The sequence below is a fragment of the Spermophilus citellus genome (assembly GCF_964194105.1).
Source record: "Spermophilus citellus genome assembly, chromosome: 17".
NCBI classification, from domain to species: Eukaryota; Metazoa; Chordata; class Mammalia; order Rodentia; family Sciuridae; genus Spermophilus; species Spermophilus citellus.
Genome location: NC_138199.1, coordinates 11902892 through 12988354, shown reverse-complemented (window position 1 = coordinate 12988354; position 1085463 = coordinate 11902892). Strand labels below are relative to the sequence as shown.

The window sequence follows — 1085463 nt, the reverse complement described above, 5'->3', positions numbered from 1 at the left end:
GACTCCAATGAATTGAAAAAGAAGGAAGCCTCCAGAATCTTCTTAGGTTACTTAAGCTCTGGAGTTCTGAAAAAAAAAAAAAAAAAAAAAAAAAAAACAGCCTACAAGAAGAGGTTCTGGAAAATTACTAATTTAACATCTTCCGTCAACCATGTAGGATCTGGCTAAGACAGAGTTGATTAGAAGAATTGAGGTTGGTGGTGTAGTTCAATGGTAGAGTGAGTGCTTAGTATGCATGAGGACCTGAGTTCTAGCTCTAGCACCAAGACAGAAAGAAAGAAAAGGGGAGAGGAGAGAGAAAGAAAGAGAGAGAGAGAGAAAAGACGGAAGGAAGGAAGGAAGGAAGGAAGGAAGGAAGGAAGGAAGGAAGGAAGGAAGGAAGGAAGGGCCAAGTTCTATTCTCAGCACTCGGAAAGAGAAAAGAAAGATGGAAGGAAGAATGGATTAAACCTGATAATCCTTAACCCTGAGGCCTTACAGCAAGCCATACCATGACAAATACTTATCGGGTATCTTCTGTGTCCAGAGACTCTGCCAGGTGTTGAGGAAATGCCTGTAATAACATTGACATGATTCCTATCCTCACGGAGCATGCAGTCTAGTGGGAAATAAAAGGCAAATAATTCTAATAGAACAAGAGTCTTGGTCTAGAGTCCATGAAACCCCCAAAAGTTTTAGGGATTCTGAAATTATAAAATTTATTATGTGTTCTTCATTTCTGGGGAGAAGAAACATCTAGCACTTTTAGCAGGTTCCTGTAGAGGCCTCTGATTCAAAAAGTTTGCAAGAAAGCAACATAATATGCTAAATGCTGCATCATAGAAGCACAGCAAGATCCAAGGACAAGTAAGACACACCCAGAATGGAGGAGGGGAGGGTCTGGGAGGCAGCCCCAGAAAGTCTTCTTAAAGTAATGTTGAAAATAAAATCTGAAGATTAAGAAGTTAACCAAAGACAGGAGGAAAATTCTTTTTAGAGAAGGTCAAGGTATGGTGAGATCAGGAAGTGAAGAGATAGGTAGGGAGAGACCAGATCATACCTGTGCAATAGAAGTAGAATTTAGATTTTAGGCAGAGGACAATGGGGAACTGTGGGGGGATTTTAATGTGGCAAGTAATATGCTCAAAGTTGTTGTGTGTTGGAAGGATTTGTTCTGGATATAAAGTGGAGAGGGGGACTGAAGGAGGGGAGGGGGAGAGACTAGTTGACTGGATACTGCAGAAAATAATCTAGCTGAGAGGGAATGGATTTAGATAAGGGAGGCTGGAAAGACAAGGTCAGATTGCAGTGATTGCTGTTGCAAGGATTGCACGAGATATTTAAAGAGCCAAGCCAATGTGTGAAGATATTAAAATGCCTACCAGAGCGCGTGGGGATATTTATAGTGCCTAGCACAATACATGACACATTATAAATTGATTCCTTTCCTCTTTCCTCTCATGGCCTCCTAGACTAAAAACAGACCTTCCTGCACCCTGCACACACTCACGGACATTACCTATGAAAAGTCCTTATCATTTTTCTTCTCTATCTCTGTATCCTCCTTCAAGACTAGCACTGTCCAGTTGAAATAGAACATAAGCCACTAATGCAAGCCAAATATATAATATAAAATTTTCCATCCTGACATTTAAAAAGGAAAAATACATTCATATTAATCTTAGTCACATATAACCACATATAAAGAGAAGGTCACATTCTGTTTATTGTCTTTTTTCTTTTCTTGTGAATGTGTGTGTATGTATGTGGTACTAGTGAATTAACTCAGGGGTGTTCTACCACTGAGTTACATCTCCAGCCCTTTTTATTTTGAGACAGGGTGTCACTACGTTAGCAAGGTTGGTCTCGAACTTGCTATCCTCCTACCTTATCATTTTGAGTACTTGGGATTTCAGCCATGTTCCATCATGCCTGGTAGAAGATTACATTTCAATGTGTAATCAATTAAAAATCATTAATAAGATATTTCACTTGTCTTTTTTCATGCCAAATGTTCAATACTCAATGTGTATTTTAGACTTATAGTATCTATCAATTTAGACTAGTCATATTTTAAGTGCTCAGCAATTATTTGTAGCTGATGGCTATCAGATAGAACAGGCATGGTTAGGTTGTATCCCCAACCTAAGGAAGTAGCTTAATATTGATGCATAGTAGATGCTCCATAAACATTTGATGAATAGAAAAATGGCAGGGTGAATGGTAGGATGGATGGATGGACAGATGAATGATAGATGAAAGAAATAAAAGAAGGATGAATAAAATGGCAGGATGGCTGGCTAGATGGATGGATGGGAGAAATCCTTCCAGCTTTGGAGAAGGGATGTTATTTTAGCTGAACCTGAAAGGAGAGCAGGATGGTAAAATTAAGGAGGGTGTATTGCAACAGCAAGGGTGCAAGAAGCCAAAACGTGGGCAAAGGCAAGGCAAAGTGATAATACCAGAAAATGGTGGTAAGTCAGAGTTTAGCCAAAGGATGGGATATATGCCACACAAAAGATGGTGGAAAATGATACTGGAGTTTCCTAAAAGTGGCCATCAAGGAACTCCCAAGTTTCCAGTCAATATTTGAAGAACACAAAAGAGAAAAGAATAACAAAAAGAAAAGAAAAGTTAGCAAAATGGTTACAATTTATGGTTTTATTTGATTAGCAAATAACAAATGATAGATAAGTTTACTGGAGGACTCAGGTGGTGTCATCATTCTGGTAGTGGTGGCTAAGAGAAAGAGGAACAGGTTATTGGAGGTGAATGACCTGAAAAGTCTGATGTCTGGTCAATGAATCAACAGTAGAATTTAAAATAGGGTTTTTGGTGTCAGCGTTTCTGCTGTTCCCTGGTATATCAGGCCTGGGGGGAACTGAAGAGTCATATATTAATGCTGAGGGGCCATGTTTGCCATCAAGCCTGACTTATTGTCATATGATGCTGTTCTGTGGCCACCTCAACTTCAAGGAGTCAAAAGCTAATTTGTTTTTCTTTATGTCAATCCTACATACATTTGAGAAAACCTGGAACTTTCCCTAGATGTGCTGACAATAGATATGATTCTTTAGGAGGAAAAGCATGTGATAATCTCATTTGAGATGATTTTGAAAATCCCAATCCGTCATTCTTGAATGATTTTAAAAAAGTATGTATATGCAAACATTTTCTATGTATTATGTGTGTTTATAAATATGTATGTACATATACATATATAGCACTCTAGCACTGAGCTATACCCCCAATTTTAAAATACATTTTTACTTTTGATTGATACACAGTAATTATACATATTTACAGGGTATGATATGACATTTCAATGCATGTATATACAATATATAATGATCATATCAGGGTAATTAGCATATCTATCACCTCAGACATACATCTTGTTGTGTGTGTGGTGCTGGTGATGGAATCCAGGGACTTACACATGCTAAACCCACACTTTACCATTGAGGTATATCTCTAGCCTCAGACATATATATATATATATATATATATATATATATATATATATATATATATATATATCATATCTGTATGTTGTCAACATGGCCAATCCTCTCTACTAGCTATTTGGAAATATTCAATTAATGGTTGTCAACTGTAGTTATCCTGCTGTGCTATTAAACATTAGAAGTTATTTCTCCTAGCCAACTGCACCCCATGCCCATTAACCATCCTTTCTTCATCCCTCCTTCTCCCATTGACAACTGTGTGACCTTGGACAAATGATATGATCTCTTAAGGGCCTCAGTTTCCTCATCTGTAAAATGGCAATGATGACGGTGTGGACTGATTAAGATGACTTTAAGGGTTAAATAAGACAATATATACCAAAAATTGGGCTCTTAGGAAGTTTTCTCAGTAACATCTAGCTGTTCTTACTAAGTGCTCCAACTTAGATCTGATAAGGCCTCTGAATCTAATGACCAGCTTATAGAAAACACAAAGGCAGAGAATATGTTAAACCATACCAGAGGAATGCAATCTGCAAAACCTAGATGGTGAAAACATCACAGGATACATAACATACAATAAATTTCAAGGAAAGCAAGCAACAATAACAAAGAGGCAGCCTCCATGGTCCATAGAAAGAGACCTTAAAGATCAACCAATTGCAATGTATGAACTTTTTTTTTGGATCCTGACTGAACAATCAAACTGTTTATAAAAGCTATTAGAAAAAACTTATGAAAGAATTAGAAAGTTAAGTACCAGTGAGACACTGGATATTAATGCATTGTTGCCAATTTTTAAAGGTGTAATGATGATATTGTGTTATATAAAAATAAAGAATCCTTTAATCCTTTTCTTTTAGAGATGTATGTTGAAATATTCACAGATGAAAAAAACATATTGTCTAATCTCGGGGATGGTGTGGTTTAGTGGTATGGTGTGCTTAGAGTACATGATGCCCTGGGTTCATCAGAAAGAGAATATAGTGTTTGGGATTGGCTTCAAAACAATAGGGGATATAGAAAGGAGTTTGGCCATAAATGTCAAAGTTGGGTGATAGAAACACCATCTCTCTCTACTTTTAAATATATTGGAAATTCTTCATCACTGAAAATTTAAAAATAGCTTGTGTTGATGCAATTTCTACTGAAAGGATTAGGTTCAAAAGAAATGAGGTGCTGGAGTAAGTAAGAAATCATTCTATGTGACTCTCACAATTCTATATAATCTGGAGGATTGACATTTTCTGCCTTCTCAAATTCACATCTTAAGTACACATCACATGTCCTTTGGCTGTGTTGGTCTTCTCATTTCCTTTGTTTTTTTTCCTGCATCTTCTCTCCTTTGATTGTACTATTTCCTGTTGGAATATCCTTTCTCTCCACAAATTCACCTGACCAAGTTTTTTTCTACTCATCAAGACAAAATTCCAAGTTCACCTTTGAAGTTTCCCTGAATGGCCAAATTTTCTTTGAATTCCTGTCGTACTTAAAATTAGTTTGTTGCCTGCTTATTCATATTTTCTCCCTAAATTAAAATATAAGCATTTTTAGGGCATGAACCATCCTTCCCTGAAGGTAGGCACTGTATTAGTCAGCTTTTGGTTACTATAATGAAATGCCTAAGGCAATTAACGTACAAAGAGAAAAAGGTTGATGGGGCTCAGGAGTTTCGAGTTTCCAAAACAAGAATGAATGTCTCCATTGCTTTGGGCCAATGGCCAGAGTGGTACATCAGGGTAGGAGTATATGGTGAAACAAACCATGATAAAGAGCATTTCAGTAAAGTCTCTAGGATTCTAAAACAATTGTGTGTTTTGGTGGTGGAGGAGGGATGGAAAAGAACTCAAGGACATGGGCTCATGTCTAACACAAATCAAGTGTGACGAGGAGAACACAGGGTGTCATGATGATGGGAATCAGATCTATAGGCCTGGGGGGATTTAAATAGCGGTCGGCCAATCTTCCCCCAAAGTGTCTGTTTGTTTGGGGGAGGGGATATTAGGGATTGAACCTAGGGGCACCCAGCCACTGAGTGACATCCCCACCCCTTTTTAAAAAATATATTATTTTGAGACAGGGTCTCACTAAGTTGCTTAGGACCTGGATAAGTTACTGAGGCTGACTTTGAACTCATGATCCTCATGCTTCAGTCTCCCAAGCCACTGAGATTATAGTAGTACCCCACTGTACCCAGCACAAAATATCTACTTGTAAATCGCAGAGACCTCCAGTTACTTTCCTCCAAATTCCTGCCAACCTGTGAAAATACCTAAAACATTTTCCAGGTCCCAACCAGAGAGCAGAAGGCTCTTGGCTGATGCTGTAAAGTGGGTATTATCCAGAGAGTGACTAGGAACAGTGGTTAAACAAACGCTTAAAGACAGGCAACCTGAGTCACAACAGCTCATGCCCCTGAACAAGCCACTTCACTTCTTTAGGTCTCTATTTCATACATGTCAGGGTCACAGTGCAAGAGAAGAAGTCTCTGTATTCCGAGAATAGCACAGTGCCTGGCACATAGGTGACCCCTTATTCTCATTCTTTCTGTTTCCCTAGTCCAGGCTCCTGAGTCAACAGGAAGTTGGCTTCAAGACAGAGGAGCTCCCCCGGAACATACCTGGGGTCAAGATCTATTAAAAGTTTCTCTATCACTCTTCAAAGTCACATCTTTCATTTCAGGGAAAATTTCAAGGAGCTAAATTAGGAATGGAAAAGTTGCATCCGACAAAAGGTATGTGCAAACACATGTTTGCAAATGAGGTCAAGCTTTCAAAATACCCCTTCTCTGACAGATGAGTCAAGCTCCATGCAGTGGTCTTACTATTTACCATGTAGGACAGCACATTCTCTCAGTGACTGACGGGATCGTTTGCCAGGGGTTATATTGGAGGGAGTTACTCATTGGAAAATGTGGCTGCATTGCTCCACCTGAGATCTGAACTTGGACTTCCAGGGATTTCACCTCAAATAAGCTGAATTCCTCACTTATAACTGTCAAAGAATCACAGCCAAGGAAAATCCGAGTGCCAGCCCAGTACCGGCTCCTCCTAGGATCAACTGGAGGTCCAGGTAGGGAATGGTGGTGGCCCTCGGTGGAGGGCCATGGGGCATTGGGCTTGGCTTGTGTGACTCTATCGTTACTACCAAGGAATGTTGCCGTGTGTCTGCCATTCGTCTTTTGATTTAGTTATTCAACTGCTCCCCCAGCATCTATCATAGTCACAGCCAACACTTGTGTAGCACTTCTATATTCCTGGCATTGAGCAGAGGTCTCAATCCATCCACAGCAGGCTCTATTCCTCCGGGCTTGAGGTGAAGCTGAACATCATGACAGAGGGAAGCAGCTCACATGATGATTGGAAAGCAGAAAGAGACTCCACTCACCAGATACATGTATATACCCCAAAGCCATGCCCCCAATTCCTACCTCCTCCAGCCACACCCTTCCCTCCTTCAGTTACCACTCAGTTAATCCCTTTCAGGGTATGGATTCACTGATTGGGTTAAGACTCTCACAACCCAACCTTCTCCTCTGACCTTCTTGCATTGTCTCACACGTGAGCTTTGGAGGAACATCTCACATCCAAACCATCATCCTTCCAATGAGATAACAGCCTGAGTCTGCTCAGGCTGCTTCTATAGAATACCAGACTTAAATAAGAGACATTTATTTCTCTAGTCCTGAAAACTGGAAGTCCAAGATCAGGGAGAGAGCTTGGTGGGCTCCTCTTGGTGGGCTCTTCTGGTGAGGCTCCTCTTCAGCCTGCTGACTGCCAACCTCGCCTCACATCCTCAGGTGGCAGAAAGAAGGGCGAATGAGCTCTCTGAGGTTTCTTGTATAGGGGCACTAATGCCATTTGGGAGGGCTCCACCCTCATGATCTGATCATTTCCCTAATCCCCTCCTTCTAATACCATTGGGGGTTAGGATTTCAACCCCGTGAATTGGTAGGGAGTGGGACATGGACATTCTGCCCAATGCCATACAGGTTAGGTATCCCTTATAAAAATTCTTGGAGCTGGGTGCAGTGGTGCATGCCTGTAATCCCAGCAGCTTGAGAAGCTGAGGTAGGAGGATCACAAGTGCAAAGCTAGCCTCAGCAACTTGATAAGGCTCTAAATAACCGGAAGAGACCCTATCTCTAAATAACAAACAAAAATCTAGGCTGAGGTTATGGCTCAGTGGTTGAGTGCCCCTGGGTTCAATCCCCAGTAGCACCCCCCCAAACAAAAAATTATTGGAACTAGAAATGTTTTGGATTTCAGATGTTGTTTAGATCTTATAATATTTGCATATACATAATGAGTCATCCTGGGGATGGGATCTAAGTTTAAACATGAAATTCATGTATTTTTCATATATACATGGCCTGAAGGCAATTTTGGGGGGGAATTGAACTCAGGGGCACTTGACCACTGAGCCACATCCCCAGCCCTATTTTGTATTTTATTTAGAGACAGGGTCTCATGGAGTTGCTAAGCACCCCTCCATTGCTGAAGTTGGCTTTGAACTCATGATTCTTCTACCTCAACCTCCTGAGCTGCTGGGATTACAGGCGTGCCACTGCATCCGCTGAAGGCAATTTTCATACAATATTTTTAGTGTGCTTGCATTTTGACTATAACCCATCACATGAGGCCAGGTGTGGAATTTCCCACTTGTGGCATTGTGTTGGTGCTTTTTGTTTTGTTTTGCGGTACTGGGGATTCAACCCAGGACCTCTCGTATGCTAGGCAAGGGCTGTACCACTGAGCTACATCCCCAGCCCAAAAGTTCTGGATGAGGCATTTAGGATTTCAGATTTTTTGACTGGGAAATGTTTAACCTGTGCTATACTATCTAGTAGGGTCAAAAATAACTACAATCGAGATGTATGGAGAAATGTAAATATTTTATTTCTACTATAACTCATCCAGCCTTCTTTTCAGCCCTTGCTCCCTACAGCTCCATTCGCTGGTGTTCCATAAAAAAAAAAGTTAAGTGACTAAATCAATTGAAATCTTCATCTGATGTGATTATCTAAAACCCCTTTAGATAATATTTATTCTCCTCTCAAAATGCCCCCTCTCTCCCTGGGATAGGGTTAGGGGTGTATAAAGGAGGGTGTGTGGCTAACTTGTCTTGCAGCAGAGGGGAAGTTTGGGAGTCATTAGTGTAATGTCCTCTGGCCACTATCACCATGTCCCATATTCTCTCATTTGCTATCTTAGTACATTCCACCACCACCACCACCCTGCCCCCGACCTCTTATGACCCTACCCATGAAGGCCACAGTCTTGACCCAGCTTTCAAGGATCCCCACCAGAGGTGGGATTCCTACCTTGGAAGTTGGGATTCCTCCTAACTTTATCTCATATGTTTGCATTTGTTCCTCAAGATCCAATTTTGGATTCAATTCCAGTTTAAGAAAACCTTCTGGGCACTGCAGCCTGATCACTCTCTTTCTTAGAACATTTTAGGTATTATATTTGGAAATTAATTCTGTACTCTGTTGAGATCTCCCTTATCTTCTATATAAAGGTACTTTTATCTCTTATTATTTAATTTTTAAATCCCCATTGGTGGGGCATGAATAATGCCTAATATTTGCTTGAATTCCCCAAACCTCCTAATCCAGAGTCTAATACAGAGAAGGATACAGGTGTTCACAGACAAAAGGTTCATATCCCTGTATATGAGTAGCCTCCAAAAGTAAAGGAGAATAAGAAAAAGAAAAAAAAAACAGAAGTGCTACAGAAAACTGGACTAGAGATATGAACAGATAGATAATCCACAGCAAAAGAAATGCAAATGATCCTAATCACATGAAAAAAAATTTCTCAACTCTGTTCATCGTAAGAACAATAAAAAATTAAAACTACACAGATAATATTTCTAACCTATCTGATGGGCCAAACCCCAAAAGTTTTACAACATATTCTTGGCAAGGTAGTAGAGAAACAGGCACACGCTGCATTACTAGAAAACTATTTTGTTTTGCAAGAATCTGCTGCATTTGTGCTGAGAGAAGGACAGACAATGCAGTTTACTTGTTTTTGCTTTTACTTAAATATTTTCCTTGCTCAAATCCTCCCCAAGCGTCTAAGCTGGGTTCATCTCCAATGTTGGCAGCAGCACAACCCACACCAATTATGGCGTTAAATGCAGTCTGCACCATTTCAAGGCCTTAGGGCAGGAGACAAGAAGTGGTTCCCTGGGACCGGAGCAGTGTGAGTTAGGAGACAGGATGTTTCAGGCCCTAGATCTCACTGTGCCTGTGCTAAGTGCTGGTAACCCAGGGTCAAGCTGAGGCAACTGTGGGCTTTTTAATAAGTGCATTATCTGTGTTTTTGATATATGGAGTCCTCTAAAGACTGGGGTGCTGGGCAGGAACCCAGGGTAGGAATCTCTTTTGCCAAGTTCCAAGGGAAGTTCTTTTTTGGAATTGATGTTAATGAACAAAGAAGAGAAAGCATAAGTATGTGTAGTATTAAAGAAGGTGTGTGTGTGTGTGTGTGTGTGTGTGTGTGTGTGTGTGTGTGACTTTTAAATGTTATATTTAAAAAAATAAATGTTTAAATGTTATATTTAAAAAAAGGTAAGACTTTTAAATGTTATATATAGAAAAAGGGAGATACTAGGTTAGAGATATAAAGGTAAAACTCTATGAATATATCTTATTTTGTAGATATGTGTTTAGAACCATGTGAATATTTTATATAACTATAACAAAATTCAATTTTTAAAAAGGGGTTATCATTAAACATCTAAAGCGAATGAAAAAATGAACTAGGTTCTTTATGCAATTTGACACATAACCACTTGGAGAACAAGCCAGAAAAAGAACTAAGAACAGAAAGAAGAGGAAGGAGGGAAGGAAGGAAGGGTTAGAAGGAAGAAAAAGAGAAAAATAAATCATGACCTATTTTAAGTAATCATATTGGTGGCAGCAGTGTTATTTTGAGACTGTTATATGTATACAGTGAAGTAAAGAAACGAGTAAGTCCATTCCATTGCCAGGAGCCAGAATCTTCAGTGCAGGAGAGAACAAGTATATATTCGAGATAGGTTAAGTAAGAACTTTGTAGTACTGAATTGGGACTGGAAGTTTCAGTATGAATTGATAATAATATTGTGTCATTAAAACTAAGCTTCCTAAAATGGATGGAACTTGAGAACATTGTGTTAAATGAAATAACACAAGCTCAGAAAGCCAAGGGACATATGTTTTTGTCTCATATGTAGAAGCCAGAGAGGAAAAAAGGAAAAAAAAAAAAAAGGTGGTGGTGGGTGGATCTCATGAAAATCAAAGGGAGATCAGTAGAATACAGCAAAGGGACGAGGGTGTGGGAGGAGAGAAAGGTAAGGGGAAATACTGGGGAATGATATTTTCCCAATTATATCGTTATATTGTGTGCATGTGCAACTGTATAACAACAAATCCCATCATTATGTACAACTATAATGCACCAATAAAAAATATAGGAAAAATAAATCCATTTCCTACCTCTGTCCCCTAAAAAGGCTTAGAAACAATGAGCACCCTTAGTGGCTATAAATGGTGGTCTATAATTATGATTCCCCACTGATGGGGTCCAGGAGAAATGGCTAAATTCAAGTCTGAAACAGGAAATATACAAAATGAGCTTAGCATATCTTGTCCTAACAGAAAGCAAGGAAACAAAATATCAAAAAAGACTAAATTGGGACAAAAGGACTTAGTAGCTGACTTGAAGAGGCTCCCACTCGCCAAAGGTGGGAGGCACAATTTGATTATTATAACGATAATAATGGCAAGAAATTGAAACATTTTAAATGCTTAAGTACACAAGTTCATAATGATTAAAAAAGAAAACTTTGAAGAGGGCAAGGAAACAATGATTTTTTAAAAAATATATTTTTTTAGTTGTTGATGGACCTTTATTTTATTTATTGTATGTGTTGCTGAGAATCAAACCTAGTGCATCATACATGCCAGGCAAGTGCCTACCACTGAGCCCCAGCCCCAGCCCTGGAAACAGTGATTTTTAAAACAGGTAAATGAAGGGAAAACAAACAATCGAGCATTTATCTTGACTTTTCTGCATACTTGTGTGTCAGGATAGACAAATAGTTGATGAGGGAGATGTTTCTCTTTATAGAAGTGCCACAGCTGATAAATGACAAGGGAATGATAGAATTGAAACACCATCATTTTAAAACTCCTGAAAATACCGGATATAGATAGAAATCATGAATAGATACTAATATCACAAAACAAAACAAAACAAAAAACCAACCTGACTGTGACCCCTAGTGGAAATTCACGATCCACCTGAGCTATTCTTGTCAAGAAAATCACACCTAAATCTGATGGACCCTCCGACTCTCATCACCAGGAATACAGAAGTCTCTTAGTCCATTTTCTGTTGCTGTAACTGAATAGCACAGACTGAGTAATTTACAAGGAAAGGGGGTTTATTCATCTCATGGTTCTAGAGACCAGGAAGTTCAAGATTGGGTGGCCAAGTGGGGCCTGTTGGCGCACGCCTGTAATCCCAGCGACTCAGGAAGCTGAGGCAGGAGGAACTCAAGTTCAAAGCCAGCCTCAGCAAAAGTGAGGGGCTAAGCAACTCTGTGAGAACCTGTCTCTAAATAAAATACAAAATAGGTCTGGGGATGTTGCTCAGTGGTCAAGTGTCCTTGAGTTCAATCCTCAGTACCAAAAAAAAAAAAAAAAAAAAAAAAATAGTTGGGTGGCCACATCTGTTAAGGTTCTACTTAGACGCAGGGACTCTCTTTGCAGCAACATAAGGTGGAGCAGGATATAACATGGTGAGAGACACTGGACATCTTACTTCAGGTTTCTTCTATTTTATAAAGCCATGGTCCCATTGGATTAGGGCTGGACTCTTGTAGCCTCATTTGACCTTAATTATCTCCCCAAAGTTCCATGTCTAAATACTATAGTTAGGTTAATACCTCATGACAGGGATTAAATTTCAACATGAGTTTTGGTGGGTGCATTCAAACCCCAACCAGAGGACAGAGAAACATGTCAAATGTCACTACAGGAAAACAATCTGAAAAATTCAGGTTATGGGAAGTTTTATACAACAAATAATGTAATTTCTTCAATAATAATATGCAAGGAAATTAAAAGGAAGGGAGAAAGAGAGATGAACGAGAAACCTATAAATCAAGTCAAAGTACAAAATATTAACCAGCAAACATAATATATGGACCTTATTTGGAGCTTGATTCAAACATTATTCAATCCATGAATACTGAGTAGTCACACACACAGGAAAGACAAGATTATCTCCCTATCCCTGGCCAAAAAGAAAACAATTGGGTAAATTTGAATATTAGTCGGATATATAAATATTAATTATTGTTAATTTTTTATTAGTAATAATGACACAGTGGTTCATTTTTTAGAGTCTCTAGAGATACAAACTGAAAAATTGGTGGAACACTGGGCAACAGACATGTCACAGTGCTCTTCTTTTGCATCTTTGGATTTTTCCCTAAGAAATGTGGTAAAGGGGCTGGGATTGTGGCTCATCGGTAGAGTGCTCGCCTAGCACGGGCAGGACCCGGGTTCGATCCTCAACACCACAGAAAAATAAAGGCATTGTGTTGTGTCCATCTACACCTAAAAAGTAAATATTTAAAAAAAAAAGAAAAAGAAATATGGTAAAAAGAAAATTAGCTCTAAAACCTTTTTTTTTCCTTATAAAAAGTAGTAAATGATTTTTAAAAGACATTAAAATAACACAGAAATGTACTGAGTGAAAGGTAAAATCTCCTTCACCACCCTCCCACCCAACCCCGGAAGTAACTACTACAAGTGTTTCAGCAGATGGCCATGATGACTTTTTATCCTTTATTTTTGTGGTACTAGGGAATTTACCCAGAGCCTCACACATGCCAGGCAAGTACTCCACCACTGAGCTATATCTGATATTCACGCATAGTCACTTTTGGGTCCCCACAGGGTTTAGCCATGTGACTTTGCACCAATGAACTGTTAGTTGAAGTTACATTCATCACCTCTGTGTAGGCTTTTGAAGAGCCAACACATGGTTCATATTTGCTGTGTTCTCTATTCTCTCTATCATGGGATGTTCCATAAAGTTGGATCCAGAATGCAAAGAACAAGTCACAACCAGCGCATGATGGACACTAGTGTATTTGACAAGTGACCCTTTATTGTGGCATATGCTAAGATTTTTGAGGTCACTCAGTACTGGCATGTAACTTTACCTATCCTGACCGATACAGTATCCTTCCATATCTTGCAATGTGCCTGTTCTGTGTAACACAGAACACACACAATTAAACTTTCCCCCCAATGCTATATTATACATGTTGCTTTGCAACTTGCCTGTTTTTTAAGCTCAATAATGCATTGTAAGAATTTGAATTTACTTTGATGTAAGACTAATCTGAGTTCCCAAATGCTCAAAAACAGTTTCCTAAAGGCAGAAATTTGTTTCTCTTAAATGGGGGTCAATAGAGGGGTTATCAAGTTAATGCATGGGGGAATTCAGCTGAGTGTAAATTCCAACACTAGAGCCTTCCTTGTTTCTGGAGTGTTATTGACAGTGAGCTGTGGATTTGCATGATTCCACATGCTTTTCCTGCCCAAGGAAGCAGGAAATCCAGGAGGTTGTTTAAGTGCCTGTCTTTCTCTTTGTAATCTCGCAGGCCCTGTCTGTGGTTGGAAGCAAAATCCAGGATTTCCTCAATAGCTTGGAGTTGGAGAGCTGTTGAAAGGTGAGCCAATGTCCCAACCATTGAATCTGGGAGTGAAGGATTGATTACTTGAACCAATAAATATGATAGAAGTGATACCATAGCAATCTAAAGGCCCAGGTCAGGCCAGGATCTCCAGAGATCAGCAATTTCTATTTCTTGTCTCAGAAGCCCTGAATTGCTGGAGAGGCCCTGAAACTACATGGAGCAGGAAATGGGTTCATCTGAATATAGCCCCCTGCCCATCCATTTCTTCCAAGAAGCCAGGGAAGCTATCTTCTTCCAGATTATCCCACCATACCTATTGAATACCACTGAGTGATCTAGGGCATGCTCTACAGAAGAATCACCCTGTGGAGCCCTACAGAAATTCCTAATGCATGCAATTGTGAGTTGTAATAAAATTGTCGTTTCAAGCCATTAAGGTTTCTTATTTTTGTCAATTAATCCAACAAATATTTATTTTGTGGTTTGTCATGTCTATGGTGCTACATCTATTTATCTTCTAAGTGCTTACAGCCTAGTAGGTTAAAGGAGAATCACCACAGTAAGACAAAATGGAGCCTTACAACAGAAAAATAAGCAAAGAGTGAAGTAATTTTAGTGAAGTAAAATAACATATTTATCTGGAGAATATTGGGAATTCTGGAGAGGTCTCCAGTAAAGCATCTTCCATTCTTTTTTTTTTAATTTTTTTTTAGCTGTAGTTTGACACAATATCTTTATTTATTTTTATGTGTGGTGCTGAGGATTGAACCCAGTGCCGCAGGCATGTGAGGCAGGCGCTCTACCACTGAGCCCCGACCCCAGCCTGCATCCTCCATTCTTATTGAAGTTCTGGACTAATGGAGACATCAAGAGTGTTGAGCCATTAAGTTTTGGGATTATTTGTCAATAGAGCATAAAATAACCAGAATGTTGCTCTGACTCAGGACCTTATAACTTCTTGCATGAAAAACTGACCCCTCTAGGCAGTGTCCTACCTTCCCGACCACTGTCTGTACTGCTCAGGTGAGTTTTCATGATGAACCATGTAGGGCTCATGCTCACCACCCACAGACCACAGCCTTGCCTCTTTAGCAAGTTCTATTGGTCTTTGTTCTATTGGTCTTTCAAGATTGTCTTTGAACCCAATGTTCCATGTACCCCTTGTCTTTTCCTTACATGACTTATGTCCTAACCTCCATTCAGCTTTAGATGAGTCCCCTTGACCTCCCATAATTTTTTTTTCGTTCATGTTTTCTCTGGTCCTGGAATGCTCTTCCTCTCATCCATGTGTGTCCACATCCTACTTGCCTTCTGAAGATGTCTATGAATATCCATTCCCCAGGAGGAAAGGACCCTTGAATTTCACAGCATTTTATCTGGACCACTCATAAAACTTACTTTTCTTCCTTTTACATTTGGAAACATATCTTTCATATTCCTCAAAGACCAGGAAATCCTTACAGGCAGGATTTTACTTACTTATTTTAAACTCATTTTGAACTTAGCAAAACAAGAACAACAGCAACAAACTTGGTTCTGATAGATCCTTAATAAATATTTGTTGGACAAATGGGTGGATAAATGGATGAATGGGGTCCAGTCTCAGTTCTTGGTGACCATAGCTCACCAGCCGTCACACTACAGGCATGAGCCCTTATAAACCACAGGTTTAGTTTTCTCATTTGTACACTGGTGGAAACAACAATATTATAATATCAGTCTGGCATCTCTAATAAGGTTGTCGTAGAGATGTTGTTGTTGAATGGGGTGTGAAGTATAAGAAGCATTAAATGAAAGGTATCCACATGGAATTAAAGCCCATAGTTATCAAAGGTGGTTGGTGTAATTGATGTCTCAGTATAGTCATAGCAAGCCAAGAAATTTAAAGAAAGGTCCAGGGTTATTCCCAGTGCCACATCCTGGAGAGATACATGCTATACTGGGAAAGAAAAGACCAGAGCAACTCAAAGACCACCAATCTAGTCTCTGTTTTTTTCTTAACCAAACACTTGAGGGCAAGAGGAGAAAATAAAACTCTATAGCTATCTATCCCAGCTCCTAGCAGGTACCAAGCTCCAGGGTCACCTTAGCCACCTGGGTCCTTTCCAAACAAAGCCTCAAACACCTTTGAGCAGCATCCTTGTGGAATCTGGACTCTTGCTGTCGATGAAAAAAATCCTACTCATACCTGCTGAAGTGGAGAGGGAATTCCACTGGCCCATGCAGGTTCTGGAAGGTGTTTGGAAATACACTATTTCAGGCCTGGCCAGAGCATTTACTGAGCTGTGTCCCAGGCCTTCGGTTCTCTAATTTCTCAGCTCTGCTCTCTTCTGTCTAGATTTCCGTCAGAGGCAATTTCTCCCATGTGGTGGCACAGATGGTACCTAGCAGCCTCACACTTCCAGTTTAGCACCACTCCCTCCCCCCAGTGGAAAAGAGCTCTTCTTTTTCTCAATAGTTCCAGAAAAAGTCATGGGATTAGGACTCACTAGACATACAGGAGCTCTTTCCTTGAGCCAATCACAGTGGTCAAAGGGTTAAACCCTTGTGGATTGTCCAGTCCTGGGCTATCTGGAGACTTCAAGAGCTGGAGTTGAAGGTGATGATTATCCTAAAGAAAAGCCGTCACCCTGGGCTGGGGCTGGGGCTCAGTGGTAGAGTGCTTGTCTAGCATGCATGAGGCACTGGGTTTGATCCTTAGCACCACATTAAAAAAAAAAGGTATTGTGCACCACATAAAAATAAAATAAAGGTATTGTGTTCACTTACAACTAAAAAATAAATGTGTTTTAAAAAAGGAAAGAAAGAAGAGCTATCACCAAAGGAATGGGGAAGGAAAGAAGTTAAATAATTGGTTAGGGAAAACAATTGATCCTGTTCTATTGGTCCTAGCAGGAGACATCAAGTTTTACATAAAAAGAATGTTTTTCTTCAAGGCTGGTGTTGGATACCTGTTTCTTACCAAACCCTTTAAAGAGACTGTTCCCAACCAGTTAACAAGGTGTCCAGACCCCATAACAGCTCCACTCCAATGGCACCACCCTCTCCCTATCTTTGCTCTCTATCCAGACCATCTCTCATTTATTCACTAATTATCATTAACTGTGTTAATCAGTTTCATGTTACTATAACAAAATACTTGATGTAGGAAAACTTTGTTAAAGAAAAGAGGTTTATTTAGCTCACAGTTTGGGAGGATGAAAGTCCAAACAACATGGAAGTCCTAAGCCCAAAGGCAGAGCCCATGCAGAAATATGAGCCATATCTTGAAACAGGAAGCCAGAGAGACATTGGGGTCACACAGTCTCTTCCAAGAGCACCCCTTATTGACATCCCACTAAGCCCTAACTTCCCAACATTATCACACTGAAGACTAAGCTCCCAACGTATCTTTGGGGGAAACTAACAATACATAAACCATAGCACTCAACAACCAGGACTTGCTCTCCCCTTCCCTGACTCACTGTCCTTCTTGGTCCTCTATCAGCATGAAACCCAAGAGCTATTCACTGTCCCTTTCAACCCCACAGTTCCCATCATCAGATACTTGTATCTTTGGGCTTCTAGTGGCCATCCGTCAGAGAACACATCTGAACATTGAAGAGAGAGGACCCTGATGGTATTGCTTGAACCCCTGAAACCAGCTGTGCCTGAAGCTAGTTATTCCTCTATTGTGTGTTGAATTGTGTTTCCCAAAAATATCTGTTGAAGTTCTAACCCCCAATCCCTGTGAATGTGATTTTACTCGGACATAGGGTCTTCATGGATGTAATCAAGGTAAGATGGGTGTTGTTCTTAATGAGGGTGAGTCTTAGTCTTACATGACATTCACCATGTACTAATGGGGGCCGAGATTGGAACGATGTGTTGACAAGTCAAGGAATGTCCAGGATTGCTGGCAACACAGAAGCCAAGAGAAAGGCCTGGAGCAGAATCTCCCTGAGACTGACAGCCTTCAGAAGGAATCAGCCCTACTGACATCTTGACGTCATACCCTCAACCTCCAGAACTGTGAGAGAATACATTTCTGTTGTTTAGAGCCACAGAAGTTTGTGGTCATTTGTCACGGCCACTCTAGGAGGTGAACTTTTAGCCTGTTCTAATGAGTTTCCTGGTTACTCAAGCAAAATCATGTTTCTCTTCCGGATAGCTAGGGTGACATAGATATTGCAACATCTTATGTGCCCTGTGCTATGTGCTGAGGCTCCAAAGACAAAGTAGACCCTGTTTCTACCTTTGAGGCTTTTGTCCTGTGGCACTAAGCCCAGTGTCATCTACGGTTACTGGGGCCAAAACCAAGGGGAGGGACAAAGGGAAATTCAAAGTCATCCTGGGATGACAATATGTCCTAACGCTCATGACTTCCCAGCTCAAATTTCTTAGCCTGGCACTGAAGGCTTTGTTCTATATTTCTATCATGATCTCTCACTGTATTCAACCCCTCCCTTCTTTCCATCTCATTATGGTTTGAATCTGAAATGTCCTCCCCAATGTCATGTGTCGACAGCATGATGCAGCAAGTTTCAGAGGTGGGGCTGTACCTTATCAGTAGATGAATCAATTTGCTGAACTAATCCATTGATAACTGCATGGACTACTGGGTAGTAACTGTAGGCAGGTGGGGTGTGGCTGGAGGAAATAGACCATGGAGGGCATGGCCTTGGACTATATCTGTCCCTGGTCCCTTTCTGTCTTGATCTCTGCTTCCTGCTGCCATGAACTGAGCTGCTCTCCTCTGCAATGCCCTTCCAACTTGATCTGGAGCAAAGGAGTCTGCCAGCCATGGACGGAGACCTTTGAAACTATGAGTTAAAATAAACTTTTGTTCCTCTAAGTTGTTCTTGTAGGTATTGGGGTCACAGCAATTGAAAAGCTGACTAATCTAACCTATCCTTTGCTAGAGTTATGTTAAATGATTAAGTATTCCCAAAGATGCCATATGCTTGCACAGGTTGTTATATTTGTTCGTAGTGGTGGTCTACCCAGAGTCCTTTCCTCCATCTCAAAGGCTTGGCTATTTTTACTAGTTTCCTGGGGCTGCCATGACAGACAACGACAAACAGGGTGGCTTAAACCAACCGAAATGTTATTCCCTCATGGTTCTGCAGGCTAGAAGTCTGAAATCAAGGTGTTATGCTCTCTCTGAAGGCTCTAAGAGAGAACCTCCTCTTGCATTTTCCTTGCTTTTGCTGGCTGTCAGCAATCCCAGACATTCCTTGGCTTGGAGACACATCATTCCAATCTCTGCCTCTGTTGGCACATGGCATCCTCCCTGTATTTGTATCTGTGCCCAGACTTCCATGTTTTTATAAGGATACCAAGTCACCGGATTAGGGCTCACCCCCCATCCAGAATGAGCCTCCTCTTAACTTGATTAAGTCTGTAAGGAATGTGATCAAAGTCATATTCATGGGTACTTGAACAAATCTTTGAGGGGGATGCAATTCAACCCACAACATCATTCCTTCAAAGCTCAGCTGAAATGCTGCCTCCTCTAGAAACCCTCCATTATCTACCTATGGCACAAATGTCTGGCACCTCTGAGTTCTGCCTTAGGTTTGTCACCTTTGGCTCCACAAGAGAGATCTTTGTGAACCCACTTGTGTAGAGATTTGAAGGACAGGACTGGGATTCGGACTCCTTGTGTGTGGCTCAAAACCCGTGGTAAGTACCCATTTTATTAATTAGAAAATAATCTATAAACCTTTGTCATTCTGAATTGTTCTGATAAAGAATGATTTGCAAGACACTGGGTGGGGTGGGGGGGGGCAGTAAAATTAAAACTGTCATTAATACAGCTTATCTACCTCTGTTCCCACTTGAAATGGTCAGAATTTTGGTCTCTTGCATCCTCTAAATGGGAGAGCTTTGAACTGTTCTGAGGGGCTAAGAAGAGTCTGAAACTCCAAGAATGGTCCCACCCAGTGACCACTGTGGCTCAAGAATGGTAACCACCACCACCCCCACTTTGATCTAGTGACAGCTTCCTGCCCCCATACTTTGCCTAGTTGAAAACCCAAAACCAAATCCATACCTGGAAGAACTTCTGTGTCAGACCCCCTGAAAGGATGGCCTGGGTCCCCATGGAACTTCATGAAAAAGTTGTTGGCTAGACTCCGGGCCCAGATAATGCTGATCCCAATACTAAGAGAAAACAGAATGGCTGGCCCAGCGCCCGGGCTCATTCCCTCCATAGTCTAAGCATTTGACAGAAGTGGAGCTATTACCGTCTGCCTCCAGACAAGTGAGTTAAGAATAACTTTGCAGAGGCTGCGCTCTACAGGCCTAGTCATCCTGAAATAGCTGAGACATGATCGCCCAGTACCTTGATGCCTGTCTTTCAGGGACAGACTGCAGAGAACGGACCAGGAAAACATGGCACTATTTTTACCCTCTTCATGAGACTGTTTCAGTGAGACCCCAAATCAGACATTAAGGTCCAGGTTCCAACTACTTCTTAGTTAGGATTCCTCCCAGTATTTTGGAGATTCTTGCCAAATTGAATAGTTCCTGATGTCAGAACTATTTTGAACTAGGATCTCAGAGCAAATGATCTCCTTAGGAAAACTCCTAAATAAATTCCAGTGCAAAAAGACATATTAGTAAGAGCCCTTATATATATTTGCATGATCTTATCAGATGCTGTTTGGAGCACATTATGTAGGTAGGTACTGTAGTAGATGAAATTATTGTCCCAGATATTCTCTGCACCTCTTTGTGGGAAAATTTTATCTCCCCACCATGCTGATATCAAATTTAACTGTATAATTGACTTTGGCCAGGGAAATGTAAATAGCAATTACATGTGTTATTTTTGAGAAGAAGCCTTAAGAGTGTCAATGAGGCCATCAACCATGCCTTAATACCAGCAAGATTCCAAATAAGAGCTGTTTCTTCAGTGTGGTCCCAGAGGAAGGAGCCAAAGGCAGCCTGTAATGGAAAATGTGCTATAAACAAGAAATGAAACTTGGCCCCGTGTAAGCCACTGAGATTTTAGAGTTGTTTGTTTTTGCAGAACATCTTAGCCTGAGCTGACTAGTATCATCATCCCCATTTCACAAATGGGGAAAGCACAGCACACAGAGATTGTGAAACTTGCCCAACGTCATACAACCAGGCTGTAGAAGAACCAGTATTCAAATACAGTCCATGATCTTAACCACCTCAGTTTATTACCTTGGAAAGGATCTTTGTTGTTTTCCTTCAAAACTCTTTTATCTGACAATATCTCCACTTATGTTATTTTTCTTCATTTCCCATGGAGGTAATTAAGAATACTCCACAGCTCATTTGATCCTCAGAAGGTAGATTCGACTAGATATAGGCTCTGTAGAGTTAACATCCCTGGTTATGGAAGGAGTCAGACTCATTGGTATGCAAAGCAGGAAATAACTTTATTTTTTTTTTCCACACTGAAAGTCTTGCAGGAATTAACAAACTATTCATCATTAGAGATTTGAAAACCAAGATCAAATCTAACATCAAAACTCTGGTTTCTCAATCATTAGACAGATGCTTTCATACCCCACTTTTGCAAATCTGGTTGGCCTCTTCCAACTCTGTAGTACCCTTCCACACCTCCTCCACTCATCTGACTGCTTCTTGCAAAGTGAGAGTTGGGGCTAGGAGATGGGATAATCGGCAGGAAAAAAATCTTAGTTGGCTTTAATGCTCTCTGGGTGTGGCAGGCACTGGCACTTTGTGACTACAGCTTGTTAAGGATTCCCTAGAGATTCTCCAGCTGAGACATCTCCTGGCACCATTATCTGGCCCTGGCAATATACGATCTGGGCAACCACTGATAATTAGCCCTTTTTCTCTCTCCTGTTTGGACTCCATCTTTAGGAAACGCCTATCTGCTCTCTGGCACTATTGATTGGCTCCATTTTATATAATTTGCATCATGAGCTATGTATGCTTTGGGAGAGGAGGCTGGCCAGGGTTGACTTCTATTTCACTCAGCATATGTCTCTTTAGATTCATGATGGGGTCCTCTTTTAAGATCACTTTCTATGGATGGAGAAAGTCCACTCATCTCTGACTTGTCACATGCAAATGTAACCTGTTCCTATGCAGCTGCCCTGAGCTACTCTATCTTTATTTTGCAGGCATGTGGGCTCTGGGGTGAGACCATGCTAGGGCACATAGGCAGGCTCTTTAAGCACCTAAAAGTCTGCTTCACTTGGTTTGAGGACAGGCACCTCCTCCTGCCCTTTTATACCACAAAAGGTGGACTTGGTGGACTTCCCACCCTTTGCAACCTGCTAGGGAAGTAGGGAAGGCCCAGTTCCCCTTGTATATCTTGCAGTGATTGATGATCTGAGAGCCCCCAAAATGGATGGGTTTGGGTCACTTTTTTTTTGTTTCCTTTTTAATGAGTTCTGTGTAAATGGTCTGGAGCATTTCTTTGAAGTATACAATCACCTAACACCCTGTGTTCTCTGTTTGAGGGCCCCCTTTGCAACAGAGTCAATAGGAAAAACTCCAAGTGAAACCCCTGTTATGGTAATTTGGAAGCTTAAAGGGGCCCTTGATTAGAAATGTCCCTAATCCTGATGCCTCAAGTTGCACTTGTAATCTGTGTGTCCCAAACTTCTGGCTTTGGAGGCTGTACTGGCATTTAATATCCAAATCACAATCACCAGTCCCCAGCCTCCTTGGCCACATACTTTTACCAAGTTGTCTTCTACAAGTTTTTAGGACTCCTAAAGAAATCATCAAAAGAGCTAAAATCCACCTTGTCCCCCCAACCCCTTCTACTCAAGAAGCCTTGAGATTCTGTGTCATTTCCCCTTTCTCTTCTCTTGAAGGAGCCCCTCTCAATCGGGAGTCTATATCCTCAGTATTTCAGTATGCTTTCACCCTAAGCCTGGGCACAGATGTCTCCCTCAAGTGTCACCAGCAAAGCTGAGGCAGACTTGAATATTTAGGGAGACTACTGAAAACTTGGAGGTAACAGAAAAAATAATATAGAGGGTCTTCATACTGTCTTCTCCAGGGTAGCCAGATAAAATACAGGATGCCCAGTTAAATCTGAATTTCAGATAAGCAACAAATATGTCCCATGCAACATTTGGAGCCAGGCAACATTTGGGACCTACTTATTAAGTCCAGATGAGGTTGGGCGCATTCAGAGTGGTATGGCCGTAGACATGAAGTTCAAATTTAACTGGGTGTCCAGCATTTGATCAGGCTGCCTTTTATCTTCTGGGTATCTCTCTGTGCTCCCTTACATGCCCACGGTTGTAGGATCCAACTTACCTCTCCCAGTGGAAAACCTCCCTACCCTGGGTCCAGGCTTTCTACTCCTCAAAACTCTAGGAACAGAACACAGTTTTCCCCTCCTTGAGTCCAAGCCTCCTTCCAAGTCCCTATTTCTGGCCACAAACTCATAAAAAACATCATTCCTTTCAGGGGACACTCCTTCCCCCAAGAATGTGCTCTTGCCCTTAGACTACTAGTAGGATTGGAATAATGCTCTAAAATCAGGACATTTTCTAAAGTCTATCTTGCATAATTGCTCTTTATTTTATTTTATGGGAAATTGTACACAGGGATGTTTTGATTTATGACTACAACATGGATTAATTAAATGAATTGAATTAACAAATTTGTCACCTCCAATACCATTTTTTTGTGTGACAAGAATATTTGAAGTTTAAGTGACTTTGAAATGTGCATTACACGGTTATCAACTATGTTCACCATGCTGTGCAATGTATCATAAAAGAAAAACAAAAATTATTTCTCTGGCCGAACAGAGAAATTTTGTGCCCTTTGACCAATGTCTCCCTATTCCTCCCATTCCTCCCATCCTGGGGACTCTGCTCTCTGCTTCTATGAGTTTGATTGTTTTAGATTCCACATAAAAGTAGGAACATGAAGTATTTGTCTTTCTGTGCCTGGCTTATTTCACTTAGCATAAAGTTCTCTACTTCTATCCATGCTGTCACAAATGACAGAATTTCCTTCTTTTTCTTTCTTTATTTTTGCAGTGGTGGGGATTTAACCCTGGGCCTCATGCATGCTAGGCAAGTGCTCTACCATTGAGCTGTATCCCTGCCAGTGGTTTCCCTCCTTTTAAAGGCTGGTAGGTATTCCATTGTGTATAAATACCACATCTTTTTTTTTTTTTAAAGTGTTCATAGTTGATGGATACTTAGGTTGATTTCAAAATTTGGCAATATTATTTTTTAATAGAACCCAGGGGCACTTAACCACTAAGGCACATCCCCAGCCCTTTTAAAATTTTGAGACCGAGTCTTGCTAAGTTGCTCAGAGCCTCAATAAGCTGCTGAGGCTGGCTTTGAATTTGCTATCCTCCTGCCTCAGTCTCTAGAGGTGCTGGGATTATGGGTGTGCGCCACCCCGCCGTGCCAAAATTTGTAATAGTACTAGAACGAACATGTAGATATTTCTTTGACAAACTGATTTTAAAATCTTCTGGGTAAGTATCCAGACGTGGGATTGCTGGGTGTATTAGTCAGGACTCTCTAGAGGAACAGAACCAATGGGAGGTCTGATTATAAAAAGGGGATTTATTAAATTGGCTTTCTCAACCAAAAGTGGGATAGTCCAGGATGGCTGTCTACAGGCTAGAGAGCTGGAGGAATCAGTAGCTATGCAGTCCAAGATGCCAAAGCCTCGAACAAGAGGGTTCAATGATGCAACCCCAGTCCAAGACAGAGGGCTTCTGGAACCTCCCTGGAGAATCACTGGCAGAGTCTGCTTTGGAAGAGTGAAGGAGTGAGAGTGTGATATGCTCAAGCTATCCCAGAAGCAATCAAAAACTTGTTCATGAAGAAGGGAGCGTGTGTCTGCCGCTGTTTCCTTGTTCTTCCAACTTTTATTCCATCCAAGCCTCCAATCTTTTGGATTGTGCTGCCCACTTAGAAAGAAAGGATCTTCACTCCACTTTGCTATCCCACGTGCCAATTATTCCTAGACACATTCTCATGGCCACACCCAGAGACAACCTCTTCATCTTAATCCAATCAAGGTGAAAATTCAAATTGACCCTTACACTAGATCATATGGTAATTCAAACTTTAGGTTTTTATTTTTATTTATTTATTTTTTTGATGGTGCTAAAGATTGAACCCAGAGCCTGATGAATGCTAGGCAAGGACTCTGCCACTGAGCCCCAGCCCTAGCCCTATTTTTAGTTTTTTTGAGGAACTTCCATACGCTTTCCATTATGGCTGTCCTAATTACAGACCCACTAGCGCTGGGCAGAGCTCACTTTTCTCCAGATGCAGAGATGTTGAGTAACCTGGCCTGAAGGCATGTAGGAACCATCAGCCAGCCTGGCTCTGGGAAGTGCTGCCTTTAGGGGGGAATTTCGTCAGCCTTGGGTAGAGGTTCAGTTCCAGCAGTCATCCCTGGAGCTTCTGATCACAATTTTGAATCTTGGACAAGATCACATCACACATCTGCCCAGAAGAAACAATCATTTTAGAAACAGGACTGGGATGCACTCTGCCCCACAGGAAGCCACCAGCGACACCTTCATATGGAGCAGAGCAGGCCCATTCTACCACTGGACATTTAGCTTTACAGAATCAAAGTCCTTTTAAAGTTTTTCCCTTAAACCAACACTGTAAATTGACTTCAGGCTAACAATCCCAGCTTCAACTTGAACTTAAGTATGCTTGTTCATCAATTTTAGGGCCATGTGTGTAGCTCAGTGGTAGAGCACTTGTCTAGCATGCCTGAAGCCCAGGTTTTGATCTGTAGCACTCACTGAAAAAAAAAAAAAAAAAGAGAGAAAAATAAAAAAAATTAAAATGTAAGTTTTCCCTACACAGATCCATCGAACTTTCAGGCAGGTATGGTGGCACACACCTGTAATTCCAGATCCTCAGGAGACTGAGGCATGAGGATGGTAAGTTGAGGTCAGCCTGGGCAATTTAATAAGACCCTGTCTCAAAATAAAATAAAATTTTAAAAGGGGATGGGGGGTAGCTCATTGGTAGAGTGCTTGGCTAACATGTGTGAGACCCTGGGTTCAATCCCCAACATTGAAAAAAAAAATTAAACTTTCATAAAATCTTGGGTCTCAATCTTAGCCAAGACCTCACCTGATTCCCAATCCACTATGTACCACTATAAATTTATCCAATCCATTTTCTGAATGTATTCCTAGGTTTTTTTGATTCAAAACCTAGAGCAGCTTCAATAAGGCAGTTCAACTGACACGAAATTCTTCAAAAACTGGAGCTTATCACCACGAAAAACGACACTTTGTTTATTTTATCCATTTTGATTAGAATGTGTCAAAAATGTCACAGCACAGAAGGGTGGATAAAGGAAGGCTGGATTTGATCAGTACACTCTGTGCATATATTGCAATATTATACTGAACCCCACTAATATGTACAATGAATACACATTAATAAGTTGTTTTTGTTTTTGTTTTTTAAAAGAGTAAATACAATCTCAGGGTCTAAAGACTTCTTGCAAGTAAAGTTCTTGTCTTTTGTATGAAACTATGTGCAGGTTTTTCCAGGTGCCCAGAGAGTCTTATTTTACTTTGTGACTTAATTTTAGATTTTCATCATTCTGAATGATTAAGATTTCTTCCCTTTTTGATCAGTGAGATGTTGTAATAAAGGAAGCTTGCAAGTTCCTTTAGAATGCACTATGGCCAACTCTCCTAGTTAGAGCTGTTGCCATGGGAACCAGGCAAAGTTTGCTTAATGTATAAACCTGGTTATTGTATTTAAAATTCCAGGAGCAGCCCGTGATTCCTGTTGGGAGAGGGGAAACTCTGCTTTTGGAGAAAAGGAGGAAAATATTTTTGTCTTATGGGTAAAGGGTAATTCCTGAGGTTCATCCTCAGTGGCTCAGAGGCAAAAGGACAATTCCACTTGTGCCTGCTTTTTTGTGTGCTTTTACCTGGGGAAGGAAAGTGGGAGAGGGAAATAGCAGCTCTCTTCCTCTTCCACCCTGAGGCTAAGGAGCGGGAGGGCCAAAGAGCAGAGAAAGTCCGCAGCTGTGATACCAGCTCTTAAGGCTGATAGAACAAATCTGGGAGAACCAGCCAAGGAGTGTTTGGATCCTGAAGCATTAAGGTAAGGAAAGAGCTAAATACTGTTTTCCCTCATAAAAGAAAAAAAAAGTTAAGTATCTCAGTGGTGCCTAGCATGTATTAGGTCCTGGGTTTCATCCCTAAAATAAAAATATTAAGTGATTCCTTTTTGCATGCTAATATCCCCCCCCCACATCATTCTTCACCCCCTGCCCTGCTTTCCTGCTTCTGTGGGAGATGGAGTGCATTAGGCAAAGAATCTTAGGTTTCAAAAGGTCATCTATTTAATCATACTTATTTAACTGCTGTGGAAACTAAGACTCCGAGAGATTGGGGGACAAATGCACATCCTAACTCCTAACCTAGCATGTTTCCCCACTGCATCACGCAGGGCAGGAATATTCCTGGAAAATTCAGGAATTTTCTTACTTAACAGTGCTACCTCAAAACTATAAAGAAGAGTGTTTCCATAGAACACTAGCCTAAGAGATGCAGTTTCATTTCTGAATTAAAAGTGATGACTTGAACTGATATTGATACACCCCTGCACACAGTAGCACTCTTCACGTTAGCCAAAAGGTACAAACCACCCAAATGTGCATCACTGGACGAGTGGATTGGCAAAAGGTAATATCTACATAATGGCCCTAAAATTATACAGCCTTCAGAGACAGAAAATTCTGACATACGCTACAACATGGATAAACTTTGGGAACATGTTGCTAAAGGAAGCCAGTCATAGAAGGATGAATATTGTATGATTGCATATAGGAGGGAGCTAGAGTAATCAAATTCATAAAAGAAAGTAGACTAATGGTTGCCAGGATCCAGGGGAAGGGAGAATGGGAATTTGTTGCTTCCAGGGTACACAGTTTCTGTGTGGGAAGAGGAATAAATTCTGGAGATGGCTGGTGATGAGTGCACAACATATGTAATGCCACTAAATGGTAAATTTTATATGATATATATTTCACCATAATAAAAAAGGAAGAACAAAGAAAGAAAGATAATCCACTAATTAATGGTGTCACCCAACAAGTCTGGTGACCTACACAGACACACACACACACACACACACACACACACAAACCCTTGTCCTGGCAAGTCACAGTGCACATTCAATTAAAGACTCAGAGAGGCTCTAAATCAAAGACTGTTTAATTCAATTTAATCAAGCATTTCCTCAGCTGAATACAGAACTCTTTTCATTTCTATGGAATGCTATTAACAGCCCACATTCATGGTGGGCCCTGATAAAGAGCTTCACATTGCTTTCAGCATTTCTTCTAATATCTCACTGGATACTACCTGCGGGTCTAAAGGTCCTTTACAGGCCTCAAGACTCTGGATTGACTATTGGACGATCATGAGCTTATTAACTGTCTCCATTTGTTGAAAAACTGGGGCTCAGAAAAGTCAAGCCCTGGATCAAGGGTTCATAAACTCCTCTGCCAAGATAGTTATCGAGCTAAGGGGAATCCCCTTTTCCTAAACCTGTCCTGGGCTGAGTTCCCCAACCTGGTGCTGTTTCCCTGCAGCCCCCCATAGTGCCCAGATATATGAGCATATATATACAGCTCTCCAGTCGCCAACACCAAAGAGGGACAGAATTTAGGGATCACAAACCTCCCAAGGGCCAGTGCTCCTGGCCTCAGTCTTCCTTTTCTCTCCCTTTATCCCAAATAAGGACATCAGAGATGTCCCATCACTTAGCAGTAATTCTGAATTTTCCTTATGTAAGATTTATCAGGGTTGTAGATTAAAATACAGATCCTCAGACTGCTTCCCTGGAGATTCTGATTGAGTAGGTCTGGGGCAGAACTTATACATTTTTTTAAAAAATAAATACCCTACAGAATTCTAGAGGACATGTGCATATATCCTTAACCTTAATGCTAAAAGTGACCTTCACAGAATACCTTCTGGCTTAGAGATACTGCAACTGAGGCTCAACAGCAAACATAGTTGTCCAAGTTCACATAGCTTCTTTCTCTCTTTTTTTTTGGGGGGGTGGGGGAGGGGAACAAAAGCAAAATACTTATTTCTTTGAGGAAAGAGGCAGGTCTGTCTTTTTTTTTAGTTGTAGATGGACACAACACCTATATTTATTTTTATGCGGTGCTGAAGATCGAACCCAGCGCCCCATTACCACTGTGCCACAACCCCAGTCCCAGGTCTGTCGTTTTTAAAATAAAAATCGATCTCTGTGCTTCCTCTCTGTCCCAGCAAACTCTATACCATTCCATCCCTCTCTGCCCAATGGAGCCCACTCTCCTCTGGGTTCTCCTGCCCTTGACCTTGGGAAAAACTCTGAAAAACATCCCAGCCGCGATTGCCCTCGCTCCATCCCCAGCTCTGACGGCTGTGCTGACCAAGTTGCTTTCTGACTTTGATGGAGACCAAACGGTGGCTTGGCGTCCCCGCCCACCCCTTTCCCTCTGAGCACACTGCTATCTCAGCCTCCAACTATGCCGCAAGAAGAAGCTGGCAGCCTCGCGGTCTCCCTCCCCAAGCAGCTCTCCCTCCCCCTCCCTGCTGGAGAACCTGCGCCCCAGCCCTGCGCGTGAGACGGATGAGCCGAGACAAGGCTGGGCACACACACAGCATTCCGGCGTCACTTGGCAGGTCCTGGTTGAGGAGCAGATGGAAAAGTCTGAGGACACTCAATTCCCCAAATTCCTTTTCTGAGAGCTCTACCCTGTCTCAGCTCCCAACAAATTGAGTCTTTTCAGACTAGTCGAAACCCATCTCCTTCCTACCCGCATATACAACAAAATTTCTTTGCTTTCGGGTGCCAGGAAGGGCGCATCTAAGAGATCCAGAGAAGTCACTGGTTATATTGTGACCTGGAGAACTGTTTGCTGCTCCTAATCTGGAGGGCCTAGGACTGTAGCATCTCTGTTTAAAGGGGTCTTGCTGGACCCAGGCTTGCCCCAAAGGGACTTCAGAGCTTCCTGTGGCCCTGGAATCCTCTCAAACAAAGGAGCAGAACTTGGAGTCACAGACCAGGCTTCAAATCTGGCTTTCTGATTGCTTGGTAATAGCTCTGACCTCCCAGCCTGCCCGTTTCTGCATCTCTAAAATGGAAAGGATAGTATTTACTTCCTGCAGTTGTTTTGAGAATTAAAGCAGATCTTGTGTGTGAAGTGCTTGGCACACAGCTAAATAAATGCTCAGTGAATGACAGGGTTTCCTTGCACTCTCAGGACAGTATCTCACCTCTCCGTGGCACCCTGTTGCCATGAGGAAAACCACCGAGTACACTGAATGGGACCTGGACTGTGGCTATCATGGAGGCTAAATCTAGGGAATCTTAATTTGTGGGTCTTCATGTAAAATACATATGATGGAAATAAGGACACCCCAAAATGTGTAATTTAATCTTTATTGCTAAATTGCTTTTCAGAAAGTTTGCATCAATTTACATTTGCCCACACAATGTAGGAAAACACCTGCTTCCCTAACACTTACTATAGATAATACCTATAGCATTTTTAACCCCATGCTGGAGATGAAACCCAGGGCCTCCTGCACACTAGGCAAGAGCTCTGATAACTCAGCTACACCCTATCCCTGTAGCAACATTTTTAAGGACATCCTTAGTTAGAGGAATTATCTCATGGTTGATTGAATTGGTGAATTTGTGACTAAAAGTGAGGTTGAAGTTTCTTTATGCTCATTAGACATTAGCACTTCTTCTTTTGTGATTTTCTTATTCATGTTCTTTGCTTATTTTTCAAAGTTTCTCCATTTTTATCAATTAATTTTAATTAATTAGTTTACAACTGATTTATCAATTAGTAATCTTTTATATAAAAATAGAAATCCTTTAGTGGTTATACATGATCTTTATCTTTTAACAATAGTCACCTCCGTGTCTTCCAAAGTTTTACATTTTTAGATAGTCAAATCCATTTTTCTTTTATGATTTCTGTTTTTAATATTATACTAAAGATGATCTTCACCTCAAGATTTTATAAATATTTATTTATATTTCGTGACAGTAGTTTTTTCCTTCCTGCATTTAGTTCATCTAGAACCATGCTGCTTGCTATAGTTGATGTTAACCACAAATGACCATATAAATTTAAGTTTAAGTTTTGATCCACTGAAATTGAAAAAAAATTTTTTAGTGCACTAGCCCTGTTTTAAATGCTAAAATACTCAGTAACCACTTGTGGTTAGTAGCTACCATATTGGACATCACAATTATAGAATATTTCCATCATCATAGAGGGTTCCAATTTCAGTGCTGAGCTGGAATTTATTTTGTGAATAATGGGAAGGGTAGAGAATCCAATTTTTTTGTTATTATTTTTCAAATACTTTGTTATGGCCTGGATCTAGAATGTTCCCCAAAGATTCATGTGTTGAAGGCTTGGTCCCCAATGCAATAATGCTCAGAGGTGGGGCTTTGGGGAGGTGATTTGATCATGAGGGCTCTAACCTTGTAGTGGATTAACTCATTAATCAGTTCATAGTTGAATGGGCTATTAGGAGGTAATGAAAACTACTAGAAGTAAGACCTAGTTGAAAGGACTAGGTCCTTGGTGGTATGTCCTTGGGGACTATATCTTGTTCCCTGACTCCTACTCCCTGCCTCCCAGATGCCAACTCTGCTTTACCGCACCCTCTCCTCCATGATGCTTTGTCCCACCACAGGCCCACAGCAATGGAGCCACTGACCATGGACTGAAATCCCTGAAACAGTGAGCTAAAATAAATCTTTCCTCCATTAAATTGCTTTTCTTGGGTATTTTGTCATAGTGACAGAAAGATGATTAACACAAAGTTGTTCCAGTACCATCTTTGGAATAATCCATCACTTTGATACTGATTTGAGATGCCACATTTATATTAATAAGCCTAATAATAATATACTTGGGTCCACTTCTGTACTTTCCTATTCTATATCTTTGTCTAATTCTTGCTAGGATCACACAATTTCAACCACAGTAATTTTACAGTATGTTTTAATGTTTAGTAGAGCAATATCTTTCTCTTTTCTCATTATTAGTCTTTAAAAAAATCTCTGGCAATTCTTACTCTTCTATTTTTAGACAAACTTAAGAATCATTTTGCAGTTTGGAATTTAAATTGTATCCATAAAATTAGTCAACTCATGAAGGACTTTTATCTGGTATCTGTTTTTGCTCAACTTCCTGTACTTCCCATCAAACTCTACAGTCTAACTAAACTTAGCCATGTGCCCTTCCATGAATGCACACTCTGCCCTTTGTCACCGTGTACTGTGTCTTTTACCTGGAACTCGCTCCTCTGACTGATCCACTTGGGACTTTGACTCATTCTCTGAGCTCAAAACTCCCTTTCTCTGTGAAGTCCTTTTTGATGCCTCTGGACAGATGGAGGGCTGTATCTACACCTACATCTATTAATAATGATCATCTTATCATTTTACATCAGTTTACACGTCTGTCTTCTCACTATGATGAGCAATTTGAGAATGAGGACTGCATCCTTTCAATTTTGAATTCTTACTACCTACCAATAGTACTTGGGCTTAAGGTGGTCACTTAACCAAAATGAATAAAAGGGCATATAGATCCTCTGGAAAGTTGGCTGTGATGTGCCATGGAAGGCCTTGACCCCAGACATTGGTGGGTGTGGAGCTGGCTAGGGCTAGGACAAAGCTGTACTGTGTTCTTTTAATTTACCAATGATGTGCTAAGTGACAGGCGGAAGTCATGGAGAGCCAGAGAACTAGTAAAAAAAACCAAAGAAGGATTCAAGGTAAACAGTAGAGGCCTGAATAAGCGTGGTGGCCAAGGCTGGGAAAGGAGGGGACATTGTTACGGAATGACACAGGGTTAGGATTGTCAGTAGACCATAGGCAGAGTTAAAAATGTGACCAAGAACCTAACAGGATCTTTCTGCAATTTGTTCCCTAGGACCTTTCAATACCTATAGTATTTTGTGTCATTCACAAACACAAGGAGGTTTTACTATCAAATCTAAATGAGTGATTAGAATATCACCACTGATGGTTCTAGAACAAGCTGAGTTACCTTACTCAAGTTGCTTAACCTCCTTGTAACTTTTTCCTCATCTGCAAAGTTGGAAGCATAGTTGTACCTCCTTTCGAGGGCTGCGGTGGGGATTCAGTGACTTAATACTTGGGACATGCTTCGAGGAAAACCTCGTTCAATAATCCAGGCTATTTTAAAGATTATTATTCGTACATTCCCATCCAGAGAAAAATCCATTTATCTTGCCCCTAAGAAGGTAGCTCCTTACCTGTGATAAAGAAAGGTCATCCACCCACTTCAATCTAATGTATGAAGTATGATATGTCAAGAGCTTTGTAATGTTGTGAACAACCAATAAAAAATAAATAAATAAATAAATAAAATCAGAGAACCTGAAAAAAAAAAAAAAGAAAGGTCATCCATCCAGTGGCTAATGGAGCTTTATATAGGGCAACTCCTCAAAGGCTTTTTGAAGGCATGAACATATGCATGCAGTTGGGGAAAAAGACTATTTTTCCTTCACCAAGTCAGGTTCAAGAATATAGCTCATTCTGATTAGTGGTGTAACTGGTAAAAACTTAGTCTGAGAGGCAAAGTGGATGAAACTAAGGAGAGATGGAACTTTTGCTATATGTAGGGTGTGATCAGGGGGAGGATGGGCCCACATAGATGAAAGAGAAGAAAGAGGCCATTTAGGGAGGCAGGAGCAGGGCAGGATGCCATTTGCCCACAATGCTCTAGGGTGGGTAAGCTTCGTGCTTCCGTTATCCACAGGGAGGATGTGAGCTGGAGAGGGAGGAATTGGAAGTTGAGCCTCTCTTGTTTTTATTGCACCCAGAGAGTGATTTAGGAGGAACTGTGAAGTCCCTGTTAGTTAGCCAGAAACTGCTATTGCCAGCAGATTTTAACCACAAGGGTCCAGGTCAAAGGCATCTCATCCTGGCTAGACATTGCTTTGTAGAATCCTCAGAGTCTTTGGGCCCCTGTGTAGCTATTGAGTTAACTTCATCCATTCTTGTCATTTTTAATCGTTAATTTTTGTTTTTTGAGCCATGGTCTGTTTTGTTGCTCAGATTGGCCTCAAATTCCTGGTTTCAAGCAATCCTCTTGGCTCAGCCTCCCAAGTAGCTAGAGGCACGTGCCACCACATCCAGATTCTTCCCATCAAACCTGCCATCTTTCCCATAAAGAGAGTGAGATATGTTAGTTACAGCTCTGATTATCTTGTGAGAAGAAAGTAAAATATTCCAGGGTGTCTGTTATAGATTACACCACCTTCCTTCTGATGAAAGGGAGTCATTCCACAGTGTTTATTATTGAAGGCGAGAGGTGCCGCCATCCATACCAAAGCTTCTTTGGGTCCTTCTTGGGGATGGAAGTTCAAGTGGCAATGCCTAATGCCAATGTACTGAGTCTGTGGAACTATTCTGGAACTCTCCATCCATTCAACCCTTGCCTTCAGCTTGCCTTTCTCAGTCCTACAGGATAGACTCTGACTTTAAGGTCTTTGGTTAGCTCTGCCATGTTCACGAGAGGTCACACTAACAGTTAATGCCTTTGTGCTGAAACAAGGTCTCCACTGTGCCTCTCTGGGTGAAAACAAAAATCCCTAGACACAGAGTTGACTTCCAGAAAAGGCTCCCGTGCTGTCAGCCAACAGACTCCAGAGTTAATCGAATCCAGATGTGAGTTCTTTCACTCAAATATATTACAGGTCACACATTTATTTTTTGAAAGCACCTATAACAACAATTAAAGTCATAAAATGTGTTTTCCCTAGATATTTTCTAACTAGTCGACCAAGCAATCGAGTCTGATAAGTTGGGGCAAACCGATGCCAAAATCAACATATTTGCTTTGTTAGAAATCTGCAGAATGTGTCTGTCTGCTGAGGTGTGCTCCGGTCAGGCCAGGGACAGCTGCCAACATACAAACAGTTTCCTAAAATATCTTGTACATGTAGGAATGATAAGCAGACTCTATAGATTTGTGGCTGAGAGGTGGAGAGAGAAAAGCCTGGGGGAGAGAAATAGAATGAGTGGCATTAAACATAATTTGTGTAATTTGGCAGATACTTCCTGTGTTTAAAAAAAAAATGGCGTCTATGAAGAATTCAGCAACTGCCCACACTTTCTCCATACCAGTATCATTGCAGCGTTGAAATGCTAGACTGATGGCCATCTCTGGGAAGAACCACCAGCAAATTCACAGGTTGTTTTTTCCTCTAAAGGACAAAGGATCTCTGGGAGAAGTTGTCAGGACTGACTGGCCCTCTGCCCCTGAGCAGCCCTCTCATCCGGGTGCTGATTGCCTGTTCCTCCTGGTCTTGAGTTCATGGAAACTGATGCTAACCGCCAGCAAGCAGGGGCCTCCTTGTCCTCATGATCACCTTCTGGCTTTGGGGCTTGTTCCTTTACTTCCTGGCACCTAATTCCATTACAACAAATTTCCTATTTTCCAACACTAGACTCCAAATGCTCTCTGGTTATAGTCCCTTTTCTTGGTGTTTGGCTTTCACATTCACTTTGGGAACTCTTCTCAATGCTGATTGTCTTTGAGATTCAATCTCCATTCTTTCTGTCAACCATTTCCACTTGGGGAAATGTCCCTCTGCGCTCTCAGTCCTGTGTCTCACTGGGATTAACACCTGCCCCTCTCCCATACACACGCCCTACGTACCTTGGAGGGTGTGTACTTGGACCTTGCCAAAGGATAATGATGAATTCAGTGAAGGTTTTAGACTTTGGGCCTTTTCCTTTTAAAAATTAATTTAGGTCTGGCATACCTATAATCCCAGCAACTTGAGAGGCTGAGGCAGGAGGCTTGTAAATTTGAGGGTGACCTTGGCCATTTAGGGAGATCTGGTCTCAAAAAGAAAAGTAAAAAGAAAGAACTGGGGTGTAGCCCAATGGTAAAGCACCCCTGGGTTCAATCTGTAGTACCTCCCAAATTAATCTAAAGGTTAATGCAATCACATGATTCTCCCCACAATATAAGAAGTTACACAGCAATAAGAAACTATGAGTCTACACATTAAAAGGCGAATAAATTGAAAATTTAATAAAGAATAAGTCATTTACATAGTCTCAAAGTACTGCTCTACAAAGTATTTGTTGGTTACAAAGGGAAAAGGAGTAACTTTACAGTGCAGAATCCTGGCAGACACCACATTAATACAGTGATTAATGGTAATGTCATCAGTAACAGTTGCCCCCCAAATTGTGTGCTGCCTGATAGACGAAATAAGGATATCATCTATAACTTCTGTGTGATTTCCGCCAAAGATTCATATCCTGAGTCTAACCACGAGGAAAATCAGACAAACTCAAATTAAAAATCATTGGGGTTGGGGATATAGGTCAGTTGGTAGAGAATGCTTGCCTCATGACTGAAGCAGTCCAAAGACAATCTGTGATTATGAATTGGGTCCCTTTTGTTATAATAGACATTATTGGGACACTGAGTGAAACTTGAATGGTGAAAATGTATCAGTATTAATTTCCTGGTCTTGTTGATTGTATCTGGTTATGTCAGAGAATATCCTTGCAGGAAGTATACACTCAAGTATTCAGAGGTGACAGGGCCATCATATCAACATCTACTTTCAAATGATTCAGAAGAAAAAAAGATATTTGTGCCATATTTGCAGTTTTTGTAAAAATCTAAGATTGGTTCAAAATGAAAACTTTGTTTCAGGTTATCTAATCCCTGACCCCCAACTGCCTTGGCCTTCTTCTGAGAACATGTAATCAGGTAGAACAGGTAATCAGGTAGAACAGGTAATCAGGTATATTCTTTAGAGATTTTTTTTCCTTAATGTATATATACAAATGAATAAGCCAATGCATACAATTTAAGAGGTGCCCTTTAGCCAGGTGTGGCGGCACATGCCTCTAATCCCAGCAGCTTGGGAGGCTGAGGCAGGAGGATAGTGAGTTCAAAGCCAGCCTCAATAACTTAGCCAGGCCCTAAGCAACTCAGTGAAACTCTGCCTCTAAATAAAATACAAAAAGGGCTGGGGATGTGGTTCAGTGGTTAAGCACCCTGGGTTCAATCCCTAGAACCAAAAAAAAAAAAAAAAGAGGTTCCTTTTGTTTATTTATTTATTTATTTTTGCAGTGTTGGGGATGGAACACAGGGCCTCGTATGCTAGGTGAGCAGTCTACCACTGAGCTGCATTCCTATCCTAAGAGGCATTCTTTAATACAGGTGCCCCTGAATCACAATCTGCAAGAGGATCTTGAAAGCTTGTCAGGGCTCAAGGTACAAAATACAACAAACCCAGCTGTGGGTACCTTGACCCTCATCTCCATGGCTCTCAGGGATTCCTAGCCTGGCGGTGTGGAGCATCCAGCCCACAGCTGACTTTATTCAGGTCAGCAATTTATACTCTTAACTCAATTATTTTTCTCTGTTCTGTTAGTAAGCCACACGACTTTGTAGACGTAAATGGGATTCTACCATCTACCATGGTGACTCTAGTTACTAACAATGTATTATATATGGTGTACCTAAAAATTGATAAGATAGTAGATTTTATCAGGTATAGGGGTGCAGTTAGATAGGAGGAATTACTTCTAATTAGCATAGAATAATACTAGCATGTTCTATATAGCATAGTAGTGTAACTCTGGTTGACAACAATTGATTGAATGTTTCAAAATAGTTAGTAGATGGACTGGGGCTGGGGATTAGGGGCAGAGCGTTTGCCTAGAACCAGAATCCCTGGGTTTAACCCCAGCACTGCAAAACAAACAAGTAAAAAACAAAAGTCATCCAAACCTCAAAAAAAAAAAAAAAAACCCAAAAAAACAAAACAAAAAAAAAAATAGCCATTAAAGAGGGTTTTTAATGTTTCCACCAAAAAGAAATGTGCTAGAAATGTGCTAGATATGTCAAGAACCCTGATATGAGCATTACCGTTTCATATATATATATATATATATATATATATATATCTCCTACTGTACCCCCAGAAATATGTACAATTACTAAGTTTCAATTAAAAATAAAATTATATTTTCAAAAAGATAATTAAATGTTCTTACCACACCGGCACATACATTTCACAGTGTATGCATATATCCACGTATCCTGTCATACACCATAAAGGTATAGGTTTCTCTTGTCAATTATCCAACAAGAAAGCTGGAAAATATGTTTTTGGAAAAATGAATAAGTAAGAAAAGATTTCTATTCAAATAGTTCATCTTCCAAAGGTCTCCAACCCATGGGAGGAAAAAAGATCTAATCTGGTGACATGGCAATTGTTTTTTGAGAGCAACACTTCAAAATTTTCAATTTTCTTGAAACTATATTTAATGAACATCAGGTAACTTCAAACAAATACAGTCACTAATGATTTTGTTTCTGTTCTAGATTAGGATAGAGATAAGGAAGCGAATAGTGACTGTGAGAGAGAAGCAAATGGAGAGAAAATTTCATGATGGCTTGGATGCCCGTGTCCTTGTTGGGCTCCTGACTTTACTGGTCTCCAGTAAAAGTAGATAATGCTCTGACTAGGGGTGTGGAGATAGGGATGCTTCCCCTTCAGGACTCAGTTGCAGATGCCTTTCCACAGCCTCTTAAACTGTGGTAGAGCATGACTGACTGATTGATTTAATCTCACTCATTATGATTCCTCATCTGCTCTGCATTTGAGAACTAAAGTCTTCCCATGAAGAAATTCTGAGTGTACAAATTCTTTATTGTTGGAGGCCTGCTCCTAGGCTCTTGGTATGGATACTTAGTGTTTAAAATTCCTCAAAAAGATATCCTGTTATTATTATTATTATTATTTTTTCAATCCATAGTTCCTCCCTATGACTCTGACCATGTTCATGGTTCTGCCCACTGGTCAGACCTTGGATGACCCTCCCATCTGTTCACACTCTTTTGTCATCTGCTGGCTTGGAATGAACTTGGTCTTTCAAGGTCCTAACTTCTTAGGGAAGCAGGGACTCTTGTTTAACCATTCATTCAACAAATATATTCAGAAGATTTTATGCGTGCCTGGCATTGGCTAAACACTGAGGACAGGATGGAGGCAACATGAGGACACCCTTATGCTTATCATGGATCCTTTTAAAAGTCACGGAAGACAAGAATTCATATCAAACATGAAAATACAGTCACGTGCCACAGAAGGACATTTGGGTCAATAACAGACACTATAGATGGCTCTGATCCCATGAGATGATAATGGAACTGAAAAATGCCCATCACCTAGTGACACTGTAGCATTGTAATGTCACGTAGCAAGGCTTTACTCATGTGTTTATGACGATGCTGGTATAAACATACCCATTGTCCTGTAAAAGCAGAGCAAAAATGATGATGTACATAGTATTTGCTAATGATAAAATGACTTCGTTGCAAATTTATGTATTTACTATACTATACCTTTTATTTTTCTTTTAGAGTGTATTCTTTCTACTTGCAAAAAAAAAAAAAAAAAGAGTAAACAGTACGCCAGGCAATGCTTCCCCTGCTGTGTCCCTCCATCACCTAGGGAAGCCATGTGCGTGACTGACCCAGACAGTTTGGTTTTCATGAATACTTTATGATGTTCAAATAATGACAGAATCGCCCAACAGTGGATTTCTCGGGGATGTATCCGATCGTTAGTGACATGTGACTATATAATTACAATGGTCGTAAGTGCTATGAAGTAGATGTCCTGAGGGCCATGACAAAGTCTATCATTTCAGAGATTCCTGACTTAACTTGAAGAGAAAAATATGACAAGAGAGGAGGGGTGGAAGTGACACTGGAGGATGGGAGGTTTTAAGAGAGGGAGAGAAATGTATAAAGGCAGGGGAAAATTCTGGATGCTTTCCTTGAACAAAAAGCATCCAGACTGAAGTGCAAAGTGAGCAGAACAGTGGAATAGATGAGGCTGAAGGGATGAGACAGAGTCCAGATCTGTGGGCTCACGGAGCCGCATTGTGGGAGACCAACCTCTCACTTGAAGGAGTTAACTCCCCTGCTGGGCGATGTGGCCTCAGGCACCCATGCTGCTAGACTGCCCTGCTTTTCTAGGATTCTAGTGACTTGTGTCTTCCTGCCTAGGCGTGTCTTCCTACAGCCCCATGGGTGGAGCGTGCTCACCTGTTCCTTTGTAATATAACTCCTTGCCCTGTTTAGGGTAGAATCTTCCATGGAAGTGCCATGTTCTCTTACTGTGCCCTTGGGTGTGGCCTACCTAGATGTCAGTCAACCTGCTGACAGTGGACATCATGAAGATAGACTCAGCCCCCTGAAACTTGACCCCTTCTCCTCAATAAAAGGGGTCAGCGGTGTTCTCTCTCTCTCTCTCTCTTCTGCAGATCCTTAAGGTCAGAGGAGCCATCACAGCGACCCCAAAGAAAAAGGTATTTGTGTCTCTTGTGAGGTTATTTTGAGCAGCCCAGTCAGCCCAGTTCAACTGGAGTAACCCCTGAGCCTTTTAGTTGCGAACAGAAAGTCAAGGTCTTCATTCTCCAGGGGTGGGTGCCACTGAAAAACTTTCAACAGGATAAATAGCCTGATTCAATTTAGGTTTTGAACAGATCGTAAGAGACAAATAACTCAATTAACCCCAAATAACCCAGATTTGCATAGACACTTAACTAAAGTTATTTGGAAGGAAAATAACCACATGAAAAAATGTACAGGGGCTGGGATTGTGGCTTAGTGGTAGAGCGCTCGCCTAGCATGCGTGGGGCCCTGGGTTCGATCCTCAGCACCATGTAAAAATAAATGAATGGAATAAAGGTATTGTGTCCAACTACAACTAAAAAAAATAAATATTAAAAAAAGAAAAAATGTACAACATCACCAGACATTAGGAAAATACAAAAAAATTTAAAAACCACCACAACAATGAAATATTTCATTTGAGTGGCTACAATCAAGATTGACAATATTGAGTGTTGATGAGGATGCAAAGAAACAGAAACCCTCAGTCATTGCTGGCAGGAATTTAAATGATCCAGCTACTTTAGAAAATAGTTTGGCGGGGGCTAGAGTTGTGGCTCAGTGGTAGAGCGCTTGCCTAGCACATGTGAGGCACTGGGTTCGATTCTCAGCACCACATTAAAAAATAAATAAATAAAGATATCATGTCCATGTACAACTAAAAATTAAAAAAAAAAAAAGAAAATAGTTTGGCAGTTCCTTACAACCACACACTGCCTAATGACATTTCAGTCATTGACAGAAGTCCTATAAGGTCATATTGCCTAGTGACATTATATGCATCTTAGTTTAAGTACATTCTAGGTTGTTCACACAATGATAAAGTCACCTAGTGATGCATTTCTCAGTGTGTATACCTGTTATTTAGTGAAATGTGTCTATATTTTAAGAAACTTATGCAGAACCCAGCAATTCCACCTCTAGAAAAGTATTCCAAAGAAATTTAAGTATATGTCTTATATAAATATACAAGTATAAGACTTGTAGGAAATATTCGTAGCAACATTTTTCATCATATATACCCAAACTGGAAGCAACCTGACTGCCCAAATACTGATGAACAGGTTGAATGATAAGTGGTAGATCCATAAGATGGAATACTAGAGAGTAATAGTATGAATAGAACATTAGATTAGTATAAGGTACTGACACATTCCCCAACATGGGTGAACCTTAAAAATATTATGCTAAGTGAAAGCAGTCAGACACAAAAGACTACATATTGCATGATTATATTTATATGAAATTTCTAGAAAAGAAAAGCAGTTCTAAGATTGGACTCTGGTGATGGTTGCACAACTGTATAAATGTACTAAAGCTTATCTACCTATGTTCTTAAAATGGGTGAATCTTACGGTGGGTGAATGATGCCTTCGTAAAGTTGTTTAGAAAGAACAAAAGATCAGAGCTGGGGATGTGACTCAATGTGTCAAGCACTTAGTAGAACGCTTGCTGAGCATGTGCAAAGCCCTGGGTTTTGGTCCCTAGTACAGCAAACAAAAACAGAACAAAAGAACAAAAGGTCAGGTCATTCTGTGTAGAAAATAATTTAGGGGGTTGAGAGCAAGGTTAAAGATAGAAGACCATCTAGAAATCTTGGAGTGCCTCTGCTTGGTATTTTTGAATTCTAATCTCCAGAAATCAAATCCTGCTTAAAATAATAAACACAAAAACCACATCTTCCCAGTTGAAGCCAGAGGAGTGCCCATTTACACACTTTGGCTTGGCTGGCACAGACTGACTGGAGGAAACCACAACACTGACCAAATGCTTTCAGGTTGTGTGGACTTCACGGTTTCTCCAAGAACCAGGGGTGGGTATCTGCTTTATTTATATTGTTCATAGTTGAGCAGAGAAAGGGTCCATTCTGGCAAATTTTGTTTTATAACTATAAATGGAAATATCCATTTCTTGAGGCAGAAAATTGCTTCCCAATTCTTAGATGATAGTCCTCACTGCTATTACCTAAAATTTTCAAAATTTCTAAGAACCCAACCCTCCAAGGCATATCTTAAAGACCCATTGATGGAGTTTTAGGATATTTCCATTTCTTTTGGGGGGGACTGAATCCAGGGGTGCTCAACCACTGAGCCACATCCCCAGCCCTATTTTGTATTTTATTTAGAGAGGGTCTCACTGAGTTGCTTAGTGCCTTGCTGAGTTGCTGAGCCTGGCTTTGAACTTGCGGTCCTCCTGCCTCAACCTCCTGAGCTACTGGGATTACAGGTGTGCTGCCACCATGCCTAATGGATATTTCCGTTTCTATCCTCCCTCTTACTCTTTCTCTTCTTTCTCTCAATTCATCTTTCCCATGTCTTTTCTCTCTATTTTTGGTAAAATGTTTTTTCTCCTGGCTCCATTATGGCTGGTTTGTCCTTCACAATTGTGGGCCCTGGGCCAAAAGTACAAATGGAGGCTTGCACTGCTCTATTTCTAAATATTTAGAAGGTTGTTAACCATAACATCAAACTGTTAAATAAAATAAGTTTTTGTCTCCTGTTTTGACATTTAACTTCATAAACACTAGAGAAGGCCAGGTTTGAATGCAGAATTCTCATATTTCCTTGAAGATCATGCGACTCTATGGAAACACAGAGACCCAACATCAGATCAGCCTTCTTTTTGGATCCCTGGCTCCATCCTATACTCCAAGGGACCTCATGTACACAGCTCAGAACACCCCAGCCAACATGTCTCACCTCCACCCTCTTATACTCTAACCCCTACAAAGATCCTCACCTTGGCCATCCTGGGGTGTAGAGCTCTGTACTACTCTGATGCAAGATCCACCCTGGAGGGGAGGGAGCAGGCCAATGGAGGCTCTGGAAATAGGCTTGGGCCATTCAGGCAGGAAGTTTGGAGAACCAAATGTTGGAACTTGTCGTCTAAAATGAGGAACGCTGGACACACACAAGTCACCTTGGCACAGAGGAATCCTTTATCCTTTGGAAATGGCAGGAGAAGCAGGGCTGGCAGAGGGGAGGAGCTGTTGCCCAGGTCCAAGGGGGCAGTACCGGTTGTCTTGATAAATTGTATTACTAGATTTCCTGATATTCATTCACCCTTGTGATTTTGGAATAAATCCTGCTTAGTCATTTTTTTTTTATATATACCGCTGGATTCCATTTGCTAATGTTCTACATAGGAATTTTCCATCCATATTCATAAGTGAAATTGATCTCTAGTCTTTTTTATTGCAATAACATTGTGAGGTTTCAGTATCAGGGTTATGCTAGTTTTGTAAATTGAATTGGGAAGCTTTCCATCATTTTCTGTTCTGTAATAGTTATTTTGTTCCTTTTAATATGTGAGACATTTGTAAAAACATTCTCGTAAAAAATTCAAACCATACAGAAAAAGCAAACATTTCCCTTGATTTGCCCCTTCATAGTCTAATTCCCTGCCTATAAAACATCACTGTTATCCATCTGTTGTATATTCTTCCAGAACATTGCACTTCCATACATACATACATACATACATACATACATACGTACGTGTACATATGTGTAATTTGTGTTCCCTTTATTACATAGATGGGATTATGCTCTGCATACTAAATTGCAGATTTTTGTGTTTTGCATGTTTTTTAAAATTCAAATTTATGTCTTGGAGAACACACTGTGGCAGTACATGTGAAACTATCTCGTCCTTCTGAAATGTTGCATGATATTCCACAGAATGGATATTTTTATTGAAAACTATTCCCTCTTGAGGAATATTTAAGTAATTTTCAATTGTTCATCTTTATCATGCTTTATTGAATACTTTCCTACAGCAGTTATTACTGCTTGATTTTCTCCTACTTGGTCATTTCTTTATTAGATTGTTCATTTGTTTATTGCTCTGTCTCCTTCCCATGGAACTTCAACTTCTTCAAAGCAAAAAAAAATCTTTTTTATTCTGTTCCTTCTATCCATAAATTGTGTCGGGCACATAGTAGGCACTCAAATATATACTGAAGAAATGAAGGATGAAGATACCATCTTTGTTCCTGAACCAAACATGCTATCATTTCTTCAGACTACATATTAAAAATGGAAGTGCTGAGCCAAAGAATGTAGGAATTTAAATTTAAATAAATATGAATTGACCTGCAATCTGACCAATTCATATTTGCCTAAGTCGCACACAAGAGAATCAACTTCATCACTCTCTTGCTAACATATGCTATTTAAAAATTTCTGACAATTTATTTATTTTTGCATCTTATTGCTGTTTAGCCTGCACTTTAAAAAATTATTTATCTATCTAGTTATTTATTTTTGGTACCAGGGTTTAAACCAGGGGTGCTTCACCACTGAGCCATATCCCCAGTGCTTTTTTATTTTTTTATTTTATTTTTAATTTTTTTATTTTGAGGGTCTTGCTAAATTGCTGAGTCTGGCCTCAAATTTGCAATCCTTCTGCCTCAGCCTCTCAAGTTGCTGGGATTACAGGTGTGTGCCACCATGTCCAGCTAGATTGCACTTCTTTGATTATCACAGCTGTGGGTCATTGTCTTAGTGTGTTTTGTCCCCATTATAACAAAATATTTGAGACTTCGTAATTTATAAAGAACATATGTGTAGTTCTCATAGTTGTGGGGACTGGAAAGGTCAAGATCAAGGTGCTAGCAAGTTTGGCTATCTTTTGAGTTTCGAACCTCTGCTTCTTCTACATCTTCCGGAGGGGGTGGGGACCTCCATCCTCACATAGCAGGAGGGATGGAAGGGTGAAAACTGGCTAGCTCCTTCCATCAAGCCCCTTTAATAAGAACATTAATCTCATCATTAGAATGGGGTCCTAATGATCCAAATGCCTCACCTCAGACCCCACTTCCAACACTGTTGCATTGAGGATTAAGTTTCCAACACATCAGTTTTAGGGGACACATTCAGACCAATCATGTTTTGTTTTTTCATCATTTGGAAATTCTCTTCTGTTAATTACTTGTTTATATATCCTATCCCTTTTCCCCTATTCACTTGCTTTTATTTTTCTTAATTATTTGTAGAAGATATTTTTTCAATTTGAAAAAATAAAATTGTCAAATATCTGGCCAGTATTTTCTTCTAAACTGTTGCTTTTGACTTAATTTTGTCACTGGCTCTTTTTAGCCTGCATTATCTAAGTCCTATTTTAATGAATCAAATTTATTCTTTTTTTTTTCCTTTTACTTTGTTTTCCAAAATCTTTTTAGTATCTGTTGACTCACATCCGTGCATAATGAGAAATTTATCATACTCAGCCATAAAGAGTTTACTTTCAAATGGATACTAATTAAATACTTGCTAAACGTTTATTTAAAATGGAAGAAATAAGCTATTTTTAACTATAGTCGAATATGGCTTTTTAAAATATGCCACATAAGGGATTTATCCCATGTGCTGTGTGTTACAAAGCCTTTTAACTTATTCGTCATGATCTTTCATTTCTGTCTTTCTACTGTTCACAAGTAGGCTCACAAGGGACGACATTGATCTGCGGTATTAAGTGAAATCCATCTTTAAGTCTGGGAGTTCAGAACACAGAGAAACAGGGCAATCCACAGGCCCAGGAAGGGTCATATTCCACTTTGGATGTGGGTCTGATTCACACCACCTCTTCCTTACCCGCCAATTATGTTTGTTGGCAGGACTGGGGTTAAAACACTGACTGGGTCTTGGACTTGAAGACTTGTATTTATAGTCAGTGTCCTGGGTATCAATTTGTAAACCTGTACCTCAAATCTCTCTTAATAAATTTATCTCAATCTACATCATCCCAATCTAGATGAGTGTTTGGCCCTCAGTCAGAATGTCTCCCCCAAGTCTTCCTGCTCCTCCACTTTCTTTTCCTTCTCCTCCTTTATATTATTTCTGGATCATCAGTAGCCCTTTTTGAGAAAAGCCTGACAATCAAGGTCAGTAATTCTCAAGTGGGGGGTGCACATCACAATCACTTAGACAGCTTCAAAAAAAAGAAAAGTACATTCCTGGGCTCTATCCTAGATTTGAGGAATCAGAAGGCTCAGGAATTCTGAAATATCTAAAAATCTTCCCAGGTGATTTTGATGTGTGCTCAGAGTTGAGGATACCCACGTAGGTTTTTGCATTTTAACATCTGACCTTATCTCAAAGAACACTTCAATGGCCCCCTGTGGATACAGTCGTTGTGACTAATTCTATAGGACAAATGACCTAGTTTCTTCGACAAATAAATTCTGTGAGAGTGGAAACTGTTATAAATTAAGACTTGAGACCTGTCAGCCGAATACCGTGTAAGAAACCTTGTCTGGATTCCGATTTGAACAGACTGAAAATAGGCATTTCTGAGATGATTAGGGAAAAACTAAACAGAGATTATTGGATATTAAGGAATTATTTATGTTGGATGTGATATTGGCCTGATGGCTGTATTAAAAAACAAAGTCCTTATCTGCTAGAGATAAATATTGACGTATTTATGGGTGAAATAATGTAGCTGAAATTTGCTTTTAAATATTCCAGAAAAAGAAGAAAAAAAACTATGTGGGAGGAAATGACAAAGCAAGAACAACAATTCTGATAATGTTTAAACAGGGGCGCGAGGCGCGAGGGGGTTCTTTGTTCTATTTTCCTTCCTTTTGTATATGTTTGAAAATTACTACAAAAACATTTTACAAGAATGACATCATCCATAAGGACTGGAAGACTATGCTCCTCCCCAGGCTGGTTTTCCTGACCCAGCCCCACGCCCAGAGCCTTGTCAGAACTTCCCTGCCGTGGGTCCCTGTTTCCTTTGGGGTGTACCTAATGGGATCAAGAACTGTTACACAGTGTTTCCCGTGATTCCTTTATCACGTCTTTCCCCTGGAAAGGTGAGTGGAAAGTCAAGTCCACAGAGGCACTTTGTAACTTCTATTTCACATCCTCTGTAATATGTTGAAACAGGTGTATGGGTACCAAGTAGGGCCAGTCACCTACCTTCACACTGAGCCTAGATCTCTCCTCCACTGAGGGCACAGAAGGAGAACACTCAGTTGCAATGACAGTGATGTGAACTCCAAGAGCTGAGTCACAAACACCTCTTAGGGGATTAAGGAAGGGTTTTCATCCAATCCAGCAGGTGATACAGAAAGGTAAGGCTGTCTCTCAATGAAATGTTGGTGGGGAAAAGCAGGGAACATTCAAGTCTAGCCTTACTGAAAAAGGAGGCACAAGGTAGCTAGAAACTGGTTTCCCTCTATTTTGTTTATAAAGCTATTATGTTTTTCAAACAAAATTTTCTTTAAATTAAGAGTTGTATCGGGGTATGTTTAATACAGATGATAAAAGGCATAATGTAGGAAAAAATAATTTTATGATGTATAACTATAATTTTACGTTCTTAAGTTTTTTTTTGTTACACATTGTAAAATTTATTTTGCGGTTTGTATTATAGAACTGTAAGTTTATCGTTCAGCCCTGCTTCAACATTATGACAGAAGTCTCACTGATGGCTGTTTCCCTAAATTCAGGCAAAGCACCTCCTTGGAAATCAGTCCCCTCCTGAAATCCATCTTTCAAGTCCAACTTTCTAAGTGCTGTCAACAAAGAACACATAGGGATGAAGCCATTTCTCTGAGCTTTCTCACCTGGCCTTTTTCCTCTGTCTAGACTTGCCAATTCCTGTACCTACACCCCAGTTTTCTGATTCAGGCTGCTTTTAACTTTGCTCCCCTTAAGACATTAACTTATCTTCCACTCTCTCGCCTTGTCTTTGGGCCAACCACTATTTTGTGCTGTTGTTACATGATGAATCAAGCTTTGAAACCCACTCCTGAGTGACCTATAATGGAGGACAGAGGTCACACCACACCACTTTCATGAGAAAATCAAGGAGGGTACCACTGAGGGCATTTCTCCGCATAACCTGAAGTGTCCTTCCAGAGTCAGTCTTGGCCTTGATATTCCAGGAAAAGACAAACAGCATTAAGACCCTCTATAACCCACTTTTGGGTAAAACAATGGCGTTGCTTATGCATGCAATCTCTGGGACTGTGTTCTACCTTCCCCCACGAAGCAGCTGTGGGAACTTGACCAAGGATATAGCTTCTCTGAGCCTCAGTTCTCTTATAGGCAGAGGAGTAGAACTGAATAAAATCATGTATCTTCAGTGACCAGCATAGTACGGGTGTTTAACAATTGTTCTGTAACATGACTACTATGTAAATAATCTTATTCGCTCTTCATAAAACTTCCCTAACTCCCAATTTTATTGTTAAAGAAACTGTGGTTTTAAGAAATTAGGAGCATGAGTAGAGGGTCCTGTTAACTCAGGGTAGAACCAGGTGAGAGGATTCCAACGCCCAGGTCAGGACTCCTCACCAACCAGTAAGAACCCTTAGCTCCCTGGCCCATGGCTTTGCTTGAGGAAGCTGAGGCAGCCCTGGGTTGGCGAATCAGGAACTCGTGGGCTCAGGTTAGGTACCCCAGAAAGAGCCAGTCTGGTCTACAGCTATACACACACCAGAATCACCTGGGATGTTTGAGGGGACAGATATATAGTTGTCCCTTGGTATCCACAGAAGACTGATTGAAGGACTCTCATGGATACCAAAATCCACAGATGCTCATCCACAGATGTTCCTCATATAAAATGGCATAGTATCCTTTCCCACAGACTTTATTTTTAGGTTTTGTCTATCTATTCAACTTAAATTTCTTTGTTTCTCAAGATAATTTCTACTGGTGCATTATAATTGTACATAATAGTGTGCCTCGTTGTTACATATTCCTCTGTGCACCTAATATAATTGGTCAATTTCATCCCCTGGTTTCTCCCCTATGGCTCATCTCTACATTACAGATACCTAATATAATGTAAAGACTATGTAAATACTTGCTACACTCCTGTTCAAAAAATAATGACAAGAAAAATAATCCGTACGCGTTCAGTACAGATGCAACCATCGAAGGCCTCCTTCACAGTGCAGGAAGGAGACTCGAGGAGAGCACTGATCAGTTAATGAGCACTGGAGAGGTGAAGCTGGGAAGCAGCAGGTCCTCACACACCAATCCACTTCATTCAGGTGGATTTAGCATCGTGCTCTGTGTGCAGCAGATTCAATTTTTGCTTTTTAGAAATTTCTGAACTTTAAATTTTTTTTTTTTTTTTGGATTTGAGGTTGATTGAATTCATGAATGCAGAAGCCACAGATATGAAAAGGCCATCTCTGTATTATATCACATTCCTGAGACCCACCCAGACTCCAACATCAGAATCCCTTGACGGGGTTCAGATACCAGCAGTTTTTAAAAGCTCCTCATGTTGCTCTCACCCCAAGCCTAGAGGTACCAGGAAGTAAAATGCTGGAAGAACCGGAACCTATAATTTGGAGCAAATTAGAGGCAATATTTTATGTACAGTGCCCGTTGCCCGTGATATCTGAAGTTTAACTGCTCTAGTGAGCACCCCCAACCCTGCCATCATCACAAGAGTTGGTCTAAACCCTGTCCTGTCTGTCAAGCTTTAGACTTGCACCACTGCCCTGGGGAGCCAACATTGCCCCCTCTGATGTGCTAATTTGAAGATCTGGAGAAGTTATGGGCTGGTAATCCTGACTGCCTCAGGCTAGAGGTAGAAAGTCAAGGTCATTGTACTGTCATGTGTAACTAATTAAAACAAATAAAAAATTTTAAAAAAAGAAAGAAAGAAAGAAAGTGAAGTCTTCACCTGAGAGTGACAGGATGGTTTCTTGTGGGGCTTCTGGGGACAACCAATATTAATTTGGGTCTTTTAGAACCTCAGAGGTTGGCTTCCTATGCTGCCATATTTGCCATTCAGGTCTAACTGCACCCCGGGTAGGCTAGAGGCAGCATCTCCACAGGTTATGGCGGTTGGGAAGGGTAAGCCTCCAACTGTTTGGCAAGGAAAGGTTCTAGAAAATGGGGGGGGGGGCCCTGTCTACTGTGACTCCTCGTTGCTTTAAATACTGCTTAGCCTCAGAGTGAGGAGTGTGCTTCTCTAGACCTGTCACCTAGACTGGAAAGGGGCAGGGAGCCATGGGGATATTACAAGGGGAGAAAGGAGGAGAGTTAGCTGGGAATCTTTGGAAGTGTGAGGATGGGAAAGACTCCAGGGGAGCCACAGGGGAGGAAGGCTGGGGGAGGGGGAGGCTAGAGGCGAGGGAGGAGGAGGAGAGGCCAGGAGATCAAGGAAAGGGAAGGAGGGCCAGGCCAGCCTATCTCTTCCTCCCACATTCCTCCCAGCATTTTTTCGTTCCCTTGGTTATAGAAGAATAGCAATTAGCAAATTCAGTAAAAAGAGCCAGAAATGGAGATTGTTTGCGCATTTGGGGGCCAAGATGCATTAGTGCAGGAATGTGAACAGAACTATATATAACCCCCTCTCTTGGCCCACCCACCTGTCCGGGCCGGGTGAGCGATGGTCTGTTTGTTCTGGGCTGGTATGTAGCGCATTTCACTCTGGGAGCCCACCATCTGGACCAGAGCCTCGCTGCCAGTAGCCCTCAGTGACCATATATGGCAAAATGATATATGTGATAAAAAGAAGCCAAATTCTCCAGTTGCGTCAGCCCCGGGAGCACGCAGCCCGCAGGGCTCCAAACCCCTTCCAGTCCCCTCTCTCGGCCTCCAGCCGCCCCCCCAATCCTAGCTCCCGAAACCAAAAGGGCTCAGTGATTGGCTGGAAGGGGCTAGGGGTGGGGCCACCTCCCTCCCCAGGCTTCTGCTGGACCAGGCAGACTTGCACGCTGAGAGTGGGGAGGGTGAAGAGAGAGGGAGGGTCAGAGCTAAGAGTGTGTTTGATCTTGGCCTTAAATCAGAAAGATTAGAAACTGAGGGATAAGTCACTTTCTTTTTTTTTTTAATTCCAGAAAGCAGCCTGATGTGGTGCCACATATATGTGGGTTATGGGTCGGGGATGGAGTGGGCACAGTTTCACTTGGGTTCTGTCTACCCCAGTTCCAAGGATGAACTGAACTCCATAGCCCCCAGCATCCCTTCAGTTCCCTTGAACCTTAATCCATCAGGAAAAAGTTCCATGGAGATAGTTTATCTGAAGGGAAAATAAATAAATAAATAGAATATACAAATCCACACGCCTTCTCCTCTCAAATATTTTCTCCCCATTTCTTTCTTTTTCCCCTCTATCCAGCACCCAGTCAAATCCAGGGCATGTCTGCATAGGGCACCCTGTAGTGAGCTTCCACTCAGGGCTAGGCACTGTGCCCATGCTGGGGGAAGGTGACCAGTACAGACAAGATCCTGACCCTCAAACAGCTCATGCTGGAGGGGTGCATGGCTGTCCTACAGAGCATCCAGCCAGAATCAGGGCTGGAGGAAGCTTCTAGGAGGAGGCGATGCTTATGCCCTTCCATAGTTAGTCTAATGATTGATGGGGCTTAGGAATAGAACCCTGGGCTGAGGAGAGAGACGGTGAGCCAGGTAGGTTGGACCAGGTTGTGCTGAGAGGTAGGGCAGGGGCCAGAGCCTTGGAGGCTTTTGCTAGGAAGTGTCAAGCGACTGGACCTCTGCCCCTTCCTTACCTCCTCTCTCACAGCTGAGTCCACAACCCCTGGGCATACACACACACCCATAGGCTAGGTTCAGCAGGCACACACACTCACACACGCACACACTCACACACGCACACACTCAGGAATGTGCTCAGAGATGCCTGCTCAATGCCACATCACAAGAGCAAGCAATTTAGGAAAAGGGGAGAAAGAAGAACAAGAGTCAGGGAGGGAATCAGGCCTGAGTGAAGGCACTCTGCCAGGCAGAGGAGTGGGAATTGTGTGGGTGGGAGAGCCAGGAGGTGGGTGGTGAGAGATTTGGGACATGCTAACAGGCTCTGGGCTCCCACTTGGTGGAAGGCAGAGACAGGGGTGGAGTCATCTGGTCAGCAGAGGAGGAGTGGGGAGCAAACCATAGGCTCTGCAGCCAGTCCCATGCCCAGCTCAGCTCAGGATATATGTCTGAGTGTTTGCACTCAGCTCTGCTACTCTCTCTCTCTCTCTCTCTCTCTCTCTCTCTCTCTCTCTCTCTCTCTCTCTCTCTCTCTCTCTCTCTCTCTCTCTCTCTCTCTCTCTCTCTTTCTCTCCCTCACTTCTGGCTCATGGAAACTTTACACTGGCTGCAAGAGACCTGAGAAAAAAAGGCTCTGGAGGGACCCAGAAAGGAAATACAATGTGGGACCTTGTCTGACTCTCTTCAGTGGACACACACTCGCCAGTAAGTCCCTTGACATTTTGGAGGGCTTGAGAGCCTGTTTTGAAGGGATGGGTATCATTCCTGGAACATACCTTCAGACATCTGTGTCCACTGAGCATCAGAGAGGAGGATGATTGTAGGCCTCAGTCAAGATATTGCTTAAGCCAAGAAACTCCCTTGGTTCCCCAGGGCTAGGCCAGGCAACCCTCCTGTGCTCATTTGGAAGTCACAATGCAATGCAGTAGAATATGCCCAGGGCCAGTGAGGTGCAAGGGGAAAGGTCTTCTGTTTTTTTTTTTTTTAACATTTTTTTATTTTTAAAATTTTTTTCTAATTAGTTATACATGACAGCAGAATGTATTTCGTTCTGTTGTACACAAATGGAATACAACTTTTCATTTCTCTGGTTGTACACAATTCAGAGTCACACCATTTGTGCAATCTTAAATGTACCTAGGGTAATGATGTCCGTTTCATTTCACCATCTTACCTACTCCCATCCCCCTCCCCCTCCCCCCTTCCCTTTGCCCAATCCAAAGTTCTTCCATTCTTCCCATGCCCTCTCCCTCCATTATGGATCAGCCTCCACTTATCAGAGAGAACATTCATTCTGTCTTAGGTTTTTTGGGGATTGACTTACTTTGCTTAGCATGATATTCTCCAACTCCATCCATTTACCTGCAAATGCCATAATTTTATTCTCTTTTAATGCTGAGTAATATTCCATTGTGTATGTATACCACGGTTTCTTTATCCATTCATCTATTGAAGGACATCTAGGTTGCTTCCACAGTTTAGCTATTGGGAATTGAGCTGCTGTAAACATTGGTGTGGTGGTGTCACTATAGAATGCTGATTTTAAGTCCTTTGGGTATAAACCAAGAGTGGGATAGCTGGGTCAAACGGTGGTTGCATTCCAAGTTTTCCAAGGAATCTCCATACTGCTTTCCAGAGTGGGTACACCAATTTGCAGTGCCGCCAGCAATGTATGAGTTGCTTGGATTCTTGGTCATTGCCATTCTGACTGGAGTGAGATGAAATCTTAGAGTAGTTTTGATTTGCATTTCTCTAATGAGCAAGGTCTTTTATGACCCAGCCTTGGAATTCCCACATTGCCACTTGCACTAAATTCCATTCAGAGCAACACTGGTTCAATCTGGGAGGAGACACACAAGGGGGTGAATACTAGGTGGTAAGAATTTTTAAGGGTCATCTTGGAGATTGATTACCATAATTGCTAAGTTTTGAGGTAATTTGTCCCCAAGCCCTAGGGAACTTATACAGGGATAGATGTTCTTGAAGAGATGTTTGGGCCCAGGGTGGCAGGCAGGGCTAAACTCTGGGTCTCCATATTATACAGGATTCTCTCCAATATAAGAGATTTTAAAAAAATTCATTGCAAACAGAAGTATAGAAAGAAATTTATTGGCTCCTTGTATTAGCTTCCTGTCACTATAAGAAACACCTTGTGGCCTGGGGATGTGGCTCAAGCGGTAGCGCGCTCACTTGGCATGCGTGCGGCCCGGGTTTGATCCTCAGCACCACATACCAACAAAGATGTTGTGTCCACCGAGAACTAAAAAATAAATATTAAAAATTCTCTCTCTCTCTCATTCTCTCTTTTAAAAAAATTTTTTAAAAAAAGAAACACCTTGTGATAATCAACTTTCAAAAAGAAAGGGTTGATTTTTGCCTCATGGTTTTAGAAGTTTCAGCCTATGATTGGTTGGCCCCATTGCTTTGTACCAGGAGTGGCACACAGTGGTTAGGAGCACATGGTGGAGCAAAATTGTTCATCTTATGGCACCTGAAAAGCCAAAAAGAGGAAAAGAAAGGGACTGGGATCCCATTGGCCCCTCCACGGATATACCCCCAATGATCTAGAGACCTCCCAACTCTTAAAGGTGCCAGTACTTCTCAGGAATGCCTCACTGGGGACTGAGCCTTTATCGCAAGAACCATTGGGTGACAATTAATATGCAAACTGTCGCACACACATTAACAGAAAAGCCTAGAAATTGTGCTCATTTCAAGAGTGGCTAAAATTAAGTTTTCCTGGGAAAGTAAAGATTGATTGCCAAGTGGGAGTCATGGTCAAGCTGCTAGAGGTGTTTGGAGGAGGAAGCAGTAAGGGTCATGAGAACAATGGGTAATGGAGAACCATTGTTCTCTACACCTTAGCGGGTTTCCAAATTTCTGCAACAAAAACTAAAAACAAGAGCAACCACAAAGAATGAGGATGCCTCCTAGGAGAGTGGTCAACTTGTGGTTCTGTCTTTGCACACATACAGGGTCATCCCCCGCCACGTGCACATCACAGCACTCTGGAAGCATAGAGTGATCCTCTGCATCAGATTGCTCCAGAGACGTATCTGGATGCCCCCTGTCCCCAAGACCTTGCAGATGACAAGTCCTTTCTAATTACGTCTCTTATGAGAAGTCCACTTCCCTCTGTCCCCCATTTCTGATGCCTTGACTGATGTTCTTCCATAAATCAGTCCAGATGGTGGGCAGCTTTGTCAAAGGGCTTAGGCCACTCAGCTTCTCTAGATGTAGGAACAGATTCTGGGGACAGGAACTGGCATCCATCTTGTTGATTTCTTCAGCTGCAGCACTCAGAATTGGGCTGGGGGCACAATAGATGCTCCTTATTTGTTGAATGAATGAAATATCTTCAAGAAAAAAAGGGAGTTATTGTAAGAATACAATAGAGCTAGAAGTAAAAATGGAGGTCAGGATACAAGAAGCCCCAGGGACAGTGACTCTCTCAACAGTGGTAGATTTTCTCACTCCTGGTGGCTCTGCCTCGCTATGCTTTTGCTATATTCTGTCTTCTCTCCTTCCATGTTCCTCTCCGGAATCTGTGCTCTACCCATATCTCCTGAGCTTGCCATGGCCCCCCAGTGCTGCCTCGTGCCATGTGTCTTAGCTTTTTCAACACTGTAACCAAAAGACCAGACAAAAACCATTTTAGAGGAGGAAAATTTTATTGGTGGTTACAGTTTCAGAGGTCTCAATCCATATGGCCAACTCCATCAGCACTGGGCCTAAGGGGAGGCAGAACATCATGGAGGAAGTGTGGACATGATAGCGCCTCACAACATGACACAGGAAGCAGAACATTGCTCACCAGGGACAAAATATATACCCCCCAGGCATTCATATATATCCCCAGGGACTCACCTCCTCCAGCCACATCCTATCTTTCCCAGTAAATTCCTATCACTGGATTAACACACAGATGATTAGGTTAAGGCTCTCATAACCCAATTATTTCACGTCTGAATGTTCTTGTATCATCTCGCACATGAAGTTTGTGGGGACACCCCGTATCCAAACCAGAACAGCATACTTCACTGCCGACTTCACTCCTGACTTCCAGAAGCCTCTCATCATCACCGATCGATTCCTTTCTATTCCGTATTTAACGACTTCCTCCAATAATGCATTTTCCTACTAACGGGGAAACATTCTTGTCTCTCCCATTGAAATAGCAAATGCTCCAATCCTCTCTTAACCCATGTCTTCCTCCAGTTGCTGCCTTCCTTCCCTTCATGACCGTCCTCTTAAAAGTGTGGTCGGTAGTCCCTCTCTTTCCCTCCTCCCCTCACACTCAGTCCTGACTTCATTGTGACTTCTACCTCCATCATTTCGTGACAGAAGTTTTGCTCTGGTACCAGTTATATCTTAGTTGTTCCTATCCTCAACTTCCATGACCCCTCCACCACATAGACACAGTTCCTTGAATTCACCTGTTGTCCCCCAACCCCACTCCCAGGGCCCCATCTCAGACTCCTTCAACGCATAGTCCCCTCCTCTCTCACGCTGATGGTGTTTCTCAAGGCCCAGTCTCAGGGGCCCCTTGTTGTCCACTCTATAACCCCCTCAGTGAGCAGGCCATTCATGTCACCTATTTAAACTCTTTCAATTACTATATATACATTCCCCACGCCCCACCCCTGCTACCACAGGGGCTTTGCACATACTGCTGGCCCTAAATGGAATGGTCCTCTTCTACCCAACCTATTTTTTTGTCCAACTATTCTCTTTCCCTCGTTCAGTTCCATTTGTCTTTCTGATCTTAGCTCTTTATTCCTTCCCAGGGAACACTTACCCTAGTCACTGTGTCAGTTTGCATCTTCTGAGAAGTAGGCATCAAAATGGAATTAGATGTGCAAAAGATTTCTTAGGGGTTAAATGACATAAATTAAAAAGGAAGTGAGGAACCAGGAATAGGGAGGAAGAGTCTTCAAGTTAGGAAGAAGGAGGTTTGGCTAGGAAGAACTAGAGGGGCTTGGTCAAACTGACGGAGCGCCTCAGAGCAAAGACCTTCCATTGGAAGAGTGCTGTGTCAAGCAGGGATAACGCATTGGAAGAGTCCTGTGTCAAGCAGGGATAACCCACCGTAATGTCCCCACTGTTTTCAGTCATCGGCTCCAAGCTAGCTATGGAGGGAGTAGTCTTGGCGTGATATTGTGGTGGATCTAAAGATATGTCAGTCGAAAGCTGTCAATCACATCCCTGGCAAAAGGGCCTCTTGAGGAGCCATGTGACTAGTGTCCCTCCATGGCCACACAACACTTCTCTAAGCCACACGGTGCCCCTTTGGTATGTACCATCCTAGGACATGTTCCTTCTTTTCAGAGACCTCACCTGGGCTGCAATGACACCGCTCATGAACACTACTTTTGTTTAAGACCTGGCTCTTCTTGAGAACAGAGATAGTGGTGGCCTGGCTCACCATGTGTCACCCAACGCTTGCACAGTGCTCTCAATACTTGCTCGCTGGAGAAATGAAGTCAAAAGCGAGTGACTAGAATGATTCAGTCTCTGAATTTTCTGGTTCAGATTCTCAAAATAGCATCTCATGGGTCAACTCACCTTTTCCACCCAGGTCACAGGGTGCCAGCCAGTCAGCTGATTGGCCATCAGGGGACGGATACTGACTCCATCCAATCAGTTGTGGGGAGAAATGTCGTGTGGTACAAAACTGGATTTCTCTAGAATGGGTATCCCTGAATCTTCACTAAGTCTTTGTGTATTTCTTCTTGGTAAAGGGGAGGGCACTCCTTTCCTGGTCATTCTTCAGTGACCTGTTAAATTGTGAGGAATAGTATGGATACATGTAAATCCCCTTTCCAAAGGATTTGTCCCCAGTAAGCAGTGTAGATCCTTATACCTGAGGTTGTATATACCCCAAAATGCACCCCCTTACTCTCCCCACCAATTTCCCAGAAACCTGCCCTTTGTTCCATTTCCCCTGAGGTATTTCCAGGACCATGGGCTCTAGATTCAGACTAGACCTGAGTTTGAATCCCAGTCCCTTCACTTCCAAACTTCAGGACTCTGGATAAATCACTCAATTTCTGGGAACCTTAGTGTTTTCATCTATAAAATGGAAATAGCAAAAACTAGCAAAAACCAAAGAGCCTGTTAAAAGAAGCTTCCGCAGAATGTCTCTAGGAGTGGCTCTAAATCCAGGGTCTTTTTAGCCTTTTAAAGGCTCTGAGGAATCCTAGCAGTTAAGAAATCCAGCTTTCCTCGAACTCGCTTGGCAGCAGGTTTGTGAAGTGCAGTCCCACATGGCTTCCTGGTGTTCTGTGGAAAGCAATTTGGGACATGCTGCTCTAAGAATTTCACTTTCATCTTTTTGAGATCACTGGGTATCTCCAAAACTACCACAAATGGGATCCAGATGGCTTTGGCCTCCTGCAGAATTGTTCTAAGTTGAGTCTGGGGGTTAGGTTCCCAGATTTCCTTGAAGGATGATGGGACTCTGTAATGTGTTCATGGAGAGATGTATGAACAAGGTTGTGTGCTGTCTCCCTTTAATGCTGTTGGAGGATCTTTTCTTCAGTAAGGGACTGGTCATCTTAGAGGCATGGGGATATTTTAAATACACCTAAAGGTAGTGCACCTAATGGTAGATGCCACCTCATTCCACCTTTTCATTTTTAGGTGAAAAAAAAAATAGGTTCAGGTAGGAAGTCAAGTGGCTTTGCCAAAGGACATATGAAAGCAAGGGGCAGAGCCCAGAACTCAGAAGCTGCTGCTGTCCTTCAAATGGACATTCCTTGTTTAGAACTAAGCACGTGAAGGACCACGCTGGACATCCCTTGGCTCCTGGCTCCTTCTCCTGACCTGGTCATGTGGAGGGAGGTGTGGGTCAGGATTATGGCTGAAGGTCAGGGGTTAATAGGCCTGAATCCAGATGGCGAACAGCTGGGCTGAGGCACCAACGAAAACGACTTCTTCCTCCTCTTTCTGGTGATTCAAAAGATGAGAAGACAGGAAAAGAACTTGCAACAGATGGAAGGGAGACCAAAAGGAATTTGGAATGGGACCAAGGGGCCCAGCTCTTAGGAAATGCTAGGGGAATGTTTTCTGTTTGGAGAGAACATTATTTACCAGAAAAAGAACAGGGACAGGGTCCTACCAGGGTAGATGGGTGGGCTCTGGTTCACATTTCTTGGCTGTTACGGATCATACCAATCCATGTTTCTAAGACAACCAGGGAACCAAATAGGAACAACAACATTAATGGTGATAAGGGGTGGCTGTTGCAGCCTGGGCCAACCCAGACAAGTTGAGCTCAAAGATCAGAAGTTTTGAGGCCAATTCTAAATTTAGAGTCCAATTTTTGAGGAAGCCAAAATGAGCTCTCCTAGCATGAAGTGTGTCAAAAGAATAGAAGAAACAGATCCCAAAGGGCAACTGGTAGAGAGGGGGTGGGGAGCCCCTTTGCAACCAGAGAAACTAAAAATGAGATCAACCAGGCTGTCTGTCTGTCTTTCTTTCTCTCCTTTGTGTCTTTTCAAACTAAGAACCTTAAAAAAAATAGAATATCATATTTCCTTTTCTCTCTTCCCTGTTGCCTTTTAAAAAGTGTTCTTTTTTTATTTGGGGGAGGTGGGGGCTGGGGTTGTGGCTTAGTGGTAGGGCACTCACCTCGATTGCCTGAGGCTGGGTTTGATCCTCAGCATCACATAAAAATAATAATGAATAAATAGATAAAATAAAGATATTGTGTCCATCTAAACTAAAAAAAAAAGTTTAAAAATGGTCTTATTCAGAAAGACCTTCTAAGTAGCACAGGAAGAAGTAAATGAAGAAAGAGACTAAATGAAGCCCCATCTTCCCCTTTTATACCCAGCCCCAATCCAACCCCACATGGATCACTCCTGCCTTAGTCTCTCTTTCCCTTCTGAGAGAGCACATCATGGCAGGAAGAATACAGAGGTCACTTAAAGTGAAAACTTTTTGTTAGCTCAGGCCAGGTAAATTCAGTGAACAATTCATGGGTCTGACACCAAACAATGTACCCAAGAGATAAGTCACTGTAGTCCCCAAGTTTTATGGTTCTCTAACCCATTGTGCTTGAGTGATGAGGGGCCCAAAGAGGTGGATTCTAACCTAGGCCACACCTTTCATTTAACACATTGGGCTCTTACCATCTGCCTTTGCTATTGGCTCTGCTAAGAGATCTTGGAGGGTTAATCTCTTGGAATCATCACTTCCTTATCTATAAAATACCAAGTGTGTCACATGTATCCATGTGGTGTCTCCTGTATTTGTATCCCCCTCCCCAGTCCCCCTGTGTGCTATCCAGGTCATGTCTTTTGACTCCTGCAGGGTTCTCCTCATTTATTTGGCTGCCTCCACTTATCCAGAACACCCAGGGCTGGGTTGGTCTTCTTAAAGCATGGCTCTTATCAAGTCAACATACTCAAAACTTTTCATGGCCTCTCACTGCTCATGGAATCAAGCTCAAATAATTTAGCCTGCATTCAAAGTCATCTACCATCTGGCCCCAGTGTCTCTCTCTCTCTCTCTCTCTCTCTCTCTCTCTCTCTCTCTCTGCTTCACTCTTGGGTACCTACTGTTTCTAGCAACTCAACAATGCCAGTGCCATTCCAGGTCTTCGGGTCAGTGGGTCCTCCTCACTCACATGCATCATTTAATCTGAAAAGTTTACCCTCACATTTCTACATGTCTGACTTTTATCCTGTGAACCCTCAGGGCCTAATTATCAGCTGTACAATTTTGAACAAGTTGTTTACACCCCATGTCTGTGGAAGATTGTTTTCAAGGATGGCCCCAGCAATGACCTCCATCCAGCATACCCTTTGCAAGGTGACTGTGCCACTCCATGTCAGTTTCCCCTTCCATTTTGAATCTGGCTCTGTGACATTCATTGACCAATTGAATGTGGTGCTATGCCAGTTGCAGCTTCTGTTTTTGTGTTCTGGGAAGCTGGCCACCTTATAAAGTTCTGGCTATCCTGCTAAAGAGAGGTCACATGAAGGCTAAGTGCTTAGCTGGCAGTCAAGTGAGTGAGGCATCCTGATGCTCCAAGCACCCCCCTGGTCCAGATGAGCCATGCTCGCTGAGCCCGACCCACCAAATGGTGAAAACGTCAAATGATTGTTATTTTAAGCCACTCAATTTGGGGACAGGTTGTTATGCAGCAATAGATGACTGCAACAATCTCCTTACCTACAAAATGGGGACAATAATGGTTCCCTGCCCAAAAGGGCTGGGAGGATTAAACAAGCCATTCTGTGTAAAGCATTTAGAGTTTGCATGTTGTGAGCACTCAGTAAACACGAAGCATTCTCTGATTACCTTCTACCAGCTACTCCACTGCTCCCTCCCCTGATCCCCCATGACACCTTTACAACACCCTTCTCACAAAGACAGATAACTTTCAGCCTGGAGCTTTGGTTGGTATGTCTCTTTTATAGACAGTGAGCTCTTTGAAGGCAATGACCTTGCCCATAATACATGAGCAATAAATGTTGATGAATGAATGAATGAATGAATGAATGAATGAAAATGGAAGCAATACCCCTTCTACCAGCCTCGACAGGCTTGTTGTCATCCCAAAGAGGAGATGAATGAAGAGGTGCTCCAACACCTCTGTGCTTCCCCCAGACTTTGTCTAACTGTCCGTTTGTTGTTTCTGTGTCATCCTGATCTCATCTACATGAACTTTATCCTTTAGGGAAAAGAGAATCCAACACAGTGTTCCTGAAGGAAGTCTCCCTGTTTCCTGTCCTAAGAGCCGGTTGACCTCATAGGCCATGGAAGTACAGGGTGTGATGTTACAAACTTGGGAAGGAACTGATGACCCCCCCCAAATCCGTTCCCATGGCTGACAGATACCAGAAGTTGTACCACCAGGTGAAAAATAACTGATCCCTAAGCCATGATTTAATCAGATCTCATTTTAGTATCTCTAAGACCTGTGAGGTCTAAAGCAGCAGGCAGCAGGGTATGAAAGAAAGCAGAATTCCATCTGACCAAAAGATTCAGAAATGTGTCAGAAAATGACAAATCTAAAAAGTCAAGGACATGCAAAATCTTAACAATCAACTTAGAACCAGGTGTCCTTGGTTATGTGGCACCTTCTTTGAATTACAAAGTCATTGAAAGAGCTATGATAGACTGGGCAGAGCGGTTGTTCTGGAATTTCAGGAAAGTCAAGAAAGCAATCCCCCCCCCCCCAATTGGAAGTGATATTATGGTTTCCTTGGTGGGTGAGAAACTTTTAAACCAATGGAGATTTAAAATGAAGAACAGAAAGACTAAGGGAATCCAAACCATGGCTTTAATGTTCTTATGTAAAAGAATCTATGAATGTTTATGTATTTATAATGCTTACTAGGATTTAGCCTATTTTGAGCAAAAATCTTAAAACTCCAGTTGAAAACCACTATGATTGTAATCTAGACTATCTCCCAAAGGCTCATGTGTATAAAGACTCAGGCCCCAACACATCAGTGTCTGGAGGTGAGGCTTAGTATAGGAAATGATTGGAACATGAGAGTTCTAATCTCATTAGTGGATTAATTCATGTGATGGATTAATAATTTGAAGGGATGAGAACTAGTTGGAGGTAAGAACTAGTTGGAGGAAGTAGGGTACCAGGGACATGCCCTTGGGACCATATCTTATTCCTGGCTCCTTCTTCTCTCTGTCTATGATGTTCTGCCTCACTGCTGGCCCAAAACAGTACAGTCAGCCATTCATGATCTGAAACTTCTGAAACCATGAGCCAAAACAAATCATTCCTCCTCTAAGTTGTTTGTGTCAGGTATTTTGGAAACAGCCATGAAAAGCTAACCCCCAAATTATTATTTTTTTTAAAGAGAGAGTGAGAGAGAGGGGGACAGAGAGACAGAGAGAGAGAGAGAGAGAGAGAGAATTTTAATATTTATTTATTTTTTCTTAGTTCTTGGCAAACACAACATCTTTGTTTGTATGTGGTGCTGGGGATCGAACCCTGGCCGCACGCATGCCAGGCGAGCGCGCTACTGCTTGAGCCACATCCCCAGCCCCCTAACCCCCAAATTAATAAGTATATAATTAATTCAGACTTATGATTTTAAACTCAAAACTTCCTGGAAAAAATATATAATTGGAACATTAAAGAGAACAAAAAGTTCACATATTTATCAAGTTTAATTCACTGGATGAATAATTGAAATTTAAATACTTGGAAAGGTTTTGTTAAGTCAGACTATTTACATATGGAAAAGCTGAATACAATAAATATCTAAATGTAATTTAAAGTGTTTAAAGAGAGTTTAACTTTGTAATTGAGAACAGACATTTAAAAATCCTTTAAAAGCGGTAGTTAAAAATAGGCTGTATACAAACAGAATATTTGTAGGCTGAAGCTTAAGGAAAAACTAGGTTTTTTGAATTGTAATTTCAATAAATTAAATATTAATTTAAAAAGTCAGCCAAACCTCTGAATCATCTTTTGTCTATAAAATAAGATCTATGGTAACACCTGCGTTGTAGGATTGTTGAGAGGATTAAATGAGACCCTGGGTTTAAAGTGCTTGACACTTTAAACTTTTTTTTTTTAAAGGCAGTAGTTTCTAAACTTTTTTTTTTTTTTAATTCCTGTGAGTTTGCTGAAAGATCTATGGACTAACTTGCATGGCAAGCTTTGAATATAACATGCAGGCATTATTAATATTATTAACTCCTTCTTTAAGGAGTTACTTCTTTAACATTTAAGGTATCTATATTTGAGCAGGAGGAGGTACTTATATAATACAAATAACCAAGAACAGAAAATTCTCTAGAATGCTAAGCAGGTGGGAACCTAAGCAATATCAAAGCTAAAAGTTTTTAAACTGGATTCTGAAGAATCCCTGTTTCCTAGGATGTCTTTGGATCCACTTGGCAGGAGCCGGGGAAGGCTGTGGACCCTGTTATGGTTTGGATGTGAGGTGTCCCCCAAAAGCTCACATGTGAGACAATGCAAGAAGGTTCAGAAGAGAAATGATTGGGTTGTGAGAGTCTAAACCCAATCAGTGAATTGATCCCCTGATAGGGATTAACTGAGTGGTAACTGAAGTGGTAGGGTGTGGCTGGAGGAGGTGGGCTTTGGGGCATATATATATATTTGTATCTGCCAAGTGGAGACCTCTCTCTCTCTCTCTCTCTGCTTTCTGATTATCATGTGAGCTGCTTCCCTCTGCCACACTTTTCCACCAAGATGTTCTGCCTCACCTTGAGCCTTGAGGAATGGAGCCAGGTTTATATGGACTAAGACCTCTGAAACTGTGAGCCCCCAAATAAAAATTTCCTCCTCTACAGCTATTCTGATTGGGTCCTTCAGTCACAGCAGCGAAAAATCTGACTAAAATAGATGTCATCACTCCAATTTAACCACAGCCCCTCCCTTGCACACTGTTCTTGTGCATAAGTCCAAGTTGGCCTGGCCCATAGCAACAGCCTCAGGTTATCAGGAAAATTTGCTTTGAAAAAAGCCAAAATATTACTGAATTTCCTTTCACTGGTGTTCTCTCTAGAGGATGCTTCTTGAGATTATCTGATTCTAGGGAGATTTGTGTCTTTCTTCTTGCCTTTTTAAAAACACATTTGCAACTCCATAGAGGTAGACATTAACTTATGGAGATAATGCAAATAATTTCTGTTCATAGAAATTCAAATGAGTTTTGTACAGGGAAGAGGTAATTGATTTCTGCTTTGTGGAAGAGATCATTTTTGCCTCTGTTAGAAAATTAGTTTTAGCATCCCTGATGGTCCACACATGGGTCTGAACCTTACATTCTCCTTTGATCCATATTTTATGTCATATTGGTTCTCTCCATAAATGATAAAGATGTTCATTTTATGTTTACATGGCAGAAATTATTTTACTTAAAGAAAACCCTTTGGGGCTGGGGTTGTGGCTCAGCGATAGAGCTCTCGCCTTGCATGTGCAAGGCCCTGGGTTCGATCCTCAGCACCACATACAAATAAATAAAATAAATGTATTATGTCCAACTACAACTAAACAATAAATATTTTAAAAAATCCTTTAATAAGATATTCTCACAGCAGTCATTTGGCCCTCCTTCCTCTCTTGCCCTTACCCCCATTCAATCCATTAGTTTGGTGAATGTACTAAAACCCATTTTAAATGAGTGCATTATATGGAATGTAAATTATCCCTCAATAAAATTAATACTCTCTCTCTCTTTTTTTTAAAAGACAGTAGTTTCTAAAGTTCTTTTTTTTTTTTTTTTTTTTTGGTTAAAATTCCTGTGAGAGTTTGCTGAAAGATCTATGGACTAACTTTCTCCTGTTCCCACAGACAGGTATAGAAAAAAAATCCTTACATGCATGTATATAAAAGTTTCACAACAAAAGAGATTCCCAGTGAAGCTCATTCATCAATGCCCTAGAGATCTCTAGTCCCTAGAAGAACCCTGACTTTATGAGATTGTCACTAGTACATATTAGGTCAAGTGCATGTCTAAAAGTTTCTTTCCTTCCATGACTCATCTTGGCCAGTTGCCTTTTCGTAGTATCTTCTAGCCCTTCCCCCTCTACCTTCTCCAGCTGTTTCGACATCCTTTCTCCATCAGTGTGGTAGGCAGAGTTTGAGGATGACCTCTATGACCTTCATCCCCTAGTGTCACTCACTTCCAGTTATGTGGCAAAGGGGAGTTTATCTGGAAAGGTCTAATCTAATCACAGTTCTTCAAAGCAGACAGTTTCTCTGGCTGGTGTTGGAAGAGTCTGATTCAAAGCCCGACAAGGACTCCATGTGTCCTTGCTACCTTTGAAGATAGAAGGGGCCATGCAACGAGGAATTCAGTTGGCTTCTGCGAGCAGAAAGCAGCCCCTGGCTGACAGCCAGCCAGGAAGTGAGGACCTCAGACACACACAGCTGTAGGAACTGAATTATGTCAACAACCTGCATGAGTTTGAAAGTGGATGCTTCCCCTGAGCCTGCAGATGAGATCCCAGCCAGCCAAAACCTCCATTCCAGCCTTTGAGACCCTGAGCGGGAATCCGGTACAGGCACCAAGGACCTCTGACCTACTACCGTGACATAATAAGTGGTGGTTGGTTCAGGACTCCAAGTTTGTGGCGATTTGTTACTCAGACTACAAAACTCATACAATCAGTCAGTTTCACCTTGCTGTGCAGCTGGCTGCCATTCTGCTGGATGTTTCTAGATCCAGCTCTTTTCCTCATAAAATTCCTAAGATGGCTACTACCCCTCTTCCCCCCATGAGGATGATGTCACACTCTGGATGCCTGGCTCTTCTTCCTGACTCTGTGGTCTACACTGGGAGCCTGCTCCCTCAAGTTTCAAAAGTTAAAGCTGAGGGATCCCTTGGCCATCACTGCACCGAGGAAGCAGAGGGGCAGCCTGCACTTGGCTGGTGTCACATCTCTCAGTGGGCTCTTTTCTGCTAGAACTGGGAGCAGAGGAGCTCATTCAGGTGCCCAAGTGATCAACCCTGAGATGGTTTGAAATGAGAAGAGGAAAGTTCCAGAGCCCCTCCGGCTTACTAGAAGCCTGGTCCATACGGTGTAGAGTCCAGGCCTAGATCCTGGGAGAAGGGCTTTGAGAGTAGAAATCACGTGACAGGGTCTGAATCTAAGGGCTCATAGCTAGTCTCACAGAGGCAGGGGCTCTTCAGCTACTCCAGGGAGATAGGGATCTCTCTTAAAGGCTTTCAACTGCTTTAATCCTGTCCTCATTAGCAGCTGTGTGTAAGACATGTCCTGCGTGACAGACATGGGGATAACTGTCCACCTGGCTCTTTTCAGGGTTGGTTCTTCCTTCCTTTCTTCTCCTACTGTTTTCCCTCAGGAAAAGCTAACAGGTTTTGACGGGAAACAGGGTGCTCTAATACTGAGAGGGAGACCCCCCTCCCCCCCCCCAAGGCTTTCCCTCTTCCTCCTTCCATTTATCCATAAAAGACCCAGAGCCTTCCTGCTTCCTGCCTTTGCTGATGAGAACCATTCATTTCTGGAACCAATCAGTTATTTCTGCTCTAATGAGCTAATGTCTTTTCTGGTTGGGAAAAATCCAATCAGGCCCTTACCCTCATTTTCTTCTTGGAATGCAATCTCCTGTATCTGGGAGTCTGAACGTTGTTGGAGCAGGCTTGGGGCTTCTTGATGTGAGTGTAGGGCCCAGGGTAGCCATGCTGAGAGACTGAGAAGGAGCAGGGAGTGGGGAGTTGAAGAAGGAGAAGCGGCCCTGACTCTCAATGGGAAGCCCTCTCACTCAGGTCCCTGAGAATCCCTGCACATTTCTGAACGTGTTGTTTCCTTATCCATAGGCTTGGGTATGAGTTTGTGGATTTGTGGCTTTCCTGTACTTAAGAAATCTGCCTAGATCCACAGAATTTCTTCTGTCTCAGGGCTGGGCTCCTTTACAAAGAAGCAAACCTGAAAAATGCAATGATTTCATAATGAGTAAGATGCGTGTGTGTAAATGTATGTGTGTTAAGATGGACTTGTGTGTGATCACAGGAACTCCAAGCATGACCCTTCTTGAGCCCCCACTTCAGCTGACCGGGAAACACCACGCTGCGAGGTGGTGGTGGAGCTGGAGGAGGGGGCACAGAGGAAGGGAGGAGGAGGAGGGCCTCTGATTTTGGCACAGGGCCTCTGGGTGGAGCCTCAGGCCTGGCCCCTCCAGGAAGCATGTTCAGTCCTAACAGGCTGGGCTTCTCAAACACCATCTCACAGAGATTGGGAGAAGGGGGAGAAGTTGGAGGAACTGTCTGTGCTTCTGTGTCTCCCATCTCCCAGGACCCAGCCCTGGGGCCTAGCAGTCAGGGAAGTTATTATAGAGGCACATTCTTCTCCACAAGAACTTTTTGGGGAGGGCCCTGACTCCTTATTGCCCTTTGATCACCATCCTGGAACTCACCCATTCTGGGGCTGGAAGATGACCTCTGCTCTCTAACCTGTTCCAGGGAGAGTTCTGTTTGGATGGGGCTAGCTCCCCTGTGGCCTCCCAGAGTCCAGCCCCTGCTGTAAAGGAGAGCCTCCATTTCCTCCACTATAAAATGGAGATACTGGTAGTGTGGAGGCTTGTGATGTGCCTGCTCACCCAGGCTGAGTTACCCAGAATTCCTGTTCTTGGGTGTTTCCTATGAAGATGGGTCACGGAGAGCTTCCTGTGGGAGGGTCAAAGGGAAGTGGCGCCATGTTGTAGCTCACACGTCTTGTCGCTACTGTGCCAGCTTGCCTGGATGGTGTGAGTTGGTGGCCAGTCTGCCACTGCTCCATCTTCTTGATGGTTCCTCTTTCAGCCCCTTGGTCAGATATGTGTGTTTAGCTCTCTGATGAATGACCCTGGCTTCTGATGATCATCCATACCATCCAGTTCAGAAGCAACAAGAACTGACATGGGTTTCCTGACTGTCTTCAGGGATTCCGGCTTGTGTGTATGCATTCTGACTTATTCTCCATCTCCCCCCACTTTACCTCCATGTTTGTATCCCAACGACCTCCCTTGTGAACTTCAAGCACCAGTATCAGATGGGAAGATAGCAGCCCCTTATAGACACTTCTTGACCAGCGCCTGTAACTGCCCAAAGTCAAGTCCCTGTAACAATGCCCTGTTTGTGTACACCATGAGATATACCTATCCCATGCTTATATGACATCTCTAACTATATACAGGCTGAATGTCCCTAACTGAAAATGTGAAATCTAAAATGCTCCCAAATCCAACACTTAAGCTGACATAAGTGGAAAATTACACACCTGTTCTCATGTGATGGGGGTCACACAAAATTATTTAAAATATTATATCAAATTATCTTCAGCCTGTGTGTACAAAGTGCATGTAAAATATAAATGAATTTCCTGTTTAGACTTGGATCCCATGCCTAAGACATCTCATTATGTATATGACACTATTACAAAATCTGAAAAACTCTGGAATTTGAAACGCTTCTGGGCCCATGCATTTTCAACACCAATTTCTTTCTTTTATTTTTAACTTTTGAGGTGGTCGAGGAGATAAGGGTCCCCTATTCACATCCTGCTCTCTGCTACCCACCTGAACTCTTATATGTGTAAATTCCAAAGCCCAGGAGCCACCAGACCCAAGACATGGTTTCTAACTCCCCAGCAACTTAAGTGACTAGCTTGAGAGGAAGCGCTTGTGGGGTCCTCCCCTCCCTCTTTTCCTATGAACAAACTGCCAAAGAGAGAGAGAACTTCAGAACAAACTTCTAACAAGATTTAATATTTTCAGGACTTGGATAGGACTGGGGGAAAATGGCAAGGTGTTCACAAACAGAAAGTCATAAGGGTCCTCAGAAGACGATGTGGGCTGGCTGGACTGCAAGTTCAGCAGGAACTTGCTTTTTCACAATATCTGTCTCAGAACATGCTGGAACCATGCTGCCCCCTTACACCCGGATTTGCTGCTGTTCCTTCCTCTTCACCTCTGCCCAGATGTCCGACAGGTCTTGGATAAACTGTTGGATCTGACACAGTAAGGGCATCAGTGATTAACCCCACCCAACCAGAGTCCTCCCCCATCCCAAGACAGTACATATCTTCTTGAAGTACACCACTTTCCCAAGGCCATCATGATACCTCATTGGTCAGTTTTTCAAGGTGAACCTGAACATGAGGTTTAATAGATTAGAAGCCACATGTAGGAAAGGAGCTGGGACCTCCTAGGGATAGGCAATAGTGATGGCATGAAGAACGGACTGGTAGTATAACAGAAGTGGGGAGAAAGAGACAGGTTCACAAATGGGCTACAGAATAAAAACATTTAGCTGGAAAGGCCTGGTTAGTGCCAGGGCAGACGTCCTCCGCAACTTCAGAGTCTTTGAGGCCTTGGAACCCAGACCTGATGCTCATTATGATCATCTTGAGTCATCAAGAAAAGTTTAAGCTCTATTCACTAACTTCCATTTGAAAGCACTTGTAGTCACCTTGATAACAGTGCTGCTTCCAAGGTCAGAAGACCCAGCTCCTCATGCGGCAGCTCTGGGGAAATCGCTTCAACTTTCTGGAACTCAGTTTCTTTGTCTTTAAAAAGGCAAGAGGGAGCTGGGCGAGGTGGTGCATACCCTAGCAGCTTCAGGAGGCTGAGGCAGGAGTATTCAGGTTCAAGCCAGCCCCAGCAATTTAACCAGGCCCTAAGCAATTTAGCGAAACTCTGTCTCAAAAAATAAAAGGGCTGGGGATATTATTGCTCAGTGGTTAAGTGCCCTTGGGATCAATCTCTGGTGAAAGAAAGAAAGAAAGAAAGAAAGAAAGGAAGGAAGGAAGGAAGGAAGGAAGGAAGGAAGGAAGGAAGGAAGATTTGGATGGCCTCTAGGATCTCAGTTTTAAAACAATGACACTACACAGACTTTATCCAAAGCTCCAAACCCCTGATATTTCTATTATTGATGGAATTCCTATTTTCCAAATGAGGAAATAAAGAGCCAATGAATTAAAGCAATTTCCCAAAGATTAAAGACAAATGCAGCATTTGTCTTGGAACCCAGGGGCACTTTACCACTGAGCTACATTCCCAGCCCTTTTAATTTTTTTATTTTTGATAGGGTCTTGCTAAGTTGCTTAGGGCCTCACTAAGTTGTTGAGGCTGACCTTGAACTTCTGATCCTCCTACCTCAGCCTCCAGAGTCACTGGGATTAGAGGCATGTGCCACCATGCATAGCCAAATTCAGTATTTCTTAAACTATGTTCTTGTAATAAGTGGTCACATACTCCGAAAAGGGTGGCTAAGTCAATTTTAGAAACATCATTTGTTTGAGAATCTCAAAGCAAGGAACATTAGCAAAGAAATCAACTTTGTTTAAAACTTAGTGTTTTCTAGATGTATTAGTCCATGGGGCCCTTTTATTCCCTCATAGGAAACAATATCTCTAAGATTCTAGGATTTGCCAAACACAGTTTGGAAAATTGCTGCTCTGTGTAGTTCAGTCTCATTCAAGGAAAATTCTAGACCTTTCACAACACAATATATTGAATCTAGATCATCCTGGCCTTTTCCTAATTGTAATATGTACCACAATCTTAGCTCTATGAAAGCAACTGCCTTACCAAGCCTGGGCCGGAGTCTGTTATCAGAATGTTGTTGAAAACATTAGTCACTGAGTGTCTCTGAAGTTTCATGGAGAAATTTCAGTTAGAACTCTGCATGCAACCTCATGTTTTCTTCTTTTGGCACAAGAACTATGTGTTGTTTTTAATCTGGTTACTAGGAAGCTCAGAGTCAACTATTGTCCCTATTGAAGGTCCTTGAATCCAAGAATTCACTAGATTCTGTTTTTCTCTTTTTATATTTAACTTCTGATTTTAACTTATATTTTCCCGGGTGCTTTTTTTTTTCTTTTTAATTTTCCAGGCTACTAGGTCATGTGATATTTCCATCAACAGGAGTATAACCTATAGACATGGAATGAAATATTTGAAAATAACCTTTGGGCAATACTCCTCTTAAAATAAATCAAGGTTGAGATTTCCTAGATCAAAAATGAGAAAATCAAAATAGAAAATCAACAATCCAGTAAGGAGTTTTGCCAATGTCCAATAATGCCATTCTTTTCACAAAATACCTAAATTTTTTTTTAAAATAAAAAATGCTGTTTCTGTTAGCATGCCTTTTATCATTATTCTCATTATTCTTTTTTCATTATTCTCACACAAATATTTTAACATTTTTGTGTCAATTTCTAATTTGGTAAATATCGATAGATACAACCCATAGGAAGGAAAGCTATCTTGGGGGTTGGTATTTTCAGAGTGTAAACATATCCTTATACCAAAAAATCTGAATATTGCTGTTTCTAGAAAAAACTTCCTTGCAAATATACTTCTATGAACGGTAAAATAACTCTATTGTAATGTGCCTTCAAACACAGGCTGAGTATTGTCTTGGGAAAATCCTTGTTAGCTGATCAGTGGGAAAATCTTTCATATGTAGATATAGATATATATTTCATAAGTTTCACCCTTTTAAAAAAATAAAATGCCTCTCAGTCAGTTGATTTTATGGATTGTATTTCACATTCATTTACCAAGTAGGTATTGAGTGCCTACTATGTGCCAGGCATTGTTCTAGGCACTGGGGAATTCAGCAGGGATCAACCACAAATCTCAGTCCTCAAGAGCTTTGTAGTATGTCACAGCAGAGCTAAGGGCTTTTGCCAAAGGAACACACAGTGGCTTAGTCCTGGTTCTCTGCATGCCAGAAGAAGCATCACTGATACATCTGCTGGTACAGAATTTCCCCCAAAGCCGGATATGTGTAATTCTGGTTGTGATTTTAGGTGGCACAGGAACATGAATGGCATTAAAAAAATCTTTTGAGGGACTGGGGATATAGCTCAGTTGGTGGAGTACTTGCCTGGCGTGCACAAGGCCCTGAGGTTCAATCCCCCGTATGAAAAAAAAAAAAACAAAAAACCTTTTGAGTCATACAATAAAAAAATCTACCTCCTTTTCAATTTTCTTTCCATTGCTTCTAAGAACACCTCAGACAGGTAATTCTCAAAACTTGCCAGTGTCCCTTTTTAACAGAGTGGGGTTTCAAACATTGGCCTTTACCAAGCCATAGTCTCTCACTAGAATTTAATAAGGCAGTCACATGACTAATGAATCAATAGTGGATCTCTGCTCTGGCCACGTGCTTTGAGGCCAAAAAGGGTCTTAGTATGAATGTAGTGGTTCACAAAGTATGGCACCTGGAGCAGCAGCATCACTTGGGAAATTGAGTTCTTATCTCAGACCTATGGAGTCAGAGATTGTGGGGCAGGGCCCAGGGATACCCCTCTCCCTGCCCGCTCCCCACCAGGTGATTCTGATGCTGTTGACATCTGAGAGCCAAGGCTGTGCCTGGTTCATTCCTCCACTCAACCATTCACTTGAGAAGCCCCTTGGCCCACATCCAGCTGACCCCAATGCCTGCATCTTCCTCCTACCATGTCCAGCTGTTTGTGCGTGTCCTCCAGGGACACTTGGGCTGTCTCCTTTAGCTGTTTGCTCACGATCTGGAACAGGTTCAGCGTTGCCATCTTAATGGTGCCAAGCAAAAGGGTCTTCTTGGCTGCTGTATTCTGGATGTGTGCCCAGCGAGATTCCTGGGGAGGGGACCAGGAAGGGATGTGAGCACAGGACTCGCATCTGTGTGTCCTGTGTGTGTGGGTGTGTGTTGTGTGTATGGGGGGGTGCACATGCACAGGCCTCACCTATGCAAAGCCCTGGAGCCCCCTACTTTGCCCAGCACAGCTGAGGTGCCTCACCCAGATGATGACATCGCTGCGGGCACGGTCAAAGCGCATCTGCAGCCGCGCCAGCTCATTGTTGTGCTGGAGAATCTCGTCGTCCTTTTCCTCCATGTAGCGAGCCAGTCGCGCCTTGGCATGCTCTATCTGCTCCTGGCTCTCCTGCGCTGATTGCATGAGATCATGGTGCATGCTCACCAACGTCTTGTAGCGTCCGATCACCTCATGGATCTCCTCAAACTGAGGCCAGGGTTTGGGTCACTGCACTGCCCCGGGGCAGATGCAGCCACCGCAGCTCTGCCAAACCCCAACCTGAACACCTGAACACATGGACACCAGGGTAGGCTGGCCTGGCCAAGGCAGGAGATGTGCAGATGTTACTGTCCTACCTCCTGATTCTCCTGGGTTTATATGGGCCATGATCCATATATTGCCAGAAAGCACAAATGGGTTGGGGTTCTCAATCTTAGATCTATGTTAGAATCATCTAGGGAGCTTTGAAAAGGACACCTGTCAAGTTCTACTCCCAGAGATGGTCCCTATCATTTGAATGTTGCAAAAGATCTCCCAGGTGATTCTAGACACAGAGTTGAGAGTTGCGCATAGAAGACATTTTGAGATATTTCCCAAGGCAATGATTATCCTATTTAACAAGAATGTACCAAGAACCACTTATACGCCAGGAGCTGTGCTCAATGCTAGGGACATAGCAGGAGATAAGAAAGCTAGTCCCTGTTTTTTTCTGAGGCTTAAAGCTTCAGGGTTAGAGGGAGGACTGACAGTAAACAGTCAGTTACAACACAGAGTGATAAGCCCTAGCTAGGACTGGGCGTGGGGTTGTGCAGAGCCTGGGGCAATAACATCAAGCTTGGTGCTTCCTGGTATTCCTTCAACAAATTTGCTGTGCAAGAAGTAGTAGAGTGGAAGTCCAGTGGAGAAGGTGGTCTACCAAGCCCAGCTTGCTTCCTGCAGGGTGGCTATACTGCTCCAGCTCTAACCTTCAAACTTCCATCCAGTTGAACAAAAGCCATGCAAAGAACCCTTTTAGAAGTCAAAGTGAGCCCCAGTTCTGGGATGCTAATTCACCCCCCTCCCCCCAGGCTTATCAATGTGTGCCTTCCAGCTACCCAGAGGACACTCCCCAGCACTTTCTCCATATCATGACATTTCCAGTGATAGACTGGAGTCTTGGGAACTGCCCTGCTGGCCTTTTCTCAAATATGCCCCTTTCGGGAAGAATCACCCAGCGTTGGAAAGAGTGGAAACAGCCAGAAAAGGGTTCCTGGGAGAAAAAATGGCTCAAATTGAGACTGGAAGTACTAATAAAAGATAGCTAGGTAAAAGCAAGGGTTGTGGGGGCGGGGAATGAAGCATCGTTACAGACAGAGGGTAAAGACGAATGGTTTGTGTTTGGCATGTTTAGGATGCTCCACGTAGTTTAATATGAATGACCTGAGCTCCAGATGCGGGGAGAGAGAGAGATGAACCTGGAGAAGTTCCAAATAACAAAGAAGTGCCTAGTAAACCCCAGGGAAGAAATGTGAACTCTGTCATTGAAGGATCTTTAAGAAGCAAAAAGAACTTCATTTTCTGCATTTCCCAAAGTTTACTCAGCACACCATAAAACAGCTTTCAGCAGTTAAAAATGAACAGACCACACCGGAGCTCCTAGGAAGGGCTCACAAATTCTTATTCTGACGTCAAAAGGACTCGGGCGCCAACTTAAAGAGGCTCCCACAGTCCGAAGAGGGGACAATTTGAACATCAGGAAGAATAAGAGCAAAGGATTGAGACATACTCATATTTTAAAAATCGCTAAGTCCATAATGATACTAAAAACATTACAGGTTATTTTTGGAGAATGCTGGAAAACCAATTCATTATTCTAACCACTATAAAGAGTCAAGTATTTAACAAGCTTTTTTCTCTAAGATCCACATAGTAATCAAGTAGTTGACCAAGGAAAGATTTTCTTCATGAAATCCTTCCCTTTAAGGTGCTATTCCAGGTAATAAAAGAAGAAGAGATATTAAAATAATTTTGCCCCTCTTGGATAATGTCTGTATCCCACAACTAAGGAAACCAGTATTTTGATCAATTAAGACTAATTTTCCCTGTATTAAAACATATCGGTGAAAAGTAACAGAATACTCTCTTTTGTGTCTGACTTCTTCTGCTCAACACAATGTCTATAACACTTAAGAAACATACACAGTGTGAGGAAACTGGTTTGGACTGGTTTGGACAAACTACAGAAAATATTACTGCAATAAGTGGGAAATGATAACATTGGTTAGATGAATATTTGATATTAAGGAATAATTATCAAATATTTACAAGGCGTGACAACGGTATTGTTGTGCATCTTATGTTAAAAAGAGCCTTCATCTTTCAGATCCATACTGAAATACTTATGGATGAAAAAAATATCATTTGCTTCAAAATGGTGAGGTTGGGAAGGTGAGGGGGATGTGTCTATGGTAATTGCTGGAATGAGGTGATGAGTAACAGGCATTCCATCGACTGTTCTTTCTCCTTTGTATGTAATAATAAAATTGTTCTTAAAAATATAATTGATTGAAAGAATAATTTCTAATGTTCTATAGCATAGCAGACAATTATGATTGACAATAATTGTGTATTTCAAAATAGCTAGTTGAGAGGCATTGTTTTGCAGTGATGGGGATCAAATCCATGGCTTCCTGCATGGTAGGCAAGTACTCTACCAACTTTTTTCTTTTTGGCACTGGGGATTAAACCCACATTAGGCAAGCCCTCTACCCACTTAGCTACACCCTCAGACTCATTATGGAGGATTCTGAATATTTATAATACAAAGAAATGACCAATGTTTGATGTGATGAAGTATGAGTGTCATAATGATCATTATGAATGTCACACTGTACTCCGTAAATATGTACGATTATTAATTATGTGCCAATTAAAAAATAAGAAAATATTAAAACTCTGATTGAAAATAGCAACTAACAAAAGTCCCCAAGATACGCACAATATACTCCTCCAGTTTTATGGACGGGTGATATGTTACGAAATAGTAAAAACAGGCATGAAAATGAGAAATGTAAACATCAGGATACTGGTTACCCCTGAGGAGATTTGGAAGAAAACAAAAGCTGTTTTAATTATGAGAAGTGTTTTTATTTAAGGAAAAAGAATCGGGAACCAATAGAAACTATGAAGATTGGACAACACTGTGTGCTGGGGCTCTCTATACCTCCCAGAATGCTTAAAATATCCTGAACAAAACAAAGGAAGGGAGAGAGACGAGATTGGCAGTAGAATGCCGAACAGGATGGCCAGAAGTGACACAGAGGTGAACTCCAGACAGGAAGCCTGGATGAGGAAGGGGCAGGGGCTGAATTCCAGAAATGCTTAGGAGGCAGAACTGACCAGATCAGCTGATTGATGGCTGCAAAGGGGAGGAGTCAAGGGCCAGACCTGGGTCCAGCTGCGTAGGGCCTGGGGATGACAGGAAGAGTGAGTTGTGGACAGGAAGAGTGAGTTAGGTACAGGGGGCTGATCTAGCCAGTTTGCTCCGTTCTAAGACAGTCATTTTACCAGCCTGATTTGGAGAAGTAATTCACAATTTACCTGTTGTTTTAATATGGTATTCTTTTCTTACTACCCCCCTCACCCCCAGAAAACCATTTTATCTTATAGTAGGTAATAGAATAGAGGAAATAAGACAGATTTGGGACTCACATAAATAAATTAGGTTAGTGTTTCTAACCTAATTTTTTATTGCAGGAACTTTAAAAAGCTGTGTGTCTTTTTTTCTCCTAGGCCCTTTACAGAAATTCATCCACACCCCTTGAGAGGGTTCCTGGCTGTACCCTGTTGCTGGATCCATGGGGGAGGGGACTGATGAGGTGGTATTGCTGGGAAGCTACAGGGATTTCTCAAGAAGAAAAGTGAGGCCGGACATGATGATTCATGCCTATAATCCCAGTGGCTCTGGAGGCTGAGAAAGGAGGATTGCAAGTTCAAAGCCAGCCTCAGCAACCTAGTGAGGCAATAAGCAACTCAGTGAGACCCTGTCTCTAAATAAAATATATTAAAAAAAAAGGGCTAGGGATGTGGCTCAGTGGTAAAGCATCCTTGGGTTCAATCCCTGGTAACAGGAGGAGAAGGAGGGAGGGGGAGGGGGAGGGAGAGGGGGAGTGGGAGAAGAAGGAGGAGGAGAAGAGGGGCTTCTGAGATGGACACTCTGGAACATTTTTCTTCTATCTTCCTTTCTAGAAAGAGGAACTCTCAGAGGAGCCTGAGGCAAGGGGGCCAGAAGTAGAAGAAAGGGAATGTTACAGAGTCAAGGGAAAATCTGTTTCACAGAAGAGGAATAACAGTGTCAAATGCTCCAAGGGTTATAGTCTCTGACCTCTGGCCACAGGGACTGCTGGAGAGCGGTTGCTTAAGGCATTGTGGGGCCCATTTACAAGCCATGAGGCACTGAGCAGTTTACTCAACCTCTCTGAGCCTACATTTTCTCTGTGAAAGGGTGATCAGCTTGCTTTCCCCTCGGGGCAATGACTGACCCAAGGCCACGCTTGCAGAGCATCAAACCAGCAGTGTCCTACATAGGTTGGATGCTTTTCTAGTTTCTCTCCCTTCCTTTCCCCACTTTCCTCATAAGTAAACAAAAGACACTGGGGAGGAGGCGGAAGTAGGGATAGATGCTTGCCACGTGTTGACGAGGGCAAAACTTAGTGCTCCAAAAGCCTGTCCTCCCAACACAAACACACATATACACCTACTTTCAGACAGCCACAGCCGCAGCCACAGATGTAGGCATAAACATGCAACCGACCCAGAGACACTGACATGATTGTCAGGCACATGAACACACAAACCACCTGGCTCTCACCCTTTGAGAAACACATCCAGCCTCAGCAGGGGCCTTTGCCAGCTGCCCTTAAGGGTTGTTGCATCTCCTCAGACCAGGGTGACCATCCCTGCAGAGCCTCTGGGGCCCCAGAGGGTCCCTACGCCTCAGCCTGTTGCAGATGAACTCCACCCTGTAACCCAGCATCCCAGAGAAGGAGAGGGGTGCTGGGGTAGGCCTGCCCCTGTCCCTGGGACCCACCTCGGAGTTCTCCACCACCTTTTCCAGGTACTTGTTGAAGATGGAGTAGTTCTGCAGCTTGACGCTCAGCCGCTGGTGCTCCAGCCGCAAGGCCGCCATCTCCTGCTTGGCCTTAGCCAGTTCCCGTAGGCGCTGCCTTTTGAGTTCCCGCTCCTTGTTGGCTTTCTTCAGGGCTCGGATCCGTTTCTGGTCATTTTCCTGGGACAAGGGAGCCAGGGTAGGTTAGGTAGGCTTGTCCTGTCCTCCCTGGGGTCCCCCAGCCTGCCTGGGCTGCCCTCAGCCCTGCTCTGTCTGTGTCGCCATGTGGGAGAGGAGGTGCCAAGGAAAAGGATTTCTGGGGTTATCTGAAGTGAGTTTTTGGTTATTTGATGCTAAATGATTGAAGCTAAGAGATTCCTGTGGATCAAGGTAAGGCTCAGAGGACAGCAGCTTAATTCAGACTCAAGAGGTAACCTTGGGAGGAGCAGACGGGAAACTAGTCTGCTTCTGTGGGCTCTGGATTTCAAAGAGTGGATGGGAGAAACCAGGGTTGAGGAACAACCATATTACACTGGGGCTCAGTGTCTGGAGAAAACCCAACCCTGAGAGAGGCTGAGAAAATCCAGAAGTGGGAGCAGGAACCCTTCAGACAAAGCTTCTATTGTTTCTGTTTCTAATGGTGATCATTTATCCTGGGGCAGATGGCTGGGTCAGAGTTGGGAGGCCCAAATTTTCTCCTGATTTGGTGGTACTCAGTGCCTCAATTTCTCCAACTGTAGAAATGCAAAACAGTCAGCCCCCTCTTCCTCGCAAAAGCTGGGGGCCACATTGATCAAACTATATGAAGATGAGATAGGAACTGTGTGCTTAGTCCAGAGGGCCCGGTAAGATAAGGACATTCCAGAAAGTGTGTCTAGGAGCTCAGCCTGGCATTGCTTCCAGGAGATGGTACAGGAAATTCCAAGCCCAGAAAGAAAGAATGAGGCTCAGTTACATTAATCAGTCTAAACCCTGCCTTTTTCCTTCTGTAAAGCCCTCTCACAAGATTAGGGTCAAGCCCACCCTATGCACTATACTTGTGTGGCTCCTTTCTCCTCTTGGGAGCTCCTGAGATTGCACATGGATGGGCATGTGTGGTGGTGGCATTTGGAGAACATAGAAGAGGATGTGTGGAGAATTTGTGCTCTCCCCCTAGCACAGGAAGAGGCACGAGCAGCTCTAAATGAGTGGCTTTCAAATATACCTGTGCAACAGAATCACTTGGGAGCTTTTTTAAAAACTATAGATACCTGGGCCCAACCTCAGACCTGCTGCAAACAAAGAGGTCTGTGTTTGTAGCAAGCTCTATGGGATTCCCAAACTGAGGACTTTCCTAAAGTCATTTGGAGAACCCCTCACTCCCAAATCTCTTGCCACCCCCAATCACTCCATCAGCTTTTCTCTGGCAGGTAAAATGAACAAGACCCCAGGGGAATGTGCCCAGTCCACTGACTTCTTGTCCTGCATGGTTAGACATAGAGTGTGGCTTAAGAGCAGGGCTACTCTGTGGCAGATATAGCAATTGGACCCCCCTGCAGCTAGCCAAGGACCTTCAAGAATCCATAAGTGCTGGCAGATCTGGGTAAATCTGGATTTTAAGATGATTAAATTACTCCTCTAAAGACAAAGAGAGGGGGATTGTCTTGGAATGGTCTCTGTGGCATGGTCCTCCAACGGTCTCCCACCTGTACCTTTGGTATAAGGACACAGATGGAAAAGAATGGTGAATGAGGAGACTAAAACCTTTGCCCATCCATTACTGTATCCCCAAGTGCTTATCCCTGGTAGGGTCACATCCATCTACCCACCCATTCAACCGTTCATTCACTGGATAAACTATACATCCCAGGAACTGGTAAGAAAATAGGAAACAGCCATCTAAAGGGGGCAGAGACTGACAGGTAAACAGGAAATTAGAAACAACACCACAGGTGGAGACTTCAGGATGCCTGGGAAGCACCAGGCATTGTTAACAGCACTGAAGATGCTTTTAACCCTAAGTGACCCTCAAAAGCAAGAAGAAGAACAATTTTCCCCTTCATACCTGGATGAACTGCTCAAATTTCTGGATGTGGGCTTTCAGCTGTTCTTCCTTGACTCCCAGTTCCTCCCAGCGCAGGTTGAGGGTTTCCATTCTGCGCTTAAATGTCTTTGGGAGTGTAGGAGCAGAGAGGTCAGGAGGACGGCAGCTTCCCCTGCTCCAGAGTCTCTATCCCCCAGACCCAGGAGGGTTCATAGATGGCCTCCCACTTTGCACCCTGTTCCTGGCTCAAATTAGAGCATTCCAGGACACTGGTCACTCCAAGACTTAGATCTTTTCTATTCTCCCCAGAGAAAAAGACCAGAACCTCTAGCCAGGACCCTCAATTTTAGCCGCCTCCTCCCCACACTTCCAAAATGGAAGGATGTCTACCTGCTCTCCCTGAGCCCCAGATGGCTCCCTCTCCTGTCCTGTACCCCCGTCCCCATCCCCCTTACCTCCTTCTTCTGTTCCATAGCATGATGCATGATCTTGGCTTCCTTTTTCTTTTCCAATAGCTGGACGGATGGGGAATCTGACTGTTCTTGCATATTGGGGAACTTCCTACCCAAGACATGGGCAAGAGAGACAGGTGCATTCTGAGCCTGGGGCAGGCTGGGCAGGGAAGTAACCCAGGCAGCCGGATACCCATGGGAAGGAAAGGGGTATACTCTCTGACTTGAGTGGGAAGGGATGGTGTATTGAGGAGATAAGTCTATGCTGGCATTTGGGGAAAGAGCAGTGATGGGGGTCTGGTGTCCAGGTGATGGAGCAGGGTGATTGGGAGTGCTGGGTTATAAGAGAGGAGGGGATAGGTTAGATGGTGGGGCATGGTGTGGGTGTGAGTAGTCCCAGGCACAAAGGGACTGAGTAGGCCAGGCCCCCTGACACTCACTGCAGCAGTTGCAGTAGGCGCTCCCCATACTGAAGCCGGAAGTATTCAGCCAGGTCTTCCTCTTCCATGATGCCCAGACTCATGGTGGCAGTGACCTAAAGGCCCGGGCTCTGGGCACCTGACTTCACAGTGAAATAGTGGGTGGCAGAGCCACAGAGGACTCAAAGGTGCTGGGGGCTGTGCTCTTGCTTGTCCCCTCCTCCTCCTTTAGGGTGGGTGTTTGAGAGATTCAGCAAAAGCCAGCTGGAAGCCGAGGGTAGGCAGCTGAGGACGATGTGTTGGGTTGGATGATGGGAAATTGGTTACCTAGCAACAGGTTGCCTGGTTCTGTGAATCACACCTGGAACCCAGGCTTTGCCCTCTGACCTCTGGTCCCACGAACCCCACTCTTGCTGGAGTTCTTCCCGCCCTTACCCTTCAGGAACTCTGGGAAGAAGACTCAGGGAGGCAGGGTCTGGGAGCTCAAGGCTGAGAGGGAGGATCTGGCAGAGAAGTGTGGCGCAACTCCTGGGACCTCCCTCCCTGGTGTGTGATGATGAAAGAGGGGACTGGACCTTTGAAGTCAATGACCAAGAAGAAAGAAGAGGAAAGGAGGCACTTAGTTGAGGCGAGAAGGGGGTGAGGTGAACAGAGAAGATGGGAAGAAGCCTGAAATCTAAACCCCGTGGCTGGCCACAGACACCTAGGGCTGCATGTGTGAGGATGGGCAACAGCCTGGGGACCAATGAGGGGCAGCCATCGGGCACGTGGAGGACGGCCCAAGCAAGGCCCCTTGGGGTGCAAGAGTCTTGGGTGGGGCCGGTGCTATTTTTTTTTTTTTTTTTTTTGCGGGGCGTCGGGGGGGGGGGGCACGGAAGTGTCAAAACAGTGTCACGGAAATGTCCTGTTTAAACGGTTTGCTTTATGATGGCTGCCTTTCGTGATCCCATCAGGGCACGTGCATAGACTCATTTGACCTGAGGTCCCACGTGTAAATTGGAGACGGTGCGTCTGCCTTGGGGGCTCCTGCTCCGTGCTCGACCCTGACCGCGACCTCGATCCAGCTCGTCCCCCCCGCCCCTGTTCCCCTGGGTCGCTTTGCCTGGGTTCCCACACTCGTCGGGCCGCCTCGCTGCCCAGTCTGTCTGGGAACCCGAGTCCGGGTGGGATGGGATGCGGGGGTCTCTGCCGGGGCGGTGTCCCTCGCCCAGCGAGTCCGCCCCCCACCCCACATTGCCGGTGGTCTGGCGCCCCCTGCCGGCCTCCGCCACCTCGCGCTCTAAATCCTGGCCGGGAGGAGGGGGAGACGTGGTGGGAATGCCGCCCACCTCTGTCCTGCCTGTCTCCACTCTCTGACCGTCCTCATCTCCACAGCCGGCCATAACACGTGCCTTGTCCCTTCTAGCCGGCCCGGTGGGCTCAACAGAGGTAACAGGACCCAACCCACCCCACCCCACCCAGCGTGTACCCACCCATCCCCTCACTATCCCCAGCCCTTATTAAGCCCCTAAACCTGAGATGCTGTCCATCACAGGATCCCAGAAGAGACAGACCCAGCAGGATGACAGTAAGAACATTAATAATAACAATAACAATAATTATATATATATATATATATATATATATATATATATATATATATATATATATATATATTTTGTACTAGGGATTGAACCCAGGGGCACTTACCCACTGAATCATATCCCCAGCCTTTTTTTTTTTCTTTCTTTCTTTTGTATTTTATTTAGAGTCAGGGCCTTGCCAAATTGCTCGTAAGTTGCAAAGACTGGCTTTGAACTCACAATCCTCTCGCTTCAGCCTCCCGAGTCCCTGGGATTACAGGGGAGCGAGCGCCACCGCGCTCAGCCATTAATAACAATTCTAATCTAAACTCTGCAAAGGTGTGTTTCCTTGTTTATCCAGAGACAGCCCTGCACAGTCTATTCAGAGTTTCCCTCCCTTTCTCTTGAGTGAGTGGCTCAGTTTGGGTGGCTGTGTGATTCCAGCCCTTGAGGAAGAGGCCTTCTGCTTCTGAAATCACCTGTTCACCTCTGTATAAAATGTTTGATTTTGGAATCAGATGGGGCAGGGCCAGGTTGGTCCATCCAGAGCCCATCCGGGTGGCTGCTACAACATCCTCCTCTTCCGCCCATATGTCCACTTATGTACGTATGAAAGTTCTTTTTACTGTTTCATCTGCTGCCTTGCTGGAGTCATGAAAATCTTGATGTCCTCACCTGCCATCATCCATCTTTGGGCTCTCACTGTCTTCCCAGGGCCTATGAGAGCAAGCAACCAGGCTGTTGAGTTCATATAAGTCTGCACTCTTCTCAGATTCCCTCTTTTGCCACCCTCCATGAGCCTTGCTTTCTTTTAAAATCACTCCCCCGCCCTGGCCTGCCCCCTGCCCACACCCATTTCCTTTATCTATATTGATATTTGCCTCTGGTAAAATCTCCTACTGATTTAGATTAATCATCTAATGGATTTAGATTTCTGCAAACCAATAGGTATATTTTATTTTCTGTCCTGTCCCATCCTCCCTCTGAGATAGTTGTCTATTTAAAAGCAGTGGGGTGGGTTAGAATAACAGGAGAAAAAAGGCACAAATTTGTATCCTGGCATCCAGACCAGCATGTTGCTGGGTGCACAGTCCCCCAGCTCTCCTGGGAGGGTCTTTCAGGCAGTCATCAGTGTCTAAGTCCCTTCTGTCATTCAGCTTCACTGTAATCACCTGGGATCTCCAAGGGGAGAAAGAAAGAAAAAAGGGGGAAAGAGAAAATACAGAACAGGCCCGTCTGCTTAAACTCATTACCACCGCCATTCATTGACTTCTAGTGGAAATGGGTCACATGGCCACTTATATTGCAAGGGGTTAGAAATGAAGTTTCACTGTGTGTCCAGGAAGAGGAAATTATTTTGATGAGCATCAAACCAGATTGTGTTGTTATTCTTTTGAGAATTAAAAGGATCTTTGGAAGCAAGCCGAAAGCAGAGCTTAATAAAGAACTTAATTGTAGACAAAGAAAGGAAAAAAAGGGCAGGCCAGTTACAGTCTTACCTATGAAAATCTTAATGTTAACATTACTTGATTTAATTTAGTGTATATTATCTCCCATCTTCTGGAAGATTCTGTTCCACGCAGTGATCAGAGATCTAAACCCCTTCTATTTTGCAGCTCCACTATATTTGTTATGACCTCCAGGTTAAAAGAATAATTCACCAGGAATATGAATATAAAATTATTTGATATTAGGAAATCTATTCATAAAATTAATTCTATTAGTATGTCTCAATTGTAATCATTGTGATAGATGCCAATGTGGCATTGAAAAAAATTCAACATCCATCGCTTTTAGTAAAAGAAAAAAAGAAAAAAACTATTAGTATACAAAGGTATTTTATTAACATGATAAAAAATATCTTAACCCAACAAATAACATTAACATTTACATTCAAGACATTCTTATTAAAGTTAGGGACATGACAGGCTTTCTGCTGTCACTACAATTACTTAACAGGGTTTTAGATGCTCTAATTAGTGCAAAAAAGACAAGGAAATTAAGTTTTTCTTTCTTTACATGATGGCAGATGCTGTGATCATGTACTGTGAAAATCCAAGAGAATGACTGGTTAATTAAAAACGATTTGTATTATATGCGATGCTATACAATTTATAACAGGGATGAAGTTGATTTATATGCACGGACATGGAGAAGTATCAGTGATAAATTAAGTGACAAAAGCAAGATGCAGAACAGTATGTTATGTATAATGCCATTGAGTGCATGTGTGTGTGTGTGTGTGTGTGTGTGTGTGTGGTTAAGCATTCGGAAAAGCTGTAGAATCATATTGCTAGATCTTTGAGGGCAAAAATGACATGGGGTTGGGGGAGGTTGTTATGAATGGTTCTCTGACTTTTTACTCTTTATATTGTTTGATATTTTTTACAATCACTATGTTCTGTCATTTTGAAAAAATAGAAAAAATGTGTCCACTTGTATTGGTAGCAACAGAAGAAAACTCTTAGAAATAAGAAGAAATGTGTGGGGGCTGGGTTGTGGCTCAATGGTAGCGCGCTCGCCTAGCATGCATGAGGCACTGGGTTCGATTCTCAGCACCACCTAAAAGTAAAATAAAGATATTGTGTCCATCTAAAACTAAAAGAAAAATAAATATTAAAAAAAGAAATATGTGGGGCTTTAAAAGAAAACGGGCAGAGCAGTGCTTAGCATGAGCAAGACCCCAGGTTCAATCCCCAGTACCCCTTCCCCTCCAAAGAAAGAAAGAGAAGAAAAAAGAAATGTGAAAGAAGACTGGAATAGAGACATAAAATTTCTGAATGATGACTCAAAATTGTAAAGATGTAAATTTCATCCAAATGAATTAAGGAATTTAATGTGATTGCAATCAAAATCCTAGACAAAAAAAAAAATCCCCTCTCCAGCAACTGATAAAATATGTAAATGTTCATCTGGAGAAGCAGTGTATGTAAGGAAATATTTTTAAAAGGAGAGGGAATGTGTGCTGCTAGACCCTAAATGTATTCCAAATAGAAAAAAAAAATTACAATTTTAAGAAAACACCTCCGGACAAATACCAAAACAGACACATTTGGAGGCGGAATTGGGCTCATAGGACCCCAGTTTGTGATCCTTGACACAGTGAAACAGAACAGAAGGCTCAGAAAGAGACCCAAGTTTATGTAAGAATGCATTAAACGCTATGGTGGCATTCAACTTGTCAAGAAAGTGTGGGTTATTCAACATATGGTGCTGGGATAGCTAGCTAATTATTTGGGGGAAAAAAGATACATACAATTCCAGATGGATTTGAGTTAAATGTGAAAATAATTCATTCAGTGGAAATGCGACTTTTCCGTTTTCTGCCCTTGCTGAGAGAGTACCAGGATATACTATAGGCCTGAAGATTTTATATGCTATAGTATGAAGATTTTACAAATCTCATTTATGAGTTTAAACTCTGACCAAAGCCTTGCAGAGTTTTCATTTTCCTGTGTCTTTGCAGTTGGTTTCTTTTTTTTCTTTTTACTTTTTTTTTTTTTTTTTTTTTTTTTTTTTTAGTGTTTTGTGGTACTGAGGATTGAACCCAGGGATACTCTACATATTGACCTTTTTATTTATTCATTTTTTATTTTGAAGCAGGGTCTCCCTAAGTTGTTGAGGCTGGCCTTGAACCTGTGATCCTTTTGCATCAGCCTCCAGAGTTGCTGGGATTATAGGTATGTGTCACCGTACCTAGCTGTCCTCACTGTTACGGACTGAACATTTGCCTCTGAAGTTGATTTGTTGGAACCCCAATCCCCAAGGTAGACTAGAGATGAGGCTTATGAGAGGTCATTAGATCATGAGGATGGGGCCCTTGTGTTGGGGTTAGTGTCCATAAAAAAAAGAGACACAAGAGCACTTGCTTTCTCTCTCTGCTCTCTGCCATGTGAGGATTATAATGTGCTATGGTTTGGGTCTGGTTTGTCCCCCAAAATTTCCTATGTTAGAAGCTTGGCCCTCAGTCTGGTGGTGGCAGATAGTGTGGGATTGTGAACAGGAGGGATCTCATGAGAGGTCCTTGGGTTGTTTATTGGGTTGCTGCTATCAGAAAGGAAAGCTGATCATTTGCAAAGTTCTCCTGAGAGTGAGATGTTATGAAAACCTGAGTCACTGTCTTGCTTCCTGTCTGACCATATGACCACTTGCTCTCATGAGCTCCCACCATTGCTATCCTCACCATGTGATGCAGCCAAGAGGACCTGTCTCATAACTGAGCCAATACATGTGTCATGCTCTTGCATGTCCAGAACTGTGAGTTAAATAAACTTTTCTTCATAATTAGCCTGCTTCAGGTAATTCATTATAGCAATAAGAAATTGACTAATACGTAACAAGAAAATAACTATTTGTAAAGCTGGAAGCAGGTCCTCACCAGATGTTGCATCTACTAGCATCTTGGTCTTGAACTTCTTAGCCTCCAGAACTATGAGAAATGAATGTTTTCAAATATCTAGTCTGTAGTAAGTTGTTATAGTAGCCTGAATGGATTATGACACTCACTAACACTGAGATGTATGGCCAATCTCTTTTAAATTTTGCTGGTCTAATAGGAAAAATTATGCATCTATGTGTAGTAGTTTGTTCCTCTAGATGTTTCTTGATCATGTTCAGTGCACATTTAAAAAATGAGTTATTATGCATTTTATTGATTTTTAGGTCTTTTTATATTCTGGATAGTAATTCTACTTTTTTTTTTTTCCTCCAGTACTACAGATTGAACCCAGGGCCTTTAGCTTGCAAGTCCTCCACTATTTGCAAGAACTCTACACTCCCATTCCCTCAAATCTTGCATTTTTATGTTCACTTCTATTCATCTTAGTTTTTTAAATTAGTTCTGATCAGTTATACATGACCGTAGAAAGCTTGTCAATTCATTGTACACAAATGGAGCAGGATTTTCATCTTAACTTTTTTTTTTTTTTCCAGATACTGGGGATTGAACTCAGGAGGACTTTATTTTGAGACAGGATCTTGCTAAGTTGCCCTGACTGGCCTTGAACTTAACCATTCTCCTACCCCAGCCTCCTGAGTCAGTGGAATTACAGGTGTGGGCCATCATGCCTGGTTCATCCTAATATTTTTGAACAGTTTGAATCTTTGTTGGATGCAGCTAGGGACAGGGAAGGCCACTAAGGTACCAAACAAGGGCAAACTGACCACCACCTATGAACCCAAGTTGATTCATCAACTCCTAGTCAAGAGTCTCTAAAAACAGAGAAGGCAATAAATAGAAAAGTCAGGGCAATGTTTGGTCCATTTACCTTGTGACTACATCCTTGGGAGATGGATTCAGCAGGTCTCCAAAATTTTGAGCCTTCGGGCCCAGTGCCTGAGACTCTTATTCATTACCTAAGTCCATTCTTTTGAGAGTTCATTCTTTTTTTTAAAACAGTTTTTAGTTATTGATGGACCTTTATTTTATTCATTTGTTTATATGTGGTGCTGAGAATCGAACCCAGTGCCTCACACATGCTAGGCAAGTGCTCTACCTCTGAGCCACAACCCCAGCCCTGAGAGTTCATTCTTTAACACTGCACAAATACTTCCCAAATTCCTCCCAGACCCTACTTGCTTCATTTCCATGGGGTTTATGGTCCTTAAGTGGGGGCAATATGGAATGGTACCTGCACATTTCTGTTTGCTAGATTAATAATTATGTTCTTGACTCAGCCACCCATTTTGTTCCAAAAACATCCACACCCTACAGTCTTCTCCCACTTGTCTGTTTTTCCTAGTGTCTTCTCTGGGACTTCAGTCATTGGAATTCTGCTAACAAAACCCAATGTAATTCCATCTTCTCGTACTATAGTTTTCTCTTATGGTAAATACTACCCATCATATATGACAATATTTTCTCCTAGACTGCTGTTTGTCTTTTAATTTTGCTTTTGGTGTCTCAAGTCATAGAAACTTAGCTATTTATCTAGTCAAATCTGTTGATCATTCTTTCTGTCTTTCTGAATTTTATGTTTTGCTTAGAAAATTCTTTAACACTCAAAATTATATATGTTTCAAAACATTACTTTTAGAATTCTGTTATTTAAAACTTTAAATTGTAATAAAAACTTGTAAAATTAACCATCTTAACTATTTTAAGTGTACATTTCAGTATACAGTATATCTACACGGTTATGCAGTGACCAATCTCCAGAACATTTTTCACCTTGTAAAAGTGAAACTCAGTGACTATAAATAAAAAACTCCCTGTCCCTCCTTCCCAGACCCTGGCAACCACCATTGTACTGTCTCTATGATTTTGACTATCTTAGGTACCTCATATTAGTGAAGCCACCCAGTATTTGTCTTTTCTTGTGACTGGCTTATTTCACTTAGCCTGATATCATCAAAATCCATCCATGATGTAGTATGTGTCAGAATTTCCTTCCTTTTAAAGGTTTAACAATATTCCATTGCACCACATTTTGCTTATCCATCCATTGATGGACATTTGGGTTACTTCCATTTTTTTTGGCTATTGTAAATAATGCTTCTGTGAACTTAAGTGTTCAAATATCTCAATATTTGGGGCTGGGAGTATGACTCAGAGGTAGAGCACTTCATCCCCAGCACCCCACATATCCAGAAGTGGAATTACTGTATCATATGGTAATACCGCTTTTATTTATTTATTTTTTTTGAGGAACTGCCATCCTGTTTTTCATAAAGGCTATACCATTTTACATTTCCACCATTGGTACCCAAAGCTTCTAATTTCTTCACATTCTCTCCAACGCTTGTTATTTTTGTTTTGAGGGGTGTGTGTGAAGTGATGTTGTGAAAATTGTGTTATTTTTGAATTACAAGGGTAATAAATAAATACACTCTGATTACATATCATTTGAACAATATAGATACAGTTGGAGCACTGTTTGTCCACTACCCAATCCCATTACCATGTATTCAGCGAGTACTTATGTCCAGTAGCTGTGAAGTACCTGATACTCTTATAGATTGTAGCTATAGAAATGAACACCACAAGGTCCCCACTGTTATGGCAGCCAGGTGTGACCACAGATTCTGGTGACCACATGGGGGGATGTTATCTTCAGGGCACTGCTCTTGCTCCCACTACAAGTGACCATGGTGGAGAAGCAGGGGGAATCGGGTCAGAACAGCGAGTGGATGTCCTCAGACATGGCTGCCTCCCATGAACCCTTCCCACTCCTCTAAGCCCGAGGCCACAAGGTCTAGGGACTGTGGCTTTCTGGGAGCTTACATCAATTTTTGAAGCCTGAAAATAATTTTTGGCTCTAAAATACAAAAACCCTTACCACAGCCTAGAGAATAGCTGTTTAATGAAATGCACACAAAATGTAACATGGCAGCTTCATGAACTGTTAACTGGAGCATTCAGACAGCATTTCACACGTTTGAGAAATCTGTGGATTTGATTTTCTCGCTTCTCAAGAATTCCCAATTAAGAACAGATTTTTGATAAAAAAAAATAGAAAGCAAATTACGTATTCAATGAGTTACTCAGACATATAATTTCAAAAGCAAAATTATAAAAATCCTTTCACTTCTATAACCCCCCCCCAACGATTATTGTAAATGTTAATGGGAGCACATTTTAATCTGCTGAGGGCAGCATTTATGGCCTATGTTCCCTGCAGGGCTGGGTTGTCTAAAGATGGCTCAGTTGGGCTTTCACAAATAGAATTATGTAAGGCCAGTTGTCCTCCTGAACTCAGCCATCTTTTGATTACTATTTAAAATTTATTTATTTTTCCCTTTAACTCAGCAGACACCATCCTAACCAAGTGATCCAGTAATCACCAGTAATAGGACATAGGAACATCATGTCCCCAGCCATCTTTTCATGGAATGGTTCTATTGCTTCATTTTGTCCGTTTTTTGAGGCTGAGGATGACAGGCCCCACTCAGGGGCAGCTTCAAGGGCCACTTGCAAGGAAAGGACGAGGAGGAACATTGGTATCATCTCACTGGCTGGTCACTGGCTAACTCTCATCTTGGAGGCTGCCCAAACCTCAGCCTGCTCTGTTGCTTGACCCCAGAATGTTAATAGCTCCCTGTTCTGTTCTGATTTCTCAATCCTGGTGTTTCTGAGAGAACTCTCACTGGTCCAAACCCATAGCTCTGTTAGGCAGTCTCTAAAACAACTGTTTTCCTCCTAACCTCAGATGCTCCAGAAGTGTGGCTTCTCCCTGCATCAGGAATACGATGGATGTTCTGTCCATGTACAGAAGCTCTGTCAGTGACCTTGTCACCTAGAAGAGACCTGAGCAAGTAAGAGGAAGATTTTCATGCTCTGAAAATCTGTCTGTTTATTTGATTCTTCTTTCCTGGGCCCCTTCAACCAGGTCACCTTGCTTTACTTCCAGTATTTGAGTTGTCACACTTCTCAATCTTCAAACATCAAATCTGATTTTTTTAAAAGAAAGTTAGAATGGCAACCATCAAGAACACAAATAATAATGGTGCGGATGCAGGAGAAAGGAACCATTACACACTATTTGTGGGATTGTCAGTTAGTACAACCCCTATGGAAATCAGGATGGAGGTTTCTCAAAAGACTAGGCATGGAATCACCATATGACCCAGTTCTACCACTCCTTTTTTTTAAAAATATTTATTTCTTTTAGTTGTACACAATACCTTTGTTTTTATTTATTTAGTTTTATGTGGTGCTGAGGATCGAACCCAGGGCCTTGCACGTGCTAGGTGAGCGCTTTACCGCTGAGCCACCACCCCAGCCCTCTACCACTCCTTAATATTTGTTATGGTTTTGATATGAGGTGTCCCCAGAAAGCTCATGAGTGAGACAATACAGAAACAGTCAGTGGTGAAATGATCAGCTTATGAGAGCTGTAACCTCATCAGTGGGTTCATCCATTAATAATTAATAATTGAATGGATTAATGGGTGGTAACTGTAGGCAGGTGGGGTGTGGCTGAAGGAAGTAGGTCACTGGGGGCATGCACTTGGGGATTATATTATCTCTGGCTCTTTGCACTCAAGCTATCTGCTTCCCATTTAGCATGAAATGAGCAGCTTTCTTCCATCACATCCTTCCACCATGATGCTCTGCCTCACCTTGGGCCCAGAACTATAGAGTCAGCCCACCATGGACTGACCCTCTGAAATGGTGAGCCAAAATAAGCTTTTCCTCTATACATTGTTCTTGTTGAGTATATGGTCATAGCGACACAAAACTAACTAAAAACAAAGTATTCATTTACAAAAGTAAAGTCAGCATACTATAGTGATACATGCATAGCCATGTTCATAGCTGTGCAATTCACAAAAGGCAAGTTATGGAGCCAACCTAGGTGTAGATCAACATAAGAATGGATAAAGAAAATATTATATATAAAAATATGTATACACACACAATGGAGTTTTACTTAGTCATAAAGAAGAATGAAATCATGTTGTTTGTAGGAACATGGATGGAACTGGAGAACATCACGCTAAGTGAAGAAACTAGACTCAGAAAGTCAAGTTTTCTGTCATATGAGGAAGGAAGAGAGAAAAAATAGAAAATAGAGGGCGACTGGTGGAGTAGAGGACAAAGATTGGGGAAGGCAGGAGGGAATGGGGAATGAAATAGATCTAATTATGCTATGTGAATCCCACTATTTTGTATAATTGTAATGTACCAATAAAACTGTTTAAAAAGAAAGAGGAAATATTGCCCCTGAATACATACATATATAGTAGAAATGTAAACTACTGGGAATGGCAACTAATTCAGGATTGTGATTACTACCTCATGTCTGTGGTAAAAGAAGGGACAGAGGACTATGGAGGGGTGACTGTATACTGGTAATGAGTAATATTTCAGACTAGGGACACAGTGTTAATTACATTATTACGTGTGTTTTGGGGATTTCTGAAATATTTAATTAGATGTTAAAAAAATATTGCACCTGCTTCTATGGTGGTTAATCGCACGGGTCATTCTTGAGACTTGCCAACTCCCCAAACTTCCCTTCAGTCAGTGGTTTTCTTCCCCCTTCTTTGTATTCCCTGAATCTTGATTGACATCCCACCCTCGTAACTTGACAAACATTCTTGCTAATAACTCTTCCTTGTTGGGTATTTCCCCAGTATGTGTCTTTATCTCCTTGGAAACTGTGTAGTCTTAAAATATCTCAGTGTCCCCTACCTGCCACCTCTTCATTTACCAAGCAGAATCAAGGAGTTTTAGAGCTATCGACAACCTGAGATCATCTTTTCCAAACTTCTCATTATATAAAAGGAAAAACAAAACAAAACAAAACAGGGGAACTGGGAGATGAAACTTCAACATTAGCAATGGCAAAGCTGAGATTTGAAATGAGGTCAAATCCAGGTTTCCCGTAAGACTGACAACCAGGTAAAGCTCTTGGCTTCTGTCCCTGGAGCTGCTGTCAAGGTGGGAGGGTGGTTGATGGGCAAAGACAAAACTGAGAGGAAACCCTGGGAAAACAGAAGGTGGTCAGATGCCTCTGTGTTTGTGCAGACACGAGTGTTGTGGTGATCTCCAGCGGAAGAGGGACAGAGACTGAGGACTGAGACAGGTATCAGACAGGGCCATTTTTCACCTCCATATTGGCCTGGCAGGACCACTGCATAATCGTCACCACTGTGTGGCCTAAATATGAAACACCAACAACCAAACAAACTAGTATCAACCTGGTGTTAACTTGATACCAACCCAGAGTAGCAAACTGAGAAGAGAGAAGCGCTAAGAAACAGATAAGTGCAGTCAAGCAGTGTCTCATGTTCATATGCTCCGTGATAGGGACCAACCTGAGCATTCCCACTTCCATGGGTGTTAGGACAGAATTGTGTACCTCTGCGCCTAAATTCTTATGTTGAAGCCCATCCCCCTTAATGTGACTCTGTTTGGAGATAGGGTCTTTAGGAAGTAATCAAGGTTAAATGAGGTCACAAGGGTGGGGTCCTGATCCCCTAGGATTAGTGTCTGTATAAAAAGAGACACCGTAAACTTCACATGCTCCCTCTCTCTGTATGTACTCACAGAGGAAAGGCCAGATGAGTATACCTTCTCAAGGTGGCTATCTGCAACCCAAGGGGAGAGCCCTCACCAGACACCAACCCCAACGACACCTTGAACTTGGACTTCCAGCCTCCGGAATTATGGGAAAATCAATTTCTGTTGTTCAAGCCCCCCTAATCTGTGATCTTTTGTTTTAGCAGTCTGAGCAGATGAATATAATGGGATAGGTGGTTACAACAGGGAGCCAGCCCTTGGAAAAGAACAATTTGAGGGGAGAGGATTCTTTACTGAGGAAAAGAATTGCCCAGTTGGGGAAAACAAAAGGGAAGTGATTACTTTGGGATTGCAACACCAGAGGCTCTCTCGCTGGATTAGTAAGCACACGTTGGCTGCTGGGGTAGTTGAAGGTCCCAAGGATTCAAGAAACTCATAAGGACAAATAATGGGATGTCTGAGGAGGGCAACCAATTATAAAAAAAAAAGATCATAGATGGAACCACATGTATCAAAACAAACAACCAATAAATGAGGAGTATAAGTATTTACAATAAGCATAACAGATATTCTCAGAGAGATGAGGGAAGATGTTAGAAACACGGAACAGCAGCAAGCATGTGTGATGCAGAACAAATTGGAGGGACCTCTTGGATATGAAAATTGAATGAAATCAACACATTAATGGATGTGTTAGACAGCAGGACAGAAATAAAGAACAAGTAGTAAGTAGAAGACCACCTTTATGAACTCTCCCAGAAGCATCAGAAAGAAGAACAAAAGTAGGTTTTGTAATAGTTTGTTTTCTTTTAGCATAATGAAAAACCTGAGGCTGGATAACTTGTAAAGAAAAGATACTTATTTAGCTCACAGTTCTGGAGGTTCAAAAGCACAGTGATAGTATTGGCCTGACTCTGGTGAGGACCCCATGGTGGGCAGCACCAGAGTGGGAATGCATGATAAGGGGCTGTCACATGGTGAGATAAGAAGCCAGAGCCCAGGGAACAATCTCCAATTAAGCCCTGCCTCTTAAGGTCCTCTGCCTCTTAAGGGGAAAAATCTACCAATACATGAGCCCTTGGGGTACAAACTATGTCCAAACAATAAAATTGCACCAAGAGAAGAGGATTAAAATGTAAAATTGAAGAAAGAAAAAAATGAGCAGAAGGGAGCATACAAATGTTTTTATTCAAATATTTTATTTACCTCAGAAAATGGAGGTGGATAAAATATTTGAATAAAAATAATGAAGAATTTTCAAAAGAGATCTTAAGTTGACAAAAGGAAGCTTGTCTAAGAAAAACAACAAAAATAAACAAACAATCAAGACCCAAACATGTCACTCTTAGGCATATTATAGTAAAATTTAAGGATATCAAAAACAAATAGAATGTCGTGGGCCTTGGGTTTGTCATAGGTAGCCTTTATAATGTTGAGGTGTGTTCTTTCTATCCGTATTTTTTCTAGTATTTTAGATGTGAATGGAAGCTGTGTTTTGTCAAATTCTTTTTGCATCTATGGAGATAATCATGTGCTTCTTGTCTTTAAGTCTATTTATGTGATGAATTAAATTTATTGATTTCTGTATGTTGAACCAACCTTGCATCCCTGAAATGAAACCCACTTGTTTATGGTACACTGTCTTTTTAATGTGTTTTGTATATACTTTGCCAGTATTTTATTAGGAATTTTTGCAAACTATGTTCATTAAGGACATTGGTCTGAAGTTTCCTTTCTTCAATGTGTCTTTGTCTGGTTTTGGTGTCAGGGTGATGCTAACTAGATTCATAGAATGTGTTTGGAAGAATTTGAGGATGATGGTAGAACTTGGCTGAGAATCCAGCCAGTCCTGGGCTTTTCCTTGTTGGTAGACTTTTGATGGCATCTTCCATTTCATTACCTGAAGTTGATCTGTTTAAATTCTCTATAACCCCCTGGTTCAATTTGGGTAGGTCATATGTCTCTAGGAATTTGTCAATGTCTTCGAGATTTTCTAGCTCACATCATTCTAAACAGAGAAAAACTGAAAGCATTCCCTCTAAAAACAGGAGTAAGACAGGGATGTCCACTTTCATCCCTTCTATTCAACACAGTCCTTGAAGCTCTAGCCAGAGCAAGTAGGCAAAAGAAAGAAGTTAAGGGGATACAAATAGAAAAAGAAGAGCTAGGACGTCATCAGACTGCGGCGGAGGAGATAACTTCATTGAAACCTGCGGTTACAGGTGTGTAATTCCCTAGCCTTCCCTCTCCACACATCGGGGAAACCTTAAGGGCCCCTCCCAGCTCTCCCGTAAGGGCCCCTCCCAGCTCTCCCGTGAGCGCGATAGCCAGACCGAGGGAATCAGAGGTGGCGCGGGACCCGCTACGCGGAACTACCGCTCCCACCAGGGCTGACAGCTGAGGTCTCTTGCAACAGCTACCGGAGGGCAAGTAAAATTCGCTGAGGATTCTCAGCCCCAAGCTCTACAAACTTAGGGTCTGAGGGAATGGCAAACTGGAAGAGTGTGCCCAGTCGTTCATGAAAACAGGGCTCCCGGGAGCAGCAGACCTAGCATGTAGCCAGTATTGTGGTGAGCGGCACCCGTGAGAGGGGCCTGGCTAGAGGAAAAGTGGGAAGTGACTAGACACAAGAGGAGGCCCTAGGCACTCAGGATTGGAGACTCGCCCAGTCTGGGAGGAGCTGCTGCACAGTGATTGGTTCCTGCGTATTGACAGGAGAAACTTGACCTGGTGGGCACAGCGCCACCTACTGTAAGAGAAGTTAATCAAACTCTAAGACTGCATTTATTAGTTTTTTTTTTCTTTTCTCTTTTTTTTTTTTTTTGATTTGGGTTTTTCTTTCATTTTCATTTTTCTTCCTTGTTGTTTTTTTTTAATTTTTTTAACAATTTTTTTTAAAATTTTTTTCTTCTAATTTTAATTTTAATTTTTTTTAATTATTTTTTTTTAAAAATTTTTTCTTTTTTATTTCCTATTTTTTTTCTTCTTTTGTCTTTTAATTTCTTTTCAATTATCTTATCCCCTCTTCCTTGAATTCCACCTGATTACTCTCATTCTCTTTAGTGACTTCTTCCCTTCCCTTCTAATACCTTTCCTCCCAAGCATCTAATAAATTTATAGGAGTAAACAGTAACTCATCAGTCAAACAGAACAAGAAGTAACATGAGCAGCTTGAAAAAGCAAGGAAGAAAAGGAGTACAAACAATGCAGGACAGCCTAAATATTCAGGAGGACCTAGAGTCATCAGAAAAATGGTCATATAAAGAACTCAAGGAACACCTTAGACAGATGGAATGGAACCTTAAAGAGGATACAAGACAGCAAATTCAAGCAGTGAAAGAACACATTGAGAATGAATTACATAAACAGATAAAAGAAGAAGTTAAGCATCTTTATCAGGAGATAGAGATTATAAAAAATAATCAAACAATAATTCTAGAAATGAAGGAAATGATAAACCAAATTAAAAACTCAATTGAGAGTATCACTAACAGAGTGGAGCAAGTAGAAGCCAGAACGCCAGATAATGAAGACAAAATATATGATCTTGAAAAGAGTCTAGCCAACTCAGAAAGGCTGGTAAAAAATCACGAGAAAAACATCCAAGAGTTATGGGATAATATAAAAAAACCAAACTTATGAGTCATTGGGATAGAAGAAGGTACAGAGATTCAAACCAAGGGAATGAGTAACCTGCTGAATGAAATAATTACAGAAAACTTTCCAGAAATAAAAAAGGAAACAGATATACAAATTGAAGATGCATACAGGACACCGAGCACACAAAATCACAGTAGACCAACGCCAAGACACATTGTTATAAAGATATCCAATATACAGAACAAAGAGAAAATATTAAAAGCTACAAGAGAAAGGAGACAGATTACATTCAGGGGTAAACCAATAAGGTTAACAACGGATTTTTTCATCACAGACACTGAAAGGAAGAAGGTCATGGAACAATGTATTTCAAACACTGAAAGACAATGGATGCCAACCAAGAATTCTGTATCCAGCAAAATTAAGCTTCAGGTATGACAACGAAATAAAAATCTTTCATGATAAACAAAAGTTAAAAGAATTTGCAGCCAGAAAACCAGCAAGGCAAAGCATTTTGAGCAAAACACTACACAAGGAAGAAATGAAAAACAATAACCAAAACCATTAGTAGGAAGTGCCTCGGTAAAGACAGAGGGTGAGGGGAAAGATAATCATGGAGAAACAAACTAAATTTTTTAAAAAAAGGATAAATAATCAAACATGGATGGAAGTACAAACCATATATCAATAGTAACTCTGAATGTTAATGGCTTAAACTCTCCAATAAAGTGACATAGGCTGGTATCATGGATTAAAAAAACAAACCCAACAATATGCTGCCTCCAGGAGACACATCTGATTGGAAAAGACATACACAGGCTAAAGGTGAAAGGATGGGAAAAAATATACCACGCACACATCCTCGTAAGCAAGCAGGGGTGGCCATTCTCATATCGAATAAAATCGACTTCAAGACTAAGTTAATCAAAAGGGATAAAGAAGGACATTATATACTGTTAAAAGGAACCATTCACCAACAAGACATAACAATTATCAATATTTATGCACCAAATAATGGTGCTGCGACATTCATAAAACAAATTCTCCTCAAGTTCAAGAATCAAATAGACCACAACACAATAATTATGGGTGACTTCAACACACCTCTCTCACCATTGGACAGATCCTCCAAACAAAAGTTGAATAAAGAAACTATAGAACTCAATATCACAATCAATAACCTAGACTTAACTGACATATATAGAATATATCAACCATCATCAAATGGATATACTTTTTTTCTCAGCAGCACATGGATCCTTCTCAAAAATAGACCATATATTATGCCATAGGGCAACCCTCAGTAAATATAAAGGGGTGGAGATAATACCTTGCATTTTATCTGATCATAATGGAATGAAACTGGAAATCAATGATAAAAGAAGGAAGGAAAAATCCTACATCACATGGAAAATGAACAATATGTTACTGAATGATCAATGGGTTACAGAAGACATAAAGGAGGAAATCAAAAAATTCTTAGAGATAAATGAAAATACAGACACAACATATCGGAATCTATGGGACACAATGAAAGCAGTTTTAAGAGGAAAATTCATTGCCTGGTGCTCATTCCTCAAAAAAAGAAAAAACCAACAAATAAATGAGCTCACACTTCATCTCAAAGCCCTAGAAAAGGAAGAGCAAAACAACAGCAAATGTAGCAGAAGGCAAGAAATAATTAAAATCAGAGCAGAAATCAATGAAATTGAAACAAAAGAAACTATTGAAAAAATTAACAAAACTAAAAGTTGGTTCTTCGAAAAAATAAATAAGATCGACAGACCTTTAGCCATGCTAACGAAGAGAAGAAGAGAGAGAACTCAAATTACTAACATACGGGATGAAAAAGGCAATATCACAACAGATGCTACAGAAATACAGAAGACAATTAGAAATTATTTTGAAAACCTATATTCCAATAAAATAGAAGATAGTGAAGACATCGATAAATTTCTTAAGTCATATGATTTGCCCAGACTGAGTCAGGAGGATACACACAATTTGAACAGACCAATATCAATGGATGAAATTGAAGAAGCCATCAAAAGACTACCAACCAAGAAAAGCCCAGGACCGGATGGGTATACAGCGGCGTTTTACAAAACCTTTAAAGAAGAATTAATACCAATACTTTTCAAGTTATTTCAGGAAATAGAAAAAGAGGGAGCTCTTCCAAATTCATTCTATGAGGCCAACATCACCCTGATTCCGAAACCAGACAAAGACACCTCAAAGAAAGAAAACTGCAGACCAATATCTCTAATGAACCTAGATGCAAAAATCCTCAATAAAATTCTGGCGAATCGAATACAAAAACACATCAAAAAAATTGTGCACCATGATCAAGTAGGATTCATCCCTGGGATGCAAGGATGGTTCAATATACAGAAATCAATAAATGTTATTCACCACATCAATAGACTTAAAGATAAGAACCATATGATCATCTCGATAGACGCAGAGAAAGCATTCGACAAAGTACAGCATCCCTTTATGTTCAAAATATTAGAAAAACTAGGGATAAGAGGAACTTACCTTGACATTGTAAAAGCTATCTATGCTAAGCCTCAGGCTAGCATCATTCTGAATGGACAAAAGTTAAAGGCATTCCCTCTAAAATCTGGAACAAGACAGGGATGCCCTCTATCACCACTTCTATTCAATATAGTTCTCGAAACACTGGCCAGAGCAATTAGACAGACGAAAGAAATTAAAGGCATAAAAATAGGAAAAGAAGAATTTAAATTATCACTATTTGCAGATGACATGATTCTACACCTAGAAGACCCAAAAGGGTCTACAAAGAAACTACTAGAACTAATAAATGAATTCAGCAAAGTGGCAGGATATAAAATCAACACACATAAATCAAAGGCATTTCTGTATATCAGCGACAAAACTTCTGAAACGGAAATGAGGAAAAACACTCCATTCACAATATCCTCAAAAAAAATAAAATACTTGGGAATCAACCTAACAAAAGAGGTGAAAGACTTATACAATGAAAACTACAGAACCCTAAAGAGAGAAATAGAAGAAGATCTTAGAAGATGGAAAAATATACCCTGTTCATGGATAGGCAGAACTAACATCATCAAAATGGCGATATTACCAAAAGTTCTCTATAGGTTTAATGCAATGCCAATCAAAATCCCAACGGCATTTCTCGTAGAAATAGATAAAGCAATCATGAAATTCATATGCAAAAATAAAAGACCCAGAATAGCAAAAGCAATTCTAAGCAGGAAGTGTGAATCAGGCGGTATAGCGATACCAGATTTCAAACTATATTACAGAGCAATAGTGACAAAAACAGCATGGTACTGGTACCAAAACAGGCAGGTGGACCAATGGTATAGAATAGAGGACACAGAGACTAATCCACAAAGTTACAACTATCTTATATTTGATAAAGGGGCTAAAAGCATGCAATGGAGGAAGGATAGCATCTTCAACAAATGGTGTTGGGAAAACTGGAAATCCATATGCAACAAAATGAAACTGAATCCCTTTCTGTCGCCATGCACAAAAGTTAACTCAAAATGGATCAAGGAGCTTGATATCAAATCAGAGACTCTGCATCTGATAGAAGAAAAAGTTGGCTCCGATCTACATATTGTGGGGTTGGGCTCCAAATTCCTTAATAGGACACCCATAGCACAAGAGTTAATAACAAGAATCAACAAATGGGACTTACTTAAACTAAAAAGTTTTTTTCTCAGCAAGAGAAACAATAAGAGAGGTAAATAGGGAGCCTACATCCTGGGAACAAATCTTTACTCCTCACACTTCAGATAGAGCCCTAATATCCAGAGTATACAAAGAACTCAAAAAATTAGACAATAAGATAACAAATAACCCAATCAACAAATGGGCCAAGGACGTGAACAGACACTTCTCAGAGGAGGATATACAATCAATCAACAAGTACATGAAAAAATGCTCACCATCTCTAGCAGTCAGAGAAATGCAAATCAAAACCACCCTAAGATACCATCTCACTCCAGTAAGATTGGCAGCCATTATGAAGTCAAACAACAACAAGTGCTGGCGAGGATGTGGAGAAAAGGGTACTCTTGTACATTGCTGGTGGGGCTGCAAATTGGTGCAGCCAATTTGGAAAGCAGTTTGGAGATTCCTGGGAAAGCTGGGAATGGTACCACCATTTGACCCTGCTATTGCCCTTCTCAGACTATTCCCTGAAGACCTTAAAAGAGCATGCTACAGGGATACTACCACATTGATGTTCATAGCAGCACAATTCACAATAGCTAGACTGTGGAACCAACCCAGATGCCCTTCAATAGATGAATGGATAAAAAAAATGTGGCATCTATACACAATGGAGTACTATGCAGCAATAAAAAATGACAAAATCATAGAATTTGCAGGGAAATGGATGGCACTAGAGCAGATTATGCTTAGTGAAGCTAGCCAATCCCTAAAAAACAAATACCAAATGTCTTCTTTGATATAATGAGAGCAACTATGAACAGAGCAGGGAGGAAGAGCAGGAAGAAAAGAGTAACATTAAACAGAGACATGAGATGGGAGGAAAAGGGAGAGAAAAGGGAAATTGCATGGAAATGAAGGGAGACTCTCATTGCTATACAAAATTACATATAAGAGGTTGTGAGGGGAATGGGAAAATAAACAAGGAGAGAAATGAATTACAGTAGATGGGGTAGAGAGAAAAGATGGGAGGGGAGGGGTGGGGGGAGAGTAGGGGATAGGAAAGGTAGCAGAATACAACAATTACTAATAGGGCATTATGTAAAATTGTGGATGTGTAACCGACGTGATTCTGCAATCTGCATTTGGGTAAAATTGGGGGTTCATAACCCATTTCAATCTAATGTATGAAATATGATATGTCAAGAGCTTTGTAATGTTGTGAACAACCAATAAAAAATAAAATTTAAAAAAAAGAAGAGCTAAAACTATATCTGTTTACCAATGATATGATTCTATATTCAGAAGACCCACCCACAAAAAACTCCACCAGAAAATTTCTAGAATTCATAAATGAATTTATCAAAGTAGCAAGAGACAACATTAACACCCATAAGTCAATTGAATTCCTATACCTCAATGATGAATCAGCTGAAAAAGAAATTAGAAAAACCATTCCATTCACAATATCCTCAAAAAAGGAACTTAGGAATCAATCTAAAAAAAATAAGGTGAAAAATTCAAAGAAAACTACAGAACATTAAAGAAAGAAAATGGGGGATCCAACATGGCCACCGAGGAAGCAGCGATTCCAATGTCTCCACATTAACGGGATCAGAAAGACCCATTGGAACAGCGGCAGTCTACCTACTGAGGAACTTCTAGCAAAATTCCGTGAAGAGGGGACCTGCCGGGAACTGGTAGGTTTATAGAAGTGTCAGTTTGTCTCAGACAAGTGGATCTTGGCCGGTCACGCGGGCGCGGAGGTCGAGTCCCGCAGCCACCAGCCGCTTCAGAAAGCGGCCGGAGGCCCCAAGCGGCGCGGTCTGCCCGAACCCGCAGACAGCACATGCCATCTCGCTGTCCCGGAAGGCCCCGTTCTCGCTCAGCGAACGGCCACTCCACCCGCCCGGATCTTAGCCACACGGTGGCGGCCCGGCGCAGCGAGAAGTGTCCCCGCCTGGCCCAGCAGACAGCCCGTGCCCTCCGGGCTCTACTAACAGCCACGCCCACCCGGCGAACGGCTCCCCCCCGAGACAGCGTGAAGGGAATCTAACCAACCCTTTACGAAATAGCGAACTGGGAACTAAAACCAGAGATTGTGTCAGACCAGAGACAAGCCAGTTCCACCCCTCCCTTTGGACACTCCGGCAAGGAGCCAGGGGCCCACCATAACAGAGAGGGGAAGTCACCAAAGTTCGGCCAAAGAGATTCCTTCCCAGCGGAGTCTACTTTAGCAGGTGTGGGACTCCCACCCACACCAGATACAAACAACCGGGAAACTTCAAAATCTCTCCGTGGGCGTGACCATAAGCGCCAAAGGACTCTCGGCCCCCAACTCCCCCTACTGCCAGTGATGAGGGCGTGACTGTAGGGGCAGAGGGAAGCAGAGAAGACTCCCCACCCCCAAATCCCCCAACCTCGAACTGAGAGGGTGTCACGGTAGGGGCGGAGGGAAACAGAGGACACTCCAGACCCCCAACTCCTCCTACCGCCAGCAGTGTGGTTGTGACTGTAGGGGCTGAGGGAAGTAGAGGGGATCCTCGACCCCCAACTCCTATTACCACCAGCAGCGACACCAATGGTCTTAGCTGCCAGATTCCGAAGGTGTGCCCACCAAAGGGGTCCGGAAAAATTAAACAATTGACTCCCAGACCACAGCTCCACAGCACTGGGGCTTAGATGAATGACACTGAGAGTGCTCAGTAGTTAGGGAAATAGAGCACTCGTTGGGGCTGAAAGTGTAACCAAATCCTTGGGGAACTGCCTCCGGTGAGCAGGACCTGGCTGGCTGGCAGGAGGAAGGGGAGGAGGGGCCGTAGAAGTGAAACGGCTCTGGACCAACAGGATTGAGAGACTCCCAGGAACCGCCTTACAGGGATTGCTGTCGACACATTGAGGGCAAAACTCAGCCTGGAGGGCACAGCTTTGCCTACGGGAAGAGAAGAAAATGGATCTCTAAGACCTAATTTTATTTCCTATTTCATTTTAATTTTTTCTCTCCCTTTTCCCTCTCTCTCTCCCCTTCCAAGTTTTACTGCTCTTTCCATTCTCCTCTATGCTATCTATCTCCCTCTCCTTCTTTCTTTTCAGGAGCACCTACCTTCCCCTTCCCCCCCCCAACTTTCATCCCCAAGCATTACGTCCTCCATTTCACGTAACTGTCTAAATACAAATAGGTGTGCGCCCTCCCCCCACGCCTGCAAGGTAGCCGGACCTGCAACCCACCAGCAGGTCAGGCCCAGCAACCTGGGAGTGGCAGAGCCGCCCCCATGCGCCTGCAAGGTAGGCGCACCTGCTACCAACCAGCAGAACAGGCCCAGCGGCCTGCCATGTGGTAGATACAGTGCCCCAATTGGAGGAGGAGCAGAGCCCCTGCCCGCGCCTGCGCAGGAGACTTTGCAACTATACAAGAGTAATACAAATATATAGGGGGAAAATTCAACAACACAATAGTCTCAGTAAGCAGAAAGAAACGCGAACACTATGAAGAGACAAGGAAAGAAAGGACCACAAGCAATGCAGGTCAACTCAACGTTAGAAGAGGTAATATCTGCAGCAGATGGGATGTCAGATAAAGAATTCAGGAGATACATGCTTCAGATGATCTGGAGTCTCAAGGAAGACATTAGACAGCAAAATCAGACAATGAAAGATCTCTTCAACAATGAAATACATAAACAAATCCAGGAAGAAAAAGACCAACTATACAGGGAGATAGAAGCTATAAAAAACAAACAAACAGAAATCCTAGAAAGGCAGGAAGCAATAAACCAACTTAAAAACTCAATTGAGAATACTACCAGCAGAGTAGAACACTTAGAAGATAGAACGTCAGACAATGAAGACAAAGTATTTCAACTTGAAAAGAACATAGACAGCTCAGCAAGACTGTTAAGAAACCATGAGCAGAACATCCAAGAGATATGGGATAACATAAAGAGACCAAACTTAAGAGTCATTGGGATACAGGAAGGCACAGAGCTCCAAACCAAAGGAATAAACAATCTATTCAATGAAATAATACGAGAAAACTTCCCAGACTTGAAGAATGAAACAGAATCCCAAATCCTAGAAGCCTACAGGACGCCGAATGTGCAAAATCATAAGAGATCCACACCTAGACACATTATAATGAAGATGCCCAACATACAGAATAAGGAGAGAATTTTAAAAGCTACAAGAGAAAGGAAGCAGATTACATTTAGGGGTAAACCAATCAGGATAACAGCTGATCTCTCAACACAGACTCTGAAAGCTAGAAGATCCTGGAATAACATATTTCAAACACTGAAAGAAAATGGGTTCCAACCAAGAATTGTGTATCCAGCAAAATTGAGCTTCAAGATGGAAGATGAAATTAAAACCTTCCACGATAAACAAAAGTTAAAAGAATTTGCAGCTAGAAAACCATCTCTCCAAAAAATCCTCAGCAAAACATTACAGGAAGAGGAAATGGAAAATAACAATGAAAACCAACAGTGGGAGGTAGGACAGTAAAGGGGGGGAAAGTAATCAAAGAGGAAAACAAATCAGGTTTAGTAACATTAATAAACAAATATGGCTGGAAGAACAAACCATATCTCAATAATAACCCTAAATGTTAATGGCTTAAACTCACCAATTAAGAGACACAGGCTAGTAGAATGGATCACAAAACATGACCCAACAATATGCTGCCTACAGGAGACGCATTTGATAGGAAAAGACATACATAGACTGAAGGTGAAAGGTTGGGAAAAATCATATCACTCATATGGACTTTGGAAACAAGCAGGAGTGTCCATACTCATATCAAATAAAATAGATTTCAAGCCAAAGTTAATCAAAAGGGATAAAGAGGGACACTACATACTGCTCAAGGGAACCATACACCAACAAGACATAACAATCATAAATATATATGCCCCAAACAATGGTGCAGCTATGTTCATCAAACAAACTCTTCTCAAGTTCAAGAGTCTAATAGACCACCATACAATAATCATGGGAGACTTCAACACACCTCTCTCACCACTGGACAGATCTTCCAAACAAAAGTTGAATAAGGAAACTATAGAACTCAATAACACAATTAAAAACCTAGACTTAATTGACATATATAGAATATACCACCCAACATCAAGCAGTTACACTTTTTTCTCAGCAGCACATGGATCCTTCTCAAAAATAGATCACATATTATGTCACAGGGCAACTCTTAGACAACATAAAGGAGTAGAGATAATACCATGCATCTTATCTGATCATAATGGAACGAAACTGAAAATCAACGTTAAAAGAAGGAAGGAAAAATCATGCATCACTTGGAGAATGAACAACAGGTTACTGAATGATCAATGGGTTATAGAAGACATCAAGGAGGAAATTAAAAAATTCTTAGAGATAAATGAAAACACAGACACAACATATCGGAATCTATGGGACACATTGAAAGCAGTTCTAAGAGGAAAATTCATTGCATGGAGTTCATTCCTTAAAAAAAGAAAAAACCAACAAATAAATGATCTCATACTTCAGCTCAAAATCCTAGAAAAAGAAGAGCAAAATAACAGCAAAAGAAGTAGAAGGCAAGAATTAATTAAAATCAGAGCTGAAATTAATGAAATCGAAACAAAGGAAACAATTGAAAAAATTGATAAAACTAAAAGTTGGTTCTTTGAAAAAATAAATAACATCGACAGACCCTTAGCCATGCTAACAAAGAGAAGAAGAGAGAGAATTCAAATTACTAGCATACAGGATGAAAAAGGCAATATCACAACAGACACTTCAGAAATACAGAAGATAATCAGAAATTATTTTGAATCCTTATACTCCAATAAAATAGAAGATAGTGAAGGCATCGATAAATTTCTTAAGTCATATGATCTGCCCAGATTGAGACAGGAGGATATAGACAACCTAAACAGACCAATATCAATTGAGGAAATAGAAGAAACCATCAAAAGATTACCAACTAAGGAAAGCCCAGGACCAGATGGGTATACAGCAGAGTTTTACAAAACCTTTAAAGAGGAACTAATACCAATACTTTTCAAGCTATTTCAGGAAATAGAAAAAGAGGGAGAACTTCCAAATTCATTCTACGAGGCCAACATCACCCTGATTCCGAAACCAGACAAAGATACTTCAAAGAAAGAAAACTACAGACCTATATCTCTAATGAACCTAGATGCAAAAATCCTCAATAAAATTCTGGCGAATCGGATACAAAATCATATCAAAAAAATTGTACACCATGATCAAGTAGGATTCATCCCTGGGATGCAAGGCTGGTTCAATATACGGAAATCAATAAATGTTATCCACCACATCAATAGACTTAAAAATAAGAACCATATGATCATCTCGATAGATGCAGAAAAAGCATTCGACAAAGTACAGCATCCCTTTTTGTTCAAAACTCTCGAAAAAATAGGGATAACAGGAACATACCTCAACATTGTAAAAGCAATCTACGCTAAGCCCCAGGCTAGCATCATTCTGCATGGAGAAAAGTTGAAGGCATTCCCTCTAAAATCTGGAACAAGACAGGGATGCCCTCTATCACCACTTCTGTTCAACATAGTTCTCGAAACACTGGCCAGAGCAATTAGACAGACGAAAGAAATTAAAGGCATAAAAATAGGAAAAGAAGAACTTAAATTATCACTATTTGCAGATGACATGATTCTATACCTAGCAGACCCAAAAGGGTCTACAAAGAAACTATTAGAGCTAATAAATGAATTCAGCAAAGTGGCAGGATATAAAATCAACACGCACAAATCAAAGGCATTCCTGTATATCAGCGACAAACCCTCTGAAATGGAAATGAGGACAACCACTCCATTCACAATATCCTCAAAAACAATAAAATACTTGGGAATCAACCTAACAAAAGAGGTGAAAGACTTATACAATGAAAACTACAGAACCCTAAAGAGAGAAATAGAAGAAGATCTTAGAAGATGGAAAAATATACCCTGTTCATGGATAGGCAGAACTAACATCATCAAAATGGCGATATTACCAAAAGTTCTCTATAGGTTTAATGCAATGCCAATCAAAATCCCAACGGCATTTCTTGTAGAAATCGAGAAAGCAATCATGAAATTCATATGTAAAAATAAAAGACCCAGAATAGCAAAAACAATGCTAAGCAGAAAGTGTGAATCAGGTGGTATAGCGATTCCAGACTTCAAACTATACTACAGAGCAATAGTAACAAAAACAGCATGGTATTGGTACCAAAACAGGCGGGTGGACCAATGGTACAGAATAGAGGATACAGAAACCAACCCACAAAACTACAACTTTCTTATATTTGATAAAGGGGCTAAAAGCATGCAATGGAGGAAGGACAGCATCTTCAACAAATGGTGCTGGGAAAACTGGAAATCCATATGCAACAAAATGAAACTGAATCCCTTTCTCTCGCCATGCACAAAAGTTAACTCAAAATGGATCAAGGAGCTTGATATTAAATCAGAGACACGGCGTCTGATAGAAGAAAAAGTTGGCTACGACCTACACACTGTGGTGTCGGGCTCCAAATTCCTCAATAGGACACCGATAGGACAAGAATTAATATCTAGAATCAACAAATGGGACTTGCTCAAACTAAAAAGTTTTTTCTCAGCAAAAGAAACAATAAGAGAGGTAAATAGGGAGCCTACATCATGGGAACAAATCTTTACTCCTCACACTTCAGATAGAGCCCTAATATCCAGAGTATATAAAGAACTCAAAAAATTAGACAATAAGATAACAAATAACCCAATCAACAAATGGGCCAAGGACCTAAACAGACACTTCTCAGAGGAGGACATACAATCAATCAACAAGTACATGAAAAAATGCTCACCATCTCTAGCAGTCAGAGAAATGCAAATCAAAACCACCCTAAGATACCATCTCACTCCAGTAAGATTGGCAGCCACTATGAAGTCAAACAACAACAAGTGCTGGCGAGGATGTGGGGAAAAGTGTACACTTGTACATTGTTGGTGGGACTGCAAATTGGTGCAACCAATTTGGAAAGCAGTATGGAGATTTCTTGGAAAGCTGGGAATGGAACCAACATTTGATCCAGCTATTCCCCTTCTGGGTCTATTCCCTAAAGACCTAAAATCAGCATGCTACAGGGACACTGCTACATCGATGTTCATAGCAGTACAATTCACAATAGCAAGACTGTGGAAGCAACGTAGATGCCCTTCAATAGACGAATGGATAAAAAAAATGTGGCATTTATACACAATGGAGTATTACTCTGCATTAAGAAATGACAAAATTATAGAATTTGGAGGGAAATGGATGGCATTAGAGCAGATTATGCTAAGTGAAGCTAGCCAATCCCTAAAAAACAAATGCCAAATGTCTTCTTTGATATAAGGAGAGTAACTAAGAACAGAGTAGGGAAGAAGAGCATGAGAAGATGAATAACATTAAACAGGGATGAGAGGTGGGAGAGACAGGGAGAGAGAAGGGAAATTGCTTGGAAATGGAAGGAGACCCTTAGGGTTATACAAAATTACATATAAGAGGAAGTGAGGGGAAAGGGAAAAATAATACAAGGGGGAGAAATGAATTACAGTAGATGGGGTAGAGAGAGAAGAGGGGAGGGGAGGGGAGGGGAGGGGGGATAGTAGAGGATAGGAAAGGCAGCAAAATACAACAGACATGAGTATGTCAACATGTAAATCAATGTAAGTGTAACTGATGTGACTCTGCAATCTGTATACGGGGTAAAAATGGGAGTTCATAACCCACTTGAATCAAAGTGTGAAATATGATATATCAAGAACTATGTAATGTTTTGAACAACCAATAAAAAATAAATAAAAAAAATCCTTTTTGACAGTTCATGTAAATGTCCTGGAAGAGTCTGCTGCTGTGTTGTGGAGATGGCATGTATTGGGGAAAAAAAAAATAAAGAAAGAAAATGAAGAAGATAGAAAGACCTCGTATGTTCTTGGATAGCCATACTACCAAAAGTGCTATATAGATTCAATGCAATTCCATTCAAAATTCCAATGATATTTTTCATAGAAATAGAAAAACAGTCATGCAATTCATTTGGAAAAAATAAGAGGCTCAGAATACCCAAAGCAATCCTTAGCAAGAAACGTGAAGCAGGAGGCAATACAATACCAGACCTTAAATTATACTTCAGAGCTTTAGTGACAAAAACAGCAATATTGGTACAAAAATAGGAAAGAAGACCAATGGAGCAGAATAGAAGACACAGAAGCAAATCCACATAGATACAGTTATCTCATACTAGACAAAAATGCCAAAAACACACCCTGGAGAAAAGAGAGCCTCTTCAACAAATGGTGCTGGGAAAACTAGAAATCCATATGTAGTAGAATGAAATTTAACCCCTATCTTTCATGCTGCACAAAACTCAACCTGAGGTGAATCAGAGGCCTAGGAATTAGACTAGAAACTCAGTATACACTAGAACAAAATGTAGGGCCTGATACTCAAACTATTGGCTCAGGAACTGACTGACTTCAGTAGATTCCTAAAGCACTACAAGTAAGATGAAAAATCAATAAATGGGATGGTATCAAACTAAAAAGCTTCACAGCAAAGGACACAATCAGGCGGGTGAAGAGAGAGCCTAGAAAATGGGAGAAAATCTTTACCGCCTGAACTCAGATAGAGTATTAATCTCCAGAAACACGAAGAACTCAAAAAACTTAACCACCCCCCCAAACCCCCCAGACAAACTTCCAAACAAAAAACAAATAACCCAATCAATAAGAGTGCAAAGAAGCTGAACAGACATTTCTCAAAAGAAGAAATACAGATGTTCAATAAATATATGAAAAAGTGTTCAACATCTCTAGCAATTAGAGAAATGCAAATTAAAACTACACTGAGATTCATCTCACTCCAGTCAGAGTGGAGATTGTCAAGAATACAAGCAACAATAAATGTTGGTGAGGATGTGGGGAAAAAGGTACATTCATATGTTGCTGGTGGGACTGCAAATTGGTGCAACCACTCTGGAAAACAGTGTGAAGAGTCCTCAGAAAACTTGGACTGGAACCACCATTTGACCCAGCTATTCCACTCTTCAGGCTATACTGAAAGGACTTAAAGTCAGCATACTACAGCGACAGCCACATCAATGTTTATAGCAGCTCAATTCACAATAGGTAAGCTATGGAACCAACCTAGATGTGCTTCAACAGATGAATGGATAAAGAAAATGTGCTATATATACACAATGGAATTTACTCAGCCATAAAGAAAAATGAAATCATGGCATTTGCAAGTAAATGGCTGGAACTGGAGCATATCATGCTAAGTGAAATAAGCCAATCCCAAAATACCAAAGTCTGTATGTTCTCTCTGATATGCAGATACTGACTTACAATAGGTACCAGGGAGGGAGGAGTGGAGGTTTACTTCATTGGACAAGGGAAAGTGGTGGAAAGGGAGGGGGAATGGGAATAGGAAAGACAGTAGAATGAATGGAACATAACTGTCCTCTGTTCATATATGAATATACAACCAGTGTAACTCCACATCAAGTACAACCACAAGAATGGGAGGCTATACTCAGTAGTATGTATGATATGTCAAAATACATTTCGCTGTCACGTATAATTAAAAAGAGCAAATAAAAATTTTAAAAAAGAGAAATAAAGTGCTTAAATTTTGAAAGATAAACACAAGCATTTTAGTTCATTTTCTGCAAATACCCGATGCCGGATACTTATAAGAAAGGGTTTGACACGCAAAACTTGCTCAAGCTCAAACTTTGGTTGCAACAAGACAAAGAATTCTTGGCCCAAATTGACAAAGGAGAGTTGTTGTTGTTTAAATGGTTTTGTTAAGTGTTTCTTTAGTCCCCATCCAAGATAATGTTAAGCAAAATTCAGCATCGCCACACTACCTCTGGCTGTCTGTGGAAAGCAGGATTTCTTTGAGTGTCTAAACAGCATCAGCTCCCAAATTGGTCTGACTTCAAGGTCCCAGGGACAGACATGGTAGGGTTTATTTGTTGCTGACAGCTAAGCTCTGTGCAAGGTGGGACGGTTGTCTGGCAAGGGGAAAGGCATTCAGATCCCTCTTACAACTTTCCTTCAAAATGATGGGTCCCTGGGGGCATAGCCACAGAAACTTTGGCTCGTTGAAGGTGGGTCCAGGGGTGAATCCCCGCGTAGCTCTCACCCGATCACCTCTCTCAGGGCAGCAGTCTTCCTAATCTCCAAAAGAAACCTAAAAATCAAGCCAGTAAACCTCCAAGAAAAGAGGCTTTGGTCAAAAGCAAGTGTTAGCTGCTCTCCTTTCTGGGAGTACAGTCTCTTTTCCGGGTAAAGGGCACACAGATTTTGGTGTCACTTGCCAAGAACAACAGAAAGAGGCCCTGTTTGTTGATGCCATCTGCTTCTGTCATGAAAAGAAGAGATCATAACATAGTGGGAGCATTCTCTTCAAGTTCTCCGGTGACAAATCTGCTCATCTTTTCCACTGGCAGTGGGGGGGGGGGTGTCCAGGGAGTGCCTGGTGAAATCTGACTTATTGGTAAATACTTGGGAGGTCCTCTCTGTAGTCACCCACAAAACAAACAAAACACTGGTGAGACTTGGGCAGAAAGGGTTGGAAGGGATGGGGTCCTAGGAGGAGGAGGCAAGTACCTGAGTAATTGGTTTTTATTGTGACTCTGACCTCTTGTCAGCCCTCAGAGACTCAAGAGGTACATGCAGTCATGTATCCATTTGAACCCAGCGCACTAATCTACATCCCTGGTCCTTATTTATTTTAAAAATATTTTTGTAGTTGTAGATGGACACCATACCTTTATTTTATTTGTTTATTTTTTATGTGGTTCTCGGGATTGAACCCAGTGTCTCACGCATGCTAGGCAAGCGCTCTACCACTGAGCCACAACCCGGGCCCGGTCCTTTTTTTTTATTTTTATTTTGAAACAGGGTCTCACTAAGTTGCTTAGGGCCCTCGTTAAATTGCTGAGCCTGGCCTCAGACCTGGAATCCTTCTGCTTCGGCCTCCCAAGCTGCTGGGATTACAGGTCTGCACCACCGTGTCTGGTTGCTACTTGTGTTTCTTATGGGGCAATCACAGTGAAAGTCATTGTGACCGTCCCCTTTTCCCAGATACCTTCCTTGACCCACTTCTTGTGTCTCACTAGGCCGGTTCAGCACCCCACCTTGGATTTTTCTGTAGTACCCAGTAGCTACAGGACTTCAGGGAGCCAGCTTCACCCTGAACCTGGATCTTTGGGAAGGGCGTGGGACCAGGTTGCCCAAGGAAGCAGCTGCCAGTTCTCCCAGTGTGTTTAGTACTCCTGGTGGAAAGCTTCGGACTCTTGGTTAAACCTCCCCTTCCCTTCCCATTCTGACTGCTTTCAGGAGCCCTCTTCAGCTCTAGCTCAGGCCATGTGGAGGTGAAAAATGGTTTTGCAGGTCCATGATGATGCACCTGCCTTTTAGAAAGGGCAAAGGGATTGCAGGTTGTGGGAAGCAGGCTGTGCCCTCTCAGAACTACTCCATGATGTATAGAACAGCCACTCCATTTTTGAATACAAGTGCCAAAGCAGAGTGACTCACACCTCATTGGTACAAGTAAGCAATGACCATCTGCCCTGCACAACCACAAGGCACAAATTGATAAAATGAATTATACGTGCCAACTTATTTTTTTAAATATTTTTTTAGTTGTTGATGAACGTTTATTTTTTATTTATTTATAGGTGGTGCTGAGGATTGAACCCAGTGCCTCACACATGCTAGGCAAGTGCTCTGCCACTGAGCCACAACCCCAGCCCCATAAGTGCCAACTTATAATCCTGAATCAAGGAGCACTTGGACACGTGGACATTCCGAATCATATCACGTACATCAGACATGGGAGCTTATCAACCTCACCAGATGAAATCCCTTCACCTGAGACCCATAAGAGGAGGATGCTCCCCATCCCCAAGACTGGATGTAGTGGCATCCTGGCCCCGTCACCAGGTTACTTGTCATAAGCACTGCCCAGGAAAATCAGCACAGAGACGAACCTCTGGATCTCCGATCTTGGGCTTCAGCAGAGTGTACATGGCCCACTCCAAGCGGACATCTCAAACTGACACTCTAAGCTGACACTCTGAAACTGCAACTGCCATCCAGACCCTCTTCTTTGGCAACTCTGCAGAACTGGTTCATTAAAACCCTTATCTGTCTGACCACCTAAAGAGACTCTTGGACTCTGCATTCATATTTCTCTCTGCCTGTGCTCTTGGCACAGCATTCTGTAACTCTGCAGCCATCTTAAGACTTCCTCAGTCTTTCTGTGACCTATAGATATCCTTGTGTGAAGTGTGATGTGTGACTTGAGTGTTACAGATATTAGAAATTAAGACTGGAGCCCCGTGTGGTGGCGCATGACTATAATCCCAGCGACTCCAGAGGCTGAGGCAGGAGGATGGCAAATTCAAGGCCCGCTCCAGCAAATTAGTGAGGTCTTCAACAACTTAGTGAGATCCTGTCTCAAAATAAAAAATAAAAAAAGGGCTGAGGATGTGGCTCAGTGGCAAAGTACCCCTGGGTTAAATCCCCAGTACCAAAAAAATCAATCAATCAATCAGTCAATAAAAAATAAAAAGAAAGAAAGAAAAATTAAAACTGGAATAAAAGAACAGTGTTTGCCTGGCTTATGACTATCAGATGAACTGTGAGTATCTGGTAAATGAACTGCCACTACTGAAAATGCTAAAGCTTGTGGCATTGTGGAAAGACACAAATGTGTTTGGTCTACCTTAATGGCATGGTTTGCTCATGGTACAGGTGTCCAAGGCTACTCCATGATATATAGAACAGCTACTCCATTTTGAATACAAATGCCAAGGTAGAATGGGCCTGTGGTGGTTGAGGTGAACAGAGCTTAGGGGAATGTTGACAGCCACAGGCAGGTGTCCCCAAACTGATGGCACCTGTCCAGACCTCCCCTTCTACGACAGCCCCCACACCGGAGCCCCACCTACAGACACAGAGTTCCAGCCCTTATGGAGTGTCCTTCTGGCTCATCCCCACCGCCCCCTGGGACCCTGGCTTTGAGGTCACATGGTCTTCGGGCTCAAGTGGCCACTCTGCACAAGACAAGGGACTTAGTGCCAGTTTCAGGGGACAGAGATGAATGTTTATATGTAGCCCTGGTACCTACCTATCAGGTTCCAATACCATGCTACTCTGAGGGAGATGGGCGGAGGCAGAGTGATTTTGCCTCAAAGAAGTGATTGTATCAAGGCCAGGCAGTACCACATAGAAGGTCATAGAGGTCAAGACCTTCATTTTTCAGACATAAGGTGGAAGCCCAGTGGGGTAAGCAACTTGTCCAAGGGGTCATATCTTAAACTTTATTTGGGTAACAGAATACACCTCTCATCATGTTCCTATCAAAAGATCACAGGCTCCAGGGACTAGAAAAAGCTTCAATTTGTCATGTCTTGAAGCCATCTGGCAGCCAGGCTTGAAAAATGATAAAAATTTCATAAACATGTCTGGGAAAAAGCCTCTGTATACTATTAGATGTCTTGTGCTTTGTCTCTGTTCTCAATGATAATCAGAGCTTGTGGAGGGAAGTTAGCAGGAAGTTAAAAGCAACTTGCTGGATTGTCTCTTGCTCTTCTGACCTGGGTGGGTGCTGGTTTCATGTTTTGGACTGACACCTTCAGGGGGCTCGCAGGCTCTGCCAATTCTGCAGATAACCCCTCTTATCACATGCGTCCAACATTGCAAAATTGTCCATGATCCTTGACACCACCTTCTTCCTTAATCTCCTGTCCCATTATCCAATCAATAACTAAGGGCAATATTACTGAGTCCACCCCTGGAACTCTGATATACATTTTGTTGTCATTTGAACCTCACCCTGTGGGAAGCCATTCTGACATGTGATTGGGTGACTCCCGTTAAGGCCCTGAGGCGCTTTGGCTCTGTCGAAGCTTTCCCGACCCTTTCCTGATGAGAGAGCCCATCCGTGTGGGGGTGTGCCTGACCACTGACCCCGGGGACCCAATCACTGACCCTGACCTTGGAGTGCAGCCCCCCCTCAACCTTCATTGGATGGAATTCTCCCCTGAATCTCTTGTTCCCCAATAAAAGGCTACTCCCCGGCGTGTTCACTCTCTCTCTCTCCTGCTAGCCCTGAGTAATCCTTGCTGCCCTGCTGGGCGGCTAGAGGAGCGAACCAGAGAGGGGAGCCGTCTCGGACCTAGCAATAGAAATAAGGTAACTGAGTCTGTGTGTTTTATTTCAATCTCTTCTAACTAACTTTATGCCTAGAACCTCATTAATGAAACCATTGCGCAGGCCGCGTGGTAGAATTGGCGACCACGAAGGGACTCGAACTTTCAGACAGCCAGCATGTTTATCATGTGACCAACACAAAGGTAATTGGGCACTGTAGCCAGAATAATTAAATCTAGTCACATGATTGGGAGTAATATGAGTATCTGTAAATCCTCCCATCATGAATGAGTCATTAGTAAATACTGGAATAGATTCTCCAGTCCACACAGCTGGGTGTACCAGGGGTGGATCTGGGAAATATGTCCAATAAGTGTCTACTTGATTCCCTTTTACTTGACAGCCCAGTAGGGCAATTACTGTTGTTACCATCAAGATTTGGGTCCTGTTCCTTCCTAGGCGTCGAAGTATTCGGGAAGCCTGGGTTGTTGGCTTCTTCACGTCTTTCCACGAAATCAGCTTTTCGGCTGGTTCAATCTGGTCTTTCTTTATCTTTTTCTGATATCTCCTCCTTCTGGGTAGTGGCTCCTCCGGGTCGATCCTCAGTCGCTTGAATCTGGGTTCTATCTCTTTTGATAGCACGTTCAGGCACCCAAACAGGACGGAAAGCACCTTCTGGGAAGATACAAGCATGGCCTTTTTCCCACATTATTACCGGGTCCGGACCCTTCCACTGGCCAGTCTGTAAATCTTTCCACAGAACTCTGCCTAAGGGGCCTGTTACTGAGGGAGACATTTGTCTCTCAGCAGCAGTGTGACCTTCTGTGTCACAGTTTAAAAATTTTAAAACAAACAAGGCATGATTAAGGCTATTTTGGGGAGTGACAATCCTATTCCCCCCTTTTAATTTTTGTAATTGAAGCTTAATAGATAAATGAGCTCGTTCCACAATGGCTTGACCTTGGGGGTTATAAGGAATTTCTGTTTTATGATTAATTTTAAACTCTTGGCAAAATTGTTGAAAAGAAGAGCTTACGTAAGCTGGGGCATTATCTGTTTTAATCTTCATAGGACACCCTAAAACGGAAAAAGCTGCTAAGCAATGAGAAATTACATGTTGAGTATTTTCCTTAGTACGTGCTGTGGCAAAAATAAATCTAGAATAAGTGTCCACTATGACATGCACATAACATTGCTTACCAAATTGAGGAATATGAGTTACATCCATTTGCCATATTTGATTTGGTTTTAATCCATGGGGATTTACCCCTGATGGCAGAGAAGGAGTGTGAATAACACACTTAGGGAATTGGCTTACAATCTGACGTGCTTGTTCTCTGGTAATATTAAATTTTTTACGTAAGCTAGAAGCATTTTGATGATGTAAGGAATGGGAAGCTAGTGCACAGTCATACAAAGACATCTGTTGACAAAAAGCTACTAACATCAATTTTGTCATTACCTGAAACTAGAGGTCCAGGAAGATTAGTATGGGCATGTATGTGTCCTATGAAACATGGGTACTTTCGCATTAGCACTGTCTTTTGTAAATTATGAAATAATTCAAATAACTCCTGGGATGAAGTATACCCAATAACTGAGGTTTCGATATTTTTGGTAACTCTGACTGCATATAAGCTGTCAGAATAGATATTAATAGGTTCATTTGAAAAGTAATCTAAGGCACAAATCAGAGCTTGAAGCTCTGCTCTTTGGGCAGAAGTATAAGAAGTTTGTATTACCTCTGTGTGAACACAACTGAAAAAGCCTGCCTTACCTGAGTTGGAACCATCCTTGAACACCGATAAAGCTTCCTCTATTGGATAAGCTCGTACAATTTTTGGAAAAATAAGTGATGTTAATGATGCAAATTGTACAATCTTATCACGAGGATAATGGCTATCTATCTGTCCGGGAAAATCAGCAAAAGCTATCTGCCATGAGCTAGAAGTTTGAAAAAGCCAATTAGTCTGTTGAACAGAAAATGGAATAATTATGATATCAGGCTCAGATCCAATTAATTGTAAAATCCTAGTTCTACCTTTAATTACTAATTGAGCTATAGAATCATGAAAAGGAATTAATGTTTTTTGAGGGGAGTGGGATAAATAAATCCACTCAATAACTCCTAATCTTTGCCATATGGCTCCTGTTGGGGTATGCTCAGTTGGAAATATTAATAAATACACTATTTCTTTAGGATCTATTCTAGTAAGCTGTGCATTTTTAATTGCAATTTCAACTTTTCTTACGGCTGTCTTAGCTTCCAAGGTTAGCTGACGTGGAGAGGTTGGAGAAGGATTTCCTTGTAATATCTGAAATAAAGGACTTAACTCAGAAGTAGTTAGTTTTAAGGATGGCCTCAGCCAATTAATATCTCCTAATAGTTTTTGAAAATCATTAAGGTACGTAACTCCTTAACTCTTATCTGAAGATTTTGAGGACGGACTGTACGTCCTTGAATTATCTGACCTAGATATTGAAAAGGAGACACCTTTTGAATTTTTTGAGGAGCTATACATAAACCCATTGCTGTAAGTGAAGTCTCTAACTGAGTAAAAATTTCTGAAAGTACTTCTGGATTAGCATGAGCCAATAATATATCATCCATAAAATGAATAATATATGCATCAGGAAAGCTATTTCTTATGGGATCTATCGCCTGATCAACGTATTTTTGGCACAGTGTAGGACTATTACGCATTCCCTGGGGAAGTACCTTCCAGCAATATCTTTTAACAGGTTTCTTAAAATTAATTGCTGGGACAGTGAAAGCAAATCTTTCACAATCTTCAGGATGTAACCTTATAGAGAATAAACAGTCTTTTAAATCTATTACCATCAAGCTATAATCTAAAGGGATGGCTGTGGGGGAGGGAAGACCTGGCTGTAATGATCCCATAGGCTGAATTGCATGATTTATCGCCTTTAAATCCTGTAGTAATCTCCAATTTCCTGACTTTTTCTTAATAACAAAAATAGGTGTGTTCCAAGGACTAAGTGTTGGTTCAATATGACCAGCCTGAAGTTGTTCCTCAACTAATCTATGAATTATTTTAAGCTTTTCCCCAGAGATGGGCCACTGAGAAATCCATATGGGCTCCCCTGTGAGCCACGTGATTTTTTTTGCTGTCTTAGGGATCAGGGAAGTACTCAGGGCCCCTAGTAAACATTTTGGTTTAGAGCATTTACTAATCTTTGACGTGGAGACTGGCTTGTAAACAGATACTCTTCCTGAAGGGTCTCCTTATCATCTCCAGGAAAATACCTCTGATTAACTTCCTCAACTGACCTTATAGAATTTGGAGTAACTAATAACAATCCCATTTTGGCTAAAATATCTCTTCCCCATAGGTTAGCTGGTAAAGACTCTAATACATAAGGCTTAAATACTCCACTGTTCCCATCGGAATCTTCCCAACGGAGATAGTTGGCACTTTGAGCAGGCTGTGAAACCTGTCCTATTCCCTCTAGGTTAGCTGGTGCTACATGCAAAGGCCAGTTCCTAGGCCAAAACCTACTAGACAATACTGAGATATCAGCCCCTGTGTCTATTATTCCTAGGAAATTTTTATTATTAATTCTAAGTTTTAATAAAGGGCGTTCTTGCCATACTAACTGTGACCAGTATACTCTGTCCGGCGGTTTAGAAACTGAATCTACTGGCAGGTGCCTTTCTGAGACACAAGGCAATAATATTAATTGAGCAAAAGTATCCTTTGGGGTGAGCCTTAGGGCATAATTGGATTTTACAGTAACATATAACTGTCCTTTAAATTTTGAATCTATCACACCAGGTATTACCTTAATGGCTCCCTTTAAATTATTACGTCCCAAAATTAAACCTACAGTATTATCAGGAAGTGGTCCGAAAATCCCAGTAGGAATTTGTTCTGGCCCCGTTTCAGGATTTAATTCAACTGTCTTTGAAGGTCCTAAGAAAACTGTCTGCGATCTCTGTCCCGGTAAAAATAGTGGGCTGTCCTGGTCGGCGCCAGTGACGTCACACTGTGCGACCTCCCCTGGAATTCCCCGTATTGTTGCTCGGCTCCCGCTAGGAGGAAATGATGGCGGTGAGAAGGCGGGCTGATCCGCGCCATCTGAATCCTCCGCATGGGGCTGCAAGTTTAAGTTCACATTTCTAACCTTCGGCTTGGCCCTTAGTGCCTTTGTTTTTAAACGGCTTAAGGGAAAGGGAATTAACTTAGCCTCAGGCTGATTCTCCATTTGAATAGACTTAACAGCTCTTTGAATGCCTTTTAAAAGGTCTTCAGGGGGCCTCGAACTCTGGCCCATATATTCAAAAAGACAAACTTCTAGAGCCGTCCAAGTTTTCTGAATATTTTCTATGCCTCCAGGTAGTTCATTAGAAAGACAGACTCTCTGTAACTTTCTTCCTAATTTCTCCCAAGTAAGTAAATTTGGAGACTCTTGGTCGCAAAACCAAGGACAACATTCACCTACAATCTTTAAAAATTGTAATAACTGAGTTTTCTTTATCTGTTTTCCTTTCTGATTAATTATACTGTCTAAAATAGTCAGATACATTTCCTTATCTGTAGAAGTTGAATTTCCCATTTTAATTAATTTAACGTCTCTTTCCTTCAATAACTCCAGGTACTTTTGTGACCTGATTTGTCACCTCTTCCTTTATCTTTATTTTTTTCCTTATCTTTATAGCGCGCTCCCACTCAATCTAACTAATCTAGAATGCCCCCCTCGTGGGCACCAATTCTACCACGTGGCCTGCGCAATGGTTTCATTAATGAGGTTCTAGGCATAAAGTTAGTTAGAAGAGATTGAAATAAAACACACAGACTCAGTTACCTTATTTCTATTGCTAGGTCCGAGACGGCTCCCCTCTCTGGTTCGCTCCTCTAGCCGCCCAGCAGGGCAGCAAGGATTACTCAGGGCTAGCAGGAGAGAGAGAGAGTGAACACGCCGGGGAGTAGCCTTTTATTGGGGAACAAGAGATTCAGGGGAGAATTCCATCCAATGAAGGTTGAGGGGGGGCTGCACTCCAAGGTCAGAGTCAGTGATTGGGTCCCCGGGGTCAGTGGTCAGGCACACCCCCACACGGATGGACTCTCTCATCAGGAAAGGGTCGGGAAAGCTTCGACAGAGCCAAAGCGCCTCAGGCCCTTAACGGGAGTCACCCAATCACGTGTCAGAATGGCTTCCCACATCACCGTCTTTAAAAAATAATTTCAAAACTTAGTGACTATGGTAAAGTTGCCATTTATATATTTATTTATTTCAGTGGTGCTTCCAACAGAGCCCAGGGTCTCGTGCATGCTAGGAAAGTGCTCCACCACTGATCTCCACCCCCAGACTCCCTATTCTCACCCTCTTGTGGGATGCAGCCCCCTTCTTGCCTAGATAGTTGATATGGTCTATCCAAAACAGACTCCTCAGCCCCCAGAATCTCCTCCTACTCTGACTTACCATTCACAAGGCAACAGCAAGACAGCCAAACACTTTCAATGCTTCTCCATGGACTGGGAACATATTCATTTCACTAGAAGCAGCATGGTGTCCAAAAGAGCCATGAGTTTTTTTTTTGTTTGTTTGTTTTTTTTAGTGGTCAGATCTGGGTTCAAGCCATGGCTCTACCAACCATCTAATAGTCATGAAACTAGGCAACTATGTAGCTAACCTCTCTGAGGCTCTGTCTTCCACTGTGTTAGGCAGTGTTGTATGCAGGTGTCAAGCACAAAGAGGAGGCAAAGTTCAACTATGGTGAGCTCTTGGGTTGACATATAGAATGTCCAACCTTATACACATCCTATGAATGTCCAGCCAACCTTACAGACATACTATGAATGTCCAGCCTACCTCTCCAACCTTATTTGTCATGAATCCCCATGTGAAATTCACCCACGAACTTAATATCTTATCCCTACCATGCCACGACCTCTGATCATTTCTCCTCTGCTAGAAATAAGCTCCCTATTTATTTGGGAGAAAAAATTGGGGGAGGTACCAGGGATTGAACTCAGGGGCACTTGACCACTGAATCACACCCCCAGCCCTATTTTGTATTTTATTCAGAGACAGGGTCTTACTGAGTTGCTTAGCACCTCGCTATTGCCGAAGCTGGCTTTGAACTTACAATCCCCCCTGCCTCAGCCTCCTGAGCTGTTGAGATTACAGGCTTATGCCACTCACTACACCCAACCTGAATTGGTTTAGCATAGTGGTTAAGAGATGGACTCCAGGGTCAGTTAGATATGGCTTTGAACTGTCACCTTTTTGAGCCCTAGTCACTCCATCTGTAAAATGAGGCTATACTCATATCTCTCTTCATAAAACTGACCATATTAGACAAGCTCTGCTCTTAGCACAATGCCCAGGATTCTTGCCAGTCTGGGAGCCCAGATTTGTCTTTGAGCACCAACTCTGCAGAACTGAAAAGGCCACTGAGATAGCTGCTAATGTTGGCATTTCCCCAAACGTCTTCTAGGGAACACTCGTTCTGCAAGATCATGATTGGCGTTTCACAGGGAAAAGGTTTGGATATAAAATATAGGATGGGATTTACAGGTCAAACCTAGCTAAACAAGTCTGTGGACTACAGGGCCTTTGAGAGTCTTTATTTGCTAGTAGGCATTGTAAGTTTCTAAGGGGTGACAATAATTGATATCATTTTCCAAAGCTGTTTGGCCACAGAATCCTTTTCTATTGCTCTTCTCTAACCTTCCACCCCACTAGAATGAAATGTTCTACAAAACTTGGTTGGAAATTAATGGTTGAAGTAAATATGAGCAAAACAGTTAGTGGCTCATTCAATATTTACTTTCCTCTTGGCCAGAACCAAGAAATGTCAGGCTCCATATCTTTGAGACCCACAAGGCAGGGAGCTAAGATTTCATTGACTTTGATTTTGGGAAACTTTCCTGAATCATTGGCTAGAGTCGCTGGTAGGGTAGAAGTCACAACTGGAAGTTTAAGTCTCTCTGACCCCGTCTTTCCTTCCTTGAATATGCAGGCTTGTTTAACAATCTCCGAGAAGTTTTTTTCTGAATACCCCAGCATCAAGCATTATGCCTGCCCCACACTTTCTAAAATACTGTTTGAACTTTCCTCTTGACATTCACCTTGTCATGTCTCGTTCTGTTTGTTAGCTATGCCTTTCCTTCTCCCTTGTCAGCTTTATTCCAAGGCAGTCTTCATCACAGTGGCAAAATGCTGTTCAAAGTTTCACATCTGCACAAATAGAGTGGGTAGCATTGGTCCCACATTCCAAGGGCTTTTCCAATGACTGTTACTCTGATTGGACAGTTTACATCTCATGCTCGACCTCAACCGATGATGGTGGTCCTGGTGGCGTGTTCAATGGCATACTCGGACCCCTGAGTTTCTCTTGTCCTGAAAAATCTCCCCCAGAGCCTTTACTTAGAATGAATGCTCCTTCATCCCCACATCTCACCCAAGGTCATCACTGCCAGAAAAAAAAAAATCCAATGGGCTGAGCAAGGAGATGTAACAAAATGCAGAGCATCCGAGAAAGTTTGTGATAGTAAAAGTCAAGGGAAGACAAAATTAGAAAAGAAGTTTTCAAATTTGGGCCACTGGCAATATATTTGGGAAAAAAAAATCTATCTCAAACTGTTTAATTAACCTGAAGCTAGTAAAATGTTTTGTTGCTCTTGCTTTGGGAATTTTTTTTTCTAATCCATGAAATGTAGTGAGCAAGAACAATCTGATATGCACATATCAGGAGACAGCACCCATGACATTAGATTATTCAGAGGGGACTATAAGCCTCAAAATGTTGTAAACCTCATTTGGGGAACAGGGTCACAGGGTGATGGTAAACCATCTTTAGGGTACATAAAAAAAGTAGGTGGTGGTGAGGAAAGGTTTGGGATTCAGATAATGCGTTTCTGTTGGGAAGACCAGTGTTTCCACACAGCACACTGGAAATGCACACAGCCAACGGGGTGGGAGGGACAGACCTTGTTTAAACAGGGTAATTTGGACTGCAGATCGTCTTCCACAGTTTTATAAACTTCCAAAGCTGTTGGTGGTCTCAGCATTTTCCCACAGAGGCCACATCCCCACACACAGAATGGAATCCTCAGAGACCTCTAGAGCTCATCTGCTGTGATTCCATCTCTTGAGGTTTATGTGTGAGTGGAACTACCCAAGATACAAAGTTATCAAGTCTTTCTGATTGTTCATTTTTCTTTCATGTACTCCAGGCACAAAGACCACTGCTCTGAAGCATTTAACGTTCTGATAGGTGATGTGCTCACCTAGGCATCTGAAAGTGTTTTAATGGTACTCTCTTCTTTGCTGCTGGTTAATTTTCAAAAGCACATAAAAATGCAGAGGGGCTCAACACATTTGCTCTTTGGCAAGTGTGAATTAAAAATTACCATGAAATACTGCTACATGTCTGTTAAGGTGGCTAAAATAAGAAAGATCAACTATCCTGGGTCTGGGTGAGGGTGCAAAGGAGATGGAATTCCACCTGGTAGGAATGTAAATAGTGCAAACACTGCAGACAACTCTTTTTTTAAAGCAATTTCTTAACAAATTAACACATTCTGGGGAAAAAAGACAGTATTATGATGACTTGCCAATTGCTTCCAATGGACAGAATTTAGAATTAGAAAATATCCTATGCTGGTAAGCAAGGCTCAACACAGGGTAGGGGATCTGCAAAGGTTGAACCAGCTGGGAGAATTTCAACAACCAATTCTGAATGCATAAAACACAATCTTTTCTTTATAGTAGTTATAAACATAATATACAATACTGTTTCCTGTTATGTCATATACCAGTATGGTACTGTGCAATAAGCATAGTGTCATCTGATTCCTACAAAAATGAATAATTTAAGCAAGTGAGTATAATAAAGGGTAATGCTTACTTTTAAGCATTCAGATTATAAAACTGACTTGTCTTTAATAATACTTGTTTGCTTAAAATTTTTTTATTATTTATTTTTTATTATTAGTTGTTCAAAACATCACATAGCTCTTGACATATCATATTTCATACATTTGATTCAAGTGGATTATGAACTCCCATTTTTACCCCGTATACAGATTGCAGAATCACATCGGTTACACATCCACGTTTTTACATACTGGCATACTAGTGTCTGTTGTGTTCTGTTGCCTTTCCTATCCTCTACTATCCCCCTCCCCTCCCCTCCCATCTTCTCTCTCTACCCCATCTACTGTAATTCATTTCTCTCCCTTGATTTTTTTCCCTTTTCCCTCACTTCTCCTTATATGTAATTTTGTATAACAATGAGGGTCTCCTTCCATTTCCATGCAATTTCCCTTCTCTCTCCCTTTCCCTCCCACCTCTCGTCCCTGTTTAATGTTAATCTTTTTCTCATGCTCTTCCTCCCTGCTCTGTTCTTAATTGCTCTCCTTATATCAAAGAAGACATTTGGCATTTGTTTTTTAGGGATTGGCTAGCTTCACTTAGCATAATCTGCTCTAATGCCATCCATTTCCTTGCAAATGCCATGATTTTGTCATTTTTTAGTGCTGAGTAATACTCCATTGTGTATAAATGCCACATTTTTTTATCCATTCATCTATTGAAGGGCATCTAGGTTGGTTCCAAAGTCTAGCTATTGTGAATTGTGCTGCTATGAACATCGATTTAACAGTATCCTTATAGTATGCTCTTTTAAGGTCTTTAGGGAATAGTCCAAGAAGGGGAGTAGCTGGGTCAAATGGTGGTTCCATTCCCAGCTTTCCAAGGAATCTCCATACTGCTTTCCAAATTGGCCTGCACCAATTTGCAGACCCACCTTTTCCCCACATCCTCGCCAGCACTTGTTGTTGTTTGACTTCATAATGGCTGCCAATCTTACTGGAGTGAGATGGTATCTTAGGGTTGTTTTGATTTGCATTTCTCTGACTGCTAGAGATGGTGAGCATTTTTTCATGTACTTGTTGATTGATTGTATGTCCTCCTCTGAGAAGTGTCCGTTCAGATCCTTGGCCCATTTATTGATTGGGTTATTTGTTTTCTTATTGTTTAATTTTTTAAAAAAATTTCTTATTGTAAAAATTTAAAAAAAATTAGAATGTAAAAACAAATTTGTCGCAGTAGAGAAAAGCTTTAAGGGGTATGGAAATAGTGTCTTAACTTTCCATTGGTTATGGTGGAATTATTGTGTTTTTAAAATGCATATTTATCACTAATTCTAAAACAAATTTTTAAATAAGGCAGCTAATTGCTAGAAGAAGGCATTTGATCTAAAGTTATTTTAATGTGGGCTTTAAGAGTAATTTCAAATTCAAGAGTTTCTTTAACAAAATTAACAATGGAGTATGTCTTCTCTGTAGTGTCTGGAAATATAAACAATTTATTATGAATTTCTATAAGTATTTTTTACATAGAGCAAGCATGTTAAATTTAAGATATGAATAACCCAACAATTTTCATTTTGTGTTTTACTTTGGTTGAACTTGGTGTGTCAGTTATTTGTGAGGGTGTTTATTCCATATGAATAAATCCACATATGAATACCATTTCATGTTTGTATGGAAAATCATAGCATTTCATTTTACCCTCAGTCTGCAGAAGAAGCACAATTCTACTTTTTGGTCTTGCTTATAGTCATTAAATAATTATTTTTACATTTAAAAAGTTAACATATACCTACCATACAGTCTAGCTGTTCCACTCCAGAATGTTTATCCAATAAAAGAATGCATAGAAAAACTTGAACATGAATATTCACAGTAGCTTTATTTGTAATAGTCAAACTTGGAAATAATCCAATGTTCACCAGCAGGTGCCTGAATAAATAGATTTGGTATATCCAAACAAAAGAAGACTACTTAGCAATGAAAAGGATTGATACTGTTTGTTTGATACTGGGGAGTGAACCCAGGGATGCTTTACCACTAACTTTCACACCCAATCTTTTTTATTTTTTGAGACAGGGTCTCCCTAACTTGCTGATGATGTTCCTGAGGCTGGTCTCAAACTTATGAGCCTCTTGTCTCAACCTACCAGTTGCTGGGATTACAGGCTTGCATCACTAATAAACTCAACAACCCTATTTTGCATCATAATTCAAAATAGTTATCCTTATAATAATGAATTTGGCCTTTGTCCTGGGTTCCTAGAAGGTAACTGCTAAATCTTTAGAGTTTTCCAAGTTGTAAGAGTGTCTGTTATTTATGGTGGGATCCTCAGACCACATTTGAATGTATGCTAATGAGGGTGATTCATCATAGGCCTCTAGATAATTTATGCTAATGAATGACTTAGGATCCGGGCTGGTGGTGGCAGAAAGACTATGTGATTAGAAAGTTAGGACTTTGAGCCTTTTGATGTCAGCCTGACTTCTGGGGGGAGGGGAAGGACTGATTGAGTGAGTCAATGATTGGTGCCTATGTAATGAAGCTCCAGTAAAAACTGAGCACATCAACAGTTGGCCGAGTCTCCCTGGTTGGGATGCAGTGTCACAAATCCACAAGCTGGGAGAGTGATGCTTCGCAGGAGAGCACACAGGGATTCCACATTTGGGTCCCTCCCCGGTCTTGCCCTATGTTTTTTTTTTTTTTTTTGGTACCAGGGATTGAACTCAGAGACCCTCAACCACTGAGCCACATCCCCAGCCCTATTTTGTATTTTATTTACAGACAGGGTCTCACTGAGTTGCTTAGCACCTCCCCATTGCTGAGTCTGGCTTTGAACTGGCAATTCTCCTGCCTCAGCCTCCTGAGCTGCTGGGATTAGAGGTGTGTGCCACACACAGCTTCAGCTGTTTCTGATTTGTAACCTTTGGCTATTACAAAACCCAAGTCAGAAGTCATTGCAATATGCATAGCTCTTACTCAAAACTTAACAAACTGTACAATTAAATATGTGCAGCTAATTGTATGTGAATAGTACTGCAATAAAGCTATTTTTAAAAAGGATTTAGTGTAGACAATGCCTGTCATGACCCTGTCTAGAACATTCCATGGTTTCCCCAGTCTCTACAGAATCAACTGGATTCATGATCTAGTCCCAAGCTATCATTCCAGTTTTCCCTTTCAGCTCTGTCCTAAACAAAACCTTTGCTCTGGCCAAACTGTATTTTTGGCTATCCTTCAAGAATTCTCCATGCTTTTCCCTCCTCTGTAGCTTTGCTCACAGTGTTCTAGAATGTCCTTTCCTGAGTTACCTGTTAAAAGTTGATCTATCCCCAAGCCAGCTGTGGTGGTACACACTGATAATCCCAGCAACTTGGAAGGCTGAGACAGAGGATTGTAAGTTTGAGGCCAGTCTCCACAACTTAATGAGACCCTGTCTCAAAATTTAAAAAAACTTAAGAAAGAAACTTTGGGGGTATAGATCAGTGGTAGAGAACCCTCAGGTTCAATACCCAGTAACACACACACACACACACACACACACACACACACACACACACACGTTTACCTATCCATGAAGGCTTAGACTGAAATGCCATCTCCTTCTTGAACCTTCTTGGAGTTCATTCATCAGAAATGAGGTGTCCCTTTCTTAAATTCCACTAATGCTTTCTGTGTGGCATTTTTCATTCTGTCCCATGCTCCTTTATATATGTGCTCTTGTACTTAAGTAAATCTAGCTAGACTTTTTTTGAGGCCAGAACTATCATGAACTATCATTTTTATCAATCCTTGAACTCCCCAGGCAAGTAGCACAATTCTTAACACAGGGGAGTCAAAGGTTGATTAAACAGCCCAACACAGATTTACCTATGGGCAAAGAAATGACCCTTACTTTAGGTGAAATAAGCCCAACTCAGAAGGCCAAGGGTTTTGTTTTCTTTCCTATGTGGAAGCTAGAGAGGAAAAGGGAAAAGAAAGGTGGGTAGGTCATGAAAATCAAAGGAAGTAAGTGGAATAGAGGGAGGGGACAGAGGGAGAGGGAGGGAGCAGGGAAGTGAGGAGGAGTGATACTGGACAGATTATGCTGCTAGATATTGTGTTCACGGATGAATATACAACAAATCCCACCATTACGTATAACTAAACCGAACCAATTAAAAATCTAGAAAAAAAACAAGCACAATATGAAAAATTTTAAAAAAAGAAAAAGAAAAAGAATGGCAAAGAAAACTCTTTCTCTTCTTTCTCTTCCTCGGTCTAAACCACACTTATGATCTTGGCTCTTATGCCAATTCCAATTCCTGTTGGTTTGTGCCAGGAAGATAATTTTCTACATTCTGTCTACCTAGTGAATGCTGCCTTAAATCTTGTATGTGTGTGGGTGTTGCTGGGGATCTAACCCAAGGCTTCACATATGCTAAGCAAGCACTCTACCACTGAGCCACATCCCCAGCCCCCTAAAATCTCAATTTAATCCTCCCACCATAGATCACAGTGATCAAAACGTCAAATCCCTGAGCCACCAGTCTGGGTCTGAAGCCTGACTCTGCCATCTATTACCTGTGTGACCTCAAGTAAATTACTTAGCCGTTGGCTTTGTTACCTATAAATTGAAAATGGTGATAATGACTATATTTTGTGATTGTTTTGAAGATGAACTTGTACCTGGAAAGTGTTTAGAGCAGTGCTTGGTCTATAGTAGCCAATCAACAGCCCATGATTCTTTTCATTGCACAGTAGAAGTATTTGGTAAGGAAGTGGAGAGACAAAGGGTTCTGGACAGGGAAACTGTGCTTGGTTAACTAGGTCAGAATCACTTTGCATCAAAATAGCTTTCTGGGCCCCCCAGGGAGATTCTGATGGAGCCCATGAACCTGTCCTTTTGTATGTGCTCCTGGGGCTTGGGGACTATTGGAATAAAAGAAATGTCTTATATTTGGGATAAGGGGTTAAGGGCTCTGATAGTGTTTCTTCCAATGACCCACTGTGGGATTTTTCTGAGATTCCATTTCTCATGTAAAATGCAGATTAAAATTTTGATTTATTTTTTGGGTTATGGTGTTTGGGGTCAAACTGCTAAAGTCATTTCTGATGGTGAATTGGGGAGGCTGGTTTACTGGGGTGAAATGGAACATAAGCTTTAGAATGAGATGAATCTGGATGCAAATCCCCGTGAATTCCTTCCAGTTGCTGCATCTGTTCCTAGATGACAATCCTGCATCCAGCCCCTCTTCTTCCTAACACAATCCAGATTTTGCTTGGGGTATCACTGCACCCTGCCTTCCAATACTCCCTTGCGTTTGGGATGATCATGTGACACAATTCACTCAGATGTTGGCTGAGGAATTTTGGGAAGGCTTTTGTTTTTCTGAGTCCGTTTACCCCTGTGCCCTATTGTCTTTCCCTTTTCTTCCTGCTTGGACATGGGTAAGAGGTCTGGAGGTGCGGAAGCCATCTTGTTATTATGAGTACAAATATGAGAGGGAAGCCTACAAGCTGAGCCAAGATATGGAAGGATCCTAGGTCCCTAATGAGCAGCTGTTATCAGCTCTGGGCCACCTAACCCCTAGACATACTGTGTGAGTCAAATGAATCTCTGTTTAAAGCAAAGCTAATTTGCATTGGGGTTATTTGTATTGTAAGGCGTTCTAGGGAGCATTTAAAAAGAATCAAGACCCTAGAAACATGTCTAAGGCAGTGGGCATTCATGTCTCTTTTCCCATTCTCCAGCTGTAAGACATTCTGCATTTGTTATACATGAGGCTCCTTCTAAATCCAACATCCATATTTACTTCATCAGAAGGTAGAATTGGGCTCTTTGAGACTGGCCTCTGGAAGAAAGGGCCCTACCCTGGGGTTCAGGGAAGATTCTGGGGGAACCCCAGAAGTGGCTGGGCACAGGTACATAGCATTCTACTCTATGGAGACCACTGCCCCCTAATCAAAGTAAATGTTAAAATCTTCGTGTGCTCTTGAGAGATGGAGTGTGCAAAGCTGAGTCCAAAGGGCATTCAATGGCCCCTGCTGCAGTGTAAACATGGATAATGATTCTAAGGATCCTTTCCCTGGTGACATACATATTTGAGAATATGAATGAAACCTATTGACCCCCAATACACAGTACTGCCCCATCATTTTCTCCCATAGGGAACTTAAGCACTGGGGTGAGTGTGGGTGCTCTATATGGGGAGAGAGTTGGGTGTCTACTGCTACTCCTTTCTGGCCCCAGCATGGTTTTTATAGGATCAGGCCTCTATGATCCATGGGACTGCCCATGGCTCATCTAAGTCAGTCACCCTGCCTGGCCATTGTATCTGGCAGGCCTTTTTTTTGCCTTACTGGCACCTCCATTTTGAATGGATCACTTCAGCCATTGCTGGATCCAAAAGCACCAGAATCGGTGCAACTGAAGCTCCTACAAAACTTCTCCATCAAAATACATTGAAAAAGCTAGGTGCAGTGGTGCACATCTGTAATCCCAGAAATTTGGGAGGCTGAGGCAGGAGGATCACAAGTTTGAGGCCAGCTTGGGCAACTTAGCAAGGCCCTGTCTCAAAATGAAAAAATAAAAAATAAAAAGGGCTGGTGAGAGGGCTCAGTGATAGAGTGCCCCTTGGTTTAATCCCCCAGTACCAAAAAAAAAAAAAAAAAGTGAATACAAAAGAATGTTTTAAAGCAAATGTATTCTTCCTCCATTATTTTAAAGCGGCAAAAAAAAAAAAAAGAGTCAAATCTCTTTTTACTACAAAAGTAAAGAAAATCATGCAATGAGATGATCCATTTGGGCCTTTGGCATTGACGTGCCTCCTCATCCCCAAGGCTCCCGGTAGTCCAGGGCAGGATTCTGTCCTCAGCAGACAGTTTTGCCCGATCCTTAGTCCCTTCCCAGATCCGAGCACTGAGACCTCCTCTCAGCCCTTCCAGTCTGAGTGCTCCTCCCTCATGGCCTTCACAAGCCAGTCCCGTTCTGAGCCCTGCTCAGAGTCGCTGGTGTCACCTCCCTCCACAGTCAGCAGCTTTGAGTAGTTGATCTTCCGGTCTTGGGGCAGCCTCAGCTGGACGGACAGGAACAGGGCTAACCAGAGCAACAGGAGCACACAGCAAGCCTGGTAGAGCACAGCCAGGCCGAAGTGCATGGCCACGAAGCCCCCCACGAAGCTGCCCAGGCTACAGCCACCACCATAAAAGTGACTTCGGAACATGGTACTCAGAGGCCTCTCTGTGCCAGGGGAGGCCAGGTCCTCCATGGAGGCTCCCACAGCCCACCATAGAGCACCGCTGCTGACGGCACTCAGGATCTGAACAGGGAGCACAGACCACCAGTTCCAGAGGAAAGAGTAGTAGAGCAGCTGCCCGGCAAGGCAGCCCAGCCCCAGCCCTATCACACCCACCCTGGTCAGTTTCTTAAGCAATGCAGTTTTGAATGGATGGAGCAGAATTTCCCCCAGCAAGCCCAGGGCAATGGAGAAACCCATCACTAACTCTCTGCTGCCATGGTCCATCATGTGCCAGAACAGAAAGTTCTGCACGGTACTGACAACAGCTCCTATCAAAATGACAGTGAGGGCTAGGAGAACGAGGCGGGCGTCGCCCCCGGCAAGAGACAGTGCTTTGACGGTTTTGTAGCTGGGCTCCTGACGCCGGTAGATGGGGACAGGAAAGGTAATGCTCACCAGTAAGGCCAGGGTGCTGATCAGAGAATAACCATAGAAATGCACCACACCCGGAGGGCCATTGGTCACCAGGAAGCAGTCCAGCTGCTCCACCAAGACTGCAATGCCACACACACCTGCTGCCATGCCCAGTGATCTCCATATCCACAGGCTTCTGTATCGGTCAGTGGCATCCACAAAATCCAGGTATTCATAAAGGCTGTCGTCTGCCACCTGCTCCAGAGGGGCGGTCAGCAGCTCCCAGAACACCATGAACCCCAGGGAGAGGATGAAAGTCCACCGCAACCCTACCGAGGAGAAGCGAAGGGCTTGAGCTTCTCCTTGGGCAACTGAGGAGTTGGCCACCGTTCCCAGCTCCGGGGCCTCAGGGAGCAAAGTGAGGGTAGTGTTGAAAGCCTCAAAAACATCTTCCCAGGAATTAGCTTTCACCCCTGAAGTGACAGAATGGAGAATCTGGGACATGGTCCTGGCTCCTTCAGTGGAGTCCACTGAGTATCTGTACAGATCACTGAAAATTTCTTGGTCACTTTCACCAGGTCCATTTCTTAAGCCAGAGGCTTCCACCATTCGGGGATCCCTCCTGGCCAGGAGGCTGGGTGCCCCTCCTGCTGAGTGCTTTGAGGCAGACTCTTGGATGGGGATGCTGTTCACAGCTAATGTGACCCCTGTGGGTACCACTGTAGTGGTCACCCTACTGCTTCTATTACAAGAGTCGTATTCCAGATCTTTGTCCAAGGCTGGGATGAGGACCATGAAGAGGCTGGCTCCTACCGAACCAAGCAGCGACACGATCAGAAGCACTCTCCTTTTCTGGTAGCTTTTGGCCAGGAAGGCGCAGAACGGAGCCCAGAAGGCTGCGATCAGGTGCTTGGTTCCCATTAGGATGCCTACCCAGGGCGCGGCCAAGCCCAGCTGTCTCAGGTAGAGGGTCAGGAACGGGGTCACGCAGGCATCCCGGACTCCGCACACCAGGTGGAAAAGCCTGGCCACCCCCAGCGCCCTGCTGACGTCCCACTGGGGGTTCGCGCTCATGGCTGCCCAGCTCCGTCAGACCCGGACCTGCGGAGGGCAGCGCGGGGCGCAGGGCAGGTGTGTCCCCATGTCCCCAGGAGGGAGGCTCGGGGATCCCAGCGCAGCGTTAGCAGGACTGCGCCTCCGGCCTCTGGCGGCTCTGCGGTCACGCGATCAACGGCCACCCCCCACCCCACGTCCGGCCACTGACCCGGAAGTGGCCCTGCCCCCCAGGGGGCGGTGCGGCGAGGGCGGAGCCGCTGCACCTGCCAGGTCCTCCAGCCTCCCGCCCTCAGCCCGCCAACCCTGTGGTGCACAGGTGCACCTGGGGCGTGAGAAGTAGCCTGCAGAGTGCGCTCTGAGCCTGGCCACAGGCCCCACCTGGCCAGGAACTTGAGCTAAATTCCTGGATTGCTTCTAGCGAGTAAAACTTTCATGGTCAAACTGGGGGTGGGAGAGCAAAAATGGAATGAATGATATCCATGAGTCTCCTCCCTCCCTCATCTTCTTCAGGTCTTTGCTAAATGCCCCCTGATCAGTGACCACCCACAGGGATTATTCCTGCCCACCCTAAGTGAAATTGCCAAGCCCTTACCGCCATCCCCAAGACTCACACTCCTGTGCTTAATTTTTGTCTATAGCACTTCACTGTCAGATGCACTATAATTTCTATTTCTCGTGTTTAACTTGCTTATTGTGTTTGCATCACAATCCAAGTTTCAGGAAGGCAGTGTTTTTGTTCCCAGAACTACACGTGAGCTGCCTCTGGAAGAGTTGTGACTATGGGTGACACAATTTATTTCAGCCAGAACAATCCCTAATAGGACTGACAGCTGAGAGCAGTCAGATCCAGTTCTGATGGTGCATCAGAGCCCCGGAACAGTATTAGGTACTGGCTAGTTTTAAATCTATACCAAAGGTAGGCCAGTTGCTGTGTTTGTGAGTATTCACTCCACAGGTGCTTGGTTAGCATTTAATCAAAGTGCCACACTCCGGAGGCAGCTACTACAAGCACTTCAACAATCATAGATCAACAGAAGCGGCTTCATTTATTAGCCTAGTTTTTCATTGGCAAAATTAGTGGTGCCCAAGGGTGTCATGTGGACTGGGTACAATTTTTTTTTTCAGAAGCATTTCCTCTTTCACTTGAATAGGGCAGAAGAATCCAGACATTCAAGCAGTGCAAACCCTTTGGAAGAGTGCCATAGGCTTTGCTCCAAAGTGGCTCAGTGTCCAGCCAGTGATTCAGTAAACTTCTCATAGGACTTGTGCTCCAAGCACCTAATTTGGCTGTGGGTTGGGTGGGGGCTGGGGCTTCTTGCCATCATCTATGTGTAGTAGAATGTGGTCAAGACTTGCTTTCATTGTAAGTTGGTAGACAGGCTGCTGGGAAAGAGGTACAAAGCCCTCACCTAACCTTAACAACTGGTAAACTCTGCAGATGTTTACTTGAAAACCCTAGTGGTTGTGAATGCTCAAATTGATATGAATCAGTTTATATCACACCAATGCAGAAAAAATAAAATCTAGCAACTTCCAGGTAAATGCACCAAATTCAGCGATCCCTGTAGGACTGTCGCTAGTCCCTTTCCTCTCCAGGTGCCACAGAAAGCAGCTTCAGTGGAAGCCATAACCTCCATTGGTGACTCCATCTTGACCTGTCCTGGGCTGATCTGTCCTAGAAGGTATGCAACCTGCCCTACTGCTTTCCGTCTGCTACCCATATCTGGCCTTCAGGTGCCATGCTTCACTCTGCTGCCCACAGATGCACCCTTTTCTCTTTGAGATTCCTTGGCTGTGTCTGTTTCTTGCTGAGAAAGTCTTTGCCTGCTTCCCATGCCCCGAGAAGGCACAGAGACATGCTCTAAGGCTGCCCTTGGGTCCATCTATACCCAGATAGCTCTTCTTACATCCATCTCCTTGACCTTGAGAAGGTGCCGTGGATCTTGCCCCCACTCCTAGGACAACTAGACCAAAAATGAAGTGCCCACCTCTCTACTCTTGAATCACAAATTTCAGAGGGATTCTTCCACCATCTCTACCCCCATGGCCAGCATCCCTGGGAAACTCCACACAGGTGACAGGGTTGGGCTCAAGTCCAAGCTTTTGTGTTCTCTCTCTGTTATTTTCTCCTCCATCCCAAACCTAGTTCTGGGGCTGTCACTGGGCTGTGTCATCGATCTTTTATATTTTACTCCTGGATATAATTTTTTAAAATTCAAATGGCAAGAATGTTGATGTCCTTAAGTCCTGGCTCCTCTGAAACTATCCTGCTTTCCCACTTCTATTTAGGGACAATTAATTTAAGAGTCCTTAAATTAATAAGAATGAGAGGAGAAAGGGGCAGGGTGTCAGAACACATCAGTTAACACTTCACCAAACCATTATCTGGCCTAAGTGGGTCCAATTGGTTGTATTAGGTACTGCTGCCCCTCCCCACAGTTTTTTATTAAAATGCAAATATCTCCAGGTATTAGATGAAAGCAGAAACACTTTAATGTACATTTATTGACTCTGTCATTTCCTCCTCCACCTGGAGAGGCCCCTTCTGGGCATAGATGAGGTGAGTAGTGGCCCAAGAAGGAAGGGAACAGACTCAGGAGGGCACAGGTGCAGTTGTTTGTATCTACTTTTGATTTTCCCCTTGGCCACAGGGCTCCAGCCAAAACAGTAGCTCTGACCTTGGTTTTCAGAGGTGGGTGGGGAGCTCACTTGGGCAAAGACAGTGGGAGAAGTAGGAGTTGGAAATAAATGCAGGTATGGATGTTTATGTGACAAGCTAAGCTATGTATGGGTACTTTCATGACGTCACAGTCTTGCTGGGTGATCCCCTGGCCTTGGCGTGGGTCCTGCTCCGCCACATACTCCACAGCCAAGCTCTGTGCACTCTCAGTCTCTCACTGTCTCCTGGTCAAAGCCAGAGCTGCCCAGTGGAGCCAGGCCTTGTTCTGACTGTGGGTAAGTACTGGAGGGCTGGAGGGGTAGTGTTTTTCTTCTTCTTGGGCCTATCGTCCTTAGACCCAGCTCTTCTGCTGCCCCAGTGACTCACTGGACGATGCCGGAGAATGTGTTAATGGGCATCAGAAGGGATTTGGGCTTGGCTTTGGCCATTTCCATCTCCTTCTGCCCTTGTAAACTGAGCCACGACGTCTTGGACTTCTGGGCCCTGGAACGAGGCTCTGGGCAGGGACCAACCTCGAATCTGTGATGGGAAGAGACCATGTCAGGGCACCCATGTCAGGGATCAGATCTGCCCTGGATGTTTGAAAAGCAGATCTGTTAATGTAGGGTATAGAGGAGGGTAATGCAGAAGGAAGAGGAAAATTCTAGAGGAGGAGAATATGAGCCTGGGCTGCCCAGGGGATCCAGTCATCTGTGTGTCTGTCTGCCTTCCTTACCTAAACACACCTCGGTGGGAAAAACCTGGAAAGCTGGCATTAACTGGGAAACAGATGCCCCAGGAGGGTAGCATGTGTGGGAGAGGCTAGTGCCAGCAGAGGGGGTTGGATCAGTGATAGCCATTCATTTGCCTCTTCTTCCTGGGTTTAAATCACAGGGCAGTGGCGGAAGCCCATGCCCACGAGGTACACCTGCTTTATCCTAGGCTCTGCCTCTGAGGAGGTATCCGAGACTAGCAGTAGAAGATGGCATGAGCTGGCTCCTGCTTTGGTCTGTGCCATGGGGCCTGGAGCCCTAGGGGTGGGCCCAGCTCACCTGACCACATCCCTGAAGGTACGCCGACTGTCCTTGTCCAGTGACAGAGTCAGCAGCTTCTGTTCCTGGCTCTGGATCTGGATGTTGGATGTCCGGAAGGTATTTGTCACTGTCTGTAAGAGAGACAGCTCATGAGTGTCACCTTTGCTTGGTGGATGTCCCTGCCGACATCTCCTATCTTGGAATCTGGTGTGTTTCTTCGGTCCTGCCCACAGGGTAGGACCCTGGCTCTCTTTCTGCAAGTGACTCTGAGCAGTGATAATCCTACTTTAATTGCCTCTTGGTTGCCTTTGGATCGTGCATGGTTTCTGCAATTTTTTCCCCAATCTTAATTGTTTTCCTGAAACCTGAATGGAAATTGGAATGCTGTGGATGGTGTGTGCCAGATTATTGAGTGACATGAGTTAGAGGGTTGATCAATAAGCATTTTCCAGTCACCTCCTGTATGTTGCTATGTGTAGAACTGGGCAGTCATTCAGAGGGTTTATAAGTCCTGGCCCTAGTTCTCAGCATGAAATTACACACAAAATTATTTAACTGGGGCATAGAGAGAGGGTCCAGAAAGCAACTAAGTACACAAACCTCAGACCAGGCCAAAGTAAAGCAGGCCCCAGGCATCTTTCCAATCCTCCACCTGAGAGGGCTGCTCTGGAGACCGTGGCGTAGAGGACTTGGAGCATTGTGGGTACAGGTGGGACTTTCAGAGGGCTTTTCTGTGTCTCTAATCCTTTCCACACATGGGTAGCAGCTCTGGGTAATTTGCAGCCCCAGAACTCTGACGTTGCAAGAGTCAGTTCTCAATCCTTGCCGTTCATAAGAACCACACATAAGATTAGAGATCCTTGAGTTGATCGTGGATGCAGAGCCGAGAACCATGGGTCAACCCACTATTTCATTGTCAGATAGCAACAGCAACCTGAACCATGTCTGGGAATGTCATCTGAACATTTACAGTTGGGGTAGGTCAGCCAGAAGTCTGCAGGCAGAGTGTGCAAGAATCTCCCAGGAGGAGAGTCTAAGCAGTCTCTAAACCAGATTGCCTAGGTTCTAATCCTGTCTCTTCCATTTACTAGCTGTGTGATTTGGGACATGTTTCTTAATCTCTCTGTGCTATTTAGAAAAAAAATATGGCGATAATAGCAATTACTTTGTAGGACTATTCTGAACATTAACTGATATAGCATATGTAAGTTTTTGGAACAGTGCCTGATATGATAAGAACTGTAAGAATGGTGACCATTTATTATTATTATTATTATTATTAATTATAATTTCCAAGGAGCCAAGTGTAAACAGAGGTCTCAGTGATGAAGCCTCAGTTGTCATGGGTGTATGTGGGGTTCCCACTGTGGATTCTTTTTCTCTTTGGTTTGTCCCCCAGCCTAAGACCCCTTCTACCACCACCCCATTCCTAGACTTGTGAATCTGAACAGGTGACTTGTGAGTGAAGTCAGAAAGATTTACCAAAACCTTCATGGGTGGCAAGGAGGACCCCATGACAGAGGGTGAAAAAGGAGAGTGGGGACTTCTCCTGGCTTTGTAACAGAAACTGAAGCAGCTTTGGTGCCTTGGGCCTCTCAGCCACAGGGATGGGGTTGCTTGTGGACAGTGGGTGAGGGGGCATTGAAACCTAGTGGGCGCTTGGCGGACAGCTAACTGGGTTCCTGTCAGCATTGGGATATCATCAGGAATCTTCCAGAAATTTCTGGAGATATAGTAGGAGGTTGGAATTCTTATTGAACTGGGGCTGGAGGAAAGCCAGGTACATTCAGTTGGTGGCAGTTAATGGGACCATGCTTGAACTGCACCTGGTGGGAAGACTGAGGCCAGGGGGGATCAGTGTCACCTGCTCAAGGTTGCACAGTAGTGTGGGGCCCAGCTTGCCGACTCCCAGCTAAGTGCTCATTGCCCTGCATCAGGCTGCTCCAGGTGTCTAGCAGGACCTGGGTTTCCATGTCCGCATTCAGGACCTGGCCCTGTCCTCTATAACAATTGCAGTCTCAGGGCATCCTTCCACCTGCCCACAGTGTCAGCAGGTGCCTTTCCTTTCTCCTTTGTGTTTTGCAGCTTCGACACACCCTTCCTGCTGGACTTTGTCCCATGAGGACCACAAGATGGTCAGGAGTCTTGGACTGTAGTTTATAAATGTGGCAATGGTGGATGCCCGTGGAAAGGGTCAGATGCAGAACTTGCAAAGGGTGCACGTCCCCACAAGATGAGAGGGTGGGCAAAATGCTGCTAACGGCTTCCTGTTCTTTTCGATCACTTCTTGCTTTCCAAACCCCCAAGCCCCAATTCTTATGTTCTTGCCTTATTCGCCATTGCTGTCCTCTATCGAACTTGCAGTTCAGCCAATGTCACATCTTTGCTGATCCTTAAACTCACCAGGCCAGTCCCCATGCCCTTGCCCATGCTGTTCTCTGAGCTGGGAGCAGCTTTGCTACAGCTCAACCACGAACTTCCCCTGGCTGCCCAATGTTTACTTTCTGAGCCATTTGGACAGGAGATGCTTATGAACCCACCTGGCTTCCAAGAGGAAAGCACAGGTACTGGAATTCCCCCCCCCACCCGAGTCAATCAGTTCAGAGACAAAAGGGAACTTGTTGAGGTGATAAATTTAGATGTTCAGAAAGCCCCTGACCGAGGTTGTTTAAAGAGGTCACTGAAAACAGAAGTAAGGAACTGACTTTGAAAGAGGAAATACAACATAAGGGTAAAAGGGTCCACTGTGGAGCTTAAAGCTTAAACATCATGCTATCCTATGGGAAGGCAGATCTCTCGGTCAACTGGAGCTCTCCTACAGTGGGTGGGTGCTCAGAGGAAGTGAGCTTCTGGTTGTGGGATGTCACAGAGGGAGGACTGGTAAACATCTGGTGAAACTGCTGGGTGCCAGACACACTGAGTGCTAGGGGAACAGGGAGGATTAAGACCAGGGACCTGAGCCCATGGACCCCCTAAACTTTGGTGCCATTTCCAGAGTTGCAAATGGCTGTGTCCCCAGGAATATAAAGCAGATTATCGAGGTGGGGCCTCTAGCTCACCAAGGAGTGGGAAGAGAGGCCAGAATGTGGAGGGAAGAAGAGCATCCAGACAGGTCTCCCAGGGAGATGAGAGTCTCTCATCTTGCAGGATGAGGAGTTACAAAAAGAAGGTGTGAAAGAAGAAGGGAGGAAAGGGGTTTCTGGGCAGATAGCATAAGCAAGGGTTCCAGAACACTTCCAAATCCCTTGGTAGAGAAGACCTGAAAGGAGAGGCCAAAGCTGCAGATGGAGAGGAAGAGGAGCCCCATAGAGCCAGCCTGTCTTCCCTCCCTCCCTCCTTTCCCAGCCTAGGCTGCTCTACCACTGAGCTATGCCCCCAGACCTTTTTACTTTTTATTTTGACACAGGGTTGCACTGAGTTACCTTGGATTTGCAATCCTCCTGCCTCAGCCTCCTGAGTAACTGGGATGATAGACATGCACCATCACATCTGGCTCTGGAAATCTTTCTGCTCTTGGAGAATGAGAAATGATGGAAGGGTTCCAAGAATGGAATGGCATGTCAGAATTCTGTTTTAGAAAGACGACTGAGGCAGAGATGTGGAAAGTGGAGCATGGGAATGGTGTTAGGGAGACCACCTGGAAGGCTACCATATTTGTCCAGTAAAAAAGAGATGGATGAAGGTCTGGACCCTGGGTAACCAACTGGTTCTGATTTGCCTGGAACTTTCCTGGTTTTAGCACTGAAAGTCCCAGGCTCCTTCAATCCTAGACCAATTAGAATGGTCCGTCGAGAAGGAAGACAGAGAGGAAGGGAGAGATTTGAGAAGTGTTTGATGGAGAAAACCAGAAGGACATGGGGAAATTGAGGAAGGGGAGGCATCTGGGGGTGTTCCCAGGTTTCTAACACAGGTGATTGGGTACGATAGTATCACTGAACAAGAGTAGGGACACAAAATGTGGATTTTCATTCCCACTGCTAATAGCATACTTAATGCTTGCTCAACTATTACTTAATCTTACAACTTCTGGATTGAGGAGGTGATATTATTATCCTCATTTTACATAATGAGACTGAGGCATGGAGAGACTCAGTAACTTGCTGAAAGTCACATCACCAATAAATGGCAGAGCTAAGAGCTGAACCCAGGCAGGTTAGCTCTTAACTATCTGGTGTTACTGGTTTTGGTTTTACATACCCAGAGTCGGGGTGTTGTGGGACATTCAGTTCACACTAACTTATTCAGAAACTCAGGGGTGAAGGTCAAAGCAGGAGGTACAGACTTGGGATCCTTTGACAAACTGGCCTAAGTCCTTGTAAGTGGGTTTGATAATCCAGGGAACAAGAGAAAAAGTGGGACATGGAAGATTTAGAGGACAGTAATTATTTAAGGAACTGATTTAGGAAAACGAATTCAGGGAAACAGGCCAAAATATGATGGTCAGATATAAAGAAGAAAAACAAGACAATGGCATCTCAGATTTTATGTATTTAGGATCCTTAAAGACTTGGTGAACGTGATTTTTGTTCCCATGGTGGAATTCATTCAAAATCAACCAATGTAATATACAACGGGGAGAAATATCTATGACAGTGCTAGAAGCCGGCTTCACTGGAGTACTAACATTTAAGTATAATTTCTAATATATACATCTTTTTATTTAAAGGTAACCACTGATAGAAAAAGAAGTACATATCACTTCCAGATCATCTGCAGGGAAGGAGGGAAAGAGCAAGTAAAACCTGAGGAATATAACATAAAGAAACAGCAAAGGACATTCAAAAAACCAGAAAGCACAGCATAAGATGGCAGAGTAGGGGCTGGGGCTGGGGCTCAGCGGTAGAGCACTCGCCTCGCATGTGTGAGACCCTGGGTTCGATCCTCACCACCACATAAAAAATAAATAAGTGAAATAAAGGTATTGTGTCCAACTGCAACTAAAAAAATTAAATATTAAAAAAAAGATGGCAGAGTAAAGGTCAAATAGCACATAAAGTTACCCATGGATTAAACTTTCACTTGTTGAAAAAACCAAATGTTTCACAACCATGAGAATACACTTAATTCACATCCCTGAGCTACACACTTAAAAACAACCAAGGTGGTACATTTTGTGTTACATTCTTTTTTATCCTATAAAACAAAAACAAAGCAAAAAGACTTCAGACTGAGTCTGAACAAAACTCAATTGTATGCTATTTACTAGAGGCATATCTAAAATAAAAATAAAAATGTTGGGCTGGAGCTGGGGCTCAGTGGTAGAGTGTTTGCCTAGCATGTGTGAGGCACTGGGTTCGATCCTCAGCACAACATAAAAATAAATCAAATAAAGGCCTTGTGTCCATCAACAACTAAAAAAAAAATTCTAAAAATATTTTTAAAATAAAGGGATGAGGATTTCTGATTTCAAAATGGCAAAGTACATATTGTCTCACTTTCCCCCTCTTGGAATCCACCTCCAAACAAGGAGGTGCATCATTGATGAGAGCTGAAGACATCTGCAGTTCTGTACCACAACACCGTGGTAGAGAAATGGCAGTGGAAACTTACCATAGAAGAGGAAGGTCAAACACAAGGACCAAGATTCTGGACAGCAAGGGGTATGGGCTGGAGGCTCTCAGCTCTGCAGCTGGTAGGAATGAGGAGAAACTGACAAAATCCTTCAGGTTCTCATTTGCCCTGGACGGCCCAACCACAAGCCCTCTCCCTATCTGAGAGGTCAGAGAAACAGCCAGAGACTCAACTTGGGGACATCACTGATGGAGGAGGATGCAGGGAAGGGCTGTGCTCCAGCAGGTGGAGTATGTGGAAGTCTGCTCACAGCATGGTGAGATTCCTGGGGCCTTGCCCAACCCTGGTTCAGAGTGACACCCAGCAGCAGTCACCTCCCCAAGGCAGAAGCCTGATGGATTCTTCTGGAATAAACAATGCTATCCTGGGAAAGAGACTGCATATACTCATGTTTGGGTTTCCCCCATGGAATGGACCATGATCATCTGATTGCCCACCATAAGGTCTACCATTGACTCAGCTTTTTAGAGCTTCACTCTTGAATTTGAACAGATATTTGGAGACAGCCTTACAGAGGTGAGGGTGGAAAAGGGGGGAGGGAGAAAAGAGAAGAGACGAGAAACAAGAAGCCAACAAAAACAGGATTCAGAGGAAACAGACACCATTCTGGAAGCAGAAGAAAATTTCAAATAAACCATAATTATTATCTTCAGAGAGACAGGACACTGCATTTGGGCAGCAGAATTACTACTAAAATGAATAACAAAAACAAAGAAGATTTTTTTGAACTTTGAATATTCAATAAATTAATTGGAAGAAAACTCCACCAAAGTCAAAGAAATGACAAATAACAGAGAGAGAAGTTGAGAAAAATCAGAGGATCCATCTAGGAAGCCTAACATTTCCATCTTTGTAGTGCCAGAAAGAGCAAAGAAATAAAGGGAAGGGAATTTTAAAAAGTTGTATTAGAGACTATCTCAGAATGGAAATATACAAAATCTCCAGATTGGAAATGTCCATCAAAAGTCCAAAATAATGAAGGACGATAAGATGCCAGAGTCCTTTAGGAAATGAAATATCTAAAGCTTCCAGAGAGAAAAAACACAAGAACCAGTTTCATGCAGAGACTGGGCATAAGGCATCATATTTTACAACAGCAATATCAGAAAAGATTTTAAAAAATTCAAATTCAAAGGAATCAAAAATAGAATGAACAAAATCAAAACCATGGTGAGAAGGTCAACAAATCCCTCTTTGGTTTTGGACAGAGGAAGTGGAAAAATAATTTTAACTTATAGATTATGGTAATATAATGTGTTTTCTTTCACAAACACCATACTTTGTGTTCTATAGATAGACAGCACATCTATGTTTTGTTGTCAAAGGATATTTAAAGATTCATCATGTTCCAGGCAATGAAGAAAATGTCAATAAATTTCAAAGAAGTCAAAGTATGTCATTCAGATAGATGCTTTGGCTGCCCAGAGGTTTTGCTAACCTCAGGAATCAGGGACTCGGTCCTCAACAGCCATGGTGGATGGGAGACAAGGTTTTGGGCCCACATGAAGCAGGGATTTGATATAGATTCCCTTCAAGGATTCTTGAAAGCGACACTCTCACTGAAAGACTGAATTAGAAAAAGGCCCTTCAGCAGAAACAGGAGGGCTTTCCCCCATGGAAGGCTGTCATCTTTGGCTTGTGCTGTCAGTGAGGAAGAAGTTTTGTCTGAAAATTCTTAGCTCCAAGGCTGTTGATGTGGATTTGGGGTATACATTTACTCTATCTGCATGGTCTAGAAGTTTCTGAGCCAGAAAGTGTTGGAAGCCATGTATAAATTATGTGTTTGTTTGAGCCAACATAAGGCAGGAAGGCTACTTTTCTGGGAGCTGCTGGGTGGAATTCCCTGGTTTGAGAGAGCCCAGATCACATTGATGCCCTGCCTTAGCTCACAGCCCAAGGTTCAAATGCAGCCACCGGAGACGGGTGTAACCAGCCAAGCCCCAAAAACCTGTTTCCCCCACTCTTCTGTTTCCCTCAAGAAGCATGCCACACTAAAACCTTTTGATATATATTTCCCCTTAAATAAAGGATTGAGGCCTTTTTCAGCTGGTCAGTTCCAGTTCCTATCAGGGCTGGGAGACCCATCAGGTGCCCCCTCCTTTAAAATCTAAATTCTATCTTTGTCTTTTATTCCTTACTGATTATTTTCAGGCTTTTTTATTTTCCCAGCCAGTTCACACCTCCAAGCAGGAAAGAAACTCTGTGGTCTTTAGCCAATAATATCACCGGGGCACTTAGCAAGAGCAAAGACAGAATTTTTTAGGGGGACAGTTTTCCCACCCAGGTTTGCTACAGATAAATCCCCAACAAATATGACACATAACTTAGGAAACAAACAAGGGATTGAACTACCATGGGATCAGTGAACCCAGTCACCAGAAGGATTAATCTCCCAGTAATTACAGAATGTAATTGTACAACTCAGACTATAATGTTTAAAATGAGTAAAGAAATAAAGAATATTTCTTTACAAGAAAGGAACATGCATGTTGTTTTCATCAATTCTACACCCCCCCCAATATTTTAACATGTCTAAAATTAGGAAGTATTTTTGCAATCAGTGTGATAAGAAAGCCTTATTCGTAGTTCAGGAAACATTGTTTCTTTCTTAGTAGTGTACACAATTATGGTATGTCAGACATAGGTCATGGAGAATCATGTCAGAAGCAAACATGATTGAAGGAAATTGGAAAATTTTGCTACATCAAAACATAAAGCTATTTTAGGTAAAAAAGAAAAATTAAACAACAAACTTGGAAAAGCATTTCCAAAATATAGGGCAAATAAAGGGTTAACATCCTCATAAAACAGGTACACGGCAGTATTAATACAGGAAATGTGAATTATCAATAACTATAAGAGAACTTTCAATCACTAGTTGGGAAAGACATGTCAATTAAAAATAAATTGACAATCAGATTTGCAAAAATGGAACAAATCAATTTATATGTTGATTGTGCTGTGAGGTTGGCATTCACATACAACCATGAGTGGAACTTGGAGAGCAATTTGGCAAAATACATGAAAATTTCTAACATATGGATGTGTTTCAACTGGAAGATTTCACTTCTAGACATTTTTAAAAAGACATATACATGATGTTTAGCACGTATTTAACCCTAAGGAGGTTCCTCACAATATGCCCAGGACAATGAAAAATGAGCACTTCCAGGAATAGCCTATAAAAATCATTTCCATAATTATTCAGGCATATCTAACCACCATATGATAAATTTTGAATGGAATATATTGAAGGACACAAAACATATTTAATGACATAAAGAAGGTGCCATCCGGATACATACACAGGGCTTTAGTATATTTTTGAATAAAAACATCATTACAGACCATTATGTACTGCAGTTATCAAATTATGTAAAAATAGAAGAAAAGGCTAGGGGTTTACACCTGAAAATGTTAATAGTCATCCTACACCAGGTAATGGGACTACTAGTGAACTTACTTCTTTGTGTTCTTTTGTATTTCCCCTGGAGAGGTAGTGGGGTCCCAGCAGAGTTGCTTTGGGGTTTTAGGATTAAAAAAAAGGCCTGAACATCTTTACTGGATGTGAAGAAGGAGCAGGAGAGAGAGGAAGAAAGATTTCAAAACAAGAGAAAAAAGAACTGCACACTGGTAGAGGGACTTGAGAGGACAGGAAAGGGTCTGGGTGAGCTGGGAGGTCGTGAATTTGCCAGGGCTTTGCCAGGGCTTAGCCAACACGGATGCAGGATTTAGTTCTCAGCCACAGGGGCATACGGACTGCATAGGCAGCTTGATCTAAAGCTAGTGTCTGCTGGGAGCTGAGGGTGTCAACTTGACCTTGGAGCATGCTGATTACACCTGGACCTAATGAGGGGGCTCCAGGGTCAGGCTGAATAGAGAGTGAAGTTCAGGGAGGCCATCAGATAGGGAGAAAACGGATGGGGTCCCATGTCTCCATCAGTATCAATCAAGGCCAGGTAAAGGGGCAATGGGGTGGCTGTAGGGGTGACACTGTTGAAAGAGCTGGTTTGAAGTGGTCAAAGGCTGCACTGGGTTGTTGAGGAGGCTGCTGTACAGTGCCTGGGGTGACTGACTGGATGTGGGTGCACTGTGTGGCTGTCTGGGGAAGTCTTAGGGAAGGCATTGCCTTAAATTTTCAAGTGCCTTATCTGTACCAGATGGTGCTCAGTATTTCAGATCAATGGGAGAATGGATTATCTCCCGCATGAAGCTCCACTTCAGCAGCAAAGGTAACAAGCCAGTTCCCCTTTTCTGGATGTGCTCTCCTCGGGGATCCCAGCCACCTACCCCATTCCCATCTGGTTGTGTCCCTGTCCCATTCCTCCCTGTACTTACAGAGAAGGACCTTCCTGCCAGGTTGGAGGACTTGACCACCTCAGTCACACTGACGTTCAGACATGTGTGGTCCATAACTGGAGCAGCAGTGGGGGGACAGTGGGGGAACCCTGAAACTGAATGAGATGGGGATGCTATGAATGAGTGTCCAGGGAAACAGGGGAGTTGGAGATTCTGGTCCCTGAGAAGACAACCATAAGCCCACCCTCCTCCCTTCTTCCCTATTTAGCCCCCTCCCACACCCTGCTTGTCTAACACTTCCTGATTCCATCTTGGTCCTACCCAGTCTCCACGCCTTCCTTATCATCCATCTTTCTTCTCTGGAAAATCAACAAAGGTTCTGGAAGTTCAGACCCAGCAACCATATTGTGGACCCAAATCCCTACCCATCAACCTTTCTTCGTCTCTTCTTGCACCCATTTTTTTTCAAAGGAAGAAAGTTCTGTTGAACTTCTGTGCAACTATTGGGCTTGTTAAGAATTCAGAGAACACCTGGCCCAGGTGACAGGTAGGTCAAGGTGTCTAGGAGGGTCTTGGTCCAAAGAGTTGAGAGAGTTTCTTCAACTTTCTCAATAGGGTATAATATGTCAAAAATCATAATTATGTAGCTGCTGCCAGGTTTAACCGCTCCCTGCCAACTACAGAGGGTTTTTAGGTGTTTGTGCCTCCAAAGGAAGTTTTGGCATCACCACACCAGTCCTGGGAGGAGACTTGTGAAAGTATACAGTTAACCATGAGGGCTAACATTTATAGTTTGCTATATGCACACAAATTAGTGTCTATTAATTCTATTAAAATCTCTTAGAAATGAAGAGGTTGCAGGTGGCTTGACTAGGGTCACACGGATGACCTTATTGGTAATTGAATAGGAGAGAAAAGATCAAACTTAGCTTCTTCAGTAGCATTTCAGCCTGAAATATTTGTTTTCATTCTATGTTTTTTATGGAATATTCCAAATTTTTTTTTTGGTACCAGGACTCTGTCTCTAAATTTTCAATAACTTTGCTGTCATCCTATAGTGACCCTTTTCTGTCTGCTGTACATTGTGTTCTTAGAAAAGCATCACAGATTCTCAACTTTTTTGGTATCTGGTGCAAAGAAGAAACTCTAGAAATAATATCCGTTTCTGATAAAATCGCTTCTAGGCAAGTGGAATTTGCAGATGACGTGTGAAACTTTCTTACAGCATACATTCCATTCTGTATGTGTACAAAACCTGTACACAACCACTGAGCCACATCCCCTACACTTTATTATTTATTTATTTTTTTATTTTGAGACAGGGTCTTGCTAAGTTGCTTAGATCCTCACTAAGTTGCTGAAGCTGGCCTTGAACTTGCGATCCTCCTGCTTCAGCCTCCAGAGCTGCTGGGATTACAGGCGTGCACCACTGCGCCCAGCATCATTCATTCATTTTAAAACAAATGTTAGTGTGTAAAGGAGCACTTCATTTATTCAGCAAATGTTCACTGAATATCTACTATGAACCTGGACATGGGGTGGGGCACAGGGAACAGAGTGGGGAACAAAATATCTTTCTATGGGAGTGAATTTTCTTGTTTGCTCAGAAGTGATCTTCTAGAAGCATCTGTGGGTCACATCCCTGAAGTGAGTTCTGGCCACCTTAGGGGGGCAGTGTGGAGCAGTGGTGAGGAATGTAGTGTGAAGGTGCCTGACCCTTCCTCAGAGGTCACCTTGGGTAAGTTATTTTCTTTGTTTTAGTTTCCTCTCTAGTAAAAAGTTAGTAATACTAGTAATACCTATCTCATGGGGTTAACATGCTTAAAGGAGTTCATGGGTCAAACACAACACACTTCCCCACTTTTATACATGTGTAGAATGGTTGGTAAGTCATGCTTCTGTCCTTTCCATTATTCCAGGATACCAGGGATCTCACAGTGAGAGCTAATATTTATAATTTATATGCACATACATTGATATCTTTTATTATCTCCATTTTTTTTTTTTTTTTTTGCAGCAGTGTTCCAAAATTTCCACACTCCTGTAATCCCAGTGCTCGGGAGGCTGAAGCAGGACGATGACAAGTTCAAAAACCAACCTCAACAACTTAGTGAGGCCCTAAGAAGTTTAGCGAGACCCTGCTTCAAAAAAATTTAAAAAGGCTGGGGATGTGGCTCAGTGGTTAAGCACCCTTGGGTTCAATCCCTGGTCAAAAAAAAAAAAAAAAATCCCAAATGCCTAAACAACACAACCCATTCTGCAGGCAGGTCCACTTCAAAGGTGGGAGGTCACCGGCAATCCTTCCTTGAGTCCCTCCGGATGCAGAGGTGCAGCCTCCAGGTCTGTGCCGGAGACTGGGGTACTTGACAGGAAGTCACCTGAGGTCAGGGACCATGCTTCAAACAGCACAGCATGGGGCTCAGCTCACCCCAGCCTGGGTTCTGTGATGGTGGGGATGATGTGGGGTCTCCCTCCCCTGGCTCCCCCTGGCTCCTAGTGCTTGGTTCTCTCCTCTCTTCTCTCCCCACCTTTCCTCTTCTGATCCCTTTTCTTTCTTTGCTCCTCACCTTCCGTTTCACTGGCTGGAATGGCCTTCAGGACCAGCCCAGTGGCCCTCAGGTTAACGGTGACCTCTTGGGGCCGGTGGCTGAGCAGAGCCTGGGGAGAGGGGATTGAGCAACAGATGGGGGCTCTCCATGTGTGCCCGCCCCATGCATCCTCACATGCACAATCTCACCTCCCCTGGGCTTCCCACACCTGCCCTAAGCCTCTTGTCCATGTCACCGATTCCCAGAAGGGGCCAGCAGAGAGAGGCTTGGAGTGTTACTAGCCCCAGCAAGCACAGGCAGCCTCCCAGTCCCAAAGGAATAAGACCCCAGTTCCATCAGTGCAAGCATGCGGTCAACGGGGGGAGGAAGAGATTTTGAGCCAGGGGACAGCGCTCTTGTTTCTTAGATCTCATCATCTCCTGTATTATAAGGTGAACCTTGACCCACCAGGACCTGCAAAACCCTCTGAAGATGTAGAAACTGGTGGCACCTTCCAGAAAGGGGAAGAAGTCTCCTTTGGCTCCATTTGCTTCTCTGTCCCCCACCCCATGTCCCTGAGGCCAGTTCCATCAGGTGTCCCTCCGGGCCGTGTCCACACACACTGACCTTCTGGTAGCACATGGAGAGCTCTGCACCGGGGCCCTCAGCCACACCTCTCCTCCGGGGTGAAAAGCCCTCTGAGGGAAAATGAGCAGAGGCAGGAGATGTGAGATCCAGCCTCCACCCTGACTTTGCCCCTTGCTGAGGCTGTAGCTGAGCTGCTGGATTGATCAGGTGGCTCTCCCTGGACAGAAGGGCAGCACATGGCGGGTGGGTTCCATGCTGCCTTTCGGTTTGGGGGATCTTGGAGGGTGGGGAGGGCAGACCTGGCATTCAGCAGAGGTGTGGGGTACAGCAGGGGTGGATGAAGTGGTGTCACCGGCTGAGAGGTGGGAGGAAAAGTGTGTGGGAATCATTTTCCTCTGGGAAAAGGGAAGTAGATGCTCACCTCTGGGGATCTTGGAGTCTTGAATTTTCACCTTTAGCTCAGTGAGGAAAATGTCCTCTGTGGGGTCCTGGCTCAGGTCACTAAACATCTGAAGAGAGGAAGAGAAGGGAGAGGGGATAGGAGGGAGGGAAGAAAGAGAGGAGATATGGAGAAGGCTGTTTCTGACTCCACAGCCTGAGGATGCCCAGAGAAGGGGCAGGTGTCCCCCACCCAACCTGCCCAATGCTAGATTCTGAGTTGCATGAAATGACTACCTGGGTTTGAATCTATCCCTATCTACAGCAACATGACATATAGCCATGTGTCACGTAACCATATTTTGGTCATCAATAGGATACATATCAGCAGCGGTCCCACAGGATTACAATGGAGCTCAAAAATCCCCATCACCTAGAGAGGCAAGTGCATGGGACAGCATCTTATTCACATGCTGGTGGCAATGCTGGCGGAAAAAAAAACAAAAAACCCTGTGCTGCCAGTCATATAAAGGCATCACACATACAATTATGCATATAGTATTTGAAGATGATTACACATGATTATGCTACTCGGTTGTATATTACACTGTTTTTATTGCTATTTTAGAGTGTATTCCTTCTACATATAAATAAGAAACAGCTCCCTGTAAATCAGCGTGCCCTGATATGCCAGCAGACACTCTATACATCTCATATTTACAAGTTTCTTAAGTGCACATCAAGATGCCATGTAGACTGGTGTAAATTCATACATTCTAGAATGTTTTCAAAATGACAAAATCATCCAATGGCAAAGTTCTCGAATCATGTCTCTGTTGTTAAGGAGCACATGAATCTTTATAAATATTGGAAGAAACTATGGCTAAAATCCCAAACTACCTAGTAACCACTAGGGTCTAAAGGGGCAGGGAGGGTGGGAGACAAAATTCACATTGAGGACCAGGGATGGCTGGGGGAAGAGGAAGGGTGTCTGGACAACATGAAAGAGTGACCAAGGATTTTTTGAGGACAGGAATGTGGAGAGGAGAAATGAAGCCTCTTAAGGCTGGGAGGGAGGCCATGGTGTGTCCTCTTGACCATTAGCAACTTCATGGATGCTGATGTCATTAGCCAATATGCAAGCCATTGCTACATGACCATGATGGGTCAAGACAAAACCAGACCACTCCACAAACATATCCAAATACAGACACAAACAGGGACATTGTGCAGCCACCCCCCTGTCCCCCATGCCAACAATACAATTCTTTAGCTGACTTCTTAGCTTCTCTGGTAAAAATTGCTGAGAAGCCCAGTCACTCACTGACTTACTCCCATTTCTTGCCAGCATCCAATTCAAGAAAAAAGAGTCTTGCTTTCGGGAACCCTCCCCCAAATCCTGGAACAGGAACCCAAATTCAAGAGTTAGGTTCCTCCTAGCAGCCTGTTGTGATGCCCCATGGCACCCCTAGTGGGCATTCTCCCTCATTGCAACAAGTCAGCAAACAGCTACCAGTACTCTCCAGACCCAGGGCTGAAGGGCACTGAGAGATGCCAAATCTTTAGTTTTAAGGTATTTGTGTTGACAAGCTGTTTATTTCCTTTGCCATTGTGAGATAATTGTGTTTTGGTGTTTTATTTTGCTTTTTGGAATTCCAGGAAAGGACCTAAATCCTGCATTTAGGTCAAAATCAGGGAGGCAGTAAGTAAAAGATCTACTTCAGGAAGCCGACTGAAGAATAAAAATTCAGTAAGATAGGAAGCTGGAAGTGGAGATGGATGTGAGGTATCAGTTAGCAGGTGCCTGCAGAAATGTCAGGGCATGCAACCTTCTCTAGAATGTGAAATGGGGAGTTAGGCAAATATCAATTAGGTTTTCAGTAGCAGGGTGACCCCAACTGCATTCTGGGATGACATATCTATAACCAAGACTATATCACAGTGGTTTGCTGGGGGACTGTGAGTAGACTGGATCTTTGGATACAGGACACAAAAGCATGAAGGAACAAGGGACAGAAACCCTGGAGGGTTCAAGAATACCTTTCATTGGGAGACCCTTTTGTAGTGGACCCTCTGGTGGGCACTTGACACACAGGATCTCATTTAATCCTTATGGCCATCCAGGGAAGTAGGTCTTTTGCCTTATTTGAGGGGTCTGAAAACTCAGGCTCTGAGTTGTTAAACTTGCCCAGGGTCTCAAGTAGCAAAGCAGGGATCCTAATCTAAGTTCTTCACACTGTCTTGGCATCTTTTGTATGTCCACCACATTGCCCTCATCTTTGCCATCTGTTTACTATATTTTTCTACTCAGTTGAATTCTCACCGGAACATTATGATAGGTGAAGATTATATTCCCATTTTAAATATGGGGAAAATTAATTTTGGAGAGGGAGTGGTGCCCATGATCTCAAAGCCATCAAGTGGAGGAACCAGAGGGCACAGCTACGAATGTTTTACTGGCATACAGTGCCTCTAGTTGAACATTCATCCCACCAGTGGATCCCCCAGGACCGCAGCGACACATTCTCGCATTTACTTGAGTGCGCATGCGCGAATACACGCCCATCGACACATAGATGCATGCATTACCGGAGATTCAAGGATGAATGGAATACAATTACTTATTTCAAGGGATGCCTATTTTGGGTGAGGATCGACATATTCTGCAAGAATATTAGAGATCAGTAGATGATATGCTAGAGCCACACCCAGAACATTATAGTTACATGGAGAAGCAGTACCCAATCCAGTTGGGGTGAGAGTAATGTAGGTCAGAGAAGTTTTATATAGGATGGAAGAGTCATGGGGAGTGAAGGAGGGAATGTGAGGTGGGGGAGAGATGGCATTCCAGACCTAGGGAACGTGTGGATTCACTCAGAGGTAAGCCAGGTGCAGGGGCACATGCCTGTAATCCCAGCAGTTCAGGAGGATCTTGAGTTCAAATCCAGCCTCAGCAAAAAGTGAGGCGCTAGGCAACTCAGTGAGACCCTGTCTCTAAATAAAATACAAAATAGGGTTGGGGATGTGGCTCAGTGGTTGAGTGCCCCTGAGCTAACACATGTTAATTATCTCAATAGAGTTATTCTACAATGCTTACCCGTTGCAAAACAACATGTTATATGCCATAAATACATAGATATTTTGTCAACAAAAGCAAATAGTCATATTTATGCTAATTAGTTGTCCTTTACTAAAGAAAAAAATAGAATGTGAAGTATTTTATAGTCCCTGTTTCCTGTTGCTGTATAATATACACTCAAAAGCTGTTTGTTAGATAAGTACATTTTAATACTGTCTGAACAAACCCACCTCAATGACAAGTCTTACTATAACTTAAAGGGGATGGGGATGTATTCCAGTGGTAGAAGGCTTGCCTAGAATGTGAAAGACCCTGGGTAATTTAAATGTCTTTAATTCTTATGTGACTTATTAACCATCTCTTTCTCTTTCTCTCTCTTTGTTTTTTTCATGATATCTCCCGGTAAACCTGTTCAATTATGAACCAGAAACATATTTGGACATTTTGAATTAAAACAGAACCTTAAAATAATCTGCAAAACAAAGTAGGAGCAGGGAACAGAATTTTAAGTAAAGATGCTAAAAGAAGAACTTTATGGGGACAAGCAGGATGGATGGCAATGAGACTCCTTCCCTCCTGGTGAGGGATTTAGGAATCCCCATTCTATAGTGGTGCTGCCTGTTGCACCCTGGAGCTCAGACCATGTGCCTCCTGGGGCTGGAGCTTTAAAGGTTTGGGCAGAATAAAGCCAGGATGCAAGTGTATTGGCCACTTCTGTTGTCTCTGCAGGAAGAGCCACTAAGAAAACACCAATGGTCTTAGAGCAGAGGCCTTCCCCAAATAGGTCCTTTCTACCTGGATCAGCTCATAAGAACTGGGTAATCCTGGGAATTAAAGGATTTAGGTCAAATTCTTTCACCATTGAATGCCACCTAAAGTGTGGAACTTTGAGAAAGGGGAAAAAAAAGTCAGAGATAAAACAGAGACCTGAAAAAAGTCTAATACTTCCGGTTTGCTCCTACAAAGCCCTGTTGCTATGCATACCCTAAAGGGGAAAATAAGTGGGAACTTCATTTATAAATGGGTTCAAGGCCCATGCCTGTAATCCCAGCAGCTTGGGAGGCTCAGGCCAGAGGATCGCGAGTTCAAAGCCAGCCTCAGCAACAACGAGATGCTTAGCAGCTCAGTGAGACCCTGTCTCTAAATAAAATACAAAATAGGGCTGGGAGGGGGCTCAGCGGCCGAGTGCCCCTGAGCCCTATTTTGTATTTTATTTAGAGACAGGGTCTCACTGAGCTGCTAAGCATCTCGTTGTTGCTGAGGCTGGCTTTGAACTCGCGATCCTCTGGCCTGAGCCTCCCAAGCTGCTGGGATTACAGGCATGGGCCTTGAACCCATTGATAAATTCCCGGTACCACTCCCCCTCTCCAAAGTTTGTTTTGTTCCTTTTCGGTTACCCAGACCAAATGATGGTGAGGGACAGGTGAAAGCGAATGATAGAGGAGGAAGGTCCAGGAGGAAGTGAGAGCATTTGAGATGAGAGAATAGGTGAGGGATTCTGAACTGGAGGAGGAGGTCCACATCCATGCCAGGAGTCTGCAAAGATGGGAATGGGTGTAGATGCATTTCTGGGTGTGGGTAGGGAGTTTGGGGGGACCTAATAGCTTCCCTTTCTCTTTGTTCAGTGGAGTGGGTGGACAAGTCCTTTGCTGAATGAAAGGTTTTGAGGAAAGTGGTGGAAGATTGGAATAGTCATTGTCCCAGAGTAAGAGGGAGCTCACCAAAGAAGCTCTGTGGGCACTGCAGAGGGTGGACACTAGGAATGTGAGGAGACATCAAGCCAAGGGGCCTCGGAAGCCCAACTTTAGCAAAATGTAGGGCACATCGTAGCACTGATTTGGGCTTGGATTTTGGCAGGAGGGGAGAGAGGAGAGAAGGCATGGAAAAGAAAGTGAGGGACCAGAGGAGAATGGTTCAGATGACAAATTGACTAGCAGGGAAGGAAGTGGGGCAGCAGGGGAGGGTGCATGTGAGAACGGGCAGCAATCTAGAGGTCTCCTGGAGTCTGAAGCGAGGTGTCATGGGGGAGAAAAATGAGAGAGCCTTAGAGCAATGGGAATTCATGACCAGAGGCTGGAAAACAGAATTCAGAGCAGACGGTCCCTGATTCCCAGCCATCTGCTTGGATCTGAGGTCTTGGAAGTTAATAATGATCAGATTCATCCAGAGATTAAGAAGTTAAAGTTGACAATCAAAAGTATTTGGGTTCATTCATGATTTGCAGCCTGGTGACCAGTGCTCCCCTAGAGCCAGGATACTTAGGTGGTAAGGTCTTGGGCTGGCATGGTAGCCTGGGAGCCCTGTGAGAGGGGGACTTACCTTGACTGTGTATATCTGGAAATAGATGGGTTGGGTCCCCATGCGAACATAGTAGGTGATGACATCCAGGATGAACGGATCCACAGTCCGGGATGTGTCCAAGCGAGGAGGCTGTGGGGTGGCGGTGGGGATATCTTGAGCCATCTCCCTCCAGGATACTGTAGGAGGTGCCACATTCCAAAGCCCCCACATACACTCTATGATGGACAAACCCCTCTGGTCCTTCAACACACTCCAAACCTTTCTGACCACCAATCAAAATACACTTGTCCAGAGTTCCATCTCCCCAGGAAATCTGTTCCATTTCAATTCCACAGAGACATATTGCGCACCTAAGCATGTAAGGCGCCATGCTGGGTGCTGGGAAGAGGGAAGATTCTTTCACAGATAACTCAAGATGAAAGAGCCTGTTGGGATTCTAGGTTTGGATTGGTTACTCATTTTTGAGGCCTGAGTTTCCTTCAAGGGAAAACAAGAGGTTGAACCATGTGATCTTTTTGTTTTTGAGCTCTGCAGCTCTCTAAATCTATTAATTAACTAATTAATAAATGGGTAAAGTGATACATTCTATGTGACATATTTTTTATCATAATTGTAAAAAAAAAAACTAAAAAAATCTCGACACATCAATATCTTCCTTTTATACTAGAAATAGGTTCTCCCAAATGCAATGGGAGAAAGATAACTATTCCCAACAGCAAGAAACACTATCAAACATAAGGAATAAGTTTCGTGAAAAATGGGCAAAAGCTCTGTGATGAAAACTACAATTATACTGATGGACAGAAAAGAAGGTTTTTCATAAATAAAGAGTTATATCCCAGAGAGGGGAAACTTAATACATTCAAGATGCTAATTCTCCTCTAAATTGCCATCAAAATCCCAAAAGAGTTTAAGAAAATAAAACTAAAACTTGAAATGCAATTCTAAAGTTTATAAGGAAAGATAAATAAACAAGCTCAATCTGAAAAATTTTGTAAAAGAAGAGTAAGTGTAACCTTACCCTGCCAGATATTAAAATAGAAAAGTGTTAACATGTACAGAATTGCGTAGATCAACGGAAGATAATAGGTATCCAGAAATAAACTCCAGCATATGTAAGAATTTATAAATGATAAATGTGGCATATCAAATGCATGAGGCATGATGATTTATGCAATTAAGAGCTTTAGAAACAACTCTGGTTAAACCTTTGGGGGAAAAAACTCCACAAAAATTATATATTTCACACAAATCATTAAAATTAATTGCAGATGGGCAAATTAATGATATGCAAGAATAGAGGCACTAAAAGTGTTTTGGGTAAATTATCAGTGAATATTTAATCTTGGCAGAGTTTTTTCAAAGCATGGCCCCAAAGGCAGAAGCCATAAAGAATAAAAGTGAAACGTCTGTCTACACAAAAATGTTAAATTGTGCAAGGCAAATAGCTGATAGGTAAATTACAAAGAGAAAAAAAAAGTCTGCAACATCTATGACAATAAAAAGGTTATAACTCTGAATACATAAAGGCCTTCTCAGGCCAGTTCTCTCCCCGCTCCCAGACATACTTGGGCTATGGATGAATGGTCTATTCTTTTAACAGAGAATGTGCTCAGGAGTCAGCCTGCCTGTTTCTAAGTGGGACACCACTACTCATTTACATTACTTGGGTCAAGCAATCAAATCTCTTCGTGCCACAACTTCTTGATCTGTAAAATGGGGTTATAGCAACAATTTCTCCTGGAGACATGAGTACCTATTTGGGGTGGGGTATGAGAATTGGATGAGCAAGTCTCTTGGTGTAAGTGCTTAGAGCATTGTAAGTGCTCAGGAAACACTAGTTGTTACAATCACAGAAAAATGATCCTAGAAAGCTCACCAAAGAAGGGCTGTCCTTGGTCTACCCATTTGTAAAAGGATATTTTACTTTGCCTTTTCTGTAACAGTCTGGACCAAAATCAGTGTCTTTCCAGATACTGGTTGAAGGGGGCTCTTCTTGGCATTCCCTTTTACCCTCCTCAGCCCCCTGGAGACAGTCTCTTGAGGTCAAGGGTCAAGTGTAATATCTCCAAAGGACCTCCTCCCAACTCCATCCTGTCCTCCTTCCCCCACTTGGCTCCTCTGTCTCCCACTCTGCACAGACCCTGTGCCCTTCCCTCCCTCGCACCTCACTGCCCCTACCATCTGAGCCAGCTTGTGGATGGCGGGACACAGGGTGTTGACGGTGCTCTCATACCACGGGTCTGCGCGGCCCAGGAACGAAGCCAGCTCTCCCAGCTCCGGCTGCCTGGATGCTGAGGGTTCCTGGGGAAAAGGGGATGGGACAGACCTGTTAGGCCCTCCCTGGCTGGTCAGAGGGCCCCAGGCACCAGGGCCTGTGCTTTATGAATGTAGGTCAATCATTTAACCCTTTTCAGGCCTCAACGTCCACACAATGTAAAGACAAATTAATCTTCTACTTCATTAGCTCAGGCGAAGCAGGAAGAGCCTTTGCCAAGGATCACCTGCCAGGGACGTTGGCAAGTGATCTCAGGAATCCAGGTGTGTGGGTGTATGTGCACCTGTGTGTGCACACGAGAATGACAGAGAGGGACACTCACGTCTGAGGAGAAGCTTGCAACTAACTCCTTTGCAAAAACAAAATGAAACCCAGTGCAGACTGGCACTATGAGAGAATCTGTCTTTGGCCACATGCACGCCCCCCCAGGCACCCCAAAAATCGGTGACTTCTGAATCAGAAGACTCTTGAAGTCTCTGCCAGCTCTACCTTCTAAGGCTGGTGATTCTGGTTCCTGAGCCAGGAGATGCCAGGCTGCAGATGTGTATCTGCCCACCCAGCTCCCCTCGCCCCCCACCCCCCTGGGCTCCCAGCCCTCCTCCACTCCTTCTCTATGGTGCCCTCGCCCGTCCTGAGTCCAGTCACCTCAGGCGCCAGCACGGGGATGTAATAGAGTTGCAGGCTGAGTCTGGGAGTGAGGCAGAACTTCTGGGTCTCCCGTTTCCTGGCAGTAGGTAGCAAAGCAGAGACAGTAAGAGCAGGGGCAGGGGGCTGGTGTGAAACCGATATGACTCTGCCGTTTATTATTACTGGAATTTTGAAAGTTTGTACCAGCTCCCTGAGCCTCTGTTTTCTCATCTGTGGAAGGGGTACAGTCATGACTCCCAGGCAGGGTGGTGATGGGGATCAGCAGTGCTCTGTGATGGCTGCACACAGGGTGTGCTATGTTGTGTCTGTCCCCTGTCCCACCCAGACCTCTCCTTTTGACCCTCAGTTGCTCCTCTCTGATCTTTCACCTGCACACACCAGGCCCACCTGTGCCCCTGACCCACCTCAGCTCCCAGCCGTCCTCCTGGGGGCCCCTACCTGAGTCTGTGGTAAGCCTGGGCCAGGCGCCCCAGCATCCTGTCGTCCCCCAGCACCAACACCCGTGCCGTGTGCAGCCGGGAGACCCCAGGCAGCAGCTCCCCGTCCCCACTGGGCCTGCCTGTCCTCCGGTGCAGCCCCAGTGGTCCATCCCAGCTGCTAGGTATCAAGAAGTCCGGGGGCCACATGCGCTTCTTGATGCCCCCTTTACGCTGCAGGCCGGCCCGCTCCGTCTCCGGGCTGCTGGGGGCAGGGAGCTCATCAACTCCCACAGGAAGGTCTCGCTCAATGCCACTGTCAGTGGACAGCATGGACACCCGGGCCAAGTCCCGGTCTGGCCCAAGGCCCTGCAGATCCAAAGCCTCCAGGTCAGCACTGAGGCGCAGCTGGGATCGCGGGCGGAGGAAGAGAACCAGCTCCTTCCCTGGACGGGAGCACAGGGAGGAGTGTCAGAGTGGTCAGGGCATCTGGGGCTGGCAGGGCCCCTCCCCAGAAAAGCCGTGAAGGTTCCATGTTTCTCAAACCGCGTTCAGCTGAAGAAGCCCACAAGATACTCCACAAAGGAACAAAGGTTCAGAACCCTGCACACTTCTGTCCCTTTGGGTCGAATCCCATAAGTGAAGATATTAAAGGATCTGAGAAGTCCTGCACTAAAGAAATCAGCTTAACCCAGCACCTCCTGCATTAAGCTGGCACCCTCCAAACCTCCTATTCCCTGTAGCTTCCAGAGGATACCATCAGCTCCAGGGAAGATTTCTGAGCTTTTCTAATCCACCTTTGTTTTATTACATATGGGGAAACTGAGGTCCATAGCAAGAAGCACATTTGCATAACATGACCCAGCATGCAAAATCAAATGTCAGGATCTGAACCCTGTCCCCCAGCCCTGCACTTCCCACCCAAACCTGCATCCTTGACCTCCCTCTTTTACTTGAAAACAAGACAAGGCGGGGGGCGGTCACCAGAGTGAAGGGGAAGCATTGGACAAGCAGGTCATTCTGGAAGGTCCCCTCCAGCCTTGGGAATCATAATGCTTTGTGCTAGCCTCTCTCTTGGGGACATTGTCTGTTGGCATCAACATGGCCTAGTGGCATGTTCTGAGACCAGTGGCTAAAACCCTGAGCTATCCCAACATGGAGAAAATGTGTCCTTCTTCCAGGTGCATGCAACGAATGACTTGGGGAAGAACAGAGAACACTGAGCTAGGCTTACAGGCACACAGCACACGTACAGAGGAGCACACAGAAACAGAAAGACGTGTGCACAGACACTCACAGACATAAGCACACACACCCCTGTTTCCAGCCAGCTCCCAACAAGAGGGGGTCAGAGACATGGGCACGTACAGAGCTGCTCCTGGTCTGTCCACAGGTGGAAGGTGATGTAGGGGCTGGGCAGAGGGATGTTCGGTGGCCGGTCTTGGAGAGGATCACCTAAAGAAAGAAGCAGGCTGTGGGGACCACAGAGAGGAGGGTTTCTCCTCCACCCTCCCCACCTGCCCAGCTCCTGTGGAGAAGCCTAGAGGGGTGGCAGGGACCCTCTCTGGCCCATGTCTGGGCTAGAGGGGTCTGCTTTTCCATTTCTGCCATCAGCAGATCATCCAGGGCCCGATGCTGCAGTCACCTCCTCGCCTAAGAATACTCAGGGGCTCCCTGTGTCTTACAAACTGTCCAGCTCAGCTGCAGAGCCCTTCGAAAATCAGCACAGAGTCTTTTCCAGACTTTTCTATGGTTGATCCTGCCCTCGGCACCGTGTGACAGTCACGTTGGTTTTTCCCGTTGTTCTTCAAACACCCTGCCCACATCCAGTGAGGCAGGAAAGAACTCGATCTCTCAGAGCTGCTTCTGGTTGTATGCACCCCTCTGCTCCTGCCAGTCATGCCGAAGAGGCCCCATCAACTAAGGGCCAGCCCCTCCTCCTGCCCCTCCTTCCATAACCTTCTGATCACTGTGGTGGTCCACGGTGGTCATTCTCTCTGAGCAGAACTCATTGCGTACACATTGGGCACACCTAACCTGCAGCCTTAGGATTCGGCTGTTTCTGTTGAACTCCTACCCAGCTGTGGCCCCCTCCCTCATGAGGTGTGAACTTCCTCAGGGGAGGGCAACCAAGCTTCATCCAGCACCTCCTACCTGCTAGGGGCTGTTCTACTCACCTGGCAGACATTGTAATCATCTCTCTGGATCGTGCCAACGACCCTGGGGGACAGGTAACATAATCCTCAATTAACAGGGAGGAGCCAGGGCACAAAGAAGTGAAGTAACTGGCCCAAGGTCACAATAGTAAATGGCAGAGCAAAGATTTGAGCCCAAGCAGCCTGGCTCTCATCTGTGACACTGTGCTGCTTATTGTCACTGTCCCAGGCTGCCCCCTACAGCTGCAGGGTCTGGACCAGGGTGCTGGCTGATCAGTCAGATGCACAGGACAAGCCTAGGTAGGAGACAGGTGTCCCCAGATGTGGCTTGGATGGTGGGTGTGGCCCAGATGATCTCTCCTGATCAATGCAGAGTGATGCGGAGTGTTAGCAAGTGGAACCTGACGAGAGAGTCCCACAGTTGGCCACAGGATTTGCTCCAGCTGCAGGAGGAGGGAGGCTCCCTGGGCAGCCCATTTCCATGTTGTGATAAGAGGCGGTTTAGAATTTTAAAGCAAAACAAAAGATAGGAAAACCAGGAAGATGGAGTCTAGGCAGGGGCTTTCCTGCCGCCTCGCCCTGACTTTCTGCAGCCTCCATCCAACTGGGGGTTGGCCAAATTCAAGCCCCAGGGTTGGCACACTGACCTCTGGCAGTGGTTTCCAGCCTTTTATGCTGTGCCTTGTAACCAGGCATGCCCAGTGAGTGACCAAGTGTTCTGGGACATGCAGGCTGGCGCCTTCCATGTATATTTTGGGTGGCCACGCAATAACAGGACACACATCAGAATCATCCTGCAACTGCCTGAAAACACATATTCTGGGTTCTCTGGGCTATTCTGGGTTTCCCCATCGACATGGGGCTTGCCCCCATCAGCATATGCCATTGTCTTACGAGCATGCACATAGAGAGGAAGCATGCAGGTTAACAATCTATGACACGGGATCTAAATGATGCTGACTTTAGATCCTCTGCAGACTGTCTTCCCACCATTACATCTGTCTGTTACTACGATGCAGTGGTGAAGAACTGGGCTGCCTGGATTTGAATCTTGGCTCTGCCACTTACGAGCTAAGTGATTTTCTAACTCACTGTTCTCCTCTGTAAAAATGGTGAATAATAGTTTTGAAAGACCCCAGCCCCATAACCTAAGGCTTGATTATAAAAAGTAGAAAGTATGTAGTAAACAGGTGAGCTCACCACATGACCTGTTAGAAAGGGCACCCTGACCACATCACAGGACATGCTTGAGCAGACTGGGATCATAAGCGGGAATAGGGAGGAAACACAATGTAAACCTGTAAGATTGATGAGTTTTTCGGGAACCTATAGTGAAAAACAAGTTTATCATAGTGAAAAACAAGTTTACCCTTTAAGTGACGTGTATGCTGGATTCAAAAACACCTGTTACTGTGCTAGGTGGAAAACAACTCCTTTTTCCCTATAAAAGATCTGTACCCCAAAGCCCGGTGTGCCAGTTCACCAAAGCTTCGGCTGAGGTTTTGCTGTGCACCCGCAGGCGCCTGTGTATTAATAAACTTGCCTCTTGCTTTTGCAGCCAGTGTGACGCTAGTTCTTTTGGACGGGGGATTTGAGGGTCCGGGGGTCTTTCAGTTTCTAATTCATAAGTTTACTGTGATTGGTTGACTTAATATATGCAATATATTTAAATATATGTAAAATGCTTGGAACTCCTACTGGGGTGTATAGTAGTAGGTCCTCTGTAGATGCGAGTTATCCTGACCAAATGAGCCACCTTCTTAGCCCAGGTCCTGCCATGTCCCTGGGCATTCCTGTCAATCCACAAGCTACTATGAAAGGCGCTGTCTGGCTCTGCCAAATCCCGCAGACTCCAGGCGGGTACAGCGCTGCTCTCGGTCGCCCCCTGCCGTCAAGTGTCCCAGCAGGTCCCCAGCTTACCGCTGCAGCGTCCCCTTGTGGCCGCCGGCCCCAGCAGCGAGCAGTAAATCTCCTCCAGCCTCTGGAGGTGTCCCGCCCGGCTTGGGCTGGCCTCGCTCGCCATCTGCTCCACTGCGGCCACCACTGCGTGGAAATAGTGCTCCAGGACACGGCGGGAGCTGGCCTGCGTAGAGGGACGTCAGAGCTTGAGCCCCGGCCCCGCATCCACCCAGTCAGCTTTCATGCCAGCCCCACGGGGCACCTTGTTTCTGTTCCTGAGGGCTGGGTGGGAGCTGCCAGTCAAAGGCACCTGGACCTGACGTCTAGGGTCCACTCCAGCCCTGCAGCATTTTGCCCTATGCTGCCTGCAACCAAGACTCATCTCTACCCCTCACACCCTGTTATGGGGACATGGCCTGTGGCCCACAATGGTTTAAGGAGGGATACAACATTACCTAAAGGAAGGATCCGCCAAAGGATCCAAGGTATAGGGTTCAGGCTGTGGAGAATTTCATATGGCAAACAACAGTAGGAAGAGTACCCCATCAAATGCATTGGAGGGGGGTACCAGGGTTGAACCCAGGGGCACTTAACCACTGAGCCACATCCCCAGCTCTTTTTTTTTTTTTTTTTTTTGTATTTTATTTAGAGACAGGTTCTCACTAGTTGCTTAGGGCCTTGCTAATATGCTGAGGCTGGCTTTGAACTCAAGATCCACCTACCTCAGCCTCTAGAGCTGCTGGGATTACAGGCATGTGCCACTGTGCTTGGGCCATCAAATGCATTTTGATGGGCAAAACAGGGTCTCAGTCATGGAGTTGGAAAAAAATAACTGAAGGCCCCCCCCCCCCCCCGAAGCCCCACCACATGCTCACTTCCTGGGGCAGGCTGAGTAGGGGACAGCTGAAACCTTAAGGGCATCCTTCCTTTTGGGTGCCTGGCCCCTCCTGCAGCAACAGCATCACTGTCCCAAATCTTAGCATCTCCCAACCTTAGCCGTCATGGAATCCAACCTTCCCCAGTCTTCACCACCCCACAAAAGGTGACCCAAACAGGCAGCAGTCCTCCACCACCCAAGATCCAACACCTGGTGCTAACCCTTGGCCAGAAAATCTCCAACCTACTTGATCTCTTGGGCCACATATAGGGGCCAAGGTTGATGTCAGAGAAAAGCTAGGAAATAAATAAGTGTTGGGAACAGACCAAATGCGCCACAACCAGAATGGGGGGGGGGGGGTTGGTTAAATATAGCAACATAGGACAAGAGAGAATATTGTGCAACTATTAGAAGTTCATATTTTAGGAAGAAAAATATTTCTATGTGGCATATTTCCAATGGCATAGGAAAATAAATACATATATACTAAATACATATGCATTATGTAAAACTGTTACAGAGTTTAATAGCTTAATTTGTTATCAAGGAGGGGGGATGGGGGCTGGGAGGCAATTTAAATCGAAGCTTGATATAAGCCAGGTTCAAATCCTAGTTCAGTCCCTTTGTATTTGTATGACCATGAGGTTATCAACTTCTCTGTAAATGTAGATGATAATTGCATCCATTTCATAGCATTAGAAGAATTTAAAAATGTGACACACCTAAAGGGTTTAACAGAGTGCCTAGAACACCATAGACAATCAATAAACATTGGCCATAATAATTACTGATATTATTATTCAGGAAATATACTAAAATATTTAGTTCATGGCTTTTATTTCCGGGTGGAGATGTTTTTATTTTCTTCTTTAGCTTATCTGCACCTTTCAGATTGTCCTTAGTAAGCATGTATTCATTGCTGATTTACGGGAGGAAAGGTGCTATGAAACAGAAGCAGGAAGAGATCAGTGAGGGATTGGTGTGGATATGCAGGGCCCGGGCGCCAGTTACCTGCAGCTTCCTGTGCAGAGCACCAGCGTGGCAGGCCTCCCCCAGAGCCGCCTGCAGGGCGTGGGAAACCACGTGGCGCATGCAGGCCTCTGGGGTCACCTGGGCTGCCTCGATCTCCAGCAGCAGGGCACTGCACACAGAGGCGGACACCAGCTCAGGATCCACGAAGAGAAACACTCTGAGGGTGGGGTGGGGGAAGGGGCAGGACTGATGAAGAGGACAGCTGGGAGAGGGGCCACTGGGGATGGGCACCCTCAAAGCTTTGGAGCCACCTCCCCCCACACACATACAACACAAGAATTCCTCTGAAAAGAGGAGCCTCAAATTTAAAAATCTATAGTGAGATGACAATAAGGGGTAGTGGGGACTGTGGCAAATAGGAACACATACGGAACCTTCTAGGGGACCGCTCTAGTTCCCTCGGCTGCGGTCCACTGTCTTCATACAGGGAAGGAGGACTAGCACTGTGTCAAGGGAAGTTCCAAATCCTGCTCCCTCCCTCAGCATCCTGACTCAGGGACCATGTCACTCTCTTGGAGGGACCCTAAGTCCTTCCTGCTAGAACTAGATCTCTGAACAATGAACCAAACCCATCTTCTCTCATCATCCTGAACACACCAGAAAACCATTCTTGAACACCCTTCTTCTGACTCAACTGTCACCCCACCTCTCCAGCACTAATTGCTCTAGGTCTCCCTCTACCTCCCTGCACTCTTTCTAAACCTCAACTCAAGCTGCACCTTTTCAATGTCAAGTCAGTGGAGGTACCTGCAGAAGAGAGAGGCACATACCCCCAATGTCATCATCCCTCTCGCCAACACCAACAGTGGACAGTCCTATGTAAAGGGCTGGGCACACACAGATTTCCTTGCATGATTGTGGCCTCAACCCCCTGCACTATGGATATTCTGGAGCTGCCTCTGGCTGCCTGGCTGGTTTGATGCTCCATCATGGCCAAGGGCAGGATGGAGGTTCAACAGTAGAACTGCAGAGTAGCCTCAGGACCAGGGCCAGGTGCATCCTCTGCCCACAAGCAGGGTTGCTCTGAATCCAGCCAAGAACAGAGGTTTTTCCTTCCAAAGGACTCCAGAAAAAGATATGTCCTGACAACTCTTGAACTCCAAGCTCAGGCCACTGCAGGACAGAAGTCATGGCCACCAAGCTCTGCCAGGACTCTTCAATCTAGCCTCCTCTTTGGTCCTCCTGCTCATGATCAATCACACGAGCCCCAACACCTCAAAGGGGCTGCAGGCAGCAATTGTAATGGAGTCACTCACCTCTCTTGGTAGGGATACAGTTCATTCATCAAGTTCTGTTCAGCAATGACCATCCTTTGGTACAGTGTCCCTACAGACCAGACTAGGTCAGCCAATGAGGCTTTGAGTCTCTGACTCCCAACCCCCTCCCTCCCATGCAAGATGCTGAGACTCTTGAGCTCCCTGGAATCCTGGAGAAAAGGGATAGACCTTGGGTGGTGCTTGCAAAGCAGCATGGGAGATAAGGATGTCCAGGGGCTCTTACCTGGGACGGCTGTCTCCGTTTTCAGTCTTATGGCGCAGTCCAAGGCAACTGTGCAGTAGGGGGTGGGCAGGGTCAGTAACCTGGTGCAGAAGGTATAGGTTCTTTGGTAGAGTTCTTCTGTGATGCCTGTGGCCTGAATGAGAGGGAGGAGTTGGGGTGCCCCGAACTCTAGGTCATGAAGGATCCTGGGTGGGGTGGGGGGGGAAGGAGGAAGGTGCTAACCAGACTCGGCTCACAGCTCTCTCCCAAATCCATAACTTCCAGACTCTTCTCCCAGCATCTGAGACCTCCCTTGGATGCCCCACTCCAGCTAACCAAGAAAGAAATTCATCTCCTTGCACTCCATGAGCTCCCCTCCCAACCCTTCTGCTCACCCAGGCCGCACACCTCTGCAGTTCTGCAGTCTCAAAATCTTGGAGTTACTCCTTGATTCTCCTTTGTTCCTCCTTGCATGCCACAGGTGTCTCCCACAATGCCCAGAGGTTCCCCTTCCGCCCCTTCCTCCTCTTCCTCTCTGTGCACTGGGCCTGGGCCTTTGCTGGGGAACTAAGCTCCATGACCATCCCAGTTCCCCCCGGAAGCCCCAGGTTTGCTCTTCCTGCCCCTCCTCTTCTTCACCACTCCCTCCCACCTCCCAAGACTACACACAGCTCCTGGGTACTTTTCCTAAGACATTAAAAATCTGTTTCCGGTATGTCTTTCCTTCTTGTAGGGATCAGTGATGTAGTAACTATGAGCAAATCCAAGCTGCCATCAGAAGCTCTCCATGAATTCTCCACACTGCCTCGGCTTCCCCACGTAGGAGAGAAAGGGGGCTTAGAAGCCAGTGTGCAGGAAGCAGTCTGAGAGCTTGACTAGGCTTCCCCTGGCAGGGATTAGGTGAGAGGGAAGAGGACAGTGTTCAGCCCGACCACCTGTGGGGCACCACTACCGCCTGGACCCCAGCCCCCAGCTCACCTTAGTGAGCACATACATTAGAGTGTGTAGCAGGGGGATGATGATGTGCCGGAGGTCCTCGCTTTCTGCCTGGAAAACAGGAGATCCTGTGATGGGGGGGGGGGCAGGCACCTCATTTTAACAGGAGGCAGTTTGGGCAGAGGAGTGGGTGGAAGGCAGATTCCATTATGCCAACAGGGGTGAAAAGGATAGAGGAGGAGTGGGGTGGGGAGGGAGCAGAGGTATGGCAGCCCCTCTATGTGTGGGGCATGGGTACAGGGAACTCCGTGAGGGGAAGCAACATAAAGAAAATATTGCTTATGTAAAAGTCTAAGAGGGACATATGCATGGTAACACCAAGCATATGACCCACAAATGATCCAAGTTTGGGGACACAGAGCTAATGAGCCCCTCTCGATCCCATCTACCTCCCAGAAGCCCAGAACCCACCTTTTCCAGCTCTCTGAGCAGAATGCGGACCAGCACTGGGCTCTTACCAGGATCTCGCTCAACCTTCTTATGCAGGGACCACCTCCACATGCCTGGACCAGGAGACAGGGGAACCCAGCAAGACCAGGCAAGGCAGGCAGCTCTTAGAAAAGATTCCTCTGAGCAGGACCCTGAGCCTGGGGCCCAGCACTGACCCTGCAGCCAGCCTTGGGCTCCAGGTGCACATCATAGGTGGATTCCTCCATATAGGGGGACTCTGATCTGGAACCCTTAGTGGACAGCAAGTTCCCGGGGCAGAAATGAGTGGAGGAAGATAAATGTGGGAAAAGTATATGCATGTGGATCATAGAGACTGGTTTGCAGGTGTGTGCCTCAGCCACCTTCTGGAAGTTCTATTGGCCTAGAGGGAAGTTTTGTTTGGAAATAGAGCTAGGCACGGTGGCTAAGAAAGAGACGGGCAGGTCCACAATGCACTCTCCCACAGCTCGTGGGAAGGTTACACTAGGGAGCAGAGAAGCCATTTCTGGTGGACCTCCAGATTTCAGGTGTTTCCAGGGGGAAGGGGTCTAGGCTAAAAGCCCCTGCCTGCTGGCTCCAGGTCAGGATCCTTCCTGAATACATGGGCAGAGATGGAGGGGTGGGGTGGGGGAGGCAAAGCGCATGGCTGCGGCCTGCTTAGTGGCTCTTACCCTGGTTGCTCTGCAGGGCGGGGGCCTGGGCACTGAGCTCCCGGAGCACAGCTTGAACACTCCTCTGCAGGTCCAACTCTGCATCTGGAGGTAGGGGGTCTTTGAGCCAGGAACTTGGAGTTTGGCCCACCTGGCCTCACTCCTGCACCCACCTCTCTTTGCCCTGAAAATGTCTTTAGCCTTTCCATGAACCTCAAGAGGTACCCACAAGTAATCAACCAGCACATGGGTCAAGGCTGGAAGATGGCATTTCCATCCATAATTCTATGTCCTTGGTCCTCTGGAAAGCCAGCATTTCCCAGTAAAATCAGCATTTCCCAAAATGCAGTTCTACAGTTCAAGTTACTCATAATCAACAGCAGTCCCAAAATACTAAATTGGAAATTTCCAGAAATAAATAACTGATAAGTTGTAAATTGCTTGCCATTCTGAGTATCATAATGAAATTTCATATCATGCTGCTCTCCATCTCACTGTTCAGCGTATCCATGCTGTGTACACTACCCATCTGATAGTCACTGAGTAGTTGTCTTGGTTGCCAGATTGACCATCCTAGTATAGTAGTGTTTGAGCACAAATAACTTTTATTTTATTTAATAATGGTCCCAAAACACAAGAGAAGGACTCAAAGATGCACAAGGGCATAAAACATGGAAGAACAGATAAATTCTTACTGCAGGGAATATGGGGGAAAATCCAGAATTACAGCTAAGGATTTGGTAATCTCTGGGGCTTCAGGCATTCACTAAGGTTCTTAGAATGTATTTCCAGTGGATAAAGAGGGACTATTTTTTACTCCTGATGATATGCAATATGATTTTTGGTGGTGCATAACAATCTTAAAATTTGAATAACTATGCATTTATTTTAATGTATATTTGAAAAATATGTATAACTAGTCCCTCAATCTATACATGAAACTAAAATTTAAAGTCAATTTAAAGAAACATGTGAGCTAAACACCATGTAACAAGTGGTAACAAAGACTGTTCTTGATCAAACCTTCCTTAGCTCCTCTGAACTCTCTTTTCAACCAGGCCTTGACCTTCCTTATTGCCTGCTCTGTTTTGGGCCTGTCCAGCCCAGTTTTGGTAAGAATCCTGCTAAGTCAGTTTAAAGAGCTTTCCCCACCCTTGATATCTTCATTCCCCAATTTCCATGTATAAGACCTGCCTCTAGTAAGAATCCTGTCCAGTCAGTTTAGCAAGAATCCCTCCCTGTGGATGTCTCCTCTTGGGGTGTTTCTACCCATGGACCCTGCTCCCCAACTGTTTTCCTTATTCTGAGTTGAGCCTGCTCTCTCTTTCCTATTGCAATCGTTTTTCAACAAAGTCTGCCTTATTGCTTGACAAGAGTCAGAATACTTTTTTTTTTTTTAATAATGGTATGTTGATGCGGCAATAACACAAAGTTGGTACAAGAAGAAGCAATAGACATTTGCAAAGTGTGGTAGCCAGGAAAATGCACCTTGCTGATTGTCCGCTATTGGGAGTTTAATTGACCCTGGCCCTGCAGCTGCTGTGCTGTGAAATCCATTGCTCCTTGTGGAGCCACACTCCTGGACAACACAGAGGGCAACAAGGGATTCCAAAGGCATCCCCAAGAGACACCTGCTGTGACAGCTACCTTTGCCTCAAAGCTCTCCACCATCCTGCTGATCCTTTCTCAGATGAATTTATGCAAAATCCCACCCCAGCCAGTCTTAGACGTTGCTTCTCTTTCTCTTTCCTTTGGGGTCAGATTTGCATTGCTGTAGAGCAGCTCACCCTCCCAGCAACCTCCTCATCTTCTGTCTGGCAGGTGTTTCCTCGAATACATCCTTGCACATCTAAGTTTATCTTGGTGTCCGCTTCTTGGAGGATCCAGCATAGACAGGAAGTGTAGGAAACACTCCCCACACAACAAATTCCTCTTTGTAGTGAGCTCCAACCAAGAGTTTGTCCTTACAGGCAAATGTAGAGTCTGGAGGTTGCAGACAACGGAGGACCACATGCCTCAGGGCTTCCCTTTTTGACTTGGCTGCCGGGAAACTTAAAGCCGAATTAGGGTTTCGCCTCAAAGAATCAGTTCGTCTCAAGGGACAGGGACCTCTCTTTTTGGCTCCTCTTGGATGTTCCAGCTTTGAGCTCTATTTATATTTATTTATTTATTCATACTGGGAATTAGACCCAGGGTCTCTTAACCACTGAGCCACATCCCCAGCACCCCCACCCCCAACTTTTTAAAATTTTTAAAATTTTGAGACAGGGTCTGGCTAAGTCCTTAGGGCCTCATTAAGTTGCTGAGGTTCGTCTCAAACTTGCGATCCTCCTGCCTCAGCCTCCTGAGTCACTAGGATGACAGGCAAGCGGCACCATGCCCAATGTTTACGCTTTTAAATATAAACCTTAATCATGCCACGTTCCTCTGGAAGGAAGTAGGAGAGAGATTATAAATTTAATTTAGGTTGTGGCTCAAGAGTTAAACTTTGTTCAGGCCAAGGCTCCCTGTTTCCTGGTGCTCACCAAGTGGCCTCTCAATGGCTCTGGGGTGGGTCTAGGCAAAGTCCATGGGGGCCACCTAATATCTTGGAAGCCCCCATTTTCCCCTTGGCTCTTACTTGTCCCCCTGTGGGACACTTCCCCCTGTCAAAGCTCCATTCTGGTTCTCCTCCAGGGTCAGAGTGAGAGGAGTGCTGGAGCCCCATCTTCCCCCTGGACATCCTACAGATAGGGTAGCTTCCTCCCAAACAGGCAAGGAAGTCATTTGGCCTGGCATGGAGACTGGTCACAGTCTGTCCTTCCATTTTCTCACCTTGCATGAAGATTTAATGGGTTAATTTAGGGGCAGCTATTCAGACATTAATTGATGTTTTCTGCATCTCCTTTTTTCTCTTTCCCTCCCATCCTTCCTTCCCTCCCTCTCCCTCATCCCATCTCTTTCTCTTTCTACGGACAAAAAGACCTAACATCACAACCACCACGACTTCCTCCTTTCCTCCTCATTAGAAGGGAAGCCAGGCCTTTGTCCTCTGAGCCCTAAAGGTTCCTCTGCTTTGCAAGGGGAGTTATGTTTTTATGTTTCAGAGAAAAATAGAGAAGTTGCCAGTAGCCCCAGGAGACAATCTCAAATAAACTTTGTTTTCGAAAGTCTGGGTAGTTGGAACAAACTCTCAGGCTTTGGTCCACATCTGGCTTGCAGACGAGTTTTTTTGTTTGGGCTTGTGTAGTATCTTTTAAAATATGAATTAAGCACCAACCTTTTTGAATCAAGAGATTTTGTATAAAATCTTAGGTGCCTGGCGTCCTTTGAAAATCTGAAAATCGGTTGATCCTGGGCATGCATTCCTCTGACATGGGGCAATCAATCAACAGGGGCTGGGGAGCGGCTGTTCACTTGAGATGGGCACAGCTTCTCTGATTCACAGTTCCCTCTCTCCTGGTTTCACTCATTCACAAGTTCCCCAGCACGCTAATTGAGCCGATCAAGCTAGATTGTCCACAAAGGGTGAGAATGAAGGATCCCTTTAGTTAAAAGGTAGGAAGCTAGATTCCTCAAGGTCATGAGGGAACAAGGGTTATGGGGTTTCAGGTAATAGGAAAGACAAGGGCTGGCTTGTTTAACAATGGTAGCAAAGATCAGAGGAAGGCATCTAAGCATTAAGCCCAGTGCCCCCGAAAGCCACAGCAAAGGTCTCCTAATCCACATTTGCCAGATGAAAAGAATGTCCCCCAAAGGAGCCCCTTATGTCCACTGGATACTGTAAGCCTGGTTGACCAGTTCTGGAGGCTGGAGCCAAGTACAGAAGACCACAGACTCTTTCTGCCACACAGACTGTTAAGCCCTGGACTTATCACAAGCCCCAAGTGGAAGACACTAGAATTCATATTGATCTTGGTAAATGAGGGCTTGAAGGTGGATTTGATTTAAGAAAAAAAAAATTGGGGTATTTCTTGGGCTCAAGTATCTCAAGATTGTTAATATATAATATATATGTCTAACCTTATTAGTGACTCAGAACAGTCCATAAATAAATGACATTCATTATTATTATGTTCTCACCCATCCATGAATGCAGGATATTACTATTAGGTATTAATAGTAATATTTAAATAGCACTTGAAAGAATATCCTCTAAAAGTAGCAAGACAATGCTATATGTTCATCATATGGATTTCGTTTTCATGAAAGGAAGACAGGAAGACCACACTTCCCAGACTCCCCTGCAATTACAGAGGAGCCACGTGACTATTCTGACCAATGAAATGTAGAGGAAGTGATGTATGAGACTTGCAGGCCCCCCTCATAAAATTTTTTGCACTGTGCTCCCTACTGTTCCCATTCCACAGTGACTTAGGAGGGTACGTGTTGAAGATGTCACAAAAGGAAAATGCCTCAGGCCCTGAATGACTGTGTGGAGCCCAGATAGGACTGTGATGTGAGTGCAGAATGAATGTTTGTTGTGCCATTCCTCTGATATTTGGGGTCATTTGTTATAGCAGCTAGCATGCTCTGACTTGACTCATGGATATTCAATGTGTTTTCCGCGGTGTATGTCATTTGATTCTACCAAGAGCCCTGTGAGTTTGACAGGACAATTACTGTTCTCTCTGTCTTATAGGTTCCAGGTCCAGAACCCTTACCCTGGTCCCAGATTACGACTCCAATGACCAAAGTTCACACTTAGAAGGATCCTAGAGCCTCTCTTCCCACTTTACAGATGAAGAAAAAAGTTTCCGTTATTTAAGGTTACACAACTTTTGGAAGCCAAGCTTGCTTAGTCAAATGCTTTTCCTCTAAAGCTGTGGTTTTGTGTGAGATCATCTGCCTGCTTACTGGGGAAAAAAAGAGAAGAGGGCACATCCAGGTAGGACCCTGTGTATGCCTATCCATGCACACCTGGGACTTGAAATGCAACATTTGTCTGAAACAAAGGTTCCCAGTTTCCATACAGGTGTTATTGTACAGTGGTCCACTTTATGCTTTGAATATAGCCCTTGCTGCTCTGCCACTGCAACTTGTTTTTAAAATGGACATGTTTGGGCTGGGGATGTGGCTCAAGCGGTAGCGCGCTCGCCTGGCATGCGTGCGGCCCGGGTTCGATCCTCAGCACCACATACAAACAAAGATGTTGTGTCCGCCGAAAACTAAAAAATAAATATTAAAAAAAATTCTCTCTCTCTCTCTTTAAAAAATAAAATAAAATAAAATGGACATGTTTCTTTCTCTTCCTCTCTCCCTGCTCCTCCCTAATCTCTCCCCTCCCCACTCTCTATTCTCAGGGGAAATAGGATTACCTTTCTTTCCCATCCTAGGCAGAGTTATCTGTCCTTGATCACACACCCACCATAGGAAGGAAATAATCCAGACTTTGGGATGGTACCAGAAGATCTCAAAAATGACTATCTTCCAAATTAACAAGTGGATTACAACTGCAACAGAAACCATGTGGAATGTAGCCTTTGAGTCACTTCTTTGAAAGTCCCCTATTCCTGCCGATGGGCAGAATCTCAGCCTTTGGGACAGGAATACCCTGTGCTTCTTTGCTAGCAAAGCAATAAACTTTCTTTTTCTTTTTTCTCAAAACTGTGTCCTGGTTATTGGATTGGTATCAGGGACAAGGACCAAGTTTTTGGCAACATTATTACAGTTAAAGAGATAACATGGAGGGAGAGAGGAAGGGATAAAGGGAGAAGAAAGGCCACCAAGATCCCTACCATGGTAGGACCCCTGTAGTCCAGGCTTGCTCTTTAATTTCAAGTTCATCTGTCCCAGGACTTGGCAAGCCGGCCCTCCAATGCCCTGTGACCCCAGACAGAACAAATTCCTCTCCTGGAGGGCTTCACTTTTCTCTAGTTCCCAACCTCGACTGCACACTAGAACCACTCAAAAGCTCTAAAATCTACAAATGCACAACATCCTCTGCCAGATCTCTGAGGTGGGACCAAATCACTGACTTTTTTTTTTTTTTTTTTTTTTTATAACTCCCCAGGAACTTCCGATGTGCTACTAGAATCTTAGGTGATCAGCTTGGAGTTCTGGTTAATGATCAAGGAGGAATCCAGTGACCAGATGCTCCCAGCTCCTCCCCGAATTAAGGAGAAAGTTCACAGCATCAGGATAACTCTTCCCTGGTAATGCTCCTGCTGGTCCTGGTGGTGGGAGGAGATGCAAAAAATACAGTTGGAAGCCAGGCACTGTGGTACTCGCCTGTGACCCCAGTGACTCAAGAGGCTGAGGCAGGAGGATGGCAAGATCGAGGTCAGCCTGGGCAATTAAGTGAGACCCTGTCTCAAAATAAAAAATAGAAAGATGTACAGATGTAGCTCCATGGTAGAGCACCCTTGAGTTCAATCCCCAGTACTTTAAAAAAACCATGCAGTTGGAGAAAGTTGATTTTTGTTGTTTATTAGCTTGTTTTGCAATATATCGAATCTTTGTTCTGAAATATAAACCTTGGCACTGAGGAGATAGCAGTACCCTAATTCTCTTGGGGTCAAGCTCTGACATGAATAAAACCTTCTAAGAAAAAATTTCAAGTAAACTAATCTTTTTTTGTTGTTGTTTGTTTGTTTTTTAGACTAATCTTTATTTCCTTGAAGTTACCCCACACCCACATGTGATGATGGTTAATTTTATGAATCTACTCTACTGGGCCACAGGGTGCCTTGACACCTTTGGTCAAATGTCATTCTGGTGTTTCTGTGAGGGTGTGTTGAGTCGAATTTAACATTTAAATTAAGTGAGTAAATCAGATTGCCTTCCCTACTGTGGGTAGGCCTTAGCCAGTCAGTTGAAGTCCTGAATAGAGCAGAAGGCTGATCTTTCCCTGAGTAAGAGGCTCCCCGTGCCTGACTGCCTGCTAGCTGGGGTACTGGCTTCTTCTCTGCCATTGAACTTCAACTAGAACATCAGCTCTCCTGGGTCCTCAGTTTGTGAACTACGGGTCCTGGGATTTATCAGCCTCCACAATCACATAAGCCAGTATATAAATGATAACACACATACAGCTGTTTTTATATACATATGGCTATATATAAATGTATACGGGCATATATGGGTAGATGTCCCTGCTTGGGATGGGCGGAGTGGTCCCCTCCCCTTCTTCCGGAGAGAAATCTTCAAGGGCATTAGAATCTGTGCCCAGTGACCCAAGAAGTAGTCTTTGACTTGCTGAGTGATCATTTGATGATACGCATTTGGGAGAAGGGTCATCTCTCCTTGTCCCCAGAATGACGTAGAGTGAAGAATCTCACCTTTGAAATCAACTAGCCTGGGTTCCAGTCCTGGCTTTGCCATGTACTGAGCTGTGTGTCTTTGAGCAAATTATCTGACCTCTCTTAGCATCAGTTTCCCTTTCATGAAAACAAGATAACCCTAGTGATATATCCCTTCATCACAGAATCCTGTGTACGTTGGAGACATCTCATAGTGAAATCCTTAAGGATACGGATGCTGGGTTGCTAGGTTCCAATCCTGTTTTGATCATGTGACATCTGTATGGCTTTGGTGGAACCATCTGCCCTTCCCATGCCTCAGTTTTCTCTTCCATAAAATGAGAGACATAATAATGCCTATCTTAGGGGATGGTTATAAAGACAAAGTAAGTTAACATTTGTCATGGGCTTTGATCGCTCCTTGTTCACTGTTAGAGCTAGGCAGTTTTGTTCCCTATCATGGTTTGGTAATAAACCTTGGCTATTTGTCATTATTCTCACTGTCCAACTCGACAACCTGCCAGCACCTGGGACCCTCGTACAAGTGTGTACATGTCCACCTCTCAAGATGGTCTCACGCTTGGACAGCTGAATTGGGGGTCTCTCACTTAGCTGGGTGCCAGTGGCCCTGCTGGCCTCGGGGGACATCTCAGTCACAAGAGGGGCCTTCCTCACTGAGCAGCCAGGTTTGCTAGACCCTGACCCCCCACCACACTGACCTGAGCTCTCCATGGGGGCCTGTGGTGCAGGTGAGGAGGATGTGGTTGACTCTGGCAGCAAAATGGAAAGTAGAGTGGTTGTTTTTCTGCACAGAAGTGGTTCTGCAAAATAAGAGGCAGTACTGTGAGTGGTGGGAAGGAACAGAAAGGGTATCTGGGACAGAAAACCTCCTAAGGGAACCTAGGCTTCCAGGACACCGGAGGAAAGTATCTAGATTTATTGAAGCAATATTTAAACAGTACTTAAATGTTTAAATGGTGGAAAGTCTAGGTTGTTTTGCAATTGTTATAACATATATATGTATATATATTCACGACATATATATGGGACCTTCATATTAGTTGGTTTCATATCTGCAGATTCAAGCAACTACAGAGAGAAGATATTTGGGGGTTAAAAAAAAAAACCTTACATTTGTGCTGAGCACACACAGACATTTTTCTTGTCATGATTCCCTAAACAATACAGTACAACTATTTGCATAGCATTTATATTGTATTAGATATTTTAAGAAATCTAGAGATGATTTAAAATATACAGGAGTTTGTACATAGGTTTTATGAAAATATGAGCATCCCTCCCAACACTGTCTGGCATACAGTAGGTGCTCATTTAACACAGAGTATGAGAGAGGCTGGAGCTAGGGACAGGGAAAAAAAGAAGGTGCAGCTCCCAGAGACTATACCCGGTACCCACTGGAAGTGGGGGTGGTGGGTATGGAAGCAAATCCCTGAAGATATTGAGGAACAATTATGTTTAATTAATACTTAAATGGTGCTTAATATATATGCCAGGCACCCTTCTAAGCACTTAAAAAATATCAACTCTTTAATACAAATATTAAGCTTATGAGGTGGGTAGTAATTCCCCTTCCCATTCTATAGCCAGGGAAAACTGAAGCATAGAAAGGTTACATAACTATTCAAGGTCAAATAGCTAGTACATAAGGGCATGTGAACTTGATCTCAGACTATCTGGCTCTAGAGCCTGCGCCCTGGATCATGACCCCAGGCTGCCTCACTGTGACCACAGTGAGAAGTGCCCCACAGTCCGCTCCCAGTGTTCCCCTACTATTCACTGGAACAAATCCAAGACCTTGTTCCCTGGAGAGAGAACAAGGAGACATATGTGGGAAAGGTAATGGAGAGAGAGGGAAGAGACAGTATTCGTATTTTTTAGATATACACATATATGTGTATGTTTATATGTGTGTGTGTGCATGTATGTATTTCTTTCAAAAAATAAAATCTGAATCTTTAGATTATACATGGAATTTTATTTGTTTGTTTGTTTGTACCAGTTTGTTCACTCAGGGGCACTTGGACCACTGAGCCACATCCCTAGCCCTGATTAGTATTTTATGTAGAGACAGGGTCTCACTGAGTTTCTTTAGCACCTTGCTTTTTGCTGAGGCTGGCTTTGAACTCGTGATCCTCCTGCCTCAGCCTCAGAGCCGCTGGGATTACACCGTGCCCGGCTATATGTGGATTTGGGGGAATATAATAATGATGGGAAAGGCTCTGAAAGAGTCAGAAAAACTACTTACATTAGTAACCAGTAAGAACTAGCTCTAAAAAAGTGGTACTGACCTAGATGTTTCCTCTGAGAAGTTCTTTCAAACCTACAGAAAAAGAGAAAATTTCTATGTTATTTAAACTGCTTGAAAACATAAAGAAGGAAAGATTCTTTGTTGATTGGAAAAATCCAGCTTTACTTTGATTCCAATCAAATAAAGTTCATTTTAAAAAATCGATCAAACTCTTCACACACATTGAGATGGCTATTATAAAAAAAAACCAAAAATCAAACAATAAACTACAAAATTGTTTATAATGGAGACAACCCCAGAAGAAATATAAAAGCCCACTTACAGGATATCAATTAAATAAATTAATCTGTCCCATGGAACACTATGCAGTCATAAAATTGTGATGTATATCGATATTTACTGCATTAAAAAGACCTTCAAAAATATTCATTTTTAAACAGCAGATAACAAAACAGTTAACACATTTCTAACATTAATTTTAAAATTTTTTGGTCCTGGGGATTGAATCCAGGGGTGATAAACCACAGAGCCATATCCCCAGCCCTTTTTAATTTTTTTTTAAATTTTGAGATAGGTCTCGCTAAGTTGCTTAAGGCCTTACTAAGTTGCCAAGGCTGGCTTTGAACTCATGATCCTCCTGCCTCAGCCTCCAAAGCCCCTGAAATTACTGGTGTGCAACACCATGCCTGGCCTCTATCATTAATTTTTAAAAGTATCTTAAGTTTGCGTACATGCATAGAAAAAAAAATCAAGAAAACATCAAAACACGACATTTAAGTTTCTGGTTCCAGTAAAGACAGAATAAGTACATTTCACTGTAACTCCCCACTAGACACTACTAAAAAATCCAGATGTTATACATGCAGCATCTGGATGAGGATTCTGAGAAGTAATTGGTAGCAGACAGAAGGTGGAAAGAAACCAGAACTTGAAGTAAGAACAATCGGGCAATGTGTTTTCCATTCTTCACTCTCTGTTCTACACTGGCTTAGACACAAATCCAGACCAGAACCTAGAAGTACATACTGAGGATAGAAAAAAGTCAATGGAAAAGCCCTCTCTTGGCCTGGGGTATAGTTCAGCATCAGCATGTGTAAGGCCCCGTTTTTAATCCCCAGCACTGTTTAAAAACAAACAAAAAATGCCATGTTTTTCATATCTCAGGAGCAGAAAGGGGCTCTCTGAAGACTAGAGGGATGGAATAATCTCTTCCTTTTGGTTTTTCTCCTGCTACTGTGATAGTAGTAACAGCAATAGTGAGAGGCAAGGGCCCTGCAGGTGACCAAAGTTCTGAAAAAGTGAAATTCTCTTAACTAGAGAAACTATAGTCCCAAAGGCATGGGAAGACTCCTTGATGTTCTTTCCCCTCTATCAGGGGAACAAAAACAGATAGAGCAAATGAGATGCATAAGAACAGAATGGTCAACTTCCACAGTCACAATTACACTAAGTGTAAATGAGTTAAACACACCAAGTAGAGATGGTTGGAATCAATATGAACAGAAAAAGAACTAACTATATGCCTCCATAGGCTCACTCCAAATATAATGAAATGGGTAAATTGGAGGCAAAGGGAGAGGGAAAGATCTATCACGAGAGCACTGAACAAAAGCAGATTTCAGGCAAAGGAAAATTTCTAGGAACAAAGTTGGCATTACATGAAGCACCTAACAACCGGACTTCCAAATCCATGAAATAAAAATCAATAGAACTAAAGAATGAGTAGAAAACTTCACAAATATAGTTGGAGATTTTAACAGACATCTGGTAAAATGGAAAATCCACTGAATTGGCTTTTAGAGAATACTATACACAATAATAGCAGCATGTAAATTCTTTTCAATTGAACATGGAATGTTCACCATGATAGACCATAACCTGGATTATAAAACAAACTTTAACATATTTAAAATAATTAAAATCCTACTAGGCAGGTTTGCTGACCATAATGAAATGAAAATTGAAACCAATAACATAAAGCTATCTAGAAAATCTGCAAATGCTTGGAAATTAAACATCACATACCTAAATAACATTTGGGCCCAAAAAATATATGAAGAGGGAACATTATACCAAAACCAAACAAAGAAGAAAAGAAAACAGGCCAATATCTCTTATAAACACATATGAAAAAATATTCAACAAGATATTAACAACAAATCAAGTCCAGCGATATATAGAAAGAATAAAATGTACAATGACTTGATGGGTTTATCCCAGGATATAATACTGGTCTAATATTTGAAAGTCAATAAACATAATCTACATTAAAAACTAAAAAAAGAAAAAAAATCATATGATCATGTCAATTGATGCAGTAAAAGTATTTGATAATTTTAATACTCATTAATGATAAAAATTTTTAGGCCAAGTGCAATAGCACATGCCTGTAATCCCAGCAACTCCAGAGGCTGAGGCAGGAGGATCCCAAGTTTGAGGTCAGCCTTAGTAACTTAATGAGATCTTATCTCAAAATAAAAAGATAAAAGGGGCTAGGAATGTAGCTCAGCTGTAGAGCACCCCAGGTTAAATCCCCAGTAGTGAAACAGAAAGAAAAAAAATCCAAAAAATTAGGAACATGAGGGAACTTTACTAATCTGATAATGGGCATCTACCAGAAGCAAACAAAAAATAAATCTGCTAATATATTTAATGGTAGGTAAAAGAATGAGTGTTTTCCTCAAAAAACCTACACATATTGGAAAGGAAGAAATAAACCTATTTGCAGTTAAAAGGTCTACACAGAAATCCTAAAACAAGCATAATGACTAATAAATGCAAACAAATTAAATCTACAAAGTACATCTCCTAGAACTAGTGAGTGACTTTAGCAGGGTTGCAAGAAATAAGAACATACAAAACACCTGTCATATTTCTACATACTAACAATGGACACTTGGAAACCAAAATTTAAAACACAATACCATTTACAACATCTCTAAAAGGATAAAAAAGAGACACTAAGGTATCTAACAAAATGTGTGGGATCTGTATAATGAAAATTATAAAATGCTGCTGAAATAAATCAATGATCTACATAAATGGAGAGACATACCATGTTTATGGTTTGGAAAACCTAAAATAGTTAAGAGTTCCTTTCAAAATGTTTTATAGATCAACGTGATTCCAATATTAGCAGGATATTTTTATAGCTACTTATAAGTAGATTCTCAAATTTATAGGGAAAGGCAAAGAAACTGGAGTAACCAAAGGATTTTGAAAAAAGAATAATATTAGAGGAAGTACATTCTTTATTTAAAGAATTATTATAAAGTTATGAGTGGAAAGCTAAACATGTAGATCATATTAGATCAGATTTCTCCAGTTTTACTTGTGCTTATATCTGTGTGTTTGTGTTACTTTTTAATAATACGTACAAAAGTACAAAAAAGTGATATTTACTCATAAGCCAGATAATTTTTACTTTAATACATTTCTACATTTTCTGATTTTTAAATATTGTGTTTTGTTTTTTAACCATTCAGTGGATGGCATACAAGAAAGAAGAGAGCTAACATGTATAAATTGTGAGCATAATAAAACGCATGTGTATAAATCCATCACTCAATTGAAGAACATCGCCATTGCATGGCTGCATAAAATCAGAAAAGAACAATTAATCCATTAAAGTCATCACTGCTTTCTTCCTTTCTTGGCTCCAGGGACACCTGAGCTATGAGGCTGACCTCTTCATTTTGAGTTCAATTCTCCCAGTCTTGAATGGCATGGTCTGGCCTCTCTGAACCTCAGCCTCCTCCTTGGTGTACCCCAAAACACCATGTGACACATAAGACTATTAAATAACATCTGGACATTCTGATCAGGGACCCAAAACACAACCGAAGAGAGGAGTGTGTCAACCATTCATGCAGTTCTCTTTACAAACGTACACTGGGCTAGGCATGATGACCAGCACCCAAGATTTCCAGACCAGCCTGGGCAATATGGGGTGAAATCCCATCTCAAAAAAAAAAAAAAAGAAAGAAAGAAAGAAAGAAAGAAAGAAAAAAGAAAAGGAGGTCCATAGCATGTGTTTGTAAGAGTTGTAAGAGTAGGCATCTAAATCACAAGGAACTATGCAAATTCAAACATGAAAATTTGACCATGAGTGAAGGAACAATCTAAGGGAAGGAGCAGAAGATGGCCACAGAATATTAGCCACTGCATGCTATGGACAGGCAGCTGGGCACAAGGTAGATTCAGGTCCTAATCCCAAATCCAGAGGTGGGCAGGAGGCCAAGAGAGATTTTCCCAACTGGGACCCTGGAATCTGGATTTCCCAGGTCTCCTAATTTCCTGTGTAGATGAAAGGAATGAACATAACCTTATACCAACCCACTGCCCCTAGTAGGTCCACGCCACCATCATCTCTGGCTTGGATTTGTGGTAGTGCCCCCAGTGCTCCCAGCCTCCATTCTTCCCCCTGCAACCTGTTCTCTGCTTAAAGTACCCCCATGACTTCCCTTCGATCTTCTAGTAAACTCCACCCCCACCCCTCTTCTTACCTGCAAGCTTGCCTAATATGGCCCCAGGGCACCTCTCCAGCCTGGCCTCATTCTGCTCTCACTCCTTGGGTTGCACCAGTTTGCCAAGCTCAGTCCTACCTTAGGACTTTTGCATGCCTCTGCCTGGCCCTACCCCCAGCTCTCCCCCCTCCCCCAGCTGGCTTTTTCTGAAAGTTCAGGTTTCAATTTAAATGTCACCTCCTTTGAGAGATCTTTCCTGACCACCCCAGTCATGTTCTTGTAAATGCTTTAATTTTATTCACAGAATTTGTCAGTATTGGTAATTTCCCTGTGTCCTGATTAGTTTTATTAGCAACCGATTAGAATTTGAGCCCAAGCAACACTGGGTCCTGGTATATCTTCCTTGCTGGAGCATGTCTGGTACCAAGATGCCACTGGCACCTATTAGACAATGAACAATATTTTAGACGTTTGATGAATGAATGAATGTGAAGAAGAATTTGGCCAAAAGTCACATGGCCAATGAATGACGGAATCAGTGCTGGAGCTCAGATCTCAATCTGAGGTCATAGCCATCGCCTCTGCCTTCTGTATTTCTTCCTCTCTCCCCACCAAATCTCCAAGAGCCTCCTTGGCCCTAGTAAAATAAAATGAGCATGAGGACCAACTCCTGCCCAGGTGGGATCAACTAATAATGATCATGGAGCAGCTTTGAAGGAAAAGAAATCACAAAACAAACTAAAAGAGAAGTGTAAATCCAAGAAGCTTCTGTGGAAAGGTGTAGATGTACATGGGGGTGATTTTCAACTGAAGATAAAATCCTAAGACTCTTTAACAATCACTGTCCAAAAGATTCCTTATTGTTCATTCATTCACTCCATTCCTCATCCAGCGTTTGTTTATTCAGCATTTAAGGTATATTTGTGCAGGTGCTGGGAATGCTTTTGCTCTGCCCTCTGGCTCCTCCCACAGTGGACCTCTGCAATCTACTTCCTCTCCTTTGGGGTTGCTGACCACACCATTGTGGGGACAGCCCTCAGGGGACCAATTTCCTGCACTAAGGCAGGAAATGGAAACAAACAGAACCATACTCATTCTCAAAATGCATCAACATCTCATTTGTTTTTAATGGCAGGAATGAGAGAAATTGCTTAGGAAAGAAGTTTGCCCTCTCAAACCCCAAAGCATGTCTTCAAACATTTTCTCAAAGCATCTTGATGAAGCCGAATTGACACTGCACGCTATTGAATGGTGAAGACTGAAAAGTACTGTTAAGAGGTGAGGGTAGCCTCCACCCTCCACACAATGACTCCGGCTTTTTTGACTACCCCAGCGTGCATACTCCGTTCAACCCTGCTGACCCTGCCTTGAATATATGCGTGTCCTGAATATATGGCTTTGGTCCAGTCCAGTGAATGCTCCACTGGCTTTTTTGTGCACTTCTCATCAAGAAAAGGTGAGGTTTTGTAATTCATCCATCCAAGAAGCACTTACTATAATTTGCATGCTCGAGGGGTGCCTCCTTATTTGAACAAAGTGCCATCTGTAGTAGCTACAACCCTGATCAGCCATCTCTGCTCTTCCACTCAACTGTCAATTTGCCAGAGGAACCCAGGTGATCATCGTGAATGTAAAAAACAGAAACAAAGCCTGAGCGTAAAACTTCCATCCTTGGGCTTTGGTATATCTCTTCAGGTGGTTTAGAGGCCCCTCTGGCTCTTTCCTATTCCTGGTAATATTACTGGTGACTGAGGTTTTTGAATGAATCAAAAGGCATCCATGGAAAGCTATTCATGTGGCAGACATTATACCAGACCTGAGAGTTTAGAAATTAATGAATGAGACACAGTCTTTGCCCAGAGGGGCTTCTGGTCATACCATAACTTCTTCACGACCACAGTGTGATTCTACTTGCCCAATAATCTTTTTTTAGGGGTGGGGGGAGTTCCCGGGGATGGAGCTCAGAGGCACTCAACCATTGAGCCACATCCCCAGCCCAATTTTGTATTTTATTAGAGACAGGGTCTCCCAGAGTTGCTGAGTGCCTCGATAAATTGCTGAGGCTGGCTTCGAACTGGCGATCCTCCTGCCTCTGCCTCCCAAGCCGCTGGAATTACAGGCATGTGCCATTTGCTCAATAGTCTTGAATATTAATTAATATTAATTAATTAAGGCAAGGAAAATATCTCCGAGGTCTAACATACACAACATACTCGTGATGGTTAATTTTATGTGTCGAGTTTGATTTATAAAACATCATTTCTGCTTATGAATCTGAGGTTGTGGGTTAGTCAGCTTTCCATTACTATAATGAAATACGTGAGATAATTAACCTAGAAAAGGTTTATTGTATCTCCCAGTTTGGGGAGATTTCAGGTCATGGTGAATTGACCCTATTGCTTTGGGCCTGTGGTAAGTCAGCACATCATGGTAGGAACACATGGTGGCACAAACTCAATGACTTCACAATCCAGGAAGCCAAAGAGAAAGGTGATGGACCTGGGTTTCCACAATCCCCTTCATGAGCACACCCCCCCCCCCCAATGACCTAAAGACCTCCCTCTAGGCCCCACCTCTGAGAGGTTCCACCACCTCCCCATAGCACTGCTCTGGGGACCAAGTCTTTTCTACGTGGACCTTTGGGAGACACTCAAGGTCCAAACAACAGCAGAGTGTTTCGGGAAGAGATTAGCTTTTGAATCGTAAACTGAGTAAAGAAGATGTGCCCTCACTGAGTGGGTGGGCATTACCCAATTCTTTGAGAGCCCAATTAAAACAAAAAAGTAAAGTAAATTTGCTCTGTCTGCTTGAGCTGGAAATCCATCTTCACCTGCCCCTTGGATATCCGTGATCCTGCATCCCGAGCTTTCAGACTTCATTGGAAACCATCACCATTGGCTTCCCTGATTTTCAGGCCTTTGGATTTAGGTTAGAATGATACCATGAGATTTTCCTGGGCTTTCTGCTTGCTGATGGCAGACTATGGGAGTCTCAGCCTCATTAACCACATGGGTCAGTTCCTCATAATACATTCTCTGAAACATATAAACAGGTAACACTGGGCCCACGTTTCTTTATGGCAACCATCTGCTGGCACTGAAGTACGGTTGCCCCCATTGAAGGGCCATGTGCTTCCTAGGATCTCAGTCCCCTCCCCCCACCCACTGCATCCACAATACAGAGGCCTTGGGCAGTGCTAGTGCCAACCACACCAGCACTACCAGCTTGGCTGTGGCATCACTTATGCCAGCTGCTGGCTTCTCAAAAACAGACACTTTAGCAATCCACAGGTTATGTTGTGGTTCAAGTTCGAGTTCTCAAAGCAAAGAGTTAATTACTGGACATTCCGTGTGAACTGGGCATTGAGGTGAGCCACGGTGCCCATGTAAGTTATTCAGCAAACATTTCTGGTGCATCTTGCACTTCTCCAGGGCACCTGGCTCTTTATATTGTGTTAATTGTCTGGTTGCCTGTACCTGTATATAACTTCACGAGGGCAGGAATGTTGTTTTGTGTCCCCGTTACCTGATACTGTTTGTGTCACACAGAAGGCCCTCTCAAGCCCCATCTTGGACCACTCAGGGTGCAATTCAGTCTGGCTGCTGCTTTTGTGCCACAAAAAGACGTGCAAGGTGCTGAACGATCCACGGTGTGCCAGGCCTCATCTCACACTCCCCAGCCCTCTCCCAGTTTGCCCAGTGAGCGTAAGAATGCACATCACAGGAAAGCAAGACACGGGCCTCTGACAACATCCTGGAAGGTCCCCAGAGGCGTGGGATGGACCCTGACCACCTGGGTCTGTGGCACTCGTAGGTGTGTAGGGTGGGAAGAGGGACAGGAAATCAATTAAGTAATTAAATTGGATATGAGATGATGTTAAGTGCTAGAAAAATAGTTGGGAGGGGGAATGAGAGGTTTCTGAGTTGGGGAGAGATTTTGAGGGTTTATTTTATATTTAAAAAAATTTTTAGAATGGTATTGTAAGCCAGGTGTGGTGGTGCATTCCTGTAATCCCAGTGGCTAGGAGGCTGAGGCAGGAGGATTGAGGGTTCAAAGTCAGCCTCAGCAACTTAGTGAGGCCCTAGGCAGCTCAGCGAGACCCTGTCTCTAAATAAAATATAAAAAGGAGCTGGGATAGTGGACACTACTGAAATACCAGAAGATAATTAGAAACTAATTTGAAAATTTATATTTCAATAAAATAGAAAATTTTCAAGACATTGACAAATTTCTGAAGACATATGATCTACCCAAACTGAATCGGGGATACATACACAATTTAAACAAATCAATTTCAAGCAATGGAATAGAAGACACCATCAAATGCCTACCATAACCAAGAAAAGCCCAGGACCAGATGGATTCTCAGCTGAGTTCTAAAAGACCTTCAAAGAAGAATTAACACCAACACTCCTCAAGTTATTCCATGAAATAGAAAACAAAGGAATCTTCCCAAATCCATTCTATGAGGCTAATATCTCCCTGATAATAAAACCAGATAAAGACACATCAAGGAAAGAAAACTTCAGACCAGCATCTCTGATAAGCATAGATGCAAAAATTCTCAATAAAATTCTGGCAAATTGCATACAAAACATATTAAAAAGATAGTGCAGCATAATCAAGTGGGATTCATCCCAGGGATGGCAGGGTTGGTTTAACATACGGAAATCAATAAATGAAATATATCACCTAAAGCCAGCATCATTCTAAATGGAGAAAAATTGGAAGCATTCCCTCTAAAAACTGGAACAAGACAGGGATGCCCCTTTTCCCCACTTCTATGCAACATAGTCTTTGAAACTCTAGCCAGAGCAATCAGTCAGACAAAAGAAAGTAAAGGTACACGAATAGGAAAAGAAGAACTCAAACTATCACTATTTGCTGATGACATGATTCTATATTTAGAGGATCCAAAAAATTCCACCAGAAAACTTCTATGAATTCAGCAAAGTAGCAGGATATAAAATCAACATCCATAAATCAAATTCATTTCTATACATCAGTGATAAGTCTGCAAGAGAAATTAGGAAAACTACCCCATTTACAATAGTTGCAAAAAATAAAATAAAATACTTGGTTATCTATCTAACAAAAAAGGTGAAAGACCTCTATTATGAAAACTACAGAACACTAAAGAAATTGAAGAAGACTTTAGAAGATGGAAAGATCTCCCACGCTCTTGGATAGGCAGAATTAATATTGTCAAAATGGCCATACTACCAAAAGTGTTATACTGATTTAAAGCAATTCTTATTAAAATCCCAATGATGTTCTTCATAGAACTAGAAAAAGCAATCATGAAATTCATTTGAAAAAGTAAGAGACCCAGAATAGCCAAAGCAATCCTTAGCAAGAAAAGGAAAGCAGGAGGCATCACAATACCAGACCTTAAATTATACTACAGATCGACAATAACAAAACAGAATGGTATTGGCACCAAAATAGACATGTAGACAAATAGTACAAAATAGAAGACACAGAGACAAACCCACATAAATACAGTTATCTCATATTAGACAAAGGCACCAAAAACATACCTTGGAGAAAAGATAGCCTATTCAAAACATGGTGCTAGGAAAACTGGAAATCCATATATAACAAAAGGAAATTAAACCTCTATCTCTCACTCTACACAAAAATCAATACAAAGTGGATCAAAGGCTTAGGCACTAGAACAGAGACCCTGTGTCTAATAGAAGAAAAAGTAGGCCTAAACCTTCATTATGTTGGTTTAGGACCTGACTTCTTTAACAAGACTCCTAAAGCATAAGAAGTAAAATTAAGAATCAATAAATGGTGGGCTGGGGGTATAGCTCGGTTGGTAGAGTGCTTGCCTCACATGTACAAGGGCCTGGGTTCAATCCTCAGCACCACACAAAAAAAGAATCAATAAATGGGATAGATTCAAACTTAAAAGCTTTTTCTAACAAAGGAAACAGTCAATAATATGAAGAGAGAGCCTGCAGAACGTGAGAAAATCTTTACCACATGCACCTCAGATAGAGCACTCATATCCAGGATATATAAAGAACTAAAAAAACTTAACACCAAAAATAAATAAATAACCCAATCAATCAATTGGCTAAGGAATTGACAGACCCTTCACAGAAGAAGAAATACAGTCAACAAACATATGAAAAAGTGTTCATCATTTCTAGCAATTAGAGAAATGCAAATCAAACTACTTTAAGATTTCATTTCACTCCAGTCAGAATGGTAATTATCAAGAATACATGCAGGGTTGAGATTGTGGCTCAGGGGTAGAGCGCTCGCCTAGCATGGGTGGGACCCGGGTTCGATTCTCAGCACCATATAAAAAAAAAATAAAGGCATTGTGTTGTGTCCATCTACAAAAAAGATTCTCTCTCTCTCTCTCTAAAAAAAGAATACATGCAATAATAAGTGTTAGTGAGGATGTGGAAAAAGAGATTCACTCACACATTTCTGGTGGGATTGCTAATTGGTGTAACCACTCTGGAAAGCAGTATGGATATTTCTCAGAAAACTTGGAATGTAACTACCATTTGACACAGCTATCCCATTCCTCAGTTTATACTCAAAGGACTTAAAATCAGCATACTACAGTGACACAGCCACATCAATATTTATAGCAGCTCAATTCATGATAGCTAAACTATGGAACCAACTTAGAGGCCCTGCAACAGTTAGAATGGATTAAAAAAATGTAGTATATGCACACAATGGAATATTACTCAACTTTAAAGACGACTGGAATTTTGGCATTTGCAGGTAAACGGATGGAACTAGAGAATATCATGCTAAGTGAAATAAGCCAATCTCAAAAAACCAAAGGTCAGATGTTTTCTCTGATAAGCAGATGGTGATTTATAGTGGGGTGGGGGACCGTAGGGATTGTGAGAGGAGAGTGAAGGGAGGGGTGGGACGGTGGGGATAGGACAGACATTGTTACTCTATATACACGTATGATTACACAACCAGTGTGACTCAGCACCATGTACAACCAGAGGAATGAGAAGTTATGCTCCATCTGTATACCATGTGTCAAAATGCATTCTACTGACACGTATAACTAATTAGAACAAATTTTTAAAAATTAAAAAAAAGGCTGAGTGTGTGGCTTAGTAGTGAAGCCCCTGGGTTCAATCATTAGTACCAAAAAAAGAATTGTATTGTAAGTTGACAGTTTGTAATTGTACGTATTAAAGAGATACATAGTGCTGGGCGGGTGGCCCATGCCTGTAATCCCAGCAGCTTCGGAGTCTGAGACAGGAGACTTGCAAGTTCAAAGCCAGCCTTAGCAACAGCAAGGCACTGAGCAACTCAGGGAGACCCTATCTCTAAATAAAATGCAAAATAGGGCTGGGGATGTGGCTCAGTGATCGAGTGCCCCTGAGTTCAATGCCCTGTACCAAAAAAAAAAAAAAAAAAATTCAGCAGGGTACAGTGGCGCACTCCTATAATCCCAGCAACTCAGGAGACTAAAACAGGAGGATCAGGAACTTAGTGGGGCACTAAGTAACTCAGTGAGACCCTGTCTCTAAATAAAATATAAAAAAGGGCTGGGGACGTGGCTCAGTAGTTAAGTGTTCCTGAGTCCCTGAGACCCGTCCCCCAAAAAAGAATGGTTGTAATAGCTATGCTTCAGCACCATCATAAAGTTGAAAAATCATAAGTTGAACCATTGTAAGTCAAAGATCACCACATCCAACACATCATCATTATTATTATTATTATTACTATTATTACTATTACTATTATTATTTGTGGCGCTAGGTCCCAGGGCACCTTACCACTGAACTATGTCCCCAACCCTTTTTATTTTGAGACAGGGTCTTACTAAGTTTCCCAAGTTGAATTCAAATTTGCAATCCTCCTGCTTCAGCCTCCCAAGTTTTTGGGACTTCAGGTGTGTGTCACCACACCCAGGTGCAATCATTAACTACACTGTTATGACTACAGTCACCGTGCTGTGCAAAACATCTCAACTTATTCCTTATTCTAACTGAAAATTTTTACCCTTTGACCAACATCCCTTCATTTTTCCTGCCCCTCAAGTGTGTGTGTGCAGTTTTTAAAAGGGTGATTAGGTATGTCTCCCAAGGGGATGACATTTGAACAAAATCCTGAAGGAGACAAGAGCGAGCCCTGCCAGATCTGCAGAGAAATGTTCCCGTCAAAGGGAACAACAGAAGCAGAGTCCTGGGGTGGGAGGATTCTTGGTGTCTCCAAGGGACAGTGTGGCCGGGGTGCAAAAAGTAAAGGGACAATAGGTTTGTGTTTGTGCACACCCTGTGAACTTTTTAAAGACCATCTTTTCAGGAATATTTGTATAACAAACAGCCTTGGAAGCGAGAGTGCCTCTCTCCTGGCACAGGGCAGATTTACTTGCTGTCCAGAGATAATGTCTCCATTCAGGGAAAAGTTTGGGCAGATTTGCCTGCAGCCCTCTGGGGGAGCCCGAGCTTTCCTGAATTCAGGTTTCCTTGGCTACAATACACAACATCCCTTGGGATTGGCCTCCACATGCCCCCAGAGGACCTTCGCCACAAGAGACACCCATGGACATAACACTTGGGTTGCTTATTGTGCTGCGATGAAGTCCTTTGTCTCTGACCCTCGAACTGTGGCCGGCTAACCTGCTCATCATAGTAGGGCCACAGAGATCCTTCACAGTTCTTGATAGAGAGACAAGATCATTGACAAGGACTGAATGAACGAATGAACTAATAAACTAGGATTCAGAGAGCATTCTTCCTCAAGTGCAGAAGATGAGCAATGAATAGTCCTCGGGGACATTGCATACAGAATCGGTCACTACCATGGAAGTCCAATGGGCCCAAGGATGACCACAGAAGGGGTAGAAAGAAGCAACTGTAGTTAGTGTGTGAAAATATGGGGATCACACACTTCCTGGCTGAAGAACTAAAGAGACCATTTGGAGGAGGAGGATTGTGCAGAAGCCAGCACCCCAGTCCTGGCTCTCAGAGCCCGCAGCAGACTGCTCAGACAGAAGAACTTACCACCCGGGGCCAGGCCTTCAGGACCAAAAGAGAGAAAGAAAGACAGGGGGCATCCTGCGATCACCCTCTGACTCCGCAAGTCCTGTGTCACCTGCTTCTCTCACCTCCCCAGGGGGCCTCGCCTCCCACTGAGCTGCCTCACACTCCCCATCATCAGACTTGCCAGACAACAGAGCCCGGGTGTGGGTTTAGAGGTGTGATCAGTGGATTCCTTGTGAGGGGAGGAGAGTGAGCCCCAGGGGACCAGGAGGCCAAGGCCCAGTTTCCTTGGCTGTCCCCTGTGGAGGACGGCAGTCCTGTTTCCTCAAATGCATCTGTCCCTGGCTGGGAAGGAAACACCTGGGTGTGGAAGAGCCCCGTGGGGATGAGAAGCATGGTTCCCAGGGGCCAGGGGCCTTGGGTGGGACCTGAGGGGCCTGGATACTGAGGCACCAGATGGTGGGCACAGTAGCTGGGCATTCACCTCCTGCCACTCAGCCGAGGAGGTCTCTTGGAGACAGCGTGGGGACAGGCCACGGGCCTTAGCGGTGTGGCTTAGCCTCCCACACCAGAATGCCTGGGTTCCAATCTGCTCTGTCACTAGGGCCACCCGGGCTGCTGGTTGCTTCAAGCCTCTGTGTCCTCGTTTCCCTATCGGTAAAGGAGAGCGGAGAAGAGCACCTCCCGCACAGGATTGTCATGGGGACTCAACAAGGGGATGTTTGCAAACCACTTAGGGCTAAATAAACCAACACAACAGGCCCACACCTGGGAGTCCTCCGCCAGCTCCACTCCGCTGGAGCCAAATGGGGTGGCCGACTGTCTGTTCCCTGATCCCAGCCTGTGTGCCCACTTTCCTGCCGCTGTGGGTTTGTGCACTCTGTCCCCCTCATCCGGAAAGTCTCTTGCCCCATTTCTGCACCCCAGGCCTTTCCTCTCCCTGAAGGCTCAGCTCAGGTGGCCCAGAGCCCTCCTTGGTCCCACACGGGGGGGGGGCTCTCTCCCCCACTCCTACACACCAAGGACCCTGGCGCGTCTCATTTCTGTGTTGGACCCTCATGGCCGTGTCTCAACTCCCAGGCCAGGTGGTCATCTCCTCCAGGACAGAGACCAGGCCTCGATCAGGCTTTGGCACCAGCTGCACAGAGAAGATGCTTGATCCACGTGTACAGAGAAAATCAAGCCGGATCAGCCAGACTGCCACTGAATTCCCCTGGAGAGGGACACACAGGTGATATCCCAGAAGGGACACAAACAGGGACCCAGACCATTCTGCAATCTTTAGCAAGTCACCTCTCTCAGCCTCCATCTCCTGATCTAGGACCTGGGTGTTAAAACACGTATCCATCTGGCCTCCAATTGCTGCTGAGAATCAAATGGGCTGAGGGGACCCCACAGTACGGGGCATGTAGAATGAGCCCTGTCATCCCTGGAGTATACAAAAGTCAAGGTCAAGGGAGCAGAGCTGCCCTTACAGGGTCCTGTGTGTTTCTTCATTGGAAAATCAGAACCAGGCAGAGTGGTCCTAAGGACCACCGTAGCTGGGTAACTCTTTTCAGAAAGGTTGGCCTCAGCAGCCCAAGAGTTGGGCTCCTAAGAGCCGGGGACTCTCAGCCCCTCTGCGTCCCTCTTTCCCAACCCTTCCACCAGCTCTGCCCAGTTGAGTCTCTCCATACTCCCTCCCTGGAGACCCCTCCCTCCCCGGCCAGCACCTACCTTGGTTTGGCCACAACTGCTCCACTCCTCAAACCCTCCAGCTGGTTAGCTCCCCACCTCGTATCCAGCGACACTAACCACCCCAGGGACCAGGACGTCTTGGAGGATTCTCTATCTGACTTTAATCCTGACTGCTGCCTACAGATCTGCAGAGAACAGCCAGCGGCCACAGGCCTGCCCTGTCCCTCCTCTTCCTTCCCCTTCCCCAAAGCCTTCGAAGCTCCTCCCAGACACATCCTGCTAGAGGCTGTTTTCTGAAGCCGCGTCTGTGGTCACCCCCCCGCCCCCCACACTGGAGCTTCTTTATTGTGATCTGGTGCAAGGGGGCAGGACAGGCCACCTCCACAGGGATCCACTCCTCCGGTGCTGATGGGGCTGGGACGCAGGAGCCCTGACCTCTCTTCTGAGCTCCAGACTTGCCAACCTTTCTCCTCCCGGGTCATCACCGGCCACGTGTCCACCTCTGACTCGACAGATATAAACCAACTCATCTTTTTCCCTCTAAAGCTGCTTTTCGGTTTCTTCCTTCAGAACCCAAAACCTGGGGGTCATCCTAGCACCTTCCCCCCTTATCTGTTGCATCTAAGCTGCATCAAGTCCTGTCCATGTCTCATGAATCCTCCACTGAGTCCCATCCCCATGGTTGTCACTGCCTCATCAGGCCACCGTGGTCTTCTTTCTGACACACTGCAACAGCCGGAGGTCTCCTTTTAACCCTGCCCCCACACCACAACCAAGGGCCTCTTTCACATAGTAAAATGTAAATCTGATCAGGTTGCACCCCTGCTACAACCTTCAATGGCTCCCTATTACTTTCATGATTATGGCCAAACTCTCCTTAGTGTGACTTTCAAGACTCTTCTTGATGTAGTTTCTCCTTAATTTCCAATCTTGTGTTTTAGCGCCTCGCTTCAGCCCCTCCTAGAAGTACTGTAGTTTTTGACAATCCAGGCTCTGGGATTTTCTTCCCAACCCAACTCTTCTCCTGGCTCACCCTTGCCATCCTTCCCCATAGGGGAAGAGGAAAAAGAAGTCAAAGGAGAAAATGTTCAAAGGAGAGGATGGATCAAAGATGAGTGCTAGGCAAGGACAGTTGTGGGTAGCAGATCAACTCTTTAAGATGACATGTTAGTTTATCACATCGTTTCTCTGTTTTCTTTTTGTCATATTTTGAATTCAAGCATTATTTGGGGGGAGTCTCCAACACATTTATAGAACTTTGAAAAAGCTACAAACTCTATGTCCTCATCCTATTTGGCCTAATGGCTCTGGAGAGAGACAGATTGCTGGAAGCAAGATTTGAGTGCCTGGATTCAGCTATGCCTGAAACCCTGGGACTCAGTAGAGGATTCATAGTTGAACTGTTCAACTATGGACCCAATAAATTCATAATTTTTTTTTTTTATTTTGGGAGGATAACTGTAAATTGAACTGTAAGTTAAGCCCAGGGGTACTTAACCACTGAGTCACATTCCCAGCCCTTTTTATTTTAAAACAGGTTCTCACTAAGTTGCTTAGGGCCCCATTCAGTTGCTGAGACTGGCCTCTAACTCATCCTCCTGCCTCAGTCTCCCAAGCCACTGGGATTATAAGCATGTGCCACCACATCCAGCATTTTTTATTTTTCTTTTTATTGTTCCTAGTCTTTTTTTTTTTTTTTTTTTTTTTTGGATTAGGTCTCTTTGAGTGGCGTTTGTCTCTTGTAACCAGAGGTGCTCTGGGGCTATGAAATCCCTGATTTTTTTTTTCTGCAAGGTCCTTACTAGGTTCTGTTGTGACTCCTCATTTTGCAGAGGAAACGATTTGAAAAATCATTTACTCATGGCTCTGCCTCCCGCTTACAACACTGTCTTTTCTGTTCATGTGGCTGGAATCACATTCCATCTCGCATCTCTGTATTAGAGTTCTTGGGTCATATGCCTGCCTGTCCCTTGTCCCTCCCCATCCTGTCCCCTCCCCACATTAACCAGGTCTTACTCATTATTCTGTCCATCACAGGAGAAGAGAAAGAGAATTCATGGCTCATTAAATAAAGCAAACAGATGAATGAACGAATGAGTGTGGGAATGAACCAACCCAGGACGTGATCGAGGATCAAGAACTCAGCCCCTGCAGGCTGGAGACTTGGCAGTAGCCACGCGGTGTGACCGCCACGGGCAGCCCCCTGCGCTTATCAGCTTGGGCCTAACTGAATCGGAAATCACACGCTGAGGCTGGCTTCTTGTGGCTGTGCTGTGCTTCTTATCAAACGGTGGCTGACTCTGCAACTGCTTTGGGTGTGGCCACCATGGGGGTGACAGCCGGTGACTGTAGACAGTCCCAGAGTTGTCCCTTGCAAAGAGGATCTGAGGCACTTTCACGGCTGAGGTCACACACTCGTGGTGGCCGGCCAGGAACAAGAGTCAGAGTGACATGCCCACTCTTAACCAACCCCGTGACTTCTCTTCTCTCCACTCACTGTCCTTAGAGTTGGTTTATCTGGGTTTTCCAGTCTGTGCTGTTACCAGGTTCCCTGTGTTTGTGCCTGTCTCCCGACAACCTCACCCCAGGCCAACAAGGCCAAGAGCAGGACTTAGCAATGACGGTGACAATGAAGCCTCCCTGCGTTACTAGACCCCGGGTTGCCTGGTCCATTCATGGAAACGAAGACATCCTGGGGTGATCAATGCCCGAGACATGGAAGCAGGTGGGCTCATCATTATCACCACGCCTCCGCCCCCATCTGCACCCTCCTCACCAGCTAAGGGTCTCCCCCTCCCTATGGCCCCACTGCACACAGCTGCTACACTTCTCAGGGTCCCCTGTCCTATGAGAAGCAAATACTTCTGTTCCGTCCTTATTCCTCTTTCCAGGAGAACTGTTCTTTCTAGGCAAAAACCAACAACGAAACGCCCTCTAAGCCCTTTTCCTATCCATTTCAAAGCAGTCAGGAGCTTTAAACAAAAATGAAGTCCTCTTGCAATTGTGAGCCACGTCCCCGTGGAAGAACAGATACTGGCACCTGGCATTGGTGATCAGGGTGGAGTCTGGTGAGGATTATTTGCTTTGGACCAGGGAAACCCAGGATCACTGTACCCTTGCTTTCAGCTCTGCCTCCTGTGGGATGTGTCTCTGGGACCATTTAGCCTCTCACACCTGATTCTTCATCTCAGTTTTCTAAGAAATCCACTTACACGAAACACTAAGAAGCAATCTAAAATTCCCTGAGGGTTGCATCTGGAGATGCAGGGGGAGTATATTGCATAACCATCCACTCACTAGTTCCTGGTTTTTCTCTCCTAGATCCGCCTCCCCAGACATATCCAGGTCCTCTTTGAAATATACTTAGGGGCTGGGGTTGTGGCTCAGTGGTAGAGTACTTGCCTAGCATGTGTGAAGCACCAAGTTCGATCCTCAGCCCCGTATACAAAAATAAATAAATGAAATAAAGTTATTGTGTCCATCTACAACTAATTTTTTTAAAAGGCATTCAGAGCACTCCCGTTCCATTCTGTTCCCACCTTTTAGTTTTGCTACTCAAACTCATGAACCACCATTCAAAGCCCAGATGGCTCTCTGGTTGGTAGGACCCATTCTTAGAAAATGGTGAGAAGTCAATGAACCCGAAAACCATTCTAGAAACACATTTTACTTCTGTTAAACAATAGGTACAGTTATGGAGGTGGAGAAACTAGAGTTGAAAGACTCACATCCCTGGTGGAGGTGGGATTAGAACCCGGCACCATCCAGGCCACCTGCCCCCCAGCAGGCTGAGCCAGTCAGCATTCCAAATCTTTCCACCTCACTCCAGGAAGCCAAGGCAGTGGCACAGCAGAGACCCACCTGCTTCTCAGGCAATCCCCTCCAGTCCTCACACCCACCCCCGGGGGGAAGCAGGTGGAGACAGTGTCCTAATTTAAACCAGTGGTTTCCAAAGTGAGGTCCCTGGAGCCACAGAATCAGCGTCACCTGGGAATCTGTTAGTGACTAGTACTGTCTGCTGAGGCTATGGAAACGGAGAAACAGGACAGTTTGGGAATTTTCTATCCTTTACTTCTGGTAGTATAATTCTGCAGGAGGTGTGTGTGTGCAGAATTGGGACAAATTAAGGTGATAAGTTTATAGGAAGTAGGTTTATGCTTCATATCCAGCCACTCAGCTTTTCCATCATTTTTTTTTTGAGGGAGGTTTGGGGGGGAAGCTGAGAGGAGAGGCAATTTGATTTTAAGCACCATTAATGTTTTTTTTTTAAAGTTTTGATATCTAAAATAATTACTTAAGTAATTCATAAATATATGTTTATGGTAAAAATACTCAAACATTATAGGAGTATTCAGAGTGGAAAGAGAAATCCCTTTCACACACACACACACACACACACACACAGACACACACACACACACACACACACACACACACTTCTGACTAACAAATCTTAAAGGAGACGAAGGGGACCTATGTGAATGACAAGTTTGCCTTCTTTGTGCTTAGAAAGAAGGGACCGGGGCAGCTGGAGACACACTTTTTCACTGACTTGGGTATTCTCTGTGCCTCAGTTTCTCCATCATGTACACACGCATATGCCGTACCCAAAGATGGTGGTGGCACCCTCCCATTGCCCTTACTGGCTGAAGAGCAGGGGGGTCCTGTGAAATTTATTCTGGTCTCTAGGATGTATCTACAAGAATTCCAAGCCAGGTGAAAATCACCCTGCTTTCTATTATCCCTGTCTACTCACATTAGGGAAATCAATAGGTTCTAGAAATTAAACATGTCCCTTTGTAATCTAGAGCACGTTACATTTTTGGAAACTATATTTTGGTGCTTTCTCTAGTGCCTGTCCTAGGTAGGACTTCTTCCCCCAAATCTCACAGTCTCTTTCAGTAAAGAGAGGAGGACACAGTGGACCATATTCTGTCCCTGTGATCTGTCCCTGTGATATCCTCACTTCTCCACCATACAGGGGGTTCCAGGGTGCATATTTTTTTACATGGAGCAACAGAAGTATAAAATTCTTTTATGAATTACATTAAAATATTATAAAAAATAGAAAAAAAAGAGAGTCCCCCCTTTCCACCACCCCCCCCCAATTTCTTTTCTGTCCCCCTCAACACAAACTACTCTTCATAGCTCAGGGTTATTGACACCATGAGCTTGTACCATACGGATTGTTCTCTGACTGGCTTTGTTTTTCTGGGAGATCATTTTATATCAGTACATAAGGACCAAGCACATTCTTTTATTAAATTCACATGTACATATTTTTGGGGACCAGTAACCTATGCATGTGGTTCAGAATGACACAGAAAATCAGGCCACTCCCTCTTTGAAAGCAGCCCATCATATTGGTGAGGGAAACCTGTAACCCTCTCCCTACCAAGATTTTAGCAGGTACAACTGTCTCCCAGCTCTTTGGCACTCTTCTTCCCTTGGGTGCAGAGAACTTGGGGTTGCTGTGAAAGATGCCCGGTCTCCTTTTACTTCCTTGTTCTCACGACATCCTTGAGTGGTAGACCCAGTGGACCCTCCTCACCTGCCCCTCCCCCTGGCCTTCATCTTTAATCGAGTTTCCCGCCACCTCACCCTACAGGTTTCTCTGGAGATGCTGAGCTGGGAAGCAGGCCTGAGAGCTTTCCAGGATGTGGAGGAGGTGCCGGGGATTTGGATGTGTATAAAGTACATTATTCCTGTTTCCTTCTGGCAAAGGGATTCATACCAGGAAGAGAGAGGGACCAAGAAAGCTGGGGTCTGTCAGTGAGAAAACTCAGAGTTCAACCCCTTTTACCTGTGCAAATGGCCTAGTCTCTGCATATCTACTCTGTTGTGCATGCCACATGAAAACACGCACATGCACACACGCACACCCTAGAAAGACAGGTGATCTGGCTGGGTTCTCCTCCTGGCCTCTAGCTGTGTGACTCCCCCCTCCTGAATCTCAGTTTCTTCACCTGTAACCCGAGGGGTTGGAAAGCACATTTCCAAAGCTTCCTAAGCTTCTAGTCCCCAGAGGATCCTGAGTTCTGGCCTTAGAGACTCCAGGCTCCAGTTTTACCCAGAGAACGCCTCCCTGGTGATGGGAGGTCCCTTCCCTTGGAGGTGCCGGGGTGGGGTTGGGGAGGGGGCTGTTCTGCTCCTGAGGTCCTGGGGGACCACATTAGACTGGCTCTCCTGCCTTGAGCTATATTCGGGCTTCCTTCCGACAGCCCAGGCTTGCCTGGATCCTGGCCAAGCCACAGCTGCCCTCTCCTTCCTTCGCCCCCACCCTGCCCACTCCTGCTGAGGAAGTGAGGAGTGTCGCTTCCTTTATGAAATGTCAAAACTCCTTCTGAAGTCCTCTATAAGGAAGCCATCCTTCTCAGACATCGTGTGAACTTGGCTTTTCTGGACCTCAGTTTACCCACCGCTCACCACTGCTGAGAGTGGTTTGTGGGGGGGGGCATATAGCTTAGTGGTTAAGGGCAGGCGTTCTGGAATGCACTGTGTGGGCTTGAGTTCTGTCTTCTCCTTTTTACTGTCTGTGATCTTGGGTAAGTTACTCAACTTCTTTGCTGCTCAGTTTTGTGAGAAAGAGAATGTCTGGTGGTTCATCTTCAGAATATAGTACTCAGCCTTCATTGGATCAAATTGTAGCCATTTTACTTATTTTTTTTTGGGGGGGGGGATGTACTGGGAATTGAACTCAGGGGCACTCAACCACAGAGCCACATCCCCAGCCCTATTTTGTATTTTATTTAGAGTCAGGGTCTCACCGAGTTGCCTAGCGCCTCAACTTTTCTGAAGCTGGCTTTGAACTCTCGATCCTCCTGTTTTGGCCTCCCAAACTGCTGGAATTGCAGGCATGCGCTGCCGTGCCTGGCTTTCCCGCCCTAATTTTAAAATGAGCCAATCGCAAAGATTGTACCCCTGAGTTCTCCAATCAAAGCAATGGGTAGCACTACCCTTGGGATTAAAGCAGGTGGATTGCCGGGCCAGGCGCGCTGGCTAGGTTCTGTAGCATGCTCCTCTGGCAGAAGTGAAAGTTTGCCTTGACCACCTACTTTGGAGAACGAGTTTGATTTCTTGGCATCTTGATTTTTCTAACAGCTCCCCTATTTAATAGTGCTGATCTCTGTAGGAGGGAGTCTGGGAGGCACAAGCCCATTAACATAAGCATGGCGATAATAAGCCTGGGAAGCCATTGCTCCTGGCTCTGGGTGGACATTCTCTGGCAAGTCCCTGTCCAGGGTCCAGTCACGGAAAGGTTGGGACTTCCAGCTCTAAATTTCTGGAGATCCCACAGGAGGTGCACACCCGTGGCGGCTATGTCCACAGCTACTTTACACAGGACACACACTCAGAGGTGCAGAGGCTCAGAGGCACTGATCTGAGCCAAGACGCAAGTGTACCTGCACAGGGGACAGAGAGAAATAATGAACATTTGGGGACACAGTCAGCCACCTGCTTGCTTTCCCCCAGAATGAAGCAGAAGGCACCTTATTCCAGGGACAGCAGCAGCGTCCTTTACCCCAACCTTTCAGGTAGGATTGGGGGGAAAAGGGATTCAGAAAGATGGGGAAAGCGGGGGAGTCTATTCTCCCCCAGGGAAGAGACCACCTCCCAGTGCTGGAGTGGGTGGTGACTGTGATAATAGGGGAGGGGAATCTGAAGCCCCCCTCCCCAGCTGCTCCAGGCAGGCTGGGTCCAGATGCATCTCCTGTGTGTGGCTGCAGGGACTGGAACCTTCTTTCCAGCCTGACTTTAAGCAGATGGAGGGGGCTGTGGGCTTTCCTGCCCCAGGGGCTGCGGAGGGCACTTTACCTGGGAGGCAGCAAGGACCCTAACTTGGATCTCTGGGGGAGATCCGAGGATGGTGATGGACCACGCCCTTCAGGCCCCTGCAGGAAGCACCAAGCTGCCAGAGGACAAACAAGTGGAGGAGCCATTGTTTTTAGAGAAGCCGCCTTTTCAGGAAGGGCTTCAAGGTCCCTGCTCAGCCGGCCAAGGTCCTTTGACTTTCTGCTTCCAGGGATCTCCTGGGGCCAAGCCGTTTCCTGGATAACAGTCTAGAAAGCACCATCCCCATTTACATGACTTCCTCTCCTAAAACCTACCGTCCCCTAAAAATAGACACTGCATTCCCTTCGCAGGTGAGGAAATGAAGCTTGTGTGAGGTGGCCTGGGTTGCACAAAGCGATGGCAGTTTCTGCTCCTGCCAGGCCTCCCTACCATCAGAGGGCTGGTGTGAGAGAGCACCTCTACTGGCCAAAGGAGCAGAGGGAGTGGAAGGTGGCAGGGATCCCTCCAGGTGCAGTAGGGAATCACAGAGGTGGAGTGGGGGAGGGGGAGGGATAACACCCCTTTGACAGCCCCCCCCCCCAGAGACCCTCAGCGCACAGCTTGATTTCACTCCCATCACTAAGGCCCACCCAACCTTGCAGAAAGCAGAAACCTGGCAATGGGAGACTTCTCCATGTCCCAAAGTCAGAGGGTAAATGCCCCTGCTAGGGATGGCAAGGCTAGAAGGCTGTGGCCCTGGGACAGGAATAACTGCATGGAGTGGTGCGAGGTGAGAGTCTTCAAGGTCATTGCCAGTTCTCTGTAGTCCGTGGGTGAAGCAGCCATGTGGAGGAGGTCTAGCTTGGAAAACAAGGTAGGGAGGTCGGAGCACAACCCTCCTTCACCTGCCTACAGCAGGACACAACTGGGACCCTTTTCTTCAGTACTCAATGACTCAGGTTGACAAGATTCATGGACTGGATGAGACATCTGGCTCTGACTCCCTTTAATCTGTGACACTTTGGTTCGTGGATTGGTCATAGATCATGGTGACTATTCAGAGTGGGCGTCAGACCTACAGGTACCCATCTACAGGATAGCCAATGATTTATGTCAAAGTCTGGCCTAAGGAATCTGTCTTCCTAGTGGGGGTGATAATAACCAAAGTATTGCTTCTCTGCCTTCAGCATCCATCAGAATTATCTGGGGGACTTTTAAACTATATGGGCACTCAGCCTCCATATCTCAGAAATTTTGATTAATTTGGATTGGGGTGCAGACATTGGTATTTTACAAATGATTCTTTTTTTATTGATTGTTCAAAACATTACAAAGCTCTTGACATATCATATTTCATACATTTGATTCAAGTGGGTTATGAACTCCCATTTTTACCCCGTATACAGATTGCAGAATCACATCGGTTACACATCCACGTTTTTACATATTGCCATACTAGTGACTGTTGTATTCTGCTGCCTTTCCTATCCTCTACTATCCCCCCTCCCCTCCCCTCCCCTCCCATCTTCTATCTCTACCCCTTCTACTGTAATTCATTTATCTCCCTTTACAAATGATTCTTAAATAATCTTAATGTTCAGGGGCTGGGGTTGTGGCTCAGCGGTAGAACACTCACCTAGCACGTGCGAGGCCCTGGGTTCGATCCTCAGTACCACATGAAAATAAATAAATAAAATAAAGATATTGTGTCCAGTTACAACTAAATAAATATTTTAAAAAATCTTAATGTGCAGTCATGTTTGGGAGCCACTAATGAAGCCAATCATTCTATTTTTTTTTTACTTCATTATGTGTAATATAACAAAGTCTTTGATAATTCCAATATCTGTATCATTCCAATATCTTGTTTTGGGCCTTATGTTGATAATCTTTTTCTTTGAAAATATGCTACATTTCATTTGCATATTGAATAATTTTGAATTGCATTCTGGATGTTATGGTTTGGATGTGAGGTGTCCTCCAGTCCTGCTTGTGTGTGAGATAATTCAAAGTTTAGAGGAGAAATAATTGGGTTATGAGAGCCTTAACCCAATCAGTGAATTAATCTCCCAGATGGGATTAACTAAGTGGTAACTGAAGGCTAATAGGATGTGGCTGGAGGAGATGTGTCTTTGGGGTATATATTTTATATCTGGGAGTGGAGTCTATCTCTGCTCTCTGATCGTCATGTGAGCTGCTTCCCTCCACCATATCCTTCTGCCATGATATTCAGCCCCATCTCAAGCTGAACTATTCTATTTGTCTCTGTCTCATAACTTTTTTGTGTGATTCTGTTCTTCTTTTACCATCTTCTTTTTGATAATAATATTTTAGCATATTACTTTATTCCTTTATTGATTTTAACTTTTCACACACAAAATTTTGTCTTGATTTGTTTTTCAGAGAGAGAGAGAGAGAGAGTTTTTTAATATTTATTTTTAGTTTTCAGCGGACACAACATCTTTATTTGTATGTGGTGCTGAGGATCGAACCTGGGCCGCACGCATGCCATGCGAGCACGCTACCGCTTGAGCCACATCCCCAGCCCCTTGTGTTGATTTTTATAAAGAGGCTTTTTCTACATCCTCACTCCATCATACTCAAAGGATAATTAATTTTGTATTCTTAAACTATCTTTATTTACCTGGGATAAATCTTATTTGGTTTTGATATATCTATCCTGTTTATATATAGTTGCTGGATATGCCAACTTTTTTCCACATTTTTTATTGGTGTATTATAGTTGTACACAACGATGGGATTTGTTATTACATATTCATAACATGCACACAATATAACAATGTAATTTGGCCAATATCACTCTCCACTGGTATGTTAAAGATGTTGTTTGTTTTGTTTGCTTTTAGTTTTTTATTTGTTTTTTTTTTAAGTTATTAAAGACTTTTGGATCTAAGTTTATGAGGGAACTTGATTAATAACCCAGAAACAAGCTTATTGTGTTTTAATATGAAGGTTATGTTGGACTCAAAAAGAAGCTGGAAAGTACTTCACCATTTGCTATTCTCTGAAAGATGTTATATGAGATCAGAGTCATTTTTTTCTCTAAGTGTTTGAAAGAATTTACTGGAGAATCCACTTGGCCTGTGGTTATCTTTGTGAGTTTTTTTTTTTTTTAATTAATAATGGCTTGACTTCGGGTTTCCATTTCTTCTTGTGACAGGTGAATAGTCAGCCATGAGCAGGTGTGTAGGGGAGGACAAGGAAGGGCAGTAACTTGCAGGAGGACATCAGACATACATATCAAAGAGAGCCCATAAGTCACAGGACTGACTGGGGATGAAAAAAAAAATTATCAAAGCAGATCAGCATCCAGGAAATGGGAACTGGTATGTCAGACCTCCCCCAACCATAGATGCAACCACTTAAAGAAACTATCAGCACAAGATCATGTTGCAACTATCTCTTGTGACCAGGTCATCCCGACATCCCGACCCCCCCCCCCATGACCAGGTCATCACTGAAACCATGTCATAGCCATCCTTTGTGACCAGGTCATCATGACCTTTGAAAAGAAAACTTGCTGAGGGCCTATTACCAAGGGTAATAGGCCACTTAAGGGGGTATGAGAAACCAAGGCAAGAACACAGGAACTCAAAACCAGGCTTCAAAAGGGACTTAGAAACCCAGACTCTGTAAGATTGACTCCATTCTCTCCAGAGATGGTCCACTCAGTGCCTAAGCTGTATGTCCTTGTCCTCATTATTGCTAAAAAAAAAAAAAAAAAAAAAACTCCGCCTGCTGTCTTTGTAGATGGCTGGAAATCCTTCCTGCCAGATCTCAAGAACTGGTTGCTACAGACCCCTGGGGTCACTTCAGCTCAGTGGGAACAGCTTTATAGCACCCGTGAGGAGCTTGGTAGCTCTCATTTTCCTATCTTAACAAAAAAAGCTGATCAATTGAAAGTTACAACTCTTCATTTTTTTAGGGCGGAGGGCAGGGTACAGGGGATTGAACTCAGGGGCACTCAACCATCGAATCACATCCCCAGCCCTATTTTGTATTTTATTTAGAGACAGGGTCTCACTGAGTTGCTCAGCACCTCACTGTTGCTGAGGCTGGCTTTGAACTCCTGATCCTCCAGCCTCAGCCTCCTAAACCACTGGGATTACAGGCTGTCACAGGCACGATGACAACTCTTCTTAAATTCAACAAAAAAACTGAGGTCACAGGACAAACCTTTGCTTCAAAAATGAGATACAAGCTGAGCGTGGTGGTGTGTTGAGGATCCCAAACATTTGTGAGTTTTACCTCTAGGGGCCCTCCCAGGTTCTTCTAATGAAGAACAGAAAAATTCCCTTATGCTTCTAGCATAAGGAAGGGGAAGCAGCCATTTTGGAATATGCTGAGAGCACTCTCTACCTCTTCACAAAGCCTGTCCCTGTGAGAAACTTCTACCAGAGCCTAACTGACCTGGGGGAAGGGAAATAATTCATATCCACTCCACTCTAGCCTTTTTGTAGGGCAATATCAACACTACCTTCCCTAATTGTCCTGTTTGTCCTAAGGGGACAGAAGCAGCAGAGGCATGGGCCCATCAAAGATGGAAACCTAATCCCAAGACTATAAAACACTTCATCCACATTTACCACCACATGAGTGGGGCTCTTGTACAACAGGAGCCAAAAAACACAGCGTACAGAAGAAATTTTAACCCCTGACACCTATAGACACACCAAACAGTAAACACAGCTTAACCCCTAGACAGATTGACATAAAATCCGATGCTAAAGACCCATTTCCTTTTAATCAGTACATCACAGTTGGCTTTCAACAACAACAAGAAAACCCACAAGGCATACTCAAAGACAGAAAAACAAAACAAAATAAAACAAAAAAGTTTGAAGGGACAAAACCAGTATCAGAACCAGACTCAGAAATGGCAGGGTTCTTGGAATTATCTGACTGGGAACCTAAAACAATGAAATTAATTTGCGAAGCGCTTTCGTGGAAAAAGTGGGCAACATGCAAAAACCATATGCAATAATATAAGCAGAGGTGGAAACTCCAAGAAAGAATCCACAGGAAATGCTAGCAATCAAAAACGTGGTAACAGGGGGCTGGGGCTGAGGCTCAGTGGTAGAGCGCTTGCCTAGCCCGTGTAAGGCACTGGATTCGATCCTCAGCACCACATAAAAAAATAAATAAATAAATAAAATAAAGATATATGTCCATCTACAACTACAAACATATGTTTTAAGAAAAAACATGGTAACAGAAATGAAGAACACCTTTGAAGGGCTAATCGGTTTGTACAACACCATGTAAAGAATCAGTGACCTTTAAGAAATGTCAATAAAAACTTCCCAAACTGAAATGCAAAAGAATGAAGCAGAATGGAGACAGTGTGCTTCCCCCCAACCCACTCACCACCAAAAGGGCAAATGCAATCCCCAGATCTAACTCATAGCCTATCGGCCATTAAAATTATATTAGGAGATTTCCCCCCCCCCCATTTTACAACCCTTAACTGTTACCCATTAAAAAGTATGATATAGTTTCTTGACTGTGCCCTCACTCTCACCAACAATCATATCAACCTCAAAAACCCCAGGTGCAGCTCTAAAATCAGGATGCCTTTGCCTTCACATCACCACTGAGGATAAACTAGAAAAGGCGATGGAATTATCGGGAGATTACCACAAAAAGCTAAAGAAAAATTTCCCAAGCCCTAAACCTGATCCTCGCATGATTTGTGTTTTCTTCTGTTCTGCTCCTAGTATGTGATCTTCTAGCAGCTGCAGCAATTCATCCTTATCCCAGGACAAAGATGCTTACACAGATGCGGTGTCAGCAGGAGAGATGGACCGTTTGGCTCCAGACCCACTAGATGGCCCCCTCCCTCGGCGTGGAAGTGCTCACACCTCAACAAAAACCAAAAACACCTTTGAGTTGTACCTAAAATTCCTAAACCCCAGCCTACTCCTAAAAGCCTTCCACCTGAATAAAAACTAGGTCTTTTCGTTGTGCACAGAGCCAGCCTGATCTCTCTCTCTCTCACTGTTCTCTCCCCTCTCCTTGAGGTTAACTTGCCCAATTAAAACTCTGACTGTGTGTTCCTATCCCCTGACCTGGTTTTCATTCCTGTTGTCACCGGGCAGAAGTTGCCAGCTCCTGCATCAGAATGTCCAAGAAACTGTGAGATAATTACAAAAAGTATTTAAAAGAGAAGAAATATTTGAAATGATAATAACTAAGAATACCCCCCAATTATTGACGGATCCCAAACCGTTGAACCAGAAATCTTGGAGAACACCAAGTGGGATAAATAACAAAACAAAAAAGAGAAACAATAACTGGGTAATAGTGCTGTTTTCCTAGAGTCCCAAGAAGGCTGAGAGGGAGAAGGAGTCTTTGAGCCCAGGAGTTCAAAGCCTGGACAACAGTAAGAACCCATCTCATGGGAGGGGAAAAAAAATTCTATGTGGGCATATATCATATTGTCACTGTAGAAAATTAAAGACAAAGAGAAAAACCTGAAATAGAGCAAAGGGGGAAAATATCTTACTTATAGAGGAAATAGGATAAGAATTACTCAGAATTTTCACTTCTTCTGTCAGATTGGAAAAATTGTATTTTGATCCCTTTCTCCGTTTTATACAATTGTCTAATTTAATTGTGTAATTGTTAAATTCTCTCTCTCTCTCTCTCTCTCTCTCTCTCTCTCTCTCTCTGCCTCCCTCCCTCCCTCCCTCCCTTTTCTAGTTCTGGAGACTGAACCTAGGGCCTTGATCACGCTCAGCAAGTTTACTGAGCTATAGGACACTGAACCTTTTTTTCTCTTTAATATCTATAAGATTTGTAGAGATGTTGTCTTTTTTATTCATTATATTGGTAATCTTTTCTTTCTCTCTCTCTCTCATTAGTCTCTCTGGGGTTTTATCAATTAGCATGTTAATTTCCTAATTGAATTATTTCTGCTGTTATACTTCTTTTCAGTTTCTTTAACATTGATCCACTTTTTGGGTACAGTGGTGCACATCTCTAGTCCAAGTGGCTCTGGAGGCTGAGGTAGGAAGGTCACGAGTTCAAAGCCAGCCTCAGCAACAGTGAGGTGCTAAGCAACTCAGTGAGACCCTGTCTTTAAAAATAAATAAATAAATAAATAAATAAATAAATAAATATTGATTCACTGTTCTTTTCCTAACTTTCTGAGATGTAAATAATTGATTTGTAGCCTTTACTATTCAACAAAATATACTGTTATGGCAATAAATTTCCTCCTAAGCATTGCTTGAATGGTTCATTAATCTCAATATCATATCTTCATTAACAACCTGTTAAAATATTTTCTAGTTTCTCTTTTTCTTGTTTGACCCATAAATTATTTAGAAATATAGCTCTAAGGTATTTGGGATTTTTTTGTAATACTTTTATTATTGGTGGTTTAATTTCAGTGTAGTCATAATGTAATCTGTTTGATTTTAATCATTGGAAATTTGACATTCTACTTGTACTTGAAAACAATGTGACTTCTATCGTCAGGCACAGAGTTCTATCTATTTCAATGTGGTCAGATTTGTTGTGTTCTCAGATCTTCTGTATCTCTGCTAATATTTTTGTCTATTTGTTTTATCAGCTATTAAAAAGTAGGGTAAAGTTCTTCACAATGGTTGTGAAGACTTTTAATATAGTCAATTTTTGCCTTATATAGTTTAAAGTTATGTTATTGGGTGGGTGCATACAAATTTATAATTCTGAAATCTTTTTGCTAGACTGACTTCTTGATCTTTTTTCCCCCTTTTTTTTAGGTGTGTGTGGGGGGTGTATCATGGATTGAGCCACTGAACCATATCCCCAGCCCATTTTATTCATTTTTTATTTAGAGACAGGGTCTTGCTAAGTTGTTCAGGGCTTTGCTAAGTTGCTGAGACTGGCTTTGAACTTGTGATCCTCCTGCCCCAGCCTCCTGAGCTGCTTAGATTGCAGGTGTGCACCACCATGCCCAGCTGACTTCTTGATCTTTATGCAGTGCCCCTCTTTACCTTTTTTTTTTTTAATGTTTCTTGCCTTAGGTATTTGTATGATATTAGTGTAACAGTACTAGCTTTATCGGTCAGATTTTCAAGGTGTTATCCTGTCTGTTCTTTTGCTTTCAACCTTCCTGTGATTTTATATTTAAAGGCTACCTCTTGAGGGCAGTGTATAATTTTAAAAGCAACTTTAAGACACTTCTGGGTTCAGAATTCTAGGTTGTCAGTTGTTTTCAGCACTTTAGATGTTATTTCATTGTCATCTGGATTCCATTGTTTCTGTTGAGAAAGGACCCCTTAGATTAGTGGTTGATACTTTATTCCTCTCTGGAAGTTTCTAAGATTTTCTCATTATTTTTTCCTTCCCCTTAGTTCAACAATGAGGAACCTATGTGTGTCTGTGTTTCAAAAACTGAACTGTAGGCTTTCTTGGGATTTTAGGATTTTCCCATTAATATCCTTCCCGTCTCAAGATCCAATCCAGGGTTCGATACTGCATTGGTTTTAAGATTTACACAGTTTCCTTGGATTTACTATTTTCTCAGCCTTTCTTTATTTTTTATGACACTGACAGTCTAGAAAAATATTGGCCACACCATCCTGTCGAATATCCCACCATCAAGGTTTGTCTGATGTTTTTCTCGACTCAACTGAGATTATGTGGCTTGTAAAAGAATATCAGAGAAGTGCCCTTCTCATGTGATTTCATTTTGTCTTGTGTGAGATTTAATGAGCTTATCAAATCTGTGGGTTGATAAACTTCATCAACTTTGACCTCTTAAATACTGACAAAAGCGATGCGGCCCCAGACTTTGGAGCATCACATGTCTCTGCCTGCCCCTCTTGATCTGGCATGCTGATCCAAGGTGCCTGAGAGAACCAGATCTGTACCCCAACTGCAGCTTGGAACCAATTCACCCTAAACCCAATGCTCATAGTTTTAATCCACTGAATTGGAGGTGTGCTTCATTATGGTTAATAGCCAACTGATGCAGACCAGAAGCATCTCACAGATCCTTCTCTCTCCATCTCAAGTAGTTGATTTGGGAATCTGGTGCTTACCTATCTTTCCCAAGTCACAGGTGTCCTCCACTATTCCAACACCTCCTCTTCTTTCCCTCCCTGTGGTCCAAGTCTAAAAGCATACCCAGATCTGGAGGGCCACTATGAACTCTCTTGTTTCTCTCAGTTAGTTGCATGGTGAGTCCATGGTCCATCCACCAGCAAGGATCGCCTTAGGCCCAGTAAGTCACTCCCTGAGGCTTGAGAGACAGGGAGCATCTGGATAGATGGGCTTATATTTCCCAAGTAAAGTGGCATAGGAAATGTTGAGCCTTTAGATATAGCAATTTTGTTTTTTTGTGCAGGTTTTTTTTTTTGTTGTTGTTGTTGTTGTTTTGCGTGTCAAGGTGTATGATGAGGCGTAAATAGGACGGTGCCGGGGAAATTGTAACACAGATGTATTTTTTTTTTTTACACAGTGAAAAAAATTACAAAAAGATAATCAAAGCAATTCTCCAAGAATCTTACTTCTATGTATGAAATGATTTAGGTAGACTGTCTTAACTAGCAGTGAACTGTCATGTAGCAAAATAACAGTAGGTCGTTAAATATGAAACAAATTGAGTTTTATTTAACAATAATATTAAACACCATACATTAGTTCTTGACCTTGTCATTTTGCTGATTGCCTATGTATGAGTTCCAGGTCCCCCCGAGTCAGGCTGTAAGCACATGATGCCTGTCTTCCATCTTCTACCCCTCTGAGATCTTGCCCACATTTCTAGTGAACTTGTGAGGATGCCCAAAATGTGTATCAGTCCATGGAGCATGATGGAGTGGGGGGTGAGCACTGGGATTACCTGATAGAGAAGGGGGTGAAGGGTACAGCACCTGAGAAGCCCTCCTCTGAAGCTGACAAAGGCAATTCCTTCTTTGGAAGGTACAATGGCTCATTCCTTACTCCCTCTCTGGGGCAGTAAGGAGTTCTGCCTCATCACGAATGGGGATGGATTGAATAAGGAGCATCCCAGAGGCAGTGTGAGCATGCCAATGACCAAGGACAGGGGAACCATCATTGAGAGGGGAAGTCTCCAATCTTTGCTGAGCACCTACCACAGCGAGGCACTGGGCTAGGTGGTTTGTGGACAACTCTTTTTTTTTTTTTCCAAACCCTTTCCAGAAGTTTAATTTCCCCTCCCATTTAGTGCTAAGGAAATGAAACTCAAAAGAAGTTATTCACTTCCTTTGGTCCTTTAGCTAGAAGGTAACTGAACCACTACTCAATTTAAGCTTGTCTTGTCTTCCCAGGATCTCACATCCAGAAAGGGGTTCAAGAGAGCATCTGTCCTAGGTCCTGGAAGCAAACAGGTCAAATAGTAGTGCTGTTTTTCAGAGAGTCTGAGGAACTTAACTAGAGAAAGGTATGTGTGAATGTGCACATGTTTCTGGGGTGAGGGGTGAGGGGGAGACAGGCTTGAAGGTCAAGTCCAGAAAAGTCTCATCTACATTTCTCCCACCTGTGCTCCAGAGTAGAGAGGACTCCAGACACAGGACTCCCCAGGTCTCTGACAAAGCAAGAGTGGGCTCAGCCCAGGGTTAGGAGAGGAGCCCTAAATAGAGGCTCCTCTGGAGTGCTAGAGTATCAGATCATCCATTGGAGGTCCTCTCACCCATCCCTCTCCCTCTGCTGTGAAGAATCTGAGAGGCTAAGTGTCCAGGCTCCTTCCTGAGACCCCAGAGACCTTCTACCACCACACCTTAGGCCCACTGCAGGTCCCTGGCACAGGACCACTCAGTTCTCTACAGGAGTAACTTCTGGGAAGAGGAGTCCATAGGGGTTGCCTCCGCTTTCTGTTCAGCCTGGTGCCGCGGTCACACTAGGGCAGAGCTCCGCTGAAAGTCATGATGGGCAGGCAGAGGAGGGAGCAGAGGTCGGGTGTGGGCTGGGCCAGCAGGTCAGGGGATTTCTGGGGTGGTAGGCCTCTCTTCTCTGGCTTGTAGCATGGTGACACCTCACACCTGGGGGGCAGAACAGGGGTAAGTGCAGGTTGAGATCTCTCCAGGTCTTTCCAGGCCTTCTGGGTAGAAGAGAAACCAATCCCCTTTCCGGGACCCCATTTTACTACAGCTGAGCTTCTCCACCATTTCCTACCTGACCACACTCTGCAGGATCTTTCTCTCATCCTGGTCTAGACACACGGCAAAAGGGCAGCCATTGGAGCCAATGATCTGTACCTTGTCCACTTTAATCTGCGATGTGCTAATCTGGAAGGGAAGCAAGGGTCAGACCCGGGAGCCTTGGCCACACGACCTCAGTAGTTCCTTCCCCCAGAATCGCCCATCAGGCCTGGAGGAGTAACGGACAGGAGTTTGGATGGAAGTTCTCCAGAGACAACAGTCAGGTCAGAGGAGGGTCCTGAGGCCTCCATCAGCCCCTGCCTCCTCTCTGGCCTCTTTCCTGAGTCTGGAAGAAGTGCTCTGTGAGAGCCCCAGTGCCCCCGGAACAGGGTACACTCTGCCCTGGACTCAAGGACCCCCAGACCTCACAACCTTTTCATGTACACAGCCTCTCGCAGGGCACCCTTCTTTCCCTGACACCTATGATATTGCATACCTCTGCATACCCCAAGCCAAAGCTCTCACTTGCCTCTCCTTTCCCATCTACAGGCCTGGCCAAAGACACTCTTTCTTTCTCTCTCTCACTTACAGGTGTACATGTGTACACACACACACACACACACACACACACACCCCAATACGCAGGAACTCGGGCACACTGGAGGGAGAAGGAAGCTCTTACCTGGTTAAAACCCTTCTTGGATTTGGGGTTCTGCCTTTTCACTACTTCTGTTAGGGTTAGCGTCAGCGCCTCCATACTGGAGTCTGAAGGTCAAGGGTGGCTCAGGTCAGGCTCAAAATCCCTCCCTGCCACGCCACCCCACCCCACCCACCGCACTCACCTAGCTCCTCCTGCTTCTGGCAGGCCTTGTTGAGGTTGACAGAGGTGCAGACCTTCTCCAGGTTGCTCCAGCGGCTTCTTCCACTGATGGCTCCCTGGAAATGCAGCACAGCCAGACCCTCTCAGCCCACAGAACCCTGTGCCTGCTGCCTTGGGAGGCTCTAGAGGCCACAGGAGAGAGCTGTCCGCTCTCTCCTCTGGATATCTTTTCTCAGCACCCAAGGGAGCTTGCTGCAGGAGTCTGAAGGTCAAGGGTGGCTCAGGTCAGGCTCAAAATCCCTCCCTGCCATGCTACCCCACCCGACCCAGCAACCAATAAGTCCTGCTCTGGGACCAAGCTCTGGTGGAGGATCAGCAGCAGATCCCGGGAGGGCATCGGTCTTACCTTGCTGTAAACAATCTGTAGTGTTAGAGGGACGGCCTCCCGGTCGCCATCGATGCCCAGCCGCTTGCTGCCAGGACCTGTGCGGCACACAGCCTTCACTGTCTCTTCTCCCAAGGCCCCGCCCCCACAGGGCCCCGCCTCCCAGGAGGCGGCCTCATTTTAGCCCCGCCCCCAGGCCACGCCTCCCCACCTGCCTCCCCCCTGGGCTCCTGCAGTTCACACCTGAAGCCTTGATAGCTCGCGTGGCCGCAGAGTGACCAAGCTCCAGGGAGTGGATAAAGATCTCCGTCGTCTTCTCCCCAGTGTCGAAGGTCAGCTTGGAGAGGGCAGGAGCACGGGCATGAGTGTGGACCTCTGTGCGGGGAGGTCCCACCCGACTTCTCCAGTCTAGCTGATGGCAGCAGGTGGGAGTGGGTGGGGGCCCAGCACGACATAGCCTGGGACTTGGCGATGTGGACCCTGACTGCCAGGGAGTGAGGGTGAGGAGATGGAATGGGCAGGGCAGACCTTACCTCCGTCTGATAGACCTGCAGCAGTACCGGCCGGGCAGCGAAGCGGCAGTAGTAGAGCAGCATGTCAGCCAGGATGGGCAGCTGGGCAGGAGAGCCCTCCAGGGGCCGGGACTCAGCCTTCAGGGAGTGCTGTGGCCAGGGGGGGAAGCCAAGCCAGAGGCACGAAGAGATAGAGACCCAGAGAGAGAGGTAGTGGGAGGAAGAGAGGAAAAGACACACACAGGCAGAGAGAGGAGAGATTCAGAGGCGGGCGGAACCCGGGTGGGGGGTGGGGGTGGGAGAGAGAGGGTGAGAGAGAAGCTGGAGGGGCTGGTTGGGGAGCACCATGAAGCCTCACACCCTTCTCATCTGACACATAGGCCTCCAGGAGGCCCCTGACCAACCAGGAAAAGCCAGGAGTTGAGGAAGGAAGCTTCCTACTCTTTTTTAAGTAAGCCCTGGAAGCCGAAAGCAAACCCAGAGCCTTCTAAGTGAGGCTCAGTGACAATAGCCAGTAGGTTCCCACCCCAACCCCAAGGGCCACTTACCTGGCACAGGACTTCAGGTGGCAGGTGCATGAGGCCCAGCACATTGCGCTCATACCAGGGGTCAAGCATGCCAAGGTAGTGGGAGATGTCATTTGTGCTGTCCTCCCATGGGGGTGTGCCCAGCTCCTGAGGTAAGGGACAAGAGTCATTCCCAGCTACCCAGGAGGCCTGTCCATCTTTGCTGCAGGGGCCCCTGAACCACACCTGCAGCCCCCAGCTAAGATTTTCCTTGCTCTTGGAGAAGTATGACGACTTTTGGTCTTTGTCATATGGCAAAATGATGTACCCAAGTGCAGGCAGGAACCTGGGAGTGCGGGTCAGGCAGAAGGTACTGCCCTGGAAACACAACTGATGGCTTAGGCTGACTCCCAACCAGCTCCCTTTAGGTACCTAGAACCTGTTCACATCCACTTTCCCACCCTACTTGGCTGGGGACTGGGGACATACTGGTGGGTTTGGCTGCCTCGGGGAGTCTGTGGGGAGTGGAGACATCTGGCTCGGAGGGGCTGGGCAGGCACCCGAGCCAGTTGCATGGCTTCGCTTCACAGGCACATAGAAGAACTGCAGCTTGAACAGCCGTGTGAGGAGCGGGCGATTGTTCTCCAGCCTCCTGGTGAAAAGAAGATGGTGAGAAGTGAGCCCTTGGTGGCTCTTGGATACTCATCTTCTGGTTTCCACTAGAATAACACAGAGCAGAGGCATGTGCCCTGGGATGGGTCTTACCGGAGGTTACTATATGCCCGAGCCACTTTCCCTGAAACCCTGTCGGAGCCAAAGACCACAACCCGAAGTGTGGACGCCTTGGGGTCCTCATCCCCACTCAGGAAGGGGCGGCGGCGCTGGTGGCATGGGGCAGGGGCCAGGAGCCAGCTGGGCAGCTGGGTGCTGAGCTTGGGCTGGGGTAGGGATCGTGAGCGCTGTGCTCGGGAGGGGGGCAGTGTTGGGCTGTCCAGTGGGCTGCAGAGGCTCCCCGCCCTTCGTAGGGGCAGGGCTGTGTCCGAGCCACTCTCTAGGCCCCGAGAGTTCCTCCGCAGTACCAGCTGGCTGGTGCTCTTGATGATTTTATAGATTTTGTTGAACTTTTGCCCAGGTCTGCGGTGGCCCTTGCATTCCTGGCTACCAAGCCTCTTGGGCCACTCGGAGGAGCTCTCCTCACTGTCCTCCACATAGCCACTGTCCATGCCATCAGAGAGGCCTGAGACAAAGGAGGTCAGCAGATGGCGGGAGAGCTCTGGCCCTGAGGCCTGAGAGGAGGCAAGAGATAGGGTCGAGTCATGGGACACCAAAGAGTTCGTGGAGAGCAGTGAATCCCTCTCAGCACAGTGTCCATCAGTTTCCAAGTCCTCCTCCTCCTCCTCCTCCTCTTCTTCCTCTTCTTCGTCATCCCCCAGGATCCCTGGCTGCAGCAACTCCTGTTCCTTGAGTAGGATTTCCTGTAGGATATCTACAGGGAAGAAAGGGTAGTGTCTGGGTGGGTGGCTCTAGAATCACTTCTGAGGGAAAGGCTCTGGCAGGTTTGGGGAGGAGCAGGAAGCGGGGGCTGGGCCCTGTTAGGACTCAGTGCTGCCCCCTGCTCTGCTTAGGGTCTTTGAGGGTCCATGGGGAGAGGGAGAGGGCAGCAGTACAGACGCAGGACCACAAAGAGCTCACACAGGGTGGTGGGCAGGTGCCCCAGGGTCCAGCCAGATCCTTACCAAAGCTGTCCTGGTTCCAGCTGTAGGTATAGCACCTGGCGACAGGGATGGGGATGGTGTGGAGCTTCCCAGGTTTTGCGGTGTCTGTAAGAGGAGTGAGGGCAGGAGAAGAGGACTGAGAAGGGGTCTTGGAGAATATCCAGCCCAGACCCTTTGACTTAGAGAAAAGACCAGAGTTGGGGTAGGACTGGCACAGAGCCATACACCTGGACAGAGTGAGGCCGAGTTAGAGCCAGCATGCCTGGCTCCCAGCCAGAGGGCTCTTCTTTGAAGTACACTGTATAAAGCCATGCACTTTATTAGCTGGGTGGATATGGCCACCTCACAGCCCCCGAGCCTCCTTTTACCATGTCCCAATGGGAAAAGAATAGAACCATCTTCAAAGGTTTGTATGAGAAATATTGTCATGGAAACTGCTAAGTGTTCCCTCAAATCTGTGCTCCCTTATTGGAAGAATTGTAGAGAGGGCATTTCCCAGGCTCCTTGGGGGCACGTGTGGCCATGTTACACAGGTGGGTAAAGGGGTACATGTGGAAGTGATGCATGCAGCTTCTACAGTACCTTTAACAAAACAACCAAGCCCCAGGACCCCAGCAGGCATGATCTTTTCTTTTTCCTACAAGCTGCCAACATGATAGCAAGCCAACCCTGCACCTGCAGGCAGATCCATGCCCTAAGGGATGGTGGAGCAATAAAAAGCTGACGAGCCTGGGTCCCTGAATGGTTGGGTAGAGCAGAGCCATCAGCCCACTGACCTACAGCCCCTGGGAGCTAGAACAGGTGATAGGGAAAGATAACAAACCCTCCCTGAACCCAGAACCTCACCCAAGACCTCAGAGAAGCCAGCTTTCTCTCCCACCGCCTGGAGCTTCGTCCTGAGCCACTTCCGAGCCTCGGTTGCATTCCCAGCTTCAGATGCCTGCTCCTGTGCCTCAGCAACCTCTGTGAAGATGTCCTCAAGCTCTGCCAGGGTCTTGGACTGAAAAGTCCAGGAGAGATGAGGTTTGCTCCTGCCCAGTCGCTGGGATACCTGCTTTTTTTTTTTTCTCCCGTTCCTAGGGTCTTGACCAAGGCAGCCACCACCAGTCTGCACTCTGGTCTGACTTCCCACCTCTACTATGGCTGGCCAGGGAGCTGGGCCTCCCCCTGCCTCCTCTGTACTCTCAGGAAATGGTCAGGAGAGAGAGGCCCAGAGGCAGGATACTGCAGAGCAGGAAGGACTTTAGACTGTTCACTGCACCCAGAGAGGAGAAGGGGCTGTCCAGGGTGGCACAGCTGACTGATCACAGAGCCAGAACTAAAAGCCAGGTCTCAGTCAAAAGCCCATTCCCATTCCTGGTGCCTTCTTCTGAGGCACCAGGCATCAGCACCCAGCCCCATTACCTAGGGTGCCACCTAAATCTGGCCAGGATCTAGTCATTGTCTTGCCATGTTACTCAGAGTAAGGGAGGCCAGGGTATACCAGAAGTCTGCAGCTGAGATGGAACAGAGAGGGAGCTGTGCCTCTCAGGGGAAGTGCCAGAAGTCACCAGAGCCCCAGGGTCCCAGGCCCATACCTGCAGCCTGCAGTGCAGGCCAGGGAGGTCACAGTGGGCACCAAAGATGGCCTGGAAGGCATGCAGGAGCAGGGTGGTGTAGGTGCTGTGGGGTGAGTGCGCGGGTGCGCTCAACTTGTCAGCCACGGCAAGGAACTCAGCCTGCACCTCCACTGGGTTCAGCAACAGCACAGTGCTGGAGACACAGAGGACCAGCTGTGAGACCTGGGGTGTGCCACAGGCCAAGGCACAGCCACACACCTTGCCCTGCAGAGCTCAGAGCTCAGCTCTGCAGAGGTCTGGGCCTCCTCACAGCCCAGGATGGCTTGAGCAAGCAATAGCAGGAGGCCAGGAGAGAGTCCTGGAGGGCTCAAGGGTCCCATTGCCAAGAGGAAGGCTTGTGGTCTACTTTAGAGTATCTTTCAACTGGAGCTTTCAAAGACTTTCCAAACTGAACTTAATTTTTAAAAATGAATCTTATCTTTTTTATATAAACATTTTCCCCCATGGGACATATAGGTGGATGCACATTATTCAAAAGAGGATGGTAGTTTTGTCCAGGTGACTTAAAGCCCATTGACCATTTTGAGGGGGAGAGGGGAGCAGGGCAGCCACATGTTTTCTGGCTAAGGCAGGTAGGGCCTGAAATTCCTCTTGGAGTGGGGCAGCATCTGCCCATAGGAAGGGGTAACAGTGAGGGCTCCATCTGATTCCTTCCCTCATGGGGACATGTTTTCAAATTAGCCCAAAGCCATCATGCAGGCTCACATTGGGCTAAGGGGTGGGTGTTGGCTCAGCCATCTCCACCTCCCTTCCCACTGGACATCTGGGTTCCCTCTTGGTGCTAGTGTTTAAATTTCTTTATTATGGAGACTTTTAAACATACCCAAATGTTAGGGAGACTCACAGACCATCAGATACTGATGGTCAACACGTGGCCTTCTCATTTCCCCCGTGCCAAGCCCTCCATGACTGCATGATCTTAGAGCAAATTTGAACCATGGTAATAGTCATATAATATAATCATAAGCTTCTTCTTATCCTCACAATTCCAAGTTATTAAAACTCAGAGCAAATGAAAACTATGCAAGTAGGGTTCCCTGCAGGCTTTGTGAATGTCTGTCCCAGAGCTGAGCCCCAGGGTCAGGGCAGAGAGACAGAACAGAGTCCCCTTCAACTGGACAGAAAGTTTTTGATTTCCCCATTTTTCAGGAAAAGGAGGCAGGCTCTCATAAATGGCATCTTCCTTGCTGAGTGCTTGATTTTTTTCCTGTGCTCCCCCACTCCCACCACCACCCTGCCATGGGCATGTGCTAAGCCTCACTATTTGAAGGGCAAGACTGAGATCCTGCATGATTTCATAGTTCAAGAACTTTTCATCATTCTCAGTTTATAATTAATGAAGTGAGACCATCTCCCAACCCTAAGCTCTTCCCACTAACCTCTCTGTTCCTTTATCTGAAAAACACCTTTCTCACAGGATTAACATATGGATTAACACATGTGAAGGTAGAGCCCAAAGCCAAGTAAGTACCTTAAAGGTATAGGAGATTATTCACCAGCCCACCAGCCTACAGCCCACCTGCCTTGTAGTCCACCCTCCATTCCCCCCCCCACCGCCATTATCTACAGTTTTATTTACCTACAGTCAACCATGCTCTGAAAATATCAAATGAAAAATTCCAGGAGTAAGGGATTCATAAATTTTAAATTGCATACCATTCTGAGTAACATGTTCAAATCTCGGACAGTCCAGCTGCAGCCCATCTGGGACATAAATCATTCCTTTGTCCAGCACAGTATATACTACCTGCCCATTAGTCACTCAGTCGCTGTCTCAGTGATCACTTAGATTGTCATGGTATCATGTGCTTGTGCTTAAGGAACCCTTATTTTACTTAATATTGGCCCCAAAGCACAAGATTAGTGATGCTGAAAATTCAGATATGCAAAAACCACCACAAAATGTTTCCTTTAACTGAAAAGGTGAAAGTTCTCAGCACATATAGAGTTCAGTACTATCTGCAGTTTCAAGCATTCATTGCATGCCTTAGAATGTATCATTTGCAGATAAGAGGGGGCTACTATATGACATTTTTATGTCCTTTCTGTCTCAACATCTACCCTAGACTTTTTTATTTGCTTGTTTTTACCCAGAAATGTTTCAACCACCTCAAGAAGTATTTGCTCAATGTGAAGTGAACCCCTAGGTTGTGGAGTGGGAGGGATGGGGCAGCTAAAATGTCTGAGTTGGTGGAGGTCAGGGTCCCTGGGTTTGCAGCATGTCAAAGTGAGATGACGATGAGACAGAACCCACATAACTTTGAGATCTCCAGAGATCCTCAGAATAGGTACCTCCATTCTGATGCTTTTCAAGCTGCAGGCCAGAACCCAAGAGTGGGTTAATGAAATGGGTTTGGGGAATCACAACAGCACTTGTTATTTAAATCAAATCATGCCGAATAGGACAGAGCTCATCCTAGCTAATGGGGGTAAGTTTCAGTTCATGAAAAATGTTTCAGCTCTCTCTGTGTACCAGACTATCATAGAAGAATATATTTTTTAAATTGTATATCTTGGTCGAAAGAGTTTGGAAAACACTGTTTTAGTAACAGGAGAAAAACACGGTAGAAAGAGCAAAGACCTTTGAGTAAGACTGAGGCTCAAATCCTGGTCACACACTCACTAGTTATATGACCTTGGGGAAGTTGTTTGGCTTCTCTGACTTCCAGTTCCCTCTTCTGAAAAGTAGGGATGCATGAGGTAATGTGCACCCAATACCTGGCATGACGGATGCAGACCCCTTTCAAGAGTCTACGAGAAGACCTTCTTCCCAGAAAAATGAAGTTATACACAAAACATCACCAGCAATTTCAGAGGGTTCTTGGTCCCCTTGAAGCCTGTTAATTGGTGACTAGGGTGGGAAAAGGTGCAATGTTGGAGAGGATGCCAGATGCCAGGGAAGAGAGGATGGTGAAAGGGTGGGAGGTCCTCTTCTGGTTTTCCCCTGCCCCAAGAAAACTCACACAGTGGAACTTCGTTGACTCCTGATGGACAGACCCTGCTCGGACCGTACCAGTCTCTGGTAGGAGATTCCTGTGGGCCAAGAACAAAGAAAAAAGAGTTCATGGCTGATCTCTTCCTTTAGCAATCATGTCCTCATGCCTTGCAACAAGCCAGGCACTGGTCAGTCAGGTCAGAAGTTCCTGTGGATGAGGCTCAGGAGAACCCTGGTAAGAGAGCTGCTATTTGGACCTTCCATGTGCCTGGTGTTTACCTCTGTGATTTTGGTCATTCTTCACAAGTGACTCCCTTATCCCACCTTTGTGACCTCAGCCTCCACCCCTCAAATCCATCCTGAGCCTCACCCATTTTGGGGGGCTTTCCACACTGGTTGCCCCTCCATCCAAAGGGCTGCCCAGTCCCCTCTCAGCCAGTCTGCCCAGGCCCTGTCCCCAGGCAGGGGGGCAGCCTGGTAGGGAAGAAAAGGATCCAGAGCTGGAAACCTGGTCAGAAGCCTGAGTTCTATCCTGACTCTTCCACATGACGTTGCGCAGGTCACTTTACCTGGGGGTCTCAGTTCCTCACGTAAGGGGTAGCTTAGGTGTGTGGCCTCTGAGGCCCTAAACAGTCTATGCTTCCTAAGCCCCATCCAGGATCCACTAGCCTATAACATTAGAGTTTGTGAGACAGAGCATCCTGGGAGGGGGAGCCTGGGCACAGAAGGCTGTGGAATCACACACTACCCAGGTGTTCCTGGGTCCCCGGCACCAACCACCACAACCCACGGTCCTGGTGGGTATGCGTCTCAGGCATCTCTCGGTCCCCCGGCTCAGCCTCAGTTCCAGTCAGGCAGCAACCGTCCAACATCCACACCTCTGCCTGGCTTCTTATACCCCATGGGCAGCTACTGCCTTGCCTAATGCTACTTTCTCTGAAGTCTGAGCCCCGCTCTCCTCCCAGCTTACATTCCTTCCTCTCCAGCCTCTTGTACCTCTCCGTCTCCTGTGACTTCAAACCCCACTGGGAAGAAACCAACCAAACATTTTCTGGTTTTTCCTGCCACGTGACTCGGCAGTTGGACAGTATCACTTTACAGTCTGTATTCAGTTCTGTGTCACCTGTGCGGGCTTCAACAATCCACTCTCCCACAGACCAAGGGAAACAGAGGCCAGACTGGGGCTGTGGGGAGCAGGCCACCCTCTTATCAGAGGTTGGAGGTGGTCACAGGGAAGTCCCTGTGGGGAGCAGGCCACCTGGGTCTGGGGTTGAACTCTGAAGCCAGAGGGACATGTCCTCTGATACACAAGCCAAGATCAGGGGTACAGCTATAAACAGAAAGTCCATGATTTTTGTTTAGTAAATGGCAGAAAATTGCCAAATCACGTTCTTCTACCTTGGGACTGAATGGTCTTGGGTGTCAGTCATTTAGATGATGTTGAACTGATGTAACGGGCACATGAGTCTGAGTTGATGTTTTATCTGTGGTGCTAAGTCCCTGAGATCATACTCTTACTCTCAGGATTTGGGACACCATCTGGTGGCTGCTCACATACATTACAGGAAAAAGCTCCGCTTGAACCTCCCCGCGCCCGGTAGAATACAGTGGAGACAAATGGATAACACCCCACCCCAGTCTCCCTGACTGCAAAACACATGCACAAGATAAATCTCCTAACTTTATTTCTCTTTTCTTTTACCATTTCTTTTCTTTTCTCTTTCTTTCTCCCTTCCTCCCTTCCTCCCTTCCTCCCTTCCTCCCTTCCTCCCTTCCTCCCTTCCTCCCTTCCTCCCTTTCTCCCTTTCTCTCTTTCTCTCTTTCTTTCTTTCTTTCTTTCTTTCTTTCTTTCTTTCTTTCTTTCTTTCTTTCTTTCTTTCTTTCTTTCTTTTTCAGTGCTAAGGATGGAACCCAGGGCCCAGTCCATGCTAGGTAATTTCTCTGCACTGATCTCCATCCTCAGCACTTTTTATTTATTTATTTTTAACACATAGCCCACATCCCACTGACCTCTCATCTCCACCCCCAACTCTGCCTCTGTGGACCCAGGACATACAGTTGGTCACACTCTGGGGAGCGGCAGGCTGTGAAGTCACTCTCCTCCCACATCAGGTTTCCTTCAAAATGCTTCCGACCCCACTTGCCCTCCCAGAGCTTACCGGGATTACCCCTGTCCCCCAATACAACAGCTCAGTCTTAACCATCACTCTTCCTGGGATTCTGTCTATGGAGTGTCTACGGATTCTGCTCCTCTGTAGCTCCGTCATGAGAAATGTCCTTTAACCTCTTACATCCCTATCCCCACGTATCTTGGGACATCTTCCTAGCCTTATTTTAGGACGACAGTACAGTTAGAGTTGGGGTTGCTCCCTATTCCTTGCAATGGACTCCCCGTAACAGCGTATGTGGGTTTTTTGCTTCATTCTTGGGGGGCTATGTGAAAGGGCACCTGCAGCACACCCTGACCCAGAGGAAGGCGTTTTCAGAGCTGGTTGGCCCGGCGAATACCCAAGACCTCAGCCGTTGCCAAGTGGAGCATACAATCTTCAGACAAAACCCCCAACCCCACCCTGACGACCCCATCAAGTCCCCTCTCTTGGCCTCTCTTGGTAATGGCCTCAATGCTCATCATGGGGGGGGTGGAGTTTGGGGGGATGACTGGAGGAGCTGGGGTCAGAACAGGGAACAAATTAGAACATCCTGTAATGAGAAAGAAGGCTTTGATCCCATCGACCTTCTTTTTTTTTTTTTTTTTTTTTTTTTTGCAAACTGACTCTCTGAACTGGGTTTAGCAATTGTACTCCAACTCCCTATTTGTTGGGGTACATTGTGTCATTAGAAATGTCTCCCAGCATCCTGTAAGCCAGAGGGACCTTGCTTTCCATTATGTTCCCTGGTGGCACCAGAAAGATCATCACTGCTAAGGCAGGTGGCAGTACCAGTATCAAGATCACCTTTAACCCCACACCCCATTCCCTCAACAGAGAGCCTGGGTCCATGGATGCCTGTCCCTCACCTTTAACCCCATCCCCCATTCCCTCAACAGGGAGCTTGACCCATCCCTCAGGCGATCACTTGAATCATAAGAGTCCCCCAAAGCCCATTTGTTAACGCTTGCTCCAAGGTGGTGTTATTTATTGGGAGGTGATGGAAATTTTGAGAAGTAGGGCCTAGTGCACAGCAGTCCTTAGGTCATTGAGGGTGTGCCCTCCAAGGGGATTGTGAACCCAGCTCCTTCCTCTTCCCATGTGTTGTCTCCCATCAGTGAGGGGAGTGGTCCTTCTGTACCACAGGCTGCCACCATGAGGTGCCACCTGGTCACATGCCCAAAGCAATGGAGACCACTTGATCATGGGATGGCACTTTCCAGACTGTGAACCCAGATAAACCTTTTCTCTTTATAAATTAATTTTCTTGGCTACTTTGTCATAGTGATGGACATGGCCGATATCTTATTATGGTGATGGAAAACTGAAAAACACATTTGGTCTCCTTAGCAGATGGGACCAAGTTTCTGAGGTTGCTCCTTAGACCCCAACTGCAGAGGTTGAACAGCCAAAACAAAAACACGGCCTGGGTGGTGCTTAATTTCAGGTTCTTGTCAGCAGGAAGTGGAATGGAGCCAGCCCCTATGGACAGAAAATGGGTACTCACAGGGTGCCAGGTGGTCGTGCAAAGTTCCACCTCCTTGCCCAGGCATTCAGGACCCTTCACAGTTGAACCACATTTGCCCACTGAGGCTTCCGCCTCTTCTTAAGGTGGCAAATAGATGGCTCTATACACATACAGCAGATTGTGAAGACCAAGGATACAGAAAAGGCACTGCTTCTGCCCTCAAGCAAATACTAGCATAAGGTCAACCACACACCAGCGCACCTCGCCGAGGCTGCCGGGAGTACCTGGCACAGGTGAGGCAGGCAGCAACAACAGTTTGAATCAAGTCTCCTCTTACCAGGCCCAAAAGCAAGATTTCACAAAGTCCACGCACTAATGTCAAGCAGAGCCCAGCCTAACTGTGTTGCAATCCCAAAAGACTGTGTCATTGAGTCCTCCAGTTTCTGTAATTAATGTCAGCTCATGGCTGACGGCTGGAAAGCCTGATCTATAGCAGACCCAGGCACGACACTCCCAGCAATGAGGTTTCTCTTATGCTTTCTCCCAATGGGGGTCCCATGAGTAATACCTTCCTGCTCCCCCTTCTTGGGATCCTGGATTCCAGAGGGGCTAGAGAAACCTGAGACTGGTGGCCACGTAGCCTCAGCAGGCACTGGGCAGAAAGGAACAGCAGAGACTTCAAACAAAGCCAGGGGGAGGACATGGCCAGAAAGACCTGGGATTCCTGCCAGTTGGGAATCTGGGAGCAGAGAAGTGGAGGATGGGAAGAGATGCGGTTAGGAAAGGCAAGAGGAAAATACTAAGGGGAAGGAAACTGGTGTGCAGATCTCCGCACTGGCAGAGTGGGTTTCAATTCTTGGAACCAACAGGACAATGATAACAAAAGACACATGCTGGTGTGAAGCCACAGAAATGCCTGTGGGGTGAGTTTCCTCCAGCTTTGCAGAGCCTCAGGCCTGGGGGTAAGTGAGGCAAGACCTGCCATGACACCCCTCTCACCGCCCTACCAAGAGTCACACCAATGGGTCCAATTTGGGTTTTCCGTACCACTTTTTTTTTTCTTTTTTTTTTTTCCGTACCACTTTTACAAGTAAATCTTATGCAGCAGAAACTTCTAATCATCTATGAAATATCCATTTTTCTTTCTTCCTCACTAATAGGACACCAGGCTACGAAGTCACACCTTTCAACCACCCTTGCAGAAGTTGTTGGCTGGATTCATTTTGGCAACCTCTCTCCCTTCCTCCTCTCTGTGAACTGCAATGTGGATATGGTGGCCAGAGCACCAGCAGCCATCTTATACCATGAAATGTTCTTGAAGATAATGCCTCCAACTAAGGATGGTGGAACAGAAAGGTGAGAGAAGGCCCGTCCAGGGTGTTTGTAGGGTCACTTACCAATGCCGGACTACCTTCTTCCAGATTTTTTTTTTCTTTTGCAGACGGGAAAAATAAATCCTTATGAAGTTAAGCCACTGTTATTTGGGGCTTTCTGTTATATGCAGCCAGCTTAATCTTCGCTGATCACAACCTGTGATTTCTTGGGACACCTGCCCTCTGCCGTTTTCCCTAAATCTCCCCCACCCACTAGTCAATAATGTTTGACATTCATTCCTGCAAACATAGTAAACCATTTATCCCATCGTCAGAGACAAAAAGAATAAAAATCAAATGTCTCAATGAGTAATATCTTAAGAGAATCTTATTACCATGGAAGACTATCTAGAATTCACCCGCTACCATTTGTTAGGCAAAACTGAATAAGCTGAGGTTGAGGTTTCTTCTACTTTGACAGGAAGTGAAAGGGCAGGAAAGCATTGGTGGTATCCAAAAGGGGAAAAAATAAAAAAATAAAAGATATTCCCCAGAAAGGAAAGTTACACAAAAAGGCCTCTGGAACAGCCAAGGGTCTTTGGTTCACACAGTCAGTCACCTGTTCTCTGCCTGCAGGTAGAGAGCATTATGCAAACAGGAGAATAGGTTATGGTTTCTGGAACCAAAGAGTCATATAGGAGCTACATAATTGGGTACCAGCTAACGCAATGGCCCAGGCTTCTGCTTTCATCATCTGAAAAATGGGTATGATAGTCACTACCCAATAGGAGTTCTTTTTTTATAACTTTATATTTCCTTATTTATTTGCTTATTTACTTCTTAATGTGGTGCTGAGGATGGAACCCAGTGCCTCACACGTGCTAAGCAAGCACTCTACCACTGAGCCACCACCCTAGCCCCCAACAGGCCTTTTAAGATGCAACGGATGGTCGGCCGTGGTTAGCACACCATCAGCATGCAGTCAGTGAAACGATCTCATCTTTCACGTAGTCATCATCATCATTAACTTAAGTCTTGCTTTTTGACAGGGAAGCTCAGCAAGCCTATATAACCTGCCCAAGACCATCAACTAGTAAGTGACAAAGCCCAGGTCTTTGTCACACTGAGATCCATATTCCTTCTCTTGCACCGGGTTTTTACGTTTTGGACAAAGGGATGCTGAATCCTCTGAGTTTTCTTGTGTGTGAAATGGGATATTATGACTTTCTCTGTGTCTCTGACATTGCAGGGCTGTGGTCTGGGACAGCCTTCCTTGAGGTTTTGTGTGCTTCGAAGACTGCTGAGTGACTTGCACATAAGATGCCCACGGGTGCCACTCAGCGTTACAGATCAATTCTTTGCAGGAGAGTCTGTGGTCTGCGCTGCCGTGTGGGTGTCGGGTAAATATTTAACAAACATGTGGGCTGAGCTCCAGAGGGCTGTGGGGTGGCAGGACCCAGTGGCGCTGACGTGAGGTTTCCTGCCACCCCCAGCAGACAGGCTGAAGGTGACCCCATTGGGGGTGGAGTCAGGAAGAAGGGGGAGGCCCCCAGCCTTGATAACCAGCCCGCTTCCTCTGCCACCCAGCCACAATCTCCATGGCAACTGGGACACTAAGGCTCCATGGCGTGGAGGCCCCAGCTCCCCAGGCCCCTTGTCACCTTCTCCCTGCCAACCTTGCCAGGACCCATCTCTTGAACTAACACCACCACCTTCTGACCACAGCAATGTGATATCAGTGTAGGCAGGATTAATCCTCACAAATGGCTCATTTGACAGATGAGGAAACTGAGGGTTATATAAGTTAAATGTCTCTCTGAAAGCCCTACAGATTGTGAGTAGCAGACCCAGGATCTGAAACCTTGGTTGGGTACCAAGCACAGCTAACAACTAAATTATCCGGCCTTTCTCCAAAGCCTCAGATTCCCAGTCTCCATTATTGCCTTCCGCCAATTCCTTCTATTACCTCCCTCAGCTGGGATTGCTGGGGGAAGAGGGAGGACTCAGGCACGAGTATCACTAAAAATCATACTGAAGGTAGAGGAAGGTCATTTTATTTAACCTACTGTTTGCTATTGATTAGGGCTCACATTCTTTAAAACTGGAAATGAACTTGTAGAAGTGAGATCAGTTGCAAGTGATTGTTGTTGGGTAGAAAACAGAACCCAAGAAGTGCTGATTTTTGTTCCCCTTTACCATAGCAGCTAATTTTGCACCCAAAGCTCCAATCTTACTCTAGTTTATATGGGACACTTGAATCAGTTTTTCATATCTTTCTTTCTTTTTTAAAAAAATTTTAATATTTATTTTTTAGTTTTCGGTGGACACAACATATTTATTTTATTTGTATGTGGTGCTGAGGATCGAACCCAGTGTCCCACGCATGCCAGGCGAGCGCACTACCGCTTGAGCCACATCCCCAGCCCCTCATATCTTTCTTCAAACCACCTGGTTTCCTCAGCAATGAGCTGACTTCATCTCTAACACAGGCTCATAATATATTTGTATGTAGATTTTTTTTTGGCTTTAAGTATATATGTATTATTTATGGCAATGATGAAACCTGAAATGAGGGCATTTGAGTTGTGAATCTGATATTAAGTGGTGACTACTCAGCCCTTCAATGATATTTTCTATAGTTTTTTTTTTGTTATCCTTGAATAATCCATAAAAATATTTCCACACTTGTGTAGGTTTGGTTCATATTTACAAAATTCTCATGAAAAAGCCTTTTATCATGCAATGTTTCTATCAGTTTCAATGTTTTGTTGATTTGTATTATCTAGTTCATTTTATCATTTAAATTTTTTAAATTTTATTTTATCGGTTCTTTTTAGTTATACATGACAGTAGAATCCATTTTGACAAAATTATACAAGCATGGGATATATCTTATTCTAATTAGGATCCCATTTTTGTGGGTGGGCACAATGGTGGGGTTTACTTAGATAATTTCATTAGAAACATTATGTTAGATTTATTCTACTATCTTTCCTATTCCTATCCCCATTTCCTTTCATTCCCCTTTGTCTAATCTACTAAACTTCGCTTCTTCCTCTCCCCTACATATCAGTTTAGTTTCCACATATCAGTGAAAACATTCAACATTTGGATTTTTGGAATTGGCTCTTTCACTTAGCATAATATTCTCCAGATCCATCCATTTACTGGCAAATGCCATAAAGTTATTCTTCTAGGGCATCTAGGTTGCTTCCATAACTTAGCTATTGTGAACTGTGCTGCTACCAACACTGACGTGGCTGATCATTATAGTATGCTGATTTTAAACTTTTTGGATATATGCTGAGGAGCAGGATAACTGGAATAACTGGGTCAAATGGTGGTTCCGTTTGTATGTTTTGTTGTTGTTGTTTTGGTTTATTTATTTATTTATTTATTGGTACCAGGGACTGAACTCAGGGGCACTTGACCAGTGAGCCACATCCCCAGCCCTCTTTTATATTTTAGAGACAGAGTCTCACTGAGTTGCTTCGCTTTTGCTGAGGCTGGTTTTGAACTCTCAATCCTCCTGCCTCAGCCTCCTAGGCTGCTAGGATTACAGGCATGTGCCACTGCACCTGGCCATTTGTATGTGCTTTTTAACTGTTTGAAAATTATTCTCTGGTATGAAGCAGAGTAAATGGTTTCCTATTTTAGTTCTGCTTTCCCTGGATGAAGAGAAATTTCTAGTATGGGCAGCTTGACCTGAGTTTCCCTTTCTAGGCATCTGCCTTCTCCCTGGTCACCAGAATATCTGAAGCCTCATGTGGTCCCAGGGGCAATGTCCCTCAGTGCCTTGAGTGATGGTTCTCAGGGTTCTCCCTGCTCCAAGGCAAAAGACCCTCCTTCTCTTTCCATATCCATCTCCAGTGTCTGCTCTGCGTGGCTTTTGTGTCTCAGGCGTAGCATCCCCTCAGCACAGGGTCTGAGCCTTACCCCACCTGCCCCTCCTCCTCACATCTGCTTGCTGGGCTGCCCAGAACAGAGCTCCAGCCCAGCTGCCCACAAAAAATACCTCAAGGCATAGCAAACACTCCACAGAGGGGAGCCAGCTGGTATGATCTGAATTGGGAAGTGGTCTCCCCACAGGTGACACCTCTCCCCCACCCCAACATCTCTATTGCCCATTTCAAAATAAGAAAGAGTCATAGATCTTTGGTATCAATCAAAGACCCTGCCAAGGCATATACATTTTGTCCAAATTACAGAAGGGAAGAAACACTTGGCTTCCTGGTAAGAGAACTCCAGTCACCAGCAAGAGGCCCAAAGAGGTCCAGATCTGTTTGTTTTGAGGAGAAGTGGGAGGAGAAAATGAAAGAGAGAGACTTTAAAGTGGTTTGTTGATTTAGGGTATCTCAGAAAGTTATGTTGGAAGACTATTTATAATTTGCCTGAGTGCCTCTCCAGGACCAAGGCCTCCTTTGAGGCCTTCCTGATTTCTTATTACATATGCAAGTATCTACAATAAAGTGAGGCCCATCTTATGGGTAGATTTTGGGGATGGCCAACCCTAGCTGGTACCTGCTCTGCTCAAATGTTGGAGGAAGATAGACCAGTGGGGTTTTGGGGAAACAGACAGACCAGCTGATTGGTTGGGAGACAGAGATCAGCTGATTGGCTGGAAGACATATAGATCAGCTGATTGGTTGGGAGACAGATTAGCTGATTGGTTGGGAGGCAGACAGATCAGCTGATTGGTTAGGAGGCAGACAGATCAGCTGATTGGCCAGGGTAAGACAGACCAGCCGATTGGTTGGAAAAAGAAGTCATGAACCCTTCCAAAGGAATTTACAAACAAAGCTTCAGTTTTGAGCTTTTTAGGGTCCATGAGTTGGGGGATAAGATTTGATACTTCAATCCTGAGTGTGTTTAATGCCAATTAAATGCTGCCAGGGCTAAATAGGACTTGGAATGTGTGTACATTTTAATGGAAAAATAGAAATGGGATTACAGCATACATAGTATTGGGGGGTCTGCTTTTATTCTCAACAAGTTAGTCAACATCTTTTGACCTAAAGAACTGTTTCTACAGTATTGTTTTTAATAATTGAATAGCATTCCACTGAATGACTTTGCCACAGTATACTGAACTATGTTGGATATTTTAAATGTTCTGGCATTGGTTGATAATTAGGAGGAAAGAACATCCTTGTAGCTGAATCTTTGCACAGCCATAGTTACTTATCAGGATCGACTTAGAGGTGTGGAACTGCAGAACAAAAGGGTCTTCTGCTGTTTAGCCAACTCTGCCCCAATTTTCCTCAACATCCCTGATATTTTCATTCATTCTTCTTCTTTTGTTTTTGCCAATTGGGTGGCAAAAAGAAAGCATTCATTCTTTAGTTTTGCATTTGCTTTATTACTAATGAAAATGAATATTGGGGGGCATTGCTCAGTCATTCATGGTTCTTTTTGGATGTAATTGAATCATGTGCTTATTTCTATTTCCCTTGGTGTGGCTATTTTTAAATATCATGGGTTTGATATATTCATTTTGTTCACAATTGTTTTAGCTTGTTATTTATGTTTCATTATTATAGGGGTTTTAAAGCCACATAAAGGCTTTAAATTTCATGCTTTCAAAGCTTTATGATTTGAAAAATCTTTTCTTCTTTAACATTGGTGATTGATCCCAGGGCCTTATGCATGCTAGGCAAGCACCCTACCACTGAACCATACCCATAGCCCCCAAACCTTTGTAAATCTTTATCACTTTTTAAAATCATTTATTTATTTATTTATTTTTATGTGGTTCTGAGGATCGAACCCAGTGCCTCACACGTGCTAGACAAGCACTCTGCCACTAAGCCACAACCCCAGTCCTCTTTATCACTTTTGCGTTGGGGATGTGTTTGATAACTCTTCTCCAGTCCAGAGTGATGTAATTTATTTTCTTCTACTGCTTTCCTGACCTTGTTTCCCACACTTAAACCTTTCATCTATCTGCAGGTTGTTTTATTTGAGATGGGAATCCATTTGGGTATTTTTTGGTGTGTCTTTTTTTTTTTTTTGAGATGAAGTTCTAACTTTTATGAACTGTCAATTATCCTGATACCACTTATTAAATGTCTGAACTCTTTCATCACTGATTGGCAGATGCTGTTTTGTCATATAATAAATTTTTAATATTCTGTTTCTAGATATTATATTTTGTTCCATTAATCTATCTATTCTTATACCAATAGGTGCTAATTTAATTACCATAGCTCTATACTACCTTCAGAGACCTAGTAAGGGAAATATCTCATTTTTTAAAATATATATTTTTAGTTGTAGATGGATACAATACCTTTATTTTATTTGTTTATTTTATGTGCTGCTGAGGATCAAACCCAGTGCCTCACATGTGCTAGGCAAGCACACTACCACTGAGCCACATTTTTATTCTCTTTTTAAAAAAATATTTATTTTTTAGTTGTAGTTGGACACAATACCCTTATTTTATTTATTTATTTTTATGTGGTGCTGAGGATCAAACCCAGGGTCTTGCACATGCTAGGCAAGTGCTCCACCACTGAGCTACAACCCCAGCCCTCATTTTTATTCTCTTTTAAAAGAATATGTTATTTATATATATATATATATATATATATCATGGTAACTGCACAAATAAATGCTATTTCTTTTTTTTTTTTAAGAGAGAGTGAGAGAGGAGAGAGAGAGAGAGAGAGAATTTTTAATATTTATTCTTTAGTTCTCGGCGGACACAACATCTTTGTTGGTATGTGGTGCTGAGGATCGAACCCGGGCCGCACGCATGCCAGGCGAGCGCGCTACCGCTTGAGCCACTTCCCCAGCCCTGCTATTTCTTTCAAATAGACTCAATTTGTTAAATTTTAAAAAGATCTGGTTGGTATTTTGATTAGAATTGCATTTATTTTTCTAACACTTGTTATTAAAATATTGATTCAATCCAGCAATATGTCTCTTCAATTATTTATCTTCAGTATAGTTTGTTTTCTCTATGTAGCTTACTCATATTTTTATTTTTTTCATGATTTTAATTGCTGTTATGCTTTTCTCTCTATTACATATCCTTATCTGTTGATACCAATATATGGGAAAGCACTTGAGCTACTTGTTTTCTAGTTCTGACAGTATTCATTCTGGTGATTCTCTTAGACTTCTCTTGTTTGAACTCTAAATCATTAAAATGTTATCTTCTCTTGATGAGGAAATATCTTTATTTCTGTCTTTTTTTGCATATGCAAAATAACTGTAAGCAAAAAGAGAGGCAACTGAGTTTAAAGGAAGTGCCTCTGGTACTTAACCTTGGGCTGTTGCCATATTTAAAATACTTCCATGGAAATAGTTTCCATATATTGAGAGGTTTTGAATATCTGGACTGCATGTTGAATTCTACCAAATGTTTCAGAGACATCTATTGAGATGTTATGCGACTCTGTTCCTTGGAATATCACTGTGAGGAATGATAATATAGGGCTACCATATCGTATTTGATGTTTTCTCTTGCTCTATCATAGTTTTCTTAGACTTCATTTGTATGTCTATAATAGTATTTTCAATTTCTGAAGAATCCATCCTTTTCAGACTCCATATGTAAAAACCCGGACAGTACCAAGTCCTCATGCACACTTGCATAGTGACCATCAGCCTGTCCTTTCCCATTACCAACCGTTCTCCCATGTTAACTGTTAACTCACACTGTTAACCCACATATGCCAATTTGTTCCTGGGGCAAAGAGAACAAGTCAGGATCTCTAGTCAATATTCTGGGGACTTCTCTGGTTGACCTGAGCAAACCTGGAAATCCCTTTGCTACCTGGAGCAGAGGCACAGGTGAAGTGCTGGGGTCTTCTTGTCCTGAACACTTGCTCCAGCTTCCCCTAAAGATTTCTCCTCGGGTTTCCTTCCACACTTACTGCTTTAGCTTGTGCAGACTCAGGCACCTGATATTGTGTTTACCATGAAGGTTTTGACCAGGGCATGGGCAGAGGTGAACTAAAGGTTAAAAGAACATTTCAGAAGAGCTAGAAGCTTCCTGACCGCACAAGCCCTGCTCCTTGTGCTCAACACTCACCTGGGGCCTTGAGTTCAGCATCGATGAAGGTAAGCAGTTCCTGGCAGATGCTGCAGTAAGGAACAGGCCAGGTCAGGAACCGGTGATAGGTTCTGGCTGCCTTCAGAAGGAGATCTGAGTCTGGTGGGAAGTGTGGTGTCTAGGACAGACAAGGGGTAGCAAGAGAGATGCAGGTGAGAAAAAAAAAAAAACTCACTGATATTCCAGGACAGCTTCTTCTCCCTTTCTGGAATGTTCTACAAACGATGATCATTTCCAGAGAGCAGTGTGTTGCAGAACAAGATTAGGAAGAACGAGAAATGAGTTACAGGGAGTGAGTCACAGATGGGCAAGATGGCACCCAGGGCCTTGTTTTGACCAGACACAGTTTACCCAAACTTGAGAGAGCCTCTCTGCAAAGTTGTCACCTCAAGGTCATTGCACCCTGTGCATGGTTGCCACTTATTTTGGAGAAGGATCTTCCATCCTGTAGTTAAACATCCTCACTACAGGCAAGTGTTTATGCTTTGGGTAGAATGAATCCCTGTACACGGTCTTTTCGGTCACCAGTCTGGTGAATATGAGAGATGATCACACTGGGTGAAAGTGACCACTGGGGTCAAAATTGAGGTGGACACAAAAATCTCTCCATGGAATCCCTCTTGTGGTTGATGAATACACTGTCACAGCAGTTCCTCTATGGAAGCCCAGAGATGCCAGGCACAATAATAGCTACAAGGAATTACTAGAGGCCCCTCAAGATGGCAGCTCTAAAGACATCAGAAGGTCAAACTCTATCTCAAGATAAAAACCTAGAGTTTCTCTCTCTGTTGATCCTCAGAAGAGTGAGCACTGTGTCCCGGACAGAAGTTGCTCATCCTTCTCCTCCCTTCTCCTCTCCTCCCTCTCCTGCTTGGGCCCATGTGAACTTACACAGAGGACAGTGGAATAGAAGAGTAGAGCCAGTGGGGTGAGGAGGTCATAGGTACCCTGCTCTTGGACCTGTGGAGAGGATGGAGAGGTCAAATGCAGCATTCTCATGGCCCATTCTGGAACTCACAGGGGTTGGAGGCACAGTAAACTCCCCCACTCTCTCTTCTGTGCTGGATGAAATTTAGACTTTTCCTTCTCTTTACTCTGGATAGATGATGCATCTGCCACAACTCCTATTCAATCCCTTCTACCAAACTCTCCCCTGTTCCTACAGGAGTGTTGGTCCTCTTTATTTGGGTTTATAAGTCCAGCACCTCAGAGGCAATTTAGTGCTTAGGCTGGCTTGCTTGGGATCACAGTATGAAAAGCACCAGGTAATGGTAATGCCAGAATGGTAACCTTAGATGTCTTGATAAATGAAGACTTTCTTTTTTATAGAGGGAGCCAACTGAAGAAAAATCACATGTTTTCCAGACTCAATCATTCACTAAAAAAAAAAAATAAAATTTATAAAAAGAGAATTCTTTATAAAAGAGCCAGAATCCTCCTTTGGGATTCACAGATGTTCTGGAAGCCTAGTCCAGCTCAGCCCAGCATGCATTCCTTGGTCATAAAAGCCATGAACTGTCAAAGGAGGCCTCGGTTTCCCTTCCCAATTGGTCTTCTCTTTCTTCTCTTCTATGTCTTTGTTCTTATGGGTTCTTTTGAGAAAAGGGATTGGGTTAAGCTTCCTCCCTCCTTGCTAGTCTATTGCTGGACTTACAAGCAATGTCAGTCCCAAGAGGCTTCAGCTCAGGTCTCTGGATCCCCTGTTCACACTAGAGAGAACACACCCCTTTCCAGATACCCTCAATGCATCAGCATCCAGACATAAGATTTCTCAATTCTACCACGCCAAACCCAGAGGTCTGCCTTTGAGGGTGCTAGGGGACACCCTCACCTCTCGGGTTTTCTGCAGGATCTGCTCCAGGAGGATGAGGAAGTGGCCCGGGTCCCTGCTGACCAGCTCCTGTAGGCTCCAGCAATTCAGACACAGCCCCGCTAGAAAGGGAGTAAAAAGAGGCAAGTGATCAGCTCAGGTCTCTTCTGGCCACCCTCAGTCAGGAGCTATCAAGAGGGGGGATCTATACTGGGACATTCTTCTCTTGGGGATGGCACTGGAACATTCCTTTCTAAAGTGAGACAGCCTTAGCTGAACCAATGTGCTCCCCTACCCCATCGAGATATGATGACCCATTTCCTATTCCTGCACAAGAGGCTCAAGAGCGCAGATTGGAGACATGGGCTGGGATCCCCTTAGAGGCCAATGGACTTGAGGTCACTCTGCCCCTGCACCTCTGGGGAGCACTGGTACTCTCATCTCCCCTGCTTTCCTGCAATGTGTGCTGGTGCTGATGAGACCCAAGGAAGTTAGGTCAGAGCTAAGAAACTGTGGAATAGATAGAGGAGCCACAGCCAGCTCCACCCTAAGACCCAAGAAGGTATCTGTGACAATCATGGAGTTTCCCTGAACTGCCTGGTAATGGAACCCAGGAAGGGGAAGCTAAATTCACTTATAGCTCAAAAGCTATAATGAGCACTTTGTTGCTATAACTTCCTCAGACTTTCTTAGTTGGTTTGTCTCTGTTTCCCTGAAGTCAACAAGGGTAAACCCCTAAAAATTAAAAGGTGTGGTCACAGGAATTAAGGGAGGTTATATGTCAGGGGTTGGGGAAAAGGAGATTAGGAAGGGTAGATGTGTATTGACAGTACATTTCATGGAATTTTAACTCCATGTCTCCTTATGTGCATGGACTCTTTCCAAAGGCCAGGAGATCCCTAAACACAGGTTTTCATGGAACTTGCCAAAGTCAGATCTTTTCACATTCTTTGACTTAACAATGCTCCTCAACTCTGCAAACTTAGGCCCCATCAAAACTTGGGCAGTAGGCAAGAAGGGAAGTTTTTATTTTATTGACCACCTACTATGTGCCAATATGATGCTACTTTGCCTTTGCATATATTATCTCCTTTGAATGTCCCAAGCACCCTTCAGAAATGTGAGTCCTGTTATCATCATTCCCATTTTACAGACAAGATAAGTGGAGTCCTGAAAGGACAGGTAGCTTGCACAAGGATGTACAGCCAATTAAAGACAGTTTTAATGCATATCTGTCTAATTCTGAAGGCCAGGGATAGCTCCATGGAGGTGACATTTGAGTTGAGACGTGCATGAGAAGGAGCCAGCTATGCACATTCTTAGGGAAGAATTCCAGGCAGCAGGTGCCAAGGTCCTGAAATGGGAAGAAACCAGGTATGTTTAAGAACCAGCAGGGATCTGTCTCATAGAGTAGGTAGAGAGGCAAGCAGACACAGATGTGAAAAATCTTCACTAGAATAAGGAATTCTTACAACTAGGCACCAACCACAGAGATACACGTGCCCCAGCCTGCAGATTCCCCAGTTCTCAGTCCTGAGAATCAGGGAGCATAGAGGCCCCTGATCCTTGAAGCTCTGCTGAGTTTCTCCCTCGTTCTACAGGCTGGAGGAGGGTAGGGCTGTGGAAGGAACTAGAAACAAGTGACCAGGAGAATCTGGGGGAGAACTGCCTATGAATTCCTGGCTGCTCTTTTGGAATCAGTAGCTGGGGTGGTTCTAAGCGATTCCAAACCTGTGCTTCTAGCACATGCTGAGGAAATGAGATAGCATCTGAGTAGGATGAGGAAGCATCAAGGGAGAAAGGAGACAGAGCTGCATGCTGTGGCTCCTGCCCAGGTGAAGTCTAGGGATTTGCTCAAGTCACACAGGATCTGAACAGAATCCGAGGCAGCTCAGTGGGAGAGCGCTTGCCCAGCCCAGATGAGGCTCTGAGTGTGAACCAGAATCTGCCAGCTTCCATGCTTGGCCCAGGGCCCAACACCGCCTCTGAGGCCCCCTTGGGTCCTCAGAACACCTCCCCAGCTCCCTCAGCCCTACCTGACCAGGAAGTGGTGCTGCGGCCCAGGCTGAGTCCATGCAGGCAACGCTCCAGGGCATGCTGGATGCGGTCCTCTGTGCATGTCGTGGCCCCTGGCTGCATCCTGAGTCATTGCCTGTATGGGGAAACAGATGCCAGGTCAGCCTGTTGAGCCCCCCTCTCAGAGAATACGAGGCTGGTCCCTGAGTCCAGCAGGGCAGCACCCGGCCCAGGAGGGTACTCCAAGTCCAGTGCGATCAGCCCACTGTAGCTCGGGTACTGTGGGCACAGCTCTAGAGGCCTTAGTGCGGCCTCCAGGGCAGAAACAGTGCCATCAAAACTTGGGTAGTAGGCAAGAAGGGAAATTTTTATTTTATTGACCACCTACTATGTGCCAATATGATGCTACTTTGCCTTTGCATATATTTTTTCCTTTGTTCCAAGCTCCCTTCAGAAATGTGAGTCCTGTTATCATCACTCCCATTTTAACAGACAAGACAAGTGGAGTCCTGAAAGGATCGGCCACATCTGAGCAGCAGGAGCAGCCACCCTGTGACCGAAGAGCACAGAGGCATAGGAAGTGAAAGGCCAAGTACCCAGGGAATGCCCACACCATGGCCAGACCCTAGAGGTAGGGGGTGCAGACCCTAGGGCAGGAGGATCTCAACAAGAAAATCCAAATCACTTGGGGGAGATTTTCTGAATTTCCAGGCCTGAATCCCCCCAGTCCTTCAGGGATGGGCGTCATAGGATCTCCTTCCACATGTGGGGTGTCAGGGCGGGGAGTGTCCTCATACAAATCCCCATTCCCGTCCTGCCAACCTCGGCACGGGTCACGGGCACCTGGGTCCTCTCTGCTCTCACCTTGTGTTTAGACATTTTTTCTTTCCTTTCTCTGAGGCTTCGTGATGTCACCAGCTATCCAAAGTCCTTGCCTAGTCCACCTTCCTTATTCTCCTGGGAATGCTCTGGTGGAAGGCAACGGAGGAGGGGACTTCAGGGGTTTTAGTATCGTATGGGGAACGCAGGGCCTCCAGCAGGGTCAGCCCAGCCAGCGTCTTGGATTCTGGCGAGGGTTCTCCGAATCCCTCAGAGGACATGACGTGCATTTTGACGCCGTATTAATTCAGGCTCTGGTATCCTGCAGGCCTGGACTCCAATCTGGACTCTGATGTTGGCTGGTCGTGAGATTTGGGGCAAATTCGTTAACGCTTTCCAAACCTCAGTTTGCTTATCTATCAAATGGGGATGATGATGATGATGATGGTGCCAATCTCTCAGGGCTGTTGGGAAACTAAATGTCACAGTGGATGTCATGAGCTCCCACTGCATCAGGCTCTCATGCTATATATAGTTCTTTGCAGGGGTTGTCCCCGTGCCTGGGAATTTCATTGCATTCAGCTCTTTTGGGTAGATTTTCTCACTGGCCGGTCAGGCCATTTCGTGGGGAAGCAGAGGAAGTGGCAGGCCCGTTCTGTGGATCTGGGGACTGACCAGGAAACCAGAAGAGGAAGCTTAGAGCCCAGATCTGAGCCATGCAAATGACATGCAAAGAGATGCAAGCTCTTAATTCAGGTCTCGTTGCAGGACCGCAGCGTTCCGATCATGGAGTCACCTCATAGGCAAATCTTTCTACTTCTCTAGCCTGGTGGGAACCACATGCCCAGGAAACAAATATGCCCTATTGTGAGGTGTCGAGCATCACTTCCTTGATGTCCCCAGGGGGCTACGCATTATGAAATGCGGATGGTACAGTGATGGACACATAGAGCCATTCTGTCATTTATTTCTTGACCAACTACTATGTGCCAGGGATACAGCAGTGAACAGAGAGGCCTAGACATTCTGTTTTGACATAGACATTCACAGTTAAACAAAGAAAGAGGAGACCCCGTAGCACAGTGAAACAGGCTCTGAAGAAAAGATATTTCTGGAAGGAGGCCAGATGAGAAGGCCACTACTGGTTCTTGTGGGTCTTGGAAGAGGGACACGTTTGCTTCTGGGGAAAATGAGGGGAAGAGTATTCCAGAAAGAGGAGATAGCATATGTCAAGATCTGGGTGCAGGGATCAGCGTGCCAAGGACCTAGATCCAGGAGCAAAGAGGCTGGGGTGCTGGGCTGGCCTCCGACACAGGCTGAACTTCCAGGTCTCTGAAATTCCAAGTCCCTAAACTTCTAGGTCCTGTACCTCTGCTGACAGCCAGAGTGGGAAGGGGTTCCTTCAAGGCCAAGGTATCAGCTGGACTTCTGTCTTCCCAAATTGTGGCTGAGGTCCCACTCCAAGGACAAAGGTGCTATCTGCCCAACATTCCAAAGTCCTCAGAGGCATAGTGGACTGTGGGGATGGGGGATGTAATCACCCTAGTGGGCTTGAAGGGGGGTGTTAGTCCAGAATCAACAAAGAGACACCTGTATCCTGTCATTATGAGATTAGGAAGATTAAAAACAGGGTTGTCCGCCACCTTGGAAGACCCTCCTTTATCCCCCCCAGAGCCAAGAGCCAGGGAGTGGGGGCTTTAAGAGAATCCCTTACACAGACTGGGCTGCCCACCATGTGAGGGCATGGCTCTTCAGATCAATATCTACTTAGCAAATTTGCTCACCAGCTCCTATGCTACCTGGAGAATGGGCAACTTGTATATCCACTGTAGGGCAAGTCAAAGATGTGAATTCCTCATCATTGTGCAGGAGTGAGTACCAGGGGAAAAAAAAAAAAGGTGCGTTTGAACAGTCAGAGGCTGAAGCTGGATCCCCTTTGTGGGGTGCTGGTGGAGCGAAAGGATCAGGAGAGCAATTAGTAGCACAGAGAAGTTAAACAACTTGCTTGAGGTCACACAACCAGGAGGTGGATAAAGCCAAGACCCAAACCCAGGGATCTGGGTTCTTCCAGTACATGGTAACGCTGCGTTGCAACCGTCACGGTCCACTATCCCTCAGCGCAGTCAGATACAGTTATTAGAAAAACAAAAGCAATTCCCAAATTGTCCCAAGACAGCCTCAGGCCCTTTTGCACCCCAACTCAATGACTATGAGTTTGCTTTAAGAGGTTCAGAATCGCAGGATGCAGTGGAGCAACCTGTAATCCCAGCTACCCTGCAGGCTAGGGTAGGAGGATCACAAGTTCAAGGCCAGCCTCAGCCATTTTAGCAAGACCTTAAGCAATTTAGTGAGGCCCTGTCTCAAAATAAAAACTAAAAATAAAAAGGACTGGGAATAGAGCTCAGGGGTCAAGTGCCACTGGGTTCTATCACTGGTATCCTCCCTCCCACCTCAAAAAAAAAAAAAAAAGAGGTTTAGAATCTGCCAGGCATGGTGGCACAAGCCTGTAATCCCAACTATACAGGAGGCTGAAGCAGGAGGATGGCAAGTTCAAGGCCAGCCTGTGCAAGTTAGCAATACCCATCTCAAAATAGAAAGGGCTACAGAGTAGCTCAGTGGTAGGGCATTCCTGGGTTCAAGCCTCAGTAAAATAAAATAAAATAAATAAATAAATAAATAAAATGCAGACGCTCAGTTGCTGGGATCAGGAACCCCACTGTGTCTGTCTACACCAGCTGCTGAGCTCAGCTCCTGAGAGAGACCCAGAGCTCACAAGTGTGAGCCAGAGAGCAAACACCCAGCAGACCGTGGTGGCATGAAGGAAGGGCCCTGGTGTCTCTATCCTGGAGCATGGGGCTGAACTGTGTGAGCTGGGTGTCAAGTCATCCTCCACCCAACCCCTCACGTGATGGACATGCCACAAGGCAGGCAGGCATGAGTCACCTGTTGTGTCCCACATTGTCACGATGCAAATTTGAGACACAAATGACACTACTTCTGCCACACCCCGTCCTTAAGGGCACCAGAACACACTGTCCTAGAGCTGCTGCTAGCACCAGTCCTAGAGGACAACAGCTACCCGCCCCCCCCCCCAGGGCCCTCTCTGACACCTGCTGGCCCAGCCTCCCTCCTGTCCCACGTAATGGGGAAAAAAAATCAAGACCTCCTCTGTAGAAGAGCTGGATACCCTCAGGACCCTGGGCAAAAAGTTCCTGAAGTGCCAGCCTCCCTGGCATCTTGGGGCCATCAAGAGCTTGACCAAAATGCTCAGGGTCAGGACTTGCTGGTGCTCTGAGCTTGGGGAGCCCAGTTGAGGGACCTCTCGGCTGAGCTGTGGCCTGGCCCTTGGCACACTCATTTCCTCCTGGTGAGTCAGTCAGTCATCACTCATTCCTTGTGACCCGTCCCCTCTGGCTTTGGGGAGGAAGTGACAAGGGAGGATGGACATGGGATCCCCTCTCTTCAGGATGAAGCCTCTTTTCAAAAATTTTGACAAGCAAGGCCTGGCCTGGCCTTGGCATCCCACTCCCACCCCCACCCACCTCTTTGAAGAGGAGCCCCTCTCTCCCATTGTGAAATTCCAGCTGCTGCCGGGAATGGCCCCCAGCACCACCTCCAGGGGCAGTGTTGAAACATTGAACAACGGGGCCTGCCCCACATTCAAGTTCCTCTTCTGAGCCAGCACAGAGGACTCGGAGTCCTCCTTACTGGGGACCCTGAAGAGGGCAGATAGACTTGGCATTGGGGGTGGGTTGGCAGCTCTGCTTCTCCCGCCTCTTCACGTGTTGACACAACTCCACGAGGTAGGCCCAAGGCTGGTCAGAGGGGTGGGCTCTGGGTCTACTTCCTGTGGTAGCCCCCATGAGGCAAAGAGGAGGGCTTCTCTTTTTTTTTGGGGGGGGGCGTCTTCTCAAAGTGCTAAAGAGGAGAAATTGGACCGTCGACATCTCCTAGGGAAGGAGGAATTTCTGGCTAGCACCTCCCACTGCTTTCTTGGTGTTCTGGAACATTCCAGGTTCATGTTTTACAGCTCTAGTTCCCCCAGGGAGCAGGGGACCAAAATGGATCTATCTATATATATAAAAAAAATTAATGGTATTATGAATGAGGTCTGTAATCACATTGAAAGAGATAGGGAAGAAAATGACTGACCTAAGTGACCTCAGTGTGGTTAGGGTTTGGAGATGCGGTGACCCCCAAAGCGCCTGCTCACGCAGGAATAGGCAGAAGGAAAAAAATGATTAGATTCTGAGAGCTAAGACCTAACAGGTCCTGGTTTGAAAGGACGCCTACAGGAGGCAGGGGGGTCCTGGCTGGAGGAGAGGGGGGATTGCTGGGGACATGCCCTGAAGGGGTGCATCTTCCTGTGGCCCCTTTCTCTTCTCTTCCCTGTTTCTTCTCCCTTACTTCCATGACAGGAGCAGCTTCCTTCCCTCACATCCACCCCCCCCCCGCCCCCGCCGTTGTGTTCTACCTTACTCTGGGCCCAGAGCTATGGAGTCAGCCATCTGTGGACTGGACCTCTGAGCCCCATGAACCCAAATAAACCTCCTCCACCTCTAAGTTGTTCTCGTCATTATTTTGGTCCCAGCCGCATAAAAACTGAGTAGATCAGGTTGACCTATGTTGACTGAGTGAAGACAAAAAGAACTACAGACAAGTCGTATTTCCTGACAGTCAAAGCTAGACACCTGGGTATTCTCAAAGAAGCGCTACTCCTGCCTGTGTCCCCTGCTTTCCCCCACCACCTGCCTCCCATCGTTACAAAATCTCTTTAGTCTCTGCTGTGTCCTTCCTGTGTTGGAAGTGAGAATCATTTCTACTTGGGTCGCAGAGGAGACCCCACCTGAAGCAGAGAAGTCGTGTGTTAGAGAGTGATTGGAAGGGGTGCACGAGGAGTGACCCCGCACTGAAGCGGGTGGTATTGCTTGGGCTGCATGTCTTGGCGCATTTGTGTCTGTCTCCATGTTGGTGTCACTTAAAAGGGCAGGGAAGGCGAAGAGTGTACCTGAGATTTGCAAGGCAGGGAAGGCGAAGAGTGTACCTGAGATTTGCAAGAGCTCGGGGTAAAGCACAAGTTAATATATGGCAAATTGTTAGAATAATGTGTGGCACGTAGTAAGCATTCAATAAATTTGATAAATATTAACATGATCAGGGAATTTTCTTAACATACACATTTCTGCTGCCCAGCTCCAGGTGTCTTTTGGATTGCGTTAATAAATAAAATACTCCTTGGATGATTCTAGTACACAGGTTAGACCTCCAAGGTAATATTTTCTGTTTGCTATAGTTTGGATGCTCTTGTGGGTATGTACACCTGTGCATGTGTGTGGTGCTTTGCTGATCAAGTACTTTATCACTATGTTATATCCTCAGGCCCAATAGTTTGGAATCTTGACCATTCCCCAAAGGCCTATGTACCAAAGGCTTGTCCCCCCAGCTTGTGGTGCTATTGGGAGGCTGTAGAACACAGGTGTGTCTGTGTGCATGTAAAATAGTGTCAGTCAGTATGCTGTTACTGTGATAAAATACCTGAGATACACTATTTATAAAGAAGAAAGGTTTGTTTTGGCTCACAGTTCTGGAGGTTTCAATCCATGGTTGAATGGGTTATTGCTTTTGGGTCTGTGGCAAGGCAGTTTGTCATGGAGAGAATACGTGATACTTTCCACCTCATGGCAGTCAGAAAGCAGAGAGAGAGTCCCTATATCTCCTTCAAACACAGTCTCTCAATGACCTAACTTCCTCCCACTCGACTCTACTTCCAAAGGTTTCCACAAAAAATTATAAAAACTAAAGATGTGTTGGGAAAAAGGTTTCCACTTACAATAGTATCAAGAGGAATAAAATTTAAAAATAAACCTTAAAAATATGCAAGATTTTTATGAAGAAAATTTTTGAGAGACACAAAATAAAGCAAAAGCATATCCTGTCATCACATAGGAAGATGTAATATCATAGAGAATTAGTTCAAAAAGAGTAAAGATCAAAACATAAAAACCTAAAACCATAAAGCTCTTGGATATGGGAGAGAACTTCGTCACATTGGATTTGTCAATGATGTTGTGGATACGACAGCAAAAGCACACACAGAAAAGAAAAAATGAACAAATTGGACATCAGAATCTGAAACTCTGTACTTTAAAGGTTTTAATCAACAGAGTAAAAAGGCAAGCTACAGACTGGAACAAAACATTTGCAAATCATTTATCTGATAAACATCCATAATATATAAAGAACTTCTACAACTCAACAACAAAATCAAAGACAAAACAAAAAACAACAACAACAAAAAATACTTGATTCCAAAGTGGGCAAAGGACTTGGATATTTCTCCAGAGAAGATATACAAGTGGCCAATATGCCCACGAAAAGATGCTTTTCATCACTAGTCATCAAGGAAATACAAATCAAAACTATAATGAGATACTGTCTTACACCCACTAAAATGGCTATTATTAAAACACAGCAAGTAAAGTGTCAGGATGTGGAGATATTGGAACTCTTGTGCCCTGCTATTGGCACTTGAAATAGTGTATTAGGTATAGAAAACAGTAGTTCCTTAAAAAATAAAAAATAGAATCAGTATATGACCCAGCAATTCCATTTCTGGATATATACCCTCAAAGAACTGAACAGGTAGTTATACTTCTCTGTTCATAGAAACATTCTTTTGATAGTCAAAATATAAACAACCTAAGTTTCTAATGTTCATAGAAACATTCTTTTGATAGTCAAAATATAAACAACCTAAGTTTGCATCCAAGCTGAATGATCAACAAAATGTGGTATATACCTATAATGCACTATTGTTCAGCCTTTAAAAGGAAAAAGAAATTCTGACACGTGCTACCACATGGATGAACCTTAAGCAATTTATGCTAAATTAAATAAGCCAGTCAAATAGACAAATGTCAGATTCCATTTATATGAGCTCCCTAGAGTTGTCAAATTCATAGAGATAGCAAGTAGACTGGTGGATGCCAGGGGCTGAGGGGAAGAGAAAATAGGGATTTTTTTTTTTTTTTTTAGTGAGTACAGGGTTTTAATTTTGCAAGATGAAGAGTTTTGGAGAGCGGGTTGCACTACAATGTGAATGTACTTAACTCTACTTAACAGTTCATTTAAAAGTAGTTCAGGGGCTGGGGGTATAGCTCAGTTGGTAGAGTGCTTGCCTCACATGCACTAAGGCCCTGGGTTCAATCCCAAGCATCATCAAAAACAAAAACAAAAGGTGGTTCAGATAGTAAATTTTATAGTATGTTTATTATAATAAGGTTTTAAAAGAGTTAAAAAAAGTAATTAATTGGTATATTTGTGATTATTACATAAAAGTATCAATTCTCTATAGGAAGGAAAAAAGGTGGGAAGAAAAGAAGGCAGGCAGGTTGGCTATTTCTTTTTCTTCTTTTTAAATTTATTTTTTAGTTGTACACAATACCTTTATTTTTATGTGGTGCTGAGGATCGAACCCAGGGCCTCCCGCGTGCTAGGCAAGTGCTCTACCACTGAGCCACAACCCCAGCCCACAGGCTGGTTCTTTCTGAGTGGCTCTTCTATGTCAGGCACTATGCTGGGCATTTTCACTTGATTACCCAGTTTAATTATCATAATCACCCTGAGGCATGATCATAGTTGTCCCCTACTCCTGCCGCTGAGGGAAGGTACATTACTAACTTGCCCAAGTTCCTGTGGTCCTAATTCCTATGGCCTAAGCTGGAAGAGCATCTAAAGATGGTCTGACTCCCAAAGTCCATAGCCTTTCCTACACGCTATTTATAGGAAATCATTTCTGTCCTTCTCTAGACACTCAAAGGGCTGACTCTGCTGTTTCGTCTGTGTGCTACAATTTGAGGCTTTCAGGAAGATGTCTTGCACAAAAATGGCCTGAATTTCCATTGCTGGTGATTCATTCTCCATGGGTTTGCACTGCTCACTTCCGCTGTCCTGGTTTGCTTTTTTAAGATATAAGATTCTTGGAGAGACATTCAGTCACCAAATGAATCTATTACAGCAGGAACAATGGGCAATGGGTGGGCTCCAGGACCAGGAGTGGGAGGAGATGTGAACAGGTGGGTGGTGATGGTGTGGGCTCTGTGAGTTCTAGGGTTGTTCCGAATGAGTAACCTCATGTGGTTCAAGCCCTGAGCACTGTATGTGGCCCTGGGTCGGTGCTGTGTGTGATAGTGTGTTTCTTCTTTCCCTCCTGTGGCCACAGCCCATTATTCTTGGCCTTGACCACAACTTTGGTCTCCCTGGGCCTTCCTGCTATTGGCACTTTGAAATAGTGTAGCAGGTATAGAAAACAGTAGTTCCTTAAAAAAATAAAAAATTAGAATCAGTATATGACCCAGCAATTCCATTTCTGGATATATATATATATATATATATATATATATATATATACCCTCAAAGAACTGACAGGTAGTTATACTTCTCTGTTCATAGAAACATGAACCCTGGGCCCTTCCTTGGAAAAGAAGGAGAGTCGAGAAGTGGGCAAGGACTTGTCCCTGCTCCCTCGTCGGTCTCCCTTTCTGTACCCCTCCTCTTCATCCCCTCCCTCCCCACACCCCAGAGCCCTGTGACTTCCAGATACTTTACCATCAGAATAATTTGGGGTCTGATCCACTATCTCTTCCCTTAGACAGCTTTTCTCCAACCTAGAGTGACCAACCATTCCCCTCATTCATCTGACAGCAATAACTGCTCTCCAACTTTGGCAAATCCATCTTCTTTAGTCTCTATTTTTCACTCTCTTTAAACTCTTGCCCAATTATATTAGAAAAATCTCCCACCTTCTTCTCCATTCCATTCATGAATAGGGCTTATTTGTGTAAGCAAAACCACCCTAACAAGAAAAGAAACCATCCAGACTCATGAACAAAACTGAAATCAGATACTCCTCATGATACCAGGCCAGGTGTGGTTTTTACAACTTTTTAATGAAGCAGACACTGATTTCAAGAGTCCCAGTCAGCCCGGTCTAGAACTTTCCGAAACTCTTAAGGAAGTTCATTTACTATGACATTCGGGCATCAAGCACGGATGCCATCTCTCCCAGATTCTCTCTAAATATGTTCTATATGTGGGGAGAGAGGAAAAATAAACATTTGTGTTGATATGAAAAAGATACACAGGTGCACATAATCCAAATTGAAAACCAACACTGGGAGCCAAATGTGGTGGCACCTGCCTGCAATCCCAGCAACTCAGAAGGCTGAGGCAGGAGGATCGCAAGTTCCAGGCCAGCCTCAGAACCTGTCACAAATTAAATTTTAAAAAAATAAATAAATAAAGGCTGGGTATAAATAAAGCTCAGTGACCTTGGGTTCAATTCCCAGTACCCTCAAAATAATAAAATAAAGAAAAAAATAGTAATAATAAAATAAAGGAAGAAAGAAAAAGAAAACTAACATTGACAGGCCAGAATCAAAGAGCAACATTATGTCTGAATCAGGAGGAAATGGACTGAGGAAGACCCAGGCTTCCATTCAGGACAGACTCTATAGAAGTTGGGAGGAGACTGCATCCAGGCTGGCTAAAGTTTGGCCCCCAAGTGGGTGTCCACACTTATTGAATACTTGATCTGCTTTTGTTCTTCTTTAGTAAAGACTGATGGGTTCCACCTACTGAGATGAAAAACTCTGGGGACAGGACAATTTGGGAGGTGAAAACATGAGTTCTGTTTCATCTACGTTGCACCCCTCTGACCCCAGTGGGGATGTCAGGGTGACAGCTCTCCATTTGGGGGTTCCTAGGATATGGTGGTCAGTGAGATGATGAGTCAGCACCAGGGCATGCCATGTTCAGAGGTGGCCCATGGAGAATCAACAAAAGGGCACGGAGAAGATGAGGATTGTGAAACAGGAGAGTGTGAGGTCACAGAACTCAAAGCAAGAATGATTCAAGGAGGCAGTGTGGGGTGCCCATGCAAGATCTCCAACACCAGGCAGAGAAGTGGCCACTGGATCAGGTGACATGGGGACCAGAGGACCTGACGGCAGAGGCTTCCTTTGGGAGTTTTGCTTGAACAGGGGGTCGGGGGGTCGGGCTTTATGAGTTGCCCCAGTATTCTTCTGTTAAAGTCATTTTTGTTTTTCTTTACCTCGTTCAAGTTCATTTCTGGCCATCAGGACCAAAAGAACTATAAGATGTTTCCAGTTCTTTTTTACATCTTAAAAAATAAAATTAAAAAAAAAAAAAACTATCCCGTGTAGTTACATGGCAAAGTATCAGCAGCAATGATCTCCAAGAGGCAACATTTTATATAATTTTTTTCTATAAATATTTTTGCAATAATACACATTTTATAGCTTATTTTTTAATTACACACGTATGATGTTAAGAATAGAAAAATTAGAAAATGATTCTGGGATATTGGACTAGGTATACTTTTCCCTATTCTTCCTTTATAGTACAACCACAAACCCTGGACATTGTATATAAAAACAGACCCAAGAGGCTCTGAGAGGTAGAGAAAGTGGACGAGCTAGGGACCTTGGGAATAAGGAAGGTTCTCTTTTTACCTCATATATTCCAACTTGGAGGGGAAAAGCTAGCAACCTGGACAAACCAATGGATGCAGAGAGAAAAATCTGACTCCCTGTAGCTAAAGAATGAGGAAGGGGGCAGCAGAACAAGAGACAGAACTTTCAAACAATCGCTGCTGTGTTCCAGCCAAATTCCACAGAGAAGACTGTGGTGTCAGTAAAGGTCCAGAGGAAAACTAGACTTCCACTCTGCCAGCCTGTGATGAGGCTCCCCAAGTTCCCGTTGTGGGTAACTACCTAAGAGCCAAGTAGGGGTCAAGCCTTTTGTCCCCACTGGTGGTAATGTGCCCCCTCCCACCCTATGGTGTCAATAGACACCAGACCTGGACTTCCAGTGAGGAGCCTGGAATTCCACCCGCTACCCCAGACAGTAGTTGCCCTTCCCCAGTTGAGCTGATATCATCAGATGAAACCTAATGGACAGTCAGGACTTTCACTACTGCCCAGACATAATGAGATCACCCCCTCTCACCACAACCATGGTAGTATTGGAACAGTAATGGCACACTCCTAACCCTTCTAGCTGGAGAGGTATCAGTGGGGACCTAACAGGAAGTTGAAAATCCCACTCCACCCAGTCGTGATGAGGATCCCGCCCCAATGTCAGTGGAAGTTGAACATGGAACTGGAACTTGTACCCCCACCTGGCAGTAATGAGGCAATACCCTCCACTTCCCCTGTCTAAGAAGCATCAGAGGAAACCAGGTAAAGAAAGCGTAAGGTTTAAGTAAGATTCAGATCCTCATAATTCTCACAATACCCAAAATGCCCACGTTCCCATTAAAAATAACAAGTCCCATCAAGAACAAGGATGCTCTCAGTCTGAATGAAGACAGTCTATAGAGGCCAACACCCAGATGACAGATGTTAAAATTTTTAAAGCAGCTGTCCATCAGAAAAAAAAAAACTGCAAGGAGCAATTATAAAACTCTCTGAGCACAAAGGAAAAAAACAGGAAAATCTCAGTCAAGAAGGAAATTATATAACTGAGACATAAAATAGCTGAAGTGAAAATGTAATGGAGGTCAAGAGCAGAAGGTAGAGGGCAATGAACTTGAATGTTCTCTAATCTGAACAATAGAGAAAATAGACTGAAGAAAAACAGAGCTTCAGGTACCTGTAGGACTATGATAGAAAAGGTCTAATAGTCACATCATTGGAGTTCTAGAAGGAAAAGAGAAAGAGGGCAAGACTGGAAATGTACTCAAAGAAATAATTGGTGAAAACCTGGTAAATCTGGCAAAATACATACACCAACAGATGCAAGAAGCTGTGTGAACTACAAATAAAAATACAGGTGAAACACTCACCAAGACATCTTGTAGATATACTTAGGAAAGTTAAAGGCAAAGAAAAAAATTGAGAAAGCAGCAAGAGAGAGACAACACCATACCATAGAAGAGAAACCCTCTGAACACAAGTGAAGTTTGCATCAGAAATCACAAAGGCTAAAAGGAAGTAGAATAACATTATAACATTTTTCAAGTTTTGAAAGAAAAAAAAAAACTTGTCAACCCTGAAGCCCAGAACCAGCAAAAATATCCTTCAGGAATGAAAGAGAAATCAAGACATTTCCAGATAAAGGAGATCTAAGATAATGTGTTATCTGCACACCTACCCTAAAAGAACAGCTAAAGGAGATTATCTATTATCTAAACAGAATTGGGATGATCTTAGAAAAATAAATCTTGGCACATGAGGAAGAATAAAGGTAGGCCAAAAATCTAGATAAAATTTGAGTCTTCTAAATGATGTTGGATGGTTAAATAAAACAATTTGACGCTATCTGATGTGGTTCTAAATGATTGCATAGTTCAGACAATTATATTATAAATGGGGGAGAGTACAGGGAAATAGAGGAGAGTAAGGTTTTTATATTTCACTAGAACTAATGTCAATAGACTGTTTTAAGTCATGTGTGTGTGTACATGGTAATACCTAGAGGAACTGCTCCGAAACTATACAGAGAAGAAATATAGCAAAATATTATAGATAAAATCAAAATGAATTTTTAAAAAGTCCAGGTAATACATAGGCAGAAAAAGAAAACAGAAACAAACAGGGACTAAAAACCTAGAAAGCCAATAATCCAATAGCGGACTTGAGCCCCGGCCTATAGATAATGACGCCTGTCAAAGGGTTGGAGATATTAATTAAATGACAGAGATTGGTAGTGAATGATGAAACAAGAGCCAACCTTGTGCTGACAAGAAAATCACTTGAAATGTCATGATATAGGTGAGTTGGAAGCAAAAGGAAGGGAAAATGAATCCTGCAAACACTCGTCAAAATAAAGCAGGCATGTCTATGTTGCAAATGCAGTAGACTTCAGAGTAAAGAAAACTACCAGAAACAGAGACAGACACTATAGAGTAAAACAAAAGTGTCAATTCCCAAAGACAGAGTCATCTCAAATGCATTCACATCACCCACAGCAGCAAAATATGTAAAGGAAAAACTGACCATACGGCCAGCCACAGGGGTGCAGGCTTGTAACTCCAGCTACTCAGGAGGCTAAGGGAGGAGGATCAGGAGTTCAAAACAGTCTGGGAAACTTAGCAGGACCCTGTCTCAAAGAGAAATTTTTTAAAAGGAGGAAAGGGACGAGGAATGTAGCTCAGTGATAAAGTATTTGTCTAACATGTGTGAGGTCCTGGATTCCATCCCTAGTACCACAACAAAAGGAAAGGGGGGGGGGGGGAGTGGACCTGAGAGTATGAAAAGAGAAATAAACAAATCCTTGATTATACTTGGAGACGTCAACAATCCTCTGTCAACAATTGATTAGAAGAACTATAAAGAAAATGAACGTTGATGCAACTCACCACCCAACAACAGCGGAGTACACATTCTTTCCAAGTGTACCAAGATAGACCATATCCTGGGCCTTAAAATGGTAAGATAATTGAAATCACGCAGAGTGCATTCTATGACCACCATGCAATCCAATTAGAAATCAATAACAGAAAGATAGAAAAGTTTCCAAGTATTTGGAAACTAAACACGCATGTAAATAATCCATGGGTCACAGAGGAAATCTCAAGGGAAACCCAAAAATTCATTGAAGGAATGATAATACAATGTATTAAAATTTGTGGGATACAGCAGTTACACTCCTGGGAATTATCACAGAAAAATCAAAACTTATGTCCACACAAAAACCTCACAAATTGGAAACCATCCAGATGTCTTTCAATGGGTGACAGATTCAACAAACAATGACAAAATTATAGAAACGGAGAGGATATTGGTTGCCATGGATTAAGGAGATAGTAAGGGCAAAAGGGAAGTGGATGTGGCTATAAAAGGGCAATATGAGGGATCCTTAGTGTGACAGAAATTCTGTAACCGCCTATATCAAGGTCAAGGTTAATATCTTGTGATGTACTACAGCTTGTCAAGATGCTACCGTTGAAGTAAAGGGGTAGCGAGTTCATGAGACCTCTACTCTTTCTTACAGCTACATATGAATCTGTGACTCTCTCAAAATTTTTAAAATATAATTAAAAAACAAAAATTAGGACTGGGGGTGTCGCTCAGTGGTAGAGAACTTGCCTACTTGCCTGTAAATTACAGGTGCACACCTGTCATCCCAGGGGCTCAGGAGGCTGAGGCAGGAGGATCGCAAGTTCAAGGCCAAGCTCAGCAACTTAGGCATTTAGCAACTCAGGGAGACCCTGTCTCTAAGTAAAAATACTTTTTTAAAAGAGCTGGGGATATGTCTCAGTGGTTACACACCCTTGAGTTCAAACCCCAGTACCAGAAAAAAAAAATCATACAAATCACACTTAAATATATTTATCTTATTAAAAAGGCCACATTCAAGAGTCTGTCTGGAAGGAGTATTTTCCCCACTAGAGGGGAAGGAGTAATTGGCATTGGACAAGGTTTCTGTCCATAAATAACTATAAGACTAGTTAAAACTTGTGAAGCGACAGATTATGGACATCGGAAAGCAGGCAGCACCGGAATCCTACCTCTGAGGGAAGGGAAATATACAAATAGAGTGTGCCTCTTGACTTCCCTGGTTTTCTGCTTCAAGTTATTTCCCAGAGCATGGAACACAGGGACAGAACCCAAGTTCAGTGCAAAGGTCTTTCTGAGCTGAGGAGATAGAAACCAGAGCTCCAAGCTCCTGAAATGGCTAGAATCTGTGGGTCCAGGAACTAGAAAATATGAAAAAAAGAAGAGTTCCCAGAAATCTGCAGAGGGGTTCTCTGGAGACTTCAGCTGAATCCTAAACTGCATGTACAAGACAAGACCTTATGAAGACTGGGAAAACCTGCTCCTGGGAAACCTTGAGTTAAAATAGAGATTCTAGAAATTGCATGGCGTCGGGAGCCATTGGATTTCCAATCCGTCAGAGCTCAGGAACATCGCTGGATACCTCAGGCATTTAATTGAGACTCTAGAGCAACTCCAGCTCTTGAGTAAGGGCAACTCTGCACACATCCTAAGTAAGCTTTAAGAAATACTTAAAGGGATCATAGATTCCACCTATAAATTAACTACCCGCCAAGACTAAAAATTAACATTCTTTAATGGAGAACAGTAAAATCCAGACTCTCACCAACATGGCGACCATGATGCCCAGAATGTGACTTAAAAATGAATAGACAGATGAAGATGAGAAATGTAACTCATTTCTCAGAAAACAATTCAATAGAAATAAACCCAAGAATGGAAGATGTATTGGAATTAGGAGACAAAGACTTAAAACAGCTATTACAGATAAAAAGATTTCGAGGAAAATATACATAATGAGTTAATGAGAAATCTCAGAGGAGAATCAGGAAGATGAGAATCTTTTAAAAGGAAGTCTAGAATGGAGATCATATGGGAAAAGAAATTTCATTGGATGGATGGAACAAAGATTGTGTATTTCAAAAATAAGATTAGTGAACTTAATATACAGCAATAGAAACCATTCAAAGATTAAAAACTAAAAAGAGATATTAAAATATATGAATGGAGCCTAAATGACTTCTGGGCACAATCAAAAAGCCTAATGGGTATGTGATTGGTATCTCAAAGAGGGGACAAAGGGAATTCAACACCGGTTTATAAAAACTCCAGTAAGATAGAAATAGAAGAGAACTTCCTAAAAGTGCAATAAAGGTCATCTATGAAAAAATCTATAGTTAACATCATACTGAAAGGTGAAAAGTAAGTACTTTTCCTCTAGTATCGGGAACAAAATCTTCTCTCATCATTTCTATTTGACATTGTACTAGAGATCATAGCCTTTGTGATGAGGCAATGAAAAAAATAAAAACCCCACAAATTAGAAAGTTGATTCTCAGATGAAATGACTATATACACAGACTATCCTGAAAAGTCTATTAAATCTATTAAAAATGATCATAAGTAAGTTTATCAAGTTACAGGAAGCAAATTCAATATAAAAAGTTCCATTGTATTTCCAAATACTAGTGTTTACCAATTAGTAAATGAAATTTTAAAAATGTATCATTCAAATAGCATCCCCCAAATTAAATTCTTATGAATAAATTTAAGGAAAAAAACTTGTACATTTAAATCTACAAGCCAGGCTGGTGGTTCATACCTGTAATCTCAGCAACTTGGGAAGCTGAGGCAGGAGGATCACAAGTTTCAGGCCAGCCTTGGCCACTTAGCAAGACCCTCAGCAACTTAGTGAGATCCTGCCTCAAAATAAAAAACAAAAGGGGCTGGGGATATAGCTGAGTGGTAGAACACCCTCGGCTTCAATCACTAGTTCTGAAAACAAACAATAAAATCTACAAAGCATTGGAAAGATAAATCAAAGAAAAAATGGCAAGAGATACCATATTCATGGGTCAGAAGACTCAATATTATGTCTGTTTCCCCCAGCTGATCTACAGATTTAATGTGATCCCAGTCAATATCTCAAGAGATAAGGAAGGAAGGAAGGAAGGAAGGAAGGAAGGAAGGAAGGAAGGAAGGAAGGGAGGGAGGGAGGGAGGGAGGGAGGGAGGAGCTGATTCTAAAATGTACATGGAAATGCCAAATATTTATAACAGTTAACCAATTTAGAAAAGAAGGACAAAATTGGATGATTTTGTGCTACTTCACTCCAAGATTTTCTCTAAATCCACATTAATGAAGACAATATGGTATTAGCAATATAAAGACAAATAGATCCACATATCAGCCCAAAAGTTCAGAAAGGATGAAAACCAAAAACAGACCACTATTGACTTGGCTCACTGATTTTCAACAAAGACACCAAGGCAATTTAAACAGGAAAGGAAAATCTTTTATCAAATGGTATTGGAACAACTGGACATCCATCTGGAAGATATTGAACTTAACCCATGTACCACACCACACAAATTGTCAATTTGACATGGATTAGAGTTCTGGATGTTAAAAAGCTAAAACTTAGGCTGGGGATATATCTCAGTAGGTAGAGTACTTGCCTCGCAGACACAAGGCCTGGGTTCAGTCCCCTCACCACACACACACACACACACACACACACACACACACACACGATAAAACTATGAAGTTCCTAGAAGAAACACAAGAAAATATCCTCATGCTCTTGCACGAGGCAAACATTTCTTAGGACACAAAAAGGATGAAACATAAAAGGAAAAAGAACTCATAAATTGGAATTCATCAAAATTTAAACTTCTGCTCCTAAAGACACCATAAAGAAAATAAAAAAGCAAACCACAAGGTAGGATACAATGATACAATATTCACAAGGCATACATGGGACAAGTGATTTCTATCCCAGCACTAACAGATATTTCACCAAAGAGATGAAATGGCCAATTAACACATGAAAATAGGCTAATTCTCATTTGTCATTAGAAAAATGCAGATTTAAAACCAGGAGATGACCCAACACTAAAGTGTATCAAATTTAAAAGATGAACAATACCAAGTTTATAAGGATACGGAGCCACTGTATATTACTGGTGGAATCATGAAATGGGACAGCATTAAAAATTGGTTTCACAAAATTGAACAACCACCTACTGCTTCAACCCAATAATTCCACTCCCTTACCAACCAACCCCCTAAAAAGAAACCATATGCTGAGGAAATAATGTTCACAGCAGCTTCATAAAAGCCTCACACTAGAACCAACCTGATTAATGAGTAGAACAATTAAAAGTACTTGATATACTTATATAATGGATTACTACTTAAGATGAAAACCAAAAACATGGTGTATGAATAAAGAGGAATATAAAAAGATTGCTGGATGCAGTGGTGCAGGCCTGTAATCCCAGCAGTTTGGGAGGCTAAGGCAGGAGGATTGAAAGTTCAAGGCCAATCTCAGCAATTTAGTGAGGCCCCAAGCAATTTAGTGAGACCCTGTCTCAAAATAAAAAATAAAAAAGGGCTGGGGATGTGGCTCAGTGGTTAAGGCCCCTGGATTCAATCCCTGGTACAAAAACAAAAACAATAAAAAAATGTCATTCTCTGGTTCCATTTACAATAAGCTCCAGAATACGTAGCCTGCTAAACTAATCCACAGTGGAATAAACCAATGTGGTGGTCATTTCTGGACAGTAGAGAGAGAAATACCAAGAAATGGGCATGAGGGAACTAGGGATGATAGGAATATTCTGTATGTTTGTAGGAGTATTGAGTTACATAGGTGTGTGTTTTTTCATATCTCATCAAACTGTATAATAAAATTATGTACTTCATCAGATCTAAATCATTCCTCAATAAAAAAAATGTTTTCCAAAGAGTCTTTTTACAATCCTCAATAAAAAATATTTTCTAAAAAGTCTTTTTACAGTATACGTAAGTGCATAGAAAAAAAATCTTGGAAGTTTTCCTTAGCCTGCAGGGTTGGGGATCAAACCCAGAACCTCATGCATGCTAAGCAAGTGCTCTGCCACTGAGCTATATTCTCCAGCCCACTTCTGATCCTTTTTAAAGTCTGTGTATAAGCATACATACTTGTATGGGTGTTTTTTATGTCATTAGAATCACAACAAACACACTCTTCAATTGTTTCTGAAAAAGCATGTACGATTACACTCAGCCCTCTGCGGGTTCCACATCCACAGGATTCCACCAACCAGGGATCAAAACTATTCAGAAAAAAAGAAAAGAAAAGAGCCTCTGGGGGCTGGGGATGTAGCACAGTGGCAGTAGCCTTTGCTTAGTATGCTCAAGGTCCTGGGTTCAATCCTCAGCTTTGCTAAAGAAAACAGAAAACAAAAAGAAAAAAAATCGCATCTGTACTGAACACTACCGACCCCGGCACCAATCCCCGGCACCACATAAAAATAAAACAAATAAAAATAAAGGTATTGTGTCCATCTACAACTAAAGAAAAAATTTTTAAAAAATAAAGTATACAGGAGGATGTATTTTGGTTATATGCAAATATTGTGCCATTTTATATAAGGAATTTGAGCATCTGGGATTTGGGCCATAGGAGAATCCTGGAAACATCCCCCAGAGACACCCAGGGAGGACTGAAATCACTCCCCCTGGCTCCCTAAACCTTCCGGTGTTTTTCCATTGCCTTAGGACAAAGTCCAACCTCCTAACTCAGTTTGCAGGACCTGGCGAGGTCCAGGCCTTCCTCCCTGACCAACGTCACACCTTCCCTTTCCATAATGGACTTCTTCCTTTGCCAGAAACAATACCCACCACCTTCCCCTGCTTCTGATTTGGATCCCAGGATGCATTCTTCCACCTTCTGATTACAGGTTGCTTCTTCAGGGAAGGCCTCTGACCCCCCGGCTGGGCCGGGTGTCCACTCTCGCTCTCCCAGGACCCATAGCCCCTCGGCTTCCCCAGTGCCTGCACTGTGACTGCCCACTTCCTCTGCTGGGATTCCAGCTCTGGTGACAGGGGCCCACTATCATGCTTAGAATCTCACCCTGGAGCCTGGCATGGGGCATGGGCAGAGTGTCCCTGGAGAGCCTCATGAGTATGCCAACCAAAGCCCCACCCAAATATGTGCCCATGATGCTTTGGCCACATGAGCAACAGGGGGCATTCCTTGGGCCTCCAGGGGAAATCACGATCTATTGTAATGTCCCAGTGAGTCAGTCTTCAGAGGTGTTGATCAAGTCGGGTTTTGGCCACCCACAGTGTGGGCAGGTTGCCTGGGAGACCAGCTTCTTCCTGTATTTCTTCTGCCAGAGGCCAACGGAAGGGCTCAGGTCAGAACCCAGGCTTCCTGGGAGCTGTTCCTAAGACCATGGAGATGAATCCAGAACAGTTCATGGTGCTATGAATTCCTTTCTTTCTTCCATTATTCCCTTCCCATGCTAAGAAACAACCATCCTTGGGAAGGTTTATGGGGAGTAACACTGAGTTCCTAGAAGCTCCTGGCAGGATGGGGCTCAGAGATGACATAAGAAGGTGACATAAGAAGATAAATGATTATTTCTTTTTCTTTTTTATAGGTCTTAATTCTTTTTTTAAACTTTATTTCGTTATGTTTTATGTGGTACTGAGGATCGAACCCTGTGCCTCACATGTGCTAGGCAAGTGCTCTACCACCGAGCCACAACCTCAGCTTGAGGCCTTAATTCTTCAAGCAGTTTTAGTTTTACAGAAATATTGAACAGAAAGTGCACTTCTTATGGACCCATTCTGCCACAGCTGCCCACAATTTCCCCTATTATTAAGAGTTCCCATTAGTGTAGTGCATTTGTTACACTTGGTAGACGGAGGTTGATACATTTGCATTAACTCAAGTCCACAGTTTGCTGGTTTACTCTTGATGCTGTAGGAAAGCATAACGTTATGTGCCCACACAGAATATTCTCACTGTCCCAAAAGTCCTCTCAGCTGCATCTCTCTCTCTCTCTCTCCAACCTCTGACAGCCACTGTACATTTTAGTCTCCATAGTTTCATGTCTTCTAGAATGTCATACAGCTGGACTGACACGGTACAAAGTCTCTGCAGACTGGCTTCTTTCACTTCTCAATATGCATTTAAAGTTTTTCCATGTCTTTTCATGACTTCATAGTCAATATCACTGAATGAGATTCCATTGTCTAAATATATCAGTTTGTCTACACATTTGCCTATTCAAATGACATCTGGGTTGCTTCCAGTTTGGGACAATTATGAATAAAATGCTATAAATGTTTTGTGGGTAGGTTTCTGCATGGATGTAAGTTTTCAATTCATTTGGGTAAATACCTAGAAATAGGACTATTGGATTGTATGGTAAGAGGGATGTTAATTTTGTAAGAAATGGCCAAACCATCTTCCAGAGTGGTGGTGCCATTTTACATTCCCACCAGTAATGAAGGAGAGTTGCAGTTGTTCCACATCCTTGCCAACATTTGATATTGTCAGTGTTTGGGATTTGGGCCATTCTAATAGGTGCAGAGTGGTTTCTTATTGCTGTTGTAATTTGCAATTCCTGTGCTTGTTTTCTATTTTTATTTCTTCTTTGGTGAGGTGGCTCTTCAACTCTTTCACCTTTCAACTGGGTGGTTTATTTTACTATTATTAATTTTTAGAGTTCTTTGTGTATTTTGGTTGCTTGGTTACCCAGAGTCACATGACTTGGACGGTTTTTGTTGTTGTTGTTGTTGTTGTTGTTGCTGTTGTTTTGTTTTATTTTGTGGTGCTGGAAATGGAATCTAGGGCCTTATGCATGACAGGCAAGTGCTCTAACACTGAACCACACACCCAGCCCTCTCAGTGTATTTTGGACCAAGTCCTTCATCAGGTATATGGTGTGTAGATACCCAGTCTGTGACTTCACATATCAATCTCCTGTCGGTGTCTTTCCCAAGAGTAGAAGTTTTAAATTTTAATCAAGTCCAACTTACCAGGTTTTTATTTTGTGGATTATGCTTTTAATGTTGCATCTAAAAAATTCTCTTTCAAAAATCTAGATGAGCCAAGGTCATCTGGATTTTCTCCCATATTATCTTCCAGAAATTTTGTTCTGCATTCTACTACTTATAGGTCCTACAATCCATTGTGAGTGATCGTTTTTGTGAACAGTATGAAGCTTGTGTCTGGATTCACTTCTTGTCATGTGGCTGTCCACTTATTCTGGCACCATTTGTTGAAAAGGATCTCCTTTCTTCATTGAACTGTTTTTGTTCCTTTGTCAAAGACCAGGTGGTTTTATATCTTTATGAATCTATTTCAGTGCTCTCTATTCTATTCCACTGATCAATTTGTCTATTTTCACCAGTATCACGTGTCTTGATCACTGTGACTCTATAGTCATTATAGCTTTTAGTTTTAAAGTCAATAGTATCAATCCTCTGATTTTATTCTTCAATATTTTAGATCATCTTTTCCTTTCCATTTCCACTCTAGAATAAATTTGTTAATATCTACAAAGTAACTTGATGGGATTTTGGTTGGGATTACACTGAATCTGTAAATCAAGTCTGGGAAGAACTAGCATCTTACCAATAGTGAATCTCCCTACTCATGAACGGAGAATACCTCTCCATTTATTTAGATTTTCTTAGATGTTCTTCATCAATTTTGGGTTTCGCATATAAAGTCTTGAAATATTTTGTTAGATTATATCTAATGTTTTTTTTTTATTTTTAGTGGTAATGTAAATGGTATTGCATTTTTTAATTTCAAATTCCAACTGTTCATTGCCAGTACACAGGAAAGCAATTTACTTTTGTATATTAGTCTTGTATCCTGCAACCTTGCAATAATTACTTATTAGTTCCAGGAATTGTTATTTTTTTGTTGTTGTCTATTCTTTGGGATTTCATACATAGACAATCATGTCCCTTATGAACAAAAACAGCCTTATGGCTTCCTTCCTACTCTATAGATCTTGGATTTACTTTTCTTGTCTTTTTGCATTAGTAAGGACCTCCAGTATGATGGGAAAAGCATCTAGTTGCCCACCATTAAGTATGATGTTAGCTATTGGGTTTTTGTAGACATTCTTTATCAAGTTGTGGAAGGTCCTTTCTATTCCTATTTTACAAAAGAGGTAGTGTATTTTGTCAATTTTTTTTGTTTCTATTGATATGAGCACATGAGTTTTCTTCTTTAACCTGTTAATGTAGCAAACTATCTTAGTTGACTCTCAAATGTTGAACCATTCTTGAATAAATAGCATAAATCCCTCTGGTTATACTGTAGAGTTATTTTTAATGCATTGTTGGATTTAACTTGACATTATTTTGTTGAGGATTTTTACATCTATGTGTATGAGAAATATTGATTTGTACTTTTTCTTCCTTGTAATAGCTTTGTCTGGTTTTGATATCAGGGTGATGCTAGTCTATAAGATGAGTGAAGAAGCAGTTCTTTGTCTTTGACTTTCTGGAATAAATTGTAGTGAGCTAGTATCATTTCTCTGTTTGATATTCAGTAGAATTCATCAGTGAAATCATCTGTGTCTGAAGCTTTCTGCTTTAGAAGATTATTAATTACTAATTTGCTTTCTTTAACAATTATAGGCCAATTCAGATGATTTATTTCTCTTTGAATATTAGTAAAAATAAGAACTTGGTCCATTTCATCAAAATTATCAAATGTGTGGACATAGAACTCTATTCTTTTATTATCTTTTTTTTTTTTTTTTTGGTACCTGGGATTGAACTCAGGGGCACTCGACAACTGAGCCACATCCCCAACCCTATTTTGTGTTTTATTTAAAGACAGGGTCTCACTGAGTTGTTTAGTGCCTCACTTTTGCTGAGGCTGGCTTTGAACTTATGAGCCTCCCAAGCCACTGAGATTACAGGTGCGCACTACCACACCAGCTTCTTTTATTATCTTTTTAGTGTTCATAGGATGGGTATCCATTTCTGCTTTTTATTGAGATAATAACTCATTTAACATAAAATTCAACAATTTAACATATACACTTCAGTGATTTTTAGTATATTCAACATGTTGTATACCTATCAACACTTTCTAATTCCAGAACATCTCCAACACTCCAGAAAGAAACTCTGTACCTATTAGCAGTCATTCCTCACTCTCCCTATTCCCTATCGCCTGGCAACCATCAATTTACTTTCTGTCTCTAAGGAATGGCTGATTCTGGACATTCCATATAAATAGAATTATACAATATGTAGTCTTTCACATCTGGATTTTTTTCACTTGTCATAAGTTCCATGTTGTCACATGGAATGATGCTTATTCCTTTTTATAATTGAGTAGTATTCCACCCTGAGGAAATACCAAGTCTTTCCTAAATGAGTGAATTCAAGGACCAGGATTTATACAGGACACCTGGGTGAAAACTTCTTCTAACCCAGGCAAAAGAAAAAGATAGCAAGCAGGGGTGGCCATCCTCATATCGAATAAAATCGACTTCAAGACTAAGTTAATCAAAAGGGATAAAGAAGGTCATTATATACTGTTAAAAGGAACCATTCACCAACAAGACATAACAATTATCAATATTTACGCACCAAACAATGGTGCTGCGACATTCACAAAACAAATTCTCCTCAAATTCAAGAATCAAATAGACCACAACACAATAATTATGGGAGACTTCAACACACCTCTCTCACCATTGGACAGATCCTCCAAACAAAAGTTAAATAAAGAAACTATAGAACTCAATACCACAATCAATAACCTAGACTTAACTGACTTATATAGAATATATCAACCATCATCAAATGGATATACTTTCTTCTCAGCAGCACATGGATCCTTCTCAAAAATAGACCATATATTATGCCATAGGGCAAACCTCAGTAAATATAAAGGGGTGGGGATAATACCATGCATTTTATCTGATCATAATGGAATGAAACTGGAAATCAAGGATAAAAGAAGGAAGGAAAAATCCTACATCACATGGAAAATGAACAATATGTTACTGAATGATCAATGGGTTACAGAAGACATAAAGGAGGAAATCAAAAAATTCTTAGAGATAAACGAAAATACAGACACAACATATCGGAATCTATGGGACACAATGAAAGCAGTTTTAAGAGGAAAGTTCATCGCCTGGTGGTCATTCCTCAAAAAAAGAAGAAACCAACAAATAAATGAGCTCACACTCCAACTCAAAGCCCTAGAAAAGGAAGAGCAAAACAACAGCAAATGTAGCAGAAGGCAAGAAATAATTAAAATCAGAACGGAAATTAATGAAATTGAAACAAAAGAAACTATTGAAAAAATTAACAAAACTAAAAGTTGGTTCTTCGAAAAAATAAATAAGATCGACAGACCTTTAGCCATGCTAACGAAGAGAAGAAGAGAGAGAACTCAAATTACTAACATACGGGATGAAAAAGGCAATATTACAACAGATGCTACAGAAATACAGAAGACAATTAGAAATTATTTTGAAAATCTATATTCCAATAAAATAGAGGATAGTGAAGACATCGATAAATTTCTTAAGTCATATGATTTGCCCAGACTGAGTCAGGAGGATATAGACAATCTGAACAGACCAATATCAATAGATGAAATTGAAGAAGCCATCAAAAGACTACCAACCAAGAAAAGCCCAGGACCGGATGGGTATACAGCGGAGTTTTACAAAACCTTTAAAGAAGAATTAATACCAATACTTTTCAAGTTATTTCAGGAAATAGAAAAAGAGGGAGCTCTTCCAAATTCATTCTATGAGGCCAACATCACCCTGATCCGGAAACCAGACAAAGACACCTCAAAGAAAGAAAACTACAGACCAATATCTCTAATGAACCTAGATGCAAAAATCCTCAATAAAATTCTGGCGAATCGAATACAAAAACACATCAAAAAAATAGTGCACCATGATCAAGTAGGATTCATCCCTGGGATGCAAGGATGGTTCAACATACGGAAATCAATAAATGTTACTCACCACATCAATAGACTTAAAGATAAGAACCATATGATCATCTCGATAGATGCAGAGAAAGCATTCGACAAAGTACAGCATGCCTTTATGTTCAAAACATTAGAAAAACTAGGGATAACAGGAACTTACCTTGACATTGTAAAAGCTATCTATGCTAAGCCTCAGGCTAGCATCATTCTGAATGGACAAAAGTTGAAGGCATTCCCTCTAAAATCCGGAACAAGACAGGGATGCCCTCTATCTCCACTTCTATTCAATATAGTTCTCGAAACACTGGCCAGAGCAATTAGACAGACGAAAGAAATTAAAGGCATAAAAATTGGAAAAGAAGAACTTAAATTATCACTATTTGCAGATGACATGATTCTATACCTAGAGGACCCAAAAGGGTCTACAAAGAAACTACTAGAACTAATAAATGAATTCAGCAAAGTGGCAGGATATAAAATCAACACGCATAAATCAAAGGCATTTCTGTATATCAGCAACAAAACTTCTGAAATGGAAATGAGGAAAAACACTCCATTCACAATATCCTCAAAAAAAATAAGATACTTGGGAATCAACCTAACTAAAGAGGTGAAAGATTTATACAATGAAAACTACAGAACCCTAAAGAGAGAAGTAGAAGAAGATCTTAGAAGATGGAAAAATATACCCTGTTCATGGATAGGCAGAACAAACATCATCAAAATGGCGATATTACCAAAAGTTCTTTATAGATTTAATGCAATGCCAATCAAAATCCCAACGGCATTTCTTGTAGAAATAGATAAAGCAATCATGAAATTCATATGGAAAAATAAAAGACCCAGAATAGCAAAAGCAATTCTAAGCAGAAAGAGTGAATCAGGTGGTATAGCGATACCAGATTTCAAACTATATTACAGAGCAATAGTGACAAAAACAGCATGGTACTGGTACCAAAACAGGCGGGTGGACCAATGGTATAAAATAGAGGACACAGAGACTAACCCACAAAGTTACAACTATCTTATATTTGATAAAGGGGCTATAAGCATGCAATGGAGGAAGGATAGCATCTTCAACAAATGGTGTTGGGAAAACTGGAAATCCATATGCAACAAAATGAAACTGAATCCCTTTCTCTCGCCATGCACAAAAGTTAACTCAAAATGGATCAAGGAGCTTGATATCAAATCAGAAACTCTGCGTCTGATAGAAGATAAAGTTGGCTCAGATCTACAGATTGTGGGGTCGGGCTCCAAATTCCTTAATAGGACACCCATAGCACAAGAGTTAACAACTAGAATCAACAAATGGGACTTAATTAAACTTAAAAGTTTTTTTTCAGCAAAAGAAACAATAAGAGAGGTAAATAGGGAGCCTACATCCTGGGAACGAATTTTTACTCCTCACACTTCAGATAGAGCCCTAATATCCAGAGTATACAAAGAACTCAAAAAACTAGACAATAAGATAACAAATAACCCAATCAACAAATGGGCCAAGGACCTGAACAGACACTTCTCAGAGGAGGATATACAATCAATCAACAAGTACATGAAAAAATGCTCTCCATCTCTAGCAGTCAGAGAAATGCAAATCAAAACCACCCTAAGATACCATCTCACTCCAGTAAGATTGGCAGCCACTATGAATTCAAACAACAACAAGTGCTGGCGAGGATGTGGAGAAAAGGGTACACTTGTACATTGCTGGTGGGACTGCAAATTGGTGTGGCCAATTTGGAAAGCAGTTTGGAGATTCCTGGGAAAGCTGGGAATGGAACCACCATTTGACCCTGCTATTGCCCTTCTCGGACTATTCCCTGAAGACCTTAAAAGAGCATGCTACAGGGACACTGCCACATCGATGTTCATAGCAGCACAATTCACAATAGCTAGACTGTGGAACCAACCCAGATGCCCTTCAATAGACGAATGGATAAAAAAAATGTGGCATCTATACACAATGGAGTACTATGCAGCAATAAAAAATGACAAAATCATAGAATTTTCAGGGAAATGGATGGCATTAGAGCAGATTATGCTTAGTGAAGCTAGCCAAACCCTAAAAAACAGATACCAAATGTCTTCTTTGATATAATGAGAGCAAGTATGAACAGAGCAGGGAGGAAGAGTAGGAAGAAAAGAGTAACATTAAACAGAGACTTGAGATGGGAGGGAAAGGGAGAGAAAAGGGAAATTGCATGGAAATGAAGGGAGACACTCATTGCTAAACAAAATTACATATAAGAGGTTGTGAGGGGAATGGGAAAATAAACAAAGAGAGAAATGAATTACAGTAGATGGGGTAGAGAGAGAAGATGGGAGGGGAGGGGAGGGGGGATAGTAGGGGATAGGAAAGGTAGCAGAATACAACAGTCACTAATATGGCATTATGTAAAATTGTGGATGTGTAACTGACGTGATTCTGCAATCTGCATTTGGGGTAAAATTGGGAGTTCATAACCCATGTCAATTTAATGTATGAAATATAATATGTCAAGAGCTTTGTAATGTTGTGAACAACCAATAAAAAAAATGTAAAAAAAAAAAAATTTAAGGTGTTGAACATGGTAATTACCTTGATTTGATTCTTATGCAGTATATACATGAATCAAAATATCACATTGTACCTCATAAATATGTACTGTTCTTATGCACCAATAAAAATATAAATATCAAAAAAAAAAAAAAAAGAAAAAGATAGAAATCATAATGACTCAAGTGTACCCTTCTACATGAGAGACAATAAGAAATGAACCTAGCCTAGAGTTCCCTTTTTAATAGAAAAAGATCCTGCTTGAGTTTTTTTTTTAAATACTTATTTTTTAGTTGTAGTTGGACACAATACCTTTATTTTATTTATTTTTATGTGGTGCTGAGGATCGAACCCAGAGCCTCACATGTGCTAAGTGAGCGCTCTACCGCGGAGCCACAATCCCAGCCCTCCTGCTTAAATTTCTTAGGCTTAAATAGACGACAGCTACTGTCACTAGCTACATTCATGACCGGCTGCCAGGTGCTGTACAGCAGGCACCTGCACATGGGACGATCCTTCAAGGTGAACAGTCTTCATCTCCATTTTACACATCATGAAGCCATGGCTCTGAGAGATAAAGTCACTCTCTGAGGGTCTGCAGCCAGTTGGGGCAAAGATGCTAACTCAGGCCCACCTAACACCAAAGTCCTTTTCAGTGGTCAGATCACACCAAGAATTCTTAATTGCTCTAGTCGCAGGCCTTACTGAACTTTGCTGTGACATGGGCCCATTTGTAGATGCAGAAGTCTATAGATCTATCTTCCAGAATAATATTTTAAGTGCATGAAATAAAATACACAAGATTGCCAAGGAGAGGAATCACACTGAGAAACAATCATCAAACTTTTAAAATAATCAAATGTATGAAGTAGTGAGACACATGCCTCGGATGAACACATAAAATAAAGCAGAGACCACTTTGCTTCTAGTTGAACTCTGATCAAGGGGTGAGGGGTGAAGATGGGGTTGGAGGGGGGGCGGCAAGAGGGAGGTGTTGGGAAGTCGGACTCTATGGAAACATCCACCCAAGGTAATACACATCACCTTGTTTCCACGGTTCCCTGACTATGATTGGGTTGGGGGCAGCAGAAGCCAAGAGGGAGAGAATAAAAACCAGCAGTGAGCCTAATGTGTCTCATCACTCTTAAGTATTAAAAAGCACAAATGAGGGGCTAGAGTTGTGGCTCAGTGGTAGAGCACTTGCCTTGCATGTGTGAGGTACTGGGTTCAATTCTCAGCACCACCTATAAATAAATAAAATAATAATAAAGGTCCGTCAGTCAACAACTAATAAAAGTATTTTTTTTTTTTTAGAAAAAAAGCACAAATGACACTTGAGGTCCCTACAACCACTGTAAAGTGATCTGAACACATCTGGATTTCGGTTGGTGACAGAGACAACAGAGACAGAGGTGCTACAGATATGACTGTGGTTAGCTGCCTAGGTTCACCATGGAAGGAAATTCTAAACTTCAGTTAGAAGTGACAATAATGATGTCACATGTGCCCCAGCCAGGTTCATAGGCCTCTGGGTGAGAACCTCTGCTCCCCCAAAGTGGTGCAACCCAGAGGAATGGACATGAGGGCAGGAGAAGAAGGAGGCTCCTCCTCTCTCCAGCGCCTGTTGTTACCTGTAGATGCTCAGGGCACCCAGGAGTCCTGGTGTGAGAGGAGAGTCACCGTCCTGGTCCCTGTCCTTCCCTCATCCAGAGTTCCAAGCTCCTTGAATATATGTTTCCACTTTCACACTGGTCCCTCATCTCAACTTAGCCTTACACATCATTCTTGGTGTCTCTCTCTCTCTCTCTCTCTCTCTCTCTCTCTCTCTCTCTCTCTCTCTCGACAGTTTAATTCCTTTTCAAAACCATACCCCCAGAGAGATGCGGGGAGCTCCTACTCTCTCATATCAGACTTCTTGAATGACTTCAGAAGGGCATCCCCTAAGCCTGGTTCCCCTGGGAGAAGGGGCTAGTTGAAGGGGTGGAGCAAAGCCCCCAGCCATCAATGAAAACCCAGGAGTGGCACAGGGCAGGAAGCGGGAGCTTCAGGGCAAGCACTTTGGGCAGAAGGACCTGGAAACCACGACCCTTCTCACCTCCCTGGCCCCTGCTTCAGGAGCAAAGGCCGGGTTAACCTCTCTGCACCTCAGTTCTTCACCCATAAGACGGGAAGATGGGCTTCTCCACAAAGCCACGTTATGAGGTAGGGTGCTGCAGCCATCCCCAGAGCTCAGCCCTGGCCACATCACACCCAGAAAATGCCACGAGCACCTCCATGAAGCAGCAGCTCTTTCTGGAACTTTCTTAAAGATCCAGTGTAGGATGGCCTCGGGTCCTGTCTCCTGCTGGCTGCATTTTGGAGACATGGCCAGGGAGAAGGCAGAACCAGTGTTTGGACCTCCTCTGCTTTCTATTCCTCCCCTTTATTCAGGGACCCTTGGAGAGTCTTCCTCCTCTCTCAGCCTCCGTGTCCCCATGGCCAGAGGACATCCAAGGGCCCCTCCAGCTCCTGCCTACCGAGCAGGGATGAAGGACTTGCATCACCCAACTTGGGTCAGAGGCAGGATAGTGGGAGCCACTCCAGCTGTCCCATCAGGTCCCCGTGACCACTTTGCTTCTAGTCTAACTCTGATCAAGGGGGGAGGGTGAAGATGGGGCGGGGGGAGGGGCGGGAGGGAGGGGCTGGGAGTCGACTCCATGGAAACACCCACCCAAGGTAACGCACATCACCTGGTTTCCACGGCTCCCCGACTATGGTTGGGGGAGGAGGCAGCAGAAGCCAAGAGGGAGAGAAGAGAGAAGATGTACAGACAGCAGGAGGGACAGACAGCAGGAGGCTTGAAGATCAAGGTGGAGCAGAAATACCCTTCAGACATCCTGAGACCGATAGAGATGAAAGGAGCTCAAAAACAAAAACAAAAAAGCAAAAATGTACACCAGCAGCCCCAATGTTTCCTGTTTTTCTAACAAATCACCGATGATTTCCAAGAAAAGCAAGCTGTTCTGCGCTTGGCCCCGGGCATAGCCGCAGAATTTGCACATCTGGCCTGTGCTTCGAGAGCAGCCCGCACGGCACCAGGGCACAGGATGTGGCAGAGCAACCCAAGGGTCTGTAGCTCGAGGATCTCAAAAGAAGCATGGCCAGGAACTCTCCAGGGAACCAGCAGCTGTAGCCATTCTTGCTGCCTACCGCCTAGAGGCAGTAGCTTATACTATCTGCCAGCCAGTTCATCCTACAGCCTCCTTAAATCCATCCTCCTGCATTGATGCAAGTGTCAATAGGCAAGCAGTAAGACAGAGAAAACACAAAGATCCCCCTATCTTTAGAGAACCCCTTGGGAAGGTTTAGGTGCATGGGCTTCCCCCAGGCTTTTCTGAATTCTTTGAGAATTTCCAGTCAGAAGGGCACTGGCAGTAGTAGGACTCCCGGGAGATACAGTGGGACCAGGTTTCCTTGGAAACAGGGAGCTGACAGCTCAAGTGGAGGTCACCCTGCAGGCAGGCTCTCCATAAGGGACCCCTTCCCACTCTGTCTGTGGCTTCTCTCCCTATTGTGGCAGAGAGTCTCACAGAGACCTGGGCTCTTTCAAAAGCCCCTGGAGGGCTGGGCAGGGGCTGAAGATTTAGTCTAATGAGCTCAGGACCTCCAGCCTCCCCAGGAAACCTTACCCCACCTGGGCCTGCCTAACCCCATCCAGAAATAACACAGTTGACTCTTGGACAGCCCTCCCTGTCCCCATCCTGTCTTCTCTGTCTTCTGCCCACATAGAGTCTCCAGTGCCACAGATCCTAGGAAAACATGTCACCTTTCAGACCTGGGAGCTTCACTTCTTCACCTCGCAAATAGTCACGCGTTGCTTCACAACGGGACACAGTCTGGGAAAGGTGTCCTTGGGCGGTTTGGTCCTGGCACAAATACCATGGAGTGTACGTGGCTGGCACCACATGCTACTGTCTCACAGGAAACTTTCTTTCTTATAAGAAGAAGGTATACGCTCCAAAATAATGACAAAGAGTTTAGTAAATTAGTCACTTATTGTCATCATCGAGTATGATGCTATGTCACTACAATGTCACCAGACCATACGGATATTTCAGCTCTTGTATAATCTTAAGGGACCACGGTCATATTTGTGTTCTGTCACTGACTGAAGTGTTGTTACGCCATTCATGTCATTAGATTGGATCATTTTAACCACCACAAGATACTGGAGAAGTCACCTGGTTCAATAGAATACTTTATCACACATCTCTTAAATCCAAGGACATTCCCCAACCTGACCATATACAGGGTTATGACATGGAGCAAATTAATAATAACTCCACAACATTTTCTGTTATGTCCCAGAGAACACACTCCTGCTGACACTTGGTCTGTGCCTGACTACACACCAGCCCCAGTCCTCAGGGACCTCACCTGGAAAGGGGGGCACACTGGATTCATTTAGGAATAAAATTCCTTCCGACACTAACATTGCATGACTTTATTCTGGAATGATGAAGTGGCACTTTTCCTTCCCCTGGAGAATCGGGGGTAGAAGCATGGTCTCTATTTGATGTGGGAACATGAGAACACTCTTGAGCCCAACCCTACTCCCCATACCTGTCTCCAGGTGTCAAAGGCACCAGGCCAGGGCAGGAACATGGGTGATCCTAAGAGAAGTACCAGGATGGTTACTCAGTGTTATGCTTTACATATGGAGTGTCTCCCCAAAGCTCCTATGTTAATGCAGGAATTTCTAGAGGTGAAATGATTGAACTGTGAGAGCTGCAACATAATTAGTTCATCCTAGTTCAAATGGAGTAACTGGATGGTAACTGTAGGCAGGTGGGGCATGGCTGGAGGAGGTGGGTACCTGAGAACATGCTCTGGAAGGGTTCCTCTTCCCTCTGACCCCTTCCCTTTTCTCCCTCTGCTTCTTGGCCACCATGAGCTGAGTAGTTTTTCTGCACTGTGCCCTTTGGCCATGATGCTTGTGGCCCCACCGTGGGTCCCAAGCAATGGAGTCTTCCACCGTAGACTAAAACCTGTGAAACCGTGAGCCCCAAATAAACTTTTCTTCCTCTCCATTGCTTTTGTCATGTGTTTTGGTCACAGCAACAAAAAGTTGACTAACGTACTCAGGCTCCTCAAACACAACATTGGAGCATCTGATTGGACACCAGTTCCACAGGATTCTACCCCAACACACCAACACATCTCTCCCGCCCCACACTGACACCCCTCAACGAATGAGAAACTGATACTAGAGCTACACTCCCCCCACCTGACTCCTTAACTGCTGTTCCCTCATACAGGTGGCTTCATGGCTGACCTGGAAAGCCTGAGATCACCGTTGGGAACAGTGGGAAGAAGGCCAGTCATCCCCCCTGCCACCATGTCACCCTGGCAGTTTGCACTGGACAGAATGCAAATCAAACATGTGGAAATACACCAGGGCCCAGTGACAGCATGAAATGAGAATTCCTCCCCAGGAAGACAGAAGGCACATTATAAGATTGTGATTCCCAAAGATGGTCCTGCCAATACCTCCCACTCCACATCTCCTCCTATAATACAGCATTGCCACTCCTGAAGGAGTGAAATCAAATTCCTCTCCCCTTAACCCTGGGTAGGCCCAGGTCTGCTTCAACCAACAGATTACAGTGGAAGTGACACCATGTGGCTTCCAAGGATGGGTTAGGAAAGGTGACATAGTACATGACTCTCAGGGCTTTGAGTCATGGAGACTGACATGATGTGAGGAAGCCCAAACCATGGTCATGGAGGCTGCCATGATGTGAGGAAGCCCAAACCATGTGAAGAGGCCACATGTCTGGTTTACAGCTATGGTCCCCAATTGTGTGCGTCTTGTCAACAGAGGCCCCAGGCATCAATGAACACACACATGTCATCCCCATTGTGCCCAGCCCCCAAATCCCTTATTCATAGAATCCATGAGCATAATAAATGCTTCATTCCACTACATCATATGAAAGTTTGTTTCACAGTAATAGTATCTGGGTCAAATACAGCTAGGGTAGGCCCCACCCTGACAGAGACTAAACCACATGTCCAAAAGTCTTTGGACCTATGTGTTCAGAAAAATCCAGAAAGAAAAGCTAGAAAGACAGTGCCAGGCATGCACCAGGCATCTAAGATAATCACTGCAATTCAGAGGTGGAAGGCTCCCTGAGAGGCTATCCAACCTGTTTATTTACTCAAATAAAAACCTTTCTTATCGAGTGAATATGACCACAAGAAACTTTGCTGGATGCTGTGGTAGAAACACAGATGACTGTCCTTCACTGTCCTTCATTTCAAGTACTGAGCTTCCTGAGGCCGGCATGGAAATCACCACATTCTGAGGACTAGAATGAACACACGGGCCACCCTCCTCTCCCTGGACCTCTGTGCTGCTACTCCTCTGCAGGGAGAGCTCTTTTCCTAGATGTCTGCTTGGTTCACTCCCAATTCTCCTTCCAGTCTCTACATTATGTTCTTAACAAGGACTGGCAAATCCTATCTCCGACACAGTCTTCTTTTTTCTACATCTTCGTTCCCAACTGACATGCTAGACATTTCACTTTTTTACTGTATTTCCTGTCTGTCTCTCACCAGCAGCCCCATTAGAGCGTAAGCTCTATGAGGGCTTAGAAGAGTGCCTGGCATATATTTGCAGAATAAATTAAGGAATGAGTATATGCTAAGAGGCTTCAAAGGAAGCTAAAAGAAAAGAGAAGCACATGGGAACTGAGGTTTGGATGCTGCTTTTCTCACATGGGTCTTAAAGTTGACCTTGAGCCACGGTCTAGGGTAGGCAGAGGCTTTGCCTTGAGGGCAGCTGAGAGGTTCGTGAAGGTAAGCCCAGGCCCTTAGACTAATCCTTGTCCCCTAATCCTCACCTATTTCAGAGAGTCACAGAGAATTATGCAAACGACTCTTCTAACTTCTGTCTTTAATTCTGACCAATTAGAATAGAAGGTTGGTAAAACAGAATCACGGAGACAAGGACCACATTCACCTCAAAGTGTAGGCATCATGGAGGAAAGTGCTAGACGTGGTTTGACACAAGTCATCAGTTTCAAGGAAGCAGGTTTCTAAGAAGCCAGGGATCAGAGAGGTTGGCTTACCAGGAAAAGAAAACTGAAAATTAAAATCTCAAGGTACAGTCATGGAGTGTCTCAGGAAAGAAAGAGGGGAAGCTTAGAGGGGCCAGTGTGACTTCCTAGCATGTATGTAAAAATGGAAGTGAGGCCCCCAAATAAGAATGGATATTAGGGCTGGGTGGGCACATGTGTGTAATCCCAGCATTTTGGAAGGTTGATGCAGGAGGATCCCAAGTTTATAGGTAGCCACTCAGCAAGGCCCTAAGCGACTTAGTGAAACCCTGTTTCTAAAGAAAATATTTAAAAGGGCTAGGGATGTGGCTCAGTGGTTGAGCACTCCTGGGTTCAATCCCCAGGACAAAAAAAAATAGACATAAAAGCTGGATATGGTGGTGCACACCCGTAATCCCACTGTTTGGGAGATTGAGGTAGGAGGATTGTAGATTTGAGACCAGTCCCAGCAACTTAGCAAGATCTTGTCTCAAAATTTAAAAAATAAATAAATAAAGGGATGAATCTCAGTGGTAAGTGCCCCTGGGTTCAATCCCCAGTAACCAAACCAAACCAAACAATAAAAGGAAGCTAAAGAGTGAAAATGAACACATCACAAATGTCACAAAAGCAAGTCTTGAGAAACACAGGAAGACATCCACAAGGTCTTGAAGTTATTTTCAGAGCCCAAATCAGGAGTATGTATTCCCCTCATATCTATTCCTTGGCTCTAATTTGTTTCTTGTTTCATCTGAAAACTTTTCAGAGTGTTTAATGATCTTCTTCCTCCAGGTCCTTTTATTCTTCAGCCATTAAAATGAAACCCCACTTTGGGATATGATGGTCACATAAGAGAAGAGGACTTTCTTTCTTTCTACTAGTGGGTAGAGATGGTAGTTTACAAGATTTGGAGAGTGCTTTTACAATTATCTTTTATCATAAAACCCAGGTTTGATAAACCAAATGTTTTCCTTGGTGCACATTTCATCAGATAAGAGGCTTCCTTCTGTGTCTGCTGTGATGATTTCTGTTTATTCAGATCAGTAGGGAGATAGAGTATTTGCTCTGTAGAAACACGGAAGCCCACCTTAGCACGAAATTCACTCACATAGGTATGGTCATGAATCAGAGTATGTGGTTCTAGGCACCTGAGAGAAAGCAGGGCTCTCTTCCCATTGTCCTTGATCATTTTTCTCTAGAAGAATCATCTCCCCAGTGGAAAGTAGGGATCCAAGATGTCTTATTCAGTCAACAGAAAATACGTTTTGAAGATCTACAATTCTAGGGACTTTACCAGGCCATGAGATTCCTGGACCCCATTGTCAGGAGAAGATGGCACCCAGAACAGTTACCATACAATGCCTGAGTAGCAAGAGCAACTAATTTTCTTGTTTAAAGATAGACAATCCCAATAGCCAAATGGGCAAAAGATTTGAACAGATACCTTGAGAAAGAGATTTTGATAAATGGCCACTAAAAAGCTGAAGAGGAGCTCAATTTCATGAGTCATAAGGGAAATGCAAATTTAAACCACGATGTGATACCATTACACACCTACTAGAACGGCCACGGTAAAGAAGATGGAAAACACAGAGTGTTTGTGAGGATCTGAGGCAATGAGAACATTCACTCTGGCTGATGGGAGCACAAGTGGGTATGACCACTTTTGGAATGGAAAACCATTCAACAGTCCCTACTAAAGCTCACCTGTGCTAGCCCCATGATGCAGCAATTCTACGCACAGGTATATGCCCAGAAAGCTCACGTGCCAGAAGGAGCCAAGGAGCAGCATTCAAAATAACATTTGGGCCGGGCGCGGTGGTGCACGCCTGTAATCCCAGTGGCTTGGGAGGCTGAGGCAGGAGGATCGCAAGTTCAAAGCCAGCCTCAGCAATGTTGAGGCGCTTAAGCAACTCAGTGAGACTCTGACTCTAAATAAAATATAAAATAGGGGGCCGGCGTTGTGGCTCAGTGATAGAGCATTTGCCGAGTATGCGTGAGGCACTGGATTCGATCCTGGCACCACATAAAAATAAACAAAATAAAGGTATTGTGTCCATCCACAACTAAATATATATATATATATATATATATATATATATATATATATATATATATATATAAAAAATAGGGCTGAAGGTGTGGCTCAGTGGTTGAGTGTCCCTGAGTTCAGTCACTGATACCAAAAATAAACAATAAAAATAACACTTGGGCTAGAAATGACACAACTGGTGAGGTGTCCCATGGAGGTTGGTACAGGTCAGTGCAAAAGGAATGCAAAGGAGGGAGGATGTGAATTGGAAAAGATTCTTCCTCAGGATAACTCCTGAGAAAATCTTCAGGAACGAGGAGATTCCCGGGTGAGATTCAAGCATGGTGGTAGAAACTATGGAGGCAGGCAGGAGGTAGGGCAGGTCCTTTAGTGGAAGGGCCGGCAGTTCAACCCCCTGAAGCATAAAGTATGCTGTGGGGCATGCTGGGAAAGGAAGCTGCATGGCTGGGGTGGCAGACTGTGAATGGCCTTCTAGGCAAGCTAAGTGCTTGTGGGTATGCTCAAAGGCCATGTGCATTGAGCTGGTGCATGACATTGGCCTTGAGATTTAGAGAATCAGAGCAGGCATGGGGTCAGAGGTAGACTGGGAGAGAAGGGTCTGATACAACAGGATCTGAAGTCCAATAGAGCCTCGTACGTGCTAGGCAAGTGCTCTACCCTTGAGCTACATCCCCAGCCGTGGTTGCTTCATTTGAGTTTTGGATTACGGATGAGGATAAATGCATCTCAGAGTCATAAAGAAACTTGGGGTTATGAAAGGGAACTGCCACTGTTAACCTTTATAGAATTGGAGAAAACAAAATATGTGTAGCAGAAACAGACAGAGACACATGAGAAAAGGTTGTCCTCAAGGGGTGGGGGAACAGAAAAAGAGTAGAATCCTGGAAATTCTCTCACTGCGTGCACTAGTCCCCATTATGAGGACTGCATGCATCATTATGAGGCAGTCTGTGAGCACTAAGGAAGGGAGCCAGGGACTGCCAGTGGCTAGAAGGGACTATGGAGTCAAAAATCCCTTTCCCCTTTCTTCTTCTTGCTAGCTGGAAGGCAAATGTGATGGTAACTACTAGAGCAGCTCTCATGGACCATGAGATCCACTTATTGAGGAAGGCAGAGCAATATGACAGAAGGAACCTTGATTCCTAACCTGTGAGGTTAGGAAAAAGTCTAGATCACTGAGACTGTTAAAGGACAGAGAAATAAAATTCAATCTTGTTTAAGACACTAGTATTTTGAGTCGCTCCAATACAACAGACAAATCAATATGCTAATTAATATTTCAGTCAGTGCTGATTAACCAAGAAAGTGAGATTCTGCTGTTGCTGTCACTTAGATACAGCCGATGGATTTCCCCCCAAATGTGTACAGTGTGTTTTATGGGTCTGACTTTAAATAGGGACTACTGATCTACCCAAAATTCCCTCATAAAAGCTGCAGTCAACCTCCAGAGAGGCAGCATACATTTTCTACATGGTTTGTTCCTCTCTCCATATCCTATCCTAGAGGGAGCAGCAGCCGAGGTTGGGTTATTCAAAGATCAGACATTGTTTGGAGCTTGCTGGGTTAGCTTACATTGAAGCAATTCAAGGCAAGGGAGTGAGGTTCTACCTAAAGAATGAGAGATGGTCTCTTACTGGTCACGCAGAAGGTACCATGAGAATAAACGATGGGCATTGCTAAACTTTCCCACCTGAAACAAGATCCAATGGTTTTTGTGGAAATAAGGTTCCCACCTTCATCTACAGAGTAGGCCTTAGGAGTAGGACAGCCAATGAGAAGCAATGTCCCCATCTTTGAAAATGCAAGATGGGTGTGGGGAGGAGAGAAGATGGGATCCTGAGGGGACTGAGCTCTGGACTTAAAGTGGAATGGTAGCCATTATCACAGGATGCTCATGTTCCCAACCCAAGCCCTTCAACATCCCCTAGAGAGGAGCCTTGATGGGAAGCTCATAAAGCTGAGCCTTGGCCTACACAGAGTGTTCTCCACCACCCTGGCGGAAAACGCTGGACCGTGATAACATGGTGCTCTGTGCCAACAGGGAAGGATTAAGGAATGGGAAGTTCTGGGTAACTCTTTCCTTATCCAGTGTCTCGGCACATGGTCCAGTATTGAGGGCTTGCTTCCATCAGTTTCCACAAGTCTCCACAACCTCCTGCTTCTGACTCAAGTACATTCTAGAACATTCTCTAACCCAACCCCCAACCACCTCACATGCCTTGGGCCTGAGCTTAGCCTCACAAGTTCAGAAATGTGTATTCTTGACACCTACAGAAGGCGAGGCCTGGTTGAACTCCACCTCTCGTCTCCCAGAGATTTTTATTATCAATTTCTTTAAACTGCCACGTTCTTACCAGTAATTTTTTTTTTCTTTCTTGACACTTTGTGGCAAACCTCCTTACACAAACCACTATTTTCACAGAATGGCCAATGTGTCACTGTCACAGAGGCCTCTACACCGCGGCTGTGTGGCTGGGCAGCTCCCCATTCTTTCTCTAAGGGGCTTAAGAAAGACTGTACCACAGAAATCAACCTCAGAGCTTCTAAAGTTCACAGTGTGGAGTGGGCCCTATGTTTCGATTACTCATTTACTAAATAAAGAGGGAACATGGAGAATATTTCTCTCCTAAGTCCAAGAGACCCCAAGGCACCTGCCAAGAAGAACCTACCAAGACTTCTTCAGACATTTGCACCAGAGCTCTGGACACAAGATGGTGTTCTTGTGAGTGACATATGATGGTTCCAGGCTGACAGGTGGGTGCCTCAGAGCTGCCACAGCCCTTTGAGGAGGCAGAGAGGCCAGTATCCGTCTCCTCTGCCCATTTATCAGGTGTGCATGGAGAGGGGTGTCTCTCCACCTGGGGGAACTCTAAATCATCATGGAAGGTTCTCAGTTTCTAAGAGTCCTCTCCCTGCTCACTCCTGCCCCCAGAAATCCCTCTTCCCTCTCCAAAGCATAACTCCTCTTCAAATCCAGGAAAAAGAAAGAGAAAGAAAAGGAGGAAAATAAAGAATCTTCTATTGCTTGCTCTAACACATGGCCCCCGCTTGGAGTGAGAGAATTTCGTCTTTTCTTTCTTTCTTTGTTCTAAAGAGTTCCACATTAAACTGAAGGGCCACATCTGTGAAAAATGTTTCGCACTTTTTACAAGAGGTAAAGGAAAATATGCAAATTAATAATAATTATTAGTAATACTTGACCTGCTTTTAATTTAAAAATCTGTATTCTACCTCTCCCTTGTCCTCCTCTAGAGTCAGGCAGGCCAGCCACTATACCACCCCCACCCCCAAGTGATGTTCAAAAAAATCCCAAGAAATCCCCTCCTCAACTATTTCTTTGCCCCACTCCTCATGAAAACACAACTCCTGATTGCTCCACAGCCTGCCGGGTAGGCGGGACAGGAAGCCCCTTGGCCTTGTAAACACTGTGTTGCAATGACACTTCCCCAGGCTCCTGGTTAGAAGATGTCACCAGACAGGGGAGTGGCTTGTCAGGGGGAGGTTCCCTAGGGCTTCCCCTGCTCTCAGACTTAGAGAACTGCTTGTCTTAACACTGAGTAAATTGAAGAGTGGTTTAAAAAAAAAATGGGTCCCCACAGAGAGGCGGGGTCTCAACATCTAGGGTTTGGCAGGGGCTCGTGGGTTCCAAAGCAGCCAGAGGAGGCCGTCCAACGTGTTCTTACTAGAAAGCAAAGAGATAGGTGTCTGAGTTCCTTCAGATGCCCACTGAAGGCCAGCAACCTACCTGGAGGATGCACTGGACCTCACAAAGATCTCAGATGGTGGCAAAGATCTCAGATGGAGAGATCACTAATCACCCAAGGCTAAGGCTCAGGTGTCCTCCATATTGGCTGTTCCATCAAGTGGACATTCATTCAGCAAACACTGACTGCATATCTCCAGGGGGCTGTCCTTCACCAAGCACTGGGAAGTCCACTCTGAACAAAATGTTTGGGAAGGTTTCCTCAACAGAAGGCATATCTCATTGGTCTTGGGGAAACTGGGTCAGGCCGTTTGCTGGAGGAGAGGATGAAGATTCTCAGAATGGAGTGGGACTCGAACCCTGAACACAAGACCAAGGACTCTGGACTTCCCCTGTGTGCTGAAATGCGCTGGAAGTCTTCTGAACATGGTAACAAAGTTTCCTTAAAGAATCTCCTAGTGGAGCAAGGAAGAACCTCATGCCCCCAAGGCCCACCTGCAGGTGTAAAGAGAGCTGCATTGGATGGCAATGAGGAAGTGAGAGAGGCCAGAACCATGGGGCCCATAGGAAGCACCATCGCAACTGGCCAGAGAGTGGAGAACAAGGAAGATGCAGGGCACACGAGGAGATGAGGCTGAGCCTTCAGGACTGGAGCCCTAAAAACAGCAGGGACCAGAAATGGGGAAGTCTGCAGAGGAAACCCGCCTTGTAGACAGACTCAGGCCTCAGTCCTAGGCATGCACCGAAATGGGGCATCCAGGTGAAAATAACCAGCCTGTCCTGGGAGACAAGGGTCTGGGGGAAGGGGAGAAGCAAAGCCAGGGATGGTGAGGAGAGCAAGCAGCAGAGGAATGGCTGGGGGTGTGCGACAGTCAGAGGGAAAGCTCCCTCCAGGTGAGAGCGGTGGGCATCAAATGCAGGCTGGGAAGGGCCATTGGAATATGCCAGCAAAGAGCCACAGTGACTTAGGGAAGCCATCCAATAGAGGACCATGGGCTGAAGAGAGGGACTGCTGCCACTTGGGTCTGAACAGGGTCTCATAGTCATAGGGAGTCCCGTCATGGAGGAGGGGGGCACCAGGAGGGAAAGAGCAGGATCCTTCTCTGCTCAGTCATCAGAGTAGCTCCCACAAGGCTGCTTCCAGACAGCAGGCTTTGGAAACTTCCTGGAGGCCAGGATCATAGAATTTGTTTGGTCCTGGGGGTAACCGGGCTCCGAGACATGAGGAGGCAATCAGGGGCAAGGATTAGAGAGATCACATCTCCTATTCCCCTCCGGAGCCTGCACATGCCACCATGAACCTCTTTGTTCTCTCAAGCACAGTAACAGGCCAACAAGAGCTTCTGAGCTTCTAGTTTTCTCAAAATGAAACTCCCAAGATGTCAATACAGAAGTGAATGCAAAATACAAAGGCTTATGAAACATGGGCTTAAAAGCCCCGTGAACAAGAGGCCATTCATTCCCAGATCAACTTGGAGGTTGGGTAGTTTGATCCTGAGAGGTTTACCTGGGACACCTGCAAAAGAAGGAAATTCTGAAGTAGGGTTCAACTAGTTTATTTCACCAGGTTTTCAGAAAGAACCAAGAACAAGAGACCAAGAAAAGCCCAGGCTCCTAGCCTAGGAGGTGGGTGAGAATCTGGGGACCAGTGGGGGGGGGGTCTCCAGGATCCCTCACCATGTATGGTTATGATTTTTTGGTTTTTCTTTAACAGCCAAAGGGCTTCTGCTCTGGGGCAATGCATTATGAAGCAGGACTGTGGGATTTTTTGAGGGAACTCCCCAGCTTTGGGATTTCGTTGTTCAGGGCCACTGAATTTAAATTAATAATTTAAATTCTTAAATTTAAATTATGTTTTCAGAACAATCAGCTATTACACAATTGGTCAGTCTCAGAGCGATGAGCTAGAGAACTAGAGTTATTTCAGTCTCTGTTCTCACAGCTATCATTTCCACACCATCGGACATGTGCATTTTTCCTGAATATTTTCCCCCATGGGGAACTCACTACCATGATGAGATCTGCCCTGAATTGTTCTAGAATCTTCCTCCCACTGAGCCTAAGTCTATTTCCTTTCCATTTCCCTTCATGGATCTCTTTTCCATCCTGGAGAATAACCTTTATCTTTCCCAAAGAATGTTGCCCTTCAAACATTGAAGACAGATGTTACTTTTCCCCTTAGAGAAAAACAACATTTCCACTCCTTTAATTATTTCATATCATGTCATCAGCATCTTGGTTACCTTTATTTGGGGAAAAAGTGATGTGTTGATTGGCATCCCCGCTGAGGCAGCAGCTGGGACTGAGCCAGACTCCAAAGGGATCCACCCAACTCAGCATGGAGATGGGCCTTCCCATAAGCTCAATGGTATATAAAGTAAGGACTCACAGGAGTCAGTAGCTGACTGTTGAAAAGCCAAGAATCAAAGATGATTCAGGCCAAGCAAGGTGATGCACACCTGTAATCCCAGCAAGCTCTGGAGGCTGAGGCAGGAGGATTGCGAGTTCAAAGCCAGCCTCAGCAAAAGCGAGGCACTAAGCAACTCAATGAGACTCTGTCTTTAAATAAAATACAAAATAGGACTGGGGATGTGGTTCAGTGGCTGAGTGTGCCCGAGTTCAATCCCTGGTACCCCACACACAGACACACACACACACACACACACAAAGATGATTCAAATGCCAGCTTGGAAGCACTGAGAATTGAGAAAGAGAGAAGAGAAGACAGTGTTGGGGGTTTGAAGACAAGAATTTGGCAGCAGAGGACCAAAACATCAGGGCCATTCTCCTACCATCCAAGGAACAGATCATCCTCTGCTCTATTAAAGGGTACAGGTAAAGAAGAGTTGTGTTGGGCTGAGGATGTAGCTCAGTGGTAGAGCACTTGTGTAGCATGTGCAAGGCCCTGGGTTCAATCCCCAGTACCACCAAAAAAAAAAAAAAGAGTTGTGTCCAAAATCATTTTGCAAAGCTGCATGCACTGGTAATAGCAGCACAGAGAAAAGACGACAGCAACTCACTTAATAGCAACTCACTTATGAGTTGCTATAGTTTAAAAGTCCCCAAAGGCTCTTGTATTAAAGGATTAATCCCATGGAACTTGAAAAGGTGGAGTCTAAAGGGAGATTTTTAGGTCACAGGAAATATGCCCTCAAAGGGGAGAGTGGAACCCCAGATCCTTCTGTCTCTCTTTTGCTTCCCCAAACAGGTAAGCAGTTTTGTTTTGCCATGTTTCCACTGTGATGGACCAAAAGCGATGGGGGCAATCAGTCATAGATTGAAACCACCAAAACTGTGAGCCAAAATAAACCTTTTTTCTTTATAAATGGATTATTTCAGGTATTTGTTATAGGGATGGGAAGCTGACTAACACATGCGTACAGATGCAAAAATCCTAAAGAAGATCACAGCAAATCACACCTAGCACGTGTGAATAAAATGCCTGGACCAAACTGAATTCATTCTAGAAACGCAAGGAGGGTTCAGTTGATGGAGATCATGATATGATGTGTCACATGCATCTATTGTAAGGTGAAAGCATCAAAGCATTTCCTAATAGATTCTTTAAAAGTATTTCAAAAGTTTATCATCATCCATGCCTTTTTTTGGGGGGGGGGCTGGTAGAGGGTTTCAAAAACCCAGGGGCTTTTAACTGTATAGCCATATCCCCAGCCCTTTTTATTTTTTATTTGGATGCAGGGTCTCACTAAAGTGCTTAGGGCCTCACTAAATTGTTGAGGCTGTCCTTGAACTTGCGATCCTCCTGCCTCAGCCTCCTGAGCTGCTGGGATTCCAAGCATGGGTCACCATGCCCGGCCCATTCATGCTTTTCAAGTTCCTTAGAAATGAGAAATTGAAGAAAACTTCCTTCGGACATGACTTCACTTCCAACGAATTGTGACAACATCAGAGAAACAAAGCCCCAAGCTTTCAGTCTCTGGGAACATGGGAAGTTGTATAGATTTGTGGTAAAGAAAGAGCAGGGGCCACCTCACTGATCCCTAGACTGTTTCTATTCATGCAAATGCCTTTCTCAGTCTTAGCCATAAATCTAGTTCCCTAATTAGGGGATAGAACAGAGGGGTTCCTGGTTAGGACCCCACTAGCAAAAGTCGTGATCATTAATCACCTTGCAAATGGGTGAATTCAAAGTTTGATGAGAAATCCAGAAAATGCGCACGTGGTGGTAGCTGGATGTATAATCATAGAGCTCAGTCCCCTTACTACACCACCTCAAATTCTCACCAGTGAGTCACTGGGGATGTCCCCAACACAGTTTTCATTATACCCTAGCTGCCTCTCACAACAGCTTCCTCTCCTGTGAAGTGTGCTGGGGGTTATCCAAAGAAATCAGCATACAGAACATCATATTTTCTAGAACATAGCTTATTAAGCCAGGTTCCTTGGTGGTGTGCTGAGATCTGCAAGACTCTGGAATCTTATGCAAAACATTGAAAGAGAAAGGGAGAGAGAGAGAGAGAGAGAGAGAGAGAGAGAGAGAGAGAACACTCATGTACCCGTGTGCTTAGTGATATATCAATTCCATCAGTTTTTCAAAGGGGGCAACTATCTAGAGGGAGCTTGAGACTCCTCTGGAAGAGCTGTAGGTGCAAATGTGATCTAACTAATGAAAAAAAAAAACACACAAAAATAAACACCTTGGTCAGGTTGGGTGGAAGTGGTTGTATGAAGATTTGCCTGACAAGAGCTCAGACCACTGAATCACGTGAGAACAAATGCTCAGACCAAACACCTAATGATGTCTCTGCCCAGATGTCATGATTCTGGAAAGCAGGTTTGGATAAAGAAGAAGGATGTGGGAGACAAAAAGATGACTTCTCAGATGATACAAGGACTCAAGAGCTGGGGGTTTTTTGTTTGTTTATTGTGTACCAGGGATTGAACCCAGGGGCACTGAATCACTGAGCCACATCCCCAGCCCTTTTTTTGGTATTGTATTTAGAGACAGGGTCTTGCTGAGTTGCTCAGGGCCTCACTAAGTTGCTGAGGTTGGTTTTGAACTCGGGATCCTCCTGTCTCAGCCTCCCGAGGTGCTGGGATTCCAGGGGTGCACCACAGTGCCCTGCAAGAGCTGAGTTTCTGAGCCCTAAGAAACAGCAGCTCTTAAGAGGGACAGATTGGAAACATGGCCCATCCTCAGGTGGAATTTTCCGTGAATGGGGACTCCCTTAGCTGTTGATGGAGATACAAAAGCGCACAGAATCCTAAGTGGGATGGGGACATGAACACCACAAAGGAAAGAGGAGCCCCCCCATAATGGTATTTAACTTTAATGTTCATAAGCTGGACCTTGGAGTGTGCAGAGATAGCGGGGCAGGGAATGAGTCCCTGGTCCATGCTGGACAGAGACCTAGGTGATAGCCAGCACAAACATCATCTGATTCCCACAGGAGAGGAAGCCCACATAACGGGAGCTGTTGAACAAAAAACACGAGAGCATGCACCCAAAGAGCCTTAAATAAGAGTCTGCTACACAGTAATCCCAGCAGCTTTTAGGAGGCTGAGGCAGGAGGATTGCAAATTCAAGGCCAGCCTTGGGAACTTAGCAAGACCCTAAACAACTTCATGAGATCCTGTCTCAAAAATAAAATATAAAAAATAAAAATAAAAAAGGGCTGCTGATTACTGTCATTATTATTTTATTCTATACAAGACTGCCAAGCAAAGGATTTGAACCCGAGATGTTAGGCAGCGGCCGCAGAAAGCACCGAAGGCCACACTTCCATTGTATAGATGAGGAAACAGGCACCCGAAGGGGCACAGACTTCGCTGTGGTCCCCTGGCTAGGAGTGGAGGAGTCAGGCAGAAGCAGGGCCCCCTGACTTCATGTGAGGCAGAAGCCTAGAAGCCACCTTCAACCCTCACACCCAGCCCTGCCCCCTACAAGGAAACCACACAAGTTCATTTGCCTAGGTCAACAACAGCAACAAGAAGACTCTGGAGGACATGAAAATGAAAAGCACACCACTCCCTGGTGACCCCACCCCGCTGTCCCCCACACCGTTCTGCATCCAGGCATCTTCCGCTATGAGTGTGTACGGATGGAGATCCCGGGGAGACTGGCAGTGAGACCTGCTTGATGACAACGTGAGCATCAGGTGCCTCGGGTGGGCAGGCCCAACCGTGCCAAGTCACTGGTCAGTCCTTGTCGGACAGGACAATCAGTGCTACTATGTGGGGAGCCATAGAAGCTTTAGTGCCAGGAGGTGAGATGAGGAAGGGGTTGAAGGTGCAACTTGAGCTGAGCATCAGAGGAGGAAAAGTAGCAGCTCCTTGGGCAGATGGGAGAAGGGAAAAGGAAACTGGGGAGGTGGAATAGCACATGCAAAGACAGACGGGACCGGGCTGGGATTGTGGCTCAGCGGTAGAGCGCTCCCCTAGCACGGGCGGGACCCGAGTTCGATCCTCAGCACCACATACAAATAAAGGCATTGTGTTGTGTCCATCTACACCTAAAAAATAAATATTAAAAAAAAAAAGATCGAAAGACAAATAGGACCATAAAGGACCAATCTGTTCTGTGCCACCAAAGTCAACTTTTTCCTACTCCCACTCTCATTCCTTGCTATAGCTAGGCCTTGCTTATTCAAAAGTCACTTGACAGATAACCTAAGTTACCCAGAACCTAGAAGCAAAGAGACAAACAAAAACCACCTGTGGATGGCCACAGTTTGTGCCCCATGAAGTGCAAGGCGTGTACTTGATAACCACAGGCAGACACAGGGCTGCCACACTACAGCTTCCTCATCTCTGGAAAAGGGCAGATGCCAGAGACAGCCCAGCTCGGCACTTTCTGGCTGAGTGACTCGACCCTCAGTGTTCTCATCTATAAATTGGGAACTATAGCTAGAGCTATCTTCGAGTGAGACTGTGAAGATTGAAGGACATGAAATACTTAGCATGGTTCCCCACACCATAAAAATCATAGGCCCAAAGGTGGGTGGGGGGGAAGGACACAAAGAAGGATAAAAGAGAAAGGGCAGAAGATGTGTCCTCAGCAGACGGAGGGTACAAAAGAGAATGGCAGGAGAGAACCATTTGATCAAATTGTGATCAAGAAATAATGAAATCAGTCCCAATGTGATATCTTTATAAAGGCAGGTAGCACTTTTGTACAGAGATTTCCTTTCAAACTGGATACAGTGAAATTAAAAAAAAAAAATTGGGTATAATGAAAATGTGGGTGCCTAGGAGGTAGAGCTACTAGAAAAAAAATAATATGTTCAAAATATGATATTGGCATAAGTCTGCATGCATCTGTGTACATCTAAAACATACTCCTGAATCTGCAAAATGCACATTATAACTTAACAGAATCTAAGACATGATCAGTTTTAAGATGCATCATTATTTTGTGTGCCATTAAGGAAGAAATAGTGCTATTATAATTATAAAATGCCATCCCTGGTAAGATGCACCTGGATTTCAGCATGGCTAAAATGTGAAAACATGTACATCTTCAAATTCATGAAATATCCTAATATTTAGTGTGTTTCCTATGGGACTGTATCATCTTCTCCTTGGGAAGAAGCCAGATGGAATCTTTCCTTTGTCTCTCCATCTAGGCCAGAAGCTCAAAAAATCAAACTAACCACCTCTCCCTTGACCTGCTGGTGATCACTCTATTATGTCCCATTAGAAGTTTCCTCTCTTAAAAAAAAATGATTCAGGGCTGGGGTTGTGGCTCAGTGGTAGAGCACTCACCTAGCATGCACAAAGCACTAGTTTCAATCCTCAGCACCACATAAATGTAAAATAAAGATATTGTGTCCAGGGCTGGGGCTGTAGCTCAGTGGTAGAGCACTTGCCTTGCACATGCAAGGCACTGGGTTTGAACCTCAGCACCACATAAAAATAAATAAAGATTTAAAAAAAAGTGTGTCCACCTCTCTTAAACTTGTGTTTAAAAAAAAAACTGATTCATAGGACCTAGCAGGGCCCAGTGGCGCACGCCTGTAATCCCAGTGGCTCGGAAGGCTGAGGCAGGAGGATTCTGAGTTTAAAGCCAGCCTCAGCAAAAGTGAGGCACTAAGCAACTCAGTGAGACCCTGTCTCTAAATAAAATACAAAATAGGGATGGAGATGTGGCTCAGTGATCAAGTGCCCCTGAGTTCAATCCCTGGTACCAAAAACAAACGAACAAACAAAAACTGATTCATAGGGCTGTCTGGGGTTATCACTCAGTGGTAGAGCTCTTGCCTATCATGTATGAAGTCCTGGGGTAGATGCTCAGCACAAAAAAAAAATAAAGGAAGAGAGAAAATGATTTAGGCTTTCAGTCCACCAGCTGAAATCCAAAAGTTCTTCTGGATCACTGTGGTCCCATAGGTCTGACCAGCTCAGCTCCTGGCAGTGAGTGTCTCTGAACCCAGGCCAAGTCAGCACAGCTTGAGTGCTCACCTAAATCCAGGCTGGAGCTCCCAAACTCTAAGCTACACAGGTAAAAAGGCCCTTTGCCCCCCTCACTTCCCTACTTGGCCATAGCAGGCTCCCTCATCAATGACTAGCCCAGGATGCTGCAGCAGCCTCTGACAGCCAGCCTCCCCCACAGGCTCAAGCTCTACCTTCTCATCTCACACCACCATCAGCCCCCAATATGCTCAATGCCCAGTACCCCAGTTAGCATCCACCCTGTTATTCCTGATAGAAACAAAAAGCAGTGCTTTGCGGGAGGGAGGAAAGGGAAGCAGGTAGTAAAGGTGGTCTGCTTCCACGACAGCTCTGAGGGAGGAGATGACAAATCATCCCCCACTAAGCTGAACAGGATGAAGGGAAAGGGGTCTTTAAAACCCCAACAAGGACAAGCAAGTAAAGACCCAGAGCCTTCTTGCCCTGCAGTCCTGACTAGCTATGCTTCAAAACGCAGGGGGCGAAGGGGCATCCTGAAACAGAAAGAGAGCCTGAGCACCCTGTCTTCTTTGTCCTGTGGACTCCTAAGTGAAGACGCATACCAAGCGCATGCTGCCCACTTTTGTTCTATGAGCGCCCATGGAGCGTTTCCCAGGTGCATCTATTATCAACACACCTGTCTCCTTTAACTTTCCACACAGTTCTCTACATCAATAGTAGAGACTGTTTGGCAGATAAGGAGACTGAGGCCAGCAGAGGGGTAGTAGTCCCTATCCCTCTGTGGATGCTGCAGTCCACACAGATGGGCCTGGTTAGGACTCAGATCTTTTTTTCCATATCACACATGGTTCCCAAGCAGTGGGTCCAACCTCATCACCTAAGGGGCTTATTATTACAATTTTTCAGATGCTCCACCTCTGAAAAGCCCGGCTGGACCTGAAGCCTGGAGAATCTGTCTTAACAAACACTCCAGGAGGCACCTCAGCTCTGGGAACCAGGTTAGGTGGTGCAGAACACAGGAGAAAAGAAAGCCTGGATGAGATGACCCAGAAGTCCATGGAAGAGAGGAAGAGAATGGATCCAGAAAAGACCTCCGAGGCTGACTTGGCCTACTTTGGGCCATCATTTTGCCCAAACCCACCCCGCCTCTCTGCAGGAGGCTTAACTCACTCTATACCACATCCTGCTGCTTTCATCTCGCCTTCCTTTTCCCTCTGAACAATCTCTTTCCTCCTCCTCCTGTCCTGAACATCTTGCGCTTTTACCCCTGCCTGGGATGGGCCAGGGCGCATGCAGGCGCGCGCGCGCGCGCGCACACACACACACACACACACACACACACACACAGTGTGTAAACATGGACCCTCTGACAGCGCAAAGCATGCAGTTCTCTAGAACAGCAGCCGGGGAAGCCTGAGGCTCAACGCAGACGCCATAGGCAGGCACTTCCAAGACTCCTGGGTCCTGATGAAAAAGGACTTCTGATGCCCACGTTACGCAGAGAGTTCCCGGACGGAGCAGGGCAGGCTCCTTCACCCCCTGGACACAGGGATTTCTGTGACCCAGGCAGGAGCTGCGGACACACTTAGTCGCACAGAGGCGTCCAACATTAGCTACTTAGATTATGGTGAAAGGTCCCGGGATGCCACTTGTGTCTCCGGGGTTATCTGCAGCATGGGTTTGCTACCCAGTGACCCCGCCGTGCGTGGACTTATCCGCGGAAGTTCACAACAGCAATCTCTGTACAGGTTCCCCGCGACAGCACCGGCTCTCAGAGCCCACTGCTCCCTAGTGGTCCCCAATCTACTCCGGCTCTGCCTCGAGCTGCCACGGTGCCCTCGACGCCCGCCCCTGGCTGCCCAGCCACACACCTGCAGTCCCCGCCGGGCGCCGAGCCCCTCTCCAGCGGCGACTCCCTGCGATTTGGGGAACGATCCGGACCTCCACGCCGCGCGGCTGGAGCCGGGCGGCAAGTCCCAGCATCTGCCAAGTCCCTGCAACTCGGGTGGGTGGGTGGGGGCGGGGCCAGGTAGGCGGGACTTGTTCGAGGGCGGGGCCGGGACCTCACTAGCTGCCTCGCCAGCCTCTCCCGCCACCTGGTGGCGGGGCAGTGTCAGCCCATTGCGGGTTTGGCTTGGGCATCTGAGGACCAGGAGCCCGCAGAGCATCTGCAGCAACTGCGGCACCAGCCCTCCTGCTCCACCAATGGAGAACCCCCAGGAGTAAGGCGAGGTTCGGCCCGGAGGGTGGAAGCACGTTTCGTGCCTCGCAGGAGGGGTGGGCGGAGCAGGGGAAGGCTTGGGGTCGGGGCTTCGGGGAAGGAGGAGAAAGAGGAAGCTCCGACGAGCTGCTTCCTTCTCTCACGGCGCCCCACTTCCTCCTCCTACTTCTATTTTCTTTGGGCGCTCTTAACCCTTACGGTGCCTGCACCCCTGCTCTGTGGTGGGGCACTTTAATCCCCGCCCTTCCGCAGGAACCGCCCTAGAAAATGCCAACCAATCCAGACTTGAGGCCCTACTCCTTCAGCTACTAGTTTGGCTTCGCTTTCCCTCCCCAGCGTCGGGGGTCGGCTGTCACTTCAGCTGGATCCTGCTTTCCTGGGCTAGGGGTTGGGGGAGTTCCTACATGCAAGGCCAAGACCCTCTTCTTGTCTTCCTCATTCCCCGCGGGTAACACGGCAGAGTGTCGTACCAGAAGTTGGAAGGACTCACAGAGAACCCCAGAAGTCACTGCACTTCCCAGTACCTCAGTTGCCTCATGTACAAAATGGGGATAAGAAATTTGACTGCTGCAGAGCATAGTGACGCACAACCTGGAATCTCAGCTACTCTGGAGGCTGAATCTGGAGGATCTGACGTTTGAAGCCAGCCCAGGCAACTTAGCTAGACTCTGTCTCAAAATAGAAAATAAAAAGGTTTAGGGATAGAGGTTGTTGGGTTCACTCCCTAATACTGTCCAGGCAGCGCTTGCAATGGAAAACAAAACAACAACAACAACAAAACAAAACAAAAAAAAACCCAGGTGTGGAGTCTCCAACTTGTAATCCCAGTGACTCCAGAGGCTGAGGCAGGAGGATTGCAAATTCAAGGTCAGCCTCAGCAATTTAGCCAGGCCCTGTCTTAACATAAAAAATAAAAGGGCTGGGGGATGTGGCTCAGTGGTTAACCCCCCTGGGTTCAATCTCGTACCAAAAATAAAAAAGAAAAAGAAAGAAAGAAAATAACCATTTTATTTTAGTACAGAGAAAGGACCAGTCTGAAATCTCCACCTCCGCTATTGAACAGGACTCTGTGTCACAATAACTGTTAGAGGCATCCAAAAACAGCCACAAGGTCATCCGTTATTGTTGGTCAAAAGCCACAGCCCTACCTGAGGCTTTGAGAGATGTGAACACCAATAACTTTTCTTTTCCTGACTCCCCAAATACCAAGAAAAGCAACTTCCTCAAATGGGCAGAAATAGAAAGTCACCATGGGTAGTCACAGAAGACAGGTTCCAGCCTGGAGTGAGAGATGGGCAGGGGCTCAATGCCCATCAAGTGCCTCTCCCCCACGGTCCCTATCCACATCTTCTCTTACAGATACTGAACTAAGTTGGGTAGGGACTATGGGAGGGCACCCTAAGGCCACACAGCTCCATAAGGATGGGCAAGGTCTCTGATCTTCTGTCTCCTCAGTCCCTACTTTGTCCACCACAAAAAAAAAAAAAAAAATGGTATTTGGAGGAAAAAGAGAAGAAAGGTAGAAACAGCCAGGAGGTGGCTAGGGTCCGGAGAAGGGATAGAACTGCTCTGGAATAAGGAATCAAGTAGCAAGAATGACACAGTGTGTGCCAGATGGGAAAGTTGGATTAGGAGAGCACTTTTAAAGGTAAAGAAAACTGCTGGAGAATGTATGGGGCGTTGGACTTTTTCCATATGCAGAGTGTTCTTAAAACTAAAACTGGAAGAAGGCTGAAACAGAATCTCTCACCGGAGCCGGAGCCTGGGAAATTGGAGCATCCCACAAAGGCTACTTGGTCCCATCCTGCATCCCCTCAGAGATGGGCACTCTTTTCCACCAGCAGCTGTGACCCAGATGTTGACCTGGCATGCTTTCACCCCTCCAACACCGAGTTCTGCCTGTGTCCCTGTTCCCACAGAGCTGACACAGCTCTTAAGAGCATCTGGCATCTATTGGACAGAACTCAGAATGAGAGCCACCCAGAAACTTTCCCAAGTTTCTGGAAGACCCCCAAAGGGTGCCTCTTCACTCAGACAGCTCCTGATTGCATACCACTTTATACAGTTCTTCTGTGGCTTCATTTAAAAATATGTCTATTTGTAATGGCTCTCTTTCCTTTCACTGCTCAGTGTTTTCAGAGCGTAGTCTACGTGGTCTCTACTTCCTCATCTTACATTTATTCCTCAGTGCCCTCAAAGAAGGTCACCAGGAAAACCCCAAGTGCCAAATTCAATGTTCTTGTTTTCTTACCTCACTGCTGCGTTTGATGTTACCTTTCCTTGAAAATCCCCCCCTCCCCACCTCTGAGTCTCCTCCATCTCTAACCACTGTTGAGCAACTCTGAAACTCTCTCATGTGTTTACTAAGATTGGGCAAATAAATAAATACCTTGTAAATAATGAGAGCCAGGTTTCTCAGTGTTGGTGAAAGAAGTTAGAAATAAGGGAAGGTGGTTAGAATGAATCTTGTGATGTGACACTGCAAACAGAGGTATTAAGTATGTACTCCAGGCCTTTAAGAGATAAAAAGATACATAGATATTTAGATACCGAGGTATAGACACGTGTATCTCCTAGCTCTGCCTACTAAATACCACCCACAGTGAGCACCTTTAGCTCCTCAATCTTGGTTTCTAAATATCATTCTCCAGTAAAAGGAACCAGGGGTCCTTGGAGAAATGGCCAATTGAGGAGCCAGGATGAGAGAAGAACAAGATGAATCTAGAACATCTTGTAGTACTAGAAAGTAATGAAAACTCAAAACAAAACACCAAGAAAAATGACTAAGGCTTGTCAAAAGAACTCAGGAACCAAATTGAAGGGACTCCCAATGGCCAAATCCAGAACAACTTGACTAACACACTAGATAGAGATCATTATAGATTAGAGCTTGTTAAATGAAATAAATATTCGTGAGTTCACACTGACATGAAAAAATGAAAAAGTAAATTAATTAGGGAGAAGAGACAACCTTTCCATATAGTACTGTTCCACTGACTAAGTGGAGAAAAAATAATAGACGTAGAAAATTGCCATTTGGTAAAGATCTCAATAATAATGTTTGCAGGCAAGATCAGCAGTGGATACTAAGTATAGTAGGCCACAGTAGGATAAACAGTGTTATAGTTTGAATGTTTGTGTCCCCTCTCCCCAAATTAATACAGTGAAACCTAACCCCCACGGTGATGGTATTAGGAGATGAGGCCTGGGGATATGATTTGGTCATGAGTCTTCCTCCATCATGATTGAAATGAATGCCCTTATAAAAGAGGCCCAAGGGAACTCAGTCACTCTTCACCATGTGAGAACACATCTATGAGGAACATGACCTCACCAGACACCAAATTAGCCAGCACTTGTACTTTCCAGCTCTGGAACTGTGAGAAATAAATATCTGTTGTTGATAAGCCACTCTGTTTATGGTATTTTTGTTATAGCAGCCTTAATGGACTGATACAAATGGGATATTTGTTTTGTCAAGTAGCTCCCCATATGATACTTAGTAGTTTAAAAGGGAAAACAGAAATTTTATAGTGGAAAAACCAAGCAGACACACCAGTTAAGATGGTCATGAGAAGACTAAGCAACATTATTCGTGGGCACTGAGAAAGGCACTCATTTCTGTGGTATTTTTGCTGAAAATGTCTTACCGTAATCTAATCCTAAGAAAAATCAGACTAACCCAAACTGAAGGTCATTCTACAAAATCTTCAATAGTGTCAAGGTCAGATTGTCACCCGCAAAACTGAAAAATGAGAGATTCCTAGATTGGATCCTAGACCAGAAGAAGGATATTTAGTGGTATAGTTGGCAAAATTTTAATAAAGTCTATAGATTAATTAAAGGTGGTATATCCATATTAACTTCCTAATTTCAATAGTCATACTATATTATGTATGATACTAATATTTGGGGAAGCTGGGTAGCAGCTTTATGGAAGCTGTTTACATTTTTTTTTGTAAATCAAAGATAATTTCAAAATATATGTTTGATATGAATACAAGAAAAAAATAAGTGTTGGTGAGGATGTGGGGGGAAAGGTACACTCATACACTGCTGGTGGGGCTGCAAATTGGTGCAGCCAATGTGGAAAGCAGTATGGAGATTTCATGGAATTGGGAATGGAACCACCATTTGACCCGGTATCCCTCTCCTAGGTCTATACCCAAAAGTTAAAAAGTTAAAAACAGCATACTACAGGGACACAGCCACATCAATGTTTATAGCAGCACAATTCACAATAGCTAAACTGTGGATCCAACCTAGATGCACTTCAATAGATGAATGGATTTAAAAAAATGTGGCATATAACAATGGAATATTATTCAGCAATAAAAGAGAGTAAAATCATGGCATTTGCAGGTAAATGGATGCAGTTAGAGAAGATAATGCTAAGTGAAGTTGGTCAATCTCAAAAAACCAAATCCTGAATGTTTTCTCTATTTTGAGGAGGCTGATTCATAGTGGGGTAGGGAAGGGGAGTTTAGGAAGTATAGATGAACTCTAGTTAGGGCAAAGGGGTGGGATGGGAAGGGAAGGGGCACAGGGTTAGAAATGATGGTGGAAGGTGATGGGCATTATTATCCAAAGTACATGTATGAAGACACAAGTTGGGGTGAATATACTTTGTATACAACCAGTGATATGAAAAGTTGTGCTTTATATGTGTAATAAGAATTGTAATGCATTCTGCTGTCATATATATATATCACATATATATAATTAATTTAAAATTTTCAAATATATATATATAATCCCAGTGGCTTGGGAAGCTGAGGTAGAAGAATAGAGAGTTCAAAGCCAGCCTCAGCAAAAGTGAGGCACTAAGCAACTCAGTGAGACCCTGTGTCTAAATAAAATACAAAATAGGGCAGAAGATATGGCTCAGTGGTTGGGTGCCCCTGAGTTCAATCACCGATACCAAAAAAAAAAAAAAAATTACTAGGCTGGCATTGTGGATTGGTGATAGAGTGCTTGCCTAGCACTTGTGAGGCACTGGGTTCAATTCTCAGCACCACATTAAAAAAATAAATAAATAAAGACATGTCCACCAACAACTAAAAATATATTTTTTTAAAGTTTCAAATCTTACAAACTTTTGAAACTCTTCCCATTTGTTTTAACCCAATACTAAGACTTCACAAGAAAACTATGGATGAATGCTTTATGCTACAGATGTAAAATCTGAAATCGAATAAGTGCAAGTTGTCTCCACCCTTTAATTAAAATAGTAATGCGTTGTGACAAAGCAGAGGTTTGTTTAAGGAATGCTGACCTTCTGGATGGGCCTAAAGAGGTCTGGACGTGCCTGATGTCTCAACTGGACTGGTCACCCACAGGCAACTGCTGGGTGCATTTATCTGGTTAAAAGTCAGGGAGGGGCCTGTGGGAAGAGATTTATGGATGGGCCCCAGAGTGACAGATAAAGAATCATGGAAGCTTCAGAATGTAAACAGAAGATCCAACTGATATGATGCCATTTAAAAATTTTAGATTGGACATTAGCTGCTGGAGGTGGTGCCAACATGACCCCATCCCTCTCCAGCCACTCTCTTGGTGTTGCTTCCGATGAGGGTTTGACCTCGGTCTCAGGTCAGCCTCACACATTGGCATCTGAAACTTATGTGGCAAGAGCTTCAGGGAGAAGCAAAAAGACCTGTTCCCATTAGGGTTGTTGAAAGGGGGGCACAGCAGCAGAGCAGTCTCATGAGAGGGTAGGAAGGAACACACCCGGCTCTGGCCCCTAGTGAACCAGAAAATCATTGCTTTGAAAGCACAAAGCCTTGCACCCTGGGATATGCAGGGGGACAGACCCTAGCACTGACACTGCCTTGAGACTGTCCTGGGGACTCCCAGAAATAACAGAGGCAGCTTTGAAAGACCTGGCACAGACATCAGAAACTCAAACATCCCCAAATGCCAGGCAGGTCAAACACAGGCACAGAACTGATGAGGTGAAATTCCTTTACTATATGATGACATTTCATAAAAGCATTATTTATACCCTGTGCCTCCCAAAACAAACCCTGTTGAGATTTCAGTACTTTTTTTTCCTCCAGATCAAAAAGGTTTTCTTTCCCCCTTCCCCCACTCTTCCTTATTCTTCTATTTCTTTTCTGGGAGCCTCTTATGTCTGGTTCTTCCAACAGACACACTTTGTCTATCAAACCTATAGGAATATTCTTCACTTCCACCAAGAACCATGCCTGCCCCATTTCTCCTGAAATCCATAGCCCTCTTGGCCTCTTTTATTTTATTTAGTTTTTTTTTTCTACACTTTCTAGAGATTTAATTACAAGAAATATTTCACTTTCACTTAATTCTGTTATAAGAAAAGCAATTACACAAATACAAAAACTGGCAATAACCCTTAATACTGATGTCTGTCTGGGAGAAAATAGGATATGGAGACAATAAGGTATGGAGAAGATGCTAATGAGGAGATCCCTAAGGGGGCCCTGGGGCTCAGCCCCAGCCCTCCTCTGGAAATGTGGAAATGAAGGTTTGGTGTGGCTAGATCTTAGAATTTTTCTAGAGAAACTAGAAATTAGAATATGGATCCGAACTAATTTTTAAATGCTGGCAACTAATTCCAAATAGTATTTTAAAACCACTTTAGACATGATCTCTGGCTTTCATTTCGTGACATCTCTGTATTATGCAGGTGGGAGTCTGTGCCCGTGAAACCCGACTGATTTCTGTCCACGTGGGCTGATTTGTTCCCACTGGATAGGAGACAATTAGCTTATAAAAAGAGGAATCAATGTAAATGTTTATTAATGTTGTTCATCACATGAATAGGACACAGGAGGAAAATGGGACAATTATCCCCAATGAGATGTCCCCTAATGAGGACTCTTGGTGACTAGGAATACAAGGTGACTCTATCTCAATCAAATGATTTGATACCTAATGATGACCTGGAATGAAGAACAGACACAGTCTTTCATAACAAAGGCATTCCATTGAAAAAGGAAAGTAAAACACGGGTGCTTATGACTTCGAATGATTTGTACAGTATTCTGAATTCTAGGGGAAATAATAAGGAGCATAAATTTGGGAAGCAAAAGTCAAGCTCATCATTACTTGCCAATGATATATATGATTATGTTTCTGAGGAACCATAGCCAAGGGACTGAAAAATGTTTAGAATTAATAAGAGAGCTTGGTAAGTGGCTAGACACAAAATAAATATGTAGAATTCAATGAAGTTCCAAATACCACCAATGACTAGACAGAAAATATAATGGCAAATAGAGTTTATTCACCTCAGCAACAAAAGTACCTAGGAATTAAAAAAAAAAAATCAAAGGAGCCAGAATAGGAAGGACTCACATTTCTTTTTTCTTTTTTTTTAAATTTAATTTATTTTTTTATTAGCTACACATGACATTACAATGATCTTGGCAATTCATACATTTGAATCATTGGGGTATAATTTCTCATTTTTCTAATTGTACAGATTGCAGAATTACACTGGTCATATTTCTTGATTTTAATACTTACCAGAAAGCTACAGTGAATCAAGATGATGAGGTCCTGACACAGGGTGAACGTGTAGGTAAGTAGAATAAAATCGAGAATCTAATATAAATCCTCACATTTCTAATCAATTAATTTTTGACGATGGTGCCAAGACAATTCAAAGCGGGGCGGGAGGGGGGGATTCTTTTCCACAAATGGTGCTGAGACAGCTGGGAATCCAAAAGCAAAATCTTAAACTGGGTCCCTGTCACATTTCCAATGTAAAAATTAACTCAAAAGTGAGTCAGAGACCTAACTTTGAAAGCGACATTTACACAAACCATAGAAGAATACACAGCTGTAAGTCTTTGTGACCTTTTAATTAGCAATGACTTCTTAGAAATGATTGAAAGCACAAGCAACCAGAGAAAAATAGATAGCATGAAAAGCAAAACCTTTTTTATCTCAAAGATACCATCAAGAAACTGAAAAGAAAGCTAGGTGTAGTGGCACCTGCAATCCCAGTGACCCAGGAGGCTGAGGCAGGAGGATTTCGAGTTCAAGGCCAGCCTCAGCAACTTAGCAAGACCTCAGCAATTTAACAAGAATCTGTCTCAAGATAAAATATATTTTTTTAAAAAGACGGAGGAGGAAATTCAGTGGTAAAATACCCCTGGGTTCAATCCCCAGTACCCAAACAAAACAAAACAAAAACAAATAAACAGAAAAGAATCCCACAGAATAAGAGAAATTTTTTTACAAATCATACTCTAATAAAGAATTTGAATCTTGGATATATCAAGAACTATAACTGATGAATAAACAACCAATTTTAAAAATGGGCAAAGGGATAGACATTTCTCCAAAGATAATATATAAGTGGTCAACAAGCATGTGAAAAAAAGTGTTCAACATCATCAGAGAAATGCAAGTCAAAACCACAGTGAACCACGTTGGCTCACACCTGTAATCCATGGACTTGGAAGGCTGAGGCAGGTGGATCGAAAGTTCAAGACCATTTTGGGTGACTTAGTGAGATTCTATCTCAAAGTAAAAAAATAAAAATAAAAAGGGCTGGGGATGTGGCTCAGTGGTAGAGCCCTCTGGGTTCAATTTCCAGAAAAAAAAAAGAATGTAGAAACAAGCCAAAATTTATCAATAATCATAATGTATGAACGTTCAATAAGTGACCCATTAAGAACTAAAGATTGTTTGAATGATCAACACATACAAAATCCAATTAGGCTGGATGCAGTGGCACACACCTGTAATCCCAGTGGCTCAGGAGGCTGAGACAGGAGGATCGAAAGTTTAAAGCCAGCCTCAGCAAAAGCGAAGAGCTAAACAACTCAGTGAGACCCTGTCCCTAAATAAAATACAAAATAGGGCTGGGGATGTGGCTCAGTGGCCGAGTGCGCCTGAGTTCAATCTCCAGTTAAAAAAAAAAAAATTAGTTGCTGTTTATAAGAAGTATGTCTCAGACATATACTAAAGGGCTGAAAGTAAAAGAATGGCAAAAGAAATACCAAAATAAAATAAAAGTGATTAGTTGAATCAATTTTAGATTAAAATAGACAAGTATTATTAGACATAGAGATACTGACTGAGGTAGCATGTGCTTGTGGTCATAGCTACTCAAGAGGCTGAGATGGAAGATTGCTTGAACCCAGGAGTTCAAGGCCAGCCTGGCCAACAGGGAGAGATCCCAAGGACGAGGAGGAGGAGGAGGAGAAAAAGATAACAAAGTAGACATACTGTATAGCAGTACCAGCATAATTCACCAACAGGCAAAACAAATCTAAATTTGTACAAAACTAATTTCAAAAATATAAAACATTGAAAGAAATAATTGATAGTATTACAAAATTAAGAAATTAACCATCATTGTGGGAGATTTAAAAAACATATCTTGAACGATGTATACTTTAAAAAGTAAAAGATTGTCAAGTGCAGCAGAGTATGCCTGTAATCCCTAAGACTCAGGAGGCTGAGACGGGAGGATCGCAAGTTCAAGACCAGCTTCAGCTAATTAGCGAAGCCCTAAGCAACTTAGTGAGAGCCTGTCTCAAAATATAAAATAAAAAGAGCTGGGGATGTGGATCAGTGGTTAAGAGCCCCATTGTTTAATTCCCAATACCAATAAATAAAATAAACGTAGTAAAGCTATAGATTTGATCAACAACAAACCCTGCACCCAATTATAAAAAAAAGACTTTCTTACCAAGCACACATGGAACAATGACTGAAATGAATCATGTGCAAGTCCACAAAACAGGTCTTAAGTTTCAAAGAATTGATGTCACACATACAACATTTTCTGACCACAGATCCATTAAATTAGATGTCAGAAACAGAAAGTTTCAAATAATCAGAAAACTGGACACTTCTAAATAGCCCTTGGGGCAAAGAGAAAAAAATCCACAATGGGAAAAATTTTTTTTTAATACTTAGAACTGAGGGATCATGAAAATATGACATAGTCAAAACTCGTGGGCTGCAGTAAAAGTGGCCAAGTCCTCACTCCCCTACAAAGGAGATAATGGGGCTTGTGGTATAGCTCAAGGGTTAAACATGAGCTCAGCGTGTGCAAAACCCTGGTTCAATCCCCAGTAAGCCACACTAAAGAAAGGGAGGAGCAGATAATAAAAACAGGAGTCAAAATCATAGCTGATATTTAATAGAAAGAACGAAATAGTACCAAAAGGTGGCTACTTGAAAACACAACATCTGGCCAGACAGAAAAACAGAAAGCACAAGTAAATAATATGAGGGATGAAAAAGGAAACATGCTACAGATGAAGTGGATATTATAAAAATAATAATATGTAACTGTGAACAACTTTATGGTATTGGATTTTTAAGCTTCAATGAATTGAGGATTCCCTTCCCATAGGAATAAAAATAACTTAATAAAACCAGCTCAAGAAGAAATAGAATACCTACAGAAGTTATTTTTTTAATTGAAAGAATATTTTTAAATCCTTTTTACAAGCTGGGCTATAGCTGTAATCCCAGCTACTCAGGAGGCTAAAGCAGGAGGATTGCAAGTTCAAGTCCAGCCTCAATAATTTAGTTAGGCTCTGCTTCAAAATTAAAAATAAAAAGGGCCAGGTATGGTGACACTAGCTTATAATCCCAGCAACTCTGGAGGCTGAGGCAAGAAGATCTCATGTTTCGAGTCAGCCTGAGCAACTTAGTGAGACCCTGTCTCAAAATAAAAAATAAAAAGGGCTGGAGATGCAGCTCAGTGGTAAAGTGGTACCCTGGGTTCACTCCCTAGTTCCAAAAAAAAAAAAAAAAAAAAATTAACAAAGAAAATGCCAGACCTTACAGACAAATTTTACCAAATTTCCAAGAAACAGAGAGATCCTTTCAGTCATATACAAACCCTTCAAACCTTTTCAGATGATTGAAGAAGAAGGAATAGTCCCCAACTCATTTTATGAGAGAATTATACTCTTTATATGCAAACTAGGTAAAGATAATAGAAGAAAGAAAAAAATCCAGGCTGATCTTATTTGTGAACCTAATTGCAAAGATATTAGGAAACCAAAAATGACCACTCGGGTTTATCCCAGAAATGCAAGGGTAATTTGACAGTAGAAAATTCCATGATGTCATCATCATATCAACAGTGTAAAGGGGAAATACCCATGTAATTATCTGATTAGATGCTGAGAAGACATTGGATAAAATTATCTATTTGGCAGTGGGGGGAAGGACATCTTAGACAACTAAGAATAATATACACTTAACCTGAAATAGGGAATCTAAAAAATATTCATGATAAATCATTTTAACAACAAGAATATTTGAAGCATCTTCTTTAAAATCAGGCCTAAGCTACAAAATAGATGCACCTTGAAAATGTTATTCTAAGTGAAAGTGAGAAGCCACGTACAAAGGGCCACACATTGATTAATTCCATATACATTAAATTTTCAGAATATAAAAATTCATAATGACAGAAAGTCAATGGGTTGTTTAGGGGTGGGAGGGAAATGAGAAGGTATTGTTAATGGGTGTGGATTTTCTTTTGGAGATGATAAAAATGTTGATTGTAGTGATGGTTGAACAACTCTGAATATACTGAAAACTGTTGACTTGTCTGGGATGGGAATTTTATCTCAAAACTATTTTTTAAAAAACAGATAAAGAAATGTAACGTGTCACCAAAAGCAGTAAATATAGAAAATGGATTTAAAAAAAAAAAAATCAGGCACAAGACAAGAATGCACAATAGTACCACTTCTATTCACCATTTTATTGGAGATCCCAGCCAGAGCATTAAGACACCAACAATGGTATACAATCTATGGTAAAGGAAGAAAAAAATGGTCATTTTTATTATTATATGAATCTGCAGAGGAAACTAAAAGAAAAAGGCAAATAAAATATTAGAAATCAGAATAGAAGTTAATAAGATGGCTGGATTTAGGATGGATCATTATACAAGAAAGTTGCTGTGTACCAGCAACTAATAAAAGACATTTAAAAAAAAAAAAACTACAACAGGGGCTGGGGTTGTGGCTCAGTGGTAGAGCACTCGCCTACCACATGCAAGGCCCTGAGTTCGATCCTCAGGGTTGGACATAAAGATATTATGTCCAACTAAAAAATAAACACTAAGGAAAAAAAAAAAGAAAAAAAACTACAACAGCAACATAAGCTATAAGGGAAAAAATAAAAAACATATGGAAGACAAAACACAGGATATTGTAAAACTTGACATCTAAAAATGATTGGCATGATATCTAATTTTTCATGAATAAAAAGCATAAAAAGCCAACTCTTTCCAACTTATCTGTAAGATTCAATGCAATCCTCGAGAAATACTTCAAAATTGCAAAGACCTAAAAAATATTGTCCATAAAAGCAAAGAGCACATGGGGTGGGGGTCAAAATCAAGTTTTTCCTAACTCTAAAATCCAAAACCAACACTTGTAATAATCAGAGAAGCATTTATTTGTACTCTCAGGATAACAAATTTTGTGGCATTTTAAATGTCCCACGTTCCCATTTCTCCCTCCCCAAATCCATCATCAAATAGACTCAAAAAGCAGCAGCTAGTGAAAAGCATCCACCCTGCAGATACTAGAGGAGGCAGATGGATTTGGCAAACCCCAAAGCCCCATCCCTGTAGAATTGTCACTATTTGACCTATCCAGCAGCTCTCTGGAAAAGCCCCATTTATAGGTCTTGTTTTTATTTGACCTGACTCAGAGTTTGCTCTGAGGAAAGTCCTACTTTCAGGGATTTTTTTTTTGAAAGTCATCAATGGCAATTGTCTAACAGTGCAGCTGCCAGCATCAAGTAATACCAATTAGGGCAGATAAGAGGCTAGCAAAAACCTTCAAAGGAAAATCTGGGTAATGATCTATTCAGAGGGCTTTGAAAAGCTCTGACATAGTCTTAGAGACCTAGAAGGCGATGCACACGTGCAGGACTGTGTTCATGCCTAAGAAAGACTTGATGAGGTCCTAATTTTTCACCTGCTACAGACTTTAAGGTTCTATGCAAGCAGGAAACAAAAATTAATTAAAGCAGAGTTGCAAGCCACTAGAGCACTGAGAGAGTTCCTCAATAAGCATGCATAGGTTCCTGGCAGAGGCTGGGAGTCTATTAGCTTAAGGCATTTAAGAGAAGCTCTATTTAATCATTAGCTGACCACTAAGCTAACTAAGCAGACTTTCCTGGCCACCCACAACAATTAATGCAGACCTTATAAAATTAGTTCAGTCAAGTCACCAAACAAGCAACATCAATGATAAAGAGCAACCAATACTGGGAAGAGAGTGTGAGTCTAATTTCAAGATTTAAAATGTTCTGGTTTCAACTAAAAATTATGAGATGCTTAGAGAAACAGGATACATTCCATACACCGGATATAAAACCATCAGTAGAAATTGTCCTTGAGGAAGCCCAGATGTTGGACTTACTAGACAAAGACTTTAAAGCAGCTGGGGCTTTGGTTCAGTGGTAGAATACTTGCAGAGCACACAAGAGACCCTGTTTTGTTCCCCAGCAAAACAAGAACAAAAATTAAATCAGCTATTATAAATATGTTCAAAGAACTAGAGAAAAACATACTTCATAGGAAAGTATGAAAATGAGGTCTCATTTAATTTGATAAAGACTTAATGCAATCCCAAGAAAAATCCCAACACAATTATGAACGTTAAGGTGTTTCTAAATTGTATGTGAAAAGTGAGGGACTGAAAATATCCATGACTACTCCTTGGGAAGAAAAATATGTGGGTAGGTAGAGGTGGTGTAGGTTTCTTTACCAGAGATTGAAATCTATTTTAAAGCTAGGAATGTTTGATCTTGGTGCAGGTATAGACAGGTGAGAGAAAATAGAATCTACACCTACCTATGTGGAAATGTGATTTAGGACAGAGATGACTTTACAGTGTGGGAAACAGAAACTCATTCATTGAGTGGTGCTGGCCCAATTGATTACATACATAAAAATTTTTTGAAAAGAATCCTTTCCACCTAATACATACAAAAAAAAAAATAAAAATTCATTCTATAATGATTCTAGTTTATTAGATTAAGAAAAATTTTAAATTTTCTCAGAATTTTTATTCTAAGTGTTGAATTTCATCAAAACAAATTTTCTGTAGCTACTGGGATGATCATATACCTTTTAAAATCTTGTTTCCTTTGTTTTGTTAGTATGAATTACACTGATTTTTTTAAAAAAATATTAAGCCAAGTTTCATCCTGGAAAACACTTAGTCATGATACATTGTCACATTTGTATATTGCTAAGTTAAATGTGGTATTATTCTGTTTAGGACTTTTGCATCTGTATTCATGGCAGAAATTTTTCTGTAATTCTCTTTTCTTATACTGCCTTTGATAGATTTTAGTATCAGTGTACAACTGGCCTCATGAAAAGTTAGTGTTTCTTATTCCTCTATACTTAAAGGAATTCACATAAAATTAGTATGAGTTTTTCCTTAATATTTTTATGAGTGTGTGTGTGTGTGTGTGCGCACGCGCATGCACACACGCACGTGTGAGATGTGGGTTTGACCCTGGACCTCACATAGGCAAGGCAAATACTCTACCACTAAGCCTACATTTTCGGCCCTTTTAATTTTTTATTTTGAGACAAGAGTCTCACTAAGTTGTTCAGGCTAACTTCAAACTCACCATCCTCCTGCCTCAGCTTCTGGAGTGGCTGGAGTTACAGCTGTGCCCCACAACATCCAGCTTCTTCCTTAAATTTTTAAAAGAATCTATCAGTAATTTGGGGACTAGAGTTCTCAATTTTTTAATCCATTCTAATGTATGTATAGATGTATCTAATTGTGGATTCAGTTTTCTACGGTTTTATTGAGGCCTAACTTGACTTACAATAAAGGGCACATTTGTGAACAGTGCAATGTGAAAAGGTTTTCCATATGTACAGACCCATGGAAACACATTATCACAACCAGGATAATGAACATATCTATCATTCCCAGAGTTTCTTTGCGCCCCTATTCGTCCTTTCCTCCCATCCGTCCCCTGCCTGCAGGCAACCACTGATCTGTGTTCTGTCTCTATGGATTAGTTTTCATTTTCAAGAATGTCAAATAAATGGAATCATATAGTGTGTACTAATTTTTGTCTGGATTATTTCATTCCACCATGATTCCTTTGAGCCTCATCCACATATCAGGTGCATGAGTCCAAAGTCTACTGCTTTTTATTGCTAAATAATATTCTATAACATAGATTTATCATTGTCTATGCATTCATCCTTAGTGGATGCTTTTTTTTTCAAAGAGAGAGAGAGAGAATTTTTAATATTTTTTTTTTTTAGTTCTCGGCAGACACAACATCTTTGTTTGTATGTGGTGCTGAGGATCGAACCCGGGCCGCACGCATGCCAGGCGAGCGCGCTACCACTTGAGCCACATCCCCAGCCCCTTAGTGGATGTTTTGAAGGTTTTCCCACAGTGTTTGGTTATTACAAATAAATCTGCTGTGAACATTCACGTACAAGTCTTTGCCAAGACATACACCATATACTTTTCACCTCTTTGAGGACAACCTCTAGAAGTGGAATGGCTGGATCACATGGTAGATGTATGTTTAATGTCTTAAGAAACTGCCCAACTGTTTTCCAAAATGGTTGTGTTATTTTACATTCCAAATAATAGGTCTGAGTTCCAACTGCTCCACACCCTCATTAACACTTGGGATTATCTTTAAAATGCTTTTTTTTCTCTCTATCCATTCTAATGTGGGTATAGTGGTATCTAATTGTGGACTTACTTTGCATTTCCCCTCTGACTGGTATTGATTCACATACTTATTTTCCATTTGTATATCTTATTTGGTGAAAGGCCTGTTTGAGAGTGTGTGTGTGAGTGTGTGTAATCATAGTATTCAGGTGTTTAATTTTGTTTTGTTTGCAATACTGAGATGGAATCCACAGGTGTTCTACCACTGAGCTATATCCCCAGCCCTTTTATTTTTTACTTAGTGATAGGGTCTCACTAAATTGCCGAGACTGGCTTTGAACTTGCAATCTTCCTGCCTCAGCCTCCTAAATAAGTGGGATTACTGGTGTGCATTACCACACCTGGCTCATATTATTGAGTTTTGAGGGTTCTTACAGCTTGTCTAGATAAAATTCCTTTACCAACAATAGGATACATTTTCTAATTTGATACAATTTTTAGTTTCCCGTTATCAGTAATTTTTGAAATGCAGAAGTTCTTAATTTTGATAAGTCAAATTTATTTTTTATTTTATAAGATTGTACATCTGGGTCATATTTAAGAAATCTTTGCTTAAGCTAAGATCATAAGATTTTTCTCCTTTCTTTTCTTCTAGAGGTTTTATTGTTTTGATTTTAAATTTAAGCTTAGTTTACAGTTAAATTTAGTAATACGATTGATTTTTGCACATTGACCTTGTATCATGAAACATTGCTCTGCTCACTTATTAGTTCTAGTAGATTTTTGTAGATTCTTCTATGTAGACAACTGTGTTGTCTGTGACAAAAAAAAAGACCTTATTAACTTCTTTTCTCATATTTATGCCTTCTGTGTTATGGCTTATATATTTTCTGTTAATCTGTGTTTGAGTTTAGCAGTCTTGTCTTCTGCTGTGAACCCCATGAGTTCTTAACTTCAGGTATAATTTGTAGTTCTAGAACATTCCTTTGACTCTTTTTCAGATCCAGTTATCCACCGAAATTCTCCATCTTTTCATCCGCTTTGTTTCATTTAACATACTTACAATAGTTATTTTAAACTCCTTGTCTACATACTCCATATCTGAATCACCTGCAAGTCAGTCACTGTTGTCTGTTTTTTCTTCTTGATCTTGATTATTGTCTCCATATTTCTGTCTCTATGCATGTCATATTATTTTTTTCATACTGCTTTTTAGTTGTTGATGGACCTTTATTTAAGTTATGTATTTGTATGTGGTACTGAGAATCAAACCCTGTACCTCACACATGCCAGGCAAGTGTTCTACCACTGAGCCACAACCCCTGCCCATCATGTTGTTTTTTTAATGATATGCCAGATAATGTTTATGAAAGAACCATGGAGACTGAAGTCAATGCTATTTTTCCCTGGCAAGGGTCTGCCTTTCCCCTGTTACGCTTTTAGAATGAGAGGTTGATCACCTCAATCTGCTTGAGAATAAGGTAGCTCTTGGGATGGACTGAAGTTTTAGTTACACTGAGTCCATCTCTGCTTTCAAATGTGGCCATGGTGATTGGCTGAGGAGGTAGCTCAGTGGCAGAGTGCTGTTTTAGCATGTGCAAGGCCCTGAGTTAGAGTCTCACACTGCAAAAATTAATTTTAAAAAATGGTTGGGGAATTGTAGCTCAGCAGTAGAGCACTTGCCTAGCATTTGTGAAACTCTGGATTCAATCCCCAGCATCACACACACACACACACACACACACACACACACACACACAGAGTATGTATATATGTGTGTGTGTATATATATATATATATATATAATTTCTACATTATAATTTATTATACTTATATATTATAATTCATCATATAATTTATCCAGTTGTTTCTAGTTGTTGCTGCAGAAATTTGCCACTACTTTACTACAAATATAAGAGAATATCTTGGTAATCATGAGATAAGGAGGGATTTTTTTTAAACAAAACACAAAAATGTTCATCACAAAATAGGAGTCATTTATTTAATCATTTCTATCTGGGCACAGTGGTGCATGCCCATTATCTCAGTGACTAAGGCAAGAAGTTCATAAGTTCAAGGACAGCCTCAGCAACTTACTGAAACCCTGTCTCAAAACTTAAAAGTTAAAAGGGACTGGGGATGTGGCCCAGTGGTAAAGCACCGTGGGTTCAGTTCCCAGATGAATAAATACATGCATACATACACACAGGCATCTGTCTTCTTCATGTCAACTAGGGCAATGTTATGTGCCTCTTTGACTTGGAGACCACTTTCTCTCCTTGTGATCCTGTCTGGTTCTGTTTCACACGGTCCTGTCTCAATCTGTTGTCTTACCTTTTTTCTCAAAAGGCAACCTCTTTGTCAGCATGTGTTGGCACCTGGGAGAAGTCCCACTGCCACCCTTGTGCACTATCACCAGCAGAATTTGGGGATTCCAAATATTGACGTCTTCATTCAAACCCACTGTATCATGGATACATGAGTCTAAAGCAAAACATTATGCTCCTTCCCACTCTCCTTGATCCTGCCTGTCCTGAACCCACATCCACAGTTCTACCTCCTGAGCAAAAGAAGATCTGATTAAACCAGTTCTTTCTTAAGCAGGGTCCTTAACCATTTTTATGTAATGAATGCTTCAGCAGCCAAATGAAACCTATGAACCTCCTTTCATAATAATATTTTAAATGAATAAAATAAAAACCATAGGGCCAAAAGGAAATGAACTATACTGAATTGCAAAACTTTCCACCTCATAATATTATAGCTTTAGCCTAAATAAAAAACAAACTGGAAATTCAGTAACATACACATGCTTCTTTATTGATGCTTCTGATATCAGGATCTAGTGACAGATCAAATAGGCACCACGTTTTCCAAGGAGTGGTCAATGTAAATGACATTTGACATGATCTCCAACTGTCATTGGATGTAAAAATATTTGTTCATTTATTGATGGCACAGCCACAGGTACTGTTTGTTGACACTACTGTGATTTGCCACCTGCATTCATCATTCAAGGAAATGCTTAATTTCCTTTGGAGGTGAGAGAAAATTCCAGTTCAGGGACTCTAGGTGAAGAACCCCTGCAGTGTGAGTGGAGACTGACCTCCACTAGGGGGTGCTGTCATTTTAGAAAGAGGAGCTCCCTCCTCCAGCTGAGGGAGAGACTCCAGCCCTCCTCTTGGGCAGCCTTAGATCTCACAGCCCCAAAGCATCTCCTCCTCCCATCCACCCTTCTCCAAGCCATCCCAGGGATCAGCTTTGAGAGGGGCAGTCCTTCCAGGATCAAAATGTCCCCAAATGTCCCACATCCCAGAGCATGAAGAATACAGGAAATAAACCATGCCTGCTGTAACCGCAGCTACTCCACGGAGATAGCTTTCTTAACAATACCCAGAGTACCAGAGAATTGAGGCCAAAGAATTGCAAGTTCAAGGCCAGCCTCAGCAGCTTAAAAAGAGCCTGTCTCAAAAAATAAAATACAATATAACCAGAGATATGAAAAATTGTGCTCTATATGTGTAATATGAATTGTAATGCATTCTGCTATCATATATAACAAATGAGAATAAAAAATTAAAAAAAAAATACAAAAAGGACTGGGGACATAGCTCAGTGGTAGAGCACTGGCCTGGCATGACAGTGCCCTGGGTTAAAAAAAAAATGTCGGTGGGGAGGGCTACAGTCTCTTTACACATCTGACACATGCATTAACTACCATGACTGCATGACTTTTTATCTTCATGGGAGGGTCTCTAAAATCAGCGTTACAGATTCAATCTTGGAGTCAGACTACTTGGGTCCAAATATTGGCTCGGTCACTTTGTAGCTGTGGGACTTCAGGACAATTACTTAACTTCTCTGGGCCTCTGTTTCCTCATTAGGAAAATGAGGTTGATTACAGATGATTTCATAGCATAGTGGGCATTAGAAGAACTATACCTGTAAAGCTATTAGAACAGGCTGGGCACATATCATATCAAGTGATCAATAATTATCAATTGTTATTATGATTTCTTGACCAAACCACAATGCCTTCTGACTCAGGGCCTTTACCTGTGCTGTTCCTGCCATTGGGAAAGCTCTTCCTACTTCAGCATGCTAATATCTTCTCATGCCTCAGGTTTCAATTTAAATGTTACTTTCTAGCCGGGCACAGTGGTGCATTCCTATCATCCTAGCAACGTGGGAGGCTGAGGCAGGAGGATCCCGAGTTCAAAGCCAGCCTCAGAAACTTAGCAAGGCCCTAAGCAACTTAGTGAGTCCCTGTCCCGAAATAAAATTTAAAAAAGGCTTGGGGTGTGGCTCAGTGGTTCAGCTCCCCTGGGTTCCTTCCAGTACCAAAAATAAAAATAAAATTAAAAAATAAATGTCACTTTCTTAACAATGCCAGAGTCCCATCCCCCAGCCCACCCTAGCCCTAGACTCTCTCACTCTGCTTCTCTACTTCCTGGTATGACTCATCTTAGTTGCAATTACACAACAATTTGTTTATTGGACATCTTTCCCACTAGGCTGTATGCCCTCTGAACTCAGGGACTGAGCCTGCCCAGCTCCCCCTGTGCCCATCATCAAGCCTGGCATATCACAGGTGATCAATAAATGTCTGTGCACTAAATAAACCACCCAGGCTTACAGCTGCAGGTGCGAAGATGCTTGGGCCAGAAGCCATCTGGATCAATGGCTGACTGGCAGCAGTACACAGAGCCACAGGTTTCAGATCCTTTCATTTGACGATGGGCTCTGGGCCCTTGGGTGGCCCTTTTTAGATCAGAGAGTCTGAGAGAGAATTCTTGAGGCATCAAACTCTTTGCAGTGGGTGACCAGCTGACCCAGAGACATCCAGGGGCAGGCAGAAGGGATGGAGTATGTGAGAACTATGCAGCTGCCCTGCCCAGGAGGGACTCCAGTCTGGGTTTGCTAAAAAACTTAAATTCCAGGAATACCAGCAAAGGGGTCGGGTCATGTCATACCTGCCTCGCAAGGCAATCAGGCTGCAAGTTGAGAGGGGCAGAGAGGTGTCATAACTGCTGAGAGAGAGAAAGAAAGGAAGAGCCAGATGTACACCCACACCGGAAAAAGCCCCGTTGCAGGTGACGGGGACATAATTAATGGAGGCTGGTGAGCAAGCCTATACATGCCTACGGGTCCGATCTTGGTCCCGAGGAGCTGGGGACTCACTGGCCTCATCCCTGAGAAAGCAGAGCAACAATGGCTTGAGACTGACATGCCAAGAGAACATGCAACAGGAAATTCCCCTGGGCCAGGGGCTTTGGTCAGAGGCCCTGGCCCCTGTGGCTAAAATCAGGATTATGTCTTTGCTGATTTGTTTCCCCAGCTGGCCTTCAAGAAAAGCCTCCACAAGACCACCGGATTGTGCTCACGATTGGCAGGTGAGGGCAGCCTACCCTGTGTCCCCGCAAACCCTTTTCTTTTCTTTAATATTTATTTATTTATTTATTAGTCGTGGTTGGACACAATATTTATTTATTTATTTATTTTTATTTATTTATTTATTTATTTATTTATTTATTCATTTTTATGTGGTACTGAGAATCCAACCCAGGGCCCCACACTTGCTAGGCGAGCGCTCTACCCCTGAGCCACAACCCCAGCACCCCCACTACCTGCAACCCCTTTTCTAGACAAAGGGTTAACACGAAAGGAGATGCTTACAGGGAACGTTCCCCTGCTTTCTGGAACCCCCTTTGAGTTACAGCTGTCATCCCAGACAAATGTATTTGTTTGGGCTAGAAAAAAAAAAAATCCAATGCCTTTACAAGAAGAGCCTCAAACAGAGCAAATACCAGCTTTGCTAGAAATGCCCAAAGATATTTTGATCCTGGGCTGGCGGCTCTCAATGTAGATGCAATTATTCAACGGGAAATTTATGGGAAAGTGGTTTGGGCAGCCACGGTGACTGGGGGTCACCACTGCTATTTATTAGTCAGAGACTTGAAGTGCCAGGCGTCCACAGCGCCTGTCGGAACAGTCATGCACAACAAGGAGTCGTCCCTCTGCCTGGGCAGAATGTCCCACAGGATATGCATGGAGATGAAGACCCCTCACATCCAGAGCCTAGCTTTATTTTGTCTGTGGACACAAAGGTTTCATGTGGCTGTCACCATGTTAACATACAGTAACATCTCCAGGAAGGCACCTTTATCCAGAACTGTTAACCACTTTGGAAAATCACAATGCCACTCCAGGTGTAGAACTCACCAGTACAACATGCCTCTCTCAGACCTCATCTGCTGCCCCGCCTTCTTGGTAATTCCTCACATAGATGGCAAGCAACTGTCTAACTCATTATGTCACCTTAGGTTATTGTGCCCACGTCTTTACCTATCACATGTTATTTCACTGTATGTGACTTTTTCTTCTTTATATGATTAGTAAGACCTCATGTTGATACAGGGGAGGCAGCTATGGTTGTTGGAAGATCATTTCATCTATAAATTTCATTTTGGGTGTCATAAAATACCTGTTATAAAATGGAGAAAGTAGCAGGTTTGGTAGTGCTTTGCCTTGTAGTCCCAGAAGCTCAGGAGGATCACAAGTTCCAGGCCAGCCTTGGTTATTTAGCAAGAGCCTCTCTCAAAAAAACCGAAAACCAAAACCAAAACCCAAGGAAGGACTGGGGCTGTGGTTCAGTGGTAAAGCACCCCTGAGTTCAATCTCCAGGAAGAAATTTAAAAAATGAAAGAAAGAAAAAATGAAGATGGCATTGTGGAAACCCAAGGCTTCAACTGGTTAGATGAGAGTACATAAATTGGGATGGAGCTGACATTTTACCCAGACTATGCCCTTGATGTTCTCTGGATTCAATAACACTTTTTATACTGAGTGACACTGATTAGAAAAAGAAATCTGCATTATAGGTGATACTGCTTTGTGTAACTCATATGGAACCACAACCACGGAACTAGCAATCCGTGCGCATCATTTGTCAAGGTTCAGCTTTTACTGAGCAAGAGCCCCGTGGGACATTTTGGTTGTTCGAAGTGATGTGCTTGCGCCACCTAATGGACTATGGAAAAAAACAGCAAATCTGTGAGATGAGTTGATGCACCTTCTTTTGCAGAGAGTAACAATAACATGAATGATATCAGCTACCACATGCCATCAATTTACATATAGGAATTCACGAATACGAAATCCTTGTGACATAATACTGTTATTCCCATTTTGTACATGGGGAAACTGAGGCACTGAGAAGCGAAGTGGCTTGACGATGTTCAAGTAGCTAGTGAGAGGTAGGATTGGATTTAAAGTCTGGTGGTCTGGCTTCAAAATTGCTGCTCTTAGCTGGGCATGCTGGTGCATGGCCTGTAATCCCAGTGGCTCAAGAGGCTGAGGCAGGAGGATTGAAAGTTCAAAGTCAGCCTCAGCAACTTAGCAAGGCTCTAAGCAACTTAGTGAGGCCCTAAGCAACTCAGTGAAATCCTCTTTCAAAATTAAAAAAAAATTAAATAAAAAAGGGCTGGGGACGTGGCTCAGTGGTTAAGCACCCCTGGGTTCAATACCCAGTACAAAATCATCATCATCATCATCATCATCATCATCTCCCATTCTGCTATGGGTTTGCAAGCAGCTACTCTTTTGAGAGATGCTATTCTGAGATTCAAGAACTTCTGAGTTTATATATAGGGTGCATTCATCATTTATTTCAGGGCAGTAACATTGCAAAGAGAGAGAAAGAACAGAAAGTTAATATTTAGGTATTACAATATGATAAAATCCAAAAAGAGTTTTGCCAAAAAGACCATGGGAATCTTTGTGCTAAAGTATGAGGAGGCTGATTCCTTCTTTTGGCAGATCATGGGGTCCTAGCATGACACCTGCCCCCCATTATGCTGTAAGATTCATAAGGGCAAAATTCACATTCCTGTTCTTCACTTCTGTGTAGCCAGTACTTACCCCAGAACCTTATGGACTGAATAGAATAAGTCCCCCCACCCCCACCTTTAGTATTAGGGACTGAATCCAGGGGCACTTTACCACTGAGCTACACCCTCACTCCTTTTTAATTTTTATTTTGTGATGGGGTCTCGCTAAGTTGCTAAGGGTCTCACTAAGTTGATGAGATTTTCCTTGAATTTGTGATCCTCCTGCTTCAGCTTCCTGAGCTGTTGGAATTACAGGTGCATGCCATCATAGTCAGCTGGGATACATTTTTAAAACACATCTATATTGTTACATATACCATCCAACTCATCCATTTAATAAATGTAATTGATCTGGGAATGGTGGCCCATGCTTGTAATCCCAGGGGAGCCTGATGTAGGAGGATCATAAGTTCAAGTCTAGCCTCAACAACTTAATGAGACCTGTCTCAAAATTAAAAAGTGAAAAAGGGCCAGGTGCTGTGGCACATATCTATAATTCCAGCAGATCTAGAGGCTGAGACAGGAGGATCACAAGTTCAGCCTCAGTAACTTATGGAGGCACTAAGCAATTTACAACACTCTGTCTCAAAATAAAAATTTAAAAATAAAGGGCTGGGGATGTTCCTCACTGGTTAAGCACCCCTAGGTTCAATCCTTAGTATCAATAAATAAATAGAAATTTTTAAAGGGATAGAGTAGAGCAAGTCCTGGATTCAATCCTCAGCACTGCAAAAGTAAACAAAAATGCCAAAAACTAAGTATACAATTCAATGATTTTTAGTATATTCACAGAATTGTGCAACCATCAAAACAATAGGCTTTTCTCACTCCAAAACAATCACTCCCCATATCTTCCTGCCCACTCACTTTCCCAGTCCTGGGCAACAAATTAATTTACTTCTCTTTAGATTTGCCTGTTCTGGGTTGGGGTTGTGGCTCAGAGGTAGAGTGCTCACCTAGCATGTGTGAGGCAACTGGGTTTGATCCTCAGCACCATGTAAAAATAAAATAAAGGTATTGTGTCCACCTATAACTAAAAAATAAATACTTTTTAAAAAAGATTTGCCTGTTCAGGAAATTTCATTATAAATGGAACTATATAATAGATACTGCTTTATGACTGACTTTTTTCACTTAGCATAACAGGTTCAAGGTTCATTCATGTTGCAACATGCATCAATACTTTATTTTTTTAAATGACTGACCTAACATTCATTTATGTAGATTTACCACACTTGGTTTATGCAACCATTAATTGATAGATAAACATCATTTGAATTGTGTCCAATTTTTGGCTTTATGAATAAAGCTGATATAAACATCTGTGTATAAGTTTTTGTGTGGATATGTGGTTTCATTTCTCTTGGATATATACCAAAGAGTGTAATTGCTGGATCGTTTGTTAATTCTATGTTTAACATTTTGTGGAACTGTGTTCCAATGGCTGTACTAGTTTATGTTTCTAGCACCAATGTATGAAGGTTTCAGTTTTTTCACATCTTACTTTTTTGTTTTTAAATTATAGCCATTCGAATCATGGTGATTTTTTTTTATTGTGGTAGGTGATATTGTTGTTGTGTATTATAAGTGAATAGGCTCCCAGATTATTGGTACAGGATAGGACCACAGCAATCATGTGGCCTCATATGTTTATTTTATAAAGAAGTAGTGAAGGTGAAGAGAGAATAAAGGACTAGCCCAAGGTCAAAATTAGTAATGGAGGCAGAAACAGATATATTACATGTGTATATGTATATCTGAAATGTATGTGTGTGTTTAAGTATGTAAACTAGGGGGCTGCTATAGCTCAGCAGTAGAGTGCTTGCTTAGCATATTACCAGTTCTGGGTGCAATCCCCAGCACCAAAGAAAAAAGGAAAGAATAAAAAGAGAGAGAGAAAAAAAAGGCAGGGTGGAAGAATGATGATGGTGGTTGTGGTAATATAGGGCTGAATCTAAAACCTGAGAGAAAATTTCACAACTATAAAATCAACAGACAGTGAATCAGTAACTAATAACAGATAATCATAAATTGTTACATCCATGGGCCCTCTACTGTCTTAGCCACAGGGTAAAGTAAGCAGTTTACATTTGTTTTCCTGTTTAATGCTGGCAACAGTCTCTATGTTATAGAGTTCTAAGTAGAAATAAAGGGTTGTGACCCTAGATTCCTACATCAAATCAGCCTTTGTGTATTGGTTATCAGAGAGCCATTCTAACACGTGCAAATATTTTTTAAAATCCACCATCCAAACACCCTTACTTCAAGGGTTACCCAAAGTAGCATTTCAGTGGTGTGAGAAGTTCATCAAAGTAAGGAAGATATTTAGGCAAAATAAATGGCAATAAACAATGAAAACAGGAAAAAAAGCAATTAAGGATAGTTTGAAATCCCCACACCTCCCCTCCCCTCCCCTCCCTCCCTCCCTCTCTCTCTCTCTCTCTCTCTCTCTCTCTCTCTATATATATATATATATATATATATATATATATATATATATATATATATAATTTTTTAGATGTCAAAAATATTCTTGAAAGCGATGCAAAATTATTTTAATAATGTCCTGAAGCTGGAATCCTAATTTACACCTACAAGCCTGCGCTGTGCGCTGCCACAGCCTTGAGCTCTGCGGAGTGTCCCCAGGTGCCAATCTCTCGTGTGAACTGGCGCACTACCCAGAGTTCGGAGGAGGCACTCGCCTGCGAGTGGTGCGCTTCCCTGCCTAATGTGGAATTCCTCCCGCCTTCCCTGGGGTCGTCTTAAACTCCTCTGTTTCAGGGGTGTGAATAACACATTTCCCTAGTGTGAAGTGGCAACCGGTCTCTTTCTATTTTATCTCTTCAGTCATTTTAATGGTAATTGAGGGAGGCGTATCAGCTGGCCAGCTTGGCTCAAGGGTGTGGGGATCAGTTAGCCTAGACTTGAAGCTTGTCCTTGGACAAGACTTTTCAATGCTCTCCTCTCTCACCCCATCCCAAGCACCTGATCCCCCCCCCCCAAAAAAAAAATTGATTCTTTCAACACGGAGGCCAACAAAAGCTAGGGTGGATGGGATGGTGGGATGGGTGGCTTTCTCTTGGGTATCCTTGTATCCCAAACTCTATCACCCTGTTCTTCCCCTCCCTCCAACTTCACTGGAGCCGGAGCGGCAGGGCTCACGGGTGGGAGCAAAAGTCTGGGGTTCCTACAGCAGGCAGCCTGGGTGGCTGCAGAGCTGAGGATTCTCGAGGGCCAGGCATGCTTGACACCACCTGGCGGAGTCCTGGGGAAGAGTCTTAAAGGCGCGCGATCCTTTGCGCTCCGAGCACTCCAGCGAGAGGCTCCGAGAGCTCGCTTCCCTCTGCTACCTGGCTTCTCTGGGAGGTAAGTGCCATCCGCGGACCCCGAGTTGCAGCCGGTGGAGACAGCCCGCGTTTGCCTGGCGCTCGGGAAGCTCTGGCTGGAGCTGCGGTTCTAGAGCGTCGCCCAAGTTTTTGGAAGGCCTGGGGAGGGGGGACATCTGGAGCGTCTCAGAGCTTGCTCGGAGATGGCAGGGGTGGCCTCGGGCAGGGGTCGTCTGGGGGCGGCCACCCCGAGCGGTGCATCCAAGAGAGGCACCAGCGGCGCGTGGGTCGCACGCTGGAGCCTCAGCCCAGCGTCCTGCACACTTGGCGCGCTCCGGCTGGCGATCCCAGAGAGCCCCAGCCTGGTTGGGGCCGTAACCCCAGCTCCAGGCCTTCCTCCTTGAGCGGGTCCCTTGCAACCCCCTCGCCCGCCGTCGCACACGGTCGCGCCAGCAGGTCGCGCTCGGCGGCCGGCCAAACCCGCCCGGGTCCCGCCGCACCCGCGCCCCGGGCCACCCCGCCCAGCGCTCTTTTCCGCGCTGCGCCCCTCGCCTTCTCCATCTCCAGCCGCTCGCTATTTTCACACCTCCCAGTGCCCCGGCCCCGGCGCCTGATTCAGTGCTTAGTAATTAATTTGGCGTTTCAGAATGGTCAGCGGGCTGGATAATGGGCGCATTCATCCCCCGGGCTAATCTGAACAGAGGTGGGAAGAAAGGCTTTCACAGACAGAAAATGCCATTCGCGGAGCGCTCAAAGGGGCTGTCACTCCCAGAATAAATCGCCGCCGCGCCCGCCGGCTCCTCTGGCCATTTCCATACAGCCTCGGCCTGCGCCGCGGACCCGCCGGCCTCCGCCTGCGTGTCCCGGAATCACTCACTCCATTGCCTTCGACGGGAAAGTCGAGCGAGAGCGAGACCCAGGCGGGGGCCCAGGCAAATCGGGGAAACAGGAAGCTCGGGTGAAGGCCACGGGGGGGACAAAGAGATTGATTAGAAAATCAAATGCTGACCTAGAAGGAGGCTTAGCTCATTTAAGACGCCAATGTTGGAGCTGGGTTCAAGGAGCTTTCGTACAAAACTTCGCAGTTCGCTAACCAGGAGAAGCCCAAAGTCCAGATTCTTCGGTAGCATGCGGGAGATCCCACAGAGAGTTTCTGGGTCTCACCAACTGTGAATGGAACGTGGGGCACAAGTGTAGGTTGTAGAAACAGGGCCTGGCTGGTGCGATCCTAACCAGCACCAGTCTTAATTTTCTGGGTTCTTTGCTCTTGGGGCCTGGGAAGTGACATGATCCCTTTCCTGCTTTTCACCTCCCGGACCTTAGGTCCCATGGGGAGGACATCAGTTGAACAAGTGACAGCGGCTTCATCCTCTCACTTCTTCTGGATCGCCCTGAGAATTAGGCACAAATGGCCTATGGGGTCTAAATGCTGGAGCCTCCCCCCTGATGGTGCCCCCTGCCCTCTGGTGGGAGGGAGAATGCTCTCCGGCTGCAGCCCTAACCCTGTGGACCTCGGGCCTCCAAGGACAAGAGCCTCCAGGTGGGATAAGCCCAGATGGCTTGGCTCTGTTCAGAGTGAAAGTCCTGGAAATTAGAATTTCAGTGTATGTCCACTTGGCAGGGCAGATTTGACTCTGGTCCTTCCACTCCAGTGTGACCCTCCTCTCTGTGGAGGAAGAGAAAGAAGTGTGGCTCTGAGGTCAGGCCTTGGCTCCTGGAGAGGCTGGAATGGCAAGGAAAGCCACTGGGAGGAAGGAGGCATTTCTGGAAAGAACAGATGGGTGTTCCAGGGCATGTAGGGGAGATGGAATCTCATGCCACTCATCAACTTCTGAGTGGAAGTTACTCCCTTCTCAGGCTCAGGTTCTTCATTTGCAAAACAAGGATAAAATGAGATCACATTTGGACTCAAGGGCTAGAGGCCCTCAGTAGAAGGATACCACACACCTCCAACCACCAATGGTGCTGGCACACTCCCCTGGCATCTCTCCAAGTCTTCACCAACACCTCTCCTTGGAGTGCTAGTGACCCCACAGTTTTTCTCAGGATGCCTCCACCCACCCCTTGCTGAGTCTGTGTTCCTGTATCCAGCTCTTCTTGCAGATGCTTTCTAAGAGCTGGAAGCTGCCTTTCAAAGATTCTAGAGCCATTATACAGATGGTTTACTAAGATTCTAGAGTCATCATACAAGGGACAATACTGAGATTCTAGAACCAATGCACAAAATGGTGATGCTGAGATTTTAGAGCCATTGAACGGATGCTAATACTGAGACTTTAAGTGATTTTCTGGTGTCACCAACTAGTTAGATGACTTGGACTGGAGCAGATTTTATGGCTGAGTAGTGAATCTCATACTCTGAGCATCAGTTGCCCCTGACCTAGCTCCAGAGAGTACTTTCCTAGGTATGGGGATGGACCTAGAACACTTGTATTTTAAATAAAATTCTCAAAGGATGTTGATTCGAGTGATAAAGCTTTTTTCCAGTAGCCCCCTCTCTCCCATGCCCATGGGCCCTGCCTGTTCTCCATGGCTTATAATGATCTGCAAGAGTCTTTTCTGTTACCTCCAGGCTGGTGGTCATAGTGGGTGGGGGTCTACTTCTAGGAGAGACCTATTGAGTATGTATCCTCAATACCTAGGATCCCTCAGAATGTGTAGCCAATGAGGGAGAGGCAGTGGGTAAGCTGAGTGCCCAGCCAGATGAGGAATGGCCTAAGTGAACTACAGGCTGCCTGGACATTGAGCCTAGGAGCCTCCTCTTACCAATATGCTTTCACAGCTGAGCTTAACGCTGCATACCAAAGGCCTCACACACAGGACAAATATGCCCAGAGACCCCCTTGGCAAGGTGAACCTGTCCAGGGACTAAGCAGTCAGCCATGGGGGACCTGTGCCAGCTCTAACCCAAGCGTGGGCTGTGGCCCAGGATACCCCCTGCACCTGCCCCTTCACCACACTGGAGCTCAGAGGACAGAAGGTGGGAGGGCTTGGGAAAGGGCAGAAAAGGGCCTGGAAGAGTGGAAGAAAGCAGGCAGGGGAAGGAGTTACCATGGGGAACAGAGAGGGGGCAGGGGAGGGATGAGTCCCTATTTATGTAAGCCATTTGTAGCTGTGGATTGTAAAACTGGGCAGGATCCTCTGGAGTAATTCATAGTGTTTGGACAAGACAAACATTGTTCTGCTTTAAACAAACCTCCAGAAAGGTCAGCTTGGTTCGTCCTTTTGCTGCAAGTTGCTGAGACTATCCAGATGATGAGAAAATCAGATCTTAGCTGAGGGGGCCCAGGCAGGAGGCAATGGTCTCCCAGGCCTTGGGATGCTGAATGAGGTACCCAGTGCCAACAGAGTCCTTGGCTCCCATTGAAAAGGTCTGGTTCCCACTGTGGAACCAGGTTTTCACAGCACAGATTCTGAGATTTTTAATGATGCCAAGGATCATCCAAGTCCTAGGGCAAAGCCAGCGTGACCTGCAATGGGAGTCTTCTTTATGTAGGTGAAGCATTTATGAGAAGCGAAAATTCATGAAAGAAAAACCAAATTAGACCCACCAAACTCAAGCTCTACCACTGAGCTACCCGCCTAGCCCTTTTTATGTTTTGGAGACGTTCGCCATCTTGCTATGTTGCTGAGGCTGGTCTCAAACTTGTGATCTTCCTGCCTCAGCCTCCCAAGTCTCTGGGATGACAGATGTGTGCTACCACACCTGGCTCAATACATTATTGTTGCTCATTAATACCAAGACCCAGTATTTCTGTGATGCCCATTATTATTGTCCTACACAACTTATCCAGGACAGTTCATCATTCTCTCTAGAGGGTGGTGCCCTTGGTGATGGTGGTAGCAGTAGCACTGGGTGAGCTAGTTTTATTCAACATTATAAAAAATGCTTAGGGCTTTGGACACTTCAGGGTCTTTTGCATAAGATTTTTTTATTCATTACCTCTGCTATCCACAGGAGGAAGGAAGGAGGAAGACTACCATCCACATTTTTCCGAAGAGGGAGTTGAACCGGAAGTGGCGGCCTGTGCTTAGGATCTGTGAGATTTGGGAGGCTGAGGCAGGAATATCACAATTCAAGACCAGCTTCAGCAACTTAGGGAGGTCCTAAGCATCTTAGTGAGACCCTGTGGCTAAGTTGTTAAGCACCCCTGGGTTCAATCCCTGGTACAAAAAAAAAAAAAAAAAAAAAAAAGAGGGAAGTGACTTAGTGACTTCCCAACATCACAGGGACATTAATGTTGGGAACTGCTTATGACTGGTGTACAATCCAAGCAGTCTATGGGACCTGTAACATCCTGTCGATCACACAAAGAGCTCCTAGGGAAGCTTAGGAAGTGGTTCCCTGGGCAAGGTCATGTCCATCCAGTCTTATGTGTACTCTCTGACATCATTCCAGGGACTGGCATGGTGGTACTTTACCCATTTCCATGGGTGAGGGAAAGGCTCCTCCTGTCCCCCAACTCCTAGTTTCTTTTGACACCTTATTATGGTTGAATAATCCATGCACTTACCCAGTATGTTGGAAATCAATGATCCATGTCTGTTCTCATCTTGAACCACCTCTTGGAGTTAAGTCTCTACATTTTCTTCCTGTGTGACAAATTAACCAGTAATACCTCATCCTACTGACATTTGGGGAAAATAAGTTGTTCCACAAAATTGATTTTTGCAGTTAACAGAAGCTTACTCCTCTAAGCACCGAAACCTCTTATGTAGTCATTTTTCATGGAAAAATTTTTCCATCAAAATCATTTTTCTTTCCCCAACTAAGTTAGCAGAATGGAATATAGCAGGTGTTCCCTAAGTGCAGTTGCCGGGGTAACCCACAACCCATTTCCATGACTCATAGCCATCTTTGGGAGTATCAGCTTCTGGGCAATTTGCCCATCCTCCCTGGCCTCAGTTTCCTCACTTGTAATCTGGGGAGTACTAAATGAGGCACCCTCTCAGGGCTGTCTCTGTTCTCTAGCTCTGCTGGTCTCTTACACAGTAATGCCCTTGGAAATTCTTGTGATTACAAGACCTGTCCTGCATCCTTGGAATGGGTTGGGGTAGATTCAACCATTAACTGTCACCCTTCAGTGTACCACCAATTCAGCAGGTACCAGTTCCCCAAGGATCCTAATCTGGGATTCTCTGGTTCCCTGGAAGAATGGAGATGCCTAACCTCAGTTTATAAATAATTTTTTTTTTTTTAGTACCAGGGACTGAACCTGGGGATGCTCTATCCCATTGAGCTACATCTCATTCCTTTTTTAAAAAATATTTTTATTTTGAGACAGGGTCTTGCGAAGTTGCCAAGGCTGGCCTGCAACTTGTGATTCTCCTGCCTCAGCCTCCTGAGTTGCTGAGAGTACAGGTATGTGCCCTAGCAACCAGTTTAAAGACTTCTGGGTGAAGAACTCTAGTGGGGTTCCTATGGATTGGAGGACCCTGATATTGTGACTATTGTTTTCTCCCAAGCCCAAGAGAACCTTCACTTACTTCTGGACTGTGTTTTGCATCATGAAGGGTACTGTAACCTAGACTCTAGAGGAGGGGCTTGCAATTCCTTGATATATTGCCTAGACTGTATGAACTCTTTATTGTGGGGAAGTCAAGAAGTAAGATATGGTCAGTGCCTGTAAGAAGAGAAAGTAAAGGAGGACTTGAGGAATTTTTCTTTTTTTCAGTATAGGGGATAAAACTCAGGGGCACTCTACCACTGAATTATATCCCAAGCCCTTTTTATTTTTTCAGACAGGATCTTACTAAGTTGCCTAAGCTGGCCTTGAACTTTTGATCCTCCTGGCTCAGCCTCTGGAGTTGCTGGGTTAACAGGTGTACACCACCATGCCTAGCTTGAGGAATGTCTTAAGATTAGATATAGATATAGAGGTTCTTCAGATATAGAGGTTCTTCTTTTATTTCTTTCATTTACCCCAAGCTTGCCTTTCCCATGTGAAGAGAACCCTCTTAATTTTGTCATTTCTGGATTTGCTGTTATATTAGGTTCCTGTGTGCTGTGGTTTGGATTTTGAATGTCTCCCAAAGATGCACAAATTAAAGACTTGCCCCCCCCCAGGTGGCACTACTGGGAGGTGGTAGAACCTTGAAGAGGTGGGTCCCAGTGGGAGGTCTTTAGATCATTGGAGGTGTGCCCTCATGGAGACTGTGGGACCCCCAGCTCCTTTCTTTCTTTTTTGCTTCCTGATGATGGGCTGAGTGGTTTTGCTTCACCACCTGCTCGCACTATAGTGTGCTTTTACACCACAGGCCCAAATCAAAGCAATTGATCATGGACTAGAATATCCCAAATAAATCTTTCTTTTTATAAACTTTTCATCTCAGGTATTTTATTATAGCATCAGAAAGCTAACAAACACACGGTGGCTGTTGTAACAAATTCTCCCAAATGTGGTAGCTTTAAAACAACAGAAATTCATTCAGCAGTTTAAAATCAGTTTCACCAGGTTGGACATGAGCTATATATACTTCCTTCAGAGGCTGTAGGGGAGAATCTGTTCCCTGCCTCTTTCAACTTCTGGTGACTGCAGGCATTTTTTGGCTTGTGAGGACATTGCTGTAATCTCTGCCTCTCTTTTCACTTGGCCTTCTCTTCTTTTTATCAGATCTCCCTCTGCCTCCGTTTCAGGACACTTGTGATTGCATTTAGAATCTATCCTGATAAGCCAAGATGATTGCTCCATCTCAAGACCCTTAGTTTAATCTCATCAGCAAAGACTCATTTTTTTTTTTTGCCATATGAAGCAGCATTCACTGATCCCCGTGATTGCTGGAATTAAGACATGGATATCTTTTTAGGGACCATTTTTCAGCCTATCACAGATGTTCACCACCTTCAGTTGTCCTAACTCCGTGACCTTTTTTTTTTTTTTAGAATTTTTTAATATTTTTTTTTTAGTTCTCGGTGGACACAACATCTTTGTTTGTATGTGGTGCTGAGGATCGAACCCGGGCCGCACGCATGCCAGGCGAGCGCGCTACCGCTTGAGCCACATCCCCAGCCCCACTCCGTGACCTTTAATTGATTAATTTGTAATGCACTCCTGGCTTGGGCCAGGCAGTCTGTTACATACTGGGGATCCAGAGAGCACAGTTCCTTCTCAGGAAACTTTTATATTAATCAGAAACAATATCATATTAAGAGTTATAGGGAAAGCAGTCGATCAAGGCCTAAGAAGTACCCAGGCTAGATTTCCACAGCCCCTGGGAACTGGAGATTGAACCTAGAGGCACTTTACCACTGAGCTGCATCCCCAGCCCTTTTTTATTTATTTTTGAAAATCTTGAGACCAGGGTCTCACTAAGTTGCCTAGGCTAGCCCCAAACTTGCAATCCTCCTGCTTCAGCCTCCTGAGTAGCTGAGATCAGAGGTGCATGCCTCCTCACATAGCCCAGGATGGATCTTGACAAGTTCAGATTCCTTATCAAAGTCTGTGAGGGCCTGTCTGTCTTAACTCCTACCTATATTTCTGACTTAACTTGTACCATTCCCCATCTTGCTCATCAAGCTCCCACCAAGTGGTCTCCTTCCTGTCCCTTACACAAGTCACGCTCCTGCTCAGGATCTTTGCACTCTGCCTGAAGCACCTTCTGCTCAAACCACATCCCCACAGCTCCTCCTTCTGTTCATTCATTCTGCTTTACGGGGGCCCTTCTTAGAGAGCTCCTTCTGAGTACCTTGTTTAAAATTCACACCCCCTCCTGGTACTCTTTCCTCCCCTGCTTTATGTGTTCCCAGCACACCACAATGGAGTGGCTCTTGTTTGGATCATCTCCACTCCCACTAGCATTCTGAGATGTGAAGACTAGAACTTCTCAGAAGATCCTAATGCGTCCTGTTTTATTTCTAATTCTCTGTATTTCAACATATTTCTGTTCAATCCTGCTAACTGTGGGACCAATTTTAGGGACCATTTTAGGGACCATTTTTTCCCTGGCCATCCACACTATCTCTTGGGATCCTCCAATGAATCCTCTTGCTCCTGCCTTCACTCCAATGTAAACCTGGAGTCTTACCACTGAGAGGACTCTCTCCTTCAGATTCTGTCAATGTTAAATGAGCTTATAACCAACTCTGGGTTCAAGGACCCCCCCCCCACACACACGTTATTTTCTTCACCTAGAGATCATCTTTTATTTCCTTCCTTGGGGCTGGTCTTCCATTCATGACAAAGACTCCCCCCACTGTAACATAGTCTTTATTTTAATAGCATTTAGTGGGACCTTGTTGCAAACTTTCAGTAAGTGAGAATACATTACATCTGCTAGTTCCCCTTATCCACAGGCATTTTCACCCCTTCAAAGAGCCCCAGTAGATGAAAGAACTGGGCAGAGAATAGGCTTGCGTGGATTTCTATGCCTTACCTGGGGAATCCTCAGCCAGGTGCCTGCACAAGGGGAGATCTGACCTGAGATGCAGATAAATAGCACTGAAGAAAAAAAACTAAATTCCCAGGAACACTACACACTGCGTAGGCTGCTCCCCATGTTCTAAACCCCTTTTCCAGAACAGTTGCATCTCTTGTAATCCTGTCAAGGGAACTTTGAGTACCCTTCCACGTGGCCAATCAGGTGAGCTGGGCTCTAGAAGCCTTGAAATGAAAGCATGTCCCTAATTCTCCCGGTTTGAGGGATCTAGCTGGGTGCAGTGACACAGGCCTGTAATCCTAGTGGCTCTAGAGACGGAGGCAGGAGAATGGCAAGTTCAAAGCCAGCCTCAGCAACTTAGCGAGAGCCTTCTTAAAATAAAAATATAAAGGGCTGGGAATGTGGCTCAGTGGTTAATTGCCCTTGGGTTCAATCTCCGCTATCAAAGGGAAGGTGGGTGGGAAGGGATCTAGTAGACAATCTGAGGATTATAATTACCAAAAGGAAAATAACAGTGGGGTGGGAGATATAGCTCAGTGGTAGAATGTTGCCTGGCATATGGGATTCCCAGCACCACAAAAAGGAGAGGGTGAGGGAGGTGGAGAGAGAGAGAGAGAGAGAGAGAGAGAGAGAGAGAGAGAAAGCATCTACTCTGTGCCAGTTGTTTTCCTTCCATCTGCATCTTTTAAAATCTCCATAAGAAGCTTTTGAGTGGAAAGTGGTTACTCCCATTTCATAAATAAACTGATGGTTAGATGGGTAAAGCAATCAGCTCAAAATCAGGCCAGTATCAAGTGGTAAATTGGAGTCATGGCTTGTCTAAGTCAACTTCTTTCTATTTCTGAAGGGAACAAAATCCAGGCAGAGACCATCCTTCTGGAGAGGCCAGATGACTCCTGGTTATCTCTGGTTGCAATTTCCAGTCTATGCTGGGGTCCTGGAAACCAAGTCATCTAGTCCTCTTAACTGAGCCAGAGGGCAAAGTGGCCCCAGGCCACCACTTACAATTCTCACAGACCTGCTCTTCTCAGGGAGGACTGAGGCCCAGCCATGCCTATCTTGCCCTAAGGTGCTGAGAGCTTCCAACTCAGTCACCAGACCATGAGTTCAAACCCCTGCTCAGTGATGTGATCTTCAGCAAATTACCTCCATGTCTTGGTTTCCTCCTTATAACATGGAGGTAATGATATATCTACTTCATAAGGTTGTTAGGAAGATAACAAGTTAATGATTGTCAAAGTGCTTAGAAGAGGGCTTTGCATACAATAAGCATTATGTTCATTGGGTATGTGTGTGTGTGTGTGTGCGTGTGTGCGTGTGTGTGTGTGTGTGCACGTGCATGTGTAGAGGATTGACTCCAAGGCCTTTCGCATGCTAGGCAAGCCCTCTACCACTGAGCTACATCTCCAGCCTCCTATATACCTGTTTGATTTTAAAAGAAAAGTCCTTGAAGCTGGGCATGGTGGCACATGCCTGTAATCCCAGCTACTTGGGAAACTGAGGCAGGAGGATTACAAGTTCAATCTGTCTCAAAATAAAAATAAAAATGGGTGGGTATATGGTTCAACAGTAGTGTGCTCCTAGACTGCAAAAGAAAAAAATCCTCAGGACTGAAAGAAAGAGAGGTGGGTGGGAGAGAAGCTCTTGGGGCTGGGAGTATACAGCTCAGTGGTAGAATGCTTACCTAGCATGCTTGAGGTGCTGGGTTCAATCCCCAGCACCATAAAAACAAATAAACAAATATATTTGGAAAAGTAAACCTCTTGGTGATTCCCAAGATGAAGACCAGACTAGTCATCTCATTTCTCCGAAACCATTACTTTCTGACCTACTTCCTTGCAAACCATTAACCTGTACCATCCAGAATCCCCATCCCTGGGGTATCCCCTCCCTGTATCCTGTTCATTGATTGCTCTCCCCAAGGTCACACTCACCCAAAAGACTCACCCTCCCTGGGGGACCCCAGCTCACACTGCAACTGTCTTTAGTGGGGGTCTTCTTCTCCCACACCATACATACCCAATGCCCAGAAGGGGACAGCTATTGTCCTCCACCTTTCCCTAACGTTCTTTCCATTCTTATTAAAAAAGAAACAAACAAATAAACAAACAAACAACCAAACCTGTTCCTTTAAGACCAGAACCACATGGCTATGCCTCCTCTGGCATCTCATCCTGAGTTAGAATCACTGCCACATCTATTTCACTCTTCTCTTGCTTTAGAGACACCAGCCTCTGGTTCAGCCTTCATCTGTGTCTCAAGCCCTAATGCTGATCACTCAGGTGACAGTCCACCAAGCACTTTGACCTCCTGTCTCCAATCACCTTCTCTGCTCCTTTACCACGGAATCTCCTCTCTTATCCTCGGAGGCCTTATCACCCCCCAGCGCTCCCCCACCTCTGGAATCACCAACCCAGGCCTCCTGTTTTGGACCGCAGATTCCTCAGTAATCCCTTGTTCACATTTCTTCTATCTTATGAAATTTTTGAGATCAGCTCTGTCCGATAGAACTTTCTGTGATGATAGGAACGTTCTTTCCCGGGGGGTGGGGTGGGGGGGTGGCTGTCCAAATCAGGGACAACTGAGCTTTATGTGTTATTCATTTGAATTAATTCAAGCTGAAACCAAAATCACTACATGTGGCATCCAGAGACCCGATGGAACAGCATGGCTCCAGAACCCTGATTTCTCTATCTCCTCTCCTATTCTTATTTTATCTTCACTTCTTTAACTTGTGTCTCCCACCCTCTTGTCCTTCTGTCCCATCCTCAAATCTAGATTAATCCAACTTTCTCTCTCTCAAAGCCGACACAGAGACTGATGGCCTGTTGGAGGTATTTTATGTGTTTGTGTGCTGCTTTTCTTTCTCCTACATGGTCACCAGCCCCGGTAGGACCTTTGATTCTTCCTAGCAAGCATTGTCCTTAAGGATGGTATCAACCTTTTCCCCATCCCCAAATCTCCAGTGCTCCGGCCCCTCCCCATGCTCAGCAGATATATCTCTTCCTATTTCACTGAAACAAGAGAAACTTTCAGACCACCTGGCTGCCGATTTTACACGGGTAGTTTTATCTGTCTTCAACCTCTCCCCTCCTGGCTCCTTCCTATCAACATGGAAGCGTGTTCAAATAGCCTTATCTTATAAACAAGAATAAAAAAGCCCCTGCCTTCCCTCCATCCCATGTCACCTTCCTACCAGGCCCTCTCTCTTTCCTAGCTCTTGTAGTCACACTTCTTGGAAGTTGTCTACACTTGGTATCTCCTCTTTCTCACCTCCCTTTCATTCCACAACCCTAGGAGATCTGGCTTCTGTCCCCGCCACCCCCTTGGCAACTGCCAGTCAAGGTCACCCGTGACTTCCTTGTAGTTTAATCCAAAGCACTCACTGCAGATCTTATCTTGACCTTTAAGGTCTAAGTGACACTTTAAGGTAGGTGATACTGCTCACCACCCCTCCTTCCTCAAAACTCTCCGGTTCATTGGTTTCTGGAACACCTGAGATTCCATGTTCTCTTCTTCCTCTGGCTGTGCCTAAGTTTTCTGGAAATTGCCACATCCTCTCCTTTCTGGGTACTCTCTGTCAGGCTTCTCAGGTGAGGCTGTGCGCCTTAATAAATGGCGGCTCCTGCTTCTAACACATTCTTCGCAGAAGCACCTGGAAATTTGCTTTCTCATCCAAGAACCACATTGTTGTTCTGAACTCCAGTTTGTACCCTGGATCCTGCTGCTCAGAGACTGACATGCCTCCGAGGGTGTGTATTTATAACCCCCACTCTTGAGAGACTCTCGCAACACTCACACATCTGTTTTTTTCATTTGTCCCCTCAAAAGGCACCATGCTTTAGGAAGGGACACTGACAAATTGGAGGGCATTGAGGGAGGCTGCTGAATGATCTGAAATCCACGTCCTGTGAGAAATCATTAAAAGAACTGAGAACATTTTGACTAAGAGATAAAACAGGATGGATTTCTAAAGTTTGAAGAAGCAGAGGTTAGATCTGGGCTGCAAAGCAGAGTTGGAATCCGATGAACCGTGACAGAGAAGTGGGCTTTGAATGGTGGTAGAGAACATGTAATATATTCCAGGAGGTACTGAGCCTCCTGGATTGCAAACTGAGTGAGATAATCCTGCCCACCGGGAAGTACTAAAGAAGATAAAGTTAGACCTTAGTGACCACAATAAAAGGAGATAGTGTCCTCCATTCCTTCCTGTCCAAGCTCAGTTAGCAACACAGAAGAACCATACTCTATGGAGTGCAGTTTCAAACTTGCTGCCGCACAAGATCCAGCAGAAGCTCTGTGGATAGGAAACAGCACCACGGGAGGAGGTCTGGACCAACACTTGGCAATGAATTCTTGTAGATTCTCCACAATACACCCAGGTTGGGTAGGCAGCAAACTGAGCACCCTCATCCGTCTTTTTCAGAACAGTTTTTTGGTGCCAGACTATCTTTTCCTGACTTGCATGATGCCATCAGCTTATACTGAGGGCCAACCATAGAGAACACCTCATGGAGCACACTGTTGTGACTATTATGGGATGCTGCCAGGCATGTTTGCTTATTACCTCACACAGTGTTCCCTTTATGAGGCCCCCCAGGAGAAATTCCTGTCTGATTTTTAGTACCCAGAATAGTTGTAATTCTCTTGAGCAATAGGTCTGTTTTTATCTCATGGACACTGGGAATTGTGTAATAGACTTGGTCTCCTTTTCATTTTGGCTGTGGGAAAGCAAAGGGACAAATCAGTGGCCCACCCACAGGAGGTGAGTAGGCCATTTCAGGGTACATTTTGGCATTCTTCCTATTTCTACTCTGTCTTGCCTCTTGCTCTTTCTTTTCTTGGCTTTCCTTCTTATTTTACTGCACAAAATTGAGAACATGCAGTGATAAATAAAAATCACCTATGGCCTCTCTCTCCAAGATAACCACTATAAACAGTATTGTCTTGTTATGCATATGTTTTTGAAATAAAAATGACATGATATTTTGCGTGATCTTTTTTTATTTGCTTTTTTCCTTTTATATATCATGAACATCTTTCTGTGTAATTAAATGTTCTTAAAATAATTTAAAATTTCCCTATAGCTCATGTGCCTGGCTTTATGCATATTTACATAGACAGAGATGCAAAAGTATATTCGAGTGCATTACATAACTCCACTATGTATGCATACATAATATAAGCTGTAACATTCATATGTGTCAACTTGATGCTCATGACCCTAGGAGATAGATATCCTTGTCCCTCTTTATAAGGACACCAAGGTGCAAGGAGATGTGAAGACTGACCAGGATCACAGAGACGAGGCAGCATTGGAAGCCAGGCACTTTGGCTCCAAAATGTACCCTCCTAAGTGCTATGCCGCCTTTCAATATACCACTGGGATTTTGAACACTCCACAGTGTTCTTTTATTTCTTTTCACTTCACTCCTAATTTATGTTATTTGGCCATATTTTAAGTACCCCTGTAAGTCACCTGAAATCCTTTCTGCCACAAGGCAAGGCATAAATAAACAGAGCAGAGAGTGGTAAATGGCACAAAAAGGCAAAGCTAAAGTGCTTCCCCAGGGAGAGGGTGAATCCAGGCTGTCCTGCAATGAAATGGATTTATTTCCTTGGGCTGTGGTGAGCCTCCTTCGGAAGAGCTGGCTTGGGTGGCCGACTCTCAGGGAGGCTGGGGAAGGCTGGGAAAGGCCTTCTTCCAAAAGACTGAGCTGGGCCAGACAAGCCCTGAGGCTTAGATTCTCAGGGTTTATGAAAATGCCAATAAGACAAAACAAGGCACTTAATGGAGCTAATGTATGAGGGCAAGACAGCCCTTGGGCCAGAACCAGGACCTGGGATTTCCATCCTAGTCTGTTACTAGATTACACGTTTTAAGTAATAAACCAACAAAAATTTGGTTCTAAACATAGTCCAGTAGGTTCTTTACCTAAAGCTTTTTGCTGCTGCAAGATGGTCAAAGGATACTGACCCCATCCTGATCTTTTTCTTATGGTGACAAAGAATGAGGCCAGGAGAAGCTGGGTGGCCCTGTGGATGCCCCATGAAACTATAATTAGGTGGGATTATTTTTTTTTTTTTGACAAATGTGATGGATAGGAAGGAATCTAGGTTTCTTTCTTTTGAGACAAGGTCTTGCTATGTTGCCCAGGCTGGCCTTGAATTCCTGGGTTCAAGCAATCCTCAAGTCTCAGCCTCCCAAGTACCTGGGACTACAAGAGCCCACCACTGCACACAGCTAGGAGCTCAGGTTTCTATTTCTGGATTTGATGTTTCCTAGCTGGGACATCTTGGGCAAGTCACTTCAACTTCCTGAGATCTCAGTAGGCTCATCTGTAAAACGGATTCAGTACCTACTTTGCAAAGCTGTTGTGGGGATCCCATGAGATACTAGAGTGATCTATAGCACTTTTAAAGCGAGCAAGATCTTGGGAGAGCTGGGCTGGCCCTACATCTGAGGCTGCAGACCAGTCTGCAAGTGGTGAGTATTTAGGTGTTGCGGGCGAATTAGCCTTTCAGTCTCCTGCCCACCACAGCTCCCTGGCAAGAAAGGAGCCACATTCAGAACAGATAGGCCCAAAGTATGGTGACAACTCTGAGGGGTTCGGGCGAGCAACCCCTTCCGGCCAGACCCCAGGGACTTCGGCCAGGAAAACGGGGCAGGCAGAGGTCACGCTCTCTTCCCCTTTCCTAAGCCCCGGGGCTGCATGCCCACAGAGGCACGGCCCTATGCGCTGTGCCACCAGGGCCATCAGGCTGGGTTAGAAGGAAGGCCCGACCTCGGCGCAGCAAAGAAAACAAACACAGATGTGTTTGACTGGGACCTTGGGCGGGGGAGGGGGCAGGGGGGTGGAGGAACCCGTCCCCTCCCCAGTCCCGCGCGCTCCCTAGGGTGTGTGGTGCTCGCCAGCGCCCAGCCAGCGCAAGGCTGACAGTCGGCGATCAGCGCCCCCCCCCCATCCCCTGGGGTACGCGCAAGGGCCCTGCCCCCTCTCCGGGGTTTCCCCGAGCACTCCTCTTGCTTTCTCTTTGTCTCTGCTGCTCTTTCTCGGGCTCCCCGGTTCCCACCCGCTCCCGCTCGCCCTCTCTAGCGTCCGGGGCCGGCTCCCTTTAACTTTCTTCTTTCCCGGGGTTAAAACTTTGCTGGCGAGCGGGCGGCTGCTCGTCGACGTTATTGGCCGGCGCCCCGCCCGGCGGCCCCGCCCCCGCGCTCCCCTCCGCCCCCCACTCCCAGCGCGAGTGGCGGCGGCGGCGGCAGCGGCGGCGGCGGAGTCTTCGGGGGCGTGCGTGCGTGTGTGAGTGCGCGCCAGCGAGCGTGAGTGTGTGTGTGTGTGCGCCCCGGGCGCGGGCAGGGCAGCACTCCGACCGCGGCGGGAGCGGCGCGAGCCGGGCGGCCGCGTCGTCACTCCGGCAAGAGAGGCGGCGGTGGCGGCGGCGGCGGCGGCAGCCGGGGCCGGGGCTGGGGCAGCGGCGGCCGCGCCGGGCATGGAGCTGGCAAGCCCGCGCTGAGGCAGGACGCGCCTGCTAGCAGCCAGCGAGAGGCTCTCCGCCGTCCGGCGCGCGGGCTCCCCGGCCAGAGCCAGGCAAACTTTTCTTTCTCTTTAACCCTCACTAGAGGTAAAGTCCCGAACGCACACTCCCTGGCGGGACGCACTCGGGGGCAGCTGAGAGAGACCCCAGGATGCGGGAGGAATGGGCGCGGGCCGTATGGGGTTGGGGGACACCCTAGCTCTCCTGCGTCCAAGACTTGGGGTGCGATGTGGGTTGGTCGCGGACTGGCAGACGGGTGCGGGCATGCTCCTCCGGCAGCGTGGAGGCTGTAGTGGCTAGGAAACCGAGCCTTCGCCCGCTGCCCTGGCTCACCAGTCGGGAAGAAGGGTTGCGGGTGGTGCGGGCTCGGAGGTCCCCGGATCCGCCTGCCCCCGGGACTTCGTGGGGAACGAGACCGGCAATCGGACCCGGGGTTGGTGCCGGCCTTCGCCCACGCCCGTCCTGCCACCTCGCGAGGGCTGGAGGTCGCGGGGCGGGCTGGCTGAACGCAGCTCCCCTCTCTCCGCAGGCGCCTTCTGCGGCGGGCGGACTGACTCCGCAGCGGGGCCGGGGCAAGCTGGACGCAGCATGATGCGCGCAGTGTGGGAGGCGCTGGCTGCGCTGGCGGCGGTGGCGTGCCTGGTGGGCGCGGTGCGCGGCGGGCCCGGGCTCAGTATGTTCGCTGGCCAAGCGGCGCAGCCCGACCCCTGCTCGGACGAGAACGGCCACCCGCGCCGCTGCATCCCGGACTTTGTCAATGCGGCCTTCGGCAAGGATGTGCGCGTGTCCAGCACCTGCGGCCGGCCCCCGGCGCGCTACTGCGTAGTGAGCGAGCGCGGCGAGGAGCGGCTGCGCTCGTGCCACCTCTGCAACGCGTCCGACCCGAAGAAGGCACATCCTCCAGCCTTCCTCACCGACCTCAACAACCCGCACAACCTGACGTGCTGGCAGTCGGAGAACTACCTGCAGTTCCCGCACAATGTCACGCTCACTCTGTCCCTCGGCAAAAAGTTCGAGGTGACCTACGTGAGTCTGCAGTTCTGCTCGCCTCGGCCCGAGTCCATGGCCATCTACAAGTCCATGGACTACGGGCGTACGTGGGTGCCCTTCCAGTTCTACTCCACGCAGTGCCGCAAGATGTACAACCGGCCGCACCGCGCGCCCATCACCAAGCAGAATGAGCAGGAGGCTGTGTGCACCGACTCGCACACCGACATGCGCCCGCTTTCGGGCGGCCTCATCGCCTTCAGCACGCTGGACGGGCGGCCCTCTGCGCACGACTTCGACAACTCGCCGGTGTTGCAGGACTGGGTCACGGCCACCGATATCCGCGTGGCCTTCAGCCGCCTGCACACGTTTGGCGACGAGAACGAGGACGACTCGGAGCTGGCGCGCGACTCGTACTTCTATGCTGTGTCGGACCTGCAGGTGGGTGGCCGCTGCAAGTGCAACGGCCACGCGGCTCGTTGCGTGCGCGACCGCGACGACAGCCTGGTGTGCGACTGCAGGCACAACACGGCCGGCCCGGAATGCGACCGCTGCAAACCTTTCCACTATGATCGGCCCTGGCAACGCGCCACAGCCCGCGAAGCCAACGAGTGCGTGGGTGAGTGGGGCAACGCGCGGTGGATGGGGAGGCAGGCAACAGCTCCTGGCGCAAGGCGGGTGCGCGGGAACGCAGGCGCGACACCATCCCCGGAGAGCTAGCTGGTTGTGGGGATGTCTCGGGGAACCCTGAGAGGCGTGTTCAGGGATGTCCGGGGCCAGGGAGGGCTGAAAGAGGTCTACGAGCTCGCGTGGGGCTCTCTGTGGGTGCCCGATTTGCGCCCCGTGCACTCAGCTAAGCCAAGAAGCAGCTCGAGAAATGCTGCTGAGGGTCGGGTATGGGGCGGGGGGGAGTGGTTTGGAAAAAATTTGCCGACAGGTTTCCATAATCCCGGATCCAAACGGGAAACACATTCATTGCCTTCTTCTCCGTCTGGCTAGTCCCTGGGATTCACCTCCACCCCACCCCCCTTTTCTAGTGTTGCAGCTGGGCGTGCGGTTGGGAACCTGGGTCCTGTTTCCCGGAAGTTACCGCGCCACAATCACAAATCCCTTGGGAGATGGCAGTTTGAGGCGGTTTGGTACCCGATGAATATCACTCTTGCACCCTCCATTTGTCTTTTTATGGTTTGGAAAAAAAATCTTTTCTCTTTTGAACATCGTGTTTGCGTTAGCAAAGAAGAGTGATGTGATTTTAATTAATTACTATCTACAGATTACAAAGGAGGGTTCAGTAACTATTTTAAACTAATTCAACCCTGGTCTAAAAAAGAAGTATACCAGATTTTTTTTTTTTTTGTTCGCTTCAGGGTTTGGTGAAATTAAACAGTTTTGAATTAACTAAGGGCCCTGCGTCTGGATTTTTTAATAGAGTTTCAATTCCTGAAAGAGAAATCTGACAAAACTGGGCACCAGTGAATACGCCTGGGTCAGAAATGAGGCTACGCTCTACTTCTGAATTGTACAACTTTGTTGGTGTAGAAAATCTCAGGCATCAATTTCTCTCCAGAAAGAGAGAAGGTTGTAAGACAATATCTTACTTTTTTCAGGATAACGTGTACATTTCCAAATCCCGCAGTGATTGCAGTGAAAATCAGTTAGTTCATAAATGTGCCATTTGGTGTGCATCTTTTGTGAACGTAAAGATTTTTTCCTCCCCATCCCCCAACCCCAAACCAGCCAGTGTGAGTCTCTTGAATTGCTTCACCCTCTGAGGCACATTGCAAAGTTTGCTGGTCCCCAGAAACACACGTTTTGCGGTCTGGTTCTGATTAATTGTGTCATGTTGTTGTCGAATAGTTTGTGCCTCATGACTGTGGATATAGAACTTTTGAGCAAGCCAATGGAAAACATGTCTTGGAGGTTCCATTCCGCACAGAGGCCCAGGCAGGCGCCCTGGTCTGCAGACGGGGCAGTCGGGGCCTCCATTTTTTTGCACTCAATGTGTCCCGCTTCTGAGGACCTAATTGTTCATCCCCCCTCCTTCAAGGAACAGAATTGGCTTCCAGTTTGAAGAGATTTTTCAGGATTCTGCTGAGTAGTTATACCCCGATTTAGAGGTCTTGGAGAGTAAAGTTCCTTTGATCTGCTCAATTCCCTCAGAAATGTTGGTTTTTCCCATCTCTTCTCTCCCTTTCCTCTTTTCTTTTCTTCCTTTTGTGCGGAAAAGCCCTTTATTGACATTTAAAGGGTTTCCCAGGGTTTTGCTATCAGTTTTAGTTTGTATATGCATATGAAAGATGACTTTGTACGGTCACCAGCGGGGGCTAATTGGACAAATGCAAGTGAATACATTGAGACGAATAAATGGGATATTTTGGTAAAATGTTATTGGCCTGAAGATTCCTGTTATCATTGGTATTGTTCGATTTGCCACCCACCCCCATAGCTCCCTGTCACTTTGGATGTGAAGAAATAACCTGCATCTGTTATAATGATGGTCATCTTCTTGAAATACTCTCTATAGTTTAGGATTTTGTTTTTCCGACCAAAGCACAAATTGGATTGACTTTTTTTTTAAAGCTCAATTGAGCAATCAACATATTAACTAATGTAATTAGCAAGCAGGTTTTTGTTCAAAAAGTTTAATTAGGCCTAATAAGTACATAATCTACATGATAAATGATCAGCTAACAATATTTTTTCTGTTTTTTACTGAAGTTATTTTAATTCTCAGTAGTTAAAGTATCTTTAAATCTTGCCAATTATTCAGTCATTTTATAAAAGCAAAGCCAATTTAACTCTTGAAGTTATTTATAGTTTCCTTTTTGAATAGATGTTTTGATACCTTGTAGATATAACTGGGAACATCAGATTGAAGTTCTCCTAAAGTCTTAATTGAAGTCTTGGTGCTTTTTCCATCATTCTGTAAAAAAGAGAAAGCCAGCAAGGACAATTTAGAAGTGATTTACAATTAAAGGTCGGGCTTTTTATGAAAAGGCCCTGTAGTGGAGATATGTGAATGAATTAGTGTTTGACAGGTGTTCTGAGATACTTTTTCCTAGCACAGTGTTAGGAAAGGATAAATAAATCCTTCAGATACTAACTTTGTACGATCAGTGTCTCAGATTTTTTTCTCCCCAACATAATCCTGTCCTTCTAATTTCACACTGTTGACACAGAAAGTCAAGCTATCTAGACTATTTACAACGAAGACAAAAGGATAGGTATTTTAAAAAATTCCAACCATCAGTCTTGATAAATTATCACTGTGCCATTGTGTTTTGCCCTTACAAAATAATAAGACATGATTTATAATAGATGAAAATGCCATTCTTAACATCCACTCCCCACCCTGAAAAAAGTCCCTAGAAATTGATGTTGATGGTATTTGCTGGAGGTGCTTACAGATTACCAAGAAATGTACCATATATGCTTTCTTCGCTCCAGTTTTCATTTAAGTGTTGACTCAAGGTCAGTTTCTCTATAGAATAAATGTGAATGGTTGTAAAGCCCAATTTTATTTAAAATGCAATCTTGGATTTCTTCTAGGAAAAAAAAAAACCTCAAAACAATATGAAAGACAAGACTATGTATAATGTTACAGCTTCGACAGCTCTCAGTGGAATAACTAAATACTTTCTTCCGCCCATATGTATCAGAGTGTTCACTTGCTTTTATACACATGTGCATTTACGATTCACTGTGTAAAGAAGCACCCATGCATGGTGGGGGTGTGTATATTCAAGGGAAAATGCAGGAACAGTTTTAAACCACCTGGGTTGCTAGGCCCTCCCCCCATCTTCCTTTTCTCAAAAGAGCATCTGAAGACCATATTGTGTTTCATAAATTATTGACATCAGTTTTAATCAGTGTCCCCCTGACGTTGGAACTGTGTTAGTATTTAGTGCCTGATGAAGCATGCTGTTTAATCTTACTGTGGGGATGTCAGCCTGAGCCGTTGCCTGGTTTGTGACAGGTTGAGCTTATGAAAACTTGTTTTGCGACTCACTGTATGGCTTTGCATTGCCCGTCTGTAACCCAAAACCCACACACAAAAGATGCCTCTGCAAGATGAGCACCATGTTAGGCTGGCCTCCTATGGTTATGGGTGCCTGCAACATAATGCTCATAATTGTTTAAACATGGCTTTGGGACAGGGTTCTCATGCTGTAAGTGGCTCTGGTGCTTGGGCCCACCTTCATCCCTGGCAAGCCTGGGAGATCATATTAGAGGTGTTGCCCTTAGAAAACCAATGCCCCACTAAAGACCCTTGGAAAATCAGAAGGCTAAAAGTATTTGCTGCCTAGTCCAGAACCTGGTGCATAACTGTGGACAAGTACATGTTTTTAATAGTAATTGTTATAATTACTATCATTATGGTGATTAACTCTTGGGGGTTTATTCTTTGCCAAGCACTCCCATTAATTTAATCATTTAGTCATTGTAACTAGTCTAATACACTAATAAAAGCATTCCTCTGTATTTTAGAGATGAGGAAGCCATGGCTTAGAGACAGTACATGGCTTACCCAAAGCCACATAGCTAGTAGGTGGTGAGGCTGGGGCTCCAGACTGATATTTGTTCATTGTTTTATAACATCCACTGTGCTGTAGAGTAGATGGGTGGATAGATGGATGGATGATTGAGTGAATGAATGACTGAATGACTACCATTCATTCATGCACAGGAGAAAAGCGGGAACAACCTGTTACTTCTTGCTAAAACTGGAGGAGGCTCCCTAGTTGTGTTGTGTTTTATTATATCCCATGATTACATTACATTCATACACACTGAAGTCTGAAGTTGTCTATAAGTTTTTTCTCTATTTGTCTTAGCCCGTGGGCCTGGTGGGAGATGGGAGGTAGGACTGTGAGAGAAGTGGTGTAAATACTTTGCTGTGGGTTCTCGACATCTGCAGGTGTTGCTGATTTCACTTCTTGATTTCAGAATGCCTGTGATCCTTCCCAAAGGTGGTGAGACTCCAGATGTGATGGCCCATACCTGTAATGGCAACCACTCTGGAGGCTGAGACAGGAAGGGTGCCAGTGTAAGACTAGCATCAATCTTGTTGCTCAAGGCGGGGCCCTAAGCAACTTAGTGATACCCTAAAATAAGAAAAAATAAATAAACAAAAAGGACTAGGAATGTAGCTCTGTGGTTAAGCCTCCTTGGGTTAAATCCCTACTAACCCCCTTCAAAAGTGGTAAGGTAGAACTGGTCATCTGAAGATTTTTCTCTTCTCACCCTAGTGCTCACCATCCCATTGCTTCGCCAGAATATATGGAAAGAATCCAGGAAAGGGCTAAAAATGACAAGTCCTAGTCCAGCTGCTAGGTGCAACTGTAGGAATCAGCTCAGGTTGTCATTTCTCTCTGTAGGCTCATGGCAGCTGGAGTGAAGGTCTCCGCTCAGGTGCTCATTAGCACCTGGTGGGCAGGAACCTCTGTTGGGGCAAGGAGGCTGCTCCCAACTCTGTCCAGAGAAGGGAGGCAAATTTGTCAGGGCAGACCTTTTGGGGGTGGGGTGGGGGAATAGGGCAGGTCTCTGCATTTCTGGGCTCTGCCAAGTTCTCCTTTAGCTCTGCCCAGACTCCTCTCTGACCTCCTCTTCCTGTAGAAAAATGAGATCCTTGGAAAAGTATTTGAGACTTTATGTCCAGAGTAAATATTGGAAAGGCAGTGGGTTGCAATTCAGATGTTCCCTGGACGGAATCCCCTCATTTTTCTGCTCACAGCTGGTATCGATATTTCCTTCTTGAGATGAGTTGTGCTTTTCATTAAGCAAATTTTTTTGTCTTGGGATTAAACCAACATTGTATTCTTAATAGACTTTTATGTTTACACTTCAAAAGTCCACTGGGTTGTTATTCGTGTTATCTTGATGGCTTCTACAGTGTCTGCTATGCACACTGGCTTCACCAAAATAAATGGCTCTCCAGGGAACTGGATTATAAAACAGCCTTATCTGTGGATGCACAAGTATGGATATTTTGTGAGCCAGTATTTTTTTTTTTCTTGCTCTCAGAAGTGATAATCATACCTTGGGTTTCTGCAGTGCCTTTCATTATAGGGAGACGGGAGGTCTCGGAGGGCTTTTGAAATGCTCAGGACTTAAGCCTAATACTTGGAGAGTGGCATACAACATTTTGCCTGTCGTCTGGGAGCCCTTGTGGTCACTGCAGCCTCAGAAGGCGTGGTGTTGGTTTGGGTGGCCGGCTGAACTGCCAGAGTTGAGAATGTCAGTCCCAGGTGGTTGTCAGGTTGTGTCCTGAAGACAGATCACAAACCCCTACCGAGGGTCAGGCATTGTAGGAGGTACTTTCTGTGTGCTTTGTTCAATTAATCAGATTGCCACAAGGAACGGAAGCTTTTCAAAAAAACAGATGTCCCTGCCACCAAAGGGCAGTTTGTACACACACAGGACTAAGTGTGGACAAGTCTGCAGGAAGCATCGGAGAGAGCAGGGGGGTATCAGCCACGTTTGTTTCCAAGGCGGATCATATAAAAGCCGTGTCCTATTATAACCAACTCCAAGGGATGGTTGCTCTGAATAGCACTCGGAATCAAGTGAGCTGCCTGGGCCAGTCCCCTTGCTGGGGACGTTCGCCTCAAAGCTATCTGCTTCATGAGGTTTGACTGGTGTATTGTACTGAGTTCGGTATTGCATTCCTGTTTTTTTTTTTCTTTCTTTCTTTCTTTTTGCACACATACTAGGCAAGTGCTCTACCACTGAACTATACACCTAGCCTGCATTCTTGTATTCTTGCTCCAAGAGTGAATCTCTGTTGTAAACTCCGAAGCAGGTTTTAATTTAACTCTTGCAAAATTATGCACTTTATGTAAGTTTCCCTCCATGACAAAAGGCAGAGGCCAATTCTAATGGTCAGTTTTTATCTGTAGAAATATCCATCAGTAATTTTTATATGGCCTTGGCTAGGTGTGGGTTCAGCCCTGCTTATATTACTCTGTACCAGTTTTCTTCTCTGATGGAGAGAGGGACTTTTAGCCATGAAATTGATGAGATGTGAGATGTGGGATGTCTTTTTTTTTTGGGGGGGGGATACTGGGGATTGAACCCAGAGAAGTCACATCCCCAGCTTTTTTTATTTTGAGACAGGGTCTCACTAAGTTGCTTAAGGCCTCTCTAAGTTGCTGAGGCTGGCTTTGCACTCAACGATCCTCCTACCTCAGTCTCCTGGGCTGCTGGGATTACAGGTGTGTGCTACCACGCCGGGCAGGATATCTTTTGCCCAGAACCTTTTTCTACAACACTTAAGCTCCTAGCCCGTGCCTCCTTTGGGATGGGTATTTCTCCCAGAGACACCTGTTGGTGCTCAGAACACAAGAGAAGATGCTGTCCAAGGGGACAGTTGTATCGATGGTTCAGAAGTACTGTCAAGGAACAGAAAAGTGGGCTCTGGCTTTGGCCTGTATCAGGGCCATCCCTGGAGATCCCTGGGCTGTCTGCCATTGGGATTAGTGTTCTAGCTACAGTTAGACTGAATTGAATTCAGGTTGCAGTGCGCTTGTGCATGTAAAGAAGGCCCAGGAGAAAGATGGCTCTCTACATAGAGTCGACTACCAGACTATGCAAAAGGGTGGCTTTTCAGAGGTCTAAGCAGAAAATCACACCCCCAGGTCACATCCCAACACACCCAGTGCCTAAGCTGGAAGAAGGTACTAGAAATGCTTCTCCCCGGAGGACTCAGGACTAGCCGATGGGAGGTCTCAGCTCCCTGTGCATATGGTCACATTTTAGTTGGGGTCCCATCTGTTCTCCCTCCTGGTTTGTGCTGTCACTGGATTTTTTTTTTTTTTTTTGGATTTTCCCTGGGGTCCCTTCCTGCCTGCAGATAAGAGAGGTTATTTGTTGTTGTGTCCAATTTTCATACATTCCAGAGGCTCCACACTTAAGTTAGACAATCTGTAGGACCACAGGGATCTTGAAAGGGGCTGGCTTTGAATAATTGGGTCCTATAGGGAAATGAGTTCTTAGTTTCCCGAGGGCCTGTATGTTATACTACATTCCATATTTGAAGTCCCAAAGTGATGGATATTTCCTGCCTGTCCAATTACTATTTTCAGGGCTTCTGATTTCATCTGTTCCTGCTTGGTGTGGCTGTGGGGACTACAGTAGTCCCCCACCACCCTGGCCCTGCTGATGCACAGGGGATACACTCCAGAGATTCCCTATGGATGCTTGAAATCACAGAGAGTACCGAACCCTATGTTTTTTCTTAAATATGCACACCAGTGATAAAATTCACTTTGCAAATTAAGCATAATAAGAGATTAGCAACAAGAACTAAACATAAAATAGAAAAATTATACCAATGTTTTATAATAAAAGTTAGAAGGATATGCACTCTCTCAAAATATTGAATTTTGGAGCTTAGCGACCTCAGCATATGATTTGTTTCTGTCTTTATGAAGTTGAAAACTTTCACTTATTCTCATAAAAGAATCCCTTTATGGCTTCTCTTTGGCTTATTTGAATTGCCGGCATTGGTCCTCTTGAAATTTGGAGCCATTATTAAGTAAAATAAGGGTTACTTGAACATAAGCACTGTGATATTGTGACACTCAACTGGATAATGGATACGACCATTAAGTGACTAACAGGTAGCATATCCAGAATGGAACAGGACAGGTTTCAATTTCATCCTGCTGGTTGAACTGCCACCTAGTTGAAAACTAGCAATAGTTTATTTTTTTTTTGAATTTTCTATTTTATATCTTTGGACTATGGTTGACTACAGGTAAGTGACCACAGAAAGCAGTACCTTGGATGGGGGAAGAGGACGCCTGTACCTAGAGAGGTACATTGCTAATTGACTGCATCTCACTTTTCTTCTAGGTCCAGGAATGATCTTATGGTATTAGAATCTGTCTCAGTATAATTCCTTAGGCAGCCATTATTCCAGAGGCAGAATTAGCCTGTAAGATGAAAACTCTTTGCTCTTTTCAGTCCCAGAATACCTTTCCTTGGCCCTGACCTCTGTCCTGCAGACAAAGAAGCGCTTTGTAAGTAGACATTTCTGGAGCATTCACTGTTCAGGTGGCTCTCTTGGGTCTGGGGATGCAAAGAAGTATAGTTGTTTCCCTTCCTGCAGGCAAAATAGGTTTTCACTGAGGCATCTGTGTACATAGACATGAATGGGCCCTGTAGTGACACTATGTGTCCTGGGCAGGTGCTGGATGGGTCTGAAGGAGAGGTAGGTTTCCAGGTTTGGCTCTTGTTCTAGGAAAGGATTGGATTTTGGATTTTTTTTTCTTTTTTTTGTACCAGGGATTATTGAACCCAGGGGTGCTTAACCACTGAACCACATCCCCAGCCCTGTTTAAATATTTTATTTACAGATAGGGTCACGCTGTTGTTGCTTAGGGCCTTGTGAAATTGCTGAGGCTGGCTTTGAACTCATGATCCTCCTGCCTCGGCCTCCTAAACCGCTGGGATTACAGGTGCACACCATCATGCTCAGTTGGATTTTGAGTCATGTGACATTCTCCCCTGGATTTGTTCTATTGTAGTGTTTTGATTTTCTTCATAGTCCTTTTTGATATTTTCTTTTGAGACAGGGTCTTTCTAAGTTGCTAATTTATGGAGGCTGACCTTGAATTTGCAATCCTCTTGCCTCAGCCTCTCCAGTAAGTGGGATTATAAGCGTGCACCACCATGTCCAACTCTCTGCCAAGAATCTGAGAGACTGTGGTTCTCTGGAAAGAGTGGTTTTCCCAGGAACACCGCCTCGGAAGTTCTCTGGCAGCTCTTCCCAAAGTGCTCTGGAGTTTGAGACAGAAGCTTATCTCTGTTGCATCCTGGGTCAGGGCACCATGCCTGAGGCTTCCTGGGTCACCTGAAGACTGTTGTTCCCTCAATCCAAAACCGCATCCGTGTGGTATGGAGAGACATGGACTCTCAGAAGCTGCTACCCTCAGCACTCTGCTTACATTTGGGCCAGTGTAGAAAGTGCTGAACAATAACAGTTCCAATCCCAGCATGAAAAAGGAAACACATTGTGTTTACAGATACCGAATTTGGCCTCCGAAACATGAAAGTACCTTGAGGTTGGGCGGCCCTCAGCCCTGTGGCCAACTTGTTTTCCTCTCCCCAAAGCCAGATCTCAGAGGTGGGCAGGTTGGTCTCAGCCAACTCTTGATTCCCAGACCCAGCCCTGTCTCCCTTCGTGGCTCAGACCTGGAGAGAATTCACAGTGAGAAAATACTTGGCCTCTCATGCCACCGCGGGGAAGGAAATTGCCTCTTACTCCAAGCCACAGAAATCAATCCTTCTTAAACCGCATTCAGGGGCAGATTTGCCATCGTGGTACCCAGAAGTTGTAGGGAAGAACGGGGGACTCGTCTTCCTCTGTATTTCTCATCCTGGTTTGTTGTTTGAACCAGAGTCTTTGTTTTAAATCAAAGATGTCTACAGAAAAACATGATCCGTGTAGAAGTGAAAAGCAAGTTCTGTTTTTCCTGATCCTTAGAATACTTGGTTCTAAATCAAGGTCAGAGAATACAACTTTCTATTTGGTGGTATATGAAATACTAAGATATATGTGTGGTGGTTGGGATGAGAGAACCCATTTTTGGCTTCCGGTGTCAGAGTGTGAGCTTGCGTAAGTTACTTTAGTCCCTGTGCCTTGAGGCTTGGTGGCCTGGGAGCCCAGCTCAAGACCACCTTGTGTTTGCTTGGAGGGGGACTCAGAGAAAGGGTCTTAGAAGGAGCCCCAGAAGCGGATTCTGATCCTAGACTTAGGACTTTCAGCAGCACACATTGCCCTATTCCTTATGTTTGCCATGATCTGTTCTAAGCATTTTATAAATACTGTCTCATTTAACTTGGAACAGTCCTGCGAGGTGGGTTCCATTATTGCTAACTGAGTAGACCTTTTATGGCAATAGGACATAGGTACAGGAAAGCACATGACTTCGAGGCGTTCAGCTCAGTGACTGCTCACCCTGTCACATACTTGTGTATCCACCCATCTCAGGAACACCCCAGCACCCCAGAAGCTGCCCAGTGCCCTTCAGGTTCTCATGCCCCCTGACCATAGTGACTTGGTTTTTGAATAGTTTTGAACTTTGTACAAAAGGTATCATATTCTGGCTTCTTTCTTTGGATAGTCCATTTGTAGTGTTTATCCCCAAATTAGCTCTTATCTGGAATTCTGATATAAATGTATCATAGTGTATTTCTCCAATCCATGTAGGGCAGACCTTTAACTTTTTTTCCAGGTCTTGGCTATTAAAATTAGTGCAGCCCTGACCATACTTGCCCATGTCTTTTGGGGCCCATATGAGTGAGAAGTGGGATTCCTGGGCGTAGAGTATAAGTATCTGTTCAGCTTTGATAGGTAGTGGTCATTTCACTTAGTAGAAAGTAGCTGTATAAATTGGCATTTGTACACCATATCTCGGGTGAAGAAACCGAGGCACACGGTGGAGCTAGGTAACTTATCCAGGGTCACCTGCCTAGTAGGTGGCCAAGTGGAAATTAGAATCTAAGCAATGTGGCTCTCGGGTCTTGTTCTCCTCCACTGTGTCTGGTTACCTCGAATTTTTAGTCTGTACACCCTTTCAGAGAGAACTGTTCACATTGGGAAGCAAAGGGGATTTGACGCAAGTCCCTGTAGCTCTCTGGACATCAGTTTTCTCCTCTGTAAGATAAGGGCTTGGACTACAAAGCCCATCTTCAGCTTTGCTACTCTGTATTCTGTGGCATGCATGTGTGCTAACCAGTTTTCTCTCTAAATCATGTGTGTTCACCTGCATGCATTTCACAATGTAAACTCACCCAGGTATCTAGCACTGTAGCCAAGAAATTAAATATTTCCAGCTGGGTGTATTGGTGTGCACACCTGGTATTCCAGCTATCTGGGAGGCTGAGGCAGGAGGATTGCAAGTCTCAAGCCAGCTTGAGCAACTTACGGAGAGACCCTGTCTCAAGAAATAAAAAGGGTTGGGAATGTAGCTCATGGGTAGAGTGTGTGTCTAGCATGTGCAAGGTGCTGGGTTCAATTCCCAGCACTGACCCCCACCAAAAGGAAGTATTTCCAGAAGGCTTCTTTAAGCTCCTCCCAACCATCATTTCTCCAATGTAACTACCATTTGGACTTCTCACACCATAGATTTGAGTTTTGCCTATTTTTGAACTTTATAGAAGTGAAATCATACAATATCTGGCTCCTTCTGCTCCACATTATTCCTTGTCAGTGTCTTTAACATAACTTACCCCATGATCCTTATTGGTTTGATGGATGATCTCAACTTCTTGGGGGTACTGATCCTCCTGCTTGTTTGTCTGCTGACCTTTACTCATGGTGAATGATTTCCTTATGTGTTTTGTAACTTTCTGACGGTGAGCTTATCTTTATTTGGGATTTTGTGGAAATCCCACTGGTCTTAGTTATGGAAATGCCCTCATCCAGCTTTTGCATTGATTCTGCCAAATTCCTAGAGGTATTTTATTGGACTGGGACCAATTTTTGCATTAATTAATCATCTTGGAAATTCTTGTATGGAATGAGGAGCGTTCATTTCAACTTCCCAGTTCTGGGGTTTTTATTTTTTCATTTATTAAGACTTTTTTTTCCCTCTTTACTCAGAATTTTGGGTACTGATAGACTTTTGCTGCTATCTTAGGCTGATAGACAGATTTTTTTTAAAGTTCCTCTTTTACTCAGGAGAGTACATTTGAAAGGTCCAGGTTTTTGTGACCTCCATTACTGCTTGCCCCCTTACCTCCTGTTCCCAGGGTAGCGGTGAGAGGTCACTCCTGTGTATTAGCTCTTGCAATGGCTGTAAAAGCCCGCCTAGTCTGATCCCTGCTTCTCTCTGTCGTGCCTCCTAGCCCTCTCCCTCCCTCTGTTCACTGTTTCAATCTCTAGATATCCTAACTCTAACATCCCTACAGGCACACCCCTTATAGCCCTAGCCCTGGCCCTTCTGCCTGGGGATTAGATGGACTCAGATGTTAAATCTTTGGCCTAATATCACTTCACAATGAGGCTTGTACTTAATCCTGCTGATAACTTCCCAATTCTTGTCCGTCTCTCTGTGTCATTTATAATCTCTCTCTCCCCCCACCATCTCCTGAGATCATCCTTCACCTGACTTTTTACCCTTTTTCCCCATAAAACATATCACCTCCTAATAAACCATGTAATTTACTCATTAATCATATTTATCATCCATCTTCCTATTGTTTTCATTCATTCCTTTCTAACAATTGTTTGAATGTAAATTTTTCAGGAGGCCAGGGTTCCTTTTCTGTTTCATTCACCAGGAAGCTGGTTATAAGTAGATGCTCATTAAATAGTCAATAAAAGAAAGAATGCAGAGGTCTCATTTGCAAGGCCTCATCTCCTGGCTGCAGGTAGGTGATAAAACCCAAGCCTAAAGACATGAAGGGTTATTTCCAGGCTTTCTTAGCCCTCATCTCTCTCTCCTCTTCCTCTTTCCTTTTCTACTCATTCACACCTTTGGATCACTGGGATCTCAATGTTGGCTTTCAAATTCTTCTTTCCTCTAGCAACCTAGGAATTTCCTTTTATATTTCTATGAGATCTGCAATGCATTGAATTTTTTTTTTTTAATTACATTTTGTCTAGTGTTTCTAGATGTTTGCTGTGGTAGAAGTTCTTTATTACCTCAGTTCACCTTTGTTGCCAGAACTTGAAGTCATGTATTTTAATCTTTCATCCATCTGGAATTACTTATGACATATGGTGTGAGGTAAGGATATCTTTTTTTTTTTTCATGAAATAGTTAGCTAGTTATTCAGTGACATCTATTGAAAAAAATCTTTGTCACTGAGATGCTGTATTTATTAAATGCTTGAGTGTTATATCAACTAGGATCTGTTTTCTGGATTTCCCCTTTTGTTTCACAAAACTGCCTATTTTCCCTCCACTTTCCATCTGAATGGTGCATCTGGTGGGCTCAGTATTTATTCACTGGTTCTTTCTCAGATATTTTCATTGCCATTCTTGGTTGCTTATTTGTTGTTCATTTTTCCGCATTAGAGAGTTTGTCGAGTTTCACTACAAGTATCATTGGTAATTTGATGGGTTAAAGTGAATTTGGTACTGGTTGATAACTTACAATTTTTAAATTGTGACTGTATCAACTGACTGTTGTGTGTAATGATCCAATTATTTAAATAGCTCCAAAATCACACTCTGTATCTCTCTCTGAGTCTTCCAGATGAATTTTAAAAATAGATTTATTGAGAGATAATTAAACAAAGTGAACATATTTATAAAAACATAATTTGGCAAATTTAATGTAAGTATTTACCTCATCACCACAATCGGGATGAACATACCTTTCAACCCAAAATGTTTCCTAATTTTTCTTGGTAATCCCTCCTACGCTTTTCCACCATTGTGCTCTCTGTTATTATATATTAGTGTGCCTTTTCTAGAGTTGTGTATAAAAAGAATCATATATACTGTTGTATTTTTTAATCTGGTTTCTTTCACCCTGCATGATTATTTTGGTTATTCACTCATCTATAATGTACGTGCACTGATAATACGTTGCATAGATATATCACAATTTGTCCATTTACCTACTAATAGACTTTTAAGTTGTTTCCAGTTTGACTATTACAGGTAAAGCAGCCATTAATATGCCTGTATAGGTCTTTGAATGGACATATGCTTCCATTTCTCTTGGATAAATAGAATGTCTGGATGATGCAGTTGATACGTTTAAGTTTTTAAGAAATTGTCAGACTTTTCCATACCACTCTATATTTATACCAGCAGTGTATGAGGGTTCTAGTTTCTCTATATGGCCAATCACAAATATTAATCATTCCAATTTAATATTTATCATTCCAATCACTTTAATATTAATCATCCCAATTTAATATTAGTCATTCCAATCACTTTAATATTAATCATTCTATGTAATAGATTTGCAATTTGAAGTCTAGAAACCAACAAGCATAGAATGTCTCTACTTATTTGTATTTTTTCTGCCCTCAGTAGAATTTGTAAATTTCTTCTTATTGGAAACACAAAATTTTTAAAAAGTTTCCTTCTTTGTATTTATAACTTTGATTTCTATTATGAAAGAGATATTTTCCCTTCCTGTTTTACTTCTTAAGTATTGCTGATGTGTAGGAAAACTTTTTATCTTATTTTATTTTATTTTTTGCTGAACTGGGACCAAGGTCTTTTACATGCTAGGCAAGCCACTTTGTCACTGAGCTGCACACCCTCACCCCCGAGATTTTTATATATTTTGCAACCTGTAACTTCATTGAACTCTTTAAATTAGTTCTCATAGTGTCTCAGTTAATTCTGATTGTTTGGACTTCCACTGTAATCCACAGGTCATGAGTATTTTAGTTCCTCTTTTTCAGTTCTTGAATCTTTTGTTTATTTTTCTTGTCTTACTGCATTACTTCAAAGTAATGGTCTATAATAATGGTAAGTGTACCCTTTTTTTGATCCTGATTGCAGTGAGAATGTTTGTAGACTTTTGTCCTTTCATCAACAGAGTGGCTTCTACTTCCTATACACTGGGAAGTTTGCTCTTTTAAAATTCTTTTCACGGGGTTGGTGAAGTGAACTCTACTACCAGTAGTTTGGGAGGCTGAGGCAGGAGGATTGTAAGTTTGAGGCCAATTTGGGCACCTATAGTGAGACCTGATTTCAAAATAAAATATTAAAAATGGCTGATAATGTAGTTCAGTGGTAGAATGCCCCTGAGTTCAGTCCCCAGTACCACACAAAATTATCATCATCATCACCACCAGATTTTTGTCTTTCCCCAAGGGAACTCTATATCTTTTAGCAGTCACTTTCTATCTCCCACCCCAGCAATGGGCAACCAATCTACTTTCATTCTCTATAGATTTGCCTCTTCTGGGTATTCAATATGAATAGTATCATATAATGTATGGCTTTGGGGATTGATTTCTTTCAATTGGCATCATGTTTTCATGGTTCATCCATATAGTAGCATTGTTAGTGTTTCATTTCTTTTTATGGCTGAATACTATTCCAATGTATGAACATACCAAATTTATTTATATATTCATCAGCTGATGGACATTTGAGTTATTTTCACTTTGTGGTTTACTATGAATTATGCTGTTATGAACTTTGATGTACATGTTTTTGTGTGAACATATGTTTTTATTTCTCTTGGATAGATCACCTAGAAGTAGACTGGCTGGGTTATATGGTAACTCTGTGTTTAACTTTTTGAGAAACTCAAACTGGTTTCCCAAGAGCTGTACCATTTTATATTCCCACCAGCAACATACGAGAGTTCCAGTTTCCCTATATTCTCATCAACATTTAATATGTATCTTTCTGATTACAGCCATTTTGGTGGATGTGAAGTGAAGTGAAGTCTTATTGTGGTTTTGTGATTGCCTAAATTTGAATTATTTCAAAATTCTTGGAATAAAGTCCATTTGGTGATATATCATTCTTTTCTAGTGTTTTTTTGTTTTGTTTGTTTGTTTGTTTTGTTTTGTTAGCAGGGATTGAACTCAAGGTCACTCAACCACTGAGCCTCATCCGCAGCTCTGTTTTGTATTTTTTTTTTTTTTTTTAGAGACAGGGTCTCACTGAGTTGTTTAGTGCCTCTCTTTTGCTGAGGCTGGCTTTGAACTCCCAATCCTCCTGCCTGAGCCTCCCAAGCTCCTGGGATTGTAGGTATGCATCACCACACCTGTGATTTTTATATCGATGTTCAAAAATGAGATTCGCCTGAAATTTCCCTTCTTTATGTTTTCCACAACTTTTTATTGATGCATTTTAATTATATACCATGTTGGGATTCACTGTTATATATTCATATATGCACACTCTTTCCTGTCCTTATATTGTCCTTTGTATAAATTCTAACTTTGTAAAATGAAGTGGGGAGTTTCCATTCTGGCCTGTGCTCTGGAATAGTTTAAGTAGCATGAGAAATAGCTGGTCCTTGTAGGTTTGCTAGAATTAGCCCATCTGGGCCCTTCCATTTTTTGAATTAGTTATTTGATAACCATTTCAATTTATTCCATGCTTATATGTTTGTTCAGGAATTTTCAACCATTTTTTTGAGTCAAATATGGTAATTTATTATCCAAGAAAGTAATCTTTTCCCAGATTTTCATTTTTTTAAGCATAGAGCTATATATGGTAATCACTACAAATATATTAAAAATTTCCATATGTGCCTATATCATCTTTCTAATTTCTAATGGTGAACATTTATTCTCACTCTCTGATTAGGCTTAGTTGCTTTCTTGAAATTTTTGGAACCAACGGCAGTAACACTTGATTATATTTATTGAATACCCACTGTGTGCTAGACCCAGTGCTAAGAACTTTGGATATACTGTCTAATGTTAAAAAATCTTTACAACTCTGAATGAGTACTATTATTCCCATTGTACAGATGATTGAGTAGTTAAGACATTTAACTTGTCTGAAGTCACACAGCGATAAAGTCCGGAGGTGGAGATATAATTCCAACAGGATCTGACTATTCTCAGTCAGTGTTCTTATCACCTTACTATTCCAGGATGCTGCCTATTTTTGAGTAAGTTTTATTGCTTTCTTATTCTCTAATTTTTAACACTTATTAATTTCTTGGGCATTTTGGGGATCCTTCTAATTTTTTTGAGTTGAATGCTCAGTTTAGCTATTGTTATCTTTTTATTCTTATTTTACAATAAAGCCACTTGAAAGCAATGACTTTTCCTCTCTAGAGTAGCTTTGACTACTTCCCTCAAATTTTAATCATACTATCTTCATTGTCATTGATTTTATAAGTGACTGTGTCATTGTAGTTTATATATATATATATATATATATATATATATATATATATATATATATATATATATTCCTGCAAGTTATTTATGAATTGGATTTTCATTTACAGGGGGTTAGGTCCTAAACCACATATTGTTTAGGAATTAATGTATAATGTTAGTTTATCACAGCTGGTAGTACAGGTAGTACAGTTTTTTGGTTTGGTTTGTGTTTGTTTTTTAGAAAAATCTCGTGTGTGTGTGTGTGTGTGTGTGTGTGTGTGTGTATATATATATATATATATATATATATAATCACCTCCATCAGTGTTCCATGGTAACTGAAAAAGAACTATTTTTAGTGTACAAAGTTCAATATATTTATTAAATCAGTCTTATTGTGATATTTTTCTTCAGACACCCTATATTTCTGGCTTTCTTTTTGTTGGACATATTAATAGAAGACTTTAATGTATGACTGTCAGTCTTTGACAAATTAAGTGACCGAATCATTTATAACCCTTAAAACGAAGAGCTGTGCAGAGGCATATAAGGCAAATGAATGCAAAGTGGAAGCTGAGGATACAAAAATTGTGTCTGATGGGCTGGAGTTGTGGCTCAGTGGTAGAGCGCTTGCCTAGCATGCACGAGGCCCTGGGTTCAATCCCCAGCACCACATAAAAGTAAATAAAATAAAGGCATTGTGTCCAGCTACAACTAAAAAATAAATATTAAAAAAATTGTGTCTGAAAAGTGTAATTCCAAGCAGGATGCATTATTCATAAAGCTGTTTTTGTGTGTGTGTGTGTGCTGGGGATTGAACCCAGGGCCTCATGTTGGCTAAGCACGTGCTCTAGATCTCTTGTCCAAAGCTGGTTATTTTCTACTGACACCACAAAACACGTACTGTGGCATCAACTGGAATGGAGTATGTATGACCCGGGCTCCGGTCTCCTTGGTGCAGAGAAGCGGTTGGACAAATGATCTCTCTGTCCCTTCCAGCCCTCACCTTCTACGATGGTGGTAATGGAGTTCACCATTAAGTGGGTCCAGGGCTAGAATTAACTAACGGGCGATATGGATTAGAAGCAAAGAAAAGGGCAAGATGATTCCTAGCCTGAAGCTGGAGCAGTTTGGCCTGACAGCTGGGGCTGAGTTTATTGCTTTGGCTCATCCAGTCTTTATATGAGCATCTGCCTCCTTGCCTTTTGGCCTGGCAAAGGAGATTTGCTGAAATAGAATTCAGTCTGCAAGGACAAGATGGTGAGGCCACAAGGAATCACTGTCACTGGGTGCCCCCCTCCCATAATGAAATATGACCCCAAATGGCGTGGTTTGGCTTTGGAACATCCTCCCCCCCCCACTCCCACCCCCAGGGGCTCTCAGCCCTCTGGAAGTGTTTTCTTAGCCTTTTCCTACAGGAACGGGCAGGCTACCCACTCCACTGTTTCTCCTCATCCCTTTGCCAAGGGGCAATGAATTCATGGCTGAAAGACAAAGATACTAAAGAGAGGAGTGTGTTTTATAGAATACCAGAAGCATGAGAAAAGCTGAAAATTAATGAGCTAAGTATCTAATTTAAGAATTTTTTTTTATATCAACAGAATAAGCCAGAAAAAAAAGGGGGGTTGGTGGGGGAGGGAGAAGAGATAAAAATAAGAGCAGAAGTCAATGAACTAGAAAACAAATATTCAACAGGATCCACCAAAGCCAAAAGTGGGTTGTTCGGAAACACTAATAAAAACAAATATCTGGAAAGATTGGTCAGGAAATAAAAGGAGGCGGCACAAACAACATGAGGAATTAGAGATCTGGTAAAGGCTGGAAAATAAACCATTAGGGATGTAACTCAGTGGGAGAACATTTGCTTAGCACACGCAAGGCCCTGGGTTCAATCTCCAGCATCCCGCAACACACACACAAAGAAGTAATACTACTAACAACTTCATGGCAACCAATTTTAACAACATATCCTCCATGATATATTTATCAAGCCATTGGAAAAATTCTCTTGGAGTTGTTCATAGAGCATTGCTATCAAAATCCCAAGTGCAAACAAAGGGGAAAAAAAAAACTGTAAAATGTTTTATAAATGTTTATAAAAAATTTTAAACTTGTGCTCCAAAGGTCAATATCAAGAAAATGAAAAGACGACCCACAGAATGGTAGAAAATATTTGCAAATTGTATCTGGTTAAGTATGTAGAATATCTGAAGAATATATAAACAAATCTTAGAACTGAACAACAACCCAATTTAAAAACTGGCAAAAGACTTGAATAGATATTTCTCTAAGGAAGATGTACAATGGCCCATGAGCACATGAAAAGATGTTTAGCATTATTAGCAATCAGGGAAATGCAAATCAAAATCACAGTGAGGCTGGGCTATTGGTGGGTGCCTGTAATCCCCAGCAGCTCAGGAGGCAGAGGCAGGAGAAGCGTGAGTTCAAAGCCAGCCTCAGCAATTTAGTAAGGCCCTAAGCAACTCAGTGAGACTCTGTCTCAAAATAAAATATAAAAAAGGGCTGGGGATGTGGCTCAATGGTTAAGCTCCCCTGAGTTCAATCCCTGGTACCAAAACCAAAAAAACCCTACAACAAGATGACTCTTCACACCCTCTAGGATGGTTATCATTAAAAGGACAGATAAGAATGAGTATTGGTGAGGATGTGGAGAAATTGACACTCTCCTGCACTGCTGCTGGGAATATAAAACATTGCAGCCACGTTAGAAAGTAATTCCACAAAAGGTTAAACATACCTATGATATGACCCAACAATCCCAGAACTCCTAGGTGTATACCTGTCTGCAGATGTTCATAGCAACATTATTCATAAGAGCCAAAAAGCAAATACCATCCAAATGCCCATCAGCTGATGAACAAATAAATAAAATATAGTATATCCATATAATGAAATATTATCTAGCCATAGAAAAGAATGGAGTATTCACACATACTAAGACATGCATATTCCTTGCAAATATGGTGCTAAGAAGTTTGTCACAATCATAATAATCACATATAATTTAATTCCTATGAAGTGTCCAGAATAGGCACATCTATAGAGCCTGAAAGCAGTTTAATGGTAGCCAGAGATGGAGAAGCAAAGAATAAATAAATGGGGAGTGACTGCTAATGGATATGGTTCTCTTCTACGGGGTGATGAAAATGTTCTAGAATTAGATGGTGATGCACAACTTTGTGAGTTTGCTAACAGACACAGAATTGTGCAATTTAAATGGGTGAGTTGAATGGTGTGTGAATTATATCTCAATAATATTTAAAAACAAAACAAAACACGCTGGAGATGCAGCCCGCTGTAGCTCTACCACTGGGTAAAGCACTTGCCTAACAAGTGCCTAGCCCTCTCCTGAGTTAAAGAAGTCAGATCTCTGGGTGGAGGACCTAGAAATCTCTATTTGGGGGAAAACTTTAGGTGAAACAAACACACACCAGAATTTTAAGAATCACAGTTCATTGTTCCTTCCAGTAGAGTTCCAGAGAACAGATGTAGAGAGAACCATGAAAATAGAAAATATTTGTTTGTTAAAAATAACCAATGGTTGCAGACAAGACTCTCCAGATCTTCTAAAGTGAGGGATAAAACATGATGAAAAATGGGATATTTACATAGAACTAGTCAGGGCTTCTTTCTACAGGTACAAAAGGAAAAAGTAACCTCACAGTGAAGAAACCTGGCAGATGCCACATTAACCATGGAATCGGAGACAGCGTTACCCGTCACAGGATGGACAGTCTGACTTCATGGTCTGTCTGACAGGCTGCCCCAAGAAGGATTCTGTGGGATTCTTGCTAAAATGCATAACTTGAATTTAATAATGAAGAAAATCAGATGATCCCCAAAGAGAGACATTCTAGAAAACCAATGGCCAGTACTCTTGAAGAACATCAAGGTCACTGAAGTCTGAGAGGCTGAGAGACTGTCCCAGACTGAAGGAGACCAAGGAGACCTACACGCCGTGTAAGAGTCGGGACTGGATCCATTCCGACCAGCAAAGGTCTTTAGGGGAACAGTTGATGAAAGCAGAATAAGGTTTGTAGATAAGACAATAATATTCGATTTCCTGGTTTTCATCATTATGGGATGAACGTAGCAGATAATTAATGTTTGGGGAATGAGTGAAGGGCATACAACTTCTTTGCACCATCTTGTGGGATTTTGTTAAATCTAAAATTATTTCAAATTGAGAGGTTTTTTGTTTTTTTTTTTTTATCACCGTCCTCAAGTATCATGAGTCTCAGTTTGAAACTATGGGTATCGTGGAAAAAAAAGAAAAGCTCAAGTTTTAGAATTAGGTAAGCCTCACCTACACTCCCAGCTCCATTCTGGACCAGCTAGATCTGGAGCATCTCAGCCTCAGTTTCCTCATCTGTGAAGTGGGGATAATCATGTCTATGTCCTAGGGGATAACTGAAGCTATGGAAGAGAATTTTTACTAACCATAGTGCTTGTGCTACCAGGTGCTCAGGAAATAAATCCCAGGCCTCTCCAGTGGCTCACGCACTCAGAGGGGGATTTTCTGTGTGGTTTAACTCGGTCCCCCTCTGACCTTGGAGTGAGAGAATATAAATCCTCATTTCTGGGCTGTTTCAGCCTGGCATGGAGCCACCTCAGCACCCTGGCCTGGTAGCTGAGAAAAGGTGGCTCACGGGAGGGGGGGGGATTTTGACCAAGGGGGATGAGATGGGGAAATGGCCCTGGCAAGGGCAGAGAGCACTGTGGGGGCCCCGGGAAAGCAGCCTGGACTAGGAACTTTCTCACCGGCTCTGCTTGGCAGGCCGCTTCGAGTTACACCAACTTCAAACAAAAAGGGTTTTTCAGACACAAAGGAAATTCTCAACCTGGCCAGTGCCAGGCCTGGCTTGGCATTTGAGTTCAGAAATCCAGCTCCTCAGAGCTCGCAGACGGGCTAGACCGTCCCGGGAAGCTCTCCTGCCCCCACTCCAGGAATGCCAAGAGCCTTCTCTGTGACTGACCGTGGGTCCTATTCATTAGAGGTAAATCAGCCAGTGCACCCAGGGCGTGTATCTGGCGGACAGCTGAAGTATAATTGGCTAATAAAAATTATATGTATTTAAAACACACAGTATATTTTGATATACCAATGTATTGTGAAATGATTAGCACAGTTAAGCGAATTAGCATGTCCATTGCCTCACATAGCTATTTGTGCACGTGTGTGTGTGTGTGTGTGTGTGTGTGTGATGGGAACATGTAACATCTTCTCTTCATATCATTAGTTACCCTGACCGTCCTGTACAATACATCTCCATAATTTATTCATGCTATCTCAAGGACAGGTGACTTTGTACCCTTTGACCCATATCTCATTAGTCTCTGATGCTCTTAGTTGAGTAATTGTAAAGTAAATCAGAAGTGGTGGTGTCAAGTAGTGTTTCAGCCCATGTTTTTACATAGCTCCCTCCGTGTTCTTTCCCTTGGGTCGCCCATATGACCAAAGGTACGCATTTCTAAGAACGTGAACCAGATCAAAGGCACAATCATGGACTCTTAGCATGACCAAGTGTCTTTTAAATGACTGGGCAGTTCCAATCCCACCTCTCACCGCCCTCTTACAGAAACTTACATGTGCACAGAAAGGCTTCAGTCTATTGGTAATAGATACATCTGTCACTGGTAAATCTGGGTGTGTGTCTGTGGGTATGAGACTGAACAACAATGTCTATCAGTCTGGAAATGGCTCTGTGAACCAGTGTGCTCTTACCCTACAGTAAAATGCTTCAGGCAGAGACAGAGCTCTGTGTGGCTCACCGACAGGACTCCATGATATGGAGTCTGATACCCTGTATGTGTCAAGACAAAATCCTGCCTCAGCCATGACTGACACATGAGCCCTGGACAGAGGGACTGCATTCCTTATCACAGATGTGTACCCCTCGCAGCTCTGGCACAGAGAAGGCCCTCGGTGGGTACTTTTGGATGAGCATTGGTTTCAGGAAATATATGACTTAACTGAGTTTGCTATCATTACCCAGCTAAGTAGATTATCAATTTAACTCCTTAAATTAGTGAAGAACTAGAAATTGATGATTCCTCAATGCTGGACTGAGTGAGAATGAAACCATAGGCCCTGGGGCCATATTCTGTCTATTGCCCATTTTTTAAAAATAAATTTGTTCTTATTGGACCACAGCCACACCCATTTGCTGATTCTTGTCTTATGGTTGGGTTCTGGGCCAGAGCACAGTTGAGTAGTTGTAACAGAGACCGTGTGGCCTGCAGAGCCTAAAAGTACTTATTACCTGGCCTGTTACAGAAAAAGCTTGTTGACCATTATCTTAAGCTCTCCTCCCACACCAGCCCTATTTCTTCCAAAACATGGTAGATATTGGAATGAAATGGTCCTTCCTGCTGCTGCAGTGTGAGGATATTTGGGTGTGCTGTTTGTAAAAGCCTGGATTAATGGTTACTTTATTACCTATTAACTGGTTATGAAAGTCACCTCGTCTTCTTGCTTCTCCAAGACACAAGTAAGTCTAGCAGCAAAAGTCCTGTGTAACCCAGGTTCTCTGTGGGCATTAGCTGTAGAACATCTGAAAAGCTTTCTTTCCTGAGTACCTGGCCCACCCCCCAGCAAACTCGAATCCCCCCAGGAACAGAGCCTGGCTGTTGTGTTTGTGTCTTCAGGAAAGAGGAGAATATCCTGGTGCATTGCAGGTGTTTAATACACAGTGGATAAAAAATACATTACTGCAAAGTATATATATAAAAAAAAGAGAGAGACCTTCAAGGTCTTGCCCCTAGGTAGCCTATCTAGAGAGCACTCGCCAGAAATGAAAGAGATATGTTAACTCAGATGAAATGATCAGTTGTACAAAGAGCCAGCAAATGGTTCATGGCTCTGGTGGATTCATGGGTGAAAAGGGGGAGTGTCTTGTCTCTCTTAACAGAGGGCTCACAAAGGTGAGGCATCTTGCCACGAAGGCCTCACAGTCCCAGGCAGTGGGTGCTCCTCACTCAGGGGCAAGCTCTACTGGAGCTCTGAGATGGCTCTCCCAGAGTCTGGGTGGTCTCATGTTTGCTTGGCTGGATTCCCCATCGGGTGCCTGACTTTTGATCTTTCAGGCCCTAGGTGGAGAATGTGAGGCTGCCATAAAAATGGAGAATTCAGGCTAAAGAGCAGACAGTGAATATGATTCCTTCCCAGAGAAAGAAGCTAGCTAGCGTCTGGGTTGGCATTTCTAGAGTGTTTTTTGTCTGATTTGTAGTTTAATTTCAGCAGCAACGCAGTTACCTAGAATGATGAATCGATGAATCGGTCACGCAGGGTGAATCCCTGACTAACTGAAGTGTTACCTGCTGAAGGAATCACTGGGTCCTGTACCTGCTCAAAGCATGGTGACACAAGATCCCTCACTGTAGCCTTCACCTGCCCAGGTGTGTCCAACCTGCCTGGTTGGGAGAAATGGTTTTGGCTTCCTCTTTGAGGAATGGAGAGAGGGAAAGAGAGAGGGGCAGGAAGAAAGGCTTTAACCCCCATCACGGGTTTAATCTGTAATGGGGATATTCATCTTGCCTTGTTGAGGGGGGCGCCTTTCATTGGAATGAAAAAGACACCCCCCCCACACCCCGCCCCGCAATGCCGCATTTATCAGAAGGTGCCCGTGGGAGGCAGAAAGAGAAGAGAAATTTTGCAGAACAAGAGTCAGAGAAAGAGAATACACGCTAAATATCCGAAATGAGGGGCAGCTCGGGGTTTGGCGAGCGAGGAGGGAGATGATGCCAAGTGGCAGGGGCACCGAGGGGCTGCGTTTCAGCTAGTGCATCTCTGCCCGAGCCGGCCGTCCATCAGGAACACAAGCCTCCAGCCGAGCAAGCACAACAAGAGCTTTGGGATGCTAATGGCTCTTTAGGAATGCTAAATGGAGCATTTCTGTCTCAACAAAGCGGCGAAATGAGGGGAGAAAGGAATTTTAGTTTTGAAGTTTCCTTAGAGGAGGGCCAAACAATGGTGGTTTAAATGGACAGTGTAAAAGTTTTATCTGTGTTATGAAAAAGAGGAATTGAGTGCACATGCCGGCTTGGCAGCATCTTGCTTGGTTTAGTGGCTACCAGGGCGCCTCAGGAGAGGCTGGACTGGAATCTGCTGGGTCTCAGCTCCTCTGGGCCCAGGGCACCCAGTTGATCTGATGACCACTGGGTGGGACCCATCTGATCGGATTTGCTGCCTTGATTCATGCACCGATTCATTCGTTCACTCATTCATTCACCGACTCAAACGACTGTGACTGAACACCACTGTTCACAGGCAGAGTTCTCAGGGTGGCAGACACCACAATGGACAGGCGGGCTCTCCATTCTCCTGACGCTGATGATTGGCGGAGGGGACAGACATTAAAGACGTAACAATGGGCGCTAATATCAGGGAGTGAGTGGAGGGGGGCCTTAGACAAAGCACCCACCCGAGGTGGCCTTTCTGACAATAGCATTGTGGAGCTGAGAACTGAGAAAGAAAGAGCCCGTCCTGCAGAGATTTGGAGATAAGACCAGTCCAGGGCAGGAGGAAAAGTGTGGAAGTCTAAGGCAGGAAGGAGCTTGCCCTGTTTGAGGAACAAAGGCCAGTGGGGTGGGGGAGGAGGGAGAGGAGAGGAAGGCAGGAGGGCCGCCATCTTGTGGACACTGTGAGGAGTTGAGATGTGATTCTGAGACCTCTGGGAAGCCCTTGGAAGGTTCCAGGGAGGGCATCGGACTGTCTGGTTGCTGGTGGATAATGGGGCAGAGGAGCAGCAGAGAAGTGCCCTGGGCTGGATGACCTGATTTCGAGATCCCCTGCAGGTCTGCTTCCATGCAAATGGCTCTGAGCCAAACACTGGTTTTGCCAGCCTGGGGTGGAGTGTGTGGGTGCTGATGATGGCCCAGGGCATTTGGGGCTGAGGAGAGGCACTCTGGGGTGTGGGGCACTGCTCAGAATGAGTGGGCCCAGGAGCCCAGCTCATCAGGAGCATACCTGTGGTCCCGGAGCACAGTGTATGAGCACCTGACCCAGCTTGCTCTGTTCAGAGTCAAGAAATAGGGATCCACCCTGTGAGATGTGGCAAAGGCAAGAGGCCCAGAGCCTGCCTCGGAAACAACTCGTTAAGAGCAGTTATTAAGCACCCACGGAAAGAGCCCTTGCTGAAAGTGAAAGGGAGGGTCCTGAAACGTCAGAGGTCACCAGCAACTCTCTTCCTTTCCTTAGGAAATGTTCACAACCCAGCAATTGTTGGTAGCAAACATCCCTCTGGTCTGCAAAACACCTCCTACAGACTGGTAGGGAGTGGCTTAGGTGTACTTGATGGAGCCTCAGAATGTGACTTGGGTACACCATCTTCATTTGGGTTTTACTAGTTTCAGTGAAGGGACCAGGGAGAAATGAAATGATCAGGTCACTGGTATATGGGGAGACATGGAAGCCCCTGTCCTTGCTGGAGTTCAGAGGATTTGCTGTGGTTTAAATATGGTTTCAGTGTGTCCCCCCCAAAGTTCATGTATAGGGAGGTTGGTCTTCAGTGTGGCAGAGTTGGGAAGTGGGCCTTTAAGAGGCGGGGCCTAACAGGAAATCCTTAGGTCATTTTTAGGGCATGTCCTTGGAAGGAACTGTGAGACCCCAAGCTCTCTCTGGCTTCCTGTTTTGAGGTGTGATTTCTCCTGCATGTGTCCCTGCCATTTGTAATGTCATCATGCTAGGCTTTACCAGAGGCCAAAACAATGGGGCCAACTGAGTTTGGATTTTGAACTTCTATAACGGTAAGCTAAATAAATCTCTTTTCTTTATAAAGTTACTTGTTTCGGGTGTTTTACTCTAGTAAACAAAATGGACTATTATAGGGTTATTAATGGGGTGAGAGCGGAATCAGAATGCCCTGAGACTTTCTTCAAGACAGGTGTGCCCTGGGTAGGTGAGTAGTATAGAGGGTGGACAGAGGATTGACTCGCTATTGCTGGAGACCAGGAAGAGGGTTGCTTTGGTTTGGGTTGGCAGCAGAGGGAGTGAGTGGCTTTGGCAGGAGGAAAATGATAGGTTCAGGGACTGGTCTGGTACAAGGACCAAGAGACCTGGAGAGACCAGAGAGTTAAGAGCTTGCCTTCTGTGCTTGCTGGGAGCCCCATTCTCTCATCAATTAAGCAGAGACCCCTCTGTGATGTTATACTGGTTGTCATCTTGCCCCACCTGTTTTTCCGATGCTGTTCAGCCTCAGGATTCTTTCTGCCAACTCAAGTGAGGAAATCAGGTAAAAGTTGAGTGTGAACTTCTCTGGCTACAGACAGTGTTGTTGAAGGAGGACAACTGGAGTATATCATCTTTTTCCTCCTCCTCCAACTCTCTTTCCCCCTCCGGCCCTTCCTTCCCCCTATCCTCCCCCATCCCCACAACATGGCTGAAGGACCCCTAAGCCTCCCTGGGACCAAGTTATGCAACCTAATTCTTGACCTCGCTGAATTTACTGTATAAACAATAGGCGGTGGGAGTACGTTAGCTGAAATAATTTCATCACTTAGTTCTCAGTTTTCCATGTGACTGATTGCACACAGATTCTGTGACCCCTGAGTCTTATTTCCTAATGATCACTTGGGCTCTTGCTGTTCATTTACATTCTGTTCTCTCTGGGGATCTGCCTTCCTGGGGCCCTGTGTGGCCCTTGCACCTCCTTCTCTCTCTCTGGTGAATGCACCTTCAGGTCCCTGTTCTCATTGGTCTCTCGGGTATTTTCCATTCCGTAACCTGCTTTGACGGCTGTTTCTTCCTTGTTTTTATAATTCATCTGCCAGGCATTGTTTATAAAACATCTCCACTAAACTATGAGGCGGAGAGGGGGTATTGTTGACCCACAGTGAAGCCTCATTGTGATCATGATCAGTCTGAGAGGTTCCACATCAGGGCATTTTCCAGAAAAATGACACCTGGGTTCCTTGAAGTGGGATTTATTTTGTGCAGTGCTGAGGATGGAACCCGGGGCTTCACAAGCTAGGCAAGCGCTCTACCAATGAGCCACACCCCAACAGAGCAGCCCAGACATAATCCAGCTTTTTCTTAATAACTCAGGTCATCTGTATGAGCATCAATTATTGTATTATATTGCATGCAGAATACAGAAGTATGTGGGGATCTGTTAGGGCCCTAGGTGTCCCCAAATAGCCAAGTCTTTTTTTTTTTTTTGTACTGCTGATTGAACCTTGGGGTGTTTTACCACTGAGCTACACTCCCAGCTTTTTATTTATTTATTTATTTATTTATTTATTTATTTATTTATTTATTTATTTTGAGACAGGGTTTCTCCAAGTTGCCCAGACTGGCCTTGAATTTGCAATCTTCCTGAGTAGCTGGGATTGCAGATGTTGTACCACATACCCTGCTAGCCAAGTCCTAAGGGTTAACATTGTGGATTATCCATAAAATGGGACAAAAAAAAATCTATCTAACTGGATATTTCTGAGGATCAGGGCCTGCATAAAATACTTAAGCATATGGTAGACACTCAGTTCCCAAGGAAGTAGAAGAAGCTAGGTGGAAGAGGTAGAAGAGGTCTTAGTCTCAGGTACCTCTCCAAAAAAAAGGGGGGGGGGATTTGAGTGACAGTAGAAGAAAGGGGTGAGGCAGATATCTGATTCTAGGCATGTGAATGGAATGAGCCATGGTGGCCCAAAGGGGAAGGATAAAACTGGCTTTTGAAGGAGCCATCCAGTCAGAGAACTTGGGCTTATAGTGAGCCATGAAGCAGAAGTGGTGTGGGCAAGTTGGCGAGCAGGCTGGGGCATGAGGGATATGTCTGTGCAAGTGGTTTTCACATTTTGGTATGTATCAGAGAGGCACAGATTGCTGGTCCCTTCTCTGGAGATTCACAGACCCTGGTGAGGCCCCAGACTTTGCCTGTCTAACAAAGTCCCAGGTGGTGATTATGCTGCTGGGGACGACCACACTTGGAGAACCACTGATGGGCAATGGGGGTTCTACTTTTTAGTAGGGGACAAGTCTGATGTAATGGTGCCCAGGGTGGCATGGGATAGGGCTATGACCCATCAAATCTGACAGTTTTATTCTTCAATCAGTCTTGTATCTCAGTAGATTTTTATTCCCACATACTCAGACTGCTACCCTCAAATCTTGAAGGTCATTATTGTATTTCAGTGACCCCACACTTTCTTGGAATGAAGTTGTTCTGACTCCAAAGTAGAGGCCGTGGCCTAACAAAGATTTTTATGCTCTTGCTTGGGCTGGATAAGCAATGTAGAAAAAAATGTTGTTTCTGTTGCCTGAGAGTTGGGATTTCCGGGATGCTTTAATGAATTATAGGGACAGGGAACAGAAGGTCTGAACTCAGACCCTTCCCGGAAATTTCAGGCGGTTTGATTATGGAACCGAAATGTTTCTCAACCTTCTTGATGTGTTTTTTTTTTTTTTTTTTTGAGACCCCTTTCCAATATTCAGATCCAGAAATACAGCTTCTTGCAGGTGTGCTTCTTCACAGCCAGCCCTGCGAACCTTCAGCTAAGGGAAAAAGCCCTCCTACCCTGGTTTCAAAAGGTTTTGAAATGCTAATTCGCAGCCTTGAAATATTCTGACAGCCTAGAATGTTATTCAGGGCAATCAGGCACCTTGATTATTACCAAGTGTGAAAGGTAAATTGCTGCTACCCAAGAAGTCACCCGGCTTTTCAAGGGAAAGCTCAGAAAAAAATAGCACATAAAATTATGTTCAGGGATTACATTTCACATATCCTGTGATGGGGGCGATCTGACATCCAGTGTATCTGTAGGTGTGACGACGTCAGTTCATCGTAGAGATCTAACAGCATTCATCCTTACGTTAAAAAAAAAAAATGCCAGGTTATGGCAAACGTTTTTAGAATTTGTTATAGACTTATCTAAAATCTGAAAGCACATCTTGAACTATTTTTCCCATTTTCCACTGAGAAATTCTGCCTTAGAGAGGAGACTATCAATAACCTCCCCCCCTGCTTTTTTTTTTTTTTTTTTTTTTTGAGAGAAAGACTCCTTTTTCATCCATCTTTTATTGTCTCTGGTGAGTATTATCTTTATTGTATTTTCAAGCTTTGTTATATTTTTGCCACAGTAAGCACAAATGGTAGTTCTCCATGGTCTAAGTGCAGAGGCAGATTTAATCTCACGTCCAGCTAGAAAAGGTTAGTTAGTGCTGATGATGTGTCAGAAGAAAGACTCTCTTGTAGCCATGGACTGATGCACACCTCTGGGGAGGAGCCTTGGTCACAGCCAGCTGCTTATGGGAATGAAGAAAATTCATCTTGATCGCTTTCCTTGAATGGATTTTTCAGTATGATTCGAGCCCCCTCCCGCCCCCATCATTAAGAAATACAGAGCCTCCTAATTCTTTAGGTCCTTCATTTGAATCTGATTGTTAAGTTTAGTGGGCAGTTGTAGCTGATTGGAAGACTGGGCTTTCCCAGGATCGTGATGTCTTGGGGGGGCATATGGAAACTTAACAGTCAGTGGGGGCGATCGTGAGTGTGTGGAGGAAAAGTGCTGTTTCCTTTGCTGGTTATAGTGGTTGGCTAGGGCTGTTTGTATATAAGCCCTTGGGTGCATATACGTGTGCATGTGCCAATCCACCCATCCACCCACCCACCTGCGTCCTTTCCAGCCTTTTTTTCATGGATCTTCCTCATGTTGGAGCTTACCCAGGGTCTCTGGGATCTCTGGGATGTTCGTTCTATAATTCTTTCGGTAGACAGCCCTTCCACCCGTCTTGGCTCTCTATAAAGGCTTGCAGAGCCTCTCAGTTTTACCTGTCTGGTCCTGGTCTCTACGTGAACTTCAGCCCCTGCCCTTCCCCCTTTCTCTCCTCCACTTCGTTGTCCAGTGGGTACCTCTAATGGGTGCTCAGCCCAAATTCCTAGGAGAGTCATCTTGAACCTCTTCTTTTCATTCCCCTCCCCCGAGTCAGCTCATCCCTGAGTCTGATCAGTACCATCTCCTGCTCAGTCTGTTTGATGTCATCTTTCAAACTGCCACTATTGCTGTCCACTTGGTTGACTGTGGAGGCCCCCCCACCCGTCTCTTGCGTTGACTAGCACCCCAATTTGGTCCATTTCCAAATGACAGCAGTGTGGTCTTCTAAAGCAGCACCCCATCCTTTACACCCCGAGTCATTTTATCACACTGCTGATCTGACCCCAGCCTGCCTTTCTTCGTGTCCAGCCCATGCCGTGGCCACTCTGCTCTTCTGTTCTGCACCAGCTGAGCGCCAACCTGCCTTTCTTCTGTTTTCCTTTGTCTGGTTCTTCTTTGTTCCTCAGGTTTTGGCTCAAGTGCCTTACTCGGACATTTGAGCCTTCCCTGCCCCCACATACCCCTGTTGCTGTTCTCTTTTGATTTCACAACTGGAAATTACCTTGTTTACCTGATCTGTTCATTCACTCATTGTCTCAAGCTACTGGACTGTAAGCACCTCGAGGGCAGGCACCGAGGCTACTTTTGCGATTGCTGCAGCTGGGAACCTGGACCAGCTGTGGGTTCAGGGAGGGAGTGCAGTCACACTCTGCCCAGGTTGGGGGAAACGCCTGGACTGGGCTCTTTGACCTGTCGATTTGTGGATATGCTCAAGTGTAAGGGGGGAAAGGTGGAAATTTAATTCCTTTACTGTTTACTGACCAGTTCCAAGAAAAAAAAAAGCCTTATTTATACAAATTCTTATTATTTATAATTTCAATTTATGATTGTTAACCAAAATTATAAATGAACTGAGTTGACCATAAAATGCACTAGTGCCTCATTTTGCCAATCCTAGCTTTTCTGCTAGAATATCCACGGGCAGCTGAGATTATATGTACTCGTGTGTGTGGAGAAAGGTGTAAAACATATGAATAATATATTCACTGTAGGGGAATGCAGAAGAATGGGCACTCCAAAGTGGATTATTAAAAAGTGGACATTAAAACAGGTAAAATGCAATAGTATATTATTATCTAATGAGGAAAATCACGACTAGTATGAAGACCTCATAGGCTTGCATTGGTTTCTGCTTTCTTTCCTTCCTTCCTTTCTTTTTTCCTTTTAAACCCAGGGCCTCCCACAGGCCAAGCAAGTGCTCTACTGCTGAGCTACACCCTCCTTGAATGGGTTGCCTTCTTTGTGGGTCGGACAGGAATTCCAGTAGCAGATGTGCAGAACGGCAGAAGGGAACTTGTGGATCCTGTAAGCATTGCGGAAGTGGCACTGTCCGTAGGGACGTGCACGTGATAATGACTCTGAGGTTCGGTGACTTTGATTTGGTAGACTTGGAAGCTGAGTGTGAAGAAGGCAGGTGTGTTCTGGAAGATACTGAATGGTTTTGGGATTTTGCTTCTTTGGTCCTCCTCTTACCATAGCATAATAGCTTTCATGATGCTAAATACCTTTGCCAGTGAATAAGGTCCCCCGTATTTAAATATACTCTGGATGCGTTCTTTCACACACTCCTCGTGCATCTGGTATAGCTGCCTGCCTTCATTACCCCGACTCTCCATCCCTGTCTCTTACACCAGGCTCCTTATCCTGAAGTTCTAGGCCCTTGGTCTGCCCCCAACCACCCATCCTCCTATCCACGTCAGCAGCCTCCCATGTCCCTTTATGTCTGTGCTGCATAAATACCTCTGGTCTTGGATCTGGAGTTTTTCCAGGCACCTCCATCTCCCCCCACCCCCCGTTTTCTTTGGTACTAGGGATTTGAATCCAGGGGTACTTGACCACTGAGCTATATGCCCATCCCTTTTTATTTTTTTATTTTGGGACAGGACCTCACTGAGTTGCTGAGATGGACCTTGAACTTGTGGTCTTCCTGCCTCAGCCTCCTGAGTGGCTGGGGTTACAGGCAGGTGCCACAGTGCCCAGCGTACCTCTGTCTGTCTTTCCAGCCCCTCAGCAGGTGAGATGGGGTAGGGGGTCTAGGTTTGGGAATAGGTGCCACGTCATTGCATGTCGCCTGGTGTTGAGTGCATACATCTGCTCCTGCCTCCCAGAGTCGAGGTCCTGTCTCCCAGCACAGTGCCTCAGTGCCTCCCAGAATGTCTGACTCTTCAGAGACACTTCATAAATGTTTATTGACTGGATGAATGAATAAATGGCCCAGCTCCAAAGGGATTGACGAGATTGGGGCAGTAGCTCTGGGGTGTGAGTCGAGATCAGGTTATGTTCTGTGTTTATAGGCCTTGTCTCGTTTTAGACCCTGGGGAGAGAACAGCATGTCACCCTCAGATTTCCAGAGGGGCATCTAAGACATGGGAGGGGGAGTGGCTGGTTTCCAAACCACATGGCAGTGGTGTAGACTGACCCCTCGCCCTCTCCCTGGCTGTGTCTTGGACTCTGGATGTGCAACCAGGCCTCCATGGCTACAGGAATAAGCTTGCCTCTGGCTTCTCAGCCTGGTTTCTTCCAGCAAGTGTGACTGACTGCTCTGCCCTGGGAGCACTGTGTGGATGAGTTTCACAATCCCCTGGGGCCGGAGAGGGGGGTGGGGGGACTGCGAAAACATTCTTCTCAACTGTTAAATTGGAACCTCTTAGACACCAAAATCTCACTTCCCCTCCCAGGAATTTTCCTACTAAAACATTTGAAAGGTCTCTTCAACTAGTTTATAGTTATGGGAATTAAAAAAAAAAGTGAGTGGAAATTAAGTTTTTGGGATATTTCTTTTTGGTCTTCTTTAATGATCAGTTTAATTTCCACTTTATTGGCTTTTTGTTATTCCAAAGCAGAAGAACGAACACTTTTTTTTCCCCCTTTCCTATTTCATAATTAGAAAACCCTCAGTAGCCTCTGTGTATAAGCTATTTTGGTTTGACTATGGATTAATCACTTTCACTGTGTTAAAAACAAAATAATGGAGACAATGAGGTCATTTCCTTTTCAAGAGGAGTTAGAGTCTTCTGAGCAACACCCTCCCTTCAAACTTCTCATGTTCTTCACCTCTGCAACTCAGGGACCCAGCTTCTTACCCCTAACTAGGATTTGGGGTACCAAAGGGCCAAAAGGCAGGAGCAGCCTGATGTAAGAATGTGAAGAATCCAAGAAGTGTTGCAAGGGGGTTCCATTTGCTCCCCCAGAAGACTAGTGAGGTGGGTCCCACGTGAACAAAATGTTTGCAGTTGTCATCTCCTATGGGTAGCCCTGATTTGTCCCCTGATTTATCACCCCTGTGGACATAGCAAGATCCTGTGTCATGTCACAGGCCCAAACTAACCCTCTATGGATCATCCTCCTGCGAAGAACTTGGTGGTTAACTCAGATAGGGTCCGCAGCCTTTTGGGAGAAAAGGGTGAACTGGTCTAGAAACTTCCCCTGGCACATGGCCAAGGGCTTCAATGGCTGGAGCACTCTGGGTGTCCTGTGTGCCCTTCTTAGGAAGTCTACTGGGTTCAGTGATTGGCTTTGTGCCACAGTATCTGGATTCAAACCCCACACCTATCACATCTTAACCCTGTGACTCTGGGACCCGGGTCTCTGCCACTCCATGGCTCAGTTTCTCCGTCTGTCTGCGGAGGGTTATTATTATCATTATCATCATCATCCTATTGTGCCCCTTTGTAAGATGGCTGTTGAACGAGTTCAAACGCTTGGACCAGCATTTGGTTCACGGTAAATAGTAGCTATGAGCCTTCGGGATGGATTTCACTTTAGCTGCCAGTAAGGACAACTTGGAAAATCTCCTCTGTGCTTGTCCCCTCTCCAGAACAGGAATTGTTTTATCTTTTTTTTGGTCTAAACTCACTTCAGTATTTGGAGAGGTCACAGAGACACTGGGAAGTAGACACAGGGCAATCATGGCGTTTTGAATCCAGCCCCCTGAAATTTTGGAAAAGTGAAGGGTGATGGAAAGATAGAATTGGAATCCCCCATCTCCCAATTTCTAACCTGTGCTGTTATCACTGATCTGAGGTACTTGGTGCTTGTGCTTCACTGACCTTGGAAGCTTGTGGTGCTGGGGATTGAACCCAAGGCCTCCTGTCTGTCCAGCAAGCGTTTCACCACTGAGCCACATCCTCAGGCCCTGGAGCTTTACCCTTAAGAAACATCTGCTTTATGTTGTAAAGCCCTCATTCTGTGGGGGCTGGACCCCCTATTGGATCTTCCCAAGACTCCTGGGGTAGGTACTCTGCTTCAAACTGTTCCTGTCCTGGGGAACCACCCATCCCATTTGCTTCCCAATGGAACCTTCCTGGGGCCCAGGTTGTCCCCACACCCACAGACCTCACTTCCTCCAGCCTCTTGGAATTTTCCGTATTGAGAGAATAGCCACAAACCACAAAAGCCGGAGCCCTGAAGAGCCCAGTTCCCTTTTACCTCCGTCAGCTGCTATGAGGGAGCCTGTTCTCTCTGGGGACCCAGATCTATTTTCGATGTGACACGGGTGGACTGAACACTGATCCCCTGGACCAGAGTGAATTTCTTTAGTATTTCGCCAAGCATCCAGAGGCAACCTCTGGAACTGCCATATTAAGCTCCTGACACGGTCCAAGGCTTCCTCTAAGCCTGTTTTGATCACTTTTCTAATATAATGATATTTCTTCACATTCTCAGTAATTAGACTCTGTAATCCCTCCGTTCAACACTGTTTGACCTTTATCTTAAATTAAATTTTTAAATATGAAGTTTAAAGGGGGGGGGGAACACCCAGAAAAACATGTTTGCAAAGAAAAACATTATATTAAAATGAATTATAGTTTCTAAAGTCCCCGGCCATCATGCCTCATAGAGGCCAAAGGATTTGGCTCAGACCCGACCCCGGTGCACACTATACAGTCCCAGGGACCGAATGTACTTACCTGCCTGCTCAGCAGTGGGAGACCGACCCACCAGCCCTTCAGCCAGTACCCTTGGCTCAGGATGAGCGGGAAGCAATGTCATGCAGTGGCCTGTGACATTTGTATGGCTTTCTCTACACCCTAGAGAGGGACTAAGTCTGTAAACATATGATTCCAAAGTCATATCCAGGGGGTTTTCTTCCAGAATTCCTAAGATAACTCTGGAGTCTCAGCTTGAAATCGGAATGGAGCCCGGATCTGAGCTGGGGACTGGGGGTGGGGAGAGGGGTGGGATGTGGTATTATGTGGCACAGTGGCACCTAGCCTTGGTGTCACCCATCCCAGCTCAAGTTGGGCATCAGCATGTCTGAGCCGACAGGCAGGCCTAAGAGATGGGAGGGGAAGGGAGCTAGAAACAGAGCTCTGTCCTTGCCACCACTGTCCCCTGACAAGATGCTTCTGGGTTGGAGCCCCAAGGGGATCACCTTCCTGGTGCGACCCTTCATTTCCTGGGGGTCCCCACGAAGTCCCTCACTGTGGCTTTCCGGCTTCATACCAGCCCCCTCCCTGGTGGCCCTGGAGCCTGGGTTATTTGCTGTTTTTTCAATCGCACACCACACCCTTGGACTGTCTGCCAAGAAGGACCATTGTTCGTGAGAATTCCTCTCTGGCTGCAGCTAACCCTTAGATGCACTATTCTGGGTTTGTGGTCCTGAATTATTCTCTTTTCTTTCTTTCCTTTTTAAATATATTTTTTTTAGTTGTCCATGGACCTTTATTTTATTTATTGATAGGTGGTGCTGAGACTCGAACCCAGGGCCTCACCCATGCTAGGCAAGCGCTCTGCCCTGGAGCCACAACCCCAGCCCTCTTTTCTTCTTCTTCTTCTTTTTTTTTTTAAAGCACCCCCACTCCACCTTATGCCATCCACCTCTTGACTTATTCTTGCCTTTTTTCAACCTGGCCTCTACTCCCAGCCTCATTTTGTGGTCTGAAGACTTTGAGAAGTGGGCCCCGGGATGTGGAGGCAAAGCTCTTCAGGAAAATCAAAAGAGGTCACTTGACCTGGTCTTTAAAGTAGCTCTGCTTCCTTGGAGAGGAGGCAGGGAGGCCGAGGAGCTGTGGCTGAGGACAGCAGGTAGTCTCAGGTCCAGGCCGTGCCATGGGAAGTGAGTGGGAGTTGGGGGCAGGATGAGACTAGGAGAGAAGGTAGGTAAAGGATGAAAACCAATATCTCCCCCCTCCAGAACTGAGCTGATTAACCTGTAGGAACGGAGGCCCTGCCAAGCCCAACTTCCTTGTTTCCAGCAACCTTGGCACAGACGCCCAGTCTCTGGCAGAGGCCGGTCTTCATCAAGGGAACCGGCGAAGCAGCTGTTGTGATTTTCTTTTTCCTCTCTTTTCTGGCAATCCCGAATGGGACTGTTTACTTTTTCCTTCCCCTTTCCTTCCCCACCCTCCTGTAGCAGGGAGTTGGTTCTGGTTAATGTTGAAGATCATAACATGATTACCCCAAAGTCTCATGAAATTAAATCACTTTTCTTCTTCAAAGAGAAAAGGGGCTGGGGCTGTGTGTGTGTGTGTGTGTGTGTGTGTGTATGTGTATGTGTGGTGCATCTGGCTGGTCGGCCAGCCGGGGACGAGCGGATATTGAAAGCAGGCTGGCAGCTGCTCTGTACCATGGAGGATCCGCGAGGCCGAGGCAGCTAGGCATGGGGGCCGGGTTTTGCCAACAGTGGCTCTGAGGACTCTCATCTCCCACCTGGGTCCCAGACACCTGTCTCCTGAGTGCAGGGACCTGGGGGAGTGGGAGGTGGGAATCAGACAAACCTGAAAATGAATCATTGGAGAAGAAAGTCAACTCCAAGCAAGTCCCTGGAGGGGAGGAGAGAGAGTTTTCCATCGCCTCCCACCCTGAGAGTTCATGGGATCAGGGCACACGTTTGAGGGCAGCTTTCTTACCAGAATAGGCTGGCGTGGAAATCTTGGCTCTCACAAGTGAGGGACTAACTTCAGCTGTAGGTCGTGGGCGTGTGTCTTCCCTTGCATCAGATTTTCCCAGACTCATTAAATTTTAGGGGTTGAGAGGATCCTACAGATCACCCAGTGTGTGCCCTCTCCCACCCAGTGTAGGAATCCCTGCATCCTAAACCCGCTGCCAGGACGCTCAGACCTGCTTCCTTCTCTCTGGGGGTGAGCATCCCCTCTCGCAAGGCCATTTCGTGGAGAGAGGCTGAGAGTTGCACCTGTGGATCTGGGTTGTGCCTTCCGGGAACATGTCGAACCGTGGTCTAGTTTGGGCAGTACCGGGCTTGGAAAGTGTTGGCTATAAAAGTGGCTTTGTTGTTGGCATGGATGGCAGGAAGGATTCTGTTAATTCTCCTTGGGGTAGCGAATTCAGTACCCCCTGTTTGGATTCTTTCCTGGGCTGTTTCTCACCATTTTCCAATGGGTTTGAAAGGGAATCAGGACAGAGGAAAGACACTCGGAAATAGAAACTGGAAGACGCATGATTGTTTTTATTTATTTATTTGTACCTGGGATTGAACCCAGGAGCACTTTACCACTGAGCTACATCCCCACCCCTTTTTACTTTGTGCTGGGGTCTTGCAAAGTTGCTGAGGCTGGCCTCAAACTTGTGGTCCTCCTGCTTCAGACTCCCAAGTTGTTGGGATTTCAGGTGTGCACCCCCGGCCCTGCATGGAAGACATGTGATTCTTGCTACTGGTGTCCCACGCCACCTCCATGTCTTTGTAGACAATGACCAGCAGGAGGCCCAGGAATGAGTGGATCTGGGAATGAACACTTAGGGGGATTCACTTAGACAACAAAGGGGACATCCAAGAGAAGGGGCCCATTGCTTACAACATGGAAATCAAACCAGTGCAGGAAGAAACTTGACATTGATGGGGGGGCAGCTTCCGCAAGAAGTTCAGCGACTGCATTTTTCTGAAGGATTAGGGATGGGACACGGCCAACTCACTGGCTCTGGTTGGAGCTCGGTGCGGTGACTCATCCTCATCAAGGGTCACCAAGAGTCTCTCTGCACTTGGCCTTGGGCTGAACTCCTCACCTGGCCAGCCTTCTCGAAAATGTGTGTCATTCCTTACGAGGCAGAGCTGGTGGAGTGGGTGAGCGAGTGTGCAAATTAGTGGAAATTCATCTCCGCCGTTGGAAAAACAAGTCCAAGTTCATGACTCGTTGGCTTCAGAGGTGTGACTGTGAAGGATGGAGCCGACTTTTTTGTTTTTCACCAAACGGACCCAAGTGGATGGATCCAGATGAGCGTCTTGTTCGTGTTAGTAGCTACCTAGGCAGGCGGAACGCTTCTTCCACTGGCCGGGAAAGCCACTTTACCAGTCCCTGGGGGAAAACCATTCTTGTTATTTTTACAGCCCAGTTCATTTTTATCCAAAACCAACATTACCCAAGCTTGATCCCTGAGCCTCTTCATCAGATTTTGACACCCAAGGGTTGAGGCTGGATGTAAAAGACTTAGATTTAGAGGTTGAGGAGCTGCCACCATCTGGAATATTCAGAAGTCCCTGATGGCAACTCCTCAAAACAAGTCTCAGAAATGCTTTGGGTAGCGGTAGCACTGTGGGAATCCATGAGCAGGCCTCACCCTGCCTTCCCCAACACCTAAGGGGCTCACTCAAAGGAATGTGTGGATGTGGAATGTTCTGGCTCCTTAAAAACCTTGCAGCTGGACACCTGTAATCCCAGCCACTGGGGACGCTGTGAGGCAAGGGGATCTTAAGTTCAAGGTCAGGGCAACTTAGCGAGACCCTGTCTCAAAATGAAAATTTAAAGAGGGCTGGAGATGCGCTGCGGTTGTGGCTCAGTGGTAGAGCGGTCGCCTAGCACATGCAAGGTCCTGGGTTCAATCCTCAGCACCACATAAAATTAAATAAAATAAAGGTATTGGGTCCAACTACAACTAAAGAATAAATATTTAAAAAGGGGGGCTGGGGATGCAGCTTAGTAGTAGAGCACCCCTGGGTTTAGTCCCCTGTACTAGCAAAACAAAACCAGTGAACCTCACCATGCTGTGGTCAGGCCTAGTGGGTTTGTTTACCACAGGCTGTCCTTGAGGCAGTATAGCACAACGGTTAAGAACATGGGCACTGGAGCCAGAGGACCTGAGTTCAAATCCCAGTATCATCTGGGATAGTCTTGGTCAAGTTCCGTACTCCTTTTGTACTTGGGTTTCTCCATTTATTAAGTGGGGCTCCATGAATCCTGTCTGGTTGGGGTTAAGATGAGTTGCCTTTGGTAGGTACCAGTGATGAAGGAGGATGGTGGCCTGCCGAGACGTCCTCTGGTCCATTGTCGTCACCTTTCTTGTCTGTCTTGTGAATCTAGGGGACTTCTCCCTGTAGCTTCAAGCTAGGTCTGTGTGTGGCTGTGCTTTCGCCCTCAGCCACCTGAACGTGTGGCCTTGGGCTCCAGTACTGTCAGAAAGAAACAGGGCAGAAGTGAGGGGAAAACAGATTTCTCTTCGGTGGGTGGGAAAGGCTGACCTTAGAATTGACCGGTGGCTGGCAGACAAGGTCAAGCACGGAACCTAAGGGACCCCAGCAGAAGACACCAGAAGTTCGTTATTATATTGGGTTAGTTCCACTAAAACACTTTGAAAACGGCTCAGCCTCTGTGTAAGGCCCCACGGGCTGCTCCACCCGTGGACCTCAAGGTAGATTCCTGGGGCCTTTGGAGTTGTTGTTCTGCTTCCTCTTCCTCCTCCTTTCCTCTTCCTCCTTCCCCTTCTCCTTTTCTTCCTCTTCTTTTTTTAAAAACTCTGGTGAGAGAGAGAGAGAGAGAGAGAGAGAGAGAGAGAGAGAGAGAGAGAGAGAGATATGAAGCAATTCCTCGGGGTCCCTCAGCTGGCTCGCTCAAGGGAGCTGATTTGGGAGTCTGAGCCCATGGTGGAAGGCTCACGGCCCTACTGGGCTCTTTTACTCCCGTGACAGCCACCATCGTCACTGACATCCGGGAGACCCAGTATCTATCCCAGCACAGTGGAGTCAACCCAGGTGAGCGAAGGCTGCAGAATCCTCCATCCACTGCACCTTGTGCACACCCACTGGCCACAGCTGGGAATTCCTTAAACAGGGAGAGAGAGAGAGAGGAACACCCAGACAGGTCCCCTTTACATTCCCTGCTTTAGCTCAGGATCTCAGCCTTCAGCATGTTTAACAGAGCTCAAGATGAATACACAGAAACACACGTCAGGTGCGATTATTGTTGATCAAGTCATTTCTAGTCATTTTGTTCATCAGTTATCTTCACCTCCTAGGTGGCTTATCAGCCACCTGCCACTATCTGAGGTTGGGAGTCCCTAAATGAGGACTCAATTCCTCATGCCGTGAGGGTGCTGTCGTGCTGGGGGACTCCCTTGCCCTTATTCTAAGGCCACTCATTGTAGAATCATCATCATTTCCCTGAATCACAGTGACTTGGAGGGAGTGTTTTGAGATTGATTTTGGCCTCAGCGTGTGAGGCTGAGCATTTGGCTCACAGTTGCATAGCAGTCAGAGGGGTCAGAGGGGAGGGGTTTGTTTTTGGTTTTGCTTTTGTACTAGGGATTAAACCCAGGGTCACTCTACCACTGAGCTACATCCCCACCCCTTTTTATTTTTATTTTGACAGTGTCTTATTAAGTGGCCCAGGCTGGCCTTGAATTTACAATCCTCCTGCCTCAGCCTCCAAGTGGCTGGGATGACTGGTGTGTGCCACGGGCCCGGCTGGGATTGCATGTTTGGAGGCTGAAACCTTGGCCACACTGCTGCCTTTCCCTCTTTCCTGGAAACGGGTTCTGCCTTGCTCAGCCACGGGTCACGGTCAGCTCATGGGGTGAAATCCGACGGGCCACGTTTTCATGTTCTTTCCTGCTTGGGGCATCTTGGAATTAACCAAGGAAGAGTAGAGAATGGATATCAGCCAGAGATACAGTGTCTTTGCAGTGTGGACGGCCAGTTGGAACTCTGCAGCTGGAAATGGAAAGATTCGAAAGAGAAAAGGAGGAAAAATAAAAGAAGTGGAAGCAATGGTGTAGATTTTGGCCAGAAGGAGGAACAGGGTTTGGGGCTGCATGTTGTTTGAGGAGCTGACCCAGGAGAACAGGAGTGTAGATAAATGAGAGGTGAGAGGGAGGGCATCCAGAGACAACAGGATACTGGGGGTGAGGCCGTGGCTGAGAGTGGAAAGACTTGGTTTCCGATTCAGTCCATACCATCGGCCCATTTCAGCACTGGGAAGAGGTCATGTCATCTTTTCAGCCTTCATTCATTGGATACAATTCCCTGCCCCTGACCATGGTTCTGTACCACTTCTCAGGAGACCCTGTGGTCTAGGTCTGGCAATGGCTTGGAGAGGGCAATTTTTGTTTGTTTGTTTGTTTCAGGGACTGAACCCAGGGGAGCCTTAACCACTGAGCCACATCTCCAGCCCTTTTTTTTTTTTTTTTGGTGTTTTATTTAGAGACAGGGTCTTGCTGAATTGCCCAGGGCCTTGTTAAGTGGCTTCAGGCGGCTTTGAACTCACCCAGAGGGTGACTTTTTAACAAGCCAATATATCCCACATCCACAGACACATCTCCTTTGAGGGGGACTCTGAGAAGTTGGGCGAGGCAGGGTGGGGACCACCCCTGGGTTCCCACAGTGACACCACTGCCCCTGTAGGTGGACTTAGCAAGGCCCTGTCTCAAAATTAAAAAAAAATAAATAAATAAAAGAAGCTCATGATGTCCACTCAGTGGTAGAGCACCCCTGGGTTCAATCCCCAGGACCACAAAAAAGAGAAAAGAAAAATCTTCAAAGTTCAGAAAGAAGTGTTTTGGACAAGTCACCATGGGCTCACCTTTGGGCACCTGCCACCCCCAAGAATGATGGGGGGGTCCACCCGCAGGGACGTTGTCAGGAATTAACATCATTAGAGTAAAAGGTGGCCCCAGGGAGGAAACTCTGGGAAGGGAGAGCTGCCATCGTGATCTTTAGAGAGGTGCTGGTTTTGGTCACAGACAGGGAGCAGGAGCGGAGTTGGGATGCGGTTCTAGCATGGGGACCATTCTGTCACTGCTGCCATTGCCCTCGTCCCTGACACCTGGGGAATGGCTACTCTCCACTCTGCCTGGAGCCCACGCTGGAACATGCATAACAGAGCCTGAGGAGTTGGGAGGAGATCATTCCTGGTCTAGAAGGGTTCTTAGGGACCATGAGCCAGACCTTTGACAGAGGAGGAAACCGTGGCTTGGAAAATTCACAAACGTGCTGATCAACAAATACTTAGGGAGTGTCCGCTGTGTGTAGGGCCTGTTGCGGGTGTTTGGGGGACCCCAGTGCATCAGGCAGACAAGAAGCATGCCTGCAACCAGCTATCTGGAGCAGACACATGATTTGCCTAAGTGACAGGGCGAAGCCCACTTTCCAGGCTTGTCTTATTTGGCTTTTTTTTTTTTTTTTTTTTTTTTAGGGATACAAGGAAGCTGATTTAGGAGGCCTGAGGCATATTTCTTTCTAGCTGGAAAGAGATTGAACATCTAGGGATGGCTCTGACGACTTTTATAGTCCTAATAACTTCCCAGCCCTCCCCCCTTGCCACACACCCAGCTGTGGGTGCTGGGAGGGGTGTCCTGCTGGCAGAAAGCTGGGCCTGAAATGGCAACAGAACCTAAGCATGCTGGTATTCAGCTCCCAGACGCTGTGTGCAGACTGGGGCTGCAGTCACCGTGGAAGGGCATCTTCTGCAGATCCTGGTGACACCATCATTCTTGGGGGTGGCAGGTGCCCAAGGGTGAGCCCATGGTGACTTGTCCAAAACACTTCTTTCTGAACGTTGAGCGGGGATAACCGATGACTTAACAGTGGCCCTGCTGGATCTCTCTGAAGCATTTGAACACCTGGACCTCTCCTTCCCCCTCTGTCCTCTCCTGGTCTCTTTTCAGGCCTTACCTGTCCTTGACCTCTTTCTCTACCTTATGAAACTCAAATGTATTCGGTGGTGAGCTCTGCCCAGTCCTCTGCACTTCTACTCTAAGAGACTCCCTTCACCCATAGCATTAAGAAGCAAATGGTTCCAATTATCCGTGTTTTAGTCTTCCTCAAAACATCAAAGGTAGTTATCTCGAAGTTCAAGCATTAGAACCTTTGAAATCATCTCATCTTATTAACCAAAATATACTTCTTCCGTGGTTTCTCTTTGTGTGCCTGTGAGAGTCACCCAGGAACCCCAACTTGACCTTCTTCAGCTTTTCGGTCAATCATCCAGGCTTCTAGTTATCCATTTTTGATGTTCCCGTTCCTTCTCATTCAAATGGCCAACACCCAAGCTCCGTTCACACTGAGACTTATTACCCTCCTGACTAGTCTTCTCACCCATTGCCATCCACAACACAAATCCAGCTGCCCATTAGATCCACACTTACTGTCAGGAAGTATTATCTTTCACAATTACACGAAATCTTGGTTGCTATAACAAAATATCTGAGGCTGAATAATTGAGAAAGAATAGAGGTTTATTTAGCTCACAGTTCTGGAAGCTGGGAAGTCCAAGAGCTTGGTGCCTGCACCTGCTCAGCATCTGGTGGGGGCTTTCTTGCTGCATCAAAACATGGCAGGTGACATCCTAGGGCAAGACAAAGCTCAGGGCCAACTGGGATCTATCTTCCTCTTCTTCTAACTCCACTAATGCCATCACGAGGACCCCATTTTTCTTACCTCATCTCATCCTAATCCCCTCCCAGAGGCCCCAACTCCAGATAACCTAATCATGGATTTGGCGTGCAGTTTCTAACATCTGAACTTCTTGGGGGTGGGGGTGGGGGGACACCTTCCAACTAGAGCTCAGTCGGCAAGGAAGCACACCTGCTGGCAGGGGGAGAGCGCTCTGGTCTCAGGCCTGCCTTTCTCGATATTTTTACTCCTTTGAGGACATGATTGATAACAGGCCGGTGCAGTTATGAATGGCAGGAAGCTGGGGTGCGGAGTGGGGACGGGGTGGGTGGGAGCCATGGGGGAAACTCTTTAATGTCCCCTGGTTGAGGGCAGTAGTTGGCTGGGTAATCAAATAAGTCAGATAAATCTTTAAATATTTGATTTAACTTCAGACCTGGAAATGTCCACCCATTGGCCAGCCTTTTGATGCAGGGCCAAGACTTTTATATTTTTTTTAATTGGGGCTGGCCGGCCAGGTTCCATGTTCTGTGTCTTGCATAAACCTTGCCCGCAATGCATCATCTTGAGCCTCCAGGTTTTTTGTAAATTTTTAAATTTATATATATATATATTTTTTTTTTTTGAAAGTGGAGTGATTCCTCTGAGAAACTCATGAAGTTATCTGAGTTTAGAATCTGATATGTGTTTTCTTTTCTTTTTAATTTTTTTATACTTCCCCCCGCCCCCTTCTTTCCTGAATGTTTCCTCCGCACCTCATTTGACAGCATCCTTTGATGACTGTAGATTGGCTTTGGTAGCATTTTCCCCGTCGAGTTCTCTTGGCTTCAAGAGCATCTTTCACGTAGTTCTAAGTGGGCTGGGGACACACACAGCTGCCGGGAGAGAGGAGGTGTGCTGAGGCACAACTCGGAGCCCCTGGTAGCTGTGAATGGCATGGGGCTTGTGGCGGCCACTGGTCATTGGGCCTCACAGCCAGAGTGGGAAGTGTCATTCATTTGCTGAGTGTGTTGAGGACAAAGTGGTCCTAAGAGGTTCTTTGTTTTTATTTTATTTATTTTTGGTACAAGGGATTGAACCCAAGAGTGCTTTGCCACTGAGCCACGTCCCTAGAGCTCCCCACCTCCTTTATATTATTTTAGACACAGGGTCTCCCTGAGTTGCTCAGGGCCTCACTGAGTTGCTGAGGCTGGCTTTGAACTTGTGATCCTCCTGCCTCAGCCTCGGGAGCTGCTGGGATTACAGTCGTGTGCCACGGGGCCTGGCTAGGTTCTTTTGTTTGTTTTTTTTCTTTTTTTTTATTGGTTGTTCACAACATTACAAAGCTCTTGACATATCATATTTCATACATTAGATTGAAGTGGGTTATGAACCCCCAATTTTACCCCAAATGCAGATTGCAGAATCACGTCGGTTACACATCCACAATTTTACATAATGCCCTTTAGTAATTGTTGTATTCTGCTACCTTTCCTATCCCCTACTATCCCCCCTCCCCTCCCCTCCCATCTTCTCTCTCTACCCCATCTACTGTAATTCATTTCTCTCCTTGTTTATTTTCCCATTCCCCTCACAACCTCTTATATGTAATTTTGTATAGCAATGAGGGTCTCCCTTCATTTCCATGCAATTTCCCTTTTCTCTCCCTTTCCCTCCCATCTCATGTCTCTGTTTAATGTTACTCTTTTCTTCTTGCTCTTCCTCCCTGCTCTGTTCATAGTTGCTCTCATTATATCAAAGAAGACATTTGGTATTTGTTTTTTAGGGATTGGCTAGCTTCACTAAGCATAATCTGCTCTAGTGCCATCCATTTTCCTGCAAATTCTATGATTTTGTAATTTTTTATTGCTGCATAGTACTCCATTGTGTATAGATGCCACATTTTTTTTATCCATTCATCTATTGAGGGGCATCTGGGTTGGTTCCACAGTCTAGCAATTGTGAATTGTGCTGCTATGAACATCGATGTGGCAGTATCCCTGTAGCATGCTCTTTTAAGGTCTTCAGGGAATAGTCCGAGAAGGGCAATAGCAGGGTCAAATGGTGGTTCCATTCCCAGCATTCCCAGGAATCTCCAAACTGCTTTCCAAATTGGCCGCACCAATTTGCAGTCCCACCAGCAATGTACAAGAGTACCCTTTTCTCCACATCCTCGCCAGCACTTGTTGTTGTTTGACTTCATAGTGGCTGCCAATCTTACTGGAGTGAAATGGTATCTTAGGGTGGTTTTGATTTGCATTTCTCTGACTGCTAGAGATGGTGAGCATTTTTTCATGTACTTGTTGATTGATTGTATGTCCTCCTCTGAGAAGTGTCTGTTCAGGTCCTTGGCCCATTTGTTAGTTGGGTTATTTGTTATCTTATTGTCTAATTTTTTGAGTTCTTTGTATACTCTGGATATTAGGGCTCTATCTGAAGTGTGAGGAGTAAAAATTTGTTCCCAGGATGTAGGCTCCCTATTTACCTCTCTTATTGTTTCTCTTGCTGAGAAAAAACTTTTTAGTTTAAGGAAGTCCCATTTGTTGATTCTTGTTATTAACTCTTGTGCTATGGGTGTCCTATTAAGGAATTTGGAGCCCGACCCCACAATATGTAGATCGGAGCCAACTTTTTCTTCTATCAGACGCAGAGACTCTGGTTTGATATCAAGCTCCTTGATCCATTTTGAGTTAACTTTTGTGCATGGCGAGAGAAAGGGATTCAGTTTCATTTCGTTGCATATGGATTTCCAGTTTTCCCAACACCATTTGTTGAAGATGCTATCCTTCCTCCATTGCATGCTTTTAGCCCCTTTATCAAATATAAGATAGTTGTAACTTTGTGGATTAGTCTCTGTGTCCTCTAATCTAAACCATTGGTCCACCCGCCTGTTTTGGTACCAGTACCATGCTGTTTTTGTCACTATTGCTCTGTAATATAGTTTGAAATCTGGTATCGCTATACCACCTGATTCACACTTCCTGTTTAGAATTGCTTTTGCTATTCTGGATCTTTTATTTTTCCATATGAATTTCATGATTGCTTTATCAATTTCTACAAGAAATGCCGTTGGGATTTTGATTGGCATTGCATTAAACCTATAGAGAACTTTTGGTAATATCGCCATTTTGATGATGTTAGTTCTGCCTATCCATGAACAGGGTATATTTTTCCATCTTCTAAGATCTTCATCTACTTCTCTCTTTAGGGTTCTGTAGTTTTCATTGTATAAATCTTTCACCTCCTTTGTTAGGTTGATTCCCAAGTATTTTATTTTTTTTGAGGATATTGTGAATGGAGTGTTTTTCCTCATTTCCGTTTCAGAAGTTTTGTCACTGATATACAGAAATGCCTTTGATTTATGCGTGTTGATTTTATATCCTGCCACTTTGCTGAATTCATTTATTAGTTCTAGTAGTTTCTTTGTAGACCCTTTTGGGTCTTCTAGGTATAGAATCATGTCATCTGCAAATAGTGATAATTTAAGTTCTTCTTTTTCAATTTTTATGCCTTTAATTTCTTTCATCTGTCTAATTGCTCTGGCCAGTGTTTCGAGAACTATATTGAATAGAAGTGGAGATAGAGGGCATCCCTGTCTTGTTCCAGATTTTAGAGGGAGGTTCTTTTGTTTTTAAGGTTAGATGACACATCAGTTTGCAAAATGATCTTGACTGGCTCAGCCTAATTGGATTAAAAATTGAGGAGATAAATATGAAGTCCTTTCCACCGCAGGTCTGAAAAATGAAGTGTACCATGACAGTGAAATAGATACTTATATCGTCATGGAAACTTCAGGGAGAACGAATGGAGGGTTTATATGAGTCAGTCATGGGATGCGGCTGCCAAAGGAGACTAATGTAAACTCACTGTCCTCGTAGTCTAGTGTCTGGAGATGACACTGTAGGGGACACCAGTCATTTCTTCAACACTTCTTCCTCCTCTCCTCCGTGTTTTGCCATTGGCCTTAGGAGGGATTGTCCATGATTTGTGTGATTTTTTGGGGGAAGTGTCAGGGGTGGGTGATTTTGGAAGCCAGCTCTCTCTCTCTCTTACCTGGGATGCTGTGGTGTGTGGATATGAAGCCTGATATTGTTGCATCCATTTTTCCACCCTGAGGGACACCAACCCTAAGATGTTATTGATAACCACAGAGGCCTAGAGGATGTATGGAAGAAACCAAATCCTTGATGGCATTTTTGATGAGATTAGCTCTGCCTTTGGATCATCCAGTTACTCAAACTCGCACAATTCTCTTAAGCCATTTCAAGTTCAGTTTTCTGTGACTTGGCACCGAGAGTCTCAGTTATCACAGAGGTGAGGGTCCTTGCTTCCTTGGGGAGAGTCAAGATGTGCTTTGACTATTGCATTGGCTTCTGGGCCCTGGCCTTTGAGAGGCACATCAAGCAACTTCAGAGTGACTGATGAAGACTCCTGGAATTCTGGTACACTCCTGTAATTCCAGCTACTTAGGGGGCTGGAGCCGGAGGATCACAAATTCCAGGCCAGCCTCTGCAACTTTGCAAGACTGTGTCTCAAAGCAAAAAATAAAAGGGGCTGGGGATAGAGCTCAGTGGTTGGGCTCCCCCTCCCCCCAACCCTGATCAAGCCTCAGTACTGCTAAACAAAAAAAAAAAAAAAAAAAGAAAATAAATCAAACAAACAAATAAAAACGCCTATTGGACTGAGGAAAGGATCTGTAATTCAGATTTAAAAAGCTTCTACAATGGGGTTAATGCTCCACTTTAATATATAGATTCCTAATAGCCATCTTTTAAAGAGAAAGCTCACCAAATACATTTCTAAAAGGATCAGGTTTGTAGAAATGAGAAATCGTAGCCTCCACAAACACCGAGACTAGTGAGAGACTGTTTTCATAAAGACAGTATGATTTTGGGGCGGGGGTGGAGGGAGAAAAAGAAAAAGGAGGCTGTTTTGTCAAGAGTCATTTTGTGGGAGGGAAACCGAAACCCCAAACTGTCATCATTCCAGTGTAGAAACAGCCACCAGAGTGTTGTTTTCACAAGACACTGTCACAGGGTGGCCTGCGGGGGAGGGTACAGATGACATGTTGCAGGAGATTTCCCTCTGGGGAGCCATGTCCAGAGCGGCCGCTCCTTTGTCCGGCCACACTCCACGGAGACCTCTGGACATGCTGGAGCTTGATCTTCGGCCTCCCTTTGGGCCTCTCTAGCTTCAGCCTTCTCTGTACTTCCTAACCCTTCCTTCTGATCTAGCACAATAGGGACTGAAACCCACGACGTCGTCACAACCCCGTACCACAGTACTCCAGGAACAAACCCCAGAAATGGGTCGTGCCTTGGGTGCAGACTTCCTGGTTCACTACTTTGACCCAGAGACCCCAGAACACACTGTCTCAAGCAGGGGACGTGCTCATTTCTCTCACTTGATGGCCGGGAGGTTAGAGGTGAGCCGGGGCGAGGAGGCAGCTCTGGCCTATGATCCTGGTCTCCATGGTGGAGGAAGCTGGTCCTCTGGTGGCCGGCCTTCATTCCAGCCTGCCAGAAAAGAGCAAGAGAGGAAGTGGGAGGACAGCGATTTCCATTAAGGATGCAGTGTGGAAGTGGCTTGTGTCTTGGCCACTCATAGTCCATCACCTCAAACTCCATCACATGGCGACACCTAGCTGCAAGGTATCCGGGAAGCATGGTCTCTACCTGTCTGGGTGCCCCGATAACTAAAAGGAAGGGTGGGGAGGGGGTGGATAGAAATAATAAAAGCACCAGCCTCAGTGACACTCAGGAAGGAGCTTTGCACACAGAGATGGGCCCTCAAGTGGTAGCTGCCCCAGTGACTTTTTGTCATTCAGCCAATTAACAAATAGATTTTGAACAGCAAATGTGTGCCAGGCATGTCCAGGGTGCTGGGGATCCAGCAATGAGTAAACCAACAGAAGCCCCAGTTCCAGGAGCTCATGTGCTAGTGGGGAGACAGCTGGGCATACAGGGAGAACATTCTTGTTTTCTAGCCACTCTTCTTGGTTCTCGCTGCTGCCACATGTGGGATTCCAAGTCAGGTCCTTTCAGAAGTCTTTCCGATGGTCTCTGGCAGGAAGCAATGCTGTGCCTAAGTGAGAATCATTCCTGCCCTTTCTTAGTAAAACCCAAGTAGCTTACCATTTGTTACTCATTTTTAAAAATCGTGTGTGTGTGTGTGTGTGTGTGTGTGTGTGTGTGTGTGGTACTAGAGATCTAACCCCAGGGATGCTGTAGCACTGAGCTACACCCCCAGGGTCTCGCTGAGTTGCTGAGGCTGGCCTCAAAATTGCTAACCTCTTGCCTTGGCCTCCCGAGTCACTAGGATTACAGGTGTACACCACCTGGTCCAGTAAATGGCTTTATTTCTTAAGCATCTTTCTCATGGTAGTGTCCATGCTACATGATAGAAATTCAGTGGAGACCACCCTCGGGGTCCTTCCTCAAGGGACTTAGGCTCTAGAGGGGAAAGTGCACCAACTGTGACAACATAGGGGGACAGGTCCGCCACAGGGGTTAGGACAGATGCTGTAGAAACTGAGGGGAGAAGCGCCCAAGGCAGCGGTGGGGCAGGACAAGGGAAGGCTTCCTGGAGGAGGTGAGCATTGAGGACCCAAAGAGGGGGTGGGCATTGAGGACCCAAAGAGGTTCTTTGTGGCTGGAGTGAAGGGTAGGAGATGATTCTGGAGGGTGGGGCAGGGTTCAATCCTGCCAGCTCTGGTTGGCCTTGTCTAGTATTTGGGTTTGTCTCAAGAGTAACTGGAAGAAGATATGGAAGGGCTTTCAGTTGGAGAGGTCGTGACTGGTTTGCACAACAAAGGATCCCCCTTTGTTGTGGACAGTGGAGTTGAGGAGGTGGGGAGACAGCATTGGGGTGAAGCATCTACTCCAATCCCCATAAGGGATGGCAGAGAAAGGGTGCCCCTTACCCCTGCATATGGAACCATGAGTCCCTCCTAGGTGTTCATTTCCACAAACGCTGACAGGATGAAATCAGGTTGGGGCGGCAGAGTTCACACACTCGCTTTTCTCAACTGCCTCTTCCTTTGAGACTTCAGGCCTGTGCTGATTTGCCCAGTAGCTTTCTAGAATGGTGTGTTAGTCAGCTTTCCATTACTGTAACAAAATACCTGAGATAATAAACTCAAAAGGAAGAAAGGTTTATTTTGGCTCCCAGAGTTTGTCCCTGGGTGCTATGGCAGCACAGTGCCTCGTGGTGGGAGCATATGGTGGAGGAGCCCCGTTTGCCTCATGGTGGCCCAGAAGGAGAGAGGGAGACAGGAGAGTATCCTCTTTCAAGGCCCTCAGTGACCTAACTTCCTTCCTCTAGCCCTACCTCTTAAAGTTCCACCCCCTCCCGGTAGTGCCACAGGCTGAGAACCAAGCCTTCAACACACGGGCCTCTGGGGGACACTCAGGAGCCAGACTCTAGCAAATAACTTCCACATGAAGCCAGACTTGTGCTTCCTCATGAGTCGACCCTCTTTTAAGACTGTGACCTCCTAGGACACGGTTCAGAAAGGTTTGGATCTGAGACCTCCCCCAAGTACTTCTGGGCTATGGCCACTTGACCCTCAAGGCTGGGTCTAAGGGATAGTGCAGGGCATCTGAGCCACCCCCTCTAGAGCTGAGGACCTGACCCAGAGGCTCCAGGGCAGGAGGTGTCTCTCCTGGGCATCCTGCCCTGGGGAGTTTGTACCGTACTCTGCACCCCTGTAGAGTACCCTCCAGTAGGAGGCCAAATTAAGCTGGCCCCTGTTGCTGTCCCTCTTCCCCGGAGCCTGCAGCTGGACTTTCCTGGAGCATGAGGTTGCTGTGTGATTGCTGAGGGCCACACTGCTGTGCTGCCGTGAGTAATCAGAATTCCAACTCCACCAGCTGACACTGATGGTGAATAGGCCACCAGGTGGGGAAGGGAGAGAGGTAGGAGCAAAGGGGGACAGCTCCCAAAGTCTGTGCTGAGAAGGTTCTCTGGGTACTTGGATGCTCCTTCACCTGTAGGTTGGTTTCAGAGGTCTTTTGGCCACTTTTTGTATGTCTTGAAATTTCCTATTAGTTTGCTCTTGATCATTTTGAGGAATTGCTAATGAGTTGGGCTCAGGAGTTCTGGACCCTTGGCCTGATTCCATCCACCGCTCATGGGATGACATCGGGCCTGTCTCCTCCCTTCTCTGCACCTTACTCTCCTTTTTACCATTAGCCTTAGATGACCCCAGAAGTCCCTTCCAGCTGAGTTATACTGAAGTTCTCTGGAGCTTGTATGACCCTAGCAACACACACTAAATGGATGCCCCACACAGATGGGTGGATGGGCTCAGAGTCTGACCTCCGTACCACTCCTGGGTGGGTCGTACATTAGGGGACTGAGACCTCGCGGCAGACCCGGAAGCCTGGAACCCATTCAGATGTCGCAGATGGAGGATTTTTCTGCTTCAATTATCTTCTTTGCAGGTTTTGAGTTTTCAGACAGGGTTGGCAGCTTGGCTGAGACACAGTAACCATTTCCGAGCTGGCTGGAGGCATGAATGGAGGACCTCAGGGTGGAAAATCTGTTCTTCTCCCTCCAGTATCAAGAGTCTGAATGACTCCAAGTGCAGAGAGACAACCGCTCTCGGAGTCCCTTATGGCCAGCCGTCATGAAACCCTTGCACCTGTTCACCCTTCGAAGCATGATGTGTCTAAAGTATTTAAACGCTTGGGTTTACTGATTAATTTCTCCCCAGTTCCCTTCTTGGACCTTGGGTGGCTGCCATTGGAGTGGGAGCAACTGATATGGTGTCAGTCCCCCATCCCAGCAGACAGACTGTCCCTGTGATGGAGACCAAGGAGCCAGGCACAGGAGCCTGCGTTGTGTTTTACCTTCGTTATTAAATTAACTGTGTGTGTCTTTTTGGTTACTCTCCAGTTTCCGCTTTTTATACCTTGATAAATCCATTAGAACAGCGTCCCAGATGACCACGGTTTCTTGTTGATAACACCCAACAGGTTTGGTCAGATGACTTCTCTTGTTCCCGGCCCCTGGTGTGTTTCTCACGGCCAGGTGGAACATTAAATGTTAATGGCCTCTTGGGAAATCTGCTCTATGCCTCCCCTTTCTGCGGAGACCACCTTGAAGGTGGTGGACATGCTGAGTGACCTTTTTCCTCTGTTTACCCCAAACCCTAGAGCACTAGGGTTGGGGCTTTGCGTTGATTGGCAGCTGCCTCGGCTTGCCTGTGCTCACCCTTGCCCAGGTGGGCTTCCATCTCTCTTTTGCAACCTGGCTTCTGCCTCCGGCCTCCTGAAGTTTCTCAGGAGGATTTAATTGAGGCCAAGCAGACATATTTTTTTAAACACTAACAGAGCGATCTGGACAGAGCAGCGTGGTTACCAAGCAAAACAAACACCGCTCCCTTCTGTGCCCCAGAAATCCTGAAGCCCATGTGTCATCTGTCCTCTGCAGGCCAAGTGGGAGATGGACATTTGAGGACAACGGGGAGATGCCGAGGGGGTGGACGGGCCACGTGTGTGCCAGCAGAGAAGGTGTGAAGCACCTGCCTTTCCCTATCTATCATCCTTTGGTCGGAACCAGACTACCAAACTTAATTTTTCTCCCCTTGCAAAGCAGTGAAGGACTCACTCTGGGACACCGAGGGAGAGCATCATTTAATGTCTCTGATCATTTGTGAGCCGAAAAGATGGGGGCATCCGTGCGGGTTGATACCTGATATGCCGGGGCAGCTGCTCGGGAGACCTGGCTAAGGCTGGGCTTCTTGCCTTCTCTGGCCCTCTGTCTGCTTGGGTACAGAAACCAGGCCAAATGCCTGGGGGAACATTTTGCTTTTTTGTTGTGAAAAGGGGAGAATTAGAAAGTCAAATGCTGGTCTGGACTAGGAGCCAAGAGAAGGGGGCAGGGAGGCTGGGAGGCCTGGAGGAGGCTCAGCCGCACTTGGGGGGCTCAGCCACCCCAAGACTGCTATGGGTTGGAGAAGGAGGGTCAGAAGCCTGCAGCCCCACGACTCCTTCCCACTTCTCCAGGGCGACCCTTCCGCTTGGACCTTGCTGGGGGAGGTCGGGTCCCATGAAGCCAACCAGAGGGAGATGGATTGAAAAAGAGCCAGCCTGAGAAGGGCACTCTGCGTGCCAGGCGGAGGAGACGGCTGTGCCAAGTGAAAGGTCTCCAGAGTGTTGGTTATGTCTCACTTTCTATAATAACACCTCGTTTATTTGGCATTATCAGAGAATGAGCTGTTCCTGTCAAGTGACTTCCAAAGATCTGAAGCTCCTCCCCCAGGTTGGTGCAAGGCGCTATTTGTGTGTCAGACTTTTAAAATTCTTCTTCTTAATGGTGCTAAGGTGCACATCCAATTCTTATTCATTCTTAGAGGTACTGTTCAGCAGTGTTAAGGACATTCCCAGCCACTATCGGTCTCCAGATCTTTTTCTTCCTCCAAAACTGTAACTTTGTTCCCATTCAACACTTCCTACCCCACCCCACCCTCCAGTCCCTGGCCACCCACATTCTACTTTCTGCCTCTGTGAATTTGGCTACTGCAGCTACCTCATACAAGTGGAGTCCTACTCCAGGATTTGTTCTTTGGGGACTGGTGTATTTCACTCAGCAGAGGGTCTTCCAGGAACCTCCTCTTGGTAGCCTGTATCAGAATCTCCTTCCCTTTGAAGACCCGGTAATAGTCCACTACATGGATGTACCGTGTTTGACTTATCCATTTATCAGCCCATGGACATCGGCTGTTGGAAATAATGCTGCTAAGAACATAGACATCCGCAAGCTTTCTTTTACCAAGAACTCTTTAGAAATATTTCTCATGGTTCAGAAGTCTATTTATTTAAGAACATTCAGAAAATGTGGGCCAGTTGAAAGAAAATCACCCATTTCCCCATTATTTGGGGGTAACTTCTGCATTTGGATATACAGAGTGAGCATCCCTAATTAAAAAATATGAAATCTGAAATCCTCCAGAAGTGGATATTATTTGAGCGCCACTTTGATGCCACAAGTTGGAAACCCCACACCTGTCTTCATATGATAGGTTGTAGTTAAAATGCAGGTGCATGAAAGGTATTATATAAAATTACCTTCAGGGGGCTGAGGCTGTGGCTCAGTGGCAGAGCACTTGCCTAGTATGTGTGAGGCACTGGGTTCGATCTTCATTTAGCACGGCATACAAAAATAAATAAAATAAAGGCATGCTGCCCATCTACAACTACAAAAAAATAAAAAATAAAATAAAATTTAAAAAACTAGCTTCAGTGTTGGATAAGGAATATTTGAAGCATAAATCAATTTTGTGTTTAGATATGGGTCCTGTCCTTGGAGATGTCTTGATATGTGTAGGCAAATATTCCAAAATTTGAAAAAAAATGTAGAAATTCAAAATGCTTTCAGTCCCAAGCATTTCAGGTATGGGATACTTTGCCTGCATGTACTTCTGTTTTACCTTTTAATGCATATATATTGGATTTCTAAAACCAGAATTTTATTGAATTTAAACATGTGCTATTTTGTCATCTGCTCTCTTTAACTTGCTGATAACTCCCTTGGGCCAACATCATTTTCATGACTGTTTAGCACTTTAATGCATAACTGTACCCACATTCTAACAAGTTTCTCACTGTTGGGTCTGAAAGTTGATTTTGGTTTTTTTTTATCACCAAAAGCACAGGGAAGTGTGTCTCTGGTGCTAAACCTCCGTGTGCATGTGTAGTTCATTTTGGGTGGATGGATTCTTACAACCACAGTTGATGGAGCAGAGAGTAAATACATTTAAAAATCTCTTGAGTCTTTTACACAAATGGGCAAATTGCTTGTCAAAAATTTACTTTTGCATTTTGATCGGTAGTACGAGAGGGTAGCAATTTTCCTCTAACTTTATGGACTGCATATTATTTAAAATATCTTCACCAACTTGAAGGGTAAGAAATAGGGTCTTGTCTTTAGAAATGTGCATTTCTGTGAGCATTTTTTAAATGTCCATTACCTATTTGTCTTCCTTCCTTTGGGAATTGCTTTCTCATGACCTTAAAGTATTTTTTTTCCATTGAGAGATTAATATTTTGTTGTTTATGTGTGAGAATTCTTTGCCTATTGAGGATAGAAAATAATCTCTTTGTTTTGCTTTGTATGCTTGTTGATGTAAGGAAAAAATCCTGTTATTTTAATATAGAGGCATTTCTAAATGTTTCCTTTTAAATTCTACCTTTGGTGTCATTCTTCGCAATGCTTACTTCTCTAAATGTTAGCAATATGCATCTACATTTTAATTTATTCCAGCACTTCTATACTTTATTTTTTTCATACTTACACTTTGAATCCATTCCTAAGATGATCTGAAGTCTAATAGACAACCTCATTTGACCTTCACCTACTGGTCTCAAGCACTCCACTTCTGGTAGGTTAAATCTCAGATATTCTTGAGTCTGTTTCTGAAGTTCTTTCTATCCAATGATATGAATCTTTGTTCTTTTGCCCATACCACACTGTTTTAATATTTTAATTATTTCAGGGCACGAATCCCATGATTACAAAATTTCTTGGCTCTTCTCTTGCAATCCTGTTTCCAAATGAACTTTAGAATGATTTAGTCAACTTAAAAAATAATTCCTCTGTGATTCTGATTAAAACTGCATCGAGTTTATAAATCAATGTTGAAGGAATTGGAATATCTATAATTTTGAATCTTCTCATCAAGAACTTCAATATCCACATGGCTATTGTGTAGGTCTCTGTATGTTTCTTAAGCTGATTCATGGACACTTTAAATTATTTGCAGCCACAAGAAATAATTTTCCAGTATATTTTTTTGCCATTGGTCTATAGGAAAGAAATTGCTTTTTATGTTTTATTTAGTAACTGACCTGCTTGCTGAACTGAGGGACTATCTTCTTGGATTTTATAGTAGATCTTCATAGCATCTTCAGTAATGATAATTCTGTGTCTTCCTTTCTAGCATTTCTGCTGTTCATTTTCTTTTCTTGTCTTGTTGCATTGGCTACACTATCTAAAACAAGTTTAAATAGTAGGGATGTTACTAGGCATCCTTATCTTAATTTCTGACTCGAATGGTAATATCCAGTGTTTCAGACTTTCCTGTGAACAGTGTTAAATGCAATCTAATCTTATTTTGATGTTTCAGAGGCATTGATAATGTGTAATTTAATTCTGCTGTAGCATCATATGGTCAGGAACCAATGGGTTTTACAAATCTATTTAAACCTCTGTTTTTCTCTCACCCTTATTCTCTCTCTTTTGCAGTATTCATTTCCTGAAACTTCCTTGTATCTCTTTTCTTGCTTACAAGTTGTCTGTTATCAATTATTTCTGCTTCCAAAGTTGTCCTTCTCCCCCTTTTCTTTTCCTAAACTATTGTGTTAATTAAAGCCACAATTCACAGACATGAAAAACATTTCAAATACTACAAAACTTAAAATGCACAAGCCAAAAAGCAGAGTCTGCTATAAAGTATAAATCTCCATCCTTCACCAAACTTTCACTCTGGAAAATGTAGCATTTTGTAGCCTTCCAGATATAAGAGATGCATATGCCAGGACAGATACAAAATGTACCTTTGAATTTTTTTTTTTTTTCACAAATAGAATCACACTATAAGTACAGTTAAGGGCTGTTTTGTTGTTTTCGCCTTTAGTGCTTCTTATTATGACACTGAATACACATAATTTATTTAAACACTGCCCTGTGTACCTAGGTTTTTTCCCCTGGCCTTTCACTATCACAAAAACAGCGGCAAGTGGACATCTATATAAATATAAGCCTTTGTTTTCCTTTTCTGATTTTCTGCTCCTAATCTATTTGCTCTGTCCTTTCCAAAAAAGGAACATAGATGGGCTTTTAAAAACTGAATATAAACTAAGAATAAATAGGTTCTTGAGTTTGGGGATAGATGATCCTTTCCACCGCCATTCCCAGACATGAGGTTGAGGTTGATGCCTGTGTGGCCTGCATCCTCCACAGCTGCTGCTTATTTATTCTCAGTTTCATTAGCATCATGTAGAGGGTTACTGAACCTTGCCGGGCAGTGCCGAGTCCCCAGCAATGCCTGTAGCATGGTGCTCTGGGAGGTGCCTTGTGTATTTGGGAGAGTGGTCATCACAGTGAGCTGAAGGATCAGAAGGGACAGGCGAATGACTTACAAGACCCTGTGCAATGAGTCTTGCAGGATAGCCTGGGGAGTCTGTTGCAGTGTATCCGGCCTGGCACAGCAGGTAGGAATAGGCTGACAGAGCCACAGCCTTAGGCAGGAACCTTATCATCACCTTATCATTGAGGTCGAGGTGCCTGTGGTACCAGGCACAGCAGGAAGCTGTCCTCAGAGGACCTGGACTGAAGCAGGACATGGGAGAGTGCTGAACACTTCCGGCCACCCCTGCACATGCAGAAAACCAGCATCCCCAGATACTGGAATGTGGAATAGGGAGGTCAGTGAGATGCTGTTGGAATGCAAGTCATAGACAGATTGTTAGTTTTAAAGAGATGAACTGTTTTCCTCTTATTTTTTCCTCTACAGACAGCCTTTACTTTTTTAAAAAAATATATTTTAGCTGTCGATGAACACACTGTCTTTATTTTATTAATTTTTTGATGTGGTGCTGAGAATGGAACCCAGGGCCTCATGCATGCTAGGTGGGTGCTTTGCCACTGAGCCACAAGCCAGACCCCCCAGCCTTTACTTTTGATCTTCAATATTCATTTTCTTTCTGATTCCAAAAGCCATGCGTGTGTTAATTTTGGAAATTTTAAGAAAATACCAAAAATCATCAAGGAAAAAAAAATCTGAAATCTTTCCATCCAGAGAAAATATTGATAACAGTTTGGCATTCTCCCTTCTATTTTTTTCCTATTCTTTTTACGTGATTTTTTTTAAATGAAGTGGAATTATACACACTGTTTTGTGTATATCATTGCGAGCCAGGGAAATGATCCAGATTCAAAACTCAAAGTACAGTTTCGACTGACTGCATATTGCTTTCACACCATTGTAAAGTTGGAAGAGCATCATAAGCTGGGTACTGCGTGTAGTTTTACCCAGTGTGGTGTTCACCTTTTAATTTTATTTATGTGTGTGTGTGTGTGTGTGTGTGTGTTTTAAATCTAAAGTTCTTTTAAACTTTTTTTTTTTTAAAGAGAGAGAGAAAGAGAGAATTTTAATATTTATTTTTTTAGTTTTCGGCAGACACAACATCTTTGTTTTTTTTTTTTTTATGTGGTGCTGAGGATCGAACCCCGGGCCGCATGCATGCCAGGCGAGTGCGCTACCGCTTGAGCCACATCCCCAGCCCCTAAAATTCTTTTAATCCAGAAGTTAGTTATATGTTATCCGTATCTTCATGGGTTTGGCATTTGGCATTCCCCTGTCAGGCTGAAACTTCCTCCAGCCAACCCCTTTTAGTTCACGCTGCTAGAGAAAGTTCCTCACTGTTGGGATCTCCAGGTTACAATTCGGAATCTCTCTCAAACTCCTTCCTCCCCAAACCTCCTGGATTCTCTACTGTCAAACATTTTATCCCCATGAAATTCATTTTGTTTTGACTGGACTATGCTCAGACCTTACTTAGGACATATATTGTTATATTCATGGAGACTGATGGCTCTGTGAGGGCTGGGACTGTCTTTCCTGTCCTTGATCCTAACGTTCATTCAACTCAGTGCTTGGCCCATAGTGGGGCCTCCATAAATATTTGCCAGATTGACTCACATGGAATCCGGGTGGACCAAACCATCAGGTCCACTTCAGGGGGTTGGCTGGTAAGGCCCCTGTAAAGAAGACTGGACGTGGGCTACTGTTAATTTCTTAACCGATTACAGAATTCTCCATATTGTTGGTGGTGTGAGCCCCAGAGAGGAACTTGTTGTTTCAAAGAATTGCACTCTTGTGTTTATGGAATCTTTGCATCAGTCATTGCCAACTCCGTGACATCTGACACTCTTGGCAAGAGGCCTGGTCCTTGGGACACTGTTATGAGCAAACACAGTGATTGAGGAGCAGGCCAGCCGTGTCTAATCCAGCCCAGGGCCCACGAGAGCAGCCCAGTGAGGTGAGTAGAGAATGAGCCTTATCTTACTTAACACAGCACAGGCCTGCGTTTCACCATGAGCCCTGGCTAGGTGGAAAGGCTGGGGAGACCCAGCTCTACAGGGTCCTATAGGAACTTGAGGTCCTGCTTTGCATTCTTGCTGAGGTTTTGTGACCTGGGCCTAAAATATAAGAGGAAATAAACACGACCAGGTGCTCAGTTTCGTTAGTCATTGGGGAAATGCACATGAAAGCCACAAGGTACTACCAGAGTACCTGAAATGAAAAAAAAGATGGAAGATATTGAGCTTTGGTAAAATACTCTGCTGGCAGAAATAAAAGTAGTACCACTTTTTTTTTTTTTTTTTTTGAACTAAGGATTGAACCCAGGGGCACTTTACCACTGAGTTATATTCCTAGTCCTTTTCACTTTTTTAGTTTGATACAAGATCTTGCTAAATTGCTGGGGTTGGCCTTGACCTTACAATCCTCCTGCCTCAGCCTCCTGAGCTGCTGGGATTACAGGCATGTGCTACCATGCCCAGCGAGCCCAACCGTTTTGGAAAAAAAAACAATTTTTGGAAATATCTGTTAATGACGCAAGACCACTCCTAGGTGTATACTCACCAGCAATGTATGTAAGTGCTTCCCAAGAGACATGTATCTGTAATGAGCGTTCATAGCAGCACTGCTTGTAAAAGCTCCAAACTGGACACTAGCCATAAATGCCCATCAACAACAGAATAGAAAAATAAGTTGTGATATGTCATTGGGTAGAATGCCAGACAAGAGAAAGTATGAAGAATCTAAATGTATGTGTAGCCACTGGCTAAACCTCACAAACGTATTGTGCAGTAGAAGAAGCCAGGCTCATTTAACATAAATGTGCTTCCATTTATGTTAAGTGTAAAAACAGGCACAGCTCAGGTATGCTGTGTCGGGATGTTGGTTACCCTTGTTGGATGGGAGGTAGTGGTTTGGGGAGGAGTGGCATGGGGGGGCTTCTGGCACCATAAGGTTCTTGTCTTGTACATGTTAGTGAGTGCTCTACCACTGAGCTACATCCCCAACCCCCAAGGTTCTGCTTCTTGAACTGGATGTTAATTAACGGGGTTATATTCAGTGGATGAAATTCCATGAGCAGTTTTATGAGCCATTTTCTGACAAATTTTATGCTGATCAAAAATTAAAAGTACTGGATTGGATCTATACCCCAAAGAACAGAAAGCAAGGACTTGAACAGGTACTTGTACACCCATCATTCATGGCAGCCCTGATCACAGTAAGCAAGAGGTAGTAGCAACCCAGTCCATGGGGAGATGAATGGATAAACCAAGTGTGGTATAGACACACAGAGGAATATCATTCAGGCCTAAAAAAGAAGGAAATACTGACACTCACTACCATGTAGATGAAGCATGAAGCTCACTTCTGCGAAGTGAAATGAGCCAGCCAAAAGAGAACAGAACTGTGATTCCATTTATACGAACGGGCTAGAGTAGTCAAAGTTATAGGGACAGAAAGGGGTTGCCAGGGGCTGAGGAGCAGGGATTGGGAATGGGAAGTTACTGTTTAATGGAAGATACCAGGTTTCATTTTGGGAAGATGAAATGTTCTGTGGGTGGATGGTGGTGACAGTTGCACAAGAGTGTGCAATGTACTTAATGTCACTGAGCTGGATGCTTAGCAATGGTTAAGGTGGTTTTGTTGTGTATATTTTACCATCATAAAAATATAGATGAGCTGGGCCTGGTGGCCATGCCTGAAATCTCAGCTATTTGGAAGGCTGAGGCAGGAGGATTACAAGTGGGAGGCCAGCCTGAGCAACTTAAATGAGATCCAGGTTTTAAAATAAAATTTAGTTTAATTTAAAAATAGCCAGGGCCTGGTATGAGGATGGTGCATGCCTGTAATCCCAGACTCTCAGAAAGCTGAGGCAGGAGGATAGTCAGCCTGGGAAACTCAGTAAAACCCTGTTTCGAAATGAAAAAATAAAAAGGTCTGAGGGTAAAGCACCCCTGGGTTCAATCCCCAGAACTGGAGGGGAAAATAATAGAGAAAGGGTATTTGCAAATAATAACACACACACACACACACATGAGTAGAGGACAGTACAGAATTGGCTATGTCTCAAGAACAGAGAGAATCTTTGACAGAGTAGTGCCAGGGGAGCCCAGGATGGGAGCTGTGAGGGTAGAGGGGCCTGGAAAAGGTGGAGAGGACCCACCCTGACCTTGGAGGTGGCCATGGGTGAGACCTGCCAGGCCAGTGGGCAGTCATGTAGCGCCTGGCGCCTTGGAGGGTGTCCGTGCCAGTTGCAATGAGAGTTCCCTCTCTGGCTGGCACATGTGGGCCAAATGTTCAACACCATGACACCCTGCCCTGCCCGTTTTCTGAACTCACACAACAGTCCTTCTTGGCCCTGAGCAGGGAGGAGGTGATTTGGCCAGTGGAGGGGCAGGATTTCCCTCAAGGGCTTTAGACTGCACAGTGAGAAGTTGGGACCACAGTCCTGAGCTGACAGCCAGGGGCCTGCTGCTTGCAGGACATTTCAGAGTCAAATTCCTGAACACTTACAGGGGGTTCTGTGCCAGGTCAGGCCCTGGGTGACAGCCAGTGCCTCAAAGTGGGGAGGGACGGGGTGACCTGTGGCTGGGCCTCACTCTGGGAACAGAGGCCCTGCTCGCTACATGGGGTCAGTGACACACCAGTCCCCACAAGAACCAGGAGTTTGTTGGGAACCTCCCTGTTGGAATGGGAAGGCTGGGGGTCCACTGTCTTACCAGCAGGGACACTTCCAGAGGAGCTGCCCTCTGACACCTGGCCTTTAGGGAGAGCCAGGAGGAGGCCTGTGCACTGGACCTGGGCTCCCAGGGCCAGTCCCGTTGGGTTAGCTCAGGCCGCCCTGGCTGGGAGAGCTGGCCTCCCTCCCCACCACCCCTGGCCACCCCAAGCTTGTTCCTCTCGCCGCCAGTCATCTCCCCATGCCTTTTCTGAAGGCATTTGGGGCCTAGTGTGTGTGAATGGTGGCCCTGGAAGGCTTAGGAACATTTGGGGCTGAGAATAAAGTGCTTCCCAGCCGGCAGGTGGGTATCGTAGGAGGCATGAATCTAGAATAATCTTTCCTGTTGAGATGGTTTTGTTATAACTCTATGGAGGCGTGGGAGTTCTTCAGTGTTGGTGATATTATCCTTGGCTGCTGCGGGGAGAGCCAGGTGGGCGATGGCTCCACACTGAGAAATGGGATTTGCTCCTAAAAAGAGTTTGGTTCCTTGGGATCTCTCTCTTTCTCATTCTCTTTCTCCCAGCCCTCCCCCAAACTGCAGGTGGAATAGAAAAGGAGGTAACCCCACAATGGGTATCCCCCTGAGTCTCATTAGAGGGGTGGGATTGAGAGAACCAAGAGATCATCTCCACCGGACGTTCCCAGTTGGATCAGCATCACCTGGGAACTGGTTGCCCAGGTGAATTCTTGGGCCCTCTTCCCAGATTTACTGAATGAGAATCTGCATTTTTGATAAGATTCACCAGGTGACTTATGTGCATGTTGAAGTTTGAGAACTCCTGAATAGGCCCAGAGCTGGGAAGCAGTGACTTGCCTGTGGTGACCCAGGTGGCACTTCTCTTGCCCAGGTGGGAATTCTCGTTCACTACCTTACCCGTCCTGTAGGTGAGATGGTGCAGTAATACCTGACTCTTGGTACTGAGGATCTGTGCCTGGGTGAATTCATTTGCATTTTACATCTTGCAGGGCAGATTTTTAAAATTTCTCTTTCTTTCCAGTACTAGAGATTGAACCCAGGGCCTCTTGCATGCAGGTGTTTTTCCACTGAGCTCACTGAGGTACATCCCCACCCTCTTAGGGGCAGAATTTTGCATGAGCTATTATCATGGAAGGGTGGTAGAATTGTGAAGTTGCTGAGCAGCTTCACAGTTGGCACTCAGAGCTGAATACCCTGAATGCTGTGGGTTTGGTTCTGACCACGGATTTGCCATCTGGTAACTGGCATTGCAAAACATTTTCTTTTCTTTTTTCCCCCTCCTTCCTCCTCCTTCTCCTCCTCCTTCTCCTCTTCCTCCTCCTCCTCCTCCTCCTCCTCCTCCCCACCCCCCGCCCATGGGTGCTCTACCATTGAGCTACACTCCCAGCCCTTTTTATTTTCTCTTTTGAGACAGGGTCTTGCTAAGTTGCCCAGGCCAGCCTTGAACTTGCAATCCTTCTCCCAACTTCAAATACAGGAGTGCACCATCAAACCCTGCCTCAGAGAATTTTCTTGTATCATAGTTGTTACCCTCCTAGCACGGATTCTTTATGGTGTGCTTATTGGAGTTTTTGGTAAAACTCTTATACAGTTTATATTTGTGACACCCTCCAAATTCCATGATTCTGGGGCAGAAGTGATCCTTTAAGTGCCAAATTTGTTTGGCTATTATTACCATATGTTCAAGTGTTTTGAGACATTTCATAATGCAAACACTAATGTCTGAGTCGGTTTAAGTTTCCATATGCATTTTAATTGTATTTTAATTAAAGACTGAAGTGGAAATTCTGTGTGTCTCATTCACTTGAGAGAAAAGAATCTTAGACACACAGACTAAATGTGATTTATACTGTTGCAAATAAAAACAAAAAAAATGTGAAGGACATGTGTGCACACTCACTCTTCAGTTATGACTGTTTCCAGATTATACATTTTAAGAACCACAGGTTTCGACTCCCGGCTCATTCATCTGGGAACAAGGCAGGGGGCTAGCCCAAGGTGTGGCTATTCTGACTTTTTCACAGGTTGGGATCATTTTGGTGATGGGTTTGTTATGTTTTTAGCGTATGGTGGCCAGCGGCCAGCAAACTTTGGTCCACAGGCAGAATCCTGCCAGCCCACCTAATTTTGTGAATAAAGTTTTATGGGCACACAGCCACACCATTTGTTTACAGACTATCATGGCTGTTTTCACAGTGCTGTGTCAGTGTGGCATCGCTCTGATCATGGTGACAAAATCAAAACCATTGCTATCTGATCCTTTACAGCAAAAGGTTTGCCAGACCCTGACCTAATATCACCTTTTGGAAAACATTTCCTAAACTGTCTTTCTGCACTATGTCATAAGCACTTGATGTTCATCAGCTCACTGGCTCACTCATTCCAAAAAGTCTTGAAGTGAACAAAGGTGGTTTGTTCAGAGGGGAAGGAATCTTAGCTCAGGGCACAGTGGTGCACACCTGTAATCCCAGGGTTCAGGAGGCTGAAGCAGGAGGAATGCAAGTTCGAGGTCAGCCTCAGCAATTTAGTGATGCCCTCAGCAACTCAGCAAGACCGTGTCTCAAAATAAAAAAAATTAAAAGGGCTGGGGATGTGGCTCAGTGGTTAAGTGCCCGTGTGTTCAATCCCTGGTGCCAAAAAAAAAAAAAAAAAAAAAGATTGTAGGCTTGGTGCAAAGAAACATGCAGTGAACTCACACAGGTCAGGACTCTTGGCTACAAGTAACAGAATCTATTAATTCAAAGACACTGTAGAATGTAGATGATTCTCAGAATTGCTGGGAGGACTAAAGAGAAGACGCTAAGTTGAGCTTTCAGGAACAAACTTTTCCAAACCACTTGAAAACAAGTCACCAAAGATTGCCAACTGTCAGGAGGTTACAGGCAGTGGGGGCCATTGCTCTAGCTTCCACTCCATGAAAGGACATCTCACACTTGACTCTGTCCCTGCTAAGACACATCAAAGTGGCAGAGTGGCAGAGCCCAAGTCACATACAAAGCTAGCTGCAAGGGAGTCTGGGAGGGATTTTCATCTTCAATAGGTGTTAATCAGATAATCCACAGCCACTATCAAGGTCATTTTTTTCTTGGAAGATAGATATAGAATGTTTAACTCATTTACTTTTTGCATTAAAATTTGAGCACTTAAAGTATAATTCAGTAAACACAGCTCAGAGTTCCCAAGAAAGCAGTTCTGGGGGTTTGGGAGACATTCTCAGATTCATCTCCAAATCCTGCCGATTTATCCTTCAAGGCCCCAGGGCTACTCCTCCAGGAAACCTTCCCAAGGTGGGCTGGTGGTCATCTCCCTGTCCTTTGCATCCTCAGGACACTTTATTTGTGCACTGTCCAACAAGTTGGGATATTAACGGTTTAGCTGCCATGTATTTCTTTTTTGACTTTTTTTTTTTTTTTTTTTTTTTGCTTTTTAATACTAGGGATTGGACCTAGGGATGCTTAATCACCTAGCCACATCCACAGCCCTTATTATTTTTTATTTTGGCACAGGGTCTCAATAAGTTGCTTAGGGCCTCGCCAAGTTGCTGAGGCTGTCTTTGAACTTGCGATCCTCCTGCCTCCGCCTCCCGAATCACTGGGATTACAGGCATGCACCACTCTGCCTGGCTTCTTTTTGGCTTTTTTAAAAATAAAGAATATTGCTAATACATTTGAAGTATCTTTCATTCTCCTGCTTAGTTCCATTCAATTCCTTTTCTCCCAGAGACATAGTATTTTCAATTTATCTTTCATATTTTTCCATTTTTGTTACATACCCATGCACACAAAGTACTATTTTTAAAGTTAATGAGTTTATCCAAATATTGTCTCATCAGTTGTATTATTCTGCAATTAGCTATTTTTGAGATAGCTCCATGTTGCTAGATAGAGCTTTACTTCATATTAAGGTATGTGATTGTTTAAATAAGATACAGTTTATCCATTTCTTGTGGAGGACTCTTCAACCTTTCCCCCAGTTCTTCTTATTTCAGACATTGTTGCAACCATCAGCCTTCTGTGTGTCCCGGGGCCAAGTGTGTAATTTCTCTGGAATTCTAATGGTGGGTGATCTCCAGCTTTGCTAGATACTGTTATCTAATTGCTATTCAAGGTGATTGTACCATTTCCTTCCAGCTCTTCATGAAAATTTCATTTTCCCCTATTGTAGCGAACACTAGGTGTTGGTATTGTCAGACTCCTATATTTTTTGTCAGTCTGATGGGCATGTTGTTCAAATTTGCATTTGTGTTGCTGGTTTATTTGCATATGACTATTGGTGGGGTTAAGTGATCTTTTCATATGTTTATTGGCTATTTAGGTTTCCCTTTCTGTTGCATGCACAAGCAGAGCTCGCTCTGTGTGTGTGTGTGTGTGTGTGTGTGTGTGTGTGTGTGTTTGATTGTGTTGTCTTTTTCTAATTTATTTGTTGGAGTTCTTTATATATTCTTAGTTACAAATCCTTTGTTACACATCCTGCTATTCTTTCTTCCTGGTCTTTCTCTACCCCTTTCCCCTTCTGTTCTGTGTATCCTATGACCTGTTTTTGCTTCAGGTAAATGTTTGAAGGAGGTTTACCCATCAGGTGCAACCTGATCCTCAAGGCCTTTATCATTGAGAAAAAAACGTGAAATCTCTGTAGGTGTTGCTCCAGGAGGTGGGGAGAATGAATTCAATTTCTCCTTACCTCATCTTTCTTCCATCTAGGGGTTTTACTTTCCTAGGGCTGTGGTAACAAATTACCACCCATCAGGTGACTCCAAACAATAGAAACTTCTTTTCTCATAGTTCAGGAAGCCAGAGGTCCAAATCAAGGTATCAGTGGGTTGGTTTCTCCTGGAAGGCTCTGAGGGAGGATTTGTTCCATGTCTCTCTCTCCCAGCTTCTGGTGATGGCTGGGAGCCCTTGGCTTAAAGACCCATGATTACAATCTCTGCCTGTACCATATATGGCCTGTCTGTATCTCTGTCATCCATCAGCCTAAATCTAGGATGACCTTTGATCAATATCCTTAACTTGATTACATCTGTGAAGACTCTTTCTAAGTGAGGACACGTTTACAGGAACTGGGTGTTAGGTTATGGACCTATCATTTTGGGGATCACTATTCAACCTACTACAATAGTCAAGTTTTACAGATCCCAGAGAACAACTGAACAACTAGACTAAAGCTCTCTCTCTCTCTCTCTCTCTCTCTCTCTCTCTCTCTGTGTGTGTGTGTGTGTGTGTGTGTGTGTGTGTGTGTGTTGGGAGGGGAAAAAGGAGATGTCAAGGTGGAATGCTGCACTGGGAAAGGCAGTATATTCTGTGAGGTGTAGATCCCCCAGAGAGGAGAGGCCAGGCCTCTTGGGCATTATAGTTTTCCACTGTATTGTCTATTCCAAGTTCTGAGGAAAAAGGCAGCAGAGGTTAAAGGAAGATACCCCCTTAGGTGTGCAACTCAAGTCGGGCAGAATTTTGCTGTGCCACCAACCTGCCCCTTGCTGTACCAGTGACTATCCCCTGCAGAAGGGAGGCTCGATGGGCAAAGGCAGGCTGCTCTGTTAACAGGTAGTCAGAGTGGACAGATCCTGCTTTGCTGAGGATAAATAGAGGGAAACCAAACAAGCCCATAGAAAAACAGAAGAACCGGGGCTGGGATTGTGGCTCAGCGGTAGAGCACTCACCTAGCACAGGCGGAACCCAGATTCGATCCTCAGCACCACATAAAAATAAAGGCATTGTGTTGTGTCTATCTATACCTTAAAAAAATAATAAATTAATTAAAAAAAAAAAAGAAAGAAAAACAGAAGAACCAAGATTTATGGGTTCCATATTGGCAAGGTCACCTATCGTGTTAGTCCGTTTTTCATTGCTGTGATCTAAATACCCGATGAGGACAATTTAGAGGAGGAAAAGTTAATTTTGGCTCACAGTTTCAGAGGTTCAGTCCATGGTGGGCTGACTCCAATGCTCTGAGCCCAAGGTGAGGCAGATCATCATGGTGGAAGGTTGTGGCAGAGGGAAACTGCTCTGCCCGTGGTGACTGGGAAACAGAGAGAAAAAGTGGAAGGGGCTGATGATCCAGGGTTCATTGGGAAGTGTCCCATTTCTTGCAGTCATACCCCACCTGCCTACAGTCACCACTCAGTCTCTTTAAACTAGGATGGACCCATTAGATTAGAGCTCTCATAATCCAAGCATTGTATTTCTGAATATTTCTGAATTAATATTGGAGTTTTAGAGTCACACCTCATATCTAAACTAGGACACCCAATTACTAAAATTTATTGATAACTCCCAGATAAATATTCACAGCCCTTCCATAGTCATTTATAATATGTACAGAGAGGTTCAGAAATTGAGTGAACCTGTGTACACATTCCCAGCTGGGGTAGGACAGTGCGGTATTCTTGCTTCTGTGCCTGCAGTGTAAACAGGTGTCCTTTTCATGGCCTACTTGGTGCTAAGTTTTTCACAATTTTATTTCTTTATGGTTTTGCTATATCAAGTGTCCCCCCAAGCATGGTACGGATGTGCTCTCTAGTAACGATAAGTCCAAGAAGATTGTGATGGGCCCTTGGGAGGAAATACCTGTGTTAGATAAGCTTTGTTTTAGTTAGGAGCTATAGTGCTGTTGACCATGAGGTCAATGCTAATGAATTGACAACACATATTAAAGGAGGTGTCTTTTTAAAAGAAACATACATCAAACAAAGTTCTGTATTGATCTGATGGTAGGCATGTTGTGACCAGAGGCTGGCAGGAACCTAACCCTGCATTGTCCTTAGGAGCAGCGGATCAGTATTCATTGACCGAGTGTTGGGAGCAATCTTATAGAATGTATGTAACTACCACAGAGAATGAAAATCAGCTGCATCTGAAAGAGCCCACTTGTGAAATGATTATATAGCAAGATCTGGGAAAAGATGCTGGGGGATCGGCACCCTCATGTTGTAAGAAGATGCTTTCTTTGTGCAACCCAGGGACAATCATTGCTTAGCAAAGGACAGCCTGAGACGAAAGGAACAGCAGGGTGAGATGGAAATGGTGTTGGAATATAGAGAAAGAGTAGAAGAAAACTAAAATGTTAAGTGCAGAATAAAAACCCATATAGCACACAGCAAGGGGCAGATTTTGTTCAAGAATATTCAGTGAATCATTGTTACAAAAGCAAAAAAAAAAAAAAAGCATCTAACACTGGGAAATTAAACTCTATTATAACCATAAAATGAAATATTTGTGATTCAGCTGTACTAATGCTGTGGATTACTTAACTTAAAAGGAGTAAGAGGAAAAAGTGGGATTTAAAGTAGTATAACCAGTTTGGATATATTTTTTAAAAATTGTGTATATGTTTACTAGAAAAGGTCTACATGACTATATTAAGGTCTTTATGGGTGAGATAAAAGTTCCCTTATGGGGTAGAGGTGTGGCTTAGTAGTAGAGCTAGTTCTTGCCTAGCATGAGCAAGAAAGGAAGGCCCTGGGGTGGATCCTCAGAACTGGGCAGGCGGGGGGGGGGGGAACAGCTACTTTAAATATATAGTAAATGCATTTATTTTGGTAGTGTTTTAATATTTTTGCAGAATATGTATTGATTTTTTTTACTTGAGTTTAAAGAAAAGTATATATATGATAGCTAGGCACAGTGGTATACACCTGAAATATTATCTACTGGAGAGGCTGAAACAGGAGGATCACAAGTTCAAGGCCACTCTGAACAACTCAGATCTTGTTCCAAAATGAAATCTAGCTCAGGGGTGGAGCACTTGGTAAAGCATCCAGTGGTAAAGCACGCACAAGGTCCTGGATTCAGTCCCCAGTACCACAAATCAATTAATAGAAGTGGAGATAAAATATGATACCACTGTAACCCTCTGGGAAAACCTCATTCCTCTCAGTTCTCGCAGAACCGCTGGCTTCTCCTGACTGACAGCTTCTGTCAAACTGTGCTTCCCATTTGACTCTGGGTCCCTCTTTGGGCTCTGTACCACCTGAGGGCAGTCTTTGTATTTCTGGAAACTGACGCCTTGGGAGTTTCACTGGAGAGGTGTCCTGTATCCCCGCATCCTCCAGTAGATGAGTGGCTGTGGGCATGGAACTTGGAGCCAGGAACCTGGGCACCGGGTCTGGGGTGTGGTGCCGTGGGAAGCCTTGCACTCTGTAGCCTCCTATGTACGGGCCCTGCCTTGCCGGTACCCAGCAGTCCTCAGTCTGTGCTTCTGGAGGGTACGCATCCGGGTGCATGGGAGGGTACCCTGAAAGTGGGAAGAAGAAGAAATAATGAACTTGGGCTCCTTCTTTGGGTTGGGTCCAAAGAAAAAGACTTTTGAGAAAGACTTGGGTTTGAGGTGGGCGAGTTGGAAATGGAGATAGGTCTGATGTGTTCTCCAAAGACTTGTAATGCTTACACATCCCCAGGGTCCCCAGGGTGTGTAGCCGTCCCTTCATGGATCAGCAAACTGCTTTCCTTCTCAGGAAGAAAAAAAAACATGTTCCTGGCTGAAGCTGAGTCCTTGACCCCATGAGGTTTCTGGAGCTGGACAGATCCCAGCTGAGACCTGGAGAGGGTTCTGATGGATCCTCTGAGGGCTCCCACCCACGTGAGCAGGGGTTCATTTGAAAGCCAGCTTCCCAGACACACTCCAGCGGCCTCAGAAGGAAAAGCAGAGGGCAGTGAGGAGCCCAGGTCTGGGCCCTGACTCATCCTTCCACTCAGGCGTGGTGACGCGCGGCTCTGACATTGCCCGCAGCCACAGCCCCCAGAGGGAACAGGCTACGGCCAAGGTCTCTGGAGGCACGAGGCAGCCTCTCATGCAGCTGGCTGCTCTGGGCTCCGCCTTGGCGCACGCGCGGGGCATCCTGTGGGGCCATCATGGTTGAGAACTCGCCATCTCCCAAGCCTCAGGGGAAGGGACCTTGTGTCCCCCGTCTCTATGAACAGTCAGAGAATTTTTCTCTCATGAACAAAACAAACATGAGTTGAAGAGGGGAGGCTCCGGGGCAGGCTGGGTGGCCCTTTCCTTCAACCTGTCTGTGTTTGTTTCTCTAGCGGGCAGGTGATGGAGGCCTCTGGGAAGCCCAGGAAGTCGCCCGAGGGTCTCATCGTGCTTGGTTAACTGGAGCACTGCCTCTTGGTGCTGCCAGGGCTCTGCTCTCGAGGAGGCATGGAGCACGGGGCGAGGGGCTCTGCAGAACACCCGGAGGGAACCAGAAGAGCAGGTGCTCCCTGGCAGGCAGGTGGGACCGTGGGTGCCCCACTGTGGAGTTTTGACCCGCTCACCCCCCAGTGAGCTGTGCAGCCTTGGCTACATCCTTCGCATTGCTGCACTTTAGCTTCTCCATCTTTTGCTCCAGAAAGACAAACTAAGTAACTTCTAGGGGGTTCTCCTAGCTGTCCGATTCTGCGAACCATTTATAGGACAGTTGTGATGGTGGGGGGGCTTTCTCTTGAGGCCTCCTCCTCTTCCGGTCCCCCTTTCTCTCCCACATCTCTCTGATCCTCCCCCACCCTCTTATTTCACTTAGAAAGCTTAAACCCCAGGCCTTGCTGGAGATGGTAGAGCTGCCCCACGCAGTGCTTGCCTCGGCTTGAAGACGGGGCCAGAAAATGCTCCCATCCATCACATTCTTATTGTCACTTTGGAAAGCCCCAGAAGGTCAGCCTCCAGTGGCCTCTCGCAGTACAGAGTCTGGTTTGTATTGCTTGGGGACTGAGTGGCCTTTCACAGAGCTTGTGGAAAAATACCTCTTCTCCCCAGTACAGGGGATGAGAAAGGTATCAATCATTTTGAAGGTGGGCGAGAGTAGAGGGTGGGAGGGAGTGTTCAGGTACACCTGTGGGGTTTAAAAGCGTTGAGTTGAAATATGGTTCAGCGTTCTGTTTACCTTTGATTTCTGATAGCCTGTCTGCTTTCTGGAAGGATTTGTAGCTTGAGATACAAGGGGTGGCTTTTGATATGAAAATGGGCATTGTGGCTCCTTGAATGGGGGGTGGGAGAGGGGCTGGGATGGCTGGCTGGACAGAGGAGGCGCTAGGACACCCAGGGAAGTCACACTGCGTCAAAGGGTGCTTTTAGGAAAGGCTGGATCAGACGTGATGTTATACGAAAAAATGCAGCATTGGAGGAAACGAGGCATGAATGGAGAGAAGGCCGGGAGACCGGGGCAGGGAGGCCGAGAGGACTTAAAGAAGATTGTCATCGGAAGGGGGCAAAGGAGCTGCCCTGCTGCAGGGGCCGCCGGCTGGCTGGAGAGAAGATGACAGGGACATTCTGCCTCCTGAGGAAGGGTCTAGCGTTGGGGTGAAGGGTGGCGGGAATGCTGGTGACACCCAGAGTGGCACATGCATGCTTCAGAAGCATCAGGGCAGCAGATGTGCTTAGACAGAGCCACTGGCCTTTGGACTGTGCCTAGCCAAGTGAATTGTCAAGAAGCCTCAGCTGTGCAGGACTTGTGTCCCCCAACCTCCACCTGCCAAATCTTTGCCTTCCACAGTAGGGGAAAGGACGTCTTCTTGCCCAAGACCCCCATTGGAAAGGGCTCAGATCTGCCCCCACTTTTTGTGTCCTCCACAGTGGAAGCCAGGAGGGACAAGAACCCAGTGCTGGGTCTGCAAATGGTTTCCAGAGGTGCTTGAGACCCTGGACCCTGGGGCTCTGCCACCTGACCTCAAATCCTGATTCTGCACTCTCCAAGTATGTGACCTTGAGCAGGTTACTGGGTCCCGTTGTGCCTCCTATGTGCCTTATGTGTTTTCTCATATAAAAGGGAGAAACGTCCCTATGTACCTCAAAGGGACGTGAAGATTAAGTTTGTCCTTTTTTAAAAAAAGCAGCTTTATTGAGGTTTAAGTCATATACAATGCAGTTCACCCATTTAAAGGGTACCCTTCAATGGTTTTTAGTACATTCAGAGCCGTGCAACCAACACCACAATCAATTATCATCACTCCAAAACAATCCCCATACCCATTAACAGTATCTTCCATTTCCTCCCAGCCACCCCGTTTCCTAGCCCCAGGCCACCACTGACCTATTTTCTTTCTCTGTGGATTTGCCTATTCTGGACATTTCATATAAATGGAATTCTATAATGAAGTGATCTTTTGTTGCTGGCTTCTTTCCCTTAGTGTGTTTTCAAGGTTCATGCATGTTCAACATGCATCTTACTTCATCTTTATTGCTGAACAATATTCCATCGTGGGGGTTATCCCACATTTTAAAAACTCCAATCAGCAGTTAAGGGACATTGGGTTGTTTCCATTGGGGGGTCTTTATAAATCATGCTCCTGTGGACATTGGTGTCCATGGGTTTCTGTGGTGGTGTGCTTTCATTTCTCTTGCGTATGTACCAGGGGTGGAATTGCTGGGTCACATGTTCACTCTTAACTTTCTGAAAAATCACCAGACTCTTTTCCAAAGTGGCTGCGCCATTTTACATTCTCGCTGGCAACATATGGGACTTCCAATTTCTCCATATTCTCACCAGTACTTGTTTTCATTAATATTTTTAAAAATTATTGCCATTCTGTTAGGTGTGAAATGATATCTTATTGTGGTTTTAATTTGAATTTCCCTGATAGCTAATGATGCTGAGCATCTTTTCATAGGTTTAATGAACACTTGTATATCTTCTTTGGAGAAATAGCTGGAAGTTCCTTTGCTCATTTTTAGTTGGTGAATTAGCTCTTAGATGCTCTTGAAAGAAAGAAAGAAAGAAAGAAAGAAAGAAAGAAAGAAAGAAAGAAAGAAAGAGAGAGAAAGAAAGAAACCAGAAGTGATTGAAAGGAGTCCCTTGCACATGGGTAAGTTACTGTTAGGAAGATCGCCAGGAATTGGTGTGCGAGGTTTCTCTCCTTCCTGTGGGAAGGATTTGAGGGCAGAACATGGCGGCTTCATGTTTTCTTCAAATAGTTTTCTACTTGGGGAGAGGTTGGAATATTTGCCAACCTGCCAAACTCCCATCTTTTTGTTTGGGTTTTTCCCCAATCCCCCATGGTGGGGCACACCTGTTGTACACACCTGGCCACCTTTGGTGACAACTTCAGTGTTGCTCACAACAGGCAGGCGTCACTTAATGACCAGGACAAGTGCAACATTAGGCAATTCCGTCATTGTGCAAACATCAGAGAAGGTACTTACACAAATCTGGGTGGCAGAGGTCAGTCACTCAATGTGGCCTCTTGCTTCTGTCAAAAGACCTGGTCAACACAAGGTGTAGGAGGCAGCTGCTCCCTGTTTTACAGAACACTTCTTTTTTCCCCATAAATAGTAGGAGTGCATGCTAAAATAACAACAAAAGTATAGTAAATACATAAACCAGTAACTCGGTCCTTTATGATCACCATCCAGTGCCATGTGTATATATCCTTGTGTGTGCTTAAACAGGAAATGTGTTCCTCTGTGATGTTGCCTCTGTGACAGCTACAGTGTCACTGGGTTCTAGGAATTTGCAGCTCCACTGTGGTTGACTGAAACATCATTTTTGCACACATGGACTGTATTTGGAGTCTGGTCATGTGCCAACGCCCCCAAGAGGCTGCTGGGGGGATTGTTGGCTGGTGTGTGCAGTTTTGATGGGGGTCCCATCATGCCTCCCTGAGTCCTGCCCAGTGCTTCCTCTTAGCCCCCCACCCTGTAGCATCTCAGTGATGTCATTGGTGCCGTGGTTCACCGTGCTTAGCTCCATCTCATGTGGGTTTGTCACAGCCACTAGCTGCTCAGGTGGCCTCTGGGCTGGGTTGAATCTTTCCTTTTCATTTGCTTTCTGCTTAAAAATACCCTGGTTTTTTCCAAGAGGCAATTCAGTCCTAGGTGAATTGCCAAGAGGTGATTCAGTGGAACTCAGGTCTGTCTTGACCTCAGCCTTTTAAGTACATCTTTAGCTCTCTCTGGAGACCCGGGTAAAACCTCTAAAGAGGAGACCATCAGGGACCTAGGGGATTATGCCACAGGTCCCGAATGGAGCGACTGGGAGGGAGGGTGGTCCCTCTTTCAATATAGGCCCCTGGGGCTGGGGGAAAAAGAAGCAAACAAGTGGTCCAGATGGACATGTTGGGCGTGGTCCATAATTAAAATCCCTGAAAGGACCTAACTAACTGCTCATGGAGCAAACCTGCTCCCCACACCAGCTTGTCCATGAAACCCTCCCAGTGGTGACACAATTCCCATTACCTCCCAAAGGACAATTTTCTCCATATTCAAGTTCTAGTTCCCTGCGGTTTTTACTTCTTTTCCCCTGGAACAAGTGCTTTCTGGCCGCCCCCTCTCCTGGATGTGTGGGGCGGAGGTTGGGGGGGAGTTAATTTTTCCTTCCGAAGTATAATATCTGGCAATTGTACTTCCTCTCCTATTTTTTGATTTCCTCCCCATCTTCTCTGTTCATCTGTGCCTGCTCCAGGCGTGCTTCCTTTCTGATTTTCCCCCACTCAGCTCCGGTGCTCATTTTCTCTCTGGGACCTCTCTGCAGTTCCATGCATACCTAGGATGATTATTATTCTGGCCGTGTGATAATTTGTGCTCACTCACGTGCACCCTGCCGAGACCCTGTTTCTTTTCTCCACTCTTTTTTTTTTTTTTTTTTTTTTTTTTTGGTATCTGTGCATCATTCAGCCACCTCTCAGCCTACCCTTAGGAATGGGGTCTGCAGAGTGCCCACGACACACCAAGGACCCAGCCTGGGGGTAGCTGCTCTGGTCAGTAACTTCTTTTTCCTTAGCTGCACCAGCTCCCCTGGGCACTACAGAGCAGCTGTTCTTCCACTTGCATTAAACAGCTCCTGGACATCTCTTCTTTCCCAGGCAGATCTCACTCCGCCTTCCTCACATCAATCCTCCTGTGACTGTTTGCAGACCTTTCATTGTCTCAGTCACCTCTCCTGACACCCTCCAATTTGTCAGTGCCCTCTTGATATGGGAAAGCTGGAATATGATCCAGTCATGGCAAAGGGGATATTAACTTTCTCTTGGATGTGTTGGGTGCCTCATGAGGTTCAGAATTATTTGTTGTTTTGTTTCTTTTTTTTTTTTTTTTAAGCAGTGCTTCCTGCAATGTGCCCTCCGGTTCGGTTCATAACTAGCAAATGGTGATTTGGATCGAACACTTGGAGGCTGAGTAGTGACTTTTATTTCTCAGTAATACTTCTGAGCAGAGAAAAGGGGTGCTATGAAATTTGACCTGGGAGGGGGGTGCAGTTCTAAGAGAGCAATAGATACCAAGGCATGGGTGGGTCCTCAGGAATAACCCCCCACCCACCCACCCTTGTGCATTTGTTTCTGATTAAACTATGTTGATGAATTTCTCATGGTGCAAAGGCAAGGCGTGTTCATGGTAGAAAAATTAGAAGATTAAGACAAAAGAAGAAAATACAAGTAGCAGTTTATCTCACCAGCCAGATTGACTGTGTCAACACGGTAACTTACCTATGGTCTTAAAGACCTTTTTTTTTTTTTTCTGTGTGTATGTTTCTGTTCGAGGCAACCACTAATTTTTACTTAATACATTGCTGCCTGCTTTTCTCATTCTTGAATACTCTTCTACTCTGCAGTTTTGTGCTCCATACAGCAGGGCTGCATGACATTGCATTCTGTGGAAGTGCCCTGTCTCCATTAAGCAGACATTTCAATTTGGACATTTTTGGGCTGTTTTCAGATTTTTTTCCACTATGAACTTTGCTTATCCTAGAATTTATTTATGCAATTGCTCGGTCAAAGGAGAAGCATATGTGTAAGACTTTTGGTGCATGTTGTATTATTACTGCTCTCTCCGAAATCTTCACACCAATTTATGGAGTTTGGATTGTCATTTCCCTGTTTTCTCAGGTGTGGTGATTGTTAATTACTCTAAAAAATGTCGGCCCACTTGGAAGACAAAAAGTGGTATTTGATTGTTTTAGCTTGTGTGTCTTTGATAATTACCAAGAAAGTTTGGGCATTTTTCGAAGGTTTGTATTTTGTGAATTGCCTGTTGGGACAGGAATGCATTTTTCTAACAAAAGTTGATTTTTTTTTCTTAATGAACTTCTTTTTGTCTCACCGATATTTCTTTCAGGTTGTTCTATTGATTTTTTAAACTTTGTGGTGCTTTTTGACATCTTAAGTTTAAAATCATGTATCCAGGTACAGGTTGTGTATCCTTTATGTGAAATGCTTGGGGACCAGAACTGTTTTGGATTGTTTTTTTTAATTTAGGAATATATGCATAAATATCATGCAATACCTTAGAGATGGGACTTACGTATAAACATGAAATTCATTTATCTTTATATACATAGGCTGGAAATAATTTTGTACAGTATTTTTTAATAATTTTGTACATGAAACAAGGTTTCATGGTGTAATTTTCCATTTGTGGCATCATGTTGGTTTTTGAAAAGTTTTGAATTTTGGAGCATTTTGGATTTCAGAGTAGGGCGGGCTCAGCCTGTGTTTTTTTTTTTTTTTTTTTTTTTTTTTTTTTACATTGTTTGCTTTGGGTGTCATCCTTCAAAGGCCTTCTTATTTCCAAGATTGTGTAAATATCTACTTATATATTCTTCCAGTAATTTTTGCAGTTTCACTTTTTACATTTATATACATTGGTGCAAGACACAGATTAGAGTCTGATTATTATTCTCAGATGGCTGGCCATTTGCCTCAGTACCACTTTTTATCCAATCTCTCCTTTTTCTCTCCAGTTGTTTTCCCTTTTTCTGATACAAATTGGTCTTATTTTGGACTTTCTATTTGATTTAGTTTCTGCTCTACTTTTCTTTTTCTTTTCTTTCTTTCTTTTTTTTTTTTTTTTTTTTTTTTTTTTTTGGTACTGGGGATTGAACCCAGGGGCAGTCTACCACTGATTATACCTCCACTTTTTTTGGAGACAGGGTCTCTGTATTTGCTTAGGCTTGCCTCAAACTTGCTGTCCTCATGCCTCAGCCTCCTGAGTTGCTGAGATGGCAGGCATGCCCCACAGCACCTGGCTTGCTATATTCTTATTACACTGGTTTTTATTCTCATGATTTCATGATACATATGATACATTTTAAGACTTAGGGAGGCCTTATAAATGGTACAATGTAAAGGATCCTTCACATTTATCATAACAAAGCTTTGAAATACTTCCCATCACCATGCTCCCTGGTGAGAGCAAACCACCTGTACTTTTTAATATTTTTCTTCAGGATCCCGAGTTCAGCTGCTTTATCTTTTGGAACAGGGAATGCTCAGGTCTACTTAGCAACATTTGTCTTTCCCTGCACAATGTCACCCAGAAAAGGCCAGGTCTGCAGCAGCCAGGTCCTCTGTTGTAGGACCTCATCCATTTTTCTTAAAAATCAGTGCTCTGCTCTGCTGACTCATGTTTTCTGACTCCTTGGACACTTTCCTTCCACCGCCGGGTGTGCCAAGCACCGGCTTCGTTTTTTTTCCTTCCAGTGGTGGGGACTGCAGGGTGGAAATGCGTGGAGGACACAGAGCTTCTGTGACAGAGGAGGGACGCCCCTTCCTCGCTGCATCCCTGAGCTGTTGCCATGGCAGCCGGGTGGACAGACACATCTTGTGCGCCCCCCTCCCTCCAGCTCCTCCCTGGATTCCACTTCCTGCCCTCTGAGTGAGCGTGTGGGTGGGAAGCCTGCTGGGTGGTCTGCCCAGATTTCCAAAAGCTCCTCGGCCACACCTTGTGCAGGGCCTTATATGGCCTGGGCCACACTAGACCACACTCAGCTGTGCTTTCTTTTCCGACGACTGGTGACGACGATGATGGTGACATGGTGACGAGTCGGAGGAGCTCCGTTGATGGTCAGACAGCAGCCGGGTGATGAACTGGAAACCATGCACAGGCCTCCCATTCAGAAGTCAGTTTAGTTTACTGAGCACCTACCTCCTCCTTCCTGCCCCAAAGGACGGTAGATGCAGTGGAGGGTAAAAGAAACCTTTTTTTTTTTTTTTTTCCTGTGCTTGCCTCATCCTGTTGGCCACAGCAGTAAAGCCAAGTGGCTGAGCTCCCAGACTCTGGGACCTCCACCTGATTCTGCCCCAACTGGGACACTGGCACAAATCACTGAACTTTTCTGGGTCTCAGTTTCCTCACCTGTGAAATAGGGATCATGCATCATGGGGCTGATGTAAGGGTCAAATGAGTGTGTGTGTACATTTCACAGTGCCTGGCAAGTGCCACGTGTTTGCAGTTGTGTGTGTGTGTGTGTGTATCATCATACAACTTTCCACTGAAGGCATGCCTAGTACACAAGTACACACCTCCTAAGTGATATACCCAGCGAATCATTATCATCACTTATTGCCCTGAGGTCTTTACTTCATTATCAAGTTCAGTCTGCACAAAGTAAGTGTTACATCAAGTTATATCAAGCTCACCTGTATGCAGGGAAAAAGCTAAGACTTGGAGAAGCAGAGGATCTTGCTAAGGTGGTGCTACTGACAGGTGGCAGGGCTGGGAATTGACCTCAGGAAGCCTTCCTGCACAGCAGGGTGGGGTGGATGGGTGGATGGCACATAGGCTGAAACAAGAAATGCTTCTGAAAGCATTAGAGAGCCATATAGCATGGCATGGAGTGAATAGGGTCCATGGTGTGGGTGTAATGGAGCTACCTAAGGGATTGTGGTCAGGCCACTTTGTGTCCCATGTCCTTCCTGGAGAAGGTCCCAGGGGGCAGCCATGCATGGAGAGGATGGGTGGAGGGAATCCTGGCCGAGATAGATCATGGGAGGCAAGGTCGAGAGAGAGTTTGGATTTTATTCCATATGTAGAGCGGGGGTTGAGGCTGTGTGTGTTGAGCTGGGAGTGACATGGTTGTGCCTGTGTTTTAGTAAGATTTCCCTGGTTGCTCTGTAGGAGGTATGCAAGGGAACAGAGAACAGCCAGGGGGCCTTAGGAGTTTCCAAGTGAGAGATGATGGAGGTGTGGGTGAATAATGGTGAGAAATGGGCACTTAGGGACCCGGGTAGGAGGTAGTGTCACCAGGATGAGGTAGGTTGTCTGTGGGAACAAGAGGAAAGAGAACAGTGAGTGACCCTGAGTCCCTTTCAAGCATGTGTGTAAATCTGGAGCTTGATATCATTTGTTGGAGGGCCCAGGGTGAGATCCAGGGGCTACTTGGTCCCCTCTTTGTGGCATAGGGGGAGCGTGGTGCATGTGGTGGCAGATGTAGAGGAGGAGAAGGGACCAGGCTGTGCTTCTGGGGTCCCTGAATCCCTCAACTTCTGCTGGACACTCTTGGTCTTAGGAACCACTATGAGCCCTGGGGGCTGGAGGGGCCAGGGCGGGGGTACCCCAGACTCCCTGCATCTTGGCCTGGTATCTGGAAATCCATCGGAGAAAAGATGTGTCACCACCAGTGGTTTTAATTAATGACTGGACATTAGTGGCTTGGGTGGAGTTCGTTCTTGTATCCAAGAAGAGAGAGCTCCAGTTCATCCAAGGGTACCCCAGGCTAAGCTGCTTCAGCTGCTCACCTGTGAAGTGGGGAGAATGTCAAGGGGTGGGTGATGATGATGGTGCTTGGCAGTCTGCCCTGAACCCAGGGAGCCAGCCAGAGGACAGCTGCCTTTGGCTTCTTAACTTCTCCTTATTCCCAGTGCAATGCTGTGAGAACGCCCCTCATCTTCTTCCACAACTCTTGCACCCCACACTTGTCTTAGACTCTTGTTTTTGGACTAATTTTTTTCCATGTAAACCAAAAACTGCACCTGGATGTTTTCCTTGGAGGATGATGATGAATCTTCTCCCCCTCCCCCTCCCCCTCCTCCCCTACTCTCCTCCTGTCCTCCCCTCCCCCTCCTACTCCCCTCTCCCTCCTCTCCCCCCTCCCCCTCCTCTCCCCTCCTACTCTCCTTCCCCTCCCCTGCCCCCTCCCCCTCCCCCTCCCCTCCTACTCTCCCTCCCTGCCCCTCCCCCTCCCCTCCCCTCCTACTCTCCCTCCCTGCCCCCTCCCCCTCCCCTCCCCTCCTACTCTCCCTCCCTGCCCCCTCCCCATTCCCCTCCCCTCCCCTCCTCTCCCCTCCCCTCCCCCTCCCCTCTCCCTCCATGCTAGGGTTGAACCTGGGACCCTGTGCATGCCTAGGCAAGCACTCTACCACCCAACCACACCCCAAATCTTTGGATTCAAATCTCCGGAGGAAGAAACCTGGGGGATCCTTACCATGCCTGGTCCTTGTGGTGTCCCCACCCACAGAATATTCTCTCCCACTCCCTTCTTCCCGCTGCCTGGCTGGAGTTCACCTGATCCAAATGCAGAGAGTGACAATAATCAGAATCTTCTTGGGGTTTCTAGGCATCAAGGAGACAGAAGGAAGTGGCCCCTGGAGTTAAACCAAGAGCCTGTTTGCTGTGGAACAGGAAGAGAATGGCAGAATGAACCATGGGTCCTGCAGCGCTGCCCTCAACACCACCGCGTGTGACCTGCTGCTCTTACAAGGGTGGCTCTGCAGTTGCCAAGTCCCTCTCAGCAGTGACACTATCCCATGCAGCTCTGGCTTTCATCGCTTAGTCCAGCAGAAAGAGAGGGCTTAGACGAGAGCACCTCCATGACATCTTTGGAGAACTCAGACCCAGCGAGAGTGAAAGAGGTCTTAATTTTTAGGGGGCAGATTTACAGTGCGTCTGTTGAGGATGCCAGTCAGGGTGTCACTGCTCATCAGCTTCCAGAGTGGCCAGGATGTGTGGGCCTTCTGGGCCTTCCTGGGCCTCATTAAAAGACATTTTATCTAAAAGGCCCCAGAGAGCCAGGTTCATCAGGAGGGAAGGACAGTCATAGGTGAACCTCGTCATGCCTCTGTCTCAGGGTTGGCTTCTAGTCCGAGAACTGCAGCTCTCATTATTTTTATTCACTTGACAGCTTTTCCTCTCTGGGAAGAACTGTCCTTTTAAGCTCCAGGATATTCTAAGTGATGTACCAAGCAAGTTTCATCCTATCTAAGGTTCTGTTAAGACTAAGGCTTACACATGTGTCAAAAGGGAAATATAAATAAAATCAAGGGTGCTCTCAAAGTGCTCCACACTCGGTACCTGTCACCTCAGAATTGTGTGTGACTCCAAGTCATCCATGCCTGTTTCCCACACTGTCACCTCTGTGAGCTTTGGAGCACGTTGTGTCTGGACCTTCTGTCCATGTTTCCCACGCTGCAGGTGTGAGCACTCATGGTATGTCAGGATTGATGCAATGTGGAAGATTGTGATCGCACAAAAACGTTCACAAATTGTAATTCTGCAGGGCCAGATGGTATCTAGATGTCCTCTAGCAACCCAGCTGCCTAACTGTCACATCTGCAAGAAGGTGTCTTATTCACAGGCAGGCTCTTGATGTGTTGGTGCTCCGGGCCCTTGAGAAGTTATGTCTTGGTGCCTGCAAACCTTTGAGGGCTTGCTCAGACACCCAATGGCAGCCTGGTGACTCCTGGGTCAGGGTGGTCGATGGCCTCCTCCCCTGCCCTCTACCTGTTGACAGGAGTCTATCTGCAGATTTGGGTTTCTACCCCTTGGTTTATTTAGGCTCATTCTTCTCTTACTTCATCCGCTAAGAAGTTTCATACTTTCATGAACATACAATGTTCCTTCCAAATTTTGCTTCTGCTGTGCCTCTCCTTGACCTTCTGGAAAATTCCTAGGCAATCCCTTACTTGTTCTGAACTTTTCTTTCCCAGTGCACTCCCTGTATATCTGTACCCTCAAACAGGGACCTCATCCTATATCTTGCCTCCCTCTCTTTTATGACAGGATAAACTTTGCAAGCACAGCTGTTCACCTTTGTTCCTGCCCCTTGGGCCTGGCATACCACCACTTTTGGCATGAGGCTGTCCTGTGTGGTTAGTAAATCAGCAAGACAATGACAGACATATCCACACCAGTAACACAAAGCTCTGATCAACTGAGGATCTGAATGGGTGTGGCTTGGCCTGACTTCTGGAGTATTTTCAATGGTTAAGGTTCTGGCCACGTCCCTACACAGATTGTAAAACTCAGAGGTAAGATGAGCTCCTCCATCCACCATCACTGCTGACCATATCTTTGCCCATCATGAGCCTCTGAGCACCATGCTGACTTCAGCCAAACTCTGGGCAACTGTTGAGTTCACCTCCCCCTGCACCCGGGCCCCGGGGTCCTGAATCCGCACATATCCATCAGGGAGGTCGGCTGCCCTTGGGGGAGTTTAAGGGGTGCAGCTCCTGGTACTGGATGGTTAGGAATCCACTACAGGCCTCTGGGAAGGCAGGTCCAGGTGTCTGAGTCACCCTCTTGGAGTGGTGGTTTTGACTGTGGTTCTCACTTGCTGGACCTGTTGAGCTGTGTGACCTGGAGGTCAGGTGCTCATCTGAAAGCTTGTCTCAGAGGGTTCTGGGCTACTGTCGTTATTGTGTCCCACAATTTTTTTTGCGGGGGAGGTACTTGGGATCGAACTCAGGGCACTTGACCACTGAGCCACATCCCCAGCTTTATTTTGTATTTTATTTAGAGACAGGGCCTCACTGAGTTGCTTAGTGCCTTGCTTTTGCTGAGGCTGGCTTTGAATTTGCGCTCCTTCTGAGTCACCATACCCAGTATTTTTTTTTTTTAAGCAGAGTCTTGCTAAGTTGCTGAGTCTGGCCTTGAACTTGTGTTCCTTATGCCTGAGCCTCCCACTAGCTGGGATCACGGGCATGTACTACCATACCTGCCTATAAAGAAAACGTTTTTATTTTTGGCTCCAGTTTTAGAGGTTTCAGGTCTGTGATCGGTTAGCCCCGTGGCTTTGGGACTGTGGCAGCACACCATGGCAGACAACCTGTGGCAGAGCAAAACTGCTCACCTCATGGCCAGAGAGTATAAGAGAGGAAGAAGAGGAGACCAGGGTCCCAGTGTTCCCTTCAATGGACCTCTACTAAGCCCTACCTCTTCAAGTTTCCACGACCTCCCAATAGTGCCCAGCTGGAGATCACGCCTTTTAAACCAAGGCCTTTGGAGATACATAAAATCCAAACTATCGTCGTTGGCTAGACCAGGGGGCTGGGACTTTCATGTTAGAATCACCTAGAACTTTTAAAACCTAACCATGATAGGGCCTTACTCCAGACTAACCACTCAGTCTCTGAAGCTCTCCAGGGAGTGCACTGTGCAGTCGGGGTGGGAACTGTCAGAACAGATGATCAGTCTGCTCTGAAAACCACTCAATCCTTTCGAGCTGCCCTGGGTCCTGACCGAGGTGAGAGAACAGGATGTCATTGGGTGTCTGAGCAAGCCCTCAAGCAAGAGGACTTGACAGTGTAGTTTGGGAGGCTGCACCTGAGTTCCAGACCCAGGAGTCCCTGCCTTCTGACACCCCCAACCACCACACCTCCATCACTTCTAAGTCATGAACCCAACCCTCTGAGTTCTCTACCCAGGTACTGGTATCCCCATCTTCCCTGGGATTTCTATGAGACATGATGTCCCCCAATTGTGACTGTCCCTGGTCCTCTCCTTTCTAGCTTCATCCTTGCAGTTTGGCTCAAGGCCTTTGCTCCCTGTGCCAGGTTTTCCCATCTCCACCCTCATGCCTCTCCTGATCTGCTCTTGACTCACTATGGGGGAGCCACTGCTCTGTGGGAAAGGGTTTGAGAGTGGCGGCCACCTGGGTCTGCATGTCATGCCTCCCCTCCCCAGGCCCAGAACACCTTTTCATACTCCTTACCTGTGTCTCCACTAACGTTCCCATGACAGTGGCTTCTGGCCTCAGAGCCTTGGTAGGTCCTGCCCCCTATTCTTGGGAAACTTGGCCTGTCTCCTGTTTCTAGCAGGACCTTGCTAGCCACTCTGGGTGGTCAGTTACCTCGTCCTTCCCAAGCATCAGGTTTTCCCAGCCCCTGAAGCGGAGGGTCAGCTCCTTGGAGACTCTCAACTTCCTCCCCAATCCAAGGCCTGGCACCGTTGGGCTCAGTCAGGGCATGAGAAGCTGCTCTTTCTGCAGAGACAGGACTTCTTCTGGAACCATTTTCTATCTAAGGTTGAGGTCCACAGTTCCCTGCTATAGACTCAGGGTAGTTCTTCCCTAGCAGTCTCATTGGGCTCTCAAGAGTTACAGGGCATTGGCCTGGCATGTAGGGGACCAGAGGTCCAACCCTGGGCCTCCCACTAACTCCCAGAGTCCTCTTCACACCCATCGGCTGAGTCCTGAACAGCCCTGGCCCCAGCGCATGCGCATGCACACCCCCGTGCCAACACACGCGTGCGTGCCCACGGTACTCACGCTGACACCTGTCCTCCTTGCTTCCTCCTGGGAAGCTCCAAGCCACCTCCCCACATCTTGCTAGTGTTCTGCTTCACGCTGCTCCCTGAAATCTTCCCATAGTCAGTCTCCATCAAGGGGAAACTGAGTCACCATTTGTAGAAGGGACAGATTTCCCGGAGGCAAGCAGGACATTTCCCAGCAGCATCTGGGGTGGGCAGGATGAGTGCTCCTCTGCCTATTTCAGTCTACAGAACCAAACCCAGTGGATTTTTTTTTTTTTTTAGTTGTAGGTGGAGACAATTCCTTTATTTATTGATTTGTATGTGGTGCTGAGGATCGAACCCAGTGCCTCACGCGTACTAGGCCAGTGCCCTACTGCTGAGCCCCAGCTCCTGCAATGGAATCTTAACACAATTGAGAGCTCACAGTGTCACCGAGGCTGTGTACCCTTCTCCTACCCGGGCAATGCCAAGCGGTGACACTGTGATTTCCTCTTTTGCTTCGTCCTTTTTGAAACATCTTTCCTGTTCCATTTTCTCTGCCTGGAATTGCATGATTTTTCTCCCCATCTCCACTATCCACCTCCTATCTACTCTTCAGGACCACACCCCAAGGGTATGTCCTCAATGAAGATTCCTCTGAGGGTCCCTTAGAAACAATCTGCATTTTCTCCTACATTATCTGCATCTGGATTTATTTATTTATTTATTTATTTTTTGGTACGAGGGATGGAACCTAGATGTACTTGACCTCTGAGCTATATCTCCAGTCCTTTGTATTTTAAGGCAGGGTCTCACTATAAGTTGCTTAGGGCCTCACTGAATTGCCGAGGCTGGTCTCAAACTGGCAATCCTCCTGCCTCAGTCTCCTGAGTCACTGGGATTACCGGCTTGAGCCACTGGAATTCGCATTTTGTCCATGTGTTGTCCCCATCTCCCACCAGACGGAAACTCCGGGTGGCAGGGGTGGTGTCTCCAGTTCATTTTTGTAGCCCCACCCACCCCGATAGGTCAGTTACCTTAGGAAGCCAATAGGCAGTGGGTGTTTGCTGAGTGAATATTTGTTTGTGGCTGTGTCTCCAGCACCTAGAGCAGAACCATCATGTGCTGGGCTCTCAGTGAAGAGTTGTCGAGGGACTCAGCGAAGGAACAAATGATCACATAGAGTTGGTGGGCGTTTCTGGTCTTCCTGGTCGCACCTCAAGCTTTTCCCATGTGGGGCCATGACCCTGCAGTGAGTCCAGCATAGATTCTCCTGAAGTCACACTGGTCAGTTTTGGAGCACAATGTGCAACTAGACTCACCCCATGTCCCCAGCACTGCCCTCCGGCTCCACCAAGGCCTCCTGAAGCCACAGGTCCTGCTGGCTAGCATGAACCTAGTTTTACATTTTTTTTTCTCCAGCAAGTGACTTTAAATCATCTTTTAAATGATTGCTCAACTTGAAAACCCCTGCAGGCGGGTGTCTGGGGTGGTTTGGATGGCTGCTCCGCTTTTCATTCCTTTCCCCAAATTGTTATTTCATTTGCATAAATTTTAGTGGTGAGATACTGCCCCGGGCTTAGGAAGCTCAAGGAGACCTCTTAATGGGCAGCAGAGGGGGGGGGGCAGTCTCGCCCCAGAGCATGTGTCTGTGATTGTCCCCTGCTCTCTGCAAGAGCTCGGGCTAGACCAGGCTGTGACGGAGGACGGGTTCTGTGGCTGCATCCCAGACGCTGCCTCTCCCTGACCTCAGCCATTCGTACACCTCTCTCGGCATGTTGTCACCAAGGACCCCATGTGGGTAGGAGACAGAGGCCAGACAGACCCTCGCCCCCACCTGGGCTCTGGCATCTCTCTCCTGCCTGTCAGTCAATCCATCCGCACCTCCTTATTGGACAAGGGCCTGACATACGGACAGCCATGTGTGGGTGCTGTGATGAGGCAGGGGTGGAGCAGGCAGCCAGAGACCCGAGGAGACAAGACAAGGCAGCTGTGTTAGGAACCAGGCAAGGAGACTGGGCCTCAGAGGTTGGAGTCGGGGCCAAGGGACTTGGGACCTGTGAGTCGAAGAAGGGGTCTTGCAGAGGGTTTTTGGAGGCTGGCTAGGACCCCTTTAGGGCTAAGCTTCCCACAGCTATCCCCTCAGGACTACTGACCAGGGCCTGGCTGGAGAGGCCTCCACCTGTGACTGTCCAGGATGCAGGTTCCCTAGGGTGTACTTGAGTGGCTGTTCAGATAGACCCTTTTCTGCCTGGGGCCTATTGGCACAGGCCTGCAATCCCAGTGACTCAGGAAGCTGAGGCAGGGAGATCCCGAGTTCAAGATCAGCCTCAGCAATTTAGTGAGACCCTGTTTCAAAATAAAAAGGGCCAGGGATGTAGCTCCGTGGTTAAGTGCCCTCTGAGGGTTCAATCCCCAGTACAAGAAAAAACAGAGACACATATTCTCATTGCTTGGCATGGGTGTAGAGGAGGAGGTTGGGGAGGCTGTGTTGGGCATGGACACCATGGAGGGGAAGGGGTTATGCCAAAGGGGACCAAGTAGGAGAGGCTGGAGCACAGCTTTTGGTGGAGGGACTGCTGAGGGTGACAGTAGCCCAGGGGATTAGGGAGGTTGGGGGCAACTCTAAGGCCAAGCTAAGGAATCGAGTCATACTTTCTAGGCTCTGAAGTCAGAGCAGATTAATGATCAGACCAGGGACCTGATAAGTGTTGGCAGTAGGATAAGGTGTGGGAGGAAGGGGTGGGTACGGGAGCCCTGGCCTGGCTCTACAGGCAGAAAGTGGGCAGAGGGAACCCAACAGGCAGCTGGACCCCACAGACCCCTCGACCACCCCCACATTGCTCAGCCTCCTTCCCAGACTGTGCACAGAGGAACTGCCCTTCACTAAGCCCCGGCTACAGGTGAGGCTGTGGGAAGGACAGACTCTGCCTTCACCTGGCAGGGTCTGGCGGAGAGACCCTGGGGCCTGACCAGCTCTGTTGCAAGGAAAAGGGGCTTCAGTTCTTCGGTGACTCCCGCCTTGTATCCTGGAGCTCAGTCAAGCCAGTGTCTCTTGGTGTTTACCAGAACCTTTTAGGAGCCCAGCATGTTTCTGCCTCTAGTGAGAGAGTCGAGAGAGAAAGGAATCAGAGCCCTTGTCATCCACATGCAGGAGCATTCATTTTAAATTTTTATTTTTAAGAGACAGGGTCTCACTATGTTGCCCAGACTGGCTGTAAACTCCTGGGCTCAAGGGGTCCTTCTGAGCCCCCCCCCCCTCCTGAGGACCTGAGGAGCCCAGTACTGCTCCCAGCTTCCCGCAGTAGCATTTAAATTAAACATTTTTGGTTGGTGACTCATAGTACAAATATACTTCCCATTATGAATCATTACCTTCTACGACTATCCACCCACCCACAGTCATCCTTCCACACTGTCAGTCTGTCCAAATCTGTCATCCATCCATCCATCCATCCATCCATCCATCCATCCATCCATCCCAAATTACAGCTTAATGAACCCTTACTATGTGCAATTCACCCTGACACTATCTGTTGACTGCTGTTTTTGAGTATGGCCCATAGTCCACTCAAGTGATCTTGTGGCCATCAGTGGGGTTATTACTTATACTTGGTAAGGGCTGGTCCCATTAGAAAGTTGAAGCCAGTGTACACGCACCAGCTTAACAGGTGGCCCAAGAGAGCTGTGTGCTGCTGAAAGACTGTGTCCTGGCCATAGGTGCCCTGGGTCACCAGGAAAGGGCAAGGTCATTGATTGGGATGGTAATGTGCAGCGGGAGCTCTGGACCAAGAGTGACATCATCACCTTCCTCTCGATCCCTGTACTTCCTCCCACTTCTGGCTATGTAGCAGAGTGGATGTCACACCTCCAAAAACAACAGAAACAACATGCAGAATGAAATATTTTAAAAAGAAGCAAATACACAATTTTGAAATTAAAATTTCAAATTTCACCACCATTCGGGTTCCCAGAGTGGGATCCATTGTGGTCTCCAAAGTGGAAGCAAAGTTCATTTATGGAGGTAAGCAAGTACCTGAGCCAGATTTGCCTGAGATGGTGTAGGTCAAACCCTGTGACCTTAAGTCTCTTGCTTAATGGCTCTGTGGGACTTGGAGGACCAGATAAAGGCTGGACTACCCCAGGTAGGAAGTCTTAATAAAGCCAATAAAGCTCTCAAAGAGACCACACTTGCTGTGCGAGGAGAAATAAACCTGGTGCAGACTTTCACATTGCACAGGAGACAAAGGTGGTCTTCCGAGGGTTCAGAAGTCCCTTATATAAAATATTGTAGTATATTAATGTGTACCAAGTGTCCCTTTTGGAGTGATAAAAATGTTCTGGAATTAGATAATGGTGATGCTTGCACACTTTGTGAGTATACTTAAAACCACTGAATTACATATTTTAAAATAAATTTTAGCCAGGTGCGATGGCACACACCTGCCAACTTTGAGGAGGGTCAAAAGCCCAAATTTATGACCTTGTATCTGTCAAGAATGATGGTAGCCTGGATTAGTGAAAGAAATAGAGGAATTTGGAGAGATTTGGGAATTAAAAATAAATAAGACTTGGTGATGGATCTGATAATGGGTTTGGGGAGTGGGGAATGGCAAAGGGATGCTTAGATATCCAGCCCGCACATGTGGGTAGACGGAAGCATCATTTCCTGGAAGGCAACTACGTTTGGGAGGGAATAGCATGACTTTGATCTTGGACCATGTAAAGTTGAAGGGCTTTGAGCCATTGGTGATGTGGGGTAGGCAGTTGGATAAATGAGTCGGAAGCTCAAAGACAATTTCTGTACCGGAGATATAAACTCGGGAGTTATCTCTCCCCAAGAAGATAATAATTGAGTTTGGGTGAGATTACCAAGGAAGATAGTGGAATAAGAAGAGAGATGGCTTCAGTTCTCCTAGAAGTTCAGCTTTAATTATTATGGGATGAAGAAGGTCAAACCTGAAAGGGAGTCAGTACTGTAGGATAAAAGACAGGCGTGTGGGCTGTAAGAAAATCAAAGGAAGAGAGTCGAGTTGTCCCTGGGCATCCAAAGGGGATTGGTTCCAGGACACCTCATGGGATGCTGAGGACCTGAAGATGCAGAAGTCCCTTATATAAAATGCTGTAGTATATTAATGTGCACCAAGTTTCCTTTTTGGAGTGATAAAAATGTTCTGGAATTAGATAATGGTGATGCTTGCACACTTTGTGAGTATAGTTAAAACCACTGAATTACATACTTTAAAAAAAATGAATTTTAGCCAGGCACGGTGGCACACACCATAATCCCAGCGGCTCAGGAGGCTGAGACAGCAATAGCGAGGTGCTAAGCAACTCAGTGAGACTCTGTCTCTAAATAAAATACAAGATAGGTCTAGTATGTGGCTCAGTGTCCCTGAGTTCAATCTCTGGTACCAAAAAAAAAAAAGGAATGAATTTTAAATGTGAATTTATCTCAATAAATCTGATTTATTTTTTTAAAAATAAAATGGTGCACTATTTGCATATTCCCTTCATACATCCTTCCATACCATTTAAATCATCTCTAGATCACTTGTAATACCTAGTTCCATATAAATGCTATGTAACTAGTTGTCACATTATATTTTTAGGGAATAAGGACCAGAAAAATCCATCCGTGCTCAGTACAGATGCATTTTTTTCCCCAAATATTTTCAATCCAATATGGGTTGAGTCTGTTGAGTCAGTCAAGGCCTGAGCAAGTTGCAGAAGAGTGTGGAGACCACCATATAAACTGCCAAGGACCTCATAGGAGATGGCGATGGGAACTGGCGTTGTGATGTGGTGGACGCAGACGGCGGGAGTGTGGGTGTTCTGGTGGGCGGTGGGGTCAAGAGAGGCAGAGCGGAGGGGCGGAAAAGTGGGCAGGAGGAGAGGGGATGTAGGTGCCGCTGTGCCAGTGCTGAGAGGTGGTCACTGGGAGACACGAGGTGGAGGGGTGGCCCTTAGGAGGGGGGTCCTTAGGAGCATGCTGATGGGAGGAGAGTTAGGATCCGGGACACAGAAGAAAGGAGTGAGCCATGCTCCCTGAAGAGGCAAAAGAGGAGATGGGTTCAAAACACAGCTGGGGGGACTGGCCCTAAACAGGGAGAAGGAGGGTGGTGGCCTTAAGGAAGGTGGCTTTAGGGTCGGCTAGCAGCAAACAATAGGAGTGCTGGTCTAAGGTTCTCGTTTCCCTTGAGGACAGGGGGTGAGGCCAAGAGGGTGGGAAGGATTGACTCACAGGTGTGACTGTGTACCAGGCTCTGTTAAGCCCAGGGAGACATCTGGGGATAGAATAAAACAAAAATCCCGGAATTTGAGGATCTTCTATGTTAGATAGGGGAAGCTTAGCGAGTAAGTCAGTGTGTAAAGAATAGTCGGTCCCCCATATCCATGGGTTTCATGTGCATGCATTCAAACAACCTCAGGTTGAAAAACATTTTCTTAAAGAATTGTGGGCTGGGGATGCAGGTCAGTGGTAGAACAAAATGTTTGGCATGTGCAAAGCCTTGGGCTCCATCCTCAGCACAAAACAAAGCAAAATAAGACAACTCCAAAAGGAAGCTGGCCCTTGCCTGGAATCCCAGCAACTTGGGAGCCTGAAGCAAGAGAATTGCAAGTTCAAAGCCAGCCTCAGCAACTTGGTGAGGCCCTAAACAACTTAGCAAGACTCTTATCTCAAAATAAAAAAAAAAAATAAAATAAAAAGGGCTGGAAGTGTGGCTCAGTGGGTAAACATGCCTGGGTGCAATCCCTGATACAAAAAAAGAAATATGCCTGCAGCAAACAGGTACAAAGTTTTTCATTCTTGTCATTAGTTCTTGCACAATACAGTGGGACAACTATTCCCATCATATTCACATTGTATTAGGTATTATAGTAATCTAGAGGAGGTTTAAACTACATGAGAGGATGAACACAGGTGATCTGCAAATTTCACACCTTTTTACATAAGGGACTTGAGCATTCTCAGATTTTGGTATCTGCATGGGTCCTGGAACTAATCCTCCGCAGATATTAGGGGACCACTGTCTATGTGTGCCCCAAGGTAATATAACCAGCAAAGTCAGGGTGTAAAGTGTGCAGAAACTACAAGTTGATTTAATAAAAACGATACGTAAAGTACATGCCTACTGCTGGGTGACAGAATCAACATGTAAAGTGCATGTCAACTCTTAGGTGATACGGAGGAAATGTAAGCCAGGAAGGGACAATGGAGGGCCAGACTGCTAAGAAGGGACAGCTGAGCGAAGGCTTAGAAGGAGTAGCAGGGAGTATCTGGGGAGACAGGTGGTCATGGGTTTATGTCCATCTTCCCAGTGGCAGGTTGTTTTGCAGAAGAACCCAAAGTTTGCATGGGAAAAGAGAGGAGAAGGTAATAGCAATGTAGGGGCCACAAACCTGAGGCCTTGACTTGTTCAAGTTGATGCCCGTGTAACCCAGCATGATGGCAGGAGTGCAGAGAAACAGGTGTGACCCGGAGGCTGGGAGGACATGCAAAAAAAGGTGGACAGCCTGAGCCTCCCACTCAGGAAGAGATCCCCCAGGACCTCACAGGAGTGCATATTCCTCAAGCAGAACCTAAGGGGTGCATGACGTCACCTCTGAGGACTCCACCACTCTGAATACCAGTCATTCTCTTTTCCTTTGACAGGGGAATGCTGAGGTGTGCTGCCAGCCACCCCTTCTCCGGCACCTCACATCGCTATGCTTATTAGATTTCTGGTCCTTCCTGTCCTGTCTCCCTCCTAGCTGTCAAAGTTGGGCCTAGAAGGGCGTTCGAATTCCACATGAATGATTAGCAACAACCATGCAGGGAAGAGCTCTTCCTTCTTTTATTTATGTCTTTTTAAAAATTTTATGTATTTACTTATTGTTTTATTTATTTTTATTTTTTAGTTGTAGTTGGACACAATACCTTTTATTTTATTTATTTATCTTTATGTGGTGCTGAGGATCGAACCCGGGGCCTTGCACGTGTGAGGCAAGCCCTCTACGGCTGAGCCACAACCCCAGCCCCCAAGAGTCCTTCTTTTGACTGCTTGGAGAAATGGTTTCCTTTCCAGGTTTCTCTCTGTTATGTTCTAGATGGTTTTTGGATTCTGACAAGGTTGTCACGGTGAGCAGCCCAAGCCCTTCAATATACAGATATGGGCACAAATTTTGTCAGGTCATTGCAAGAAAAGTCTCATATTAAATCAGGAGACCCCTTGGAGAGGAACTAGGGACTGAGGCTGCAGAGGCCCAGGGGCTCCCATGGGTGACCACTGGTGGTGACATCCCCCTGGTGTGGTTTCCTGAGTATATTGCCATCTGCTTTTCTATCTGTCTTCTGGTGACGAGCTCATTCAGCGTGTAGGTCATTTCTGTAGGTCATTTCTGATGGGTCCTCTGCATCCAGTAGATCTGCAGGGAAACCTGGAGCTGTGTTGTCCATCTTGGTGGAGGTAACATCAGCAACACTGACAGGCAGGCACTATGGCTGTTTTCATTCCCAGATAAATAAGCTGACAGGTTAACAGACAGAGCCAAGGTCAAGTGCACGGTGCTAGCCTGTGACAGACAGGATTTGAACACACAGATCTGGCTCCAGACTCACCCTCTTCACCTTCACGTTGTAATGAGGCTGAGGCAGTCCAACCCACCTTATCTCATCTGATAATGGGGTGCTTGTAATTACTCTCTTTCACTGACCAGCAGGGAGGAGCAGGAGGAGTTAGGTGATCGGCCCCAGCAGCGCAGGTGGGAGGTTAGAACAGGCTCCCCGAGACCTTTCTTAGCACCTGCTCCCCTGCTCAGTGGCATTTGCTTGTGACAGGAATGAGCAAGGGGAGGGAAGCCATCCTGACTACAGCCTAACGAACCCCACGGTTGCATCTTGTCTGCATTTGGTAAGTTAATTCCTTTTCCAGACAACCACAGACTAACATCCCTGCCTCCTCAAGTGTGCCCCTCCCTCGGGGGTCCTGATGTCTGCCCTGTGGCCGTTTGGAGCACCAGGCCATGGCAGGGCCAGAGAAGGAGAAGGGGCTGGACTGGCTAGGACCAGAGGCCAGTCGTGAGGACAAGGCTGCCTCCCTCCCCCTCCCCCCTCCCCAGGCTGGCTGGCTCTGCGGCTGGGGCAGGCGCATGAAATCTGAACTCTGGAGGGAAATTTACTGCACAATAAAGGAAGAATGGCCCGCTTTGGGGACAATTAAAGCCACATTACTGTGGAATTACAGAGGACGCCTGGGGAATTAGCCACATTCAAAGCAGCCAGAAGCGCCAGGGCCAAGAAATGCGGGGCGTTCACACATGGCTTTCCCCTGCCCCTGACTTGTACAAGGAACCTGTCTGGTTCCCCAACCTCCCTAATTTTAGGGCCAGGAAAAACATTTCCAAAGACTACCTGAGAGGAGCTATTGTCATAAGATAACTGCACCAAGCCCAGCTTGTGCCTTAAAGAGTTCTATTCTGGTGACAAAACCAACAAGTCACGGGGCGGAGGTCTAGTGGGTAGGACTCACACCGTTGGCCCCTGGGAGTCAGCTGGTGCCGGGTGGGGTTCCAATCCCGGTTACTCCTGTGAGCTCATCCGGGGCCCTCAATGTCTTCATCTGTGAAATGGGGATAACAAAACCTTCCCCACCTGGTGTTTGTGAGCAACACTTGAGTGGATAAGTAGAATATGATATTAGGCCCCAGTGAATTCATATATTTTTTTGGCTTCCTTTAGTGGAATGAAAGTTCAGTTGGAACTTCATATCCATGGCTTTTTAAAATATATATATATTTTTTAATTTTCGGTGGACACAACATCTTTATTTTATTTGTATGTGGTGCTGAGGATCCAACCCAGCGCCCCGAGCATGCCAGGCGAGCACGCTACTGCTTGAGCCACATCCCCAGCCCCATATCCAAGGCTTTTAAGTCAAAAGATTTGACCAACATCAGGTCAAACATAGTCAGCAAAATAGTGGCATTGTACTGAACATGTACACCCTTCTTGTCATCATTACCTAGAGAATATAGTATAATAACTATTTACCCAGCTTTTACATTGTATTAGGTATTATAATTACTTATAATACCTCATATTACAATTACTTATAATACCTAATACAGTATGATACCTAATACTTTAAATCATCTCTATAACATAAAGTACATGGGAGGATTGTGTTGTTGGTTATGTGCAGATGCTATACCATCTTATATTAGGGGCTGGAGCACCCACAGACTTTGGAATCCTTGGGGGGTTTTGGAACCAATCCCTGGATACCGAGGGATGAGTACAAGGTCATAGTGTGAGGTGTTTAGAACTGCACAAGGGTTAGTACTGAGTTTCTATCCCGGCTCCCAGGGTCTAGAAGAAGATAAGATTTTGTTTCTAAATCACAAAGCGGATGGCTGGAGCCATCTCACATCTGGGAGGTCCCTCATCAGGAACTCTTTCATGCACATCCTTCATTTATCTCTTTGGCACATGTTCAGGATGTGACGTGGGTGTTTAAGGCGCAGGGTGAGGGCTAGAGAGTCCTAGCCTCACAGGGAAACAGGGAAGAGTAAAAGACCCCCGGAGCCTGGTGCACAGAGCCACTCTGGGCAAATCACCTGTTCCTGTTTTAGTGACCAAAGTGAGCGATGATGGCAGGTGTCAGTGGCTCCATCTTTGAGTACCGCCCTCCATTCCCACCTCCCACTTTCTTCCTCCCGTGGCCCACCTCATCCTTCAGGCAGCGGCCTGGTATCTGTTCTCCATCTTTTCCATCTGAGAGCTCTGAGAAGCTCCTCACTCTTTGAGGACATGCTGCCGTTCTAGCAGCTTCCTGCCCACTTTGGGGGTGAGGCCTCAACGAGGGGAAAGCCTTTCTTACCCACACCGTGGGATTCAGACCCAAAGCAACCAGCAGAAGAGAGTTTGGTTACCTCCTCCCTCTCAAACCTTCTGCTGATTGGCAGGGCTGGAGGGACTTGAGGGTCTTTAGAACATCTGGGGAGGACTCCTGGCCTCTGTACCCTCTTGTTGTTGAAACAGATCAAGGCAGCAGAATGTCTTGGGTGACCAGTGAGCCAAGCATTCAGCCATGTTGCTCACCCTCAAAACAACTGGGAAGAGGAGGGTTGGGGGCTGACTTGCCACAGGCTCCCCTTTCCCGTAAGGATCAGTCTCTTGTTGGATTCTTGCTGAGCCTCTGAGTTGACATACCATCCCTAAATCCAGGAAAGAGATGTTCCAAATACTCAACAATGAGCGTCCTGGCTGCAACCCAACTCAGAGGTACCAGCTGCAGTGAGTTGTATTGGTGCCGGTCTGCAGATCAGTTGACCTTGAAGCCTTTGAAACCCTGAAACATTTCAGGCTGATATTCTGGCTAAAATCACTGCCACCTCTCTGTCATTGCATTGCCCCAAAGGCCATTCAGAAGATGGCAGAAGCAGAGTCACTGACTGTCTCTCCAGGAGGAAGAGTTTATATTTTCTGCCATCATGGATAACTTAGAACACCATTCTAGAAAGGTTGTCTTAGTTTTATTTTTGCAGGAACGGGGATTGAACCCAAGGCCTTGTGCATATTAGGCAAGTGCTCTACCACTGAGCTACACCCCCAGATCTTTTTATTTATTTATTTATTGAGACAAGGTCTTGCTCAGTTGTTGAAGCTGGCCACAACTTGCCATCCTCCTGTCTCAGCCTCCCAAGTTGCTGGGATAAGAGGTGGGAGCCTGTAGTCACTGTGCCTGGGTCAGAAGGGCTATTTGGATTTGTTTTCTACACATCCGTCCCCCCACATTTGCCTTAGGGAAGTTCTGCCGTCTACTTTCCACATGCACAGTCCCTATCCAGAGGACCCAAGGTTATTTGCACCCCCTGACTCCCCGTCACTAACTTCTGTGTCAGAATGTTACGAGGGCCAGTCCTAACCTCAAACTTGGAGGTATCTCCCAGCCCCAGGATGGACAGGCTCTCGTTGAAAGTTCTCTGAATTGCAAGGAATTATATCAGTCTGTTTCTACCTCCTCCCCAGAGCTGGAATCTCCTTGTTCTGTTCCTTGAATGCCTTCAGGGACGGCAAGGTCCCTATCTCCCAGGGGTGGCCCTCGGTCACCAGCTCCCTCGGTCCGTTGGAATCTGCTGTCCCCTGTCATTCCGTTCGTGCTGCGAAGGGCCACTTGTGTTTTTCTGCAGTATGGTTTTTAATTAAGGTCTTTCATAGTGATCTCATAAATAGTTTACCGATCTCTAAATAAATCATACCTAATTGGTTTGATTAAAAGAACTGGATTCAGAGTTGGGGTTCAGATTTTGATCAGTTCCAACACAAAACATGCCCGGATGAAAACAGTCTTTGGGTAAAGATTTGGGGCCACTCAGATCGTACCTGCCTTCCTTCTGCGTGTACCCCTACCATGTAGAGATCTTTGCATATGAAGTCGGGGTTCCTTGCTTGGAGAATTGTGGCGTGCTCAGGAATAACAGAGCTTTTAGAAGCATGGGGACGGCAGAGAGGTGATCTGCTTCTCAGTCGTGATAATGGTGTCATACAGCAGGGGGTACATCTGGGGGGTCATTTGACGGGTGGCATCCTTTGCCTTCTCTTATAGGACCCCATGGCCTCCAGCACGGGGCTTCTGTTCTCTTCTGTAGTGGACAAACAGAAGTGAGTAGGGATGGACAGATTGACACTAACCAAACAAGAACCAAAGAATCAGACAGCCCTTTGAATTAAAAAAAAGTTTTAAAAAACTCAAACAGGACACTCCCCTCCTGGGCCTGTTGAATTAAGGAACCTTTTAACCTCTTCCGGGACCCACAGGTGCTGAGAAAATTAGAGTTGCCTTTGATAAAATCTGTCCCGTAGAAGTCACACGTCTTAGGCAGAGGGCAGGTTTGATAGGGATCTAGGTTGTGTTGGAGTTATGATTGCCGTGCAAGCCTCGGGGCATATTCTAAAAATTGTTCATTGCCATTCACATTTACACGGGAGTGCTGTATTTTCATTTGTGAAATCTGGCAACCCTAGTTGGAGAGTGAATTAGGAACATGAGAAGAAACGTGGGTGTTGACCCAGAATGGCTCTCGGGACCCCCAATTTCAGCCAGTCCCCTCTGTGAGCAGGGACCTGCGTGGATGGGGCTTGCAGGGCACGGCGTGCATTCTGGAGTCCGAGGGTGGTGTAGGCTGCTCTCTGGAGCTTCCAACTCAAGTCAAAGTTAACCAGAGAGTCAACTAAATAAGCAGTCAAACAGAAGGATGCAGGCCCCCCGGAGGGGAAGGAGTCCCCATCACAGGATCACAGGCTTCCCAGGCTGATGCGGGGAGAACAGAGTGACTGCAAGTCATTAAGGGCCTCCCCGCACTGCTGCTGGATCCCGCCTTGGATCTCCGGCCTGGCATGTGCCAGCCTTGGTGATGGGACCCATTACAGATGGGAAATGACTCCAGGGAGCCGGGAGCCAGGCTTGGCCAGCTCTGCTGGCAAGTCAGCCCTCATATGTTGGTTGCAGAAAGCTCACGGAGTGTGCGCAGCACCTCTGGGGAGAACCATTGGAAAGAAGCCCCTGGTGCTGCCAGCAGGCATCTGGCGGGGCCCACGAGTCACAAGGCAAAGAGGATTTCGTGGCAACAAAGCTGTGGGGGGAGCTCTTCCCAGACAACCCCTTCTCTGAAAAGTGCGTCTTCAGGAAGGAATTCTGGCAGCCCCAGGGGGGGTGGTGGTGGTGATGGGGATCATCAACTTCTTTCTGCCCTAGACCATCCCCCTGTCCCCTTGCTGGCCAGAAGAGCCCTGAGTTACCAGGTGAGGAGTTAATCACATTGTCACCAGGTCCTCGGGTTTCTCATGTCTTCTGTGACCGCAGGGCAAACTGGGAGACCTTAGCAGGCTACACCAGCCCCGAGCCCTTGTGTTTCTCCTTCAGGGGACAACATCCGTCCTCCCTGCTCCCTGTGGATGGGAATGGGGTAGGGTGTTTACATGGGGCCCTATGATGAGGAAGAAGCAAGACCCCTGGGCGTCTCTGCACCTCCATTTTGAAACCATTTGCACCCTTGAGGGCGAGGGAGTTTGCATCTTGAAGGAGGTGGGCAGCCACAGAAGGTTCCAGAACATGGCAGTCACAAGATGAGAGGAAGGTTTGAAGAGGGATTGGGGTGGAGGGCCACTTGGAGGTGGGGGGGGGGGGTGCTAAGGCTGACACCCTGAGGGAGGTGTCAAGCCAGGGTGAGGCCCACTCTCAGCCCACCCAGCTGTCTGGGGCCAGGGCTCTGGAGAGGGAGGATCTGAGGAACTCTGCAGACCAAGAATCGGTGACTGCTCGGTGCTTACCAAAGCCTCCTTGGCATTTCCTCCACAGAGAGGGGCCTCCCCGCGGGGCCAGGAGGAGGATGTTTGTGCGGGAAGGCCTGTGCTGTCCTCAGCGAAGGGCCTGGGAGATGTTAGTTAAGAGGGGATGGCTTGGAAGCCTTAGGGGGAGGCGTAGCAGCCAAAAAAGGGCAGGGGAAAGAAAAGGCTAAGATGTTTACAGAGGGGAAAAAAAAAAAAGTGGAAAAAATGATGATGAGGTCAAGAAGATTTGGGAGATGACCCCGCAGTCAACTAGGGGAGGGGACGGTGGCCCCACACAGGGGGAGAAAGAGCCACAGGCCTCGGCGGTGTTCTCTGGACCCTCTAACCCCGTACCTTAATCCTGTCTGTGGCCCTGTCCCACCCTGTAGCTGGGTCCCCAATGGTCAGTGGGTCTCTCTGACCAGGGGGAGCTCACTTTTGTGGTGGAAGAAGGAGCCGGGGCTTGCCAGACTTGGACTTATCTTTCCCCCACCCCAGTCCTTTCTCCAGATGCTCCGGGAGAGCCCAGCTGGGTAGGGGCCCAGGCTCCCTCCCCTCAGCCCCTTTGTCTGCCCTCTTGAGTCCGTTCCCAAGCTCCACAGGTGTGAAGAACTTGTGACTCTAGTGTTTGTTCAGCCCTATTAGTGGCCTGAAGGACTGTTGACAGAGGGCCCCTTTGTGATCAGACTTGGCTAAAGCTCTCTAAGCCCTCGACAAACACAGGCCACTTATCTCCAGGGACTTTATCAGAAACCATCTAAAGCCTGTCTTTGGCTGGCCAGCCTCGGCCTCCTCCATGGTCCGACTGGAGTTCCCAAGCCTTTCCCACATTTTTTTTTTTTACCCTACCACCTTGATCCACCCCTGGTCCATTGTGTCCCTGATAAAGAAGATAAAGTCCAGGTGGGGTTGGAAGTGGGGGGGGGGATTTTGTTTTCAAATTGGAGCTTCAGAATAAATGGCTGTGGCCAGGCAGGCCTCCGGGCTCCTCAGAGGACTGACTTAGAGAGGAAGGGGAAGCCTCTCTGTGAGAACTTGGCCTTCAGGCTGACCAGGAGGATCCCTGTTGGTCTCTGCGCTTCATGAAATCCTCCTCCAAGAACCCCCAGCCCTGTGCATGCCCCAAAGCAGGATACCCAAGAGCCTCAGGGGACACCTGAAACCTCAGATAGAACCAAGCCCTATATTTACTGTGTTTTTCCTGTACACACACACACCTATGATCAAGTTCACTTAATAAATGAGGCACAGTGAGAGATCACCAATAAAATCAATAGTGAAATAGAACAGATATTAAAATGCACTGTAATAAAAGTTAAGTGCTCTTTCTCTTTCTCAGAATATCTTACTGTGCTGCCTTCACTGTTTTGGGATGGCTTGAGGTGACTGGCTTGAGGTGACTCGGTTCCTACCTGATGAGATGAAGTGTGGGAGGTGACCTGGGCATTGTGATAGAGGGTCCCGTGACTCTTGATCTTCTGATGATACGTCAGGAGGAGGGTCATCTGCTTGGGGGATCCTGGGTCACTGAGCCATGACCCTCTTTTGTAATCCCAGTTGATCACAGATAACTGAAAGGTTGGAAACTCGAAACCTTGGATAAGGGGGGATTTACTGCGCTCTGTGCATCAAAAGGGTTTCCTCCGCCTGCTACCCTGGAAGGAATCCTTTCTCTCCCAAAGACCCAGGGATTAATTATGTCCAGTCCCCTTCCAAGTTACCAGCCTGTCCCCCTCCTGAACCTGTCATCCAGTGAAGACCTGTCACTTCTACTGTCAGCAAGATGGAAGCTCACAGGATTCCCTCTCAAGTCCCCTCTGTAATCCACCTAAGCCCGGGGGTGGTCTTACTGTCCCTTCTGTGGTCCTGTCCCCTCTGTTCAGTCCCACCCTGAGTCTCTTCACAATCTCATCATCTTCATCGCGGAAACCTTGAGCACTCCCCTCCTGCACTCCTGGATACCCTCCCCAGCACATCTGTGAATGTTCAGATCTGTTGTGAATGTTCAGATCTGTCCCCAACCCTCCCAGGAGTTTTGGTATCATGGAGACAGAGGTTTTGGGGGAGCCAGAAAGATATCTTAAAGATCATCAGATCCAAATGTCTTCATCTTTTCAGGTGTGAAGATGGAGGCTTGGAGGAGCCAGGTGGACTTTCCAAGGTCACACTCCTGGGGCTAGAGCTCAGTCCTCCCAAATCGTGCCCACCTCTCTTTCCTAGTGATGTGCTATATGGCTGTGTGTGATATGACTTTACTAAAGGTTATGTTCACCCAGGCTCTGCTTCTGTGTCACAAGCCCCTGGCTCCCAGGGCTCCAGGCATCCTCTTTGTCCCTCTGCATTCTCTAGAGTGGTGGTTCTCAAAGTGTGTCCCTCAGGCCACCTGGGACTTTGTGAGATGTGCACAGTCTCACCCCCCTATACAACCTACTGGGAAGAAGCTCTGGGTTTGGGCTGTGCACTTGGAGTCTTAGCAGACAGTTCCGGAGAACCTGTGCACCAGCTTTGAGAAGCATCCTTTGGCTGGGCCTTGGGGGGGGGGAGCTGCTTGAATTGAAAACCACATTTGGGGAGAAGGAGGAAGGGGCCATAATCTGTTTTAGCCAGAGCCAAGTACAGCCACACAACAGCTGTGCTTCTGCCTCAGAGCCTGGTGCCTCGAAAGGGCCCCATTAATATTTGTTGAATGAAGAAATGAATGAGCCGTTGTGCAGAAGTACGTTCTGCAGGGGGGTGTCCTTCCTTGGTGGCCCCTCTCTTGTCTGGAGAGACCACTACTTTCCTCCTGAGTTTGCTGGGATCCCTGAGAATCCCGTAGAACAATCTCATGTTGTCTGGATTGTCCTGCCCAGTGTGGACAGCTGATTCTTCTTTCACACAACCAAGTTGTCCCATTCGTGGGGACCTTTGCCAATGGCTTTTAAAATTGAACTTGAAACAAGGCAGCCCCACATTATTGCAGACCCTAGAGTCTTAACTGGAACCCAAAGACTCCATGCATGTCCTCCTAGTAAACAATCTCTTGGACTCACTCGTGGCTGCTCACCGCGGCTCGTATCTGGCCAACTGACATTTCTAGTGACAAGTTCTAGTCACCTTTGTGAGTGGTGGCTTTGGAGTGACAGTGGCAGCAGCATTAGCCACACCTGGGAACCTTCGAAGACTCTGTCCTGCTCCCTTTAGAGCTCCTTGTGTAGTTCCTGGAATATGGTAGGTGCTCAGTACATATGTGTTGACTACACAAATCAATCCACCTGCCATTGGATTTGCCAACCATAAAGTGAAACCTATAGTGTGGGCTTTGATTGTTTTATAAATTTATCTATGTTCACGATCACTTCTCTTAGGCCCAGCTCACCTGTAGACACAAAAGGCTGTGGTTTCCAGAAATGCCTGGGCCCATCGTGCCTCAGCCCCTCCCTCTGAGAGTCCAGTGAGGGTGATATCCGGGTGCTGCTGGGAACCAGGTGTGTGGGCTCTGTGGTGGCTCAGCCCAGCCATTTCAGGAGATGCTGAAAGCTGGCCTCAGAAGGACACTTACTGGACATGGAACACTTAAAATTTATAAACAAAAAGCAGACGATTTCTAAATAAATAGTGCACCAAATGGAGAGCAAAGTCATAAATAAAAGGAAATACAAGCGACCTCAAACTCTTAAAAATAGCTCTCAAATATTTGTATGACTCTGTACCAATTGTTTAAGGAGAAGTTTCTTATGAAACCAGACCCCTGTCCATTGTCCTCTTTGCAGACTGTCCACCATGAACTCTCTTCTCTCTCACCACACAATGGGTTCTGTTCTGTTTGGTTCCATTGGTCTATACTGGCCTGCAGGCCAGGAGCATTGATGTGGGGGGGGGGGCTTAGGAGAATGCATCTAGACAGAGCCCCAGGCGACCCCCTGCGCATGTGCCATTGGAGCAGTGCTGGCAGAATGTTTCATCTGGGCTCTGACTCTCTTCTCGGGTCCTGTCCTCGTCACCTTCTTCCAAAAGAGCCCAGCAGATGGACATCCCTGTTGGTCCTGATAGTTCTGCTCAAAGCTAGAAATCCTAGATCTTTTATGGATCCTTCTCCCCTTTGAGATGGGAACATCCCAAGGACAGGACTCTGTCTGGCTTGGTGCTGTCACACCAGCACTCCAGATGTAATTAGCAAAGGAACCAGTAGGGGAAATAGCACCACAAGTCCCTGCGTGTGCCGGGCACGCCCAGCCTGCCCTTGTGCTCTGGAGATGTTGAAATGTGCCTCTGATCATGACAGATCCAGAGGGGAGCTGACCTTCTTCCTGGCCAACGGGAAGCCCAGGGTTGGGGACTGGTCTTTGATACAAACTCCCCAGTCTGTGGATGGTGCTTTATATGGGTCAGTTATTTTGGTCAGTTCAGCTATAGACACATAAGTCCAAAATTTCCCAATATACTGCATAAACAACATGGGGCAGCTTTCCTAAAAGAATTACCCTGGGAAGGAGAGAAGACAGAGATCCTGTGTGCTAAGAGGGCAGAGCGAGGACCCTGGGGCCAAGACCAGGGACCGAACCCTGAACCACATAAATTTCGGGGAGGCAGGATCAGCATCCCTGAGAGATAGGGTCGGGAAATAGCTCAACAGTGTCTGCGGAACACTTTCTGGGCCTGGGGTGATCTTGGTGGGGCTTGGAGGTTAGTTTATCTGGGTCTTTTGGGGAGGACCAGCATCATCCAACTAGGGTTTGCAGACTCAGTGTTTGTGCAAGATCTGTTTAGAGTCCTGGGCAGGAGTCGATGGCACTTAGATGTGTGTTCTTCTCCCTAAAGCTTCTCAGACTACTTGAATGGACAGAAGTCAAACTGTGAGTTAAAACAGCAAGTTGAGTTTAAAGCAGCAATTGAAAAAAAAATGTCACTGGATACAGTGGCACATGTCTGTAATCCCAGCTGTTCTGGAAGCTGTGACAGGAGGACTGTGAGTTCAAAGCCATCCTCAGCAATGGTGAGGTGCTAAGCAACTCAGGGAGACCCTGTCTCCAAATAAAATACAAAATAGGACTGGGGATGTGGTTCAGTGGTCGAGTGTCCCTGAGTTCAATTCCCGGTACCCTAAAGCAAAAAAGTGTCACAAGTTTATGCCTTATCAGGGTCTGGTCTAGGCAGTATGTTCTCTGTCTTACCTGTCTGTCTACCTATTTACTTACCTTTCTACCTGCTAATCCATCCATCCACCAATCCATCTATCTGTTGATCCACCAATTTATTCATCTATCCATCCATGTACCAATCCATCCATCCATCCATCCATTCATCACCCAGTCTGTCCATTCACTGATCCATCACTTCACCCATCCAGCTACCAATACATCTGTCCATCTGTCCACCCCATCTACCCACCTGTCTATCTACCACCTCATCCCATTTATCTCTCCATCTTCTCTCTTGAACATTTTTTCTCTTCATTTGTACAACAAAAGTGTATCCAGGCTTGCTTTGTGTTAGTGGATGTCAGAGCAAACACTATGCCTATCCTCGGCAAACCAACACAGCTGACAAGCACATTTGTCCCACTTTATCAAAGAGTGTGCCGATAGGAGGCTTCTCTGGCCCTCCCCCTATCAGGGAGAAGCCCCAGGACAGTTGAGAGTCATCCATCTCTGTTTGCCACATAGCTCACGGCAGTGGGTGGCATGTAGTTAGAGTGCCATGAAAAATGTGTTGGATGGAACTGACCTGAGGGGTGGCGAGGAGCTGGGCAATTGTAGTTTTGTAGAAGAAGACTGAGAAAGGCTTAAGGAATCTTGGTCATAGATTTGTGTTATAGTAGGACTTAGAGGAACTTCTGCTGGGAGAGGACTATAGGACCCTATTCCTTGGTCCCTTCTCTGTGTCAGAGAGGGTTGGCACGCAGTTGGGAAGCCCCCTCGCCCACCACCCTATCCCTCCTTATGCCTTATGTCTGCAGTGTAGCCACACCTGGTACATCTTTGATGATCCTCGTGTGATAGCTGGAAGTGAGTCTCTCTGGGTAGCTGGGGGACCCCTGGGTAAGAGGCAGAGCCTCACAGGCCAGGCAGGACTCTGTCCTGGCCTGTGCTAGTCCTCAGGAGTTTCCCTGCTTCCCCTGCCCCCTTCTCTCCCAGGCTGACCTCAGTTCTTACAAATTTGCCCTTTCCTTCCCGCCTTGAAATCTGATAATGAAACTAATACCCAATATTTTTGCCTCCGAGAGAAGCAGAAGATAAACAGGAAGGCACGAAGGATTAAGGTATCTCTCCAAGGCAGGAGCTGGGACAGGCCGGGGGGCGGATTGGGTGACACCTCTGGGTAGAGCAGAGGGATCCAGATGTGAGCCGCTTTGCCTGATGCATTTTTCCATTTGTGTAGAGAAAATAAAACAAAGAGAAAAGAAAACAAGCTGTAAAATACTTTGCAGAAGTCTGAGCGTGGGCAATTGTCACTTGAAGTCCATGACAGCTCCGAGAAGCAGGAGGGAAGGAGGGGACGCCCTGCTTTTTGAAGTCGGGCCTCAGAGCTCTCTTTTGTGTGACCAGTTGTTTGGGATGAACCTTTTGTTGGTGTGAGGTGTATATAGAAGTGAGATTCCAGCTCTGGCTTCCCCTTAGAAGCTCAGGAAGGAATCAGAGTCCCCAGGAGGGGCTCAGAAGTCTATTGATCCCCTCAGTGGACAGCTGGAGCCTCCTTTATAGGGGAGCACACAGGATGGAATCAGCCTCCAAAAAGAACCAAAAGATGCCACTCCAAGGCCTTTCTCAGTATAAAAGGCCAAAGGAAGTGAGACCCGGTGATTCTTCCAGATCCCTGGCCCTGGACAGGTGTATCAGGCCCCGAGATTTCTGTGCTTTGTAGGATAGATCTAGATTCTGGGCTGTGGTCCAGGCCTGCTTGTGACCTCCAGTGATCTGACACTTTGCTCTGGGGCTGTGGGTCAGCAGCCAGAAAACTGGGGCCTAGTCCTGGGCCCTCCATTCGCTGGCTCCATGGTTGGTCACTTCATGTCCTTGAACAGCACCCTGCCCCCCTTATCTAGCTGAGTTAGACCAAAGAAATGATGAATGTACTTTAAGTGTGACCATCCCCCATGGGGAGGGCAGGGTACAAGCGTTCTTTCATTGCACCTGGTTGAACTAAGTTCTTGGGGACCCCAGCTGAGGGACACTTGGGAAAGCTCTTCGGGGTCGGAGGTGTCCTCTGATCTCATCTGGCCTCCAGCAGCTTCCACACTTCAGGGTGTAAGCTGTCTTAGCACTTCCCTCCAAAAGCCATCCTCCGTCTCCTCTTGTTAATTGAGTGACCAGTGAGGGAGGGATGGGGGGGGGGGGCTGACTCTAGGAAGAGCATTCAAAGGAATGCATTTTAACATCAGAGAAAAAGTAAAGTGGCAATTTAAAAGCAAATCAGGAATAGAAATAACATATGAATAAGAAATGGGCCAAAATATTTGTATCATAGAAATGTTTTTAAATACAATAGTGAAAGAGCTCTAGACACTTCGAAGAAAACCCCACCTTATTTGAAAACTGGGCAAATGGCATGAACAGGCAATGTGGGCGCACACTCAGGAAATATAAATAGACACTCAGAGAAATGCCCAGCCTCCCCCGTAATCAAAGACATGCAGATGAAAATCATGTGTGAGTTCCCCCCTCCCAGACAAATTGGCAAAGATTAAAGAAAAGAAGCATACTTATAACAAATGTGCATTGTCATTTTTCTCAAGGGTGTGGCAACACAAGAGCTGTCACATCCTGCTGTTGGGAGAGTGAGCCAGCACAGCCTTTCTTGACAGCAATTGGGTGATTTGGATCCAAAGTTAAAAACATGTAGAACCAAAATTTTGACTCACAGTTCTGCCTTGAGAAATGTGTTTCAAGGTGGTTCAAGGTGATTACCATTGTGTTCGAAGGTGGTTACCATGGTGCTATTTTTTTTCTTTTAAAATGTTTTTTTGCAGTACTAAGGATTAAATCCAGGGCCTTCCACATGCTAAGCAAGCGCTCTACCACTGAACTGCAACCCATGCCCTTTGTATTATATTTTTAGACAAGGCTTGCTAAGTGGCTAGGGGTAGCCTTGAATCTGCAATCCTCCTGCCTCAGCCTCCAGAGTCCCTAGGATTATAGACATGAGCCACTATGTCAGGCTCCCTGTGTTATTTATAATAGTGACAAATTGGAAACAGCTTAGTTGCCCAACCCTAGGAGACCCTGCTGTTAAATGCATCTACTTTAGATTGCAAGAAATTCACAACACAGTACCAGGTAACATTTAAAAGTTGTGAAGAATGGCCAGGCATAGTGGGTCAAAGAGGGAGCCAGAGTAGCCAGATCCAAGCTGGAGTTATCCCAGAATTTGAAGCCCAAGGAGAGCAGGTATCAGGAGATCACAGGGGTGGGGGGGGGGTGAGGAGGGCTCTATGGGAGCCATGCTGGTGCCTGGACCAGGCTGAGGAGGGGCAGTGGAGATGGGCCTGGAAATGACCTTGAAGTCATGAGACACCTGGAACATGAGAAGGATGCATTCAGACAAAGAGGGGGTGTCCAAGGAGGAAAGGAGCAGCACCTGCAGACCAGGAGGGGGCAGGTGGGGAGTCCTCGAACATGGCTCACTCTGGAAACTGACCAAAGTTGAGCCCAACTGAAGCAGGAAGAGGGAGGGGGTGGGTGAGCAGAGCTGCAGCTGGACGGGAGGCAGGACTGGCTGATTCAGAGCCCTTGAAGGCCATGATAAGTGATTTCAACTTGATCCTGATGGACATCCTCAGATCGGTGCTTAGGAATTCCTGCTCTGGTGACAGTCGTCCCTGGGTAGCCATAGAGAATCCCTGATGTGGAAACCAACATCCTCAGATGCTCAAGTGCCTTAAATGAAGTATCTACCTAGAACCTATACATATCTTCCTGTATACTTTAAATTATCATACCAAACAGCTGGCCTCGAACACATGATCCCCCTGCCTCAGCCTGCTGAGTTGCTGGGATTACAGTTTGTGCACCACCGCACGGCTAGCTGGTCCCTCCGTTGTGCACATACACCTCTCGAGTATCTTCGTGTGTAAATAGTCTCTTCTTTGTAAATAGTTGTTATGTTGTTTAGGGAATAATGAAATAATTATAAAAATAATGAAATAATAATTTCATTATAAAAATAAACATGTAAAGTCAGTACACGTTCAGTACAGATGCTGTTTCCCCCCTTAATATTTTGGATCTATAACTTGTCCTGCAGATCTGGAGGGATGATTGACTGACTGTACGGTGGTAAAAGTGGCCCAGAGCCCTCGGCTCAGACAACAGGGGGGTGGGAGGACAGTGTGGAGAGGAGTGAACGAGGGAGGCGCTATTACATCCAAGTGGAGACCCCAGGCTTCAAGCTGGGAATATCCGTTTTTAAGTCAGGAGCACAGACGTGGTTAGGGGGGCAGAAGATGGTCCTCAGAGGTCGTCAGGGCTGACGGGGGAAGGGTGCCAAGTCCTGAATCGTGTGTAAGGAGGAGGTGGAGGGAAGCAAGCCTGGCTGGGAGGAAGCCAGAGAGAACCAAGCCAAGGGTCCTCTGCAGGGGATCCCAAGCCCAGGGATGGTCAGGCCTCTACAAGATGGGAAGCCCTCTGGGTTGATGGTGGGAGGGAAGATGGGGCACTCGGCCCTGGGGTCCTCTAGGGAATGGGAGCCTGGTGGCATAGAAGCAGTGTATGAGTGTGCTCAGACTGTGGGGTTTAAACACATTTTTTCCTCCCAGTTCTGGAGGCCGGAAGTCCAAGGTCAAGGTTGGTTTCACCTAAGGCCTCTCCCCTTGGCTTGCAGGTGGCTGCCTGCTCACATGTCCTTGCCTATTCTTTAAAAAAATAAATTTTTTTTTTTCCTGGTACTGGGGCTTGAACCCAGGGACACCCTCCTACTGAATTACATCCTTAGCCTTTTTATTTTGAGACAGGGTCTTGCTAAGTTACCCAGGCTGGCCTCGAACACGTGATCCTCCTGCCTCAACCTGCTGAGTTGCTGGGATTCCAGTTTGTGCACCACCGTGCATCTCAGCTGGTCCTTCCTTTGTGCACATACACCTCTTGAGTCTCTCAAGAGAGAAATTCCCTCTTCTTATAGGAACACCTTGGAGTAGGGCCCCACCTAAGGGCCTCATTTTAATTCATTCACCTCTTTAAAGTCCCTGTCTTCAAACATAGTGAAACTCGGAGGTACTTGGGGTTAAGACTTCGACACAAGAATTTGGTGGGAGCCTCAGCCCTGGTACCCTGAGGTGTTCAATCATATGGACGGGTGCAAACAAAGAAAGCCCTAGAAGAGCTCCCGGGGCGAGACACTGCCTCCGGAGATCAGCAGTGGAGATGAAGGGGGGAGTTGGGAACAGAATCTCTCTGGGTCCCCTTGATGTCTGTCTCCGCAGCACCCTTGTTGGCTCACAGTCTCTGCCTGTCTTTCCTGCAGCCTGTAACTGCAATCTGCATGCCCGGCGCTGCCGCTTCAACATGGAGCTTTACAAGCTGTCCGGACGCAAGAGTGGGGGCGTCTGCCTGAACTGTCGTCACAACACCGCTGGCCGCCATTGCCACTACTGCAAAGAGGGCTACTACCGTGACATGGGCAAGCCCATCACCCACCGGAAGGCCTGCAAAGGTAGGCTGCGCTTGGAGGGGGTGGGTGGGACAGAACTTGACCTCTTTCCTTTCTTTCTCCTTTGTGATTTTTTTTTTTTCTAGTTTCCATACAGAGGAGTGTAGACTGAGGTCATCACACACACACACACACACACACACACACACACTCACAGAGCCTCCCTGGTATTTGAAGGTGTAAGCCAAAACAAAGGGGCGATGGAGACATGGCTCAAAGGAGAAGAAAGGAGAAGGTGTGATCCCCTAAGAGGGTGCAGGGCTGGCCCGCTGACGCCTCCCCCTCCTGAGCTTCTCCTCTGCACAGGTGTGCTGCATACCACAGGGACTCGAGTCATGTTCGCCAGGCTTACCTTCGGGACAAAGGACCCTCTTTTCCCAAACCCACGCAGATGCAGTTCTTTGGATGTGTGCGCATGGGCCCCCACCCCCTGTCACACACACACATAGACACGCACAGTTGCAGTGAGGTCGCAGTTTCAGGATCAGGGTCTCAGAAGGAACATTTAATCCATTTGCAAATAGCTTTACTTCTCAGGACAAAAGAGAGAGAGAGAGAGAGAGAGAGAGAGAGAGAGAGAGAGAGACCGAAGACTCTATTTTCGCTCACTGAAGCAAGCACTAACGTTTTAACTTTCTGCTCTTTGTTTTTCTCCCACCAACAAAAATGAGGCAATGGTCAGATGACTCAGAGAGCTGATGAAATGCCAGGGAACTGAGTGATGTTGGAGGGTGAGAAGTACCCTCCCCCCATGCTAGCTTTTGGGAATTCCAGGAACCAGGGTTCTTTTGCTCCCAAAGATGGGGCCCAGGGCCAGGCGGGAGCATGGCTTTTCAGGAAGACGTTTACCTCCGAGAGCTCCAGCCAACAGCTCAGCAAACACGGGGTCCTGACATGGGCTTGTGTAGACCCTGACAAAAGGTCCCCAAGCCATGGCAGACGTGAGTCCAGTGCAGAAACCCTTCTGGGTTTCAGCCTTTGAATGAAGTATCATCTTCGTCACAGGAAATCCACCAGATGTTGGGCACTTATGTGCAGAACTGACTGCATAATTTGCAGGGCCCAGAGCAAAGTGAAAATACGGGGCCCCTTACTCAAAAATAATTAAGGCTTTCGCAACAGTGGCAGAGAGCTTGACAAAGCATGCATCTTTCTGAGCATGAAGCCAGCGCTGTTTGTGCAGAACCCTCTTTTCAAAAACAGAAACCTCCCCAGGTTCCCAGTTTGTCTCCTCCAGGAGAGAGCCCTTTGATTCCAAATGCACATAGATGAGTAAGGGTAGCTTCCAAGATGAAGCATGCTGTCTCCAGATCTGTGGACTTATCAGCCTCTGGTGATTGCCAGAAGAAAATTGAGCAGAAAGATAGCTGGACTGTTTCCATATCAAAAAAGGCAATGATTTCAGGTAAGCATCCTCCAGGAGACTTGGAAAAGGGAAGGTGGCCCAGGCAAAGGGACCCTAGAAAGGTCTGCAGTGTCAGGAAGGTATGATCAGGGCAAGACCAGGGAGAGATGGCTGTGGGTTTTCTGAGTGCAGAGTTGGAAGGCATCCAGCTCCTTTGCCTGTGCCCAGTGTTTGTTGTCTCATTTTTACAGAAGAAATTGAGGCCAGGGGTCTTGTAAACAGCTGGCTGACACATAGATTTCTTGGAGATTCAGCCAAGAAGTTTTAACCCATAGCAGCCACTTAGGTGCGCAGCCCTGTGCCAGGGAAAGGGGGCGCTGCTCCTATCCTGGCCTGCTGTTTTCTGCTGTTAGGACAAAAATGCCTGTTCTCTGGAGATGCAGGAAGGAAAGAGGCTTGGTCATCTCCACCTTTCCCTCGGTTGCCAAGGGTAGGGACAACGGCCATGACATTTCTTATCCTCTTACTGCTCAGAGTGAGAGATGCTAGGAAGCCACAAGGTTCAGGTTCATTCTCCAGGGTCTGCCTCTCTGGTGGAAGGGCCACCAATGCTCAGCTTCCTTTGCTGGTTTCTAGGGAGGAACAGAGGCAGGCAGATGAGGGGCTGTCCCTGTTCCATGATTTAAAAAGGTAGGGCCAGCCTAGGTGGCTGTCTGCATTTTCAGTCTGGACAGCAGCTGCCCTGGTCTTGATGGGAACTCTGGGAGAAGAATTCCTGAGAGAAGACAGTTACATCCTGCTGAGAAAATGAGGCAGGGTTTCGGGACTCTCAGTGTCTTGATTGGAGAAGAAAGACAATGCTTCAAGGGGCCTGCCGTCTGATTGGTGAGGAAAGACAATGCTTCAAGGAACCTGCCACCTGATTGGTGAGGAAAGACAATGCTTCAAGGAACCTGCCGTCTGATTGGTGAAGAAAGACAATGCTTCAAGGTTCCTGCCTCTGGATTGGTGAGGAAAAGGAGAGCCCAAAGGATCCTCCTTCTTGATTGGTGAGAAAAAAAAAAAATCTGCTGTCTGATTAAGGAGCAGAAATGTGACCAGAAATTTCCAACAACCTAATGAAGAAAGACAGCTCTTGAAAGTTCCACATCTGTCCCCGATTCTCTTCCTAATGTCATCCTTTTAGGGTATTTGGGAACTTTAAATCTTCAATTCCTCCGAGGGACATCTCCCACCACAAAGAGACTCAGAGATCTTGGCAGGAACCAGCTTTAGGAGAAGTTAAGATGCTTGGGGGCCTGTGTGTACCCCCGAGATTTTCACACAGGGTCTCTGGGTCAATATCTTCCCTTCTTCCATCACCACCACCACCTCCTCCATGGGGGTCTTCTGCCTTGCTTTCTGAGGGCCACATGATTGAAGAAATGCTTCCTTTCATGGGAGGAAGCCCACTGACCTCCAGCATTTTGACAGTTTGCTGTCACAGGCATCCAAACCTTGTAGGTGTGTGTGACACTGGCCTCAGCCCCCCCGTTCTCCTGAGATTGACCTCAGGGAACCCTCAAGTGAAGGCCACACGTCTTCACTTTGATTCAAATGAATTTCACAGGGGAATTGGGACAACTGGCTCTGGACTCCCAAGTTGGCTTGGGAATGGCCTTGGGGGCCTTCTTTATCCCTGACTTCTCTGGGCCCAAGAGGGGCCCAGGCAGGGGACCGAGGCCACCCATCTACAGGGCTGGTGATTGGCTGACGCAGGACCTTGTTCACTGTAGAGCAGGGGTGGATCCCGACAAGAACAGCTTGGAGCAAGGGCATCTGATTCCACACGTTATTATGCAGTTCCCCCATTTGGGAAGTTTCATAGCAACAAATTTGTTGGGTTCTTTTCTCCCCTCCCCTCGTTGAGAAGCAGAGTGGGGCTGGCAGGGTTGGTGCGTACAAAGGGCCGTAATAAACATGCCCAGGGGACAGGCCTGTGCACTCTCCGGCTATTCAGTGCAATTTCACAGCACGGGCACGGCCTCATTATGGTGCAGGCCGTTGTCCTATACAAAGTCAGATGAGATAAATTTCTCCCCTTTTCTCCACCGAAAGGTTTGTGAATGATACTCGTCCTGGAATCTTTCAAAAGACAGGAGGTTTTGTTTACCATTTGTCTCTCTTTATGGACTTGGGAGCGCTTTCTTTTTTTTTAGAGTCCGCAAAGAAGACGTTTGCTCTTGGACCATTTCAGCAGCGCCTCCATTGATAACGATATTAATTTATCATCTTCCCGAACCCTCTGTGATGGATAAAGACATTCCGAGAGTCTCCCGTGAACGGAATCGCGATGAGCATTAAGAAATTAACCACCGCAGCCAGCGTCTCCTTACAAAGGCTCTCGTTCCATCTCACTGAGCAGCCTGTTGGGTCGCCCCTTGCCTTGCCTCCCCCTCCTCCAGTCTACAGCCAATGGGGCTGAATTGCAGGCTGCTGAGAAGGTGCCCGAGCCCAAAGAAGATGCATGCAGGGCATCATTAGGGCAAAAGCATGGGACAGTCCCCACCATCTTTGCCAGGCATGCTTGGGGTGGACACAGGGCAACCTCCTGTGTCTCCCTCATTCTGGATTCTTGACCTTCACTTCATGTGTGCCTCAGTTCTCACCCTTGGTTGTACAGGGGAATCACCTGGGAGAGACATAAAAATACTGCAGCCTGGGTTCCGCCCCAGAGATTCTGCTTTAATTACTGGATCCAGATGAGGCTTGGGCATTGGGAATTGCCTCCTCGGGTGATTCTTATGTGTAGCCAAGGCTGAGACCCACAGAGGCGGAGAAATGGAGGAGAATAAGAAATGAGGATGGTGGTTTGCTCTTGGCGGTGTGGATTCAAGGAAGGCTCACAGGTGGCTTAGACTCCCGAATTTTTTTATTTTGAGAGAATGTCAATATTTTTATGAGTCCCTTGATGAAAACTGGGTGGGGGGGGGCATTTAAATTTAAAATTAATTTTTTTTTTTTTTTTAAAGACAGGGTCTTAGTCTTATTATGTTGCCCAGACTGGCCTTAAATTCCTGGGCCTAAGAAAACCTCCTGCCTCAGCTTCTTATAGCTGGGATTGCAGGTATGCCTCACCGTACCCAGCCTTTAAGTTTTTTAAATCTTGCTTGACAAGACTGGGGAAGCCTAGCTGAGAATGGTGGCACATAGCTGTAATCCCAGTGACCCTGGAGATTGAAGCAGGAGGATCACAAGTTCAAGGCCAGCATCTGCAGCTTAGGTTCTCACTAAGTTGCTTAGGACCTCAGTATCTCAAAATAAAAAATTAGAAAGAGCTGGGAATGTCGCTTAGTGGTTCAGCCCCCCTAATATCACAATATCAAGACATGGGATCACAGGCCAAGAGCATATACATGTGTGATCATGTGTGTACACCAGCTTGCATATTTAGATCTGATCATTGGAAGGTTTAGTCTCAGCATAGCTAAGTACCTGGACCTTCCTAAAGCATTGTCCCCTTTTACAAAACCCTCAGGAGCCAGCTTTCATTTTGTGGGTCCCTTGTCACAGTTCTGTTTCCTGTTGTGTTTTTGTGGGGTGGTTTGTCATCTGAGGCAGGAAGGTAGTCGGTAGCTAGAGCAACTCCAGCTTTGAAAGCACAGAACCCAACCCAAGGAGTGGCATTCATATGACAAGGTAAGGCCAGCACCTGCCACGAGAGACAAGTGACGCCTGCCTCGGATCCTACAGTCGGGAGAGAAAAATGCCCAGTGGAAGATCTCACCCCAGCTGTGACCAGTGTTGGCACACACTTTTTCTCTGTTTCCTGCGGGACGTGAGAGTCAAAGCCCTTTTTTACAGATTTGGTTAATGTTCAAAATCTGTGGGGCATCGAGCTAGTCATGTGACCTTCTTAGACCTCAGTTGTCTTTGTGGAATCGTATTCAGGTTTCTGGTCCCCAGGTCCCTCCCAGCTTTGACTTCTCTGGTTCCATATTCTGCTCCTAAAAGATTCAAAATCATATGGGTCCTTTCTTCAACAGGGTTATCCCTTCTAGCAGTGAAACTTGTGATCTAGGGACTTGGAAGAGTGGATGGAACCAGTCAGGTGGAGATTGCTTTGTTCCAAGGTCTTTACAGATGAAGGGTGTCCCTGATTCTGTGACTCAGTGCACTTGTGCTAAAACAGGGTCCTCGGGGCCCAGCCCTGCAGTTCATTTCCTGGGCATCTCTATTGTGTTCACCTCCCTGGGTGTGAGTCCTCATCTTGTAGGCCTACTCTGAGTTTTTACGTGACATTCCTGGAGGATCCCCAGGGGTCCCCAGAGCTTGAGCAGAAAAGACCTTTGACCTTGGATCTCCCCTAGTTCCTGGATCTTCTGGGCTTGGCAGTCAAGAGTGTTGAGGACATTTTATTTGGGAAATAGTGTCTTTTGGGCTTTTGCCACCAGGAAAGCACCAGGTGGGGCCCATCAGATGGGCTCAGGGTGAAAAGCTTTTAATAGCATGGAACTTGGAATTATCCAGATCAGAGTTCAAGTTCTACCTTGGTTTATTCATCTGAAAATGGGGATAGTAACCGTCCCTTCTCCCTCCTAGTGTTATAATGCAGATTTATTGGGGTGCTATAGTCTCGCACAAATTATCTGCTCCACCCATGTTAACTGTTAGGATTCAATGTTCAAATCAAAGAAAAGGGAGATGCGAGAACCCTCCACAAAGTCAGAGTACACACCAGGTGGAGAGGATTCTTTCGGCTCTCCAACTTTCTTATTCTTTCCTTGGGCAGAGAGGGGCTTGGGAGAACAGACTCCACCTTCTGCAAGGGCTCAGTCCCTGTGCGGACTTTGTGGCCAATTCTCACAGGACTGGGCAGGGCCCCAAGGATTGGCCTAATGCTGTTGCACACTCTCTGGGAACAAAACTGATAAAGGAATCAAGGCACAGAGATGTGGCCAGCAGCTGCTTGTGGAACCAAGAGCAGAGGTGAGGACAGGCACGTCCAAATGGGGTTTTGAGAGTGCCAGTCAGAAAGACCAGACGGCATGCAAGGGGCATCGTGACCACACAGGGGCTTGCAGTTGACTCAGGGAGGGACTGTCCTACCCTGTCCTGCCACACAGATCAGATACTCTGGCTGTTTTCAGCCCCTGCCTCCTACCTCTAGCTGGCGTATGCAGTCAGTCTCTCTCTCTCTCTCTCTCTCTCTCTCTCTCTCTGGGAACCATTTGCAGGAGCTGTGCTTTTTGCCTCAGCTGTAGAACAGGTGCAGGGAGACTATGGTTAACTAGATCAGGGAGGGTCAAATAACTCAGCTTGGGATTAGGGGATTCCCCTCCCCCCTGCATTTCCTGCCTTCTGCACCTTGATCCGAAAGTGGCAGGGGAAAGGCTCCGGGCGCAACTTGAGACATTTATTCTTTTGTGCCTCGTTAGCCACTGCTGAGGGAGAGGGACTCCTCGCTGCGGAGGAGCTTGACACAGACAGCTGAAGTGAAGTTTGGGGATTATCTGTGGATTTGGGTGATCCTCGCTCCCCTCATTAGCATGGGGAATTTCAGAGTGGAGACTGGAGCCTCGTTGACCTAGGATGTGAGGGGGATTATCATTCCTCTGCCTCCTCATTCTTCCCTCCAGATGCTCAGGGTAAACCCAAGGGCCTTTCCCTGTGGAAAAGGCAGCCGCTTGGCTCTGAGTCAGATTCAGATGGTTAAGGAGACTGTTCATTGACTCCTCAAGTGTTTACTGAGTACCTACTGCGTGTCAGGCACCGAGAGTGGTGGCGGGGACCAGGACAGACTCAGTCCCTGGGAGCTCACTTTCTGGTGGGGTGGGGGTGGGGGTGGCAATCACAAAGGAGAAAAGAGAAGGTAATTTTAGAATGGGGTGAGTTATATATGGAGGAAACCGAGAGGAAAGAGAAAAGTAGTAGGGCAAAGCTGCTCTACAAGATGACCTGGCCCGGGGTCTCTGAGGACAAGGTGTTTAGGAGGAGCCCTGGCGTAGGAGGAGAACACAGTCCAAAAAAGGAAACCAAGAGAAGAGCTTCCCAGGTAGTCCCAAAGTCTTGGAGCAGAAAGAGCTTGGTGGGCTCTTGGTCAGTAGGGAGGGGAGGCCGTGCTGGGCAGGGTCCACTCATCAGAGTCTAGGGAAGAGAAGTGGGATCTCATATGAAGAGTGTTGGAAGCTATTGCGAACTGAAATCGATTTCTATGCATATATGTATGAGTTTTCGGGGATGAACCTAATTTCTGTGTATAATCATAGCTCTTAAAAAAAAAAAGAGCATTGGAAGCCACTGAACACATTGCCCCAAACTGGGATGAATAGAAAAGCAAAATGGGATGTGTCCATACCCAGGGATGCTACTTGGAAATGAAAAGGAGCTATCGACTCACAGGACACTAGGGATGAATCTCAAGTGCATTTGACATTTTAAGGGTGACTTAAGACATATATCTGGCTTTCCTTTTAAGAAGTACCTTCTGTAAGACAAGCCACAGATGGGGAGAAAAATACTTGCACATCTCATTTCTAATGAAGAATATGAATCCAGAATAGGTAAAGTACTCTAGAAACAACAGGAAAGCAAAAAAAAAAAATTAAAAATGGAAAAAATATTCGAACACACCCAGATGAATGGATGGCGGATAAATAGATGGTTTCTGAAGTCATTAAGGGAATGCAAATTAGAGCCACAATGAGAGAATATTCTGTGAAAATTAAAAGTACTAGCAACTCCAAGCGTTTGGCAAGAACAAGAAACAATTGGAACTCTAATTGCTGGTGGGAATTCAAAACGGCAGTTTTATAAAGCTGAACATTGATCTATAATCGTGCCCGCCAATCCCATTCCTAGGAATTAATTCAAGGGAAATGAAAACGTAGATTCACATAAAAACCTGTACACAGATGTTTATAACAGCATTATTCATAATGAATTGCCCCAAACTGGAAGCAACCCCAGTGCACTTTGATGGCTGAATAGAAAAGTGAAATGGGAAGTGTTCATATCCAGGGATACTACTTGGAAATGAAAATGAACTATCAATTCACATGACATTATGAATGAATCTCAAATGCATTTGACAAAGGTTGGTCTCAACATATTTCCTACACGTAGACATTGTCAATATTAAATAAATACAGAATACCCAGCCTCAGGTATTTTGTTACAGCAAGGGAAAATGGACTAATACAGATTTTCTGTTACTTTCTTTGGGCCTCTTTGTTTCCATTTCCCATTCATTGATAGCTCTGAATTCAGAGAGAGAGAGAGAGAGAGAGAGAGCAAGCAGTCCCTCCAGATCAACATCTGCTCCCCCTTCCCTGGCCCCTTTGAGCCTCCCACCCCATTGCTCTGCCTTTCCCATGTCTTCCCCATACATTACTTTAGGCCCCTCCTTTCCAGATGCCCCGACAGCCTTGGCCAGCTCTTGGTTGCCCACATTTCACACCTTCTTTGGGAGAATGGAGAAGAAATATGTGCTGGAATACCCCTTTGTGGCTGATGTCTGTCCTCTGTTCAGTGCCACCTCTGCGTGTGTGTGTGTGTGTGTGTGTGTGTGTGTGTGTGTGTGTGTCTGTGTGTGTGAGAGAGAGAGAGAGAGAGAGCGAGAGAGAGAGAGAGAGAGACAGAGACAGACAGACAGACAGACAGACACCAGACTTCCTCCAAGAGGCCCAGCTTGTGCACAAGAGGTACAAGGACAAAGGAAGCTTCCAGCTCCTGGTTTTCTCTGGTGATGCTGACCGTCTCTTCATCATTAATCCCTCTCTCTGTCCCAGCAAAAGTGACATCTTCTACACGGTACCTTCCACAGAGTAGCCCAGGCTGATGGGTCAGTGGCAGAACAAGAGTTCAAGGATTGGCCTGGGGAGTCCTAGGGAAGAAGAGGCTTGTCTGAGGCTTAGCACAGCCTTCCAGAACCAAGTGCTGAGGACCTGGTGACTTAAACAACGGAGATTGGTTCTCTCACAGTTCTGGGGTCTGGACATCCAAGGTCAAGATGCCAACTGGGCTGGTTCCCTCTGAGAGCTGTGAGGGAAGGATATCTGTTCCAGGCTTCTCTCTGTGTAGCTCGTAGATGGCCCTCTTCTTCCTTCCTCTGGACCTGTGTCCCAACATCCTCTTTTTTTGAGGACACCAGTCATGTTTGATGAGGGCCCATTCTCATGGTCTTGATTATCTTTCTAAAGACCCTGGGCTAGTCAGCTTTCCATCCCTGTGACCAAACTACACAACAAGAGCAATTTAAAGGAGGAAAGATTTATTTTGGCTCACAGTTTGAGGTTTGGTCAGCTCCACTGCTTTGGGCCAGAGGTAAGGCAGAGCGTCATGGCAGAAGTTGTGACCTGTACCGTGTTCTCAGAAGAACTAGCAATGCAGAGGACAGCTGCTCAGCTCCTGGTAACTGGGAAGCAGAGAGAGAGAGGTGTTGGGGGTGGGAGGGAGCACTGGAGAGAAGAGGTACTCTTCCAGGGCACGCCCTCCGTGGCCTGCTTCCTCCAACTGGGTCCTACCTGCTGGTGGGCCTTTCTGCTACCAATGGATTAATCCACTGAGATCAGAGCCCTCATGACCAATCTCTCCCCAACCGACACACATGATTTGTTGGGGGACATTCCCAAATCCAAACCCTAGCAGCCCTTGTGCAAGTATATCCCATTCATAGGTACGAGGGGTTAGGACTTCAGCTTCTGGGGGATGGGGTGTGGATTCAGCCTCTAACATGATGCTGGCCAGAAGCTGTCTTGCAGGACTGGCTGGAGGCCTGGAATGATGTCTGAGGAGTCAGTTTGTCTCCCCAGCTCCAGAGGGACTGGTCCTGAGCCTGCTCCTTTCTCCTCCAAAAGGATGCACTATATTGCTGCCATAGGAGGGTCCAGCCTGATTCCAAGAGCCCCTGGGGCCAGGATCCTCAGTAAAAATAGCCAGATCTACTGATGGGAGTCCACAATGGGCTCCCCCTTTGGACTGTGAGGGGATCTCTACTTGATGGAGCTTTGAGGATCTAGGAGGAGGGCATCAGAGGGAACTGGCCTGGGAAGCCAGGGATCAGAGCCATCTGACTCCCTGGGGGGCAGGACAGGGCAGGGCCATCAGGAGGTGTGCCCCCCTTCCCTGCCCCAGGCCACAAACAGCAGCCATGGGGGTGACGACCCAAGGGTGCAGGCCATTGCCCTGGGTCCTTTGGAACCAATATGGACACTAAGCCCTAAGTGACATTAGGAGTACAGACCTCTGTCCTTCCACCTGAGGTCTAGAGAGAGGGAGGCACTAACCCAGGGTAACTGTCAGGACAGGAGTAGGCCTGGGTCACCTGTTGCCCATCAGAAACCTTTTAGGTCCCCAAATTGTGTGTCCCTGTCTGATGACGCCGAGCAAGGACAGCCTGGGCTCTCAGCTTCACTGGGAGGCTCTGCAGCCGGCCGAGTTTGTGGGAAACCCAATCCCACCAAGTTCTCAGGAACCTGGGCTTCCTTCTGAGCTCACCTTTCTCATTATGGAAAAAAAAAAAGCCTCTGGTAGATCATTTCCCATGACCAGGTGCTGCCTGCCCCATGGAGACACGGCGACCTGCTATGGAAGGGATTGACTTCCTCCTGGAAAAAAGTGGCCAACTTCTAGGGAAATGAGAGTCCCCAGATGAGCTTCCTGTGGCAGGCAGTGTGGTGACCTGTGCCTTGTTCTCAGAAGAATTAGCAATGCTCTCTATTTAACCTCCTCACCAGAGCTCCCTACAGAGGAAAAGATCTCCATTTACTTCACTTCCTCTTTCCCCCCTGTTCACTCCACCCCTCTGCCCTCTGCTTTCTGCCCTCTTGAGGCTCTGTGTGAGTCTGTGTGTGTGTCTGTGGGTGAGCTTGTAGGAATCTGTGTTTGTGACTGAGGTGTGTGTGTGTGTGTGTGTGTGTGTGTGTGTTTCCATTTCTGGGAGGAGAGACCACAACAAGAATGCTACTCTCTTCCTAAGGCCAAGTCCTGGGGCTCCACCGAGCTCAGAATCTCTTCCTTTGAGATTGATGGTCAGATGTCTCTTTTCCCAGCTATAGAAGAACACACCATGGGGACATTGTCATCTGTCCACTCTCCCCATACTTTGAAAATCACCCTTCTTTGCACAGAGGGTGCAATTCGGGCCATCCCGATTCCTGGGCATTTTGGGAAAGTGTGTTTGGCTTTGGGGCGACAAATTCAACCAGAGAGCAATACAGGTCTCTATTAGGATTGCACTTGGTTGCAAGTAACAGAAAGCCCGCTCCTATTGGATGAAATAGATCAGAGCTTATCTCTCCTTGAAGAACAAGAAGTGCAGAGGGGACATCCAGAGAGGGTAAGGTGCCCAAGTGGTCCCCTCAGAGATCCAGGCCATTTCCATCTCTGCACAGCCTTGTGTCTCCTGTGACTTCCACGCGAGCCTGTGATCTCCTCTGCTGTATCGTGGCAGTTTCACAGGGCTGTTGTAGGGACCTGGGGAGACAGGGTGTGTGAGAGCATGGATGTTCAGTGGTGGGCTGCAGGAGCCCCAGTGGGGTGCTATTGTTGGAGGGAGGGACGTCTGTCATGGACAGAATGAAGCCTGGTGATAGTCATGCCAACCTGGACCCGATTTGAGTGGCCTTAGGGACCCTGATGACTCCTCCTAGAACAATGATTGATGGGTGTGGAAGTATAACCAGCCTGCTGTCTCAGACCAGACAGAGTCTTTGCAGAATCTTGGGAGGGAGAAAGATCTGGAAAGCCAGCAGCCAGCATCAGCTCGTGTTTCATCAAACAACGGGCCGTTGGGAAGTGCCGGCTGCCCAGAGCAGACACAGAGCCGCCTGCCTCTGCTGAGGATGGCCCCGGGCTGCAGCAGACCTCAGCTGGTGCCTGGGCCCTCCCAGGCAGCAGGGCAGGCCACCAGCTGTGCAAGGCCATGGATGAGAACAGGGCATGGTCCTCCACAGCCTCCATCCAGCTTCCACCAAGACAGAGATGACCCCGGCCATGGTGGTGCCCGTGTGTGACTTGGCTCTTCAGCAATAGAGCAACCTTTTGTGACCTTTCTTGGGCCAAGTTCGAGGATCCGAAATGTACTGGCACACAGCTGTATTCCATCAGCACCGAGCGGAATAGGTCTTGGCGTGAATTTGAGGATTACCAGCAGCATCATGGAGCGGACCAAGGGAGGTCAGCTGGCATGAGCCTCTGTAGTCCCCATCTGCCAGGTGCCCATGCCCACATCAGGGGCTTGAGATTAGGGGACCCTGTGCTATGGGCCCCCCAACATTCACATGGCCAACTTAGAAATGAGCCCATGCAGTCACCCCGTCCTTCATGGGGATGGACTTAAGAGGCTGTAGGGAAAGTCAAAGGTTCCCTCCTGCCAGCCCTTCCCCATCAGCATCATGGTCACCATGCCCCCATGGGCCATTAATCTGGGTCTTTTTTTTACATAACTTAATTAAAAACAAATAATAGAGTATGAATTTGAATTTAGGGTCGATGTCAGAAGACAATGTCCTGATGAGATGGGACTGGGCCCAGCACCTCCCGTGGATCCTGTGCTGTGAGGAGCCAGCAGGTCCACGGTCCTCAGGCCTTTGCCCTCCTCTGTCTTGACCGGGGCACCCTGTGAGCTCCCTCACCCCGGTGCTTCTGGAAGCTTTTCCATATCTGAACACAACTGCAGTAACCAGTGCCTTACCTTCTCCTTTCTGCTTCCTCGGCTTCCTTCTTCCCTCCCCCACTGACCACGAATTCGCCCCCAGTGACCACTCCTGGGCCGAGGCCCCTGGGAGAGGCTGCGTTTTCATCTGCAGACTCGCGCCCTCACACTGAGCTGGGATCCCTGGAGACGTCCCCTTTAGCTCTTGAAGGATCTCTGCTCTCACTTATTTTCCTGGATATATTTATTCCCTTGGGGACAGAAACACACAGCAGCTTGTGGCACCCGTTGAAGTGGCTGGAGGATGCCTTGCCATAGGCCATCCACCACCCTCTCGGGGCTTCCTCAGGGCAAGGGGACAGGCAGAATATTTGCCTCCTTCACCTTCTCTTCTCCTCCCTGTCCACCTTCAGCCCACTGCCTTGGTCAGGTAGATGTCCCCTGCCTGCTGGACAAACTGTCTTTGCCCAGAGCATCATGGCATTGGTGGAGATGTCCCCTGGAAAGTCCTCTGGCTTCTTCATTACTGAAAATGGGTCCATAGAACACAGCAAGGGATGTGGCAGGAGAGGGTACAACCCTCTACCCCTTTGAAATCAGGAGGAGGGGCGTGGGGCCTGCTCTCCCATGCCGTAACCCCTGGCCCGAAAATCAGGGGCCTTACGTCTCCTCCCAGCTTGGCTATGGCCTTCCTGTGAGGCCCCAGGAGGTTCCTGTACCTCCAGTCTTTGCACATTTAATCAGGGTTCTACATCATATTATCATTGCGACCCTTTCTAGTGCCGCAGTTTGTGAGTTTTGTGATCTAGAAGCCCAAGCTGTGAATGCCTGGCTACCAAGGAGGCAGAAGAACAACCTAGACGCTTCCTCCCTGGGCCTCCCCTCTGATCTATCGACTCTAGTGCTTTATGAGCCCCAGAACCCCACTTGTTTACCCAGAGGATCTGCAAAAAACCCTGAGAGCCAAGAGCGGTTGAGGGCAAAGAGTAAAAATGCATGAACCCACTCTGTCAAGGGAAGGTGTGCCTCGAAATTCTGACTCTCCCATCCATTCATGACTGGGGCTCCGGGGGCTCTTCCTTCCTGAAGACATATATATTATTTATTTATTTATTTTTTGGTGGGGATCGGACCAAGGGCCTTGTGCATACTAAGCATCCACTGTACTACTGAGCTAGCTACACCCCCAGCCCTTGAAAACATATTTAATATAGTCTTTTTTCCTGCAGCTTCAGAAGGACTCCCCAGCTTCCCTCTGCTATTGCCAAAACAGCCCTTTTAGGGAGGTTCACTCTGATTTTCATTCCTTATTTCCTGGTTGGCAGCCAACCAGTCCCAGAGCTTCTGGACCAGGTGTGGGCTTGGCTGGGTCCGCCTCCCACCCCCGCTGTTCCCCTGGAGTGGGATCCAGGGGGTGCTCCTGGGTAGGGAGGGACCCCTCTGACTTTCTTCTTGTGTGTCCTTCACAGCTTGTGATTGCCACCCCGTGGGTGCCGCTGGCAAGACCTGCAACCAAACCACTGGCCAGTGTCCCTGCAAGGATGGTGTGACGGGCATCACCTGCAACCGCTGTGCCAAGGGCTACCAGCAGAGCCGCTCTCCCATCGCGCCCTGCATCAGTACGTGCCAGCTCCTCTTTCTCCCATCCTTGGCTTAGGAGGGGGAGACCCTGTGGGTTTGCTGATCACTGCTCTCAGTGATGGGTATCTCTGCATTCAATGCCGGGGGCTCACTGAGACCCTGTGGGAGACCTCGAGCTTGGTTCTGCAGAGCCAGCCTGTTCACGGCCTTCTGTCCTGACACACACAAGTCTCTGGCTCCTGAGAAACAAGCCCCACTCTCCAGCACGGATCCCATTTCCACATCCCGCCTTGACCCCAGACCTGGTGGGGGGGGCTTCTGACTACAGACACCCCAATATTCCCCTGCCCCAGTGCATTCAGTCCAAAAAGGACGTATATCCCAGGGCTGTTGAGAGAGTTAGTCACGGCTTCTGGGCATGGCACCCATAGGCCTTATGAAGGATCATAGCAGGGGTCCCAGGGATCCCATCGGGCCTCAAGTTTTCAGCCTTTGAGTTGCTGGAGCATGAAGAGGGGTGTGAGCAGGATGGCAGGGGTCACTCAGAAGCCTTGGCTCAGAGGGTTTCAGTGTTTTACATCTGCTAGGGTCACGCTGGCACGACAAGCAGGGAATTAGCCCTGGTTGGAGAGCCAAGCCTAATTGGGAGCTGGCTCGACCTCAGCCTCTTCCTCAGCCTGATGATTCCCTGGGGAGGGCTGACCAAGCCAAGAAAGGAGGGCAGGAAAGGCAGCGGATCCCAGCGAACGAGGCTGAGTCCCAGGAGCAGAGTTTGGTTCTCTGGAGAGCGAGGTTGGCAAGCTCTGAGCCCGGGGAGCTGGCTGCTGCTTGCTTTTGTATGGCCTGGCTCATTGGTTTGAACCATTTTTTAATGGTCAAAGACAAATCAAAGGAAGAATAATGTTTCATGACATATATATATATATATATATATATATATATAAAAGCCATGTGAAATTCAAAGCTCGGGGTCCATAAATAAACTTTTATTGGAATAAAGCCGCACCCCTCGTTTACATGCCGACTGCGGCTGCTATTCACGGTGGAGTTGAATTGCTGTAGCAGAGACCTGCAGGCCCACGGTATTTACTACCTGGCCCATTTCAGGGGAAGACAGCCAACCTGTATTTCAGATTCCATTGTGTCTTAGCTCTGGGTGGGCTCTGGTGACGATGATGGTCAGTCATGAGGGACTTGGAACAACTTGAGAGTGGGGGTCTCACAAGCCTGGGTGCTGGGGACCCCCTGACACCAGCAGCCACCAGGGTGTCCTTCAGCATTTCCCATAGACCTCACAGATATCCCCTCCTCCAGCAGATGGGAACCTTAGACATTGTACACATCACCTGTCCCAATTAGATGGGGGCCCTTTGCTTCTGGGACAGGCCAGCTGTGTTGGTCCCATCAACAGTTCTGGCCAGTTTCTAAATCAAATAGAGTTTTTAGAAAGGCAGGAGGAAATCTGGGGTTATGAAAACGTGGAGGTGGGGAGAAGAAATGAGGCCTCCCCTTTTTTTATTTCAGTGCTGGAGATGGAACCCCCACATGTACTAGGCAAGGGTTCTGCCACTGAGCTACACCCCCAACCTTTGGACTCTCTTTTAAAGGGATTCAGGGACTCTCTGGATGTTCAGGAAGGACTGGAACCAATATTTTAGATCCCCTATTGGAAAGACCAAGCTCACAGAAGCTGGTGTTTCAGACTTGGACCAAGAAGAGCATTCCCACCTATATCCGCAGCCCCAGGGTTCCATTCTGGGATGTCCATGAGCACCTGACATGGAGGTTGGGTGGCCATTGTGGCTCTGTGGCCATCGCCCCAGCTTAATTCAGGGACTGGCGAGATTAGACTGGACTATGGAGATGGTGCCTCTGGAAGATTTCTGCTGGGACCGTCTAGCTTTATAGGGCTCAGAAATGGCCTGGTCCAAGGTCCCAAGTTCCTAATGAGCTGCTGTGGTTGTTGCTAATATGATCACAGAGAGCAAAATCTGGCTCCACACTGAGGATTGTCCTCCACCCATTTTTCAAGGAGCAAACCCTGCCTCCTCCAGGTGACTCCTGCTCCCCAAGCCTGGGTATTCCATTCCTGTTCCCGAAGTCTCAGAGCCTAGTCAATCTCGAACTGCAGTCAGAGGGAGTTCGTAAAGCCTAGAGTCGGATGGTGGCTACAGTCAGTGAGATCTGAGGTTAGTCACTCACTAGGGGAAGTGAGTCCCCTCCTCCTAGGGACCACTGATCCATGGTTTGGCCTTGTCCAGAAAGAGGAAGTAAGAACAGGCACTTAGGCTGCTGACACAACTCTGTCCCTGTGAGAACCCTCCCGACAGGAGACAGTCCCTCACATGACATCCTTGCTCCAGGTCCCTTGTCACCTGTGAGTTGCGGTCACAGGTGAGGGCCCAGGTAGCTACCATGATAAGCAAGAAGCCTGAGGAAGCTCCTCTCCACTTCCCGTGGAGCTGATGGAAGTTGATGACATACAGCAGACCTGAGGAGGACTCACAGGTCAGGCCCTGGCTGCAGGGCCAGCCCCCCATGCCACCAGTTCCCTTGTGCTTCTCCCCACTCCTGTCCCTCCTTGACAACCAGTAGCCATGACACCTGTGCCAGGTGAAGGGAACGGAGAACAGGACAATGTGCCCAGGACCCCCCGGAGTTCCCTCTGCGGGCTCGCTCCTCTTCCCTTTTCTGGAACTGTGGATTGGGCAAGGGACGAATAGTTCCAGGGAGCTTGGGAGGAGGCTGTGCTCAGCTCATTCTCTTTCCAAGCTCAAAAATAATATCTTCTTACTTTGTTTTCTCCTCCTCTCCATCCTGAACCTCAAAAAGAGATTCCTGTAGCGCCACCAACCACCGCAGCCAGCAGTGTGGAGGAGCCTGAAGGTAAGTTTCTATTGGTCACTTTTGCTCTCTAGTGGGAAAGGAAGTGGGGAGGGCATATTAGAAGGCCCAGATGCCTCTGTAACCCCCAGCAGGGTCAGAATCCTAAAAATTGAGCTGCTTCTGTTGGCCCACCGAGGTGAGGCTGGTCAACCCAACAGCATAGGAGCTACTCCTTCCAGGAGCAAGGGCTGAGGCAAGAGTCCTGGACACAGTGTCCACACACAGGATTCAGGGCACCTGTGAGCCCGGACGGGAAGAGGTTCACATCTTCACTTTCTTCCACCTCTCACTCAAGAGTTTGCCTTTCCTCCATGATGAAGGCAGGCCTCCAACCACAGCTCGTTGGCAGTGCCTGTGACGAGGCCGTGCATAGAAACCATAGCGGTGTTCACATGGCATTATTGTTGATTGCAGATATGTGGAATCTTGTCTGTGTGTGCGTGATTGCTTCCAAATTACAGAAGTGACTAGACCCACACCTAGATGTGCATAATGTACCTGTACCTTGGATTGGGGGTTTTTAAGGTATCTGGGCAGCTGTACTCAGTGATGTCAATTTCCTATGTATGGACGTTTTCCTGACGCAGGATGGGATTATGTCATGAAAACCCCATTGGAAGTTGAAAATATCGTAAGTTAAAAATGCACCGAATCCTCTTAACCTGATGAATGCGTAGCTCAGCCACAGAACCTGCTGCAGAGTGTCATCTCCCCTGGAGACGGGAGGCTGACAGGGAGCTCACTGCTGCTGCCCAGGGTCACAAGGGTCTGATGGTGTAGTCCTGGAAAAGATCCAAATTTAAAACCCAGAGTGTGGTTTCTATGAATACACATTACTTTTGCACCATCATAAAGTTGAAAATTGTTAAGCTGAACAATCACTAAGTCGCAATACTCTCTGTATTTTACTTTAGCATGGAAAAAATACTACTCTGAGATAGGATCCACAGGGTTCCATGGCACAAGAAAGGTGTTTCAGCCCTGGCTTTGGGCACACATAAGGCCCTTCAGTACGTGGGACCAGAGTCCTGGTCCTGGGTCACCACAGCTTCTCTGCACTGGTATACTTGGAGGTGGAGGGGAAGAGTCCCCAGCAAGGATACCCCTGGGAAGCTTTCATTAGATAGGACTATAGGAAGGTGTGGGGGAACTTGCATACCCATGTTGTTATCTTAAATGGATTTTTATTTATTTTTATTTTTTCGGTGCTGGGGATTGAACACTGGGTCTCACAGATGCCAGGCAAGTGCTCTACCACTGAGCCACATCTAAAGCCCCAGAATCTTGATTCTTGATACCACCATGACTTGGCAATCATTTGGCCAATCATAAGTGACAGTGATGTACCTGAGTGGGACTCACATGGACAAGCTCTTGGGCTGTGCACATCGTGGGGGCCTTGAAGGAGCTATGTCCACAGCTCATCCCAGGGCAGGACAGATCTGAATGATCTCTCTGTCTCCTCCTGTTTTCCCAGACCTTACAACTTGACTTCTTGGAATTTTTTGCAGCAATTCTTAGCTTTTTTTTTTTCCAAGTCAGAAATGGGAAAATGAGATAGGTGAGGGGAAGGAGGAAAAATACCCCCAGAGATGTCTACGCAGGTGTTAGAAATGGTGTAAAGGCTGTGTGTAGAGGTAAAGGCTAATATCCAAGATTCTCAGCTCTGCAAGATTCCTGGCGGGGTAGGGGAGGGCTGGAGATTAAACCCAGAGCCTCATGCATCAAGCACTCCACATCTGAGCCAAATCCTCAGGCCTTTTTATTTTGGGATAGAACCTCACTAAATTGCCCAGACTGGCCTCCAATTTGCAATCCTCCTGCCTCAATCTTCTGAGTCTCTGGGATTAACAGTGTGTGCCCTCATACCTGGCTGTGGCACTTCTAAACATCAGTAGAATCCTCTTGAAAATGTCTTCCATAACAGTTCTCTGTTGGTTATTCAATTTTTCTGACTTTTATTTTTAGGTGGGTGGGTTGAACCCAGGGGTGTTTTATCACTGAGCTACATCCCCAGCCCTTGTATTTTATTTTGAGGCAGGGCCTTGCTAAATTTCCCAGAGGGTGTGGAACTTGCAATCCTCCCGCCTCAGCCTCCTGAATTGATGGGATTATAGGTGTGTGCCGCCACACCCAGCTTCTGACTTCTTTTGATTTTGTGACTGTTCATTGCTTTTGTTCTTTCTGAACCTTTATCAATATGATATTAACTGAAGCAAGCAGTAAACAAACATGCTGCTCAAGTACTTTCCTCTAAAAGGAGCAGGGCAGAACAGGTTTGGAGCTTGGAGTTTTGGCTTGACCTTTGCTGACCTGCCCTGGTATCTTTGGGGGACATGAACCAACCCCAGGACCCAAATGCTGGCCTGTGGGTCCTCCTATGCAGAGAAGCTGGTCCAGCCTTGTCCCAATGGGTCCAGATACTTTGGGCTGGAGGCCAAGAAGGCCCCTGGGAAGCAGGGCCTGGGAGCTCAGTGCTTCCAAACCTGTCGGCTCTTGCTCTGTCTGAGCAGGGAAGGAAGGCCCCTGGGAGAGGCTGCCTGAGAAAGGCTTATTTACTTTTGTCCTTGTAATAGAAGAGAGAATTAATAAGCCAGGAATTTTTTCTAAAAGCTGATGGACATAACCTCACCCTGAACCTCCCTCCCCCTGCCAAAGGTCCAGCTTGCTCAGGGAATGTTCTTTACCTGCCCCCTGAGCTAGCAGGTGAGCTGCCATGGACAGGGCGGCGAGGGACATGGTGCAGTGGGAGGCCTGAGGCTGAGGATGCCAGGAAGGGAGGGATGGACCCCCACTCATAAAGGGTGTCATGTCCAAGGCTCCCCCTGGCACACACCTACTTATTGGTTGTAGAGACCCCAACACCAGGGCTCCAAGAGGGACCCATTTCCCTCCATCAACTCAAGGGAAGTTCTTGAGTTTCAAATTGTCCTTGTGGAAGACACTTGGTTCAGTGGGAGGAGCACTGGTCTAGAGCCAGCAGATCTGGGTCGATCCTCCCCTGGCTCTGAGGACTTGGACCGTCTGCCTCCCTTGAAGAATGTAGGGTGGGACCAAGGGCTCCCAGGGCCCTTGAGGCCTGGCTCTCCATGCTGGGAATGACCGTCTGTTCCTGCTGGATGTTTGCAGAACTGAGTGCTGCTTCCCCTTCCACCTCTGACAATCAACTTGGCCCACGATCCCTTGCAGTGGGCCGGGGGCCAGGTAAATGTGCCACACGTGGGCTGATTGGTAACAGGTGTGCCTTCCTCGGTAAAAACATGCTGCTGGTGGCTACTTTCGGGCTGCTCCAGGTGAAGTCATTGGAGGCCGAGCTGGGCGGAGAGGTGCAGGATGGGCACGCAGGGCCCACGTGAGCTGACGCCACCCCACCCTCGCCCGGGCTCTGGGCCTGCCCGGGAAATGCAATAAAGAAAACCGGAGGAAGGAAGGGCTGCCTTTGAGTGGGAGATAGAGCCAGGCGTGGGGAGCTAGCTGTCTAGCTCCTGCGTTCCCCCACCTCTCAATGGGGGCCTGGCCTCCTGCCCCCAGCTGACTTCTCGCTGTCCCTACCTCGTTTGGGGCTCTACTTGGGCCTTTGGCTAATTGCTTCAGTGGCCCCAAGCCTGGGCATCGGTGTGCCACTCATCAGGGGAACTTAGAGGAAGCACTCTAGAACTGAGGGCCTACAGAAGAACCTGTGGGAGAAGCTCTGCGCTCAGTGCTGGCAGGTATGTATTGGGGTGATCTCAGATGTCACATCTGGTGGCTTCTTAGCATTTCCCTTTTTACATTGAAAAAAAAAATGAGTTTATATAAAACTTTCAACCTGGGTCAGTGTGGGCTGTTCTGTTTTAGGCCTTTGTTCAGCTAGAGAATCTGGGGGGTGACTGTGGGGACATATGCATGAACCCTTGAATGAGGCTGAGGTGTTGGTGGGCAGGACAGGAGGAGGAAGAGTTACTAAGGTGGGGAGCCCGAGCGGAGTTCCCCTCTGTGAAAGGAGCAGGATGTCACTGCCTCAGGGGGTGTTGGGTGAGGTGAGATGCTGCAAATGAGCCCTTTGAATCAGTGGTGGCCTGTTGGGAGTGCTCAGAGAAGAATAAAGCCACATGAAAAGTGGCCCTATCCCAAACTAAAAAAGGCCAGACTCAAAGTTGTCAAAATGTTAGTTCTCCCAAAAAAGTGCAAACGCCAGCCAGCGTCAGGGTGGGTTGAGCCAGGCTGGTACCCTTGCTGCCGGCTCCTCCATCCAGGAAGGTGGGGTTTGGGTGGGAGTTGTTGACCTGAGGTCAGGTATGGAGAGTCGCCTGAGGCAGGTGGGAACGCAGGGAACTGCTTGGGGGCCTCTGCTTAACCCTCCAGCTGTGAGTGTCAGAACAAGTAGAGAGTTAAGGGCTAGAAATCGGGTCAGGCTTTGAACTTAGGAGATCCAAAAAGCAGAAATGGCCTGAATGTCGATCCGTGTGGGTGAATGGATAAACAAAATGTGGCAGAGCCATAAAATCAAACGTTAGCCATAAAAAGGAATTGAGTATTGATACATGCTACAACACGGGTGAACCTCAAAAACATCATGCTAAATGAAAGAAGTCAGTCACAAGGCTTCGTGTTGCTTGATTCCATTTATGTGAAATGACTGGATGAAGCAAACTCAGTGGTAGGAATGCTTAATGTTATTAATCGTTTAATCATCCACCTGTATGAGGTGGGTTCCATCATTACTCCCGTTTTATATAGGAAGAAACTGAGGCACGGGAGTCTAGTAAAGCATCTCTGAGATTCTGGCCAAGGTCACCTGGCTTTGGGATCTGAGTAGAATTGACCACCCTGGCCATCCTGATTCTCAGAAGTCATGTTGTTTGGTCAACTTAGGGTCATTTTATTATTCTTGCAAACGTGTCAGCTGGAGGTGGGAGGGACCCGAAGCTAAGGGGAGACAGGGTTGGTTAAAAGCAGCTGTTTTTGCAAGTTCCAGCCCAGGGCCTCTTATGAGCCTGAGTGATCAGTAGGTGAGGCTGCCGCGGTGGGTTCTGGGAATGGGGGAATGCTTGGCAAAGCTCTATCTCTGTGGTCACAAGGACAGGGCAGATGAATCAGTTAATACCAGAAAATGAGCGGGCATGGGAAACACAGGTGCTGGCAGAGAGTCAGCTGAAAATAGTTAGAACCAACGAGAATTCTGCGGGGAGGCCATTCCAAAGTGAATGGGCAAAGGCTGGTGACTTCTTTATATCTTAGCAATGAGAAGAGTTACGCCAAGGTGTCAATGGAGTGAAATGCACACGGGAGAGGTCTGGCCCCAAAGTGAGTACTCGGTTCCATTTTCATGATAATGGAACAATTTCATTAGAATAGCAATAAAAATAGCAAACAGAAACCAAGCAAAGAAAGCACAGGATGTATATAAACAAAGTACAAGATTTTTCCAAGGGATGCCAAAGACAGGAAAAAAGAAAAAAAAAAAAAAAAAAAAAAAAAAAAAGGATTGTCTTGCCATGTCCTGGGGAAGGCCAGACTCAAAGCTGTCAAAATGTTAGTTCTCCCAAAAATAATCCATAAATTTAGCATAATTCTGGTCAAAATCCCAGTTGGATAGGAGATGGTCCTACAGGGCTGGCTAGAAAAATAAAGGGGTAAGAATAGCCAAGAATTATTTTTTTGGAAGGTGACTAATGAAGAGTGATTTGCCTTTCCAGATATTTTAAAATATGGCCAACAGGATAGTTAAATTAGTGTGGTAGTGGTATAGGAATAGAGATCACCAACCCTGAGTCCAAAGTCTAGTAACAGACTCAAAGGTAAACAGAAGAACTTAGGATATGGTAAATCTGTGGTTGCTAATCAATGAGGGAAAGGATGAGCTAATCCATAAGTGCTTCTGGGAAACCTGGCTGTTTAAACATAACAAAATCGGATTTCTACTTCATGCTGCATACCGCCGATGGATTTAAGATTTATCGATCTTTCATGAATTCTAAAAGTTCTAGGAAAAAAAATACATGAATATCGGTGTCATCTCTGGGTGAAGAAAGCTTTCCAGGCATGATAAAGAAGCCAGAAATCCTAAAGGGAAAGAGTTTGAGTAGATTTAAATGAAAAACTTCCATACTCCAAAAATCTCTCCAAGCAGAGTAAAAGGCAAACTGAAAGTTGAGGTAAAACATTTGTGACAGTGGCATCCAAGAGTCAAGTCCTCGGGCTGGGGCTGTAGCTCAGTGGCAGAGTTCTTGACTTGCATGCGTGAGGCACTGGGTTCAATCTTCAGCACCACATAAAAATAAATAAATAAAAGCATTCAGTTCATCTACAACTACAAAAAGTATTTAAAATAAAAAAATTTAAGTCCTCAATCAATAAAAAGCTTTTACAATTCAACAAGAAATAAAGATCCTAGTAGAGAATTGGCTGAGGAAGTAAACTAGGAATTCAGAGAATTTATACAAATAGCAGTTAAGAATATGAAGTGTTATACTTACTAGTAATCATGAAAAGAGAGTCCATCCTCAAAACTTACTAGATTGACACTATTTATAAAAGAATAAAGTGTTTTCCATGTTGAAAAGGGTTGGGGGAAACACCAGAGCCTGGCAACAGGAGGGTAATTTGTATCACTTTCATGAAAGGTGGTTTGACACTGTGTATCCAAAGGTATTTGTGACCCATCCGTTTACTTCTAGAAATTTAGCCTAAGGAAATAGTGATGTATGCAAGATTTAGCTACAAAGATGATTATTACAGCATCGTTTATACTATCCAAAGAGGGAAGTGACTTCCACGTCTTTCAGTAGAGTTGGAGTTAATAAAGGCATAGTGGGTAATTATGTTGTAGGGTATTTAAATGGAAAGGTACAGTGTATTGCCAAGTGACAAAAACAGAAAGCAGAGGACACATGGAGAGTTGACTTTGATTGGTGAAAAGACTGGTTTACAGGGCACTTCAATTAAATTGTTTCATTATGTTCATAAATTTCAGTGGTTCTCAACCCAGGACTGTTCTTTCCCCCTCGGGGGACATTTGGCACTGTCTGGAGATATTTTCAGTTGTCACAACTTGCGGGGAGGGTGCCGCTGGCATCTAGTGGGTAGAGGACAGTAATGCTGCCAAATGTCCTACATTGTGCGGAATGGCCCCAACAACCAGGAGCGACCCACCCCAGTGCTAATAGTGCAACCCGTGTGTATTTATGGGATAAAATTCATGTGTTCTCTCAAAGTATTGAGAGATACTGCAGCACTTACAGATGGACTGGCTCATTTACCAATTACTTGTTACATTGACATGGATGCAGCTGAGGATTTAGAAGTTTACATATGTGTCCTTAAGCCAGCAAGTGTTCCTAGGGGGCCAGGTTTAACTTTTGGTTGGCCTGCTTCTTTTTCCATGGTAACATTTAAACCTAAAATGAAAGTTATCCCCAATTTTGAGTTTTACTAGAAATTAGTGTGTTCTGGACTCATGTGGGATTTAACTCTATGAAGCTTTTTGTCATGAAAAAAATCTCAGCAAGAGTGGGGAATGACCCCATGCTCCTCACCTTGACTTTGAGATTCACGTCTTGCCATATTTGCTACAAAGGTATTGCCTTGCTGATTTTTTTTAAATTTAACTTTGTTTTTTTTTTTTTTTTTTTTTTTGAGATGGTGATGCTAGGGATTTACCCAGAACCTCATATGTGCCAGGCATCCCCTGAGCTACATCCCCTGCCCTGCTGAAATTCTTTTGAAGAGTTCAAGCACATGCCTGTAATCCCAGCAACTCGGGAGCGACTATGGCAGGAGGATTGCAAGTTGGAGGCCAGCCTCAGCAACTTAGGGAGACCCTGTCTCAAAATTTTAAAAAAGGGCAGGGGATATACGTTGGTGGTAGAACACCCTGGGTTCAAACCCCAATACTGCAAAAGATAAATTTAAAAAAGAAGAGTTTAGATATGATGGCATTTCACCCCTAAATATATTTTTTAAATATTTTTTTTTTTTTTAGTTTTAGGTAGGCACAATATCTTTATTTAACATTTATGTGGTGCTGAGGATTGAACCCAGTGCCTCATGCATGCTAGGTGAGTGCTCTACCACTGAGCCACAACTCCAGCCCTCACCCCTAAATATTTCAGAATGCACTGAAAAGTAAGAATATCTTCTCGATACTATTATCCCACCTCACCAAATGAACAAGAAATTCTTTAATATCACCTAGTACCGATAGTCAAAAATTTCTTGATTGTTCCTCAAATGTCTTTTATAGCTGGGGTGCTCAGTGGCTTCATTATTAAAATATTCTGTAATGACGTGATATACAAAAGCATTATATTTAGAAATGCATATGGGGTCCCCATCCTGGGCTGCTTTTGCAGATACAATAAATGTGAAATAGGATATAAGAATGAAAAGAGCTGCTTACGTGGTCCCTGCTGTTATTAACCTCAGATGCCCTTAAGGAAGAGGCAGTGCCATGTCCCAACTTGTGGTTTTGTAGGGTATGAGCTCTGAGCTTTCATCAGGGCAGAATCCCTGAGGAAGAGGACCCTCCAACAAAGGACCAAGAAGTGCAGTCAGGAACCAGCTTTTTTATTTTGTGTGTTGGGGGGGGGGGTGCTGGGGATTGAACCCAGGGATGCTTTATCACTGACCTCCATCCCCAGTCCTATTTATTTATTTATTTATTTGAGATAGTCTTGCTAGTTGCCTAGGGCTTCACTTAGTTGCTGAGACTGGCCTTGAACTTGCAATCCTCCTGTCTCAGCCTCCCACGTCATTTGGATTTCAGGCATACACCATCATTCCTGGCTTCACTCAGGGATCCTTTTAAGTCTCCTTGATGGGGATGGAGGGGATGGAAGTTGGGCAATTGTTTAAGGTATTTAAACCAAGGGTTTCTTTTTTTGGGTGCTGGGGACTGAGCCCAGGACCTCACCCTGGACTTGCTACATACTGGAGGATCACCTGCAAGCCTCTACCCCAAGGTTAGACCTTGGTTTCTCGACCTTGGCTCTGTTGGTGTCAAGGCTGAAGGATCCTTTGGGGTGGGGCTGTCCTGCACACTGTTACAGCACCCTGCCCTCTGGGGAGCTCTGATAACCAAATGTCCCGTGGGGGCAGACAGCCCCTGCTTATAAAACCACTGGGTTAAGCCTAGATGTCCTGACATGAACTCGGCTGCCCAGAACCCTGTTTCAGGAAGGGAGACCAGAGATGGAACCACAGAGACACAGGGCTCTTCCAGACAGTGGGACCTGCTCACTTGAGACCAGACTGATTCGGTTGAACTGAGTGGACTCTCTGGTACATGTGACCAGTGGGAACCTAAAAAGAGCAGTCAATTTAAGGTGGTTCAGTTGCTTCTAGGCAGCCTGAATGACTCCTTTCTAGCACCTTCTTTCTTCCTATCTTTCTAGATCCTTCGTCTCTGATTCTGCTTTCTCTGCCCTGGTGGGCTCTCCCTCTGTCTCTTCTGCCACCTTTCTTTTCTCTGGCTTCCCCTGGCCTCTTCCTCCCCTCCCCCTTCCCCTCTCTCCCCTTTTTGGGGACCTGCACAAAGGGTGGGGGCAGAGGTCAAGCCCGGGGCCAGGAGAGAGCCCCACCTCCCCACCCCACTGCCAGGGGCCTGTCACCCCAGGAGCACAAAGGAAGCCCTTGCATTGTGGGTTTCAGGACGCCATTGTGCTGCTTGTCTCTGGGCCTTTGCTGGGTGGAGCAGGATAAAGGGATGAGCCGGGGGCCAGTAGGGGCGGAATATTTAGCCGTTTGGGGGGAACTCTTCCCACTGGGGACTCAACAGGGGTGGCTCATGGGATGAGTGACAGGTGTCAGGGAGAGAGATGGGAGAGCCCAGCACCCCTCCTCCGTGTCACACAGTTGTCATTCTGGCAGAGGCTGGGTGGGGGCGGAGTGTGCAGGCCACAGAGCTGGCTGAGGCAGGGGTGGATACTGAATTGTCCCCTGGGTGGTCCCTGCCCAGAACGCTGCCTCAAAACCCTAGGGTTTCTCTAGGGTCCTGGGTCTGCCCCATAGAACTTCAGCAGCCCCTGAACCAGGGTGGGCAGCACCCATCGTGGGTCCTTTGATGAAACGGCCCACCAGATCCCCAACCACCCAGACTTGATGGTAATAAAACAGCGGGGGCCATCAGTCCATTCTTAGGCCCCTGGGGTCTGGGGGCTTCACCCTTCCCAGTGTGGGTGTCCTACAAGCTGCCCACAGCGCTCAGTGAAGGGAAGGAGGTGGGCTGAATGACCCGTCCATCCCCTCCCAGCTCAAAATCCGGGGGCCTTGTTAGAGGCCGACTGTGGATCACCTGGATCCTGCTCTGTCCCCTCCCTCAATCTGTCGTCAGCAGCTGGGCCGGCCCTGGTGGGCAGAGCAAGCCTTGTGCTCTTAGGCCACTCCCTGACACTGAGCCTGTGGGCCTCTTTCAGAACTGCTTTGGGACTGTGGGACACTCGGACCAGGGAGGGTGCCCAGCTCTGGGAATGGGAAGAGAGAAGGGATCAGGGCCTGATTTGCCCAGTAGCTGGGGACCTCACCTGGGTGCACCCAGACCTTCAGAATTAGGAGGCCAGGAGGTCACTAGCGGCCTCCTCCCTGGCCGGGTGATGTTCAGACCATCCCCCCCACCCCCACTTCCTGTTGAACAAGATAGTCCTTTCTGCTGCTCTCCCCGCTTGGCTTCCAGAGCTCTGAGTGTGACCATATCAGCAAGTCCCCTGCCTCTGCCTTGAGCCTGACTCAGCTGGAACCCTGTGCTTGGCATCTCAGGAGGACACTGAGTACCACCCGCTCTGGTTCTGTCCTCTTGAGGGAAGATTGTGGCGAGTGTCATCTGTAGTGTTTTGTGATCTCTGCTGAAGAATAAATCGTACTGTGGGATCCAGGAAAGTGAAAACCTTTCGTTTGCAGAGATCAGAAATGATCAGGGGTCTAAAATGAACTTCTCTTGCCCAAGAGGTTACTGAGAATCGGGGATGTTGGGGGGCCAGTATGTGCCTGCTCACGTTGGCTCTCCAGGGCTGATGATGTACATTCCCTCCAACTCCGAGTTTGGGTGTCACACGGGTAGTTTAAACTTGGCCATGGTGGGATTATTTACACCTTGGAACTTGGCAAATAGTACAAGTCTCGGCTGATTTTCCTCCCACAGAGAGACGATTGTTAAATATTCTGAAGTGTGGTATTGTCCAAAAGGCCTCTGGGGAGTTGGAATTCTGGATCTTGATACCGGGAAGAACGTAGAGATAAGGAATCCAACCCGGACTCCACATGTAACAGATGGGGAGACTGAGGTTTAGAGGAGGTCAGTGACTTGCTCTAGGTCACATGAAGAAGTGGGGTCCCCACTTCCACATGGTGCCTCAAGCAAACCATTTTTTTTTTTTTTTAAGCAGGAAAGAAATCAGACATGGGAGTTTGAAAAGATTTGTCCCGCTGAAGGGAAATGAAAAATTTGAAGAATGTTTGAACAATGGGCTTTAGAGAAAACTGCTTCAAGATTTTCTTCAGGCCTGCTAGATTGTAATAGCACATGCCTATAAGCCCAGCAACTCGGGAGGCCAAGGCAGGAGGATCACAGGTTTGAGGCCAACCTGAGAAATTTAGTAAGATTATCTCAAAAAAAAAAAAAAAAAAAAAAAGGGCTGGGGATGGAGCTCAGAGGTAGGGGCCCTTGGTTTAATCCTCAGTAACACACACACACACACACACACACACAGATTTTTCTTAGGCCCAAGCTGAGCTAGGCTTTAACTTCCCCTGTGGGGCTCAGCCAAGCTTTCCTTCTGTCCCGGGAGACCACCTCCTTCAGCATCTGAAATCTATCTTCAGTCGTTGAGGCCTTCATAGGTCCTGCCAAGACCCTTTACTGGCCCAGCACCCCCATCCCCAGCTGCTGCAGGGCCAGGGCACATCTGCAGTCTTCTCTGACAAAGCCTCTGGGATGGCAGGATCCTTTGGGGGCCTGATAGTTCAGGATCACCCTGACCCTAGACTTCATTCCTGCCCTCCTTCCTATTTTTGGCCATTTTTTGGTGCTGTGGATGAAGAAGTGGAAGGTCAGCCATTCATGAGGGCTATCAGGGACCCTGGTGTCTTGGGTTGGATTCCCCAGAACCTCAAGGAGCCTAGGACGGGATTCCTGGGCAGGTGATTTATTGAGGAGGTGTTCTTCAGAGCAACCAGGAAGGGGGAGAAGCTGGGAAAACACAAGGACTCGGCCCCAATCCCACAGGGGCTCTGGAGAGGTAATCATGCCAAAGAAGTTGTTCTGCTTCCTAGGCGCCGTGGCACATGCCTGTAATCCCAGCAGCTTGGGAGGCTGAGGCAGGAGGATCGTGAGTTCAAAGCCAGCCTCAGCAATGGCGAGGTGCTAAGCAACTCAGTGGGACCCCCATCTCTGAATAAAATACAAAATAGGGCTGGGGATGTGGGTCAGTGGTCGAGTGCCCCTGAGTTCAATTCCTGGTACCAAAACCAAAACAAAACAAAAAAGTTGTTCTGCTTAAAGGCAAAAGAACCAGGCCATTCTACTCACCCACATCTGTTGACCATTAGCTACGGACTGCCTCCTGGGGAGGGACATTTTTAACCTCCCAGATACCTGCAAGCAAAGCAGTGTCCATCAGTCAAAGGCAAGCCTTCAGAGAAGACTGCAGATGTGCCCTGGCCCTGCAGCAGCTGGGGATGGGGGCGCTGGGCCAATAAAGGGTCTGGGCAGGACACCCAGCACATCTGCAAGACAGTTGGCTCTCTGTCCCCGTGGGTTCTGCTTGCATGGATTCAAGCAACCATAGATCAAATGTAATTTTTTTAAAAAAAAAAAGTATCTGTACTTTACGTGCACATACTTTTTGTTGTTGTTATTATTTCCCAAACAATGCAGAATAACAATTATGTGCATTCCATTTACGTTGGGTTAGATATTGTAAGTAACCTAGAGATGATTTAAAGTACTTGGAGGATGTGCCTAAGTTATATGTGAATACCGTGCTGGTTTATATAAGGGACTTGAGCATCCAAGGATTTTGACGTTTGTGGGATGTCCTGGACCAGTTCCCCTCTCATACCCAAGAACAACTTTACATGGCAGATAATTTGATGGAAAGTTTTATTGGCACCAGTGGGTTTTTTTTCCCATTCCCCTCTCCCTTTCTGCAGTTCCACACTGAAGAAAGACCTGCCGGTTACTCTTTGGGTCCCCATGTCCCCCTTCCCACATTTAGCTGGCCACTCTGTAGTGTCAGTCCTACTCATCTCTGTTTCTATTCTATCACAAAACAAAACAAAACAAAACAAAACTGCTGCTGTTCTAATTCACTTCATGTTGTGAATTTCACAACCCTGCGTGGATCAGGCAGGCTGCGTTGTAGCAAACATTCCTGGTGGTCAGTTATTTCTTGCTGATACAACAGCCATCACAGGTTTCCTCATTGGATGGCCTCCTTCCCACAGGTGGGTCGAGGGCCCCACGCTCCTTCTGTCACTTGGCTGTGCCATCTGGGGCCTTAGCGTCATTGCTGGGAGGGTTTGGGGAGATTTTTATGTGCTAGGCCTCAAAATGTGGGGTTCTCACTTATACCCACATCTCATTGGCCAGAACTCGGCCATGTGACCACACTACTCCAAGGGATGACTGGGTGATGTAGTCCATATGCTCAGGAGGAAAATGAAAGCAGTCTTCCCCATAGATGTTTTTGGATCACCCTTCCAATCTGGGGCTCATCTCTGGCCACCTGTTGCCGGGGCTACAGTAATTGACATCAGAATGTGAGGGTGAATCTTAAGGACCTTTTTTTTTTCCCCTCTGTAGGAAGCAGTGTAGCCTCATCTTGGCCCAAGAAAGTGCTTTCTACCCAATAGCAACTGCAGTTTGGGGTGTAGGCAGACTAAGCCAGGGCAGCCCCTGGGTTCCAAGCATGTCCTTTACGGGCACTGGCTTAACCAGCCGAGCTAACCAGTCAGCCAGCCAGCCGGGTGGACGCGACAGGACTGCAAGTGTCCCTCTCTTTCATGACCTTCCCAGGGAGCCCCAGCTTAGCTCATCTGAATCCCCCTTTCGTGTTGACAGCAATTGCAGTTCGTGTCCACTGCTGGCTCTCCCTGGAGGAGCCTAGAGAGAGCCAACTGGATCCCTATTGGGACAGCTTTGTTTTCCCTGCTGAACACAAAATCCCCTGTTCACTGGGAGAGCTGACAAGGAGACCCCGTGGGGTGGGCCCGGTGGGAGCTGATACCAGTGAATACGGTGCCAGAATGGCTTAGCTTATTAAAGGCGAATACACAGGATAACTCTGCCCGCCGAGGGGGAGATAGAATGGGGGGCACGGAGCTGTTACAGCGGATTAGCAGCCACAGACGGATGAAGGCAGGTGCAGTCTTTTCTGCAATTTGGAAGGGCTTAGGCAATACGGATCCTGTGCTCTCTAAATCCTTCCCTTGGCCTTATCTGGGCTACAGGCTGAAAATGGGGGATTTCTTATTCAGCCAGGCTCCGGAGTGGCTTCTCGTAACTTTGCCTGCCAACTCCCAGAATGCCTTGGGATTTCGGATCAGAAGCTTTGTGTATCTGTCAGTTTGTCGTCCTCGCGTTTGTTCCGCGATCACACATCCACGTAGTGCTGGGGCTGGGGTTCGAGGATTGAATTGGGTAGGAGGCACGAGATCGGCCTTCCTGGACTCCTAGTGCACTGTGTGAGAGGGACACATGAGTTCGGTAGATGATTCTCATTCAAGGTGTTCACTGTTAGGTCCAGCCACGTCTGTGGATGCTGGCCCGTCTTCTGTGCCTGGCCAGTGTCGGATCTGCTGGGTCATTTGTGGCCTAATGAATGAAGACCAAAGTCTAAGGTGGCTCATTGCCCCTCCACTTGGACCGGTGTTTCCTAAGGACACAGGTGGCAGATAAGAGAGGACAATACAGTGGTCCCCAAGTATCCATAAGGGATAGGTTCTAGGACCCTCTCCCCAGAATACCAAAATCTGCAGGTACTCGGGTCCCTTATATAAATGGCATAGTATCTGCATGTAACCTCCACATGTCCTATTTATTTATTTATTTATTTATTTATTTATTTATTTTTAAAGAGAGTGAGAGAGGAGAGAATTTTTAATATTTTTTAGTTCTCGGCGGACACAACATCTTTGTTGGTATGTGGTGCTGAGGATCGAACCCGGGCCGCACGCGTGCCAGGCGAGTGCGCTACCACTTGAGTCACATCCCCAGCCCCACATGTCCTTCCATATATTTTAACTCGTCTCTAGATTACTTATACCTAATATGATATAAATGCTCTGGACAGGATTTTTTTTCGCCATATTGTTTAGGGAATGGTGATTTTTAAAAGTCTGCACACGTTCGTTACACATGTGATTTTCTTCTAGAATACTTTTGATCTTGGGTTTGTCTAATGGATGCAGAACTCCTGGGTACAGAGCACTGACTGTACTTCAAGTCAGTGCCTTGGCTGGACATTTGGGGTCCTCAAGCAAAAAAAAAAATCTAGAAAGTTCATCTTATGAGGCCGGATTTGCATCTTGAAAAGGTGTTTGGAGGCTGCTGGCAGGTGTTTTCTCTCTGGTTCTGATGCAGATATATTTTTCTAGAGGGGAGTACCACCTCTCCTCATCTCCCCCAACCTAATACCCCTTGTCTAGCGGGTATCTCATCTTAGGCAGAAAGATGCCCATCTGTTCTCTCCTTGTTTTGCATAGCTCATCTCTGGGTGATGGTTTTGAACTTGTTCTGTGATTGAAGGTCTGGGTGAGCATGTCATCTCAAGGAAGGGTGTGGAGTGGGTGGTGTGGACCTCAAGGCTATCAGAAAGCCTGACTCCCATGGGAGGAGGCGTGTGAGAGCAGAGGGCTCTGTGTGAGGACAATACAGTGGTCCCTAAGTATCCACAGGGATTGGTTCCAGGACCCAATGGGGCCTGGTTTGCTATCCTTCAGTTTCCAACAGGAGCTGATGCTTGTGGGTACCAAGAATGGAGCTCAATTCTCCCCCACACAGGGCTTCCCATGAAGGTGAGAGCCGGTTAGACCTTTGTCTACCAGGAGAGTTCCAGAGGCCTTCGTGTGAGCTTTGCGGCAGGTCAGATGCAGGATGTGGGGGCCTGTGGAAGCCTTAGCAGAGCTTGGACTCCCAGGGTCCACTGACCTTTCTATTCCACGTCCCTCTGACCTTTGGGCAGCAGAGAGTCGGAGACACACTGACTCCACATTGGCCTCTAGAACCAACAAACAGGGAGCCACAGTTGGGAATTTTGTGTTCAGCAGTTCTTGGAGAAAGAAGAGATGGTCAAGCCACAGAGGACTGGCATCCTTTTAGAAATTAGGATGTCTCCAGGTGAGGAGGGCAGGGGTGAAGTCAATGGTATCCACAGGGCTCTTGGTGCACCCTCCAACTTCTAGGCTCTGCACCCCATGTGACACTAGGAGCATAGCTGTATCCCTGCCCAGTATGTGAAGAATGCTAGCATCTTCTCAGGGAGTCGCTTGGGTCTGTGGTTCCCTGGAGTACATGGAGAGTCTTTCACTTCACTAAAGCAAACACCTGAGCATCCCTACTCATGAGAATCCAAAATCTAAAAGGCTCCCAGATCCAAAACTTTTTGATGTTCCCCCGAGTGGAAAATTCCACACCTGACCTCCCTCTCATGGAAAGGGCCACGTCAAAAGGCACGTGCTAAAAATATTGATTAGATTACCTTCCGACTATGTGTGTGAGGTGTATATGAAGCATAAATGAACTTTATGTTTGCGTCTCTTCCCCAGGATATATCATTATGTATATGCAAATAGTCCAGAGTATGAAAAAAAAAATTGAAATCCAGAACACTTCTAGTCCCAGGCATTTTGGATACAGGATACTTAGATACGGGATCAGGAATATTTTACCCTTGTTCGCCATATGAGAAGGTAGCACTGTGTTTGGTCTGGCTGAGGAGGACTTCAGTTTCTGCCATGGTTGTGAGATTGTGGCATGAGTGACACTCCATACACATAGTTTCCAAATACCTGTGACATTATTCATTGAAATGCCGCAGAAGTTTTAAAAAACATTCTGTGGAATGGAAATCTTTTCCAAATGTATCACCAACTTTCTTGCCACATTAAGCATACGCACATTGATCACAAGTCACCTTTCAGGATGTTTTTATTCATCGAGAAGAGGAAGTGTGCTGTGTCTTATCCACCCATCTTAGGAATGGTTGCCATTTATTTGAAATGGCCCTTAATTATTCTCCATCTGGTTTTCTTTTTTATTTTTAATTTTAAAAATTTGTTCTGATTAGTTACACATGACAGTAGAATGCACTTTGACACATTGTACACAAATGGAGAACTACTTCTCATATCTCTGGCTGTACATGGTGCAATCATACATGTACAAAGACTATAATAATGTCTGTCTCATTCTACTGTCCTTCCCATCCCCACCACCCAACCCCTCCCTTTACTCCCCTTTGTACAATCCAAAGTTCCTTCATTCTTCCCTACACCCACCCCGCACTATGGATCAGCATACATTTCTTAGAGAAAACATTTGGCCTTTAGTTTTTTGGGATTGGCTTATTTCACTTAGAATGATAGTCTCCAATTCCATCCATTTACCTGCAAATGCCATAATTTCATTCTTCTTTAAGGCTGAGTAGTACTCCATTGTGTATATGTATCACATTCTCTTTATTCATTCAACTATCGAAGGACACCTAGGTTGGTTCCATAGTTTAGCTATTGTGAATTGAGCTGCTACCTTGATGTGGCTGCATCACTATAGTATGCTGATTTTAAGCCCTTTGTGTATATACCAAGGAGTGGGAAAGCTGAGTCAATTGGTAGTTCCATTCCAAGTTTTCTGAGGAATCTCCATACTGCTTTCCAGAGTGGTTGCACCAATTTGCAGTCCCACCAGCAATGTATGAGTGTGCCTTTCCCCCCATATCCTTGCCAACACTTATTTTTGCTTGGATTCTTGATAATTGCCATTCTGACTGGAGTTGGATGAAATCTTAAAGTAGTTTTGATTTGCATTTCTCTCATTGCTAGAGATGATGAACAATTTTTTCATATGTTGTTGATCTGTTGTATTCGTCAGTGAAGTGTCTGTTTAATTCCTTGGCCTATTTATTGATTGAATTATTTTTTTTTCTTTTTGGTGTTAAATTTTTTGAGTTCTTTACAGAGCCACCTGGTTTTCATAGTTATTTGCTTCTGTTTGCTGCTGCTGCCTGGCCCTCTGTTTTCTAGCAGTTCCTTCTTTCTCCCGGTCTCTAGATGCATAACACTGGCCTCCGTATCCACAGGATCCACCTCCATGGATTCAACCAACCTCGAATGAAAACCATTTGGGAAAAAAAAAAATTCCCTCTGTATTGTACACATGCAGACCTTTTTTCTTGTCACTATTCCCCCCCCCCCCAATGAAGTATGACAACTATTTCATTCCATTTACATTGCAAGTAATCCTGTATCTCCTTGGGGAGGTACAGAATTCAAGTGAGGCTCAGCTGATGGCAGTCCTCTCCCACCTTAGGGACCAGGTTGAGAGAGACTCAGCCTGGCAACAGGGGTCAAGTGTGGCCTGCTTTCAGTCTTAAAGAACCCTTTCAGTTCCTGAAGGGGGAGTTCTGTGGCCCATGTCCAGTCCAGCAGTCAGTGACAAGTGACAGAATGACTCATGGTGGTAGGAATGTGTCCGCTTATCCACTGGGCAACTGGGAGGGAGCCCCTTATCGATGTCTTAGGGTGCTGTGGTTGATTAGTGATGTCTGCCATGTGGGGAGCCAGGGGGGCTCGTGGGCCATGGGCTACTTCTAGCAACCCGCTTTTATCCTTTTTTGATAAGTTGCTCATCACTGAGCCTTTTGAACTAGGAATCCCACATTTCACACTTTCCTCTTTCTCTTTCTCCTCCTCCCTGCCTGGTCTCTCCTTCACCACTCAGGGCCAGAACTCATCTGCCATGTTGACGGGGAATTTCTTCCCTGGGTCCAGCAACTCCTTGAACCTGGCCTGCTTTCTCTGTGAGGCTGTGGATGTGGCTTTGCTTCCTAAAGGTCTGGCTGGTAGCAGGAGCCATTATGATCATAAGAGGCCCCGGTTGGGGAAGTGGTGGGGTGTGGGGTGGTGGGTATGAAGGTATCTGTGTGGAGGTTCTTCCTGAGGTCAAGGAAGCTGAAAGAATGGTCCCCTGAGACCCTGCAGCCCCTGCATGGGGATGGGGGTCGATTAAGGGTTGCGACTCTCTGGTCACTGGGCGCTCATGTCTTTGGGGACGGAGGTTCCTCTGGGTGGCCCTGGACCAGAGTGAGGGTGACTAGTATTAGGGAATGTGCCTCCCCCCACTGGCTGGTGGCCTTGGACACAGAGCATTCTGGTCTTGCACTTCCTCATGTGTACTGGCCATGTCATTCCTCTGCTGTGTCCTCCCGAGTTGTATAGGTCAAATGAGGAGCTGGGTGGAGAGTGTCGGTGGGGAGTGTGTCCAGGTGGAACTCATCACATTCCTATTGTTCCTACCTGTGGATTGGACACAGCTGCCCTCTGAGGCTGAGGCAGCCAGCACCTGCAGGCAGGGAACAGGGGGTGACCTCCAGGTCTGGGCTGGTGGCCAGACAGGGGCGATCTCCATGGTAATCCCTGTGGCAGAGTTGAAACTGGCTAGGGAGACCCAGGGGTGGGCAGCTGAGGGTTGAGAGCAAATCCTGGATGTCCAGGAGCTGGTTCTGCCAGCCGGGTCTCCTGCCTCTGCCCAGAGGGCTTTCTGCAGCCCCCCGAAGGCGCTGGGCAAGAGCCTTTAATCTAATTACATGCTTTATTTGAGCTAATTTGTTTTCCAATCCATCTTGTTCAGCAAGAAGAAAGAGCATGCTGGGGACTCATTTTCACCCTCTTGTTCAAAGGGGAGAAGAAGGGTTGCTCCCCTGCATCACGTGGTCTTTGGAGCCCTGGCCACCCCACCCCACCCTGGAGCCCAGCCCTGCAGAGAGGGGGTAGGGCCCCTTGGCTCTGTCATCAGCCAAGGGAAATAAAAAAGCCCAGCTCCCTCCTCACCCCTCTTGGAAGCTCAGCCCTCTCGGTCTGTCCCTTTTGGGGTCCCAACATGCAGAGCTGAAACTGATGGGTTTCTGGGCCAGACAACCCGGCCCTGCGGCCTCAGGGGCTTCCTGGGCTCTGAATCTTCCTGGCTCCACCTGTAAGAGCTGGCCTCAGATCTGGCTTAGGGTTTTCAATCTGCAAACGTATTTTCATAATAAGGCAGTGGATTTAGGATCTGTGTTATTAACGTCCAACCCAACACCAGAGCCCTTCCAGCCTCCCCGGAGAGGGAAGATTTATCAGCTCCCAGTCTGTCTCCTCCCCAGCCAAGGAGCTGTGCTCTCCAAACTTTGCTCTTTGCGTTTCCAGCATGTTCCCAAATCGCGCCTCCCTCCCCACATCCCTTCAGAATCCCGCCGCCAACCTTCCCCGTGCTGCTGTTGCCCCTAGACTGGCTCGTTCACGCGGGTTTCTTCCCAGAGTCTAGTGACTTCTGCCCTCCGATGAGGAAGGGAAGGAATCAGTTAGAGCCGAGGAGGGTCACTTTGCTGGCCACACGATGCTGGCAGCCGGGGGGCATGCTTTGATTGGACTCATTCGACAAATATTTACTGAGGGCCCCTTCTATGTCCTGGGCCCTGGGGACACAGTGGTGACTTCCTTCCCTGATTTCTGGGAGGAAGAGGGACCATAAACAAATAAATTGCAAATTATCTGCAAAGTGTGTCACGTGTGGCCCTGGAGGAACCACAGCCTCAGGACGGCCAGTCATTATTCAGTGACTCGAGGACATACTCGAGTGAGAAATATCTTGGTGTTTAAAAAAAATTTTTTTTTGATATGCTGGTAATACAGTGAAATTCGGTTTCTCTCCTGATTCCTAAATTAGAATTAAAAATGATAATAGCTGACATTTATTTTTAGTGGTTATTATATGCCAGGCTTCATCTTACAGGGATTTTAAAAGATTATAGACTCTCAGCTCTATTTGGTGAATGAGAAATTCCAGCTTCAGAGAAGTTCAGCAACAGGCCCAAGGATACACAGCTGTTGAGAATCGTAAAGCCAGCGTTTGGGGTGTCTTGAGGGTAGCCTTCCTGCTACCCGAGTCCTGCCAGATCCTTCCTTCCTTAGCATTTGAGATATATCAATTCCACTGGGATAACAGATTGCATCCTGGGGTCCAGGAAGAGGGGATCTGTCCCACTACTGCACCATGCCCCAAAGACGGCAAGCTGAGACCTGCAGAAAAGCTCAACACCGCTGATCCCAGATGTCACCCTGCATCCCAACAGAGGGCCACGGCCTCTTCCCTTCTTGGGTACCTGGTACCTCTTCCTCCCCCCTAGACGGATTCTTCGTTGTCAGAGGTTGGCCCTGACCCCCCAGGATTTCCCACACGCAGCACCAGGTTTCTCTGGGGATCGTGTATTTGTGGCAGGCTGTCTTGGTGTCTCACGGACACAGACGCACCCCACTGACTTTGCCTGGTTGGTGGCCTCTTGCAGGGGGCAGTGTCTGTGTGCCTTTGTGGTTCATTGAGTGGGCAGAGGTGACCCACCCTGCGGGAGGTACTGTGACACCAGGGTTTGCTTTGCCAGGGGAGAAGGCAGATAGAAAATTCTAGGCCATGAGATGGATACCAGGAGCTTCAAGGATGCCCACCAGAGCTTGTGGGCGGAGGATGGCCCCTCAGGAAAAGTGACCAGGAATGGGTTCCAAGAATACCCCAACGGAAACGGCATTGGAGGGCCAGGTGTGTGGCTCAGCCTGCGAGGGGCCCGTGGGGTGGTCTCTGGCCTCTCCTCCTGCCCAGGGAGTCCAGTCCTGTTCTTTCCCTGTACTCTGAAAATGGCAGGATTCAAACACAGGACGGCGCTGGAGGAGGAGATGCAGGACAGTGAATGTCCCAATGCTGTGGCCCTCAGGCAAAGACGAGGTCCTCTCCACGGGCCTGCCACAGCCTTTGTCCCCAGCCCTGCCTAACTGTGGGCCCGAAGCACCACCAGGAAAGGGGGCTTAGTCTTGTTGGGGACGTGGGGGAGCTCCAGCGTCCAGACCAATGAGGTTCTTGGTTTGTCCGTTGTCCTGGTCTGTGGAGGCCCAGTGCTGGGCCAGAACTGAGCCCTCCTCGTCTTCTGGGGTCCCTTCTGTCCCCATGTTTCTTGCTGCTCCACCGTTATTCACCCTGCCCCCCCAGGTGGTGCCTCTAAGGCCACCTCGAGCTGAAACATCCTGTCCAGAGATGACCCTGACCTCCCATGTTCTCCCAGTGCCTGTGGGGTCATTGTCCTTAAATTCTGCCAACAGGAAGCCTGGTTTTGACTGTCACCACTATTGCTGCATTTCTCAGATGGGGACACAGTGGCTCAGAATGTTTCAAGGCCCAGATCAGAGGGGAGCCTATGGGTTCCCTATTTTTACCACGTAAAATGTGGCTTTCCCTGGAGCCCCCCTCTCGGGATGTCCTCTTACATCCTCAGGCTGCAAGTGGCACCGTGGCGTGGTGACCCCAGGGAGGGCTTCGGAGAAGAATATCTTGGGTGGACCCCACTGGGCCTGGCTATTTAAGGAAAAAGGAAAATGGATCTTTCAGGTTCTGGCCTGAGTCCTGGGGCGACTTTGCAGGGAGAGGACTGAGAAAAGGGACCCGGCTCTGGTCACACCCGGGGAAGGCGCGGGAAGGGAGAGCAGGGCTTCCCTCGGGGGGCTGAGCCCCAGCTCTGCCAGCTGAGCCCCAGGCCCGAGGAGCAGAGCTGTGCTCGGGAGGAGCTTGGGTCCCACTGCTCCGCCAGATGCTCAGCTGCCGCCCTCGAGAAGGAACGAGTCTCGGTGCACATTTCTGAGAGCCTGGAAACTGGCTCTTCAGAACCTGCGGCACCGAGTGGAGATAAGGTTCAAGTTGGAGGCAGCTCTCTAGGCAGCCCAGCCCCAAGAAAGTGAGAGCCAGTCTCAACCACCAAAGACCCGGTCCCTTGCAGCCCTGAGTGACACAGGCCAGATGAGGACCCTCTGGTGGCTTTGCCTCTGTGTAAAACAGAAGCCCAGACTTTTCCAGCCGCGACCCCCCCCCCATGCCCCTGCAGGCTTTGCAAGTTGTCTGTCTTCTTATTCACTCTGTGCAGCGTGCCCCAGCCTTCATTCAGGTCCTGGACTATATCAGGAGGGGGTTCTGCCTCAGGACCTTTCCATAGGCTGCCCTCCTCGCTTGGTACCCTCTTCCCTGAGATCCCTTCCCCCCGCATCTCCTTTGCATTGTTTGGGTCTCACTTGGGTGCTACCTATGGGGAGCTTTCCCCTGCTACCCTAGCTACAGCAATGGTGTCACTTCGCTGCCGTACACATACACAGGTCCCACGGGCACAGGACATTGAAGATCTGTCACCTTTTCTTTGTCCCTTGTATCACCATTTGTGGGGCTGGGAGAGGATGTACCTGTGCGCACCTGCCATCTCTTGGTAAAGAAAAGACTCACTTTGGAATATTTTTTATTGATTTTTTTTTAATTGGTGCATATAATCATACATAACGGTGGGCTTCATTATGCCACATTCATACGAGCAGGTGACATAATGTGATCCATCTGGTCCCCCAGTACCTGATCCACTCGCTCTACGGAGTTATTCTGTTATTTAGTTACTGAGTGTGTGATGATTGTACACAGAAGCAGAATTTGTTGCGATACATTTTTACACAGATGTATGATTTGGCCGATTTCATTTTGCCTCAGAAGAGTTTTAGTACCTTTTTTCTTTTGAACATGAGAATTGTGCCGGGCACAGTGGCGCATGCCTATAAGTCGACTGGTGGTAGGGTGGAGGCCGAGACAGAGGATCACAAGTTGGCAACTTAGTGAGGCCCTGTCTCAAAATAAAATATATATATTTTAAAAAAAGGACTTGAGTGTTATCACTCCCCAGCTCCCCTCGACCCAAAAAAATCCCATGAGAATTTTATCTTTGTAAAATTTTAAATGTGGCTAAGGACAGCAAAGCAAGATATAAAAACCAGCACTTTAAAGTGCATTATATTCTTCTAAAATGAAGTTCAAATGGCTGCCAGACACACAGCCGTATGCTATTCCAGATTCCCTTTGAGTTCCTCATATCTGCCCAGCACTTTCCTACCCTGGGGCCTTTGCACCTTCCAGGTTACACCAATGCTCCTCCCTTTACTTCACGGGACTGACTGCTGGCCATCCTAAACATCAGCTCCAAAGAATGGCCTTCGTATCTTAATGGCTTTCCACTGTCCTTCTTTCTATTTGCTACCAATGGGCTCAGCTCATAGTCCTCATTTTCTGAGCATTATTCTTCTGTGGGTATGATGATACTTGTGTGACTGGCCTGTCCCCTTCTGCTCTAGTGCCACCCGACTGCCATTAGTCTCGGGGTGTGCCTAGTGCCTCCCACAGCCAGCTAGTTAAGTGAATGAGTGGATAATAAAATCATAGAAGTGGGGGTGCTTCATGGGGTGAGGGTTTTCAGGGTTATGACATTCAATACCAACTGCTCTCAGGAGAGTCCCTATTAATTTGGCCCCAACCACATTTCATGCACGTTACACGTTTGCCTTTGCCAGTTTGCCACGTACAAGTGCCCTGTTCCCCTTAGCCAGAGGTCTGTTTCGTTGATATTTAAGATGATCATGTTTCTGTTTCCCTGTCCCTTTTTAATTTCCTCTTCTGTGAATGACCTATTCATTACCTTCTAAGTTTAGATAGCTTTTTTCTTATTGACTCAGAAGAGTTCTTTGCATATTAAGGACACCAACCCTTTCTTTACTCTTGAGGTTGTAAACATTTGGAGCTTTCTTCTAATCATTTGTCCCAGAGTTTGCAAAGCCCCTCTTGCCCAACTCCTCTGCCAGTTCATTGCCTCATTTTGGAAGAACTTGCCTTTTCTGCCCCCCTGAGCCTGAAGTTAAATGGGCATCTGCCGTTGACTCACCTAGGGCTTGTGGGCTACAGATTGAGTGGGTGGGACCAGCCCAGGCTTGGAGAGAGGGGCCAGGGACTCAAGAGCTGCCTGGGCTCTGGCTCACCTAGATGCGTGGCTGTCCCCTTAGATAAAGTGTTGGTGAAAGTGATAAGACTGGGAGGCAGGGCCTTGCCTGTAGCTGCAGGAGCTGGCATCATAGGGAGTACCTTCCTGTTGTCCCATGACTCCCCCTGTAACAACTGTCGTGGATTCGGAGACATCTGCTGCAGTCTGAACTGGACACACTCAAAGCTGGACTGTCTCTTGCCTGAAGAGATGGTTCGGGGCAGCTTGGTGGCTCCAGGTTAGACAGAGATAGAGCATGCTCTAGGGGCAGACTGACGCCACCTGCCTTGTCACCTGCTGGTGGGAAGAAGGACTCTCTGAGCCCCAGCCCTTCTCCCCCTGAACTCTTACCCCCAGGCCAGTGAAAGCCAGGAGCCCGTCCCCTACCCACAGCCTCTGGGCTCCCCTGTCCCAGGGGGCCGACCACTATGGCCGGGGGTCCCTCATCACACCCCCCACCCTGCTCCCAAATCCAACAGCCCAGACGCAGAGAGGCAGAGGGCTCGGAGGAGCAGGGCCAGGGCTGGCCGAGCCAGACCTTTGCCAGTTCCCCGCCCTCCTCCAGGGGGAGGTGCCAGATGCGGTGCCCCTGGCTCTCACCACGGGCCGCCGGGCTCTGCCTGCCATATGCTCAGAGATGAGCCTTGTGCTGGCCAGCAAGCGCGCCCAGCAGGATTTTGGCACCTGAGCGCAGGAGGCAGATCAGAGGGGCCAACTCCCCAAGGTGGAGGAAGAGGTGGGAGGGGCTGGGCCACGGGGATCGGGCCGCAGGGCCACCTCTTGGCTCCCGTCTGTGGGTCGGTCAGGGGAGCAGGTGGGAAGGATGAAAGGGAGGGGGGCCGCCCCCAGGAGGAGCCCGGATGCCAGCCAGGATGGGCCTGCTGCGAGCTGGGCAGATGGCCGCCTCCAGGTCTCCGTGGCCCTCCCTGGGACAGGGCTTGTGCCAGTGAGGAGCCAGCCAGCACCTGTGTCCAGCCCTGGCGGCCCCTGTCTCTTACAGGGGAGAAGGGTGCAGAAGGTGGGTGACCCTGGTGGCGCAGGGGCCACTGCAGATCTGCCAGCGTTTACCTGGGCGCTCAACCCAGTGCCCTGGAGAGACCGGTAGGGGTGGGGGGTTGTTGCAGTCACTGAGTGGGGTCCTGGCACTGGCTGAGAGGGGAGGCTGGGAACCTGGTAGGTATAAAAGTTGGGACTCATTTAATGAGTAAATGAGGCGGATCAATCGGACTGCAGGGTCTGGTGTGTCTAGGTTATGCCGCCTTTTATATTAAGGTTGGACCACGTGGAACTGCTTTTTTAAACTTGCAAAATGGTCAGTTTGGGGCAGTTTCATGAGGTTCACCTTAGTGACCTCCCATCTTTTTCTGTGTTTCTGAACAGGTCAGGTAGCACAACGTGGATGCGTCCTTTAAACGTTCACATGGCCTCTGAAACTGGTTCAGTCCAGACATTTCCTAAGATTATGTGTTCAACTTGGTCATTTATGTTCTCCTAAAACATTGGTATTTAGGGCTGGGGATGTGGCTCAAGCGGTAGCGCACTCACCTGGCATGCACGGGGCACTAGGTTTGATCCTCAGCACCACATAAAATAAAGATGTTGTGTCCACCGAAAACTAAAAAATAAATATTAAAAAATTCTCTTTCTCTCAAAAAAAAAATTGGTATTTCATTCAGATCTCCAAGATGGTAGCCTGCCATTGCATACAATAGCCTTATAATTCATAGAATGTTTTCTAGATCGTAGTTATTCCCTTGTTATTTCCTAGTATTCTGTTTTCTTTCTTTTATTCATAGACATGACAGTGTTTTGTCTGGTCTTCTTTAAAAAGTTTGTTGGGGACTTTTCAAAGATTCAGATCTTGCATGTATTTCTAGTTTTGAGGTTTTTTTTTTTTCATGTCTAGTACATTCATTTCTATTTCTGCGATTAATAATTTCCTCCCACTTTCTTTGGGCTTTGTTTTGCTAATTCTGAAACTTCTAGAAGTGAATATGTGTTGCATATTTTCATTCTTTCTTCTTTAATAACAAATAATAATATTTATTACATGGTGGTCAGGACATGTGGCCTGTTCAATTTCAGCTTCTTGGAATTAATTTAGCATTCTTTGACTACTTGTGTGTGTCTGCTTCTTTTTGTGTGTTCCTCAGTTTTTATTTAATGTATCTCAAGGGGTGTTATTCCATACCCATAAGAGAAAATTTATTTTCTAGGTGATCTTCTTTGTCCATTTTAAAAATGTTTGCCTTGAATTCTACCTTTTCTAATATTACTTTATTTCTTTTGGTTTGTTTTTTGTTGTTATTGTTTTGCTTTGATTTTTCATATGATTTTGCCACAACATAAATTGTAGACGTTTAAAAAAAATCACTTTAGTTATATTCCTCTTAAAGAGTAATTTTGTGAGTGTGTGTGTGTGTGTGTGTGTGTGTGTGTGTGTGTGTTATGCTGGGGTTCAAACCCAAGGTCTCATGCATGCCAGGCAAGTGCTCTACCACTAAGCTACATCCCCAGCCTGTGATTTAATATTTTTAAATTAGTTTTTCAGTAGAGGAGTTGGGTCCATGATATTTTCAATGATTTGTCTTGAGATAATTATTCTGTGATCTTATCATAGTTGGTCTTTGTATTTTCCTTTTTTCTGGTTTATCTCTTGGCCTATTAACTATAATTTATTTCTTAAGTTCTCCAGTGTTTTTTTCCCCCCAAAGGCAGTATTTAATCTATGTAGTCAAGCATGGAATAGTATCTTCTACATTCTATTCAAGACACAAAATTTTATTCCTCACCTCATTCTACTTTCTAGTTTTTGTTAATATGATCTAAAGTTTCAAAGTAAATTTTTATAGTTTTATAGACAGTCTATTCTCTTTCAAACATTGAAGAATTATTTTGATATTTGGATTTGGTTTTAGAACCAAGTTTGAAATATCTGCATTTATTAGTTTTGGTGTTCATCTCCAGTATATTTATATCATGACTTTCTTCTTTTTTTAGGTCTTGTTATTTATTCATTTCATAGTTGTTTGGAAAACATCCTCAAGTACTTATTAAAAAAAAAAAAGACTCAGGATTGGAATATTTTCTGAGCCCTTGCTAACCTGAGAATGTGTTTTGTTCATTGTGGCCTGAGTACGTCTATGCTAGTGTAGCTAGGTATAAAATTTTGAGTCATAAGTTTTCCCTTTTATAGACATTGCTTTGTGATCATTGGCCCAGATCTTTGTTTTTTTCCACATCTTGGTGTTTTGTAAAAATATGTCTAGGTGTTGGACCCTATTCCTTGAGCTTTGATTCTCCCTGCCACTCACTGGGAATTAAACTCAGAGATGCTTTACTACTGAGCCACATCCCCAGCTCTTTCTATTGTTTTAAACAGGGCCTCTCTAAGTTGCTGAGGGTGGTCTAGAACTTGATGCTCCTCCTGCCTCAGCCTCCTCAGTAGCTGGGATTATCGAGGGATGCCACCAGGCCTGGCCTGCTTGAGTCCTGCTTCCATTCCATTTGGCCTCTGCTGCAGTTCCTACCTGTCACCTACCCGCTCTCTACTTTCCTACATTTTTATCCTCTTCCATGTTTCTATGTCTTTATCCTCTCCTCCTATATTTTGTAAATTTCTCCATCTTCTCAAATCCCTGAATTAGTTTGCCACAGTATCATTTCTCTCTGCTGCTTACAAAGCGGATGTTAATTGTGCCACTGGGATTTGAGATAATTTGCTCTAGTTTTTATTTTTCCAGCTCTTCTCTCTCATGCATTTTATTTATATATATATATATATATATATATATATATATGGTCTTTAACCTTATCTTTATCTTTCCTCATGTGACTTTCTCTTTCTAGAATTGTTTGGTCTGTCCTGCGTATTTGGTCACCTGTTGTTGGTGGCTGTTTTGGAGCTGTGGCCACACAATTGAATAGTTGTGACGCAGAGCATGTGGCGCTCAAAGACTCAGGTATATACTGTTTGGCCCTTTGTAGAAAAAGATTTGTTGATCCCTGTCCTAGCCTGAGGGCTGGGTTCCCATCTTGGATCCAAGGTGGATGGTAGGGGACGGTCCATGGCTCCATCTCCAATTCCCGGTTTCTACCAACCTTTTACTTGGATTTGCTTCTCCTGGGTAGACTCGGTGCCCTTCTTATTCCTCACTTTCTGATTCTCTGCCATCAGTGATTTCGATTAAAAATATAAGTTCAGGAAGCCACCGCAACTGCTAATCCTTCTGGTCCCTACCCTTCCTCAAAGTTCCTTTCCTGGTGGAGGGCTCACCCCCTGTGCCCCCGCCCTCTTCTGCCCCATCGTTTTTCTCGTCAAGTGTCCTTCTGCCTGCCATCTTCCTCCCTCGCCCCAGGATCTTTCTGTTCATCAGACAAAGAGCTGAGTCCTGAGGTAAAACCTGGATAGTTTTTGCTTCTTCCCCCACCATCTGCCTTTAATTAATAGAGATTGCTCCCAGATCCCGGCACTGGGTCATCTATCAGTTTGCATTCTTGGCGTTAGTGTGTGAATTTTCATCTTTTCATTGTCTTTATAGCTATTTTGGCACAAAAGCCAGGAGAGGCTCCGCAAGGGTGCTGCCAAGTAGATGCCATGTTGGGGAGGAAGACAGAGTTGGCTTTTAGAGCCTGTGGTTTATCCATCTCAGAGGCAATCTCTGTGGCTCTGCGTGCCTTTGATAAAGGAAGCAAATACAGGGACGTTTTGCTTATCCAGGGACCACTTGGTCCAGTGACCTCAGCTATCTGGAATACAGTCCAAAGGAAGAGTCACAAGCAGCCAAAAAGCTTCCCCCCCCTCCCCCCAGCATCTGTGTTCCGGAAGGTTCTTCATTTTCCCCAAAGGAGAAAGAACAGTTGAGCCTCTCTCTCCTTCCAAGCCTCTTTACCTGGGCTTTACACCCAGTTCTAGAAAGCTTGGTCTTTGTTTTCCTAGCTCACCATTAAATCAGTGTCAGCAACTCTGGAGGGAGTAGGGCACAGTTTGCAACAAGCATCCTGACGTCACCAGAACTGACAATTGACAGAAAGGAGGGACACCCCACCCCCCAGCCCCCAACAAAGGCCAGCATAGCTCAAATGCTCAGACTGACATCTTCTGAGTTTGAGTTCACAACCACCTCTCTGGGTCCTCTGTCGAGGAGGGTGCTGTGGGCACATCGTGGGTACAGAGACGATCCCCTTCCTGTGGTTCAGAGAGTGTTTCTAATGCTGGCTGCCCGTCACAATCACCCGAAGAGCATTGGAAATCCAGACACTCAGGCCATTCCCTGAGCCAAGGAAGTCAAAACCTCTAGGGACCAGGACCCGGGCACCAGGGTGGTTTAAAGATTCCAGGTGATTCCATGCATAGCCAGGATGGGAGACCAAAGGTTAGAATCCCAGGCTCTGGAGGCAGATGGCCTCCGGAGGCACATGACCCTGGGGGAGCAGGTCCCCAACATCTCTGGACCTGGATGCTCCTCTGTGAAATGGGACCCGCCTGGAAGGGGCCAGAAGAGCTTGTAAAAGCATCGGGAACAGCGCCAAGGCCCTGTTCCTGCCCTGTGTTGCCGCTGGGATCCAGTGCAGCCCTGGAGGTGCGTGGCGATGACTGGGATTTGGCACACAGGCTCTGGGAGCTCAAGTGAATTAGGCAGTGATGGATGTCGCACATCCTAGGACGATTTCTGTCCCAGGTGGACGCTTGGCTCTGAAGAGAAGAGCTTTCGATGGCTGTTACCAGGCTGGGGGCAGTGATGCTGAAGGTCCAGGGGGAGGCCGTCCCAGGGCCCCGTCTGCCTCCCTTCTGCCTCGTGGGGCGGGGCTCCCCTTGGGCAGGCTGCCCTGGAACCTCTCTGAGCTGGGCTTTCTCCATTTTAAGCTGAGCACTGCAACCTCCCACAAAGCCCCCGCACCCCAGACCTGGTAGAGGGGACACGCTCAGAGGTGCCCTTTCCACCCAGGCTGTCGCAGGGGTGGGTCTTACTGGGCCCAGGCCGAAGAGGCAGGATGTCAGCCTTTCTTCCCAATCGGAAATGAGTACTGACGGGGGCCAACAACTTTCCCCCAAAAAAATATAACACAAAAGGCACAGAATGGATTCGAGTCTGTCCCTGCAGTGACATTACTAGACATCACTTGCATTCCAATTGGCTTCCATAAGTGGAGGGAGCAGGGAGCGAGCCAGTTCACTGGAACCACCAGATTGTGCAAGGCCTGCCTTCAGCCACACCGTGCCTGTGCCGGGAGCATCATCTGTCCCCGAGTGGCAGAGACGCGGCCCAGCACAGCTGATTCCCACCTGGAAGTGCAGTGGACGGTGGTGGGGATGGTGCTGTTAACTTGTGTGTTGGGGCTGCCATCCTCCCCCATCCTGGGGATTGGTCACAGTTGAGTGAAGGCCACTCTCTCTGGACATCCCAGTCCCTGCATCCCAAGAGTTCTTGGAACCCACCAGCCGTCTGGTTAACAGGAAAAACTGACACAGTGGCCTCCTGTGTCCTGAGGGGGGTTCAAGGGCTCCGACTGCAGAGGAGCAGCAAGGTGGGCTGTTCTTTTTCCAGTTCCTGTGACTGGTTCCTAGTTTGGGGCCTCAAGAGATTGGCCTGGGAGGCAGAAGGGGCTGCCGGGACCCTGGTTCTCAAGGCAGTGATGTAGCTGAGCTAATTGAGGCACCAGTTACTGCATCCTGGGACCTCAGAGGAGACAACTGCCTCCTTTGGAGCCAGAGACTGACTCTAAGGAGATTTCTGAATATTCTCTGCAGATCTTAGCCACGCGCTGGGAGCAGAGGTCCTGAGGCCTGACTTCCTGCCCTGGCTTGGCTCTGTACTTCCACACAAATCATCCCTTTCTGCCACATTGACCTCAGTTTTCTTGTCTGCAGAATGGGAATAGCATCATCTCTCATGCATCAAAGAACGGTTCTAAGAATCGAGTGAGAGCCCGCACTCTTGCGTGGCAGGGGCAGACCAGGCAGGCGGGGTTTCCTGGGCCTCTGCAATGACCTGGGCCACCATGCTCAGGAGGTCACAGACCAAGTGAAAGAATTGCATCTTCTTGTCCAAAGAGCAGAAATGTCTGGCTGGGAGAGGACAAATTGGGATGGGGTCCAGCCACGGAGTCTGCATTTGGGGAGTTGAAGGTCTTCTACCAGAAGAAGCGAGTCTAATGGCTGGCAGGCCCCGGTTCTCGTTTCAGGGCCTGGAAGCCCCCGAAGTGATACCCTGCGGACGCGGGCCCGGCAACCCTGCCTCTCAGCAGTAGGGCCCATTAGAACTGAACTCTTCTTCGTGGGACATTTTATTTGTACACTCCAGTGGAGTGGACACCCAAGGGGTTTTCTAATACTTCATGGGCTGCTAATTTCCTCTGTGACCTCTTTTGTTGGGGCCTGACCCCAGCCAGAGGCTCCGCGCCATGAAAGCCAGTGGCTGACACAGACCCAGAGCGCGGGATGACAATGAGCCCTCTATCGGCTTTAATCAGGGCTCCAGTGGCATCTGAAGAACAGGGGGAATTTGTGTGGGGCTCAGAAGCCCTGGGTGGCATGATTCGGGAGCCCCCAGGGACTCTCACGGAGGCCAAGGCGGCTAAAGGATTCGTCAGGCCAGAGGAGGAGGGGGTCAGGCGGGGGCCTTTTGTCCCAAGGGCCTCTTTAGAAGGCGAGGCCTGCCCTGAATGGCCAGCCCGCTCGGCCTGGCCCATGGGTATCGCAGGCCTCTGGGTCTTTGGGGAGGTGGCCTCCCGCCCGGCCCACCAGCCTATTCATTGCCAGCCCTAATTAGTTTTTGTCTGCTCTCTGCCCCTCCTGCAGACTGCGATTCCTACTGTAAGGCCTCCAAAGGGAAGCTGAAGATTAACATGAAGAAGTACTGCAAGAAAGACTATGGTGAGTAGAGCCCCGTCCTGGGAAGTGGGGAGAGGCCGTGTGACCCGTGGAGAGCTGGGGTTGGGATGCAGGTCGGTCATGGAATCCCTGTGACCAGTGGATCTCACACTCAGGCGTTGCTCATCTCTTCCACCTTGGCCCTCAGGGACAGAGGGCATGAGGGGCCACAGGGGCCTGGCTTCTCCTCCTCTCCCTGTGGAGGGCCGTTAAGGCCAGTGGGAACCTCTGAGGCTGGGATTCCCAGGCTGGGCCCTGGCCTTTGCCCTGCCTCTGCTGGGCTGTGTGGCTGCAGACTGGGCCTTGCTGATCTTCCATGTCCTCATTCATCCTTAAGTCTGTGTGGCTCACCAGCAGGGCCCTCAAGCATCAGGAAAGTGGTAGGAGCTCCTGGTGTGTGTAGAATGTTCCTCTCAGCTGCAGGGAGCCTGGGGAGTCTGCATTGCCAAGGGTCCAGCCCTTTTCTGACCCTGAGGGGTCCTTGCTGGGCCAGTGGCAAGACTCAGACTTTTTTTATAATATTTATTTTTTAGTTGTAGTTGGACTCGGCACCTTTATTCTACTTACTTATTTTTACGTGGTGCTGAGGATCGAACCCAGGGCCTCGCATGTGCTAGGCGAGCGCTCTACTGCTGAGCTGCAACCCCAGCCCAAGACTTTTATTTTTTTTTTATTAGTGCATTATAGTTACACAGAACACTGGGTGGATTATGGACATTTTCATAGATACACGTAAACTTTGTTTCCTAACAAAGGGTCAGGACCTTATTGGCATAAAATGATGAATGATGATGAATGTTAAGAACTTCTAAAACATTCTCATTTTATTACATGCGTGTGTGTGAGACCATATGTATGTACACACGGATCAGCACACCCACGCCTGCACGCACACACCCCATGCTGACGCCAGGGCGAGACCCTAGTAATCCAGCCTGGCCTCCCTCAGGATGAAGCAAGAGCAACTGGCAGGTTTTACATGTCAATTCAGTGGTGTCCAGGTGGTGGGCATTGATATTCCAGGCCCCTCTGAGGTCCCCAGTAAATTCCCAAAAGCCCCTTTAAAATACAGCCATCGCCAGGTAGTATAGAAACGTCCAGCTCCCCCGGGGAAGTCAACCTGGATTTTGACAACACACTTGGCCGTCATTTGAAGATAAACGAAGCGTAGTGTCTCCAAGCCAGGGTGACAGCCACAAGGAGGGGCTCCAGGTGGTTTTTGGAAGAAGACCACGCAGCCCCCCAGCTGCAGGACACATGTGTCCAAGGCCCAGGCCTCCAGCCTCGGCTGGGGATTACGAGGTGGCCCCTCCCAACCCTCAAGTGAGCAGGAGACTTGGGGGACCCCTTCCAGAGCTTCTCCTAGCCAAGCAGCAGACCTGGGCAGTGTGAGTCCCAGGGAGGCCATGTCGCCTCTTCCCATGTCCCTCCTCTCCTTGGTCTGCACAGGCCCAGGGGGAACTGGGCAGGGAGGTGGGAGGGAGAGGGACCAGGTGGGCCGCTGGAGGCAAGGGTCATATTTATTTGTTTTGGGGTTTGGACTTGAAGGATCCTGTGAGCAGCTGCCGTGGGAGGAAGAGGTTAGGAGAAGGGGAAGTTGGGTTTCTGGAAGGTGCTTCTATTCTGTTCTTCAAGGGGAAAAGAAGGAAAAATTAGACTTTAACCAAAATGGGTCCCCTTTTTCCACCTGACTATTACTCAGTCTGGATTTGTTGTCCTTGAAGTTTTGTTCTGGGTTTTGCTCCAGGACTCTGCCTCCTTCGCCTCTGATATTCCAGGGGGCTCCTGGCCCCTTCAGTAAGCAGACCCTCTCTACCTTCCAAACATGACACCCTGCCTTTGTAGTCAGGAGCCCAGGGCTGTGCTGCCCCCACCCCTGGCCGGGTTCCAGGGAACGCCCTCTCCTTGCCCATATGAGACTCCCATGCTTATCAGAATGAAGCCGGTGTCGGAGATGGTGGGCTTCAGTGCCTCTGCTTACAGATGGGGACACTGGCCCTGCTGGTCAGGGGTCTTGCTCAGTCACATAGCCAAGGGGTGGCCCGGCCTCCTGCTCCCTCCACAGCAGCCTTCTCTGAGCTCTTCCCTCTCCATCAGTATTAGCCCCCAAGACCCCATTTGTCACAAGACCTAGAATGGTCAAGGACAGCCTGGTGTAGCTACCTCTCCAGATATCATGGTGGCCCCTGTTTCTGACCCATCTCTGCCACTCAGGTGTGTCATCCAGAGGTCCACATGTCTGTTGCCGTTGAAGACTTGAGGAACAGTAGGTTATAGGGAGATTCTGGGACCTGACAAGGTCTAGGCCTTTGTATCACCAACTAACCCTTATGTCCCAGCATCCCATGTAGAGGACACCTATAAAAAATTAAAATGAGAAATGAATATACCATTATTGTACCTTTGCTCATTTTAAGTTTTTATAGGTCCCATCTATTTAAGTCCTATATATGGGACACTAGTACACAATGGGTCTCCATGTCCTAACCTGCTGCCTCATACTGCCTTGTCCCATTCACCAGTGTCCCTTGTGGGGAAGGGTGGATTCTGTATTAGTCTATTTCATATAAAATACCCAAGACTGGGTAATTTATAAAGCAAAGAAGTTTATTTTGACTTAGTCCTGGAAGTCCTAGAGCATAGCGCTAGTATCTGCTCAGCTTCTGGTGAGGGCCTCCTGTTGTATCAGCTCATAGGGGACAGTGGAAGAGAAGTGGAATCCAGTGAAAGAGAGGACAGGACATAGGGGAACAGATGGTTTATAACAATGTGCTCTTGAGATAATTAACCCACTCTTTTGAGAACTACTTAAATCCTTTCTTGAAGGTGGATCTCTCATGACCCAAATGACCTCTTAAATCCCCACCACCTCTCAATGCCATTACAATGGGGACCAGGCCTCAGTATGAGTTTGGGTGGGGACAAACCACATCCAAGCCATAGTGCGTGTGAATGTGAGGGGTTCTAGTTTCACAGCTCTCTGTAAATGGGGTCATTTGAGAGTTGGGGAATCTTTCCAACCTGGCTCAATGTCTAAAGGGTCTGGAAGTGGGGGTTACACGGGTTTCTAGGGATGGTTCAGAGGAGTCCAGGAGGGAGTGTGACTCAGGAAGGAGTAAGTGGCATCCGCAGGGGGCTGGGTGGGACATAGCACACCATGCCAGCCCATGGGTGCTGCCAGCAGAGCCTAGCAGCTGTGAGGCCTTGCTCTGAGGCTGGGGATGTAGTCTCCAGCTTGGGGTCTCCTGGGCCTCATGGAGGACCCTAGACCCCTGGAAGCAGTGTGTATGGGGGCTCCCTCCCACCCAAGGGAGATGTGGGCGAGCCCAGGGAGAAAATGGGTGGGAGGCAGCCAGCTTCAGGATCAGAGGCAAAGCCAGGGGCCGAGGAAGAGGCTGCGTGGTCCCTGCTCCTCTGACTGACAGCCCTGCAGGGGGCCAATTAGGGAACACATTTCCTTTCCATCCAGGTTACTTGGATGTTCCAGAAGTGGCTAATTAGGACTTTGGGTTTGTCACCCCTGCTGAGCAAAGGCCTCAGACCCCTTCTTCCTCCAGGACAGGCTTGATAGGGTGCCACTGGAGACCACGGGTTTGGGAATCCGCTGACCCTGGGCAGTGACAAATGGTCAGAAGGCTGCAGGCCAAGGAAGCCTGTGGGAAAAACCCCCGGGTGCTGCCCCTGCCCTGTGCTTGCTCAGATGTGTCTGCTAGTGCCCTGGGCCTAGCTTGGAAGGGTTCTGGGTAGATACCAAGCAAGACAGGAAGGAGTGGAGAGGGTCTCAGTGCCATGCTGCAGAGAGGCCCCTGCCCAGAAAGACCCCACACAGGAGAGGCAGCCTGTTCCATTCCGGCTGGAGGGAAAGGAATTCTAGCCCCGGAGTCTAGAGATACAGATTCCAAATTTGCTGTGTGACTGTGGACAGGGAGCTTTACCAGTCTGGGCCCCAGTTTATTTATCTGTTCTATGAGATGCAATTAAGGGGACATGACAGCCTTCTAAATGAGACACCCTGCCCTGTCAGGCACCATTTCTAAGGGGCAGGAGCCCACAGAGACACTGTCATCTGTCTCCACCTTTGCTGGGCCACCTCAGCCCTCTGTTGCCCTCTAGGGGAATCTGGCTCACCTTGCAAATACTTGAAAAAGAGCCAAGGAGAAGGTTGACGGAAAGACGGGGTGTGTCATTTACAAGTGTTTCAACAACTCTCGGCAACTTCTCAGGAAAACCACACCTTGGAGGGGCACTTTGTGTGACTTCTCAGAGCAAGTGTGCCCGGGTGTGTAAGAGCGCGTGTGCTCACTCCCAATCCTGCATTCCACTGAACCAGCACAGACACAGACCACACCCCATTGGAGTTACCTGCCGGGAGATGCCTTCACCTGGAGGCCGGGGCTCCAGCGGCCTTGGCCATTGGAGGCCAGTATTCCTACCCAGGCCTGCAGAGAAGGGCTTCCTGGCTCTCCTCTGGCCCTTCTCCCTTCCTATACCATCTTGTCCCACTGTCCCTTGGGCAAAGCTTCCCCTGCCTGGTCCTCACTCACCACCTCCATCTCATGTGACTGCTCACAGGCACCACAACACACACACACACTCATGGCAGTGTGGGTTCCTCGCACCCATTGCACCCCCAGAATGTTCCCTCTGCACACATTCATTGAGCACCTGCTGTGTGCCCTGTCTTATCCTGGGTGCTGAGCTCTCAGACCTGCTAAACACATGGTCCTCTGGGAGTTCCCAGTCTAGGAGGCGAGACAGACACACAGATGAGAGCCACAGAAGGGTTGGACATATGGCCCGGTCACAGCCTAAATGGGCCTAAGCAAAGCACGGTGCATCCTCTGGAGGGGGTCAGGAGGAGGGAGCCCGGTGTTCACTGGGCAAAGCAGAGATCTAGGTGGAGAGAAGTTTCCAAGCCCAGAAGCTCAACCAGGCTGGTGAGATTGAAGAACCGTGCATGTGGGATGCTGGGTGCAAGGAGGGCACCCAGGGAGACTGGAGAGAGAGGCCAGCATTGGCCTCCTCAGCTACAGAATGCACCCTGACCCCATGAGGGCGATTCCTGTGCCCTTGGGCAAAGCTGGCCTCAGGTGGCCTGGGTGCTGCCCTTGCCTCTTCCTTCCCCTGGGTCTGCAAACAGAGAGGCAGGGAGCAGGCAGACAGCTCACATTCTGAAAGGTGAGATCATCTCACTTTTGCCAGTTCTTGGAAAAATGATTCGTTCCCAGAAATGTTTATTAGTCACCCCTTTTGTTGAAAGACATTCTGGCACCACCCGATGGAAAAATCAAAATGCTGTTCACAAGATGCGCTGTCTTGAGCATTCCTCCTGAGGAGGATTTCGCAGGATGCTTCTGGAGGGAGAAGTGCTGTTGGCATCTGTGGGGTGAAGCGGGGTTCGCTGGGCCCTATGTGTGCTGGTGTAGGCGGAGTTCTGATTGATAAGGGGGTCGTGCATGGGGGACCCAGGAGGCAATCCAGGTGAACGTGGGGAGGACTGTGGTGCTTATGTGGATTAAAGAGTGTGACATTGGGGGTGACGCTGTGACAGTGGAGGTGCTGGACATAGACCAGCTCTTGCCTAGTGGCTTTGACTGGCAAAGTAATGAGCAGGGGTGACAGGAGGGTCTCATAAATCAGATTCCTTCCCTCCAGCTAGCCCCAGGGAGGTGTGGTCTCGATGGATGCTGGCCTCTTCCCTTCATGAGCACCTTGTCCTGTGTTTCATGACCTTGGGGTCAGGACTCGTGCCCGACTAGGCTCTGTCCTTTCAAGTACCGAGAATTGGACAGGTTGTCAGTCCTATCAGAGATGAAGTTACCACATCTGCAGCATGGAGTGATTTTGAGGGTGTGGTCACAGTCCGGCATGGTGCCTCAAGAGGCTCACTGACCCCTCCCCAGGGTCACTGGCCCCCTGGGGATCCTCTGATTTTCCCCAGCCAGATGTGCCAGCCCCATATGGAGGCCAGATGTGGAGCTGGGTGCCTGTGAGTCAGCCTGAGGTCATGGAATGTGGGTGACCACCATGTTGGGCAGGGAGGGCCAGACAGCCCCAGTGACAACTGGACAGAAAAGTCCCTGAGCCCACAACCCCCTCCCCGGGAGCCTGGTGGGGGCTGAATGCTGGGCCTCCTCCCCGTGCCGAGGGGGAGAGGCAGCGCCCAGGTCCTAGGCCACTATGTTCCTAGAGCGTCCTCTAATCTTCATTCCTCCTCTTTTGAGTACCCTGCTTTCAGGAAGGAGGGGATGCTAAGGCTTCGAATGGGGTCTGGGTGGGGATCTGTCCAGCATGCCCAGAATGCTGGTACAGTGTTGGGTGGAGGGACACAGCCAGGCACTGCCTGTCTTCTCTCCCTGATCATAAGGTGCTGCTCCCTTCAATACTGAGCCGTGAGGTGGGCTTATCCTGGTGGGATGGACCACGTGGTCTACCCCGAGATTAGTACCTGTGGTGCAGAGGACCCCAGAGTGCAAGTTGCTATTCCTGGAGCTTCCTCCCCAAGACCATGTGGTTCCATCTACCCCTCTGCTCCAGTGCCTGTGTAGACAGACGCTAGGAGCAGGCCTTAATGCCCCCTCTCCAACAGCCTGTAGGAGCCTTGGGAGGAGCACCGGGTTAGAAGCCAGGTTGTTTCCGCATCTCCTCCCAGGGGCAAAAGAGGTGGCCTTCAGCTCCCTTCCCTACACCCAGCCCTCTCTCCTCCCAAGAAGAAAGCCCAGGGGACACTCGGGCAGCATCCGCATGGCTTTTGCTGCTGAGACCTCTTTGGTTGAGCGGGGAAGACCGTCAGCCATTCCTAAGTAGGGTGTCCCTTTCTTGTGCGAGGGCAGGAGGTGGCAGCCTGGGGTTGTGACTGGGCTCGGCTGCGGTGACCCTCTGCTTCAGTGGTGGAAACGAGGCAGGGCTGCTTTGAGACCCAGCCTCTCAGCAGGGACCTGCTGCTGCTTTGGGCAGAGAGATGGGGACTGGGAAGAGTGTGGTCAGAGCTGCATTTTAGGGAAACAGCTGCGGCTCATGACTCGCTTTCTGAGCTGAGAGATTTACAGGGCTGCACCGTTTTAATGGTTTCTGTGGGGTTTGTGTCCTCCCCCGCTCATCCTGGCCACTGTTGAGGGGTTGGCTACTACGGGGACCAGCCTGGACAGCCAATACATCTAGGAGACCTCCAAGCGGCAGGAAGCCTCCCTGCAGACGCCTTGTCAGGGCAAACTCTTCCCCGGGGTCCCTCCAGCGGTGAATAGCAGCAGCTTTCTCATATGGACAGCGTTTCCTGGGCCCAGGTCGGGTGCTTTGATCTTAGCCAGGGTTCCCCTAAACCTCAGGAGTGTGGGTCAGGTCCAGGTTTGGTAGGCCTAGAGCTGGGAAAGGAGGAAATCGGGTTCTTGAGCAAGCTAGGGCCCTGGGCAGAGGACGGGGCTGCCTTGGGCGGCGCAGCAAGACCCCTCCGACGGAGGAGTTCAAGTACAGGATGTGACCTGGAGCTCCCCGCTTGGGAAGCTGCCTTTGAGGTCCTGGAATTGCCCCAGTGCTGGGACTGCAGGGAGGTGGAGGCACCCTCTGCTCCTGTAGGACATGTCCGTGCCTCGCACTGCAGCCCGGGTAGGGCAGGCAGCAGGTTGAATTCTGCCCTCTTTGATAGAAGTGGCTCAAGGCACCTCGTCTGCCCTGGGCCTATTTCCTAGCTACCCCCTCCTCCTTGGGCCCTGGAGCCACAGCAGGGTGTCTGCTAAGGAACAAATTAAACCTCACCAGTAGCAGCTGCTAGGGCTGAGCCCTTATTTTATGTGGTGAGCCAGGACTTACTTGGAGAAGGGGAGGGTAGATCTGCAGCCCTGAGATGGGGCCAAAAGAACCAGCCAGCATCTGCCTCGGGGACTCTTCTGTCTCCACTTCAGAGAACGACAACTGCCTTATGGCTCTCCCCCCCCCCCCACTTCCTCTCAGCCAGCGGGCACTGAGGAGCGAGTCTCCCATCTTCCCGGGCTCATTGCATGGTCTGCCTTTCTGATCAGAGGGTGGGGGATCCTTGCCAGAGGTGCTAGTCTTGTTGAGGACATCAGTGAAAGGAGGGTAGGTGGCCTGGGGTGTCTTAGTCCATCCAGGCTACCGTAACAAAATTAGACTGTGTCATTATAAACCATAGAAGCTTCGTGCTCACAGTTCTGAGGCCCCAGAGCAAGGTGCCAGCAGTCTCGTTATCTGGCGAGGTTTGCTCTCTGCTTGAAAGATGTCACCTCATTGCCCTGGCCCCACGTGACAGGAGGGGCAGGGAGATCACTTGATCCTCTTTTATAAGGGTATTAATCCTGTTCAAGAGGGTGGAGCCTTAGAAGGTAGTCACTTCCCAGTGACCCCACCTTTTAATACTCTCAAGTTGGGTATTAGGTTCCAACATAGGAATTTGGGAGGGACCTGGACATGAAGACCAGAGGAGGGTGTAAGAGGCCTGTCCTTGGGGGCTATGGGCCTGGGCTGGGCAGAGCTGCCTAAAGTTTCCGTGCCCAGTCCCCTGGATGGGTGATATCATAGGCATGTCTGGGTTGGTGGGGACCCCAGGCTCATGTAGCTCAGTGACCTTGGTCATTCTTCCCTGCTCTGAGCCAGCAGCTGGCTGGAGTGGCGGCAGCCCTGGTGGTATGCTGTGTGGCTGCAGGAGCGCGCGTGGAGCAGGTCTGTTTGAGGTCACCCTTGCACTGTGTATTTTGAATATTTTCAGCTGTGGCGCACGGTGGGGACTTGGCCCGTGCACCGCGTGTGCAGCTCATACTTGGTGGGCTGTGTAATGTGCAGAGGTGTTGCCAAGGGCAGCAGAAATGTGGATTTTTTCCAGCAAAATCACATGAATCCTAACACCACCCGCCCCCGGGCTGTCTCACCCTACAGTCGGGGCAGCTCCCACCCAAGGAGTAGCAGGGATCTGCTAGGTGTAGGAGGCAGCCAGAGGCTTTGTCCCAACTGACCAGCATCCCTTGCTTTGCCTGGGTTCTTGAGGACAGTGAGGTGCCCTCAGGCTGGGGAGAGGAGAGGGCGTCAGCCCTTCTGCTATGAAGGGCCACATGCTTGCAGGTCTTCCAGGGAGTAAGAAGGCCACCCTGGGGTACCAGTCCAAGGCTAGACCTTGTCCAGGCGGCTCATCCTCAGCAAAGTTGAGAGGCCCTGGGCTGAGGCCCAAGACCCAGAGTCCTCAATTCATTGTATTGGTTTCCCAGATTGTCAGAACACGGTGTCACAACTGAGTGGCTTAAACAACAGTTACTTTCTCAAGATGCTAGAGGCCATGGATCTGAAATCAAGGCGTCGGCAGAGCTGTTTTCTCCCGAGGTCTTGCTCCTTGGTTTGTAGATGGCCGCCTTGTATCCTCATGGGGTCATCCCTGTGCCTGGGCCCTGATCCCTACAAGAATACCAGTCCTATTGGATTAGGGCCCACCCTCCTGACCTCATCTTAATTAGCTTTGTAAGGACCTTGTCTCTAAAATAAGGAGTCAGGGCTTCAATATAGGAACTGGTGGCGTCTATAATCCCTCCCCTATCACTGGTGGATGACTGGGGCCTGGGATCAGAGCTGCCTCTAGAGCATCCTGGTTGAACCGGCCCAGCCAATGCCTGGTGGGACGACACTGTGGCTGGGCCAGAGGTCTGAGGTACCACGCAGGGAAACAACCCTATCCCTAGGGAGGCTCATTCTGTATTCAGCTCAGTCCTGGAGAGAGGAAACCGAGGCTCTTAGGGACGTCGGGGGTGGCTCCCCCATTGCTTAGCTGAGGGGCACTCAGTTGCCACGGTGACCTTCGTCTGCACAGTCAAATCCACACCGCCCAGCCACTTCTCTGGGCTGGAGGGCTCCCCCCACCCCCACAGTTCACACTGAGTGTTGAGAACCTTGGTGACAAAAACATGGAAACGGTTGCCATGGCAGCTATTCTTCGGAGCCCTCAGACTGGAGTGCAAAGTTCAGGATGCCCAGGAACAACTGAAATGAAAATATGGGAAAACCCGCCACTTCCCTTCTTCCAGGAGGATCAAGCTGGACAGCAGTTGGTGCTTTCCTGCGCTCAGCCATCCTCGCCCCTCCCCATTACACCGGGCCCAGTGTGGGCACAGGAGAGGAGTTGGGAGGTCCCCTGGGGGTGACGGTGGCTGAGTGGTCTCTTGAGAGGTGTCGGGCAGACGCCCTGCTTGCAGCTGTTACATGGGAAGGCGATGACTACTGGGGGGACATGCCTTCATGGTAGCTGAAGTCAGAGGCTGCCTGGGTGTTACCTTCTTCAAATTGTTGCCCTGGCCCAGGAGACAAACTTCCCTGCTCAGTGGGATGAAGAAGAGCACAGAGTGCAGCGGGTGGGCTCAGCAAGGGAAAGCGGGGATGAGGAAGGTGGCCAAGCAAGTTGCCCCGGGAGGGAGGTGAGTACCGCTGAGAGCTGCTCCCCATACCAGGAAGCATGACCCACAGGGCTCCTCAGTCAGGGTGGTTAGGAAACCATCCCACCCATGTTTGGTAGAAAGGAAACCCAGGACTTGCTTTAACCTGGTGCTTCACAAAGCTGCTTACTCCTCCCTCCCCATTCTTTAAAAGCACTTCCTCCTATTTTTAAATTAGCCCTTACTGTCCTGCAGGAGTAACATCTGTAAGCCCACACTAGGGCACTGATCCTTCATGTCTAGGGGGATCAGTGCCCCCGGGGAATAGGTGGGAAATGGGTTTTCTGGGTCCCACCTACCTCTGATCAATCAGAATCTGGGGTGGCATTAACACTGTTTTTGGAAGCCATTGAGGAAATTCTGATGCACACCCCCACTTAACTTCTGCATCAGGTAACTGGAAGGAAGAGGAATGGCAGAACAGTACCAGGACTCAGGATTCTAGAAAAGGCATAATCCAAAACCAGGTTATCCTCTTTGATACCTAGGTATTGGTGACCCATGATGTTCTGCTTAGGCTGGATAGAAATCAAAGCTATGTGTCCCAGGGTGTCATGAGGCTTGATGTTAAGTGATTGTGGCCTTTGGAGATACAGAGCTGAGGAATGGTCTGCACTGAGGGCAGATGGACCTTGTACAGAGTGCTGGGGGCATGGTCAGTTCTTGTAGGCTTCACCTGGCCTTGATAGATATACTAGACCAAAGCAAGGGCCAAGAAGGGACCTGTCCCCATAGGCAGTTGGAGGGAACCTTCAAAATAGGAGGTAAAGCTTGGAGCAGTGGCCTTGGCCAGGATCCATTTTGCTTTTACCTGCCCATTGTCTCTTGGAGTATCCTCCACAATCACTTCCCAGCTCCGGGTCTCCCTTTCCTTTTCTCCAGGCTCTTGGAGAGGGAGGAGCAGGTAGGACGCACCTGGCCCCAGAAGCTGGGAACCCTGGCTGCACTTCCTGCTCCTAGCCCACTGGCCTGCCTATGCTTTCTTGCAGCTGTCCAGATCCACATTCTGAAGGCAGACAAGGCAGGGGACTGGTGGAAGTTCACGGTGAACATCATCTCCGTGTACAAGCAAGGCACCAGCCGCATCCGCCGTGGTGACCAGAGCCTGTGGATCCGCTCGCGTGACATCGCCTGCAAGTGCCCCAAAATCAAGCCCCTCAAGAAGTACCTACTGCTGGGCAACGCCGAGGACTCACCCGACCAGAGTGGCATCGTTGCTGACAAGAGTAGCCTGGTGATCCAGTGGCGGGACACGTGGGCGCGGCGGCTGCGCAAGTTCCAGCAGCGTGAAAAGAAGGGCAAGTGCAAGAAGGCCTAAGGCACACGCAGCAGCGCGCTGGGCTCGGGACCGCGGACCCGGCTGAGTGTGAGCTGAGCACATGCAGCTGATGGCTGCCATGGTGGACTTGGCCCATGAGGGCTTTCCTGGGAGGGGGTAGGTTGGGGGCGGGGCTACATCGGGGGCGGGGCCCTCAGTGGCCCCTCCCCCAGCCCCACTCTGTGCACCCCTAGCGGGAGCCAAGTGCATGCACACTCAGGGCAGGGTGCGCAGCAGGCCAGGCCCTGGAGAAATGAGGACCAGACGTAGCTACCTCACGGGGGCTCCTTCCAGAGCAGAAATGCGCTTCCCTAGGGCTAGGTGGGGTCACCGTGGAGGGGCTGGGAGCTAACCCTGCCGTGGGGCCTGAGGGACGGCACTGAATGGCACCGGTGGGGCCGCGGAGCTTGGCGTTGTTAGTAATGCAGAAGGGGGCATGAGGAGAACTGTGAAATTGCAGGCCAGCAGCCTGGGCAGGGGCTCTGAGGAAGCCCAACCCAACCACCAAAAGATAAAACCTCCTCCTTCCTCTCCTAGCTATGACATCCTGGGCCCCATCTGAAAGGCAGGGGTGGCAGCAGCCTGTCTAGCCAGTATTCTTCATGGGGCCTCTGGTCTGCATGGCCACCTGCTGGGTTGGTCCTGGGTGGGGTGGGGGAGAGAAGGCCCCTGTGGGTGCCTGCCTGGAGTGGCCCTGGCCCATCCTGAGGGCAGTGGGCCCAAGGACACCCTTGAGAAGCCCAAGCCGGGTGGTCACTGCCTCATGCTGGAGCTGCCTGGGGGAGGAGGCAGTACGAAGGCAAAACCTCCCAGAGAGTTTCCTTTTTGGAAACTTGGAACCAGCCCCTTTTATGACATTTTCCAGGGGAGGGGGAAGGAGCACTGGCTGAGTTTACAGCAATGACACTATTTGTGTAATGACATCAGCTCCCACAAGGCCCCTCAGCAGTGTCAACAGCTGGAGAGGGCCTGGACGGGCATGCCGGCTGCAAGGCAGTGGGGCTGGGCTTGCTCGAATCAGGACATGGTTCACTGGCTCATCCAAAGTGCCCTAGTCCTAGGCACCAGGAATGGCCATGTTCCTGGGCGCTGACCACTTCCTGCTCTGCCCTTGCTGTTGGCTCCTAAGGCAGGAGAAGTGGCTACCCCAGATGGCTCTGGGGCTGCCCTCACGGCTGTCTTCCTCTAACCCGGGCAGCACTTCACCCACTTTTTTCTAGCCGTCCTCATTTTGAAGACCCCCTGTGCCTTCCACTGGGCCCAGCCCTCCTTCCCAAAGCCTCCTAGAGACTGTCCTCAAGCAGGCAGCCCCAGACTTTTTGGTCTGGCTGCCTCGCAGGACCTGTTCCTGTGCGCTGGTGCCTCTCGGCTCCTGCCTTCCTGAGCTCTCTGCACTGCCCTGGGGCTTCTGGCCCCATCTTCACACTGGGCAGCTGACTGAGTGGCCTGGCTCCCCTCTCAGTCAGGAAACTGGTTTTTTCCCTGCCAGAGGTTGGCTGCTTACAGGGCCCTACCAAGGATGAAGCTCGCTTCCCTTTCTTTCCTCTACTTCTGCCCGCGTCACCACTGCCATTTACTGAGCACCTGCTGCGTGCCAGGCACTTTACCTTCATGTCCCCAGCCTGTCCTCATGACAACCCTTTGGAACAGGGTCTCTTGACCCCATTTTCACCAACAGGGAAACTGGCATGTGTGTGGCCAAAGTTACACAGCAAATATGTGGCAGCACTGAGACTCAGATCCCAGAACCAGGCCTTCTGACCGTGGGCTGTGCTACCCCTGGAACTTACCCAACAGTCCCCGAAGCAGGCTGTGAGGGGTGCCCAAGGCTGAGTTGCCACAGCGACCCTAGAAGCTGCCTCTTGAGGACCTTGAATCTAGCCTGCAGAGTAAGCACTGGGGGTGGGACAGGGGGTAGTACACTGACGTCTTCAGAGGAGTGGTGGGTGCAGCAGGAACCAAGGAGAGCCTACGGAAGTCTTTAGCGCTCCTGAGGTTCTAGAAAGGTGATTTTCCTGCTTCAAGTTTCCAGGAGTAACTGGCAGAGGCACCTCAAGGTCAGTGAGAAGATAGATCTGCCCTGGGAAAGGGTGTTTGGCTTCCCTGAATCTTAACTCGGCGGTTGAGGGTCAAGGACTGGATCTCACCAGCATAGCTCCACCGCATCTTGCCCTGTGTCCAGTGAGGGGCTTGCACTGGTGGTCCTAGGCCTCCTCAGCAACGGAACCAGGGGCCTACCAAGTAACACGGCAGCTTGCTGAAAATCCAACCACTGTCACCCTCCATCTCAGCCACGCAGTGGCCTAGCCCTTGGAGACAATATCAGGGTAGCCAGATCAGGACCAAGGACACTGTTGGGATTGCATCATTTTTCACAGGCTGCCCCCCGCCCCCCGCCCCATTTTCCTTATAGACTCAGCCAGAACTCAGTCCATTCCTACTCTCCTCTGACCTCCACAGAGGAGACCCAGCTTCAGGCCAGCATCCCTTTTCCACCTCTGTCCCCATCCCAGGGAAGAGAGGGAAATAGGAATCGAGGTGTTCCAGTTTGTATAGTTAGGAAGGGATGTAAAACGGACCTAGATTTGAAGAGTGTATTAACCAGAATTGTGATATGTAGGTGTTGGAAGAAAAACACCAGATTAGTCCTTATTTTGTTCTTAAAACAGCTTCCCCAGTTATCCTTTTTCTTACCAGGTGGGTGGTCTGGTACGCAAGAGCTGCCTCTTTTACTCACACTGTGGAAGGCCGAAGGCAATGGCGCTGTCCCTCCCTGTGGCCTCTATCCACAGCTTCTGTCCTTGGAAAGCAGACCAAGAGGCAACAACCTTAGGTTTCTTTGAGTAGGAGGGATAGACAGCTGGAGTGAAAGTCCAGGGCCTGTGCCTCAGTCGTAGCATGCAGGCCATGGGTACAGACTTTCTTGGAATTGCCCAGGTTCAATGAGACTGAAGTCAAGAAGAGACCCTTAGGGACTAGGAAATGGTTCTTTTAGGGTCCCAACACTTAAAGGATTCCCCCCACCCCACAAACTCCCAGAGCCAAGAGCATGGACAGACTCATGGATGGGCCACTGGATCACAGTTGGTGGACAGACACTCCCTTGGGCCATAGCCATGCCATACCCTAGGGGTATCAAAATTGACCTTGCCCCAAATAAGCCAGCCCTACTCCTTGTGTCATTGGAAATCCTTCCCTGCTCCCAAACGCACTTCCCATTCTCCCTCAACTCCCTCCTGTGTTGGAGATTTCTGATCACTCAGAATTGTAAATGTTTAGTTGTGACCATGACATATTGTTTGGGTCAGTGTTCCTTTCCAATGCATACTAATATATTATGGTTATTATATATGAATATATTTAATGACATGGAAAGAGTTGTGGATTTTTTTAAAGCTTTTTTTTTTTTTTTTTTGGTTGTTAGAGCTGTAATGGACCCAGATGGAACTTGTAACGTGGGCCCCACATGGTAGAACTAAATTCAGATATCATTAAATAAACTCTTGTATACTGTTCTGTCTCCCAGTCTTTCTTGGTGGCCTGAGTTATGGGTGGTAGGAGGGGATGGAATCTTCTGACAACTTAAGGAATATGGCCCTTTTGCCCCAGAACTCCCCAGCAAGACAGCACGGGGGCTTGCTTTTATTAAAAAAAAAGTTTGTTTAGAAAGTTCCGGGGGCTTGCTGGCTCTGAATGCAGAACTAAAAAGCCTCTCATACGCAATTGTCTGCTTATGTCCCCAAGTTACCACCCCTGGGACAGATCCTTGCTGCTTCCTGGATGGGGAGGAACCCAGGGGATGGAGGAAAGGGGGTTCCCTCTAATGTACCCATATGGCAGCAGTGGGGTGAGATGCCACCTTTGACCTTACCTGTTTGATTCAGAACCTGCAAATCTTCTGCCTTTTACGTATCCAGTTTCTTCTAATCAAAGCCAAGTAGAGACTCTAAGGGAACTAGGACAGGACTGGTGAAACTCAAGAAACCTTGCAACAGACTCCAGCCATTGCTGAAGGCTTCATGCAGAGCAGAGACTGGGAAGACGCCAGCACCATGCAGCCACCAGGAGCTGAGCTCACTGGGTTTTTGGAGAGGCTATATTTAAACTTCCACATGGTTGTGATCTCGTTATTAAATAAACAGTCCAGCCTTTAGGAGCATGTTGTGTTGCCACGCGAAGTGGAGCCGATCGGTACCAGGAAGCTGTAATTTCTGCACCCGGCTGTTTGGATGACAAGGCTCAGCCACCGACCTGATCTGGCCCCTCAGCAACAGGGATTCTAGTGGTCCCTCCTTCAAAGGCACAGGAAGCTGTCCTTTACTGTGAGGCCAGCTGGCTGGAGGTGCCATCATCCGCTGCTTCTCAAGACAGATACAGGCAGGCTCCAAGGACCCGGAGCTGTGCTCTAAGCCAGGGCCGGTAGGCACATGCACTCAAGGTATCCCACTCAATCTTAGGAGCGAGTCCCTGTTGAAGACAATCCTTGACAGTGGGGTGCGGGTAGGGGAGGACAAGAGGCAGACTTCAAGTGGCTGGACAGGTCAAGGAAAAAGTAAGATTTTTTTGTTATCTCCTATGCCTCTGTGGGCCAGCTTGACCATTTGCAAGATTTAAGACTCCCCTGAGGCTAAGAGGTCTGTGATGCCCTTGGCACTTTGAGACTCAGGTTTGGTCATTTTAGGTCAAGTGTCCAGTTCTTAAGAACTTTCATGATGTGGCTTTTTTTCTGTCCATAAAGTTGTCTGTGCCTCAGTGCGCTGTGTCTCTTTGGGGACTCCATCACAGCCAGGAGCTGGGCTGCCAGCTGCGGCCCCAGGCCCAAGCATGCAGGAAGAACACTGTTGATCAGAGACACATTTGAATGGGCACTGTGGTCAGCCCTGCTGCCTCTCAGGGCCTTCAGCCCTGGCTGGGGAGACGAGGTAACATCTGTACAACTCACCGGATACAGGAAATGTGCTGGGTTGCTGTGAAGCACTGGCCAAGACAATAGGAAAGGCCCATTTTAGAGACTGGAATGTTGAAGTAAAAGGACACTGAGAGGTCCTCACCAGGGACCAGGGCCAGGCCAAAGCCCAGAGGGCTGCCAGGAACAGATCTGCCTGGCTGCCCAAGCAGCAGTTGGGGAGGTTCACAGTTCATGAGGCCTCATTCCCCTCATCCCTGCGTCTCCCAGGGACAGTGTCTGGCATGGGGATGCCCACTCGTGGCAGACACACCTCTCAGTCTCAGATTCCGTTAACAGACATCTCTTTCCGTTCTCTTTTTAAGACTAAATAAAGACACATAAGAAATGCGCCAAGAAAAACGGGGAGTGAAAAGGGAGAAAGAGCCAGTGAGAAACACAGTATATAGACGGATTAACTTGTTGCTTTATCAAACTGGAGACTCGGTGGGACAGCGAGGCATTTCTGGAAAGAGGTCAAGGCCTTTTGTTACTGGCATGGAGCTGGGAGGAAGTCTGTGAAATCGTACAATTAGAGGAAAGAGGAGTTTGGGCTCCCTTTTAAAATAACGGGGAGAAAGCCCCTTTAACCCCAGCGGGGCTAGGTTTGAAACTCCAACTAGGTAAGAGATCTTGAGTCTGTGCCCAAAGCTGCCAGTGTAACTCTGAACCTGAAGGAGAAGGAAAGAGGCTCACCTCTCCACCAGGAGGGAGGCTGCAGCTCTGCAGCTGGCTGCTGGCAGTTCTCTATGATGGGTCAGGGGAGAGCCAGGTGGACAGTTCTGGAAGCTTAGGTACAGTCAGGAATTCTGCAGCAGCCCCCATGGAAGGAAAATTCTCAGGATCTGAGCTCAGAAGAGAGCACAGACCCAGGCAGGTTGGCTGGCTGCAGGCAGCAGAGAAAAGGAGGACAAGGGTTTTTAACATCAAGTCTCCAGAGGCTAGGTGCAGGCTGTGACTGCGACCTCGCAGAAGCATGACTCCTTGAAAGAAGCATATGGTCCTCGACTGAGGACAGCTGAGGTTTAGTGCAGTTATCAATAATCACAAAGTTTAAATGGAATGAAAGTACCAGCTGTACCCGGGGATCTGGATTTCTTTATATGGTATCTAGACTTAAAATGCTTATAATTAATAATCAGCTAAGTTAAACAATTCTTAACGCTGTTATCTTAAATAAAGTTTATTTTCACTAAAAAGTTTCCAAGGTGCTGGGTGCTGTGGCCCTGGCTAGCCAATCTTCTTTATCTCCTTTACGAGGGCTTACAGCTCGACCCATCAATCTCACAGTATTTGCTTCAGGTCACCTGGGACTGTGGTCCTGACACTTTGGCAGGAGGTGGGGGCGACTATGATTTGTGAACCACGTTGGCAAATGCTACTTTTACATGAGCCACATGTCCACATGTGGTCACCATAAGGTTGGTCTTAAGAAAACAGGTCCCCAAAAGTGTGGCATCCCAGTCACCTAGGTATTCCTTGCCACTTCTAGTCTGGAAAGGACAGGTGTCTCACTTGGGAAACTCACGCCTTGAAGAAGACTGAAGGAGCTGGTCTCCCTGTGTGGCATGCACCTAGCCTCTGTGTTCCCCAACATCTGAATGGTATGTCCTAGCTCTTTAACTTCCCAGGCATCTTTTCTTCCACTCTTCTGACTGTGGATCCAGAGAAGTGAAGTAACTATTCTAGGGTCACACAGCTAGTAACACTGGGGCTGGGCCTAGAGCCCATTCAGCCAAAAGAACAGAAGCTGCTGTGTGCAGACATCAGCTCAGTGTTTTGCTTGAAAAGGCCTTTCAGTGTGACTGAGCCAGGACTCTGTGGCTCTGGTTCAAAGTTGTCCCATGAGTTGCCGGGGCTCCGTGCTGAGCAAGTCAAGAGGAGGTGAGAAAGTCAAACAGACTGTCAATGCCTCCTCTCCTGAGCCCCAGAGTGGGGGCTGGAGGCTCTAGGAGATGTAGTTTGTACAGATTTGGGGTTTCACACAGACTAGAAGATGTGGCTCTAAGGATTCCTGGTCTTCCATTGGGTGATCCAATAGCAACCGCCCCACCCTGACAAGGAAATGCATCCTGGGGCATGTTGCCATCCACAAGCCCTTGCCCAGGGTCCAGCAGGGCCTCTCCAGGAACACACCCGTGTGAAACAAACCTGCTCCTCTCTCCTCCCCTTCAATGTCGGCGTCCCTGAAGATGGCTCATGCTCATGGAGGTCCCATTCCTCACCCTCTCAGCCCTGTGCCAGCTCCCATGTGGACACCTCCCAGCCACCCTGATAAGTCTTCTGGAAGGGCCTGGGCCTCCTCAAGAGGTCACTGGGCACCAGGGTCTAAACGGACAGGAGAGCTTGCTTTCCTGGCTGGCTCATTCTCACATCCTCATGCCTCTATCCTGCTGCACTAGGTTGAAAGAGGTGGCAGGCTCCCTGAGCTCTGGATTTGATGACCATCTGGCCCACAAGGTTCAGGTGAATTAGAGGCAGAATCCCTTCCTCAGCCGAGTCAAGTGACTTGCTCTGTGCTTCCACCTGTGACGCGGTGCTCAACCAGGTGGCAGGGGGAGCTTGTCTCCTTTTTCTAGATGAGAACACAGAGGCACAGAAAAGAACCTGTTGTGCTCACAGATCTGGTGAGGGGTGTGGTCGTCCTGGAGCTGTTCGCTGCATATTCACACTTCCTTCCCAAACCTTCCTAATCTCCAGAGGTGATGTAGGACTAAATACTAGTTCTGGCCAGTGAGTTGAGAGCAGAGGTGATGGGTTCACTTCTGAACTGAACACTTCATTGCCAGAGTCCTCTTTTCCTCTGCCGGAGGGGCCTCAGTGGCTGTCCCATTGGCCTGAGTTCTGGAGCAAGGAGAGGTGGTGAGATCTAAGCAGGTGTCTGGACCCAGATTTTCCCTGCACACCTAGAGTCTTTGGTCTCAAGAACCCAGGAAATAACATCATGCCAGGCTGTACCATGTCACTCTTCCTGGTGTCTGTCTCTGTCCAGAGGGGAATTCATGTCACATCATCTTGAGAAAGTTCAGAGGAGACCCTCCAACAGTGGTATCATGTGCTTTGGCAACTGCTGGGTCATTGACCCTAATTCTTTTTTCCTTCTACCACAGAGGCACAGTAAGGCCTGCTTCCCATCCTACTTTCCACACAGGGCGGAGAGAAGGCACGATACTTGGCCTTCTGTTCCCTTCTAACTTACCCATCCTGAGGGCCTGACATCCTTCGGGGGCTGGCCCCTTCGTCCTGTCTTTCTGAGCAATGCACACAAGTCCAGGCTCTGGGATACCCACATACACACTGCCAGAGCCAGTGTGGGAGGCAGACAGAGGCAGCGTTGTCCTTACTTCATGAGCGCTCCGTTTTTGAACCCTACACAAGACTTTACCACCTGATTGTGCCCTATTCTTACCCTTCAAGCAAGAGATTGGATTGTGGCTGCTTAGGAAGATGGTTCAACATTGAAAAGTGAGTTCATTATCCCCAAGCAAATGAAAAAGAATGTATTTTCAGGGAAGAAGGCAGTTACCAGAATCCAGAAATATCTCTAAGCAGGAGCAGCCAGTGCCAATAAGAGCATGAACCCCGAGGGGTGACCTAGGTGGGGAAGGTTGGTGGGGTGTTTGCTTGGAAACTCCTCCTGCATGACCCTAACCTCACTCCAGCCTCACTGCCCGGACACACAAAGCACACAACTGTCCACTTGTTTCCTACATGAGGATGTAACATCTCCAAGCAGACCAGGCATCAAGGTTACAAACCATCTACTAATTCGGCATCTCCCAAGAAGCCCAGCACACTGTGGGGTGGCTGGAATCCATTGGCAGCCATGGGGCAGTCAGGAAGGGACTATTTGAGGGACCCACTTGCTAGCATCAAAATGACCAAGTTTAAAATCAGAGGGCTACACTGGGCCAACATTCTAGGTAGCTCTCAAGCTGCTGAGCTATGAAGCATCACACATCAAGAGTTCGGAGCTGTGGGGGAATTTATTGAGAGCAGATTTTGCGTACCAAAAGGGTGCAGGGCATTTATTCCGTCGTTGGCTGGTGTCACAGCGGGTGGTCCCTTTATTGCCATCAGTTGGTTGGCCAGACTGCAACAACCACAATAGCCACGAGCAGCAATAAAATCACCATTATCATCCCTGAAAAACAGAAGAACATGCATCTTTTAATGATTCAGGAAAGCATTGCACATTCTATGAAGTATCTGCAAAAAGGGCAGTGGACATAGTTATGGCTTTGCAGGCTGGTGGATGCTGGCTCCTGGGGGCCTGGAAACAGCCTTTGTCACCTGGAGAGCTGTGCCAGTGCTCCCGACTACAAGACTGTGAGGCCTGGGGGCAGGGCAGGTCTCTCCATTCAGCACTCCAGCAAGGGGTAGTGCGCAAAGCCTCCAGCTCCAGCTTCTGTGCGCCCCTTGGGCCACGAGGCCAGTGGAAACAGCTGAAGGTGTTCACCCTGTTACACAATTGAAATTTTGTATTGGTGAAACACCAACAAAGCAAAGAACTCAAGAATTTTACAAAGAAATAGTCTAGAATTCATTTTTTCCACAATCCACGTAGCTTCACTTCGTCTTCTTGAGTCTGAAACACATCACTCACCTGTAAAAGAGTACCCAGCAGACTAAAATTTTCTGTGGATATTTCTTGGATTAATATTTTTTAGTTTTGTTTCCTAACGCTTTTGGCTGGAGACCATGAAGGGCCCTCCCAGTCAGTCTGCCCACCAGGGCCAGGCATCTGGGCTTACTATTGCCCATTCCTTCACTACATGTGGCTGACTTGGACCCGAGAGAAACAGCCCTTCGTTCAACAAGCTCACCAATTTTTCCGCATTCACTTGCCCAGTATTTAATTCCAAGTGCTTAGTGTGTACCACATGCCACAGGTGACCTGGTATAGCCTAAAAGAACCAGGGCACGGCCACTACAGAGTAAGCACCAAGAAAAGCCTGCTAATCCAAGACTCTGAGACTCCAAGGGGGAAGTAAGGAACAGATAAGGAAAATGTTTTTTTATACAGTAACAAGGTGGGCAAAACACAAAGTGTCACTTGGCTACCAGGATAGCTCAGGAAGACCAAGATGCTGGTTCAAAGATGGGTCAGGCTGGGTGCTGTGGCGCACACCTGTAATCCCAGCGATTCAGGAGGCTGAGGCAAGAGGATCACAAGTTTGAGGCCAGTCTCAGCCACCAAGTGAGACCCTGTCTCAAAAAGAGCTGGGATGTAGCTCAGTGGTACAGTGCCCCTGGGCTCAATTCCCAGTACCAAACAAACAAAAAAAGACATAGCTCAGTGGTTTAGCACTTGCCAAGCATGCACAAGGCCCTGGGTTCAACCCCCAGCACTGCAAAGCAAACAAACAACCCCCCCATCCCACAAACCAAAACAAACAAAACCCCAGAAAGGCCAGGATCCAAACAGTCTAATTCCTTCTCCTACAGGAGACCACAGGTTGCATGTAAGCCACCACCACATTACTGATCTTAATAGCTAGAGATATACCCCAGGTAACCAATGGCTATATCTGGCTATTTATACTGAAATTAATTAAGATTAAATAGAGTTAAAAATTCATTTTTTTTTAGTTGCTCTAACTATATTTCAAGGGCTCAGCAGTTACATGTGGCCAGTGACTGCTGTGTTGGACAGACAAGATAAAGAACATTTCCACCATTGCAGAAAGTCTTACTGGATAGCACTGACATAGAAGATGGATTTTGTTTTATTTTATTTTATATTTTTTAAAGAGAGAGAGAGAGAGGTGTTTTATTTTATCTCCTGCCGTTTCCCCAGTACCTACAACACCACCTGTACATATCCCACAATATATATTTGTTGAATGAATGAATGCATGCATGGCTACTCATTGTCATTCACTCATTATGCTGGGGATTGAACCCAGGGGCACTTGATCACAGAGCTCCATCCCCAGCCCTTTTTATTTTTCATTTTGACACAAGGTCTCACTAAGTTGCTGAGGCTGACCTTGAACCTGCTATCTTCCTGCAACAGCCTCCTCAGTTGCTGGGAGTATAGGCATGCGCCACTGTGCGCCAAGCCTTTGCAGTCTTTTAAACGTTCATTCTATATTTGGTTACTTTCTTACATGCTTTTACTTCCTCTTGGGTCAGTTTTGTTAAATTACATGTTTCTGGGAAATTGTTCATTTTTTCCCCCTGAGTTTTCAAAATTACCACCATAAAAGTATTCACTATATTCTCTTCTGAACTCAGTGCTATACCATATCTGTGTTCTTTTCCTTTCCAATATTGCTTATTTGTGAATTCTTTTTTCCTGACCACCCTTGACACAAGTGTTTCTCTTTTCATTAATCTCTTCTAAGAACAAGTTTTGACTCTGATCATCTCGTTTCCTCATCTGTTTTGTTAATTTCTGTTTTTATTTTTTAACATATATATGCACATACATACGTGTGTGTGTGATGTTGCAGTTGGACACAGTTTTATTTATTGATTTTTATGTGGTGCTGAGGATCAAACCCAGCACCTCGCACACCTCGCACATGCTAGGTGAGCACTCTACTGCTGAACCGCAACCCCAGCCCTCTGCTTTTATTTTTGCTAACAGTATCTTTGGATTTACTCTGTTAGTCTTTCTCTAAATTCTTGAATTGAAAATTAACTCATTCATTTTCCATCTTTCTTTTTTTTTTTTTAAACATTATGCCTACACTTGATACAGAATAATTTTCTAATTTCTAAATATTTTTAAATATTCAAAAGTGATTTCTTCCAATAATTACTTAGAAGCATGTCTATAATTTTTCAATTATACTGAAACAAGCTTATCAAAACATGCATGTACTATATTTTGATATAAAAACACTTGCTTTCCACTGGTCACAATGTAGTCACAAATACTATTAATACTATTACTGTGGTTTGCTGCCTGCATTTGAACTTAATGAAAATGTTAATTCCAATAAGACACTAATGAAAATAAGAATACAATTTGTGCCAGGTTTGGTGGTATATGCCTGTAATTCCAGTGACTTGCAAGGCTGAGACGGAAGGACTGTAAGTTCAAGGCCACCTGGACAACTTAGTAAGACCTTGTCTCAAAAAAAAGCAAAGGTTGAGGGTGGGGGGGGGTGGGAATGTAACCCTGTGCTTGTTTACCATGTGCAAGGCCCTGGGTTCAATCCCAAGCACTGCCCACTGCCCCCTGATTCCCAAAAGAATGCACTTTGCTTTCCATCCAAGTTCATAGACTTCCTGAATTTAATCCACAGGCCCTCAGGGTTCAATGTAGATCAGGTACTGTAAATTTTAAATCTATGATTTTGAATATTGAAAAAGGACTTAGGTGAGGTCCCTTGTCATCTCCCCGTGACAGTGAGTCTTTATTAATACAGCCTCTTTCTCTAAGGATTTCATCTTTAGAGAGTCCCCGTCTCAGGAACGTAAGGGTTTGTTCTCAGTCTTCAATCACTGGACACAAACCTGAGATGTACATCAGGGGCCTGCACACTGTAGACCACGGACCAATTCTGGTTGTGGTCTGTTTTTGTACAATCCGTGAGCTAAGAATAGTTTCTGCATTTTTAAAGGGTTGTCAAAAAAGTAAAAGAAGGAAGAGATGCGACATGCTGTCTGTGTCTGCAAAGCTTGAACCATTTATTATCTGGTTCCTTACAGAAGTGTGCCGACCCCCGCCGTGTACCGCTAAGACCCTGGGGTGTATCACTATGACTGATAACGACCCAGCTGCAGCACTGGTTCATTCCCTTAGGTTCTGTTTTTTAATCCTTCCCTCATTTCTTTCATCTAAGGATTTCCTTTTTTCCTTGTAAATCCAGCTATGCACTAACATTTCAGGGTGGGGTTATAATATTCTAGCTAGTATTTCAAGATGTCTGCAGTGAGAAGAGTCTGGGTGTGTGTGTTAACATATCTAAGTCCATCTTCTCACCAGATCCAGAACAAAACTCTCCATTCATTTCTGTCTCCAAAGACATCTGAAGGTTGACCACAAGTTCCAAGTGGGCAGGAGTTCTACGATTCTGGGGTCATTCTGCTACATGTTGTGTTCCTAACAAGGGTGTAAACTTTATGCTGTGCAGTGTGGGGAGAAGACAATGGGCAGGATGGACAGACTGAGAGACACATGGAGCCAGTGCTTGGTATTCCAGGGTTTAGGCACCCCTGGGATGAGCAGGAGGAGCTGCCTGGGGAAAAGAGGGAGACAAGCAGAATGTTTTAGGAAGAGCCACTGTCACCGTCTCAGGCAGGTTCGCAGTGGAGGGTGTGAGTGTGGGGTGGTGCAGGCACTTGAGGCTGAGAAGCTCCTTATGCAGCAAGGGTCCTCAACCCAGCCAGGGTCCTCTGCCATGGCCCAGAGTAGAGGCCCATACAAATGAGCTTGAATTTATAAACCCAGGGTGATGATGATAGGAAAACAAGTGGTGAGAACAAAGGAATCAAGAATGACAACGAATCTGATCAGGAAGACAGAAACATCCATCTGGTTTTTGTTTATATACACAAAGGCTGAAATGCAAGGGAAGAGGCCTCTGGGCCTGAGCGCCTCCCCACCTCCCCCTCCTGCCAGCTCAGGCTTGATGGCTGCAGTGCACTAACCTGTTTCCAGCTCTCCCGCCCGTTCTCCAGTCTCTCTCCAGCATCATCTGACCAGGTTACCTCTGCCCCAAGTCCCCCAGTGGCTGGGACTGAGATCCAGGCTCTGCAGGGGCCCCGAGGGCCCAGAGCTCAGGCCATCAGGCCTTCTTCACTTCTCAATATGCTGCACTCCGGCCCACCCCCAGGCTTTCACACGCACTGTCCTTCCCACCCAGAGATCTCCCCAGCTCCACCCACTTAATCCCCAAACCTCAGCATCAGTGTTGCTTCTCAAAGGTCTCTTTCTGGACCCCCAATTACAAGACTCTTTGTCTATGAACTTATCAAAATCATTGTCGCCTCTGCTGGCACTCGAGCATCTAGAGCGGAGACTGTGCTTTCTCATTTACCATCATAATCTCAGTATTTAACACAAAGCTGGCACATAAAAAGAGGCACCATGCAAATACAGTAAGCACATAGATACAGTGAATATTTGGAAGGTACAAGCAAAGACAATAAGAAAGGCCCAGAAGAAACAGTCCGCAGGGAGGGAGAAGCTGAGAAAATATCAGGAGGACAACAAGGCTGATAGCAACCAACAAACACCAAAGAGACTCTAAGACAAGGAAAAAAAGTTCCTGGATCCTGGAGACCTTGACAGGGCAGTTTCAGTCAAAGAGCAGGTGGGATTATCGGAACTATTAAGATACAGTGAGGCCTTTTAAAGTTGCCAATTTGTCTGTCACTGAAACTGTGAATTAGACAAATTATGCTACAGAAAAGGCATGATAGGGGGTACACACTACCTCAGAGGAATGAAAATGCATTTCACTCTTGACACCTTAGACGGAAAGTTGATAACGTGATAAACTGGGTGCTTGTCCAAAGATGAAAAGGGGACGTTGAGAGCAATGACAAATAAGACATTTACATTTTAAACCCTTTCAGAGCAAACATGAGTCCTTTGGGTAGAGATTTTTAACAGGCTTAAATAAATTGGTGTGCACTGAGGGTCAACAAAGGAAGTCATTTTAAGGTGGCAAGTGACAGGGGCCAGTAAAAGCCAATTGCAGCCTTTAGGATTCTTGAGGCCAAAGAGAAGATGTTTACATACCTTATCATAGTGGATCCCTCCTTACAAAGAAGCTTTCTTGGAATGTGATAATAGCACCACCTTTCTGAATGGAAGAGGATTAGGGAATAGTAACCAAGGAAGTTTTCAAAACTAAGGAAAGCTAGGGCCTGCCACACACAGAATATTCAGAGATCCAGGCTTTGTGCTCTGTGCTGCAGGAGTGTTGCCAACAACCACTCTTCTCTCTGTTTTATACACATGAGGAAGCTGAGGTTCTGGAAGGTTAACTCTCCTAACTAAGGCCCTGGAGCTAGTAAGAAGAGCTAGCACATGAATCCAGGTGGGTTTGAGTCATGGTCTTCTTCACCCCCCGGGGCCACCAGAGCATGTGTCTGTGTCGGGCAGGGTCTGACACCCACAGAGCACATGCTCTATCAGGAAGAGAGGCCCAGACTCCTTGGGCTGAAGTACTTGGATATGGTTTCTCCTGGCTTCATCCAATTATTTTCTCCTTCCTTCTACTTTTTATGGTGGAAAACCTGAAATAGTCACAGAAAGAGTCCACTAAACCATGAGGAGCCATCACCCAGCTTTCAAGGATCAATTCATGGCTGGCCTGGCTTTATCTGTGCCCTCACCTGCTCCCTGTTTTCAGTTAGTATCTGGAATCAAATCCCAGGCATATTTCATTGACAAGTATTCAGTAAGTGTCACTAAAAGATAAGGCACCCTGCTAAAGCAGCACAGCCACACAGAACCACAGAGGGTTTGACACTTCCCAAGATGGAGGCAGGGCAGAGCCTCCAGCCTTCCTGACAAAGAGGAGTGGAGCCAGCTTGGAGGATGTGGGAGACAGTGCTTCGCGTGGTCCTGGGAAGAACTCGAGCTGTACTGAGTCACGTATGAAAGACAGACCTTAGTTCTTCTGCCTCCAAATACCGTTCAAGCCTCAGGGGGTCTCGTCATCCATCCCCAGCTAAGGAAATGTTTGACATTTTGGAACGAAAAAGACAGTTGAACCTCTGGGAACCTGCCAACTCTGAAACAATGAATGCTCTCTGCCCTCGACCCTAGGACGGAACACCTGGCGAGGCTCCTGACTTCAGAATCGTTTCCTCTGCACTTCACTCAGCTCCTGCCCTGGTACTGCCGGCACCTGGCAGGGCAGATGTTCCCTCCCAGTACTCAAGAGTCCCTTTCAGGGGCAGGCATGGGGTGCCAGGGTTACAAGAGTGGAAAAAATGTCCATTTCCTCTGGTCAGTTTACCAGATGAGTATTACTCAACCACTTACAATATTTACAAGTCCAGCTCATGGCAATTAAAAAAAGATGTAAGAAAACAAACTTCTTTTCAAACTGGGAAAGGACATTAAACATAGTCTCTCAGGAACAGGAGAGTGTTTTCTGAAGATTGTTCATCTGGATTGATGGTTTACACTTTTTTCCAGTGAAACACTGGAAACCAGTAAGTGATGGGGCCTAGCCTGCCAACACCTCCACCACGGTCGGGCATAGGTAACAGCCCTTGTACTAACTGGCATGGAGAAAGAGGGGGCAGAGGCGGAGTATATGGAGTCCGGCTTTTCCTGGGATGGTGAGGAGAGATCTCCGTATTGGTGCCTTCTATCCTGCCATGGCAGGGCAGTGTGGGGGGTGAGCGTGATGGGAGGAGCGGGTGGAAGGATGCAGGGGTGGGAGGTAGGGGAAGATAAGGGGTATTCTTATCTGGACGGTCTTGTCACAAGGAAAGCCATCCTGGCAGCCCACCATTGTTGGTTGTTTTGAATCAAAATACACATTCTTGTTGGCTACCTTATATTTCTGCACTGGAAGAGGCCGGGCCAATGAGCAACCCCCACACAGCTAATGACCTCTAAAGAGCGGTGCAACCTTCTGAATGACTCCTGTGGTGGGTTGTTTTTTCTCCAGTTGTGCTGTCAATAGGTGGCATTTGCTCATGTATTAACCAGCTGGTTTTTCACTGATCAAATGAATTCTTTGCAGAAGACTGAGCTGAGGTGGAGAATGCCCAGGAAAAGAGAAAAAAAAACTGTAATATTTGTTTTCAAAAGTTCATGTAAATGTTCCCTTTAATCCCATTACTGGGCAAACAAGCTAAGAAAAGAGTAGGTCATGTGGAGAAGGTGAATGTATTTACATTCTGATGCTCCGCATTGAGCAGGGAGAACTGCAGTTGCCCTTGAATTCTCCCCCTAGACCTGCTGGCTCTGGAGCTGGGTTTGCTCTGCTTGGTGGCTGTGTGGTGTGGACCCCACAGCCAGCTGGGCCACAGAACCAGAAACTGGTGGTGGGGAGAGGGGGATCCAACCACTGATCTTGCCCCTCTTGAACCTACCCCCGTGGGTGTACATGTTAATTTCTCCTTAATAATGCTTTTGCGAAAGTACTGTGCAAAATCTTTCTTGATATTCTGCATTCGCTTTTATTCTTATCCTGCATTCCAAATAATCTCTATAAGGTTTCCTTTCTATTTCATGGACTGACCTTCCTCTGCAGCTCCAGGGGGTTACCTTCCTTTCCTCAATGGATCACAGCTGTCTTCCCCCTCTGCCTACAGGCTCGACCCGTCCTCGGCCAACCCCAGGCCCACAACCATCTACATCCTCCACGACGGCTGCTCAGGCCTACACATCCAGGAGACCCAGAGTAATTTACAGCAAGGCTGTGACTCAGGAACAACTGTCCTTCATCTTCAGATTCTTATGTAATATTTCTTTCCTTAGGACATAAGATCTCCAGACACATGGATCATGCAGTCCAACATGGTGGAGGGGTACCGGTTGTACAGTCAGGGACACTGGACTTCAATTCTGTCACTTACTAGCTATGACAAATTGGGAAAGTTTCTTAACTCTGAGTGTGGTTCCACCATCTGTAAAATGAGAGTAAAATAATACTGACCTCATAGGCTTGGTGTGAGGATTTCATAAAGCAAAGTCCATTAAACTTCTAGAACATAACTGGCTCTCGATAAACTGGATCTATGCCGTCAATAATGACTGTTCCTGTCTAGCTGCCTGAGGAAAGTACCTTGTGTATGGCAGATGCTCTGCAAATGTCCTGTGAGACAGCCAGTCTCCCAGTGTAACAACAGAAATAACATGTCATTCATTCCAAAAGACAGGGAAGAGGAGCAAAAACAGAGGAACACCTGGGTGGCATTTGGTGTAGAGACAGAGATCAATTCTAGCTGGGGCTGTCGGTGATGACGGGCGTCCAGGAAAGGTTGGAAGTTCAGAGTGGAATATCTGGCAGCATCCGTTTCGGTTATTAGCTACAGGAAGGGCAGCTGTGCTGGGCAAATTCTGGCTGAAGTCAAAAGGCAAGGGGGCCACAGCCAAGTGGACACCAGGTGAGAGGAGCTGTGAAAAACCCACACGTAAAAGCCTTTGAGGAAGCAGAGGTCAAAACAGGGGCACTCGCTGAGGACGGGGTCACAGGCACGGGGGAGAGAAGGTTAAAGCAAACCAAAAGAGGAACCCAAGGTACAATCCGTTCAGCTACATGGTAGGAGGGGCCGAGAGGAACCCAGAGGCCAGGGAGCCCAGGCAATCTGGTTATTTGGGTACAAATCACAGTGGTAACAATAAGGATACTGAGTCCAATATTAGCAGCCCAACGAGCAGAAGTCACGATAAGAGCACCGTTATGCCGTTGAATACAAGTGCTCATAAAGTTTTACTGTGCCCAAATCCCATGCTATTGTCACCATCAGGCAATGAAATGGAGCTGGCAGGGAAACAATCTCCCCCCATTTATAGATAAGAAAATGGAGACTCAGAAGCCAAGTGGGTGAAGAGGAGAGCAGAGACTCCCAGCGCCTGAACCACACTCCCTTTAAGGGAGCCCTATGAAGACAGCCAGCCCATGGCAGGCCTGGTTTTAGGCAAATGGCCACAGTCTCTGGGAGGGAACCTCAGGGAGATCAGTGGACTCAGGAGCCAGGAGGTCAGGATGGGAGGAGGCAATGGGGTGGGGGAATGAGATCCTGCAGGACGAAGGTGGCAAACCATGAACTGTGGTATGGAAGTGACAATGTGACTCCTCAAAGAAACACATTACGAGACAAAAAATCAGCTTCTGAATAGGATCTGCTTATGTTCTGGTTCTGACTGGAAAGAAAGGGGGAATTAAGCAGATCTTCACTTTATTTCCGTTTTGTGTCACGCCGACGAACAGTAATCGACAGTCTCTGCCTTTAGACGGGGTGCAGGAACCGTGTAGTGCAAAGAGGGGGGGGGGGTTTGCAGGGACCTGCCTGGCTCCTTTGCTCTCTGGGAGAGCCACCTACACCTCTGCAGGCTGCCCTCCTCAGGGGTCACGCTAGCAACATGCATGTCCCAAGCCTCAGACTGGGGGTTGGGGTGATGTTTTGCAAGGACCCAGGGCCTGGCACATGGCCAGTGCTGACTAACTGTTGGTCGTGTTCTTCTGAATATCACCAGCTTCCCAAGGGAAGGACTGTGATCGTTTTCATGGTGACTCTGGAGGGACCAGGCCAGTGCCCCCAGGTGTGGGGGGTGGATTCATGCTGAGTGACGTTGGGAAGACAGAGACCCCTCTCTAGCCCTGACACCTAGCCCCTCACCTCTGAAGGCACAGTTTGGACATGTAGAGGAGTCGCCTATCAGTCCCTGTGCCCCTCACAACGCTGAGAAGAGGAAGGGAATCTCTGTGGCAACTTGAATGAAGAGAAGGCAGTGACCCTGGGGGAGAGAGGTGTGGAGAGAGACATCTGGGGGCCAGAGGGAGCAAGAGCACTCAGCAGGAAGCAGGAATCAGGGGAGGTGACCTAAAAGGCATGGGGGTTGGGACGAAGGGGAAAAATGGGCTGGCCTAGAAACAGGAAATTAAAATGAATTAAGACTCCCAGAGATGGGGCACAGGAGCTGGACGGCGGCCTAGTAAGAGGCAGGCTCTGGAGTCTGGACTGGGGATCCAGGGCACTCGCACCTGGGCAGGCGTCAGGTAGATGTGGAGCAGCAGCTGCAGTCCCCAGGCCACAGTTAGGCTAACACTTGGTCAATGGACTCCCCATTCCTGGGCCAGGGCACATCAGGTAGCAACAAGGTGTCAGACTTGGTCAAACTGCCCTGAAGCTGAACAAGAGCAGTGCCCTGGATAGGACTTCCCCACGAGAGTCTGATGCACACACACCAGAACCTGACTCAGCACTTGTTTGTTGAGTGCCTACTGTGCGTCAGGTCCAACGGATGCAAAGATGCGTATTTGGCTCTTTATGAGCCTGTTGGTCTCAGGAGAGAGGCAGAAAATCAACTCCATTCCTAACCACCCCCAAAGCAAAAACAGAACCCTGCAGATGATAACCGTCCCTTAGAGGGAGTAGATAAAAACTCGGCCATTATTGTTGCTTCCTGAACAGAAAGTGCTGAGTAGTTTCTAGGCCCCATCTGTGTTCTTAAAGTGTTATTCATTTCCCTTCCCCAAAATAAGTTCAGCTCAGCAATCACCACAATTCAACAGCAGAATCCAATTGTAAATAGATAATCCTTCATATCAGCAATCAAAAGCAGCGTATTACGAGTTGTCAAGTCAATAATTTAATGCCGATTCTCTGGCGCATCAATATTTGCTGAGAAATATCCCCTTCCTTGTGCTGCGTGTTACCCCTGGGAATGTGAATCTGTCCAGAATCTGGCAGAAATTCAAGTGTCTTGGAGAAAACGGTCAGGAACTTTGTTATGGATATCTTGTTTTGACAATTCCCTCTCAACTGAGTGTCAAAAGATTTCTGGATGGCTCCAGTCAGGCTACAGATTGTCCACCACAAACCCCTTCATTTGTCCTGCCTGGACTGGACTATCACCTGGCACCAATTATGGACACCTGGCAAGGTGACGCCAGGGCAATTCTGCTAAAGTTCTAACCCATGTAGAGAAAGGCAGGGCACAGAGGCATAGCTTTGTCAACCCACCAAATGTTTATCCTTCTAATTAGTTAAAAGCAAATCATCCCACCAAGATGCCAATGGCTACTGGGTGGCAGATCTGATCAGTCACTGAGTTCCAAATCTCAGAACAACATATTACAGGGGTGGCCCAGTAGCCATGTCTGTTCAGCTTGACCCTACTCTCTGTACACCGCTGACGTGAGGGAGCCCAGTGGAAGCCAAACAGGCTTTCTCCAGGAATTTTGGATTTTGAACTGAGCACAATTGGGGTTCGGTCACAGTAATGGTAACACTCAAGCCACAATGGTCACAAACAGCCCAGAGTGTCCTACACCCACCTTCCTTCTGATCCCTCCTTAGATGTTATTGGTTCGATCATCACACATATTCTTACAAGTAAGCCAACACTGCTCAAATAAGGTTTATGTGGGTTTTTTTTTTTTTTAAACCTAAATGAACCAAAGTCGTCATGTCTTACTTGAGCCCAAGATCTTTCAGTAGAGAGATCATCAGCAAAAGTAACTGTCTTTGTTATTTGGAAAAGTATTTGGAGAATGATTTTACTTTAGTTTACTCTTGAAAGGATAGTTTCAAGGCACTGTTGTAGCATGTGGTCTTGAGTTGCATCTCCTCACTCTGAATGTGTCAGGGTCCCAACAGAAATAGATGTCACCATTACAACAAAGTGTTCCTAGATATCTACCAAACTCTTCTCTTTCATAGTCATAATCCTATTATTTTATAACTGTTCCTTAATTAATGTTATAGACGTTGTTCTGAAGAGTCAAGGTATAAAAAAGATGGTTCAAGTTCTGGGGCAAGAAGTACTTGGAGCCAACTGTCAGGACAGGAAAGCTTACCCTCTGTAAACAAAGCTAACAAGAACACATTGGATGGGCCAAACTCGTTGCTTAGAGCCTTCCCTGTGGGGATCCCTTCTTCCCAGGGCACCAGTGTACAAGGTTTCTGGTTCAGGCAGGTCCCAGGCAAATGCACATAGCTCTCACTACCATGGTGCTGCTAACCGTGTCCATGACCATGGTGCTAGGCACTTGATACTCATTATACACATTATACACTGAAAACTCAATAAATGTTTAAGCAACAAATAAAATAGAAGCTCCTCATTTCTGATATGGTTATAAGGGCAAAAAAACAATACGAATATCCTCTGTATTCTGTATTTCTAGGGTAGTTTTTATCAAATATTGATTGAGCACATACTAGCAATGAACAAGACAAACAAAAACCTCTCTGCTCTCATTGAAATGATGCTGGGGGTGGGTGGTAGAGGGCAAAGACAGACAAAAATAATAAGGCAATACACTAGGTAGAATATGCTAACCGTGCCATAAAGAAAAATCTGCTTATCTTTTGTTGGTGCATATCTTAGGTGGTGGCTCAAAGGTTCGAAGGGTATACTGAGGAGGGAGTGTTAGTACTTTCCAGAAACTGGCCATCCTACAGTGGGATTTGGAAATATACTGTGGGTAAGATCAGGGTGCTTCCTACACAGCATCAGGAAGCTGCCAGCCTTTAATGTTAATAATATATAAGCTTAGAAATAACACTACTTAGAAATAACATTACCAAAGTTTGCTGGAATGAAGGGTGATGTAATGACAACTGGAAACAGAAAGGGGACTTATTATGAAAAAGCAGCGCTAGAGAGGAAGAACTTATCAAGCACTTTCCAGGACAGAGGTACCCTGCCAGCAAACTGGTGTATACTTGGTCTCTGGGGGACATGGGTTCCCAAATGAAGTAAGACGCAGTGCTGCTTCTTGGATAGCAGCTATTCCTCAACTGGCCTCTTCTGCCCCTTCTAGGCCCCAGTGAAGAGTGTTCTTAAACTGATGGCTGCTGCCTTTACAAGGGGCCATTTCACTTCCCCCCAGTGTTGGCCGAGAACTGCAAAGTGCTGGCCACCAGTTGGCTGCTGAAATCCAGAAAAAGTCAAGTTGTGGTGGGAGAAGTAAGATAAAAGAGTGGACCTAAGATGTTACCCAAATTTGGAAGAATTTGGGTAAATGCGTTTCCAATAAAGCTGGGGTTGCTAGCACCACTTCCAGTGCTTCGGGTGGGTGGAGAGCCACTTTCATCCTGGAGGCCACATGTGCCCCACCTAATCCAAGCACTCCTTTGGATTACAAGGTGACACAGACCATATATTTAACTGAGGGCCACAGTTGGGAGAGCAGAAGAAAGATGGCTGTTAGGGGCTAGGGGAGAAAAGAAAAATAAGAGGGGAAAAAAGTGCTGGTAAGAGAGCAGTCAGACATGAGGCTCTCACTTTAAGAGCCAAGTCTTTCCCCAAATAACCAGAACATAAGTCATAATTATTCAGTGTGGCTGTGAAGAATGTCCCCATCACCGAGACAGAAAAAATGGCTCCACTGCATTCAAAGGGTCAAAGGTCACCTCAGCTTTCATATGGTCACTAGTAATAATCTTAAACTCTCTGGCCGCTAACTTCCAGCGCTGTGTGTGTCACTTCCCATGTGTTCCAAAAAAAAAAAAAAAAAAAAAAAAAAGAGGCTATCAATGTGTGGACATGTTGTGGACACAAGTTTTTGCTCTTTGGGAGGCTGCACAGTCTAATAAGTTGAGTTGTGGGCTCAGAAGTCAGACTGTTTGCATTCAAATCCCAGGTCTGTCATTTGGGTAAGGGACCCAATTTTCTAAGCCTAAAATTGGGAGACTAATAATCCTTAGCTCAGAGTTGTCATGGAGACAAAATGAGATGAAATGCTCAGAGCTGAGTGCATTAGCTGGCATGTAGTGTCTCTTCAATTATTCCTGCTATAGAAGTGGCTTCCATGATTACCGACCCTTGAATAGAAGACACTTTGGTCCTCCCTCAAGTCTTCAATGCTGTCCATATCCTACTCATTGCACAATACTGTGCTGCAAGGCAGGGACCTCTAAGGTGGACTCGGTCCGTTCCCTGCCCTTGGATCTGACCATTCTCAGCACAACCCAACATGGCTGCCAGGCTTTTACTGAATGATCTCTCTCTCTCTCTCTTCCAAGACTCTAGCATGAAAACAGATTCTGAAATGTATGCTCACACAAAATCCCCCAATAAGTATAATATGCATTCTCCTGTATTTAGCATATTCTCCTTTAGGTATAAAAATATCTAAATTAGGAGTATATTGATACAATGCCATTCATATTTGCTCTATTGGAAGACAGGTGTGTCTTCTGCCCAGGGTGCCCAGGATGCTCTCCTCCCTAGGCCTTGACACAACCATTTAAGGCCATCACTGCGACAAGATGGGGTGAAAACTGCACCCCCCGCCACGGGTCACCTGTTAACCACACGGGTCAACTGCTAACTTTTCATTAGTAACAGGATGAGAGCCATCAGAGTTGTGAGCCCTGTGGGCCCAACAGAATGAGAACAAAAAGAGATTTCCAAGCTGCTCCTCAGTGGATCACGAAAAAAGGACCTTTTACCCAAATCAGCATTGGTCAATTTAGAAAAGCACAGGAGCAACAGGAACAGTCAGTCTGCAGAAATTTTATGCCCAGCACATAGTATAAACACACGTCTAGTCATACTGAGGAGAGAAGGAGCCTGTCCCTTTGTCATAGGGGGTCTCCAATGATGTCACCTCCATTCACTGCTAGCCTCATATACTTAATCATTCCCAAAGACAACCTTCTACAAACAGCATATCAGCTGGGATCTGTAAAACTTAACCTTTGCATAGGGAAGCTTCTGCTTTCAGAGTCTGCTGGCAGTGTAGTAACAGGCAGTATTCCCAAGGGAAAAATCAGAGCAAGAACTGGAGCCTTCCAGCCCCTTCAGGACCCTGAGACATGCTGCAGGCATTGTGAGCAGATCAGACAATGCCACACATGTTAAGAGGAAGAGCAAGGAGAAGGACATCTACCTTATCCTCATAAGTGATTTGAAGCCAGGGACAAGATACCAGGCCCTATGTTCTAGAATATGGTTAACCTAAAAATTTGAGCAAAGATTCTATTATTAAGAAGGGTGAACAGGAATATTGAGGACTGTAGCAGAGCTAAAAGACTGAACAACAGCTTCATCCACAGGAACCAACCTGAAATGTGGTTCAAATCACTTGTTATTTATTTATTTTTTGGTACTAGGAATTGAACCCAGGGCCTAAGCTACATCTATGGTCCTTTTTATTTACTTTTTTTTTTTTTTTTAAATTTTTGGTATTGGGGATTGAACCCAGGGGCACTTAACTACTAAGTCATATCCCTAGCCTTTTTTATTGTTTATTTTGAGACAGGGCCTTGCTAAGTTAGCTAGGGCCTTACTAAATTACTGAGGCTGGCTTTGAACTTGCGATACTCCTGCCTGAGCCTCCCAAGTCACTAGGATTATAGGCATGTGCCATCATGCTTGGCTTCAAATCACTTATGAGGATAAGGTAGATGTCCTTTTCCTTTCTCTTCCTCTTAACATGTTCAATGTGTGGGCCTAGGGATGTAGCTCAGAAGTTAGAGTGAATGTTTAGGACACATAAATCCCTGAATTCAGTCACCAACACCAAAAATAAAGACGTTCAATGTGTAAAGGGCTTAAATAGACCATAAAGATAGAATCATAGCAGAAGGCATGCTCATGACCACAACGGAGTTTCAGAGGTTACATATTAGCCTATTCAAGCCAATATCAGGGATTTGCCTGTCACTCACTATGCACGGAACACAAAATATCTGCCTTTCAAATATGTGTCTTTAGTGCCAATAATAAAAGGTGTTTGGGGATAATAGTAAAAAGATGTCATCAACTCCTGCTTATGCATTCTTCTGGAAAAAAATAGAATAGATGGTCCAGAATGTCAGATTTGGCTTTGAAATATTTGCTGGCTTACATTAAACATGGTCTGTCAGATATTTCAGAAGTCATTTCAAAGCAAAACAAAAAAAAGTGAGTTATGACACATTCCCAAAGAAACGATCCAGTTTTCCCACCTTGGCCTCCCACTCTCAACATGCCATGCTCACTCGCACTGCTATGCCTTGGCAGGGATCATTCATGCTGCTTCAGAGTCTGCCAGCTTCCATGCACCCAGCATACGACACTGGCTTTAGGCCTCAGCTCAAAACACTCCCAACCAGGGAAACATCTCCCTATGCCTACAGCCTCTTAGGACTGCTTTTCCTATGCTGCTTCTGCATACAGAAAATAAACACCACAGAAATGAATGTACGGCTTGGTTAACTTAACAATTCACTAGGTTTATGAATTACCATTCTAGATATTCTATAAATTCTTTAGAGACAACTGGCCATGTCTGTGCACCTGCATAGTACTACTTGTGCCTAGCACAGAGGTCACATGGTACAGGCATGTATCACTTAATGACAAGAATACATTCTGGACAACTGCATTGTTGGGCCATTTCATTGTTGTGCAAACACTGTAGAGTATACTTATACACATTAAGATGGCCATGACATCAGTAGGTGATACGATCTTTTGCGGCCACTATTTGGGACAACTATTGTATATTGTATGTTATATATACGGGCTTTGGTTGATTGGCTAGCAGCTCATAGTTTAGATTATTAAGAGTCAGTAGCATGGAATTTCCAATGACTTTCTTACTCAGTGGTAGTTAACATGAGACTATTTTAGCAGCTAAGTTGGTATTTGGCACACAATAAGTGCTCAATAAGTACACAATGAATCAATGAATCAGTGAAGAAATAATAAAGAATATAAACTATCAATAAAACAGATAATTAAGGAGTATTGGTTTTAAAGAATTATAAAAGGGTTCAAGTAAAATAAGCACCATATTGCCAAATTCAAAATTGCTACTTTCCCATTGGTGGTGACTTGAGTGTGACTCTATAAGAGAACACACTCTGTTCTTACCATTCAAATCAATAAACACAGTTACATTATGGTGAAATGTAGGAGTTTCACCAGGTACTTACAGTTTTCTTTCTGAGATGATTTGAACCCTTTTCTCTTTTAATCATGCCTCAGTTTACATTTAATTCATTCTCTAACTTTTTAATCACCCTCTGTTTGAAGATATTCTTAAGAAGGAAGTTACTAAAAATCACCTGATGACAAAAAGGTTTATGCTGAGACTACAACCACTCATGGTGTAACAGAGAACAGGTGTGCTGGTTCACCTGAGGGTCTGTTAGAAATGCACCTCAAGGGTCCACCCCAGAATCTGTTTCAACAAGAGTCTTCTTAGCCTGAAGTTTGAGAACCACTGCTTTAGGTTAAAATAAAAAATTAACACCATAGGAAGAATGCGGCTTTCTCCAGGAACTACAAAGATAATGGGACAGGGGTCCCCAAGCAGTAGGAAGGCCATTGTCTTGGGGGTAAGACAGGTACCCAATGACTATCCTTGCTGATGACGTACAGTCTTGTGAGAAGTGGGGCAGCCTGGGACGCGCCTGACACACAAACCTGTGGCAATTCTCCCCCACCCCACACCAATAATTCCTTGGCTCATTCCCTCTGAACAAAGAAAGATAGTTCTGTGCTGAGGAGGTTTACAGGGTTTAGAGCTGCAACTGGAGGGGCCAAAGGACTGTTCCTGCTTAGAATAAAAAGCTCAAAGAAAAATCTCTGCCAGGTTGCCAGACTTCTCCACCTCACATCAGGTGGACACAGATGGCCTTGGCTGCTAGGAACTCTCACTATTCCTTCTCACAGAGCCTAAGGAAAAGCCATAAGGGAGAAACAAGAACTGGAGACAAGGAGAGTTGAGACTACAGGCAGGAAGAAGCTGGGGCAGTTGCAACCTCAAATGTGACCACTGGATGCTGATGGGCCAGTGTGCATTTATTTCTCTACATTGGGTCCTCATCTTGGATCACATTTGTATTTCTAGAGCCTCCAAAGAATAAAGATTCCAGATTCCAAAGGTGTAACCTAAGTCCCAGGAGGAGGGTCCTTCTCACTGATGGAGAGCTAGGCACAGCTGTCTGCTGCTCCAGACGGTACCCCAAAATAGTGTGCTGGAGAGCTAGTTTCAGAGTACAGGCAACTCCCTACAAACAGCTTTCCTCAAGTACTGTGGGTGAGGAAATGGGAGAGGGAATGGCTAATGATTAGTTCCTTATGGTTCCTACATTCTTGCAGTCTATTCTTTACACCCACTGGAACACTTCTGCATTCTTGATAGCAGGATTGCAATATGAGTTCTTTTCCTTCTGAGCACTGTCTTTTATTGACACACTAAAATATCCTAGGAGCAGGCTTTGCCTTCTCTCCCTCCAGACGCCCCTCCTTCTCCACTGCATACTCTCCACACCATTCCTTGTTCTCTTTCTAAGAATGCAATAAACATTTCAGCACAATCTTTTCAATCCACATTATTTATAATATTCTGAACATCCATCGAGCCTGGCTAGAATGCTAAGTAATAAATCAAACTTAACAACAACAAAAAAGGAAAGCGGGGGGGAAGTCACCCTCTGGCTAGGCTAAAGCCTGAGACGTTTCATTCCCCCAAGGGTTTGGGTATGTTAGGAAAAGTGAGATGGGGATGAGACTCATGGTTTAGAATGACATAGAATCAGGAACTCCAATCTATAGGCATAATCATAACTTTGTATAAATCTCAAACAAACTTACCTCTCAAGGGTGTCATGGGGATAAATGAGATACGTGGGAAGCACTCTGAGTGCCTCAAATAAAAGCAACTGGGTCCCAAAGGTCATCTCCTTGGAATGGAGAAGGCTAAAAGCTCCCCCCCTCCCCACTGAAGCCACAGTCTTTGCTAACTAACATCCCCTCAGCAGGTTTCAATAAGGTGGAGGGTGTGCCAGGGCATGAAGCGTGATTAGGACAGCTTGGTCCCTATGTCCCAGTTCCAGTGACTACCCTCAGTGGGGACCCTTCCCCCCATTGCTATGAGGACCACGCCAGGACACACACAGTGGGAGGTCTCTCTTCAGAGGATTCCGCTCCTGCAGGGCTGTGTGTGTGGGGGGGGTGGGATGGTGGGGGGAGTGGAACCTGTCCCACAGCCTGACTGCCTGGCGCTGCGCAGGTTTATATAGTCTGACTTTCTCCTCACAATGGAGAAAGGATCTGGCTCAAGAGCTTGCTGATGATTTCAGAAATTTATCTAAATGAGTATGGAGGCCAGCATAGGCTATTGGCTAATTGCATAATTGGCTGGAGGCCCTTCTGCTTTGGCGATTTCCCACCCAGTCCGAAGTCTCGCATTGGTAATCCAAGCTGTTCAGCCTTGCCACGAAGCGGGCGTGTGTTTATGTGGCTAGACCTCAATTCGGCGGCTCTGTTGGTGTATAGTCTAACACGTCCCGCAATCTGCTCTAAGTGGGCTCTTTTGACAGTTTCCTGGATATGAGGTGCTGCTTCTTTTCCCTTCTTGTCGAATGGTACTGAATATAAGATTAGAGTAACTGAATCGCAACCCATATTTGTATCATTTCAGTCTCATGTTGGTTCTGGGGAAATGACTATCAACCGTTCTCAATCATGAGATTTTTCTACTGCAGTCTGATAAGGTAATTTTTCTTATTCAAATTGTCAAATGTGCCAACTAATCTAGCTTTACCTAATTGGGCTTATTATAGGAAAGATAATGTCTTCATGTTCAGATCCCTCACCTGCCTGCCGATTTGGGTTGATCCTGGGCAACATTCTAGGTGACATTTGATACCAGCTTTGCTTAGGTCATAACTTCTGGCAATAAATATATAAAAAGAAATTATGAGTGATGTCTTCATTTGTTTAAACAAAGTCTCCAAGAAATATAATTTCTTTACCACATTCTGAAGTCACAGAAACTAATACAATCTTCATTAATTGACTATTAAGGTTAATGGTCTGTGTACAACTTCCACCTCTTTGCTGCCGATAACCCAACCATCCTCTTAGCTCCAGCCTATCAGGCTGGGTGATTTACCCAGATCTCTTGGATCCTTTCCTCAGTGTATCCCACTCTCACTCCAAGCATCCATGAGAACCTCTTTCCCTTAAGCCATTGCTTCTGAGGTAGAACGGGTCTGTCTTCATAGCTTCCCCACCTCCTCTGCATGGAGTGCTGGCCCAAATGATGCAAGCAGACCATCCCCTACTCTCTGATCTGCTGTCAGTGCCCACTCCCTGATCAATGGAGTTCTACTCTTAGCCATTTACATGTATTATCTTCTGTTTACTCGTAAGGAATGGGATTCAGAGCAAACTGCTTGGGTTCAAATACTGGCTATCCCACCTCCATCTGTGGGATTAAGAGCATTCTATTTAACACATCTGGACCTCACCTACACATGGGACGTACTGGGCATAGTGTCCACAACACAGTATGGGTGCTCAATGAACAATCGCTTTTCTTATTATGAAGGCTTTGCCAGTCATGCATCATGGCACGCCTACAGACCCTTCAAATGGGATCTAGCAAAACTTTGGCCAAGGGGTGAGCCAAGGCAGCTATTTTGTTGATATATACCCCATGGCCCCATCCATAGAGCCACTGGGCAAAAAAAAAACAAGGTCAGCCAACCCACAGCCCAGCACATGAGGCTTAGCTGGGTAAACATTCTTTTCTCTGGAATTTAATTAGAAAATAAGGAGCACGGCAGGTTGACAAAGTCTGCCTGGGTTCCTAAAAATGGGAACATGCATCCTTATAATAAATCTACCTTTATTTTTGCAGAAATGTGATTCTCTGCCCCCCTTCCCATGAAAAGATCTCCTAAAGAACCAATGTTTAACATATATATATCTCAGTCTACAGATAAATGTGCTTTAACCAAAGGATGGATTTTGACTAAAGAATAAATTTCAGGTTGCAAGATTCAGGGTCATCAGCAGGATGTTGCTTCTGAAATTAGACCTTTTATGCCAGTTCCAACACATAAACAAAATTAGTTTTAATTGGAGTCAACTTTTAGCTTCCATTTCTATTTCAAATCTAGGTTCCACAATGTCTGTAAGTTGAATCAGAATGAACATCCTTCAAGACTTAGGTTGAATACAGAGCACACTATTTTTGGTTAACTTCCCTATCACACTGGAGACTATCTTTACCTCATTTTCTCAGGAAGACCTGAAGCTCTATGGAGTACAGGGTGTGGGAAGAGGTAAAAGGGAAGAAATAGCTGAAATGATAGATGATGAGGATTAGAAAAAGTGGAACTTAAATGGTTCATGATGGGATTCAAGCTGTGCAGAGAGAAGACAGTCAGACTCTATCCACTGAGAACCAACTCTGAGCCAAGTACCAGGGTAGATGCTGGGAATACAACACTGTTTTGATAGACAAGATACCTGTTCCAAAGGAATTTACAGGATAATGTGGAGATAGATATTCAAATAATGACACAATGGAACAATTACAAATCATAGATAATTGCTAAGCAGGACATAAGATGTTATGATAAGAGCTACTTTAATGTGGTAGTCAGAGGTGGCCTTCTGGAGGAGGTGATCAGTTGAAATCTAAAAGTGAAGCAGAACAGAAACCATTCCAGCCCAAGGGAGCAGAAGCACTGAGCACTTCAGGATTCACAGAATGGAAAGAAACAAAGCCACTGTGGCTAGAACTGACCAGTGAGGAGGACAGAAATGAAGGTAGATTTGGTGAGTCAAAACTAAGTCCTGCAGAACCTGGAAGGCTCTGGTAAGGAACTGGATTTGAGAAACCACTGATGGGCTTAAGCAGAAAATGGCAATATCCCATTCATAGTCCCTTGTACCATTGTGTGGAGACTGGACAGGAGGGTACAGTGTCTGGGTACAAGCCAAGTCAACAAGATCTGTTGTTAAAGGGAACTACCTCAAAGAACTACTTGAGGCCAGGTGCGGTGACACACGCCTGTAATCCCAGCAGATCAGGAGGCTGAAGCAGGAAGATTGCAAGTTCAAAGCCAGCCTCAGCAAAAGCGAGGTGCTAAGCAACTCAGTGAGACCCTGTCTCTAAATAAAATACAAAATAGGGCTGGGGATGTGACTCAGAGTTCAATCCTGAGTACCCTTCCCCCAACAAAAAGAACTTGACAGAACGATCATCACAGCATTCAGGCAAGAGTGAGTGTGACATGGAATGGGGTGGTGGCAGTGGCAATTAAGAGATCTGAAATGTATTTTAGAATGTATTTATTCCTTTTGGATAAGAAAGGTGGGTCATGGTGAGAGAAGGTGACTGGACACAGAGTCTGTAGTGCTAAATTTTTTCTGTAATGCTCAAAAAGATAGTAATGCTGAACTCAAGGGTTTAGATGTAGATTCTCTGGACATTGAACATATCCATGTGAGCTGAGCACCCAAGATGTGCTGCCATGTTTTACCCATACATAACCCCCCGTCCCCGCCCCCACCACTGACATGATCCTACTAAAAAGAAAAAAGTTGTTCTAAACCAGAAGAGAAGGTTGTGCAAAAGGAAAAGAGATCCAAATGAAACTGAAGCAACAAAAACTAATGGCATCAGAATAAATTCAATATAAAACATACGCAAATAAGACAACATCAACATCAGCAAAATAATTAGGCTAATTATAATGAAAAGAATAAAAATGGCAACAGGATTTTTCAAGAGCTTGCAACTAGGGCTATACCCATTTTTCAGACAAGGAAACTAAGGTTTGAAGAGGTTGAGAAAGTAGAATATATGCTAAAGAGATTAATGTGGTGGCACAGTAAGGCACAACATGATAATAATTTCTTAGACGCTGCACACAGAGTTGTAAATGCATAGAGGAGCCCAAGATAAGGAGCAGAGCAGATCTCAGAGGGCATGAATTTGGGCAATGGAGTGTCTCTGAAAGGTTTTAGTAGGGAGAGTAATCGGCGGAGGAAAGGGGTTGACAAAAGCAAATCTGCTTTTTCCAAAGCTGAGCTTCAATGTAGACAACAATCTGGAAGGAACATCACTGGATCCACAGTGAGGAGCCAGGAAACAACAGGAGTAGTGCAGAAGATGCCAGGGAGCTGAAGGAAGGCCGAGACGGGGAGGAGGAAGCACATGGGTTCCGCAGATACCAAGAAGTGGAATCAACAAGAATCGGCATCGACTGGGATTTGGGGGCTAAGCAGGATCGGGGATGATGTCCGGGGATTTGGCTTCAGACACCGAGTGTTTGGTGGTCTTGCTCATCAAAATAGAAAATGAGAGAAAGAAAAGCAGAGCTGGAGAAGATCACAAGCCTAGTTCTAGACATCCTGGTATTATTATAAGCAAGTTATGACAGCACAACACTTGCTTTTCTTCCCCTGGGATCACAGAGAACTTGTTTGGGGGTAGGAAGCCACTTGAGAATATTTTCCTATTGCAGTGGGGAATTGAGTATAGACCAACATTGACTTTGAATATAGTAAGTGTAAAGCAGATGTAGTCCACTGGAGTGGTTACAACAGTGTTGTTAAAAGGGCTCAGGTATGAGTCTAGCACCAACAGCTGATAGAGTTCCCCCAAGAAAGGTCCTCCTTGGGGTTGTCTTCCCACTCTCCTAGTGGTGGCCAAGTCGGATTCCATTCCTCTAATTTCCTCCCTCTACCTCAAGACTCTAGCATACATATTTTGGGTTTTGTACATTTGATGTTTTTTGGTTGGTAATGATGACTATTTTTTAATATTATAATCTCTCCTCCTTTAGTATTCTAGAATTAATTCCTTCGTTCACTATTTCTTTCAATCGTACTGTTTTGAAATATGGTAAGAAAGTTTTCAACAGAAACCCATGCAGTTGGAAGTGATCCCTTTTATTAATAAAACGTTACTGTTACAGGTTGGATCTTAAGTGTTCCCCAGAGGTGTTTAAGGCTTGGTCTCCAGCAGATGGTGATGTTGGGAGCTGGTAGAATGGTTAGGAGATGAGATCAAATGGAAGAAAGTTAGGTAACGGGGGCAAGCCCTTGAAGGGGATAATGGGATTCTGGCCTCTTCTCTTCTTTGCTTGCTGGATGCCATAAGGTGATAGCTTTGCTCTACCATGTGCTTCCTGCCATGATATTCCGCCTTATCAGAGACACGGAAGCAATGGGACCAACCAACCAACCATGGACTGAAATTGTGAGTCAAATACATTCTTCCTCCTTTAAGTTGATTTTCTCAGATATTTTGTCACAGAGGCAGAAAGCTAACACAATTAGCATCTCCAAATATATGTGTTTTTCACCTATTACCATCCACATCACCTTATAATTGTGACTTAAATATCTATCATAGTATAAAGGAAAAGGTGAGCCAAAGGAAAGCTAGCCTTTTTTTCTCTATTACACACTCCTCTCACCAAGCTATATTGCCAAGGAGGTTGAAATTCCTCTCTCACCTGGTGGCAGCCTACCCAACTTAAAAATTTTGAAAAACAATCTAGGCAAGGAATAAATTCACAGACTTGAATATATGGAGACAAATCTTTTTTCCCCCTCTTACCAAATTTTAAGAATCACACATATTCCTTCCCCTAGTGAATGGATAGCTAAGGTCCCAGCATAGGTCGGGGTGAAAGTCAAGAGCAAGGGAGTTTATGTACTTGTCATAGAACGTAAGTAGGGGATGACAGAGTCTGGGAAATCTAATAGGAATCCTCAAGAGAAAAAATGGAGCACTCACAGACCCCAAGTGACCAGTGTCAAAGAGAATCTATCACATGAAGCTCACAGCTCTGCTCATGCTAACACGGGAACCTCTTACCATCAATTAGCATCTGTGGGATAACTGGCAATTACTTCTCTTGGACTGGGGTGTAGCTTAGTAGTAGAGCACTTGCCTAGCATGCACAAGGTGCTGGGTTCAATCCCCCACATTGCAATTTTAAAAAAAGAAAGAAAGAAATTATGTTTCATAAATGAAAGAGGTTTTTTTTCCCTTTTTATAAATATTTGAACTTTTTCTGTGTTTGAAATAGAATTCTCATGTCAATAGGTTAAAGTACAAACTCAAGAGAAGTACTCACTGGGAAAACTTGGAATGTAAAGTTTGTGTGATGGTTGGAGAGAGATTCTTTTTATTTCATGAGCTTCAATTGTATGCATCTTTTCAAATTAAAAACAAATTTTGGACTAAATGTTTCCAACAATTTGGGTCTCTATGGATTAAATTACAGTTCTTTTTCTATTTTTTGGAATTATTAATCAAACACAAATTTATTACAGTGTCTTTAGAAAAGTCTAATGGAAACTGTAACCTGAATAATATTTGAGGATTTTCTTTTGAAGCTGAAAGCCAGCAATTACAGTACTGGAAAAGGCTATTTTACTGTGGTGCATTTCCTCAGGAGAGGAAATGATTTTTGAGAATACTGAAGCCTTTTTTATTCTAAAGCAGGCTAGCAACACCTGTATACAATCTTTCTAGACAACAATAAGACTTTTCTGAGGTTTCATGTCATGACCATTTAATTTAATAGCTCTGAGAGTTTAAACAGGACACTAATACCTCAGTTAACTGGCACGATTGGTGAACTGGGGATTCCAGTTAACTTAATTTTTCCATCAACTAATAGTAGCCCATTTATGCAATGAAATTTCCTCAGCAGGATATAGGGGATCTGGACAGCTCTTTTCAGGTATGTACAATTGTATGGTTTGTCTCCTCCTTAAATCAGCATTTTGCCTTTCATAAATCTTCAAATTAATAAACCAATACTCAACCATTAGAAGAAGGCTCACCAAAACAAACAAAAACAAACAAACAAAAAGGTTAAGTTTAACTCTAAAAGACTTAGCAAAAGAAAACAAACCCAGAGACAAAATATTTTCCTCGAAATTCATACAGCATCCACTTAACGTGCCAGGCACTGATCTGCACCCTGGGGGTACAGAGATAAACAATACATATTTTTTTGGACTTCAGAAGCTCACAGTTTACATATTGATGAAGTAGGAAACTTCAGAAGATATGAGAAATGACAGTTGTTTAAAGATTTTTTTTTTCTTTAAAAGCATTTAAAGCTACTTTGGCTTTTGAAAAGCCCAGGCAAATGAAAAATACTTTTTGAAACAGTTGAGAAGAAAATAAATGTAAAGTTGCCTCTAGATCTTTTAATCAGCAAAACAATGGCTGATTTTATATCCAGACTTCCCCTTAACAGAAGTGGAAAGCTTCAGAAGTTCTTAGAAATATGATAGGTAAACAGGTAAAATTAACCTTAAAAAGTTTTTGATTCAACTTGGTTGGGGCCCAAAGACCCTAAATATCCTTCACAGTCTATTCCCTAGTTTTATGTTGTAATTAACAGATGCAAAGTCTTGCCAAGTCATGGTTGAGGCTGGGTTTACTTCCTTTGATGGTTTCTAGCAGGCAACCTTGGCTGTAAGATCTTTCTGGAATCCTAGGTTCCATTCTTCCCAGGCCCCTACCCTGGAGATTCTGATTCACTGGTTCTAGGATGGGCCCCAGGAATTTATATTTTTAGCAGGAACATCATATGATTCTTATCATCAAGGAAATTTAGAAAATATGGCCCTGGTTAATATGCCTACTAACCACAAGTTGGTGTGGTGCTTAGAGGGAAAAGCAGATCGTCAGGCCCCAATGTCCAGAGAATTAGGTTCAGTAAGCCTAGTCTGGGCTCACGAATCTGCATTTTAAAACACCTCGGTTAGCATCTAGTTGACAGAAAGACTGTCTTTAGTGCTGATACACCACCAACTATTCTGTGTATGATGAATACAAATCCAGAATCCATAAAAAACAATGAAATACGAAGCAGTGATTTAAAAAAGGAGGTGTATCTAGGGCATTTCCATGTACCTGGGGCCCAGGACTGCTTGCATCTTCGATGCAGCAATTTCTGATTTGAGCTGGACTAGTCCATTTCTATGAGGGCTGCCTCTAGAGTAAGGGTCAAGTCCAAAGCATTATGGCATGATGCCCATGTGTATGAATATGCGGCAAATCTAGGGTATCTATGGATGCAAAGTGGATAATCCAAAATAGTCTTCACCTTAGGTAAATACAAAGTGGCAAGATTTTTTGAGGTGGGGGGGGTACTGGAGATTGAACCCACGGGTGCTTTACCATTGGGCCATATTCCCAGCCTTTTTCGGTTTTTTTTTTTTTTTTTTTTTTCATTTTGAGACAGGGTCTCACTAAGTTGCTTACGGCCTTGCTAAATTGCTGAGGCTGGCCTCAAATTTGTGACCCTCCTGTTTCAATTTTCCTGCACTGCTGGGATTCAGGCTTGTGCCACCACACCCGGTGCAAAATGTGTTTTGGAACGGTTATGGTCTGCTTATATCATGCCTGCTAATCACAAAAGAAATTATTACATGTACCATCCATTGCCTGGTTTTAAATGAACACATTGTTTACTACAAATTCTGCTGAAATAGACCTGTCTTCACATACAGTTGCTAAGGTGCTTGTGCTTAGGAAAAGAAATATTTTCAAGACAAATGATGCCTTCACATTTTCCCTTTGAAAGTGACTAATTTAAATACTTCTGAAAAGTTGCAATAGACTTCTTCTTCTGGAACCCCTATGTTAGGGCACTTCACACATGCCAAAGACTCTATGGACCTCTTTAGAAATGCCAAAGGCCGAGAAAATAGGACAAGGTCATAATTAGAATAAAAATTGCACTTGAATGCTCCCCATGAAATCAACCTAGGTTTCACCCAAATGGTTGAACCCCAAAAGCACCTGAGCAGTTTAGCTGTTGATCTCAACCCCTGCCCACAGGGCTCAAATTTGCAACTTGCATATTCAGTAGGAAAACAAAGTTATTTAACAGCACAGGATTCTTTTCTGAAAAGAAGAAAGGCACATGTTTCGGCCCACACACATACACTGATCTTTAACTTCTAAATATCGGTGCACAACACACAATTATTTTGGCTTTGGAAGACTATACTGTCTGCTATTTCCGGGTGGGCAGTTACAAAAAAATATTGTTTCGAACATGCCAGAGCTGACGATTTTATGCATGTGTAGTACAAGCGGTTCTTTTTCATTTTGGAAAGAAAAAGCACTTAAAAAAGGTTTGGTGGGAGGCTTGGCAGCGGTATTTCACCTCAATACATCTTTCAAGTTTGATAGCTTGTAAGCTCACGGCTTTGGTTCTCGTCTTCAACCTTTAGACAACTCTAAGCTGTCCACAGCAGCTGCAGAGGGCAAGTCTTTAAATGAAATAAAGAAATAATTGCTTCAGGGAACAAAGGCAAGAAAAAAAGCCCCGTTAGCTGAACAACGTGGCCCCAAGGGATTGTGTGTGGTATGTATTCCTGATTAATAATGTTCCGTGTGGCAAGAAGGAATCTCTCTGCAATCCCAGAGAATCAGAAAAAGTGTGATGTGCTAGAAAGAGTGTGGGCTTCAGAGGCTGGCCTGGGTTCATACTGCACTCTGTCATTCCTCAGCTACATGACCCAGAGACAGGGTCTTTGCCTTTCAGGGTCTTCATTCCTCCTCTGTAATAACACTACCTGCTGCATGGGGCTGCATTGAGGACTAGAGGATGCTTTACTCCATGTGCTGACGTGGCAAACTACACACCTACAAATATCTCTGCTCCCTCCCTAAACTCTACCTAAAAGGCAGGAGGAGGATAGAATATAAATATAGATTTATATAAATCTATAGACCAAAACAATAGAAGAGAAAATAACATCCAACCAGATATAGCAATCAAATGTGGCAAGATGGAAAGTAAATGGTAAGTGTTGAGTGACTTAGAAGACAATGAGACCCGAACAAAGCAATTGAAAGTGAGGCCAGGAATCCAAAGCAGAAAGTGGTTGGTACACTAGGATCATGGAAAGACTCAGGCCTTGGAGGCATGGAGTACCTCTGAAGGTGATGCTAAAACATTGAGGGACCAGTTAAAGAATATTTGAGGACCAGAGTTCTGCCCCAAATTTCTCTGCCACCCTGCTTAACAAACTACTTCTGCCCTCTATTCTCAGCACCACAGGGGCTCAAAATGCAGGGGCGACACTCACAGAAGGAAGGATAAGACAAAAGGATAAAAGGGAGATTAAGGGGGCTGGGGTTGTGGCTCAGCCTAGCACATTCGAGGTGCCGAGTTCAATTCTCAGCATCACGTAAAAATAAATAAATAAAATAAAGGTATATATATATATATATATATATATATATATATATATATATATAGAGAGAGAGAGAGAGAGAGAGAGAGAGAGAGAGATTAAGTAATAGTTTTCATACAGAATGGTGAGCTTGCTGACCCCTCGCCTATTAGGCTTCCAGACACTAACAGTTAAGTTTTTATTCATCAGGCAAACTATAAGGCACCTCTCTAGAAATGGACTAACCCCCCCCCCCCAAAAAAAAGACACACAGATACTAATATTTGGGATCCCCAATAGAATGAATACGTCCTTCTCTGTCTGGTAATCCTTCCATGAATCCGAAACTCCACAGACCCAGTCCATGCCTCTAGAACTTTCATATGCCTTCTCAGTGATAGATTTATTTTATTTTATTTTATTTTTTTAGGTCCTGTAAATTGAACCCAGGGTACTCTACCACTGAGCTACCTGCCCCCTCCCCGACAGTACTTCAGAATTTTGAGACAGGGTCTTGTAAATGGCCCAGACTGTCCTTGAACCTGCGATCTACCTGCCTCAGTTCTTCACTCTTAGATATTAACGGGTAACCAAACATCACTAAATATTGACAAAACAGGAAAATAAAAAAACAAAGACAAAAACAAAACCAGGAAAAGGAATCCAATGGAGAGACACATTGCAAAAAAAAAAAAAAATACAAAAACATCTAAGGAACAATAATTCTCAGAGAGATAAGAAAAAATTCTGTATTTATGAAACTAGACCTGATTTAGAAAACATGGGAGTTAAAAAATAAGACAGCAGAATTTATAAAGAAATCCAATCGAGGAATTTTGAGATGTAGTTGAAAAAAATGTGCCAGAAGTGAACAAAAAGACCAAATGAAAAAGAGAAGAGAAAATAGTCAGGAAATTAGAGGATTAAATTAGAAAGCCCAATATTCAACTAATGGGTACACCAGAAGGAAAGAAATGAAAAAACAGAGAATTATCAAAACTATAATAAGAACTTTTCAGAACTAAAAGACATAAATTCCTAATGTGAAGGGTGCACAACATATGCCAATGAAGTAAGAGGAAGAAAAGGAAGGAATTACTTGAAAGCCCTCTGTGTGAAATTTTTTTAATTCTGGGGTCGAAGAGAGGATCTGGAAAGCAAAACAGAGCATATGACAAGGTTCAGGAAGCAGAATGGCACTGGAATTCTCAATATCAACACTGGCAGCTAGAAGACAATAAATAATACCCTCAGAATTCTGGACACAAATTGCTTCCCACCTAACTTTCTATAGGTAATCAATTAAGGGGATAGAATGAAGATATTTTCTGACATGCACTGCCTCAACACATTTACTTCTCAGGTACTCCTTCTCAGAAGGCTAGGGGAGGGTGTATCCCACAGTAAGGGGGTAAACCCAGAAAGAAAAAAGTGAGTGTAGGAAAGAGGGGCTCCGCTAGAAGAGAGGTACGAAAAGTCTTGGTACTGGAGCAGGTGCAATGGTGCACACCTGTAATTCCAGTGACTTGGGAGGCTGAGGCAGAAGCATTGCAAGTCAAAACCTCAGGAACTCAACAATACCTTGTCTCAAAAAATAAAAATAAAAAGGGCTGGGGATATAGCTCAGTGGTAAAGCACCCTTGGGTTCAATCCCCAGTACCAAAAAAAAAAAAAAAAAAAAGGTGATGTTCATACTGGAGAGGAGAGAAACACATCTGTTAGAGTCCCCCTGGTCTGCCCAGTAAGTGTATATGAACACAGGCACACACAAAATCTCAGTAACTAACAGCACATTTATCATAACACAGCTCTTCCAAGTGCAACCCAAACTGCATTTGCTTCCTTTCCAAAGGGAGAAAAGTCTCGAATCCTATCTTCCTACCATATACAGAAAGAAAGTCATGAGGCTGGTTACAAGAAAAATGGACCTGTTCAATTCAACAAAGTTTACTTGAGCAAGAGAAAGGTTCTAGAACTGGACAGCTCTCCAGACCAGAGATGGTTTCAAATGCCCTCCTTGCAATGTGGTGGACTACTTTTATAACCAGAAAGATAGAAAATAAGGTACAGATATGACTTGATGGGTACAGCTTGGCTGTTACCTTACATGGGTATAATCTGGGTGCCTATAACTTGGGATGGACTGAAGGGTCCATTACTATGTGCAAGAGTACAATTAGGTTAGGTTACAACCAGCTTGCATGTCAAGTTAGGCTGTAGTTCACTACACATGAAGTGTCTTTGAAGGCCAAACCCATGTTCAAATACTGGAGGTTGGTTTAGGCCAATTTTATTCTGGTTCAACAGGGCTCTGTTCTACAAGTCCCACATCTCTGGTTGATGGGCATTCTTTCCAATACATACTATGACTGAATAATTTAGTTACCTCTAATATATCTAATATACATCCATAGATGAAAACCCCGATGAAACTATCATTTGGAAAGGGGAAAATGGAAAACAGAAAACACAGCTGCCTGGTTCAGAACACACACCCTTCTTATCAGGCTGGAATAACTGTTCTCTGGAAGGTTCATTACAGTCCAATATCCTCTGCTGAGCAGGATTTCTTCATCTAACCAAGGTCAGCTTCAAAAAAAAAAAAAAAAAAAAAAGGAATGCAGCACAGCTATGTTGAACATAGAAACAAATTCTAGGAAGAAATGAGGATGTCATTAGATAAAGAGGTAGGATCAACCCAAACAAACGGAGAGAAGCCTTGTGTATTCTATTAAAGCCATTGTAAATTACATGCTTTCAATTCTGTGATAGATATTCAGCAGCAAAAAAAAAAAAAAAGCTTGCCTCTCTTGAAAAAGTGTTTCTTTTATTTTCTATTAGATATTATCACTGTGCAACACATTACATGTTCTTTTGTGTTGGTTTTCTAGGATTCTTTTCTCAGTGCTAAATTTAATGCTCAAACATGGTATGAGTTTAGGGATTTGATATGTTCTACATTTAAACATTTTGTTTCTTCTTTACCAGCTTTGAGATTATACACACACACACACACACACACACACACACACACACACACGCACACGCACGCATATATATTTATGTAAACTCCCCCATGCCCTCTTTGGATAATAGGTTACAAATTATAAAGCAAATCTGTTTGGGGATAAAAGTTGGGCTATCTTTGTTAAACTTTGTTCTACAAGACTCTTAGAGACTAAGGCGGGGGAGGAAACAAGACTTTGGCTAAGTTGCAAGCCTTGCTAGCCAGTCTTCATTGCTTGCTATTTTATCCCTTTGTCTTGGTCTGCAGCCTAAACTCCATGAACTTATCCATTTATTTATGCTTTTGTGTATATTTTGCTGTTGTTTCCAAGGAAAAGTCCTTTTTGAATTCCTCCAGCCTTGCCTTAGTTGAACTAAGGGGAAGTGAGATTGTTTTTCTCATGTGTCTATGTGTTCCAGAGTCTTGGAGGGGGTGCTGCCAGCTAACCAGACGAGAACTAGAATTCAGCAATGAGCCATTAAGAGTTGGGGGCAGAGGCAGAATGAAACCAGCAGGTACAGAACTGGCCCAGAGGTGGATGGATGCTGTTTCTGCCCACTGGGAAAATCCTTTGGGTCAGGGAAGAGCAATAGACAAATACATGGACACTAAGCATATGAATCCTATAAGGACTGGGTTTAAGGGCATCTTAGAAGTCAGTGACACAATCCCAACTGTGGTGCCAGCAGGTGGGGCTTGGGTGCTCACTTCTTGGAAGACCCGCCCTAGCAGTTTAGGTGTGTCACCACCGTGTGGGAGAAGAGGGAATAACAGGCACAACTGGGTCTTGGTTCAGAGATTTAGAATGTTTTTCTGAGCCACATCTTAGAAATAGAACCTATTAAACTTGTCTCTTTCATAATGCAAAACAGACTTCAGAGAGATGGACTTAAAGCAGTGAAAATAATAGAAAGCACCCATACATTTCTCTAGCTACTTCCTATTCCCTAGCATGCTTAACCCTTAGGTCTACAGAAAGCAGTGTTCTCTTCTCTAAAAAGAATCCCACTTAACTTGGGAATCGCCCCCTTCAGCAACACAGCTCCCAGTTCTGGGCTGCAGAATCATATCTCTGAACTACCACAAGCTTGTCTGGAAATGACAATTTCCTTTTGAGTTAACAAGCCTCACTGTTCTCGGGCTGTTTTCCAGAATTTACTCCCCACTTCCTGTGCCCCAAATGCTGAGACCGCCAGATATCCAAATGTAATGCCCTCTCCCCTCTCCCAAAACCCACAGCCTCACACCTGGACAGACAGCAGGTTCTTTGGCTGCTATCTGCAAGACAGATTCAAATAACCTAACAGAAAATGGAACACAATGTAAATGTTTATAGCTTTCATTATGGATACTGGTTGGTCAAGCAAATTTAAATTCAACTCACTAACATAAGTGAATTAGGTTAAAACACTAAATAACCCTTGGGAAATGGGAGCCACATACCTCTAGGTCTACTGTGCAGATGAAGGGAAATGGTAACAAATACCGAGTGCTTACTATGTGACAAGCATTGTTCTAAGGGCTGTATGTGTAATAAACCTTCCAATCCTCACACATCTCCTAACATTAGATAGAGCCCATCAATACACTTGGTTTTCAGGTAAAGAAACAGAAAAATGGGACACTCAAGGTCACACAGCTAGTAACCTGAAGAAGCTGGACTCCAACCCAGAATGTAGATGCCTCAGCCTAACCACTGCCTCTCTAGTTTAGGAAGGCTTCAAAGAAGGTTGGGAATTCTAGAGACTTTTTTTTTTTTTTTTTTAAATCAGAGCATAAGTTGGGCATGGTAGAAGGATGGTTTGTGTTCATGAAGCCACTATGGAGAATTCTCAGAGATCTGATAAAAGTTCTTTGGGTATGCACTATAGCAAGACAGGAAGTATGAGAAGATCTGATTATCTACTCTGAAAACACTGGTATGAAAATATTATAATTTTGAAATGAATGCTGTACTTTGTACTTAGCAAAGAACTTATATATATATATATATTATTCACATTAAGCTTTAATCACAAGGTGCTTAACTATTTTAATTGGCTACACTTTGTAGTCTTAAGTCTTATTCTCACCATCTTACAGATAAAGCAAGCAAAGAAGATTCTGTGTCCTGTCCCATAAGTGGGCTCATGTTTGGGTCTTCTGATACCTACTGCAGCGGTGTTTGTCACCACATCCTGCTAATTTGACTCAGGGGTCAGCAAAGAGCTATTATGGGGGACAGAAACTCCAGGCTGGAGGTTTGGGTAATATTAAAAGGAAAAGAAGAGCAGCTGACATTTTTAGAGCCCTCACTGTGTACAAAACCCTATGCTTCCTCCTAATTACTCAAGAGAGCTAGAAATGGAACAGAGTCACTGAAGGAGAAGATTTCTGCTTGGAAGGCAACTGCTGCTTCTTCACCGTGGTCATTTTGGATGATGGGGGAAATCTAAAGCCAGGTATTTCATAAACACGAGTATGAGTAGTCTTGGATTCTTAGACATCAAGGGCAGACCTCAAACACAGAATCTCTATTTAAAGAAATCCCAGGACAGGGAGAATGCTTGGAAAGGGTTCTTTAAAAAGCAAGAGGGAACACAGGATACCTCAGGCATCAGAAGAAACTGTGGGCCAGGGCCCCTGAGTGTTGGTGTTATAAATGTCAGTCAGGATGCAATCAGATGCACGCATTATACTCCTGCCAATGCTTGTGTTGAAGCCCTATCCTTCGATGCAACTGTTTTTGGAGACAGGACTTTTAGGAGGTAAACAAGGTTAAACGAGGACACAAAGTGGGGGCACTAATCCCACAGGACTGGTGTCCTTATAACAAGAGACAAGGGAGGCTCCTCCCCCCATACAGGCACAGAGGAAATGCCATGGCAGGACATAGCAAGAAAGCAGCCACCTGCAACCCAAGGAAAGAGCCTTACCAGAAACCAGCCCTGCTAGAACTTGATCTTGAACTTGTCAGCCTCTAGAACTAAAACTATAAATTTCTGGGGATTTTTTTTTTGGCAAGGGATTGAACCCAGGGCCCAACATATGCTAAACACAAACACATGCTGTATCACTGAGCAATACTCCTAGCCCCCAATTTTTGCTGTTTTTAAAGTCTCCCATTTGTTATTTTGTTATGGCAACTCAAGGAGACTAACACAAATGAACCTTGGCCTTGCCACCCTCTTGTCTCTCAGCTAATAATTATCTTTGAAAAATCAGAGTCACCTCTTCTATAAGGTCTTTCTCATTCAACATAGTCACTTCCTCTGTGATGTTTCCACTTTGTATATATGGAAGTCTCATCATGGAACCATAACACTTTGAGTTAGTTAAAAAAAAAAATGTCTGCCTGCCCCTCATAGACTTTGGGCCCCTTGAAAGAAGAGGTCATTGTATTCAACTTGATAGACCTAGTCCCTGGTGTGTAGCAGGCATTTAGTTATTATTTATGGACTAAGTGAAGAAATTAACAAATTTAGGGCATTGTCTTAAAATTGTGCATTATAACATGATTTGCTCATTTATTTCTTCAGCAAGCAATAAGTAAATGGCTGGAAGAAAATCAAAGAAACAGTTGAAAGAAGAGACAAAAAAATAACGATTCTAGATGTTAAAGAAATTATTAAATGAAGGATGAGCTATGCAGAAGAATATGAATGCCAGGTATTTGTATGAACTGCTGGCCATGTGGCATGATTTTAAGTTATAAACAAATGTAAAGGATGGCTGTAGAATATAGGGGCTACTTGAGCTCTAAGGTCAGACAACTGGGTGGCTGAATCCTAATTCTGCTAGTATCAGCTGGGTGATTTTGTATGAGCTACTGAGCTTCTCTGGGCTCCACTACCCTCTTCTTATATATGCAGAAAAGTACACAAGTTGCTAAGAGCAGAGCTCACTGAATTTGCTAGTTCGTAGATGAGGATGATGGTAAGTCTGTCACACTGAGTGGGTGTGAGTGTTCAATGGCACGATGCTGTGAAGCTTTTGGTATTGGTGCCTAAAGCATACTGCATAAGTTACCTCTCATTCATTCATTTACATTTACCTCATTTAATTGCAACCCTAAACCATATATCATCTTGTATATAGCCTGGTAGTATATGCCCAGACATTATGGGAAAAAGGTGAATGATGCTTCTAGTGTAGTGAAGTGAATATAGAGATTCACCTTTAGAACTGAGCATAAGAATCTCATTACTGCTACCTTTCCTACCTCTCCAGTTTAACGGAGAGTTTAAAATGCCAAGTAAACTTAGTGTTATAAGCAGGGGTAAAGGAGGCAACAGAATAAATATGGAAAAATTTTCTTGGTTGATATATAAGAAGAGGTGGGGGAAACTTTTGATTTCAGCATTTGTGACTTCTCATACAAACTGAGTGGGGGTCATAACTACAGAGCCAGGTAACAGCAGGTGCTCAATAAATGTCAGGATGCAATCAGATACACTATGAAGGGATGATTTGTGACCCCACTGTACCCCTTTGTATAAACAAAGAAATCTTCATTATCCAACAAGAGCTTATTATGGTCACCTAAGTGGGAATAATCTGATGAGTAAAAAAGAAGTCCTTTTGGCTACCAAGTGTCTTCCCAGTACAGATTCAGGGAGCCTGAAATTCCATCAGGATGATTTCTGGTTTTGTCAAGATCATTCTCTTCCTTGGTTCCCATATAAATGAATGAAATGTCACCGGCTAGGAAAACATTTTCTGTCTCTAGTATGTGAGCATGAATGGACTCAATGGAGCCCTTTGCTCCAGCAGAAGACGCTAGGAAGCTAAGGACCCCAAGGACTGAAAGAAGAGTAGATTAAGTGTAGGACAGAGTTTAAGGAAGTGGAACTTTCCAACTTCTGCACTCTTGCCCAGGGGCAGGCCCTTGCACAGGAGAGTTCCTAGCAATGGCAAAGCCAAGTCCCTTCCAGCCTCTTTCCCGCCACTGCCCACTTGTCTTGTGTTTCCCTCTCCCAAGTAACTCTTTGTAAGCAAATATATTTCTGTTGTTCCACTTTAAAAACAAAAAAACCCTGAGTGGCATCCAGCCCTGCAAACATTCCTCTGCAACTCCTCAGAACATGCAGGTTCTTCTAAGTAGCAAGGGCAGATGTGGCTTAAAAGAAAGATGCTTGAGGGGAATTTACAGTCTGTGACCGATTAGCCAGATGCGCTAATCTTACCACCTGGTTTTTCTCTCATTGGTGTTTTGAGAGCCCCCTTTCACTTTCATTCGCTCTTCATTCCATGAAGAGGGTCACTTCCCTTTGGCCTGCAGGGGTCATGGACTGAGGGCCATCTTAGGTTCACATATGCTCATGGTCTTCAGATGGCTATGGTGACCAGGACCAGCCCTCTCCAACAAGCATTTAGAACATGCACCGTGACCTTTTCTCTTAGATTCTTATCTCACCACAGTTTTCCACATATATTCCAATTTGAGCTGGTGCAAATGTGTCACGTGATTAATTCTGACCATATGCTACAGAGACTGCTGAATCTTATCATATCTGCATGTCATTTCCAACGCAAACTAAGGAACTGAATTTCAACTAGACAACTCCCATGATTTGGGAGGGTAAGGCAGGGGTGCCTGCTCCCATCTGCATTCATCTAAGGCCGATCCTGCTAGTTCTTGCCTCCAGTCCATGAAACAGAGTTACCTCCATCTCAACATCATCCCTTCGAGTTGTTATTCTGAATGTAATGTAAACTCATCTACTTTCTGTCTGGGTTTGCCTCAATCAACCAGCTTTTCTGACACTGGGAGATGAAGAGAACTTTCAATGGTTATCTAAGATCTGTGAACCTGGGCATGGCCTGAACATAAATCACACATGATAAAAAAAAAAAAAAAAATAGGTGAGATAAATGTTTAACAAATTTCTGGAGTTGAAAATTCCCCAATTATTTCAAGATCCAAAGAAATTAAACATGACACATAATCACAAAGGCATTATCATGCATTACACATTCTTCTTTTTCAGATAGGCATTTACTTTCCCAAGAAAGTGCCATTTGCAAACACAAAACAAAATCACAAATGCCAGTTCTTCTGAGCAACTTTAACCCCATGAAAACTTTTTTTTTTTTTAGTCTAATGTTTTTTCTCTCTTTATTACTCCTTTGGAGTATGTACATGCTCTTGTGAATGTACATGCTCTTGTGCTTAAGTCATCTGACATCTCTGAAAATGTACAACTTCAGGTTCTTACTACTATTCCACAGATATCCTCACATTTAAAAACCCAAGTCATCCACCACGGCCCTTGTCACCAACCCTCTGTCCTCCTCCAATTAACCTCCCCCCCTCTCAATTCTTCTATATACTTGTAACTTCAAATCAGATCTTTTGCGTGTACTTTCTGCTCTTTTCATTTTAGAAAACTTATTTCCCAAAGAATATGGAAGAATGACAAATTTATAATGTCTAATACCCATATTTGGTTGGAAAAGTCAAATATAGTAAGTAATGAGTGGGAAGGAAGTATGTCTTCTATGTCTATTGAAATCTCATACAATCTAATTATTTAGCAAGCATTCAAATAATTTGACTGATGGAAGAGTTCAGATATTAGGTGTCTGAACAACTAATTCAGGAAGTTCCTTGGGTTATATAAAAAATATTCAGAGAGAAAAGCTTTAAAAATTAGTGATTTATATTGGAGGTAACAAAGGATCCATATTTCAAACTACAATAATTGATAAAATCATACTGAGATGAAAATATATACATTTCACCAGGCAGAATTTTCTGAGCCATTCCCACTATATGTGGTTCTTCCAGATGAACTTTAGGATCATGATGTCCAGTAGTTCCCAAATTCCCTTTAGAATTCTAAATCAGATTGTGTTGAATTCATATATTAACCTGGGAAATACCCATCTCTCTCTGTTTGAGCCAATTTAACTGGGAACATGGCATATCCTTGCACTTATTCAAATCTTCTGTCTGTAGCTATCATTTCTCGTAGCAACTGTCATCCCAACCAGAAAACACACCCTTCTTTTTTGTTGTTTTTTTTTGGGGGGGGGGGTAGGGTACTAGGGATTGAACCCAGGGGTGCTTAATCACTAAGCCATATTTCCAGACCCTTTTATATTTTTTATTTTATTGCATTTCATTTTTGATACTGGGGATTGAACTCAGGGACACTTGACCACTGAGCCACCTTCCCAACCCTATTTTGTATTCTATTTAGAGACAGAGTCTCATCGAGTTGCTTAGTGCCTTACCGTTGCAGAGGCTGGTACCATTTGGTTTGTGATAAGTATTATTTAGTGTGATAATGAATACTCTTTATTTCCTAGTTTCTAAAGCATTTCTTTTAGGGGGAAAAAAGAGATGTAAGAATAGACACTGAGTTCTGTTAAATGTCTTGAGTATCTACTAAGGTGATCATAGAACTTTTCTCCATTTATTAATGAGATGAATTATGTTAATATATTTCTGAATACTAGCCTCTCTGTGCATTCTTGAGCTTAATTTGGCTTGGGCATAGTGCTTTATTCTTTCAATAGAAAATTAATTTGCTCATGTTCGATTTAAGCCTTTTTTGGGGGGATAATGATATTCATAAGTGAAACTGGACTACAGATTTATGTGTCTATGCTATCTATGGGTTTTGATATCAGTTATTCCAACTTAATAAAGTGAAATAGAAAGCTTTCTTTTTTATTTCTGTACTCTGAAACAGTTCATGTAGTATAGAAATTATGTTTCCTGGAAAGTTTGAAAAAAATGCCTATAAACTGCATTTCTGAGAGAGAATTCTTTGTATAATTCTCCCATTTCTTTCTCAGTTACTATTCCATTTAGGTTTTCTAGTTACTCTTTAAAATATTTCTGGGGAAAAAAAAGATATATTTTGGAAACAGTTTACTAAAGAAGATCTTCTAAAACACTATTAATTGTTGTCAGTCTATAAATAGGATTCTCTCTTTTTTTTTTGCAGTTCTGAGGATGGAACGTAAGAAGTCACAAATACCGGGCACATGTTCTACCCCTGAGCCATTCTCTTATTTTGAATTCAGCATTTGTTGTTTGTATCCCCTTTCTCATTTTTAATATGGTGCTTTTGTTTTTTCTTTTTTGCCATTATACCTAATTTATTTAAGCAACTATTTAAACAGACTGCTTTTATATTTATTAATAAACCCACTTTTTTAGGTTTGTGTGTTTTCAAATGCACTGATTGCTCACTCTCTTCTCCCTCTCAGTTCTGCATTCCTTAAGTTGGTTTTATCTAAATTCCTAACTGGAATCCTGAAGTTACCTACTCTCATTTTTTCCCTGTCTTATATTTTTATATTCCTTGCATGATTTGAATTCATAACTGGCTGGAGGAGCCACCCCCCCCAAAAGCTATACATTAGCCTTTTTTTGATTGCATATGATAACATCTGCATTCTCCCCGATTTAAAAACAAAAACAAAAAACAAACAAACAACAGCTTATGCACTCTAATAGCAATCCCCAAACAAAGACGTGGTGAGAACTGGATACTTTCTATCCTCAATAGACTCTGTAGCACAGTTATGCTCTCCGTTCACACCTTATATCTACTCCTCTTAATAGCAAGTAAGCTGACAAGGCTACTTTTCATGTTTTAATGACATCTCTTTACATGTGTCAATTTCTAGAAATTTACTGATAGCCATCAGACTTGCTCCTGAAAATTAGGTAGGAGATTGGTTAACACTGGTTGGGAGTGTAGTTCAGTGGTAGAGCTCTCGAACAGTGTGGCTGAGGCCCTGGGTTCCATCCCCAGCACTGCAAACAAAGCAAAAAAGCAAACAAAAACTATAACAATTATACTTAGAGATAATGCACAGATAGTAGTCTTTTTTTTTTTCAGGTAAAATTTTTGTTGTTGTCATTCTAATTAGGTACACATGACAATAGATACATTTTGACATACAATACATATATGGAGTACAACTTCTTATTCTTCTGATTGTACATAATGTAGAATCACACCAGTCGTGTAATCATGTATGTATATAAGGTAATAATATCTGATTCATAATACTATCCTTCCTCCCCTTCATTCCCCTCTACCTCTAAAGTACCTCTATTCTTCCCTAGACCACCCCCACCTTATGGTGAATTAGCATCTGAATATTAGAGAAAACATTCAGCTTTTAGTTTTTTGGGATTAACTTATTTTACTTAGCATGATATTTTCTACTTCCATCCATTGGATGAATAATTTCTTCCTTCTTTAAGGCTGAGTAATATTCCATTGTGTATGCATACCACATTTTCTTTATCCATTCATCTGTTGAAGGGTATCTAGGTTGGTTAATAAAAGATTTTATGTAATTGGTTAACTTTCAACAAGCCATCATGAGAGATGAGTGTATACAAGTATTGCAATATGGGAAGGAACAGAGAGAGTCTAGCAAATTGGGGCTTCCCAGGGTTGGGAAAATCAACTATTGCTGTGCCTCAGAGATCCCTCCTAAAGGCCTTCCTGAAGCCAGAGAAAGGTTCAGCCCCATGGTAGAGACCAAGTGTGCTGTAGTCCCTCCTAATTTCACTGTTTCAGGTAGTTCCAGTTGCTTTTAAAATGGGGGAGGCAGTATGAGTCTCGGTGGAAGTCAGAAATAAGGTCCCTCGTGTGAATTCCCAGGGACACCAAATAAAACACAGACACACCCTTTACCTTTAAACAGCTTCAGGACGGCTGCTCCATTCTCAGCCTCAGGCTCCTCAAATGGGAGAGCAAGAGAGCACATTCCGAATTGGGCTTTTATTGGGGGGACCCTTGTTCTTATAAAGTTCCATCCAAAAAAGGCCACAGTGGCAGGGTTACAAGGGACAGGTGAGAGTAATTCAACCCAAGGGGTGCCACCAACATCTGAAGACACGCCCTCAACTTCCTGACCTGGGACAACATCCCAGTTACTACAAAATGCAGTGATGGGTCAGAGCCTCTGGCTTCAGGATGAAAGGTGCGGGTCAGAGTGGCTCCCCACACAAAACCATCTACAGAATTGGAACTTGGCTTTGGCTCTTGGCACAAACAGAAGTCCTATAAATTTTTAAGGAAAACATAATTCTGGGGAGGGAATGGGAGGTGGAGATACAAATAGCTTGAGTTTTGGTTTGGAAGTCAGAGGACCACAGGGAGCCATCCTGGAATCTCTTGGAGAAGATGTTCCACCACCTGGAAATCCTGTCCTTTGAGTGGATGCAGTAACTGAATGGGGCTTGGGATTGTCTCCTTTGGGGGAAATGGCATGTTCTCTGTGTACAGGAAAGATGGCATGAATATGTGGGTGGTTAGGCTGCAGGGACACCCCCTCGGTCAGTTCATCAGGACCCCATTCCCTTTCTTCAACAGTAGTAGAGTACACTTCCCAGCCAGCAGGGCATGTAGCAAGTCTCACTAATGGACATGATGTGGCCACTTCCAGGCCTGAAGACATCAAGGATTGCAAGCTAAATGTCCTCTTCCCCTTCCTGAAGTGCAACCATGATGTATCTATGATCGAGCTTTGACCAAGAGGATGAGGATCCATAAAGCACAGTGGAGAGGCAGGATGGAAAGAAGGGGGGGGGGGGCGGCAATGACTTCAAAGAGAAGCAAGACCACAGGGCTAGAAATCAGATCAGTGGTTTTCAGAGGCAGAGAGCGAGGGATGGATTAGTGGAGGGCAAGGAGACAATGACCACAAAGAAGTATGAAGAATAACCAGGGGTGGCAGAAACCTTCAGTGTTTGGATTGTGGTGATGGCTGTACAATTACATAGGTTTGTCAGAACTCAGAGTTGGTCACCTAAAAATGATGAATTTTACTGCATGTAATTAAGCCTAATATACTTTAAAAAAAGAACAAGAAAGAAAGAAAGAAAGAAAGAAAGAAAGAAAGAAAGAAAGAAAGAAAGAAAGAAAGAAAGAAAAAGAGAATAATCTCATGAAGAAGAGACCTCTCCCAACTAACCTAGACTGATCACGTCACAGATGTTGCATGAAAATGATATACAGTTCTGTGTTCAGTAAGGCCCTGTTCTGTTGCAACATGGTTGGGTATCTTAGTTTAGGTTTTACTGGTGTGTGTGTGCACATATATACACAAAATGTTAACTTTGGTAAACGGAAGCATTAGGGTTATTTCACTTCCTAAATTCTGTTCATTTATATTTTCCTCAGGAGATCTGTATTAATTTCACCACATATGAAAAAATATTACAAAGAATATTGCAAATTTTAGATATATTTCCAGTCCAAAAATAAAAATAAATTACTAGGACCTAATCTTCAAAATTAGTATGTGATCAAGATGGCATTCAAAATCAGTAGGAATATGGATGGACTCAAGTGATGATGGAACAAATCAGTAGTCATTTGAAAAGAGTTTATCACACAGGATAAACTTCAGATGTCTCAAAGATTTAAATGCAACAACAACAACAAACCATTAAAGTGTTTGTGGGGGTGGGAGGAGCACCCATGAAAGAATTTCTTCATGTTCTTGGAAATAACCTTTCTTACCATGACTAAAAACATGGATGTCATAAAAAGGCAGATTGATAATTACAACTACACAAAATTAGAAACTTTTGGGCTGGGGTTTAGCTCTGTGGTAGAGTGCTTGCCTAGCATGCAGAAAGCCCCAGGTTCAATTCCTAGCACTGGTGGGGGTAGAGGGTGGGGGGTAGGGAGTGAGAGGGAGAGAAAGGGGGAAGAAAGTTTAATGGCAAAAAAAAAAAAAAATCATCATAAGCAAAGTCTAATGACAATGAATTGGGATAAAAGTATTTGAAACTCATTATCACGAAGCATTAGTCTAATTAAAAGGGCTCCTTACAATTGACTAAAAAAAAAAAAAAAAGACTAGCAATCTCTACAAAATCGCATCAAGAATACAACATATGATTTAGGAAAAAAATCCCACAAATGGTCTTTACAATATATTAAAAGGTATTCTATTTCACTTATAAGAAAAATGGAAAGCTATTAAATTGAACCATATGAAATTACCTAGTTTCTACCATTTCTGACTATATAAATTGAAATTTCATGTGGTTTCACCTAAAACAATGAAATAATATTTTTTATCTATCAGAGTGGAAGAATTCCAAAAGCTAAGCACCATACTCTTTTGGCAAGGCTTTGGGGAAATAGTCTCAGACAACAACGTTGGGAGTATTAGACTGTACAATCCCTTTGGAGAACAATCTGGAAAATCAAACAAAATTTTCACTTCTGGGAATGACTCCTTCAGGTACACCTACATACACACAGAATAATGTATGTGCTAGTTGCAGACGAGTGTTCACAGTATGCTATCTTCCATACAGTTATGTGCCACACAGTGACATTTTGGTGACAGACCACATATGTCAGAGGGCCTATAAGATTATATCACCTAGTGATGTAGGAAACATCTGGCTAAGTGGCTCTCCTGCCTTCCTGGTGCCTTCCTATTGGGTTCTGCCAATGGAGACACTGGCTGGTAGCCGGCAATCAGGGGAGCGAAGTTGGGGCACTTTTTCTCCAGTTCTCTTCTTGCTTCAGCAGGGTGGATTCAGTAAAGGACACATGCCCCTTCTAACCACATTTCCATTCTGCCGTCCTCATCTATGGTATGGTTCTTTCTCTCTCTCTCTCTCTCTCTCTCTCTCTCTCTCTCTCTCTCTCTCTCTCTCTCTCGGCAATGCTGGGGATCAATCCCAGAACTTTGTGCACGTTAGGCAAATCCTCTGCCACAGCCCTGGCTGGTTCTACTTCTTAATGAGCTCTGGTGACAGTTTTTTCTCTCCCAAGAACTGGGAAGGAGGGAGAGATAAGAGTTCCCCAGTATTGCTGGTCCCTAGATGTCTGTTTGGACTCAAAACATGATATTTCAAAATATGACACTTTGCTATGTTGAGTACTTTGAACTGCAAGAGCCTGGAAGGTCTCAGAAGCAAGGCCTTCTTGGCCCCCCACACTGTCTCTTGCCTTTCTTCCTCTCCTGCAGCAAGTCACAGAAGCCAAGACTACTTCTCCCCAAGTCAGGCCATAGAAACTAGAACTTCTCCCCCGCAAACCAGCCATAAACCTAGAAAGGTCACTCTCTTCCATTTCCTTGAAGATCCTCACTCCAAAGGGCTCTGTCATACCAGGGGAGGAATGCTACACAGGGACACCAAGAAGAATCCCACAGATAGGCCTAGCTGGACTCCCCTCAGTATATCACCATTGGATCCTACCTTGGTGTTCAATCTTATTTCTACACAACCATACATTCTTCATAGAACCTAAGCATAAAAACAGTTGTCCCTGGGTTTTGAGCTTTCATTTCTAAAAATTCCTGTGTCATAAAAGTTTGATTACATAAATTTGTTATGCTTGTCTTTTATGAACCTGTCTTCTGTTAGTGGAGCGTCAGCCATACTCCTATGGTGTGTGAGGAGAGGGATCAAACCTTTCTGCCCCTACATTCCCCAGTCTCTCGTTGGTTACTTTTTCCTATCTCTGTAAATATCCACTTCAGGATGCCTTCTGTTCTCTGCTAGAAACCTGGCTGATATATTCACTCATCTGTTTCTTGGGAGAAAAACCCCACAAATTTTAGTCTTTTATAATTCTTATATCCCAAGATGTATTTTCATTCACAGACAACTTCATTCACAGTCTGCTCCTGACGTTTCTTCACATTCTTCAGGATCATGATTCTTTTCTTCCTTTCTCTCCATTCCTTGTAATAAGCCTCTCACATTCTTTCCATGTAGCCATCAGTTCACCTAATAATTCACTTCAACATCCTTCGCCAGACATCTTTTTAACAATTCTACTCTTACCTATCCGTCCATTTATTTATTCAGCAAACATTTTTGAGAACCTGTCAGTTACTGGGATGGCAGTGGTGTGTCAAGGCAGACAAGGTCCTTACATACTTGGAGGCTCACTTGTGGGGAGAGACAATAATTTGATCATTAGGAATTTAAAATTACACTAGTAAAAATGCTAAGAAAGAAGGATGTCAGAGCACACTGATTCCCTAGGCTGGGACCGGAAGGCTTCCTGGAGGAAGTGATGTGTGAGCCGAGATCTGAGGCTGGGTTAACACTGGCCAAGTGGAGACACCAGGGAGCAGGGGCTTCTGGTCTTCCTTTTCCATGGCCTCTGTCCCACAGGAAATTGCTCTGCTCCCTTTGAATGTTCTCTGTTTTGTCTGGTAGTTATGGAATGTGGGACTGCACCTCACTTTTGACCCTACACTGCTTCCATAGTTGCTTTGCTCTCAATCCCATTTCTACACTTCATGTCTATTGTAAGATCATGTGCAACCCTCTCAGTCCCCTAATAACACAGTGTAGAACAGTCCAGTACCCTTCTTCCAGAGAAAACTGCATTTTTTCCCTTAAATAGAAAATCTATGGCTGGGAGTGTAGTTCATGGATAGAGAGCTAGCATGTGCAAAGCCCCAGTGTTGCAAAAGAAAAATCATTTTACTCGCTGATTGATGTGTTATTATATTAAAAACTCTGAGGATAAATGTAGAAAGAATTAAAAAAAAAATCAGAAAATTTCAGGAAGCCAAAAGCTAGGGGCAGTGGCACACACCAGTAGTCTCAGGTACTTGGGAGGCTGAGGCAGGAGGATCCCTTGAGCCCAGGAGTTGAAGGTCAGCTTGGGTAACCAGGAGCAAGAAAAAAATTACAAAAAGAAAATTTTTGTTTTTTTATTTTCCAGGAAGCTGACTTGAATTTTTCCTGGAAGTGATTTTTCTAGTTGTCTGTATGCAACAGGCAGGACATTCTTTAAATTCTGACTTAAAAAAAAAAATGGTGGGGAGAACAACAAATTAGCATGATCCATTGGAAACAAAAACCTCCCCCAAACTCTTCCAAGTAGCCAACAATCCCAGCTCTTCGCAAAACTGGGAGTCCTATCTCAAGGAGGACATTTTTCTCACCCATTTATATTGCAAGGGAAAATATCTTCCACGAAGCAAACATTTATAAGATTTCAGCTTTTCAATCACACGGCACTTGTGATAAAGGGTGTTTTCAAGCCCCCTTCTTCACTTAACCTGCCAACTCACATGGGAAACCATTAGCTCAGGCTGCTACAATTAACTCAGGGCTGCTTCTCCAAGGCTCACACAATTCCCAGCTACTTATCATGCAAACAACCTGGGAGACTCATTTTCCTTGCAATGCAGTAGGAGGGGTAAATTACTGAGATAAGTAGATTATTGGGGAAAAAGTCACACTCAGAGGCCTTATGAAATGATTAAACCCTGGGAAATTCATCCCCTTAAATCCCTGGCCCCTGATAGTATACACATTCATTACTGGATCCTGGATAATCTACAATGGAGAACCTTCTTTAGAAGCAATCAATACTCCTATTCCACTGAATTTTCATTTAACTTTTCAAACAGTGAGTTCTTTCGTTTTGATGAGGGAGAGTCATCACATGTGAGGCAGATTAAAGGAAAGGGGAGGTCAGACTTGTAAGATTTTTTTTTAAAGTTCTAAAATAGGAAAGTATGAACCTTAAAGCCAATAACTTCATAATTTACTTCATAAATTCCATATCAACAGAAAAACTTCATACTTGATTAGTACCACCTTCAAATCTACTGTGACAAAATGTATCTTCCCTGTAGAAAGTGCTTCCTTAGGGCAAATATGGGTTAATAGTCAAATTGATGTGCAGCCTGAAATGATCAAAGAAAATATCCAGGAAAAGTGACTTAAATAAAAGTTGCCAAGAGCTGGAAACAGAAAATGAGCCCTCATTTTCTGGCAAGAGAAAAACAAACAACAAACACACCAGAACTCTGATAACCAAAATCTCAACAAGAGAACCATGGTGAAGGCTGTTAGTGTTGACTGTGCACTTCCGGCTGCTGGCTATGAACAGCAGGTATTAACAAGCATGACATTGCCACTGTGAAGAGCCCAAAAGCAACCCCAGGCATTGCAAAATACAACAGTGCTTTCCTTCAGACACTCTAGACACTCAGGGAATCACCAAGTCTCTAAAGCTGAGTCTACTTAGTGAAATACTTTTGCTGCTTGGCTTATACACAGAATATTTAGTGCCTCAGGCTAGGTGTGGTAGAGCATGCCTAGCATCCCAGCAACTCTGGAGGCTGAGGCAGGAGGATCACAAGTTCAAGACCTTAGAGACCCTGCCTCCACTTTGCTTTGCTCTCAATCCCATTTCTATACTTCATGTAAGATCATGTGCAACTTAGAGACCCTGCCTCAAAATAGTAAATAAAAAGAGCTGGGGATGTAACTCAGTGGTAGAATGTCCCTGCACTCAATCCCCAGTATACCCCAAAAGAAAAGAAAACAGAACAGCTTACCCCAGCACAGACATTGTAACAGGTATCATAAGAAACAGTCCTTTAATGACTCAGGAATTTAGGTTTCCTCCCATCCATCCGACACAGTAGAGGAACTGGAGGAGTTTAGTCCGAGTCCGTGTGGCCAGGAGGGCAAGCACCACAAATTCTGAAGGCGCCTTTTGAGGCAACAGTAGGTGAAAAAGTAGTGACTCAATTTTTTCCAGGAAGATGTGCTTTGGGGTACAATGTAACCTGTTCTTCTGTCTCTACATGAAACCTTCAATAAGCGCTATAACTTACCAGAAATCTAAGCTGTTTTGTGTGTTAGCAAGGGGCATTCTGCTTTGAGAGAAGAGTGTGATAGATCTGTGTTAGATCACTTGGTGGTCATGGTGATCTGTTCATATGAAGTTGACAATGAGGCTGTCCCCATTTTGTACATGAAATACCTGAAGCTTAGAGAGGTTAAGGTTAGCCCAGGGTCTCAATCCTGGAATTCAAATCTATACCATCTGAGTTTGGAACTTAAAGTCTAAATGCCATGCTATATTTACAACAGGAAAAAACACTTGTCAATATTCCAAAATAGTAGACCATATTCATTATGAGACTATGCCTTGCTGGATGGAAGAGAATTGATATTTTGAAAGGGGAGGAATGAATGGGGTAATATAGAAAACCCATCAAACCTATTTATTACATAGCTGCCTGGAACATTCATCTGTAATAATACCTCACTGTATTTCACAATGGAATGTGGGAGGGAGAAAAAAACAAGTTTCATTAAAAAATATATTTTATGTATGTTAATAGAGTATTGCTTTAAGAAACTGCAAAATGTATTGTTAGCAGTGAGATATTAACCACATTTATAATTAAATAGGGATAATGTTATTAATAGCTATGTAATGATATACAGATATCTTGGCATTCCTGTTTGGATTTAAATAAAATGAGGGAATGCAAATAGAGTAAATTATTAAGAACACAGGCAGTTTAAATCCCAGCTCAACCACTTACAAGCTGTGTGGCTTTGAGCAAATCACTTAATCTTTCTGTGCTTTAATTTCTTCAACTTTAATGTCTCAACTGTTTGAGGATTTGATGACTTTATATTTTTTAATACTTTTTTCTTCAATTTCTTAAACACTTTATTTTATATATTTTTATGTGGTGCTGAGGATTGAACCCAGTGCCTCACACATGCGAGGCAAGCACTGTACCACTGAGCTACAACCCCAGTCCTGATGACTTAATATATTAAAGTGCTGGCAATAGTGCTTGGTACATGGCAAGTACCTTATAAGGGTTAGCTAATGTTATATTCTTATTGTTAAATATAGGAAAAGGTTACCCCAGCACAGACATTGTAACAGGTATCATAAGAAACAGTCAGTGCACAGACAAGTCAGTCTTGGGGAGGACACTGAGTGCTGGAGGGAGGAGAGTTGAAACGAACACTCACTAGGTTGGGCTTGTATGTAAGCAGCAAGCTGGACAGACATGGTAGGAGGACAGAGAAAGCTTATGAGGTGAAGGCCACTGTGAAGCTAGAGAGCAGATTTAAGTGGAGTGGCGAAGGGGGTGACTGCAGGTCAGGCCAGACAGAGGGACACTTGGAGGTGGGACAGTTCCAACACTCTAACTCCAGGCTGCGCCCATGGAGATGGAGAAATGACAACCTGCTAGAGTGTTGGAGAGGCTGAGGTGAATCTTGTGTCCCCAGCTTGGTGGCAGGGAAATAGGCAAAAGTGTCACTGTTAACTGAGTGTCAAACTCAAAGGATCATGGCTGAGTGACTAAAAAGTCAAATCCATCAGTGAGCATTTTTAGTTGAAGATGATGATATCAATTTACTCTAAATATTTTATCTAAAGAGGATTTTTAAAAAGGGTATTGGGAGCTTGTAAAATCTTTAGGACAATCAGAAATCCAGGCGTAGAAGACACACAAGAAAGAGCTCACAACAGGAGAGTTTCAATAAAAACACCATTGCTGAAGCTGCCTGCTACAGTTTACAGGGGACACTAGGAGTCATGACACTAGTCTTTGCCAAGCGCCCCAAAAGGGCAAACACTGCCAATCACCAGCCCCCTTCAAGATCTGACCCCCCTGTGCACAGCTGGCACTTCACACTGGTAACTTCTAGTTCCACGTCTTACAGGACTGAAGCCAGGTGCCTGTTTGATCCTTGTGACGTGAAGTCTAAGACACAAACCTTTCTTTTAACTTTCTGAAGTCTGTAACCCAGGAGGGAGAGCCAGGAAGGTGGAGTGAGTGGTGGGGAGCCTACAGCACCACCTGCTCAGAGGTCCAGGAGGACGGCAGTGGGCTGTCGGCATTCCATGGCTTGGACTTCCCTGAACAGGACAGCAGGCAACAAAGGGGTTCTGGGTGAGGGATGACAGAGGGGGCATTTTTCTAGTTGAGATGCTACAGTCATGGAAGAAAAAAGTGCCTCACCTGAGCATGGTGCTACCGGAGGAGGAAATGGGGGGAACCACCTGAGCACATCCCCTCTTCTGTCTCCATTTGTCCTCTTTTTCAATAGGCTATTTTTCAATGAACCTGTTTTAAATTGCCTTACTTCACACCCACTTGTAAGAAGTACTCCCTCCCTTTACTTTAGATTCCTGTAACATTTACCTACATTCCTCTTACACCACTGATGTGATTTTGCCGTGTACTTAGGAGTTACTTATGCCCATGAGTTATCTCCCCCACTTAACTCTGCTTCTTGAGGCAGGTATCTGAATGACTTATGTGTTCTTCCCAGCAGCTAGTACAGTGCTGTGCACCCTAAAACACTTTGATGAATGAGAATGAATCATTACATATTATCCATTGTATCATCTGGAGATTTCCTAGGTTTGATGGGGAGGGACTGCCAGATAGTCAGCCAATTTGTTTGTGATTTACTTAACCCAAATACTAAACCTCTAAAAATGCCCAATAATTTAAACCTTGCTTTACTTCTAGTATGGGTGCTCCATCAGATTGTGAGATCATGAATGTATCTTCTGCATCTGTATATAAACTAAAATGTCTACTGAAGGACATATTCAAAGAATGCTTGTTGCCAAAGTCCAGATGTTATTTGGGACATGAGGATGGGCCCTGAACTTTTTGACACTAAGTGTGATATTGTGATTCATAATAAATATATATTTGACCTTTCATCCAGGTTCCTAGCAGTGAATTCTAAAATCCTTGGCATCTCCACAGTGATGTCTTTCTGTATGCTTGTGAGTCATGCCTAGGTATCCTTGGAGAGCCTCAGGTTGGAGGCTGGTTGCCAGGAGCATCAACCACCTTGATTAGAATGTTAGAACTTTCAGCCCCACTTGGAGGGGAGAAGGGGTGAAGGTTGAGTTGATCATCAGTGGTCAGTGATCTAATCAACCATGCCCACATAATAATGCCTCCCCACAAACCCAAAGATTGAGTTTTAGAGGGCTTCTGGGTTGTAACTGCTGAACTCATGGAGGTGCTAGGAAGGTGGTATAGAGGGCATGATAGAGTCTCATGATACCTTGCCCTGTGTTTTCCTTCCATCTGGATGTATTATTTTATAACGATTGGGTAAATATAAGTAAAATGTTCCTCGAGTATAAACAATCAAACCTGAGTGGGGGATGATGGGAACGCCTCCCACTCAACCCAATTTATTTAAGTTCCAGAGAGCAAGACTTGTGATTAGCATCTTTATCTGTTCAGGCTGCTATAACAATATACCTTGGACTGGGTAATTTCTTATAGTTTTGGAGCTTGGGCAGTCCAAGATCATGGCACCAGCAAATATGGTATCTGGTAAGGGCTGATTTCTGGGCTTCATAAAAGGAGCCAGGAACCTTCATGACCATTATAATCACCTCCTATACCCCTTCTCTTAAAACCACCATAATGGGAATTGGGTTTCAACATGATTTCTGGAGGAACATAAACATTTAGGCCATTACAACTTCTGAAGCATAGGTGGTCTTGTGTGATTGAACCCTTATCCTGAGGGTTCTCTTAACTCCAGGTAGATAGTATCAGAATTGAATTAAATGGAGCACACCCATTAGAATCCACAAAGGAACTGATGTGTGGTCAAAAGTGAAGTACAGAGTGATGAAAATACAACAGGAGAAAACAGCTGTCATCCCCCCACCCCAATCTTAGGCACTAAGGAGGTGGACTAAGATAACTGTAGAGATATTTGAGTAGATCAATAGGAATAACAGACATTAGATCAGATTTACTGTGGAAAAGATATGATTTAAGAGCAGATAAGGAGTAAGAGGAGTGAAAGGGCTATCACTCTGTAACAATGAGAAGTACTGAGGAAGGGGCTGAGGCTCAGTGGTAGAGCACTTGCCTAGCATGTGTGAGGTGCCGAGTTTGATTCTCAGCACCATATAATCATTGACAACATATAAATATTGACAACTAAGAAAATATTAAAAGAAAGAAAGAACTGAGAGGAATCATCAGTGAAAGAGCTCCACAAATTTCTGGAAGACAGGAGGCAAATGAGTTAAGGCAGCTTCCTAAAACTGATGAGGAAGCTGTGGCTTAGAAAACACATGAGGAGGGGCCAGAACCAAAGGAGGCACCATCCTGCCAAGCACAGTTCCTAAGAGGCTCCAGATGCAAGAAGCAAGCAAGAGTGAAAAATGAGGTTAAAGCCAGAAATCACTGAAGACTGTCATACAGACCCTCCATCTTACCCAGTGATAAAACCCCTAGGCCCCAAGTATTTTCTCCCTTCACAAACAGCTGGATTGTCTTCTCCAAATTGAGCAAACTGTCACCATAGCTGAGATGGTAGGCAGGAGCTGCTGTCCTAGAGGAGAGTTCTAAGTGAGGGATTAGAGGTGAGGTGGGTTCTCCCAGCACTGCGGATGCGAGGCCCATCAGTTATCAGATCTGTCCATTTGTACACAGCTTCCTATCAGCCTTTCTACTTCCAGAGTTCTACATAGGAACTCACTCCAAGGTTCATACAGCACTTCAGCAAAGCCTTTCTAGCATGATGTTGAAAGCACAAATGCAAAAACAGACTCTAGAGGATACAGAAATAATTCTAATGACAAAGAGAAGGACTTGAGAATAAAATACAACATGACAACAATATCTAGTTAGTATCCTTGAAGAAATGTGGAAAAAATATTGCACCCATAAAAACAAGGACAGATTCAATGGAAAAGGGATAAACAAGAATAAGACTTTGGTAGCTTAGAGTATAGGTTCACGGTAGTGCCCATGCTCCTGTGTTCAATCCTCAGCACCAAAAACTAAAAAAGAAACAAAGAGGGTGCTTTTAGAAATTAAGAGAGACACTGTGTGACATTTAGAAACATCAACAATAAAACAAAGACTCTAAAAGCTTCTAGAGTGAAAAGCAAATACAAGATAAATAAAAACAAGTTATAAATCAGACTAGCATCAGACTTCTCATAAGCAACACTATGTATTATTAGACATTAAATTCTGAAGGAAAATGATTTCCAATTTAGAATTCTATACTCTATTCATAAGGCATACCATGAATTTCCCTATTTTTCAGAAAGTTGAGAATACAGTTCAAAATAAAAGGGTTAAAATAAAAATTGAGAAAAGATATGAGATCAGAGAAAGAATAAGCACACAGAACAACAATGAATAGAAATACCAGGAGGACAAACAGCTCTAAAAGCCCAGGGTACAGTAGACTTCAGATTGGAGCAGAAGGTTCTAGAAGGGAGCTCTCTAGGATATTAATAATAAAAAAGTCAATAAATCAGCATTCCAAGAATTGAACGAATGAATGAAAGAATAAACCCCTTGAGCTATTATCTGAAAAATTTAAGTACAGAAACTAAAGGTAAAAATGAAATTATCAATACTTGGAAAATAAAAATTATACAAGTTAGAAAGTGTAATAGCAGTATATCACTTGATTCAGCAGAAAAGGGTATTTAGCATCAAAATCCCATCAAGATTGGAACAATAAGCCTGAGGGCTTGCAGATTTGGTCTCCATTAAAAAAAAAAGGGGAGTTTAGTACAGAAAACTTCAAAACAAAGATAATTGGAAACTAAGAAATATAAAAGTCAGTGTGCAGATTTTTGACATAAGTAGGCATCAACACGGAATAAGCAAATTAGAATAGGAAGTCAGTCAACTTCTAGAAGAAAAGATTGGCTTTTAAGTAACAGAAGTGGAAAGATGCAAGGGGTGCAGTAAAAAATGGCCCACATTTTTTTCTACCAACAAGAAAAAAATAAAAAGAAAATTCAGAAGAATTACAAAAACAAAAATGTATCTTTAAAAGACCTTTAGCAAATAAGAATGGGGCCAATGACATAAGAAAATAAATTTATTTGCCTGTGATTAACACAGGGATTATGACTTTTGGCTTTTGAGTCCTAGAATCAACTTAAAATTTACAGTATAGAAATCTTAATTGTAGTTAAAATGGAATGCAAGCATTATTAAAAGCCAGTAGAAGAGAAGAAAGGTGAGACAAGCATGCTGTCTATGATCAATGGAACAGGAAATAAGTTTATCAGTTAAAGTTACAATGGTAATATACAGAAGAATAGGAGAAGAGGTATGCATGAAGTATGAGGGAAACCCTCTATATCATATCAGGACATTAATATATAAAGTCTAAAGTTGAGAAATCAAAAATAGCTTGCATGACAACAGTCAAACCTTCATATCCAAGGGTTCTGCATCTGCAGATTCAACTAAGAGCTGAAAGCATTGGGGTGGGGGAGGACTGCATCTGTACTCAACACAGACTTTTTTCTTATTTTTATTCCCTAAACAATACACTATAACAATGTATAACTAATTTAAATTATATTATACAAGTAACCTAGAGACAATTTAAAGTATATAGGAGGATGTACACAGGTTGTATGCAAATACTGTCATTTTATAGAAGGAAATTGAACATCTGCAGATTTTGGTATCTTCAGGGGGTGTCAATACAACTGTACATCATTTAATAATATGCAAGTTATCACCAGAAGAAAGAAAATTTAAAAATGAGCCAAAGTGATTGTGTCTGGGGACCAGAATGGGATAAGGAAGGACAGGGCAGCAGATTGGTTTTGTCTTTTTAAACTATGTACATGTGTTACTTAATTCTTTTAAAAGATCTTTAAAAAAGTAATTTCTACTTTAGAAACTGAACTTTTTGGCGTATGACCGCTAAGAAACTAACCTTTGACATGTACTATTAGACACACTTTTTTCTACTAGTGTAGTTTCTTTTGGGGGTTTCCTGACATGGGCCAGCAGTGTACACAGGTCCTAAGCAGAACAGCAACCAGATGGCATCCCACTGAGCATGATGGAAAGGACGTGTGAAGCAGAAGCTGTGGCTACTGGTCATCTCCAGGAATTTACCCCAAGTCATTACAAAGAGGAAGATCTCTCCCAGGCTTCCTGCCGGAATAACCCTGGGTCTTACCAGACTTCCATGGTCCTGCTGGACAGAATAAGTAAAATGTCTTATATTTCCCTTTTGAAAGCACTAGGAACAGCTCAAGGATTTGCACAGCAGAATGAAAGAGGAGCTGTCACTGAGTTCCTTAGGACTCACAGCTTGAAAGGAAAGAGGAGGCCCACAGGGGGCCTGAGGACCAAGCCCAGCAGGGGAGACTGAGCACTTCCACAGCCCAGGGGGTGGGACTAGAGCTCTTAAAGCCACAGATCTCCTCTGTGGGCACAGAGACCCTCACAGCGGGGATCCATTCACACCAGTCACCCTTGGAGACTGCTATTTATGCTAAAGAAATTTATCCCACTCCATTGTATGCTTCTTGTCCAGAGTTCTCTTGGATCCCTTGTTTACGGCCTTAGTCCTATATTGTGAGCAATGCAATGGACAGGCCATTTGAGAGGGCAGGGATGGCTAATGATGGGTCTGTTAGCTCTGCAGTCAGTCTTTCCTTTGTGAACCAAAACCAATTTGGGTGCATTTGCTTTAAGAAAAAAGAAAAAAGAAAAACCTCATTTGAGTTTGAAGAAATGTTAGTTCTGTTCCATTCCTTTTATAAGGGAGGGGGGGCTAGAAAAAAACAAAACCTTATAATATTTATGATTCATTCTCCCAGTGTTTGAAATATGTAGCCAATTATTACAGGTATAGGTGTAAATACTGCAGCTGTAGCTCCTAGAAGACCTTAAAACTTAGGGGCCTTTCATCACTAGAAGGATGCTAATTTTTATCTTGCAAAAAGTGAGGGGAAGGCCCTTCTGAAATGTTTTCTTTTGAAGCAGAACTTAAACATATGCCACTGCTTTCATGAATTCTGTGAGCCAAATCCTTATAAATCCTTTGAGTTGACAGATCAATTATTCCTTCTAACAGCTAATGAACTAATAACCCTTGGAAATTTCTCCTTTCCTGGATCTAAAATGGGAGGGTGGGGGGAGGACCTTAGAAGGGGAAAAAATCAATTGAAGACTACATAGCAATAAAAAACAATTAAATCCATTATAACTTTTGAAAAAGAGCTACACTTTGTTGAAAAGCTATGATTTTTAAATTAAAAACACATCAAATAACCCTGTATTTTACAAACATCACAAATGCTCTTAAAATATATCTTAAGCTCATAATGTGTCCAATCAAGGGCAGGGAGGGAAGTGAGAAAGGATGGGGGGGGGGAGGCAGAGAAAGACACTGGAGAAGGCAGTCAATAAGAATGGTGGGACTACTGAGCACCTGGGTAAAGCACTATTGTGGGCTCTTGGGGAACCTGAGAAGAAAAGGACAAGTATTAGAGCACTGGAGAAGGAGGAAGAAAGGAGGCAGGGATTGCATTCCTCTGGGATGCGCTGGACTTGGATTATGAAGGGATTCGTGGTTGCGGATAGACTGGGTGGGAGGTAGGAGTCAGGCATGGTGCTTGACATCAGGGGGACACTGAGACCAAAGCAGGTAGCAGAAAGGGAACTGGCAGAATGGGAATGCAAGTAGGCCCTAGAGGTGAGCTCTGATCCCAGGAATGAGGTGATGCCTGTGGGGGTACAGGGCACATAGAACAGAGAGGCATGGGCCCCCCATTGTGATCTTATATTGAGGTCAAAGATTTTAATCAATGAGAAAACTGAAATACTGGGCAACTGAGTCAAAACTTGCTTAAGGTCACAGAAGAGCATTACACACAGTTGTATGTAAAAGGAAATCTGTGATTTGTTTGTTTTTAATGGAAGAACTAGAATATGTCAGTGGTCCATCTACCATGTGATGACCACTGCTTGCCTTCCTTCTGACAGTACAGTTCTTACAAGTGAAAAACAGTGAGTTGAGGGAGTGGTCTACACATCACTAACAGCTCTGGAGGAGGAGACCCAGAGAACATCATGCACATTCCAGGGGACACCATCTCTCTCCATTCTGTAAGATACCAGTGTACAGTGTGATGTGTGCAAACAAAAGGGAAATTAAAGTCAAGAGAGGGGGGTTGGAATCACAGGTTGACTGTCACTTAACCTCAATTGCTCTAACTGTAGCACATGCATAACTGTAATCACACCTTAAGTCATGAATAGGGTACAAGATGAAACAACATTAACATACTAGCCCGTTTTTATGGACACTAAGAGGGATCTAAAGTTAAGGCCAGCTTCATGGGTGTTGACCTCTATCGTCACACAGGGTCCCATATTTGGTTTAATGCTTACTGTTGCTCTTGATAGTGGGTTTTTGTTTATTTGTCTGTTGTTTTTGGTACTGGGGATTGAATCCAGAGGCGCTTATCCACGGAGCGACTCCTCTAACGATTTTTTAAATATTTGATTTTGACACAGAGTCTCCCTGAGTTGCTTAGGGCCTCATTAAGTTGCAGAGGCTGCCTCCCAAGTTGCTGGGATTAAGACGTGTGCTACCATGTCCAGCTCTTGATAGTCTTACTAATTTCTGAGAAAGGGTCCCTGTATTTTCACTTTGCACTGGGCCCTTAACATTATGCAGCTGGTTTTGGGTGGTTCAGTAAAAGAATAAGATGTCCATCTTTGGAAACAACTCCCAGTGGAGATGGAAGTCTGAAGCTGATACACATTAGTTTTTCAGTTGTCCAGCATCTGAACCCATTTCTTACATTTGAGGAGTATTTTTCTATAGGAGTCTAGATAAGACACAGGCCCAAAAAGGCCAAGTGTTGGCATCTACTGCTTCCCTACAGGCAAGTGCATAGCCAGTCAGGGGCTATGATCCTGGAGCATGTGATGCTTAGAAGAGAGAACTGAATTCAATTCATTTCAGTGAACTCTGGCAGCAGAATTCATTCTCCAGGGACAACCAGCTGTGGCTCCCCACCTCTGGCCTCTCGTGTCCAGCACTAACTAGTGGTATGTGCACACCCAGCAGCTGTGACAATGAGGTCCTCCACTAGGCAGTTCTGTGGCAGGACTGCAGTTAGGGTTCCGCTCATCTTGGGTTCCTTCCCATTTTCTAGCCTGGTCATCCGCCTTCTCAGTGATTTTGTTTTTCAACTATTCAACATCCTTTCAGTAGATTTCTTTCACATTAAGTGGTCAGAGATGGTTGAGCTGCTTATAGCTCAGAGTTGTTTTTTTTTTTTTTTTTTTTTTTTTGACTTTGAGCTGAATAGCAAATGGGTCCCATGTCCTGAGACAGAGCTTATTGGGCCATGTTCCTTTGGGATGGCACAAGAATGCTGTATACTTCACCACAGACAGGTTGTCCAGTCTACGCTTCCTCTGCAAATAGGAATCTTCAAGAATCATTCACGATCTGAACAGTATTCAAATAAAGATGCTCCTAATAACCACTGGGTATGCTAAGCAGAGAGCCTTAATCATGGGTGACAAATCTTGAGGTTGGCCAGCTCCCAGTTATATTGTTCAGGGTCAGTGGTCGTCTGAGGGCTTGTAAGGATATCCCTAACTGTCATCAAATTGTCAGGGCTGGTGCTCAGGGAAATTCCACATCACTCATGGCCAGAATATGAAATGTCACTCCTCCAGGGTATGTAATTAAGATGGTGGCTCAGTTCCTAGTAGACTTCCAGAGTATGATGGGCTTACGGCACCATGGGATTCAAAACCCCTGGACCGCACAGGACAGATCCTACAGACACATGATGGCCACATGGAAACAAAAGCAAAAGCACCTAGAGGTGCTCACCACGGTGATGCTCCAGGACTTACTTTCCCTTCTTTTTACAAGGCATGTTCTAACGATGACAATGATATTCTACATTTTGCCAAGGATTGAGGGAAGACTCGAGAAGAGTTCACACAAGCTCAGTTTCCATACTTGAACTAAAAACCTGGCTGAAACAAAATCACTGGATCTTTGGCATTACATCGCTATTTTTTTTTTTTTAAAGAGAGAGTGAGAGAGAATTTTTAATATTTATTTTTTAGTTCTCGGCGGACACAACATCTTTTTATGTGGTGCTGAGGATCGAACCCGGGCTTCACGCATGCCAGGCGAGCGCACTACCGCTTGAGCCACATCCCCAGCCCTACATCGCTATTTTTACAATGCCATGTGGCTGAGGGGGTGATTTTTCCAGTCTCTGGGTGAGGGACACTTGCCATTACTCCGTAAGCACAAAAAGACCTGCCTATGAGGAGCATACCAGAAAGCCCACGATGCAGCCTACCTAACAGTATCTGAACAGCAGGCGTGTGTGAGCAGAGCAGAAAAGCCGCGGGGTGGAGGGGGGTCTCAACAGACCACTAAGGCAGGCGCAAAGTTGGGCTAACTGTGACCCACAGGGCAGGGTACTTAATGTAAAGTAAGGCACAGGGTCCCTCACAGTCAAGCAAATGGCAACAGGGCATGGCTGGCCAAGGGCCGCCAGATGTCACAGACCAGGAGAGGCAGAGATGAGACAAGGAGGCAGTTGTCATTTATTTGGGAGGGAAGAGGTTGGATCCTATAATGGCATTAAGGTGGAAGAGCGCAAGAGGGCTCAGAGAGTCCTGGCAAAAAAGAGCCAGCACTGGGGTTACCCGGAGCAACAGACCCCAAAAGGAAGGTCTGCAAGACCCTGCTTGGAGGGGTGGGGGAAGGGCAGAGGTATGGATACCCTGGGAGGTCCCAATAGCTTCAAAGGGAAAAGCAGAGATGGGCAGCCCAGAGAAACAGAAGGGAGCGCCTCACCGGATCAGCTTTCCAGAGTGAGTAAAGTACTCATACCCAGGGCTTTATTTGAATTTATCACCTCTTATTAGTGCCTTTTGAAATGCGAATTAGCTGATTAACCACTGCTCACAGCCTTCCAACTGTTCTTTATTCTCCAGCATTCAGCAACTTTGTTCTAAATAGGGTAGGCCACAGTGGCCCACCAGGGGGAAATTATTCTCAGGGTTACAAGTACAGTGACCACGGCAAAATTGCGCCCTGGGCTGGATGGGATCAAGTTGGGGGTGAGGCTGTGCTGGGAGCCAGGCTCTAGCCACCGCTGGTTTGCATACAAAGCGCTAATGTGGGATGCTGTTTACCTCCCTTAGCCCTGTGGCCCGTCATTAGGATTTAAGAACAGGACTCCCGAGAACAAGACAAACTCTCTTCTAGCCCCACCCCCTCTTTTGTTTGCTATCTTCATTTTATAAAAGGTTCATTAGTTCTAGGTCCCTCAGGAATGTCCCCACACTTGCTGCTGCGCTCTGTTTGGGACGCGGGTTCACATGTATGAACAACAAGGGCTGGCCTCTGGCAGAGCCCCGCTCGCACTTGCTCCTGCCTCCAGTTTGGCAACACGACACAAAGGCGGTCTGCCTTGTATACACTTTCCAGGCTGAGCCCCTATTCAGAGGGGGCTGCAGCTTGTGCGTAATGGGCCCCCTACAGACAAAGCCAGCAAGTTTCTTAATTAAGTCTAAGTGAAAGACAGATCCCGCTTACATCTTCAGAGAACCTTCCTTCAGAACTTCAAAAACACCCTGGACTGCCTATCAAATCCAGGCACGAATAACTAGTGAACAATTTTTCCTCTTTTTAAATATAGAAAGCCAGGCCCCCGGCGCCAACTCCTCAGCCCCCTCTCACTTTCCCTGCAATTTTAGACATGCCTCTGGTTTATAAAACAGGAAACAAAGGGACTTCTTGTGTGTCGAAGAAGCCCTCAGAGGGTCTGCATTTCATTCCGGCCTTCCCCAAAGCGCTGCGCTGTCTAAAGAGCTCTTTAACTGGTTTAGTCTCATTAACATTTCCAGGGGGTATCAAAGGACATGCTAAGAAACCAGCGCCTGTACATATATCACGTAAGGACACATCCTAAGTACGGAATGATATTAAAAATTAATTATTAGCTAATTGCCTTTTCGGAAATGTGATTTTTCACATCTCTTCCCTGCCCTCCCCCTGCAGCTGTCTTCTACCCCTAGCCCCAGAAACCCTCTCTCAGACAGGCCTTTCTGTTTTCTGGGCTTTGCTGTGATAATGTTCTTTGCAAACAGAAACCAATTATTCTGCAGCAGAAAGTCACCAGGAGTATGAATTGCTTTAATTTTTCCCCCTTTTAGCAGCTGCCCAGGGTGGGTTGCGAGATGGCTGCAATAATGAAGCTGGAATGAATACGAAAGCAGCACCGGCCGGGTGTCCTGCGGGGGAAAATGATGTTCAGAAATAAAAGTGCATTTTTGTTGCAGAGCAGCTAATCAATGAGTTAAGACATCCCCCAAAATGCGCTTTCCGCTCTGAATTTGCATCGCCAATGCTGCTGCCTTCCCCAATGAGTCCTGTGCACCTGACTAGCTTGTAAAAATGTCACCTTACTGTTAAAGTGCTAAACACGCCCTGTTTTTCCTTGCCTGTTCTCTCTCTCCCTCCCCCTTCTTTGCCTTTTTCCTTCTACAATTCTTTGCTTTCTCATTAGAAATGCCCAGCAACGTCTGGCAGACAAAGACACTGCAAACAAAGTGTATGGAAAGGAAAAAAAAATTAAAAAGGAAAAAAGTGCAGAGGAATTCTTCATTCACTGATCTCTAGAATACATTAATATCTGAAACTGTTGGCACAGCCTAAAATACTTGGGCAGCTAACAATGCGAGCAATGATTCGAAGTCTGGGATCTTCAAATAAACCCCAGCGCTGTCATGCCCACCAGGAAGGAGGATAATGGCGATATTAGCTGACCTTCATTTTCTTGTTTCTTCAGACCTGACTGCTGGACCTCTGTTTGCTTGTTACTAGGATTTCTTGGCTAAAAAATTTTAGCATTTCCCAGGCAATACAAGAGCCAGTTTATTAGGTAAATAAACCAGGCCTTAAGCAGCCTTTTTTGCTCCATAATGGGAACTGGGCAAAGTGGAATGAGGGTTGAGTTGGAGTCAGAGGGGGATGACTAAGAAGCAGAGAGCTCATCCATTTTCCCTCACCCCAAACACATGAACAATGAAGACAGAGTTTACAAATCATGAACCAATGTGCTGCCTTGGGTTAACTTAGCCAACATCACCCACCAAGTAAGGAAGACAGGGCTCACAAAAGGAAGCGGTAAAAATAGCAGCTTTCTTCTTCTAGAGATCTGGATCTTCCCTGACATTTCACTTACCCAAGGTTTCTGAGTGACTGGAGACTATTTTATAATGCATTCAAATGGAGCCAAAGGTATTGTATTTCATTCATCTGTCATAATTCCTTAATTCTCTTATGTTACCGGGATTACTCTCTAGTGGCGATCTTAATAATGTTAATAAAATCAGTAATGCAGAACTGGGTCGTTCTTTAGAGCCTTCAGATCCAGAGGGCCTTCTGGCTGTCTAGACTGTATCACAACTGGTAGGGGTTATATTTTTGGGCATCCGTTTAACATTTCTCCTCTCTCTCTCACTGCAACATAAGCTACATGATGGCAACCACCTCTGTTGTATCCTCCCTTATAAGCACAGCATCTAACACCCAAGATGTACTTGCCAAGGAAAGTGATGATATTTTTTGGCAACCTTTGGGAAAATGCATCATGCCTTTAAAATCTTTCAGCTGCCACACCCAAGGTAGAAGATAAGAATGAGATGCAGCACAGTCATCCCTTAGTATCCATGGGGGACTCATCCCAGGCAGGCACCCCTCCCCAAATCGTAAAATCCGTGGATGATCAAGTCCTTTATACAAAATGGCAGAGTATTTGCACAGACCTCTGCACATACTCCCATCTACTTTTTTTTTTGTGTGTGTGTGTGTGTGCTGAGGATCAAATCCAGGGCTTGAGTTATATCCCCAGCCTCCCATACATTTTAGAGTACTACATTTGTAGATTATTTATACCAAACATGAAGGAAATGCTATGTAAATAGTTATTATATAGTTGACAAGGGGGAAAAGTCTGTACATGTTCAGTACAGATGAAATTTGCTTTTTCAAATATTTTCAATTCATGGTTGGTTGAATTTGTGGATGTGAAAACCCAGAGGTACAGAAGGTTGTCTTCGTAAAGGGGGGTATTTCTCCACCTAAATGAACATGATCATGGAACACTGAATAGTATGATTCCCAACTTTCAAATTAAAATGTATATTGTAATAAATGCTAGAAAAGTTTACTCTTGCTTTAAGTAGGAGGTCATGTAAATGGATAAAATACAGAAACAATTTCAAGAAGTTATACACTTTGTTGGAAAATATGTAGATAGAGAAAATTTTCAGACTCCAGGAAATGAGAATGAATGTTAACACAGGATCCCCAAACGGCAAAACAGAAAAAGACAATTCATATAGTTATATGTGTGTGTGGAAAAAGACCGAAAAAAAAAAGCTAAAATATTAATATCCCTTATTTGTAGAAGGTAGATTTTTGTTCTTCTCTATTTTTTTAACCAATTTTCTGTAGTAAATAAATTGTTTTTATAATTGGAAAAAAACCCTCAATAAGCTTTCTGTAAAAACACAACACAGTAGTCAATGAGCTAGATCTCTGCCTCAATAATTTTGAAAAGTATATATTAATTACATTAATACAATAGGTGTTTGAGATGGTTAGTCTCCTACATATACACATGCACATAAAACAAACACATACAGGTGTACAGGCCTAAAGCTACAACTACAGCTATATAGGAACACTCTGGGGGCGGGTGGCTATTTATTTATTTTAGATAAAATTGCTATGGGGATCTCAAAGAAGTTTTCTTTCTTAGCTAGAAGCAACCAGGTTTCACATTTCTAGTTTTAAAAAGAGATTATATTCAAGGATGTGCAATTACTTTGAATAGGTGTGACATTCCAGGCTGATGGGTATTCATACCTGTCAACAGCTGTGAATTAGCATTTCAAACCCCTTCTACAATGACTTATGAACTTGTTCTGTTAGAGGCTTCAGCACCTTGCAGAAAAGCAAATGCTGATTGCAAACCAGGGTGAAAACCCTTTCTGCTCAAGGGAAATAGCCAAAAGGAATGTTAGAGACACAGCTGCCAAATACAGCTTCACAGGGGTAGAGATGCAAAATTGTCATGCCAGGAATTAGGAATATAAACACAACTTTAGATTTTAATTGGATACTTACAATGGTGGTAAAGATACCTGCTGGGCAGGGTAGCTTTAGGATAAAATGGGATTTTGATAGTTAACTCAAAGTTTTCCACTTCAGGGACTGGGATTGTGGCTTAGTGGTAGAGCGCCTGCCTAACATGTGTGACACACTGGAGTGAGTTTGATTCTCAGCACCGAATATAAATAAATAAAATAAAGGTCCACTGACAACTAAAAAAAATATTGAAAAAAAAAAGTTTTCCACTTCAGTATCATTTGTATTTGTTTCCACTCATTCCTACAGGGCCAGAGCTAGAAAGGAGTGGAGGTGAAAAGAATTCTAGTAGTTTTAAATAAATGCCTATTTCAACTCAAAATGTTTCCTCGAAAATGTAACTAACACAAAATGGAATTAAGTAGTCCTAACTGCTAACAATAAAAGAGAGTTGAGAATTTTACATATCAGAAAAACTCTTAGACAATGCCTGAGAGGGTTAGAAATAGATTTCTGAAACACATTATCCCTACAGACACACAGGAGAAAACAACTTGAGGATTCTATGGGAAAATACACATCTATTTAAAAAAGAAACTTTTAAGTATAAAAATTAAAGGGTAAAGGCTGTTTCACAGAACGTAAAACCCTGCTTAAGTGGTGGAAGAAAAAAGACCTCATCAGTATTTCAAGGGAAGGTGATAACTTATTCTAATTTCCCCAACCACTGGGACAGCAGATGAGGCCCAAGCAAGCTCCTCAGAATCCTGGTGACCACTCATTCTCCCATCTCAGTTCTGATTCCTTTCTATGCGACTGTCTTGATTTTCTTACTGGAAATCGTATATGATCTACAGGACTCCTCCCTCCTTTTATTATTTATTTACTGGTATGTTTTCAAGCTCCTGACTCAATTTTTCAAGCATGGTATCATGATTCAGTATGGTAACCTCTCCCTGAATATGCAGGTTAAGTTCCTAAATATCCCGACTGCTGAAGAGAATCCAATTAAATAACTTAAAATATTATGGGGTGAGGAGGTGGGTTTAAAGTAGTAAGTGATCTGAGCAAGCCCTTATAAAACGGAATGTAAAAAATAGAATTCTGCATAAGGAGAATAGCAAGGGCATCTTATATTCTGGAGACCAGTGATACCTGGCACTGTCTAGTTACTTTCCATTTCCCAGTGCTGTTCAGAGGTCCTTCAGAATTCCCCTCCCCTGAAGTTTCCATTCAATTCACTCTCCTTAGTTGAAGTTATAAAATATATAAAGAAGCATTTCCCCCTCCTGTGGCTGGCCTTTCTTCCAATGCTCAATCATCTGATTTGATAGTCTAAGGTGGGTTGGTACCTATTTCCTAGCTTCAAGCCAGATCCAGGGATGCAGGTTACCTCAAGTGTTTCAAGTGCTTTGGTGACAACTGTTTCTTCCTATTAGCTTTCTTTCCATTTTTCCTTCTTGCCTCGCCCTTCACTTTATTCAATAAACAGAGCCTACCATGCCAGGCACTGAGCTGATGGTTGTCCTTCTATTCTGAAAGTTCTGAGTCTAGTGTCCAGGTCTTGCCCATATTTTAAGCACCTTGCAAAGTGCATAGCACACAACAGATGCCTCATAAACCTTTCTTGAGTGAAAAAAAAAAAAAATGAACCAATGAGACATAGTCTCTGCTCTTGGGTGGATAAGAGTCTGGCAAGGGATATAAACAGGCATCCATAAGTCAGTGCCAGATAGGATGGATCCTGTAGGTGTCTATCATAATCTAGACGTGGGGAGTCAGGGAATAATTTCTAATGCAGTGGTTCAACTTGAATATGAGAATCCCTGGAAAACTTGAAAATTCCAATTGGCTACTCTGCAGAACAATTAAATCAGAATTTACAGGCAGGGGAAGCCCACATATTGGTATATGTTGAGCTTTCCAGGTGGTTGCGATGTGTAGCCCAACTAGGGCACTGCTGTTCTAATTCCTTTCCACTCAATGGGTCAGGCTGGAACCAGCCGCACTCCACATCTCATGAGAGCCACTTAGAAATGCAGAATCTCAGGCCCTCTCCAGACCTACCGGGGCAGAACCTGCATTTACACACAAGATCCGCAGAGGCTACGTATGAGCTCCTCTTGAGGCTGTGAATCTAAAATGAATCCTGAGGACTAAAATGTCAGCAAAGCAAAACAAAGACTAAAAAAGTGTGTGTACTCTGGGGAGAGATATGGGTATGTGCAAAGCCCCCAGGATAAAGGAAGAGGGGTGGCAACTGATTCCAGATGGCTAGATCATCGTCCCTGGGGCAAAAGAGAAGGAAAATCTGTGTGTTGGGGTCAAATGTGCAGTGTGGCCAAGGGAGTGGGAGCAGAGGGGAGGAAAGTAAAGATTTGGTCTGGGACTAGATCCTGTTTAGCTGTGGAAACTGCTAAGGAGCTTGGACTTTATCCTCAGGGCCCTGGGGGATGTAGGGGCTGTATTTCTAAGCTCAGAGTGACCTGATCCAATCCCCTGAAGACATGTTGCTTTCCCCTGCCTCAGTGCTTCTGTTTATTCCACCTCCTTAGCCTGAAATTCTTTACTATCTCAAACTACCAAACTACCAACCATTTTCTTTCCTGCACTAATTCAACTACTTTTCAGTCATGGTGGCTAGAAATGAACTCTGGACCTTGAATTCCTGAAGCACTTGGATGGATCATTCAAATGGCCCTGAGTGCAGCCACTCGATTTCTGTAGTTACATTTGTCTGCTGTCTTTTCTCTTCTTCTAGAAGAGCAAAGCTTTTCAGTTTCTAAGGACCACCTATATCAAGATCATTTGAGGGTGTTAAAATCAGACCCAAGACCCACTGAATGGATTTCTCTGCGTGTGGGACCCAGATGTCTGCATCTTAAAAGGCATTCCAGGTGAGGCTTGTGAGTACCAAAGCCAGAAAATCACAGGCAAGACTCTTGTTTCCTGAGACTGGAGCTATCTCATAAATCTCAGAAGCTGACCCTGTACTTCTGAACACAAGTCTGGCACCCATTGCACAGGTGAATAAATGAAGTGTTTTGAATTCCTCTCTTTGCACATCCATGATTAATATTAGTCAAGGTGCTTCCAAAAACAAAGCAAGAAAACTTACAGGAAGTTAATTAAACACAGTAGAAAAGGGTACCCTTGTTCCTGTTTCCTACATAGTCTAATGGCCTATGCTCAGAAAAGACTTCTCTCAGAGCTAGGAATGTGCCTGGCTTTTCTCACCACAAATAGACCAGACAAATCAAACTTTTCCACAGAGCTGATAAGGACCAAAAGAGGCATTATGGATCCTTTGCAAGCTCCGTGGAAACTGCTTACTCTTATTACTATGATTCGTGTCTTAAATTGGTCATTTAAGAACTAAGAAAAACTAATCCATTGCACATCACGGTGGTTGTGATGCTTCTTCCTCTCTGCCACTGGATTTTATGAAACTTAAAGGTGGGCCTCGCAGGTAGAAGGACCCTGGGATTCTCCCTTGTAGCGCAGCATCGCTGAAGGCATCAGTAAAAGTGTAATGAGGAGATGAAAGATGACTATGTCACAGAAGCCCAAATGGAATAATCATTCATTTGGAATCTGCACCTGTGTGGGAATTCTCTGAACACCTGCCTGGGCCAGCTACTCTTGCTTTTGCTTTTTCAGCCTATCAAAGGGGATAGCTGCTTCATTCCCTTCTGTGACCTTCGTCTCATTCACTCAACTAGGAAAGGCCTGTGATTTTTCCCCAATATATAGACTCTCTCAACATTTAATTGCCATATCAAGTAGACTTGCTCTTTAATGTCTGGTAAAATTCCATTTCAAATTTCATTCCACTGAACATTTTTGTAAAATGAAAACAAGAAGCTATTAAAGGCATCTGGCTATGGTAATTAGCAGGAATCTTAATGTTGCTCAATTCATCTGTGAAAGGAAGACAATGATAAAAACTATCATCTTTTTCTCCCATTGCCTAAATCCCAAATTCATAGGCTGAATGTTCAAGTTCTGATTTCCAAGAAATCTATTCTCACATATCCCAAACTCATCCTGAAAAGTAGAACTTTTACTCTATTTTAGACTTGTGCACTGAGTATATTATATATTACTATTTCATATCCATGTTGCACATGAAATGGCCTTGCAATTATAATTTTAAGGGAGATGTTCCTCTGGTGGTCATTGCTTTTGAAGTATATGAAGATTTAAAAATTAAGCAATTTCACATGGAACTTGAGGTTTCTGTCTTTCCTTGAAAAAAGCATAAGAGCCTGCACTATTGGACCCACACTTACACCTGGCAACAGTCCCCTGGGGCCAACCCTGGTGGGAGGGAGGCGTTCTGGTTGGAAGCTCCCACCAGTCTCACTTGCTTCTGTGTCTGCCTCAATGAATGCAGAGATAGAGACATGGCTCTTCCTCCCTCCCCACCAAAAGATTCTATATTCATGTATCTTTAACAAATTGAAGAGTAAAAACACATGATTAGCATAGGGAAAATGCAGTATTAGCTAAAGAATGCAACACTTAAATAGAGTTAAAGGAAGATGTGACATTGAACACGTCTGTAGCAGGGGAGGCCACGGGTGTGAGCAAATGTTGGAAATGGAAGTAGTCAAGCTAAGTTTGGAAGAGTGAAAGTAACTGGTTTGGGCTAAAGTGGTAGGTTCTAGAGAGGGTACAGCAACAAGGAAGCAGACAGGACAAAAGACAGAGACCACTGAGGGCCTTAGGTCTGGAGCTGAGGACTGTGGGTGCATTTGTGTTCTAGGGACAGGCTATTTTTCAAAGAGATCGCATGGATGGCTGTATCTAAGATGCATAGGGGAAAATGAGACTGGGGCCATTCAGGAAGGTATAGTCATAGCAATTCAGCCCCCGTGAGAATGATGACAGAATGTAAAGGGGAACCCAAGTGTATAAGAAATGCTATGACATGAGGAGCAGAGGGCACTGGAGGAAGAGTTCAACTGTGAAAGAAACTGAGCCGCTAGAGAATGGTGGTGCCCGGCACAAACACTAGAGCAAGACTGGCTTTTTGTTTGGGTTTCCAGCGTGTGTGGTACAGGTCTTTATGGGAGTTGGGTGAAGGGCTGAAAATAATGGATTCAATTTATACATGTTGAGTGCCAGGAAATCACATGGTGATCATGAGACAGATGTGCAAATAAAAGGTACAAATGTGGGGATGCAAGTGAGTGGCAAGGACAGCTGTTGGGCAAGGGGTGGAGTGCAGATACCTGAAGACAATGTGCACCATAAAAACAGGAACAATTCTGCTCTAGTTCAAGAGATGGTGGACAAATCAGAGACTCTGCGTCTGATAGAAGAAAAAGTTGGCTCCGATCTACAGATTGTGGGGTCGGGCTCCAAATTCCTTAATAGGACACCCATAGCACAAGAGTTAATAACAAGAATCAACAAATGGGACTTACTTAAACTAAAAAGTTTTTTCTCAGCAAGAGAAACAATAAGAGAGGTAAATAGGGAGCCTACATCCTGGGAACAAATTTTTACTCTTCACACTTCAGATAGAGCCCTAATATCCAGAGTATACAAAGAACTCAAAAAATTAGACAATAAGATAACAAATAACCCAATCAACAAATGGGCCAAGGACCTGAACAGACACTTCTCAGAGGAGGATATACAATCAATCAATAAGTACATGAAAAAATGCTCATCATCTCTAGCAGTCAGAGAAATGCAAATCAAAACCACCCTAAGATACCATCTCACTCCAGTAAGATTGGCAGCCACTATGAAGTCAAACAAGAACAAGTGCTGGCGAGGATGTGGAGAAAAGGGTACACTTGTACATTGCTGGTGGGACTGCAAATTGGTGCGGCCAATTTGGAAAGCAGATTGGAGATTCCTGGGAAAGCTGGGAATGGAACCACCATTTGACCCTGCTATTGCCCTTCTCTGACTATTCCCTGAAGACCTTAAAAGAGCATGCTACAGGGATACTGCCACATCGATGTTCATAGCAGCACAATTCACAATAGCTAGACTGTGGAACCAACCCAGATGCCCTTCAATAGATGAATGGATTAAAAAAATGTGGCATCTATACACAATGGAGTACTATGCAGCAATAAAAAATGACAAAATCATAGAATTTGCAGGGAAATGGATGGCACTAGAGCAGATTATGCTTAGTGAAGCTAGCCAATCCCTAAAAAACAAATACCAAATGTCTTCTTTGATATAATGAGAGCAACTATGAACAGAGCAGGGAGGAAGAGCAGGAAGAAAAGATTAACATTAAACAGAGACATGAGATGGGAGGAAAAGGGAGAGAAAAGGGAAATTGCATGGAAATGAAGGGAGACCCTCATTGCTATACAAAATTACATATAAGAGGTTGTGAGGGGAATGGGAAAATAAACAAGGAGAGAAATGAATTACAGTAGATGGGGTAGAGACGGAAGATGGGAGGGGAGGGGAGGGGGGATAGTAGAGGATAGGAAAGGTAGCAGAATACAACAATTACTAATAGGGCATTATGTAAAATTGTGGATGTGTAACCGACGTGATTCTGCAATCTGCATTTGGGGTAAAATTGGGGGTTCATAACCCACTTCAATCTAATGTATGAAATATGATATGTCAAGAGCTTTGTAATGTTGTGAACAACCAATAAAAAAAAAAAAAAAAAGAGATGGTGGAGGGTCTAGCCTGTGACTTAGGAGTACAGCACTTGCCTAACATGTACCAGGGCCTAGCAACCCCCCAAAGCAAAGCAAAGCAAAACAAAAAAGAAACAATGGAGATGCAATTCTTCTATGTGAGATTTCAGAAATCTGAGCACAGTGTTGCCCTGGGTTTCCCCAACAGCTCCAAATTTTACTGAGCCTTTGAAATGATGCATAAGGCTCAGTTTACCTAGTGATAGTAAAATCAGATGAAAGGAGTTAATCATAGTTATTCTTTCTACAGTGAGTTACAAAACAGCCATGATGTAGCCACGATAAAACTATGTCTATTTAAACAGCCAAATTAATCATTGTAACTGTGTTTATTTACCTTCTTAAACAATCAGCTCCCCCCAAAATAAAAAACAAAAAACAACCCCCCACTGAATCCAAACCAAAAAACCACAAACAAAAACTCCACATATTTATGCTTCTTAAAGCCTCTCATGTAAAGAGCCCAAAAGTGAAAGATGCCTTGATTTATCATTTCACAACTGGATTCCATTTCCGCCTCAACCCCCTACCATTATGTGTCCTTTCCACTTTTTCAGAACTTTGCTATAAATTCTGCCATCAGATCAGGGGAGGCAGGCATGGTGGTGACAGACGTTAGATCAGCAGTGGGGAAGGTGAAGTGCTGATCCCAACTGGGAACAGACAGGCTCAACCCTGGCAGCAGACTTCCCACAGACTGCTACTCCTGTTACAGGACAGGAACAACTCCCGATCCCAGACCCTCCCCATCTGTTGATCACCCTCCCTTCTGCTACCATGCTTCCACACCCGTAGCACCTTGGTTTGGGTTCTTTGGTAAAAATGTCAAGTTAACCTTGATATTAAAAAATTAAGCCAGGCGGGGTGGCACATGCCTGTAATCCCAGCAACTCAGGAAACTGAGGCAAAGAGGATCACAAGTTCAAAGTCAGCTTTGGCAATTTATCAAGGCTCTAAGAAACTTATTGAGACCCTGTCTAAAAAAATTTGAAAAAAGAGCTGGGGATGCAGGTCAGTATTAAAGGGCCCCTGAGTTTAATATTCAGTCCCAGGGGAAAAAATTCTTTTAAAGTCCTAGGGTGGACAGAGAAAGGGGAGATATAGGTCAATGAGTACAAAATTATAGTCACAGAAGAGGAGTAAATTCTGGTGTTTTACTGCACAGTACATTGACTATAATATGCAGTAATGTATATTTTCAAATACCTAAAAGTATTCTAAATGTTCTCACTACAAAGAAATGATAAAAGATACATTAACTCGCCTGATTTGACCATGGTGCAATGTGTACATTAAAACATCACGTGGGGGCTGGGGCTCAGTGATAGCGCACTTGCCTGACATGTGAGAGGCACAAGGTTCGATTCTTAGCACCACATATAAATAAATAAAGGTCTATCAACAACTTAAAAATATATATATTTAAAAACAAAAAAAAATCACGTGGTACCCAATAAATATGTAATTATTATTTGTCAGTTAAAAATAATGTAAACTGCTGGGCATGGTGGTATATGTCTGCCTATAATCCCAGTCGCTCAGGAGGCTGAGGCAGAAGGATTTTGAGTTCAAAGCCAGTCTCAGCAAAAACTCAGTGAGACCCTGTCTCTAATAAAAATACACAATAGGGTTAGGGATGTGGCTCAGTGGTTGAGTGCCTGAGTTCCATCCCTGGTAACTCCCCCCCCCAACCCCAAAAAAGTAAACTAGTTGGGTGTCACATGCCTGTAATACAAGTTACTGGGAAAGCTGAGGCAGGAGGATCACAAATTTGAGGCTAGCCTCAGCAACTTAGCAAGGCCTTATCTCAAAATTTTAAAAAAAAACAAACAACAACAACAACAAAAACTGGGGGGTGTACTCAGTGGTAAAGAGCCTCTGGGTTAAGGGAAAAAAAAAAAAGTACAAACAAGGAAATGGTAGCACATGCCTGTAATCCCAGCTACTCAGGCAGGACTGCTGCAAATTCAAGGCCATCCTGCTCAACTCAGTGAGACTATTTCAAAATAAAAAATGAAAAGGGCTGGTAGAGCAACTCTGAGTTCAATTTCCAGTCCTGCAAATCAATCAATCAATCAATCGCCTAATTAAATATAATTAATTTTCACCAAGGTTCACCCAATTTTCAAAATAATTTTTTTAAAGATTTAAAAATATCGCAGAAGTGATCTATATGCACCTCCTCCTGCCAAGGTTATACAATGAAGCCCAGGTATAAGAACTAATAGGTGGTAAAACAAAATAAGTCACAAAATACAGAAACAAAGCAAAATTAATCTATGCTTCCAATTTGATTCTGGGCAAGTAAGAGTCACGACTAAGGAAGGAGGCTCCAGACAAAATGCTGACGATGGGCAGTCTTCTTTCTTTAAAGACAGTTTCCCCATATTATCAGACTGGCCTCAAACTTGCAACCTCCTGCCCAGCCTCCTGAGTAGCTGGAATTACATGCATGTGTGAGATCCAGCTAGTCTGTCTTTGATAGTTAGCTTCTTTCTTTCCTTGTTCCCTTCCTCCATCTCCTTCATCTGTGTAGTGCCTGGACACTCTGAGATCTCATACACTGTCTCTGACCTATCAAGATGCACAGTGCTGCTACCTTACCTGGGTCTGCCCACTCGTCCCATCCACACTCCAACTCAGGTTACAAAATTATTTTCCTATTTTCCAAATATGAATGATTTCCTAGTGGTATTACATGTTTAAAAAATTACCTTTTAGAGAGTAACATACTTGATTAACAAATTATTTGACCTTCACCTGCTCCTCCCTCCACACCAAACCCAGCCTTTGCATCCATATTAATAATTTGCTGACTTAAATTCTAGTCATAAACTTGGCAGTCAGGGAACCAGGTCCAGTTTACAGATATGTTTTGACCAGGACAGTGTTCTAAACATCGGCAAATTTTGCAAAAATATCAGGTTTCTCAGAAGGAAGGAAGAGGAGGAAAGAAGAGAAAGAAGGAGAGAGGAGGGAAAAGGGAGGATGAAGAAGGAAGAAGGGGAACCACAGCAGCTGATCTGGTGTCCCGGCGTCCACAGTTCTGTGTGTCAGCAAACAAATGGGGATAATAAGCAAGACCTTTTCTAGGTGGCAGGGACACTTCAAGTTATAGGGGGACCTCCAGAAAAACGGTGTGTCCCAGTTTTTCTACATGCTTGGAATTGGAATTTGTGATTCCTTGCCTAAATGACTCTCCAAATGAAATCATCAATTTTTTTTAAAAAAAGAATTTTTTGAAGGACAAAAATATATGAATTTTTAGATATTTAATTTACCAATAGTTCCATATATTTGTGGAATATAATTATAATCCTTTGACACACAATTGTAAAATGATCACAGCAAGCTAATTAACATAAGCATTGCCAAATACCTACCTTTTTGTAGTGACTTAAAGTATACTGTTTCAGCAACTTTTAAATATACTTATCATTAACTATGGCACCCTATTGAAGACTAGATCTTGTCAACATTCCTCCTAAGTGAAACTTGTTTTTTGGGGGCTACACTCTGACCAACATCTCCCTATTCTTACCCACCCAGTCTCTAGCAACCACCATTCGACTCACCACTTCTGTAAGTTAAACTTTTTAAGGTTCCACATCCTAATGAGACCATGCAGTATTTGTCTTTATGCCTGACTTATTTCGCCTGTAACAACAACTTCTAGGTTCATGCCTGTTGTCATGAATAACAGTATTTCCTTCATTTTTAGTGTGGGGGAATATGAGCGATTGAACTCGGGGGCACTCGACCACTGATCCACATCCCCATGCCTATTTTGTATTTTATTCAGAGACAGGGTTTGAGTTGTTTGGTGCCTCACTTTTGCTGAGGCTGGCTTTGAACTCACGATCCTCCTGCCTTAGCCTCCTGAGACGTTAGGATCACAGGCATGTGTGCCACTGCCACAGGCTCCTTCATTTTTATGTATTTTGTTGTGTATCTATACCACATTTTCTTTATTCACTCATCCACTGATGGAAACTTAGGTTGATTTCATATCTTGGCTGTTGTGAATAATGCTGTGATGAACTCAGGAGTGCCCATGTATCTTCAACACGGTGATTTCAATTCCTTTGGATATATACAGTAGAATCGCTGGATCATGAGAATATGGTATCTCTTTCTCTTTTTATGCACACAATGCTGGGGACTGCTAGGCAAGCATTCTACCACTGAGCTACATTCTAAGTCCTTATTTTAGTTTTTTGAGGAACCTGCATAAGGTTTCCCATCTTGACTATACTAATCCACATTCCCAACAGTGTGCCAGGGATTCCTGTTCTCCATATATATCCTCACCAACACTTTAAGAGAATGATCCTGAAGTATGGATCTTTCCTTGCTTTCCATTTCGGATCTAGTCATCAGCAATGCCCAATCCAAAGACATATTTTTCATATTTAAAACTGATTCAGAAAATCTTCTAGAAATAGGCCACTGTTGGTCCCTTTAGTATTAAAACAAGCAATCACATGAAGGAAACCAGAGTCCCTCTAGGAACTGGGGGTATTCTTGGAGTATTTCATTTCTGTCCCTTTAGTATCACTCTCCTCCCCTTTCCTTCTCTTCTTTTTTTTTTTTTTTTTGCAGCATCAGGGACTGAACCCTGAGTATCATGAATGCTAGATAAATATTCTACCACTGAGCCACACCCCCAACTCCCTCTCATCTTCTGATGTCCTTTCGTCCACTTCTCCATCTACCTGGCCTTCTCTGTGTCTGTCCTTGATGTGACCATGTTTATACCACAGGAGCATACAGCTTGAAGTGGTCTGCCTGTCCACCCCACTTAACCTCAATCTTCAATACTCTGGTGTGTCATGGAAAATTAAGAACTTTTCAGAAGTACCATGGAAAGAAAAAGTTTAGCAAGCACAGGCCACAAACCACTCACTCTGGCCACATCTGGTCACTGTTTTTGACAAAACTGAAAAACTTTATTGAACCCTCCATGGGGGGCCTCTGAGATTATGAAGGTTGGAGGGTTGATTTCGCATGTATCCAAATAAAGTATTTTTTAGGAAAAACAAAACAAATTCAGAAACCAGGAGGCCAGGAAGTGAGCAGACCTCCTAGAATTTCCAACTTGCTGACTGGCTACAGTACCACCCGAGGAAGGGCCACATCAGCTCAGAGCCAATGCTTCCCACTGCCTATTTTTTAATTAGTAAATTTGGGTATGAAGGAATGAGCCCAGGGGTGCTCTGCCACTGAGCCACATCTCCAGCCATATATATATATGTGTGTGTGTGTGTGTATGTAAATTTTGAGACACAGTCTTGCTAACTTCCTGAGGCTGGCCTTGAACTTGTGATCCTCCTGCCTCAGCCTCACCTTTGAGTCATTGGGATTAAAGGTGTGCACCACAGTGCCTAGTCACCACTGCCCGATTTATGACAGTGATATGGAGGGACATACTCAAATAGAAGCAGTAGTTTCAAAAGTCAGATGTGCCCCCAACATGTCCTAACTTATTTACAACAAACAAACTTTTTTTTTTTTCCTTTGGTATTGGGAACTGAACCAAGGGCCTCATGCATGCTGAGCACATACTCTTTCTACCACTGAACTATATCCCAGCTCCCTTGGTTTTCTTTGATAACCCATTGTCATTTCATATAAAAATGTTTTGAATCTTTTATGCCAGGAACACTCAGGCTTCCAAAATTGCCTGTGCTGCTTGATATCATAGGAGCCTAGAGAAATTATACTTTACGAAAATTAGTCTTTGTTTTTAATAGAGTAGTTGTCTATAGGAGTTTTTTTTTTTAAAAAAATTGTGATTAAAATATACATAATGGAAGTTACCATTTTAACCATGTTAGAGTATAAATTTGTTGGCATTAAAACATTCATAATGTTGTGCAACTACCACTAATATTTATTCTGGAACATTTTTAACACCCTAAAAGAAAACCTCACATCCATTGAGCAGTCTTTCCCCATTCCTCCCAACTCCCCAGCCCTGGTAACCACTAATCTGCTTTCCTTCTCTAGATATTTGCCGGTTCTGGACCCATCATCTAAATGGAATCATATAATATGTTGTGGTTTCTTTCTTTCTTTCTTTTTTTTTTTTTTGGGTATGTGGTTTCTTTCACTTGGCATAATGTTCCAAATGATGTCATCTATATCATAGTGTGCATTGTTACTTCATTCCTTTTTCACAGTTGAACGATATTCCAATGTATGGTAGTCCTTGCAAAATGCACAATGGTGGAAATTCTCCTATGTGTCAACAGTATTTCTTTTAATGGTCCTACGCAGTTGGGTATCAAATAAAAGAATCAAATTCAAGTATAACCTATCCATACCATTAATAATAAGTTTTCTATCCTTATTCAAATTTATCTTTTCAGAATGACAAGTCTTTCATAAAAAGTGTGAAGACTCAGGAAATCTATTCATATTATTTCAGTTGCCTTTCACATAAATCCAAATTCACGACCAACCATTTTGGTAGTTGCTGGGAATCAGAACTACTAGATATAGTATCTGTACACGAGAAGCTTGGTCTAGTAAGAAGATAAACATCCAATTTCCTTACAATGTAACAACTTTAAGGATGGAAATCTAAGCTGTTAGGATATAATTTCACTAACAACTCCAGCTAAAGAAGCTTAGGTAAGTGAAGTTCACTCTGTGTAGGCAATGATTTGGTTTGGCATCTTGGGGGCCCAGAGAAAAATCTTATAATGAAAACAGTGTTGTTTTCCCCAGTGGGGCTGGGGCATGACAACTTTATATATGTTGACACCATATTTGGCTAATTTTTATCACACTAAAACACATTCATCTTTAAAGATCTTCTTATGGATCAAAACTAAAAATAAAGGAGATAACTTTATATTGTGCCATGAATAAGTTCCTTTTTATATTTTTTATTTTTTATGGTGCTGGGGATTGAATCCAGTAGTACTTACCACTGAGCTACATCTCCAGCCCTTTTTATTTATTTATTATTTTTATTTTTTTTGGTACTGGGGATTGAACCCAGGGGTGCTTAACTGCTGAGCCAAATCCTCAACCCTTATATTACCTGTATATGCTTGTAAGTCAGAATCCAATCAAAATCACAAACGTGTTTAGTTGTCAGGTCTTTTTACTTTTCATTCATCTACAACAGTCCTTCCCTCTCCTTCATGACACTGATGTTTTCCTTGTCTCAGAGACTCTCTCTCAATCTGAACTATACTCTTATTGTTATCTCTTGATTCAAGTTAACATTTTTGTCATAAATACTTTGGAGGTGGTACTGTGTTAATTCCCAGTGCATTGAATTTGGAGCTTCACAATGCCAGTTCTCACACTACTGGTGGTGCTAAGCTTGATTGCTTTGTTCAAGTACTTTCCTCCTTTGTACTTAATAAAAAAATCCATGGGGCAATACCTTGAGATTCTGAATATTTTGCTTCCCACAATCTTTCACCCAGAAGTGTTCTTTCTCACTGGTTTCTTTGAGCCAGGGTCTTGCTGTATCACCCAGAATAGCCTCAATCTTTTTTCTTCTTTTTTTTTTTTTTTTTAATTTGGGATTGAACTCTGGGACACTAAACTACCGAGTTACATCTCCAGCCCTCTTTTTGTATTTTATTTAGAGACAGGGTCTCACTGAGTTGCTTAGCACCTTGCTGAGTTGCTGAGGCTGACATTGAACTCATGATCCTCCTGTCTCAGCCTTCTGAGCTCCTGGGATTACAGGCATGCATCACCATGCTTGGCTAGCCTCAAATTCTTTTTTTTTTTTTTAAATAGAGAGTGAGAGAGGAGAGAGAGAGAGAGAGAGAGAGAGAGAGAGAGAGAGAGAGAGAGAGAGAGAGAGAGAGAGAATTTTTTTTTTAATATTTATTTTAGTTTTCGGCGGACACAACATCTTTGTTTGTATATGGTGCTGAGGATCGAAGCCTGGCCGCACGCATGCCAGGCGAGCGCGCTACCGCTTGAGCCACATCCCCAGCCCCTAGCCTCAAATTCTTGACTCAATTGGTCCTTCTGCCTCAGTCTCTGGAGTAGCTAGGACTACAAGCATGTGACACTATACCTGGCAAAGGGTGATTTCCTCATATCACCACTGTTCTACATTTCTTAGCTGGCAGGAAGAGTCTCTCCATATCCTCACCTCACCTTGTATTTTTTATAGTTTCATGGTGGATACTCAACTCATGCATGCATTTTTTAAGAATCGATGTTTAAGCCAGGTATGGTGGTGCACACCTGTAATACTAGTGACTTGGGAGACTAAGGGAGGTGGATTGCAAGTTTGAGGTCATGCTCAGCAACTTAGCAAGGCTGTAAGCAATTTAGTGAGACCCTGTCCCAAAATTTAAGGAAAAAAAAAAAAAAAGGCTGGGGATGTGTCCCAGTGGTTAAGTGGTCCCTAATTCCATATCTGGGACCATAATTAAAAGAAATAATAAACAAATAAATATCAGTGTTTATAATCCATTACCATTATTATTCTTTTTTATTGCTCCAATTGCCCCAAATCTGACTGGTCAAAGTCCCTTGAAGACAGCTCTCATGATCTTCAGCTCTGTATGCCCTCATCATTGCCTGCATACTTCCTTGGTTTCTAATCCAAGATGTTCTAGGGATGCCTTATATTTTCCTGTCCCAGACCAGGAATCAGCTGAATCAGCTGCTTCTATAAGGAGTCATAATTCCTTTTTGTGGTGAACAGTTATCTAGAAAAGAAGCTCTGGGCAGTAACTATGTTCACTTTGACTGTAAATCACTGCATCTAGGCTCTCTCAGTGGTTCAAGGGAGGACATTTATTTTTTCTTATCAGGAGTCCCTAATGATTCCTCCAATTCAAAGCCAACACCATGAAGACTGTTCTTACTTTTCCCCTTCACTACCTGTATTTCCCTAGTTCCCAATAATATCAATATATTTACTCTCTCCTAATAGTCAATTCAGAATTATTTCAATACCAGTGTAAAGAACAACCCTTATTAGTAGAATTTAAGATTGCTGTAGTTCATTGTCCTTAACTGTATCCAGTAAGGGTACAAAGTACTCTATTTACTTAAATTCTATAAATTCTAAGGGTGTAAAGCATTTAATTTATTTGAATTCTATAAATTCTGCTTTTATGTAATAGGTCTTTGTTTGCTATTTATGTATAGTCCCCAAGACATAACAGAATCTACAAGCCTGAAGAACTTCAAGGTTAAAGAAAATTATTTTATCGAAATGACCAATGCACAAATAAAGTCAGATAATTCCAAAAAGTTTTATAATAAAATCCAGAGATGTCTACCTCCCCCTTGTGACTCGCTCAAAGGCATTAACTTTTCACTTATTTACACGGTTTCTTCTGTTGTTTATTTACCTCTCCACTTTTAAACAATGTGCCCATACTGCCATCTCTAATCCCACCAGTTTTAGATATTACACAGCCACTTCCTCTTTCATTATAAAATAATTTGGTTCTTCAATATCCACCTCTGTACTCTCCCATCTATTTTAGAGTTAAATCTTTCATTTTAGTGAAATCAAACACCTACATTATTATGGATAAGTTTGAATTTACTCTTTTGTACTGTACTATAAACACATTTCCTTTTTTGGACTCCTTTTGTTTCCTGGAATTAATAACTGCCTCACTTTTTCAATTGCTTGTACTCCCACTAAACCTCACACCTTACAGTGGCCGCTTAGGGCAACTTTTCATGCAGGAAAATATATTCCAGTTTTCCCTTTATCTGTAGCTCTTTTCTCCTAGGGTCTGTCGCACAGTCCTCGACTGCTTGCATCTTGGAAGTTGTTTTTAATTTCTTTCCCTTGTTTCTGGCATCCCAGAGTTTTCTAGGGTTACTTTCTCATTTAGAAAGGATAAATCTGCCAGGACCTTCCTGAAATACTCTACCACCATGCACTATTTTTGTTGATACTCTGAATGTGGTTCTGAAATGAGATCCTTTGATAGGGATGTCTCCCCACAAACCCCCAAATACACCCCTGCGAAGCCTATAGGGATTCCTCTCTATCTGGGTGTTCCGAAATGTCATTAGGCTGTGCCTTGCAAAAAAAAAAAAAAAAAAAAAAATTTTTTTCTTTTTTCAAAAAAACAATTAGTTTTTTTTTGTTTTTGAGGTTTTGGGAATTGAACCCAGAGCACTTTACCACTAAGCTACATTCTCAGACCTTCTCATTTTTTTTTAAATTTTGAGGCAGGGTCTCTCTAAGTTGCCCAGACTGGCCTCGGACTTGCAATCCTTCTGCCTAGACTCCCGAGTTGCTGGGATTGCAGGCATGCATCACCACACCGTGTTTAATTTATCTCTTAAGCTGGGTATCTAGTGGATTCTTTCAACATGGTCACTCCTGTCCTTTAATTCTAGGGAAATTCTTGCATTATTTCTTCTAACAATTTATTCACTTCTGTTTTCTTACCGTGACATTCCTAGTATTTCGATCTTAGACTAATTCTGTAATTCTTATTCCCTCTCTTGTCTTCTGGTCTACTTCCTGGATCACTTCTTCATTTTAAAAAATATTTTGGTAGTGCTGGGGATTAGATCTCAAGCCCATCCATGTTCAGAAAGTTCTCTACTATTGAGCTACATTCCTGGTCTGCTGGATTATTTCTTCAGCTTTACCTTCCAATCTTTGAAACTGCAGGGGATGGGAAGTGGCCCTTTCTGTTCATTGCCCTTTTCAGTGACCGCTTCTCAAGGTTCTTCATTTCACAAAGAAAAAGATAGGAAATAACTGAGGTATGCAAATCAATCTAAGTATAAGACATTAAGTCCCAAAACACCTTTTAATGAGGCGACCAAACTCAGTTGGGAGAAAGATGCTTGGTTTTCAATTTTCCAAAATAGCAGCCATGCTTCTTTACTCAGGTGTTTATTCACTGTCTTTAATTTTTTCAAAATATGTAATGGAAAATGGCAAGAAAACAAATACAAAAGGTGTTTTTCTTTCTTTTTTTTTTTTAAAGAGAGAGAGAGAGAGAATTTTTTAATATTTATTTTTTAGTTCTCGGTGGACACAACATCCTTGTTGGTATGTGGTGCTGAGGATCGAACCCGGGCCGCACGCATGCCAGGCCAGCGCGCTACCGCTTGAGCCACATCCCCAGCCCCCAAAAGGTGTTTTTCAAAAGTAAAGTTGTGGGCTGGGGTTGTGCTCAGTGGTAGAGTGCTCATCTCAAATGTGTGAGGTTCTGGGTTTGATCCTCAGCACCACATAAAAATAAGCTATTTGGTCCATCTACAACTTAAAAAAAATTTTTTTTTAATAAAGTTGCAGAGTATAGTGCAAAGATGTTACACAATAACATTTTAAAACTGCATTTCCTGGGACTAGTCCCATGTTCTGTTATGTTCTGTAATACTTTCGATGGCTTTATGCTCTGACACATCAAGGAGAGAAAGCAGTGGCTGGGGCAGACAGAAGAAACCAGTGGAGGGAGTGCTTTACAGACACTGGCTGGGACAGTGGGATGAGTTTTCTAGGATTACTTTCTCATTTGGGGAGAATAAATCTGCCAGGAATTTTCAAAGGTATAACATCTTGACGAAGATGATAAATAGAGAAGAGCAGTGAAGAGGAAGACAGGAACTGAGGAGACAGGGGAAAAAGGAGACTAGAAAGAGAGAAGAGAGGAAGAATACAGAGAATTCAGGGAAGAAGCCCACCCCAGAGCTAGCAGTGTGATTTAAAGATGGGCGAGTATAGTTCTATTGGATTGGCTCATGTGGAACAGTCCGAGTCCACCAAACTGACCCTTGGGGGCTGCTAGTGCTACAAGGCTGCTTGCTTGGAGAGACCTGGCTGGGATTATTCCCAGCATCCTCTCACTGGAACTACGACTTCTAACTGACTTTGGATATTCACAGGTAGGAAGAGAGATATCAGTGCTTGTGGAAGTCACTACCCCCAAAATAAACACAATGGTTGAGTAAAAAGCCTCAAATCCCCAGAGAGGGGTTCTTTAAAGGGCTCCTTATTTCCGTTTGTCACCTTCAAACTGCAGTTTTCCAGGTAGTTAGCAATGCCAAAGACAATTGATTGGGCTTATTTGAAATGTGCATTGTAGATAAACACAATTTGTATGCCTTATTAGAAAAACCAGATACTCAAACTACTGGGCTCATTTCACTATACTACTGGTATAATCAGTAATTTTTATTTTCTCTTGGTTTAAAGGGCCCAAATGTGTCTTTAAATCACTAACTCTACTAACTTGCTAAAGGCAAGTGATGTTCAACTTGACAAAGGTTAGAGGAAGTAGTCACAGGAGAAAAAGAGGCACCTTCCAGTTAGCTCCCCCCCTTTAGATATTATATCATAATCATAATCCCCACTTTGCAAAGTGGCTGGAAATATATTCATTTAGTACTTATAGTCTGTAAGGTTTTTTTCCCCCCGAAAAAATTGCCCAAGGTCCTTCAATTAAATTAGTCTAATTCACATCCCTGGCATAAAGGCAGTTTCATAAGGGGAGAAAAGTCTATTTAAATTGAAGCCCATTATGACCATTAAACTTACTGAAGTCATCACATGCCACCAAAAATATTAAGGCACAACTTTAAAAAATAATTTAAGAGAAAAACCATAGGCAACAGGTCCAAATCCCTTTTTTTAAATTCAGAAAAGCAAGAAATGGAAATTAGGAAATACAAGTGGAGGAAAAGGACAATTATGTAAATCTGGATTACAAAGAAAATTGTTTTGGAAGAACTAGAAAGTTAACCTAAGAAACAAGAGAATAAAACAATAGATTCAATGTCATAGTGAGATAAACCAGTTGCCCAACTGAAATGAAAAGCACATCCCCTAACTCTTTGAGACTTAGTTATATATAAACAAGATGGAAGTCAGTCTTGAGATATATATACACACACATATATTTACACATACATATATATACACACACATATATAATATGCCAAAAGGAATTGATGTTACTTAAATTATGAAAGCATAATGTCAGAGGACTGATAATAGGAAAAGTCACTGCATACCTTCAAGTCATAAAACTTTCCTTCAAAGCTTCAAAAATAAATTGCTGATTCAAGATGGCAGATTAGAGAAAGCCTACATTTTCAGTTACACTGTGGCTGGGGATTTAAGCAGAGGGAGTACTGCTTCTCAGTGAGGTGGGTGAAAGGGGAAATTTACTGAAAATCAATATTGGACAATCAGAATCTCATGGACTCAGAAATTTAGAAACATTGAACAAAGCACATCAGAGCCAAACTGGTCATAGCACTGGTTCACTGCAGAGGGGAGGAGGGAAAATACAGAGAAACACAATAGACAAGTTTGACAAGAAAAACCTGTAGATCAGAAGAGCAGCCTGAACTTAGCTGCACAGCCCACTGGTATATGAAAACTGCCCTGTTTCTCAACTGGCAAGAGGACAGCTGAGGTGGGAGACAACTTGAGAAGGCCACACTGCAGCTTGCTGCTGTGGGAGATTGTAGCAAACACTGCCATATTGTCCTGACGAGTGCCTACTATGTGGCATAGGGTGTAGCTGACAGCACGAGTGAAAAGGGCCCCAAAAAGATCGGACACAGGGGGATTCAAGTCAGAAAAATGGAGGGAAGTGCAGCCAGCTTTCCCTTTGAGCCTAGTAGCTCACATAACCAGCTGAAGAGAGTCAGGAAAGTGAACAAGTGGGTGTAAATACACTCGGGGACTAAGCCTGGGAAGGCTGTATTTGTGGGCAGAGAAGTGTGCGAGACTTGTGGAGTTTGGCACCACTGCCTGCCCACAGGGATGTATTGCTATAATATCTCCAGAGAAGATACCACCACCAAAGTCCCTATGGCCTGATTAGAGCCAAGCCCCAGCTGCTGGAACTCCCCTCTTAGAACTCTGAAGCAGCCCCATCCTGGGAGTGCATCAGCTGGTCTGTGCAGCCCAAACTCCAATTCACGGTACTTCCTATCCCATCTTCCTTTACACTGGTGAGAAGGGCTGCTAAGAGCTATTTTAATCAGCTTCAGTTTGAGCTCACTCCAGTTGGCAGCTTTGTGTGCAACACATAAAGAGGAAGGGGTTAACAACCCCCAGCCCTTGCTTGCTCTCCTGTGCGTAAAATGCCTAAAATACAGAATAAAGATAGAATCTTAAAGGCTGCGAGAGAAAAATATCAGATTATGTATTAGGGGGAAACCAATTCCAATCTCAGCTGATTTCTCAAACCAGACCCTCAGAGGTAGGAGGTACTGGAAAAACATATGCCAACCTCTGAAAGAAAATGCATGCTAACTAAAAATCCTATATCCAACAAAATTAAGCTTCATATTTGAAGATGAAATTAAAACCTTCATGAACAAAACAAAGTTAAAAGAATTTGCAACTAAAAAGCACTACAAAATATTCTAGACAAAATATTCCATGAAGATGACAACAAAAAAAGTGAAAACCAGCAAAGGGAAGAACTACACTAAAGGAATAGTCAATCAAAGGAGAAACTAAGTCAAATAAAAAACTAGAAGTAAACCCAAATGCAAATTATATCTCAATAAAAACCTTGAAAATTAATGGTCTAAACTTATCAATAAAAAGACCCAAACTGGCATACTGAATTAAAAAAGAAGACCCAACATTATGCTGTCTCCAAGAGACTCACCTCATAGGCAAAGACATCCACAGACTGAAGGTGAAAGGATTGGGGGAAAAATATATATCACTCATATGGATCAAGTAAACAAGCAGGGGTTTCTATCCTCATATCAGATAAAGTGGACTTTAAGCCAAAGTTAATCAGAAGGGACAAAGAAGGCCACTTCATACTGTTTAAGGGAATTATACATCAACAAGACATATCATAAAAATTTATGCCCCAAACAATGGAGCCTCTGATTACATCAAACAAATCTGTCTCAATTTCAGGAATCAAATAGACCACAACACAATAATACTGGGTAACTTTAACATGCCTTTGTCACCACTGGAGACAGCCTCCAAACAAAAACTAAGTAAAGACGCTACAGAAGTAAAAAATGTAATTTAGACTTAACAGACATATATAGAATATTTCATCCATCAATGGCTGAATGCACTTTCTTCTCAGCAGCACATGGGTTCTTTTTTAATATAGACCATGTTATGTAAGCTATCACATATTTTGGCATATAATTGTAATATTACCTCAATATATTTTTAGCATCTGTAGGGTTATTTTGATAGCTCCGTTCCGTTTTCATTGACATTAATTTTTGTATTCTTGCTTTTTTATTGATTAGACTTGCTTGATTTTTTATCAAATTTTAGCTGTTTTATTTCTTTTCTATTTCATATATTTCTGCTCCTACTCTTATTTTTTCCTTCCTACTACATAATTTGAAAATAATTTCACTGTTATTCTAGCTTCTGATACAAGTATTTTAAGTTATAAATGTTCATCTGAGTACTGTTTCATCCTAGACATCCTGATATTAAGCTTTTATTATCATTTAGTTGAAAGCACTTTTTATTTACTTTTCTTTTACTTTCTTCATTGACCTCTGAGATATTTAAAAGTATGCCATTTTGAAATAGTTGACATGTGGGAGTGGGGTTCTATATATTTTAAGTGATTGATTTCTAATGTAATAAGTTATGCAAGAAACAGTCTGCACGATTTCAAATTTAAAAAGTAATGGAAATGTTTTTTATATTGATTGTATTGGTTACATACATGTCAAAACTGATCAGACTGCATACTTCAAATATGTGCGTTTTATTGTATCTCAATATGGGGGGAAAAAAGAATCCCCCCCCACTTTTTTGGGGGGTGTTATTGCTGTGCTGGTTGGTTCATGGACACACACACACATTTTCTTTTTTCTCATTTTTAGCATTTTTATGGTAATTATTTTTCTGTTTTTTGAGAATTAGAGATTTTTATTTGTTTACTTTGTTTTTGTTTGTCTTCCCCTCCTTTCTTCTCCCACTAACAATCAAATTCTCTTTGTTCTTTCTTCCATTTCTCTTTTTACTTTTCCTTACTTATGGTCAATCACTTGCTACATCTCTTCTACATTCTCAGTTCATATTTTGAACACTCTAAATGCTCTTCTACCTTCCTATCACATTTTCTTTTCTCTTACTGATCTATACTTATATAAATATATCAGATAGTTTTAAAATATGGTATAACTCCTGCCCCATCATTCATGTGTTGCAGTTGTTAGTACTGTGGACAGCATAGTTGACACATGTTGTTTACTTTAATGCCAGATCTAGCCCATGGATAGTTTTCATTTTTGCTGTTGGCATTTGATGACCCTACAATTTCTGTTTTTTTTAGTAATTAGTGTTTTAAGTGTCATAGTAGGTGCCAGGTATTTACTTTACTGCTGTATATTGTTTGTATCTGGTTTTGTTAATGTTTGTTTCCCCCTTTTCTATGAGTACTGGCAATCTACAAGAACATTACAAGTTCACAGAGTAGACACTCTTCTGCTGAACTAAACCCAGTCAAGAGAGAGCACACCTTGCTCTAAACACAAATTAACCACAAACTTCAGTGATACTTTAATACAGAGACAAAGCCCCAAACTAATGAACAGACCCAAGTAGCCCTCAGACCACTCCTACAGCAAAACAGCAAATTAACACAAAGGTTGTGGATATCACACCTATGAGTGGTCTCAATCTAGATCACTCTGACACATTTTGATAAGATGAAGCTGTGCCCTAAAAAGGCCCCTATGTAAGAGTAGAAGAGAAATCCATCCCAACAGATAGACAAAATTCATCTCAGGAACAGAAGAAATATGAGAAAACAAGGAAACATGATGCTTCTTAAAGTTCATAATTCACAAGCAGCTGACTTCAAATATATTGGAATGGATGAAATATCAGTAAAAAAATTCAAAAGAATGATTATAAAATGATCAATAAATGTTGAAAGAATACACAAAAACAACTGAATGAATTAAGGAAGTCAGTGCAGGATAAGAATGAGAAATTCAACAAGGAGATAGAGATATTGAAAAAGAACCAAATAGAAATGTTGGAAATGAAAATAAATAAACCAACTAAAATATCAGCTGAAAGTTTCTATACTAGAATAGACACTGTAGAAAATAGAATCTCATTGCTAGAAGATAAAGTGGGCAGCTCCAACATTCAGACAGTGTTAAAGAAAAGTCATGTTGACTAGAATATACAAGAACTCTGAGACATTAAAAGATGAAATTTTAGAATCACTGGAATTGAAGAAGGTTATGACATGCAGGCTAATGGCATAAAGAACTCCTTCAGGGAAATAATATCTGAAAAATAATCTTAAGAATGAGATAGACATCCAGATACAGGATGCTTTCAGAACCCCAAAGAGACAAGATCAAAAAAGAACCTCTTCATGACACATTATAATTAAAATGCCTAACATACAAAGATACAATTTTAAATGCCTCAGAAGAAAACTGTCATATCACACATAGAGGTAGTCAATTAGAATTATTTCCAATTTCTTATTACAAACCCTAAAATCCAGGAGGAATGTGGAATGATGTGGTTCCCTAAGAAAAAGTATATCCAACAAAACTATACTTCAGAACTGAAGTAGAAATAAAAACCTTCCAATATAAGCAGAAAGTAAAAGAATATCTGACAACCAAGTTAGCACTACAGAAAATACTTAAATACTTCACATGGAAGAAATAAAAAAGAAACCTCAGAGTTTGCACATGAACAAATCTCACTTCTTTGTAGCATAACAAATAAGAAACAGGACAAAATTAAACATAAGAAATAAGTCAAGATGGTAAAAATTAATAAACAACTCTATGATATCATTGGATGTAAACACTTTAACTTCTTCAATTAAAAGATATACAATGACAAATGGATTAAAAAGCAAAACCCAACTACATGTTGTTTGCAAGAGACTCACCTTGCAGGCAAAGACAGCCACAGGCTGAAAGTGAAATGATGGAAACAGATGCATCATGCTTACGGAGCACCCAAAACAAGCAGGAGTAGCTATTCTCATATCCAACAAGGCATACTTCTAGCCAAAATCAATCAGATGATACAAAGAAGGTCACTTTATACTGGTAAAGAGAACAATCCAAAAAGAAGATATGACAGTAAATGTTTATGCCCCCAAAGTTGGTGCACCTAATTACATAAAACAGACACTACTCAAATTACAGAGTCAGACCCAATACAATAATATTGGGTGATTTCGACACATCTCTCTCACCAATAAATGGGTCATCCAGACATAAACTCAGTAAAGTCTCTTAGGATCCAAACAATATTATATATCCAATGAACTGAATAGATATCTACAGAAAATTTCATCCAACAATAGCCAAATACATTTTCTTCTCAATGGCTCATGGAACCTTCAAAGCCCTAAATAGACTTTATTTTAGGCCACAATACAATTCTTAGCAAGTGCAAAAATATGTGTGCAATTCCTTGCATCTTATTCTAATGGAATAAAATTAGAAATCAACACCAAAATATCATACACAGACTACATAAACATATGGAGATTGAGTTATATACTTCTGAATGATGAATGCGTGGTAGAAGAAATCAGGGGAGAAATTTTAAAAATTCTTATAATGGTGATAAAATGTATCTGAAACTCTGGGACACTATGAAGGCAGTTAAAAAGGGGTGACTACATAAGAAATCAGAAAGATCCCAAAAAACAACTAATGATTCATCTCAAGACTCTTGAAAAAAAGAATAAACCAATTTCAAAATGAGTAGAAAGAAGGAAATACTTAAGATCTGGGCCAAAATCAATGAAATTGAGAATTACAAACAATATAAAGAGCCAATAAAATGAAGAGTTGATTCTTTGAAAAGATAAAGACTGATGAGCCCTTAGCCAAACTAACCAAAATTAAAAAAGACCCAAATTAATAATATTAGAGACAAAAAAGGAGAAATCACCACAGATATCATAGAAATTCAGAGGATCATTAGGGACTATTTTGAAAACTTACTCTGCAATAAATATTTCTGGACATATACAACCTGCCAAAGTTGAATCAAGGGGACAGAGACAACCTATAAAGGTCAATAACTAGCAATGAGATGGGAACAATAATAAAAAGCCTTCCAACAAAGAAAAACCTAGGACCAAATGGATTCTCAGCTGAATTCTACTAGAACTTTACAGAAGAACTACTGCCAATGCTCCTCAAATTTTTCCATGAAAGAAAAGGATGAAACATGTCCAAATCCATTCTGAGACACCAGTACCACCGTCATACCAAAATCAGATAAAGACATATCAGAAAACTACAGACCAATACCCTGATAAACTCAGATGCAAAACTCCTTAATATCAGCAAATAGTATTCAACAACATATTAAGAGGATTATATATCTTGACCAAGCTGGTTTTATCCCAGGAATGTAAAGATAGTTTACATACACAAATAAATAAATGTAATTCACCACTTAAATAGAATTAAGGGCAAAAATCACAATCATCTCAAGAGATACAGAGAAATTACTCAACAACATTCAGTATCCATTCATGATAAAAACCCTGAAGAAACTAGGAACAGACGGAACCTACCTCAACATCATAAAGGTTATATATGACAAACCCAAAACCAACATTATAGTGAGTGAGGAAAAATTTAGAGAATTTCCTTTAAAATCTGGAACAAGACAAGGATGTTCACTTTCACCAACCTTACTCAACATAGTACTAGAAGTTCTGGCCAGAGCAATTAGGCAAGAGAAGGAAATAAAAGTAAAGTGATAAAAACTGGAAAGAATGATAGATCTTTTAAGTATAGGATAATATTAATCTAAAAACTTCAAGCCAGGTGCAGTGGCACATACCTGTAATCCCAGTGGCTCAGGAGGCAGAGGCAGGAGGATTTCAAATTCAAACCAGCCTCAGCAATTTAACAAGGCCCTAAGCAACTTCGAAAGACCCTGTGTCTACATAAAATATAAAAAGAGATGGGGGTGGGGATGTGGCTCACTGATTGAGTGCACCTGGGTTCAATCCCCAGTACCAAAAAAAAAAAAAGAAAAAGAAAAGAAAAAAAAATTAAACTCCAGCAGAAAACTGCTGTAGCTAATAAATTCAGCAAAGTAGGAAGTTACAAAATGAATGTGAAAAAAACTCAATAGCTTTCCTATACACCTATGATGAATCTGCTGAGATAAAGAAAATCAGGAAAACAATCCAATTCACAAAAGCCTCAAACTAACTAATAAATCTAACCAAGGAAATAAAAGACCTCTAAAGTGAAAAAGTATAAAATACTGAAGAACAAAATTGAATAAGACCTCAGAGGATGGAAACACATCCCATGTTCATTGATAGGAAGAACTGATATTGTTAAAATGGCCATAATACCAAAAGCAATATACAGATTCAACACAATCCCCATTAAAGTATCAATGGCATTCTTCACAGAACTAGAAAAAATAGTCCTAAAATTCACTTGGAAAAATAAAAGACCCCAAATAGTCACAGCAATTCTAAGCCAAAAAAGCAATCTTGGAAGCATCATAATATTAACCTGACTTCAAATTATAGTAGAGATCTATAGTAATAAACACTGCATGGTACTGGCATAAAAACAAATATATAGACCAATGATACAGACCAGAAGACACAGAGACAAACTTATGCATATGCAGTCATCTGATCCTTGACAAAAACATACATTGGAAAAAAAGACAGCCTTTTAAATAAATAGTGCTAAGAAAATGTGCTATCCATATGTAGAAGAGTGAGACTAGATCCTTATCTCACCCTGCACTAAAGTCAACTCAGAATGAATCAAAGATCTAGGAATTAGGCCAGAAACTATTCAATTCCTAAAAGAAAACGTAGGATCAACACTCTAACATATAGGTGCATGTAATGACTTTCTCAGTAGAACACCTAAAATTCAAGAAGTAAGGCCAAGAGTTAACAAACAGAGCATTGGTAATGATATTGGTCAAATGATGTTATATTGTGTGCATGTAGGAATATGTAACAAGGAATCTCTCCATTATGTACAACTATAAGGCATCAGTGAAAAAAATACATGGGAAAAAGGTCAACACTAGAACCCAAACAGGCAAAAAAATAATATAAGTAAATGGCCAATATTTTGTACATATGTGTCATTGATCAGCTAGCTGTGCTTTATTAATACTAATGGAAATGGCAAGAATAAGAGGGAACAATAATGTTTAATTCACTTACATTTATTTTTGAGATATCCTATTTTTTTTTTTTAAACAGAGTGAGAGGGAGAGTGAGAGGGAGAGGGAAAGAATGAGAGAATTTTTTAATATTTATTTTTTAATTTTCAGTGGACACAACATCTTTGTTTGTATGTGGTGCTGAGGATCGAACCCGGGCAGAACGCATACCAGGCCAGCGCACTACCGCTTGAGCCACATCCCCAGCCCTCCTCTAGTTTTTGAAACCATTTGTGTTCCTATCTTTTTTGTTGCTTAGCCAAACCTCTATAAATATAATTGAGATTCTATTATATCACATAAAAAATGGTTGTATGGAGAACGATGGTACATTATTTTGAAGATGCTAGGGAATTTTAGAAATGCTGTTATTCCAAATTTGCCATAATTTCATGGAATAGGGATATACCATATTTATTCATTTCTTAAAACTGTATTGTAAAATATACATAAAATTTACCACCTCCATCATTTTCAAGTGTACACAGCTCAATGGCATTAAGTATATTCACACTGTAGTGTGACTACGCTGTTTCTAAGTGTTAACAAACAGGAGAGCATCCAATTAAAAAGTGTCCCCAAAGGTCTGGCAGAAGAATGCCCCCGAGTAGCAGCAGGAAGTGGGATTATTTGTGGACAGAACAAATGGGACCAATAGAGATGCTCCACAGAGCATGTACCTGAATATGTACCTACATATTCACTGTTATAATTTTTAAAAATACTTTTTTTTAGTTGTTGATAGACCTTCATTTTATTTATTTATATGCAGTGCCGAGAATCTAACCCAGTGCCTCACACATGCCAGGCAAGCACTCTACCACTAAGCCCCAGCCCCAGCCCTCACTGTTATAATTTGAAAATGACCATATTTAGTTTTTCTTCCAGGTAATAAGTTACACCAGAAAAAAAAAATGTCAACAAAGTGATGAAAATCTTAGATGCCATATCTGTAAGAAGTAAGACTATTATTTTATAAATATGACTTTTCATAAATCCAGAATTCATTTTGAGAGGAATTACCACTTTAAGGGCTAAAAGAAGTACATGGGATATTTAGAGCACAAATCAAAGTACTGAAGGGCATTTTGTTGTTTGGCTGTTTGGCAGGCACCTGTTCTTTCGTGGATAACTGAGCTACTGCCTAACCAAATAATGTCAGCACCCACGAGGCAGCAGTCAGCTCCAGAGCAGCTCAAAGTGCCATAAGATGAGAGGCCCAAGCAAGGTACCTGCCATGAAGGAGGCCTGCGTCACAGTCACAGCTGATACCCGAGTCTCATACAAAGATCAATTTGTTGCCAATCCAAATAAATTGACCTTAGTGTTCAGACTCAGGGGCAGAGAAAATCAATGGTGATTTTAAAATGAACTCCAAACCAGTTATTCTAAGGAATTTAACACGGTTCAGTGACTGAAAATTGTCATTATTGCCTGGCTCTGAGATAGAAATGTGAGCCAAAAAACAAATACCAAGTCATTGGTGAGGTTCTGTTGGAGCCAATTAATGGATCCCTGAAGCTGATGAAATTATTCATTAATTCACCAACATCTGCAGTCAAGTTATTTAAAAGCTCATAACCAGGCCTTATGACAACACCCCATTTCCAAGGGTTTGGGTACAGGAGCATTGTCTATTTTCTAACTAGCACAAATTCCCTACACTACTCAACCCCTAGAATTTCACTTAAATACGTACAATCCAAAGTGGGCATCTACTTCCTCATGGCCAAAAAAAAAAAAAAAAAAAAAAAATCAGTCCTAGAGTTTAGTTTCTGACTACAGGCTTCGCTTTGCAACTGAGCTGCTTCCGCACAGACCCTGCAGGAAGCATGCCCCTGCACAGCAGGGAGAGGAGGGATTTATTCACGGGCAGAACAAATGTGGCCAACAAAGATGCTCTGTAGAGAGTCACCAATTAATGGAGTCATGTATTATTATAATTCCTAAGAATTCAGGAATTGAAAAAATTTTGTTTACTTCTACTCATTCTTTAATTTCATTTGCTTCTGTTTAACTTTATTTAACAATGTTTATTGTTTCTCCTAAGCAATGGAAGAGAGTAAACCTATATCTCCTCCTCTGAGCACACACCAGTAATTGACTGGGGCTCAGAATGCCTCTTAAAAAGAGGGGATTACACTAGAAAGTCAGGTAGGAAATCTGTATTTGAATTTTCTTTTAGATAATACACCAAGAAGATAACACTTTATGAGTAACTGACTTTAACAATCCTATAAACCATCTATACCTCCATTAAACCCATTTATGATTATAATTTTTCAAGGAAGAGAGGCATGAAAATCTGTATCAAAACTTCCATTTTAGGATTTTTTTTTTTTGAAAAAACAAAACATGTATACTAGATTGCTTTTAAATATGCAAATAACAATGGCCCTAGAGCTATAATGTTAACTTGAGAGACAAAAGTAAGGAATCTCTATCAACTGCTTTTGAACACAGAAGCCATGAGTAGCCTTCTTTTATTTCCTATCCTAACACATACTAAGCCCACCAAGTTTGCTCCCTTGTCTTCCAGTAAAACATTTCCCCCATCCTTTTTTTTTTGTTCTGATAAGAAAAATTACATATGCACATACATTTTTTGACGTATACAATAATGCATAACACTGAAGGTAAAAAGTCCCTTATGATTTCATAGGGATCTAACCTGGTACCAGTCACCCTGGATTAAAAAAGATTCACAAAGGTCTTGCCTACACCCCCCAGCCCACAGCTGAGGGGGTATGTGGGTGGAGGAGTGTTTAATTCTCTTCAAAGAGGTATGAAAAGAGGATGACAAAGTTGGATGAAACTGCAAAGACCATCTAATCTCAGCCATCGATTTTACATGTGAAAAGACAGAGTGATTTCCTTCCCCAGGCTTACCTAGCTTGGGTAATTTCAGCCACAAATAGAATCCAATTCTTCATTTCATTTCAATTTACAAATATAAAAGAAAATCAATATGTGAATAAGGAGTGCTAGAGTGTAATAATGAACGCCTGATGGGTTTGGCTGTGTTAGCAAAGTACATTAAGCAGGTGTTAGGGTGCTCCTTCCCCTGTGAGTAGGGAGACAAATGGTATCAATAAGACATACTTTAAGTATGCAAAACACACTGTTCAAAGACTCTTGACAGTTCTCAACCCAGCCAGTATGTGCTGATCCTATAGTGCAGGTGAAAGCAGATGAATTAACTGAACAATCATTACCAGAAAACATGCACAAACATGAACATCAGTAACATCAATCAAGGCCCTTATGGTGTAATTAGTACTCGATAAGAACAGAACGCACTCTTAGGAATCACACCTGATTGTTTCAAACCACACCAAGCAAAAATAATCAAAAGATGATTGTACTTTGTGATCATTTCTGACCCCTTGATGATAGCAAAAATCAGTACCTCCTTGCAGATCCTAAGAAGCGTGGAGGTCTCTGAGGTGATCATGGTGACAGCTCTGAGGCTGTCAGCCTCTATCAATCACCTTCTATTAAGTAAGGGTTTTCCAATTTTGCATTCCTCTCAAAGGCTTCATTTTGCCTGGATTAAGCTGAGGCATCAACATTTGAACTTGCTGGTCCTATTCCCACTCCCCAAATAAATGCTTTTAGCAAAAAAACAGGCTTTTCCACAGTTGGAACTCAAAATCAGCGTAGACAACAGTGATGTGGTCACATATAAAAGACATTCTGACCACAAGCACTTAACACACACATTACCCAAACTTCACAAGCAACCACAGGGCACAGGATGAAGTAAATATTTAAGACGAAGGTCTGTGACCCTTTAGCACATGAAATGAATATTGAGCAATACTAATGTGCACATCAGATGTCACAGTGTTTTCTTGTTCCCTAGGTAGGTCTCCTAATTGTTTCACATTATATAGTTTCGCTACTTATTATCTATTATTGCCATGATGGAGAAAAGTCATCTTTCTAAAATACTCCAGATATGCCTGGGGAGAGAAATAGTTTTAAATCAATTGAAAACACTGTCAAAAATATTAGATCTCCTTAAGGAGAGGGACCCATTTTACTTCTTTTTGTAATTCTGATGGCTGGGTAGATATTTACTATGTTAATATGCCAAAATCCCAAGGTGGGGACCAGAGTGTATATAAATAGATTAAAGTTACAATCATACACATTTTTTCTATATCAATAGATTTCATTTTTTTCTGTCAGAATTTTACTATTTTTTATTTTTTTATTTTTGCATTACAATTCTTAATACACCATTATTATCATTGTTGTTTTTAATGGCTACATAAATGCAACAAAGAACTAGAAATAGGAGGGGGACAGGAAGTAATGAAGATGAAAGAGAAAGAGTTCAGCATTAGAACAAACAGGGCTAGGGGCTGACTAGAAAGATGTGACAAGAGACCCCTGGTAGTACATTGCAACACATTTCACTTGACCAATGTGGTGGGTTTTTAAAATTATTATTATTGGTATTATTATTTTTATTATTATTGAATTGAACCCAGGGGCTCTGAACCAATGAGCCACCTCTCCAGCCTTTTTTTTTTTAATATCTTTATTTATTTATTTTTGTATGTGGTGCTGAGGATCGAACTCAGTGCCTCATGCGTGCGAGGCAAGCACTCAATCACTGAGCTTCAACCCGAGTCCTCCCCAGCCACAGTTGCTTAGGGCCTCCCTAAATTGCTGAGGCTGGCTTTTAACTCGTGATCCTCCTGCCTCAGCCTCCCGAGCTGCTGGGATTGCAGGTGTGGCCTGGTTCCATGTGGTATTTTTTAAAATGTAAATTTACTGTCAATGTTAAAATATTGAAAGATTTGACTTGAAGATTCATATTTTAAGATCTTGTTTTTAAAAGATACACACTGGGCACAGTGACACATTTTCATCACAGCTACTTGGGAGGCTAAGGTGGAAGGACCACAAGTTTAAGGCCAGCTTGAGCAACTTAGACAAAACTCCCATTTTGTCTCAAAACAGAAAATAAAAGGGGCTGGACATGTAACACTCTGATAGAGCACTCCTGGTTTCAACCCCCCAGTGCTACTTTAAAAGAAAAAAGATCTGGCAATTCTTGGCTTGCCTTTCCCCTTGGTATAAACAAAGAACCCTGCTCTCTAGTTTGCCACTGGATATAATAATCACAGTTACCTGCTTCACTCAGGACAAGGTTTCCCGTCTGGCCTCTGAAAACAACTGCAGAGATCAAGGACTTTTTGGGGTGGGGGTGCCAAAGATTGAACACGGACACTTAAAACACTCAGCCACCTTCCCATGGGCATAAGTCAGCCACAGTCCCAGCCCTCTTGATTGTCTTTTAGACAGGGTCAGAGTCTCACAAAGTTGCTTAGAACCTCACTAAATTGATGCTGACTTTGAATGTGCAATCTTCTTGCCTCAGTTTCCCGCGTAGCCGGGATTACAGGCATGTACCACTGTGCCCGGCTACAAAAGAGGTTTTGAGCCTGAAAAAAACAGGAAGAATGGAAAGGAAGCTCATTTTTGGAGACAGATGATGAGTCCACAAGGAACATGCACAGAGTTAGAGGGTGCTGTGGGCAGTCAAGAGAAGCTGGTTGGCAGCAAATGAAGACACAGACATGGGATTCAGCTGAAGTCGGTCTGAGATGTCAAATTGCTAGCTGTCTGTGAAACCACCCAAGACAGCAGATGAAATGAAACCTAAATGAGCATTTGAGTTCTCCATGGTCTGCTCCCAGCCTGTCTAGCTGCATTTACTATGGCTCTCAGACAAATGTCCTCCATCCTAGACCATCCTATTTCTTGTTTGAGAAACCTGTATTGTTGTCCTCTTTAAGTCTGTATCTGCCACTGCCTAGAATGCTATTTCCTCCTACCTGCCTATTACATTCTAGTCACCTTTCTAAAATGAGTATAAGATATTGGCTGTGGCATGCAGCAGTATCCCATATACCTCCAGGAAACCCTTTCTCATACTGCCCCGAGTCTGCACCTTCCCATCAGATGGAGCCAGGAACCAAGAAGACTTTGTGCCTGACATACAACAGCATTCAATGAATGGTAGTGGGACAGAAGAAGGGAAGGAGAAAGCACCCTGAGCGTTTTTTGGTGGGGTTAGTCTTGGGATGATGCTGGGTCACGGAAATTAAGGAGGAAAGCTGTTTTCACTAGAGAACCATCTCAGACACCAGAATTTATCCAAGAACAATAAAGACTGAAGAGAGACACTAGATTTTTAGCAAAAATCTGTTACTAATGAGCTTAGAGCTAGAGACAGTTTCTGATACATTATGGTAAAATAATCCAGCAATATATATCAAAAGCTCACATCCTAGATCTAAATAAGTCTACTTGGAAAATCTGTTTGTAATGGATGACACGTTTTCTGTTTTGAAAGACCTCCTATCATGTGATGTCCTGCCAGGAGGTGGGGTATCACCTCCCACTTAGGATGACAAAACCACCAGTCTTCCCCTGCCTACCCTGGGCAGCCAGGCTCAGTCAGTAGGCACTCCCTTCTCTGACCAAGATAGGCAGAGATGATTAGAGGCAGGGGAGCCACTCAGCAACTCTGACCTCAGCATCCAATGATGGCTGCCCTGTCCCCTGGCCATTCAGATGTCCCTTCTCTGGGCCTCAAATGACCTTCTAACTAAGAATTCCATGATTATAAGGTAGCCAAAGCCAATCTCTGAGGCTGGCATCTGGAAATATCCTAACCAATATTGTTTTAGTCAGTTTTTTGTTGCTGTGACTAAAAGCCTGACAAGAACAACATAGAGGAAAAGTTTACTTTAGCTCATGATTTCAGAGTTCAGTCCATGGTTGGCTGACTCCATAGCTCTGGGCCAGAGGTGAGCCAGAACTTTATAAGGGAAGGACATGGCAGTATAAAGCAGCTTAGGACATGGCAAGAGGAAGCACAGAGAGCTAGCTCTGTTTGCCACAAACAAGATATAAATCCCGAAGTCACAATCCAGTGGTCCACCTCCTCCAGCCACATTCCACTTGCCTACAGTGACTAAACCAGTTAATACATATCAGTGGGTTAATTCATGGATTAGGTAAAATCTCTCATAATCTGATCATTTCACCTCTGAAAATTCTTGCATTGTCTCATGTATGAGCTTCTGGGAGACACCTCATATCAAAACTATAACATATATTTTAACTGAGAGAAAGAAAAAATTTTATAAACCCTAAATATAGGGGGGAAATCCACTATACATTTAATATAGCAGAATGTGGAACAAGGCGCCCGTAACAGGAGTACAGAGTTAAATGATGACATAGCTACTTGGTAGAGAGGTACTAATCATTAACAAAATGTTTATAACACTGAAATATAGAAGGGTTTAAAAATACAGCATTACCATAATCCTATTAAATACTACTTGCAAAGAAAAAGTATAATACCAAAATATTAATTATAGAAGCATTTTACTTAATTTTTTAAATTACAAAGGTGGCATAAGCTTACTGTAAGATACTCTAAAGTTATATAAAGAAATCCTTGGTAACCTCCATCAGTTGTCCCAGGCCTTACCCACTCTCACCACTCTGAATATTGACTACAGATCTTTCATACCTCTATACAAGCCTCAACAAACACTGCATATGCTCCTCTTTCCTTTCCTTTAATGAGATCATGGTATATACACTCTGCTTATATTAGTTTGATATTTTCACTTTAGCATACTCAGAAGTGGCATCTACTCATTCTCTAAGCCTTGGTTCTGGGGTTGTGGTCTCTTGGAAACCTTGGAGCTCCAGGCTGACTTAGGTCAGTCATGAGTGATTTACACCAGATGTCCCTTTCCTATACTCTTAAGACCTATCTTTTAGCTCCAGTTCCTAGCCCAGTACTAGAACAAGGGAGATGCTGTAATCATGTTGGCACAGAGGAAGAGAATGAATGAAGGAGAGAGCCAGAGGACAAGATGACTTTGAAGGCAGAATTCCTTGGTGGCAGACAGGGCACTTCTCCCTTGAGAATGAATAAGGATGGCATGGGGGTATGGAGACACACCCATATACACAAGTAATTCCTTGGGGCTAAGGAATTTCACTAGCTTATCTCAATGAACAATGACAAGGAAAAGAAGAAAAAGCAATAAAACAATACCTAAGAAAAAATACTCCCAACAAATAATTTTTCAAAACAATTTTTTGAAAGACAAAAGTAGCTCTAAGGTCTTTGAAATAAACTACACGACTTTGAACTACATTTTTGTCAGGTTCAAAGAACAATTATGCCAGGTGCAGTGGCACATCCTAGCAGCTCAGGAGTCAGACAGGAGACTCTCGAATTCAAAGCCAGCCTCAGCAATGGTGAAGCGCTAAGCAACTCAGTGAGACCCTATCTCTAATAAAATACAAAATAGGACTGGGATGTGGCTCAGTGGTCGCGTGCCCAGAGTTCAATCCCCGGTACCCCCCCACACCCCAAAAAAAGAGCAAATGTAAGAAAAACACACTGGCAGAGTCATACAAGGTAAGGCAACATCATCACCAGTAGCATGTGCACTAGAGGTGGCTTCTGCTAACTTCATGACTGATAATGGGCTTCAACCACAAAATTTCAAATTTCTGGTTAAAAAAAAATCAACTCCTTCTGGAATCAAATGAGGATGCTAACTTCATAGCTCCAAAATATTCCTATATGACTAGCTCAAGTAATTGCTTCTCCTTAATGCTCTATGCTGGTTTCAAATAGAAGCGGGAGTCCTCGAGTCTTACCTATGGAAGAGGCTCTCTGCAATCAACTTAAACCCATACCTTAACACAGCTGGTGATGAGTAAGGATTCCTTTGTACCAATCACTATCCTACCTATTTGTTCCCATAAGTCTACAGAATAACTACGTGTATAAGTTGGGCATCCCTTATCTGAAATGCTTGGGACCAGAAGTGTTTCAGATTTCAGATATTTTTGGATTTTGGAATATTTGCATATACCTAATAAGATATCTTAAGGAAGGGATTCAAGTCTAAACAAGATATTCACTTGTTTCATACATACCTTATATACATAACCTGAAGGTAATTTTGTACAACATTTTGAGTGCGCCTGCATTTTGACTGAGACCCATTACATGAGGTCAAGTGTAAAATCTTCCACTTGTGACATCATGACAGCACAAAAAAAAAGTGTCAGATTTTGGAGTATTTAATATTTTGAATTTTCAGAGTAGGGATGCTGAATCTGTGATTGCTATCCTCATGGTGCAGAGAAGGAAACTGAGGCTTAGCGAGCTCTCCAAGTCAGCCAGGCTGCAAGTGGCAGAGCCCAAATAGACATCCAGGTCTGCGTGATGCCTGCCCAGTAGTGCTGTACTGCACTGTTTTAAAGCCTGTCCTGCTGCATGTCCAGCAGTGCTGAAGGCAGACCCAATGGTTCTAGGTTAAGACTGTTTGTGCAAGGTCAGGGGGGGCCGATTTTTAATCACATCACCAGAACGCTGCTGCAATCACAATAGATGTGCTTAGACAACATTACGTAATAGTCACTATGCTGAGAAGCAAGACTGTCCCTCAACCCTAGTCATTCAGAATTCTTCGTCTGGGCTTTCACAATTGGCTCCCTCCCTCAGACTCAGACAAGGCTCTATTTTGAATTCTAATGAGGATCAGGCACACTGAATATTTAAACTGCAATTACAAAGATCCTACTTTTATGTAAATGTTCTAAAAACAAGAAACAGATCTGAAAATACATAAAGGTACCAGAGGGAATCTCTAAGTCTAATTTGCTTTTAGAGTCTAGGGAAAAAAAAATCCCAATGTTGTTTTCTGCTTGATGCTATCATAGGGCTGCAGTGGGAGAAGAAAAGGGAGGGGGAAAAAAAATCACACAAAAAAGATCTCAGCAAAAATTTTAAAGCCTGGCTCTGGAGTGAAAGGTTCACAAAGAGGTGCTTGAATTCTTTGTTAACAACTGAACAAACAAATTCATCATCAGGCCCTTCTCCTGTGTGGCCCCCTTGTAATTCGTTCTGTATTTATAACTAGAAATTCCCTCACTACTCAAGCGTCTATGACTGGTATGTCAGACCATCAAGGAAGATATGTGCAGGATAGGGAAACAAAAGGCCATTTCATGGCTCACAACATAGTTTTGCACTCCTTTGAGGAGAATGATGATGTGCCGGCTGCCATCCACTCAAGTCCTCTTAGTGACACAGTAAGAGAGCACCATGTGAACAGTAATCGGGTTACATTTGAATGGTTTGCTTAAATCCCACCCCTACTAGTTAAAACACACCTTGCCTGCAGTTTCATGTATGTATGAGTTTACATATAAAATGATCAATATGCAAATGATCAATGCCTTGCATTTGAGTGGAATAGGTAAGTAATATTTTTGCTGTGTCTTGAGGCTCTTGAACCAATCCCTTACCCCTCAAATGCCTTTCCTATTAAGATCATAATTTAACTTCTGTAGCATTTGGATGTCCTCTTCTAAATGCTAGCATTTATGGAAAGGGAGTGTGAATTTTTTTTTTTTTTTTTTTGGTCTTCTGGGTGATTTTCTCTATTGCTGGTAATGAAAAATATCTATTCCATTTTGTGTCAGTTATTTTTAATTTCTATAAGTTCTATTTGGTCTCTTCAAATTTTCTATGCTACTTTATTTTTTTAAGAGTTTGCTGTTCTATCAAGATGTTTTCAAGCTTAACTTTTTTTTTAAATTTAAAAAGCAGAATTAATGTTATAATTTATGTCTGATAAATTTTAAATTACAAGTCTATGCCAATTGGTTTTCATTTTCCACAGTCTATTGCTGATCCTTGCTCATGCTGTGCTATTCCATGTATGCTAGCTTATTCTCTGCTCACTTATCTTCAATTGCACGCTGGTCATTGCCTTTAGAAATATATATATATATATGTGGTTGATTCCTAGAGATGTAGGATAAATATTCTTTGCTCTAATAGGCATTTCATTTGTTTTTGACATATAACTGGAGCCTCAAACCAAATTCATGGTATGGGTTTCCCAGGCTACCTGAGTGTATTATGTCCACGGTGCAAATTCACATGAGGGCCTTTCTCACCCAGCTTATCAAAACTGTATTCCCCCACACCCACCTTTCTTTTTCCTCCCATATTCTATTCAGTGCCAATACTGCCTTCTCCACAGTCCTCAAGTGCAAGTTTAATTTACTTAAGGGTGTAAATTACTCAGAGGGTATAGCTCTTTAGAGTCCCAATGCCAAGAGTCTCCTAGTACACTTCTGAGTTGAAGTGGGCCTAAGAACTTATTTTCTATCCCACTTTTTTGCCCCTCTCAGGACTATAGAAAACCCCAATTTCTACCTGCAAATAGGCATTATCAAATTAAAAATTAAAAAAAGAGAAAATACTGGAAAGCACCTAAGAGTTTAGAGTTTGGAAGAATAGTGATTCTTCACATGTTAGCTTTATAAACTCATGCACCTTTGTGAGATGTAGCAACAAATAAGAATCGCAGTGACTGCTACCATTGTACACATTTAGTGTCACTTACCTTTAGGCAAGGCACTGTACATAGGCAATATATAATTTAAACTTTGCAAAATGCTGCATAGGGATTACTGCAGAACAACAAGCATCTGCATCAGAACTGCTAGGCATTCTTAACAAATAATGTGCACTCTTGAATTCCATCTTAGATCTACTCAATCAGAATATCTAGCCAAGTACTCCAAGTGAAATATGAATCCCCATTTTATATACAAGGCATCAAAACATAAAGTGACTTGAAAAAAACAACATCACCAAATGTAGGATCTTAACTTGGTCAGACTTCAAAACCTGAGCAACTCTTAACTGTTCTGGGGCAGGTTCAATAATAAGCTAATAGTTTTTAAAAGTCAGAAAAGCAAACAAGAGCGTCTTTAAAACCTACAAGAACTACCACTACCAACCTGCATAATGTTATACAATTTCTCAAACTATTAATCTCTGTAAACAAACAAAGGTTTCACAGATTAGATTAAAAAAAGAAAAAGATAATGAATGATAATCTGTCTGAACCCCAAATAATTCATTTCATCATAAGATAAACACATCTTTTGGCAATGTCAGTGCTTCATCAAATAAATGACACCACTTGTATCAGAGGAGCAACCAAATCCCCGCAGTAATGAGACATGGGAAACTCAAAGCAGAGTGAATCCACAAGTGATCCAAGAAGCCAGGCCGTGATGATCATCATCTCTTACCACATGAGGCTGACTTTCTGTCCACCAGGCTCACACGCCTGGTTTCAGTGCGAAGTCTCTCATCTGTGTTCTCCACAAGGCTGGCAAGGTCATCAATTATCTCTATAAAGGAAAGCAAGATGGGAGATTAATACTCCCACAATACCCCAGCTCAGACTGTGGTTCCATAGCGGTGATCATCCTTCCCAGTAATAATCTGTAAAGCACCATGAGTGAAAAGGTATATGATATTCTTTGAAAACTGCAATTCTGATTAAAATAGGCCAAAAAAAAAAAATAGTAAAGAAAGAAAACTGGTTTAATGGGATTCCAGGAAAGCAAATTTAGGGAAAAGAAAGCATGACACAATGAATTTATGCCCAAATTTTCATTCAAGTATAAAGGTGACAGGAAGGAAAACTTCAGGGATGACCTTGGCCCTTCTTCTTGAGAAAATCACTTGATGAGAAAACTAGCCAAGCAAGAGATGAATAAAAATAAAAAACTTAATGAAGAAACCAGAGACCGTGGCATAAGAGATAATGGATAGTTAGAATGAAATTCATCTCAAAACTGAACTGAGACTAAGCGAATATATGGATAACAGAAAGGTACATAAATGTTGCAAACAACATGTGACCCAGAATTCCAACTGAAAAATTAGGGAACCATTGGGAATAGGGAAGTAAAGTAAAAAGAAGTTGAAATAATTATTTTTTTTCCATTTCTCACAGCAAGTCACATCAAGCCATTAACAAGTTAAACATAGAAATATATAGCTTTTTAAAACTATTAAAACTTCAATGTGCTTTATGTCATTTTTTGGTGAATCTTTAGCAATTATCATCTTTTAGTAATTACTATCTCTTGCAAGGATCCTTTCTGTGGAGTTCATTTTTTTATGCTAATCTTTAAAAAGTAAAATTAAACACATTTAACTTCATTTTAAGTGACATTTAAAACAGCATATTATGATCTTAATTATGTGAAATTACTTATATCCATCTTCCTATATTTACATACCTATAGGGATATATGTGGAAGAGGCATTCTAATGTTAATAATGATTATTTCTATCTGGCTGTGGTGGCACATGCCTATAATCCCAGAGACTCAGGAGGCTGTGAATCTCAAATTCGAGGCCAGCCTCAGCAACATAGCAAAAGCCTGTCTCTAAATAAATAAATAAATAAAAAGGGCCAGGGATATAGCTCAGTGGTAGAGCACCCCTGGTTTCAATTCCCAGTACTACCAAACAAAAAAAAAAAAAAAAAAAGAATTTATTTCCAGGTTGTGGGATCCTCTAAAACTATGAGCCCAAATAAATCTATCTTCTTTATAACTTATATAACTCAGATATTTTGTCAAAGTGACAGAAATCTGACATACTGTTCAAAAAGGAAGAGAAAAAATGGGCAAAAAGATCTGAAAGGAAGATAAGAACTATATTTGCAGATGACATGATTGTGTACATAGAAAACTATGAAATCTATTTAAAACTATTAGAATAAGTGACCTTAAAAGATTGGTAGATACAAAGTCAACTGTGAAAGGCAATTTATTTCCAAATACTTAAACAATAGAAAGAAAAGAAAACCCATTTAAGTGTAAGAGCATAAAAAACTTTATCAGGTACTTAGAAATAAACGTAACAGATGTGTAAATCCTTCACACTTAAAACTACAAAATGCTATTCGGGAAAAAAAATTAAAGAAAACCTAAAAAAAAAAAAGCATTATAGCACATTCATAAATTAGAAGACTCGATGTTTAAAAGATACCTATTCACGTTTCTCAATTGATGTATAGAACCAATGTAATCTCAAACTCCTAGCACGCTTTTTAAATGAAACTAGCAATTCTAAAACTCACATGGAAATGTAAATAATTATAAGTAGTCTGAATAATCTTAACAAAGGAAAAAAAGTTGGAGATATTAAACTACCAATTCATTTTTTATCATAAATGCACAATAATTAAGACAGCATGTATTAGAATAAAGACAAAATAGCAATGATACAAAACAGAAAGCCTAGAGACAGACCTCTGTGAGTGCACACATGCATGTACACCCAATTTTCAATAAAGTCATCAACAAAGTCATTCAAATGGAAAAAGAATAGACTTTTCAACAAATGATGCTGGAACAACTGGATATATGTATGCAGAAACAAAATGACTTTTTTTCCCACCATGCAGACCTAACTAAGTTCCAGGACCATAAAGCTTCTAGAAGAAGAAAAAAAAAAAAAAAAAAAGGAGAAAATCTTTATGACTTTGAATGGGCAAATATTTCTTGCACAGGAAAAAAGGGAATATTCAAAAGAGAATAAATTTGGTCAGATATTATAAAAATAAAAATTTGTGCTCATCCAAAGACACCATTACGAAAACTGATAAACAAGTCTTAGTCTGGTAAAAACAGTATTTGCAGGATATGTACTTGACAAAATATTTGTATATAGACCATATAAAAAATCCCTAGAAAAGACAAACCCAGCCTTAAAAAAGATCTGAACAGATGTTTTGCAAAAGAAGATACACAAATGGCTCATAGACTCAGAAAAGGAATTCAGCATTGTTAGTTGTAGAGAAATACCAATTTAAACCATGATAAGATACAACTTCACATTCATTAGAACACTAAAATTAAAGACTGACAATGCTAATTGTTTAGAAAGATGTGTGCTCTGTAGAAGTGTACATCAGTTCTCATCAAGCCAATCATAATCTGTTCTTTCACTCAGAACTTTCACTCCTAGGTGCTTGCTAATTAAAAATAAAAATATATTTCTCAAAAAGACTTATCATAAATAAGGCTCTATACATATTTTTGTATAACCCCAAACTAGAAACAACTGAAATATCAACCATTAGGAGAATGGGTGAGCAAATCAGGTTATAGCTATAAAATAAAAAAATGAGTTACTAATGAATGCAAAAACTATATAAATAGTAAATTTTTTTGGCTAAAACAATAAAAATCGACATGTGTTTTATGTTCCATTTGTATGAAATGTAAAGATAAACATAACTCATAGGATAGAAATATCTCTAGGGTAATTCGGGGATTGACTAGAAAGGCACAAAAGAGAATTTTTCAGAATGATGGAAATATTATATATGTTATGAAATTTGTATTTATATAATTTACATATTTATAATATTATAAATACGAATGTATATAGTTATCAAAACTCAGAACTGAACACTAAAAGCCCTGTGTATTTGATTTTACATAAGTTATACAATTTAAAATGTAAACCAGAAAAAAATAATTTAAAGTTTACAATATTAGAGTACTCTTAAGCTTTTCCGGTAAATAAGAAGGAATAAAGAAGAAAGGGAGGGAGGAAGAACTGCTTTAAGACTAACAAAACTTTAGAACTGTTAAGAAGTCATTCCACCACCTTGTGGTTCCTTCATCTTTAACTGTTCCACTGCCAGGGAAAATGTAAATCTTTCACTGAATACTCCAGCAATGGTAACAAGGACACTTGTTAAAAAAAAAAAAAACAGCTCCGTGGTTGCGCTAGCCAGTGACTATAATTATTATAAAGTTCTATATAATGAACTGAAAATCTGTCTGCTTCCACTGTAACCCCAGTTACTTCCAGACAGACACAATCTCAGTGCCCTTTCTTTCATAATTTTCCTGTATCTCTTTTGTCTTAGGCTAGAGACAACTTGGAATCTTAACAAGTCCTCAAAGGAAGAGATTTCCCGATTTTGTGACATGCGATGTTTAGTCTCAGTATTCTTCCTAAAACATGGTGTGTGTGTGTGTGTGTGGCGGGGGGGGGGGGGTCAGCACAGTACACGGTTGTTTTTATATTCAGGAGCATTTAAAATTAAGGATTTTTTGGATGGAATGTTGACTATGGGGCACACAGGACAAGGACCTTCACAAATATCCTCATTCTGTGAGGCTTCCATTAGTTTTTCACTTTTCATTGTTATTCTTTACTTTTGCTGCTGAGCCTAGTTGTACAAACTTGTGCTTTGTTTGCTGATATAAATTCAGTGTTATTTTCCTACGTAAGAGACAACTAATAACTAAATATAGAAGTAGAGGAACTCGTGCTTTTTTAAAATATGGAATATTTTAAAAAGATAAATTTATACCACTATAATGTGTCTGCTTTATAGAAAGGAATAGTTAACTGTTCAATTGAATGAGAGACCATCTATTGGATGATTTCTTTTAAACTTTATGACCTCTAGCAACAGCTTTTAATTTTTTAAAACATTAATTTGGGGGTTTCCCCTATTCTCGGTTGTCCATATACACATTGGCATTATGTTCTTAAAAATCTGTTCAAAAAATTAAGTATTTTTATGATCCACGCCTCATGCCTTATCAGGATATTCCATAGTAACTGTATATGACTTGTACAGCTGAGGGGTACATTGTTGTCATGTAACTGATTATAGTCAGGCTCTCACAATATGTCTCAATACCATAATATGTAATATAAAGTTCAGGTTTAATATCCTCTGTTATTATAGGAAAGTAAGTGCAAAATACTCCTTGTCTAACAATAAATATGTCGGCTGTTCTATGCTAACTAGGTTTCTAGATATATTACAAATATTTATAAATTTAGAGAGAAATCTGACTCAGAGGTAAATCAATAAATTTGTAGATTAGTTCAGCAAAACTCAATAGTCAACAGTGAAGGGATTAATGTTTTAATCTAAACCAAATACAAAGTTTTTCATTTTGGCTGGTAACCCTCTTCTATTATTTTTAAAACAACTCTAATTTTTAAGACGTAAAAACAATTTAATTGTAGTTTATAAATACCCTCAAGTATGGAAGCACCTTTGGGTAAAGGCTAGAAGAATTTGCAGAAAGCTAGAAAAAGCCTAGACTGCTGTAAATGGAACATTAAGCGAAGGCTCAGAAAAAGCTATCGGAAGTCTGAATCTTCTTAGAGATTACTCATATGGCTGTCATCAGAGTGCTGGCAGAAATATGGACAGCACAGGTCATTTTGATGAGGTCTCAGATGAATGCCAGGAACAATGTATTGGAAAATGGAGAACAGGCCATCTTTGTTACACAGTTGCAAACAATATGGAGGCACTGTGTCCATATCCTAGGATTTTGTGGAATGGAGGATTGAAGATTGATGAACTAGGATATCTGGCAGAAGAACTATCTAAGCATGAGAGCATCCAGACTGCTGCATGGCTACTTTTAACCACACACAGTGAGATGTCATAGCAAATAGATAATTTCAGATGGAATTTACAACTAAAAGCAAAGCAGAAAGAGTCAGAAGATTTTCAGGAGAGCCATGTAAGGAATGAAAAAGAATGTTTGGGAGAAAGTACTAAAGATATGTTCAAGTGGCTATTTACTAAAGAGATTCACAGGGTTAGAGGCAGTCAGGTGCTATTCATTAAGACAGTGTCAGAAAGATGTTTCAGAGATCTTGGAGGTTGTCCTCCCATCACAGGCCCAGAGCTACTGCAGGTCTCAGCTCACCACATTCCATCATGGTGTTCCTTGACCACTCCAGCTGTGACTTTGCTGGACCCATTGGTCTAGAAGTTGTGTACAAGCAATAAGCACTGGCAGCAGCCACACGGTGGGTGTCAAGCCTACAGGACTGCAGAATGCAAGAGCTTGGAAACATGACCACCTCTGCCTAGATTTCAAAAGATGCTGCAGGCTACCTGAGGGCCCAAGCAGAAGCCTATCACATGGGCAGGGTTACTGCAGAAAGCATTTACCAGAGCAATGTCTAATGGAGCCATAGGAGCAGAATCATTCTTACAGTCCCAGAAATGTAGAGCTACCAGCATATAATGCTAGCCAGGGAAAACTGTAGGAATAAGACTCCAAACAGTAAGAGCTGTTGCCTGGACTGAGCCCAAAAAAGCATAGGGGTAAGGTCCCCAGGGCCGAAAACGCCCAGCCCCAACACAGTGTCCCCATGATATGGGGACATGGATTCAAAGGAAATTGTTCTCCATATTTAAAACTCAATATTACTTTCCCTGTTTGAAGTTACTTAAGACCAATAATCCCTCTTTCTTGCCCCCCTCTCTCTCTTTTGCAGTGGGAATATCTATCCAATGTCTATATCCCTACTGCATTTTGGGAGTAGATAACTTGTGTAATTTCATGACTTCACAGCTGGACAGAACTTGTCTCAGGATGAATCATGCCTTGAGTCTCATCCACATCTGATTCAGATGAAACCTTGGACTTTCGAGTTGGTGCTGGACCAAGACTTTGGAGCTACTGGAATAGAATGAATTTATTTTGCATGTAAGAAGCACATGAATTTGGGAGGCAGAATGCTATGGTTTGAATATGTGCATGTGGTAGAAAATTTACTTCCAAATAAATAAATTGAGGTATTTGGAGGTGAGGTCTTTGGAAGGTAATTAGGATTAGATGAGGTGATGAGACTGGGGGTCCCCATGATGGGATTAGTGACTTTATAAGAAAAGCAAGAGATCCAAGCTTGCACACTTGCTGTATCTTGCCATGTAATGTCCTTTGTCATGTTGTTACACAGTAAGAAAGTCATCAGACAGGACCCCTTGATCTCGGACAACAAGTTCAAGAAAGTTCTTTTCTTTATAAGTTATCCAGACTCTGCTATTATATTATAGCAGTAGCAAATGGATGAAGACAGTTCCTGTCTAAAAACTGAAATATATGTTTTCTCATAATTGCAATAAAAGAGCCTCCCCAACACAATAGTATTTGTATTTTTTCATGCAGCTATATAGCCTTCAGTTACAATTTCTACTGGTTACAAAATATTCATTCCATTAAATCACCATTCTATAAGTAACAGCCCATTGTCAAATACTTGGAATGCTTTCCTATTTCTAAATAATGAATCAACTAATTCGTTCTTTCATTATTATTTTCATTCTTTTGATTCACTTCCTTAAGTTAACAAAGTAAGACTGTGAATGCTTTACGGACTTTGAAACAGAATATCAAATTATTTTTTAAAAGGTTCATTCTGCCACTGTTGGTTGGTTGGTTTGGTAGAATTTACTCTACTTGTCAGTTACTCTGAGAAAGAGATTTTCTAGGCCAGGGAACCTAAGGGAATTCCTCCCTTGCAGACCACAGCAACTAAGGTGGGAATTCCCCTAACCACAGTCTATTAAGAGCAAATTAAATACAGGTTTCAGAGTACAGGCTGTGGAACAACCAGCTGATTATTTCAGATTTCTGACAGTTGAGCCTCCAAAGAGGAACTGTTATCTTGCTTCCTGGTGTTTGCATTTGGTTCCGAGAAGAAGCCTACATTTCATTTGAGATATCAAGTGCCATTATAGCACAGAATGGGGAAAGAAGGACAATGTAAAGATAGCACAAAACTGACAATGAAAAGCACTAAGAAATATCGTATTATTTCAAAATATCAGACTCCAATTATACCACATAATTTTTTCTACTCAATTACAGCCTCAATAAATTCTATATAAAGGCAGAACATGTGTCAGATGAATCTGATGCTTTTTTATATGAATAATGGATTCTCAAGGATGCAATCATTATGCTATTATGCCATTCCTTAACATTGCTAATGACACTTGAAGATAAATGCTTATTAAAAAAAAATAAGTGTTGGGTATGGTGGCACATGCTTACAATCCTAGCTACTGAGGAAGTAGAGGCAGGGGGATTGCAAGTTCAAGGCCAGCCTGAACAATTTAGTGAGGCCCTACCTCAAAGTAAAAAGAGCTGAGGATACTGTAGCTCAGGGGTAGAGTGCTTGCCTAGCATGTTTGAGTCCCTGACTTTTAACCCCAGTTCCTCAAGCAAAACAAAAACCACAGAAAACGAAAAACAATACAATGAGGAAAGAGCCAGTCTTGAAGGTATTTCTTTAATTCCCTCTGTTCCCTACCATTGAATTGATACTTGAAATGATCGATGGAAACTAAAAATAGGTATGGTGGCCTCTAATAACACTAGGAAGAGATGTCAAATGTATTACGGAAAACAGGGACAGAAGAAAAGATTGACCTATAACTAAGCAAAAGGACAATAACAACTCACCTAAAGCATCCTAAGGCAGGGAGGTTGGTAGGAACCTCTGTAGACCCATGCAGAGTCTCTCGGAGCCATGCAGGCTTGAAGGCCATGGAAAGAAGTAGGGAGAAATTTGCCCTGGCCACATCTTACACATGGCCAGGTAGGCCAGGCGAGGCAAAAAGCATAGGCTCATTCCTACTCCCTCCTGCCATAAACCAAGGCCTTTCAACTGGGCCTGAAATATGTAACAGAGCTGTATACTAAGAAGAAACCCTTCCCAACTTCTAAAATAGACACACATCTCTGCATGTGAAGAGAGCAAAGAGAACAGTAAAGAGCTCAAAGAAACATCTGAGAAGTATTCAAAAGACTGTTCTCTTTCCCTTTCCCCAGCACCCTAGGAAACAAAATTCTTTCCAGAAAAAGAAACCTTGAAAAATTGTCCAGTTTCTTTCTAAAAAAAGATTTAAGGGGATACCAAATCAATGCAACAAGAACAGAGAGCCACAATAAGAGAACAAATAAGATTATTAATAACACTGTATGAAGTAGAAGCATAATTGTCAAAGGAAAAACTACAATGAAGGCAGTTAAAATAGGTAAAAGACCTAGAAAGTGAGCCTGAATAATCTCCCAGAACACAAAGGAAAAACATTTAGGGAGAACAAGTAAGAGGCAGGAATAAAGATCCAGGAAAACAGGAGCAGAAACAAAAATCAAAGAAGAAAATTTCCTTAAGCTTATAAAACACATGAGTCTTCCTAAACAACAACAACAAAACTACATTTTGTGCAACATTAATGAAAAGTTCTAGCAACATTTCATAAAATTTCTAAACGTGAGAATAAAGAAAAAAAATTGTACAAGCATTCTAATAAGTGAGAAGCAGGAAAGAAAGCTTACCAACAAAGGGAAAAAATTAAACTGGTTTCAGACAGTGACACACTAAATATCAGAAAACAATGGAGTAGAAAGATGTGTAAGGACAAAGACTATGATCTATGGATTCAAAACCTATCCATTCCAAGCTGGTGCATTTGTGTACCTGTTGTCCCAGTTACTCAAGAGGCAGAGAAGGGGAGGAACACTGGGTCAACGACTTCAAGACCAACCTGGGCAACACTGAAACTTTGTCATTTGTTCATTCATTCATTTATATACACATCATAGGTAAATAAATATATCTATCCATGCTGTGGTGGATGCTCATGGATGAGAGAAAGACATAACAGCACATGCAACCAGAGAGCACACACCCATCTTGTTAATATAGGGAACAAGGTCATGAAAAGAAGAGTACTAAGTGAGACCAAACTACACAGGTTTGTTCCAGGAAAGGGCTTACAGCATCACAGGATGGCAATCACTCACTATATCTGCTTGGGGGGCTCTGAAGCCATGGCAGGCAGGCCTTTGGCCAGATTTCCCCTACTCGATCACTGCTTGGTTTGCTCTTTCCATGTTGCACTGAGGTTTATAATGTCCTTCATACCAAAGGACTGTCCAAATCCCTGTCTGTTCATCTTTAACTTCCATGTTCTTAAAAATCACCTGGAGCTGCCATAAAACATGCATTTTATAAATCCAGCAAAATCACCTTTATGACAGGTACAGCAATATCACTTACATACTTTTGTCAGCTATTAGAGCTCCAAACTGTCAGAACACAAATTAAGTGGCAGAAAGACCAAATATAGTAAATAACACATGCAAAACACATTCATTTTAGGAGGGCCAAATGGTTGAGAGCATTTGCCTCATGCTGCACTAATATTCACTGCCTGGGGATATAATCTGCTGGCCTTGCTCCCATTTGCAGAAAGCATGCATAAGTATTCAGAGCTAGAAAAAATATAAATGAGCATTGTGTCAAAGTGAACTGTGATAGGTGCATATACATATAGAAATAAATAAAAGTGATTGTACATCCATATATCTATGTACACATATTTTATATATTTTTCTGAAATATACCCACACACAATCTTTAGAAAAATATTTCAGAGATAAATAACGTTGTAACATCCTCCCAAAGTTATGTGGGTATACCATTCAAGCACCATTCCAGAAAAATAAAATTACTTTAAATAGTATTCTTAAATGATGAATACATAAATGGGAAAAAAAGAAAATCAAAATTGGTTGGGTTGCCGGGTACAGTGGTACACACCTGTAATCCCAGTGGCTTAGGAGGCTGAGGGAAGAGGACCACAAGTTCAAAGCCAGCCTCAACAATTTAGTGAGGCCCTCAGCAACTGAGAAAGACCCTGCCTCAAAATAAAAATAAATAAATAAATTAAAAGGTCTGGGGATGTGGATCAGTGATAAAGTACCCCTGGGTTCGGTCTCTGGTAAATAAATAGAATTTTTATTTTTTGATGTGAAACATACCTCACATATAGAAAAATATGAAAAACCATATGTATACCTCAGTTAATTATCAAAAAGCATGTGTACCTTTTTTTTTCTTTATGCAGTGCTGGAGCTCAAACCCATGGCCTTGTGCATTCCAGACCAGTGCATTACCCCTGAGCTACAATCCCAGCCTGAATTATCACAGAGTGAATGCCCATTTAATTATTACCAATGTAAACAAAGAGGAAGCTGAAAAGCCTCAACAATTCCTTTGTATCCTACTTTGCCTTCTAATTACTACTATTTCTCTAGTTCTCCAAAATAACAAGCATTCTTTTAATAACATTGACATGCTTTTCTGTACAGTTTTATCACTCTCAAAAGGCAAATATTCATATCATTTTGCAAACACCTATAAAAAATTGACTTCGGAAATTGATGTTATAACCACTGGATGAAGAGTCATTGGGAACCAGTATATTCACAGTTTAAAGGACTGTCCCATGATTATATGCCTGTAGGATTTAAACCAGAGTCAGAGTCTCATAATAATCAAAAAGTCCAGATACAATTCAAAAGTACTCAGCACATGGTGAACCAGAAAATGTCAAATTGCAAGGGAAAAAAAATCAACAGATAGAATGCTGAGAAACCATAGTTTTGGCATTATCTGACAAAGACTTTAAAACAGCTACAATAAAAATGCTCCAACAAGTAACAGTGAACACTCTTGAAACAAATGAAAAGACAGAAAATCTCAGCAAAGATATGGAGCAGAACCAAATGTAAATTTCGGGACTGAAAAATATACAATTCACTGAATGATCTCAGTAGCAGAGACAATAAGGAAAGAGGCAGAGAACTAGAAAATAGTACAATAAAAACTATCCATACAAAAAAAAAACACAAAGAGAAAAGAGACAAGGAAAATAAAAATTAATAGCGCCTCAAGGGGAGGAAAGATCAAACATTTATGCCACTGGAGTCTTAGAAGAGAAGGCAAAGAGTGAAGATAGCAAAAAATGATTTAAGAAATAACGGCTGAATTTTCCTAAATTTGGCATATTTGAGAAGCTCAACAAACCCCAAATAATATAAACAAATCCATGTCATAACCAAGCTGTAAACACTAAAGATAGAGGGGAAAAAAATCTTGAAAACAACTAAAGAAAAAGAACATTATTTTTAAAGGAACAAAGATTTCACAAAATGTGGATTTCTTGGCAGAAATTAGAGGCCAGAAAGAAGTGTAACTTCTGTAGTAGTAACTTCTATAGAAGTGCCTATCTGTAATCCTAGCTATTTGGGAGATTGAGGTAGGAGGATTTAAAGTTTGAGTCCAGCCTGGATACCTTAATGAGATTCTCTCTCAAAATATAATTTAAAAAATTTGAGGATGTAGCTCTGTGGTAGAACACTTGCCTAGTTTGTGTTAGGCCCTGGATTTAATCCCCAATTCCCCACCCCTACCCCCCTCCGCACACGTGTGCACACGCGCATACACACATACACACACACACACACTCTCTCTCTCTCTCTCTCTCTCTCTCTCGGAAGAAACAAGCTCTCAGCACAGAATTCTATCTTCAGCAAAAATACCTTTCAAGAATGAAGGTAAAATAGAGACATTCTCAGGACTGCGGTTGTAGCTTAGTGGTAGAGCATCCTCCTAGAATGTGAGAGGTCATAGGTTTGATCCCTGGTGCCTCAAAAAAATAAAGATACTCTCTGACGAAGAAGAGTACTAAGAAAATCTGTTGTTAGCCACTCTACTGTAAAAGGCACTCAAGGAAGTTACTCAGAAAAGAAAGAGTACCAGTAGAAAACCTGGAGCATCAGAAATGAAGGGCAAGCAAAAGAAATGACAAATGTCTGGACAAATGTATTCACCAATGGACCTCTTTAATACATGCTCTACAGTTAAAGTCAAACTTACAAGGTCTGGTTTCAAGGTACGTAAGACAGACAAAGTGGGGAGAATAAAGGGACCTATGCTGGTATTTTCTACATTTCACTTGAAGAGGTTAAATACTGATTTTTCAGTAGACTATAAATTTTGAAATATATATATACATATTCATTCCTTCCCATAAATTAAAATTTTAAAAATAAAAATAAAAAACAAAATATATGCTGTCATTCCTAGTAACTACTAAAACAATCTATACAAAGAGACTCAGTAAAATACACAGTAGAAAATTAAAATGGAATACTAAAATATTTCACATGTATGATACGATTTATAAGATAGTCACCAAAAGACACAACCTTAGTGACAGAAGACAATGGGTACAAGAGGTTGGGAATGAGGGAGGGTATGACCACAAAGGAATAGCACAAGACAGTTTGAGAAAAGGAATTGTTCTATGTCTTGTTTATGGTAATGGTTACACAAATCTATACGTGTATAAAGATGCTCAGAACTACATACAAACACATATGGAAAGTCAGTTTTGTTGCATATTAATTTGAAAATTAAAAACTATACAACAAACAGAGTCATGGGTAAAGATAGAGTCTCAGAGAACATCAACACTTACAAAACAAGAAAAGAAAAACAAAAGGAAGCAAAGGAGAAGATAAAACAAGACAACCCAAAGAAGGCTGGGGAGGGGTGGTAACTGATAAAAGCAGCTATAGAACAGGCCAGGCCTCTTGCACTGGCAAAGGAGTAGGTGATGCTGACCGTGTTCAAAGCTGCTTTGGTGTGGGAGGAAAGGGCAAGGAGGGAGCAATTTGCCTGACTTGCAGCAGTGAATGCATGCCAAAATGTGGGGAAGGGAAGACAGCCAGACTAGACCAGTGCATTACTAAAAGCTCATAGTATTTAAAACCATAACAACTAGTAATATTTACTGAAAACTTGCCACGTGTTAAGCCATGGTTTCCCAATCTTGAGGTGTATACAGTTGGCTATCAGTTAAAAAAAATGCTTTTGCATCCCTCAGTATTGATGTTTTGTATTCAATTATTTAATTAAATACATATAAATGCACATGTATATCATTTATATTTATGGCTCTTTATAGTATGAAAAATATTTACATTAAAAATAAAAATTATGGGTTGGGGGTGTAACTCAGTGGTAGAGTGCCTGTCTAGCATGCACAAAGCCCTGAGTTCAATCCCCAGCACCATCAATCAAATCAATCAATCAAACTACACAACTAAAATTCTAGCCAGGCATGGTGGTGCATGCCTGTGATCCCAGCAGCTTGAGAGGCTGAGGCAGGAGGATCACAAGTTCAAAACCAACTTCAGCAACTTAGCAAGGCCCTAAACAACTTAGTGAGACCCTGTCTCAAAATTAAAAATGTGTGGTTATGCACCCTGGATTCAATCCCTGGTCCCCCACTACCACCACCACCAAAAAACAAAAAAAAAAAAAAAAAAAAAGAAGAAGAAGAAGAAAAAGAAAAAAACAACCTAAAATTCTATTTAACAGTTACAACTTAATGTTTACAAAGTTTATTTTATGAATAATAAATTGCTGCTTAAAACATGTCTAAGATATAGGTCTTTTAGGTTGGCCTGTTATTCTTTATTTTTATTCCAACTGTGGAGACACCCTTTATACAATGCCTAGTGATAGCCTTTGGTTTTCTCTTAGAATAAAATACATTATTACATATTAAATATACTTCCTTCTCTCATCAGCCAAGAACTATTGGTATCCAAGACAATTCCACATATGTATACAAACATGAACTGGAATAGCTTAGCAAAACAATACAGCGATCATCCCCATGATCCAGAATATTCTCCTAATATTTAACTCTTATAATCAGTATGAAAACACAAAAATTTTAACAGTCATAAAAAAATCAGAGCTCACAGAAGATACCATTAGTACTAGTTTGAAGACTGTTAAAAGCATTACATACCTCATGTTACTAAGGCATTAAAAAGCCTTAGACTAGGCACATTCAATAAAAACTTCATCAGTTTTCCTAGCCCTTTAATAAAAAGTTTACTTTAAAAAATGTAAGTTACATCAGAATCATTGCTAAGTAAGGTAACAAAAATGAGAAAAGAAAAAAATTAAAAACTCAACCACTTTCCATTATTTGAGAAGACTGGAATCCTGATGATAATGTGCTCAGCTCTGATTGAAATGACTTATAGATAACCAACATGTGTTTCTTAGCAACCTGCATGCATAAAAAGGCTACAATATACTGTATGATTCCAATTATATGACATCCTGGAACAGACAAAATTATATAGAGTAAAACAATCCAAATGGGAGGAGGCGAAGGATGAATAGGTGATACACAAGAATTTTTAGGGCAGTAAAATATTCGGTATAAAACAGTAATGGCAGATGGACGACATTATGCATTTGTCAAAAACTATAGAATGTTACAGTATAAAATGCAATCTTAATGTATGTTATTTAAATTAAAAAAATCATTTAGGAGGTTGGTGGTTCCAGGACGAAATGTGGACTGTGATAAAAGGATTTAACTCTGAACATATGAAAACATCTAAAACATCTAACTGAATTTATGAATGTATGAATAACATCACTGAAAGAGGCAAAACAAATGGTGCTAGTCTATGTAACTCTGGAGGAGAGTTGCATCTCTAAGAAAAAAGGCAAAGAGAACTATACATAAGCACCGAATTCTAGTTGATGAGGTTATTTCCTGGGGGGCTGTGAGTTAACAGTTCTCATCCTGGTATTTATGGTACAGAACTGAACAATTAAGGGAATGGATAGCAGATGATGAATGCCAATTCTCACTGGTGAATGGAAGTTTATACATAGCAAGGGGATGAGGCTAGAACAGTACATGTGGTAATGGCTTAGAGCTGGAGACAGGATAAACTCATGTTTAGCTTAATATAGATATGAATGGTTATATATAAGTATGTATATATATATACATAGGTTGGCAAATATATCTTTCTGTCTTTGTTAACTAAGAAGGTCTTAAAAAACCAATATCCCCAGAAGCAACAAGCACACTCAGCGCCCAGATCTTAGTTTCTAATATAATTCTCCAATAAAAGGAACCAGGACCTTTTGGAGAAATGATTGATTCAGGTGAGGAAAGAGCATGCCCAAGAGCATACATAAGAGCAATCTGGAGTGTTTGTAGTGCCAGACAGTAAGAGAGTGCTTTAAAAATAAAAATAAAAAACAAATCCCCCACTGCGGCATGTGTTAAAGGAGCATGGAAGCCAACTGAAAGGGTTCCCCAGTAGCTAACAGTGGAAGATTCTAAACAACAAAATAAATAGTTTGGGGTCAAAAATCCAAAGTATGAAATAAACATCTATGAGTCTATATTAACAAAAACATATGGGGGCTGGGGATGTGGCTCAAGCAGTAGCGCGCTCGCCTGGCATGCGTGCGGCCCGGGTTCGATCCTCAGCACCACATACCAACAAAGATGTTGTGTCCGCCGAGAACTAGAAAATAAATGTTGGAAAATTCTCTCTCTCTCTCTCTCTCTCTTTAAAAAAAAAAACATATGATTAAAAAAATTAATAGCTGGGGGAAAAGAGATAAATCTCTCATATAGAATTCCAAACCATTTGTGTAGATACTCCACTGTCAAGGAGGCAGGAGTAACAGCATTTAGGTGTGGGCTGCATCATATAACTTCCTATAAAAGGATGTAGTACAGGAATAGGGGTGAAAGGAAAAGAGTATCAGGAGTATTGGTTATTTTACAGTGAAGAAGTCTGAAAAACACTACCTAAGCCAGGTCAAATTAGTCACAAATCACACTGACAGTATGTACCCTCAATGTGATGAAAATGTCAATAAGCCATAAACCCAATACTATGAGAAAAACATCAGAGAAATTTTAGCTGTGTGGTGTCCTACAAAATACCTAACCAGCACCCCTCAAAATGTCAATACCATAAAAAAACAAGGAAAGTCTTGAAACTGTCATAGCTAAGGAATCTAAGGAGACAAGACAATTAAACACAATGTGGCATCCTGGACAAGATAATGAAACAGAAAAAGAAAGTTAGGTAAAAGCTGAATGAACTATGGATTTAATTAATAATAATAAAATATCCATATTGATTCATTAATTGTAACCAATATACCTGCTAACATAAGATGTTACCAACAGGGGATTCAATGTGGGGTATCAGGGAACCCTCTGTAGTACTTCTCAGTTTCTCTGTAGATCTAAAACTGTTCTAAAGAATGAAGCCTATTGTAAACAAAACCAAGTCTACAGCTAACCTCATATTTAAAGATGACACATTAAGCACTTTCCCCCTAAGATCAGGAACAAGGCAAAGGTGTCTCCTCTTCCCACTTTGACTCATATTTTGAAAAAGAAAAACAGAGTTGGAAAAGATATACTATCTGGTTTCAAGACTTCCTCTAAAACTATGGTTATCAAGACAATATAGTACTGACATAAGGATAGGAAAGCAGATGAATGGAAGAGAAGAGTCTGGCAACAGATTCACATCTCCCGCCAGCTAATTTCCTACTAAGGATATCCATAAGAAATGTCAACAGGCCTATTTCCTCAATTTTCTTTCACTCCCTAGTTATATGCAAAAGTGAGAATTTTATTAAAGAAAAGTCAGCAATTCCTGAGTGACTCCTATGAGCTGTTTCCATTAATCCTTAGGATAGCCTATGAGGCCAGTGTTTCAAAACGTGACCCTTACAGAGGTCCCATGATCTGTCCCAAGTCTCAGAGTTAGTAAGTGGCAAAGCGGGGTCTGAATAACAATCTGCTTGGCTCCAGAGGCTTTCCCACAACATCCAGAAAGGAAAAGGAGGACTATCAGCTCACGCATCCCAAGACTGCCTTGTTTGTACCGTTTTATTTTTGCTCTGTTTGAAAGATGAGATCATTCAAGTTGTCCCTAAAAATGTCTTCCAAAGTATTAAGTAAATATTGAATTATTATTTTATAACATGAACACATTAGCATATTAGGCAAAATTTATGATCCAGTTGAATGTTTCTGCATGCTGGGTACAAATTTTATAGTAAATTGCATACTTGTCCATACTCAGTAGAGTTACTCAAATGCTATAAAACTAAAAATATGATTATTAATTGTTGTAACAGAGTACAGTTGTTACTTGGTTATGCCATATCTTTTTGGCCACAATCATCATTATCAAACATCAAGTCTTAGACGAGCCAAAGATGTTTGCTAACATTTCCTGTCTCACAATTATAAAAAGCCCTACACAGTCTTTATACCTCTATTTTCACTTAAGCTTCTAGAGAGGCTCTCATGAAATATCCAGACCTAAACTATTAAAACTCTGATCCCTTTGAAAAATAGTCTCACCTCAATCCAACAGGATTTGTCTGCCTGAGAAATTTCCTTTTCTCTAGGACTCGGAAATGCCAACAGGATCACCGACTTACATTCTCATATCCATCCCCACTACAGAATATTTACAGCATGTTCAAATTCCTACATCCAAGAACAAAACACGTAAGTTCCAAAAGAGAATGAGTGATTGAAAAAGTCTTGAATGCTATCTCGAGGTTCTTCCTTTTAGATCAACAAAACTTTTAGACTTAGCTTTTCATGAAAATTTCATGAATTATTATTTCTTTTTTTTAAAGATAGAGAGAGAGAGAGAGAGAGAGAGAGAGAGAGAGAGAGAGAGAGAGAGAGAGAGAGAGAGTGTTTTAATATTTATTTTTTAGTTCTCGGCGGACACAACATCTCTGTTTGTATGTGGTGCTGGGGATCGAACCCGGGCTGCACGCATGCCAGGCGAGCGCGCTACCACTTGAGCCACATCCCCAGCCCCGAATTATTATTTCTAAGTTAGGATTATGCTCCCTGTTTCCATCTGATTTCACATAAGTGAGGAATTTTAAAAATATGCAAGATGTCGCTAACAGTTTTAAAGCACTGGAACTAAGTATTATCTCATCGGCCTCCTATGGATCCAGAACTGCAGAGAGGGAAACTGTTAGCACATTTCACAGATGTCAAGACAGACCCACAGAGGTTATGTAGCTTACCCAAGTTACCCCACTAATAAGTGGTACGGCTTCAGAAGATGAGGTCTCTGGATTTCAATGCAAATGCTTTACTCAGAAGCTCATGCCACTCATGTCTCAAATTTCAGGTCTATGTCTAACTCCAGACTAAACATAGTCTGCATTTTTCCCATTCCATGGGAACATCACCTTGGTTTCCCCATATTTTTCTTTTGTATAGATCTCTGAGGAAGCTGAGGTAGTTGAGTAAGACTTAGGTGCTGAGAGATTCAGCATCATGACATCTGTCAATCAGAAAACTGAAATTAACCATGCACTCTCTCTTTTTATTAAAGTAATTTGGGATGGGGGTGTAGCTCAGTGGTAGAGTGTGTGCTTAGCATGTGAAGGCCTTGGGTTCAATCTCCAGCACTACAAAAAGCAAACAAAACCCCCAAAGCAAACAGCAACAAAAACCAAGCAACTTGAAGAAGAAATGTTTCTCCACTTAAGAAAATATTTCTGTTTTGCATAAAAATTACCTATATTTTTCCACCAAGTCATGGCACTTCAGACAGGTTTTTAGGTATGGTTCTCCACTCTAAAAAGGGTGTAAAGGGAAGAAGTCCACACTGGCATTTTCCTGAGGCAGGTATTTATAGAAAGGTACACATATATATAATGCCTCATCTTACAATAGCTCATTTTGTTCCAACACTGCTTCTTGAATTTCTCTCCAAGCAATAAAAAATACTACATGAATTATATAGAACAGGGCTGGGGATGTGGCTCAAGCGGTAGCACGCTCGCCTGGCATGCGTGCGGCCCGGGTTCGATCCTCAGCACCACATACCAACAAAGATGTTGTGTCCGCCGAGAACTAAAATATTAAAAATTCTCTTTCTCTCTCTCTCTCCTCTCTCCTCTCTCCTCACAAAAAAAAAAAAATGAATTATATAGAACAAAAAAGGGTAAGAATACCCCATTAATGAAATAAAAACTGACTTGAAAATGTCCCAATTTTATGAAATGTTTCAACAGACTAATACTTTGCATTGCATTGTATTCCTTTATGCCAGTTATCGATTTATTGACTCTCAGCTCCAAATTCCCCCTTCAGTATCTGCTTTGCATTAAAAGGGCTAAGCTCTTCAAGAATTTCTGCTTTGTGGTGGCATGTTGTTAAGCTTTCTCAGTAGAGGGCACTAGAAAGGGGTGCAAAAGAAAAGGCTTTTCCAAGTACTGGGGTATATCAGTGACTATGGACATGGAAAACACCCAAGGGTGCCTCTTCCCAACAGAGGAAGCCCAAAGCAGACAACCACTCAATGAGCTTACAGCTGTGGTTAGGTTACTATCTAGCCACAGCCCTCCTGACACGGACATCACACCCCTCAGGGTTCACCCCATTCCGCTGAGGAGGTGACTTCCAGTGTCTCCAACACCCCTGTGTGCACACCCACCTGCCTTGGCCTGCCTCAGCCCCAAAGGATGTTTCCTGTTCACCAATCTTGGTTGTGGATCCCAATCTGCCAGCTCAGTTGCCTTCCCCAAAAGCAGTTATTTTATGCTTCCTGTGACTACAAACCAGCTCTGGCCACAGCAATACAGGAAACCTCTCTGGTATCCAATGGGCTTTGAAGAATGCCACACCTCCTCCAGTGATGTCTGAATCCCAACCAAGGGCTTGTGTCCAGGACTCTGGGCACAGATGAGGGAGTGTGAATGGTACAGTAAAAACAGAAGTAATAAACTAAAGGTTGCACACTAAGATGTGTGTGTATCATCTCACCATCCCTCCAACTCTAATCTCTTTTGACAGTCAGCACCCAGAACTTTAGCAGCAGACACAGGGATCCCTAATTAGAAATACCAAAGTCTAATTCCTGGTCCTGATATTGTACTTGGTTTATTCTGCAAAAACAGACTAAGAGAAAGGGTGAGTATTCTGATATTTGAAACTCCTACAATGCAATGGCTGGGTGCTCCCTACACAACCTACCAGTTAACAACTACGGCCTACACAAAGTTCTTCCCATCAACTTGCGGGTGCCTCACTTTTAAACAAGAAGGAACATTTGTCCCAAGAATCAACAAGTATCTGAGAAAAGTTTCCAAAACAAACCGAGGAGAGAAAACCCTGAGGAATTCACAGAGGAAACATTCTACAGAGGGGCAAACACACACACACACACACACACACACACACACACACACGGGCTAGGGGGGCAATGTACCCACAAAATTCAAACAGAAGGGTATAAAAAAAGGTATTTTCAAAGAACAAGAAAAAGTTCTTAGGAATTAGGGCACAATAATAGTTTAGTATCATGACTGTGGTAATGATTACATGGACTCTACACATAATAAAATTGTATACAAGCAGTGTACCAATGCCTAATTCCTGGTCCTGATATTGTACTATAATAGATAAAGTGTAACCATGGGAGGAACTGGGTGCCCCGTACATAGGACCTCTGTCAATCTTAGGGTGAATCCTATGAATCTGTAATTATTTTAAAAAATTAAAAAGAGGGTATCATACTCATGTGAAAGAGAAAGAAAACTGGAAGACAGAATTAGATTTAATTCAGAGAAAAAACAATAAGATAAAGCAATGAAAAGTATCATTTGGGCTGGGGATGTGACTCAAGCGATAGTGCGCTCGCCTGGCATGCGTGCGGCCCGGGTTCGATCCTCAGCACCACATACAAACAAAGATGTTGTGCCCGCCGATAACTAAAGAAAATATTAAAAATTCCCAAAAAAAAAAAAGTATCATTTGATTGATTGAGCTCCCCAGTCCAACGCATACAGATTCACTGAACTGACCCCCCGTGTCTCATGCATGCTAGGGAAGCCTCGGCCACTGAGTTATACCCCTGCCTCAGGGGGAAAATGTTTTAAATGGAGGGTTGATTTTGGAGGCCCAACACAGAGGAGTTATAGAGAAACAAAAACAAAAAAAGAAGGGAGATCACATGAGTAAAATGAACAATGAAATTATCCAAGAAAACTTCTCAGAACTTAAGGACATGAATTCCCAGATTAAAAAGGAATATCAAGTGCTCAGGGCAATAAATGGGGGGGAAAAAGCTACACCCACACCAATGTGAAATTTCAGAACACTAGAGATGAAGAGAAGATTCTCAAAGCTTTTAGAGACGGGAGAAAAAAATAGCTCACATACAATGGAGACCAGAACGGCAGGGTTCGAAAGCAACACTGAAAGCCAGAAGCTGACTGAGCAATGCCTTCCTAATTCTGAGGGAAAAACACCCAGGAGAGACTGTGGTCAGTCTTTTGAACAAGAGTGAAGGGAAGAAAACAATGATTTTCAAACACACAAGGTCTTAAAATGTTTACCTCCCATGTATCCTTTCTTTAGAAGCTCCTAGAGAAAGTGTTCCACCAAAAGTGAGAACAGGAAGAAAGACAACTATGTGGGATCCAAAAACCAGGGAATATACATCAAAGAGAGACAAAGAGGGCTGGGGTTGTGGCTCAGCAGTAGAGTGCCAGTCTAGCATGTGTGAGGCTCTGGGGTCGATCCTCAGCACCGCATAAAAATAAATAAAGGTGTTGGGACCAACTACAACCAAAAAAAAAAAAAAAAAAAAAAAAAAAAAATTAAGAGAGAGAGAGAGAGATGGAGATAAAGGGCACTGTATTCCCTCCGTGGTGGATCAGAAATGTCCCAGAACAGTTCCACATCAGCCAGAGAACAATCTGTCCAGATTGGATGGAGGAATGAAGGACTAAAGAGCAGGGTAGAGGGGGTAGTCAGTGAAAAGATGAAACAGGAAAAGTATGAATAGTCTACCAACATAAAAGAGGAATTTCATAATACTAGCAGAACTATGGGGGCTGGTGATGAATATATCAAAAAGATAACTAATCTGGGCATGGTGGTACACACCTTTAATCCCAAGGGCTCCAGAGGCTGAGACAGGAGGATCACCAGTTCAAAGCCAGCCTCAGCAATTTAGCAAGACCCTAAGAAACTAAGCAAGACCCTGTCTGAAAATAAAACATAAGGGCAGGGGATGTGACTCTGTGGTTAAGCACCCCTGGGTTCAATGCCTGGTACCAAAAAAAAAAAAAAAAAAAAGACAAGCAAATGAAAACATAAGAAGTAATTACTGGCTTTAGAGAGTAAGGGTATACTAATGAAATAAAATATTCTTAGTACATCCCGTGGTTCACTCTAAACATTTACATGGTTATCATACCAAGAATACAGATTTAACAGAAATGTGTGTGTGATGGGAGAGGGAAGTGTGTAAGGTGTAGGTGTAATGCAAGTTATATTAACATTATCCTTAGGAAGAAATCAACATGTCTAAGGCTGAAAACATCAAGAAATAGCAACATACTGTTTTGAACAATAGATACTGAATATATAATTTATTTATAAATTAAATTAATACATATTGCACTTTAGACATTGAAATATAAACCACTAAAATAATGAGAAGCACTGTTTTTGGAAGTAGGACTTTGGGGTAAGGAGAGCCAATAGAACCAACTTTTGTTTCTCTTAAACTGCTTAATTCTGATATTCAAACTTGGTAGAAGGATTATTTTGATAATAATGAAATAAGTGTTAGAAAATAAAATATGAAGAAAAATAATACTACATTTAAATTTAATATTTATGATGTTAATACTTTTAAGAACATTAAATAAATACTAAACAAATGAAGGTTTTAGAAGCACTTCTTAGACAATGAAGAACCACTGAAGGGTTTAGCAAGTAAGTGAAATGATCATAACTACATTTTAGAAAATATTATTGGGATAGGATTTTTTAAAAAAAGAAAAGAAAAGGTGGACTGAAAGAGAGAATCTGAAGGTTAAACACATACACACCAGAAAATTTCTGGCAAATTTTCTGAACTGAGGAAAGAACACTTTGGACTCCTGTGGTTTTTGCTTTTGTTTTGTGATGTTGGGGATCAAACCCACGTGCTAGGTAGGTGCTCTACCACTGAGCTACATCCCCAACCCTGGACCCTGTCTGGGATACGAACATCAGAAGGGTGGGGAAAGGGTGGACATGGAGGCCATGACAAAGATGTGATCTTCATCCATCTGTTAATTCTTTTAACTATCAATAAGTTTTCAATACAAAGAAGAGGATAGCCAGTTAGCAGATATAAACATTGTAGTCTTTTTTTGTAGAACATTCTGTTCTTTATGGATAAAGAGCCACCTGGGTTATGAATCAGACTCTCAAGAGATTTCACCTAGTGCAGATTTTAACCATGTCCCACTCAGACCACCTTCAAATAAACTAACCATCAAAGTCCTGGACCTAAGAGCTTCAAGGCCAAACCTCAGGAGTACTGATGCTTGGATAAAAACCACAAAGCCACACTTACTCATACATCCTTCCACTAACCAGGGCTCTGGCCTACGTGTTTAGTAACACAGACTAACCAATATCAGGGTAACTTTTTTCTTCTTATAACATGGCTATGAAAGATGGACCAGAGATAATGAAGCAGACATGTGTATAGATTCCAAGAAGATATGTAACATAAGAATGAAGCTATTATCTGCTCTGATCAATCAGAAATTTATCCTCTTCCAAAGAACATTCTATGGGGGCTCTATGAAGATCCTGAAGAATCAGGGATTCTGAGAATAAGTAAAGACATATACTGGGAAGAAAATAAGAGTCATACCTACCCAAATGCATTCAGGGCCAAGCCACATTGAAAATCAAAGTCCAGGTGCCACCCCCAACAGCCCTCCCTCCACACTGCTGCCTAGAGCCTGGCTACTCTTGGTCCTTGGCCAGCACCAATAGCAACCCCTGGGAGCTTGTTAGACATGCAGAATCTCAGGCCCCTCCTCTGATCCAATGAATTAAAATTCCCATTTTAACAAGATCCCTAGATGATACCTCTGTCCATTAAAGTTTGAAAAGCACTGACTTCGAAGATAGAGAACGGAGTCCTCTGGCTTTTGCATTCCCCACCCCGCCCTGGAAGCTCAGAGCATAGGCAACCCTAGGCAATTGCCTAGACAGTAACAGTCATGTAAGCAGTAAGGAAAGTGCTAAGGAGAATCTGGCAAGTATGTGTCTTCTAGAAAATGCACGGATTCCAGAACACTCAATTATTTCTTAGGAGCTTGGTTTTAGAGTAAAATAAGAACATGAGCATGAATCACAGACTTCCCTTTATAGCTGCCTATTTTATTTAAACAAAAAATGCTAAACATTAATTTTAGTTGTACTTAATTGAATAATTTCTCCGGGGAATAGTTCAGGGAGAGTTTAAAACTGCCTGTTTCCAAAAGCCATTACAAATTGGCATATACTATAATGTCACTGTGCCAACCAAAACAGCGCGCTTTAATGTCCCTGGGGCTGCCTTCACTCCAGATGTGTTCAGAACTCCTCGTAATATAATGCAGGCAAAAGCCATATTTACACGAAGTAGTATTTTGAATATCCTTTTCCAATTATCTGGAATGAGATAATAGATCCCTAATTGGGAGCATGGTGGGGGGTGAGGGCAGGTCAGTGGTTCCTCCCTTGTGAATGCTTTTATTAGGAAAAACTAAAACGGTCTGTGCAAAAGAAATTTCCTTTTGCCACGGTTAATCATCTGAACATCTATAAACTTGGAAAGTGCCCCCTGGTCACCTCTAATGAACAAGCTGATTTTTAAAAGACTGATCTTGTCTTTTCCTGTGAACTGTAAGGACGAAAAGATTGAGATTGGGAGAGACAGAAAATGAATGCAAAAACCCATTCTGACAAGAGAACAAACAAAAGCCATGGGTGTACAGGTGAGGCCGCTCCCCCTTCCACTAACATCCCACCCAGGTATCTTCAGTTCTGTTTTGTGCTTGCATGAATGGCACAGATTCCCTTTCCTTTCTACTAACAGTCATCACACCATTGACAGGGATGTCATCTGCTTATTACTGATTTGTAACTTGCATTACATACTAAATTCATTGATAAGCAATAATCTCTTTATTCTTGAATTTAAGCATATGTAAATAAAGTTAGATAACGTATTGTACACTTTTTGCTAACCATGGAAGTTTCTGTCCTTACCATTTATTTTCTAAAAGAAAACAAAATTTAAGTCAAATAAATATTTTTATACAAATCAGCAAACTGTTCTGTTACAGTGGAGACTCTGGCCCCCGTAAATCATAAAATGCTGTAATATGCCATGTAATCCGGGCACACTCAGTTACTGAAGCTGTCTATTTTCACAGATGTCACAAAGAAACCATCTGAAAAAAACTATGCACAACGCAGCTGTTCTTGGCTGTTAGCAAGATACACTTGGAAATCTTGTTTCCCAAAATGTTCAAAATTGAACCAGGTTTTCCAAATATAAATTAATTACCAAATTCCATGTGTTGACAAGCAAATACACTAATGTTTATGTTTCAACTTGACAAAGGAAATTTCAATGTATTTCTCATAAACATCTAAAGGAAACAAGCACCAAGTATATAATTTACTTCAATACATTTGCCCTAAATGTTTAAAGACATTTTTATCCTGAGATGTAACACACAGTGAAAGAAGCAAAAGACTTAAATATACACTTTAACAGTTACAAAGCAAAAACGGTATAACCATATGTGTTTGTCCAACTTGGTAGTATGATACTAGACCAATAAACCTTGTAAAAATCTAAACTCATTCACTCAATAGGCAATCAACAAACATCAACTATATGCTAGGTGGTGCAGTAGGTGCTAATCTGCTCCCCCTTCCAGGAGGTTTTTTACTTGCCAGCATATTTACTTAAATAATCATACCACAAAGTCCTTAATTGTTACCTGAGATTCAAAACAATAAGTAACTTTATCAGAAGGACAAGGAGTATTTTGCTCTAATAAATCTACCCTGGAGGGTTGTGCTCTAGGTATGCTTCACAATAGATCACTTCTGAAAGGACCACAAGAAAGAGCTTGGTGGTCAGTAACACCCAGATGTGAACTTTTCTCTCTGACCTATACTAGCAGTGACTGATGTTCCCCATGTCCCTCTGATTAACCCTTGGGGTTAGGCCTCTTCCTCCAGAACAAAGGCCTCCCCACTGGGGAGCTACTTAGAACTTTCCCAAGCACCTTGCAAAGAGTCTTATTTTTCATACTGGGACAAGATCTGAAAAAAGCATTTGTTCCAGTATAAAGACAGTGAAATCTCCGGTTATAAGACTAATGTTCTTTTAATCCCAAGAAAAACCCAATCCATAGCTTTGCCTTAAGAGAAATAGTTTTAACTTATTAACCACTAAATTTCAAGCAAAACTCAGCTTGTAAGATTCTCAGAAGCGGCTCAGCTGTTTCCACATTGCACATCAGAAAATTCCTACATTACGTAGTCCAGGATAATGTTAAAACAATATACACAACAGCATCATTTCCTCACTAGGTTCCATTTCAGCTGGGAAATGAGGGAAACATTTAAACCGAGATAATTTACACCAATAATCTACAAACTGGGATGTATGAGATAATTCACTGGAATGTGGAAAAAAATATTCATGTGTCTATTAATATATTTACTTCTTAATCACAACATTTTAAAATTTCTACTTTTAGAAGTCATAGAACAGTAGTACATATAATTTTAATTATATACTTATAATTTTTAATTTAAAATTCTGGACATTTGCTCATGATTTGTTTGCTTTTGGTTTTGGTGCTGGGAATTAAACCCAGGACACCTTGTGCATGAAAAGGACAAGCTCTACCACTGAGCTACACTTTAAGTCACAGCTCATGGCTACTACTGGGATGCATGATCTAAAAATATTGGGAAGGGTGATGGGAGGTGTGGTCAGTGGTAGGACATACCTAGCATGTGTGAAGTTCTGGGTTTTGTCCCCAGTACTTGGGGAAAAAAATGCTGGAAGCTATTTCATTAAGAGTGGTACATACTATCTGTGAAAGAATACAAGGATATGTAACCTGAGAGTCTAAAAGTTGAATACCTTTGTCATTATTCAAGAAAACATTAATTCCTAAAAGTAATAAGTATCCGGTCAACTTGAATTGGGGGAGGATTAAAAAGCATACAAATATACAGTCAAGGAATACAGTGGTACATATCAGGGAGGAGAGTAAGGGATACAAGATTTTTCTATTTCTACGACTTTTCTATATAAACCTAAAACTAATTTTAAAAAACACTTAAAAGTTAGATGGATATGATGGCACATTCCTATAATCCTAGCTATTTAGGAGTTCGAGGCAGAAAGATTGGAAGTTTGAGGAAAACCTTAGCAACTTAGCAGGTCCATGTCTCCAAATAAGATTTTAAAAGGGCTGGTTATGTAGTTCAGTGGTAGAGTGCTTGCCTAGTATGAGCAAGGCCTTGGGTTCATTCCCTAGTACCACAAGCAAACAATGCTTAAAACTTATAATTATGGCAGCAAGTTTTAAAAAGTATTTCAAATAAAGCAGAGTGGAAGTTAACCCTAAAATGGCACACTCACCACATCACCCCACACCCAGTCTCCCTGTTCCATGCCACAGGTCACCAATTCGGTTGCCCTGGAGCTCCCTTTCTCTCTGGTCTTTTGAAAACTGTCAAAATATATTGTATTAAATGCTCTTTGCATTTAAAAGTGCTTTGTCTTTGGAGTGCTGATAGAAGATGACAAAAATAGGTTGAAAACTGCTCAATCAGAGACGAAGGAGTGTAGAGAAATTCAAGAGAAGGCATAATCAAAGGGAAAGATAATAAAAGAGTTTCAGGACATGATTGGATGTTTGCTCTAGGAAGAAAAACGGTGATAGGACAGAGAGGGCCTACTTAATAGTTAATGGACACCAACTATGTGTCAGACACTGGGTTAAATACTAGGTACCCAGTGTGATTGATGCAGACAAGATGCCTATCCTCAAAAAGCTTACAATCTATACTAAAGAAAAACATATCAGTGAGGAGGTTGTGTGATAGCCCTGAGGAGTAACAAGGAGCTGAATAAGGCAAGTGGCAGAAGCCTGAAAAGGAGGGGGCAGAGAGCAGATCTCAACCCAACTAGTCACGGAGTAGAAAACTCTTTGCTCACAGGCAGATGACTAGTATTAACTGGATAGTTCTACTTCAGCTGGAATGGCAGGGCAAACCCCTATGCTGTTACTATACATCAACTAACAAGCATTGTCCAAAGGCAAGGTGTAGACTAGGAGCCTGCAGGCCTAGGCTGCAGACATGGAGCTATATCTTGGAGACTTCTGAGCACTCTCAGGAATTTAAAAAACAAAGAAAAAATCCAGCAATGAATGTTGTAAAGGAGATCTGCTTCTTTAGATGGGACACCCAGAAAGAGGCTTCCTGAGCATCAAACTAATTCTACAGGCAGGAGCACAGAGTTTCGAAGGTAGCCTTTACCTTTCTATTATAGTTGTTTTCTGTTCTTACATACCTTGGGCAAGGCAGTTCCCAGACCTCGGTCCCTGAAGAGTCATGGCCAGGCGTCCAGTGTTTCACACTACCCCAATACCACATGTGCCTGTAGGATATTTACTTAAAAAATAGATGACTACAAAGAAGACCAAGAGCAAATAAATGAAAGAGGGCTGAGGATGGCTGTAGAAAGAGGGCTGCCAACAGGGACAGAGGGCTGTGCTCATATAACACTAGCTAGAAAAAAACTTTCAAGGACCAGTCACAAATACATGTATCCATCCACTCATCCCACCAACCATGGAAGCAAATGATAGCATCCAAGAAGTAGTTAAAAACCTGGCATGGATCCTGAATGGAGATAAGAGGTAGCTACAGAATGCAGGAGAAAGCTCTACTTAACTATTGCAGTTTATCATCATAAGGATACAAACAAACAGCCAGATGAAGAGGTACTTATGGCAAAGTCCTGAAGGATCCTAAGCATGGAAGCTTCGGTCCCGATGGAGGTAGGTATGCCAAGTGGTTGAGTTTGCCTACTTGGAAACTTTCTGAGCCCCATCATTTGGAGGTTTTTATGGAGGTTCCATTATGTAGGCATTTTTTATTAAATCATTAGCTGCTGGTGACTGGACTTTAGCTCCTTATGGGGAGTGGGGCTGAAAGTTACAATCCTCTAATCATGTAGTTGGTTCCTTCTGGTGACCAGTCCCCATCCTGAAGCTATTTAAGGGCTCCCCAAGAATCACCTTGTTGGCATAAACTCAGGTATAATTTAAGAGGCTTGTTAGGAATAATGGAAGACACTCATATCACTAAGGAAATTCCAAAGATTTTAGGAACTCTACCACAAGTTGGAGGCAAAGACAAAAAAATAATTTTATTACACCACATCCAACCAAATCAGAATTTCTGGGAGCAGAAACCAAGTGTCTGTGTATTTTTAAAGTGTGTTCTATCAGAATTTATTTATTCATTCATTTGTTCTGGAGATTGAATCCAAGGGTGCTTTACCACTAAGCTATATCCCTAGTCTTTTTTTATTTTTTATTTTGAGACAGTGCCTCCTTAAGTTACTGAGGATGGCCTCAAACTTGTGATTCCCCCTACCTCAGCCTCCCGAATCATTAGGATAACAAGGGTGTGTCATTGTGCCAGACTAGCATCTGTATTTTAAAGCACCCCCAGATGAGATTCCAGTATGTAGCCAATTTGAGAACAATTAAGCTTAGGCAGTGATTTTAGATGCTCAGAATTAAAAGGGAAACCCCCCCACCCGCCCCGCCAAAACAAAACAAAACCAGAAACCAAAGTCCTAGCTCCATGTCTAGTTCAACTAAATCAGAATCTGAGTATGAAGCCCAGTTACAGTGTGACTTAATAGAGCCCTGGTTGTTCTCATGTAAAACCAGGGTAGAGAAGAACGTTCAAGGTAAGGCAGAGACCTTTACATGGACATTGCAAAGATACGAGGAGACAGACAACTAGAGCTCAAGGGAAATAAATTCCTGGAGTTGTCCACTTTGGGGTCATTATAAAGTTGTAAATCAATCTAGGAGAACTCATTAATAGTCCAGGAGAAAGTCATAGGGGAGAGTTTCAAAGGTAGGGTAGTCACCTGTTTCAAAAGCCACAAAGAGGATCAAGAAAACAATGCCCAGGACTGCTCAGAGTGGATAATGAAAACTTTCTGTCAGTTACTCAGGACCCACCCCTTACACCTCAGCCTGTAAACATGTTCAGATCTTTCCCTTCCTATGAAAACCCAGCCCTCTGGCTCATGTGTTTTAAGCCTCCATCTTTCTTTCAACACCAACCCACTTGAGAGGTTAGTCTACAATTCTACCCCTATGACTTGAAACCTCTTTCCCTCTCAACCCACTCTACTGTATTTGTGATGACATTATTCTAGTGACACTATTCCTGCTGAGGTCACCTAATTAAGAATTCCAATGGCTTATTTTCCATCAAGCTTCATTCTATTGACTCTTCTACAGTACGTAAAACTCAGGACCCTGGAAAACCTACTTCCTTACTGCCTTTTTCCTGGGAATTTAAGCTCTCATTCTACTGAAACATAGTCTCTTGACTTGGAATTACGGGCAGTCATTTCCATAGAAAAAATTAAGCACATGCACATAAGCTTGGGAGAGGGGATGAAGAAGAGTTCCACGGTTTCATCAGCTTCTTAGAGGAGTTTATCATCTTCTCCAAAGTGAAAAAAGACAGACAACTGTCAGCCTCTTGACTAGTTTTCCTGCCTCAAGTCCTTACATCTCATTTCCTACATCAATCTAATTAAACCTTCATATTACTATCCAAATCATTTTTCAGATTACACTAGAAATTTGTAAACTACTACATAGGGGCCGAATCTGGCCTGCCTTCTTTTGCTGTAAACAAAGTTCATGTACAGTGTACTGAAATGCAGCTGTGCTCATTCATTTGCATATTGACTGTGGCTGCTATTCTCCATCCCCTAGGATATGGATAATTTTGTTCGTTTTTTAACTAAAGTGAAATTCACATAACTGAACAATTCAGTGACATTTAGGATATTTACAATGTTGAATGAGCACTATATCTACCTCCAAACATTGTCTTCATGCCAAAAATAAACTCATACCCATTAAGCAGATGCTCCCCACTGTCTTAGTCCCTGGTAATCACCATCTGAGTTTTATGTCTATGCTTTTACCTATTCTAGATAGTTCAAGTAACTGGACTCAGATAATTTATGACCTTTTGTGTCTGGCTTCTTTCACCTAGCATGTTTTCATACTCACTGATGTTACAGCATGTATCAGTATTCACTCCTTTCCATGGCTGAATGATATCCATTGTGTGGACAGATCACATTGTATTTATATAGCAATGGCTGCTTTGGCACTACATCTACAGCAGTGAATGGCCTACCAGGCTTACTGACCAGCCCTTTGCTGAAGAAGTCTGCCAATCCCTGGATTGGACCTTGCCCCTATCTTTAGAAGTAGTGGCTTTGAGAATCAGCTTGTATTAATGGTCACTGTTTGGAACAGAATAATTCTGAAAATAAAATGTCTATTATTAGAGAACTGGTTCAACTACTGTAAATATATAACTATGTAACAAAAAATACAAAACTCAGAAGGGAACATCTATACATATTGATATAGATATAATATCAGTGTTGATGAAGTTAAACCAAAGACAACATGTGCAAGACAAACTTTTTTCTTAATCCACAATTAAGTGTCCATACTTATCTGCATAAAACTTCTCTCAGAATCGCAAGAAGTTTCCACTTTTCATCTGACACCTTTCTAGACTGAAATTTCCATTCTTATTAGAATATTAAGAAAATATTAAGAAAATTATTCAAACATAATTTTCCAAAACTAAATTTTTTAAAAAATTGTTTGACACAATGTTTGTACATATTTATGTGATAAAATGTGATGGTTTGATTCATATAGACATTAAATAGTGATCAATTCAGGGTAATTAGCATATCTACCTCCTTAAACTTTTATCATTTCTTTATGGGGAGTACATTCAAATTCCTTGCTTCTACTTTGAAGTAGATAGTGCATTACTGCTGGTTATATTCACCCTGCTATGCCATAGAACACCAAGTATTCATCCTCTCAAATAACATTGTACTTGTTGCCCATTCCCTCCCTGACCCTTCATGAATTTTTTATTAGCACTATCAATAGATGTTAATTATATGAGGAAATCACATTTTTTTAAAGTTCTGGTTGGACACAATACCTTTAATTAATTTATTTTTTTATGTGGTGCTGAGGATCGAACCCAGGGCCTCACACATGCTAGATGAGCGCTCTACCACTAAGCCACAACCCCAGCCTCTAGTTTGTTTTTTTTTTTTTTAGAAATAACAGTTATCATTCATAATAGTAAAAAAGGAATCCAGTATTTTTTTAAAAGAATGAGAAAAAATTTAAATGCTATGTTAATATCTGGCATGAATTATGTATTTGTATGAGCTATCACTTTTTTATTTTTATTTTTATCCTTGTAGATCAATGACCCTCTAAAAAAACAGAAAAGCCCCCACCAGGACTAAATTTTTGTCTTCCGGAAAGCTACATGCTGAACCAGATGATGAACCAGATGATCTTTAAGATGCTGTTCATGTCAGTCCTGGGCTAGGTTTCAGTCCTGCTTTTCTACCGATTATTACTGAAAAGCATATCACACCTTTCAGTCACGGGACACTGCAAATCTTCTACTGCCACAGAGCTTGGTAAGGTGGTGACTTAGGCTTCAGAATACAAGTCAGCCATGACAGGTTGGTCTGTAGGGTTTATCTTCACATCCTGATGCCCCTAAACATTTTCCAGATGTGTTGATCTCATAAAACTGCCACTTCTCACAGGCTCTGAACAAATTGCTCTAAGCCTAGATTTCCCCCACCCCTCAACTCCAGCAGCACCCTAGATTCCCTGGCTGAACAGATCTCTCAGTTTGAAGTGAGGTTAGGTGGCAGATCTCAGCCTGGACAAGAGAATAACAGGGCAGGGCAGCTCAGGGGCAGGGCACTTGTATGTTCACTCAGACCTAACCCTTTGCGCCCCAGTGCCAGGAACTAGCCCATTCCTTGTATCCTTCTGAGTCCCTGCAAGATGGCAGCCCTGCCTACAATCTCAACCAGCCTGTCCCTCCTGCTGCCTGGAATAGTATAACATGATGCCACAACTCCCTGTCAATGATCAGATTATCTGTCAACCCATTAGAGATGCCCAGACAGACCAATACTGCAGTGTCCCCGCCTCCCAGGGTCTCTCTCTGCCTGGGACCCACGTTGTGGAGCACCTAGCTTTACTCCCTTCACCTACAGCAAGGATCTCCATTCCCCCCCACCATCCTTTCTTCTCCCACTGTGAACCTCTGATTTCCACATCCTTTGTCACTCCCTCTGGGTCAAAGCCGGCCCATTACTGATCAAGCCCTAGTTAGAGTATCAGCTTTCTCATAGAAGCATACTAGACAGATTCACGGGGGCCCAATGGATACCTGTGGTATATTTTCTTCAAAGTTACAAATTTAACTGAGGAAGCAATCCAAGACTGAAAATAATATCTTTCTTGGTGTTGCCTATGTACAAAATATTTTGTATATCATCTAAGCATGCAAAGATATGCCAGTTCCATTCCCTTAAGGAGTCTAAAATTTAGTCAAGAAAAGATGAATACAGAAAAAAACTATAAATCATCCAAGGCAAAAGACATCACGTGACACAAGAGGGGTTCAGAGTGCCCCAGAGGGTAAAGGATGAAGAGATCATCTCCAACTGGGAACACACAGGAAAGGGCTCGTGAATGAGGCAGCAGCTGCAGTTGATATAGATGAATGATCAGGATCTCTGTGGGGCGGGACACAGGCCATAGTTTGAATAGGAGAAAGTATATTTTTCAAATCCTATGTATTAAATAATGAGCAAATCTGGCCTTCTGTCAATATGTTCTTTCTAATGAGCTGGCTTTTTGTCTAAAACACTCTACTATATCATTCAACAATGTACAGGGAAAAATATATTTTAGAGAGTCATCATTTAATCCTCCAGGAAATTTCAAGAACTTATAGTTTATCTGTGCAGGTTCATTCTTTCCAATAGTCTAATGAACTCCATTACTCATTGATTCATTGTACTTAAAAAAAAATATGTACACTATTAACATCTATATGATAAATGCCATAGTTCCTTTGTCATTAAAAGAAAGAAATGGGCCTGAAGTGAAGTGGGGACATTTTGCTTAATAATTGCACTTCATGATTATAGCTACCAGCTATGGAGCTACCAAACTAGCAACACGTGGACTTTAAACATTACCACCCCAAAGTTTTTCACAGAGAAAAGCAAATCATAACCCATTACAGTTTTCATTAAGATGTTATCATCAGTAATACCTGCAAAATAATTATAGTGCAGGATCTAATTCTTCTTCTGGTTAGGTGATGGGTAAACTGAGCAGCTCTACAAGTTTTATAAGCATAGAAGTCTCTCCCCGAAATAGACTACTAAAGTCCTACTTAGATCCCTGGAGGTCAGGCCAGGCAATGGAAACCAAAAAAAACCTCATATGCACATTTAAAAGACTTGACTTAGCAAATACAAAAAAATAGAGATACTACCCTGCATTCTCTCTGATCATAAAGAAATGAAATGAGAGATCAATGATAAAATTAAAAAGAGAAGCTACTCTAACACCTGGACACTAAACAATATGCTACTGAATGATGCATGGATAACAGAAGACATCAGGCAGGAGATGAAAAAATTCTTAGAGGTAAATGAGAACTCCAAAACACCTTATCAAAACCTCGGGGACATTATGAAGGCAGTGCTAAGAGGAAAGTTCATTGCATTAAGTTCATTCATTAAAAGAAAAAGTCAACAAATCAATGACCTGACATTACATCTAAAAGCCCTAGAAAAAGAACAAACCAACATCAAAAGTAGAAGAAGACAGGAAACAATTAAAATCAGGGGAGAAATCAATGCAACTGAAACAAAGGAAACAATTCAAAACATTGACAAATCAAAAAGCTGGTTCTTTGAAAAAATAAGATAAAATTGACAAACCCTTAGCCACCCTAACGAAAAGAAAGAGGGAGAAAACTCAACTTCCTAAAATTTGTGATGAAAAAGGAAATATCAAGACAGACACTGTTGAAATACAGAAGACAATTAGACACTATCTTGAAAATTTATACTTCAGTAAAATAGAAAACCTCGAAGACACTGACAAATTTCTAGAGGCATATGATCAACCCAAACTGAATCAAGAGGACATGCACAATTTAGTTATTTTTTTGTTTAAAAATATTTATTTTTTAGTTGTAGTTGGGCACAATACCTTTATTTATTTATTTATTTATTTATTTTAATGTGGTGCTGAGGATCGAACCCAGGGCCTCAAACGTGATAGGTGAGTGCTACACAATTTAAGCAGATTAATTTCAAGCAAATAAATAGAAGATGCCATCAAACACCTACCAACTAAGTAAAGCCCGGGACCAGACGGATTCACAGCTGAGTTCCACAAGACCTACAAAGAAGAAATAATACCAGTACTCCTCAAATTATTCTATGAAACAGAAAAGGAAGGAACACCTCCAAACTCATTCTATGAAGCTAATATCATTCTGATTAAAAAATTCTCAATAAAATTCGGGCAAATTGCATATAAAGACATATTTAAAAAATAGTATACCATGATCAAGTGGGGTTCATTCCAAGAATGCAAGGTTGGTTCAACATATGAAAATCAATAAATATAATTCATCACATCAATAGACTGACTTAAAGACAAAAATCATACAATTATATTAATTGACGCAGAGAAAGCATTCGACAAAATGCAGCACCCTTTCATGTTCAACACACTAAAAAAACTAGGGATTATAGGAACATACCTCAACATTGTAAAAGCCATCTATGCTAAACCCAAGGGCAACATAATTCTAATGGAGAAAAATTAGAAGCATTCATTCTAAAAACTGTAACAAGACAGGGATGCCTTCCTTCCCCACTTCCCTTTAACATAGTCTATGAAACTCTAGCCAGAGCAATTAGACAAAAGAAATTAAAGGGATACAAATAGGAAAAGAAGAACTCAAACCATCATTATTTGCTGACGATGTGATTTTATACTTAGAGGATCCAAAAACTCCACCAGAAAACTTCTAGAACTAAAAAATGAATTCAGCAAAGTAGCAGAATATAAAATCAATACCCATAAATCAAATGCATTTCTATACATCAGTGATGAATCCTCAAAAGAGATTAGGAAAACTACCCCATTAACAATAGCCTCAAAAAAAAAAAATACTTGGGAGTCAACAAAAGAGGTGAAAGACCTCTATAATAAAAACTACAGAACACTAAAGAAAGAAACTGAAGAAGATCTTAGAAGATCTCCCATGTTCTTGGATAGGCAAAATTAATAGTCAAAATGGCCATACTACCAAGGCGTTATACAGATTCAATGCAATTCCAATTAAAATCCCATCGTCATTCCTTATAAAACTAGAAAAAGCAATCATGAAATTCACTTGGAAATAATAATAGACCCAGAATAGCCAAAGCAATCCTTAACAAGAAGAGTGAAGCAGGAGGCAACACAATACCAGACCTTAAACTATACTACAAAGCTAAAATAACAAAAATAGCACCAAATAGACATGTAGATCAATGGTACAGAGTAGGAGACACAGAGACAAAGCCACATAAATTCAGTTACCTCATATTAGACAAAGGTGCCAAAAACATACATGGAAGAAAAGACAGGCTCTTCAACAAATGGTGCTGGGAAAACCAGAAATCCATATACAGCAAGATGAATCTAAACCTATCTATCACCATGCACAAAACTCAACGTGGATCAAGAACCTAGGAATAAGACCAGAAACCCTGTACCCAATAGAGAAAAAAGTAGGCTCAAATCTTCATCACGTTGGATTAAGCCTGACTTCCTTAACAAGGCTCCTAAAGTACAAGAAATAAAATCAAGAATTAATAAATGGGATGGACTCAAACTAAAAAGCTTCTTCTCAGCAAAAGATTAATTCTAGATAGGGAAGGGGGGTGAGAGGGGAAGGGATGGGGAAGGGGATTAGCAAGGATGGTGGAATATGATAGACATCATTATCCAAAGTACATGTATGAAGATTCGAATTGGGTGTCAACATACTTTATATATGAAAAGTTGTGATATATATGTATAAAAAGAATTGTAATGCCAAAAAAAGTACATGTATAAAGGCATGAATTGGTGTGGACATACTCTATATACAAAGATATGAAAAATTGTACTCCATACGTGTAATAAGAATTGTAACCACTGCTATGTATTTAAAAAAATAAAATCAATAAAACTGAAAAAGAAAAAGAAAAAAAGAAACGATCAATGAGGTGAAGAAAAAGCCTACATTTTTGGGAGCAAATTTTTGCCACATTCATGTGAGATAGAGCACTAATCTCCAGGACATAAAGAACTCAAAAACGTAACACCAAAAAAACCAAACAATCCAATCAAGAAATGGGCTAAGGGGCTGGGGTTGTGGCTCAGCAGTAGAGGACTCGCCTAGCACATGCAAGGTGCTGGGTTTGATCCTCAGCACCACAAAAAATAAATAAAAGTATTAGGTCCAACTATGTCTAAAAAAATAAATAAATAAATGGGCTAAGGAGCTGAACAGATTCTTCTCAGAAGTTACACATTTGGTCAACAAATATGAAAAATGTTCAATATGTCTAGTAATTAGAGAAATACAAATCAAAACTACTCTAAGATTTCATCTCATGCCAGTCAGAACGGCAGTTTTCAAGAATACAGACAACAATAAGTGTTGGCGAGGATGTGGGGGGAAAGGCACACTCAAACATTGCTGATGGCACTGCAAATTGGTGCAACCAACCTGAAAAGCAGTATGGAGATTTCTTAGAAAACGTGGAATGGGATCACCATTTGATCTGGCTATCCCACTCCTTGGTCTATATCCCAAAGACTTAAAATCAGTATACTATAGTAACACAGACATCACTGTTTACAGCAGCTCAATTCACAATAGCTAAACTGTGGAACCAACCTAGATGCCCTTCAATTGATGATGGATAAACAAACTGTGGTATATATACACAATGAAACATGACTCAGCATTGAAAGAGAATAAAATTATGGCATTTGCAGGTAAATAGATGGAGTTGGAGAATATCATACTAAGCAAAGTAAGCCAATTTGGGGGGCAAAAATCGAAGGCTGAATGTTCGGATAAGTGGATGCTGATCAATAATGGAGGGGGATGGGAAAAATGGAGGAACTTTAGGCAAAGGGGAGGGAGTATGGGGGGCAGGAAAGATGGTGGAATAAGATAGATATCATTACCCTAGATACATCTATGACTGCACATATGTTGTGATGCTACATTGTGTACAACCAGAGAAATGAAAAGTTGTGCTGCAATTGTATACAATTAATCAAAATGCATTCTGTTGTCATATACTTATTAAAATAAATGAATTAATTAACTTAAAAAACAATAAAAAGACTAGACTTCTGTAGATGGTCCATCTTGGATCCCCCCCACCCCATCTCTCTCTCTCTCTCTCTCTCTCTCTCTCTCTCTCTCACACACACACACACACACACACACACACACAGCTGATACATGGCTTTAAGGTGATATCCTTTACCTGTAATAACTGTTCTCTCTCCCCTCAAATAAGATTGGTCAACCACTAAAAGGCTCCCTGTTAATTACAACCCACACGGGCTGGGTATGTGGCTCAAGCGGTAGCGCGCTTGTCTGGTATGCGTGCGGCCCGGGTTCGATCCTCAGCACCACATACCAACAAAGATGTTGTGTCCGCCGAGAACTAAAAAATAAATATTAAAAATTCTCTCTCTCAAAAAAAAAAAGAATAAAAAATAAATTAAAAAAATTACAACCCACATAATATGCCTTTTTATTTGATACACTGCCTATCTGGAATTTGGATACACTCCAAATCCCGAATTTCAATGTTCTAAAGGAATCAATTCCTTCTGTGTCAATAAAGAACCAAGGTGACAAAATCTACTCTAAGATTTGCAAAAGTTTTGAGAAAACAAAATAATTCCATGTAAATTACATGTAGATGTACTTATCAGTTAAGAGGTATAAAAGTTGCTTCAAATTCATATTTTACCATCAATTACTTTTGACTTTTATGATTTTTGTAACTACTTTCCAAGTTCAAATTTCCTATTTCTACCTTGCTAACGGTGGTGAAAGTAAGAGAATTATCTAGAGGTTTATAGGCATGTGTCAACTTGCAAAATGGATGAATTCCAAAAGTGAAATAGTGAGTTGGTTGCTTGGAATTTGAGGATAGCAAATACATTTTCCCCTAGAAATGATGTTGTGTGCAGTTGTCTCTTGGTACCTGTGGAACACTGGTTCCAGGACCCCTCAAGGATACCAAAGTCCAATGATGCTTAAACTCCTTATATAAAATGGTGAGTATTGCCATTTAACCTACACAAATCCTCCCCTATACTTTAGATTATTTATAATCCATAACACAGTGTAAATGCCATGTAAATAGTTGTTACACTGTACTGTTTAGGGAATAATGGCAAAGGGAAAGATGCAATCATTTGCCAGATTTGTGATCCAAGGCTAGTTGAATCCACTGATATGCAACCCATGGGTGTGGAGGCCTGATGGTATATGGTACACCAGTTCCCAGGCAGCCCCAAAAGGCCTATCATGTGACATTTTAAGAGTAAAAGAATTAATGTAGCCTACATGATCATCATGTACACATCTGAATCTGAGTCTATTGTGCCCTACCGGAAATACACCTTCCCCCTGTGGCAGGCAGTCACCTTGGCAGCTTGAGATTTGTCTATGAATAGGCAAGACAAAGGTTCACATGGTATTTTTGCTACAATGTGATGTACACATTCTTGAACAATCTCCCATCCTGCAAATTACACTCTAAAAATAACATGGTTTCTGGTGGAAAACACTGTTGGGGCGGACCACTCAAACTCCATGTAACTATGTAACCAGAGCACTAACCAAAAGTATAATTAATGCCTGGGGAGAAGACTTGGACAGCCTAGGCAAGCAGCTTGGCTGTGGCTGCCACAAGGGATATTAAACAAGTAAACGACAACAGAATGGCAACATTGGCTCCCAGGCACAGTGGAGTTCTGAGCCAGAGGGCTGCTGTTAAGGTGGACCCAGAGGAGGGACCCCCACAAGAAACCCACCATCTTAAAAGGCCGGGAGTGCCCATACTTGGGAGAGACCTCTGGGTGCAGGCACTCAATTTTTAATTTTCTTCCTCTGGAGTTGAAAGGGCGTCTGCTGCCTGTGAGGCTCTTTCCTTTGTTGCTATTCCTGCTCACTTGCCAAAGAAAAACTGCCTCTGAACCAGGAGATACTGACATCACCCCCTGCTTTTCAGTTGAGCTAACTTGTGTTATGGAACCAAGGGCAGCGGCAAGTCAAACTATTCTCCTGAGACCAGTGGCTGGTGGACTCCTCAGAAATTTCTACTTTATTAGAGAAGCCCCCTTCCTCAGGCTGCTGTTTCTGAGAACTCTGAATTAGAAAAGGCATCCTTCAGGAGGTAAATGCTCTCAATATCCATGTCACCTCAGGGAATTCTTAGTATTCTACTTCTTCATCAGAAATGATTCTTAATCTCCCTCAAAATATGCTAATCCTGGTAGATCAGTCTGATTCCTAGATGAGCCCTATGCAATAGAAGAAATATACGTCCACATGTAGTTTTTAAATTTTTAGAAGTCATATTTAAAAAGTAAAAAGAAACAAATATGTTTAGTAGTGTATATATATTTCTGGGGTAAGGCAGTACTGGGGATGGAACCCAAGAGCACTCCACCACAGAGCTACATCCACAGCCACCACCACCACCACCACCATCATCATCATCATTTTGAGGGTCTCAATAAATTGCCTGGACTGGCCTCCAACTCGTGATCCTCCTGCCTCAGCCTACTAAGTCACTGGAATTACAGACATGTTCCACTGCACCCAGCTACTAGTATATTTTACCTGACCCAATATATATGTAAAATATTGTCATATCAATATATAATCAATATAACTTTTATGTGTGTGCGCGCTAAGGATTGAATATAGATCTTGTGCATGCTAAGCACATTCTACCACTGAGCAATACCCCCATCCCATTAATACAGAAATTATCAATAAGATCTTCTGCTTTCTTTTAATACCAAGTCTTCCAAATCCAGTGTTATTTTGAATTTACAGTACATCTCCATTCAGACTAGCCACATTTCAAACATTCAATAGCCACAAGTAAGCTGTGATTTCTGTGGTGCATAGCAGTGATAATCAGGCTCATGGAGACGAAGGAATCATAAACAAAAACAAAGAAAAGAAAAAGAAGCACCATAATTATTCAAAGAATATGCAACTTAATGAAGCATACACACAAAAAGTTTCACGTTCTTGATCTTATATTCCACACAAAAGTAACTTTGACTTGGTTAGTTTCAAAGTGAACATATTAATCCTTAATTACCAAAAACCATTCCCCCTCCTAACTATATTCAGTATTTTGTTTTTTAAATAAAGGCTTATTGAATATAATTCAAACATGATAAATTAGTCCATTTAAAGTATACAATTGTTTTGTGTATGTTACATTATTAATTCCTCTAATTGTGGTAAGAAATATAAAACAAAATTTGCCATTTTCACTATTTTTAAATGTACAATTCGGTGGCATTAAATTCACAATGTTGCACAACCATCAATCACTATTTCTAAAACTTTTTTCCCTTCAGACAGAAACTAACCATTATACTATAATTCTCCATTTCCCATTGCCCCTAACAACTTCCAATCGATCTTGCCTTTCTCTGTAACTTTGCCTATTCTGGATATTCCATAGGAGTGGAAATATACAATATCTGACCTCTTGTGTCTGGCTTACTTCACTTAGTACGATGTCTTCAGGATTGGTCCATATAAGGCACATATCACAACTACATTCCTTTTTATGGCTGGGTAATATTCCATTGTATGTACATACCACATTTGGTTTATACATCCATCTGTTGATGGATACTTGGGTTTGTTGCCTTTTGTTTGTTTGTTTTAATAAATGAGTTGTTCACTGGGTGATAGGTTTGAAGGAAGGGGGAAAAAGACTCATGATGCTGATACTGTGGTAGAGTTCTAGAAGGGAGGCCTTCTCCCAACTTTGCTAATTTTCACTATTTTTAAATGTGAAAAGAAAGGTGATAAGGCACTTGGGGTTAACAAGTCAACAATAATACAGTGATACCAAATGCCCTGGCATTAATATCATGGTATTGGATGTGAGTGCTATACTGTCTCTAAATCCAGGGCTGTGTTTATAAAAGTTTCTGGGAAGCCTGCCTCCCTTCCTTCTTCTTTCTGAAATTGGAGTGTTTTAAGGATAACATTTTGGTTCACAAAATGTTTTGTAATGCTATAAGTACCTCAGCACACAGTACACCACCCTATTCAATCTCCCTTTCTAACAATAAAGTCAAACAGTTTTAAATTGGCATCGCTACAACAGATGAAAGATATACAACTTCACCATAATTTTAAGTTAAAAAGAAATACCTGAAGGAATAAATTCTAATTCTAATGCTTGTTATTTTTTAATGTTTGCTTTAAGCAAGAAAACACTGCTTTACAGATTCTTTTTTGAACCTAGCTTTTCCCCCCAATTCATTTTATAAGCTTTATCATGGTAAAACAAGATGTGAAGCAAACATTTCAGAGTACCAAACAGAGTTAATTAATTCCAGTATAACTTCCTCACATAAGGCCAGTGCTTGCAAGCAGATGTGCCGTCTAAATATTTCAGGTCAATCTTAGCACATTATTGAAAGTAACCTCCCATTCCTCAGCAAAAGTCTGGCATGCAGCTTGCAATCCACGGCAAACAGCTTAGACACATGGAAAAGTGGAATTTAACATCTCCTGATCTGCACTTTCCATTTATTTCCAAACCTTGCATCTAAATAGGAAAAAGAAAATGCTCTCATAGTCACATATATGCCATTACAAGTATTAGCCACTAAAATAAAAGATGAGGAAGCAATTTTGAATGCAGTCACCACAGATGGGTTTAGGGAACTTTCACCTTGTTTCTCATAAACTAGAAAGTGTACTTCATGTTCCTTTTGATTTCTAATGACCAATGCATTTAAACTATTAACATTTCATTTCCAACACGTGTCTGTTTCAGAGCTAGCAGCTGGACTATTTATTTTGCTAGCTGGTGATAGAATTAAATACAGAGTCTTTGAAAACATTTACAAGCTTTCCCTCTAACCTTCTGTGTACTTTCCAAATTAGGCTACTTTGATTTTTATTAGCTAAAGGTTTACATACTGCAATACTAACACTGTTACCTTCAGAATAAATTGTTTATAGCTCAGGTGTGGTTTAAAACATTTTCCTCCATGGAATACCCTTGAGATTGAGGAGATGAAAGCTGAACTAGTTCACTCTGGATCAACAATTTTCCTTTGTGAATCAAACAATATTAAGGCCACACAGATATGGATGTGGTCAGGGAAACCAGTTGTGCAAATAGTTCCAGTCTTCTACAAAACCACAGGCTTCCTCTGTGAGTTCCCAAATGCTTTATAATCACCAAAGACTATCCTTACAATTCACTCTTGAGATATATTCAAAATTCTAGCATTTTGACTTGGTAGATTTCAGTTGGCGCTGGGTTCAAATCTTATTCCTCCACTTACCAAACAATTTAACTTATCATCCTCCTGTCTCAGCCTTCTTGGTTGCCGAGATTGTATGTGTATGCCGCTGCACCTTGCTGTGTGTCTTAAATTCTTGTCTTAAACAATTTAACCAGATCTACAAAATGGAAATGATAACATCCACCTCAAAGCTCTATTGTACTTGCACTGAATAGATGCTTGATTAATGGTTTTAGATGAACTCAAAGATCCTTTCTCACTAAGCCTGTCTCAGCATCTTAAGCCCATAATATTATCACTCATGAAACATTCATTCACTCAAAAACTACCTATTTGCTCCACTGAAGATAAAAAGTTAAATCAATTCAGTTCCTTTTTTAATAGATTACGGTGATGGTTTCATAGGTCTATAATTATTTCCCAACTCATCAAGTTGTATACATTAAATATGCACAGCATTTAATCTGTGGAAAAAGAAAACGAATGAAAAAAGTAACTCCCTTCTCTTGAGGGATACACAAATTACTTGGCAGGGGGAGATAGAATAAGAGTGAATACTTTAGAGTTTAATGGGTTCTATTATGGGGTTCCTAAGAAAGGGGGAAGACGACGACATCTGAACTCAGACCAAGTGTTTCAAATAAAAAAGGCAAAAAGAATGTCGTAAAGCTATGGAACAATCTCTATCAAGGTAAAGAGCTGTGAAATGGATTGTTGTTGTCAGTGTGACTACAGAGCAAATGCTGCTGCCCAGGGCCTGAGACAGACTGTAAGATGCCAGCCTCTGAAAGTTGCCATTTTATCCTGATGTGACCAGAAGCTACTACAGGTTTTCAGCCTTAAAATAACACAATCAGAGTTGTGTCTTAAGAAGCCCATTCCGTCAGCAAGGGAGAAACAGACTGTAGCACTGACAGAACAAGGAAAAGCAGGGAGGCTCAGCCAAGGCTCCAAAGGGAAAAAGGAGGCGGGGATCTCAGATGAAAGCACCCACAGGAGTGGGGGGAGTGGGGGGAGAAAAGGTGAGAGACCACTGCAGAGGGAACAGCGAGTAAATCAAGTGACTATCTACAAATATCTAACCTCGAAGTTAAGTTGAACAGCGACACCAAGATAAAGAATTTAAGACATGCAGCAAGGCCCAGTGACATACGTATATAATCTCAGCAACCGAGAAGGCGGAGACAGAAGGATGGCAAGTTCAAGGCTAGCCTGGGCAACTTGAGTGAGACCCAGTCTCAAAATAAAAAAATCAAAAGGACTGGGGATGTAGGTCCATGGTAAAGTGCCCTTGAGTTCGGTCCCCAGTACCAAAATGATGACGATGACAAGAACCACAAAGGGTTGTGGGAAGACATAAGGCTGTGTTTTAGGCGTATTGCACTTGAGGCCCCAGTAGGTGAGGATGTTAAACTGCAAATAAGGATTTGGGATTGTGGAAAAATACAGATTGAAATAATATCACGCCAGTACAAGGCTGAAGCCACAAGAATGGATAAGGACATGCATTAGCCATTAGGAATAGGAAAGGATCCCAATAAAAGCCTGCAAAGTAAGTAAGAGAAAAACAAAGCCCTGAAGAGACCAGTTTATAGTTAACCAGATTAGACTTAATGACATGCATGCTGCATTTTATCATTATTTATCTGCACTGTGAAAATATACCGTCTCCCCAAAGAGATTAAAACTAAGACTTTATCCCATTGCTTAAAGAACACCTAAAACAGTAACTCCTAAGTAAAAGACACTTGTGAAATTGAAATAGAAGCAGCTTATATGGAAAAGAAGAACATTAGGATTGGATTAGAAAGGTTTTAAATGATGGCCTAAGGGATTTCAACTTCATCCTTTAGATAATAGGAAAACAAGCCAAGTTTTTGAGACTAGAAATATTGCAACAAAAGCAGTATTTTTAAAAGTTTACAATTAATGCATTTTAATTAGCTTGATCAGTCATTTTACAACATACACATATTTCAAAACATATTGTATATAACATACATATAGTCTTTGTCAATTAGAACAATTTTAAAATAAATAAAAATGAGAGAGAATAGAATGTATAGTGGAAGAAAAATCTATCGTGTAGCAAGAAATCTGTTAGGAGTGAAATGTGAGAATCAAGTCACTGGTCCTGTGGCGAGGTAGTTACAGTGAGCGAGTCCAGCAAGTAAACCGAGAAACAGCACAAGGGTCCTAAAATGTTTTTAATGGCAAAACACTACATATTTTAGTTTTGTATTGATATGCAATATTTGTATATATTTATGAGATACATGTGATGTTTTGATTCTGGTATACATTGGGTAATGATCAACTCGGGGAAATTAACATATCCATCATCTCAAACTTTCACCATTTCTTTTGGTGAGGACCTTCAAAATCCTCTCTCTTAACTACATTGAGATATGATGCATTATTATTATTGTTGCTATTATTATTATTGCACTAGAGATCAAACCCAGAGTTTCATGTATGCTAGGCAAGTACTACCAGTTGGCTACACCTCCACCCTTTATTTTTAATCCAAAACGGTTTCTGTTTCTCTCTCCTCTCTTGTTGTTGGGTTCTAGGGATTAAACTCAGGGGTAGTTGGCCTCTGAGCTATAAACCTGAACCTTCATATTCTTATAATTTGAGACAGGGTCTTGCTACATTACTGATGCTGGCCTCAAACTTATGATCCTCCTGCCCCAAGCCTCTGGAGTTGCAGGAATCACAGGTGTGCACTAATGTGTCCTGCCTAAAATCTTTTTCTTAAAATGTTCCCCCATCTCTGATTTACCAAAAAGATAATCATAATAAACCTAAGTATGAAAGGTGAATCAGAAGTGGACAGATGGACTGGGAAGAGTAGAAAAGGATTCCTGGGAAACTAAAATGATGATTTCAAAAAATGCCAATACAAATACATAGAACAATTGAGAGTAAAATCACTAACATGCTTAGGACAGGACTTAGACTCTAAACTGCTCAGATTTTCATAGTCAGAATAACAGGATGGCAACCAACTGAATATAGTAGATACTGAAGAACTGTCTCAAAAGCCTGAAAGATGTTTGGCCTCTATCACCATGACCCAGCTCTGGGATGGAGTGATCCAGGTGGATTTACAAAAGAAAAAGCAGCATTGTTTGCATGCTGTCTCCCCACCATCTGTTCCCCCACTCCCCAAGTTGGTGGAATGAAACAAACTCTCTCTCTGGGCAAGATATTGATTCACATTTTTCAAGTTGCTGACTCCTGGTTTGGATACAGAGCTGAGGTCAGAATTCTCATGTCCTTTTCCAGCCAAACTGACTTAAAGACAGGCAAGCAATCACAGAATGCTCTTCCGCACAATAAATATAAAAATACTTAAGGTCCCAGGGGGATTAGGAAGCATAAATCATGTCTTTAAAGGCCTGTGACAAGCTGAAATGAAAAGCATTCAAAGTTGAAAAATACAGTGAGACCACTACATGGGACTCACTCTGATTTGGGGCAGATAGCTGTACTATTAATGAGTTTTATGGTTTTGAAATTCATCAATGGCTAAGTATCAGGTTTCTCAAATACTCCATGACTTACACATATGCCTAAATGTGCTAGTCTCCAACATTTATCAACTTGGTCAAAATGACTAGTTTCTTTCCTCCTCCTCCCCCCTACCTCCCAAAGTACTAAAAGGAGCCATTAAAAAGAGGATTCACTCGTCAGGGCCAAAAATGACTTGCAGCTGGTAGATCTGACTACAAATGTACATCCATTCATAAGGCTGATAAAACAGATTTCAGGGAAGGGATGTGGAAGAAATAAGCCCAAGAGGAAAATAAGATGGGCAGAGATTATCTTAACTGGATCATAAGTGAACAAGCAAAATTGCTTAACTCTGACAATTACAGCTTTGAGTATACACAACTAATATTAAGTATAAATTATAAAATTCACAGCTGAATATCAATTTATTTATTCATTTATTTTTTTTCCCTTTTGCTATTCTATGGATCAAACCCAGGGACTCAGACAACCTAGGCAAGCTCTCTACCACAGAGCTACATCACCAGTCCTGAACATTTACTTTTTATTAATTTATTTAATGGTAGGTTTCAACACTTTGCTATTCTTGTTATAAAGGTAAACAAACGTCTTAAGATTAATTTGATCACTATCATATCTGTTAGACTAAGCATGTCAATGCACAATTCAGCATCTGCCTTCCCATCTCACCCTCTCTCTTTGTCTTCTCATTGTCAAATAAACTGAGCTGGAGGAGACTGCATCCACCAATCCAGCTACTTTCCCAGCATGGGAATCTCCACTCTAATTCTCCCCATCCATTGCAGTCAATGTAATGATTCTATAATTATCTTAAATCATTATAAGCTTGCCTACAATCATTACAATCCTAAGGTAAAAATCAAAACTGGCACACACCCATTGGCCCTTATTCCAACCTTCGGAATAAAGTAAAATAAGCCATTTATGCTCCAGAAAACTTGACCATCTCTCCTGTACAACATGTTTTTGTGGTGCTAGGGATCAAATCCAGAACCTTGTACATACTAAGAATCTACCACTGAGCTATACCCCCAGAACACATACCCCCCATCTTAAATAACCCTTGCAAATCCAACTGTGATCCAAGGTCCAGTAGTTTTGGCATTGATTGGGCACTAGTCAGAAATGTAGACTACCAGGTCCCTCCTTAGACCTCCTGAATTAGAATCTATTTTAGCAGGATCCCCAGGTGATTCATAGGCACATGAAAGTTTGGGGAGACATGGCTTTGGTAAACATTTTCCGAGTGGGCCAGATGGTAAATATTTTAGGCTTTGCAGACCATATGTTTCTGTTGCAACTGCTCAACACTGTTGTTGCAGTGCAAAAGCACCTGTAGATAATACGTAGTCAAACAAGTGTGGTTGTACAAGAAAAATATACAACTTTATGGACAGCAAAGTTTGAATTTTATAGAATTTTACATGTCACAAGATGGTATTCTTCTTTTGATTTTTTTTCCAAACATTTAAAAACAAATACTTTGAGCTTCCAGGCTGTACAAAAACAGGCAACAAGCTATAGTTTGCTGACACCAGCTCCGTACTCTGGTACTTCATATGACATTATCTGCCAGTTCCTCCTGGGCCTGGTCCCCAACTCTTGGTAACATATTCTGGTTCATTAATGTGGCATGTGTAACAATCAAATATGACAAATGTGGCTAAAGGTGGGGCTCAGTGGTAGAGCGGGAGAGGCCCTGGGTGAGCAGTCACCACAAAAAAACAAAAAAGCAAAAACCAAACATAAAAACAACAGATGTTTCAACTTTACTGAGGAGAGTTAAGACCATTGTTTCTCAGGATTTCCTTCAAAGTAAACCAATGTCTAACATAACATTTATGTTAATGCAGCAGCATGCAATTCAGCTAAATGGTATATAAATGAGCAATTCAAAGGTTGATACCATTTTGCAAAATGAACTTAGATCTTGGTAGTCATATCTTCTCTACACTATAGTAGTTGATGGTTATTGGCACTACTATATTTTCCTCCATATAAATTCAGTAATTTTTATCAGGAAAGCATCGGCAATATTCCTAGTGGGATGAAGGAAAAGACTGGTGCTAGAACACTCTCTCACACACTGACTTTCTTTTAAATTCTAACCCCAATAGCCCTCAGTGTACATGAAAAGTGAAAAGAAATGTGGCAAAGGACATTTTCTATAACTGAACACCTCTTCCTACGGAATTTTTCAAACCTTACCCAGGAAGGGTAGGAGAAAGCTGGTGCCCACAGGGTTGCTATAAGTTAATTCATTTCAAGAACCCTGGAAAATTTCTCTGGGAAAAGTGCAGAAGGGAACTTAGAAGAGTTGAGAACTACTCTTATCATCTAATGGTTTCCAACCTGGGTTACCCCTTCAGAGTCTATTTGGGAAACATTGAATCAGATGACTTTAAAGACTTGTCATTGGGGCCACTGCTTATCTAGTCATATGGGCTCCAAGGCTATGAGTCATCTCTTATTCATCCCTTCCTCTCAGAACTCCCTTTGGATTTATCAAAGTTTGCAGATTCCTCCCCTAGAATCAGTCATCTCCAATTGGTCACGACACTAATGAAATCTCATTGCTGGATTCAAACCATTATGAACCACTGTCCTTTCACAGTAACTGTCATTCCATATAATCTTCAGCAGTTTCCTAATAATCAAAAAATTAGCCCCATATCAGTCTTCACAAAGCTATCACACAATCCTCCTTGACTTGGCTGACTGGACTTCTCCTGGTCTCTAGCACCCAGGGTTTGATTGCACTCCTGTGTGTCAAGCCTTCTCACTTGATTTCCCTACCTTCAAGCTGGGCTCAACATTTTCACCTCTAGCTAAATGGCAGGCATAAAGATAACTGACTAATTAACAACCTACTCCTAAGTATGACCAAGATGGGTAGAATGAAACAGTACATAAAAATATTTAGACATTTAGTCAAAATACCATTTGAACTTGTTAACCACACTTTCCTAACTTTCCTCATACCTCTCTGGTTGCTAGGTGGCAATATCCTCTCCATGAATAATGGTGCTCATCGGAGCTCTGCTTTAGCTTAAGGTCCTCTCCCTCCATATTCAGTACAAGACTGCAATCACTGGACATGTGCTGACTCCCAGATCTAAATCTCCACTGAGCTCCAGCAGCACTGTATCTGACACAGCTGCCCTGAGAGCACTCTGGGCATTCTTGGATGCATGTCTTCTCACTTCACCTCCATGTGTTTTTCCTGGGTTTCTCAGGGACAGGGGCATTGCCATTGATGTAGCTGCACAAGAATCCAAACCACCACTAAGTCCTACTAATTTTACCTTCTTTTAGATTTGCCCACTTCTTTTCATTTTTTCTCCTTGCCCCAACCATGCCAGTCTAGGCTAATTTCAAACCACCTCCTGACTGGTTTCCTTACATTTCATCCTGACCTCCTTACCCATCATCCACATTACCTTAAAGCCATGTTTTTTTTTTTTAATGTAAAATTAATTAGTCATCTTCTAGTAAAAGAGGTAAACGGTGTTGGTGACAAGTCATGGGCAGGGGCAAACACTGTTTCCAAGTGGTAGCAGAGTAGCACTGGTGGATTATTAGAAGCTCAGATTCCTAAGGACAGTAAACAATTAAAGAAGGAGTCAGGGAGATATGGAATATTAATATTAAGCTTTACTGGGCATTAGTATCAATGAGAATTTATCATGAAATCTAGAGACATTCTGGCTAGAGACTACCTACTTAGTTTTACAGACAAGAGAGAGAAGGGGGGCTATGGAGCAGTCACTCAGATATTTGAGAAGATATTAGTAGTCCTTCTGTAATATGTCCTCCTTATGCCTTCAGAGGCAAGCCTGGGGACGAGGAGGGTTATATGTCCAACCCAAGAGGACAACAGCAAGATTCTCACAAGTTGGAACTATCTATGTTTGAACTTAAACCGTTAAATGGGTTACTGAAAATAATCCCAGAATCTCCATTTCTCTTTGCCAGCGCAGAACCAAAGACCAACTCACTCATCCATTAAGCACCTACCGGGTGTCTATAGTGTGTAAGTGGGGAGCACAAAGATGGCAGTTCCCACTCTGCAGGAACCGTAAATTCAACAATGTGGCACCGTCTGCAAGCTTCATATGGTACAATTTGGGAAGGTACTATTAAGTTCATCTAATATAACTGCTTACTAACCCAGAAATCCCTTCTTTTGCTCAAGGGGAATGGCCCAGCTGAGCAGCAATTTAAGGCCAAAGTAATTTCCAACTTTTTTCTTTCCTCTTTCTGCTTCATATATATTATTTCCTATTGGCTCTTCCATGGGTCTGGAGACCCCTACTCTCTAGGGATAAGTGAGAAACTCTATTTACCCTCAAGTGCAAAACCTTTATTGCTCCTTTATACTTCTTTACTACCTGACAACTAAATGGAATATGTTTATCCACTGGACTAACATGATCATAGGTAAGAAACACTAACAGTTATTTTTTCTAAGTCCCCACCAAATATATACTTTTCCTTTTTGATCCTTTTTCAAAACTCTACTTTTACCTTCCTCTGTGAATAATTCCCTCATTTGTTATCATTCATTCATACCTACCCCGAATGTACCATAGCACCATACCATAGCTAGTGTGACACAAAAAGCCCTCTTACACTTCTGCTTTCCATCCTCTCCCTTCTTCATTCACATAACCCTCCGTGCATTCTTTTCTTAATTACTTATTTAGCTCTACCAACTCAAAGTCTGTCTGCTAGGTCATGGTTTCTGAATTACATTGTTCCCTCTCTACTATAATGAACCTTAAGAAATATCTTCCTCAAAAGTTCACACTGGGAAGACATATGTGTGTTCCTTCCGATTAGCAGTAATTCAATGGAATTACTTCCAGCCTAGACCTGGTCATTCTGCAATTCCAACAACAATAATAAACCTTGATTAAAGTTTTGCGGCCTTCTTTACAATATCGTCACAATGTTACCTACACCTTGAGCTTGAAGAAGTCAACTAAAATCCTAAACCCCAGAATTTTTCTTAAAAATATTTTTTATATTTAAGTGAGAAGTTTCTAGAGACAATGCAACTAGTTCCCTGAGCATATCATCCTAAGGAAAAACAAAAGGTATTTCCCATTAATGTATGTGTGCATAAATACATACTTATATACATTTCTTCTGTTTTTAGTGCAACTTCCTGACTTCTCAAAAACAATTTCCTTAGGATACTGGCTGTGAATCTTTGCAAAGGATTGTTCAATAGCTGGTTGTATAAAGGGAGACAGACCTTTTGTCTTAACCCCCGAAAAGAATTGAAACAGACTCTTTCTTTCAAAAGTTGGCAGAGAGATGTGGCAGAGGGGCCCAGCTCATTTGTAGAGGCAAACATGTTGCTGTCTCATACAGATTGATCACCAGCTGGGAAGCAAGTCATTCCATTGCAGGTTCACAATAACATTGGCTCTTTGCTGCACTGCTGACCATCAGTGACAGATTGATGCGCAGTTCTTTGAGTGGAGAAGCTGGCTAAAGCAGAGAACTTGGGGAAGCTAAGCAGGTTGCAAGTGTATTATTCATGTACTCCCTGCCTAGAAAAATAAAGCTTCCCACCTTTCTGACCTGCGTTTGGAGAACCATTAGGGACTGAGTTGGCTTTGTGACTTGGAAGGTTGCTTACAGCTTTCCAGAACAACATAAGAAATAAATACCTACTGGCACTTTCCAATGAATGCCAAAATCCACAAAGAGAATGACCAAGGAGCATTTTTCCCCCTTTTCCCACTGCGAGTGAGAAAGGAGAGACATGATATTTCATGTCACTGTTAAAGAGTTTGTTTTGTAAAAACAAATGAAGAAGTATGGCTTGTTACACCACTCGTAGCTAGATGGTCCAGGATCTCAAAAAAAAAAAAAAAAAAAAAAAAAGCAGCACATTGCTGGGTTTCTTTTAGAATGCAGAGTGGGATAGGGCTCACAAAATGAAGAGCTTTGAAATACCATGTAAGCAGACAAGGCGTATTTACTTGTTTAAGAATTAAACTGGCATCTAAGTTACAAACTGGAAAGACAGATTAACATCCTGATGGGCTTTATTTAGTGCAAATTTGAGTTATTAAAGTTTCCAAAAGTATGCACCTTTTAACAACATAAGTTTTAAAAATCCAAAAAATTTTCCAAACCTATTACCTACTTTTAAAAACCATGACACTTTAAATACACTATTATTTCTCTGGTCAGTTTTTGCACTTCTTTTCCAACACGTTCCAATAAAGGACATTTAAACCAAAGACTGTAGCACACACATAAAGAGAGAATAATTACACAGGGCCAGGACTTTCTAATTCACCACAGTGTCACCAAGCGTAGAAGAAGGTTTGGCACATAATAGATCCTCACTAAATATTTGCTGAATATCTATTCATTGGAAGCCAACTTAGCAACACCGTGACTTAGTGTAGGCTAATGGAAGGTTTTATGATAAAAGGTCATGAGCAATTTCCCCATAACTTTAAAAAATCATTTGAATGAAGGAACACAATCATAATTTGACCATTTCTTTTTTTTTTTTTTTTTTTTTTTTAACCACCTGGTCAACAGTTGAAACTATTAACATAAATGAAAGCTGAAGAGAAAGAAGAAATTTAGCCTGTGGGGTCAATTCCTTCAAGGCTAGTGAGGGGGAGGAAGCAAACTACTGTTTTCCTTTTCATGGGAGTTTTGAACAAGTTCTGTCCACCAAGATGGAAGGAATAAATATGTAGTGGTTAATGACTGGGAGAAGCAACAGGTTTTTGGCAGGAGTACAAAGCCAGGAAATTTAGCAGTTTCCAGAGAGTTGCGTGTGCTTTTCAGTGAAAAGGTTTGTGATAGCACTTCCTAATGAAATGCCAAAATCCACACCAAGAATGACTGACGAGCAGTTTTTTCCGTTTTCCCACTGAGAGCGAGATAGAAGATACATGATGTTTCATGTAGCAGCCAAAATCGTTTGTTTTGTAACAATATACGAAGAGAGACGGCTTATTATACCACTTGCACCATACTATTTGTTAGCATTTTAATAGGTAATTAATCTTGATCTGATAGGATTTAAGATTTTTATTTTTTGGCACATATGCTCAAGCTATTATGTTATAAATCTCAGACATTTCAGCAAATGTCATCCTGATTGTTCCCCACTGCACAGAACACTACCAGTGAAATATTCAAGGTCAAGAACTTGGATTCTTTACCCACTGTATTCAGGAAAACCGATTTATTGTTCTGTCTCAGTAAAGAGGGGTGATTTCTTTGGGACCTATATCATATTGGCAGTCAATATAGAAAACTTATAATTACTTTTTAGACAATCTGGGTTTGGTAAGTACATTAATCTGTCTCTGGATTTAAACACATACCCTGAAGCTATTACTATGACAAAATTGAGCATTTTGCATTACTTTACAAGAATGAAGTGGGTGCTTAATAGGTCTGAATGGTACACAGATCTTCTAACATAAAAATCAGATATTTGCACTGGCCTGGGGACAAAATCTTAGGAAGAACTTGAGGTCTTTTTAAAGCAACCTTTGTTCCAAATTGTTCTGGTTTGTTCAGTTAATTCTTATCAATTTATTGCAACAAAATATTTAATTACTTCTGATCTTAAGCCAAACTACTACAACTCATTTACACTTAGAACAAAATTTAAGCAGTTTCTAAATTATTAAAATACAGCTGATCCTCATTCATGGATTCTATATTTATGAATCTGCTTACTTGCTAAAATCTATTTTTAATTTCCTAAACAATACTAAGAGGCACTTACTTTTATAGTCACTTATGGACCTGTGCAGAGCTATGAAAATTTGAATCACCTAATCCACATGTTCCCAAATGATCTTAATACAAAATTTTTATTCTTCAGAAAATTATAGCTTAGGAAAGGTAAGAGTAAGTTCTTACATTATAAAAATATTAATGGAACCAATTTTTAAAGAGATATTAAGAATGAATAAATTTTTTAAAAATGACAATACCAAGTGTTAGCAAGAATGAGATGCAACTGAAAACTCTCATAATATGGCTGACGAGAATGCAAGTGGCCTGGCCACTTTGGATAAGTGTCAGTTTCTTAGAAAATGTTCATATTCTTACCATATAAACCAGCAATCCTGTTTACCCAGGAGAAATAAAAACATTTGTTCACACAAAAACCCAAACACAAATGGGTGTAGTAGCTTTGGTCAAAACTATCTCAAATTGGGGCTGGGGTTGTAGCTCTGTGGTAGAGTGTTTGCCTCGCCTGCATGAGGCATTGGGTTTGATCCTCATAAAAATAAAGACATTTTGTCCAACTAAAAAAAAAAAAGATTAAAAAAAACTGTCCCAAATAGGAAACTCAATATCCTTCAACTGGCAAATGAAGAACAGGTTGAGGTATGACTGTACAATGAAATATTCCTCAGCAATAAAATGGAGTTAACCATTGGTAGATGCAACAACGTGGATAAAATTTGAATGCATTTTGCTTAGTAAAAACTGCCAGATACAAAAAGCTACAAACTTTGATTCTATTTATATTTCATTTTAGAAAAGGCAAAATTGCCAGGATACAAAGTAAATCAGTGATGTCCAGGGCATGGGACTGGGGATGGGAGGAGAAGTCGACTACAAAGGGGCCTGAAAGAACTTTCTAGAGAAATCGACCTGTTCTTCATCCTGATAACATTCATCAAATTTCATGAAACTGCTCACAAAAGTTCAAAATATATAAATACATATTAGTGTATTTTTATAAATTTTATAAACATCTATAAATTTATATATAAATAATAACTCAAACCTTACAGCAAAAAGGTAATAAAGGATGATCATGCTTTAATAATAGATATTCCTTCAGATTCTCCTCTGATTTTTACCAGAGTTCACAGACATATTTCTATTGAGCTGGCTCATAAAGTGATGATTTACTTTTTTTTTGGGGGGGGGGTCAATGGATTATTTATTTGTTTGTTTGTTTATTTATTTGCAGTGCTGAGGATTGAACTCAGGGTCACACACATACCAGTCAAGAACTCTGCCACTGAGGCATAACTTCAGCCCCCTGATGATTTAGTTTTGTTTTTAAAAAATCTAATTAATTTTGCCATTCTAGCAAAGACCACCACAGTGATTTGGCAGGGTAGAAACTATTAATCAATTTCAAATCAGCATCTTTTTCCTACTCATATGATAGCTCTTTTCACAAAAGAATTTCTTGATAGTATTCGTAGAGATATCTACTCTAAACCACCAATGGAGGAAGTCCAACCAGTATTTTGAAATAGGCCTCTTTTGTGGCCTTCCTCCATGAGAAGTGCCCCCTTCAACAACACAACAAACATTTGCCTAACATGGACCATATACCCAGCTCTGTCCTCAGAGCCCCCCCCCCCACACACACACACACAAATGAACAAGAGACTTACTGTCTTAAAGCTAATGCCCAAAGCTTCTGGAATAGGTAATATTTTAAAATTCTCTTTGTTTTTACTGTGTCGTGTGTCTGTCCCCCCCACCCCACCCCGCCCAACAATTACCTTCAGAATTAACTTCTTCAAGCCTGACTCAGAGCAATAGGAGCTCAATTCTCACTTATCTCTCATTGTAGAGAGAAAAAAAAAAAATGGGTTACAAGAACCATTGTCTTTTCATCTCATGTTGTTACTAAGTGTGTGCTCTATGACACAGACGTCCTGTTGAGAATTTACACAAGGCATCATGTCATTGTTTAATGCAATGTTCCAAAGTTAGCACTAATTACTTTTGAGTACAATGGTTTCATAATTTTTCTAAATGACACCTCTGATATAGATATGGCCCCTGCCAGAGTATATGGTGTCCAATGACTTATAAAACTGAAAATATTATGAACTTTGTATCAGGCAAAAGACCCCAGAATGCCTATGCCATAATTTCAATCTAAAAAATGTTCCCCAAAGACCCATGTATTAAAGGTTTGGCCAGTGGCACTACTTGGAAAACTTCAAGAGGTGGGGCCTGGTTGGAGGAAATGAGATCACTGGGAGTGTGTCCTTGGAGGTGATATTGGGACCTTGGCCCCTTCCGGCCTCTCTTTTCCTCCCAGCTACCATGAGTTGAATAGTTTCCTACCATGATGTACTATTGCCTCACCACAGTTCCCAAAGCAAATGAAGCCAACCAACCATGCATTGATTGAAACTTCTGAAACCATGAGCCAAAATAAACCTTCCCTCTTTTTAGGCTGCTTGTCTCAGGTATTTTGTTACATCAATGGAGAGCTAACTAATATACTCCATTCCAAGACTCAGCAATATATGTTATTTTTATAAATTTATAAATAAGCAGAATTTCTAAACTTTCCTTCCAATAAAAGATGAGTATTTAAATGATCAATGATTCTTGAATACTTCAAAGAAAGAAATTTGTAACTTAAATACACACACGTATATATGTATATGTAAGTATGTACAGAGAAAGACAGTCTGACCAACCAACTGATCCTGAATTCTTACGCAATGAAACTTTTGTTCAGTTTTCTAACAAATTTGAGTTTGATAACTCTTAAAGTTTAATTCAAGCTGATTTATGCTTTCATCTTAATCCAATTAACTTACTTTGATGATTTATAGTTAACATATAGATGACTTATTGCAATACCTTAATATAAAGTGCATGGATTATTCTACTGGGGTCAAATAATATGTAACCAACCATAAAATATGTTCCCATGGAAATTTCTTTATATCACAAACATACCAATGTGATTTAAATGCAATTATTCAGTAACTATAATATAACCTAGTACATTTCTTTCCCTTTTTTTTTAAAGTTGTAGATGGACACAATACCTATATTTTATTTTATTTACTTTTAGGCAGTGTCAAGTATGGAACCCAGGGCCTCACACATGCAGGCAAGTGCTCTACCATTGAGCTACAACCCCAGCTCTCTGGTATGTTCTTTCACATCTTTTTCTCATCAGGTAGTTTTCACACCAGATACTCCCAATACCTGAGAGATTCTTGGTAAAGCCTTCATCTTATCTGAAAATACCTGAAATGATTAGCTCTATTTTTCCTATTTTCAAACACAAGAGTTTTGTAGGGAAGAAAAATGATGCTGGAGGAAGGTGGGATAAGAGCAAATAATTCTCTTCTATTGTCAATGAAATTTAATTACCAAACAGAATAACAAATCTTTGCTCAACTAGAAGTTAAATATAAAGGTGTTCCTATAGCTAAACACTAGTTCTTAGTTACTCAATTATAATACATCCTCTTAGAAGGAATTAGTCCATTAAAAAACACTGCAGCTTTGAATGGTTCAAGTGGGTGGTAGAAGTACCCAATTTTGAGGGTTGATGCTGAGCCTGATGCAGTGAAAGCAAAGAAGTGAATTCATGGGGCACAGGACTTCCCAAACTGATGGTGGCTTTTTGTGAAAGCAGCAGGACTGGAGGTTCTTGGACACTGGTGATCATCTGAGAGATGCACAGGGCTCAGTTACAGGAGAAGGGCGTTCCATCAATGAACCCTTTCAGCTGTTCATGACTTTAAGGTTAAAATCCATTTGGGAACACTCAGCCACATGTTTACAGAATGGTCTGGATCTCAGCTTTCTTTCAGCCCCTTCTCATTTCTAAGGCCCAACATGACTATAGTTCAGTGTGGGCATCCAAAAGGTTAATGTCCTAGGACATTAGCAAAAGTCACCGATTCTGATTCATAGTACAAGTTGGTCTAGGCCACTGTCAAAATCCAGGAAAAGCAAGACAGAACATCATAAAATCACTTAGTTGCCACTGTTACAGCAATTTTATCGTCATCGTCGTCATCATCATCATGTAGACCCCATGGAGAAAATACTACTTTTATTAACACTAACTTTGCTCTAATTGTTGGACAGACCATGAAAGATAAAGAGGCACAGATCTGGGTTAGACAGGAAGACAGAAACTGCACAAGCCTTCAAAGAAAGCTTTCTCCCTCCTGCCATTTGTCTTTTCTTTTTTATAAAAAAAAATTGCAAATCTCTATTCATAATGCAATCTATGCCATCAAAGTGTACATTCCTTTGGGAGTAGGGGAAGGCCTAGAGAACAGATTCCAATTTACCTTTGTATTTAGCACTTTAGTACAGTGTAACAAGCAGATATTGGATATATATTTGCTGCATAAATAAATAAAATGTGCCATGAAACTCTTGCTCTCCCAAGAGGATTTACAGTTAAGGGTTTATGTAAAAGCCTCTGGACCTACTGAATAAGTGATAGAAGATGCATGGATTGAAACTGGGAAAAGGGAGGCATGGGCTCTGGAGGGCTGCTCTACGCTGGTCTTCAGTGACAAAAATAGACATGGCTGGGAGTGTTGCTCAGTGGTAGAACACTTGCCTAGCGCCTATGAGGCACTGGGTAAAATCCTCAGCACCACATAAAAATAAGATAAAGGTATTATGTCCACCTACAACTAAAAAAAAAAATTAAATACTGATGCAAAGAAGGTGGCATTGTTTTCATATTTTTTATTGGTGCATTAGAGTTGTACATAATTGTGGGATTTGTTATTACATATTTACACAATATAACAACATAATTTGGCCAATATCGTTCCCCAGTGTTTCCCCTCTTTCTCTCCCTGCCTAAAGTCTTTTCCTCTACTGCTCTCCCTTCGATTTGCATGAGATTCTCTCCCTACGCTTTCCTTTCTTCCTCTCTAGCTTCCATATGAGAGAAAACATACAACCCTTGTTTTTCTGAGATTGGCTTATTTTGCTTAACATCATGTTCTCCAGTTCCATCCATTTTCTTGCAAATGACATAATTTCATCTTTCTTTGTGGCTGAATAAAACTCCATTGTAATAGCTTAAATATGAGGTGTCCCCCAAAAGTTTGTGTGTGAGACAAGGATGTTAAGCATTTAAATGTGCAATGATCAGAGGAGAGAGAGAGAGAAGATCCTCACCACAAAGGCAGCAACTGGCCACTACTCTCCCAAGGATGTGAACTTCACTTTGGAACAGTTTACTGGAGAAGGAAAGGAGGGGGGAGGGGCAAGGCTGAGCAACTGTGCTGGGCGGATGGCAGATGGAGCAAGTACAGAAGGTGGTTGTGGGTCTCTTAATGGCCTTTGGAACAGAAATTACAAAAAATTAATTTGAAACCCAGAACTGGCAGGGAAAAGCCTTAGAAACCAACTGAAATAGCATTTGATCTTTGGCCTCTCTGATCTTAAACTAGGCTGAGCCTCCAGCTGAGTTCACAGAGGCCACTGAACAGCTGTCCGATGATAACCACGTTCATAGTTGTCAGCAACATTTGTTTAAAGCCAGCACTAGGCTGTTCCTACTCTGTGGAGATGGAAAAACAGACTATGTTTCCTTTCATTTCTACCTCTCTGCCTGAGCTATCCTAAATTAGGAAATCATCTGGATTTGTAAAAATAATCACTTCTTGGCATGTTCACAGGGTCTGCTGAAATGTTATTTCGGAAAAGAGAATTTGGATGCCTGGAGGTCATAATAGGAAATGAATCTGGCAATTTAAAAATGCACCTGCTGAAGTTCCAGGCCATCTCAGTATTCAAATAATTTATCCATCCTTCCAAACATCTTTTGTGTCTTTTATTAAAAAAAAAAAATCTAAGTTATTACACTTGGTATGATTCAGAAAACAACCCTACTTCTTTAGATGCGGATTCTGGTTTTTCTCTCCAACATTTTTTCACTATTCAACAAATACTCACTTAGGGTCCACCCTCTGCTGAGCATATGTATCAAACTTAGGACTGTAGGTAGCAGAACATCTCACTCAAACTGGATTAAACAGCATAGAAACTTGTCTCACATTATAAGAAATGCAGGGCTAGCTCCAGGATGGCTGATTCAGAGGTATGGAAAAGACACGAAGTTCCCAGGTCCTCTTCATCTCTCTTACAGTTTCCTATTGCTATTGCAACAATTTATCACAGATTCAGTATCTTAAAACAACACAGATTTATTATCTCATGGTTCTGGAGGTTAGAAGTCTATTGGGGTCTCATCAGTTTAAAAATCAGTGTCTGCCATGTTCCTTTCCAGGGGGATCCATTTCCTTGCCATTGGCAGCTTCTAGAGGCTGTTGGCATGCCCTGGCTCGTGTACTCTTTCACCTTCAAAGCTAGCAATGATTGGACAAGTCTTTCTCAAGCCACATCACTCTGACACTGAATCTCCTGCTTCCCTCTTTCACTGTAAAAACGCTTGTGATTACAATGTATCATGTGTGTCGTGTAAAGTAACACTCACTGTTCCAGGAGCTAGGGCATGATATCTGTGGGGGCATAATTCTGCCTACCATAATCTCTATGCTCCTCCAGCCTAGGTGGGGACTTCACCCCTCAGGCTGGTTCCTTGCAAGGACAGAAGACAGTACTTAATTTTAAGGTCATACCCAGACATTTCAGAGGAATACAAGGGCACTTCTTTCCTAGAAGGGAGGAAACTTTTACCATAGGCCCTACAGCAGATTTTCTTCATGTTTAATTGGCTAATATGGGTCATTGACTATTATTAATCCATGACAAGGATAATAGGTACACTGTGCTTGTCACAGGTTTATAATTTGGTATAGATTAGAGAGTCAATACTTCACCATTTCACGAGAGCATGAGCATCTATGGACTAGGGTGTCTGTGCGAGTCCTGGAACAAATCCCTTGTGAATACAGAAGGATGACTATACTATTATACATGTAAATGCAGACCCATTGGCTATTAAGGACAAGAGAGTTGAATTGAAATCCATTGTTTTCTACCAAAAGATTCTGAGATCTATGACAGTACTATCTGAAGTAATCACAACTTGGAAAGCTCACCCCATGGCTTGCTAGAAAACATATTAGAGGTCCTAAGGTTGAGACTGCTGCCATGCTCTAGTCCTCAAAGGTCATCAGAAATCCAGCATTCCCAACGCAGCACAACATGCTTTCAAGGCTGCTTAGAGGACACTTCTCTCAGATGAAGATAGTGGCACATGATAAAATGAAGCAGAAGCTAAGCATCAGATATATGGATTTTATAGGTGCATCAGTCAGAGACCAATCAGGAGGTAGAAATCACACCAGTTATTTTAAGAAAGAACAGTTAACAAGATACTAGTTGTTAACTAAGTAACGAAGAGGGTGAAAAGGGAACTCTCAGGCACCATGGGAGCAGTACAGGTAGCAAAAGGAAGGGGTTAGGATTTTTCAAATTGGGAGTCTTGGAGAGGGTTCTTTGGAAGATTCTAAGGAAGAGGTGCTGCCCAGCTGGAGCATATGTCTCAAGATGCCAGCAGGGCCAATTCTACAAGTTGTTGGGGAAAAAGTGAACTGAATTCAACTGCTCCAAGGAGGAACTAGTGCCTCAGGGTGAGGACACATTGCCTTGTGATGCACAGGAAGCAAACAGGAAGGGCTTCTTTGTCCTCCAGCTTTGCTGCCTCCTCCTAACACTCCCTACCAGCAGAGCTTAATAAAGCAGCCAACACAGAAATGTGGCTTGCAGAGACCTGCTCCAGCCTCACAAAGGACAGCAGAGAAGGATGTGTTTAGAACTGAGAGACAATGGCTTAATAAAGGGGACAACGGACAACTAGCCTGTGGGAGCCAGTGGCAAAGACAGGGTTGGGAACTATAAAGGAGCCTCAGAGTGTAAGTAATGGTTTAAAAGGAGGAGGAGGGCAAAGGAAAAAAAAAACACCCCAGCATGTGTATTTTGGAACTGCTTATTAAGCTTCAGGGACTAGAGTTTGTTCCCTCCCTCTACAATCATAATATTCATAATATTTGTGAGTATTACTGTCACTCTGATTCTTTCTTGGGGAGGGAGAAGGGATGGAACAAGAACACAGTCATATTTGTTCTTCAGATATCTTTAAAAGAACTACTAAATCTATAATGGCTTGGTTTTGGCATGTAAGGAGGCAGTAAACATGTACAGTGATGAAAAGAACACAGGTGGTCATCAAATAGATCCTGTTCAAATATAAATTTTGATACTTAGTAGCCAAGTTACTTATTCTGCCTCAGTCTTACTTTCCTCAGCTATTATATGGGGATAATAACAGTAGAAACTTCTTAAGGGTGATGTGAAGATTCCCTCTTTCTCTTTCTCATTGCTCCCTGGTTCATGATAGGAGCAATTTTGTTCCACCATGTAATCCTTCCATGATGTGCTGCTTTGCCACGGGCTCAAAGCAACAGGATCAATCGATCATGAACTGGAACTTATAACAGTGAGCCCAAATCAATCTTTTCTCTTCATAAGTCAATTATCTCAGGTATTTTGTTAAAGTGATAGGAATCTGACCAACACATCAAGGCAGAGATAATTTGTGACTAAGGAAAAAACCTTATTTCAAAATCACAAGGTCTTTTATATTTTGAAAATTTCCATCAGGAGGAAAGTATGCAAGGTGATAAAACATCTCATAAAATTCTAATAATAATTGTTACTCTAAATAACAGTTCCTTTTAGTAAAGTGAAACTATATAGGGACATTCTGGATTCCTCTACACTGGGGCAGGATTAGCTAAGAAAGAGTCGGAGAACCAGTCAGAGAAAGGGATCAGCCAAGGAGCTGGCCATACTTCCTAGGCACGAGATGGGAATGCAGTCCTACAAAGTCCAGAATTAAATATTCATTTGACCTGGGCCCAAAAGGTACTGAAGCAAGGTCTCTCTTCTAATGAGAGGGCAAGAGTCGCAATGAAGAATAATATAAAAGAAACCTTATTTCAGAACAATCAGCTATGCTGAATCAGTTAACTAGTTCAGGGTTTAAATGTCACTTTATTATGAGTAAGACCTTAAGCAGGTGTTCAATTTCCTGATTCTTAGTTTTTCTCATCCAGAAAATGGGAATAAGACTGCCACTCACAGGGTTGCTATGAGGATTAAATACAATGCTTTCTCCAAAACAAGTAAGAACTATTCCTGGAACAGGGAAGGCACCCAATACGTAATTTACATGTTTGTTTCCCTGCGAAATAATTGATAATTAAAGGTATCACTGCAATCTATTTCATTGAGAGTTTTTTTTTTTTTAAAGGTATCAAGTTCTTTCTTCCAAAACATTTTCTCTTGCCAATTCAAAGACTGTTTACCATAGGCTTGAAATATTCTGCTTTAAGCCAGTTACCCATAGATTCTTAAATTTGATTCTTGAAACTCAGTAACTGCAAGAGGCAATTATGAAAAAGAATAGGTACTTTAGAAAAAGATTTTTCTCTGGCATTCCTATAAATAGAAAGGTGTGCTGAGAGATTTGAATTATGATCTGCAATTATGATCTTTTAATTAAGACATGCAATTTTGTTAGCAATATAGCCATGACTAAGACAAATGTTTACATCCATATATAAGTTTACTGCTAGGATACAGTCCTTAAAATCTCAAAATTAGACCCATGCTTTACAAAGAGTATGCTGGATACATGATTGTTGAACAATTTGTCTTATAAGAAGGAAAGGCAAGTAATTAAAGATGAAATCGAGCCATGATCTCTGGTCTCTAGTACTTACTAAATACAATATTGAGACTCCTGGAGAGTTGTATGTGCTAAAGAAATCTCAAGTATGTGTCTTAAATGAAGAGTGTGAGCATATAATTAAATGTTCAAAACAAATGTAAAGGGGCTGGGGTTGTGGCTCCGTGGTAGAGCACAGGTAAAGCACTGGTTTTGATCCTCAACACCACATAAAAAATAAACAAAGTTATTGTGTTCACCTACAACTAAAAAACATTAAAAAAAAAAAACAAACAACCCAAGCATAGAAGCCCAACACAGGGACCAGCTACAGAACATAAAGTGCCCTCTGATGCCAACCTCATCCTCCCCATCACAAACTTCACATCATGCCTTTGAGTTTTTTAGGTTTTAATGTATTCCCCACCATGAAGCTATTTGGAATTATCCTTCTCCCCTAAGTCATCCAATTTTTCTTCCTTTCTCACCAAAACACTTCCTCGGTAACAAGCAGAGGATTATGACTTAAGGGGTTTTTTTGTTTTATTTTAAAATTGGAGAAATGTCAGGCATGCTATTTTCAGACTGATTTAAAAGCTCTGGTGTTATAACTAAACAGAGAGAACAAAGATGCTAAAATATTAATCATCCTGCCCAGCTGCCCACTGGGAGTAGCTGAAAATGGCAACACACTGCTGTCTTCTGGCCTTGTGTCTACATTACTGCCTGTACAGCTCACAAACACTCCCTTTCCTGAACATATGGAGCAATCTCAGGAAAGAATTTGCCTCAGTGAACCCTGACTAGCCAATCAAAACCAGAAGGTTCCAAGTTCAGTGACTAATATCAGGAATGAATTGTGCGTGGTGAAAAGGAAATTTGGTGTGCTGGGGAAATTTATACCCTGAGATCAGTCATATCACAGGTGTGCAGGATCACCTGGAGAGACTGAACTTTAAAAAAGGCGAGTTCAAACATTTCTTCAAGCAGCACGCCTGTCATCACAAGAGTATGAAAAACCCAACAGTGCTATGCAGTATCTGATCACTCTAACAACAGCAGCAGCAATAGCTGCTATTTAGGAAGGACGCCCAGGACTGAGCTTGGGGCAGTTGCTGCACTGAGCCCTGCATCCACATGGTTGTATTTAGTTTCATCCTCACAACCCAGAAGGTAGGTGTTATCATCCCTGTTCCACAGACAGGGAACAAAGCTTGGAAAGACTGAGTAAACCACTCTTGGTCACAGCAAAAAAATTGATCTTGATCCCTATTTATATGGTATTCTTTCCCCCTTTCTCCTACCCTGATATTCATTCATGGGGGGGAAAAAAAGGTGGTGATGGGGAATTAGATGACAGAAACATTCAAACATAAATAGCATAAGTAGGTACTTGCAGTGTAAGATGGCCTCAGAATACACAAATGAACTTATTTCCAAAAGGTAAACTAAATTCATTAATCACCTTGGGAGATAAATTAAGTACTACAGGTTGAACATTCCATGTCGAAAAATTCAAAATCTAAAATGCTTCAAAATCCAAAATTTTTTGAGTGATGGCATGATGTCACAAGTGGAAAATTTCACACCTGATCTCACGTCACAGGTCACAGTCAAAACACAGGTGCACTAAAAATATGTATAAAATTGCCTTCAGGCTATATTTATCAGGTATATATGGAACATAAATGAGTTTCATGTTTTGACTTGGATTGTATCCCCAACCAATTTCATTATGTATATGCAGATATCCCAAAGTCTGAAAAATAAAAATTAGGTATCTAAAATACTTCTGGTCCCAAGCTTTTCAGATATGGGATATTCAACCTGTACTCCCAAGATGAAACACATTTTTGGCTTTTGGGAATTCCTTAAATTTGGGAAGTCAATGTCTTACATTGAAACAAGCATTTGACAGACATTTGCTAGGTCTTTAAAATCTAAATAAAACAGAAAAAAACTCAAGAAGGGAATTACATATTTCTATCCAGTTTCATCCTCAAAGGTATGGTGATATCAAGTCCCTACACAGTAACATAGACCTCAGAAGTAACACAGACCTTCCTCCAGTACATCCTTGACCTGACAGGGCTAACTGGAACAGTAGTATGGCCCAGTGGCTCTATGAGAACCAGTAGGATCTCAACAACTCTTCTCCAATCATCTATAAAACACACATCACGATACCAGCAACAATGAACACTTACAGAGCACTAGCTATATATTAGGCACTATGTTAAGCCCTTTATGTGCTTCATCTCATTAAATCTTCATAACAAGCCTATGAGGTGGGTGCTAATATTATTCCACTTTATAAATAAGATAACTGAAGCATACAGAAGTTAAGTGATTTATTTGCTTGAATCCCAGAAGCTTCTAGAGTCCTCTCTCTTAACCATGAAGGCTTTGTTACAGGGGGTGAAATCAAGGCCTGGCTCCAGAACTCTGCAATAGTGTAACCAAGATTCTACTGTCCCCAGTGTTAAAGATATTAATCCACTCCTTCCTTACTGACAACACCGTGACCAGAGGAAATCAGCTAAGAAGACCTTTCCTTTCCCTTGAGAAGTGGAAAGGGTGTTGAGTTAATGAGGGGAAGAACAGAGATTCTTGGAGAATGGCTCACCGTGAAGGGAAAAGAAAAGCGATGTGATCCAAACCGCCATTCCCATACACTCTGCTTCCCCGAAATGCAGGCGATGCCTTGCCCTGGAGGAGGGGTGCCCGTTGTGCACACTCCAGTCTCCAGGGCAGCTCTGGGCACAGGATGATAAATGATCAGAAACTTTGGGATGCAAAATCCAGGGGTCACCTGCTCTAAACCTCTGAGTTGTTCCGGTCACGTTAAGGGCCTGTTATCCAACACAGCCATTATTCCCCTTCAGTATTTTAACAAAGGTTAATTCAGGATAGAAAACACTACTTGGGGAAGAGGTGTTTGTCAATTTTTGTAAGTAAAGACAGCCGACAAGTTAGTTCCTAAGGGAAACCATCTTATTTCCAACTGAACTGAGAGAGTTGGGCTCTTTAATTGCTTTCTTGTGGGAAACTGTTCCAGTCTCTAATTCAAAATCTACCCACTTCAACTTTCTCTTTTTAAATAATCCAGTTAATAAGAATTACTAATGAAGGGTTAAATAACTGAAGTAAAAGAGACAAAAAAGCCTGAGAGCTGAGCACGTAGCTCAGTGGTAAAGCACACGCCTAGCATGCATGAGGCTCTGGGTGCAAGCCCTTACAATGTAAAAAATAAAAAAATAATAAACAGCAACAAAAACTATAAAGTCTGATTTTTTTTTTTTAGAGGTACAAGGCTGAGATGCTGAAGTTGAGTTAGTGGTTAGACTGTAAAATATACCAAATACTCATTTTTACTGGGTTTGGGTTTTTAATTCTTATTTCACAAGTTCTTGAAGTAAAGGCTTTCTATCAGCTAACAAATTCCAGTTATTTTTGAAAGAGCTGTAACAGAATTGCAGTTTTTAAACATAAAAGGCCTTAAAACATACATCCCATAATACTATACATTTAACCCTAAAAGATGAAGGGGATAAACACAAAGTTTCATATTTTTAGCATAGTTTACAAAGCTACGGTTGCAAAAAGCATTATATTGGCTTCATTTCAAGGATTTTAAATATCTCACAAAAATGTTAAGTGTGGGCACCATCTTCAAAGATTTGCATTCTAGGGAACTCTTACAACATCTGAACTGGTCGATTTCTTACTCTTTACCTATAGTTTTCAAATGTTTAATACTGGCAGATGAATATCCATGTGTAGTGAGCATGGATATTCCACCCTTCAAGAAAGGCCCCAGTCACTGGGGGTACTGTTGGCAAATTGCCTTCAACTATCAGCCTCTGTATGATGATCCCATAGGCACTCCCCAGAAAACATCCTGCAGACCAAACTCCCTCTAGATTCTACTCCCTAGAGAATCTAATCCACGACTCAACACATGGGTAAGAAGAAGAAATGCACTTTCAAGGTAAGTGGCTCGAGTTGGCAAGATGGCTGAACAAAAAACTTTCATATAATTATCTTGCTACCATATAGAGAAGGTTCTATGTGACCTACACGCCAATGGTCTTTAAAATCCAACCCAGGAGAAGGTTGGGCAGCTCAGCCTACGTTGGTCAAATACAGGAATATAATTCTGAGACAGTTGGGGTACTTGGTCAGCCATCAATCTCCCTGAGCACAGTGAGTACTTTAATGTGTCATGAATTCCCAGATGATCAGACATATCCCCATCCAAATCTAAGTCTAAGCCTATCTCTCTCTCACACACACACATTCCCACTCCCACTCCTGAAGATGTCTCATGTCACTCCCTCATCCTTCATGTGGAAAACTGAGGCCCAGCCACAGTTTAGTGATATAAGTCAGGTTCAGGTTCCATGTACATAAGTGACGGAAGATGAAAAGGATTACCTCAATTTACGTCTCACACCACTCCTTCAACAAACTCAAAACATCTTCCATAAAGAAAAGGACTTATTTCTTCCTATACTCTTTGCCCATTTATGGCAAAAGAATGTATTATTTTTAAAACAAAGTGAAACAAAAATGGTCACTCCTGGGCTTTTTGATTGGATGACAAATAAAAATGGTAAAAATGTTCTCCTTTACTTCCTAGAAATGAGCTTAGAATGAGCACAAACTCTCCATGAGTTAGGAGTGAGTCTTGAAGCAGAGGTGAAGTCACTCCTTGCTCTTGAAATCATCCTATGCAAAGGACCCAAGGGGCACACACACACAAAAAAAATTGGGAGCTTCCTTGAGTTCACTTATTCACAGATACACATTTATCATTAAAGCATATCAAAGCCTTCTTATACACATACTCTAAATGACTAGTTGTTGACTTTCTGGAAAATAAACACTTTAATATTTCAAACTAACCAAATTGGTTGACAGAAACCTCTCACCTTTGATATCTGTTTCCCAAACTACTGTTTGAAATGGTTAAAAAACAACAACAAAATAAAGACCCCTTATCACTGCGTTCAAAATGTTTTCTCCGAGTTGCCTCTTCTGGCAGGACCGTCCAGATGGAAAGAAAGAGAACGTAGTGTCTTTCCCCAAAGTAAACTGTCAAGACTGCATTACCTTCTGGCTCAAGCTCCTTTAAGGATTCTAAATCAATTCAAACTACTACTCAGCAACTTCATTTCCTTTCTCATGCTGTCTTTCCCTGCTTAAGCACTTGGTTCTAATCAGACCACTTCCTTCCTGCTGCTTTGGTTTTTATTACCAAAGTTCTTCAGTCTTTTTCAGCACCCCATATGCTAAACAACTTCTAATTTTGAAAGCACATTCTCAGAGAACCTAAAGAGAAGTCAGGTTCAACCAAAGATCTTCATTTCAATGATGGTAATGACTTTCAAATATTCTAGATGGTATTGTTAAAGAGCTAATATATGTCTTCAATAGTTGTCACAACTTATTTTGGGTGGAATTAAGGGCATTCTGTGAGACTTCACACTGGAAGAGAACCCCTGGAAGTTTACACCTGGTTTCTCCTGGACTTCACCCGTGAGTCTTTTACATTCACTGATTTTGTTTTGTGTCCTTCTGCTGTGATAAATTGTAACCATGAGTACAGCCAGTTGATTCTTGTCATTTGTAGTAGTTAAGTTGTAAAAGTCACCACAAACACTGAATTAGCAAATACTGAACCAGTGCTCCTAAGAGAAATATGTATATCTCTATATAAATATCACACATAGATTATAATCTTGAATCCTAAAAGCAACTCATTCTGGAAGGTTCTTTTTCTTCTGGGAAATCAGCAAACCTGAGTGTGGCCTGGGGTGACACTGAACATAGCCTCCAAGAAGAGCTCCAGGTTTCCCCTTCCTGCAACTGGTGCTGAGGAGAAGGAAAAATATTATTCTTGTGCCAGAGTGGCAAGAGGTGGAGCTTTCAGTGTGACCTGCTCTCTGCATCTGTGATCGCTCGGACTGTTCCTCTGAGATTCTCTTTGGCCTTTCTTTTTGGCTTGCTATTTTGAAGAGCATTCTCCAAATCAGCTGCTACAGCTGGATGCGTCCATGGTAGCCTCCCTCCTGAAGGTCAAATAGAAACTGTGGCAAAGCCCAGGGGAAAAGCAGCCTGATGAGTCACCTACACTGGCTGTACTGAGACCTGAGGATAAATGACCTTTTCCTTGACAAGTGTTTCCCACAGCTTTTCCTCTGGAAAACCCTTGCCTCTAATTAGATGGCCTCCCAGACTAGTACAAGCCAGGAAGGATCAAGACCAACACATGGACCTACAAGAAAGCAGCAAAGGAGATACTAGGCCAGAAAAGGCAAAAGGAGTCCTTGTGACTAAAAAATGGGCCAAACCCAAATCCTCATCAGGGATAAAGCTAGCACCAAAGCCACATGACAAACCACAGTGCATGTGTTATCAGCAGATTCTGGGTTCTTTGCTATGGTGTAATAAAATATGTATAGTCTTTACCCCTGGTTGCTGGCAAGAGCTTCAAAAACCCTTTATAGCAGTACCTTTTGTTATTCATAATGAGTGCTTTTGGAATTACACTAAAGAGGTAACCCATGGTAGGCCCTTAGATGATTTTGTGAGAAGGACTGGTCATATGAATGATTAGAAAGTTGAAACTCTCGGGGCACCACCCTCCAGGAAGGGGAAGAAGCCTGGAGATTGACTGAATCATTGGTCACCTGATTGATCTCAATCAAGCCTATGTAACAAAGCCTCCATAAAAGCTCCTGAACAAGGGTCCGGTTGCTGCTGGGTCAGTGACATTGCAGTGTGCTGCAGGGATGGTGCGCCAACAGAGCACAGGGAGGCTCTGCCCCACTGCCCCTCACCCTGCCCTGTGTGCTGCTTCCATTCGGCTGTTCTCAAGTCGCATCCATTGTGACCAAACTGTGATTCTAAGCACTGTACTTTCCCGAGTTCTGTGAACTGTTCTAGTGAATTATCACATTCTGGAGGGGGGTTGTGGGAATCCCTAAATTCATAGCCCGTCGGACAGAATACTTACAGCTGGTATCTGAAGTGATGACAGTCATGTGGAAATGAGCCCTTAAGCCTCTGGAGTCTGATGCTAACTTTGGGTAATGCCAGAAATTGCTAGATTCCCCAACTGGTGTCAGGCAATTGCTGAAATGACCTACTCTCCTCTTTGCTTTTTCATAACCCCCGTTACCATAAATTAGCCCCTTCCTAAATAAATACTGAATTTTCTGATAAAGACCTGGTTGCACTCTCACAAATATTTAATGCCAGAAGTACAAAGATAATAATTGCCTTCTTCCATCTCTAGCTGTGTTATTTTTGGGGACACTTGTCTCTGAACACATCAGATGAGAACTTGGTAGTGCCACTAAATCATAGGGGCCCTCGGAGCACCTTTAACAGACCATATTAAACATTTATTTTACTGAAGCCTCTAGCACACCAACTGTTTCAGTGGAATAGTTTCTGTAGCTACTGGGTCCTTGTAAAAATGTAAGAGACCCTGAGGTCAAGACCATGGAGTAAGCATTCACGGGTGCCTCCTTTCTTCCCAAGAGCACAGTGAAATAGCATTGAGGATTTAAAAAAAAAAAGAAAAAAAAAAAACAAGAATGAATCCAGAGTGGCCCTGACAGCAAAAGGAGTCCTATCAATGAATAAGTCATTCGAGGCTCAGTCACTTAAAGAGATGGGACTGTACTGAAAAATCACCAAAACCCAGGGTGGGGGGGCAGTGAGGGGTACAAATTGAAATACATGAAGCTCCAGCAAGGAGCTCTTTCTCCCTCTGGAGCACTGGAAAGGTGCCAAGCTTATAGCTGGTGGCTACTAGCAGCCACTGAATGGCCTACAAAGAAGTAGCTATAAGGCAGATGTCAGGGCCTCTGAGCAGAGAGTTGTCTACTAAACAGCTGAGCCCAGCTGCCCTGAGCCTTGTCCTGTGGGGCTCCCAGTTGGAGCCCTTGAACAGCTCTTTGGAGAGAGTGTCTATGGTTTGGGTGTCCAGGATAGGAAATAAGTCAAAGAAGAGACTCAGGAGGTAAATATATAAAAGACATCATTTCACCCCAAAGTTAAAGTCCTCCTTATATGACTAATTTTTTGGTGAGAGTCATAGCAAAGGCTCATGAGTCAGCTGCCACCCTCTCCCACCTAACCATATACCAGAAGGGAAACCTGCCTATAGGTGCACACTGTCCACTACAGAGCACACAGCCCATCCTCACAGTCAAGAAAGCAGTCAGGGGGCTGGGGATGTGGCTCAAGCGGTAGCGCGCTCACCTGGCATGTGTGCGGCCCGGGTTCGATCCTCAGCACCACATACCAACAAAGATGTTGTGGCCGCCGAGAACTAAAAAATAAATATTAAAAATTCTCTCTCACTCTCTCTCCTCTCTCACTCTTTAAAAAAAAAAAAAAAGAAAAGAAAAGAAAAAAGAAAGCAGTCAGTTGGGTAAATAAACCTGCCTCAATTTGAAGAGAGCCTATTCCAGCTACCTTCCTACTCAAAAAAAAAAAAAAAAAAAAAAAAAACCCACAAAGGCCCCTCTCTCAAAAACATGAAGGGTCAATAAAGATTTAGCAGATATGTAAGGAAAAGCCCATGGTATGTGTATTAGTTTGCAAAAGGGCTGTCATAACAAAGCACTACAGACCAGGTGGCTTCAACAACCTTTATTCTCTCCTAATTCTAGAGTTTACAAGTCCAGGATGTCAGCAGGGACTATTTCCACTGAAGCCTCTCTCTCTGGCTTGTCTTCTCCCTTTGTTTTCTCACAATAAACCCTCTGTGTATCTGATTCATAATTTCTTCTTCTACTTTTAATATTTTTAGCTGTAGATGGATACAATGTCTTTATTTATTTATTTTATGTGGTGCCGAGGATCCAACCCAGTGCCTCACACCTGAGAGGCAAGCGCTCTACCACTAAGCCACAGCCCTAATTTCTTCTTTTAGAAGATGCTAGTCATATGGTGCACACCCTAATGGCCTCACTTTAACTTCCTTAGAGACCCTCTCTCCAAATGCAGTCACATTCTGAAGAATGTCAACATATGAATTTGGAAAGGGAACATAATTCACCCCATAACATGAAAGAAAAACCGTGATTAACAAACCAAAACTCACCTCAAGAAAACAAAAATAACGTACATAGATTGATTCTAACTAGTATCAATCAAAGACAAGTTTGCTATCTTAAAAACACATTTCCATAGGAAAAAAAGCAATCATGAGTATTAAAGCTTCTTGGTATTTAAAACTATAGTTCCTTCAAATTAAAAAAAGAAAGAAATCCAGCCATGTGTGGTGGCACACACCTATAATTCCAGAAACTCAGGAAGCTAAGGCAGCAGGATTGCAAGTTCAAAGCCAGTCTGGGCAAATTAGTGAAACCCTGCCTTAAAATAAAAAGAGCTAGGGATGTAGCTCAGTGGTATGGCACCCTTGGGTTCAATTCCTAGTACTACCAAAAAAAAAAAAAAAATCCATTTGAAGAGATGAGGAACAGAAGGGATACAGCAATTATAATAAGAGTCAGTAAAATGTCAGTAAATCTACATAAAATATCACTAAAGAAAAAAAGGAGGCTTTGGTTTAAAACAACATGAAAGATGAGGAGTCTAAAGGAAGGTTTAAGAATTCTAAACTTGATTTATTCAGAGACATTTGCTTTAGACTTTGTTAGAAAAATATAAACTTAGGTAAGCATGTTAAAAATGTGGTGGCCCAAGGTGGGTGGCTGGAGTATCCCATTCTTGGGTGGGGAAGGGGAAATTAGTTTTCCCATAAAACTGCCATTTCCCAGCTTCTAGCTTTCTCTGGAAAGCTCACTTCCAGCTGCTTACGAGGCATAGGAACCCTAACCTCAATCTCATCCCTGCGTGGGGGCGGAAACACCAGGCCCTAAGGTCCATGTCAGGCTCTGTTACCTCTGAGGCCACATGGCTCCCACCTAGCCACCAGCATGGAGTAGCAGCTTCATTTATGGTGGTTGGAGAACTGCTTTTGTTGCTTTCAAGATCAGCTATGAATTTGAAAACAGTTTTAAAAAATGTTTTATCTAGCATTTTTATGTGTTAAATAAAATTTGTAGGAGGCCATTGATTTGGGCTAGGCTCCTGTACTAAGCCCAACAGACCAAACCAACATGGAACAATTCTTACTAAATGAAACTGACTTAGGAGTTCCTCGTGTAACAGATGGGGGCTAGATATAGCAGCTGAACTTTAGTCACTCATAGGCAGGCAATCGATTCAAATAAAGCAAACTATGTTCACTCCCATTCTTCTATCCATAAGTGCTGCCTGATACACTGCAGCCCCAGAGTTCTATCAGTTTATTCTGGATAGGAGGGCTGCCCGATTCTAGAATCGTTAATTAAAGTCAATTAAGACATTTATATTGGTTATAAATTTTCTTTTGATCCGTGTTTGGAAAAGGTAGTAGGAGGGCTCAATGACTAGCTCAGTCTACCATTTTAACTATAAATCTACACCACAGAGTTGTTAATAAAAAAAAAAAAACAACACCTTCAGAGGGCTTACCATGTGGGCATCACACATATTAACCTCCTTCATATTCACATCAGTATAAAATAGGTTCTAGGTAGCCCCACTTTACAGATGAGAAAGTTAGGATTATAGAAACCCTGACGAGGTACTGGTTAGTAAATATCAGAGGCAGTTTAGATCTCAACCCCAAAACATTACCATCATGATTTTTGTTCATACCATTTAACAAGTATTTTCAGTCCCTCTTCCCCAATCCAAACATTAGGTAGGATTATACCTCCTAGTGGTTGGAGGGAGCTCCTGCTTAGTTGTGAGTGCTAAGATGGGAATTAAATTGACTTGTTACCTTGAGGCCTGAGCGTTTAAAGGCAGGGACAAGACCCCAGAGTACAAGTGCCCACAATGCTTGAAATGGTACTTGTTCTATCAGAGATCTTAAGTACTTATGTCCAACACTGAACCTCAATGGAAATATATTTAGAGACTTCTTTAAAAGTCTATTGATTTAAGCCACTTATATATAGGAGCTGGCTATTTGTTATAACAGCAAACCTAACTTCAAAAAAATTTTTCTCAACTCTTTCTAGATGAAAAAGTGTGGGGGACAGGAGGGAATACTCACTAAAACAAGAGAATATATGACTTGCAAACCCGTACAGCTAGCTATTCAGTTTAAAAAAAAAAAAAAAAGGCCATCATGGCCAGTGCTCTATGAAGCTAAGCAACCAAATTCTTATCTATTAAACTTATCTGCAACCAATGGTCCCAATAAGATGGTAGCAGTAGTAGCCATAAAACAATAACATATAAATGATTCTATGATCCAAGAACCACTGTGGGACCTTCTCAAGAAAATAATTAATACAGGAAATACAATACACAAAAGACAGAATGATAAACTCACACACCGAAAAATTACAAACACACAAGATTCGACATAAGAGAAGTAAAGTAAAAGCAATGAAGGGAAAGTTAAGCTCAAAGAACTTTATAAGACAATCACAAAGAGTTTGAAATGTTTAAAATTCTCAATAAGATCCAAAAAGGAACAGAATCTATAAGGCAAGACAGGGGCACTATGGAAGAACAACAAGTGATCTGGATAACGCACTTCCAGCTAGAGATGTGAGGCTGAATAAATTACTTCACTGGCTTCTGTCCTTCCCAGAAACCCCATGAAAATGATGACGTGGTGATTTTTATTTTTGAGACACAACAGACAAAAAAGATGGAAGCGAAGATATCAGCAACAACATTTGGAAAGTTAAAAAGCTTAGTTATTTGGCAGGCATTTCCTTGAAAATGAGTGAAGTAAGCATGTCACTTTGAAGGAAAACAACCAACAGTGTTGGTTGGTGCTAATAAAAATTAAATTTTCAAGTGGAAATTAGAATCTTGGAAAACTTCTATCTGCCACCACAGGGCTTGAAAGCTTCTCAATACTTAAGACTTTCCTGATGAGATCAGTGGTCATATTAAATGTGATTTTAAAAATAGCATATAATGAAATGTGTCCAGATTTGGAAGATCTGTTTAAATCAGTGAACCAATATTTTCCAATGATTGATGCATGATGTTACAAAATCATGCATGGGTAAAACACACATTTGAAGTGAGACAGACCGATAGAATGTAATGGAACACAGTACAAAAAAAAATGAATTGGGATGGTTTCATATTCCACACTGCAACTAACCTTTTAAGAAACTACTACTTGTTAAATTTTGGTATAGCATCAAAAAAGAAAAATTACAATATCTGGAAAGGTTATTAAAATATTCCTTTTTTTCAGCTACATATATGTGTGATATGTATTTTGTCTACATCATCCAAAATGACATGTAACAATAGATTGAATACAGAAACGGATACAAGAATCCAGCTGTCTTTTATTAAACTAGACATAAGAGATGTCTGAAAAAAAAATGTAGAACAATGTGACTCCTAATTTTTTGTTTTGGAAAATATAGCTATTTTTCATGAAATTATTTATATTAACATAATGGCCTACTATTTAAAAACTAATTAATAAATACTTTTACATTTCTTTCAACTTTAAATACAGTAAGTATCAAACAGACATAATCCAAACAAACAAAAGGTCTTGGGAATTCCCAACAATTTTTAAGAACATAAAGGTCCTAGACAGCAACTTAGAGAATTGGTTCTAAGTACAAGTAACCAAAATAAAGTCTATATAGTGATATCAGATGAACGAACCTAAAGACATTTATATAATGAACAAAAAGATTTAACAAATATGACTATACACATACACAATAACCTTTACATATCCCCAACACATATACTTAAAAATCTATACATATGCCTAATAACTTTTCCTTCAAATTTATAAAACAAAAAACAATCCAATCACATGGAAAAGCTGCTACATTCACAAACACTGAAGGAGACTTAACCACATCCCTTTCAGGGACTGACAGAAACAGAGGCCGTAAAGACATGTGAAATGTGCACATGAGTAACAAGGCTGCTCTAATAGGTGTCATAAAACCCCGTCTACCAGACTAAAGATAGACATCCTCTTCAGCCACACGTGGAGCAGTTATAACTCAGAGTTGTTACTGAGCCTCAGAGGACATCTTAACAAATTCAAAAGAAACGGTATCATACAGAACACAATTCCCTGATCCCTCTGCGACTCCATGACACAATCAACAATAAAAAGATGATGTTATGGTTGGGATCTTGACTGTCCCCCAGGTGGCCGTATGTCTGGCCGTATGTCGAGGTGGTAGAGCCTTTAAGAAGTAGACCCTAGCAGAGACACTTAGGTTGTTTAGGGTATGTCCCCAAAGGGGATTATGGGACCCCAGTCGCTTCCTTTTTCTCTTTTTGCTCTCTAGATTGAGGTAAGTGTTTTTGTTCCACCATATACTCCCACCATGACGTGCTGCCTAGCTACAGGCCCAAAGCCAAAGGACTGGACTGGAACTTCCAAAACCGTAAATCAAAATAAACCCTTTCTTTTTATAAGTTGATCATCTCAGGCATCTTGTTATAGTCACAGAAAGCTGACTAATAGACGGTTTTAAAATGTATATATTTAGAAACTTAGAAACAATGAGATAAAGAAAAAAATCAGTTGCAATTATAAAATATAATAAACTTAATTAAAATAAAATCACTAAATATTTATAGGGGATAGACGCGCTTTTTGAAAGGATTTATAGTCCTTGGTATAAAGAAATAGTATAAATAGTAAAAGAAATAGTATAAATTAGTGTGGAACCCTAGTTCTGTTTAAAATTCCTATTTCCTGACTAAGCTATTAATTGTAGCTAAAACACCCAGAATTCCTCCCTAGGAAAATATAACCCCTGTACAACCTCATCTTGTTAGATTTTATTCATTACACACTATTTTCCAGACACAAAAAAACTGATGTCTGAAACTTACAAGTTCTCTCCAGCCTCCAAGATTTCATATGAGATGTCCCATCTCCCTAGAATGCTTCACTATGATCTCTCTTTACTGGCTAACTTTTGGCCCATTCCCAAAGCCAAAACCTCCTCCCCACCATTCAAAAATCAGACTTTTTCGGTCATCCTTTCCCATAACTACCTGTTCTTTTCCTGGATAGTAAGTCTCACAATTTGATAAACTACTTTTTTTTTGAGATGTATTTGCTTAATATCTATTTCCGCCCGATAGATTGTAAGAATAGTAAAAGATATGAGCTTGTTTTAAATTTTGTTGCCGTTTTTCACTATATCAAGGGTCAGTCACACATAAAGCTGGTACCTGGTAAATATTTGTCAAATGGAACATACCCATTGCCAATGTGGTTGGTTATCCTTGCTTCTAAAAATTGGCTAAATGGCTTAACATTACTTACTATGGAACAATGAAAAAATGCTACTTATATATAGCATTTTAAATGTTAAAATATTAAATTTATTTAATGTTTAAACATTTAGATAGAGGTGTGAAGATGAAATTATGTAAGTATATTATATGCTAATATGCACAATATATAATTATATATTAAAATGCATAATACATAAGGAATATGTATTAGAGAATTATGTCTCCCTCATTTTAAGTATAAAATACAGATATAATCACAGAATTGATAAGTAGCAAATTGAGTAATTTCCAATAACTGAAACCTCTGGCCTTATTATGTGACACAGGTTGATGGTCACACCTACCCCCTGAGCCCTGATCCCCTCTGGGCAGACTCACCTTTCCCATCTCCTCCCCCTGCTCTCTGCATTCTGGTACACTGACTGGCATTCTCTCAACTTTCTTGATAATGTATGCTCCTTTGCAAACAAGAGACTTTGCATATGCTGTTCCCTCCGTTTGAAATGGACTGTCCTTTGCTTTTCATACAGATAACTCCTATTTATCATTTATTTATTCGTTTATGTTCGAGTGTTGGGAATCAAACCTGTGCCTTGTGTGTGCTAATAAGCACAAGCTCTACCACTGAACTCTACCTCCAGCCACCTTTTTTATACTCCTAAATCTCCACTTAAACATCACTTCCCCAAGGAAGGCTTTCCTCACCATCAAACCATGCCAGATTCTCCTGTCATATGCTCTAGTTGCACCCTGCTACTTACTACAGTCCAATCACCAATGGCATATCTATGTAGAATCTGTCTCAACTGCCTCCCTCATGAGACCAAAAACTCCATGAGCCATGTTTTTTGCCATAGCTGTCAATGTGGGGTCTAATCTAGTGCTTAGCACTTAACAGGCATTCAGTATCTGCTTAATGAATATACAATTTGGAGAATGTGCTAAGGAGGAAAAACAAAACAAAACAAAACATTACTTTGGATTTAGGAAAAAGAGCTTACCAGAATAATGCCTTTTCTTATCAGCAAGGGGAAAAGTTTATTAAATCTAGACAAAGGACAGTTATGGAGTTAGTCGGCAAAATGTTTGAACATAGGGACAAATGTGGACAGAAGAAAGGTGAGCTGTCATTGCTGCTGCTGATTTCACACATCAAGAGAATTTATGATGCCTTCTGGGAAGATCTTAGAAGAACGAACCGATGAGAGTCAGGGATGACTAGGTAGAAGTTCTTGCAGAAAAGATGGCAGGGGGTAGGGCAAGGGAATGACCTCATGAACTCCTTTCCAGCCCAAGATTCTCTGAGACTAAGCAACCTGCAAATTTATTTATGAATGAAAAGCAGACTCCATTAATCCCTGGAGCACTGAATGAATCTCATTAAAGGAAACCTGAAATTAGACCAGCATAGCCACTTAGAGAAAACCATTTCCCCATCTGACAATGATATTTTTCCATATCCCAAATTTGAGAAGGGGAAGGTTGGGTTCTTGAACCAGGACAATGCATAAAGGCCAGCTTGACTCATAATGTGTCCAGGGCAATGAGAAGTTGTCACCAGGCTAAAGCTCTGAGCAGTGGATCAGGGTGGGAGGTTTCCCTCCTCACATCCCACCTGCCAAGCAGAAACAGGAGTCCCTCCACTTCAAATTCATTCATGTTTAAAGAAGCAGTTCCTAATGATCTTGCTTTCTTCAAAAATTTAACATACTTAAGTTCTGGGTAAGCAGCATGACATTGTTCCTGCCACAGCCACCTCTTCACACTCGTGTATTTTTTTTCTAATTCAATTCAGCAGGTCCCTGGGTAAGCAACCTGGGCACCATTTCTTCAGCTCCTCTAACCCTCCACTCATCTAACATGTGATCACAGCAGCAGGAAGGCCAAGTGGAAAGCTGCTTGAATTAAGCCACAAGTCACTATAGCAGGACGGGGACAAAAAGTAAGGGCTCTAAAGCAACCTAGATTTTAACAAAAACGAATCTTCCTATAGCCATGTTTCCCAAACTTCAGCACTTGAAATACCACCTTCAAATTTTTTGCCATGTTGATATTTCATCTGCACCATATATGCTTAATGCTTTTCTTTATATTAATTCACTGTTCTTTTTATGATGCATACAAGCTAACTGAATTAGAAAATTTTATAATGCTGTGAAATCATGGGTTTTAAATGTTACTCATTTTTATTTCTCATCCACAATAAAATATACAACTATTAAAATGTTAGATGTTTCTCTCCATATGACCTAAAATACTCTTGCCTAGCATGCTTTGGGAGATTCTGATATTGGGTAATACACAAAGAGGATTCTTCACCAAACTGTCTACATAAAATTTTCCTGTGCAAGACTAATTCTGTCAAAGAGCTAAGAAAACAGCTTGAGAGACTTGGGATAGAGGCTGAATTGGGTACTAGCAATGTAAGCCTCCTCTTGTGAAGCCAGCTTAAAAAAAAATCACCTCAAGAGCTAAGAGAGCTAAAGATACATGGTAACTCCAAATACATTTTTTTAGCATAAGGGTGGTTAATCTGAATTCACTGACAACTGACAAAGAGACATTGAGATTACTATCATTAGTTTCCTGTTCCCGCTATAACAAAGTATCCCAAATTTAGCAATTTAAAGCAACACACACTTATTCCCTTACAGTTCTAGAAAAAAAAAATGTGAAACCAATTTCACTGGACTGAAATAAAGGTGTCCCTCCAGGGGCTTAGGGGAAAACCCATTTTCTGGCTTCTAGAGCTTTATTCCTTTTATCTTAGTCTGTGGCTCCTTCCTCTACCTTCAAATCCAGGAGGGTTTGCTTCTGTTATTATATTGTTTTATTATTCTGTGTCAAATCTTCAATTCTGTTTTTTGTTTTTGTTTTTTGCAGGTGCTAGGGATCAAATACAAGGCTTTGCATATGCTAGGCAAGCACCCTACAACAGAGCAACACCTTTTATAAGGACATCTGTGATTGCATGTGGGGCTCACCTGGATAATCAGGGATAATCTCCCCATCTTGGTAGCCTTGACTTTACACAACTGCATAGTTCCTTTTGCCATATAAGGTAACGTTCACAGATTCCAGAGATCAAAATGTGAGTAACTTTGGGGAGGCTCATTATATAGCCTACCACATTATTTTTCTCCATTTCAACATGAAAATTCAACTAATCGATGAATGGCAATTCAGTGATGTATATGTAAAAAATCAGATCATTTTGTGTTAAGGAGAAGAATTTTTCAAAGGACACACTGATCTCCTCAATCCCAGTATTGGTGATGTATTTTTTTTTTTGGGGGGGGGGTTGTTTTGTTTTTTTGTTTTAGTTTTTTGTGTGTACACACTCTTATAGGAGATCCAGGCAGGAGCAACAATGTTATCTTTGGGGTCTGGAAAGTCCCCTAAGTCACATGCGTTGAAGGATTTGTCCACCAGGCAGCAACATCCAGAGGTGGGGCTTTTAGGACACAATTGGATCATGAGGGCTACAACCTCATCAGCATATCAATCCATTTGATGGGTTAATAATTTGAATGGACTGCTGGGAGGTGGTAGAAACTGCAAGCAGGTTGGGGCATGGTTGGAGGAAGTAGGTCACTGGGGTATGTTCTTGGGGACTACATCTTAGCTCTGGCCCCTTCCTCTCTTCCTTTTTGAATTGTGGCTGTCATGAGCTGTGCAGCTTTCCTCTACTATGATCTTCCACCATGATGTTTCTGCCTTGGAGCCAGCCAACCATAGACTAAAATCTCTGAAACCTGAGCCAAAAAACTGATTAACACGAGAAAAGAGAGGCTCACCCGGGACTATTATGCCTCATAAATGTCTCTTACCTTTAAGAAAATAGTAAAATTTCAATAATCCAGGGTGTGGGCACAGGCAGAATAGGGATGTTAAATTCTTTTAGGCAAAAATAAGAGACTGACCTCCTCTACTAAGACATCTCTAGCCAGGATAGAATGGCCCATGCCTGTAATCGCAACAACTTGGGAGGCTGAAACAGGAGGATTACAAGTTTAAGGCCAGCCTCAGCAATTTAGTGAGACCCTGTCTCAAAGTAAAAAATAAAAAGGAGCTAGGTGCAGTGACACACACCCATAACCCCAGCAGCTTAGGAGGCCGAGACAGGAGTATAGCGAGTTCAAAGCCAGCCTCAGCAAAAGCAAGGTGCTGAGCAACTCACACCCTCTTTCTAAATAAAATTCAAAACAGGGCTGCAGATGTGGCTTAGTGGACAAGTGCCCCTGAATTTAATCCCTAGTACCAAAAAAAAAAAAAAAAAAAATCTCAATTCATCTCCCCGCTTCTACAGTGGAGCTGAACTGCTGTCTCATAAGTGGTAGTTCCTTTTTTAAAACTAAATGTCTAACAAATTGGTCTAATTCAACTTGGCAAATACATAGTAAATACTTTCATGTTCACTGTAGCTATACCCTGATGTCTACAAAAACCTGTAAGATCCAGTCTGTGAAGTCTTATTCGTGTTCATTAATTTAACAAGTATAATCAAACACTATCCGCCATGTGAGCTGGCCCTGCAGATGCAACTGAGAATAAAAGGGAAAGCCTGGCCTCGAGGAGCTTGCAGCACAGCTAAGGACAAGTCACTCGGTGAGTGACAAAAGCTCTAACCATGGAAAAACAAAGTGCTAGGGGAGCTTGTGGCAGGGGAAGAGCTCCAAAAGAAAACAATACCCTAACCTAAACTGAACTGAAAAGAAGGAGTCAGCTCCAGCCAAGGCAAGGTATTATTGGCTGGTGTGGGGAAGGAAAGGAGAGCAGCAGGGCGGGGAAACAGAAATGGGCAGAAGGGTCCCCATCAATGGAAGAAACCTCCACACAGCATCAGAGGCCAAGCCTAACACACCGATACCACTGAAAGACTTGAAGTGGGCCAGTGTGGTGGGGTGTCCAATCCCTGTGGTATGAATGCAGTGACTAATCCATGGGGAACAAGTGTGGACTTTTCCAGAGTAACAGCAGGGTGCCACCCAAACCTGAAAAACGTGAGCTGGGTGCAGTGGTGCACACCTGTAATCCCAGCAGCTCTGGAGGCTGAGACAGGAGGATCACAAGATCAAAGTCAGCCTTAGCAACTTAGCAAGGCCCTAAGCAACTCAGTGAGACCCTGTCTCTCAATAAAATACCAAGAAGATCTGGAGATGTGGCTCAGTGGTTATATGCCCCTAGGTTCAATCCCTGGTACCAAAAAAAAAAAAAAAAAAAAAGAATTGATAACATGAGTCTATGTTCCAAAACGAATTCTCTGAGATAAGGTACAGGAAAGTTAGAAAATAAAAACAAGAGGCAAGGAGTCCGGCTGTTGCAGTAATTCAAGTAAAAGGTGACAGTGGCCCAGAACAGGCTGGTGGTAAAGGACAGCAGTGGAAAAATTCTAATGATAGGATTTGGTGACTCACCAAGGTTGAACAAGGAAGCAGTAACTGAGCAGATAATGGGGGCATTCAGGGGTAGGGGGACACAAGGCCTGGCCTGCAACGTATGTGTATGTGCACACATTCCATTTAATAAATAAAAACTTAACTAAAGGTGGAGGTGCAGCTCAGTGATAAAGCACTTGCTCGCATACATGAAGCCCCAAATTCAATTCCCATCACCAGGGGGGGGCAAAACAACTGTCTGTATATTGTTTTCTGCTGTTAAAATCAGAAAGTAAATCAAGAAGTGAAATGGACAACAAGCAAGAGAAAAAATAAGAGACTTAGAGAATTAATCTAGGAGGTCTAAATCTGACCAATAAGAGAAAATAGAGAAAAATAGAAGGAAACAAGAGAATTTTCCAGAATGAAACTTCTAGATTATAAGGGGACCTCAAGCACCCAACACAATAAATAAAAACGTACCTATATCAAGGCATGTTGACAAAATTTCAAGACATTGATGGTAAATAAAAGATCCTAAAATATTTCAGAGAGAAGGGAAAATAGGTCACATGCATGCTACTCAGGAGGCTGAGGCAGGAGGACTGCTTGGATGTTTGAAGTTAGTGTAGGCAACACAATGAGAGCCAGTGTCTAAGTGTGTGTGTGTGTGTCTGTCTGTCTGTCTGTCTCTCTCTCTCTCTCTCTCTCTCACACACACACACACACACACACACACACACACACACGCTGGGTATGGTGGCACATGCCTGTAATCCCAGGGACTTAGAAAGCAGAGGCAGGAGGACTGCAAGTTTGAGTCCAGCCTGAAGAACTTAGCAAGACCCAGTCTCAAAATTTGTTAAAAAGGCGGGTGGGGACATAGCTCAGTGGTGAAGCATTTTAGGTTCAATTTCCAGTACTAAAAAAAAAAAAAAAAATCATAATGATATAATGACAAAGAGCTTGAAAGTAAAGGACACCCCTGTGGCGATGGGCCAGTCTGCACAGAAATTCTGGTTCTACACATCGTTTCCTAGTAAAGGGAGCTAGGGACTCTTGAAGACATCTTATTCTTGCAGAAAGCAAGGACATGATCACAGACTAGCAGAGAAACATCAAAAGGACCGGCCAACTGGGGATATCCGAGCAGCTGAGAGAATAATGAAGACCCTCTCATGCTGGGAGAGACTTGCTCTCTGTGCCATCTCACCCTCAGAACCGTGCCTCTACAGTTCTGTGTGGTGCTGCTGTTGAGGTTGGGCCAATGCCAAAAGTAGGTCTCAGAGCATCGACTTTGGTCAAGTCAACCCCATTCATTTTTCTGCTTTCATGTTTTTAAAAAGTCTGTCTTTTTGAGCATGAACCGTAAAGAATTTCTCAATAAACCAGCACCATAGCTCTTGGCTTGGGAACAGCCTCTGGGTGGTCTGTCACAACCCCTTGTGCCCACCAATTCTCACAGTTCACCTTGAGCTGAAGCGCACAAACTCAATGGTTCCATGAGGGGGATCTCACTGGCTCAATGCCCCTCCCTCCTGCCATTCCTCCTTGGCCAGTGTACATTGGTTTGGGTGTCCCAGCCCCGGGGTTTTCGCTTCACTGCTAATCCTCTCCTCATTAGGCCCGGTCACTGGCATATGAACAGGGTAATGACTGGTGTGGGTCAGGCTCTCTTTAACTCTCTATGAGAAGACTGAAAACAGAATTTCTAAATTGAAGATAATTCGACCCTTTGGTTTTGTGGTTATGTTCTAAGTACAATGATTTTGTTAGTAAGGTTTTGATACTTGATTCCAAAATGGCCTGGCTGGCCATTATCCCGGCCTATTGTTTCTCTCATTTAATGAAAACCAAAAGAATAATTCAGTAGTTCAGTAAATCATATGGAGATATTTACAACAAAAGTGGTATCTTTTTCCAGTACCCCTGACTTATGACACACTCAGATCACAATAAAGATCCAGATGGGGCTGCAATTCTACACTTACCACCTATGGATATGATGGCCTTTGTTCACTTTAACAAAACGAATGGAGGCTGACTGTTGTCCTGGCAGGAATATAATTTTTTATCCTCAGAGAGTCTCTCTTTCAGTTCCTGTGAGAGAAAATGGCTGACTCTGCCCTATCTCTGAGAAGAAAATGTGCACATTAGAAAACCACTAGCTTAACTGTCGTCTCCCTGGGAGGCCACCACAGAGAAAACCCAGCTTATGTTGGCAGCTAAGGGAAAAATACCTCATGTTTGTCTATGTACACACATACCCACTCGGGTCTCAAATGAAGATGTGGATCAGGGAGACGCAGGGGAAGACAGGGCTAGATCTCTTCTCGGCATATTCAATAAGGACTGGTTCTCCAGCTTGGCAGCATATTGAAATCAATCTGAGGAGCTTTAAAAAGTACTGCTGCTTGGGCCCCAGTCCTGAAGATTCTAATTTACTTGGTATAAAATACTATCGGAGACAGAATAATGGCTCCCCAAAGATGCACATGTCTTTGTCCTTGAAACCCGTGATTGTGTGAGATCACATGGCAACTTGGCATCTAGACTGCAGGTAGAATTAAGGCGGCTCATCAACTGACCTGTGAGTGGAGAAATTACACTGGGTGGGCCCCACGTAATCAGAAGGGTTCTTAAAAGCACAACAGGGAGGCAGCAGGAGCAGAAGTGACGCAAGAACAACTCAAGCTACTGTTGTTGGCTTTGAGGGTGGAAGAGGAGGCCATGAGCCAAGGAATGTGGGTAGCCTCTAGAAGCTGGAAAAGGCAAGAAATGGATTCTCTCCTAGAGCCTCCAGAAAGGAACATGGCCTTGCCAACATCGTGGTTTTAACCAAGTTAGGCCATGACAGAGCCTGTGACCCATGGAGCTGTTATTTTAAGCCACTCACTCTTTGTTATAGCAGCAATAGAAAACAAAGCTATAGCTCGGGTATTTCAAGTTTTAAAAAGCTCCCCAGGGGATTCTAATTTGCAGCAAAGTATGATAACCAATAAACTAAAAACAAGATAAAGATGTGCTGATGTATGATTGCTTATGCTGGAAAAATATGTGATTTCACCATATTTTTAGTAAGTTCCCCATCAAATAATATACCTCCTTTTCTTAACTTCCTTCCTGTCCACACATCACATGCTGGGCATGTTTCACTAGTTTGGGGCCAGAGTCTTTTGTAGTCAGACCCACTGAACAGGCTAAATTTCTTTGGGATAAAGAACAATTTTACACCAAATAGGCAGGTTTTTTTTTTTTTTTTTTTTTTTTTTAATATTTCTGGGGATCCAACCCAAGGCCTCACAACTGCGAGGCAAGAGCTTTTACCGCTGAGCTATATCTTCATGTTGGCAGATTTTTCTATGAAGTTTATTTTCTTGCCAATACTATTTCAACCAAGGAATTCGCCAACAACTGAATTATATGCAAATACATAAACTGCACTGTCAGGAAAAGGACAAAATTGTTTTCCTCTCTATACTGAAACTATGAAAAACCACTTTCAGGATTATACAATGTTTCTCCATTTGCTTTAATAATCTATATGTGATAGATAATAAATAGATGTGATAGTCAAGAGGAATAATACTCTGGGAACAAATGAACTCATTCTTCCTAGGAGCAAGAAAAAAATGTGCCCATTACACAATTTTGACAAGTACAACCCTCCCTTCACAGCGAGACTTCATCCATACCAGGAATTCAATGCTGGCTCATACATGATGGTAACTTTCCTTGAAAGCCATTCCATCATGGTACCATTACCAAGAGCTAAGACCTCAGAACCTTTTTGTTTGTATTTTTCCTTCTACTTCACCTTCCTTGAAAGGACGCTGGTGTAACAGAAAAGTCAGTCATAATAGAATTGGAAAACCTGAGTTGGTATTTCAATCCTGTCACTTATAAATGTGACATTATGAGGATGTGGCATTATGATGCTCTCAGCTGCTCTGAGTTTTGTCTCTAACCAAGATGATACTGCCTTTGTGATGCAGTGTAGACTAAATGAAATGACACAGATGACTGTGCTTATCATGCAGCAGGGGGCTTCTCTAAATGCAGGCTTCGCCAGAGCCTCATCCTGTTATACTCTCATGTACCACCCCTATGCTAAGTTTCTCCCACCTTTTCCTTTTCCTGTCCTCTCCCTGAGCTCTGGTACCATATCTCCAACTGTCAACTCGACACTTCCATTTGGCCCTCTCACTGGCATCTCTGATGGGACATGTTCAAACTGGTCTTATGCTCTTTACTTACAGTGACTCCTCTCAATTTCCCTCTGTCAGTCCCAGTAAAAGCACTGCTGGCCCCTTGCATCTGTCCTTTCTTCTCCATTCCTACTGCTAAGACTCTTGTTCGGGCTCTCATCCATTTTAGACAGCTTTGTGACACTGTGATCAAATATCTGACAAGAATAACTTGAAGGAGGAAAAGTTTATTTTTGGCTCAGAGTTTTAGAGGTTGAGTCCATGGCAGGCCAAGTCCATTGCTCTGAACCCAAGGTGGGGCAGGACATCATGATAGAAGGGTGTGGTGGAAAAGCACTGCTTACCTCATGGTGGCCAGGAAGTGGGGGATGAAGGACAACCATAGAAAGATGAACCCTTCATGCCTTCGGTGACCCACCTCCCTCCGCCACATCACACCACCCAGTCCATTCAAACTAGGATGGACTGAGTCGGTTACAGCTCCAAAATCCAATCATTTCACCTCTAATCATTCCTGCATTAACCCAGGAGCTTTTGAGAGACATCTTACATCCAAACCATAATATCCCTTCCCACTACACAGTCCAAACAAGAGTCTTTCAGGTACCATCCATGTTTCAAAGCTCTTTCTCTCTCTCCCAGTCCAGTCTGCTGTGGTTTTCAAGTTAATCTTTCTCAAATCTCATGTATCAAATCAAGTCTTGAACAAAGATCCTTAAACAGTTTTTTTTTGTTGTTTTTTGTTTTTTGGTTTTTTTTGTTTTTTTTTTGCCCTGCAACCTAGTATTTATGTCAAAGAAGCCCAAACTCCACTGGGTGTATAGATAGATAATAGGAGGCCCATTCAAGCCTAATTATGTCTTGAATCAGTATGTCAAGCACCGAGTAATTTCATATCATTGCTACATGAAAGAAAAGCTCTTGGGACAAATGGATCATAAAACAAATATTTTTAAAAGCAGCTACTGAGCCAGGCACATGGTGCATGCCTGTAATCCCAGTACTTGGGAGACTGAGATGGGAAGATCACAAGTTAAAGGCCAGCCTCAGCAACTTGGTGAGGTCCTAAGCAACTTAGTGAGATGCTATCTCAAAATAAGAAAGAGCTGGGGATGTAGCTCAGTGGTAAATTGACCCTCGGTTAAATTTCCAGTAACCCTCCCCACAAAAAAATAATAATTTGTAAAATAATTACTGAGAAATGGGAATTTTTTTAAATCAAATTCCATACACAAGACTTCATAATTACAGTCAAAATCAGCCACAAACCACCCTCTATTGAATTAAGCCTTAATCTATTGACATTAAGCCACTTTACCTGTTATATATTTTTGAAACCTTCAACAAATCAAGCCTATAGTATTTATAACAAATGCAAATATGATCAATCTCAAACTAGTCCTTACCATTTTGTTCATCCAATTCATTCCCAATTTCCTGTCCCATTTGCTTTTGGCGACTTATGATAGAGGAAAGAGCATCAAGGCCTGCATCCTGTTCTGAAACAAAGAGAAAAACAATTAACTCTCTAAAAATCAAAGGAAAGCAATTTAAAGTCCATAAATACACTCAGGCATATAACACAACTCAATATATGAGACAAGGGATATAATATTTAACATAGAAACAAAAAATTAAGTATATCACAGCTTATACTAAAATGATTTTCAAAATGAGCAAAGGATATAGATAGGAAATACACAAGAATTTTAGAAGGGAAAAATAACACAAAAAAAGCTTTCACACTACTGCTAATTTTTTTAAAGTACAAAAAAATTAGTTTTTTAAAAATTTATTTATCAGATTTGTAAGGATTAAAAAGAACAATGTTACCTAAGGCTAACTGAAGTGTGAAGAAGTAGAAGCTCTGAAGTACTATGTAATTGGAGGATAAGTTCAATTTACGGATCAAAAATCTATCTTGAGAGTAGACTGTGTCCCTTTATCAATCATAAGTCTATGGAATGTATATAAGAAAATATATATATATATATATATATATATATATATATATATGAAAACATTCAGATAATAGACAATGATGTATTTACAATGATCTTCCCTGAGTTATTTCCTTAAAGATACCTAAACATGAAACTGAATGTCAATTCATTGTCTCTCAGCTCCAAAATCACCTTTTCTGAGTTCTCTGAATACTTATGTGGATCCCTTAAATACATTTTCCCTTTGCCAGGGTTTTTGCTTCCTGGCCCGGTGTGTGAGGGTGGGCCTCCCTCCCCACCCCCTCTCTCTACCACCACCACTGCCTGCTATCTCTCCAAGGTGGTGATTGCTGAGGCTAAAACCCCAAAGCTAAGCCTGTGCTCTCGCTGGGCCATACCCCAGCCCCCAAGCTTTCTCTCTTGACAGGACCCATCAGTGTTTACAGCTTCTATGTTCAGCTTCTTCAGTGCCCAGTAGCTAGTGGACAGCAGTACACGCCCTCCTTGGGTGTTTCTAATACCTCCTACAGTATCTAATACCTCCCAGTACCTCCACTGAGATACTTCACAGGGAACAGTCTTCCTTGACACCCCAGCTAGGGGGCAGCACCTCTCCAACTCCTCTGAAATCGAGTGACCCTCAGCTGAGCTTCTGCTCAGCAGGGAAGGCTTGGTGCTCTTCCCTACACTGGGCCTCAGCCTGAGATTGGCAATTTCACCTCAAAACTGAGATTTCTGCATTCTTTAATACTGAAGTTAATGTTATTAAGTATAAAAGCAGAATATAAAACAAAGTTTAGTAGAATTGCACTTCTGTTTTAAAAAATAAAAATGTATTACTTTTCTGGTTTTTGAATATTTAAACAGAAAAGTGAGTTAAACTCAAGTTATTCAAGATAATTTCTTTAAATTTTGATTTTTTTTTAAATAAATGAGGCAGTCACCACAGTCTTTTTTCCAGGTACATTGCAAAGAACCCTCTAAAGCTGACTCTTTTCACCCAAACAATATGCCAAATGAAGTCAGATTATGCCAGTGTGGCTTCATTTGTTTAGAGCTTTTTAAATGACTTTCACATAAAGGTACACCTACCAAAGCAGAAATCACAAAGGTCTTCCTATTCAAGATCACATTAACATCTACTTATATTTTTTCAAAGGCTTTTTATGGAATTGAACCATTACACTTAGCTCTTTGATTCATCTGGAACTTATTTTAACTAAAGGTGTGAGGTAAGGACCCCTTAGTGACATTTTTTGACACTATTTTTTTTAAACTATAAATGACCTGCTATCTCTAGGGACCATTCCAAGGGACCACTTTATAGCAAAATCACTTTATAATGAGATTCCTTTGGTCTTTAGTAACAACCTCTTGGATGGCCTCCAAGAGAAATCTATCATCAACCAAATACTGTTATAGGATGTCAGATGCTACAGGAAAGTTCCAAATGCATCCGCAGGATAATCTATACATAGGACTGAAGGTAAAGTGTCAATGTGAATTAAAAGGTAAAACAATTTAATAAGAGGAGATTCCTCTAGTGCTTTCAATTAGGTTGAAAGTCCCAAGTTGTTTTATCTAGTAGAGACATTATGAATGAAAAATAGCTACATTATTCTTTTCTCTCAAACTTATTGTCTAACTACCTAAAGGTCATCACTCTAAAGCACAAGAGAAAGAAGACTAAAATTGCTGCTGCTCCAATCAAATAATTTCTCCAGGACTTCAGCATCTCCTCAACATGTTTAAATGTTGCAATAAAATTTCATTCCCTTATCCAAAGACACTGAGGATCTTGATCATGGAGACTCTGAGTGGGTCATTGTGAAGCTCAACCTGAGCTTCTTCAGGTTGTAAAGACACATTTCTAAAGGTAAGTGGTATGGCCACATAGGGATAATCACTAAAATGCTGCCACCCACAAAAGTAAACATCACCACAAACCATGCAAACAGTCCACCGCAACCAGCAAAACTATGATGCCATAATTACAGTTCTTCCCTAACCTGCCCTACTCTATCTCATAACCCAAGACATCATGATATCACAATAGATCATTGATAACAGACCACAAAACCTTCAGGTTTACAATGGTGTGAATTTTAAAAGATGGATGATCATTGTGGTAGGAAAAACAATGGCCCCTGCTCAAAGATGTCCATGTTCTAATCCCTGGAACCTGCGAATATATATTACTTTCCCCAGCAAAAGAAACTTTGCAGATGTGATTAAGGTCAATAGGGATGAAAAGGACAACTAGTGTCCATTAACTAGGTGGATCCAGTATAATCATGACTCCTGAAAAGCAGAGAACCTTCCCAGCTGCTGTCACAGGGAGATAAGAAGAAGGGTCAGAGAGATGCAGTTGCTGGCTTTAAAGAAGGAAGAAGGGTACCTTGAGCCAAAGGATGTGGGTGGCCTCTAAAAGCAGGAATAGACCAGGGAATGGATTCTCCCCTGGAGCCTCCAGAAAGGAATGTAGATCTTTTAAACTTCTGACCTACAGAACTGCACAATATTAAATATGTGTTTTAAGTCACTAAGCGGGTGCTAATTTATTACAGCAGCAACAGAAAACGAATACAATCATTTTCTGAAAATCCCTTTGGAGCAATTGTGTGTGTGGATACTTCCTATCTTTAGACATTCAGGAAAACCATTCTCTAAATGAATGTCATGTAACTGGGGGAGGAAAATCTGGTGACTGTAGATTAAAAACAAAAGGACAATCGTCAGTATGTATTCTTGCCAAAAATAACAAACCTGATTCTGATCAACTCACTAAATCTAACCACCAAATATCTGGGACAGAAGAATATGCTAAACAATATAGGATTCAAATGGTGAAATCTAGATAGTGGTAACTATGGGCAAATGATCCTGTTTAGAACTTTGGAGAAAAAAGGGAAAGTTGGAAAAAAAAAAACCTTTTCATTAAAGAAACTTAAGGGATAACATCAACTGATTTCAATGTATGGACCACACTGAACAGTCTAAAAGCAGTCTAAAAGAAACCATCACAGGACAATCAAGGAAATTTGAACACTGACTGGATATTTGATTATGTTAAGAGATTGTTAATTTGGTATGAATGATTACGTAGGAACCATACTTTAAAATATGGGTAGGTGGGCAGACATAGAAATGAAGCCAGATTGTTTATAGGGTGTAATTGCTGAATCAGCATGGGGGGGGGTAATAGAGTCATTATCTTACTTTACTTTCATGTTTAAAATTTTCCACAGCAAAAAATTATCAATATTTTAACAAGTAAATTTTTTTCTATGTTTTTATCCATATTTTCCCATGTTATTCATTGATGCACTGTCATTATACATAATAGTGGAACTCGTTGTTATATATCGGTACATACACATGACATTACAATAGATTTTGGTCAATATCATTCTGGGACTTCCCCTTTCCCTCCCTCGTCTCTCTCCTCCACACTACTGGTCTCCTATTTTCATGAAGTCTTCGAACCCACCTTTCTTTTCCTGTTTCCCATCTTCCATATATGAGAGAAAAACATATGATCTTTGACTTTCTAAGTTTTATTTTGTTTAACATAATGTTTTTGAATTTCATCCATTTTCCTGCAAATGACAGTTTCATTCTTTATGGCTGCACAACTCCATTGTGTACACATAAGCACATTTCCTTGATCCATTCATAACATTGACAAAACACCTGAGCTGGTTCCGTAGTTTGGCTGTTATAAATGGTGCTGATATAAACATGGGTATGCATGGATCACTATAGTATGATGACTTTAATTCTTTAAAATACCAAGGAATGGTGTAGCTGGGTCCTCTGGTGGTTTCATGTCGACTTTTTTGATGAACCTCCATACTGACTTCCATAGTGATTGTACTAATTTACAATCCCACCAACAGTGTTGAAGTGTTCCTTTTTCTCCACATCCTCTCCAGCATTTATTACTGTTCATATGCTTGATGGCTGCTAATTTAACTGGAGTGAGATGAAATCTCATTGTAGTTTGGATTTGCATTTCCCCAATTGCTAATTGAACTTTTTTTTCATTTATTTGTTGGTCATTTGTATTTCTTCTTTTGAGAAATCTCCATTTAATTCATTTACCCATTTATTAATTGGGTTTTTTTTCCAGTATTAAGTTTTTGGTTTTTTTTTTTTTTCTTTTTTTCTAGATAGTTACTCTAAAAGATGATTAATAACAGATTTTCTCTCGTTCTGTAGGTTCTCTCTTCACATTTTGTTTCCTTTGCTGTGCAGCAGCTTTTAATTTGATGCAACCCATTAATTGATATTATTTCCTGAGCTTTAAGTGTCCTATTGAGGAAGTCCTTCCCTGTGCCTATGTACTGGAGTGTTGACCCTACATTTTCTTCAAGGGGTTGGAAAGTCACAAAGGGACATTACTAAGAGCTACAACCACAGACCCCAATCTGAGCACATGACAAGGACCCCAAGAACTGAGAATGTGTCTTTTCCTGTCCTTGCCACCAAATGCAAGCCCAGCTGGTGGCACTACTAGGTTTACCCAAGGACTTATATAGGCAGCACACTCGCCGTTTCAATCAACCAATGACCACAGAGGACTCTGTTTATAGACAAAAAAAAAAAAAAAAAAATTAGTCTCTGCTAGATGGAAAGGCTCTAGTCTATACTAGATAGCCCTGAGTGTAGTTTAGCAGAAAAATCAATTGACATTGTGTTATCCAGTGCCTGGAGAGTCACAATGGAACTTCTCACACCTAACATATGTGAGCAGCTCTCCCTAGATGAAAAGCAGGAACAAAGGAAAGATTGAATCAAGTTAGATAAAGGAGTCAATTACAATTTTAGGAAGACCCTTAGAGCATGTCCTAAAAATAGTGATTTTATTATTGTTTTAGTTTTAAGATTTCAGGAAAGGGATCATTCTAATCTATGTGACAGCCATAAGAAAGGACATCGTCCAAGAAAATTGTGAAGTTGTGACTGCAAGGGTTCAAAGATTAGCAACCAAGATTCCTCAGTGTAAAATGGAATCTGGCTATCCACCTTCCCCATCCCTATTTCACATGAAAACCTTTAGAGACCTAAGAACACGGAAATCTAGAATATACAACTTTCTGCTCAAATCTAGAAAGAATATCTACAGAATAAGACGACTCGATTGTGCTAATTAAGAGACCCTATCAACAGCGACCTCCTGAGCAAAGGTGGGACACCTCACACCTCTTCCAAAGCGTGGCCATCCAACTCAGGGAGAAGAGTCTAGCTCTACCCAGTTTATTTCCTTTGTGCCATCTCAGGGATGTTTGAGGTGACCAAGTCATTGTCACCACCACAGCCACTTTTCCCTAACACCCATTTATGACTCAAGTTTCAGCTAAAAAACACACACACACATACACAGAAGCCAGGATAAGCCAACTAGTTATGAGGAGGCCTAGTTTCCAGTTTAGGCAAGGAAAGCATTTATTGCCCTGAAGTCTAAATTCTATAAATTGTCATTTTGGATGATTTTCAAAGTGTTTCTAAGGATCAAGGGAAGCACAGAAAGACTAACTGGCTGGGTATGGTGATGCTTGCCTGTAGGATTTTAGGTTCAAGGCCAACCTCACCAACTTAGTCAGACCCTATCTCTAAATAAAAATAAAAAGGGCTGAGGATATAGCTCAGTGGTAGAAGCGCTTGCGTAAGCATGTACAAAACCCTGGGTTTGATCCCCAGAGCGACAAAAAACCAAAAAAGACAAAGGAGGGTTAATGGATTCCATGGACAAAAAGGAAGTCAGAAGTGACCTTTCTTGGCTTTTATTTATTTTTAATATTTTTTAGTTGTAGTTGGGCACAATATCTTTATTTTATTTATTTTTATGTGGTGCTGAGGATCGAACCAGGACCTCACACATGCTAGGCGAGCGCTGTACCACTGAGCCACAACCCCAGCCCTCTTGGCTTTCATTTTTTATCTAATACAGGACATGGCAATGAGGCAGAACCACAGCAACCTCAGCACATCATCGAGATTCCCGAGGCAGAGAAAAGGATAGTAAGGGTTTTGCATAAAGATTACTTCCATGTTTGCATTTATCATGGAAAAACAGCTTGCTAGCAAAGCAACAAGGGACACAGCATTTCAAAACATGAAGGAAAAAACAAATCTGATTTAAAACATGCCCCTCCCCTCCCCTTCATCCTCCTATTCCCAAACCCCAGAAGCCAGCAAGCCTTCAGAGTGAGGAACTCGGTATGGATGTGCTCTGCTGTGGAGACTCCATGGCTAACACTCAAGAGGAGGAGCATTCTCTCACATCCAGCACAGCAACCCCTGAATGCAGTCCCTTCTCAGTGACAGATACTTTCCCTAACAGAAAACAGCCTTTCTTGGAAAAAGCAACAATGCCAAAAAAATTCATCAGAGTGCACACACCTGTAATCTCAGCGACTCAGGAGGCAGAGGCAGGAGGATCAGCCCCAGCAACTTATCACTGTCTCCAGATAAAAAAATAAAGAGACCTGGGGATGTAGCTCCGTGATAAAGTGCCCCTGGGTTCAATCCCTAGTACCAAAAAAAAAAAGAAAAAGATGATCTATAAAAATTAGCAGGGCTGGGGATGTGGCTCAAGCGGTAGCGCGCTCGCCTGGCATGCGTGTGGCCCGGGTTCGATCCTCAGCACCACATACCAACAAGGATGTTGTGTCCGCCGAGAACTAAAAAAAAAAAATATTTAAAAAAATTCTCTCTCCCCCCCCCCACTCTCTCTTTAAAAAAAAGAAAAAGATGCAAGGAATTGTATCTTTAAAAAAAATAATAAAATAAAATTTAAAAAAATTAGCAAAAGGGCAGTCCTTTCAGGAACTGTATGTAAACCCTGAAGAAAACTATTGTACAAGAATCACTGTGCTCGATGTAAAGCTGTGTTACTTTTTATTTTTTCACTTTCCTTCAAATACGGTAATTGGTAAAGCCCCAAGAGAGCTGCTGTGTTTCATTTACCAGACAATTTCACCACAAAGGGGAGTTCAAAATAGAATTAGACTTCTGCTTCTGGCTAAGATGGACTGACAGGGACCAGATTTCCTTTTGGCCTAAAATAACTGGGAAAGGGTTGGGGGGAGAACCAGGCAAAACATCCAAGTTTCAAAATACATATGTCAGGAAACGAAGAGCAGTGATCTCCTAGCAATGGGAAACAAATAAGACTGCCCCGATTATTCCCCTGTGAGAGCTCCCAGCCATGGTGGGCGAGTTGGGGGAGTCCAGGTGGAAACTGGCAGATTGAATGAGTCCCAGGAGATCACGGTAGTTCAAGTATTCAGGGTACTACCACAGAGGACAGATCTGCATGGGGAGAGCTCTAGACAGCGAGTCTTTGAGTATTGCATGAACAATGAGGGAACGCCCCAAAGCTGGGGAAAAGAATCACTCCAAACAGTAAAGGGAAGGAACCTCTGGGCTCAACCAGCTCAGACATATTATTTATTCCCACCAACCAAGATATTTCATTATTCATGAAGCATTACATAGAATATGCAGAATGATTTTGGCTCATTAGTGGGATAAACTACTCTAGACTGGAGTTGGTAGATATTAAGTATTTTAGGCTTTGTGGTTCGTATGATCCTTAGAGCAATTACTCAACTCTGCCACCGTAAGCAGGAAAGCATGTACAGATAATGTATAAAGGGATGAGAATGGTTGTGTTCCCATAAAACTGTATTTATAGGGCTGGGGTTGTGGCTCAGTAGTAGAATGCTTGACTGGCACATGTGAGGCACAGGGTTCAACTGTCAGCATAAAAGTAAATAAAGGCATAGTATCCATCTACAACATTAAAAAAAAAGCAGACCTGTGTTTATGAGCACTAAACTGAATTTTATATAATTTTTACAAGTTACAAGATACTCTTCTTTTGATTATTTTTCACCATTTCAAAAATTTAAAAGCCATTTGCAACTTGCAGAGCATATAACAACAGACGACAGTAGGCCAGATTTGGTCCATAGATCCTGCTCTATAACACCTCATTGATCGGTTTTATAAAGCAAGACCCAAGTAACTCAGTAGCATCCCACAGAAACACAAGAATATTTCTAAAAATTAAGAAATACCCAGTACTGAACAAAGAAAAATATCACCATAGCAGGTATCCAAGTGAATGAAACAATAAGATCAGAAACAAGGCAAGGATGTCTGCTCTCACCATTTCTATTTAGCATTGTAATAGAGGTTGTAGCAAGTGCAATAATAAATAAGGCAACCAGATTGAAATGAACAAAACTGTCTTTATTGACATACATGATCATTTGCATAGAATCCTACACTCTCAACAAGTAAACCGAGAACAAACTAGTGATTTTTTTATAAGGTTGCATGATCCAAACACATTTTTTAAATAATCAACTGTATTTTTATGTAGGAGCAACAGACACCGAAAAAATTTTAAATGCTATTTATAATTGAATAAAAATATGAAATACTTATGGATAAATCTGATAAAAGATGGACAAGATATGTATATTGAATACTAGAAAGCACTTTTGAGGAAAATTAAACTAAATAAACCCATTTATTTAGAATTAAATCTGTATTTATGGATTGGGAGATTCATGGTTAAGATGTCAATTCCCATGCTTACTGTAGCATTATTCCCAATAGTCAAGATTTTTTTTTTAAAATCAATTTAAGTGCCCAACAGTGGATGAATGGATTTTTAAAAAAAGTGTGGTATGTATAAGCAATAGAATACTATTCAGCCATAAAAAGAAGGAAATCCTGTAACTTGTGACAACATGAAGAACCTAGAGGACATTATGTTAAATGAAACAAGACAGGCACAGAAAGGCAAACACTGAACGATCTCACTAATATGCAGAATAGAAAAAAGTCAAGCATATTCTTCACTTTGCTCTTATGAGTTTAACAGGAGCTAGGTGATGGAGGAAGGATGAGGGAATTAGAGAGATGTTAGTCAAAAGACACAAAATTTCAGATAGTTTCAAGTAAATTTAAAAGATCTATTGTGCTAGGTTTAGAGGCTTAGGCAGGAAGACTGCAAATTCAAGGCCAGCATGAAGTTCAAGGTCAGTTCAGCAAGACTCTGTCTTAAAATAAAAAGGAGCTGGGTAGGTAGCTTAGTGTGCAAGGCCCTGGGTTCAATCTTCAGTCCCTTTAAAAAAAAAAAAAAAAGGCTCTATTGTACATCATGGTGACTAATATACTTTAAAATTGCTTAAAGAGTAGACTGGAAGTGTACTCTCTCTATATATGTAAGAATGTTTATGTTAGCTTGATTTAGTCATTCCACAATGTATTAATATTTTCAAAATATCATATATAATTTTTTCTATTAAAAATTTAAAAAATTTTTTTTAAAAAGTCAAAAGTGTACTCAGGGGTAAAGCACTTGTTTAGCAGGTACAAGGCCACAAGTTCAATCCTTAGTACCAAATGTACAAATAAAAGGTAAACCTACCTCTACTACATGATTCAGTCATTCCACTTATAGGTATTTACCTAAAAAAATTGAAATTTTGCCAAGTGAGATAGCACAGGCCTATAATCCCAGCAACTTGGGGAACTGAGGTTGGGAGCAAGTTTGAGGCTAACTCAGCAACTTACAGAGAACTTGTCTCAAATAAAAAATAAAAAGAGTCATGGTAGAGTGCCCCTGGGTTCAATTCCCAGTACCACAAAAAAAAAAAAAGAATCTACAAATAAAGTACATGTTCACAGCAGCTGTACTTGTAACAGCCCCAAACTGAAAACCACGCAAATATCTATTAGTAGGTGAACAGTTACACAGATTGTGGTAAATGTGAATAATGGGATACCATATTATAATATAAAAAAATGAAATACTGATATACACAACATGGATAAAGTAACTATGTTTAGTAAAAGCCAGATCCCCTGCCCTCCCAAAAGAGCACATACCGTATCATTCTACTTATGTAAAATTATAGAAAACAGAAAATAATTTATAGTGACAGAAAGCAGATCAGCAGCTGTCTAGGGATGGAGGAGGGGTAATAGGAAGAATTTTAAAGAGACATGAAGAAAACCTCAGAAAGTAATGATTATGTTCATTATTTTGATTGTAGTAATAGCTTCATATGTGTATACATATGTCAAAGCTTATCAAATCTTATGCTTCAAATATGTGCTAGTTATGATAATGTTAAATATTCCTCAATAAAGTTGATCTTTAAAAAGTAGATTTAGAACAATATATCTGTACATGCTGACAGTGGAAAAAATGTTCATAACACACATTAGTAATGGAATACCACCAAAAAGACAGCTATGTACCTCATGACACCATTTATATATGTGTGTTTAGACTGAATATATGTAGGTATATACAAAGTCTGAGGAAATACATATTGATCCATTTATGGTTAGAAATTGAAGAAATGGAGTTTTCCATCTTATCTGTCTATAGTGCTTAAATTTTGTAAAGCAAGTATACATTACTTCTGAATTTTAAAAAATAGAAGTTACAAAATAATTAGCAGTTTTAATAGCTAACAAGCAAGATGAACTTGAGGTGAAAGTCAACCTATTTATTTTGCATATGAAAAAGGTGGCGTCCTGGGCTGGGGTTATGGCTCAGTGGTAGAGCGCTGGCCTAGCAAGTGTGAGGCACTGGGTTTGACCCTCAGCACCACATATAATAAAAATAAAGGTCCATCGACAGCTAAAAAAAAATATGAAAAAAAAAAAAAGGTGGAGTCCTGTGTTAGAAGAACAGTCAAGAGCATACGCTCTAAGGTCCTCTAGACTTATCAGATTCAGACCTGTTCTCACCCAGTGGAAAAAATCACTACTTCCATCAGCTATTAAAACAGGTGACAGCAGGTTTCCACTCTTCAGGTATCCTGAGGCACAAAAATGCCAAGAGCTTTAGAGGACCAGCAGTTTTCATTCCAGTTTTCAATGAGGATAAGGAACATTCAAGGCCACAGTCAAAAATCAGAAAAGGTTTCTGAGCCCACAGTCCTTGGGTATTAGTACCTTGGATGATTTTCTGCTGCTGTTGCCGGATTTCATCAAAACCCAAGCCTCTGGTCTCCTCTGGCTCCTCAAAGAGCCAAGGGTTGGGTGCTCCTCGCTTAGCCTCTTCACTCATCAGGCTGGACCTAAGAACCACATTAAATGCATTACACATCTCAAAAAATACAGCTCAGATGCAAATTCCCCTCACAAGTGCAGAGGTGGCCAGCCTCCTATGCTTTGAAAATTCAATTTGCGCAATTTATTGCATCCTTAGTCTGTTCCAGGAACTGTGTTTAGTGTTAGAAGAGTTATGAGGATGAATAAGGCTCAAACCTGGTCCCCAGGGAATTACAGCCTGTTAAAGAGATGATGGGAGAACATAATACTCGTATAATCCTCCAAGATACATTTGACTCAATAATCATACAAGAGGCTGATAAATGAGGTTCTTAAATTTCAACCACATAAAGCCAATTGGAAGTATTCTTTATACTAGGACATACTAGGACAAAGTTTCTCACAGGCCATGTGACACCAAATGTACAAATATTATTTTTCAAGCAGATTCAATGCTACAATTACTGATTATAGCATGAAAAAGATAATTTTCCTTAGTTGCTTACCGACAGTAATGCATGCAGTTTCAAATCCAATTTTATGATTCTTATGTAGCATTCATAATATAATCAACACAGTCTGATTGTCCATCTTAGTCTTCACTCCCTCTAGTAACCCACATGCCCCGTTTGTACCAAACACATTGGGGATTTCCTGTTCTTGCCGAGACCAATCTCTGCCTCAGTCCCAGTTTACTGGATTCTTCTCATCTCAAGTGGCTCTCTCCTGCCCTGATGTTTCCACAATCTATCTGAGCTGTGAGGATCACCTTGTTCAGGAAACCATGTCTGACCACTTTGAAACAAACAAAGGTTCACTTTAGAGCTGATTGGATTCAAAACAAAAATGACGATAGCAATGTTGCAGTAGTGGGAGTGACAGCAACAACTGACAGTTAAGCACTTGCTATGTGCAGGCACTGTTCCAGCAACTTATGTGTATTCACTCACTTCTCCATCGTTGCTCATTCTTCTAGCCCCAATGGCATGGTACTGTCTAGAGACAACCGATATCCCAATGCTTAACCTTTTATAGAGATAAGACTTGATATGGGCTGGGGCTCATCGTAGAGCGCTTGCCTAGCACGTGCAAGGCCCTGGGTTCGATCCTCAGCACCACATAAAAATAAATAAATAAAGGTATTGGGTCCAACTACAACTAAAAATTTTTAAAAAATAAAATAAAAAAGACTTGGTAGAACAGAAAAATCACCTTTATTCTTCTATACCCTGTTTTCCATTATGGAGTGAATAGCTAACAACAGTACATCGCTTACCAGAAGTATAGGGATAGTTATATCCATCTCCACGGGTTCTGGGAGGATTAAATAATTAGTTTATTTAAAAAAAAAATCTGTGGTGGGTGCAGTGGCACAGGCCTGTAATCCCAGCAGTTCAGGAGGTTGAGACAGGAGGACAGCCTCAGCAATTTAGTGAGGCCCCAAGCAATTTAGTGAGATGCTGTCTCTAAATAAAATATTTTTTTTAAAGGGCTGAGCATGTGGCTCAGTGGTTAAGTGCCCCTGGGTTCAATTTTAATTTTTTTTTTTTTTTTTTTTTTTTGCTCAGTACTTCTGTGAGAGGTACTATTCTAATTAACAGGCATAAAGAAAAAACAACTATAGGCAAACCAAAGTCTCTGCCTTACAAAGTGCAGATTCTCATTATAGGTGCCATTTTCATTCCACCTTGTGTGTGTGGCTTGGGGCGGGGGGAGGACAATATGTAAAATGTTGGGAAAATGCTTAATGTAGTGCTTAGAAAACAAAAATCATTCAAGAAACTAACTTATCATTATACCAATTATTGCATTATATACACAGGAGACACTTAAAATTCTCAAACCCAAAAAGTCATATTAATTTAATTTTTAGCTTAGTCCTTTAAAACCAAAGAACATAATATGTATTAAGAAACAAACCCAAGCCAAATGGGGAATTTTTTTTTTTTAAATCGTTAGACTAAGATTTTAAGCACATAGCTGGTCTCCCTTATTCAAGTGTACTATAATTAGCATGCCAAACACTTTCACATTATCCAAAAGACAGATGTGTTCTTTAAAGCCTTACTTCACATGATTGGCCCCCAAGAATCCAAGATGTCAAGATTTCAGATTTATTCCATATAATAATTATTTAATTCCACCTAGCTTTGAAGAAAAAGCAAGGAAAGAAGTAAATTTGCAATCAAAGCATACCCCTAAACCCTTAAACCATCTTGCAAGTGCCAGCCTTTGTCAAAACAGGAATCACGTGGGATTCTGTATACAGCTCACTCCAGTACATGGATCACAGGCATATAAAGTAACCTCAGAAGTGCATCAGTGACCAGCTATTAGTATCCATTCAAATGGATAAATTGCAACTAGGTGATACTGCTTCTCTAAGTTACTGCTGAAATGTCCCACTGTTGGTCCTTGTGGTAACACATACTTTTAAAAATTAATACAAAAGGGCTGGAGGTATAGCCCACTGATAGAGTACACACTTAGCATGAGTGCAGCTGTGAGTTCAATCCCCAGAGCACACATGCATGCATGCACACATGCACGCAAATTAATGTTAAAAGGGAAAAAATGTACAATTTCTTTTAGCAACCTCAAAAAAAATGACAAATTGGGACTTCAGCAATGTATGTATTTTTTCATAATATTTTTATTTATTTATTTTTATGTGATGCTGAGGATCGGAACCCAGTGCCTTTCACATGCTAAGCAAGTGCTCTACCACTGAGCCCAGCCACACGCGTGTGTGTGTGTGTGTGTGTGTGTTTTAAACACCTTTTAGAAAGCAAAAGTGACAACATAGACACAATTTAATATTACTATTAAATACACATCACCAACAGACATATAGGAAAGACTTCCTAGAGTTATCTAATTCCCAAAGCTGATTTGCCATCTCCTCCTCTCTTCCCTCCTCTCTATTTTGGTGTTTTCGGTTTTGCCGATGTCCCAAACCTGCCAGGAAATCCAGCAATGCATGTGCCTTTCTTTAATAAGAGCGGGTACAATATTAAGATCACAGGTATTCTTATATGTAGAATGCTTTATTTTCTTTAGAGATTCATCATTTGGAATGATGCCTATCATTCAGTACAGTTCTATACACAATGGCCCTGAGTGTGCTGCATCAGAATCTGGGAGTAAGGGGGAAAAAATGGCACATGAATAGTTAAAAAGAAGCCCCACATATAAAAATTCAGGCAAGGCATGTCCTCCATCCCTTACCCTGATTGAAAAAAAATCACTGTGTTAAAGACTTACCAATTTATCTCTACCCGTGATATTTTCCTATGTGTTCTCTATCTTAAATGAAAAGGCACAAATACAGAATCTCCAACTGGCATTCCTCCAAACTTAACATACACAAAGTCAAATGCATCACTTGCATCCTATAAGCTTTACTTCTCCTGCGCCCTCTGTTTTGGTCAGCAAGTCATGCAAGCCATGATTTCTGCTCCTCTCCCCCACATCTCAAAGGCCAAGACCTCCCTCAGAGGTGGTTCTCAAGTCCATGTCCTTATTTCCATCCCCAGTGGTGGAGCCTCCTGGGCTCAGATTCTCATCATCTCTCGCGTGGACGGTGGAGATGGTGTTCTTCTGATTGGTCTCTATGCTCCCAGTCACACTCACCCAAATCATCTTATACTTATGCTGCTAGAATTATCTTTCTAAAAACAAATATCTCACCATATCATTTCTATATTTCAAGACTTCTGTGACTCCCCAGAAGCTACAGGTCAAGTGTGAGCTTAACACGAGGCCCTGGTGATCTCTGCATCATCATCTTTCAACATCCCCCCTTCCACACCCTGCCTCTCCTTCAGCCCTACACACTGCTCAACCACTCAAGACAAAGGCACAAACTTTCACACTCTCATGTTTTTGTATGAGTCTGAAGTGTCCCCACCCCCATCTCTTTGTCCATCTGGCAAAATTCTATTCATCCCCTAAGGCTCAACTCAAATGTCACTTCTGCTGCTTAGTCCTTCCTGATCCCCACCCCCTCCCCCTTCCCGAGAATCAATCACTCGCCGGTGCTCCCATGGCACTTTGCTCATGACCTCTAACGTGGCATTTATCAAGCAGGATTGTAGTTAGTTATTTACTCATCTGTCTCCCTTCCTAAATTATGAGCTCTGTGAGGAAAGAGGCCACATGACAGTCATGTTTATATCCCCTGTACAAAAAAAAAAAAAAACCCACCAGCCTCAGAATACGCCAGAGAAGCAGCATTCAGTAAACGTTTACGAAACAGAACTGGGAAAACCACTGAGGGCACTGAGGGCTTCAAGCCAAAGGAAGACAAAATGAGAAAAGTATTTAACATTTTCATTTTGAGAGATTAAAAAAAAAAATCCTACTTATCAACTGCTACCTGCCTTCAAGATTTTAGCAGCAAAGAGTAACACTGTTCAAGCAGATGAAGAGAATTTCTTGATAGGAAATTCTGTCAGTTAAACACCTTGTATCTCAACCTCACTTTCGGAATGACAAGCAAGGAGTATTTCTCCTTTGCAAAGGAAGTTAAAGAGAGGAAATGCTAATTCTTATGTTGCCGAGTTTAGGACGGACTTCATTTTTTTTTTCCTTGCTGGAGATGTAAGCCAGGGCCTCACACATGCTAGGCAAATGCTTTACCATTGAACCACTCCTCCAGTCCTTGGCCTTAAACTTCTGGGCTCAAGTGATCCCTCTGTCTCAGTTTCCCCAAGTAGCTGGGATTATAGGTCTGCGCCACAGTGCCCGAGTCCCACCTTTTTAAAATATATCAAAAATGTTTATCCAAATTCTTTCAAGGTGGAACTTATCTAATAAAAAGAATATCAGATAAATGCCATATTAATAAATATGTTAGTATCTGTCTCACATCTTATAAGGTTTCAGTTTCTAAAGACAAAAATGATTTCATTTTCATTCCCCCAAAGAAAACAGCATATGTTATTAAATTATAATATGGGGCACAGATAATCCATCTTTCTGTTGACAAATGAAGCTGAAGCTTGTTAAAGTTCATAGGGAGGGCGTTCTTATCAACTGAATACAGAATTGAAAAGGCAGTGAATTCCAAGAAGTAGCTTTTCAAAAAGATGTCACATTGACTATACAAAATGTTTGTTTTGTCTGGAAAAAAATATCCGTGTTTGACAATTCACAGACCACAAGGGAGGTTTGCAGTTTGGACTAGTAAAGCTATTTCTAAGGTGTCAGTGAATTGAATCGAGTCTGCAAAGTTTCGTAACTAGACTTGCCTATAGATGTGAAAACGCTACTATGGTATTTAAGGGCAATTCCTTTTTCAAAACTTTTTGTGTAGTTTCGTTCTGTGAACATCAGATGCACCGAGGCTCAAATTTCAATCAGAAATAGATTCTTTGACATAAATTCTTTAGAGACAAAGTCTGGCAACAGGACGCAGATGGATTACTCTGAAGAGAGGCTGCAGTGGGGAGGAGACTGAAGGCTGTGCAGTGATGTAGGTGGGCAGCAAGGGGGTCTAGACAAAGGAAAGGACACCAGAGAACATAGAGAAAAGGACAATTAACATACTGATTCAAAGGGAAATTCCACAAGTACTGGTGAGTAGACTGGATATAGAAATAGAGATTTCCAGATCTGGCCGAGTTGGAGGGAATGGACACAACATAGGAAAGGAAATTTCTCATTACTTTCAAGCATCAGCACAATTCCTAATAACAATCCCAAAATAACACTCCTCCTTGAAGCTCATGCTCTATGGGTATGTGAGTATTGTAGCCATATTTATAGACTGTTAACTTCTTTCAGTCCAATACTCCATCCTATTATAGTTTTGTACCCCGTCCATCTATCCCTCCAACCATCCAACAAATACAGAGTACCCTTAATGTATCAGGCGCTCATCTCAGGGACTTGGAAGTGAACAAGAGTGATAGATGCCTGACCTCATGAAGCTGACACTCTAAGGACAAAAAATGCCCAACACTGTGCAAAGAAAATTCTCAAAATAATTTTGTTAATTTAAGAAAATAATCTTCGCTTCAATTAATCCAGAGTATCAATCCAGGGCAAATAAGAACTTAAATAAGGAAAATATTTTCCTTATCCAAGGAAAATACACCATAGAACTTAGAAAAACATTTGCATTAGGTTTTCAAATTTTAAACAAAAATTTTTTTTAAGGGGGGAGAGTTATGCATTGCTAGCCAAATTTACCTGGGTAACTTTGGGGAGTTAACACAATTTGGAAAAAGGGAAGTTTTTCATCATCTTTCAAATTTCACTGTAGTACCTTATAACAACTCCAAAGTAAGAATGTTCCTTCAAGAGTATGACCTGTGGATGAATGGTTGCTTGTAGCCGTATCTACTAGACTGTTAACATCTGACTGTTAACATCTTTCAATCCAATACTCCACCCTATTTCTTCCTGTCTTTTTTTTTTTTTACTGTTAATAAAAACCTTAATAAAATAGTTCATAGAATAGAAATGTAGGGTAGAAAAGGTCATCAGAAGTCATTATTTTGGTCCCCAACCCAAACTTCAGAAATCTGAAACCACTATTCCTCAGGGTCATCTAAGAAATTTAAAACCAAGTAAAACCAAAAGGACACTTTTCTTACTTTAAGTGTTTGATTGCCTTGGGTACCTAAAAGGTAGAAGAGGGATAAGGAGGCCTGATGTACAAAACACCTAAGAATTCCAAGAGCTGAAGTGACTGCTCTGCTAAACCTTATGGTGACAGAGAGCCATCTGCTGGTTGATGGTTCAGGTTCAGCTACAACCATCCAATGGTCAACTTTTATTGCAAGCAGCTCTGTACTTTATTACTACTCAAGGCACCCTTGAAAACATGCTTAGAAACAGACTGTGCAAAAGTCAACAAGCTCATATAGGATAAGGGAACTTCTGTTCTTGGATCTAGCCTTCTGGACCCTGTCCTCAATAACAACTCCGCTCTGCCTTCACTTGGCTCTTCACAAACACTGTGAAATGACAAATCCAATAAGTGTCCAATCGAGGAACACAATTTATAATTTGCATGTAGGCATTTGACATGTCTAATGAGTTCCAACTTCGTCTTGACACTAATGTTTTCCCCTTAGCATGTGTTTCCAATCTAACTTATTTTATAAAGATAAAATACAATAAAAATTTCAAGTATGCAAAGTAACACTGTTCTATGGACTGAGATGTGAGAGTAGCAAAGCAAAGTCATTGGCTGGCAGACAGTGCCACCAATAGTAGTGGAATTTTGGGTTCTTCAACTGATGAACAAAAAATCCAAATCTGGCATTAAGACTGTTTAAGGGTACCAATGAATAATGTATATGTATATTCAAGATGCAGAAAAGCCAAGGACTGCCTAGTCAGACATTATTTCCACCTCAATAACCTTGCTTTTCATTGTATCAATTCATCCAAGTCATATTGAAAAATGCAAATGATTGAGATGGACACCCACATGATTAACCATAGCATCTTTTCCTCTGGAGACAAAATCCAGGAAATTTGTAAGATCTCAGGTGACTTTTATGCAACCAGCAGGACGCCAAACTTGGTAAGGAAGCTATTGCTCTAGAAAGTGTAGGATTCAAGAAAAGTACACAAGAGGAAAAAATACATTTGTACAAATTCTACACATTTTACCAGGGCTATCTCAAGTCTTGTTTCTTCCACATTCTTCAACCCCCCCCCCAAAATGATTTCCCTTTTTTCTAATCTAGACCATGAATAGCCCATACCCCAATTTTGCACTTCAAATTCACTATTCTTAGAGACCTCTACATGTTCTGTGCAAGAGAGAGAGACTTCCCCAGATGGCATGCCACCTATATATTTCCTGCTAAAATCAGTGACAGCAAGTATTCATTCATGCTTATAAAGCAGTTTCGAATTTACAAAGAATATTCACATACATTCTTCTCACTTGAACTGTATAATATTTGGAAGAGTTGTCATTATCTTTGTCTTATATAAAATGAAAGAGTCAAACTCCAACCTAGGCTTTCTCATAATCTTTTGTTCCTTCCACTGACTCACACGATGCAAAGCAAACACGATGCTTGAACATCTAGTAAAGGATAATGCTTCTTGTAGGTCAAATGAACAGGAAAAGGGACAAAGTACTCAAAGTCAGTAAGAATTGGTCGTGAGGACCCCTAAAAAGGAACTGGTAGGAAACCAAAAGCAAAAGAGAAAAGGCCTAAGAGACAACACCTAAGGCAAAGGACAACAAGACTTAAGCTCTAAATCTCTGCCATCGATTCAGCCTAAACACAATGATTTAGCTGTTAAGAATTGGCCTCCTCATATATCAAACTGCTTATCTCTGAAGATTACTATGAGGGTCAAATGATATAAGACATGAAAGTGCTCATTAAATAGAGAAGAGGGGAAGGGAGAAGTAGAAAACTCTTGTGAATAAAGAAGAATATGAATTTACATATCTTCATTTTTTTTTAAAGAATATTTTTTAGTTTTCGGTGGATACAACATCCTCATTTTATTTTTATGTGGTACTGAGGTCGAACCCAGCGCCCCGCGCATGCCAGGCGAGCGCGCTACCGCTTGAGCCACATCCCTAGCCTCATTTTTAGTTTTTAAAAGCACAAATTGGGGGCTGGGGATGTGGCTCAAGCGGTAGCGCGCTCGCCTGGCATGCGTGCGGCCCGGGTTCGATCCTCAGCACCACATACCAACAAAGATGTTGTGTCCGCCGAGAACTAAAAAATAAAATATTAAAGATTCTCTCACTCTCTCTTTAAAAATAAATAAATAAATAAAAATAAAAGCACAAATTGGATCCAGGCATGTAATTCCAGCAACTTCAGAGGCTGAGGCAAGAGGATCACAGATTAGATGTCAGCCTCAACAACTTAGTGAGACCCTGTCTCAAAATTAAAAAAAAAAAAAAGGCTGGGCCTATAGCTCAGTAGTAAAGTACCCAGCCTGGGTTCAATCCCCAGTACAAAAAAGAAAAAAAAAAAAAAAAAGAGGCTGGGGATGTGGCTTAAGTGGTAGCTTATTTTTATAACTTAAAAATCAATTCATGCAGGGATAGGGAAACTTTTTATTTTCCATACTGAAGTCACAATTATACCAGTACTAAAATACTGAAATTCAAAATGGTATCATTTTCACCCAAGAGGATTAAAACTGGCAAAACCCACCAAGCTCATCAATACCAAGGCCAAGGTATCAGGAAATGGGCTCTCTTGCAGGGCTGTGTGCTGTGGGGGACATTTCTGTAATCCCAGCGACTCATGAGGCTGGGGCAGAAGGATCACAAGTTCAAGGCTAGCCTCAGCAACTCAGCCAGGCCCTAAGCAACTCCAAATAAAAATAAAAAGGGCCCAGGATGTGGCTCAGTAGTTAAGTGCCTCTAGGTTCAATCCCCAGTACCAAAACGTAGGCCCCCCCTTATATTACTGGAGGAACACAAAATACTGCAACTTTTAAGAAGCACACATGACTGTATTTGTCAAATTCTGAACATCCGTTCCTTTTGTCCAATAACCCTACTTTAAGAACTCTGTCCAATGGGAAGAGAGGCCATAGACCCCGTGGGTATTTACCTCAGCATTGTGTGTAATGGCAAAAAAGAAATGCCCCAACATCCATAAAATGGGGAGTCACTGGAAAAATGACTGCATATTTATATTGGAGAATATCAGCTATGGAAAATAATTTGTCAGATCTATGGATTTGGTCAGCTCTATTGAGAGGAGAAAAGAGAAGAGGAAGGGAATACAACAGAATAGAAAAATCACAGCAATATATACATGTATCGAACACTACATGGTTCTCCATTAATATGTACAATTTTTATGTATCACTTTAAAAATAAATTTGAAAAAAAGTGAAAACTATTAGAAAACATTAAAAACATACTCTTAAAGGAAAAATTAATTTTATACAGTTTGATCAAAGTGGGGAGAAAGCATTCTAGATGCTTCTCCCCCAGGCCCACAGAAGCAGTTACAATTTACAGAAACAAAAACCAGGTGATGTACATCTATTGATTCAGCTAGACTATGCTGGCTGGGGAATGCATCCAGGCAGCCCAGTGTGGGGTGGGGGTAGTTTTATTCTCAGTGTAAGGAGGTTCAGCAGCTCTGTTTTCAATCTCCCCTCCCCTGTTTATTTCAATCCTGAGGGAAGTGGGGCTCCATGACATCCATTTTTAAATCAAGAATTGGGGGGGGGGGCACAAACTAAAAATCATGAAATGCCAAAAATCAAGCAAAATTTTCAGGGAGAAAGAGCAATGAAAAAGTATTTATATATGTATGTATATAAAATATATGAATGAAAGTAAAAGGTAAGAGAGAGACAAGAAAGAAGGAAAAAAAAGAATATAGAGACTAGGAATGCGGCACAGTCTAGATAGTGATAAAAGATGATGTATTAAAATGGCAAGCAGGGTTGCAGTTACACGGACAAAGGGTGGGGGGAAGGTCAAAGACAACTGAGAGGTAAAAGACAATTCCTGAAGTTAGGAAGAATAAGCAATTTTAACATTATCTCCTTGCTTTCAAGTAAAAAATTTAACTTTTCCAAAACCTAGCAACTGGAAAATTGTTTCCTTTCTATTGACTTATAGCTCCATCTTGTGGTCTGTTCAGGACATAGCACTCAGAGTGTGCATACATAACAGGTATGTGCGCCTATGAGTGCACTTACACGTAAAATATGTGATTATATACACAAATATATATGTGCAGAACAAATGTATATGTAGCATATAAATGTATGCACATGAATTTTAAAATATGCCTTTAAGTAAAAATATAAGTAGAATATATAAAAAGAAAAATGTCACAAGCATAAAGCTCAATGATAACTTACCTGAATACCTCCAGTAAACCACTACCCAGGGCAAGAAATCAAAGCATTACCAGAACCTGAGAAGCCCCCTGCATCCCCTTCTATTCACTACTTCCCCCAAAGGGAACCAGTTTTATGATTTATAGTATCATGAATAAACTTTGTTTTTATAGCAATGGCATCCATACAGTTAGCATTCATGTCTGGTTTATTTCACTCAACATGACGTTTGTGAGATCCATCCACAGTGTGGTGCAGAGTTGAAAACTGTTCATTCTCACTTGCTGTGCAACATCAGGGTATGCACACGCCCTAACATATTTGGCCCTTATGCTGTGGAGGTCACTGGGTGGTTTCCAGGTGGGACTATTATGAACAGCACTCCTATAAATATTCTTGTATTTTGTATAGTTCTGTTCTAATGAATATAAAGTTTCCCAAAGAGTACACCAAAAGGATAGGAGAACTCCAGACCACATCCTAGCAATATTTGTTATGCCTGTCATCTTATTTTAGCCCTTTTTACAGGTATAATGGTATGATATTGTGGTTTTAGCTTGCAATTTCCTGATTAGTAAAGACGAAAACCTTTTCTGTTCATCAGCTACTGGATATGCTCTTTTGCGAAGTTGAAGTCCTCTGTCAATTTTCTCCTCTAGTAGGGTGTCTGCCTTTTACTCGATTTATAGGGGTTCTTCATATATCCTGGATATATTTCCTGGGTCAGACATATGCCCTGCTAATACAGATTTCCATTCTGTGGCTTGTCTTTGCTCTTCATAGTATGTTTAGTAAACAGCATTTCTCATTTGAATGAAGTCCAGTTCATTTTTTCCACTTATGCTTAGTAATTCTGGTGAGCTGTTAAGGAAATCTTTGCCTAACCCAAGGTCATAAAGACATTCTTCTACATTTTCTTCTAAAAGCTCTCTTCTTTGACCTTTCTCATTTAGAACAATACTTTTGTAATTTTTTTTTTTTTTTTTTTTTTTTTTTTTTTTTTTTTAGGTAGAGTGATAGCAGGGAGCAAGATACTTTTGCATATGGACATCTAGTTGACCTAATACCATTTATTGGAAAGACTACCTTCTCCATTTCCATTGCATTCACTGTCACTTTTGTCATAAATCAGGTGTCATATGTGTGGGGGACAGATTATGGAGTCTCTATTTTGTTCTACTGGATATTTGTCCTTGTGCTAACACGGCACTACAGCTTTATGACATCTTAACAGATAATGTAGATCTTCCAACCTTTTTTTCAAAACTGCCTCAGCTCTTCTTGTCTGTTTGCACTGCCATGTAAGCTGTAGATATAATCAACTTCTCGAATGACAAACTAAAACCCAACCGGGGATTATAAATGGGTTTGCCCTGTATCAGCAAACTAATTCAGAGAGAGAACTGACCTTTACAATATTGAGTCTTCTCATCTCTGATTTATAGGGGTATAATCTATTAGGTTTATTTTAGCTTCTCTAAATAATGCTTCATGGTTTTCAGTCTAAAGATCTCCTTTAACTTATTCCTAAATATCCCATGTCACTTTAAATACAATTAATAGAATCTTTTTTAAAAAAATTTTTAAATGATTTGTTGCCTGGCTCTTAATACCTTCTCAGGAGAGAAGCTTTCAGGTTGCTTCTGCTCACCACCTGCAGATAGTCTGTGTGTTCTTCTATTTCCCGTGGTAATAGCTGGGTACCTCCATTGACTTGATGGGTGACAAGCAGTTACAATGACTAATATTTGTTCAGATCTGAAGGTCTTTGGTTTCCTTTGCTTGATCAACCATCCAAATGATTTCCTTATAGCTGGTCTCCATCTAAAAGACAACCTGCTAATAAAGCTCCCTTCTATCCTCCATGTGGGTGAGGGGGGAAACCAATCCAGACTAAATGCCTACTGAGACCCCTTCAAGCAATAACCAGTCTCATAAGCACACATATTCCCCCAAAACTTCAACTACTACTTTGCCAAGTTCTCAGTGACTAGGTATAGCATTCTATTTCATTATCTCCACGATATATTAAGCATAAAAAGGTGCAAAATAATGTATTATAATTCATATTAAAATTTAAAAAGGTGAGAGACTGAAGACAGCTGTATCTTGGTATATACAGAATCTCTTTGGCAGGATACACAAATGACTATTAAAAGTGGCTTCCTTTATAAATTTTTAAAATTTGTTTTAATTAGTTATACATGACAGTAGAATGCATTTATGCACTTCGATGTATCATAAAAAGGGTATAATTTTTCATTTTTGATTGTACATGTTGTAAAATCACAGTCATGCAGTCATATATGTATATAAGGTAATGTTTGTTTCATACTGCTCTCCTTCCTACCTCTATGTTCCCTCCCCTCCTTTTACTCTCCTCTACCTAAAGAGACCCTATTCTTCCTTAGTGCCTCCCCCTTATTGTGAATTAGCATTCAAACCCCTATTTCTCAACCATTTCCAGGTCACAGCCCCAGAAAAAATGCTATGATCTGAGGACACATGGGATAAATCAAGCAAAGTGCTGAAGCTAGTCCCCAGGGATGAGGGATCACTGGCTGGCCTTGCCCATGTCCCCTCCATGACGCACTGGTGGCAGATCCATTCTCAACTAGGGAAAGGCAGGGGCCAGGCCTATTCCCTGCTCTGAACAGATCTCTTGGTGTGGAGACCATGCACAATACATTTTTTGTGCATGAATCGAAAAAAAAAATGGCTGCCTCTGGAAAGGAAATGGGAAGCTGCATGTCAGAACAGGAAGCAGAATCTCAACTTTCATCTATTCTCATTTGTAAGTCGACTTTTTAAAACAGAACATGCTACTTTAAAAATAAATTTATATTTTTAGGATATTCTTCAAAAACAATCTATTCCATTAGTTCCCATAAACCACTGGGAAACCGTATTCATTCCAGTGTCAACATTTTGGCCTAATAATCTCTTCTACCAAGAAGAATCATAGAACTGGGGTAGAGCAGTTTCCTACCATGCACAAGGGCCTGGGATTGATCCCCAGCTCTGAGAGGGAGGGAGGAAGGGGCAAGGACAGAAGGAGAGAAAAGGGAAAGGAAGAAAGAGCCAGGTGTGGTGAAGCATGCCTATAATCCCAGCAAGTTCGAAGGCTGAGACAGGAAGACTACAAGTTCGAGGCCAGCCTCAACAATAGTAAGGCCCTAAGAAATTTAGTGAGATCCTGTTTTAAAAGGGGGGTGGGGTGGGATGTGGCTCAATGATTTAGTGCCCCTGCGTTTAATCCTCTGAACCAAAAACAAAAAAATAAAACTGTCATATGATATGACCATATGGTATGGCTAATATCAGAATACCAGCAAATATATGCCAGCTTTTTCAGGCCAGTCCCTATTTCAAATACTACTCCTGTTGTCATACTATCACTTCATATACCAAACTAACCTGTGTCATTTCTCCACAATGTGAGGATCAGAAGCTATTCCTTCTTAAAATAGAATTAAATGGGAATTAACAACAATACACAAGATTATCTGCAGAAGAAACCAGATCAAACAAACTGTAAATCTGGTATTGTTATAACTGGTCAAACATCAATACTCCTCCTCTACCTCTTTTGGAGGATGGTGATAGGTATAAACACCCCAGCTTCTTAAAAAAGTAAACTGGAGAGGAAAAGCCACAATCTAGTTTCTACTTGAGCTTACATAAATTATTCAAAAGGTCAGTGAGCTGCTACTTCTTTGGGATTTCAGGAACAGGCAAAGTAGCAGGACATGAAGGTTCTTACTAAGGTCAAAGAATTGAACTTTTGAGTTACTGATTCTTCAAAAAAAATTCAAGATAAAGAGAGCTATTGGTAAGGGAGCTGTGGAGCAGGTCTGATGCAGCCACTGCGGCTCACCCACCCAGCAGCCTTAGGTCTCTTCTCTCCCTCTATCAGAGCCTCCACCCAGAGAGCACGGCCCCATCCTGGTTTTCAGTTCAGGAAAACATCTATCCAGAATAAATCAAGCTACTCACAGCAGCCCCACACCCTCATGGTTTCTGGTATAACACGGTCATGATACAACCTAGTCTACTTCTATTTTGAGCCAAAGTCAACTGGGAAGCTTCTGGGAAGTGCTTCATTCCTCTTAAAAAAAATGATTTGAAAATTCAAGAGAACAGAAAAAGAGAATTTTAAAAATGGCTTTAATATTAATAACAGACATCAGCAAAAAAAGCTTTCATACAAATAATCAAAAAAGTATTATGGGAGAAATAATCAGAAATAAATTTAATGTGTTAAATTTATTTGAAGAACACACTACTAATAGATAGCATGAACAAATAACATGTGGGGGTTAGATCCCATGTTCTTAGATAGGAACATAAGGGATTTTAAGATTTAATATAATCTCATTTTTTTTTAAACCCAGGATTGAACTTAGGGGCACTCGACCACTGAGCCACATCCCCAGCCCTATTTTTGTATTTTATTTAGAGACAGGGTCTCACCGAGTTGCTTAGCACCTTGCCTTTGCTGAAGCTGGCTTTGAACTTGCCATCCTCCTGTCTCAGCCTCCCAAGCTGCTGGGATTACAGGCATGCACCACCACACCCAGCACAATCCCAAATATTATAATTATAAAACGAAAGTACTAGGAAAAATAGAAGAATTACTTTGTAACCTTAATTCACTGTATGTAGTAATATTACCATAATGAAACTATCATATATATTAGTTTGGAGTAAGGATACAGAAGTTTAATAGCTCTCCTTGGGGAAAACCACAAGGAAACAGGCACTCACAGAAATTGTTGGCACAAAACTAAATCGTTTCTAGCCCTCTGAAAGGCAACTTGCCAAATGCTATCCAAATTACAAATGCACACACATCTTACCCAGTCATCCTACTTCTGAGATCTAGAGATATGTGCAAAATCTCTTACACTATGATTCTATAATAAAAAGACTGAGAACAAACCTATCTATTAATAAACTAATTATGGTATGTGTACACAATGAAATATTCTAAGCCTATAAAAACTAATCACAAAACTGTCCTGAATGGGAAAATTTCCCAAGATATTGACCAGGTGACAGAAGGCTGTAGAATGGCACAGAGCATGCTAGCACTTGTGTGAAAGATGGAGGAAAATAAAAAATATATTTGTATTTGTCAGTAAATGCTTAAGAGAACCCTGGAAGGAGGATGTGCTAAAAATGAACAGTAACAACTGTGTTGAGGAATAAGGAACAGTGATAGGGTCTTCAGTGAATCCTGTTAAGTGCTTTTTAGATTTCTTAGCCACATGAGTATCTCACTTATTTAAAATATCCCCTTCCTCTGCTTGTAGTGTGCCTTCAGGCTGCTACAGCTATTCTGAGACCAGAAGAGGAGTCAGTCTGAAGAGAAAGCCAATATTCTGAGGAAAGCAGAATGAAGAGTGCCAAGAACCAGGATGCTGGGCTGGTGCAATGGCACACACTTGTGATCCCATCCACTCCAGAGACAGACCGGAGGGTTGCAGGTTCCAGGATAGTCTTGGCAACTGAGCAAGACCCTCAGTAATTTAGCAAGACCCTGCTTCAAAATGAAAAAATAAGAGGGGTTGGGGATATAGCTCTGTGGTAAAGTGTCCCCGGGTTTAGTACCAAAGAAACAAGGAGAAAAGAACCCGGATCCTGGGTAGCATCAGTGGGCTGGTAAATTCATCAACCCTTTCCCTTCTTTAACTAGGAATGTATTACACAGGATGTAATTACAGCATTGCATGTCCCTTGTGGTCGAGGGCAGTGTATATTACTATAGTGACCTAAACCCAGGCACCCACTTAATTGTTGGGGTGAGCAGTACGATAAGTACCATCTTCTCTACTCAGACCCTGTACTTAGTACTCCTCCAACTGCCACAGAAACAACACATTTACACACCTGTTCACACTCATTTCATCGTGGTGTGATGTTTGTTTTGTTTCCCTTACCTGACTGACCTCTTCAAGATGAGATCGGGCATTATAAATGAACAAATCCCACCTCGTGTGTTTCTATTAACTTCCAATTCTAATCTTTTTGACTGAGAAGGCAGCAAGACTATACCAGAGTGACTTATCTCTCCCTTAAATTACTCAAAAAGTGAGGCAGACAAAGGTGCGTGTCCCATTTCAGTTGCTTCTTGAGCACAGAAAAGGATTATAGTCTCCAGCCTCTCACTAGTCGGAGCCACATGACTCGTCAATGGGTTGAATGTAAGAAACCTGCAGGCCAAAGCATGCAAGAGGGTGAGTTCTCTACATTCCTTCTCTGCTCCAATCAGGGGAAACATGGAGTTCATGTGTCATGACCGCACAGTCTTAAGATGGAAACAACGGGAATCTGAGTCACACCTTCTAAGAGAACTGCCAGACCTAACACAAGGCAGGAAATAAAGCTTTCATGTATTAAAAGCCTGACATTCCCAGGTCTGTTTAGGTATCACAGCACAACCTACTACATCCTGACTCAGTCAACCTTTCAATCAGCAAAACTTTGCTTTCTACATACCTAACTATGTTGGGCATGCTGGGAGACACAGAACAAAGTAGAACAATGTCCATTCATTAAAAACTCATTTGGCAGTGTGTAGGCTTTGATCCTTGCCCCAGTTATGGAAAATCTTGATCAATATACAAAATACAGGGCTGGAGTTGTGGCTCAGCAGTAGAGCACTTGCCTAGCTCATGCAAGGCCCTAGGTTCAATCCTTAGCACCACATAAAAATAAATAAAATAAAGGTACCGTGTCCAGCTACAACTAAAAAATTATATATAAAAAGATACAATATACAAGTAGAGTGTGGTGGCACACTCCTGTAATCCAAGCAGCTTGGGAGGCCGAGTCAGGAGGATCAAGAATTCAAAGCCAACCTCAGCAACAGCAAGGCCCTAAGCAACTCAGCAAGACCCTGTTTCTAAATAAAATACAAAAATAGGGCTGGGATGTGGCTCAGTGGTCGAGTGCCTTTGAGTTCAATCCCTACTACCAAAAAAAGATACAAAATATACGCTTGTCAAAAAAGAAAAATGACTCAGTATTAAACCATGGGGCCTCCCTAGCAAAACAGGTTTCCCACCGATACTCTCTCAAAGCACAACATGCTTTTCTCCTGAATTTATTTACTGATATAATATTTTTTATTTCATTCCACTGTATATTCCACATCACTGTATGTATGGGTAACCAAGATGGGCAACTCAGCTTAGTTGCTAAATGTAGGTGTTTTGTGTTTTGCTATTTGGCTTTTTGACACCACATTTCCAGCACAGTAGGCACCCAATAGACAACTATTTAAGGAAAGAAGGTTTTACCACTACATTCTTGCTTCATTAAATTAGCAGGCATTAATTAATCTCTTTAATATTCTCCACTGTCCTTAATACCTCTTTGGCCCAAGCATCCTTGAACTTTTTCAAACAGAGGGAAACAAAACATTACAAATCTCGGCACATTCATGTCAGAAAAACTAGGAGTTACCATATTTCTGGGCATAAATAAAAGCAATAAATATTTATGACTTATCAATGAGCTGGCTCATGATGCCAGTATAATTCCTCAGCAACTTCCTGCTTCTAGGAGAGTATGTTAGTTGTGGGTTAATAACATTAAAGAACAAAGTATAAATTAATGATTCTTTAGGAAATTCAGTTATTCTCAGACAAATCCTCCTTATAAACCAAGTGTTGAACTAAAATAAAACACTCAATGGTTTAAGAGGAGGAAGGGGTATTTTTCACGTAAGATTTCATGTAAATTTTTCTTTTGCCCATCAGGCCCACCCATATGGTGATAGGAAACAGACATTAGATATACCATGTTTTTTTTTCCAGTAGCTTAAGAAATATATATTGGAAATGAAAGATGTACTCTAAGAAAATGTGAACATTTCACTGATTTTTGCAACTGGTCCTCTTAACATATTCTTCCTGACATATAACTACTATCTTAAACTCTAAATAACTTCCTCTTCCCTATAATCCTCTACCTAGTTGGTGGTGTGAAGATTAAAGCTTAGCCAATTAGCCACCCACTGCAGCTGAGTTAATCACATAATCTTTGAGATGGTCACAGAGCAGTGGAGTATGCAATGATTTTTCTTTCTCTTTACAAAGATTTAACTAATTGTAAGACTTAGCAATGCTCTCAAATATAAAAGGCAGTGGGCTTTTAAATCAGAAGCTGTGTCACTGCTTTATGAGTCAGGGCTTATCTTCTTCTAAGAGACATTGTTGCACAGAGACTTGTTTAACGAGTTGCCAAATGCCCTAAATTAGTCAACCATTGCTTATTTGGACCAAGGATTACTGCTCTAGAATAATTGACCAGTAATCCTAAGGTAAAATGAAGATTCTATCACATGACAGCTACACATTCAATCATGTGATTGGCACATTAATGTTTAAAGAAAATGCTAATCCAAACCGAAGTTTGACAATACTCTTCTCCCCTTAATAAGGCCACATCTGAGGAGGAAGAGCAAAAAAGAGAGAAGAGCTGGGTGGGAGGACTCTCGGGCATGAGGATGGGGAGGGAAAGAGTTGCAAATAGGAAAGAGGGAAACTGAGGTAGGGAACTCTAGGAAGGCAGAGGGGCTCATGGGGTTCCAAGTGAGCTCTGGTAGAGCAACTGATTTTGAGGTATTGCTGGTAAATATTATAGGGCTCTGAAACATTGGTTAGCAGATTAACCCCAGTTCTTTAACTTGTCAATGCAGCACTAGCAACAAAATTTATCACAGGGCGAGTAACATTTTCAAGTTCTGACAAGGCCTCCTGGCCACTGTGTTTCTGCAGTCATGGCCTAAGAGAAACATATGTGCTCCTGGCCCATCCCAAAGCGACAAAGTAACCAAACTAACCTCCTAATATCAAGAATTTCAGAAGTAAACAAAAATGTTGGGGAAGCCCTAGGAATCAACTGTGAGAAGAACTCAGAAAAATCTTTGAGATCCACTGGAGACACCCGAGAGAAAACAACTGGCAAAAAAGGGGATGGAGTTTCTCCAGGGATTAAAAAGTCCTAACGGTTGGTATTAGAAATGAGTGGGCAACCTGACAATCGGGAGGCCAGAACATATGGTCAAATTATGAGCGGAAACTGGTCATGTCTATGACTGAATCCAGACGCTCAGAGCTGAAGCTTGGTCCAGGCAAAACAATGATTAGGTATGAGAAGTCAGGGATAGGACAGGACTCAAGGATAAGGAAAAAAAAAAAAAAAGCAAAAATAACACTTTGACATAAGCAGGTGAAAGAAATCAAAGACCAGCAAACACTGAATCTAAGCTGAACTATCTTGGCCTCATTCATGCAAATCATGGTTACACTTATTGCTGATCTGAAGTCAGTGATGGTGCTCTCCTCCCTGATCAGCTGGATCAATGCAACTAGAGTGCACATTTTTGTAATCCTTCTACAAGGTTCCCTGGAACTTCTTCCTGCAGTTATTTCAGAGTGATTTTACCTAGTATTCATTTCCTTATTGACTCCTCTGGGATGTCTATTACACTTTTTGGACAAGTATCTGCAGACATATTCCTGTTCGGGTGAATGCAGTAGTCTAAAGCAATTTTAGCCCCAATAAGAATTCACCAGTGGAGGTGAAAAGGAATTCACCTTCCGGGCCATCTGCCATTCTCTTTCCTTTTTTTTTTTTTTTTTTTAAACCTGCAATGATTTTTTCTTGGTGGCTGATATCTATTTGTCACGATGTTGTCTTACTGTTGACCATACTGAATGCCATGTGGAATGGATCATCACCATCTGTCCTGTCCATTAGCACCTCCTCCCCATCGCTCCTCAGTAATCATTTCTCCTCCGCAATGTTTACATACTTTTTAAACAAAATTCTTCTGAAAGCTTATTCTGAATGATTCTAGAGTTATTCCTAAATGAAAAAGTATATATACATACATCCCTTAGTTTCATGTTGAGAGCATGTACATAAGTCTGGCCAGTTACCTTAATTATTCCAATGCTCAGGACTTCACTTATCTTTGCTTCACATTTTCTCAGTCTGATCTCTCTGCCCCCATGTAACCCCGACCATTCACCAGCAAACCAATTAGTAACAGCTTTAGGCCTCCGTTTGTATCAGCTACATGCACTGAAGAGCAGGGGCATCCTAGTGGTAGGATTTAAGAGGACTTCAGAAGGCCTCCGTCCAAAAAAACCAACCAACAAAAAATCCATCTCTGCTACTGACGTGCCAATTTCCCCCAATTTCTCCCCCAATTAATTTATTTCAGTTTAAATTCTAGGATTCAAGTAGGCTTTGGTTAAAATACCTCCATAAGACAAGTCACTGCCAGACACTGATTCCACAGCCAAATTAATGTGAGATTGGCTAAGAGGACAATAGGCAGCAAGCTGAGCACTGATTAAAGAGGACACAGAACAAACAAGATTTGGAAGGGGAGATGGGCGGGCAGAGCACCAGGTGCAGCACATGGACCAAGACTGATAGAGGAGGTCAGGAGCCTGCAGAGCATTTGGGGTAACAGGACAGAAGGTCTCCACTGCAAGGAAGCAACGTGAACACCCTCCTCACCTGGGGGAGACACAATGCTGCAGTAATGTCACCTTGTGTATATATATATAAGGGTTTTAAAGCCTGCAGCCCTTAACATAGCAATCAACAATTAACATGACAAACAACGATGAAAAATGGGCAAAACACATACCCCAATTTAAGGTCAATGATTCTGAGGCCCAAATGATTGGGGAACAACTAAGCTACAAAGATGAGTCCTTCTGAAGCCTAGTTCAGCTCCTTGTATGGTGCAATGAAATTTAGAATTAAACCTTCCGAGCCTTAGTTTCTTTTCTGTAAAGTAGTATATTGTGAAGATCTCCTGAGCAAACGCACACAAAAAACTAAGCATAATGCCTGGCATGCAGAAAACCAACAGCAGGTGTAGACTACCGAGATCTTTATACTGTGCCACGAAAGGAGATAGCGGCTCTCACTTGCTACCTATTAGACTCACCTGGGGAGCGTCCTCCAGGCTTACTGCTAGCCAGGCCCTACCCCAAGACGACTGGTCAGACTTGCCAAGTATACGGTCCAGACACTAGTATTTCTCTGTCTCCTTCTGTTTTTGGTAAGCCCTTTAGTAATTCTGATGCAGAGTGCTACAAACAATACAAAGAGTATTTCTCAAATTATAGCATTGCCTTCGAGTCATCTGATGATCTTGTTAAAATACAGATTTTGATTCAGCAGGTCTGGGCTGGGGTGTTGGTTTCTGAATGTCTAACAAGCCTCTAAGTGACGCTGATGCTACTCCTCTGCAAGCCCCACTTGGAATAGCAAGGACACAGAGATCACAAGAGAAATGAGGGGAGAGAGAACAGACAGGAAAGAGGGGACCAAAACAATAACTAAACAAAAACCATAAGGGCTGGACCGGTGGCACACATCTGAAATCCCAGCTACTCCGGAGGCTGAGGCAGGAGGATCACAAGTTTAAGGGCAGCCATAACAATTTATTGAGGCCCTGTCTCAAAATTTAAAACAGCAGACGTAGCTCAGTGAAGAGTACTTGTCTAGCATGTGTGAGGTCCTGGATTCTACCCCCAGCTCTGCAAACAAACAACCCCCAGGAACCCTCTCCCCCTGGTAGTGCACAACTAGGGTCAGCTAATTCTCAAGCTGGCCCGTTCAACAGCATTAAATTACACAGTTAACGAAGAGCAATAAATGGAGTCTGGTGCCTAACGGACTCTATCTGCCCCCATCCCCACCCCCGCACCCCAACCCCTAACAAACTCTCACCAAATGCTAACAATTTATCATGCTCACCTCTGCCATACCAAATACGGTTATTTAAACGCTTTCTCTCCCTTCTGACCATCTTTTCTCTCTTCTTGACCCCTTCTCCCCTGTGAAACATGTCCCCCCCCAGCATGCCTCTATTAATTTTTTACTTTACAGTTTTATTGTTGAAAATATATTTACCTAATCTGATTTCTTTTTTTAAACTGATTTGTTCTAATTTGTTAGACAATGGCAGAATGCATCTATTCATTTCTTAACTAAACAGACCTCTTCCTTCAGTGTAATGCCCCTCTTGGCTCCTCTGCTCACCTGTTCTATTCCTCAGCCAGGATCACCGTCGTCATCCACTCACTTCACCCTGCATCCATGAGCCTGAACACTGCAGAGACTATCACGAGCCACAGTCAGTCAGCCCACCACAGACTGTGGTCTCCTGGGACACTACCAAGAGAGGAGCACAACTCCTCCTTTTCTGAAAACCTTGAACTGCCTCCTCCTAGGACGCCTGGGACCGGTGGGAAAGATCTTCTTCTCTTAGTCCTAGGGCAGGTTTTATAATCCTGGATGCTTATGAGAATCACCTGAGACGCCCCGCCCACCCCACCCACTGGGCCTGAGCTGGGGTAGAGCCTGGTATTGTGAGGCTAGGGTCAAAAAACATTGCCCTGAGCCAGGCACAGAGGTGCATATCTATAATTTCAGAGACTCAGGAGGCTGAGGCAGGAGGATCACAAGTTCAAGGCCAGACTCACCAACTTACAGAGACCCAGTCTCAAAAAGGATGGGGGGAGCTGGGGTTGTGGCTCAGCGGTAGAGCACTCACCTAGCATAGGTGAGGCCTGTGGGGTTCAATCCTCAGCATCACATAAAAATAAGTTAATTAATTAACAATACTGTATCCAACTAAAAAATAAAAATTAAAAAAAAAAAGGATTGGGGATGTAGCTCAGTAATTAAGTGCTTCTGGGTTCAATCCCCAGTACCAAATAAATAAATAAAACATAACACCACTGCCCTCAGTAAACTTATTATTCCTACTAGGAACTAAGCAGAAACTAGCTGCCTCTCCACAGTGGACACATACCGTTCTGGGATGGTTTCCACAATGAAGTTAAGAGAGTTCTAAAAGAGAGGGGAGGCCAACTGCAAAGAGGTAACAATTTATGGCTCATTAACCGTAGCCTTGAAAATTAGACCCTTCTCGGGGTCTTCCAACAGGGCTCAGTTCTGATCAGCTGTGAGCTCTTAAGAGTGTGAATCATTCCGTGGCAAAGAGCCAGGGAAAGAATCCAACCAACTCACTCCCCTACCTCCGTGAGTCCTAGACTACAGTCTTATCAGACACATTTTTTTTTCAATGCCAATTTTAAAACAAAACTCATTTCCCCACACTGATAAGTAATGACTTCAGGAGTTTATAGGCAGCTAACAATGCAGAAAACTCAAGCATTAAGAATGCAAATCAAATTTTCTGACACTGTATTCTACCTGAGTGTGATGAAAATCTCAGGTGATTCTCATCCACCCCAATATGGGATGCTGCTGAACATACCAAGTTTACTAAATCTAGAAAATAAAAACTAAACTGAATAGAAATTTAGTCAAATACTACAAATGAACCAAAAAAATTTTATAAAGATCTGAAACCATTCAAGAAACAGTTGTAATAACAGCAAGTAAATCTGCACCAGCCAAGTAATTCCTGTAAAGAAAATATCATACCTGATTAGGTCTGGCTCTGCACCCTCATTCTTAAAGGATGCCAGAAGTAGTCTCTCGCGCGTTACAAGATCATCCAGTAGGTTCTGTCTTCGATCCCCTTCCAGTTGTGTTCTGCAGACACCTTGTTAAGGTCCAGTGGTGGATGGGTTACCTGATTTTACCTATTATGTTATGAAATGACCTATTCAAGTCACTGGCAGCTCTTACACTCCAAACACTACTATCTAAAAGAGAACCTGTTCTTCAGCTTCTCCTGCTCTGACCTTCAACTCCACAGATCCTCCAGGTAAATGACCTTGCCAGCACTATTGCAAAGGAATGTATAAATGCTGACATAGATCATTATATCACCACATAAATTCTTGCACTGAGAAATATACAAGGTAAATATTTTCCTCCTGGTGACCTGTCAACAGGACAGTCTGGCTCAGTGATTCTTTAGGTTTTGAGTTTTAGATGTTAGTGTTCAGGGGTGTAAGATAGGGGTGGGGATAGGGCTCAGTGTTAGAGTATTTGCCTAGCATGTGGGATGCCTGGGATCAAACTGGATGAGGGGGTGCTCCAAGATACCACGTTTTGAACTGCCTGCTTTTTGATACCTAGTAGTAGACCTGGAAAATAGATTTTAAAGTACCACTGTGTGGAATAATTTGCTGTAAAAATTGTCACCATCAATTCCTTGTTCATTTATATTATATGATCTTCAAGGAAAATTACAAAGAAATTCTAGTAAGCATACTCAAGTAGGAGTTTAAAAGACTATAGTTTTAGTCCTGTTTTGTCCACTGTCTATGATCTTGAACCAGTTACTTCAGTCTTGGGGGTGGGGGTCTCTTTCTATCTGTAACACCAGATCATCTGTTACATTTTTCAGCACTATTCTTATTTATTTATTGGTACCGGGGATTGAACCCAGGAGTATTCTATACTGAGCTACATCCTCAGCCCTTTTTATTTATTATTTTGAGGCAAGGTCCTGCAAAGTTGCCTAGGCTGCCCTGGAACTTGTGATCCTCCTACCTCAGCCTCCAGAGTACCTGGAATTACAGGTGTGGGTCACCATGTCCAGCTTTCCAGAACAATTTCATAATTTCATAGGTGATGGTTAAAAAATAATAACAACAATAAGGGCTGGGGCTCAGTGGCAGAGTGCTTACCTAACATGTGTGAGGCCCTAGGTTTGATCCTTAGCACTGCATATAAAAATAAGCAAATAAAATAAGCTGTCCATCTATAACTACAAATTTTTTTTTAAAAAAAATAACGATAACAAATCAGAATCTAATCCAAAAGTTTTGGGTTTTGGTGCTGGGGACTCAATCCAGGACTTCCTGAATGGTGCTAAGCATGCACTCTACAACTGAGCTATACCCTCAAGCCCCTAAATCCAAAGTTTCACATACTAGTTTTCCTGAAACAAATTACACAAGTTCTGCTAGGCTTAAGGGTGTGTGGGTAAGTGTGTGGGGGGATGTATTATGAAAAACAAAGTAAAAGAAACGTTGAAGAAGAAAGCTTTCTCTACTCTCTTTCTTGATGGCAGAAGTTAACACTTCTGAAAGGAGATAGCTGGCACTGGACACAAAAAACAAACACACCTCAACTAGGTTTTAACTGGATTTTACATTTTTTATCAAGTGGACTTTGGATTGGGGTTTTGGGCTTTTTTGTTTTGTTCTTGTTTTCGGTATGGGGGGAGTACTGGGGATTGAACCCAGGGGTGCTCTACCACTGAGCTATATCCCCAACCCTTTTTATTTTTTATTTTGAGACAGGATCTCACTAAGTAGCCCAGGCTGGCCTCAAACCTGCAATCCTCCTTCCTCAGCCTCCAGAGTTGTTGGGATTAGAGGTAAGCACCACTATGCCTGGTTGTGATCTTTCTTTTATTAGTCTTGAAAGGCTGGTGATTCAATACAGCACTGGTCACAAGTCCCTAGTCCTAGTAATAATAGTCAGACATTAGTGAAACTGATGCTTTGGATTTATAGACACTTTTCTTCTTAAAAAAGGCTAAAAAACATTGCATTCTGGCCTAAAAGTTTCCAAGGAATTGACAGAATCAAGTAGTAGCATCATCACTGCCTGGATGGGAAAACTATAGCCCAAGGAATCTATAAATATTGTTGCTCATTTTGTACATCAACTGGATGGTAAACAAACCCAGGCAGAAATTTCCCCAACAACGGTTGTCTGGAAAATCACAAATTCCCCAAACCAATGTAGCTGAGCACTGTAAATGGCTTTAGATATTTTTAAAAGAATAATAAATGAATTCTCTTAACATTCCAGAATGCCACACTATCCTGGGTCAGATCAATACCATTACTTTGCCATTTCCTACTTGATGACAGTCACTAAGTATTCCATCTTGGAAACCATGAACTAGCAATTATAAAGAAACAGTGATCTTATAACCAGGCAGAGTGGCACACACCAGTAATCCCAGCAACTCAGGAGGCTGAGGCAGGAGGATCACAAGTTCCAAGCCAGCCTGGGCAGCTCAGCGAGAGTTTGCCTCAAGATAAAAAATAAGGGCTGGGGATGTGGCTCAAGCGGTAGCGCGCTCACCTGGCATGCATGCGGCCTGGGTTCAATCCTCAGCACCATATACAAAGATGTTGTGTCCGCCAAGAACTAAAAAATAAATATTAAAATTCTCTCTTTCTCTCTCAAAAAAAAAAAAAAGAAAATGAAGAGATCTGAAATCCATTTCAAGTGTGTGATTATAATTTCATAAAATTAAAAAAAAAAAGATAAAAATAAAAAGGGATAGAGATGTGGCTCAGTGGTAGAGCACCCTTGAATTCAATCCCCATTACCTCAAAAACAATGACCTTAAATATTTTTCTGTATTAATAAAAAGGCCAAATATCATCCTTTTGGTCAATGCAATGTCAAGAATATCCATGTCTTTCAAATTAATGGCAAACTGTCAGTAAAGCAGAAGGCTTTTCTATCTAAAACAAGCTCCACATAAATTAAAGAAGTAACAGAAGCCGTGACAAGAATTAGATAAGGCAAAATAAGAATTTTAAATTGTGTTAACTACAAACTATATTCTAATATTATAGAGCCTTGTCTTATATTCTATATTCAAGAAAATTTTGGAAAGGGCCAAGGACTCAGGAATTCTCTTAAATTCACTGTGGGGATGTACACAGGTTATTTAAAGGGCACTTTTTTTTTTTTTTTTTTTTTTTGCAGTTTTGGAGATTGAACCTAGGGGCGCTCTACCACTGAACTACATCCCCAGCCTTTTGAATTTTTATGTTGAGACAGGGTCTTGCTAAGTTGCTAAGGTTGGCTTTGAACTTGTGATCCTCCTGCTCAGTCTTCTGAGTTGCTGAGATTACAGGCGTGCGCCATTGCACCCAGCTTTAAAAAAAAAAAAAGGTACATTCTTTTAACAGGAATTTTTCTTGCAGATACATTCAAACTCCATACCAGGACTTTGGAGAAAAGATGTTTACTACACTATCATTTATAATGGCTCAAAACTAGAAGTATCCTAAAAGTTCACCAATAAGGAACTAGTGCATCTATGCAAAAGAAAGTTTTGCAGACTGAAAAAAAGGGATAGGGAAACTGTTTATGTACTGATAGTAATGACAATTAACACTTTTGAGCACATACAAGCATTCATACACACTATGTGATATGGAATAAGCTCCAAAATTCAGTATTAAACCAAGAAGGGGAGGCAAATAGCAGTAATAGCAACAAGGAGCTAAATGGAGAATTGTATGCTCCCACTTTGTAAATAAAAAAAGATCAGATAAATATATATGTTTGTACATACACCAAAAATTTCTAAAAATACATACAAATAACTCTAAGGAAGGGAAACTGACAATTCAGAGATAAGGGAGACTGAACATTGTTTTGTACTGTGTGACTCTGCTATGGGCTTATTAATAAAAACAAAAGTTTCAGAACCAACTGTACAATATGATCCTTTCCTCATCAAAAGAATTTTATATTTACATGTACATATTTCATGCCTAGAAAAGTCTGGATAAGAAGTACTAATCATCAACATTGTTAACTATGAAGAATGAGATGTGGCAGGATATGGAAGTGGAAGAGAAAGGAGTCACTCATAAAATGTGTAGCTGCAGGTAGAAAGTACTTTGTGTAATAAAAGCAATTCAAGGTAATCTTTAATATTTTAAAGATAATAGTTACAGAATTAAACTAATGTTAAGCCAGATGCTGTGGGGCACATCTATAATCCCAGCTACCCAGGATGCTGAAGCAGGAGGATCTCAAGTTCAAGGCCTGCCTGGGCAACTTAGAAAGTCCCTGTCTCAAAATAAAAATGAAAAGGGCTGGGGATGTAGTTCCGTGCTAGAGCACCCCTGGGATCAATCCCCAGGACTGCATGTATAAACAAACTAAAGTTTAGAATGAATCAACAACTAAAGAAGATCACTTTCAAAGGTATTAAATTTGCTAATTACTTTTGTAGGTTAGAGAGTGAAGAAGAGAATCACAGATATTTGATGAAGGAAGAGGCTTTTGAGATCCCCTAATTTAATTCATTTTTCTGACAGGAAATTAAGGCCCAGCATGGCTAAGCTGCTCTGATGGTTAATGGCAAAGCTGGGTTAGAGTCCAGCTCTTTCTGCCCTTGGTCAGGGCCTTCTGCACCACATCATGCTGAGCATCAAAATTCCAGAGGTTACAGCATCCTGGGGCTGCCAGCACTGCCACTTCTCTTTACCACCTCTTAGAAGCCTGAAAAAACAGTACTGGTACAAGTTGAGCACCCCTAATTCAAAAATTCAAAATCTGAGATGCTCCAAAATCTGTAACTTTTTGAATACCTATATGAATGCCACAGGTGGAAAATTTGATCCTGGGAAATTCTGTTTCATGTACAAAATTATTAAAAATATTGTTTGTATAAAATTACAATCAGCCTATATACATAAGGTGTATATGAAACAAATAAATTTTGTGCTTAGACAGGTCACATGCCAGATATTTTATTATGCATATGTAAATATTCCACAATCTGAAAAAATTCTAAATGCATGGGACAGATAAGGGACACTCAACCTGTAATACTAACTAGAATATTCCCAGAGACTCTGTAAATCTGGGAAAACTTATCCCATTAGGAAAACTCTGCTTCTTTTATGTTTTGTTTTAATATATTGAGAGAATAGGCCATAGGAGTTGGGGTGAGGGGAGGTGGAAGACTAAATTAACAGACCATCTACACTAGACACTAAATAGAATGTTAATAAGAGATCAAAGAATCGGGTAATAATCTACACTGCATATATGTGGACATACCTATGACAGTTGGGTAGAGTAGGGGAGTGGGGACAAGGGTGTGCCTAAGGAAATAAGGATAAGTAGAAAATAAGACATATAGTCAGTGGCTGGTGCTGAAGACCTCCTCTCCCACCAACTTGGTGAATAAACAAGGAAGAAATTCAAAGAATAGTCAAAGAAAAATAACTACATGGTACTTTGTCACTGGCTCACAGTTGATTTTCAATATAATTCTAGGCAATTCATGGAAATGTAAGCTGTAAAGGAAATTAGATCCTGATTTCACATTACCAATAGCTAATTCCAGTGTGCTTAAGCCCAGCTTCTGGGCTACAGCCTGATCTGACCCACAGATGCAGTGGAGTGGACAGGTCTCTGGATCCCTGCCACACACCAACCCACTTCAGCTCCTGAGTTTTCTTAAAACTTAGTGGAAGGGGCCAGGGTTGTGGCTCAGCGGTAGAGTGCTCGCCTAGCACACGCAAGGCCCTGGGTTCGATCCTCAGCACCACCACATAAAAAATAAATAAATAAAATAAAAAGGTATTAAAAAAAAAAAAAAAAAAAAGACTGCAACTTAAAAAAAAAAAAAAAAAAAGCCTTGAGAAAGACGTAAGAATTTAGGTAAGTCTTGGAGCTGGGGTTGTAGCTCAGTGATACAGTGCTCACCTAGCACATATGAGGCACTAGGTTCAATCCTCAGCGCCACATACAAATAAATAAAAACAAAGGTATTGTGTTCGAGAGAGAGAGAAAGAGAGAGAGAGAGAGAATGAATGAATGAATGAATTTAGGTAATCTTACTTTGTAGATGAATTGCCCTAGAGAAGGAAGAAGGGTGAACATAATTTCTTCTCCATACCATAACGAAAGAGGTCGCAAGGAGACAGTTTAAGGTTTGTGAGACCAGAAGACTTTAATGGCTCACTTTCTTTTTTAAACTCAACCAACTTCACTAAATACCTATTATGTACCAAGCCAAGTCCTTACCTTCCTCAAAGAACTGATCACATTTTGCAAGAACTAATTTAATACCATCATCATTTGTGTGCTTTAATAAAACCAACTTACCTGATTATTAATTCAACAAAGGAAGGACTAGATGCAAATTCTCAATGGCAGCAATAATCTTTACAATAATTATATAATAATAAATAGAGGTAATCCTCAAGAAGGACTTACTTGGGCATATACTCAAACCCTCACATGTAAAGCACCTCTTGGGCATATACTCAAACCCTCACAACAATCCTACAAATGACATAAATTTTTACCTTTCCTATCTCATACATGGGAAAAATAAGGCACAAGGCAGTTAAGGTTACAGTTGCTAAGTGTTAATGACTAACTTTTATTCAACATGCACCACAACAGGGGGCTAGTCCATAGAAGTTCTTTAAAAATACTTTCTCCAACTTTCATAGCAACTTTGCAAAGTAAGATTACTCCTACTTTATTGATAATTCAACTAAGACTCAGAAAGACTGAACTGCTGTGTGGTCTCAGGTAAGTGGTCGTTAGTCTGAGTTCTAATTCCAAAGCCAGTGTTGTTCCCACTACACCTATTTCAGATTCATGGGCCAGTAATATTTCCAGACAAATCAGAGATAGGGGAAGTACTAATTTAGAATTACCAATTATACATTTTGCCATATATGTACAGGATTCCCCCCCCCAAAAAAAATCAAATAAAAACTAGAAAAAACCAAGTAACTAACTATAGGCCAGAAAATTTCTACATATATACATACTATCTCCTCCTTATTTGTCTCAAGCTCCCAGGTAGCTGTGAAAACTTGTCCCAGACAGTATTTAAGAACCTTGCCTCCCCTATAGCCACCAGGGATACTTCTAGAATTGAGGCAGCTAGCCTCTCCCTGCCTACAATCATTCACATTCATTACACAGTGATGGCCACTTTCTATCTACCTATCCTTTTCCCTAAAATATAGAGAAAAGTTATTTATAGGTTTTTAAAAAAATTATTTCCCCGGGCCTTCTCCTAAGGCACCAAAATACCTTCTGATATTGAACACTTTGTAAAGAGATTATTTTTATTCTTTTTAAAGAGGTAAAAAGGTGCTGTCTTTGAAAAACTAACAAAAGGACAAGCTTCATGTCAAGCAAGTTCTAAGGATATTTTGGGTATACCTAAAATTCCACATGTAGCCTCCCGCAGCATGCACCTTCTCTCAACGGTGAGGCCATTATAATCCCCATCTCAAAGCAGCACTGTGACTAGAAGCCAGTATTTTCCAGCAATTTTAAACTCTCTGGCCGCAGGATTTTGGCTTATTAGTGGTAAACTAACAGATTCAAAAGCATAGAACTTTTATTTTAATTTCACATTCATTCTTCCTGGGAGAAATACTTCTTTGGGAAAGAGCATAACATGTCATGCCTAAACTCCATGAACTGTTTTGAAAGCATTTTCATAGGACTTATCTTTCCAGCAATTCCTAGTATTCTCTATAAAACTCCGTAATACAGAAAGTCATTAATTTATTAAGCAAAGTACCATAAACTCTTAACTACCCAGCACAATAAAGAAATGTGGTATTCAAATATTCACATTTACAAAGTCACCCAACCTTAATTGGGCCCCCCAAAAGGGATTAAAAAGTCACTCTATTGGTGATTTATAGCCAAAAATTTTTCCAGGAATTACAACACCATAAAGTATATACCTAATAAACCACAGTGAACACTGCTTAATCTTTCTGATGATTAACAAGGTTCTTGAGAGTTTGCATTATAAAAATGATTTGTCTTGGCACTACAGCAACATGCCAATTAATAGAGAATTCTAGTTGAATACATGCCAGGTGACAGTTAACTGTATTATTTCTACTAAAGTAGAATTCAGCTTTAAATGACTTATTTGGGGCCAGACAGCCTTGTGTTTAAATCTGGCTCTTCTATATCCCAGCTGTGGAGGGAATTATTAAAAGTTCTCAAAGATACTTCCCCACAGTATAAAAACTCCTCTGCGAGAATGCTACTTTTCCTTTCCAACGGTATCAGTGATTGAAGGGGCAAAGTTTGACCCAACTCATTACCCTTTTTGTAAAGAAGAGAAGGACTCACCAAAACAAACCAATAATATAAGGCTATTAGGAATGACAAATTGCTATCTGATATATCTTAAATCTGGAGGATAACTGCCATAATATTTAAAATATTTAAGAAGAAGCAGGTAAGCAAATGGAAAGACTGAGGAGCAGAAGGAGAATTAAAAAGTCGCTGTCATAATACAGAAGCTACCGCCTTTCCCTTATACCAAAAGAGAAATGGGCTCCCTGAAAAGACAGAGGTTTAGGAGCGCCCCCGTGCGGTGCGGTGCGTTATCTGCATGCCATCCCTGCAAGGCTGGCTAGTTACAATAGAGAATTATTTTTAAAAAAATAGAATTCTTAAGAAAGGTATTATATTTCAGATGAGCTTTTTATTTCTCTCAGGAAACTCTGGCTTATTCACGTTAAAGTCCCTAAATATTTTTGTAATGTTTTAAACAGCACTGTTCAGTTCTTAATTCAATAATTAGGAGGTAATTCTGACATTACCACAAAAGTAAAAATCTAAGAGATTTCAGCAGATGGTCAGGCTATAAGTATTTAGGAGAACAGAGTCAACTGTTACTGTGACATGCTTACTATTCTCTAATTAATAGCTGGTAGACATTATTAATAGGAAACAGTAAGAGTTCTTAATTCATATACTTCTCTTGCCCTGTAGGTTTAGCATATAAATATGATGAACACTAAACACTTATCTTAATGGAGGCTAACGAATATGTAAGTACTAATATTATACCATGAAACAATATTTAGTTACCTTTCTCATGTATGTGCTTTTGATAACACTAAAATGAGTTTGCAGAACTTGACCCCATGTGCAGACTTCCCGGTATTTAGGAGAGGAAATCTCTTTGCCTGTCTGAAACTAATTGAGGTCTACATATTTAGACTTGTTGATTTGGGTAAAGTAAAAGCTCCTGGTACAATAGGCTAACTGGGCAGTAACAAATGATACCAGATGGAGGGTAAATTACAAACTCAGTGTATCAGAATATTTCAATTATGTGAAAAAGAAAGTCCCAACTGTTGACTGAAATCAAACTTTTATTTGAAACCTTAGTGGATTAATAATTGCACACCTGGAAAACCATGCAACTAATCTAAATCAACCTTCCTGGAAATATAAAATGAGTTACACTTGGGAGAATATTTTTTTAAAACACCTTCAATTGCTTTACCTAAAAAGCTATATTTCTACATTTCCCCATATTGAATTTGACACATTCAAAGTCAATACTAAACGTTGGGTTGCTGGTATAAATTACTCACAATTTAGAGAAATGAAAGAAGACCATTTGATGTTAGTTTCCATACCAATATAAACTTGGGTTTAAAGGGTTCATTTAGGTAACAGGTCACTATATTTTTCTACACAGATCAGATTCTAAATTTCTAAAAAAGGTTTTCACACTTGACAGTTGGGAGATTAAGATGATGGCCCAACTTGCTTTAAAGCAAGTTCCCATTACTCTCTGCCCTCAAAACTCCCAAACTAGGGGCAGTATCTGTGCCCCTGGAAAAATGATATTGCAAACAAGTCACATCTCAATAATCTATATGATTAAAAATAAAAAAAAGATGTGTGTTCTCTACTAGTACTGGCCTCTCCAGAAAGAAATGGATCATTACAAAATCTGGAAATCCCAGAAACAGAATCACAGCTTAGGACTGTCATGGACATTTTGCTGTTGGAGCAGGGGCTGGCCATCCTCAAAGCAGTGGACAGAGAGCAATACAGGGCTAAAATATAACACTGACGGAAAGCATTAGCTTCCTGCCCTATAAAGGTCACACCCAAACAAGTTAATTCTTTTACTTTGGCAGATCTTGCCTTGCTGGCATATTTACTGTAAAACATGTAACAGAAACCTAAAGCAAAAATCAAGATTTTAGACAACAGTGTGAAAATCAGGTCCTCCTCAAGCTGTGGAAAAATCTGGGTAGCCCAGACCCAGATTCCTTCCTTTCTTAAAATAAGACTGCTTTTCCTCCCACTCTAGAAAAGAGGTGGAAATGTTTACATGGATACATCTGATGTGTTGACACAGCTCTGAGCAATAAGTCCTTCAAAAGGGCGATCTTTTCCTTCAGATTCTGCAACAAAGTTCTGATTGTCACCGTAAGCTGAAAAGAAAAGAACATATCCTAAGTATTCTAGTCCAGAGGTGTAGAATCTACTAACTTAAATAAACTTGCGGTTTTTTTTTTTTTTTTTTTTTCAGATTCCATTTCAATCAAGGAAGGGCTAGAAGAGATCTTTAGCCTCCCAGTGACAAACTCAGGATTCTGAGGAGTCTCAGAACTCAAAACTTGTCTAGCCACCTTGTCTAGCCACCTCACCTGAGGTTCTTATCAGCCCTACAGCCTGCCCCAGTGAACTACGGGGTCATACCTAAATGTGGACATTGACTAGAAATCATCAGTTTGCCCTCACGCTCAGCTGAATTCTGTCCCCTGAGCTTCTACCCATTAATCCTATTGATCTACCCTGGACCCATGCAGGAAACTGTGTTCCCAAATGTTTTCATTCAAACGTAAACATCCAACAGTTCCCTCAACCATGCTTCAAATGGCATGGCATCAAGTCCACTACCATACTGACCAGTCTGTGAACACACTGGTATATTTTCACACCATTTGAACAGTTTACAGCAATGTGTTCTTTTTATACTAGAGGAATGATAACCACACATGACTCTTTTTCCAGGACTATGTGAATTTTCTCCAATCATTCTAAAAACTCAGAGGAAATTTTTGTTTTTGACTCTAAAGCACTACATTGAAAGATGAAGCAGGGGTGGGAAGAGAGCTCTCTGGAGTTTGGAAAGGTGAAAAACAAAGCTGCTCATTTAAATGAAAACAAATTCAACCATGGATGAAATCAGAGATGAGTTTAAAAGGCAGAATACCACAGGTTTCATTCACTACCTTGTTAAAGTAGGAATTACACAAATTAGGGGAAAGCCAGTGCCCCTTTATTAGAATAGCAAGGACATAGTAGGAGGCTGGCTAAGGGATACACATCAAGTAATCCTCCAAGGTATCAGCAGCCAAGGAAAAGTTCTAAAACCTCTGGAAACCAAGGAAGAACCACCCCCAATACTTATCGGAGAATGCCAAGGAATGAAGGGTTCTCATTTAAAGAGTAAAGAGGGCTGGGGTTGTGGCTCAGCGGGAGAGCGCTTGTCTTGCATGTGTGAGACCCTGGGTTCGATCCTCAGTACCACATAAAAATAAATAAGTGAAATAAAGGTATTGTGTCCAACTAAAACTAAAAATTAAATATTAGAAATAAAGAGTAAAGAGCAACACACAAAAAAAGCACAACAAACTGAGCACAATGGCTTGCACCTGAGGGAGGCTGAGGCCAAAGGATCACTTGACCCAGGAGTTTGAGACAAGCCTGCACAACATAGCACGACCTTGTCTCAAAACATACGCACATACCCTCACAACAAACACAACCACATCTCTGAAGACTCTACAGAATTAAAGATTAAAAGCATTCAAGAGATGAAAGAGTATATAGCCATATGTCTCTAAACTGGATACAATGGCACATGCCTATAATCCCAGCATCTTGGGAGGCTGAGCAGGAGGATCATGAGTTCAAAGCCAGCCTCAACAACTTAGCGAGGCACTAAACAACTCAGGGAGACCTCGTCTCTAAATAAAATACAAAAAAGGGCTGGTGATATGACTCAGTGGTTGAGTGTCCCTAAGTTCAATCCCCAGTACCAAAAAATAAAAATTTAAAAAAAAAAAAAAATTCCATTAACAATACCAACAAAATCTAAAAAATATACAACTCAGTGCCTGTCATATAAATAAAGGAAACATTATTGTAAAAATGTAAATCTTCCTCAGTTTAATCTATAAACATGTTACATATCTATTCAAAATCCCATGGAATTATTTTATTGGAAAGGCAGTGGTAATTGAGAAAAAGCACAAAAATTTTTTAAATGATGTGTCACAAAGTTACTTTGAGAGAAGGAGAAATGAAGGGGAATAAGAAAAGTCATGACTATGTGTAATAAAGGATATGAAGTCATTATTAAAAAAAAAAAACAACACGGGGCTGGGGATGTGGCTCAAGCGGTAGCACGCTCGCCTGGCATGTGTGCGGCCCGGGTTCGATTCTCAGCACCACATACAAACAAAGATGTTGTGTCCGCCAATAACTAAAAAATAAATATTAAAATTCTCTCTCTTTCTCTCTCTCCCTCTCTCACTCTCTCTTTTAAAAAAAAAAACAAAACAGGGCTGGGGATGTGGCTCAAGCGGTAGCGCGCTCGCCTGGCATGCGTGCGGCCCGGGTTCGATCCTCAGCACCACATACCAACAAAGATGTTGTGTCCGCCGAGAACTAAAAAATAAATATTAAAAAATTCTCTCTAAAAAAAACAAAACAAAACAAAACAAAACAAAAAAACCCTGAGTATGATGCTGGCAGCTACCAACCGCATCAATAGTACAAAGAACAGAAGGCCCAGGAACACTGCAGGTGTGTAAAAGTTCAGCAAGAGAAATAAGAAATATTTCATATTTTGGAGAAGATTCATAATTTAGCTGGTGGAGAAAAAAGTCTGCAACATAGTAAAACAAATTTCAAAGATTTACACATACACACACACACACACACACACACACACACAGCTTTAGATATAGGAAGGTTTTCAGGCATCAAAGCTCAAACAAATCACTTTAATACTAATTCTCTCCTGGTGTTACCTTGGATGTCTTTTCACCTCTTCTTTCATACTGATTTCGTTGTTGAATTTTCTCAGCAATTTCTTGGGCAATTTGGCAGGTAGAATCGTATGTGGAGAACCTGTATTGAAGTCATACAAAAAGGAAAATGCTTAAGGTTCTTTAAAAGAAACTTCTACAATGTCCAGGTTGAGTTTTTAATTCTAGTCACAAGTTCAAACAGGAAGGGAAGATAATAAACAGGACCTGTAAGAGTAACATGTACTCAATGGTACTTACAATGCACCAGGCATCATTCTGAATGCTTCATTTGTAAAAACTCACTGGATTCACACAATCACATTGGGTACCCCCATTGCATACAATTACCACATCTATTTACACACAAGAAAAAGGCACAAAGAGGTAGAAGGACTTGCTCACGTGGGAATGAGAGCTGCAAACCAAGATTCTCTGGTTCCAGAGGCTCAGCTCTTAAACCAGCTCATTCTTCAGATGATTGAGCATTTGAAGACATTGTAAAACACAACAAACATTTCTAGTATATCCTGTGCTGTACTAAGCACTGTTCCACGCACTATGAATGAACAGTAGAGCTGAGAACAAAATTCCTGCTTTCAAGGCATGTACAGTCCAGAGAGGGAGAATGGTAAAAATACATACATACATATACACATAGTATGTCAGATGATGACATGTGCAAAGAAGAAAAAGAAAGCAGAATGAAGTTACATACAGATGGTCAGGTGCCACTTTAGACCAGGTGACCCTAGGCAAGGTGAGAAGCTAGCCATGGAGATCTGCTTGAGGAAGAGCTCCACTGTCCAGGAACAGCATGTACTATATATCCTGCAACAACACTCTGGTAACATGGGACACATGTCCACTTGACATCTCAGCCTGCCAGAATTCTCTCAAAACATTTACTGACCTACCTGCTATTTGACAGTGTTGGAATTCACAGTGAACTCCCAATAGCCCCTGGTTTTCTCCCTCTATTATAGTACTTCTGCTTTCTGTTTTGCAAAAAATAAGCATGCATATACATTTCATTTTCCCTACTTCACTTTCTGTTTCTAAAAGCGGATTGTGGTGTACTTATATGACAAATGTTATTTTCCAGTACTGGCCATTACAAAATATTGAAGACTGCTATTGGCCCTAACGTCACAATTTTGCTTAAGAATCAGTCTATTTCTTAACAATCTCCCAACTCCCACATATCACCTTACATGGCAGAAACCTGATAAGTAATTTTTTTGAATGAAGAAAGGTGCTCCAATTGCTTCCCTTAAGAGTCTTACCATGGTGACTATAGCAATAGCTAACAGCTAAGTACCTGATCAGAGCCAGGTCCTATGCTGAGAACTTTATGTTATCAATTTCATAAGGATCCTAGGAGGCAGGATCCCCAGTCACTAACCGTAAAGTATCATCATTCATATATATATATATGTAACTTATATGTACTAAGATGTATATGTGTATGAAAAAAGAGCAAGTGATATAAGATAACATATAATTAATAGGGAAAATTGGGTCCTGGTCTCAGCTTTACCACATTTTACCTGGTTTCTTCCACATTACCATCTATGACAAGAGGAGCTTAGATCTGGTTCTGTGGTCCCAGACCAAACATGTCAAACTCCATAACAAAATCCTGCCAAATGTAAGGTTTAAATGAAGCACTTCAAGAGCTGGAAGATGGGAGAAATTACTGTTGACTGAAGCACTCAGACAGGCTGGGCCACAGGAGGACACAATGGGCTGACTTCAAGGTTAATGCAGGCCTCTTGTTCAGACAGGAGTGAAGAACACATTCTAGACATGGTAAAAAGGACATGGAGCAAGCAAACATCAAAGTGAAGCCAGATTTAAAATTAGGTAGTTTGGGCTGGGGATGTGGCTCAAGCAGTAGCGCACTCGCCTGGCATGCGTGCGGCCCGGGTTCGATCCTCAGCACCACATACAAAGATGTTGTGTCAGCCAAAAACTAAAAAATAAATATTAAAAAAAATTCTCTCTCTCTCCTCTCTCACTCTCTTAAAAAAAAATAAAATTAGGTAGTCAGTGTAGTCTAATATCAGTGAAATCTAAAATGGAGGCCATGCTGATAATGATTCCAGAAAAGCAGGACAACTCATGGAATGTTAATGAAGTCCCTGAAAAGCCTTAGGCCAAAGTCCACCCCAAAGAAATGTTAATGGAACCCAGGAAACAGCCCCCAACAGATTGGGAGATAGCCCATCCCAAAGAAGTGTTATGCTGTCCTTTAATAAACCTCTAATTTCTACTCTGACCTTGCCTCGGTGTGCTTCTTTGCACCGGTCAACATCGGTAACAAAAGGAAGAAAACACGCACATTTGGCCAAGTAGTGGCCCTAGGAGAGTACAATGTAAAAACGGTAGAGATAAGAAATTAAGTTTCTGCAGAACTGGAACACCAATCTAATAAGTTTTGACTTACAAGGGGATTTTAGATCCATAGGGGACACTTTTACACATAAAGAGAGGCCTTAAAGATATGTGAAATGTTGAAGGTCACAAAGGTAGGACAAACTCCCAGGTGTCTTGCCCTCAATCCTCATATTCTCAAGTTAGCCCCCCAAAAGCAGTGGTTCCTGAAACTTTGCTACACATTGGAATCACTGGGAAATCTTCAAAACACAAGCAAGCAAATCAACAAAAAATAATGCCTAGCTCCCATCCCATCCACAAGCACGGATTAAATTAGTATGGGGTTTGACCTGGACGTGGGGAGTGCTGAAAAGCTCCCCGGGTGATTTCAATATATAGCAAAGTTTGGGAGCCACTGTACTCTAGATAGATAATAGGCAAGCTCATCATGGTATCAAGCACACTAGTGCCTCAAGTACTGGTTTAGGAAAATTAATCTGAATTCCATTTATATAAATAGTAATGTAAGACCATGAAAGTAGTGATGGGTGACCAGTAGATTTCTTGGGTTATTCAATTCTATATCCCATTACCAATATGTACAATCTGCAGGGTATTGACCTACATAGGGCTGGACTACAGCAGAAATAGTCCGGGGCAGTGGAGGTAGAGGGGAGGCAGATACATTAAAAAGAAAAAAGAAAAGAAAAACAATGGAGACTGTTTTGAGGAGTGAATGTAAAAAAGTAAATGACTAGTTTTCAGGCCTAAGTGAATAAGAGGAAGGTGATACCACAACATAGGCTAAGAAACTGAAAACGGAAGCATAAAAGAAATTTCCGGACTATGAACCAGTCCTCATTTTTATCAAACACTGAATATACAGTTAAATTAATATACTTATGAGAGTTACTTTAAAATATATCTAGAAAAGAAAAAGTGATGTGGAGGCTAGAGATCAAACAAGGACAGAATATTGATAATTATAGTAATCTGATGATGAATATGAAGGGGTCCATTACAATATTCTATTTCATGTATCTTTTACCTTCCATGATGATTTTAAAAACATAAACAAAAAAATCCACAGCATACTATCAATATTAAAAAAGTCCAACCCCAGAATATAAAACTATTAAGGTTTAAATAATTTTTCCATAAATAGTGTGTCATCAACAAATAAGCTGCTCTAACAATAAGACTAAAAGCTTCAGCAAGAACCTGTTCAGAGACAGTAATCATTTGCTACTTATATTACAGAGCTTATCATTTGCTTTGATAGGGCATTAAAATAGTACGGGCTATGTTCCATTTCTAAATATTAGAACACAACTCAGGAGAAAGGAAGTCATCAATGGTCAATGACATTCAGTAGAACAAAGGTAAAGTTATAGTAGGATCTGGTTTTCGGGGTGGGGGCAAGGGTCTCCTTATCTCTGAGTTCTAAAAGTTGGCTCCACTAGATGGAAAGCAATCTAGCAAGATAGATCAAGGGCCTTAAAAATATTTGTATCTTGAACCCAATGCTTCTACTTCTGTAAAGGGAACCCAAAGAAAAAAGATGAAAAAAAAAAAAAAAGGGATAGGTTTGCAATAGAAAACTACAACAAACAAGACCAAAAACCTAAAATAAATAATGATCATTCATATCATTGATATGCACCATAAAAATCATATTTTCAGACCCTGCACTGATGGTGCATGCCTATAACCTCAGACAGGAAGCAGGCTGTGGCAGGAGGATCACAAGGTCAAGGCCAGCTTAGACAACTTACAAAAAAGCTTGGTGATGGTGCTGGGGCTGTAGCTCAATGGCAGAGTACTGCCTAGCATGTGTGAGGCACTGGGTAAAATAAACAAATAAAGGCATGCTATCTACTACTACAAAAAAAATTTTTTTTTAATATTTGGTGACATGGAGAAATTTCCTTGTTTTGTAAAGCATATGTTTGTGTGTGTGTGTGTGTGTACAAAGGTTAGAGTAATAAATTCAATGTAAGGGGCTGGGGATGTGGCTGAAGCGGTAGCGCGCTTGCCTGGCATGCATGTGGCCCGGATTCGATCCTCAGCACCACATACAAACAAAGATGTTGTGTCCGCCGAAAACTAAAAAATATTAAAAAATTCTCACTCTCTCTTTAAAAAAAAAATAAATAAATTCAATGTAAAATATCAATGACAGCTTAAGCTCTATTATGTGAAAATAGCTGTCATTGATTTATTACTCTAACCTTTGTACACACACACACAGACATATGCTTTACAAATTTTAATTTTCTTCTCTGCAAATATTTAATAATCTCCAAATTTTCTACCAGAGGTATACACAATTGTTAAAATTAGGTGGAAAAGGTAGAGTTCAATTCAGCAATTGATCTAGATAATCTACATTCCAGGTAAATCCGACTTTGACCTTGGAATCCATTCTCCTGCTACACACACTGCGTGAATCTTAATAATAATACATATGAAAATCACCAGCATAAGATACACTCCAACAAGAACTTTAAAGAGCTACAATGTTATAAATTACCAAAGAGAAAGATCAAGTCTGTTAAGTTTATCAATTTGTTTCTTGGGATCACAATTTGTGTCTTGTATCCTTCAGTCCTCCGGACTGAGTGGCTGAAAAAAAAATTATCCTTATTAGTTGTTGTGTTTCTGCAGAAGTAGCTGCTGACAAAAGTCTTCATGACACGAGGGGCAGGGTAAAATGCCTTATCACAAGTGCATCATTTCCCTCGCAGATTCCTACAAGTTTTTGAAGGGCCCACAAGATCTACCTCTGGCTAGTTATTAGCTAGCTGGTGACTATGGATTATAAACTTTGGTTTCTCCACTATGGAGTTCAGCGCATGGGCTGACATTCCACAAAAAAAGAAAAAAAGATTATTGCTATCTCACTTTTGGAGGAGTCCAGAGAAGTCTGCGCCAGTCAGCCCCAAGACCAGGATGGGCGGGAAATCCCTGCAGCGAGATGCTGCCCAAAAGGGCTGGAGAAATACTCTAAGATTCGGCTCAAGTCCTCAGCATCCCAGAAGTCTACCCCGTATCTTTCCAGGGCCACCCACGTAAGGACCAAGGGTGGCGGGATGCAGCTAAGTCCCCCTCAGAAGGGGAAGGGTCCTCCTCGCTGCTACTCTTCACCCGGACAGGCCCCCCAGCCTCAATGCTGAACAACTGCCTTGCTCGCTGGAAGCCGGGCCTCCTCCCAGGTCCCTCAGAGCACTGCCGCCCTCACCCGGGGCTCACCAGGGGTCCGGTGCCATCGTGACGCCTCCGCTCTGAGCTCGGACACTTCCTGCTCGCTGCAGCTGACTACGGCGGCTCGTAGGGCTCACTCTCCGCGGTTCCGCCGGTGCGCGACCGCCTGGAGCTTGCAAAGTGAATTCATCCACTAGCAGCTCAGACTATAAGGGGGCGGGGGGGGGGGAGGGGGAGAAAAGCATTCCTTGTGAGGACAGTAGGTTGGAGCAATCTTTTTTCCACTAAAAGACACGAACTACTTGACGCAATTAAAGTTGTTGTTGAGCCGAATCTAAGCATTTCCCCCTCCAGAAGGTGAAAGCGCTTCAAGCCTGCTGTTCCTGAAGTTTTTATCCTGCTTTCAAAACAAAACAAAACTGGACCGTGGCGATAGGAGTACACTGTATATATTTACTAAAACCCACGTTAGGTGAATTTTATGATATGTAAGTTTTACCTTCAAATAAACTTTCACGAAAATCTTTTTAAGAATTGTTTTAACTTGCTTCAAACTAGGAGCCCAATGCAGTATCAGTTGCATACTATTTTATAGCATAAGTCTACTCATCAGATGCAAAAATACTCTATATTTAAGTATTTTTTAAATGCCATTAGGTGCTTAATTATACAGTTATCCAAAAGGTCACAGGCTTTTTTATAAGGAAATGGGGAGAATTCGTTCCGTGCAGTTAGTGCTCACCCCAGCTCCCAGCTTCCAAATTTCCAGAGAATAGAAAGAAAAAGGAAGCCCTCCGTATATTTGCAAGATTGCAAATAAAACTCAGAATTCTGATTCTTTTTTTTGAGTTTCTGCGCCGGCGTGGACCTGGCGCGCATGCGCGCACTCGTTACCATAACGACCAGGAGACGCTGTACCCGCTGGGGCTGAAAAAAGACTGAGCGCGGTTTCTCCAGTGATGAACAAGGAAATTTCGCCAGAGGCCGAGGTGGGAGAGCTGGAGCTTGATGCTGTCATCGGCTTCAATGGTGAGACTTGGAGCATCCACGGGGTAGGCGGGTTAGGAATCCCGAGGTCGTGCAGTGCCAACCGGGATGGCAAGACCCTGGGCGGCACCTGAAAGGCAGTCGGGACAGTAGCAAGCTCGCGGGAACCAGTAGCTTCGCTCGCCCAAGGGTTCTGGAGAGTCAGTTCCTCGTCCCGAGCCTCAGAGAGTGGGATGGTTTTTTGAACTGCTCAAATAAGCGCCAGCACCTAAAAGGGACCAAATGTGTCCTGACTGGACCCCGATGAATGAGTAAGTGTCGGTAAGGGGATTCTCAAGGGTGAAGATTTCAAACCAAAATAGAAGGTGAATGGGACGCCAGGGGCAGTGAGAGGAAAGATGTTTTTGATCAGGGGAGAAGCCTGGCCACTGGTCTTAAATCTGATTTGTGACTGCTTCTTCTTGTGCACTTAATTAAAGAGGTGTAATCCCAGCGGCATGAGAAGGCTGAGACAAAAGGATGGCAAGTTCAAGGCCACCCTATACGACTTAGTAAGACCTTGTCTCAAAATAAAAAATAAAAAGGGCTGGAGATGGTTCAGTGGTTGAGCACCCCTGGGTGCAATCCCCAGTCCACTTTCCCCTCCCACCAAGAGGAAAGATGCCGTGTGTTTTTTTATTTGTGTTGTTGTGGTTTGTCTGGGGGATGGGAGAAAACAATTGAATTTTAGAAAAAGCAAACTTTTTAAAAAGTGTTGTGATGTCTGAAAATTTTAAAATTATAATTATGTAGATGCAGAATAATCGCTGTCAAGTTTTAAGCATATTCTAGGACATACCCCTTGAGTGTTTTACTTTAACAGTCTCTGACAGAAAGCAACACTTCATACATCTAGGATGTTAACCATCTTTGGAACTTGGAACTGGTTATGAGATCACTGGTGTAGGGATCAAGTGGCCTCCCATGAGTTGCAAAGGCTCCCTGGTGAGCCGCATACAGTCACACAGGGCTAAGCAAGTGAATTCATGCTATTTGGTAGAACTCTAGGAGCAGATACATGGTAAATTTCATCCCGTCTTCCATGGTAGCTACTAATTCTCTTAGTATTTCAGAATGGTCAAGTTAATGGAATTGTTTTCATCTTGTTGTTTTTTGGGATCATTTATATTTTTTCATATAGTCGATCACACTTTTATTTAGAATCATAATATGCCACATAGTACACTATGGGCTGAGAATAGAGATAAATCCATAGTCATGATTAAGAAGAAGAGTTTAGAAAACTGGAAAAATATATGAAATATGAAACTCGAAGAAAAAAATCAGTCATCATACATTTCCCAAACAAGAAAAAGTGTAGAGTATGGGGCCTGTTTGAGAATTGGCAATAGCTTCAGTATCAGGGACTGGCAGGATCACCCAGGAAAGAGAACCTGGGGTTAGATGCCAGAGGGCTTAAATGCCAGATAATTAAGTTTAGATGTCACACAGATGCAAATCTGTAGCAAACTAAGACCACTTTTATCATGAACTAGAACTCATGGTAGTGGTACCTTGTTAAACTTGAAATTGAACTTGAGGGCTGGGGTTGTGGCTCAGCAGTAGAGTGCTCTCCTAGCACATGTGAGGCCCTGGGCTCAATCCTTAGCACCACATAAAAATAAACAAATAAAATAAATGTATTGTGTCCAACTACAACTAAAAAAATAAATATTTTAAAAAGTTGAACTTGAAAAAAAAGAAGGTGAAAATATGTAATTGTACTTTTCTCTTCTAGGTATAATATTTTGACAAGAATTTTTTTTACATAAGCTGTTTTGGTTTGGGTATAAGATGTCCCCTGAAAGCTCTTATGTTAATGCAGGAATGTTCAGAGGTGACATGATTGGATAAAGAGAGCTATAATCTAATCAGTCCATCTTATACTGGATGGTAAACTGCTAGGCAGGTGGGACATAGCTAGAGGAGATAGGTCACTGAGGGGGTGCCTTGGAAGGGTGCATCTTCCTGTGGCTCGATCTCTCTCTCTGCTTCCTGGCCAGCCATGATGGCTACACTGTTCCTACACCACACTCTTCAGCCATGATGTCCTGCCTCACTTGGGCCCAGAACAATGGACTTGACCCAGAGCATGGACTGAACCTCGGACACATGAGTCAAAATAAATTCTCTTCCTCTAAGTTATTCTTGTTGAGTATTTTGGTCACAGAAACAAAAAGCTGACTAACACATATGCAAACCAAATAAAGCTGGGCTGTATATGAAAACATTTTATAAAGTTATTAAGAATTTGGTCACTTTTACCAATTGACTGGGATAAATAATTTTTCTGTTATGCCAAGAGCTCCTATAAACTTAAAATAGTAGCAACAACAAAAATGGATCAGGAGTCTGCAAACTAAACCTTGTGGGCCACTGTCTGTTGTGTACATAAAGTTTTATTGGAATGAGCATTTGTTCATGCATTGTCTGTGGCTGCTTTTACACTACACAGGCACTGGCTGCCACAGCAGCCATACGGCCCAAAGGGCCTAAAATACCTACTATCTAAAATATTACTATAGTAGCGACTACACCTGTAAAATTGAGAATGGGCAAAGAAACCTAAGAAATATAAATTACTATTTACCCAGAAAATTTAAAACGTTATTAAAACAATGACATCATTACTTCTCAAATTGCCAAAGACTGAAAATATGAATGATAGATGAAAATCAGAAAAAAATGAGATATTATCTATGTGGAATAACAAGGAAAGATATCAAAGATATATTGTGTGCAAAATCCTATTTACCAAATAGTATATGAGCCAATTATAGTTTAAAGTGTGTGTGGGTGTGTGTGGGTGTGTGTGTGTTAGAGAGGGTGGGCGAGAAGCAGTATGTATGTGACCCTAGGAGAGGAAAGCACAGTACATTCATTGAGGTGGACACGTGTAGTTTTGCCTACTCCGCCTCTGAGTATCATTTCTATTCAAGGGGAACCCCAAGGCAGGTAGTTCTTTTGCGTTGTTTGTTTGTTTTAAATTGGGGATTGAACCAGGGCTTTGCCTATGCTATGGGAGCACTCTACCACTGAGCAACATTCCCAGTCCTTTTGATGTTTTTTAAATTGTGAAAAGAGTCTCACTAAGTTGCCCAGGCTGGTCTCAAACTTGTGATCCTCCTGCCTCCGTCTCCTGAGCTGCTTGGGATTACAGGTGTGCACAAACCACTGTACCCAGCAGTTCTTTTATTCTTGATGAGAGCCTAAGAAGCAGATATTCCTGTTGAGAATAACCAATTTAGGAAGATGGTCCATAACAAGCTAAGTCAATCAGGTTTTCCCACTCAGAACTTCCCCTCTCGATGTAGTAATGGAGAGGAGCAGAGTACTGCAGGAGTCAAGTGTTACATTGAATTTTGAGCAATGTGGAATGTGTGAGTTCCTTAGTTGATGTTGCTTGGTCCTGCTTTCTCATAGTCCTGCCCATTTTCAAGTTTGATTTTCTATACTTCCTATCAATTCTGTGAGCTTTTTATATTTCTCCCATGAAATTTTTTTCTTTTTCTTTTTCTTTTTTTTTTTTGCTGCAGTAAGCCAGAGTTGACTCTTCTTAATTATAACCAAGAGTCCTAACTGTTAAGTGCAAAAAATATATATAATTATGAAGGTATATAAACCTACATGTTAAGGTCATTTCTGGGCAGGTTATATACCTAAGAGCAGAATAGCTAGTCCTGGGCATGTACATATTCAACCATGATCAATATAAACACAGTTTTCCAGAGCAACTCTACCAATTTACTCTCCCATCAAGCAGTTGTATAAGTGTTGCCTTTGTTTCACACCATCACCAATGCCTGTTACTGTCAGACTCTTTAATTGTAGCCATTATAGTGGATATGACATAGTATTTTGGATAAAATTTGTATTTCTCTGCTTACTTGCAAAGTTGAATATATATTCATATGTTTACTCGGTGTTTAATTTCCTTCACCATAAAATGCCCATTCATATTCTTTGTTCATTTTTCTGTTGAGAAGTTTGTGTTTTTCTTATTAATTTGTAGGGATTCTTTACATATGATGGCAATAATCCTTTGTCTATTGAATATATTACAAATATCTTCTCCTGGTCTGAGTTTTTCTTTTCATCTTGTCTTCTGTAATTAGAAATTTTTAACATGACTGGATAAATATATCAACCTTTTCTGTTATGTTTGCTGTTTTTTGTACATGGTTAAAAAGTCATGTCCTACATCTGTGTAAACATTAAGTCTTATTTTCATACTTATGTCTTTGATCCACCCGGAAGGTATCATTTGTATATGGTGTGAGATAGGGATCTAATTTTACTTTTTCCATATGGATGGCCATATAATTGTTTATAAGGAACCTGCATTTAGAAAAATAATAATATATTTTGGGTAGGAATAGATTGCCCAGAAAGACACAAACCTTGATTTTGTTTTTTGTTGTTGTTATTGTTTTGGTACTGGGGATTGAACCTAGGGCACTTAACCACTGAGCCACATCCTCAGTCCTTTTTATTTTTTTATTTAGAGTCAGAGTCTCCCTTAGTTGGTTAGGGCCTCGCTAAATTGCCGAGGCTGACTTTGAACTCATGATCCTCTTGTCTCAGCCTCACGAGTTGTTGGGATTACAGGTGGGCGCCACCATGCCTAGCCAAACCTTAGTTTTATAAGTACTTACTTCACTTAAAAAAAAAAAAAAAAAAGAATACTCACAATTAAAATGAAAGGAATCATTTATTCAAGAACTACATTTGAGCTGGGCACAGTACCCACCCCCACCCCCTGTAATCCCAGCAGCACAGGAAGCTGAGGCAGGAGGATCCCAAGTTCAAATACAGCCTCAGCAAATTAATGAGATTGTAGGTAACTTAGCGAGACCCTGTCTCAAAATAAAAAAATAAAAAGGCCTGGGGATGTGGCTCAGTTGTTAAGTACTCCTGGGTTCAATCCCCCATACCATAAACCAAACAAAAAACTACATTTAGTCATTTGAACAACAACACCAACAACAAATCCATTTAGCTATGAGAACATGCAATGCACCAAAATGAATCCAGGAAGAGTTAATAGGAAAGAGGACTCATTTGAAAATCAGAATGCTGGAGGACATTGTTAAGTGAAGTCAGTAGGCCACAGGAAAACAAAAACACCTGTTCTCACTTACATGCAGACTAAAAGTTTCTTCCAAAGAAGTAGAAAATAGAATAGCAGTTACCAGAGTCCAGGAAGGTGTGGGGCAGAAGGGAGGGACAGAGGATGGCTGACAGGTGCAGGGGTGAAGCTTCATAGAAGGAGCAGTTCCTCAGGTTCTCTGTATAGCACATTGTGGTGGCTATGGTCGGCAACTGGTAATTGAATATTTCAAAACAGCTAGTAGAGGGGCCGTAGTTGTGGCTCAATGGTAGATCACTTGCCTTGCATGCATGAGGTACTAGGTTGGATCCCTAGTACCACATAAACAAAAATAAATAAAGTAAGGGTATTGTGTATTATCGAAAACTAAAAACAAAATTTTAAATTAATAATAAAAAAAGCTAATAGGATTTTGAACATTCCCAGTACAAAGAAATAATATACATGTAACATGATAGATAAGCCAGTTTCCCTGATCTGACCATTATACATTGTGTACATGTATTGAAATATCATGCTGAGTCCCCATAAATATGTACAATTGTTATGTATCAATTGAAAAATTTTTAAAAGCCCAGAAGACTATATTAATAAATATTTGTGGCTCTTTTGATGGGGAAGGAAATAGCAGCAACAACAAAGATTTTAAAATAATGAGTAATAAATGTAACAAGAAATATTGTGAGACCCAGATGAAGAGAATTTGAAATGCTACTGGGATACATGAAAGGAGACTTCAAAGAGAAACATAACTTTTTTTAAAAACAAAGGGTATATGTGTGGATACATGTATAATTATTATTGTTATGAAATCATTTTTCTTAAATTACTCTTTACATTTAGTATCATGTTATTAAAACTACAATCATTATTTTAGCTACTTAAGCTAACTTTAAAGTTTTTATTCTAGAATAGCCAAAAAAATTTTTTTTTGGTCTAAAATGAGTGACAAGCTATTTCCTGTTAAAATGTATTTCGAAGGTTTTTCATTGTTGAGATGGTTCTTGGTAAATATTTGGAGGGTGGGAGTTGCCTGAAGAAAGAAATCTCAGGCTGGGGTTGTGGCTCAGTGGTAGAGCACTTGCCTAGCATGTGTGAGGCACTGGATTCAATCCTCAGCACTGCATAAAAATAAACAAAGTAAAGAATTTAATTTTTTTTTGTTTTTGAAGTGTAGTAGGTGAATAAAAGTATATAAATTTAAGAAGTACAACATGATGTTTTGACATATGTGTGCATCATGAAGTGATTCCCATAATCAAGCTAGTTAACATATCCATGTCATGTAGTTGCTGTTTTTTATTTGGGGGTTAAGAACTCTGAAGACCAACTCTCAGCAAATAAGCAATGCAGTGTCATTAACTGTAGTCCCCAGGCTGTACATTAGGTCTCCAGAACTTATTCATCTCATGTAACTGAACCTCTGTACCCTTTGACAGATATCTTCCCTTTTCCCCCTTCCCCCGTTTTCCAATCTCTGCTTCTATGAGTTCAGCTTTTTTAGGTTCCAAAAATAAGGGAGATTATTTAATGTGTGTCTCTCTGGTCTGGCTTATTTCACTTAGCATCATGTTCTCTGGGGTCATTTAAAATACTGGACTATGGACCTGACTAGCCAGTTATCAGTAGACATACAAATGGCCCACAGGCAGAGAGGTGCTCAACACCACTAATCATCAGAGAAATGCAGATCAAAACCACAGGGAGGGGGGGCTGGGCTTGGGGCTCAGTGGTAGAGCACTTGCTGAGTATGTGTGAGGCACTGGGTTTGATTCTCAGTACCACATATAAATAAATGAATAAAACACCGGTCCATCAACATCTAAAAAAAAATTAAAAACCACAGGGAGGTGTCACCTCACATCTGTTAGAATAGCTATTAACGAAGGCAAAAGACACCAAGTGTTGAGGACATGGAGAAAAGAGAACCTTTGTACGCTGTTGGGAATGTAAATACCAAGAGCCATTATGTAAAAGAGCATAGAGGCAGTGTGGAGATTCCTTGGAAAGCTGGGAATGGAACCACCTGTAAGATCAGGCAAGGCGGGCAGCGACCAAAGGAGGCAGATTTAAAAAGGCCACAGAAAGAGGCTTTATTTGAGATATCACTCTCTGGTGGAACTGGATCAGACCAACAGGGTGGACGGGAAGGGTCTGAGGAGAAACGGCGTGGGAGCTCACCCAGACTGGGATTTTATGGGGCTTAGGCAGGAAGGGAAGGGCTTGGGACAGGAAAAGGTGTTTTTAGAGTCCCTTGTCCCACTGGAGTTGGTTCTGGGAGCTGGCCAGGATTGGCCAGGGGGTCCTGATGATTGACAGGCCTGTTAGTCCAGAGATCCCGCTGATTGATAGGCGTTTCTGTTGGTGCCTGATTGATGTTTCTTTCCTGCACAGCTGCTTTGTCCTAAGTCACCTCCACCGACCTGACACCACCATTTGACTCAGCTATCCCTCTCCTCGGTCTATACCCAAAGGACTTAAAAACAGCATACTACAGGGTCACATCCACATCAATGTTTATAGCAGCACAATTCACAATAACTAAACTGTGGAGCCAACCTAGATGCCCTTCAATAGATGAATGGATAAAAAAAAATGTGGTATACATACACAATGGAATTGTACTCAGCAATAAAAGAGAATAAAATCATGCCATTTGCAGATAAATGGATGGCACTGGAGAAGATAATGCTAAGTGAAGTTAGCCAATCCCAAAAAACAAATGCCTAATGTTTTCTCTGATATAAAGAGGCTGATTCACATGGGGGTAGGGAGGGGGAGCATGGGAGGAATAGATGAACTCTAGATAGGGCAGAGGGGTGGGAGGGAAATGGAGGGGGCAGGGGGTTAGCAAGGATGGTGGAATGTGATAGATATTATCATCCAAAGTACATGTATGAAGACACGAATTGGTATCAACATACTTTATATACAACCAAAGATATGAAAAATTGTGCTGTATATGTGTAATAAGAATTGTAATACATTCTGTTGTTATTTATTTTTTTAAAAATCAATAAAAAAAGAAAAGAGCATAGAGGGTTGTCAAAAAATTAAAAATAGAACTACCATATGATCCAGCAATTCCGCTTCTGTGTATATTCAAAGGAAATAAAATAACTTTTTTTTTTTTTGGTACAGGGGATTAAACCCATTGAACCCAAGGGCACTTAACCACTGAACCACATCACCAGCCCTTTTTTATATTTTTATTTACAGACAGGGTCTCCCTGAGTTGCTTAGGGCCTTGCTAAGTTGCTGAGGCTGACTTCAAATTCGCAATCCTCCTGCCTCGGCCTCACAAGCTGCTGGGATTACAGGTGTGCGCCACTGTACCCAACTGAAATCAGTATCTTGATAAAATATCTGCACCCCCCATGTTCACTGTAGCATTATTTGCAGTGACCAAGATATGGAACCAGCCTAAGTGTCTATCAACAGATGAACAAATAAAGAAAATGAAAATACACACACACACACACACACACACACACACACACACATTTAATTATTGTTCAGTCTTTAAATAGAAGAAATCATGCCATCTGCAAAAACATAGATCAACCTGGAAGGCATTATGCTAAGTGACATCAACCAAATTTTTGTCTTTGCCAAAAGCTTATTTAAGGTATGAGATTCACATTCTTCCTATGTCTGTACTCCAACCCAAACAAACTACCCTGTTCCATGCACTTCTGCTTCTCAGTATTACAAGAATTGACCCTAAGGCCTTCCTGTCCAATATGAAGTTTCTTGATCAGCACCAGCATCCCTTGGGAGAGTATATGAAGTGCAGCTTCTCAGCTGGGCACAGTGTCTCATGCTATAATCCTAGTGATTCCGGAGGCTAAGGCAGGAAGATCACAAATTGGAGGCCAGCCTCAGCAATTTAACAAGAACACGTCTCAACATAAAAAAATGCAAAGGGCTGGGGATATAGCTCAGTGGTAGAGCACCTGTGGGTTCAATTTATTTTATTTTACTTCAAAAATTTTTTTTAAATGCAGTACTCAATCCTACCTTAGACCTGGAGAATCTGCATTTTAGTAAGATCCTTTGGGGATTTTATGCATATCAAAGTATGAGAAGGGATTTACTACACCAACCTTGTTTGTGGAATAAAATTACCTGTTGCCCCTCACTTATTTTCACTGAACTAAGGTTTATTCCCAAAGTGTTCTCTTTTGTACCCATTAAAAAAAATTAAGTACTTTTGCACCTGACTATAATAATTCCTAATCTCTGTCTCTTAGGACACGTTCCTACTGGTCTCAAATGCCATCCTGACCAGGAGCATCTGGTGTATCCCCTGGGCTGCACAGTCCTCATTCAAGCACTAAATACTCAGGAGCAAAAATTTCTGCATGGCCATGGAAATAATGTCTCCTGTTTGACCATCTCCAAGAGTGGAAATTACATTGCCTCTGGACAGGTCACGTTCTTGGGGTTCAAGGTGAACAGACTGAAAACAATCCCTGTGGTTGTACTTAGAGGCACCTCTCTAGAAATGCCACTCCCCCCAAGTCCTTGAGTCCCTTGGTCTAGGCTGCCCTGGACCGTTCCCCTCCCTCTTCCCTTTGACTTCTCTTTGAACCCATTTGCCTTCCATCTGGCTGAGAGGGAAGGAATGATGTCTTTGTGCTAGATGTCTCAGCTCATGGCTGATAATGGATAGGAACAAAAGACCCTGCTTAAAACCGGTCCCATTCTGTTGCTCTGTGGCTTGCTTGTAAAGCATGGTCTGATTTTTTAGAGAAGTGACATTCCTGATTATCTCTCACCAAGAGGGGTTGCAATCTCCTCGGTGGACTCTTTTAAAGCACATTCTCTGACTGAGCCTTCTTGCCCACAGGCAGATATCATTCTGTGGGATTATAAGAAAAGGGAGCTGTTGGCTCGGTTATCACTTCACAAGGGCAAAGTTGAAGCTCTGGCCTTTTCACCAAATGACCTGTACTTGGTGTCACTGGGAGGCCCGGATGACGGAAGGTAAGGAACAGAACCTATCCACACTTATTTTCTACCAGGTGTATTGCCAGAGGTTTCAAGCACCCTGTCTCCAGCGATATCATCTGTTAGCCTGGCTACTACTACTTCCATTCACTTTTATGTATACAGCATTTCCTTGTTTGAGCTTCATGGCTTTGTTAAAAAGGAAGTTCGCATTTATGTGTAGTTATCTACTCACAGTTCTCTTAATATATAGACAAATCAACAAAATGTTCACGATTCTCCCTCCTTGAATAGTCCTGAATAAGTGGTCAGGACCTTTGGTTTTGGACAACCAAAGGTCACACCATCCGTGGACCATCCCCATTTGACTGTCTTTATGGGAAACATATCCAAAAATCATCTCTAACATTCGTACCTCAGAACTGGGCACACGCCTGTAATCCCAGCAACTTGGGAGGCTGGAGGATTGCAAGTTTGAGGCCAGCCTCAGGAACTTAATGAGATCCTGTCTCAAATTTCTTTTAAAAGGGCTGGGGTATAGTTCAGAGGCAGAATGCCCCTGGATTCTCCCAGTACCAACCCTCCTCCCCCCCCCCCCCCACACACACACACAATTCTTACCTCCACTTAAAGCAGTTGTTCTCAACTTTGGGTGCTCACTGGAATCACTGGGGGGGGGGGATTGTAAAAATTCCGAGGCCTGCGTCCCACCCATGGACATTCTTGGAGCTTGGCTGTTAGGCCATCCCACCTCTTCCTCCTGCCAGAGAGAGTAAGTCTTTGGGGAGAAAAATGCCCCCTTCACTAAGGTTAACGTGGTGAAACTGTTATTCTCCTGGTAATTTTAAGCTTGATCTTAGGGTATCTAAAATTTGCTTGGAGAAGATTGGAGAATGTTGAGAAGCCAGTGAAAGAGTGCCCTGCTAGTAAAATACAATATGCCTACCCCTGGTTAGTCCCTGTGGTGAGGAAAATGGGGTTCTGCTGCTGAATGATTGGTTTTGGACCACCAAGGGTCACCTTGAACCTGTGGGAGGAGTCCATTCTACCCAAGTCACCTGGATTCTACACAAAGGGGGAGAAATGGAAGGAATGCTACAAACTATAGTAGACACTCTAGAGTTTGCATTTACTTTTTATGTCTTGTAGCCTGTTTATGAAACATTTGTATCAATGCTATTATACTGTCTGTGTTATCATGCAGCTTACACCAAGGACAACTTGATGTATGTACACACAGACATATATATGGCTCTCTTTGCACTGAATGCATGCAAGTCCATTGTACAGATGTGCCAAAATTTATTTGGCCACCTCACTATGTTGGTGCCACTGATTTATATTTAAATTTAAAATTTGTTTCTGAAAAATTGAAGTTATACCTGGCCAAGGTGTGTAAAGAAACCGTGTTTGTTGTCCTTCTACCCCAAAGGACCCAAGATTCAAAAGTACGACGATTCCAATGTCCCTCCGTGTGTACTTGTACCACGAGATTCTTGCTTTTTCATAGCTTTTTTGAGATATATTTCATACTATGAAATTTATCCATGGAAGGTATTTAATAGAGTGGTTTTTAGTGTATGTAAAAATATCTAAACTTTATAACCTTCAGTAAAATTAATTTTAGAATATTTTCAACACCCCAAAAACTAAACCATAGCCCATTAGTGGTCATTCCCCATCTCTCCTCTCTTCTCTCAAGGCAAACACTGTTCTACTTTCTGCCTCTATAGATTTGCCTACCTATTCTGGGCATGCCACACAAACGGAATTATAAAATATATGGCCCTTTGTGGCTGACTTCTTTCACTAAGTGTAATGTTTTCAAGGTCCATCTCTTTGTAGGATATATCAGGATACTCATTTCTTGTTGTCAAATAATATTCAAATAATACTGTGTGGATACCTCCATTTTCTTTATCCCTGCAACTGTTAGTACAGTTCATGAATTTCTAGGTCTTTTTGTTTTGTTTGTTTTGGTGCTAAGGTTGAACACAGGGCCTATAGTGCATGCTAAGAACATGCTCTGTGACTGAGCTACACTCTCAGCCCCCATTTCCACATTTTTTTTTTTTAAAGAGAGAGTGAGAGATAGAGAGAGAGAGAGTGAGAGAGAATAATTTTTAATATTTATTTTTTAGTTTTCAGCAGGCACAACATCTTTGTTTTTATGTGGTGCTGAGGATCGAACCCGGGCCGCACGCATGCCAGGCGAGCGTGCTACCGCTTGAGCCACATCCCCAGCCCTACACATTTTATTTTATTTTATTTTTGTACTGGGCATTGAACCCAAGGGTGCTTTATCACTGAGTTACACCCCCTGTACTTTTTGTTTATTTGTTTATTTATTTCTTTATTTTTATTTTGAGACAGGGTCTCACTAAGTTGCTCAGGGTCTCACTAAGTTTCTGAGGCTGGCCTCAAACTGTGATATCAAGTCACTGAGACCCATTTCCACTTTTAAGCTATTATTATTAATGGTGCCTATGAAGATTCATGTATAATTTTGTTTTGTTTTGTTTTGGGTTTTATTTTATTTTTTTTTGTTTTGTTTTGTTTTTGTTTTTGAGACAATGTCTCACTAATTGCCCAGGCTGGTCTTGAACTTGCAATCCTTCTGCCTCAGCTCCCAAGTATCTGGGATAACAGATATGCACCAATACACCCAGCACACATAAAAGTTTTTGTGAGGACATATGTTTTCATTTCTCTCGGGTATGAAGTCTTCACTTTTGTTTTTATTGTTCATCATCTAGTTATCATTTTAACCGTTTAAGTGTTTACCTCTCAACTTTCTACTTTAGATGTTATTTCTCAATTTCCCACTATGAAAAAAGAGGGATTTATAGATTTTGCCCCACTTCCTGTTCCTCACTCCTAATGATGTTGGTGATTCCTGTAATAATACAGTCTATGCATAGATAATGAGGAAAGTATAGATAGGCCTGTTTTTACATAACAAGGTTTGTAACATTTGCATTCTTTTGCTTTAAATGTTTTGATTCAAACATTTGACATAATACTCCTTCCCCAATAGTCTTGGTATTCTTATCCAAACACAATTCAGTTTAGGACTAAATTGTATGATTGCACCAAGAAATAAGGAAATGTTACCCTAAAGCAATGCTTCTCAAAATGTGGTCCCCAGATCTGCGCATCTGCATCAACTGGGGCTTGTGAGGAAAAGCAAACTTTCAGGTTCTACCTCAGACCTCCTAACTCCCACTCTGGGGAGAGGGGCCTGGCAGCCACCTGCAATAATTATTTTTAAAATTATTATTTAACTTTATAGATTTATGGGGTATGATATGATAATTTGATACATGTGTATGGTGTAGAATGATCAAATCGGGTATTTATGTGTCTTTCTGATTCTGATGCATGTTCAAGTTTGAGGACACTCTCTTAGGTCATCCACATTCCTTCTTTTCCCCCTGCTAAAACACTTCCTCGAGGAAAATTTTCACTCAAGATAACGGAGGGTAAACCTTTATGCCTTGTGTGTTTGGAAATGTCTTTCCTTGAGCATCCGAATTTGATGAGCTCACTGGCTGCTGGCCACATCATCATTTGCCTTCAAAGGTTTTGAAGTGTTAGTATTTGTCTTCCAATACCCAGTGTGAGGGAGGAAATGTCTGGGGCTCTAGGCATTTATTTGTACCTTTGTTAGTAACCTATTTTGCTTTCTCTCTCTAGAGCCACTAAAATAGTTGTTTTCTTATTTTGAAAGCTGGATGTTCTCTGACATTCTTTTCTTGCTTGTTTTGGCAGCGTGGTGGTATGGAGCATAGCCAAGAGAGATGCCATTTGTGGCAGCCCTGCGGCCGGCCTCAATGTCGGGAATGCCACCACCGTGGTGTTCTCTAGGTGCCGGGATGAGATGTTCGTTACTGCTGGAAAGTACGTCTCTACAGTCCAAGTTTCAGAAGCCATACATTCGACGTTTGCTTGCAGAAAAAAATGGGGTTATTCCAGTTTAGGGGAACATGTCTTTAGTTCTGGAAAAACACCTTACATTATAATTTTCATAGCTTTCATAGTCATTGAAAGTCCTTTTAGCTAAAACTTAAAAGGCTTTTAGCTGAATACCATTTTAAATATGAAAATTCTGTGATTTCTACTAGATGATTCTGCTGAGCTGCTAAACTCATCTCAAGTTCATTTATTTATTTATTTTGGTACTGGGATTTCAACCCAGGAATGCTTTACCACTAAGCTATATCTCTGGCCCTATTGATTTATTGATTTCACTTTTTCCCATTTTTTTTTAATTGGTGCATGATAGTTCTACATAATGGTGGGGTTTGTTGTTACATATTCATACATGCACACAATATAACAATATAGTTTGACCAATATTATTCCCTGCCTTTTATTTTTTTATTTGTAAACAAGGATCTTTTTAAGTTGCTGAAACTGGCCCCAATTGGTGATCCTCCTGCCTCAGTCTCCCAAGTCTCTGGAACTACAAGCATGCACCACCTCACCTGGCTCAGGTTCTTTTTTGTGGTTGAAAACAAATTATTTCCAATCTGTGCTCACAAAGTAATTTGCACAATTGCACAGATTCACTTACCGGTTGGTATTTCTCACCACCTGCTCTTGATTTAGGTCTCATGAAATGATATTTTGCAAACAAACTGTGCCAGGAATTTCAAAAGTTTGGACTATTAGCCATATGACATAATTTCCAGTGGGCCAGTTTTACACAGCTCACAGTGACCAAGTTGGACATCTGAACAGAGGTCTGCATCTAACAGAATGAATTATTTGCAGATGGACCATCAGAGCCCTGTTTAGAGTCTGGTAACCAGCATTTCAGTTTGAGGGAAGGTTAAACATGTACAACAGCATTCCTTTTTATGTCATGTACCAGTTCAAAGGTGAGAAATCTGAAAATATAGGGTTGAAGTACACACCGTTATCTCCATCTCCCTTCTGTGAAAGGTATACATAGTGGTTACTTTTCCAGGTAGAGTAAAGAATTGGTGCTGCTCTGCATCTGTCCTGTTTCCTGTGACATACTGCATACCTTTATCCCATGGCTAGTTGTGAGGAAAGATTTATTGAGAGTTGTGAAACTACCTGGCCTACGTGAAAGTCAGCCCCTGCCAAAAAAATCCTATGAGGACAGTGCTCCAAGGCAAGATCAACTGACCATGCCCTCCTCTGCCTTCTGAAGCCACAGATGACTCAGCTCCCTTCAGGGTTGCAGAGTGGCTTGGCTAAGCCGCTGTTTTATGGAGTTTTGTTGTTGTTGTTCCTCAGCAGCTGCTTATGCAGAAGGAGTTGGTCCATTTTAAGGCCCATGGGTGATGTTCACCAGGAGTCAAAACTAAAAATTTTATACCAATAAGAATTTTTTAGGGTAACCTATATTCCAAGTCTGCTTCAATTTCATGTGAGGCTGAAAATGTTAAGAGAAAGTTAACATTTTCAAAGAAGGTTTCTGTCACAGTACATGGGTACACGTATACCTGGGTCCTCTATCACAGTTTTGATTTCATGTATTCCATTATATTGTCCCCATGAAATAACCTAAACATTCCAGGATTTCAGTATCCAAATGCTACCTACCATTAAGACCAGGGAAAAGCCCTTGTTTTAACTTGGAAAATACAGTCAAAATAATTACTGAGCACTTAACATTGAACACTTCATGTCATTTTGGAGGCCAAAAAATAAAAACTGAACTTCATCTATTTTTAATTAATCTTTTCTGCCTTGAGGTATTTAGCTGAAGTCTTTGCGATGTTGACCTTGACATTTTAAAATAATTATTCAGATTAACTCATACATCAAGTACTGTGTTAGCTGCTAGCCTTAAACTTTCAGTTTCTTAGTCTCAATTTTCCTTCCTTGGAGACAGGACTGTTTCTACTAAAGTATTTCCCTTTAAAAAGTTTCCCTACAACTCAATACCTTGATTTATCCCTGTTGTCTAATTTGGTATGCCAAATAAACGTCTCCCCTCACCCTAACCTCTGGTAACCACCATTTCAGTCTCTGTTCCTATGAGTTCAACTTTCTAGATTCCACATGAGTGAGATCACGCCGTACTTATCTTTCTGTGATCATCTTACTTCACTTAGCATAATGTCTTTCCAGGTTCATCCACATTTTCACAAATGATAGGGTTTCTTAAGGCTGACTGAATATTTCCTGGTGTATATATACTACATTTTTTTAATCCACTCATCTACTGATGGACCCTCAGATTGTGTGCATCATGGTGACTATAGTTAATACATATACACATATAATGTGTATTTACAATATACATATGCAATATGTTTATGCAGTATATAGGAAACACTGTATCGAACTTTGCAAACAGAGTAGATCTTAGGTATTCTTACCACAAAGAAATGTGTATGAAGTAATCCGTATGTTTAATACCTTGATTTAGCCACTTCACAATGTGTGTGTATATGTATATAGTGTATATGTGTATATATACATATATATCTCAAAGCATCATGATGTATATAATTTTTACTTGTCAATTAAAAGACAGGAAGGGAGAACACAAAAAATAAAAAGGGAAAGAAACTTAAACTGGTTTTCTGTGCATTTCTTTCCTTGCTTAGGTGTATTTATGGTCAGAATAGAAAAGTGGAACATGCTCTTCAAGGTGAATGACGGATGGGCGTGAGTTACCACTCTGCTGTGTACAAGCTCTGCATTCTGTCTTGAGAGAGATGATCTGGAGAGATCAGAAAACCTACTTCTTAGGGTTATTGTGAGGATTGAGTGAAAGATCTTAAGTAGAGTGCTAGATCATAAAAAAAAAAAAAACTCTCAGAAATGTTCTCTTCAGCTTCTTCTTCAAGAGAATACAGAGAATGTAGAAGAGATGATGAAGCAATTAAATGGATATCCATTTGTGATTTTTCTTTATAGTGGGACAATTCGAGTATGGGAACTCGATCTCCCGAACAGAAAAATTTGGCCAACGGAGTGCCAAACAGGACAGATGAAAAGAATAGCCATGTGTAGTGCAGTAAGTATTGCTTCAAGTATTATTTTAAGCAACTATTGCTACAAGTTCCTGTTAAAGAGTATCAACCAAGGGGTGGGTGCTGTACGCTGGCCTGGGAGCAGGAAGACAAGCTGTAACATACAGAATATTGATGGGGAGGCACAGGTGAGAGCGAATGTCACTTCAGTTTTACTTATTTATTTGCAGTACTGGGGATTAAACCCAGGGGTGCTTTGTCACTGAGCTACACCCCTAGCCCTTCTTATTTTTATCTTGAGACAGGTTCTTGCTAAGTCTTTTAAAGCCTTGCTAGGTTGCTGTGGCTGGCCCTTAACTTGTGATTCTTGTGACTCAGTGTTATGATCGAAAAAGGTGTGACTTAGGCAGTTGGGGTGGGGGAGAAATAAAGAATGTCCACGCGTTTCTGCCCTAGTCAATGCTTTATTCACTCAGATCACTCAATACAATTTCACTCTATAGGTTCTTAATCAAGAAACCGACAATCCTTAATGCTAGGCACTGCAATACGCATAATCAGTTCACAGCGAACAATTCTAGATTAATTAATTCACAGCAAACAATCCTAGATTAATTCTAAGCACTGCAAACACACTTAATCATAACAGGCTCATGACAGACATTCCCTCTGCATGCTGAGTTCAAGCATTGGATCAAAAGTCTCAAGCCTTCGGCTCTAAGTCCAGCAGATGCACACTCACTCAGGTGATCAGGTCAGGAACCAAGGCAGGCTTCTCCATGGGGTGGAGCTGATGGCCGATTGAGGAGAGGGTTGTGGGGAGAAGTTGCAGCTCTCCCCAGGGGCAAGATGTGGCTGTAGAGTTTGAGATGAGGAAAATGTAGAGGATCAGCAAATGATGAGAAGTGTTGGGATGTCAGTCCAGGTCCTCATCAGGCTCTCAGCGTGAGGGTAGTAGGTATGGGCTGGCTGAATGTCTGTACACTTGCTCTATTATTTATACTAAATTTGGGGGTTGCTGACCCCCCTTTCAATTCTTATCAGCTACCACCAGATTTCTCAGTGACATCCTTTACCCTGGAGTTAAAACATCTGGTCTGATGGTCCCCTCCCTGATCCTTTCCCTTCCCCTCTTATCAGGTGAGGACAGCCTGCCAGAGGCTTCACTCTGAGTTTATCTGAGTGGGGGAAGAGTGACTTGTTTGTGCCTGAGGGCCATACTGGAGGGCTCCCTTAGGTGTGCCTGGTGAGACTGCAGGTTTCAAACTGAAGTTTTTAAAATGGAGTTGCTTAGACTAAGGCCTAAGGCCATCCTCACACTCAGCCTTGAAGTCATTGGGATTACAAACCCACATCAGTTTTACCCGGCTGTCGTCAGATGCCCAATATCTGTTTCACAAGGAGGGAACATGGTTCTACTGGAAGCAGTGTAGCCAGAGTGTGCTCAGAGCCCACAGTGTATCCCTATGTCACCAATATTGTTTTGTCACTGGAAGTTTGGTTTTTGATGGTAAAATATTATTGTTGAAATACATTCTCTACCTTAAAAAGAAATGATTAATGTTTTTTGTTTGTTTCCCAGTACTTGATATTGAGCCAGGGGTGATTTACCACTGAACTACGTCCCCAGCCATTTTTATTTTTATTTTTTAATTTTTTTTAATATTTATTTATTTTTTTAGTTATCGGCAGACACAACATCTTTGTCGGTATGTGGTGCTGAGGATCGAACCCCGGCCGCATGCTACCGCTTGAGCCACATCCCCAGCCCTATTTTTTAATTTTAATTAAAAAAATTTTTTTGGTACTGTGGATTTAACCCAGGGATACTCTACCACTGAGTCATATCTCCAGTCTCCATTTTTTAATTTTTAATTTTTGAGACAGGGTCTCACTAAGTTGCTGAGGCTGAGCTTGAACTTGTGATCATCCCACCTCAGCTTCCCAAGTAGCTGGGGTTATAGGTATGTGCCACTGTGCCTGGCAATATATTTTTAATCCGGATTCATAATCCATACACTTAACCTCATTCTTTATTGACTTATTCCTCTTATTTCGTGCATATTCATTTTATGGATATATTCTTCAGAAAATACGGAATAAAGCAAATGCATACCCTCTTTATTGAAGTCCGCATTCATCCTAAGAGCCCTTTGAAGGTGTCTGAGGAGTTGGGACGGGCAGGGCATGCATGTTAACATCAGACCTGAGTAGCTGTCCAGTGAAAGCCACGAGCTGATTGGAATCTAATATTTCCTGCAGGTCTGTGTTTGGCCCTGATTCTGCTCCTCTTGGAGCTGTTCTTACCCATCTTTGAGGCTGGGGGAGTAGAAGTAGCCATGAGCATCATCAGAAGTCATCTTCATGGAGTCTCAGGGAAGCTCACCCTCGCCCCTATCAGGGGTTCAAGGATTACTGAGGAAACAGGTCTTCAGGTTATGTTTTCTCTCTTCTCAGATGGCTGTGGATGACAGCTTTTTCTACCTTGGCACCACAACTGGAGATATTCTAAAGCTGAACCCCAGGACCAAACTTCTGGCAGACACTGGACCTGTGAAAGACAAGTACAGTTTAGTGAGTAGAGACTAATAAGTTCTGCTCTGTCCTGCCATTCTCCCCCCTCAACTAGCAACACAGACTTTCACTAATAAAGAGTCTGTAGAAAAAAAACCCAAAAAATCAGTTACATACCCAAGTCCACACCTAAATTTGCAAAGTTCACTGGCTAATTCTCTAAGTCCTTATCTTTGGTTATTTTTGTTCCTTTCTTTTCCTTCTTCTCTTCCCCCATCTTCTTTCCCTTTCTTTATTTTTCTTTTGCACTGGAGATTGAACCCAGGGGCACTTTACCATTGAATTGCAATTATACCCCCAGTCCTTTTTTGTATTTTTAAATTTGAGACAGGGTCTCCTCTCTAAGTTGCTGAGGCTGATCTCAAACTTGAGCTCCTCCTGCCTCAGTCTCCTGAATTACTAGGATTATAAGAATGCACCACATTTTTTTTTTGGCATCTGATTATTTTTCAGTGCAAAGACATTATGAGGTGCCCTTGATTAGGAAATCAGCACCATTCCTTTTCTCACCTCCTTAATGTACAGGGTCTGTCACTTTGTGATTTGGAACCATATTGGTTTCAGCCCAGTTGCCATATGTAAAAAAACATTCTCTTTGATCTATAAGAAACACATACACACACACACACACACACACACACACACACATATAGGCACCTACATAGGTGTACATGTGTATGTTCCCTTTTCGACTCTAATAACTTTATCTTGGATTTTATTTTAGACTTAGCTAACATTACAAGTCATGAGTGAGACCTAGAAACAACCCCAGTGTTCATATTTTCAGAATTCCTAACAAAAGTCCACTGAACAATGTTAGTATTTAAACAAAATATAAACTCTACCATCAAATTATTTTATATAATAAATGCTGCTATTCCCAGCACCCTCAGAAAGTTCCAAAGGCTGTTTCTGCTAAACTGAATTTAAAAGTTTCTCCTAAGTTCTACACCTGCCTATCTCATTTCTGATAACAGAACAGATGGTTCTAACTAAGCTTATTTAGATCCTTCTCCACTGAGCAGATATTCTCAAGAAACTTTGAAATATTGCACTGTGCTCCTGGGAAAATGTCAAGAGTTTTTTTAATCATATAATCATTTAAAATTCAAGTCTTTAAAGTGAGCCATGAAAATGGAGAAAAGCTCTGGTATAGGTAGAGAAGATTTAGAAATAATTCCAGAGGAGATCAAAGTGTAGCCTACATTGATATTTTTCTAATTATTTTAAGAGGAAAGTAGATCAAGTTAAAGAAAGGCAAGTCCTAGAACCCTGCCAGTTCCAACAGCTGAGATACTTCCAAAGACACTACTTGAAAAACCGCTGGTCTGGATACTTCTCTGCCTGCCAGCATTTGGAAACTAAGTGCCTCTCCAGAAAGGGTGCTGACTGTCTTTGTGTCCTTCAAACATGGAGCACACAGATCTCCTATGGATGCTTTAATTCCTGATCATTCAGGTCTGATAATAAATTCTGCAAAGCAATGATTTCAAGACATCTTTTATAGAGATGATAAGAAAATAATGCTTTTGAAGGGAAGGTGTAAGAAGTGCCACTGAGGATGTTGGGATCCTGGACAGTTATCCCTTTTGAAACACTACTTCAAAGTTTGCTTTCTGGGTAGAGAGGCAAAACATTGGAATGAAACCAGGCACAGTGGTACATGCCTGTCATCCCAGTGACTTGGGCAGCTGAGGCAAGAAGATCACAAGTTCTAGTTTAGCCTCAGCAGCTTAGTGAGACCTTATCTCAAAATAAAACATGACGATGGCTGGGCACAGTGGTGCATACCTGAGTACCTGTAATCCCAACAGCTTGGAAATCTGAGGCAGAAGAATTGCCAGTTCAAAACCAACCTCAGCAATTTAGCAAGACCCTAACCAAGTTAATGAGACCCTGTCTCAAAATAAAATATTTTTAAAAAGAGCTGGGGATGTAGCTCAGTGATTAAGCATCCCTGGATTCAATCCTCAGTACAAAAAAAAAAAAAAAATGACAGGATGTAGCTCAATGATAAAGTGCCCCTGGGTTCAATTCCCAGTAGTGAAATTAGTTAATCAATTACTTGGATTGGTTTAAATTTAACCTGTTAGGTATAAAGCACTAAAATGAATAAAGATGATGACAACAATGAGGACAATAATGTGCGTGTTTTATAAGATCTGTATGAGGAATCGTACAAAACACTGATGAAAAAAATCAGAGAACTACATTTTAGAGAAATATTTCATGTTCATTTCTCAATATTGTCAAGATGTCAGTTCTTCCAACTTGATCTATAGATTCAATGTAATTGCAATCAAAATTCCAACACGTTATCTCATGAATATTGACAAGCAGATTCTAAGAAGGTTACATACAGAGGCAAAAGACCCCAAAGAGCAGCATAATACTGAAGAAGAATAAAGCTGGAAGACTAATATTACCCAACTTCAAGATTTATCAAAAAACTGCACTAATCAAGACAGTTATTATTTGGGTCAAAGAACAGACAAATCAATGGAACAAAACAAAGAGCCCAGAAATATACCTTCATAAATATACTCAAGTAATCTTTGAGAGAGGACCTAAGGTTATAAATGTCAAAACAAGTGGATATCCACATGCAAAACAAACTAAAAACTACACATAGACCTTACATCCTTGATGAAAATTAACTGAAAATGGACAACAGACCTAAATATAAAATATAAGACTCTTAGAATATAAGATGACAGGACATGATGGCACATGCCCCTGTAATTCCAGCTGTTCAGGAGGCTGAGGCAGGAGGATGGCAAGTTCAAGGCCAGCCTCAGCAACTTAGCCAGAAACTGTCACAAAATAAAACAAAAAGGGCTGAGGGTGTGGCGCTGTGGCAGAGCACTCATTTAGCATGCACAAAGTCCTGGGTTCAGTCTCCATTATTACAAAAACCAACCAATCAAACCAACAAAAATCCTAGAAGATAGCACTAGAGAATATCCAGATGATCTAAGGCTAGATATAACACCTAAGGTGCAATCCATGAAAGAAAGAATTCTTAAAATAGTCTTCATTAAAATAAAAATGCGGCTCTGAAAAAAACACTAAAATGAAAAGTCATATCATGGAGCGGGAGGAAAATGTTTGCAAAGGACATATCTCATAAAACATGTAATTCTAGTTCCTGCCTTCATATTCTTGAGTCTTAGTTTCTCTTCTCAGACATAGTGAAAAGGCTTGTGAGCCAGAGCAGGCAAAATTCAGTTTATAGCAACTTGAAAGTAACTCATTTTATCATATTCAAACTTCATTAAGAAGCAAGCTTATTAATTCTCTGGTTATATTATTGTTGGATATTTTAAGGTCTAATATTGGCAATTGTCATTTTGCATGACTCTAACAGAATCTGATACTAGGTAATTTATAGACAGTAGAAGTCTATTTGGCTCATGGTTCTGGATGCCAGAAAGTCCAAGAGCTTAGCACTGCATCTGGCAGGGGACTGTGTTCTTTATCATCCCATGGGGGAAGGTAGAAGAGGAAGGGAATATGAGAGCAAAAGAGCAAAAGAGATCCAAAGTTACTTTTTATTATTATAATGATTTATTATTTATGAGAGATAGGACCTGTCCAGACTGACCTTGAACTCCTGGGCTCAGGTCATCCTCCCACCCCAGCCTTCCATGTAGCTGGGACTACAAACTCATTTTTTTTTAAAACAAGCCTACTTTTTTATGCAACTTTTTTTTCCTTTTCTTTCCTTTTTTTTTTTTTTTTTTTTTTTCCTATACTGGGGATCAACCTAGGGAAAAGACAAGCTCTCTACCACTGGGCTACACCATTAGTCCCAACAAGCCCACTCTCTTTTTTTTTTTTTTTTTTTTTTTTTTTTTTAAAGAGAGAGTGAGAGAGGAGAGAGAGAATTTTTAATATTTATTTTTTAGTTGGCGGACACAACATCTTTGTTGGTATGTGGTGCTGAGGATCGAACCCGGGCCGCACGCATGCCAGGCGAGCGCACTACCGCTTGAGCCACATCCCCAGCCCCAAGCCCACTCTCAATAATGACATCAGTCCACCATTCAGGACAGACCCTTCAAGACTCAGTCTCCTCTTATTAGGCTCCACCTCCCAACACTGCTGCACTAGGGATTAAGTTTCCAGCACTTGAACTTTGAGAGACGCATTCAAACCCTAACAGTACTACATCATTTAAAAATTAAAACTTGGAAAATTGCTTTGAATTTTAAATAGGTTTCTAACAAGGCTATGCACTCGCTGCCTTAAAATGCAGAAAATACCGTCACCAAACAGTAAGGAGCATTTTGTGCTGTCTCTGGCTGTCAGATACGGTCCCTTTGCATTTGTAAGAATAAAGTTCTGGTGAGCATGATGGCAACTGAAGGGCTAACATTGCTGCGGCTGTGTTTCCGCCTTCTGCTCTAACTGAATTTAAGTGGATGCGAAAGCATTAATGTTTAATATATGCAAAAGGCACAGATGATTGCAGGGAGGAAGTGTGGGGAAGCAGGTCTTCTTCTTACGGGACTGGGAGGCGACTTCCTAGCACATGAGCTTATTGTTGGCATCAAATTTCCTTGGCCAACCTCGGGGTACATCCGCACAGTCCCTTCATGAACTTCACCATGCAATATGTGCATCATCAGGGCCCAGGCCGTGCTCACCATATCAGGCATTGCATTCATTTATTTTTATCTTTGCAGTACTGGGGATAGAACCCAAGGCCTTATGCATGCTAGGCAAGTGCTCTACCACTGAGCTATACCGTCAGCCCTTTGTGTTAATTTTTAATGATGAGACCACCTGACCTTTTCTCCCCCTAGGGAGTGTCGGCGATCAGATGCCTGAAGATGGGGGGTTTGTTGTTAGGCTCTGGAGCCGGACTGCTGGTCTTCTGTAAAAGCCCCAGCTACAAACCCATCAAGTAAGTTCTGGGCCCCCAGAATTGGGGCAGATCAAGACCCTCTAGAGGGAGGTTCATCTTAAGTCAGCAATTAATAGGACATTGGCAAAGTAATATTTGGCTAAAGAATTTCATCTTGCTATTAAAACCAGCTGTTAGAATCACAATATAGAATGGTTTCTTTGCTAATGAAAAGGCATCTGTTGAATGAACCAAAATTGTCCACTATGACCCAGAGGGACACTGCCCTTTTATTAAATATGTAATTTTTAATTTAACTAACCTATTGATCCATAGCAAAGGAAATATGATGTAATTAACTTATTCCCTCAACCCTCAAATTTTAAACTTTCAAAATTGATATAGTCAATGAAATTTATTATGCAATGGATACCTCTTATGAATAAGACACGGTGCTAGTAGTCACGTTTTTGAATACAAACAGGCAATGTTCAACAGCTATTCTTGTAGATACTGTACTATGTAATTTTCATGACTAATCTAGTTAAAATAATTTATTTTATTTTATTTATTTTTAAGGTAAATTAAAAAATAAATAAAATACATGTAAATAAAACCTACATTGTCATTAACACGTACTTATCCATCACCTCCTCCACCCAAACCAGTGGGCTGGCTACAATATTAAAAATAAAGAAAAATAAGATATGGTTTTTGTCCTCCCAGAACTTAACAGTCTGGTTTGGGGATAAAGTATATTACACAGGGAAAAAAAAGGTCACTACAGTACAAGATAGCATATTAGCCCAAACATCATGGTCCAGCTAAGGTAAAATACATCATGGTAGAGAAAATCAGAGAAAAGAGTAGATGAAGAGATAGCGAATTCACTCCACAGTGGAGCCAAGGCCAAACTTGAACTTGGCTCCAGAAAAAGCCATATACCCTAACCAAGCTCCCTCAGTATGGCCTCTGCTTACCTGCAGGAAGCCAGGGGTATTTGCATATGCATGGTGGAAAGGAACACCAGCTGTCTTTGTTTGAACAAATCTGTGCTGAGCACTATTCTAGGTATTAGGATGTCTCAGTGAATCAAAAGAAAAGTTTGCCTGCCCTCATGCAGCTTACATTCTAGCAGGATGGGAAAGAATAAATAATAAACAAAATAAACAAGAAAGTACATACAGTAATCACCCCATCTGTGGGAGATAAATTCCAAGACCTCCCAGTGGATGTCTGAAACCATGGATGGGACTGGACACTGAACCATATATGTTATTTTTTTCCTATTCATATCTACTTATGATAAAGTTTAATTTATAAATTAGATACAGTAAGAAATTAATAAGGGCTGGGGGTGTGGCTCAGCTGTAGAGTGCTCACCTAGCACGTGCAAGACCCTGGGTTCCACCCTCAGCAACACATAAAAATAAGTAAAATACAGGTATTGTGTCCAACTATAACTAAAAATAAATAAATATTTTTAAAAAGAGAAATTAACAAGTTAACAGAAAAACTAACACACACTTGTTTTTCCTTCTTCACAACTTCCTAGATAAAAAGATTTGTTCTTAGCAATCTCAGCATACGATTTATTTTGAAGTTGAGAACGTCCACCTTTTCACTTAATGCCTTTATGACTTCTCTTTGGCATATCTGAATTGCCAGCGTCACCCCTCTTGTGTTTTGGGGTGTTATTAAGTACAATAAGGATTACTTGATCTCAAGCACTGTGCTATCAAGACAGTTGATCTAACAACCAAGATGGCTAGCAAGTGACTTGGGGATGTGTAGCATACATGGCATGGCCATGTTGGACAAAAGATGCTTCATGTCTGGAGTGGGAAGATCAGGAAGGCACAAGTGTTCAGCACACAACTCAGAATAGCATGCAATTTAAGACTTATGAATTGTTTCTTTCCAGAATTTTCCCTTTAATATTTTCAGATGGTAGATGGCATAGGTAACGAAAACCATGGAAAGCAAATCCGCAGACCGCAGGAGGGGGAGCAGGCTGTTGTAATATTAAAAGGTGATGAGTACACTGGAAAAACACAAAGTAGGGGAGAGGATGAGATACAATTTTAAATTCAGTGGTCAAAAGAGGTCTTATTAAGAATGTATTTGTACTGGTTGGTTTTGTTCATATGAAAGGCTGTAAGGGACAGAAGCAACTTAAAAATAATGCTGCTGGGCTAGGGATATAGCTCAGTTGGTAGAGTGTGCTTGCCTCACATGCACAAGGCCCTGGGTTCAATCCCCAGCACTGCAGGAAAAAAAAAAGGTGGCCCACGCCTGTAATCCCAGGACTCAGGAGCCTGAGGCAGGGGATCATAAGCTGGAGGCCAGCCTCAGAAACTTAGTGAGACCCTGTCTCAGAAAAAAAAAAAAAACTTAAAAGGGTTGGGGATATAGCTCAGGGGTAGTGTGCCCCTGGGTTCAATCCCTAATAATGCAAAAAAAAAAAAAAAAAAAAAAAATGCTGCGTAGACTCTGGATACATGAAGTAAATATAGTAAATTAGTTCCCTAATTTTTTAATATGCAAACGTTCCCATTGTGATAAAGATAATTAGACTCAGAGCAATTATTACAAGGCTTATGGTGTGTTTCCAAAATAGTCCTATGTGACAGTGAAGGGTTCCGTTAGAGCCTATGATTTCTGCCTCCTCGGGTTTTAGTAGAGAGGTAAAGCAGCCCATGTGAGCAGTCATAGAGACTAGAAAGGAAAATTGAGGCTGACTTGTGGCTCAGTGGTAGAGCACTTGTCTACCATGTGTGAGGCAATGGATTTGATTCTCAGCACTGCATACAAATAAATAATAAAAAAAAAGGGTCCATTGACAACTAAATATTAAAAAAAAAAAAAAAAACAAAACAGGAAAATTGCCTGATCCAAGCAGACTACTGGAGTTCCCAGACCTCTGGCTCCCCTTTAACTACTGAACTTCACCTTCTCTTCAGGGATCCCAGATACCAGCAGCCGGTATTTCTTGGCTGCCCTCTCTGGGCTCCTAGAGCACTTGGCTGTGTTATCACTAATCTTGACCACAGCCCTGTCAAGGAGGAATTGCCCTGTGGGTTGTGTAAACTGAGGCCAAAAGTTTCTGACACATGGTCCCAGAGCCACAGACCTGTAGTTAGCAAAGGAGCTGAGCTCCACCCCCAGCCCAACTGGGCTTATTATATATATATAAATATAAAAACTTGTGTTTTTCCTTCCTTCATCAACTGTTTGGTGTCTCCTCAACAAACAGATCTACCTAAAACATCCCATTTCCCAGGCTGGCTCCTTGCGCCAGAACCCTCATTGAATTCTTATTGTCCAAACAAAATTAGTTGCAAAGCAATGGGTTGAGTTGCTAGTACCTCAATGATTTATATATTCTTATTTTAAGGTTCTGGCAGAGATAATTACTATGAGCATTTTATATTTCTTGCCTTTTTTTATTGATACATATAATTAAATATGTGTGCTTTTTTTAATTTTAATTTTTTGTGGTGCCAGGGATCAAAACCAGGGCCTCATACATGCTAAGCAAGCACTGTCCCACTGAGCTCCCCCCCCAGCTCAACTGTGCTTATTATATATATAAAATTTTGTATGCTAATTTTTACAATTTTATATAGGCATCATAAACATTTCCAATTTTACTACAGGATATTTTTATGATGATGATAATATATATATAACATATAACCTTTTAAATCACATCATTTGAATGGCTAGGCAAATATTCTATAAAGTCAATGTCCCATAGATCATTATTTACCCATTCTATTATAATTGGATATTTTAGGTTGTTTTCAACATTTTACTTTTAGATAAGGTTATAATAGCATCTGTTGACATACAGGATCTCCCATGCCCCAATTTTAGGGTTATTTTCAAGAAATGGAATTAATAAATAAATCACTGAGTCATGATCATGGTACCCACAAGCCTGCCCATCTTGCACAACCCATTTCAAACTACCTCTCACTGAAGAATCTCCTCTGACTATTGTAACATTTGAGGACCTCTCACTTTTCTGGCCTTAGGGACACAACAGTGTAAATAACCCATGCCTTTCCAACTGTGTCACTTCCTTGAGGGAATGTCCCAAATCACCTGCCTGACTTATATCCTCTGTAATGCTTCAGATGGTCAATATAACTTGATGGTTGAGTGAGTCTACTTTTTTTTTCCTTCCAGAAAAGAAAAATGAAGTTAAGCTGCTTCATTTCAACTTACATTTCCCCTCATCCTGTTCTTTTAAGTATTTCTGAATAGATGATACATATACAAAATTCAAAGGTACAAAAAATATCCATTAATTTGAGTGAACCTACTTTACCTTTTTGCTTCTCTTAAAGGAAAATTCAGTTACAAGGTGGCATCTCTTCTATTGCCCTGCGAGGAGAAGGACACCAGTTTTTTGTAGGAACAGAAGAATCACACATATATCGTGTCAACTTCACAGATTTCAAAGAGACTCTCATTCTAACATGCCACTTTGAAGCTGTCCAGGACATTGTCTTTCCATTGTAAGTAGAACAAGAAAATGGGAATGTAGAAGTCTGATGCAGTGTGCAAGGAAATTTTTAATTTATGAATGTATTTTCAACATCTTCTAGCACAATTATGATTTTTTTCTGCCTTAAAGTTTTCTAGTGTAGTGAATTATTTTAATAAACTTCCTAGTGTCTTCCATGCAGTTACATTCATTTCCCAATTGAAATTTGGACTTCTTTAGAATGTTGACTTTTTGCAGTGGCACACACCTGTAATCCCAGTGGCTCTGGAGGCTGAGGCAGAAGGTTTGCAAGTTCAAAGCCAGCTTCAGTAATTTAGCGAGTCCCTAAGCAACTTAGCGAGGCCCTGTCACTAAATAAAATATTATAAAGGGTTAGGGATGTGGTTTGGTGGGTAAGCACCCTGGGTTCAATTCCTAGTACCAAAAAAAAAAAAAAAAAAAAAAGAATGTTGACTTTTTAAATAGACCCATCATGGAAAGTGGTTATGTGCCTGTCAAAACTTTTCTGTTTTCCCAATGCCATCTGAAAACAAACAAACAAACAAACAAACAACTTAGCAATATTTTTCTCCCAAATTTCTGTCCAGTCATTTTTCAAGACCTCTGGGTGTCTTCTAGATTTGACAGACTTCATGGTGGTGGACATGAGCTCTTCTGCATCTAATGGCTATAATTCTTGGTCAATTTCACTCCAAACAAGTAAAACAAATATCCATCAGCAATTTTGATGTCCAAAAGGGCTTCCATCATTGTTTGCCGTTACTTGACTTTGAAACACATTTTGTCTTTGGTGAGATCCATCCCATGCAACTCGTCAGACAGGTTTTTGCTCTGAACTTCCTCAGTGTTCAACCTGAACTTATAAAACTCAAAATCACTGTTCTATAGGTCAGCAAGTCTTATTTTCAAAAACTCAGACCCTGAAGGGGATGCAGATCAGTGGCAGAAGCTTTCCTTAGCAGACTGAAGGCCCTGGATTTGATCCCTAGCACTGTAACAGAAAAGCGACTAACCAAACAGAAAAGTTTTGGCAGACACATATCCGTTCCATGAGGGGTTTATTTAAAAAGTCAACATTCTAAGAAAGTCCAGATTTGAGTTGGGAAAACCAGTGTAACTCATACAAAGAAGATAGGAAGTCTATTAAAATAATTCATGACACCAGAAATGAAACAAAACAACAAAAGAAAGCCCTTGAGACAATGAGCTGTAGTTTGGGTTCCCTAATTCCTTGTGATTCAGTTCTCCTAAATATTTCTAATGGGTAAATGGCACATGCTTTCCAATTAAGTGAGTCTTTATTTGAATTGGGATCATTTCTGTCTCAATTTTTCCTCTTTTTCTAAGCTTGGTAGATTCAATCTTTGAAATTGTTTGGTCCCTGTGCTTTTTATCAAGGTAGATTTTTCAATGATCTTTTCGATTTTTGTATAGTTGTTGTTCAAGTTTTTGTACTTCTCCTTTTTTTCTTTCCTTGGCTTTATACAAAAAGCTTCATTGAAATGTAATTGAAGTACCAGAAAGTTCAACCGTTTAGAGTATACAGTTCAGTGGTTTTGATCATAGTCACAAAGATTTGCCACCATGGCCGCAACCGATCTAATTTTTAAAACATTTCATTATCCTTCAAAACACAAAACAAAACTAAACCCTGCCAACAATTCACTGCTCATCCTTCTTTGCTCTCTTTCCATCCCCCAGTCCTGGGCAAACACTGTCAATGGGATTTTCCTGTTTTGGACATTTATAATACGTATGATCGTTTGTGACTGGCTTCTTTCCCTTAACATAATGTTTTTAAGAACAATCTATATAGGATGCATCAGTACTTCACTCCTTTTTTATTGCTCAATACGTTCCATTATATGGCTCTGCTTTATTATCTGTTTATTCACTGATGGCTATTTGTGTTGGTTCCATATTTTTTTTACTTTTATGAATAGTTATGCCTTTCTGCATCATCCATTTTGGCAATTTGTATATTCCTAAAATGCACCCATTCTATCTCGTTGGCATAAATTTATATATATATGAGATCAACTTACAAAGCTGAGGGCTAGAAGGGTCTTTGTCAAGCAAGGGAGATGGTAAGACTGTGGCCATATTCATAGAGTGAAACAGGGGCCTTATAAATATATAGAAGAATGTCTTTTGAATCATAATTTCTGTTTTGGAAATCATGGGAAAATCTCTCTGGATAGTATCAGATGTAAGAAAAAGTCAGACCAGGCATAGCAGCATACTCCTGTAATTCCAGCAACTCAGGAGTCTGAGGCAAGAGGATCATAAGTTCTATACCAGTCTGGGCAACTTAGTGATACCCTGTCTCAAAACAAAATAAAATAAATAAATAAAATAAAAATGGCCAGGATATATTCAGGGGTAGAGGGCTTGTAGCCCTGGGTTCAATCCCTAGTGTAGAAAAAAAAAAAAAAAAAAAAAAAGAAGAAGAAGAAAAGAAAAGAAAAATAGTTAGGCAGGGGAGGTGGGCCTGTACCTGGAGAGTTCAAGTTTAATGTTTCCTTTTTTTCTTTTCCTGTCTTTTGTTTTAGTGATTATGTTTTATTTGGCCCAACCTTCTTCCCTGCTACACACAACTTGGAAACTATTTATTTTAGTCATTTAATTGTAATCCTTATTTTTTTCAGGTCCTGGGGATGAATCCAGGGGTGCTTTACCACTGAGCTACATTCCCTAGTCCTTTTAATTTTTATTTTGAGACAAGGTCTTGCTAAGTTGCTGAGGGTCTTGCAAAGTTGATGAGGCTGGCCTCAGGCTTGTGATTTTCCTGCCATGGCTTCATGAGTTGCTGGAATTACAGATATGCACCACCATGCCCGGCTAACTTTTAATATACGTATTCAAATAAATGTTTTTGTCAAACACTGGAATTTACAAACATTGATATCCTGTCTTCCATAAAAGCAAGAGTATTTATGTGTGTGTGTTAATGGGGATTAAGCCCAGGGGATCATGCCTGTCAGGCAAGCAGCCTACCAGTAAGTAACATCCCCAGCCCTTTTTATTTTGAGTCAGGGTCTTGCTAAGTTGCCCAGACTGGCCTCCAACTTGTGATCCCCCAGCTTTGACCTCCAGCAGCTGGGATTACAGGTGTGTACCACCACACCCAGCTAAGAATCAGTATATTTTTATTTCTCTCTCCATCATTCCTCTACTATCTCCCATGCTAAAATTAATGGGGAATTATAGATGCATATTACATTATCATTGCTTATTTTTTTTCCAAGTAAGTACTTAGATTTAACTAAATTATGTTCTTTGCTTTTGTTATGCTTGTTTCACACGCCAGTGGAATCCTCTTAGATTCTTCTGTTTTGAAAATTCAGAGACAATCTTTTTTTCCTCTTTCCACATTTTTTATTGGTGAATTATAGTTGTTGTACATAATGATGGGATTTGTTGTTACATATTCATACACGGACACAGTGTAACAATGGGACTTGGCCAATATCACTGTCCAGCAGTTAACCCTTCCTCCCCAGCACCCTTTGATTTTCATGAGATCCCTGCCCCACCACAACTATCTTTCTTTCTTTTTTTTTTTAATTTTTTTTAATATTTATTTTTTAATTTTTGGCGGACACAACATCTTCGTTTTGTATGTGGTGCTGAGGATCGAACCCGGGCCGCACGCATGCCAGGCGAGCGCGCTACTGCTTGAGCCACATCCCCAGCCCCCTATCTTTCTTTCTTTCTCTCCAGCTTCCACATATGAGAGAAAATATAAACCCTTGACCTTCTGAGTTTTACTTATTTTGCTTAACACAATGGTCTCTAGTTCCATCCATTTTCAAGCAAACGACCCAATTTCATTTTTCTTTATGGCCAAATAAGACTTCATAGTGTATATAAACCACATTTTCAGAGATAGTCTTTGTATGGAAAAGTTGCTTCTTATTTATCTGAAAGTCTTTGTTTTACCCTCAGATTTGAATGATAGTTTGTAAAGGTGTAAAAAGAATTTGAATGAAGTACAATGTGCATGCAGAAAGTACATAAATCATAAGGATGTAGCTGCATGAATCATTATCCCTATATGACTACCTATACTTTGGAGATGATATTTTTTCTCTGTGGAAACTTTTAATGTTGTCATATATATATATATATCTTCTAGTGTCATATATATATATCTAGTGTCATATATATATCTTCTTATCCTTATTGACTTCTAGTCTACTTGTTTCATTAGTTACTGAGAGAAGTGTTAAAAGTCTCAAGCCATGAATGAAGATTTCTTCCTTTATTTCCATCAGTTTTTGCTTTGTATATTTTGAAACTCTGTTAATTAGGAGTTGTAAATTATTTGTCATCTTCCTGCTGTCTTGACATTTTTATAATTATTAAGTATTCTTCTTCATCTTTAGTAATTCTGTTTGATTTTAAGTGTGTTTTATATGATAATATTATTATTTAATTTTTTACTTTTTGGTACTGGTGATTGAGCCCAGGGACACTTTACCACTGAGCCATATCCCTAGTCCTTTTTATTTTTAAATTTGAGATGGGGCTCCCTAAATTCCTGAGGCTAGTCTCTAACTTGCGATCTCCTGCCTCATCCTCCTGAGTCACTGTGATTACAGGGATGTGCCACAATGCCTGGCTCTTTTGTATGATGTTAACATGCATATTCAACCTTTCTGCTTTCAGTTTTCATGATATATCCTTTTAATCCTATTATTGACCGTATATATTTATATTTAATGTGCATCTCTTGAAATAGTATATAATTGATTCTTGCTTTTCTATTCAGTCCAAAAAATCTCTGCTTTTAGCTGGGTGCCATGGCAAATGCCTGTAATCCTAGTGGGTCAGAAGGCTGAGGCAGGAGGATCACAAGTTCAAAGCCAGCCTCAGCAAAAGTGAGGTACTAAGCAACTCAGTGAGACTCCGTCTCTAAATAAAAAACAAAAAAGGGGTGGGGATGTGACTTACAGGTCAAGTGCCCCTGAGTTCAATCCCTAGTATTAAAAGAGAAAAAGAAAAAGAAAATCTCTGCTTTATATTGGGAATATCTAGTGCACTTACATTTAGTGTAATTTATTTTCTTCTTCACCTGTTATTTGTTCTGTTGCATCTTAGCTGCCTCCTCTTGTGTCAGTTAACTTTTTTCAACATTTTACTACTTAATTACTATTGGCTTTCTAGCTATGTATCTGTGCATTGGGTTTTTTTTTTTAGTGGTTGTTCTAAGGATGGCAGTATATACTTTTAACATAGTCTACTTAGAGTAAACATTAAATTACTTCAAGTAAAATAAAATATAAGAATCTTAAGACAGTACATTTCTTTTAGATCTCACATATTTCCTTCTTACCTACTTGGAAATATATCCCTTGATACAATATTATAGTTTTGGCTTTAAATAATCACAGATATTTTAAGGAAATTAAGAAATGAAATTAAAAAAAATGCATGTGCATGTGTTTATCTACAAGAATTTCTGATACTCTTCATTCATTTTTATAGAGCTACTTGCCATCTGTTATCTTTCCCTCTCAGCCTAAGAACTTTAACATTTGAATACATTGTTCCAGTGCCTTCTGGATTCCATGGTTTCTAATGAGGAGTCATTCTGTATTCTCACTATTCTTCCCCTCTTTGTAATGTGTCACTTTTTATGTATTTTCAAGATTATCTTTTTGTTTTTGCCTTTTGTCAGTTTGATTGTGAAGTGTCTTTCTCTTTGTGTTTATCCTGCTAGGAGTTTATTAAGCTTTTTGAATTTGTAAACAGATGTTTTCCACCAAATTGAGAAGGTTTCAGCCATTATTCTTCCAAAAAAAAAAAAAATCACCCTTTCTAAATCCTGTCTTCCTGAGATTCAAATTATACATGTTGAAAAAAATTGATATTTTCCCATGGGTTTCTTTCTTTCTTCCTTCCTGTCTCTGTCTCTGTCTCTGTCTCTCTCTCTGTCTCTCTCTCTCTCTTTTCTTTCTTTCTTGTGTGTGGTGCTAGGGATTGAACCCAGGACCTTGTACACGCAAGGCAAGCACTCTACTGTTGCCCCTCACAGGAGGCTGGTAAGAGAGAGGGAGCATGTTCGAAGTGGGCTTTTATTGGGGGGACCCTTGTTCTTAAAAAGTTCTATCCAAAAAAGGCCAGAAGGGGCAGGGTTACAAGGGGCAGGTGAGTGTAATTCAACCCAAGGGGTGTCACCTACATCTAAAGACACGCCCTCAATTTCCTGAACTGAATCAATGCGAAATGTAGTGATTGGTCAGAGCCTAGGCCTCTTGTTTCAGAATGGAAGGCGTGGGTCATTCAGAATGCTCCCCACACTCTACCAACTGAGCTAGGTCCCCAGCCCTTCCCATTGGTTTCTCAGGTTGCTCACTTCTCTTTCTTCTGTCTTTTTACATTTTATAATTTCTATTACATCTGCTTCAAGTATGTAGATTCTTTCACCATCTCCAAATGAGCCCATATAGTAAATTTATTTCAGTTTTTGTACTTTTCACCTCTAGAAGAAATATAATTGTCACAAAATACATGATCATAATACATACATAATTTCTAGTTCTCTGATGAGATTACCTGTGTGCTTATTGATATTATAGTTTCCCTTAATATTTTGAATATATTTAAAAGTTGTAAGTAGTCCCTTTGAAAATCTGTCAATCTAATACTTGGGTCTACTTGGAGTCAGTTTCTTTTCTTTCTTTTTTTTCTTCTCATGCCGGGAATTGAATATTGAATCTGGGACCTCACACATGCTAAACATGTGTGCTCTACCACTGCACTGCACCCCCAACCCAGGATCAGTTTTTTTGACCGCCTTTTCCTGAATCACATTGTCCTGGTTCTTTGCATATCTGGGAGTTTTTCACTGAAAACTTGCCATTACATACAATATGTTGTAGCAACTGTGTTCTCCAGGGATTACTGGCCTGGATTCAAACTGCAAATTTTGTCTTTCCCATGGTGTGCACAAGCTGATATTCCTGTTGCTCCCCACGGCAGTGTTTTAGCCTGACCCTGTGTTCCCCTGTGAGCTTGCCCTGTTATGCAGCAACCAAAGGGTTCATGCAGAGATGAAGCTATCCTTTCCATGATTTATGAGTCACTGAAAATATATTTATATCTACCTCTAACTCTCTCTATATCTTCATTTTGTAGGATTTTAAGTGGGAAGGAGGGAGCCTGTGGACCTAGTGCATCTTCATGCTCCAGTTGGGTTGGTTCTTTCTGGACCTTAATCTCTCTGATTCTAAATTCAGTACAGTTTCCTACTTGAGTGGCTCATTTCAGATTAGGCCCAAGTGATTGCCTGAGATTGCTGAAGAAGTGGATTGCCCATCAAAGGTGGGGAATTGGGAAAGTTCTCTAGGGGCATTCTTTTTCATGATAAAGGATTTTCATGAGCCTCCATATGTCTCATTAAAAGCCCCTTCTGGACTGGGGTTGTGACTCAGTGGTAGAGTGCTTGTCTAGCATGTGTGAGGCACAGGGTTTGATTCTCAGCACCACATGTAAATAAATAAATAAATGTCCATCGACAACAACAACAGAAAAAGAGCTCACTTTCCCCAAAGGAGGAGCTCATTCTCTGAAGGCACTATCTGATATAAAACAGGTCTTACTTTCTAAAATCCATTTATTCTAATATAGGGTTGACTGGGTCTCTGTCTATCAGGACTGCCTGGCAGAAGCTCCGCTGCAGTTCCTGCCTGCCTCTGACCTGTATCCTTTCTAAGTTACTGGTCCTGCTCATAATTTTAATTCTGAGCCCCAAATGTGTAGAAGGGATCCACTTAGTTTTTCTATTAATTGGAAACCAAGTGGATCTTAAAATAAGAGAGAGGTGCTCTTCTCCCCTGCCTTTTTTTTTAAAGAGAGAGAGAGATTTTTTTTAATATTTATTTTTTAGTTTTCAGTGGACACAACATCTTTATTTTATTTTATTTTTATGTGGCGCTGAGGATCGAACCCAGCGCCCCGGGCATGCCAGGTGAGCGTGCTACTGCTTGAGCCACATCCCCAGCCCATCTCTTTCCCTTTTTTAAATATGTTTGTGAGGAAATGTAGAAAATGCCTGAGAAGTGCTCACATCTAAAGGGTAGCTTTGGTCTCTGCCGAGACTAGCTTGAAACTTCTAAACCAGTTTACTCTCTCCCCACACACCCCTTTTTCTTATCAAAGATTATGGATAACTCATGTATATTTATAATTTATAGTCTATGTACAAATTACTTTTTATTTTTCTTTTGAGCCTGACAGACAATCCCTCTGGGGTACTCTTCTTTGTCTATAATCTCATGTTTTCTGATAACTAACCAAAGAAGGGTCTTGGGTTATCTGCATATGTGAATTCTATCACCATTGTCATTTTCTTCCTTGAAATTTTAATTAGCTGGGTACAATGGTGCATGCCTGTAATTCCAGTGACTCAGGAGGCTGAGGCAGGAAGATGGCAAGCTCAGAGCCAGCCTCAGCAATTTAGCAAGGCCCTAAGCAACTTAGTGAGACCCTTGTCACAAAACTAAAAATAAAAAGGGCTAGGGTTGTAGTTCAGTGGTAAAAGTATCCCTGGGTTCAATCCCCAGTGACAAAAACAAAACAAAACAAAAAGACACTTTAATAAATTTTTCTACTTTACAGGAAAGGGTTTCCTCGTTTGTTATAGATATGCGATGGATGTATTTATCTCAAGAAATGCTACTCACCAAGTGTGTACAACTCATCAAGTTACATACATTCAATATGTATGGCCTTTTGTGTCAATTGTACCGCAATAAACTGATTTTTTAAAAATGAAATGTTGCTATTTTACAGTCCACGAAGATTTAGATTTCAAATTGACTTTCTTTTTTAGCGACTTGGTCCCAACCCTTCCTGAACAGAAAGAACTACAAAAGATTTCCCACAGATAGTTTGAGGGCATCCAATGCCAGTTCACACAAAGGATCTCTAAGATCACCAAGCCTTCCCGGAATTAGTATCTAAAACACCCCCGCCCTTCATCGCACCACATCCGCCTCTGAGAAATACTGTGAGTCTTTTTCGACTGCCTCTCTCATCTCTCGATGGCTTTTTTGCAGTGGCACTGCTGAGCTATTTGCCACCTGTGCCAAGAAAGACATCAGGGTGTGGCACACGATGTCCAACAGGGAGCTGCTGCGGATCACTGTGCCCAACATGACCTGCCATGGCCTCGACTTCATGAGAGATGGCAAGAGCATCATTTCAGGTGACCTCTCCCTGCTAAGGTTCGGCCCTGCCTGTCTCTCCCGGAGGTGGCCGCCCTTCTGTCTTGGGGAAGAAAAAAGATTCAGCCCAGCTCTAGCTGTGGTTTCCATCTGTGTCCCTCTGTCCCCACTAGTCGTTATGTGAAGATACCCTGGGACGGCCTCCCACTGTCCTCCCCTCTTTGCTTCTCTTCAGCCTACCCTCAAAGTCCCCTTCCAGCTGGGAGATTGTCTGAGCCAGGAAGAACCAAATAAGCAATTTTTCTTCTCTCCAATCGTTGCGTATTTTTAACACATATTATAGATGCCATGATATTCCACCTCTAAACACTTCAGTATAATCTAAAAATCTAAAAATATTATCCTATGAAAGGATAATTTATTAAGATTGTTTTATGTTTAATCCACATGCAAATTTCTCCAGTGGTCAATAAGTAAATTTTACTGGGTCACATGGATGAAGGTCAAGTTCATCTTCAGGCGCAGCTACAAAATTGACAGCAGGAACCCATCTTAGTCCTTTTTTTTTTTTTTTTTTTGGTTCTGTTCCCCACCCACCTGCATTTCTTCTCCACAGAGTGGTCACCAGGAGCTCTTGGTTTACGTTCCTCCAAGAGCTGACAAATCCTCAGGTCCGACACCTTGGAGTGTGGGCTGGGGTGTAACACAGTGGTAGAGCACTTATGGATAACTCATATATATTGATAATTTATATTCTATGTACAAGAAAGAACCTGGCTTTCCCCAGGACCAAAACAAGCAAACAAAAATCTTGGAGCTGTTACTGCCTTTGCTTTTCTCTTGGGTCCACCTCCCTGCCCTGGTGGCTCTCATTTGAAGGTATATCAAAGTTCCATCACTTCTCACCTCTACCCTCATCTCAGCCACCATCATCTCTCCCCAAAGTGACTCCAGTAGCTTCCTAACAGGGCTCTCTGCTTCAACTCTTGCCCAGTCTATTCTCAACACAGAAGCCAGAAATCTGTCTTGAAATGCTAAGTCAGGGCTTAGGGCATGGCTCAGGGGTAGAGTGATTGCCAATCCCCAGCCCTGCAAAATGAAACAAAATGCAATGTTAATTCAGATCATTGACATTTACAGGGCTCAAAAGTCTTTTACCCTCTGAAAGACAAAGTCTCAGTTGGGGGCAGGGGGGAGCTCAGGGAAACTGATATAGAGAAGACTGAAGCAGTAGGTTGGGCAGATGTAGTTACTGCAAAGACCGTGCACAACCTTCTCTCCTCTCCCACATCTACCTTCTTGCCTTTGGTTTCTTTTCCTTTCCTTTCCTCCCTCCCTCCTTCCCTCCCTCCCTTCCCTCCCTCCTTCCTTCCTTCTTGCTTTTTTTGTACCAGGGATTGCACTGAGCTTTGCTTTACCACTGAGCTCTCTCTGCCTGGAATGCCTTCCCCCCAGCCCTTCTTTTTTTTTTTTTTTTTTTTTATTTTGATACAAGGTCTTGCTAAATTGCTGAGGCTGGCCTTGAACTTGCAATCCTCCTGCCTCAGCCTCCCAAGCTGCTGGGATTACAATCTCTAGCCTGAAATCACAGGCACCAGGAGCTCTGATTTTTTTCTTACTGCCTCCCATCTCCAGCCATACTTTCTTCTTTGGTCTTCCTTAAACACATCAGGCTTAGGGCTTTTCTCTGGCCATTGGATCTTCATGAAAAGTCACTCCCCCCAAACACCTCCAAGGTTTCCTCCCCCATTGCTTTCACTTCCTCAAATCTTCACTGTAATGGGACCTATCTACCTTGAGCATCCTGTTTCAAATTGCTAAAGTCAAGAGGTGACGCTAAAGCTGATGAGTAGTTTCCAGCCATGAAAAGACCTGGGGGGAAGGCATTCCAGGCAGAGAGAAGAGCAAGTGCAAAGGCCAACGGGTAGGAAGTCACTTGGTATATTTGAGGAATAACAAGGAAGTCAGCAGCGTGTCTGGAGCTTAGTGATTACAGTTGGGGTGGAGCCTCAGGGAGATGGAAGAGGTGGGTGGGTTGTTACTAGTGACTCTGCAGGATAAAGAATTTGGATTTTCATTCTAGTTTCAGTAAGAAGCACTTTGAGATGTTCTTGATCAGGAAGGTGACCTGGTTTTACAAAGGTCATGGGGGGGGGGGACAGTTAATTCATCTATAGATGACTGCTTGGAAGCAAATTAAAAGGCCAGAGAGGAAACTGGTAAAATAATCCAGGAGAGAGGTGACTGAGGCTTGGATAAGGTGCTGCCAGCAGAGGGGTTGAAAGATGGTGTTTTTAACAGTAGAGGGGATGGGACTTGCGGATGGACTGGCTGTCGGATTAGGTTGGGTGGCTGGATAGAAAGGAATCAAGAATAACCCCGAGGTTCTGGGCTTAAGCAGCTGGCTGGATGATGGTGGAGACTTTTACTAAGCCGAGAAAGATGGCAAGAAAGTGGGGAGGAACATCGGATTTAAAGGTGGGGTGTGGGTGGCAAGCCGGTGGTAGCTCTGGGGATTATTAATGACATCCCAGGTATCACATGGACTAGTTGTGTGTGCTTGGCTGCGGCTCATGCGGTGGTGGGGGCCGTCCTTCCTCCTCCCTCCCCTCCCCACTTGCCCTCACCTGGCCTGGGACGCACCTGTGGGCAGGTTCAACCTGGAGGGACCCCTCCTTTCCCTCAGCCAGGTGTGAGTGGTTTGATGCATCAGGGCTTCTGGTTCCTGGAAGTGGGTGGCGGCTGGCTGTCCCTTCCCTCCAGACCACTACTCCGCACTGGGACTCTGGTTCAGGATGCAGGGGAGCCTCGGTCTGCAAAAAGGGGGCCTGCGCTGACCCTGTGGCCTTCTGTCTTCCTCCCACGCCAGCTTGGGACGATGGGAAAATCCGCGCCTTCGCCCCCGAGACGGGCCGGCTGATGTATGTCATTAACAGCGCCCACAGGATCGGAGTGACCGCCATCGCGACCACCAGTGACTGTAGAAGGGTCATCAGTGGTGGTGGGGAAGGGGAGGTATTGTTCTTGAAAACAGATTATTATTATTATTTATAAAAACCCATCAGTTTGAGTAACTAACTCATAGGACACCATCTATTTGATTTTTTAACATGTACCTGTACTAGGAGTCAGGCAGGGCCAAATTAGAATTTTGATGAGACTCTAAAATATATCATCAACTAAAGTTATAATAGCATAAATAGACATCAGTGTATTTGTTTACATACAGGATATTTAAGGTACAAATATGAAAGCACTCTATATGGAATCAAGTTATGGATCCAAATGGATCCAAATTGGTTTATTCACACACTTGTTCTTTCCTCTGAGAACCATAGTTGTATACTTTATCTTTTCTTTCTCCTTCCTTCCTTCCTTCCTTCCTTCCTTCCTTCCTTCCTTCCTTCCTTCCTTCCTTCCTTCCTTCTCCTCCTCCTCCTCCTTTCTCTCTCTCTCTGTCTCTCTCTGTCTCTCTCTCTCTCTCTCTCCCCCTCTCCCTCTTTCTCCCCACCCCCACTTTCTTTTTCCTTTTTGGTACCAGGGATTGATCCCAGGGATGCTCTACCCGTGAACCACACCCCTAGTTCTTTTTACTTTTATTTTGAAACAGGGTCTCACTAAGTTGCTGATATGGGCCTCAAACTTTTGATCCCCCTGCCTCGGCCTCCAGTGTAGCTGGGATTACAGATGTGCACCATGATGCCCAGTTACTTTTTAAAAAATCTTTTAACACAGATGATATTTTTAGAATCTGTTCTTTAATACCCCAGACATTCTGGCCACTGCTTTGAAAGGATTACACTCCATCTTTTCCTTTCATCGTTCCCAGGCGTCTGAAACACCTTTCACTTTCTTGATTCTGTCAGGGTCTCCTCCCCTCCATTCCCCAGCCATTTTAAAAAAACTTCTAAATCCTTCCTTGTGTCTATACTGGGCATTCTCTTCTCCTTTCTCAGTTCTCATTGGAAGAATTTATCAGAGAGAAGAAAGATCTTGAGGGAGCCATTAGCAGAATTTAGGCGACTCAGATGAATGCTGGGGCTCAAGTTTCACTTCTCCACTTCCACTGTGTGACCTGGGCACATGCTTTAACCTCACTGCCTCAAGTTTCCTGCTAGGCAAGTGCTCTACCACTAAGCTCCATCCCTAGCCCTTTGTATTTTGAGACTGGTTCTCTCTAAATTGATGAGGCTGGACTCCAGCTGAGATCCTCCTGCCTCAGTCTCCTGAGTAGCAGAAATTACAGGTACAAGCCACCACACCTGGCTTCATTTTCTTTACTTTGACATTGTAGGAAGCTCTTAAGAATGCTTTCATTACTTCAATTAAGGCTATTTCCCCTTATCATGTCCAATCAAGTTCAGTCTGTAATTATTTATCCTAACACTAGTTTTTCATCTAGTGTTCACCTGGACCACTGTTCTTTCTCTGTCTTGTATGATGTATATGAAATGGTTGTGCTCTCCTCCTTCTCCTCCTTCTCCCTGGTTCTGACAATGGTACCCAAAGCTCACACAGGATAGCACTCTACCACTGAGCTACGTCATTCCTAGCTCTCTGTTCTTTTTTCATAAATCTATCATATTCGTTCTAAGGTGTGAGCATCTGATTGTCTTACTGTTATCTGGTGTTGTTGTAACAGCCTCTATCTATTAAAAGACTTACTATAATAACTAAAGAACTTTCATATATGTTTTTTTAAAATTCCAATTAGGGTGTCTTGTTTATTGTTTAGAAATATGTGTAGGTTGTCGTATTACCTGTGGATTTCATTTCAGAACAGACAGGACAAAATATTTGTTATAGAAAATGGGTGCTGGGTTTTGTAGGGTTTTAAATGATTAAAATTGAACAGCCGATGTGAATGTTTAAAAGTGGCTGCAGGTACCCAAGAAATTTCCTGGTGGCACCAGAAATTTGAGAGCAATGTTCAGCAGAAATGAGTAGACATAATATTTCGCTGGGTTTAGCAGAGGCCCTTGCATTATCGATTTTCCTAGTGAGTGTCTGATAAATTTCTCAGCCTGAAAGTAGAAACAGGCATAGGATCCTTGGTGACATATTCCAAGCTCCATGGGAGATGATCACATCTTACATGGGAATATTTCTGCCCTTCAGTCATAGCATTCTAACCCAACTAAGAGGAGAATAGGAAATTCAAAAACCAAGTCACATACACACAGCAGGTGAAAAGTCTCCTGGGATCTTTTTTGATCCCTTTCAAAGTCCCAAGTTTGTAGCCTGTTGCGGTGGCATACACCTGTAATCCTAGCAACTCAGGAGGCTGAGGCAGAAGAATCGTAAGTTCGAGGCCGGCCTCAGCAACTTAGTGAGGCCACACCTCAAGATAAAAAATAAAAAGGGCTGGGAGTGTGGCTTAGTGGTAAAGCATCCCATGAATTTCATCTCTAGTACCAAAAATAAACAATGAAACAAAGTTCCCAATTGGTATTGAGAGCATGCTCTTGGGACCTTTCAGGTGAGAGTGTGGCAGATAGGTTGCCAGACCCAGAAACTGGAGGAGGCCTTAAAGGAACACAAGTCCTCTGTGTCCTGCATCCGGGTGAAGAAGAACAACGAGGAGTGTGTCACTGCCAGCACCGATGGGACTTGCATCATTTGGGACCTCGTGTAGGTACCTGGGCTTGGGAGGATGGCAAGACCCATGCAAAACCCACTCGTGTCCGTATTTTACTGAGCATGAGCAGAGACTCCAAAGGAGGGTGGATTTAACAGTAAAGGGAGGTTCCGCAGAAGCCCTTGGCCTCCATGGCTGTCCGTGGTTTAGAGGTGCTGGTGGGAAGACGTGAATATCAGGAGTTTCTGTACAGACACAGAAGTAGCCAAGCATGATTTAACTTGCCCTTAATTCAACTTTAAATGTTCCAAAGAAGGGGCTGGGGTTTATGGCTCAGTGGTAGAGCACTTGCCTTGCATGTGTGAGGCACTGGGTTCAATTCTCAGCACCACATATAAATAAATGAATAAAATAAAGATCTGTCAACAACTAAGAAAAACAAATTTTAAAAAATGTTCCAAAGAAAAGGAACAAGGGAAATAAGTAATGCAAGCAGTTCCTCCCAACATTCTGCTCAGTCATGTGAAGTCCTGGATGAGCTTGCCATGGGAGGGAGGTACAGGAGGGGCATGAATTTGTCCTTCCCCTCGGTTGGCCACATTCCCAGAGAACTCTCATACTATGAGCATATCACATGTCCATGGAATGTGATAACTCCAGACTAATCAGGCCAAGGCATGTGAACAGGAGTAAGTCAAGAATTTTCAAAGGTGATTTTTAGCTTACTTTCTTTTCTTTCTTTCTTTTTTTGGTACTGGGTATTGAACCAGGGTGTTTTACCACTGAGATGCATCCCTCCCTCCCTTCCTTCCTTCCTTCCTTCCTTCCTTTCTTTCCTCCTTCCTTCCTTCCTTCCTCCCTCCCTCCCTCCTTCTCTCCCTCCCTCCCTCCTCCCTCCCTCTTTCTCTCTTTCTTTCTTTCTTTTTCTTTTTTTTTTTTTATTGTTGGTTGTTCAAAACATTACAAAGCTCTTGACATATCATATTTCATACATTTGATTCAAGTGGGTTATGAACTCCCATTTTTACCCCGTATACAGATTGCAGAATCACATCAGTTACACTTCCATTGATTTACATATTGCCATACTAGTGACTGTTGTGTTCTGCTACTTTCCTATCCTCTACTATCCCCCCTCCCCTCTCCTCCCATCTTCTCTCTCTACCTCATCTACTGCATCTATCTTTCTTTCTTTTTCTCTCTCTCTTTTTCTTCCCACTGGAGGTTGAACCCCAAGTGTACTCTACCCCTGAGTCATCTCCCCAGCTCTTTTTACTTTTATATGGAGGGAGGGTCTCATTAAGTTGCTTGGGTTCACCTGGAACTTGCTATCCTCCTTCCTCAACTTCCTGAGTTGCTGGGATTGCAGGTGTGCATCACTGCACCCCACTTGTAGTATACGTTTTTATTTTGGAACCACACCCCAACCTCCCAAGCCCTCCTCTCATCTACCCACCCATCACCCCTCTACTACTCTTGGGACTCTCTGCCACTGTAAAACTACACATGAGAGACTAAAAATAAGTAAAAAATGGGGGGGGGAAGGGAGATTTGGTGAAAGAATATGAAATGTTTTGAATGGAGAGAAGGGATTGAGGACTGAAGGCAAAAGCAGGGTTAATACATTAAAGAGCAAAAAGGAAAGCAAACCTCTACCTTCTAGCCCTGCATGTCTCCTTGATCCCTGATCTCCTGGAGATGTTCCCCAAATGTAGTTTTTGATATAATAGGTTTAGAGTGGCACCTGAGATTCTGCAATTCTAATAAACTTCCAAGTGATAATTCTGGTCCAAGAACCACACTTGTAGAAAGGATCAGTCTACCCTTGACCTTCAACATTGGGAAAATTTGTAGCCAGAAGGGAATGTCTAAACTATGCATGGTCTGTGTCCACTTCACATCCTTAAAGACTTCTTCCAACTGGGTAGCAGGAATATTTTGCTCATTTGTGCCCAAACCTTTTAAAACACTCAGCTCAGATACCACATCTGAAAACTTCCATAAAGAGAAGAAACTGGCAGAAGGTCCATTTTTTTTTTTTTTTTTAAACCAGGAGAGCCTGTCCTGTAAGATGGACCTGTGGAAGAAGAAACAATCTTAACATCTTAGTACAGGTTGAATACCTCAACAAACATAAAAACCCCAAATCCAAAGTGCTCTGAATCTGAATCTTTCTTAGCTTTGTGTCAGCATTCAAAAAGTTTGAAATTTTAAGAGCATTCCAGATTTCAGATTTTTCAGATTAGGGATGGCTTGTAAAGTCTATGCAATATTCCCAAATCCTCAAAACTCCAAAATGCAAACTATTTCTGGTCTCAAGAGTTCTGGAAAAGTGATACTCAATCTGTATAGCATCCAAGACAGAGGTTTCTAAACAGTTGAACACAGAACAATCAGTTGACAAGCTGATTTCAGATACACATCTGGGACCCCATCCCACCTACTGAGTCCAACTGCCTACGGGTGGGCCCAATAATACCCTTTAAAATGATTCTTCCCCACACTGAGCCACTCCTATAAAGGGAGCTCCACTTAGCTCCAAATGTTGGCCTGGAGAATCAACTACACTGTGCAGGAGATAGTGGGCTGGCTCTGAATTCAGCCTTTTCTCCTTTTTTTTTTTTTTTTACTGGAACTTGAGGATTCTCATTAGGTTTTGTGCTGTCTTTAGAAAAGGGCCCCTGCTATCTGCCCAACATCATCTGACAGTCGCTGATGGATGTGTTGAGAGGTATCCATACAGAAGTAGAAAGGCAGTGTAACCAGAAGTCTATTTTGAAGAAATGTAAATGCTACCCTGATGAGCAGGGTGAGAACTTTGAGACGGATTAACCACCCCAAGTCTAAGCTTATACCAAATGCAGTTTGAATACTAAATACATTTTCTAGGGAAGAGAAAGTTGAGATTCACAGCTTTTGAATCTACTTTTCAGGCGTCTTAGGAGAAATCAGATGATCCTGGCCAATACCCTATTCCAGTGTGTTTGTTATCATCCTGAAGAATTCCAGATCATCACCAGTGGGACAGATAGAAAGGTAAGCACAGTTGGCCTTCTGTTTCTGTGGGTTTTAGGCCCACAAATCCACTGTGTATCAAAAATACTTTGAAAAAAAAATTTATCGGTATTGAACATGTACACATTTTTTTTTTCTTGCCATTATTCCCAAAACTGTACAGGAGGATTTGCATAGGTTCTATGCAAATACTATGCCATTTTATATAAGGGGCTTGAGCATCCTCATATCTTGGTATACATGGGGGGATCCTGGAACCAACCTCCCTGGCTGATAGCCACTATAAAAGTCTCCCTGCTTTCAATACCTTACTCTCTCTACCCCTATTATGTTCCCCTTTCTAGGAGGGAACATAAATCACACCCTATGGAATATTTTGCTGCTTTGGAGCAGAAGGGGAGATTGGGAATGGGTGTGTAGGTCCAGGAAGAGGGAGGGTCCAACCACAGCAGGGAGGTGGCTTTGAAAGGCCCAGGCTCCAGAACTCTGGGGGGTGCTCATTCCCTACCCTTCTCCCCAGCTGGAAGGGAGGCACTTCCTCTCCCACCTGCTCTGCAGCTTTTCAGTCCTCCTCTGGGTCCTCCTCTTGGTGCAGAAGCAGAACCATGAGTGGTTCTTTATTTTACATTTTGCTACAGACTCAATCTGCTTAGTCTTATCAAAAGCTCTTTCTGTCACAATCTCAGTTTATCAGCATATCAACATTCCCTTTAAATAGCATGCAAATTTTAAAAGGAATACTAAAAATATTAAAATGGTTTCTCCACCCCCTGCTGTAGCCTATTTATAATTTCAGCCCATACCATCCCATGGTGTATTTTCGCTTCCTTCTATATAAAGTAGAGCCATCTTTTGTTAGCATGTGTGTGTGTGTATGTGTGTGTGTGGATGATTCCACTGAGCTGAATCCTGCCTAATGCTTTTTTTCCTGAATTCCAGATTGCTTACTGGGAAGTATTTGATGGGTCAGTCATCAGAGAGTTGGAAGGTTCTTTGTCTGGGTCAATAAATGGTATGGATATCACCCAGGAAGGAGTGCACTTTGTCACAGGTTGGTCCTGGATTACAAAAGAGAGCCAAGCTTGGCTTATTTAGATGGGAATGGGGAGGTGGGGGGTGGACTCCCTTGTGGGAGGCAATTTGGAAGAGCTGGCAAAAGGGTCTCAAGGGCAGTTGGGTTAGACTCAGATCTGAAGACAACAGCCAATTTGTTCTGGAAGAGAAAGATCCAGAAGACACATTCAATGAGAGGAAACATTTGCAGAGGAGACTTAAGGACACAAATAACAGCTAAGTCTTATATTGCTGGGTTTGCTTTGTGTGGTGGGTATGGATGACTGGAATGGACATTTAAAGTGTTCTGGGTTGTCCAGTTGCTTCCTTCACTGTGTTCTACTGAAGTCCCAAATATCAGTCTTTTCATTCCCTTTTATTGTTGAATGCTATAATGCGCCCCCCCCCACCTCCAATAAATGAATTAACCATTATTTCAAGGGAGCATTTACTACACAATATGATGACTGGAACAATATCAACATAACTTCCTGCCAGTCTGATTGATTCTTCAGGACATTAACAAACACTCTAAATGAATTAAAATTCTGCAAACACATTGACTTAAAGCAAGATTTCAAACTAGACACAGTGTGGGCTGGGGTTGTGGCTCGGTGGTAGAGCGCTTGCCTAGCACGTGTGAGGCACTGTGTTCAATCCTCAGCACCACATAAAAATACATAAATAAAAAAAATAAAGATATTGTGTCCATTTACAACTAAAAAATATTTAAAAAAACTAGACACAGTGTGATTCAATCATATATACAGGTATATGTATATACCTGTCTATACATATTCATATACATATATAGAAAAGACTGAAAGGGATTGAACCAAGATGTTATTAGTGGTTATTTCTGGGTCATAGAATGAAGGGTGAATTCATCTCTTTGCTTTTTCCCTCTGAATTTACTATAACACACATAGTTTTTTTTTTTTTTTTTTTTTTTTTTTTTTCCCAACTATGGGCAATTATACCAGGTTGGTCTGGGTTTCCTGGGATCCAGGGATTCTCCCTCCTTTGTCTCCAGGGACTACAAGTATGTGGTTACCATTCCCAGGCATGCTAGATTTTTATAATCAAAGCATTATATAAAGATAGATTTTTCTTTAAGTTGGCACATGAGAATGTGTTGACAATAACCTGGTTGCCAGGCTCAGTGGCCCACACCTGTAATCCCAGTGACTAGGGAAGTTGAGGCATGAAGATTGCAAGGTTGAGGACAGACAAGCAGCTTGGCAAGACTCTGTCTCAAAAAAAAAATAAAAAATAAATAAAACAAAACCAAAAAAACCCCAAACTTTTTTTGAGACCAGGGCCATTTCTCTCTAGTCTATTGCAGTGATGCCATATAACTGTTTTTCAGGTGGAAGTGACCATCTGGTTAAAGTTTGGGATTATAATGAGGGTGAAGTGACTCACGTCGGTGTGGGACACAGTGGCAACATCATGGGCCTCCGCATAAGTCCTGGAAATCAATACATCATAAGTGTAAGTGAAGATGGAGCCATTTTGCGATGGAAGTACCCGTTTGCCTCCTGAGGCACCGGACCTCCCTGGCCACGGTGCTGCGCAGTCCTGCTGAAGACTGAATTTGGGCAGCTCCACACTAGTCTTGATTTCTTTCATTGGCGTCTTTGTTCTTTAGTCTAAATATTTTATCTCTAAGTTTCTCCTTTCCTATATAGAATGCATTTTACATTCTTAAATTGTACATAAAATTGAATATGTTCAAGAATAATTTGTCCAGACGTACTTTTTTAAAAAAAGTTTTTTTTTTAATTATAAATACATTCCCAGTTATTGGCTTCCTGTCATAATCTCTTTTCTGTGACTCTGCCAAACCCCCAGACTTTCCTTATGATCTGTCCACGGAGAGCATTGCCATTATTCTCTAAAAATAAGACCTTTCATTGGTCAAGCTGCATGGGGCAAGACTTTTAGGTTTAAACCCAGACCTTGGGCAGGCTTTTAAAATAACCTCCACCTGACTTTTCTCTTTTGTCAAGTGAGAATAAATTCTTGCTCAAAAGGCCATTGTGAGAATTGGGTGGAATCATGTCAAAGCATCAGTAGAATTTCTCAGAGAGAGAGAGGCACAAACGGGTTCTTAAAGAAACTGACTGTTGGGATCTTGGGGCAATTCTCAAAGATGAAATTTCAGAGATGCTTTATGGAACTTGGCCATGATATCCTTATCCAGTGCTCATCACCAGAATAGTAATGACATGAAACGTGTGTATTAATCATCCACCTGGGTATCTTTTCCCAGGGAAGGTAAATGATGGCCTTTTCCCAGAAACCCTTCAAGTCTCCAGGCCACAGCAGTATTAAGTTTTAAGCATATTCTGTATCCTTTAATGCTGCTTTTGTTATACCAGGGTAATTGTCATTACCCTATTTGAAAGATCAAGGATATTTTATAAATGATGATCACTTATTTATTAAATAACATTTCAGGGCACTGTTGAAACACTGCATCCTGCTGAACTCTTTCTCAGCTAGAACCTGATGAGAAATTCATTTTGCAAGACTGGTCTGATTAATTATAAACCTGAAAGTTATGGGATAAAGTAAGCAGAAGCCCCTAGGGTTACCCAGGGAATCAAGGGCGGGCAGAGCCAAACTTACTGATTGGGCCACGATGCAGCTAGGATTTTGCGTTGAGTGAACCGGCAAAGGCGTAGGGGGCGCGCCTGAGAGCCGGAAAACTTCCTGCTGAGCAAATACTGAGGTTGGAAAGGGCCTGAGCTTGCCAATCCTTAGAGCCGGGTCGAGTTCCGGTTCTCCTTACAGGTCGGGTGGCCTCCCCTACGTTGCGTGAACCTCTTAAAGCCCACTTCTCCACCAATTAAAACGAGGATGATCAAGTCTCGCAAATTTTTGGAATACGACTATAGTCTGTAGCCTAAAAAAGAAACCCACAAGCAGTTTGGGTGTTTCTTCCCAGGGGAACAACGCGGATCCCAGTTCAGGTCCTGGGAAGGCTCTGCCTGTTCCCAGGGGCGGATGAGCTGCTAGGAGATGGCAACACCTGTCCGCACACACCCGAGCCTGCGGGAGAACCAGCGGTGCACAAAAGCGCTCCCCCACCCCTTCACAGCTCCCAAAGCGCGTCTCTCACCACACCTGAGGCTGCCCTTGGGAGACTTTCTCCCTTTTCTTCGTTTTCATCTGGACTTAAAACCAAGAAAATTACTAATAGCCAGGGCTTTGCCATTTCCTAGGCATTTTCGAAATTTCCATTCCTGTTTTATTTCCAAAGCTTGAAGGATGGGCGGGGAACGGGCGCAGACGTGAAACCCAGTTGTCTCGGTTTTTAAGAGGTAAGGAAGGGTGGGGAACCAGACGACGACAGTCTCCCAGCGCTTTTATTCCGGTCTGTACCGTGGGGGAGGGACCAGGCGGGGGTGCGGGTGGCCCAGCACTGCCCGAAGGCCGGCCCTGCAGCCGGATTCCCGCGCGGGGCGGGGCGGCCCCGCCCTTGGCTCCGCCTCCGCCCCGTCCGCGCACACCTGGCCCGCAGGTAGCCGGTACTCGGCGCCTTTCCGGGATTGTAAGGTCCTGAGAGCTGCTGGTCGGCCTCGGGCCCGGGGGCTGCGCTCCGGGAGTCACACCGGAGGGAGCCATGGACCCGGGCCCGGGGGACGCGGCTGGAGAGCGGCCGCCCGCGCCCCGGCCCCGCCGCCGCCGCTCCCTGCGCCGCCTCTTCAGCCGCTTCCTGCTGGCGCTGGGTAGTCGCTCCCGCTCCGGGGATTCGCCGCTCCGGTCCCGATCCCAGCCCCAGCAGGGACATTGTGATGGCGACGGTGAAGGGGGCTTTGTCTGCCCTCCTGGCCCGGCTCCTGCGGCCCCCGGGAGCCCCGGGGCAGAGTATCCCCCGGGATCCCAGCCCCCGATCCTCGCGGGCGACGGGGCGCGGCCGCCGGGCGCTCAGGGCTTGAAGAACCACGGCAACACCTGTTTCATGAACGCCGTGGTGCAGTGTCTCAGCAACACCGACCTGCTGGCTGAGTTCCTGGCGCTGGGGCGCTACCGGGCGGCGCCCGGCCGCGCGGAGGTCACCGAGCAGCTGGCGGCGCTGGTGCGCGCGCTCTGGACTCGCGAATATACGCCCCAACTTTCCGCCGAGTTCAAGGTAGGCAGCGCTCAGCCGCCACCAGCCCTCGCCGCTCGGCGGCAACCTCTTTCTGGCCCTAGGGGTTTCGCTTCTTGCAAAGTGTGTGCCCTACCAGAGGATGCTTTTCTTGGGGTCTTCTGTGGTTCATTTATCAGTTTAGTCTCGGTGATCGCCTTTGTTTTGCGATGTAGAGTTACGGTGTTGCTTTTCTATGTTTTCTTTATGAATTAATTTCTCCCAAGTATTTTGAGCGGGGGTGGAGAGAGTTGGCAGGTTTAAGAGTATTTGGCATTTTTTTTTTTTTTTTTTTTTTTTTTTTGCATTCAACAAACATTTGTTGAAGTGTCCGAAGGCTTGTGGGCCGGGGTTCCGACGCCAGGGCTTCCAATCTGGAAGGGTGCGGGGTGGGGAATCGAGACTTTTAAAGGTCGAAGCCTCAGGGGAAGGCGGTGATGCTTACGTTGAGATCTAAATAATTGTTGAGAAGGATGCTGCGGGCTCTAGATCTAGGCGTAATCCAGGCAAAGGAATCAAGTACCCCAAGGCCCTTCCGAGGAGCCGAGTAGGGAGGCTGGAGAGAAAAGTGTCGCTGGAGCTCAGGAAGCGGACAGGTTCGCCCCTGAGAACCAACTCCTAGGCTGGGTAATGTGCTGAGGGGGAGGGGGAGGGGAGGGGGAGGCAGTGGGTATGCTAGTTTGGAGATGGCATTCTTTTGTTTCAGGCGCATTAACCCCCCTATAATGTGTTAGCTTGGGGTTGCGTTTATTGTCTGCAGGATCACGGTCTACTTGCTCTGGATGCTGCAGGGTCAGGAGACATTGTAAATCAAATCGTATCGCTTTGCCTGGGGTTAAAGTGGGGTGTGTGTTTGGGGGGTCCCAGTTAGATGAAAGAGTTCCTAATAATTGATGCACATGGCTTGCTTCCTGCTGAAAACCCACAGCTCTGGGCAGAGAGCTGAAGCTCCCCACAGACCAGTGATTGTTGTTCCTGGGGGGGAGGGGGGAACCTGTCAGTGTTCATTCCACAAGCATCACAGCTCTTGAGTTTCAGCCTGAGAAAGCAGTCTTCCCCATGTGATCTGCGAGAATGCCAACCCCCACCTTCCTCCCTCCTGCCTCCATTAATGAAGAAGCTCTGTTCTGCAGTAGTCACGTGGGTGTCATTAATGTCTCTTTTTGGCAACATTAGCTTTTTAAATATGAGAGGCAATACTAATAGTGGTTAAGAGCAATGTCTTTGAGGCTTCGGGACTTTAAGCAAGTTTCTGAATCTTACCATGCCTTAACTTTTCTCATCTGTAAAGTGGGACCATAAGGTCGTTGTATTGAGTTATACCTAGAGTACTGACAACAGTGCCTGGCACCTAAGAAGTGTTCATTTTTATAGAATTACACCTCCTCACCTGGAAAGACCTCAAGGAAGGAAGGGGGTAATCTTTGAATAACTGTTCCCTTGCCAGATGCACTCCCCACCCAGTTACTACAGCATGGAGAGAGATTGAGTAGTTTGGGGAAAAAAAAAAAAACCTCCCCAATTAGTAATCACTCTCAGTGACTCACCAGCATTTCCTCTCTCTCTCCAGGGCCTGGGAACTCCCCAGTGAACCTTGGGGAATTGAAGGATAATTGAGTTGTTGTTAATCTGTTAATGAGGGAGATATAATCTGGGGTTTCCTAGGTCTTTCAGGTAACCAGCCTTGGAGAGTAAAGTGGAGGATTTCAGAATCTGGGCCGTCAAACATTAGGGACTGAAATCGGGGAGGGCTCCTTTTCTTACTGGTGGTGAAACTTTCATTCATTCAGCATGTACTTATTGAATGTCTAGAAAGTGTATCGGGAACATGGAATGTGTGATGAGCCCAAAGCCAGCTTCTCCAGGAGCATATGGTCTAGGGGAGAAATGGATGTTAACGAACTGATCCCACAGGCACATGATTAGATGGTGACATGCTAGGAAAGCAAAATACAGTGTGCTGTGATGATAATGGCAGGTGGCTTTGATTTGATTGGGGAAGGTATCCTGGGGTGACTGGAGAAGACTTACCTGGAGAGGTAACCAATTTTCTTTTCTTTTCTTTTTAATAGTTGTAGATGAACATAATACCTTTATTTATTTTTTAAATGTGGTGCTGAGGATCGAACCCAGTGCCTCACATGTGCTAGGCAAGCACTCTACCACTGAGCCACAACTCCAGCCCAAGGTAACCAAATATTGAGTTGGGTTTTGAAGGATGAGGTATGCACAAGGACATGGATGATGGGAAAGTGCATTCCAAACCCTGGGAACTGAAAATGCCAACCGTGGAGGCAGGTGGGGCTGAGATTCCCATCCGTCAAATGGATTAATGAAAGCTTATGTGGCTGGAGAATTGTAGAGGCCAAGTTACATAAGGTTTTGTTAAGGACACCTGTCTTTATGATGGATTTTTAGCTTTAGACCCAGAAAGGGGCCAGCATGTGTATACTCAGCTCTAACCTCTCACAGATAGGAGGACCACTCTTTGTTTTAACAGCAAATGAATAAAAACAGTTTTAAAAATCCTGTCTCATCTATAATCCTTTGTTTTTCTGATGATGCAGTTAAAGGTGTACTGCAAAAAAATTGGAAAATGTAAAGATCTAATCATCTTAAAAATACTGATGTGTTTCAAAATCTATCTGAGCAAATAAACAAACTGGAAATTCTGTTTCTGTAGCCTGCTTTTGTCATGTGAGTCTTAAGACATGTCATAAGACTTTCTCCTGGTCATTAAAATATTCTACAAAACTTGATTTCTCATAATTGTATATATCGTTAAATGAACCAGTCTTCTGTGGAGATATTGATATACTGTACAGTCTTCTAGTTATCACACTGAATTGAAATTTCTTGTATTTAAATCATTGTCCTCAGTTCTGTTTATTTCCATAAACTTAATTCCTATAGGGGCATAACATAGTCAAAGCAAAGGTGTAACTATATTATTATCTTTCTATTTTTTTTTATATTTATTTTTTTTTAGTTTTCGGTGGACACAACATCTTTGTTTGTATGTGGTGCTGAGGATCGAACCCGGGCCGCATGCATGCCAGGCAAGCACGCTACCGCTTGAACCACATCCCCAGCCCATCTTTCTATTGTTTTAAAATGAACTTCATTGAGGTATAAATTAATAAATTACGTACAGTGAAGAGCAACTTGGTAGTTACCTGGAGAGGTAACCAAATTTTTTTTTTTTTTAGTGTAGAATTTAATGAGTTTTAACAAATGTATGTATCTGTGTGATCATCACCCCAATTTCAAATATATAATTTTGTTTTTACTTTTTAATCTACTTTATTGAGTTCGATTATTTTTTATCAGTCACATTGATAATTTTCCTTCCAAATAATTATGACAAATTTCAAATAATACCAGTGATGCATATTTTCCTGGACATTGAATATCTTTTTCTCATTAATTTTTCCTCAACTTTATGACAGTTACAAATGACCACAACCATACATATTTACAATGTATAGCATAATGTCTTGATATATGTGTATATGGTCAAATGATTCATTCAAGCTAATTAACATGTCCACCAATCTTCCAAACTTACCTTTTTTTTGGTGGTAAAAATATTTAAGTTGTATTCTCTTTGCATTTTTCAAGTGCATACTATATTAATGCTAATTATAGTCACTGTGCTCCATCACCTATAAGTTTATTGAACAAAAAGAAAATCACATCTTGTTTTTGTGTCTCTGGTTAGGAGAAAGGTGGAAGATTTTTCTGTGTTTCTTGACTAGTTGTAAGTCTTCTCTTGCAATCTCTCTCTTCACGTTGAGTGTTTCCATTCTGCTTTGGTCTTAATGTGCTTTTCTTTTTTAAAAAAATATTTATTTTTTTTTAGTTGTAGTTGGACACAATACCTTTATTTTACTTATTTATTTTTATGGGGAGCCGAGGATCGAACCCAGGGTCTTGCACGTGCCAGGCGAGCGCTCTACCGCTGAGCCACAACCCCAGCCCTTAATGTTTCTTTCATTTGTTGCTGTAAGTTCCTCAACCTTGTCATATTTGCTGCATATATTTTCTCTAAAGTGTCCCCCTTTCCCCCTACCCCAGTACTGGAAGCTTTTGGTTTATTTATGTCATGCCTTTTGATGTTCTATTTTATGTACTTCTAGTTTTTCTAAGGCTATATTAAGGTTTTTGGCCATCTGGAGTTTATCTTAGCTTATGTGCTTAAAATCAATTTTAGATCCTCAGTGATGTACTAGAGAGAGACATTGCTTTTTAAAAAAAACAAGGATTCCTTCTTCATCAGTCCCATGTTTTGGCCACCTAATATCAGTGTGCCACAGGTTTTCTACCAGGTAACTTTGATATACAGAGAAATACCTTCGCTTGTATCTCTCATTCACTTAGACTAAGCCCCCCCCACCCCGCCCCCAAATGGAATTACTGTGTTTATGTAGAGGGACGTTTTTAAGGTCCTATCATGTCTACCTTCTTGAAGTTGTCATATTCTTTCTGGCAATATTGCCAGGCTAAGGTGAAGAGAACCCATTTTAAAGGATTAATTTGATTTATTGGAAAGGAATGGATTCCCCTTGGAAGGAAGAGCAAAAGTAAAGATATAAACTATACAAGATGGAAAGCATGTTTGGTGTACCCAAGCAGTTTGTTTATTGGGGCCCTTGGAATAGGTAGGAGACTGGTAGAAGACATGCATTGGGGCCAGACCACAAAAGAAGTTTGAACTATTAGGTAGTACGTAGAAGAGCACAGAAGGATTTTGAGTATCTAGCTGGGCTTCAGAAAGATTGGCCTGGTCTACCATGAGTGCAGTGTTTTTTTTTTTTTTTTTTTTTTTAGTTGTTGATAGACCTTTATTTTATTTATTTATATGCAGTGCTGAGAATCAAACCCAGTGCCTCACACATGCCAGGCAAGTACACTACCGCTGAGCCCCAGCTCCAGCACTGAGTGCAGTGGTTTGATGGTGGTGGTGGTGGGGGGTGGAGTGGGGATTCTCAGAGCCTGGCTCCTCCTTAGGGAGATGTTCTCATCTGGGTGAGTTCTAATAGAACTCAATACTGGCCATGAGAGTCTGCTGAATCCAGGAAGGGTAGAGACATTTTGGGAGCCACACTGCTTGACAGATGACTTGAGGGCTGCGGATATGAGGGAGAATCTGTGAGAAGACACCTACCTTAGGAGGAAGGGCTAGTTTTAGAGATTCTGAGTTGGATGGGGGCTGACTGCTCACCCAAAAGAGAATGTCGGTACTAGGATGTAGGCTTGATGATGCTTTGCGGGTGGGCTTGCCAGATAGGATACAGAATGCCCAGCTGATTTTAATTGCAGATAAACAATGAGTACATTTTTTAGTATAAATATATTCCCAGTATTGCATGGGACATATGAACATATTTTTACTGAAATAATTATTCATTGTTTATTTAACTGAGCACCTTTTTTTTTTTTTTTTTTTTTTTTTTTTTTGGTGTGTGTGTGAGGTGCTGGAGCCTGGTGTGGGCTAGGCAAGAGCTGCGCTACTGAGCTACATCTTCTAGTCCCTGTGTCTTCTGTTTTGATTTGAGAAATCAGGCAGCCCTACTCTGGGGCTAGGCCCTTGAGAATCTAAGTGCAGAAAGGCTTAGAGAAGAATCCAACCTAATGTGATCAGAATAAAGACTCAGAACCACCATTTCGGTTAATTAGATCTTGAATTTGGCTTCATCTCATCCTAAAGTTTTCCTTAAGTCTCAAGGGACAATTAAAAGAAAAAGAAAAGAAAAATGCTCAGGCCATGTGGCAGTGGTGAGGATCGACCCTATCTCTCGATTTGCTCAGACTGTCCCCTTTGGCAGGCATGAGCAGATGACGAGCAGATGACAGACCTCCCTAAGCAACTTAGGAAGACCCTGTCTCAAAGTAATATTTTAATAATCTGCTGTCATTTAAAAAGATGTTTCATGACCTTTGGTAACTAATCAAGAACATATTACTCTTGATATCTCTGAATGTTAGAGGCTCTGGATTCTAGGAGTGGGACAAACAGCTGTAATGTACTGTGCATGTGCATGTGTGCGAGTTGCTCACACTGGTTTGCTTGGGTGCTTGTACATGCACAACAGAAATCCCTAGAAAGATGCTTCAGAAGCTGCTGGGAGTGGCTCCCTGCTGGCAAGGGTCATTAGGGGATGGAGAACAGTAGTGTTCCAATAGAAGAAACACTTCTCTTTGCTGTTCTTTATATTTTGAATTCTTTTTTTCTTAGTATATACATCCATCACCTTTTGAAATACACTTTCCAAAAGCTGGAATGTGCATTTACACAGAAAATGACAAAAATTGCTACATAGTTCAAGAGACGGACAGTGCAAAAGGGACAGGGAACATATGAGGATCACCAGGGCGGGAGGTCTTGTCTGTCTTGTTCACTGTGGCCCAGTCCTTGGAATAGTCCCAGGCATGTGGGCGGCATTCAAGACCAATTTATTAAAGGAATAAAGGGCTGGATCAATCTTTTATGGATCAAACCACAGAAAGAGAATTTTATGTTTTTCAATTTTCATCCCTATTTGAAAGAGGCAGTAAAGGAGCTACATCTTCAGCGTCAGCTCTTCTGCTGGCGAGGTCATTCCCAAGCAAGAGCTAGCAGGAGCGATGGGAATGAATGATGTTGGTGTGACATCAGCGAAGGAGAAAGCAGGGCTGGAAGGATGTTTGCTTGTGACAGCATGGGAATAGATCCAGGGAGGGAAGGCCAGCAGAGCGTGGGACCCAGGTAATCAAAGGACCAGAGTTTCAGGCAGCACAAACGCCCATCAGATCCAAATCCTCAGAGACGACACTGGATGTCCAAGGCATAGGACACAGTGATGGTCCTTCTGAGGAAGGGGCCTTCTGTACCGAGACCCTCATACCATTTTGGAGCAAGGTCAGCAGCAAAGAACCATTCTACCCTGGGGTTGTTTGCATGTGGTCCTCTCAGATCAAGGCTGAAGGATGACCACTCAATGGCTTGGTGCTTATAGGACCTTCATTTGGTTGTATCAGGGGTTGAAATGACCTCTGGACCTCTGTTCTGATTCCCTTTCAGAATGCTGTTTCCAAGTATGGCTCTCAATTCCAAGGTAATTCCCAACATGATGCTCTGGAATTCTTGCTCTGGTTGCTGGATCGTGTCCACGAGGACTTGGAGGGCTCATCCCGAGGGCTGGTGTCCGAGAAGGTTGGTTACTTGCTAAACAAATCATTGTATAGGATTCTTCTTCTTCTCCTCCCCCTCCCCCTCCCCTCCCCTCCCTTCCCCTCCCCCTCCCCCTCCTCTCCCCCTCTTTTCTCCTCCTCCTTTCTCCTTTCTCCTATGAATGTTTATTCAACGTGGATTCCTGTGTGTTCTGCCTACTGTACACACAGTGCTGTTCTCTGCTTCCTTCTTTGAGCTCTTGTTTCTTCCCCTTGCAGTATGTCTCATCCTTCCTCATCCCCGTGAGGTAGTGTGTAAGGTTTCACTTTGAATCATAATTTGAAAATAAAAAGAATGTGTTTTTGGTCTATATTCTTTGCATTCATCTGGCCCTCCGAGGCTGAGCGCCATGATTTGCCATTTCAGTTCCACCATTGCTTTCTCAGTTACATATCTCATGGGGCAGCAATTCCTAATCTTTTTTTTTCAAGATGCAGGAAGGATGATTTTTTACACATGTGCATTTAGCATTTGCAGTTTCGAGGAAACCTCAGACCTTTGGGAGGAGGAGGAAAGCATTCCACTAATTTGTAATAGCCACAGTTAATTGATACATCAGTTATGTTCTTTATGGAGTTTGCTAAATCAAGATCAATAATGGCTTATGCTTTAGAGCTATCCCTTTATTTTCCACTTAAGAGAGTAAAAGTGAGTGAAATTATATCATGAGTAAGCAAAGTTATTGTAACAATATTATGGAATGCACACGCCTATAATTGCAGTTGTTTGGAAGGCTGAGGCAGGAGGATCTCAAGTTCAAGACAGCCTCAGCAATTTATTGAGTCCCTAAGCAATTTAGGGAGACCCTGTCTCAAATAAAAAATTAAAAAAAACCGGCTGGGGATGTGGCTCAGTGTTTAAGTTCCTCTGGATCTGATCCCTGGTGGCAAAATTAAAAAAAAATTTTTTTTTGAATAATCTGCTGTCATCTAAAAAGATGTTTCATGACCTTTGGTAACTAATCAAGTAAATACTACTCTTGATATCTCTCGTGACTGATCCAGATGTACCTGGGAGAACTCCTTTATTAATTTTGCTTTGTTTTAAATCTGAATATTTGATTTCTAACTCACAAATCAAGAGGAAAAAAAAAAGGTCATGGAAAACATTTTGATTGGTCTGTCCCAGTTTCCCATCTCTTCATAATTTGCTTGGAGCCCATCATTTTGGAATAATAAAGAATGAAGGGCCCAGGAACCTCAGGCTTTTCTTTTTAAAACTCATTCATTAGATAGCTATTCTCTGAGTTTTTCTCTTTTAAATGAGAAGGTGCTTCTGGCACAGTGGCTTATGCCTGTAATCCCAGCAATTTGGGAAGCTGAGGCAGGAGGATAGAAAGTTCAAGCCAGCCTCAGCAACTTAGTGAGACCCCGCCTAAAAATAAAAAGGCCTGGATATGTTGCTTAATGGTAGAGTGTCCCTGGATTCCGTCTTCAATACTATGATAAATAAGCACTAAATAAAATCTGCAACGTGATCACTTATGTATGTCTCATATATTAGGTTGGGTAACTTTCTCAAAGCCACCCAAAGAAGGGACAGAATCAAGATTCTAGCTCAAGGGAATCTGGCTTAAAATTCTGTTGTTTTAAAAATCATCACCCATGGGACTGGGGCTGTAGCTCACTGGCAGAGCATTTGTCTAGCATGTGTGAGGCCCTGGGTTTGATCCTTAAAAATAAACAAATAAAATAAAGGTATTCTGTCCATCTACAACTACAAAAAATAAAAATAAAAATCATCCTAATGACTCCCCATTCCAAAAACATAGCCAGTGATTACCTGGAAGGACCTCCAAGGTTACTCCAAGGTCACTGTGGTTCCTATGGGCTGTGGGGGTATGGGCGATTTTTCTTTTATTTACAATGATTTTGTTTATCTTATTTAAACTCTTTTGATTGTGAGTGATAGAAATGTAAATTTATCCAACTTAAGGAAAAGCATTTGTTGCCTTCTATAACCTGCAAGTCCAAGGGTTGAAGTGGCTTCCGGCAGGACTGGCTCCTAGGACTCAGACAATGTCACCAAGGTCTTTGACTCACCCTGCCTCTGCTTCTGTGTCACACTGGCTCTGCCCACATGGTTGCAAGAACCTCTTTTGTGATGCTCCAATAGTCTTCAGTGAAAGGAAAGTGACCACAACACTCAGAGTGACCAAAAGATCTTTATTGCAGCAGTGCAACAAAGGGAAAAGAAGGAAGGAAAGAGAGAGAGAGAGAAGAGAAGAGAAGAGATGAACAGGGAGAGAGCAAGAGCAAGAGAGAGACAGAGAGCGCGCACAAGAAAGATAAAGAGCAAGAGAGAGAGAGCAAGAGAGAGAGGGGCCTGGCAGGAGGGAGTTTTTATAGCCCAAATCTAATGGGGCCTCTGGGTCTGCATGCTGCCTTGTTGGCCCAAGTGGGGTTGAGTGCTCAGCCTTGAGCGGGACTTGACACAAACAGGTGATAAAGGACCAGATAGAGGGGGGGTTTGAGTGTGTGGGCTATCTTGCAGCCAACATCTGTTCAGCCTACCCTACAGACAACACAGTTCAGCCTGCTCTGCACCCAACATTCAGAGCCTGGATTCCAGAGAACACCCAGGGAAGAGTGGATTGCCCCAGCTGGTTCACAGGGCCATTCCTGGCATGTGGCCAGAAGAATGGGATATTCTGAATGGGCACACTTGAGTCACATGCCTCTGGGGGTGAACATGGCTCAAGGAGAGCTTTTATAGGATCAGAACTTTTTTCTCCCCAAAGAATAGAATGCTCAGCAGATAAACATGTGTCCACTGCACTGTCTATTCTGTAAGTTTATGGCTGTTTTAGTCAGCTTTTTCACTTCTCTGGCTAAAGACCTGATAAGAACAATTTTAGAAGAGGAAAAATTTATTTGGGGGCTCACGGTTTCAGAGGTTTCAGTCCACAGAAAGCTGACTGCACGTCTTAGGGCTCCAGGTGAGGCTGAACATCATGGCATAAGAGTATGGTGGAAGGATGTTGTTCATATGATGATAAGAAAGCAGAGAGATTCCACTTGCTAGAGACAACACACCGCAAGGGCATGCTCCCATTGACCCACCTCCTTCGGCCACACCCTACCCACCTTAATTCACTGATTTGGTTAAGGCTCTTTAGCTAAGGCTGGGGACCAAGCCTTTAATGCACAGGCCCTTGAAGGATATTCTGGTTACAAATTATAGGAACAGATTTCCAAGTTGCCTTTCATTTTTTTTTTTTCCCTTCTGTCCTTTGGTAGCAGGAAAAGTCACTGGGCTTAAGAAGATCACAGAGAGGTTAAGTAACTTGCGCAAGTCACACAACTAGTAAATGGGAGAGGCGGGAAGGGCCCAAATGCAGGAAATACGGTGCTATTCCAGGGTTTGTTAACCTCAGCCCTTTTGGCATTTTGGGTCAAATCAGTCTTTGTCGGACTGTGTGACTGACTGTTCATTGTAGCATTTGTACTGTCTCTTCCCACTAGATGCTAGTGTAAATCCCCAGTGAATTGTGCACATCAGCACACAAAATATAAATATAAATATAAAAATAACCAAAAAAATGTCTCCAGACATTGCGGGATGTGCCCCTACAAGGAGAAAAAAATCACTTCCGTCACCAGTTGAGAAGCCCTGCCCTAGAACTTCTGTTCCTAACAATGGTGCACTGCCCCAAACCTGTCTTTAACATATTGTTGAGTTTATTTAAGCCCAAGAGGACCTGCCAATAATTCCTTTCCATATCTTTAAGATTTCAAAAAAAAAAAAAAAGCAGACATATTTGGTCTTCCAACTTCCTTCTTATTTTGGGATGAAGGAGATGCTGGGGCAATGCTTGCCGGGCAAGTGCTCTGACCACTGAGTACCATCTCCATCCCCACCCCCAACTCCAATATGTCCCTCTACCATATTCTCTATCATGCAGCCAGATCTCCTCAGGAAGGAAATTAGATCATGTCACTCCCCTGCTTTGTATGGCACTTAGAATCTAGACTCCACCCCCAGTCCGCTGCTTTCTGTCCCTCAGTGGGCCCAGTGTATTAGGAGCATGGCATTCCCCAGGCAGGACCAGGGTGTGGCTGTTGGTCAGAGAGAGGAGCTTATCCAGCCCTTACTTTGACCCAGTGAAACCAGAAGACATTTTTTTTTTTTTTTTAAAGCCTGTTCTGAAATTTGCTCTCCGGAAATAGGGCTGCCCAAGGAAGCCAGCCTCTGTTTGCTTGAAGGTCGAGAGCAGAGCTGTTGGGATTATTTGGCATGAAACTTCAGTTTTCCCTTTTGGAGAAGGAAAGCTGCTGTTCTCTGTGTAACTCTGAATGATCTTTTTCTTTTTGAAGTTATTTTTGTTTTGAGGACATAGGAAAGCCATATAGCTAGAGGTATTTGTAACTGGAATAGAAAACATAAGGACCCCTTTCTTTTCCATTACTTTTAACAATTCTCAAGTGTTTTCACCCTCTCCAAAAGGCACATTTTTTTACTACCCTATCAACAGCAATACATAAGAAATCATTGTGGCCATCTGTTTTCCATAAAATGCCATTCTTGTAGAATAAAGGAGGTGATGTGGCTGGGGAGAGAGGTGGCAAGCTAACATGTATTAAGCATCTACTGCGTGCTAGGCAAAGGGCACATGCCATCTCTTGATTTTCACAATAGCTGCATGATGTCGAGGGGATGTTATTTCTTCTTGGTGTAGAATGAAGCTTTGAGAGATACCCAAGACTAGAGCAGGAGCATGACGTCGTGGTCCACGCTGCATGGAGGACTGTCCTGCTTCTCACCCTGGCCTTGTTCAGGATTTTCTTTCCAGACCCCCATCCTAGCTGATCCCATCCACAGCCACTCCCAAAGTCTTCCACTGTCACCTGTGAGGAAGCAGCCTATGCTCTTCTGAGTTCTTTGGTTGCAAAGAACTCAGCCTATTTGAGCTGACTCTAAGAGGGAACTGAAGAGTTGGCCCAGGAGGAACAAACAGCAGGCTGAAAACAACTTTGAAACAGTCAAGGATCAGACGGCTCTGGGACCGTCAGGGTGTCTCAATAGCCTGGACCCAACTGCTAGAAGGAACGTGGTCCGCCCATTGGTCACTTTACCCATGATTCATGCCCAGGGCAGGAACATCTCATCCGTGTAGTAGCTTAGGCTGTGGACACGTTCCTTTGTAGGGGCGAGCAGGACCCCTGATGTAAGAGCCCTCCTCACCCAGGGACTGGATTCAGGGCCCCAAGAGGGGATGCTACCAGTGAAGATGGAGGAGAGAGCCCCAGGCAGCCAGAGCATTACAGTGTTCATGCTGGCCCAGCGTCACTCCTCCAGGGCCTACATCTGTTTGCAGCCAGACGGCTCTGCCTGGGTGTTGAGTTACCCTCACACCCCACGTGTCCTTCCCAAGCCTGCTTCTCCTCTTGGCTTTCCTACTTCTGTTTATGGAGTGGGTATTCTCCAGGGGGTGCTGGATTGGAACCCGGGAGCTGATTGTGTTTATCCCCTTCCGCTTCCTCCCTCTGCTCCCGTGCTGGGTTATGAGCTGGGCACACGGGACTTCTTGAAGCCACCCCTTTCTTTCCTCTTCATGGCTCGAATGGCTGTGAAGTTAAAGCATCTCTCCAAGCACCTGTTAAAACCCATCAGAGACTCCACATTGTGACAGCCACCTCCTACACAGTGTGTGTGCGTGTGTGTGTGTGTGTGTGTGCGTGTGTGTGATGTATATGTAAGTAATAACATGTAAATAAAATATATATATTCTTTAAAGCCTCAAAACAGAGCTGTCAGATTGGTATTAGGACCCTCCTATTACAGTTGGAAAGGTGGTGTAGTTTGTGTTCCCCAAAAGTTCATGTGTTGGAAACTTAATCCACAAATTCATGTTAGTGGATTTGGAAGTTGGGCCTTTGGAAGGTAATAAAGATTAGATGAGGTCACAAAGAGGGGTCCCCATGATGGTATCTGTGGCTTGGAAGAATGACCCAAGTGAGTGAAAGACCTTGGGATGCCCTTCGCTTTTTTTTTAAAATTATTTAGCTGTAGATGGATGCAGTATCTTTATTTTATTTATTTATTTTTATGTGGTGCTGAGGATCGAACCTAGTGCCTCACACGTGCTAGGCAAGTGCTCTACCGCTGAGCCACAACCCCAGCCTTTTTTGCTGTGTTGTGATATGGCAAGAAGGTCCTCACCAAAGGGCAATGCTGTGCTTTCAGACTTATCAGCCTCTAGAATTGTGAGCTAAAGAAACCTTAGTTCTTTATAAACTATCCAGCCTCAGGTACTTTGTTATAGCAGAAGAAAATGGATGAAATGGAGCAAATAAAGAGTAACTTAGAATGGATTAGAGATGTTGAGTAACTCAGATAGCCAAATACTAGTACAGGGATTTTGAATCCACCATTCGGACTCCTGAGGTTTTTTTTTTTTTTTTTTTTTTTTTTTTACCACTGAGCTATATCCCCAGCCCTTTTTAGTTTTTGAGACAGGGTCTCACTGAGTTGTGTAGAGCCTTGCTAAGCTAGATCTCCAACTTGGTGATCCTCCTGCCTCAGCCTCCTCCTGAGTAGCTGAGACTATAAGGCATGTACCATGATACCCAGATCCAGAGTCAATATTCTTGAATGGGGTCTTTGGTATTTCCTGAAGTAGCAGCACACTTCCTCAGGATGTTGAAGGCACCAAATGTGGCACCCGACTCTTTCCTCAGCCATTTTCTACTTCCCTATGTACTTCCTGTATTTTAGGTCAAACTGACCATAATGAAATATTGGGACAAATAAGAGTGACCATCCTGAGTGCTTGTCACTTATTTGTTCTAATAGTTTATTATGAAAAATTTCATACCATGGAAATGTTGGATTAATTATACAGTGAACGCTCACACCTACTACATTGAACCTGCAGTTGATGTTTATTAAATCTACTTTATGACACATTCACCCATCTGCCCGTCTTTCTTTTCTAGCTTATTTTCTGATGCACTTTGAAGTGAACTGTGCACATCAGCACACTTTACCCCAGATAGTTCACATGTATTCCTTCCATCCTCAGCTTTCAAAAACAGTCATCTGAGATTCCACCCAAGTCTTCCTCTACCACTCACCGCCTGTTCTTCTAATCAGTTTTTTTTTTTTCCTCTCTATGGGAGGATATCCCACAAGCACTGAAGAAGCACCAAAAATTATGCTCAGATACTCAAACAGTAAATAGGCACCTGCACAGTTTCCCTGTGACTTCCTGGTTTCCAGGGGATGGGGGGGCGATTAGGAAAAAAATCTAACAAGACTCCTTGAAGGGATCAATGATGAACAGCCGAGAAACACTCATCTAGGGCATGTTTTATGGTGGCCTTCTGGATGCTCTTGTAGTTTAATTTTATATCTTACTAATTAGCTTTGTGGTATGAGTGGCTTTGATTCTGGGATTGCCCTCAGGGACAGACCTTTCAAGGATGGTAATTTTTGCATAGCAGGGCTTTCATAAGTAATTGTGTGTTGTAGGGACTAATAATGCAAGGGGTTAAAAACAAATTTAGAGAAACTGGGAACTTGGAGTAATTCCTATTGGGAGTGGTAGGGGTCCAGAGGAAGTTGGTGGCATTGGGGCAGGCAAAAGCCCCCAAGATTGGATAGCGAGAAGATGACCCCCAAGGATATCGGATCCAAATATATCCATCCTCTAAATATCATTTTATATGGTAAAGACTCTGCAGAGGTGTTTAAGTTAAGGATCTTGAGATGAGTGATTACCCTGGATTATCTAGATGGATCTTTAAAGCAATATCAGTTAGAAAAGAGGCAGCGATTGGAGACTCACAGAGAAGACAAAGCTGTCAAAAAAGACCAGAGTGACGTGTCCATAAGCCAAGGAATTCTAGCAGCTGGCCATTGTTGGAAAAAAGCAAGGAGTGGATTCTTCTTGGAGTGTGTGGAAGGAGTCTAGCTCTGCCAACACCTTGATTTTGGCCCATTCATACTGATTTTGATGGTCTAGTCTTAAGAACTGTGAGAAAATAAATTTGTTGTTTGAAGCTACCAGTTTGTGATAATTTGTTACAGCAGCTACAGGAAACTAATACACAAGGGTGTCCAAAGACGCTCACAGGAGAACGGATGAAATATGTGGAGGGAAGGAAGCTGTGTATCAAATCTCAAAATGCAAAGCCTGCTTCCTCTGCAAAAGATAGAACCCAGCTTGCCGGAAAATGTAGACAGGCACATTTAGTAGGTGGGACAGGGAGAGATTTGGTGTGGATGTGTTTGAGCGATGGACGCCCACCCTGGTGAAATGTACAAGGGGCATCTAGTCATCGAGGACCCAGCAGGACAGAGATAAAGAACGGGGCTGTCCATCCTGAGGGACGAGTTGAGGTGGGCAGGTAGGAGTGAGCATTTGCCAAGGATCATGCTCCTGTCTTGCTCCTCTGGTACCTGCCGCGTGCTCTCTCAGGCCTTTGGGGAGCTCAAGGGGTTGGGAGAGCATTGAGTGATGCTATAGGCAGCATCGAAGCCCAAGAGGCTCAGAAAGGGATGGTGTGGGCCCAGGATTGAGCGATGGTCTGAGCTCTGGGAGCGGTCACGAGACGGGTGTCCTGGATATGGCCTCTCATCTGAAGTCCTTTCTTTCTTTTCAGCTGCCACCTGAAGCCAGTCAACCCTCTGAGAACTTCTTATCCTCATCCGCCCAGCTTTCTCTAGGCCAAAGCTTTGTGCAAAGCCACTTTCAAGCACAATACAGGTAAGATCAGTCATGTATCATCCAAGGGCTCAGAACACTTGCTGGTAACTTCTGTCCCCTGGCCATTGGCCCTGAGATTACAAAGTAACAAAATCCATAAAAAAAAAAAAAACCCTTTCTCTTTCCCATGATAAACCCCAATTAACCACTCACTCCTGTTGCCTCTGACCTGTAGTATTTCTTCTTTTCCTCCTTCCCAGTTTCCAGGCCTTCTACCTCCCCTTGAAGGAGGAGTGATAGAGGGGGTGAATCTGCAGAGGATGAATGTGGAGGCCGGGCTATCACTAGTGAACAATCACCCCAAAGCTGGGGAGATGCTTCTTCTTGGCTTTTTATGGCCAGAGAGCCCAGCTGAACAAGTCGTTCTGAGTTCAAGAGTTGCCAGTATTATGGAGAATATAAAAACAGATAAATTGCCGAGCCTTTCACTTCAAAAAGCATGTGTTGCTCCTGAGCATTTTTATATGAAAGTACAGAGACTTGACACAGGCAGAATCTCCAAGTATCACAGCATTTAGTGAAAGCATCTATTGCTGTGGTAGGTCAGAGAGGAGGCCCCCAACCTGCCCCCGGGTTCTCAGGAGAGCATGCCTATTGAGGGGTCTGAAGGGTGCATAGGATCCCATGAGTGGGAGGGAGCAGATTCAACAAAAATGAGTCAGGCTGAAAGGTGGGAGTGGGCACCTGGATCAAGATTTAGGGGAAACCATTAGTTACAGAAAACCTTTGGCTGAGACGCTTGCTTGTCTGTGAGTAAGCACGCGTGTGCATTTATTTATTTTTAAATATCAATGCTTAAACTTTATTCTTAACTGATACATAAATGTGTGCCTATTAATGGGTGTACCATATCAGGTTTTCATGTGTGAACACTGTGCAGTCTTTAAGTCACGTTAAACATATTTCCTCAAATATTTATCATTTCTTTATGGTGAAAACTTTAAAAATCCTTTCTTTTGGCTTTTTGAAATGTACAGACTTTTGTTGTCTATCGTCACCCTACTGTGCAATAGCACCCCAGAGATGTGGCTCCCTCTAAGTGGCCATTGAGCAACCTGATCAACCTTTCCCCATCTCTGTATCTTTCCTTCTCTCCCAGCTTCTGGTGACCACCTTTCCACTCTCAACCGCTACAAGATCAACTTTTTTTTAGAGAGAGAGAGAGAGAGAGAGAGAGAGAGTGTGTGTGTGTGTGTGTGTGTGTGTGTGTGTGTATACATACACACATACCATGGCCTTATACTGATATATAATTTAAATATTAATATAATATAATTTTTATATATACACACATTTTTTTTTTTGGATACTGGGGATTGAACCCAGAAACACTCTACCACTGAGTTATATCCCTAGCCATTTTTATTTAATTTTATTTTTTTAATTATGTAGAAGTGGATGCCTAGACTTCTGTTTTCTTTCTTTCTTTTTTTTTTTTAGTTGTCAATGGACCTTTATTTTTATTTATATGCAGTGCTGAGAATCAAACCCAGTGCCTCACACATGCTAGGCGAGTGCTTTACCACTGAGCCACAACCCCAGCCCTATTTCTTATTTTGAAACAGACTTGGTAACTTGCCCAGGCTGACCTGGAACTTGTGATCTTCCTGCCTCAGCCTTCCGAGTTGCTGGGATTCCAGGCGTGTGCCACAGCATTTGGCTTTTAACATATATTTATATGTAATAGTAATGGGCTGGGGTTGTGGCTCAGCGGTAGAGCATTTGTCTCGCATGTGCAAGGCCCTGGGTTCGATCCTCAGCACCACATAAAAATAAATAAATAAAATAAAGGTATTAGGTACAACTACAACTAAAAAATAATTTAAAAAAATAGTATTTATTAGATATTTATATAAAGTCTAAGAAATATATGTCATATAATACAGCATATGCTAGATTACATAATATAATCACATATTTATAATATATGGAATATATAAAATAATGTATTATTATGTGCTATTACATTTATATGATATGTTATTATTTTGCAGTGCTGGAATTGAACCAGGGCCTTATGCATGCTAGGCAAGTGCTCTACCATTAGCCCTTTTGGTGCAGTGTAAATATGCCCATATGTGTAAAATAGGCTTTTTCTGTAATCCTATAAGACTCCAGGAGGTGAGTGCTAAGATCTGGGAGGTAGGGCTTTTTGCACAGAGTTGCAGAGCCAGCATCTGTCCTGTGACTTCCTGAAGTGTGAGCCCTGCCTTCGCTCCCTTTGTGATTCGTCCTCTTCTGTTGCTTTTCCATCTCATCTCGATTGTTCATTGTGATCTCCAACTGCACCTAAGCTGGGCTGTCTTGTCTTCTATTGTGGATACCAAAACCTTCCAACAGTTTTTCCCTTCTGGAGGTTGCAATAAATCATTTCAAAGTGGAGCTTTGCTCAGGATTCTTCTGGATTGGCAGTCCCTGTCCTGTTGGTTTTCTTCTTTTAATTACTTTTCTTTAAACAAGGTGACACCCGCTCCGACTTGTAGAATCTCCCAACCTGCAGTCATTGCCTTCCATACTTTCAGGGGATTGCATTCTTTGTGTGTGATCAGGTGGAGGTCACTTAAAACTGCCCAGAAACTGTCCTGCTTTAGGATTTAAATTATATTCCATAAGCAGTGATCAATAAGATATGATCACCCTCTTTGAGGGTACTTGTATATTTAGAAAGGCCAAAGAGTCAATAGAGAGAGCACTTTTCGAGCACCCCAGACTCATAGCATGTGAGAAGTTGAGGTTCTCTGCTGACTCAGAGAAGGAGGAGCTTGAAGACACTGCCACAGAGTGCAGGGGGCAGGGAGAGGGGGTGGCATTCCATTCCTGCCCTGGGATGCTGAAATACTGGGTAACAAAAGTCCCCTCTAAATGATCCTGACTTTCTTTGCTGGGCTTGAAGGAAGACCAGCTCCTTCCCTGAGACGTGAGTGATCCTCCGGGAGGTATGCAGAGAGCAAACCTAGGTTTTGTGCCTGCGGACCTTGAAAGCTCCTAGCCATGACAGGGCCTCCGTCTCATCCTCAGGTATCCAAAGCAGAGGTTGCCAGGAACAAAAAATAAAGAGACAGAAGGAAAAAACAGAATAGAGGAAGAGGAAGAAGACATCGAGGAGGGAAAGGGGGAGACTAAGGAGAGTCTGTATTAGAGAGTGGGGCGGTGTCCCGTTCCTTGCTGTCCTTGTGCCATAAATTAACCTGGTTATTTTTTCACTTTGTTTTCTCTATGCTTCTCTCCTCATGTTTATGTATGCACTTTTTTTCCCCTTTCTTTTAAATGTTCAAGTGCTTGCTGATGTGCTTGGCCCAGTGATTACCATGAGGAACGTAACTCCTTGCTCATGAGAGAGAAATAGTAACTAAATATACATACATATATATATATATATATATATATATATATATATATATATATAATGTGTATATATATAATGTATATCTACACATATAACTCACACATGTATGCATGCACACATGTGTGAGTTATATGTGTAGATATACATTATATATATACACATTATATATATATATGTACATACATATATATATTTGTGCGTGTGTTTGACTTTCTGTATCCACAGCTTCTGTATTTGCATACTCAACCAACCGAGGGTAAAGATATTAGAAAACAGTCACTTCTGGCCAAATGGTGGTGCATGCCTGTAATCTCAGCTATTTGGGAGGCTGAGGCTAGAGGATCACAAATTTGAGGTCAGTCTGGGCAACCTAGCAAGACCCTGTCTCAAAGTAAAATAAATAAATAAATAAAAGGGCCTAGAAACTTTTGTTAATCCTTCCAAAAAAAAAAAAAAAAAAATGGCAGGGGGTGTTGGGGATGCAGCTCAGTGGTAAAGTACCCCTGGGTTCAATCACCAGTACCGAGAAAAAATTGCATCTGTATTGAACATATACAGATTGTTCTTGTCATTATTTCCTAATCAATTTGGTAGGACAATCCTTTATGTGGCATTTACATTGTATTAGGTGTGATAAACCATCTAGAGGTGGTTTAGAGTCTGGGAGGATGTGTAGGTTCTGTGCAAATATTATTCCCTCTTATGTGAGGGACAGGGACATGCACAGAATTTGGTATCTGCAGTGGGGTCCTGGGACCAATCCTGAGGATATGTGGAACAGCTCTTCCCATTCTCTAGATATTTAACTTGTGCCCTACTATGTGCCTGGTTCTGTGCGAGGTGCTGTGAACAATACCCAGCCCCTGTTCCCATGGAGCTCACATTCTGCTGGGGGCACATGAGACAATACACCAGTCAACCAACAACCTGAGCTGGGGCTCAGAGAATGATAGGGAGCAACCTGGGAGGTGGGGAGGCAGCCAGCATAGATAGGTGATCATCAAAGCTTGTTTTCAGAGGAACATTTGAGCCAAGCCTTGGATAAAAGGAGTTCACCATTCAAGTAACCAGGGACGGGGTATTCCAGACAGAGGCGAAGGCCAAGGGGCTGATCTCGGCAAGTTCAAGAGATGGAAAGGCTAATGTGACTGCCAGGTGGTGAGAGAGCAGCAGACGGGGCCAGGGAGGTGGGCAAGGGCCTGGTAAGGCAGGTTTTTTAGTCCATGTGTGGGTTTCAGTCAGAAGGACACAGGAAGCCAGGTGTGGTGGTGCATATCTGTAATCCCAGCTCCTTAGGAGGCTGAGGCAGGAGGATCCCACGTTTGAGGATAGCCTCAGCAACTTAGTGAGATGTTCAGCAGCTTAGAGAGAGACCTGCTCTAAAATAAAAAAATAAAAAGGGTTGGGGATGTAACCCGGTGATAGAGCACCCCTGGGTTCAGTCCTCAGTACCCTGCAGGCCATGGTGGAGGTCGGGTGGGGGGACACAGGAAGCTGCTGCAGAGGTTAAAGCCGGGTGTGTTCTAGCTCATTATTTTAGGAGATGACCCGGTTGTCATGGCAGTGGAGGGAGGTGACAGTGGAAGTGGAATTTGATGTTGCTACGTAGTCGTCACAGTGGGGGATGACAGTGCCTGGAACCATGAAGGTAGCATGGAGATGGATGGAAATGGCTGGATTTGGGGTATATTTTGGACATTGTCACCAGGGCTTGCTAGTGGGCTCAGGGCTGGAGCTGAAGGGACTGAGGGAAAGATGAGATCGTAGGGCTTTTTTGAACTCTTACCTGGTGAGCGCTGAGGAGGGTGTCTTCCAGTACATTGTCTCCAGTGCCCGCCTTGGTGTGGGTGAGTCGGGAGATCCCTGAGCAAGGGACATTGAGCTGATCAGATATTAAGGACTAGCGCTGTCTTCAGTAGAGTCCTCCCCTGTAGGATGATGAGTAAGACGTCAGGCGTTGATGCTAAAAATGGACTGGTGACTGCTAAAAATACTTGCTTTGTGCCTGAGCACCTATAGTAAAGTGTCATTAGAAACCCCTCCAGGTGAGGGCTTTCAGGGTGCGAGAAAATGACTTTCTGCAGCAGTGGGGTGGGGACAGCTGGTGGCCTGGGAGGGTTGGCACTTGCTGTCCCTTGTCTGTTTCTATGCAGAAGGGCATGCATGGATGGTATCAACCTTCCTTATGGAATTGCGTGAAATTGGGAATGGATGTGAAACTATGGAGTAATTCACAGGCCTCTGCACACTGAGGTTCTCCCTCTTCCATTTCCCATTAAACTTTTTTTTTTTTTAAAAATATATTGGGGCTCTCCTCCAGGCCCTTATGTATGCTAGGCAAACACTCTACCACTGAGCTACGTCCCCAGCCCTCTGAAGCTTTTTTTTTTTTTTAACCCTTTTTAAAAAGATATTTTAGTTTTTAGTTGTATTTGGACACAACACCCTTATTTCACTTATTTATTTTTATGTGGTGCTGAGGATCGAACCCAGGGTCTTGCACGTGCCAGGCGAGTGCTCTACCATTGAGCCACAACCCCAGCCCCCTCTGAAGCCCTTTTTAAGGGTCTTTTTTTTTTTTTTTTTTTTTTTGAGCTGGAGGAGAGAAGAGGGAATAGTATTAGGTGCTGGAGATTATGGGTTTTAGGAAAAATGTTGTGATGTTGGAGTTTTGGCTTGAGCAGAGATTGTGTGTGTGTGTGTGTGTGTGTGTGTGTGTGTGTGTGTCTTCCAAATTCTTCCTGTCATTCCTAGACTTGATTTCCAGAAAGTCTAATCTGTTGTTCCCATTTCAGACAACATTTCCTTTTAGGCAGAGTATATTTTTAATTTAATTAATTGATTTTTGGCACTGAGGATTGAACCCAGGGTTGCTCACCCACTGAGCTACGTTCCCAGCCCTTTGTTCTCACTAAGTGGCTGGGGCTGGTCTGAAACTTGCCATCCTCTTGCCTGAGTCTCTCATAACTGGGATCACAGGTGTGTGTCACCCTGCCCAACGAGGCAGAGTATATTTTTGAAACAATTTGACAAGGGACAATGAATATGATAGGGAATTGGGTCCCTGAACATGGAAAGGCAGTTGGGGTGGTTTTCTGTCCCCTTCTTTTAAGAGAGCCCAGGGTTTAACAGGACAGGATAGCAAGTGCTCTGGAGGAGGTACGGAGAGGGAAAGGACCTCTCAGGCCACATTTGGGGTATTACAACAGCCTGTTCCCATAGCCAGAGCTTTCTGTAAGAGTGAAGTGGCCTTATGTCAGATCTATTGGTCACATTTCCTATCCTCATTTCTCAACTTTGGTGGAACGGGTGTATTTCCTATTCTTTCTATAGTTTATTTTGAAAACAATATCATATTTTCAATAATGCACTTTAACACTGAAGTGACATCCCCAGTTAGTATTTAAAGGGGATGTCGTTCAATGTCAGAGGGCATTGGGTTAACATGTGCAGGGTCCTGGGTCCTATCTCCAGCACTACAGGATGAATGAACGCATGAATAAAATAATATTAGCCCATTCTGAATTTTCTGCAAACTATACATCTCCTACTCCCTGATACACATTTGGGGCTCAATGTAAAGGTCATATCCCTGGCCTGGTTTAATATGATGTAACTCTAAGGAGAAAAAAAAAATGCAGCCCAGCTTAGTTGAAATAGGCTGAGAAAATGAAGAAGTCAACAAAAAATACTCTCTTTGTTTGCATAAACGTGAAATGGAGATTTGGAAATTCCCCAAAGACAAAAGTACATCCTTCAGGACAATTTTATATCTCCGTAGGTAATAAGGGAAGGGGGAGGGGGACTGGGAGGGAAAGGGCAGCTACAGAGGAGACCCCCAGGATTGCCAAGTCCTGACTGTGGTTTTTATGCTGCTTTTACCAAAACACTACCATGGTTCTCCAAGGGGAAATTTGCCAGAGGCAGTGAGTAGGGATATTAGATCAAACATAAAACAATGGGGGCCAGGGAGGTAGCTCAGTGGTCAAGCGCTTGCCTAGCACGTACACGGTCCTGAGTTCAAGCCCCCAGAACTAGAAAACAAAACAAAAAACAAAGCAAAACACCAAAAATTCCTCATGATACAACCAAAATATTTCCCAAACCGCTGGAAGTCTTGTTTCCTAAAATCACTTGTTGACCTTCTGATAACTTGTGTTCATTCTGTTAATTGACATCTGAAAGATTCACTTCACCGTGAGCAGAGGCCTCAGGTTCTCCTTGGGTGGCAACCCCAGGTTTGCATTCTTGCTTGCCTCTGGGTTTTCCTGTTTTTGTCTGCTCAGTGGAAAACCAATTGAGCAGGACAAGCACTTTCCAAAGGGACTCAGGAAGCCTGGTCCTGATACCTGCTCCAGCTTACCTGCTGACTTAACCCAGGCGAGGTTGTCCAGAGCAAAGAGCACAGAGCCAGGCTACCGGGGAGGGAGGGCATGGTTCTGTATCCCCAACGAAAGTTCATGCAGATTTTAGGATAAGGAGCAGAGTGTGTGAAAACCCCTCATATCTTGGAATAATAGGGAAATCAAATTCGTGCACCCATGTGGAATATAAAATTGTGCTTCACTTTTCAGTGGTTCATGTTGAAGTAAGGAAGTATTAAAGGTAGAGTTGAAAGAATATAAATATATAAATATCTACTCCGAAGTAAGCAATTCCTTACTCATTTATACTCAAGAATTCAGGAATGATGAGGAACACAGAAACTGAGCCTCACTTTGGAACTTCAGAGTGGTGTGTCCTTTGACAAGCTACTTAACCTCTCTGTGCTTCAGTTTTCTCTTCTGTAAAATGGGTGAAATGCTGACTGTTTATGGGAAATACGTGGGGTAATATGTGCTCGATGCTTAGAGGGATGCCCAGTTCCTAGTAAATGTCATTTCAATGTCAACTGTTACAATTTGCCGGTATTTCCTTTGCTTTATTGCTTCTTGCTCTGTATAATAATGAGGGCAGAATACTTCAATGGCCATTCCAGGTGAGCACTAGAGTCATTTAGGGAACTTTTAAAACTCTGATGTCTGGGCCCCCTCCCCATCTGCTTTGAAATAGAACCTCTTTGGGGTAGGGCCCGGGCATCTAAATATTTAAAAAGTTGCCCATATAATCCTGGGACCCAGGAAGGTGAGACGCAGGGGGAAAGATGGTCCTGAGAGCCCTTCAGTTTGAAAACTGGCATGCTGTTACTATCCAGAGGGGTTATAGGGCCCGTCCCCATGTTTAATGCACTAACATGTGGTTAAACTTTCTTCCTTTCTTTTTTATTGGGGTGAAAGTCCTTTGCTATAAAAATAAACCATTTTACTTTTCTTTTAAAGTGATGTTAAACATGTACCATTCAGTGGCCTTACATTACATTCACCGTGCAACTATTACTTCTGTGTAGTTCCTAAACATTTTTATCACCCAGAAATAAAAAGCTCTGCTACCCAGTCAGCAGCCATGCTCCATTCTCCCTTCTGCAACCCCTGATGACCACCAATTTGCTTTCTGTCTCTGTGGCTTAACCTGATCTGGATATTTCATATAAATGGAATCATACATAATGTGGCCTTTTGCATCTGAGATTTTTTTTTGTGTGTGTGTATGTTACCAGGGATTGAACTCAGGGGCACTGCACCACCGAACCACATCCCTAGCCCTATTTTGTATTTTATATAGACACAGGGTCTCACTGAGTTGCTCACCACCTGGCTTTTGCTGAGATGGGTTTTGAACTCGCGATTCTCCTGTCTCAGCCTCCTGAGCCGCTGGGGTTACAGGCATGTGCCACTGCACCTGGCTGCATCTGAGACCTTTCTGAACACTTAGCATCATTTTCTCAAGGCTCACCCACGTTGTATCAGGACTGACTCCTTTTTATGGCTGAGTGATATTTCACGGTGTACTTACACTACATTCTGCTTGGCCACTTATCTGTTGATGGACAGTTGTGTTATTTCTACCTCTTGGCTCTTGGGGGCAGCAGGACCATTAGGAACATTTGTGTACAAGGATCCATTGAATGCCTGCTTCTAGTTCTTCGAGAGTGGAATTGATGGGAGTGGAGGGGCAACGGGAATTTTATGTTGAACTTTTCAAGGGGCCACCAAACTGTTCTCCTGTTCACACTTGGCTCTCTGTTCTTTGTCCTCACAGATCTTCCTTGACCTGCCCCCACTGCCTGAAACAGAGCAACACCTTTGATCCTTTCCTGTGTGTGTCTCTTCCCATCCCCTTGCGCCAGACGAGGTATGTGAGATGTGAGTCCCATCCCCTTGCGCCAGACGAGGTTACAGTTGGCTCTGTGCCCTTGACTTCCCTCCTGGCTCATTGAACCTTTTGGCCTTGTGTCCGCCATGTTTTTTTTGTTTTCCTTTTGCTTCAACTCAGAGTTTCTCTAGAAGCCAGTCTTGTAGCCACGTGGCCATCAGTTATTGAATGTGACAAAGTTACATCCCTTCCTTAGCAGAGGAGGGAATAATGAACACCATAATGCTGTGTGTGTGGGCACCAGGCCTGTGTCCCATTGAGAAGCTGGCCCCTGGTCAGACAGGAGCAGGGCAGAGCAAATCAGTCACTATGGATTCCTTCTGTTTTTATTTTCAAAGTGTTTTTTCTTCTTTGTGAAGTTGTAGAGAAATGATTTCTTAAAGGAGCAAAGAAAGAGGAAGAGGGGAGATGAGATAAAGGGAAGCAGGGGCTGGGATGGAGAAAGGCTTCAGGGCTCTGCAGCCTGCTATACAGAAGGCCGTCCTCGCAGTGGCCAGGAAGTCACCTGGCTCATATCAGTGTCATGGAATATTCGTGAGCTTGAAGGTAGGGAGCCACTGAGATGGACACATTTCTTCATCGTGTTCCCTACCTCCTTAAATACCGTTTCTCCTGCCCTTTACCTATTGACCTTTCTGCATCTGTAGGTTGTAGCTGCAGACACACCTTCATAAATCTTTCCCAGGTTAACCTCTGTTTCTGCTCCGATATCCTGTGCTGTGTGTCACACATGTAACTACTGACTTATGCTGTATCATGACTTATGCTACCATTAGATAGGGCCCTAAGACTCCTGGCCTGATGCAGCATAGCCCAGGGTTGAGACTGTGGCCTCTGAGACTGCCCAGGTTCAAGGCTAAGCCCTAATAACTAGCTCTGTGACTTGGGTGGGCAATTACTACAGAATAGGATAGGATAGGAGAAACATCAGTCAGGAAAGTGGCCCTTGGTAAATCAGCAGGGAGAGTGGGAAGTGGAAGCAGATATTTCCCAGGGTAAATTTCATTAATAAAAGTGAGAATCAGCCAGGTGCTGTGGTGCACACCAGTAATCCCAGTGACTCTGGAGGTTGAGGCAGGAGGATCACAATTTTGAGGCCAGCCCCAGCACCTTAGGGAGATGTTTGTTCAGTGACTTAGCAAAAATCCTTTCTCAAAATAAAAAGCGAGGATTGGGAATGTACCGCAGTAAGCACGGTGGGTTTGATCCCTAGTACCAGGAAAAAAAAAAAAAAGAATGAAAAGGAGAGAATCATTAATAAGGTTGATTTGTACTAGAAGCAGATTGGTTGCTTTACAAACTTTACAATTTATTTTTGCTTCATTTTATTTATTAACAATTAGAGTAGTGAAGTGTTTCTTCATCCCAAACTGTTTCATTTTTAACTCTTTGAAAAAGCAGTTTAAGGAGATTTGGCTCTCCGCTGCCACCTGGTGGCAGTATACCTAAAGTGCAGGGACCCAACAAGGAACCAAACTGTGCCCTGTCCGTTCTTTAACCATGTGGCTCATTCCTATTTTCCAGGTTCTTGAGCGTCACCTTGGTCTTCCTCTGTAAGAGCCAGCGGTTCCTGCGGGTTGGCTTGGCTGTGCCGATCCTCAGCACAGTGGCCTCCCTGAGGAAGATGGTTGCGGAGGAAGGAGGCGTCCCTGCAGATGAGGTGTGATGGAATTGCATGGGGGCCTGGTCACTGGATGACAGAATGCTGACCTGGCCAGCTGCCTAGGCTAATTTGTGGTTCCCAGGTGACTCCAGCATGACTCATGGGTTTCTTGTCTGATGAGTAGTTCCTGGTGTCTGAGGTTACCCAGCCTTGACTTTCTCCACGCAGGATGACCTCAGAAGGATGCTTTGCCTTCCGAGAAGGCGATGGTGACTGGGATGGGGATAGTTCTGACGGTAGCTAACCTCAGTCACGTTTACCAAGTGCCTGGCACAATTCTGTGAATTTTATGTTCATTTCTATTCATAGCCGATTTGATCACAACCCCTCTTATAAAGTGGCTATTACAAAAGTATCCTCATTGTGATAGCAAGGGAAGAAGTCATGAGAGGTTGAGTGACTTGCCCACGGTCACACAGCCAGGAAGTGGCTGAGCCAGGATTTGAACTCAGGTATTTTGTTTCTAGAGCCTGAGCTTCTCTTCTGTATTTTTACTCCTGAAAATATAAACCAGGATGCTGAAGGGACAGTAAATGAAATATGAGGAACAACTGGGAGAGACAAAGATATGTGACATGAGAGAGGAGATCAGGGGAAGGTGGGATGGCTGTTGTTGTTTAAGGAGTCCTGGTATAGGACCGAATTCACTCTGACCGGAGGGGTCCTTGTAACACAGTGGGGTTAGAGGTGACAAGCAGTGTGGCCGAATGGGAAGGGCTCAATAGGGTTCAGCCATACTTAGGCCCCTTGACTTTGGACCATGTAAGTGATTGGTCATCACCTCTCCTTCTTTAGCTGTAAATTGAACTTTTTTTTTTTTTTTTTTTTTTTACTTCTCTGTCTACCTCATAGAATTTTTGCTAAATTAAAAAATATTTTTAACTTTTTTGTTAAGGTGTGCATATTTGTGATACAGTGTATAGGCCTTAAAGTTGTGGTTTGTTGAGTTTTACTTACGTGCACACCCATATAGCCACCATGGTTACTGAGCCTTTCCACCATCCCTGCATCTCCTTCCTGCCCCCATCTCAACAGTCTCTCTGATCTCAACCACTCTCTGTAGTTTTTTTTTTTTTGGGGGGGGGGCTGCTGGGGATTGAACTCAGGGGCACTCGACCACTAAGCCACATCCCCAGCCCTATTTTATATTTTATTTAGAGATAGGTCTCATGGAGTTGCTTAGAGCCTCGCTTTTGCTAAGGCTGGCTTTGAACTCTCCATCCTCCTGCCTCAGCTTCCCGAGCCACTGGAATTACAGGCATGCGCGACGGTGCCCAGCTACAGTGTTTTTTTTTTTTTTAAATGATGATTTTAAATAGGGGGAAAATATGTATCTTGCTTTGTAAACTCTAAAATACTCTAGGAGACTTATTGTGCACATGTGTGTCAGGGGAAGGGGGCTGGGGGTGGTGGTGAGGGAAGTTTCGGGAAAATGGAAGTCCTAAAAGATCAAAATTCTGGAGAGGTAGAGTTTGAATAATAGTAGAAGGATGGTCAGAAATGTGAAAGGTGTGATATATTGGTTCAAGGAGATAGAAAAAACTGGGGATGCTAGTATAGGAATTTCTTTTATTTTTTCACCCCACTGTAGCATGGAGCTAAAACCCCAGCCTCTCACTTCTTTCTAAAATTTTGAGACAGGGTCTTGCTAAATTGCTGAGGCTGGCCTCAAATTTTGGATTTTCCTGCTGTAGTGTCCCTAGTCACTGGGATTATAGGCATGCACTGTCATGCATGGCAAGTAGGAACTTTTTTGAGTGGAACTTGAAATCTATTTTGATTTTTTGTTAGCAGTTTTTTCCACTTTTTAAAAAAATCTATGATTATAGATACATTTAAAAGTATTTCTGCCATCTTATTTTATGATTTTTACTCACCCTGCTTTTCCTGTTTTTTGTTTTTTTTTTTTTGAGTCTTACAGCTTTACTGCTTCTTTTGAATTCACAACTTTTTGTCTTGTGATTTGGGACATATATATTTTATTTATTGCTTTTAATGTTTATTATTAAAATGTCAGTATGCATCATTAACAAAGGCTAATGTTAAGATCCTGGTGTATTTTAATTACCTTTATACTTTTTTTTTTTTTTTAAGTAGTTTTTGTTTGTTTGTTTTTGTTTTGGAACTGGAGATTGAACCCAGGAAACTTTACGACTGAGCTACATCCTTGTCCCTTTTTTACTTTTATATTTATTTATTTATTTATTGGTATTGGGGTGTAAATCCAGGATGCTTAACCACTAAACCACATTTCCAGCCCTTTTTTATATTTTATTTAGAGACAGGGTCTCGCTGAGTTACTTAGGGCCTTTCTAAGTTGCTGAGGCTGGCTTTGAACTCGTGATTCTCCTACCTCAGCCTCCCGAGCCTCTGGGATTACAGGCATGCACTACTGTGTCTGGCTTACCCTTATACCTTTTTGATCTAGACAACTATAGATAGGTATTATTTTTTGTAACCTAATACCTCTTCCCTTCTCTCCTACTTGTTGCAAAAGTAGTATTCATTATGTTTTCCATTTTCTTTGATTTATCCTTTCTTCTTACAACTCATTTTCCTTCTGATTCAGTTTTTTCCCCTAAATATTGAAATGTATCTTTTACAAGAGAATTTCCCAGCAAATGGGCCTTGAATGGATTATATAGTTATAAATGTTATAAATGCTAGGTTATTGATTACTTTAGTCTTGGGGCAGCAGAGTTAGGTCTGGGGCAGCTAGGATCCTCAAGATAGTCACCCTTCTCCTCCATTACCAAACCATCTCCTGTGTTTAATCTGTGTTCCATAAACATATTTTTCACATATGGCATAATGTAAAAAAGGTTAGTAAAACTACTTGGAAATTCTCTCATTGAACTTCTATAAGTGGTAAATGCTCAGTTTTTTATCTGAAGGGTCTTTATTTAATAATAATAATAATAATAATAATAATAATAATAATTATTATTATTATTATTATTCAATGATACTTTAGCTGGGTATAAAACTTTAGATTTTCAAGGGTTTTTTTGGGGGGTGTGGATTGTGGTTGAGATGTCTGTGGTCAATCTGATTGTTATAACTACTAATTTTTATTATTTAAAATGTGTAGTCACTTTGCAAGGAAAGGGTAAAAGGAGTTTTAAGACTCTCTGTCACTTCAGTTTCTTATCTGTTAGGTTCTCTTAGAGAAATCAAAAGGAAAAATGATCCTTCTCATTTCAGGTGATCTTGGTTGAACTGTATCCCAATGGATTCCAGCGGTCTTTCTTTGATGAAGAGGACTTGAATACCATTGCAGAGGGAGATAATGTGTATGCCTTCCAAGTCCCTCCGTCACCGAGCCAAGGGACTCTCTCAGGTATAATAGTGCTTTCAATAATTTTTATTTGGATATAATGAGTTATGGGTTTGAGAGGTCCTCTTTGAGTGCTGAGTCACAAAACATTAAGTTTTAGTGTTTAAAGTTTCAGGTTTATTTTTCTTGCAATTTGATGTGCAGAGGGTTGATATTAGAAATTATTCAGCTAATAGTGGGGTTCTCAGAACCTTAGTGAATATTAGAATCACCCAGAAGGCTTCTTAAAACAGATTTCTGGGCTCTGTCTTCAGAGTTTCTGATTCTGTAGGCCTTGTGTGGGGATGGAGCTGAGAATTCACATATCTAACAAGTTCCCAGGAGATTTGGATGCTGCTGATTCAGGGACAGCAGTTTGAGAAGCACTATTTCGTGTAGGTACTGGTAGGATCTTCATTTCTGGGATGCTTATGATTCAAGGTCTGTGCTTGAAGTAAAATTTCTACAAATTTGTGCAGTAGATGGCCCAAGAAATTAGTTAAATGACTTTTTTGTTAATACTTCCACTTCCTGATGCGTAGTTTCCTAAATCTTAAACTGACACAGTCAATTTCTAATAGTCTCTGTTTTGGCCCAATTAGCCAGTCTAGAAGGCTCCTATTTCTTCTTTAAAGGACTTTGTGCCAGTATTATAGTATAATAACTGTCCTCACTTTATCCATGGCTTTCTTATCTGCAGTTTCAGTTACGCATGTTCAACTGTGATCTGAAGATATTCACTGGAAAATTCCAGAAATAACAACTCATAAATTGTAAAATGATTACATATTTTATTGGTACATTATGTTTACACATAATAGTGGGATACATTGTGACATATCATAACTTTTTTGGTAGTGCTGGGGATCAGACCCAGGGCCTCATACATGCTAGACAGTGCTCTTTCACTGAGATATAGCCCAAACCCATAATTTTTCTGTTTTATTTTTTTGTTGTTGTTAATCCCTTTCTGTGCCTAATTTATAAATTAAGCTTTATCATAGGCATAAATGTATAAGAAAAAAACACAATAGCTTAAAAAAGGGTTTGGTAGTATCTGAGGTTTCAGGCATCTGTGGAACACCTTGGGATGTGTCTCCTTTTGATAAGGGATGACTGCCATCCCCCTATGAATCCTGTGCTCTGGCTCCAAATCCTCAGCCGACTGTGGCTGCAGGCTGGGAGAACTGGATGCTTGATGTTCTCTGAATCCACAGGGACACTCTGAGCTTTGGAATCTGGAACAATAGAGAATAGTTGAATCCCTCTTCTTCCTCCATAAGTAAGCCTTTCACCATCTTGGTCTGGGGGCTCTCTGATCAAGGCACAAAAGCAACTTTTGGAGTCCATTAAACCTCTGCCTTTATTTTAAAATTATTGGCCAAATACAACTCCAAATTCATGCATATGATCTTTGTGTAGCAGGTGCCTGATGGCACAGGTACCATGAATCTTATTGTCTCCTGCTTGATAACCCCGATGTCCTTCCGCTGGTGGAGAATAGATGCTCAGAAAGGAAGAGGGCCAGAGAAGCCAAGGCTCTGGGCCGGCGAAGGAGCTTCTTTAACACCCTTTGTCTCCTCCAGCTCATCCATCGGGTCTGTTGGGGTCTCCACGCTTGGCAGCCCGAGAGGGTCAGCGATTCTCCCTGCCTCTCCACAGTGAGAACAAGGTGCTAATCCTTTTCTGTAACCTGGTGGGGTCAGGGCAACAGGCTAGCAGGTATGTTTCACTTCAACCTTTTTTTTTTTCTACCTCATGTCTGGGATTTGTGGACCTGTACTTGGGATTCTGTCTAGAATAATTTTAACTTGATAAAATTAAATATCCACTCCCAAGGTTAATAAACCAGGAGAAGGGAGTAAGGGATTTTTCCGAACAAGAGAATTAGAAATAATTGCTTTAAGCAGATGGCTAACATCATCCTCAATTAAACATCAGAGTTTTCTTGCTAATTGCAAGAACAATTATTCCTGCCCTCACCAACTATTATTTTATATTGTGTTGTGAGGGTTGGCAGTGCGGTCAGCTGAGCTCAAAGAAATTGGCTGTAAGAAAAGAGGAAAGAGTGTTTACTCAGAGGCAGGACATTTGTCTGGCATGTGCATGGCCCTGGGGATTCAATTCCCAGTACTGCAAAAAGCAGGGTGTTGTGGTACACACCTGTAGTCCCAGCTACTTGGAAGGCTGAGGTGGGAGGATCATGAGTTCAAGGCTACCCTGGACAGTTAGCAAGATTCCATCTCAACGAGTAAAACCAAACAGATAAATAAATAAATGAAAGAGGAAATGAAATTGCCACTATTTGTATATTATAGGGTAGTCTGTCCAGAAAATCAAGAAACGGAGAGTGATTAGAATGGATGGAAACATTCAGGAAAGCAATCGTTTGGTTACCTTACAAATAAATAAAACCAGATAGCTTTCTTATTAGGTCTAAATAGTGTTCACAAAGAAATGATCAATGTTTTGAGGTAATGGATATTCTGATTACCCTGATTTGATCATTCCATGTTGTATACATGTATTAAAACAACCCTATAAATATGTGTAATTATTTGTCTACCCAAAATAGAATAAAATTTAAAAAATACAAAGTGTTAAAAGATAGAATCCCAGGCTGGGGATGTAACTCAGTGGTAGAGCACATGCTTAGTAATATAGAAAGCCTGGATTCAATTCTTATCACTGCCAAAAAAGAAAAAGAGAGAGAGATGGAATTCTGAGAAGATATGTTTAGATTGATAAAATGTTTCTAAAATTTTTCTGGAATAATAAGTTGTTAAGAAAAAACAGAAAATATTAAAAGAGGGGAGGATAAAGAGGAATTATGATTAAAACAGGATAAAATTTATTTATTAAAATACTATAATATATACAATTAAATCAATGTACTATAGTCTAAAGTATCTATTATGATAAAATGGTAACTATTTTACATTTTTAGGGAGTGAATGAATTATTCAGTAAATATGCTTAGCTAATTGACTTTTTTCCTTTGTTTTATTTTAAATAATCAATTCTTTATCCTTGCCATAACTTTATATAAATAAATTACAGATTGATCAGAGAGGTAATTATAGAAAAGGAAACCATAAACTATCTAAGACAGTGTAGGGGAATATTTATGTCTTTGGGTGGTGGGGCTACTGAACACGTAAGTCAGGAGGAGGCCATAAAGGAAAAGGTTAATCTTTAAAATATATGTAACATTTTAAACAAAAAACAAATTTAAAAGGTAAAGGACAAATGAGAAAAAATATTCATGTCCTGTGAGAGGGGAAGGATTCATGTCCATTATGTACAAACCTAGCTCTCCCCTCTCTGAAACTAATGAGATAAATACACTCTCAGTAAAATGAGACCACAGAGATGAACCCGAGTTCACAGAAGAAATACAGGCATCGGTGAAAATATTCAGTGCATTAGTAGGAGAAATTCTGATTGCAATGGCAAAATACTATTGTTAACCTTTCAAATTATTGAGAAATCTTTAGAAATTGAAAATACTCATTCCAGGCAAGAGTCCAGAGAATTGGGAACTTGCCTCACTAGCAAATTGGTATTGCTTTTCTGGAGGGCAGTTTGCGGATAAATAGCTTTGGTCTTCTTGCCTTTGCACTTCCAGAACTTTATTCCAAAGGAACAATTGGTCATCTATAGCCAAAGTGTATGTACGAGAATACATGCAGTTCCTGCCATAAGCAAGTAGTATTTAAATAAAAAATTGGAAGCAACTTGAATGTTTAATAATACAGGGTTAGTTAAATGAACTGATCTTCCATTCAATGGATGCGCACACACATCACCTCATCTTTGTGCTGTGTTTTAGCAAAGTTTACTGCACATTCTTGCTCCATTGGATCTTCCCATGATCAGGGAATAGTGAATGGTTGGTGATGCCCAGGCACGGTTAGGACCTGCAACCACAGGCACATCCAGTGTTCTTTTGCCCGACAAGTTCATTTCTGTGAGTTCTGTAGGTTGGGATGTGGAAAATATCTCCAGTAATGATAGTTTTCCCCAAATACAAAGCTGACAGTAGTGTCATCTGGATTCATCTCCACCCTGCTTTCCTCTGGTTCTGATGTTCTGGTCTCTTTCTTCTACTGTGGATTTTACCAGTCAGTGGATCATTTGGAGTAGTCTGTTTGCATTGCAGTACCTCCCAAGCTTTGCATCTCTGGGCCTCTTATATACACAGACACTCAAGGCCATGTCTCTTAAGTGATGACGCTTTCTGATTGGTGGTTTTGTATTGTATTTGACTCTTAATGCTTTACTTACCCAGTTGAAAGGAACCCATGAGTGGAGCCAACACTCATGATTGTTGGGTATTGTTGGGGACTCTCCTCTGCTAAAATAACCTGATTTCCTTGGATTTTCAGATTTGGACCACCTTTCCTGATAAGGGAAGACAGAACTATTTCCTGGGCTCAACTCCAGCAGTGTATTCTCAGTAAGGTTCGCTATCTCATGAGGAGTGAGGCCCCCGCACAGGTCAGTGTGAATTCTCACAGGTCAGTGTGTGTGTGTGTGTGTGTGTGTGTGTGGGTGGAAGAGGGTGGAATCCAGGGATGACTCATGAGAGAGAAGAATTTGCTGTGAATAACAGTGCTCATTGCTTTATCAAACAACTTGGGTTTATGTGCAAGAAAGTAACCACTTTATGGCCTATGATGTTTTAATCTTTGCATTATTGCCAAACACATTTCATGCACGGAACTTTTTCTTTACTTTTTCCAAGCACCATTGGAATAAAGGGGAACATTTACATTATTATTATTCTCAATTTTGTAAATCTATGGTTTTTCCTAGAGGATAGCACATGGTGATAAATTGTAAAATTGATAAGTGCCATAAATTTATATTGTAAGATCAAAAAATTGCAAGAGACTGGAGGTATCTTTTCTGTGGAAAGTTACAATTGAGGATGATGTCCACATGTGAAAAATCTAGATATTAAAATAAAGAGAAACTGAGAGTAAGGACTCAAGGGGAAACACCTTTATGCCTTGTTCAGTTATTCTCAGATTGGCAGTTCCCAAATTTAAAAAAATCAGGGATATTTGGCATTTATAAAGTCTTTAGTTTTCAGTTTCTATGATATCAGATACCCTTTCATTGGCTACCTGGTGCAGAAGATATTGAACTTTTTAGAGACAGGTCAGTAGCATCAGAATCTTGTTTCTTCCCAACTATCCTCTTTGAGTCTTTCATTTGGGGGATATACCACTCTGATTTCAGAGATAACTCTCATAATTAGTGTGCCTTCTTCCTTTTTTAGAAAACAAAGACCATACATTTGATTTTAGGGTTTATACCAAATGCCACTTTGTTAAGGACCTTCAGTACATTTGTTCCAACCTTTATCTCTAAAGGATTTTGTTAATGGTACTACAGAGCAGATCTGCCATGGTGCCCAAATTAGAAACTAACTTCTCTACAAGTAGGTCAGAGAATCTAGTAATAGCTTTAGCCATCTCCTAAATTGGTTGCTGCTGCTGGTTGAAAGTGGGTGAAACCACTTTTATGTGAACATTGATCTCAGCTGCCCTGGTTCTTTACCTAGTCCACATGTATACTTTTATTTCTGTATTTATAGTCATTTTGATTTTCAGAACTTATCTAGCCATCCATGGGGACAGCAGAATTCAAATACAGGAAACCTTCAACTTGACCACAGATGCTTTCCTATAGATGCATTTGTAAATATGTGGTCAGGTGTAATTTTCTGTAGGAAAAATGTGCCCCAAATGGTTGTGAGGTTCCTGGACATTTTTTTTTTTTTTTTTTTTTTGGTACTGGGGATTGAACTCAGAGGCACTCAACCACTGAGCCACATCCCCAGCCCTATTTTGTATTTTATTTAGAGATAGGAGGGTTTCACTGAGTTGCTTAGCGCCTGGCTTTTGCTGAGGCTGGCTTTGAACTTGTGATCCTCCTGTCTCAGCTTTCTGAGCCACTGGGATTATAGGCATGCACCACTGCACTGGCTCATTCTTTTAATACTATATTAAATATTGGCTCAATATGGTAATAATTTGAAGAGAATATATTAAAAATTCTCAACAGTGAACTGAAGACATTAAACATTGTGAACATCTGTTGAAGGTTCTAAAAATGAATCTCCCTTAGCCAAGAATAGAAGACAATAAAATATTTCTTATGAAAGTGACCAGTTTGCTGGACAGAATTTATTTGCATGAATTATGAAAAAAAGTTATTATTGCGGAAACATTTTTATGGCCACTTTGTAAAATCATGCACGTGTGGCCAGCAGTACTCCTTTGTGTGAGGGCAGGATCGGCTGCCTTCATGCACATGTTGGTGCCTCCTTGATAGATGGTCTTGCCATGCACACAGCAAGGCTCAGTTGGGGTGGCAGAGAAAAATGTTTTCTTCCCAGATTGAAATTAATGGTCTTCTTAGGAAGTATATCCTCTCATGGCCAACCCTGAATCTATGCCCCCGAAGTCAGCTGGCTTCTAGCCATTGATTTTTCTTTGTTGAAACCACAGCTCAACTAGAATGTGGTTATAGATTAGGCAAATGTACACATTCCCTGAACTTCACACTCAAGACCTTGGTACTAGTTAGCATTTCATGACTCCAAAGAATCTGACTTGTAGAGAGAAAAGGTTTATTTAGCACATAGTTTTGGAGGTTCAAGGACACGGGTACTGACTGCCTCAGTTCTGGCGAGGACAGCAGATGGCACACATCATGGTGGAAGTGTATGTAGGAGCAAAATCATCATATGTCCAAGTAGAGCAAAGAGAGAATGGGCAAAGTGACCCAATGACCTCTCACAAGGCTTCACCTTTCAACGGTTCTATTAGTTCCTAATAGTGCCACCCTATGGACCATACCTTCAATGACAACGGTCCCTTGGTGAATAATTACATTAAACAAAAGACATCCAAATCATAGCAACCCTCTACAGCTAGGTTCTGGTTCACCTCCTGTCCCCATGACATTGCTCTCAGTACATATAAGCCACCACAGCCAAAGGAATCCACTCAATTCTCTGAATCTGTTTTGGATCATTCTGTTTTCCCAAGTGCTTACTGATCATCTTTTCTGGAACTTTTTTTTTTTTTTTTTTGGTACTAAAGATTGAACCTAAGGATGCTTTACTACTGAGCTACATCTCCAGCCCTTTTAATTTTTTTTTTAATTTTTAAAATTTTGAATCAGGGTCTCCCCAAGTTGCTGAATCCTCCTGAGTAGCTGAGATTACAGGCCTGCGCCACCACTCCTGGATTTTCCTGGAATTTTAATGCTTTTCTCTTCTTCCCTTGTCAAAATTCAACCTACATTTCATCAGTATGTTTATAGATGTCTCCCGTCGCGTTTGAAGAAAAACAATTTTTTTTCCAATTATAGCTGCATCAGTGATATGTGAAGAACTATATTTCATTTATTTGAGTGAAGATTTCATTCATTGTGGTAAAATATGTATGACATTTATTTATCTTAACTATTCATAAATGTACATTAATTACATTTAGCCATGTTGTGTAACTGTCGCTACTATCTATAATGCCAATTTTTCATCATTCTTAACAGAAACCCATGAAACCAGTTCCCCCTACCTCCCCCATCTACCATTCTATTTTTTTTAACTATGAATTTGCCTATTCTGGATACGCCGTATAATTAAGAATTATGATATTTCTCCTTTTGTGTCTTGCATATTTCCCTGACCGTGATATATTCAAGGTTCATCCATGTTGTAGCATATGCCAGAATCCCCCGCCCCCACCTCCTTCTCCTCTTCCTTTTGCAGTGCTGGGGAGACATGCAGGGCCTGAGGCATGCTAGGAAAATGATCTACCACTTAATTACACCCTCAGCCCTAGAAGTAGTTCAGGCTGAAGGTGTTAATTAAGGAGTCAGTTGCTAACATGCAGATAGTAGATTGATTGACCGATTTCTTTCTTATTTGTATTTTTGTGCTGCTGGGAACTGACTTCAGAGCCAGCTTAGCATACACTCTACCACTGAACTACATCCCAGCCCATTCCTTTATTCTTAAGGCTGAGATCCCATTGTGTGTATGTACCACATTTTGTTTATTTGTCCCTCAGTTGATGGACACTTGGGTTGTTTCCAACTTTTGTCTGTCTTGAATAATGTTGCTGGAAACATTGGGGTACAAATATCTGTTGGAGTCCCTGCTTACAGTTCTCTTGGATGTGGACCTAGGGGTAGAAGTGATTGATGATATGGAAGTTCCATGTTATCAGAAACTGCCATACTGTTTTCCACAGCAACCACACCATTTTACATTTCCACCAGCAATGCACAAGGGTTCAGAGTTCTTTTTTTTATTTTAACATGATGTAATTCACTATTGAATTTTCTTTCTTTTTTGATTTTTTAAAAAATAAATGACAGCAGAATGCATTATAATTCTATTACACATATAGAACACAATTTTTCATATCTTTGGTGGAATATAAAGTATATTCACACCAATTCGTGTCTTCATACATGTACTCTGGATAATGATGTCCATCACATCACATTCCACCATCCTGGCTAACCCCCTGCCCCCTCCCTACCTTATACGTATCCCTTTAATTTCTTTTTTTAAAATTTTTTTTTTTTTTTAGTTGGAGATGGACACAATACCTTTATTTTATTTATTTATTTATTTTTATGTAGTATGGGCGGGTTGAACCCAGTGTCTCACATATGCTAGGCAAGTGCTCTACCACTGAGCTACAGCCCCAGTCCTAATTTCTTTTTTTTTTAATATTTATTTTTTAGTTTTAGGTGGACCCAATATCTTTATTTTACATTTATGTGGTGCTGAGGATCGAACCCAGTGCTCTACCACTGAGCCACAACCCCAGCCCCTCCACTGAATTTTTTTTTAATATTTACTTTTTAGTTGTAGTTGGACACAATACCTTTGTTTTAATTATTTATTTTTATGTGGTGCTGAGGTTTGAACCCAGGGCCTCGCACATGCTAGGGGAGCACTCTATGCTGAGCCACAACTCCAGCCCCTCCACTGAATTTTTAAGAGGCACTTATCATCAAAACAGATCACTGACTGTAGGATTCACTTCAATTTCAATTTTACTATGATAAAATGTGTATTTTAGATAAAAACTAAGATGAGAGTCTCTTTGTAGCCTTACTTTGAAATATATAAATATTTCTTTTGCATGTGGTATGTAAAATGTGCATTAACTTGTTTCTAAATAATTGTTTCATTGGTGGTGATAGCAATTATTTAATAAAATAGGTTAAATTACTTACTGATCTGTATAAGTATCTTCTCCAGTTAAACACTGGTTATTTAAATACACTGCATTCATATCTGGAGGAAGGTTTCATATATTAAACAGGTCACTGTGTTAAGAGAATATAAATCTTTTAAAAAATGATTGCTTAATATATGAAAACTTTGTATCTCTGGATTTTTTTTTTTTTTTTCCTGTACCAGGGATTGAACTCAGGGAAGCTTAACCACTGAGCCACATCCCCAGGCCTTTTTTTTTTTTTTTTTTTGTATTTTATTAGAGACAGGGTCTCACTTAGGGCTTCGTTAAGTTGCTGAGGCTGGCTTTAAATCTGCAATCCTCCTACTTCAACCTTCTGGCTGGAATTACAGGCATACACTACCACGCCCAGCTAGCTCTTTGAGTTTTTGTTTGTACTGAGTTTTTGTTTGTTTGATTTTCTTATACTAGGGATTGAACCCAAGGGAACTTTACTGCTGAGCAATATACCTAGCCCTTTGGGAGCAACATGAAGGCCTCCCACCCCCACCCCTTCAAAACCTGTTTCTTGCCATCAGGTCAGAAAGGTTTCAGGCATTTTGCTCAGATTAACAGGCATGAGAAGGGACAGGAAAAGGAGACACTCTCAAGGGAGAGCGTGGGTCCTCTCAGAGAGAAAATGGACAGCACACCTCTCCTGCCCCCCAGTTTAGTTGGAAATTGGTCCCAGGGAAGTTTCCAGACAATTCCTCCCAGGTCCATCTCTTGACTTTTGACTGAGAGTAGGATGATGATAAACTTTCAAGTCCCCAGAGCCAGGTCTATTCTAGGTCACTTTGGCCCATGTTGACCAGTTTGAATTGGGACATCTTATAGATTTTATGGCTAGGGGGAATTATCCTTATCTACCTGAGTAGATAAGGATCTGGTCTGTGTAAAGTTCACAAGAGTCCCGCCTTCATGGTAACTTAACTTGTGTTCCTCTGATCAGTGTTATTTGGGGCCTGTATTTCTCCTGCAGATAACAGGCAGCTTGCTGAGGAATGGTACATATCCTGTTGACTGAAGCCAGGCAGGGCTGCAGGTAAATTGCTTTTTAGAAGTGAAAGCATGTGGGGGTTCAGTGCAGTGGGCTCCGTTTATAGAGTTATTCCCTTAGCTTCATATTCCCACCACTCACATCTGTCTCCCCGCTGCCAGCCAGAGGATCACAAGTTCAAGGCCAGTCTGGGCAATTTAAATTCTGGTTATTAAAGGAATGTTCAAAACACATTGAAGAATGCCTGGTGTGGGGGCTTGTACCTGTAATTTCAGTGACTCCGAGGCTGAGAGAAGATGTTGAGGAAGCCAGTCTGGGCAACGTAGCAAGACTCTGTCTCAAAATAAAAAGGGCTGGGGATGTAGCTCAGGGGCAGAGCATTCCAGGTTCAATTCCTAGTATTGCAACAAACAAACAAACAAACAAAAACTATATAAAAAAGTGATGGACATGTTTTGAGTCATTTCTGTGCCACTTGAGTCTAATTTAAATCCATATACTGCCAAATGCCATAATTTCATTCTTTTTTAAGGATGGGTAATATTCCATTGTGTGTATGTACCACATTTTCTTTATCCATTCATCTATTGAAGGGCATCTAGGTAGTTTCCATAGTTTATTGTGAGTTGGGCTGCTATGAACATTAAATTGGCTGTGTCACTGTAGTATGCTAATTTTAAGTCATTTGGATATAAACTGAGGTGTCAGGACCCATTTGACCCAGGATAGCTGGGTCAAATGATGGTTCCATTCCAAGTTTTCTGAGGAATCTCCATCCTGCTTTCCATAATGGTTGTTCCAATTTGCAGTCCCACCAGCAACGTATGAATGTACCTTTTTCTCTACATCCTTGCCAACATTTACTACAGTGGCTTTGATTTCCATTTCTCTAATGGCTAGAGATTTTTTTTTTTTTTTTAAAGAGAGAGTGAGAGAGGAGAGAGAGAGAGAGAGAGAGAGAGAGAGAGAGAGAGAGAGAGAGAGTTTTTAATATTTATTTTTCAGTTCTCAGTGGACACAACATCTTTGTTAGTATGTGGTGCTGAGGATCGAACCCGGGCCGCACGCATGCCAGGCGAGCGCGCTACCGCTTGAGCCACATCCCCAGCCCTGCTAGAGATGTTGAACATTTTTTTTTTCATATAACACAAGGATCATTTGATGACCCCTCTCCTCTCCTTTTGTCTCAACAGAACCTGGGGTCTCTGTTCTCCATCCGAGTTGTGGGACTTTCTCTGGCCTGTAGTTACTTATCCCCACAGGACAGTCGGCCGCTCTGTCACTGGGCAGTTGACAGGTAAGGAAGCTGAAGGTTTGGTAAGAAAACAAATGTTTTAATAAAAGAATCGGTAAGAAAACAAATGCATTCATAAAATTTCTCACAGTACTAGCTGTTCTTGATCTCTTCCCTCTTCAACCTCAGCCTCGTTGGGTCCCTAGAGAATTTCTGCTCTTTGACCCCTTATGGCCAGAGAAATACTATTATGGCCACTTCAAAGTTGAGGGGATACTGAACTTTTCAGAGATTAGCTAACTTGCTTACATTCACACATCTAGTTAACAGGCAAGCCCAAGTTGGAATCCAGATTGGTCTAACTAAATGCCCACATTTATTCAAAGAGGTTGCGCTACTGAATCCAGCTGTTGTGTCCCCCTAGAGTGGGTGAAAGGCTGACACCCAAACATTGGCCCGAAACTCTGAAAAGCTGTGAACTAGGGCAGAGGACAAAGCCAGCGTGGCTGTGTCTGCCATGCCTCTGACTTCCTGATTCTCCCCATGTCCCCCTCTACAGCCAGTCACCGTGCGTAGCCTTGGCAGGGCCGTCCACAAGGGTCAGTACCTAAGGGGTGATTTTGCTCTCTGTGTGGGTCCCCCCCCTTTTGCTCATTTTCTCATAGACCCTAAGGATTTCCTGACGTGGACAGGTGTGCCCTTTCCTAGGGCATCTCAAATTCCCAATGACGAAAGACCAGTCGGTTGGTTGGTTTCCAAACCATTACAGAATACTACTTTGATCACAAATAACAAGAAAAATGTAATTTGGGTACAAGTTCTATTATTTAAAAAAAATTATCTCCCTTTACTAGAACTAGGATGGGGCAGTCTGGAAGATTTGGGGACTTAGATCCCATCCACATCCCTGGGCTGGTGGGTGCTCTAGAGAGATAGGGAAGCAGGATACATGTCCGTCAGGGGCCCGTTTGGGCAGCACTGGGCAGAAGGCTCTCTTCCTGGTGCTCAGTGTTGGAGATGAGAATTATGTTCCTTAAATTCCGTTCAGCAGGCCAGCGCCGGCCTACAGGCTGATTGTCCCAGGTCCATGATAAGAGCTTGAGAGGAGACATTGAGAAATGTCCAAGCATTCGGATAACGTAATGTAAGATAATGTTGCATGTAGTAATTTTTTTTTTAAAAAAAGAATGGACCTTGTACCCAAGTTACATTTTTATTATTTTTGATCAAAGTAGTGTTCTGTGTGGTTTGGAAACAAGCCAGCCAACTAGTCTTTTGCAATAGGTGGTTTGAGAGGCCCTAGGATAGGGCCCAGGTGCACACCTGTTCCTGGCCCACACCTGCCACTCACCCAATCTCACTGCCATCTGGTTCCACCCCTCTGACCCCAACCTGCCAGCACAGCTCTCCCAAGCACTTGCTGTCTCCATTTCTTGCCCCTTTCCCAGGACCTCCATTCAGCCCATCTTAGCCTGCCTGACCCTGCCTATTCCTTCTGGTTCTAGAAATTTCTTCCTTTTAAAAAAATTGTGATGAAATATACATGACATAAAATGCATCATTTTAACCATGTTTTAAGTGTGCTGCTCTGTGGCATTACATTGCCATGTACTTGTACATTGTTGTACAGCCATTGACACCATTTCCAGAATTTTTTTCATTCTTCCAAACTGAAACTCTCTAGCCATTAAGCTACCCCCAGATTTCCCTTCTCTTTATCTTCTGTCAACTACCATTCTAGTTTTTTTTCCCATGGATTTTATTACTCTAGATACCTCATATATTTACAGTCGTGCAGTGTTTATTCCTTTTATTTTTGGCTTAGGCTACTTAGTATGATATCCTGAAGGTTCATTCACATTGTGGCATGTGTCAGAATTTCCTTCCTTTTCAAGGCTGAATAATATAACATTGAATGAATATACCACATAGACATTTATCTCCTAGAATTTTTTTTTTCGTCTTCTTGAGGTATTCCTCTCCCTCTCTGGGACCTTAAGTATTGTGCCTTTGGCTCTCTGTGCCTTTGGCTCTCTGGTACCTTAAGTATTTTACCTTTGGCCCTCTGCTTTCTCCCTCTGTGTTCCATTCCTGGATGATCCTGCTCCTGGTTCTATCACCTCTGTAAGCTGAAGGCATCAGCCTAGATTTTTCTCTTAGATGCCACACCTGCTTGTTCTACTTAAACGTCTCATAGACACTAAATATTTGCCAATCTGAACTCTTCTTCTCAACTTCTCACCTGGCTCATGCCTCTTACCTGCCCTCCAGAGAAACTAAGTGCTTCTTCTGAGACCCCACGTACATGGTGGGTGTATTGCATTGATCTCTGTGCGTGCTTCCCCCGGTGGACTCTGAGCTCCTTCTGGGTAGAGATGTTTATGTACCTACTAGGCTTGCCATAGCATCTCTCTCCTTGTGTATCAAATAATGTCCTTTTCTCTGTCTGAATCAGGGCTGCAATCAGAGGGGAAGAAGCTGTCCAACCAATGATTCTTTTCCATGCTAAGAGCAAACATTGGGCCAGCCAGCCATCCCTCTGCCCCTTCTGTGGCCCAACGGATGTGAGTTAGACAGGAATCCAACTTGGACTTTCAATTTTGTTACCCTAGAGTGAAATTACTCCCCCACCATCAAGGCAGAGCTTCCCAATTGCAGCCCTCCCTCATGGTAGAAATGGGGAGTTTGGGGTTCGAAGAAAGGGGCTTAGATGGAGAGCTCCCCAGTGTTATGTCCTCTGAATCAAGGAGGACTCACTGCGCCAGGAGAGCTGCTCCCAGCCACACCTTGACCCTGGCTCCACCTGTTCTCAGTCATGCAGGAAGGTGCCTTGACTCTACCTGAGGACGATTCTGCCCTCGGAAGCTTCTATTGAGTCATCTTTGATGACAGTTTAGGACTCATCTGAGTTTCCCTCTTTTGTCTGGCTACAAATTCTCAATAGTCTTTCGGGTGTGGACTTCTCCACTCCTATACTGTCCTCGTGGATCTTGGAGCAAAACCTTGCCCCCCCCCCCTTTGCTTCTTTCTGATCCCTTCTCTTCTATGTTAAAATAAACCAGCCTTTTCTGGAATAGGCTGAGGCCCAGCAGTTGGGAGGAGCTGTAGGTTGACTCGTACTCAGACTTTCTGTACATTGGGAGCGAGACTTTTTGAGGTTGGGTGGGTGGGCTCGAGGGTGCCCCTTCTGCATTGCGGTGTAGGAAAGTCAGAAGGTCTCTGGGGGCTTCATCAGTATTGTGTATTTGTCTGGGATGTTCCTGTGGAACTGCCCTGTGAAGACACTGAGAAGGTGGCTGGGGCTGTGGTGGGACAGTTGATCTATGCCCTCGTAGTATTCAAAAAACCCCTGCGACCCAGACACTCGGGGGGAGAACGTTCAGAGGTAGGGTTAGGACTAGGCCAGCAGACTCAGCAACCCCGCCACTGGCTCTCCTTAGTTTGATCAGCTTGAGGTTTCTGCATTTGGAGGCAGGCTGCGGAGCCCAGCGGAGCTGTGGGAAGACCTCTGTTTTCTGACAGGTTCCTTGTTCCCTCCGTAGGGCCTTGCACCTCAGGAAGCTGGGAGGGCCCCCACACGTCAAGCTGGCCGTGGAGTGGGACAGCTCTGCGAAGGAGTGGTGAGTCAACAGAACTGACCTCCCCAGAGCTGAGATGGCCCACCTGCACCCTCACATCTTCCATGGACCCAGTGTCCCCCGGTGCCACCAGAGGGCCATGTGCACACATCCTTGTATAAATGGTCGTGATAGAAATGGTCATCATGATGGTGGTGCTAGGAGTAGCACATGCTCAGGTAGCTCTCACCTGTGCCAGTCACTGCTGTCAACACTTTATTTAATCTTTATGACCTCTTGTGTGGGGTACTATGAGGCAGTAACTGCTCTATTCTGCATTTCTTGGGTAGAAACTGAGGCACAGAGAGGTTAAGCCATTGCTTAAGGTCATACAGCTCGTATGAGACAGAGCTGGGATTGGAACCCAGGCTGTCTGCCTCCAGTTCAGGCTCTTCATTACCAAGTGTCAGTCTTACTTTGAAAAAGGACATTATCAGTCCAAGTATTTACTGATCCCTTACCAGGCACGAGTCATTGTGTTAGGGGCATGAGCCCGAGGCTTGGTTTCTTGAGGAGCTGATGGGGGGAGACAGACGATTCCTGTAAGAGAGGGTAAGCACAAGGTCGGAAGTGTGCAGAGGTCCTGGGAGCCTGTGACCTCACCCGGTGATGCTGCCCACTGGGTTTGCCATGAGGAGAGACAGACCAGACCAGTCCTGGAGGAGAGAGGGGGCTGCAGTGCTGAGCACCCCCGGTGTCCCCTCCTTCCGTGCAGCCTGTTTGGGAGCCTCCAGGAGGAGCGGGTGCAGGATGCGGAGAGCGTCTGGAGGCAGCAGCAGACCCACCAGCAGCCCAGCTGTACCCTGGATGAATGTTTTCAGTTCTACACCAAGGAGGAGCAGGTCCTGCCCCGGGGGGCACCCCCTGGCCGGGAAGGGGGCTGGCCACCTTGCGGTGGCGAAGGCCTCACGCTCCTGGTGGTTTCCTTTCCAGCTGGCCCAGGACGACGCGTGGAAGTGCCCCCATTGCAAAGTCCTCCAGCGGGGCATGGTGAAGCTGAGTCTGTGGACCCTGCCAGATATCCTCATCATCCACCTCAAGAGGTTCTGCCAGGTGGGGGAGAGAAGAAACAAACTCTCCACGCTGGTGAGGTTCCCGCTCTCTGGACTCAACATGGCTCCCCATGTGGCCCAGAGGAGCACCAGTTCCAAGCCAGTGCCAGGCCCCTGGCCCTCCTGGAAGCAGCCGGCCTGCCTGCCCACCAGCTACCCCCTGGACTTCCTGTACGACTTGTACGCGGTCTGCAACCACCATGGCAGTCTGCAAGGTGGGCATTACACAGGTGAGCCTTGCTATGCCTCTTGTACAGGGTGACCATGGCTGTGTGTCTTGGCTGTGGCCTGAGCCTCAAAAGAATTGGCACTCCCTGGATGCTGACTGGGCACTCGGCCTGGCTGACTCCTTCCCTCCTGCACACCAGAATGTGTGCAAGAGAGGAGGGTGCCTGGTCCCACCCATCGAGCTGATGTGGAGTTAGGTTCAGGGTTGAGATAAAAAAGTGAGTTACGGCCCAAATTTTCAGGCATGTCAAATATAGGAGGATCATTATTGGAATCTAGAGAATGATGCTTAACCCCATCTGCAATTTAACATAAGAAATCTTATCAGAGGGTTGGGGATGTGGCTCAAGTGGTAGCGCGCTTGCCTGGCATGCGTGCAGCCCGGGTTCGATCCTCAGCACCACATACCAACAAAGATGTTGTGTCTGCCGAAAAACTGAAAAATAAATATTAAAAATTCTCTCTCTCTCTCTCTCTCTCTCTCTCTCTCTCTCTCTCTCCTCTCTCACTCTCTCTTAAAAAAAAAAAAGAAAGAAATCTTATCAGATCTCATCTCTTTTGATTCTGTGGCAGTAAGTTTTCTTTCTGTTATCTGGAGAAATTGGGAGCATCAGATGAATTGAGAAACAGAAACAAATTACCAGGAGACTCTCTCAATCATTCACAGTCTTCCCTGTGAAAGTTTTTAGAGAGCATCATGACTCACTACTGTTCTTGCTTATGTCATTCCTTACTTTTGTCCCTTGGAAATATCTCAGGGACCACAGGAAGCCTGCAGGGAGCTATTGGTAGCAGCAGCAATTGAGGGTCCATTGTTTGGGTCTTAGTGGAGGCTGATCTGTATGATCTGAGAGGTTAGGATGTACTCTCTGTCATGGAGGACAGTATAGATGCCCTTGGGGAGAGAGAAATGAGAATGGAGTAACAGGTCAGGGGGCACAGGAGTGGACAAAGAGGAGGGTTGGAGGGTGGAGCTGAGCTGGTCATACTGAAGGTTAAAGTGGACACCGTACTGCTCCTGTATTGCTGTCCAGTACCTTCCTATTCTCTCATAGCTGTCCTTCCCTAGATGAGAGACTTGCCATCCTCATAGCCTGAAGCACCATTCTGTCCAGCTACTTCTCCAATCTCCCTTCTCAAGGCTAAAAATAGCTCAACAGAAATTCTTGGCCATCCGTCTTTATCTGGGGAGACATCTTTCTTGCTGTATTAACCTCAGATTTTTTTTTTTTTTAACAGTGAGCCTCATAGATGAATTAGTCCCCATGCACACATTAGTGATGAAAGTAAGGACAACTGGAACTTGGGGCTTGTCATTTAACAGGCTGCCTGGGCTGGCTTCTTTTGTATAAACTCGTGGGGTGTCTCCAGCATAAATTAAGAACATTGGTGTAAAATCAGGGGGGAATGTAGGAATGGGAAGGGTTGGTATGTGTGTGCCCAGAAAACTGTCTCATCAAATGCAAAATCCAGATCCTTTCCTGGGGTGAGCGTTAAAAGGGAAGAAAATCTGCAATTTTGAGCTGGTGATAAGGGACCCGTTTCTGCAGAGTGTCTTAGGGTCTTTTTGCTTACACCATATGCTACCATTTTCCTGGGGGCGGGGGGAAATCTGCTTATACTAAATCCAGGGGGAGAAGATTCCACAGGAAGAGGGGGCTGGCAAGGAGTGGAAGCAGGGGATTGTTTGCAGCCAGTGCAAACCCAGGTGGGGTCCGGGCCAGGGGCTCTCATCTGGACCATCTTGAGGATCTTCTTCCTGATGATCCCACGCTGCTGCTTAAATGGCAGAGCCCTGAGCCACTCAGCTTCCGTCTCCATGGTTTCTGGCCTGCAGAGACGAGTTGACGTCTAACATGAATAACCTCCAAACTGCAGAGGATGCTGTAATGAGCACCACTGTCTTCATTTTCGGGGAAGCACACCTTCTAGCAACTTCCTAAGAGGAGGATGGGAGCATATAGTTTGAGTCCCTGCATGTCAGAAAGTGCCTTTATTTCCACCCTTGATTGACAGCCTGGTTGGACATAGAATTCTAGATGGATGGTCGTTGTCCATCTTTGGTCAGCGGTGCATCATGAGAATGGAATGGAGGTCTCGGTGTCAAAATGGGTCAGGCCAGTTTCATTTCTGTTCCTTTATCTGGGATCTATTTTTTTTCTTCCTGGAAGCTCTCAGGTTCTTTATCACCAGTGCTCTGGATTTTTGCAGGCTGACCATCATGTGGGTGATTTCATTCTTTTCTGCTGGGCACTGATCTTCAGCTCTAGACATTTCCTTGTGTTCATTTTTAAAAATTAAGATAAGAAAATTAACACATAAAATTTACATATTTTTAGGTTATACCATGGGATGTTTTGAAATATATATATGTGTTATATTGTGTGTTCAAATCAGGGAAAGCATATCTATCTCCTCAAACGTTCAACGTTTCTTTGGATGAAAACAGTCAAAATCTTTTTTTTGTAGTTTTTTTTTTTTTTGAAAATTACAGTACAATGTCATTACCTCTAGTCACCCTAACTGCCCAACAGAGTGCCAAAACTTCTTACCCCTAACTATGACTTGAAACCCACTGATCACCCTTTCCCCAGCCCTCCTTCTCCAGTCTCTGGTAACCACCATTCTATTCTAGGAGGTCAACTTTTTTAGATTCCACATGAGTGAGATCATGTGGTACTTGTCTTTCGGAATATACATTCCGATGGCTCAAAAAATCTAATGATGTTTAAAAAAAAAAAACCCACACATAACAGTGTTGCTGTTAACCTTGACCCTTGTCCATTGGACTTCAAACCACTTTTATTGGTTTTCTGTATCCTTCCAGAGTTTCTGGAAACAAGCAGATACACAGCCCTGAGCTCATTTCCCACTATTCTCTTTTAAACACATGGTGTATGTAATTCTGTTCCTGGCTTTTTTCATTTAGTAATGTATCTTCAAGATATTTCCATATTGGTATATAGAGACTTAGGCCATTCTTGGTTTTAAATGATTGCTTAGTATTTCATGGTATGCACGTACCATAGTTTCATTTCACCAATCTTCTATTCATGGACATTTTGGTTGTTCCAAAACTTTCACTATAATGTAGTTGAGTATCCTTTATCTGAAATGCTTCCGTCTAGAATTGCTTTGGAATTTTTTTTTAGATTTTGGAATATTTGCATTTTTGTAATGAGATATCTTGAGGGGAGAACCCATGTGTAAACACAAAATTCATTTATGTTTCATATATATCTTACATGCATATTCTGAAGGTAATTTTATATAATATTTTTAGTTTGCCTGCCTTTGGCTGGTGACCCATGACATGAAGTCAGGTGTGGAATTTTCCACTTGTCAACACTTACAAATTTTTGGATTTTTGGAGCATTTGTGGATTTCAGATTTTTGGAGTAGTAATGCTCAACCTGTGCTCAATGAATAACTCTGTGCATTGTATTACTTCATGTGTGTGTGGACATTCCCCATCTGTGGTAGGCAGAATGATAATGTCCCAAATGTGTCCATGTCCTAAGGCTTAGAACCTGTGAATATGCTATTTTACCTGGCAAGGGGGGAGTCAAGGTGGTTGATCAGCTGACCTCAAGGTAAAGAGATGCACCTAGATACCTGTTGAACCAAATGTAATCATAGCATCCTTTAAATGTGAAAGGTGAAGGTAGAATGGTCTGATGCAGATGAGACTCCACCTCAACTGGCCATCAGTGGCTTTGAAAGTGGAAGGAGCCAGAAGCCAGGCAATGCAGGCAGCCTTGAGAAGCTTAAAAAAATGAGGAAGCTCATTCTCCCTGAGAGCCACTGGGAGGATGGCAGCCCTGCTGACACCTCGATTTTAGACCAGCGAGACCTGTTTTGGACTTTTGTCTTCCTGGACTCCACAGTAATAAATCTGTGTTGTCATAAGGAACTGAGCAGACTGATTTGTTACAGCAACACTAGGAACACTCTCATGTTCACTCTTCCATCTCCTTGTCTCTTTTTGATGGACTCTGGGAGATTTCTTCAGCTTTGTCTTCCAACCACATTCTTGCATTTTTTAAAAAAATATGTTTTAGTTGTAGATGGACACAATATCTTGATTGATGTATTTTGAGATGGTACTGAGGATTGAACCTCACAGTGCAAGGTGGCAAGTGCTTTACCACTGAATCCCAGCCCTAGCCCCTGGTCCTGCATTTTTTTTAATTTTTTTTATTGTGGCTGTCATAATTTAACTTCTTGTCCTGTTTCTTTGTTGGAGCATCCTGGTTTTTGTTTTTGGCCTCCACCTCACCCAGCCTTTGGTAGCACCCAAGACCCATTGTTCTGAGCCTCTGGGGCTGCTGCCTACTGGTGCAGGCTCCCTTCCTGCCTCTCCCCTGCAGCAACCCTCATCTGGGTTGAACTCCCTCAGCCCTGCTGGTGGGGTCTGCCACTCCATCTGTGTGCTGGGCTCTCAAAATCTGAGCTGTCACTCTCTCTCCCAGTGTCTTTTGACATCGTGGCTTTGTTCCTTTCTGCTTTCTGGAAGCCTGGTCATTTCACTACATGTCAGAAGTGGACATTTTCAGAAATTCACAATGTTTCATTTTCAATGTGTGAGACAGTGGTGGGTCACTATTCCTATGCATCAGAATTCACATAGCCTAAAAGGGTGGGCGGTGAAAAGTCTGGATCCCATCTTTGTCCCTTCTCTGCCTCCTCCTCTGTCAAGGGTAACTACTTTTAATAATTTCTTCTCTATCCTTCATGCTTTCTTTACATAAATGCAAACAATTGTGGGTCTATGGTCATAGATACTTAAATGTATGCCTTTTCTGTATTTCCGCTCCATCCCCTAAGTTAAGTAAAAGTAGTATTTTTCTGTTTTATACCTGACTTTTTAAAAAAAATCCTCTCTTAAAATCTGTCTTGGAAATCTTTATAGATTTACAGAAAGTTTCCGTGTCTTCTTCTATAAATTTTGCCAAAAAGGTGTGTGAATTATGTTAAGTATCCTGTTGATGGACTTTGGACTGGTTCATTCTTTTGCTATTACCAATATTGTTGTCCTAACCCTTCAGGTAGATCATTTCCTACAGGTACAAGTTTGTAGGCAGGACCAATTCTCAGAATTGGGTAGCTTGGTCAGTGTGGTTTTGTTTGCTTTTGTTTTGTGGGGTGCTGGAGGTCCAACACAGGGCCTGGTGTATGCCAGGCAAGCACTGGATCTGCATTTTTGACTATCAAATTTCCCTGCACATGTTGTAAATGTTGTAGGACATTTACACTCCTCTCAGCAGGAAGAGAATGCTTATCTCGTTATAACCCTCCAGTAAAATGTACTATAAAACCTTTGGATTTTTGCCATTCTAGAGGGGGAAGTGATACCTCACTGTGAATGTGAGAGTGAGCTTGAGACTCTTTTCATCTGTCTAAGGGTCCTTGTGGCTTCTTTTCTGTGAACTTTCTGTGCATATCCTTTGGTTGTTTTCAGACCGATTGGTGCAACAGTCCCCAACTTCTGCCAGTTGACTCTTCCAGTGGTCATATTGCCATGCAGAAGGTTTTTATGGTACTTTTTCTAGGTAGCCTACTTATAAATTGTTTCTTTTGTGACATTTGAATTTTGAGTCATTCATGAAAAACCCTTTTCTTTCACTCTAAGATTAAAAAGTTTTTATCTTGTGTTTTCTACTAGCAATTTTAGAGTTTTAGATTTTTTACATTTAAATCTCATGTTTGGAGTTCCGTGATGCTCTGGAGAAAGAGAGAGAGATCCACTTCTTTCCCCAACCCCCAGAAGATACCAATTTGTACCAAGACTATCACTAATTGAAAAGTCCACTTAATTCCTTGCAATGCTATCAGATATTGCATTTTTATGTTTGGGTCTATTTCTGAACTTTGATTTTTTTTTTTTTTTTTTTTTTTTTTTTTTTTTTTGGTCTCATTGGCTTAAAGTCCCAACCTACAAATCCTGCCTTGGTCTTTCTGGTGACTGGTCCCATCCTAAAGCTATGCAGGAGCTGTCATTTAGCATAGAAAAAGACACTATAACTTTTATGATTCCAAGGAGCAAACATCCTTACAATGTCACAGAAGCCATTTAAAGGTTTTAAGTCGAGAAGTAAGAGCATAACCTAGTGTACAAATGGAAATAGTTGCTCTTCTCTATGGAGAATGAGTAGACAGCAGATCCCAACGAGACTAAAAGTTGAAATTACATTTAGGAGGATGTTTCTGGGGCTCAGGTGCACAACAGTATTGACTGGATATTGACAGAGTGTTCCAGACATGTTTTGGAAGTAGAATTAGTAAGAATGACTTTTGGACTGGGTCTTGTGGGAAGAGAAAAGAAGAACAAAGATGAATTCCGAGCTGCCTGGTCCAGATGGGTGCAGAGGTTAGTAAATTTTAGGCTGTGGTTCATATTCTGTGCAGGGCCGGTGGTGTTTGTCTAACCTACAAGTTTTATAACTCTATGGGTGTGAAAAAAAAAGAAGAGCAAGAATATGTGGCAGAGAGTATAGTGGCTCTATGTGACCTGCAAAACTGGAACTATTTGCTTATCTAGTCCTTTACAGAAAAAGCTTGCTAAAGTCCTAATCAGTGGGTTTTGTTATTGTTCACTGAAATATAAAGTGCAAGAAGAGGGATATTTTTGGTCACTTGAGAGGTGGGGAGAATCATTTATCTTTCCTGAAATGTTTGATTCTAGTTCTTGTAGAAAAGACATTGACCAAAGTCCCAGCTGTGATTCTTATTTCCACTTATTGCATATTTAATTACAGATGTGCACTTTGAAAATTTTTTGGGAGAAATGGGGTGAACATAGACTATATTGTGTGGCTACATAATATGGGGCTCCCTTTTATGGGAGATTTTGCCTGAGGGAGAGCTGCAGCATCAGGATTCAGCTTAGGCTGAGAAGTGCTCTTTATGATTAAGAATTGGGAAGTATGACCTACTGATCTTTTCTGATTCCACAGAATTCGTTTCTTGCCCCACGTGACTCTTTTTCTCATTCTGTTATAAGCATGTCCGTTTTTCAGCTATGCCAGTGGAAAATGTCCTCCTGCCCTTTGGGGCCCTGATAATTGAGACTTGGGGTTTGGACCTTTGCAGCCTATTGCCGGAACTCTCTGGATGGCCAGTGGTACAGTTATGATGACAGCATGGTGGAACCCCTTCGAGAAGATGAGGTCAATACCCGAGGGGCTTACATCCTGTTTTATCAGAAGCGAAACAGCATCCCTCCCTGGTCTGCCAGCAGCTCCATGAGAGGTGGGTACAGCTGCTTGTTAGAAGAAGGCATTTGGGAAGTCACTGTAAGAATTATGAAGGTGTTTAGTTGAGTATCCAGGACCAGGAAGATAGGCAGCTGCTATAAAAATTTGAGTCCCAGAGCCAGGTGTCATGAAACATGCGTGTAATCCCAGAGACTTAGGAGGCTAAGGCTGGAGGATCACATGTTTGAGGCCAGCTTCCCACAATTTAATGATTCAAAATAAAACTAAAAAGAGTTGAGGATATAGCTCAACAGTGGTATAATGCCTCTGGGTTCAATCCTTAGTTAAAAAAAAAAGAGTCTGAACCCCATAGGCCAATAACCCATTTGTCAAGATGTGGAATAGATATATTGTAAATCAAGATAGGGGGAAAGAGTAAGTATTTCTATGCAGGACTTTTTTTTTTTTTTTTTTTTGGTACTGGGGATTGAACTCGGGGGCACTCGGCCACTGAGCCACCTCCCCAGCCCTATTTTGTATTTTATTTAGAGACAGGGTCTCACTGAGTTGCTTAGTTCTTCGCTTTTACTGAGGCAGGCTTTGAACTCGTGTTCTTCCTGCCTCAGCCTCCTGAGTCTCTGGGATTATAGGCGTGCACCACCACACCTGGCTTGTATGCAGGACTTGTGATACTTGGGGGTATGTGATTCCATTTTTCCTAATCTTGGTCATATCAAGCCAGATTAAATTAAACTGATGCCATGTAAACCGGATTAACCCTTAGAAAGGGAAGAGCTGTTAAAAGCGGTGCAGGGCCTTTCTAGAAAATGTAGCTGCTCAATGGCACCCCAACAATTCATTTGTTAGCCTCAAACTTGCTTGAGAGTCTAGGGGGGAAAAGTGCCAAAGCTGACCCTTTTATGTGACCTGTTCCACTTTGCAAAGTGGCCATCCTTATCTTTGGTTCAAGAGAACACTTAAATTAAAAAAAAAAAAAAAAAAGTAATCTGATTTTCTAAAAATTGTTGGAAAATGACCATAGAAAACCAAGGGCCCTCAGCATGTCTGTGTAAACTCTAATGTAAGTCTTCCTTCTATTTGTAGAAGGTAGACATTCAAAGAAGAATAAACACTTAGCATAACAAGAGATAACAAAAGATTTTCATACTTTTCAGCATAATAATGTCTCCTCAGATCAAAGGGTAGATAGGCATTCTTCATGCCCATTATAAAAGATTTGGTTTCCCTGAGGTTGGGGTATGCTCCTATAGTGTAGCTATTATATGTTGACCTGTAGGAACTGGAGCCGTGGGTCCTGGGGATAAAATGCAAGTATTTCAATACTCATCAGTACATTTTTCTTTTCTTTTTTTGGTGCCAGTGATCAAACCTAGGGCTTTGGGCATACCAGGCAAGAGCTCTACCAACTGAATGACCTCCTCATCTGTACTTTGCTTTCTGCGACCAAATTCCTCTCTCTAAACTTGGTCACATGGATACCCCATCACCGGTTTCCCCTCTGGTCATTCACTTTTCTATCTGTAGTTCTGCCCTGGGACCGTGGTTCCAGGGCTGAGTGGTAGGAATGGGAATCTGAGCATAGCAAGCTCCCCCTGGGCCCCGAAGGGAGGCTTTGGGTCCAGCCTCCACATGTCTGTGCTTCCTCCACAGGCTCCACCAGCTCCTCCTTGTCTGACCACTGGCTCCTGAGGCTCGGGAGCAACAATGGCCACAGCACGAGGGGAAGCCTTTTGTCCTGGAGTTCTGCCCCCTGCCCGTCCCTGGCTCAGGTGCCTGACTCTCCTGTCCTCCCAAACAGCCTCTGCCACCAGGAAAAGGGTATGTGGGCTCAATTTTGCTGACTTTCTTTTCATTTTATGTCACAACCATTGTCCCTTCTCTTTATGACAGGGTAGACATGGCCTCGAGTAGACAGTGTTATAAGAGTTTTATTCATCTCTCTTTTTTTTTTTTTTACATCGAGAAAAAATTTTTATTGCAACTGCTCTGATGAATATTTTCATCAACACTTTCACTTCTTTGTTCATTTGTCAACGACCTGCCTTTGCCTGCCTCTCACCTCCCATCCATGATCCTCCACCCAAAATACGGTGACCCTCCATTTCTCCAGGATGCATATTGGTTGATTCAACCAACCATGGATTGAAAATCTTTGGGGAAAAAATTATGCTTGTACCAAACATATACAGCTTTTTATCTTGTCTTTGTTCCCAAGAAAACATAATGCCACATTTCTATAGCATTTACACTGTATTAGACATGATAATCTAGAGATGATTTAAAGTACTTGGGAGGATGTATATAGGTTACATGCAAATTCTTCACCATTTTACAAGAGTTTGAGCATTCAAGGATTTCATTATCTGCCGGGAGTCCCGAAACTAGTTCCCTGTGGAATGTAGACATGGCTCTACATTCTTGCTCTGCTCCCATGGAACTTACTGTCCCACCTGGGGACAGTAACTAAGATGGCAAAGTGATGTTAAGCAGAGATAAGAACAAACAATAAATAATCAAGAAACAAGATATGGAGGCAAAAGTGAAAGAGATGCAGAATCCTGTTCCCTAGGGTGAGTGGGGAAGACCTTTCTGAGACAGTGACTTCGAGTCAGAGAGGGTGACTCACGTGGACTTCTGGGAGTGTGCTTTGGGAGCGAGCGTGGTGTGTTGTGTGGGGCAGAAGAAAGCAGAGCTGTGGTCGGAGCAGAGTGAATGAGGAATTGGGAGGGACTGAAGGTGGACCGGAGCTGATCACGACAAACCTGTTGGACCTGATTCCAAAGGTAGTGAATTGGAGAGTTTTCCATAGGGAAGAAATTGGTCTGATTTATAGTGTTAAAAGTCTACTGTGCTGCTGTGTGAAGAATCCATGGAAGAGGGGCGAGATTGGAAGGAAGGAAGAGGTCGGTTAGGAGGCTTTTGTGAGAGAACGGTGGCTTGGACTGCTGTTAGGGAAGGGAGGGCCACGCTGTGGCTCTGTCTTGAAGACAGGGCTGGCAGGATTCATGGAGGCTGGATGCAGGATCTAAGAGAGTGACTCAGGGTGGCTCTTCAAGATATAATGCGGCTCTTGAAGATAAATAATAAATTGAATAGTCATGTAGCCCATGAGATGGGAACGAGTTGGGTAGGAACAGAGTCAATTCTGGAGGGCAGTCCAGTTCTTGGCAGGGTGATTTTTAGGTTCCTATAAGACATCCACATCAATGTAATAGCTAGGGAGTGGAGATCAGTATTTGAGAGTCATCAGCAAATGGATGGAATGGAAAGCCACACGGCGTGCTGAGCTCTCCTTGAGGATTAGCAGAGGTAGAAAGGAGTGGAGACTAAAGACCCAGCCTGGGAGTTCTGCCCCCTCTCAGGGTCAAGCAAAGGTGGAGAAGTCAGCAGAGAAAACCAAGATGGAGCAGCCAGCCACATGGGAAGCTAGCCAGGGAAGTATGGCTCCCAAGTGCGGAAGACAGACTCTTGCCAAAGGAAGTGGCTGTGCCTAATACTTTTGGGAGGCTGGGTCGTGTGAGGATGGGCAAGTGGCCATCAGGATGGAGGGTCCCCTGTGATGTGCTGAGAGCATCTGCTGTGGTTTGGAGGGAATGGAAGCCTGGCCGCAATGGGTGGAGAAGAGCCTGGGGTCCTGGAAGTGACAGCCAGCATGGGCCATCCCACAGTGTGATCAAGGGGCCAGTTGCAGCGGAGCAGGGGGCTGACTGTGGTTTCTGTTTGTTTTCTTTGCCAGGTGGGAAGTAACAGAGCATGTCAGCATTCAGGCGATGTAGTCTAGACTCCTAGTGCAGGACAGCAAGGGGATCTTTACAGAAACAAAGTCATTCGGAACTTTGTGTCCGTGTGTGTGTGTGTGTGTGTGTGCGCGCGCGCGCGCGCATGTGTGCATGTGTTCATGTGTCTGTGTGTGCACGTGCGTGTGTTTCTTCAACCTCTGCGCTCCTTGGGCCCTAAAGTGGTCACGTTACATTTTTAGTTTTCTTAGTTCCTATCATCTCTTAATTTAGGTTTTTATATAAAATTTCAATAGAAACATAATATATAGAGATCACAATGGAAATATTAAATATACACTTGTGATGAGTATACAGTACTATATAAACAGCATATGCTTGTATATTTTTACCTATTATACTTATAATATAATCATAACATGTATACCATATATATATATATATATACACACACACACACACACATACATACATACATACATAGTGACATACACTCATACACTAATCACAAGTGTACCTCTGATGAATTATTATAAAATGAACATCGGTATGTACCAGGTTAAGAAATGGAAAATTCTAGAACCCTCCTCCCCCGGCTCTCTCTGTCATTACCATTTCCTGCTTCCATGGAGGTAAGCCTTTATTCTGGCATCTGACACCATAGATCAGTTTTTACCTGCATTTAAAATTTTGCAGAAATGGCTCCTTTTGTGTAACATTTTTATTTGTGAGGTTTGTATGTTAGGTATAGCAATAATTTTTCGTTTATTCTATCTGTAACTACAAACAACTCGGAGATACATAGTTTTCTGCACAGAAGTTTCTCTGTATATATGAGGGGAAGAGTCTGTTGACTGTTGTCAATAAAAGAGCAAATACAGGGATGTGGAAAAAGAGTGCAGAGGGCAAGGTAGAAGAACCACCTCCTCCTGTAGGTTCACCGAGGGGCTGGAAGCTCCACAGAAGCTAGCCTGCTGTTGGGACCTGGAGAAATATGGCCTGATTGTTAAGAGAAGAACCTTGAGTTATTACAGATGTGTGGATTTTTGAGATATTCATGGCTTCTCCAAAATCCCATGCATGTTTTTCTGTGGCACCTCCTTAATGGACTATCTGGGCACAAAGTGTCTGCTTCTTGGGAGATGGCACCATTGCATCCAAATTTCCCACATTGTAACAATAGGCCACATTTATTTATTCTATCACAATTCAATTTTGGGGTTGTTTTCAGATTGGAGCAAGTATGAACATGACAGCCTGCCTAAACTGGAAATTTGAAATCTGAAGTGTTCCAAAATCTGAAACTTCTTGAGTGCTAACTGATGCCCCCAAGTGGAAAATTCCACACCATGAAACTGTTTCATGCACAGAATTATTTAAAATGTTACATACAATTACCTTTGGGTTGTGTGCATGAGGTATATATGATATACAAAAGAATTTCATGTTACACTTGGGTCCTATCCCCAAGATATCTCATTATATATCCACATATATTTCAAAATCTGAAAAAATTCAACATCTGAAAATCTTCTGGTCCCAGACATTTTGGATAAGGGATACTTAGGATACTTAGCCTGTACTGCTATGACTATATTTGTTCATGCCTGTTTTTTTTTTTTTTTAAACCTTTTGGTACTGAGGATTGAACCCAGGTTGCTTTACCACTGAGCTACATCCCCAACTCTTTTTATTTATTTATTTTAATTTTGAGAGAAGGTGTTGGTAAGTGGCTAAGTTGTTGAGGCTGGCTTCAGACTTGCAATCCTCCTGCCTCAGCTTCCTGAGTTGCTGGTTATTCATGTCTTTTGGTGCATATATGTCTGCATTTCTGTTGGGTGTATACCTAGGAGTGGAATCACTGGGACATAGTGTTTGCTTGCTACTTGTTTCTTTCTACTTTATGTTACCACTGTGTCAAGTACTCAACACAGTTCCTGGCATGTACCAGGCTCCTGTTACATTATTTATGAGTGAATAGATATGATAGAGTCTTCAAGCAACAAGATAATCATTGAATCCAACCCTCTGGTTTGTCATGGTTCATGTGTCGTAGTTAGTTAATGTATTCCTCAGTATTTGGCATTCCGGCTGCCCGCCTCTCACTACCTCTGCTAGGAGCATGCTCACACACTCTGGATTTGTCTGAGTTCCTCAGAGTCCCCTTCTGAGGCTTGCCCTGTCTGGGCATTTCTATTCCCTTTGTGTTTTCGTGATTGCACACTGGGGGTAGTAGTGTCTGTAGCACTAGAGAGGTGCTCTTTGCTGTCAGCACTGCTTGTGACAGGCTCTTAAGTCATCTCAGCTCTGTGGAAGCGTGGTGCCTGGGGTCCTTTCTCATTGCCTCCCAGGATAAATGCATGTGACACCCTCCCCATAAGGAAGCAATGACAAAGGGTGGCCCACCCCTGCAATGTGGGGCACAGCCCTAGCGACATAGACAGGCTAGTGGAGGGACGGTAACTGTCCTGCAGCCTCCTGTAGGCATTTTAGTTCCATTACCCAAGTTAGCCTCCAAGTCCTTGGGAGAGATGAAATGACAGAAAGCTGAGACCCTGAAGGGAAAGTAACAAGCTCACCCCTAGAAAAATGACCCTGTTCCCCTTGGATGCCAGTCTGGCTCTGAGGCTCTCAGACATCACTTTTGAATTAGGGTTTTCGACACTGCAAAAGGTTTGCTTCCAATAGAAGCTTTCCCTTTGGGGCTTTGAATAAGATAGTGACAGATTTGAAACCTGTTTTGAGTCCTCAAAATGATTTTTTAAAAAAATCTAGTCTTGGGCTGGGGATGTGGCTCAAGCGGTAGCGCACTTGCCTGGCATGCGTGCGGCCCGGGTTCGATCCTCAGCACCACATACCAACAAAGATGTTGTGTCCGCCGAGAACTAAAAAATAAATATTAAAAAAAAATTCTCTCTCTCTCTCTCTCTCTCTCTCTCTCTCTCTCTCTCTCTCTCTCTCTCTCCTCTCCTCTCTCACTCTCTCTTTAAAAAAAAAAAATCTAGTCTTTTTTCTCTTGTTATTAATACCCAACCTGGGAAAGACCAAAATATCTAGCGCAGAGGTTTCCGACAGGGATTGGCACTACCTCCACTCTCCATCCACGTGGATTTGGAGATGCATGGGAGAGACTTTTTTTTTTTTTTTTGCTTTTTGAAATAGGGTCTCACTGTGTTGTCCAGGCTGGACTTGAACTCACGGACTCAAGTGATCCTCCTACCTCAGTCTCGTGAGTTAGCAGAGTCTCCAGGCATGCACGGCTGTGCCAAATTGAAAGAGATTTTTTTTTTTTTAACTGTCAAAATTAGTAGGGGCAATGCCTGGCCTTGAGTCCTGGGGGTGGGGGAGGATACTGAGTGTCCTGCAATGCCCAGAAATGGTCCTGTTCGGGAAACAGTTGCCCCTGCCACGTGCCAGCAGTCCTCCATAGAAAATTCGTCTGGGATTGTCGTTTTTCCAGGAGCTCTTGCTGTGGAATGTTATAAAAAAGAAGGCATTTGAACGGAAATGAATGGATCTGAGTTTTGTGACACTGTCCCTTCATCAGGGCAGAGATGGGAGATGCTCTACAGGCACTGGAATATAAAAACATCTTACTTTTGTAATTATTAGGAAAACATGACGATGTGACACAGGGGTCCTTCCCAGAAGTCCCCTATCAAGGGACCCTGGGATTTAGGTCTCCCTGAGTTTCTCTGTGGCTTTCACTGGGCCTCAAAGGTTTGGTTTTTCCCTCTTTCAGCTCTTTTCAGATAGCATTTCATTTCCTCTTTGATCTAGACTTGATCAGAGAATTTCAAGTGTTTAGGATTGTTTGGTCACTTGTTTATTCTTTATTTAGTAATTTGGTGTAATTTTTTATTTTGTAATTTGGTGTAATTCTTGTAATTTTGTAATTATGATCCAAGAACGTGGTTTTCAAAAGGTGTTCCCTCTTTGCGATCCAGTCCACGATTAGTATTTTGTCAACATTCAAAGTATGTATAAAACAACGTGCGTTCTCTACTTGAGGAATGTGAGCTTTGTATCCTAACTGTGAAATTAGGCGAGTTGATCATTTATTTAGTTTCTCTGTGTCTTTAGATTCAGCCTTCTCTAGGACGGCCTGACAGGAAGGAGATACATTGAAACCTTCCTGTATTTTTAATCATGTACTTCTTGAATTTTTAATAATTTTTTTGCTTTAGATCATTAGCTGCTTCATTATTAGGTATCTACAAGTTTGTGACTGTTGTGTCTTTTTTCTTATATACAAATTATGCTTTTGAGCATTATATTGTTGCTCCTTTTCCTGCTTAATGTTTTTGACATTAAATTCTACTTTGTTCAGGATGGATCATCCTGGGTGGTAATCCTTTGCTTTTACTTTGCGAACCTTCCTTTCTGAATTAGTTTAAAGTACTTCCTGGTCAGTGATATGTTGTTGGACTTTTTGATTTGTTTGATGTCAACAATTCAGAGTCCGTCTTGTTTCCTTGCTTGATTGTTTCCTTGTAGTGCTGGGGATGGAACCCAGGGCTTCACATGTGCTAGGTAAATGCTCTGCCACTGAGCTGCACCCCAGCCCCAGCGTCTGTCTTATAATTGGAAATTCAGTCCGTACCTACTCAGTGTAACAACTGCAAATTTTGATTTCATTCATTTAATTTAAAAATTTTTCGATTTTTTTTTCTTTCGTTTTTTCTTTCTCTTATTTTGGTTGATTGGATCATGTTGCTGTTTGATCCCTCTTCCCCTTGCTGATTTGGAAGTTCTGCCTGACTTTCCCCACCTTGTAATGTGCTGCTTTCTCAATATTTATAATTAGCCACATTTTCCTGCAATTCGATGGCATTCAATCTCATCTCTGCCTTGTCTCCCCGCCCCAATAAGGTGAGCAGATATAATACTTCTGTTATCCTTCTTTTCCCTTTGAAATGTTTTCTTGTGTTCCCTCTGGTCTGTTTGGGGGAATAAGTCCCCTTGGACTCCCCAGGTTTTCATGAAATAGTGCCCTCTGTTCCACACTGTTAACCAGCATTCCTGCCGGAACCACCCTGACTCAGCTTGAGGTGCTAGTCCCAGACCATGGGCCTTCCCCATGTAGGGTGGATGGTGCATGGATCCACCGTACATGGTGGGTTTTCCCTTCATCACCCTCTGTCTTGAGGTCTTGGTCCTGCTTCCTTAGCGCTTGGTCAGAGCCCTCTTTGCATAGCCCCAGGTATTTCCTGACCAGCCGCAGGTTGAAGGCCTCTGTAGCTGTTTTCCCACGGTCTCCCTGGCCCCAGGGTGGGAGGTGAGAAATACAAGCTGTTCTCTTTCATGTGTCTCTTGTCCTTTCTGGCTGGAAAGAGTTTCTCTTTGACCCTGGAGTTCAGAAATTCTAGGAGCATGCGCCTGGGTTGTGTTTTTGTGTACCAGCCCTATCTAGACCTGAGGATGCCTTTCCTTCTACAGACTCAACCTTTATTTAGAGACATTTTTTTTTTTTTTGAAGTTATCATCTCTCCTGCTTTTCAGATGCCTTGGTTTGCCTGTTGGGTCTTCTGGATCCATCTTCTCATTCTCCTGCTCTTTCTCTACTTCTTCTTTGTCATTTGGCTCTTGCACTGTGAGATCTTTCTTTTCCCTTGTCTTTCTGGTCATTCATCGGAGGCACGAGCGTGATCCTGCACCCCTTCATTGATTGAATTTTTAAATCTCGAAGGTCACGTTTTTCCGTCCCTGGTGTTCCCTACTTGAATCGGATTGAAGTTCATCGGTTGTTTTCAGTTGTGTCTGTTTCCTCCCGTGGCTTATTTCATGAGCAGCCTGTTCTAACGGGGTTCTGTTTTTTCTGGATCTCTGATTGCTGGACTCTGTGCATATGTGGTACTGTTTTCTGTTTCTGTCCCACAGGGCTCTGCCCCGCCCTCTTTGGGATGGCAGAGATTCTTAGAGTGTTGGAAGGGGCAGGAACTTGGCTCCCAAAGGCTGGTGGCCTGCCAGCTGGTTTTTCTCCTTCCAGCCTCATACTGGTGGCTCAATTTTTTTTTTTTTTTTTAGAACCAGGGATTGAACCCAGAGGTGCTCAACCACTGAGCCTGACCTTCTTTTGAATTATATTTAGAGACAGGGTCTTGCTGACTTACTTAGGGCCTCTCTAAGTGGCTGAAGCTGGCTTTGAACTTTCCATCCTCCTGCCTCAGCCTCCCGAGCCACTGCACCACCTTGCCCGTCCTGGTGGCTCGATTTTTGTGACAGAGACATCTCCGCTTATCTGTGTAACTCCATCCTACCTTTTACAGGAGTGGAAGGAAGTTTAGGGTTAGATTTGCCCTGGGTTGCACTCCAACTTCCATGCATAAATGAAAAGGAACTTGGGAGGAAATTGTAAAGATCACAAATAACATAAAAACCAACAAATTAGTGACAGAGAGTTCCTGTAGAGTTTTTTTTTTTTAACTTGGGGGTGCTCAACCACTGAGCCACATCCCCAGCCCTATTTTGTATTCTATTTAGAGACAGGGTCTCACTGAGCTGCTTAGCACCCTGATTTTGCTGAGGCTGTCTTTGAACTTGTGATCCTCCTGCCTCAGCCTCCTGAGCTGCTGGGATTACAGGCGAGTGTCCCCACAACCATCCTATAATTGTTTTTGACACCAAAGCCAGAGAGTGATATCTCCAAATATAGACGGGAGCTAAAAGAATTTGAGGTCAGCCTCAGCAACTTAGCAAGACCCTGTCTCAAAATTAAAAAAAAAAAAGGACTGGGGATGTAGTTTGGTGGTAGAGTGCCCTGAGCTTAACCCCCAGTTCAGGGTGGGTATAGGGGAGAAGAAGTTAGGGAACCCTAATGGGTGCCCTTTGGTTCTACTTCCAGCCATGCTTGTCTCTATGCTGCTTCCCTGACCCACTGAGCTTGCCTCTGCCTCAGGGCCTTTGCACTCACTGCTCCCTCTGCCTGGATCCTCTTTTCCCAGATCTCCATGTGTCTCCTCCTCCCCTCTTTTAGGTCTCCCCTCCAACCTCACTCCTCACCCACTCGCCACCCTTGTTACCCTGCCTCATTCTCCACTGCAGCACTTCCCACGACACTACTTTAAGTCATACATTTTTGCTTTCTGTCCAACCCTCTAAGGATAGGAACCTCATCTTTCTTTCTCCTCGGCAGTATCCCCAGAACTGAGAGCCATCCCTGGCACACAGTAAGCGCTCATGAGATTTTTTTTTTTTTTTTTAAAGAGAGAGTGAGAGAGGAGAGAGAGAGAGGAGAGAGAGAGAGAGATTTTAATATTTATTTTTTAGTTTTCGGCGGACACAACATCTTTGTTGGTATGTGGTGCTGAGGATCGAACTTGGGCCGCACGCATGCCAGGCGAGCGCGCTACCGCTTGAGCCACATCCCCAGCCCATGAGATGTTTTTTTAATGCATCACTGGACGGATGGAGGAGGCACAGTGGAAGTCCTTAGAGAGCCTGAAAGCATTTAACCTGTCATCGTGGGCTAAGGATGGAGAGAGGAGGTTCCCCCAGGGCCCCCTCATAACAGATAATGTGAGCTCAGGCTGCTGCCTCACTTCGCAGGCCAAGGGTGGAAAGTCACAGAGGAATCCAGGTGACCACACACAGACAGGGGCAGCCTTTGACAGCTCCAGAGCTGCCGTGGGGGGTTCAGCCTGTGCCGTCCTCTGCTCCCGCACCCTCTGTGTGCATGGGGCTCTGAGGGGCCCCAGGGAGCTCAGTCTGTAGACAATGGAGCTTCTATAACCTTCAGGAAGATTGAACTGTTTATATCCTTAAAGCAGCTTAAGATTTAAGACTTGCCTGATTCTCAGGCCAGACAGGCTGGAAATAACCAAATCCACAGGCTTGGGGAGGGGATGGGGTGGAGTGGGTGAGAGTCAGAGCTCAGGTTTCCCAGAGCACCATCCCTCCCTCTAGCTGCTAGCCTCCAGAAGGCCCATCTCCCCAGGGGACTTCAGGACACGCGTCCACCCCAGCTAAGAAGTGGGAGCCCGCCCCAGCGTGGGTCCTGTCTCGTTCCCATCCATTCCTGTGCTGCCCAGATCCTGTTATAATAGTACAATAAATAGAATGGAACTGAAACCAAGGTGGGGTGCTCCTTTATCGCCTGGAAGAGGAGAAGCGAATCTGTAGGCAGATTCCTCCGGCTCCCTTGGTCCCCGAGCCATGTAGGGCAGGCGTTGATGTCAGCCCTGGCCTGGGGCCCTTTCATACCAGGAAGAAGGAAAGGACAGCTATTTAGGGCAGCTGCCAAGTCCCCTAGCCACCTGCCAGGGCTCCAGGCGATGTTCTCACATTGTGAAAGGCGGAGAGTCGCAGCTGTGTCCTCTTACAAAGCTCCCCTTTCTACTCTTCCCACGGCTGTGGAAGAGGGAAAAAAAGTAGTTCACATCCTACATCTCGGGCTCCACAACAGGATTTTTTTTTTTTTAAATCTTTCTGGAGGTCTGGGAATTTAATGATGGAGCACCAAGGTCAATCCAAACTGAAATGACAAAGTATTTGGGGGTGAAATCATGTCTATTCTTGGCTAATGTTAAAGAAATGCTTTTGCTTTTTTTTTTTTTTTTTTTCAAAATCTATCAAAAATGGTCTAAGAAAAACCTGACAGGTAAGACTCCTAGGGGAAACCTCTGAGGTGCATTCTAGCTCCTCCTGGGGTTAGTAATGAGCTTCTCCTTCTTCCGTCTCTCCAGCCATTTCTTTTTTTTCTGTTTTCTTTTTTGGTAATCAGGGATTGAACTCAGGGGCGCTTGACTGCTGAGCGACATCCCCAGTCTTTTTCATTTTTTTTTTTTTAATTTTGAGACAGGGTCTCACCAACTCGCTTAGGGCCTCTCTAAGTTGCTGGGGCTGGCTTTGAACTTGCAATCCTCCCGCCTCAGTCTCGCTCGTAGCTGGGATTACGGGCATGGGTCTCCGGGCCCGATGGCTCTGCTGAGTCCATTTGGGCTGCTCTATCAGAACACCACAGGCTGGGGGACTTAACAGCAACAGAAATTTATTCCTTGTGGATCTGGAGGCTGGTGCCACCCTGGTTGGTTCTGGTGAGGGCCTCTTCCAATTTGCGGTTGACTTCTTGTCATATCTAGATCCAGCAGAAAGAGATCTAATTAGCTCTTTCCTTTTTACCCTTTGTGGTATTGGGGATTGAACCCAAGGGTGCTGTACTACTAAACTATCCCCAGTCTTTTTTTTTTTTTTTTTTTTTAATTTTAAGACAGGGTCTCACTAAATTGCCTAGGATGGCCTCCTACTTGCAATTCTCTAATTTCCATCTTCCAAGTTGCTAAGATTGTAGGCTAGCTCTTTCTTATCTTTTCCTTTAAAATTTTTTTTTTTTTTTGGTACAGAGGTGAACCCAGGGGCAATTTTACCACTGAACTACACCCCCAGACCTTTCTATTTTGAGACAAGTGTTTTGTTCAGTTGCTGAGGCTGGCCTCAAACTTGTGATCCTCCTGCTTCAGCCTCCTGAGTTGCTGGAATTTCAGGTGTGCACCATCAAGGCCAGTTAGCTCTTTCTTATCTTTTCTTTAAGGGTGCTATTCCAAGGGCCTTCCTTTCGTCATCTAATCACCTCCTGAAGGCCCCACATTCTTATATCATCACCTTGTGGTAGGGTTTCCATATGTGAATTTTTTTTGGAGGGACTCAAACCTTTGGTCTGTAACACCATCATCCATATGATGAAACGGCACATTGGTAGTGGCCGGCTGTGGGTGAAAGGCTTGACTGACAACCTTTTCTCAATGCACTTGACTCTCCTTGTGCCATGTGGATTTTGTGTTTCACTTGATTTCTTTCTCAGCGATTGAAGGCATCATGTAAATCAAGATGTTTTGACAGTACAGTGACGGATGACTGGGAATTTCTTAAGAAAAAATATGCAGTGTTGGTTCTATATATGTTCCCTGTAGAAATGCTGGTATTTAGGAAAGAATAAAGAAGACAATCAGTTATCCACAGCACCCTGAAGCTCCGCCTCACCTTGTTATTTGCAGTGTCTGTTTCTTTATCCTTGCTTGGTATGTTTTTTACATGTACATGTAATACATAAGCACCTATGTATATTTTTGCAAGTTGGATTATGCTGGCTTTTACTTACCATTGCTTCAAAAATGTCTTCACAGCTATATACAGATATTGCAAAATACAACATAGTGCTGATAAAATTAAACACAGATTTAAAAAAAAAAATCCTTTTTAGCCCAGAGTGGGATATCTGCAATTCTTGCATTTGAAAGGTACAAGTACCTAATTTGAACTGAAAAGGCAGAGACATGTGCTGAGCATATCTGTTTCATGGGCGCATTTGAGGATAGATGGAAAGGATGTTAAATCTTAGTGCCTGGTTGCCTCTAAGACTGTACTTTATCAGGACCCTCTTCTGCCAGGGACATGGTGCAGCTGGCCCTCCAGATTATTGGGTTTCATTCAGTCAGTAGATTCAATCAGCTGTGGATTGAAAATAACTTTTTAAAAAATTTGTCTCTAGTTGGGTGTGGTGACGCATGCCTGTAATCCCTGTGGCTCAGGTGACTGTGGCAGGAGGATCACAAGTTCAAAGTGAGCCTTAACAACTTAGTGAGACCCTAAGCAACTCAGTGAGACCCTGTCTATAAATAAAATACAAAAAAAAAAAAAAAAGGACTAGGAGTGTGCTCAATGGTTAAGCACCCCTGGGTTCAATCCCTGGTACCAAAAAAAAAGGTTTTTGTCTCTATTGAACAGGTCATGTACAGACAATTTTTTCTTATTATGACTCCCTACATGATAGAGTATTTATATCACATTTACATTGTATTAGATATTATAAGTAATCTAGAGATGATTTAAAGTATATGGGAGGATGTTCCTGGGTTATATGCAAATACCAAAATACTGTGCTGTTTCGTAGAAGGGATTGAGCATCTGTAGGTTTTGCAGAAGGTCCTGGAAGTAATCCCCTGCAAATTGACAGCTGTACCTTCTTTGGTTCTGGCTTTCTCTGTGGCTTCAAAGGTGTGGATGGATTCCATGGACCTGTGTATGAAACCACTGGCCTTCCCTGAGGGGAGGAACCCTGTGTGTCTTGCTCACTGCTGTCTCCCTAGTGCCTTGTCCAGCACCTGGGGCTTCAGAGGTGTTCCATGTCATCCAGGTGAATGGCATTGCAGTCCGCACCCTTTTGCAGCTGGAGGGTTATTTGGGCACTCATGGTCTTGGTGTCTCTTTCAGGTGGACTGGAGTCCAGCTCTTTGGTTCGAGGTGTTCCTGGCAGAAGCATCAGCATGAAGGTGCCCACCCCTTCTCGAGCCAAGCAGGGGCCCTTCAAGACCATGCCTCTCCGCTGGTCCCTGGGCCCCAAGGAGAAACGCCCTGGTCCGTCTGTCGAGCTGGTAGAGTACTTGGAGTCCAGACGAAGACCTCGATCCACCAGCCAGTCCATCGTGCCGCTGCTGACGGGCGCTGCTGGCGGGGAAGAAAAGTCAGCGTCACCAAGGTCAAACGTCACCCTTTCTGCTAAAGGTGAAGACAGTGGCCGAGCCAATGGGAGAGGACTAGCTGAGGCGCCTTGTCCCTCGGGCCACCCCAACCACCATCCTGCCCCTGGATTCTCCGATGGTCTCAACACAGCCAGGACACCAAAGGAAAATGCAAGCCAGGATATCAGGCTTCCCAAAAAGTTTGATCTGCCCCTCACTGTGACGCCCTCAATTAACAATGAGAAAGTGTCCCGCACAGAGGGCCAGAAGACCATGAACTGGAAGGGAAGTGGCCAGGTGAGAAGCCAGAGCAGCCCACCCTCTCCCTCTGTAGGATTGTTTAGGAACAGTAAGGACAGTGGCCAAGGCACCTTGCCCAAGATGAGAGCCACTGGGGAGGAAAGGTCCTCTGAGAAAGACAGACTCCCGCAGGGCACGTTCACCCTCCTGAGGTCTATGTTTTGGAAGAAAGGAAATAGGAAGATTGATAGGACTGGGGGCTCCCCACCGCTACCCCCAGTCTCCCACGGGAGTGGCAGGCTGAGCCCTGCTGTGGACAAGCAGATGCAGAGCCCTTCTCCTGCCCTGAGGATGCAGGACAGCCTGGCCAGGGGCCTGGGCAGCTACCTCGAGAGGGACGTCCGATCGGCGCCTAGCTCTCTCCACCTCCCTCGCAAAGCCACCAGGCCCCCGAGAACCAATGCCACTGGTACCGCACAGAGAAGCATTCTTGGGGATCAGACTTCTTATGGCACCTTGCAAAAGGTGAAATACCACACTCTCTCTTTAGGTCGGAAAAAAACTTTACCAGAATCTAGCTTCTGATGGAGTATTTCGGTATTGCATGAAACTGGTTTTCTTGGGACTTTGCACTGAGCATCTGTAGGCAGCCCGTGTTCAGAGTGGGCTTTTAGGAATCCAGTTGTCTTGTGATCTCTGAAAAAGGAATTCTTTTTTTTTTTTTTTTTTTTTAAGTTGCCATAACAACTTCCAGCACCTCCTATCCAAATACCCTACTGTATGGTTGGTTGCTTTGATGTTGTCTGGCCACTAGAGGATGCTGTTGGGCTAACATTACCGTGTCCATGCAAGAACTGGTATTTCCTTAAAAATAAAATTCCAGGGCCTGAGGAACTGTGTTACAAAGAATCCTCTGTGTCAGGTCAAATCTTGTCAGTGGTTTTTTCTTCTCCTTTCTTTCTATTTTGAAATAGTGAACTTCCAAGGGAAATTGTTTCCTTTGAGTGCTTCTCTGGGATAAGTGTTAAAGTTGTTGAAAAAGAGAGAGAAAAAAAGTGATCATGATAATAAAGCAAGATTCTAGGAGGGATGAAAGAGAGATGATTGATATTTTAGAAGAGTATTTAATATATAATGAAATAATTGTATTAAAGTTTTTCAAGGTATTTTAAAAATGTAACTATTTTGATACCAGGAAAAAAAAAAGGAAGTTTTTTTTTTTTTTAAGTATGAGATCTATGTATAATTTTAATAAAATTGTGTCGGTGAAACATGCAAATGGATTTCTGAGTTATTCAAATTTGATAAAGGACTTCGTTTCTTTCCTGCTGCATAAACTTGTCTCATTGCTGTGTCTATTAGAAAGTTGTTACTTGAGTTCTTTCTGAAAATTTAAAAGTGCTAGTAACTAAAAGGATGTGCTTTTTTCTAAAGAAGTAGAGGTCTCGGGATGCTTGCTGTCTTTGGGGGGACTTGTACTTGCCGGTATCTGAGAGTCTGAGCCTGCCTCAATGGACCATGTGTTCTCTAAAGCTTTGCACATTTTTAGTAGCTATTTTTCAAATATCTTATCATTTCTAAGAAGCTGCTAACCCTGGGGGCCTTTTATTAGCTCCATAAAAAGGACAACTCATCTTGCTTTTTTTTTTTTAATATTTATTTTTTAGTTGTAGTTGGATACAATACATTTATTTTCCTTTTTTTTATGTGGTGCTGAGGATAGAAGCCAGGGCCTTGCACATGCTAGGCGAGCACTCCACCGCTGAGCCACAACCCCAGCCCCAAAGACAACTCATCTTTCATCTGAGCAACAGGACAGAAAGATCCAGAGAGACTAGAAGAAGCAGAAGTTCCAGCCTCCTGACACCAGAGGGCGCTGGGTATTCCTGTAGGCCTGCGTGTTTGCATTCTGCAGGAAGTCCATGTTTCTTCAAGCCTTCAGTTGTAGTCTTGGTCAACATGATGGAGGTCATGATTGTCCAAGTTCCCTTGAGTGATAGGAGTTTAGCAGTCTTCCTGCTCTATCAGGTTCTTTCTTTTCTATTGCTCTTCCAAGCAGTTGCTTCCATACTTTGAGTTCTACCGTACCTTCTTTGTCCACTAAGAGACTGAATTCTAATTTACTCATGTACCTCAGGCTTCTGTCCCTTCAGACTCAGCCTTTAGGATACCTTGGACTACGTTGGGACCCTCTCATGATAGGGTCATAGTTGTTAGCAGTGTTCTCTGTGGTATACTATGGATTAGGGTATTTACCCCAGGTTTTCAACGTTGGACATTTGGAAATAATTACACTGGTGGATGGATATATGTGCCATCCCAGATCTTCAGCAAAGATGCCTAAGGTCTCCGTATCCTCTTCCCTGAGGCTGCTTCTCCCCCTAGAAGGAACTGATAGGAGAGTTTGTAAGAACAGAAGATGGAGGATAACTGAGCCAGATTTCCGCCCAGATTGGTGGGAACAGGAACAGCCTTGGCTGTGCATCTGGATACAGGCTGGGATGCTTGAGGAGGAGGCATAGGAGGACCACTTGGGTGCTTTTTTCTAATCACAAAGATCTCCCTGGAAATTCATAAATTGGGGTTGGAGAAAGGTTAAAACCATTGAATCCAATAGCATAGCCCAAGATGGACCTAGCTCAGAATGCAGAAACACCTTCTGTTCCTCCTCTGGAAGCCTGGGAACTCTACCTAATCTATCCCTGCTGTCTGAGGCACAGTCACTAGTCTGATAGTGATGGCTTGCCCTTCACTCCTAAAGTGGTCCCCAGGTTTGGGGCCCTTAAGATAGCTATTCTCCAAATCCCATTAACACCAAACTGGGGAGCTGAGTGGAGACGTGACGGGAATTAGGACATAGCAGGTGGGTTTCAAGTCTCTGTGGCCTTAATATCTGATTCTTGCAGGGTGCAATTTTGTTCTTGAGTCACTTTATTTATTGGGAGGATTGCTCTGTGACGTTTTCCTGACCCTATCATAATTTACTCTATAAAGATTTGAGGGTCCACTAGATATTTTAAATACGATTTCAGACTCTGGAAATGTGATAGGAAACAAGATAGACAAGGTGCTTGCCTTTCAGCAACATACCTAGTCTAGTTTGAAAAGACCCAGAACTAGTCAATATAATCAAGGTAATTTCAGGTAAATAAATTTCAGGTAGTGTCAACTATATGGATCACATGAAACTTGGCCAAGAGAAACCAATTAGCATTCTGCTACTTGCTAAGACCAATTAAACACTCAGCAGAAAAGTGAAGTATTTTTGAAAAGGGTCCAGTTTCCATTGGGCCTGGCAAGATTTGCATCTTGGGATAGAGCTTCATTTATTACTAAGTCACTGTAAGTCCTCACTCAGACTCACCAAGCCCCATGAATTCCTGAGGATTAGTGTCAGGCCAGGCAAATGGGCACAGTTTCTTTTGGGAATGGCTAGGAGAGAAGTCTGTGTTACAGATATGTCCTTTAAGGGAGTCAAGATTTGCAAACTAAATCAGGTCAATAAAAAGCTCAGACTTCTTCATACAAGTCGGATTCCTAGTTTTACACATCTGAGAATTTTTAGTTATTTGAAATAACACTGAGTAGCTTGCCTAGTGATTTAATTTCTGGAGGACCAAGCTATAGCCAGCAATCTCTGTATGGTGTGCCCTCCCTAGACTGATGACAAGACTGTGTCCGCTTGACCTTTGATGATAAATTGCTGTTAACAGGGCTTGGCCCCTTGGTACCACCAAGATCAAGGTCTTCATTAGAAGAGGAGGTCTATCCAGCAGCATTCCTCTTTAACTTGAGTAAAGTCATTAAGTGCTTTTTGAAAACCTTGTTACCTACCTACTTCACTCATCTGCCACTCATGACAAGGTTAAAGGTTGGGGGCTATGTGAAGGGGCTACATCTCCTGAAGTCTTTGGATTCCTTCTCTTTTCATTAAGGTCTTTTGGTTCCATTTCTTTTGGGCCACAGTTACTTCTAGGTTATGTTAGCCAGAATAGCAAACTCTTAGAACCATAGCAGGCTGGTTTTCCAACCAGGTTCATTGGTGAATGTATCCATATCATTGTTGAGCCATATCCAAAATGGCATTTTACCCATCTTGGCGGACTACTCAAGAAATTTATCCTCTGGAAAAAAATCTCCCTATTTTAAGGAATTTTTAGGGTTTCTCTTAAATCCCTAACCAAGGCTTCCTTCCCACCACTCATTTTATACTAAAGGCTGTGTCGAATTCTAACTTTGGTTGTTAAGGAGCAACAATGAAAGATGAAACATGATGGAAATGATGAGTGCTTTCCCAGAAGGGAGCCACAGTTTAATTTCAGAAGCATCTGGGGGTTTAGTAGACTCCAACAACGCCTTGAATTCTCACAGATATCTCAGTTCCAATGGTCGTATCTCATTCTTTACTGAGTAATTCCTTAAGTTTTAATATAAAAGATCTGGAAAGATTGAAATTCAAATGTCAGGGTAGTCCAGCAGCCTGTGGAATCTATGAATTTATTTCTTACCAAATCTGAGCTTTAAGAGTTCTTTTTGTGTCCTGGATACAAATTCTTCGTCATATGTAGCTTAGAAATATATTCTTCCAGTCTGTGACTCGTCTTTTAGTTCTCTTCGTATTAACTTTTGAAGAGCAAAGTTATTTTTAATTTTGGAAAAAAAGTCCAGTCTATTCAATATTTTTCTTTTACAGGTTGTGCTTTTGGTGCCATATCTAAGAAATGACTATAGCTTATGGTTACAGAGATTTTTTTTTTGCCTATGTTTTTTCCTTCGAGTTATGTAATTTTAGATCTGTGATTCACTTGAGTTAATTTTTTCATGTAGTACTAAAAAGAATATCTTCCCTCACTAAACTACCTTGGTATATTTGTTGAAAATCAATTGGCCACATATGTTTAGACTTTATATGTTCCACTTACCTATTTTTCCACCTTTATGTCTATATCACACTGTCTTGTTTATTTAATTTTACAAAAAAAAAATCCTAAAGTCAGGTAGTATAGTTGTGCAATTTTATTTTTCTTTTTTCAAAGTTGTTTTAGCTATTTTAGGTTCTTGGCCTTGTCATACTATATTTAGAATGAACTTGTCAGTTCCAACAGAAAAGTTTCCAATATTTTATTTGGGACTACATTGAATCTATAGAACTGAAGAGGACGAAATAGGTAGTTCTTATATTAAGGCATTGTAACAATCCATGAACTTCCAATCCATGGACATGGTATATCTCTCCATATGTTTAGGTCTCTTTACTTAGCTCTAAGTAGTGTTGGGTAATTTTCAGTACATATATCTTGCACATATTTTGTCAAATGTAGTCCTAAATTTTCATTGTTTTGATGGTATTGTAAAAAGACAATAAGGTTTTCAATTTCTGAAATTTTATTGCTGGCATGTGGAAATACAATTGACCTTGTATCCTGTGACCTTGCTTAATTTAAGTTCTCTAATTTTTTTCCAGTTGCCTTTGTGTATATTTAAGAGTATTTTCTACATAGATAACTGTGTTATATGAAAATAAACATAGTTTTTCTTCTTCCTTCCAATCTATATACCTTTATTTCTTTTACTTGTCATATTGCACTGGTAATTAGTACTGGCCATATTGTATCAGAAGCTCTAGTATAATTTTATATGAGTGGAAGTAAAATATCCTCATTTTTTTTTATCATAAGGGGAAAAATGCAGAGTTTCTCCATTAAATATAATATTAATTGTAGGCTTTTTTTTTCTTTCTTGTATATGTTCCAATCAGGTTAAGGGACTTTAATTCCTTATTTGCTGAGAGAGTTTTTTTTTTAATCAGGAATGGGTTTGGATTTTGACAAATAATTTTTCTGCACCATTTGAGATGATCATAATTTTTTATTTTTTAGTCTGTTCACAGAGTGAATTATATGAATTTATTTTTGAATATTGAGCCAGTTTTGCACTCACTCTTATAATACATTTAATTTGGCCATAGCATACTATTCTTCTTTATGTTGTTGGATTTTATTTTCTTCAGTTTTATTTAGAATTTTTGCATCTACTCATGAGACTTATTGATCTGTTTCTCTCCTTCCAACATCTGTCTCATTTTGGTGTCAGGGTAATAATGCTACATTCATAGAATGAGTTGGAAAATATTTTCCTCTTCAATGTTCTGGAAGATTTTGTTTACAATAGATACTACTTATGCCATAAATGTTTAATAGAATTTGTCAGTGATACCATCTGGGTGTGGACTTTTCTTGGTGGAAAGTTTTTTTAACTACTTCTTTAATTTTTTTTTCCAAAGAAAGTGAACTTTTCAGTTTTTCAACTTGTTGAGTGAGCTTTGGTAGTTAGAATCTTTCAAGGGATTTTCACATTTCTTCTAAGTTGTTCAATTTACTGACATAAAATTACAGTATTATTCTTTGGAAATATGTTTAATCTGTAGTGATATTATTTTTCTATTTTCTGATATTGATAATCTCTCTCTCTCTCTCTCTCTCTCTCTCTCTCTCTTGCTTGATTACTCTGGCTAGAAGTTTCCTGATTTCAGCATATTGGTCTTTTCAAGAACTAGCTTTTGGTTTTCTTGAGTTTTTTCCCCTCAATTATATCTTATTAATTTCTGTTTTTATCTTTATGTTATCTTTTCTCAAGATTAATTTGGATTTAATTTGCTCTTTTTATAGTTTCTGAAAGTGGACACAGATACCAGTGATTGGTTATTTTTTCTTTTCTAGGGTAGACATCTAATGTCACAATTGTCCCCCTAATAATAGTTTCAGTGGCATTCCACAAATTCTGATATATTGTGCTTTCCCTTTCATTCAGGTCAAAATACCTTCTGATTTCTCTTTTGATTTCTTCTTCAACTCATTAGTTATTCAGAAGAGTATTTTTAGACAGAAATGGGGACAACATGTTCCTGTCTGGTGGCAGAAATGGGAGGATCTCATGTGAAATGGATGACCACTCTGTGGAGAAGCTGGTCTTCAGTGGTGGTCAATGAAGTGACTATGCAGGGAGAAGAAAAGGTGGGAGGCTCGGCTGTACCCACACTTGTTCTGCAGAGCCAGCTTTACCAACTTGATGGGGGAAGCATCTCCAAAAGCTCTATGTTCATCTCTTCTTGCTACATCCAGGGCTGCAAGCCAGATGTAATTTAAAACTTGATCTTCCTAGAGTGAATCTTAATGTTTTTGCTTTTAGGAAAATTGCTTTCTGTTCTTCAAGCTTTATTTTCTTATTTTTTCTGACAGTATGGAAAATTTCAGTGAGAAATTGAGCAATAGCACCCTCTTTTAGAAGCTGTGATTGATGTAAATTGGACAAATCTCGAGGCACACATTCCTGGGTGGAATCCTTCATATTCTATCAATTCTTTGAATACTTCTCTCCAGAATTTCTATAATACAGGGTCTTTAATGAGAGTCCATCTCTGAAAAAAATTAAGAAGTGGGGTGTAATTACTGCATTAGTGGTTACTTATACTTTCTACTGAATCTTGGTCCACAAGTTGTGCAGAAGAGGTTCTCCAGATTGACACTAGCCCATGGAAAATTACTGCCCCAGTGAAACATACCAGAATGGTCCAAGAAACGCACAAATTCTTGTGTGCCAGCTTTAAATCTGGGCAAGAGAAAATCACAAACAGTCTAGGAGGGTAATCCATTTTTATTATTCTATATTTACATTCTATAATGTCTTTCTTACAAATGGATGTATTTTAGTTTTTAGCTTAAATTTTAATCTAAAAATTTAATTTTTTAGATTACATTTTTATCTACATAGTCCCCAGATTCCTTCAAAGTCATCCTCAGTGAACAAAACTTGGCGTGACATCATAACACAGTGGGGTTGGGGCTGTTGCTGTGGATTTCTGTACCCACATATATCCTGACAAGGAAACATAAGGACTAAATACTGACATACATATTGTGATCAAAGACCAAGACAGAGGCTCTGTATCATGATAAGATGAAGGTTTGAAATCAAGGGCAATTATATATTGTAGCAGGGCACTCCTGTTGGAGTTTTGTTTGGAGAGTCCAAGAATTTGGGAGGCCCAAGGGCCTGGACCTAAGAAATAATTCTGTGCATGTATCGGTCATGCCCTGAACTGCTATACTCATGAAAGCCAGGTTGAAGCTCATGGAACAGAATTTGGGGGGGGGCATGTTGGGTTGGATTCAAATTAGGATTGTGCACACAGTCCTGCATCAATGTCTGCCAAACATCTGGGTCTGTTGGGGAAGCATTTCTGAAATCTCAGTTGGCTTGGACTTTGGGACCTTTCATACCTGACCTAATGGCACCTCTCTATTCCTCTTGCCATAGGGAAGCACCTTAGACTGGAGGACAAGAACTGTTGAAGAGGCTTTGTCATCAGAGTAGCTGAATAAATTTAGTGAAGTCAATTCACTGTTTGGTCTTCCTTTTCCTTGGGTTGATGTTGGACCAGGTTGTCTCTGAGGGCCTCCCCAGCACTGATGGTTTTCAGTTAGTGGATAGCATAGACAACCAGACTCCAGACTCTGGAGCCAGTGCCTGGGTTCAAAGCCTACTAGGCCATTGTTTAGTTGTTTGCCTTTGGGCAAGTTACTTAAGTTCTCTGTGCTTCCTTCTCTCCTCTGTGAAGTGGAGATAATGGGGTTATTATATTACAAGAGTTAAGAAGCAAACACTAGTTAACATTATTACCAGGACTCTCTGACCTACCATATAGAAGACACATTCTGGACACCAAAAAAATTCTGGTTTTTGAAATAACTTCTTGTGGGCCTTGAGGAGACAGCCCAAGTGACATATCCTTAGAATATTAGTGAGATGGTTTCTGGGAAGCTGGATGAAATATAATGATTTCTGGAGACTTAAAAATCTTTTGTTCTAGTACCTTAGGGGAAATGGACCAATGAATCTATTTTTAGCGATCCGATCACTTCAGAAGTCAGCTGTTGGACCTTCCTAGAGGCTGTTTATTCTTGTGCATTGCTGAAAGCAGGGCAAAATTTTGACAAGTAAATTAGCAAATGAGAAAAAAAATATTAAAGTGTTGTGCTCATGAAATAATTTTGATGCTGTCCGAAGCCTAGTTTCTTTCATGTCAGTTTTATATTGCGTGGTGGTTGTCAGGGCCACCAGACCACAGGTCTCATCTATGGGGCAATATTCACATCTTGGTAGACATAATAAACTATTTGAGTAGAATGTGAATGGTGTCCTTTGGTATGGGGTGCACTGTTCTAGGTTATGGGTGGTCTGCAGTTGCCCTCAGTGTTTTTAAAGGGCTTTCTGAGTTCCATCACTTCAGGATGAAGGAACAAGAACCCTAACACTATGTATTAATCAGGACCCTCTTAGTTGGCACATACCATGGACACACAAATTAGTGTAAGTGAATTTATTGACTCCCATAACTGGAAAGTCAAGAGGTAGTGTTCTACACATGATTAACTCTTGAGTTTCTCGTGGTGGTAATTGAGATTCAGTTTTCTTTTATGTTTTGGCTTTACATTTCTGTTTTGGTTGACTTTGTGCTCAGGCAGGTTCTCTCTCTGTGGGAAGGGAGTTCCAGACACATATGCTACCAGTGGGCCTCTATCCCAGCAGTTCTAGTTCAAGACCCAGGGGTTCTTCTGAATGGCTTTATGTGGATTGAGTGACAAACATACATGAGCATCATCACTATGACACTCATTGGTCATTCCTGGACTTCAAGTCCATCATTAGAGCCAGGGAATATGGGCATTTGTGGCCAAACTCAGGACTGAGAATGAAAGTTCATTCCCCAGAAAAAAAGGGGTGATCTTCCCAGAGACTGGGAACTGGTCAGACAAAATAGCAAGTGTCCACTCTTGTAGCCTGGAAACATTATTCTCTCATTCTGTTTAGTTTCTGCCTGTGCTAATATTTCTGCATGTTTTCCCATCATATTTTTCCTTCTTAATTTCTTTTTCCTTTGCTCATTTTTGTAGGATCCTTCATTTAGCCCATTCTGTTAAAAAAAACTCCAATTGGTATCAGAATTTTGAAAAAAAGTAAATTACAGATCAAATTTTAAGAATACTCCCCCTTCAAGAATGTACTTTGGAAAATGTCTTTGGTAATGGTGCTTTTCTCCTTTCCTTGTCTGCATGGTGACTACAGATGAGTAGTGGAAGCCATTGCTGGTCTTTTTATAGAAGTGCTAAATTCAAGTTCAGGATTCACAATTAATTATATGATCTTGTGGCAAGTTAATCCATGTCCACCTACTTAGCTTGTTCATCAGTCAAATGGGAACTCTGATGGGTGTACACTAGCTCCTGAGGCCCAACTGTTAAATATTCAGAACTCATCTGTGATGATTAATTCGAATTGTCAACTTGATTGGATTAAGAGTTACCAAGGATTATGGGTGTGTTGATGAGGGTGTGTCTAGGAATGATTGGCATGTGGGATAGCCAACTGAAATGAAGACCCTCCCTAAGCATGGGCAGCACTGTCCAATAGGATGATGGTTTGGATGGAATAAAAGTTGGAAGAACAAGGAAGCAAGCTTGCCCAGAGGCAAGCTCTATTCTTCTTGAACCAGTTTTTGATTGCTGCTGCAATGATCTGAGGATATCTGACTCTTGATTCTTCACTCTTTCAAAGCAGATTCTCCAGAAGCTTTGGCCTTGGATTAGGGTAGCACCGTTGATCTCTCTTGTTCTGGGGCTTCAGCCTCTTGGACTACACAGCTACTGGTTCTTCCAGCTCCTCAGCCTGCAGGCAGCCATTGTGGACTATTCAGCTTCTGGTTGTGTAAGCCTACCTAATAAGTCCTCCTTTTATAATTATACTTCCTATTGATTCTGTTCCTCTAGGAACCCTAATACATCAGCATTGGTATTTTGAAATTAGTACAGTAGACTTATCTGCACAATAGAATTCAGCAAGCATTATAAACTAGGACTTTTTATTTTTCATAGACAATTTACCAGCATAGCAGTGGAATTATGAGACAGTCCCTTGACACCTTCCAGGATTATTTAGGAAAACATCTCCAAAAACTGGAGAATTAGTGTTTGCAAAGGGGTTATAAGCCTGTGTTTTGGAACCAGCCAAACATGACCTCAAACCATGTTCTGCTCCTTCCTACTTTGTGACCTTGGCAGATTGCTTCATCTGTATGAGCCAGAGTTTTATCATATTGAAATGATGATAAAACCCATCTTGCAATGTTGATGCTAGAATTAAATTGGTTAACAGTGTGAACTTTTAATGCTGAATAAATATTACTACATTTTGCAAAGGATAAAACACCACTCATTTAGAAAAGATTATTCAAGGACGATCAACCAGAGCTTTCATCACTTACTCTGGTTTACATTTGGAGTTTCACAGGATGTCAAGATGGATCATCTACTAATGTCATATCAGTTGTTGCCACTTTGGGGGCCTATTGTAGGGTTAGAAAGCCTACATTCAAGCATATCTATTTTTTTAAAAAATTTTCTAGTTGTATATGGAACACAATACCTTTATTTTATTTATTTATTTTTTAAATGGTGCTGAGGATTGAACCCAGTGCATCACATGCATTAGGGTTGACAAATGTGTAGAATATGAACTAAGCACTGGGGTGGAATAAAATTGGTATCTTTCGGCCAGTCAGTGGCTAAATGTTCAGCTAAGTTCTTTAGACCTTATTTGACAAACAAGTGGGAGTCCATAATTCACATATATCCTATAAGTTTCTACCCCTCCAGAATTTTCAGGCAGCAAAGACAAATGATAAAGACAGGATATTTCAGGAATGGAACTGTGGCAAAAAGCTGACTGATGTAGGTCAGGATCAAAATAACTCAATGAAAAAAATGGACAGGAGGCAGAGGTTGGGGACTATCAGAGACAGGAGGAGGAAAAGATTCTAGCTCCAGAGGGTGATGCTTAGGAGTGGATGTCCGCTGGACGCTACTGACCTTCATTGAGGGAGAGAGTGCTTACTAATTGGCATCAACATGGAGACAGTGACAGCCACCATAGGGAGTCTGCCATTTCTCTGCCCTGCCCTCTTCATCTGATTTATTTGTGCATTTTCCCCTCTGTAGTCTCCCTGTTTCCCATGTAGGTTTAGATAGAATCATTTATTCAATAAATTCTGCTTGCATCCAGTCCAACTCCTTCCCTTTTATCCACTCAATAGACTTATCTCAGTATGTCATTTTTTTTCCTCTTTGGACCTTTAATTGCTCATCGGGAAAAACAGCATTTCTCTGCTGCTACATTTCCTTCTAACTAAAATACTCTAAATCCTTCAAAACATCATTCCTCTCTCTTTATTCCCTATAACTTTCTTCTATGACCTAAATAAGTCCCCTTCCGGTCATTTCCCCTTGTCTAGTGAAAGCCCAGGTGGAGAAAGATCTATTATCTATCTATCTATCTATCTATCTATCTATCTATCCATCCATCCATCCATCCATCCATCTATCCATCCATCCATCCATCTATCTATCTTTCCAGCATTAACCATTTACATGTTAAAAAATATGCCCAGTTAGAATATATTGAGGGGCTGGGGATATGGCTCAAGCAGTAGTGCGTTCGCTTGGCATGCCTGCAGCCCGGGTTCAATCCTCAGTACCACATACAAAGATGTGTCCGCCGAAAAACTAAAAAATAAATATTAAAAAAAACCACACACACACACACAAATATATTGAGATGTTTTCCTGGCTTGTTTTTAATATTGGAAAACATGTTTATTTGATTTTTGTGGATAGACAATGTGTTAATTGGTATAGGGGGAGCCCAGAACAGAAATCAGAGCTCCTATGTAATCCACTTTCTAGTTATGTGATTTTTAACCTCTTCGGGTAACTTTTGATTTCTCTGCCTCATAGGGATGCTATGGGAATCCAATGATAAAAGAGAACCACATAGTTTTTCAAATGGAAAGTCCTATAAAAATGTGAGGCATGGTGATGAGCTTAACAGACTCATAATGAACACCACGTTCAAGTGCAGTTAGGAAGTAAAATGCAGTCAGAGCTTGCAGAGTTGACCTGTGTAAGAGATGGAGGATGTCTAAAATCTGAGCACTTCTTTCCATCTTCATGACTGTTGCTCATGTACATACCCCCAAATCTGTCTTGGACAACCGCAATTGTTTCTGATCTTACCTCTCTTTTCCTCCACTCTTGCTCTCTTATTAATACTCAACTTATATGAAGAAAAGGCTCATTTTGGCTCACAGTTTTGATGTTAAAGTCATGAATGATTGGCCCTGTTGCTTTGGGCCTATGGTGAGGCAGCACATCATGGTGAGAAGCACAGGCAGGTGTAAGACCTCGCACCTTATCATGAGCCAGGAAGCAAAGAGGAAGGAAGGAGCGAGGGTTCCACTGTCCCTTTCAGGGCACCTCTCCAAGGACCTGAGATTCTCCCACTAGACCCCACTTCCTATAAACTCTACCACCTCCCAATAGCACCACCCTGGAGATAAAGATCCAAACTCTAGAAACAGGTCAATAAAAAATAACCCTAGAATGAACAAACTGTGAAACATATCATGGAATATCTCACAGTAAAACATAAAAAAAAAATACCAACTCCAGATAGATGCAGCAGCCTGAATGACTCACAAAGAAATTGTGTAAGAAGAGCAAAACATAAAAAAGGTACATGCTCTATGATTCCATTTATATGAAATGTAAGAGGTAAAAATGATTGATGGGGTGATAAACACCAAAATGGTGGTAGCTGCTGAGGGATAGGTATTAACTGAGTGTGAGGACACATTCTGGGGTGATAAAAATGTTCCATAACTTGATTTGTGTAATGGTCATGTGTGTGTGTGTGTGTACATAGATAACATTTCTCTGAGCTGCACTTTTAAAATTTATGTGCTTTGCTGCCTATGGGAAATAGCTCAACTTGAAACATACCAAAGAAGGTATTTTTACTCCATGTAATTTCTGCTATTTGCCCTTTCCCATGTTCCTTGTGATGGAGGGAAGACCCCTTGGTGTACTCAGTTACTTCTATAGATGCTAAAATGTCTGTTGAAGAGGAAGGAGACTTCTCGTTTTTTTTAATTACTCATAACTGATCAAAATAAGGAGGTGTTCTGCAGGATTCTGTTTCCTTGCACCTTTAGGAAGCTGCAGAATGTTTACCTGAGTCACTGCCCTTCGAGGTGGGAAAAGTTGAGTCTCCATTGAAGAGCATCTGTCCCAAGGCCTGGAGGAAGAGAGCCAAGACTGTGGCTTTCTGGTGAGTGAACACAGCTCTGCAGAAAGGCCAAGATGGCAAAAGGGGAACCTCAGGGACCCTAGAAAATGTTGGCAAGAAGTGATCTAAACTTTTCAAAGTCATCCAAAGAAAATATTGATCCCTATTTCACACAGAGGAACTGGAAAGCATAATTATGTCCTAATTGGGAAATCACTTTTTCATGCAAAGAGACAAGAAGAGTTGAACACTGAATTCTAGGGTCCTGCTGAAGAGCTCAGTAGGAATTATGGCTGAGAAAGAAAAGGCCAGTGGGGAGGCTGGGCAGTGTTGGACCACATCAGTCCTTCCCATAACTGCTCATACCATGTCACCTTGCCTAGTTCCACTGTCCACTCCTCCAAGACTCTGCTTGGCCTTTAAGCCTCTACCTCCAAGTGGAGCTCAAGCTGCTGTAATCATACATGCACACTTAGGTATACCCGGGCCACTAGGCTTTGCCGTGTTGTCTTTCAGTTTAAATTTCCAGGAACATGTTGATTCTCTAAGTGGGGAGTATGAATAAGAAGGAAGGGTTTGGTAAAACTCGTGGGTGAAGAGTTGGCATTGAAGAGAAGAAGGGTAAAATCTTCTGATTGCACTATAAAGAGTTTGTACAAGGCCCCTGGGGAGCCATATCTCTTAGTTGCTAGACACCAGCTGTAATTTTTTAATCAGACAAATTTTTGATCAGATTTTTTTAAAAAAAGGAATTTGAAGCATTGTCAGTTTGAATAAGAACACTTACCTGGCCTGGCATTTTCAAAGGGTTTACATTGTAGAAGAGCAAAGGTGGAGAATATTTATGCACATTCCAGGTTATTTATTATGTAAACCCTTGATGCATAGCAATGTCTAACATGAGTGTGTTCTTATTGAATACACACAGAATGAAGTAGACCTGAACCTCTGGATCGTCAATGTAATCCCTAGAAATGGCTACATTTTTCTTACTTCCTGATAGCTATGCAGAGCTGGAGCAGAGCGGGGAAACAGAATCCGTCCAAGGATGTCTTTCCCCGCTAGGGCCCAGTCTTAGAACCCTCATAATTAGTGTAATAAGGGACCAAGTTCTTCTCACCAAGAAAGCTCAGATTTAAGTAATTCCTTAGATAGGAGAACTTAGATAGGTAACTTCTCATTTTTTAATTACTCATGATTGATCAAAAGAAGGAGGTATTCTGCAGGATTCTATTTCCCTGTTTCTTAGTAAAGGAGTCCCGGGAACAGAAAATAAAAATCAACATATTTATCTTGTGTAAACATTGAAAACTCAGTTGATCAGAGATGGAATGAGATTATAACCAGAGCCTGGATGAGCCTTTATTTGGCTGGAACAGTCAGGGAAGGAGGGAGGCTGAGAGGGAGGGAGGAAGGGGGGGGAGAGAGAGAGAGAGAGAATAGATGGACTCATCCATCCATTTATCTATCCATCTATCCACCATTGAACCAACCCTCTACCCATCAATCCACCTATCCACCCACTGATCCATTCATCTATCCATTCATTGATCTACTTACCCACCCACCCGCCTATGCACCTGTCCATCTATCCACATACCCTTCCAGTCAACATTTATTAACTATATGCTATGAGTTACACACAGTTCTATGCTTTGGGATAGTCTACTGATCAGGGTTTGATCTCACAAAGCCTTCACTTTGTTAGAGATATAGACAATAAAACAAAACAAAAACAAGTAAAAACTCTATGAAGAAAATAAAACAAAGTAAATGTCCCCAAACAACTGGGAAATGATTGGCAATCACTGTGGCTTCCAATCCACACTCCCTTTTGCCACAGACAATCTTCTCTCATGGTTAAAATTTTCTCTTCTAAATTCTTCTTTGGCTATTTGTGTCAGCCCTCTTTAGGAGATTTTTGTTTGGTTGGGTAAATTGCAGTGTTTGGACAGGATTTATTGTGCTTATTCAAGAAACATAATGTTTGTGTGTAAGATCTGCCTGGAGAAGTACACAGGAAGGAACCCATCAAGATAAAGATGGGCATGTGGAATTCCAGAAGAGGAGACAAGAGGTGGAATTTACTTTACAGGTCTTTGAGTCTCTAGAGAAATCATACATAAATCAATGATTATTTGTCAAGCACACATTTTGTTATTTGATAAGAACGGAATAGACAGCTGGTTCCTTCTAACATCCGAAGAAGAATCTATTCCCTATGATTCAATGGTAATGTCATTGCTCCACACAGATGGCTTATTTCTGGTCCAGGTTTGGACCCAGGGCTCTAGTGGGTTCAGGAGGGTGAGGTGGATAGATTGTGAGCCAGAATCTTGCTCTCTGTGTTTCTGCCCAATCAGCTTCTCTGGGTTTTTCCCCTTTCACTTTCTTCTTCCTTTCAATCTTTTATTCATGGCAATGAGCTGGCCCCATCCAAGGCTGTGAGACTGCTCTTGCCAAGTGAGCAGTGACTTCTATGGCATATTGGATGGATTTGTATAAAGGCCAAATACAAAGGCTTCCTTTCCTACTCAGACTGCCCTGCTTCTCTACTGAGGGTTATTCTTTCTTTCTCAAGGGCTCTTTTTCTTTGACATTTGTGAAACTGACATCCCTTTAAATTCTGGGGGGAAATCAGATTGGCAATTGAGAAGGTGGAATTAGGGGTTAGGAAGCTTCAGCCACCATTGAGCTGAGGTTCACCAGCTAGGGGACAAGGCAAGACTGTGCTTTCACACCAGCTTTTAGTTCATTCCCTTAAAGATGCAAATAACTGAAATATCATGTTTTTTTTAATCTATAAATGAGTTTCTGGGAATGGCTCAGGGCAGGAGGGTAAGTAAAATATCTGTGTTTACAACCAAGTTCTGCTAACTTGCATGTACAACAATAACTCAACAGAGGGGAGGGGATGATGATGATCTTATTGGGAGGAGGGACAAGAGGAAGGGTACTACTGATGTCTAGTGAGTAGAGGCCAAAGATGTTGCTAATCATCATACAGTGCATCCCAGAGCCCCAGCTTAGACATAGTAGTTCTGAGCTTCATTCATAAAATAATTTAATTTTTTTTTTGCTCACTTTCTCTTAGGTTATATTGAAATGAACCCAGGATTAACCAATTGACAAGTAAAATATTTGGTCAGTTATTTATCACTGGGGAGACCCCATGATGTATTTACCAAACTCTCCCTTCCTTTCCAGACTCTTGAAATTATTTTACTGAATGGATTTAAGCTGGTATTCTAGTAAATGGGCAGATTTAGTTCTCTTTAGAACTTTAGTATGCCAGAACAATTGACTCTTAAATGATATCTTGTGATCACTTTCAGTCAAAAAGAAGAAAGGGAACAAAAATGCTTGTTCTGACCCACAGCTTGGTCAGATTTGGCTCCAGGACCCTGGTGGGAGGTAAGAGGGAAGCAGATATTTCTGATTTAATTCTTCAGGAAAACTGAAGTGGATGTGGGGAGCTTGACCAGCAGGTGCTGGTACCTGGAATAAAGGACTGTAAAGTTAGGAGGGACTTTGGAGTGTATCTAATCCAACCCCATCCATTTCACAGTTGTGAATGGGCAAGTTACCTGCCTTGACCATCATCCCCGTGGTGGATAAATGTGATTCAGCTGAGAGGCAGGTAGGCTAGGACCAAGAGACTGGAACCGAGTTTCAGCTATTCAGGGACAAAATTAAAATAAAGAAAGGAAAGAAAATCTTGAAAGATTTTAAAAAGATTTTTTTAAATTTTATTTATTTATTTATTTTTTATTGTTCCAGCAACTAGTGGCATCAAGTAAGGACAGATAAATCCTGCAAGGCTCAAGGCATTTGGATTTCTGTTTTTGGCTTACTTGTATCTATAGCTTGATGGAGGAAGAGATACCCTGCTTATCAATTTTGCAGATTTTTTTTCTCCTTCTAACAATGATGGGTTGAAATAACCTCAAAGGTCAAATAGAACATGAATAAGTGTGGTTGGTTTAAGATTTAGAAAGCCAATTGCATAAACTCTTTTGTATAGGTGAAAGCATTGTTGCCTGTTGTGAGCTAGTCAAATCATGTTTGGAGTGAACTGTGAGTTCTGGGAGGGAGGCTGGTTTTGTAAAATATATTTCTATTGTTAATCAATGTATAGTAATTGAATATACATATTTTGGGGTACAGTGTGGCATTTCAATACATGTATGCAATGCATAATGATCATATCAGGGTAATTGGCCTGTCGATCACCTCGGACATTCATTTTTGTGTTGGAAACATTCCAAATCCTCTCCACTGGTCAGGTTGGAGTAGTCAGTGAATTGTTGTCAACCATAGTTATCCCCCTAAGCTGCAGAACACGAGAAGCCCTTCCTCTGTGAACCGGTTGCATCCCTAAACCTGTTGACCATCCTTTCACCTTCTGCCTTTCTCACGTGTTTCACAGGCAGGGAGCCATGTTTTAAGAACATTGGCAAATTGTTCTCACATCTAAAAGGTAGGTGCTGAGGTGGACTTGAATCCTCAATGTACAGAGGAGGATTAAAGGAAATTGGGAATTTCAAATGAAGCTTGGTGAAGAGAATCAGGAATTGGGTTAGTAGTCTATACATCATTTTGAGTTGCCTCCAATGATTAAGCAGAATCAAGGGTTTCATATATTCAAGCTGTTACATGTATAGTTGGCTTATTTTTATTGCTGGATAGTATTTCAGTGTATGGATTAACTACCAATCCACTGTGATTCTTTCCTGTTAGAGTCAGACTTAAGACCCTAGAGCGTGGGGGTGGAAATCATCAGGATGTTAGAGACCTTCTACCCTGTGATTGGTCCATTTAGAGCTCTCTTTCTCATCTCTGTTTGCATGGCTACTCTGATTGGCTTGGGTGGTTCAGGAATAGCTTCCCACTGGAAAGATGTTCAAAGAATGTCAGATGCTGAAGGTTTGTAGGCTGAGCCCTTAGCATCTGAGTACCCTTTACTTTCAGGTGTGCAAAGCACTTCCTCCGTCCCCCAAACTATAGAAAGCACTAGTTTCATCTCTATTTTACTAATACTTATGCTTTAAAAAGCCGGCACCACACAACCAGTCAGTTGTGGAGGCGGAATTCTTTGCAGTTCTGACCATGATCCCACAAGCCTCTGTAACTCAGGGAAGAATCGGAGACTTCAGACTTGAGCTACTGTCTTAATCTCTCAGATACCAACCCAAGGGAGGGCCCTCTGGTCTTTCCAGTGGTTCTTCTCTTCTAGGGAGACACAGTGGCTATATTCTGAGGACAGAGGCCACAACGGCTGTTTATGCACATGTGTAAAGAAGGAATTTGTCTTTTTTCTTAACTTGTAAAAAATATAAAATATAATTTTATAGATATAAAAGTGTAAATCCTGTGTGCAAATAGTTTAAAGAAGAATAACGAAACATCACCGATGAACCCACCACTAGACTTAAGAAATACCAAGTTTACCCGTGTATCTGAAGCCATCATGCCTCTCGCCTGGCTCATATCTCCTCCCCCCGCAACTGTCCTTCTGATTGCTCTTTATCTCTCCCTGGCTTTTCTTTTCTTTTTTGGGGGGAGGGGTACCAGGGATTGAACTCAGGGGCACTGAACCACTGAGCCACATGCCCAGCTCAACTTTGTATTTTATTTAGAGACAGGGTCTCACTGAGTTGCTGAGGGTCTTGCTGAATTGCTGAGGCTGGCTTTGAACTTGTGATCCTCCTGTCTCAGCCTCCCCAGCCACTGGGATTACAGGCATGGGCCACCGTGCCCAGCTTTTCCCCTGATTTTCTTTATAGAGTTTCCTTATATACCTGGTTATGCCTAAATAGCATATTGATTCAGTTTGTTTATTTCCAAACATTAAGTATCTTAAATTTATTCTCTTCTGTATCTTTAATTTTGCAAGTTTAATGTGAGGCCATTTATTTGAGTCTAGAGTGCTTTGTCCTCCTTTCTTTTATGAATGGCTGTATCTAAGCTGAAAAGAATTTTCTATTTGACTGAAGTCGTCTTTTTTCATCCCTGCAGTCAATTGTTAACATTTAGCTTCTCTTTTATCAAGACTTAGATGACTAGGCAAATCTGGGTGTGAGAGTTTCAATTCAGTGTGATCAGAATGAATGTAATCCTGTATAAATAACCATACCTCAACATGCAGGACAAAAGAATGTCAAACATCTACCACCTAAGGATATAGGTGGACAAATCGGATTCACACTTATCCTGCCTCAAAAGCAGCGTATGAGAGACTTCTGCATCTTCTGTATGGTTGACCCTCTTCTATTCCCAGTGAAAGCCCCAGTCATCTCTATTTCTCCCTTACGTCTCCTAATATGTCCCCAAATCTTGCCAGTTGTACACTGCATCACTTCACTGGCCTCTACTCTTCATTCCACCTGACCCCCTTTTACCCACTCACCACTTGATGGCTCAACAATCTCCTCACACATCTTCCCCCACCTGCAGCCATTCCTATTGCTCTGACCCACTTGCCCACTTCTGTGATTCTGATGCCCAGCTCTGCCTCTCTCCCTTGATGGGTCACTGCCTCTCTTCATTCTGCTCTTGCAGATCCAGTCCCACCCACAGGAGTTGGAAGAGGACAGCCCGAGAGGTAACTGAACCGTGGATGGACCCTTGATTCAAGCTGACCCATTTTTTTTTTAAATCACAAATTAGGATAAGGGGGAGGATGCATTTGAGAGACTGCTCTAGCTTGCTCTGGAGAATGAAGCAGTGAGAGTTCAGAGATTGAGGGTGAGACTTGACATTCAGCAAGCCGAGGCTGTGTGCAAGTCAGATCTGTGTGGGAGCAGAAATCCTGAGGAAACAGGAAGGCAACCTGCAAGAGAATGGAAAAATGGGGCAGACCCAGAAAGCATCAGGCAAAATATCATGTGGAGTGTGTGTGAGAGAGAGAAAGACAGAGGAATAGAGAGGTCTCTCCAAATAGTTCAATTTCCAAGAAACCTGATGCGTGGCTTTTTGAAATTTTCTCTTTATTCTTTTAATAAACTCCCTTCTTACGTGAACAAGTTTGAGTAAATTTTAGTTTCTGCAAACTGCTACTCTCTGACATGATGTTAGTCCATCTCAAATGGTGCAACCTCTAAAAAGTCTTTTGTCTTATGGTTTCCTTGACAGAAGAATCTGAGAAAGGGACTGGGGGAGGAGGTACCTATGAGGAAGGCACCCCCCCCACTTCAACTCAGGAAGCAGAAGCCACAGAATAGGGAAAGCGAGGCAAGAAAAGATAAGATGCCAATAATTTGTGCTATTGATCTGGGCTCAATCCTATCTCAGACCTTGTGAGAAAGTATGTAGAATGTGCCTCATTTGCATCTCCAAAGCATAAGAAGTTGGGACACTGCCCCCCACTTACTGTTCCTGTTGATGGAGGACTCCTAGGAGTATAAACTCTTCTATAATTAGTCCTGACACAGAAAAGTGGAGAATGGAGAGGTGAGATAGAATGGTGTCAGCATGCATGGGAACCTCTCACCACAGCTGTCCCTGGAAGTGGGGATGGGTAGGAAGTTTTTTTTTTATTTTTATTTTTTAAAGAGAGAGTGAGAGAGGGGGGGGGGAGAGAGAGAGAGAGAGAGAGAGAGAGAGAGAGAGAGAGAGAGAGAGAATTTCTTTTTTTTTAATATTTATTTTTTTTAGTTCTTGGCGGACACAACATCCTTGTTGGTATGTGGTGCTGAGGATCGAACCCGGGCCGCACGCATGCCAGGCGAGCGCGCTACCACTTGAGCCACATCCCCAGCCCCTGGGTAGGAAGTTTTGTCACGGGGCATCAAAAGTATCTGCTAAATCTTTCAGATTCCTCTCTTTTATATATATATACATGGACATTCCCCTTTGTGTCTCCAAAACACTAACTAGTCCAGACCAAACTTCTCCACCATAGTTCAGCCATCCTGATGGAAGCTCCTTGACTTGACTTTTGCAACCTAGACCTTCTCCAATGCCACGGTTGACCAGGGCAAACCAGGAGGGGGCGCCGGTCCTCACATGGAGTAGAATGACAGATAATTGATCTGTCATCTCCATGAACAAGAACCAGCTCTCCCATTGACTTTGTGACTTTGACTAACTTACCTATCCAGCATCTGTTTCTCTCATCAATAGAAATGGAACCAATATTTATCTTGGAGGCTTATTGGGAGCATTGCCTCAAGCGATGAATGAGAGATCCAGGTAAGGGCAGTAAAAGAGTTGTTGATGTCCAGTGTTTGTTCCATTGATTTCTTTGGGGACAGCATTTAGAACGTCTGTTTTGCCTGAAAAACATGTGTTCTCTCTTTCTTGAAAGAGCATCTTTGTTTTCTATTGGGAAAGTAGCCTTCCTCTCTCTGCTCCTGTTGTTAGGCAGAGTTGCCCATGTCTCCTATCCAAGGATGGGCACATAGCCCACTCAGGACAGGACAATCAGACAGGCAGTGGCTATTTCAAACTTGCCATTCACCCCAAGGGGATGAGTACTTGAGCTATTGGGAAAGAGAAATCTATTTCTGCTTGGGTTTTGACCACACAGGACGTGAGTCTGGAGTTACTGGTGTCCGTCTCATTCTGATAGTAGGGAGAGCTGAGAGTGAAGCCCACATCATTAATGGCATATGCTGCTGAGAAATGTCAAGAAAGGAGGGAGTGCTGATGGCACCATTTGGACGTGGGACTCTAAAGATGACTGAAATAAAACTGCCTGGTTATTTGGATGAACAAACATGTGAGTTGGGTTCATGTTGCTTGTAACCCTCAGAGTCATAACTGACACAGCACCGGGCTTCCAAAGGATCCACATGGTTAGCCACTGGATATGGAGTGGTAATGACAGTGAGAGATCAAGGACAGCCAGGGTGGCCCGTGGTTCACTTACATTGACTTACACAGTGTGTCTCTACCAGCCTACTGGTTCACTCTGGTGAGGGATCCCAAGTCAGAGAAGACCATCCCCTTCCAGGAAGGGTGTGGGAATCTTGCTAGGCAGACCACAAATCTGGCTGGTTGCTGGTGCAGGGCCACTAATTTAGGGGTCCATCCTCCTGCACAGGTTTATGCCACCATGATGATCATACTATCTTCCTTCAGGACACCAGGATCTTAGTGTTTCTGACCCTCTCTCTGCAGAAAACTCTGGTGAGTTCCGCCTTCACAGCCAAGTCTTCTGCTCATGTCAGATATCTGTCACTGGACAGATTTGCTTGGAATGTTCTAGAAATAATAGTTAAACCCTAGAGGAGTTCCACTTGGGGGCCTGAGATTCTCACTAGCAATTTTGGTGTGAGTGGTTCTCTTCAATTAGAAGCTGCTTAGGTTTATGAGGACTTAGAGGGCCCATTGTTTCTCTGAGTACAGTGAGTGCACCTAGAAGATTGCTTGTGTGTCCTTGAAGAAATAGCCATGTCCTCTGGTTCTAGAGTGTCTCCAAATGAGTCTTAGGAATTTCTTCGGGGTATTGGCTCTATCCATCAAGGTCCAGGCTGGAAACAGATGGGGCATATTAATTTTTTAGGGCTGCTATGACAAATTGCCACAAATGAGGTGGCTTGAAATAGAAGTTTGTTGTCTCATGGTTCTAGAGGCTAGAAGTCTGAATTCAAGCTGCCAGCAGGACCCTGTGTTCTCTGAAACCTGAAGAAGAGAGCACTTTTGTGTTAGTCAGTTTTCCGTCATTGTGACGATAAATACCTGAGAGAATCAACGTAAAGGAGGAAAAATTTGTTTTTGCTCACAGTGTTGGAGATTTCAGTCTATAGTTGCTTGGCCCTCTTGCTTTGGGGCTTGTGACAAGACAGAATATTAAGGCAAGAGCATATAGAGAAAGGAAACCTGTTTACCTGTGGCAGCCAGGAAGCAAAGAGAGAGGAAGGGATCAGAGGTCCCAATAACCTAACTTTCTCCCATCAGGATGTACCTCTTAAGAATCCCACCATCTCCTAACAGTGCCACAGGTTGGTGACCAGGCCTTTAACACATGAGACTTTGGGGGGACACTTAAGATCCAAACCATAACAACTTCCTTGACTCTTTCTAGCTTCTGCTGGTTTGCTGAAAATCTCCAGCATTCTTTGGCTTGTAGTTGTAGAACACCAATCTCTGCCTGCAGTAGCCCAGGACCGTCTCCCTGTGTGTCTCTGTCTTCCCATCTTATAACGACACCAGTCACATTGGAAAGGGGTTAACTAGTCCCATTTTGCAAACACCCCATTCCAAATGAGATCACATTCTAAGTTGCTGAGGACTAGAACATCATTATCTCTCTCTCTCTCTCTCTCTCTCTCTCTCTCTCTTTGGTTGGGGGAGGGATACACACCATTCAACCTATTACATGAGGTAATCAAGGAGAGTTTAACGAGGGACCTCGTTACAGAGGTGTGGTTAGAGTTAAGTGAAGCCAGAGAAGGATGATGAGACACCCAGGGCTAACGACAGCAGGAGCCATTAACACCCAGACCTGAAGGGACAAAAGGAGGGGGCCATTCCCAAGGGGATACCTGCCCAACACCTGCCTGATGAGACCCAGGTTTCAGCCAACTAGAGCAACCTGGCAGGGAGAAAGCTGGGGGCTTGAGTACTCCAGCCTCATTCTCTTCCTGCCAGCCCCTCCCCAGGGTCTGAGCTGGGTCTGTAGCCAAGAGATGGAGCAGTACCAGGATCTGGAGGGGCAAAGAGAGGCTGCCCCCTGTAGTGTGTCTTTATTTGTTTGGTCTTGCAGCCACACCTTGGGGAGCCCCTGAGCCTCCAAGCAATGTGCTCTCCATAAGAATTCTGGTCTTTACAGGGTAGGGCCCAAAGGCCAAAAGTAGTTGCTGGGGAATGTGATTTTTTTTTCTGTTTCATTAACTTTCTTATTTAGTTCAATTTTGTAGATATTGGCGAAGGGGGTGGGACTCCCAGAAAATCATCTCTATTTTTCTGTCTTTCCCAGTGTGGAGTGTGAAGGCTGCTCTACAGTATTTCAGGGTGGCCACTCTGTGGTCTGGAACAGCCAATGGCTACCAGGTCCTCCTAGAGTCCAGACCTTCTGTGTTTCAGGGACTAACCACTCTTAGGTGGACCATGTTCTGCCCAGAACACTAGTATCCCATAGCACATGATCATTCTCAGTTTTCTTATCTGAGAAATGGCTTGGCAGCCCTTGCAATGAATGAATGAAGGTTCATGTGAAGACCAGATGGGATGCTGAAAGGGAATGTTCATTGGAAATTGTGACTATAACCTTGGCTCATGACCACTAGGTAATGTTTCAGGGGAGACAAGTTACAAAACGGGTTTGGAACCACAGTGGCATCTGGTGGCCATTATTCATATTGCATGTCTCCCTTGCTCCAACCCCAACCTCTTGCCTTGGTCCCTTGAACATTTAAAAAACTTCTCCACTATGTTCCCACGTAAGGGGTGTGGGTTTTCATTTATGGGGCTGGTGATATATCACATCCTGAAAGGACACAGAGAGGTGTTGACATCTGAAACCCACAGGGAGCATTCAGTCAAGAAGAGAACAAAGTCCAGGACAGGAAACCCAACTGCAGAGGCCTGGGGTTATCAGCCAGTCACTCTTACTAGCTCTATCATAGGTCTCTGACCACCCTCTGTCCCAGGGCACCTTTGGCCAGGGGACAGGAGAATAGTGAACAGGCCCATATCCACAGGAGGGTCCTTTTTCTACAAGTCTGTTGCTCTAGGGCTTCTTTTGAGGAATCTCAGGTGTCTGTGGTCTTCCTCCACCTCAGAGTCCTCACACTTCCAGGAAGTGACTCTCAGTATCAAAGTGGATGCTTCCAGACTCGGTCCCTTCCCCACCATGCCCCTGTGTCACCCAAAGTTTAGCCTCTCACCCCCACCCTTGGTCTGGAACTCATCTGTGACCAGGCAGAGTCCTGAAAGAAGCAGGTGAGGACCCATATCCTGGGTTTGAGGGATGGCCAAATTCTGCCCAGATCCCAGCCCTGGAGAGTCCCAAGGATTGGCTGTCTGTGGCCCCAGATGCAGTCCCATCTGTTCCAGAACTGTTATCCCTACTTTCTGGCTACCAATTAAGTTTCATCCACTTTCCTGCCACAGTCATGCCCCCAAGTCCCCCACCTGCCATCTGTTGGCTCTGTCCTTAGCACTCCTATAGTGCCCGTGTCCAACAATGACAAAACTTCTTAAAAGAAAGTTACCAGCTGGGTGCGGTGACACACATCTGTGATCCTTGTTGCTCAGGAGGCTGAGGCAGGAGGATCACGAGTTCAAAGCCAGCTTCAGCAAAAGTGAGGTGCTAAGCAGCTCAGGGAGACACTGTCCCTAAGTAAAATGCAAAATAGGGCTGGGGATGTGGCTCAGTGATTGGATAACACTGGGTTCATTTCCCTCCCCCCTCAAAAATTTACCTTACTGACTGACTCTCCTAAATTTTACCCCCACATCTTGCTTTCCTATGGCTGTAGGACTCAACCATCCGCCACATTCTCGAGTTGGATGAACTGCAGGGTGATCACGTGATCCTGGGCATTTTACTTTTTAAATGAAGATTTATATGTGCATCTGTATCCCTGGTATATATTAATTTTGTAAATGATGCGTTAATATTTTGCCTTCTTTCATCTACAAATATTAGACAAATTCGAGCCAGCTTAAAATATTTATGCAAAAAATCCTGCCTTACATTTTCCAACAGCCCAAGAATCATCAACTATATTTAAAAAAAATAAAACTAAACTAAGTGAAGTGTCCACCAGTAATGAAGATGGAGATTTTAAATGAATTTTGCTGTAATAATGCAAGAAAAGTCTGCAATGAAGTGGAAACCCAGAGGTTCTGAGCATTCACTGCACATATTAGAAAAACAGAGAATCTAAAAATCTGGCTCAGCTGGGCCACCCTTGAGGCCAATGAGCTCAGTTCCTTGGGGGGGGGGGGAGGTGTCCAACGGCTGTCTATCATAGCTCTGCTGCACTGCCAATGAGGGAAGCTATTAATAACATCAGTTCAACTTCATATTAATGCATAACTATACATTAATATGCAATAATATATCCATGATTGATATTAGTGTGTTACTATACACTGTTAACCCATTTGATATATTTATATTATTTACCTAGTATATTCATTATAAATATTAATATCATTGATATTAATGAATACATAATAATTACATTATATAATACTTAGATACTATCTGTTGAGTTAAAATTAATCACAATTAAAATTAAAAATTCAGTTTTTCACTTGATAGCGCATGTGCCTGGCAGCTGCCATATTGGATGATACAAACTATACTTCCATCTTTACAGAAAGTCCCACTGGGCTGTTCTGTCTAAAGGTTGCTGAGTGGAGGCTGATGTGAGCAGGTGATCCTTGCATGCAATGGAGGTGGTTTTCCCAGTGGGCCTCTGAGCAGGCCCATGGCCACGGTATGTGTGTATAATGTGGGTGTTGGACGTATTGTGGCTCCTGTTGTTACCCTCCAGAGCAGGGAAGGTTCTGGAAGTGTGTCTTGGGAATCAGTGTAAGACACCCAGAGGCCTTGCAGCTTCTGGGCAGGCTCTGAGCCACCCTCAACCTGTTCAGCCATGGTGAGTGCCTCCTACAGGGGAGGCTCCAGCAGGTCAGGGCGCAGGGCTTGTGAGGGACCCCAGGGCTAGGGAGAGGACACACCAACTGGCACCTGCCAGGAAAGCCTTTATTCTCATGAGTCACCCCTTGGTTTCTTCCAGTTAACCCTCCTCAGGGACATTGAGCTTCTCCTTCACCCCACAGGCCACCACAGCAAAAAAGAACTCTGGGAAGAAGGTGCGGATGTAGACGGCGACCTTGGGGATGGGGTTGGCCATGAACACCTCTTGCTTCTTCCGCCTCACGGTGCGCATCACCTCCTCCGCCACCTCCTCCGGGTGCACGCCATAGGCCAACTTCCTGAAAAAGACTGAAGGGCCCCAGGAGGAGCCGGGGTTTGTGGCCTGGTGGGGAAGCAAGCTGCCCGGAACCCTCTGCCTGCCCCAAACCCTCTGCCTGCCCCAAATCTGGGGGAAAGCAGGCCATTCTTGCTTCCAGGTCGACTCTGCTATCTGCTGGCCTCTACCCCTGGGGACATACTAGCTCCCCACCCCACTTGACTCTGTTTCTTCATCTGTGAAGTGGGCCTAGTTCCTCCTTGATACCTTGACTAGGGCACTTTGAGCAGGAGAAGGGAGGTGCACAGAAGAGGAAATAAGAAGGAGCTGGATGAATTAAGGCCTGCCCTTTGTCCTTGTGAGGCTGTGTTTGTCTAGGGCCTCCTGGGACCACTTGCTTTGACCTCCAGCTTGGTTCATACTGGTTCTTCAGTGTAGATGTCGAGTTTAGAATATTCTAGAATAATGATTATGTGCATTATAGGGCACTCACGGTGGACTGGTGAGATGGACGCTTTAGGCGCCTCAATAATCTCTATGAGGTAGGTATTATTATCCCTCATTCTGTAAAGGGGAAACTGAGGCACAGAGTCATTAAAGGACTTGCCAGTGTTTAACAGTCTGATCTGCAACACAGGCAAGCTTCCAGTGCAGGTGGTCTGGCTGGAAAGTCTTAGCTCCACTCTGTGCTGCCATTTTGGAAAGGGGAACAGGACAGGTTTTGTCTTTTTTTTGGTACCAGGAATTGAACTCAGGGGCACTTAACCACTGAGCCATATCTCCAGCTCCCCCCCCCCCTTTTGTATTTTATTTAGAGATAGGATCTCACTGAGTTGCTTAGTGCCCTGCTTTTGCTGAGGCTGGCTTTGATCTCATGATCCTTCTGCCTCAGCCTCCTGAGCCACTGGGATTACAAGCAGGTGCCACCACACCCGGCTAGCAGAACAATTCCTAAAGCCCAAATTCTGGTTATTACTCATGCAAAACAGGCAGGCTGAGGAACAGGTTGAGTGACTAGGGTCTGTCTGGCCATGGTCTGTTGGTTGCAGGTCAGGATTTTCTTTGCCTGGTTCCCTGTCCTAGAGGTTTGTGACATGAATCCTGCTGTTAGCTATTTGCCCAGGCTCTACCACCCCCAGACTCATGCTTTAGGAACACCCCCTTGGACCTATTGAAACCACAGCAAGACCTCCCCTCCCCAGTCCCTCCAGCTTCCAGACTCCCTCCAACATCTCACATTTCAAAATGGAGGATTCCCAGTTTCCTTGCTCTGGATAAACGTGGTATGACCGGATGAAAGTGGGGCTCACAGTACTGACCACAACGTCATATTCCTCCACTTCGGCTCTGAGACAGTCAAAGAAGCCTAGGGCCGCATGTTTGGAGGCCGAATCTGGAAGAAAAACAAGCCAGAAGTGGGGAAGGGCCCCAATCCTGTTTCCTGGTGGGTACACTGGAGGCCAGAGGGCCAACATAAACATTCCTGCAAACTCAGAGCTGGAAGTGGCCTTAAAGAGTCCAAGCTTTGCTTTATAGATGAGGACAAAGCTCTCTTGAAGAGGTAGAAAGAGGCGGGGCTGGGATTGAATCCAGTTTAGCTATCTGCCTGCTGTGTGCCGTTGGCCAATTTACCTGAGACTCGGTTTTCTTTCTTTAAAAATGATGATGAAATCTCTCTTGACAAGTTATTATGAAGATCAAATGAGCAAACATAAAATGCCCAGCATGGATATGACTTCCCATTCCTTCCCAGGACTGCTGATCCCCAAGGGACTTATCCAAAGTTTGGGCCAGCTGGTGACTGCGATAATCTCAGAGGTCAGATCTCCCTCTTACTTCCAGCACCACCTCCCCACACCTTTTTCTTGGAGAAACTGTCCATATCATCTATATCATCCATAGCCTCTAGCTCCAAATTCAGTTCAAACCATGAAGGCCATGGATTGGGTAAAGAATTATTCTAGAAATTCCAAATGGTGGATACTCCCCAAATGATGGGAAATTAGAGCTACCTCTTGAGTACGTGGGCCCCATCTGCAGGCAGAGGAAGGCAGTAGGTGGATGTATTATGGTCTCTCTCCCATGCTCAGATACCTACAACCAGATCCCTTACTCCTTCCTTTGTTCTCCAGCCTGAGGGTCCAGGCTGTTCTGGGAAAGCCATCCAACCCCCTCACTGTTCAGGGCTTGGGGTGCAGGGCTGGGGCTCCAGTTCCTTACCCATTGAATGAGGCTCACCAAGAAAGAGTTGCCTTAAGCATTGAACATGTGTGAGCTGTGACAAACAGAGCCTGGCTCGTGGAAACCCTTGGATAAGTGGTTCATTTTTGCATGACCACTTTTAAATTTCCAGAAGGTTCAAAATTAAAAAAAAAAAAACGTGAGCTTTGAGTACAGAGAAGCAGCCCAGGAGCCGAGGTGAGTGAGAGAGTGCAGTCTGTGCTACAAGTACTCTCACCCCTCAGCTCCTGCCAGCTGTTGCCAGGTTGTTCAGAAGCTGAAATCCTGACATTTATTGAAATGTTCCAACATTTGCATAACTAAATATTAAATAACAAAAAGAAATTGCCACTGTGCTGGCTGAACCAACCCAGATGGGCACCTGCCTGTGCTTGCACCTCTTCCCCCCAGGTTGCCCTCCCTGGTGTGTACAGTGAACCTGCACCCATCATTTAATGTGAGTCTCTGCACTTGTTTGAGACTCTCTGTCTCATTATTTTAAGACATTCAGCCCTCTGTATCCATGGGTTTCCCAGCTGTGGATCAAAAATATTCAGAAAAAAATTGCATCTGTACTGAATATGTACAGACTCTTTTTTTGGGCACTAGTCCATAAGCAATAAGCAATACCATCTAGTGACTATTTACATAGAACGAACTTACTCTTTGGTATTGTAAGTAATCTAGAGATGATTTAAAGTACATGAGGCTGTGTGTAGGTTGTATGCAACTTCTATATGATTTTTAAGGGACTTGAGCATCCATGGATTTTGGCATCTCTGGGGGCGGGGCTTTTGGAACTAATCCTCTTAGTAACTAATATTCTTAGTAACAAGGGATAACTGTGTATGGATTGAAGAGGGGCAGAGGAACTATTATGCCCAATTTGTGACTTATGAAGAATGAGAAGCCAAGAGATTGTGTGAGTGAATGGCACCAGATTGCACAGGTAAAGATGGGCCAGTATGGACTTAATAAATCCATTTCTTTTGTTCAAGATACCCAGTCGGTGGTATTTGGTTATAGCAGCCCTAGCAACTCATGCAGGGGACCTGCACAATTTTCTTTTCTTCTTTTCTCTCTCCCTTTGTGCATTAGATGCTCAATGAGCTCCTATTTTGCACATGGTACTGTGGGCCACTAAAGACAAAGAAATGGCATGTTCCCTGCCCTCCCAGAGCTTACCTTACCAGAGGTGGGAATGTCTCTGGAATTTTCCCAACAGATCTCATGAACATCTACTTGGAAATCTCTCTTTTCCTTGGACATCTTAACTTTAGGGCTGCCCCTCCCCTATAATTCTGCCATTTTTTCTTCCTCAGAATGTCTGTATCTCTAACCCATTTTGTAACCTTCTTTTCTGTCCTTTAGGGGTATCCTCATGGAGGAAAGGGCTTTGTGCTGGGACTTTGCATCCAAGTAGGAGCATGACCTTCATCTGTCTTTGTTGTGTTCAGCCAGCACATGTCCTGCCCATCTGTGAAGCTGAGCTTCAGGAGGAGAGAAACCCTATTTCTTATATCCCATCATCTCCCATAGGGATCTGCATGCTGTAGATACTTGAAAAAAAAAGGAAATGAATGGATAAAAGAAAACTTCATAGATACCGTCTCATCTCTGATGAGATATTCTTTGTTCCATGGAATCAGTCATATGCCTGGTCTTAGACATAACAGTGCTTGTCTCATCACATAAGAAGTACAACATGAGGCACGCCATTTTTGTCTTAGCAACTTACAAGCTGTGCGAAATGGGATCCCAAACTTCCCTTGGATGTTATTCACTAACACAATTTGACCTGTCCTCCGGGAGATCATGTTGGGAAGCAGGACTGGAAAACACAACGAGTCAGAATTAGAAATCGGAGTGGGGTCAGACAGTCTTTTTCCCCACCCCCTCTATCACACATGACACCACTACCTCAGTGGCAGTTAGACTCCAGCAGGACAGGGATGGAATGGACCCCCCACAATCATCGATCTAGTGTTTTCAAAGAGAGGGCCAGCTCAGCTGGTTTTTGGCTGGATGGTTTTAAATGACCAACCAATATGCATTAATTAAGTGACACTAACTTATTAATAATAGGAAAGACCTTTTCTTTTTTAATTCTTCTATTGTCTCAGAAAAAAAAAATCCCTTGTTGGTTCTAATATGTCTTTAGTGCCTGTTTTGCAAATGCTAACAAATCTTTTAGCAAAGAGAAAGACTGAACATCCTCCAGGCTGCATTGGAAGGACTTACTTCATGTAGTTTTCAGTGTGCCTTCTATTCATTAGAGTGAAGAGGGGTTTATGTGTGTGTTGGTATGATAAATATGTCTTCCTAATGTGGATTCGACTTTAAAATGAGGAAAAGTGGAGAAAGATATTAAGTAAATTAATGGTACAGGTGAATGGGGCTGGGGCCCCAAATGAAACATGGTGCTTGAAGACTCAACTTTTAGGATGGTCAATTGAATTTAGCCCCTTTGCGTTAGGGATGAGCAGAGGCTAGTGACCAGACTAGGTCCCTTAGCATGTGAGAGGCCCAACCAGGAGGAGAAACCAGTTCTTTCTGTTCCCACTGCAATTTTTATTCCTAATTTTCCTGCCATAGAGCAGTCCCCATAGAGGGTTGATGGAATGACACACCACTGTTGGTGTGTCCTCAGGGGCTGGGCTGGAGGAAATGGTTATCTCTGGGGTACTTTACCAGAAGCTCTGGAGAGTCCTCTTTCTGCCTCAACTGCTTCTTTTCCCTTCTCTTAGAATCCCGTTACAGGAGGCTCTCAGCCTGGGAGCTGGCTCTCAGGAAGGTGACTCTGAGGTCATGTCTTCTCCACCCCTGCACAGCACCTTGCTCCCTAAGTGGGGAGGCATTCTTTGGGTTTATCCTCTCCCCTGAGCTGCTGATTTGATAAACATTTCTTCCTTTCTTTCTTTGGGGTATTGTTGTTTGTTTTATTTGCAGTTATTTCATGATGTTAAAATTTCAGAAATGGTTGCTCTTAGATTGGGGGCCCGCCTGCCCGCCTGCCTGCCTGCCTTCCTTCCTTCCTTCCTTCCTTCCTTCCTTCCTTCCTTCCTTCCTTCATTCCTGGCTTCAACTTGTGCTTCTAGCTCATGGTGATCTCCATCCCTAACCTCCTGGGCTTCACACCTGCTTTGGAGCTCAGCCGTGAGCCTCCAGCTCACCCACACAGGAACCTCCGGCTCACCCTTTAAGGGAGGCATCATCTTTTTGCCTTTTCTGTTTCTATGACGGGGTTGAAAGAATACTGGGTGTCTCGTAATTGGGGGATGAACCCTTTCTCTAATTCATTTCTGAAGACAGAACCTTTGACCAAGTGTCCTGGTTAGAAGCAGCTCAACTAACAGGATGGTGTAGCAAAATACAGGCAAAAGATGAAGACAGGGGTGCAGAGGTGTTGAATCTTAGGGGAGCCATGGGTGTGAGTATAGGGAGAGGGGTAAGGGGCAGAACTCGGGTGAGCAGAAGGGTTTCATAAGAGGGAGGTTGGAATATACCAGAAAGACACTCCAGGAGCCCTTTTCTGACACCAACGTATACTAGAAACTAAATTTTAAAAATGTTGTTAAGTGTGTGAGTTTTCTGTTATGGGTTGGGGAATTCTGTCCAGAATCTCATGACTGTCTGGCTACCAAACAGAGCCCTCCCTCGCATCCTGTGGCCCCGAAACCCACAGGGAAACTCACGAGACCTTTGGTCAGGGTGATGGGCCCAAAGTAATTGGCATCCATGATCTTTTTGTCGAGCTCCAGAGAGATCTTATCAACAGGTCCCTTCACCTTCACACTGGCATTGTTGATGAGAATGTCCACGCAGCCATAGCAATCCAGGACTTCCTTTGCCACATCCTGGACACAGCTGATGTCTGCGAGATCCAACAGGACCAGCTTCGGGGTGAATGTCTGCTGAACCAATGAGAGATGTGTGGGATCAGGGACCCCAATCTAAGAGCAACCATTTTTGAAATGTAAACATCATGGAATAACTGCAAATAAAACAAACAACAATACCCCCAACAAAGAAAAAAGCCAAAAGAAGAAGAAGTTGAAATGACTCTGGGATGAACGAGAAGGATGAAGAATTCTTTCTGGGGACCAAGGCAACAACAACTCCAAATTTTTCAAAAAACTATTTTTTAAATTTATTTTTTAGTTTTAAGTGGACACAACATCTTTATTTTATTTTTTAGGTGGTGCTGAGGATCGGACCCAGTGCCCCATGCATGCTAGGGGAGAGCAGTCTACCACTGAGCCACCACCCCAGCCCCAACAACTCCAAATCTTAAAATGCAATAGGAGGTCTGAAGTTTTGGCCAAGGTTCCAAAACTGATAAATCCAAATACTCATATACTCAATTCTCATCTCTGACAGTGGTCCTTTTTGGAGCCCTAGCAGGGTTCCAAGGTGACATCATTACTTTTAACATTTCTTTTTTTAAAAATATTTTTTAGTTGCCAATGGATTTTTAACTTTATTTATATGTGGTGCTGAGGCTTGAACCCAGGGCCTCACCATGTTAGGCAAGCCCTCTACCACTGAGCCACAACCCCAACCCCCTACTTTTAACATTTCTGAACTCCTTTTTGGAAGTACTTTCCAAACTGGCTTACGAGATTTAGAAAATCCATCACAGTACTCTGGAGCTACATTTGGTTCGGACCTAAATCATATACTCAACATAGTATCTTGGGAGCACCCACTATGTGCCAGGTACTGTGTTTAGCTCTAGACACTTGCAGTCACTAAGACTCTATTAGCCCAGGGGTGAAGGGTAGATGGGAAAATTGGTGGCACTGTGTGGTTGATACAATCCTAGTGTAGGACATACACTAGTTCTGAGATACGGCTTTCAAGAGAAAAGACCACTGTGTGGTCACATTTGTGTGGGAAATCCCCTAGACTCTTCTCCAAGTTCTTTTTGGAGACATGCAATGTGCACTAGCATAGCTCTGAGAGGTCCTGCAATCAAGAAAGCAGAGGATCCTGGTTTAACTCAACATTGCCCACACAACTGACTGCAGAACCTTGTTATCTAGTAAAATCCCAAGAAACACTTTGGAGAATTCCATGTTGCCCTATTTGATCCATCTCCTCAAATACCAGATTTAGCTGGGGCTGGGGCTGTAGCTAACTGGTAGAGCACTTGCCTCACAGGTGTGAGACCCTGGGTTTGATCCTCAGCAACACATATAAATAAATAAGTAAATAAATAAGGATATTATACCCATCTACAACTTAAAAAAATAAAGAAATACCAGATTTAGCTCTAAATTACTTTTGGTTGTATGTATGTATGTATGTATGTATGTATGTATTTTACTTTTGGCTGTTGACAAGTGTCAAATCTAACCTCAAGGGTAGAGATTAAAAAACAACCCAAGAATCTCAAGGAGAGCCTCAAGTGCAAGATCTTAAACAATGCTCCCCAAATGCTGGGAAAATTGAAGCTGCACTGAGATAAATATTCACTTCCTGGGTGACATCTTGGGAGGGGACTTCATGTCCCTGATTTCTTTGAAGGGATGTCATTTGAGAATTTGTTATCCTTGTTTGTTTTTAAAACCAGCCCTGTCTATAATCAGCGCAGACCTGGGACATTCCTTGTATTCTAGATTCTTTTGGGGTGTAACTTACACAGACTCCAGATGAGAGTCAGGCTAAATTTTTGGCATGGTGAGTAATCAAAGCAAGTCACCCCTTATGTCTATGTCAAGATCAGGGGGACCATTGCCTCCCATTTGCCCAAAGCAATCACCAATTTATTCCACTTGGCCCAAGATTCCTACCTCAATAATCACTGGAATTCTAGGAACAGTTGGGTCACCTAGAAGTGACCTGAGCCAATTGCTGAAGGCCTTACCTTTCTGGGGTCAGCCACACTGGTCAAAGCATCATATAGATTTTCTAGTCTCTCCCAGTTCTTTCCACACAGCACCAGTCTCGCCCCACCTGTATGGAACACCCGGGCACACTCTATGGAGAAAAAAGAAGTAGGATAGTTATAATGAATTCAAGCAGTCAAAGAATTCAAAAGGGATGGGGATGTAGCTCTGTTGGCAGAGTGCTTGCCTCAAATGCACAAGGCTCTGGGTTCGATCCCTAGCATCACCAAAAAAAAAAAAAAAAAAAAAAATTCAAAAGTCTTAGCACCACGAAGTCATTTCATTCAGATCTTTCTCTAGGCTAAAATTTCTTTTCTTTTCCTTCTCCTTATTTTATTTATTTATTTATTTTCTTGGGGGTGCATGTATTGGAGATTGAATCCTTATCCCTGCACATGCTAAGCACATGGTCTACCACTGAGCTACACCCCACAGATTTTTGTTTTTAGGCCTTTTGAACCTCAGCTTAGTTGCTTACTGTGAAGAGAAACTTACAGTAGGTGAGTTTGCTGGATAATTCTAATGACTGAAAATTCTTTCATTGAACACTAATATGGCCCTGTCCACCTAGCCTTTATTTAGGATCACACTCCTACAGAGAAACTGAAAGATACTTAAAATCTTGAGAATAGCCACTATGCTTGTCCATATCCAATGCCCCCCATTCTCTACATTTTCTCTGTGGAGAGATACCTCAGCCAGGGCTCTTTTTGTAAAAACATGAATCTTTTTTCTGTCTAATTAATTTTATTCTGGACTAATTCCCGATTGACCCAACATAGCACTCTTTCAACTGGGCAACAATTGTAGACACACAGTATTCTTATGTATCAGAATCCTGATACTTAAAAATAACAGTGGTTCACTTTATTTTGACAATTGGATCGTTCTAGGAACTGTTGAAAAAGATTTGCATATATTTGCTCATTTAATTCTCATCAAAACCTTAGGAGGTGGTATCTCAGGTTGGATTCCCCAGAGGTAGATGTGGAGACAGGGAATCATGTGGCCAGTATTGAGGCAATACTATAAAACCTATCTGGGAGTGAGGACATGAGCAGATGCCAGCCAACACTGTGGTCTGCGGCAAAGTCTGGCCTTGGCTTGATCCAAGGAAGTTTCCAGAGTCTAAACCTATCCAGTACAGTCCTAGCTGAGGAAAGAGGACCAGCTTTTGCACACTTGGTGTCAGCCAGTCGCTGACTGTGGTAGTCTCCTCTGAGGCTGCAGAACTCCTGGGCAAGGTAAGGTTCACTGGCAGAGGATGAGTCTCTGGGAAAGAAAGCATCTGTGAGCCATTAACAGCCAACACCTGGGGACAGGACGCACAGCACCTGAAGAATGAATGAACTGGCCAAGCACAGAGATTGGTGGGAGGCACCAGCAGCACCTCCTCCAGGATGGTATCTAGTATTGTCCCCAGGCTGCCTAAGCACACTGAAGGACGCCTGGCACACTGGATGGAGCCAGATAACTGGGTGCAGTGGCTCAAAGTGATTTTGTAATTGTGTGATTTTTTTTTCTCCTACAAGGGCAGCAGGTTGATGCAGATAGAGAGGAGGACACCAGATGGACCAGATACTTGGCTGAGGTTCTATATGTGGGCTTTGTAGGCAGAGGAAGTGGGGTATTGAAGGGAGAGCAGTTGAGGGGCTGGACCATGTTGTCTGAAGGTCTGAGAACAGGTGCATTAGGGTTGGGCTATGGCTCAGTGGTAGGGTGCTGGCCTAGCATGTGGAGCTCCCAGGGTTCCATCCACAGCACTGAAAAACAAAACAAAACAAACAAAAAAACAGGTACAATGGAGAGAGCTGGAAGGAGGGGAGCTGTGGTCAGTCTGCTAAGTGAGTTTCATTCATCGAGAAGTGACTGCAGCTAGGTGTAGTGGTACATGCCTGTGATCCCAGCAGCTTAAGAGGCTGAGGCAAGAGGATTGAGAGTTCAAAGCCAGCCTCAGCAACAGTAAGGTGCTAAGCAACTCAGTGAGACTCTGTCTCTAAATAAAATATAAAATAGGGCTGGGGAGCTGGCTCAGTGGTCAAGCGCCCCTGTGTTCAATCCCTGGTACCAAAAATAAATAAATAATATGTGACTGCATTAATCATGTCATGTTGAATCATTAGCACTGCAGAAAATGTATGGCTTCTCCCAATGTGGAGGTTTTATCAAAAAACGGGATGTCCATGATGATTGTGGATGGCAAAATTCAATAAAGATCAGTTCTTCTCCATGTTAATTTGATGCAGGAAATCAGGATCTTAACATGTCTTGAGAAATGACAAAAAGACTCTGAATTTTATTTGAAATGCTTTGCACATTTGAATCCGAAAAATAAATATGAAGAAAGCAAAGAATATTTTGAAAACATAGTTATTAAAATACAAAAGCCCAGAAATGAAAGCAGAGTGTTAGTAATGCAATGCAAGCATACATAAAAATACTAATGAAATTAGAGCCAGGCATTGATGAGAATTTAATATATATTTGATAGAGTTAGTGTTTTGAATTAGTGGGAAAAGAACATATTATTTAAAAAGTGGTATTTGGATATCTGTTTGGAGGGAAAACTAAACACATTATACCAAAATATTCTTAAAAGTTAAACTAAAAATAGAATCATAAAAGAACTAGAAGAAAGTAGAGATGGATATATATTCTTGAGTTGGGGAAGGGTTCTTTGAGCATGCACCGAAGAAACAAATCACAACAGAAATGATTTGTAGATTTTTTTTTTTTTGGTACTGAGGTTTGAACCCAGGGTTCTTAATGAGCCACATCTCCAGTCTTTTTTTGAATTTTATTTAGAAACAGGGTCTTGTTGAGTTGCTTAGGGCCTTGCTAAATTGCTGAGACTGCCTTTGAACTTGGGATCCTCCTGCCTCTCAAGCCACTGGGATTACAGGCATGTACCACTGCACCTAGCTTGATTTATAGATTTTTACCCTTAAAATCCTTACATCAAAAAAGCATAAAAATAAATACACAAAGATAAAGATATTACAAATATTTTTAGAAAGCATAAAAAAGAATAAATTAAATAAAAGCATTAATAACCTATATATAAGTAAATAACTAATTAACATACAAAGAACTCCTACAAATCAATAAGAAAAAAGATAAAGACTAATAAAGAAATGGATCAAGGAGATAAGGTAGCAATTCATTTAAAAAGGACCAAGAGTTAATGTATAGAAGGTAAGAGTTTATACCAACAATAAAGACATGCACATTTAAACACAGCACACATTTTGATTGAACAGATAACCAAGAACAAAATTGATAATAGTTTTGGCAAGATAAAAGGGGCTTTCCTCCCACTTTCAGTTTAGTGAAATATACATTGTTATAATCCTTAGGCAGAAAAACTTGACAGTATCTTTAAAAGCACTAATTCTAAGCATTTGTTCTAAGGACATAATTAAGAATATCTACATGGGCATAGTTATAAGATTGTTTATCTCAGGATCACTTATAATTGTAAAGAGTTGGAGGTAATTGCAAATGTCCAATATAAAAGGAGATTGGTAAGGTAAATTATAGTATGTGTAGACAGAGTATTTTGAAACCCTGAAAACTGATTTTGCTGAAATGCATCTACTGACATACAAGAAGTTCACAATAAACTAAGTTCCAAAAAAAAAAAAAAAAAAAAGGAGGAAAAGATTTAACATCAATGTGTCAAATATAATGCTATAACTTGACCAATGTCTTTGTGTGTATTTGTATTACAGGATAAATCATACATATCTATATGTAACAGGATATTAAATTGGAAGTTTAACTAAAGCACTAAGATGAAATAGATGCAAAATTCTAAAGTTAGGTGGTAGTCCAAGATGCAGATTTTCAAAGAAAATAACTGAAACCCTATTTTAGGAAATTCCATTCCCTTCAGCCAAAAACTGGATCATGAAAATGGATCAAAGAAGAGGTTTGAGAGAGAGGAGTAGCTTGGGAGGGGGATCTCTCTGGAGAGTGAGTTTCTGCCCATGGACTAGGGTTGGAGATACATTTCTTTCCTGTCACCTCTATCCTAGAGAGAAGGTACTAGAGGGACCCTATGAACAACCTACTAGGAGTTCCCTGCAACTAGAAGCCTGACTAATATTTGAGTCAGACCTGAGAAATGTAATGGGTGAGAGCCAGGGGCAGAGGCAAAGAAAACTAGGGCTGCTCCTTGGGGAATGGTCTGAAGCACCGAAGAGCTCAGAGCCACAGTGGACCAGAGGTAGGCCATGCTTTGGTTGACAGCTCTTTTGAAGTCGGCCCAAGAAGACCTCTTAGAAGGGAAGTAGAACTCCAAAAGGAAGCCTCTCCATGGAGTTGACAAACCACAAACCAGGGGCCGAAGGGAGAATGTGGAGAAAAAGTACATATGCTCCACTTCACAGAAGTGCAGAAGAATTGCTTCTTTGCAGCACTTGAGGCTGGAACCCAGGGCCTTGCACATAGTAGGCAAGCACTGTACCTCTGAGCTACAATTCCAGCCAGACTTAAGTTATAAGCACATGCAAGGTCCATGCAGCTTGGAAATATCTTACAACATGTCAGTTGAGATAAGAGTGTCTTGTGCTCTTCTCTCTCTCCTTCCTGCCCATCTGCCCCTAGGAGGGTCAGAAACAGCAGGAAGCTAGCCTAGTATTGAGAAACTGATGTAATTCCATTTTTGAAAACAACTTCTACCTCAGAGCAAAGCCTGTCCAAAGGGAGGGGGCTTGACCCTTGTCATTGGAAAAAACCCACAGAGCACTCCTAGGCACATACCCACCCTGCTGAGTTGTTTGTCTGTAAATAATGGAGAGAACTGCTCCAGGTGTCCCTGACTCAGTTAGGCTAGGTGAGGACCCATAGCAACACCCTAGCAACCACCAATCAGCATGAGACAGGGGAAATACCTGGAATGCCAGATGACACCCCCCAGTAGTCTTGGTGGTTGATAACATGTTAGGAAACCGTGTAGGTTAGCACATACACCCCTCATGGATTAAACCAATCAGTTTAAATGAATCCTCCTCTTGTACTAACCAATCACCCCTACCCAACTTGTTCCTGCCAATGAATGTGCTAATCAATGTTAGGAGTTGTTATTTGATTTTCCTGCGGTGTGAAATGATTTGCTGTGTGATGTTGTGACACCTAGAGTATCCCCCAAAACCTATAAAATCTCACTGAACAAAGGACCCGGGCTCACTCCTAGGGACCCTGAGTCGGAAACGGTTTTGAGTCCAGGCTCGAGCTTGCAATAAAGACTCTTGTGTGATTGCATCAGATTCAGCTCCTGGAGGTCTACTGGGGTCCCACGAATCTGGCATTACAGTACTTGCTCTAGCTGTGGGGGCGGGGAGCAGGATGGGGAAAGAAAGTTCAACTTTAAGGAAAATGGACATGTTGATTATACATTGGACTAGGCATCCCAAATTTTGAATCAGTGCAATGCTTTGGGGCCTATGGTGACCAAAGGATTTTACATAATCTATAGTAACCAGAAAGCCATGGGATGTCTGATGTTTCTTTCTTTCTTCTTTCCTCTTAAACCGCAGAGGAAGGAGTTCCCCCTTTGAATAAATTTGAAAGAGGCTGACACAATTTGTTTGCCTCTTTTTTTTTTTTTTTTTGTCAAGTATCACAATGTTTATTGATAGATACAAGTATATAAAATCAGGGCATGAACATGACTTGATAAATTAAGTAGACTTAATTTCAACCCTTGATGAGTCTCATTCATTCACAAATGATCATATTCAGGAGCATCATAAGCGAGGAAGGGGGAGGAAATAGAAGACACTTTCCCCAGTGGGGTTCTAGGTGTTGTTTGTTTGTTTTTTTAAACTTAATCATTTTTTTAAAAAAAATTTTTTATGGCCTAGATGACAACAGAATTCATGAAGACATTTCATTTGGAGGGACATTCGGAGTTTTAGCTGTAATGCTGAGGGGCTATCTATATGTGTTAGCTTTTTGTTGCTGTGACCAAAATACCTGGAAAAAAAAAAAGCAACTTAGAAGAGGAGAGATTTATTTTGACTCACAGACCACAGTCGACAGACTCCTTTATGGGAACAGCAAGGGAGAGGGGTGCAGCAGAGAAATGCCACTCACTTAGGGCAGAGGGGTAGTGGGGAGGGGCCAGGAATAGATACAGTCCCCAAGGCCAAGCTCCCAGGGACCTACTTCCTGGCTCCACCTGCCTACAGTTACCACCCAGTAATTCATTCAGATTATTCATCCATCACATGGATTCATCAGCCTATGAGGCTACAACGCTCACCATCTGATCATTGCATAAATCCTCTACAATTTCCACTTCGGAGCCTTGCTTCAGTGGGGAGGAGGCTGCCAACATTTGGCGGACGGTCCATTTTCAGAATAGAGTGTTTAGCCTTAATTGGGATGTAAGATCCAAATTGTAGCCATTTTCACCACCATCCTTCCCTTTGCCTGCCCCAACTTAAAAAAAAAAAAAATGAGCCAATCGCGTGCGTGCATGGTGACCCCGCTCCTCCTATCAGGACAAAGGCAGCCCTGAGTGAGGGACAAGAGCAGGCAGACTGGCAGCCCGGGGGCCCTTGCTGGCCAGGTTCTGTAGCTCACCCCCTGGCAGAAGTAAAGTTTGCCTGGCCCACCGGCTCAGAGCAGGTGTTTGACTTCTTGTGGCACCTCGGTCTTTCTAATGGGACATTCTAGATTCAAACCATTAGCATTATAGCAGCCATGCTGGGTGTCAAGCAGCCACCCCGGTCACATTTTACAAATCGGGACATGAGGTTCCTTGAGTTGATCTGAATTTCCTGGAGTCCCACAGCTTGTAAGTGGTGAGGTCAGGATGTAAAGCCAAGGAATCTGAAGTCGGACGTCCAAGTTGGAGGTCACTTGTTCTCCACTCTAGGATGCCTCTTGGCCAGTCCCACCACGCTGGGAAGGGATACACTGTCTCCCACCCATTTTCTCCCTCCCTCTTAAGCTGGGTACTGGGGGAGGGGAGGACCTGTGGCCAGGAGCCAGACTAAACCTGCAGCCCTGGCCTCCTTAGGAGAGGCACCTGATGTTGTACGACCTCTCTGCTGCCACCTTGCTTTCCCAGGTGGGTCCTAGAGGCTGTAGCCCACTGTAAGCCCACAGGCACCAGTGTCCCAGATAAATCATTTCTGCTGAGGCCAGGCTCCTGCTGTACCGGGTGTTATTTTTACTCTTTATCAGCTGGGCTCAGCATTTATCTGTGTAACGCACCAGGACACTGGCCAATTCACACAAAGAAATCTCAGATGCCATTGACTATAAGATGCTTCCTGGCTTCAGAGGACATAGAATGAGAAAAGACAGCTTTCTACAGATTGTAAGATGCCCTGAAAGATACCTGATCTCAGCTTTTTTTTTTTTCTTTTTTGGTACTGGGGATTGAACCGAGGGGTGCTGTATTATTGAGCTCCATCCTCAGCCCTTTTTATTTTTATTTTTTTTATTTTAAGACAGGCTCTCAAGTTCTCACTAAGTTCTCCAGGCTGGCCTTGAACTTTCCATCCTCCTGCCTCAGCCTCCCCAGGTGCTGGGATGACCAGCATGTTATCACTGCACCTAGTGTGATTTCAGCAATGTTTAAAGAGGGAAAATTGTGCATTTTAAAAGTGATAAAAAGCATGAGCAGGGGAGATATTTGGTTGGTACATTTCAAGTGGTTGAAGTATTTTGATTGTCACTCTTGCCACAGACATGCCAGGTGTAGGATGGAATGATGTCTGACTTGTCTGAATTGTGGGGAGTTGGGATGAGGGTTGGATGTCCTAACTTTGATCTGTTGGTTTGACTTTCTTAGTGTACCACCGGTGCTTCCTGGGGGTTCTCCCGGGTTCCATGGATCCAGAGTGTGCTGTGGGCTGCACAGAACCCACTTCATCCTCTCCCTGTCTCTCGCTTCCTCCTTTCCTCGGGCTTGAGAAATGGAGCAGTTGAAACCTGGAATCAGTGGCACGCCGAGGCCAGGCATTTGTTTAAGGTCACACACGCCCAGCTTCTCGAGTTACTTCTAAATACTTGGACCTTATTTCTTTCTGCTTTGCATTTCTTTCCAGGGTGGGTCAATGAGATGCAGTAAGAAAGAATACTGACAGCAGTCAGGACAGAGTAGGTCACATTCCACCCCTCCCATGCCATTTTGCTCCTGAGATGTATTTCCTAGGGTCCTAACCAAATGAGATTTTAAAAAACAATTAAAACAAATGCACAGCTCTCAGCAATAGGGAGACTAGGAAGCTTTGTCTAGGGGACCGACTCAAGAGACACACAGTCAGGGCTCAGCCCAAGGAGTAAGCTAAAGATGGTGTGGGGAAACAAAGGATCCCAGGGTCTAAGAGGGCAGTTCCTCAGGGGCCAACAGCAAGGGGCAATTGGCAGGAGGGCACCAGGGTGGAGGGGTGCGTTGGCAGGCGGGCCAGATTCTAGACAGACATCTTCTATTTGGAGAACAATATTTCCCAAAGTCTTTGACTTTGAACTGGCTCCAATTTTTCAGGGTAAAGCTGTCACCTGATGTCTCATCTGATAGGCAAATATGTGCTCCATTGGAGTTTGTGTCCTGCTTCCTTCTGAGTTTTCATTCTAATGAGGCAGGATATCCTCTTTGAGAATTGCTTCATGAATGGGCCATCTACAGGCCCAAGTCTATGTGCCTTATGCTCTGTTCTATCCTGACGTTGTTGACCCAAGTGGATCACTCACTGAAATCTAATCCATTCTCAAAGCATGCAGATGGACTGCCATTGGGGTACCCACAAGGACAAGCAGAAGGCACTGAAGGAATTCTCAGAGAGGCGGTTACAAGTGTTCTCATGATAGTGGCACCATGGGAGGAAGTGCCCAACCCCCCAGTAGAGACTCTCTGGAAGGAATTATTTCTCAGGACACAGGGGACCAACAGTCACTTGTTGAGTGACTGATAAATGCTTGGCTCTGTGGGTTCCATGCTTGATTAACAAAAACAATAGCAGAAATCACCCCTAACTGATATAATAGATGGGGTCAGAATCTTGCAAAACCAAAGGACATTCAGAACCTCTCAGGGCACGGATGCCACCAGCAGAAGAGCCCCTGGGACTATCTAATTCAGGACTTCCAAATGTAAATGCCTTCATGACTGGGTAGTGAGGTGGTTGAAAGAATCAGGCCAAGAATGATACAACAAGGAGTGGTGGGGAGTGTGGCACAGGGAAATGGGTCTGCTCTGCCTAAATTTGTACATCAGCATCATTATTATAAATAATGAGAGGCTCCCGTGATAGCCTCAGGTGCTCTTCTAAGTGCTACCCATGTGTGAATTCATTGATTCCTCACAAAGACAGTATGGGGTAGAGATGAGAAATTGAAGGCAGAGAAGTGAAATTGCAATGGTAAAACCAGACCTGGTTGTGAAATGAAATTATAAAAAATGTTATGGTAAGAAATCAACGCCTGGGGAAGGCGTTGGTTCCTTTCTCCAGGAAGTGGAGGCTTCTGGGTCCAAGGCCAGAGATTTCTCAAAGGCCTTCCTTGTAAGAGGAACCAGTTCTTCCCCTTATCACACTTAACTTCTGAAAACATGCTTCCCCGCTAGAAACCCCGTGCACAATTGTCCATCGGGTAGACTAGAAAGTCTATGACACTAGAGAGCCTAGAAAGATTGTGAGAAAACTGTGGATCGGGGCTCGGAATTTGGAGTTTTGTTTTCCTCTGGGCCCACCCACACAAAATAAAGTTTGGAGTTCTCCTCTCCAAGTGCTGCCTGCTGCATCTCAGCCAGTCTGTTTCCTGCAACAAAATGTCCAAGTGCTGGAACCAAGCATTAAACCCAGTACCCTTGTCTGGGTTCAAAATCCAGATGCAACCCCCGCTAAGGGCTTTGCATTTCAAAAGTTCTGGAAACTCCTTGAAAGCTATATCAATAGCATCCACAGATGGGTTTTAGCCCTGTGCAATCATAACCTGATGAGTTCCAATCCGCTCATTTATCAGGCAAGGAAATTGTGACCTCTCAGGGAGCAAAAAAACTTGCTGGTTCCGTGAAAGATGCAAAGAGAGAACACAGAATTGACCCCTCCCCTCCTGGCAGGCTAGAGATGAGCACACCACGGAGTGAAGCCCACTTACCTTTGCCCAGTCCTGAGATGGCATCCGTGATCACCACCACTTTGTTCTGCACCGCTGACTTTGACCACAGCCTGGACACCTCCTGATATATGAAGAGGAGGCCGCTGATTCCCAGGAGCAGCAGGGGCAACATCAGCATGGCCATGACCCCCATCTTGCTCTGGGGGGAGAGAGGGTCAGAGAAGGATTGGCTTTGCAGAGAAACTGATTGTGATGCCCAGGTCTGCAGGGGACAGTCACTCCAATCCCAGAGCCTCTTCTCCTGGAAACTCAGCTCTGTGCAAGCTCCCGGGAAGTGACCACCCGGTGAGCATGCTCAACCCCAAATGTCCAAGAAATAAGGAATTACTCACGGTGTCTCTGAAAGCAAGCTGGATCCAGGGCGCCTGCCCTCCCCAAAGGTTAATGACAAATTTAATTAAAATGGGTCTGCATGTTGGGAAGGAAATCCATGGGTGAAGGCCACTTGCTTGGGCCCTAATGGTTATTTATAGCTCTCATTTGCACTAAAGGGCTTTTCAGGGTAAATATAGTGTCTATTCTGATATTCAGGGACACATGCTGGCCGGCTCTGATTTCAGAGTGCTTGCCAAGACTGTTAGAGCTCTCCTGGGTTGGAGAGGTTTCCTCTGCAACTTGGGGGCTGAGCTTTAGGGATCTAGACCTGGGACTCTCTGCCCAAACAGCCTCAGCCACACTTCCCGTATCAGGGAGCTTCCAGTAGTTCAGACTGAGGTGGTAGCAGGGCTATTTGTTATTCCCTTTCTGATTGGGAATGAAAACCACAGGGAAAAAAAAATATTAAATAGAACAAAGCCTGGTGCAGATGGAACCATTTGGAGGTGTGACACAAAATACCAGAAAGAACACTGTCTGGGGAGTATTTCGTAGCTCTCGGAGCCTTGGTTTTCTCATTTGCAAAATGGGAATAATAGTCTTTTCTTGCAGGAATGTTGGGAAGACAAGATACTGCAAATTGTGCATCTGGAATAGACTCCCCCAAAGGAGATGACTCTTGTTATCTGTTATCATTAAAAATACTAAGAATTTATCTCCCATGTTAAATATTTCAATTGCAGAAGGGGACTCAGTACAGTGAGCAATGGAGAAACGAGTTCTCACTTCAAGCTCTCAAGCCATGAAAACCCAGAAGACAGTTGCAACAATGTTCTAATTGTGTGGTTGAAGGCTATGAGGTTGACCAGGAAGTGCAGGAGTGGGGATGAGGGAAATGGCATTTTCCCCCTTAGGAATAACCAGGAAAATAAAGAAAAATCCCCACCGTCCAAAATGCATGTATTAGTTTTGCCTTTCTTTCTGTATTTTCTTTTTTTAAAACTTCATTTAAATAGATTTGCAAAGTTGTTAATCTTATGCTTAGCTCTACATTTGTGAGATACATCCATATTGTTGTGTGAAGTTGGAGATTATTCATTGTGTAAATATATCTCACATTTTTTATTTATTCTTCTGAGAGCAGGCATATGCAGAGGCCCTGGGGCAGCGTGTGCTTGGTATTCTCCAGGAGCAACAAAGAAGCCAGTGTGATGCAGCGGAGTGGCAAGGGTCGAGGTGAGTAATAGATGAGGTTAGAGAGGTAGTTGAGAAGCTTTACATCATGTAGGATATGGCTAGACCTTTGGCTTTTAGTCTAAAGGAGGTAGTAATCCCTGTAGGGTTCAGAGGATATAAGAGACATGATTAGACTTTCATTTATTAGAAACAGATTGTAAGGGGACAAAGATGGAAGAAGAGAGACCAGTTGAGAACTTGCAAAAGTAACCAGGCAAGCAGGGATGGTGGCTTTGAGGTGATGGTGGCCAAGGTGGTGAAACCTGCGTTAATTCAGACATATTTTGAAGGTAAAGCAGATAGAATTTGCTGATGGATTGGAGAGAGGGGAGTAAATTAAGAGAGAAATTGAGGGTTACCAAGACTTTGACTTGAGCAACTAATATGATCAGAGTCCCCCTCTTTTTTTTGAGATGGAGGAGGCTGCAGGAGGCAAAGATGTTGGTGGTGAATGGGTGAATTAGGGGTTCAGTTTGATGTATGTTAATTTTGAAGTCCCTGAAAAATCCCAGTGGAGGTGTCCATCCGAGACTTGATTCTACTGGTCCAGAGGAGGTCTGGGGAAAAGGTCTAGGCTAGTGATACACGTTGGAGAGCTAACACGTGTAGGTGGCATTTACAACCATGCACTCTGATGATGTCTTTTAGAGGGTGAGTATAGACAGGGACATGTTTGAGGGCCAAGCTCCTGGGAGCTCCACCGGTTAGAGTTTGGAGACTTGAAGAGGAATTAGGAAAAGAAGACTGCAGAGGAGTGGCCATATGGGGGTGGGATGACTGTGGAGAGGAATGTTATAGGAGCAGGTCACACAGCCTTTTAAGGGAGATGTGTTAAATTAAGTAAGGAGGAAGTCATCGGCCCCAGGTTGTCTCCATATCTGGCATTTCTAAGAAACCAACAGAAAATTAACTCCAGACTTTTTTTTTTTTTTTTTTTTTTTGTAACAGAGAGCTGGGTTCCAGCCAATCATACACAGCCAAACGTCAGCCAATTGCAGCAGCCCACGGATCAGACCACGCCCACAGAAGGCACCTGGATCAGACCACGCCCACATAAGGCACCCGGGAGGTGGTTGCCTGCAACCAGGGAAGGGATTTCTCGATTTGACTTCCAGGTTCACCTGTAAAAGCCTGCTGCTCACTCGGCTGGCCCAGCGCTCTGAATTCTGAGCCCTCCTAATTCATGAATTATTCTTTGCTTGAATAAACCTGTTCAGGTTAACTTGTTGAGGTTTTTTATTGGTGTTCCATGCTGCTGATGGGTTGAAAGAAGATACAGTCTGAGAAGTGGTGAGTGGACTCACGGACAGGAGCCTCCAGAGTGAAGGTTACTTTGTGTTTGCACCTCTCCTGAAGATCTACCATCAGTGGTTCTATAATGAGCCAGCCCTGCAAGGTGGTTTGTGATCCACCCACACTCCCTAGACTTTAGGCTTTGAAAGTAGTCTTCCACTGACCTTGATTTTGGATGATAGATTCTGCAAGTCTGAAAGACGGTTGGAGCCACCAGCCTACGAGTTCTTCAGACAACACTGACCTTGATTTTGGATGATAGATTCTGCAAGTCTGAAAGACGGTTGGAGCCACCAGCCTACGAGTTCTTCAGACAACAGTTGATGTTTTAGTTAGCTTTTTCATCACTGGGACCAAAACACCCAGTAAGAATAACTTAAGAGGAGGAAAAGTTCATGTTGAGCTCACAGTTTCAGAGGTCTCAGTCCATAGACTCTGATTCCATTGCTGTGGTCCTAAGATGGGGGCAGGGTCCAGTGGAAAGCAGCTCATCTCCTAGTGGGTCAGGAAGAGAGAGGGAGGGAGAGGATGGGGCCTACAGGGAAGATGCACCCTTTCAGGGCACGCCCCTAATGATCCTAGGCCACGCCCCTAATGATCCTAGGCCACGCCCCTAATAATCCTAGGCCACACCTACCTGCCTACAGTTGCCAGCCCTTTAGTCCATTCAAAATAAGATGGACTGATTGGGTTACAGCTCTCCTAATCCCATCGGCGCACCTCTGAATATTCCTGTAGAAATGCAGGAACTTTGGGGGAACCCCTCACATCCAAATTGTGACAGTTGAATAATATTGAGCACCTTTCATTTTGCTTCCTGACCCTGGTGATGGGGAAGAAGAACTGGAGAGTGGTTTCCCTGGAGTGGGATTATATTTGGATTTGGACAAAGCTGCCAAAAGAATTTTACTTGCTGTGAGGGTTTGCTTCTCTTTCAACTTCCTTGCCGCAGAGGTCAACAAGGAATATCCCAAACAGAAGCACACATTTAAGTCTACTAAGAGATTTTTACAGCACCTATCTGTCTGCTTTATTGCCCTCCTTAGGGGAGAAGCTTGAAGCCATCTGAAATGATAGTGTTTTTGAGTTCAAGGATCAAGAACTGAAAGTAACTAGGGTGGATACATACAAGTTAGGGACCATTCTGGAAAACCTGGGACATCAGACAGTCTGGATCAGAGCTGGTCTCAGCCTTTCTTCTCCTCTGCGTACTCTAGAGTGTCCTTGGCCCCAAGAAGAAGACACAGTCAGCTTCAAATTATAGATCTAGAAACTTTTTTCCCCCACTTGGGTGGTGCTGGGGATTGAACCCAGGGCCTTGTGTATGTGAGGCAAGCACTCTACCAACTGAGCTATGTACCCAGCCCTAGATCTAGAAACTTTAACACAATCCATTTCTGGACCAGAAAAAAAAAATATCCCCTTATGCCTTCTCTAACTTTTATAACCCCTTTACTGCTCCTCATAAAATGCTCAGGGGTCCTACCCTAAGATAGCCTTCCTTAGGAAGGGAAGAGGGAAGGAGAGCCTTGGTCCCCTGCTCTGTCCCTCAGGAAGGCAGTGTGTTGGGTGTAGAGGGGATGGCCCTGAATTTCAATCAGTGTGGCCTCGGACTCATGTTTGGCCTCAGGCACATCTCCATTCAGCAATGGGAATACTAATACAGGTTGAGCATCCCTAATCTGAGATCTAAAATGCTCCAAAACCCCAAACCTTTTGAGTCCTAACATGACACCACAGGGAAAAAAATTTCACACCAGGAAACTTTGTGTCATGCACAAAATTATTAAAAATATCATATAAAATGACCTTCAGGCCATGTGTATAAGGTGTATATGACACATAAATGGATTTTGTATTTAGATTTGGAACTCATCCCCAGGATATCTCAATATGTCTAAGCACATATTTTTAAAATCCCCAATCTGAAACATTGTGGCCTCCAGCAGTTCAGACAAGCGATGTTCATCCTGTGACCTTCCTCGTTGTCTCAGTGTATGGAATTAGAATGGTGACATGTCTACCACTTCTTGAAAGGGTCTGGCCTATCGCTGGGCTGAAGGTTTCTGTCTCCCTTCTTCTGCCAGTTCTTTTCTAGTCCGTGTTGGTCCTCATCATCATCCAGGGCTCATTCCTGAGGACACCCGCCAGGCTTGGTTGGCAGAAGGATTGGTCAACAGTTTGAGGGGCTGCGCTTATCAATATAGAAACTCTCATCTTCTGCAGGTCTTTGGGGGTGTGGAAATGGTCATGGAGCTCAGAGGTGAAGGCTGCCAGGGCTAAATGAGGCAATGTATGTGTGCATCCTTTCTAAACAGTCATTGGGTCAATCTCTTCTCCTTGCTCCTCTACCCGCTGTGCTGACATGTTCGAGGCTAACACACAGGGGTGGTTGGCTTAGCATCTTTTTCTTTTCCAACCAGCACCAGTACCTGTTCTGCTTCATGAAGCTGTTTCTACTCCTGATCTCTCTTTAGCGGGGTGGGTTTGCCCCATCCGTGGTGGCAGGGCTGGAGTAGAGCGGGGAACAAGGATGAGATGGGAGGGTAGGTTGTTGGACCAGCTGGGCATCTTACCAATTTAATTTTCTGAAATGTGATTCAATCTTCATAAAGGAGGAAGTTCTGACACGTGCAAAAATATGAATGAAACTCAGGGGCATTGTGCCAAGTGAAACAAGCCTCTCAGACAAATACTGTATGGTTCCACTTATACGAGGTACCTAGAGTGGTGAAATTCATAGGGACAGAAAGTAGCTCTCTCTCTTCCAGATGCCCAAGATGCCAAGAGGAAAGAAGGCCCAGGGGAAGAAGATGGCCCTGGCCCTTGCTGTCATGAAGAAGCAGGAGGCCAAGAAGGTGGTAAGTCCTCTGGGAAAAGGTCTCAGAATTTCAGCATCGCACACAGCACACCCAGCCCCAAAGGAACCTCACTCACTTTGTCAAATGATCCTGTTACATCCAACTGCAGTAGTGACCTATAAGTGGCCTGGCAGTGCCTGCTGGGATTCACCACTTCAGCCAGGCCTTGCACCATGTTTTGGTTTATGCTAAGGTTTGGACATGAGGGGGTCCCCCAAAAGCTCACATGTGAAACAATGCAGGAAGGTTGAGAGGTGAAATGACTGGATTATGACAGTTTTAATCTCATCAGTGCATTAATCATCTGATAAGGATTAACTGCCTCACGGGGGGCCCAGAACAATGGAGACAGCTATTTATAAACTGAGACCTTTGAAATCATGAGCCCTCAAATAAACTTTCCCCCCTCTAAAATTGTTCTTGTCATGTCTTTTGGTCATGGCTGCCGCAGTCTGGCTGGGCACAATTTAGGAGCCACTTGTCAAAAGAAACTAACTTTATTTTTAGAACTACAAACGCCAAACAAAACAGCTCCTCAGGAAAAAACCCTCAGAGCCCAACTGCCACCACTGGCTTCCCACAAGCCTCTCACCCCCACACAAACCTCTCCACCTCCCACAATCCTCCTGCTCTTGAGGCCGATTGGCTGGGTTGCGTGGGCGGAGCCAAAGAAGTCCCCCAATGAGCAGCTCCGTGGAGGAGCCAATCAGCTAGATGTTGCTGGGGCTGCTGTGAGCCAATCATCAGCTGGCAGTCTAAAGGGCAGGGAAACAGCCCAATGAACATCACCGCAGAGGAGCCAATCAGCTAGATGTTGCTGGGGCCGCTATGAACCAATCATCAGCTGGCAGCTGGAAGTTTGCTGGCAGCTGGAAGTTTGCTGGGGCCCCTTTGGCTGTGGCTCTCAACACATGGCAACTAAAAAGCTGACTAACACGGGTTAGATCTGGAATGTCCCCCACGAAACTCACGCATCAGGCAAAGCGGCAAGGTTCAGAGGTGAAAAGATTGGATGATGAGGGTTGTCACCTCATCAGTGGATTAATCCATCTGGTGGGTTAATAATTTGAATGGATTACTGATCAAGAACGGCAGGCAGGTGAGCCACTGATGGAGGAAGTAGGTCACTGGGAGTGTGGCCTTGGGGACTATATCTGTCCCTGGCCACTTTCTGTTTCTCTCTCCTACACTACAACCTTCCACCATGATGATCTGCCTCTCCTTGGGCTTGACTCAGGACTGAGGCTCCTGAAACCATGAGTCAAAATAGGCATTTCCTCTTCTGAGTTGTTCTTGTGAGGTCTTCTGGTGACAGTGATGAACACAGATCACCAATGTTGAGTTTTCTGTACACAGAAATTATCCTTTACAAAGGGAAGAAAGTGGAATGGCGGCTGTCAGGGGCTGGGGAAGGGGACAGAAGGGCTTAGTGATGAATGGGTGAAGAACTTCCATTAGGGAAGATGAGAAGAGTCCTGCAGATGGACGGTGGTGAGGGTTGCACAGCAAGATGAACCTAGTCAATGCCACCGAACTGTACATTTCAAAGTGGTTAAGATGGCAAACTTTATGTTATGTGTAGTTAACGACCATAAACTATTTGGAGCCAAGTGGTCTGACCTCCTTTGAAGAGATAAGCACAGTGTAAGGCCATATCATTCATACAGAATTTAAAGCCACACAAGACATTTTTATATGTAGTTTATGGGTACATTTACAAGTAGCCAATGTGCACAGAAATAATAGACACAACTTCCAGATTGTGGTTCATTCATTTTTATCCCGTTGGTGCATTATAGTCATACATAATGGTGGGGTTTGTTGTTACACACTTGTACATAAACATGATTTAACAATATAACTTGGCCAAGATTGTTCCGCAGTGTAGTGTAGGAGAGGGAAACAGGAAGTGGCCAGGGATAGATATAGTCCCCCAGTATATTTTCTCTTCCCCTTTCCTCCTCCTTACCTCTGGTCCCTTTCCTCTATTCTACTGATATCTCTTCAATTTTCATAAGATCCCTCCCTACCTTTCTTTCCCATTTTCCCTCTCTAGCGTCCATATAGGAGAGAAAACATACAACCCTCAACCTTCTGAGTTTGGCTTATTTTGCTTAGCATTAGTTTCTCAAGTTCCATTCATTTTTCTGCAGATGATATAATTCTACTTTTCTTTCTGGCTGTATTGTGTGTGTGTGTGTGTATATATATATATATATATATATATATATATATATATATATATATATATATATATCACAGATGCTTTATCGGTTCATCTGTTGATGGACACCTAGGCTGGTTCCATAGTTTGGCTATTGTGAATTGTGCTGCATAAACGTGGGAATGCATGGATCACATGCCTGCTGACTTTAATTCAGATAAATACCAAGAAGTGGAATAGCTCGGTCATGTGATGGTTCCGGGTCCAGTCTTTTGAGGAACTCCATACTGATTTCCATAATGATTACACTAATTTATAACCTCAATGGTGGTTCATTCTTGGGTGAGAGTGGGAGAGTGGGGAGGGGAAAGTGAGGTGTTAGTTTGTATTTTAAACATTTTCTTTTCTTTTTTGAATACTGAGGATTGAACTCAGGGACACTCAACCACTGAGCCACATCTCCAGCCCTATTTTGTAATTTATTTAGAGACAGGGACTCACTGAGTTGCTTAGTGCCTCACTGTTGCTAAGGCTGGCTTTGAACTCGAGATCCTCCTGCCTCAGCCTCCTGAGCTGCTGGAATTACAGGCATGCACCACCGTGCCCAGATAATTTTCTTTTTAAAAAAGAGATTTAGGATAACTATGACAAAACACTTTTCTTAAATCTCATTGGTGGGTACGTGGATGCCTGTTCCATTATTTTAGGTATATTGAAATACTGCATCATTGAAAAGAGAAAATAAAATAATCAGAGAGAAGAAAGGACCAAATGGGTTCTGGCTGGCATTCTTATCTATCTCTCTGACCTTCCAAGTTCTCTTGTTTTCAAGTTGCTCTTTTTCTTTTCTTCCATATCTCCGTGGTGCAGAAGATGTCTCTCTCTTGCTTCATGTGACAACTCAAAAGAAGCAAAAAACCTAGTTTTTCCTGCCTGGCCTTTGTACTCCCTCTTTCTGAAGCAATGCAGTGCAGTTAACAAAAGAGAATCACATTGTTGGTCAGCCATCTATGTGAAATGTCTTCAAAGCTTCAGAAAACTGGGCTATTTTCCCATTTCTCCCAAGGCTTCTGCTTTGTTCACTGTTGAAATAAGTGGACCGTAAGTCATGGACCAATTCTTCAACGATTGACCCCCCAACAGACATTAACACTAGAAAAGAAATTGTAACTTCTTTCTTCCGGGAGAGATGGCGGGGTGCCTGGGGCACTGGAGAGACCTGATACAATTCACTGACTGGTTAACCGAGAGTTGATGGCTTCCAGGCTAAAACTGGTTGGTGGGTTTGCACCCAAGGATCCCAGTCTCTCTGGGACATGGTCACTGTGGCTTCCCCAACTCATTGGCAAGGGCTCAGATTCCTGTCCTTTCTTGGATGCCCAAGCACAGTGCCGTGACCTGCTAGATCTTCTGTGGTGTTTACTGAGTGCCAGACACTGCTCTGCACACTTACTAGTGCACGGAGTTCTCGTGATCTTTAGAATAGGCAGGACGACTGCTCTCATTTTCCAGATGAGAAAACCGAGGCAGAGAGAGATGAAGTGACTTGTACAAGGTCAAAGTGAGGGTCCAGGATTTACAGGCTTTGGAGTTCATGCTCTGATCATCAGCTCTATTACTTCCTACGAAATGCTTTAAAAAGGCTATTTAATAGAGTGGACACGCGTGCACACATATATGTAACTTGCCTACACACGAGCACACATATCCATGTACACACATGTTTGATGTGTACATAAATTTATAGACACATCTAAAAATTTGCCAACCATTATTGCAGATACTGGGATGCCTACAAAGAACAGTTCTTCCATAGAGAAATTTATAAACTAGAAGAGGGAACGGAAATAAAGAGATCATTTCAACATATTAAAGAATTAAAATTCAGCCATTTTAGAGCAAAGATAGAGAAAATGAGACACCTTGGTTCTGCATCTTCAGCTGCAGGCTGGGTAGATGGGAGAGTGCGCATTTTGTCTTTGTGTCATACTTAACTACTGACGACATTTTAAACATTAAAAAGGGCAGGATGCAGAGGCACTCACTTGTCATACCAGAGACTTGCAAGGCTGCAGCAGGAGGATCGTAAGTTCGAGGCCAGCCTGGGTAATTTAGTGAGACCCTCCCTCTCCAAAGAAAATGAAAAGGGCTGGGGCTGTAACTCAGGGGTAGAGCACTTGCCTAGCACATGCTAGGCCCTGGGTTCAATCCCCAGCACCACCACAAAACAAAATTATTAAAAGGAAGCGCAGTGCCTTGGGAAGCTCAGAGGACACAGCAGAGAATCAATTTTGACTCCCAAGATACGTCCCTCACCCAAGAGAGAATTAAGTGTCTCTTTGGTAATGTTCACAGAGGATTTCCTCCCAGGATCCGATCTGACTCGATATTAGGACAGTCTCACAGGATCTACAGACACAGCTACTCACAGTGATATCACATAAAAAGACCTCCACACCACAAAGGGCAGAGGCTATTGGGCACCAACCCTTCTGTTCTAGGTAAGCAAACAGCTTCAGGAACCCTAACACACATTCTTTGATTTGGTCATACTTTAGAAAAAAAAATATCCACCTTCTACCTCTTTAAAATGTGTTTGGTTGCAACAAAGCACAAAATTCCACAGGACCAACATTTGTTAGGCAGGTGCTCAACACGAATTCCGAACATGAAGAAGTTAAGTTGGGGGGGCGGCTGGGGTTGTGGCTCAGTGGTAGAGAATTTGCCTAGCACGTGTGAGGCACTGGGTTCAATTCTCAGCACCGCATATAAATATATGAATAAAATAAAAGTCCATCAATGTCTAAAAAATAATTTAAAAAAAGAAGCTGGGTTTTTTCCTTTGTGTAACAGTATGACTGTTATCAGAATGAAAATTTACTAAACTTACCTAAGTACGATTAAACAAAACAATCTGAGCTATTAGAATTCAGTGTTCCATCTTCCCTACCCCCCCCCCCGCCCCCACTCAAATTATGTGTCTGACAACCTGTGGCTTCGATCACATGTTGGCTTAAAATACAAGATAAATTGATAGAAGATTGTGACTGACACATTAGGAAAGCCACCGGACACTGGTGCCTCAGATGAGACTTGCATACTTGGCAATGTTTATTTTTAGAAGCAAAAGTTCCTGGCTATTTAATTTAAGCAGGACAATTCAAACATTTGTTCCACTTAACAGAGATAAGATACCACTCCTTTTGACCGTGTTTTCAGTTCTTTCCATCATTGGGCTATCTTTCCCAACCGATTTTAGTAGAAAATAGGCAGCTAGTCTAAAGTTAGATAGTATCAAGTTTCAAAAGAAAAACACATTTTTTTGAATGATCATAAACTTATTTTTAAATTTCTACCTTCTCGATGAGAACAAAAAAAGAAAGTCTGTGATAGTCACACATTTTATTTTCTCTGCCAATGAAGGGGAAAAAAAATACATTCTGGGCTTTTCTGTCAATAAATCTGTGTGGGCTACATATTTTGCATGCATTGTAAAGACTTGCCATTCTCACTCTTCGTCTTCTCTTCCTCCTAGTGGTTGCGTGTTCTCTCTTTCCTTGGTACCTTTACAAAACTCACTGTCAGGAAAGCTGAAAGCTCCTTCATACTAGAGTGTCAATGGTTGATCTCTTCTGTAAGAATTGTTTCGCTTAAAGATACTGGAATTTTAACATGAACAAGAGGCTGGAGCCAAAGGTGTTTAGTGAAGCATTGGATGGGAAATGGAGGGTTACCTGGACCTTAGTCTTCTAAACTCCACCCCAGAGATGTTCATTTAGGATACAATACCTGGATTATCTGCATGTGCAGATCTGGCCACCACAGGCCACTGGCTAGCACATGGACACCTTGCCTGGGACATTCAGGAAGGCGTGCCCTGAAGGGCTGGGAGCAGCTCCTGTTTCCCAAACACGCTGTGACGTCTCAGGTTCTGGGAAGCCATACTGAGGGTGCTGTGTGCTCTTCTGTACCCTTTGCCTCTCTGAGCATTCCAGGCGGGCTGTGGTGTATCTGCTCATGATCGTGACCGACACAGCCATGCACAGGGCAAAAGAACCCCAGGCCAAGCTGTCAACAAAAGACAGAGTCAGGAAGGGGAGTGGGGTTGTGATTCCAGGGCTTCTTCCTGAGGGTCAGCCTGGTGAAAAGCCATCTCCTGCTTCTACTCCATTTGGACCTGCATTGTTTTTTTTTTTTTGGAATCACAAATTCCAGAGACCAGACAATATGCTTTTGAGTCCAGGGATTGACAGAACCGATTCTGGAATCATTCTGCTGGGTTTACACCAGAAGACTCCACCTCTTACTGTCTCTGTGACCTTAAGCTGGTTGCTTCACTGGTGTGTGTAAGTTCCCTTATCTGCAAAACTGGACTAATATTCCTGCGGTCACACAGTGTTCTTCTGAGGCATTCAATGAGTGAGATGATGATTAGCATCTGCTTTACCCCAAAGGGGTGTTTATATGTTTACATGACTATGGGATAGACAGAAGGGCTGTGTGACAGAGAAGGAACCAATTCAGAGAAGACCACAGATATGCAGAGCTAAGCAGACATGCTTCTGGGTGGATAATGATAATTAATCTTATTATTGTTTGCTAGATGCCATGGTGAACTCTGGGTTACCTAATGTAATCTCACAGCAGCCCCCGCAAAGGGGGCACAATGAAGATCTCCACGTGACAGATGAGAAAGCTGAGACACAGAGTAAGTAACTTGTCTATAGTCACCCCTTCGTGGGCCATCCTGGATTTGGCTCCAGACCCTGTGACCCAAGAGACAGCGGCAAATTCACTGGGCTCTGCTGCCCGCTCATGCGAAGCATTTGGATAACCAGGGATATCCCTCAGGGCTTGTGTAGGGCCTGGCTTTACCAAAGGTTTCCACTAGTGGATGTCCATTATTATGATTTAAATGGGGCAGGATTATGAACATAGCTGAAGATAACCCCGGAGAGTGGGGAAATATTATTTGGGGGAAAAAAATTCCAATTATCTATGGGGAAGGCTGTGTGTCCTGTGCTACTAGGTACAATTTAGGAAGAGAGGAGGGAGATTTCACCACGTGTCTCATGATCACATTAGGCAATTTGCTGCTGCAGCCCCCGAAAATGTGAGAACATGCTGCAGATCCTGCAAAAAGGGCAGGGAGAGGGACTTCTGTGTTTCAATGGGAGACTGGCCTCAAGGACCCAGCACTCCCCTCCACACCCAGTGAATTGAGAAGGCTAATGCACTTGTGTGGACACACAGGGCAAAGGGAATTGGAGAGGAGGCGGGAGAGATGGAAGGCACCTGGAGGAGGGATAACTCGGCTCCAACAAGGCAGGAAGTCTGCTGGATTAGCCCCACCGAATCCTTGAGAGGTCAGCAATTTCAGGTACAAATATAACACAAAAATGTCAGGGTACTGACACTAGGATGGTTGGCCCTTGGTTGTCCTCCATATCACATTCTCCTCCTGCCCCTGGGAGAGCTCAGTTTTATTGTTTGGACAAAGTGAAAGGAAGGATTCTAGATTCAGAGATAGCAGGCTCAGTGGAAGGTAGGGGACAGTGGTAGTCTGAAGACAGGAGGTTGCATGGAAATCTGCATGTGGAGTAGGAAGCTCTCCAGTCCCTTTCTCATACCTAACCCCAGAAATCAGCCGCCATGAAGACTCATTCCTCTTCTTTTAGGTGTTGGGTGGTTCCCCTCCAAGGTGGTTGCAGAGAAAGAACCTCTACAAACCAACAAGCACGTGTGATTTTATGAGGTGGAATTTCCAGGAAAAAAAAATGGCTTCATACTCAATCACATACAAAAAGGGCCCACCAGCAGATCAGTTCTAGTTCTGCTCGAGAGCTTCAATTATCCTTAAATATGACTTGACAGTCAAGGATGCCAAAATCTGAGGGAAAGACCCACCAATGAACGGGGGGCTGGGGTGGAATATCAATCAATCAATAAGAATTCTTAAGGAAAGAGATAATTAATGCAAGATACTAGGAAACAGCAAGCCAAAAGACAACCCTTTGGTTGATATCTTCAGAGGGATAAAAAGATTTTACATCTGTAAAGCTATATCAGATACTAGGAAAAAAGGAACAACTAGAAAACCAAGATGAGTTCTTGGTAATTAAAATGATTCCAAATAAGAATTCAATAGAAATGTTACAGGATGTGCAAGGGAAACTTTTTCAAAAAAGTATAACAAAAGAGAAAGAGATATAAGGAAATATGAGGAAAATATAAAGAAAGCAATAAGACATTGAGATAATTAACTCAAGAGACCTTGTTAGGTTACTACTTAACAAGAGTTTTAAGAAAACAGAAACCTGCAGGGAAGACATAATCAAAGAATTAATACAAGAAATATTCCCAGAATTCTAGGACATGAATATTCACAGGAAAGAAGAATGAATGTGATGGAAAGAAAATCCCACCAAGGAACATCGTCCAGACATTTCGGAAGAAAACAACAGGCCACCTACAAAAACATACGAATTAGAATGGTTTTGAATGCTGGACAGTGACAATATGCTAGAAGATGAGAAATCATTGTCTCCAAAATTCTAAGAAAAAATGATTATTGAGTAAGAATTCTGTACTTCCAAACAATCAAGTCTAGAGCATTGAATAAATACATTTCCAGACCTGCAAGGAAAAAAATTGATCTCTCATTGAATCCTTTCTTAGGAAGCTACTTAAGGATGTGCTCCCACAAAACATGAACATACAATAAATAATGTAATACGATGGGACCTAGGAAACAGCACTGCGACATATAAATGAGTGGCAAAAGGCAGTCTTATGACAAAGGGAAGTCTCTAACAGCAACCAGTTCAGAAGAAAGCAGGAAGATGGGGGCCTTTCGGGGAACTGGAGGGGGATGGAATTGATAGACGGTTGTGCTTCCTATTAGTTGATTCTGAAAAGTATTTGCATATGTATATTTTATTAAAAATTAAGTAATTATAAGTAATAGGAACAAAACCTAAACCAAAACCAAATGATGCTGAAAACAAACAAAATTCTTCAGATTCTTATGTGGTTTGGGATTTGCTTCCATCTATAGCAACAGGAACTTGATACAAATTGGTTATAGATAAGAACCCACCTGAAATTCATCTTTGCTTCACTGTGCCCAGGGCTGGTGATAACCCCTCAGGACCAGTAGCTGTAGTACAGAGAGAAGCCCTAAAGTGATAAACAGGTGGAGTTGTACAGAAAAGCATTCATAAAACTTAACATCTTCAGACTGGGATAAAGATAAAGACAAAGAAGAGTTTTAAACCTAATAAGTTGTGCAGCATAATGATCATAGCAACACAGGCATGTTCTCCTCCAGATAAGCCATAGCCTTATCTTTCCATTAGGCACAGGGGCTGGGTCTCCTCTCATTGAAGAGGAGTTCTAGCTCAGGGTACTCTAGGATAGTAGGATGAAGGAGAAAATCTGAAAGTGTTATGTGTTTTGCAAAGAGGAAAATCACCATCACATGCAAATGTTAAGACAGATCTCCAAGCAAAATGTTTTATTTGGGATAAACAAAGAATAGGATTGGAAGAACATATGCACAGACCAGGGTAGCTTCTGGTCTATCCAAAGAACAAAGGAAAAGGTGGTGATTTTATTGAAAAAGAAAAGAGCTACTTAAGTTGTTTTGAAAGAAAGTCTATTGTTGCTGGGCACAGTGGCGCGCACCTCTAACTCTGGGGAGGTTGAGGCAGGAGGATGGCAAGTTTAAGGCCAATCTCAGCAATTTAGAAAACCTTGTCTCCAAATAAGATAAAACTGGCTTGGGATGTAGCCCAATGATAGAGTGCCCCGGGTTCAAAAATAAATCTGTTGATGCTAGTGGTATCTTTTGGGAGTGGCAAGCCTTGGTTGGCTGGTGTTGCTCTTGCTAGGTAAGATTATTTGTAATCTTGGGGTCCCAGTTAGGCCCTTGTGGCTTTGGATTAAGCTTCTGAGACAGTGTATCTATCAGGTGTTCATGGTTAAATGGCTCACTGTCCTTGCCTGTAGCTGTCCCTGTGTGACTCACAGTGAACTACAGTTTGCGAAACTTTCCTATTATTAGGCAAATCATACATAAGAGCTCTCCCCCGCTCAGGGACTCCCTGACAAGATCTGACATGAACGATGCCATTTTTTAAAAATACTTCTTTTAGTTGTAGATGGAAACTATATCTTTATTTAATTAATTAATTTATGTGGTGCTGAGGACTGAACCCAGTGCCTCACTCATGCAAGGCAAGTGCTTAACCACGGAGCCACAACCCCAACCCCACAACGCCATTTTTAATCCGACAACTTTCACCTAACCCAAGAGGTTACCATGTAGGATGAAAATGTAGGTCTATGTACCTCTATTTTTAGGATCTAATATGCTTTGGAGGTCTATGTTAACAAGAACCCCTGTGGTCTTTTATGTCTTTCGGTTAGAGTCAGAACTTCGAAGCCATAGCCTTATCTTTATATTAGGCACAGGGGCTGGGTCTCCTCTCATTGAAGAGGAGTTCTAGCTCAGGGAACTCTCTGCCAGTCTGTGTTTAAATAATTAAAAGACAATGTCTCCATTTTTGGGGGACTTTGCTGTGTGCCAAGCATTTTTGCAAACATAACCTCTTCAGATCCCTATAAAACTATGTAAGGCAGATATCCTCATTTTACAGATAAGGAAACTGGGCTACAGAAAGGTCACAGAACCAACTCAAAGTCACAGGAGTAGCAGGTGTCAGCACCATGACCCATGTCAGTTGTCCTACAAGACTCGTGTGCACCGCTTGCTCATCCACCAGGATTGAGCACCAGGACAGAACAACTTACCAATATGACCAGCCATAGTCCCACGTCTGAGGCCTCCAATCTTCTGGCCCAAGGTTCACAGTGATTTGAAAAATAGTCGTATACATCATGTGGGACACCATGCCCAGGAGCCCTGCACAAGGAAAGCTTTGTGAGCCATGCGTAAGAAAGCAACATGGTGGAAGAGCTCTCTCTACCTTGCATGAGTGGGAAGTTGGGAGTTCTCTAGTGCCCACAAAGTCTTCATGATGTATCTGTGCTTAAACATCCTTTTACGTTCCATGTGGCATCTGATTTCTACAGTTGCAACTGAAGAGACATCCAGAAAGAGGCTGAATCACAATCAGGCAGGACCTCAGTGGATGCCAGGACCTGGGCAGGAGTCTCCAAGTGTCTGTGCCCTGGCTCTTTGCTATGAAGATTCAGAAGTTGAATTTTTATCACTGTATCCTCTGATAAGACTCAGGAAAGATGCTACACTCATGAAGCACAAAAGCCACGTGCAAATTGGATGGATACACTATAAACAGACTTGATCCACCTGGAGAACTGGAATGAGTAATTTGTTCTGGGTTCTTTCTTAGAGGACAGACTCACGTAGGAGACCAAATTAAGTTGCTTTAAAGGTTGTTTAGAGAAAATAGAAGTAGAACCAAAAAAAAGCAGTTCTTTACTTTTATGAAACATTGACACTAAATATGGATAACAATTTTTTTAAGAGAGAGTGAGAGAGGAGAGAGAGAGAGAGAGAGAGAAGAGAGAGAGAGAATTTTTTAATATTTATTTTTTAGTTCTCGGCGGACACAACATCTTTGTTTGTATGTGGTGCTGAGGATCGAACCCGGGCCGCACGCATGCCAGGTGAGCGCGCTACCGCTTGAGCCACATCCCCAGCCCTGGATAACAATTTTTAAAAAGCTTCCAATTTATTCTGCATTTTCTCTTTGTGTGTGTGTGTTTGTGTGTGTATGTGTGTGTGTGTGTGTGTGTGTACGTACCAGGGATTGAACCCAGAGGTGCTTAACCACTGAGCCACATCCCTAGGCCTTTTTTTGAAAAAAAAAAATTTGGTTAGAGACAGGATCTCACTGAGTTGCTTAGGGTCTCACTAAGTTGCCGAGGCTGACTTTGAACTTGCAACCCTCCTGCCTCAGCCTCCTGAGTCTCTGGGATTACAGGCATGTGCCACCACGCTCAGATGCTCTCTAATTTGGTCATCACTATAATCTATATAATCTAGCTATGATAGCTAACTTATAGAGGTTAAATAACACAGCCCCTTAAGTAGTAAAGATTTGAACCTGGCAGGATTCTTCCATAGGTTGAGGCCTGACCACCACACTAAATGAGATAATTTCTGTTCTCACAGCCAGTGTACCCTCTTCTCTGGTTGTGACAAAGATATACTGATAAATCCTCATCTCCGTCTTTGCCTATCCCCTTTCTGTTCATCAGTCACAGGGCAACAATGCTTCTACCCAATGGAATTAATTCAGTGACTTACTCAGGGGAACGGTCGTTCTGCTGAACTGGCTATGGACAGGAAGGAGTCAGCTTATTATTGGCAATGGCTACACCCAATCTGAAGTATTGTTTTTCCCCTGGGGCAGGCTGAGGAGAATCTGCCTGTTCTACTGATGCTGCCGGAGAGTACCTGCGAATACCATGAGGATGGCTATTGAGGCATCCACCTTGAGCCAGTTGAACCCACAGCTGTGACAGCTCATTCTAGAGCCCAGAAGGATGGCACTTGTCAGGATCAGAAAGACAACCAGGACCTCAGCCCCAATGCAGAGCCATAAAACACCTGCAAAATGAAAGGAGGACAGAAGTGCTGAGCATTTAGAACTCGTAAGTATTGAAAGGTTCAAACCTTTGATTTAGTTCACTTCTGTATTAGCTTATTTTCTGTTGCCATAATGAAATACCTGAGGTTGGATGCTTTATCAAGAAAAAGGTTTAGACCTGGTGCAGTGGCACATACCTGTAATCCCAGTGGCTTGGGAGGCTGAGGTAGGAGGATCGAGAGTTCAAAGCCAGCCTCAACAAAGGCAAGGGGCTAAGCAACTCAATGACACCCTGTCTCTAAATAAAATACAAAATAGGGCTGGGGATGTGGCTCAGTGGTCGAGTGCCCCTGAGTTCAATCCCTGGTTACTCCACCTCCCTCCAAAAAAATAATAAATAAAAAGGTTTATTTAGCTCACAGTTTTGGATGATGTAAGAGGCTGGTTCTTGCAAAGGCCCCTGGGCTATACCATATCATGGTGGATAGCATCATGGTGGGAAGTAGGTACTAGAAGAAGAGATTACATGGCAAGAGAGGTGGGGAGGGACCAAGCAATCTCTTTTATTACAACTGTCTTACAAGAACAAACTTAGGGTCAAACAAGAACTGCATTAATTTTCCTGCCCCAATGACCTTAATACCTCCCACTCACCCCCACCTCTTACAGTCCTTCATCACCTCTAAGGGAAACCACACTAGAGGCCCAGCTTCCAAAACAAGAATCTCTGGTGGACATACTCAAGCCATTTCCAGACCACAGTGACTTGTGAAACAAAACACAACTCCTTGGAGTCAAAGTCACAGATCCTCGGAGAGTTGGCAAATAAAGGGGGCTCCTAGGACCCGGAGGAGATATTTCTAAAGACTGACCATAGTTGGGAGGGGAAAATACTAAGCAAGACCCCAGAGCAGGACATATAAATGATAACTGAGATAACTGGGATCCCCACTCCCTGGATCAAAACGTCACACATTGGTTTGATTTCAACAGAAGACACTGCCTCTTCCTTTTTGAAGACAGGCAAACTTGAGCATGAGGGCAGGAGTGTGAGAGCTACAGGGCCCTGTCTGGAAATACCCAAGCCCACTTAGTTCTGAGCAAGCAGATGGGATCCTGCCTGAGGCTTTTAGGAACTGTGTTGGACATGGAGCAGAATGGGTAAAGGGGACAGGAAGGGAAACTGGTTGTAAAAGTCCTGCTGTAGGGCAAGTTAGGTAGCAGGACATATAGATGAATGAATCACATGTGATCCATTCCATGTCTCCACGAAACTTCTTTTTCAGTCGGGAGAATAAATATTAAGAAAGTAACGACAAGTTGAATGAGTGACGTAGAGAAGAAAACGTGCTGTAGGCAGTGGTCATGCCGGGGCTCATCTATTCCACTTCAGCCTGCATGGAGAGCTTCCCCTGATGGGAATGTTGATTCCAGGAAAAGTGGCAGAGGCTACCAATCAGGGCTTGCCCTCCCCGGGGAAGAGTTGGTCCTCTGATGTTTTCCAGCTCTCCTGGGCTATGGGGCATGTGGAGAGGTCTGTGGTTTTGGACTTTGGATGTGACTTCATGGGAAAACTATAAATGACTATCTCTTCTTTTCCCCCAGATCCAATAGAACAATGAAAATTGTTTGAATTATGAGGAGTGCCCGTGGGCAGAATACGAGTACCTTGTTCTTCAGTTGGTACTACACTCCGGAAACTCCTACACCGTTCACCTATAAGATAAAGGGAAGGCAGTCATCAGTAGGGTTGAAGGAGACACTTAGGGGCAAATAGAGCTTATAGCTCCTTGGTTCATTTTGGTTCTTTCTTTTTTTTTTTTTTAAAGAGAGATTTTCTTATATTTTTTTAAGAGAGTGAGAGAGAGAGAGAGAGAGACAGAGAGAGAGAGAGAGAGAGAGAGAGAGAGAGAATTTTTAATATTTATTTTTTAGTTCTCGGCGGACACAACATCTTTGTTGGTATGTGGTGCTGAGGATCGAACCCGGGCCACACGCATGCCAGGCGAGCACGCTACCGCTTGAGCCACATCCCCAGCCCTCCTTGGTTCATTTTGAATGAGAAAGAGGTGGTATGGAAGACAACTTTTATGCTCATAAACATGTGATGGTAACCTGTTGAACACAGGTTGGACAATGTGGCCTTCTCTGGACAATCAACTGTGAACAGAAATGAGGGGGTCAGAAATTTTAAAAGCCAATGAATTGTTCACTGGTTCTCGTTCCTTTGTCTCTGTGATCACAGACGCACAGGTCAAGATGACATCTCTATCAGCCGGGGTCCCTGAATGGCTACAGTGAGGAGATACCATATTGACCTGAAAAATAAAGATAGAGTGAGCAAGAAATAAATGTGTTGATTTAAATCACTGTCATTTTAAGGGATTTTTTTTTGTTGTTGTTATTGCAGCATAACCTAGCCAATCCAGAATGATCCTGCAAACAAGAACAAGGGCTCTGACGTTAGGACCATCATCCACTGTGATATGAATCTCAAGTCATTTTTTTTCTGGTTAAAGTATGAACATTTTAATGATTTCTTAAAAGTGAAATTGAGCAGATTTGGAACCATCTAAGACTTTTAATAAGTAAGTTACCCAGGCTTGTATGCCATCATGCTTTCTTTTTTTTTTTTTTTAATTTTATTGTTGGTTGTTCAAAACATTACATAGTTCTTAATATACCATATTTCACACTTTGATTCAAGTGGGTTATGAACTCCCATTTTTACCCCGTATACAGATTGCTGTCACATCAGTTACATTTCCATTGATTTACAAATTGCCTTTCTAGTGACTGATGTATTCTGCTGTCTATCCCATTCTCCACTATCCCCCCTCCCCTCCCCTCCCCTTCCCTCCCCTTCTCTCTCTCCACCCCCTCTACTATAAATCATTTCTTCCACTTATATAATTTTTCTCCTACCCCTCCTTTCCTCTTATATGTAATGCTTTCTTGACTGTAAAAAAAAGGCAGGAGTTATCGTGTGTGTGTGCTAGGTATCCTCAGACCTTCTGCCAGACTCATGCATATACTCTGGGCAGGGTGGGGTGCATGGGGTGTGCTCTGCATGAGTGTCAGCCGCCATGTTGTCTATGTTGATGGAAAAGCTTGAGTGGCTGCTTTAGACATGTAGTCCCCTTGAAAACACCAAATCTACAGATATCTACTTGGTGTGCAGATGAAGCCAAATTCTGGTCTGGGGGAGAGGACCTGAGGAAAAATGATTGCACAGGACAACACAGGAAGAGGCAGTACCAGTATCACACCCAGGTGTGCAGAGGACCCCAGCAGTCCCACTACATCCCCAACTTCATGCAAACCCAGGGCTGTAAGAAAGGTGCCCAGGACACAGGGATCTGCTTCAGTTTGACCTAAAGCAGAGCAAACCAAGAAAGTAAAGAGGCATAATTCATGACTCTTCAAAAGAATGACTTTCTTACCTCTAAAATAGATTCAATGCTCCCCGTACCCCATAGTCACCTTGCTTTGAACATTAAATGAGATACATGGAAGTTGCTATCACAGTTACTATACACTGAAACCTTATTGGAACAAAATTATATATATATATATATATATTTTTTTTTTTTTTTTAAATGTGGTTAGCAGTTATCATTGCTAATTCCTGGACTCTGAGTATTCTGAGTGCAGGGATCATGCCCACTATCTTTTTTTTGAAAGAGTGAGAGAGAGTGAGAGAGAGAGAGAATTTTTTTTAATATTTATTTATTTTTTTTAGTTTTCGGCGGACACAACATCTTTGCTTGTATGTGGTGCTGAGGATCAAACCTGGGTCTCACACATGCCAGGCGAGCGCGCTACCGCTTGAGCCACATCCCCAGCCCATGTCCACTATCTTTGCTGGAAGTTTCCAGGAACAAAGGGAAGTTTGGGAATTGTTTTTAGGTCTCAGAAAAATCATTTTTCTTTTATAAGGAGAAAATCCTGGAACTTAACATTCCTGTTCCAGAACTCACAATAGCTCGCTATTTCCTCTGGCACAGAGCTGAAATTTCGCCTCTGGGATTTTGTGTCCTGCCTCATTCAACCTGAGTCCCCACAGAGCTCATTTTTTTTTTTTTTTTTTTTGCTTTCTTAGCATAACCCAGTTTTCACCTGTACCTCATCAGGGTCACCTGGTGACTTTGTCGGTCTGGGATGCTATAACACATGAACATAGACTGGGTGGCTTAGCAATGACAGAAATTGACTTCTCCATTCTGGGGCCTGGAAGTCCGAGATCAGGATGCCTGCGGCTCGGTCAGGATCTGGTGAAGCCTGTCTTCCTTGTCTGTATCCTCACAAGGCAGAAACAACTGGCCAGCCGCCTGGACTGTTCTCATAAGGCAGTATCAGTATCACACCCAGGAGTGCAGAGACCATTCACGAGAACTCCAACCTCATGACCGAATTACCACCTACAGGCCCTCCATCCAATACCATGGCCCTGGGATGAAGATTTCAACATAAAAACTTGGGAGGACAGCACCATTGAGGCCACAGTGCATGGGAAGGAGCAGGTACATGTTTAAAGGTCATGAACCTTAAGGTTTATCCCATTCATTCCAATGAAACCCCAAGCGCCCATGGGCCTCCGCCCTTCCACCTCAGCATGGCTCCTCTGCGAAGCTCGAGGAAGAACAGAAACAAAAGCCATTTATGCTGAAAACCATTTGCTGAAATACTTTTTTTTACTTGAATGTCTAGCAATTGGACAGAAGTACGTGGTCCCAATGACAAAAAGTCATCTGAGTTCCCTCAATGTAACTAGGGAGTTCCCCATGGCACTGGGGACATCTCAACACTCACACCCTGCTCTCTGGAAGAGCTCTTTAGAGCTGATATAGTACTCTTTGTTCATGTCACCACATGTCACCTCATCAGATCCTAACCACAGCCCCGTGAGTACAGCCAGCAGCAGGAGCAGCCTAGGGGCTGTGGATAACATGTGGCATTTATTTTTATTTTTTTAAAGAGAGAGAGAATTCAGTTTTCGGTGGACACAACATCTTTATTTTACTTTTACGTGGTGCTGAGGATCGAACCCAGCACTGCGAGCATGCCAGGCGAGTGCATTACCACTTGAGTCACATCCCCAGCCCATGTGGCATTTAAATCTAAGAGGCCTGGCCTCTATGCCTAGTTCTACCACATTCAGGAATCATAGGAAGTTTCCTGACCTCTCTGAGCCTTGCTTTCTTCATCTGCAAAATGGCTAATAATAAAAGTTCTCCAATAAGAAAGTTGTGAAAGTATTTTTATAAATCACCGTACACATTCTTGTTTGTTTAATTATTGACAAAGGCAAATAGAAGTATCTCTGTTTTGCAGATTTGGAGGCCAGACTCAAATAGGTTGGTAGAGTCAGGAATTGAAAATGGGGTCTCCCTGGTGGGCATAGTGACACATGCCTAGAATCCCAGTGGCTTGGGAGGCTGAGACAGGAGGATCATGAGTTCAAAGCCAGCCTCAGCAACAGCGAGGTGCTAAGCAACTCAGTGAGACCTTGTCTCTAAATAAAATAGAAAATAGGGCTGGGGATGTGGCTCAGTGGTCGAGTGCTCCTGAGTTCAACACCCGGTACTGCACCCCCTCCCCCCAAAAAAGAAAATAGGGTTCTCCCACTTGAGACTGAGTACCTTTTTCTACACCACTGATCACTACCTGCTATCGTTATGGGCTGGGCTATATGGGCAATGACCAAACAGACTCCATTTTGCACTGAGATTCTACATCACGTAAGACATGCTTCTCCCATGGGAAAGCCTTACCTCTGTACTCATTAATAGTCACCTAGTATAGCAATTCTTTTTTTTTTTTTTTAAAGAGAGAGTGAAAGAGGGGAGGGGGGGAGAGAGAGAGAGAGAGAGAGAGAGAGAGAGAGAGAGAGAGAGAATTTTTTTAATATTTATTTTTTAGTTCTCGGCGGACACAACATCTTTGTTGGTATGTGGTGCTGAGGATCGAACCCGCACGCATGCCAGGCGAGCGCGCTACCGCTTGAGCCACATCCCCAGCCCAGCAATTCTTATACAACATAAAATCATTCTCTTTGCTCTTTTTCTTGGGCAGTGTACCTTGTCAGAGATTGATTGTCTAGATGTTAGTAACCATTTTCTGACTTGTACTTAACTAGGGTCATTTTGACCCACTTCCTTTCTGCTTGCTTGCTGCTATGCCAACCTGGAAAGTCCTGTGGGAAATACCAATGAACTTATTGCATTGTCTCGTTGACTGCCCAATTCAGCTTCTGTACTTGCTTGCTTACATTGGCTAAACCCCCAAATGTCCCTTTTGTATTTTTTTGGCTTAAATATGAGGCCAACTGAAGGCAGGCGCATCACTCTATCTTGTTCTTTGGAGAGCAGGCTTAATTGGAATGGCACTGTGTGGTCTGAGAGTTATTTGAAGGTCTCCATATGGGTATAACACTATCTCTCTCTAATGCACAGAGGAATGCATTAGTCTATTTTCTGTTGCTATCACAAAATACCTAAGGTTGGGTACATTATTAAAAAAGAGGTTTATTTGGTTTTCAATTTTGCGGTTTCCAGAGCATCATGGCAGTTTCTGCTTAGCTCTAGGGAGAGCTTTCTGTCTACATCACAGCATGGCAGACGGTGGAAGTGTATGTAAAAGAGGGAGAGAATAACACATGGCAAGACAGGAAGCGCAAGGAATTTCAGGCAAGGTTGGTTCTTTTTATAACAACCTGATCTCTCAGGAACTACCCAGGGCCCCACACAGAATACATTAATCTGTTCTAAGGGTGGCTTCCCCAATGACCTATGACCCTTTGTCAGGCCCCACCACATAACGATTCCCCTGCCTCAACACCACCACCCTGAAGACTAGGCTTCCAGTACAAAATACCTTAGGTGTTTTGTTATAGCAACAGGAAACAGACTAATACATTCTTCCATACTCTGGGGGACACTCAAACCATGCCTAAAGCATAGCAAGGCGTAAGGGTCTCTCTTGTCTTCTGAGGAGAGCTGCCTTTTCAAAAGAGTAAAGAGGCCAGGAGCAGAGCCAGGGGCAGGGCACAGAGTGGGTGGAGGCCAGCCGCGCAGATTAAGGGAATTCACAATAGCTTAGAAGGGTGAGTGTAGCTTGGGGCCAAAGAGTCAGACCACAGTGACCCCTTGATTAACTCGAATCCTCAGAAATGGTGTTCCTTTTGAATAAAGCCAGCAGGATTAAAAGGAAAAATCTTTATAAATCCCATGAAGCCAGAGAGACGGGTGTTACATAGCTTGGCAGTGCTTGGTGGCCAAGCAGCACAGCAAGCCAGCCCTAGGAGATGGTGCCCAAGTCCTCGGAGCTGGACGCTGCCATCCCCGGTCAGCTTGGCCTTCCCATCTGGGGTGCATAGGTCCTCCTCTCCTTGAACTTTTGGAGATTGGTAGATAACAGCATAGGATCTAAAATCAACATATTTTCTTGGTTCAAGGACTGGCCTAAGGACAAGAACATCTAAGCATTGCCTCCACCTGGAATTTTTATTTCATATCCTTGTTTTAGAATGTGGGAACAAAGAAATGGTCTCCCTTTAAAGGTCTGGGGGGAGAAAAGGCAGAACTATTGAAGGTGGAAGTCCTGAAATAGTGCTCCAGGTCAGGGTTTCCTGGGTATTTCAGTCAGCTTCTTCACGGGTGTGACCAAGAGACCTGACAAGAACAACTAGAGGAGTAAAAGTTTATTGGGGGGCTCACAGTTTCAGAGGTCTTGGTCCATAGAAGGCTGGCTTCATTCCTTGGGGCTCTAGGGGAGGCAGAACATCATGGCGGAAGAGAGTGGTGGAGGAAAGTGGCTAGAACATCGCACCAGGAAGCAAAGAGAGTCCAGGCTCAGCTCACAAAATATACATCCCGAAGGCACACCTCCAATGACCCACCTCCCCCAGCCACACCCTACCTGCCTACAGTCACCACCCAGTTAATTCCTATCAGTGGATCAATGCACTGATTGGATCAGGGTTCTCATAACTCAATCGTTTCACCTCCAAACCTTTTTGCATTGTGTCACGCCTGAGCTTTTGGGGGACACCTCACACCTAAACCATAATCCTGGGAGAGTCAACTTTTAGACAGATGGGGCTGTTTTGGAAGGAAGACACCCAGGGTGATCCCATGGGACAGCAGAACTGGGGGTGCTGAGATACCCTGGATTTGTTCAGGGCTGAGGAGCCTCCTTCCCTGGCTGGATGCTCACAGTCAGGAAGATATCATTATTTCTTCCTTCTTGATAAATTGAGGGCAATATTTAGAGACCTTGATGACCTTCTTAGACTCAGAAATGGGTCAAATGTCAGCAGAGGGTTTTTAGGTTGATGGGCACAACATGATTCATTGAGACTTATTAGAGCTGCTGCCCTTTGGCTGAATTTTGTGCAGGGTGGGGGGTGGGCAGGAAAAGTCAAGAGTGAAGGCATTGGAATTCCACATCCAGCCCTGTCAGTCTCTTAATGGGTCACTTGTACCTCCAGGACTCAGTTTTCCCATTTTTATAGTGACTCTGTTGTCACAGGCCAGCCTTTTTCAAGGTGTGCTCCACCAGTCTTGCCAAATGTTAATTAATACACACACACACACACACAAACAGATATGCACATACATATAAAATATATATAAGATAAAGATGGTATATTGGAAAACATTGGGATATGTCATATAAATCAGTTTTCTTTATTGTGGGACTCCTCAGAGATTTTGGTATGCTAATGGATATTGTGAATTTTCAAGAAGAAAATATAAAAAGCAATATTTTCTAGATATGTCTATCAAATTCTACTTTTTTAAAAAATAAAGAGCATCTCAAGAGGCATCTCGGAGATGTAAACTTTTTTTTTTTCCTCCCAGTGCTGGGGATCAAACCTAGGGTCTTGCATACATTAGGTAAGCAAGCACTCTGCCACTGAGGTACACCCCCAGCACTCTGCAGGGAAATCTTTAGCAATGTACAGTGAGGCATTTGTTTAGATCTTTTTCTGTCCTGACATCAAAAATATAGTCACACACCAATCAAAAAGGGATCAAGAGATATACCCTTATTTCTACTTGAATATGAACCAGTGAGAACAGCAGCCCTCCTTGGAATTCAGGGGGTGTCTCTGATGATATAGGAAAAACCCTCAGAGGTGTGATCCAGGTGAAAGTGATGTGATCCAGGTGAAAGTGGTGTGATCCAGATGAAGGTGGTGTGATCCAGGTGAAGGTGGTGTGATCCAGGTGAAGGTGGTGTGATCCACGTGAAGGTGGTGTGATCCAGGTGAAGGTGGTGTGATCCAGGTGAAAGTGGTGTGATCCAGGTGAAGGTGGTGTGATCCACATGAAGGTGGTGTGATCCAGGTGAAAGTGGTGTGATCCAGGTGAAAGTGGTGTGATCCAGGTGAAGGTGGTGTGATCCAGGTGAAGGTGGTGTGATCCAGATGAAGGTGGTGTGATCCAGGTGAAAGTGGTGTGATCCAAGTGAAGGTGGTGTGATCCAGGTGAAGGTGGTGTGATCCAGGTGAAGGTGGTGTGATCCACGTGAAGGTGGTGTGATCCAGGTGAAGGTGGTGTGTGTGCGTGTGTGCACTCTCTGTGGGTTGGCAGAAGTGCCATGGGGGCTTCCTCTAGAGGAAGGAGCATCAAAGATCCTCACACAGTCTCTGAACTATACTTTTATCTGTTGTTTTAGCCTGAGAAGAGTCACCACCCCACACACATGCTGGTTGATTTTTTATCAGAAATCTCAGGACAGTTTACACCCTCCACCTGCTCAGCGTTGCTGTGACAGTGGGAGGTACATGCCTTATGATATGCAGGAGCCCAGGTGACACAGCTGCTTCCAGTACGCCCCAAATGTCGAGCTCCATGCAGAATTGAACCCAGGGCCTTGTGCATGCAAGGCCACCACTCTACCAATTGAGCTATATCCCCAGCTGCCCTGGGTGCAAACCTTCAAGTCCTGATGCCCGGGGGGCACTGACCAATTATTGCCTTCAGTCTGGCATCCTAGGGCCAGGTCTCACAGTAACTTGGGCATTACCCCAGCTCAGATAGCAAGGCATGGCTCCAGGTATAGGCGTCACCCATGGGGGTTGAGCTACACTCACTTATTCCTTTGTAATCCTACCCCTTTGCCCTGTTTGGGATAGAATGTTCCATGGACACTCCCTTTGTGTGTCCCCTTCTCTTGCTCTGCCTTTGATTCCCACTCAGCACATGAAATGGGCATGGCCTTCCCAGATGTCAGTCTGCTGAAGCTAGACTCAACCCCCTGAAACTGTATCCCTTGCCTCATTTGAATGGCTTCTCCCCAAAAAAGGCTTCAGCACATGCTCCTCAGTCTCTCTCTCTCTCTCTCTCTCTCTCTCTCTCTCTCTCTCTCTCTCTCTCTCTCTCCACGGACCCCTAAGGGTCAGAGGAGCCATCACAGGACCCAAAGAAAAAGGCATTTCTCTGTCTCTGTGTGATGATTTCGTGCAACCCAGTTCACCTGGAGTGACCCTGAGTGTTTAGTCATGGGACGAGACACCCAGAGCCTCTCTAGTTAGACTTCTTCTAAGGAACATTGTCTTGTTGAGTTGCCTGCACTAGAGTGACAGTGACCTTGTGTTGCAGGGAGCAGATGCTGCCTCAGGAGACATGGAAGAGCCACGCCAGTCCTGTTCTTCTTCCTGTTCCTCGGGAGGCTTCCTTCTTAACCCTGCAACACTCCTGTTCTGGTGCAGTATCTAAGCTCTGCTGCTTCTGACCTTGAGTCGCTGTCTTCTTGGAATGACCTTACCTCCAATCTCCATCTGTTAAATCACACTCACCAATGAGGCACAGAGGCCATCTCCTTTACAAAGCCTTCCCCATTTCCACAGCTGTAAATAAACTCTCCCTCCTTCCCATTTCCCTAGCACAGGTGAGCCTTCTTCATAACCATCCATGTTCTTCCTTGTTCCACTCGGATCTTAGCTCTCTCCCACTGGGTCCTGAGCTCTCAACTCCCTTACCTCTATAACCCCCACTTACCTACCCCCGTGCCAATGCCTAAATGATTGGGAGTGACTTTCCTCCACACTGCGCCGAATCCCCTCTTGCCAGTGGGCTTTTCTGTGCCTTGGAACTTGCTTCCCTCACTTGAGTGTGTGTCGAAATCACCAGGGAAGCTTATTAGAAAGACTAATACCACTAGATAAAAGAGAGAATTGAGTAGAATAAAAATACCAACGCTATGAGAATGGGAAAAGAAAAGGCAATGAGAAACCCCAGGAAAAGCCAAAGTCAACAATTAACGTAATCAAAACTCCATCCAGGACTGTAGAGTGAAATATATATATATATAGCCAAAAATGAATTATTGCTTTACCAATTTAAATAGAACAGTAATATCATTTTATGAAGGAAGATGGCAGAGGCACGTGGGATGTTGTGGTATGAGAGAATTAAGGGGTTTTTTTAAATATAACAGAAAGTCAATAAATAATGTCTAAAATGAAACAATCAAGTTAAAGGTGGCTTCTCCTGAAGGGTAGGACTAAGTTCTGAGGAAGGATTAGGGACTGATGGTTTTTCTTATAAGCCTTTCAAACTGAACTGATCTCTTATCTATGAGAAAATGTCATTTTGGTTAAAACTTTTTTTTTTTTAAAAGAATGCATGTTTCTGGACCCACCCTAAACCTACTAAATTAGAACCTCCAGGGCTTGGTACCTGGGTGATTCTGGTTCACACCAACATTTGATAATGGGTGTGGCCTTTTACATATAGCTATGGAAATAGAAGTAGGCAGTTCTCAGATGGGGACTTGGAAAAGGGAGTAGAAGCTTCTAAGTAATTTGTCTATGGATTTGGTGTCTATTGTTGCCAACCTCAAAATATGGGACTGTCTTGGGAATCCTTGAGGATTAGGGTCACAGACCTCCTGCATTTGACCATAAAGGTAGTGCTGTCCTTCTACAAGACCTTTATGGTAAGGTGCCCCTGGGGGTTCAATCCACAGTACCAAAAAAAATAAATAAATAAACCCCAAACCTTTAAATCTCTAAAATTAAAAAATAAATAAACAAACAAATAAACAAACAAAAAAACCAAAACCGCCCCAGACTTTTACTATCATTGGAGCATCATGGAAATTGATCACTGAGCTAAGAACTTTATGGCCTTATAGAAAGATAGCCCTTCCCTGAAGAGAGGAGTTGGGAGTGCCCCCCAGTAATCTTAATAGCTGAGGGAGTAGTCTTAACAACTGTGCGAGTTGAAATTCTCTAAGCTTTGGTTTCCTTGTTTATGAGCTGAAGAATAATATATGCCTTGCAGGGTTATTTCAAGGAGTACCTATGATAAGTGTCTAATTTGTTAAGGGTCATGCTTTGATAGATGATGTGGGAGATGCTCCCATGATTGTAAAAGTCTGTTTGTTTTTTTAATAGTACTCGGGACTGAATCCCAGTCACTTTACCCCTGAGCTACATCCCCAGTCCTTTTTGCTTTTTATTTTGAGACAGCATCTAGCTAAGTTGCTGAGAGTCTCACTCAATTGCTCAGGCTGGCCTTGAAGTTGAGATCCTCCTGCCTCAGCCTCCAAAGTCATTGGGATCTTAGGCACACACCACTGCGCCTGGATGTATAAGTCTGTTTTTGAAGAGAACCTTCTGTTCCAAGACCCCTTAAAAGTACAGGAGAAATATCAGGGATGTAGTTTAGGGTTGGGTGGGTCCACCTTTGATCCTCTAGGGATTGGGTAACAACGACAAAGGGTAAAAGCTAATGTTCTATAATCACTTAAAAGGTGTCAGGCACTGTTGCAAGAACTATATATGAATCTCGTCATTCAACCTTTTCAATAATTCTTCTGAGATAAGTACTGCCACCATTTCCATGTTATAGATGGGAAACCTGAGGGTCAGAGGACATTGTTTAAGAAAGCATTGACAATCTATGGCACAGCCAAGATGCAAACCCAGGTGACTTGGCTCCAGAGCACCCCCTTGTGACCACCATCCTACACCTGTGTCCCTGGGACCCTGCGGACCGAGCTCACCTGTGCTGTTGAGGTTCTCCTCGCAGGATTCCCAGAGCCCCACGTGGAGCCGGCGCTGAATAAATTTATCGTCCCCTATTTCCCAAATATACAGGACCACCTGGCTCTCGTCCTTGCTGCCATAGCTGCTGTTGGGCCGTCTGAAGTGAATGCAATTCTTCCCGTGCAGCTGGTCGAGGCACAGCGGCTTCGTGACCTTCCGTGCCCCTTCACACCAGTAGCTGCTGCTCAGGGCGGTGAGGGAGAGGGCGAAGGCCAGGCAGATGGGGAGGAGGGTTAGTGCCTGCTGCCGCCTGGCCCTGTCCATGACTGAATGAGGTGCTCGGCTGCAGGCTGAGCCGTGGGGCCAGTTCCTCCCCTCTTCATCATGGTCCCCACTCCTCAGCCCTGCCATCTGGCGTCCTGACAGTTCCCTCAGGTCCCCTGGGGAATCTGAGTGCACTCCTGTGCTGCGTCCATGTGAGCATGGTGGCGGGAGAGGGCTACACTTAATGAACACAGAACTGGGACACAGGGTTGGACCTTCAGCCCTCCCCAGGATGGAGATGTGCAGGAGGACAGTGCTTGATTTTAAAAACTTGTGGTGAAATAGACATAACATACAATTTACCGTCTTGACCATTTGGAGGGTGCAGTTCAGTGGCATTGAATACGCACACGCTATTGGGCAACCACACTACCATCCACCTCCGGAACTCTTGCAAAACTGAAATGTGGCACTCATTCTCTAGGACTCCTGCTTCCCCTACTTCTCAGGCCTTTGAACCAGCCACTCTCCTTTCTGTCTTTATAAATTTGACTACTTTCGGGGACGTCAGTGAGATGAGTCACACAGTATTTGTCCTTTTGTGTGCAACTTATTTCAAGGTAGTATAATGTGTAATGTCATCCCTGAAGTTTCCGGGTCAGAAACTTTTTCAGCAAAATAATATTCCATTGGGTTTATTATATCACATTTTAAAAAAATCTGTTTCTCCATTGATGGACACTTGGATTGCTTCTACCAGTTATTGTGGAGAGCACTATTTTTTGTTTGTTTGTTTGTTTTGTGATGTTGTGGCTGGAATCCAGGTGCCTGCTAGGCAGGTACTCCACCACTGAGTTACATTATCAGCCTTTTCCCAATTTTATTATGAGACTAAGTGGCCCAGGTTGTCCTCAAACTTGTGATCCTCCTGTCTCAGCCTGCTGAGGGGCTGGGATGACAAGTGCGTGCCATTGGGTGCAGCTGAGAGTGCTGGTTTTGACTCAAGTCCAGTGTCCATTTGGATGGGTGTCTGGGTGGGTCTTCCACACCTTGCCATTTGCATGGAGCAGGGTCCTCACTATTAGATTACAGTACAGGACATTCTGAGGACTCCATGGGCTTGCTTCTTACCCAGCCCTATATATAGAGACAATGCAGAGGACAGCTGCCTTGTGCAGGGACTCTGAGATGGGAGGTACAGGCAGGCTGTGCAGAATGGGGAGGCTGGTGTAGACTCCACTTGGGTGCAGAATTCACCATCCTGGAGCCTTAGATACTGACAGAACCCTCAGCACCATCACTAATGTCCCCTTGAAGGTGTCACTGACAGGTGCAGTGATGTTGAAGGTCCTTCAGGAACTCTCTCAGTGCAGGTGTGTGGGGAGGCTGGGCATCCCCCCTGAGTACCGTCCTCTGGGATGGGATGGGGGTGAGGCATGGAGCATCTCAGAACCTTCAGAGCATCTGTTGCCATTTACTTAAGCCTCAGGAATTAAAAAAAAAAATTCTATGGGGATGGCAAACGAAAGGCAATTAGAAGCTCCAGGAAAAGTAAAAAAGCTTTACAAGAACTGTAAGAAGCCTGAGATGAGGAAGCAATGGAGGGGGTGGGGGCAGAATATTCTGTTGGCATCCCAAACACGCAGGTTCTTGATTACATGTTAGATCCTGAAGACCCCCAGGTATAACCAAGGATCTGCCTGCCTGAGCGGGTAGGAGAGACGTGTCCGTTCCTCCCACTACGTGGGTGCTTTTCTGCTGGAAAGCCTGAGAAACCGCGTCCAGAGCCCTGCAAACCACGGGCGCCTGTGCATGCTGGTGGCTGCCCTCTGTTGGCAAGAAGCTTTACAGCATTTTGCCGCTAGATGGCATCCATCCAACGGGAGGGGAAATCGAGTGTGGACCTGACACCTGTTTCTTTGGGAAAAGAATGTGTTTGAGAAAAAGTTCAAAGAGGGCAGATAGGAGATTCCCACAAAGCAGGCACTTTCTTTACCAGCCGGGGACTTGGAGGATCGTCCTTACTGTGCAGTTACAGTTATAGCTTTCCAACTATAGCCAACGTGTCTGAGCCCATCCCTTGGGGACTTTCCTCCTCCCCTGGCACTTCATCCTGCGCTCTGCTATACACAAGAGAGGACCGCGTGGATTCCAGAGCTCTGTGCCATCCGAAGAGTCCACACTGGGGCTCTTTGTTAGGATAGAACATTGTACTACTGAGGTTTAAAATCTTTCCACGTGGGGTTCCACAGGTTTCTGTTAAGTAGCGGTCACCTGTTTCCCCCCCAAGTTTCAGAGTTCAGGGTGAAGTTGGCCAAGATGGGTTGACTTAAATGGAGACGAGGGAGGGAGGGAGGAAGGAAGGAAGGGAGGGAGGAAGGACGGACAACTTAATGGAAACATTTTGCTGACCCATCTGCATACCTTCCATCTGGGCCTCCTGTTTGGGAGGCTGGAAAAAGTTGGAAAGATATGCTAAGGGGGGGGGGGGGATGAGAAGGGCCAAGAAAATCCCCCACTTTTTTTTGATCCCAGGGATTGAACCCAGGGGAGCTTAACCACTGAGCCACATCCCCAGCCCTTTTTATATTTTACTTAGAGACAGGATCTCACTAGGTTGCTTAGGGCCTCCCTAAGTTGCTGAGGCTGGCTTTGAACTTGCAATCCTCCTGCCTCAGCCTGCTGAGCTGCTGGGAGAATAGGTGTGTGCCACTATGCTGGGCCCAGGTAGAGCCTTTTAAAGACATGTTGAGCCTGCTAAAGAATAAGGGATCACCCTGAGAAGGTGGGGGTGGGGAATGATACCTTCCTGAGCTAGCTGTGGTCAGGTGACTATGATCAGAAGACCTGATTCTGCCTTTTACTTGCTGTGTGGCCTTGGGCAGGCACTCTAACCTCTCTGAACCTTGTACCTATAGGTGATTCTGGTGAGGATGAATGAAGTAGAATAGTGGATGAAAAGTCTGCAAACGTGAATTGGGGTGAGAAGGTGCAGACGTGTTGGTTAGTAAGTGATGAGCATGCATTCCATAAAAGGATCTGCTAGGTGGGCTGAGCGACATTGTGTTCAGAAGAACAAAACGTTGTGTTCAGAACAAGTGGGCATTCAAGAGGAGTGAAGTTTGGATTGTTCCACGCCAGGCTTTGCTATTGTGTCCGACAAAAACCTGAGTCACTGATTGTGTTTTTCTTTTTTGCTTCAGTCCCTGGGTCAGGAGATGATGGATTTTGGCCTGGGTCACTGTCTTGCCTGTTCTCCTGGCATAATCAGGAGCCAGAGATGGCCCTGCTTCTGAGTTGATCAAGCAAGTCCCACTTCCCTGAAAAAGACACCAGTCTCCCAGGTGTCTGGAGGTCGCCCTGTCTCACCAGCTGCTCCTTGGCCACTTGAACCCCAGCCTGTCTCCTCCTGGCCCTGTGCATGGTGCAGAAGCCTCGGGGTGGAGTCCAGCGAGTACTTGCTATTTCTTCTGGGCCTGCTGAGGAAGTTGCCCAGAGCACAGCCAACTTGGGGAAGGTCTGGGAAAAGTCTCCCTGCCTTTGGGGGCGGCGCTGGAGGGGGATGAGGAACTTGGAGATTCGGTAGATCACTCTGGATCCGTCCAGACACTCTCCGCACGCAGCGGCGGCGTGAAGAGGATTTGTGCAAACACTTCCTCTCTGGACAAGGAGGAATGCAGGAAGAGGCTGCCTGTGGTACATCTTGGACTGTTGGAGGGATGTGTCCGCACTTGTGAAAGGGTGCCAGGAGGATGAGGCCCCAGCTGAGCCGGGCAGGGCCGGGGAGAGGCAGCCCGGGGTCCTTGCCTGGGGTCCTGCCTATGAGCATCTCTGCTGCGGGGGGCACCGGCTCCCTCCTTTCCCATGGAAAGCACTTGCTCTGGGCCCCTGGGAGGTCCTTCCTCACCCTGGTGCTGCTGGTTTTCATCAAGCAAGTAAGAGAAGTTCTTTATTCTGTATTAATATGTTCAGTTATGCTTATTTTGTAATTGTCAAAGTAATTTAGGTCCCTTGTACAGAATTCAGAAAATAGAAAACAGTATTAAGAAAATAATGATCAACCAGAATCCTAGCATTCAGAGATGATCACTGTTCATAGGTTGGAATCTTTTCCTTAAATTCTTTTTCTATGCATTTTTTTTATACAGCTGAAATGATGAAACATAACATATTTTGTATCCTGGCTTTCCATTTACAACATATTACAAGCATTTTCCCATGTTGCATAAAGTCTGCGACCAGCCTTTGAAATTGCTGCCTATATCCTCATTGATTTTATTAGCACTCTCAATGTGTATATCGAATGGATGGTTTTCTATTCTTTCTTTTCTTCTATTTTTCTTATCTTTCCCCTCCCTCCTTCCTTTCCTTTCTTGCTTTCATTCTGTTTATAAAATATAGAATGTGAAAATATAAAAATATAGAATGTTAAAAAAAAAGACCTAAGCTCTCTAGAATATAAACTACAAATCACTGAAATTCCACCAGCCAGAGATCACCCTTGTTTACATTTGGGAAACTTATCCTGCCGGATATTTTTCTACCATTCATTTACATACGATTTAGAACAGTAAACATAGGGTCCTACTATAAGTATTATTTTGTAATCTGTTTTTAATAACAAACAGCACGAATAATATGAATACACAGATACCTAATTGGCATCAGGTCCCGTGCCAGGCACACCTCCCCAACCCCTTGTCTCATTTCATGTTCTCAGCAACACGGCGAGTGAAGTGCTCTTGTGAATCCCATTTTAAAGATGTTGGGAAATGGAATCCTGGGAGATGAAGCAACATCACCTGTCAATAAATGTAGAACCCCTGGCAGGATAGTCGCAGGCTTTCAGGATCAAATACCCTCTGTATTTGGGTTTTCTGGTAGCTTGACTTCTTCTTGCCTGGGGAGATTAGACTTTTGCCCCTTGGCTTTCCAAGGTCCCCCCCCCCCACCTTTTTTTTTTTTTTTTAAATACCAGACTATGATGGGAAGAAACTCCCAATTCCACAGTAAGAAAGCAGCCTAGGCAGCCTAGGCAATGGTGGTCTTCCTCCTCGGGTTCCTTTCACAGGGTTAGCCCCTGAATGTGAAGTTTCCCCTTCCCCCAGAGGGCGAGGGCTGGGGCGCTGAATCTCAGGTTCTCTTGCTCAGCTTTTCCGTGGTTCTGACCCGGGACTAGAGAGGCAGAAATCTCCTGTCAAGTTTCCTGCATGCAATCTCTCCCACAGGCTCCCCTCCAGCTCTCATGGCTTGCAAATGGGAGCCCAGCCCCTGGTCTCGTGGGATTTTTGCTACTGCTGGCAGACTCCTATGGAGTGTCCAGACCATCCCTAAGGGCCAGGTGGCCCTGGTCTGCCTGTGGCTCCAGGGCTTCCATTGTTTGCGGTGGGGCCCTTTTGGGGAGAGGTGATGCTGAATTCTGGACCTTGTTTCCATTCTCAGAATATTTCCTATGAAAACTGAACACGTCCAGCTAATTCCCTTGTTCTGTTCGCCTTCTATCCACACGCCAAGTGCCGCTACAACATCCCACTTACTGTCATGCATCGATCCCCACGCATCATCTTGCTGAATGCCTACAGCCAGGAAGGGTAGTATTCCTGAACCCATTTTACAGATGGAGAGAATAAGTCTCAGAGGAGTTCCAACCTTGCTTTCCGGCACGTAGCTCATGGAGCAGGGGAGCCATTGGTCTCCCTGGGTGTGTGTGGGGGGGTGGGGGCTGCGGGTTGAAGCCCTATGTTCTGTCTCCTCTAGCCCTCTTGGGAGATTTTGACATATGACTATTTATATATAACAACAGCAGAATCTGCAGTGCCTCAGGCTGACTTAAAGTGCTGACAAAGCCACACCTTAGCCCTTTAGCTCTGGTATTTCCATAACCAATAATGTGCCTGCTGGTGGGGTCCCCTCTCCCTACCCCCCAATGCCCAGCCTGTGTGTGCCGAGCTCTTGGCACTGTCTGTCCTCCAGCGTGTGTCTGTGATTCTGACGAGCCTCCTCTTGGTTCTCCATCTCCAACCTTGTACTCTTTCTCCAGATGTTTATTTTACAAGGCTTTGCGTAGACGTTAGTGCATGATGGAGTTTGCTCATAGACGCTTTCCCCTGCCTGGAATATAAATGACCCTTGCCTGTTTGTTGGCAGGAAGTCTTCATAAAATTCAGTTAATGAGAAACTCGGATGGATAGTTTAGTTTCTAAATACAAGCAAGGAAATAGTGCTAGCTCCGCACACACCCACTCACTCATTTATGGTATTTCGGAGTTGTTTTGGCATGGAAAAATGTAAACTATGGAGGAAGACTCTTGGAGAAGTGGATTTTATACATTGGCAGTATGCAGAGTTTTAAATTGAAAACAAAATCACTTCTGGATGAGGATAAATAGTTCGATAGTATGTTATCCAAAACCTTTAAAAATGTGTGTGCTCGATGACCCATACATTCCAATTCAAAGAACTTCTATGAAAATAAAGATGTACGCTCAAAATGTTTAGCCATGAGGATGTTTATCTCACCCTCCTTTATATTAGCAAACATCTGAAAACAACTTTGATGTTCAATGCTGGAGGATTTGAAAGCTGAGTTATATCACATTCATTCATGGGATAATGTGTCACTCTTAAAGGGTATTTTTGATTATGATGTGTTTCTTGGAATGAAGATCTATTCGCAGTATGTCTTCTAAGAGAAAAATAAAAAGGCCACAGAACAATATGATTTCCTTTTTGGTTGGAATAAAACAGGAAAACAAGAAAGTAAAAAAACACGCACAGGCAGAGAAGGGTGTGGAAGTCAATGGTGATTTCTGAGTAATGACATTTTGATTTCACCTTCTTCTCTTTGGTTATCTGTGATTTCGACTTTATCTACAGTGAAGCGTATTCCTTCTCTAACAAAGGAAAATAGATTTATTTAAAAGTCAATAGGAAAGGATCTGCCCCTCCCCCCCTTTCTTATTCCCTTCTCAGCCAAGTTAGTCATGGATGCTGGTCACCTGTGCATGGGAAAGAGCAGCGAAGTCAAGCTGGACTTTCCAATGAGGAAATAAAAAAAAAAAGTCCCACCCATATGTCTCCTTTCCTCATTATTTGTGGAATTTTTGAACTTGGATGTGCCTCCTTTGTTTTGGATGTCCTTAGGACAAGTACCTGGGAAGACAGCCTGAGTCTGTCCAGCTTCCCTAACTGACCAAATTCAGTAGTTTCTAGCGTTAGTTTATTTTTCTGCTTTTGGCAAAGAGCAGGAGGACAGGGGAATGTTAGTTCAGGGACTGGTTTTATTGCCTCTTCCTTAAAGAGGTCTCAGTGAGGTTTCTGAGGACCTGTAAGTAGTGCTTTGTGCAGGAAAGGGTCTCAGGCTGATGACTTTGCAAATTCTAGGAGTTATTGTTTTGTTATTAATTCATCTGCTGAATTTGTTAAAAAAATTATATGAGTCAGTTTTGGTCCCCTTTGGATGTTTATTTCTTTAAATAGTATGTTAATAAACTTACTTGTCACCTCTTGGACCATAACTTAGAGTTGGAGAGAGAGGAAAGAGAAAGAGAGAGAGAGATTGGTTATTAGTAAAAAGTCAAAGCTCATTTCAAACTGAAACTGAGGGATAAATGCCAATTATTGTATCATCATTGTTACCACTTATTGAGGAATATCATTGTTCTCAAACGGTGTGCTAACGGTGCCTCAGGGCACCACTGTGAATTCATAGGGAACTGTTTTAGTTTTTGAGGAAAGCACAGTCATACCTGTCACTCGTCACTAGTAGTGAAACTACTAGCGCAAGGTATTCGTGGTTTTGACATTAGATCACAGTTTCATCCTTTCGAGGACATGGTGTCTTTGAGAAACCGGGTTTTCCTCAGGTGCTGTGGCAGAAAGCAAGTACGGAACAGAATAAAAATCAGTGTGGGAAAGGAAAGGTAAGTGGTGGTGTCCGATCAGTGCCTGGCAGGCACTAAGATGTTAAGAAATAAACATTTATGAACGGTTTGGATGGATCGACTTAGCAAATCGGACTTCTTAGGTCTATCTTCTGGTCTAGGAGTACCTAGGAAAAATTACTGAGACAGTGAGGGAACCAGGTGCTGAGCTAACCATGAACCATGATCTAAAGATGACCGCATGAGCTCTTCTTCAGAAAGCAGGCTGCATGATTCTCTGGGAAAAGTTGCAAAGGAACAACCCACAGATCCCATCCCAAATGCCGCCATGCTGGACAGTGGAGGGAGAGGGTGGGTTGGACTGGTCACTCAGGAGGCAGAACCAGGCCACCTGTTGGGCTCACAGATGGATTGACTTTGGGTGCAGGGGCTGACTGTGCTTGCATGTGTTTAACTACATTTGAATACCTGCAGGCAGAGGAGCCCCCAAGTTTCTTCCACCCTGCTATTGTTGCCCAGTTCTACCTTAGCCTACCTGGCTCAAGAAAGCCTTTGAGTTCATTGTCCCTTGTGAGAGGAGACAAAGCTCAAAGCTAAGGACAAAGCCGTGTGGGGAAGGAGCTGTGGGGACATGGGGTAGAATGGCACTGGACTTCATATGCCAGCTCATTACCTAGTGGCTTTATCCTTAGCAGCTAGTAAGTGCTTTTCAGGGCAAGGGACACGCTTATCTTTGCACCCCTTCAATTCCTCCTTCACACAAGGCCCTGCCCACAATGGGGCTCTGGAAAGATGCAGTTGAATGAAGGGTGGGAGAGAAGGGCCCTTTATAAAACCAAGAGAAGTTGTACAGAAAAAAAACTTCAGTTTGGATCCAAGATGGCAGGCCAGAGGGAGGCAGCATTCAGTGTCGCTCCGAGACCCGGGTCTCAACTAGTGGGAATACTGCTTTGCTGAGAGTGATAGAGGACTCCTCTGCAGCTGATCCCGTGCAGGAATCAGAGCCCCTGTGCCCTGCGGGGACCCAGGCCTCAGCATTAGAGTAGGACTCTCAGCTACTAGCCCACACAGGTCTCCTGGGTGCCTTAGTAGGACCACTGGCATCAGCCCCATGCGCAGAATTCCCAGATGCCACTCCCATGCAGGACACTCATCCCTTAGCCATGATCAGGAACTCTGGCCGCCACTCCTGTGTGGACCCCCATCTACTAACATGGGGCTCCCTTCTCGCCTCCATCTTGGAACTCGGCAGCTACCACCATGGTCCCCTACTTCTGGTAGTCTGCCTGCACCTGGGGACATCACAGGCTCTGAAGAAGGCTCTGCACTCCACAGAGATCATCTCTGAATGCCTTGCACAATGCCATTGCCTGGCTCCCCCGACCTGACCCAACCCCCTGTCACTGAAAGCAGCTGCCTCCATCTTGGGTCACCTCCATCACCATCTTTACTTGGGGCCACTACCAGTTTGGAACACGGGATAGACAGGTACCCATAGTTTTCTAATTCCCCCCAATCCCCAGCAGCCACTAACTTGGTACAGTGACTGCCCAATTCAAAGCAGCCCTCTGCGACAAGTGCGCAGCCACCACAGTACAACTCACAAGACCCCCGAAGGGAAATGCTCCTGATTAGGAAGTAGAAAGAGAGAGGGTGAGGGAGAAACATGTTAGAGGCTAATTTAGAGACCAGAAACTGTGAGGTCTACAGGTGAGATGAGGAGATAAGACCTGGTGTCCACAGCACAGGAGCAGACCCCAAAGGAGATCCTTGAGGTACAGTCTCCCAATGGGCCAGCATGTGCCATACCCCACTTCCAGGTGCCTTGCACCCAAGACCAGCCCTCACACCCTGGTAACCCCCACCATCCTGAGGGTGGAGATACCAATTAAAAACAGACAACCCCACCCATTGGATGAGAAGGGAAGCAAGAAAGATACTCATCTCCAACCAAAACAATCCTTGTTTCTTCCTTAGAGAGATTTCTTTCTTTCTCTCTTCTCCCTCTTTATTCTCCCGCCCTCAGATCCCCAACATATGTGAAACCAAGAACTTTGCATGAATTAGGATATTGAGGACTGAGATGACTATATTACAGTTGTATTTTATATTATTTTTTTTCTTTTATTTCTCTCCAAGTTTTACTGTTAACTTTTTAAATTTATATATATATATATATATATATATATATATATATATATATATGTGTGTGTGTGTGTGTGTGTGTGTGTGTGTGTGTGTGTGTGTTGGTCTTATGTACTCTCTGTCTTCCCTCCTACCTATCTACCCCAAATTACTACCACTCTATTCTCCTGCTACTAACCTTCTTTAGATTTCTATTTCACACATCCTAAGATATGACAACTCTGTATCCTCACCTCCAACCTCTTCAGCGTATCTTCCTTCAGTTCACCCCCTGTTCTTTGTCCACCAGCAGAAACTGTAAATCCTTTCACAAAGCTACTGAGTATAATGTACATAATAATAGAATTCACCATTTCTGTACATTGTGACCAAACTGTAAATGTATTAATAACTAATTGTTTTTAGGTAGTATTTTGTTTATATTGGGATCTGTTAACATTGTCCTTTTCCTCAAAGGAGAGGTATTAGGACCCTTCAGGGGCACTACAAGCCTATAGGGTAAAAAGGGTGATGCCTCAGATCCTCAGAGCTAGAAAGGAAGACACACAAGCAGCCTGAAAGATAAGGTAAGAAAGTGCTCCAAACAAATCAAGATACCACATTATTAGAATCCATGGCCAGCCCAGCAGATGAAATTACAGAGAAGGAGTTCAGGATGTACATAATTAAAAATTCTTTGAGTTAAACTATGATATAAGGGAGAAAATACAGACAGCAAAAGATCATTTTGACAAAGAGCTACATAAGCAAATACAGGAAGCAAAAGATTACTGCAATAAGGAGATGGAGGTTCTGAAAAAAACCCCAGAAATCCTTGAAATTAAAGAAAAAAAATAAACCAAATTAAAAGCTCAATTGAAAGTATCACCAATAGATTAGATAGACCACTTGGAAGACAGGACCTCAGACAATGAAGACAAAATATATAATCTTGGAAAGAATGTAGATCATACAGTGAAAATGGTAAGAAACCATGAGCAGAACATTCAAGAAATATGGGATAGTATAAAAAGACCAAATTTAAGAGCTATTGGGGTAGAGGAAGGCATAGAGTTTCAAGCCAAAGGAATGAATAATATATTCAACTAAATAATATCAGAAAAATTTCCAAACATGAAGAATGAATTGGAAAACTAAAATAAGAGGCTTACAGGACACCAAATGTACAAAATCACAACAGATACACACCAAAGAACATTATAACAAAAGTGATTAACATACAGAGTAAGCAGAGAATATTAAAAGCCACAAGATAAAGGAATCAGATTACATATGGGGGGAAACCAATTAGGATAATGGCAGATTTTTCAAAAAGGCCCTGAAAGCCAGAAGATCCTGGAACAACATATATCAAGCTCTGAAAGAAAATGGGTGCCAACCAAGAATTTTGTATCCAGAAAATTAAGCTTTAGGCTTGATGATGAAATAAAAACCTTCCACGATAAACAAAAGTTAAAAGAATTCACAGCTAGAAAACCTGCACTACAGAACATCCTCGGCAAAATATTCTATGAAGATGAAATGAAAAACAACAATGAAAATCAGCAGAGGGACATATTACACTAAAGGAAAAACTAATCAAAGGAAAAACCAAGTCAAGTTAAATAACAAATTTTTTTTTAAAAAAAAGGCTGGGAATAGAAATCATGGTCTCAATAATAACCCTGAATGTTAATGGCCTAAATTCATCAATCAAAAGACATAGGCTAGCTGGTTGGATTAAAAAAAATACCCAACAATATTCTGTTTTCAAGAGACTCATCTCATAGGAAAAGACATACACAGACTGAAGGTGAAAGGTTGGGAAAAATCATACCACACACATGAACTGCAGAAGCAAACAAGGGTTTCCATCCTCATAACAAATAAAATAGACTTTAAGCTAAAGTTAATTAAAAGGAACAAAGAAGGACATTTCATACTGCTCAAGGGAACCATACACCAACAAGATATAACAATTACAAAATATATATGCCCAAAACAATGGAGCATCTATGTTCATCAAACAAACTCTTCTCAAGTTCAAGAGTCAAGTTGACTACAACATAATAACTCTGGGTGACTTTAACACAGCTCTTTCATCACTGGATAGATCTTCCAAATAAAAAATTGAACAAAGAAACTATAGAACTCAATAATACAATCAATAACTTAGACTTAACTGACATATATACAATATTTCATTCTTTAATGAGTGAATATACTTTCTTCTCAGCAGTACATAGATCCTTCTTTTATTTTATTTTATTTTATTTTTTTTTAAAGAGAGAGTGAGAGAGGGGAGAGAGAGAGAGAGAGAGAATTTTTTTTTTTAATATTTATTTTTTAGTTCTCGGCGGACACAACATCTTTGTTGGTATGTGGTGCTGAGGATCGAACCCGGGCCGCACGCATGCCAGGCGAGCGCGCTACTGCTTGAGCCACACCTCCAGCCCCAGATCCTTCTTTTAAAATAGACCATATATTATGTCACAAAGCAACTCTTAGCAAATACAGAAAAGTAGAGATGCCACCCTGCATTCTATCAGATCACCATGGAATGGAATTAGAAATCAATGATAAAATAAAAAATAAAAACTACTCCAACACCTGGAGACTAAATAATATTCATTTAGTAAAATGAACAATGGGTTGTAAAAGACATCAAGGAGGAGATTAAAAAATTCTTAGAGGTAAATGGGAACAATGATACAACATATCAAAATCTCTGGGACACTGTGAAGGCAGTACTAAGGGGAAAGTACATTTCATGGAGTTCATTTCTTCAAAGAAGAAAAAGCCAACAGATAAATGACTTAACATTACATCTCACAGCCCTAGAAGAAGAAGAACAAACCAACACCAAAAGCAGTAGAAGATAGGAAATAATTAAAATCAGAGCGGAAATCAATGAAATTGAAACAAAAGAAACAATTGAAAAAACTGACAAAACAAAAAGTTGGTTCTTCAAAAGAATAAATAAAATTGACAAACCCTTAGCCATGCTAACAAAGAGGAGAGAAAAAACTCAAATTACTAACATCTGTGATGAAAAAGGAAATATCACAACAGACACTACAGAAATACAGAAGATAATAAGAGATTATTTTGAAAACTTGTACTCTAATAAAATGAGAATATTGAAGGCATCAACAAATTTCTAGAGGCAATGAGTTGCCCAAATTGAATCAGGATGTTATACACAATTTAAACAGATCAATTTCAAGCAAGGAAATAGTAGACACCATCATAAGCCTACCAACAAGAAAAGCCCAGGACCAGATGGATACACAGCTGAGTTCTATAAGACCTATAAAGAAGAACTAATACCTATACTCTACAAATTATTTTATGAAATAGAAAAAGAGAGAGCACTTCCAAACTCATTTTATGAGGCCAATATTACCCTGATTCCAAAACCAGGCAAAGACACATCAAAGAAAGAAAACTTCAGATCAATATCACTAATGAACATAGATGTAAAAATTCTTAATAAATTTCTGCCAAGTCAAATACAAAAACATATCAAAAAGATAGTGCACCATGATACAGTTATCTTATATCATCCCAGGGAAGCAAGGTTGGTTCAAAATATAGCCATCAATAAGCATAATGCATCACATCAATAGACTTAAAGATAAGAATCATATGATCATCTCAATTGATGCAGAAAAAGCATTCAACAAAATACAGCACCCATACATGTTCAAAACACTAGAAAAAAATAGGAATAAAAGGAACATATCTCAACATCATAAAAGCTATCTATGCTAAGCCCCAGGCCAACATCATTCTAAATGGAGAAAAATTGAAAACATTCCCTCTAAAAACTGGAACAAGACAGGGATGCCCTCTTTCACCACTTCTATTTAACATAGTTCTTGAAACACTGGCCAGAGCCATTAGGCAGACAAAATAAATAAAAAGGGATAATGGATAGGCAAAGTAGAACTCAAATTATCACTATTTGCTGATGATATGATTCTATACCTAAAGACCCAAAAAATTCCACCAGAAAACTTCTAGAACTAGTAAATGGATTTAGCAAAGTAGCAGGATACAAAATCAACACACAAAAATCAAAGGCATTTCTGTATACCAGTGACAAATTTTCAGAAAGTGAAATGAGGAAAACTACCTCATTTACAATAGCCTCAAAAAAAATTAAATACTTGGGAATCAACCTAACAAAAGAGGTGAAAGATCTATACAACGAAAACTACAGGACACTAAAGAGAGAAATCAAAGAAGACCTTAGAAGATGGAAAGATCTCTCTTGTTCTTGGATAGGCAGAATTAATATTGTCAAAATGACCATACTACCAAAAGCTCTATTGAAATTTAACAAAATTCCAAACAAAATCCTAATGACATTCCTCATAGAAATAGAAAAAGCAGTCATGAAATTCATCTGGAAAAATAGGAGACCCAGAATAACTAAAGCAATGCTTAGCAAGTAGAGTGAAGCAGGTGGCATCACTATACCAGACCTTAAACTATACTACAGAGAAACAGTAATAAAAACAGCATGGTATTGGCACCAAAATAGACTGGTAGACCAATGGTACAGAATAGAAGACACAGAAACTAACCCACATAATTACAGTTATCTTATATTAGACAAGGGAGCCAAAAACATGCATTGTACAAAAGACAGCCTCTTCAACAAATGGTGCTGGGAAAATTGGAAATCCATATGCAACAAAATGAAATTAAACCCCTACCTCTCACCATGCACAAAACTCAACTCAAAGTGGATCAAAGACCTAGGAATTAAACCAGAGTCACTGAGCCTATTAGAAGAAAAAGCAGGCCCAAATTTCAATCATGTCAGATTAGGCTCCAACTTCCTTAATAAGACTCCTATAGCACAAGAATTAAAATCAAGAATCAATAAATGGGATGGATTCAAACTAAAAAGCTTCTTGGCAAAAGAAACAATCAGTGAGGCGAATGGAGAGCCTACATCTTGGGAGCAAATCTTTACCACAAGCACATCAGATAGAGCACTAATCTCTAGATTATATAAATAACTCAAAAAGCTAAACACCAAAATAACAACAAGAAAACAAACAAACAAATAGCCCAATCAATAAATGGGCCAAGGAACTGGACACTTCTCAGAAGATGATATACAACCAATCAATAAATATATGTTCAACATCTCTAGCAATTAGAGAAATGCAAATCATCTCACTCCAGTCAGAATGGCAGCTATTAAGAATATAAACAACAATAAGTGTTGGCGAGGATGTGGGGGAAAATGCCCACTCATACATTGCTGGTGGGACTGCAAATTGGTGCAGCCAATCTGGAAAGCAGTATTGAGATTCCTTGGAAAACTGGGAATTGAACCACCTTTTGACCCAGCTATCCCACTCATTGTATACCCAAAGGACTTAAAAGCAGCATTCTACAGGGACACAGCCACATCAATGTTTGTAGCAGCACAATTCACAATAGCTAAACTGTGGAGCCAACCTAGATGCCCTTCAGTAGATGAATAGATAAAGAAAATGTGGCATATATATCCAATGGAATATTACTCATCAATAAAAGAGAATAAAATCATGGCATTTGTAGGTAAATGGATGGAACTGGAAAATTTAATGCTAAGTGAAGTTAGCCAATCTCAAAAAATCAAATGCTGAATATTTTCTCTTGATTCTAATGTATGAAATATGATTTGTCAAGAGCTTTGTAATGTTGTGAACAACCAATAAAAAAAAAAAGAAATCTGATTCATAGTGGGGTTGGAAGGGGGAGCATGGGAGGATTAGATGAACTCTAGATAGGGCAGAGCGGTGGGAGGGAAAGGGAGGGGACATGGGGGTAAAAAGGATGGTGGAATGAGATGGATATCATTACCCTAAGTGTCGGAACACACGATTAAACCAGTGAGGGTCACTCCAGGTGAACTGGGCTGGCACAAAATAATGACATACAGACAGAGAAATATTGGGTGCTCAGTTCCTAAGTAGCAGCTCCCAACATATTCCCCTTTTTTAATATCTAAAGGCAATTGGGGAATTTTATCTTCCAGTCATTGGATTTTTGGTCCGAGATTGTCATGATCTACTATTGAAACACAAAAGGTATTAGTAGAAAACATATCATTTCAATAACATACCATATAGACTCTTTCAGCATATTTAGGGTTAAGGTCATTTAATTAACTTTGGAAGATCCAGGTTATTGTTATTACTCTGCCAAACACTTGTCAGAAGATTCTTAATCTTTTTCCAATTTTATTGGGAAACATAGTGTTTGGCTATAGTAACACTGATATTTTTATTTGGAATGATTTAAGCCTTTCCACAAACCATAGAGCAGAGGGCTCATTCACCCTATTCCTTACAGTGGCTTCTAGAGCATTCTAACTTAGTTTCAGTCCTTCCATCAGCACTTATCTGACTATGAAGGATTTTGGAAGTAATTTAAGTCAAACTATTAAGAAAATTCACATGTTGTGCATTTTAAGACATAGCAAAAAAAGCAGTAATGTAGGAACAATGAATAATATTTTAAGTAGTCCCTTCAAGGATCATGAGATCAAGAGCTTGCCTAGATCTGCTTAATTGGCATGCACCTGTTTCAAGGCCTGAATGTTAACCTCAGCCTGCTAGGTGGCAATAGGACAAAGGAATGTTGATGAAGGATCAATGTCCTTTTCCTGTAGTATAACTAGTGATAAACTTAGGCAAGTTGTACCTTTTATAGGTTATAGGATATTTAATCATCTTTTCTCTTAATTCTCACATTTAAGGTCTGTCAATAATGTAACAATTCTGAAGGCAGATGTCAAACATCAAAACATCCTTTTGGGTGCCATCTCCCTGAGGATTAAGGTTTCTAGGACCCTCATGTAATTTTAGGAGACCAGCCTAAAATATATCTATTATTTCCAGACAGCTCATGTTGTACAGGCAAGACATGCACAATCCATCCACTGAGAAAAGGCATCAGTTTCTATTGTAGAAGGATTAGGGCAATAATACATTGGTGGATATTCTATGAAAATAACTGGCCTGTATAGGAAAATTCTATTTTGACAATTGTCCAGATGTATATAGTCTTAATTTCTAAGGACCAGCATAATCAGCTGGTTTAGGTTTCTTATATGCTGTCTTTTTCTCAAAAGATACTTCCAGACAGCCTGTTTACCATAAGATCAACATATGGGTATAAGTGACCATTAGAGTCAGTATAATTAATCTAGTTACATGGGTGAACTTTTTAGTCCAAGTTGCACATTAAAAAATGGATCTGAGAAATGGGTCCATAGAAGTTTGTTCATAATTTTTACATACCTGACAAGCTCGTGAAGCTGCATGGCTGTAAACTTTGCAGCCGGGAGATTTACCTTCCTGTGTCAGGATTTTAAACCTTTCCATGATGACCGGTTTAAACTCTATCTTTTGAAATTTGATTTAACTTATTAAATCATGTTCAGCAGCAGTAAGACTCTCAGTATCACAATTAAGAAAAATTTTTAAAATATTATGTAAGATCTATTATATGTGTGTGGGGTCCTGTTTCCCCCACTTTTTAAAAATTTAATAAAATTGAGCAAAGGCCTGGCATAAGTCATTAAAGTTATAGATAATAGTACAATGTTTGCATAATAAGAAAAGATTTACCATACTTAATTTGTTCTGAATTTTGACAAAAGTCATCTACTAGCAATGTTAAGTCCAACATCAGTAAGTTGGAGAGGGACTATTGTGACTAGAAACCTAAGTTTTATTAATGTATGATTTAATTTTTTTTATATTTATTTTTTTGTTTTAGGTGGACACAATATCTTTATTTATTTTTATGTGGTGCTAAGGATCAAACCCAGTGCCTCGTGCATGCCAGGCCAATGCGCTACCACTTGAGCCACATCCCCAGCCCCTGATTTAATTTTTGACTTTAATAAAATTATTAAAAATGAAGAATATAATAAAAATTTATAGTTTGAAATTAGCTTCAGATGAACTCCAATTAGCTATTTTAATTTGGAATGAAGTGAGACAGAGTTTAAACTTAGGAGTGGTGGGCATGAGAAAAATATAGACATCTATCTAAAATAGGAAGTACATATGTTAAATAAGCCTAGAGAAGATTTTTTAACCATTAATAAAGAATGAAATAGAGAAATAAATGTTTTTTTTTAATCTATGAATCCATGAAAAAGTGTCATTATTGTTATCAAACTTAATGTTGACCTAAGTATGGGGAGTTAGTATCCCAAATATTAATGGGTAAAAACAAGTATTGTTTAAAACAGTGATCTAATTTAGAATTTCATATAACATTGAGCTAGTAATAACATTTTTAGGGATCTCATGTCAAAATAATCTTTGTGTATAAAGAAACAGTTTTATGAGCATCCTAATAACTTTATTTAATGTAGTAAAATTAGCTCTAATAATTATGTATAATTTATGGTTTTACCAATTTCAAAAATATCAATGTATATAGGACATCATCTGATATTATTAAAGTTGAGAAAAGCTCTATCATGTTAAATTTATTATTAAAATAAGCCACTGGCTGTTGATCTGATTTATTTATGGCTGTCTGTCTAATATTTTAGGGGTAACTATTTTTAGGGTTATTTTCCTCAGTGACAAACTGTTGATAGGGGCTCAAAGTTAAGACCCTGTTTCCATGTTTAGAGGCTTCCAAAAATCTGTTTATAACTTAGAAAAGAAGTAAAATTTTTAACCAGAAGGTTTATTTGTCTTGGGGAAAGATTAGCATTTTAATTTTTTTTTCTGTCTGTATGTTTACCTTTCCTTTCCTTCGTTGGTCTCCATTCAACTATGGTGTAACATCCAAACTTGACTATGTTAACTAACCTCTGTAGATCCCTTGGAATGATGAGGGCTAACTGGATGATAAACTCATCTTTTGAAAATGGGTGGCTCTCTATAAGTTTAAGGTGCTCTCTTTAAATCTCTCTATGAAAATAGTAGGATTTTTATAAAGGCTTTCTAAAATTATATTTTAGGTATTCTGTTTACCTGTTGGATATTAATAAATTTTGGGGAGTTGTCTGTGCTTCAGATAGACTGTTAGTTTTGTTCCTATTCTGTGTTATTGGGACATGGTTAAGATAAATCTCCTTTAAAACCATTTTTAAGATGGTCCTCTATTTTAAAGTTTACATAAGTAATAGCATAATATCTCTGTAGACAGGGTTAGGTATCTGGCATAAATTTTGAAATATTTCAATACATGAACTTGGCTCTCTCGAAAATCTCCCTGAATTTATTCTGGTCTATGTTAAGTTTGCGAGGTCCCCTTTGATCTTTTTTCCTAGTAGGTAATTTTTTAAGGCCTTCTCTGTTAGTAGTAATTGAGACTAGATATGAAAATGAGATATCTTTTATTAACATTGTAATTTTTTAGTATATAGACTAGTTAATTCATTTTGATATTACATGTAAATAGACAACTCATTTGTTCCTGAGAGAAGGTCTCAAAATATCTCTATATTTCAGAATATTATCCTTTAAATAAGGTGTCTCTTAACTGTCTTCTAGAAAATATGATTAAGGTTACTTCCCAGTGTAGGGAGCAATATACAAGTCTTACAATGTTTCATGGATTATAGGTCCAGTTAGAGAATTTATATACTACAAATGAATTTCCAACAAAGCTTACACTTTTATTGTTCAAAACTAATGTATGACTTTAATTTGGAGAACACCAATCCTAATAAAATGTTCTCCTAAATCCCATAAACATCCAATGATGTCTTTGAATCAGTCAATTTTAGCCTCCAAGGGGAAGTGTCAAAATTGAAATTTAAGTCAGCATTTTAAAATATTTTTTGTTTAATCAAGGATGTGAATTTATTCACTAAAATTAATCCTTGTCTTAATAAGAACATCTTAATAAACAACATTGTTTTTTTTTTTTTGAGAGAGAGGAGGGAGAGAGAGAATTTTTTTAATATTTATTTTTTAGTTTTCGGCGGACACAACATCCTTGTTTGTATGTGGTGCTGAGGATCGAACCCGGGCCACATGCATGCCAGGCGAGCATGCCACTGCTTGAGCCACATCCCCAGCCCCAATAAACAACATTTTAATAGGTCTTTAACATGTCAAATTATGGAAAAAAATCTTGGTTCATATTAGTATAATAAAATCTGGGGAAAAAGTCTGAAATATCCTAGAATTAATCAGTTCAAATTATTATAGTCAGTCCAGTTATACATAAATCTGTTTTTTAAATTGTTTTAACTTTCTATATCAGCTGTTGAGATAAAGATATGAGGATTTCCTTATTTAGAAATTCTTTTTATCATTAAAATCTAGAACATAAAGACCTTGTTTTACCCAAAGATGATTTCTTTTTTCTTCTTAGGACCTCCAAGGTGTGCTTCCTCTCTGTGGAAGTATATTCTTGTCCTTTTAGAATTTTTTCTTGGTTATACTTTGGAACCATTTATGTAAATCTTAGAATCTAAACAAATTATTGTACCTTGATAAGAAGAAATATCTCAGCAAAAATATAAGTAAAGCCCTTACACATTTTTGTTGACAGAATCATTTCTGTTTACCATCTTATAAAAATTTGTACAGTAATTTGAGAATTAGAGATTACTTGATGGTTGTATTATATCTTGAAATAGGTATTTTACAGTAAAATACATTTATCTCAAATATCTGTAACTCTAAAAGGCAGAACATCAGATAAATGTATGTATAAGAAATATAAATTGTGTGTTTTCTGCTGAAGGAAAATGATTAGAAGCAAATAGATATATATTAATTAAACAAATAGACATATGTTAACTATTCTATGAATTAAGGACTATAGATTATCCAAATAACTGGAAATATATGTATTATGAATAAAGCTATAAGTTACTATTATATAACCATGGAATTTAAAAATAAGCCCCATCAAACCATGTGGCTCTTAAAAGTATTTGGATCCATTTATTTTACCTTGGACTAGTAGTGCACTTTTTATATTAGTGATATCACATGATGTGGTTAAAATAAAATCCTTGTGTATACATTTACTCTTTTTTTGTAATTATATAGTCAGGAATGAGAAGAATGAGGATTTCTTGATTGTTATAGGAATATTGTGAGAAAAGGTCTCATAATGCCGGCTTTTGTACCTATGGCAAGCAAAATGCATCCTCATAATCTCCAAAATTAAAAGCAAAATACAAGAAGCATATGAATGATCTCTCATCAATGTAACATTATTTAGTAACAACCGTAGAGAGGAAAAGGAATGATTTTATTTATTTATTTTTCTTTTTTTTAACTGATTTTATTTTTTTAAAATACACGACAGCAGAATATATTACAAATCTTATTACACATATAGAGCACAATTTTTCATATCTTTGTATAAAGTATGTTCATGCCAATTCATGTCTTTATACATGTACTTTGTTTTGCATTTCAATTCTTATTACTCATATATACCACAATTTTTCATATCTCAGTTTGTATATAAAGTAGGTTGACATCCAATTTGTGTCTTCAAAAAGGAAGGATTTCAAAGGAAGCTGTTAAGGGATAAAAAAAAATCAAGTTATTTAGCTTTGAGGGCAAGTCAGGCTTAGGGCAACATGGAAGCCTGTGGAATCAGATTTTGCCTGAAAAAAGATATCTTTCCTTAGTATTTACAGGTGACCATTCTTAAGTAAAATGTAGGCTCTGTGTAGCTCCAGTAGTAGATCTGGGTGAAGCAGGAAGTACAGGTTAGTGGCTACGAGGCGGGATCAAAAGCTCCAATGGGAAGCCTGCAAAAAATGTGGGAAGTGGAACTCATTCGCCATTTTGTCCTGGCCATGTGGCCAGGGTTCTCCACAGTCCAAAGTTTTGCCTGAGGTCCTATGTGTTTCGCCTGTCCAGTTACCAGCAGTTTTGGCTGAACCTTTGCCACGCCCAGTGACATATGTCCATGTTTTGGTACTGTCTAGGCTGTGCTCCAGGGAGCCGTTACCATGACTATTGGAATTAGTTGTCACTGTGTGTGGCCTGGGCTGGCTTAGGTTGGTCGCTGTTTGCGCCCTGAGCAACAAAGAACCCTTTGGTTGGCTTTGTCCTGCCTGTCCCCAGAACGTGGTTCCATGTCATGTCCAGGTCCCTGGGGAGATATCTATTCGTACCTCCACTCCAAGTCTCCTTGCGACGCCATCTTGTGGGCATTTTGCCAGTGGGAAAATTTGAGAATTGTGGTATGAGATAATAGGGCTACATATGAGCTTGCAGCTAACTGGGAGTGACCTTGTTTTTGTCTGCTCAGGCCACAGGATCTCTCCTTGAGGAGACAACTCAGAAGTGGGCTCAGTACAAAGAGAAGTGCCTGAAAGATTTACTTAAGAAACCTTCTGGTAAGCACATGTATTAGTTATCTGTGGCTGTGTAACAAGTTGCCCCAAAGCTTAGTGGCTTAAAATAGTAATAATCATGTGTCTCTCAATGTTCCTGTGGATCAGGAATCAGACTGGACACAGTGGGCCTGACAGGTTTCTGCTCAGCCATGTCTGGGGTTCAGCTGAGAGACTCAAAACTCGGGAGCTGGAATCACCCAAAGCCTCCTCCCATGTCCACTGGCTGATGCTGGTTCTCAGCTGAAAGTCAAGTGGCAACTGGTAGCCCATCTGCATGGCCTGGGATTCCTTACAGCAGATGGCTGGGTTCCTAAGGGCTAGCCTGATGACAGCCCATATCACTTTGTATGACCTGGCTTCAGAAGTCACACAACATCACTTCTGCCAAGCTCAGTTGGATGAGACAGTTACAATGTTCGCCCCAGGCTCAAGGAGAGTGACCATAAACCCACTTCTCACTATAAAGTAACATGACATGGGATGCGTATGGATGCAACCCTCTTTGATGAAAGCTATCTGCCACACTTACTCCCTCGTCTTCAATCATGAGTAATTTGTCGACTGAATTGTTGTAGATTGAATTTGTGTCATTTTTATGAATATGTGACCAGGAACCTAGATCCCACAGATGTCCTTAAATCAGCTTGTTATTTTGCATATTTCATCGTAGGTGTGTTCTGGGATCTAATTGGTGAAGGTTTGACAATTATTTAGTCAAATTAATTATGGATCCTAAGGCTTTTTGGCTGGACCTCCAAGTGTCCTTCTGACCCAGAGTTTCTGCGAGAGTTTGGTTCACATAAAGCAAAATTAGCATGACATGGACATTACATTAACTGACTAGGGGTTAAACTGAGTAGATAAAGGCACCATGTTTGGGGCTGCATTCCTCTGCTGCCCAAATCATTCTTCATCTTTTACATATCTAGAGAGGGAGGCCCACAGAGCTTCCTTCAGTAGCAAGGTGGGCTTTAGGATCCAGGCCCCTTCTGCTTCTATAAGAGGCCCTATGTTCAAATATTGATGTTCGTTCTTCTCTCCCTAGGCATATTTTGTAATGGAACCTTTGATCAGTATGTGTGCTGGCCTCATTCTTCTCCTGGAAATGTCTCTGTTCCCTGCCCATCATATCTACCTTGGTGGAATGAAGGTAATAAGCCTAACTTACTAATTTCTGACAATTTCTTTCAAGGCTAGTCCCTCCTGGATAAACTCATCAGATGCTAATTAGAAAGAATGCTCCAGCCAACTACTTTTCCTAAGTCCTTTCCCCACGCCCCAAAGGTGTTCTTCTAAGCTTTTGGTAATATATCATTCTTCTTCTTCTCTTGTTTGCTGAAATTCTACTATTCTTGGGCGTTCCGTTTATACAGCGGCTCTCTTGACTTCATAAATGACAAGAGTCCAGACCTGGCTCCCACAGAATCTGACTGCACCCCAGGTTAAGAATGGCCAGTGTCATGGAGAGCAGGCAGAGGCAGGACTTAAACCTTCCCTTGCATCAGCTTTCGATGGAAGGACCATTGCATTGGCACTTTCAAGTGCCATGGGATTTGAGTGAGCACTTAACCACTTAGCTGACCCCAATCCTGTTTAAAGGAAGTAAATATTACTCAGGAAACCATCCCTGCCCAAGAAGCCCAATGTCTTGGTTGTTTTATTCTAGAAGCAATTACTGGTTAGAATTCTGTTACCTATGACCAAAGGCCATGCACAAATATAAGGACGGCTAAAACTGGTAACCTATGCAGTTATGAAGCTCCAGGTAAAAGAAGGTGAGAGTGAGCCTCTGAGAAATGTCAGTTCAATAGATAATCACCTCAGTGGTTCTCTGGTTTTAATATTTTGAGGCATCTAGTGAGTGCACATGCACGTTCATGTGTGGGTGCATGTGTGTACACACACGCAGCTTAAAAGGAAGATGCACTTCTGGGTGAGAGAGTTAGTGACATATTTTATGGAGCTGTTCTCTAATGAAATCCAGTTGGAATCAGTCCAGGAGGCATGAGGCTGTGAGCTTTTTAGGGAGCCTGGGAGAGAAGGTACTAGAGAACTGGCTGGACAGAGGGGTCTGGATGGTTTAGGCAAACAGTTCCCATGAGAGACAGCTTAGTGAAGTGGAAAGAACTCAATGATGCAGAGTTGGACCCTGAAGTTAAGACTCAATCCCTCTGTTTTGTACTCTTGAGACTGGACAAATTCCTGGAGCCTGTTGAACGGTGATTTCCTTGTCTGGAAAGAGAGGAATAGCTAACTTTTAAGATTATTTTGAGGAACAAATGAGAAGGAACACCCAGAATTGGCCATCTAGCAGGTGCTCTGTAGGTGGAGCTAGAGCTGAGTCAAAGATGGAGGCCCTTAGATTCCTTCACGGTCTTTCAGCTTCCAAACGTCCACACATTCCTCAGGGGTGCAGAGAATGACCACCACCTCCCAGCTTCACCATCTGTTCCTTCTCAGGAGCTTTAGGATAAAGCAGGAATCCAAACTCCACATTTACAAGAAAATTGAGTTAAAGGTTTCTTTTTAAGAAGTAGGTTCTGGGCTTCTGGAATGTACTAAAGGCAGTGCGATTTGCAAAATATGGGAAGTGACTCTCCCACTCAATTAGGTCTTTGGAATCCAAGTCGATTCCTAAAGTATTTTTCTCATTAAAACTTTAGAAACCACACGGGTTCCTAAAGTAAAACGGGCATGGGAAGACAATAGAAGGGTTTGGAGAAGAACCTCTACAAATGTAAAGGGATGCAGAAGCATTCTTTAAAGGAATGAGCTTTATGATTCAAGTTAGAAGAGAGTGAGATAATAAATACAGGTTTTCTTGGCCTCTACAACTGATCAGTGAGGCTGGGGACTGATTGTGAAAGAAATAGTGTATTCCAAGAGGGGTTTTCCACTTTCCTCTGTAGGGGAAGAGGATAGGGAGCCCCAGAACGTGATAAGGCATAAGAAGGACACAAAAGATTGGTAGTTATGGAGGACAACATTGACAGCATGTAGCTGTTGCACTGGGGAGTGGGGGCGGGGGGAGGGAGGTGCATCTGGAAGCTACTGCAGTGGTCCAGGCAAAGGGATCAGACAGAGATGAGAAGTTGGGGAGAAGGAGAAAGATCAAAGAAAAATATTGGAGGCAGAATAGTTGAGACTTGTTATCAGTTGGTGTAGAAAATGAGGGAGAAAGAGAGAAGTGGGAAATAGAGACAAGGAAAATAATTCTCCAACTCAGGATGGGCTCCATGGTAGCTGGTCCTCTGGCTCCCCTCCCTCCCATGCCCCACTGTTGGTACCTTGGTGGGGCTCAGCAGCACTGTCTATGTGGCTTCCCAACCTCCTCGTCCCCAGCCTCAGATCTGACCCCTTCCAACCAACCTGCACAAGGTTTTTAAAAATGCCAATCAGGAGGTTATGTTGGTTCCCTTTACAACACCTATAAATGGCATCTCTGACTTGTAGCCTGGCCCTGCTGATCTGTCCATCATTCTCCCCCGCCTCCCCTGCCATTTTTCTGCCATTCCAGCCAAACGATTCCCAGCGGTTGGTACCCAGTGCCTTTGTTCACTCTTCTGCGCAGGATGCCCCCTCAAATGTTCTGCCCACATCAATAAATTCAACTTTAATTCTCACCTTATTAAATCTTTCATCCTTCTAGAAAATTCTTCCAGCAATTCTCTCCACAGTGCAATGGCCTTCTGCTTTTCTGAGGCTTCTTCTCTAACCTGTGCCGTCTCTGCCAGAATTTATGATGGCGGAAGGCGCTTTTTATTCGCAATCTCCTGCCTAGACTTTGAGTTTGCCAGGTTCATCCTAGCAGGCGCAGCATAGAGCATTATGATTGGCATGAAGAACACAAGTGTCAAGGGAACTGTTGTCATTCACTCATTCAACAAATATTTATTTAGCATCTATTGTATGCCAGGCATTATTCATAAACACCTGGGATATAGTAATGATCAAAACAGAGTAAAATTCTTCTCCGGTAAGACTCATGTTTTAACAAGACAGACAGACAAAAATCAGTGAACATCATTGGTCAGTATAGATGTGATACATTTTACACAAGTTAGAGCTGGGGGAAGGAATGGGAGCACAGGAGGGGAGGAGTGGGTGGTGATTGTAAGTTGGGTGGTCAAGGAAGGCTTCAATGACAAGCTGGTGTCTCCGTGAAGACTTAAAGGAGGTAAAGGTTTTAGCCAATAGTGGAAGTGTTCCCAGGTGCCAAAGCCCTTGGTGGAGAGCATGGGTGGTCTGTTTCAAAAAGAGAAGGAGGCAATGTGGTTTGAGTGGAAGGAGAAGAAAAGGAATAAGAAGTTAGAGCAGAGAGATTTGGGGGTCCTGTCTGACAAGGCTTTGTAGGGGCCATGAAAAGATTCTGATGTGCTCTCAAATCCTTGGAAGATAGTGAGTAGATATTGGCGTGATGCCACGGACATCTTATCCAGGTTGTTGATTGTTAGGCCATCCACAGATAGGAGGGGCAGAACTGTCAGAGGAGACATCTTTCCAAGGGAGATGATGATTCCACTTAGGAGAGAAGGACACAGTGAAAAGCAGTGGTCAGATTCTGGATATATTTGAAAAGTATAGGCGGTTAGCTAATGGAGCAGGGGAAGGCTACGGGAGACAGAGAGAAGGCAGAATGAGACCAAGGCTTGGAGCCAGAGGACTGGCAGGCTGGGTTTGCCATCCAGCAAGGTGGGAAAGAGTGTAGGGGGATTAGGTTTTGAGAAGATGAAGAACTTGGTTTGGGGCATATTGTTTGAGATGTCACTTAGACACCCTAGCAAAACTGTCGCCTGGGCAGGTGGATGTACTATGTGGGTACCCAATGATTAAATGCAGAAAATAGCTACTGCTGGACTGTGATGTGCAGGGTCTGGTCTAGGAAACTCCAGCAGATTTCCATGTCTCATTTGCAAGTCCAGATCCTGGCCCTCCAGGTAGTAGTAGCTTCAGAAGGTGCTCCTGGGGTAGATGTGACTAAGTTACAACAGCACTCAGTGTGGACAGAACAATTTGCCCATCATCTGCACACACACACACACACACACACACACACACACTCATTTAATCTTCCTTCAAAATCCAGAGGGTGGCATCATGATGGTTCTAGTTCTTGATGAAGAAACCTGCAGGCACAGAGAGGGAGGGCTGGGCTCAGGACACCCACTCATTAGGTGACACATCAGGCTTCAGCCCTGGTCTGTCCGCCTCATGCCCATTGGGTATCAGGAAGCGATGCACCACTGAGCAAGTGCAGGAGCCCAGGTCAGTGTCTCCCAGCTGGGCTGTACCTTCCAGGGGTTATCACATCTCTGAGTCACCAGGGACTGTTCTAACTCCGGAGACTTCGGGTAAACACAGCAGACATTAGTGGATCATGGTTTGTTACGAAATCGAGAGGCTGTCATGTTTTTCTTTCTATCCCAAATAAACAGTAAGGATGCTAATGAGCTCCCAAAGGGGGAAACAAAAAAAAAAAATCCCTTTCCCTGGGATTTTCCACAGCTCTGTGGCCAGGGTGAAGGCCTTCCAGCATGCTCAGGGAATGGGCTGTGTGTTCTGACCTTTCCTCTAGAGCTTTGTTTACTTTCAGAGAGCTCAGGAAGAGCCTACAGACACTGCTTGGCTCGGGGAACTTGGCAGACCCTAGTGAACACTACAGATATTTGGCAGGATGACTCCGAATGCTCCGAGAACCACAGCTTCAAACAAAACGTGAGTCTGTCCGGCTTGGTGATAAGGTGCCCAAGGCCCAAACCACCCTCCTCTGGGGCACTCAGCTGTAGGAGCCACAGAAAGGGCCTTCCCACAGGTTGTCTCACCCCAACCTGGCAAGGGAAAGTCCTCAACCCCGCAAAGCAGCACCTGCCGTGGAATTTCTCCCATTAATAAGCAGCCATGAAATTTCTCCCATAAATAAGATGAAACGTGAAATCCCAAGGGAAGTGGGTCCTAGCCTTTGTACTTGCCACTCCCTGTGCTTGGATCATCTCCCCCAGCTCTCCTGTGTTTGGCTCCTTCTCATCCTTCAGATTTTAGTTCAGTTCTCTCCTTCAGAAAGGAGTCGTCCATGACTACCCAATCCAGACCTTCCATGGTCACTTTCTGCCATTTGTGTGTGTATGTGTGTGTGTGTGCACACAGTGATGGGTAAATCCAGGCCCCTCCACATGCTAGGGAAGTGCTCTACCACTGAACCACATTTCCACCACACCCCTGGTGGAATTCCTATATTGCATTGGTCATGCCCTGAAATTCTCCCATGTTTGCTTATTTATTATCCAGTCCACTCATCAGAATGCACATCCAGGAGTTGTGGCGTGGGGCCTCGGGTCCGACAGCCCTACGGCATAGCCAGGCACTTCATATCTGGGCGTCACTTCAGGCTGTGAACCTGGCACCAATCACTTCGCCTTTCTGTGCCTCTGCTACCTTGCCCATCCCACGGCGACTGCGTTTGCTGCAGGCAATGGTTGTGAGGATTTAGAGCATTAAGAGACATAAATTTCAGAGGAGTAAATCTGACATGAAGTCAGCAAGCTCTAAGTAGGAGTTACTGCTCTATCACCGGGATCCAGGGTGGTAACTGCTCAGCAAATCATCCTGGCAGCTCAGTAAAAGCCAGAGGAATGAACGAATCCGAGCTTCAGACGTCTCTGTGTGTGCTGTCTTTGCAGGATCCTGTTCTGGAGTCCCCTCAGGCCCAGCTCTTCTCTACTTTCTCATTGGGCTCCTGCCTTTCTCCCTAAAGATCTCCTGTTTGTCCAAATCCTGTCCACCTTCCTTCAAGTCCCAATGCAAGGGAGCACATGGAAGAGAGGAGGAGGATGCCTAGGGTCCAATTTTAAAAAATTCGCCGTGCATTACATTTATACATCATAGTGGGTTCATGTGACATATTCATATAGGCACACAGCATAACTTGTTCCATTTCATACGCAGTACTTCCTCTTACCCTCCTCCCTTCTCTACTCAACTAGTTTTCCTACTATTTATTTATTTCCTAAAATTGGTGCTTTATACTTGACACAGAAAAGTGGGATCCATTGTGATATCTTCTCACGTGCACTTAGCATCATTAGGCCAGTCCCCTGCCCTCCTTCCCTCCCTCTCCCTCTGTTCCCTTCCTGGGCACTACTGTTCTCCCTTCTCTTTTCATAAGATTGCCCCCTTTAAATTCCTTATTTCTGTCTAGCTTCTGCACATGAGAGAAAACATTCGACTCTTGACTTTCGGAGTCTGGCTTATTTCATTTAGCCTGATGTTCTCCAGTTCCGTCCCTTTACCAGCAAATGATATGATTTCATTCTTTGCCATGGCTGCGTAGAACTCCATTGTGTATACAGACCACATTTTCTTTTTTTCCATTCATCTGTGACAGACACCTTGGCTGTTTCCATAACTTGTTTATTGTGAATTGTGCTCCTATAAATATTGGCATGTGTGTGTGTCACTATCGTATAGTCTGCTGATTCCAGTTCCAAAGAGTGGAATAGCTGAGGCCTCGAGTGGTTCCGTTCCTAGGCTTTTGAGGAATCTCCCTAATGTTTTCCAAAGTGGTTATCCTCGTTTGTAGTCCTACCAACAGTGAATAAGTGAGGAAAGGATGCTCCACCACATCCTCGCCAGCACTTATTATTACTGATATTCTTGAGGATTGGGCCACATTCTTGTTTCTTTCAAATAGACCAGACATAAACATGAGTTGAGGGCCCACTGTGTGCTCGGGTATTGCACTAGGAATAAACAGTGGCTGAAATGCAGATGCTGACTTCAAAGAGCTGAGAGTCTTAGGGGGCAGAGAGGCCCCATAACGGCTGGTACAGAAGAAGGGGATGCCCAGGCGTACAGAAGAGGGGGACACTGATATAGACTGGGGACAAGGGAGGCTGGCCAACCTGAGCCCTGAAGGGTGGGAAGGAAGGAGATGGCTGTGGGAAGGATGAGAACAAGAACATTCTTGACAGAAGGGAAAACATAGCCAGGGTCAGAGAGCAGATGGACTCCCACTACCAGTGTGTGCTGCGAAATCCTGAGGGAAGTGGGTCTTCCAGCGTTGGTCCTAAACTTTCCATTTGCTCTTCCTGTGCTTGGAATGACTTCCCCAGCTCTCCTCGGGGCACTGAGATCTCAGGTGTCTGACTTGGATGTGTGGGGGGATTTGAAATGCTCCTCATTTTAAATTTTTTTAAATATTTACTTTTTAGTTATAGGTGGACACAATATCTTTATTTTATTTTTATGTGGTGCTGAGGATCGAACCCAGTGCTTCACACATGGTAGACGAGCGCTCTACCTCTGAGCTACAACCCCAGCCCTGAAATGCCCCTCATTGAGATAGAAGGCATAGCAAGAGAGGGGCCTTTCCTTCAATTTCTCCTGGGTTCTAGATGTTTCCCTACCTTATTCTTTATCCTAACTTGAGCCTGCAAAGCACTCTTCTCCCCTATCCCTTAAGTTGTGACTTTTTTCATCATTTAATTGGATTTTGAAATTTTGTAGGTTTTAAAAAATCATTTGAATGTTCTCCTATCAAACACTCAAGGTATTTTAATAGTTTAAAGTTGGGGGACAGGGAAAGGCAAAGAGTTCAGTTCTAGAAACACTATCTGGGGAAGCCACTTAGCCTCTCTCCACTCATGAATGAGACGGAGCTGGTAATGCCCTCTTTGTATGGATTGTTTGTTAGCATTTTAGTCAGTGTTTTTCACTGCTGTGACCAAAAGACCTGACACAAAAAAACTTAGAGGAGGAAAAGTTTATTTTGGGGGCTCATGGTTTCTGAGGCCTCAGTCCACAGATAGCCGGCTCCATTCCTTGGGGCTTGAGGTGAAGTTGAACATCATGGCAGAAGAGTATGGTGGAGAAAAGGGGCTCAAGACATTACACCAAGAAGGAGAGAGAGGAAGAGAAAAAGCTACACCGTACCTGTCCCCAGTTACCACTTAGTTAATTCCCACCAAGGGATTAATTCAGATTGGGTTAAGGATCTCATAACCCAATCATTTCTTGCATTGTCTCACACATGAGCTTTTGGGGGACAACTCACATCTAAACCATAAGTCAGCTTTCTGTTACTATAACAGACACCCGAGGTAATCAACTTTTAAAGAGGAAAGATTTGTTTTGACTCAGAGGTTTCAGTCCATGTTGCTTGGCCTCATTGCTTTTGGCCCATGGTGGTCCAACACATAATGCCAGGAGCACATGGTGAAAGAAACTGTTCACCTCCTGGCAGTGGGGAAGAAAAGAGAGAGGGACAGGTGTGGGGGCTGGGGTCCCAGTATCCCCTTCAAGGGCACAGCCTCAGTGACCTAACTTCCTCCCATTAGGCCCCACCTCTTAAAGGTTTCACCACCTCCCAATAAAACCACAGACTGGTGACCAACTCTTTAAACAGTCTATCAATCTCTGTTTTTGTTGTCTATTATAGTGGCTTCTCTGCTTTGACTGCTTATTTGTTTTTTTTTTAATATTTATTTTTTAGTTGTAACTGGACACAATGTCTTTATTTTATTTATTTATTTTTATGTGGTGCTGAGGATCGAACACAGGGTCTCAGCACATGCTAGGTGAGTGCTCTACTGCTGAGCCACAATCCCAGCCTGTTTTTTTTTTTTTTAATGTAATATTTCATTTGACTTTCAAATATCAAAAACCTAATTTTCTGTGGCATTATTAAGGTCAACTTATGTACTTTATTATTTTATTTATAAATTGATTAAGTTTTAATACTTTTAAGGAGATCTTTTATTTTTGTTGACACTTAAACACTAGTTATTTAAATGCTCTAAAATTTGAACTGCATTTGTACATATGAAATGCTTTGAAATGTTTTAAATATATTAAATATTGATTATAACAAACACATCTTTCTTAACTCTTAAATAATTCTAGTTCATTGAATACACCAAAGGTTAAATGATGAGTCTTAAATTTTCTTAAATATCTCAATAGTTTTCATTGTTTCCAACTTAAGTCTAAAATCAAGTACTTATTGAGATGTTTCAAATCAGAACAACAATACTAAATAATTAGATCCTCTAATACACCATATTCTCTAAGTAGTAATATCCATTACATTGGCAAGTAATTTAAAAAATCTGTATATGAGGGATGAATAGAAGGTGAAATGTAATGATGTCAGGTAAAGTTTCATGGCAGAAAATGAGTGTGGGTATACAGGTACTCTTTATAAAATTCTTTTAAATTTGCTGCATGTTCAGAAACTTTTATAATACATATTAAGGAAGATCCTATATCTGAATTTAACACAAAACTAGTAATAAATGGAATGGTTTGGTTAACCATTGCCAAGGTTAATACAAAAGAATAAAACTTTCACAATAAAGAAAGAAACTGACCTTTTAAAGTAGGGGTTCCCCCTTCAGGGGACATGGTTGCCTATAGACCAGAGGTTGGTTTGTTTGGGTTATCCATACCAGTAGTGCAGGTGTGCTAGTAAATGTTTGACAGTTGATTACTTGCTTCTACCCCTGGAAAAAGAAAGGTTCTCATCTCATATTTGCCAGTTCCTGGGGTGTAAATACCATGACCAGGGCTGACTTCAGCTTGCCAATGTGATACCACTGGATTCAGAGAAAGGAGAGAGGTGCTCACCAGCACCATGAGTGTTTCCTCCAGGCAGATACAACAACATTACCCCAATGGCACTGAACGCAGACATGCAGACATGCAGAAAAATAATTAACAAGTGACTAATTTTGAGTATTTAGCGCTTTTGGTTTTAATATACTTATTTCATTACAAATTGACAGTTTAATTTTTAATAATGTTGTTTTCCCACTGATTCACTGAAAAGTGACCAGCCAGCTCTCACAAGCCAGTAGGACCACGCCATGTACCAGGTGATATTTTTCCTCTTTCACCTCCCTTCCAACATATCTTCCACGTCCTCAGGAAATTCTTTCTAAACCACTTTTAAACTTTATTACCTGGTTTGAGTTGACAGAATTCTGTGTTCCATAGGTAGTTTTACTGTGTGACAGGTCACACCTCTTAAAGGGATCAAAGTGACACCTGCTGTTGAATTGCATTCAATTTGTTTATATTAATTAATTAATCTGCTTAGCTTTTGTTAAAACACCAAAATCATGCTGATTGTATGCCTTGAATTAAGCAAATTGGGTTTATTTCCTATCTTCCTTCCTGTATTGTAAGCTATCTTGAGAATAGTTAGAAAGTAATAGTCAGATTTGAATACCTTTAGGCTTTTACTGGGGTGCACAACAGCCCTTACATACAGTAGGCACACTGTCAGTGCTGACCAAAGGGTTTCACACATTCTGAGTCAACTGACCTGCCACACTGGTTCTCAAGTTCCCCAGATGATTTTTATAGATCAACTACCAAAGTTAAGAATCAAGTTTACCAGCAGGTGTGAACTCCGCTCAGGTCTCCATGATTCCTGAGTCAGCACCTGGGGACAGCAAGACAATATTTGAAAACTGCATTTCTAAGGCAGGAAGTAAATATTTCTTTCTTTAGAAAAGTGAGGGAAAGGGCATAGTCTCCTCTCCTCTGCAAAAGGCTGTATTTCCAAGAATTTAAATACTTAAAAAAAAAAAGCCTTCTGGCCATGTTTACCTGTATTTCTAATAGTGGGTTGAAATTTTGCCCAAAAAAGGCCAATGTTAGTAAATCTTTTTCCTTCAGAGTTTTGGCAAGCAAAATATGTTATGTTCTCCCAGCTAATGGGGGTCCTTTGCATGTTAAGTGGCACTCCTCAAGAAGATCTTGTGTGTGCGTATGTACATGCATAAGCATTAACCAGTATGTTTAGATTCCTTACTATGGAATTGTGTTAAGTAGTATGGAAGTAAATCATTATTTTGCCTTATTTCAAGCTGATTTTTTTGCCCCTTTAAGAGTAATTTCTATTCTTAAATACAGAATTTAATTTATACACATACATCAATAGATATGTATGCACGTGATATAATTTTAATACATAGTATATCGTTTTAATGATTAATTTTAATTTCTAAGGTTATTTTAATATATCTACATATAACCTCCAACATTTTATTTTGCAATATTTAAACGTGTAGAAAAATTTAAAAAATAATAAGATATGCACTATCTAGATTCAAAATAGGTTAAACATTTGGCCATATTCGCTTTTGCTTTCTTTCTCTATTTCTGAAACATTTGAAGTTTGCAGACCTCATGAAATTTCACCCCTAAATACTAATCAGTTATCTTCTAAGATTGAGAGCATTATTTCACATAACTCCATTTATCCTATACATCCTATCATCTGTTATATCCATCTTCAAGTTTCCCCCAATTTTTTCTAGTTTTTCTGCCCTGGGCCAGGACCTAATTCAGGTTCAAATATTGCATTTAGCTTTCTATACTGCAGTATCTTTTAATCTAGAACAGACTGCCCTACTTTTTTTCTCCCATGACACATGACATAGGTTTGTTGAAGAGACCTTTTTTTTTTTTTTTTTAAAGAATGTCCCATAATCTGGATTGGATTTGTTTGTTTTCTTGGGCTGTCATTAAACTTATTCCTCCCTCCTCTGTATTTCCTGTAAACCAGAAGTTAGGTTTAGAAGTTTGATGACATGCAAGTTAATCTTCCCAAGTGCTATGTATCTTGGATGACATCACACCTCCTGATCAATATGGTAGATAAGGCATGAGAATGGTGTGATGTTCAATCACTTGGTCCAGGTAGAGAAACCTTGTTTCTCATTTTGTACTTGTGGATAATTTGTGGGGTTATACTTTTGTAACACGTGTTTATCTTTTTCCTTAACAGACTTTTAGCAGAGTTTCAACCTTTATCAATGATGCCTGCAGGAATCAATTAAGTCCTACCATTCCTATTTATTAGCTTCCTTTCTTTTGCTAAGATCTCACCCATTCACCACCTGTTTTTGGTGACTCAACTTACAAATTATTTTATTTGCTGGTAATCATTACTCTTTTTGATGCTCAAAATTTTCTAGATTTAACTGGGTTCAGTGGTGTGTGCCTATAATCCCAGCAATTTAGGAGGCTGAGGCAGGAGGATCACAAGTTTGAGGCCAGCTTCAGCAACTTAGCAAGTCCCTATTCAACTTAGGGAGACTCTGTCTCAAAATAATAATAATAATTAAAAAAAGGCTGGGGACCACTATGAAGTCAAACAACAACAAGTGATGGCGAGGATGTGGAGAAAAGGGTACACTTGTACATTGCTGGTGGGACTGCAAATTGGTGCGGCCAATTTGGAAAGCAGTTTGGAGATTCCTGGGAAAGCTGGGAATGGAACCACCATTTGACCCTGCTATTGCCCTTCTCGGACTATTCCCTGAAGACCTTAAAAGAGCATGCTACAGGGATACTGCCACATCCATGTTCATAGCAGCACAATTCACAATAGCTAGACTGTGGAACCAACCCAGATGCCCTTCAATAGATGAATGGATAAAAAAATGTGGCATTTATACAACATGGAATATTACACAGCACTAAAAAATGACAAAATCATGGAATTTGCAGGGAAATGGATGGCACTAGAGCAGATTATGCTTAGTGAAGCTAGCCAATCCCTAAAAAACAAATACCAAATGTCTTCTTTGATATAATGAGAGCAACTATGAACAGAGTAGGGAGGAAGAGCAGGAAGAAAAGATTAACTTTAAACAGAGACATGAGATGGGGGGGAAAGAGAGAGAAAAGGGAAATTGCATGGAAATGAAGGGAGACCCTCATTGCTATACAAAATTACATATAAGAGGTTGTGAGGGGAATGGGAAAATAAACAAGGAGAGAAATGAATTACAGTAGATGGGGTAGAGAGAGAAGAGGGGAGGGGAGGAGAGGGGGGATAGTAGGGGATAGGAAAGGTAGCAGAATACAACAATTACTAATAGGGCATTATGTAAAATTGTGGATGTGTAACCGACGTGATTCTGCAATCTGCATTTGGGGTAAAATTGGGAGTTCATAACCCACTTCAATCTAATGTATGAAATATGATATGTCAAGAGCTTTGTAATGTTGTGAACAACCAATAAAAAAAATTAAAAAATAAATAAAAATAAAAGGCTGGGGATGTATCTCAGTGATTAAGAGCACTTGGATTCAATCCCCAGTATATAAAAAGATATTTCTAGGTTTAGTTAGTGAAATCCCTTCAAACTGGCTCTAGTACCCTTTAGTAATAACCTTGTTATTCTTTGAGCACCTGCTTATTTCTTGACACATTGTGGTCTATGCTCATTTGGATTTCCCTGCTCTAGGCGTAGAATCTGCTGCTTCTTAAAGGGGTCTTAAGTTTTTTTAAGTGGAAAAATGGCATTAGAACTCAAGGCCTAAGTACTAAGGTGTGCTTTTTACTATTACAACTGTGCAGAGTTAAATCTGTTATATAGACTTAAGGGAAAAAATTAAATCAAGATTCATATTGACAATTCTAGTTTAAATATGATATTTAGGATTTTTTAAAACTTTCTTTTACTTTGTATTTATGTATCTTTTTCAGTGAAGTCTTGCTTCCGAATAACATTATCATAATTATTTATTTGTCTTTTCCTATAATGCATACAAAATAGTTTCAAAATTAAGATGTTAAAATAGTCACTGAATGGAATATTGCTCAGCCATAAAGAAGAATGAAATGATAGCATTTGCCAATAGATGGATGGAACTAGAGACTATCATGTTAAGTGAAATAAGTCAATCCTAGAAAAACAAAGACTGAATGTTCTCTCTGATATGTAGATGCTAACACACCATAAGTTGGAAGGGAAGAATAGAAGTTCACTGGATTAGACAAAGGAGAATGGAAGGAAGGGAGGAGGGATGGGAATAGGAAAGACAGTGGAATGAATTGGACATGACTTTCTTATGTTGGTATATGAATACACAACCAGTGTAACTCCACGTCATGTTCAACCACAAGAATGGGAAGTTATACTACCTGTTTGTATAACATGTCAGAATACAATTTACTGTCATGTAGATCTAAAAAGAACAAATAGAAAAATATACATAACAAAAATGTAACTGAAAATATAAACCTACTTGGTACATTTTGAGATTTCTTTGCAGTTATTTTTGTCCCTAGGCTATATCCCAAGCATGGAATATTGTGATCATATTGTTAGAAATAATTATTTTCTCCATATCATTATCTTATGTTCGCTTGTTTCTATTAGCGTTAAGGATTTTTCACCATTTTCTCTGATTTGATTATTATTTTTTCTCTTTCTACATTTTTTGGTGCACTATAGTTGTACATAATGATTTGCTGTTACATATTTGTACATACACAATATAATAATACAATATGGCCCATGTCACTCCCCAGCACTTCCCGTCTCCCTTCCCTCTCTCTGCCCCCTGGTCCTTTTTCTCTAGTGATCTCCCTTTGATTTTCATTAGATCTCTGCCTTACCACCTTTCTTTTCCTTTTTCCTCTGTAGCTTCCACATATGAGAGGAAAACATAAGACCTTTGACCTTCTGAGTTTGGCTTAAATTGCTTCACATAATGGTTTCAGGTTCCACTCATTTTCCTGCAAATGCCATAACTTCATTTTTCTATAACTCCATTCTGTATAAATACCACATTTTCTTTATCTGTTCATCCGTGGATGGACACCTTGGCTAGTTCCATAGTTTGGCTGTTATGAATTGTGCTGCTGAAAACATGGATCTGCATGGATCACTACAGTATGATACCACTCTTTAATTCTCCACACTGATTTCCATAGTGGTAATATATATGTCTTTTATCTTTATATGGAATATACATCTTTATATTTGACATACATATAAAATATAAATATAAATCTTTATATTTCCATAATGGTAATATATATATATATATATATATATATATATATATATATATATATATAATCTTTAATCTTTATATGGAAATCAGTGTGGAGGTTTCTCAAAAGACTAGGCATGGAACCACCAGATGACCCAGTTGTACCACTCTTAAAGAATTAAAGAGTGGTATCATACTGTAGTGATCCATGCAGATCCATGTTTTCAGCAGCACAATTCATAACAGCCAAACTATGGAACTAGCCAAGGTGTGTATGTATATATACATATATATATGCACACACACATACACACACACACACACACACACACATATATATGTTGCAGTCCCACCAACAGTGTAAAAGTGTTCCTTTTTCTCCACACCCTCTCCAGCATTTATTATTGTTTGTATTCTTGATGAGTGCCATTCTGAGATTAAATCTCAGTGTAGTTTTGATTTGCATTTCCCTGATTGCTAGAGATGTTGAATATTTTTATGTATTTGCTAGTCATTTGTATTTCTTCTTTTGAAAAGTGTGTGTTTAAATTACTTGTCATTTATGAATTGCATTATTTAGGGTATTTTTTTAGTTCTTTATATATTCTAGATTCTAGATTTTAGTTCTTTATATATCCTAGATATCAATCTTCTGTCAGAAGAGTAGTTAGTTCTCCCAGTCTGTACATTCCTAATTGTTTCCTTGACCATGCAGAAGCTTTTTAATTTGATGTCATTGCATTTACTAACTCCTGGCATTATTTCCTGAGCTTGAGGGGTCCTATTGAGAACTTGTTGCCGGTGCCTATATGCTGGAGTGTTGACTCTGTTTTCTTCTAGGAGTTGCATAGCTGCTGGTCTAATTCTGAGGTCTTTGATCTATTCTGAGTTGATTTTTGTGCAGAGTGAGAGATAAGGGTCTAGTCTCATTCTTCTACATGTGGATAACCAGTTTTCCCAGCACCATTTGTTAAAAGGGTAGTCTTTTCTCCAATGTATGTTTTGGGCACCTTTGTCAAGGATCAGGACTGTAGATGTGTGGTTTTGTCTCTGTGTATTCTGATCTGTTCTCTTGGTCTATGTGTCTGTTTTTATGCCGGTACCATGTGGTGTTTGTTACTATAGCTCTGCAGTGTAATTTGAAGTCAGATATTGTGATGCCTAGAGCATTGCTTTTTTGGCTTAGAATTGCTTTGGCTATTCCAGATCTTTTATTTCTTTCAAGTGAATTTTAGGACTGTTTTTCTAGTTCTGTGAAGAATGTCATTGGTACTTTGATGGGGATTGCATTGAATTTGTATGTTACTTTTGGTAGAATGGCCCTTTTTTAACTATATTAATTCTTCCTATCCATGAACATGGGTGGCCTTTCTAGCTTCTGGGGTCTTCTTCAATTTCTTTCTTCAGTGTTCTCTAGTTTTCATTGTAGAGATCTCTTAGTTAAATTTATTTCTAATATTTTTAAAAAGCTATTGTGAGTGGTATGGGATGGTTTTCCTCATTTCTGTCTTAGCAGAATCATTGTTGTATATTAATTTTATTTTTAATACATAAAATATTGGCAGGGTTTGAAAGCCAAAACTACATAAAAAAGATCTCTGACTCTTGACACTATGTCCTCCACCCTATCCTTACCTATTCCCTATAAGCAATCAGTTTGATTATTTTCTGGCTTATTCTTTCTTTGTTTTTTTTAATCATTGTATCATATTATTATTATTATTATTATCTATTATTATTTTGTTTATTATTCTGTATTTTCTATATCATTTATTATCATTTTTATAATTATAACTTGTTTCTTGTTGCAAAACTAAGCAAATAAGTAAACATGTTGTTTCCCCTTTTCCATATATATATATATATATATATATATATATATATATATCCTGTACAACATACCTTACTATTTATCTTATTTTTTTTCCATTTAACAACATATCCTGGAAATCACTGTATATCATTTTATAGAAATATGTATTCACAGCTGCTTGTATGTACTTCACATCATGTATCTACAACAGTTTTCTCAGCCCTATTCTATGGTGATTTGGATTATGTCCAATCTTTTATTCTCAATAATGCCATAACCTTTATGTACACATTGTTTCATATTTGTGGCAGTATATCCTTTGGAAGATTCCTAGAAATGGGATTACTGGATTAAATATATATATATATAAAAGACACACACACATATCACAAAGAATAAAAAGTCACTAACTAATGTCACAAAAAAGAAAATATAGAATTAAAAACTAATACAAAAAAAGCCAGAAAAAGGAGAAAAAAATAACTTAAAAAATGGGACTGAGAGAAACCCAATAGTTTTAAACTCAACCAGATAAAGAACCACCTTTAATATAAATGTTCTAAATCAGGTTGTATTAAGAAGAAAGATCAAAGCAAATCCCAAGTACATGCTATCCAGAAAACATTTACTTTACAGGTTACAGTTAGAATTTAAAAGATTAAAAAGAGGTATTCCATCCAAAAAAAAATACTAATCAGAAGAAAGGAGGGATGGCTATTTTGATATTAGACAAAAGAGCTCTTAGAGTAATGTATATTACTAGGATTATAGAGAGATGCTTTATAATAATGAGTAGACAAATTTACCATGAGAACATATCAATCCTAAATCTTTTTTTTTAAGAGAGAGAGAGAGAGAGAGAGAGAGAGAAAGAGAGAATTTTTTAATATTTATTTTTTAGTTTTCGGTGGACACAACATCTTTATTTTTTTAATTTTTATGTGGTGCTGAGGATCGAACCCAGTGCCTCGCGCATACCAGGCGAGTGTGCTACCACTTGAGCCACATCCCCAGCCCCAATCCTAAATCTTAATACCTAGTAACAGATTCTTAAAGCTCATGAAGTCCAAACTGATAAAATTTAAGGAAGAAATAGAGGACAAAATAATGATACTAGTTCCACACAAACTATACAAAAAATTGAAAAAGAAGAAATACAACCCAACTCAGTTTATGAGGCCATCGTTAGATCAGACAGAAAATTACAAGAAAAAAAAATTACTGACTGGTATCCCTCAGGAGTATACACAAAAATTCCTGGAAAAATTTTAGCAAACTGAGTCCAACAACATGAAATTCATATATCATGACCAAGTGCACTTAAACCAAGAAGGCAACTTGTTGATCTGATTCATCTGAAGATTAATCAATGAAATTCATCATATTAACAGACTAAAAAAGATGATCTAGGTGATTCTTTCCAATAGACAAACAGAAAGCACTTGACAAAACTTAACCTCCATTCATGATAAAAATTCTCACTCTTTAAGGGAGAGAATGGAGATTTCTCAATTGGATAAAGCCATGGTAGGTTGAATAAGGGCCTCCTAAAGATGTCCATGTCCTAATCTCCAGAACCTGTGAGCATTTACTTTATATATCAAAAGGTCTTTTTCAGATGTGATTACGTTAAGGGTCTTGAGATAGGGAAGATTAACCTGGGTGATCCTGGTGGGCCCATGGTAAACAGGAGTGTCCTAAGGAGAGGGGAATAGTAGGATTAAGGATGAAAGTGCTATCAGAGAGGAGAGAAGATGCTACACTGTGGACAGTGAAGATGGGAAAGAGAGCCAGAGAAAATAAATACAGACATAGAAATTGCCAGTAAATTGATTATTTTCTGCAGCCTCCAACACTTTGTTATGAGCTGAAGCTGATTTGGGATTTCTGACCAAAACTATGGGAATTAAGTCATATTATTTTAAGTCATCAATTTTGTGGTACTATGTTACAGCAGCCACAGAAAATCAATATAAAAGGCACTTGTAGCTCACATCATATTAATTGGTGAGTGACCATTTTCCCTTAATATCTTTCACCAGGAAGTTATTCCATTTTTTTTCTACTTCTATTCAACATTGTACTGGAGATCCTAGAGAGAGAAAAACAGGCAAAGAAGGAGGCAAAGGGCATAGAATTTGGAAAAGAAGAAGTAAAAATGTTGTTATTCAAATATAGCATGATTGGGCTGGGGATATAGCTCAGTTGGTAGAGTGCTTGCCTTGCATGCACAAGGCCCTGGGTTCAATCCCCAGCACCACCAAAAAAATAAAATTAAAAAAAAAAACAAATATAGCATGATCATCCATAGAAAAAAATCCCAAGGAATCTACACTGAACACTATTAATCCTAATAAGTGAATTTAACAAGTTTTTGAAATACAGAACAAATACAAAAATCAACTGTATTTTCGTATACTAGCAACAAGTGATTGAGAATTGAAATTAAGAAAATAAAAACAGCATTAAAATATGAAACAAGTAAGGATATATTTGACAAAAGATTTCGCTGAGCAAAATTTTTTAAACTTAACTAAAGTGGGGGATAGACCATGTTCATGGACTTAATAATTAGGATGTCAATCTTTCTAAACTGACCCATGGTTTCAATGCAATTCCAATAAAAATCCAAGAATAATTTTGGTGAAAATGGACAAGATGATTCTAGAACTTATACGAATCTGTAAGAGTCAATATGACTTTGAAACAGAACAAAGTAGGAAGACCTAACACTAACTCATGCTACTAAGAAAATTAAAAGGAAATACACAGAATGAAAGAAGATACTTGCAAGACAAGAGATTTGAACCTAGATTATAAAAGGGACATTTGCAACTCAAAAATAAGAAGAGAAACAGCTCGATTTAAAAGATGGACAAGGGCTGGGGATGTGGCTCAAGCGGTAGCGCGCTCGTCTGGCATGCGTGTGGCCCGGGTTCGATCCTCAGCACCACACACAAACAAAGATGTTCTGTCTGCCAAAAAACTAAAAAATAAATATTAAAAAAAATAAAAAATAAAAGATGGACAAGTATTTGAATAAATATCTTACCCAGTAAAATATACAGATGGCAATTAAGCAATGAAAAGATTCTCAAGAGCATATTTTTTAGGAAAGTACAAAGTATAGCCATGGTGAGGTACTACTGCATACCACTAGAATGGTTAAAATTTAAGACTTATTGTACTATGTATTGGGGGAATGCAAAAGAGCTCACATGGGGCTGATGGAAATGTAAATTGCTACCACTTCTTTAGAAAACACTGTGGCTGTTTCTTAAGAAGTTAAACTATACACCATACTCTTCCACTATTCTATTTCTAGGTATTTATCTGAGAGAAATAAAAACCTATGTCCACACAAGAACTTGCCCAGAAGTGTTCATAAAAACTTTGTGAAAGCCCAAAACTGAAAACAATCCAATCGCCCACCAGTAAGTAAGAGGATAAATAAAATGTGGTATTTTCACAGTGAAATGCTATTCAGCAATAAAAAAAAGGAACAAACTATTGAAACATGGTATGGCATGAAGGAACCTCAAAATAAATACTCCAGATGCAATAAGCCTGACAAAAGAGTAACATGTCAAAATAGTCTGTTTATATAAAATTTTAGAAAATACAAACTGATCTCTAATGACAGAAAGCAGAACAGTATTTCCCTGGGCAGGGGGTGAATAGCAATGAGCTAGGGATGGGGGCAAGGGGAGACATATCACAAAGGGTCATGAGGAAACTTTTGGGGGAGGTTATGGGAATGTTCATTATTTTTCTTGTGGTGATAAAATCAAAGACTTACTCATTTGTCCAGACTTATCAGCTTTTAGACTTTAAGTATGTACAGTTCATGCATAAATATAAAACATACTGACATATCACAAATTATGCAAAGAAGTTCAATACCTAATTTGGTAGATATTGAGTATTTACTGTGGGTGTTTGCACAGAAAGTTATTAAGAAGCCTAATCTTAACTGCAATATGCATAAAGGATTGAGGGAGAAGGTGGGACTCCATTGGAAAATCATGCTTAATAACACAGAATTTTTAATAAATAGTCTCTGTTCACATTCAGGCTATCCTGGGACTTAGAGAAAACATGGCTCTGTTCTATTGGGCCAACTTCAAAAAAATCATCTATGAAAAATTATTCATCCAGACAGAAATTTGGCCCAATCCTCTAGGGAGGAGGACTCAGAGACTCCAGGAATAGCACTCCCAGGGACAAAAGAGCTTGTCCTCATTTCCCAGGCATGCTCTTGTCCTAGACCACAATTCTGTTATGATATGGTGACTCTTGGTGCATTCATCATGGGGTGAGACCCTCGGTGGGCTCTGAGATGTGACAGAGAGCAGTCTAAGCCACCCTGCCTGGATGTCAACAAGCATAGCAAAGGAGAGGTGTAGAGGCATGTTGGGGAGCCTGGATGCATCTCAATCGATGCCTAGACCCACGGTGGCCCTGGGTATGTGGTTTGGGGGTTGTAGGCTCTGTCTTGATCCTCATCTGTTCTTCCTCTGTGTCCAGGTGGAGAATTACACCTTGCTGTCCACTCTGCAGCTGATGTACACGGTGGGATACTCCCTCTCCCTTATCTCCCTCTTCCTGGCTCTCACCCTCCTTTTGTTCCTTCGGTGAGTAAAACTCCTGCAGACGGACAGATGTACAGTCAGACATGCACCATGGGGTTTGCTCAATGGCTGCCTCTGGAAGATTAGGCTGGCTGATAACACGGTTCCTCAGAGTTGGAAGGGACCTGAAAGAGTCTTCAGGGCATCCATCCCATTTTGCAGATGAAGGGGAAGAAAGGAGTTATCTAAGTGCCAGGGAGAGGCATTGAACTGTGATTGGCCATAAAACCAGACTGACACACAGCTAGACCATGAGTCCAGGACTCCTTTGCATTAGATGCCATCTGTGCCCTCACCCTAGTCGAAGATCCCTGATCCCACTCATCACTACCCCATCTCCTTCTTACCACAACTCTATCAGAGGCATTATAGTTACAGACGAGATTCAGAAACTTCCTTCAAAGGCAAGTGGATGGTAGAGCTGGGATTTTAACCCAGCATCTTTGAATTCCATTTAGCTATTAATTACTTAACTGTTTCCTCCCAGCACTTCACATGCATCAAGTACTTTAAATCTCTTCCCAATTCAAGTTAAGATTCATTCTGATCCTAAGAGGTCAGTGTTAATATTGCTCCCTTTTTATAAGTGAGCTAACTGAAATATGGAGAGATAAAGTAACTTGTCCAAGCTCAGAGCTCGTGGGTAATGGAGCCAGGGTCTGAGCATTTTTGCTTGTACTGTCTTTCGGAATTCAAAGCCTCGATGCATTTTACTAAATCACATTATTAGGGACTGCCCAAGTAAGATATTTACAGACCCACTGGGGAGCCCTCAAAGGCTGTCCAGTGGTCTCAGCCCGTTAAGAAACACAAGTGAATATTACACAGCAGAATGAGCCCTCAACTCCAGTGGCCAGAGACGGAATGGAACCCTGGAGATGACGTGGGTCTAGTTCCAGGGCACCTCCCACTGGGCTCTGCTAGCCCCAGGTCAGAATCCCGTCTGACTCTCTAACCCCAGAATGCTCTATGGTTCTTGGAGCAGCGTCCTGACCATCTACCCCATCGAGAGAACAATTCTTGAGCCATGAGACAATTCTACAGCCTCTACCCACTGACTACCTGTGACCTCCCTTTACACCTTCCCAAAGTCCCCGAACCAATCCAGGATAAAATAACTGTTCAGCCCTACAGGAAGTAATGCCAGCTGAGTCTAGGTTGACCATGGATCTGTTTTGCCTCAGACTCCAGAATGAGCAAGGCTCAGTCCCTGCCCTTGAATGTCCCATTGTTTGGTTATGCAGGAGGATGCATACATTATTAAATACAAGGACCTGCCTTTAATATAATATAATAATTTAATTTAATTCCTTTAATATAATAATTGCCCTAAACCAAAGTAGGATGGGGTATGTGCTACGCCAGAGGTGTAGTGGTGGAAAAGAGTCCCTTTGGTTAGAGAGACTGAGAATGCACTGTGTCACATCAGCTTATATGACAAAGAGCCAACAGGAGACTCCAGGGAGAGGAAATGAGCTGATATTTTTCTGGACACTGATGAGATGCACTTTACATGAATTAACTGATTTAATTCTCCCCCACGCCTCTGAGACCAATGCTCTTATTCTCAGAGGCAGTAGAGCCTTGGACAGCCATACTTTGGCCTCAGAGTTTCTAGATTTAAATCTCAGCTCTATTAATTAATGAACGTTAGACAGGCAACTTAGCCTTCTTCCTTCACTTGCATCATTTATGAAATCAGGGTAATGAGACTGCCCACTCTTCCAGTGATGGCAAAGAGGAAGGACACTCACAAGTGAATGGCTTAGAAAATGGCCTGGCACAATGAACATGTTATATAACGATAACTATCGTTACCCTTATGGATAAAGTAAATGAGGCACAGAGAAGTAAGATCACATACCCCAGTGGTCCAACTCTGGAGCCTTCACTAGGAACCTCTGTCTTTAGTGGTAGATATGCAGGTGGGTCAGGCATGGACCTTATGGCCCCAGCCATTCTTTCCTGAGGGTGACACTGGTTTTCCTCTTTGCACAGAAAGCTCCACTGTACACGCAACTACATCCACATGAACTTGTTTGCTTCATTCATCCTGAAAGCCCTGGCTGTGCTGGTGAAGGACGTTGTCTTCTATAACTCTTACTCCAAGAGGCCAGACAATGAGAGTGGGTGGATGTCCTATCTGTCAGAGGTAATCCCCTTCCCTCCTCCACCATCCAAATTCAGCCTCCCACCAGCTGGGTGAGACTTGGGAATCAGAGGGCAGGTGGGTGGGGCTCTCTGGCTAGAGAAGTAGCCTGGGATTTCAAAATACAACAGCCTCTCAAGAGTGGGCCAGTTGAAGGGATCCAGAGGCAGACAGGATCACCTATGGCTACCGCGTGTCCTCAGGTGGGAAAAACTTTCATCTGTAAGCAAAATCTTGATATTGGTATTTTGTATTTTCACTCTTTTTCTTCACTCGTTTTGGATTAGATCCATAACTGTAATTTTTTTATAATTATTGAAAATTTATGAAAATTGAAAATCTATGGAGATCATTTTTTATCATGCTAATAAAGCAGCAACCTGTTAAACTAACCTTGCATTCCTGGAATAGACCAGATGAAGTTTTGATAGATTAAACTTCCTCCTATATTACTGGATTCAGTTTGCTAAAACTGTTTTTGTTTAGCATGTCTTCACTGACATTTGTAAGAAAGACTGGACTGTCATTTTCTTTTCTTATGAGGTTTGGGTATAAAGTTTGTGTGGACCTTTTAAGTTGGTACATGTTCCCTATTTTACTATTCCCTGGAAGAATTCATTTAAGATTTATGTTATTTCTTCCTTAAATGTTTGATAGATTGTAGCAGTGAAGCCATTTGGACTCAAGAGTTTTCTGAATTGGAAGGTTTTAAATTATGGCTTAATTATGAATTTTATGTTCAAATTTTCTATTCTGGTGTCAATAGTAGTAAAGACTTTTTCTACTATCTTTTCTATTCCCATCTCCCTCCCTTCCCTTCATTCCCCTTTGTTTAATCCAAAATAATTCTGTTTTTCCCTGACCCCCCTTATTATGAGTTCACATCCACATATCAGAGAAAACATTCAGCCTTCAGATTTGGGGGGATTGGCTTATATCAATTAGCATGATATTCTCCATACATTTATCGGCAAATGCCATAATTTTATTCTTCCTTATGGCTGAGTAACATTCCCTTGTGTGTATATAGCACATTTTCTTTATCTATTCATCTGTTGAAGGGCACCTACGTAGGTTCCATAGTTTGGCTTTTGTGAATTAAGCTGCTATAAACGTTAATGTGGCAGTGTCACTAGAGTATGATGATTTTAAGTCCTTTGGGTGTAAACCAAGGAGTGGAATAGCTGGTCAAATGGTGATTCGTTTCTAAGTTTTCTGAGGAGTCTCCATATTGCCTTCCATAGTGGTTGCACCAATTTGCAGTCCCACCAGCAGTGTATGAATGTGCCTTTTCCCCACATCTTCACTAACATTAATTGTTGCTTATATTCTTGATTATTACCCTATGTGCATATATGATTACATGATCAATGTAATTCTACATCATGTACAACGAGAACAATGAGAAGTTATATTCCATGTATGTATAATACGTCAAAATACATTTTACTATCATGTATAACTAATTAGAACAAATAAAAGTCCCATATACAAAGTGCTTCTTTTCTATTAAATATGACAAAAGGATATTCATAAGCTTCTCTATTTACTAGTTCTATAATTTATCATAAACCATCACTTCAAAACACTCAAAAAGCTTAGGTGTTTCAAAATAAGGATACAACTTCATCCATGATAAAAACTGATGCTTTATAAAAAAGCACATATAGCAAAATAAGCCAATCCCAAAAAACCAAAGGCCGAATATTGTTTCTGATATGCGGATGCTAATTTACAATAAGGTGGGGAGAGACTGGGGAAAAATATAGGTACTTTGGATTAGGCAGAGGGGAGTGAAGGGAGGGGAGGGGGCATGGGGGTAAGAAGGATAGTGGAATGAATTGACATTATTCCCCATGTGCATATATGACTGCATGACTGGTGGGATTCTACATGCACAACCAGAAGAATGAGAAGTTTTGCTCCATTTATGAATGATGTGTCAAAATGCATTCTTCTGTCATGTATAGCTAATTAGAACAAATAAAAATGTGTCTGACCAAAAAATGCACATATAGGACTGGTTATAAATAGAAAACCTCTTCTAGATAGAGAGAGACTAGGAAAGAGACTTTTCTATTATCCTTGCTTTACCACTGTAGTCCTAAGGAGGATAATGATCTCGGCTAGTTCTGCCTAGGGTACTGTATTATTTTCTAATTGTTTACCTATACCTGATTAAAAGTTTATAAATTGTTCTTTCATTAAACCTTTATCATATTAAAAATTTTTTTCTAGAGACTTCACATTCTATATTATTGCTGTCTCCTTGAGATGATCAGCAAAAGCCCAGAAGAGAGAAGAGTAGGGGAGAGGGTTTGTGTCCAGGGAGGTATTTCTCTGCTCACTTGGGGTTCAGATGCTGGGAAAGCCAGCACTCACTCAGGTGTTCTGCCCTCTGCAGATGTCCACCTCCTGCCGCTCCGTCCAGGTTTTCCTGCACTACTGCGTGGGTGCCAACCACTTATGGCTGCTGGTTGAAGGTCTTTACCTCCATGCACTGTTGGAGCCCACGGTACTTCCTGAAAGGCGGCTGTGGCCTAGATACCTGGTGGTGGGTTGGGGTGAGTAACGTGACCTCCAGCCTCTTTTCCTGAGGACCAACTAGAACACTGGATCCCGATAGAGACTTTTGTTGCAGTTAGAAAACCAACTGGAAGATGGTTTCTCAATGATAAAAGGTTATGAAAATAAAAGTGTGTGTGGGCCTGTATGCTAATGAACACATTAAAAAATTTGAAAGGTCTTTGGTGGCATCATATAATTAATATTCCTCCTATGCTGTTCTCAACTGCATTACTCTGCTTCTAATGCCATAACAAAATACCCATGTGTCTTAAACAACAGTTGTTGATTTCTCATGGTTCTGGAGGTTGGGGAGTCCAGCATGGTCAGTATGCTGGCTTTCTGTCCCTGTAACCAAATACTTGAGAAAAACAACTGAAAGGAAGAAGGATTTATTTTGGTTCACAGTTTCAGAGACTTCAGTTCATGGTTGGCTGGCCCCATTGCTCTTGGCCTGGGAGGAGACAGAACATCATGGTGGAAGGTGTGGTGGAGGAAAACTGCTTAGCTCAGGTAGCCAGGAAAAAAATGAGAGTGTGAAGAAGGGGTAGGGGACGAGAAATGTCCTTCCAGGGACATCCCCAGTGACCTACCTCCTCCAACTAGACCCCACCGCCTGCACTTTCTACTACCACCCTATTATGCCACCAAATATTTAATCCACTCATGGGTTAATCCATCGATGAGGAGAGAGCCTTCATGATCCACTCACTTCCCCAGAGCTACACCTCTGAACAGTACTGCCTTGGGGAATCAAAGCTTCAGTACAGGAGCCTTTGGGGAATATGCCAGATCTCACCCATAGCAATTGGGTTCTGGTGAGGGCTGTCTTTCTGACTTGCAGACTGCTGGCTCCTGATGTATCCTCACATGGGGGAGAGAGAGAGAGAGAGAGAGAGAGAGAGAGAGAGAGAGAGAGAGAGAGAGGGAGATATCAGACTCTATAGTCTCTTTTTATAAGGACACTAATCTGCTATGAGGACCCCACCCTCACAACCTCATTTAAACCTATTGACCTCCAAAGACCCTAACTCCAAATATGGTCAATTGACAGGAAGGATTCAACATATGAATTTTGGAAGGGCACAAATATCCGGTCTATGCATTTTGTGTTTTGTTTTAATTTTAAAAATATGACCCAGAGGGCTGTGGTTGTGGCTCAGTAGTAGAGCACTTGCCTAGCATGCGTGAGGCACTGGGTTTGATCCCTGCACCACACGAAAATAAACAAATAAAATATAGGTATTGTGTCCATCTGCAACTAAAATATATGTATATACAATACATATATGTGTGTATTTGTACGTATACATATATGTATATATATATTTTTAATTTCAAAGACCATGAGTATTCAGATGTGGAACCCATACCTTCACAAAACTTTGGAGAATTTGATGCTTCAGGATTCATAGGAAGTAACCTGGACTCATGACTCAGGAGATTTTGATTAATGTCCTTGGATTTATTCTAAACTGTTTTGTGACAGGTGGCAAATCCCTTCTCCTCTGGGTTCTGGTTTCTTGTTATAAATTAATGAATGGGCCTGTGCCACTCCAATTTTCCCTGTCCATGATTCCAGGTAGGGTTTTTGAGTTTTAACCAGCTGTTCTGAGGCCCATCAGACTGGGGTGGGAGCCAAGCAGGTTTGGCCAACCGGCTCCTAACCCTGTTTCTCTGTGTTTTCTCCATAGCCTTCCCTGTGCTGTTTGTGGTGCCCTGGGGTTTTGCCCGTGCACACCTGGAGAACACGGGGTAAGAAATTTACTTTGGTTTTAATCTGTCCTGAATTAATAATTCCCAGATATGCCCCAATATAGGGAGTTGCATCATTTTCCCCAAAGACAATATCCAACTCTTCCCAATTTGTCCATGTAGAACATACTGAGGAATGTAGATAACGTAAAACAAAGGTCTTGTAGTCAATAGTTCATTCATTTAGTTACACAGGCAAATTACCACAAAGATGCTGAGCAGGTTAGTTGTGATGCTGGGTATGTAAAGACATAGCCCAGCAATAGGTATTACGGCCTTGTTCCTAGAAAGAAAGAAAAAAATAAAGCAGAAACAAAAAAAATTCACGAATGCCCATTAGAATGAGAATCATTGAACAAATTGTAGCAAAATTACTTTGTGGAATATTATGACAACACACAAACAATATTATGACATACAACACACAAAACAAATTAAGTATTATCTTTTGATTTTTAGGGACTAAATCTCAATGGATATTTTAAACCTCTTGCTAAACAACATTTATGATGTGATTCCATTTTTTCCTCCAAATAATCACCACCCAAACCACATACATATCTATACATATGTATATTTGAATACATGTCTACATATACCATATATCATCCCATATACACATATATGTGCCATATATATGCCCCATAAGTGAATAATGCCTTATGTATATTTTACATATATATATTTAATATTTATATGCATATATATATATATATATATATATATATATATATAAACTGTTTAGCGAAGTAATGAGAAACCTCTAATTAAGGATTTATGTCTGTATGAACATGGAGAAACCCAGAAGAACCCATGTGCTAGGCCATTAACATGAAAGAGCAATTTCATGTTAAGAACCATCAACAGTACCAATGCTAATACAAAGGATTTTGATCCTCTTCTCCCCTTGTCCCATCTCTTGGGACAATGCTTGAAGGGGTGCCGCCTCTGGACACACAGCCTTGTCTCATTTTCATCTTCTCCTGCCTGTTCTTTGCCCTTAGATGCTGGGCAACAAATGGAAATAAGAAAATCTGGTGGATCATCCGAGGACCCATGATGCTTTGTGTAATGGTAAGGAAGAGTCTACCCACTTCTTTCCGCTCTGAGCTCAGCGGCTGTGGGGAACACCCCCATTCCTACATCCCCCCAGTTCTCAGGCCCTTTAAGAAGGAACCGCTGAGCCATGAGCAGTTTCTGATGAGCGAGAAGTTAGAGACTTCCACTTGTTCTGGTTCAGACGTTGACTCCGAGTTCCCCTGCGAGTCTTCTCTGTGTTTTCAGTTACATACAGAGATCTCGGTCAGCTCCAGGATCCTGTACATGGACATGATCCTGTGACATGGAAAGCAGCAGGAAGGAGCCCAGTGACAGCCAGCTCTCAGCTGTATCTTAACACTATGAGCAGGAGGGAGGAAGAGACCAAAGAAACGACTTCTAGAGGAAAAAAACATACAAAAGCTATCCACACCAATTTCTCATGGCTGGTAGAGTCAGGAAATAGATGATGCTCTGAGACCTTGAGGCCAAAAGGCCTTGATTTGTTGTGGTCCAAAGTATTTTGCATGGGAAGAGGTGACTGACCTGGAGTCATAAAGCTCTTTAAGTGACAGTGTGCAAAAATGAAATCTGTCAATGAAGCTTGAGGGAAAGGGCAGGGAGTCAGCCAACTGTAGGAAGACTACAAGATCCATGAGGGCCACAGAAGGTCTGCATCCTAGACATAGCACCATCACCTCTGGGTTCCTGTGGGTACTCTGTGCTCTACTGACTCTCCACATCAATACTGGATTGTCCTTTTTTTTTCCATTTTATTTTAATTAAGTGGTGTCATGAAAGAAAAAAGCTATTTCCTAAATTTTTTTAATATTTATTTTTTAGTTATAGGTGGACACAATGTCTTTATTTTACTTTATGTGGTGCTGAGGATCGAACCCAGTGCCTCATGCATGCCAGGCATGTGCTCTACCTCTGAGCCACAACCCCAGCCCCACCCCCAAAAGCTATTTTTTAAATAGAAGAGTATCAACATTTGTCAATAATGGATGGCAATTCTCTGCTCAGACCTGAATGTGACCTGGAAAGGATAATGTTCCTAGAAATGGCAGGAAAACCAAGGGTATGGAGAAGACCCAGATTGTAAGGGGCTGCGTCACGTTTTGCCTATGAGGTGGCACATGTGCTTCTGGTATCTTCTCTCCAGCAAATATCCATGGAATAAGTTTATTGAGTGTGCCATGTACTTAGGCTAGCTTCTAGGATGAACAGGGACATTTGGCTCACAGTGGCAGCCAACGAGTTCTAAACAAGAACTTGAAATTTGCTGGGGCTGAAGCAGAAGCCTGTATGGGATCCAGGAAGTATACTAAGGGGGGTGTGTACCTGAGTGTCCAGTACAGCTGCCCAGAGATGTTAATACTTGGCTCAAGATAAGCAATGGGTCACCAATGAAGAAAATGGTGGAGGGAGGGAATTAGAACCTAGGGGAGTTTGAGCCAAGGTAGTGATGTCTGGAAGAGTCAGCAAAAGTGAAGAGCCCAGGGTCCAGCTCTAGAGGCGATACACATTTTTTTGAGCAGTAGTACAGAGTTGTGGTAACAGGTGCCCGCAGTCACCCAGTCCAGTGTCTCACCTGTACAATAAATATAACAGCACCCACCTCTAAGGCAGTTGGGAAGACTGATTTAATTCAAATACACAAAGTCCTTAGAATGGGTGCTGGTATGTAGAAGGCACTTGATAAATGTTACTGGGAAGTGATAAAAAGTACCTAGGAAAGGGGTGGGTGCTGGGACCCTGACTTCACAGTGTGACTAGAGAAGAAAGGATTATGGAGAAGTGGGACAAGGGGCAGAGGAGGCAGGGCTCACAGTGCCATGAGCGGATTGTGTGGTTGACTTCTTTTGGAACATCTGCTCTTGGCCATGTGTCCAAGAGAAGAATAAAGGAGGAGATAAGCCAGTAGTCCTCACGATGATGGATTCAGGCTCCATCTAGCTGTATCCTTAGTATTTACTCTTCTAGAAGTTACATCAATACCTCTCAAAACATCTCCAACTTAGAATCACTGGAGTGTCTCTAAAAATGCCTTTAGCCTGAGTCCCTCCTCCAGATACTTTTGTTTCATTGATCTCAGCAATGGTCTGGGGATTCTAATGTGCAGCCAAGTTGAAAAGAACTTTGCTATACCCTTGCTCTTCAAAGGGTGACCCAGTAGTACCAGTGCCAGACTCTATTGTGTTTGTCATAACTTCAGATTTTCAGGTCGCCACTCCAACCTATTGGGTCAGACTCTGCATGGTCACAAGACCCACCCCGCCCCAGGTTTTGGATGCACACTAAAGTTAGGGAAGCTCTTTGTCCACAGCTGTGGTTCTCAAAACTGGCTGTACTTTGGAAACACCACAGTGGCCCAGACCAACAACATCAGAAATTCTGGGAGTGGACACCAGGCAGCTGTAGTTTCAAAAGTTCTCAAATGATTCTGATGGATCTGGACCTTGCTACTGGGAAGTGGTGTAGGTACCTAGGAAAGAGGTGGGTGCTGGGACCCCGACTTCACCGTGAGATTGAAGAAGAAAGGACTGTGGAGAAGTGAGACAAGGGGCAGGTAACGTAGGGCTCACTACTGCCCTGGAACTCACCCCTTCAGCCTTCCATAGCTGCTCAGCATGCTCATTTCTCCTGGTGCTTCTTCGTTCTTAGAGTGACATTCTCTCCTAGCAGGACAAGAGACTCTACTCTATTTCTCACCTTGGATAAAATAAGCTTTGCCTGCTGTTGTTTCTACAGGTCCAGTCATGATTGGCCCCACATTCATCTTAGTTCACAGTGGACCCTTATCTTCCATCTCAACCTTCTCCTCTTCCTGCTCATCCCACATAGAGAACCCTTCATCTATCTGGACAAGCAAGCCACAAACTTTTGTGTTCTCATAGCTGGCCTTCTTTCTCCCTGCCACATCTATTCAGACTTCAAGTCCGGTCAATTCTTCCTCTAAAGATCCTTCCAAGTCATCTTCTCCTTAATTACATTTTCACTGCTTTTATTCAGCCCTCTGGGATTTCTTGTGAAGACCTCTGCAAAAAGCTTTCCGTTTGGTTGCTCTTCCTTCTATTCTTGCCCCCTGCAATCCATCTTCCATATCAGAGCCAGAGTGATCTTTTTGTAGTCAAATTTTGGAGTCTCTCTTCTACTTTTGACTTTTCGGTCACTATTTCCCTAGGTTGGGTTTCAGACTCCTTAGCATAGTGATCATTGCCATTACTGTCTGCTTCCCCAGCCACAGGCACCCTGCACTCTACTTTAAATGGAGAAACTCAAAGTTCTCCAAATCCAATCTGGTATTTCACTTCTCCCCTGCTTTTATAGTTCCTCTTCCTGTAATGTCCATCTGAAGTCCTCACACCTGCCTGGTTAGTGAACTCTTTCTCCTTGGAAACCAAATCATTAAGTAATCTATTGCCCCAAATAACAAAAGTCAACAGACATGCCTGGGAAGGACCATTTCACAGTCATTCTCAGGCCTATGAACTGTCTGTGTCTACAGAGGCATGGAGAAGAGGAAATGAGCTTGAATAGAAATGGGGAAAAAATTCTCTCTTGGTCAAAGGAAAGGATACTTATTTAATCATGAACTGGAAAAACACTGACATGAATGTTAGAGAAAGGTCTTTCCTGTATGGTAGGAATCTCAACCTGATGCTTTCCCAGCCCATATAGCTCTAGGAGTCTAGGATTTTGTGCATTGATTTGAGGGCCTCCAGAAGAGTGGAATCTGTATGTCCTATCAAACATGAAAGGGAAAATAAAATCCTTATAGTGGAGTGGAAGAGGCTGATCTAGGAGTAAGGGATCCTGGCTTCATGACTGATCTGTGATGTATTCTTTCGCCAAGTGAGTTAACATCTCTGGGCTTCTGTTTCTTCATTTATAAAATCAGAATTGGACTAGACTAATGTTTCTCTACTGAGCTATGTAGCCCTATCTGGAGACATTTTTAGTTGTCACAAGTTGCAGGGGCAGTTTGCTACTGACATGGAGTGGGTGAAGGCCAGGCATTACAACCTCTCATAATGTGCAGAACAAATAAGTCTACTATCCCTAATGTCAGGGGTGCTAAGGTGGAAAACCCAGTGGCCAGTGACTGCACAATAGAACAGTCTAGGAGGCTTGCGAATTATCCAGCCTAGGTTCCGCCATGACTTGTGTAATCAAAACTCTTACTGAATGGAGATTCCTCAGCACTGAAGGCTCACTTATCTACCCTCTTCCATTGAGCATCCACTGAGCACCTTCTCTGTGCTTGGCTTGGTGCTAGATACAGAATTTCATAGTTATTATCCTAAGTTCCATCAGACAATGACCGAATCAATATCTGCCTTCATGTTTGGTCATATGTAACCACACACTGCAGTTTCTAACAATACGAATTGGTATAACTCCAACTCCAAAGGAGAATTCTCTGAACCACAACGTGGAAGGATTGGGTCCTTGATGACTGCATGGAGCAGAGCTCCCCACAGTGCACTTGATTGTGACATAAGCCAAACATCATATCTTTATTGTGTTGAAAAAAATTTTTGTGACCTCTCATATATTCAATTTAAACCAAAATACCATAAAAGTGATATAATAATAATAGACAGAGCTGGTAGCACTTGGTATTTCAGATTTCAGGATCTTAACATTCTTTTATCTTGGCCATATTTGAACTTGGGCCATAATTTCTGAGCATAGAGTAGAGGTTTCCTGGGAAATATTCAGCCCTGCATGGTGAACACAGCATTGGGACCAAGGAGAGTCTACTATCCCAGGCTCCCTGGTAAGCATGCCCAGTTGTCATAGTTGGGCCCCTTCCAGATCCCCATGCTGAGCCTGCCTTTGCTGATCAGTGTCTGGGTTGAAGTGAATACATCTCAGCTGAACGTCCACACACACTGGCAGACTCCATTTGCTGCTCTGTTAGTATAAGATTTCTCATGTTTCAAAAATGTCCATTGTGTGATATCTAAAGAATCCAGGTATTTGGGGGGGTATTTCTCCAGACAGAAAAATTGGAAAATTCCCACCTCTCCTTTTGTATAAGACTTCACTACTTAGATTAACCGATCATCCCTGAGTGTACATTTTGAGTTGGGTCATATTGACTAAGACTTGTGTCTTAGTCTCCCTTACCCCCATAGATACAGCCTTGATTAGTTCAGTCCTTCAAAGATAACCTTACACATTCCATGGAACCAAATCCACAAGATGTTCTCTCCAAACCATGGGTCCAAGGCCTAATAAGTCTGGGCATGATGCACTGGAGTCCTCCACTTGGATATTTATGGCGATTATATCTACCACGCGGCCTGCGCAGTGGTTTCATTAATGAGGTTCTGGCATTCAGTTAGTTAGAAGAGATCAAAATAAAACACACAGACAGTACCTTATTTTAATGCTAGGTCCAAGACGGCTCGCCTCTTTTCCCTGCCTCCAGCCGCCCAGCAGGGCAGCGAGGATTACTCTGGGCTAGCAGGAGAGAGAGAGAGAGAGAGAGCGAACACGCCGGGGAGCAGCCTTTTATTTGGGGGGACAAGAGATTCAGGGGAGAATTCCATCCAATGAAGGTTGAGGGGGGGCTGCACTCCAAGGTCAGGGTCAGTGATTGGGTCTCCAGGGTCAGTGGTTACGCACACCCCCACACGGATGGGCTCTCTCATCAGGAAAGGGTCGGGATAACTCCGACACAGCCAGAGTGCCTCAGGCCCTTAACGGGAGTCACCCAATCACGTGTCAGAATGGCTCCCCACATATTCCCCCTTTTTATTCTTAACAATGAGGCGGCGGTTCACTCTCTGGAGTCCCCGGATTCTTGATTGGAAGACTCGCCATCCTATAGTTACAATACAAAAGAGAATTAACAGCAAAGAGAATAATCCAATAAGGTACCAAGCGGAGTGCTTAAGAATATTTCCAGGGTTGAATCCATTTAACTCCTTCAATATTTGGTTAGCCAAAGAAGAAGGATCTGAAAAATCAGCTCTATTATTTTGAATGTCTTGGATATGGTGATGAAGTTCCAGAATATCCAAGCTATTATTATTATTTTGCCAAATGCCTAATAAATGGTTTTTAACCTTCTCCCAATCCCAGAGAGAAGCATTGTACTTGGCAGCTGTAACACATACATACTTATAATTAGCATGGCATTTAAGCCTTTCCTTAAATTTTAAGGCTGAAAGTTCATTACCAATGTTAATAACAGTCGCCTCTAAGGCGTTTAACTTAGTCTCAATCCTTTCATCAATATTTACTTGATTACGCAGAGCCTTGGAAGTATTTTGAGCTAAATTATTAAGAAATTTTGCATGCTGAATATTCTGAGACAATGTCAGAGATGCAGAGACGGTTGAGGCAATAAATGAGACCAGTGCTAAGACACCAACAATTATGACTCCAATAGCACGTTTAGGTCTTGTTAGCTGGGCATGAATTTGCTGCAGGACTTGTAAACCAGCATCAGCATACCATGGCTCTGAAATATTAGCAGGTAATAAAACAAAAGAGGGCTGATGAAGTATCAGCACTCCTTTTCCTCCATTATACCTAGAAATACAATTGGTTAGGTTGCACTTATTACAAGTAACAAAATACCTATCATCTATCCATCTAACTTTTACATTTCCAATAATTAAAACATAAGGAGATTGGACACAGGCTCTTAAGCCATAGCAAGATCCCTCTTTACAGTTCTTGCCAACAAATTTTGGTAAAGGTTTGTCTGAAAAATGTAAATACTCTGAGGCAGTAATTAAACGCCAAATATCTCTTTGAATGCCTCCTTCACTATAAGTCAAAATATTACTAACAAATCCTGCAGGTGTCATAGCAGAATTTCTTCGTAATTGTCTCTTATCAATTTTTGGAGACCAGTCTAAAATATACCCACTAGCTTTAGACACCTTATGTTGTACAGGAAAGGTATTTACACAATCCATCCATTTAGGAAAGGTGCCAATTTCAATTATAGAACTATTTGGACAGTGGGGTACTGGTGGAGGTTTTGCAGAAATGACTGGCTTGTTATGGGAAAGTCCCATCTTAATTATTGATCTAGTATTAGGTTTTAAGTCTCCATAAATAGAATTATTTGTCAGTCTAGGTTTACCAATCGCTGTCTTTTCTTCAAATGATACTTTCAGACAGCCAGCATGTTTATCACGTGACCAACATAAAGGTAATTGGGCACTGTAGCCAGAATAATTAAATCTAGTCACATGATTGGGAGTAATATGAGCATCTGTAAATCCTCCCATCATGAATGAGTCATTAGTAAATACTGGAATAGATTCTCCAGTCCACACAGCTGGGTGTACCAGGGGTGGATCTGGGAAATATGTCCAATAAGTGTCTACTTGATTCCCTTTTACCTGACAGCCCAGTAGGGCAATTACTGTCGCTACCATCAAGACTGGTGTCCTGTTCTTTCCTAGGCGTCGAAGTATTTGGGAAGCCTGGGTTGTCAATTTCTTCACATCTTTCCACGAAATCAGCTTCTCGGCTGGTTCAATCTGGTCTTTCTTCATCTTTTTCCGATATCTCCTCCTTCTGGGTTGTGGCTCCTCCGTGTCTATCCTCAGTCGCTTGAGTCTGGGTTCTATCTCCTCCATGTCTGATAGCACGTTCAGGCACCCAGATAGGACGAAAAGCACCTTCTGGAAAAATACAAGCATGCCCTCGGCCCCATGATATTACCGGATCTGGGCCCTTCCACTGACCAGTCTGTAAATCTTTCCACAGAACTCTGCCTAATGGGCCTGTCACTGAGGGAGACATTTGTCTCTCAGCAGCTGTGTGACCTTCTGTGTCACAGTTTAAAAAATTTAAAACAAATAAGGCATGATTAAGGCTATTTTGGGGAGTCATTATCTTATTCCCCCTTTTTAATTTTTGTAATTGAAGTTTAATAGATAAATGAGCCCGTTCTACAATGGCTTGACCTTGGGGGTTATAAGGAATTCCTGTTTTATGATTAATTTGAAACTCTTGGCAAAATTGTTGAAAAGCAGAGCTTACATAAGCTGGAGCATTATCTGTTTTAATCTGCATAGGACACCCTAAAACGGAAAAAGCTGCTAAGCGATGAGAAATTACATGTTGAGTATTTTCCTTAGTACGTGCTGTGGCAAAAATAAATCTAGAATAAGTGTCCACTATGACATGCACATAACATTGCTTACCAAATTGAGGAATATGAGTTACATCCATTTGCCATATTTGATTTGGTTTTAAACCACGGGGATTTACCCCTGATGGCAGAGATGGAGTGTGACACTTAGGACATTGGCTTACAATCTGACGAGCTTGTTCTCTGGTAATACTGAATTTTTTACGTAAGCTAGAAGCATTTTGATGATGCAAGGAATGGGAAGCTAGGGCACAGTCATATGAAGACATCTGTTGACAAAAAGCTACTAATTTATCAATATTATCATTACCTGCAACCAAAGGTCCAGGGAGGTTAGCATGTGCACGGATGTGTGTAATAAAACATGGGTACTTCCTCATTAGCACTGTCTTTTGTAAATTATGAAATAATTCAAATAACTCCTGTGATGAAGTAAACCCAATAATTGAGGTTTCAATATTTTTGGTAACTCTGACTGCATATAAGCTGTCAGAATAGATATTAATAGGCTCATTTGAAAAATAATCTAAGGCCAAAATCAGGGCTTGAAGTTCTGCCCTTTGAGCTGAAGTATAAGAAGTTTGTATTACCTCTGTGTGAACACGGCTGAAGAAACCTGCCTTACCAGAGCTGGAACCATCTGTGAACACCGATAAGGCTCCCTCTATTGGATGGGAAAGTACAATCTTTGGAAAAATAAGTGATGTTAATGATGCAAATTGTACAATCTTATCACGAGGATAATGGCTATCTATCTGGCCAGGGAAATCTGCAAAAGCTATCTGCCATGAACTAGAAGTTTGAAAAAGCCAATTAGTCTGTTGAACAGAAAATGGAATAATTATGATATCAGGCTCAGATCCAATTAATTGTAAAATCCTAGTTCTACCCTTAATCACTAATTGAGCTGTAGAATCATGAAAAGGAATTAATGTTTTTTGAGGGGAATGAGATAAGTAGATCCATTCAATAACTCCTAATCTTTGCCATATGGCTCCTGTTGGGGTATGTTCAGTTGGAAATATTAATAAATATATTATTTCTTTAGGATCTATTCTAGTAAGCTGTGCATTTTTAATTGCAATTTCCACTTTTCTTAAGGCTGCTTTGGCCTCCAAAGTTAGTTGACGTGGAGAGGTTGGAGAAGGATTTCCTTGTAATATCTGAAATAAAGGACTTAACTCAGAAGTAGTTAACTTTAAGGATGGTCTTAGCCAGTTAATATCTCCTAATAGTTTTTGAAAATCATTAAGGGTGCGTAACTCCTTAACTCTTATCTGAAGATTTTGAGGACGGATTGTACTCCCTTGAATTATCTGACCTAGATATTGAAAAGGAGATACCTTTTGAATTTTTTGAGGAGCTATACTTAAACCCATAGTTGTAAGTGAGGTCTCTAACTGAGTAAAAATTTCTGAAAGTACTTCTGAATTAGCATGGGCCAATAATATATCATCCATAAAATGAATAATGTATGCATCAGGGAAGTTATTTCTAATGGGATCTATTGCCTGATCAACATATTTTTGACACAGTGTAGGGCTATTACGCATTCCCTGAGGAAGGACTTTCCAGCAGTATCTTTTAACAGGTTCTTTAAAATTAATTGTGGGGACAGTGAAAGCAAATTTTTCACAATCTTCAGGATGTAACCTTATAGAGAAAAAACAGTCCTTTAAATCTATTACCATCAAGCTATAATCTAAAGGAATGGCTGTGGGGGAGGGAAGTCCTGGCTGTAATGATCCCATAGGCTGAATTATCTGGTTTATTGCTCTTAAATCCTGTAGTAATCTCCAATTTCCTGACTTTTTCTTAATAACAAAAATAGGTGTATTCCAAGGGCTAAGTGTTGGTTCAATATGACCAGCTTGAAGTTGTTCCTCAACTAATCTATGAATTATTTTAAGCTTTTCCCCTGAGATGGGCCACTGAGAAATCCAAATAGGCTCTTCTGTGAGCCACGTAATTTTTTTCAGCTGTCTTAAGGATCGGGGAAGTACTCAGTGCCCCTAATAAAAATTTTGTCCTGAAGTATTTACTAATCCTTGCCGTGGAGACTGGCTTGTAAACAGATATTTTTCCTGAAAGGTTTCCCTATCATCTCCAGGAAAATACCTCTGATTAATTTCTTCAACTGACCTTATAGAATTTGGGGTAACTAGTAGCAGTCCCATTTTGGCTAGAATATCTCTTCCCCATAGATTAGCTGGTAAAGACTCTAACACATAAGGCTTAAATATTCCACTGTTTCCATCAGAATCTTCCCAACGGAGATAGTTGGCACTTTGAGCAGGCTGTGAAATTTTTCCTATTCCTTCTAGGTTAGCTGAGGCTATATGCAGAGGCCATGTCCTGGGCCAAAACCGGCTGGACAATATTGAGCTATCAGCCCCTGTGTCAATTATTCCTAGGAAATTTTTATTATTAATTCTAAGTTTTAATAAAGGGCGTTCTTGTCGCACTAACTGGGACCAATATACTCTGTCCGGCGGTTTAGAAACTGAATCTGCTGGCAGGTGCCTTTCTGAGACACAAGGCAATAATATTAATTGAGCAAAAATATCCTTTGGGGTGAGTCTTAGGGCATAATTGGATCTTACAGTAACATATAATTGCCCTTTAAATTCTGAATCTATCACACCAGGTATTACTTCAATAGCTCCCTTTAAATTATTATGCCCCAAAATTAAACCTACAGTATTTTCAGGAAGCGGCCCGAAAATCCCAGTAGGGATTTGTGTTGGTCCCGTTTCAGGATCTAATTCAACTGTCTCTGAAGGTCCTAAGAAAACTGTCTGTGATCCATGTCTCTGTTCCGGTAAAAATCGCGGACTGTCCTGGTCGGCGCCGCTAGTGACGTCACACTGTGCGACGTCTCCCCATATTGTTTCTGGGCCCGGGGAGGGGCCGAACGGAAGTTTTTTGTCCCCTCGCTAGGAGGAAATACTTGTGGCGAGAAGGCGGGCTCATCCGCGCCACCCGAATCAACCACGTGGCGCCGAGTCCTGCAATATCTATTATCGCCAGTAGATGGAGCCCTAAACCTAAATTTGCGTTGGCGACATTCGTAGGCGAAATGACCGGGTTTTCCGCAAACGTAACACTTGCTGCGGGACTTCTGAACTGAATTTTGTGGCCCCAAAGTTTCCTTTAATACTGTTGCTAAGGCCACCGTTTGCAACTGAGTGGAATCTAAGTCAGAACACAAGCGAATATACTCAGAAATTGTTCCTTTCTTACGATGGGGGCGGAGAACATCTTGGCAAATTTTGTTTGCGTTCTCAAAAGCCAATTGTCTAACAATAAATTCGCTAGCTCCTGGGTCCCCGATGGACCTGTTCGCAGCCTGATATAGTCGGGCTACGAAATCTGAATAAGTCTCACTGGCACCTTGTCTGATTTTGGTAAGAACTAAATTGGACTGGTCCTTGGGGACAATTTGCCTCCAGGCACGTTTTGCACAATCAGTTATTTGATTGTACACTACAAAATCATAATTTAGCTGTCTTTCTAAATCAGCAAAATCTTCAGTCCCTAAAAACATTGTTACTGGCGTTTCTATGCCCTGTCTCCTGTTCCTTTCTGCTTGTTCATTACAAAAATCAGTCCAGTAAGTTTTCCAAAGCAAGTAATCTCCCCCGCTCAGACAAGATCTGGCTAAAAAATCCAATCACTAGGACGAAGGGGTTGTGAGCAAATATTTTCTATTAGACTCTGAACAAAAGGCGAATTTGGGCCGTACGTTTCACATGCATTTTTCAATTCCTTGATAGTTTTAAAAGGGATTACAGCATGAACTCTAACTCTCTGATCTTGTTCATTAGTTTGCTCAAAAACTGGAAAGAGGTGAAAACCAGTAGTATCCTCCCCCATTTCTTGAGCCTTCTTAATACCTTGCTGAACTGGGGTAAGAAAAGTCATCTTTAATTCAGCACACCTGTTAAATTTGGTCCTTCTAGCAGGTATCGGCCGAATTTTAAAAGCTTGGGCAGGTGGTGCTAAATGCAATCTATTAAAATTTCTCTCTAAGTCCTGAGTTTCTATGTCTAATTCTTCTTCCTCAGACTGTGAGCTGCTATCAGACTCTGTACTATCGCCATTTGGAATTTGGGTTTCTAACTCACGTGGCTGAGAAGAAACCTGAGCCCCGCTAGGAGTTTCCTTTGTATTTTCTTCTCCAGGAAGATTGGTTACCACTTCTGGAGGGCTCTCCAAGATTAGAGATGCTTCTTCTTTATCATGCTGTTCTGTACAATCTGTCTGCGGGCTAGCTTGCACAATTCTAACCTTTGTTTTAGCTCCTAGCGCTTTTGTTTTAAAACGGCTCAAAGGAAAGGAAATTAATTTAGCTTCAGGCTGATTTTCCATTTGAATAGACCTAATGGCTCTTTGAATACCTCTCAGAAGCTCTTCTGGTGGCCACGGACTCTGGTCCATGTATTCAAAGAGACAAATTTCTAGGGCTGTCCAAGTTTTCTGTATATTCTCTATGCCTCCAGGTATTTCAGTAGAAAGACAAACTCTCTGTAACTTTCTTCCTAATTTCTCCCAAGTAAGTAAATTTGGAGACTCTTGGTCACAAAACCAAGGACAATATTCACCTACAATCTTTAAGAATTGCAATAACTGAGTTTTCTTTATCTGTTTTCCTTTCTGATTAATTATACTGTCTAAAATAGTTAGATACATTTCCTTATCCGAAGAAGTAGAATTTCCCATTTTAAGTAAATTAACGTCTCTTTCCTTCAATATCTCCCGGTACTTTTGTGACTCAAATGTCACTTTTTCCTTTCTCTTATCTTATTTCTTATTTTCCTTATCCTCTTTATTACTTTTGTGACCCAAATGTCACCTCTTCCTTATTTTTCTCTTTATTCTTTATCTTCCTTATTTCCTCTTTATTTCTTTATTTCTATTTCCTTATCTTCCTTTCTCTTTATTTCTTTCCCTTAATCTTTTTAGCGTGCGCTCCCACTCAATCTAACTAATTCAGAATGGCCCCACGTTGGGCGCCAATTCTACCACGCGGCCTGCGCAGTGGTTTCATTAATGAGGTTCTGGCATTCAGTTAGTTAGAAGAGATCAAAATAAAACACACAGACAGTACCTTATTTTAATGCTAGGTCCAAGACGGCTCGCCTCTTTTCCCTGCCTCCAGCCGCCCAGCAGGGCAGCGAGGATTACTCTGGGCTAGCAGGAGAGAGAGAGAGAGAGAGAGCGAACACGCCGGGGAGCAGCCTTTTATTTGGGGGGACAAGAGATTCAGGGGAGAATTCCATCCAATGAAGGTTGAGGGGGGGCTGCACTCCAAGGTCAGGGTCAGTGATTGGGTCTCCAGGGTCAGTGGTTACGCACACCCCCACACGGATGGGCTCTCTCATCAGGAAAGGGTCGGGATAACTCCGACACAGCCAGAGTGCCTCAGGCCCTTAACGGGAGTCACCCAATCACGTGTCAGAATGGCTCCCCACAATTATAAGCATAATAATATAACAAATATTATTCTATAACAAATATACTTACTCTCTGTAAAAAACCAAAAATAGTCTTATAGAATGATTACATTCTACCCATATCCTTATCCTTGGAATTCAGAGACTGGCCAGACTGAACACCTATTAAATAGCTTTTTGTGTGTGTGTGTGTGTCAACAAATTGAATGGGACTCTCTGTTGACCTCATGAAGTTAAAGCCATCCATCACTCGCTCTCATTGAATCTCCTCTGATAGTCTAAGAACTTGGGAAAACTGAGAAACTGGTAAAATCAGTCTTCATTGGCCTTTTCTCTTTTTAGGTCCTATGCCCCACTAGGAACTTGGGATTTTCAGCTGCCCCAGGTTTCTGGGGGGATCTCCCTGCATGCCGTGCCCTGTCCCATCCTCCTCTTAGCTTTTCTGCATCTCGTCTTCTGATTGACATGGTGGACGTAAACTGTAAATCAGATCATAGGAATTTATTGAAGTCTTCCCCTTTGGAAAAAATGAATGAAGGAATGAGAGAAAGATTTCCTCTCTCCTCCCCCAGTCATTCCCTCTCTTCTATGGGACATGCACATTTTAGCAAAGCTCTTGGAAAAGATGTGGTTTGGCCTAACGGAGCAGCTCTAAAAGTAGGCATTTAGTCTACATGGCAAGTCAGAGGAACAGGGACTTGGAGGGGGGGAGGTGGGAGGTTTTAGGGGTACCCGAGGCCTGCCCCTGAGCTCCTACTATGCTGGCAATCACCTCAGCCAACCTGGAGGTACAGATCTGTGCACAGATTCTGGGTTACCAAAAAAGTGCCACCAAGAATGTTATATCTGGGAGGACAGCTGTACTGTGGGGGACCTGGAAGGGAGCCTTGTATTTCTGAGGTCCTAAGTGCCCCTTACCTGGTCACAGAATCCTAAAGGAGTTGGCTTGGTTCTTGAGAAAGTTCCTCCTTTAGGTCCTTTCTCACTATGCACAAATGAAGACTAGCATCAGCCAAATCGGATGGTGGACTCTTGTCTCCTTGGAAGCCTAGAGGCGCAGTCTCCATGGTAACCCAAGATGGCGCTTTACTCCTGTCAGTAAGGAAGTGCTTCCTCCCTGCGGCCTGTGGGTGGATGCTCACTTTCTCTTGTCTGGTCTCTGGAAGACACCAAGTACAAAGCGTCCTTGTTGTCCTTGACTCGACCCTTCCTTTCCAAGGAGACCTTCCTGACTGAATTTGTTGAGAGATGTGTCTCCCGGCTGTTGAAGCTTGCTTTGTAAGAAAAATGTCTGCGTTCAACAAATCACTTAGCCAGGCACCCAGGGTTTTTCTCTTTATGATGAAAAACAGAGATCCCCATTAAAAGGGGATAAATTACTTGGTTACATTTAGTTTGTATTTAAATTTTCTTTTACTAAATATCCTTTGGCTGGGAAATTCCATCATTCCTGTTGGCTTACGGATTAGATAAATAGCTGCTTGCCTGAGTGAGCTTTTTAGCTTTAAGCATTAATTCTCCTAAGGCTGGTAGAGCAGGTGATAGCAGGTATAGGTTAGGTTCTGTAGGTTGTGTTTCAGTGTGTGGTCAAACGATCTTATTTCTAAAACAGGGACAATAGTCCTGTGCAGGATCAATGTCTGTAGAGACTTTGTCCCATTAATTGTCACCTGATCACCCTTTCCATGGCCTCCTTCTCCATTGCAATGGAGACGCTATTAAATCTTTCAATCTTTTTTTAAAAATGTTTATTCTTAAGTTTTAGGTGGACACAATATCTTTATTTTACATTTATGTGGTGCTGAGGATCAGACCCAGTGCCTCGTGCATGCTAGGCGAGCACTGTACCACTGAGCCACAACCCCAGCCCCCTAAATCTTTCAATCTTAAAATAACAACTGCATCAAAAATTTCTTGCATCCCTGCCAAAACAAAAACAAAAACAGACAAACAACAACAACAAAAAAACCACGGAGCATCATGGTCTCCATTTGGTATCCTGAGTCTGCTACTACATACAAACCTCTTAAACAGGGTTGACAGGATCTCCCCAAATTTCATTTAAAAAAACAAAAACAAAGCATCCCGCCTTGCTTCCTTAGTGAGACCCTTGTTGCTAAGTTCTATATAGCCTTTAAAACCTTCTTCCCCTCGTGGGCTTCCGATGCCTCTTTTATGTGGATCATTCCAACTGGAGTTTAGACCCAGGAGTGTTCTACCAATGTGCTATGCTCCTAGCCCTTTTTAAAATTTTATTTTGAGACAGGGTCTCGCCAAGTTTCCAAGGCTGGCTCTGAACTTACGATCCTCCTGCCTCAGCCTCCCGAGTCGCTGGGATCACAGACGTGGGCCGCTGAGCAGGGTTTCCTTAGCTACTTGGTCTCAGTCTCTTGCTGTCAGCACCTCCTTCATAGTTCCCTTCATAACAAGGATAGTCTCTTAACCCTCTATCCCTATCTCCCACTGTAGAGTCTCCCTGAATGATTTTACTCTAACGGCTTCATGCTCTGATTGGGACCTCTCTGCGGAGGTGCAAACAAATATCTAATTGCATGTGGCATCTCTTATGTTCAGAACGACTGGACTTCTCTTACCCACGTTCTTCCCCCCTCACGTGCTCCCTCTCTTGGTGAACGGCACCACCACACATTTGAGATCCAGAAACATTGGGGTTATCTTTGACTTCACATCCAACCAGTTAGGAAGCTCATTTGACTGAAGCCTCCTAGTAACTTCAAACCAGTCACCCTTCTCCATCTCAGAAATAGCAGAGCAGCAGATCAGGTTCACCTCTCCATCGTCTCCCCCTCCCAGGAACTCTGAAACTGCCTCCCACCTGGTGGCCTCCGCTCTTGTCCTCATCCAATCCATTTTCCACACTGATGCCAAAATGACCTTTCTGAAATGCCAAAGTACGAATCTGACCAGGTCACTTGCCTGCTTTGAATTTATCACTGGCTCTCCATTGCTTTCAGAAAAAAACAAAAACAAAAACAAAACTCCAACTCCTTAGCAGGACCCTGAACGGCCCTGTGTCAGTTGGTCCTCTCTCCCTCTGTAGCCTCCTTTTCGCTGTCCAAGCCCACACTCAGTACATTCTCAACCACTTGTTCTTCTGCACCTCCAGGAGGCTCATGAGCTGACCTAAAGATAGAGTGGAGGATTGGCTCCAAGAGGTGAACACACACCACCGACAAATGGCGCTGGTTGGTGGCCAAGGGATGCCATTCTCCGGTGTGGGTCTCTCTGCATTTCCACAGGCTGCCTTGGAACCTTCACAACCCGGTAGCTGGCTTCCCCCAGAGGGTGTTTCAGGGGAAACCATTCTTTTGAGGGCCCTACAGTTACCTACCATCACTTCCTCTTGCATCATTACACAAAAGCCATTAAATGTAGCTCACATGGAGGAGGGGACATTTAGGCTCTGCCTTTTGAAGGGAGAAGTGTCAAGGAATTTGCAGGTACATCTTACCATTTCTACCAAGGTGGACAACAGAGGGCTGGATTTGTCCCATCTAGGACAGTTAAGAAAGGTGTTCTATGGAGTGGGGAATATATTCTGACCGGTGAACCTCATGTGGCAGCAGGACCTCAACTTAGACACCAACAGGACTAGAGTCTTGTTTTGTTTTTCTCTGTGGCTGTTATTGTTTTTGCAGAGCTAGGGATTGAATCCAGGGCTTCACACATGGTAAGCAAGTGCTGTACCTCTGAGCTACATCCCGGACCCTTTTTAAAATTTAATTTTGAGCTGTGATCCCAGCAACTTGAGGCTGAGGCAAGAGGATCCCAAGTTGGAGGCCAGTCTGAGCAATTTAGTGAGATCCTGCTTCAAAAAAATAAAAATAAAATAAAAAGGGTTGGGGATGTTGCTCAGTGGTAGAGTGCCCCTGTGTTCAATCCCAGTACAGTACAACAACAACAACAACAATAAATGAGTAAATAAGTAAACAAACAAATAAGTAAAAATTATTTTGAGACAGGTTCTCACTAAGTTGCTGAGACTGGCCTCACACTTGGGATCCTCCTGCCTCAACCTTCCAAATAGCTGAGATTACAGGCACGTGCCCCCATACCCGGACAGGCTGGGGTTCTTACAGATGAGCAGCAGTGTGGCATTCTGTTTAAATGGAGGGAAGGTTGTTATCAGATAGATCTGAGCTGAAGCAATAGCTCAGTCACTGACTAGCTGCACAACTTTAGAAATTATACTCCTATCCTCTGTGCCTCTGTTTCCTTGTTATATTATGGGGATAAAAATAGTCGTAGCTACTTTAGGGGTTGTTATGAAGATTAAATAAAATAATCCATGGAAAGTTCTTAGCCCAAAGCCTGGCCTCGTAAGTACTCAATAAATGTTGATGATGATGATGATTGATGCTGCTCATGATAATGAAGAAGATGTCTACCTTGGATGGCTTTAGCTATGGGCCTCACTAAGCAGAAGAATTATTAAATGATACTTCTAAAATCCCTTCTAGACCTTCAGATCAGATGGCCTTTGGAGTAGTGGAGATTAAGTAATTATTGCAACCAACCAACTGCCACATTGCCTCTGGTTTATGTGGATGAGGGGCGGATGGCCACGTCCAGGTGCCCTCAATAGTCACAGCATTATGGAGCACACCTTTACTTACCCACATCTGTTTTTTTTTTCTTTTTTCAAGGTTAATTTCTTCATCTTCCTGAAAATTCTCAGGCTTCTCATTTCTAAGCTGAAAGCTCATCAAATGTGCTTCAGAGATTATAAATACAGGTGAGTGGCCTGCGGTCGGTATTCAGAAGCCCAAGGTTATTTCGAATCCTTCTTGTGGTGTTGCCTAATATCTTAGGAAGGTCAGAAAAAGTTGCATTAGTATATTTGTCTGCTGAGGTGAGTCAGGGAGAGTCCTTCTGAAAATAGTGTCATAGAGCATGTGGGACCTGCAGAGAGGAGGACCTTCTGGCCCCATGAAAAGGGAGCAGGTGGTGAGTAGCTGGGGACACACTCATTCCCCCCAGTACAAGACTGTAAAGTGTCCCTAAGGATGAGTGACTTATGGAGAAGGGAAAGCCTGGTATGAAAGGAACTTTGGCAGTTGCCTTCCTTGGAGGATTTGAGGCCACAGAACAAAAGATACACTCATAACTCAGAAGAGATTTGAGTATTTTTGAGACCTTGAGAGGTAAGACCACAAATTTCAGAGTCTAAGGAAATATGTTCCTCATACAGTTGCTTTTTCTGTGACTTGACTTTGCTGTATCTCTCCTGCTTTCTGTTGCAACAGCTGTCCTTGTTCATCATAGATCAGATGGCACATTACTGAGATCTGCATTGCTCTTTTCCTAGTTATCCTTTCCTTTGGATGTGGCCAGTGATTTTAGCTGGGGCTGTCAAAGAAGGGGTGTTCTAACCCAAGTGATGGCTCTGCAGTAGGGGCTTCAGTCCACACAGCAGGCTAGAGGAGGTGGGAGGGGTGAAGAGGGACCCAGCCCTGCACCTCACTTTCTAAGGCTGAGCCAGGTGCCAGAAGGTGGTCTTTCTATTTATCTGACAAACATTTAATGAATGTCTCTAACTGGAACAAGAGGTAAATACAACGTGGACCCCATCTTTGAGGCGCATGCGTGCTACTTCATTAAGAACTGGGGCCTTGGGGTGGAGCACGCGATAGGTGGTGGGGGGGTGGAGAGCTGCCCACCATCCCAGACTCACTGACTGGCCTTAGGCAAGGGCGTTGGCCCCCCTTGGCTTGTTTTTGGTGTATAAAATGGGAGTGTTGAGGCAGACCCGTCTCCTGCCTATTATGTCAATTCAAGGAGGCTTCTATAAAGCCTCTTTGCTTTCTTTTCTGGATCCCCCTTTTCCAGGGTTATCCAAGACAGGGGTGTCTGCACTTTCTGATCATGTATCTTGATCAGCAAAGAAATTTTGAGCATGAGCCTTTGTGATTCAGTTAGACGGCTCACCTAATCAGAGGTGGTGAGTAGCATTTGCTCAGGATCCAGACCTCACATCCTATCATCCCCCAATCCCTGCTCCATGACATCGCGAAGGGTAAACATACCCAGTTTAGGAATGGGCAAATTTATATTAGAGCTGCTACTTGAGGCTTTCACTCAAATATTTTGCAGAAACCCTTAGCCCTGGGGAACTGGCCTGGCCTGGACCCTGGGGAGTTGCACTGTCTCTCTTGGCGCCTCTAGTCGGGCCTCCAAGTGGCCGAGCAGCCTCCTTGGCCCCTTTCCCAAGGCTCAGCCTCTCACCACTCTGAGGGTTGAGCTCCTGGTCCACTCAGGCAGGGCAGTCCTCTGGATACAGGGACAAGCAGAGTACCCAGAAGCTGGACAGAGGTGAATACTCCCAGGAAGCAGAATCAGGGGTCAGGTGAATTCCAAAGGACTCTGAGCCCAAGCCCTTGCTTCTTTGTGTCCCCAAAGTCCACCAGGCACCCCTGGGATCTTCCCCAGGTTCCAGACCCTCAGTGACCCTCTACAATATCTTTCTGCTCTGACTACTTTTAAGCATTCCCTGAGAGCCAGCTCAAAGCACAGCCTCATGAGCCCCACTACTGATTCAGGGGGTACCGGACAGAAACCTGCCATATAGACTTCCTGTGGATTCCCCAGGGATTCGGATACACAGCCAGAATAGAGGACCTCTGATGAGATGCTCTAGTGAAATAACACATAGAATTTTATGCTTAGGTATGCTGAATGGTGTTTCTATAAAGCCTGTTTTTTTTTTTTTCTTTTCCAGAGTCCCCCTTTTCTAGAGTTATCCAAGATAGTGGTTTCTAAGCTTTTTGATCATGCATCATGCATCTTGATCAGTAAAGAAATTTTGAGCGTGTGCCTCATTATATATATATATATATATGTGTGTGTGTGTGTGTGTATAATATATATATATATATATATATATATATATATATATATAGTCTAATGAACTAATACATACCTTATACATAAAAACCAGAAAATACAAAATTATAGATAAATATTAATGTGCAAAGAACTCCTATTATCTTCTATGATTATATTTTCTTCCAGTATTAAAGAAGTCAGCTTGCATAAGTCTGGAGTGTGCATACTCACTTGGTAGCCATTGATCTGGGGAAGTGTAAATCAAGACATTGGGGAACCTTTATGGCTGAGCAGTGATCCAGAATGGATGGTTGGAGGGTAGAAAGAGTAATCCTGTCTGACATATACATTCTGTCTGGAAATTTCTTTTTTTTCCCCTCTCCCCACCTTTGTTCAAGGAAAAAGCTAGAGAAAGGGAACCTGGGTACACATCTACCCAAAGGCCTCTCAGGATCAGAGGCCTCACCTTGGTGAGCTTGCCACTACCCAGAGACTGTACAGTGGACCTCACTGTGTTCCTGAATGATTGTCTGATGCCCTCTGAACTTACAAGAAGTTCATGTACATAAACTAGATGACGAGTTCTCCTTCTCTGTTCCTTGTAGTCCCCTCCTCCTCCTCCTTTTCCTCCTCCCCCTCCTTTTCCTCCCTCCTCCTCCTTTTCCTCCTCCTGCTCCTCCTTTTCCTCCTCCCTCTCTGTCCAGGGGATTGAACCCAGGAGGGACTCGACCACTGAGCTACATCCCTAGCCCTTTTTGTTTTTTGTTTTGAGACAGAGTTTCACTAAGTTACTGAGGCTGGCCTTGAATTTGCAATCCTCCTGCCTTAGCCTCCCAGAGTTGCTGGGATTATGGGCAAGTATGTGCCACCACACCCAACCTATTATTCATTTTTAATGTCTGTGGAAGGTGGGGATGGGGTCGGGCATTCCTTTGTAGTGCACACATGCCTTACGATGTTTCTCAGAAATCCAGAGTTCACCAGAAAGTTGCTTGGGGAGAGGGTGGTCAAAGCAGAGAGGTTGAAGGACATCTGAGAAACCTCCCTACCCATTGCACCATCTACCTGTTGAGAATGTGGTTCATTCTCCAGAGCCAGTGTACCCTCCACAGAGGAGAGCCGGATGAGTAGCCAAAAAAATCCTCCTTTGTAATTTTTACTGCCATTTTCAGTGAGGAAGAGGGCAACATGAGATGGCCATGCAGACAACTTATTTAATTTTTTTTTCATGGAGAGTCTAATTTAATTTATTCACTTATGCTTTTTTCTTTTTTTTTTTAGCAAAAATTTAGGAACCTATCAGGACACACCCATGCTATTTTTGCTCCCTGGGCTAGAGAATTCCACAGCAAAAAAACTGTGAGCTCATTTGTCACTTTGCTCTTGGGAAGTAGTGCTATTTTCCTCATTTCCAAGGTCTGGAAGGGGCTGCCTACTGTCATCCTCCTAAGTTATCAGCATGCCTGTCTCCCCCTGCCCTCTCCCATGTCAAAAGCTTGCTCCTCTTCCACGTCTCCCTTCCATGTTTGTATTCCCTGAAAGCCCTCTCATGGGCCCAATGCATTTCATCCAAATTCTGGTAGGTACAGGCTCCCTCCAACTCTGAGATTTTGAAAACGTTTGGAATGTAATGTTCAAGATCTGGCTCCCCTCCAGGAGTATATTTTAGGAAAGTTTGAATTAAACACATGTAGGCCCTGCCAAAAAGGCGGGTTGCTAGGAGCTGGAGAATCTTCTGTATTCTTAGCTCTTGTCCCTGGGCTTCCACCATCAAGCAAAGGAAACAGAAGATGTCCCATCTTTGTGTTTGTGGAGTAGGAGAGCAGAGAGCCAAGCACGAAGGAGGAACTTTAGGGCTAGCAGCAAGGCTAAGGATGTTCTTGGAATGTGGACAGGGACCAGCAGACACTTAGCTTCCCGAGTTCTCTATTCTTCACGGTTCCCAGGAGGAGACGGTTCTCTTTTCACAGAGGAACAATCCTAACCTTCCACGGGATGCATGAGGATCGAATGCCTAATGAATGTATAAAAGAGGGTCATTTTTAACATGCTAAGACCCAGAGTGCTTCCCCAAAGGAGTTCCTGGTAGGTAATTTGAGGGAGAAAAGGTTTTTTTGCTCCATCTTCTTAGGGGTCCCTGGCTGGGGGTCTGAAAGTCAAAATGATAAGATTAACAGGGTCAAAGGCATACAAACTTATGTCAAAGTTTTATGTGACCCAGGAACTTTCATGAGGAAATGAAGACCCCAAGAAATGATTGAAGTTACACATTTTTAGGTCAGGTCTGATGGTGAATGGAGAGTTATGGAGAAATAGCAGTGAACAGAAGGGGTGTGACCAGATGGGACTAATCTGGGGGAACTAACCAAGACCTGTGGGTTCAGAGTCTTCCGAGTCTTCAGAGATAAGGATGTTCCTTCCCTGGGGGTGCAAGGAGGGCATTTCTCAAAGTGGGGGGGGCTTTGGATTTTCGTCAGGGGCAGTTCAGGAAATCCTTTGTGGGTATTTTTTTTTTTTCAGTTGTAGATGGACGTAATACATTTGTTTTATTTATTTATTTTTATATGGTGCTGAGGATTAAACCCAGTACCTCACACATGTTAGGCAAGTGGCTCTACCCCTGAGCCACAACCCCAGGTCCCCTTTGTAGGTTTTTGAGCTGATTTTAGGGAAGAAGTAGAGGAGAGATTGAAGAGTGATGTTCCTGCTTCTGTAATTTTCTCAAAAATTTTCAGCTTAAAACAGTCTAGATACCATATTTTGAAGAAGCAAGTTCTGAGCCCCATCAGCAACTACAGACTAAACACATCACAAATGGAAATAAAAGTGATCAAAATCACTGAAGCTATAGCAACCTAAAGGCAGTGATGCCTTCTTTAAAAATTTATTGATCATTTATTATGATTAGATATTATTTATTCTGGGGGTTTACCCCATGTTATTGGCTTAATCCTTATGATGACCCTGTTGGATGCTGTTATTAGTAAAATCCTCTTTTTACAGATGAGGAAACTAACAGAGGAGTGAAATAATTTGCCCAAGTGCACATTGAGAGTAATTGATGACACGGGTATTTGAACCCAGATCCAAGAGCTGGCCCTGCACACTGCCACCTTCATCTCCAACTCTTCCACTCCCACTGTCCCCACTCGTGTGCCCAGAGTCGATATGCAGTAAATATTTGTTGAATAGTTAAACGACTACAATAAACTGTACTGGTTAAATAAACAAATGGTTATGGATGAAAAATAAGTGTACACATAATCCATAGAGGTAAGCTGCTTTGACTATTTATGGGTTTTCATCTGAGCTGGGTCACAAATAGGACTTTCATCTAAGGAGAAGTTAGAAGAACGTGAGTAGTGGAGAATCCCTTCTTGCTTCCAACCAGAGGGATGATAGTGACTCAAATGGCCCCAAAAGATGGCTCTTCAGTAACCGTCACACTGTGCTAACTGCAGTGTGGGATTTTGGAAGGTGAGAAGGACATTAGGTGGAAAAACAGTGGAATCCAAATAAAGTCTGCAATTTAGCTACTAGTGATATTCCCGTGTTGGCTCCCTGAGTTTGATAGGTGTGTCTTGGCCACTTATCGTTTAACAGAAACCGAAACTGAGGGAAGGGTGTGTGGCAACCCTGTACTACCTTTGCGACTTTTCTATAGATCTAAAATTATTTCAAAATATAAAGTTTATTTTAAAAAAAAGAACACCTAAAGCCATAACATGGCCCCAGAATAAGTTCATGGTAAGACATGATCCACAGGAAGCATGTGAGTATGTGTCATTAAAACCCATATAGCCCAGAGCAAGGGTCACAGATTCAGACACGGGCAAAGGCCAAATAAGGTCATAGTGAGCAGTCCAGGCTCAGCGGGGGCTGAAGATCACAGGTTCCCTCTAAATAGAGGGCCACAACCCAGTCGGAACCAATTTTGCCAAACAGGAGTTTGGCCCCTAAGTGTCTTGTTTCCAAGAGATGAAAATCTGAACATCTTTACTTTGCAATCTCCTTAAAGATGTCTCTAATAGCTTTAAAGAAAAAAAAAATCACTACGTCATTTAAACAAAACTGTCTGCAAATCATTTCCAACCCATGATCACCATTTTGCAACCTTTGACACAGAGGGTTTTTTTTAAAAAAAACTCCTGCAAATTAAGGAAATAAGACAAAACAAAAACAAAACCCAAACCCTTAGACCCTGTGGATATTGATCAATGATAGAGTGCAGGCTTAGAATGCACAAGGTCTGGGTTCAATCCCCAGCACAAGAAGGAAAAGGAGAAGAGGAGTGAGGAGAAGGAGCAGGAGTAGGAAAAGGAGGAAATATTAAAATATTCTCTCCTTGGGAACAAGTTACTGTGCCTGGCAGAGAGACTTCCTGCTGACTGGGAATGGGGATGGGAGTAATCTGAGTTCCACTCAGGAGAACCCCATGACGGGGACCTGCAACTCATCCCCCATCTCAGAGGCCTCCCCTGAAGGTCAAGGGTCAGGGACACAAAGCCCACGTGGACAGGTGGAGTCACTCCTACATGGGGGCTCCTATTCCCCTCTTCTGTCTCTACCTCCTTTAAGGGCATATAGTGAAAGTTTTTTGTTTCATTGATGACACTGAATGGGTCTCAGATACAGGATTCTAGTAAACTTGGATGGAGTTCAACCTTCCTGAAGAACTGCTTGTAAACTGTTGATGACACTCTCGAGTGTCTACATCTCTACCTCCGGAGGAGGGGGTGGTGGAGAAGTGACTCGGGCTAAAAACACATTGCAAATTGCAATTAGTCTCTTTTTTTTTCCAATGCAAATTAGACAATAGCTTTGTTCGAATCCTGAATATGAGTCACCTTTGCTAATGTGGTTAGTTTCAAATCTATAAACAGCTCAATAGTAAAAAAAAGCAGTCATCCCCAAACTTAGCTATGTATCAGAATCCTATAGGAATTTCTTTAAAATTCACTGTCTCAAGACCCAACCTCAGGGAGTTAATACAATTCCAGGAAATTTATGGGTACCACAGCATTTCTTTGGTCTTCATGGAAGTTTGGTTCCAGGATCCCCATGATACTAATATCCACAGATGCTCAGTTTCCTTATATGAAAATGAGGTATTTGCCACTTGCCCATCTTCCCAAATACTTGAAACCATCTCTAGATTATTTTTGATACCAATGCCAATGAAATATCAATAGTTACAATACTGTATTGTTTAGAGACTAATGAAAGAAAGAAAATGTTTGTGTTTGGTATAGATAAATTAAAAAGGAAAAATTTCCACCCACAGTTGGTTGAATCTACCAATACAGAACCCAACCTATTTGGAGGGCCCACTGGAAATATTTTAAAAGCTCTGCAAGGAATTTTACTAGTCAGCCACATTTGGGACTCAACAGTTTGGCGTGTTTGGGCCCCAGCTGTGCACTTTACACGTGGGTGGTACAAAGGAATGTTTGTCTTTTTTTGTGTAGACTGTATACAACAGCAAAACTCCACACACAGCAGCACTTTTTATGAGGAGGATCAGGTTTTCATTTCCTGTGGTCCTTGCAGGGTCGAGGGTTGCCTGAGGGCTGATGGCAAAGTGCAGCTCAGATTTGCAGGGCCTGAGGTTAAGTCAGAGACCCCCCCCCCCCCCCCCGACTTCCAGGCTGGGATTTGCCATTTAGGTTTTGTGATCCTGAGAAACTCATTTTCTCTCCATTCTCAGGCTGCCATTTAAAGTCCTGACATTGAAAGACCTAAGTAGAAAAAGAGAGAGAGACACATCTGTTAGCCATGTAATAGGAAAATTGCCAAACCTGGGAGGTGTGGAGTCTGGGCATGGCAGCTACTTGCATGATTATCTACCTCTCAGTTAAAACATTAATATCTGTATGCATATGACAAACCTATACGGGAGGAGTTATCCATTCGTGTATTCTTTGCATTCATATTTCCTGAGCATCTACCATGTGTAGGGAATGCAACGGTAAAAAGGACCCTCAAGCATTAAATGTGTAGTCAAAGAGACCAACTGGAAAATCAACTATTCATCAAGACGATAAAGACAGACACCAAAGAGCAGGAAATGCGGTTGAGTCCCAGGGTGGCCCTCATGACTGTGATTTGGTTGTCATTTGCAGACTGGCAAAATCAACACTGGTCCTCATTCCTTTATTGGGTGTCCACGAGATCCTCTTCTCTTTCATCACTGATGACCAAATCCAAGGATTTTCAAAACTCATACGACTCTTCGTTCAACTGACATTGAGCTCCTTCCACGTAAGTAGGAGTCTGACCAGGATTCCTTGGCTTGGGAGAAAATAAAATGCATGGGATCTAAATGGGCTCAGAATGAAGAGAGATCCCTGGATGAAAACAGATTTCTAGCATGAGCAGGCTTTATTGGTGAGGACCCTTGGCATGAGAAGGGCGTGCAGATGGGAGGTGTTGCCTTGATTCTGACAGCGTGATTCAGAGACTCAGAAAGAAACAGGGCTCGTTCCTGGCTGTAATAGGTAGTGTGACTCATGATCATATTAGCTGAGTGTGTCAACATGAAGCCTTTTATTAAGGGCCTATTTTTGCTGGGTTCTCTGCAGAGTGGCAGAGCGCTTGCCTAGCATGGTGAGGCACTGGGTTCGATCCTTAGTACCACATATAAATAAATAAAAAATAAAGGTGCAAAATGATCCTTGTCTGTGCTTCAGGTGATGGGTATCTGGGATACAATACAACTTGGGTAAAGGAGTCATAGGTTCACACACCGGAAGGTTCTTGAGCCTGACAGATGTGTATGGGAGGAAATGAGAAACCAGAGGCTGACTGTCATTAAGTTATCTGAATATTTTGGTTATCCATTACTTACACTATGTATGACTTAGTAACTTAAGATGACCATCATTGTTTTTCCTCTCATGATGCTGGGAGTCAAAAATCCAGGTGGGACATGGTAGCAGTGGCTAACCTTTGCTCCTGTGAGCCTGTGGAGGCTGGAGATTCTATGATGGTTTCTTCACACATAGGTAGGGGCTTAACCTGGGGCTGGCCTTATTTGTGAAATTTCTGGGGCCTCATTTCCCACCTCTAACTACCTTGCTGATTTCCATAGGGTCTTAGGGTCTCTCACTTTCCACTCTTCTTGTGGTCTTTCCAGAGTAACTGAACTTCTTATGTGGCAGTTCAGGGTCTTCAAGAGCAAAAAACTGAAGCTTCCAGGTTTTTGAATGCCTATGTCTGGAACTGACACCTTGATGCTTCTTCTGCATTCTGCTCTTTAAATCATGTCATAGATCCAGCCTAGGAGGAAGAGGGGGGGACTGCACAGGGACATGAATGTGGGGAAATATGGCTCATTAGTAAAGGCCACTAATGCAATAGGTAAGTGCTAACTAGCAGCATGGACAGAACAGAAGTCCCCCAAACAGTAATGAACTTAGAATTAATAAACTTTAAATGCTCATGTAGAAGCAGGACTTGCTGGAAGGGAGGAGAAAGGAGTTCAACAAATTCTCTCCCTCAAAAGAATAAAAATTGATAACTGTCAATAGCAATTACTTTAGGATACAAGAAATTAACCAAAGGCATAGAAAAGATTGACAAGGTTTTATTCAAGAAAGATTACTGAACTAAGAACAGTGGGAATCTATGTCATTTTGGGGTGTGACTGCTTTTGTTCTCCACCCACTGCACCATCAGTTAGAAAGTTTTAATGAAAATTAGCAGCTTCACTGCATAAGGGGGCTGACTTGATTTGGATCAGAAAGCAGAAAAATCTCACAGGCCTAGGCATTGCCAAATACAGTAGTGTCTCAGTGGCAAGGGACCGGGTAAGGACAATATCGCAGTCTGCTGTTACAATCCTATTTAGGGCAAGAAATGGACCAGTGGGCTAGCCACAAGTTTAACAGGGAAGTCTGAGAAATGAGACCACCATAGCGGGCCTTGTTAAACTCCCATATAGATCTCTGGTGGAATTAAATGTTGTGAAGACGCACAAGAATGCATACATATTCAAGATAGATCAGAAAGTATATCCCCACATCCTTGTCTGAATATGAGCTCCTGCACACACAGAGGAGACATGAGAGGGCCTGATAGAAAGTAAAGGCCATAAATTCTATAAATTCATACATTCATAAACTTTGAATGTGTTCCCCCAGCAACACATAGTTCCATTGGCAAAGGCTATTGGAGCCTTACTGGCTCAAGATGGTTGAGCATAATTTTGATCAGTCATTGGCTAACCAACTGTTTATTTTAAACAAGCACAGGAGACCATTCCTGCAGATAAAATGCACGCACGCCCCATAATTTAAAGATGAACATAGATATCAGTGGTTACATACCACAGGGGAGACAGATTAACCACACCAGGGATGGAGCATGTGGACTCAGAATTTTGGATTGCTATAATGTAGTATCTAAAATTTCTGGAGCTGGAGTTATGGCTCAGTGGCAGAGCGCTTGCATGTGTGAGGCACTGGTTCGATCCTTAGCGCCACATATAAATAAATAAATAATACAGGTATATCAACAACTAAAAATATTTTTAAAAAATTTCAGCTTTAGTTAAAAAAAAAAGATGTACAAGAAATGGGAGATGTTCAAAGGAAAAAAGAGATGTCCATATTCAGGACCAAAATTAGTCAATGGAAACTCTTTGAGGGATCCAGATGTTGGAATTAGCAGACAACAATGTCAAAGGAGCCATTACAAATATGTTCAAATAATAAAAGGAAATCGTGTTTAAAGCGTTAAAGGAAAAGTATGATGACAATAATTTATCCATAAAATAAATTTCTACTGAAAGAGAGAAATTATAAAATAAGAACTAAATGTAAGTTCTGGAGTTAAAAACTGCAATGACTGGCATGGAAATTTCACTAGAAAGGTGGATTCTCAGATTCAAGATGGCGGAAGAAGGAATTAATGAACTTGAAGATAGGTCAGTTGAGATTATCCAATCTAATAAACAGATGGAAAACATAATGAAGAAAAATACAACCTGTGGGGCTGGAGTTGTGGCTCAGGGGTACAGAGCTCGCCTAGCGCGGGTGAGGCACTGGGTTCGATCCTCAGCACCACATAAAAATAAATAAACAAAAATAAAAGCATTGTGTCCACCTACAACTAAAAAAATATTTAAAAGAAATACCACCTGTGGAGACTTATGGAATGTGATCAAGCATACCACATATACATATGGGAGTTCTAGAAGGACAAGAAAAATAGAAAGGGGTAGAAAAAAATATTGGAGACATAATGGATAAAAAATTCCCAAATTTGATGGAAAATATTAATCTGTACATCCAGGAAGCTCAATGATCTCCAACTAACATAAGACAAAGAGATTTGCACCCGGAAACAGCACAAACCACGGAAACCCAAACACAAAGAGAAAATCTTGGAGGTGATGGAGAATAATGGCCCATTACATAATAGAACCAACAAAACCATCAACAGAACAAGGCAGGAAGGCAGTGGAAAGTCACATTGAAAATGCTGAAAGGAAAACAAAACTTGTCAATCAAGAATTCTGTGACCAGTAAGACTGTGTTTCAAGATGGAGGTGAAATAAAAACATTTCCAGATAAACAAAGACTGAGAGAATGTTGGTGAACACTACTACAAGTTTCAAAGGAAGTTCTTCCTTTGAAAATGGAAGGAAATAACAATATATAGTAACTCAAATTCTTTTTTTTAAGAAAGAGAGAGAATTTTTAATATTTATTTTTTAGTTCTCAGCGGACACAACATCTTTGTTGGTATGTGGTGCTGAGGATCGAACCCGGGTCGCACGCATGCCAGGCGAGCGCGCTACCGCTTGAGCCACATCCCCAGCCCTTAAATTCTTATGAAGAAAAAAAACACTGGAAAAGGTAAATACGGAGGAAAATATGAAAGACTACATAGTTTATAGTTATTTTTCTTAACTGATTTAAAATACATAAGATTATATACAATAACAATTGTAAATCATGTTATTTAGTTGATAACACAGTAAGATCTAGTATAAATGAGAAGAATAACACTAGAGAGGAATGAATAAATGGGGCTACTTTGAAGAAAATTTTTATATTTGACTAGAATGAAGTCGATGTTAATGTGAAATAGATTGTAATCCGTTGAAATTTATTTTTATAATCCTTGGAATAAACACTAGGAAAATAAGTCCAAAAATGTAGTGAAAATACCAGCCAAGGGATTAAAATTGTATGTTACAAAATATCTGTTTAATATGAAACTTTCTATCTTGATCTTCACAATGTATCTTTGAAGAAGTTATTATATGCATTGAAAGAAAAAAGAACTGAGGCTCAGAGAACACATGGCAAAGATGAGATTTTTAACCAGAGGTTAATTAAGATGCTGCCTATGAGCACCATACTGTAATGCCTCTCAGGTGCCCTGTGCGGATCCTCACCAGGACCCATCAATTTCCTTAGACCAGATTCCTAAAACCTTTGCCACCAGACAGGGTCAGGTGCTGAGATTCTATGCACAGAGCAAAGAAAATGTGCTTGGCTCACCAAAGACTGAGGGACAGGGCCTGAGATGTGGTCTGGGCAGTTGGACAAGTTTTTATTTTCCTCTCCCATTGGAGCTGAATTCTTGTTCGTAGCTTTGAACTGAGACTAAGCAACATTTTTATTTTTTCATTATGAAAACATGTTTAATTTATTTCAATCTTTTGGGGGATTTCAAAAGCTAAGATTCAGTAATTTGAGTTTCCTCTATTGCTTGGCCCTTAATCTTCTTTAAAAGTGAATCCCAAATTAGGAGGGGAAAAAGGCAAATCCTGCAGCTGTTATATATCAGAGTATTTGGTGGCCTCTCATCCCTGCCCTCCCCTGGCCCCAGCCCCAGGACATGATCAATCAATGTGAGCCCTTAATCAACTGATCTCATATATATATCTAAGGCTAGTTGAGGACCAGAAAATTCCTATGGAGTTATGTGGGACAGATTTCTAAGAAAGAAACCTAGCCTATCACATTCCTTGGATTTAAGGGATGTTTGGTCATCTGTTGCTGTGTAATGAACCACCCCAAACTGCAATGGTTTAAAGCAAGAATAATTTAATAGTTTTAATGATTGTGTGGAATTTGAGGAATCAGAGTGATTCTGCAGGGTGGTTTATATAAACACCCTGAGCCAGAAAACACACCTTGAGGGCTTCTGTGTGGGCAAAGGTCTCTCACCTTCTGAACACCCTGGCCCTATCCCCCTCCATTCCACCAGGTACAGTGAAATCATAGGTAGGCATCCAGGTGGGAGGCCCATTTGGTGGGTTATATCTTAGTGACTCTACCCTGGGAATCAGCAAGAATAGGCATTAGCCCTAAGAGCTTCCTTGTCTTACTGCTTTGGAGGGTTCTTCACTCTTCCAAAGGTTTACTGCTGGAGTTCTGGAGTTAAAAACTGCAATGACTGGCATGGAAATTTCACTAGAGAGGTGGACTTTCAGATCCAAGATGGCAGAAGAAGGAATTATTTTAGTCAGCTTTTCAGCACTGTGATCAAAATACCTGACAACTCAGGAGGAAAAAGTTTACTTGGGGTTCATAGTTTCAGAGGTTCTCTGTCCATAGACAAATGACTCCATTGCTCTGAGCTCAAGATGAGGCAGAACAACATGGCGGATGGGCATGATAGAGGAGCCCTACTCCATTTATGGGAGCAGAGGGAGAAAGGGGAAGGGTTTGCTGAGAAGAGGCAGTCTTTCAAATCATGTACCTGTGACTCATCTCCTCCAGCCACACCCCACCTGCCTACAGTTACCTCCAGTCCATCCGTCCATTTAAACCAGGATGAACTGATTAGGTTACAACTTTCACATTCTAATAATTTCACCTCAGAACATTCCTTCATGAACACAAGAGCTTTTGAGGGGACACCTCGTACCCAAACCATAATAGTTTCACCAGTCTTGTGCTATCACTTGACCTAACGAGAGATGGCCAAGCCCTGGTGATACACAAAGTAAAAACCATGTGATCCATGGGACCTATTGGCTTCGCAGTCACTTTACCTAGAATGAGAATCATACTCCAGGATGGTCCTAAGACAGTAAAGAAAGAACCCGGGGAAATGAAAAGACACATTTGTCACGGGAATCCTATTGTAGCCAACTTGTTTATAAGAATTCTGGCGCCAGGCACCGTGGCACACACCTGTAATCCCAGCAGCTTGGGAGGCTGAGACAGGAGGATGGTGAGTTCAAAGCCAGCTTCAGCCAAAGGCAAGTTGCTAAGCAACTCAGTGAGACCCTGCCTCTAAATAAAATACAAAATAGGGCTGGGGATGTGGCTCAGTGGTTGAGTGGCCTTGAGTTCAATCCTTAGTAACCACCCCTCCCCCCAACAAAAGAATTCTGGCATGTTGAAATCCAGTTCTTCTTATATCATGTGCCCAGAGGCGAGTATCACCTGTCCTGCCAACCATGCAGGGTGTCTGTAAACCTCTGATGTGATTGTATGTGTGGAAATGATTAATTTGTACCACCATGTTCCCATGTAGGAGCTATAGTCATGAAATATCTAGGGACATAAGAGAAGGAAAATTCCACATGGGTAGGCAGAATCTGAGCATTTTACTGATATTGTGACAATCAACATGGAGATCCCTGACCAGGTTGCAAAAGGAATGTACTGAAAAAGGCTTACACAAGGAAGAACAGAAAAACCTTGATAATAACTTAATTATGATCAAGAGATATAAAAGAAGTCATCCTGTCTTCAAGACATTCACCTTTTAGTTGGAGATATGTCCTTTCCTGCTGGGTTCTGGCATTTTGTGAGATTCTTCCCACAAAGATTCAAGTACTTGGGTGCCAAACATAAATCCAGCTCAAATATATCAGGCACTTAGCCCAAATTCCACAGGCCTTCATGTCAATTAAGAAAAGTCAGGGTATGTAGGTTCTCACAGATGGCTGTTCAAAAAAATCAGGAAGTGTCAAAGTCTGCAGAATCAACAGAAATAAACATTAACTAAAGTATCTTTGATTCCAGACTTTTGGCAGTTATAGGGTGAACCCAGAAATATTTTCCAAATTCAAGAGATTATCCCTTTATTGAAACTTCCCCAAGACAAATGTTTTGTAAATGAAAATACCATTACTTGATAATCTATGTATAGTCTTTTCATTATAATCCTTGGGACTACAATTCTAAATAACTAAGAGGAGAATAAAGAAGAAACCATCTTTCCACGTTTCAGAATTTGTTTGATATTGTACAAGGCAAAACTCTTAATTGAGTCATGGATCTCAACACATTCATTCATTCATTCACTCACTCTTTCATCAACAAATATTTTGTGTGTGTGTGTGTGTGTGTGTGTGTGTGTGTGTGTTCCTATTAAACGCCAGGCATTGTTTCAGGTGCTTGGGGTGTGGTAGTGAAAATCCAAGATAAGGATGCTAGTCTGACTGCAGGTGAGGCAGAGAGGGATGGATACGAACCGATCAGACAAATTACAATATAATCTTGGTATTAAGAATGAATAAAATAGACCACTGTGATAGTGACTTGGGTGATCTGGAAAGGCCTCTTTTTGGTGATATTTCAGCTAAGATCTGACTTTAAGCAGCTAGTTAGGCAGAAGTTTGAGGGAGAATCATCCAGAAAACAGGAAGTGTGAAGGGCTTTGAGAAGAAGTGAACTGTGGTAGCCAGCCCCCAAATATCCTTCAATGGCTCTCCATGCACTTTTTTAAGTCTCCTTCCATATTGCAAAGAGTTGACCTATGTGACATTAGGATATTGTGGACATGATGGTGTGTGACTTCTAAGATTAGGTCATAAAACGGGTTGCAGTTTCTGCTTTGTTCTCTTGGATCACTCTTTCTGGGAGAAAGCTGCTGCCATGTCAGGAGGATACTCAAGCAGCTGCCATGTCAGGAGGATACTCAAGCAGCTTTGTGGAGAGAGACTGAAGCCTCCTACTGACAAGCACATCCAGCTTACCCACCATCATCCAGCTGAGTGAGGAATAGGAATCTGAATGTGGAACATAGTCTTTAAGTTTGTTTGAATATTAATAAATGAATTAATCATTATTAATGAATTAATAATTATTATTATGTGTGTGAGAAATTATTATTATGTTTTATTATTATGTGTGAGAAAAAAATTCTACCTCTTTGTTTCTGTGATCATGATTATGTTTAACCTTGCAACTGAGAATATTTATAATTGATACATATGTGCATCCGTTTTAAAAATAATGATCCCGAGTGCATTTACAATCTACAATTTTACAATCAAAAAAGGCAGTAAGCAACTTATCAGTATTAGAGCCACTCCGGCAGCCATCCAAGTCTTCAGATGACTGTAGTTCCAACCAGCATCTTGACTGAAACTTAAGAGTGACCCTGAGCCAGGGCACTCAGCTAACCCACTGCCAGATTCTTGGCTGTACAGTGTGTATGAAATAATACATCTTTGTTGTTTTGATCCACTATGTTATACAGCAATAGATAGTTAATATATAAACTTGATAAGCTCCAAGAATCTAGAAAGCCCATGTGGCTGGAATATAGTGACTGAAGAGAAGCATGACATAAGATAAATCAGCAACACAGAGCCTAGATCACCTAGGACCTTCTGTGGCTAAGGAGTTTATTTTATTCTAAGTGTGATGGGAAACCACAGACAGGAAATAATCTATCTTTTCAAAAGAAATATTCTTATGAGAGAAAAGCATATTTGTTATGTTAGATAAATGAAAAATTTAGAACCAGATATCTGGGTCCAGTTTCCCAAGCAATATCAGAAATAAGACTCTCACCATCTCTCCGGTCTCTGCTTTTATCTGTCTTGGTTTCATGCATAGATGGGCTCTCTCCACAGAGCTGGGAAGATTCTAGCAGTATCTCTGGGTTTACATTGTCTATCAAGATGGAAAACGAAGAGAAGAGAGTTCTAGACTCTCTCTCCCCTTTCCCAGTGAAAAGAACTCTGGTTGACCTTGCTTGGGTCACAGGCCAATTTGGGCCACTTATTGAGGTGACAGCCATTCCATAATGTGGAAACCATGTGATTGACAGTCATGCCAAAGGCCCGAGGAATAAGAGAGTGTCAGATTCTAAAAGGAAAGAATGCAAGTCAGGCAAAATAAATTAGCCAGTGACCACCATGGTCTGGTAGAAATGAGATTGTGGCCTGCCTAGTATTCATATAATTGAATGCTTTATGGGGATTTAATCATCTTTGACCTATGAATACCCATGACCACCAAAGCTAGGCTGGTATGGGTGGTTAGATGCCAAAGTTAGAGGAGATGCCTTAGAATCCAAGTTAGCATCACCAGTATGACTAACTCTAGTTAGTGTAGTTGCATGCCTCCCTGGGGGTTATCTTGGACTTTGCTGGTAATTTTCAGACATGTCTACCCAAAGTTCACAACACATCTTCCTTTTGTTCCAGGGGTTCCTCGTGGCCTTGCAGTACGGCTTTGTCAATGGAGAGGTATGTTTTCCACGTAGCCATCCCAACATTTGGTGAGGCTGGGGCTGGAATCCTACTGTCCTCTGTGGTTTCTATGTATGTGATGGGGTAACGGCGACTAGCATGTACCGTGAGCATCCAGGAGAGAGAACAGAAGACACTTTAGACAAATGGGAAAAGGTGTCATGATGGGTGTGTGAAAGCTCAGAATCCAGTCTTAGCTCTACTGGAGTTGTGCTAGGGTGAAAGTATGATGAAGAAAATAAGCATGAATCCAAAAACCTGGATCCAAGCCTTGGTTCACCCACTTAAGAGCTCTATGAGTTAGGTCACTGCATCTTAGCCTCAGTTTCCTCATCTGTAAAACGGAAATAACAACTGTCCTTACCTTATAGTGATGTCCCAGGCATGCTGAGCAGATAGTAAAGGCTCAATACCTGAGAATTATAATTTTTATTCATATGATTGCATGACCCCAACCAGTTTTTCTGTTTCCCTGGTGCTGGGCAGCTTACTGTTACTATAACTAATACCTGAGACAATCAACTTAACAATAAGGAAAGGTATACTTTGGCTCATGGTTGCAGAGGTTTCAGTCCATAGTTGCCCAGCCCCTTTATCTTTGGGCCTGTGACAAGGCAGCACATCATGCTGGGAGTACATGGTGGAAGGAGCTGCTGATTTCATGGTGCTCAGGAGGCAGAGAGAGAGCAAGGGAAAGGAAGGTTGGGGTCCCCTCCAGGGGTCTTCCCCCAGTGAACCAACTTCCTCCCACTGGGCCCTACCTTTTGACGTTGTCACCATGTCACAACAGCACCGCAAACTGGTGACCAAACCTTCCACACATGAGCCTTTGGGGAACACTCAGGATCAATCTGTAGCACCTGGAGAAAGGCTTGAAGGGTGAAGAGGCAGAACAGGGGTTTTCATTTGTTTTTGGAGTTGGTAAAATTTCAAGCTGCCTCATAATTCTCCCCTCCCTCCACTGCAGGTTTAAATGTGCATTTTCGTCTTCTCCAACTAGAGTGTAAGCTCTCCAGAGCAGAGGCCCTCCTCTGTGTCGCTCAGGGCTGCTGCTTCCATAGCTTCATGCAAGGGCTCCTTGTTCATCAGGCAGGTTTTGGCTCAAATGCCACCACACAGAGTCCCTTCTGAACACCACATCTCAAGCTCTTAATCTCCTGTCCAAAGACAAAAAATTTGCAACAATTTAGTTTAAAGACCTCACTTGGCTTAATTTGCAATTCTAAAATGGGCAATATTTCATTCAATAAAATAGAATAAGTGCATCAGTGGTCTGAGCAGAGGGCATTCGTTTTATGGAGGAAGGCAGAAGAGAGCAGTCGTCATAAGTTACTTTCCTTATAAGGAGTAGACAGGCCGGTATAAAAACAACTGGTTAACATCAGATTTCCTCAGGCTGACTTTTTGTGCAAGGGTTAAGGCAGAGAGAACTTTGTCAAACAGACCCATTGAACCTGGTCTGTTTGGAAAGTTGGACTGTAATCTCTCTCCCTTGAAGGGCCCATAAGTCTTGGTTTGGTGAGGTGGAACTTCAGCAGGGGTGACTCCATCTTGATTTTCAGTCTAGTCTGGTGGGGTCCAGGGCAGGAGCTTGGTGCAAAACCGTGGTCTCCTGTTGTCTTCATTTAACACTCCTTACCACATTGTCCTATTTAATAGTCTCATAGAATTTGTCATCTGCTATGCTTATGTGTCTTGTTTCTTCACCAGGTAGAAGGTAAATTTCCCAAGGGTAGCATGGAGCAGCTATTCGATAATTTTTTTTTTTTTTTTTTTTTTTTTTTTTTGCTGAACGGACACATGAGTAAATGATCCCAAGACTACAACCTAACCCTTGTCTCACCTGACAGGTGAAGGCTGAACTGCGGAAGTTCTGGGCCCGCTTCTTGCTCGACAACCACTCAGGCTGTGGAGCCTGGGTCCTGGGGAAGAACTTCCGGTTCCTGGGGAAATGTCCCAAGAATCTCTCAGATGGAGATGGTGCCGAGACGCTTCAGAAGCTGAAGACCTCTCCTGGTGGCTCACACCTGGCCACACAGGGCCGGGGGGAGCTGGGTGCCCATCCTCACCGGGGCCACACAGCCTGGCCCCGAGGCAGCAGCCTGTCGGAGAGCAGTGAGGGGGACTTCACCCTGGCCAACACCATGGAGGAGATTCTGGAAGAGAGTGAGATCTAGCCTGGTGGACTCCAGATCTGCAATCTGGGGGACTCCCAAGAAAGCTGGGGATGATGCAGGATGGACGTTGCTTGGAGCAGATCATTCTTTCCCTGTACAATATGCCCACTCAGACATGAAGTCAGTCTTCAGGTTCTTCAAACTTTGCATACAGGAAGCTGTGTAATGCTCACAGCTTCTGCCTGTCCTTGTCACCCTAGTTATCCCTACCGGTGTATTTCCCAGAATGACCACCAGTCCCTGGGGCTTGGCCCCGAATTCAAGTGAAGAGAAGAACCCCAGGATGAAGAGAAGAGAATTCTCTTGTTAAAGAAAGAGTCTAGTCAGTATCTCTTCCTTTTCTCCTCATAGTACTTGGTTTTCATCTGAGATTGGGTTGCTTCCGCCAGGAAGCTTTTTAAATGCTGAATCCTAGACTCATCACTGAGATTCTAAAAGAGTGAGGATAGTCAGGAATGGAACTAGCAAGCATCCCAGCTAATTCAGATGCAAGATCACTCTTGGAAAATACTGGGCAGGGGGAGAGAGCTCCAGAAGACCCCAGGCATGGCCCCCAGCAGGGTGAAGTGAGGCGTTCTGCATCCACAGTTCAGCTGGGATGCACCTGCCCTCCTTGGTATGAGCCCATGTTGGCCCCCAGACTTCACTTCCTCCTTGATTCTTTCCTCTTTCTCGTCTGTAGAGTCTTGTCTCCCAATTTCTCTCTCACTTCTCCCTCTGTGGTCAGCACAAGTTCCCCTGGAGCTGTTACAATCCCAGCTCTCCTCAGACAATTGATCCCAGTTCCCAGGGACCTTCTGAATATCTCCCCTGGTTTTCTTCTGTCCTTTCTGGCTCCACCTGGTTTTCTGATGTGCTCTACATTGGGGCTGGAAATGCCTTTTCATATTTGCTTTGCCAATGGATGCCTTAGTGGCCAGGCCTCCTGCTCTGGGGGTCTCATTGCTATTCTTCCTGACCCCAGTCCCTACTGATAAGGATTCTCCTCCCCAGATGGATGCCGAAAGTCAGAGGGGACCCAGGTAAAGCAAAAGGACTAGTTGAATCTTGGATATGTGGTGAGTGACACAGAGAGCTGAGAGGCCCAGGACTCTGCATTGGCTGTCACTGTGGAACCTGTCCTGCTGATGGGAACCTAATCTATGGGGGCCAGGAGAGACAGGAAGTTGAGGTCAGGCTCAGTGTCTGAAACTACAATGCCAGATGGTGAATGAAGACCAAGGGAGGAAAAGTCTCTGGACACATTGTGCTGATGTCCGGGAGTGTCGCTCACATGGTGTGTACAAAGTACGTGTGTGGGGGTGGGGCACGTTGCTGTGGAACTGAACACCATCGTGGGGAGTGCCTGGTGAGACTTCTCAAGTGGGGCTGCCGGGTTTAACAAATAAAAATACATGATACACTACTACATTTGAATTTCAGATAATCAAATAATCTTCATGTATAAGTACAGCCTACGGGACCTCCTTCATCTGAAATTCGAATCTGACTGTCCATCCTGTCTTTTATCTGGCAACTCTGCTTTCAAGGGTCCTTTGCAGCAGGGCCGGGGTGAGGACAATTATAACTACTCACATCTAAAAAACTCAGTAGTCGAAAAAAATCATACTTGAATGCAGTTTAATTTAATCTAAAAATTAAATGAAGTGTTTCATTTGAAAATTAAATTCACAAACTAAAGCCCATGGGCATTTTTTTTAAATAAAGTTTTATTGGCACAAGGGCCAGAATGGCAAGAGAATCCAGCTCCAGTGAATGTAAGCTCTGACCTTGACTTTATCTGAAATGTTGATATTTTGTTGATCTGGGACTTTCTAACACTAATTTTGATTTTTTAAATGATTACATTGAAGTATTACTTATCCCGACTATGAAGACTTTGGCTACCCCCTTAAATTTTATAGTGTTCTCATTCCTGGCTTCCAGGATGGGAACAGAAATGGAGGTATATATATATATATATATAATGAAGCAAAGGTTTATTTTCCAGTGTCTAGATTATCCATAGTTCAATCATTAAAACACATAATTTTCCTTCTCTGTAAATGTCCCTGCCTGGGCTCCTTAGCCAATTAGCTTTTGGTAAACTCTGGGCCATCTAATTCCCATCAAGTCCCTGGCCTGGAGCGCGTTCAGAGCAGGTGCTCTTCACACATCGGTCAAGAGAGACAGGATGGCACATCCTCAGGGAGCATTGGATGCTTCCAGGAGTAAATTATCCAGGATCCTGCCACCACTAGGAGAAACATTTTTCTTCCAAAGCCTTTGTAAATATGTCCTCCGCTCCTCCCTGCACAATGCCGTGGTCTACCTGCACTGTTTGCTCTTGCTCTGCTAATGATTAAAGCAAGTTTATTTAAATGATTTGTGTTTTTGTCCACTCTTCTGCATTCGTTTCCCACTGGAGCTGAAAGTCTCTCCCAATGCCCGGAGAATCTGGTGCCCTGTTTCTGAACAGAAGTGGTGGGGGAAAGGCTGTGGCATTTAGTGGGCGACCAGAGGGCACTTTATTTGAAGCACCCAAAGGGGTTGGCAGAGGGGGAGGGGTCAGAAGTGGAGGTTAGAGGTCAACAGGGAAAGTCCCCTTTCTAGATCACCCCAAAGTCATTCAGTATGCTTGTTGACTGGAAGGTCCAGTCTAGTGCTCCCAGTCCTGGCAGGACAATCCCCTTTGGGAAACTTTTTTTTTTATTGGTTGTTCAAAGCAATTAGACAGACGAAAGAAATTAAAGGCATAAAAATAGGAAAAGAAGAACTTAAATTATCACTATTTGCAGATGACATGATTCTATACCTAGAAGACCCAAAAGGGTCTACAAAAAAAACTACTAGAACTAATAAATGAATTCAGCAAAGTGGCAGGATATAAAATCAACACACATAAATCAAAGGCATTTCTGTATATCAGCAACAAAACTTCTGAAACGGAAATGAGGAAAAACACTCCATTCACAATATCCTCAAAAAAAATAAAATACTTGGGAATCAACCTAACAAAGGAGGTGAAAGACCTATACAATGAAAACTACAGAACCCTAAAGAAAGAAATAGAAGAGAATCTTAGAAGATGGAAAAATATACCTTGTTCATGGATAGGCAGAACTAACATCATCAAAATGGCGATATTACCAAAAGTTCTCTATAGGTTCAATGCAATGCCAATCAAAATTCCAATGGCATTTCTTGTAGAAATAGATAAAGCAATCATGAAATTCATATGGAAAAATAAAAGACCCAGAATAGCAAAAACAATTCTAAGCAGGAAGTGTGAATCAGGTGGTATAGCGATACCAGATTTCAAACTATATTACAGAGCAATAGTGACAAAAACAGCATGGTACTGGTACCAGAACAGGCAAGTGGACCAATGGTACAGAATAGAGGACACAGAGACTAATCCACAAAGCTACAACTATCTTATATTTGATAAAGGAGCTAAAAACATGCAATGGAGAAAGGATAGCATCTTCAACAAATGGTGTTGGGAAAACTGGAAATCCATATGCAACAAAATGAAACTGAATCCCCTACTCTCGCCATGCACAAAAGTCAACTCAAAGTGGATAAAGGAGCTAGATATCAAATCAGAGACTCTCCGTCTGATAGAAGAAAAAGTTGGCTCCGATCTACAGATTGTGGGGACGGGCTCAAAATTCCTTAACAGGACACCCATAGCACAAGAGTTAATAATAAGAATCAACAAATGGGACTCTCTTAAACTGAAAAGTTTTTTCTCAGCAAGAGAAACAATAAGAGAGGTAAATAGGGAGCCCACATCATGGGAACAAATTTTTACTCCTCACACTTCAGATAGAGCCCTAATATCCAGAGTATACAAAGAACTCAAAAAATTAGACAATAAGAAAACAAACAACCCAATAAACAAATGGGCCAAGGACATGAACAAACACTTCACAGAGGAGGACATACAATCAATCAACAAGTACATGAAAAAATGCTCACCATCTCTAGCAGTCAGAGAAATGCAAATCAAAACCACCCTAAGATACCACCCCTTTGGGAAACTTCTAAGAGACCAATGGCCAGGTCTGGCTCTGGAGACTTGGATTGAATTGGTTCAAATTGACCTAGGTGAGTGTGTGTGTGTGTGTATACACACACACACACACACACACACACACACACACACATATATATATATATATATATACACACACACACACACACACACGTGGAAGTACAGCCCCTGGGACCTCCTTCATCTGCAATTCAAATCTAGAATTATTATATATATATCATATATAATAATTTAGAAATTATTATATATATTATATATAATAATTTCTATGTGATTTTTTATTATGGTAAAATATAGATAATATAAAATATAAAATTTGTCATTTTAACCATTTTTAAGCATGAGGCTCAGAGTATTCAGTACATTCACATTGTTGGGCAACCATCCCCAGTATCCATCTCCAGAATCTTTTCACCTTTACAATCTGAAACTCTGTCCCCGTGAAACAACATCTTCCCATTCCCCCTCCCTCTGGAGAACTTTCTTCTTCCTGTGTCTGGATTTGCCTAGTCTAGATAAATCATATAATTGGAACCATGAAACGGTCTGTGATTGGCTTCCAAGATTCATTCACACTGTAGCGTGTGTCAGTCCTCGGTTTATTTTCATTGCTGAATACTGTTTCAGTGTGTGGCTATACCACATGCTAGGTATCCATTCCCCTGTCGATGCACACTTGGGTTGATTCCACTTTCCAGCTATTGTGAATAATGCTGCTCTTGATAGAGATGTATATCTGAGTTCCTGCTTTCAAATTTGGGGGTATACCTAGAGGTGGAATTCCTAGATCTGCTGCTGATGCTGCTGGTTAACAGAGTGGGAAGCCGCCAAACGATTTTCCACATCACTTGCACCATTTAACATTCCCACCAGCAAGCCACATCCCCACTGACATTTATTTTCCATTTCTGAAAACTTGTAGCCACTGTAACAGCTGTGAAATGTTATCCCATTACAGTTTTGACTTGCCTTTACTCAATGATTAATGATGATGAGCATCTTTCATGTGATTGCTTATTGGTTAATTTGTGTCTTCTTTAGAAAAATATTTACTCTAACTTCTGCACATATAAAAAAATTGGATTGTTTGCTTTTGTTGTGGAGTTGTAGAAGTTCTTTAAATATTCTGCATATTATCCCTTATCAGATATATTATTTGGAAATATTTTTCTCATCCTGTGAGATGTCTTTGTGCTTTCTTGAGAGTGTCCTTTTTTTATGTGCAAAAGCTTTAAATTTTGGTGAGGTTTATCAATGATTTTCTTCTTTCATTGCCTGTGCTTTGGGTGTCAAAGCCACTTGAGTGGTTTTTAATACATGACCAAGGTTTAACACTGGCTGAGGCGGAAAGGAAGAGCCTTCCCCAGAATTTGACAATCCCTTGCTGAAGTCCAAACTAACTCATATCAAGTCTCCCACCTGTGTTGCATCTAGAACTCAGGAATTCTTCTGGAAGCACACACTCAGCTGATTCTCACAACTCTAAGAGATAGCCACCGTTGATGTGGTTGGCCCAATTTTTTTTTTGTGTGTGTGTGTGTGTGTGTGTGTTAAGGGCCATCCTCCCAGCTACAACCTAAGGGCCTGAGACGCAGGCTTATCTGGATAGATTTACATAACCACCAAGGGACAGAAACAGGGATGGAGTGGGCAGCAGCATGGTGTCTGTCACCTCCTGTCTCCAAAAACAGTATTGGAACCTGGTGAGAGAAAAGAAGTTGCAGACAAATCTAGAAGTGCTTCTAGGAGTTAGTGACCAAAGCCACTCCATGACACATGTCATTCTCTACAGGGACCTTTCAACAGACTGTAACCCAGAAGACTCCCTGGCATATGAACACCTATTAAGCACACCAGGTAGTGGGAAATCTGGTGCCTGGGGTAGCAATGGCACCTGGCACCGAGGGACTTGTTGGTGAATCTGTGATAAAGATCTTCTGGGGATGTTAAGAAATATCCAAGGAGTTTTGTGAATGGTGGTGCAAGCCTGAAATCCCAGAGGCTCAGGAGGATGAGGCAGGAGGATTGCAAGTTCAAAACCAGCCTCAGCAACTTAGGGAGGCCCTAAGCAACTTAGCAAGACCCTGTCTCTAGGTGAAAAATAAAAAGGGCTGGAGATGTGGCTCTGTGGTGAAGTACCCCTGGGTTCAATCCCAGGTACCAGAAACAAACAAACAAATAAAAAGGGAGCCCTGCACAAGGGGCTGGAATCCTGTGAGCAGGTGGAGTCTGGAGTCTGGGCCTGTGCAGTTATTATTGTTCTAAGTAAGATAATAATCCATGTCCGCCCTTCAATTCACATGTACATGAGGAAGCAGGATCTCCCCAACATCTGTAGGGTGCACATCTATTTTTACAACCTTCTATAATTTTTTTAGAGCATCCCAATTTTCCTCTTGGAAACCACACATCTCCCACTCGCAGCCAATGGGTTTGGAGTTCTCTGACTTCATCTTTAGCTCCAGGGGTACACACAAAAGCGTGCTGGGCCAAGCGGGAAATGCCACCTTCTAGGCACCAGGTATTGGATCTGAGACAAGCAGAGAAACAGTCAGAAGCAGTATGATGCAATCTTGGGACTTTGGTTGGGGCTCTCAACAAAAAGAGATGTTCTCTTGTCTGCTGAAATTGAAACCAAGAGGGAATAAGCCAGGATCTGCTGGTGAACGTTTTGCCAGCATGGAGACAATCGGCCTGAGAGTGATGGTGATGTCAAAACATAAGCCAAGAGATGGAAAAATGAAACCTGAGACATTGTAGGAGCTCCTGGATCAAACCAGACCTGAAATTAGAACTACTACTGGAATTTCCACTCCAAGAGCTAATACAGTTCTATTTGTGCCACAATAATTTGTACTGTCTCTTCTGTCTTTTGCATTTGGAAGAGTCTTGATGACTTACTTCATCATCAATTCTACCTCCTTCTCTTCCTTTCATCCAAGTTGGACTTTACACTGATCCCTGTTCTCCATACTTATTTCCATAGAATATCCTCATAGAGCTTCAGTCCAAATAGTCCTTTTACTCTAAGCTAACAAAAGATGTGCTAAATTAAGTGATCACTCTTTGGATCTCCCCTGGCCAGTAGGGGCTCAAGTGGCACCTTATTTCTCTCGCTGAACTACAGGACAACAAGGATCTTATTGTGAAGTGCCTGTCCTTTTAGACTCAAGGGACCATGATACCTTGACCTCAGAGAGAAGTGAAAAGTACCCGGCCTCATATGCCACCAACCAGATTCATTCATGGAGGGGATGGGAAGAGCCCAAGAGGAAGGCACCAGGGTCTCTGGTTGTACACCTAGATCACCTGGGCTGGACTCCAGGTCTCCCCATCCCCGGGCAGGCCCACTCTGTCTACTCTGGAGGAGTGTCTGGCATAGGTGATTCTCATGACAACCCTCCCCCTCTGGGCACCTCTGGACCTGGTGCTGTGTGGCGCTTCTTCCCCTGCCTTCTCTAATGTTGTGCAATCCCCAGGGGCACCATGGTGTCATCAAAGGGACTCATGTTCTGGCTTTCTGTCTCAGTGTCTTCATCTACACCATAAAGAGGGTGATAAATTGCATCACAGGAAATCGTGCCTTCAGAGACCCTCACATGAGGCCTGTCTCGTAGGAAAGGCTCCGTCTTCTCCACCAGGAGGATCTCTCTCTGAGGGCGGTGACGGGGCCATTGCTGTGGCTAAATCTTGAGAGGTGGGGGGATCACCTCCAGCACCAGCCGACACCACCCAGCCTCAGGATGTTCCAGACCGGTTGACCAAGAGTGCATGGAACCCATTGTTTCAGCAGCCTCATCTTAGAACTTAAGGCTGGAGAAGAAATGGGCCTTCAAAACAATGAATCCCGTGATCTTGGAGAGTCCACTCACGGAGTTCCTCTGTGTCCCAGGACCTGGAGCTCGACGGAGAAATGTGGGCTGGTGGGAAGCCCTGGCCTGGCCTCTACTTCTCAGCTGGCTGAACTTGGGCAAGCTGCTTCCTATCACTGGGCCTCCTTTCCTGGCCTCTGAAATGAGAGGCCTCAAGGATGTTCAGGGCTCAGCCTTCTCCATGTACCAAACAGAGTCGCATTTCTCATTATCCTGTGAAATACGCAACTCTCCCCATGACCCATCTCAGCAGGTGGCATCACTATTTATGCAGTCCCAAGTCACAACCTGGTTGCCATCCCTGCTCTCTCCTCCTCCTGCACTGCAGCCCATCAGGAGGATGCTCTCTCCTATACGTGTTCCTGAGAATCCTGTCCTCTGCATCTGAATGCCTCCCTTGGGTCCCAGCCACTGGTTGATTCCAAAAGTATCATCGCCATCTTTGCTGTCCCCAGTCTTGCCCTTCTTGCCTTAACGTCTACCCTGCTAAGGGCTGCTGTTGCCAATGTCAGTCCCTCTGACTTTGAATTCCACAATGCTACCACTCCATCCGCTGTGATGCACGGTGCCTGCCAAAGGCTGGAGGGGACCTTCCCAAGTCTGGCCCTTCTACCTTTCCAGCTCCACTCCCAATTCTCCCTCCCTCCCTCTCCTCCCCCTTCCAGCTCCCCACACCCCAGCCCGCTCATAGTCCTGGGACTAAAGATGTCCATTCCAGCTCCGAGAGGAACAAGCTTCCCCCACCTCCAGCCCATCCCCACCACAGTTCACGGGGCCTGTCATCCCGGGTCCTCCCCTAGTGCTCTCTCTGAGTGTCTCCATGGTAACCTTGGCCTCTGGTCCTGGCATCTTCGGAGATCCATCATCCCCTTTGGACGGTACATTCTGGGAGAGCGGAACAGCGATGGTCAAGCTGACAGAAATCATTTCCTTTTCCCACTCAAGAAAGACCAGACAGCTGGGTGCTCAGCTCCTCTTGCATTTATTGAACCTGCTTATTCAGCAAGCCACAAAGGAGCTTACGTGAGGCTGCGGCTTAGGACTCCTGTGGCCTAATCCTGGGATTATCATAGGGCCACAGACTGGAGGGGAGGTGGTGGGGAGTGGAGTGTGATGGGAGGGATATTAGAAACAGGAGGAAGAATTAACTGGTGGGTTGCTAAAGATGCTTTGGTTTGTAGGGTGCTGTGCTGGGGTTCAGAGGCCTCTCTCTTGGCCCTGGGCATGCGTGTGCATGAGTGAGTGTGTGTGTGTGTGTGTGTGTGCACCTGCAGGTGCTGAAGTGGGTGGTGGTGGGGAGAGAAGAGCGTAGCAGTTGGCGTTGGCATCAGGGTTTCTTCTCTTTTATCTTTTCCTTCACTTTTTGAGGCTCGTACTGGATCAGTCGCAGAATATGCTTGTTGGCCATGGTTCCCTCAATGAATTCTTGCTCTGTAAGTTTATCTGTTCATGGGGGGGAAAGTATCAGTCAGGACTGGCTATCTCAAGCTGAAAAGAGGCTGACATCCAGTCAGCATGCCTAGTCGGTGTGTATTTGTTGTGAACATATTGAATATTCAATGTTTCCAAGTGTCCCCCCAACCCCACCCCAGATACCCAACTCCTCCCCAAGATCCTCAGACTTCACTATGAACCAGAGACAAGATCAGTGTCTGGCACTGCACAGGACCCCAAGATACCATTCTTGTGCTATGTGTCTCTTCTGAGAGGCCTGTACCCCTGCCTTGCTGGCTATTACATATGTAGATAATTATTAATAATAACTATTACTGTTAATTGGTGTATGTTCAATATTGCCCCAAGTCTCATGCCTCAAATTCTGGAAGAACATCTACAGAGCTGAGCAAAGCCAAATGACATGGGGGGCAGGCCCAGGGTCTTGGTAGAGGAACCACTTCCTCAGGGAGTGAGAGTCGAAGGGACCATGACATGCAGGAAAAGGCTGGCTTGTGGAGGGTCTCATTGGTTCTCATGGTGCACAGGCTGTCCCATGAGTCCTGGCTGGGATTCCTTCCCATGCATCCAGCCCCATGTCCCCCAGCCTGATTTACCTCCTCGTTTGGGATCAGAACTGCAGGTGAACCTTGCTCCCCCAACTTGGCCCAGCTTCCCAGTGCTTTTACTAGATACCTACTGAATTTAGTTGGACTCAGCTACATGCATGGTACTGAGCTCCTTCTCTTTATTATGTACCAGATGCTCCTGTTCTTGGGGTTGGGGCCATTGCAGGAGGCAGAAGGTGAGGTATGGCACAGAGGATAGCTAAAGTCCCTCCCGAGGAAGCTCCTAGTCTGGCGGGAAAGACAGTCTCATGCAGAAATAACTGTAGAATGAGACAGATGTTCCTTTCTGCTCCTGGTTGAATGCTCATAGTGCCTAGCACATAGTAGGTGCTCAACGAAGTGTTTGTAGACTGAATTCTGTTTCCATTGGCTTAATTCCTGGGCCTTGGGGGGCAGCCTTAATCCCTTTTGGGTTAGGATCCAGGATGGTAGCCTGCTTGAGTCTGGGTGGTGATGTATGGGTTTATAATCCCAACTGCCCCTCCAGCTGCACACGTCAGCCCAAACTCCCACCATCAGAGTCCGGCACTGTGGTGACCAGTCATCTCCAGATGGGCCATGGGAAAACGCACCCACCTAGCCCAACAGGAGCAACAGCACCTGCTTCTGCAGTGCTCAGTTGGGTTAGTTTTAAACACAGGGGATTTAAAGGTGCTGGGAGACGAGGTGCCATTAGGGCTGGACTGGGGTGAGGTAAGTGATGTGTCTGGGAACGGAATCTAAGGAAGTGCTCACATTCAGGTCCTGTGAGCCCAGAGTGGGCGCCTGAGATGGGTGCCTGGGCCCTGGCTGACCCCCACCCTGGCTGCCACCCCAGTGACTCTTGGACTTCATCACTGCCTGCAGCTGAGTAAGTACAGCTGGACCATCTCTACCTGCCCTTGGTTAGATCCCGCTCAGGCCTTTCTTCTTGAACCCTGGTTAGAGAATGTCCCAGAGGTCACCAAAGGGGCCAAACGCTGGCCCCTTAGATGTGTGTGAGACATGCCGTGTTTTATTAATTGAGACACTTCAGACTTTAAGCATCTCGATTGTTGGCTTCTCTGTGAAAGTAAAATCAAATCAGATGTCATGACACCCATAGGCTCCCTATTCCCATGAGGAAGGTTCTGGAAGCCATCAGCTCCCCTCACTTAGTGAGGCTGCGGGTCACGGTGCCCATTTTCATCATTCTGACCCCTGTGGTTTGCAGCCCTCACCGGACACCAACTCTTCCAGTCAAGGCCATGAGCATCCTGGACAAAAAGCTCTGGTTACCAAGTTCTAGAATCCATCACCGCCTTCAACACACTTTCCACGGGCTGCTTCCCGTCAAACACTGAACAGGGCAGGGGCACCAGGACAGCCCACTGGGGATGTCCCATTGGCTGTGACAATATCTTCCTGCTGTTGAGGACTAGACTCACCCACCCTTCCTTCTTCTCCTCTCCCCCTGACAGGGGTCAGATCCGCACGACAGTCTGGCAGCTTGCCCAGCCAGCCTCCTCGGGACACTGTTCCTTGGTGGCCTTCCTCCCAATACATCCCAGACAGTCTAACTGCAATCTAACCCTATGTTAGTGGTGCTTTTTGAACCATCCAAAGGAACCTACCAGAGTAAACTCAGATCAATGTAGATTCCACTGACTTGGGCACTTGAGGCTAATTTAGGGCGAGGCTGCTCTGTGGTTTGCCCTCGTTCTAACTCTGCAGAAAGCCTTTTTAAAAACAAGTAAACTGAGGTGTCTGAAAACAGACTCCATTTAATGAGAAACTGGCTATTTGTATACCAACGGCTAATGAGCTTACCGCCTTCACGTGTTCCTCTTCCTTAAATGTAGGTTAACTTTGTTATTAACAACAACAACAAAAAAACATTATTCTTCAACAGTGCTCTGTGTTTTAGGACTTTCCTTCTCTCCCATGGAACCCCAAGTGGCAAATCAGCTCTGGGGTGGCAGCATAACTGGTCCCTGCTGAGCCCTCTAGCTATCCCCCGCCCCTCAGACGCCTGCAGACAGCTCTGGGTGCATGTGTGGTAACATGAGCATCCCCCTGGGTGCTGTGACTCAGAGGAGAGGGTCTCCCCGAAAAAGCCTGAGACTGTAAAATCAAATGCAATGAAGAAAAAAGGGATTCACCATCATCTTTCTTTCCAAAGTACGCCCAGATCTTCTCAGTCCGCTTTTCTGGTGTGTTCTCATCATCTGGGAGGAGCTTTACATCCTCAGGACTGATCATTTTGAAAATTGCCTGTACCGGACGGAGAGAAAGAACGTGTTAGGAGAGCCCTCAGGGACTGGGAACACTAGGAACCCCCATGCTTTACACCATGTGCACAAATCGACTCAAAATGGACTAAACCATTAACTATAAATCCTAAAAGGGAACATAGGAGAAAAGCTTCCTGATGTTGGTCTTGAAAATGATTTTTGAACAAGTGGGATCCCATCAAGCTTAAAAAACTTGTGCACGGCAGAGGGACAATGAACAAAATGGAAAGGTAACCTATGGAACAGGAGAAATTATCTGCAAACCATAAATCTGATAAGAGATTAATATCCCAGATATACAAGGAGCCCCAACAACTCAAGAGCAAGAGAACAAGTTAACTCCATTTAAAGAATGACAAAGAACCCACATAGTCACTTCCCCCCAAAAAGACATATTGAATGGCCAAAAGGTTTACAAAAAGATGCTGAACCTCATTAATCCTTATGGAACTTCCTATCAAAACCACAGTGAGCTGTCACTTCCTATCTGTTAGGATGGACACCATAAAAAAGATAAGAAATAACAAGTGTTAGCAAGGGTGGAGAAATGGGAACCTCTGCATATTGTCGGTGGGAATGTAGATTGGTATGGCCACTGTGGAGAACACATTAGGGACCTTGAGCCACCTCCACCACAATGTCCCTTTCTCAGTGCCAAGCAGCCTGGGGCACTGGCTGTAAGGCAGTGATTGCAGCACAGATGCATAGGTCCCCACTTGATCTATTGAAGCAAAGTTCCTGGGGAAGGGTGGGGGTCATCTGCATTGTTTGAGATTCTCCTAAGGGATAGGAAATAAGGGGAAGGGGTGAAAAAGACTTTTACTTCTTCTTTTGTATCTTTCTGTTTGAATTTTCTAGTCATATAGCCACAATAGTTTAATTTTGTTAAAAAAATGCAAATGAGAAATAAAAACTTTGCAGCGATAATCCCACAGGACCACTGAAGTTGGAGTTTGGGAGCCACTACCACAGACCCCACAGCCAACAGGTTTTAGATGGCTTCCTCCGAGTCCAGCAGGATTGGCTTATGGTAATAATGGCTAACAATGGTCGAATGCTTATGTGCCACTGTCCTGAGCATTTTCACACCTAACCCTCACAGCAGCCTTACAAAATAAGTATTATTGGCCTCATTTTACAGATGAAGAAACTGAAACAACTTGTCCAAAGTCTCCCCAGAGTGCAGAGGTTCTAACCCAGGAAATTTAGTTCTAGAACTTGCAAACTTTGTGTGACTTCAGAGTCTTCTCGTTTCCCTGTTGCTGGAGAGTACAGGCAGGTGAGGCTAGGGAAGGGGAAGGGATGGTGTCAACCTTTACAAAGGTCGTCCCAAGGCACAGGAAGCCCCTCACTTATTCTTGCCCTCAGAGAGGGATTCAGAGAAAGGCTCAGCTCTGGGCTAAAGGATCTGCCTCACCTTGTTAATCCTCTTCTCTAATCAAGGTACCAGGTGCACAGCAAAGAGCAAAGCAGCAAGGGCCTTGAGACTATGGGATGAGGTAAAGGGACAAGTGACCTTGTGCTTTCAGCTCCAGGTTTCTAGGATTCTACTAGCTCAGTGACACCCAGAGTAGACACCAAGGTCCTTGGGCAGTCGGGCAGGCTCAGGGTCTGGGCAGGTGTGTTGGCATAAAGGTTGGGAGGCTAGTGTCTCTCCCCAGAGCCTTCCTGAGGTCACCTAGAGCAGGTCAGGTGGGGGTAGCATTGCCCATGAAATCAGCCTGGAATATGGAACAGCTTTGAGAAGTATTTTTTTCAGCTTCCTGTGGCTAAAAAAAAAAAAAAAAAAAAGAGTAACAAGGAAATGAACCCCAGTAGCTGAGGGTGGCCTTCAGAGTCCCCAAAGTGGACAGAAATACAGGTAGCTCCCAGGATAAGCCAGTCTGTCCTGAGCCACAGATCCCATGAGCAAGTGTGAAGGAGTGACCCGCTGGCCACTCTGCCCCCACACACATACATGGGCAGGGGGAGACAGATAGCCCCTAAGGAACCCTGGGAAAGACCACAGAAAGCATTAGATCCTCACCCTGGGTCCAAGGAGTTTACATAGTTTTCTGGTGGCCACTTAGCTGGCTGTTGTCAGAGCTGGGACTAGAACTTATTACTCTCAGACCAGAACTGTGACCCTGATCTGGGGATCTAGTGAAGCGGAGGGCCTCGTGCCACGTGCAAAGCCTCAGTCTTTGACAGCGTCTTCTTCTCTCTCTCTCCCTTTTTTTCCCCTTTCTCCCTTCACTCTCCTCCTCACCCCTTTTCCTCATGGAGCAGCAACCTCCAGGCCTCTTCGTTTAGGTGTCTCTGGAGACTTGGTCCTCATCCCACACCACCCAGAGACCACTCGGCCAACCCAGAAGAGCTTGCTCATCTGACGGTGCAGTTGCCACACGTCTGCCCTTAGCAGGAGACCTAAGCTGAGCTCAGAGGGCGACCATAAATAAAAGCTGCATGCTTTGCTATTTTATTTATGGTTTCTCCTAATAAGGGTGAAAAAATCCTGCAAATAAAAGCCTGATTACAAATGCACACACACAAAAAACGATATCAAGTATGAAAAATATTCTCCCTCCTCACAGGAATGGAATTAGAAAAACAAAGCACCATATTTCACCACATAATCATGACCACCACATACACACACACACACACACACACACACATAAATATTCTGTGCATCTTCATCTTGCACCAAAGAGAGTTTAGTAATAAATGATTTTAAAGTAATACTGGCACATTTTTTTAAAAAGGAATTCATATAATAGTCACACCCCACTTTTTTTTGCAAAAAATTTAGACATAAAACCTGGGACAATTATGTAGTGAAATATAGTAAGTGAATGGAGTAGGGGACTAAAAAAGAATAAGTAAAAAAATAGTAAAGGAAGGGAACTATCATAGGAAAAAATGAAACACTTTAATGTTCAAAAATATAGGAAATGTTTAAACAACCTCAAGACATTACCAGAAAGTGGAATTGTCAACAGCAATTAAAAAATGTTTTTGAGGGCTGGGGGGTTGGGGGCTTAGTGGTGGAGCACTTCACCTGTGTGAGGCACTGGATTCGACCCTCAGCACCATAAGTAAGTAAGTAAGTAAATAAATAAATAAATACATAAATAAAGGTATTGTGTCCATCCACAACTAAAAATAATTTTTTAAATGTTTTTGAAAGAATTAAAATCAGCATATTAAAATAATGCATGCATACCAATGTTTATAGCAGTATAACTCTACAACAGCCCAGTTAAGGAACCAGCTTAGGTGTCTATCAACAGACACATGGAGAAAGAAAGTGTGGTACACACACACAATGGAGTTTTACTCAGTCATGAAGAAGAACGAAATCATGTCATTTGCTGGTAAAGGGGACAGAACAGGAGAACACTGAGCTGAGTGAAACAAGATGGACTCAGAGAGTCAAGGGTTGAATGTTTTCTCTTCAGAGAGAAATTAGAAACTATGAAGTATGGGTGTGGCGCCTTATGAAAACGGAAGGGAGAACAGTGGGGTAGAGGAAGGAGAAGAAAGGGTGAGAGGAGGGATAGGGAAAGGGAGGAAGAGCAGAAGGAAATTAACCAGATTATGCCATGTGCATCTCTGAACACGTCACAACGAATTCCACTTTTTATGCAGAACTGGAATGCACCAATTAAAAAAAAAGTCAAAAAGAAAAGAAGGTCGCTAAGATGAATGTAAAAAAAATGTTTTTGAAGACTGTGTAGTGATAGATAAAATGCTCATGATAAAAGAAAAACGTGTGGTAAGAACCATATGTGATTATGTTACAGTTCTAAAATAGTCTAAAATGATATAGATAAAAGACTGGGAAGGCATAGAGTGATCTGTTAAACAGCAGTTTTCTCTGGATGTTGGGATGAGAAGCAATTTTAACTTTCTTTTGCATATGTTTCTAACTTTCATGGATTACTTATACATTAGATTTAAAAAAAAAACATATTTTCAAGACACCTATAATATCCACAGCACATGATTTGATCTAGGGCGATATGGACAGAGGGGAATTCATGCTGAGAAATCTGCAGAGGGCAGGAACCTATGAGCAGCCCAGGGTACTTACTGCCAGTAAGTCTAGAACACGGGACAGGCCAGAAGCTGAGGCTCAGGGCTGCACAGTCTCCGGTGGGTGGGAGGACAAACACTAGGAGCAGGATCCAGATTTCAAACGCCCCAACTGGGACCTGTTTTTTACTTCATATTTGAAACATGTTGTGTGCTTAAATCTGATACTTAGTAGAATCTGAATGTGCACGGCTGAAATTTTTGAATGAGATTTAATGAAGAAAGGGGAGGTGGGGGAAGAAAGAAAGGGATGGAGGGAGGAAAGAAGAAAAAGGAAGAGGAGAGGAAAGGAGGAGGGGAGGAAAATGGGAAGGAATACTGGAGGGGAGGAGGGGTGTGGGAGAATTCCAACTAAATGCTTGGAAGCGCTCAGATTTTTCTAGAAAGAAAACTGAAGTTGTGGGAAAGTGCCCGGCCCTCTACTCCCCTCAGCCTGGTGGAGACCCTTCCCTCCCTGCTCTGGCAACGCCTGGCCTGGATCCCTTGCTCCCCCATCGGATCCCCCAGCTGCAGCAGCAGCAGCTGTGACAGGGACTCGGTCGCCATGGGAAGGGGAGAGACCGACCATGACAATCTCCAGCACTTCGCTCTTGCTGATGGTCCCATTGCCGTCCACGTCGTAGAGCGAGAAGGCCCATTCCAGCTTCTGCGTGGGCTTGCCCCCAGTGGTCATGTGCAAGGCGACCACGTACTCCTTGAAGTCCAGGGTTCCGTCGCTGTTGGTGTCGAAGCTGCGGAACACGTGCTGGGCATAGGCCTTGGGGTCGGCGTCGGGGAAGAATCTGCCATAGATGCTCTCGAACTCCTTCCTGGAGATGCGGCCGCTGGGGCACTCCTTCAGGAAGGACTGGTACCAGGCATACAGCTCCTCCTCTGTGAACTTGGTGTTCAGCTGCAGATCCTCCAGGATCTCCTTGGACAGGGCCCCGCTCTTGCTGTTCCCCATGGGTGAGGGAGAGTGGGCGCCGGCTGGGCAGGTGGGTGGGACGTGCCTGTCCTCCTGGCTGTCCGGGCTCTGTGCACTAGGAGATGGAGACTGAGATGCTGGCGGATTAGGAGGATTAGGAGTTCTTCCCAGTCCTTGGAAGGAGGAGGGGACACAAGGCTGGGGGTGGGGGCGGTGGCTTTCCAAACCATCCTGAGATGAAAAGAGCTGAGAGCAGGCCAACCATTCATCTTAGCCTCCTGAGAGGAAAAGATGGGAGGGCAAAGATCCTCCAGACCCTAACTCCCGCCCTCGAAGGGTTGATGGTCGCTGCTTGTTTTTGTCGCACTAACTCCTGCAGGGGCAGGTAGGGCACCAGGCACTCACTGCACCTTATAATGTCGTGTTTAGCCAAGGGGCTGAAGCCAGCCTGCTTTAAATCCCAGCTTTGCTACTTAAATAGCTGTGTGACCTCGGGTATGTTTTTTAACCCCTCTCCGCCTAGGATGCTCTCCTAATCCTACGCTTGAGTCACATCTTGGCTTAAATGTCACCTTCTCAGCAAGGCCTATAGGAACCACTCTATTTCTAGCCCCATCTCCACTGGCACACCCCACACTGTGCCTCCACCAGAATGAAAGTTCCGGTAGGGGGAAGAGATCTCATATTGCTCCTGGTGCATCTCCATTGACAGAACAGAGCCTAGCAGGTTTGGGCCCTCAAGAGATATTTCTTGAGTGAATGGGTACAGTTGTGTCTGTCTCATTGTCATTATGAGGCTGAAATGAGTCGATAAGTGTATCACGCTTCAAAGAGACCAAACCCCATCACGGCAAGTGCTGAGCACCCGTGGAAGGTCTCTGACTTAATGATGGTGCCACTTGCAATTTTTTGACTTTACGTTTGTGCAGAAGTGTACCCAGACAGACAGCCATTCGGGCTTCCACCTTCAATACGGTATTCAATAAATTGCATGAAATATTCAACACTAGCCAGCTTCCATGGTGCGTGCCTGTCATCCCAGCTACTCAGAAGGCTGAGGCAGGAGGATGGCAAGTTCAAGGCCAGACTGGACAACTTAGTGAGACCCTGTCTCGAAATGGAAAATGAGAAAAGGACTGGAGATGTGGTTCAGTGGTAAAGAGACCCTGGGTTCCGTTCCCCAGGGGAGGTCTGGGGGGAGGAGAGAGATGGGAGGGAGGAAGAGAAGAGAGTTTTGCCCAAGCCTAGGCTAATGTAAGTGTTCTGAGAAGGTTTAAGGCAGGCCAGGCTAAGCTATGATGTTTAGGAGTTGTGCTAAATGCATTTTTTTACCTACCATATTTTCAACTTACAATGGGCTTATCAGGATGTAACCCCACTGTAAACTGAGAAGCAAGCATCTGCATGAATTTTGTTATTATTTATCAATAACCACGATCAAAAATGACACTGGCAACAGGGAGGCTCAGCCAGCAGGTGGTGAGTGAGCGAAACCAGGGGACCAGGGAAGCAATAGTAGGAGTGAGGGCTTTGTCACACACAGAATGTGGCCATTCAACTGTGGTCATATGGGATGGTGACCCAGTTGTGGCATCATGATGTGCCCATCATGTGGGGGGTTTTGTTCATGATTCCTGGCTCATACTTTCCAAAGCTCTTGTTATTTTCTAAAGGTCGAGAACAATGTTGGCATGCTTCGGGCCTCAAAAACAATCTCGAGGGCTGGGGATGTGGCTCAAGCGGTAGCACGCTCGCCTGGCATGCGTGTGGCCCGGGTTCGATCCTCAGCACCACATACAAACAAAGACGTTGTGTCCGCCGAAAACTAAAAAATATTAGAAAAAAATTCTCTCTCTCTCTTTAAAAAAAAAAAAAAATCTTGAACTCTCTCTCTCTCTCTCTCTCTCTCTCTCTCTCTCTCTTTCTCTCTCTCTCATTTTCTGCTGACCTCCTTTCACTTGCTCCTTTTTCTCTGTAGGTCTAGCTGTAGAAACTAGATTTTCTTTTTTACAAGGCAGGTCATAGAAACTAAAAATATACTTCCATCTTCTCCTAGTTTTCTGTCTTAGAGATGACCATAAAGAAATCCTCTGACCTACCTTATTTGATAGTAGATCACAGACCTTCATTTCCACAGGTGCCCTGCCCACATCTGGAGGAAGGAAGCTGCATAGAGAAGCCTAGAAGAATCTGGAGGGGCAGGCCTGGCTGAGTCTCTCCACCTAGTATATAATGACATTTCCATAGAAACCCAAAGGGACAGGTGTAGAGGGCTTCTGGATGCATAGAGGCACTCAGGAAGGTGGACAAGAACTCACCCATGTACCAGGAGATGGTGTACCCCAAATCCACAGAGATGGAAGCTCCTGTGGTGAGCCTATCCAGAACTTTCCCTGGGTATTTCTTCCTCTGGCTGCTTGTACGGATCCTTGAAATATATCCTTTACAATAAACAGGTAAACCAAAGTGTTTCCCTGAGTTCTGTGAGCCACACCAGCTAATTAATCAACCCTAAAGAGGGGGTCTGGGATCCCCCGTAAGTTTTAGAGGCCTCAACCTGAAACTGGTGCCTGAAATGGGGCCTTCTGAGGGACTGAGCCCTCACCCTGTGGGATTATCCCCAGATGGACAGTGTCCGAATTGAATTGGATTAGATGGTGTCCAGCTGGTGTCTGCTGAAGAACTGACCTCTTGCTTGATGGTGGGGAGAAATCCCCACACGTTTTGGGGTCACAGAAATGACCTGGGTTGTGAGTGTGTAAAAAACTAAGTTTGAGTTTGTTTTTTTTTCTCAGTGTTGCAAGATTTTTTAATTAGAGATAAATCAGATTTTTAAAAATGTCATTACCATATTTTTAATTATTGGCAATTAATCCAAATTTTTAGAAATCACAGTGTGGGCCAAACACAGCATTTCGGTGGCTCAGTTTCAGCCTGCTGGTTGCTGGTTCGCAGCCCAGCATGGCGCTGGGAGCTGTGGGCAAAGTACACATCAGCAAATAATAGAGGAGGTGGCCAGAGGCACGGAGCTGGCACAGGAAGGCCCCACGCCACTACAGCAGCTCAGTGTGAGCACAGGACACCACAGGACCCTCATGTGCATGCTGGACCCCTGAGTTCTTGTCACCCAGAGTGTAGATCAGCAGTGTTTTGGGCTTAGCTGAGAACATTAGAGGAGACACATTGAGGTACATGGGAAGGTGGACAGGAACTCACCCACAGGCCAGGAGGGTGGTGCACCCCAAATCCACAGATATGGGGTTCTACATGTGAAACCCCAGCATTGCCCCCTAGGATGGGAGAGCTGTCTCCTCCTTGCTAGTGGACAAGTCCCAAAGTCTCCAGGCAGGTAAGTGGGATGTGCATTCTATTACCTAACAGAGGGGTTGGAGGGGAAAGTGGATCCTCACTGCTGAGAAAGGTCACCTGCCAGGTCCACTGTTAGCTCTCTTTCACTGTGACAAAATGCCTGACATACTCAATGTAAGAAGAGGAAAATTTATTTGGGATCATAGTTTTCTTTTTTTTTTCCCAAGCCAAACTGTATCCAGCTTTATTAAAGATACTTTTCATAAACAATCATGGTATTTCAGGCAGGACATGGGCAGACAATCATTAACAGTATACAACAACTTTCAAACTCCCTTCTTGAATGGACTACCAAAATCAGAAAGCCACTATAAAACCCCATGAAGTCTTCATTTGATGCTCTGAATAGGGAAAGTTTAGAGTGAGGGTTGACATTTCACATTTAGCATGTTGTTTAACAACTTTTCACAAGCCGACCCTGACTTTCAGGAAATGAAAGGAAAATGGCAAAAATTTTTAATCTGAAGATCCACAATCTAGAAAAGGAACTGCTGCTCTTCTGAGGGACATATTCTCAGTGACGTCACTGGAAAGTCCAGATTGCCCCCACACACTGGTAAAACCAATCGTTGGGAATCAGGTCCCAATAGATCTGAGTTTAGGGGAATTAAGTCTATGCCGATGGCAGAGAGGGACAGGAGGACATACAGATGAGTTTGAGTTTTTCCATACCACAAGGCATTTGTGCCAAGGAGGCTGTGTGTACCAACATCAGGGAATCCCTTCCTCTTGGGAACAAAGAGGAAGTCTCTCAAAACTAGAAGGGAAAGGTGTCTTCCCCCACAGCAATCCAGCTTTGGAGACATTCTACTAGTGACATATGCTCCTTCCCCCCACAAAACAACAATGACGTGTTCTGTGTGCTAACAACATAGCTTAAAAAAAAAAAAAGTAAAACAAAATTCTGCATTTTTTATAAAACTTGATAAAAAATAGTATTTCAAACTGTACAGTCACCAGAAGTACACAGTTATCAAAAACGCACACTTCACTTGACGTCTCCAGGACCTTCAGCTTTCTGTGCCTGGTCTGTTTTGGCATCTCCATTTTCTGCAGGGTTATTCCCATCCTTGCCAGTGTCAGCTTTTCCCTTTTTCCCTTTGGGTACCCTCTCTCCCTTCTTTGCAGGGGCCTTTTTAGGCTTGGGCTCTTGCTGCAGTCCGGCTGCAGCAAAATAACCGGGGGTGGGGGGTGACGAGGAACTTGTGTAGATTGATACAGCAGGAGAGGGAGCCGTTTATTGTAGGACAATAGAGGTATTTATACATTCCACACAGCTTATCTTAATTAACATAAACTAGATACAGCAGTCAACCAATAAGAAATCTCCACACTTAATGGCTCGCTGGCGCCACCTCACAAACCACTCCCCCTGGCAAAATGCCAGGCACCATCCAGACTTGTTTACAGATTCTAACAGGCTCTGGCTTTGGAGGAGCAGGATTGGCAGACAACCTTGCAGATCTTCTCTGTGGTTCGTCTTTCACCTTGGCTTTATCTCCTTTAGCATCCCCTTCAGCCTTTCTCTTGGGCTTGGTGGCAACGGCGGCAGGATGCAGGCGCTGGATGTGGGGATGCAGCGGCATGCGGCTTTGGTCGGTCTGGGGGTCGTTCTCACCTCCTCTTCTTCACTCTGCTATAGTTTTCTTTTTAAAAAAACTTTTTTTAAATACACAACAGTGGAATGCATTACAATTCTTATTACACATATATACCACAATTTTTCATATCTCTGCATATAAAGTAGATTGACACCCAATTCGTATCTTCATACATGTACTTTGGATAATGATGTCCATCACATTCCACCATCCTTGCTATTCCCCTGCCCCCTCCCTTCCCCTCCCACCCCTCTGCCCTATCTAGAATTCATCTATTCCTTCCATGCTCCCTCTCCCTACCCCACTATGAGTCAGCCTCCTCATATCAGAGAAAACATTCGGCATTTGTTTTTTTGGGATTGGCTAACTTCACTCAGCATTATCTTCTCCAACGCCATCCATTTACCTGCAAATGCCATGATTTTATTCTTTTTTAAATGCTGAGGAAAATTCCATTGTGTGTGTGTGTGTGTGTGTGTGTGTGTGTATGCCACTTTTTAAAATCCATTCATCTACTGAAGGGCATCTAGGCTGGCTCCACAGTTTAGCTGTTGTGAATTGTGCTGCTGTAAACATTGATGTGGCTGTGTCCCTGTAGTATGCTGTTTTTAAGTCCTTTGGGTATAGTTTTGGAGGCTTCAGTTGGCAATCAGTTGGCACCATTGCTATGGGTGGCAAGACACACATCACAGTGGAAGGGCATGGTGGAAGAAGCTAGAGAGAGAGAGAGAGAGAGAGAGAGAGAGAGAGAGAGAGAGAGAGAGAGAGAAAGGGCCCATGATCCCAACACCCCTTCAAGATCACACCCCCCAGTGATCTAACTTTCTCCCACTAGGTCTCTCTCAATGTCCTACCACTTCCCAATGGTGCCAAGGGCTGGGGACCAAGCCTTAACACATGGGTCTTTGGGAGACACTTCTCCAAACCAGAGCCCCCACCTTGACATTGCTCAGGAAGAACCTAGAAGGTCAAGCACGGAAGTGCTGACCCATCCCTCCTGCACACACCTCCTGATGTGGTTCCAGAGCATTTCCCAGGGAATCTTCATGTGAGGAGCGTGTGTGTGCTTGTGTGAACTCAGTTTTTCCTACAAGTTTGGGAGAGAAAGCTATTTCTTAGTAAGAACCTATTCTCTTCTAGACCTTTGCTACAGCAGGCATTTGATCTCAAGAGTAGTTAGAAACAGGACAGTCACCGAACCTGAAAACCAATCAGCCCACCTGCCCACCCCAGGCTGCACATTGGAATCATGTTCACATGGAGATTCCCTGTGGCCTGATGCATCCCTGGGGAGTGGAAAGAGGGCAAAACCAGGGGCCTGGGGCCCGTGTTCTATGCCACGAGTGGGAGGTGATCAGAAGAGCCTCTGGGGTGCCCTCAGACCTGCGTACAAGGCAAGGCCAGTTGTCATAGGTGAGAAACTGGGGCTCCAAAAGGCAGGTCTTCCACTGTGGGTCACACGGTTGCTAAATGGCAATCTGGAGAGCCCAGGTCTGCCAGCTCCTGGTTCTGGGCTCTTTAAACTACAGCTGCCTCTTTTTCCAGGAGGCTGAGGCAGGCAGAATCTCCATTTCTACAGGCGAGGAGCTGGGGCAAGAGGTTCCATGGCCCTGGGGTAAGTGGAAGTCTGCCCGAGCCCCCAGGCTTCCTGTCCCCATTCCAGGGGCAAAAGGAAGGAGCTGGAAGCATCCTGGTACAGTCCACATTCTTCAGGTTTCCGTACCCAGAAGGGGCCCCCACAGGAGGGGACCGGGGCAGGGAGGGGGCTGCAGGCAGCTGTGTTGATGCTGCTCAGAGTGAGGGGTCATGACCTGGAGGTTTGTTTGAAAACCTGCATAAACATCTTCTATCAGAGGGAGAGCTTATGCTCCTTAGCCAAACAAGTTGCTGGAGATGATGTATTGTGAATGGATTTGTTAAGTCTGAGCTGAGGCCATAAACTCTCCCGGTACCCTAAAGACCCCTGGCTGCTGTTATTGGGGACAAGGCCCTGTCTCCAGGCAAAGAACCTCCAATGTGTGCCTCCCCTGGGCCACCTTGCCTGAATCCAAAGGAGCAAGTGCTGCCCAGAGGCTGGACCTGTCACTCAGAAGCAGGAGCTCAGCCTTGGCCTCCTGTGAGCTAAGGACAAGATGACTGTCCTGCCCCTTGGCCTGGAATTAGGGATTTCAGAACGTTTGCACAGAGAGGGCAAAAAGGAATGGGGAGACAGACTGGGGAAGAATGCTCCCCCCCCGACCGGGGCCATCATCCTTTCGGTCGCTGGGATGACAAGGCTTGGTGTCATCCTGAGCACATCTCTTCCTGCCACATGTCTCTCCCACCTCTCAAGATATTGCTTGGTTCTATATTCCCTCTAGGACCTGACCACTCTCCTCACCCCCATGGTGAGCACCGCTGCAAGGGATATCGCCTTTCCCTCCTAACAGTTCTTCCTGCCTCTGCCACTGTCCGGCTTTGCATGTGGCTGCCTATGTCCCCTAGAGCCCTGCGACAGCTAGCACATCCCCACAGCTCTCGTTATATCCCACCACCATTTCCCTGAGGTCACCTACTCTCTTCTCACTCCCTCTGCACTAGCCACGCTGGCCACATTGACCCTGGTCATTTCCTTTGCCTGGAATATTTCCCCCGCCCCCACCCAGCAACCTGACAGGATTCTCCTTGGGTCTCCCTGCTTTGTATCAAATGCCACCTTCTCAACAACCCTCCTGGTTCATATTGCAGTATACCCACCCTCACCCTGCCCTGTTCTTTTTTTTTTTTTTCCAATCACATTTAACATCTTCTGCACCCACATGAGAACACAGATACCAGGTCTCTGGGTTTTGTCAGTCCCTGTCCACTACACATTAGCTGCATGAGGGCAAGGCTCTCCTGTGCTCTCAGAGCCCAGAACAATGTCTGGCATATAACAGATGCTCCATGATTATTGAATGAATAAATGAATGGATGAAGGGGGGAAAATAATTCAAGAACCAGCAGCCCCAGAGCCAGAAGGGAGGCAGCGGGCTGAAACCCACAGGGGAATGGAGGTAGAGCTGACAGTGTAGTCTACATCCGGGCATCAACATCCAGGTACCCTTCATCCACCTGCTAGATCATCAGAGTCAAATAATCACCAAGATTACTGAGAGCCCTGGAGGAGTGCTGAGGCCAGGCACACAGGAGGAGTGTGGTAGCCCTCGAGGAAGAAGGGTCACCAGGCGGGACCCAGTGTCTCTGAACAGTTTATTTTACATGGGATGAATCTAAGCATCTCAAGTGTACACCCAGAACTGAAGAGGGGGAGGGCGGTGGAAATGAGATGGTATTGAACTTCCTGAAAATGCTTTATAGTAACGCAGGGCGATTATATATAGCCAACATGTTCAAAATTTAAACTTTAAATTTAAACATTTAATTCTTCAGCTTTAATACACACAAATGCTATTATGGGGAGTGGGGTGGGGAGGGGCTGGAGAGGGGGCGCGTTACAGCCTCCATCGGGATCAGAGTGTCAACAGTGTTACTTATAAATTATATTACATCAATTTTTTATTTACTGATCTAGGCAGCCAGAGGATAGAAGGATATACAATGGGAAGTAAACACATTCATACAGGGGGTAGGGGGTGGAGGGTAAGGAATGCTGGCAGGAGACACAGTTTTTTAACATCAAAAAATGTATAAAGTATTTAGCAAAAGTTACAGAAAACAGACCAAACAAGCAAGTTTATTTTGTTAGAAAATTCTGCTTTCGCAGGGTCTGCTGATGTGCTCGTGTGCCTGTGAAGGGCATGCCTCCGTCATCGCCTTCCTAAGGGAGAGGAAAGAGTTGCAAATTTGGGGACCATCTCCCAGGATGGCTGGAGACCCGTGGAATGTCCGTCTCTGGGCCCCCCCATGGCTGAGTGGGATCGGCTACTCCAGAGCGCCCCTCTGCAGTGGGAGCCGCATTGACAAATGAGTACACAGAGGTCCAGATGGGGGTGTGTGAATAGGCTACAGGATAGAGGAGGTGACAGGGCAGGGCTAGCCCTGACTCTTCCTCTAGTACTGTAGGCTTTCGTTCTCTGTCCCCGTGTCATACTGTCCCCATGAGAGAGCCTATTGGTCCTGACCATTTACCTTCTACCATTGCAATCCACTAGAAATCCCCCTGAAAACCTACAGGAATTGTATGTATCATGTACTAATGTCCCCGAGCACCACCAAGGGAGTCCAAAGGTCATCACCCCACCCCAAGACACCGTCCGACCTAGGTCTTCCAGAGCCATGCCCAGCCTCCATTGGCCTTTGCCCTCTCCTAGACCCACCTTGACCTGCAGCTCCTGGAGTGGGTCCCTCACCTTTAGGAAACCCACAGCTCCTGGGTGGGAGGTATGGAGAGTCCTTCCCCGCAGAACCCAACCCTGGAGGGTCTCAGCAGCCTTGGCTCCCACCTTGGGACTTCTCAGCCTTGACCTTCATCTGGCCTGAATCCCACACTGTCCCCAATTCAGATGGAGAGGTTCCCAGTTGCCCTCTAGGGCTCACCTTTCACTGAGCAGCCCATGACCAAGGCTTTGCTTAGAGGTGTGGTCACCAACCGCCTGGCCATGGCCACGCCTGGTCCTATCTCTGCCACCGCCTATCGGGACAAAGGCACAGGGCAGGCTCAATATGACCTCCAGCTGAGCAAGACATCAGCAACAGCAAGGACTTGACAGAGGTGACTCTGTCTTCATGCCTGTCTTGGCTCCTAGGGACAGACCCCGAAGGTAGCCACTTAATACTTTCTTTGGGGGTGTGGGTAGTCTTAGAAGGAACCACTCCATTCTTAGCTGATGAAACTCTTTGCTGCACTGGAGTCTAAATGGGGAAGTGTCCCCTTGTGAATTTAAGCAACTCTCTGCACAACTGTGCAGGTGACACTGGGTTTAGGCATGACCATGTTTACAGGGCATGGAACAAGAAACAAGAAGGCAAGGGGAGGGCACACAGCAGCCGAGAGACCATCGAAAACAAGTACGCTCACTGGCAGGTGGGACAACAGATCCAGGGAAAGGTCCTAATGTGCCCTGGGGCCAGTCCTGGCCTTTCAGCTCTGTTCTTTCCATTTGCCTCTCGAAGCCTCAATGTTCAATAAATGCAGGGACCCACGGAACTGAAGCGAGGGTACCAGGAGGGAGCACATCTTTCATCTGAGATGCAGCAGAGGTGGGAGGCGATTCTGACTGACCCTGCCTGCCACTTCCCCTCCAGTTCCTGGCTGCTTCCTGCACTGGTAGAAACCAAATATGAACCAGAAAGGTCAGTGTGTGGGTAACTCATGGGTGGAGCCAACATTGGAGGAGACTTGGGGAGCCCTGGGAAGCAGTGATCCAAACAAGGTGAAGCTCTTGGACCACGAACTTCCAGGGTAAATGACTCACTTTATGAACAAGGAAACAGTGTGGGACACCCAGGCAGGGGACACGGTGGAC

General features: G+C 43.1%; 13 protein-coding genes and 2 long non-coding RNA genes across 35 annotated transcripts; 6 read left to right on the top strand and 9 right to left on the bottom strand.

The window, feature by feature from the left end:
• The first annotated feature begins 6250 nt into the window (after positions 1–6250).
• On the top strand, positions 6251–14582 carry LOC308636965. Its single transcript, XR_014019527.1, has 3 exons — positions 6251–6518; positions 14121–14189; positions 14337–14582. It is a non-coding gene; the product is annotated as an uncharacterized lncRNA (long non-coding RNA).
• Positions 14583–69373: 54791 nt separating this feature from the next.
• Positions 69374–81447, bottom strand: CCDC42 (coiled-coil domain containing 42; the record flags this gene model as incomplete). 2 transcript variants are annotated; one of them, XM_081272844.1, is made up of 7 exons in its annotated part: positions 69374–69567; positions 73028–73186; positions 73349–73570; positions 78432–78629; positions 80494–80598; positions 80928–81033; positions 81365–81447. In XM_081272844.1, the coding sequence occupies 7 exons, from the start codon at positions 81445–81447 to the stop codon at positions 69490–69492; spliced, it is 951 nt and encodes a 316-aa protein (XP_081128970.1). In that variant the 3' UTR covers positions 69374–69489. The 2 variants fall into 2 exon arrangements, with proteins under 2 accessions (XP_081128970.1, XP_081128971.1); XM_081272845.1 differs by lacking the exon at positions 73349–73570.
• A 50370-nt stretch (positions 81448–131817) lies between these two features.
• Positions 131818–134380, bottom strand: MFSD6L (major facilitator superfamily domain containing 6 like). Its single transcript, XM_081272456.1, has one exon. The coding sequence runs from the start codon at positions 133889–133891 to the stop codon at positions 132098–132100; it is 1794 nt and encodes a 597-aa protein (XP_081128582.1). The 5' UTR covers positions 133892–134380; the 3' UTR covers positions 131818–132097.
• A 1968-nt stretch (positions 134381–136348) lies between these two features.
• Positions 136349–193998, bottom strand: PIK3R6 (phosphoinositide-3-kinase regulatory subunit 6). 8 transcript variants are annotated; one of them, XM_081272841.1, is made up of 22 exons: positions 193823–193998; positions 178697–178728; positions 177107–177208; positions 169192–169275; positions 168503–168594; positions 168074–168142; positions 167117–167249; positions 166873–166942; positions 165596–165773; positions 163729–163891; positions 161830–161872; positions 161021–161124; positions 159675–160098; positions 159234–159312; positions 158492–158614; positions 156329–156439; positions 150974–151061; positions 150592–150662; positions 150004–150094; positions 147476–147591; positions 137585–137697; positions 136349–137072 (listed from the first exon to the last, which is right to left on the bottom strand). In XM_081272841.1, exons 3-22 carry the CDS (start codon positions 177117–177119, stop codon positions 136916–136918), a joined length of 2322 nt encoding a protein of 773 aa, XP_081128967.1. In that variant the 5' UTR covers positions 177120–177208; positions 178697–178728; positions 193823–193998; the 3' UTR covers positions 136349–136915. The 8 variants fall into 8 exon arrangements, with proteins under 8 accessions (XP_081128967.1, XP_081128962.1, XP_081128963.1 ...); XM_081272836.1 differs by lacking the exon at positions 178697–178728 and having other exon boundaries at positions 193823–193961; XM_081272837.1 differs by lacking the exon at positions 161830–161872 and having other exon boundaries at positions 161021–161107; positions 193823–193921.
• A 17219-nt stretch (positions 193999–211217) lies between these two features.
• On the bottom strand, positions 211218–289999 carry PIK3R5 (phosphoinositide-3-kinase regulatory subunit 5). 2 transcript variants are annotated; one of them, XM_081271814.1, is made up of 19 exons: positions 289703–289998; positions 237996–238111; positions 235981–236081; positions 235041–235109; positions 234129–234267; positions 221188–221257; positions 218183–218357; positions 217452–217605; positions 216627–216710; positions 215656–216376; positions 215380–215542; positions 214933–215058; positions 214406–214534; positions 214116–214209; positions 213894–213970; positions 213510–213603; positions 213350–213432; positions 212702–212814; positions 211218–212568 (listed from the first exon to the last, which is right to left on the bottom strand). In XM_081271814.1, exons 2-19 carry the CDS (start codon positions 238096–238098, stop codon positions 212427–212429), a joined length of 2637 nt encoding a protein of 878 aa, XP_081127940.1. In that variant the 5' UTR covers positions 238099–238111; positions 289703–289998; the 3' UTR covers positions 211218–212426. The 2 variants fall into 2 exon arrangements, with proteins under 2 accessions (XP_081127940.1, XP_081127941.1); XM_081271815.1 differs by lacking the exon at positions 214406–214534 and having other exon boundaries at positions 289703–289999.
• Positions 290000–332527: 42528 nt separating this feature from the next.
• NTN1 (netrin 1) lies at positions 332528–509125 on the top strand. Of its 3 annotated transcripts, none has more exons than XM_081271210.1 (7): positions 332528–332611; positions 333356–334432; positions 445683–445871; positions 460318–460467; positions 463262–463315; positions 496169–496243; positions 507654–509125. In XM_081271210.1, exons 2-7 carry the CDS (start codon positions 333415–333417, stop codon positions 507980–507982), a joined length of 1815 nt encoding a protein of 604 aa, XP_081127336.1. In that variant the 5' UTR covers positions 332528–332611; positions 333356–333414; the 3' UTR covers positions 507983–509125. The 3 variants fall into 3 exon arrangements, with proteins under 3 accessions (XP_081127336.1, XP_081127337.1, XP_081127335.1); XM_081271211.1 differs by lacking the exon at positions 332528–332611 and adding an exon at positions 332617–332913; XM_081271209.1 differs by lacking the exon at positions 332528–332611 and adding an exon at positions 332745–332879.
• A 7769-nt stretch (positions 509126–516894) lies between these two features.
• On the bottom strand, positions 516895–767276 carry STX8 (syntaxin 8). 7 transcript variants are annotated; one of them, XM_081272230.1, is made up of 8 exons: positions 767182–767270; positions 761554–761653; positions 758849–758943; positions 748457–748567; positions 724055–724179; positions 712526–712618; positions 622239–622340; positions 516895–517071 (listed from the first exon to the last, which is right to left on the bottom strand). In XM_081272230.1, the coding sequence occupies exons 1-8, from the start codon at positions 767196–767198 to the stop codon at positions 517004–517006; spliced, it is 711 nt and encodes a 236-aa protein (XP_081128356.1). In that variant the 5' UTR covers positions 767199–767270; the 3' UTR covers positions 516895–517003. The 7 variants fall into 7 exon arrangements, with proteins under 7 accessions (XP_081128356.1, XP_081128362.1, XP_081128357.1 ...); XM_081272236.1 differs by having other exon boundaries at positions 767171–767203; XM_081272231.1 differs by lacking the exons at positions 748457–748567; positions 758849–758943 and adding an exon at positions 766463–766554 and having other exon boundaries at positions 767182–767230.
• An 816-nt stretch (positions 767277–768092) lies between these two features.
• Positions 768093–817484, top strand: CFAP52 (cilia and flagella associated protein 52; the record flags this gene model as incomplete). Of its 2 annotated transcripts, XM_081271725.1 has the most annotated exons (14): positions 768093–768162; positions 777523–777722; positions 778122–778258; positions 781994–782122; positions 785126–785225; positions 787639–787755; positions 792564–792664; positions 796960–797130; positions 806186–806334; positions 809163–809308; positions 811773–811924; positions 814805–814907; positions 815826–815937; positions 817309–817484. In XM_081271725.1, the coding sequence occupies 14 exons, from the start codon at positions 768093–768095 to the stop codon at positions 817482–817484; spliced, it is 1863 nt and encodes a 620-aa protein (XP_081127851.1). The 2 variants fall into 2 exon arrangements, with proteins under 2 accessions (XP_081127851.1, XP_081127852.1); XM_081271726.1 differs by lacking the exon at positions 777523–777722 and having other exon boundaries at positions 778126–778258.
• Positions 817485–819259: 1775 nt separating this feature from the next.
• Positions 819260–890710, top strand: USP43 (ubiquitin specific peptidase 43). Of its 2 annotated transcripts, none has more exons than XM_081271169.1 (15): positions 819260–820080; positions 827141–827272; positions 835897–836000; positions 845485–845577; positions 847123–847258; positions 850466–850601; positions 852164–852299; positions 854966–855077; positions 862049–862152; positions 865632–865709; positions 866422–866548; positions 866640–866973; positions 874079–874237; positions 875854–876021; positions 889149–890710. In XM_081271169.1, exons 1-15 carry the CDS (start codon positions 819571–819573, stop codon positions 890219–890221), a joined length of 3402 nt encoding a protein of 1133 aa, XP_081127295.1. In that variant the 5' UTR covers positions 819260–819570; the 3' UTR covers positions 890222–890710. The 2 variants fall into 2 exon arrangements, with proteins under 2 accessions (XP_081127295.1, XP_081127294.1); XM_081271168.1 differs by having other exon boundaries at positions 866640–866988.
• A 26752-nt stretch (positions 890711–917462) lies between these two features.
• On the bottom strand, positions 917463–936430 carry DHRS7C (dehydrogenase/reductase 7C). Of its 2 annotated transcripts, none has more exons than XM_081272426.1 (7): positions 936272–936430; positions 935919–936078; positions 925781–925893; positions 923612–923825; positions 921650–921742; positions 918929–919084; positions 917463–917723 (listed from the first exon to the last, which is right to left on the bottom strand). In XM_081272426.1, the coding sequence occupies exons 2-7, from the start codon at positions 936070–936072 to the stop codon at positions 917515–917517; spliced, it is 939 nt and encodes a 312-aa protein (XP_081128552.1). In that variant the 5' UTR covers positions 936073–936078; positions 936272–936430; the 3' UTR covers positions 917463–917514. The 2 variants fall into 2 exon arrangements, with proteins under 2 accessions (XP_081128552.1, XP_081128553.1); XM_081272427.1 differs by having other exon boundaries at positions 923612–923822; positions 936272–936429.
• LOC308636730 lies at positions 936089–938699 on the top strand. Its single transcript, XR_014019469.1, has 3 exons — positions 936089–936224; positions 937399–937490; positions 938439–938699. It is a non-coding gene; the product is annotated as an uncharacterized lncRNA (long non-coding RNA).
• Positions 938700–947641: 8942 nt separating this feature from the next.
• Positions 947642–967715, bottom strand: GSG1L2 (GSG1 like 2; the record flags this gene model as incomplete). Its single annotated transcript, XM_081269940.1, has 5 exons — positions 947642–947876; positions 952623–952734; positions 954256–954408; positions 956057–956104; positions 967409–967715. 5 exons carry the CDS (start codon positions 967713–967715, stop codon positions 947642–947644), a joined length of 855 nt encoding a protein of 284 aa, XP_081126066.1.
• Positions 967716–971076: 3361 nt separating this feature from the next.
• GLP2R (glucagon like peptide 2 receptor) lies at positions 971077–1058272 on the top strand (the record flags this gene model as incomplete). The annotated part of the gene is given in 15 exon segments (XM_081269939.1): positions 971077–971172; positions 971262–971394; positions 971397–971590; positions 989933–990020; positions 991066–991170; positions 995614–995735; positions 1012156–1012262; positions 1014258–1014411; positions 1016813–1016972; positions 1018668–1018728; positions 1019733–1019802; positions 1038024–1038112; positions 1046325–1046463; positions 1055615–1055656; positions 1057510–1058272. Coding segments are annotated over 15 exon segments (1887 nt in total). The 3' UTR covers positions 1057837–1058272.
• Positions 1058273–1067074: 8802 nt separating this feature from the next.
• RCVRN (recoverin) lies at positions 1067075–1075085 on the bottom strand (the record flags this gene model as incomplete). The annotated part of the gene is made up of 3 exons (XM_081271999.1): positions 1067075–1067190; positions 1069931–1070042; positions 1074705–1075085. The coding sequence occupies 3 exons, from the start codon at positions 1075083–1075085 to the stop codon at positions 1067075–1067077; spliced, it is 609 nt and encodes a 202-aa protein (XP_081128125.1).
• A 4318-nt stretch (positions 1075086–1079403) lies between these two features.
• On the bottom strand, positions 1079404–1080001 carry LOC308636454 (non-histone chromosomal protein HMG-17-like; the record flags this gene model as incomplete). Its single annotated transcript, XM_081271954.1, has 2 exons — positions 1079404–1079559; positions 1079834–1080001. The coding sequence occupies 2 exons, from the start codon at positions 1079999–1080001 to the stop codon at positions 1079404–1079406; spliced, it is 324 nt and encodes a 107-aa protein (XP_081128080.1).
• Positions 1080002–1085463: the final 5462 nt, after the last annotated feature.

Excerpts from the sequence above, each read along its gene's own strand:
- MFSD6L (XM_081272456.1), bottom strand. The coding sequence starts at position 133,891 with ATGAGCGCGAACCCCCAGTGGGACGTCAGCAGGGCGCTGGGGGTGGCC.
- PIK3R5 (XM_081271814.1), bottom strand. The coding sequence starts at position 238,098 with ATGCAGCCAGGGGCCACGACATGCACAGAGGACCGCATCCAGCATGCC. Across the intron at positions 215,059-215,379 it reads CGAGGCAGCCAAACCCACCA|GAGCTGGGCACACCCCCATG; the intron begins GTATGTCCCCAG and ends CCCTTACCTCAG. Across the intron at positions 213,971-214,115 it reads GCGAGCTATCAAGGCTTCAG|GTCCTGGCAGCAAGCGGCTG; the intron begins GTGTGAACTGCA and ends TGTGCCGCACAG.
- DHRS7C (XM_081272426.1), bottom strand. The coding sequence starts at position 936,072 with ATGGGGGTCATGGCCATGCTGATGTTGCCCCTGCTGCTCCTGGGAATC. Across the intron at positions 919,085-921,649 it reads GATCCCATTTCGCACAGCTT|ATTCGGCCTCCAAACATGCG; the intron begins GTAAGTTGCTAA and ends TTTTTCTTCCAG. Across the intron at positions 917,724-918,928 it reads GGAATCCTCCATTTTGAAAT|TCTTTTTCAGGAAGTTGGCC; the intron begins GTGAGATGTTGG and ends GGGGCCCTTCAG.
- USP43 (XM_081271168.1), top strand. The coding sequence starts at position 819,571 with ATGGACCCGGGCCCGGGGGACGCGGCTGGAGAGCGGCCGCCCGCGCCC. Across the intron at positions 827,273-835,896 it reads GAGGGCTGGTGTCCGAGAAG|CTGCCACCTGAAGCCAGTCA; the intron begins GTTGGTTACTTG and ends CTTTCTTTTCAG. Across the intron at positions 874,238-875,853 it reads TGCCAGCAGCTCCATGAGAG|GCTCCACCAGCTCCTCCTTG; the intron begins GTGGGTACAGCT and ends CTTCCTCCACAG.
- STX8 (XM_081272230.1), bottom strand. Across the intron at positions 748,568-758,848 it reads GCTGTGTCAACACATCAGAT|AACACAACTGGAAGGGGATC; the intron begins GTATCCATGTAA and ends AGGTGTCTGCAG. Across the intron at positions 724,180-748,456 it reads GCAGAGCCAGACCTAATCAG|GTCCAGCCTGATGAGTGAAG; the intron begins GTATGATATTTT and ends TGTGGTTCTTAG.
- NTN1 (XM_081271210.1), top strand. The coding sequence starts at position 333,415 with ATGATGCGCGCAGTGTGGGAGGCGCTGGCTGCGCTGGCGGCGGTGGCG. Across the intron at positions 460,468-463,261 it reads TCCCATCGCGCCCTGCATCA|AGATTCCTGTAGCGCCACCA; the intron begins GTACGTGCCAGC and ends AACCTCAAAAAG. Across the intron at positions 463,316-496,168 it reads CAGTGTGGAGGAGCCTGAAG|ACTGCGATTCCTACTGTAAG; the intron begins GTAAGTTTCTAT and ends CCCCTCCTGCAG.
- PIK3R6 (XM_081272841.1), bottom strand. Across the intron at positions 168,143-168,502 it reads TGCTCAGAGAGCTGGAAAAG|GCAGAAAGCGAGGACCTCCG; the intron begins GTGGGTTCTGGG and ends CCTGTTTTCCAG. Across the intron at positions 158,615-159,233 it reads TCCCCGTGCTGGCGCCTGAG|GAACCCTCAGCATCCAGGCA; the intron begins GTGACTGGACTC and ends CCTTTTCCCCAG.